Source organism: Ambystoma mexicanum, chromosome 5p, assembly GCF_040938575.1.
Source record: "Ambystoma mexicanum isolate Mex_15411 chromosome 5p, UKY_AmexF1_1, whole genome shotgun sequence".
Taxonomy (NCBI): Eukaryota; Metazoa; Chordata; class Amphibia; order Caudata; family Ambystomatidae; genus Ambystoma; species Ambystoma mexicanum.
The window spans coordinates 1,308,579,481-1,309,732,913 of record NC_090930.1 but is presented as its reverse complement, the minus strand read 5'-3'; the positions used below and the strand labels follow the sequence as shown (position 1 = coordinate 1,309,732,913).

Below are 1,153,433 nucleotides of genomic sequence, written 5' to 3'. Positions count from 1 at the left end.
ACATCCCCTGCAGTAGAAATATGTCAGCGGTGACCACAAAATGTAATCCAAAGACACTGTCAAGAAAAGACCTACATACCCTTGTATTCCACGACCTTATGGTGATATGTGTATCATTCTGATCGTTCAGTCATTCTACCCCCTCGTATCCTGAATTATTCAGTTCTTGGGTGCAAGCCTGTTGTGTTTTATTAAGCTGTAATGCAGAGCAGATCTGTGTCGTAATATCATTTATCACCTTCTCAGGTAGATATTCCGCAATTACATATTGCAAGGACTTACTATTTTTCTTCTGAATTGGCTGAACCTCCTTCATCAGCTCATATCCTAATTTTGATAAACCACTCGCATAAGTCTTAATCAGTTCTGTAATTATCGAAGAAACCAAATGGATCACTGCCCAATTGGGTTCCCAAGCTTTTTGTGGGATCTCAACTAATTTAATATCATTTGTAGTGATCATTTTTAGCGGTGCGATTTGATGCAGCAGTTCCATTACATTTGGTCTATTCAGATAAGGGCTTTCAGACGTAGCATAAAGATCTATTGCTATTATTATTTTATTTATTGAAGTACTCCTGTTGTCTACTCTATCTGATATTTTCTTCCATTAGACCGTTTTTTGTAAGTGGATTTATTTCATGAATTATATCTGCCACTAATAGTTATTGAGACCAATCTCTACTACACATAATGTGTAAGAATCATATATTCTATGATACATTGTTCTAAAATGCACATTTGAGGATTTAACAACAACTGATGTGTTGAAGACAGTTTTTGATAGAGTTTGTATTAATGAATAATTGCTGATTTAAAGAATTATATTCTTTCAACCTTTGAATTTAAATATTGTGTATACATTTCTTTCCAGACTTTTAATTGCCCCTGATGAAGAGTGTTCACACTCGAAACGCGTTGGGCCCCCTACAGCTTTAGCATCATGAATAAAATGAAGACTTGTTCTTGTGACCAAATTTGATTGAATGATTATTATTTCAAAACTGTTTTCTCACTTATATATGAAATACTAAAATGTATTAGAATTATTGTGTATTTACACTATGAATTGTTGGTCTGGTATTCCAGACATACGAAAGTGTGCAGGGGACGTGAGTTCCCAAATTGGGAACTTGTTTGTTTTCTCTGTATTTTGTTCAACCTAGGTGTCAAGGTTGCATTTCTCTCCTCTGCACCTCAAAATTCCTTTTCTAACAATTCACCTATTAATTAGATATTTCTTTAGATGATTTCAAACCTTCACTAATAGGGTGTGCTTCCTTTGCCCACTTCTCCTTTCGCATGTTTTTTACCCTGAGAGGGGTTGACACCATACCCTGGACTTAGCACCCCACTCTATTTGAAATGTAATTTTCTAAAATTAATACCATAACGGACAAATCCGCAACTACCTTAGCAATTTCTGATGCAGAAGCTGAGAGGATCCTTGGCCTAATTAAGGATACTAGCACAGAATCAATCAATAGAGAAAATCCAGATATTGTCATTCAACGGTTGGAAAGGCTAATACGGAGAGAAATCTCTCAAAAATTACACGCTACCACCCTGACCAATAATTATAAGTCAAAAAGAATACCAAGAGGACTAAAAGTCTACCTTTGCCTGACACTTTGTAAAGAGAATAAAGAGTTTGTGAAGAGGTGGGAGCACATTTTAAACAAATGTTCCTTGGACTTAATACTACTAACCATAGAGGAACTTGCTAAATCATTACATACTATTAATCAAGAGATTGAAGAGGTATCCACACAGCTTACTAAACTTAAATCGGTCGCCGAACTTCACACTATCTTAGAAGACACCAACAGCAAATTAGAAAGCTACAAACGTGACATTGAACAGCGGAAAATTCGCAAATTTCCGAGAGACACACTCGACTACGCCAAGGAAATTATAAATACGTGGCAAGAATATTACGGAAATTTCAAACCCAGACCCAGCACACCAGGAGCATTTAGGAAAACACCTTCCAATAACAACACTGAAAGCAGCGATGTAACTAGTGGAGAACAAGAAGAACAACCTAGTACGAGTTCAGTCAACCCCATCCAGACTCCAACAGTGATAGACATTCTGGTAGCAACACCAAGAACAACAGACACCTCAATTCTTCCAAATCAAACACTTCCTTTTTTAGGAGACGGCCGATCAGACGAGGTCAAAAGAAAGCCACGCCAAAAGAACAAATAAAATCGCCATTGATAATTAACATCTCTTCCAAACAACTATCTAAAGGACAAATAGATACATTGAGCCTTGGCATTTCTTTTATACCAACTTGTTTGAGGAAGAAATTAACTTGTTTAAGTTAATACGAAAAAGGAGCTAAAGATCTTCTTTGACAATCTTGGTCAAACAACCACAGCTAAAGAACATGACTACCTTGAAATGAAAAATAAAAGTACTTTTCATCCGCAAATCAATAATCCATTGGCCAACTTGTTCAAAATGAAGACCACAAAAGATCTAAGGAGGATTAAGTATGATGGACCTATGAAACAGAATATCCGCAGACATCAGTTTAAAATAATCAAAGATCTTGCTGAAGATACCTCTCTTACGATTAAGCAAGCGGACAAAGGAGGAGCCCTGGTACTCATGGACACTAATTTATACAATGCTGGCTGTTTAAAACTACTGGAAGACAGACAAACATACCTCCCACTGGACAACGATCCTACAAACAATATATGTATTGGAATAAGACAAGTGGTGGAAAAAGCAAGTTCAATGGACTGCATATCTGATAAAACTGAAGAATATCTGATTAATTCTAATCCAATGATTCCAGTCTTTTATGGATTACCGAAAATCCACAAGGACTCCAATGATCCACCGTGTAGACCCATTGTTGCTGGTACTAATAGCATCTTCCAACCTCTGGCTGTTTACCTAGATGCCGCGCTCCAACCACTGGTACAGAAAATACCCACGTACCTTAAAGACACGACTCATTTCCTGCAGACCATTAACAGACTTAAGATCGATTTTGCTGACCCTTTAGTGTTTTCTATGGACATAAGTAGCCTATACACTTCAATTCCACATAATGAAGGAATAGCCGCCTTATAATGGTTTCTTCTAAGAAATACTAGAAAAAGAGGAAATGGAGTCAAAAGGCTACCCTGACCCAAGACGGGAAAGGAGGTCACAACATTTGCAGCGAAGCTAGGTAATGGCTAGCTTATTAAGACAAACACCATTAAAGACGGCGAGAGTATCAAGAAAAAACAAGTTTATTTAACACTAACACGATAAACATATTTTCAGAAAATGAGACATATTTTCAAGAAGGGTGCTATTACATTCAGGATGTGCAACCGTGAGCACATAAATATCTGCTATTTCATGGGTTAGTAGGCAGAGTGAAAACTTAGTACATGTATTGCTTGGAATCACAATACGATCGTTTTGTCGACACAAAGACTGGTGTTTCTGGTTCGGTGTATTCATTGGTGTTGTTGCAGTGGCTGTACCACGTGGAGCCGCGCTGCTTAGATGTACCGAACGGTCTTCAGGACTTATACTTTGTGGTTGGAGTCATGATGGTGAAGTGTGTCCATCTAAATATTGTGAGAGAGGACTGGGTTAGTCTAGGGGCGGTGTTGTCAAAGATTTGTATGCTTTTCAAGAAAAAGAATGCTGCAAATAAAAGGACCTACCGTGATCGGATAATTTGACGTCCGGGTTGAGGTCCAAATTAATTAGCAGGCATCTGCGGTAACGTCAGATGTCAGGAGCTGTAAGTGAACAATTAAATGAAAAAAGGGTGATTACCCTATTAGGCAACGAATGTTTGCAAATGCCTATAAAGTGATTCGGTGCCGTAGAGAGAACCGCCTGTGTTGAGTACAAGTGGTCGTGCACAGTTTTAGTATAAAGGATTGGCGGTGCTTCCAGTGCTGGTTGGGTTGAAATACCTCACCGCTGATGTGGGGAGCCTAGTAACAGCGTGTGGAACATGGATGCAGGTCAAATTGGTTTAGCGTACGTCTGAAAACCTGGGCTTAGAACCTAGGGGGTTTGGTTACGGAGGGCATGGCGGAATGAAAATGCGTGGCTGAAGAGGTGACTCGAAAGTGGCGCGCACAGGTACCTGGTGATAGTCGACTGTGGAGCTGTGTCGCCTCCTGTGCTCGGTCCAATTGTTCTGTGGGTAATGAGCTGTGCTCCTCCAGAAAACGATAGTGCGCCTGCGCGATGGCGAGTCGTGTTTTAAAGGCTGCAATGCGCATGTCGCCGGGGTTTTAGGTGTACAGGCGCATGAGTCGGTGATTAGTGTACAGGCGCATGAGTAGGTGTGGACGTCAGTCCAGGGTGGGTATTGTACAAGGGTTGTCCAGGCACTGAAATGAGCATGTGGATTACAATTTAATGCTTTATAAAGATGCTGCGCTGGTTAGCATCCAACAAGTAAAACATTTGCTATTGTCGTAAAGGAAACATTTGGATGTCAAAAGATTGGCAGGAAGTTTCTCAAAAGATTACGGCTAGCAGTTTGGATAGCGCACCAGTACATATAGTGCAATTTGACTGTTTATACATATGGTTTTCAAAATTAACAAATTTAACAATTGTAGGAAAACCATCGATTATGGCATTTTGTATAGATGTCAAAAAATGTGACAGGATTGGCAGAAGGTTATTTTGCAAAAGATATCGGCTTGCAGTATGACACACCGGTACATTTCGTGCAATTTGACTATTTATACATACAATTTTCAAAAATGAACAAAATTGACAATTGTGAGAATAACATCAATTGTGGCATATTTTCGAACTGAACAATAGAATGGACATATTCATACAGACATGAGCATTTTGTTACCAAGTACACTTTGGTGGACGGCTAAAAAACCCAAGAAGCTTCGTGGCTGATTTTTTGGTGGTAAGGATCGCTTTTATTTGATGAAAAAGAGATTCCATTCTATTGAAATGTTTAAACCCTGTTTCACAGAGTCTAGACGGTAAATCCATTTCTGTTCTAGTTTGCGCAAGGCCAGGTCCCTGTCACCTCCGCGAAAGGGGTTCCCCACTGTGTGCAAAACTGTCCAGAAGATGTCATTATGGGTGCGATTTTTGGCTTTGAAATGTGCCACTAGGGGTTTGTCGTCTACTTGGTTGCGCACACAAGAACGATGTTCGCATATGCGTTGTCTAATCTCTCTTTTCGATTTTCCAACGTAGATGAGGTTGCAGGGGCATTTGATTATGTAAACAGACCATTTGGTTTTACAATTCGAGAAAGAATTTAGGGTCCATTGTTGGCCCTTCAGGTCAATTGTTTTGAGGTTGTCTGTCAGGGAACATACCGAACAATTTCCACATTTGAAGTGTCCTTTTGCTGGCGGAAGGTGCCAGAGAGTGGTTTGTTGGTTTCTTGGGGTCTCAACTTCCGAATACGTGTGAACCAGGTGATCTTTGAGATTGCTGCTTCGTTTGAATGCGAATCTTGGTTTCTCTGGTTTGAAAATGTCGGTTTGGAGTATATCCCAATGTTTAAGGATCACCTTTCTGATGGTGTTGCTTAGTGGCGTAAAGGTGGTTACGCAAGTCATCTTGGTCGCCAGTTGGTCTCTTTTGGTCGGTGTAAGACATGATTCTCGGTTAGTGTTTTTTACACGCTTACGGGCTTGTCTGACGATATGTTTTGGATAGCCTCTTTCTTGTAATCGGGTAGCTAGTTCTTTACTCTTTGATATGTACTCGCTCATTGTGGAGCAATTTCTTCTTATGCGCAGGAATTGGCCATATGGAAGATTGATCTTGAGGCCTGAGGGGTGGAAACTAGAGTAGTCCAAAAGTGTGTTCTTTGATGTGGGTTTTCGGTACAAAGTTGTGCTTAAAGTCTTGTCTGGGTTTTTGTAAATTTCTAGATCCAGAAATGGTATTTTGTTCTTGTCGTGGTCCATGGTGAATTTTATACAGTGGTTGCATGAGATAAGCCATTGTAGGAAAAGGAGGAGGTCGTCTTCCGTTCCTTGCCATATCATAAATACATCGTCTATGTATCGTAGCCAACATTTGATCGACTGTTTGAAAATGTTCTGTTCGTTGTAAATGGAGTCCTTCTCAAAAGCGTCCATAAAGAGATTGGCTACATCGGGGGCAAAGGTGGCCCCCATACTGGTTCCATGGCATTGTTGATAAAAAGTCTGTTTGTAGACGAAGTAATTCTCCATAAGGGCTATTCTTGTAACTTCAAGAAGAAATGCTGTGGGTGGTTCTACTTTTGGTCTTTTATCTAGGTATGTCTTGAGGACTTGCAAACACTCCATTTGTGGGATGCTTGTGTACAATGATTCCACGTCTAGAGTAACTAATAGGTCTTCAGGTTCTACTCGTATGGTGTCCAACTTTCTAATCATCGCCGTGGTGTCCTGGATGTAGGAGGGCATCTTGCAGATAAATGGTCTTAGGAAGTAGTCGATGTAGATGGACAGAGGTTCTAGCACTGAGCCTATACCGGCTATGATGGGTCTGCCAGGAGGTGTTTGTTGGTTTTTGTGGATTTTCGGAAGCAAGTATATAGCTGGGATGACCGGGTGTTGGTTGACTAAGAATAGTTTCTCGTCGTCGTCTATCCAGCCTTCGTCATGTGCATGGTTCATGAGACTTGTTATTTCTGACAATATCCTGGACGTTGGATTGATGGTAAGCTGTTTGTAGAACAATGTGTTTGAAAGTTGTCTGGTGACTTCTGTATCGTATAGGGTGTTGCTCCACAGTACTATACCTCCGCCTTTGTCGGCTGGTTTCATTACAAAGGTCTTGTTATTTTCTAAAGCCTTGAGTGCTAATCTTTCAGGAGATGAAAGATTATTTTTGAAAAAAGTTTTCTGATCGAAAATTTTTTGTACTTCAGAGAGAATGCGATTCTCAAAAGATAGTATTTCAGGACATATCATAGATGATGAAGGGGTAAAGGTCGATGTGGGTCTTAGTCCTGTCGTTCCGCGACTTTCTTTTTCTGGGCTGTTCCTGAAGAAATACCGCAACCGGATGGTGCGAAAGAATTTTCGTAGTTCGACTTCCGTGTTGAAGATGTTGGCAGTGGTACTTGGGATGAAACTGAGACCTTTGCTTAGTACATCTATCTCGCTTGAAGATAGGATGTGTTCACTGAGGTTAAAGATAGGGATCACCATGTTTGCTGAGGTCGTGGGATCCACTGTCGTGTTCTCATGGGGTGCTGGCCTTGGTGTCGTGACCTGCCGCGTTGTCCCCTCCCTTGAAAACTTGAGGCCTGTTGTGGATTTGTCGATCCGCTGGTACTAGAATCTGAGTCACTGCTGTTAGAACTGGTAGAAAAAGTTACACATTTTTTCTTTTGTTGTCTCCGTGGGTTTTGTCTTGATGCGTTTGAGTTGAGCTGGTTGTAGAAGCCGGGGACCAGATAAGGATATGTCTTCTCTTCTTTATAGTTTTTGATGTCGTTTTGCAGTTTCCACAGCTTTTTGTCAATTGTGAATTTTTGAAATTTCTTAATTTCTTCTTCGATCTTTTCCAGATGGCTTTTTATGTCTGGTATTATAGAGTCCTTTTTTATTTGGTCCTCAAGGGTTTTTTAATTCCAGTTGTTGCGTCTTGGTCTCTTCTTCCGCAGTCTCTATTACTAAAATGACCCAATCTCGTGAACATTTGTTACCAACGCCACTGAATTTGGTCATGAATCTCGGGTTGTCTAAGAAGACACGGGGTATATTTTTTACTTGTAAACCTTCTGGTATAATGCCAGCTTTGAGATATTCTAGCATCAGTTGGCCGTGCGATTCTGTACGGATAAGTTTCTTCTTTTTTTGGAATAGGATGTCTAAGTCATCGAGTGCCGGATCTTTGGCTGGTGTGTCTGGGGTATTTTTAACCCCTAGTAACGACGGGGTGTCTAAAAGTTTTTTGTACAAATCATCAGAGAAACTTACTATATTTACGTTCTCCATTTAGTGTTAATCAAATTAATGATGCCCAACAACCAGAGGGTTGTCCTAAGGGATGAGAGAAAAATTGGGCGGAACCCTCTTTTTTGTGAAAGGGGCCTGACTCCTGAGGGTGGGTATACTAGAAAAAGAGGAAATGGAGTCAAAAGGCTACCCTGACCCAAGACGGGAAAGGAGGTCACAACATTTGCAGCGAAGCTAGGTAATGGCTAGCTTATTAAGACAAACACCATTAAAGACGGCGAGAGTATCAAGAAAAAACAAGTTTATTTAACACTAACACGATAAACATATTTTCAGAAAATGAGACATATTTTCAAGAAGGGTGCTATTACATTCAGGATGTGCAACCGTGAGCACATAAATATCTGCTATTTCGTGGGTTAGTAGGCAGAGTGAAAAATTAGTACATGTATTGCTTGGAATCACAATACGATCGTTTTGTCGACACAAAGACTGGTGTTTCTGGTTCGGTGTATTCATTGGTGTTGTTGCAGTGGCTGTACCAAGTGGAGCCGCGCTGCTTAGATGTACCGAACGGTCTTCAGGACTTATACGTTGTGGTTGGAGTCATGATGGTGAAGTGTGTCCATCTAAATATTGTGAGAGAGGACTGGGTTAGTCTAGGGGCGGTGTTGTCAAAGATTTGTATGCTTTTCAAGAAAAAGAATGCTGCAAATAAAAGGACCTACCGTGATCGGATTATTTTACGTCTGGGTTGAGGTCCAAATTAATTAGCAGGCATCTGCGGTAACGTCAGATGTCAGGAGCTGTAAGTGAACAATTAAATGAAAAAAGGGTGATTACCCTATTAGGCAACGAATGTTTGCAAATGCCTATAAAGTGATTCGGTGCCGTAGAGAGAACCGCCTGTGTTGAGTACAAGTGGTCGTGCACAGTTTTAGTATAAAGGATTGGCGGTGCTTCCAGTGCTGGTTGGGTTGAAATACCTCACCGCTGATGTGGGGAGCCTAGTAACGGCGTGTGGAACATGGATGCAGGTCAAATTGGTTTAGCGTACGTCTGAAAACCTGGGCTTAGAACCTAGGGGGTTCGGTTACTGAGGGCATGGCGGAATGAAAATGCGTGGCTGAAGAGGTGACTTGAAAGTGGCGCGCACAGGTACCTGGTGATAGTCGACTGTGGAGCTGTGTCGCCTCCTGTGCTCGGTCCAATTGTTCTGTGGGTAATGAGCTGTGCTCCTCCAGAAAACGATAGTGCGCATTGCAGCCTTTAAAACACGACTCGCCATTGCGCAGGCGCACTATCGTTTTCTGGAGGAGCACAGCTCATTACCCACAGAACAATTGGACCACTTGTACTCAACACAGGCGGTTCTCTCTACGGCACCGAATCACTTTATAGGCATTTGCAAACATTCGTTGCCTAATAGGGTAATCACCCTTTTTTCATTTAATTGTTCACTTACAGCTCCTGACATCTGACGTTACCGCAGATGCCTGCTAATTAATTTGGACCTCAACCCGGACGTCAAATTATCCGATCACGGTAGGTCCTTTTATTTGCAGCATTCTTTTTCTTGAAAAGCATACAAATCTTTGACAACACCGCCCCTAGACTAACCCAGTCCTCTCTCACAATATTTAGATGGACACACTTCACCATCATGACTCCAACCACAACGTATATGTCCTGAAGACCGTTCGGTACATCTAAGCAGCGCGGCTCCACTTGGTACAGCCACTGCAACAACACCAATGAATACACCGAACCAGAAACACCAGTCTTTGTGTTGACAAAACGATCGTATTGTGATTCCAAGCAATACATGTACTAAGTTTTCACTCTGCCTACTAACCCACGAAATAGCAGATATTTATGTGCTCACGGTTGCACATCCTGAATGTAATAGCACCCTTCTTGAAAATATGTCTCATTTTCTAAAAATATGTTTATCGTGTTAGTGTTAAATAAACTTGTTTTTTCTTGATACTCTCGCCGTCTTTAATGGTGTTTGTCTTAATAAGCTAGCCATTACCTAGCTTCGCTGCAAATGTTGTGACCTCCTTTCCCGTCTTGGGTCAGGGTAGCCTTTTGACTCCATTTCCTCTTTTTCTAGTATACCCACCCTCAGGAGTCAGGCCCCCTTCACAAAAAAGAGGGTTCCGCCCAATTTTTCTCTCATTCTTCTAAAATATGACAACTTTCAGATTCAGAAAACCTTTGCGATTGAACTCATTAACCTTATCCTTTACGACAACTACTTCAGGTTTAATGATCAATTTTACCTCCAGATCTCGGGTACCTGTATGGGCTCTGCTGTGGCCCCCTAATACGCTAATATTTGTATGTTCTTTTTGAGAAAACTCATGTTTTGGACCATCTCCATTGGAAAGACAAGATACATTGCTGACTAAGATACATAGACGATATCTTTGGTATCTGGAACGGCACAGAACAAGAACTGACTGACTTTTGGGAATATATCAACCAATGCAACCCACATATAAAATTCACTATTGAAATTGGAAGACCACAGGTCAACTTTTTAGGTGTGACTGTCGAATGGAGGAATATGGAATTGATAACATCAATGTACAGAAAACCTACTGATGTTAATAACTCCTTGCATTACAATAGCTTCCACCTGAGGCACTTGAAGGAAAACCTTCCTTACAGCCAGCTCTTACGTGCTAAACGCATCACTTCAGATACAGAAAATCTTCAGATTGAGTTTGAGACCATGAGATCAAGATTTCTGAAAAGAGCATTCACGGAAGAAGTGGTATCACAAGCCATTACAAGGACAGAAGCCAGCTCTAGGGAAGTCTTACTAACTAAACAGACAACAGAAACTAAATCGAACCTCATTTATACATTGAGGTATTCAGCGCAAAGCTTTCAGATCAAGAAAATTATCACCAAAAATTAGGATCTGATCAAATCAGAGCCTAACCTTAATCGTCTATTCCCATCTCCACCCATGCTAGCATACAAAAGAGGGAAACACTTCTGTGATACTTTGATCAAAGCTGAAAGACCAAAGAAACCCACCCAGAGGACACTAACGAAACAAAAAAAATGGACTTTCCCATGCCTAAACTGCCAGCATTGCTCCAACATTATAAAAGGAGACTACATCAGGCACCCAAATAATGGGAAACCGATCTCCCTGAAAAGTTACGCTACTTGTGAATCCAAAAATATTATCTACACCATCAGATGCCCTTGTGGCAAATACTATGTGGGCAAGACGAGCAGACGTGCTAAAGAAAGATGGACTGAACACAAGTCCCAGATCAGAACAAAAAATCTCAAATCACCTGTATTTCGACACTTCAGGGACAACAACCACAATATTTCACAGATGAGATTTGCAATACTGGAAGTAATATATCCACTCTCAAGAGATGGAAATTTACCAAAACTACTCACTCAAAGAGAACTGTACTGGATTCATAAACTTGATGCCATGTCCCCACTAGGCCTCAATGAGGACTACTACTTGGGGCCCTTTATTTAAAAAGATATACTAGTAAGATAAGGATACTCTTTCTCCCTGTTTCTTTTGATAAGGGTCAAACACTAAATAAATTGTTGAACATCTACCACTAGAATGTGAACCTAGGTTGGGCAGAGTAATTAATTGACTTCTATGTGATGCTGCTATTTTTTGCAAAGGCTGATATGTGTAAATATTAGGTACATAATGCTAGAAAGTATTCCATTTATCAGATGGCTTTTTCACTTAAAATGGTCTGTATCTTGCTTGATCTGTCTTTCAGATATAGATATCCAATATCAGAATGTGAACCTGACATGTGGACAGAACCCTGTGTACAATGCTCTGCCTGTGTTCCTAATGCTGACCTCAGTCTAAAGTGAAGGCCGGTATTCTTTTTAGCCCACTCATCAGGGATTCGATAATCCTCCTCCTTAGTTAGTTACTAGGGACAATATCCCATGTTTATATTCCACTAGCCCGTAGTTAGAAGTTTTTTCCATGACCATTTTTTACTTAGACTCCTCTAGCAGACACCCGCTAACGAATACCTGGTCATCTGTTCAATTGACCTTTAAACTTTTTATACCTTGTTTAACTTTTTTTCCAGGTTATAAATAGCGTTGCTTTGTCATAGGCCAAACTCAGGACCCCCATCCTACTTTTCTTTAAGACGTGTTATCCCAATACCTACATGTGTCATCACACATGTGCTTGTGCAATGACATGATGATGTGGACAACTTTGAGCATTTGAGCTAATATTTGTCATCTCACTTAGTTCTTTCTCTACTGTATAGCTCTTTAGTTATACAGGCGGGTTATCTCTTTGTTGAAGCCCCCACCTGTTATAATTCTTACACGCTCGTGCATTTTCTATTTTTGAGCTAACCTTTCCTAAATATAAGGATAACGTGATATGGCATGGCCCACTGATGACTCGAGTCATCCATTCATTACCTAATTGTTTGTTGGGACACGTTGCCCTTTGTTTACATGTGACGTCATTCACGCACCAGCGTGATGACTTCATGATATAAACAATTCTTAATACGAACAAGGTACTTAGCACCTTATTTCTTGACTTGATTTTTATTACAATTAGATACACAATTGGATAGACATACAGGCAGCAGTGCTCCTTTTTAGGCGCCACTTGTTATTATTACTTACGCGACCTTCTGTTTGACATTGTTACGTCACACGCGCATGCGCGTCGTGATGTCATACAGCTCACAATGTATTTAAACCGCTGCAGCGTTGCGGATGGAGTCAGACATCCACCTTGGATCTCCTGATTCCACTTGACAACGCTGTCGGCCTAAGGTAAGATCACTTATGCTTTGTTGGGTCCTGCTCTATGCACCTTTTAGAAACCATTTTTTTCAATATACTCAAGTATGGATTAGACGTTATATATCTTATATCCCACAGCTCTCTTATGATTCCGCCTTGAGCCAGAGATAATTTAGCTTTGTTAAGCTATTTTCTGCCTACCTTGATGGTGCCTTTTTGGCATTTGCCACCCCCGCTGACTTGAGTAAGTCCTGGTTTTTACTTCCATTTTCTTTTATGGTAAAAACGTACAGTCCAGATGTCACTTACATTACTCTCTTTCTACAGAGAGCCCATTGCCAATATCTATAAAGCTTTGATTTCCGTCAAACCGGGTCTTATATTCTGAGGAAACCATACTCCTTACTTTCTTTGAATACAGAAAAATCACAAGGTTCGTTTTTTTAGTTTTTTTAGTTTTTTCAAGTTTTTTTCCTATTTTCTACAGTTCTTTTCGTAGTTTATCAACTAGATTATCTACTCTATCTGATATTTTCCCCCATTAAACCGTTTTTTGTAAGTGGATTTATTTCATGAATTATGTCTGCCACTAATGGTTATGGAGACCAATCTCTACTACACATAATGTGTAAGAATCATATATTCTATGATACATTGTTCTAAAATGCACATTTGAGGACTTAACAATAACTGATGTGCTGAATACAGTTTTCGATGGAGTTTGTATTAATGTCATGCCTGCGCCATGGGTGCACACATTGGCAACCATCATGGACTATTTGTTATTCATTTATCTTCAGAATACTCTTGGAACAACCCCTATTCACACTTTGGTACTTAATTCCCATTTGCATGACTTTGGTGCCTTCTTATTTTACTCAACTAACTACACGTACCACAATGCACCTTGCTACAGCTATCAATTCCTGGCCATTCCATTTCGTCAGCATTGGAACCACAATCCCCAGAAGCCCTAGGGATCAGTGCTGTTACCACCATCTCAGAACCAGAGAGGGAGGAGGCAGATTGTATTCAGGTGTGCTGCTCCAGGTGCTGCCAATTAGCCTGCCTCAGTACAGGGCAGGGCGGTATTTAAGCAGCTGCCTGCAGGAGCTCAGTCTCTTGCATCAAGAGTCCTCCCAGCCCCTTTTTGCCTTTTGACTAATTTGTATGCTGTTCCTGCTGCTGCATTTTCCTGCTTTTGTTCCAGTGCTCTTTCTGGACTCCCTGCCTTGCAGCCTGCTACACCCTGCTGCCTACAGCCGTAGCCTTTTGGGCTCCCTTCCTCACAGCCCTGCTCCTCTGGGCTTCCTGCCTTGCAGCCTGTTACACTCGGCTGCCTACGGCCATAGCCTTCCGGGCTCCCTGCCTCGCTGCTCTGCTCCTCTGAGCTCGCTCCTTGCTGCTCTGCTCCGCTGGGCTCCTTGCCTTGCAGCCTGCTACTCTCTTCTGCTTTCAGCCCTGACCCTCTGGTCTCTCTGCCTCTACGCCCTGTTCCTTTGGGTTCGCTCCTTGCTGCCCTACTACTCTGGGCTCTCTGTCTGCTGCCTACTAGAGCTCTCAGTCCTGCTCCTCTGGACTCTCTGCCTTGCAGCCTACTACAGTCCTCTGCAATCCACTACAGTTTTTCTGTATCTTGTACCATTTGGTACTGCAGCCCTGCTTCCTTGTTTACAGCCCCCCTCTTTCCTGCCTGCTGCTCCCTTGCTCTCTTCTGTTATTTGCAACCCCTTGTTCTTGATCCTTGTCCTTCTCTTCCTTGACTCCTCTGTCCTCCCTTTTAGTTTACCCATTTCTAATGTACTGTTTCTTCCTTCATTCCCTTCTGCTAGATTTCTCTTAGACTTCCTTGTCCCTGGTTATTTCTGTTCTTGTCTCTCTTGTGTCTTATGTTGATCCTTTGTACAGAGCTTGACTGTTGATTTCCGGCAGGCAACCTCTGCCCCTTCCCTTGTCACATTTTTTCTGTTTAACAGACACCCACAGCTGTTGTTCCCAGCCATGAGGAGACAGAGTGGGCCTCTGTAATAGTAATCCGTGCAGAAGGCTGGAGTTTCCAAAGGTCCGTGGGACACTCTTTTTCCATAGCTGCATACACCCCAAGAGGGAATTCAGTTTGTTTGTATCTTTGTATTTCCTGCCCCTTTCTGTTCACAACTACAGTTGCCTACTTTTCTTTCTTGATGAGTTTCCTGCTGTGTGTGTACTTATCTGTCACCTTACATCAACACAGCCACCCAAACCTTACCTGGGGGCCCTGTGCCACTCTTGACAGAGTGCCATCCTTGACAATTAATGAATAATTTCTGATTTAAAGAATTATATTCTTTCAACCTTTGAATGTAAATATTGTGTATAAATTTCTTTCCAGAATTTTAATTGCCCCTGATGAAGAGTGTTCACACTCGAAACGCGTTGGGCCCCCTACAGCTTTACCATCATGAATAAAATGAAGACTTGTTCTTGTGACCAAATTTTATTGAATGATTATTATTTCGAAACTGTTTTCTCAGTTATATATGAAATACTAAAATGTATTTGAATTATTGTGTATTTACACTATGAATTGTTGGTCTGGTATTCCAGACATACGAAAGTGTGCAGGGACGTGAGTTCCCAAATTGGGAACTTGCTTGTTTTCTCTGTATTTTGTTCAACCTAGGTATAAAGGTTGCATTTCTCTCCTCTGCACCTCAAAATTCCTTTTCTAACAATGTACCTATTAATTAGATATTTCTTTAGATGATTTCAAACCTTCACTAATAGGGTATGCTTCCTTTGCCCACTTCTCCTTTAGCAGCTGTAAACTAGCCATGTTGATCAGTGGGTGAGTCTGACCGGTCGATTCGGCAGAATGTCCTGCCTGGCTGCAATCAGACGAGGAAAATCCGAGGAAAGTTCCATCACTACTGGAAACCACACTTAGGTCTTCCACAATGGGACTAGTATGATCACCTCTACACCTTCTCTCCGAACCTTCGCTAACAGCCCCTTAAACATGATGAATGGAGGATAAGGCGTAATGGACTGCCACTGTCCAACTGTGGAGAAAGGCATCCGTGCCCATGGCTCCCGGATCCATCCTCCAACTGAAGTACCTGGGAGTCTGCATGTTCAACCTGGACGCACAGAGATCTATGTCGAAAGGACCCTACATCTCTCAGTTGTGAAAATACTGCTGGATGCAATTTAAAGTTGCTGGAGTATACGAGGTAGCACAAGTTCCAATCCGCCACCACGTTCTTCTCCCCTGGCAGATACTCTGCAATCACCACTATGTTTCGCTCCAGGCAGTAATGCCAAATGCCTTTCGATACCTCGGCCAGCATTTTGGACTTTGCACCTCCCATCTGGTTTATCTACCGGACCACCGAGATGTTGTCCATCTTCAACAGGATGCAACAAACTACTCGGCAAGGTTGCACACTGCGAATGAGCCTTCCAATAACTGTAGGCAATTTATGTGTAGCTGTAACTTTTCTTCAGACCACTTGCTGCCTGTTTGTAAATTTTTCCATCTGGCACCCCAGCCGGCTCTGCTCGCGTCCAATTCTATCACCAGTTCTGGAACACTGCCGCAAATCGCCCGGCCGTTCCATGCTTCTATATTCTGTAACCACCATTCTAGCTCTGACAATGCCTCCTTGTCTAGTGAGACTTTCTGGTGGCACCCTCCACCCCCTTTAAGGTTTCTGATCTTCAGCCTCTGTAAGGCCCTGTAATGCAGTGGACCGGGGAATATCGCCTGAATCAACGGTGCTAGAAGCCCCACTACTCTGGCTAGATTGCAAGCAAAATATTTTTCACCTTGATAACTGATTGTAGTTCTTTATTGATGGCTTTCAGCTTCTGCACGGGCAGCTCGAGGGTAGCTTTCTTGGTGGCTATCACAAACCCCAAGAATTCCATCCTCTGCTTGGGCTTAGCTCTGACTTTTCCATGTTTATCAGAAAGCTGAGGGAGGTGATCACAGTGCAAACCCAGTATACCTGCTCTTGTAGCATGGCACTGTCTTGCGCTAGGATGAGAATATCATCGAGGTAGACGTGATCCTCATACCCCTGTCTCTGATGCCTGCAGCCACTGGCCTCATTATCTTTGTAAATGCCCATGGTGCTGAAGCCAATCCAAACGGGAGACACCTGAATTGCCAACTCTCCTCGTTCCAACACATACGGAGAAATATTCAGTGCTCTGCCCCTACCGGAACGGTAAGGGAGGCATCCTTAAATCCAGCCTTGTTAGCCAGTCTCCCTGATGGAGGAGATCTCGGAGGAGATGAATCCCCTCCATCTTGAAATGTCTGTAAATGAGCCATCTATTTAGTTCTTTCAAACTGATCACAGGTCTCACTTTCGCTTTCCTGTGAACCAGAAACATATTGCTGTAGAATCCCGGTTCCTCCTTTGCTCAATAGTCTGCACAACTCTTCTTGTAATAAAGTCATCTCCTCTTGTGCCATATAGATCGGCTGGGGTTTGACTCTTTGTACGTGCATGCTCATGAACTCTAGACGCAAACCTGCTACTGCTTGTAATAGCTAGGCATTGCTCGATAATTATCACCATTTGTTCACAAACAATACTGTCCTGCCTCCTAATACTGGGAGCACTGCACACTTACTGGTTGTGGCACCCTGTTGTCTATTGGTGCCTCTCCCTCTGTGCCCTCTGAAGTGCATGGACGTCATCGGGAAGAAGGTGTTGTGTTATCTCCCTTCCCAGTATTCGGCCCGCGCCCCCTAAGGCCTCCTTTGCATACTGAAGCGACCAGTCGATCGCCCTCAATGTCGACCGGTCCCTGCAAAAACTCGCGCTGGGTATATTTTTCTTATTGACGTCTGCGCCTTTTCCAAATCAGTATAGGTCCCAACGAACTGTGACATTTCTTTGGCAAAGGCATCTCCAAACAGCATGCTCTTTGCTCATTCGCCTGCCTCGTACATAGCCAGGTCACTGAGCTTGGCATCTATTTTCAGTAACAGATGTCTTCTCCTCTCTGAAGAAAGGGCACAGTTGGCGTTCCCTAGGAGGCACACTGTGCATTGCGCCCAGTTCCCCACGGTCTGGAAGTCTATGGGCTCTCCTGTATCTTTAGTCCTCTCTGCTAGGTCCATTATCTTTGCTAACTGACCTGCCAGATCCAAAATGTTGTCTTGGTAGCCCTTCCAGGCACGATTGACACCCTTTCTAATGTCTATGGATGTCTTTGTGACAAACGTTATCATTTGGGGTCTAGCTCCGGAGTCTCTGTGACTTTGCAGGGCAAGTCTGGCCTAGGGCACTGCACGCTCATGCAAAAACATACTTCTTGATCTAATGGCTTTCTGATTTGTTGAGCCATGTACAGGGCCACTGTGGGTGAGGGAACCCATTTCATAGATTTTGGGGTGGCTGAGGGTCAAACATATCGACTGTATTGGGTGATGTTTAGGGGCCTCCATGAACATCTCTTCATCTTCTCCATCATCTTCCTCGTCAGCTGAGTATCCATCATTATCTTCCCCTGTTTTCGCAGCTCCTGTGGTAGGCGGTAAGAGGTGTGGCACCATCGACTTTTGCAAGAATGCATGCTTCAAATTACTGAAGGCGATGACCACCTCTTGGGGTTCGTTGGTATCCCCTTCATTATGGCTGGGGGGTAGAAGAGGGAGGCCTCTTCAGAGCCTTTTTACACCCCACTTGTTCAACCCCGGTGTATGGGTGTCTGGTCAATGTACCCTCTCCTGGACTATCTGCCCTTCTTCTCCTGTGCACTCCCTCCCCACCAGCACTCTTAGTGGCTAGCAAGGCCTCTATGACACCAGGCATTCCTTCAGAGGTTTTACCCCCTGCACAACTGCTACTACTAAAGAGACACCTAGGACCTTTTTAAAGCTTAGGAAAAGACCACTGTATTCTTCTGGGATGTCCTCAATCCATTCTTCCTCACACCATTCTGGGGAGGTGATCTTAGATGCCATGGAGGTTTCCAGAAAAGAGGTGCCATGGACAGTTTACTGTGTTAGATACTATAAATGGTGCCACCTTTCAATTGAACTGAGCAAGCTGCTTAGAGGGTCATCAGCTTTGTTTTTTCTTTTTTGATCTACACTATAGATCTAGTAATTCACTGTGACCGCTGAGCTCTAGAAAACACTGTGGTAATTCCCCCCCATTTACAGAGTCTCTGAGGACTTGATTGCCTGAAAGTCGAGACGTCTTGTTATGAACACTGACCGCTATGCGCTCCTTGAGCCACTTGGGATTCGTTCTAAGTCTCAATGGGCTCGGCAACCAGAAATGACAATTTTCGCGTCACCACGATCTCAGATTCTGAGGTCCTAATGCCTGTATCGGATCGCTACGCGTTGTAACTATAAGACCTAATAGGGCACTACTGTACAAGCTCACGCCGCCGATCGCAACTCCGCGTGAGCCCTCAACGTCACATGACACGCTGCGTACACTCGCAAGAACAACATTGCACATCTTGCATTGCACGCTGTAAGGATATTTGGCATGTTACAGCACAGAGTACAGCACTACTGCACAAGTAGCATTACAGCACTACTGCACAAGTAGCATTACAGCACTACTGCACAAGTAGCATTACAGCACTACTGCACAAGTAGCATTACAGCACTACTGCACAAGTAGCATTTTTTTTTGCAGCACCACCACAAGGGTGCGGTGCATTGCTATATGGGTTAGCAGATTAACAAGGAAAGACAGGCTATTCAGTCAAAAAACGATTTTAACATATAAGATGCAAAGCTATTTTTACAGTTAAAAGCACACGTGTTCATTTAAAAATGCACACTATTTTTCACCTGAAATGCCTATATTGCTAGAGACACATTTGAAAATTAACAGCTAACATATTAACCATTAACCTGACTAATAAAACCTTATTTTATTATAACTCACTAATAAAATGTGTTCTCTACTGCAGAATTAGGCATATTTTGAAAACCAGTTAAATGAGTGTGCAGATTTTTCCTCTCTTCTCTGCCTGATTATCCGTGTTGTTGTGCACAGTAACTGCAGGAGGAAGGAAGTCAGATTTGCAACAATTGCAAATGTATAAGCGAAGCTATTGTTTAAAAGTAGGAGGATGAGAGATGATGGATTTCATTGGAACACGTCATAAAGAGGGCTGAGAGGAAAGTTTTAGTGGGCAGTAGCAGGGAAAAAGACAGGCAGACATCTTTCTGCACTACTGGGGAGAAGACCTGGCTGTGGGGGTGTCCTGCTGCAGTCGAGACTGGGGAAAGCTGAAAGAATTACCTTTCCACTGGCAGAGGCAGTCCTATCTGAAAAAGCTGAGAATTCCAGGCAATGACTCCGGCTTGAGAAGGCAAGCGTTCCTTTTTGTTGGAGTTAAGCCAAGAGAGCCACATTCACAGAGAGAAGACTCTGAACAGATAAGGTAATTACCTAACTGGGGGAGCTGTGTGTGTGTGCACGAAAGTATGCAGTCAGTGTAGAAAAATGAAAGTCTCGTGCGTGTCTTAATCAAGTGCTAATGTTGCAATTTAAGTTCTGTTCTCCGCCACTATAATTGCAGTGTGTCATTGAAAATGCTTTGATTGTTCCCTTTTATTGCTGTGAAGAATGAGATCATGTCTAAATGAAAATTTTATAATACAGAAAATATTTGAAAACAGACGGGTGGTTTATTTTCTATTTACCATTACAATGCCAATGATGTGGGGAGATTTTTAAACAGTGCAATGGTCATTTTAAGACAGATGTGTGTATGTCAGAATCAGTATGAATAATTGTGAGTGACTGTAGTATAACTTGTTGGAGGTACATGAGCCAACGGGAAGAGAGACTCTCTGAACATAGCTCCCTACCGTATATAAGGTAGTGGAAATTACCACAAGACTACCACATATAGCTCTCTGTCGTAAATAAGTCAGTGAGTTTGCCCATGGTGGCGCACCAACACTATCCCTGGAAATTGTGGTTTCCCTAGAATGCAGGTCTGAGGTCTCTCTAGTGATCACACGAAAAATCTAAGCGAAGATAAGGGATTCTGGACATTGGGGCCACAAATAAAACAAGGGAATTATGCTCACCAAAATACCACCAACCACGTATACCAAATATGCAGGTCTGGGTGCTGAAATAATGCATGTCCATTGTATTATTGTTGCACATGGCCAAATCTGAATACAAAGAGTGATTATTGCTAAGTTATTTCTCAGCGGTAATAAAATACCGTCAGGCCCCAAATCTCCACAAAATACCCTACATATTTATGGTGCGTTGCAGGCCGGGAAAGTGATCATAGAGTACCTACTGGGCGTGGCAAGCGTGTCTCACACTGCCATTTGCACATTAAAGGGAACCCATTTTATAATAGCAGTGTGCCACTAAAAACGAATTTCAGAATGTCACAAAGGGAAACCACATTCTCAGATCTAGTGCAATATTTAGAGGCAAAGTTATTTGCACATGGGAATTGGTCTTCGAACAGTACCTTAGAATGGAGTAACCGCATTCAGGGTGAGGTGCAGAAAGAAAAACTAGACAATATTTTTGCAGAAGGCAGCATAATTCAGGTCTGCCTTACAAGATTATTGAATGCAGCCGATAAAAGTGCAGAGAAAGACTGTTTAATACGGCTATGCGGCAAAATATGGTTTATTTTAAACAAGTCACTGCGAATGCAAGAGAATGATACTCAGCTAATTAACAGGTTAAAGACTGAATTAGATGGGGCAAGTAAAAATCAGGAAATGTTGAGAGCAGAATTGGATGTATGCCAAAAAGACATGCAATTAAAATGCAGAGACTTTGATACTCAGTTATCCAAAAGCAAGAAACAATTTGAAGATAGTGAGCAAGAATTGACACACTTAAAAGCCTTAGTGGATCACATTAGGCAGGATAAAGATGAGGTTGTTTCAGAAATGCAGATTTTACAAAAAGAACATTGCGAAAAAGAAGGTGATCTCCAGAGTGTAGAACAAGAAATGATTAAAATGATCCAAGAAAGAGACAAGAGAAGTAAAGAGTTCAATGAATGCCAAATGCAAATGTGCGATATGCAGGAGGCAATTAATAAAATGAGTGATGAAAATAATTATTTGCATGATGAAGCCAACAGACTCCTTAAAAAGTGTAAGGAATTAGAACAGCAAATGTGCATTCCCAGGTCCCAGGAGAGGCGGCAGGGTACCACATTCAATGGAGTGGAGGTGAATTCTAGCTCTGCCCAAAGAGCTAGTGCCCCAGTGACTGGGCCGGTGACTGAACTTGGTTGCAGTGCCCTTGGGGGATTTGATACTCCCATTGGGGGCAGCCACCAATCTCATACACCTGAAAACAGGATTGAATCACAAAATAGTGCAATTCCATGCATTGCAACAAGTAGCCCCATAAAAATAATGAAATCCATTAAAGCCCTGATCAAACCATTTAAAAAGGGAGGTGAATGCTGCATTGAGGATCACTTAGAAGCGGTGCATGACATTTTTAAAGCGCTCCAGATACCTAAGGAACAGTACAGACAATATTTTCATTTAACTTTAGATGCCCCGACAGCCAGCATCATAAGGGGATTAAATGAACAGCAGAATATGACATGGCTGGAGTTTGAAAAAGAAATTAGGCGTCATTTTTCTCCTTTTCAGTCATTGCAGGAGGCAAAGAAAGTTGCGTACACTATTACTGCTGGACCTAATACATCACCTCGCCAATTTTTACAAGACTTAAAAAGAGCATTCTCTCGCTTTGATGTATCTTTTGACTCAAATTCCAATGAGTTTAAAACCGCATACTTCTATGGGCTACAGAAAGACATCATATCCCAATTGGTCCGTGAATTTGACCGTGACAAGTCCCTTGAATGGATTGTACAGCAAAGCACCAAGCTATATGAGGTACTCTATTGTCAGGGTAGAGAAAGTGATAAAATGAAAGATACTAGGCCTAAATCTAAAGAACCCTCAGCCACAGTAATGGAAATCAGGTCAGCCAAAATGTCCCTTGAGTCTGCTCAAAGCCAAGGTAAAAATAATGTGACACCTGAACAAAGGGGTAATCAACAAAGATCGCCATTTACTGTACCAATATTCCAATCACATGATCCTAGTAATAGAGAGAGCTACATCAGCCCTAGATATTTAGGAGATAGACCCCGGGTAAGATACCGGTCTGATATGGCAGGTATGAACCATAACCAGAGACAAAATCAAGATCAAAGAAATGATGGTCCCTACCAGTCATTGGGGACACAGAGCAGATTTGATCCCAGCACCATGATATATGGTAATCAGGATAGGCCCCGATATGTGGATCGATTTACTGATAATGGAAATCAACATAGGGGCCAGTACCCACAATCTGAGAGACAGGACATGAAGCAAAACGTGAACTACAGTCCACGCCAGTACAATGATTCCCCACCAGGGGACTATAATCAAAGGATGGGTGCAACCCGCTCCCCTCCACAAATGAATCAAGAGTTCAGAAACCATCCCAACCGGTATCAATCACCTGAGAGGTATCAGAATAGATCCAATCAGGGGGAAAACAACCAATATCGACCTAGGCCACAGAAAGAGGATCCTAGAGAGGTGGAAAGGTTCCAATGCCTTGAGGCCCAAGTGAAAATGTTAGCTGAGCAAATAGGAAAGCTCTATACAGCGCAAAAACAACCTTCCAAAGAGGGGGCTGATGGCCATAGCAATGACCGGGGGGCTTCCGAAAAGTGACTAAGTACTCATGATAACTGCAGTGCCAAAATGACAGATTGCTCTGATATAACTTTGCATAACGACTCTGAGATGACTAATGGATTAAAAATGAAAGTACCAGTAAATGAAATTGTGATGGAAAGTGTAAATACTTCTAAAAAAGAGGTACGGTTTAACTTAGAGCTAAATAAAACAGTAAAGATTTGCACAAATGAAAAAGAAACATTAGGAATTCCAAAAGAACAAAGGGACAGATTTAAGAAAAATGACTCATGCATGGGGAATACCAGTGAACAGGGAGTAAGTGGGGATGCCATAGCTCCTTCCCTGGGCAAGCAAAACAATGACCAAACACAGACAGAAAAAGGAAATACTCACAAGGAGGGTACAAGTCAATCACCTGAAAAATTCTTTGAGCCACATATTTTTGAAGAGGCTGAAAGGGCTGGTATTACACTAAATGATCACAAATGCACAGAATTAAAAAATGACAAATTGCTGAATGACGTTGTTACACATGTTCAGTTGGAAGGTTGTAATGTGGTCTCTGATGTTACCCAGATGGATGGGCGAACGGTGGCCACACTCCAAAAAACCTCTGAACATGGAGAAATGAATAAAATATCTCGCACAGAAATGGGTAAAAAGGAGGGAAAAATGTCTTTTCATTTACCAATGTGCTTAGCCAAAAGTGAAAAAGACCTGAGAAAGGTGAGCCCTGAAATCAGTAAGAATTCACATTTCTTATGTGTATTAGAGGAAGTTGAGGACAGATATTATGCACCCATCACTGTAGAAGAAAAATGCCACACCTTCGCTATGATTGACACTGGCGCACAGGCCACAATTATGTCCAAGGAGCTGGTAAAGAGTATCAATGAAGGGAGGCCTCCACAGAGTCAGATCACAGTGAAGGCAAATCAAGGCCCAGTGCATAACTTTAATGGGGAGGAGGTGCCCATCATAGGTGTAACTGAGGTTGACATAAAAATAGGAAAGCACAGAATGAAACAAGAGGTATTGATCACATCTATTTGTGAAATTCCATTTCTGATGGGGACAGATTGCCTGAAAAGATTGTCTCCTCTCATAGATGGGGTGAATGGAGTGCTGTGGTCCTTAACCAAAAAACCATTGAGGCCTAAGAAACTAAAATCACAAAACAGCAATATAAAAGAATGTCACACCGTTGCCAAAACAAATGATGCTGTGGAGGTATATCTCCAGAATAGCTGCATACCTAGTGTCACTGTTATATTAATGTGTCAAGACAAAGATCAGAGCGACAATGAAAAACTACCTGTACAAATATACTTGGACCCAAGGAAAGATTGGCAGACTGCTATAGATGAACACACATTACGTTTTTACTTAAAAGAGAATACATGCAAACAGAATATTGTTCCTAAAACAGATTCAGAAAAACACATTACCACTCTGGCAGAGATACACATGGAAGATGAGCAACCATGGGTTCACGCTGGTATAAATGATTATCTTAAAACAATAAAAGCCACTTTAGCGCTTGAACATGAAAGGAGTTTCATTAATGAGAAATTGTTGCAAAAAATTATGGAGAGGGAAGAAATCCCGAAATTTAGGATTAAAAATCAATATGTTTCTGGGTTGGACAGTCCAGACTTTGAAAACCGAATTACAGGCAGATGCATGCTTAAAATTAGCATTGGGCAGAAAACAATTTACCATAATGTATGGATAGTGAATGGAGCACAAAATGAATTTTACATGGGCAATGACATCATGCACAGAATGTGTATGGTGTTAGATTTCCTTAATCAAAAAATATGGTCACGCCTAGGTGGGCCGGCGCCTGAATTTGAAGACAAAAGAAGGGCTTATCATTGTGCACAACTAGTTCCTTATGCAGTCGAATTACAAATGAGGAAAAATACTATTGTTCCTGCATTTACAAAACAGTTTGCAATAACACTGAAATGCAAAAATGGACAGCAGATGAAAGGCTCTGATGCATTTGTATGCCTGAATGAATCCATAAAACAGCAAGGCCTGGATTATGAATACATTCCATTGGTAGACATTGGTGAAGGATCTGTAAAAATCATGGTAAATAATAAAGGTTGTCAGGATATTCATTTAGAGGAAAACTCCCCATTAGGAATGGCCATACAAAAATCACATTATACGGCAGATTTAAATAACATGGTGATTGGGAATATTCCTGAAAAATATGTAGATGCCAAGGGCGAGTTGCCAGAACACCTGGACTCTCAGCCCAAAGGAATATTTAAAATTCACTCTGTGTATCCTTATGATTCAAATGAGACAGTGTGCTGCCATCAAGAGGATTGCATAATATTTAATTTAAATGAAAATGAAACAGGAAATCAGCCCATTGAAGTGGAAGCTGATATGCCAAAATATTTGAAAGTGGCAACTCTACAAAAAGACACAGCCACACAGTTAGAGGAAAGCGCTGAGATTCCTTTACCAGAAGAGTTTCCAGAATTTTCCAGAATGGTAGAAGAGCAGATCTCCTTAGCGGATGCATGTAACAGCGATGAGGATCGACGCAATCTGAGGGAAATATTTATGGAGTTTAAGGATGTATTTGCAAAAGATGCTTATGATTGTGGTTTAACTGATTTACATGTGGCCACACTACCAGAAGGTTGTAGCAGAAATCCAGTGTTTGTACGCCAGTATAGACTACCGCTGGCATGTTTAGAATCATTGGCAGAGATTATTAAAAATTTGGAATCACGGGGAATAATTAGGCCCATTCATAGCACAACCAATACGCCTATTTTAGGTGTGTTAAAGCCAAATGGTCAATGGCGGCTGTGTGCAGACTTAAGAGAGTTAAATAAAAGAGTACCAGTATCTAGATGGCCACTACCATTCATTGATCAGGGCCTAGCTCAGATACATGGTTCAAATGTATTTACCACGTTAGATCTCACATCTGGATATTGGTGTGTGCCATTGGCAGAGGAGATACAACACCTATTTTCCTTTACATTTGACAGGACTCAATATGCCTGGCTTAGAGCTCCGTTCGGGTACATCAATAGTGGGAGTGAATTTGGCATATTTTTGAGAAAGGCCATGCCAGATGCAGCGGAAAGAGGAACAATAGTTTATGTAGATGATGTCTTGATAAAAAATGAAAACCTTAAAAGCCATTTTGATGAAATAAGACATGTGCTTGGCCAATTGCAGAAAGCAGGCGCCAAAGTATCTTTGCAAAAAGCACAATGGTGCAAGAAAAAAGTGAACTTTCTAGGGCATGAAGTGACTGAACATGGGCTAAATCCACAAAGGAAGAAAATAGAGGCCATACAAAGATTAAAAGATCCTAAAAATGTGAAAGGAGTAAAAAGTTTATTAGGGATGACAGGCTATAACAGAAAGTTCATTGAGAATTATGCAGAAATCACTCAACCATTGACTAAACTGCTTAAACTAAATACTCCCTGGAGATGGGAAAGAGAGCAATCTGATGCAGTGGCTAGATTGAAGGAATGTCTTGTAAAGGCACCATGTTTAGCATACCCCATAAAGGACAGGGATTTCTTTATAGAAATAGGCTTTTCTGAACATTGTATGTCAGCAGTGTTATCACAAAAACACGATTTGAATCACAAAACCATTGCATATGCAAGTAAGGCATTTTCCCAAGTTGAAATGAAATTTAATGAATGCGAAAAGGCCCTATTAACCACTGTGTGGGCGCTACAACATTTCCGCCCCATTGTTCAGGGAGAAAAGGTGATTATTGAAACAAATCATCAACCTTTGCAATTTTTAGAGAGTAAAAGAATTAGATCAGGCAATCTAGCGCAATCCAGAATCACTTCATGGACACTGGCATTACAAGGTTTTCCCGTAGAAGTAAGATATGGACAAAATAAAAAGAGCCCAATTGCTCAAGGGTTAGCTGACTTACATGACTGTGCAGCTGAACAAATAACAAATGAAATGGATGTGGAAGCTAGTTTACAGGAATTTGAACAATCACCACACAAAGCTTTTGATGAAAAAACATGCAAGGATTTGCCAACTGTATATGTGGATGGTTGTGCTTTTCACATTGAAAATGACAGTAATAAACAATTAGTGGCAGGAATAGGAAATGTCTGGTTGAAATGTGAAGGCGTTCCTAGTATAGGGATGAGGATTGGAGATAGGAGCAGTCAGGTGGCGGAATTGGCAGCCATCTATAAAGCAATTGCTACTGCAGTTGATAAAAAGTTCAGTGAAATTGTCCTGGTGACTGATTCTGACTATGCACGGAATAGCTTTGTGGAATATTTGCCTGGTTGGAAAGCAAGAGGCATGGTTACATACAACAAAAAGCCACTTAAACATGGAAAAATGATACAAGCCATAGACAAATTGGTGTCAGAAAATAATTTAACAATATACTGGAGAAAAATTCGTGGGCATTTAAAAACACCAGGAGAGGATAAGGAGGGAAATGATAAGGCAGACCATCTGGCTAAGATTGGGGCTGTGATGGGAGAATTGCTACCTATTGATTATTTAATGGGTGAAATACAAATTGATGCAGTCACACGTTCTAAAGCACCAAAGGAGGTAGATCAACCGGTGGTGCAGTGGAGTCATGACACGCCAGACCAAGATTTGATTGAGGCACAAAAGAATGATCAAATTTTGGGAATCTATTATAATCATTTGATAGATCCTGAACAAAATCCTTTAACAGAAAATGATTGTATGGGAAAAGAAGAGTTGAGGGTGTTATTAAAGAACAAAACACGAATTAGATTACAGGATGGACTCATGATTAGAGAGTCCATAACAGGGCAAATACAGTGGGTAGTACCCCTTTCATTCAGAGGACTAATGCTACACCATGCACACGATGCCATAACTGCAGGCCATAGAGGTTCACAAAAGACATTAGAAATACTAAAAGATTATGCTTACTGGCCACATATGTCCCAAGATGTGGAATTATATACTAGAGGATGTCTAGTATGCGCCCAATTTAAACCTGCTTCACCAATGCATAGAGCACCATTGATGAAAAGAGGCCTAACTCTCCCATGGTCAGATTTGCAAATAGACTATGTAGGTCCTTTAAAAAGGTCGAGCAGGGGACACCGCTATATTTTGAGTGTGGTATGTTTGATGTCAAAATGGATTGAGTGCATTCCCGCACCAGATTGTAGTGCGCAAACAGCAGCCACATTGCTGGTGAACCATGTGTTCTCAAGGTTTGGGTTGCCACAAAGAATTGAGTCAGACAGAGGAAGTCATTTCACAAGTACTCTAATGAGTAAGGTATGGCAAATACTAGGGGTGAAAAGGAAACTACATATCGCATATCGGGCGGCGTCTTCAGGTACAGTTGAAAGAAGCAATAGGTCTGTTGTGGACATTTTAAAGAAATTTGTGGCAGAAGCAGGTTCCAGCTGGGATTTGCGTTTACCATTGGTTTTGATGGCAATCAGGTCGACTCCTGCCAAAGCAACAGGTGTTAGCCCCCATGAGGTATTAACAGGTAGGAAAATGGTGTTACCACAACACCTACTATACAGAACACATGAGCAAACTCTAGTGAGTGCATCCACAGTTCATGAATATATTGATGAACTGAGGAGGCATTTGCAACATGCATTTGCTTTTGTGCAGAGAAATCTGGAAAGAGCTGCTGACAGTGCTAAGTCATATTATGACAAAAAGACATCAGTAAAGGAATACAATGTAGGGGATCAGGTGTACAAGTTTCATTTTGGAAAAAGTAAACAGAAAAATTCTAAATTTCTGGCAGCCTGGCAGGGGCCATTCCGAATTATAGATAAAGTCTCTCCTGTAGTGTATAAAATTTTGAAAAATGAAGGTGAAACAGCAATAGAGCAGTTTGTCCATGTAAATCAAATCAAACCATGCCATCCCAGACATGAGATCAGGCAGCTTGAGCATGTGGAAACGGATAGAGTCCCTTGAGAAAATAAATGGGTGTGATCAGGAGGCAGTGACAAAGAAGTAAAAAAAAAAAAAAAGTTGATTGTAATGATGGCACATAAACACTGTAATATATGTGAAAATATATAATATAAATAAATAAATAAATAAATAAATAAATAAATGCACATATAACGGAAACTCGTGGTTGGTGTGCAGAGAGAAAGTGTATTAAAAAATGGAATGCTGTTTTATATGTGTTTGTTTTCTTTTAACTTGTGTTTAATTTCAGAAAAAAGAAAAAAAAAAAAACGAAGTATTTTTACCAAGCATGTTTTATTTTTGGCAAAAGGATGAAGTTAGTATTGTGCTATGTACTTAATCTGTTTATTTTCTATTTTGATTTAGACGATTAACATTATTTGATCGGAGGTTCCGGGATCAGAGGCCACGGGAGACGATGGAGTCCTGGAGTCCCCTGGATGAAGACCAAAAGATGCCTGCCTCCAGGTGGAGGTGAAGACAAAATGACCGGAATGCCAAAAGAGATGACTACTGTGGATTCAAGATTGCCAAGATGAAAGAGTACTCGAATGAACCGAATAACTTCGCTGGTCGGGATATACCAAAAGAGACAAAGCAAAAGTTCCGGCATATGAAGTTCCACGTATTTATTATTTTAATTATTTATTTTAACTTGTTATATTACTTATTTGTTTTAGTTAATTGTTTTATTTCATTGTTTTTAATTGACTTGGAAAATTTAAACTTAAAGTAATGCCACTTCCACTGAGAAGGCAAATGTGGAACATTTTATGAACTGATGGACTCAGATGAAATGTTAATTGCAAATTTTCATTGATGCACATGAATATTCATTTTGTTGGATTGCTATATTGTAAAAAAAAAAAAATAGAACAAGTTGTTTTTAGGAATTGGCTTGGATTATAGCCAAGTTCTAAAAACAAAAGGAGGGTATATGTAAGGATATTTGGCATGTTACAGCACAGAGTACAGCACTACTGCACAAGTAGCATTACAGCACTACTGCACAAGTAGCATTACAGCACTACTGCACAAGTAGCATTACAGCACTACTGCACAAGTAGCATTACAGCACTACTGCACAAGTAGCATTTTTTTTTGCAGCACCACCACAAGGGTGCGGTGCATTGCTATATGGGTTAGCAGATTAACAAGGAAAGACAGGCTATTCAGTCAAAAAACGATTTTAACATATAAGATGCAAAGCTATTTTTACAGTTAAAAGCACACGTGTTCATTTAAAAATGCACACTATTTTTCACCTGAAATGCCTATATTGCTAGAGACACATTTGAAAATTAACAGCTAACATATTAACCATTAACCTGACTAATAAAACCTTATTTTATTATAACTCACTAATAAAATGTGTTCTCTACTGCAGAATTAGGCATATTTTGAAAACCAGTTAAATGAGTGTGCAGATTTTTCCTCTCTTCTCTGCCTGATTATCCGTGTTGTTGTGCACAGTAACTGCAGGAGGAAGGAAGTCAGATTTGCAACAATTGCAAATGTATAAGCGAAGCTATTGTTTAAAAGTAGGAGGATGAGAGATGATGGATTTCATTGGAACACGTCATAAAGAGGGCTGAGAGGAAAGTTTTAGTGGGCAGTAGCAGGGAAAAAGACAGGCAGACATCTTTCTGCACTACTGGGGAGAAGACCTGGCTGTGGGGGTGTCCTGCTGCAGTCGAGACTGGGGAAAGCTGAAAGAATTACCTTTCCACTGGCAGAGGCAGTCCTATCTGAAAAAGCTGAGAATTCCAGGCAATGACTCCGGCTTGAGAAGGCAAGCGTTCCTTTTTGTTGGAGTTAAGCCAAGAGAGCCACATTCACAGAGAGAAGACTCTGAACAGATAAGGTAATTACCTAACTGGGGGAGCTGTGTGTGTGTGCACGAAAGTATGCAGTCAGTGTAGAAAAATGAAAGTCTCGTGCGTGTCTTAATCAAGTGCTAATGTTGCAATTTAAGTTCTGTTCTCCGCCACTATAATTGCAGTGTGTCATTGAAAATGCTTTGATTGTTCCCTTTTATTGCTGTGAAGAATGAGATCATGTCTAAATGAAAATTTTATAATACAGAAAATATTTGAAAACAGACGGGTGGTTTATTTTCTATTTACCATTACAATGCCAATGATGTGGGGAGATTTTTAAACAGTGCAATGGTCATTTTAAGACAGATGTGTGTATGTCAGAATCAGTATGAATAATTGTGAGTGACTGTAGTATAACTTGTTGGAGGTACATGAGCCAACGGGAAGAGAGACTCTCTGAACATAGCTCCCTACCGTATATAAGGTAGTGGAAATTACCACAAGACTACCACATATAGCTCTCTGTCGTAAATAAGTCAGTGAGTTTGCCCATGGTGGCGCACCAACACTATCCCTGGAAATTGTGGTTTCCCTAGAATGCAGGTCTGAGGTCTCTCTAGTGATCACACGAAAAATCTAAGCGAAGATAAGGGATTCTGGACATTGGGGCCACAAATAAAACAAGGGAATTATGCTCACCAAAATACCACCAACCACGTATACCAAATATGCAGGTCTGGGTGCTGAAATAATGCATGTCCATTGTATTATTGTTGCACATGGCCAAATCTGAATACAAAGAGTGATTATTGCTAAGTTATTTCTCAGCGGTAATAAAATACCGTCAGGCCCCAAATCTCCACAAAATACCCTACAACGCTCAAGTAGTAAAGCAATATGGATATACGGTTATACGATGTGAAACAACACAATAATATGAATGAAGGCACAGAGATATCCCGATCCCCCACCTATCTGTGAGAGCAGCAAAAATAAAGAGGAAGGGACCAAGGCAGGATGTGGGTCATAAGGAGTCCTGGGTACTGATAGGTGGAGGTTAGACACCACAGGACTACAGAAAGCAAGGGACTTGTGGGGATGTGTAGCCCCTTGAACGTTTATCTGTTTGTTTAAAAAATATATATTATTATTTAAAGTTTAAAGTTTTGAAAAGCTGCGAGATGCAGGATTAGAGAAATTTAAAGCATAATGCTTGTATCTGGTCTTGACATAGAATTGTTGGGTTGTCATGCCATGTACTGCATTACATTGTCATACATTTGTTTAATTGGGACTCATGTTTATGTTATGCACCGTGTTTGGTCCATTTGCAATTGTTGTCGGTTTTATTTCCAATATAAGTACATATGATGAATTTCAGTGGCAGTTGGTAAATGTTTTAATTCGAGGGGCAGAAGTATGTTTCACAAGTATGCGGGAGCGGCTGAAAGTATGTAGCAAGGGAGCCTGAACAAGCCAAGGGGTATTGTATGGGTTGTCCCATCGAGAAATATCTTTGAACAATGGGTTAAAATGGTACATTATACAGCACACTCTCTGTGAAAGAAATGGGTTAAAAGCCAGACAGTTTTCAATAGGTTTTGTAGGGTAACTCAAGAAAATAAATACAATATGTGCCAGTCACCAACAGTGCACATGAACATTTCCTAACACATTTTCATGATGCCCTTTCCCAGAATACAATCAGATGCCCAGTAAAAAAAGTGGCATGTCACAGTAAGAACATATAACTAGACTGGCTGCACTAAAACGGCAGTATGCCACATAATAACACTGATCATGCTTGCTTTATCAAGAATGCCTGGTAAATAAAAAATAATAATAAATGCCACACTAAGAAATGGCTAGACTGGCTGCACCAAAATACTAGTCTAGCCACACAATACCACTTATCATGATGGTTTTCTCATAGACGCCGATTGGATCCATAAAATCAATATGAATCAGGCAATATAAATTAGTGAATTGGCATAAAACAGTAGATCCGAGGCCCTCTACCTACTTAGATACCTATTGCAAGATGGGCACCAATAAATATACCACACATGCATTAAGTATTTTAGGAACAAATACAGATGATATAAACTTTATGTAAACGTGAATTACTAACATTGAGGTGGACTGAGTATGAGGAAAAAGAGCATACCCTCCCGAAATGTGTCTGTTAATAAGGATAAGATGGCCGCCGGGAGTTAGATAGCAAAGTAACCACTCTGAAACAGTTTCCGGTTACCAAATTGATTATAGAGAGGAACTAGAAGGAACGGGACATACATGATCAAGACGCGTTGCATAACATGGTTGAGCAAACTAATAAAGAAAACATGCCAGGTAAGTAGAGAGCACTGGCAACGTGTATAAAGGGAAAAGATATGATTATGAACCAACAACATTGCAATTCATGCATATTTTTTAATATCTGCAGACTCTGCAATGATGTGAGGTGGAAATCCACTTTCAGCTTTTTGGCTAAGCAGCCATAGATATTATACACAGAAGAGGAAAACGGAATCCATAGCTAAAAAAGGTTAAGAGATGCCGACTGCACTTGAGCAATGTTTAGCTTCTAATTAAATTGCTATATAACCTTATCCACATTAGGAGATTGTGTACAAGTAAATAAAGAGATCCAAAACCATATTATTATGTTTGTTTTATGAAGGAGGTAAAGGCCCCTGGGAGTGCGTAATTAAATGCAGAAGATTTTCTTTAAAAACCTAACACCATCCCAAAAGGTAAATGAACCATATAGCAATATATAAGGGGGATGCTCAAGTCTAAGTATTAATAATAAGACTTTAATGAACCAAAATTGTATTGCTTTTTGCAGACACTTATGTATAAAGAACAAAGGGGAATATACAGAGGGATCACGAGTACCAATGTAAAAAACATAATAAAATACCTAAGAAGCGTGATTGTTTTTAAAGCTCCTGAAGAAAGTCTTGCATTAAAAGAAAAAGAAAATCAAAATTAAATATTAAAGAAGAAATAGTGTTTCAGTGCAAAGAGTGCAAAAAATAGGTATTTAAAATCCCAGAAGTACTGATGTGTAATTCTATGTAACTAGTCACTTGGTTGAGAAGTCACGCATGGTGGTGGTTTTGTATACAAACATAATTTTAATGATATTGTGTATTGAGAGTTATTTTTGATAAGATTAAAATAAAAGATTTTAATGGTGTGTATATATAAAAAAAAGTTAACCTTTCCCCTTAAGCTTCAAAAAACGGACTAGTACCCTTAAACATTGGTTATTGTAACGTTGTAGTGAGTCTGGGGCAGGTGAAGACACGGCGCCCTAGAGGGGACTGCCAATCCTGGGTGTGTCTTGATTTACAGAGCAGAAAAAAAGGTATGCCACAGTAAGAAATGACTAGAATTGCTGCAACAAAATGGCAGTCTAGACACATCATAACCCTTACCAGGCTTGCTTTATCATTGATGCCGAGTAAAACATCTCATGACACAGTAAGAAATGGCCAGTCTGCCAGTCTAGCCATGTACTAAGACTTATCACGCTTGCTTTATCTTAAATGCCCAGTAAAAAATGTCTTGCCACAGAAAGGTATGGCTAGACTGGCAGCACCAAAATGGCAGTCTAGTCTGGTCATGTAATAACACATATTAGGCTTGCTTTGGCATAGGTGCCCAATAAAAAATGTCATGCTCAGGGAGCAATGGCTAAGCTGGCTGCAAACAAAAGGCCAGTCTAGCTAAGTAATGACAGTTTTTATGCTTCCTGTATCACAGATGCTCAGTAAAAAAAATGTAACTTGAGTCCCCACCTGCTCAAATCAGCACACGAGGTGCACAAGCACACACGCATTCACTTGCTCATTCATTTAAACAATATTCACTCGCTCTGTAACACACATATTCATACACCATTCACTAGCTCATTCACCCACACACTCATACACATTACACTCACTCATTCACATGCACACCCAAGCAGCCTTACATCATACATTCGTTAATTCCCACATGGATACATACACAAATAACAACATATTCAATCATACATACAAAATACAATAAAATGTCTACACTTTACTTTAGACCCTGTTGGAATACTGTTCCATGCTGCATTTCCCCTCCCATGAAGATGGCCCTCAGGCTATTGCGCACAACACCAGGAACGATGAAGCATAGAGTGCTTCCTGGATCCTGCACATGCACAGAGAAGCCGGAGCACCGCGCGGTTACCACCCTGCACACTCCGTATGTGCACACGAGCAGGAGTGCACCCTACACACATTCAGAGGTGCAGTTCCCAAGCCTGCATTTCCAATGGGGCATGTAAGGTTGTGGAAGCAAAACATCCCTTGCCCTGTTTGGTCTTTTGGACATGCACTTGGGGGAATAGAACAGTCAAAAGGGAAACACTCTTTTCCTTTGACAGTTTAGCGCTGCTCCTCCATGACTGCAAATGGTCTGCACCCGTTCCCCATTATTCAGAAGCCCCCCCTTTAGTTGCCAATGTATTGTATGTTTTGTTGTTGGTGCGATTATTAGACTGCACTAAAACCTGCACAAATCAAGAGGATTATTAATCATTATTACCACAGGGACCTTCTTTTGTTTTACACATACCAAAGACAGCACGTACCAGTCAAATTAATGCACCATGAATGTGTTAAAATAAAATTAGAAATCTTAAAAAACTGGAAAGTTAGTACTTTGTTCAAAGCACCGATGCTGTTAATTTCTGTCAGTTTCTCTCTGGTCGATACAAACCCTTGAGGAACCTTTCAAAACAAATAGCTAAGGAGTTTGTATTTGCAGGTCGACTTTTTAAAATGTGCTCTTCTCAGCAGAACTAGAAGCGATTCATTTGGTTAGCAACACCCCGCATATTTATATGTATTTTTATCGCTCTTGACAGATGAAAATAAGTGGTTTCTGTGGTAGGAATGCACGGTATCTTCCACGAGTCTAGCCTGTGCTATTTACACAAACTCCCTTGTCTCCATGGTGATGTCTATTGTCTTCTATGGAGACGGAGAGGTGGATTGGGAAACAGCAGAAAATCTTGAGGTCAACAGGTGATGTTGAGTAATGACTGCATTTGTTGGCAGGGCTGCAATGATTCCCCCAGTATCATACACAGTGGAGCTCTAATCATTGCATTGAACACCTAGTATTCTGTCATGCCTGATTAGATAAAAAGATTTTTCTTTTCCAGTCTTGTTTGGATTATGTATTTCACTGGAGAAAAAAGAATGTTTCCATTTTCAAACAGTAATCTTTTTTAAATGAAAATTAGCAGAGTGCGCTGGAAAATTAAGTTACATCACATCCAAGGTGGTGTCTATTTAAAGTTGTCCAAGTAAAAGCCGGGCATTGTAAAGACTAAAGCATGCAATCAAGTATTTGTAGACATTAAAGCGCATGTAAAACCTAACTGAGCTACCCCTAAATTACTTCAAGTGCCCCTATTTTCCATGTTCATAAATACTATAAGCATGACTGCATGGGAACGATGCAGCAAAACAGAGGTAGTTAGCATCAGAGCACTGTCACAAAGGAGTATAATACAGAGAGGCAACATTTTGTATAAACTTGATGCTCAGTGGTGACGGGTGAATTTTTAATGGGAGGCATGTAAATATTTGCCACAAATATGCACGAGCGACCGAGACTAACAAGGGAGCCCGAACCAACTTGGATGGATTTGTAGGGGTCCCCCCAGAGAAAATCTTTTCAATAAAGGGTTGAAATGGCACATTTTACAACCCACTTTCTGTGAAAATTGGGTAAAAAGCTAAACAGTTTGCAATTGGTTTTGTAGGGTAACTCATGAAAAAGTTGAAAAGATAAAAATCCCCAACAGTGTACAGGAGCATTTCCCAACACATTTTCATGATATCTTTCGCCACAATATATGCCAGTATAACATTAGTTTCATGCTAGCTGTGTCCATACATTTTCATGCTGGCTGCACCAATATATGTAAGTATGCCCATATAAGAACATACACATCTTTGCTTTGCGCATATTCCAAGTAATGATGCTAAAGAAAAAACATGTCCAAGCTGACTCTGCCAATATAGGCCAATATCCCCACGTAAGAACATACTCCTGTTGACTTTGCCACTAAAACTGTCATGCCACAATATGAAAACATGTCCAAAATAGCTGCAACAATGTAGGCCATTGTAGACACGTAATAACTTTTATCTTGCTGGCTTTATCATCGATACCTAGTAAAAAAAATGTCATGACACATTAAGAAATGGCTAGACTGGCTGAACCAAAATGCCCAGTAAGCCATTTCTTCTTATGTTTTTTTCATGCATATCAGCTCACAAAGCGCTCAGGCATCTAGGCACTAGTTACAGTAAGTGCGAAGTGAAATTCAACGAAGTGCAAAACCAAGCATAATGGTTACAACATACAGGTAGATCTTAAATAACCTAACTGATAAAGCCACACCTCATGGTATGGGGGGGCTGAACCAGATGTACAGATACACAAAAGACATCACGAGTCTGGCGGTAACTCTTAAATGCGGGGGTAGCGCAATTAAAACTGCATTTAAGGGTCCGCAAGATCATGGCTTTGGCAGATTTCGGGGGGGAAATCCGCTGCAAAATTGCTGATTTTTGGCACAATTACCGCCGGCGGGAAATCCACCGGCGGTAATAGCGCAAATTTTCCCCATTGGGCCCAATGGGGAATGAGGAATTCCCGAATGGGCCCAATGGGGAATGGGCAATAACCCTTCCGCCAAACCCGTGATCCGGCGCTAATAGCACGGGGGGGTTTGGCAGTAGGGCTATTAGCGCCGGCGCCGGCGATACCGCCGTACTCGTGATGAGGCCCAAAGTCTGGTAAAGCCACGCCTCATAGTACAGGGGCTACATCAGGTAAACAGATATGAAAAAGACAAAATTAAGGTTAGGTGCACAATCTGGAAAAGCCACACCTGTCAAATACCTGGTCTCTCCTCCCTTGTGTCTCCTGCTGATCAGATTCCCTCTGTGAAGCTTCTGGGTACTCCAGTGCTTCAGTCCCGAGAATAGTGGAACACAAGAGTTAGCCCCAGGTTCTTCTCTCTGGGTATGGAACAGAAGAGATTGCCTGGCAGCATCTTCCTATTCCACAATATGCTTCCCTGGATTAACGAGGTGCAGGGCAGTGCAAGCACTGACCGCGGGCGATAGATGGTAAGACAGGCTGAAGAGGTTCCAGTCAAACCAGGGAACCAAAGCCTCAAGGTCCAGGACAGAGAAAGGTCCAGGACAGAGAGGGAAAGAGCAAGGCAGAAGGGAAGGAGGGGAAGGAGGCAGAAGAAGGTAACCGGTCCGGGGTGAAAGTAGGCCAACAGGCAGGTGAGCAAGTGATACAGGACTAGGTCTAGAGCAGAGCGCCATTAAGACAGGTCTGCCGACCAGCAAGCAAGGGCTAAATAGCCATAGAAACAGGAAGCGCAGCAACAGCACCCGCTGCTGCTACCATGGCAACAAATGGCTTCCCGTATATTGCAAATGCGTTCCTGGCAGGCGCTGACCCTCTGCGCATTCACTAGGGCGGCCCTGGTGGAGACACTGGGACTGCCGGAGAGAACCGTGGGGCCGGGACTAACCGTGCACCACCACTCAGGCCATGGTGGTGATGGGCACGGATTACAACACCTCATGGTATGGGGGGCTGCATCAGGTATAGAGATACGGAAGAGGCAAAATGTAGAGTAGGTGCACAATTTGGTAAAGCCATGGTATGGGGCAAAGAAAAGGGGGGTCCTGGGAGTCCCTCTGCCAGACATTAGTCCCTGTTATGAGAGACTTACCCAGAGTCTTTACCTCTCTATCTTTCACAGAGGAGAAATATCCAAAACATATCAGTCTTTGTCCTGACCTAGGGCAGTCCAGCACAGAAATGCTAGGGTATTCTCCTCTGATCAAGAGTACCAACAGCAACCCCAGACATGTGTTTCGATTTGGTTGGACATCATCAGTAGGGTGGAGCTGTGCCTCTCTAAGAATTGTGAGCAAGGGATCCATGTCTGATTCCCCTAGTAATTTAGGGTGAGACCCAAAGTTACTTAAATATGCAAAAATAGGGGGGGTCCTTGGAGTCTGACTGCCAGACATTAGTGCCAGTTTTAAGAGACTTACGCAGAGTCTTTAGCTCATGTTCTTTCACAGATGAGAAATATCCAAAATATACCAGTCTTTGTCCAGACCTAGGGCAGTCCAGCACCAAATTGCTAGGCAATTGTCCTCTGAAGAAGAGTACCAACAGCAACCCCATGTGTTTTGGTCTGATTGGACCTCATCAGTAGGGTGGAGCTGTGCCTCTCTAAGAATAGTGAGCAAGGTGTCCATGTCTGGATTCCCATAGTAACTTAGGGTGAGACCCAAAGTTACTTAAATATGCAAAAATAAGGGGATTCCTGGGAGTCCCTCTGCCAGGCATTAGTCCCAGTACGAGAGACTTACCCAGAGTCTTTAGCTCACTATCTTTCATAGAGGGGAAATATCCAAAACATATCAGTATTTGTCCTGACTTAGGACAGTCCAGCATCAAAATGCTAGGCAATTCTCCTCTGAACAAGAGTACCAACAGCAACCCCAGACACATGTTTCAGTCTGGTTAGACCTCATCAGTAGGGTGGAGCTGTGCCTCTCTAATAACAGTGAGCAAGGGGTCCACGTCTGGATTCCCATAGTAACTTATGGTGAGACCCAAAGTTAATTAAATATGCAAAAACAAGGGGGGTCCTGGGAGTCTGTCTGCCGGACATTAGTCCCGGTAATGAGAGACTTACCCAGAGTCTTTAGCTCACTATCTTTCACAGAGGAGAAATATCCAAAACATATCAGTCTTTGTCCTGACCGAGGGCAGTCCAGCACCAAAATGCTAGGAAATTCTCCTCTGAACAAGAGTACCAACTGCAACCCCAGACACGTGTTTCGGTCTGGTTGGACCTCATCAGTCGGGTGGGCCTGTGCCGATCTAAGAATAGTGAGCAAGGGCTCCATGTCTGGTTTCCACTAGTAACTTAGGGTGAGACGCAAAGTTACTTAAATATGCAAAAACAAGGGGGGTCTTGGAAGTCCCTCTGCCGGACATGAGTCCCAGCTTAGAGAGACTTACCCAGAGGATTTATCTCACTATATTTCACAGAGGAGAAATATCCAAAACATATCAGTCTTTGTCCTGACATACGGCAGTCCAGCACCGAAAGGCCAGGCAATTGTCCTTTGAACAAGAGTACCAACAGCAACCCCAGACACATGTTTCAGACTTGTTGGACCTCATCAGAAGGGTGGAGCTGTGCCTCTTTAAGAGTACTGAGCAAGGGGTCCACAACTGGATTCCCATAGTAACTGAGGGCGAGACCCAAAGTTACTTAAATATGCAAAAACAAGGAGTGTCCTGGCAACCCCTCTGCCAGACATTAGTTCCGCTTGCGAGTGACTTACATAGAGTCTTTAGCACACTATCGTTCACAGAGGAGAACTTTCCAAAACATATCAGTCTTTGTCCTGACGAGGGCAGTCCAGTACCGAAATACTAGGCAATTCTCCTCTGAACAAGAGTACCAACAGCAAACCCAGACATGTGTTACGGTCTAGTTGGACGTCATCAGTAGGGTGGAGCTGTGCCACTCAAAGAATAGTGAGCTAGGGGTCCATATCTGGATTCCCCTATTAACTTAGGGTTAGAACCAAAGTTACTTAAATATGCAAAAAGAAGGGGGGGTCCTGGGAGTCCCTCTGCCAGACATTAGTCCCAGTTACGAGAGACTTACCCAGAGTCTTTAGCTCACTATCTTTCACAGAGGAGAAATATCCAAAATATATCACTCTTTGTCCTGACCTAGGGCAGTCCAGCACCGAAATGCTAGGAAATTCTCCTCTGAACAAGAGTACCAACAGCAATCCCAGACACGTGTTTCGGTCTGGTTGGACCTCATCAGTAGGGTGGACCTGTGCTGCTCTAAGAATAGTGAGCAAGGGCTCCATGTCTGGTTTCCCCTAGTAAGTTAGGGTGAGACGCAAAGTTACTTAAGTATGCAAAAACAAGGAGGGTCCTGGGAGTCCCTCTGCCGGAAATGAGTCCCAGTTAAGAGAGACTTACCCAGAGGATTTAACTCACTATATTTCACAGAGGAGAAATATCCAGAACATATCTGTCTTTGTCCTGACATACGGCAGTCCAGCACCGAAAGGCCAGACAAGTGTCCTCTGAACAAGAGTACCAACAGCAACCCCAGACACATGTTTCAGGCATGTTGGACCTCATCAGAAGGGTGGAGCTGTGCCTCTTTAAGAATACTGAGCAAGGGGTCGACAACTGGATTCCCATAGTAATTTAGGGCAAGACCCAAAGTTACTTAAATATGCAAAAACAAGGAGGGTCCTGGCAGTGACTCTGCCAGACATTAGTTCTGGTTACGAGAGACTTACCCAGAGTCTTTAGCACACTATCGTTCACAGAGGAGAACTTTCCAAAACATATCAGTCTTTGTCCTGACCTGGGGCCGTCCAGCACCAAAATGCTAGGAAATTCTCCTCTGAACAAGAGTACCAACAGCAACCCCAGACACGTGTTTCGGTCTAGTTGGTCCTCATCAGTGGGGTGGAGCTGTGCCTCTTAAAGAATAGTGAGCAAGGGGTCCATATCTGGATTCCCCTAGTAACTTAGGGTGAGACCCAAAGTTACTTAAATATGCAAAAAACAGAGGGGGTCCTGGGAGTCCCTCTGCCGGACATTAGTCCCAGTTACGAGCGACTTACCCAGATTCTTTAGCTCACTAGCTTTCACAGTGGAGAAATATCCAAAAAATACCAGTCTTTGTCTTGACCTAGGGCAGTCCAGCACCGAAATGCTAAGCAATTCTCCTTTGAACAAGAGTACCAACAGCAACACCAGACACATGTTTCAGTCTGGTTCAACCTCATCAGTAGGGTGGAGCTGTGCCGCTTTAAGAATAGTGAGCAAGGGGTCCAGGCCTGGATTCCCCTAGTAATTTATGGTGAGAACCAAAGTTACTTAAATGAGCAAAAACAAGGGGGGGTCCTGGGAGTTCCTGTGGCAGAGATTAATCCCAGTTACGAGAGACTTACCCAGAGTCTTTAGCTCACTATCTTTCACAGAGAAGAAATATCCAAAACATATCAGTATTTGTCCTGACCTAGGGCAGTCCAGCACTGAAATGCTAGGCAATTGTCCTCTGACCAAGAGTACCAACAGCAAGCCAAGACAAATGTTTCAGTCTTGTTGGACCTCATCAGAAGGGTGGAGCTGTGCCTATTTAAGAATACTGAGCAAGGGGTCCACGACTGGATTCCCATAGTAACTTAGGGCGAGACCCAAAGTCACTTAAATATGCAAAAACAAGGAGGGTCCTGGCAGTCCCTCTGCCAGACATTAGTTCCGGTTATGAGAGACTTACCCAGAGTCTTTAGCACACTATCTTTCACAGAGGAGAACTTTCCAAAACATACCAGTCTTTGTCCTGACCTAGGGCAGTCCAGCACCGAAATGCTAGGCAATTCTCCTCTGAACAAGAGTACCAACAGCAACCCCAGACACGTGTTTCAGTCTAGTTGGACCTCATCAGTAGGGTGGAGCTGTGCCTCTCAAAGAATAGTGAGCAATGGGTCCATATCTGGATTCCCTTGGTAACTTAGGATGAGACCCAAAGTTACTTAAATATGCAAAAAACAGAGTGGGTCCTGGGAGTCCCACTGCCGGACATTAGTCCCGGCTATGAGAGACTTATCCAGAGTCTTTATCTCACTATCTTTCACAGAGGAGAAATATCCAAAACATATCAGTCTTTGTACTGACCTAGGGCAGTCCACCACCGAAAGGCTAGGCAATTCTCCTCTGAACAAGAGTACCAACAGCAAATCCAGACACATGTTTCGATCTGGTTGGACCTCATCAGTAGGGTGGAGCTGTGCCTCTCTAAGGATAGTGAGCAAGGGGTCGATGCCTGGATTCCCCTTCTAATTTAGGGTTAGACCCAAGGTTACTTAAATATGCAAAAATAAGGGGGGGTCCTGGGAGTCCCTCTGCCAGACATTAGTCCCAGTTACGAGAGACTTACCCAGAGACTTTAGCTCACTATCTTTCACAGAGGAGAAATATCCAAAACATATCAGTCTTTGTTCTGACCTAGGGCACTCCAGCACCGAAATGCTAGGCAATTCTCCTCTGAACAAGAGTACCAACAGAACCCCCAGACACATTTTTTGGTCTAGTTGGACCTCATCAGTAGGGTGGAGCTGTGTGTCGCTAAGAATAGTGAGCAAGGGGTCCATGTCTGGATTCCCCTGGTAACTTAGCGTGAGACCCAAAGTTACTTAAATATGCAAAAAACAAGGGGGGTCCTGGGAGTACCTCTGCCAGACATTAGTCCCAGTAATAAGAGAATCACCCAGATTCTTTAGCTCACTGTCTTTCACAGAGGAGAAATATCCAAAACATAGCAGTTTTGTCCTGACCTAGGACAGTCCAGCATCCAAATACTAGGCAATTCTCCTCTGAACAAGTGTACCAACAGCAACTCCACACACGTGTTTCGATCTGGTTGGACCTCATCAGTAGAGTGGAGCTGTGCCTCTCTAAGAATAATGAGCAACGGGTCCATGCTGGATTCCTCTAGTAACTTAGGGTGAGACCCAAAGTTACTTAAATATGCAAAAACAAGGGGGTATCCTGGGAGACACTCTGCCGGACATTAGTCCCAGTTACGAGAGATTTGGCCAGAGTCTTTAACTCACTATCTTTCACAGAGGAGAAATATCCAAAACATATCAGTATTTGTCCTGACCTAGGACAGCCCAGTACCGAAATGCTAGGCAATTCTCCTCTGAAGAAGATTACCAACAGCAACCCCAGACACATGTTTCGGTCTGGTTGGTCCTCATCAGTAGGGTGGACCTGTGCCTCTCTAAGAATAGTGAGCAAGGGGTCCACGTCTGGATTCTCGTAGTAACTTAGGGTGAGACCCAAAGTTACTTAAATATGCAAAATCAAGGGGGGTCCTGGGAATTCCTCTGCCGGACATTAGTCCCGGTTACGCGAGACTTACCCAGAGTATTTAGCTCTCTATCTTTCACAGAGGAGAAATATCCAAAACATATCAGTCATTGTCCTGACCTAGGGAAGACCAGCAGCGAAATGCTAGGCAATTGTCCTCTGAACAAGAGTACCAACACTAACCCAAGACACGTGTTTCAGTCTGGTTGGACCTCATCAGTAGGGTGAAGCTGTGCATCTCTAAGAATAGTGAGAAAGGGGTCCATATCCGGATTCCCCTTGTAACTTATGGTGAGACCCAAAGTTAATTAAATATGCAAAATCAAGGGGGGTCCTGGGAATTCCTCTGCCGGACATTAGTCCCGGTTACGCGAGACTTACCCAGAGTCTTTAGCTCACTATCTTTCACAGAGGAGAAATATCCAAAACATATCAGTCATTGTCCTGACCTAGGGCAGTCCAGCACCGAAATGCAAGGAAATTCTCCTCTGATCAAGAGTACCAACAGCAACCCCAGACACGTGTTTGGATTTGGTTGGACCTCATAAGTAGGGTGGAGCTGTGCCTCTCTAAGAATAGTGAGCAAGTGGTCCATGTCTTGTTCCCCTAGAAACTTAGGGTGAGACCCAAAGTTACTTAAATATGCAAAAACAAGGGGGAGGTCCTGGGAGTCCCTCTGCCGGACATTAGTCCCAGTTACGAGAGACTTACCCAGAGTCTTTATCTCGCTATCTTTCACAGAGGAGAAATATCCAAAACATATTAGTCTTTGTCCTGACCTAGGGCAGTCCGCACCGAATTGCTAGGCAAATCTCCTCTGAACAAGAGTCCCAACAGGAACCCCAGGCATGTGTTTCGGTCTGGTTGGACCTCACCAGTAGGGTGACCGGTGCCTCTCTAAGAATAGTGAGCAAGCGGTCCACGTCTGGATTCCCCTAGTCACTTAGGGTGAGACCCAAAGTTACTTAAATATGCAAAAACAAGGGGGGTCCTGGGAGTCCATCTGCCAGACATGAGTCCCAGTTAAGAGACACTTACCCAGAGGCTTTAACTCACTATCTTTCACAGAGGAGAAATATCCAAAACATATCAGTCTTTGTCCTGACCTAGGGCAATCCAGCAACGAAATGCCAGGCAATTGTCCTCTGAACAAGAGTACCAACAGCAACCCCAGACACATGTTGCAGTCTGGTTGGACCTCATCAGAAGGGTGGAGCTGTGCCGATCTAAGAATAGTGAGCAAGGGGTCCACGTCTGGATTCCCATAGTAATTTAGGGTGAGACCCAAAGTTACTTAAATATGCAAAAACAAGGGGGGTCCTGGGAGTCCCTCTGGATATTAGTCCAAGTTACGAGAGACTTACCCAGATTCTTTAGCTCACTTTCTTTCACAGAGGAGAAATATTCAAAACATATCAGTCTTTGTCCTGACCTAGGGCAGTCCAGCCCTGAAATACTAGGCAATTCTCCTCTGAACAAGAGTACCAACAGCAACTCCAGACACATGTTTCAAACTGGTTGGACCTCATCAGTAGGGTGGAGCTGTGCCTCTCTAAGAATAGTGAGCAAGGGGTCCATGCCTGGATTCCCCTAGTAATTTAGGGTGAGACCCAAAGTTTCTTAAATATGCAAAAACAAGGGGGGGTCCTGGGAGTCCCTCTGCCAGACATTAGCTCCAGTTACGAGAGACTTACCCAGAGACTTTAGCTCACTATCTTTCACAGAGGAGAAATATCCAAAACATATCAGTCTTTGTCCTGACCTAAGACAGTCCAGCACCTAAATGCTAGGCAATTGTCCTCTGAAGAAGTGTACCAACAGCATCCCCAGACACGTGTTTCGGTCTGGTTGGACCTCATCAGTAGGGTGGAACTGTGCCTCTCTAGGAATAGTGAGCAAGGGGTCCATGTCTGGATTCCCCTAGTAACTTATGGTGAGACCCAAAGATACTTAAATATGCAAAAACAAAGGGGGTCCTGGGATTCCCTCTGCCGGACATTAGTCCGAGTTACGAGCGACTTACCCAGATTCTTTAGCTCACTATCTTTCACAGTGGAGAAATATCCAAAACATATCAGTCTTTGTCCTGACCTAGGGCAGTCCAGCACCGAAATGCTAGGCAATACTCCTCTGAACAACAGTACCAACAGCAACACCAGACACATGTTTCGGTCTGGTTCAACCTCATCAGTAGGGTGGAGCTGTGCCGCTCTAAGAATAGTGAGCAAGGGGTCCAGGCCAGGATTCCCCTAGTAATTTTTGGTGAGACCCAAAGTTACTTAAATATGGAAAAACAAGGGGGGGTCCTGGGAGTTCCTCTGCCAGACATTAATCCCAGTTACGAGAGACTTACCCAGAGTCTTTAGCTCACCATCTTTCACAGAGAAGAAATATCCAAAACATATCAGTATTTGTCCTGACCTAGGGCAGTCCAGCACCAAAATGCTAGGCAATTCTCCTCTGAACAAGAGTACCAACAGCAACCCCAGACACATGTTTTGGTCTTGTTGGACCTCATCAGTAGGGTGGAGCTGTGCCTCTCTAGGAATAGTGAGCAAGGGGTCTACGTCAGGATTCCCATAGTAATTTAGGGTGAGACCCAAAGTTACTTAAATATGCAAAAACAAGGGTGGTTCTGGGAGTCCCTGTGTCGGACATTAGTCCCAGTTATGAGAGACTTTCCTAGAGTAATTTGCTCATTATCTTTCACAGAGGAGAACTTTCCAAAACATATCAGTCTTTGTCCTGACCTAGGGCAGTCCAGCACCGAAATGCTAGGCAATTCTCCTCTGAACAAGAGTACCAACAGCAACCCCAGACACGTGTTTCGGTCTGGTTGGACCTCATCAGTAGGGTGGAGCTGTGCCTCTTTAAAAATAGTGAGCAAGGGGTCCATGTCTAGATTCCCCTAGTAACTTAGGGTGAGACCCAAAGTTACTTAAACATGCAAAAACAAGGTGGGGTCCTGGGAGTCCCTCTGCCAGACATTAGTCCCAGTTACGAGAGACTTACCCAGAGTCTTTAGCTCACTATCTTTCACAGAGGAGAAATATCCAAACCCTATCAGTATTTGTCCTGACCTAGGACAGTCCAACACCAAAATGCTAGGCAATTCTCCTCTGAACAAGAGTACCAACAGCAACTCCAGATAGGTGTTTCAAACTGGTTGGACCTCATCGGTAGGGTGGAGCTGTGCCTCTCTAAGAATACTGAGCAAGGGGTCCATGCCAGGATTGACCTAGTAATTTAGGGTGAGACCCAAAGTTACTTAAATATGCAAAAACAAGGTGGGGTCCTGGGAGTCCCTCTGCCAGACATTAGTCCCAGTTACGAGAGACTTACCCAGAGTCTTTAGCTCACTATCTTTCACAGAGGAGAAATATCCAAACCCTATCAGTATTTGTCCTGACCTAGGACAGTCCAACACCAAAATGCTAGGCAATTCTCCTCTGAACAAGAGTACCAACAGCAACTCCAGATAGGTGTTTCAAACTGGTTGGACCTCATCGGTAGGGTGGAGCTGTGCCTCTCTAAGAATACTGAGCAAGGGGTCCATGCCAGGATTGACCTAGTAATTTAGGGTGAGACCCAAAGTTACTTAAATATGCAAAAACAAGGTGGGGTCCTGGGAGTCCCTCTGCCAGACATTAATCCCAGTTACGAGAGACTTACCCAGAATCTTTAGCTCACTATCTTTCACAGAGGAGAAATATCCAAAACCTATCAGTATTTGTCCTGACCTAGGACAGTCCAACACCGAAATGCTAGGCAATTCTCCTCTGAACAAGAGTACCACCAGCAACCCCAGACACATGTTTTGGTCTTGTTGGACATCATCAGTAAGGTGGAGCTGTGTCTCTCTAAGAATAGTGAGCAAGGTGTCCACATCTGAATTCCCTTAGTAACTTCGGGTGAGACCCAAAGTTAATTAAATATACAAAAACAAGGGGGGTCCTGGAAGTCCCTCTGCCGGACATTAGTCCCGGTTACGAGAGACTTACCCAGAGTCTTTAGCTCACTTTCTTTCACAGAGAAGAAATATCCAAAACATATCAGTCTTTGTCCTGACCTAGGGCAGTCCAGCACCGAAATGCTGGGCAATTCTCCTCTGATCAAGAGTACCAACAGCAACCCCAGACACATGTTTCGGTCTGGTTCAACCTCATCAGTAGGGTGGTGCTGTGCCGCTCTAAGAATAGTGAGCAAGGGGTGCATGTCTGGATTCCCCTAGTAACTTTGGGTGAGACCCAAAGTTACTTAAATATGCCAAAAAGGGGGGGTCCTGTGAGTCCCTCTGCCAGACATTAGTACCGGATACGAGAGACTTACCCAGAGTCTTTAGCTGACTATCTTTCCCAGAGGAGAAATATCCAAAACATATCAGTCTTTGTCCTGACCTAGGGCAGTCCAGCAACGAAATGCTAGGCAATTCTCCTCTGAACAAGAGTACCAACAGCATCCCCAGACACATGTTTCAGTCTGGTTAGACCTCATCAGTAGGGTGGAGCTGTGCCTCTCTAATAATAGTGAGCAAGGGGTCCACCTCTGGATTCCCATAGTAACTTATGGTGAGACCCAAAGTTAATTAAATATGCAAAAACAAGGGGGGTCCTGGGAGTCTGTCTGCCGGACATTAGTCCCGGTAATGAGAGACTTACCCAGAGTCTTTAGCTCACTATCTTTCACAGAGGAGAAATATCCAAAACATATCAGTCTTTGTCCTGACCGAGGGCAGTCCAGCACCAAAATGCTAGGAAATTCTCCTCTGAACAAGAGTACCAACTGCAACCCCAGACACGTGTTTCGGTCTGGTTGGACCTCATCAGTCGGGTGGGCCTGTGCCGATCTAAGAATAGTGAGCAAGGGTTCCATGTCTGGTTTCCCCTAGTAACTTAGGGTGAGACGCAAAGTTACTTAAATATGCAAAAACAAGGGGGGTCTTGGAAGTCCCTCTGCTGGACATGAGTCCCAGCTAAGAGAGACTTACCCAGAGGATTTAGCTCACTATATTTCACAGAGGAGAAATATCCAAAACATATCAGTCTTTGTCCTGACATACAGCAGTCCAGCACCGAAAGGCCAGGCAATTGTGCTTTGAACAAGAGTACCAACAGCAACCCCAGACACATGTTTCAGACTTGTTGGACCTCATCAGAAGGGTGGAGCTGTGCCTCTTTAAGAATACTGAGCAAGGGGTCCACAACTGGATTCCCCTAGTAATTTACGGTGAGACCCAAAATTACTTAAATATGCAAAAACAAGGGGGGGTCCTGGGAGTCCCTCTGCCAGAGATTAGCTCCAGTTACGAGAGACTTACCCAGAGTCTTTAGCTCACTATCTTTCACAGAGGAGAAATATCCAAAACATATCAGTCTTTGTCCTGACCTAAGACAGTCCAGCACCTAAATGCTAGGCAATTGTCCTCTGAAGAAGTGTACCAACAGCAACCCCAGACACATGTTTCGGTCTGGTTGGACCTCATCAGTAGGGTGGAACTGTGCCTCTCTAGGAATAGTGAGCAAGGGGTCCATGTCTGGATTCCCCTAGTAACTTATGGTGAGACCCAAAGTTACTTAAATATGCAAAAACAAAGGGGGTCCTGGGATTCCCTCTGCCGGACATTAGTCCCAGTTACGAGCGACTTACCCAGATTCTTTAGCTCACTATCTTTCACAGTGGAGAAATATCCAAAACATATCAGTCTTTGTCCTGACCTAGGGCAGTCTAGCACCGAAATGCTAGGCAATACTCCTCTGAACAAGAGTACCAACAGCAACACCAGACACATGTTTCAGTCTGGTTCAACCTCATCAGTAGGGTGGAGCTGTGCCGCTCTAAGAATAGTGAGCAAAGGGTCCAGGCCTGGATTCCCCTAGTAATTTTTGGTGAGACCCAAAGTTACTTAAATATGGAAAAACAAGGGGGGGTCCTGGGAGTTCCTCTGCCAGACATTAATCCCAGTTACGAGAGACTTACCCAGAGTCTTTAGCTCACTATCTTTCACAGATAAGAAACATCCAAAACATATCAGTATTTGTCCTGACCTAGGGCAGTCCAGCACCAAAATGCTAGGCAATTCTCCTCTGAACAAGAGTACCAACAGCAACCCCAGACACATGTTTTGGTCTTGTTGGACCTCATCAGTAGGGTGGAGCTGTGCCTCTCTAGGAATAGTGAGCAAGGGGTCTACGTCGGGATTCCCATAGTAATTTAGGGTGAGACCCAAAGTTACTTAAATATGCAAAAACAAGGGGGGTTCTGGGAGTCCCTGTGTCGGACATTAGTCCCAGTTATGAGAGACTTTCCCAGAGTAATTTGCTCATTATCTTTCACAGAGGAGAACTTTCCAGAACATATCAGTCTTTGTCCTGACCTAGGGCAGTCCAGCACCGAAATGCTAGGCAATTCTCCTCTGAACAAGAGTACCAACAGCAACCCCAGACACGTGTTTCGGTCTGGTTGGACCTCATCAGTAGGGTGGAGCTGTGCCTCTTTAAGAATAGTGAGCAAGGGGTCCATGTCTAGATTCCCCTAGTAACTTAGGGTGAGACCCAAAGTTACTTAAACATGCAAAAACAAGGTGGGGTCCTGGGAGTCCCTCTGCCAGACATTAGTCCCAGTTACGAGAGACTTACCCAGAGTCTTTAGCTCACTATCTTTCACAGAGGAGAAATATCCAAAACCTATCAGTATTTGTCCTGACCTAGGACAGTCCAACACCGAAATGCTAGGCAATTCTCCTCTGAACAAGAGTACCAACAGCAACTCCAGATAGGTGTTTCAAACTGGTTGGACCTCATCGGTAGGGTGGAGATGTGCCACTCTAAGAATACTGAGCAAGGGGTCCATGCCAGGATTGACCTAGTAATTTAGGGTGAGACCCAAAGTTACTTAAATATGCAAAAACAAGGTGGGGTCCTCGGAGTCCCTCTGCCAGACATTAGTCCCAGTTACGAGAGACTTACCCAGAGTCTTTAGCTCACTATCTTTCACAGAGGAGAAATATCCAAAACCTATCAGTATTTGTCCTGACCTAGGACAGTCCAACACCGAAATGCTAGGCAATTCTCCTCTGAACAAGAGTACCAACAGCAACCCCAGACACATGTTTTGGTCTTGTTGGACATCATCAGTAAGGTGGAGCTGTGTCTCTCTAAGAATAGTGAGCAAGGTGTCCACATCTGAATTCCCTTAGTAACTTCGGGTGAGACCCAAAGTTAATTAAATATGCAAAAACAAGGGGGGTCCTGGAAGTCCCTCTGCCGGACATTAGTCCCGATTACGAGAGACTTACCCAGAGTCTTTAGCTCACTTTCTTTCACAGAGAAGAAATATCCAAAACATATCAGTCTTTGTCCTGACCTAGGGCAGTCCAGCACCGAAATGCTAGGCAATTCTCCTCTGATCAAGAGTACCAACAGCAACCCCAGACACATGTTTCGGTCTGGTTCAACCTCATCAATAGGATGGTGCTGTGCCGCTCTAAGAATAGTGAGCAAGGGGTGCATGTCTGGATTCCCCTAGTAACTTTGGGTGAGACCCAAAGTTACTTAAATATGCCAAAAAGGGGGGGTCCTGGGAGTCCCTCTGCCAGACATTAGTACCGGATACGAGAGACTTACCCAGAGTCTTTAGCTGACTATCTTTCACAGAGGAGAAATATACAAAACATATCAGTCTTTGTCCTGACCTAGGGCAGTCCAGCAACGAAATGCTAGGCAATTCTCCTCTGAACAAGAGTACCAACAGCAACCCCTGACACATGTTTCAGTCTGGTTAGACCTCATCAGTAGGCTGGAGCTGTGCCTCTCTAATAATAGTGAGCAAGGGGTCCACCTCTGGATTCCCATAGTAACTTATGGTGAGACCCAAAGTTAATTAAATATGCAAAAACAAGGGAGGTCCTGGGAGTCTGTCTGCCGGACATTAGTCCCGGTAATGAGAGACTTACCCAGAGTCTTTAGCTCACTATCTTTCACAGAGGAGAAATATCCAAAACATATCAGTCTTTGTCCTGACCGAGGGCAGTCCAGCACCAAAATGCTAGGAAATTCTCCTCTGAACAAGAGTACCAACTGCAACCCCAGACACGTGTTTCGGTCTGGTTGGACCTCATCAGTCGGGTGGGCCTGTGCCGATCTAAGAATAGTGAGCAAGGGCTCCATGTCTGGTTTCCCCTAGTAACTTAGGGTGAGACGCAAAGTTACTTAAATATGCAAAAACAAGGGGGGTCTTGGAAGTCCCTCTGCCGGACATGAGTCCCAGCTAAGAGAGACTTACCCAGAGGATTTAGCTCACTATATTTCACAGAGGAGAAATATCCAAAACATATCAGCATACAGCAGTCCAGCACCGAAAGGCCAGGCAATTGTCCTTTGAACAAGAGTACCAACAGCAACCCCAGACACATGTTTCAGACTTGTTGGACCTCATCAGAAGGGTGGAGCTGTGCTTCTTTAAGAATACTGAGCAAGGGGTCCACAACTGGATTCCCCTAGTAATTTAGGGTGAGACCCAAAATTACTTAAATATGCAAAAACAAGGGGGGGTCCTGGGAGTCCCTCTGCCAGACATTAGCTCCAGTTACGAGAGACTTACCCAGAGTCTTTAGCTCACTATCTTTCACAGAGGAGAAATATCCAAAACATATCAGTCTTTGTCCTGACCTAAGACAGTCCAGCACCTAAATGCTAGGCAATTGTCCTCTGAAGAAGTGTACCAACAGCAACCCCAGACACATGTTTCGGTCTGGTTGGACCTCATCAGTAGGGTGGAACTGTGCCTCTCTAGGAATAGTGAGCAAGGGGTCCATGTCTGGATTCCCCTAGTAACTTATGGTGAGACCCAAACTTACTTAAATATGCAAAAACAAAGGGGGTCCTGGGATTCCCTCTGCCGGACATTAGTCCCAGTTACGAGCGACCTACCCAGATTCTTTAGCTCACTATCTTTCACAGTGGAGAAATATCCAAAACATATCAGTCTTTGTCCTGACCTAGGGCAGTCCAGCACCGAAATGCTAGGCAATACTCCTCTGAACAAGAGTACCAACAGCAACACCAGACACATGTTTCGGTCTGGTTCAACCTCATCAGTAGGGTGGAGCTGTGCCGCTCTAAGAATAGTGAGCAAGGGGTCCAGGCCTGGATTCCCCTAGTAATTTTTGGTGAGACCCAAAGTTACTTAAATATGGAAAAACAAGGGGGGGTCCTGGGAGTTCCTCTGCCAGACATTAATCCCAGTTACGAGAGACTTACCCAGAGTCTTTAGCTCACTATCTTTCACAGAGAAGAAATATCCAAAACATATCAGTATTTGTCCTGACCTAGGGTAGTCCAGCACCAAAATGCTAGGCAATTCTCCTCTGAACAAGAGTACCAACAGCAACCCCAGACACATGTTTTGGTCTTGTTGGACCTCATCAGTAGGGTGGAGCTGTGCCTCTCTAGGAATAGTGAGCAAGGGGTCTACGTCGGGATTCCCATAGTAATTTAGGGTGAGACCCAAAGTTACTTAAAAATGCAAAAACAAGGGGGGTTCTGGGAGTCCCTGTGCCGGACATTAGTCCCAGTTATGAGAGACTTTCCCAGAGTATTTTGCTCACTATCTTTCACAGAGGAGAACTTTCCAAAACATATCAGTCTTTGTCCTGACCTAGGGCAGTCCAGCACCGAAATGCTAGGCAATTCTCCTCTGAACAAGAGTACCAACAGCAACTTCAGACATGTGTTTCGATCTGGTTGGACCTCATCAGGAGGGTGGAGCTGTGCCTTTCTAAGAATAGTGAGCAAGGGGTCCAGGCCTGGATTCCCCTAGTAAGTTAGGGTAAGACCCAAAGTTACTTAAATATGCAAAAACAAGGGGGGTCCTGGGAGTCCCTCTGCCAGACATTAGTCCCAGTTAGGAGAGACTTACCCAGAGTCTTTATCTCACTATCATTCACAGAGGAGAAATATCCAAAACATATCAGTCTTTGACCTGATCTAGAGAGGTCCAGCACCGAAATACTAGGCAATTCTCCTCTGAACAAGAGTACCAACAGCAACCCCAGACACGTGTTTCGGTCTGGTTGGACCTCATCAGTAGGGTGGAGCTGTGCCTCTTTAAGAATAGTGAGCAAGGGGTCCATGTCTAGATTCCCCTAGTAACTTAGGGTGAGACCCAAAGTTACTTAAACATGCAAAAACAAGGTGGGGTCCTGGGAGTCCCTCTGCCAGACATTAGTCCCAGTTATGAGAGACTTACCCAGAGTCTTTAGCTCACTATCTTTCACAGAGGAGAAATATCCAAAACCTATCAGTATTTGTCCTGACCTAGGACAGTCCAACACCGAAATGCTAGGCAATTCTCCTCTGAACAAGAGTACCAACAGCAACTCCAGATAGGTGTTTCAAACTGGTTGGACCTCATCGGTAGGGTGGAGCTGTGCCTCTCTAAGAATAGTGAGCAAGGGGTCCATGCCAGGATTCCCCTAGTAATTTAGGGTGAGACCCAAAGTTACTTAAATATGCAAAAACAAGGTGGGGTCCTGGGAGTCCCTCTGCCAGACATTAGTCCCAGTTACGAGAGACTTACCCAGAGTCTTTAGCTCACTATCTTTCACAGAGGAGAAATATCCAAAACCTATCAGTATTTGTCCTGACCTAGGACAGTCCAACAGCGAAATGCTAGGCAATTCTCCTCTGAACAAGAGTACCACCAGCAATCCCAGACACATGTTTTGGTCTTGTTGGACATCATCAGTAAGGTGGAGCTGTGTCTCTCTAAGAATAGTGAGCAAGGTGTCCACATCTGAATTCCCTTAGTAACTTTGGGTGAGACCCAAAGTTAATTAAATATGCAAAAACAAGGGGGGTCCTGGAAATCCCTCTGCCGGACATTAGTCCCGGTTACGAGAGACTTACCCAGAGTCTTTAGCTCACTTTCTTTCACAGAGAAGAAATATCCAAAACATATCAGTCTTTGTCCTGACCTAGGGCAGTCCAGCACCGAAATGCTAGGCAATTCTCCTCTGAACAAGAGTACCAACAGCAACCCCAGACACATGTTTCAGTCTGGTTCAACCTCATCAGTAGGGTGGTGCTGTGCCGCTCTAAGAATAGTGAGCAAGGGGTGCATGTCTGGATTCCCCTAGTAACTTTGGGTGAGACCCAAAGTTACTTAAATATGCCAAAAAGGGGGGGTCCTGGGAGTCCCTCTACCAGACATTAGTACCGGATACGAGAGACTTACCCAGAGTCTTTAGCTGACTATCTTTCACAGAGGAGAAATATCCAAAACATATCAGTCTTTGTCCTGACCTAGGGGAGTCCAGCAACGAAATGCTAGGCAATTCTCCTCTGAACAAGAGTACCAACAGCAACCCCAGACACATGTTTCAGTCTGGTTAGACCACATCAGTAGGGTGGAGCTGTGCCTCTCTAATAATAGTGAGCAAGGGGTCCACGTCTGGATTCCCATAGTAACTTATGGTGAGACCCAAAGTTAATTAAATATGCAAAAACAAGGGGGGTCCTGGGAGTCTGTCTGCCGGACATTAGTCCCGGTAATGAGAGACTTACCCAGAGTCTTTAGCTCACTATCTTTCACAGAGGAGAAATATCCAAAACATATCAGTCTTTGTCCTGACCTAGGGCAGTCCAGCACCAAAATGCTAGGAAATTCTCCTCTGAACAAGAGTACCAACTGCAACCCCAGACACGTGTTTCGGTCTGGTTGGACCTCATCAGTCGGGTGGGCCTGTGCCGATCTAAGAATAGTGAGCAAGGGCTCCATGTCTGGTTTCCCCTAGTAACTTAGGGTGAGACGCAAAGTTACTTTAATATGCAAAAACAAGGGGGGTCTTGGAAGTCCCTCTGCCGGACATGAGTCCCAGCTAAGAGAGACTTACCCAGAGGATTTAGCTCACTATATTTCACAGAGGAGAAATATCCAAAACATATCAGTCTTTGTCCTGACATACGGCAGTCCAGCACCGAAAGGCCAGGCAATTGTCCTTTGAACAAGAGTACCAACAGCAACCCCAGACACATGTTTCAGACTTGTTGGACCTCATCAGAAGGGTGGAGCTGTGCCTCTTTAGGAATACTGAGCAAGGGGTCCACAACTGGATTCCCATAGTAACTGAGGGCGAGACCCAAAGTTACTTAAATATGCAAAAACAAGGAGTGTCCTGGCAATCCCTCTGCCATACATAATTCCGGTTACGAGTGACTTACATAGAGTCTTTAGCACACTATCGTTCACAGAGGAGAACTTTCCAAAACATATCAGTCTTTGTCCTGACCGAGGGCAGTCCAGCACCGAAATGCTAGGCAATTCTCCTCTGAACAAGAGTACCAACAGCAACCCCAGACATGTGTTACGGTCTAGTTGGACGTCATCAGTAGGGTGGAGCTGTACCACTCAAAGAATAGTGAGCTAGGGGTCCATATCTTGATTCCCCTATTAACTTAGGGTTAGACCCAAAGTTACTTAAATATGCAAAAATAAGGGGGGGTCCTGGGAGTCCCTCTGCCAGACATTTGTCCCAGTTACGAGAGACTTACCCAGAGTCTTTAGCTCACTATCTTTCACAGAGGAGAAATATCCAAAATATATCAGTCTTTGTCCTGACCTAGGGCAGTCCAGCACCGAAATGCTAGGCAATTCTTCAATGAACAAGAGTACCAACAGCAAACCCAGACACATGTTTCGATCTGGTTTGACCTCATCAGCAGGGTGGAGCTGTGCCGCTCTAAGAATAGTGAGCAAGGGGTGCATGTCTGGATTCCCCTAGTAACTTCGGGTGAGACCCAAACTTACTTAAATATGCAAGAACAGGAGGGATCCTGGGAGCTGGGAGTCCCTCTGCCGGACAATAGTCCAGGCTACGAGAGACTTACCCAGAGTCTTCAGCTCACTATCTTTCACAGAGGAGAAATATCCAAAACATATCAGTCTTTGTCCTGACCTAGGGAAGTCCACCACCGATAGGCTAGGTAATTCTCCTCTGTACATGAGTACCAACAGCAACCCCAGACACATGTTTCAGTCTGGTTGGACCTCATCAGAAGGGTGGAGCTGTGTCTTTCTAAGAATAGTGAGCACGGGGTCCACGACTGGATTCCCATAGTAACTTAGGGTGAGACCCAAAGTTACTTAAATATGCAAAAACAAGGGGGGTCGTGGGAGTCCCTCTGCTGGACATTAGTTCTGTTTGCGAGAGACTTACCCAGAGTCCTTAGCTCACTATCTTTCACAGAGGAGAAATATCCAAAACATATCAGTCTTTGTCCTGACGTAGGGCAGTCCAGCACCGAAATACTTGGCAATACTCCTCTGAACAATAGTTCCAACAGCAACTCCAGACATGTGTTTCGATCTGGTTGGACCTCATCAGGAGGGTGGAGCTGTGCCTTTCTAAGTATAGTGAGCAAGGGGTCCAGGCCTGGATTCCCCTAGTAAGTTAGGGTAAGACCCAAAGTTACTTAAATATGCAAAAACAAGGGGGGTCCTGGGAGTCCCTCTGCCAGACATTAGTCCCAGTTAGGAGAGACTTACCCAGAGTCTTTATCTCACTATCATTCACAGAGGAGAAATATCCAAAACATATCAGTCTTTGACCTGATCTAGAGAGGTCCAGCACCGAAATACTAGGCAATTCTCCTCTGAACAAGAGTACCAACCGCAAATCCAGACACGTGTTTCGATCTGGTTGGACCTCATCAGTAGGGTGGAGCTGTGCCTCTCTAAGAATAGTGAGCAAGGGGTCCATGCCTGGATTCCCCTAGTAATTTAGGGTGAGACCCAAAGTCACTTAAATATTCAAAAACAATGTGGGGGTCCTGGGAGCCCCTCTGCCAGATATTAGTCCCAGTTATGAGAGACTTACCCAGAGTATTAAGCTCACTATCTTTCTCAGAGGAGAAATATCCAAAACATATTAGTCTTTGTCCTGACCTAGGGCAGTCCGCACCGACATGCTAGGCAATTGTCCTCTGAACAAGCGTACCAACAGCAACCGCAGACATGTTTTTCAGTCTGGTTGGACCTCATCAGTAGGGTGGAGCTGTGACTCTCTAAGAATTGTGAGCAGGGGGTCCACGTCTGGATTCCCCTAGTAACTCAGGGTGAGACACAAAGTTAATTAAATATGGAAAAACAAGGGGGATCCTGGGAGTCCCTCTGCCAGACATTAGTGCCACTTACGAGAGACTTACCCAGAGTCTTTTGCTCACTATCTTTTACAGAGGAGAAATATCAAAAACATATCAATATTTGTCCTGACCTAGGACAGTCCAGCATCGACATGCTAGGTAATTCTCCTCTGAACAAGAGTACCAACAGCAACCCCAGACACATGTTTCGGTCTGGTTGGACCTCATCAGAAGGGTGGAGCTGTGCCTCTCTAAGAATAGTGAGCAAGGTGTCCATGTCTGGATTCCCATAATAACTTCGGGTGAGACCCAAAGTTACTTAAATATTCAAAAACAAGAGGGTCCTGGGAGTCCCTCTGCCGGACATTTGTCCCAGTTATGAGAGACTTACCCAGAGTATTTAGCTCACTATCTTTCACAGAGGAGAAATATCCAAAACATATCAGTCATTGTCCTGATCTAGGGAAGACCAGCAGCGAAATGCTAGGCAATTGTCCTCTGAACAAGAGTACCAACAGTAACCCCAGACACGTGTTTCAGTATGGTTGGACCTCATCAGTAGGGTGAAGCTGTGCATCTCTAAGAATAGTGAGAAAGGGGTCCATATCTGGATTCCCCTTGTAACTTCGGGTGAGACCCAAAGTTAATTAAATATGCAAAAACAAGGGGGGTCCTGGGAGTCCCTCTGCCGGACATGAGTCCCAGTTAAGAGACACTTACCCAGAGGCTTTATCTCACTATCTTTCACAGAGGAGAAATATCCAAAACATATCAGTCTTTGTCCTGACCTAGGGCAATCCAGCAACGAAAGGCCAGGCAATTGTCCTCTGAACAAGAGTACCAACAGCAACCGCAGACACATGTTGCAGTCTGGTTGGACCTCATCAGAAGGGTGGAGCTGTGCCTCTTTAAGAATAGTGAGCAAGGGGTCCACGTCTGGATTCCCATAGTAACTTAGGGTGAGACCCAAAGTTACCTAAATATGCAAAAACATGGAAGGTCCTGGGATTCACTTTGCCATACATTTTTCCGGTTACAAGAGGCTTACCCAGAGTCTTTAGCTCACTATCTTTCCCAGAGGAGAACTTTCCAAAACATTTGAGTCTTTGTCCTGACCTAGGGCAGTTCAGCACCGAAATGCTACGCAATTCTCCTCTGAACAAGAGTACCAACAGCAACCCCAGACACGTGTTTCGGTCTGGTTGTACCTCATCATTAGGGTAGAGCTGTGCCTCTCTAAGAATAGTGAGCCAGGGGTCCATGTCTGGATTCTCCTAGTAATTTAGGGTGAGACCCAAAGTTACTTAAATATGCAAAAACAAGGGGGGTCCTGGGAGTCCCTCTGGACATTAGTCCAAGTTACGAGAGACTTACCCAGATTCTTTAGCTCACTTTCTTTCACAGAGGAGAAATATTCAAAACATATCAGTCTTTGTCCTGACCTAGGGCAGTCCAGCCCTGAAATACTAGGCAATTCTCCTCTGAACAAGAGTACCAACAGCAACTCCAGACACATGTTTCAGACTTGTTGGACCTCATCAGAAGGGTGGAGCTGTGCCTCTTTAAGAATACTGAGCAAGGGGTCCACAACTGGATTCCCCTAGTAATTTAGGGTGAGACCCAAAATTACTTAAATATGCAAAAACAAGGGGGGGTCCTGGGAGTCCCTCTGCCAGACATTAGTCCCAGTTACGAGAGACTTACCCAGAGTCTTTAGCTCACTCTCTTTCACAGAGGAGAAATATCCAAAACATATCAGTCTTTGTCCTGACCTAAGACAGTCCAGCACCTAAATGCTAGGCAATTGTCCTCTGAAGAAGTATACCAACAGCAACCCCAGACACGTGTTTCGGTCTGGTTGGACCTCATCAGTAGGGTGGAACTGCGCCTCTCTAGGAATAGTGAGCAAGGGGTCCATGTCTGGATTCCCCTAGTAACTTATGGTGAGACCCAAAGTTACTTAAATATGCAAAAACAAAGGGGGTCCTGGGATTCCCTCTGCCGGACATTAGTCCCAGTTACGAGCGACTTACCCAGATTCTTTAGCTCACTATCTTTCACAGTGGAGAAATATCCAAAACATATCAGTCTTTGTCCTGACCTAGGGCAGTCCAGCACCGAAATGCTAGGCAATACTCCTCTGAACAAGAGTACCAACAGCATCACCAGACACATGTTTCGGTCTGGTTCAACCTCATCAGTATGGTGGAGCTGTGCCGCTCTAAGAATAGTGAGCAAGGGGTCCAGGCCTGGATTCCCCTAGTAATTTTTGGTGAGACCCAAAGTTACTTAAATATGGAAAAACAAGGGGGGGGTCCTGGAAGTTCCTCTGCCAGACATTAATCCCGGTTACGAGAGACTTACCCAGAGTCTTTAGCTCACTATCTTTCACAGAGAAGAAATATCCAAAACATATCAGTATTTGTCCTAACCTAGGGCAGTCCAGCACCAAAATGCTAGGCAATTCTCCTCTGAACAAGAGAACCAACAGCAACCCCAGACACATGTTTTGGTCTTGTTGGACCTCATCAGTAGGGTGGAGCTGTGCCTCTCTAGGAATAGTGAGCAAGGGGTCTACGTCGGGATTCCCATAGTAATTTAGGATGAGACCCAAAGTTACTTAAATATGCAAAAACAAGGGGGGTTCTGGGAGTCCCTGTGCCGGACATTAGTCCCAGTTATGAGAGACTTTCCCAGAGTATTTTGCTCACTATCTTTCACAGAGGAGAACTTTCCAAAACATATCAGTCTTTGTCCTGACCTAGGGCAGTCCATCATCGAAATGCTAGGCAATTCTCCTCTGAACAAAAGTACCAACAGCAACCCCAGACATGTGTTACGGTCTAGTTGGACGTCATCAGTAGGGTGGAGCTGTGCCTCTCAAAGAATAGTGAGCCAGGGAACCATATCTGGATTCCCCTATTAACTTAGGGTGAGACCCAAAGTTACTTAAATATGCAAAAATAATGGGGGGGGTCTTGGAAGTCCCTCTGCCAGACATTAGTCCCAGTTACGAGAGACTTACCCAGAGTCTTTAGCTCACTATCTTTCACAGAGGAGAAATATCCAAAATATATCAGTCTTTGGGCCTCATTACGACCCGGGCGGTAAGTTACCGCCTGGGCCGTACCTTTACCGCCATGGCGTAAACTATGTTTACGCCATGGTGGTTGGCGGACTTACTGCCCCATTCCGAGGTTGGTGGTGCGGTAAGTCCCCATTAACCCATTTACCCTTCCCCATTCCCATTTTTGCCCCATAGGGCATAATGGGAGTGGGGAAGGCGTTAATTACGCCACAGTAAATTACGGTGGCGTAATTAACAACATGGTCCTTAGCGCCATGGATTTTACCACCTGCTAAAAGCAGGTGTTAAATCCTCCATGGCGCTAAGGGACCTCGGAATCAGGCGGTAAGGGTCGGCGCTGTTTACGCCGCCGTAAACCCCTTACCGCCTGGGTCCTAATGAGGCCCTTTGTCCTGACCTAGGGCAGTCCAGCACTTTGCATCTCACCCTAACTTACTAGGGGAAACCAGACATGGAGCCCTTGCTCACGATTCTTAGAGCAGCACAGGTCCACCCTATGCTAGGAAATTCTCCCTTGAACAAGAGTACCAACAGCAACCCCAGACACGTGTTTCGGTCTGGTTGGACCTCATCAGTAGGGTGGACCTGTGCTGCTCTAAGAATAGTGAGCAAGGGCTCCATGTCTGGTTTCCCCTAGTAAGTTAGGGTGAGATGCAAAGTTACTTAAATATGCAAAAACAAGGAGGGTCCTGGGAGTCCCTCTGCCGGAAATGAGTCCCAGTTAAGAGAGACTTACCCAGAGGATTTAGCTCTCTATATTTCACAGAGGAGAAATATCCAAAACATATCTGTCTTTGTCCTGACATACGGCAGTCCAACACCGAAAGGCCAGACAAGTGTCTTCTGAACAAGAGTACCAACAGCAACCCCAGACACATGTTTCAGGCATGTTGGACCTCATCAGAAGGGTGGAGCTGTGCCTCTTTAAGAATACTGAGCAAGGGGTCGACAACTGGATTCCCATAGTAACTTAGGGCGAGACCCAAAGTTACTTAAATATGCAAAAACAAGGAGGGTCCTGGCAGTGACTCTGCCAGACATTAGTTCTGGTTACGAGAGACTTACCCAGAGACTTTAGCACACTATCGTTCACAGAGGAGAACTTTCCAAAACATATCAGTCTTTGTCCTGACCTGGGGCCGTCCAGCACCAAAATGCTAAGCAATTCTCCTTTGAACAAGAGTACCAACAGCAACACCAGACACATGTTTTGGTCTGTTTCAACCTCATCAGTAGGGTGGAGCTGTGCCGCTTTAAGAATAGTGAGCAAGGGGTCCAGGCCTGGATTCCCCTAGTAATTTATGGTGAGAACCAAAGTTACTTAAATGTGCAAAAACAAGGGGGGTCATGGGAGTTCCTCTGCCAGACATTAATCCCAGTTACGAGAGACTTACCCAGAGTCTTTAGCTCACTATCTTTCACAGAGAAGAAATATCCAAAACATATCAGTATTTGTCCTGACCTAGGGCAGTCCAGCACTGAAATGCTAGGCAATTCTCCTCTGAACAAGAGTACCAACAGCAACACCAGACACATGTTTCGGTCTGGTTCAACCTCATCAGTAGGGTGGAGCTGTGCCGCTCAAAGAATAGTGAGCAAGGGGTCCAGGCCTGGATTCCCCTAGTAATTTATGGTGAGACCCAAAGTTACTTAAATATGCAAAAACAGGGGGGGGTCCTGGGAGTTCCTCTGCCATACATTAATCCCAGTTAAGAGAGACTTACCCAGAGGATTTAGCTCACTATATTTCACAGAGGAGAAATATCCAAAACATATCAGTCTTTGTCCTGACATACGGCAGTCCAGCACCGAAAGGCTAGGCAGTTGTCCTCTGACCAAGAGTACCAACAGCAAGCCAAGACACATGTTTCAGTCTTGTTGGACCTCATCAGAAGGGTGGAGCTGTGCCTATTTAAGAATACTGAGCAAGGGGACCACGACTGGATTCCCATAGTAACTTAGGGCGAGACCCAAAGTCACTTAAATATGCAAAAACAAGGAGGGTCCTGGCAGTCCCTCTGCCAGACATTAGTTCCGGTTACGAGAGACTTACCCAGAGTCTTTAGCACACTATCGTTCACAGAGGAGAACTTTCCAAAACATATCAGTCTTTGTCCTGACCTAGGGCAGTCCAGCACCGAAATGCTAGGCAATTCTCCTCTGAACAAGAGTACCAACAGCAACCCCAGACACGTGTTTCAGTCTAATTGGACCTCATCAGTGAGCAATGGGTCCATATCTGGATTCCCTTGGTAACATAGGATGAGACCCAAAGTTACTTAAATATGCAAAAAACAGAGTGGGTCCTGGGAGTCCCACTGCCGGACATAAGTCTCGGCTATGAGAGACTTATCCAGAGTCTTTATCTCACTATCTTTCACAGAGGAGAAATATCCAAAACATATCAGTCTTTGTACTGACCTAGGGCAGTCCACCACCGAAAGGCTAGTCAATTCTCCTCTGAACAAGAGTACCAACAGCAAATCCAGACACATGTTTCGATCTGGTTGGACCTCATCAGTAGGGTGGAGCTGTGCCTCTCTAAGAATAGTGAGCAAGGGGTCGATGCCTGGATTCCCCTTCTAATTTAGGGTTAGACCCAAGGTTACCTAAATATGCAAAAATAAGGGGGGGGTCCTGGGAGTCCCTCTGCCAGACATTAGTCCCAGTTACGAGAGACTTACCCAGAGACTCTAGCTCACTATCTTTCACAGAGGAGAAATATCCAAAACATATCAGTCTTTGTCCTGACCTAGGGCACTCCAGCACCGAAATGCTAGGCAATTCTCCTCTGAACAAGAGTACCAACAGAACCCCCAGACACATTTTTTGGTCTAGTTGGACCTCATCAGTAGGGTGGAGCTGTGTGTCGCTAAGAATAGTGAGCAAGGGGTCCATGTCTGGATTCCCCTGGTAACTTAGCGTGAGACCCAAAGTTACTTAAATATTCAAAAAACAAGAGGGGTCCTGGGAGTACCTCTGCCAGACATTAGTCCCAGTAATAAGAGAATCACCCAGATTCTTTAGCTCACTGTCTTTCACAGAGGAGAAATATCCAAAACATATCAGTTTTGTCCTGACCTAGGACAGTCCAGCATCCAAATACTAGGCAATTCTCTTCTGAACAAGTGTACCAACAGCAACTCCACACACGTGTTTCGATCTGGTTGGACCTCATCAGTAGAGTGGAGCTGTGCCTCTCTAAGAATAATGAGCAAGGGGTCCATGCTGGATTCCTCTAGTAACTTAGGGTGAGACCCAAAGTTACTTAAATATGCAAAAACAAGGGGGGTCCTGGGAGTCCCTCTGCCGGACATTAGTCCCAGTTATGAGAGACTTACCCAGAGTATTTAGCACACTATCTTTCACAGAAGAGAAATATACAAAACAGTTCAGTCTTTGTCCTGACCTAGGGCAGTCCAGCACCGAAATGCTAGGCAATTCTTCTATGAACAAGAGTACCAACAGCAAACCCAGACACATGTTTCGATCTGGTTTGACCTCATCAGCAGGGTGGAGCTGTGCCGCTCTAAGAATAGTGAGCAAGGGGTGCATGTCTGCATTCCCCTAGTAACTTCGGGTGAGACCCAAAGTTACTTAAATATGCAAGAACAGGGGGGATCCTGGGAGCTGGGAGTCCCTCTGCCGGACAATAGTCCAGGCTACGAGAGACTTACCCAGAGTCTTCAGCTCACTATCTTTCACAGAGGAGAAATATCCAAAACATATCAGTCTTTGTCCTGACCTAGGGAAGTCCACCACCGATAGGCTAGGTAATTCTCCTCTGTACATGAGTACCAACAGCAACCCCAGACAAATGTTTCAGTCTGGTTGGACCTCATCAGAAGGGTGGAGCTGTGTCTCTCTAAGAATAGTGAGCACGGGGTCCACGACTGGATTCCCATAGTAACTTAAGGTGAGACCCAAAGTTACTTAAATATGCAAAAACAAGGGGGGTTGTGGGAGTCCCTCTGCCGGACATTAGTTCTGTTTGTGAGAGACATACCCAGAGTTCTTAGCTCACTATCTTTCACAGAGGAGAAATATCCAAAACATATCAGTCTTTGTCCTGACGTAGGGCAGTCCAGCACCGAAATACTTGGCAATACTCCTCTGAACAAGAGTTCCAACAGCAACTCCAGACACGTGTTTCGATCTGGTTGGACCTCATCAGGAGGGTGGAGCTGTGCCTTTCTAAGAATAGTGAGCAAGGGGTCCATGCCTGGATTCCCCTAGTAATTTAGGGTGAGACCCAAAGTCACTTAAATATTCAAAAACAATGTGGGGGTCCTGGGAGCCCCTCTGCCAGATATTAGTCCCAGTTATGAGAGACTTACCCAGAGTATTAAGCTCACTATCTTTCTCAGAGGAGAAATATCCAAAACATATTAGTCTTTGTCCTGACCTAGGGCAGTCCGCACCGACATGCTAGGCAATTGTCCTCTGAACAAGCGTACCAACAGCAACCGCAGACATGTTTTTCAGTCTGGTTGGACCTCATCAGTAGGGTGGAGCTGTGACTCTCTAAGAATTGTGAGCAGGGGGTCCACGTCTGGATTCCCCTAGTAACTCAGGGTGAGACACAAAGTTAATTAAATATGGAAAAACAAGGGGGATCCTGGGAGTCCCTCTGCCAGACATTAGTGCCACTTACGAGAGACTTACCCAGAGTCTTTTGCTCACTATCTTTTACAGAGGAGAAATATCAAAAACATATCAATATTTGTCCTGACCTAGGACAGTCCAGCATCGACATGCTAGGTAATTCTCCTCTGAACAAGAGTACCAACAGCAACCCCAGACACATGTTTCGGTCTGGTTGGACCTCATCAGAAGGGTGGAGCTGTGCCTCTCTAAGAATAGTGAGCAAGGTGTCCATGTCTGGATTCCCATAATAACTTCGGGTGAGACCCAAAGTTACTTAAATATTCAAAAACAAGAGGGTCCTGGGAGTCCCTCTGCCGGACATTTGTCCCAGTTATGAGAGACTTACCCAGAGTATTTAGCTCACTATCTTTCACAGAGGAGAAATATCCAAAACATATCAGTCATTGTCCTGATCTAGGGAAGACCAGCAGCGAAATGCTAGGCAATTGTCCTCTGAACAAGAGTACCAACAGTAACCCCAGACACGTGTTTCAGTATGGTTGGACCTCATCAGTAGGGTGAAGCTGTGCATCTCTAAGAATAGTGAGAAAGGGGTCCATATCTGGATTCCCCTTGTAACTTCGGGTGAGACCCAAAGTTAATTAAATATGCAAAAACAAGGGGGGTCCTGGGAGTCCCTCTGCCGGACATGAGTCCCAGTTAAGAGACACTTACCCAGAGGCTTTATCTCACTATCTTTCACAGAGGAGAAATATCCAAAACATATCAGTCTTTGTCCTGACCTAGGGCAATCCAGCAACGAAAGGCCAGGCAATTGTCCTCTGAACAAGAGTACCAACAGCAACCGCAGACACATGTTGCAGTCTGGTTGGACCTCATCAGAAGGGTGGAGCTGTGCCTCTTTAAGAATAGTGAGCAAGGGGTCCACGTCTGGATTCCCATAGTAACTTAGGGTGAGACCCAAAGTTACCTAAATATGCAAAAACATGGAAGGTCCTGGGATTCACTTTGCCATACATTTTTCCGGTTACAAGAGGCTTACCCAGAGTCTTTAGCTCACTATCTTTCCCAGAGGAGAACTTTCCAAAACATTTGAGTCTTTGTCCTGACCTAGGGCAGTTCAGCACCGAAATGCTACGCAATTCTCCTCTGAACAAGAGTACCAACAGCAACCCCAGACACGTGTTTCGGTCTGGTTGTACCTCATCATTAGGGTAGAGCTGTGCCTCTCTAAGAATAGTGAGCCAGGGGTCCATGTCTGGATTCTCCTAGTAATTTAGGGTGAGACCCAAAGTTACTTAAATATGCAAAAACAAGGGGGGTCCTGGGAGTCCCTCTGGACATTAGTCCAAGTTACGAGAGACTTACCCAGATTCTTTAGCTCACTTTCTTTCACAGAGGAGAAATATTCAAAACATATCAGTCTTTGTCCTGACCTAGGGCAGTCCAGCCCTGAAATACTAGGCAATTCTCCTCTGAACAAGAGTACCAACAGCAACTCCAGACACATGTTTCAGACTTGTTGGACCTCATCAGAAGGGTGGAGCTGTGCCTCTTTAAGAATACTGAGCAAGGGGTCCACAACTGGATTCCCCTAGTAATTTAGGGTGAGACCCAAAATTACTTAAATATGCAAAAACAAGGGGGGGTCCTGGGAGTCCCTCTGCCAGACATTAGTCCCAGTTACGAGAGACTTACCCAGAGTCTTTAGCTCACTCTCTTTCACAGAGGAGAAATATCCAAAACATATCAGTCTTTGTCCTGACCTAAGACAGTCCAGCACCTAAATGCTAGGCAATTGTCCTCTGAAGAAGTATACCAACAGCAACCCCAGACACGTGTTTCGGTCTGGTTGGACCTCATCAGTAGGGTGGAACTGCGCCTCTCTAGGAATAGTGAGCAAGGGGTCCATGTCTGGATTCCCCTAGTAACTTATGGTGAGACCCAAAGTTACTTAAATATGCAAAAACAAAGGGGGTCCTGGGATTCCCTCTGCCGGACATTAGTCCCAGTTACGAGCGACTTACCCAGATTCTTTAGCTCACTATCTTTCACAGTGGAGAAATATCCAAAACATATCAGTCTTTGTCCTGACCTAGGGCAGTCCAGCACCGAAATGCTAGGCAATACTCCTCTGAACAAGAGTACCAACAGCATCACCAGACACATGTTTCGGTCTGGTTCAACCTCATCAGTATGGTGGAGCTGTGCCGCTCTAAGAATAGTGAGCAAGGGGTCCAGGCCTGGATTCCCCTAGTAATTTTTGGTGAGACCCAAAGTTACTTAAATATGGAAAAACAAGGGGGGGGTCCTGGAAGTTCCTCTGCCAGACATTAATCCCGGTTACGAGAGACTTACCCAGAGTCTTTAGCTCACTATCTTTCACAGAGAAGAAATATCCAAAACATATCAGTATTTGTCCTAACCTAGGGCAGTCCAGCACCAAAATGCTAGGCAATTCTCCTCTGAACAAGAGAACCAACAGCAACCCCAGACACATGTTTTGGTCTTGTTGGACCTCATCAGTAGGGTGGAGCTGTGCCTCTCTAGGAATAGTGAGCAAGGGGTCTACGTCGGGATTCCCATAGTAATTTAGGATGAGACCCAAAGTTACTTAAATATGCAAAAACAAGGGGGGTTCTGGGAGTCCCTGTGCCGGACATTAGTCCCAGTTATGAGAGACTTTCCCAGAGTATTTTGCTCACTATCTTTCACAGAGGAGAACTTTCCAAAACATATCAGTCTTTGTCCTGACCTAGGGCAGTCCATCATCGAAATGCTAGGCAATTCTCCTCTGAACAAAAGTACCAACAGCAACCCCAGACATGTGTTACGGTCTAGTTGGACGTCATCAGTAGGGTGGAGCTGTGCCTCTCAAAGAATAGTGAGCCAGGGAACCATATCTGGATTCCCCTATTAACTTAGGGTGAGACCCAAAGTTACTTAAATATGCAAAAATAATGGGGGGGGTCTTGGAAGTCCCTCTGCCAGACATTAGTCCCAGTTACGAGAGACTTACCCAGAGTCTTTAGCTCACTATCTTTCACAGAGGAGAAATATCCAAAATATATCAGTCTTTGGGCCTCATTACGACCCGGGCGGTAAGTTACCGCCTGGGCCGTACCTTTACCGCCATGGCGTAAACTATGTTTACGCCATGGTGGTTGGCGGACTTACTGCCCCATTCCGAGGTTGGTGGTGCGGTAAGTCCCCATTAACCCATTTACCCTTCCCCATTCCCATTTTTGCCCCATAGGGCATAATGGGAGTGGGGAAGGCGTTAATTACGCCACAGTAAATTACGGTGGCGTAATTAACAACATGGTCCTTAGCGCCATGGATTTTACCACCTGCTAAAAGCAGGTGTTAAATCCTCCATGGCGCTAAGGGACCTCGGAATCAGGCGGTAAGGGTCGGCGCTGTTTACGCCGCCGTAAACCCCTTACCGCCTGGGTCCTAATGAGGCCCTTTGTCCTGACCTAGGGCAGTCCAGCACTTTGCATCTCACCCTAACTTACTAGGGGAAACCAGACATGGAGCCCTTGCTCACGATTCTTAGAGCAGCACAGGTCCACCCTATGCTAGGAAATTCTCCCTTGAACAAGAGTACCAACAGCAACCCCAGACACGTGTTTCGGTCTGGTTGGACCTCATCAGTAGGGTGGACCTGTGCTGCTCTAAGAATAGTGAGCAAGGGCTCCATGTCTGGTTTCCCCTAGTAAGTTAGGGTGAGATGCAAAGTTACTTAAATATGCAAAAACAAGGAGGGTCCTGGGAGTCCCTCTGCCGGAAATGAGTCCCAGTTAAGAGAGACTTACCCAGAGGATTTAGCTCTCTATATTTCACAGAGGAGAAATATCCAAAACATATCTGTCTTTGTCCTGACATACGGCAGTCCAACACCGAAAGGCCAGACAAGTGTCTTCTGAACAAGAGTACCAACAGCAACCCCAGACACATGTTTCAGGCATGTTGGACCTCATCAGAAGGGTGGAGCTGTGCCTCTTTAAGAATACTGAGCAAGGGGTCGACAACTGGATTCCCATAGTAACTTAGGGCGAGACCCAAAGTTACTTAAATATGCAAAAACAAGGAGGGTCCTGGCAGTGACTCTGCCAGACATTAGTTCTGGTTACGAGAGACTTACCCAGAGACTTTAGCACACTATCGTTCACAGAGGAGAACTTTCCAAAACATATCAGTCTTTGTCCTGACCTGGGGCCGTCCAGCACCAAAATGCTAAGCAATTCTCCTTTGAACAAGAGTACCAACAGCAACACCAGACACATGTTTTGGTCTGTTTCAACCTCATCAGTAGGGTGGAGCTGTGCCGCTTTAAGAATAGTGAGCAAGGGGTCCAGGCCTGGATTCCCCTAGTAATTTATGGTGAGAACCAAAGTTACTTAAATGTGCAAAAACAAGGGGGGTCATGGGAGTTCCTCTGCCAGACATTAATCCCAGTTACGAGAGACTTACCCAGAGTCTTTAGCTCACTATCTTTCACAGAGAAGAAATATCCAAAACATATCAGTATTTGTCCTGACCTAGGGCAGTCCAGCACTGAAATGCTAGGCAATTCTCCTCTGAACAAGAGTACCAACAGCAACACCAGACACATGTTTCGGTCTGGTTCAACCTCATCAGTAGGGTGGAGCTGTGCCGCTCAAAGAATAGTGAGCAAGGGGTCCAGGCCTGGATTCCCCTAGTAATTTATGGTGAGACCCAAAGTTACTTAAATATGCAAAAACAGGGGGGGGTCCTGGGAGTTCCTCTGCCATACATTAATCCCAGTTAAGAGAGACTTACCCAGAGGATTTAGCTCACTATATTTCACAGAGGAGAAATATCCAAAACATATCAGTCTTTGTCCTGACATACGGCAGTCCAGCACCGAAAGGCTAGGCAGTTGTCCTCTGACCAAGAGTACCAACAGCAAGCCAAGACACATGTTTCAGTCTTGTTGGACCTCATCAGAAGGGTGGAGCTGTGCCTATTTAAGAATACTGAGCAAGGGGACCACGACTGGATTCCCATAGTAACTTAGGGCGAGACCCAAAGTCACTTAAATATGCAAAAACAAGGAGGGTCCTGGCAGTCCCTCTGCCAGACATTAGTTCCGGTTACGAGAGACTTACCCAGAGTCTTTAGCACACTATCGTTCACAGAGGAGAACTTTCCAAAACATATCAGTCTTTGTCCTGACCTAGGGCAGTCCAGCACCGAAATGCTAGGCAATTCTCCTCTGAACAAGAGTACCAACAGCAACCCCAGACACGTGTTTCAGTCTAATTGGACCTCATCAGTGAGCAATGGGTCCATATCTGGATTCCCTTGGTAACATAGGATGAGACCCAAAGTTACTTAAATATGCAAAAAACAGAGTGGGTCCTGGGAGTCCCACTGCCGGACATAAGTCTCGGCTATGAGAGACTTATCCAGAGTCTTTATCTCACTATCTTTCACAGAGGAGAAATATCCAAAACATATCAGTCTTTGTACTGACCTAGGGCAGTCCACCACCGAAAGGCTAGTCAATTCTCCTCTGAACAAGAGTACCAACAGCAAATCCAGACACATGTTTCGATCTGGTTGGACCTCATCAGTAGGGTGGAGCTGTGCCTCTCTAAGAATAGTGAGCAAGGGGTCGATGCCTGGATTCCCCTTCTAATTTAGGGTTAGACCCAAGGTTACCTAAATATGCAAAAATAAGGGGGGGGGGTCCTGGGAGTCCCTCTGCCAGACATTAGTCCCAGTTACGAGAGACTTACCCAGAGACTCTAGCTCACTATCTTTCACAGAGGAGAAATATCCAAAACATATCAGTCTTTGTCCTGACCTAGGGCACTCCAGCACCGAAATGCTAGGCAATTCTCCTCTGAACAAGAGTACCAACAGAACCCCCAGACACATTTTTTGGTCTAGTTGGACCTCATCAGTAGGGTGGAGCTGTGTGTCGCTAAGAATAGTGAGCAAGGGGTCCATGTCTGGATTCCCCTGGTAACTTAGCGTGAGACCCAAAGTTACTTAAATATTCAAAAAACAAGAGGGGTCCTGGGAGTACCTCTGCCAGACATTAGTCCCAGTAATAAGAGAATCACCCAGATTCTTTAGCTCACTGTCTTTCACAGAGGAGAAATATCCAAAACATATCAGTTTTGTCCTGACCTAGGACAGTCCAGCATCCAAATACTAGGCAATTCTCTTCTGAACAAGTGTACCAACAGCAACTCCACACACGTGTTTCGATCTGGTTGGACCTCATCAGTAGAGTGGAGCTGTGCCTCTCTAAGAATAATGAGCAAGGGGTCCATGCTGGATTCCTCTAGTAACTTAGGGTGAGACCCAAAGTTACTTAAATATGCAAAAACAAGGGGGGTCCTGGGAGTCCCTCTGCCGGACATTAGTCCCAGTTATGAGAGACTTACCCAGAGTATTTAGCACACTATCTTTCACAGAAGAGAAATATACAAAACAGTTCAGTCTTTGTCCTGACCTAGGGCAGTCCAGCACCGAAATGCTAGGCAATTCTTCTATGAACAAGAGTACCAACAGCAAACCCAGACACATGTTTCGATCTGGTTTGACCTCATCAGCAGGGTGGAGCTGTGCCGCTCTAAGAATAGTCAGCAAGGGGTGCATGTCTGCATTCCCCTAGTAACTTCGGGTGAGACCCAAAGTTACTTAAATATGCAAGAACAGGGGGGATCCTGGGAGCTGGGAGTCCCTCTGCCGGACAATAGTCCAGGCTACGAGAGACTTACCCAGAGTCTTCAGCTCACTATCTTTCACAGAGGAGAAATATCCAAAACATATCAGTCTTTGTCCTGACCTAGGGAAGTCCACCACCGATAGGCTAGGTAATTCTCCTCTGTACATGAGTACCAACAGCAACCCCAGACAAATGTTTCAGTCTGGTTGGACCTCATCAGAAGGGTGGAGCTGTGTCTCTCTAAGAATAGTGAGCACGGGGTCCACGACTGGATTCCCATAGTAACTTAAGGTGAGACCCAAAGTTACTTAAATATGCAAAAACAAGGGGGGTTGTGGGAGTCCCTCTGCCGGACATTAGTTCTGTTTGTGAGAGACATACCCAGAGTTCTTAGCTCACTATCTTTCACAGAGGAGAAATATCCAAAACATATCAGTCTTTGTCCTGACGTAGGGCAGTCCAGCACCGAAATACTTGGCAATACTCCTCTGAACAAGAGTTCCAACAGCAACTCCAGACACGTGTTTCGATCTGGTTGGACCTCATCAGGAGGGTGGAGCTGTGCCTTTCTAAGAATAGTGGGCAAGGGGTCCATGCCTGGATTCCCCTAGTAAGTTAGGGTAAGACCCAAAGTTACTTAAATATGCAAAAACAAGGGGGTTCCTGGGAGTCCCTCTGCCAGACATTAGTCCCAGTTAGGAGAGACTTACCCAGAGTCTTTATCTCACTATCATTCACAGAGGAGAAATATCCAAAACATATCAGTCTTCGACCTGATCTAGAGAATTCCAGCACCAAAATACTAGGCAATTCTCCTCTGAACAAGAGTACCAACCGCAAATCCAGAAACGTGTTTCGATCTGGTTGGACCTCATCAGTAGGGTGGAGCTGTGCCTCTCTAAGAATAGTGAGCAAGGGGTCCATGCCTGGATTCCCCTAGTAATTTAGGATGAGACCCAAAGTTACTTAAATATGCAAAAACAATGTGGGGGTCCTGGGAGTCCCTCTGCCAGATATTAGTCCCAGTTATGAGAGACTTACCCACAGTATTAAGCTCACTATCTTTCTCAGAGGAGAAATATCCAAAACATATTAGTCTTTGTCCTGACCTAGGGCAGTCCGCACCGACATGCTAGGCAATTGTCCTCTGAACAAGAGTACCGACAGCAACCGCAGACATGTTTTTCAGTCTGGTTGGACGTCATCAGTAGGGTGGAGCTGTGACTCTCTAAGAATAGTGAGCAGGGGGTCCACGTCTGGATTCCCCTAGTAACTCAGGGTGAGACACAAAGTTAATTAAATATGGAAAAACAAGGGGGATCCTGGGAGTCCCTCTGCCAGACATTAGTGCCAGTTACGAGAGACTTACCCAGAGTCTTTTGCTCACTATCTTTTACAGAGGAGAAATATCAAAAACATATCAGTATTTGTCCTGACCTAGGACAGTCCAGCATCGACATGCTAGGTAATTCTCCTCTGAACAAGAGTACCAACAGTAACCCCAGACACGTGTTTCAGTCTGGTTGGACCTCATCAGTAGGGTGAATCTGTGCATCTCTAAGAATAGTGAGAAAGGGGTCCATATCTGGATTCCCCTTGTAACTTATGGTGAGACCCAAAGTTAATTAAATATGCAAAATCAAGGGGGGTCCTGGGAATCCCTCTGCCGGACATTAGTCCCGGTTACGAGAGACTTACCCAGAGTCTTTAGCTCACTATCTTTCACAGAGGAGAAATATCCAAAACATATCAGTCATTGTCCTGACCTAGGGCAGTCCAGCACCGAAATGCGAGGAAATTCTCCTCTGATCAAGAGTACCAACAGCAACCCCAGACACGTGTTTGGATTTGGTTGGACCTCATCAGTAGGGTGGAGCTGTGCCTCTCTAAGAATAGTGAGCAAGTGGTCCATGTCTTATTCCCCTAGTAACTTAGGGTGAGACCCAAAGTTACTTAAATATGCAAAAACAAGGGGGAGGTCGTGGGAGTCCCTCTGCCGGACATTAGTCCCAGTTACGAGAGACTTACCCAGAGTCTTTATCTCGCTATCTTTCACAGAGGAGAAATATCCAAAACATATTAGTCTTTGTCCTGACCTAGGGCAGTCCGCACCGAATTGCTAGGCAAATCTCCTCTGAACAAGAGTCCCAACAGCAACCCCAGGCATGTGTTTCGGTCTGGTTGGACCTCACCAGTAGGGTGACGGTGCCTCTCTAAGAATAGTGAGCAAGCGGTCCACGTCTGGATTCCCCTAATCACTTAGGGTGAGACTCAAAGTTACTTAAATATGTAAAAACAAGGGGGTCCTGGGAGTCCATCTGCCGGACATGAGTCCCAGTTAAGAGACACTTACCCAGAGTCTTTAGCTCACTATCTTTCACAGAGAAGAAATATCCAAAACATATCAGTCTTTGCCCTGACCTAGGGCAATCCAGCAACAAAAGGCCAGGCAATTGTCCTCTGAACAAGAGTACCAACAGCAACCCCAGACACATGTTGCAGTCTGGTTGGACCTCATCAGAAGGGTGTAGCTGTGCCTCTTTAAGAATAGTGAGCAAGGGGTCCACGTCTGGATTCCCATAGTAACTTAGGGTGAGACCCAAAGTTACCTAAATATGCAAAAACAAGGAGGGTCCTGGGATTCACTTTGCCGTACATTTTTCCGGTTACAAGAGGCTTACCCAGAGTCTTTAGCTCACTATCTTTCCCAGAGGAGAACTTTCCAAAACATTTCAGTCTTTGTCCTGACCTAGGGCAGTCCAGCACCGAAATTATACGCAATTCTCCTCTGATCAAGAGTACCAACAGCAACCCCAGACACGTGTTTCGGTCTGGTTGTACCTCATCATTAGGGTAGAGCTGTGCCTCTCTAAGAATAGTGAGCCAGGGGTCCATGTCTGGATTCCCCTAGTAATTTAGGGTGAGACCCAAAGTTACTTAAATATGCAAAAACAAGGGGGGTCCTGGGAGTCCCTCTGGACATTAGTCCAAGTTACGAGAGACTTACCCAGATTCTTTAGCTCACTTTCTTTCACAGAGGAGAAATATTCAAAACATATCAGTCTTTGTCCTGACCTAGGGCAGTCCAGCCCTGAAATACTTGGCAATTCTCCTCTGAACAAGAGTATCAACAGCAACTCCAGACACATGTTTCAAACTGGTTGGACCTCATCAGTAGGGTGGAGTTGTGCCTCTCTAAGAATAGTGAGCAAGGGGTCCATGCCTGGATTCCCCTAGTAATTTAGGGTGAGACCAAAAATTACTTAAATATGCAAAAACAAGGGGGGGTCCTGGGAGTCCCTCTGCCAGACATTAGCTCCAGTTACGAGAGACTTACCCAGAGTCTTTAGCTCACTATCTTTCACAGAGGAGAAATATCCAAAACATATCAGTCTTTGTCCTGACCTAAGACAGTCCAGCACCTAAATGCTAGGCAATTGTCCTCTGAAGAAGTGTACCAACAGCAACCGCAGACACGTGTTTCGGTCTGGTTGGACCTCATCAGTAGGGTGGAACTGTGCCTCGCTAGGAATAGTGAGCAAGGCGTCCATGTCTGGATTCCCCTAGTAACTTATGGTGAGACCCAAAGTTACTTAAATATGCAAAAACAAAGGGGGTCCTGGGATTCCCTCTGCCGGACATTAGTCCCAGTTACGAGCGACTTACCCAGATTCTTTAGCTCACTATCTTTCACAGTGGAGAAATATCCAACACATATCAGTCTTTGTCCTGACCTAGGGCAGTCCAGCACCGAAATGCTAGGCAATACTTCTCTGAACAAGAGTACCAACAGCAACACCAGACACATGTTTCGGTCTGGTTCAACCTCATCAGTAGGGTGGAGCTGTGCCGCTCTAAGAATAGTGAGCAAGGGGTCCAGGCCTGGATTCCCCTAGTAATTTTTGGTGAGACCCAAAGTTAATTAAATATGGAAAAACAAGGGGGGGGTCCTGGGAGTTACTCTGCCAGACATTAATCCCAGTTACGAGCGACTTACCCAGAGTCTTTAGCTCACTATCTTTCACAGAGAAGAAATATCCAAAACATATCAGTATTTGTCCTGACCTAGGGCAGTCCAGCACCAAAATGCTAAGCAATTCTCCTCTGAACAAGAGTACCACCAGCAACCCCAGACACATGTTTTGGTCTTGTTGGACCTCATCAGTAGGGTGGAGCTGTGCCTCTCTAGGAATAGTGAGCAAGCGGTCTACGTCGGGATTCCCATAGTAATTTAGGGTGAGACCCAAAGTTACTTAAATATGCAAAAACAAGGGGGGTCCTGGGAGTCCCTGTGCCGGACATTAGTCCCAGTTATGAGAGACTTTCCCAGAGTATTTTGCTCACTATCTTTCATAGAGGAGAACTTTCCAAAACATATCAGTCTTTGTCCTGACCTAGGGCAGTCCAGCACCGAAATGATAGGCAATTCTCCTCTGAACAAGAGTACCAACAGCAACCCCAGACACGTGTTTCGGTCTGGTTGGACCTCATCAGTAGGGTGGAGCTGTGCCTCTTTAAGAATAGTGAGCAAGGGGTCCATGTCTAGATTCCCCTAGTAATTTAGGGAGAGACCCAAAGTTACTTAAACATGCAAAAACAAGGTGGGGTCCTGGGAGTCCCTCTGCCAGACATTAGTCCCAGCTACGAGAGACTTACCCAGAGTCTTTAGCTCACTATCTTTCACAGAGGAGAAATATCCAAAACCTATCAGTATTTGTCCTGACCTAGGATAGTCCAACACCGAAATGCTAGGCAATTCTCCTCTGAACAAGAGTACCAACAGCAACTCCAGATAGGTGTTTCAAACTGGTTGGACCTCATCGGTAGGGTGGAGCTGTGCCTCTCTAAGAATAGTGAGCAAGGGGTCCATGCCAGGATTCCCCTAGTAATTTAGGGTGAGACCCAAAGTTACTTAAATATGCAAAAACAAGTTGGGGTCCTGGGAGTCCCTCTGCCAGATATTAGTCCCAATTACGAGAGACTTACCCAGAGTCTTTAGCTCACTATCTTTCACAGAGGAGAAATATCCAAAACCTATCAGTATTTGTCCTGACCTAGGACAGTCCAACACCGAAATGCTAGGCAATTCTCCTCTGAACAAGAGTACCACCAGCAACCCCAGACACATGTTTTGGACTTGTTGGACATCATCAGTAAGGTGGAGCTGTGTCTCTCTAAGAATAGTGAGCAAGGTGTACACATCTGAATTCCCTTAGTAACTTCGGGTGAGACCCAAAGTTAATTAAATATGCAAAAACAAGGGGGGGTCCTGGAAGTCCCTCTGCCGGACATTAGTCCCGGTTACGAGAGACTTACCCAGAGTCTTTAGCTCACTTTCTTTCACAGAGAAGAAATATCCAAAACATATCAGTCTTTGTCCTGACCTAGGGAAGTCCAGCACCGAAATGCTAGGCAATTCTCCTCTGAACAAGAGTACCACCAGCAACCCCAGACACATGTTTTGGACTTGTTGGACATCATCAGTAAGGTGGAGCTGTGTCTCTCTAAGAATAGTGAGCAAGGTGTACACATCTGAATTCCCTTAGTAACTTCGGGTGAGACCCAAAGTTAATTAAATATGCAAAAACAAGGGGGGGTCCTGGAAGTCCCTCTGCCGGACATTAGTCCCGGTTACGAGAGACTTACCCAGAGTCTTTAGCTCACTTTCTTTCACAGAGAAGAAATATCCAAAACATATCAGTCTTTGTCCTGACCTAGGGAAGTCCAGCACCGAAATGCTAGGCAATTCTCCTCTGAACAAGAGTACCAACAGCAACCCGAGACACATGTTTCGGTCTGGTTCAACCTCATCAGTAGGGTGGTGCTGTGCCGCTCTAAGAATAGTGAGCAAGGGGTGCATGTCTGGATTCCCCTAGTAACTTTGGGTGAGACCCAAAGTTACTTAAATATGCCAAAAAGGGGGGGTCCTGGGAGTCCCTCTGCCAGACATTAGTACCGGATACGAGAGACTTACCCAGAGTCTTTAGCTGACTATCTTTCACAGAGGAGAAATATCCAAAACATATCAGTCTTTGTCCTGACCTAGGGCTGTCCAGCAACGAAATGCTAGGCAATTCTCCTCTGAACAAGAGTACCAACAGCAACCCCAAACACATGTGTTTCGGTCTGGTTGGACCTCATCAATAGGGTGGAGCTGTGCCTATAAGAATTTCTCTTCCGTGAAAGGATGGTGAGCTAAAGACACTGGTTGAGACTCTAACCCGGGCTATAGGCTGGTAGTAGAAAAACTCCCAGAACCCCCCTTGTTTTTGCATATTAAGTAGCATGCTTAGTGTTCGTAGAGAGGCACAGCTCCACCTCATTGATGAGGCCCAACCAAGCTGAAACATGTGTCTTGGAGGCTGTTGGTACTCTTGTTCAGAAGAGAATTGCCAGGCATTTCGTTGCTGGACTACCCTTGGGCAGGACAAAGACTGATATGGAGTGGAAATGTTTCTTCTGTGAAAGGATGGTGAGCTAAAGACTATGGTTGAGTCTCTAACCTGAGATATAGGCTGGTAGTAGAGAAACTCCCAGAACCCCCCTTGTTTTTGCATATTAAGTATCTTTGGGTTTTCACCCTAAGTTACTAGGGTAATCCAGATGTGGAACCCTTGCTCACCTTTCTTAGAAAGGCACAGCTCCACCTCACTGACGAGCCCCAACCAGGCCGAAACACATGTTTGAGGATGCTGTTGGTACTCCCAGAACCCCCCTTGTTTTTTCATGGTATGGGGCTACATCAGGTGTACAAATATGCAAGAGACAGAATTAAAGATAGGTGCACAATCTGGTAAAGCTACGCCTCATGGTGTGGGGTGCTACAGGTGTATAATTGGCATAGTAGGTAGGTTAAGGGCATAATACAGTACAGATGCCCCACAGGGTTGATAGGTCATAGTTAGGTGGGTTGCAGAAGCAGCACAAGGCTGAACATGCAGAGTTGGAGGGCTACAGATAACAGGAAGGTTACAGGAATAATACAATACAGATGCAGCACAGGCTGATAGGTCATAATTAAGTGGGTTGCAGAAGCAGTGCGAAGCTGAACAGGCAGAGTTGGATGGCTACAGAGAAGAAAACAGTGCACCACAAGGCTGATCGCAGTCAAAGATAAGTATGTTGAATACATGGTACCGTACAGGCGGATGGTTACAGCTGAGGATTACTACAGTTAAGCAGCTTGACCATCAGGTTGCAATAACACTTTTCTTTTATCATCCATTGATGCCCCTTAAAAAATGGCAGACTACATTCAGCAATGGCTAGACTGGCTGCACCAAAAGGCCTGTGGTATGAATGCAGATCCAACACCCCAAACGAGAAAGGAAATAAACGTTAAGGAAATTCCTGTAGCAGGAGAAAGTGGCCATGCAGAAGTCTAGACACTGTACATTATGCATAACATTTAGGCCCCGAGCGAAGCTACCAGATGGATAAATATATTTCTGAGAGCCGGTATTTTACCAACTCTGCCATGGTGAATGGCGGAATTACCGCTCCATTCCAAGGTTGGCAGGGCGGTAATTCCCCATTCACCATTGGCCCGTCCCCATTCCCATTTTTGCCCCCATAGGGCTCAATGGGAATGGGGAAGGTGGTAATTACGGTACTGCAAATTGCAGTACCGTAATTACCTCAAAGGTCCCTTTGCGGGTTACTTCCTTAACGGCTGATAAAACCAGCCGTTAAGGTCGGGACCCGCAAAGCAACCTCGTAATTAGGCAGTAAGGGTTTAACGGCGCCGACAACTTTTACGGCGCCGTTAACCCCTTAACGCCTGGGTTGTAATGAGGCCCATAGAGTCGAAACTCAAAGCACTTAACATACTGAAGGTGTAAAAGTATGTAGAGAAATAGAGTAGACGACAAGCAGTAGCAGTACGTTATAAAAAGGATAACCCAATGAGCAAAAAGAGGGGCTCCCTGTAGTAGACAAGTTGATTATAGAAATATAATAGAGATTAATTATTGTGCAGAATAGGAAACCTATAAAATGTCATGCTGGCAAGAGAGTGATAGAAGCTGAAGTTTGTGCCCATGTAAAAACAAAATGCATTAAGGAAAAACACTTTTTGTGGTAGGCAGAACACTAGGCCGCAGAGAAACATTAACAATTTTGTTGGTAAAACACACTTTATTTCTGCATGCCTCAAACACTGCAAGAGACATGGTCAGAGCCTTTAGAAGCAGAGGTGAAATGCTGCACAGGGATTCATCAGAAGCGCAGGGGGGAGCAGGTTCCTAAGCTCCATGCGAGAGTTAATATAACAAATAGCGTTCTTACATAGTAATGAATCCTTGGAAGGTGAAGGCCACAGTTTGGTGAGCATGTGCAGTAGCACTTTTTGGGCATGTCTATGCACAGAATGGAATTACCATAACAAATAATCTTGGACCAACAAACCAGGCAAACTCAAAGAATATTGCAAAGTACTACTTTATTATCAGTTCAATAAAGTAGGGCAATCTGGCGAACAACGATTAGTAGTTCACATACTCACGATACTAATTTGGTTACACAAAATCTTTATACCGCAAAGTGCATCAGCTATGACGTCATCCTACGTGGCCAACTTCAAAAACCTATTGACGAATTGATTAAGGGAACATATGTACCTATATATCGTTCAGGTGTTAGTAACATTATTGGATGCCCCTTATCTGATAGACACGCCTTTAACCACCTCTAAGTATGTATAATACAGATTATAGCAGCATAAAAGCAGCAGATTGACTTCTGCAACAATTTATGCTGACCTTTGCATTGGTCCTTAGATTGGTTGGCATTCTCTGCCAACCATTGATACTTGGCTTGTTAGCAGCATGTTAGCAAATCGAAACTCAGGTGCAAAGAACAATGTTGAACTACTACCCACTTGCTCAATTAGTCTATCATCTCTCATTGGCCAATCCTTCAGCCAAGGTTTCTCCTTTGTACTTGACCTTGCTGGATGTTCTCTTCTCTGGAACTTTGGAGAAAGTTAAGGTACATCATTATCTTCACCTGTAGCTCATAAATAGGCCTTGTTTTCTGGTCTTACACCACGTGTGAAGAGACCACGATTTTGTTCATTTTGCCATTTATTTAGTGCTATTTGATTCAATTATCCTGGGTGTCATTACCCTCTTCGGCCTCTGCAGACTTGGTTGTTCCATCTCACATATGCTTTACTGCACCTTTAATCGTCAATACTTGGCATTCACAAAGGTTTGCTCATTTACTTATGTCCTACATACATTGCTTATTCTCGTTGACTCCACCCTGTACACTTCAGTATCTTCTCGCTGTGGCATCTTTAATCTCTGGCCAATAGCTATTCTTTGTTCATACACAAATGTGTATTTCCAGCCTCTGTCAGCTCTGCAGCCCTGGTCTCTCCCCTGCGAGCCTTTCACTTACTTTTATTTGGAGCCGGCATCCATATTTTCAATGGGGCCACTTCACCCATGTTATATTTTCTACTGCAGCAAGCTTCTATGTGACTCATCTACCTTGTGTTTCTGGGTATATATATTCACTACTCATCTGGTTATTTGTCTTCTTTGTATATATGGCTTCTTGTCACTTGCATGTATGCTTACTCTTGTTTCCTCAAATAAAATCTTCATTATTTGAGTATTCGTATATCGTTTCAGTGCGTCATGGTATCTTCTCCTTGTGACATCACTTTGTACCTGTCAGGTTCTCTTTACAGATCCTCGATTTTCAGTGGTGGCTGCAAATCTCCTGCTACTGCCTCAGTCCGAGGGTACATTTAGTACAGTTGTCTGAGTGCATAAGCTCTTTCATGCACTCAATGAGGTATTGGAATTATACTAGTTGGCATGTACATAGGCCTTCTTGTTATTCATATATTCGGTCGGAGGTGAGGGGGTGGGGTTCATCAGTGATGTGCACATCTGCTCCTCTACAGAACAAGGTAGTGCGCTGAGTAATGGACAACTGCAACAGGGAAACACACTGTCCTCTGTTGGAAAACAGCCACTTAGATTGAACCTACAAGTACCAAGCAACAATGGGTTTTTCGACAATAAAACAAGGATACCTGTTCAAATGCAGGGAATAAAGTAGAGTATCAAGGAAGGGTGGGGGAAATAAGTAACACTACTGTCCCACAACCAGCTATATTCACAAAACCTAAACAATCCACAGACACACACATAGATTTATATTCAAGATTGGTCTTGGATTAGTATACTATAAATGTGTCACATGAGATTATGTGGTCCCGCGATGGGAAAGGAAGGAACTGTTCCGAAAGGTGAAAAAGTTTTCTGAAGAGAAGTCGCAATATTAGCTGTCCTTTGTAGTCACAAGGCTGAAAAACGATCAGAAGGTAACGACATTTGGGTCCCGTGAGAAAGTGAGGAGGTGTTCATTAATTGTTGCCACACTGCACCTCACAAGATGATTGGTTAGTCAAGGGGGAAAAAGCCCACCATGAAACACTTGAGGTGGGCTAGCGAATGGGGAACTGATGTTCATGCTGCAAAATGGAAGAATTTACAACAACCAATACAAATGGAGAACCTGGATAACTTGACTGTTTGGTCATTGTTTAGAAGATGTCATTAGATTGGTCACGAGGGGTAGTTGAGTCCAAAAGGTCAAGGTACTATATAGTTTCTGTAAGGGACAGCAACCTCTCTCAAATCACTGAATAAGAATGTACACGTATTTTGAAACATTGTTAAAGTCATGATGCCACACACTCCTTTATAAACCACTGACACTTTGAATGATGCTTGTATTATTCTCGAGCAAGACTGCATGTAGTTAACTTTAGTTTTTCTTGCCACTCATGTACTTTTATTGCTCAATGGATTGACTTTTTGCTAATCTGGTTTTTCATGTTAATGCATCTGCCGTAAGGCAATATGCGACTGTTTTGACACCACTTACTAACACACTCTGAGATACCATATTGAATTGTTTAAGTGCATATAACTAGTAATTTAACTGAAACATATCTTTTGTATGACTATTAACTGTGTTGAATGGTTTAGTCCTGCAAGAGATGATAACTGTACAATTTTGATAGACTGGGCCTTGGATTGTGGGCTTAGAGACACACAGCCTTCCAAAACTTTAAGTTATTCTACATATTTGTTTATAAATAAATATCAAAGGCGCAGCGCTATGGGGCCTGACAACCACACCCCCACATACTTATCATAATTGCGTTATCATAGATGCCCAGAAGAAATGTCATGCCACAATAAGAAATGGCTAGACTGGCTGCAACAAAATGACACTCTGGCCACGTGATAACCCTTATCTCACGTGCTTTATCATAGAGGCCCAGTAAATAATGGCATGCCACATTAAGAAATGGATATACTGGTTGCACCATAGTACCAGTCTAGCCACATAATAACACTTATCATGCTTGCTTTATCACAGATGGCACGTAAAAAGAATGTATGCCTCAGTATGAAATGGCTAGACTGCCTGCACCAAAATGCCTGTCAAGCCATGTAATAACACTCATCATACTTGCTTAATCATAGATGTCCAGTAAAGACTGGCTTGCCACAGAAAGAAATGACTATACCGGTTGCACCAAAAAGTCCATCAAGCCACGTAATGACACTTATCATGCTTGCTTTATCATAGATGCCCAGTAAAAACTGTCATCTCACAGTAAGAAATAACGAGACTGGCTGCCCCAAAATACCTGTCTAGCCATGTAATGACACTTATCTTGCTTGCTTTATCATAGATGCCCAATAACAAAATGTCATACAGCAGTCAGAAATGGCTAGACTGTTTACGCATAAATGCCAATCTAGCAATTTAGTAACACTTACCTTGCTTGCTTTATCATTGATGCCCAGTAAAACATGTCATGCCACAGACATAAATAACTAGAGTGGGTGCACCAAAATATCTGTCTAGCCACATAATAACACTTATCATACTTGCTTTATCATAGATTCCCAGAAGAAATGTCATGCCACAGTAAGAAATGGCTAGACTGCCTGCACCAAAATGGCAGTCCAGCCACGTAATAACACTTTATCCTGCTTTCTTTATCATGCAGGTAAATTATGAATAGCATGCCACAGTAAGAAATGGCTATTATGGATGCACCATGATATCAGTCTAGCCACATATTAATGCATAGCATGCTTGCTTTATCATAGATGCTGAGTAAAAAATGCTATGCCTCAGTAAGCAATGGCTAGACTGGCTGCACCAAAATGTCTCATAATAACACTTATTATGTTTGCTTTATCATAGATGCCCAGTAAAACAAATGCCATGCCACAGTATGAAATGACTAGACTGGTTGCAACAAAATGCCAGTCTAGTGACATAATAACACTTGTCATGCTTGCTTTATCATAGATGCCAAGTAAAAAACGACATGGCACAGTACAAATGACAAGACTGACTGCACAAAAATGGGAGTCTAGCCATGCAATATCACTTATCATGCTTGCTTTATCATAGGTGGCAAGTAAAAAATGTCATTCCACAGTAAGAAATGTCTAGACTGGCTGCATTAAAAACGCAGTCCAGCCACATAATAACTTTTCAAGCTTGTTTTATCATATATGCCCACCCAGTAAAAGCTGTCATGCCACAATAAGAAATTACTAGATTGGCTGCACCAAAATGGCAGTTCAGCCATGTAATAATGTATCTTGCTTGCTTTATCATAAAAGTCCAGTAAAATAAAATGGCATGACACATTAAGAAATTGCTAAACTGGCTTCACCATAATACCAGTCTAGCCACATAATAATGCATGTCACGCTTGCTTTATCATAGATGGCAATTAAACAAATTGTATGCATCAGTAAGAAATGGCTAGAAGAGTTGCACCAAAATGCCAGTCTAGCCATGTGATATCACACATCAAGCTTGCTTTATCATAGGTGCCAAGTAAAACATGTCATTCCACAGTAAGAAATAGCTAGTCTGGCTGCACCAAAAATGCAGGTCAGTCACATAATAACTTTTATTTATTTATTGTTTCCGTGTTAGGTGCTTATACAGCAAGTACAATACTGTTTCAAAGTGCCCACAGGTCGAGCGTGGGGGGGGAACAAGGGAATGAAATACATTACAAAACATGATATTTAATAAGAGCAGTGACGGGGAAAAAGGAAGAAAGGACAAAGCTACTATGCCTTGTGAGTATTCAGAACGTGCAAGTGCAGCAAGGAAGAGGGCAGAGGGTGTAAGTGTTGGGAAGTCTTAGCTCATGGGAGAGCCACATATGAAGTGCTTGGGTTGCTGAGTGCTACACGGCCAGGGGCCACATTAGAAGTAAGTGCGAATCTCCAGGGCAGAACATGTGCCAAGCAAGTGCTGAGGATAGACAGGAGCTGGGCTGATTGGGTGTGCGAGGTCAAGGGACCCAAGGATGCATGAGGGCCCCAGACACCAATAACAGCAACTGTGGGATTAGCAGAGGAGAGAAGAAGGGAAGGAAGAGATAAAGAGGAAAGTCTTAAGGAGCTTCTGGGATTTAAGAAATCCTGCTCAAGGCCCAGACGCAGGTGAGGCTGTTCCATAGGAGGGAGCCAGCAGAGGAAAGCGATATACCACCTATCCTCTGTTTAGCAAAATGCTTTACACACACACAAAGAGTTGGTGCCAGAGGAACGTAGAGGTCTAGAGGGAGAGTATTTAGTAAGATAAAGTTGAAGATCGTGTAATCCCTGGGCCAAGAAAACCTTGTGGATGATGCAGAGAGATTTGTTTGATCCGTGCAGCAACCGGAAGCCAGTAAAGACTTTTTAGGGAAGGAGTGATGTGGTCCCTGGGCTTAAGGCCAAGGATATGTTTTGCTGCCCTATTCTTGATTAGCTGGAGGGGTCGCAGAGTGGAAGGTGGTAGATTAAGGAGGAGGCCATTGCAATAGTCAAGCCTAGAGAGAACCAGGGCTCGGGTAAAACTAAGCCTCTGCTAGAAAGTGAGAAAAGGGAGAATTCCTTTGAGAAGGGAGAGATGAAATTGGGACTTCTTGGCAATGTCCTGAGTGTGAAGGAGGAAGTAGAGAGATGAGTTGAAGATGGCTCCAAGGTTTCTGGCTTCAGAAGAAGGAGTAGAGGGAGAGCCCAAGGAGGAAGGCCAGAGTGAAGGGAAGGAGGAGGGAGCAGAGGTTCTGATGGGTAGGATCTCCGTTTTACAGGTGTTGAGGCAGAGATTGTTGGTGGAGCACCATGACTGGATAGCAGGTAAGCAGTCAGGGATGATGGAGGGTGCAAGAGGGTCATGCTTGTATTATCATAGATGCCCACCAAGTAAAAATTGTAATGCCACAGCAAGAAATGACTAGACAGGCTGCTCCAAAATGCCAGTTTAGGCACGTGATAACACATCTCATGCTTTTTTAATCATCTATGCCCTTTAAAAAATAATATCCCTCAGCCCAAATCAGCACCCCGGCTGGCACAAACCAAACAAAAGCACACACACATTAATTTGCTCATTCAAACACAAATTCACAAAGTATTCACTTACTCATTCAGACAGCATTCACTAACACCATGCACCATGCACTTGCTCATTTACTCGTACACCCAACCACCCATCCATCATAAACTCACTCATTCACAGGCACATACATAAACACATAACATGCACATTCAAACACACAATATTCTGCATTATGTACTTCCCTTCAGCCCTGTCTAGATTCTGCTGCTAACATCAATGCCACCTCCCAAACTGAAGGCCCTCCACCTCCCACACATAAGGACTGGAACCTGGAAGCGCAGAGCGCTTCCCGGTCCCTGCCCATGTACAGACGAGCTGGAGCACGCCATTTGCAGTGCATGATTCAATCTTAATGTGCAGCGAGGTGTTGGAGAGCACAGTATGCACATTCATATGTGCAGTTCCCCAGCCGTCATCCCCAATGGGCCATGCAAGGCTGGGGAGGCAAAATGCACTCAGCCTTGCATGATACATTGGACATGCCTACTGGAGAACAGAACGTGTCAAAGGGAAACAATGGCTTCTCCCTAATGGGTGAGGACCCATTTTAATGCAAACAATGTAAAGCCTCAACATATATTCAAATTGGGTTGTTTATGAGCATCTTTTCTGGTAGGATAACTGCGAAAGATCAGGACTATAAGATTTTATTTTTTATGCAACATCCGTGGACTCAGTTTTGGTCCACTTTACTGGGATCCTGTCATGCTTCTGAGGTGATATTGAAAAACCATTAGTAGGAGTTCTAATAGAAAGTACTGCCTGGGGTCAAATTGGTTATTTACACTATGCAGCACCTTCTATGTACCCAATGTCATAGATAGTCCATGCTGTATGAAGCTGTGATTAAGATGTATTTAAAACATATTTATTTTACCATAGCCACTGTACCTATAATGCGGCCCGTAGAGCTATTCCATCCACTGTGCCAGTTCACTAGTAATTGTTCCGAAAATTAAGTGTAGGTTAAAGCCCCCTTCGTTTCCAAGGAGCGTACCATGAGGCCAGGCCTCCATTTCTCTATCACAGGTTTAAAGTGGTTCCTCCTGTTTCCTCCCTTCAGGCATTCATCTACCAGTGATGATACGTCTTTTTCAATGTATAAAAAGTGCAGAATGAACTGCCTATCTCAGTCTGGCCTGACATATCCTATTGCACTAGTGACTGCATTACATCCCAGCTGCAAAACACATAGGCCCTCATTACGACCCTGGCGGAGTGGGTTTACGCCAGCGGTATTCGTGGCGGACCCGTCCGCCCTACTACGAGTTCCCGTAGCGCCATGGAGCCTTTCTCCGCCTGGTTTTTCCGGGCGGAGAAATCCATGGCGCTACGGGACCTTGTTGTTAATTACGCCACCGTAGTTTACGGTGGAGTAATTAACGCCTTCCCCACTCCCATTATACCCTATGGGGCAAAAATGGGAATGGGGAAGGGTAAAATGGGGATTGGGGATTTACCGCCCCGCCAAGGTCGGAATGGGGCGGAACCCCCATGGCGGTATCGGCAGCTTTCCGCCGTGCTCCAAGGTGCATTTTGCACCGCGATTTCCGCCAGGGTCGTAATGAGGGCCATAGTGTGAAGAGACCAGGCTCGGACTGGCTTATAGGGCAATAGGGCCACGGCAGAACCAAAAACGCTTGTGTGGGCCAGTTGTTTTGTTCAAAGTAGTGCACTTTTTTGGTCAATGTGGGCCAGTTTGATGAGTTACTTCACTATGCGGCAAATAGTTTTGACTAGTGTTGCTGAATAAATATTCTTTAAAATGCACAGTTTGCATCACATTTATCAAAAACCTCCCCCTTGGGTACTATTCAAACAGCGTCACAAAAGGAATGAATTCCCATTTGCAATTGTGGGCCAAATTTTTGTTGGTGCCCGAGACAATTCTATGCCCCAGTCTGACCCTGCAAAAGAATACTTGTGACGAATATGCACTTAGCAATTATTTATAATGTAATATTGCATATTATATTATTTAACTTATATATGATAAAGTAGCCACTATCATATGTTATAAAGAGAGTGCAAGTCAACAAGGATTTCCGTAACCAAAAAGAAAAACTAGTCCGAAGACTGAGTGCCTTTTTAAGGCCATACAATTCTGATTTGACTTTACACGTGTGGACGAGGGTACTTTAGTCCTCAAAATGTATGGCCACACCCCAAATACTCTTCAAACTTGGTCTTGTATTCATGCGGATGCCGTATATTTTTAAGGTTGGAAAAAATACACAGAAACAAAGTTTGTGTTGCAAAATAATATTGTATCAAGGTTTAAAATGCATTTAAAAAGCACAGTTTGTATGGTTTAAAATAAGCAGTAATGTGCAATTAGTTGACAGCTGCACTATAGTAAACCGCAGCAGAGATCTAAATAAACATTCAATCATAAATGTCTGCTTAGAGCTGATGGCCACAGACAGTTCAAAAGAGAGGAATTTCAAATGCTGGGTGCACTCTTAATTAAATTCCCTAATGACAACTGGCATTGTGCTCTGTGCTGTAGCATTCAGCAGTTATTACAGTTGATACATGTGGGGGGTCAGGGGTCCAAAGACACATAAGGGCCCTGGACTTCAAGCACGCTAATGTATCATTAGCACAGAAGAGAGGGGGAGAAGGAAGTGGAGAAGAGAAAGGATTTGAGGGTTATTGGGAATTTAAGGAGGTCCTGCGCAAGACGCAGCGGGAGAGCGAGGCTATTACACAGAAGGCAGCATGCAGAGGAAATGGATCCACCAACAGCCCTTTCCATACCAAAGTTTCACGCACAGGGAGTAGTTGCCAGAGGAACGCAGGAGTCTATAAGTAGAGTATTTGATCAGTAAGCGTTGAAGATAGAGTGGTACCCAGTCCCAGATAGCCCTGTGGATGATACACAGGGATTACAATGTATTCCGTGCTGAGACTGTGAGCCACTGAAGGCTTTCTAGTGAAGGAGAGATGCGGTCCCTGAGCGTGAGGCAAATGATAAGTCTTGCTGACCTAATTTGTGTAAGATGGAGGGTCGCAGGGTGGACCAAGGAACATTAAGGAAGAGGCTGTTGCAGTAGTGTAGCCTTGAGAGAGCTAGAGCACGGGTAACATTGCGTCTCTGTGGGAAGGTGTGGAACGGTACAGTTACTTTGCGAAGCAAGAGCTGAAAGTGGGACTTCTTGACAATGTCCCAAATACGAGGGGTGAAGGAAAGGGGGGAGTCGAAGATGACTCCATGATTCCTGGCTTCGGATGAGGGGGCACGAGGTGAGCCCATGGAGGAAGGACAGAGTGAATGGAAGAAGTAGGCTGCAGGGATCCAATAGGGAAACTCTCGGTTTGCATGGCATACAAGCCAAGGTCATTTGCAGTGCACCAGGCAAAGGCAAGGATGTCTGAGAGGCAGTCGGGGATGAATGAAGGTGTAAGTGTGTCTGTATGCACTTTGCTGAAGAGTAGTGTGTCATCAGCATAGCACTGGAATTTGTAGGAGAATGAGGAAATAAAGCGTTGCAGCAGGTAAATGTATATGTTAAAGATGCATGGCAAAAGAATGAAGACCTGCGGGACGCCACAGGTGTTGGATGAAGTAGGGGAGGAGAAATGGCACAGAATGGTTTTGTAGGAATGGTTGGTTAGGAATGCGCTAAGCAAGCCCACTGGCCGCTCATGGAGCATTGTAGTGAGGATGGAATGTTTCACTGTATCAAAAGCAGATGAGATCTTAAGGAGGATGAGGACAGCAGGGGATTATGAATTGAGGGATGCTAGCATTTCTTCATGTGTGTTCTGGAGAGCAGTGTCCGTGGCTCAGGAAGCTTGGAATCCACACTGGTGTATATGTACATCACCAACAAGTACATCATTGGCGTCTATTTGTGGGAGTGCAAACTTCTTAATTAGTTTCCCAGGAAGGTGGTGATTGAAATGGGTCAGTAGTTGGCTGGGCGGGAAGGCTCTGCATATGGTACTGTAAGGATGGGGCGTACAAGAGAGTGCTTGAGGGAGGATGGAAATGAAACAGCAGCAAAGGAGTGGTTGCAGAGATCAGCAAGAGCAGATGCCTAAGAGGAGGTGTTGCCCTTGATTGTTATGGATGAGCACCGGGCCACCAGTTTGGATGAGACGCTCTTGGAGTTGATGACGTTTTCAGGGGAGACATGAATGAAGGAGGAATGAGGAGGGTGAGTGGTGGGGGGGCAGAGGTGCAGAGGGTTGTGGTGGAAGAACCTATCACAAGTAGGTTTAGCATGTCCTGAGTTTTTAAAATAAATGAGTTGCAAGTACATTACAAAGAGACTGTGAAGGAGTAGTTGCGGAAGATACAGGGATGAGTTGGCAAGTACACAAATACCTCTTGCACTCCCACCAGGAACATGCTTGATGCCACAATGGAATGCTGGCCACCGAGGGAACTGCTCTGGGAGACATAAGAAGACAACACAATGCAATGTAATACAGCAAGCAACGAGAAATGCATTTTAAAAGTATGATGTAAACCAAAAGAGCATGGTCAATGCAGACTTCTTTGTCACAGCATACATCTGGTCAAATACTGCATTCAATAAAATGCTGCAGTACCATGCACCCAGCTGCAGTGAAATTGAAGCTGCAAACACCATGGGGCAGCATGCATGGTACATGCATGAGAAAGCACCAACACCACTAACCCTAATGAGCTGGTGTCGGAATTGAAACAATGTTATGCCTCCTATCGCAACAATTGTATGTGTATTGGTCTACGCCAAGTTGTCTAAACATCATATGCGAACAAACTCCACGGCAAGGTCTTGACCTTAGAGAAAGTAATGTAAGCTGCCATCTTGGATTAAGCCACCATTTTAGGTTTTCTTGTTATATGGAAGTCACCCTGAACATCAAAATGGAGGCCGAATGACATTCTGAGTAAGATTCTGGCCGTTGTGACCGCCGTACACACAAATAATTACTATGCCTGCAGGCCACTTGTCGGGGTCGTGAACTGAGACCTTGTCCTACTGTTGACCTATGTGTAAATGTACAACTATATCAGCAAAACTAATCAAAATGCATATATTATAGGATTGACCTGGCAAGGAACCCATAGGCCCGACTCCTAGAATGGTTAACCCACGAGAGGGTTGGCCAAGGGCTGGACAAATCGTATAAAAGACCCAAGTATTCCAATGTGCGGTCTCTCTCACTAATACATCGAACCTTCGTTGAAGTTCGTTACGTTACTCTGAGAGCCGAATAGCTATCCGTTTGTCAATTGACTTTGGTAACTGTTGTAGCTTTTAAATAAAGCACTTGTATGTTATTTGTAACCTGTTTTGGTGTGTTTGTTTCTGGGCTTCCCGGCCTCATATTATTTTTCTGTTTCCACAGTTGGCGCCCGAATAGGGACCCTCAAGATTGATGCCGGATCATTGAAGGTTGACGCAGACTATCAAACCGGGATCGGACGGTGTGATACTGCGGGCCCAACCGAGCGAGACGCGATACCTCGGCAGCGCTGCACGATCCGATCCTTGGACAATAGTCGTGTGGTCTGACACGGCATCTTGACGAGGGTCAATTTTTGAGGCCGGCAGATTTGTCAAAACCACCAAACACAAGGTAAAATTTGTTAGGTAAGTTCTTTGGTAAACCGTACGGCCCTTCTTAGGTTTGGTCAGGTGCAGTCGTGACCCGGCTCTTAAATTAACCCTGACAATTTGAATTTGGCGTATTGTATCTGCAGACACAATTATTGACCAAGTAACACCAATTTTTTGTGAAATGCCTGGGAAATTGTCTAGCTGCTTTAGGGCTCTGTTCCGCAGCGATCGACAATCTTTGGAATTTAGCCGCCCGGCACCACAGGAGGGGTCGCCGGCATGTACTATGTACTGTAAGTATGGCATTGGAAGTATAGTATTTAATGATATATGGCACAGACAAACCAGACATGCCTCCGAATTTCAGTGGCCAATCAATGGTAGTTTCGTGATCCCCCGTATTGAATATCTAGAATCGGTCTTGCTAAAAAAGAAGGCCAGACCTGCAGCATTTGATGTTTTGCAGAATTGGAAAAAAGAAGCGTTGCAGCAGCTTAAAAGTAGGGATAAACATGCACGCCGTCATAAAACAAATGCCGAAAAGGCATTGTTATATGATAAGGAAAAACATTCGTAGTCAGTCAAAAATATGGATAGGGCTTTCTCACTCGGTATTCAGAAAATGTATCCCTCTAAAGATTTCCATGTTTCTGAAGAATTTATTGAAAAATTGCTAAATGAACGCAGGCCTGGTGCCTCTGCGCCACTTCCGTATGATCCTCTCCCTGGTGCTCTTCCCATTCCTGCTGTTGTTCCTGCTGTTATTCCTGTTCCCCCTGTACAACCTATTGTTCCTATTCCTCTAGTTGTTGTTCCTCCACCTATCCCGCCACTCCTTCCTCTTGCGCCGATAGTTGCACCCTCATTGAATTTGCCCACATCTCCGCTCCCGAGTGGTTCTGTATTGACTGAATTTGATCGGGGTGCGGGGTCAAAGATTGTCACTCGAAATACTGTTTCTGCAGACAAGAAACAGGAATTATTTGCATGGGCTAAGCACTGTATGGAGAAAGGTGATCAAGTTAACGTTTTTTTCACATTATCAAGGATGGGCAATTTTCCCGAGAAAAATGTTTTTATCGAAGGTTTGGGGACTCATTTATGTGTAATGTGGGGTAGATTACATAATACGGACCTCCCACAAGGGGTGAGGGATCTAAATACTTTAGCGCTTTCGAGGGACACAGAGGAGAAAGTACATGGTCATGTTGAGAGATTGTTTGAGTATAGGAGGGACTTTGAGAAATTACGGGATGAGGATGATGAAGACGACAGTATGTACAACACCTGCAGGAAGAATGTGTAAGGAAGAAGGTTAGTTGTCCTATAGAGTTATTGGGAATTTGTAAAAGGGCCTTTTCGCCCGACACTTCTTCGACTGCCTTAGCGCTCGTCCTGGCTCTGTTGCTTAGTAAGCGGTCGGAGTTACCTATATCTCAGTTGCCTATGAGAGAGGTTCCTCCGACATTTGTCCCAAAGGTTGAGATTCCCGCTAACGCTGGGACTGGTGCACCCGCTGTGGATATCCCTGCACATTATGTATCACAATTTGTTCACGTCCCGTTTTCACGACAGGAAGTGAACATTATTAGACAATCAATTCCCGATATCAGGAAAAACCCGACAGGGTTTTACAAAGAGATAGAGTCCGTTTTGCAGTCCTCTGTGTTCACCTTAAGTGATATTGACTTGCTATTCCCTGTACTCCTGCCCGTAGATTTGTGGAAGCAGGTCGGACAATAGACGATAAGCCAGGGTTGGGAGATACGTGGGCTAACATGACTAGGTTTGATGGGGAAAGACCAGCTGGTTAGAAACCACCTCAGGTAATACTTACTTTGCCTGATAGAATTGTCGCAAAATTGAAAACTATAATTCCAGAGAAAAGAACTATTTGGGACAAGCTTACGGCCTGTGTTCAAGGAAAAACTGAAAGGTGCCACCGAATTCTTTAATAGATTCGAACAGGTATTTTCTGCCTTCAGTGGACAGGACTTGGGCACAGAGTCTGGGAAAAGGTTGTTTGTGGACAAATTTGTACGTGGATTGTTGCCTGACATCCAGTCACAGATTATGTCCTCTGAGAGCGCTTGGCAGGCGAAATCCCAATCTGAAGTTTTGCACTTGGCTCAGTATTATGAGAACCGTGTTAATAATGAAAACGAGAAAATAGAGAAAAGGAAAGGAGATTTAAAGACTAAAGTATTGTTACAACAAATTGTTAGAAATCCCAGAGGAGGTACTTCACACATCAGAGGTCAGTATGTCTCAAAAGGAAATGCTCCTTTGGGTCCTGTGAATGCTAATCAATGTGCCTATTGCCGCCAGGAAGGTCATTGGCGAGCACAGTGCCCCGTCCTTCGACAAAGGTCAAACAATGCATTTGGGAGTATGGGTAGACGACCTAGAGGTCGCCCTGGAGCAGGGGGCCCTGATAGAGGTCAGTTCTCACAAGATCCTCATCAACCTTTTACACAGGAAAATCAGATTTCGAGTGTGGACACGAGAAACATATTTGATCAGCCTTCTGCTGCCTACCTTTCTGAAGAGCTTTCTTCCGATGACATTTTATTTCGTTAGGACTGCCCGAAGAAGGGTTTGGAACCTACACCTATTCCCGTTAATCAGAAAGGTCCCTACGTTGAATTGTTAGTGGGGAATAGGAAACATCAGTTTTTGATAGACACTGGAGCACAGAAGTGCTCCATTGATCATTCCCGGGTTCCAAACATTCCACTGTCAGGGCAAACAAATGTTTCTGTAGGGTTTTCTGGTATACCAATTGCTTGCCCGGTTTCTTCGCCGGTGTCTGTTTCTTTGGGTCCCTTCACGGACCATTGTCCCTTCCTCCTGACTTCGAACTGTGGAGCGAATTTGCTGGGGTTAAATTTGTTGAAGAAACTGAATGCAGTAATTCATTGTTCCTCTGATGGAGTACGACTGACGGTTTCACCACAGCAACTTCCCAGTTCTCAGTTTCTGACTCAACTATTGCCTCCTGAGTTTAGTGTTGTTCCGGAATGTTTATGGGCGGTTGACGACAATGATGTCGGGGTATTACAGATTGAGCCCGTTAGAATAGTTTTGAAACATGGAGTTAAACTACCACGCATTCCGCAATATAAAATATCAGTCGAGGGCGAGCGTGCTTTGAAGTGCATTGTCTCCGATTTTGTACATCGAGGGGTGATTGAAGAGATTGCAGTTAGTTTATGTAACAGCCCGATTTTGCCTGTATACAAGAAAGGCGACAATGCAATCCCATACCGTTTTATAATTGATCTTCGTGCTATTAACAAAGTTGTCGCCCCACAATTTCCAATTGTGCCTGATGTAACAACGATACTAACAATGATCCCTGCTACAGCTACGCATTTTAGTGTTGTGGATCTAAAGAATGCTTTCTTTAGTATTCCGATACACAAGGAGAGTAGATATTTATTCGCGTTCACCTTGGGGGGACGTTCATTCACATTTACTCGTGCACCTCAAGGGTATACTGAAAGTCCAAGCATTTATAGTAGAGCTTTGAAAGAACAGCTTGATACCCTTGAATTGCTACCTACTTGTTCCCTGCTTCAGTATGTCGATGACTTGCTTTTGGCTGCAGATTCTGAACGTGCTTGTAAAGAAGGCACTGTATTGTTGCTTGTTCATCTGGCTAAAAACGGTCATAAAGCTTCGCTCAAAAATTTTTCAATATTGTTGTCAGGAGGTCGCCTATTTAGGCTACCTCCTGTCAAAGGAGGGGAGAAGATTGACACCTGAAAGAATAAAACACATTTCTGGCATGTCTGTTCCAAATACACAGAAGGAAGTCAGAGCCTTAATAGGTCTGGCTTCTTACTGTAGGATGTGGATCCCGAACTTTTCACTAGTGATAAAATCGATGTTGGCTTTGACGAAGAAGGGCATTTCTTTGCCGCTGCCATGGAAATCGGAACATCAACGATCATTTGAGCTTCTCAAACCCGCGTTATGCTCTGCACCGGTTCTGGGTACTCCAAATTATGACAAGGCCTTTGTGTTTTTTGTGCATGAATGTCATGGATGTGCTTTGGCTGTGTTAACACAGGAACATGGAGGGAAGAATAGGCCGTGCGGCTACTACTCTTCAGCCCTTGATCCTGTCGCATGCGCTTTGCCAAGATGTTTGCGAGCTGTCGCTGCTGCTGCCGCGTCTGTAAAACAGAGTGAGGGGATGGTCCTAGGCCATGATTTAATTCTGATGGTACCTCACTCTGTAGATGTCCTATTGAATAAAACCCAAACGCAACACCTCACCTCTGCACGGCTGACAAGGTATGAATTAATTCTGTTCGCCCCTCACATTCAAATTAAGAGATGTTGTGTTCTTAATCCGGCTGAACTCCTACCTTTTCCGCAAAATACTGTTTGCGGTGACGAAGAATTACATGACTGTCTGTATACCACTGAACAGGAAACGAAGGGCAGGATAGACCTTATAGACACTCCTTTGGGCAATGCGGAAGGGGAGCTGTTTTGTGATGGCTCCTGCTTCAAACTCCCAGATGGTACATCTACAGCTGTCTATGCAGTTACTATGTTGAGTACGGTTGTTGAAACTAAGAGAATTTCGCATAACTCCGCGCAGGCCGCAGAGATTATAGCGTTGACCCGAGCTTGTGAACTCTCCGAAGGGCATACATTAAACATATATACTGATAGCCAGTACGCCTTTGGGGTGGCTCACAACTTCGGGAGGCTGTGGTCGGAAAGAGGGTTCCTAACCTCACATGGGACCAAGATTCAGCATGGTCCCCTGATAGTGCAATTGCTCTCGGCACTCTCACTCCCTAGGCAGTTAGCGATCATGAAATGTGCAGCACATCGTAAGGTCATAGATGAGGTGGGAAAAGGGAACGCTTTTGCTGACCAGATAGCCAGGCAAACGGCTACAGACCTTAGCGCAGACATGTATTCTCTAAGGGAAACAAAAGATGCCTATGTAATGGATGAGGGTATTGGGTCTGTGCGAGATATCCAAACTGATGCCAAAATAGAAGAGTCTAAAAAGTGGGCCGAAGGAATGGGGATACTGGATGACGATGGGTGTTGAGTGGATACATCTGAAGGAAAATGGTTGCTCCCTGATTTATATGTGCTGGTAATGGTTACGATGGCACACAGTCCTACGCATGTGTGTGCTCAGCAGATCACGAAAATGTTAGAACAAGTATGGGTGAATGATAACATTTCGAAGATTGCACAGGACATGTTCAGAATTGTATGATTTGCTTACAGCACAATGTGGGGAAGGGGACAGTAACTCCAAGCGGAAGCTTTGGGCCCCCTTCTGTTCCCTTCGAGGTCATCCACTTTGATTTTATTGAGATGGAACAGTGTAACAATCTAAAATATGTTCTTGTGATTATTTGTGCTTTTAGTAAATGGGTCGAGGCTTTCCCCGTTAAGGATGCTACTGCCATGACCACTGCAAAGACTATGGTAAAAGAATTCTTTCCACGATTTGGGCTCCCAAGGGTAATTTGGTCGGACAATGGTCCCTATTTCGTTGCAGCAGTAATTTTGCAGATATGCACAGTGTTACATATTGAAAAATGATTTCACTCAGCTAGACATCCTCAAAGTGCTGGGTTGGTAGAGAGACATAACGGCATCCTAAAGAATAAGCTTGCAAAAACATGTGCCGACACCAAACTGAAATGGCCAGATGCCTTACCTATTGTATTGTTAGCCATGCGTACCACACCTCAAACTAAGACTGGGCTCTCTCCATTTGAGGTAGTGATGGGGAGACCTGCTAACATTTGGGGCCTTCCGAAGCCTAAAGCATTGAGGGAGGTCGAAAATGTATTGCTTGTAGACTACTGCAACCAGTTGACTAAAAATCTGTATCTCATTTATCATCAGGTCCAATCAGCTTTACCTGTACGGTTTACTGGCCCAGGACACGATATTCAGCCTGGAAGTTGGGTCCTAGTGAAGGCCTACGAAAGGTCTTCCTGTCTCGCTCCTCGCTGGAGGGGACCCTACCAGGTACTGTTGGTCACCCAAACAGCAGTGCGGGTGGCTGGAAAGAAACATTGGATCCACGCGACGCATGTCAAGAAACTTCCTCACCCGACGCCACACGTTACAGAAGAAGCAGAACCCCTTGCTGATGCTACAATCTCTGATCCTAGAGTAGCAAACAGCACTGTGAGTGCGTCGGAGAATTTCTCTGAGCCCGTGGAGCTTGGGGAACAGTCCATTTCGTCTCCGCACTCTTTGAAAAAGTCACTTCCGGAAAACACTGTTTTAAGTTCTGCGACTTCCGTCGCCTCTGATACGGTGCTTCCCTCGGGAAGTGACGTTACCTTATTTCCGGATCAAACAGCACTGGGTACCACTAGGTACGACCTTCGACGAAGAAAATAGAACTACGGCACAGGTTTTGCCTGTGCATCTGGAAAGAAAAAGTTATTGAGAGTCTTTTCTCTTGCAAAAGGAAGTTTTTGTTGAAAAAAGGGATTCTGCTGGCTAGGGTTGGGAAAGGTCTAAGAAGTTGTGCGACCGTAGTGTCCCCAACAACGAACATTGGGGTCGTCGATTGAGAAACTACAATGCCTGCCACCTCCACCGCTGCTGTTCGCATTGGACTTGTAAATAAGGGGGTGACCAACTCGGACAACGAACAATGTGCCTGGGCCCCGAAAACGTATTGCTGTGTTGTGTTAATAATAATTGGAATTTGTATAGTTACTGCTGTGGGACTTTGGTACTTCGAAGAAATTTACCCTCTAAAACCTCTACTGCCAATTGAGATTGTACCTACTGCTTTGACTCCCTCTGTACACCTTCACACTCTGTCACCTAGAGACTCCCAGCATAGACGAAAGTACCATAATAACACTCTAATGATAATAAAGAATTCAACGCATGCCATTTTTAATAAGAGTAATTGCTGGATTTGTACCCATTTACCGCAACATGGGAACAAGGGGCTAGGATGGTATATTCACCCTTTACCTTTAACAACTGCTTGCTATGCCTCTCTTAGAGCACTATTCTTTGGCCGTTGGAATGATAGCATCTCAGGGAACTTTGATGGAACTAATTTAAATGATTTTGAGAAACGTGAATTGACACCCCTGGGATGCTCGCTTTTTACAAATAGAAGTAAACCTAATGTTGCTTCTATTAGGCCATCTGATAAACTATCTCTTCCTTTTCAAACTCTAATTTCCTTTAAAATGGCTCCAATAGGCAATAAGGACGCCGTGCCTCCTTCCTACTCTATTAATCATAGCCCCGATTCAGTCCCCTTCTGTGTACAAAGAAATGGCACTCGGTCAATCAGAGATTTTGAAGGTTGTGTGAACATTGCAAATTTGACCGGAGAGAACAGGCCTCTGTATGTGGGGGGCCTGTCTATTTTGTTTGTGGTAGTTCAGCATTTCCCTGGCTCCCCAAGGATTGGCAGGGAACCTGTTATTTAGGAATCCTGTTACCTGGGGTATTCATAGCAAGTACTTTGGAGGTTTCTAAGGCTCGCCCACGGCGGGACGAGAACGGAGATACCCCTGGGCAAGTATTGGGAGATATAGCAAAATCAGTTGTGCCATTTTGGGGACAGATAGCAAATTCTGAAAATATTAGGGGACTAGCAAGGGTACTGGAGAGAACCATCAACCGGACCATGGATATACTCTACAATATGACACTAGAACAAAAGGCGATAAGATTGGTAGCACTCCAAAATCGGATGGCCTTAGATGTCATTCTGGCAGAACGTGGTGAAGTATGCAAGTTAGTGGGGTCCGCTTGTTGTGTCTTTGTACCAGATTCCTCACTGACAATTTTCAAAGCAATACAGAACTTGCACATCCTTAGTTCTGAAGTGCATGTTCCTGTGGGAGATTGGAATATTAGCGCCTGGTTCTGGGATTCTCTACGATCCTGGGGTTGGAAGGTGCTTTCTGTTATCCTGGTTATTTTGGGAATCCTGCTATTCCTTTGTTGCTGTTTCCAATGTCTACCTAGTGTATGTGCAATGCTAGGGGGATGTTGTGCTCAAGCAGTGAGCACAGTAGGGCACAAAATGTATGCCCCAGATACAGCATCTAAAGAGTTTGTGTTACAAGAAGTTCTGATGAACGACCTAATGGCTATAGACATTACAGATAATGATTCAGGATGTATGGACGACAATGCATGGAGTTATTTACAAAGATATTAGAAATGATATTAGCACTTGGCATAGGCCAAAAGAAGGGTTTGTCGGAATTTAAACAATGTTATGCCTCCTATCGCAACAATTGTATTTGTATTGGCCTATGCCAAGTTGTCTAAACATCATATGCGAACAAACTCCACAGCAAGGTCTTGACCTTAGAGAAAGTAATGTAAGCCGCCATCTTGGATTAAGCCGCCATTTTAGGTTCTCTTGTTATATGGAAGTCACCCTGAACATCAAAATGGTGGCCGAATGACATTCTGAGTAAGATTCTGGCCGTTGTGACCTCCGTACACACGAATAATTAATATGCCTGCAGGCCACTTGTCGGGGTCGCAAACTGAGACCTTGTCCTACTGTTGACCTATGTGTAAATGTACAACTATATCAGCGAAACTAATCAAAATGCATATATTATAGGATTGACGTGGCAAGGAACCCATAGGCCTGACTCCTAGAATGGTTAACCCGCGAGAGGGTTGGCCAAGGGCTGGACAAATCGTACAAAAGACCCAAGTATTCCAACTTGCAGTCTCTCTCACTAATGCATCGAACCTTTGTTGAAGTTCGTTACGTTACTCTGAGAGCCGAATAGCTATCCGTTTGTCAATTGACTTTGGTAACTGTTGTAGCTTTTAAATAAAGCACTTGTATGTTCTTTGTAACCTGTGTTGTTGTGTTTCTTTCTGGGCTTCCCGGCCTCATATTATTTTTCTGTTTCCACACTGGTACACAACATATCATCTCAAGAAAGTGCATGAATACCCGCATGTTTGTGGTTGTAAATTGGTGCTGCACACCATAATGGTTAATCCATAATAAAGACAGGCCAAATGTGCCATCGTGCCATAAATCCACAAACACTGCAACGGATGTGAAGTGTCACTCATTACACATGATCAAAGTGCCATGAGAAACACACCAGCACAACCAGCAACACCTGTCACAGGCCACAAACAGTTGGCCATGCTACCCGCTCCCAAACAACCATGAAGCCCCACAAAGTTAGAATCCCCACATTTTAGAATGTGAAAACAGTCGCCCCACCAATCCATCAAAATAACACCATGCCTAGACCCATCATCAGAGGCAAACCCTGTGAAACATGCACCCATTAAGAAGTACTGGTGGCCCACAAGACAAGTCAATGGCAAGTGAATACAAACAGCGCTAGACTCCTATGCAAACACCACACAAGTGTCAGCCAATGCCCTTCACTTACCTGTAGAGGGAACACACCTGCCTTGCATATGATGCCCACCAATCGGAGACACTTCCCCTAAATGAAATCACATACATAGTAACAATAGAAACAACATGCACATCCATGGCAACACATAATTTGATACTGGAAATAAGCAGAGACCACCCACTGCAAGAGTAACACAGGGTACCAGAGGGTGACTGGAAATAGATTGTGATCAGCACAGGAGTGCAGTGTACCACTACAGAGAGAGGGAGAGAGAGTGATACAGTGAGGGAAGCACCAGGAAATGCCAGATCAAGGAGTACACTGCCTGGATTGGAGATGGACAGTGTCATGCTGTACAATACAATGGGTGCGGCCACAGAGGAATACACAAAGGTAGGTAACACATTGACGTGAGCACCACTTAAACAACCCTACCTGCATGTTAGCATGCAAAGCACATATAAGATAATTAAGATATGCAGCAAACATGCACACCAATGACGCATGCTCAACATGCAAGACAGTGCTCAAGCTTACATGCTGACTGCGCCGGCTTGGTGTCAATCCTGCATCACCTTCACCTCAAACTGTGTCTCCTAATCAGGTATAGGAGGGACAGTGCCTGGTGGAGGGCATGGAGAACATGGACGTCAAAGGGTGCAGGGTGTCTACCCCAGGACAGCAGTCACCGCCAGATTACAGATTACTGAAACAACATGGGAGAAGACATTAAAACAGGCATAGTGAAGTACCATTGACACAGCACACATGTACAATGGAATACAGAAACATATTTGCCTACATATGCCATCCTGTGCACCGTCATGCAAACATGCAAGTTGACCTCACTATGCATGCCTGCATGTACCTGTCTGCAAATGGCATGGATTTTAAATGTTAACAGCACACCTCAAAGAAAATAAAGCACACAAAAAAACAGGAAAGGGCAAATCAAAAATACAATGTCAACATCCAGGCCTGGGGTGAACAAAACTATCTAAAAAAATACAAATAAATAGAAAATCAACAATAAAATAAGACATTTCCATCATGGACTGGGCGGGGGGTCTACACAGGAGGTGGAAGTCCACCCTGAAGGGAGGGGAGGGGCAGGGTGCATGTCAATTTCCACATGGGTGGATGATAAAAAAAATCCATGGGTTCACGGACCGCATGTCTCTGGTGGACTGTCTCTGCTGACACCACCATCCTGGGTTGAATCAGAAGGTGGTAGTGGTGCAGGAGGCTCACCATGCAGTGCCCCGGCCTGGTCCTCAGTGGCAGCGGCCATGCTTGACACTGATGAATGCACCAGCACACTGAGGAATTGGAGGTCACCATGCATAACCTCACAATATGCACAGAATTCCTCTGAGATATTCTGCCTCAATTGTAGCATTGCCTGTTGGAACAATCAACTGGTGGCTGTGTCTTCCTCATGGATTTCAGCTCTGTGGGCCAACAACTCTTGCCTCTGGGCTTCCCTGTGTGTCCGACCCTCTACAAGCATCAACATCTGCTGCACCCGCACCGTCTGCCGAGCCTGCACACGTCTACCACGTGTGCGGGACCCATGCATGCCTGACCCAAGGGAGCATGGCCCTTGCTGTGATGCCACTGTCTCTTGCTGCAGGACTGCAACCCCCCTTGGTCCTCTGCCCCAGGACCAGAAACCAATATATGGGAGCGTGGCCTTGCTTCTGTAACCATCACAGACAGCCCTGACACCACTGACTGGCCTTGTGAAGGCACCTGACCCCCTGCAGACTCACAGGTCCCAACTGCTCCAACAATTGGTGCACTCACCTCCACCAGCATTGAGGACTGCACATCCGGTTCAGCACCAGAGCTACTGGATTCCCATGAGTCAGTATTGTATGCCGAAAGGCCCAGGATGGTCAAAAGCACCAGTGGATTCTCATGGCCTGCCACACCATGTCCTCCACTGGTGGTCTGTTCTGTCACAGACTCTTCTTCCTCTTCATCCTCCTCTGCATCTGAGGCCTCTCACCTGCACAAGGACAGAAAACGACATGAGGAGACATGTGAAACGTGTCTACAGTAAACATGTGTATCACATTGCTGTCATGCAACAAAATGCAGGGCATCTCAGCACGAGAGAAACAGCACACACACACTATGTACAAGAAGCCATCTGATCATGGCATATGCAGACTGGCAACAAGATTCCATGGTCAGGCCCATGGAGCCAGTGGATGCATTGTCAACAAACATGGTTGTTAGCAAACACATCATGACACTGCAAACTAGTGACTAAAACCAGTGAAATGGGCACGGTCATGTGGCTGTGTGACATGCTTTTACATGACATATCAACATGTAGACACACATATTCACATCCATAAATGCATCTATCACATGCCACACCAGTGTTGAACTGGCACAGGGACTGCACAAAATAGCAACATGCCCTAAGTGTGGAAAAAGGAAACAGTACCAGTTGAAGTATGACTATAAGAGTAACACTTAGCCAAGGTCTGCGAAGTGTACAGAGTATTAAATGCAGTTGGAGATAGGAATAAGGTACAGTGACCCACAAGAGGGACAGGGGCATGGACCCATGGAGTGTGTGGTGAGTATGGGAGGAAACAGGGATGAGGCATCACAACGATTTAACTCCAGAGTCATTGCCATATCGGCAGCGGGGATGTGCACAGTCTAGAAATATGCACACTCACTCATGGCATGCTGTGAGGCGTGGTGTTAGTCTTCTTGGAAGTTCTATTAGCATGGAAGCACCTACGTACATGTGTGAATACAGAATCTACACCCTGCAGTGCATGAAGTGTAACCCGTGCTTGAGACACAAGCACATGTCTAGCAGGGCAGAGTCACTGACATCACTGATGCAACTAACAAGATGGATCATTGTGGTAGCATGTTGCAGATGTTGGGTGGGGGATGAGTACTGTCACACGGCCATGTGCAACTGATGTATAACACATGGGTTGTATCCACTCTTGAGTACACTGGACAAGAATCAGTACACCACGATATAGTTCACCCAGGGCAGTCATTCAAATGCAGGCAGAAGCGCAACACAATCATACATCTTTGTTATCTTTTACTACACATACTCAGTATGCACAATCTTGGTCACTCACCGGATGTGCCCTCGTAATTTGGCAGACCTCCCATGCCTTACACCTGCTACAAAAGAATGAATTGGCTCATAGCTTCTTCATCCTGGGTTATCTCCTCCTCCTCTGGTGACCCCCCTCCAGTTGCTATAGCAGAGGTGAGGTTGGCACCCATCTTGGACTTGGTGCGATGGGTGAGGTCCTTCCAGCGCTTAATGACCTGAGCAGCAGTGCGCTTCTTATACACTAAGGCTTTTATCTCATCTGTGACATGCTGCCAATGCTCCATACACTGAGCAGGTGTATGTGTGCTCCCTGGTTGCAGGCACATGTCATGGTGGTGCTTGGCCACATAGTCCATGAAGATCTGGTGTTCTTCATCATTGAAGTTCCTCTTTCTCAACGTGCCAGTGTCCTGTGCCATGCCATGGGGTTGAGCTTGTTCCTGCTGTGCAGGCTCTGCCTTCTTGGCACGTGGTGTTGGCGTTGACCCTGTGTGGCTGGGACCACTCTGGGCCCCACATGCCAGACCACTAGTGGCCTGGGGCATGGCATCACCCACTGGGGCTGGGCCAGCTGCTTTAGCTGCATGTCCCTTACCCTTCAGTGCTGGGACAGCTGCTTTAGCTGCACAACCCTTACCCTTTGGGGCTGGGACAGCAGCTTACAATGCATGTCCCTGGACCCTTAGGCCTGGGACAGCAGATTCCACGGCACGACCCCTGCCCTTTGGGGCTGGAACAGCAGCTTCCGCTGCACATCCCTGGGCCCATGGGCATGGGACAGCAGATTCCACTGCACGTCCCTGGACCCTTGGGGCTGGGAAAGCAGCTTTCACTGGACGTCCTTGGACCCTTGGGCCTGGGATATCAGCTTCCACTGCACAACCCTGGACCCTTGGGGCTGGGACAGCATCTTCCACTGCATGTCCCTGGAGCTTCCACTGCACGTCCCTGGACCCTTGGGGCTGGGACAGCAGCTTCCGCTGAACATCCCTGACCCCGACCCCAGCCACCTCTTCCACACCTTTCCCTCTTGGTGCCTTTCTGCTCATGTTCCATGTGTAAGTGAACAATGGAAGGCACACCAAGCAATTGTCCTGGGCAATTAGAGTGAGGGGACAGTGTACATGATGGAAAACATACTTCTGTGGTCCAGCAAGGCTCAAAAGTACCCCAGGTGAAAAGATTACTGGATGCATAACGCACAGGCACCGCAAAAAAATGAAAATTGCATACGCGAGACCTCCTGGATAGCTTCCGTAAAAAGAAAAAGCATTACGTGATACACAGTGGCACCCAGCAACACAAAAAATACATACGCGAACCCTGGAAAGCTACAGTTATGTTAAGAATAGAGGTACGCGATACACAGGGGCACCCAGACTAGGAAAAATGCATATGTGACTCCCTGTTAGCCTCAGAAAAAACAAAAGTATGCACGCATATGCGCGGAGGCTAATCCCCTAAACAAAATAAGAAGTTTGTACGGTCTCTGAAGTGAACGAATTGCGTGGCACTGCAAAAAATTGCAGTATTCTACTCGTCCGTCTACTCCCATTCGCACGTACGGTCAGAGTTGCTTCTACGTGTACTTATGTATAGCCGATACTGGCATGCTCAATGCCATCACACAGCGTGTGTCATGTAAGTTACACGCTGAGGGCCTTTCTTTGGATTTCACATGTCCACGCTGTTTTCTTACCCACAAAGTCCCATCACTCTGTTTCCATCTCCCCACTGATTAATACACAGAAGATCCACGCTCCTGCCTCTGAGTCATTTAACCTGCCTCCTACTGCCCTAAGCTGGCTCCTACCTAGCCATATGCTGCTGCCTGCCCAGTGTCTGTGCCTGCAGCCCACTTGCACTGTGTTTGGAGTACCTGCTGTCCAGCTATTGCCAATGCTCCTGTCCTTGACCCTGTGACCACCTCAGCTGCTTCACCGGACTCCCACCGTGCCATACCACCACCGCTCCTCAGCTCAATTCTGGGAACACCTTGCCTACCCACACCTGCCTCTGGCGTTGCCATGTATGTACCATCATCTTCAGACCAGAGCAGCAACCCGATGGCAGCGAGGCAGTGGGTTGTCAACTTCACTGCCAGGGAAGTTGATATCCTGGTGGAGAAGGTCCCAGAGAATCATGATGCCGTCATCGACCAAGTGATGCAACATGGCAAGGAAGGACGTCAGCAGATATAGGATGGGATAACGAATGTCATCAATGCCGAGGGGGTGGCATCACAGACCTTCAAGACTGTGCATAAGCGATGAGAGTACCTGAAATCTAGGACCCACAGCAAGGCCTTGAGCTTCATCGAGGCCATTGCAGCCACGGAGGTGCATCGTGTGTGCAGGTGCAGGCTGTCGATTACCAACATGCGGGTCCTGGGGAAGTTTTACCTGCTGCTGCACACCCAGGTCTGCGAGTTGCATCAACATCTAGAGTCGACTTGTGAGTAGCCATGTCTTGCGATGCTCTTCAGTGCATGTGCATTTTGCTGCATATTGTCAATGAGCCCCTTACGCTTTCAGCAAGTATGCCTTTGAGACGGATGTCTGCGTGCATGCCCCAGACATTGCTCTCCATGTGTGCATTTGACCATATGTATTTTGAATGAGCTATCACCTGCATTGTGTGTTGTACTGCTGCCTTTCAGACTGTGCACATGTATTCTTACTTGTGTCTGAGACGTGCCCTTTTGACAAGTGTGACTGGTGAGGTAGTGTTACCTGCGTCATGCGCATGCCTGAATTTTCATGTGTATGTGCCAAAGATGGGAATCTGTGACTGGACATCACAGACTCCTGAATGCAACACTTGCTTTTGGATGTCTAATGTAGTCTTGTAGATGGATTACAGTTAACGAGACTCTGATGTGATTGCTACTCACACTGCTTGTGGCTTCTCTGTTGATGTGTGTGCATGACATGTGTATGTTCCCAGGATGCATGTGTTTGTAGCATACACAATTGCTTGGTTGTGAGAGTGTCACATAGCCTGATGTCAATATCGGGAGTGATGGGCATTCACGTATCTGCATGGATGTGGATTGCATTTCCATGTGTGTGGGGGTGGAGGATGATGGTTGTTCCCTTGACTAGTCATGTTTATGTAAATGTTGTTATTGACACTGTAAGTGGTTTCAACCCAGCACTCCAACTAAGTCAATGCCTAGCGTGAGATGCCCAGATGGAACCCTTAATTCATATATTTTTATGTCAAAAGTTATTTATTTCTGGACGATGTACCCTTATATAACGCCTCTCTCTTTGAATCCCCCCGGTCTCACTGAACCAAGAAGAAGGTTGTTTTGCAAAGTCAAAAGATTTATTTGATGGATTTGAACAATATATATATATATATATATATATATATAGAATTATGAACAATATCTGGATATCACACTTATTAATATTTATACATTGATCAGCAATGGGTAATTTTACAATCAACAAACTCTTTAATCCATAGGAGTGTGGAGGAAAAGAATAATGTAGCATAGGATACAACTTAGTGTGGGTGCAATGAAATGCAATAATATGAGATTGATGCAGCACAGAAATAAAACTTGATATGGATTCAATCAAATGCAATGTAATCACTCTTTCCCCCCTAATATGCAATATAGGGATGGAAGGAGAGAAAACAGGTTTCAGGAATAAACAATCTACAAATGCAGTTTCAATCCCAATTCCCCCCAGCAAGCTTAGAGAGAGACAGGAATGATTTTAAAACAGGTCAAATGCTTTTGAATGTGATTTTGTAATGAATGGGAAAAATGCTAAAATGAATTTAATTCGCTAAATGGGATTCAGAACTAGTGGGAGTTTCTTTGGATAGGTTCAGGTAGAGACTTGCAATGATGTTTGAATGACTGGCAGATAGGAAACTGAATTCAGAGGTTGAATGCAAGAAATAGCAATTTTATATGGGATGAAATTGAGCCAAATGCAGAATCACGACAAACTTTTCAGCGCGTGAGAAATGCGATTACAGAAAAAACTTTAAGGAGTTGGAATGCGTTCAGAAGTTATTAAGGTTTTAGTAAAGGTTGATTTTTCAGAAAAGAGTCAAGATTTCAAATGAGAGATGCACTGTTCAAGGTTACAAACAAGGATTTCTTAACACTAAGGGAGGCTATGAAGATGGGAGATACCAACGGTACAGCCACCAGTCCAGAGGCGCCCCTGTCTGATCTTTGTCCGCTGCAACACTTGCTTTTCTTCAGAAAATATATATTAGCGCAAATATGATTATCACTACAATTATCACAGGATTATATGGATGAAAGAAGGATTCAGGACAGACAAAGGAGATTCTACAATACAATCTGGATATGATGGAATGAGTTGGATAGGATAACGTAAGGATGAGAGATTGGCTATGGACAATTCTATGCTAAATACTCACAACTATGGTTTCAGAATATGAATAGGCCCGTGAGGATCTAGTAAAATGTTTTGGACTGGAATTCGGCTCGCCCACCAGACAGGAATCAGGCACCTGGTTCTGCACGCAGCACGGCACTGGGTCTCTGCACGGCTTCTTGGACTGGATCTGACGGGTTGGTTCTGGGTTACAGCTCTGCTCTACTTGTTTGGATCTCTGGGTTCTAGCAAGGTTCTTGACAAGAAGCAGAAAAACAGCACAGCCAGGCTGTTGAATTTTGATGTGCCCCTTGGAAGACTGGGGTTAAAATCAGGTTGCAAGATTTTAAAGGCCAGCTGAGAAGGGTTCAACTTTTTTGGATTGGGCCTTCTGCTTTCAGAGTTCTGGAGTCTGGATCTGGATTCTTACTTCAGAGCGCTTCACCAGTACATCAGTTGATGGGTGAATGTGTGTGTCTCTGTGCCCTCAACAGTCCCTATTTATGTATTTCCCAAGGGGGTGGATAGGCTGATTATACTATGCCCACCCTCTAGGAAACTGATTGGTCCAAGTATTCCCTCTCTCCTGATTTGAGAAGGAACAGCGTGTCATGATGTTTCATGTTTATGGTCCAGGGAGAAAACCCTCCCCTTTGTTTCTGTACAGTATATCTTATTTTTCACAAAAAGCATATTTCTAATATCACCAACTTACTAATACTACACCTTTACATCCCAAATTAAATAAAGTACGTATCTGTTCAAGTCCCATCTTCTTAAGAGTTTCAGTTCACAAATGACAGTTTTTCAAGCTTTTAGTCAGTTACCCAGTGTCAGATCTGTACAAATTTTTCCACATACATGCGCATACCATCTGGGCATATTCCTGTAAGTTTTCATATTCCTAACATTATCACAATTGCTACAATCTTAACATTTTTGTGGTTCCGTCTCTGAATATCGCACAAATTCTAGAGTAGTTGTAAACTGTGAGCAACATTTTCATTTTAATAACCTCTAAATTCCATATTTTTACCAGTTCGGCACAATTTTCTATAAGTCTTTTTCTCAAACATATAGTTTCTTCAGTCCCAAATCCACATTTTCAGTCTAGCCCCGCCTCCAAGGCTTGGCTGAGCCAGAGATTCAACCTGAGCTTGTTCCTGCCAGCAGCTGGTTTCTATTGACGCCCCAAATTAGCAATCCCTTTCAGCTCAAGAAGCCCATTGTCTCTTTACCAGAGCAGCAGAGCAAATCCCCTCCTCCTCTCATTAGCATCCAAATGAGATTTTCTGTCCTTTTGGTGGGAAGGAGAAGGGTGGTGTGTTCCTCAGTGTGGGAAACCTCTTTGAAGTTTAGCTTAATCAGGTTACCTTACAGTAAATTGTGACATTGTTCTTTGTGAAAATTAAAGTTAAAAATTTAAAAAACAAACAAACATACCTTCAATTCCAGTCTTTTTCAACATAGAAATTAAGTAGTGGCAACCTATATTGCATTTGATGGCAAGTCTCTTCTTTCCTCACACTTTGATTTTAATGTACCAGTTTAAAAAACAGGTTAAGTAATCGCCAGCTTCTGACACAGGCGAGCGGCGGTACTGCACCCATTTTTAGCATATTTTTCCAAGCAAGCATCTTTAAATGTGGATTTTCTTCTGATAAATGCACTTCTGCTGACATTGTACTAAGGTGGATTCTTGAAGTAAATTGATGTTTAACACCCAACAATGAGGTTTGATCTTTTGTGAGGTTTGGGAACCATGATTTTTGCAAATTTAACAGCCAAGAAAAAAAACGGATTTTCAAGCAGCTCTGTGTTTCTCTTGCAATGCAGCACTAGTTTTTCAAGTAGTTTCATTTTCCTCTTTGGGCAGCCAAATTATAGGTTTTGGCAGTGGTCTCCTGTGTTACACTGACATAGGCAAAAGTGGATTGGCGGCCTATTTTTCAGGTATTCCTCCGCACTTCTGGGTGATTTTTAGCGCGCATAAAGATTTCCGGCGACCATTCTGATGTTCTTGATGCACACAGCGCACAGTAATGTTGCAGGGCATAGACTAGTGGGTTAAAACATCCCACAAGCCCCCCTCTTGCGATTTGGCGTTGGACGTCCATCCATAGAAATTTGCAAGACTGGGATGTCAGTCTCATCTCTTTTGATTCCCAAAATGGCAAAGTTCATCATCTTTTCCTCCATCAGGGGTGGATCGATCGGTTCTCCTCTCCCAGTCCTGATGTGAGTATGGAGCGATACTCCGGGCCCCTCGGATCTTTCCTCCCGGCCCCCGGGTAGTCCTCCTTGGTTAGTCTCCATGGTTTCCAATCAACTATGACGACAAAGCAAAAAGCATATTTGTAGACATTTCCCCACCACTATTAATGTAGTGGGGCGGACACATACATTTTGATAAATCAGAACATATTTTTTGATTATAATTTATGGACTATATATGGAATATTTTATAGTTGGAATTCTAGGGAGCTGGAGTGATCCCCACTGGGGTTCCAGAAGACTCCTCCAGTTGCTGCAGAGAGTGCCTAGGTTGGCAACACATTAGTTGGTTAATATGGACCCACTTATTTCCCCCCTCCGCCAAATTGCCTTTGGGCATGTGGATTTTGTAGGCGACTGGTGAGATTTTGTCTACAATTTCAAAAGGACCCCTCCAGGAAGGCAACAATTTGCGCTGTTTGGTCTGGTTCCTTTGGAAATTGTATAAGTAGACCCGGTCTCCTACATTGTATTCTTTTCTGGTAGTCTTTAAGTCATAGTGGGTCTTTATGCTATCTGCAGATCTCTCTAGATTTCGCTGAGCATAGGCAAGAGCACGTTGAAGGTGTTTTCTTAGATTTTCAACATACTCATGAGTTGTGGAGGCATTGATCAATGTCTGCTCTCGGGTTCTGTAGAGCAGATGCTGGGGAAGCAGCATCCTGCATCCAGTCATCAGCTCAAACAGTAACATTTTAGTTGCAGATGAAGGGGTAGATCTGATGGCCATTAGGACAAGAGGTAATCGAATATCTAAACTTGGCCCAGAATCTGCCACATTTTTTTTAAATATGCTTACAATTGTTTTGATGTATCTCTCTACTGCACAACTAGAGGCTAGCCGGTAAGCAATGTTTAGCTTCCTTTTGACCCCAAGTATCTCCCACATCTTTGTCATTACTTCGCTGGTGAAATGGCTACCTCGGTCTGACTCGATCCTTTGGAGTATTCCAAAACGCAAAAAGATGTGGTTGATCATCAGGGCAGCTGCTGTTTCTGCCTTGCAATTTGGGGCCGGGAGACATTCCACCAATTTAGTAAACAAGCATGTTATGGTCACCATGTACTTGTTTCCCCTAGAGGAGCGAATCACGAGCCCGATATAGTTGACTTGTAAATCTGACCATGGCAGTGTCATCCCCCTCTTTTGGAGAGGCGCACGGTGTGTGAGGGATATTGGCCGAAATTGTGCACACACAAGACACCCCTTAAAATATTGGTTGAGGTCCTGCCCCATGTGTGGCCTGTATGCAACCTTTCTTAAGATTTCAAGTGTTGTATGAAACCCCTATGACCGGCTGTGGCCGGATCATGGGCGTGACTTAAAATCAGGCTTCGGAATGAGGTAGGGACCACCCACTGATCATGGCCAGCTAGGGATCTCCTTAGCAACAAACCGTCTTGGATTCGGAACATTTTTGGACATTTCATCAACACTCTGAGGTCCTCTTTCACTGTGTAATCGGTATCTGTCAGGGGAAAGTTCTCAGGGTCCTCAATGTGTTGATAAAACTTACCAATTATTGGATCCCCTTTTTGAGCAGTAATCAAATCAGCATCTGGGGTCTCCTTACTCCATTGTGCAGTTGAGAGTTCATTGTGAGCATTTTGCTGGGACCTAGTGATGGCATCGACCTGGATTTCCCCCAACAAGGACTCGATCTCAAGTAGATCCCTTGGATGGCTCCGGTTTTGGCCAGCTGATTAGCTAAGTCATTTTCAGTTTTGTCTTGTCCCTCTACTTTAGAATGACCTTTGATCTTTTTCCAGTAGATGGTCATCCCATTCGAGGTGACCAGATCATCAATATTTTGAATTCATTTCCCATGTTTCAAGGATTTATTATTAGCACATAACATGCCTCTGGTTTTCCAGTTAACCAGGTGCTCCACAAACCCGTTCCATACATAATCCGAATCTGTGATTACAACCAGTTCGTGGAGTTGATGTTGGACAGCAGTGAAGATGGCTTGATGCACAGCCATCAACTCTGCCACTTGACTACTTCAGGGACCAATCTTGTACCCAGCAGAGGGTTCTGGGGTCTCACGCACCCATGCATTCCCTACGCCGGCCACAAGTTCTTTTTCCCCGTTGTTGTCAACATGGTAAGAGCATCCAACCACATAGGCAGTGGGCATTCCCTCACACTTGTCTACTTCAAAGACTTTGTGTGGGGAATTGAGGTATGCCTCCATGTTGTCCTTGATTTTTAGACTTTCGTCCTCGAGACAGTTTTCTCTGGCACAATCATGCAAGTCAACCAGACCTTGCATGAGGGGACTCTTCTTGTTTTGGCCATATCTGACCTCCACGGGAAAGCCTTGCATTGACAGAATCCAGGAAGTTATTCAGGAATTACTCACATTTCCGACCCGGATTCTGTCACTTTGTAGATATTGCAGAGGCTGGTGTGGAGTCTCCACTATGATGTGTTTCCCATGGATAAACGTGCGGTAATTCTTGAATGCCCACACCGTTGCCAGGATGCCTTCTCACAGTCGTTGAACTTTTCCTCCACAGAGGATAAAGTTTTGCTCGCATAGGAGATCACTTTATTGACCTTGTCATGCTTTTGGTATAATACTGCAGTCAAGCATGTATTAGAAAACCCTGTCTCCAAGAAGAACTCCTTGTTTTTGACAGGGTAAGCTAGGAAAGGCACCTGTGAGAGGCATCTTTTGAGTTGTCTTACTGCCTCGGCTTGTTCTGGACCCCACTCCCACTTGACCCCCCCTCAAAAGATGAATCAAGGGTCTTGTGATCTCTGCGTAGTCCTCAATGAACTTTCCACTGTGATTAGTCAGTCCAAGGAGGCTCTTTAGTTCCTGCAGAGTTGTGGGGTCTTTCAATTCCTGAAGTGCTTCCACTTTCTCTTCCTGGGGACAGAGACCCTGAGGAGTAATCTGATGCCCCAAGAAATTGACACAGGTTCTACACCACTGTGCCTTTTGAAAGGAAAGTTTTGCTCCGGCAGCCCTCAATGGTGTCAGAACATAACGGATCTCTGCTATGTGTTCCTCCACAGTTGAGCTTTTAATGAGAACATCATCTATATAGGCCAGGTTACCCCTCTCACCCAGGTCGGGCATGGCCTTATGTAGAAAAATGTTGAATTCATTGCCGGAGTTGATGTATCCGAAGGGATTCCGGGTCCATGGGTACTGCTGCCCCCCAAAGGTGAAGGCCAGCGTGTATTGGTCCTCCCTACTGACAGGTACGGTCCAGTATCCATTGGTCAGGTCTATTGCAGTGAATACCAGTGACCCCTGGATCTGGGCCAGCCCTTGGTCAATGTAGGGAAGAGGCCATCGGGAAGTATGGACCCATTTGTTGAGCTCCCTAAGGTTGGCGCAGAGTCTTCACTGGCCGTTTGGCTTCAATATCCCCAGCACCGGATTATTGGAGGTGCTGTGGACTGGATGGATTATCCCACGGGACTCAAGGTTCTTAATTATTTCAGTAAGGGACACCATTGATGCGAGAGGCAAGCAATATTGCTTCACAAACACTGGGGTCATGCCAGGGTCCGTGGGAATTGTTGTTGTGTGGATGTCGGTGCGACCAAAGTCATATGAGTCCACCGCAAAGAGATCTTGAAAATCCAAGAAAACTTGTTTCAACTTTAGCTTCTGCTCCACAGTCTCACAGGCATCCGCTAGGTTGACTCTCTCTTCAACCATCTGCCTGAAGCCTGGAAAGACTTCTGGTTTTGCTATGTCAGCGGCCTCCTCCAGCTGGGTTTTGAAGTCCCTGGTCAAAGTGCTGATTTGGACTAGTGGCTTCAGGTGGGAAAGGCAGCCCTCATGGACCTGGAAAATCACCTCATCCCTCCTGAAGTCACAGGTCACATCCTCCTTACCATAAGGGCAGGAAGTGTACACCAGGAAGTTCCCCCCATGCCGGGTAAAGATCCTGTCTGGTGTTGTGTTGTCATCACTATCACTGTCAAAACAGTGCTTGGGGATTGGTCCTTACAGTTCATTGCCTAAATCTACAACCATTCCAATAATGGTGCCTGCGGCTAGAGTGATACTCTTTAAGTCGCTGTTATCCACTTCTATTGAAATATATTGACTAGTGGTGTTGGGTTTACCCCCAACCCTTGCTGTTGGAGAGAAGCATTTAGATGAAAATAAGCATCAGGGTTTTTCAATTTCTGTCCTCTTTTAACCTTCTGGGATAGTGGCTTCCTCTCCAATCTGAATTTCAACTGCATAAGGCAGCAGTTGAGCTGACCTAAATGCTTTCTCTGGGTCATCAAAGCCCATGGGATTATCTGCTAATCGGGACCAAGCTTTGAAATTTATTTGTCCAAACTAATGGCAAAGCGATTGAGAATGTCATTGCCTAAGTAAAAGGCGGCAGTGACGTCTCGCATGACCCAACAATTATGGACTATGCTCTTGTTGCCTATGGAGATTTTGAGCATACACCTGCTTGGCAGGAGATGTTTGGAATTAGGTGTTTCCAGGTCCATTTCCCATTTGTCTATGAGTCTAAATGTGGGAATGGCTGGATCTTTTGGGAGTTGGCAGAACATGGCTTCGCTGATGAAGCTCTTACCGTTGTTCACACACACTCGGGCGAGAACAGAGTCCTTCCCTTCATTTAACTGAGCAGGGATGAACAACTGCTCTCCAATTTGCTGACTATCAGCCAGGGTTTGAGCTGATTTCACATCTTTCTGGACTATAGGAGTGGGAATGTCTGATTGGGGATTGGTAAAGAATTTCAGAGTGTTTCCTTCCAGTGTGGAATACCACCTTAAACTGGAAGGAAGGTTGATTTTCAGAAATAGAGAGGACCCCCATCACCAGTTTGTTGTCCTACTGCTATTACTGTCACGTCTGGGATTTGGTTGTTCTGGAAGTGAAATTCTACTTGGTCAGATTTTTGTTCAACCATGTGGCAGGTGCCGTTTAAACTAACATGGTTGACACTCTGTTTTAATTTTATTGGTCGGCTAGACTGGGTCCAGAGGACCTTGTTTACGCAATCTATTAGGGGTGACAACCTTCGCAGGAGGTCATTCCCTAGTAAACAAGGGGTGCCCTCTGGAGTCACAACTATGACCGGGTGCTTCACCTTGTGTCGCCCAATTGTAATGTCCAAATCCACAGTCCCCTCGACGGGAATTTCCTTCCCGTCAAAGTTCTGAAGTTGTCCAGGAAGAAGGGTGAGAGGAATTTGGTAATTCTCCCCCCTTCCTGAATTCAGTTTATCAAAGGCTTTTTTGGACAGAAGGGTAGCTTGGGATCCAGTGTCCACCAGTGCCAAAATTGTACCCTGCCCCTGTATTTGTACCGGGGTATAGAATCTTCCCTCCTTCTCCGCAAGGGAGCACAGATAATGTATATTTTTGGACAACTGGTGGGTTAGTTTTATAGTTTTGGACACTGATAGAGAAGAGATTTGGGCAGAATTCTGTTTGGAATCTAGGGAATCTGAAAAGAAAAAGTGGCAACTAGATATGGGAGAAGTTGTGGGTTCCCCTGGTTCTGGACTTGGGCCGCCCCCCTCTTTTTGGAGGCAGTCACCAGGATGGGTTTGAACCAGGAGATTTTCATACTGTTGGTTCTAGGGTTGGATGATGGGCGGCGCTAGCTCAGTCCCAACATCTACCCAGCCTGGATTTGGATCCTTTGGGACCCATTTCTCTTTGGGAGGAGTTCCCCCATCTCTGAAGGAGAAGATCCTTCTCCCAGGATCCTCTGAGAATCCCTCTCCTTCAAATTGGAAGATTTGTACCTACTCCACAAAATGGTTCTGTTTGGGTTCTTTGTTTCTCCTACCCCCCTCTGCTCCTTGGGTGGCAGACTTTCAGGGGCAGGAGATTTTAGTTGTGGTTCCTGGGTTTCCAGGGGCTTTTTACAAGTGGGGAAGGAAGCTTCCTCCAAGGCTTTACACCCCCCTTCCCCTTGTGCCTCCTCCCTGGGAACTGGTGGGTTGTCAGGGTTCTGCCCCCGTCGTTGTTCTGGAATTTCTGCCCTCCTGTAGGAAGTGAGGAGGGAAGTTCCCTGGGTTAGGTGCTGTTTGGTTGGATCCCCCCCTTGGGCTGGAGGGGTCCACACATAACCCCGCATGGGTCTGTTCCCCTTGTAGCGGGGACTAATATAGTCAGGGGAGTGAGTGATCCCATTTGTGGGACTACCTCCTTGGCTCCCTGTCTGTGACTGGCCCGAGGGCCTTCTGGGTTTAGGATTGCTCTGATTTTGTGCAGGTGGGTTTTTAGGCCCCCCATCTCCAAATCTAAAATGGGGGCAACCTTCACCTCCGCCACCTTAGCAGCAGCAGGGGTGTTGGTTGGTTTGCGGCTTTTAGGATTATTCATATTTTCTATGGGCTTTTGCACCTCATAAATTCGGGTGGCCTGTTCAATGACCCAGTCTAGTCATCTTTTCTCATGAAAATCTCTCACTAGCAGGGTCATGATGTACTTTGGTAGATAGTGGAAAAAAGTATTGACAAATTCTTTGCTGTCCGTGCACACCCTTTTTGTGGTCTGCGCAAAGGCACGCTTTAATTCCTGCACACATTCTTGTGGGGCCTGATCCTCCCCACATTGCAAGTTGTAGGCGGCTTTGTGAGCCTCCTGGGGATTTCTATGCACCGAAAAATGCTTCAAGATGGCCGCCCTATAGGTGGACCATCTAGAATGATTTTGGTCCTCCAGCCCCGCAAAGAAACTGGAGTATTCTGGTGTGAAGGTCCATTTCACGTATTGAATACAGCTACTGCTGTCCTTCAAATGGAAAATGTCCATCATCTGCTCAAAGAGCTCTAAGGGCTCCCAAACAGAATACTTAGTGTTCTTATGATAAGGTGTGATGATGCTCCTTATCACCTTGATTTGCTTTAAGGGGTCCTTAAGCAAGGCCTGTTTTGCCTTATTGGCCTTCTTAGTTCGGGTAACCCTGGTCCATTGCTCCTCTGACTCAGAGGCACTGCTCCCAGAGGTGCCTGTCTGGTCTTCTAGGTTCTCCCGGATTCTGCAAGCCTCAGAATGGCTGGCAGAATGGGGGACCTAGTCTCCTGTGTCCTGGGGCGCTCAGAGGAGTCTTCTGATTCCTCCTTACTCCCAGGATTTGATGGGTACCCCCCCCCACTGTCCTAACTGGGCAGAGGTTTTCAAGATGCCCTTAGTGGGCCTATTCTCCTGGAGTTCCCCACTACATTTCACAGTACTTGGGTACCCATACCCAGACGCCCGCCCATCCATTCCTGGGAGGTGCTGGTCTATGAGCCCCATATTCCTGATTGGATTGAAATCTGCCATCCCTGTGGCCCTTGGCTCATGTGCGCCAATGGACATGGGGGTGGCAGAGTCCAGGGATTGGAAGAGGTGAAGGCTTCTGGTACTAGGGTTCCTGAGGTTACGCTCAGGTGTCTCCCTTTCCCAGCGAACCTCATCTCTATCGACCCCTGCTCCCTGTTGCCATGCAAGAACCTGAGCTTTCTGTTCCTCAATCAAGGCCTTACTAGTCTCTATCAATATATCTTGCATGGCTACTTGCTTGTGCAGCCTGTCATTGTTCTCAAAGAGAGCCTCATTTTCTCTCTGTGCTTCCTGGGTTGTTTTTGAGTACTGGGCCAGTCTTTGCTGCAGGAGGGTTACCTCCTGAGTCCGGTCCATACTGGCCTGGTCCTTCCTTGCTAGAGCCTCTTCCACCCTCCTGGTGTGCTCTAACCATTTTTGATGGTCTTTTTGGAGGTCACCCAGTCCCTGGAGGGGCAGGTGATTTTCTCTAAGTTTCTCTTTTAAATAGCAGACTTCCTGGCCTAAGGTGTCCCTTTCCTGAGTAAGAGCCTGCCTCTGTGCCGCCAGGTCATCCCTCTGTATTTGAAGCGCACCAGCTTTCTGGCGCTCTTCATCAAATTCTGCCTTGGTGTCCAGGTCTTTCAGAATTAATTTGTTGCTCTCTGCCTTCTCTCTATCTAGGTGGCTTTGCAGGGTGACTACGTGCTCTGCGCATGCCCTGTTGAAATTCAGTTGTTACTCCAGCTTTTTCTGGCTCTGCAGTAGAGAGTCCACACTTTCTTGGTACTCCATCTGCAAAGCCAGAATTCTGGGATCCTGTTCTGCCTTTTCCTGCTGCAGGATACCCATATTCTCTTTTATTTTAACTATATACTGCCTGCTTTTATTTTCTGACTCCTGGCTCCTCTGCAGCCTCTGCTCAGAAGAGTCCAGATCAGTTTGGGCCCTTTCTAATGCCTGCAATTGCTTACTTGCCAGATCTTGGCCTTCAGCATATTTCTCCTGTATGGCTCCAATAGATAAATATAGATATGCTGCTATGGTGTCAATCTTGTTTTGTTCTTCCTTTGCCTTAGGGGCCATATATAGTTCACTCAGGGCCATATGTAAGGGACCCTGGTCTTTCCATGTATCTAACCCTGTTGCAGTGATCTGTTGTGAGATTGCCTGCAACCACACATTCTGATCGTGCACTGTCCATTCACCTCTCACAAATAACTTATGCAAAAGGTGTTCTCTAGCCATATTGATCTCTACCAATGTCGCCATTCTGGAAATGTTGATTTCCTTCCTGACTTACAGAAGTTTTCTTTTATTTTTGCAAAACAGACCATTTCCTTAGAGCGTTCCCTTTTGAGGGGTGCTTTTACAGTGTAACACAGTGTGGTAGCCCAATAGGATTTATGTACCCTGTCAGTTATCACACTGTATTAAGATGTCACAAGTGGTATTTCTAATCCAGGAATCCGGCTACGAGCCCCCAATCTGTAAGTGGTTTCAGCCCAGCACTCCAACTAAGTCAATGCCTAGCGTGAGATGCCCAGCTGGAACCTTTAATTTATATATTTTTATGTCAAAAGTTATTTTATTTCTGGACGATGTACCCTTATATAACGCCCCTCTCTTTGAATCTCCCCGGTCTCACTGAGCCAAGAAGAAGGTTGTTTTGCAAAGTCAAAAGATTTATTTGATGGATTTGAACAATATATATATCACACTTTTATGAATTATGAACGAACAATATCTGGATATCACACTTATTAACATTTATACATTGATCAGCAATGGGTAATTTTACAATCAACAAACTCTTTAATCCATAGGAGTGTGGAAGAAAAGAATAATGTAGCATAGGATACAACTTAGTGTGGGTGCAATGAAATGCAATAATATTAGATTGATGCAGCACAGAAATAAAACTTGATATGGATTCAATCAAATGCAATGTAATCACTCTTTTCCCCCTAATATGCAATATAGGGATGGAAGTAGAGAAAACAGGTTTCAGGAATAAACTCTCTACAAATGCAGTTTCAATCCCAATTCCCCCCCAGCAAGCTTAGAGAGAGACAAGAATGATTTTAAAACAGGTCAAATGCTTTTGAATGTGATTTTGTAATGAATGGGAAAAATGCTAAAATGACTTTAATTCGCTAAATGGGATTCAGAACGAGTGGGAGTTGCTTTGGATAGGTTCAGGTAGACACTAGCATTGATGTTTGAATGACTGGCAGATAGGAAACTGAATTCAGAGGTTGAATGCAAGAAATAGCAATTTTATATGGGATGGAATTGAGCCAAATGCAGAATTGCGGCAAACTTTTCAGCATGTGAGAAATGTGATTACAGAAAAACTATAAGGAGTTGGAATGCGGTTCTTAGTTCATTTGAACGCTGAGGATGTTAGCTTCAATTTGACATTTAAAGTTTCTAGCACGTACGGTTCAGAAGTTATTAAGGTTTTAGTAAAGGTCGATTTTTCAGAAAAGAGTCAAGATTTCAAATGAGAGATGCGCAGTTGAAGATTACAAACAAGGATTTCTTAACACTAAGGGAGGCTATGAAGATGCAAGATACCAACGGTACAGCCACCAGTCCAGAGGCGCCTCTGTCTGATCTTTGTCCGCTGCGACACTTGCCTTTCTTCAGAAAATATATATTAGTGCAAAGATGATTATCACTACAATTATCACAGGATTATATGGATGAGAGAAGGATTCAGGACAGACAAAAGAGATTCTACAATACAATCTGGATATGATGGAATGGGTTGGATAGGACACCTCAAGGATGAGAGATTGGCTATGGACAATTCTATGCTAAATACTCACAACTATGTTTCAGAATATGAATAGGCCCGTCAGGATCTGGTCAAATGTTTTGGACTGGAATTCGGCTCGTCCACCAGACAGGACTCAGGCACCTGGTTCTGCACACAGCGCGGTACTGGGTCTCTGCATGGCTTCTTGGACTGGATCTGACAGGTTGGTTCTGGGTTACAGCTCTGCTCTACTGGTTTGGATCTCTGGGTTCTAGCAAGGTTCTTGACAAGAAGCAGAAAAACTGCACAGCCAGGCTGTTGAATTTTGATGTGCCTCTTGCAAGTCTGGGGTTAAAATAAGGTTGCAAGATTTTAAAGACCAGCTCAGAAGGGTTCAGCTTTTTGGATTGGGCCTTCTGCTTTCAGAGTTCTGGAGTCTGGATCTGAATTCTTCCTTCAGAGCGCTTCGCCAGTACATCAGTTGAAGGGTGAATGTGTGTGTCTCTGTGCCCTCAACAGTCCCTATTTATGTATTTCCCAAGGGGGAGGATAGGCTGATTATACTATGCCCACACTCTAGGAAACTGATTGGTCCAAGTATTCCCTCTCTCCTGATTATGGTCCAGGGAGAAAACCCTCCCCTTTGTTTCTGTACAGTATGTCTTATTTTTCACAAAAAGCATATTTACAATATCACCAACTTACTACTACTACATCTTTACATCCCAAATTAAATCAAGCATGTATATGTTCAAGTCCCATCTTCTTAAGAGTTTTGGTTCACAAATGACAGTTTTTTGCGCTTTTAGTCGGTTACCCATTGTCAGATCTGTACACATGTTTCCACATACATGTGCATACCATCTGGGCATATTCCTGTAAATTTTCATATTCCTAACATTATCACAATTGCTACAATCTTAACATTTTCATGGTTCAGTCTCTGAACATCGCACACATTCCAGAGTAGTTTTAAACTGTGAGCGACATTTTCATTTTAATAACCTCTAAATTCCATATTTTTACCAGTTCGGCACAATTTTCTATAAGTCTTTTTCTCAAACATATAGTTTCTTCAGTTCCAAATCCACATTTTCAGTCTAGCCCCGCCTCCAAGGCTTGGCTGAGCCAGAGATGCAACCTGAGCTTGTTCCCGCCAGCAGCTGGTTTCTATTGACGCCCCAAATTAGCATTCCCTTTCAGCTCAAGAAGCCCATTGTCTCTTTACCAGAGCAGTAGAGCAAATCCCCTCCTCTTCTCATTAGCATCCAAATGATATTTCCTGTCCTTTTGGTGGGAAGGAGAAGGGTGGTGTGTTCCTCAGTGGGGGAAACCTCTTTGAAGTTTAGCTGAATCAGGTTACCTTACAGTAAATTGTGACATTGTTCTTTGTGAAAAGTAAAGTTACTAATTTAAAAACAAGCAAACATGCCTTCAATTCCAGTCTTTTTCAACATAGAAATTAAATAGTGGAAACCTATATTGCATTTGATGGCAAGTCCCTTCTTTCCCCTCACTTTGATTTTAATGTAACAGTTTAAAAGACAGGTTAAGTAATCGCCAGGTTCTGACACAGGCAAGCAGCGGTACTGCGCGCATTTTTAACATATTTTTCCAAGCAAGCATCTTTAAATGTGGATTTTCTTCTGATAAATGTACTTCTGCTGACATTGTACTTAGGTGGATTATTGAAGTAAAGTGATGTTTAACACCCAACAATGAGGTTGGATCTTTTGTGAGGTTTGGGAACCATGATTTTTGCAAATTTAACAGCCAAGAAAAAAAACGTATTTTCAAGAAGCTCTGTGTTTCTCTTGCAATGCAGCACTACTTTTTCAAGTAGTTTCATTTTCCTCTGTGGGCAGCCAAATGATAGGTTTTGGCAGTGGTCTCCTGTGTTACCACTAACATAGGCAAAAGTGTATTGGCGGCCTATTTTTCAGGTTTTCCTGCGCACTTCTGGGTGATTTTTAGCACGCAAAATGCTTTCCGGCGGCCAATCTGATGTTCCTGATGCACACAGCGCACAGTAATGTTGCAGGGCATAGACTAGTGGGTTAAAATATCCCACAACACAGACACATTGTTGCAATACACTGATCTTTCTGTTCTGTGTATCCTTTTCTACAGTTGCATCTGATGAAGAGTGCAGACGCACTGCTGTGAAGCACAGCAGCAGGGATGCCTCCATCAGGCAGAGGCGCAAGGCCCAGCCATGCCCCCATGACAGCACTTCTTTGGGGAGCGAGGTAGCTGTGCCGGTACAATCGGGCAATGCTGCAGGGGGTAGCTTCAAGAAGGCAAAAGTGGGAGAGGACTCCACAGCAGCGGGGGGATTGGTGATGCCACGCAGGGGCCATCCATGGTGGAAGGTGCCCAAGAGTCACCCAGGTTGGCAGGGGGAGGGGGAGGAGGTGGCTGTTGAAGCACTGCCCATGGGGTCAGTTGGAGGTGTTGAGGGGGGCGTGACTACTGCAGTCCTGTCCTTGGGTCATGAGGCTGTGAAGGCCACCCTGGAGGTGCCTGTGCAAATTCTTGTCCCTGGGCCAGCGGATGCAGCTGCATGCGCCTGCCTGGATGCTTCCACCCAGACCCAGCCCCTGGTGTTTGGCTGTGGCCGCCTTGATCAGCGGTATTAAAACAGTGGGGCGCGCCTCCGCAGGGGGCCTTTGGAGCATCCCTGGGGGCCGTGAGAGCCCAGCATGAAACGTAAAAAAAAAAGAAGAAAATAATACATTCTTTTTTTATTTATTTTTTTAGCTTGGAAGAAATGGGCAGAGGGCAGCTCACATGGTCGGGCTGAAGCATGAAACTGTCTCAGGCACCAATGAAAAAGTGACCCGCAGTTGTAAATGGATATTCATTCCATTAGTCACAGACTGTTTCAATAGTACTCAAGGGGTGCTTTGTGTTAATATGTAAGTAAATTGTGATATTTAAAGAATATGTATTCAGCAACAATGGTCAAAATTATGAACTGCATAGTGAAGTAACTCATCAAACTGGCCCACATTGGCCAAAAAGGAGGCCCATTTTGCTGGCGCACACTAGCATTTTTGGTACAGGCATTGCCCTATTGCCCTATAGGCCAGTCTGAGCCTGGCGGCTCATCCGTATTGGCGAGGGGGCGCCCACCCAGTGGCCCCCTTACCCATTATGGAGGAGCTAAGGAGCCAGCTCAGTGAAACAGTGAGCACTCCCTCAGCGGCTTTTTCCAGCTGAGGGAGTTCTCTTGGGTTGGCTGAACTGTCAAAGGAAAATATTATTTCCCTTTGACAGTTCAGTTCCACAGCCGCACATGCTCACTGAGCCATGCAAGGCTGAGGCGTTTTGCTTTGCCAGCATTGCATAGCTCATTGGAAATGCTGGCTGGGGCACTGCATGTCTGTATGCATACTTTTTAAAGTAAGTTCTACAAAGCAATATTTTAACCCATCATTTTAAAAAAATGTACCCCCTTCACTGGTTCGGGCTCCTCACTGCGCTCGGTCGCTATGGCATTTTTGGGGGAAATACTCATGCCCCTCCACTTAAAAAATTCACCAGCTGCCACTGGCCCTCAAACTGTGATTGAAACGGGATGGGTGGAGCCAGGGACTGTGGTGGGAGCAGTATGGGCGGAAACCATGGGATAATGGTGGGAGCTGGGTGGGGAGAGCCCAGGGTGTGTGATGGGGTGGAGAGAGCCCAGGGACTGGGTAGGAGTTGGATGAGGGAGCAGGTGACAGCACGCAATACATCCTGTCCATTTGGCATTTTTGGGGGGCCTGGCCTGCCCAAAGTTTGCTCAGGGGGGGCCCAGGCCAAAAAAGTTTGAAGACCACTGACCTGGACCAACACCCCCTGACCATCTGTTGTTGCCACCCAGGACTATGTACTACCCCTCCATGATGATGTGCAGGCTTAGACGTAATCTGATTGCACATCATCACAGTGAGGTATGCCGCCTCGTCAGCTGGCTTGCAACATACCTGTTCTGGTTTGTGCTGCATGGGCTGTTCACTAATGTGACCCCTCCTTGTCTTGCTCCTTTGTGTGCCAGTCATCCTCCAGGGTGCCTTCCGGTCCAGATACCACCAGGGCCCCCTGTGTAGCAGTCCCACCCACATTGCCCAGTCTGGTGGAGCCAACATCCCTGCCCGAGTTGGGAGTCGATGGTCGATCGGCTGAGGTGGTCACTGTGCCTACCCAGGCACTGACAGGGTCACTGGCAATGGAGAGACAGCAGGCCCCCAGAAGCAGGGCACGGACCATTGCCCCAGGTATTGTCTGCAGCCCAGAGGGCATACACACAAAGCAGGCACCGGGCACTGTGGCAGCACAGGCATAAAGGAGGAGGCTAGGTTTGCTGGGCGTGGCCTGGAATTGCAAGGTTTTGTCACGCGATTTCACTGGGGTACGGCCTGGGATTGCGAGGTTTTGTTGCGCGTTTTTCTTTGGGGTGCTGGATGCTGGGCCTGGGATGGTGCTGAGCCTTGCGCTTGCTAGTCCTTTAACTCGCTTTTTGGAGTGTGTGGTGGCGTGTTGGAGCGTTCCTCGCGCAGCTTGTTGTTAGTGAATATGCATGGCGCTCAGTATTTTTTCTGTACCATGGCTCGTGCAGGGTCATTCTCCACGCGCGGACCATGCCCCATTACTGCACCCCATTCCATGAATCGGGCCCTCAATGTTTCTAATTTTTGCTTGGGGGGACTGAGTCCACCCTCTGAAAAAAGTGGGCGGACACGTCCAGCTGCGTGGACCCTCGACTTGAGCCCTGCTTTTAGTTTGGTCTTGTCCAGACCTATAGGCATATTTACAGTAGTGGGAAGAGACTACCTCTGTTTTATCAGGTCTTGTGTACTGTGTCATTGTCAGCTCGTTATTTACATTGGTCTCACGTCCGGTTAGTCTCTGGTCTTTCAAGGGTCTGGGGGTTTCATCTCCGTTTTACTCAAGTTCAGGTGAAAAAAAATATCGATAATTTAAAATCAAGCAAAACCACTCGGGTCCCGGGCGCCACACAATGCTCTGTTATTAATTCACGTTTCATGTAAAATTGCAGCCGTGCCTTATCGGGGTTTAGTTCTACATCGTATTATCTGCTCCTCACGGGGTTTGTATGTGGCATGCTTGTGGATAGTGACACCTGTGTTTCCCCCTCGTTTATCTAAAGCTACGAGGTAAAGGTGTCCGTCATTTGGTAGGGTTCACTGTACCGGGCACATTCACATAAAGCAAAAGTTCCTGCAGTGTTCATCTCCCGGTCCCTTTGAAGGGCCTTTTTGGTCTCACAATGTATTAAAGGGCATCATTCGTTCATCACTCGGCTGGCTCAGGCTTTAAAACTGCGTTTAATGATTGCAGCAGTCTGCTCTGTGCCATGTGGGGTGGGGAATTTCCTCGGTTTCTGACCAAATTGCGAGTGTGGCCAGTGAGTTTGTATGTCCGCTGCCTGGTAACCCCTGGTGTTAGAGAAGGCTGCATTTTTCTAGCTTGATTCTGTCCTGTCTGCGTGTCATTTTACCTGTTGTGTGGTAGTCTGCAGCTACCTTGGTGGGCAAGTGGGCAACATTACTGCTTCTATATGAGTTTGAAGGTGTTCATACTGCTGGGGATGTTTGTCAGTCTTACTCACTATACTGTGATTTAACCTGCAAAGCCCAGGTATTTACTCAAGGGCAATTTGCTAAAATGTCTGAAAAAGTCAGTGTTATAAACCAGGGTCATTGCATGTATGGCAGGATGGAGGTGCTATGTATCTCTTGCTGTGAGTCAAACGGGATATTAATGAAATCTCATTTCAGTTGATTGGTCAAATAGTATTTACCATATTTAAATACTGCGGTGTGCCTCCAGGAGCGGCTATTATAGGGTTTGTTTAGATCTCTTGGCCTCACTTGGAATTAACCAGGTACAGATTATTCAATATTTGTGTACTACGCAACACACCCTGGAACTGGCAATGCTACCCTATTTGAATACATGCAAGTGTATAAATATAGCACATTGAAGTGTCATACTATTCAGCAGCTAGGTTTCAGCTACTGGTCGTCTAAGGAAAAAAGAAAGGTGTAATCAGCTAACTGTATCAAGGGAACCAAAGCCTCTATGAGGTGGACTAACATTGTGTGGGGAGTGCAATAGTGATTGTTTATGGCATTCCCAGCATTTATATTCCTAATTAAATGCTAACATGTGTTATTTAATCATATGTATGGTATAAACGGAACCCTGGCAAGAGGCTGACAAAACCATTGAATGTGCATTATAATTATTCAGTTTAATGAGGAAGTATGCAGTCCCCTTGTTCACATTCATGCCAGGGTATAATCTTCCTTTCGCAGGTACGCGGTGCTGGGAGTTGGTTTCCATACTAGCTCGCATTTGGAGGTCCTTAGAGTCATGACCTTACATTGAGCCCGGGATGATGCCTACTATCCCTGGATTTGTAGTGGAGCAGATGGACACCTTCTCCCTGGTCTACGCCCCCTTAGTAACATCCCAATGGAATGACTGACAAAGAGCCACAATTCGGAACCCGTGCATGAATCCTTGCAATTTTCCACTGCCACGTCAAGCATATGAGAGACAATATGCACTCAGGCAACCATTTAGAGTGTACCCACAAGCTGACATAGTGGAGGAATGCTAGCAAGAAGGATGCCCCTTGCCGAGCTGTTGAAATGCAGCCATAAACAAAATGGATGTACATTAAAACAAAGTCATAAAGGAGATATGAGAACCTATGCTGAAATGATATGAAAATACTTAAGAAAGACAATAAAACTGGAGCACTAAGAGAAACATGTATCCAATGATACAGTAATCATGAACACAAAGAATAATGAAGGGACTCACTAGTCAATAACTGTAAATATGCCGTAACGGAAGGTTGGAAGAACAATTAGAAGCTTGCTCATAAGAGGTATATATTCAATGTTTCGGATGACCATTAGAAGAAGATGGACAACGGCTAATATCCTCAATCAACCCTGCTACCTCCAAATATGAGCCAAGGGCCATGAAGTGGAAGTGAAAAGGCGATGCAGAGGCTGTTTTTCTTTGCAAAATAAAGGAGTATGTTGGCCTGGGATGCTATTTCGAGAGATGAAGGCAAAGTACGAAGGCAGTCCAACGAGCAGATCATGTGCGAAGGACATATTTCTCAAGATTAGAGGAACACGAACATTTACAGATGCCAATTATTGGACAATTAAAAGTGTACAACATTTATATGGGATAGAGTGAGCAAGCCTCTAAAGGCCAAGAGGAGCAACTGCACCCAGTATAGTTGCATCAAATAGTGTTAAATACACTGTCGAAATGGAGAAAATCGTGGTCTCTTAATACGTGATAAAAAGCTCACAAACAAGGGCTATTCATTAGGCTTGAAACTAAGATAATGGTGTGCCTGCAATCTCTTGTATGTTCCATGACAGTGCAGACTGGCAAGGTCAATCTTCAAACAGAGGACGCTGGCTTGAGGTCTACAGATGAGAGAGGGTAGACTAATTGGGAAAACAAGGGGAGAGCTGACATATCTCAAAACACCTGGGTTTCGTTTCTATGCAGGTGCTGCTAGCGAGCCGAATGTCCAAGCTTGGATTTGGGTTGCTAACCAATCAGAAAAGCCTGCCATGCACTTTTACATACAATGTTGCAAATTACTATTCTGCTGCCATATTCCCTGCTGTAATCAGTATAACTACATATGTAGAAGTAGCTCAGGGCGTGTTGTACAGACAAGGGGCCACCAATGAGAGACTAACACTCATGCATTCTATATGTAGACATGTTCCCCTATCCAATCCCACTCCTCGATAGGTTTTTGTAATATGCCACATAGGATGATGCCATAGATGACGCATCTAGCATTATATAAACTAATTATAATCAAGAAGATGTTGTGATCCTACATAAATCAATTTGATGAATGACGATTAACACTGCTTTCCTTCATTGAGAAAAAAGCAGTATTTTACCATCTGAGTCTGTGCGGTGATTTGGTCGGAGAAATTTTATTGGTAATTCCATCTATCACAAAGATGCTTCAAGGTGCTAGAGCACATTTGTTAGCAGTGCAGGTGGTTCAGGTCGAATCGACCTAGACCCCAGACCCAGACTCCCAGATTTTCGGTGGCTTCCGCAACGAGCCAGACGACCGCAGAGTTTACTGCGCAGAGTGGCGCGTAAAGAATCACGTGATCAGTATACGGTCGGCGGGTCCCCCTTTGACAAAATTCCTGTCCAGTCCCCTCAGGTGCGCCGCGGACGAAAGGCGAACTGGTTGATTGTGGGAGAGTCAATGCCAAGGTACTTGAGCTGAGTGACAGCTGTATGTAGGCCATTGCAGCTGGTAAAAATATAGAAGGGGAGGGACTGTGATTGTATTATATTGTATATATAAGATACATAAAATATAACTGAATTTTTGGGATTATAAAAGGAAGAGAGATAAGAATACCTCAAATTCACGGGCCTGAGATGGACGGAAAGCACACATATGTAAGTGGTGTAATAAAGAATAACATGTTTAAAACGAATGACAAAAAATTATAAATGATAGCACAAATAAATAAATAAAAAATGTCCTTACCTTTTTTTGGACAAAGGATTGACATTAATCAAATAGCCAGAATTAGACAAGACCAAAATATCAATAAAGAAGACAGTTTAAAGATAATAATAAAAAAAAAAACATAAAAATAAGTGTAAACGAAGGCACAAGAAGAACGGTGTCAATAGATTTTTTCCAAAAATAGTAAACAAAGGTAGGGAAAATATTCTGATTTTCTGGAATACAAGCAGCGATTGATGGTGCTTGTTCAAATATATTAAAACAATATATTTAATAAACTTGTAAGGAAGAGGACAACATTGGGTAAGTATTGACCGTCTGAATTGACTGATCCTCTTTTACCTCCCAAGAAACAAGACGTAGAGGATAAAGAGACAGGATTTTAGCCTCTAATGGAATTAAAAGCAGCAGCGGGTCTGTTAATCCACCATACAAGCCCCCTTCCTATCCTAGTGAAGAGACAGAGGAAGAGAGTAAAAGCAGAGAACAAAAATATATACAGACACATGATGAAAGGAAACAGCGTGATGAGAAAAAGGATATACAGAATAAACAGCTATAAATAGAGGCAAAGAAACAAAAAAGAATAAAAAATACAACTAAAGGAATGACAACAGTACAGAATGAATGGATGGAAGGACAAATATTGCTTAAACTAGATGATAAAGGTATAGATGGAGTTCGAGAAAGAGAAGAAAGGGAAGAGCGAGCGAAAAAAGAGAAAGAGAAGGAAGAGAGAGACTATACAAACAAGAAAGGGACAAAGAATGTAAGCGAAGGGAAGAACGATGAAAGCATGAGGTAAAAAGAGAAAAAGACTAGAAAAGAGAAACAAGAAGAAGCAGAAGCCTAGAGATTGAAAGCAGGAAGGTTACAAAGAAGACGAGAGGAAAATGAATTAAGGGAAAAAAGGAGAAGAGAGGAAGAAATGAATAGAAGTAGGGGATTTAAAGATGATGAAATTGATTATCTATGCCGTAGAAGCATGATATCCATAGAAACGCAAGAGCGAACCGAAGAGGAGAGAGGGTCACAACCGTCCCATGGAGGGTTAGGAGGATTATTAGACATACCAGCATGGAGAGAAGAAGACACAGAGACCATAGGGACAAGGGTTGGGAAATGAAATAGACAAATGAGGGTTAAGGAAGGATATAGAACTCACAAGGGTGAAAATGAGCCGCCTTTTAAGAAACAGGAGGATGCTTAGATGACGTCAGAACAGACGATCATAGAACATTATCTTTAAGTAGGTTGGATCTTGATAACGCAGAAGAGGACAATAGTCATATAAGTTGGGGCGTAATAATGTCAGACGAAGAAAGGAAACACAATGAGAGGACATGAAAAGAGGGTGCATATGGATTTTCGAGAGAATCAAGTAGTATTTTACAGTTAACACCAGTCAACATTATATACATGTCACGTTTCCAAACGTGTATCCAAACAAATCACAAAATCATCTTCAAAATCACAACAACAATCACATATAATCCTCCAGTTCCATTACCAAAGTAAGGGGCTAAATCAGATAGGTAGATTGATCAGAAGAATTGCTATCTTTTTTCGGAAGACTGTCAAGTAGACCATACATGTTCATGGGAAGCCTCCCTATAGAGTGACCACGGTTCATTGGCATATATGTCCATTCTCAGACCAGCTGATCTAAGTGAAGCCTCTCGCAAATGCTTCACAGAGGAACACATTGCCAGGAGATGTTTAGCTGATTTCAGTACTGTGTCTCCACACAGTCTACAATTCCTGGAGTGTCTGGGGATTTTTTGCCATGCCCCTAGGATTTCTAGTGACCTCACTAAATTGAATTTGACTTTTAGATATTCCCACACCAGCGTGTTACCCAAGAAATTATACATATACTTAGGAAAATTGACCCTAGATTGAATTTGCTCAATAAAGGAAGAAACAAAGCTGCTTTTTATGGCCAGATTCACAATCAGTTGGTCCTTGCTATTAGCTCGTAAAATAGATTTCAATGTGTACTTTCAGGGAATTAGCTTCAGAGTATGATTGGAGGAAATTCCATGAGGACTGCAAGCCATTGGGCGTCAAGTCAAGGAGAAACAAATCATCGGTGCAACCCAGCCATTGTATGGCGCCGGCACCTAACTTTGGTGGAATAGTAAGGGCACTTGTAAGTTCTTTATTTAAATCTGCCAAGTATAGATTAAAAAGCATAGGCACGAGTTTACATCCTTGCTTGACCCCCTTCGTGGTCTGAAACCAGATAGTTATAATACCACGGTGATCTAAACAAATGTTAAACCTTGTTCGCTGTTGGAGAGCGATAATAATTTTTAGAAGGCCTTGCGGAATATCCCAGGCTTTCAACTTTCTCCATAACCTACCTCTGTCCACCATATCAAAGAGTGAACTGAAATCAATATAGGCTACGTAGACGGGGGTTTTGCGGGTAGACCAGGACTGTTGTATAATAGTGGCAATCGCCAAGCAGTTGGTAGAAGTGTTCAAGCCCTTGCGAAATCCTGTTTCATTGTAGGGGATGATGTTCTTACTATCTGACCAAGTTCCCAACTCTTCCAGTAGCACTCTGGCAAAGATTTTGCCCGGCGCATCAAGCATGGCTAACATATCATAATTTACTGGGTCCGTATGAGCTCCCTTTTTATGGACAGGGACCACAATACTGTCTCTCTAAGAATCTGGGATAATCTATGTCACAGAAATTCAGTGGAAGGGCCAGCACAGTGACTTGGTCCAGATTGCTGGTTCAGCCTTGATCAGAGTATTGCAAATGCCATCGGCCGGGGAGCTTTAGAAGACATAAGTGGCCATGTTTATCCTGTGGATGTCCTCATAACGTTTATCAAATCTGCAAACAGCGAGGGCCAAGATCTACCACCTCAGATCCAATCTGAGCCCCCCCCCCTGCCCCAATGACTGGTCCACTTAATAGCTCCAGGCCTGCTCTGTAACTCCATTGAGATCTTTAGTCAGTGCCTGTTTCCCATTGATAATTTTCCAAAACATGGTTGGGTTCATTGGTATTGGAGGCACACTGGACCTGGTATCTGTGAGACCTAAGCCATTTGAAGTAGTCCTTTTTTATCTTCTCGGCTTCACTAGAAAACCTCACTGTAGACGGTTGAGCCAGCACCAATTTGCACAGATCTCCACGCACCACTTTCTTTTTTTCCTTGATGGCCCTGTCATAGTGGTGCCGATGTACTTTTCTAGGACCAAGTCCTCGATGAAAACATGCTCCAGTTTTATGGGTAGTACCTCTCATGATGTCTTCCACACAGTTTTCATATTGGTTGACAATTGATATTGCCTCCTCAAAGGAACAGTGAGTATCGGTGCAAGCACACAAGGAGATAAAATCTCCAAGTACAGTATTCGCAACTGAGGTAGGTAGGGTCACTCCAATATATTGTTTTAAGTTGGGGATTGACCCACAGGGTCCCTACCAGGTCAGCGCTCAGGGGACAACTCTGCAGATTTAGCTGGCAACAAGGGGGGGGGGGTGGTCACTCTCTTGCCTCTGGAACATGCACATGTCATTAACAAAGAATATGTAGTCGATTTTGCTCCCACTCCTAGGCTCCATTCTTGTGAATTGGGTGGGGGAGGGGGGTTAATCAGCCGCATAAGCCCCATTGGCCATCATAAACCCCATTGAGTATAACAAGCCAGGATTTCCCACACTGGTAAAGCCAGTTAAGCCTGTAACCCATAGAGGAAGACAAGAAAGTATCAACGGCCAATTCTCTCCAGCTAACCTCCCTAGGGATCCTGGCATTAAAGTTTCCAGAAATAATCAAGGGCAACAAGCCCACCCATGCAATGACATCATCTTCGATCTCCGTCCTAATAGCCTCATGACTTGATAAATATGGAGGAACATAGATGTTAATGATCGTGCATCCACTGGGTGTAGAAGATCCCACAGGGAATGAAACTCTGCCTATTAGTATGTTCTCTGATTCACTTGGGATAAGGGCCAAGGTCATTGGTTTACTAACACCTATGGCCAGACCCCCTTAGGGTGGCCCCTAGCACCCTGAGAAGCTAGGGAAGACAATGGGTTCTACTCATCAAGTATTAGCAGTTCCTTCAACCAAGTCTCCTGCAAGGCAAATGTGTTAAATGGTCAGACTTAGAGGACCCTATAGTAAGAAGACCAGAACGAATACCATATACTGAACGACTGCATGACCACATGTTACAGGGGATGTATCCCTGCCTTATGTGAGGAGACTAAGGGCATTTCTAGGAAGAAAACAAGCAGGCGATTATAATGCTGCCTGGAGAACAAGGAGTGTGGGTAAGTATGGCAAAGGACCATGGTTTTCACAATTTCCACTACCAGAGAAAGGATGGGGTCGACCACAAAATAAACCATGGCCCCAGAGGATAAGGAACATTTAAAGTGCACACTGATGAGTTTAACTTTCGGTGCAGGAAAATGGATCAAAGGATTACAGAAAGCAGACGTCAGGAATGACGTTAGCTTTAGGCGATATAGAAGGCCTATTGACAGCTATCCTGGAAGAGAGAGCTGGCGACATTTGGAAAAGAGCAAGGTATCCAAAAGTAACTGTGCAAAACACAATGCAAGATGGAGCATCATTGAATAATTGTAAAGCAACATATGGCAAATGCTTAGAGTACAAAATCCAGACACATCGGATATTGGGGCAATAATGACTAGGAAGATGGGTGAGGATGAAGACCCAATTGCCTTTATTCAGGATATTCAGGACAGATGGAGTTCGGAGACGCACGAACCATGGGATAAAACAGTAGCATTATTTTATCACATATCATGTCAAGGACTGCCAGAGCCGGTACAAAGGCAGTTAAATAAACAGGTGGGAATTGAAGCAAAGCCATGGCCAGCGATACAATTGGCAATAATGCATTATTGCAGAATGCTAAAAAAAAGACAAGAAGAAAGCTGAGGGTAGAAAGCAGGAAGAGGCGAAGTTGGTGCAGAAGAAATGATCAAAGTTCACCATAAAGAGAGTGGTATTGATAAGTAATGAGGGAAGCATGGCGCAAGTAGTTCAGTTATCACAGCAAAATAATATAGACAATGCCAAAAACCAGAATGGGCATAATTATATGTCAAGAGGAAGAGGAAATGGGCATTGAGGAGGAGGACAAGGAGGATTTCAAAACCCTCAAGGAAGGGGGGGATCTAATGGTGGACAGCCACTAATATGTTGGAATTGTGGAAAAATAGAACATATGGCTAGAGCATGAAGGAGGCATATAGCAGAGGCATGCAGCAACAGAATTGGCAATCCCTAAGAAGGGGGTAGGATATGCTCCACAATACAATACAGAGTCACAAGGATATTATGCCCAAGATCACACGCAAAGTCAGGCATATGCGCCACAACTACAGAAGTTTCAGCAAGTGCCGGTACAGATAGAATTGCCACAACCCCAGCAATTCCAACAAGCACCAATGCAGAAACAGTCATTACAGGGGCAGCAACAGCAAACACCTATGCAACTGCAACAAGCACCCACTCAACAAATACAATACATCCCAATGCAACAGACAGGTGTATCACAATGGCAAATGGACATGGGAGCTACACAAGTAGTAAAACCCAAATTAGGGAGTGTGACTGTGGTGGGAGGGAATCCTTTCACAGGCATGGGGATGCATGTATACCCACAATAGGCTAGCGCACAGGACGGCCTGATGTGTTCAGTACTATCTGTAACAACAGACTCCCAAGAGGATCCGAAGGTCAAGGTGACAATAGGAGGTAAGATGTTTCCTTTCGTGTAGACACTGGAACAACTCGTTGCTGTGTCCGTGAGGGAAAATATCCAATGTCAGGCTTTGCCATGAATGCTCAGGGATTATCTGGGGTGGGGAATTTAGTTCCATTTACAGACAAATTACCCATTTATATCGGGGAACACGATATGTCTATGCCATTGCTATACTCTAAATAGACACCGGTAAACATACTAGGACGTGATTTAATGACACAGCTTAACGTGACAATGGGCCTCATCACAAGTTTGGCAGTAACCCTTAAATCCGGCGGTAGCGCTATTAATGCTGGATTTAAGGGTCCGCCAAATCAGGGCTTCGGCGGATTTCTCCCCAGCTCTGAGCTTGGGGGAAATCCGCCGAAAAGTCGCACTCATACCGCCGGCAGGAAATCCGCTGGCGGTATGAGCATGACATTTCCCCATTGAGCCCAATGGGGAATGGGGCATTCCCGAATGGGCTCAATGGGGAATGGGGATTTCCAAATCCGCCAAACCTGTGATCCGGCGCTAATAGTGCTGGTGGGTTTGGCGGTAGGGCAGATAGCACAAGCGCTATTAGCGCCAGCGTTACCGCCCAACTTGTGATGCGGCCCAATATCTTTTACTGACAAAGCCATAGTGTTTTCAACCCTCAGGATACATTGTATGAATGTGAGGGAGTTTATATTAGCCTTTACAGGAAAGAAAGCCTTACAGGGGGGTCCCTTTAGACGAGGAGGTATTTTTATATGGAGCAACTGTTTTATTATCATGGTTACCTAAATTGGCAGGTAAATTATTAAGGATACCTGATACCTGATTTTGTTCAGGCCAGAAATTCCTATGGCTGATGAGGAAGGGCAAGTTATTCCTTTGGAATTAGAAGCAGCGGTGGCAAAAGAAGAAAGAGTGATGCTTCATCGGACAGACAATGAGGGAAAGGGATGGAGAATGGTGATAGCCCTCAATGAAGGATATAGACTGACAGACTTGACAGATAACTGGTTAGGGATGACTATTGAGATAATGGGTTAGTATTCTTTATAAGTCTCACTTATTGGATTAAAGTTGTGAACATAGAGATACTGCAGAGAATGGTGTTGGTAAAAAGGTAACCTCAATTTTTTCAGGAAGACTTAGAAAAAGTGGCAAGTTTTTTATGAACCACAGGTCCATATGACGTGGGCCTATTGAAAGGAGTGTGAGCAATGAAAATTAAGCTTAAACCAGGAGTTATTTTGCCACGTGCAAAACAGTACCCTATGTCCAGAGAATGGGGGGATATTGAAAACTATACCCACCTTAATGAAACAAGGCATTCTAGTACCATCAGATTCTCCATGTAACACGGCTCAATGTGGGGGTTATTGAGGTTTATACAGGATCTCTACCCCCTAAGCAATATAATCAAAGCAGAGTTGCTTTCTTTAGTTCCAAACCCTGCGAGAATATTGTGCAGTATTCCATCAAAAGCCAGGTATTTTACTGTTATTGATTTGAAAAATGCATTTTTCTCAATTCCCCTACATGAAGACTCACAGGATTTGACTTTGCAGAGTCCCGGCTGAGTCCCAGTTTGCCCAGCTACTCTGTGTCTGTGACTGTGATACCGTGAGGAGCTGCAGCGACTTGTGAGTCCTCTCTCTGCCTTCATTATTGGATTTGCATAAAGACTGCTTTGCCGCGCAGAGCCGCGGCTGAGTCCCAGTTGCCCAGTTCGCCCGAGTGCGTCCGAGGGCCGGGGGGCCGGCAACTTTATCTTTAAGGGTCGATGGCTGCAATGCAAAAGGCCCCTTCGTTGGGGGGGCCTCAGACACGTGATAAGACATTGCTACAGCGTCGGATGCTTAATCCATTGACTCTACCTGCCAAACAACGCAGCTGTCAGCCAGAAGTCACAAGGTAAGCCCGCTGCATGCTCGAAGGAGATTCCCCCGGCGCTTCCGGAACCTTCGGCAGCACCTGTCCAATTGGTTCAAACAATTGCACAGGTATATCATGACGATGCTTCTCTGGTTGAAAGCTGTGCCGTTAATGCCACTGATACAGCGGCGTCTGTAGGCATAAGTCTGGATCACAGTGGGCTCAGCACGACAATTCACAAGCCCTTGCCAAAACCACTTACCATGCTTTCTCTTGCGGACCTTGTGCCGATGCCACTCCCGTTGCTGATGTCGCCGTCAGCAGAGCATGAGTTATCGGAGGTGGTTCCAGCCACGCACTCTCATCCTTTTAAAATGTTTTCGCCATTTGATTTGACGGATGCAGAAATAATAAGTGCGATCTCAGCTACACAGGAACAGTTAAATGTAAATGAGAGCCCATTGGTTCGATCGCACACTTCAACTGCGCAAATTAAGGCTACTGGACGAGCTTCTTTTCCGCTGCAGAAGATCGCCGATTCAATGGGAAGCCTTGCTTCAACTGACTTTGACTCTAGTGTGCGCACTGGAGTCTCGAGTGTTTCTAGTGTGCAACAGGAAAGTGGAAAGGCCTCGACGGAGCAATCTTGCGTTTCTCCAGGCAGTCCGGTGTCATGCCTAATAAATAAAGAAGGTGTCAGTCACTCTGGACTCATGCTCAATGCTCCTATAACTTCACAAAAGTCAATTCTGCTGACGCGGGCCGGTAGTGCCTTGAGCAAAGCCCCCGAAGTGCAAAAAATGGCCGACGTGGATTTGAAACCAACGACTTCTAGCGATTCTTGTGCTATTTCTACGCGGCCTCCTAATGATAGGCTTGTTCGTTCTACCGCTCAAAACAAGAAAGCTCAAGACATTTCTTCACTGCAGCTTTCGACTAGTGACTGTCTGAATAGCAGTGCCAGTCAGTCACGCCCGTCGCAGAAAAAGCAGGCGCTTCTGTCCCCCAACATGTCAGTGCCGCCATCACCAAAATCTCGACTGGAACTTCCTGGAGCTCAGGACCTAGGGTCAGCTCATCATTCTCAAGGCATGGTGAACTTATCTGAAGTCAACAGCTATATAAAAAGGCACAACGCTATTGATGCACTGCTAAAAAAAGAATGCAACAACAGCAGCGCCAGTTACTCCAGTAAAAAGCACAACTTCTGTGAATGATTCCCTATTTATTCCAACTCCATGTAAAGACTCTTTGAAAACGCTGACTTCAAAAATAAACCTGTCTGCGGGTGCAGCCATTCAACTGCATAATAATGTTCTCGCTGCATCATCACAGGCGATGATTCCGTTTGTGAAGCTTTATGAGACTCTAAAGGAGACTATAAGAGACCAAGGTGCTCTTATTTTGAATCTTTCGGCGAAATTGGATCAAATAGATTCTTTTACCAAGCTCATCCAACTCGATGTTCAAACCGGTAAAGACTTAAGTTCATTTTGGCAATCTCGTCTTAATGATCTAGTGACCCTGCAACAGGAGCGACATGATTTACAGCTAAAATGTCTGTCGAGGTGCTGTCCGAATTAGTACCTCTGTTAAAGTCAGGTCATAGTTCTGACCTGCCTAAATCTGATGCACAGTGCTTCGCCCCATCGGCAAATTCTGAGCAGGGGTCCCGGTCTACGATGCTAACTAGTGAACATCTGGACACAACGACATGCGAAACGGTTGGTGCATTACAACATTCGAAGAACTGTCACAGCGCTAATCCATTGACTGTGGTCAGTGATGCTAATTCATCTGACTGCGTCCTCTTACATGTTTCCTCTGATATTAGATCGCCAACAGGGGCTGCAGAGGTGCCTTTAGCTGATGCTTCTCAGGCGAACAAAGTAACAACACAAGTCTTTTCACAGGATGGCGCTCCGTCTACATTTGGCATCTTTGGAGGCACGGCAAAATCTTTTGCTCTGAATGGTACTGCCAAGTCGAAGGAGAAAGTGAAGCCCATTAAAGTGACTTCCACAGCCAAGAAAGCAAAATTAGCATCTCATGCTGCAACAAAAAGCTTTATAAGAAACTTGTCGACTCCACCAAGGCCAGGTCTGTTCAAGCGACCTACGAATGGAGCAAAGGTGCCTCCTTCATTACAGCATACTGCACCGTCTCTATCATTGAACCATGGTGTTAAGCGTAGACGACTAAACTCGAGTGACAGCACTTTAGCCATCACGGTGGCCGCAGACGTACAAGATTTGTGTGACATTTCTATTTATTCCCATCGTAGTGATGAGGACTTAACGCAACATTCTATAGAAGAACAGCCACTGGATATAAACCTGCCTATGAGAACTGATAATACTAGACTAAGCTGCCCACCCTCAGAGTGGCAAGTAGTGCAAGGTCGCCGTGCTTCTACTATGAAAAAGGAAGTTCTGTCCTCAAAGGCAACTATTTCGAAATTGAACCCAAAATTTACAACTAACCAACGTAACAAGCAACGCTGCTCTCCACTGAGGCCACAGGACCAGCTGCAGCACCGTACAAAGGATGGCAGGTGTAAATTGAGACTGCAAAACATACTTATGGATGATAATGATCTGAATCTCAACCGTGCAAATGTTCTGCGGTTGTTTAAGCACATTCCACCACTTCGACTGATTGAATCAGATGATATTAAAATTGTCGAATATGTGACAGAAAGTGCCTCTGATGCTGTGCTCCTACATATTGACGCCGCTGGTGTACGTAACACTCTTCTTAAAGCAGCTGAAGATTTTCTGTTATTCGGCTTTGATATCTCAGTTGAACCAGATGTGGATAGGAGAAGCTCAAATCCTGCGCAGGCGATTCATGGCTCAACATTGAAAAAACAAACAGTTGTGAAATCTGTTCGCCATAGTATGACTTCTGAAATACGCCAGGGTGACTCTCGTCGGTCTGAGAAACAACTGGTGCATCAGAGACAACAGAAGCAGGAATAGCCATGATTGGGATCGCAGGAAGCAATCTTCTCGATCCTATCATGGACCACTCGTGGCTTTCAACATTTGTTCAGGACTTCGATATTCCATTGGATGATGTGTTTGTAATTTATCTGCAGGAAACTTGGTTAGTTGATGCTCCAACGAGAGATGGCTTCAATATATTGGTCAATCCTGCAATCCAAAATACTCAGGGCCGACCATCTGCAAGACTCTTGACAATGGTTCGGATTTCACGAGAGTGGTCTACACCCATTTGTTTTAATCCTAATCCCTATGTTCAAGGTTTAATTATGCAAGCATGTTCAGACACTCCAAATACAGTTGCAACTCTTTTGATCATAAATTGTTACTGGAATCCGGCCAAAATAAAAGTTACAGAGTTTACCACTGCGATCAGCTGTCTAATGGAAAAGGCAGCCATGCAATACAATAACTTGAGCATCATATGCTGCAGTGACCTAAATGGCTCGTGGTTTAAATACAATCTCCACAATCAAGCTTATAGCCAGATTCCATATGAAGAGTTAGGTGAGAAAGAACAACGTTGGTCAGATATTATGGAGTTGTTTGACTGCGTTTTGTTGAACGGCAATGTGCGTGGCGATATTCAAGCTCAGGCCACATGGCATCGTGAATCCACGCACAGCATTATTGACTATTTCTGGGTGTCTAGTAACCTGGGGTCAAGGATTCTTACACTGCAATCATTGAAAACGACTAAGAGCGATCATTCGTTGTTGAAACTCAAATGTCTTTTGGCGGTGTCGGATACTTTGTCCCCATACCCAGCAGCAGTTGAAGTAAACATGAGCGGAAATCGCTTAAGACTGAGCGCAAATGAGATCCGTGTTCTAACGGCTAATCTAAGTGATTTGACAGACGTTGTGGACTATACTCTGCTTCTACAGAATCATATCATTTCGATCACAGATAGCGCTCAGCAACATAAGCTGCATATTCACCCTTTTAGTAAATTGCTTGATGTTAAAAAGAAAGAACTAAGAAAAGATGTCCGTAAAATAAAAATGCAAAAAAATGTACCACCTAAGATAATGCTGGAGAAAGTGAAGGCCAGACGGGCGATCTATAGAAATTGGTTGAAATCTCACAAAGTGATTGTAGAACAGGATTCTGCCGAGTTTATGATGAAACTGATGATTACAAAGAATACACGCAACATCTGGCGAATATTAAATAGGGGCCCCTTTAACAGTTCCAATTCTACGCAGAACACAATTTCTGGGGATACTTGGTGTAAACACTTTGGGTCAGTGTTCAATAGCCAGCTGAAGGTTCCCAAAAGTAAATCAGCGGTTAGATTGGGTCCCTGGGATGTCCAGATGTCGCTGTCAGACATCATTGACGCTATTCAGTCACTGAAAAATTCTCGCACTGCTGGTCCGGACATGATAAGTAATGTCAGACTAAAAAAATATCCACATATCTGGGCACCTTTTATTGAGTGTTTGTTCCATAAAATCGCAAAATCTAAGTGTTTGCCTAAATCGTGGTTAACAGCAATCGTAATTCCAATCCATAAGAAGGGCTGTTGGGATGCACCTGAAAACTATCGTCCCATTGCCCTATTGGACTCTATTGGAAAACTCTTTGGTTCTAATTTGAGATGTAAATTGGTGAGTTGGGCTAAAAAGGCGGGAATCCTTGATATCCGGCAAACTGGGTTCTCAAAAGGTACAGGTGTGGAAGTCAACCTTTCAATTTTGACAGCTTTGAAATATCATGTATTACAGAGTAAGACCAAATTGCATTTAGCCTTTATAGACATGAGGCAAGCATTTGATGGAGTTGGGCTAAAAAGGCGGGAATCCTTGATATCCGGCAAACTGGGTTCTCAAAAGGTACAGGTGTGGAAGTCAACCTTTCAATTTTGACAGCTTTGAAATATCATGCATTACAGAGTAAGACCAAATTGCATTTAGCCTTTATAGACATGAGGCAAGCATTTGATGGAGTTAACCGTCAGATGCTATGGGCCAAATTAATGAAATGGAAATGTCCTATGGCCCTTCTTAACCCAATAATGGCTTTACATACGGATACCTCTTTTAGAGTACGCCTTAACAAACAAGGCATATTATCTGACAGCATTCCAACGACAAGGGGTGTTAAGCAAGGCTGCCCATTGGCTGCTGATTTGTTCAAACTATTTTTGGCAGATCTCCCATTATTCTTGGAGCAAGCTCATTGTTTTCCTCCACGTCTAAACGGAACTCCGGTTCGGTATATTGCCTATGCTGACGATCTCGTTCTGATCGATAGAACACAAATCGGCCTTCAACGTTTGCTAAGTTGCCTCTATGACTATATAGTCGTAAATGAACTGGCCATTAACACAGATAAAACTAAAATTGTGTCGATTGGTTCGCTATCGAGTAGAAGAGATCGTGCATTTAAATGGGCGGTAGGCGGTCAGCAGTTAATGTCTGTCAATTCGATTCGCTATCTAGGCATCGAATTTAACAGCTCAATCGGAGAAGTCAAATGGCTAATTGAGTTGAAACTGAAAGCAGTAAGACTGGCACTGCAAGCAGCCCAGATCAATAAAAACTTTGGCAAATTTTCTTTATCCCCGGTGATAACGTTCTACCGTCAAAAGGTTGTTCCTATTTTAACGTTTGGTGCTGAAGCGGGATGGAATATTAGTGAACAAAATTGGAATATTGTAGAGGGTCTTTTTTGGAAACGGGTCCTCAACCTCCCGAACTGTATTCCAATTATAGCAATACGTCACGAACTATCGTTAAAATCACTTATTTCAAATGTGGTCTGGAAGTCCATCTCGCTTTGGCGCAAGATGAGAGAAGTGGGTGGAGCGCCAGCGTTTAGAATATTTACTGCCTCTGATGATTCGAAAATCAGTAATCTGTTGGCCCAATGGAGCTCAAGAGTGCAAGAGTGGATTGTAGCAGCTGATATTAATAATTTCGACCTGTTTTCACGCCCAAAAGTGGCAAAAAGAAAATTTGAAACTTGGGCATGGATTATTAATGTTGAAAGATACTCAAATCTCGCTCTTTCTAATAAGTTGGGTATTGTTCAAAAAAAATTAAATTCTCAGCCACTTTACCTGCTTCAATGCTACACTCGTCATTATCGGGAACAATTTCTTTGTTTCCGTTTAAATACGTTGAATAGAAAAGAAATTCTTTTTCAAAGAATGCAGCCTGCTATAAACAACAATCTGTGTCGATTCTGTGAGGAATCGGTTACATCTTTGAACACCTGATTTTAAGTTGTCCAGCAATTGTTGATCTTCGTTCTGTTCATCTAGGCGAATATGCCCCGTCGAATGGTGATATGATCACTTGGTGGTGTCTGATATCTTCAGGCCAAAACATTAAACATGTTTGTGCGATTGTAAATTTTATGAACGCTCTCCTGAGATGCCCTCCTTAATCAGAAGGGGTGCTAGGCTGATGCTCCAAAATGGTAGAGTGATTAATGAACTGTCTAAGTGCTTAATTGTTTAATTGTTAAGTTGAATGTTTAATTGACTTTGTCTGTTTGCTTGTCTATTATTTGATTATTATATGATATGATGATGCTTAGAAGATTTTGGTTGAAAGCATAGTAAGACACAATGATGATGTTGATAATAATGATATGTATTTGATGTGTAGATGATTTGAAAGAAAAGTTCTCTTTTTTTTCTTTCCATCTTTACGATGGAGGGGGAAAGGGGAAAACTGTAGTTTTTCAATTAAAAAAAAAAAGACTTTTGTTCACTTATAGAGCGAATTGCCAGAAACTTACTCATTTGTCCCAGGGGTACTCTGAGTCCCCTTCAATTTTTAATAGAGACCTTCAGATGGACTTGGGAAATGTTCAGCTTGAAAGGGTCATACTTCAATATTTGGATGACATTTTAGTGTGCTTTGAGACAGATGAAAAATGTAGAGAAGACTCTGTCAAACTTATGATGATACTCGCAGAGAAAGGGTATAAAGTAGACAAAGAAAAATTACAATATTGTCAAGAAAAAGTAACATAGGACAGTCAATTTCACATGAAGGAAGAAAAGTGACACCTGAAAAAGCAGAAGCCATTTTGAGAACTGTACAGCAAAAACAGTTAGACAAATGCAGCAAAATGTAGGTCCACGCAATTATTGATGGGACTGGGTCTTTTGACTACCGTACATGTATTTAAGCACTTAACGAAGCACTGGTGACTAAAACTAAATTATTGTGGACAGAAAACATGATGGAAGGATTGATTGAATTAAAAAACATGATCAGTACAGCTACTGTATTAGGGATTCCAAATTATAGTGAAGAATTTTACATATTTTCCCATTCAAATGGAGAAGTTATGACAGTAGACCTCACACAGAAGACAACATTAGACATGGTCATAAACCTGTAGCTTATTAGAGTGGGATTTTAGAGTATAACTATGGGGTGGTATGTAACTCTATTTGTAGAGCATGCATTATTGGCAAGTCTAGAAAAACCCCAAAGTTCATTTGTGGAAACAGAGAAATAATATGAGGCCGGGAAGCCCAAAAAGAAACACACCAACACAGGTTACAAAGAACATACAAGTGCTTTATTTAAAAGCTACAACAGTTACCAAAGTCAATTGACAAACGGATAGCTATTCGGCTCTCAGAGTAACATAACAAACTTCAACGAGAGTTCAATGCGTTAGTGAGAGAGACCGCACATTGGAATACTTGGGTCTTTTATACGGTTTGTCCAGCCCTTGGCCAACCCTCTCGCGGGTTAACCATTCTGTGAGCCAGGCCTATGGGTTCCTTGCCAGGTCAATCCTTTAATATATGCATTTTGATTAGTTTCACTGATATAGTTGTACATTTACATATAGGTCAACGGTAGGACAAGGTCTCAGTTTGCGACCCCGACAAGTGGCCTGCAGCCATATTAATTATTCATGTGTACGGAGGTCACAACGGCCAGAATCTTGCTCAGAATGTCATTCGGCCTCCATTTTGATGTTCAGGGTGACTTCCATATAACAAGAGAACCTAAAATGGCGGCTTAATCCAAGATGGCGACTTACATTACTTTCTCTAAGGTTAAGACCTTGCCGTGGAGTTTGTTCGCATATGATGTTTAGACAACTTGGCGTAGGCCAATACTCATACAATTGTTGCGATAGGAGGCATAATATTGTTTCAATTACGACAAACCCTCCTTTTGGCCTATGCCAAGTATAATATCATTTCTAATATCCCTGTAAATAACTCCATGCATTGTCGTCCATACATCCTGAATCATTGTCTGTAATATCTATAGCCATTAGGTCGTTCATCAGGACCTCTTGTAACACAAACTCTTTAGATGCTGTATCTGGGGCATACATTTTGTGCCCTATTGTGCTCACTGCCTGAGCACAACATCCCCCTAGCATTGCACATATACTAGGTAGACATTGGAAACAGCAACAAAGGAATAGCAGAATTCCCAAAATAACCAGTATAACAGAAAGCACCTTCCAACCCCAGGATCGTAAAGAATCCCAGAACCAGGCACTAATATTCCAATCTCCCACAGGAACATGCACTTCAGAACTAAGGATGTGCAAGTTCTGTATTGCTTTAAAAATTGTCGGTGAGGAATCTGGTACAATAACACAGCAAGCGGACCCTACTAATTACTAATTTGCATACTCCACCACGTTCTGCCAGGATGACATCTAATGCCATCTGATTTTGGAGTGCTACCAATCTTATTGCTTTCTGTTCTAGTGTCATATTGTAGAGTATATCTGTGGTCCGGTTGATGTTCTCTCCAGTACCCTTGCTAGTCCCCTAATATTTTCAGAATTTGCTATCTGTCCCCAAAATGGCACAACTGATTTTGCTATATCACCCAATACTTGGGCAGGGGTATCTCCGTTCTCGTCCCGCCGCGGGCGAGCCTTAGAAACTTCCAATGTACTAGCTATAAATACCCCAGGTAACAGGATTCCTAAATAACAGATTCCCTGCCAATCCTTGGGCAACCAGGGAAATGCTGTACTACCAAAATAGACAGGCCCCCCAACATTCAGAGGCCTGTTCTCCTCGGTCAAATTTACAATGTTCACACAACCTTCAAAATCTCCCATTCACCGAGTGCCATTTCTTTGTACACAAAAGGGGACTGAATCGGGGCTATGGTTAATAGAGTAGGAAGGAGGTACAGCGTCCTTATTGCCTATCGGAGCCATTTTAAAGGAAATTAGAGTTTGAAAAGGAAGAGATAGTTTATCAGATGGCCTAATAGAAGCAACATTAGGTTTACTTCTATTTGCAAAAAGCGAGCATCCCAGGGGAGTCAATTCACGTTTCTCGAAATCATTTAAATTAGTTCCATCAAAGTTCCCTGAGATGCTATCATTCCAACGGCCAAAGAATAGTGCTCTAACAGAGGCATAGCAAGCAGTCTTTAAAGGTAAAGGGTGAATATACCATCCTAGCCCCTTGTTCCCATGTTGCGGTAAATGGGTGCAAAGCCAGCAATTACTCTTATTAAAAATGGCATGCGTTGAATTCATTATTATCATTAAAGTGTTATTATGGTACTTTCGTCTATGCTGGGAGTCTCTAGGTGACAAAGTGTGAAGGTGTACAGAGGGAATCAAAGCAGTAGGTACAATCTCAATTGGCAGTAGAGGTTTTAGAGGGTAAATTTCTTCGAAGTACCAAAGTCCCACAGCAGTAACTATACAAATTCCAATTATTATTAACATGACACAGCAATATGTTTTCGGGGCCCAGGCACATTGTTCGTTGTCCGAGTTGGTCACCCCCCTTATTTACAAGTCCAATGCGAGCAGCAGCGGTGTAGGTGGCAGGTATCGTAGTTTCTCAATCAACGACCCCAATGTTCGTTGCTGACGACACTACGGTCGCGCGACTTCTTAGTCCTTTCCCCAACCCTAGCCAGCAGAATCCCTTTTTTTCTTTTGTTCAAAAAGATTTTTCTTTTACAAGAGAAAACTTTCAATCACTTCTTCTTTTCAGATGCACAGGAAAGACCCATGCCGTAGTTCTATTTCCTTCGTCGAAGGTCGTACCTGGTGGTACCCAGTACAGTTTGATCTGGAAATAGGGTAACGTCACTTTCTGAGGGAAGCAACGTATCGGAGGCGACGGAAGTCACAGAACTTGAAACAGTGTTTTACGGAAGTGACTTTTTCAAAGAGTGCGGAGACGAAATGGACTGTTCCCCAAGCTCCACGGGCTCAGAGAAATTCTCCGACGCACTCACAGCGCTGTTTGTTTCTCCAGGATCAGAGATTGTAGCATCAGCAAGGGGTTCTGCTTCTTCTGTAACGTGTGGCGTCGGGTGAGGAAGTTTCTTGACATGCGTCGCGTGGATCCAATGCTTCTTTCCAGCCACCCGCACTGCTGTTTGGGTGACCAACAGCACCTGGTAGGGTCCCCGCCAGCGAGGCGCGAGACAGGAAGACCTTTCATAGGCCTTCACTAGGACCCAACTTCCAGGCTGAATATCGTGTCCTGGGCCCGTAAACCGTACAGGTAAAGCTGATTGGACCTGATGATAAATGAGATACAGATTTTTAGTCAACTGGTTACAGTAGTCTACAAGCAATACATTTTCGACCTCCTTCAGGGTTTTGGGCTTCGGAAGGCCCCAAATGTTAGCAGGTCTCCCCATCACTACCTCAAATGGAGAGAGCCCAGTCTTAGTTTGAGGTGTGGTACGCATGGCTAACAATACAATAGGTAAGGCATCTGGCCATTTCAATTTGATGCCGGCACATGTTTTTGCAAGCTTATTATTTAGGATACCGTTATGTCTCTCTACCAACCCAGCACTTTGAGGATGTCTAGCCGAGTGAAATCACTTTTCAATGTGTAACGCTGCGCATATCTGCAAAATTGCTGCTGCAAGAAAATGGGGACCGTTGTCCGACCAAATTACCCTAGGTAGCCCAAATCGTGGAAAGAATTCCTTTACCATAGTCTTTGCAGTGGTCATGGCAGTAGCATCCTTGACGGGGAAAGCCTCAACCCATTTACTAAAGGCACAAATAATCACAAGAACATATTTTAGATTGTTACACCGTTCCATCTCAATAAAATCAAAGTGGATGACCTCAAAGGGAACAGAAGGGGGCCCAAAGCTACCCCTTGGGGTTACTGTCCCCTTCCCCACATTGTGCTGTAAGCAAATCATACAATTCTGAACATATCGCTGTGCAATCTTCAAAATTTTATCATTCACCCCCACTTGTTCTAACATTTTCGTGATCTGTTGAGCACACACATGCATAGGACCGTGTGCCATCGTAACCATTGCCAGCACATATGAATCAGGGAGCAACCATTTCCCTTCAGATGTATCCACCCAACACCCATTGTCATCCAGTTTCCCCATCCCTTCAGCCCACCTTTTGGATTCTTCTATTGTGGCATCAGTTTGGATATCCCACACAGACCCGATACCCTCATCCATTACATAGGCATCTTTTGTTTCCCTGAGAGCATACATGTCTGCGCTAAGGTCTGTGGCCGTTTGCCTGGCTATCTGGTCAGCAAAAGCGTTCCCTTTTCCCACATCATCTATGACCTTACGATGTGCTGCACATTTCATGATCGCTAATTGCCTAGGGAGTGAGAGTGCCGAGAGCAATTGCACTATCAGGGGACCATGCTGAATCTTGGTCCCATGTGAGGTTAGGAACCCTCTTTCCGACCAGATCCTCCCAAAGTTGTGACCCACCCCAAAGGCGTACTAGCTATCAGTATATATGTTTACTGTATGCCCTTCGGAGAGTTCACAAGCTCGGGTCAACTCTATAATCTCTGCGGCCTGCGTGGAGTTATGCAGAATTCTCTTAGTTTCAACAACCGTACTCAACGTAGTAACTGCATAGGCAGCTGTAGATGTACCATCTGGGAGTTTGAAGCAGGAGCCATCACAAAACAGCTCCCCTTCCGCATTGCCCAAAGGAGTATCTCTAAGGTCTATCCTGCCCTTTGTTTCCTGTTCAGTAGTATACAGGCAGTCATGTAATTCTTCGTCACCGCAAACAGTATTTTGCGGGAAAGGTAGGAGTTCAGCCGGATTAAGAACACAACACCTCTTAATTTGAATGTGAGGGGCAAACATAATTAATTCATACCTTGTCAGCCGTGCAGAGGTGAGGTGTTGCGTTTGGGTCTTATTCAATAGGACATCTACAGAGTGAGGTACCATCAAAATTAAGTTGTTGCCTAGCACCATTCCCTCACTCTGTCTTACAGACGCGGCAGCAGCAGCGACAGCTCGCAAACATCTTGGCAAAGCGCATGCGACAGGATCAAGGGCGGAAGAGTAGTAGCCGCACGGCCTATTCTTCCCTTTGTGTTCCTGTGTTAACACAGCCAAAGTACATCCATCATATTCATGCACAAACAACACAAAGGCCTTGTCGTAATTTGGAGTACCCAGAACCGGTGCAGAGCATAACTCAGTTTTGAGAAGCTCAAATGATCGTTGATGTTCCGATTTCCATGGCAGCGGCAAAGAAATGCCCTTCTTCATCAAAGCCAACATTGGTTTTATCACTAGTGAAAAGTTCGGGATCCACAACCTACAGTAAGAAGCCATACCTATTAGGGCTCTGACTTCCTTCTGTGTATTTGGAACAGACATGCCAGAAATGTGTTTTATTCTTTCAGGTGTCAATCTTCTCCCTTCCTTTGACAGGAGGTAGCCTAAATAGGCGACCTCCTGACAACAATATTGAAATTTTTTGAGCGAAGCTTTATGACCGTTTTTAGCCAGATGAACAAGCAACAATACAGTGCCTTCTTTACAAGCACTTTCAGAATCTGCAGCCAAAAGCAAGTCATCGACATACTGAAGCAGTGTACAAGTATGTGGCAATTCAAGGGTATCAAGCTGCTCTTTTAAAGCTCTACTATAAATGCTTGGACTTTCAGTATACCCTTGAGGTGCACGAGTAAATGTGAACGAACGTCCTCCCAAGGTGAACGCGAACAAATATCTACTCTCCTTTTGTATAGGAATACTAAAGAAAGCATTCTTTAGATCCACAACACTAAAGTGCGTAGCTGTAGCAGGGATCATTGTTAGTATCGTTGTTACATCAGGCACAATTGGAAATTGTGGGGCGACAACTTTGTTAATAGCACGTAGATCAATTATGAAACGGTATGGGATTGCATTGTCGCCTTTCTTGTATACAGGCAAAATCGGGCTGTTACATAAACTACCTGCAATCTCTTCAATCACTCCTCGATGCACAAAATCGGAGACAATGCACTTCAGAGCACGCTCGCCCTCAACTGATATTTTATATTGCGGAATGCGTGCTAGTTTAACTCCATGCTTCAAAACTATTTTAACGGGCTCAATCTGTAGCACCCCGACATCATTGTCGTCAACCGCCCATAAACATTCCGGAACAACACTAAACTCAGGAGGCAATGGTCGAGTCAAGAACTGAGAATTTGGAAGTTGCTGTGGTGAAACCGTCAGTCGCACTTCGTCAGAGGAACAATGAATTACTGCATTCAGTTTGTTCAACAAATTTAACCCCAGCAAATTCTCTCCACAGTTCGAAGTCAGGAGGAAGGGACAATGGTCCGTGAAGGGACCCAAAGAAACAGGCACCGGCGAAGAAACCGGGCAAGCAATTGGTATGCCAGAAAACCCTACAGAAACATTTGTTTGCCCTGACAGTGGAATGTTTGGAACCCCGGAATGATCAATGGAGCACTTCTGTGCTCCAGTGTCTATCAAAAACTGATGTTTCCTATTCCCCACTAACAATTCAACGTAGGGACCTTTCTGATTAACGGGAATAGGTGAAAGTTCCAAACCCTGCTTCGGGCAGTCCTTACGAAATAAAATGTCGTCGGAAGGAAGCTCTTCAGAAAGGTAGGCAGCAGAAGGGTGATCAAATATGTTTCTCGTGTCCACACTCGAAGTCTGATTTTCCCGTGAAAAAAGTTGCTGAGAATCTTATGAAAACTGACCTCTATCAGGGCCCCCCGCTCCAGGGTGACCTCTAGGTCGTCTACCCATACTCCCAAATGCATTGTTTGACCTTTGTCGAAGGACCGGGCACTGTGCTCGCCAATGACCTTCCTGGCGGCAATAGGCACATTGATTAACATTCAAATTTGTCCACAAACAACCTTTTCCCAGACTCTGTGCCCAAGTCCTGTCCACTGAAATCAGAGAATACCTGTTCGAATCTATTAAAGAACTCGGTGGCACCTTCAGTTTTTCCTTGAACACAGGCCGTAAGCTTGTCCCAAATAATTCTTTTCTCAGGAATTATGGTTTTCAATTTTGCGACAATTCTATCAGGGAAAGTAAGTATTACCTGAGGTGGTTTCTCACCAGCTGGTCTTTCCCCATCAAACCTAGTCATGTTAGCCCACGTATCTCCCAACCCTGGCACATCGTCTATTGTTCGAACCTGCTTCCATAAATCTACGGGCAGGAGTACAGGGAATAGCAAGTCAATATCACTTAAGTTGAACACAGAGGACTGCAAAATGGACTCTATCTCTTTGTAGAATCCTGTCGGGTTTTTCCTAATATCGGGAATTGATTGTCTAATAGTGTTCACTTCCTGTCGTGAAAACGGGACGTGAACAAATTGCGATACATAATGTGCAGAGATGTCCACAGCGGGTGCACCAGTCCCAACGTTAGCGGGAATCTCAACCTTTGGGACAAATGTCGGAGGAACCTCTCTCATAGGCAACTGAGATATAGGTAACTCTGACCGCTTACTAAGAAACAGAGCCAGGTCGAGCGCAAAGGCAGCTGAAGAAGTGTCGGGCGAAAAAGCCCTCTTACAAATACCCAATAACTCTATAGGACAACTTACCTTCTTCCTTACACATTCATCCTGTAGGTACTGTACCATTACCTGAATCACGAGTATGCGAGTAACAGAGCATAGCGAGAGAGCCCCAATCGTCCAAGGAGAATTGGGGGCGGGTCTTCCCCTGAAAAATATTTTTAAATGCTTAAAATAGGTCACTTTACAGCACCCTTTTGTGAACAATTGAGAAGAAAGTTACAGAATTTACAATCGGCTTTGTAGGGTAACACCTGAAAAGATCCATGCCACAAACAGCACGTGGAAGCATGTTCCAATTATTGTTAATTATACCTTTACCCACAATACAGGCCAGTATTCTGTCAATGTTACAAGACATTTTCCTGCCTGCTATGCCCAATATTGCCAGTTATGACACTGTAGAGAACATGTCCTTGGTGCTTCACCAGTACATGCTAGTATTACATTAAACACACTCATATTGGCTTTGCCCATAATACCAGTAATGTCACTGTATGAGAACGTTCCCACTCTTGCTGTGCCAATATATGCTGGTATTGTCACATGTAAGAACACATGTGTTGGTTTGCCCATAGTACACTTACGGCCATAGTGTTGACTCCAAAGTTTCACTGTTGGCCTTCCCATTTATTTATTTCCCCTCTCTCCACCCTCACTGCGATCCCTGGCCATTTACCTCTCTCCTGCTGCACTTGCCACCAACCCTGGCCCTGTATCTACACCCACCCCCACAGATCGACACATGTATTACATTCACAAACGCATTACAGCCGCACTTGGCTGTTTCTGCAGACTGCACGTCTCCTGTCCTGTGCTGCCGTGTCTACAGGGGCTGCTCAGAGCAGATGAGTTTCCCGGGCTAGCCCTAGTCCTCTGAGCAGGGCCCTGATAAGAAAAACTTCGTCAGCCCATTTCAGACGCTGCTCTTGCCCATTGATGGCCTGCAGGCATGACGATGCAGCAGGAATAGAAAAAAGCCATATGATTTATAGGAAGGTCTAAACATATAACATCTCGGCAACAGTCGCCTAACCTTCTGAGCCGTCTTTGCAGCATTCTGCTATGGTATTCCCTGCTACCCGTGCACCCGCAAAGCAGATTTTGCCTGCCCATGCCCTCCAAACGAAGGTCAGGGTTCTTTCCAATTTTGAAGTGAGAAGTACTTGCTAATTTTGCAAGATGCATGCTAACACATCACCAAGCCTGATTCCAGCAGGAGAGGGGAAAGATCCCTGACACATGCAGCGATTTAGATGAGCATGGCAAGGAGAACACGGATGCACCTATGCACTCTGCCTCCACGTACTCAGCACCCATACTACCCTATGCATATATTTTTTAGCCCCCCCATGCTCCCACTTTTTAGGACGTGAACCCTGTTAATTTTCTCAACATTTGAAGAGCTGAACAATTCGTATTTCCCTGCCTCAAGACCTCCCAGGTAAATAGGCTATATTACACTATAAGGCAATCCTGCAGTAGACACAACTCGCCCCAACCACCAGGGCCAATCCCGGCTCTGACATGACAACCTTGGAACTTGCTTGGAGTTTATTTCTTTTGACAGCCTAAATGATCCTCATCTGTAGCTTCTGAAATAAAAGCATATGCTAGTTTGGACAATATGGCCAAACATATCCCCAATAAAATACAATTTGGAAATGCCTGCAAGAACAGCAGTTAGCTTCATTTAGCAAAATACAATCACCATATTTTTGCAATGCCTTCCAGTCAGATGGTCTTTTTCAAACAAAAGTTTCAAAAAGACCTTTTACAAACAATATTTCTGCCAATTACATCTGGGAAGGGATGTGTTCAAGTTCCTGAATTGCAGACTGGTCTTAAATCACAGCTTCTCCACTAAACCAAAGTGTGTGCTCCCGGCCAAATCCTTGTATCTTACTTTTCCCTATCTGCCCAAATTAAAAGTCTGTTTAAGGTATTTAGTTTGCACTGTCTCCTACTTCAAAAAAAGTCTCACTCATGATATTTCCTTATAGGTAAATATTAATAGTGATAATTCATATACTTGACCTCATTGTGTATTTCTCGCCTGCGTTTCTCCTGGCAACATGTTTTTAATGTAACTTCCAATGATACCATTGTATATTGAAGACTCAATCTATAATATTCTTTATAATATCACTGATGTCAATATTCATGCAAATAAACGGGGCCCCCACACACCTTTTGCTGCCCAGGGCCCTGCAAATCCTAAGGCCGGCCCTGCTCAGCACCAAACTACTACCCCCTCTATCACTCATCTTCTTAAAATATAACTCTCCATATATATGTGAAAACAGTGTGTGTTGAGCTGTGGAGCGGCGTGCTAGTCTCGTCACACTCTTTTGCTGAACTGTCTGTGGTGATTTGCCAACACAAAGCCCTTGGGTTTTGAATGAATTAGACAACTCTTAGATTGCCACACCTTTTGAATTCTGTCCTTGCTGTTTCAGGTGCGCAGTTGATGTCTATGGATTTCCCGGGCAATGACTGGTATATAATATAGCCCCACTTCTGATGCAGAGTACTGCCAGCTCATCTGCACCCACTAGACATTGCGCAGGTTTTTCACCGTGTACGTGAACCCGAGCAAACCAAGGCATGGTTCTGGATTCCTTTTAGAGTGGGCAAAGTCAATTTTTCTTCACTTTCAAGTTTATTCCAACTTTGCAGGTTAATGTATACAATGTGCATGTCACGTACAGTATTGCTCTTTCATCTGCACTTCTAGTTTGTTGGGGTTGCTCAGTTCAATTAATAAAGCACACAGGGAGATGTATAAAGAACAGAACAGACAATAGAGATAGAGAAAGAGGAACTGGCCCTCTACTTTACTAATGCTAGAAGAGTTTTCTCAAACACACCATAATTTCTTCCTGTACTGTTTCTCTAAATGTATGCATCCAAGGGCCACCTCCTGTAAGAGGTGGCCCTTGGATGCATCCATTGATAAGTAGAGGGCCTGTTCCTCTTTCTCTGTCCCTATTAGATAGACAGCACATCAGCACTTCCTAAGGTAAGAGATTTACTGCATAGGCATAGCACAGTTCTGCTGTGAGGGAGAGAAGTAGTATAACATGAGGTCGTTTTGTTGCATTCTCTGGAATTACTCTACCCCTTATTTCACCTGTGCTTGTTAAATATTCAGTGTTCGGTGATTGTGGTAGCACTTGTTTTCTTCATTTTATTATACCCTGATACGTGGTTAGTTTAATGAATGGGTACAGCCAGTGTGAAAATGTTTGATACTGGCACATACTATGGGCAAAGGCATTATGAAAATGTGTTGGAGAAATGCTCCTGGACATTGTTGGTGACTTACATCAATTCGATTTTTTCATAAGTTACCCTACAAATCCAATTGCAAAGTGTTTGGCTTTTTACCCAAATATTTAAGAAAAGTATGCTCTCAAGTGCATCTTTTTAACCCGTTATTTAAAAATAATTCTTGGGGGAGAACCCCCTGCAAACCCTCATTGATTTAATCAGGCTCACTCGCTACGCTCGGTCGCAATGGAATAACTGGGAACATTATTTACTCACCTCCACTTAACAAATTCCCCAGCCGCCCCTGTTTAAGGTGTACCTGGAGAAATGTCAATTTTGCAAAGCCAGTGTGAATGTACATCAGTCATGTGGTATCGGCAGAAGGGGTTGGTGTGGACGCTGCCAACATTGAAGCACTCAGCACCTGGCCAAAGCCACAGAATCTGAGAGTGATACAGAGCTTGTTGAAGTTCTGCAATTACTAAAGCGTTTTGTGCATGGGTTTGCCAATATAGCCCGGCCTCTTACCGACCTGACCAAGGGTTACCCGGAAGCGCAGAATAAAAGTCACACAAGAAACGGCAATTGCGAATTTATGGCCCTTAGGAACATGCAAATGGTAATGGATGGAATTACACCAGAATAATTCTGAGTCCAAATAACCAAACCAACTCAAGAAGATGGCAAAGTACTGTTTTATTCATAATTATTTAAAACAGGGAGGTTACAACGAACATCAAGGCACATATGCTCAGTCTCTCAATGATCACCACAAAATATAAAATTCTTATATCTGAATATACATCAGAGTGATGTCATACAACGTGGCAATAGTGAAAAACCTATCAAGGGTAGGGATTGGTTAAGAGAAACATCTAGATATATACTTCTATAGGAGCTAGGATTGTTATTAGCTGTCCGATATCAGGTGGACAATTCATGCCTACCTCTAAAAATAAGTAATTTCAGAAACATTAGATACATTGTTTGTCATTGGTCTACACACTATAAAGTCCTTTGTTATATGGACTAATGCAATTGGTTGTCATGCTTGTGCTATGTCTGGAACATTTGGTTCATTTAGCAGCACGTAAGCCCAGACCCAGGTGCAGGGAGATAGGACATGAAGCTACCTCATACCCAATTAGCCTTGCATCTCACATTAGCCATGCTTTCTGCCATGAAATTGTTTTTGTACTTGACCTTGCAGAGTATTCTCATCTTTGGGAATGCATGGGAGTGAGGGCACTCGCCATCATGTCTGGAACTTCAAGTTCAAGCTCTATTTCCATCCTTGGCTCACGTGACAGGAGACCACAATCTTGCCCATTTTGCCGCTTTCAAATGCTTTAAATGAATTAAAACCTGTCATATTTGGTGTTCTTTCTTGTACCTTAACGTGAGAAGACTCGTTCTTCTTCAGCGTAGATAACTGACCTCGATTTCTAGGATCTTGACTTCAGGCCAGAAATCCTCGCCACGCAGCTCCATGAGCCTATTATTCTGCTACGACACAGTTTTCCACTCTCCCTTCATGGGTTCTGGCTTATTTAATTCATGATACCAATGTCGATTTTCTGTAAAATGGTGGCTTCAGCTGCATTCTATTCACTACTCATAGCCAGCTTCTATGATGACTTGATCTACCTTGCGTTTCAGCATCTGTACATTCATTGAACTTTTGTTTTCTGCAGCACTTGGTGCACGTGTAGTCTTCTTTTACATTTGAGAGTTCACTCTGTTCTTTACTTCATCACTAGTTTCTTTAGGATCATCATCTTCAGTCAGTATCTTGAGACGTTGTGCACCTTTCTTATGACATCATCAGTCATTTACTAAGCTCTCTCCCATATTCCTTCAGGGAGTTCCTCCTGCAGGTTGCCATCACTTGGAGGGTACATTCTATAAGGTTGTCTCAATGGGTATCTTCTTTCAAATACTCGCTACAGTAGAGTGCTTAATTTGTAAAAAAATAAGTGCCAGTCCCCAAAAAATATTGGCCCCATAATGCCGGGTGCAACGCCACCCTCAGCGCGGGCGCGCCGGCCGCACCAGTTCAGTGCTAGACCTACCTAAACCGGCCCCCACCAGCCCATCACACTGCTGCTGCTCCATGTCACATGATCGGCGCTGCAGCAACTGCTGGCACAGGCTAGTAGTAAATATGCAACTAAGACATGCTCCTCCTGTAACTGCGCCTCGATGCCCCCGGGCTGTGTGAGCGCTTTAAAAATGCAAATAAATAAAAAAGCATTCTGTTTCAGTCACTGTTGCACTGTATTTATCTCTACCCCTTCTGCCCCATCTGACAGTCTGTTAAAGTATACCAAGTATTGTAAATCGGTTACCTCCAGGAAGAGCACCCTCCCCTCAGCCCGTTCTTTAGTCACCTCATCCAGGTTTTTTGTGTAATCAATTTCCTCTCAAGCCCTTATCAGTCATCACATCTCATAAATGCATCCCCCTTCACCCTTCCTTCAAGCATGAGCATGGTGTTGTATAACTCGGAAAAAGTCATTTCTGCAAGACATTGTTGTGAAATCATCGGCCTGTGCTACTTCTGCTTTAGGGCCTCTTTCCACCTTAACACATATTAAAAAACTAAATATGTTTTGTCACCCAATATTCAGGAGCCAGAGGAGAATGCATATTCGGATATCTCCTTCCCACTGACATGTTCTTGACATACTTCACTAAACTGCGGGGTGTAACAGACACCCACCTCCCTATCTGAGGATTCCTATATGAGGATTGCATGTGCTTTCATTCGGAGCACATGCTCGGAGCTTATTGTACCCAGGTTAAGGGGCCACATCTGGTGTTTAAACCACACATCAGGATAGAAAACATGCGCTGGAATTATGTACAAAACGGACAGCAAAAGACAGTTGAGAATTATACACGAATACTCAACTAGTGCTTTTATTTATGAAGACAGATTAGTGGGCACGTGCACCATGTTTATCCCCGTCTAGTTTCCATATGTGTATCTTTAAGCCTGAAATGGCATTTCAGCAGTTCGTCTTTGCATGGGCTGTTCTTGCAAAGTGCAGCTGGTTTGGTTTCAGCCCAATACGTGCACCGTTCCGGGTCCCCTCTCTGAAGCTCGTTTGTGAACTAATGAGGCCGATAACATTAAGAAGAAGAACGGAACACCCAGGCAAAAATTCACAGTTCATGTTTTGCTTAGATGAATGCTATCCCAGATCCGACTGGGGCATACAATTGTCTCAAGTAGGGCTCGGCACCAATGAAAAAGTGTCCAAAGTTGCAAACAACAATTAATTCCTTTTGTGACAGACACTAGTGGGACCACGTTGCCGCCCGTGCCCCGCCTGGTCCTGGGCTTTGCCCTGCCTTGCCTCAATTACTTAGGCTACCTTCCGTGGGGACACCATCGCCACGGCCATGCTGAGACTGATGATGACAAAAATAGGTGCACAGCGCAGCGGCCCCCGGAAGGTAAGATTTTAAAAGAAAAAACGTATATTTGGGCGGCTGGGGCCCATCACTTTCAAAGTGATGTGCCACAGCCGCCACTCAAAATAAGTTATTTCTTTTAAAACCTACCTTCTGTGGGGCGGGGCCCAGCCACCGGCCCCACGGAAGGTCAGGTTTTCAAAGAAAAAAGTAAAACACATACTTTTGGGCACAATCCACGGGCCCGGCCGCCCGCGGCAGAGTCATCCGACTCAGTCTGCGGCAGCCGGCAGCCCCTGATCAAAGAAATTGGCCTGGGCCTGGCAAAGACTGCAGTCAGCAGCACATTTCACACAGGTCACAGGGACACAAGCCCGGGCGCAGACGGGCCCCTGGTGGGGTCCTGACTCCTGGGCAGTCAGGACACCACCAGTGGACCGTGCTGCCGCCCGGGCCCCGACCTGGGCCTTCCTTGCCTGATCACTTGACCGTGACAGGCTCAGGCTGCACCGCACGCAACAACAAGTGACTTACCTGATTTGCCGGCTGGGACTTGGTATCCTGTGTGGGTGCGCACACTGGCACCTGCACAAATGAAAAAGCAGGCATAAGGGGCCCCAGGAAGCAACTTAGGCCGCACCACGCAGTGCAGCAGGGTAGGCTCTCTCTCTCACAAGTCAGGACCGACGACGCCTTGCCTCGACACCTTCACTTCACAGTAACTTGTGAAATGAAGGTGGCGCCGTGCTGCCTCCTGTGGCAACAACACGTCACCATGTAATTTCACTTGCTCAGAAGAACAGACAATGAAAACTGCACATTCTGTGTTACTATACAGAATGTATCAAAAACTGCATAGTAACAACAGAATGGTAGTTTTCATTGGCTGTTTTTAACAGTTTGTTGTCCATTGCTATTGCAGGCCCCTCCCAGGCCCAGCCAGCCATGGCCTGCAACCTGCAAGCACAAGAGTGATTGAGATCAGAATGACAAATCCCAATGATTTATAATCAAAGCGAAGTGGAAGAACAAGCAAAGCAATTGCACATGCACCAGCCCCGCATGAGTTCCGGTGCCCAAAAAAGAGTGCCGGTGTTGGGCACTGGCAACCACCCCCACAAATGAAGCACTATTGGTACAATAGCTGGCGTTAGGCAAGGCACAATCTCATGTCTCCAATACAGGGAGGGGGTAGGGGCGGGATCTATTGCAGATGTACACAGCTGCTCTTCGGTTCCATGTGATGATATCCCTACAAAAATGTTGCCATGCAAGAATGGCGCAGTTTTTTTGCAGCAACATTATAACATGCAACCTGCGGGGGACACCCCCACATTTTTTTAAATGGAGAGGGGGTCACCCCCGTAACCTCCGCTCCCATTTATCCCATATATTGTCCCCATAAATAATGTGCCTATGCCGTTTCCCAGTGACTATACATATATCGACATTGATTATGTGGATAATATTACCTGATACCAGCTCCTCTACAATTATGAAGCACTTTATCAACTCAAAGAAACATTTGAACAGCGTTGGGCCACCAAGTGTGACAGGGCATTTGCCCAGTTGGAGAGCACACTCACAGAAGTGCCAATTTTGGCTTATGCTGTTCCTGAGCTGCCCATATGCTACACGTGGATGCCAGCCTTGATGTTACGCTCACCTGGTCTCTGCTGGGGCGTTGGGGCACGGTTGAATGGAGCCCTCCCTCGACTTGGCTCCACTGTATCGGCTGTCTTCCCTGACTGCTGCAGAGTATGTTGCTCTGGCTGCTGGTATCACCCGTGGGAGAGGAGGAAAGGTAATGAGGATGATGTGGAGGTATTACGAACTCCCTCACCCTTTTTGCGCCAAAACGGAGTGTGCAAGAGCCTTCCCATGCAAGCTAACCTGATATTTTGCAATGCTGGGCTCTCTGTCCTGCTTCCTTCAGCAGGGGCGCGTTGACTGGGCCTAGCTCCTTAACTGGCCCGAAAAGTGATGATCCAGACCAGCTTTGACCAACCCACTCGGAGGGTTAGTTTTGGGTTGTAGTTATTGTTTGTTTTTCAATGTCTTTAACAATGAGTCTTGACTTGATGGTAAGTAATAACGATGTCTTGTAATGTCTCTGCTCTTCTCTAGGTGTGAAGATGATATATTGGAAGCGTGGAGCGGAATCTGGGATTCCCATAAGGATGATGGACTCTCAAGGTCAACAGGTAAGTGGCCATTATGATGGAGGTCAAGACTCAGGTATAATGCGGCCAAGAGTTTGGTATTATGAGCTTCTAACTGTTGTGTTCTTTTCCCCTTGTAGGAGCGGTCCGACGGCATGCAGCAGAGTCTGGATGCTCAAAGACAGTTCAGCGGCTCCGGAGGAAGATGCCGCGATGAAGCAGAGAAGAAGCGAAGACTTCCACGTCGCTGGAAGCCCGAATCTGGTGAGACAAGGCCCTGACTCCGATGGAATGCAGATAGGGTGCTCGCACAGCGATGGAGTGGCTGGGATCAGGTAAGCGCGCCTTCAGAGATGGGGCGACTGGAATCTGGTAAGCGTGCCTTCAGTGGTGGAGCAGCTGGAATCAGGTAAGCGCGCCTTCAGCGATGTAACAGCTGGAATCAGGTAAGCGCGCCTTCAGCGATGGAGCGGCTGGAATCAGGTAAGCGTGCCTTCAGCGATGGAGCGGCTGGAATCAAGTAGGTGAGATGATCTTCAAAGGATGGAGTACCGGAATCAAGGTAAAGAACAGCGGTAAGCGTCACGCTGCTAAGCAGAGTAACGCAAAGGAAGTGCATGTGGTTGGGCTGGCCTTGTATAGGCTGGCTCTGGCCCCTCCCTTTAGCCACGCCTTGTGGCTCCACCTTGACCTGCCCAAGGGCTCTAGCACGTGCCTCCCAATGTTGTTCTATGGCCACGCCCTGCCCTGATGCACGTGTCTTAGTCACAGAGTGTGCAAAGCACACATTTCCATGAGCCTGGCGCAAAGGCGCCAGGACTAGTCCATGTGGACCCTGGGGGTGATTAAGGCTTGGGCCCTTGCCCTAAGGCCATGACACTTGATGGATTGAAGGCAGTGTTTTATCAAGAAAATCAGGGAATTACCAGACCTGTGGCGTTTGCCAGTCGTCGACACAGCCCATTTGAGGTAAATTTCCATACATACATGTTGGAATTCCTAGCCCTCAATTGGGAAGTGACTGAAAAACAAAATGACTATCTCTAGCTCAGTTCAAAGTGCGGACCAATAGTAATCCCTTGAGTTAAATTCTCAAATCTGACAAATTTAGATGCCACGGGTCATCGCTGGCTGGAGGCATTGTCTGCCTACCAGTTCTAGGTATTAACAATATCGATGCTCATGCTATTTCCAGAAGGCCCCCTCCCATTAATGGAGTTGAAAATAAATACCAGGAGACAATTTCGGTGGTCACCGTCAAGGCGCTTTGCATGAATGAAAAGCCCCAACATGCAGATTGATAGATTGCCTTGGGGAAAGTGCTACTGGAATTCCTGCAGCTGATTTCTCATGAACTGCTGCTTCTATCTAGAACCAAGCTGTGCCAAACTCCCACCTATGTGAAGTCCTCATAGCAAAAGAAAATGGGACAGGAGGACCACCCAACCTTAGCAATGTGGCTGATCAAAGTGCTTACGCCAAAAGAATGTAGGACACCAGTGGTAAAAGGGGGTATCCTTTTCAAGGAAAGTTAATTTTAGAACTCACTCATTCCTTGCTTGGTGCTCCCCACCAGCTCTGTCAAGTAGCACTACAAGCTCTCCATGACGTGCATCAACACACTCTTGATTTAACTATAAATCCATTCTACTGGCCCCAAATGGGCATGGAGGTGGATGAGTACTGCATACCATGTGCCTGTTGCATCGCCAGGAAGTCGCCCATCCGTCAGGCTGCAACATTTCAATAACTACAGACCATGGATTTGGTCTGTGTTGACTTTCTGAGCCTAGACCTAGACAGCAGTGGGATCAAGAACATTCTGGTAGTTATTGATGACTTTACCAGGTATGCCCAAGCATATCCCATGAAGGACCAGAAATCGACAACCATAGCCAAAGAACTATGGGGGACTTTTTTTTGGAAAATAATGGCTGGCTGACAGAGGTACATTTGAACAAGGGCTGATTTTGAGTCTAAATTGATTAAGGAATTAATGTGTTTAATTGGGGTGCGTAAGACCAGGACCTCCCCCTACCACCCTCAAGGTGATGCACAATCCGAGCGGTTTAACCGCTCACTCCTGAGAATGTTGGGCACCCTGACCACCAGAGAAAAATCCTGGTGGAGCCAGCATGTGTCTACCTTAGTTCATGCATACACCTGGACAAAAAATGACAGCACTGGTTTCCAGCCCTATCAGCTCATGTTTGGAAGAGACACCTTTTACCCATAGACATGTATTTTGGGGGTCTCCTCTGATGGGACTGGAGCAGATAACTACAGTAAATATGTTAAAGATCTACAGGAGCATTTGAACCAAGCTCATCAATTGGTCCAGGCAGTGGTTGAACACCAGGCTGATGCAAACAAGAGGAGATACAATGGAAAGGTCAGGTGCCAAAACGTACATCCTTGGAATAGGGTTCTCATCAGAAGTTTGGGAAAAAGAGGGCGGAACAAGTTGGGAGACTGCTGGGAGTCCCGGGCCCTACCGCATTGGTCATCAGCTCCCTGGCCTGCCTGTATTAAATTTAAGAGAAGAGGGTCATCCTTGGTTTGTGAAGACTCTTCACAGTAATCACCTCCTACCCATATGAGATGATGTAGAAATGGATCCAGATATGACTGAAGTTTCTCCTTACAACAGAAAGATGGCTACCAGAAGTAGGTCAGAAGTCTTCAGAGTCTTGTAGTGAGAATAGTTCAAAATACACAATGCCAAGTACTGTACCCCGCTGCTTATCCTGTCCTGAAAATCGAGGCAAAGATGTGGATGGGGAAGTGCAGAAGCAAGAGATATACAATAGTCTTTCAGGTATGCATCAATGTCAAGAAGAGGAAGAGGAGAGAAGTCAGGGTGATGCGAAAACCATCCGGTGGCATTCCGGCAGGAAAGTTGAACTACAACCCCTGGGACCTAGAATTATATGATATCCCCTGAAACCAGAGTAGAGGGCCATGAAACAGCAGATACCGAAAATATTCCTTCACAGCATGAGATTCACCCACCTAGTACTGACGCTGAAACTATGGACAGGCTCTCACCGCAACAGGAGGAGTTGGCCTCAGGATCCAAATCCAAGTCAGAGGAAACTAGGGAACCCCAGAGATTCTACCGGGAAGTTAAACTAGTCAGGATGTTGAGTTATGATGCTCCAGGAGAACAATGTGAAACCATTAGAATGGGAATCCCTGGATGGATTTCTCTATGTGCAAATGCAAACATACGCACGCAAGTTCCCTCTACCCAGTCATGGTGGGATATCCCTCTGGTATTGAGTGAGACTTTTATCTATGTTCTCTCTACCTCACGGGTAGACAACCCTTACAGACAAGGGTTTCTACATAACCAGGGGGGTGAGTGTAAACCTCCACTAACATTCTTGATTGTAACTTAACCCTGGATACAGGTACACATGAAAGAGATAGATGGTGGTGCCAGTGTCTTTTTCTCAAAATTATGGGATCTGCATTTAACAAAGGCAACATGCGTGTGCATGTAAAGATAGTTATGCCGTTATATATATATATATATATATATATATATATATATATTCAGTGAAAAAACATTGTTAAACTGAGGTTATGGTTAAGTTGCGCTACTAAAAACCTATGAAATTCAGTGAAAAAACTTTGTTAAAGGGACGTTATGGTTCCAAGTAAAACCGAAAAACCCCTGAAATTCACCAGTTATGGTAAGCTAAGCAACCATAACTTGCGCCGCCACTGTGCACTGCTAAGACTAACACCCACGACATTAAAGATGACATCACAAATGTCATTGATGACATCACTGATGACATCACATGTGTATTTACTTTTCATGAAATGTGTGTACAAGGGATTCTTATTATAATATTGAGAAAAAACTGTCAAGGATCATTGGAAAAAATATCATGATTTATTTAGTGCATTAAGCAATGCATTGATATAAATAGCATTCTATTATGAAGTTCTATCCAGTACACTAAGCTACTCATGCAGAAACATAGGCATTGTGTGCAGCATATATGATGAAGGTACAATATTCATAATGTTGATATGTTGAATAATGAAATGATAACTGTTTTCTTATTACAGTTTTGCGTACTGTGAAATATGTAATAAGTAGCTAATAAAACCCACATATTACATAATTGCATTATTACAAACAAAACACAAAGAGACAATAACACGTACAAATATGGGTATATACAGGGAAAGTGAAGTAAGCAAAAAAGCAGAAGTAGTAGTAGAAATAATTCATAACCTAACTGATTATCTTTATGTAAATAAATGATTGCTCTGTTTCAAAGCTGCTATTTATCCTATGTACATGTATTACATGATGTGACTGGACCCTAAGGAAAGTAGTATGAGTGCAATGCATACAAATATGAGCATATACAGGGAAAATACACTAATTAAAAAAAAACGACCAGAAAGTGCTGATAACTGTACTGATTATCTTCATGCACAGAAAGAATTGCTGTTTTTCAAGCTTGTGTCTTCTCATATGTATATGTTTCATATGATATGACTGGACCCTAAGGGAATTACTGTTAGAACATACTTGAAGGATAAGTCTACAAATATAGTATGTTTACAATTTTTAGTTCATGACTGTTACTGAAGAAAACCATGTGGCCTACATATGTTAGTAAAGGATAAAAGAGAGAGACAGACATGTGATGTCATCAATGACATTTGTGATGTCATCTTTGATGTCGTGGGTGTTAGTCTTAGCAGTGCACAGTGGTGGCGCGAGTTATGGTTGCTTAGCTTACCATAACTGGCGAATTTCAGGGGTTTTTCGGTTTTAGTTGGAACCATAACGTCCCTTTAACAAAGTTTTTTCACTCAATTTCATAGGTTTTAGTAGCACAACTTAACCATAACGTCCCTTTAACAAAGTTTTTTCACTGAATTTCATAGGTTTTTAGTAGCGCAACTTAACAATAATACTGACTTTATGTACATGTAATATGGAACATACTGAACCCCCTCTATTGAATTTGATGTCCGCAAACTCTTTTAATGTCCACGGACATGTTCGGACAACAGCACCACTACCCAAAAAGTCTGGGGGGTATGTTTAATTGTTATGTCATAACATATGAACATTTTACAAATTCACAAACCAGCATACATACACATTATATTTAGTAATAAATAAGAAGTGTAACCCATATATATAACACACTAACCATTCATTTAAATACAATATTTTCTAAAATGGGAATATACCAAAAGAAGAAAGATAGGCTTCCAACATGATTACCTCCCAGAAACTCCACAACTAAGAACAACAGCAGATCTACAGACCACTCAGAACACACCTTACCTGAAATAGTAAGTGTACTGCATTTTACTCATATATTTATAAACTTTCTGTATTAGATATTTTTTTTCTCACAGAAATGTCTAGTACTCTGGAGTGGCTAGAGGAGCATTTCCCACATGAGGAGTGAATCTAATGGTAGACACTTTACTATATAAAGCAATTAATTAATATTATTTTATATACATTTAACATATATATTTTTTTTTGTACAGACCATACAAAAATTGAAAATACTAATGAAAAAGCTGTTTTGGATAAGACTCTTCAGCACATAGAAGAAAAATTTGACCTACTCTTGGCAAATTTTAATAATTTTAAAAACTTTGTGGAGGATCACTTCAAACAAACAACTACATACCATTGTCCCACATGTACCTGTCCCCTCTCACCATATCCCAGTCAATAATCCCCAAACCCTCTCCATGAACCAAAACGTTTTGATGAGATATCCATCCCTTCTTCACCTCATATAAATCCTATTGAAATCCCTAATTCTCCTGTTTTTGTTTCAGTTTCTGCCACTCCTTCTCTGTCATAAATGTAACATATATGTAAAATAAAGTAAAATTATTATATTGTGACCTAATTCATTTCTTGTTTTTAAAAAAAAAAAGTAATTCAGGTGTCCGCGGAAAGCGCAGGTGTTGGGAATGTCCGTGAAGAAACGAAAATGGAGGTATCCTAAGAACACTATATCTGTCCGTGCTGTTTGCTAGCAAGTTAAAACTGTTCTAAGAACACACGCGGTGTCCTGAAATGTTCGTCAATGGATGAAATGTGGGTGTCCTGACAACGCTGTCCGTATTGTTCGCTGGCAAGATGAAAGTGTTCTTAGAACATATTATGTGTCCTGGGATGTTCGTAAATAAACAAAATGGGGGTGTCCTGAGGACGCTATGCCTGTCCGTATTGTTCGCAAGGAAGTTGAAATTGTACTAAGAACACAGGCTGTGTCCTAAAATCTTTATAAAGAAACAAAATGGGAGTGTCCTTAGGATGCTCTGCCTGTCCATATTGTTTGCAGGCAAGTTGAAACTGTTCTAAGAACACACCCGGTGTCCTGAAATGTTCGTCAATGGACAAAATGTGGGTGTCCTGAGGACGCTGTCCGTATTGTTCACTGGCAAGATAAAAGTGTTCTTAGAACATATTATGGACCTCATTACGACCCAGGCATTGGACCATGGTGCTATTAGCACCATGGTCCATGCCGGTAACTTACCGACTCCGCCATGGCGGAATGGGGAATTACCGCCCCATTCCGAGGTTGGCGGGGCGGTAATTCCCCATGCTGCCATGGCCCTTCCCCATTCCCATTTTTGCCCCATAGGGCTCAATGGGAATGGGGAAGGCGCTAAGTACGGTGCCGCAAATTGCGGCACCATACTTAGCACCAAGGTCCCTTTGCGGGTTGGTTTTTTAAAGCCTGCTAAAAGCAGGCATTAAAGTGCCACCCGCAAAGGGACCTCGTAATCAGGCATTAAGGGTTTAACGGCGCCGCCACCTTTTACGGCGCTGTTAACCCCTTAATGCCTGGGTTGTAATGAGGGCCTATGTGTCCTGGGATGTTCGTAAATAAACAAAATGGGTGTATCCTGAGGACGCTATCCTGTCCGTATTGTTCGCAGGCAAGTTGAAACTGTTCTAAGAACACAGGCTGTGTCCTAAAATGTTCGTAAAGAAACAAAATGGGAGTGTCCTGAGGACGCAATGCCTGTCCGTATTGTTCGCAGACAAGTTGAAACTGTTCTAAAAACACGGGCTGTGTCCTAAATTGTTCGTAAAGAAACAAAATGGGAGTGTCCAGAGGATGTAATGCCTGTCCGTACTGTTCGCAGACAAGTTGAAACTGTTCTAAGAACACAGGCTGTGTCCTAAAATGTTCGTAAAGAAACAAAATGGAAGTGTCCTGAGGACGCTATGCCTGTCCGTATTATTCGCATCCAAGTTGAAACTGTTCTAAGAATGCAGGCTGTGTCCTAAAATGTTCGTAAAGAAACAAAATGGAAGTGTCCTTAGGAAGCTATGCCTGTCCATAATGTTCGCAGGCAAGTTGAAACTGTTCTAAGAACACACGCGGTGTCCTGAAATGTTCGTCAATGGACGAAATGTGGGTGTCCTGAGGACGCTGTCCGTATTGTTCGCTGGCAAGATGAAAGTGTTCTTAGAACAAATTATGTGTCCTGGGGTGTTTGTAAATAAACAAAATGGGGGTGTCCTGAGGACGCTACGCCTGTCTGTACTGTTCGTAGGCAGATTGAAACTGTTCTCAGAACACATCAAGTGTCCGGGAATGTTCGTAAATAAACAAAATGGGGGTGTCCTGAGGATGCTATGCCTGTCCGTATTGTTCGCAGACAAGTTGAAACTGTTCTAAGAACAAACGCCTGTCCGTAACTGTTCGTTTCACTTGTGACGCACTTTTAATCACTCCAGGACCCGAACAGTGTCTGTAGAAAACCAATGCTCATGCGCAAAATAGTTTCAATGCATTTGGTGTCCTGTGGACACCCGCTCCCTTCGCGGACATGTTCGCAAAGCTATCATGTGACCGCGCCCACGATCAGCGTATGTTCTGATTGCAAACACTGTTGGTGTCCCTGAACAATTTAAAACTTCATTTTCAAGTAATCTATAATATTTTCCAACAGCAACTCACCATAGAACAAGTCCCACATGGTAATCCTGAGTTCATACATACTTTTTGTGACTTTTTTAAACCTTTTTTCTGTTCGATCTGTCCGCGCACAGCACGCATGTCTGCGAACCGCGCACAAGCACCCCTATAAAAGACCATGCCCTAGAGCTCACTCTCATTGTGTTTTTGGCTATCCTACAGAGCACATCGAATTTTGATGCCAATTTGCAGATTTTCAACGCCAAGCTGATGGCTTCCATGGCTCCACTACTGCCACCTGGCGCTGCATCTGCCTCATCACCACCCCCACCCCCTCCATCAGCACCACCTCCCCAAAGGCCTGAAGAGGGGAACAGGAGTGAGGATGCACAGGAGGAAGAAGAGGATGATGAGAATGAGGTAGTGGAAGTCCCTACTACCAGCACTCGGCGTGAGTCTTGGGTGTGGCGGTTATTTACCATTCGTGGTAATGGTCCTAAGGTACGTGCAAAACAAGTCACCTGCAATGAGTGCAAAATGGTACTCAGCCGCAGGAGGCATGGTTCATACAGCTTTGGGACAACTACCATGAAGCGACACCTGAAGTCATTCCACTCGGGAGCCATTCGCAAAGTTGTACCTTGCGAGGAACGTAGCAGGTTGACTTCCTCTACTTCATCCTCTGTTTCCGATCCTGTCACCACAAGGAACACTCCTCTGGGACAGCGTATTCCTCAAGCTGCCTCACAGGCCATACGCAATGCTGATGACCCTTACCTTTCGAGGGTCACAGTTGTGTGTATGAACTGCGACGCAATACTGTGCAGGGGGGATAGACTTCGTAGTGCTTTTGAAGCTATCGTTTCAGAGCACGAAAAAGTCTGCTCACTACCCAAATGAAATCCACTCTACATCTTCCTCTCTCAGCTTGCCCTTTCTTATCCCCGTGGTTGATGTCCCCCCCTTTACCCTCCTTTCCCCTTCTCTCCTAGTGTGTCTTCTATAAAAAACCCAAAAGAATTTAAAACAACAAAAATAAAAAAGGGCTCTTTTCAGAACCGCCTTGTACAGTTAAAAAATAGAAGTGAAAATAAATGAAGCAGGACTCTGTGTATTGAAGTCCGCGGACAGTCCGCGGATATCTAACATTTTGGGGTGCTACCCTATCATAACCATTGCAGTTTTATCTGGGAGGAAGTGGTGGCTCTGAAAAGAGACTTTTGGTGGTTTTTATTTGTGTTTGAAAAATGTGAAATGCTCAACACCTACTATAAAATGGATGCTGTAATTCCAAAAAAGGTCGCAATGCATTTTGTACATTTCTCAAAAAAATCTGATTGCCAGCATAAGTAAGATGGACTTCATCTCTGTGAAAAATGTATGTACTATGAAACATAATACTTTCATTGTGAAAAGAGGACATGCCAAAATCTCTTAGAAAGGCACAAACAGCCTTATCGACATTGCACCTTGTTTTCTCCATTTGTGGACCAAATGAAGAAGAACGAAGCCACATTTGTCTCTGCGCAATCCGTGAAAAATTACTTGAGAATTTGGAAACATGTCCATGACCTTCCCAAGTCCTTCTTTCATTGCAAATTGCAAAGGAATTCCAGACACATGTCCTAAACTGTTCCCTCCACAATGAATTACAATTATGTCTGGATGTTGCTCTGTCTCCAAAGTAGCACAGAGAGGTAGCAAGTCCAACCACTTCATTCCACGTACTCAATGCCAGTGCACATCCACATGTGGGAATCCAAGATCTACAGCTACTCCACAGCTTTCTGCATGCACCTTCAACCAATGTATCCACGAGTCTCCCAAAATCCAAACAATCTGTTTTTTGAAACACACAGCCACAGCTATCTGTTCTTCTCTCAGCAAAAAGAGTATCTGAGAAACTCTCTCCTGGCACAACACACCCACTAAACTTTCCTGACCAATCCCTTTCTCTGCTCATTCTCATGTGCATGGCTCCCCAACCCAAAAATCCCCGGATGTAACACCCGATGTCCGCGGACTACCACCATGTATGCGGACATATCGTAACATGAACAGTCCTTCTACTATTTCCTTTTCACTTTCTGTGCCATTCCCTCATTGGATATAGCTAAGAAGTCACATGAACATCCACCAATCACATCCAAGACCTCTACATCTAACTGCATCATCATAGATCACCACTTTAAATGTACTGTTAATCTCTCTGAGTACAAGTGTCATATCATTGGAAAGCACCTTCTACAAGAAATACTGTACAAGTCTCCAAGATTTCTACTTGCAGCTGCATGCATATCCATATGAATGAACACAAACTACAGGTATGCATATTTTCTATATAGTACATATACAATTTTTATAGATTCATATAAACAGATTAACTGACTTTTAGTTTGTATAATCTATAAAATGAATTTACTGTCATTTTTCCCATCTCCTAAAATCAATTGTCACTTCCAAACCTATCTGCTATTTAATTTCTTTTTACACACACATTTCCAAAGCATGTTGAACTAACATATTTAAAGTACAATATGAAGAGTTAACATACTCAAACAAAATTGCATGCATACCGTATGTTCAAAAATCAAACAACAATACTTGTACAAAAATGTAAACATTTATTTACTTATATTTATAAACTGCGCAAGCAGCCCATGGCATTAAGGCGCTGTTATTTACAAGAGATTAGTTACAGAAATAGTGGTATTCAGTGGCACATTATGAATTCCACAAGGCATACAAATGATATTTTGGTTGGTACAGTTAGTCATTACAATACAGTTTATGCATTAAGAACATATGATATGTATTCAACTGGTGCAACGCATTTTATGTGAATAAGATAGTTTTCATGATTTTGAGGAAGGCGCTGAGGGTCAATGTCAATTAAAAAAATCAATGTCTAAATTAAAAACAACGCTATATACAAACACAATTCCTTATTTGTTTCCTTTACAATTGCAGTGAAGGCCATTCTTCTGAAAAGAAGCAGCCGAATTTGAAATACAAAGAACAACTAAGAAGAAACCTGCTCATTTAAAAAAAGTAAGTTGAATACCACCATATTATTTGTACTATTATTCAAACACATTGTAATGTTAATTCATGCTATTTCTGTGTCTAAAAATAGAGATTGTGCACCATTCTGGCTACAAATCCCCATTTCTTAAACAGAGATTTACAGGCAGAATGACACACAATTTCTTAGTTTTCGACACACAAATAACCCAACTCATCCCCTAGAATGTTCATATTATAGAACAAAAAACTGTTTTAATTGTATACAATTAGATTTACTATTTCTACTTCTCCACACCACCAGCTTACTTTCTACTATCATCTGAACCCCAGTTTAGTAGCACATAAATTCAAGAATAGCCATCCCAACTAGTCGTAGTTGCCCAATGCACAATCACACACCATTACATACATCTTTATTATCTTACTCACACACTCATGCAAACAGCACACATACATTAAGAACACCCCAACCCATACCTTCTTTATTTTTTTCAATAGACCCTAAAGAACGCCTACCAAAAATCAAGTCCGTAGAAAGCAACGCAGAAACAGAGCAAATGAAAATAGAAGTGTCCAAAAGAAGCATCCATCTCTAGCAGAATTTGTAAAAAAGAAGTTAAAACAAAACCGCTAATACAGTCATTTAGCGAAGCAAAACAAGCTTCAAGTACAGAAACTTTGCCGCCTCTATCAAAATGTAAAACAAACCACAAAACAATTAACAAAAAATCAGCTACCACTACAGATGAAACTGCTCCTACAAATGTTGATATAGTGCAAACTAAGCATACCAAAAAAAGTATTTTAGCAAAAATGTTCCATCACAGAGTGCTGCAAAATCTTATAAAAACAGCAGAGAAATCAATCTCAACCCTTAAAACCTATCGTAGGAAATTTATCTTAGAAGCGTTGATAGACAGTGCAATCCTTCTCAGAAAAACATATTTATTTTAGTGTTAAACAAACTGAAACCACTAACAAAACTAATGACTAAATTACAAAAAAGACTTCTCAATAAACGAAATGTCAACAGAAATAACTTCTTAAGTATCTGTGGAGGTGAATGGAGTCACACTACGAGCACAGAACCATACTTTAATGAAGAAGCATACAAACAAAAGCAAACAAATACAATTGCCATACATAGCAGTGGACGAGGTTATGAAAAAGTTAATAATACCATAATGGAACAAGAAATACTACTTACAAAAATATCCCCAGAAAACGTAGAATTACCTCTCCATTCAACTGAATCAGAACGTCTAGTATACAAATGGCTATGCACGTCAATGTGTAACATTCCCAAAGAATCTTTCAAGTCTTTACGCCAATTCCTCAATGAATATGTGAAAGGCAAAGACAAAATGAAAATTAAACTACTGTAAAATATGGATACCTGTTCAGTGCTCAAGTACACAGGACTACAAGGACATTCATTGGCCTGCATTTCAGGACCTACTTGCAAAACCACCTTCCATTATATCAAAATGATATCAACACATCATTCAACTATAAGAAATCTAGTCTATAAACTGTACTATGCTAAAAGTCCTGCTTTAGCACTAGCCAATTTAAATAACATTCTTCTACAGGGTACAGCAAAAGACCTTCTTGAAGAAATTGACTATATCCAGAAACAATATTTTGCACGTGAAAGCCACTTACAGAATGAAATAGCTTTAAAGCAAATTAGCAACAATTCTATGCATGGCAACCGTCTACTACACACATACAAAAAAGAAATACTGAAATTTAAAAGTACATCTGCTGAAATACCAAACCATGTGTGTGTGTGTTGCCGTAGAACTTTCTATAAAAGTAACACAAAAACTGTAGACCTAACATATAAAATAGAAAACAATGAAGATTCTAAATGGTTTGAATTAGCTCTCTACCTTATAGCAGAAAACAAATATGAAATAACTGACCCCTTAATACTTTGCAGTTACTGCACTACAAAACTTGACAACAACCAAACTCCTTCATGTGCTATCACAAATAATTTGGAATTATATCCACACCCAAAACCCCTACAACAACTCAATTTATATGAGAGCATCATAATTCAAACAGTGCACCCCTTTCAAGCAATAATACGCCTTCAACCTAAAACCGCAAAATTACCTCCCTCTGAATTAGTGAAAGGTGTTCATGGAAAAGTAGTGTATTTACCATTAGATCTAAAAGAAAATGTGCACACTCTAGAAGTGCACCGTCCAATGGAGCAATCTTTAATTTTCTTAGTAAATGGTGTACCTACAAAAGACAAAAAAATTTGGCAACAACTGGTAGATTTACATAAAGTTAGACAAGCTTTGCAATATCTAAAAGACAATAATGAATACTACAAAGAAATTAATATTGAAGAAAACTTGAAGGATACCAGTGAAATAATTCAAGAGACGCAAGAAGATGGTCAATTTGAGCTCCTAGATCCTGCTACAATATCCAATACTTTAGACCATTATACAATTCACCCATTGCATTCTAATAACACCGTTGAAGATCCACTAGAAACGTACCAAATGCGTCAAACAAAAGGATCACCAATCAGCATATGGAAAAAAAGTATAGAAGCACATGCTTTTCCTCTACTTTTTCCTACTGGCAAAGGAGGAAGGTACGATGATAGACCTATTCAAATAACAGCATCAAAATATTGCTCATTACGGATGTATTCTGAATATCCCAGATTTAGACAAAATGTGGAATACATATTCCACCTACTCTTTGAAAGTGAACTAGCAACTTTATGTTACGGAGTTGCACACACATTAAAATCAGGATCCCACTTTCAAAATATGTCAGCTACACAATTATTACAAAAAGTGCAACAAAAAGATGAGGTTTTACAATCAAATATTACAAATCCATTAGCAAATATGCGTGGTACTAAAGAATACTGGTTTCGACGTCATAGAGATGTACTTTGTATGATAAGAAACCTTGTTCGACCCAGTTGGTTTGTTACATTATGTTGTGCAGAATATGCATGGGAAGATTTACATGATTTCCTACGCATATCAAACAAAAACAAAACAAACATAGATATACTAACACCTGGAGAACTTTGTTCTCTAGATCCTGTTAATGTTTCAAGATATTTTCACTATCGCTTCATTGCTATGCAACACTTTATTTGTAATAAAACTGCTCCTCCCCTTGGAGAATTGCGACACTTCTTTTGGAGAAAAGAATACCAAGCCAGAGGAGCACCACATATCCACATGTTTTTATGGATTAAAGATGCTCCTAAATTTGGCCAAGACAGTGATGCCACTGTTTTACAGTTTATTGAAAAATATGTCACTTGTCAAATTCCATCAGAAGCAACAAATAGTGATCTCCAAGCACACATTTTACAATTTCAAAGACACAGATGTGGCAAATATTGTCGTCGCAAATACAAAAACAAAGGGAAATAATACACCAAATGCCGCTTTGGTTTCCCTAGACCGGTTACAAAAGCAGGTCAAGTGAACAGCTTCATGTCTTCAGTTAGACATGGGCCTCATTATGAGTCAGGCGTTAAGGGGTTAACGGCGCCGTAAACGGCGCCGACCCTTAACGCCTGATTACAAGGTCCCTTAGCGCCATGGTGATTTTAACGCCTGCTTTTTGCAGGCGTTAAAATCCATGGCGCTAAGGGACCATGGTGCTAATTACGCCACCGTAATTTACGGTGGCGTAATTAGCGCCTTCCCCACTCACATTATGCCCTATGGGGCAAAAATGGGAATGGGGAAGGGTAAAATGGGAAATGGGGATTTACTGCCCCACTCACCTTGGAATGGGGCGGTAAATCCGCGATCCACCATGGTGTAAACTTACCGCCTGGGTCGTAATGAGGCAATAGTGTTAAAGGCAAATCACCTAAAAATACATATTACATAAAAAGAACAGAAGAAGAAAAATATATCAATGATTACAATGCAATCATTGCTCACTTATGGAATGCAAACATAGATGTGCAGTACATTGCAGAGAATTCCACTGCAGTTGCATGATATGTTACAGCATACTTAACCAAAGCAGAAAAAACAGAGCTACAAGACCTCTGGAAGGACCTGCCATCAGACAAAACACTGTCTCAAAAATTATACAGCTTGGGCATAAAAATGCTCTTCCATAGAGAATGTTGCTCCTATGAAGCAGGAGATTGTTTAACTGGTACTGCTTTGTATGGAAAATCTGAAAATATAGTATGGCTAAGTCTTGGTCCTACTAAATCTAGAAAAAGAGTTCTAAAATCATACGAAGATATAGAAACAATAGCCAAACATGATGCCAACAGCCAAGGCATTTTAAAAAACAATTTGCTGGACACATACTACCCAAACAGAAGTACCACTTTGGAAACCACGTGTCTATACCACGTAGCCCAAAACTTCACATACAAAAATAATATAAAACCTGATGAAAAAAAGGTAAATACCGAGTGTCAAATTGTGAAGGCAGCTTAGTAAAACTCACCAAACCAAATTTAATTAATCCTATCAAATTGTCATTAAAGACTCCTCAAGATAAAGAACTATATTACATGTCCCTGCTACAACTCTTTAAACCATGGAGAAAAGAAGAAGAAATACTAGATAACTATGGCTCCTATGAAGACGCTTTCAAAGCAAATGAAAGCACTATAACTGATGTAAACTTTACACAGTACAAAACAATGTTGCACAATGAACAGCAACACAAAGAACTACTGCAGGCCCGACTAGATAAGGACACTCCTGACAGTAGTCAACCTTCTGTAACAGGAAGCCAAGAACCACTGGGAGAGCCACTAATAACAAATGAGGCAGAATTAGCTATGACAGAAGTAGAAAACACCATGGGGGTAATTCATAGAATTCAGCGCACAAGTGGCGCACGCGGCAGGCGCACAGTGTGCGCGTGCGAATCCCTGCGCCAGCCGCGTGCGCCAAAATCCATTTCCATGCACAGCGTATTCATGGATTCCAGCCACCAAAACCAGCCGTGGCGCACAGTGGCGCAGCGACCCTGCAGCAGCGCCAGTTATGCCCCCAAGAATGCTTCTTGCGCAGGGAAAAGCCATCAATACACCCAATCCAGCGCAAAGGGCTGCGCTAACCCTGTACCAGAACGGCAAGCGCGCTACATGTATCACTGGGGTGCGCGGGAAGTACCTCACGCGATTGGCCCTGTGCGAGCAGGGTACGCGTATTTCAGGGGTGCGCTGGAAGTTCCACACGCGATTTCCGCAGGGTACGTGTATTTCAGGGGTGCGCGAGAAGTTCAACACGCGATTTCAGCAGGGTACGCGTATCTCAGGGGTGCGCGGGAAGTGCCACACGCGATTTCAGCAGGGTACTTGTATTTCGGGGTGCGGGGCAAGTTTCACACGCGATTTCAGCAGGGTACGTGTATTCCAGGGGTGCGCGGGAAGTTCCACACGCGATTCTATCAGGGTACGTGTATTTCAGGGGTGCGCGGGAAGTTCCACACGCGATTTGGCCGGGTACATGCGCGGGAATTTCCACACGCGATTTGGCTGGGTACGTGTATGACAGGGGTACGCGGGAAATTCTACACGCGATTTGGCTGTGTGCTCCCAGGTATTCCCTGTACACCCTCCACGCCCCCTGCAGGCAGCCGACACCACAGGGGGCTACCCTGCACACCTGCTCATGTCATCCAGCACCCCCACCCCCCAGCATCCAGGGGCAGCCCCCACCAGGCCCCCACACATGTCCAACTCATGTCTCCCACCACCCCCACCCCCAGCATCCAGGGGCACCCTCCACCAGGCCCCCACTCATGCCCCCCTGCACCCCCACCCCCCAGCATCCAGGGGCAGCCTCCACCAGTCCCCCACTCATGTCTCCCTCCACCCCCACCCCCCAGCAGTGCAGGGGCACCCTCCACCAGGCCCCCACTCATGTCTCCCACCACCCCCACCCCCCAGCATCCAGGGGCACCCTCCACCAGGCCCCCACTCATGTCTCCCACCAACCCCACCCCCCAGCAGTGCAGGGGCAGCCTCCACCAGGCCCCCACTCATGTCCCCCTGCATCCCCACCCCCAGCATCCAGGGCAGCCTCCACCAGGCCCCCACTCATGTCTCCCACCACCCCATCCCCCAGCAGTACAGGGGCAGCCTCCGCCAGGCCCCCACTCATGTCCCCCTGCACCCAGGTCCTCACAATCCCCAATCATGTGCGTTATGGTCAGCCTCCACAGCCAAAAGGCCCTACCAAGTAACCCATTCACCCACATGGAAATGGAAATTACATGTTACACCCCCAATGTTCATAAAGCAAATGAACCCATGTCCGTCACACACAATGGTTGCAAATGAATGGGAAAACACCCAACATGACATGCATGAAACCAATGAGATGATACCACACAGTGAAGTATGAAAACAAAATTGTATTAAAAAAAAGTGAATGCAAATGAAATGAAACAAACTACAATGGCAATGAAAAAAATATAAGCTGCATGTCCGTCCAAAAAAATCAAAATTACAAATCCAAATCCAAAAAAATGTTGTTCAAAGTCACATTAAAAATAAAATCAATCCGAGAGATAAAAATAAATGCAAAGACCATTGCTCCATGGAGAATAAATCAAAAATAACAAAATAAAACAACCCAATGAAGAACTATGTACAAAACATCCAAGGGTCCATGAGCCCAACTGAACAAAGGAAACCTACAAAAAACCCTAACTAAAATGCAACTATATACAAAAAGTGGAGCTGTGTCCGTCGACTCCAAATCATAAGAAGAAACAAATGAAACCTAAAACTAAAGAACTATATACAAAGGCGGCGGGCAAGTCCAGCGGCTCACTCCGTGGTGTTCCGGGCCAGGGCATCATCAAACTCCTCGTCTATGTCCCGGAGGCGGTCCTGTTCCATGGCCCCGAGGGTCCGCAGGGACAACGCCATCTGCTCCTCCAACCCCCTGCGGATTGCCTCGAGGCACTCGGCCCGCCTCAGGGCCCTCCGCATGGAGTTCTCCGCCCTGACCATCGTGAGCCGCGCCTCTTCCGCCCGCCGCCGCTCCGCACCTATCTGCTGGCCCAACCGCAGCCACACGGAAGACACTTCCTGTCCTGGGTCCTCCTGCCCTCCGGCCGATGCCTGCCCCTCCGATGTTGATGGCCCCGAGCCATGATGCCTCCCACGTTGACTCTGCTGCTGCCTCCGACGCAACTGCCTCTGCCAGCACAACGGCATCCAGGCTGATGGAATCCACCGACGCTGTCGTGCACGTGCCCTGCCTGATGATGCCGGCACATCCTCCATCTGCTGGGGTACAGTTGCTGTGGTGTCCACCCCTGCTGGACCTCCGACTCCCGACTGTGGCAGGGATGGGATCCCCACCGAGCTGGCTGCATTGGTTAGGGCAGGTCCACAGGGGGCCCTGGTGGCATCTGGGCCGGCAGACGGCAAGGAGAACGACTGGCGTATCCTCTCCACAGAGGCGGAGAGGGCCGCCAGATTGGCCGACACATGCAGGAAACCCCCGAGCATGGACGATCCCAATTGGGCCACATCGGCAGGGTGCTCTTTGTGATGACGTGCGTGCTCCTCCTGGGAAGCACGCACGGCATCACGAATCACAGCCATGCGCATCGCGACCCCAATCAGGACCTTCTCCATACGGCCAGGGGTCCCCTCGTCTGCAGGTGGAGGGGAGTCAGATGACATGGACATCCCCTCTACCTGCGGACGGGCCTGGGACGGGGCATCCCTGCTGGTGGATGGTGGTGCACCCACAGGGTCAGGGACAGCGACATGCACAGGCCCCTCCACGGTGACCTGTGCTGCCTCCTGCCCCTGCCCCTGGACTGCACCACTTGCACCAGCAGGGATGCCCCCACCAGGCCCCATGTGCGCCTCAGTGGCGGCCTCCTCCTCCTCTGTGGAAACCACCAACCTGGATGGCTCCTCACCGTCTTCCGCCGTAGCAGGCCCCTGTGGGGGCTCACCCACCACTTCTGCTGCAGCCGTGGGGGCATCCCCGCCACCTTGCTCCACAGCGCCGTCTCCGCCCTCTTCTTCACTAGCCGCTGCGTAGAGGGAGACATAGAACACAAGCATCAGGGTACTGTACAATGGTCCCCTAGACAGGAAGCAATAGCAGATGAGTGCCACTGTCAAAGTACACTTCCATCATGCCCCTCCACAACACATGTGTCAGTCCAGGCAAAACACACACAGTCATGGTGCATGCCATGGACATTTCCATACATGTCCAATGGACTCTCAAAACATACAATGTAATGGAACTCACATGCATCATGGGTCATGCCTATCACATGCACACACTTCACCTCAGTCACATCCATCTGGCCCCGTACACCCCAATCACAGTGGATACAAGGATGACTAGGCTGCATCAGTGAATCTGTACATTGTCACAGACATGTGTCATGCATCCATGGCATTCACAAGTCACAGACACGCAAGTCAGGCACACAGACATGCATACCATATATGTACCTGGCATCAGCACCCATCCCTCACCCCCACCCATGTCCAGGAACAGAGACTGCCATGCTCTCATGTGTACAATCTGCATAGGGCTCCCCATGTCGCATTTAAACACATGCAACAACCGTGCGGTTCACACATTACTGGTCGCACATGCATTACCATGATGTCCCTGCACATATACATGCGTACATGGCCTACGTCAAACATACAGGCAAGTATCAGACAACCAGCACACTGTAACATGCCCTGTCTCACACAGCAATGCTTGGCCACTTACCGCTCAACTCCAGACGGGTCTCCCTCTCAAGGACCTGGGCGTGGAGCGCTGGGTGTACGCGTTCCAGGACCCTCATCTGGATGGAACTCATGGGGCCCCGGCCCCCCTTCACGAGGCGCCGGGCCTTTATGAGGGTCCTGGACCTCAAGTCCTCCCAGCGCTTCTTGACCTTCTGGATGGTGCGGGTTGCCACCCCCTCCGCGTTGATGGCAACCACACAGTTGGCCCAGATCCTCTCCCGTCCTTCCTTGTTGGCGCGGGACGATCCGAAGAGGGCATCATACTGCCCCAGGACTTGCTCCACCAGGACACCAACTTCGGTGGCAGTGAAGCTGGTGCCCCTCTGCCCCTCTGGCCAGGGGTTGCCACTGGTGCCAGATGTTGATGTGCCCGACATGGCAACCTCAGGGGCAGGAGTGGGTGGGCAAATGGGTCCTGGGGCTGGGCTGTGGAGCGATGTTATCCGAGTCGGGAGTCTTCTGTTCCAGCAGGGGTGGACACAGCAACTGGACCCCTGCAGATGGCTGATGTGCAGGCACCAAATGGCAGGGCACGGTGGCAGCAGGCAGGCAGGCAGGCAGGCAGCAGCAGATGGCATGTGGGAGGCTGCTCGGGGCACTGGGGGGCAGTAATTCGGCCTTCTGGGCAGGAGCGTGGTCTTCCGTGTGTTTTCGCGTGGCCAGCTTGATACGGAGTGATTTGGCACGTGAAAATCCTGCACGTTAGCGTGATATTCGAGGAAAGGCCCTTAGCGTGTAAGCGCGTCAGCACGCGTACGCGATTTCATTGGACCAAAGGCCCTTACAGCGTAAGCGCGTCTGTGACGTTTCGCGCATGGGCGTTGCCCTGGCAGGGCTTGGAGATCCCGCGTGCCTTTGAACTGCTCTGTATGTGCTTTTCATGCGGTGCGTGTGTTTTCCATCCGTTGGGGTTCACACGCTACTACTTCACAGCGGGTGTTGGCTACGCGTTCTTCTACATGCAAGGCAGACGGTGAGTGGTACCCCGCTCCCCCCCGGCCCGATCGCGTGAAGCGAACCCCTGAAATACACGTAGCCCGCTCCCCCAGGCCCGATCGCGTGAAAAACTTCACGCGAACCCCTGAAATACACGTAGCCCGCTCCCCCAGGCCCGATCGCGTGAGAAACTTCACGCGAACCCCTGAAATACACATAGCCCGCTCCCCCAGGCCCGATCGCGTGAAAAAGTTCACGCGAACCCCTGAAATACACGTAGCCCTTTCCCCCAGGCCCGATCGCGTGAAAAAGTTCACGCGAACCCCTGAAATACACGTAGCCCGCTCCCCCAGGCCCGATAGCGTGAAAAACTTCACGCGAACCCCTGAAATACACGTAGCCCGCTCGCACAGGCCCAATTGCTGTATGTTGCCACTTTTGTAAAGCGCAGGGACGCTACCGCCTGCCTTTGTGTGGCGGACGTGTTTCGGCTTGTGCGTGTCTTTGGCTGTGCGTGGCTTTGCCCTATTCGATTCCATGAATACGTGTGGTTCGAGTGCGTGTGGGCGTTCCGTCTGCTTCCCTGCAGTACATCCCCAGTTACGCCCTTATTATCGCGCGTTGTTCCCCATTCCGCGCGTTACGCCCCGTGTCCCGCCCACTTTCTGGTGTATGCGCCGAGGTTGTGCGCTTTCACTGTGCGCGTCGCGCACGCCTTTCGGGATGTTGCAGTGACTTGTGCGCCATGCACGGGTTTGGCGCACATCCCGGGGTGTACACGCGCAGGGACTTCCATGAATTGCACGTGTGCGCGTGCGCCTGTTTTTTTCCGCTTGCGCCTGCTTGCGCCTGCTTGCGCGAAGATTTTCGGCGCACGTTTGTTCCATGAATCGGCCCCCATGTGTCAGTATGAAGATAAAGAAGACTTAACTATACTACAATCACAACTAAACAATGAACAATGTAGCATTTTTGAAGAAGTAACAAAAGAAATTGCACATGGTGTACAACATGAAAACAAAGAATGCACCTGCCAAAATTACAAACCTATACTACTGTACGTCAGTGGTGAAGCTGGTTCTGGCAAAACATTCTTAATCAAAATCATCAGTAAATTCCTTCAACAATTGACAAACAACAAACTGTCAGCTGATGTCACTGCCCCCACAGGTTTAGCTGCCTACAACATCGGCGGTGTCACTTTACACATATTACTACTCCTGCCAGTAGAACACCAAAACAAATTAGACTATTACAAACTTTCTACAGAAGCTGCAATGGAACTACGCAGAGTATTAAAACAAATGAAAATGCTACTAATAGATGAAGTGAGCATGGTCTCCAACCTAATGTTGGCCTTGATTCACCTCAGATTACAAGAAGTACTCAAAACAAACTACAAAGAGCTCTTTGGAGGAAAACACATTATTGTTTTCAGAGATCTTCTTCAATTAACACCAGTGAAAGGTGAGCCTATTTTTAAAACCTTACGACACAAACTCTGCCGTAAAACTGTTGGCAGCATTGGAAATGTCAACCTTTGGCAACATTTCCAATACAGAGAATTAACAGAAAATATGCGGCAATCTGCACATCTCCCTTATGCCAACATCTTAAAAAGTATTAGAGTTGGTATATTATCTCAAGAAGCACAAACAATATTGAAAACCCGGCACATTTGTGCATTTTATGGCCATAATGCATGTGCTACGGATGTTATGGAACAATTAGCCCACAAAAATGTAAATTGTATGGCCTTAATGCCAACTCTTGCATGCTGTTTCAAATTCAATGAAACAATGTTAAAAAAAGAAATGCAACCAATAATTGAAATTAGCGCCACAGACAAACTAGACATACATGGTATGACACTACCCATGTGTGAACAAGCCACAACGAGACTAAATAGTTTAGAAAATTCAATCTCCAACACAGCTGGATTGGATAAAATATTAAAATTATCCTTAAATTGCAGAGTAATGCTTAAATGTAATCTTGACGTGGATCAAGGACTAGTTAATGTAGCACTGGGTACAGCTGTTGGCTTTCAAACATACCCACGTGACAACAACATTCAGTTTGTCAATATTCTCTTTGACAAACTTTCAGAAGTGAAAAGGATAGGTCCCTCAACAGCTCGATTCCTTCTCTTCAAAGACATGTTTGTACGAAGAGAACAATTTTCTCTAACTCTTGCATACACAGTCACCATTCATTAATCACAAGGTCTTACCCTAGACAAAGCATTGATAGACATTGGTAACACAGTCTTTAAAGAAGGCATGAGCTATGTAGCACTATCACACTTACGTACACTTGACGGTCTATTTCTAATCAACTTTGATGCAAGTAAAGTAAACACTGATATTCCTTGCATTTCAGAATACAATAGACTTCGTTCACTATACACCCCCATCTAAAAACATATCCTATTCCACAAAAAGTAAAATGTTCTAAAAGAAAACTAAATCAAACAAAAATGAAACAGGATTTCACTGCAAATCCTCCAAAGAGATTAAAAGAAACTAATACTTCATCAAGTACCACAATCAAAAAAGAACCTATTAGGGAAAGTAAACCAGGTACTTCATCAAAGAAGGAAGACAAACTAAAAAAATCAATCAGATACAGAACTACCTGGTCCATTTAAACTCTCAAATATAGTTGGAGTAAGTTGTTACGCAAATGTAGCAATGAATATTCTATTTCAATTGCCACCAATTGTTGACAACATTTACTTACACAGTACAGACCAATTGTGTTTGCAAATGTTAGTACTTCAGAAATGCGACAAACAATCCTGATAACACGTATAGTGTTTATGGAATAAGACAACAATTGGACTACTGTGCTAAAATGGTTAAATTCACTATAAACTCACAGGAAGATCCTCAAGAATTTCTAATGTGCTTACTACATGTACTGGAAAATAAAAACATAGTTATAAATGAAATCTTCCAGATTTCATACATGTGGAAAAATACATGCACTCTCTGCAACAATGTGACACAAGAAGAAATCCCCAATGAACGCTTCATATATATATCAATACCTAATTGTGAATCTATTCCATTTCAGCAACTTGTACAAAATGCAAACCATGGTAGATTATGTACTACCTGCAATTCGGATAATCGCTCCACGTTAGTAATATAAACACATAGTAAATACGTAATACTAATGCTTCTACATTACAATGCAGATGGTACCAAAAACAACTGCAAGCTGACTGGTTTCACACATGGTCAAATATCACTTGGTAAAAAACATTCACAACAATAGGTATAATCTACCACGCAGGAGCCACAACCAATTCAGGGCACTATACTGCATATATAAAAAAGAAATGTGGATGGTTTGAATGTAATGATAGTACCATTACTCTAAAGCAGAGATTACCAGCAAATCTTACAAACGCCTATTTAATGTTCTTAAAACCAAAATTTGATAGCTAAACTGTACTTAAACTTTAAGTAAATTTATAGTAAAAAAATATAAACTGTTAGAATATTCCAAAAGCTATCTAACTGCCCAAAGATTCTACAGCAACTAATCAGATAAATGAAACCACTAAATTAGAGCAAAAAATAGACAGTTAGAATACGCCAATTGGTATCTAACTGTCCCAAAATGTAACAATATCCAATCAGATAAATCAATACCACTAAAATATATAAAGAAAATAGACAGTTAGAATACGCCTACTGGTATCTAACTGCTCCAAAATTTTACAATATCCAAACAAATAAATAATATGTTACTCCTCCAAAAAACTGAAACAAGCCAATGTATAAATCATTAGCCAGAAACAACAAGTGAACACTGAAAACAAACAAATGAACTGTAGCATAACAGAAAAAGGGTTTTTTTTTATCCAACATGGATTTTTTTTTCCCCCACAGACCCGATGATTTTAGCAGCAAACACAGAAACTGAGCAAATTGCACAGTACTCTGGTTTGTAATCTACTAAATATGAGGGTCCAAAAAAATAATAATTGTTGATTATACAATGTAATAAGTCATTACAAAATACTAATACTAACATGCTATTTTCTTTTATCACAGAAATGAACAAGAAATACATGTACTCCAGTTACTAAACCAAACAGTAAGTATATTATAATAAGTACAACCATCGCAGCATATCACACCCATAGTGGCTTATAACTTTGTTCCTTATAAATTTGTTTTTGACTCAAAGTTATAAGCAACTATGAGTGTGATATGCTGAAGTGGTTGTGGCCAGGGCATAGAGTCTTGCCCTGGCCACAACCACTGCAGCATATCACACCATAGAGTCAAACATTTCAACTATGGCCTATAGAAACTTTTAATATCCGCGGACATTATGAGTGTTCTTAGAACGCTTTCAACTTGCCAGCGAACAATACGGACAGCGTCCTCAGGACACCCCCATTTTTTATTTGCGAACATTTCAGTACACCACGAGTGTTCTTAGAACACATTCAACTTGCCAGTGAACAATACGGACAGGGTTTTCAGGACACCCCCTACGAACATTTCAGGACACCGCGACAGTTCTTAGAACACTTTCAACTTGACAACGAACAATACGGACAGCGTCCTCAGAACACCCCCATTTCGTTTATTTGCGAACATTTGAGGACACCGCGAGGGTTCTTAGAACACTTTCAACATCACAACGAATAATACGTACAGCGTTCTCAGGACACCCCCATTTTGTTTATTTGCAAACATTTCAGGACACCGCAAGTGTTCTTAGAACACATTCAACTTGCCATTGAACAATACGGACAGCGTCTTCAGGACACCCCCTACGAACATTTCAGGACACAGTGAGGGTTGTTAGAACACTTTCTATTTCACAACGAACAATAGGACAGCGTCCTCAGGAACCCCCCATTTTCTTTATTTGCGGACATTTCAGGACACCGTGAGTGTTCTTAGAACACATTCAACTTGCCATCGAACAATACGGACAGCGTCCTCAGGACACCCCCATTTTGTTTACTTACGAACATTTCAGGACACCGCAAGTGTTCTTAGAACACATTCAACTTCCCATCGAACAATACGGACAGTGTCCTCAGGACACCCCCATTTTGTTTATTTACAAACATTTCAGGACACCACGAGTGTTCTGAGAACACATTCAATTTACCAGGGAAAAATACGGACAGCGTCTTCAGGACACCCCCTACGAACATTTCAGGACACTGCAAGTGTTCTTAGAACACTTTAAACTTGACAGCGAACAAAACGACAGCGTCCTCAGAACACCCCCATTTTGTTTATTTACGAACATTTCAGGACACCACAAGTGTTCTTAGAACACATTCAACTTGCAAGAGAACAATACGGACGGCGTCCTCAGAACACCCCCGTTTTGTTTATTTACGAACATTTCAGGACACTGCGAGTGTTCTTAGAACACATTCAACTTGCCATCGAACAATACGGACAGCATCCTCAGGACACCCCCATTTTGTTTATTTACGAACATTTCAGAAACCCCAAGTGTTCTTAGAACACATTCAACTTCCCATCGAACAATACGGACAGCGTCCTCAGGACACCCCCATTTTGTTTATTTACAAACATTTCAGGACAGCACGAGTGTTCTTAGAACACATTCAACTTGCCAGGGAAAAATACGGACAGCGTCTTCAGGACACCCCCTACGAACATTTCAGGACACCGCAAGTGTTCTTAGAGCACTTTAAACTTGACAGCAAACAAAACTACAGCGTCCTCAGAACACCCTCATGTTGCTTATTAACAAACATTTCAGGACACCACAAGTGTTCTTAGAACACATTCAACTTGCAAGAGAACAAAACGGACAGCGTCCTCAGAACACCCCTGTTTTGTTTATTTACGAACATTTCAGGACACCGCGAGTGTTCTTAGAACACATTTGACTTGCCATCGAACAATACGGACAGCATCCTCAGGACACCCCCATTTTGTTTATTTACGAACATTTCAGGACACCACAAGTGTTCTTAGAACACATTCAACTTGCCAAAGAACAATACGGACAGCGTCCTCAGGACGCCCCCATTTTGTTTATTTACGAACATTTCAGAACACCGCAAGTGTTCTTAGAACACATTCAACGTCCCATCGAACAATACGGACAGCGTCCTCAGGACACCCCCATTTTGTTTATTTACAAACATTTCAGGACACCACAAGTGTTCTTAGAACACATTCAACTTGCCAAAGAACAATACGGACAGCGTCCTCAGGACACCCCCATTTTGTTTATTTACGAACATTTCAGAACACCGCAAGTGTTCTTAGAACATATTCAACTTCCCATCGAACAATACGGACAGCGTCCTCAGGACACCCCCATTTTGTTTATTTACGAACATTTCAGAACACCGCCAGTGTTCTTAGAACACATTCAACTTCCCATCGAACAATACGGACAGCGCCCTACGGACACCCCCATTTTGTTTATTTACGAACATTTCAGGACACCGCGAGTGTTCTTAGAACACATTCAACTTCCCATTGAACAAACGGACAGCATCCTCAGGATACCCCCATTTTGTATATTTACGAACATTTCAGAACACCGCAAGTGTTCTTAAAACACATTCAACTTCCCATCGAACAATACGGACAGCGTCCTCAGGACACCCCCTACGAACATTTCAGGACACCGCGAGTGTTCTTAGAACACATTCAACTTCCCATTGAACAAACGGACAGCGTCCTCAGGACACCCCCATCTTGTATATTTGCGAACATTTCAGGACACCGCGAGTGTTCTTAGAACACATTCAACTTGCCATCGAACAATACGGACAGCGTCTTCAGGACACCCCCTACGAACATTTCAGGACACCGCGAGGGTTCTTAGAACACTTTCAACTTCACAACGAACAATAGGACAGCGTCCTCAGGACACCCCCATTTTGTTTATTTACGAACATTTCAGGACACCCTGAATGTTCTTAGAACACATTCAACTTGCCATCGAACAATACAGACAGCATCCTCAGGACACCCCCATTTTGTTTATTTGCGAACATTTCAGGGCACTGCGAGTGTTCTTAGAACACATTCAACTTGCCATCGAACAATACGGACAGCATCCTCAGGACACCCCCATTTTGTTTATTTACGAACATTTCAGGACACCACAAGTGTTCTTAGAACACATTCAACTTGCCAGAGAACAATACGGACTGCCACCAGCGGTTTGGGCTGTAGACGCGAGCAAAGTATTTTCCCCATTCAGTCTATGGGAAAAAAATAGGTTTTGGGACCCCCCTATAACTTTGCCCCCCCTGAACGAATCCTCACGAAACTTTGCAAAAATATTCAGAGTGGGCCTTATACTATTATTGCAAGGTCTGGTGAGGATTCGTCCAAGGGGAGCGAAGTTATAAGCCGTCCAAAAAGTGCTCTTCCTATGGAAACAACAACTTAACCATAACTACATGGCCACTTCTGTGGCCATGTAATATATACACAAATATATACAGAAGAATTAATGTGTGTTATTGTGTTTTATCCGTGGTCGCTAGGCCGTCTGTGTATTCGTTTTATGTTTTTATGTTGGTGGGATTGTGTGTTTTCCATGTTTATTTCCCTTTTATACGAAAAATAAATCAATATGATGCATCATCATTGAAGCACATATTCATTAATTTTGTCGCCTTTGGGGTTTATTGTTGTTTGGTATACGAAATGGAGGCCTTTGGTATTTCACAACAGCTGGGGGAAGGTGATGCACCTGAGGTATTTTGTGGTCGTTCAACAGCAGATTCTGCTCTGGGACCTCGAGATTGTGTGACCTGGGGTACAAACACAAGGCATGCCCGTGCTTAGCAAGGGGGCACTTTGGTTTCGTTGGTTAGCGGGAAGGTGAGAGAGAGAGAGGGTCTCTTGGATCCGTTCTGTTAACCGCTGTGCGGAGAAAAAGAAACAGGCCCATCTGGCCTGTAATAGTGCTTCCTCACCTCTGGGGAATCGGCAGAGGATGATCCTCTGTTCATGTAGCATCCCATTTGTGCCTGTGTCTTACAGGGCTTCCGGGCCAGTGTTTATGGTGTGGTCTCTCATGGGTATCTTTGTGAGGTGCAGTAATAACCCTTGGCTGTGGTGGTCTTGTAGTTTGGTCTTGTACAGACCTATAGGCATATTTATGGTAATTGGAAGAGACAACTGCTGTTTTAGGAGGTCTTGTCTACAGTATCATTGTCAGTTTGTTGTTTACATGGGTTACGTGGGTTACCAGACATTTGGTCGAAAAAAATTGGTCGACCAGACAAATGGTCGAACCAATTTGGTCGAAAACCAAATGGTCGATTTTTTTTTATTATTATTTTCACCCCTTTTTTTTATTTTTCCCTTCCCCAACCCCCTCCCTCCCCCAACCCCCTTTTTTTCTCTAAAAACCCCTTTTTTTAAAAAACGAAAACCCAAAAAATAAATATATAAATAAAAAAAAAAATCGACCATTTGGTTTTCGACCAAATTGCGTCGACCAAATGTCATTCGACCAGTTTTCAGTCGACCAAATGACTGGACACCGGTTACGTGGTGTTAGTTTATTGTGTTTCAATGGTCTGGTGGTTTCAGCTTTATTTTGCTCAGGTTCAGGTGAAAAAAATAAAATATAATTTTAAATCAAGCAAAAGCCCTCTGGTTTAGGTGCTGTAACGAACTCACGGTTTCAACAGTAAAGACAGACACAAGTGAACACAGTTCAAGGGTGTTTATTAAACCGCAAAGGTAGGTTGGAAAACACCTAATCTAAACCTAAATCTAAGATCGGAGCAAACTTCGACCATCAAATATTAATAAGGCAGTCCTAGTGGCGTTGTGTCAAATAAAAGGGCCTATACTAAGAAAAACGTATTGCCAATCCGTACGCTAAATACAAAAAGAAGTGTGGGATAATGTTCTTGAGAAAGAAGTAAGTGTTCACAAATGATAAGTCAGGATGCAGTACTTGAAGTTTCCCTTGTACACGTTTTCCGCATGGGACAAGGTGGGACTTTGGTGCACAGCAGACGCTTGAGCTTTCCCACCACGAGCTAACAGTTCAGTTTTCAGCAATCAGGGCATTTGGTGATTCATTCTTTTGTCTAGTAAAATGTTTTGTGCCGGAGTGTGCCTGATGTATTCAAATAACGTACAAAGAATTCCTTTTCACATATACATCGGGTGTTGTCTTTTTTTCACCCCTGATTTGCCCTCTTGCGGGCTCAGACCCTTCTCAATTTTAAGCCTCCCTCCGCCGGGTTCTCTATGGCTTTGAACATAATTTTCTTTGTGACTTTCATGAATCTTAATGTCTTTTTCAACAGCTCACTGTAGACATCCCTCGCAGGTTCACTCTTGCCAATCTGTCAATCATACCTTTTCTCATTCAACTCTTATGATGCAGGATTCACTTCCCTTAGCTTCACAATCATCCGTCGGTCAAAGACTTTCGACTGTACAGAGCATTTTGCAAGACCCCTGTATTACCACTTTGACCCCTCTTCTCGCCTTTCCCAAGGCCTTCTGGTTTTGGTAGTTTCAATAATAGAGTGATCGCCCAGCGTTTCCTGAGTGAGCACCTACGTGGTGCCAGACTCCTCTGTTTCTGGTTTTCCCCCTTTCTCATCTATCGCTCTTTATACTTTCAAAGTTCAATTAGCCATTAGCTACTTTTCATTTAACACAGTTCGGTTTCTTATTGACTCTACCCCCGACTCACCGGCTGTGATGTACCGCTTGGCTTTCTTTATCCTCGGAATCAAGGTTGGTACCATGGAGACAAGCATCTCTCCCCGGCTTGGTTATCAGCCGAGAAAGGTCTTATGTACCAGAGACATCTTCTGCAATACACGCTGGTTATTATTCCCAGTCTTACAATTCCTTCTACAGATGTCTCACGGGCCTTGGTCGTAAAGGGCTTCTCTCCTTGTTACCCTCTCGGTATGCGCTGTCTTTTTCCTGCTCTTGAATTGCTGTGCTGAGTTAGCTTCCTGGACGTGCAGTTTGCCTTGCTTGTATTGTGCTCTTGTGCTCCACCTGTTATCCCTGTAGGGAAGGAAAAAAGGAAGGGCTTCTCTCCTTGTTACCCTCTCGGTATGCGCTGTCTTTTTCCTGCTCTTGAATTGCTGTGCTGAGTTAGCTTCCTGGACGTGCAGTTTGCCTTGCTTGTATTGTGCTCTTGTGCTCCACCTGTTATCCCTGTAGGGAAGGAAAAAAGGGCAGTCAGGTGTGTGTTGTTCTGGTCAATTGCCTGACTTTGCCTGACCCTGGTGTTGGGACATATCAGGTAAATAGCTTGAGTGTTAGTCCGTTATCCTTCGTAATGTGTGTAAGTGTTTGTGTTGGAAAAGGGGGGGTAAAGTGTTTGTGTAATCTACATGGTAGGTTTGGGAAAAGTTGTCGGAAGAAGGGGAATACTGCGTCCCAACCCATCAGTGTCTACTTCCACTCCCCGAGGATCCCCCATCCAGTGGATCGTCCCTCACTGGTCCACCCCCAGGAACTGCAACCAATAGCGATGGCCGCATGCTAACCACCTGGATGACAGACCCCCGGGGACTAGTCAGGGCGATACCTTCAGGTTTCTCAAAGTGCACCACACATTGCTCTGTTCTTAATTCCTATTTCACATAAAATTGCAGCCGTGCCTTATCAGGGTTTAGTTCTACAAATTATTATCGGCTCCTCACAGGGTTTGTATGTGGCATGCTTTACGGATAGTGCCACCTGTGTTTTCCCCTCATTTATCTAATGCTACCACACAGACGTTTACGTCATTTTTTAGGGTTCACTGTGTGCAGTCACATAAAGCAAAAGTTCATCTTGCGGTCCCTTTGAAGGGCATTTTTGATTTTGCAATGCATTAGGGGGCATCGTCTGTTCTTCACTCGACAACACGCCCTGGAACTGGGAATGCTATCTATTTGAATACATGCAAGTGTATTAGTATTCCCCCTTGAAGTGTGCTGTATTCTGGTGTTATACTGTCCAGCGGCTACTGGTCTATATAGGAAAAAAGAAAGGTGTAATCAACTAACTATATCAAGGGCATCAAAGCCCTATGGGGTGGGCTAACACTGTGTGGGGAGTGCAATAGTGATTGTTTATGGCATTCCCAGTGTTTTTTATCCTAATGAAATGTTAACATTTGTTATTTATTCATATTTATGGTATAAACGACACCCTGCCCAGAGGCTGACAAATCCTTTGAATGCGCATTGTCATTATTCAGTTTAATGAGGACTTATGCAGTCCTCCTGTTCACATTCATGCCATAGTATAATCTTCCTTTTCACAGGTACGCAGTGCTGGGAGTGGGTTTTCATACTAGCTCACATTTGGAGGTTCTTAGTGTCATGACCTTACATTGGGCCCTGGGCTGATTCCTACTATCCCTGGATTCTCTTGAATGCGCGCATGGGCACGGCAAGGTGTGTGCACCCGACTCATTACCTACAGGTAGCTGTTTAGCCATTACCTCTTTCATTATCATTCCTTGTCTTCACCACCCTCTTATCTAAAAAAGGGGTATACACACCTTATACTTGCATTATGGGCAAAGTGGACATAATCAGTGCTCTTACGTGGTCATATTGGTGTATAATGGTGCATCTAGTATGGACATGTTTTCTTAGCATCGCATGGCTTTTTATGATGGGATTATGGTGCACAGGGTCCTCTGGAAAAGCTGCATGTGCATATTTTTGAAAGCAAACCTCCAGACAGTCACATATCACTCTGAAAGCAAATTGTAGTGCTCCAGGTGGCTTCCACACTTGCATGCAGAGTCCTAGGTGTTTTAGGCCTAGTGGGCTTCATTTTGTAGGCAGGACCCTCAGATGGTGCTTAAGGTGCTCTGGCAAAGCAGGATGTTGCCAAGTTTTAATATATGTACAGCCTCTGTGGTAGGAGCCGACCGCTTCAACTCATCTGCTGTGTCTTCACTGCAACAGCACCAAGGATACTTATCATAAAAATTACAATATCTAAGCCGACTAGGTTTAATAATTTACTGTACCATTCCTCTTCACATCCAAAGAATCATCCAGTCCATCATCTATGTTTACTACTGGGCTTATTTTCATCAATTCAGCTTGATTGACAGCACAAAGTACCATAATAAACATCAAGATGCCATCTCCTTTGCAGTCATGTCCACCAACCTTTGGAACACCAAGTCCATATGACTCTCTTTACTAGAGGCTCTCATTGCTTCCTGGAAATTCCTGAAAATATGACTATTCATTTGGCCAAAAGAAATAATGCACTGCAAACAAGAACCCATCACCAGAGGCTGGGTGAGGGACCATTAGGCTACAGACAATAAGGAGATAACCTGTATTTCGGGACAACCCTCCTCAAACTAGACGGCTCTGCAACAGGACATGCCCCAGGACTACACACAGACCCAGTTGCAATCACAGCCTGCCAGTCTCTCAAACAGCCACAGACTTGTATTCCTTACCGTGGCAGCCCCCATCTATAACCTCCTCATCCTGAACCTAACACTTTATTCTACACACACCACCCCACCCTACAAATACTACAATGGCCCAGGTGCTCAGCACCACCCAGTCTTTAATAGCTACACCATAAGAAGTGTAAAACCTGCCCACCAACACACACTGCTTGCCGAATCCATGATCATAGGCCAGAACTGTCATTGACTAACTGAGCAGGATGACGCCGCCTGGGCTTCCCCTTTGTCAACACACACCTCATTTATCCTTACAGATTTAACTTAAAATCTGACCAGCACATGGAAACCAGGTGCTTCTGATCTGCATGCACCAACACATTAAGTTTTTCATCTTGCCTCTCCTTTATTCACTAATTTCAACACCCACTTTTTCGTTACAGAACCAAGCACTGAGATGATGCCTAAGTAGCAGAAGATGCACTCTATAAGCCCCATGTATATTACACTACACATAATCAATTGATCACATGCTTTACTTGACCAAATAACATAAACGCATCAAAAGCTTTATAAAAGACATTAAATAAAGAAGTCATTTGCATGAACACAGTTGAAATCACATCATAGTACATTAACAATTTTCAGTATTACCAAGAACATGAACCAGCCAGTGGAAAAACAATCCATTAACAAACACAAACCTTCCAAAACCAGACAAGCCAACCAAAATATCCTACACACTCCTCACTGCAAATTAACATGCATACGAAAACAAACCTTCACCTAATGGGACCTCAGAGCTTGTAAAACCATCCCAACCCACATCCACACCACTCCTTCAATCATTGCTGTGAGGAATTCAACCATGCGTATGGTGGCCGTGGGCTGGCCTGGCTTTTTTGAAATGTTTAATTAAATGGATGATGGGCGGCCGACCTGTGGAAAATGTGTGGGGCTAATCCACACACATGTTCCTATGCTCACACCACAACAAAAGCATAGACCTGTGTACTCTTTGCTGGACACCGCCTACAGACACAGTCTGCCCTGTCATAGTTAGTTGGAATGTGACAGCAGAGTCTGGTCTCTCAGCATCTTCCAGGGAGACCTGCCACTTTAATCAGCAACCACAGAGAGATCCATTAACCAGAGAGACTCTTTGATAACAGAAGACAGGAAGATGGGTGGGACTTAGTATCGCAAATGAGTGAGCACATAACTCTTTCTGTTGAAAGGAGGGAGCCACCATATTAGTTCTGGGACGTTCCTTGTTCCTGTTTCACCCCCTTAGCTTTTCCTGTTGAAAAGCACTCTAGTTATAACCTCGCGCATACTGAACATTGTTGGTAGGGACCCCACGATTGGTTCACTTAGGTAGGCGTAGCCTACACCAATCACTGTGGCCCACTTGACTTTAAGAGCGGGCTGGACACCCTCTTTAAGCAGATCATCTGAAGACTTCACAAGAAGTATGAAAGAAAAACTCATGCTTGGACCCTGGCTGAAGGTACAGTCTCCCTTACAGCTTCCGCCAGTGAAGGAAGGCTGGGACTTCCAAAGAGGGAAACAAGATCACTCCCATTAAATTCTCCAGGGGAACAGAGCGAGAAGATAACATAGAGGACCCTGCAGCTGCTACAGAACAGGTACCCAGTTAGCACACAGCATGCCATGCTAGGCTCGGCAACAAGCTTCCTGGATATGGAGTGCCAGAAGGTCTCTGAACCCGAAGCCAAGGTCAAGGCAGATGCCAATACACTCCCCGGCTTTGGCCCATCTGCTATAAAGCACGACACAAGCCCAGTGAGGTAGCTTGGAGAGGTGCCTCGCCAAGCATCTACCGTACGCTGCCTTAAAGGACATTTTCGAGACAGTAGAGTTCCTCGATCCGCAACCGACTGCAACGCTGGTGCTGTCAGGCCGCTGTCACTGAAAGAAGCCTGAGACGTCTTGACAAGTGCTTCAGAACTGCCAAACGCACTGAGACAGCAATTCCTGACCCAGAGTCATTGTGTAGGCCAGCCTGCAGCCATTCATCAAGCTTTGCTCGCTGAACAGTCTTGCCACCTGATACCCACAGCTGACTCCCATATCAAACTCTGTCACAGAAGCCTCCAAGGTGCCCTGAAGTCGATCTAACCCTGTTGATCTCTAACAGCTCCTACAGCAAAAGGTACATTGTGGTTCTGTCCCATTGGTCCTTCCCAGAAGGCCCTAGAGCATTTCAAGATCCCTTGTGTCCTTTCTGCTGAAGCCAAGAAACCTGAGCCAACTACTGTGGTTATTAATCATACCAACTACCCTCCTGTCAGTATTCAGAGTGTATCCCTTTTCCTTCTTAGACTGAACCCCTCTAACCGATCTGCGACTCTCTACTGGAAGAACTCAACGCCTCCCTCTCAGCCTCCATCGACTGACACGTAATGTGGATGGAACGGCAGGCTTATGTTCTCTAAAGGTTGTGCATCATTGGTTAGTTGCAACACAGTGAAAATACAATTATTACCCAAAGCTAAAAGGAGTGCTCAGTCAGGGTTGCACACAAATATCTACCTTATTATTATCACAGCAGACAGTCTAATAACAGCACTACTACAACCCACCCTGTAAAGGAATGCAGAGAAGAGACAGTCATCAGAAAACAAGAGAAAACCTCGCACTGCTCTAGGACCGCATCCGTCCTGTCACTCCTCAAGGAACTCTGAGAAGCCCACCAAAAACTAATCAACACAGCAAAGGTCTCCTACTATCAGAATACCATAGCAGAACCCATTAACAAAAGCAGTGCCCTCTTCAAAGCGGTCAAGCACTGCATCAACCTGCTACCCGACCCTGCCATACCACACACCATCGAAAAATCCAATGCCATCAACACCTTCATTCACAAAATCAGCAAGATTCGCCAGCACATAGACACCAGCTCTGCATCCACAGACCCACCTCATGTCCCTCCTCACGAAATGTCCACACCCTGGACAGCATTCACAACACTCTCAACAGAGGACCTGTTAGAAACTCTAGCTGTCCTCAAAGCCACATTGTATACAGACGACATCCCGTCCTAGGTAAGATCATCGAGAAAGTGGTAGCTGCACAACTGCAGCAACACATCGAAACCAACAATCTCTTCCAAACCTACCTATCCGGGTTCAGACCCAGATGCAGCACAGAGACCACAACCATACAGGTGGTTGACAATGCCCTCAACATCCTTGACAATGGCCACCCCTGCCTCCTGGTTCTTCTCGACCTCTCACCCACTTTCGACACAGTGGACCACCAGGAACCTACAGACACCCTACAACAGTGCATGGGGATCAGCGACCTTTTCATATCCTGGTTTAAGTTCTACCTCGCCAACCACTAGCTATCTGTCACCTCGGGAGTCCCACCCGGTTCCATCCTCTCCCCACTTATCTTCAATCTAAACATGGACCCACTTGGAGACCTCCTAGCCACACTCAACATCCACATCCACCAATACGCCAACAAAACACTGCTTTACCTCAAGATCAACTCCATCAAGGACATCCATAGGCTCTCTGATCTAGTCTTGGATGACTAGTGCATACCTGAAGCTCAACCCCTCCAAGACCGAATTCCTACTCTTAACCAACAACACTGAACACCTATACATACAGACCTGGCTATCAACCATGAACTCTGAGGGCTTCACACTCAAGCGCGCCTCCTGTGCCAAGTCCCTTGGGTTCCACATCAACAACACCTCTTCTTCAAGACACACATAGCTGAATAAACTCAGACAGCTTGGTATCAGCTCTCACTCCTATGGAAAGTCAAGCCCTTCCTCCCTCCAGACAGCTTCAGATCCACCTGTATGGGGGTAAGGCACTCCTTAAAGGCATCCTGTCGTCCTCCTTTGTGCCTCTGAGAGGTTTCCTACACACAGACTCCATGCCTCACCAAGGGTCTACGCATATACAACCATGTCACCCCGGCCCTCATCAAACTTCACGGGGTCCCACTGCATGCACAAATCACCTTCAGGTCTTGCTGCATCATCTATAAGGCAGTCACCCTCAAGTCACCCAGCTACCTCGTGGAGAAACTCAACATCTTTGGCGAGCAACGCACCACCAGAAGCCAGGACATGTGCAGACTTGAAATCCACCACTGCAAAAAGGAAAGGACATGATATATGATATGATATGGTATTTGTAACGCGCCTATACACAAGTGTTTCAAGGCGCGAAAACCAGAAAACAAACCTTCTCGGCCTACACCACAAGACTACAGAACACGTCAGCATCAGACTCACCCCCAGGCTCCTACAATTAAGAAAATAACTCAAGACCCACCTCTTCAAGGAGTCTCTCCTCCATGCCTAGGCCATCACATTACCCCTCGTGCCACCTGACTCGCTAGACGCCACCTGCCCTTCTCCTCCGCACGACCCAGGACAGCTCTACCCCTCCTCTGTGCCCCTCAGTATCCTAGCCCCCACTGTATATCAGTTCTGTTGTTACCTTTGAAAAGCACTCAGTTATGCCTCTGTGCTGTTGTATACCTCAGTGAAGTCCTCCGTTGCTCCTCGAAGCTAGGTTTGAGCTCACTAAATACCATAATGATAATAAATAGCATAACATTAAGATCACCCCAAACTTACACTTGTGGATTACATTTGATAACTGAAGCAAACTTAATGTGTTCTGTTCTATGTAAGGCAACCCTAAAAGTAGGGCAAATGTGTTTCGTGTCCATTTTAGTAATTGTGCAAACACGTACATTATAAACAGCCGTGACTAAGTTTGGAGGCAGCTCATTTCGATCCATTACTCTAAAGCGAGGATCTGAACTGGTGAAAAATAAGTTGCTCCAAAAATGTGCACCATACTTCTCTCCTGTTTGGATGAAAGGAGCTATTTTTGGGAGAACAAAAAAATATTCTGTAAAAATCCACTAACATTAAAGGTGCTTTATGCCATTTACAATTTGAAGATCACTGGTCAGAGGAACCAGAATAGCCAACAGGGCGGATGCTGTACAAAGTGTCTTCAAAGAACAGCCAAAGAGCCAGCAGGCGAGCAACAATAGGGCCCGGCTGGAAAGGAGGAGAGTGAAGGGTCTAGGGAAAGTTTTGATTAACTATGTTCAAGGCTGCCTGAAGGTCGAGAGGGAATATGATGATGTCATTTTGTCATTTTGATTATGCATCCTGAGAACCGTTAGACACTTTGGCATATTACACTTCTTTTATCACTGGGGGATGCAAAACACAGATTGGCGGGGCATCATGGGACATGGAAAGAATGAGGGTGTCTTTACAACTCAGATGTTGAAACGGGAACATACAAAGAATACGTTGTGCATGAGAGGCCAAGGGATGCCCCTAGAGAATGGGGGGGATCTGAGTGGGCGCAACGGCATGAGTCAACATGGAAGAATCGAGGCATGTCATGGGATCAATAGGTGCAGCTGACTTTGACCTTCCAGTCCCGCTTACACACATATGTCATGGATTTGATTAGGCGTGTGTTCCTTTGCATGAAACAGGGAGGCCGTGGGTGGGGAGAGCGATGTGTCTCTTGTTACTCTTCGGCTTTGCTCCGACAGTAGTGAGATGCAGGCAATGGGAGAATGGTTAAAGGGGGTGGCGATTAAGATGCCCCCCTTCACACATTTCTCACATTGTATAGGACAGCCCCTCCCGCTTATGAACTAAATTGAAAGATAGAACAATCAGACACATTCTAAGTACAGTCCTGTAAAGGGCTGGACAGAGCACGTTCTAAAATGTGGCCATCCTAGGCAGCCCCCTCGGGCACCATCAATAGGCACTATGGGGTGCCATATTGACCTTCAGGATGTTATATCAGGCCTCAATGCAAGTGGGCACGAAAATGGCACTGGAGGCAGCATACATCTTTGCACTGTCCCTGTTGCGGCTTTATGCTGTTGCACCAAGTCTGAGTACTAGTGGAAATGTGATTGCGTGGTGCAGAACTGATCCACAGTAGTTGAGTTAACCGTCCAATAGGCAGAGAGATGGGGTGAAACATAGGCAATTTATTCCCATCACCTTTTCTTGACTGCTGTTTACTGGATTCAAAATGGAGTATTTTGTGTGTGGATTTACTTGTTTCCCTTTGTTGACCTATTGTAAGAGTTTGTTTCGGCCTATTTTTATACTGTTTCCCATATGCTCAACACGAGTGATTAATCAATTTTCTAAAACAAATTAAGATATGCCTATAATAGTAACACTTTTATGATTACACCAGCAAAGAATTGTGAATTAAGATGTATACTACATTAGATGCATGTTTTAATCATGAACACATTTAAAGAAATGTGTGTGACTTGTAAGCATAAAATAAATGTTTTTTTAAAAATTGGTACAAGAGTGATACACATATCCGAAAGAGTTTCACAATGGTCCAACAAAAGAAGGCGAGTAGCAAAGTAGTTAAAGTTCAATTTGAAAGCGTGGGTAGTGGTTTCCTCAATAAAGGGAACAGCATCCCTCCTCGTGTTTAAATATGTATATTTCTACTGATCACGTGCATGTCATCATTGAACAGGCACATGACAGAATCCATATTGATCAGTTCGTGATCATATACTTACACATTCTTGAAAACTGTCCCAAATTACAAGTGCGTCCTTACTGTGAGAGTGATCATGTGTTGTTTCATATCCTCCCTTCTCGGGCAAAAGTCCATCACAGGCATTCTATGTGCCTTAAGCACTGTTTCATCTGATGGAGCAAAATCTTTTAGCCTTCCAGACTATGCACGCAAACACTCTGTTGGTGCAAGAAAGGATGTAAGAGACCCTGCACAGTCGCGCTAGATACTATAGAATGAATCAGGGTAGAATCTCTCTATTAATGAGTCGGAAACTTGGTTTTTGGAGCAGTGGAACAAGTGTTTTTATTCATGTAGCCGACACGCGTTTCGACCCTCAGGGGTCATTGTCAAGGCATTAGGGGGTTGAGGGGACTTGTGTAAGTCCTGGTGTGTGTTCAAGGGAGGAGCCCTGGAGAATACTGGATCAGTGGGTATCCACAAGTTTAAAGATTATGAGGCCTGTAGGGCTCTAGTCAGAGTCTCCAGGGTCACTTACCTCCTTTCTTCTTTCTCAGTTCAGGACAGTGGGGCACCGTCCTAAGAGGCACCAGCACACGCAGCTGGGTACACTCAAGAATACTGAGGCACAGTCGTTCCAACTTTCTAGTGCTCCCAACTCATACTCTGTTGGTACTGGCTGGTGAGAGTTCACCCAAGTTAACCTCCGAGGCCCACATAGTGACACCAGCCTGACGAGAGTGGTCCTGAATATATGCCACCGTTTTCCTTGAATGCATATTCTGTTGCACTGTTGAAACCAGAGTGAATGAAGATGGAAACTGAAGCAAGTTGTCACAGGAATGACAACAGGACCACAACTGTTTCCTCATGTGAAAGAGCACAGAAATGGACGGCCTAGTTTATTCGTTCAAATCCCAGAAGTGACGTCATTATGCTTTCAAATATGAGACACACTCAGACACTTTGGGTGTCATTAGGAGTTTGGCGGTAATTCCTTTGGAACTGAGTAAAGCGTAATGAATCCCCCTTTTTTGGAGTCCATAGTACTCCATCGGGATTTCAGTGGTTTTACCCTGAGCGGTAATCCTGCCCCGGTAAATCTGATGATTTTTGGGAGGCAAAGTGGAGGGTTTACCTACTAGAGGGAGGTAAACCCTCCACTTCACCTCCTAGCTCGAAATTCGGCGGTACAGAAAAGAGGCTGTAAAGGGGCCGTAATGGAATTACGGCCACTTATATTTTTACCCCCACCACCACCTCAGCAAACTGAATGAGATTTTATTTTCATAGAGGTTACATACCTGGTCCCAGGTCAGATGGCAGCTGCAGAGCCGAAAGGATAATGTGAATCCTGGAATCAGATTGTTTTCGGGGTGCTTCACCAGTTAATAGACAACGTTGGAATCGGTTTACTTTTGCTCAAGAGGAGATGCTTTCACAATCACGCTAGGCAGCAAGGAGGACTAGGTTGTAATTGTCAAGGTTTTCTTAAAAAGAATTCAAGGTGTTCCATTACTAGTCCTTGTAGGGCAGTGTGGGCCCCGCTTCCTGAGCAACCCAGATACCTTGGAGGCACTAGAGAAAGCGCACCAGCCCTGATGGGGCACCCCTCCTTCCTGGTAATGCCATGTGTCTTATTTGAGAGCGAGAGGGCGGGAATACAGGCTTAGGAATAAAGCCATATTTTCAAAGCCCCTCGGATATGTTGGAATCTAGGCAGGTAACCTCTTAATCTTTTGATTTGGTCACTCTGTAATCTGGACACCATTTGCAACAAGCTCGATTTAGTTCCTAAAGATTTATGGCATAGATCTGGCCTATGGTTTTTCCCCAGCACCTAGTGAACCCCCAAACCTTATGCCTTTGGTATCACTTGAAAATTCTAAAGTGGCCATTGGTATTCTATCTTCTGCTTTGCCCGTCCTACAAGGAGAAGATCATCCATGTAGTGTAGACGTTGCCCTCATGCCTTGAGAAGGCAATTTCCAAAAAACAAACCAAAGACGTCACATAAAATGCATACAATTGAACACACCATCTAAGTTGTTTCTTTTACAAATGGCCCACCCTTAAATCTGAGTCTAACCAGTAAAATATTTTTGGGGATGTAGCAGGAGGTTAGGGAAGGCCGACTAAATGTTGCACTTTGCCATTTCTGCTTATCTGCCTTTTCCCCTGATCAAGGCAATTATCTTATATACATCTGATCAGGGGTCTACTGATGTTTTGGACAACAACTCTAGCCAATTGTGAGTGATCATATCATAAAAGTTGTATGTAGTCCAAAACATCTGGAGAGCCGCAGGTTGCACATCCCTGCATAAACCACACTGCTGTTATCATTTGGGGAAAATGACGTTGATTTTCAACTCCTTGACCACAGCTAGGAAAAGTGTTTTTTCAACCAATACTGCATTCTCCTAGAGACTCCTTTAGAAGCCCCTATTGATGAAATAATCAACCCCACTATTGAAGTCTCTGAGAATCCATATTTCATGCCAACTTGATCCCCACAACTTTTGGGGAATTGTCTACTTGATTCCAGATTGTCTTCACACCATCCGGCTCTTTCTCCTTTGTATGGAATCATGTTGTACAAAGTCAACCTCTTGTAAAGCTACCACTCCCTTTGTAGGTCTTGGAGTGCCCCCGTCATTTTTGCATTAACTAGGGTAGTCTCCCTTTTTCTTAGGGGCTTTGTCCATCCCCTCTTTTGCTGTGCACCCATCCCTCTTTAACTGCTTCACCATAGCAGTGCAACAGAGGCTATCAACTGACATCCTAGGAGCACTCATACTTAAACATGAATAAAGCCCACACATCCTTGGGTAGGCCAGATCTGAACAATTATGTATGGGGTTGGTGGGTGGCAGTGTTATCTGCCACCTCAGGCCTTTTGGGAACAATCGACTCCATCCACAAATCCTTGTCCATCTCTCCCATAACACAGATGGATCCTCTGTCAGTATTGACCAAAGTTCCAAATCGTATCTGAGCCATGTAACTCTCTGAAACCTCACCTGTGCCCTGTTGATAAAATCCTGAAATGTATAATGGCCCACTTACATTTCAAGTAACCCCACATAAGCTATTCTTTCATTTATCAAACAACTGCTTGTCCAGTTATCTATATCATTTATGATCCTGGGTCTTTTGGCTACTTATTTCGCTTCCTCATTGGAGACTTCTTCCACACATTTTTCTCTATATATTCACTGGAAGATGTACATGTATTCCTCAAGCTCATATTGTGTCCTTTCTACTTAAAATAGGCAGTGACCCCTTAGCCACAGATGTATGGCCATGGCAGGGTTGCCAGGAGTCCTATTTCTGTCTCTGCCACCTTGACTACCCGCTCCTCCCCTTGGAAAAACCTCGGCACACCTGCACTTCACACACTCTTTTCCTCCACCCTCTCAGCGGCGTCATATTTATCCCAAGACCTTTCCTCACATGTGTTGGGTTATTCCCCTTCTTGAGCCTCCTTTTACAAGTTAGACTACCTGCACTGTTTGGTCCTTTCACAATTAAATCTGATTTGTATCTGATTTGTACTTTGCAAAGGAATATTGACCTCTCTTTGGAAAGCATCCATACCACTTGACTGCCATTTGATGCTCCTATGCTGCATGAAATGTCAACTTGTACTCAAAAGTTGTGGCATAAAACCCTTTTCCAAGGTCAAGGACCCTGCTCAGCTGATGCTCTCTTCTATCATCAGCATCTGAAGGGGCACCTGCTATTGTCCTCTTCTCCCCTGAACCGCTGTCCACTCACCCTCCTCCTGCATCTCAATCTAGAAACAACTTTACCCTTGTCATGCTCCCACCTTCACCTGATCTGACCCCTGTGCCGGACATCCTTAGTCTACTTGCCACACAAAACAATGGTTCTTGTCCAAATCCACACCACTCATGCTCTCCAAATCCTCTTTCAATTCCTCCTCCCCTATAAGGCCCCAGAAACCAAGGCATTAATTACAGAATTGCTTCTGGTATCTCGATAGACTTAAATGTGACCAACATTACTTCTTTGCCCTTGGATGCCTGTGTAAAAAAGCTGAACCCCAAGCTTATCTTCTGCATGCTGCTACTCCACCGCATATGTGGGACTTTCCACTGTAAGTGGAAAGCTTCCACACAACCTGACACATCCACTCCTCGTACCTTTGTTTGCATGCAGTCTACCTCTGTTACGCAGCAACAAAACATACTACACATAGCCTTGCACAACAGCACATGAGAAGTACTTACCGCAAAAACACACCTACGCTGAGAGAACGGTGTAAATCGAACTGAAGCTGCCAACAGCACATCACAGCTCTCTTGTGCTTTTTTCCGCTCAGCCCTACTAACCTACCCTGCCCTCTTGCCTTTCAAATCCGCCAATGCACCAGGGGACCACTCTGGTGGTGATAGTGCGCTGTATAAATATCCTTTAACATAATATAACATAACAGAACTACATGTTTACACAGGCCCTATTTTCCTCTTTCCATTCCATTTACTTCTTTTGCTGCTTGCTCCCATCCCTTTCAGGGCAGCAAGTTGGGCCTGTTGTCTTTGGGCATCCCTCCTCCTAAACATGGATCCAAAGGCCAAAATAACAGATAAAAGCCCCAAGGAAACCACATCCGCCCTTTCGCTTCCCATCTCTCCTGTGTTTTCTATCTGTCCCTTCTCAGAGTGGCCGTCCGATTGGGTAATTTCACATTTCCTTACGGCCGTTTTGCAACTGCAACCTTGAGCTCCTATTTCTTAACTAGTCCTTCCACCCAGAGGAGCTGCCACATGCTGTGGCCCAGGCTGCTCCTTGTGGCGTGACCCCTACATCCCCATACCATACACAGTGCCATGGTCACCTACCGGAAAACCCTACATGTGACCAACAGGTCTGTACCATCCAATTCCGTTCATGGAAACTCCTTGCCATTCATGCAAGCTGTGTTGGCGGAACACTTGCCGGGGAGCAAGCAGCTCTAGGAGCTGTGGGTTTGATCCTTCCCACCAATGATCTCATATTATTATTTTTCCTCCTCCTGTTATTAATAATAATAATAATTTTTTGTTCACTATAAATAGCCGGTTGCTTTTTCAGTGTACGCCATATATTTGTCTAGAGATAATTAGCCAAACAAACCCTAAAACAACCAAATATAATGTAAACACAGGGCTTCATTACCCTGATGACATATTTGTAAGTAACTAAACTATTTGATGCAGCCTCAGAGAGGGTATCCATAGTCTGTGGGAACAGGCTGAGGTCTGACTTATAAAGTTACTCTGTACCTAGTTCAATCACTGTTAGGCGAGCAGAAAATGCTTATGTGCACTGACATACTCGACTTCACAATCCCACTTGGTGTCAAATTCAGGCTTCCAAAGTTCAGTTCTGTCTAGATGGCAAATCCTCTTTTGCTTTGATTTCATGCAACTCTGCCTTGCACTGGCCATTATATGGGGGTAAATATGGCCCCAGAACAGATGAACTGCCCTGGCCACGTGAGGCCTAAAGTGTGTAGAAACATACAAGGCATGTGACTGTCAAACAACAAGTGCAGCATTTCATTCTCAACTGCTACACATCAAAATGCTGTTTACCGAGTATAAACACAAAATGGGCACTGTATTTGAACGACAAAGCCCCAAAAACAGAGGCCTACCTTTCACTACAATATGGGAAAAATAAGACCATAGCAGCTTGGATTGAAAGGAACTGTTTACCAGTGAAACTCCAGTGCTTGCACCATTTTAATATAAAGCATAATCTAAAGATAGACATTTTGATGGCAGAGTGCAAATCTAAATCGCAGATGACATATGGCAATAACCTGTAATCAGGCTTGTTTACATGTAAAGAAAATGTAACAGATTTAAAAGCAATAATCTCTGTTCTTCAGAGCACCGAAAACATATTTTGAGCCCAAAATACCTTTCCTTTCGGAAGCCCAGACACTGCACGCCTCCCCTTCAGTTATCAGAATATCTCGGAATGTCCTTGAAGCTGCTGCAGAGCTAGGAACGGGTGCAGATCTGTGCTTGGGAAGAGTTTTATGGTGGTGATTGGTCCAACACTGAGAAAACAAAGACCTGGCTAATGGTGGTGAGCTCTGAATAGCCCTTGAGAATTAACTCAAATTTGTGGTCCCTCTCCCTGAGCTGATGATATTTGACAGGCACTAGTGGGTGTCACATGAATCAGGGGGTGAGGTGGTCTTCCTCTGTTCGAAGAAGATAAGATTACCCATGGCCCAGCTATTAACCTTGAAAGGAGCGAATGACTTGATTGCAGGCTGCGGCAACAAAGGGGCAGTTGGCCAGACCACATGTTGAGTTTCTTAAAAAAAGAAATGTAAATTTAAATTAAATTTTAAAATCATGCATGTTATTAGAGATTGCCATAGGTTTATTTGGAGGATCATGTTTTATCAATTTTGTCCGGTACCGTAACTCTCACTGAAATGATGTAAATATCACTGAACATCTTATGAACAGACTCATCTAATTAGACCACTCTCCTAAAATAATCTACCTTGGGAACCAAATGTGATTATGGCTTCCCAGAAAAAAACACGGAGTGTAGAGTCAGAAAAAGCATAGCTCATTGCATTAGATATCTGTATATCGAATCTTGAAACAAAACATTTACCCTTTTTGAAGAAAACACACAAACCTGTCATACGAACCTGTAACCTTGTGCCGAAATGAGACACAGTGCATTACGTCTGACATGATTAGACCAATTTGAAAATATATAGTTGAAAAAAAGTCTCAGGTTGTAGATATTAACTTCAACTGTAAAATTGTTATGAAAGATAATTGCAAAAGGGTGGAACTATAACTCCCAGAGATGGTGCCTAGTAACTAAATGAACCAATCATAGCAAAGGGGGTGGACAATAGTTGTCCAATTTGAATCATGTGCCAAAAATCTGGCGCCTCATAATTTAGATATCTTGGGGTGTGATTATGGGGTTAAAAGGAGACACACAATGGAAAAATGGGTTCTCTTGCAAATTGAGTATTGTCTGTCCAGAAGGAAGAGCTGACTAAAAAGGGGAGAGCTGTCTGATATGATCTTGGCTGTCTAAGCTGACTAGAGCTCGATAATAGAATTGGAAGAAAGGCAGAAGGAGGTGGATTAGACCAGGAGGAAGACTAAAATCTGGAGGGAACCGGGAGAGGCAAATAGAGGGATGGATTCTGGATGTCTCCATGACTGAACCTGGAGAGACTGTCTAACCAAGTCCCTGTTTCCCCTGAGATTATCTTGACCACCAAACCCAGAGAAATTCTAAGTAAGTAAACCTGTCCAACCGAACAGAGTATTAGTGGGGTTCTATTTTTCATTGTGCTTGTGCGCTGCCAAGCAGACCCCTGCCCATTATTTGGCTCAGCATGAGCACCTTTCTCCTCACACCAACACCATCTCCTCTGATTCCACGAAATTACTCATGCAGATGAGTGGGATTGGAAAGCACCACAGCTCTGACAGTGAGGAAAGCAGTTTTAAGCATGAATCTGTCCCATTAGAGCTGCCAGCTATGCGGGTGTGCACCATCAGCCCTAACCCACAACAGAGCCCAGCCCTCAACCTGCCGGTGATGAATCCTGGCACACAGTTCAACCTTGCATAACCCCTCTTTCAACATTACAACCTGGAGGATCTCTCAGCCTCTCAGCTGTGCAGCGATACAAAAAAAGAGAATGGCGCACTGGGGGATGCACAACTGCATGACCTGGGGGAGAACGGAGTCTACCAAGATGAACCTGTCGATCATTGTCTTACAGAGCACGAGTGGGCTGAAGAATGGAAGCACCTGGGCCATGCACCTCAGAGCACAACATCCATAAGATGCAGGTGGTACAAAACAATGCACTGCAAGCAGCCCTGGACATCCCCAAACAAGAGCACATCTCCTCTGCAAGGAGGAAGGTACACTGGTTCCCCATTCGAGAAAGGATTCTATTCAAAACACTATGCATCATGCATAGATGTCTTTCCAAAGAGGCCCCCTGCTACCTTTGCCCAATTTGAAAGCCAACTATGCCAGGCCTACAAGAGCGACCTATGCACACTGATTAATCCAGCTCAAATGTAAACGTACCAATGCCGGAGCCTCCAGCTTCCATACCATTGCAGCTAAACATTGGACCTACTCCCGCCAACCCTGCGAGCTGAGCCCTCCTATTGGGCCTTCTGAAAATCACTAAAGACTTTACTATTTGCCTAAACTGCTATTCCTAGTTTGAGTTCGTTTACTGTCTGTATATGTAAGATGACTGCAATCTGGTTTCTGTAACAGCGCCTTGATGCCGCAGGGATAAGTGCGCTTTATAAATGTAAAAATAAATGAATAAATACATTTGAATGAATGTCTTCCCCTAAATAGATATTCCGGCGGCGTTTATCCAGGAGTAGATTCCTAGTGTTTTCTGAGTAACTAATAATTCAATTAATTCCCATACAGTTAAAGAACGTGGGTGCGAGGTCAAGGAAGTTCAAAACCTCTGATCCCTCTCCCAGCGCTGATAAAGATAGTAATTTAAAGTGATTTGCTATTGCTACATTCTTTTTACCGACCCCAAAGTTCCCTAAAAGGGAGGGGTGCATTAAAAAAACAAAATACTCAACGGCTCATCATTCCCAGACCATGCCATAAAGCAGAAGGGTTCTGAATGACAAACTGAATCATTGGGTTGGTGCTGGCCAGAAACGTGCCTTCTAGGTTAAACAAAGGGAAATAACTGATTGCAAAGGCACACCCTCTACTGAAAGTGTGAAAGAGACTCCAAATTGAAGACAGATTTTCACTGCATATTGGCAAATAAAAGAGTGAAATATATGGAGAAAAGTGTTTTGTTATTAAATGTTTGGAGATATGAACAGAACATTGTTAGAAATAGAATGCATGCATCGATATCAAAGCCGAATGGCACTGAGCATGAAAAGTGTTTTGCCAACTGAAAAAGTGCTTTGTGTCATTGAAAGTAAACCCCAGGCAAAGTATAGCGTGAAGTTAAATTGTTCCATCATGTCCAGGGTGCTGGAAAATTCTGTGCATTTAGAGTATTTTGTGAGTGACCCAAGTATATGAACTATTCTATAGACCTGTGTTTGTATGTGACCAGGGGGGAAAGAAACAAAAAAAAAAGGAAAACTGTACATGTTGGTGGGTTAGAGATTCTATAATCTTTGGTTACCCTGAACAAACTTGTGTTTTCAATGTTTTCAAAGGTCATTGGTAGGAAAGATTGTGTGCCACGGATTAAGGTGGTCTAAATTGTGATTATTTTGTGCGATATGGATTTTGTTTGCTAAAAAATAAATATTTATTCTTTCTGCCCACAGGCCTTATTCTTGGCTTATCTATTGATGATGGCTTATAGTGATGTGAAATGAGTCAGAAATAAGGCTAGTATAAAATCCCATTAATCGAGTTATTGGTGTGGCATTTTAATTGGGGTGGGGACGAACTCACTGCAATTAATTGTTGCCCCATAAATATTTCCTACAATTAATAATGATAATTGCATCGGTACATAGCATTTAGTTTCTACTCACTTCTATACATTCCGCCTCATTGTGAATGTGGCGGTAAGGCCGTTGTTACCATACCGCCACATTACGAGTTCTTCTTGCGGGTGTCGCTCTGCACGCCTGGTCAGACCAGGCATGCAGAGCAGCACCTGCGAGCAGAACTCATGATTGCACCGGCACAGTTATAAATGGTGCTGGTGCAACCATGCTCCCCACCCCCATTCTGCCCCATAGGGCAGAATGGGGATCGGGAGCCCGGTCATACCAGCAGCTGCGAATGGGCAATTACCGGCCCATTCAACTTGTAATGACCCGGTAATGGCCCATTCGTGGGTGCCGGTGCTGGTAGCGAGTTTGGCGGTAGCCGTGCCCTTATTGAGGGCACCACTGCTGCCAAACTCGTAATGAGGCCCATTATCTCTTACAATCTCTTGATTGTTTTCCCTTTTCAGTATTCTGGAATAGCATACACCCTGCATTCTAGGTTCTTGTACAGGGGGCTTGTTAGCATGCAGAAAACTGCTTGTGGCTATGTTCTAAGGTGATATGAGATTGCTTCTACTGGCACCTATGCTGTAACACTGTTAGTCCCTTAATTTAATTTCTCTCTTTTCCCCACCACCATCTCTCTAGTGCTCCCAACCAGTAGTGTGCCCAAGCACTGCCCTCCTACATATCCCCAATAGCAACCATCAAGGGTACTTGGTGCTTGCATGGAATCTCAAATAGACAGAAATGGATGCCAGGGAAGGTCCTAACCCATGCATTAAAAGTGAACCCTCCACAGCAGGGTGTTGACCTGGTTGGCTCACCAACATTTTGTTTCCCAAAGTTAGAGCCTGCATACTAATCATACAAGTCGCAGCAGGTAATTTTTTTTTATTGGAGGGGCATAAATGTTGCACACTAAATGCAGGAGTAAACAAATTTAGCAAGGGAGCACACAGCAACCAATTGGAATTCAGGATTGCTCCCCTGGGAATATTTATTAAATACTGGGTTAAAATTGTGCATCCAACAGCATGCTTCCCTAATCGTTTTGCAGTAAGATCTATGGCCTGCAGTTTAGCTGCCCATTTTTATGCTTTTCGTGAGCCAGACCATTACCATACCGGACTGACTCCCTCGTGCAGTGGCATGTGTGGGTTTGTTAGTGCTGGTTATAGCAAGAGAGCTTCTACATTGCTTGCCATAGCCACAACAACCTGTTTCAACCACTTGGGGTTGTGTTGAGCTTAGGGCCCTTAATGAACGTGCATGCAATGGATGGGCCCACACAGAATAATTCTGAGTCCAAATAACCGAGCCAGCTCAGGATGATGGCAAATTACTGCTTTATTAACAATTATCTAAAACAGGGAGTTTCAACGGACGTAGGCTTGATTTCTCTCAACGATCTTTTCATAAGAAAATGGTTATATATCCAAAATACATCAGAGGTGATGTGATACTACGTGGCAAATAATGAAAAACCTACTGGGGATCGGGGTAGGCATAAGGGGAACATCTAAGTATATTATCTAGAGGAACTAGGATTGTAATTAGCTGTCCCCTGTCAGGTGGACAACATATGCCTACCTCTAAAACATGTAATCTTCAGAAACAATAGATACATGGTTTCTCATTGGTTTTCAAACTATATGGTCCTTCGTTATATGGACCAGTACAATTGGTTTGCACACGTGTGCCATGTCTGGGATATTTGGTTCACTTAGCTGCACGTAAACCTAGACCCAGGTGCAAGGAGATGGGGTCTGACTCTACCTCCCCACCCAATTAGCTCAGCATCTCTCATCACCCAAGCCTTCTGCCATGAAGATTGTCATTGAACTTGCCCTTGAAAAGTGGCCTTGTCTCTGAGAATACATGGGAGTGAGGGCACTCACCATCACAATCTAGGACGTCAAGCTCAAATTTATTTTCATCCTTGGCTCATGTGACAGGAGACTACGATTTACAGGTTTTAAACGTATTAAATTAATTAAACCTGGCACTCTTGGTGTTCTTTCCTTGTACCGTACCAAGAGATGAGTCATCCTTGCATGTTCACTCCTTTCCAAAATAGATAACCGACCATGGCTGCTTCAGTCTTGACTCCGGGCCAGACAGCCTCACTATGTAGCTTCACGATTCAGCTTATTCTTGCTGCGACACACCACTTTTCCCTTTCCTCTTCATGGGTCTTGATTTACTATAAATTTGTGATACCGATGTCCAGCTTCTATACAGTGGCAGCTTCACCTGCATTCTATTCACCGCATATATCCAGCATCTATGATAATTTATTCTACCTTGCGTTTCAGCGTCTGTACATTTATTGAACAGTTGATTCTCTGCAGCACTTTGTGCACATGTAGCTTCTCTTTCATATTTAACAGTTCTCTTGATTCTTTACTTAATCATAAGTTTCTGTAACATCCATACATCCTCTTCAACTAGTATGCTGAGACGTCATTCATACTCTCTTAGGGAGTTCCTCGCTCATATTGTCATCCCTTCAGGGATACTTTCAATAGGGTTATCTCAATGGGTATCTTCTTTTGAACATATTTTGCAGTATTGGCACAACTGCTGGTTTCAAAAACAGAACGATTTCAGGCTTCCAACATGTGTGAGGTAAGGGGGTGGGGTTTCCTGCATAGGCATGCAGCTGCTTCTCTACAACCCGCCCTCTAGTTGGGTCCTCAATCACTTCCTCAATTGTTTTCACATACTGATATTTTCTTTTGAAAAAATGTTTCTTTGTTGTCCATATCTTCATCACCACTCTCAGGTTGCCATCTGAGTTTGACATGTTCATTTACACTCCAGGTCATGTAGTTACAGTGTCCATTTGGGGTACAATAGAACTATCGTCCCACATACTTCTGCATTCCCTCAGGTGCTATGATACTTGCCTGTATGTATTTTCTGACAGCTTCATCAGTCAGCTCCACAGTGTTTGGTTCAGGTCTGACTTTGATTATGATCTTCATTCCTACCAGTTTCTTAGCCGTTTTCTTGCAGTGAGCTATCACTATCCTGACTACACAGAATCCAAACATCACCCGTACCAGTTTACTCCAAGAATTTTGAATATATTCACCAACCACTGTGGAATCCATGAGAACAGGGAGGCAAACCAACTGTCATCTTCAATGTCATCCGTCTTGTCTTCCATCTTGTTATACAGGTCTGTTAACAACATTATGGCCTCTGCAAGGTTCCATTTTGTTCATCGTGAGAAGGTATGAATGTGCAACATGGTGCTCGATGTTGTCGCAAACTCCTCCTTCCTTCACTGTGATAATACCAAGGACATATCTGTTCTGGAGGGTCATCAGACGTATGGCCCTCAGCTCTTTTTAGTGCCATTAAATCACTTTATGGTAGCATTGATTGTCTGCAGAAGCTCCCACCTAGTGATCTGTAACTACTTGGTGTTTGCCACTGTTTGGATCCTAGGCATGAATATAAGTGTCAGTTGGAGACTGGTAATTTATCAATCAAAGGAACTTGGCTCATAGCTCCAGAGAACCCTTAAGCATTCATGGAAATACATGGATTGGATATTTTCTCGCCCATATACACAAACGAGTTGCTCCAGTGTCTACAAAAAAAGAAAAGGATTTGCCTCCTATCGTCACATCGACCCTTGGTTCCTCTTGGGGGCATGGTGTTACAGGTAGTACTGAGCACACCAAGTAACCCTGTGAGCTGTCCTATTGTGGATACAAATTCAAGCCCATCCCTGTGAAAGGATATCCTCCTACCACAGTGACACCTCCTATTCTGGGTGTCAATACTTGTCCTTTGTTTGCATATTGTTGTGTCTGCATGGGGGCTTGTTGCGACTGCCCTTGTGGTGTATTATTTTGAACTTGTCCCTGCTATTGTACCTGTTGTACTTGCAGTGCTTGCCTCTGATAAGATGTGTGATATTGGGCAAAAAGCCCTCTCTAGTCTGTGTGCTGTATGGCAGAGGATAAGCTGTCCTCACTCTGGCAAACTGGCCATTGTGTACATTCCCTACTGTGGTGTAATTCCATCCAGTAACAGATGCACTTTTCCAGGGTCCATTAGCTGATGCGGCAGCGGTGCGGATGGTTTTGATCTAAACTAGTTTGGCCTCAGAGTTTCCGATCATCAGGCATCCTCCGCCATTAGCTGGAAGATCGTGGAGTTTCCTGTGGAGAGCGGCCAATAGAAATAAACGTGCAAAAACAACTAAGACAGTGGGCAGGTTCTTCTTTGAAGAAATCCCTGCTCGGTTTCCACGGGTGCGCCGCGGACAGAAGGTAAAGTGGTGGGATTGGAGGAGGAGTTGATACCAAAGGCCTCAAGTTGATTAAACAGATCTAAGTAGACTAAAGGAAATGGCACCATAAAGGGGTGGGATTGTAATATTTTATGTAACAGGAATTTTATGTGGATAAAGAAACGCCTAGGTAATCCTATTTCAAGGGAGATAGAAAAAGACATCTCATATTCTATGTGGAATATTAAAGGGAGAGGATACCCACGCTCAAGACTGTGGAAGGTGACGTCTTAAATTCTGTATGGGGTAATATAATTGGAGGCGAAGGAAGAATACTTCTTACTATAACTGATTATAGGGAATAGAGGCAGTGATCACAGGGGTTATTAATGTGCATTGTGTTATTATTTTGATTATTTGATGTATGAAGTTCTGTAAAAGTGATAAATTATGAAATTTGGAATTGGAGTTGTTTTGAGTTAAGTGTAGTAAACGATTGGTGCCAGTATGAAGACAGATAGGGCCAGTTAGAAGACAGCTAGGTTGTTGAGACAAAAGAGTATTGAGCAGCGATTGATGGTGTTTGCTCATATATATTGTTTTTGTGATTAAAAGTGGTGAGCAATAAGCTTTGAGATAAGTAGGGGGCATGGCCTGATCTCAGGTAGAGCAGACGTGCACTTCTGAAGCTCACACCGAGATCCTGAAAACAGATCCTACATGCAGAATTGAATGGCATAATATACACAGCTGGAACGCGAAATGAGATGTGCACACAGAGGACCGAGCTGCCTGCTGGAGACGCTACAAAAAGGTATTGCTGAAGCCAGAAAATCTGCTCCGTAATACGGCGAGGGAAACCAAGATGGCGGCCAGACTTGGTCTCCCTCAATAGAATAGCCGAACTGGATGCGAAGGGGAGGAAAGACCTGACAGCTACAGGCTGTGGCGAGAAGAGGTAACCAGGAACTCCTGAATGCAGGGCAGTGGATGCTGGCGAGATACGTGGTGAGTGAGCCCCAGAATGTTCTTGATTCATCAAGAAAGGCAGGAAGAGACTGTTAATGGGACTGCAGTATATATATATGGCCAGCAAATGCAGTGGGATGAAGGAGAATACAAGTGTTGGAGACTAACAGGCAACGGGCATTAATACCTAGATTGGTGCATATCAGGTGGAATAATAACCCCGGGACCTATGTGACAGTTTTGTGAACTCCCACAACATCATATAATAAAGCGTGGAACTGTAGTAAGACGCCAGACACCCTGGCATATGAGGCCGCCACTTCAAGGTGGAACACGGAGGACACTTAATTGGACAGCTTAGATTGGGTGCGAGTTCAGCGCTGCTGCAGATCTCATTTAGCGCCATTGCTGAACCGAGAGGTGGTAGAATAATGCTGCAAGTCACTCTGAGCCAGCTAGATTACAGAGACAGCACTGGTGGCCATTTTCATGTGACCCAGATGTAAAATGCTACAAGTGCCCTCCCAAAGTCCACCACAGGCAATAAGAAATACTGGTGCCCAGAACAGTTGGTGATGCGCCCCTGGCCATATTCGGGGTGGATACTGTGGAGCCCACTGCGAGAATGCTCAATGAACTACATAGCAGCCACAAGTTGGTTGCGGATTGAGGGCCAATAGACATTCTCCTTTACGCTGTTGGTGGATATAGCAGACCACATCATAACCAGCTGACTGCTGGTACAGAACACTAACTAGATTGAGCAAGGAAACACACACCAACTATGGTGGTTGCCAAGAGCGGAGCCTGGAGCGAGCTACCTGCAAAGCTGAATTTGCTGGATTGACTAGACAATACAACACAATGGTGCATCCGCATAGAACAAACTACACACAAAATGCCCTTGGATATGTCCCCCACAAGAAACACACAGAAGGGCTCGATAATGGACTCCTTTGCAGGATAAGTGAAGACATGGGAGGTGGCGCCCTCAACCGGGCTAACAATGGGCGATGCATTGGTGACGCATGGAGACCCTCAGGAATCCAGGGTATTGGCCGCTATCGCAGATTTAAGAACATCATTGGAAGGCAAAATAGATGCAGTAAGCATTGATGTGCAGTTACTACGCCAGGATGTACGATCACTTGCGGAGAGGGATTCAGCTGTGGAGACAAACCTGAAGGAAATGGCCATGAGTGCCCTGACAGTAAGAATGAAGGAACTGGAATGAAAGAATGCCATACTGGAGTTGCGAGTGGAGGGAAGTGAGGGAAGGTCTTGCAAGAAAAACATAAGGGTACTTGGCTTACCTGAGGGCATGGAAGGCCGGAACCTGAAGGGATACATCAAAAACATACTGTTGCACGAGGTTGGCCCAGGAAAGCTGTCACAGGGGTTCGCAGTGGAAAGGACGCACAGGTCTCTCCAGAAGAAGCCCCCCCTGGATCAAATCCAAGGCCGGTCATCACCAAGATCCTAAATATTAGAGACAGAGAAGTGGTACTTCAATTTTCCAGGGTGGGTGGAGCAACGCCGCAAGAGCAATATACCCAGAGGATTACACACCAATGCTGCAACCGAAGCATAACAGGTTTGTGCCCATTAAAGCACTGCTCTGACGGCTAGGAATAAAATACATGCTGATGTACCCAGCCAGATTGAAGATCATATATAACGGAAGAATTCAATTTTTAGAAACACTCGAAGCAGAGAACATGTGACTTGAACACAATAATCCGAGAAATAAAGAAGGGGAAGATGCCCACAGACATCAGGAGTCGCCCACACGAGTGATACTGAATAAAGCACTAGACGGGTTGAGAAGTACTGAGATGAAAAAACCCTTGTTCACTCCATGTCTACTGTAATTCATTAAGGATGCACAGATGTGTTTTAGACAAATGGTTTGCTGGAACTGCGAAGAGGACGCGTTGTACAGAGACAAGCCCCCCCCTCAAACTTAATGTATAAAAGATAGGCCCCACCCCCTTAAATCAAATGCAGATAACTTGTCGGGTTGATCAATGACTCTAACACTGCGAAAATCAGACATGTAGTGCCTTTCAGAAAGCGCTTTAAAGGCAATCTATTTTGTGGGGTCAGAAAGTCATGCACAGTAGAGAATATGTTAAGTAGTACATGTTTATCATAAATGATCAAACAATCCAGATTCTAAATTGAGCAGGGACCAAGTTTTGAGTAAAAATATGTTGGTCAGGCATCTTGTAATTTGGTCAGCCATTTTTGATAAGACAAGTCAGGCAACTCTAAGATGGATGCTTGAGCATACAAAATGGTCGATTTCTGCTAGTCATGATTAGGTCAGTGGATAATGCTTTTCATAGAAGTTCAGGAAGAGGACACTGGTGTAGAATGAGTTAGATGAAACCTGTTCAGACTGGGTCTGAGTGGCAGGTAGGCCAATGGATCACAGGCAGGAAAAGGGGTTGTACATTGATCATTGCATTACCTCACTTTTTAAAATAGTATATAAGGAGCTGAAAAATGAGGGGATTTGGGAGATGCAGATTGTTCTTCAGTATGCTGTATGCTGTGTCCTGCTCTGTTGCAAAGAATAAACAGATGCCTTTGAGAATCCAGTCTGAGTGTCTTAATGTGCTTCAGCCTCCCTTTCCTGATCCCGGGGTGCCAAGGCCAACAGAAGGTGTTGGAACCTTCTGTTCATTTGATTTGGCGAGCCATAGCCAGGAGTCCTAAAATGATTTTCCTTCAGGACCACGAATCTGGAAATACAGGTACATGCTTACATGCTATCAGGACTGAGAGGAAGAGTGAGAGGGAGAGAGAAAGGGAGAGAGAGAGAGATGGGGGGCACACTGCAGGTGCCCGCACATCACTAAAGGAGAAGGGACTCACAGGCCTGATAGCATGGGAGGGCACGTTGGCACCTGGGGATTGGAGGGGGCTATTTTTTGGATGTCTTCCAAGGAAAATTATTTTAAATTTGTTTCGGGAAATCTTGCAAGAAAAATTATTTTAAGTCATTTTTTTGGGGTCTCCCAGAAAATTATTTAATTTATTACTTAATTATTTAGCAGAACCCCTCTTAGAAGAAATATAATTATTATTTTTTCTTTTTTTAAGGATTATTTTTGGTGGATATTCAAGAAGAATGTTTTCCATTTTGAGTAAATCAAGGGTTTAGCATGTAATACAGTAGCTTAGAAGTACTGGAGATTGGGGTAAAGTAACATGAGAATGATGAGTGTTGAATATTGAGTAATTGACTTGAGGAGAGGCCAAGCAATTAAGAGGTATCATAAGGAGAGGCCACGCCAAAGGATATGCCCAGGTTTCCTACATTTTATAGAACATAGAAGAAGTCGTACCCAGAGCCCTATTGACGGGTGACGTAGGCAATGAACTCGGTTAAAGACGAGTTTAAAGAGGGCGACTTACACCCCAACTAGGATATTAATTAGGTGTAGGAAAAAGTAAGTCTTAAGGAGAAGACTGAGATATTTGCGGCCGGGCAGTCTGTTATGTTTGTCAAATGTTATTGTGTGTTATATGTTATGTTTTGTATGCATTTTTATGAGAAAAGGAAAAGAGAAGAGATGTTTAGTTATTTAAGAAAAATTGGCACCAAGCCAGAAATTAAAGTGATCAATTATGGTGAAAAATAGGATATACATATGAGCTATGGATGAAAATGCACATGTGTGCGTTGTTTAAAATTATGGTAAATGCAATATTTAGTGAGAAAATGTAGAAAAGGGTGAAAAAGTGGTCATCTTTGAACCCTTGTAAAAACCAGAATACAGTAAATACGGGGTTAATTCTTGTATTTGCCGAAAATAGAAAAGTTAAACTATTTAATTAACCTCACACGACATGAAATCACATTAGCTTCACTGGAAACGAAGGTCAGATAAAATTTGACAACAGATAAAAGATGATGGCCTGCTTTAGGCTGTTTTACATCAAATATCTGGAAAAAAAAGGGGCGTAAATTCTGATAATACACTGCTTTCTTGTTTAAAAATAACACAGTTAACAAGACCACAGCAGATGAGACTATTGGAGACTAAATATATTGGCCCTCATTACGACCCTGGCGGAGTGGGTTTATGCCAGCGGTATTCGCGGCGGACCCGTCCGCCCTACTACGAGTTCCCGTAGTGCCATGGAGCCGTTTTCCGCCTGGTTTTTCCGGGCGGAGAAATCCATGGCGCTACGGGACCTTGTTGTTAATTACGCCACCGTATTTTACGGTGGCGTAATTAACGCCTTCCCCACTCCCATTATACCCTATGGGGCAAAAATGGGAATGGGGAAGGGTAAAATGGGGAATGGGGATTTACCGCCCCGCCAAGGTCGGAATGGGGCGGTAAATCCGCCAACCCCCATGGCGGTATCGGCAGCTTTCCGCCGTGCTCCATGGTGCATATTGCACCACGATCTCCGCCAGGGTCGTAATGAGGGCCATTCTCTTAAAAAAGAAAAAAGTGAAGTGTGTAGCTAGGCCAAGATAGACCGTGCACTGCTGAAAGTAGGACAGTGTTTGTTCAAAGGATCAAAACATAACAGATATCATACCACTTACTGGGGATTATGATAAGGATTTGGCCTTGGTAAATAAAATGTACCTCATCATCCAGGCATGGATGGCGGTCCATGGTCAATGCCTGAATGATGACAAAACTGAACTCATCATTGTGCGATCTACGGCTAATCTCAATAAACTTGGTCACAAATACACCTCCTTTAATATTGATGGCAACACCATTAAGGTCGCCAAAGATGTAAAAACCTTAGGCTTTTACCTGGATTCTAGCCTCACCTTTGCCAAACAGGTTAACTCCATGGCCTCTGCCTCGGCTTATACATGTAAAATGATTAGAGCGGGCAAACCATTTTTATCTAAAAACATTTGTACTACTTTGGCCAGAGCTCTAATCTTGTACAAATTGGACTACTGTAATGCCCTATATCTTGGCGCCAATAAGTATATCGTCAGAAAAATGTGAGATTCTACAGAATAACGCTCTTAGAGCAGCATTGGGCATAACCAGGAAACAGTATATCTCTGAGGTAAGGAGACAGAATAATTGTCTCTCCACCAGTGACAAAAGCCTGCTTAAAACTGCCTCACTAACTCACAAGTGCCTAAACAACGATGCGCCCCGCTATCTCATACAGAGAATTAATAGAAAATCCTCCAACCGGCCCACCAGAGCTGCTAATACAAACTGCTTGATTGTACCAAGGTTCAAACTGACAAAAGCTGGAGGAAATATCTTCCCAGTCAAAGCTGCACACCTCTGGAACTCCCTACCCCCCTCTCTGAGGGCGGACCAAACATACTTCAACTTCAGACATAACATCACCAACTGGTTCAAAGAAAATGACCACGAAATACACACCAGCTACTTTCCTACTATCCCCACTCATCTGCACTGTAAATAGACACCACTATGCCTATATCATGTTGAACCTCTCTTTCTATGTAATGTGTTCCAACTATGCTTACTGTATGTATTTATCTTGCTGTTGTAGTCGAACCCTTGACTGTATTATATTCGTCAAACTATGTAACTATGTAACTATAAGCTGAAAATATTAATGTACCTTGCGCCCCGATACCCTCGGGTCTAGCGCGCATTACAAATAAATAAACAAACAAACAAACAAACAGCCGACGCAGTTAAACAAGGTGATTTATGATCACAGTAAACATTTTCCTAAGTAAAATTCAATTCAGGCAGTATGCTCGGCAAACATGAAAATTAACAATTGTGAAATGAACAGATGCAAGGGAAGGCCCTTGTCTGAGAAAGGAGCAAGTTAACTCCTTAGTGATTCATATGTTGAAAAAGCTGATGTTCTAAATTTAAAGAAAACTTTGTGAGTCAAGTGGTTTGGTCATGTTAGCTAGGTGGTGATGAATGATTTTTTGGTAGGTGCACTTTGAGAAATGCCCCTAACGTTAAAGGTTTTATGTGTGGCAAAAACCTGGGACACATAGAAATAACCATAGGTTATTGAGTCATGCACCGGTTGACTGTGAGATTTTTATTGTGCCATGAATAGGAAAGGAGACAGATTGCCAAAGGAATTGAGAGGGTGCTTTAGGCAGCCAGAATGAGGAGAAGAATAGGAGTTGGGAATGGAGAAATATTGCACTGCAATAGTAGCATGAAATATAAATGCATGAACGTTTTATTTTTTAAAAGTGCATCAAAGGCATTTGGAATATAGTAGACAAGTGTCCGAGCAGAGGAGCAATGTTTCCCATGCTGTATATTATGTCTGTAAAATTTGAGGACATTTGGAGATAAAATCAGAAAAAAATGTGTATAGAATCACACAAGTTGAGAGAAAAGCAGCTGAGATTCAAAATGTATTTTTGTGTGCAGAATTGCGGCATAAAGCAGACCAATTTGCTAGTGGATGTTTTCCAATTAGGTATAGCAGATATCTATCAAGGAGGAAAGAATACAATGAATTAAAAAGCAATTGTTTGCTGACAAAAACATGATGAATATATGAAAAAATGTTTTTTTTTTATATTTTAGTTTAAGGAAACAGTGAGCATTGAAGAAAATGCTTGCAAATCATGCCAACATGGGCAAGGCATTCATGTGGATGCACTGACATTGGGAGAGGATGTAAATATGTATGCACACACTCATGCACACATGCAAGCATGCACATATATGCACATGTGCACACATGATTTCATGGCAGTATAGGCAATCCATACACTACATACAATGCATCCTTGCACACATGCACACACAGAGGATGTTTTTATATTTTTAAAATTCGAGAACAGGAACAGTAATTATGTTTTACTGTAGTCATAAGCAAAGACTGTTTGAAGTAGATATGAAAGCGGTTTGGGAACAAGTGGGAGTAGCAGTGAGACAGCCAGAAAATAATGCGGCAGAAATCACACATTCTAGGCAACCTTGAGAAAAGTCTACGAAAGTCAAATTGGCTAGTGATGAAGAAAGTTGGGAATGCGTCAATCAGTGGGTGCGCCATGGGCAAATAATTAAGCACCAGATGAGTTGAGGAAGGGATGGGTGTATGCTCAAAAGCAAAGGGAACAGATTTCAAAGGAGGAGATGGTTTGTAGAAAAAAACCAAGATTTCAGAAATATGCAGAATGAGGAATGTGCAAACAGGGCTAATCAGAAGAATTCCTCCTGTGCATTAAAATATATGAGATGCCAGACTGCACAGTGTATATACATATAAAAACAAAGAATATGCAGAATGGACAAATTTAAAATATGAGATGCTTGTTTTGCCACACGTGTAGAGTCTTGCCTATGGACAGGTTTATTTAAAATAGAAACCACAATGGTGCGAGTCACACAAGTTGGGGACAGGACATGTGAAATGAGGATAGCGAAACCTTCCATGAGGAGGAGGAAGGCAATGCATGTGGCCCTGAAGGGTGTTTTCAATGAATAAGGAAGTAAGATAGTCAGATCTAGACCTACCCAAATCTCAGGCATTAGAATCTCTGGTGCAGCTAGATTAACCTAGAAGTCAGTCCCATATTGAGAGGGGGGACTCACCACCTTATGTGAGCAGGTTAAGGTCGCTACCTGGAAGAAGGAGGTGCATAACCAGTGTCCCTGCTGTGGACAGACAGACAATGGGGGATGGATGTGAGTTTGGGATCTCACAGTTTCCCTTGTTGGAGAAAGGATGAGGTAGGCCACAGTATATACCTTGACCACAGATGGATAAAGATAATTTAAGGTGTAACATCCTGAGTCCAATTTATGTCACTGGGAAGTGGATACATGAGTTAGAAAAAATGGCAGGAGGAAACACATTAGCTATAGGAGACAGTGAAGGTCTTCTAGCCACTATCCTTAGGGAGAGAACAGACAATGTTTGATTGATATTAGGACGCTCGAGTGTCATTATGCAGAACATGGCTCATGATGGAGCAACATTTAATTGTAGAGCGGTAGTTTGGAAAGTGCTTAGAGAACTATATACGGACACATCAGATGTGGGAGCTATAATGATGGAAAAGATTCAGGAAGGGGATGATCCTCTTATTTACAGGAGGAATGTAGCCTGGAGACTTGCGAACCTTGGGGAGAATCTATACCTGTGTTCTACCATATATTATGTAAAGGGTTGCCAGAGTCAGTACAGAATCAGCTCGAAAACATTGGTGAGCATGGAAGCAAAGTCATGGTCAGAAATTCAGCTGACCATTTTGTATTATTGCAGATTTTTGCAAGAGAAGGATTGTCATAAAGATGATGTTTGGGAAGGTAAGTAAGCGAAATTAGTGCAGAAAGAATTGCCAAAATACGCCATAAAAGGGGCAATGTTGATTAGTGGGGAAGGGGCAGGTTCGCAGCAAACTATAAGGCATGCCACCGGTGAATAACCAAAGGCAGTTTGATGAAGGTAAAAATTGATGCATACCACGGGGTAGAGAAGGCTTACAATGTAGAGGCTTCCAGAATAATCAGGGACATTTCCAGAGTAACCAGTGTGGGTTTCAAAGTATGCGGAATAATAGTCAAAGCATGCAAGAGGGGCAAGTTAGGAGACCTCCTGTATGTTGGACATGCGGTATGACAGGGCACCTTGCACGCATGTGTAGAAGCCAAGGAGTCATGCAGAAGTGGCCAATTCTCAAGAGGGTGGACATCACACCCCCTAGTATATGGCTTACAAGTAAAGGAAGGAGTTACGCAAGATCAGACATTATGTCAGACATACACGCTGGGAGTGTAGCAGGTACAGCAGTTTAGGAAAAGTGCAAGACGGATTTACTGCAGAGGGCAAGTGCAGTGAGCCCATATACAGAATCAGCAATATGCAAACATGGAATAAATAGTGACACACAGGAGTTAAGGTGTCATTATGAAAGGAATACATACTTTCACAAGAACAAGGTTATGCATGCACCCACAGTGGGAAAGCCTCATAGAGCGACTTGGTGTGTTCAGAATTGTTAGTGGCACTAAGCCTCAAGGAGTGACAAAAATGAACATGGCAAAGGGAGAACCATCTTTGTTCTAGTGGTAGACATTAGGACTGCATGTCCATACAGCAAAGACAGAAAGGTTTTGAATGATTATTAGAACAATTGAGGATTTTGTTGAAAACTATGAACACAGTCTTCTTGCCTAGTGATGAATTAGAAGTTTATGGAGGAGAGTGTGGTATGATGATTTTTTGTTACATTTGTCACAGACACCTGTTAATGTTTTAAGAAAGGGATTGGATGATACAAGCCTAAACATGATGATTTTGTTTAGGTGATTAAGGGAAACTGTGTTTTGCTTTGGGAATGCACCATTTAAATGTGGGTGAGTTCATAGTGGTATGTACAGGGCAAGAGGCCCTATGAGACGTTTCTGGTAGAAACCAGAGGTTTTTATTGTTGTGATGAAAGCGCAGTATTGCGGATAGCTGTGTGGCCTAGTTGAAAAGTGGTGAGAGTATTTGATGAATTTAGTCTCAGACCACAGATATTTACGAACAAAGAGGGGGGACAGATGACCCCCATAAAATTAGAAACAGCAATGGTGTAAGGGAACATGGCAAATGATCAAGGGATGAACAAAAAATGAAAATGGAACACAGAGGACAGTATTGGTTTTCAAGAAAAAAGTCCAGGTTGATTAAACATCACTAATGACGACATGTTTAGATAGGGTTTACAGAAAGATCAAGTGGTGTTCCTTTAGGAACATCACACACTAAAAAGTAAGGAAAGGAAACATGTTATTACATATCACAATAATGTAGTATCATTTAGTATAATTTAAGGATGATTTGTAGAGAGTATCAAAATGTCAGGTGGACTTTGGGCCTTTTTGTTATGGGTACAGAAAAATGAATTAGGAGAGGATGAAAATAAATAATTTACTTTAAACAGTACAAGAATGAAGAGCTCAGTTTAAAAAAATGATGTCATTTGGATGAAAGAAAGAAAGAAATAAAAAATGAATGAACAGAAAAATGAATGAAGAAATGATTGGATGAATGAATTAATTGATAGTAGAGTACCAGGGAGCAGAAACTAGGCACACAAAATCATTATTTTGGAATATAAACAGCACCAATGAAGATTAAAGGCCAAAATTGAAAAAGTATGCATTTCAATAAAAAAGAATGATGGGATTAATAAAGAACTAAAAGGGGTATGGTTGACCAAAATTGGGTTAACTGTACAAGAAAAATGTTGCACAGAACCAATTCAAGAAGGACACACAATGGTAAGAAAAATATCATTATTTGAGTATATGTAATAATGTTGGTTTATTTTTAAAGATCATGGACCCTTCAGTGAACATTGGAGGAATGTCTGCATGGCCTTAAATAGGGGAAGAGACAGTATATCATGACACAGGTAAATTCTAAGTGTATAGGGAGAAAAGAAAAAAGAGGTAAGTAATGGTTCACACCACAGGGTGTGAACACACTGATGATCATTATTAGGTGTAAGAGGACCCAGGTGAGTAACAGAAAAAGAGGCAGATAGAGAGACAGTGTTTCAATTATGTAGCCATTTTTTCTCAAGATAGGTGCAAACAGGTGTAAACAGAGTAGCATATAGATGCAAGCATGGCCATCTCAGACAAATGGAGGACATAGAAGACATCAAACAAAAAAAAGGTGGGTAACATTTTTTAATTTTTATAGTTAGCAGGATGCCAACAAGGGTAGATTTGGCGAATGTATAAGACATTTTTAGAATAGGCAAACAACGTAGTTTCATGATAAAATGGGAAGGCACGTAGTAAGAATTGGTGCCATATTTTAGAAAAACTGGGGTAGGCTAGATTAGTGTAGTGCAGTAAGGAGGAGATAATGCAGAGCGAGATGTTTATTGTGTCTCAAACAGGATAAAAATATGGCACAGAAGGGAAATGACCATGGTCCAATGCAATTGGAAGGAAGATGGCAAAGGAAAAGCAGGAAGCACTAGCAGCAAAGCAGAATTAAGCATTTACAGAAGAGCAGACGAAGACCGTCCAGCACAGCAGAGAGAAAGACTAAGTATCAGCCCTAGCATTGTACAAGGTTAATGAGAAGTGTGATTATTTTGTGTACCAACGAGTCAGGGAAAGCCTATAAGTTAAATGGGCTGAAAAAAGGCCAGAAACAAGTCTAGTAAACATTTTGTTGTTATTAGGAAGGAGAAAGAATTTAGGTTAGGAAGAAACTTGACCTCTGTGCCAGTTCTCAAATGACTTTTATCTCTATTTCGATTTCTACAGACAACAGGGATCCATGCCAGCGATGTCCTCTTCTGCTACGGATGCGCCTAAGAGATGGAGAAGACGACGACATATCTTTTTAAATGTTGTTTTTAAAATTTGGTTGTTTGTCATTTATTATTTTCAGCACCTCTACATCTGAGAATGGTCTATGTAGAGGGAAAATGAAAAAGTTCACTGTGGCGACAAATAGCTTTTTTGTAAAAAGAAGCCTAGAAGACATACGGGCAGAAATAAGACATGCAAATGTGTTTATTGTCTAAAATATAGATGCAGATAAATATGTTTATTGTAAACAAACCAGGTCCCAGCAATCAGACAGCATACAGTAAGAAAAAAGTAAATGTGTATGAAAAAGGGAGAGGATTGATAGCGTTGGTATATAAAGAACCTAAATAAATGTTGAAGTTTTTTCTAGGAGTCAGGGGTGTTCAAAAAGTGAGAAAATTGAGTTTGTTTAGAAGAGTAGATTTAAAAAAAAGGGTTGGGTTGAAAGGATAAATGTTGATGATGGACATACTTATTTTTCAAAGGAAACTCATTCAGCTTTCTTTTACAGGTGGACAGGTGGACAGGAGAGGAGGCATGTACATTGGGAGATTGACGCCACTCGACCCTATGAGAAAAAAGACTGGTTGAGGAACCCAACCAAAAAATACCCAATTGGAATGTACCTATGTTGGAAAGAACTGTTTCTGCAAAGGCTCCCCCATCCTTGTTTCCCCCGAAAAAAACAAACAATTGCTTTTCCGACCGACTGTTCCTTGGTGACATGAATCAAGCGAATGACTGCCATATAAAGACAATGGACTTCTGGCTCAGGCATTGAAAGGGCCTGGGAGAAATGCGGCAAAGCAGCTCAAAGGAAAAAAATGATTAGATCAGGAAAAAGACGTGTGGACATGGAAGATGCCAAACTAAGATGATTAGGGTGGAAGACGTGGCAGTGGAAACAGTACTGATAAAGAGAAAAAACAAGAATGTGTACGGGGTGGACAATGAAGAAACAAGGCACCGAATGTCGTTATGGGTTGGGAATAATACAGAAGTGTGCAGTAAAATCACACGTGATCGAATTTATGAAAATGGGGTGGTGTCAACTGGAATCAACTTTTTGATTCTCATAGTGGACAGAAATGACCTGATGTATAATTAGTATAAATATAAACTGGGTAATGAAGGTGGGACTCAGATAAGAGTAAATAAAGCTATTCTTTAGGGACAAATACATGTTTAGACTAGGAGAGTATAATGTGTTAGTACTGATGTTGTAGAAATGTTTTTAGGATTCCTTTTAGATTGAAATAAATTGTTTTACAGAAAAGGGTGAGTAGGGCAGAGAAGTGTAGGTACACTGAAAATTGAGGAGGGTGGGCATGGGTGTAGTGGTATGCACTGAGTAGATGACTAAAGAAAATCCAGAGGGGGATTGTACAGAGATGAGCCCTCCAACCTCTTAAACTGAATGTATAATAGATAGGCCCCACCCCCCTCAAACAGAATGCAGATAACTTGTCGGGTTGATCAATGACTCTAACACTGCGAAAATCAGAAATGTAGTGCCTTTCAGAAAAGTGCTTTAAAGGTGATCTATTTTGTTGGGTCAGATTGTCATGCACAGTAGAGAATATGTTAAGTAGCATATGTTTATAATAAATTATCAAACAATCCAGATTCGAAATTGGGAAGGGACCAAGTTTTGAGTAAAAATAATTTGGTCAGGCATCTTGTAATTTGGTCGGCCATTTTTGATAAGACAGGTCAGGCAACTCTAAGATGGATGCTCGAGCATACAAAATGGTCAATTTCTGGTATTCATGATGAGCTCAGTGGATAACTGTTTTCATAGAAGTTCAGGAAGAGGCCACTGGTGTAGAATGAGTTAGATGAAACCTGTTCAGACTGGGTCTGAGTGGCAGGTAGGCCAATTGATCACAGGCAGGAAAAGGGCATTTGGGAGTTGCAGATTGTTCTTCAGTATTCTGTGTCCTGCTCTGCTGCAAAGAATAAACAGATGCCTTTGAGAATCCAGTCTCAGTGTCTTGATGTGCTTCAGCCTCCCGTTCCTGATCCCGGGGTGCCAAGACCTAGAAAAGGTGTTGGACCTTCTGTTCAGCGTGAAAGCTGAAAACAGCAGAAGTGCGCAGTGTCACTGCTGGGTGGCGCTTAGACAACCCCAAACTTAATGTTATGTGTTGCCAGCCGTTTTCTGGCCACACGTGGTACACAGTGGCTAAGTATAGCTTTGGAGGTATGGGTATGCCGGAACAGGGATTCACTTTTGGGCAATGTTTGTCACCGGAGTTCAAGGGGTTTTTGTATTTGGTTATGTTAGTTTGGTTTACAGAGCACAATGTAGGCACACTGGGTAATGGAAGGTGGAAGCCCAATGACAGAAGCCGGGAGGGGTTAAATGGCAACTTAATGCACGACTGAAAGGTGGGGTGTTCAATACACGACGCACAGGAGAGTGAAATATGGGACAATAACCGGTCATGGGCAGTAAGGCTGCCGTATCAGGCCACAGGGAGACATAAAGTTAAGCATCCCTATAACACAAATAAAGTTTATGTCCTGGAATGTTAGGGGACTGGGATCTTACATAAGGAGGAACAGGGTGAAGTCCTACCGTAGCCGGAAGAAGATCTCCATCGCCTTGTTGCACAAGAACCACCTGCTGCCTGAAGGGCAGTAACAACTTTTGTCGAGGTAGGGAGGTAAGGGATTTGGCTCTATGTTCAAAATAGTAGGACACTCAACAATATCTACCTTATCATACAGGCCTGGATGGCAAAGCACAGGCTCTTTCTTAACAATGATAAGACAGAGCTGCTCCTCTTGGGCTACCCTGCTAAACTGAATAACTTGGACCCACTATTCTCCTCCTTCAACATTGACGGGAACACAATCAAAGTAGCCAATGTGGTAAAACCTTTAGGAATCTACCTGGATTCAGCATTAACACTAACTAGCCAAATTAACGCTATGGCTTCCTCTTCTACCTACACTTGTAAGCTTATCACAGCGTGCCGCCCATACCTTTCCACAGAGAATTGCATAACAATAGCCAGGGCTTTAGTCCTCTCTAAACTGGATTATTGTAACGCACTATATTTGGGCACTTCTCAACAAAACCTCAATAAAATGCAAGTTCTGCAAAATAACACCATTCGTGCAGCTTTAAACGTCCCTAGGAATCTTCACATCTCGGAAACCAGACACTCACTAAAATGGCTCAACATTAACCAAAGAATAACCTACAAAACACTGTCCCTTACTCACAAATGCCTCTCCAACCAAGCCCCTACCTACTTGTCTGACACCTTCTCCCGCCACACATCTATACGCCCTATCAGATCAGCCCAGAGACACTGTGTCAAGAATCCTCGCTTCAAGTTACAACGAGCCGGCGGGGCTAGCTTCCCAGTCCTTGCTGCCAAAACGTGGAATGCCCTCCCTGTGTCCTTAAGAGACGAACCATCCTACCACCTATTCCGAAAAAAGACTAAAGTTTGGCTCCACGAGCAAGAACTAGCTAGACCTATCATCTAACCTTGCCCTGATAACCACTCACTTACATCTTCCACACAAGACAAACTTGCTGAATATACTATGTACAGATTGCTAATCCTACACCACAGGTTGGATTTATGTTTAACCTGAAATTTTGTAAAATGTGCTCTTGCTCTTGGTTCTATTGTTGTTCAGCTTCTTTAAACTGTTTGTATTTGCGCAACTTGTAAGATTAGCGCCCAGTTGCCTAAGGGCTGGGAGCGCTCTATAAATAAATAAACTAAACTAAACTAGGGAGATTAAGGAGACTCTTGGCCAGGTTCACCTTCCGCAACTAACTGAGGAACAGGTCGAAGTCTTGGACAAGCCTAGCTCACTGGAGGAGGTGAGGGAGGTAATAAAAACACTGCTAACTGCCCAGCTGCTAAAGGTTTATGAGCAAGCATATGAGAAAGGCATCCTCTCATTGAGTATGAGAGAGACAATGATTATACCTATACCTAAACCAGGGAAACCAACAGAGCACTGTGATTCATACCGCCCACTGGCCATGCTGAATTAGGATGCTAAAATCCTTACAACTATAATAGCGGGCCGACTCTGCCGAGTCATAACAACAATAATACAGACAGATCAGACTGGGTTTGTGCCTGGACGTAGTACAGCTTCTAACCTACGCAGGCTGCAACATGTCCTAGATCAGACGCACAAACTGCCAGAGCAGATGGTGGTCGTATCATTGGATGCTATCAGGGCCTTTGATCCAGTCTTCTGGGAGTGGATGTACGCATCATTAAAAGGTTTTTGGATACGAGACTCATTCATTCGGTGGGTTCAAATACTATACACCAACCCAGTGGCTAGGCTAAAATCTGGGAAATGTATTTCGGAGATATGTAATATACAAAGGGGAATCTGACAGGGGTGTCTGCTATCACTGATGCTATACATAATGGTGCTGGAACCCCTGGCAGCATACCTCCGACAAGAATACCTAGAAGATGAAATTGAAGTATGTGACACCAGACATCTTATATCACTATATGCAGATGATGTTCTACTATACATGTGTGAACCTTCTCATAACCTCCCCATTCTCTTAGAGGTCCTGGATGACAGTAAGAAATCATGCCTTTTTCCTCTTGGGGAACTTAGTACTAGAGAAGTTAAGGAAGATCTACCGGAACTGGGGCTGAGATGCGAAACAACCACATTTAAATACTTAGGGGTTCAAATAGCACATAGACCGCAAGACACACACACATGACAAACCACATTTAGAATAGTGTATGGGATAAAGAAGTCCATGCAATTCTGGTGCCGCTTACCACTCTCACTTATAGGGAGTGCCTGCATCCTTTACCTGAGATACACTGTACAATCTAGATTCCCGACCATCAAAGATGGACGATCTGCAATCGCACACTGGAGTGCCTCGTATCCTTACATGAGGGCCCTTGTGTTTAGCTGTCCCCCCTTTGAACTCAGCCAATAGGGGTAGCTGGCATGCGAATGTCATCCCCACCAAAGGCCCACTCCAGGCCCCCCGACTGTGTCCTGTCCCTCACTTCCCCCCTCAATACGGAGCTGCACAGCTGAACAAAGCTCAGACGTGCTGATCCATGTGTCTCCAGGAGCAGCTTCTTCATCCTCCAGTAAGCCCGCTTGGGCCTCGCATTGCAGTAGAGTGTTATCATCGCTCATGATCTACTCCTGAACTGTGTCATTTTTATTGCAATTTTGCTGCTTGATACCAGAATGCCAGCACCTGAGGCACACTGTACAATCTGGATCCCCCGACCATCAAAGATGGCCGACCTGCAATCGAGCACTGGAGTGCCTCGTACCCTTACATGAGGACCCTTGTGATTGGCTGTCCCCACTTTGAACTCAGCCAATCGGGGTAGAAGGGAGGCGAACACCAGCCCCCACCAAAGGCCCACTCCTAAGGCCCCTGTCCGCTATCTGGATGGCCTGTGGGGCTCCCTCACCTGCTGACTGGGAAGGGATCTGATCTTGCACTCTCCCGTTGCTGGCTGAACTTTTTCGCAACATTTTTACTTCCTTGCGGGCCAGTCGCAACACCACTTCTCACCCCTCTATTTTTTCCTCCACATTCCTTCTGCATCATGTTTCCATCTGCCTTGCTTTATTGTACATTTAGCTGCGCCCAGTGACCACTGTTTCCATCTGCCTTGCTTCATTGTACATTGAGCTGCGCCCAGTGACCACTGTTTCCATCTGCCTTGCTTTATTGTACATTGGGCTGCGCCCAGTGACCACTGTTTCCATCTGCCTTGCTTAATTGTACATTTAGCTGTGCACAGTGGCCTCTGTGTGTTTACCTGCCGTGCTTTTCCCAGTCAAGTTCTGTCTCTTCTGCTTGCACGCACCCTGTGTGTTCTTCCCCTGTGTTTCCACCCCCCCTCCGCTGTTCTCTCACTCCTCACCCACCTCCCTCTCCCCCCCCTTCCACTTCACCTATGGTGCTCTCTGTTTCTCCTATCTTTTCCAACTGTTTCTCTATCGACTATCCTACCCTTCTCACTAAGTCTGGTAGGAAGAGGTTCAAAAAGGATATTCTGGTCTCCAACCAAGGCCTCCCTATCGCTGATACCTACACCAGTGCTTCCTCCAGACAGACCCTCACTGATATCCTCTTTTTTCGTTCCATTGCCAGACTCTTCATATGGTCTCTGTGCTCTCCTTACTCCTCCTCTCCTATTAATGGTGGCACCCGGTGGGAGGCCCTCCTTGCTTCCTTCCACTCAGTATTACCCAAATTGACCGATCACAATAGACCTTTGACCTAATGGACGGATTTACAATGGTCCTAATTGACCTTCTGTACAATTGTCCTTTTAAATATATTTTGAAGAGAAAGGAAAAGTCAATGCACTTTTCCACACAAGGACGGCACTCGTGAGGTGGTCAGGACATCAGCATGTATCTCCTTAAAGTAAATCAGTCGATCATCAGCCAATATTCTTGTTCCATGTCTAGCTTTATTAAAGGCATCACAACATACAACGCGTTTCGCAACGCTCCCGTTGCTGGTTCACATATAAAACATGAGTGAGTTACACAGTGCTTTTAAGTACAGAAGGGCTCGATCTCTATGGTTCTTCCCAACAAGTTTTGTCCCTTTTCTCTTTCTCCCCTTCCAGATTCTTACAGACATAATTTGTCAATGCAGGCAGCCATTTTGGAATGTGCTTGGTCTCACTCTCGATGCATTCAGTCTCCCACTTTAAATGTGGGGAGATGTTCCATGCATTTTTCTAATCCATTCTGTGCACAACAAATACATGAATTCAAACATGATTTTTAAAGATTCCTAAAAAATACATAATATCTTTAAATAGACAGTGTATCTCGGAATAATTTCCAATTTGCGTACACCACAGTTTGAAAGTCAAGGAAACATGCATACCAGGTTTCTAAAATTTTGAGGTTTGTTACCGCTCTAATGCTCAATGCACAATATAATACCTGCATTGCTGTGTACTAGCACATTTTTACCAGTTAAACGAACGTTGCTGGATTTTAGGTTGAATACTGGCAACATAAAATCATATTTGGCTTCCACCAGTTAGCATATGTTGCTATCCTATTTATCAGATATGTGTATATTGGGGAACATGACGTTCTGATCCTTTGGGCATTTTTTCGGGTTTAAGATTCTAAAATGCATATATATATATATATAGTGGGTTGGTTTTGGTTTATAATAATATAAGGGGATTGGATGAGAGGTTGCGGGGGTTTGGATTGGTTTGGGGGTGGCAGGGGGTTTCCCCCCACATATATGTCCTAATTGACCTTTTACATTCGGTCAATTGTCAATTCGGTCAATTGTGAAAAGGTCAATTGTAAAACGGTCAATTTGTATACAACCTTCCACTCCTCTAAGGTCATCATAAATGTTTACCTCAATGGCACTGTCTTGGTCCAAGGCCCCCAGGCCAAGCTCCTCCTCTTTGACAGATGCTTCCCGTACCTTATAAATTTCCTTTCCTCTCCCGCTGACTGTTAAATTGAAACAGGTATCGGGCATATTTCAGTCGCAGCAATAAATGAGGCAAGATTCAATGAGACGCGGAGGCGTTAGCTTAACATACAATACCTTTAATGCTTAGCTTAACATGCAATACCTTTAATGCTCAGGCGCGAACTGGCACAAAGGCGTGTGCTTTTCGTACCTTAAAACGTGGGTTGCAACCAACAACCCACAATACAACAATAGAGAGGGGACGGGGTCTCCCTGCATAACATTAGTAATCGAGAGAGGACACTCCATCTCCCCCTTGCTTAACAAGAAATGTGAAACTTTAGTTAATTTCTTCAATGCAGCGAGAGGGCTTGCAAACCACCCTTTGAGATGGGCTACAGGCAGGGTGTGTCCTTGGCATGGTAATTGCTGTCACTGTCAACAGCCTCCATGACTCCCTCTCTGTATTCAGAGTCCAGATCAGACGACTCCTCGCGTTCTGTGGTGTTGTTGTTCCTCCGGTGCTTTTCACCGTCAAATGTCTGAAAGAAGGAAGAGTTTCTGGTGACAATGCCATTGGGGCTGGCCGCTGTTATCATGGACCCTTGTACGTGCGTCACAGTCATTGGCTCTGCCTTAAAAGCGGACATCTCTTTAGAATCTTGAGCTTGCCGAACTAGCAACTGATCGCCTATTTGGAAGTTGCTGGGCTTTGTTTTCCTTCTGTGGTCAGCATACTCCTTCATTTTGTTCTTGCTTTCCTTGTCTTTGGCCCGGGCCATTTCGCCACATTCAGCCGGTAGAGATAGGTTGGGATTATGCAGCAGTGTAGTTAATTAGTGCTGAGGGACAGGTTCCCATAGAGCTGTGGGGCGTGTTTCTGTAATTCCGCAACAAGGTGCATATTGCCTGCATTAAGGATCCCTTTGTGATTGAACATACCTGTAAAGTGCGTTTTAGGTTGCTCATGAATCTCTCCAATTTTATGCTTGATTGCAGCCCCAAGGGCGTGACCTTTCGATGTTGGAACTCATGGTGTTCTGCAAACATGGCAAATTCTTGTCCGCTTAAGGGGGGTCCATTGTCAGACTTCACGATGGAGGGGATTCCATAGTCAGCAAATGTCTTCTCTAATGCCGGTGTCACCGCCTGGGCACTGGTGGAATGAATTAAATGCACTTCTGGGAATCTGGACATTTTGACGACGATAACAAGTACACATTTGCCATTTGCTAGTGGGCCAAACATATCGATTGCAACCTCGTCCCATGTATGTGGTGGCATAGGTGTCTTCTTGAGGGGCTTACGAAATGTGCGTGGGGTGACTACCTTGCATGCTATGCATTTGCCCAGTACTTGTTCCACCCTTTCATCCATCTGTGGGAATCACACTTTAGTTCTAAGCTGTCTTTTTGTGGAGACAATCCCTCGATGTCAAGAGTGTGCCAATGCAAGTATTTGGTCCTGCAGGCTTGCCGGGATGACAATTCTATTTTCCTTCAGCAATAGCCCTTTTGGGGACACTGACAATGTGTGTCTTATGATTCGGAATTTTTGAAAATGTCTCTCTTCAGCTTCAGATAGTGGCTGACCATGTTTGTTTTGGTGTGCCACTGGCCCGACTTCAGGGATTCTTGTATTTTCTGGAGCAGTTGGCTGTTTTTCAGACCCTCTTACAGTTGTGCACTCATGACTGATTTCGGCATTGCTTTGATTAATAGATAGTTTATATACTGATTGGCTTTGATGGATTGTCTCTCAACCTGAGCTGGTAGGGGATATCGAGATAGGAAGTCTGTCGGGTTATTTTCTTTCCCTGGGCGGTATACAATTTTGAAAGAAAATTCTTGTAGTCGGAGTCCCCACCTGGGAATGCATGGTGGCATCTTGGCTGTTGATTTACCATTAATGGTGGTAAGGGCTTGATGGTCCGTGATAATGGTAAACGGGCGTCCATACGAGAACAGATTGTAATGTTCACATGCCCATACCACTGCGAGGCTCTCTTTTTCCGGTTGCAAGTATGCACTTTCTGTTTTGGAGAGGCTACGTCTTGCATATGCTACTATGCATCTTGGTGAGTTAGGCAGTGCTCCTGGCTTTCTTTGAGCTTGGATTTCCCCAAGACCGACAGGGCTGGCATTGACTGTGACTTCTGTGTTGAGCTCCGGGTCGTAATATGCCATGAATGAGGAGGATGCGATTTGTTTTTTGATTTCCTGAAAAGCCTCATCGCACTCGCTGGACAAGGAGAATTCTTGTCCCTTTCCAGTGAGCAGTTGGAGGGGCGTGCTGACTGAGGCAAAGTCCTGAATATATCTGGTGCAGTAGCTCGCCATCCCTAGGAAAGATCTTACGGCAGACACTGATGTGGGTGTGGGGGCTACCACTAGCGCTTGTATCTTTTCTGGGTCTGGCTGTAGTCCGTTATTTGAGAATATGTTTTCAGAAGAACATTAATGTCGATTTGCTGATCTCACACTTGACAGCATTTGTTGTCAAATTGGCCTCTTTCAGCACCGTGCACACTCTCCTGAGTGTGTCGTCGTGTGCCTCTTCTGTGGCCCCAAATATTAAAATGTCATTGCTATAATTTAAAAAGTGGGGGATATGCTTGATGACTTGATGGATTTAATTTTGAAAAATCTCTACGGCTGATGCCATTCCAAAGGTGAGGTGCTTGTATCTGAAAAGCCCCAGGTGTGTGGAGAAGGTTGTTATGTATCTGGAATGGATGTAACTCTAGCTGATGTTATCCTTTGTTTAAATCAAGTTTAGAGAATACTTTCGCCCCATGCAGCAGGTGCATTATGTCCGTCATACGGGGCACCAGGTGGCGTTCTCTTTCTATCGCCACACTAGGGGGCCTCATATCTATGCAAATGCAGATGGTGTTGTGGTACACCCTCTTTGGCACAGGTACTATGGGGGAATCTATTAAGGATTGAATCTTGTCTTCCGCATGCCTTTGGATGTTTAGGGGTATGCCCCTGTAGTGTTGAGCAGTCGGTTGCACCTGGGTGTTTATGTGTAATTTTATTTGCTTGTCCTTGAGTTTCCGGAGGCCTTTGAACAATGCCGGGAACATTTTCTTCATAATTTCCTTTGGGCCGGTTGTGTATGCAGACATGATCTGGTACATGACTTGTGTTAGTCCCATTTGAATGGCTGACCGAAATCTGAGGATGCTTCCCCCTGGTACTTCTCCTCTCACCAAATAAATTTTGACTTTTAGGCTCTTGACTTTGTACTGGCACGTGGCTGTGAACACTCCTGTGCAGTCAAGTGGTTTATTTGTGCCATATGGATATATGTCAGTGTCTGCTTTGTGCAGCTGTTTCTTCTTGGCGAGAGACTTATATGTTTCTTCATTGATGACAGTTCCCATTGCCGCATTGTCTATATGGAATTCACGTCCCTGTCTGTTTGTCTGCACTAACAGGGTTGGGCTGTTTTCGGTGGCTATCCTTTTCCCTATGGCATGTACATATCCTCTTTCTGGTCTCTGCTCGATGAGGAGGAATTTGACTCATATCTTCATCGCAGGGATGCTTCCAGGTACCTAATCTTCGGTCTTGGTGCTCGCCTCTTTGAGTCGTTTCTGCGTCTGTATTGCTCAGAGTCTTCCTTAATGTGGGCACACTGACAGTCTTTGCACGATGACTCATGCATTCTGTTGTGTGAGCTGTCTCTGCTGGTTGTGGGAGATCACCACGTGGTCGGTTGAGGACTTTCCCGCCTTGGGCGATGGCTTTCCCACCTCCCGGTGTCCCTGCTCGATTCTGTTGATCGAAAGAATTAAATGTTCTTCAATACAGATGAAAATGTTTTTCTCCGCCACACTTGACGCAATGGTATCGTACTGCCGGACATGGGCCAAAATGCAGAAAATTATACACGCATCTGTAACACGTCTTTTGTTCTGAACTGCGTTCAGACGTGTGTATGGGGCACAGAGTTGCTGGTGATGCAGATTGAGTGATTTTAATGTTGCTTAGTGATTCAGTTTGTAGAGATAAGGCGGCATCCGCTCTCGCAAGTTGGAGGATTTCATCCAGAGTTCTACTCTTTTGTAGCAGTTTTTTCCAGAATTCGGGTGAGTCGCACCCTGCAATGCCCTGCGATTTTAGGGCCTCTTCTGTGGAGTAGCGATCAAAATCAGAATACTTTGCCCTTTTTTGCAGTCTCATAACGAAATTGTCCATGTTTCTCCCATTTCTTTCGCGGACGTGTAGAACATGTATCTGTTGTGTTTTCAGGCATCTCGAACATAATGTCCCTCACTACCGGTCCTAGGGAGTGCTTTAATACTCCTCTTAGGTGGCTTTCTTCTCTAACGCCTGTTGCATGAATATATATATATGTGTAATTCCTTTAACCACCTGGCCCAACTCGGTACCAAACTGCTTGTGTCAGATATGTCAAAATGCTGCATAGCTTGTAGTTGTAATGCATCATGGCCACCCTCCTCCCTGTGAGTTGGATTACGAGGAGTTGAATTAGACAGGGGGCTCTGTGAGCTGCTGCCCACTTCAGTGTCAGACATGATGGCTGGGGCACAACGCTTTTAATTGCTCACCTTTGGCAACTGCAGTGGGCTACCCTTGAGGCACAATGCTTCTGTGGGCTGAATGACAGCAGGGAGCTAGAGAGGCCTTCTCCACCACGTGTTTTCCTGGGTCTTGTGCTTGCAGCAAAATGAATAACTTGTGGCAGCGTGTGTAGCTGAATTGGACTCTTGCAGGTTGAAAACAAGGTTTTGTCCCCTTAAAATGGGTGTTGGGCAGCTGAAACTGCAGCGGTATGCTGAGATGCCAGGTTTCTTCCTTGGCATGGCCTGCAGGCTTGCACACGAGGATTGTGTGTTGGGGCATGTGTTGCACGCATCGGGCGTGTGTGCTTTAAAATGTCTTTCACGTTACAGTTTCCTCCATGGCAGTGCAAGCATTAGTCTTTCTTGTGTACAGCGGTCTCACCTTCCATTGAGTTGAAGGCAGTGTGGCATGTATCAGCATGTGTTGTGGGCCGTAGCAGGGCATGGGTGTGTTCAGCTCTGCATGCAGTGGTTCAGGAGAGCAGCTGGAGATTTCGCTTTCACGTGATCGGGAAGGCGCTGGTTTTGGAGATGGATTTGCATGGTGTGCAATCACCTTGTCGCCATTGTTAGATTGAAACAGGTATCAGGCATATTTCAGTCGCAGCAATAAATGAGGCATGATTCAATGAGATGTGGAGGCGTTAGCTTAACATGCAATACCTTTAATGCTAAGGTGCGAACTGGCATGAAGCCAGGTGCTCTTCCTACCTTAACACGTGGGTTGCAACCCTCAATACAACAATAGAGAGGGGACAGGGACTCCCTGCATAACATTAGTAATAGAGAGAGGACACTACAACGACCTTGATGTCCTTGCAGTGGAGAAACTTTGCTGAAAATGTTGGGGGGGACATGACCTCTGAAGAAAAGGTGCCCCATTCAAATGAATGGGGACAAAATAGTGTGCAATGAAAGTTGGGGGGGACAAACACCCCGTACCTCCTAAAATTACGCCCATGTGTCCTTGGTCTCACAAAGACATGTTTCACGGCCAGCTCTGTCACAAGCTTAGGCACTCTCCTTCATGATGGCTACAAGATCCTCTCCTCGCCCAGATCCAATCGTTCCGGTGGGGGTGTTGCCTTGATCTTCCCGGAGTGGATTCCTGCCTCAATCATTCCTATGCAGGCCTACTCTTCCTTTAAATGCCTGGTTTCTCTCTCCTGGCCACTCTCTCACAGTGGCTACTATCTACCAACCACCTGGTCAGATCACCTCCTTCCTCTCTGAGTGGTCTGACCTCTCCTCCTCCATCCTGGCCTCAACCACTCAACTCCTCCTCCTTGGAGACTTCAACACACACCTCGATGCTTCCTGAGATAAACCTGGAGGGTGAAATGTACCCGGCCAAGCATTTCCGCTGTCACACAGCTCAGGAGGGTGTCTTTCACTTTCCTGGTGATGTAGAAGGTTGCCGCTGTGCTTTGATCACAGTGGGTCACCATCACCTGGATTGCCCCATCCAACGAAATAGGTGTTCTGCCCCTGAAGGTGAAAATTCTTAACTTTGGAGGTGTGAGTCTTGTGTGGGGTTTAGCAAGGTGTATTGGGCTATCAGCATCATTGTGGCTGATGCCCCTGTGTTGATCAGCACTGGGACTTGGATGGTCAAAATCGATACCTTGCAGCATGGCTATCGTCTTCTCTGTTGCATGCCCTAGTGTGAGATAATGTACACGTCTGTCGCTATCATCTATGGCTGCAATTTCCACATCTGGGTAGGGATTCTCCTTGACCTGTCTGCTGCCTTTGACACTGACAATCACTCTGATCTCCTTAATACTCTCTTTCATTTTAGGATTCGTGATTGAGCCCTTGCCCGGATTGAATCCTACCTTGCACCTGGCCAATTCTCTGGCCCCTGGAGCAACAACACCTCTCAACTCACTCCTCTAACTTTTGATGTTCCACAAAGCTCTTCTTCCCTGCCAAAACCCCTCGCTTACCTCTTCCTGTGACTATCCAATTCCCATCTGACACTCTCCCCTCCTCATCTTCAGCTATAAACCTTTGCATCATCTATGACCCTTCTCACACCTTCTCTACTTTTATTTCCAAAGCTGTAACAGCAGCTCATTGCAACCTCCTAAATATTAGGAAAATCAGGCACCTCCTTCCTTTCAACACTGTCAAGCATCTCTTAACCAATCTTGTCTTCTCTAAACTGGACTACTGTGCCAGCATCCTCTTTGGTCTCCCCAACTGTGCTTTTGCGCCCCTCAACAGGATCATTAAGTTTGCTACCAGGACTTTATTTGAACTCCTTCACTTCACACCTTCTTGCTCATACCATCACCAGGCTGGATGGCTGACAATGCAAAACAGGGTCAGATTTAAATGTCTTCTCCTGATTCACCAATCTATCCACTGTAAGTCACCACTGTACCTACCCTCCTCTATCCAACTCTACCAGTCTTCTTGGAATCTCTGCTCTGCCTCCTCGACTATCCTTGTGGCTCCTCACCCTCCCTGTGCTTCCTCTCGCTTCCACTGCTTCTCCCTTCTTGGTCCACTTGCATGGAATTCTCTTCCCCGGACATGCGAGAAACAGTCCACACAGATTTGTTCAAAACCAAATGAAAAGCCTACATCCTGGCCTCCAATTTACCCTCTGAACCTACCACTCATCTGCATATCTTGGGAGGATAGCTCAGGGGCAACATGCTAGCCTTGGAAGCAAGAAGACACGGAGCACACAGGTTAGAGTCCGGGTCTGCGCTTAGAAACTTCTGGGTATTAAGCGTGTTATAAATAACCTATCATATCATAGTATCATACTAGCTTACTTTTTTCACTCGCCTCTAGCCTGCCTCTGTCGCTCACTTCCTCATCCTCCACTCTAGCACTTCACCCATCATGGTTACATCCCGAGCACAGCTGGCAGTACCGCCTACCTGCACTTAAAAATATCCAATGTTCATTATCCTTAATCTATGTTTGTCTACTTATGTGTTATCCCTGGTGACTGTTCCATTTACTCCCCTCCACAACCTGGTCAGAATGTCTCCTTAAACTCACCCCATTGTAAGAAGCTCACCGCTTCTCATCAAATCTGATTTCTTATGTATTGTATGGTCTTTTATGATCAAAAGAGCAGTGTTCCTCCTGTATGTATAAATAAATAAATAATAACTAAAAAGTCAGTTATCAACGCCGTGTCAGGTTTCTTGCAGATCTCCTTGCGCAGATGATTGGAACTGCACTTTTTTATGATTTGTCCAAGCAGTTCCCCTTCCTCATCTGGGAATGAGTAGGTCACTGCTAGTTGTCAAAGCCGGGTGAAGAAACCGTCTAGGAATTCATTAGGCCCTTGGCCCACCTGTAACAGTTCGAAGTGTTTGTAGTCTACGTTCACCATCGGGGTGAAGTAGTTGGTTAGGGCCCTGATGCAATCATGATGTGAGTTATCGCTTTGTGGAAGGGTCTTGAAGAGTTTGTGCACCTCTCTTCCCGGGTAGAACAGGAGCATGCTCTTGCATGAGTCGTTTAGCACGCCTGCTGCATTCAAAAACATTTCTAGATGCTCTAGCCACAGTGTCCATTTGAGCCCTAGCATCACCCAGGCTACCCGTATTTCAAATTCGGGGACATGGCTACTGTGGAATTGCGGGGTGGGACATTGGTGGTCCACCCTTGGCCGGTGTCCTCGTGGTTGCATGGCACTCCTCCCTGGGGTGGTGGATGACAACACTATGTCCTCCTCTTCCCCACCAGTCATCTCAAAGCAGCTATCCCTATACATTGTGTGGCGCTGTTAGGGTACCTAAGTGGCAAGGGTCTGTGGATTCTGGAACAGGTGTCTCACTTGTGGGGAGGATTGTAGAAGGGTCACCCTTGATCCCTTGTGTCTAAGAGAGATTGGGCCTCATTACGAGGAAGGAGGTAGCGATGCCGCTTTTTGCGGCATGGATCCCCCATTCTGGGTACCGTGTCCGGGTTCCCTGAATGGGGAAATACCGGGCCATTCCGACCTTGAAGGGCCTGGTATTTCCCCATTCAAGGAACCCAGACCCGGTCCATCCCCATTCCCATTTCAGCCCCCATAGGGCTCAATCGGAATGGGAGCATGCTAACAACGGGCCTGTTAATGACGGCCATTGTTAGCATGCTGGGCCGCTCGCGGGTCCCACTAAGGACGTCTGGTAAAACCAGGCGTCCTTAGCGGGTCCCGCGAGCGGACCTCGTGATGAGGCGGTAGGGGGTTATTGGGGGTTATTGGGGCTGGCAGCTCTACCGGCCCTGTTACTCCCCTACCGCCTTCCTCATTATGAGGACCATTATCACACTAGACCCCAAGGAAATGATTCCTGTGTTCTCGATGAGGAAGGGAAGAGCTGGCCACCAGCTGGTGCACTCTTCATGCAACCACTTCTTCCTGAAGGGGCAGCTGGATAGATCGGAGTGGCTGTCATCTTCCAAATGCGAATGTGGAAAACCACATGTAACACTTCTGAGAGAGGGATCATGAGGTGAGATTTCTAGGTTTCTCCATCACAGCATTCTCACTGATTGGGGTGGTGGATAAGTCAAGAAGTGCGTGCTGTGAACCACTCAGCCCTTTGGCCCTAGGATAAGTAGCAGAAGATCAGAGGCAGCTTACAATCAGATATCAGATAATGCAGTCTTTCATCTCCCAAGGATGTCAGGGATATCACGTATTTCTAGAGATGTCAGTCAGTGAATGGAGCTACTCCTTTTATTAGTATTAGTGATGGCCCATCCTGATAATGGCACCCATTGGGCATTTGAGGGGAGAAGTGGAGATATCCATGAGCCCTTCTCTAATGTGCTTGGCCAGGGATCTCAAATTGTGATTTATGGGACCCACAACCAACTCCTGGGCTGAGAAAGTCAGAACATATGCTCTGGTGAGGTTCCTGTCTTTCACTTTTGTGGGAGGGTCCCACACCCTGCAGGGTAGGCTCCTGAGTGGGTTGGTCATGGTTTTTTAAATTCCTTGTTTTGTTTTATCTTACGATAAGGCGTCTGACTAGTTAAAAAGAAGAGTTTGCTGTGAAATCTGAAATGGGCCCTAACTTTTGAACATGATAGGCTTCCAATGTCTGGTTCTACAGGGACAATACCTTAATATTGCCACATAGCAGAAGGCTCTTTCTAAGGTGAGCATGATATCCATTGGCCAAAAGCTTTTACCCTGAATGTATTGGCTGTCTGGCATGTTTGTGCTGTCCATAATCAGTGGAGGATCTCAGCGTGCATACCGTCAATGTTCAGCGGCTTGTCTAAAAGGCGAGATTCGAAGGAAACAATGACCCACCTCTCTTCTTATTAGATCTTATGCCTTCCTTTAAAAGGCCCCTTCAGGGGCTGTAGGAGACAGAGGGTTTCACAGATACTGCTCTGCCGAGTGAGCTCCGGACCCTTTACCTCTGCTGCTGTGTAAGGATGAGAAGGACACTGCTCTCCAATGCAGCCTGTGCTGCCTATGACAACTGTCCTGACCTAGTGTTATCTAGGTGCCAATAGCACAGAGAGACCTATTCGAGAGACTAAAAGATTGTAAAATAGTAAATCCGTATATCTTTATTATGTGGCACGCGGCTGCAGGAGTGAAAGGATCCTGCAGGATTCAAGTGGTGTGTCCTACCAATTAAGAGGGACAGGACATCCACTCACTCAAGAAGGGTGTGCCAGTGAGAAGGGACACATTTTATGAAGTGGTTAAATGAGGGCTCCAGCTATTGTTGTTACTTTGCTATTCGGCAACCAGTGTTCCACAAACTGGTTTGTACCATGACAGTATTGTGCCGGCCAAGACCCCCATTTTGTGCAAAGAAACTGACTTTTCTTTTACTTTAAAGACCATGGGGAAAACCCCTCTCCTAGGTCAAGCTACACTTTTTTGTGCGAACATGCACTGATAAGGTTTACAGGAATCAGCGAACTTGAGGAAGTGAAAAAACACCCACGCCATGTCAGAGGGAATGCAGAGCATCCCCGGCTGCCACTCAGAAAGGATGTCTCTAAAATGGCAGAGTACCCAGATAAGCTTAGCCCATGAACCTATGCTACAGCATTCACAGCAACAAGAATTAGCTGGGAAGTTGTGAGTGGCACAATAATAAGGCTCGCTCACAATTAAACACTAGTTAAAGTCATTTATACAATTACAAAGCCAGTTGATCAAACCACTAGACTATTAAGAGTTCCAGATGATCAGGGGAGTCAGGAATTGGATACATGAGGAGCAGTATAGTGTGAGGAAGTGCAGCTTCAAGGAGGGAAGTAGAGGGGATTTGGCAAAGTTTGGCAGGAATATTAAGGATGTGGTGGATGTTGAGAAGAGCAGTTAAGAGGTGGAGAGGGCGAGGGAGCAATGGGGAGGAGGAGGATCAAACATCTGACTAAAGAAGCAGCAGAGGGAAGGAGTGTGAGAGTTACAATAAAGAGGAGGCAGAAAGACATTCTAAGTTAGAAGGAAGAGCAGAGGCAGAGAAGAGGGAGAGGATTAATAAGGATTAGGTGGAAAGTACAATAAGGCAAGAGGGAAGAGTGGAGGTGAAGACGGTTGCGAGGAGCTACAAGAGGAGAAGGTACGAACATTAAAAATGAAGAAATTGGCAGGGAATGTGGTGGTGAGAAGAAGTATTAAGGACAATATAAGAGATAAAATGCCAGGGGATAAGCGGACAAGTGCAGAGCATGGTAATTCAACAAGGAGCAATTGAGGAGTAGGAGAAGAGCAAAAAGTAAGCACACAGAAACTATCAAAAACGTGAGGTGCCCAAGACAAGGGTCTGGAATCTACAGGTGTTGTGGCAATCCAACTGCTTCGAGAGACTGCAGCAGCATCTGAGGCCAGCACAGAGGGAGTTAAGGCTGAGAACCCCAGGGCCCACCACCAACGTTAAGATCCTAAAGGACCTGATGCCTGGCCAAGCTTGCGTTGGTTTGCTTCAAGGGAAGATTGACTTCCTGGTAACTTCTATGAGAGCCAAGCATTGAACATCAAGAACAAAGAAAGAAGTGTTGGGGTATTTAAATCCAAAAAGGCAGAGTGACTTTTTACCCATTGGTGGCAGAGTCTAAGAGATAGAGATGGAACGACTGAAGGACCAGGGTCATATAGAGAAAACTTGTTTTATTTGTTTTTCTTGATTTCCAACCATCTGACCTCAGTTGCACCTAATCATGGAGGTTTTCTGTTTGTTGGATAAAACCCTTGAACTCAAGACCTTATGATCAGGTAATGTGTGCTGCCTTGCCTGACAAAGTTGTCCTGCTTTTGAACCTAAGAGGTTATAGTCACCTGTGAGGCCACTCACCAAAACCGTCACTCACCAGAGTGAGCATCCCTGTATAACCTCCCTTGATGGAATCACTTTTCTGTTAACACACTTTTAAAAGTAAAACTCATTGGGCCTGATTCATGGAATTATTTGTGCGGCAAATAGGGGTGTTGCGCACCAAAATAACGCGCAACACCCTGTTTGTCGATTCATGGAATCGACAGCGCAGTACTTTTTCGTACTATGCAGGGACTTCGCACAGGCTCGGCACGTCACTGCGAGTGGTCGAGTATCGTGCACGAAACACCACTCTGAGCATGGACAAGGCCTTCACAGAGGGTGGAGTAGGGGGCGGAACTTGGAAAATGAGGAAGAACAGGGGGAAAAGTGGGCGTTCCGAGGGATGGGCCGCAGGCAGGCCATAGCACTCCCACAAATGCGAACGACAAAGCGTATTCATGGATGTGACCGCGGAACCTCTCGCCTGTGCAATGCCCACGCAAATCCCTCGATCTCTCTGCACCCTCTAAGCAGGCGTAAAGACACTTGTGCATAGGAATCGCAGCACATAGGTGAGTTTGCATGTCGGATCCGATCAGACTTTGGGATGCGTGTACGAAGCGTAGTGGGGTGCTGGGCTGGTTTATGGGGGTTCGCACGGTGATCGACCAAAATATGACAACAGTTGCGGGAAATGGTATGCATGTTCTCGGGATAGCGATTAAAGTTACAGGACCCGTGCAGTGTCACCCAGGTGCTGGCTTGGTGTTAGGGAGAATTCTCATTTCATGGCTAATTTCCCTTACCTATAGAGTCCCCCAGCAGGTTTGCTGGATTTGAACGGTTTGTTTCTTTGTACCTGCTAAGAGTGAGACTCTTTTTCCCACTCTTAGGCATTTTTGCTATGTGTGTTCTAGGCTATTCTTGTGTTTAATGCCTATGGCATCCTTTCTCTCACCCATAGGAAACATCTTTATGCACATGTGTTACACAGCACCCTCCGTGCAGTGACACAGGGGTGTCGTAGCGACCCCCAAACATCGACTCCATACCCTGAGACTGACTACTGTCTCCCAGGGCATGTAAAGTCCCCATTGACTTTACTAGTCGATTTTTATGAACTTAACCAGTACACTCCATCTTAATATGGAAGTACTGGAAAGGGTTAATAGTTTTTCCCCTATGTTCATTTTCGAGAGGGTACCTTAAAGTCCCCCTCTACAAAGTTTCTGGCTTGTGGCAGTGGTTACTACCTTTTATATTCGACCGCAAATATTTTCCTATGGGATTTTCCCATTGTTCGAGGCTTCCACTTTTACTGACAGCCTCTAACATACCGCCGGTGTATTTTATTATTAACTTTACTCCGGTAAGTTTTATTTGCCAGAACTTTGATAAAACTTCTTTCTTGAGTCTTACTCCATTTTCCTAACCCAGGTCGGGGATCCTTTGTTCGTCCTTTTGGCGGGCTTCTGCCAAGAAGCCCTCCTTTCGGCGCCACTGAGTCTGGTGTGGGTCTGTTGTTTGGGAGGGGGAGTAGAACCCCTGGACAGAGTTGCCACCGCAACTCAGGTCACACTCTAACCTGATAGGCTGGAGGGTCTCCCGCCAAGATGACCACTCCATTGTGTGAGTGACAGCTAGGCTGTATGAATGGGTCTCTTTCTGCATAAAAGCAGGGTCCTGAGGACTGGAAGAGCAAGACGTTGCCACTGGAACTACGGAACCGAAGGGAAGAAAAGCCAGAGACATCTTCAGCATCTACACCACCGGTGAAGCCCTGCCGGATCGTCTCACCACTTTTCTTCCACATGACGAGAGGAGATCTTCAGCGAAGGAGCCTCCTTCCCTTGAGCTGTTGGGGTCAACCAGTTCACCTATAGCACCCTCGGACCTGCCTTGGTTGACTCGACAGTGCCCCGCACTTGAAGACCGGATAGCCAGGCAGCTATCAACCCGGACCACGATTAAAAGGAGTGTACCTTTTAAACTTCGTTTGGCAGCACGGCGGCTGGTTTCATCTCTGGGTAGTGCAGCGACTCGAACCTTCCTCCACGATGAGAGCCTCTCTTCCTCTGTTGGTCCCCTCGACCTGCAGGAACTACCAGGAACAACCGCCACCGCAGGAGCCACTTCTCCTCGTTTAAGGTACATTGTCCGCCAGGCCGCCCTTTCTCCATGGTAGCCTTAAAGGTGTTTTAAATCCTTTAACTACTTGTGGGGTCAGCCACCCTCTCTCTTAACATTGTCTTTCGCCTTGCATCTACCTCTTCAAAGGTTTTCTACTAAAGACTTGACTGCAGCTACAAGGACATGTTTGCTCCTAAGCACTTGGTCCTGTACCACTGACTCTGGCTCAGGCCTATTGACTCTGGCTGATTTGTTAGATCTGCTCTCACTAGATTAGCTTTCAATGAGAAATGTGTTGATGCACCTAAATCTTCTAAACCCCTCTTCCTTCCTACTGTTTTACCTTGTGGAGTGCCATTTTGCTCAGTTTTCATTCACTTGTCTTTTGGTTAAAGTGTGACTGTGCATTACTTGTTCACAAAACTTCAGGGAAGTGTTGCTAGGGGGTGTCTGAAGATATTTCGGTTTAACTTGTACTTTCCCTCCCTTTCATTGAATTGGTAGAGTGCCATTTGTAGTAGGTTTTCACTGTGCCGTTTTGCTCAATTTTCACTATACCGCAAACTTCTCTTCAATTGAATAGGGACTTGTATATGCTTTTCTTTTGACTAAACTTAACTTACTTTATTAACTGTGATCTATGTGTTGACTTAGAAGTGTATAAAATAAATATATATTCTCTTTTTAATACAAAACTTTGGTCAGTGTTTCCTTGCTCCATAGTACTGTACTACCTATTGTGTGAACCCTGAATACTGCTCATCTCCCTCTTGAGATAAGTCTGACTGCTCAGCCACAGCTACCAACTAAACCTTTGTAGTACAGATTGATACCAAAGGGGATTTATTGTTCTCACCTGTAGTCCTAATCTGGGGTTGTGCTCCCTAAGGGAACTGCCCTGGATTCTGCCTAACACTGGTGTTCAGCGGTGAGGATAAAAGTATTGGATTGACCTTTTAGTGTGTTACTAGTGCCTTGGTGCAACTAACCACAAAGTTAACAATCACAAAAAGTTATTTTAACAAAGGGCAAAATTATGGACATTTATAGCCAGGAGACCCTCCTTACTAATACTGCTGATTATTTAAGGGATCTGTGTAGACAGAAAGCTCTTCCTGTCAAAGACAAGAAACAAGAAATGATTGATAGACTGTTAGATAAATAAAGTCTGGATAGTGGTGCTGTTGTGCCCACTACTCCAGCAGATGTGACAAACAGTAATGAGGATAATGTTGAAGATGTTATTGTTGAGACAGATGAGGAAGAGGAGGATAACTATGTCACCCCCTCTGGTCCTCTGCCTGCTCAAGGGCCTCAACCTGTAGATACTGGACCCTTACCAGGTCCCACATTAAGTCCTGAATGTATCTCCCTAGAAAAAATGAGACTTGAACTTGAATTCAAAAGAACTAGTGCCCAAACTGAACAGAGACACCAAGAACTAAGGCTCAAAGAAATGGAGCTCAACCATGAGCTTGAGATGAAGAAATTGTCTTTGGAAAATGCTTCTCTCCTCGAATCCTCTAGATCTTCCAGTCCAAAAAGACCCTGGATGCCTAAAGAGATTGTGGGTATGTATGAACCTAAGTTGGATGTATTAGATTGCCTTGCTATGTTTGAATATATTCATGGGCTCCAGGATACCACAGGTGATCAGTTGATCCCCTGGTTATTTTCTAGGCTCCCCCTGTTGCATCTTATGTGGTAATGGAGTTGGGGGAGGAGGATAGAAAGGATTATGAATGTCTAAAGCTAGCTTTAATGGCTAGATTTGGGAAGACTCCTTCCCAGTACCTTAAGAGGTTTAGGACCCTCAAAAAGCATGATAGTACCCCTTTGGCTACTTGGGTGAATGAGTGTTTGAAGAACTTAGAAGGATGGATTAAGGGTTATAGAGTTAACACTTATGAAGAATGAGAAATCTTGTTATGATGGAGTCTATCTATGATGCCTGCTCTCCAGAGCTCAGACACCACTTAGCTGATTCAAAAGAGTTAGATTCTAAGAAACTGGCTAAGGCTGCTGACTTGTGGGTTGCCGACAGGGCTACTCACAAGGATTCAGGGGTAACTCAGAAAAAGGATGAGGGAAAGGAGCCAAAGAAAGACAACAAAGAGAATTCAAATAATTCCAATTCCAAAGAGGGCCACAAACAAAATTCTAAGGGTAAGCCACAAGGGAAACCTAATCAGGCTAGTGTACCTTCTGGTTCCAGACCAGAAGGAGGTCAGAGCAAGCCACCATTCATAAAGACATTTGGAAAATGTTATGTTTGTCGCTCAACTGACCATGTGAAAGGGGATCCTAGATGTAAGAGTAAACCTTCAGGGGTCCACACTGTCTCCTTAGACTTCGCTCCAGAGGACGAAGTACATATGGCCAGTGGAAACTTTCAACTGCTAGCTGATGATCCCATTGGAGTGTCAGCTAGTGTATCTTTAGTATCTCTTGGGTTGCGGGAACAACAGAATTTAGATGTGTATAATTCTATCCCTCCTAATAATAAAGAGTATTATAAAGACAGTGGCCCTCATTACAACCCAGGCGGTAAGTGTTTAACGGCGCCGTAAAGAGCGTCAGCGCCGTTAAACACTTACCGCCTGATTACAAGGTCCCTTAGCGGGATGGTGACTTTAACGCCTGCGTTTTGCAGGCATTAAAAAGCAACCCGCTAAGGGACCTTGGCCATAATTACGGCAACCGTAATTTACAGTGCCGTAATTATCGCCTTCCCCATTCCCACTATGCCCTATGGGGCAAAAATGGGAATGGGGAAGGGGCCATTGGTGAATGGGGAATTACCGCCCCACTCACCTTGTAATGGGGCGGTAATTCCGCCATCCACCATGGCGGAATCGTAACCTTAGCGGCATGGACCATGGTGCTAATAGCACCATGGTCCTCCGCCAAGGTTGTAATGAGGGCCAGTGTCCTAGTCAATGGTCAGGAGACTCCTGCCATTAGAGACACTGGGGCCAGCATAACTGCGGTGGACAAATCTTTTTTCAAGGTGGAGGATGTTGCTAAGGCACCAAACGCCTCACCAAGTTAGCTGGAGGGCCTGTGCAGATGCTTCCCCAATTACCAGCTCTCATCCAGTGCAATGAAATGACTGTCAGGATACCTGTGAGTGTAAAATCTGAAGTACCAGGAAGGGTGCTGTTGGGCAATGATCTGAAAGACCTGGGAGTAGTGTCAAGTACTCCCAGACCTCCTAGTAAGAGATTACAGGATCTTACCAGACCTGAAAGGGAGAGGACCATGAGGGGCTCTCCTGAGGAGATGATAGAAAAATAAATCACTCCTACTCCACTGGAGTTACTTACTGCTATCTCTAAACAACCAGAAGCAAGGGGGAAACACAGGACTTCCAAAAAGAAACCAGCAGAAAGCACTCCAGTACTGCCAACCAGGAAATCTCCTAGGTTAGCAAAAATCACACCTGTGATTCCTCCTCCAGCTGAGGCTGAGAGTGAGGTACAGCACTGTGTGGTTGAACTAGAACCTGAAGATTCAGATCCAGTAGGAGGCCAGGAACTCATTGGAGAGCTTGACCCTGTGGACCATCCTGAGCTGCAGTCGTTACTGGCAGAAGGTGGACCCCAAAGGGCAGTCTTCAGTAAGGGACAAAGAGAATGTCCAACTCTGGAAGGACTTCGCCACCAGGCAGCTTCTCAGCTTGAAGGGAAAGAGCCTGGGAAGTATAGGTACACTGGGAAGATGGCCTCTTCTATAGTGAACCAACAGAGTCAACTCCTGGGGACTACAAAAGACGTGTAGTGCCCCAAGCAAACAGACTCCAATTCTTGCAACTAGCCCATGAGATACCTTTGGCTGGTCACTTGAGCTTCAAGAAGACCAAGGAAAGGCTCTCTCTCTACTTTTATTGGCCTAAAATGTGGGCTGAAGTAGATAAGTATTGCAAGAGTTGCCACACTTGCCAAACCTCTGGTAAAAGAGGCTCCAAGAACGTGGCGCTTCTAGTGCCTCTCCCTGTGGTGGGAGTACCATTTGAGAGGGTAGGAATCGACATTGTTGGTCCCCTTGATCCTCCAACTTCTTCAGGCAACAGATTTATACTTGTTGTAGTAGACATGCTACGAGGTTCCCTGATGCAATTCCTATAAGGACTGTTACAGTTCCGGCTGTAGCTAAGACCCTCCTTGGTATTTTTACCAGGGTTGGGTTTCCTAAGGAGTTAATATCCGACAGGGGGTCAAATTTTATGTCCCACTACATGAAGGCCATGTGGAAAAACTACGGAGTTACCTACAAGTTCTCAACCACATACCACCCTCAGACAAATGGATTGGTAGAAAGGTTTAATAGAACCATGAAGAGCATGATATGAGCTTTAGAAGACCCCTTAAGAAAAAATGGGCTCCTCTACTGCCATGCCTTCTCTTTGCATATAGAGATGTCCCTCAGGAGGGAGTGGGTTACAGTCCCTTTGAACTTCTCTATGGCCATCCAGTCAGAGGTCCATTGGCCCTGATCAAGGAGGGGTTGGAGAGTGCTCCTTCCCCCACACCAGTCAGAGTTATTGACTATGTGATAGGACTCCGGAGGAGAATGTCACACATGATGGCTGAAGCAGGTGATAACTTGAAAGCAGGCCAGGCTTTGGTCAAGCATTGGCATGACCAGAAGGCCAACATGGTTGCATTCGCTCAAGACCAGCTAGTTCTTGTTATGGTACCAACAAGGCAGAGGGCCTAGCAGGACAAATGGATGGGACCCTTCAAGGTTGCGGGAAAACTTGGAGAGGTAAACTATCTGGTGGACTTAGGCAATCCTAAGGAGGATCCTAGAGTCTTTCACATCAACCGTCTAAAAGCTTATGTCTCGAGACCAGAATTGGGAGCTTTGCTTCTAGCTTCAGCTCAAGAGGAGGAGGAGAGTGAACCTCTACCTGATCTCCTCAGAGGCAAGCCTTTGGATGAGAAAATAGAAGGAGTCAATCTCTCTTCTAATCTGACACCTGAGCAACAGCAGGAGTGCAAACTTTTGTTAAATCAATTTGCCCCTCTATTCTCACTGACACCAGGTTTGACCCCTTGGGGCCAACATGATATCTAAACTGGTGAGGGGCTACAGGATGTCAGAAAATATGGGAATCCGCATCAAAGGAGAGGTCAACAAGATGTTTGATCTCGGGGTAATAGAGCCCTCTACTAGTCCATGGTCTAGCCCAGTTGTGTTAGTACCAAAAGCAGGATCCAAGGAGTTGAGATTCTGGGTGGGCTATAGAGCTCTAAATGCAGTCACTAAGACTGATGCCCATCCTTTGCAAAGGACAGATGAACTGATGGATAGACTTGGCTCAGCCAAGTTCCTCAGCACATTTGATCTCCCGTCAGGCTATTGGCAAATAGCCCTGACTGACCATGCCAAGGAGAAAACTGCATTCTCCACCCCAGTTGGCTTATACCAGTTCAAGGTTATGCCTTTTGGACTAAAGAATGCACACGCAACATTCCAAAGGATGGTTAATCAGGTTCTGAATGGGATGGAGGACTTCTGCATGGCATACTTGGATGACATTGCAGTGTTCAACCCTACTTGGAAAGAACATGTTGACCACATAGGATATGTTTTGCAGGCTCTGCAACAGGCCCATCTGACCATAAAGGCAAGCAAATGTCAAATTGGTCAGAGTAAAGTGGTCTACCTTGGGCATGAGATAGGAGGTGGTGAAATAAGGCCTTTGCTCAGCAAGATTGAAGCTGTGCAAAATTGGACAACCCCTTCTACTCAAACCCAGGTGAGAGCCTTCCTAGGCCTCACTGGGTATTACAGGAATTTCATTGGGAACTATGGGTCCATAGCTTCTCCACTGAATGTAATCTCTTCTCCTAAGTTTCCTAAAAAGGTCAAATGGAATGAGGAGTGCAATCAGACCTTTGAAAGCCTAAAGAAAGCCCTTTGTCAAGCTCCAGTTCTCAGAGCTCCTGACTACCACCAACCCTTCATTGTACAGACAGATGCTTCCAATATAGGTATAAGTGCAGTACTCAGTCAACTGGATGAGAATGGTAGGGAGCACCCCATTTGCTTCATCAGTAGGAAACTGAAGGGACCTGAAACAATGTGGGCAACTATTGAGAGAGAATGTTTTGCCATTGTGTGGGCTTTGAAGAAGTTTAGACCATACATCTATGGATCTACTTTCACCATTCAAACAGACCACCAACCCTTGAGATGGTTAATGCAAATGAAAGGGAAAAACCCAAAACTGCTAAGATGGTCAATCTGCCTCCAAGGGTTTGATTTTACCATTGAGCACAGGTCAGGATGTCACCACCAAAATGCTGATGGTCTCTCTAGGATGTTTTTAACCGACTAGAGGTATGAGACTCATCCAGGAGTGGATTAGATCCTCCTGTCCCTTAGTCTGGGGGGGCGAGAGTTAGGGAGAATTCTCATTTCATGGCTAATTTCCCTTACCTATAGAGTCCCCTAGCAGCTTTGCTGGATTTGAAGGGTTTGTTTATTTGTACCTGCTAAGAGTGAGACTCTTTACCCCACTCTTAGGCATTTTTGCTATGTGTGTTCTAGGCTATTTTTGTGTTTAATGCCTATGGGATCCTTTCTCTCACCCATAGGAACCATCTTTATGCACATGTGTTGCACAGCACCCTCCGTGCAGTGACACAGGGGTGTCGTAGCGACCCCCAAACATAGACTCCATACCCTGAGACTCACTACTGTCGCCCAGGGCATGTAAAATCCCCATATACTTTACTAGTCGATTTTTATGAACTTAACCAGTACACCCCATCTTAATATGGAAGTACTGGAAGGGGTTAATAGTTTTCCCCCTATGTTCATTTTCGAGAGGGTACCGTAAAGTCCCCCTCTACAAAGTTTCTGGCTGGTGGCAGTGGTTACTACCTTTTATATTCAACCGCAAATATTTTCCTATGGGATTTTCCCATTGTTCGAGGCTCCCACTTTTACTGACAGCCTCTAACATACCGCTGGTGTATTTTATTATTAACTTTACTCCGGTAGGTTTTATTTGCCAGAACTTTGATAAAACTTCTTTCTCGAGTCTTACTCCATTTTCCTAACCCAGGTCGGGGATCCTTTGTTTGTCCTTTTGGCGGGCTTCTGCCAAGAAGCCCTCCTTTCGGCGCCACTGAGTCTGGGGTGGGTCTGTTGTTTGGGAGTTGCCACCGGAACTCAGGTCGCACTCTAACCTGATAGGCTGGAGGGTCTCCCGCCAAGATGACCACTCCACTGTGTGAGTGACAGCTAGGCTGTATGAATGGGTGTCTTTCTGCATAAAAGCAGGGTCCTGAGGACTGGAAGTGCAAGACGTTGCCACTGGAACTACGGAACCAAAGGGAAGAGAAGCCAGAGACATCTTCAGCATCTACACCACCGGTGAAGCCCTGCCGGATCGTCTCACCACTTTTCTACCACACGACGAGAGGAGATCTTCAGCCAAGGAGCCTCCTTCCCTCGAGCTGGTGGGGTCAACCAGTTCACCTATAGCACCCTCGGACCTGCCTTGGTTGACTCGACAGTGCCCCGCACTTGAAGACCGGATAGCCAGACAGCTATCAACCCGGACCGCAATTAAAAGGAGCTTACCTTTTAAACTTCGTTTGGCAGCACCGCGGCTGGTTTCATCCCTGGGTAGTGCAGCGACTCGAACCTTCCTCCACAACGAGAGCCTCTCTTCCTCTGTTGGACCCCTCGACCTGCAGGAACTATCAGGAATAACCGCCACCGCAGGAGCCACTTCTCCTCATTTAAGGTACATTGTTCCACCAGGCCACCCTTTCTCCGTGGTAGCCCCAAAGGTTCTTTAAATCCTTTAACTACTTGTGGGGTCGGACGCCCTCTCTCTTAACATTGTCTTTCGCCTTGCATCTACCTCTTCAAAAGTTTTCTACTAAAGACTTGACTGCAGCTACAAGAACATTTTTGCTCCTAAGCTCTTGGTCCTGTACCACTGACTCTGGTTCAGGCCTATTGACTCTGGCTGATTTGTTGGATCTGCTCTCACTAGATTAGTTTTCAATGAGAAATGTGTTGATGCACCTAAATCTTTTAAACCCCTCTCCCTTCCTACTGTTTTAACTTGTGGAGTGCCATTTTGCTCAGTTTTCATTCACTTGTCTTTTGGTTAAAGTGTGACTGTTCATTACTTGTTCACAAAACTTCAGGGAAGTGCTGCTAGGGGGTGTCTGAAGATATTTCGGTTTAACTTGTACTTTCCCTCCCTTTCGTTGAATTGGTAGAGTGCCATTTGTAGTAGGTTTTCACTGTGCCATTTTGCTCAGTTTTCACTATACCGAAAACTTCTCTACAATTGAATAGGGAGTTGTATAAGCTTTTCTTTTGACTAAACTTAACTTACTTTTTTTAACTGTGATCTATGTGTTGACTTAGAAGTGTATAAATAAATATATATTCTCTCTTTAATACAAAACTTTGGTCAGTGTTTCCTTGCTCCATAGTACTGTAATACCTATTGTGTCAACCCTGAATACTACTCATCTCCCTCTTGAGATAAGTCTGACTGCTCAGCCACAGCTACCAACTAAATCTTTGTGGTACAGACTGATACCAAAGGGGATTTATTGCTCTCACCTGTAGTCCTAATCTGGGGTAGTGCTCCATAACGGAACTGCCCTGGATTCTGCCTAACACTTAGTTGTGTGGGACTCCACACAGTTTTCACGGGATGTATGTCTTCGCACCTGGGGGCACACAAAGGTAAGTGAATGTGTCTGTTTTGGCATTACGTGGGGGCTTTTCGGCCACGACTTGCCGATAGGCCTACTTTGCAGAAACAATTCCATTAATACGCGGAGGGTGCACATTTCCTTCTGCGCGCAGGATCATACAGAGTTGCTCTAGGCACGCAGGACTTGCAGGATCTCTGCACACTATTCCATGAATGGGGGCCTCTGAGTATAACCTTATCTTTACTAAACACAGCCCCAAAAAGGACAGGGAGACTGATTTTCTGTTTTTAGTAAAGCACCAAAACCAGCTTTTACAGCATGTGTGTGTGTACTTTTTGTGAGTAAAATCCAGCCTCTAAGTTTCTTCCGGACCTTTCTACTGTGGGTTTACCCTTCATGACCTTCTGGGGGTTGACTAGCTAGCGTGTGGACTATTAAGTTAATGAAATGGGGGCACAAAAGAATAATAAGAGCACCGAGAATTTCCACATCCTAATCACACGCACACAGAGTGCTTGGATTCTGCAGAATCAACATGCCTTCTAAAACAAACACGCACCGAGCCCCTTGAGCTTGCCACAAAATAAAGAATGTGTGCATATACCACAAGACGTGCAGACTTGCCCCCTTGTCTGCGGTATTTTCCTGCCTCTGTCTGGAGCCCGCCAATTTTCTGAGTCATGGTTTTCAACTGTGAGATGTGCACGGATCAAACAATGAGACTTCTCGCTGTGCCATGCAGGCATGCCTCTCTGTGTGGGCGTGCGGGCCTGAGCAAGAACCCTTCAAAATACCACCCGACCTTATGTTGACACCACATCCCAACACGGCTTGGCACTTTCCAGGATTAGCTGAATATCAAACCTACAGGGGTTTTGGAGGAATTGCTCGGAGGGTACTGTTCAGTTTCAGGAAGCATGTACAGCCATCCGAAATGAAAAAGAAAAACAGACTGAAAGCCTGGCTTCACCTAACTTGTCAGTTAATGTATGACCACATTACCTCTAGAGAAAGGAATGCAAACTGTCTCAAACTCCCCAGGGTCACAGTGGGGTGTCTACTGCTTGCTGCACCAAGGATTGATGGGGGGAACATTTCATTTTCACTGCTCGGCAACCAGATAAGGATGTCTTCGGGGACTGCTAAAGATTGTTTTGACTGTGCACCGGGAGAAATGATAGGCCCTTCCATGCCATCAACCCACACAGTGTTGTCAGCGCATAATGTGAAGCGGGAGTCCCTGTGCCCTGGTGTCAGACTGTGAGCCGGAAGTGGAAGGAAATGCTGTCACCTCCTCTGTAGCACCTTGACTCATTCAATAGTGTTTTCTTTTCTGGCAGGCTTCATGTTTCTAATGGTTTAGTCTGTAAGGGAAATGTAAAACATGAAACAATTCCCCAAAGCATCAGGCTTGTTGGGGCTTTTTCAAATGTCTGCATGACTCGTGAACTCGTAGATCTCCTTGTCTCTAATTCAGGGCACCGAGGTTAACTTAGCCAGCTTTGCCTTATTCAGATATCGTTAACATTACAAGGTTTATGTGTTATGCATTTTTACAAATCATCCCAATAACATGAATGACATGGAACTACTGGTATTTACCTTTTCATTACAAAACTAAACTCAATATCACTGTGCTGCTAGTCTTTTACTTTCCCATACAAAAGGAAACAAAAGTGAGGCAAGAAAAGAACTTTAATGCATGCCTGAGTGCTGGGTAGGAATAGGAGCAATTATCAGATGTTCCTCTGCAGCATTTTTGTAGAAGCCTCGGCATATGTCCCTTTACGCTCCACCTGGATCCGCTCTTTCAGAATGGCAGTGCAAAGGATGGACATGCAGGGTTTTTGTCTGTTGTGCCATTCTTCGACCTGAATATTTCTTGTACTACTTACACTAGAAAAGGCACTAATGTCATTCAAACAGCATACATTTCTGTGAGAAGGCTTCTGGAGGATACAAAAGGGTGTCTGTCTCCCACCTCACCACCAGTTCCAGTTGCCACTGCACTAAACGGAGCCACAATAATTTAGGCCCACTGCAAACCATCAGCATCAACAGCACCAGCATCACAATCTCATGGGTCAACAGTTGATGAGGGGTGCAGGGCAAATTTCTGTGGTGTTCATTTTTGGAACGTGAGCCTTTATCTTTTTACACTCCATCTTCTTGGTTGTCAACTCCTCTTTACTCTCCCACGTCTCCTTCTTAATCTCCTCCTTCCCTTTGATGTCCCTTAATTGCTTATTCGTCAACTCCACTTTAATGATAACTTCCTCTCTGCTGTTCCCCTCCTCCTCTCTGGCCTACTCTATCCAGCCTCCTTCTCAGCTCCCCAGTTCTACCCCCGCCTCACTGGACTCCATTGCCCAATCCTTTGCAATCCTCTCCAGCTCCGCCTCCTCCTTCTACTTCTGCCAAAAACACCTTTCTGCACCACATCGCCACTGTCTCCAAATGTCCAGAATTTGCTTATGCCTTTGGTAGGGGCCTTACCCTGTGGGGTATTACGTACTCAAATGGGATTTCTTATTGTTTACTAATCAACAGACCCCCTATCACTCTGTTGGCCACCAGACTCTTCTTACATGGAGCTTGGACAATGTTTTTATAGTGCCTGGAACCCATCTTGGAACTTCACTCGACACATGCGTGGGGAAGAGCCTGTACAGAAGATCTATGTGCATCTTTAACCTCCTTCTCGCCGATTCTGGCATTTTCTGGTCCCTGTACCTCACAAACTAAATGCCCTGTGTTAGTGGGCTAGGGCTGCTCCCCATCATCCCATACTAAGCATGCCATATTCTACCAGGGCTTTGCTGAGGAATTGGGGATTTAGCAACTTTGGGAGAAGGCATGACTTTGGTATCACTATACCCCGGGAGTTTTATATGCTCAATGCACCTCTTAAAAACTGTATTTGCTCCTTGTGACAGTCCCTGCCATATGACTGGTGTGTGGTTGGGTAAGCCAGGGGAACCCCCTCACAATACCTCCGGACCCAGCATCAACTACTTGATTGAGGAACGTGCATCTATGGCTATCCCAGCCTTCACCCCAAGGGTCAGGCAGGTTGACTCTAACATATTAGGCACGTATACATTTCTCATTCCACATTGCATAACCTTTGTCACACATCATTCAAGAGGAATAAAAGCCACAGAAAGGCCCTGCGCCATAAACAGCATTCCTGCGTACGCAGGTGATGGGCAGCCAATGCAGACATAAGAAAGGCCGGAGAACAATAATATATGTTCTGACATTTGAAGGCATTGATTTAGGCTACTGTTCTGTTCTGTGCGAAATGCTGCAGAAATGTCTGAAAGAGTTCATGCTGCCACATCGTGATGGTTACAGATAGAGTACAACTGAAGTCTAACCTGGCAAGGTTCAAGTAGTTGTACTCTGGGTGGTTTTGGCCCTGTAGACCCCAAGTTCTTTCAGTATTTGGCTTGGAAGGACCTATTGGAAATGGGAGCAGTTTTTCAGATCCTCAGGATCAGGTTTAGGCTTATTCAGAAGGGGCTACATGGGCCTACTTGAACCCACCAGGAACTGCACTCATGATCAGGTAAGAATTGATACAGGTATCAATGATATTTAGTATTCCAGGTAGTCACAGAAGAAAAAATAGCTTTTCACATTAGCATGGGCACGCAAAATAGTGATTACCAATGAATATGAGTATTGTCTACAAATGTGGTTGGCGACTAAGTGCAATAAGTGCAGTCGGCTTCTGGAGGCTGTGGATCGTGGATCACTACTCTGTGCTCACTCTTTTTGCTCTCAAGCAGCTTGGTTTGCTCTACTATGCTGATTGGAGGAGGAGCACTTTAAAAAGTTGTGCTCACACGAAGCTCGTGCAAAGAAGTGCGATAAGCGCCACAGAGCACTTTCAAATAAAGTGGATGGAACTATAGGGGACCGGCAATGTTGAAAATATCATTAATAGCACAGCTACCTCGATCATAGACATCTCACTGTTGGAGCTATGTTTAAGCTTACAAAAAGGGGGCGTAGGGACAAAGCAACCGAATGGATCCCCAGTGATAACTCCCACTCAGACCAAAGGTTTGGATATAGTCCCGATAGGGATATCTAACTCCTAGGATAACATGAGCCATAGACCCACCTTTGCCCCTTTCACCCTTCTGAACATGACTGAAGTAAAACTCAAACGACCCCCGTTGATGAAACAAATCATCGGTTCTGTACCTGCATGGAGGAATATGAGATATGGGGCAAAGCATTACTCGATGTATCCACCAGATCTCAAAATATTCAGAAAGATAAATATGTAGCTTTATCGAATATTGAACGACTATTGCAGAATTTGGTAACTCTGATGGAGAAACGTATTGGTAATAATAAGGTTATGAATCAAGTTTGAAGGGAGCGTCCGAAGGGGGCTATGCCTGAACGTATTATACAGGAAAACAAGGATGAGGCCACCAAGGAACCACAGCTTGAAATGCTACAAAGGACCCATGGAAATATCAATGTGGTTAATATAGAGCACAACGTGTTGGACTTAAATGACTCCCCTTTAATTTTAGTTGACTCATCTGCCTCGACTGAAATGCGGAAAAGGGAATCAGGAAAGGGGAAAAACGAAAAGATTGCGCAAAAAAAGCTGGGAAAAGATGTCACATTAAGCAACAAAGGTGGCCAACTGAAATGGAACCAATGGATCTACTCCTCACTGCGATCGAAGACACTACACAGCAATCTCCTATGCCAGTAGTAGATGAAAGAAGAAGTAAAAAGAAAAAAATGGCAGAAAACAACTAAACATAATTGACAAAAGTAACAACTTGGATGGCTGGCTAATACAACAATAGTTGAATACTAACTACCTCATCGAAAAAGGCTGAAACACAGTGTCTAATTATAATTGTAATTGTTCTTTTATGACACGCTTAATACCAGCAAGTGATTTCTAAGCGCCGGATCAGAATTTTAACCTGTTTTGGGCAGGGTTGTCTTGCTTCCAAGAAAGACATGTTGCCGCTGAGCTATCCTTCCGCCTCTAGGAGAAGAGGATCATCAAATTTTGCAGTGCAGATTTATTTCGGATCTGGAAGCAGGCCATGGACACCTCTCTTCATCTATAGTGGTGACAGATTAGGCAATAGGGAGACCTGCTGTAATGGAGCAGCAAAGGCAAAGGAGGAGTGGGAAGAAAAATGGGAAGGTGACTGTCTCAGAGGCTAAAGAGGACAGTGTTGATATTAACAACAGCACTACTTTAATAATACAAGATGTTTTTGATCCAGAGGAGGCAGGAGCGACCAACAGATATCATTTCTTGTCCCTATTATATTTGGTGCAAGAAATGCAGGTAATAACTTCAAAGTATATGGACTATGTTTAAATTGTGGAGCCCACCTACCCCAGGTTATCATGAATACGTTGTTACTCACCCAAAACTGTATCATATATTGACACATTCTACCATTGTCTTAAAAATGGGGTTTGTTTTGTAACAAGGTGAAGTGACTAACAACACAAACATAGGAAATTATCCTGATTTAAAAACTGCATGCAATAAACAGGGAACGCAGACTGTTATTATGAACACCAAACCTCACCTGTGTCAGTTGAGACAAAGTCCTTACGGGTGGTTTTGGATTTTTCCTTCTTGCAGTCTTTGGAGTCTGATGTGTCAACGTCCTCTCAGGATGGCTTGGATTTCACTTTTTTGTTCTTTGTTTTGTCACGTAGTCGGTCTTGAAAGAGGTAAGGTCTATCCAGACCCGCCGCCACAATGACCCAGTGTAGGTAACCACACATAGGGCCCTGCAGCAGTCAGACAGGACGTGTCCTGAGATATGAGGGAAAATCTCTAAGGCATAAAAACCCTCCGTAAGTAGATGATGGAAGAATTCAGGCAGACGGATGGATGGCAGTATTCAGGAGACGTTCCGGATTATTAATGTAGGAGAATGCAATAGGTAGTATGTCTTCTTAAAGGCTTGAATAAGGGATGTTGAGGTAAGAAGTCCCGAGCACATGGAGGGTTGGAGAAGAGAACCGCAGAAAAAAAGTACACAGGAGAGTACAGGATGGAAGCAACAGAAAGCAACCAAAGGGACAGGAAAACGAGTGGGTGAACACTGGAGGCAGCAGAGCAAGTCACAGCGGCAATCCAGGAATCGAGGAGGTATCAAGAATGCAGAAAAGCAAGAGCACCGAAAGAAAGGTATTAGTGTCTTACCCGAACAGCAAGGCAATCAGGGTTGCAACGCAATGCGCATTGGTTCTTTGCCCGCTTAAGGGTGAATGCTGCGATTCAAGCAGCCATCTTGGAATACAACTAGACCGCAACAGCAGATAGATGGAAAACGTGATGGAAAGCTCGCAGCCCTGGAACATAGCACAGCGTAATGGTACGCCTGTCCTCTTCACACCAGAAATGCTGCAGTGAACAATGGGTCACTGTGGCAGTATGCCCCTTTCTTATCCGGCTGGGTCCTGGTTTCCAGGGATGTTGTCAGTGGAATCGGCATACCGAGACATGTGCGTGAAGATAAGTTACCATTTTCCAGGTTTGTTCTTGTCTGCTATATCCTTTCCAGTAAACCAGATACTGTAGGGAGCCTCTGTAGTACAGCGAGTCAAAGATTCTTGAAACTTAGTATTCTTCTGGTTCAGATAAGGGAGGATTTTGACGTACTGTTGTAGTAGAGCGATGAAATGCATCTGGTTTATATATCTCTAGAAGGGAAGAGTGAAATACAGGATGAATGCGTTTCCAGGTATGAGGCAACTGAAGTCTAAAAGCCACAGGATTGACCTTAGTGGAAATGGTAAACGGTCTTCCGTATCGAAGGGAAAACTTAGAGGGATGAATCCATTTGGGAAGAAATTTTGTAGAAAGCCAGACCTTATCTCCAATGTTCCAGTCTTGGTTCCCTCTTCTTCCTTTCTGGAGAGATCATCGGCAATGATGTTTTGAATTCCTGGGATATAGGTAATCCTGAAATTATATTGAGAAAAGAAATAAGCCCATCGAGCCTGCCTACTGTTGCGGCATTCCATTTGTTGTAGGACTTGCAGATTCTTGTAATCTTTGTGGGCTTCAAATTCATGCACAGAACCCAACAGGAGATGTTGCCATTCTGTGCATGCAGCTCGGATTGCCAATTATTCTTTCTCTAGCACGGAATGATTCTGCTAGTTAGCGTTTACCGTGAGGGAAAGGAAAGCCACCGGATGCTACAAACTATATTATCCCAGTTGTTTTAAGACGTCCTAAAGCACCATAAGAGGCATTGATCTCAACAATAAAAGGCTTGGATTAACCTGGTTGACACAGAATTTGAGCTGTACAAAAAGCCTTCTTAAGTGATTCAGATTCAAGCCCACCTGCCTCATCCCAATGGAAGGTAACACCCTTTTTAGGAGCCTACTTATGAGAAGAATGGTATCTGAACATTTGCCAATAAATCTTCTGTAGAAACTGGCCATGCCTAAAAAGTGTTGTATTTCCTTTACTGATGGTGGGGAGGGCCAGCCTTGAATTGGCCGAGGTCTTACGTGGATCCATTTCGATGCCTTTATCAGATAGAATGAATGCTAGATAGGGCACAGACCGAACTTCAAACAAACATTTTTCCGATTTGGCTAACACATTGTTCTTGTGTAACCAGCCCAATACTTTAGTGAGATGTATGCAATGTAATGAAAGCGATGGTGAATAAACTAGGATGTCATCCAGGTACACAATGACATAATGGAATGGGATATCTGAAAAAAGCCTGTCCATGAATCTTTGAAAATCACAGGAGCATTGACCAAGCTAAAGGGCATGACTTGATATTCAAAATGGCCAAATGTTGTACAACAGGCCATTTTCCATTGGTCTTCTTCTTTGACACGGAGCAGATGGTATGCTCCCCGAAGGTCAAGCTTGGTTTACATCACAGCTGAATGTACTGCCGCAATGATGTCATTAATAAGAGGCATGGTATAACAATCTTTTTCTGTTATCTGGTTTAGGCCCCTATTATCGATGCATGACCTAGGTTCCTGAGTATCCATCATTGGAATAAAGAAAAGTGATTCTCCTGCAGGAGACTTGGATTCTCTGATCAATCCATGAGCCAAGTTATCTTTCAGATATCTGCGTAGGACGTCTTTTGATTCGAAAACTGATAAGGAATATATCCTCCGAAAGGGAACCAGGTATTGGGTTTGATATCAATTGCGCAGACTTCTAGATTATGAGGAGGAAGCTGACGAGGTAACTTTTTCTCAAGAAACCTCAGTATAGTCCTGATATTCAGCAGGAATCATACTGACCCCTTGTATAAGAGGACATGGAAGAAATGGTCCAAGAACAGAAGCAAGATTGGTCTTAGCTGTACTTTTTGATTTGTAACATCGATCCTTGCGGGTGGATGAGGTCAATTGGACTGTATTTTCTGCCCAATTAAAGAGTGGATTATGATACCGCAACCAGGGTATCGCGAGGATGAGGAGAACATGAGAAGCTCAGATTATGTCATAAACAATTTCCTCCTGGTATTGAGTGATGTCCATCTTCAGAGAAATGCATCTATTGTGACCATGATAGCAGTGAAACTGTTTGAAGGGGGAAGAACCACAATGAAATCAGATGAGAGATGAGTCCATGGTCCTAGGGGCACGGGTGCTTGCTCCAACTTCCATGGGTTTGGAACTCAAACTCTTACTTCTGGCACACACGGGACAGGAAGAGATGTATCTCCTTACATTCCGATTTCAAGACGCCCACCAGAAGGTGCGAGACACTAGATCTGAAGTGGATGTTATCCCCTTATATCCGGCAGTAAGGCTTTCATGGCACCAAGACATGACTTTGGTTTGCAGAGATGTGGTGGGAATCACCAGACGGTCTTGATAATAATACAATCCATCTCTGGCTGTTTAGTCCTGGGCGTTTTGATAGATTATTTTGGAATCAGGAGTAAGGTAAGCTTCCTTGACCTGTTGAAGAAATTAAGAAACGGCACTGATGAACATCTTGTTTGCTGAACTCCTTTCAGACGATTGAAGTTCTTCCATTCTTTATTGCTGTCTGTATTTGATTTGTAATACAACAGATATTAATTCTGCTAAAGACGGAGGGCGTGGGAATCGAGCCAGTTTGTCCTTCATCTCTTCTCACAAACCTTGATGAAAAATGGTGTATTGAGCAGATTCTGGCCATCCGGATTCTTGTGCCAACCGTGAACTATAAGCCAAAACTTCCAGACTCCCTTGTCTGACATCTAAGAGGGATTCATGAGCATGGAAAGTCAGCTCTTGTCTCTCAAACATATCCTTGAGACCTCGGTCAAAGGCTGCATAAGAAGCTACTAAAGGGTTTGCAGTAATCACTAGTGGTGTAGCCCAGGATATAGCATTTCCAGACATGTTGCAAATCACGAAGCCTATTTTGTCGTGTCTGTAGCAAACGTATTACCCCTGAACAGAAAGTGAACCGTACAGGCATCCAGAAATTCGTTTAGACGTCCAGGGGAACCATCAAATGTTCCTGAAGTAAGACCCCCCCTGCAGGGGCATTAGTGGGTAATGAATCTCTTGCCATTATCATATGTCTCAAAATATCATTTTCCGTCCTTTACCTTACGTGTGGGACAATGGGAATTTCGTACAATTTAGCTCTTAGAAAACGGGACGATATGGGGACGGCATTGATGCAATTTGGGTAATGAAGAAGAGAAAAGAGGAATTTGGCTGATAGACTTTGGACAGCATTGATAAATTCTTGCATCTGAGCCATCTTAGAAGTATCCTTTTGGCATTGCAAACTCTCACAGAGTCCTTTTGGGTGGTTTGGGATTTTTCCTTCTTGCAGTCTTTGGAGTCTGATGCATCAACGTCCTCTCGGGAAGGCTTGGATTTCCCTTTCTTGTTCTTTGTTTTGTCACGTAATGGGTCCTGGAAGAGGTAAGGCCTATCCTGACCCGCCACCATAATGACCCATTGTAGGTAACCACATGTAGGGCATTGCAGCAGTCAGACAGGATGTGCCCTGTGATATAAGGGAAATCCCTAAGGTACAAAAACCCTCTGTAAGTAGATGATGGGAGAATTCAGGCCCACAGATCGATTGCAGTATTCGGGAGACGTTCTGGATTATAAATGTAGGAGAATGCAATAGGTACAATGTTGTCTTAAAGGCTTGAATAAGGGATGTTGAGGTAAGAAGTCCAGAGCACATGGAGGGTTGGAGAAGAGAACCACAGGAAAAGAGAACACAGGAGAGTATAGGATGGAAGCAACAGAAAGCAACCAATGGGACAGGAAAAGGAGCGGGCGAACACTGGAAGCAGAAGAGCAAATCACAGCGTGAATCCAGGAATCGAGGATGTGTCAAGAATGCAGAAAAGGAAGAGCACCGAAAGAAAGGTACTAGCGTTTTAGCCAAACAGTGAGGCGATGAGGGTTGTAACGCTATGCGCATTGGTTATTTGCTGGTTTAAGAGTGAATGCTGCGATGCAAATGGCCATCTTGGATTACAAGTAGACCGTGGCAGCAGATAGACGAACAATGTGATGGAACGCTTGCAGACCTGGAGCGTAGCACAGCGCAATGGAGCGCCTGCCGGCCTTTACACCTGCGATACCACATTAACCAATGTGTCACTGTGACACCAAATTGTAGAGACATAAATTGCAGGCTATATCTGATTGGGCATGGATCCTGCAGGCATTATCACGGAATAAACAGAATTCCAAACTGACTCAAAGATCACTTTCATATTCTGTCATGGAATAGGGGAGGGCATATGCACCTGGTAAACTCTCTTACCTCTAAAAGCATGCTGACATTATACTGTTGCAGAAAATGTGGCTAAGAATGCGTTCCATCTGGCCGGATACAGTATTATGGATAATCCTGCTGTTAAGGGCAGGAGCAGCCGCCCTAAAGGAGGTCTACCAATTGCTATAAAAAAAGACCTGTGGCCTGAGAGAGTTCAATTAATTTATGACACTCCATATATTGTGGCAGCTATGATTTATCTTACAGCATCAGAGATTCTGATGATTATTAATATCTACAACCGCAGGAGCATGTATGGAAAACATATTAAAGGAGATATCACAACTACTGTTGATACACGATTGTGGAAACAACAAATTATTTATTATAATCGGGGGAGATTTCAATGTTCACTGGGGCACCAATTAGTCATACAATTCCGAGCTTGCTTCATTTTGTATGCCCTGATTCTCTCCCTCCGGGCTCGAGGGTCCAACACCCCTATTTTCTTCCTCGGGGTTAGAGGGTCTTTCGCAGGATGGGGTTACCTCCCTAGTCATGAAGGCATGTTTCAGCCTGGAGAAGGCGTCTGTCAATGCAGCAGTGGCAGGTAGCTGGCACAAGGGGCGGGGGTCACAGAGCTTTTGCTCTTACGAGCCGGACTACTTCCCCTTGGGTAAGGTGTTTTCCTTTTTGTGTCTTTTTACCTCCCTTTGGAGGATCACCTCGCATGCGCTCTTCCATTTCTTCCAGGCGCTGGTGTATCGGCAGAAGCATATCTGGCACGGCTCGCTGCACACTGTTCTCCACAGTGGATCCTAGGACCTTCTGCAGGCTCCTTTCCATGGCCACTTCATCAATGTAACAACTGTCCTCCTCTTCCTCAGACCATCCCTGGTCTGAATGAGGTTTGTATTGTCCTGCCATAGTAATAAATCACCTTTACCCCTTTTTTTGTTTGTTTTTGTTTTACTGGGCTGACCACCTTCTCTCAATGGCCCAGATTCTTAGTATTCCAGCTTTTATATAATCACAATGTCTCTAAGTCACAGGAGAGTCACCTCCTCTCACTTGCTGGCAATGGATGCTGTGCAGACCAAGCTCCGTGTTGCTGGTTCTGCAAGCGATCTCTTTTCTTTATTTATTTTTTTTATAATCTTCTCTGTAAGGCAAAAGAGGGAGGGAAGGAGCTCGCTCCGTCGCTCGTACTTGCATCAACCGTTATGCCCCGAACGGAAATGCTCGTACGAGCGCCGGGGCTTGAGAAAGGGACCGAGGGGAGCAGGAGATCCCCCTGGAGCTCGACTGGCGCGTCGCGCCTGTTGTCAGAGCCTCCCCGGAGCCCGCGTGTAGTATTCCAGGCCGGGGAGGCGAGATCAACCGCACATGGTGCCGCGGCTCACCACGGGCGGCCGCATAGTAAACAAAACAGGGAAACAAATGAAAATAATTAATGCCGCGACCAAATACTTGCCCCGCCCGCAATCCCACTGACGTCAGCGGCCGCTGGTGTCGGTAGACAATAACAAATGAAATTAAATATGCTACCGTACTTCACAGCCTATATAACGCGTGAAATCAAAACAAATAGCTAGTCAATGTGAAACATGAACCACCAGAGCATACGTAATGATAAACAGTTCTGAATAAGAAAGGACCTATCTCTTGCTGTGAGCAGCAAAGAAAGAGGAAGTTGTTTCTTATTCAGGACTGATAAGGGGACATATATACACCTATTGGAGGAGCAGAGTCACATGACTTTAGACATTGATGACCTTTGGAGTGTCATGGTATTTGAAGTTTTTCTCTTCTTCTGTGAATGTTTTAAACCATATGTGCACTTTAATGTTTTGGTTATGTATTTTGTTTAATGCACTTCCAACATGAGTTTGTTAGATGTAAGTGCAGAAAACACCTTGCTGCTGAGCTTTCTTTATATAATTAATTAAAAGAAAGAGAAGCATAATGCTCGCCTCCATGTCTTTAATAGAATCAAGAATTTCTAGTAGGTTATTATGGAAATTCTTTATTATGATAACGATTATTTTACGTGTGAGACAATGGGAATTCGTACAGCCAATTTAGCTCTTAGAAAACGGGACGATAGGGGGGCGACATTGATGCAATTTGGGTAATGAAGAAGAGAAACGAGGACAGGCCACCCCTCCCTTCAACGCCCCAAGGGGGTGTTTGACAGAAACCTACTTTAAGCTAGTATTTGTTTGAGCTAGCTATAGGAGATCACACTGGTAGTCACGGGACATACAGATAAAACAAAGTTTAATTAACAAACCACAGCATGTTACAAAAGGCAAAAGAACAAAGATGCACTTATGTAAAAAATCCACAACATATATATTTATACTTATGATGTCATCGGTACTGAATACATGGTTAATCAATGCATTGTAACTAATTCCAGATACATTAGACAGTAAACAAGTCTTTCAGCTCTCACAGTCTTCCAGCTGCCTCTGCTTTCACAGCTACCTTTGCTCTCACTACTGTCCAATCCACCTCTGCACTGATGCCTTCCTTCTCCCAGACTCACAAAACAGAGGCTCCTTTATATTGCCTGTGCCAGAGGTCTGATTGCTGATTGGCTGAGCCAGTCCGGTGTCCTACCAGTATCTGATTGGTTCGGAAGCTTTGTGGTTCAGAGCTAAATGAGGACAGCATTGAAAGGGCTTGTGGCTACCTTGAAATAATGCCATTTGCTTCCAGTATCTTTGCTACAGAGTGTGTACCTCTCTCTTTCTGACCTGAGGCTTTCTCTCCAAGTAAGGGGGTTTAAGACAGTGGAATTTCAGATTTTCTCGGCTTGTTCACTTCCCTTTCCCCAGTAACTTCATATTTCTTTTTCCAGTAAAGGTGTAGGGTCATGTAACTGTTTTGTATGTGTAAGATTTGTTGCTAAGGAGTGGGGGAACTGCCCACTTGAAACACTTGTGTATAGGCGCGTTATAAATGCCATATCATATCATATGATATCACTGTGCTATTCTGAGAGTAGGTACTATTAATGCTTGAGGGGAGTGCCATGTCTCATTTCCTTTGCCTCTGACTGGTGCTTTGTTTACCTCGCTTCTTGTCCCTGGGGAGCAGGACCAGTGGTTTCCTTTAAAGCACTAGAGTTGGTCACTGCTTGGTACTGAATGTGTGGTAGGAGGTTATTCTCCAACCAGGCTGGGTCTTGGTAAGACATGTCTGGATCTGGGAATGTCTTGACTACAGACCTCATTTGCCAGTGAAATCATAGGAAAAAGTGCAGTGTTCACGAATGGGAATGATGCAATCGGCAGGGGCAGCAGAGATTCTCAAACCGCTCTTGCTATGAGGCTAATGGTGGGCGTAATAGATTACTGAGGTAGAGGTCTGCAGATTTCAATGGAGACAGAGCTTCCTGAAAGGCAAATAGGTGTCCAGATGGCCTTTAAGTGTAGTTATATTTGATGACAAGAAACTCATTTACCTTCTTAGAGGTAGGCCATTCCAAATCGGGCTGACATTCAAGTTCCTAGACCCCCTCAACGCCCAGAAGCATGGTTGTCCAATGTGACATTGTCACAGTGCTCACCAAGCATTTACAGTCCTTTATGTCATTCAAATGTAGGTAAATGCAAAGGATGTTTAAATAAACATATATAGATTGTGAGCATTCATAGTAAACCTTTTGAGTTTGCAATTGTTCACACAATTATACAAACACTTGGCTTCTCTTCTGGTCGCACAAATTGTTTTGTTATGACTGCAAAGGTGGAATGCCCATTTGCTTCCCAGTAATCTTTATTACTCGGATTCCCTATTTATATTCACGGTTTTTACTTCAATAAGGCTTGTCTGAAGCTCGCGAGACATTTCCTACACAAAATACAATTCTCTGGTATCAATTTCTAAGCCAATCCCTCCAGCTCCCTGCGAGGCACCATAAGCAACCACTTTGCTCATCATTCACCATAACTATGGAAGCTCGCAGAGATCGAAAAAATGACCTACAAGTCGGAGGGTGGAGTAAACCTACTGAGACGAGGAAGGGAGGATTGGAGTAATGAAGATTACGAGAAAGCAGTGAAGGTATTATCTTCTCATCCCATTCCTTGTAACATTTCTTCCTTCAATAAGTCCATAACAAAGTGTCATGCTTCTTTAATTTCAATCCTGTAGACCAAATCCACAAAAAATGCCCTAGGTCACACTGCTTGTGAAAACATCTTCTTTCATCAGAGATGCACAGTCATAACAGGCAGGAGAATGCATCACACCTGCACCATTGAAGAGAGGATATCAGACCCAAAATGCAGGGAATGTTGGCTCCCCATCCAGCCGGTGTTGTGACATAAATGTTGAAACGACCAATCGGGTAGTAGTCCTGCAGATAAGTGTGAAAGAAGCACTTCACTTCTCTTGTGTTGATGTCTCCACGCCCCTAGTTGATCTGTAAAATGCTTGGGAAAAAAGAAGGAAGACTTAATGTTTCATCTGAATTAAACAAAGAGACTACCTTAGCAGCAAACCATGGACAAGGTCAGTTTGATGGAAGGTCTTCCTTAGGGATTCAGATCATCAGAGAACCCAGTTCCCTGGTTGCCTTTGTGATATTTCCACCACCAAAAGCGGTTTAACAAGCCAGGCATTTCAGGGATACCACCGAAAAAGGCTGAAGCATTGTGCCCTGGAATGATGCAATCACAACAGAAGGTCACAAGCAAGATAAAGAGCCTTGGTGATAGGCCTTTAAAGGGAGAAGCTTTCTAAGCAAAGGACTTAACAGACCCTCAGTAGTAGCGATACTTCCACACGGTGTCCTGAAACCCACAATGGCATTCTACTGGGCTCTTAAAAACTGTAAAGCAAGAACAGTAAAACTACATGGTTGGAAGTCCCGCTCTTTGCACCATGGCAGAAAGAAGCACAATTGTGATCATAAGACTTTCTAACAGGAACTTCTGCAGGATAGTGTGATGGATTGCCATTTGGCAAAGGAGTAGATGCCATGGCTTTTTAATTTATATTACTTTAATAAAATAATATGGGTTATTCCATCTCCGTAAGGGTAATCTTCTGTTAAGATCCTCTTTCATAAGCCCAATGGCAAACGCATAGTATGTACCTGTGCCCTGCTGCATCAGTATCATGATCTGCTGTGCCAGTGGTACAGGGCAGGTTCAGAGGACGCAAGTGCCCATTTAACAGCTTCAGTGACAGCCAAGTCTCTGCAGGACACAAGCTGCATTTAAGACATGCACCCATGTACCAAAACCCTATAATTATGAGTTTAATCTCCTTGTTGTAGATACACTTTTAAATATAACCCATACCTGAGTTCTTGTATGCTGGATGGTATTTCTCATAATTATTTATTATTTTTTTTTTTTATTAAAGCTTTCAGCGTACAAAAATACAAGCTTTTGCTTATGTACAAATTTTCCCTCCTCCCCATGCACAAGCCAGACCTCTCCCAAGTCTTCTCTCTTTGTTCTTAAGTCGAGGTTTGGCTATTTGTTTTTAGTCCTCCTTGTTAATAATAGTCTTAATTCCCTTCCAATCTCTTTAGCATAGATTCTAGGAAAATACCCAGACCTTTAACGTTTTTTTTACTTGGATCGTCATATAAAGCTGACCACCATAAGTTGGGGTCCAGATCACATGATGGAGGCAATGTTGGTAGTAATAAACAACCCCTTTCAGATCTGAGTTCAGGGCAGAACAACATTAAGTGTTGAGACGATTCTTCTTCTTTTTTGCATAATCTGCATAATTTTTCCTTTGCCAGGCCGTATCTGAACAGATTGATCTTTGTTCTTAAAATGTTCAGACGAAAGCGCATTATTAGGTCTCTGTGATTCCGATTTGCGCTTTTTTCTAGGTATCCAGGCAATATCAGTGGACATCTAGTTATCTTGTTCGATAGAGTATGATGGTTCGAAGCTACTCTCGCACGCTCTGTTTCTGCCCAGTCGATTGATAATAAAAGTATTTTTACCCTCTTTGGATGTTTCAGAAGGGCTTCTGTCGTGACTTTTAGATTTTGCAGCAGCTCGTTACATTTCGCTTTCCATTCATCCAATGGCCAAAAGGGCATTTTTCCTGCTTCCTTGGTCAATATTTGGTATTGAGGCGGACAGCTTTCCAAAGATATTTTTCTGTATGTGGCCAGTGTTTTCCAGATGATTCGGACTTGCATTGAATGCAATCCTAGCTCATGTCGTATGATACTTATCGGAACACATATCGGAATATTCAGCAATTTACGCCAAAATCTCGCTTCAAGTTTATCCCATGTTTCCCAAGGGATTCTCAGGGCCGTTTCGCCAGCATATGTCACAGTAGGGATGACCTTTGCATTATAGAATTCCACAATCGGGCGCATGGAGAATTTACAGAACTTTCTTTTCAATATTAATGCCTGTGATGTTAATTGGTCCATTTTCCTCTGCAAATGTTCAATCCACGGTTGGTCACTCCAATTGGCACTTACAATTGCTCCCAGGTATTTTGTGTTTTTAACTGTTGTTATCAGGTCATTCTCTATATGCCATCTAAAAGATTTTTTACTTGCAGGACCTGCTTTTTTAATTATCATTACCACTGATTTTTCAGGATTGATTTTTTGTTCGATTTCTTTTAGATGTATATTCAGAGCTTCTAGTTTTTTTTGTAGACCCATTTCTGTTTTATCCATCACTATGAGATCGTCAGCATATAAGAGATGACCAATTTTCATTTCTCCTATTTTAGGCGAGCATGCTCTTGGTGGTTCCAAGCAGTCCTTTACTTCTAAAATATAGAAGCTGTAGAGTATAGACGCTAGTGGGCATCCCTGTTTTAGCCCACAGGTTGTTGTTATTGCCTGCGTTAAGTTTCCCTTTTGGTCCAATCTGACTCGCATCGATGTATTTGTGTGGAGAGATTTGATAGCTTCTATTAGGTCTGATGGACAACCTTTTTCTTTCAATTTGGACCAGAGAATTTGGCGGTCTACTCTGTCAAAGGCTGCCGCCATATCTATTGAGGCGATGAACAGTTTTTGATTTTCATGAATGGTCTTTGCTTTTAGCAGGTTGCGGATTAGGAGGTTTAGACTGCAGTCTACATTTTCCACAAAAGCTGCTTGTCTGTGATCGAAATTACCAGATCTTTGTATCCATTCCTTTAATCTTTTCAAGAGAATGCCCGCAAAGAGTTTGCCTAAGACATCAGCAAGGATATGGGACGATAGTTCTCCGGACAAGCTCTGTCTCCTTTTTTATGGATTGGAATAGTAATTGAAGTTGTCCAAGATTCTGGTATATAACCCATTTTTACTATTCGTGTAAAGAGAACAAAGCACATGTGTGCCCATTCCTTTGGAGCTTGCTTTAAGATTTCATTCGTGAGGCCATCCGGCCCTGGTGCTCGCGATCTACTTGCTTTTTTTATCAGTGCCAAGATTTCACTTAAAGTGAATTTGATATCCCAACCTTTTTCTTCTTTGTCATCTTGTGGAATTTTGTCTGTTGTGGGCTCTCGATTATATTTTTCTTGAAAATATTGTTCCCAAGTTGTTTCATTTATAGGATTAAGTTGTTCCTCACTTTGTTGGTTTCCTTTCTGATTTTACAATGTCCATAGATATTTTGCATTTTTGTTTCTCATCGCCATTAACATGTATTCCGAGTCTTTTTGAAATAATAGAGCTCTATGGGACTTAGCCCAGTTTCGATTTCTCATAATTATTACAGTCACAGCAAATTCATATCACACATGTGTCAGCTCTGTGAGCCCAGCACAGCTGTGAAAGGATTGCGTGCATTCCCCCAGACATGCTGCCCTTGCTACTGCTAGCAGGACTGTAGCCCTGGGATTGCCTTGCTTTGTTCCTTTGTGAGGGCGGGTCGTACACTCCCAAGAGAGACTTCCACTCCAAAGGAAGCTCCCCTGGCAACAAAAGTCTTAGCCCCACTCCAGGGTGCTGCATACCAAAAGGCCCTTTGATAATATTGAGAAGGGAAATGGGTCGGGTTAGTGTAGACATAGGGAGCATTATATAGCTGGAGGAAGTCTCCACCACCTTGTTTCTCTCTGTCTCTATCTTTCCCTCGTATTCCATCCACTTCCTTTAGCACTAATCACTTTGGTGTGATGTCATTAGGGAAAGTTCACTTGTTCAGAGATCAGGTACTGAGCCCCTAGTGCAGGCTATCTTTAGTACAATCTGTTTGGGGCTTTTGCCTTTAAAAGAAGGGGTCTCCCACTCCTTCTTTGATTTACTTTTGGACAAACAGAAGGACAAAGTCATTGGGCCTCTGTAGAGCGAGTTGATCTTTCCAAAGTTCCCCACCAGTGAGGTGAAGACTGAGTGTCCAAGGTAGAGGTGAGCCCTGTCCCCAAACCATACCCACAGACCACTTGGGTGGACTGCTGTTAGAACAAGACCTGCCTCTGTGGTAGCCACAATGGTACCCAGGACCTCACAGTGCTGAGGGACACCTGCAGTTGTGGGCCATCCTTTTCTGTGTGTGGGGGCATGAGAACAAGCACTCAAACATATCCTTGAATTCCTGGATTGCAATCTTTCAACAACGAGACTCAAGGATTAAAGGATCTGTGTGTTTCCACCAATTAAGCATTTTGAACCGTGATTCAAGCTCATTCGATTACATTGAACCATCAGGAAATTCCAGGTGCTGCCTTTGGCACTGACCTGCTTTTTGAACCTCTGAACTATGCATTCAAACCTGTTCATCACATCACCATGCTAGCTGAGCATGTCATTGGCCCAGTTCCAACTTGAAGATCATAATTGCACCCGCTGCCTTCTAACCAACTCTTCGAACTGACATATTTGTTGCCTATCTTCATCGAAGGTCGAACAGTCCCAGGGGGATCCTGTGAACCTTGATCTTTGAATGCCGCACCGGAGCCACTTGACTCGAACTGTGCATCCAGTCACCAGCCTCTTTGCTGTCGAACCAACTGTTGCACAGGTGGCCCTCATGATCCGCACTTCTCCGAGCATCGCCTTCGAACCTCTGTTCAACATCCGTTCCCTCTCTAGAACAATGCGACTGCTGTGCCTGAACTGCAGAATTGCACATTCGAACCTGTTAGCTGCCGCACCACTCTATCTGAGTGCACTGTTGCCTCAGCTTGAACTACAAGCTCTTCATTACATCTGCCACCTTTAAACTTCTGCTCACCTCACCAGCATCTTTGTTGAAGAAGATCTTCATTTCCAGTCAAAACAACTCTGGTGGATCATCGAGCCCCCGATCATCGAACGCTGTATGAAACGGCCCAAACTGCACTGCTCATCCAGTCTCCTGCCTCTTTTTTGTCAAATCAGCTGTCGAAGGGACCCTGGTGGTCCTCACAAGACTCTCTGTCCTATCCAAGAAGAGAGCACACATTCAAGCCTGCATCTCTGCAACATCTTGCAGCCTCTAACAACACAGCCAAACTCTTTAAAATCTGCAAGGAACTGGCCAATCCTGTTGCAGTCTCCACCTCTCCTGTTCCCTCCCAGGTCCTCTGAACACTTCTCTGCTAAATCTCAGGACATCCTATCCTCTATCTCCTCTTACACTTCCTCTCTCGGCCCCCCCTTGGCCATCTCTCCCTCTCCTGCTCCTCCTTTCTCCCCTTTTTCTCTGACAAAGGGGAGGTTTCTAGACAAGTTCGATCTATGGAATTGTCATCCAAACCAGTGCACCCCTGCTCCTCCAGAACCATCAAGGATCACATTGACAACCTCACTCCAGCCGTGGGCGATTTCTGTAATCACTCTTTCGCCACTGGAACTTTCCCCTCTTCCCTTAAGCACTCCCTTGTGCACCCCGTCCTCAAGAAGCCCTCTGCCCATACTACCTGCCCTGCAAACCGTCACCAAATCTTCATCACCCCTTTCCTGGGAAAACTCTTGGAAAATCTAGCCATCTCCCAGCTTACTCTCCACACTAAATAATTTGGTTGTCTCCATGACCATCAGTCTGGCTTTAAAGCTGCCAGAGGCACGGAAACTGCTCTCCTGAACACCCGTGAAGATCTGCTCTCTAACCTTGATTCCGCTACCGTTGTAAAACTATTTTTCAAGGAACCTGGGATTGGTAACCCTAGGTCTCCTGGGGGCAACCAGACGTGGTCTCCCTCTCACTGTGCTTAGAGAGGCTTCAGCTTCACCTCACTGATGATCCCCAACAAGGGTGAAACACGTGTATGGGGTTGCTGGTGGTACTCTCGTTCAGGTTGGAGTTGCCATTGCATTTCGGTGCTGGACTGCCCCTGGGCAGGACAAAGACTGATATGCAAATGGATATTTCCCATCTGTGAAAGGCACAGTGAGTAAAAGCAGTGGCTGCGAACTCTCAAGTGGTTAATAACCACTGAACAGGTTATCAAGTCTGTTCTTTCGAGAGAGGGGCGCCCGCTACCGTTGTAAAACTAATTGTCATCTTTGACTCCACTCTCTATTTCTCTCCTCACATCTCGGATGTCGCCAAGAAGTCCCACTACCAGCTGAACCTCCTCCAAGGGACTCTTCCCTTTCTCACTTTCCCCCAGAAGCTCACTGTCTCCAGAGCCCTGGTTCTCTCTATGCTGGACTACTGCAACAGCCTCTTTCTCAATCTGCCTTGCTCTATTCTCCACCCTCTGCAACTAATCCAGAACATGACTGCAAGACTTATACTTGGCCTCAAGTGAAGGGACCGTATCTCTCAAGCTCTGAACTCTCTCCACTGGCTTCTGGTGGCTGCAAGAATCAAGTTCAAGGCCCTTTGCATTGTCCACAAGGCTTTCTGGGGCTTGGGCCACACTACATTCAACACTCTCTTCCAAAATACCTTCCTTCTTGAGCCCTTCGCTCAGCTACCTCCAAATTTCTATGGGTTAGACGCTTCTCTAGGCAGAGAGTAGGGGGTAGATCTCTCTCCCTTGCAGGTGCCTCCATCTGGAATGGCCTCCGTGCCCCTAACAAAATTTAGGCAGACCACCTGAAGTTCCGGAAGCAGCTAAAACTTTCCTCTTCTCCTCTGCTTTCTCTCTCTCCCTCCTCTGCTGACCTGCCTGACCTACCTGTCTGGTGTACTGACTGGTTGCTTAGCTACCCTCAGAGTCTCACTGGGTACCATGCTCTTTCTTAATCAGTCACCCTTGCACTGCCTCTGGGCCTACCACCCACTTAGGGGCTGTATATATAACCCTACAGTCCCTTGTTCTCCTTGCACTACCGAGAGCCGCGCTGCCCTAGCTGCACTTACTTAGAACATTGCTGCCCTGTTTTCCCCTCCTCTCTTCCCTTTCCCCTTGCACTTCTTGTTCTTGCACTTGCATGATCTGCATGACACAAGGCCTATTAAGATAATTTGTTTTGTCTTTCCTCTGTCTTCCCTCTCTTGTCTTGTCAGGCCTAGGAACACTTGTGTACAGGCGCGTTATGAATGACTTATCATATCATATCATAATCTGCAGCCACTCAAACGCTTCATCGAACAGATCCCGTAAGAGCCACGCATTCCAGTTGCCAGTCTCTTAGCAGTTAAACAAACTGTCGAACCCTGGTGGTCCTCACTATCCACACTTCTTCAAGCATCTCTTTCAAAACGCTGCAAGCTTCTCTTCGAGCCCAGCTCTGCACCGTTCCCCAACTAGAACTAAGTGACAGTATTGGGGACAAACTCCCAGGTAGGTTTGAGGGCTACTAGGAGTTTGCAGACTCTCAGAAGGCCCGAACACCTTCCCCCAAAAGGAATGTATACCCAGCCAAACAGCAAGTTCAAACTGCGGTTTATTATAGCCAAAACCAACAGGGATCAGTACAAGGCTAGAAGAAATCCAAAGACATCTCAACGTCTCCTGGCTCGCAGACCAGTTTTGTCCTGTAGTGATGTCACAAGCTGGGCCCCTCTCCAGATTGGTCGTCAGGAGCCTAATAACATATGTAATCCCCTATATGAGTTCTTCTACTCGCTCTCGCATGTCAGGTGGCTGGCCTGGTCCATCCCCAAATTACGAACTCTAAACAATGTTGCAATGTGGGGGTCTTACTATTGGTTCTTGTACGTTGCTACCCACCCATAGGAGTCTGAACCGTGATCGGCTAGAGCTGACCTCCGAGGCCTGGGATCTGCAATGGTTCTCAGCTGTTGGTGTACCTTCTCAAGGTAGTAAGAACGACTATGTGTCTGCATTGTAACTTGTGTGCACAGCCTGAGACTATGACAGTGTTTGTTCATCTTGTGTAAGTCTTGTCTCGCATTGTAACATCTTTGTTGCAAGCTTCTGTCTCGTGGTGTGAGACCAACTCTCTTTCCCAGCTCTGGTTTCTATTCATTGTCTGGGTTAGCTGGGTCATGTATTCGGAGACCATGATTTGGAGCTTCTGCAGCTCTGAATTATGAGGAATTATTCACATTCATTGCAGCTGTGTTACAGTCGTTCAGGGAATGGAATGTTTTTTGTCTCTGGAGGCCTTGGCAGCGAGTCCTGTCTCACACGTTTGCTCTTGTCCAGCCTGAATCCACCTCAGCTCAGCTCTTGCTGAGAGGCTTGTTTCCTGCTGTAATTCTCCTTAACCCTTATGCGATTCCTACAGTGTCCACGCTACTCTATATTCTCCATATGTTAGTCACACTTGGCTCTGTCAGGTCACATAGGTGCTCCCGCAGTTCCATAAGGTTAATTGCACATAAGCATCTGCAAGCTTTGTTCAGGATTGCTTGCTTCTTGCAGTTTCTGCGTTGCAGCATTAAGCTAATGACAAAATAAAAAAACTATGACAGTATGTATATGTATCTGCACTCTAACTATAGAACTGTACGCTTGTGTTCTTCGTGTATTCGAGTGTGTGTTTGTGTCCCGATGTGTGGATGGCATGTGCACTTCCTGTCTAATGCTGCTATGTTGTGGTGTCTCTAACAACGTCAGTGGCTTTGGTTTCTCAGAGCTTTAGTCAATACTGTCATTTGAGGTCTCTTTAGTTGCAACCTGAGGCTCCTCGTCCACTCTGGGGAAGATTTGTATCACACCTGATCTGTAGGGTTGGCTGAGTGGGTACCTCTCGACATACCTATCGATTATTGGAGCACTAGGAATTGGTCTGAAATAGTATGTCCGTTCACGATGTCTCCTGGCCTTCTTCCACATCATGTACCTTACAGGAGTGGGAGAAGGAGGCGAATATGCCCATCTCTCTTCAACCGCTGCACTCATACCTTGTTGAACCTAACTAACAACAGCAAGAAGCCTGTTTTGGCGCTGTCGAGCCACCAAGAACTGCAGATGGCATTATTGACTGCTAACTGCCTCATTGGCCCACCTTTAGGCCCTAGAGACTGGTTAGGCCACCTTTAATCCCTTTTGCACCAGTGCATATCCTTTTACAAACGTTGTGGGTTTGACCCAGAGTGCTTCATCTTTCGCTCAGCACTTATTCTTTGTTCTTTCTTCAGGGTTGGATTTTGTGTAGTGTTTTTCTATTCAGTTATTTTGGCAGATGGTGTCTTTCATTAAAGTATAACTATTTATTTTTTATAACACCTTGATTGGCCATTCCCTTTATTTGGATCTGTTGTACTATTGGTGTTTGGGTTGCTACTAAATCACATTCACACCCCTCCTGAGAATATAGCCTTCCCTCAGCCCATTGTACCACAAAAGGTTAAAGTGGTATACCACTTAACTATGCCTGTTTTACCTTTATGATTGTAATCACTTTTAGATTTTAGCAGTTTGAGGGTTGAGTAAACGCTTGTGGCACTACTCACCCTTCTACTCCTGCAGTGCAGAAGTAATTTCGTCACAGATAGATGAATAGAAATAGTCACATCTCATTAGAGACCCAATTGTTGGAGCACTGCCCTATCAACTTTGCATTGCCAGAAGTAGCTAGTGACGTGACTTGATTGGGAAGGTATGATAATGAAGAAGGCAAGTCTCCACTGGCACAATCCGCTCCTAGCCCAATGATAGCTGCTGAAGAGGAGAAACAAATCAATCCATGGGACTAAGAACATCACATGTGCTCTTTCCCTTTGAATCCAGGTCAATAACCATAGAATGAGTCGAAAGACTGAAGGCATAGAGAAGAAGGTGAAGCTATCGGGACAGAAGTGTATCTGCTTACCAAGCACTTCTTACAGAGAGTGTGAAAAAAACAGGATAGGAGAGCTTTGTACTTGTATAAAAAGAGGTCCACTTTTGGAAATCGGAAGATCATACACATTTAGAGAAAAATCTACTGAGAATGTTACAATTTCTGTGACATTGAGAAACCACTGCTTAGGCTGTTGATATTGTGTTGTCTACTCTCTGACGCGGCTGCCATGTTAGACTGAAGATGATCCTCCACTCAAAATACAATCTGGAATAGTAAAGATGCTACGGCCCTGGATCACATTCCTCCCTTTCCTTCCAGATAGGATTTTGTGGCAGTCATTTTCACTCTCAGCGCCAAACTTCTGGTAGACAATCTAATTGTCTATGGCTATCTGGGTTGCATACAAACGCTTTCAGTTTTTGGAAAGCTATAGTAGGTCCTATCCGATTTCCACAAATACTGAGCTGTCCAGGAGCATAATGTGACTCCCTACTAGTGCCTGCTGTCATCAGCCATCACACTGTTGGAGTGGATGGCACTGATGGTGTGGATGGCACTGGTGGTGTGGGTGGCACTGGTGATGTGGATGGAACTGAAGGTGTGGATGGAACTGAAGGAGTGGATGGAACTGAAGGAGTTGAACGAATGGATAGAACGGATAGAGCAGATGGAACAAATGGAGCGGATTGGAGTGGATGGAACAGATGTAATAGATGGAGTAGATGGATCAGGCGAAGTGGATAGAACAGATGGAGTGGATGGAACAGATAGAGCAGATGGAATTAATAGAGCAGATAGAACAGACGGAGTGGATGGAACAGATGGAGTGGATGGAACAGATGGAGTGGATGGAACAGATGGAATGGATGGAACGGATAGAATGGATGGAGTAGATGGAATGAAAGGAGTTGAATGAAAAGATGGAATGGATAGAACGGATAGAGCAGATGGAACGAATGGGGCAGATTGGAGTGGATTGAACAGAGGTAATAGATGGAGTAGATGGATCAGGCGAAGTGGATAGAACAGACGGAGCGGATGGCAGAGATCAAGTGGATGGAACGGATGGAGTGGATGGAACGGATGGAGTGGATGGAGAGGATGAACGGATGGAGTGGATGGAATGGATGTAGTGCACGGAACGGACAGAACGGATAGAGTGGATGGAACAGACGGAGTGGATGAACGGCCTTACTGAAAACCACCATATCACACTTCCACGCTTACTCTCTCCTATACACCACCACTCAACTAGAACACAGTGATCCTATGACACATTCGGTATAGCTGTTCGCATACTAACACCCGCCTCTTACAACATCCTAACTAAGCACAGCTAGCTGCGCACACACCGCTAGCCTAAGCATCTCCTCAGGCCTGACGCAGCCAGAAATCAGTCTGGGTGTCAACCCTCCAGAATGAACACATATTCCTGACCTCCCAACCACCACACCTACCGCTAAGAAGCAGCTATCATGCAAGTGCCACACCAGCTGCACACCTATCCGGTGCACCCATGCACCTTACGACTCTCTCTCTCTCAACTGACTTGAACTACAGTGCCCGAGGGCGTTCAACCTACCAGCGCTTTGAGATCATACCAATACATAAGGCGCAATATAAATGCAAAATAACATAACATAACAGTCACCAGAGGTGGGCAGACAATTTCCCGATGGTGGTATTTGGAGAATGTAGCCACCATTGCACTTCCCCTTTGATCCGATTCCACTTCAGTCCTGGATCATCTTCTTGAACAGCTGAGCAACTGAACTCCAATGGAGCGGAAGGTAACAAATCAAGTGACCCATGTGCAGATGAGCCCATGGCCCCCTGAACACATGCCTATCCTGCAATAACAAAATGCACTCTTTCCCTGGGAACTAACCCTAATCAGAGGTGTGGCCAAGTACTACTACAGGATACAGGGTAAGTGACTTCTCATTTGAATGCTTCTGTCTCTAGAAGACAAACTGCATCAAGGAGAGTGATACAATGAAAACTAGTTACAAGCAAGGCCTGGCAGAGTGTGAGATACAATTACTCAAGATTTAACAAGAATCCATGGCCAGTCAGGAAACACCTAAAATAACCTGTGTATCCTTCTGGATTTATTTTGGAAGAGGAGCGAATCAGTCAATTGTCGAGGTACACATAAATCAGAATTCCCCTTTCTGCTGTAACCCTACCAAGACAATGACTAACTTTGTCAATACTCTGTACCTTGTCTTCAACTCAAATTGCATGACCATGAACGGAAAGTGAAAAGCATGGCGAGCCAACAGGACATATCTCTCGTGTGTTCTCCTTATTGGGGCATGGATGTAAGTGTCTTGAAGATGTACAAATGTTAGGAACACTCCTGGGTTCACTATGGGGAGAATTCACTGTGGGGACTCCAACTGAAGCAGATGCAGTGTAATTTATCCTCTTCAGGTCTATTTTCCACCCATAGTCCTCTGATACCTTCTGGTCAAGAAACCCTATGGATAATACTGCCCCTTGCACCCTTCTGGAGAAGAGAGTGACTCCCTTTCATGAAAGCCTCCATGTTGGCTGCCTTCACAGGTGAAGCATTGACACAGACGTTGGACATGGCAACAACAATGAGAACTCTATTAAGTAGCATTTTGTGGCTCTTCCAGACATACCTGTCCTTCAATGATAATCCCCAAACTGACTGCAATTGCCACCAGCCAATTCATCCCCACATAGTCAGGACTGTGGTGGGCCTTTCAATGGACAATCCAAATGAAGTATTTCTAAACTCCCCCTCCCCCGGGATGTTCTAGAGTGAATCCAGCTTCCATTGGACGAAGGCAAAGAGGTCCTTTCTCGGTGAATGGGGGAAAATTTCACCCCGGGGGTTTAGGCTTTGCTCAGAAAGGCTTAGCACCCTTTGCTGTCCATGAATGAGCAATGGATCAAGTCTTCCAAATGCAGGCCAAGAATATTCCTCCCCCTCCTCAAATGGCTCCTTCTGTGGACAATTCTTCTGGACTCAATCACTCTACTACTCACCGGCACCAATTGCAAGTGTCTCATTGCTCACAAAGATGCAATTGTGTCAAGTGAGCTGCTCCTAGCTAATCAAAATCAATGTCAGGCACGAAATTGGCTTACGTGTGTATGCTCACTAAATGTTCTGAACAGTCAGACCTTTCTGAGACACCAACTACAATGGGAGGCACACATAAACACTTGTTTAGGATCTCAAGAGGATAGTCAATGATGACCCCTGATGAAGCTAGATCATTAAAGATAAGTTTCCTTTTCACAATACCCTTTCGTGCAAATCATAAATGTGCTTATAATAATTAGTTGTCTACCATCTTGAGATCCTGACCAAGTGTTTATGTAAACTATATTGCCCCCTGGGAGGTTGGGATCACTTTCCCAGGAACCCCACTTGCAATTCCAGCACAATGGGAGACATACATTGAATTGGTAATACCACAAATTGCCAAACCTATTCCTTGGTAAGCCTTTTTCAAAGAGATTACAACACTTTAGACTCTTAGGTACACTTTGGGAAAGATCCTGCCTGGCCAAGAAATTTTGACATGCAAGGTTAGCCCGCATGGGGTATACCTGGAGGGTCAGAGGAAACTCAGAATGCCCCACTGAAAGAGGATACACTCAGACCATTAAGTATAGGACATACACGCTTTGAATCCTTTGCTGCTTTGCCCTATCTCCCTGAAGATAACACTGGCATAAAGGCAATAGAAAGAGGCCCTTTTGACTCGCCCACTTCAAGATAAAGCCTGCCATGCATGTAGAGAATACATTGAGAGACCCCTAACAAGGAAGTCCTGTTGTCAACTCCTGGAATCTTTCCAATTATCAATCCAAACATTTCAGGTGATTTCTTAATAGTGTTAGATTTACAGCACCACATGATAGTGGTGTCATCTTGATTCCCTGGGTTAACTCAGACCTGGAAAGCACGTAGGTTAAATGGTACCCTAACTTTTTCCAATGTGGGCCTCAGGGTTTGCTGCCTCCCCCCATTTAGCGAGCCTCCAGGGGCTCAGGGGATGGAACAAAGGAAACATACGTGACACTGTATTCTCGATGAGCCAGGCCCAGCAGATGCCCTCAGGAATCTGCAAACGCTCTTTCAAAGGCTTTAACCCCTTCCACCATAAATCCAAGCCCAGCCAGAGCCTGGGGTTGTCTGATGTGGAATTACATTGAAATATCCAGGGCCTGCTATGGATTCATTTACTCCACGTTTAATGATGTCTACACAATGGCCATTCATAAGGTTTGTGTAGAAACTATATGCCGAGAAATTAAGGTTAATGACTGGACATGTGGGAAGAGTGGCTTAAGTGGTGACAGCAGAGGATTTTATTTTGTGAGCATAGCGGTGCGCATGTCTTGAGAGGTGTCGACACCCCTCATTGAGGAGAAAAGATAGCCAGTGGCTGAGATTTGGAATGATAACAATGAATGCTGTCCATGGGTGTCTGACAGAGAACGCTGATGGTACTGTTTGTTAGCCTGGCAACTCAGTTGGTTACCCATGCACAGGCCTTGTGAACTGTGGATTACACAGTTGAGGAACAGTGCTGCACGAAGAAAGCAAGCACAGAACTGTTTACTCTCTGCAAATGGCGCCCCTTTTCTCTCCCTATGTCCCCCAGCATATTCCAAATGGCTGCAGAAGGCCTAGGTTCCTCCGCCCATACCCACTGCATCAACAGAACGTTGTTGAGGAAATGAGAGTTGCAAGAGGATAGTCTGATGAAAAAAAGTTGCAGTTGCGCTTGTTGTCACAACTGCAACCAGGAGGGAATGGCGAATAGGGAGAATTATGGAGACTGCTGAGAGGCTGCACTTTACCCATGATGTCTATACCTGGTGTATAAAGCATTAACTTGCATTAACAAAAGAAGTGTAGACCGTTGGCTGAGAAACAGCCAATTAGAATCCTATGAGTGCAGGCACTAACTCCTGGACAGTGCCACAATTCTGAAGATCCATTTGTCTGTTTGTATCAATCAGAGTCTGCCTTGAGTTTCTACCGCCATTCCGAGGCATCGTCTTCAGACTTCCCAGCTGTCCTCCCTTGCACGTCAGCTGCAACATGGCTGTCTTCTGCCCTTTTTTCTCTTTCCTGCACCAATCGCTTTGCGTTCAGCATGCATTAGTGAAATTGAGGGTGCCAACTTGACCTGTAACATAATGCCTGTGTGCCTGTTTGCTGATACCGTTAGCTCTGTGGATGAGGGTACTAATGGGGCTTAACGTCCCTTCTCCCTCATTACTATCCTTTGGTATTTTAGGACTGTTAACCTGCACTGCAGGCAATTAAGCTCTATTAGTGCACTAACCCAAGATGCTAACACCAAAGCTGTCCGTGACGTATGACGGCAGCACGTGCAGGTTTGAGGCTTTGGGCCTCATTACACGGACGGCGGTAAGGGTTAACGATCACCGTTAATGGCAACGGTGACCGTTAACCCTTACCGCCGTACTACGAGGTCCCTTTGCGGGTTGGAGGATTTAACGCCTGCTTCTTGCAGGTGTTAAAATCCAACCCGCTAAGGGACCTCGGAGCTAATTACGGCACCGCAAAATTGCGGTGCCGTAATTAGCGCCTTCCCCATTTCCATAGAGCCCTATGGGGCAAAATGGGAATGGGGAAGGGCAATGGCGGAAAGGGGATTTACCGCCCCTCCAACCTTGGAATGGGGCGGTAAATCCCCTTTCCGCCAAGGCGGTGCCGGTATTTTACCGGCATGAGCCATGGCGCTAATAGCGCCATGGCTCACCGCCTACCGTGTAATGAGGCCCTTTATCTTTTACGAGATGTCTGTGTCAGGTGTATGTGATATTACAATTTATGGCGCTGATTTATACATTTTCCAAACAGACGGTGGGTTATTCATTGGACGGCATTATCAGGTTGTATAAGCAGTGTTTTTGTACGCAATATAATATGGGATTAAGCGTGTGCTTGAAAGATTTACATTGGGTCCAGGTGATGGAGGGTAAACAATGGAAAATATATTAGGCCTTCCTCAGGCTGTCCCTATGGAAATGTTGAGGCTGGAGTTCGGTTTAATTTCTTTGTTAATGTTAATGTTAAAGGTATTTGTAGAGTGCACCGTCACCATAGTGGCCCCCAGGCGCTCTGGCGGATCTGTAAAGGAGAGTGTGAAGAAAGGAAGGACTGGGGGCAGTAAGTAGGGTGTAGTGGGAATAGGAAAGTGAGACTTGTGATGTCCTGTTGGCAGCTTCAGTTCGTGTTGCACCGTTCGCTGAGCTTAAGTGCGGTTTTCGGGTCTGTGCGTGTTACCATGTGCTGTTGTGCCAGGCTATGTGTTAGTCTGTTGTTGCAGTAAGTGAAGTGCATGCGGATTGCTGTTCCAAGCGGTGGTTGTGTGAGTTTCTGTATGAGAAGTGTTTGTGGAAAGCTGAGAATTGGGTTAGCGGGTTTTCCTTACCTCTTTGTCTGTGCGTTTCTGTGCTTAACATCTATGATTATCCTGTGTGTTTGGAATTGTATCTTGACTGCCTAGTTGGCAGGCCTCTTAAAGAGTGTCAGTTTTCCTCTGTGTTACTCTAGTCGTATTCCCCCAAGCTGAGTTGGGGTGTGGTGATTCCAGCGGGATACCACCAGACGGTAATACCATTGCTGGCACTTGGTCTGCCGGAATTACCAGCAGATTCCAAGTGCCAGTAAGAGCAGTTCTTCCCCATTCCATAAGTTGCTGGTATTGATGGTGGGCTGCCGTAATTACCTAAACCTCAGAGATGAAGGTAATTCCGGCCACCCCACCACCAAACTCGGTGTATGCCAGTCCAGAAATGTGGCAGCAAACGGAATTACTGGCTCATTAATTCCAGACCGGCATACTTCTAATGAGGCCCAAAGGCAACCTAAATGACCATTGCTGACCCGGTTAGGGTTAATTATAAACGATAAGGGAGGATATAATGATGGTGTGGTAAAATTGAATTGAAGCAATAGGTTGGACACCTGACTGGGACTGCACTTTCACATCATTAAACAAACATTTGAGAAAAAAAATGTATGGAACTGTATGTGTAACTACGAGCACTTAGCATCATTCAAAAAAGATAAGATAATGTCGATGGCTGTTCATAGCTACATGATTTCCAAGCACTATTCCTTGTTATGCCCTTCTCCTGCATTACAAAGATTTTTGCTGTTGCTGCGTACAGACCAACTTTCGGTAATAGCAAATCATGGCCCTTACGTAAAACTTACTGTGGCAAATTGATTTTGTGAACACTGTAAAATAGAGAGTATGCTAGAAACTGCTCGACACGTATTGATGGAATGTAAGGTTTTCGGGACCACGTACATGTTACATGTTCTTATTAGGAAAATGTCTTCAGGAATATGATAAGAAGTAATTCGTTTTGGCAGTATTGCCTTAACTCTAGAAATCATTCTCTGCACATGGCACTATGTAGGGTGTGGGTGATAGTCTCCAAAGAATTTTAGTCGAGAAATAGGAATGTATCAGTTGACAGTATTTTTTTATGTTATTGACAATATATTTGTATGCCAATATTTGATGTAGCACGTTGTATATAGTGTTTTTAGGATATCGTATCCGATTATTTATAAGATTTATTTAATCATGTTTGAAAGTTGATGACATTTTGGGGATGATTCGTGGAATTTGTGCGCCGAAAAATGGGGATTTGTGCGCCATTCTGCCCGCAAATCCCTGTTTAACAAATGGGGATTTGCTGGCAGAATGGCGCACAAATCCCCATTTTTTTGGCGCACAAATTCCATGAATCAACCCCTTTTTGTGAAAAGTTTTTTTTAAACTCAGCACATTATAATAAAATCAAAAATATGTGAAATTAATTGCCATTAGGTGGCATTATTTATGTATTATAGGCTGCGCTTCATGCATGATGGCAGCACCTGCACATGTAAGGCTGTTTTTGTTCACATGATGATGCCTACTCCAGGCCCACAAGGCATTATCTGGCATTCAAAGACATTACTGGAGCATTTGTGGCTGCTCTCTATGCATATGATGGCAGTACCTGCACATGCAAGGCTGTACCTTACACATGATGGCTATAGAAAGCACAACGGCCATTCTCTGTCCGTAGATGGCTTTACTAAAGGGTTTGTGGCTAGTAAAATTAAATAAATAAATGAATAAATAAATAAATAAAAAATAAAGGGTTTGAGGCCGCACTTGGTTTATGACAGAACTTGTAAATGTGCATGTGGACACATACCAGGCATATAAGCCATTAACTAATATCAGATGGCACTACCAGGAAAGATGAGGCTGCATCTTGATTGTGATTACAGTATCTGCACATGTGAGGCTGTAACGTGCAGATGGTGACTTTACCAGGCATATGATGTACTGCTGGCATAACACAGCAGCACCAGGGAATTTGAGGCTGCCCTTGGTATATGATGGCAGCACCCACCCATCTGAGGCTGCATCTTTTACTATACAAGGTGCATGGGGCATTAACTGGCACTAGAGGGCCTTACTGAATATCTTGAGGTAGTTGTGTGCGATGGCAGCACGAGCACATTAATATATAAATGAGACAAAGCTCAAGGAACAGGTTGCACAACGAAAAAAGTTCCAAAGAGAAACTTAATCCTGAAAAGAATCAATATAGATACTTTTAATCAATACATATTAGGAAAAGATGGATCACTCAATTAATAACAATCATCACAATCACCTAAATGAATTACAAAATAAATCTCTCTAAATCATCACATAAAACATAGGATTTTGTCAATTACTATCAAATGATGAGTTAACATAAGATTAATGATACATTCGACATGGAACTGGCACTGTATCAGTTTCTTATTACTACCAGATAACACAAATTATTTCCCTGTATAAATCCAGGAAGTTGTCTCGACATGTTTCTGTTCTTTGGGAGTCACTCAGAGAATATTCATCAGGAGGGTTGTCATAATCATGAAAATCCCAATTAAAACAATCAAATGCTTCGTAATAAGGAGGGCGTCTTGTAAGTGTGCAACCTGTGAATTAAAAGAAAGGGGGACAAATGAAGAGCTAAAACTATCGCTATGTAGATTTGTCATATTCCCTAAAAGGGTGAATAGGAGGACCAAACGTAGGGTTCATATTACCTTTCGTGGTGCTCGTGGGGGCTCACAACTTAGGTAGATGTAGGCTGATAAATAGCTCTTGACCTGTAACCAATACACGAAAAACGTCTTTAAGTGTTTTTCGAATGAGCTAAAAAACAACGCTCGAAAAGCTTGATAGATACAGAAAAATAATACTAATAAACAGGTAGAAAAACATTTAAAAAGAATCGCCATTGGCTCACCTGTATGGCGTCTAGTATATATAGACTCAGAAGATAAAGGGCAATGCCCCTGATGTGGCTCCACCTCAGAAATAATTGCCACTATCAGTTGTCATCAAACATCAATCGACATCATGGTATTCATAGGGACAGGCAACCACTGGAATGGTAAATGGGGAACGCTCAGCTTCTACTCATAGCTGCCTAAGAGAGAATATAGTAAGATTTGTGAAGGAAAAAGTTTGGACTGGCACCAGGCAACACCAAATTGGTGCACACTTCCCTCCACCACAGTGAAGCATGTTGTCAAACGGTCTAGAGCCTTAGTGGGCCCAAAACAGAACCGTAGAGCCGTCTCTGAACGGCGTGGGACCTCGAGTATAGCCGCATACTATTGTACCCATGAACAGAACAGAAACAGTAACATTGTTTTCGTGAGGCACGGTCATTGTGAAAAATAACGGGTGTCACCGCCTAAGAGTGTTACAAGGACAATAACGCAGGTGTGTACTCATAGCTGACAAAGGTGCAGCTTACCGCCTCTGTAAAAAGACAGATGGATCAGTTGTCTGCATAGATTAACTGCCGGTAAAGTTCACCCATTCAGATAAGCATATCGAGTCTGGATCTGTTACGAACAAAACACGGGGGCCCTTGTTATAGCTACTATTAGAGCAGCGATACGTTACATGGAACTAAATATGGGCAAATCAATCGGACCTAAGTGGCGTACCTCAGGTAAGTCCTATGGCCATCCGGATGGCACGCTAGTAGCCGAGTCTCGGCAGTAAGGTCCTACGTGTCTATGGGTCGGGCGCACGGCTTGGTTACAAATGTATACATGTTGCCATAGAGACTCGCTACACGAGCACGCACGGGAAGCAGGAAGCAACTCTTGGCTTCGGTAATACAGGTCTGCCATCTTAGAATGAAGTCATTCTAGGCGAACAATAGCGTGAAAAACCCGCAGAGATGTAAAATAACGTAGCTAGGATCTAAAAGGCTGAACCTTTTGGTTGGCAAATATGTAAAAAAGTACACCAAGTGTATAAGGTGTTTATGGGGAGATGTTGGGCGCAAAAACATGTTCAGTAGGTAATACCTTGCTGCATTCCGCAAAATACCTCGTACAGGATCTCATGCTGGAAGGGGGCCTTTCACTGCATATGCAGTACTTAATCATGAGTTATTGACCACAGATCTTAACTGGACAAATGTGGATGAGTGCTCCAGAAAATGTACATGTTGTGCAACCTTTCTACAAACAGTTCCTGGATATATACAGGGAAATAATGTGTGTTATCTAATAGTAATAAACTGATACAGTGCCAGTTCCATGTCGAATGTATCATGAATCTTATGTTAACTCATCATTTGATTGTAATTGACGAAATCCTATGTTTTATGTGATGATTTAGAGAGGTTTTTTTTGTAATTCATTTAGGTGATTGTGATGAATTTTATTGAGTGATCTATTTTTTACTAATATGTATTTATTAAAAGTATATATATTGATTCTTTTTAGGATTAAGTTTCTCTTTGGAACCTTTTTCGTTGTGCAACCTGTTCCTTGAGCTCTGTCTCATTTATATATTGATGTTTTCCCTTCCCGGGCAGAGACAGAGTAGACACTTATTCCACCTTGTGGTGGATTAGTGAATACTGGGATTTCTTACTTATTAGTATTCTAGCACCTGCACATTACCAGGCATTAACTGGCCTTAAAGAGCATTACTAAAGAGTTTGAGATCCCACTTGGCATAGCATGACAGCACATGGACATGTGAGGCTGCGCTTTGCATATGGTAGTTTTACTAGCCGCACAGGGCAAAACTGGCATACGATTGCAGTGTCAAAATATTTCAGGCACTTTGAATATGAAATGAAAGCACCTGGAAATGCCTAGCTCTACTTCTGTATTTTATGATTAAATCTGCCATGTGAGGCTATAACTGTGAGAAAACGACAGGGCCCACATATTTTAGGCTGCACTTGGCATACTATGGCAGAACCTATACCTGCTATGTGAGGCTCTGACTGAGGCAAGATTGAAGTAAGTGAGCCTATGTAGCAGCACAGGCATATGAAGACAGTACCCTGGTTTATGCTGATTCTGCTATTTGCACCAATTTCATATCATGACCCCACACGTGATATAGGAAATCATCATTAAAATATGCTTGGTAAATCAAATAGCTTTTCTTCTAATTTAGTAACGGTTTTATTAATCTGAAGCCTATTTAAGTTTGTTTAAATGTCCAATGTCAACCTTTAATGTCATTGAGATGAACAGTAATGTGATGTCACTTCCTGTAATGTCTTCTGGCATGTAATGTCTCCTCCGCTGCCCCATTCATTTTGTTCAATTGGCGTCTCTGGTGAAATGGTTTATGTGGGTGTAGAAAGGAACATTTTTAAATGTAGATTCCTTTTAATGTTTGCTGACATCAGATCAGCCCTTTTCGTGTTTCCAAATTGCTTTAATGGTTAAAATGTGTCAAATCAGATCGTTTTTGCTAAATGATTATGATTATTCTCTGTCACTGGGCCTCATTACAAGTTTGCCGGTAAATGTTTTAAAAGTGCTGGTCATGCCATTTTCCGGCACTTCTAACGTACCAGCAAATTACAAGTAGGTGGAAAAACAGTTGCTGGTAATAGAAAAGTACGAGTACGGATTTGCCGCTAATACTAGCATAAATTATCCTTTATTACCAGCAAACCTCAGGCAGAGATACCAACACCTCAGAGCAGCAGGTAAATTGACACAGGCCCTGTCAAACAGGCCACAGGTGCACCCAATCCATCCAGGTGCACCCAATCCACACAGGAATAGTACTAAAGGGCCACACCGTCCCCAATAAAACTTACAAACACAACCATGCTGCCACTCATTGCTGTGAACATGGACCAGGAAGGGCTAAATCCTGAATTTTGGCTGCTGGGGCTGGACTACCAGCAGTGGTGACAGGAGGTCAGGGAAAGAAGGAGGAGGAGGATGCTGAAGATGGGGATGGATGCAGGTGGCGAAGAGGAGGCGTGCAGTGATCCCATGCACAAGGGCCACACCATGGCCCTCACGGACACACAAATCAACATCCTGTACTGCCTTTACAGGGAGACCATCAGAGAACACCTCAACCACATCCAGGAGGACATCGGGAGCAGGTTCGGCATCAGGACAGCAATACCATGTCTGGTAAATCTGGTGTTGGTCCTGCACTTTCCGTCCTTTGGCACTGTGAGCCAGATGCATGACATATCATAGCCTGCATTCTCCAGAGTGCTGGGGGAGGTGCTGGAGGCCCTCCTGCACCATGTGGGCCAACACATTGCCCTCCCCTCGACCCTGGCACCGCTCAATGCCACCAAGACCCAGTTACAATGTGGTAGCAGCATTGGAAAGCATGCATGTGGAGCTGGTGCCCTCCCACGCCTCAGAGGAGCTCTACAAGAACCGGAAGTAGTTCCCTTCCCTCAATGTCCAGGTGACCTGTGATGCCTAACTGATCATCATACATTGCTGTGCCCAGTTCCCTGTATCAACCCACAATGCTATGATCCTGCTGAACAGCAGCCTCCCAGCGCACATGATGCGTCACAGAGGCAAAAGGACCTGGATGTTGGGTGAGAACATGTACAATTCCATCTACCCTGCAGCTTGAGTTACAGCCAAGGGTGTGTGTAACAATGTAACAAATGCATGTCCAGACCCACCAGCGCACCCCTAAATTGGCAGGCCACAACACACAGGGGTAGCACATGACTTGAGATATAGCAGTCACTGAGCAGGGCATTGCAAACCCAACGGGGCATCTACATAAAATGCACTCAAGGTACCAGGATGCAACAACCCCCCTGCCATATTGCAAAGGCAGTGTATGATCAGGCATGGTCACCTAGGGTCACCAAACCAAGTCCTGGGATGACACCCTGAGCAGTACAATGATACATTCCAGGACTGGAATGTGAAACACTGTAGCCCAATGTGAAATGGGACATACATGCACAGGCTGACCATTGCAATGCCAACATCACGGGCAATGCCATTATCAATCAACAGTACTCCCACCTGTGCCTCTCCAGCTTGTAGGTGACTCTGGATACCCACTGCTTCTGTGGCTGATGACCCCTCTGAGGAATCCCCATATTACGCAGGAAGTGACGTATAACTGTGCCTATGTGAGGACCAGGGTGGTGATTGAGCTGACCGTTGGCCTCCTGAAGGCCCTGTTGAGGTGCTTGCACAGGTCTGGGGATGCTCTCATGTACAGGCCAGAGAAGGTGGGACAGATTGTATTGGCCTGTGCAATGTTGCACAATAGTTGCATCAGGTGCAACATGCCCCTACCCCCAGATCTGGACATTCCTCCCACAGAGGATAATGATGCTATGCCGGTCATTCACATGCACCCACGCACTGAGTGCCAGGGATGGACGCATGACCCGGCAAGAACTCATTGAGAACATTTTCTGAGTTACCCCTCCAATCAGCACTTCTCTTGCACCTTACTGTATATCATGCACAATCACTGAAAACACTTGTTTGAATAAATGGAATGTCCAGTCATTGCTTCAATTGAAAAGAATGTATTTTTATTTTTTTTATTTTCATTTAGTTTGTACAAACTTTTGAAAAAGGAATTTTCTGTTACTTAAAACACATACAAAACACTACATCTTTCTTCTTTACATGACCTCTTCTCTAGCCTTATTTCGGTCAGCTCCTTAAAAGAATATCTTGTGGAGATTTCGAAGGTGGTCCTTTGCTCTTCAATCTGACTCTCGTCTGCCAATTTGTTCTCTTCACTTATCTCTGTATAGGTCTCTGTTTTCGAGACCACTGGACTCGAATCTAAGAAGTTCTGTATTAGCTCTAGGAATTTCGTCAACGCAATCCACACTGAGTTATTTTCTGTCAGGTGCAGTAGTTTCCACCATTCCTCTGCTGAAAGCGTCCGATAGTTTGTCATCACCTTTCCCAGGCAGAATTCGCATTGGTCATTTAGTTCAAAACAATTTAGGATGAGATGTTTTAAGTTTTCTTCTTCCTTCCCACACAATCGGCATAGGACATCGCCCCTCGGAATGACACGCCTTTTTCTCAGAATTTCTTTTGTTTCTAAGATGCTCAGCCGGAACTTCAGATAATGTCTTCTAAGGCGTTTACATGGCGATAGAACCAGATATTTCTGGGGTGTGTTCCGTTTTTTTGCTTCTTCTGGTTGATTTAGCATGGATTTTTGTAAAGCTCTCTTTTCCCCGATTTCAATCCAGTCTAGATCCAGCAATTTTCTCTTCACATACTCTGGATTATTCCATAGTGTAAGCTCGTCTGTTCCCAGTTGTTTAAGGATCTGACTACATTGATATTTCCAGTCTCTTAGGGCCGATATTCTTTTTCCTGTCTCGTTTCCTATCAGGATTTTGAAAGGTGGTAGATTCGCTTCTTCATATGTTTTCCGAAAGAGCAGTAGCTTATTCCACATTATCCTTGAGTTCAGGGTGGAGATTCCTACTTCATATAGGGGACACACAGTCGGCGTGCTTTGAGGTATTTGGAGAATTTTCTTCCAAAAGAATCCTTTGCACCTAAACCATATCCTGTGGTCACAGCCGAACTTGTTCTCTGCCCCATAAATTAGGATTGGTGTAATTTTATTTTGGTAAAATTTTCTCACTAGCTCGTATGTGAATTTCCCAAATTTCTTCTGCAATACACGTCCTTGTGAAGTTAGTTGTCTGCGGCTGTTTAATATGTTTTTCACCATCGGCTCGTCATTTATACTGGAGTTGATCATTGTACCCAAGTACCTGGTGTATTGTACTTTGGCTAGTTTCTTTGTTCCCACGAACCAGCTTGATCTATGCTTGTGGTCTTTCTTGCCTCTTTTGTTTTCCAGGACCATAATTTCAGATTTGGCAATGTTTATTTCTAGCCCAAGTTCGTCTGTGTAGATCTCTAAAGCTGACAATTTGTTCTGGAGACCGATTGGCGTACGGTCTAAAATCACCATATCGTCTGCGTATAGGATGTGGTGCAACTGGAAACCATTGATGGTTGGTGGAAATGAAATCACATTTGCCAGGGCACTTCCAACCTCTGAAATGTAGAAGTTAAACAGGGTCGCCCCCAACGGGCAGCTCTGTTTGACACCTCTCTCTGTGGGTATTGGTTTGGACAGATTTCCATCGCTGTCCAACCTTACTTGAATACAGGTGTCTGAGTAGAGTTCTTAAATAGCCGCAATTAAACTTCCGTGACAGCCCCTCTCCTTTAGTTTACGCCACAAGATTTCTCTGTTTACACCATCAAACGCATTTGCCTTGTCAATGAAAGCCAGATATATTTTTTGACCTGTTCGTATGGCGTCTATTTTTAATAGATTTAATATTAGGAGATTTGTGCTGCAGCCCACTCCTTTCACAAACCCGGACTGACGCTCGTCATAGATCTTTTCTTGATTAATCCATTTTGTGAGTTGGTTAAGGAGTTGGGTTGCAAACACCTTGCCTATAACATCGAGAAGGGCTATGGGTCGATAATTTGCCGGCTCGGATCGTATTCCCTTCTTGAATATTGGGACAATTATTCCCAACTTCCAAGTTGTAGATATCTTTCCTTCCTTTATTATTGCTTGAAACAAAATATCGCAGAAGTCTGCCCATTCCTCGATATTTTCTTTAAGATCTGCATTCGACAGGCCGTTGGGTCCGGCGGCTCTCGACGCACTGCTCTTTAGAATTGAGGTTTTGATGTCCGCTCTGTCTATTTTCAAATCCCATGGTACTTTCGTTTGAATCTCTGGTGTTTTTATGTCTTTCCTTCTTTTAAATACATTTTTGTAATGACATTCCCATGTTCTTTCCGTCACCATATTAGTTATTATCGCCTTTTCTGAGTTGCTTGAGTCATTCATTACCGCCCAAAATCCCTTAGAATTCCTTTGATTTAGGGTCTTCATGATTGTTTCAGCCTCTCTTTGATCCATTTTTGCTCTGTGTGTTTTGCACCAATTATTATATTGGTTTCTTGCTTTTTTTGACAGACCTTGGTTCAGTTTGCCCTTATTAGTGACAAACGCCCTTAGAGTTTTTCTCAGTTCTTTCTTTTTTTTCGCCACCTCCGGATCATACTTATGTTTGTAAAAGTTTTGATTCCTTAGCGAGGTCTTATTCTTGGTTCTGTATATTTCAATGAGCTGTTGATACTCCAATGCTTCAATTGTCCCGTGTTCTTGAGATCGTAGCAGTTGATCCGATATTACTTTTATATCTCTTTTCATTATCCTTAATCTGTTTCTCCCTGGTACCACTGATATGCCACATCTCCACTGCTCACTTTCTTCCCCTTTACACCACTTCCACTCCATTGATATAATATTGTGGTCACTTTGCGTGTTTTTAGTGACTCTGAAAGAGATCGTTGCCTGCAGAATATTCTCAGATGCAAAGATGTAATCTATAATGGACTGCTGACTTCCTCTTTTCCAGGTCGGCTTTGCCGGTATGTCCCCTCTTGTTACTCCATTCAACATAGAAAGGTTTCTGCTTGCCATTTCTTCTAGCCAGCGTTCATTTTTAAGAGTCTCACAGCTAGTCCTCGCTATTTTTTGTGGGTCTACTTCGATTAATTTCATATTGAAATCTCCACATAGTATGATTGGGGCCTTTAAGTCTTCCATTCTAATTGCGTCTAAGGCTTCAATAATGTCATCTTCAAGCTTGTGATCGGACTTGGGGGTTGGGTTCCAGTATATATTTAGTATGTACAGTTGATTCTCCAGCCGCCCTGTGGACTCTGTTTGTACTAAGCAGACCTTCTGAAGGAAAGGTGACAAATTACATGCTTCCTTAATTTTTAACAGAAACATGAATGCACCTATACCCGGAACCCCCCTCCCCAAACAACCCCACCCACACACACCCCTCCAAAAACACCCCCTACCCACTCACCCCCTACCCAAACACCCCTATCCACACATCCTCCATCCAAACAACCCCCTACCGACATACCCCCTGCCCAAACACACCCTACCCAAACACACCCGGTAGAGTACCCAGTCAGTGTCACTGTCACTTGTGGGCCCTCTTGACCATGGGGCTCTTGCCAAACTCCTGTGTAGGCCGTAGCCTCTGACTGGCACCATGGACTGCCTTGCTGGGTGCCCTCTGTGGTGGTCACTGATGTGGGTTGGTCTGAACCCTTGGCCTGCATGTTTTCCAGGCAGAGTTGTTCTACATGTCTCATTACCTCCACCGCAGAGTAGGCAATCTCATTCCCTCTGTCACTCTTTGTGCAACGGCGAGGAAGGCTGCAGTAATACGGCCTTGGGACTTTGCACTCCTGCGGCTGGAGGTCTGCATGCACTCCCTCATCAGTCTCATCTCATTGAACTGTTCTTGTGCAATGGTGCTAACTTCCCCCTTCTGGGTCCCTGTTGCACACAGGTGTGCATCGAATGTACGAGGGTAGTGGTGGGGGGCTATAGGGTGAGGAGGGGCTGTAACAGGCAGAGGGGTATGTTGTTCCATCATCATCGTCGTCGTCTTACTCCTCCTCCATGGTAACACAGCCACAATGGCCTGGAGGCTGCTGTGCTCTTGGTGGAGTGTAGGGCACTGGAGGGGCAGTGGGGCCCCTGACCACAGGTGTGATGGTGCAGCAGTGCCACAAGTAGCAGTGGGTGGCAATGGTGCTGGTGATGCGGCTGATGTTGTGGTACCGGTGGTGGGGTGCTGTTGGTGGGGCTGATGGTGTTGGGGCTGATGGTGCCTTTGGTGGAGCTGATGATGCTGGTGGTGGGGCTGATGGTGCTTGTGCATGGCAGTTGTACTGCCCTGATGCTTGGGCCTGCTTGCCTTTGCAGGTCTGCCTGCCGCTGCTCGGCCTGATGACAATCCTGGGCCGTCACTGTCAGAGGACTATGCACCTGTTGGGAAGAGATGAGCATGCTGTTAGTATTCTGGGTGTCACAACTGCAGCCTTGCATTTCATTCATGCCACATTATGTGTGTACTGTTCTTGTCATGTGGCTTCTCGGGTCTCTTGCCTCCGATGTGTACATCTACATGTGGGTGATGGGAGTGTACATTGCCTGTTGGTCTGCCAAGGTGGCCTGTTGTTGTGTGTGCGGTGGGCCAATGATTTGTGTCCTATCCTCCCTTGGCAAACATGTGTGGAACTGTACATTTTGGCAATGGTGCTTGTGCATGGCTACTTTTACCCGCATCCCCTTTCATGTGTCTTGGATCAGGCTTTTGCTGTGTCTGACATGTATTGGACTCTCTGGCTGTGGATGCATGTATTTGGACTTAAGAATGGCATTTACATGGGGGGTGTTGTACTTACCACCATCATCTTAGGTCCTGGCTGCAACCTCTGCCATCTCAACATCATTGCTGCCCTCCAAGTGAAGGATGGACCTGCACCTTTGGAGAGGGTGAGGGGTGACAATGTCTCTCCTGTTGCTGAGCACCCTCGGATGCAGGTTGTTCCAGTGCTTGTGGCAATGCCTAGTTGTGTGGGACGCAGCCCCCACAGCTGTCACGCTGTCTGCGACCTCACGCCATAATGCGGTTTCTGCTTCTGGCTTGTTATGCAGTGTCCCAAAAATCTCACCAGCGTGCTAGACAACTGTGTCCACCAATGATGTGAGTTCTGCCTCAGAGAACTTTGGTTACCTCATGCGGACGTCAGGGACACATGCCTGCCTTGTCCTCTCACATGATTTTTACCTCCTCTCACACTGGATGGCAACAGGAAATGGTCGATTGAGAGTGGATTGTGTTTTTCAAGATGGCCACAAGCGAGCTTTCCATTCCGTCGGTGATGCTATTTCTGGCAGTGGTAGGCGGGGGATGTGCGCACGCCTGCAGACTTGTGATACGCCGGTAATTCCATCAATCACCCTGCTTGTAACGGTAATACTGGCGTGCCATTATCACCGCCATTTTAAGTCTGTACTTGTAATGATCCCACTGACTTTCAGGCACAAAAAAATGTGTTTATTTTTTCTTTGCTAAAGAGCCTGCTGCGATTAGGACTCTTACAAACACATTGAAAAGATTCACGCCATTGCGGCTCGCCTGACAGGTTACAGTTTTTCCGGCCCAGAGGCATTGGTTTGGAAAAACCCCACTTTATCATTTTCAGCAAGCACTTTTGCATGCATCAATCAGTTTGTTTAACGATGGTGAATGTATTGTTTGACGCTGTTAGCACTTGCCTCCGTTTTAATCCATGCATAACACATGCCACTTCACCCTTCCCCAGTGGGATCTGAAACTGGGAAAATGATCGCTCGACTTTGCCAGTGTGCTTTTTAGGAAAGGAAAACACATTTTCCGGGCATGTTCATCGTTGAGGCTTGACCATGGGTAAACACTCCATGACTCATTCTTAGTTACACATGAATCTTTATTGGCCCCCATCTACAGTGTTATTCTGCATTCATTCCCACATCAACTCAGTGTGACTCATCCGCCCCAGGCGTCCTTTCTTGGCAGGTGGAAAGCTCATCTTACTGTGAAAGGGTGCTGATATCAGCAGTTTATGGTTGCAAAGCTACTTAAGGTCTTCCCCTAATTATTCACTGTTGGATATATTGGCACCACAGTGTAAGAACTGGTGACCTTGAAAAAGGAAAATTGCTTTTGTTTAAATCGTCTTTTTCCTTTGCTCAAAGATTGGTCCATTTTAATAGTGATGCGTATCAATCATAAACTCGCGTTTTTTCCTTGTTAGGGGGCTTTCCCTAATCAATAACAGGCTTACCTTGGAGAGGGATGACCTCACCAGTGCCACTGCCAGCCCACATGTCGCCACTGAGACCAGCGTGTCATTATTCACCTCTCACCTTTTCCACCATTGAGGAGAGTGTGAGGGTGAACGGCGATGCGTCTGAGCCAAGCCAAGCGCCACGAGGCTTCCTTCACGGAGCAACTGCTCTGAGCAGAGAGCAGCCAGGAACAGGGCCATTCGAGGCCATGCACTGCTATTCTGCCAGGACTGGAGGCTCCCTTTTCTTTTTTAGATTTTGGCTATTAGGTGGTTTGCTGAAAATATTGCATTAGAGTACAGCTAGGGAGAAATGGCATATGAGGGGGGATACAAAGCTTGCCGGTGTTTGGTTATTAACCCACCCATTGACTTCCCATGGCCATGCTAATCCCTATGGCCATTCCCACCCACCAAGCACTAAGTGCAAGTCAATGTTTTTTAAAGCAGTCTTCTAAAAGTTAATGACATAATTGTAGCTTTAAAGGCGCTAGTGGTGTAATCAAAATGTCTTAACCAAGTCTGCTTTCAGCCATTTGATTTATAAACACTATGCATGTCCTTCACTGAAGTCCTGGTAAATACAAGCATTGGCAAGGCCAGCAGTTTTGGCTTATGTATAATTATTAGGCATTTGTCAGGCACTGCTATTGGGTGCACAGGTGCTTGCACCATTTTGCAATAGCTTCCATCAATGGTCAGTTACTACCACTACCACAGTGCCTGGCAAATGCCTTTCCAATGCCTACACAAAAGGTAAAACTGTTGGCATTACTAGGGCTTGTTATGGTTGAATTATTGCAGATATTTCATTATTTTCTGAGATAATAACATTACAAGTAAGTGCCGTGGCATAAAAAGTAAAGGGCCACATCATGAATTCAGCCCAGTGGTCGAAGTGTGCAAAAAGAAGTAGTGGAACTATGTTCCCTGCTGTCCTGCCCTTGCTCCCCACAAACCCCATCGCCACACACAATCCGAACCTGCAAACAAACACACCTGCTGTTTAGGGAAATGTTCAGTGCAGTGCACTGAAGTTCAAGTTTCAACTTCTTGCTACAGTTTTATTTTAAAGCGAAACCATTGAGGAAAAGCTTATTTTTAAAATAAAAGTATAGGAACAGTAAAACTTAAAAAAGAACAAGTAGAGGAGCACCGTTCCCAACCGCTCCCACCCACTTCGACCACTGATTCAGCCTTGTGTTAAAACGGCAGTACAGTGGTTGTAATTCCACTACCGGGACTTTACTACCACATTATTGCACCGCAAAACCATATAGATGATCCACTTTCTCTCAAATGATTGGCATGTTTACTGTGTGGAATTACTGCTTGTGGTAAAGTCGTCAACAATCCCTATGGGTTCCGTTGCACTCCAGGAATGTGGGGTCTACACTGCAGTGCTGCCTTTTGTAATCAGTGGAAATGCCACAGGATTGAATGATGGTAAAGATAAATGACGTTGGCAACAAATAGGTGATTTACCAGCAAACTCGTAATGAGGCCCAAAGTGCTTACTTGGGCATCGTAACAAAGGATACATGATTCTAAGCATGTATGACTATATGGAAAACTGAGAAACTGAGACTGGTATTGTCTATTTACACTCAGCCAATAAGCTAGAACTCTGAATGATCCACCCTTTAAACCAGGGGCCGCAAAATGGAGTTCTACAGATGTTTTGGACTTCCACTTCCATAAACCCTCATCAATAACTACGCTTGCTAGGGATAATTCAAGTTGCAGTGCAACACTTCTGGCGAGCCAAGGATTGCAGACCCCTGCTCTAAACAGAGTGAACTCAAGAAAAGCATCCCAGATTGTCAAAATCCGGAAGTTCGTGCTGTAACAGCCATATCATCTGTCAGCACATCACAAACAAATAGAATGAGAGTCTCCTTACCACTCTTGACTAGCATCAGAAATTCCAAGTTAGGCAGTGAAGGATGAACAAAAAGGAGTTACAGCAGAGGAGATCAGAAATTCCAAGTTAGGCAGTGAGGGATGAATAAAAAGGAGTGACAGTAGAGGACATCAGAAATTCCAAGTCAGGCAGTGAGGGATGAATAAAAAGGAGTGACAGTAGAGGACATCAGAAATTCCAAGTCAGGCAGTGAGGGTTGAATAAAAAGGAGTGACAGCAGAGGAGATCAGAAATTCCAAATTAGGCAGTGAGGGATGAATAAAAGTTAGGTAGTGAGGGATGAATAAAAAGTAGTGACAGCAGAAGAAATCCAATGTTTGAACTTGAACTTTTTGCAGGAATGCTGATTCAAAGGAGCACTGGACCTTATATTCTGTAGAGAACACATTTGTCCTAAAGGGCTATGAAGGAGCCCGAGATCTTTGTAAAGACTTCTTGATGGCTGTACATGCTGCCCGCGTGTGAGCCATGTCTGACCCTGGCCCTATCCCTTATTCCTTCCTAAGAGTTGAAGCATCTTTTTAGTTATGTAAGATCAGGATTTTGGCCACCATGGCTCCCCTTGCAAGCCAATTGACCTGGTCTATATTATGAACGTTCAGCTTTTTGATGCCATTGGGCACATTTGCCTTGTTATCAATTTTAATGGAAAAGCTCAGCTCAAGCTGCATTCTATCAGAGGTTCTACTGTAAAGTTGTGCTACTTTTGGACCGTTGAGTTGTGTTGCCAGGTTTCCAGCATGGGTCTCGTTTTCTCTCCAGGATTATTTTGTTTTAGCATGGTGCATTCGTAACAATTGGCTAGTCATTGAGTAGATCCAGATGATTCTTTGTTGTATTTATATGACGGGTAGGTTGAGGCTAATCTGGAGACCCGCTGCCATGGCCTTCACTGTGCCAGAGTACATCTCTTACAATTCTGTCCCGTTTTGTTTTATCATTATGGTGCTTTTTGTTTTCCAACGTATGCATGAAGGTTACTAGCATTGTTTTCTGCACACATTTGGGGAGACATACACAGCACAGTCATACACAACATGGAGAATCAGTCCTTCAGGTGCTATTGGCTCTGCCCCAATCGACTCCAAACATCTTTTGGAGGCATGAGCTAGAAGTTTCTTACATTGTCCTTTAATGTCCATTAAGACATCTGTGTTATAGGGTGCACCTAAATTCAAATTCATATGGTCAACAATACAGGAACTCTATGCTGGATCTCCGGTGGTGTTTCACCAATAACCAGTTGCCCTCGTTGACCTATTTCAAAAGGTCTCTGTTGTAAATGTGTGCTCATTTCGGATCATTCCATAAACTGTACAAAAAAGTCTGACCTTGGAGGCTAGTAAATTCCTATGTTACAATTGGAGTAACAAGGCAGAATGGGACACCAGGGCTACATGACGGTTAAGTACTTTGTATGTAAGGAATCTTGGGGCCATGGATTCTATCTGGATGGAGCCTATCCACGCAAACTCCAAACCCTGCAGACTCAGTTAAGACTGGTGGCTATATTACAGAGAATTTGCAACAGTGCATAGTGCCATTATCACTAGAATAAACATGAATATATTACAATATATAATATTACACTGATGGCGTTAGGGATTACCGGGTAAATCCCTACCGCCTTACTACGAGGTCCCTTTGCGGGTTGGGGGATTTAACGCCTGCTTTTTGCAGGCGTTAAAATCCAACCCGCTAAGGGACCTCGGAGCTAATTACGGCACCGCAAAATTGCGGTGCCTTAATTAGCGCCTTCCCCATTCCCATAGAGCCCTATGGGGCAGAAATGGTAATGGGAAGGGCAATGGCGGAAGGGGGATTTACCGCCCCTCCAACCTTGGAATGGGGCGGTAAATCCCCTTTCCGCCAAGGCGGTGCCGGTATTTTACCGGCATGAGCCATGGCGCTAATAGCGCCATGGCTCACCGCCTTCCGTGTAATGAGGCCCTTATTCTTGCATTGTATTTTTTCACAAGGGCACATTTTGAAGTAGTGCTGGGAATAGGGCAAACATTGCGCTGGGTGCGAAAATGCATTGAAAGAATGTGTTGTACGCTTGGTCATTTTTTGACCTAATGCTAATTGCACATGCCCTGATGCAAAGTTTCTGCAATAATATGGCCCTGGGAGTTTATCATTAGCAACACCGGCAATTAAGCAGAATTAGATTTTAAGCACATTACTATTATTTGCTTTTTTATACTGCAACAGATCACTGTAGTAGTGTCAAAGCGTATCACATGCAAGATCAGACTCATGGCTAGTAGGGGTTAATATATAAATGCCCATTCTGACAAACGTTCTAGAGATTGGTTGTGTTTATCTGCACAGCAGTTAAGCACTTTAGAAGCAGTATTGCTCAACCTAATAGCCATAATGAAATCTCCAAATTACTAAAGATAGCCAAAGCCCAACATTTTGATTGCTAGCAGTTGTTGCTTGTTGCGTTCCACTTTGAGCTCAATACAATCTGGTCTCTTCCATAAGAAGGACCTTTGGCCCTAAATGCATCGAGGATTGCATGTATTGACCTCACCCTGAATGGGCTCCTTATCCAAATTAGTCTCATGGGTTCCAAATTGTAAAACCGTGTTTTGCTTTCTGGACATCTGATCTAAACACCTTTGGTGAATAGGACAGAACCAAAGAGAGAGACAATCGGTTGTACATTGTCAGTGTATAGCACCATCACTAAGGGTTTTGTAACAATTAATTGTCGCTCTAGCACCACTGAGCAGGGCATCCTGATGCTACTGGCCGTTACTTGCTTCCTGAAGTTCAAAGGCATGGTGGAAAACTTTAATTCAGGAAAGACAAATCTTCCTAAAAGGGATCATCTCTTTACCCAACAACAGTTTGGTGTTGCACTGTACTCCAACAAAGACTGATAGTATTTTGTGGAGGCACTTATTTGAAGAGTTTGGACAGGGCATGCCCAGGTTACTAAAGCTGTAGTGAAAGGTGGCAGCATGTTCACGTTCATTGTATTGATTTTGACACAAGTGGTGAGTCCCAGAAGGCGCCTCCATGACCAACATACTTTTATGTCCTGTTATCCTCTGAAAATTGGAGGCTAAGGAATTCTTCATATTCCTGACAATTGTGATCTCCATGTATTTCATTCCAAGGCTTTCCCTTTCGGCATCCAAGTGATCCGTAAGTGATTCCAATCCGGCACACACCCAAGTCAACGCCTAGCGTGTAATGCACAACTGAAATCCTTATTTATTTTTGTCTAAAAGTTCTTTTATTCTGAACGATGTACCAGTCATATCACGCCCCTCTCCTGGAACCCCCCCCCCACCCCCCCCCCCCCGGTCACACTAAACCAGGAATCAGGCGGGTTTGGAAAGTTAAAATATTTATTTATGTATTTACAAATTAATCACACTATGTTTTAATTGGTACACAATGATCACCAATCAGGTAATGTAACACAAAATAATCTCTTTAATGCACAAGGAGTAAAATTGAGCAAAACAATTCAGCACAGAAATAATCCTTTTGTGTGTGTTCAGATCAAATAGCAATGTGGTAACTAGTTCCCCCTGCACACCCCTCAACCCCCCAATAGGCAATGTAAAGAGATAGGAAGAGAGAGCAGGTATTCAGGAATGGCAGAATTCAAACAAAATATCAATCCCAATTTTCCCCCAGCAACACCAGAGAAAAACAGAATTAATTGGCAAACGCTCAGAATGGTTTTAAAGTCATCCTGAGAATGGATTGGGTAAAAACACTAAATATGGTTTAAATTGCTGAAATTGTTTAAATTCTTTTGGGAGCCGCTTTGGATAGTTGCGCACAAACACTAGCAATGATTTGATACTAAGAAACAATGTGAAATCTTAAAATTAAGGTCGGAAACGATCAAAAGCTGTTATACACGTGTCAGAATTTCCCTAAAATAAAATTCGCTGCAAACTTTTCAGTGCGCAATGATGGCGATCACAGGAGAACCGTATGGATTCAGCATGCTAATTAAAGCTTTGGATGTTAGCTACAAGCAGAAGTTTGATTCTAGCACAACAATTGAGGGAGTTATGGACGTTTTAGTGGAGGTCATTTTTCAAGAGAGGCACAAGAATGGGAAAACAGGAATGCACTTTAACAAGACAAATGGGATTTCTTACACTAGATTATGACTATAGAAAAAGAGAATGCCACACATGAATCTCCCCAGTTCCTGGCCAGGGAACCCTTCATGTGGTGGATACTCAAATTCTTTCTGGGATTTACTTTAGTTACTCACAACACTAATGACTTATGATTTTAGAATACAAATAAGAGAAACTTAGTGCAAGAAAAGTTCTGACAATTCAAAAATATTCCTAACAACACGAGTTCTAAATACTAGATAGGATTTAAGATAGGGATTAACTATGGACAGTACATATGCTAGTGACACAGTTCTATCTATAGATACTCACTAGATATGTTTTTACACGGAACCGTCAGGATTCTGGTCTGTCAAGATTTCTGGTCAGGGAAGGGAATCTGGTTCTGGGATAGAGAGCTGGGCACATCGTATTGGACTGGGTCTGTTCACAGCACAGCACAGGACTGGATCAGTTCTACATTGGTTCTGGTCACAGCACGGCACCAGACTGGATTGGATCTTTTGGTTCTGATGATAATTAGTTCAGCAGGCAAGCAGTACAGCACAGTCCGGCTGTATTTTTGATCCCCCTTAGGTTTCTGGGGTTGGTGCTGGAAATTTAAGGCATAGCTGAAAATGGTTCAGGTATGCAATGGGCCTTTCTGCTTTGCCAAGTTTCTGGAGTCTGGAGCAAGGAAGATGGATAGTTCTGCAGCAGGGTGCTACGCCAGCATTCGGATAGTGGGTGAATCTGTCTGTCTTTTTCTGCCCTCTGCTGTTTCTATTTATGCTTATGATAAAGGGTGTGTGTGTGCTGGTTTATCCTAAGATCACCCCTTTGACAGGGATTGGTCAAGGTCTCCTCTCTTCCTTGATAGGAGGAGAAAAACAGGGTGTCACCTTTATGGTGTGGGTTTATGAGGCTTAGAGTCCACCCCTGGCCTCTTGAACCCAAAATCTACTTTTGGTACAATACATATTTCCACATGTGCAACCTCTATAACAATCATATATACAGATTACATATTTTGTGTAGCAGATACTCCTCCAAGCCCCATCGCTGTGGGATCTTGTGTCTGCTTTTCACCAAATTTTGCCCTTTTCATCCAGAACAAAATGTCCAGTTTAGGAGAACATTTCTACAAATGTGCGTGTTGAACATGGGCATACATGTATAAAGTTTCATACTTCTATCAGAAATACATTTTGTGTAATATCACATTTTCCGCCGTTTCTTCCCAGAACATGTCACAGAGTTCTGGCGCCTTTTCACCTGCGCATCCAGAAATTACATTAACAATGCAGTTATTTCTATATTTTGCACAATTTTACATAGTAAGTTATCCGTCTTTTTAAAATGTGTCCTTGTTAAGCAACAAATGGTTGTTTAGCTCCACCCCCTTGGTCTCTCCCTGGGACCCAGGAGCATCTCCTCCCTGTTTCTCCTGGGCAGAGGCCATTTACGACCCTTCACACTTTGCATTTCCTTTAGCTGGAGGATGTCCATTGTCTCCTTCCCCCTGCAGATCTAATTGTTCCCCCACCCTATAATCATCACATAGGTGTGATTTCCTGCTGGCGAGGGAGGCCTTGCCTCTGTGAGGAAAGCTGTTATTCCAGTTTGGGTGGCTTTTAGCCAGGCTTCAATTTAAATGTTACTTCTGTTGCATTTTTCCTTAGTTTAAACAAGCTTGTGATTTCAAATTAGCAGCTAGAAAACTTATTCCAGATTCTAAACCATGGGATCAACAATTACAACATAGATTACTCTCAGTAACAGGCCACTTAGATTGCAACATTTGATTTCCCGTTATACAGGTTTTAAAATTTTAATCAGGCTTCTGAGAGCTGTCATTCAGGCGGCCGAGCATACTGGGCCCAGATTTTGACAGATTCCACAGGCAGGCAACTTTTGCTGTGGATGTTTCTTTGATACTTTCAGCTTTTCAGGACATTGTAAGTTCACAATTATTTCTTGAACTAAGTGAATTGTAGCATCCAGTAAGAATTTTGGATGTTTAAGAGTGTTTTGAACCAGCATTCTGCAGTTTTAGTAGCAAGGAAAAAGATTTAAAGCAAGATTTTTGGATTTCCTTTAGCAGAGCACTGCTTTTCCCCTCTGTCCTCCATTGTCACTTGTTGTGGAGCCCAGTGACTTGTTTCAGGAGTGAGATCTCTGTTCCACCACTGACAACATGCGTGGTAGATTGGGCAGCCATCTTTTGTGCATGCAAAGCACGATTTTCAGAGGTTTTGGCGCGCACAAGGGTTTTGCGGCCATTTTGATGTTTCTGGTACCATCAGAACACAGGGATGCCGCATGGCCGAGCAAAAAGTGGGTTGAATCATCCTACAGGGCATAATCCTGTCTGCTTACTATCTTCGAAATATGTAGCATTCTCCATCTGCTGCAGTTGGCCTTACTATATATCCAAAGAGAGCACTATACTTTTCACTTAGTGATATCCGGCATTGTGTTGATTCCTGGGGAGATGAGATCAGCACTAGCAAGCCATCTGCAATTTAAAGGCATTTGGTGTCTTCTTTAGCGAGGCAAAATCCCTTCATACTTGAATTTGACCCAATGGCAAACTTCTTTTTTGCCTTTGTGGAGCACAACTTGTGCAGACTAAAGGCCATGGGTGGTGATATACTGTAATGAGGCATTTCAAAGCCCTTTTCCACATCAAGTCTACTAGAGGTGGGGTTTATGATGTCCAAAGCTTCCCTTCCGTTGCGTGCCCACTATCATAGTTGGTGAAAACCCATTTGGTGCTGTTTTAGAATCTCTAATGCCTCTAAAATGTTCAGCACAGATAGCTGTGAATACATTTGCATTCATTTCGATTCATGATATTGGCCGGTAGTTGCTGCAAGCTTCTCCCTCTTTACCCAATTTTAGCAGATGTATTAGAATCAAACATGTCATTGCTTCTGAAAAGAATTTGTTACTTAAATATAAATGCGGAGTGCCAGAGGTACAACCTCCATGCTAAATGCCTGCTAGATGTTGTCTGCCATGCACTGGCTAACACATCTTTGTCATCCTCTTCCAACCTGGCATGATGGCCATGTGTAGATGCTTCATATTCTTCTGCAATGTGAGGCTCATTTATTCCTTTAAATGCCAATTGATATACATGCAGCACTGCAATAATTTGCCTTAGAGACAATAGCCTCAGCTGAACTAAAAACTCTCAAACTGCACACTTGATTCTACAGCAACCCACACAAGTGCTGCTGGCCACATTGATAGCTTGCTTTAACAATACTGTAACAGGTCATTATCCCTTCCCACAGGTAAAGTGTGCAGTAGACAGTCATCAAGCTTCTGTGCAGCTGATGGTTTACTGCCTGTTCCTTAGAACACTTCTATATTCGAGATGTCAAAGTCACGGAAGAGGTTGTCCCTCAGATGCTTCTCCCTATAGTAGGACGTGCCCACATGATTATCAGAGCTTTCAACAGGTGTCAGTGATGCACTGCTGATTCATTATGTCATAATTTAGGAGCTTTACATGCCCGCTTCCCTTGGCATAATTTGGGCTGGTTGGTGCTCTGCTCCTGCTTGCTTTCTTGTGCCAAGTAATGTTGCAAGTACTGCAGCAAAGCAACCTTGCGCATTTGCAGTGTTTCTCCTTTTGATGCGTGTTGCAAGACATCCTCCTATCGGTGTGTGGTTGAAAAGCAACTACTTTTACTTTGAAATGTGGGTCCACAATGGAAATCAGTCGGTACTCAATGTCACCTTTCAAGCCAACCACCAATGGATCATCATGCAAGGTTGAAATGACGTTCCTCACTATCAATAGCCCACCAGAATCACTAAATAAGACACAGGCACTTGCCATGTTGGTCAGGTTGAGCTGGAGAATGCTTCTGATGGCAAACCACCTTTGTGGCCTCCTCAAAAGGTCTTAGTGCAGAGAGGACATTAGGCAGCAGCTGCATCTGCCACATTGGTAAATAAAATGCCCCATCCAGAGCTCTGACATGAGTGTTGGAGTAAATGGTGATTGCATTGCACTGCTCATGTGGCTTGTCTAGTATGTGCAAAGTAGAGTTCCAATGGTTGTCCACCAAGGTCTTCAGGTATGTGGGATATATTGACCCACTCAACAGCATTGCCCCACATTACTAAGCTGCATTTGCGCAAGAAACAGCAACCTGGCTGCGCTGGCTCCTGTGCGCACCAGGACCTCAAAACTGCATTTTGGCAGCAAGAAAAAAATGGCTGCACCATCCTGCCTAGCACACTTCAGGCAAAATGGAACAAGGGGACATACTGAAAAATATGCCAGTGTGTTCTGAAACCTATACATGGAATTAAGTGAAAAGCAGCGTTGCTTTCACTGTGCTTCACCAAAACCAGGCATAATTCCTTAGTGACAGGCCCAGTCAAACCAACTCTCAGAGAAATCAAAAGCAACTTAATTTCACTCGCACAGGAACACGCGTGTATTTCTTGCCAAAATGTATCCAGGCTCAGCAGTTCAAAGAGACTTTAACTCTCTGAGCCAAGTCAAGTGTGAATGTATCTATACTTTAGATAAAACTCCTGCATTCAAGGAAATGACGACAGCTGCAGAGAAGGTGCGGACAAGCTGAGGGAGCCGCAAAACCGAATTTAAAGAAAGAAATGCTAGCAGTTTTAACACATGTGGAACAATGGGCTTTGCTGACTGAAGAAAAAATTGGCCTGTTTTAGATAAATTGTTGAATGGAAGCCTGCTTACTTAGCAATGGAAAGGGTTTATGTTAGTGGGGATAATCCACACATAGGCTATCTTCTTTCACAGGTTGTTTTAATTAAGAACCCAAAAAAAAGAAATTAAAGCGTTTAAAACACATGGGCTGGAGGTGCAAGCTCTCAGAAAAACCAGTCATTACAGTTGCCAGCCATGAAACTTCCCCAAGGAAGGGAGACACACCATAAATCCAGTACACATAGGTGAAAATTGACAGCTTGAAGAAGTTTGAATGGGTTAGGACAAAGAAAGTTCACACGCTCGCCAGACATTCGTCTGTGCTACATGATTTTAAGATAACCATCTTATATTCACTACAAAAAAGGAACAACACTGGAGAAAAATTAGACTGAAATAATTGTCACACACAGTGTTACCCAATAATGAACACATTGAAACAATGCACACCCTTTTGCAGTGTAACAAACCATGATACATGAAGGTTGAACAGAGAAGATTATGGAATATACTTGAGACTTACGGCTGCCCCGCTGACCTCCTGTATGCAGTGCAGGATTTACATGAAGGGACTGCCGTCCAGGTTACAATCGATAGTGGGGGGACTGTGACGTGGCCCATTGCTACTGGGAGGGGAGTTAAGCCGGGCTGCTCGCTGGCCCCCATACTTTTCAATCTGTACTTAGCGGATATGCCTCAGCATTTGGACCAAGTGGCAAACCATCCCCCAAATATCACTGGTGTTAAGTCCAGATGTTTACTATTCGCTGAGGACCTTGTTCTTTGCAACCATAAATTCTTCGGTTTAAAGGGGTCTCTGCACTGTGTAAGTACGTGGAGGCTAATGGCATGAAAATACATTTTGAGTAAACTAAATACATGCACCTTGCCTCCAAAAAGATGTTGTCACCTAAAATGATAATGCAAGGGCAGTATATAGAACAAGTTTCTCGGTACAAATATTTGGGCCTGCAGATAATGTCCAGCTGTGATCATTCATCATTCATTGCTGAGAAAAAGCACAAGGCAATTTCTCTGACACAGTTTATCACAAGAGGTATTAAAGAAACCCCAGTCTTTAGCCTCCACGGCATCTTAGCCCTATATAGGAAACGTTTTAGTGCTACCTTTCTTTACAGCCAGAGTGACTGTGTATGGAGGATCTGTCTTGGTTGATGGTCTTGGAGGGAACAATTTGGAGGTCTGTCCTAAGGATTGGCCCCAGCGTGCCTGTAGAAATACTAAGGTTGGAACTGGGCCTAAATTTGATAATATCTCCAGTTTTTAAAAGAAGGGGCCTGCTCTACCTAAAAGTCAGACTGTCTCCCATTTTTCCATTATTGAACCTCCTAAGTACTGAAAACACAAGGAATAGCAATAATACATTTGCCTCTATGGCAAAGGAAGTGTTTGTAATGGTGGAATGGAAGCCTAACTGGGAAGCAGATTACGATTCTCAGGACAAGTTTGAGGCAAAACTGGAGAAGTGGGACTTGTGCTCCAATCACAACTACCCATGCACACTAAAAAGCTATCGAGAAGAAATGTCCAATATAGTCTATAAATACAAAGAACCACAGGGCTATTGTAAAACCAAAATCTGTGAAATGCACTGCAAACAAGATAAGAGACCAACAGACACGGATATGAGTATAAAAAATAAAAGTTGATTTGCTTTAAGCGGACTCAGGTTCTACAAAGTAATAGCTGTGCAGAAGTGAGCCATTTACAGAAAGAAAAGGACATCCTTTTATGCGCTCCAGTTTGCATGAGTTCTGCTGCAAGTGTGATGTCATAGATGATATAGACAGTTTACAGCTCCAAGCTATGTATAGGGTTTTCTGTGAAACATACATACTTACATTTCTGTGAGTGAGTCCATGCTCTGTACCTGCTAACTTTCTGACCTTGCAAGACAATAGAATGTCTGTACAACATTCCTACCAACATTATCTTTTGTTTTTATAACCAAGGGTTACTTGCGCAGCAGCATGTTCTTACAGTTTGTTTAGGGTAACCCTTTCATGGTACAAACAGAACAGAACAAAACAGACGACAACATTTTGATTGCTCTTGTTCAAGCCAAGGCTGTAATAATAATTAGCTAATTTCTTTTCAACAGCAAACTCAGCACTCTTGTGCGGCAATTCCCTGCAGCTCCAAATACAAGATTTTTGTAAGACAGAGTGAGTGCATAAATCAAAATATGGGAGCTTAAGGCTAACCTGAAATACATGCATTTTCACACTATTTTAAATGTTGTCCCTCCCCGACACTGCACACATTTGTATTACTTCTGTGAAAAAACAAACTTCCAGTTTTGGTTACTGTGGGACCTGAACTCGCCATTCCTAGTGAGGCGAGGATATGCTGCCTATGTAAGAAATTGGTCAAAATTGAAACTACCCAGCATGTTCTGACAGAATGTCAAACATGATGCCCATTGCATATGGCCATGCTTGATCCCTTAGTGTCTAACTATGATGCAATCAAAAGTGACTGTTTCTGGTCATACTGTCTTAATTCAGATAACAAATCAGTACAAATTGCACTTGTTGGGGTTTGGAGGGGAGTTTTAGCCAGTGACAAACTAGGTAGGACTGTTAATTTAGGTGTCTAGTAAACAGTGGTGAGCCCAATTGTTCCTATGAACTGTGTCTATGAATTACTGTATATGTATGCACAAAAGCGACCCCCAATGAACTGATGTTATTTTATATTGTTTTTATTCTTGACTTTGAAATTGTTAATGTATGTTTTTTATGAATATGCTATGGAAAGATCAGAAAAAGAAACATTTATTTTTTCGTATGTTTTGATATTGTGTGAAAGTTCACTGAATTATACACAACTATAAGAGAACAACAACAAAAAAGATTCATGATGAACACTGGTGCTTACTCGCGCCCTGATTTAAGCTGAATTCGAATCATTGTAATTATTCAAGCCTCTAACATGACTATGAGTCCGGAATATTACTTTTTACTCCATTTGGAGTAATTTCCAATTAATTGAACTTTGACATGGACCACAGAGATTCATCAGTACAACCCATTTCAAATCAGTATGTGAATGCCTCTTGGCTATGAAATGTCTATCTATTGGAGCAGTTTCAATCTGATTACACAGAGAACTCCTGTGCTCAATGATCCAGGTTTTGCAGTTGTGATTTGTTTTACCAATATTAATCTGATCACATAGACACTAGATCATGTAGATGATATTATTAAGAGTCGCAATTTGTCAGGTCTTTAAGTTGCCACGGTTTCGTCAAGCCCACGCCCCCTTGTAGTGTGTCATAGATTAAATTACATACGGAGCACGACCCACATTTACGGTGCTCCATCACAGTAGGAAGACCCCACAACTCTGTTATGGTTTTAGGTTTATTCAAACCGTATTGAATATCGGTGTGGATAACTCAATTTCTTATATTTGTGCTTTTTTTATAGGCCACCAACGGTATTTGTAATGATTTATCAAACCATGTATGCCAATTTTTTAGTGATCACCACTTTGGTTTTGTTAACGAATACAAGCCTGTTGGAAGATAAAACATTGTTAGTGCTTTCGTCCAACAGACCTTCATGGTTGGCATTAGAAGCACGTTTGACGGATTGTTTAAGAAGTTTCTTGTGGTTCCCTCAATCCTGCAATTTTGCACACAGATTAGAAGCCTCTGTATCAAATGAGTCCCTTGTGCTGCTGTTTCTGCCCAATCACAAGAATTGGCCACATGGAAAATCATTCTTGATATGCTTTGCATGATGACTCTGAAACTGAAGTAACGCATTCTTATCAGTGGGTTTGTAGTTCACTGGTTAAATCGTTATATCCAAAAAATGTACTTCCACATGACTGATGGTATTGCTACATTTCAAATACCGGGTCTTGGTATTAAGCCAAGCAATGAAATCTAAGGCCTCATTATGTGCACCTGTCTAAATAATCAGGATGTCATCAATGTACAACATAATCTATTGTTAAAAGGTGCCATGCCAGAAACAAACCAAACCCTACTGGTCCCCTGGCTGGCGGGGAAGCCCACCTCGCCAGAGGGCAGGGAGAGGCCTACTAAGAAAAATGTTGGGCACAGGCAATTATTTCTTTACAAATTAAGCAGTGGGGGTAACCCATCTGAATTCACAACCAGTTTCCCTGAGTGTTGTATGGGCACTCTAGTGCACCTGTCATTCTAGAGTTCACTTGTGTTCCAAGGGTGACAACCTCTAAGAAAGATTTGAGGATAGCACCCTCTGGGTTGCTGTCCTGGCTCTTCTCAGACAGGTCAAGAGGCAGCTTCCCCAAACTGGTAACCCAGGCATCTCTCTGGGTGGAAGCAGGCATCACCTGACCCCTCATACTCAGAGAGTCTTGTGCAACTCTAGGTTGGTAACCGTAAGGACAGATTGAGGTAACAGCCTCAAGGTGTTCTAGAGATAAGGGCCCCCATACAGCAGGCATAAGTGTACTTCTTCCTTGACCACCTTCTCCAGGTTAATGTTTTCCCCCGGGTCTTGAAGCTTCTGTCTGAGGGTCAATCCCTGCCAGGACATCATGATCTCACAAGGCCTGGAATGTATTGGTTTGATCTATTCCTCCTGGTGATGGCAACTCACACATGCAGGATCCTGATAAATGAAATTCCAACTTCAAGGGTCTCTTCATCAGAGGCACCTCCTGGGTCACTGTCCTTACTCTCAGATGAGTTTCCACGGAACAATTGCCATGTCCAGAGACTGGGTATACCAACTGGATTCATAAGAATCCTCCCTTAGGCCAGTGCGGTCATCTCCTGACCTGACTCACTCAGAGGTTTCTCTGTCACCCGAGGTTGAAAACCTTAGGGGCTAATCTCTCTGAGTTGCTGTCCTCTCTATCCTCAGATATGTCAGGGGCAGATCCCCTACCCGTGGGCAACATATCCCAGTTGGGAAGAGTACAGGATTTTTACTCATAGAGTCCTGGGCTGACCCTAGGTCAGCATCCATAAAGACCCTTTGAGGCGGAAGTCTCCATGTGTCCAGTGGGCAGGGTACCTAGCCAGCAGAAATAGATTCCCCTCCTTTCCTCTCACGGTACTGGGGTGTTCCCCTGTCACTGGACACCTTGTGTGCACAGATCCCTAAGGAGAGGCTGCTCTTGCAAGACTTGGTGAAAGTCAGCATGATCTGGCCATCCTGTTCACTGCAACTTATCCAGAACAGGAAAGACCCCAAGGGCCGATATTTGGGGTGATAGGGCCAGCTCAGTTCCCTCTCCTATAAAAGTAGGAAATTCCGAAGTCACTGTTTCAACTCTCTTGGGAGTAGGAAACTCAGGGTCCACCACACCTTGCTCTTCAACTTCAGGATCCCCTGCCTTTCATGTTTGCCAACCTGTGGACAAGGTTTGAGGACCGTCCATTTGAGTTGTGCATGAAAATAGTCTGGGCCTGCTGAGTTCAGTGGTGCAGGCAACACACAGGGGCCCTTCTTCACAGAAACTAGGCACATTTGATCCTTCTCTGTGTGCCCTCCCTCAGGAGTAAGCATTACAGAGGCCACTGTTCCTTCTTCCCCAGGAGCAGAAGACACAGTGGGCTATGGGCCAGGCCATATTGCTCCAGGTTATCCCTGCCTCCCAACTCCCTTGATTTGGTGGAGCACAAGGCTCCCAGTCTTACGGTCTGATTCCTGAGACCTACCTTGAGGTGGGCCATTTGTCTGGAGACCACCATCTCCAGAACAGGCTAAGTATTGACTAGGATGACATTATTAGGGGGTGTGAGGCATACAGCTACCTTTCCTGTGATGGCTGTACCTCACCCACCCAGCATCCTCACGTGGTCTGTCACTGGCTCTGCACAGGGAACAACACAAGGGCTAACTCTTCAGTACTGCTCCTAGGCTCCTGAACCAGTTACCCTCCCCTGGGTTAACCCTTGTAGTCTCGACCACCTTTTTATGTGATGTTTCCCAGCAAACACAGCACCCATTGCCTTTTTGAACAGGTGGTAACCCAGTTTTAGGGACAAAATGTTTCATTTCAAATATTTCTTGGGGCCTGCTGAACTTTCTCTAGACTTTTCCCACATTCCAGATTTGGGGGCCTAGGTGACTATTATAGGTAGGGATGTTGCCTTTCCCCTTTTTATCTGGATAGTTATCTGCAGGTGTGTTATGTACATATAGAACAGAGGGTGAAAAAATACTTACAAGGCTATGGGTAGGTCCTGTGTTGAACAAACAGTGTTCTGGCCTGACAACTCTGGGAACCATCAATCTGAGGGTCTCTTCTATGGAGGGTGACCTTTCTTATGAAACGCTGTTCTGCCTGTTACTGTTGGACTGACAAAACTGAAGTTCACATGAAAGAGCAGATGCCACCAGGTATACGCCAGGCTGTGGAAAGAAAGAACAGATGGTATTAGCGCATGTCCTAAATGAGGGTATACTGAGTGTGATACTAGAAGGACTAACCTGAAGTACACCTGGTTGTTGTTTTGGAAACAGGAGTGGAAGGACGTCTGGTGGGATTGAAAGACCAAAGAAATATCGAGGCTTAGCACCACAAATGAAATACGCCAATCACGGGTCGAAAAGATACAAGTATCTTTTATTTCTGTACAGAGTCAAAGCAAAAAAAGATAGCTATCTGGCTCCCAACACCTTGCAGTGTGTACCAGCAGACACAGTGAGGGGTAAGAGTGCTGGACATCTTAACACGCACCTTTGTATACACTTTTCAAAACATTGTCAAGCCCCTCTCCAAACTAATGAGTTACATGCTAGGGTTCGTGGCCAGTTCACATGTCAAATAATACAATATTGTACAACAGGTTAAACAAGTTTGCATGTCCATGAAGTTACAATGGTGGTGTTAGTTCTCTGATCCACAATAAGCCTTATTTCAAGAATTGCTACAATGCAGTTCAGCAAAAACACACAATCTGAGTTTCTTCTACATTGTCTCGTTGTTTATATGAGGATGTGGCTTGTGAGGAGGGAGAACACTTGGATTGCAGTTCATATGGGTCACAAGGTTTCTTTGCATATGACAAACAGTCTGCTCTCGGTCAGCCTAAACATTAACAAAGCTCAGAGGTCGTTTTGGCTCAGCTGCAAGTTGAAAACATAGTCCACCATTTTAGAACACAGAAACAAGAGTTGAAATCAAAATGGCGGGCGATTAATAAAATGGCAGCGAAGTTGACCAGAAATTGAAACATTTCAGACACGGTTTTCTGTGCAACGCGAATGGGCTTAGGCCAATATTCATAACAGGGCAGTATTATACAAATACAGTTTAACAGGATCACCCGGCATCTATGTCTGGAGAATATGAAGGCAGATGTGAAGGACTGAATGAGAGACCAGGAACACTCTAAGGTGTAATGGAATAGAACCTACCCTGGTTTATAATGAGACCAGAGGCATGGGACTGGTAGAGGGCCTACAAGCAGGAGTATAGTGTGTTAGTGTCAGTTAGTATGGACCTTCTCCTGGGTGAAACGAGGATGCACTCACTACTAATGGAGATACTCTTTGCGTGAATACTGCATAGTGTTCGCGAAAGTCTGGCGCAAAGCGTAGTCTCCTGTTAATCTCACTAAACCAATCCAACACTTGCTAATTCCTTGTCATGATAGCGTGAAGTGAGCAGGTTCCAGGAAGGATGCAAGATATAGGTGAATCCAATCACAATCCATACCGCCAAAGCATAGGTCAGACAACAAACGAGCATACGATGCAAGGCAAAGGATAATACAGAAGGCAGTCCGTTAAGACAGAAATTGGTTCAGAGAATTCTGGCGAGAAGATACGGTACCGTGTAGTAGGAATCCGAAGAGAAAGTCGAGAATGAAGACAGGGGTCAAAAACTAGGATGTCAAACACAAATCTGAAGTTCAAGGAGTAAACAAGAGCGTATTTCAATTAGAACCACCTGTGTTTGGCGTCCGTCCCCTTTTAAGAAGCGCTGTGATACGCAATGACGCATCGCCATGTTTTCTGTTTCCTGGACAACAGGGATGTAAGCGGTGTGGATGCAGTATGGCTAAACGCTCCTGGTATTGACGCAGCCACCATGGTAATCACGAGGAACATGGAAGAGGGCATGGAGGGCCACACTGTTTGCGTAGCGATGAGCGCACCTTGCTGCGAAGTGTGACATGGTGGAACCCTTACCAGAATTGTCCTACTTTCCTGGGAGCTCACATGCTCGTCAGTGCCTTCAGCCCACTACCTGAGTGGTGTGGTCTGTAACCACCTATGGTCTGTATGGATTCTGTTCCAGGGAAATTTCTGGCAGGCTGTGTTGGTCTCATGAATTTCAGAAATGTGTCACTTATTCAGGTCATCCTAAAGTACTGATGTCTAGCCACCCTGCTTAATGGATTCCCTGTCAGTGAAACCTGTGAGAAATCAGCCCCAATCTTGTGTTTGCCTAAACAGGCTAGAACACCTAAAGTACTTCTCCCTGCTGTCATAGAAGTGGTCTAGCAGGGTACTTCTTGTGTACACTTAGATATACCACTGGTGGACCTCGAATCTAAAAAAAGACCTTTAGGGCTTCCAAGAACAACGCATTCCTGAGGATGGTCCCACAGTAGTATTCCGGTACGCTCTGGGACCTGAATGCACCTTCCAAAATTCAAACCCACTCATCAATATCCATTTCCACCTGATAGGGCTATATAGAAATAAGGGTTCGATGTAATAATGTCCCTGCAAAAAAGACTCCTGACAAATAAATTACAGTTTTTACAGAGACAATATTACATTGAACATTCTTTTTTTGAACAAGGGGAGCAGGGGACATCCCTGCAACCCATCCCCATACATAATGTCACCATATATAATGTCACCAATGGCTTTTTTATGGGGACATTATGTATGGGGACAGACAACTTCTACTCTACTTTCTGGCTGGTGATCCTCACTTTTCCCTAGGTCTGCCTCCCTTGACTATCTGACTCACGGTCTAGCAGGCCAATATCTAGCTAAGGCCTTATACCGCCTTTTTATGAGAACTGCTTTTCCGCTGGCCTGACTTTTGTAAGCCTGGCAAGAAGGGCATTTTACAAACAATTAACTGGCAGAGGTTCTAATGTTGCCTGTACAGATCTTTTATTTTGGCTGATAAAATATAGGTGTACTCTGTGTGAGATCCCAACTGCTGACCACCAGTGTGACAAAATGACTACGGCTTCTCAGGAGTACAGGAATGAGTAGTGGTTTCTAAAAACCTACACAGCTCCACACTGCTACTAAAATAGCAGTGACCTCAATTGTAAAGTTGGCACAACAGCAACATGAATTGTATACCTCCTTACCCTATTAGGATAGTGCAGGTGAGGGCAGGCTGTACACTTCAAGAGAGGTGTGAGCTAGCAAAGTACCATACAAACAGCAATAGTCGTGTAATACCAAAATAAAGGAAATGTCCAAACAAGGTTCCATAAAAAATAGATTTGAAACAAATGGAAATTACAAACACACTAACAAAAACTCTAATTACCCACCTTGAAAAGGAAGAGACAGAATATGCAGGTTTTGGAAGGGAAGGGGGCACTTTGGGTCTGAAGACAGGGCAGACAGGCAAGAGACTCAGCGGCAACATTCAACGTCAAAGAATATTTCTGTTAGGTAAAAAGTGTGGTTGTAAATGTCACTAGGATGCTTAAATCAGAGCATTTGGGGCAAAACCACTACAGATGCCTATCAGTCATATTATTTGGTTCAACTGCATCGATCTGGTAGTCTAGGGGCTTGCTGAGGCAGCAATTTAGCATTGGGTTGTCAAATAGGTCGATTGGGTCCAAAACATGGTGCGGTTCAACATGCAGCAAAGCGAGTTGTCACGAAGAAGTTTGGATCAGGCAGGCAATGTCTGTGTTGGCATGGTTTACAAGAGCTAATTCTTCGATCCTGGATTGCTGTGTGACCAAGCCCAGAGTCTCAAAGGATAAGGCAAGTACACCTTCTGCCCTTCCCAGACAGGAAGGTTGCCATAAAGCATTTCCAGTGGCAGCAACTTCCAGTGGACAAAGTCCTGGTAGCAGGCCGGCTTTGCTCCAGCAGCATGTCACCCAAAATGGTCCTCTGGTATGGTTGAGGGCAGGGTCTTGCTTCCTCCTTGAAGTCTTTATCTAGACCTCCCTGGCAGAGGACTTTGGGCATACTGTACCCCAATAATGTTCCACTGGAAAACCTCTTACTATGATGTCCAAAGATGATTCACCTTAACTGTGGATTGGTTCATCCAACATCTTTGCCTGATGGTGTCAGTCCCAGAATGCTTTTTCTGCAGCAAGTGGTAAGGGCATAGAAATGTGAGTGGCCAAAGAAATCCCAAGAGGTGGAACCTCTCGCCTGATTGCAACGTCACTGCTGGACTACTCAAACTCTTCATTCTCCCCTGCCTGTCCACACCAAAACCTTTTCTGTAGTTACCACCCTGATGTGACTTCCCCATTGGCCTGGCAGGGTTCACCTTTGAAGCACTGGTTCTCAGCTAACTCCCTGAATGTACATCCTGTTCTCCTGGGAATTTGACAGGGCTCCTAGATCGAACAAAAGGGAGCTTGTGAGGCTGGGTCTAAATGGATTGCTTTGTTAACTCATTTTCAGACTTCTGATACACAATATGACCTGAGAGTGGAATGAGTCACTAGAAACTATGGTGGGAAAGATTCATATTTTAGTACCCACACATCCAGAACAAACAAGTCCATCCTTATTCAGTGAACTCATTGGCCCTCATTACGGGTTTACCGGTACCCCACCAGTGATTCTGGTGGGGTACTGACAAACTGCCCCTAACACTCTACCACCCAATATTCCGGAATTAACACGATATTACGGGCGGCAGAGACTACGGTAAGTTCCCATTCCATGGAGTCCCATTGGACTCCATGGCACTCCATGGACTCCATGGAATGGGATTGCTTGAGACAGGCATTTCTTTGTCTGTAGGGGCCTGATCTACAGGCTGGCCAGGCCTGCTGGGAAATGTGTGGCCCCCACCAGCAAACTTGTGCTGGGGCCGGAATTACCAGCATTTTTGACAACATTTTTTACGGACCGGCAAAGTTATAATGAGGGCCATTGTCTTCGTCAACTGCATCACCCACTTTGCTAAATTCAAAAACAAATGTAATGTCAATAGAATTCTTAAGCTTGCACTATAATTATTATATACAGTAATATTTCCATTTCTTTTGGGTGTAAGTAAAGTTATACACAACTGATCATATCCTTTCCTAACATGCTTGGTAAAACTCCCAATTGACTTAATTGTGGCTTGGTGCACTATTCCTCTGTAAAGAACCAATCAAATCCAATACCTCATCTAACTTTACCTATGCTCTGAAAGGTCTTTTACCCATATATGCAACAGAATAGTTAAGGTCTGCATCCCTGAACCGACTTGCCATTAAATCCACTAAGACCAAGTATTTCGGGGGAAGATCTCTTCATGGCCATGCTTCCATCCTATGGAACTCTGTTTAACTTCATCTAAGATTGGAAGTGAACTTCCCATCATTCATCAAAGATCTGCACACTACCCTATTCGTAGGCAGCGTTGGTCGTTGAATGCCTCAAAGCCTGTTGATGCCGGTTGCAGCTTGACTGAGCTTCACTTGGCTAATGTTGGCCTGCAGTCCACATTCACTGCATCACATCAAGACCCACCTAAGGCCATTTCAGGGTAGCATGAAAGCCCAATATTTCTGTCCACTTCCACTTCACAAATCACTTTGTCTTTGAGGCAATGCTATAGTATAATTGCTGTACAAATGTCCCGAATAAAGTTAATAAAAGAAAAAAAGAAAATCAATGGGCAGAATCTTCCTCGGAGATCTTAACCGCTGCTGTAGTGGACATTCAGAAGAAACCTGAAAAATAATGACCTTTCAGAGCACTGCACCAATTCAATTTACGATTCAAGATTAATACTGGATCTCATCATTTCAAAACCTATACATTTTAAACGGATATCCTATACAATAGTGCATATCAAAGGTCGCAAAATGTACTCACGGTTGGAAGACGTACAATTCTGAAATGTGCCCGCTCATTTAGAGATCCGAGGAGGCTGTACTTGTTACCATTGTTTAAGAAGGCCTATGTAAATAGTGCTATTCGACTGAAAACATCAACGATGTATATATACTTTGTGGCAAGGTACATCTATCGAGCATGGTCTCGAAGGAACTTCCTGATTGGGCGATTGAACAATGATCGACTTTCTCATTTTCGCCTTGTCTGCTTTTTATTCCATTTTTATTAGATGCATCTTAATGTGTATCTTATTAGCTTTTGAAAATGTTTAATAGTAACTCAAGCCAGTACATGACGAATTGATCTTTTATGAGATGTTTGAATGCTTGTTTTTTATAATGGTTGTATAAATTCTGTATTAAAGCATTATGAAATGAAATGAAATGTATATCAAAACCCCCTTCACTATCAACCTCAGGACTAATAATACCAAGGCCTACCAAGTAAAGCAAGACATCCTTTTTAGAAACATAAAATGTTGGTATAGTGCCAAACCAGAAAATCAAATCTCACCGTATATAACCACTGAGGAGGAGTTGATTGGAACACTCCTATCACGCACTGTCATGTCATAATGTGTTTATCAACTTTGATAATTTAGTACCCCTGACTTAGTAGAATAAAATGTCGAAACAATCAGCAGAATCTTTCTCAGGTGAGCTGAACTCTAAATGATATGTTCTTAGAGTAGCAGGAAGTAGTTGGCACCACAATTCAGCACAAGACCTGCTATGTAACGGCCACACTCTGAGAAAACAATATAAACATATTACGAAAAAGGGTGTCCAGTCAAAGGGTCGAATTCAAAAGGGTCGAATACAATACGTTCGACTCAAAAGGATCGGGAAAAAAAACATTGAATGCCTTTTTTTAAATGTCTTTTTTTTGGCCTTGGTATAGGTTACATTTGTGGTTTTTGCACAAAAAACGGGCCCTCTGCCCCCCCAAAAAAATAAAAAATAAAAGTGCATACGATTTTTTTTTTCTTCGGTCCTTTTGATTCGAAACAATTGTATTTCAAATCTTTGTATTCGACCCTTTCACCTAAAACCCCGAAAAACAAAGCCTCATTCCTAAAAGGTGAAATTAACAGGACAAATAAAGTCTCTGGGCTGGTTAGTCATGCACTCCCACCCACCTCAATATCCCACTCTACAAATAATTGCCCAGAAGTCTCTAGTTCTAGTTCCTTTTATGAAATTTATGAAAAAATACACAAAATCAGTCATATGTCTGCACTGTTATAAAAAAAAAAAGCACAGAACTATCTCTACTTTAAATCGCACAAACCATTGGAAAGAGTTTACCCCAATCCCTCTCAAAACTCTCAAAAAGTTCAAAGCTGCTCCTAGCCCCTCCAGCTGCTGAGCATCCCTCACCAGCACGCCAATCAATGCAGTGTTGGATGGAGTCAGTATCACTCCCTCAAATACATGAACATGTCTATTTATCCCAGCAGCCTAAAAATAGGACCGTAAAAACCCTCTTCTGAAAAAGCAGTCAGCAGACAACTGCCCATCAGAGACAGACTCCCCATTCTTAGCAATACCATTAAAGGCCTTGTCATGGAACAATGTACCAGGTGCATTAAAAGAAATAATGTTCTCATGGATTACCAATCTGGTTTAAGTATAGGATGTAGCATTCTTACCAGCGCAGCCCATATGACACTGCCCTCCAAATTGTGAAGTCATATCTACTCATCCTTGTAAACCGTTTGAGGGCATTTGACACACAGGATCAGAGGACTCTAAGTAACATGATGAAATTGCATCTAGTAGCGATCAGTTCTAAAATGCTTCATGCCATCCCTGCAGGACTTTTTTCAATTGGGCGACTAACTATTACCCTGTTATCTCAATACTTATAGGGCACTGCAAGGCTCATTCCGCATACACATATTTGTTCACATGTTTGTTAACATTTACAAGACATCATGCATCTAAATGAATGTGTAGAAAAAATACACAACTGGTGTCAGCACATCACTTAAAGTGTTAGGTGAATAAAGTTACATTGTCTCAGCCAACCCCCAACCATGTTTACAAAATGTGAAGGCTACCCTTGTAGCTTTGGTGGCTACTTCAGATTGAGATTCTACGTCTACATACCTGAGATGAGTTATCAATGACAGGATGCAACTCAACCTGCATATTCAGAATGTGGTAAGAGGTGGACAGTTTCAATTCGCTCAATAAAGAATCATCAAATTCATCATCCAAGACTATGGCCTTCATTAAAAGCTTGCCGGTCCAGAACTAAGGTGCCGGTTACAACGTTACCGGCACCTTTTCCAGACCCGTAACATACAGGTCTGCCAGTAGGGGCAGTGAACTACTGGCAGGCAGATTTATCACTGAAACACTGGCACCACTTCTAACAGTGCCAGTGATTCAGTGTTCCCATTCCCGGGGACTCCACGGGAGAGGGAACGTAGTGTTCCTCCACTGCCTGTGATATCCTGTAATATCCTGGTATTACTGAAACATTAGGTGCCGGAAACGGTAAACCGAGGTTGCTGGTAGGCTGGTAGGCCATTGGTATCACCGGCAGCCTACCAGCAACCTTATAATGAGGGCCTATGAGTTACAAACATTTGCACAGGCACTAGTTCTTTACAGAATGGCATATGGGGCTGTTATCCGTAAGGGACTATGAGACAAATCTGACCTGCAGCACTGAATGGCATACAACCTGCGCTGCAGCTGTCCGTCTCATCTCTACTTCTAGATGATAAGACTACATCACACCTGAAAATGGCTTTTTATACTGGCTCCCAGTATAAACTTGCTGCATATTATAGACCACATGTTGTCGGAGAGCAAACAAGGTTGTGCCTCAATAAGTGTTCAATAGGTGTTCAATAAATGTCAACAACTGCCCCAGGAATCAATAGGCAGTTTTGTCATCAGGCCGCAAAAGATGAGTTCACATTGTAACTTTGTGAATTTCAATGACGAGGAGGCCATCCTACCACGGATAATAGAGGAGTGCGCTTTAGCCATATTCCGGAAGCATCTCCTGAAGGAGCCCCTCCCGCTTGCGGCCATCGAGGACATGGCCCGAGTCTACGAAAGGGTCGACCACCAAGCCGCTGAGATGGAAAAGCCAAATGGAAGTGAGCAGGTCGCTGCCATATCCACTCAGCGTGCAACATGGCCACTTCAACAAGACAGCTACACTAGGATACTGCAATACGCCATAGCGCAGGTGAGTGGGAAGGAGAGAATGTGTTACAGACATGGGCTACAATTTCCCCTCATTGGATTGTGCCCAGCGATAGGGCATCAGTGCGTGAGATGTGGGTGGAGTGATCACTTTGAACAACTTGTAGGGAAGGGATCCCTTTCCCATCAAAAGAGATGACAGGCAGCCAGAGGAGCAAAAGGAGGGTGAGAGGAGACTTTGATCAGTGGGAAGGAACAAAGGAAGAATGATCCGCCAGATGAAGGCTATTGTGTACACCTTTGGCTACTGATCTGACGAGAGAGGGATGCGAATGCATGGCACTAAAGAGAAGACACCTTAAGCCAGCAGGAAAGTACCACCACCTCGAGGCGCTACTAGAATGTAGGAAAAGCCACCGACCCACCAAGATGATAAGCAGGGGGGAGATGTCAGAGAGCAAACAAGGTCAGGCCTCCTTAAATCAAGGACGACCTTAAGAGAGGAGGAAGAAGGACTTGGCACGGGGGATGAGGGAGAAAGAGGAGGGGCTACTAGAGCCCAGGCAGAATAGGTGTAGAGGTGAATAAAGGAAGTTGTACTGAAAACCTCGATATCCCTGTGCCCCCAGGTTATGATGTGCTACCTCACTCAACTTTTTTTTAAAGTACGCAGTAACCATTAATTATATGCAATGTCACATGTATGTTGAACTCCTGGTAATTTGACTATCTCACCACTTTAAATCTGGCTTGATTCGTGAATGTGTGAGTATTAGGCCCCTAATGGCTCTGTTTTTCGTCCCATTTCAAGGCTAGTTCAAACCTCTGTGCTCTTTTCCCACTCCATCTTCCCCATCTTCCCACATGCCTTTCAGTGCTACCCTAATGGATTACGACCCTAGTAATGAATCTTCTCTCTCCTTCCTACTCTTAAAAGCATCGGATTTTTCACAGTCCATTTTTATTTTCACAGCCCCATCTCCACCTTTTCTCGACAGCCCCCTTTTTCTCCCCTTTACTGGGAACTCCTTTATTTTCCATCCAATACACGAGGTTCTCTATCTGCAGCATCTTCCTTTTCCATCCCGACACAAATCATGTCTTTTAATTAAATAATATTTTATGATGCACTTAATATCAGGGACCCGTCTCTAAGCACTAAGCATGGGCCCGGGATTCAAACCTGTGTTTTTTTATGTTGTCCTGCTTCCTATAGAAAACGCATTGCCCCTGAGCTATTTATTTGTACATTCTGATTGTTGGCACCAACTGACTTTGGGTTAATGCTCTATGCCAAAATCATCCAGGAAGCTTTCCCTTCTCCCTGACCTGCCCTGCTTGAGTCAGCCTCAGCAGTGCTACATGTTAAGACGGATTTCTGAACTCTGTCCTGGTGGCGCAGAAGTTCAGAAGGCCAACCTAATTACTTGGAACAGGGTAACCTCTGGACGAGCCAGACCAATCAAGGTAGCGATCGCGGCGGTCAAGACTAGGTCTCAAGAGGGGTGAGGGTGACTGAAAGCCCGCAATGAGCACACAAAGCAAGATCACTTACAAACTACTCCAAACAGTTGTTATATCAAAAATATATACACATTTATTTTAAGGCCTTTAAAACAATGACCGTAGCGAGAAAATCACAATATAACAATATTAAACCAACACATACCATACCAATACAATATATATACAAATACGACAGTCGCAAGCGTTATATGCACGAAATGTGTAGTCCACCTGCAAGGGAAGGAAAACAGGCAGTGCGATACAATGCTTTAGACTCAGTTCGCCTTCAGAGGCACCTAACTAGATGGAAGTCCGAGCCCTGCGAAGAGTGGAGCCTTGTGCTCAAAAGTACCTGCACACGCTGGTGCCAACGGGCAAAAGGAGAGTCTCTTCTAAGGAAATCAGGCAGTTCAGTTCAGTGCACAAATGAAGGAGAACAAGTTCTGCGACTCAAGCGCAGCCTCCACAGTGGGCAGAAGCAGAGCGCGAGTACGGCAAAAGGGTGCTGTTTTACACAGCGGGGAAAAGCAATGAGCTCCTGCAGGAGGGCGACCAGATCCTAGCTAAACTACTCACCGGTCCCCGATGCAAGCAGACCCAGGCTTCTCCGCGTCAGTTTCAGCAGCTGGCAGGTTCAGAAGAGCAGGGAACGCCTCGTTGTCGTGTTGAGTAAAAAGACGTCCCAATCGAAGAAACCTGCACAGTTTTGTCACCACAGCAGGGCAACGGAGCGGCCGTGTGTATCTGAGCCAAAAGTACACTACTCACTTCAGACTTGGGAACGCCAAGTGTACTAAGCGTGTGAGAGTGACAAGGACTCGAAATACAACACAACCTGGCGGCGGTTACAGAGCAAGACTCCCTTGTAAGCTGGTCAGTCAACTGGATGGCCCAGAGACGCTTCCGAAGGCTTACTGGCAGGAGATGATGAAGATGCTGATAATATCTGTTCCCGCTATTCCAAAGGTTGAAGTACCAGTACAGGCCTTCTGGTTCGATCAAAGGTGAAAAGGGTTTCACAAGGCGACAGCAGTGCAGAGCAGAAGTCCTTCAGCGGGTCACCAGCGATTCCTCGGTCCAGCCTCTTGTTTGCAGGATACTTGGCTCCTGTATTCCTTCGTTCGTGAGAACTCAGGAGATCGACCTGGTAGTGGTGTTTCCAGCCCCCTCTTATCCACGGTTCCCTTCGCGCCAAAACGGAGGGGACCCAATGGGAGATCCGCTCATCAACACACACACCATTCGTGGACCAATCACGGACCACGGTGGTCCCAGGAATTCACACCACCCTAGACTCTCTGGCCCCCAGGATGTGTATTGGGACCAGACATCCCAGCCCACATCCTGGAGGCACACACAAGACATGTAGAAGCCCGCGAAAGCATCTGTGTTTCGCGGGAAAGTACATGCCCAAATAAGGAAGGCCCCGGGTCGGCTCGACCTGGGGAAGGTGAAGGGAGCAAGACGGTCAGCGGACAGGACAAAGGAGCCTCGTGGTCTGGCCATTTTGGGAGCCAGGCCACCATTTTGGGTTAAGCGCGAGAAACGCGCTTAGAACGCCATGAGGAGCTCAAAACACAAGAAACGATTGCTGCCACCATTCCCGTCCCTGAATCACTTGCACCGATCAGATACAATCCTAAACGAGTATCTAGGGCCTGTAGAAGGCTAGAGACCCAAGAGAGCTGTAACTTAGCTTACAGTGCCCTCTTGTGTCATGTTGCACGAAAGCTGCAACATGATAAAAGAAACTACGGGAAACAGCATTCCACGGTACTGACTGTCTTAAGGGCATGTCAGTTTCCCCGTAAGAAAGGAGCGAAAGCCCAGAGGAGTGTGGCAGAAGGCTGCACTTCTCTGGCAAAGTCAAGAACAAGGTGAAAAACAACAGCAAAAAGTTTAGGGGTTGCCACATGGAAGGAAAATGACCTACAATTACAAAATCTTTCCTAACACTACACTTGTACTGGTTGTGAATTTTTCCTGCTCCATGTTATCTCCAGCCTTCGGGAGGAATCGCTGATTAGTCCTCTCCTAATATCCTAATCCCCAGATTCCACCTCCTTCTCCAAGGTCCTAGCCCTGCTCTCCCTTCTGGCCACTAGTAGTCCTAGTTGCAGTTCCCCAGTACCCTTGCTGCCTTTCTGCTAACATCAACTTCCTGTAGCCTCTATATGAGGCTCAGGCAAAATCATGCCTCCCGGTACTTGGAGCCTTTCCTGTCCAGATACCGCCAAATGTCTCCCTCTAAGCATTCCCTGAAACCATTCACTTCTGATTAATTCCGCTCCAACTGGCCAGGTCATTTCTGTTCCTCTACACTTGCTCTGTTTGCCTATTCCACCCCCACAGAATCAGTGTTTCCTTTGCTGAAATTCATATCTAGTGGAGTTACCGATTAGAGCGCATATTCTGGTGAGTATCCTCGGGGTAGATCTGATAGGATAGAGGGTTGTTCAGTAGATAGGGGTCTAATTGTGTCCTGTTCCCTCCTCTCCCAACCCAGGAGATAGTCTCCTGGTTTCTACCTGTGCCACCTTCCTAGACATACCTGGACTGGCATTCCTCTGTCTTAGCTTCCCGGCTAGATGTTCCGTAAGGCCGTTTTGGTCTTGTTGCATCATTCATTGTTCTGTGTTTCCTGAAGGGTTTGTTGTCGGATGGCAGACAGCCAGAGCAGTCATATTCGTAGTTCCTTCCTGAGCCACGCCTGCTGTGTCTGTCTTAACAACAGTAGCAAGCTTGGAGTAACTCTACAATTATGAATGTATTTTAATACTGACTATACGCTTCTGTGATTTGTGGGACTCTGCTTTGACACGTTCATGTTGGTAGAAATCTTTATTAACTCTAATCTGACACCCTTTCTGCATCTGCCTCTGCTCACTAGACCTGTACATCTCCTTGGTTGATGAACCCCTGTGTTTTACGCGTTGCCCCTGAATTTAGAGTGATGAATTGCCATCTGACAAGGGAATCAAAGCTGTGGCTTTTTAAAACTTTTATTAAATAATAAAATGATGCAGGTAATTCCATCTCTGAAAGGGAAATCTGCTGATCAGATTCCCCTTCCATAAGCTTCATGCCATAAGCATAGGGTGTATGTGTGGTTTGCTGCATCACTATCCGGATTCACAGCGCCTGCTCTACAAGTGGCACAAAGCAGGTTCAGAGGCCACTTGACAGCTGCAGTGACACCCAAGTCTCTGCAGTGAAAGGGCTGCATTTCAAATATGCACACCTGGTCCATAAAGTACATAACCAAGAGGTTGTTGTCCTGATGACACATAAACTGTAAATATAAGGCATTGTCATGATCTCTGCTTCCAAAAGGTCAGGGTTTTCCCAACTCCCTTGGAAGCAGATCCATAACCCAGGTTCCGAGTGCCAACCAGTCCCAATTGGGACCTTTTGGACCCAGTCCTGGCGCCAGTGGCACCAGGCTCATAAATATGTCCAGTCCCAGCGCTGGAAGCGCCGGGCTCATAATGCTTGGGTGGACTTACCTTCAGCAGACCATGCTGCTTACTTGCCCGCCAGTTGAGCCTCTGATCCTCTTCTGTTTGGAACTACTTTTCCTGTTGGGTGGGGCTGGAGCCACTCCCTAGATTCAGAACACTGGAACTCTTCTGGAAGGCAGGAACTCTTTTCTTACCAGGAACTCTTTTCTTACTTAGGCGTGGCTGTGGAAGGAGACACCTAAGCACTACAGGAGGCTATTTAAACCACACCCGGTGGATGAATCTAGCTTTGCGTTATTCTGCAAGCTCTGCAGCAGAACGCTCATCGTGTCTTCTGCATCCGGTCCTGGGCCTAAGGAAAAAGGCTTACCATCCTGAATCCAGTCTTCAGCAACACCTATAAAGACAAGAAAGAACAGGTTAGCATTCCGGCATCTGAAAGTCAAAGGCTTACCATCCTGAATCCAGTCTTCAGCAACACCTATAAAGACAAGAAAGAACAGGTTAGCATTCCGGCATCTGAAAGGCAAAGGCTTACCTACTCTTCGTACGCTCCGGAGGCCTTCGGCGCTGCATCCCGCATCTGAAAGACAAAACAAGGTGCGTTTAAAGACATTGGGGAACTTTAATACTCACGTGCCATTACTCCTTTCCACATCTAATCCAGTGGGTATTCCGGCACCCTGCAGCCGCTCCGAACTCGTACCTGCAAAATAAAAAGACAGTTAGAGCGCATAGTGAAGCAGGCAACAAGCGCTTACTTACGTGTTTCCAGGCGCTTCTATTCATCACACGGGCTCCATCTTCAACTCACTTCAGCCCGTCATCCGCCATCGCCGGAACCCTGCAAAACAAGAGACATTTGAATGACTCGAAACTTACCGTTCGTGCAGTAAACGACGGACAGCAGTCCTCTGAAGTCAAGAGGCCTGCGCTACCTATCCAGTGAAGAAACTGGTTACAGCACCCTGCCCCGAGGCAGATGGAGAGCTCGGCATTCACTTACCTAAGGTGAGAGCGTTAACCTTTGGGGGTCTACAGGAGAGGAGAAGAGGAAAGAGATAGGGACACCCCAATAACCCCAGTTCATTAACCCCATATTTTCTATCTGCAGACATCTTACTCTACACGTCAGGCATACAGTGCACAGAGGTCCAGCCCAAAGAGCCAACCGGGTGCTACACATCACCTTTGAAGATACGGTAGTCGCCCAGTCAAGACCAGCGCCTCTGCGAGAATCAGGTGAGCGTTACAGAACGCAAAGCCTACCGCAAAACTCTCGCCCAGGCGCTATGGAAACCTCGGATACTGACCCCCTAGCCCGGTTACTTGGGGAACTAAGGGCAGAAGTGCATGCAGCTCGTCAGGAAACGAATGCTCTAAGAAGGGAACTAATTATTTCCAAGGAGAGAACAGACAATCTTGCTAGACAAGTGCTACAGTCACAAGCCGGACAGACCCCGTTACCCGCATCAGGGGCAAATCTTCCTTCAACATCCTCTATGAATCCAGTGCAGATCAACCTACCTGGGAATGTACCTCTGGCTCCGCCCGAACGATTTTCTGGTGACCCAAAGAGGTTTGCAGTATTTATCAATCAGTGCCGGTTGCACTTCTTATGCCGGCCAGCAGCCTTTCCAACTGATCAAGCAAAAGTAGCTTTTGTACTTTCGTACCTTAGTGGCAATGCGGCAGACTGGTCGATCCCTCTAGTTAATCAAGATGATCCGGTTCTCCATGATTTTCAAGCCTTTCAGCTTAGTATGGAAAAACTGTTCGCAAGACATTCACAGGGGCAGGCCTTGGACAATGAGCTTCTTTCGTTGCGACAGGGTAATCAAGACCTTTTGGCTTATATTGCATCTTTCAATAGACTAATAGTGGAAACTCATTGGCCTGAGGACAAAAGGATTACGCTGTTTTATAGAGGTCTACGTGGAGAGCTCAAAGACGTTTTAGCCCAAGTAGTGAATCCCCCACAAGACTGTTCGGATTGTATAGACTTGGTCGTTCAAATAGATCACAGGCTGCAGAACAGGAAGGCCGATCGTTCCAAGTTTGATGCTCGAGTATTTTCCAAACCGCCAACTCCTTCCAAAGGAGTAGACTCCGGGGAACCCATGCAAATAGGGGGTCTGAAAGGTCCTCTTACACAAAGGGAGCAGGAAAGGAGGAAACAGTTGCAATTATGCCTATATTGCGGAAACTCAGGGCACTTTCTTCGAGACTGTCCGGTGAAACCTGCCAAGAAGGCAGTAGGAGCTGCAGTTACCAAAGCTACAAACTCTGAGCAGGGAAACGACCTCGCCCGACAAGAATAGAGGTCCTCTTGCCGAGCGTGAAAACCAGTTCCGTGACCTCGCATTTCGTGATACCTATGGTCCTCATTAGCCCTGATAATCCGGATCGATTACATGCAATTGAAGCTTACGTCGACAGCGGTGCCATCGGCAATTATGTGGATCATGAAATGGTTTTGAGGATGAATCTAACTCTTTGTCCCAAGGCTGTAAAGGACGTCATTACTACGGTGGATGGTACGGAGATAGCCTCCGGGCCAGTAACGCATACCACTCAAGAGGTGACGCTAGTAAGTCAAGATGGACACCATGAGAAGATCGTGTTCGATGTGATCAAGGCCCCTCAGTTTCAGATTATTCTAGGAATACCTTGGTTAGAGAAACACAATCCTCTGATCGATTGGCGAGCAAGAACGGTCCAGTTTCCAGAATGTGTCTCTACTTGTCACCCTCCACCTGGTGTTGCACTGGCCGCAATTTCTTCAGAGACTCCCCAGTTACCTCCCGAATACCTAGAATACCAAGATGTTTTCCGGAAGGATCAGGCTAACTCTCTACCTCCTCATAGGTCTTATGACTGCCAGATAGACCTGATACCTGGATCTACTCCTCCTTGTAGTAGAATTTATGCCCTCACCGAGCCTGAGAACCTTCACCTTCGACAATACCTGGATCAATACCTGGCAAATGGGTTTATTCGTCCTTCCAAGTCCCCTGCTTCTTCAGCTTTGTTCTTCGTTCCAAAAAAGGAAGGAGACCTTAGAACTTGTATCGATTATCGCTCCCTGAACCAGATCACCGTTAAGAATAGATATCCGTTACCTTTGATCCCTGAACTCCTGGACCAAGTCAGAAAAGCATGCATATATACAAAGCTGGATCTTAGAGGAGCTTACCACTTGCTACGAGTAAAAGAGGGCGATGAATGGAAGACAGCCTTCCGCACCAAGTATGGGCTATTTGAATATCAGGTCATGCCCTTCGGACTTTGCAATGCCCCGGCCGCCTTTCAATATTTTATGAACGATGTCCTCAGAGAGCTCATAGATGTATGTGTTGTTGTTTACATTGACGACATCCTTGTTTATTCTTCATCGGAATCTGAACATCGGAAACACGTGAAAATGGTCCTCGAAAGATTGCGTCAACACAAACTTTTCGCTAAGTTGGAAAAATGTGTTTTCAACGTGACTGAAGTTGAATTCTTGGGATTCATATTATCACCTGGCGGAGTGCGTATGGATTCAAAGAAGGTCGATGCAGTTCTCAAATGGCCATCACCATCCTCCGTAAAAGGTGTGCAAAGCATGTTAGGCTTCGCTAACTTTTACCGCAGGTTTATCCCCGAATTCTCTCGAATAGTCCAGCCCATCACTGCCTTGTTAAAGAAAAACAAACGTTTTGAATGGTCTACCGAGGCGGAACAAGCTTTCCAGGATTTGAAGACTAAATTTATCTCTGCACCAATCTTAAAACACCCTCGCCCCGAACTCCCCTACATCGTGGAAACTGATGCTTCAAGCCTTGCCATGGGGGCAGTTCTATCACAAAAGGACCCGGTAACCAATCAGTTGCATCCCGTGGCATTTTGGTCCCGCAAATTCTCGCCTCCTGAAATCAATTACACGATTACTGACAAGGAACTTCTGGCTATCAAGTCTGCCTTTAAGGCTTGGCGGCATTATCTGCTGGGGGCCCGACACACCGTTACTGTGATTACGGATCACCGAAACCTGCAATATTTGAAGACCGCAAAAGCCCAATCCTCTAGACAACTCTGTTGGGCATTATTCTTTGCCGAGTTTGACTTCATAATTACCTATCGACCTGGTACAAAGAACGGTAAAGCCGATGCCCTTTCTCGGATGGGAGTGGAAGAACACTTGGTCAACCCTAAACCTGTACCAATCATTCCCGAACAAAGAATTCTGGGTGTAATCGCCACAGAATCCATAGAGGAAGTTAAGGATAAAGCCAGGCAACTTGTAACTCCAGCAGACATACAGAATTGGCATCTGCAGGGAAAGGACTTTGCAGTAAAGGACAACTTATTGTATTTCCAAGAACGATTATACCTACCCAACACAGATTTACAGAAAAAAGTAATCTCTTGTTATCACGACTCTTTAATGGAAGGTCATCCCGGTATAGCCAAGACCTCAGAAAAGATCAAGCGCTACTTCTGGTGGCCGTCTTGGAAAAAAGATATCAGAGACTTTATAATGTCCTGTGGAGTATGCGCCCAAAACAAGAGTCAGAAGGAAAGACCAGCAGGCCTCTTACGCCCTATTGACATCCCACCTCGCCCTTGGCATACTCTTTCTATGGACTTCATCACCGATCTACCTCCATGCTCCGGATACAATACGATTCTAGTAATCGTGGACTTATTCTCCAAGATGGCGCATTTCATTCCGCTCAAAGGCTTGCCAACAGCAGCAACTCTGGCCCGAGAATTTCTCGAAAACATCGTCCGACTGCACGGTTTTCCTTCGGTTCTAATTTCGGATCGAGGTAGTCAATTTATTTCTCATTTTTGGCGAAGTTGCTGTCGGTCGGCTCAAATTGATGTGAGACTATCGACCAGTCACCACCCTCAGACCGACGGACAAACCGAGAGGACCAATCAAACTCTGGAGCAGTATTTACGCTGCATGCTGCAACAAACTGAAAAAACTTGGAAAGATATCCTTTGGATAGCCGAGTATGCCTACAATAACTCTGTCCATTCGGGAACTGGGAAAACCCCGTTTTTTCTTTTGTACGGCAGTCACCCTCGAACCTCGGAGTTGGATCCCCTCCAAGATCTTGAAACACCAGCAGTAGACTACCTGCATTCTACAATCACCCAAGCCTTTAAGGAAGCTGTTTCTCACCTTCAAAGGGCTAAAGAACAATACAAGAAAGGAGCAGATCAACATCGGAAGGAAGCCCCTCACTATCAAGTAGGGGATCAAGTCTGGTTATCCACCAAATGTCTATCTCTAAAAGGGCCACGCACATTCAACCCAAGATACCTTGGTCCCTATTCCATCAGTACCATAGTAAACCCAGTAGCGGTCAAGTTGGACTTGCCCCCGCACATGAAGATACATCCGGTCTTCCATGTCTCTCTATTAAAACCCGTGCAACCTCAAACCCGACTAACCAAATCTCCAAAACCTATCCTAGTGGATGGAGAACTCGAGTTTGAAGTCAAAAGCATTCTGGACTCCAAGATCTCCAAATCTAAACTATTCTACCTAATTGACTGGAAAGGCTACGGCCTCCAAGAGAGATCCTGGGAACCTGCTGAATATGTCCACGCTCCTCGCCTAATCAAAAGATTTCACGGAACATTTCCTGACAAGCCAAAACCCCCGGAGAAGCCCGGTTTGGGAGGGGCCTTGAGGGGGGGTACTGTCATGATCTCTGCTTCCAAAAGGTCAGGGTTTTCCCAACTCCCTTGGAAGCAGATCCATAACCCAGGTTCCGAGTGCCAACCAGTCCCAATTGGGACCTTTTGGACCCAGTCCTGGCGCCAGTGGCACCAGGCTCATAAATATGCCCAGTCCCAGCGCTGGAAGCGCCGGGCTCATAATGCTTGGGTGGACTTACCTTCAGCAGACCATGCTGCTTACTTGCCTGCCAGTTGAGCCTCTGATCCTCTTCTGTTTGGAACTACTTTTCCTGTTGGGTGGGGCTGGAGCCACTCCCTAGATTCAGAACACTGGAACTCTTCTGGAAGGCAGGAACTCTTTTCTTACCAGGAACTCTTTTCTTACTTAGGCGTGGCTGTGGAAGGAGACACCTAAGCACTACAGGAGGCTATTTAAACCACACCCGGTGGATGAATCTTGCTTTGCGTTATTCTGCAACCTCTGCAGCAGAACGCTCATCGTGTCTTCTGCATCCGGTCCTGGGCCTAAGGAAAAAGGCTTACCATCCTGAATCCAGTCTTCAGCAACACCTATAAAGACAAGAAAGAACAGGTTAGCATTCCGGCATCTGAAAGGCAAAGGCTTACCATCCTGAATCCAGTCTTCAGCAACACCTATAAAGACAAGAAAGAACAGGTTAGCATTCCGGCATCTGAAAGGCAAAGGCTTACCTACTCTTCGTACGCTCCGGAGGCCTTCGGCGCTGCATCCCGCATCTGAAAGACAAAACAAGGTGCGTTTAAAGACATTGGTGAACTTTAATACTGACGTGCCATTACTCCTTTCCACATCTAATCCAGTGGGTATTCCGGCACCCTGCAGCCGCTCCGAACTCGTACCTGCAAAATAAAAAGACAGTTAGAGCGCATAGTGAAGCAGGCAACAAGCGCTTACTTACGTGCTTCGAGGCGCTTCTATTCATCACACGGGCTCCATCTTCAACTCACTTCAGCCCGTCATCCGCCATCGCCGGAACCCTGCAAAACAAGAGACATTTGAATGACTCGAAACTTACCGTTCGTGCAGTAAACGACGGACAGCAGTCCTCTGAAGTCAAGAGGCCTGCGCTACCTATCCAGTGAAGAAACTGGTTACAGCACCCTGCCCCGAGGCAGATGGAGAGCTCGGCATTCACTTACCTAAGGTGAGAGCGTTAACCTTTGGGGGTCTACAGGAGAGGAGAAGAGGAAAGAGATAGGGACACCCCAATAACCCCAGTTCATTAACCCCATATTTTCTATCTGCAGACATCTTACTCTACACGTCAGGCATACAGTGCACAGAGGTCCAGCCCAAAGAGCCAACCGGGTGCTACACATCACCTTTGAAGATACGGTAGTCGCCCAGTCAAGACCGGCGCCTCTGCGAGAATCAGGTGAGCGTTACAGGCATAATTGAGTGGTTCTATGTGGTTTGTTCATAGAAATTTGATCAAGTCCGATTTGTTTGCAATTTTCTTTTTTTTACACATTTCCCCACATATATTGCGAGGGAATGTGTTACAATATTTTGAACACGTGGACCTCGAACAAATGGGCCTGCAATGAAATGTGCATGATTGACCTGAGTTATGGTATAGTGGCCAGCATCTTTTCTTTCAGAGTTATCCCATCCAAATTAAATTGATTTTGCACATGTTTCAGCCTAGGCTAAGTTCTGCTGTGGAAGGATTATGTGTTTTCCTCCCAGACAAGGCCCACCCCGTCCACTGACTGGACTAGTCTTGGGGATTGCTTCTCATTGTTCCTTTGTAAAGGGCAGGTAACACTCTTTCTCCCAGGACAGCCACTCCAAAGGACCTGGCCTTGGAAGTGAAACAAAGAAGCAAACCCATTTACAGAGAGCCAGGCCTCAAACCAAGGGGCTGCATTTCTAAAGGCCCTAGGATCCTATTGAGCAAAGGAGGGGTGGAGCTAGGATAGCCAGAAAGGGGTCTGTACAGCCTTTGAAAGATTCTGTCATTTTGATTCTCTCTGCCTCTAACATTCTCTCTTCTTTCGACACCGTCAAACATACCACCCTGCTCAACCATCTCCATGACAACCTGAGTATCACCGATCAGGCTCTGGCCTGGCTGACCTCTTTCCTCTCTGATTGACCCTCCCAGGTACAGCTTAGTTCCTTCTTATCTTCTATCTCCCTTTCTACCTGTGGCGTTCCCCAGGGGTCTAATCTCTCGCCCTGGTTTTTCAACCAATAGCTGGCAACTCTTGCCACTGCATTTCCATTTTATGCTCTAAATTTCTGTGTTATGCTGATGGCACCCAACTCATTTTCAGGCTTCCTTCAGCCACCTCCTCTCCTTCCCTCATCTCAGATTGCCTAATTGCCATTCAAAATGTGCGTGCCACCAACCATCTCTGTCTAAATGCCAACAAGACTGAGATCCTTCTCATTGGTACACCTTAACCATCCTTTCCCCTCACCCTCTGGCCAGCCTCCCTTGGCCCTTATCCTGCCCCTACCTGTGAGGCCAAGAACCTTGAGGTCATCTTTGAATCCACACTTTCCTTCTGCTCACACATCTCTGACATCTCTAAAAAGTCAGACTTCTTACTGCACCTCCTCAGAGGTACTCTGCCTTTTCTCTCCTTCCCTCAGAAGCTTACTGTCTCCCAAGCTCTGGTTCTCTCTAGGTTGGACTACCGAACAGCCTTGTTCTAAATCTACCTGCCTCCACTCTCTGCCCTTTACAGCTAATCCAGAACAGGACTACAAGACTCTTCCTTGGCCTAAAGCCCTGGGATCATATCTCTCCAGCTCTGAAATCCCTTCATTGGTGCCCAGTTGATGCAAGGATTACATTTTAAACCCTCTGCATTGTCCACAAGACTTTCTGGGGCTTGGGTCCAAAATACCTTCAACTATCCCTCCATAAATACCTCCCTGCTCGAGCCCTTCGCTCCTCTACTTCTAACTCCCTCAGGGTCAGTCGTTTTTCAAAGAAACAAGCTGGGGTAGATATCTGTCTTTGGCAGGGGCATCCCTTTGGAACAGCCCCCCTGACACATTGAAACTTGGGGAGAACCATCTCCGGTTCTGGAAGCACCCCAAGACCTTCCTCTTCACTTCTGCCTTTGCCCCTCTTCTCCCCTGCTGATTCTGTTCTCTCTCTGCACTGTGCACCTGGCCATCCTCTGCCCTTCGGCCCAGGTACCTGCTTACCCTGCCACCCTCGTGCACTGCATCAGGGCCACCCCTTGCACTGGGGTCTGGATCTGTACCCATAGAGTGCCCCACCCATTTCTCTTCTGCACTTATCAGATATACCCTATCTGCTTAACCTAGCACTTGCCACTTGCTGGCTGCACCACCACCTTTATTCATTTATTTATTTTTACTTATTTATGTATTCTGTTCTCTCCTCTGTTCCACACTTTCCACCTCTCCCCCTTCCATGCACTTTCCCCCTTCTCCCTTTCCCATGCACTTGTGTGCTCTTAATATCACTGGGCCTAGTAAGATCGTTGTTTTTGTTCTCCCCTGTTGCCCTCCCTTTGCCTGGTCGCGCTCTGAAACACTTGTGTATGAGCGCAATATAAATAAAATATAATTTCATTTCATTTAATTTGCCTCTCTTTCTCTTTCCTATCCTCTCTACTGCCTCTGAAGCAAATCACTGTAGATAGGTGAAAGTCCATCAATTTCAAGGGCAGGGAGTGTACTCCTAAAGCAGGCTATCTTTAGTCCAATCATTTGGGGACTTAAAAAAAATAATAATTATGATATCGGGACACATGCCCAAGGACCTCAGTGTGCACAATGGAGGGGGGGTAGACTGTAAAATCGAGTTCTCCTTTTATAGTTTTTACCTATAAAAGAAGGGAACTCCTACCACTTCTGTGAATCATCTGGACTCATTTTTAACTATCCTGAGGATTTCGTTAGACCCTGCTGTGACAGAAGTCCTTTCTAAATTCCTTCAGTTGTCAGGTGAAGGCAAAGGTCCAAAGACACACTGGGTACCTGGCTCCTCTTGACCGGTGTCCCCCGCACTGCCTCTGGACCTGTCATGCATTAGGGGCTGTAACTGTACCCGCTACAGTCCCCCGCCTCCTTGCACTTACCCAGAGCCACGTGGTCCTGGCTGAACTTACTCAGAGCAATGCTGCCCTAATTGCACTTTCCCCTTCCCCCATTGCACTTCCTCGTTCCCCTTCCCCTGCACTTTGCATTACAGCACTTGTACGATCTAAATGATACAAGGCCTAGTAAGATTGTATATCTCGTCCTCCCTTTGTATCCTTCCTTGTCTTGTAGCGCCTGCAAAACACATGCATACAGGCTTATTATAAATGACTTACCATATCATATCAGGCAACCCCTGCACCTGGGGACTGTTTTCTGTATCCCTACATCCCCCCACCAGCACTTATGTCTGCACTCACCCTGCACTTGCCACCAGCTGGCCATTCTTTTATTTATCTTGTTATTGTATTATCCCATGTACTGCACTTTCCCCTCGACCCCCGCACTTTCCTTCCCCCTCTCCCTTGCGCGATTTGGATGACACCTGGCCTAGTAAGATCGTTGTCTGTCTTCCCTCTGTTCCCCCTCCCTTGCCTCATCGCGCCTTGAAACACTTGGGTATAGGCGCATTATAAATGCCATATCATATCATATCATATGATATCATATCATATCAGATCATATCAGGATTTGCTCCCAAACCATATCCACTGACCACTGGGGGTGAACACTGCTGCTGGAACAGAGGTTTGCCTGTCTGCTAGCCACTGTGCTGCAGGTCCCTTGAAGGTTTGTGCCATCCTCCCCGTGTTTGGAAGTCCGGGAACACACTGACATTGGCACCCGAGACCCTGGAGTGGGACTCACAGCACCTGGAAGCCAGAACAGTCGAGATCCCTTTAGTCATCGACGGCTTGCTCCGAATCATGATTCAAGCATACTTTGCCGCTGATCGATCCATCAGGACCCGCTGAGGCTGCCCTTTGGCGAACACTGTACTTCAAACTGTGCACGCTGCTCTAACTTTTTCACTGCTGCACCGCGCCAGCAACAGCACAACTTTGCCTTGGCTCGAACTACGAAGTACTGCTGCCTTGCCTTGCTTGAGTTGCTGTCCGAAATGCCGCTCCTGTCAGTCTAATGATCTGACCCTGGTGTTCCTTGAACCACGACCTCTGAGCCTTCGCATGGATCCAACTCACCTACGCATCATGTTACCAGCTCGACAGCTGTCAATCCCAGACAGCTGAAACAGACCTGGTATCCACCCAGTCCGCACTGCTCAAATAGACACGTCAGGACTGCACCTCCACATCCTCGACACCGGCTTGCCGTTGTCCCACCGTGACTGCTGCATCTGTGACCAGAGCCAACACCACGGCTGACACGATACTATCAACCCCCCAAGACATTTGCAAAAGTTATTTGACTGATATCTGACCCTCTGTCCATCTTTGGGTCCTAGAGACTGGCTAGGTACAAATATCCTTTTGAACATTGTGCTCTTTTGAATGCCTTTTCTCCCCTTGTCTCATCACGCAGAGAGCTGCACCTATTCTATCTGTGCATATTCTGTGTTTCATCTGCAGGGGTAGGATTCTACATAGTTTTCTAGTTAGTATTGTACATGGTGTGTCTAATTAAAGCATATCTTTTTTATAGAAGCTTGATTGGACATGCCCTTTATTTTGGACTGTTATACTTAGCTCTTTCGGTTGCTACTGAACCACATTCACAACCCCTCTTAAGAGTATAGCCTTTCCTTGGCCCATGTTACCACAAAAGACGAAGGTGGAATATTTTTTGACTCTGCCTGTTTTACCTTTATGATTGTGTTAGCTCTTGGTTTGTAGAAGTGTGAGGGCTGAGTGGGCATTTCAGTCTCTACTCATCGTTATACTCCTGCAGGGCAGAAGTCAATTCGTCACTCTTGGCCCTACACAATGTTGTGACTTTCTGGTAAAATTGCATGACTGTGAGTCACTACATTTTAAGGGACTTAGTTTACATTCTTCACACGTTCTGATGGACCTGGTAAGCTCTGAAAATCTGAATCTCTGAAGGTCATTTATGTTTATAATTGGCAGCACCAGCCAATGCCTCTGCTCTTCTGCATGCTCTTCAAAGAAATCTGTTAGAGATCAGTCTTTTGCTTGAAAGACCTAAAAATGGCAATATGATATATTTCAATGGCAACTTAAGATTTGCGTGCATACTTTTGGGGTAATCTCTTCTTCCATTGAGTTTCCGGTATTTTGCATCACTTTTAACTCTTTCAACTCTCAGTTGTATCAGGAAGGATAATGAATGAGTTATTTAAAGCTGTTTCTCCTTGCATTATCTCTTTGTATAGTATACCTTCCCACCCCTTTGTGCCGAAAAGTCAGTGTTTTTAACCTTCTGTTTGCATCCGTGCTTCTAATTTCTACTTTTCGGGACACTTTGATCTTTTCCTTAGTGGTGAAGGGAATAAATACAAGGAAGTATTATTCATCGGCAATTGGAATATCTGGCGGGATGATCAAACCAAATCTGATTCCAAAGAACTATGGGATCTCTTAAACATTCATAGTCTTCATCCTCTGGAGGATTCAACCTTCACATATAAAGGGCCATTGTCGAGATGTAATTCTAGCTAGAGGTATCCTTGCCCTTTTGAAGGATATTATTCCTGTCCACTGGTCTGACTACTTTGTGCAGTTTTTCTCTTTAAAACTGCCAAAGGGTGATAAGGCTAACTACAGAGACAGAGCAATTTTTACTCTTGGAAAGCCAACAATATGGATAGAATTAATGGACACAAATTTAAGGTGGCACTTGATTCCATTGACTCCTTATTCCCCTGTGAAGAATTCCTTACAGTGGGGAATTTGACATTAAGTGCTATTTGTGCCAAGGCTGCCCCTTTAAAACCAAAAAACAGGAGAATGTCGTACCCATGGTTCTTATCATGTCTAATTCCATTGCGTAAGTTAGTTAGCAGGACTAACTATAAATGGGCAGAAGAAGCAGACATTGAAGTATAAAGCTAAGGCAAAGAAGGCACTTACTGACTACAAATTGGCTATTTTTCAGGCGAAGAAAGATTTCTTGGGTAAAAAGCTGAAACCTGCCAAAACATTTCTGAGGGACCTATTTTCCATTATCTCTAAATTTTGTAGTCTTAGCTGTAAAACGAATTCAATTGATCACTCGGTTGTGCAAGCTACTCTTTTTAATTTGTTCTTTAGTGAAAAGATTGAACGTATCAAGGCTGATATTGCGCAGGCCATTGTTATTAGTCCACCGGTGTCATTAGACACTCAATCTGTGTCTGCCTTGAATGATTCACTTAATCCTATCTCCCGGCCCACTTTTGATTTTCACAAAGTAAATGAAAAAGTTATCTGTCAAATGTTGGAGACACTTAAGCCTACTATTGATTCTCTGTCCCCCTATCCTGCATATGCAGCAAAGTGTTTTGCTCAAGAGTTGACTCCTTTTGTGACTAAATGTGTCAACAAATCACTGACAAATGCGATTGTACCTGATAGCTTAAAACACTCTATTGTCACCCCTCTGCTGAAAAAGCCAACACTTGACTCTGAGTCTCTGCAGAAATATCGCCACATAGCAGGGCTCTTTTGGTCAGCTAAAATCCTCTAAAAGGTAATTACAGGTCAATTGCAGAAATCTGTGGAACACAAATTGTTACTGGATAAGCTCCAATCAGGTTTCAGACCAGGTTTTGGAACCGAAATCACCCTTCCATCTGTGTAGGACGACTTGTTAAAGGCTGCGGACGAAGGAGAACTCTCCCTCTTGGTAATGTTGGACCTGTCCCCAGCCTTTGGCACAGTGAACCATCACATCCTCCTTGCGCGATTGCAAGAGGTTGGATTCGTTTCCCATCATGCCATAGGCTGGTTTAGGTCATTTTTGACAAACCGTCAACAGCAGGTGAAATTAGGTGAATTTATTTCTGATCTGATTAGGTTGAACTGTGGGGTCCCGCATGGATCATCCCTTTCACCGTTGCTGTCCAACCTGTAAATCCATCCTCTTTTGGAGATTTTTAGACATTATAGCCTAAACTGCCATGCCTACGCAGATGACACCCAGATTTTTATCAGGGTGGTCAACTTTGTTGAGGCATTTAGCAGATTGGAACAGTGTCTGGAAGAAGTCAGCAGTTGGATGTCTAAAAACCAACTACAGCTCAATGAAGCTAAGGCTGAACTTATTTTGTTCAGCGCACAACATCTGCCTATCGCAGCCAAGAAACTGCCTATCCCAACTCTTTTGGGAAAGATATTAACATTTGTATCTAGGGTCAAGAATCTTGGCTGTATCTGGCAAGAGGATCTCGGCAGCGAAGGTCAAGAGGGAGCCATAGTCCAGGCAGTGCATTTTGCTCTGAGACTCCTAAACCAGGGTCTTTCATACATTCCTACAGAGACTCATGCAACCATGGTTGGTGCTTTGATTAGCACACATTTGGACTACTGTAATAGTCAGTTGTTGGGAATTCCGGCTAATCAAATTTACAGACTCCAGAAAGCACAAAACGTGGCAGTCAGGTTGATCTTTAAGTTGGGCAGAACTGCCCATCTTTCATCTTTCCATCGTGATCTGCACTGGTTTCTGATCGAGGATCGCATTAGATTCAAAGCTACCTGCCTTACCTTTAAATGTGTTAATGGTACAGCCCCTCAATATTTGAAGGACCAGATTCACTCATATCAGCCCGTTAGACAGTTGCGTTTGAGTGAACTCTTCTTGCTGCTTGATGCTCTTCTTGCATCTTGCTTCTTGGTGCTCTTCTTGCTCTTCTTCAGTGCACGAAACCCAGGGAGATAGAGGATTCTCTGTGTTTGGTACAACATTGTGGAACTCCTTACCATTGGAGCTGAGGACCATTGGCTCACTGTAACAATTTCGCAGAGCATTAAACACTTTTTTGTTTATATAGGGTTCTCCTTATATCCTGGCGATTCTATATTTGGGTCTAACTATGTTTTGCTTGAATTATGTTTCCATCAGCACCATTATACAGTTTGGTCCGTTCTGTGCGCAATACAAATTCCAAAATACAAATACACTGATGAGGTTTGTATCATGCGTTCCACACCTCGGTGGTATGCTTCCACACACATTATATAACAAGGTACAACTCTGCTGCCTTCAGGGTGCCGGAGGCTGTTTCACTCATATGAAGATGTACATTCACACAGAACACTTTCCCCCATAGAAGCTCTTTTAGGAAACATAGGACCCTCAGAATGATCTGGTTGCCAAAGATTAAACAAAAACAGTCTGGCTCCACCATCACCGTTTCAGTACACTGCGAGGCACGCGTTTGGAAGCACGCTCAGTGAGCTTTATGGATATGCATCTCCAGTCTCTACAGTACAAGAATAAATATCTAAGTGTAGTATTCCAATTGCAAATGTATTGGTGGTCTTCTTAATCATATTACAAACATGACGCACACATCGATTTCCTTGGTGATTTCATTCAAAATAATGTTGATGGTGTATCCCTTGTGGCCGGAAGCCCCTGCACAGTAGTGACCTGATCATTGCAAAAGTCCATTTTAAAACACCCAAACTCTTGTAGAGTGAGTTGGTTTAATCATGTGTACCTACTTTGTATTTTTAAACTTAACATGACCCTTTTCCGGAAACAGTTGCCCACACATACACTTATTGCATGAAGCCGTTCATTCATGTACTCATTCATCCGTCAGTTAATCCATCCATTCAACTATCTATCCATCTATGCATCGACAAGGCAAGAACTCGATGGCATCAATTCAATAAAATCTAGTGTTGAGGAAATCATCAGTGGCAGTAGCAGCATTCGCCCGAAAAGACGAATTAGTATGGCTTCTGTCTGAGTGCGTGTGTGGCTGCCAGCTTGTGGACACTTGTTAGTAGTCTACGATCATTCAAGAAGGGGCTCTGTACGCAGTCTGATCGCCAGCAAGAAGTAAGCTCCCGCGCGCGCGCACGCACGCACGCACACACACGCTTTAATTTTTTTCCATGATCGAAGGAGGGTGGTTTTCAGCGATGTTAATGCCCCCTTATTTGTGTGAAATCATCACCTGTCGTGTTAGGCGTCATCATGCATTTGCTTTGGAGGTGGGGGTATGACAGAACCACACTTTTGAAGAAAGAACATGCAGGGACGTCATTTCACCAAAATGTTTGGGGTAGCGGAAGTGACATCACACGACCCTTGACCGCTGATGACATCACAGGAAGTGATGTCATTTGACCACGGGAAGCGATAGAACATGACCTTTCTCCCATTGACAGGAAGTTGCATCACATAGCATTGTTCCTAAATACACTACGAAAAATATGGTTACATGTCACTGTAACGTAATATACATTTCATACAAGAATGGATCACAATATGTATCATTAATATCATTGTGTATAGGTCCATATTATCAAATTACTTTGAATGCAAGCAGGCGTGGAAGGCCAAATGATAATGATGTGTTATTAAATAGCACTTACGCTTAAGCACTTTATATAGAAGAAATATAAATACAGTATCAACCAACCTGTTTTGGTACTCATTTATCAACCTCAAAAGGATGAAAGGTTGAGTTGGCTTTGTCGGTATTTGATCCCTGTAGATCACAAACATATTGCAGCAGCGAGCACTCAACCAACTGAGCTATCTTACCGACTACAGATATCTTACCGGCTATAGTAAAATGGCCAATTACATTTCTGAATGTTCTCAAAGTCAGAAAGCAAATTACACTCTGTAGTTGACACCATTAAACTGGTAACTGAGATTTAACAGCATGACAGCTGGTCAGATGTCAAGCCTGCATGCATCTACTTTTCAGTGTTCAGGGGTTGGCAAAATACAAACCATTGCGAGGGATCATAACTGTGTATTAAAGAATTTAGAGAATTTAGAGTGGCGCAGAGAATGCAGCGCACTCACACGGCATCCTGTACTCTGGGAACTTGTTACCTCATACATGCAAACAAACATCCTAAACAGCATGCCAGGGAGATAGGAAAGATAGACACATTACAACAATGCATTAATTGTGGCACAATGAAATCCAGGGCCACTTTATGTGCTATGGTCAAACATTTCTAGACTGTACACAAGCTTTTAGGCATAAGGACTTTGTCAAGTGACCTAAGACACCGGGATGGAATGTCTTGAACCTAAGGTCCTTAATCAGTAACGTGTCATGTAAAGGATGGGATGCAGAATAACTCTTGCATCAAATAATAAGACTGACTCAGGAAGTTGGCAAAGTCTCAATCGACTGTTTTAATATCAATTGTCTAAAACCGGGAATTACAACGAACATCAACAGACGTTCCCTCAAGTTTTCTCTATACATTTCACATAAAAGTACACTTAAGTACTAAACATTCATCTTAAGTGACGTCGTACTAAGTGGCAAAGAAGAAAAACCTATTCAGGATTGTGGTAGGCTCAAAGGGAACATCTAAGTATACTTTCTATAGGGACTTGAGTTGTGATAGGGCATCCAATGTCAGGTGGACAAGCCTTCTCTTATAAAAGTCATCCTCAACACTTATTTAGTACACAGAATACTATTGGCTCTCACACTATAAGGCCCTTCATCATACGGCCTTCAAAAGTTGGTTGGCTCGTATGTACCCTTCTGGAACATTCGATTTATTAGTAGCACGTAAGCTCAGACCCCAGGTGCCGGGAGGTGGACATGACTGTTAAGATGGATTTCTGAACTCTGACCTGGTGGGCAGAGGTTCAGAAGGCCAGCCTAGTTTCTTGGAACAGGGTAACCTTCTGGACAAGCCAGACCAATCAAGGTAGCATTGGCGGCGGTCAAGCCTAGGTCTCAGGAGTTGTGAGGGTGACTGAAAGACCTCAATGAGCACATAGAGCAAAGGATACTTACAAATCACTCAGGTGTATATATATATATATATATTAAAAATACAAATACATTTATTCAAGTCCTTTGAGTTTCAACACAATATTTATTAACAGTAACACTTTTAAACCAACACAATCCTACTAAAATACATATACGCAAGACCAAGTTTCCTAAAGGGTTAATGCACAAAATGGGTCCTCAAACCAGAAAAGGGAAGGTAGCAGGTAGTGCAAAGAGTCTTGAGGCAATTCTGCAGTAATCACAATCCTAACTGAAAGGCAGCCCAGTCCCTAAGAAGAGGGGAGCCTATTGCTCATATGTACTTGCAATTCTGGCGCATGCGGTATTGCAGATGGGCAAAAACGGGGCCTCTTGTAGGGTCTATAGCACCTCAGGAAGCTGGGTGAGGTGATGCAGAATAGGTTCCCACTATTCGTGGAGGGTCTGCCTGTGAGGGCTGAACAGGTTCCAGGAGTTGGGAAGAATTTGATAGCTCAGGCTGTGTAAAGGAGAAGGGCCCTCAGGGGTCACTCGTGTATAAGAATGGGAGGATGCTCTTGGGGCCATCATAAGGGTTGCAAGTACTCACTGACCCCTGGTGCACTCCAGACCAAACTTCAGCAGTCAAGTCCAATTCGGTTGCAGGTTCAAATGCGGCAATTCTGCGGCTCTGCGGCTTTCAGCGACAAAGTTACACCGTTGATTCCCAAACGGGACAGTAACAATTTCTCTGCTCCTTGTGGATGGACCAGGCCAGTTTCACTGCAGCAGACCTCAGGGCACAGAGGGGCACAGCTGCAAGGCACCTGCAAAGTTCATCACCACAGCTGGGCGACACAGTAAACGGTGTGTACTCCGGTTCAGGCGCTCTCTTGCTCCAGACGTGAGAACGCCAAGTATACAAAATTCGGTGTGTGAGTGCTGTGAATACAGAGCTTGCGATGTACCACGTTTCAAGGGCCTCCTCGAAATGGCAGCGGTATCAGACCAAAGGTCCTGCACAAGCAGGTGAGCCCACTGGTTGGCCCAGAGACACTTCTGAGAAGGCTTACTTGCAGGGTTTGTTGAAGGTGCCGAGAATAGTTGGTTCCACTATTCAAATGGGTCAAAGCATCTTCGCAGACCTTCTTGTTTGATCAATGCAAAGGGGTCCAGCGGGATGACAGCGGGCTAAGGGGGCCAAACCTTCCAGCGGGTCATAAGCGGTTCCTTGACTCAGCTTCTTAGTTTCAGGATACTTGGATCCTATCCTTCGTTCAGTGAGAACTCAAGAGATCAATATGGTATGGGTGTTTGGAGACTTCTCTTATCCAGAATCACCTTTGTGACAAAACAAAGAGGATCCAATGGGAGATCTGCTCACATAAAGGCACACTATATGTGGACCAATCATGGACCACAGTGGTCCCAGGCATTCACAGCACACCAGACTCTCTGGCACCCAGGATGTGTGTTGAAACCAGATAGTCCAACCCACATTTTGGAAGCACACACACAAGGCATGCAGAAACCTGCAAAAGCTTGGCATTTCATGGGAGAATGCGTGTCCAAATAAGGACTGACCCGGGTCGGCTCAACCTGGGGAAGGTGAAGGGGCAAGATGGCCAAAGGACAGGACTAATAACCTCCTGGCATGGCCATTTTGGAGCCAGGCCACCTATTCGTGCCAAATGATTTGTGCCAAACACAGTAACCACAGTTTACCCGGCAGGAAAGGGTTAAAAATATGAGAAAGGATAAGCTGCCACCAGCTCTGTCCAAGGCATATATGCACTTCTCCTAAACAATCCTTCGAGAGTGTCTAGGGCCTTTAGAAATGACAGGAAGACCCAAGTGCACTATACTGTAAGGTACATTGTGCACTTGCGACATTTTGCAGAAAGGTTGCAACATTGACAAAGACTAAGGGAAACAAAGTCTCCCAGTACTGACTGTCTTTAAGGGCATGTCAGTTTCCCCATGATAAAGTGAGCGAAAAGCCCAGGGGAGTGCAGCTGAAGGCTGTGCTCCTCTGGCAAAGTCAGACTATGGTGTTAAACAGCAGCAAAAAGTTGGGAGGTACACAATTGGAGGGAAAACTTCACATAAATGGGAATCTTTCCTAAAAATGCCTTTGCTTCCCACCCAATTAGCCCCCTCATCTCTCATCACCCATACCTTCCGCCATGAAGACTGTCTTTGAACTTGGCCTTGTAGTAAATGCAGTTCTCTTGGGAATAAAGGGGAGTGTGGCACACTCTTATAACAATTCTGGTCTGCATGCCCAACTTCTATTTCCATCCATGGCTCATGTGACAGGAGTCCGCAATTCGGCTAATTTTCTAGCATTTAATTGTCTTGAATTAATAAACTTGGTAGTTATGCTGTTTCTTCTTTGGAGCTTAACAAGAGATGAGTCAGTGCCTTCCATTCACTGTTTTTCATGGATAGATAATCAGTTCTTGGCTGCTTCAGCCTTTGATAGCAGGCCAAACAGCTTCACCATTCAAGTCTGCGATCTCCAGCTAAATGTTTGCTATGACACACACAGCCGAAACACACAGCTCTCGAGCCTTCTTTTTCTGTGGGTTTGAACTTACTAAAATTGTGACATTGAAGTCCAGATTCTGTATAATGGCTGCATCGCCTGCAGTCTATTCACTACGTATAGCCAGCCTTTATGATTACTTAGTCTACTTGTGTTGCTGCATCTGTACAGTTATTAAACGGTTTGCATTTTCTGCAGTGTGTCACACACACATGCAATCTTCTTTTCTGCCTAAAATGTTCACTCGATTCCTTATTTCGTCATCAGTTTCTATAAGATCCACACATTTTCTTCTTCCTATCTTCTTAGTGTGTCACTCTCACTTCTTGTGAAGTAACCAGCTTTTCTTTCTCTCATTTCTCATATTCCTTCGGGGACCTCTTCCAAGAGTCTGTCATCTCTTCAGGCATACATCTCGTATGGCTTTCTTAATGGGTCATTTTTCTCGAATACTCGTTGCGGTATGGTCACAACTACTGGTGTTAAGCATGGTGCAGTTTTGGGCTTCCAACATATAGGTAGGAGGTGGGCGGGACTTCCTGCAGAAGCGTTTGGTTGCTCCTCTATGCTCCCCCCTCTGGTTGATTCTTCGACCACACCTTCATTAGTCTCCACATCTTGAAACTTTTTCTTCTAGAAGTGCTTTTTCGGACTCCAGTTCTTCACCACTTCTGTTAGGGAACTGGCTGATTTGGCATGTTCGTCCACACTCCAGGCCATGTGACTGCCCTGGCCATTTGGACTACAATAGACACATCATCCCACATACTTCTTGTGGTTTCTTGGATACAGGAACTTCGTTCGCTCAAGTGCTGAGATACTGGGCTTTATGGATTCTCTGATTTATTCATCAGTCAATTCCTTGGGTCAAAATCCTGATTCAACATCAATCATGATTCTCATTTCCACTGCTTTCTTGGTTGTCTTCTTGCACTGTGCAATTATTATCCTGATCACAAAGAATCCAAACATCACAATCACCAATATTGCTCCAAGAAACCTGAAGATGTTCGCCATGCACTGTGGGTCCCATGAGAAAATGAATGCAAACCATGCATCATCTATGATGTCTTCTGTCTCATCTTCCATTTTATTATGCGGATTTGTTAGCAACGCTATGGCCTCTGTCAAGGTCCCATTCTCGTCATAGTGAGAAGGTATGAATGTGCGACATAATGGCCAGATTTTGGCACAAACTCCTCCTTCCATCACTGTAATAATATCAATGACATATCTGTTCTGGAGGGTCATTAGTCGTATGGCCCTCAACTCTTCCTTGATAGCATTGATTTCCTTTATTGTGGTGTTGATCGTCTGCAGAAGCTCACCACAAGTGATTTGTAACCACTACGCATTGGCCATTGTCTGGATCCCAGGCATGAAGATAATCGTAAATGCTGAAGCAGTCTTTCTGAACAACCTGTGTTCATACGGGATAGCATCAAAGGCTTCTATTGATTTTGCTGTGAAGTAATTCCCTCTTTTTGTTCATTTGAGAAATTCAAGTGATCTTCTTTTCAAATGTGAATTTGCTTTTGGAAATTCACCAATGTTCAGGTCACTCTGAGGAATTACTAATGCTGGAACATGGACAAGCACTAAGGAACATGTTCCTCCCCAGTCCTTGTTTAGCTTCGTGTAGGCTATGGTCACACAAGCCCAATAATGATCCATCAAGAGGGTTGTTCCTTCCTTCATACCTGGTTGATCAAAATTGTGGGCACGCTGGCGATACTCTCTAACCTTCTTTGTACCATTATTTGTGAAACATAAAGACGCATCCTTCAGGGGTAGTATCTTCAATGGTCCTCCTTGATCGTCAACCTATGTCAAAAACGTTGTTATCTTTGGCCATTGATCTTTGCATTCCTTTTCTGCATTTTCCACAACTGCTTCCCACTGTCCGGTCAGTGCTGCTTATTTGCACACAACCAGTCCATCAATCCATCCTTCGTGAGTAAGCACTGTTCCTTTAATGTGTAGTTGTCCTCTTTCACAACATATCCGTATTTCTTCTTCATTCTTGCCTTGACAATTTAACATCTTATTTCCTTCGACCTTGATTCCAGCTCCATTCATTCCAGGCTGCTCATATTTTATTATTCAATGCCTGGTTTCTGGCTTCTCTCTTGTCTTTAAAGTTTGCACATAATTGTCTACTCTTTGATTTGTCATTTTATTCATCCATACCATGGATGCTGTTCAGCCCTGGAACTGTGGGATTTCTTCACTGATACTTCTGTGGCTATGAATATTCTGGAGGTCTCTAAGGCGTAAGGTATGAGGGAACACACGTAGCAACCCTCCTTAGATGTTCTCACTCCTACCTTTTTCATGTGCTAATACCACATGTTATTACCCAAGTGTGCTGTAGTATCCAAGTATGTATTTCTCCCCTCATTATATTCCTACACGCTTCTCTTATGTCTCCCTAACATACTCTTTGCAGCCCATGGAAACAACTCTAAAGCAACCTTACTCTGAGGACACAACACAAAGGGTGTTGGCTCATCTGTAATGGGCAAATCAACAATAGTGGGAAGGATCAAAGTAGTCTCTGTTTTACCAGAAACATCAATATAATAGGGAATAGTAAACAGGAGAAAGCGAAATACACAAAGTATAGTTGCACATACATATATCAGGAACCAACATATTAGCCCACACCACTTGTGCCATTCTGGAATTTCGTGCCAAATCGTGCTAGCTTCTGCATTCCTCATTTCTACTCTAACCATTTAAGGAAGGAAACACACTTTGACTCCTGCAGTGGCATCACCTCCTCTATTATTGATATAAGCAATCTTCTGATCACAGCGCCATTCTTAGGTTCCTGTAAAAAAGTGCAAATATCAACGTCTCTTCTGACAAGAGCATGATAAGTTTGAAGGATAAATACAAAAACAGCCAATATAAGTCTATGGGCATCCCTGTCTATTAGGACCATGGATTCAACCAAATAGATACTCTGTGAGAAACAAATCTGGAAATTGTGCTTGTCTTCAGTCATCACATTCAAATTCTAGATTAGGCATATTTGTGACACATCAACAACTTTCTAAAGTCCAATTTTCAAAAGATTACTGTGACTCTTGCCACGGGTTTGCACACCTGCTATAATTTCTATGAGGAGTGTTCAAGGGGAGTCACGGTCCAAATTCAATTTGCATTTTTAATCAGCCGTTGATGTTTCATCCTTCTTCTTTGTCATTGATCAAGCCTGCAGACACTGAAATTCGTCTTCTTGTCTTGCTTCCAGATCATCAGTAGGGGTTGGTGCGGCCTCGCCGGTGTATAGCTTTGTGTTATTTAGATTAATCCAAGTTCATCTGCCTTGAAATTTTACTACTGAGGGAGTGACATTTTCAGCAATGAATGGTCTGTTAAACAGTGGCTTATGCCATTTCCGGGTTACATTTTTAATTACAATACAATTGCCTGCAAATAATTTGGGTGCTGATAATAGTTCAAGCGATCCGGTTGTTGACTGGTTTTCATCTGTGTTCTGATACCGACCCCCCTGGAGCTTGAGTTGATCTGAAATCAGAGAGATGCTAGAGGTCATACATGTTAAATAATCACGTAACTCATTTCCTAACATTATTGCTGTACTCTGGGCATCACTTCTACTCCTTGATGGAGGTGTAAGAGGTGTTCTCATTTGCCTCCCAGTCACTAGTTCATGGGGTGTGAGGTGGTGGTCTGACCCAGGCTGATTCCTTAGGGCATATAAAGCAAAGCATAGGCAATATAGACATCCCTTTTTCAATATCAGTTTGAGTATGGCAATCCTTTCTTTAAGGAGGCCATTCAGTCTCTCACATAATCTGTTCGCTTGCGGGTGATAAACAGAAGAAAACGTATGCTTAATACTCAACGAAAGCCCTAACTGTTCAAATACTATGTTGACAAAAAGTGGCCCATTATCGGACATCAGCACTTCACGCACACCCCATCTTGGGAAGACTTTGCGCACTAGAAACTTTGCTGCACAAGTGGTATCAGGGTGTATAGAAGGACCTGCCTCGATCCACCTAGAGAAGGGACACACCACCATTATCAGATACATGTATCCACTACATACCTGCAGCATAACAACATAGTCAATATGTAAATGCTGAAATGGACCATTTGGTCAAGGAATTACTCCTCTTATCATTCACAGTGTATGCCCAGTGGTAAACCTTTGACATACGATGCAGTTTACTTCATAAAATGCAATGTGTTCTAACAAATTTGGAATAAACCAGTTTTTTGCAATTGTTGCAGCAAAACTTTCCCTGGTTAAATTTGCAGGATAATGCAGCTGTTCATGTGTGATCTTTAACAATGCTGCTGGCATTACTGGTTTTCTAGTGCTATCCTGTCGCCCTAATGCTTCTAAGTGGGATTAGCAGCAACCCTTTGCTTCCATAATTCCTGCTCTTCCTGTGGTGCACTTCCTTGAATCTCCATTAACTGCTTCAGTGGTAATTTATTAAACCTTTCTTGCATCACCATAACTGTGACTACTTTTTTTAACATTTGGCATATCAAAACTTGAAATATCTAAAAAATATGCAACCTTTTTGGCCTCTGCATCTGCGGCTTCATTCCTGCAAGAAATAAAGTCTGTTTGCTTAGTATGAGCGGCACACTTAACAATCGCTATGGCTACTGGGAGTTGTAGTGCTTTAATAAGCCTGTCCAATAAGGATGCATACTGCACTGGAGTGCCATCCGTACAGTGGTATCCCCTCCTTTTCCAATGCGCTAGACCTGTGTGTATGGTTGACATCACGTAGGCGGAATCACTGTACACCATCACTTCCTGTCCTTCATGTTTCTCAAGCTCGACAATAAGCAATACCAAGTCAGCTGCTTGCACTGAAAAGTGAGACATAGTCTGTCACTTGCTACCACTTTGAATAGTTAATTTGCTCTATGCCTCACTGCAGCTGTGCCAAAATGCCTTTCTCCACTAGTTTGGTCAATTTTCAAAGAACCATCAATAAAAAGAATTTTCCCTCCTGACAACTCATTCTGTTTATGCAAGGTATATCATCATAGAATTCAATGTAATTCACACAATCATGCACTTGGTCACCCTCTATTATTGGTCAGCTATAAACGTGCAGGATTTACTATTTTACATCTGACAATTTTGATTGTTGGGTTTGAAATCATTAATTCATGGGCAGAAGCTCTCTGAGATGTCAATGTGCCTTTAAGTTTCTCTAAAATGACAAACAAAGCATGTTCCACGAAGAGAGTCATAGAGCAGCCCATCACAATGCTTGTAGACTTATCAATTGCGAACATATGTTAAGGTGTGCGTCGCGTGACCTTGATGTACCTGTATTTCCGGAAGTTGTTCGTACTGGAGAAGCCAGGCTGGTTGATCAGAAAACTGGATGATGAAAATGTAATGGAAGGAACCAGCCTCAACCCAGCCCTGAAGATACAAGGCTGGATGGGGACCAACTCCAGACGCTACGGAACTCTTCCCTGTGGATTTACGTGGTGCCAAAACAGTGCAAGCACTGACAGGGTAGGTGGTCCAAAAGTTCAAAGTTGCTGGTAGTAGAAAAAGATATCCTCGGAATCCTGGCCAAGAGATGCGGAAGACACACAAGGATCCGGTTGCTGATGACACAGTTCTGGCAATATAAGCAGGGAGGACAGTCTGTATCTGGTTTCCAGCAAAGGCAGGATAATCAGTTGTAAACAGTCTATAGCAGGCTTCCAGCAATGACAGGTGAACAGTCTGTATCAGGTTTCCAGCAAAGTAGGTTTCACTGGCGAAGAAAGGCAGACAAGAAGCTGGGATCCAGTTGAACAAGGAGAGCAGCAGAAAATCAGGCCAAGACTGGTACACTAAAAAAGGCTGAGTGGTAGGGCAGCCCAAGGAGAACCCAAAGGAGGGAGAAGCAGCAAGGCTGAGCCCAGGAAAGGGAATCCCAGAGAAGGCCAAGCCCAAGGAGAAGGGAAGCCAGGGACCAAAGAGATCAGGGAACCCAGACCCAGGGAGGAAAACAGGGACAAGGAAAAGGTTTCAGGAGCAGGATCCAAAAAGGAACCAACAGGAACAGGAATGCAGGGCGAGGAGCAGCGGCGAGTCAGGAATGAACCGCGTTAAGACGCGATTCATTCCTGCACTCGAACGCTACTTAAAGCACTCGGCATGAAGCCGAGGCTTGGAACACGGGCAGCCCGCACATGCGCCACGCCCCAACCGGAGCAGAAACGAGGCTTGGAATACAAGCCTGTGCCGTCCTCCGAAGTGGTCTGCGGCACACGTGTACGCCCGCGGCCAGAAGGCAGCAGTGAGTTTGGGTGTCGGGAGAGCAGTCTCCCGGTGAGCCGAACTCAGGAGAAGAGCTGCCAGGGCTGGGGATGTCGTCCCGCAGCCCTCCAGGTGGGTGCCCTAACAACGTAGCGCTGGCAGTGACTGTTAGCATGGAAAGTGTCCTTTCATAACTGAGTCTAAAAACCCACTGTAATATGCTAGAAGTTCTCTGTGTAAGCACTGCGGTCATGACTGTCCCATTTGTGTGTGAAAACAAGAAAAACTCCTCAGTATAATTGGGAATCCCTAGAACAGGAGCTGTACAAATCGCTTTTTTCAACTCTTCAAATCCTTCCTTCATTTTATCAGTCCATTCTATTGTAACTTTTTCCACTTGTGCCTTTTTCAAAGCCTGCAAAAAACGGGTCTTGTGTATGAACTGTAATCAAACACCCAGGCTCTAACGTAATTACATAGTCCCAAAAACTGTTGCATCTGTTTTACCATGTGCGGTTTTGCTGTTTTCATAATCACCTCAGCCCTTTCAGGTGTCACCTTCTTTCCCTCATGTGAGATCAATTACCCTATGTATAACCCTATTTATAACACCTTCTCTTGACAATACTGTAGCTTCTGTTTGTCTATCTTGTATCCCTTATCTGCTAAGATAGTCATTAGCTGAATCGAGTCTTGTCTGCACTCATCTTCTGTAGTGCTACAAATTCAAATGTCATCTACATATTGCATCAACGCACTTTTCAAATCAATATTGCCTAAGCCCACCTTGAGTACCCTGTTAAAGATTGATGGAGACTCACAGTACCCTTGAGGCAAACAAGTGTGTTTCAGACGAGTCTTGTGGAACGTAAATGAAGTCAAGTCTTGTGAGTCCTTGTGCAACGGGATTGAGAAAAATGCATTTTTCAAATCAATCTCTATAAAATATTGTGCTTCCACCAGGATACTGCATAGCATTGTTGCTGGCTTAGAAACTAAAGGATACTCTGCCTCTACAATCTGGTTAATCGGTCTCATGTCCTGTATGAATCTCCATGAACCTCCTTTGATTTTTGACATCACAAACTTGTCATGATTCCCATGAAAGAGATTGGTTGGTTTTCTCTACCCACCTCCCACCTGTGTGCTCATAGGACAAGGAGATGAGGTGTGTGATTTAGGAAAGTTGTGGGGGGAGAAAGCTAGTTCATTCCAAACTGACATGTGGACTTGGCCTGTTTAAACTCTGAAAATCTATCAACATGGCAAGTACCCTAATTTTTCAAATCTTTACATGTATGGATATATTTTTAAGAACAACATTTTAAGGAAAATCAGATTATGCTAGTCAGTACGCCCTTCCTATGCAAAGATTCAATTTTTATTCATTTACTCATGAGCCATATCAGTGAAAAATATGCCACTTCATAGTTCCCATGTTAATTTTGTCCTTCTCCCTCCCAGCAACTTTCAAATCTCTCGAATCAAGGGCAGGCCCACATCACATTTTCATTAATAACTTCTGTTATGTTTATCACACAAAAATCCTTTTGGCATGGTTCAAAGGGGGTTACTGTCACCTTTAATAAAGGTCTGGATTGACGGTTGTGTCATATACACTGCCCTTTTTATGAAATCACATGTATTTTTCTATTAACTAAACTTCAGCCTCACCTTTATTCTCTTTAAGTTTCATTTCCCTTAAACATGTGATTAGCCAGAGGCTGGCTCATGTTTATCTTCGCCCATCCCTTCTTGGCCTTGTAATGGCCTTGGCTGCAACTCTAATGTGCATTTTATGGGAGTTGTGACCTCTAGATCACGTCTGCTGAAAGAACAGGCATGACTTTTTATATTCCTACTGTGGTTTACATCTAGGCAGTGTATTTCTTAAGCAATGGACTTGATTGATGGTTGACAACCAGACCTCCCTCTCCAGGACCAGCAGAGAAAAGGTCTTAGAGGTTAAATTTCATTTTCAGAAGAAAAGCCAGTTTGCATGTAGCATTATGCCAGAAATGGCTTTTAAACACACACACAATACATTTTCCATGACATTGTATAAAGCACCTGGGCCTTATATCCATGCGTAATGACCTTCTTTAATCTCACAGTTGCAAAAGCCATGAGTATCACTTCTAGATTGTCCATATTAGTTATATAAGTAAACCTTGTTCAAACTCTGAAAGTCTAGTAGGCACTTCTCTCTCCATACTGTCATTTGGATGAGGAAAAAGGAAGTTCTTTTATTTCCTATAATTGCAATAAGCTTAGTTTCAATTAATATTTTGGGATCACAGTCTCATGTTGCATAAAGATATTGTACACACTGCTATCTGTCTCTTTAAGTAGAAAGTATAGCTCTCTATGGATTTAGTAAACCAGCATTGTCAGCCACATGTCTTTCTTTTCCTTGCTGAAATGCCTTACGCATATCTTCACACTTTTCAGATTTAAACCCATTTTCGTTCCTTTGAGATTTAGGCCTGTCTTTAGTTCAATAGGCCTCATGTACAACATCACCTTTTCAGTGCTGGCTTTAGACTTCAATATCTTTACAAATCACTCTGGCTTCTTGATTTCTGAAATTCGGGGGCTATATTTTACCCCACACAACACTGTGTAGCAGGCCCTGCTGCCACTGAGAGCGCAGATGCCAAAGGTCTCTTCTTTGGCTGGCCCATGCCTCCTTGTATGTCAGAGTAGTGCCCTGCTCAGTGGTTTGCCTCTCAGTATCATATGCCTTCTGCTGTGCATGGAACTGGCTCTGTTGTCATCGTCACCAGACTCCTCTGCTTCCTGCAGGTCTGAGGTGACTTGGGAAGGCAGCAAAAGTTCTTATTGCCCTAACCTGATGTCATGCAAGTGGTACATATTTTTGATATTCGACTGGCATGTCTCCATACCAGGAGGGATGGCACTGACAAAATAAATAGTTACCAATGGCTTTCTATAAAAAGCATACACAACATGCAGACTTTGGACTGGGATTTAGCCCTATAACTCGGAATTAAAGGTATTGGGACCTTTCATATACAATGAAGCATCATTGAAACAGACTGGCCACTACGCCCTGCTAAGACTTATTTTAAGGCATTTAAGCCTCGAACCCATATGACCTAAATAGTGGTTTATGAAAGAGGCACCTTATCTCAACTATACTACCAACTCAATTCGCCTAAGAAGCTCAGCTATAGATGAACTAGGGCTTTATCCCCAGAATTGCGTATCTGCCTTTAGAACGACCGATTGTTCGAAACACGTGTCGGCTGTGCATAGAATAAATCATCTTTCACATATCCAACAACTTCATCAATATATTTTCTCTGATGTTGTTATGGGTTTTGAAACTTAACTTTGAGTATTGATTACTGTAATGTTGGTCTGCTTGCGCAGTATAAGTACACAGACCAACTGCCATTGTCTATTATCTTTGAGTTTTCAATGGGCACCTCATGTGTATTTTCTGCTGCATTTTTGGCAGAACTGCAGGAAGTTGAGCGCACTACACACAGTTACTCCCCCACTTTTGGTATTTGCAGAATAGATGGATGGGTATCATCTATGTGGATAAATTCCTCTGAGGGGTTCATAGCGATATCTGATAGACAACTAGAGCAAATGCGGATTCATCTATGGAACCACTTGGAAACCTCAGGTGGAATATACACTGGAGTTGCTAGCTACCTATTTTGTAATGATGTGTTGTGTAGTCCCCAGCCTCCTTTTTCCACTCCCTTCACTGTGCCACAGAGCAAGCACTGAATTGGTTGGCGAGGGCACTGGTGTCACAAGAGGGGGCAATTAGCAATTGCACCTAGAAGAGCACGCAAGAATACTCTGTACACCAGGGCCTTCCCTGGGTGGTGGCATCTTTCCTTTGTTTATGTGGGGAGGCAACAGGGAGCCTCCCTGTTGCCTCCCCACCATGCCAAAACACACCCTTTCCCCACCCGCTCCCTCCCTCCCCACTTAGCTGCTGGATCAGAGCTTTGTGCTCCGGTCCCAGAACTCCTCCAGCCCATGCCATCTGCCATAGAAATGTAGTCCCTTTTCCTATGGTGGTGGTCATCTTTTTTTTCTTTTTGGGAGATTGGCATTGCATAATAAGTGCAGCCTATCTCCCCCCTGAAGATAGAAAATGTGCAGCTAATGGGGGGCAGCTAGGAAGCGGGAATTACACAAGGGTGGTGGGGCCTTCGCCCACCCCTGCCTAGGCTCAGGCTGGCGGGACGTTAACGGCAGTGGTCGAAGTGGGTGGAAGCAGTTGGGAGCAGTGCACCTCTACTTTTTCAAATTAAGTTTAACTGTTTCTATATTTTTATTTTAAAAAGAAACCCTTCCGGATACTTTCGTTTTAAAATAAAAGTGTAGGAAGAAGTTAAAACTTGCACTTCAGTGCACTGCACTTAAGGTTCCCTTAAACAGCAGGTGCATGTGTTTCAAAGTTTGTATTGTGCGTGGGAGGGAACATGGTGATGGGGTTTCTGAGGAGCAGGGCAGGCCAGTAGGGAACATAGTTCCACTACTTCTTTTCATACACTTTGACCACTGGTTACCGGCAATGTTCCCCTCTCCCCGACGCGGGGGTGATTGCCATAGTAAAGACCTTTTCCCTGACCCCAAACAGGAACAATTCAAACCTGGTTTACTTCGCCTGCCCCACCACACTTGTGTACTTCCCTCTTCCGAGTTTGCCCGCATCAGGTAGAACATTTGCCTGCAGTCCTGATTTAGAGTTTGTCGAATTGTAAAATCTGCTCATTTCCCATCTACGTAAACATCTTTATTTTAAGTTTGCACTAGACTGGCTTTACACCAGGAATCCGCCGGCAGAAAGAAGACAGAACATCGGCTGGTCCCCATGCCTGGCAACGGGCGTTGTTGGATTGGCCGCCAGATTCCCACTGGTGCATTCCCTATGTAAAGCCAGTCGAGTGCAAACTTAAAATAAGGTCGTTTCTGCTGGCTGAAAACCAGCAGACTTCACAATCGACCAAACTCTATAACTGGCTCAAGATGTCGAGTCATCTTTCTCAACTTCCCAACTTTTTAGCCATGCCGTCACTGTCCCATAAAGGTAAAAATACACAACCCGTGGCCTGCCGCTCAGGGAAGCAGAGGGAAATGTTGTAGGTCGTTGCTGGGAAGCCATGGCAGTAGATTATTGGATTCTTAGCGCTCTACTGCGACGTCACAGTAAGAGGATGTGGCGGGAGGGTAACCAAAGGGGCAGCCCAGATAGTGGGAGGACTGTGGGCTAAGCAGATAATGAAACAATTGGGTCGTCCTGACACATATCTTTAATCACTCACATTAATTCATGAACGTTTTTAGTGTTTTTACGGCCAATTCTTTGGTAGGGGCTTCCATAGATTAGCCAGTTTACATCCTTAACATAGATGACTCTGTATCTGCTGGTAACAATATGCAAATACAATAACAATTTTGTAGATCATGTTTACACAGCATTTATTATTTAGCTTGTAAAACATTTTTTAATTTCAATTATTTTATTGTTTTTCACTCAACATAACAGTAGTGCATTGAATTGCTACGTCGGAAGCGGCCTCTCGTCCTCTGTTTCCTTGCTTCCCTTGAGGTGCGGCTTGACGTCTGCACTTCTGTAGGTCCTTTCCTCTGTTGGGCGGACGAGCGAGAGCGAGTGTGCAGGAGGCATGCGGAGTGTGGAACGCTGACCATACGTGTCTGCCAGCGAGTTTCAGCACCCCCGCCCCCACGCATGTTATGGTATAGCATGGAGGGCGAGGCGGAGTAAGCGGCCCCTTGGAGACTCACCTTAGATTTAGCCCAGTGTGGGCGTGCAACGAGCGGCAAAAACAGGGAACTGCCTGACATAAAGATCATAAAGATCTCTGGCCCGGTAAGTCTTTTTACCAGCTTTTTACCGGCATGCCGGTTTAGTTCCTGCCTTGGGCATAGCGGGCCCCCTCATCAGCCCCTCGAATCCTGCACCCTGCATCCCACTAGCCCGCCCTATGCGGCTGCTGATTTGCCTGAATAACCCCCTGGGAGAGGCCAACCCCTGGCTGACAGATGGGTGTGCATAGACGTGCCCGCTAGGAGTGTGGGCTTGAGGGTCGACTCTAAATACAGTGTGTCCTGTATTACCTAGTTTTTGCACCCCTTTGGGGCTGGAGCGATTGGAACTAGGGGAGTGTAGGGAGGAGGTAGGGTCCTGAGTGGCCGGGCCTGTAGGTACTGGGTGTGGGAGCGTGGGGGCGGAGAACTGCACAAACTACCTGTGTCCCTGGCTGTGGTATCTGGAGGAGTGCCTTGCTGTGGTGCTATCAACCATGACTGTGTGTGTAACACCAGGACGCCCTAGTGTGAAGACTCATAGAGGGAGCGACTGTTGGTACCAACTGCCTCTACTCTCTACCTACTGGGTTGATTCTCACTATTGTCAGTGAGGCAGGATCTAGATAAAGTGATTGTAGCCACTCTGCAGTTATGCAGCGGGGGAAAAGAGCTCCCCATTCGATCTACTATTTACGGAAAATCAAGGCAAACCCTGTGAAGGAATGTAATGAGAACAATAAGAAAGGTGATAAACGCAAGAAGAACGCAAACAATTCCACACCTGTGGCGCAAGGAGCTATCACTGATTTCTTTGCTGTAAATCCTCCCCCTGAAATAAACTCAACTATCAACGAGGTAACAGTGGTGCCCGTCCTAAGTGGTAATATTTCTTTAAATTCCAATAACTTTGACGATATAGACAACAACTCTTTGCTTGACCTTTGCTTAGATATACAGAGAGGAATGTTGTCTCAGATTCCCCAGAAGGTACCTAGCAGTATAACATCTCCTAAGGAAAACATCAGCACACCTTCGGGTGCGCAAAATCCCAAGGGTAGCAACAGACGCCTGTCCGCTTCTCCAAATTTAGCGATGGCTTCCATGGAGGACGGACCTGAAAATGAGGTTGAGGATGACAATAGTCCGCACCCAAGTATAACTGCGATAGCCGAGCTCCAATCTTCGGTGGCCACCCTTCAATTTGCGATTAAAATACTTCTGCAAATGTCAGGACGTATTTTGACAAATACCAACACCATCACCTTGGCGTTAGAACATCAGGATCTCCCTCGAGACGATGCAGAAGTAAATCTATCTGACGCCGTACATTTAGTGGAAGAGACGGAAGAGCAGGAAGTCACTCCAAAGGAAGCTGTGGAAGATTCTACACCTTACGGGAGTACCCCAGATGGGGAGGCACCAGCAGCGTGCGTAGAGGATCTGGAGCTTACACAAAGTCCTTGGGCTCCCCCACCACTCACGGAAACAACCTAGATTGGTTAAGAAGGCACTTAAAAATAAGAAAGTTATTAGGAGTGCCCCACTTCCTACTGCTGGCCCTCTGACTGCCCCGGAAACTCGCTCTAAAAAAGCCAGGAAAAGACTTGCGCGAGCGGCGGCCCGATGGCCCGATGGCTAGTACCGGGAGAGAAGTCCTTTGTGGTGGATCTAGAAGAAACCTTGCCGGTGGACCCTGAGCAGGACCTTGATTTCAGTACCTATATATGTCCTGAAGAACTCGTGGAGACGGGAGCAGCAGGAGAACTACCAGAGCCTACACGGCACGGCCAAAGAAGCTTAGTGGAGGAGTGCAATGAGAACCGTATTTGCTTGATCAAGAATCTTTATCCTAGTGGGAAAAATCCTTGGCTGTCACGCTCAGAGTTCTTAACCAGACTTCATTACATCCCTCAACTTCGAGTACTGATTTCTGATGACTTCTTGTTCATTGAACCTCTGCAGGTGCCTAATTCACATATCTCGGCCATATATTGCACTTTTTTGGCCTCTGCACATCTAATCAGAAACTTCAAAGAAGAATTGAGGGCAGTTGATATTGACATTGATGTAGATCCTCAGGAGAGGGATCCACATGACGAACCTGAGGTCATGGACATATCGTTTACCACAGCCAACAAGTCTAAGTCTGTGGCAGTAGAAAACTCTGCCTTGGTTGAAATATAACAAGCTCTCAAATCACTCTTGGAATACCTCCTTGACCTGCGAGTACTTCAGAACCACTGATGTTTTTCTTTAATTTCCTGGAATTGTCGAGGCTTTGCGCATCTTTTGAGGCCTGAGGGCTCAGTTGTCTTTTTGTCCAAACACAGCTGTATCTGTCTCCAAGAAACTTGGTCATTGAACCCCCTATTACTTGATGGCTTCGTTACATATCAGTCATTTGCTAAGAGGGGTGACAAGGGTCGCCCTTTTGGGGGTTTACTTACAGGGGTGGTTAATACAGTTATATCATGAAAAGCTGAGGACTACCTGTTGGCGGTAGAGGTTGATTTTGTAAATGAAGGTGATCTGTGTAGATTCTTATTGATTAACCTCTACAACCCCCATGGTGCTGTGATAAGAGAACCTTTACAAGAAGCAATTCAGGATCTATTGTCTTCTTGGTCACTAAGGCCTGGTAATATTGCAGTAGTGGTTGTGGGGGATTTCAACTGCCATATGACAGGCAACCTCCTTGTATCTCCCTATCCTGACCTCAGTGCAAGATGCCTGATGTCACATGGAAGAAGGGAGGGGGAAGGGTTAGGCTGGCTGCAACTGTTTGACTCATGGGATCTTACCATGACTAATGGTCGCACATTGGGAGATCAGCCTGGGAAACACACTTGGACTAATGGTAAATCGTGCAGTACCCTGGACTACATTTTTATGTGCCCCGAGATGCAGTCCAGAGTTGCTGATATGATTGTAACTCCCAATAAATGACCATGCGTTGCTCCTTTGCTCTCTCCGCCTCCCTTCCCCCTCCACCTCCCACTCTAATATTGGCAGTATCCAAATTGTTCCGGCACTAGAATAGTTTGGTCAGAGAAGAACATAAGAGCGGCCTCGGAAGCGCTTAAATCGGCTGATGTATGGGATCTTCCTCACTTCGATCTCATGACAGTAAATGATATAGAAGACTGGATCCGGGGATTCGCTGACCTACATGCCACAATAAAAACTAGGCACATGTTAATGCCTGAGGGCAGAATTCTCCATTATAACAAGGGAATCCGGGAGGCCAAGAGAGGATATAGAGCTGAGATTCGGGGTCTCAAGAACATGAACTTAGTGGGAGTTGACTACTATGAGAAAGTTAGAAAAGCTAAATACAGATATTGAGCATGTATTAAGAGCATAAAAATGTCAGAGAGAAATAACAGACATCAAAGGCTCGTACAAACTATCTGTTCTAGAAATTCTCATAGTATATGGTCACTCCTAAACGAGAATAGAGAGAAGGTTAATGGACCATTAGCCAACCCTATTGGCGAAGAAGTATGGATAAAATTTCTATTAGGGAGTAACTCGGGAGAGGCGGAGGCTCCTAGTATATCTCAAGTGAAGGTTCCCTTCCCCTCGCCTTTCGGTTTTTCAGCGGAGGCCATTTACAACAAAATAGTCACCCTTAAGGCCTCTAGGGCCCCCGGCCCTAATGGGCTGGCTAATGCAGTAATTAAGAACTACTCTGCATTTTGGGCATACCTCTTTTCTATTCTCTTTAAAAAAATCTTAGCTCAGGGGATTAGTCCCCGCTCCTGGCAAACGACTATTCTCGTCCCTGGGTTCAAAAAAGGTAGCCGCATAGATCCTAACAACTACAGGCTCCTTTCTATGCTGGACATTACTGGCAAACTTTTCGCTGCCTTACTGCTTAGTGAGCTGCAGAAGTGGGTGGAACAAACCAACATACTCAGCAGGTTCCAATGTGGTTTCCGGCGAGATTTCTCCACCTCTCACAATCTTTGGGTGATGGACATGCTTCGCACACGGGCACTTAGCAAGGGGCAGCCCCCGCTCTATGCGCTATATATAAATTTCAAGGCTGCCTTTGATACTATCCCTAGAGCAAGGCTATGGAGTATGCTGGAAACAATGGGTTGCCCGCCTGGTCTGTTATACTATCTAAGACAGTTGCACCATAATACTTCTGCGTGCCTCAGACTAAACCAGGAAGGCAGTATGACTAGACAGGTGACCCAGAATAGGGGGGTAAAGCAGGGATGCGTAACTGCACCCCTCATTTACAATCTTTATGAATACGACATCCCTGCAGCACTTGCCGAGGCTAACAACTGCCCTCCAAAAATCGGTGAGGCTCCCTGCACAGTCCTAGCATACGCTGACGATCTGGTTGTATTTGACAATACCATAGCTGGACTCAGGCGTTCTGCAGTCACTTTAAGGGATTACGCTAGGAACAACGGCTTGATTATAAACCTAGATAAGACAAAGGTACTCAGATTTATCAGGAAAAGAGCATCCTGAGTCAACTTGTGGGTATATAATAATCATATACTTTATGCTCCATTCTATAGGTATCTTGGAGTAGATATTGAGCCGATGGGAGATTATCCCTTGTGCCGGCAAGGACGTATAACCAGGGCTATGCAAGTAATAGCATTAATATCATCGTTCACAAACAAGCAGGGTGGCTTTACCTTGTGGGGGACTAGATACCTATACATCCAAGTGTTTGCGCCCATGATTACTTACAGCCTGGAGTCTCTTCTCTCTTTCAATCTTGCCTGGCTGCAAGTGATGGAGGGAAAATTCTGGCGCCGGATACTGGGATTACCTCAGAGTGTCCCAATGGCCCTGATTAGGCTTGAATTGGGCCTTCCCTCACTTAAAGCATTGGTACTCAAAAGGAGGGCAGGATTCTATCTTAAAATGAAGGGCAGCCCTACCAATCTGTTATTGGCTGTGATCCATCTAGAAGTGAGCAAAAAACACACCACTTCTCTCCTCCTGAAAGACATGACCAAATTTCTTATGGAGATAGGTTGGACGCACAGAGCGGAGACTGTTTCTAAGGATGTACTAGGAGCACTCAGCAAAAAGGTGGACCTGTGGGACTGGTTAGAGAATTTATCACACCTAAGCAGCTTAAAGTCCTATCCTTTCGTAAAATATAGGCTCTATACTTTTATGCAACCACAAGCATATCTGTATCTCTGCCCCACCAAAAGGCTCAGACGTTTTATTATTTTGTTCCGACTGGAGCAATTACCCACCCTTTATAACGTAGGAGCCAGGGAAAAGATTCCTGCCAGTGAGCGAGTTTGCCGTTTATTTAAAACACCTGAATGTTTGGAAACAGCCAAGCATTTGTTGACTGAGTGTTCCACTCTGGAGCGTTCAATCTCCAAATATCTAGGGGAATTTGTACACGATCCTCTAACCATCTGTGAAACCTCATTCTGGCTCTATTGCACTAACACCAACAACATGCATCTGTTTATTGCATTGTACAATGTTTGGCAACAGATTGAAAAACACCTGGGCTCTTTGCTTTGATTTGAAACATCTCACTATGGTGGGTTAAAAGATTGCCGGTGTCATTCTGACCAGTCAGGGATGTCACATCTATGGCACCCTTATTTCGACTCCTAGGCAGGATATCAGTGGGTGAGAGGTCTAATGTTTGCATTTATGGCTAAGACTGTGCTGACGTGAAGGCAAAGATTATAAGTCACATAAAACTGTTCTTATTTGAGCGCTTTGTTTTTCCTGAGGTCCTAATATTTTAAAGAAATTTTGTTTGTTTTATTATATATCTTCATCTGTTTATGATATCTGCTGATTTGTTTCTTTTAACGAGTTAATATTAATGTATGTAATTTGTATTATGTGTAAAGTTTGAATTTATTTTCAATCTGTATCTCATTAAAGAATTTAATTTAATTTCATTTCATTTAAAGTAGTGCATTGACATTCAAAAATGTTACCATACATGAAAAAAACATCTCATCTCTGTGTATACAGGACAGAAGTTAGTATGCAGAGCGTTATAAACATATAGTGCGGCACGTGTACTCCAGTATCACAAATGTAGGTAGCACTGCAACATAAAAGGTGTAATCACATACATACATGGATAAATAAAATATAACAACTTTTCCTAATTCTGGTTGATAACAGAGGTATGCTCAGTATATAAATCCTCTCTCTTGACCTCTTAGGCGTCAAATGCCGGGCAAAAGGGTCACCTAACCATAGTAAGAGGATGTGGCATTTGTTGCACACAACGTCTGAAAACTAATGGCAAGAATGTCTTCTCATTGCTCTCCTTTGCTGACATTTCCTTAGCTACTCCCTGCCCCAATTTAGAGATTTCTGTTTACAATATGGGTCATCACTAACTGACAAATTCTAGAAAACTGTGGCGTTAACAGCATTTCTCTGAGATATTTCTGAATGGTGCGCTCTAATAATCATTTGCAACGAAAATACTAAGCGTGTGTGATATTTTACAAAATAAAAGTTTCATAAAAGTTGTGCATGCGACTCTCGGTCCCTTGCCCACAAACATCTGACAAATGCTGTTTTTAAACCTAGTTGTACAATTGGCATATTAAATACATTTGTATTAAGAAGGCTGTCAGGTAATCTAGAGCAGTCATGAAATACCCAACCATATGATGCCCCTGCTTGGTCAATAGAAGCTTTAATGTTTTTCAATTTCCTATTTGCTCCCCCCATTGGGCACGTTTTTTGTATAGAAAGAATTATCCAAGATTCTGGAATCAATCTGCAGAGGGACTTCGTGTCAAGCTCTTCCTGGCATTTCAGTCCAGGGTAAATATAGATCTCTCCTCCCACTCAGCCATTCAGGTCTGAAACAGAATCTACTTTAAGCAGTGATGTAAGTGGTGTTTATGTCCCCTCTATGGACACTCCACCGATCTGGAAATGTATAGCGGCTGAGTGCCTGCAGCGTGCTAATCCCAGAGCCTGAAACGGATATCACCCTCTAGTATTCTCTCACGCCTTCTGCTGCCAGCTTCCCATCTCTCTCCCTTACCTTGCAGGCAGACAAGCTTTTGAGGCGCGATGACTCATCACCCCGGGGCTGGCGCTCATATCCAGGAGAGAGGACATAGTTTACACCTCTCTTATTATAGATGATGACATACTTCAGTAAGTGTGCTTGTGTGCCACGGGGAGTACAGGGGGACGTCACGAGGACTCTCCTGTCCTCAAAACATCCATGCGAGATGTCTACTGACACGAATATAAGATGGGTGCCCGGCATAGCTGGCTGGTCTGCTCATTTATGACTGAAGGAGGGTATTCTTACTTCATTCCCAGTCACAGACAGAAAGACGACTGCCTATCTTTTTTTATACTACCTTTTTCAGTACCACTCCAAAAAAATCATCTGGTAAACCCCTTGGAAATGTTAATGCTCTGAGGTAGGTGACCACGAATCACGGATTTGCCTTGGAGCCCTGTAGACACGTTGAAGCTTATTTTCAAAGTCTGCAGAGCCTAAGTTAAAGGTGCTTAAGAAATCTTTGTTTACGCTCCAGGGAAATATGGTTTTTGAAGGCAGAGGGAGGCACTGAACAGGAGTTACGTTTCCATCTCCATTATCCCCTCCAACTTCAAAAACCACTTGGTTTACACCAGCATGACGTTTTCATGCTGGCGTAAAACTAATGGATTCCTATGGAATCTGCCTGATTTTGTCATAGGAATCCATTGTAAGCGCTGCCTGCCATGTGTAAATGTCGTGTGGTGTTCATTCTATTTGCATTGGGAAGTGCAACAACATAGGCGTAAAGGCAGCCACGCCTGCATTTACACCTCTATTTTGCACTTCGCAGTGCAAATGATTGAAATTGCACAGTGGGGACCTGTTTGCACATAAGTGTAACAAGTCCCCTCTGTGCAATGCACACCATTTTTACAAAGTGCGTTCTGTTATGTTGTACTGTGTTATGTGATGAGGCTGTCATACTGTGGCAAGCCACCAGCATAGTACTCTCGGAGCACAGAGAATTGTCCATAAATTGATATATTGTGCTGCTGTTAATGGTACCTAGACTTTAGAGTGCATAAGAGGAGCATGGGAAAGGTAAGAGGCTGGGAATGAGGGAATAGGTGCCACGGAAAAAAGCATGAGAGGGAAGTTGGAGGGGAATGTTTTATGATAGTATGTGTGTTTTGTATATATCAGCCCTGTTTCTGTCACTACATTCCACACATTTGTTCATGCCACTTATTTTTCTTCATGCTTGTCTGGCTCTGCTCCCAATGCTTAAAAACCGGCTGTATCTGTGCATCATGTCGCAAATGTTTAAGTTATGTATTGTGATAACCTGCCTTCTTAAAATAAACACGTTAAAAAAAACGGCTGTATGTGTGCTTGATAAATATATAATTAAGCATTTATAGAATTTGCAAAAGATGTGGGAGGCCCTCTACTAAGAACGAACATGGCTCAAATAGCCTGTTCTGTGGAATTTCTTCCGCTCAAGCCGGTCTACTTATAGCTTTATAGACCTGGGCCCAGGGCTGTACATGGTGTTATGGGCTCTGCAGCTTGATTTAAATGCCTAGCACCACAAAGCCGCCTGGGCCATCGTGGGGAACTTGTTTCCAGGCATGTATGCAAGGGCCTGTTGATAGTATTTGCCAACCAGCATGGGATTATCGCTTTTTTTTTAAAACTCATGGAAAGGTACAGTAGTTGGTTCACAAACTGAAAATAATGTACTACAATAAATGCCACCATAAAAAAAAAGAAGTGAACTACCCATTACCTCCTCTCCATTCCCCTGGTGGCCATGTTGAGGGCAGAGGAGTGGTCGTAAGCAAACGATAGATGAAGAAAAGAATTGAAGGGTCTGTTTGACTGGTGTTGGGAAGCACAGAGCAGGGAAGTGGGGGCGGGCTAGTGGGGAGGGAGAGGGAATGGTGGTGGTTGTGGGTCCAGCACTCAGTTCGCATCAACCTCAGACTGAGACCATGATATTCGGTCCACGTTTGGAGTGAGCTGAGTGTCTCAGGTACCCACCCCAGGTCCTAATTAGGAAATAATGCTGCATTTCGATGACTGTTCCTGGATGGAAACAGTCAGTGGATTCATGTAATGATCCCAAGTGGAGCAAGTGAGGCAAGACTACCCGCCTTCTCTTGCTGCACCTTAGGGGGATAATTGTACTTTCTGTGGTTAATTCTGCCTGCACTTTCTGTGGTTGCTGTGAAAGAAAAATATATATTCTTTTTTTCAAATCTGAATTTTATTGGTTTCCAAGGCAAAAGTTTGACAATCATATATAGTTATTTGCGACCAACCGGTCGAATATGAGAAATATCACACAAGGAAAAACAGTATATAAAACGCGTAGCATCTATTGCACGTCACTTAACTTTTCAATAGTGTCATCAAACCAAAGTACCCTTTCCCTCCCTCCTCCCCCCTTTCCACATAATACCATCTGAAGGGCTGGAAGAGACCAATATATACATCCAAACCAATTTTGACTCTATGGGCCTCATTCCGAGTACGGCGCTAACCAATGGCGCTATTAACGCCTTGGTTGACGCCGTACCCGGACCGGCAGCGCCTTGGTGGTTGGCGGAATTACCGCCCCATTCCAAGGTTGGCGGGGCGGTAATTCCCCAATCCCCATTTACCCTTCCCCATTCCCATTCTTGCCCCATAGGGCATAATGGGAGTGGGGAAGGCGTCAATTACGCCACCGTAAATTACGGTGGCGTAATTAACATCAAGGTCCCTTAGCGCCATGGTATTTAACGCCTGCTAAAAGCAGGTGTTAAAAGCACCATGGCGCTAAGGGAACTCGGAGTATGGCGGTAAGGGATTACCGCCACCGCTCTCGTTAGCGGTGGCCGCTATCCCTTACCGCCATACTCGGAATGAGGCCCTATGACGTCGATCACATGTGCACATTAGATCCTGGGGGTTTGATATAGCAGACATTGTCAACCAGTACTTAGATTGTCTCTGAAATGTAAAAACGCTTTGCACACATTCTTTTTATGTCACATATTTCGCTCGAAATTCCGACCATGCATTCTCAACTGAGGTGCGATCCCCATGGAGGACTGCAGTGAGGTTGTCCATTCTCTATATATTCAGGGCAACACCCAGCCATTCGGTTTTATTAGGGGGCCTGGCTCTCTTCCATACCATGGTGAGACAAGCTCTAGCGGCCAACAGTAGACCTTGTATCATTTTGGGCGCTTTCATGATCATATCATCCGTTTTTTAACATTGTTTCTAGGCAGTAGTAAGCATCACCCTTAGTACATGTAATGTCTTACCCAACATGAAACTGCTCTCTCAGAACACCTGTGCCAATAGAGAGGCCCAGCTCACTCACACTCAGCTGGCATCCATAGACCGGCAAGGGTATTAGATGCTCACATCAAAACAATAGCATCCCTTAACACGCACAATGTGAAAGCTCTGGGTGCAGCCTCCAACTTGCAATGTGGTATACAACCATGTATGTGCTGATGCACATAATAATAATTAAGATCATGCAGTCTTCAAGAGGAAAAGAATAATGATGATCTTGCAGAGATGACAGCTTATTAAACTAACTCATGTTATTTGCATAGTAGCTTTCAAGACTGCCTGGGTCCCTTTGTCCGGCAATAATAAACTCAGGCCATTGACGTGCATTCTACTATGACTACTGAGGCACATTTTGCACATCTTTCAGTGAACTGTACACAAAGCTGCTCCAAGGTTTCCATATGTGATTCTGTCACTTTGATTTACTACCATTGCAAGTTCAAGGAATAGTGCGCTGAAAAACTGTATGTTCTTAAAAGATGGGCAATAATAAAAAATGTATAATAAACATCTTTTAAATGAAAGTTCCTATGTAAAATGTTACATAAATAATGTTTAAACCCCTTTAATATCAAGCACTAGGAGGCGTACATTTTGTGAAATCGACGAGACTCCTGTGCTTGAGTTAATCTCTGCCCTTGCGGCACCAATGAAGCAAAAGCCACTATAATAAAAGCTACCAGCAGGTGACTTTTGCTTCATTAGTGCTGGAGAGCAGAGAAGTCCTTTTATAAATACAATGATGTTGTATTTATGTATGCCATGGTTAGAAAACCACAGACATAATATTCCAGTGGCTTTCGCTCTGAGTCTCCCAGGCTCCCCCGGCTTGGAGGACCCGGGAGACTCAAAATGAAAGCCACCGTAATCAGAAATACACAATGTTGTATTTATAATTGCAGGGGCTTTCGCTTTGAGTCTCCCGGGCTCCCCAGGCTCGGAGGAGCCCGGGAGATTCAAAACAAAAGCCAGCGTAATCATAAATACACAACATTGTATTTATAATTGCAATGGCTTTCGCTTTGTGTCTCCCAGGCTCCCCTGGCTCGGAGGAGCCCGGGAGAATCAAAAAGAAAAAAAAGCCAGCGAAATCATAAATACACAACATTGTATTTATAATTGCAATGGCTTTTTGCTTTGCGTCTCCCAGGCTCCCCCGGCTCAAAGGAGCCTGGGAGACTCAAAATGAAAGCCAGCGTAATCATAAATACAATGTGGTTGTATTTATAATTTCAAATGCTTTGGCTTTGAGTCTCCCGGGCTCCCCTCGCTCGGAGGAGCCCGGGAGACTGAAAACAAAAGCCAGCGTAATCATAAATACAACGTTGTGTATTTATGATTATGCTGGCTTTTGTTTTCAGTCTCCTGGGAGCCTCTGAATCGGGGTACCCCAAGAGACTCATAGCGAAAGCAATTGCAATTATAAATACACAACATTCTATTTATAATTGCAATGGCTTTCGCTTTGCGTCTCCCAGGCTCCCCCGGCTCAGAGGAGCCCGGGAGACTCAAAACGAAAGCCAGTGTAATCATAAATACAACGTGGCTGTATTTAGAATGGCAATGGCTTTCGCTTCGCGTCTTCCAGGGTCCCCTGGCTCAGAGGAGCCCGCGAGACTCAAAACAAAAGCCAGCGTAATCATAAATAGAACGCGGTTGTATTTATAATTGCAATGGCTTTGGCTTTGAGTCTCCCGGGCTTCCCCGGCTCGGAGGAGCCCGGGAGACTGAAAACGAAATCCAGCATAATCATAAATACAACGTTGTGTATTTATGATTATGCTGGCTTTTGTTTTGAATCTCCCAGGCTCCTCTGAGCCGGGGGACCCTGGGAGACTCAAAATTAAAGCAATTGCAATTATAAATACAACGTCGTGTATTTATGATTACGCTGGCTTTTGTTTTGAGGCTCCCGGGCTCTTCCGAGCCGGGGGAGCCCGGGAGACTCAAAGCGAAAGGCACTGCAATTATAAATACAACATTGTGTATTTATGATTATGCCGGCTTTTGCTTTGAGTCTCACAGGCCCCTCTGGCCCAGGGGAGCTAGGGAAACTTAGAAGGAAAACCACTGCAATCATAAATACAGCGTTGTTGTACTTATAAATCCTGTGGTTTTCTTTTTAGTTTCCCGAGCTCACCCGAGCCGTGGGAGCCCGGGAAACTTAGAAAGAAAACCACCGCAATCATAAATACAATGCGGTTGTATTTATGATTGCAGTGGTTTTCTTTCTATGCTTGGGGGAGCTTGGGAAACTGAAAAGAACACCATGGCCTTTATAAGTACAACAACGTTGTATTTCTAAATGCAGGTACTTTCGTGTTGAGTCTGCCGGGCTCCCCCGGCTCAGAGGAGCCCGGGAGACTCAAAACTAAAGCCGCTGCCAGTCATAAATACAACACAGTTGTATTTATAATTGCTGTGGTTTTCTTTTTAAGTTTCCCGAGCTCCCCCGAGCCGGGAGAGCTCGGGAAACTTAGAAAGAAAACCACTGCAATCATAAATACAACCGTGTTGTATTTATGATTGCAGGGTTTGCATAGAAAAAGAAAAAAAAATAACTTACCCGCAGCAGCCTTCCTGCCTGCATTCTCTGCTCTCTGCGTCTCCAGCACTAATAAAGCAAAAGCCACCCACTGGTAGCTTTTATTACAGCGGCTTTTGCTTCATTAGTGTTGCGAGGGCAGAGATTAACTCAAGCACAGGGGGCTAGTCTATTTCACAAAATGGACACCTCCTAGTGATATTAAAGGGGTTTAAACATTATTTGTGTAACATTTTACACAGGAACTTTCATTAAAAAGATGTTTATTATACATTTTTTATTATTGCCCATCTTTTAAAAACATAACATATTTGAGCGCGCTATTCCTATAAAGTACAATTCTTAGAACAGTCGGGGTGACTCAAATTTGCTCAGTAGCACCAAAAGCAAAGCGCTGAGCAATGCACCATAGTACATAGTCAAACACCACTAGGTGGACACCAGCCGCAGGCACAGCAACCAACCCACTTGCACTTGCATCCATACCCCACTCTAATACACAATGCACAGCAGCCATCAGACTGCACCTAAGTCAAAGTTCGGTCTAGCTCGACACAGAATGAATCTCTGGCATTATAATGCAGCTTTGACCTATAACAAATGTTGGTCTTGCTGGTCACATAGCAAATCTCATGCACTCTCTAAATCTCCTGACATCCCCCAGCACCCATCCATATGCCTGACCACCTTGGGTTGCTTAGTGGAGCACTGCCAGCCGACCTAATCCTTATCTTGGCCTAACGCGCACCCGCATTCTACTCAGTCCAACTATCTACATTCTTTTTTTTTTAATAAAACATTTTTTATTATCAATTAGTTATAGCATAGACAAAACAACCAAAACCAAAAGGAAAGAACAAAAGAAGAGGCAGCTACATCAAATGAGGCCGACACGGCCCGTCTTGCAGTAGTAGTATTCCTTGCATCACCATTCTCATAGATTACGACTATGGTTCACATTGTAAGTGTTCAGATTAACATCGCCCAAGTCCATATACATCAGGCCCCTCCCTCCTCCCACACCCCCCATATTTTAGAGGCTTTGTTGGGACAGCCTCTTGCGGTATAGATCCATCTTTCGATCAAAGCACATGTGTCCATGTCCGTTGCCCATTTCTCCATTGTCGGAGGCTCTGGGACTCCCCATTTTTGTGCAATATTGCGCTTCATTAGGGCGGCCGCCGTATGCAATAACAGTTCTTCCCATTTATTCAGTTCGTACTCTTCCGGTACATCCAGGATTAGGACCTTTGGGTCCAGTTCTATCGTTTTGGAGATTACCCGGGTCAGTTCCCGACAGCAGGCCTCCCAGAAGATTCGGATGTGGGGACATGACCACAGTATGTGAAAGAAGGTCCCCTCCTCGTCCCCACATCTGAGACAGTTCGGGTCCGTTGCTTTTCTCCACCCAAACAGTGCGGTTCTAGGAAAGTACACTCTATGCAGTATTTTGAGTTGCACCAGTTTGAGTCTAGAGGAGATGGCAACTTCCCATGGGTGCATTAGTACCCGGATCCAGTCCTCAGGGTTGATATCCCCTACATCTGTTTCCCACTTGGCCTTTAAACTGGTAAATTCAGGAGAACTATCTACATTCTTGGACTCCGGTCCATGAGGGCGTTCACCCACAAGTTCGTTGAGGCCACACTAATCGGGAAAACGCACTGTATAAATGACAAACTACTACTACTACCATGTGTCCCACAGCAATTTTGCCTCTCTGGGATTTCTACACTTGGCCTCCTCCTCCTCCTTCTCCTTGCTGATACCTGACTGTTTATCCACAATTCAGGCTTGTTGTGCTGCTAACTATCTATGTCTGAATGCCAGTAAAACAGAGATCGTCCTCATTGGGACCCCTGCTCCCGCTTTCCCACATTCTCACTTGCCTGCCTCCCTTCGCCCTGCACCCTCACCTACCAATGAGGCAAAAAATCTTGGGTTCATCTTCAACTCCACTCTCTCCTTCTCTTCTCACATCTCAGACATCTTCAAAAAGTCCAACTACAAATGGCACCTCCTCAGAGGTATTCTACCTTTCCTCACATTCCCCCGGAGGCTCATCACCTCGAGAGCCATGGTTCTCTCTAGGCTGGACTATTAAAACAGCGTCTTTCTCAATCTTCTTACTTCTACAATCTGTCCTCTACAACTCATCCAGAACAGAACCGCAAGACTTATACTTGGCCGCAAGCCCTGGGACCGCATCTCTCCAGCACTGAAATCCCTCCACTGGTTACCCGTGGCTGCAAGGATCAAGTTCAAGACCCTCTGCATAATCCACAAGGCTTTCTGTGGCCTGGGACTGCACTATCTACAATGCTCTCTTCCTAAATACTCTCTCTCTAGAGTCCTCCACTCATCCTGCTGCAACTCTCTGCGGGTGACCGCTTTTCCAAACAGAGATTTGTGGGTAGTTCTTTATCCTGTGCAGGTGCTTCCCTCTAGAACAGCCTCCCTGCCACTCTCCATCTTGAGCCAGAGCAGCTTGAGTTCTGGAAAATCCTCAATACCTTCCTTTTCTCTTCCTCCTTCTCTCCCCCTCTCTCCTGCTAACCTCCTTTCTTTTCTCTCCACCCTCTTTCTTCTCCCTAACTCTGTTCAGTTTTTGCTGACTGGTTGCCTGGTTCACCTCCAGGGCCTACAGGTCCCAGGCAACCCACCAGTCTTTTGCACTTGCCTCCGGGCTGCTGCACTTTGCTCAACATGACTGCACATTCAGCTTATCCCCCTTTGAGCGGGGCAACCTCTCTGCACATAATCCAGGGCCCTGCTGGACCGGACTCCTTGTTCCCCTCCCAGCCCCCCATCTCGGCACCTCTGTCTGTACATAATGACCAAAGGATGGGTGACCCCTACAGCGTGGACCCGGGGAACAACAAAAAATCGAGAGAAGCATAAAAGCGGTTACACGAAAAAAATACCTATTATAGCATTAATCAATAAAGGGTTCAACTTCAATGGTGCAAACCAAGGAGGGGATAGACTAGGTCAAGGATGGTATAAAACATACATATTTCATGAATCACATATCACCATGATAAAACACACGACATAGCACATAATGAGGAATCAAAATAAGTGTAAATTCATGGATAAAAGTTATTGAAAGAATGAAGTGCATATCGGCAGATTTTTGGGGGGGATTAACTATATTTGCCATTCGGATGTACTAAATGGGATATTGTAAATATATATTTTTTCACATCCAGCTAAGACCCCACTGCAGTTGAGGTTAGGAACAGTGTAGTATGCAGATACTACTGTTCAAACTAAGGACTAGATCTTGTATAAATCCCTAAATAAGTGCAAATTGTCACAATGTAGGATCAGTTTACAAAGTGTCAAAAATTCCAGATAAGTACAATCATAAAATGTTCTATTATACAAATAGATGTTATTAAAAAGTTTAAAGTGCAACAAGTCATAAAGTGCCAAGTTCAGTAAAACAAACCATTTCAAACCTAATAGTCAACTACTGGTACCTTGTATAATCTACTTGCTAATCTATGTTTGAAGGTATCAACATTTTTCTGTAGTTTTGACGAAATAGAATTGCCATGTCAGGCCTCTCTAAAGGGAGAGGGACGAGCTGACAATCGTCTTCATCAGGACTAGTAAGAAACTGGTATATGCAAACAAATCAGCATCAATACTAATGGATGGACATCTTAATTCTCCTCCATATGATGAATCTTCATCTGTAAACATTTGCAATCCTTATGTTCATCCAATGTCTACTTCTTCACTAGAACAGACAAACAAAGACATAAAAAAGATATAAAAAGAACATGATTAAAAAGCTTGACCTTGCCTAGCTACTCCACGGTAGCAAAAATGACAAGAAGGCACAAGGTGCTTGTAAAGTCCACAAATGGGTAGCAAACGCTAATCCATCATCCATCCATTTAAAGGAACAGACAGACACTCTAATAATAAGTCTGTAGAGACATAATCATGGGGAGGAGAAAAACAATTAAATTTAGATCTCACTAGTAACCCCATCTAAGGTTATCCAACTGTACCATCAGTAAATATGCATGACCTAAATTTCCACCCCCCCCCCGAGCTTGGTCTCAAATGTACCACTTCATGCACTTGCACTAGTAAGAAATGTTGCCTGGCCCAGTATGCTAGTTTTTCTGTTTAGATCATTTGGAATCTTCAAGGACTAAGAATGATTACTGTATTCGCTTGTTACCTTCCCACCTTGAAGCGCTTTGAAACACTTCACCTGTGTATAAGCGCTATATAAATAAACAATAAATAAATAGAATAAACATATGTTTGCCTCACTGTGACTTTTCTCCTAGGAGTCCCACTGACATTTTGCCCCACTATGATTTTGCTCTCAGCTGCCCCACTGCAATTCTGCTGATAGGTTTAGCTGCACTCTCAATGGTCTTCAAACAGTGGGACTGGCCGCCTGTCCAAGGGGCATGAGCCTCTTTTATGAATGGATTCTTGTGACTGCTTTTCTTAGAAAATATAAGAAGTTATGGCTTGAGAGGGCTCAGAAATAATATTTTACTTGAGGGTGGCTCGGAATAAAAAGGTTTGAATCCCACTGCGCTGCAGGGTTTTTCCCTTAGATTGATTTCACTCCACTGTTGACTTTGTACCCACTGCTGCCTGCTCCTGTATGTGTTCCCCAGTTTGATTCAGGACTATGTCCTGCATGCTGCCTGCTGTTAGGAACACCAGCCCATTGAAAGGCGCTTGAGGATTTCACCTAACAGTTACCCTGCTAGAGGTGCACCTCTACTAGGACATGGACAGGACTATACCCATAGACGTAGCCAGAATGGTCTAACTAGTGGGGTCAGAAGCTAATGTAGTTGGGCCCAGTGCAGTGACATTAACACCTGTTAACAGCTCTGCTGAGTGGACATTTGCAGATTTTGGGTGGGCCTTGCCTGCTGAGGCTCTACGCTGCCTATGCCTCTGGCTAGACCAGATGAATGCCCATATGGCCATCAATATCTCAACTGAGTGGTCCCAACAATAACATGCTGAAATTCTACATCCCAGCGCACAATATGCATACCAAGTAACCACCCGCATATGGTAATCGAACACCTCTCCCGATAGACATCAGGCATCAGAACCCTCCACCTTTCCAACCAACTTATACATCACAACCCAAACAATGCATCCTCACACTACAGGCACATGAGTTTCCCTACTGGATGCAGGTACCTAAGTGGTATCGACACAGAACACCTAAAAAAAGATCAGCACACATAAATCAAGATGCTTCTAGTCTACCTACAATAACACAACAGCAAAGCTCCCTCTTTCAGATCTTCCATGCCGTGTGGACCATGCAGTAAGAAGCGGAGTACAGTATAAATCCCAGTAACATACCATAATATAGCCTAACATAAAATGAATAAATATTGTGGGACAAGCCAGAGCAATGGCAGATTAACCTAAAAGATGATGAGCTGGGTCTCATTAATTGAGTATTGTGCATTTGGTGGTTTTCCTTTGTCCATTTTCCACCAGACATGACTTTTAAACCGTGCCCCCTTTTTTGCCTTGTTATTTATGTGGGTAGCTGGCAAGTTTCACCCGAAGTAGTAACACTTTTTGTTTCGGCCTTAGTTAAATGTGCCATAATCAACTGATGATCCTTGGCGTTTCCAAAGCTGATACTTGACATTGCACATCTACATTGTGTGAATTGCATTCAAACTCCTGTCTTAAAAAACGAAATTCAATATGACGGAACAGTGGCTGTAACTTCTTTTTTTCTTTTTTTTTCTTAATCAGATACATTCCTAAAATCACAGTTCGATTTTCCCACAAGTTATGAGCAGGAAGAAGTCTGTAATCCTTAAAATGCTGTTCTAAAAAGAATGCCCTCTTGGTTATCAAATCAGGACATAAAGCCACTATGTGCTTTAAAGTTTCCAACTCACTTTCGTTGTTACAAAACCGACATCCTCGCTGATCCTTTGGTCACTTTAACATTGACCCTATAACATATCTCATACGTCGTAAGTTAAAGCAAAGTCTGAATTCTCAACTTCGGGCTGGGGACCTTGTATCTCTGGGAGGTTTCCCAAGTTATTCTCTAATCGTACTGCCATAATTTACTTTTAGCTTGATCTGGGTTTGTTAAAAGCAAATCTAAGGTGATGTCAGCATCCACCATTATGTCAAAATAAGATTTCTTGCATGACTGTAGAGAGGTGTCAGCGAGGGCTTCCAATAAATTAAATATTGACCGAAATATAGATGTTAACTTTGTTTGATTCAAAAAACATTTTCGCAGCATGTTTAAAGTCCACCATTTATACATAACATTCAATGATAGTAGCCCTAACTCATAGTGAATTAACTGGATAGGCAAGCTTGGGGGGAGAGACAACCCCTTTTTCCAGTATAAACCCTCACTAACATTCTATTCTGGCACACAATCAACTATCTTTGTCTCTGCACCATAGATTAAAATCAGTACTATCTTTTGTTTATAAAAGGTGATAAGCGAAAGACAAGACAACTTCCCATATATCCTATGGATAATTCTCCCTGACTTACTTCTGTTTCCGTCTTTTGCTTGATCTCTGCTATATATGGTGCTTCTTTGACACTATTGTTCGTGTTCATGCCGAGATATCGATATTCATCAACTATGACCATGGGATTGTACAGGGGGAACTCCCCTCCCCCTCAAACTGATTGTATAGGAGATAGACCCCACCCCCCCTTAAACCGAATGCAGATAACTTGTCAGGTTGATCAATGACTTTAATACTGCGAAAATCAGAAATGTAGTACCTTTCAGAAAAGCGATTTAAAGATGATCTATTTTGTGGGGCCAGAATATCATGCACAGTAGAGAAAATGTCAAGTAGTACATGTTTATCATAAATTATCAAACAATCCAGGTTTGAAACTGAGCAGGGACTAAGCTATGAGAAAAAATAGGTTGGTCTGGCATTTCGGAATTTGGTCGGCCATTTTTATTAAGACGAGTCAGGCAACTCTAAAATGGATGCTTGGGCATACAAAATGGTTGATTTTGTGTAAAATCATGATGATGTCAATGGGCAATTTTTTTCAGAGAAGTTCATGGAAAGTCCACTCGTGTAGAATGAGCTAAGTGGAACCTGTTTAAACTTGTTCTGAGTGGCAGCTAAGGCAACCAACCAGGGATTGAAAAAGGGGTTGTCTTCAAGTACCAAGGCAAATCAGGATGTCTTATATTGATCATTGTATTACCTCACTTTTTAAAATAGTATATAAGGGGCTGAAGCCTGGGGGGATTTGGGAGTTGCAGATTTTTCTTCAATATGCTGTATGCGGTGTCCTGGTCTGCTGACAAGAATAAACAGATGTCTTTTGAAATCCAGCTTGAGGGTCCTGATGTGTTTAAGCATGCCTTTGCTGATCTGGTGGTGCCAAGGCCCAGTCAGAGGGTAATGGGACCTTCCCTTCAGGATTTTTATACAGTGTCCAATTAAATGATTGTCTCTTATTACACCACTTCTTTGGTGTGAACCTAATAATGTTAGATTTCTCCACATTAATAATTAGATTATTTACCTTTGAATAGTTCCCTAGGGCCTGCAACAATCTTTGTAAACCCATGAGCATTTTAGATAAAAGGACAAGATGATCTGCATACAACAAATAGGACAGCTATATTACCCAATTTCGGGGGAACAGGCACTACTGCTTCCAAATGGTGTGTCTGATATCTACTATGAATAGATTAACAAGTTCTGGGGCCAATATACACCCCTGCTTTAGGCCTCTGCGAGTAGGTATTTGTTGGGATAAGAGTCCCTGCTGGTTTAGCCTAATCTGGATCGAGGTGTCGAAATATAGCTGGGAGACAAATGATTGAATATATGCCGGACAATTCACTCTTTTCATTTTCCAGAACAACAATTATCAGGGCACTGAATAAAATGGCATTTTAAAATCAATACAAGCAATAAAGATTGATTGTCCTAAGCGAAAAGCTTGTTTTTTCACCAAAGTCAAGGCCAATAAATGTGTTGAGGTTCCCAGCCCATAACAAAACCTGATTGATGCCTGATGCCTATCAGTTTGAGATACTCGGTCCATCCATCGCTTCATGTTTTTAAGTAATAGACACGCAAAGATCTTGCCCGATGCATCCAAAAAGGCTATTGATCCCGAGCTTTAAAAATAAAAGAAGGGTACTCAGCAATGGGGGGGGGGGCGAATGCAAGATCCACCCCCTCTTTCACCCTGAGAGCATGGAAGGGAACAAGCCCCAAACACAGATCAGGTTGGATGCAAGTGGAAGCTCAATAACCCACCTCTGAGGATGAAAAGTAATAGCGCCTAACCAGGGGCCATATCACAAGTGAGCCACAGTGAGCTAAAAAGGATACCTAACACACAGTGGAACTGGCTCAAACGCCGCACCACAAAGGGTTCAAGGGCAGGACAATGCCCCAGAAACTGAAGAATGTGAAAGGCAAGCCAATGCTCCAGAATCCACCTCTGAGGATAAATATTACAAATGCCCATCAGAGGGCCACATCACAAGTGGGCCACCAGAGCGATAAGAAGGTATGCACATGCCTCAAAGCAGGGAAAAACACACAACAGTGGCTGAAAGGCATATACCTCTCCACTATGCATGGGGAAAAACAAGAAGAATAAAAGTGGAAGCCCAAGAACCTACCTCTGAGGATGAAGAGTTATAGCGCCTCACCAGGGGCCACAGCACAAGTGGATCAGAGCGAGCTGAAAAGGATGCCTAAAAACACAATGGAACAGGCTCACACGCTGCACCACAAAAGGGAGGCTATGGATTGTCTCAGGACGATAGCTCAAGGGCAATGCGCTCGCCTTGGAAGCAAGACGACATGGAGGAACACGGGTTCGAACCCCGGGTCCGTGCTTAGAAACTTCTCGGTATTAAGCGTGTTATAAATAACCTATCAAATCATATCATATGGGTCTATAATTGTGTGGTCGTTCTCAAGCTCCCTTTTTAAATATATTTATAATAACCGATTTTCTCCAAGGCCGAGGAGTTATTTCTGATTCTATTACTTGAGTAAAAATAATAGAAAGGATCCTTGCCCATGTCTGCAGTTGTGCTTTAAGGATGAAAGCCCATCAGGGCCCAGTGCTGTGGATGAACTAAGCTTCTTTATTAGGCATATGATATCATCCAAATCAAATTCAAGAGTACTGTCAAAATTCACATCACAAATCCCATCATTCGCCCCTGAGAATACAGGAGCATATACATTTAGGAAATATTGAATCCAGACTTGCTCCTGTATTGGATTTGTCTGTAAAGGAAGTTGGGGATCACCGTTCCCCATTCTCAACAAGGACCAGATTTGCGCACTACTTCTCGTTGCTAGTGCCATAATCATATTTTGACCATCTTTTTGATACATTGATGCTTGTCTATTTTTCAGCCAATTTCTATACCTCAGCTTTAGCCTTTGAGTCAATACCAATCTAGGGGCTAGATTCCTCTGACCCAGAGCTCTTAAATTCCTTCTTAAGCCTGTTTTTTTACTTTGTACCTCAATGTCAAAGATATGTCTCCGTCTGAATAGCAGCCTAAAACCCATTGTAAAGATGGTTTTCTAACTTTGACCTGGTGGGCAGAAGTTTAGGAGGCCACCGACAGTTTAGTGAAACAGGGGAACCTTCTGGAAAAGCCAGACTAATCTAGGTAGCTTGGCAGGCAGTTAGGACTAAGTCTCAGGAGAGATGAGAGTGAACAGAGGCCCACAATGAGCACACACTGTAACGAACCACAAATTACTCTTAGACAAGTGTATGTGAAAAATATCTCTTCATTTATTGTCAGCTGGACCAATAGGCACAAGTAAACTTTAGTTATGCAAAAACAGTTACCACATAAAATCCTTATACTTAATAACACATATGCATTACATTCCCCAATGCGACACAGCAGTAAAACACATCCACAACCTGTGAAGAGAGGGATGAGATAACACATTAGGAGCATTAGGTATTTCTTCAGAGTTGTTCCCTAACTTTTGAGTCCAGCCCTAAGAAGAGGGGAGCCTGGGGCTCAACAGTACAGTTGTGCATAAAAATGCACAATCGCACAAGTAGCACAAAAAGCCTCTTCTTGGGAGGGCTGTAGCAAGGCAGGAAGGGGCTTGAGGCGATGAAGAATTGGTTCCCACTATTCGAGTAGGATCTGCCCTTGGCGGGCAGAACAGTTTTCAAAAGGTGAGAATAGCTAGGGAGTGCAGGCTAATCCAGCCAACGCAAATACCTTTAAGGGATACTTGTGCGTAAAAGTGATTGGTTGTGCTAGGGGGCCACCGGTAAGTGATGCAAGTACTCACCAATGCTCTGCACAGGTCAGACCAAATTTTGGCAGTTTATAGTAGGTTCAAATCCTGCAGTTTCGTGGCGCACCAGCTCTCAGCGGCTGCAGGATAGAACAATCGTCCGTGATGGGACAGTTGTCTTTTCTCCGCTTCCGAAGGAGCTATGAAGAAAAGCCTGGTGCAGCAGGCTTCAGGGCACAGGGGAGCAGAACAGGAAGGCACCTACAGCAACCATCACCAACAGGTACTGATGCGGGACTCACAAATGCGGGCACCATTACGCACTCTCCTAATTCGGGACCCAGAGGCGCTAGGCCTGCAAACTTTGGCAGGAGAATGCACAGGACCAGAAACAAGCGATGACCCAAGTCTCGGGTTTGCACTCAAGAGGGTGGCGGTTCTGTGGGATACCCTGATGTAGAGCCTAACAGTTCACTGGATGGCCCAGGAACACTTCCGAAGAGGCTCATTTGCTGGGTAAGCAGGGGGCGCCAGGAGTAGTTGTTCCCACTACTCCAAAGTGGTGAAGCCCCTTGGCGGGCCTTCTTGATCGTAGAAGAAAACAGGGGGTCCGATGGGGCAGCAGAGGGCAAACGGTGCCAAAACCGACCAAAGCATCTCCGGCGGTTTCCCAAGTTTGTTTCTTCATGCAAGAGGCTTGGCTCCTTCGGTAGTTTGGTGAGAAATCAGGTGATTGACCTGGAATGGATGCAGAGCCCCTTCTCTTATCCACGATTAGCTTTGCGCTAAAATGGAGGACTTCCAATCGAAGATCTGCTCTCATGCAGGCATCCCCGTTGTGGTCCAATCAAGGCCCATGGTGGTTTCAGTCATTCAAGCACTCCAGACATCCTGGCACCAGTAGTGTGGATTGGGACCAGACAGCCCCAACCCGCTTTCTGGGCACACAGACGTGACAGGCAGAACCCTGAGAAAGAGATCGGTTTTCGCAGGAGGCTGCATGCCCAAATAAGGAAAACCGATGTTACTCAACCTGGGTGAAGGCAAGGGACAAAATGGTCATGAGACAGAATAAAAGAATTTGTGGCTTGGCCATTTTCGGGCCTGGCCACAGTCTGGAACCAAACATGGTAAACACGATGTGATTCAGTAAAAAGAAGTAAAACACTGTAAAAAGTAACTGCTGCCACCAATTCGTCCCAGGCACACTCGTACAATCACTGAAAAATCCTTTGAGGGTGTCTTGGGCCATGAAACAAAAAGGGATACCAGCGAACGGTACTGGAAGTTACATTGTGCACTGTTAAAAAGTTACCAAGAAATGGCAACATAGTCAAAGACTAAGGGAAACATAGATTTCCAGTACTGACAGTCTGTAGGATGTGACAGTTTCCCCATAACAAGTAAGCAAAAGCCCAGCGGAGTAAAGCTGAAGGCTGGGCTCCATTGGTGAAATTCAGGTTAGGATGGCCAAACAAAAGCAAAAGGTTTGGGGAGTCCACAAATGGAGGGAAAATTAAACAGAAATGAAATCTTTCCTAACACCCATCAGCTGTTGTTCCTTAATTAGTACTCGGCGAGAGACAATCAGATTGTTACATCCTCTCCTGCCGGGATTCAGGTAAGTGCCACCCAAACAATCCCCTCCCTGCCTTCCCAACCCCTCTTACCTTCTTTTTGCTCTTTTTTTGAGAGCAAACGCACTGGGAACACTTTTGTCCGGCGTGTCCTCCCGATGGCCGACATGGAAAGGGAAAATGGACTCCGTTTCCCTTCCCCGGCGGCCATTTTTAAAAAATAATGCTATTAGTAGCCTGGTCTTGCGGGTGGGGTACTAATAGCAATAAGCCCCTCGCCGCGCTTCGCTCAGGGCTGTAACTATGGGCCCCGGTGCATTAACTTACTTGGTAAAGCCCCCGGGGCTTGTTGCTTAAATAATGAAAGTGATGCTACATAGTGTTCCCCTTGAATTGATATATCTGGATCTGGGCTCAAGCCATAGTTTCTTATACAAGTGACCATTAATAATAATAATAATAATAATTAATAATTCATGGTCACTGTTCTGCTGTGGTATAACCATCACATATTGCATATTCATAAAGGTTCTCCTCTTGCGAAAACATAATCTCGAATGGCTACTTGGTCCCGCCTTCTCCAGGTTGGGTTGGGGGTAACATCTCCCTTGAGAGAGCTATTCAGCATAACTAAACCCCTAGTATGCATCATAGCTAGCAATTCTTTGCTCTAATCGTAAGTGGAGGTGGGCCTGTATGCACACACACTGTACATTTAGATCCCCCGCAATTATTATTGAAAATGTATTCAAATTTGAAAGTGCTAGATCCACCATGCTTGATACACCAACCAGAAACTCGTTATCAGAAATAGTTGCAGGATTCCAAAATACATTCAAAAGAGCAAACAGTCCCCTAGAGCAACACCGTTTTGTTAACTGAGTAAAAGGGTTCAGAGATGCCCACTGCTCCAAGGTTAGTTTGGATCTCATTTTATAGGCTGTTAATAATCCTGATGAAGGACGACCCCCAGAAGCCTTCAATTCTTGCACCAAAGAGACTACATAACCATCCCATACCGCAGGTGCTAAGAACCACGTCTCTCACAACATGACAATGTCAAGTCCCCCCAAAGGGTTATATTTTTGACAGCAAGCGCTTAAACCCTGTCGTGCTCCTTAATGCCATTTTCCAGATGTCTGGTTGGATATTAACGGGCATTTAATTTGAAGTGGTTCACTTATTGCATGCTAAGACACCCGGGAGCCAGGACCAATCTGCATCCCTTGTATTGGTAGCTCCTTCCTAAGTTCTCTACAAATGGGACAGTTTCTCCTTTGCGGTGAATAAACATTGTCAGTTGTCCTTTTGGTTTTATGTGATAAGCTACCATCCTCTCTTAATATAAAATCTATTTGGAATAAATGATTTTTATCTCCTACCAGTGCATTTCTCACCAATTGCGATGGTATCCACTATCTTACCCTATTTAAGTCGCATCACTCAAAAATTCCACTTGACCAATATCAGACGTCTGTATCACCTTCAATCCCGGAGTCTCTTTGAACAGAGCCAGTATACATGATCTTTTCAGAGTGGGCTCTTCCTCAAATCCGCTTCTAGATTCCAGGAAAAAGGTGCATGTTACATTCCGTCTTTTAATTATATGTTGCTTAATTGGGTGAGGAGTTCTGGAGTGAGATTGCGATTTCCTTCCTTTTTCAGTTCGCCCCCACCAGTTTTTTCCTTGTGATGGTCAACATTTTCCCCCTCCTCTCTGAGAATTCCCTCTTTGATCATTTTGTCCCCTCTCCTCCAGCTCATGTTGATAATCATAACCCTCATCCTTAGAATGCTGGAAGGTCCTACAAGGCCTTCTATCTCCCCTAGGTAAAATTGTTCCATTTTACTCTGACTAGGCTGTTCCTGCTCTTTTATTAAACTGTTTCTTGTCTGTACCAATCTAAAGAATATCTCAGGAGAAAGGGGATTGTTATACTGAACCATTTTAACTAACCTGGGATAGGTTCTTTGATGTTGAATATTGTTCGGTGATGCCTCAAGGTCAGTATACATAGTCTGATCTCAAGGTTCTATGCCTAGAGGAGAAGTGTCTACTTTGTCTCGCTCATGGGCTTGAGTCCGCATTATATCAACAGGTGGACTTTCACTCGGCAGTGTAACACATTTTCCCTTTTTTCTTTTTCTTGGTTTATTTTCATTACTCACTATTCTTTTTTGCTGAGATTTTGGCAGGATCGGGGGTGTAGATAAAGCCTGCAGAAAATTACGTGATCTGTATTAAGTAGCCCTTGAAAGAGATCATTGATTTTTTGTTTATCCCCCACCAACCACAGGCGGTTTTTGTCCACCCTTTTTTTAGACACATTTTTAAATAAAGGAGGAGCCATTTCTTCTATTATCTGTATGATTTTATCAATCGGTTCATGATTCAGTGTGGTTTCACTTAGTTGATAGTGAAAGTCCTCCGGTAAAACAGTTGTCATATCTTCAATGTTCCCACCCTCCAACAATAGCATTTGCTCAACCTGCTGGTGGCAAGCCATCAGAAGTTCAATGGCGGAGTACACCCCATTGCCATTTTCATCCATAACCACCAGGTCAACCTCCCGTCTCAGAATATGGTCTTTCATAGTTGTGACCTTATTTTGGAGAGTTTTCATCAACAAGGCTTGATCTGCCGCTTTGCCGTTTAATATTTCAAATAATTTGGATAATGGCATCAATGCTGTATTCATGGCAGAAAGGGTGACCTCCATCACTGGAGTGGGCAATATGTTTGTTTCAAATGACCTTCTAGGGGTGGGGTTAACAAATGACATTGAGGAACTGGAGGAGGAGTTTAAGGAATCTGGCTGCAGAATTGAAGAAACCCATAAATTCGATGGATTTGGCGGAAGTAGTGTTAATGTCTGAGTTTCTTGAACCAAAACACAATCATCCGATGATAGTGCAAATACCAAAGGAGACTGCAGGGAGAGAGATTCCATCAGTTGGTTGGGGTTTGAAGGACAGTCTCCCCCCAGGATAGGCAACCTTGCGGTTTCCGTGGTGACAATTCCTTCTTTTCGCAGGTAATCCCTTCTGCCCAATTGCCTGAGGAGTGGTCGTAACTTGACTCTCCTGTTCATGTATCTGGGCTATTATTACCTTTGAAAGAACAGGAAGGAGGGGCTCTACTAATTCCCGATTTATTGGGGCCTTCTGTGGTAAATCATTATGTTCAGCTCGTATAGTTATAGTACGACCCCTGTTATTCTCCCGTTGTCCACTCCCTTGGTCAATATACAGGATTTCTGCCATTATCTCAGAGTCTTGAATGTCATCAAAACATATCAGCACATTTTGCGACGGTGACGTTACCCCCTGGAAAATCTTTGCAGGTTTTCAATGGTTTCTGTGACTGGTGTGTACTCATTTCATGTTGAAACCTTTGATTCGTTTTTACTAAGAAAAGTTCTGATGTTGATGATTTGGAGCACTGGCATGGAACTGTCAACCTTAAACCAGTGGACAGTTACTTGTCACACATTTCCCTCGGGCTAATAGCGGGCTTATCTGGAGGTATAACCTGTTGTTCTAGGCAAGTTTTTTTGGCATGGCTGATGTTCATATATATGCATATGACATTGTTAGGGTTATTTCGTTCAGATTACAATGGCAAGTGTATTTACCAGCTTAGGTCAGAGCAGGGGTCAAGTCCTAAAAATTAAAGTGGGGGGACTCATCACCAAACGCAATGGGATGTGACATTGCCAGAAATTAGCATATCAAGGTGAAATAGGCACATTTCATTAAATTGGCTTTGCATAACCACCCAAATTGCACAGGACGAATTGCATTTGCCTTTCAGAAAAACAACACACACAAAACCAAGAGAGGATGTTTTCCTCTAATAGTGTTTTTGAAAACGTTAAGAGGTGTGCATTTTTCAAACTCCAAGAACCAATACAAATGTTTCCCCTGGAACTTGGAGTACCGAGACGGGACATTTCACCTTTAGTTGTTTGTTAGTGGTGAAGTGTCCAGGCTGCAAACCTAGCGACTGTGGTTCAATCCCAGAGGCCAGCTTAAATTCATAAATTCAAAGAGGATATTCATTGTTTCTCATTTTAGCTGGGGGGACTGAGTCCACCCTCTGAAAAAAGTGGGTGGACTGCGTCCACCCACGTGTACCCTCGACTTGAGCCCTGGGTCAGAGTAATAGCTTAGGGAGGAAAATACTTGTAACAACAAAAAACCAAAATACGTCTCTATACCATTACGCACATTCACATATGCAGCACCAGTAAAGATTTCCACTTGAACCCCAACTGCTCATCCGCTTAAGAGCACTCCCAGAGCATTCTGGGATGCGTGCGCCTGCTCTTTATAAGATAAATAGTGGGAGTGGGCATGGCCAATAAGCGCTAAATAGCGCTTCCATGATAAGTCTGTCCAAATAAATAAATAGTCTGGAAACAAGATGAAAACATTAGTACATTGTTGTCCAAACAATCCAAATATGTGAATATATGTCACAGGTTCCATCCATCCACCGTACCTCACCTCATCAAGTCAGTGACAAGTCGCTGGAAGCTCTCAGCAAGGATTCATCAGAGTAACGGCACTCACGGAGAGAGCACTCCCGGATGAGCGCGTGTCGATGCGGGCGGCCTGCTCTTTTTACGAGAATTGGATGGAGTGGGTATGGCCAATGAGCGCTAAATAGCGTTTCCAAGGTAAGTGTCTCCTAATAAATAAATAGTCTCTGCAAGTCAGTAACAAGTCGCCAGAAGCTCTGAGCAAGGATTCACCAGCGTAACAGCACACACGCAGCAACTTTTTGTGTTGAAAGATTGGGCTGATTTATGAAATAACAAAGGGTTACCAACAAATTGACAACATTAATGGTGCATACAATAAATGGCCAAAACAATTTAAACAAATCATAATCGTTTGACACAGGAAACCCCATGTGCGATTTTGACTTCCTAGGTTATCTGGCTCTTGAGAAGATTTAAAGATGTCGTCAGATGCCCTTAGAGAAACTGACACTTGCCTAGTAAACCTCTTAAATTGAAGACTTGAATGGAGTGCTCTGCACACAAAAAGTGACCTGATACAAGCCTTACAGATTGTGTCCTATATTAGAACAACCCCAATTCCATAATTAGAGAAGTGGTTAAGGGGATGCCAAGAGGTTTAGAAGAAGCCCCAAACACAATCTTCAAACAGGAAGTGAAAATAAAGCTGGCGGAGGGAATCTTACTCAGCATGGGATCCATTTCCGAACTCGGTCAATATCTCATCTAACCAGTTTCATCCGCGAGGAGGTGCACTATTGGCAGACACTAGCCTACAATTCACAGTCTTGTGAGACACCACTGGAGTGAATCACGCTCCATCGAATATGGTTGCGTATACTTTTGGTCAACATGTTACCTGTAATGTGAAGTGTATATGCATCTTTCGCAGGAAAACAGATGATTTTAAAAGAATGGATGTTACCCTATGTGCAGAATCGTTCAGGCCAATCTAGTGGGTTCCTTGCCATTATATTGATTTGGTGTTGGGTTTTTTATTTACTTTTAAAATCTCTACGTTAGTAAATCTTCATTCACTATGTGAGCTTTCAGGCTACAATATGCACACACAAATGTATATGCACATATACACACACTCACACAAGAACATGCTCCAATCTGGATAAAAGTGGGAACAAAGTGGATGAGGCAAGCTCAGGGAAAATGGGGCAGGTTTTTCCAGCCCATTCTTAGATATGTGCAAAATGGCATAAACTATTTAGAGATCTATGAAAGTGGTGACTCCCAATCCACATCTGACTCATCCCACGAATAAACAGTTATAAAAGATACATCTGAACCCTTGTCTCTAAGGGTAATTGATGCAGAAAGGAGGAATAGTCACCTCTCCATCATCGCCCAATAATGAGGAACTTGGCATTAATTATAGTGACTTCCATTTGGGGGAAGGATATTGTTCCTGCAACTATCAGAGGCTTGGCTTAGCGACCAGAACCATGAAATAGCTTGTTTTCAGATTTAATTATTTCCACCACTTCCCCCTCTTTTCATGCTGTACTGCTGTGCTCCTCTCTTCACCACCTCCTCCTCAAATTCTACTCTTTCCACCATCTCCTCCTTTGTGCCTTTCTTTACAACCTCCTGGTCAGATGTTACTTTCTCCTCTACCTATTGTTCCCCTCCTATAACCTCCAACCTCTTCTCTGTTTCCAGAATCTTGTTTCACCAGCAGCTGCTAAACTCGCATGTCTTATTCTTTAAATTCGCCCTCACAAACATATCGAGGACCGGGGCCCTGGCCTTCCTCCAGGAAAGTGCACTCCAAACGACTCACGCAGCACCTTAAGTCCTTGCACCATACCTGGAAGCAGCAGTGCTCCAGATAGGATTTTGGAGTGAGAGTATTTTACTCCCATTATTTAGAATGCAGTGCATGCAGTGCTCCAGATAGGATTTTGGAGTGAGAGTATTTTACTCCCAACATTTAGAATTAGTGGGTAAATCCAATTTCAAGAGAGTAAAAATGAGGTTCCTCCTTTACAAGAGAGTAAAAGTGTCTGACAACTGTCCAATTTGTGCCTAAAATTAGAACTTTGTTCGAAAACATTAGTGACAAAACATCTGTATTTCAAAGTGGTTCTAAATAATGTATTGCACCTGTGGAAAACATTTTCCCCAAATAAGAACCTTGTAGATGCATACTACCCAGCTTCATCTTCATGATACCTGGGCACAAACACAGTTAAGAGCTACTTCAGATGACAGCTAGTTACATCGGGTGATTAATATTTCAAGTCCCTCACTCTACCAGCATCACTTCTCTGCCTCTCGAGCCTACTGTTGCTACCTGCTTGACAGCCACTGCATGTTTTTGCTCCATCTCTCCTTCCCTTTGCTACTTTGTTTCCCGTGTCTCTCACTTTCAGACGCTCTGCCTCTGACATTAAAGTGTTGCAATGCTTCGTTTTGCGGTCTGTTTCTCTGTCACTCTGCCTCTCCCAACTCTGCATTCTATTTTTCCTGTTTCCCTCCTATATCTCGCTGCATCAGTTGATATAACTCCTCTTCCTCTCACATGTCATTAGTCTGGATATATCTGTTCTTTCAATTTTGTGGTTGTGGGTGCTACTCCTTTTGATTATCTTTCTTACACTGTCTCTTATGCTATTGGCCTGCCTTTTTCTGCTCTTGCTAATCTATTTCCACCTAGTCCCACCTTCTGTTGATCTATGTTTCATATTACTGACTCTAAATGTCTCCTTTGCTTTGCTCCTAACCCTCACTCCTATTGTTAACTCTGTTTTCCTTCTCACGTTCTTTGTTGCCCTATCATATAGCTCATTGCTCTCTTTTCCTGTTGCTCATTACATTACATTACATTACATCAATTGTAATGTGCACTATGGACCCTGAGGCATGAAGGTGCAGACAAAAAACAGACATCACAGAGAAACACAAATAAATAGGCTTAAGTGTCCAAAAGTCTATAGCAGAAGCTAGAGGGGAATCCAATACAAAGTTTTAAGAGAACAACCGCGTTTTAAAATCTTTCCTGAAAGCTTGCAGAGAGCATTGGCTTCTCATTGTTGCCGGAAGCTGGTTCCAGAGCTTAGGCGCTACCAGACAAATTCCACCATTCGCTGCTTTCGATGCTCTACAACGAGGAAGGAACAAATAGTTCTAAGTGAAAGACCTCAGAGCCCTCCTATTAACTTTATCAATGATATACATCTGCAGGTAGAGTGGCATCTGGCCGAGTCTACACTTAAAGGTTATGATCAAAATCCTGAACTTGATCCGAGCCTCTATTGGTAGCCAGTGAAGTGAACGCCTAGCCTCCGAAACATGATTTCGGTGAGACAAACCAATCACGGCTCTGACCGCCCAGTTTTGAACTATCTGGAGTCTGTAAACATCTTGCTTATAGAGACATGACAAGAGGCTACAACAATAATCAAACTTAGCCCCTATTATAGGATTCGTTTCTGCACTTGCCTGAGTAATAAGGGGCCTTAGATGCGAGAGCAGTTTGACGTAATAGACTGAGGCAGAGACCGCAGTGGTTAGATGGGGTCTCATAGAAAGTGTCTGGTCCAGAATCACGCCCAAGATCTTTATTTTAGGGAGGGGAGTGAAAGTATTGTCCCCAAGCCTGAAGGAACTGTAATCCTGTTGCAACTTATGTAGAGAAGCTGAACTGCCTACTATCATCAGTTCCGTCTTGCCCTTGTTCAAAGAAAGATTATTTTCAAGCATCCACTTCTCAGATTAAATACTCTATTTATTTCCATCCTGCGCATTACAGCCCGAGAGAGGGACGACACATTGCGTGTCGTCAGCATAGTTCGAAAACATGACTCCCTCTAACTCTAACATATAGAAAAAAGGAGCCATGCATAAATTGTACAAACAAGGGGATGTACTAGCCCCCTGTGGTACACCAAAGAGAACAGGGATGGGCGAGGCATTAGCCACCTCCGGGCAAACTCTACTGCATCTATCCTCCAGAAAAGAGGTGATCCAGGAAACGGCCATGGGGGAAATGTTTACAACCACCTCCAGTCTAGAAGTCAGGATAGAGTGTTCGATCAAGTCGAACACAGCAGCTTGATCTAGAGATATTAAGAGAGGAAGTGGACAATTTTCGACCCAATCCCATAATCTAGACTTCAACTCAAGGAGAGATGTCTCCGTACCAAATTATTTCCTGAAGCCAGATTCATGGGGGTTCAAAATACGGTACCGATCTAGGTGCTCCACGATCTGACCATATGCAACCCTATCCAATATTTTCAGCAAAAATGGGGCATTCGATATGGGGCGATAGTTCAAGGGGTTATCCCTAGGAAGCCCAAGTTTATTCAAAATGGGGGTGACCCTAATTTTTTGAGGTCTTCCGGGACCTTGCCCTCCACGAAAAGGTGATCATAAATATACAAATTGCTTTTACCAAGGAGGGAGGGCATGTTTTTATAATCAAGGAAGAACATGCATCACCTCTACAGCGAGTTGCCTTAAGCTGTTCAATACATTTCTTCAGAGCCTCCTCTGAGATTGGTTGAAAATTAAACTGTGCTACCACTGGGTTACGCTGGAATGATTTATGGGGATCCTTATTCCCTAATAGAGGAAACGTCTTCTTTTTTCCTAGCATTTCCGTTCTGATGTCAAGTAGTTTATTTTGCAGACCATCTTGTAAGAGCTGACACCAGATGTAGTCCCTTGTCACTTGTTGGTTCGTGGGGGAGCGTGGGGGACTACCTCCTGGTATTTTAGGATTTTAAATATTTCCTTCACACCTGACTGGGCATTGTCAATTCTAATATTATCAAAATTCTTTTTTGCGTGCAATATAGCAGATTTGTATGCCTTTACAAGGTTTTTATAAACTGTTAATAAGAGTCTGGACCCGGAGAAGATTTTCAGGAGTAAAATGGCTTCATAGTCAAATTGTTTTGTTTTGGAAGCTCTATCGAAAACCAAGGTTTGCTTCTATTTTCGTCATTGTTTATTTTTTTTGCTTCAATGGAGCTAGAATATTAGAGGTATTTGACAAATTTGAGGCTAGGCGAAGAGAAATAATCTGAAGGGAATTTTCTAACGGGAAACTAAGGGTACTATCTAACAAGGGTTCAATATAATTTGCTGTGAGGCGTTTTAGGTTGCGTGACATAGAACCTCTCTGCAAATTCCAAGATTTCAGCGGGAAAGGAACAGAGAGAGAGCGAAGTGCACAAAAGAGTGATCTGACCACGGGCAAGGCGTAATAAGCAAATTGTAACAGGTAATATTAAGGTCTGCAAGCCAGTCCAATATATGGGCAAGCACATGGGTGGGTGTCGCCACATGCTGTAGGAAGCCTAGATTGCATAAGGACTGTTGTACCTCTCTTCTGAGCTGATCGTCGCCATCACCTAATCAATGATTGATATCACCCAGAATATAAAACGGGAAGCTCAAATTCCTGTTTTGGATTGTCTAGTATGTTCTCTGTCCCTTCTCCCCAGCCCCCACCACACTCTTGTTCTTCTGTATTGCTTAGGTTCAGAGTTGCTCTTCCTCTCCTGCTTTCCATTTGTCTTTTAACATAGCACCAATAAATGTCCATTAATCTGAAAACGCTTTTTCTATGTAAAAATCTAGTGCAGCTTTACCATTGGGTGCTCATTTTAGATGTGTGCAAACCTTCTTTTGACCATTAGGCTGGGAATTATAGAGTTAGATGTTTGTCTGACCAGATGAAGCACTTGCTTGAATGCAGATACTTTACCAACACTGTATGCCAATACAAGTATAAGAGCCCATATGAGCTGTGTGTTGTGAGCCATTACAAGAACAGCAGCCCTGAAGAGTTGTGTGTTCTGAGCCATCACAGGTATAGGTGCCCTAATGAGGTGTCTGTTCTGAGCCATTACAAGTATAGCAGTCCTCATGGGATGTGCTTATTCTGAGTCAATGCAAGTATAGCAGCCCAACTGAGATGTGTCTGTTCTGAACCATTGCAACTATATTGGTCCTCATGGGATTTGCGTGTTCTACTAATGAGCCATTACAGGTATTGCAGCCCTGATGAGGTGTGTATTTTGAGCCATTACAAGTATAGCAGCCCTGAAGAGTTGTATGTTCTAAGCCATCACATGCATAGCAGCCCTGATGAGGTGTGTGTTCTGAGCCATTACACATATAGCAGTCCTCATGGTATGTGCTTCTCCTGAGCCATTACAAGTATAGCAGCCCAAATGAGACGTGCCTGATCTGAGCCCTCACAGGGATAGTAGCCCTGATGATCTGTGTGTTCTGAGCCATTACAAGTATAGCAGTCCTGAAGAGCTGTGTGTTCTGCGCCATCACAGGTATAGCAGCCCTGATGAGGTGTGTGTTCTATTACAAGCATATCAACCTCGAAGAGTTGTGCTCTGAGCAATCACAGGTATAGCAGCCCTGTTGAGTTGTGTCTTCTGAGCCACTACAAGTAGAGCATCCCGGATTAAATATGTGTGTTCTAAATCACTGAACATTGATTGGTCCTTTTGGTAAGTCGAAAGTTAAGTCAACTTTGTTATAATTGAATGTTACCTGCATCTTAAATGCATATCTCTGATGCAGACTCATTAACTCATCTATCAACAGGATTTGAACAAACAGGTTACACAATAATCTCTGCAGCAGGGTTATTGACCCACTGAGCTGCCTTTCCCAACAAACTGTTGACACTGAAAGGCACATTGGGTTAGGGCACTGGCAGTTCCATGTGAGGCTTGCCTGACATAAATGGCTTTTCAAATGCTCTATGGCTGTTTGGACTATCCTACATTAGTCAGGAGATTCATAATCAGGCTTTGAAATGTGCTAGACTTTTGGCAGTGTGGCTCAGTAATCGGACATGGGAGAGCAGAAAGTTTGACCGAGCAGAAGGGATTGAAGTATATGACAGCAATGCCATCTTCAGACACTATAGGAGGTTGATGGGAAGAGCTCAGCCACTGTTCTTGCTCAGTACTTTAGCTCGATGCAGAAAATGCCAACTCATGTCTATGCTTTAATAACAAAAGCTATGTTAAGAAATTCAGGTACTGTCCCAAAACATGGCAGCCCTGCTAAGAAATGTGGGGATGATGCAATTAGCCCCGCTTTGCATATTTGGCATTGTGCCATGACATGTATATAGTAGCTCTGTTGATAAATTTGGAGACTTTGCCTGCAGTCCTGTTGAGAGGTACCGGTACAATCTATACCTCTGCTTCTTCCTGTATCCATTATACCTGCTTGTGGTGGGTGGTGAGAAAGGGTGTTAAAAGTTCGGGCCACATGCCTAGCTATTTGTTGCTCTCTAAGAAAACAAAGTATGTATACTGCCCTTTCATGCATGCACAACGCATGTCATTTTAAGACTAAAATAAAAACATATTTTCATAGAGAACACCAAAAATGTTTTTCCTTCTCACAAAAGCCAAACAACTGCTTGCTGGGAGGCTCTCCTAACAAACTTAAAGAGATTAAGCAACAAGATGCCCCTGGGTTCGGTGTGATTTATAAATATCAAAATAAATAAATAAATAACCTCAAGCCATTGAATGCAATTGATGCGCTGCCTCCATTAAAGCGGATTAAGACTGAGGAAAATGAATCAGAAATACTGCGCTTGTTTAAGACAATTTTAATTTTACACAATACTACCTGTGTCCTAAAGCAAAGTGAAAAGCATGTTCATGATTCAAGATGCTTTAATAACAGTGTAACCTAAAAAATACAGGCACTTGAACAAAGTTAACAAAACACAAATTCTCTTTTACATTACTCGGAAAGTATTATCTTGATAGAATCATTAACAGAGGAGAGTGTTAAGAAACATTAAACAGACCAGGACTCATCCCAGTTGGTTCTTTCAGGGAACTGTGTGGATTTCTAAAGTAAAGAGTGATTTGCAACCTGCTGCTGGCCAGGCTGTCACCAATGAGCTCCATGATTTATAGGGGTGCTGCATAAATAGCTTATGTAAGTGATATGCAAGGAAGAATTAAAAAGGGCTGCATTGACAATATTTCTGTGTGTAAAAAGCCCTGATTATTTGGAGGGATGGTCACATGCTTTAGTAACCCTACAGCATGGCATTCTAATGATTGCATAACTGTATACTTGTGTTCAACATTTGACAAGAATATTGTTTTAAGGTTTTTTTTTAGTAAAGAATTGAGTACATTGAATAAATTGATACACTGATAAAATAAAAGTGCTTGGTGAATGCAATGCTGAAATAGAGCACAGTATTGGAAAGTGTCAATCCCAACCAGAAATGTGATCATAGGGGAGGGGTAACCAGTTTCCCATTGTTGTTACACCTTGTATGCAATCTTCCCGCCTTGAAACTGGTCCCCCGACAACAACAAAATTGGGACGTACCCATATTTACACTGCTAGGGAGGAGGAAAGCAAGCCAAAACCTAGGAGAGAACCAGACCCAGAGAGAAAAGAAGGCTCTCTGAGAGACCACAGGGAGAGAGCTGACAGATAAAGCCAAGAGCCTGCCGGGAGTCAAATGCCACACCCAGAAGACGCCAAGAACAACAGAAAATAGGAAGCCAAGACTCAGCTGAGTACAATCACAGACTCTGGTAAAGGTCAAACACAGAGAAGGAGGGAGAGCCAATAGTCTAGAGGAGGCTTTATCCCAGGCTTTATCCCAGAAAATGACAGATGACAGATGACAGATGCCAAAAAGAGAGATACAAGAGAGCCTGCCCAGATCTGTCCCCAGTTGTGGGATGGAGGGATGCCGCTGAGAGAAACCAGTGGAGACCTTGGCCCTCATTATGAGTCTGCCAGTAACCTACCGGTGTTACCGATGGGTTACCAGCAGACTCGCCTTACCGTTTCCCACTGACTGATATCCTGGTAATACTGGGATATTAAGGGCAGCAGAAAGCCGATAAGTTCCCATTCCCATGGAGTCCATTAGGACTCCACAGCAATGGGAACCCTGAAGCACCGGCAACATTATTAATGGTGCTGGCGCTTCAGTGGAAAATCTGCCGGCAGGGGCAGACCTACCGGCAGGTCAGGCCTGCCGGTAGTTTCCAGCCCCTACTAGCAGACTTGTTGTTTGCCGGTCCACTTTTTTCTGCACCGGCAAACCTGTAATGAGGCTCAGGGGAGACTCATGCCTGGTGCGTCACCTTAACACAGCTTGACAACAACCCTACAAAATGAGGAAGAAATAATTGCTATTAGGGGTATGTATCACCATTGGCCTCGGAGGGTAACCCCGTGGTAGAATATCATAACCTGAAACATACCCCAAGTCAGAGAGAGGCAAATACTTGCTGGTTGGAGATGTCAAGAAGCATATTGGGTGTTATACCCATAAGACTGCGAGGCAAGAAGCAGCCCCAGCACTATAACCCTGAGATTGTTTGCTTTTAGGAATGTTTAGGAAAGCCTACTACTCCCTTAGGTCTTTAGATAACATTTGGTTAATCCATTCTGGCATGTTTATTACAAGTATCCTATATCATTTCCAGAGTGAATGTTCTAGGCACTATATCTGACACCTCTGTGTATTCTGTCGATTCCTCAGCACATATATGTCATGTGATGACATGTCTTGATTTCACAATGCATGATGCTGTGCCACATTATGACATGTGACATGACATATTATGATAAGCTCTCCATGTCGATGTCTGCGTATGTGGGAAATCTGAAGGTTGCATGTAGGAAACATGGTCTTACATCCTTTTAAGGTTTATAAAATAAGCACCTTATATGGTTGCGTAATAATTAAATGAATGTATTTTAAATACATCATTTTGGCAGAAGTGCTATATTAATTACAGAATAAAATGATGTCATGACTTCTCATGGCATGTCCTAACCTGGCATATTGCTACATGGCATTCTATAGCAAAATGCAAACTATAACATCAGCTATAGAGACATGACATATCATGCTTTTCAAGTAATGACATATCATGGCAAGACCTAACACAGCATGACATTTCTAAACAGGATATGCCAGGTCATGCAGTGATATGTCTTGTTATTAAATGTCACATCCACACTGGGGCTATACTAGGACTGTACATATTCGGAGAATAGCAGTGTTATCTGAATGTAGCATGTTGCACTACTATTATGGCAGTTGGGCATGGTCGAGCTGGTTTCCCAGGTCACCACAACCCGATGCAATCATCTCCGCAAGAGTTCTTGAGCAACAAAACCTGCCCACCTGGAAGCCTGTGCAGATCCTTACTGGACACTGGTCCATCGACCACATGACTGGCACAAGCGAGTCCAGCTGGTGTGCTGCTGTTGTGGCCTGAGTCACCCTTTGCCCCATGCAGCATCTAGTGAGCTCTGCGAAGGGGCCTGGCGAGGCCATCTGCCAGGCCCCCACAACCCGTGAATTGATCCACTCTACTGAACAGTCAGAGAAACAATGCCCACCCACCTTGCTGTCTGTGAAGGACATGGTTAGGCATGACCATGGACTATATGACCAGACCTCATACCTTTAAAACTCAGACCTAATGCCCACATGCCCTGACAGTCAGCTGAGGGGTGCATGGATAAGGGCCTATGTGTATTCCCTGGCTTATCCTACAGCAGAGGTGTAGCCAGGGTAGAGCTTGAGTGGGCCAGGCTCACCCAACATCAGTAAATGCACATTCAGCAGCGCTGTGTGGGCAGTTACAGGTGTTAAAGTCACTGCTATAAGCCTAACTACATTAGCTTCAGGCCCACATTTTAGACAATCATGGCTACGCCTCTGCCCTACAGGTGAATCCCCTTCGAGATGGTTCCTGGCAGTAGTCACCATGAATACTCTAGAAGTAGTTAGAAACTATATTAAGTTGTTGCCAAACACAATGGATATCCACCGATGGGTTGTTTGTGGTGCTCCCTTGTTGCTACTCCTTCCCTCTCCAGCTCTGGTCTCGTTCTGGGCTCACTCTTTCCTCCCACCTTTTTGCCCAACCCTTCCCCTCACAACCCTGGGCTGGTTTTGAGGTCCCTCTTTTGTTCCCCCATCCTCTCCTCTAACACTGGGGCTGGTTCTGAGCTCCTCCCTTCCTGCAACCCATGTGCACAATTGAGGAATTGCTAAATGATTGTCTCCCCGCCAGTTGATGTTCCATATACTTAGGCTGACCAGACGTCCCGGTTTTCCCGGGAAAGTCTGGGGAAATCACCCTTCGTTCCGGGGTTCTGAGATTTTTTAATTTAATGAACCCCCTCCCGGGATTGTTTGGGCAGGTGGCTGCGGTCCCGGTTTTTGTCAGCAACAGATTCAGAAATAATGAAATTGGGTGCCTGGCGTGACTTACTGCTTGTGAAGACTTTTCACCCCCCCCCCATTTCCCCCATCGTCCCCTCCCTGGCCGATCTCCTCCAATGAGAGGAGGGTGCCTGGAACACCCCCTACCCCGCAACAGGCCAGCGACATAGAAGTAGGACTACAGTTTTACCAGAGTTCTGTTTGTGTTTACGTCCTACTTCTATGTCTACGGCCGGTCCCGTGTTGTGTTTTTTTATTCTGGTTACCCTACTTATGTATACTAAAGCGCACTGAAATGGGACTGCTACCTCCATGCTTTTCTCTATGTGCATGTCTTTTCCTAAAAGACTTTCTGCTCTCACCGATAAATATAAATACAAATGAATGCTGGTCTTAGGCTTTTAACACTGGTGAAATTAAAGAATCAGCAGCAGTGTCACGGCCGGCGCAATCACCACGTTTCAGCTGTTCTTTGCTCCAGTGGCAACGCTGCTGCTTATGATCAATCATTACGCTGAAGCTACAATTAGCAATACAGGTGAAATGAGCACATGTGTGCTCGCAAGAAGACACGAATTGTGTGAGTGTTAATGCGAGCGCAATGACCAGATGTGTGCTCCTGCCAGCGTCACTGATAACACCACCAGATTGCCACATTGGGCCAGATTCTCCAAGCTTTTTTTGGGCACAAATGACGAAATGCACTAAAGCCACAAAAAAAGCATCATATTCTGAAAGGGCATTTGATTGTGTGCATCTCAGAAGCATTTTCCAGACACTAATGCATGCAAGGGGGAAGGTCCAGCGCATCTTTTGCACTGCAGCATAGCTGTATACTTGTGTTCAACATTTGACAAGAATATTGTTTTAAGGTTTTTTTAGTAAAGAATTGAGTACATTGAATAAATTGATACGCTGATAAAATAAAAGTGCTTGGTGAATGCAATGCTGAAATAGAGCACAGTATTGGAAAGTGTCAATCCCAACCAGAAATGTGATCATAGGGGAGGGGTAACCAGTTTCCCATTGTTGTTACACCTTGTATGCAATCTTCCCACCTTGAAACTGGTCCCCCGACAACAACAAAATTGGGACGTACCCATATTCACACTGCTAGGGAGGAGGAAAGCAAGCCAAAACCTAGGAGAGAACCAGACCCAGAGAGAAAAGAAGGCTCTCTGAGAGACCACAGGGAGAGAGCTGACAGATAAAGCCAAGAGCCTGCCGGGAGTCAAATGCCACACCCAGAAGACGCCAAGAACAACAGAAAATAGGAAGCCAAGACTCAGCTGAGTACAATCACAGACTCTGGTAAAGGCCAAACACAGAGAAGGAGGGAGAGCCAATGGTCTAGAGGAGGCTTTATCCCAGAAAATGACAGATGACAGATGACAGATGCCTAAAAGAGAGATTCAAGAGAGCCTGCCCAGATCTGTACCCAGTTGTGGGATGGAGGAATGCTGCTGAGAGAAACCAGTGGAGACCTTGGCCCTCATTATGAGTCTGCCAGTAACCTACCGGTGTTACCGATGGGTTACCAGCAGACTCGCCTTACCGTTTCCCACTGACTGATATCCCGATAATACTGGGATATTAAGGTCAGCAGAAAGCTGATAAGTTCCCATTCCCATGGAGTCCATTAGGACTCCACAGCAATGGGAACCCTGAAGCACCGGCACCATTATTAATGGTGCTGGCGCTTCAGTGGAAAATCTGCCGGCAGGGGCAGACCTACCGGCAGGTCAGGCCTGCCGGTAGTTTCCAGCCCCTACTAGCAGACTTGTTGTTTGCCGGTCCACTTTTTTCTGCACCGGCAAACCTGTAATGAGGCTCAGGGGAGACTCATGCCTGGTGCGTCACCTTAACACAGCTTGACAACAACCCTACAAAATGAGGAAGAAATAATTGCTATTAGGAGTGTGTATCACCATTGGCCTCGCAGGGTAACCCCGTGGTAGAATATTGAAGTGGGAGAATGGAAAAACAGGCTCCCGTCCTTTGCCTCTCGCGCCTGGCCTAACGGATCACGGCCCAGACACCCGCCACGAGAAGAGTTTGCCCATCTACCAGACGACCAAATACCCTGGTACAGGAACATACGGATGTGTCCATCTGCCTGCCCAGCAGCCCGCCCTGCCCATGCCGATACCTGCGGCACGGATCAACTAGACTAAAACCTACACGTCGTTAGAGATGCCATGACGACCTAGCCAACGGTCAGCACACCTGTGCAAATATACACACCGGACACTCCTGCACCAATCTACACGAAGAATATACTCAGTGCTATGACGTAGGCGACAAACATACTCACGGACATGCATCTTTATTATTTTCCACATAGGCTCTCAAAATGCAGAAATGCAAGACACATCATGAATTCATCTAACGAGCTTGCTTACGCTTCTCCTAAACCCAGGTGCCATAATGAGAAATATAACGAAGACACGATACTGGTCATAAGACAATATGATACTATAACCTAAAGCGCCTGTGCACCAAACGGTTCCACCTATACACCAGGCCTGAGTAGGCCACAAGTAAGAGCTCCCATGGACGTTAAAAGACCAAGAGTCAGGTTGCTGATCCTGCAGAATGAGCCTGGCGAAAGCAGACAGCCAAGGTCGTAATGTTGCAAACCCACATTCCAAGAGCAGACCATCAAGGGCACGATGTTGCAACCTCGCACGCCGCGCATCAACGTTAAAGTCGCACCTGCAAATTAAACCAGGCACACAGTGGGAAAACAATATTAATTGTGCAGAATTCTGCCTCAAACACGGTCCCACCTCACGTGACCAAGCCGAACCTGACAGGATGCCAAGCCCAGGAGAAAGAAGGCGTCTGGATCCCCTGTTACAAGACACAGGCAGATACACTTAAAAGGCTCAATGGACATCTGCGACAGTGGGAGTAGTCGGCTTTCCAGCTCATGAATAAGACCTCACATTGTCTGCCCGTACTCATAGTGAAACATTGTTGCAAATGACAGGTACACCGAGAGCTGGGAACAGCGATGGTCCCAGGATGGGAAGCTCTCGGACGCACCAATCAGAACATGGGGCTCTTATCACTGACGCCATTAACATTAACCAATCATCAGGAGTCTCCATGTAACAATTCTCATGTATCTAGTTGTAGGGACAACCCAGATATATCACCTGACTAACCCTTGTCCACTAATATTGTTCTCTATACGTATGCTATACTAACCCTACCACTCGAGCAACCAATTAAGAGTGGCAATAGGTTTTTTGCTAACTTTCTAAGGTGACGCAAGTAGCGCGTCATACTAAGGTAAAAAGGGCCTGCGAGCCCCAGGATTGTGTGTGTGTCAGGATGGACACGTACGATCCTTGACCCATCCCTGCCGTTTTTGTATAATAAACAGCAGAGTCACCTTGCTTCTTGTGTGTGTCTCATACTCTATCTCTTCTGGGATATACGGGAGGAGTTGGGGCCTCCCTGCCCGGAGGTCTGCGGACGGCCCGGCCGACCCCGGCAGAATTTTCCCCCCGACAAGTTGGAGGCACCGCTGAGATCTGTTTAAGATCGGCATTTTTATTTTTTGCTTTTTCCAGGAACTGCAGTTGCGAGGAGGCCCGGCGGCGCGGCCCCCTCTGCCGTCACCCCCATCTGAGGACTACACGACCATCGCGGAGCTGCGAGAAGACCGGACAGTGCAATCCGGATATTGGCCCTCGGGAGCCGGTTGAGAAGTATCCCGCCCGCGGTTGGCGAGTGTCCAGACGTGGTCCAGACGAGGGGAGGTGACGAGCCGCTTGGAGGGGTGCACGCAGTCGAGCGACCCCGCATCAAGAGAACTTGGTGAGCATGCCACGCGCAACAAGCAATGTGAAATTGTGAGGGAGGGGGAGAAATTAAATACGGGACGGGGGAGGTTTTACACAGGTGCGCAGCGAAGGTTTGACAATTTAGTGTTGGAAATGGAATGAATGGTAGCCGAACAAGTGTGAGGGCAGTCGGCTACGTTACGCGAAGGGAGGGGGCGGAGCACGAAAACATCACGTGCGGCCGCTCGTAGACACTGATTGGCCTAGGTCGCGACTACGTGTAAGGTTGTGTGTGGTTTCCTACGATTTGGCATTTATTGATCAATGAGTAGATGAGGATCCCTATTGTTCGAGCAAGACACTCAATAGGTAGATGACGTTTCCCTGTAGGCGGTAGCTAGTTAGTTGCCCAATACGGTTAAGCCCTCCTGTCGAGGGGCGTATCAGACGCGAGGCGATGCAGCGTGCTCAGTCCGATTATATTATTGATTTGATTACCTTGTTCCAGGAGTGACAGGAAGACAGCTGTAAGGGTAACAGGGGTAGATTGCAAGTGTATTTTGAACTTAAAGAATATATGAAGAACTCACCAGTAGCTCGAAGAGATCGGTCACGTCACCAGTAGGGCTCTCATAGGATATCGCGAACACAAGGCATCTCCGTATTGAGAGTGATGGGGAGGAGAAGTGTGGAAAGGGAGTGGAAACGGAGATAAACGGTAAATGAGTTGATAGGGGAAAGGCGAAACAGGGAACGTGGCTGCGCACGGAGAACGCCGGCCACGGCAAGTGTAAAAGGGGGAGGAGCACGTGAAATTAGGACGACTGTATAAGAACGTCATAAGGGGTACGCAGCCGCAGGGGGCTACGTGCGCCTCGGCCGCAGGGGGCCGTAAGAGTGTTGTATACAGAAAGAAAGATAGAAGAAAATGTACAAATGTAACATAATATATTTTTTATAATTTTCCTCAGCGGACTATCGTAAGTCCCCAAACTTACGGGGCCAGGTAACGATATAAGGCTGTATATTGTAAACTACTAGTGAGATAAACTGCTACCAGATAGGGGAAGGGTAGCAAGTGGAGCTCTACCATGTCATACGGGACAAGATCGGGAGGGTGGGGGAACACCCTCACTACCCCACTACAACACATATGCACAACACTGCCACCCCATAGGGAGAAACTGATTAAGTATAGCATAGAATGGACCCAGGGGACGGATAACAAAATGCTGACACCGTGGCCGCCCAATGGTAGCTTCGATCAATATGTCCAACATTCATTATTAAACCATCTGCACAATACATATAAAGGGAAGAAGTTGGCAAACCACGTGGAGGTGTTTAACTTATGGAGGATGTTCCAGGGGTCCAGACCAGGACCAAATGGAATGTTCACTATGGGGGAAATACCGGAAGACAAAGAGATCAAGGAGGAAGGAGAGGATGGGAAAGAGGGGAGTGAGGACCAAAAGAACACGGGAAACAGAGGAGAGGGAGGAGAAAAGAATAATAAAACAGATGAAATAAAACAGGAACCGAGCAACGATATACCCCTAGCAAAAAGGGAGTGAAAACAGAGGGAAGGGGTTGTACCCCTTAAGAGAATTAGGAGAAATAGAAAAAGGACAGTTGAGGGCGGCTGAGGGATACTCGAACCCGGCATACAGCCCTCCACCATATGTAGCTCATAGGAAGGTGCCAGCAGGGGAGGGGTGGACCGGAGAAGACCAGACTGTGGAAATAGGAAATGATGAGTGGGTAGCTGCACAGATATTATTAAAATTACGATGTTCATTAACAGGAGAAGAGAGGGAGGTAGTAAAGAAAACAGACGAGGATAATTCCAGGGAGAGTGAAATGAGGGGGGAAGAGCTGTTAAGACAAAAGGAAGAGATTTTGGAGGAACGACTAGCAAAATTAAGGGATGAGCAGAATGAATTGATCAAGCAGCTCGAGAGGGAGGAGAGAGAGAGAGCGAGGAAAAGGAAAGAAGGTAAGAATGAATTGGAAAAAATAAGAGAACGAACTGAGGAACAAAGGAGAGAAGCTGAAAGGGTAAAAGCAGCAGCAGAAAGGGTATCAAGAGCAGTGCTGCGAGAAAAGAAAAGGGAAGAAGAAGAAAAAGAAAAAGAAATGGCAATGTGGAAGAGAAGGCTACTATCAGAAACAACCAAGAAATACGAAGAAGGGAGGGTGATAGAGAGTATAGTAGAAAGGGAAAGGGTGAAATGGGAAAGGAAGAAAGAGGATGAAAGAATATTGGAACAGATGAGAAGTGAAGTGATGGAGGAATTAAAAAGGAAAATGGAGGAAAATAGTAGGGAGATGGAGGAGAGAAATGAAGAAGAAAGAGAGGATAGTAGAAGGGAGAGTGGAGCATGGGGGGTTGTATGTAGAAACACAGAAGTAGCAACAACATCAGCACAAAGGGGAGCGGTTGATGAAGGAGGAAAAAGAGAACTGGACCTAATAGACTTACAAACAGTAACGATCAATGGGAAAGAGACCGAGTGGGGGGTGCAGTTTACGACTAGCTTTTGTAGTGAGGAAGAAGAAGGAGTGGAAAAGGAAGGAAGAAACAGTGAAAGGGAAAGCTTAGATAAACTATACATCACCCGGACCAACACAGACTCACCATGGATCAGTAGGAGAAAGGAAGAGCTGGGGAGAAGTGAGGAGGGAGAGCAAGGAATAGCGGAAAGACAGGCACATGAGGCCGCACCATACCCATCACGCCCTCCCCCATCGCACCCTACATGTTCAACCACCTCACGCTCGTTACGCAAAATAAAACTCGCGCCCTTCACAGACGAACTGACACCCTATCCATGTCGGCTTAGAGACCTCCCTAGTCGCAGGCAGGAAAGACGAATACACATGCCCACACTAAATACAGGAAATGTTGGAAGAAGGGGAAAAGATGGAGAGGAAAGAGTGACGAGCAGGGGAAATATGGACGAAGTTGAAGATGTAGAAGAAAGAGAAGAGGAGGAAGGGTGTGAGGACTCGATATTATGGAACACAAAGGGTGAAACAAGACATAACTTAATGCCACTTTTGGAGAGAGGAGGGGTTAGACCACAGTATGTCCCTTGGAAGCATACCGATAAAGAAAATATAAAATGCAGGCTCCCATCATTAAGTGGAGGTGCGGGTAAATGGATATATGAAATGGAAAAACACACTGCAGGACAGAAACTGGCAGTAGGAGATGTAAAGGGCCTTTTAATATCAATATTAGGGGATAGAGCGGATGACATTTGGAAGAGAGCGGGATTCCATGGGGTAACAATAACAAACACATTGCATGATGGGGCACCATTCGCGAACTGCAGACATGCACTATGGCAGGCACTGAGGGTACAGTACCCAGACACATCAGACATAGGAGCAATTACCTCCCGCAAGATGCGTGAGAACGAAGATCCTGTTGATTATATCCAGGAAATCCAAGAGAAATGGCGCATGGAAACTAGAGAAAAATGGGATAAAACACCAGCAATATTTTACCATATACTGGTACAAGGGCTCCCAGAAGGAGTTCAAAAACAACTAAAGAAAGTAGTGGGAATGGAAGCAAAACTATGGCCAGAAATACAACTGACTATAGTGCATCATTGCAGGACATGGCAAGGAAAAATGAAACAAAAGGAAGAAGACAGGAAAACGGAAGAGGCTAAACTAGTACAGAAAAAGCTTACTAAATATACAATGGAAGGGGCACTAATAACTACACCTACAACAATGACCCAAAGCCCCACACAAGTAGTGACTGCACAAGATTCCTCTCAAATGCCACCTTCACCGGCTATAACACAACAGGCGCCACCAATCCAATCATACACGACCAACATGGGAGGAGGACATCAAATGGCAGGAGCTGGGTATTATAATTATAACAGGGGGAGAGGAGGAATTATGAGAGGGAGAGGATACGGATATAACGCCCAACAGCAGGTGGGAGGACTTAGAAATTCCTACCCCACAGGGCAACCAGTATACCAGGACAACACAGGGAGCTTTCCATGGCAGAGTAGGGAACCACTGGTGTGTTGGAGCTGTGGACTATTAGGGCACATGTCACGCACGTGTAGAGTTAGACCAGGAACACCATCATGGAGTGATCAGGGACAACCAAGGCCCTCACAGGAACAGCAGGGCCTACCACAACAGCAGACGTTGCAACAGGGAAATGAACAACAACAACAATTAACACAACAACAGCCACAAACCTATTCACTGCCACAACAACAGGTAGCGATGACACAACAACCCCAAGCACCACAAACACAACTGGGTAGGGTGACGGTTTTGGGACACAACCCTTACACCGGAAATGGCCAGTCGTTGTACCCTCAATAGGACAGCCCACAGACGGCCTTGGTGTGTCCCATCCTGTCAGTAACACCTAATAGTGCGGAGGAACCACGCATAGAGGTAACGATAGGTGACAAAAAATTATCATTCCTTGTTGACACCGGGGCGACTCGGTCTTGCATAAGGGAAGGTAAATTCAAGATGTCAGGCGAAGCCATGAACACCCAAGGATTCTCTGGGGCTAGAGGGTTGGTCCCCTTTACTGATAACATTCCCTTATCTATTGGAGATTATGATCTGTCAGTTCCACTTCTATATTATAGTGCCTCACCAGTAAATATACTGGGGAGAGACATAATGAACAGGTTGAATATGACGATCTCCTTTACTGAGAACGGCATAATTTGCTCTACTCCAGGGATTAACATGCTCACAGCACGACAGATTATGCAAGCATACTGCGGACAGACAGCGATTAGGGCAGAGCCAGTAGATGGCGAACTATTTCAGTATGGAACAGATATGGCAATTGCATGGATGCCAGGGATAGAAGGGAAAATATGGAGGAGGCCAGAAGCCTATCTGTTCAGACCAGAAACACCTGTTAATGAACCAGAAGGAAAGGTGGTTCTAATGGACATTGAGAGCATTATTGCAACAGCTGATTACATTGCTGTACATGCCCAAGACAGAGAAGGAAGAGCATGGAGGGCCGTGATAGCATTAGCAGAAGGATGTAGGCTCACCCAGGTGTCAGGTGAGGAGCTGTTCTCAGATGAAAAGGAGGAAGGTGAAATGGTGTTTATGATGAGTGTGGAAATATGGCTAAGAGTGGCTTACAAACAAGTAGCACAGAAAATTGCAATGGCACTTGAGGCACCCGCATGCACCCCAGTCCCCTTCTTTAAGGAGGATATGTCAAAGGTACCCAAATCATTGTGGACTACTGGCCCCTATGACGTGGGGTGCATAAAAAGTATAGGGGGAGTAAGAATAAAATTGAAAAAAGGTGCAATACTCCCCAGAGTAAAACAATACCCACTATCAAAAGATGCAGATGAGGGCATATATGAAACCATAACGGCCCTTATAAATAATGGTATATTGGTCCCCTCAGAATCACCATGTAACACGGCTGTGTACCCAGTGCGCAAGGCTAAAGGGGGGTCTTGGCGCTTCATACAGGATCTCAGGCCCTTGAACAACATAGTAGAAGCGGAATATCCCGTAGCAGCAAACCCGGCCACGATATTGTGTGGCATCCCAGCGGAAGCATCACGATTTATAGTGATCGACCTTAAAAATGCTTTTTTCTCAATACCACTACACCCAGACTCACAAGATCTGACGAGCTTCACTTACAGAAACACAAAGTGGAAGCACACCAGATTGCCACAAGGGTATTGCGAATCACCCTCAATTTTCAATAGAGTAATACAGATGGATTTGGGTAACGTTGAAGTGGAAAGCACAGTGTTACAGTATGTGGATGACATAATAATTTGCAGTACAAACGAAAGAACATGCAGAGAGGACTCCTTAAAGATGTTGACAATATTGGCTGAAAAAGGTTACAAGGTAGACATGGAAAAGATACAGTACTGCCAAGAACAGGTACTTTACATTGGTCAACTTATATCCCAACATGGAAGGAAGATTGCACCACAAAGAACACAGGCCATTCTTAACACTCCAATGCCACAAACTGTGAGGGAACTGCAGCAGTTCCTGGGGCTGTGCAACTACTGTAGAGCATGGGTATTTGATTATAGCTCGTACATAGGACCCCTGCTTGAGGCGTTAAGGGAAGCTAATAAAGGGGAGAAAAAGCTGGGGTGGACGATGGAAATGAAAGAGGCTTTTGATGAATTGAAAGATGCGATATCAACTGCTCTGGTACTGGCATCCCCAGACTATGAGCGACAATTTTTTATATTTTCACATTGCGATTCAGCAGTAATGAAAGCAGTGTTGGCTCAAAAAACAAGCATGGGCTACAAACCAGTAGCATTTTACAGTGGCCACTTAGATCCTGTGATGTTAGGTCACTTCCCTTGCGAACAGGGTCTCGCCGCAGCTGCCTTTGCGGTGGAAAAAGCATCAGCAATCACCATGGGGTGCCCAACTACACTATTTGTGGAACATGCACTATTTGCGATATTGAATAAACCTAAATCCACCCTAACCACGCAAAGAGCATCAGGTTATGAGATCATTTTATCCAGAGCTGAACTATCAATTGTTAGATGTAGCACGGTCAACCCTGCAAGGTTCCTAGCAGAAGTAATTGAGGAGGGGGATTATGCCCATGACTGTACGCAAATAACTGAAATGTACTCATGTACTAGAAAGGTTGAAGAAAACGCACTAGAGGGAGGTGAGCTCTTGTTTATTGATGGGTCATCAACTATCGATCAAAGAGATGGTGTAAGGAGGACTGAGGCTGCAGTGGTGAAAATGATGGAGGTACCGGTGTGTGTGGCAATGAAATGTGTACAATTACCACAGCATTACTCCGCTCAAGCAGCAGAATTGGTTGCACTGATCTTGGCGTTAAAAGAAAGCTTTGACAAACGGGTGACCATATACTCCGACAGCGCATATGTTACATCTACTGTCCACTCAGGGCTGTCGAAATGGAGAAGAAGAGGGTTTAGGAGAGCTGATGGCACTCCAGTGCAACATGCCCTCTTATTGGCTGAATTAATTGAAGTAATAAATGACCCCCAAGAATTAGCTTTAGTAAAATGCACCGCACACACCAATGGTGAGGACCACGTCTCGAAGGGGAATGCAGCAGCAGACGCACATGCGAAATATGCTGCATACTTTGGTGAGATATGGAACCCCCCAGAGTCAGAGAGAAGGAGAGGGAGGGGAATGGCTAAGGAGATGTTAATAAGAGAAGGGTACACCCATCTCCCAGCCACACAGATTATGGAGCTACAAGCGGCTGCACCAATGGCCGAAAAAGAAATATGGGTAAAAAGAGGATGTACAATGTCACCGACCGACGCACTATGGCGCCAGGGTGGCACTGGAAAGGTTGTAATACCATTGGCACTTTTGAACACCGCCCTGAGCCAACTACATCATCCAGCCCACACAGGCAAGGAAGTAATTGCAGCACGAATTAGGGAAGACTGGTTCTGCCCCGAGTTAAATTCTCATGTGTCAAATTTTATCAGTAATTGTCTCACATGCCAACAGTTTACGGCCGGCCATACTCTAAAGGTGATAAGAGGTACTATACCCCGGCCAGAGGGACCGTTCCGGCATCTCCATATTGACTATGTTGATATGATCAACATATGTCAAGGAAATAGGTATATGATTGTAGTAGTATGCCCATTCTCCAGGTGGATTGAGGCAGGGCCCTGTTCACACCCAGATGCATTTAGAGCAGCTAAATTCCTAGTGAGGGAGGTCTTCCCCAGGTGGGGAGTGTGCGAGGTGTTAAGGTCAGACAACGGCCCACATTTTGCAAACGAAATGTTCCAGCACATCACATCCTTGCTGAACATCAAGCATAAATTTGCATGTGCATACCACCCACAGGCCAACGGTGTATGTGAACGCCTGAATGGCCTATTAAAGGAGGCAATTGCAAAGATACAGCAAACAACACAGAAGAGTTGGTTATATTGCCTTCCATTAGCCCTATTTGAGCTAAGGAATAGACCAAGGTCCGACCACCACCTCACCCCTCACGAGGTGGTTACCGGACGTCAAATGCGCCTTCCCCTAACGCCAACGTCAAGAGCATTTACCGACCACGAAAGCACAGCAAGTGTTCTTGGTGATGAAATGTTCCAATATGTGTCTTCTTTGATTACTAGTGTAGTGTTTGTGTCTCAACAGCTCGAGCGCACACGGGGCGGGTCTAACAGCAATCAACAAGAAGACGCGGATAAAGAACTGGAAAAGGAAGGACTGTGTAAAATTGCTAAAGGTGACCACGTACTACTTCGCAATTTCAACAGGAAATGGAATAGTCCACGATTCACCGGCCCCCATCTGGTAGAGGAGGTATCAACGAGAGCAGTAAAGTTACAGGACAAGCGTGCCTGGAACCACCTACACGATGTAAAGATCTACAAACCCCAGACCCGCCCCAGCGCCACCGACAGGTCCATTGGGAGAACAGCAACAACATCACCAACGGAGGAAGAAAGGTCTACCACAGCCAACGGCACAAGTGTTCCCATACCTTGTCACTCCCCAGACTCCCCAGAGACAATAACTGAAGAAGAAAGGGGTGATCCCCATACTGCCCACCCCATGGTCACACGCTCAAAGAGTAAAGATAACTGCGCCCGTTGAGCCCAAATCCCCTGCCCACCACCCACTGACCCTACCCCCATTGCAGTAATACCTGAATTGAAGGACATTGTCTCGCACACCTACACATGTAAACATGTGAATGCTCTCTTTTCTTTTTCTCTCGCACATGCAGGAACTGCGTATTATTGTACTGCTAAGAAAATAGATAACTAACAAATTCACTGCCCAGGAGTAGATGGTACCCTCAGACGATAACTACCCAGAAGAATTGTCACACCAATTTGTATATGAAATAAAAAGGCCAACGTACCTGAAAAGGAAAAGGGTACGTGTCTACTACACAGCATTCCTCTTGGCCATAGGAAACTCAATGCCCTACCTCCACCCATATTTGCCTGCCCTAAGAGATAGATTGCTTAGATTAGCGTGGGAACAGCTCTTCGCCTGGGCACTGAATGACTATTTGATAGGGAGAGCTTAAAAAACAACAACTAACATTTAATAACCAGCATATTGAGAATTTTCAGGCGGGCAACTCTAACGTCGCAAGAATACCCTGCCGGACTGCAGCAAGGTAAGAGCAAAATGCTGGTGAAATTAGCATGTGTAATAAAAATAATAGGGATTTTCATGATCACCGGGTTCTTGGCTGCCTCTGTATGGCAGTACAGCTGTGCTATCAATATTATCGCTGCACCCAAACCTAACCCACCCCCATCCCCAGCTGCAACAGGTGTTACGTCAGGTGATATTAGTAAAATTGCGCACAAACAAAATAGAGTTCGACGCAGCACATACTCAGATAATAAAGGTATTGATAATTATTTACAAGATTCAGCACACGTCTCAAACAACATATGGTACCAACACATGACCCGCATTGGTAAGCAGACAACAGAAGACAGCTGCTACGTTTGCTCATTAATACCATACGCCATGAGCGCTTCTCGAACATTTGTTGCCACAGAAATAGATGAAAAGACAGCACGATGCATAATATACTTGGCACTGTTCCAAACGAAAGGAAGATTTCAAGGGACAGTGGTGCATATGGTGTGGAAAACACGAGACTCATACCCATACGAAAACAACTTCCTCAAGACTTATTTGAGTTACCATAAGAGCAGTTTACATGCTGAAGCATTCAGGTACATAACAAGTGGTCCTGCAAAAGGAGAAACAAAGAAAGTAACACTGCAGTATTTACCATGTGATTGGTACGCCACTGAAGTTCCTGGTAAACCAGGATGCTGGGAAAGGCCACTGGTGACGATAACGGGGAAGGTGTACTTGGACAACAAATGGGAGATAGGAGTGGTTGACAGCAACATGGTAACAAAAGAAACTATTTCAACTATCGATGCACACAACCACAGACGTTGGACGACTTGGATCAAGTACGTGCCCATGCTCACGTTAATAGAGACGGATGAAGACCCGATAACAATACTGCCGCTGACTGCGCCTAAGGTATGCTACCAACATAAAGGAGAGGTGGACGTAGGGTACAACACCAACTGTGCAAGCGTGATGGAGTTACCTGAGGGGGGAGCAGGAACAGCAGTAATAATGGACCATTACTGGGCCTGTGGAGACATTACTGGGCCTGTGGAGAAAAGGCATACCACACACTGCCCCCTCTGTGGAATGGTGTACGCACGATGGTGCACGTCAATGTACCATCACTAGTGGTACCCCAGAAGCATGTGAATGTGGCGAACTTTCCCAAAATGGATGAAGGGGACAAGAGAAAGAAGAGATCTGCACCACCTCAGGAGGAGCCAGGAAAAAGGACCAACGGCAATAATACTGTCCTAAACAGAAGGAAGAGACAAGGAGAACCTCTGACAGGAAATTACCTATGGGGAAGGTCGGAAACAGCAGTCACTTCAATTCCGCCAGAACACAGACTATTCAGCAGAGCAGCAATGTTCTTCTCCTCAATAATACATCCGGGACTGCAGGCTTACGCAAACGCAAAATGGCTCCAGATAACTAGATGGGAACTAACGATGACCATCAATTCTACAGTAAATGGATTCAACGCTATAAAAGAGGAGCTGCGAGCTATAAGGATGGTAGCACTTCAGAACAGATATGTATTGGATCTCCTCACAGCCATGGAAGGAGGAGTGTGCGCAAAGATAGGACAATCATGCTGCACGTTCATTCCTGCCAACGATGCTGACAACGGTACACTGACAGAAGCAGTTTCACAATTGGCCCAGATGCACTCCAAAATGATGGATGAAAGTAAAGGTGTGAAAAAGGATGAGAGCTGGTTTTCGCTATTATGGTCATGGATGCCATCTTGGCTGTCAGATGGACTGAAAATTATAGTTGGTTGTACTATTTTTGCTGGAGCTACACTGATCATAATAAGATTTTGGAAGGCCCGGAAGGCACGCACCACTGACGAATTGCTTGAAATGGTCGGTATGCACCCCTTGATGCCAGCAGATGACAGCCAGCACACAGGCATAATAATACAAGAGAGAGAGAAATTGCGCAACCAGATCATCACCAACCACCTGGACCCACCATCGGTGAAGATCGAGAACCCAAGAAATCCCAGGAGCTACATAGGAAAATGGGTATACTGTACTCCTGGAGGAACATGTGAATATATGTATTGGTCATTTGAAGATCATGTTAACCATTATGGACATTTGGGAGGAATAACTAAGATATGGAGAGTAAGAGGAGATAACGAAAAGGATATGTTTGTGGTCGACAAGTCGACCAGAGGGGGGACTGAAGTGGGAGAATGGAAAAACAGGCTCCCGTCCTTCGCCTCTCGCGCCTGGCCTAAAGGATCACGGCCCAGACACCCGCCACGAGAAGAGTTTGCCCATCTACCAGACTACCAAATACCCTGGTACAGGAACATACGGATGTGTCCATCTGCCTGCCCAGCAGCCCACCCTGCCCATGCCGATACCTGCGGCACGGATCAACTAGACTAAAACCTACACGTCGTTAGAGATGCCATGACGACCTAGCCAACGGTCAGCACACCTGTGCAAATATACACACCGGACACTCCCGCACCAATCTACACGAAGAATATACTCAGTGCAATGACGTAGGCGACAAACATACTCACGGACGTGCATCTTTATTATTTTCCACATAGGCTCTCAAAATGCAGAAACGCAAGACGCATCATGAATTCATCTAACGAGCTTGCTTACGCTTCTCCTAAACCCAGGTGCCATAATGAGAAATATAACGAAGACACGATACTGGTCATAAGACAATATGATACTATAACCTAAAGCGCCTGTGCACCAACGGTTCCACCTATACACCAGGCCTGAGTAGGCCACAAGTAAGAGCTCCCATGGACGTTAAAAGACCAAGAATCAGGTTGCTGATCCTGCAGAATGAGCCTGGCGAAAGCAGACAGCCAAGGTCGTAATGTTGCAAACCCACATTCCAAGAGCAGACCATCAAGGGCACGATGTTGCAACCTCGCACGCCGCGCACCAACGTTAAAGTCGCACCTGCAAATTAAACCAGGCACACAGTGGGAAAACAATATTAATTGTGCAGAATTCTGCCTCAAACACGGTCCCACCTCACGTGACCAAGCCGAACCTGACAGGATGCCAAGCCCAGGAGAAAGAAGGCGTCTGGATCCCCCGTTACAAGACACAGGCAGATACACTTAAAAGGCTCAACGGACATTTGCGACAGTGGGAGTAGTGGGCTTTCCAGCTCATGAATAAGTCCTCACATTGTCTGCCCGTACTCATAGTGAAACATTGTTGCAAATGACAGGTACACCAAGAGCTGGGAACAGCGATGGTCCCAGGATGGGAAGCTCTCGGACACATCAATCAGAACATGGGGCTCTTATCACTGACGCCATTAACATTAACCAATCATCAGGAGTCTCCATGTAACAATTCTCATGTATCTAGTTGTAGGGACAACCCAGATATATCACCTGACTAACCCTTGTCCACTAATATTGTTCTCTATACGTATGCTATACTAACCCTACCACTCGAGCAACCAATTAAGAGTGGCGATAGGTTTTTTGCTAACTTTCTAAGGTGACGCAAGTAGCGCGTCATACTAAGGTAAAAAGGGCCTGCGAGGCCCACGATTGTGTGTGTGTCAGGACGGACGCGTACGATCCTTGACCCATCCCTGCCGTTTTTGTATAATAAACAGCAGAGTCACCTTGCTTCTTGTGTGTGTCTCATACTCTATCTCTTCTGGGATATACGGGAGGAGTTGGGGCCTCCCTGCCCGGAGGTCTGCGGACGGCCCGACCGACCCCGGCAGAATTTTCCCCCCGACAATATCATAACCTGAAACATACCCCAAGTCAGGGGGAGGCAAATACTTGCTGGTTGGAGATGTCAAGAAGCATATTGGGTGTTATACCCATGAGACTGCGAGGCAAGAAGCAGCCCCAGCACTATAACCCTGAGATTGTTTCCTTTTAGGAATGTTTAGAAAAGCCTACTACTCCCTTAGGTCTTTAGATAACATTTGGTTAATCCATTCTGCCATGTTTATTACAAGTATCCTATATCATTTCCAGAGTGAATGTTCTAGGCACTATATCTGACACCTCTGTGTATTCTGTTGATTCCTCAGCACATATATGTCATGTGATGACATGTCTTGATTTCACAATGCATGATGCTGTGCCACATTATGACATGTGACATGACATATTATGATAAGCTCTCCATGTCGATGTCTGCGTATGTGGGAAATCTGAAGGTTGCATGTAGGAAACATGGTCTTACATCCTTTTAAGGTTTATAAAATAAGCACCTTATATGGTTGCGTAATAATTAAATGAATGTATTTTAAATACATCATTTTGGCAGAAGTGCTATATTAATTACAGAATAAAATGATGTCATGACTTCTCATGGCATGTCCTAACCTGGCATATTGCTACATGGCATTCTATAGCAAAATGCAAACTATAACATCAGCTATAGAGACATGACATATCATGCTTTTCAAGTAATGACATATCATGGCAAGACCTAACACAGCATGACATTTCTAAACAGGATATGCCAGGTCATGCAGTGATATGTCTTGTTATTAAATGTCACATCCACACTGGGGCTATACTAGGACTGTACATATTCGGAGAATAGCAGTGTTATCTGAATGTAGCATGTTGCACTACTATTATGGCAGTTGGGCATGGTCGAGCTGGTTTCCCAGGTCACCACAACCCGATGCAATCATCTCCGCAAGAGTTCTTGAGCAACAAAACCTGCCCACCTGGAAGCCTGTGCAGATCCTTACTGGACACTGGTCCATCGACCACATGACTGGCACAAGCGAGTCCAGCTGGTGTGCTGCTGTTGTGGCCTGAGTCACCCTTTGCCCCATGCAGCATCTAGTGAGCTCTGCGAAGGGGCCTGGCGAGGCCATCTGCCAGGCCCCCACAACCCGTGAATTGATCCACTCTACTGAACAGTCAGAGAAACAATGCCCACCCACCTTGCTGTCTGTGAAGGACATGGTTAGGCATGACCATGGACTATATGACCAGACCTCATACCTTTAAAACTCAGACCTAATGCCCACATGCCCTGACAGTCAGCTGAGGGGTGCATGGATAAGGGCCTATGTGTATTCCCTGGCTTATCCTACAGCAGAGGTGTAGCCAGGGTAGAGCTGAAGTGGGCCAGGCTCACCCAACATCAGTAAATGCACATTCAGCAGCGCTGTGTGGGCAGTTACAGGTGTTAAAGTCACTGCTATAAGCCTAACTACATTAGCTTCAGGCCCACATTTTAGACAATCATGGCTACGCCTCTGCCCTACAGGTGAATCCCCTTCGAGATGGTTCCTGGCAGTAGTCACCATGAATACTCTAGAAGTAGTTAGAAACTATATTAAGTTGTTGCCAAACACAATGGATATCCACCGATGGGTTGTTTGTGGTGCTCCCTTGTTGCTACTCCTTCCCTCTCCAGCTCTGGTCTCGTTCTGGGCTCACTCTTTCCTCCCACCTTTTTGCCCAACCCTTCCCCTCACAACTCTGGGCTGGTTTTGAGGTCCCTCTTTTGTTCCCCCATCCTCTCCTCTAACACTGGGGCTGGTTCTGAGCTCCTCCCTTCCTGCAACCCATGTGCACAATTGAGGAATTGCTAAATGATTGTCTCCCCGCCAGTTGATGTTCCATATACTTAGGCTGACCAGACGTCCCGGTTTTCCCGGGAAAGTCTGGGGAAATCACCCTTCGTTCCGGGGTTCTGAGATTTTTTAATTTAATGAACCCCCTCCCGGGATTGTTTGGGCAGGTGGCTGCGGTCCCGGTTTTTGTCAGCAACAGATTCAGAAATAATGAAATTGGGTGCCTGGCGTGACTTACTGCTTGTGAAGACTTTTCACCCCCCCCCATTTCCCCCATCGTCCCCTCCCTGGCCGATCTCCTCCAATGAGAGGAGGGTGCCTGGAACACCCCCTACCCCGCAACAGGCCAGCGACATAGAAGTAGGACTACAGTTTTACCAGAGTTCTGTTTGTGTTTACGTCCTACTTCTATGTCTACGGCCGGTCCCGTTTTTGTGTTTTTTTATTCTGGTTACCCTACTTATGTATACTAAAGCGCACTGAAATGGGACTGCTACCTCCATGCTTTTCTCTATGTGCATGTCTTTTCCTAAAAGACTTTCTGCTCTCACCGATAAATATAAATACAAATGAATGCTGGTCTTAGGCTCTTAACACTGGTGAAATTGAAGAATCAGCAGCAGTGTCACGGCCGGCGCAATCACCACGTTTCAGCTGTTCTTTGCTCCAGTGGCAACGCTGCTGCCTATGATCGATCATTACGCTGAAGCTACAATTAGCAATACAGGTGAAATGAGCACATGTGTGCTCGCAAGAAGACACGAATTGTGTGAGTGTTAATGCGAGCGCAATGACCAGATGTGTGCTCCTGCCAGCGTCACTGATAACACCACCAGATTGCCACATTGGGCCAGATTCTCCAAGCTTTTTTTGGGCACAAATGACGAAATGCACTAAAGCCACAAAAAAAGCATCATATTCTGAAAGGGCATTTGATTGTGTGCATCTCAGAAGCATTTTCCAGACACTAATGCATGCAAGGGGGAAGGTCCAGCGCATCTTTTGCACTGCAGCATAACTGTATACTTGTGTTCAACATTTGACAAGAATATTGTTTTAAGGTTTTTTTAGTAAAGAATTGAGTACATTGAATAAATTGATACGCTGATAAAATAAAAGTGCTTGGTGAATGCAATGCTGAAATAGAGCACAGTTTTGGAAAGTGTCAATCCCAACCAGAAATGTGATCATAGGGGAGGGGTAACCAGTTTCCCATTGTTGTTACACCTTGTATGCAATCTTCCCACCTTGAAACTGGTCCCCCGACAACAACAAAATTGGGACGTACCCATATTCACACTGCTAGGGAGGAGGAAAGCAAGCCAAAACCTAGGAGAGAACCAGACCCAGAGAGAAAAGAAGGCTCTCTGAGAGACCACAGGGAGAGAGCTGACAGATAAAGCCAAGAGCCTGCCGGGAGTCAAATGCCACACCCAGAAGACGCCAAGAACAACAGAAAATAGGAAGCCAAGACTCAGCTGAGTACAATCACAGACTCTGGTAAAGGCCAAACACAGAGAAGGAGGGAGAGCCAATGGTCTAGAGGAGGCTTTATCCCAGAAAATGACAGATGACAGATGACAGATGCCTAAAAGAGAGATTCAAGAGAGCCTGCCCAGATCTGTACCCAGTTGTGGGATGGAGGAATGCTGCTGAGAGAAACCATTGGAGACCTTGGCCCTCATTATGAGTCTGCCAGTAACCTACCGGTGTTACCGATGGGTTACCAGCAGACTCGCCTTACCGTTTCCCACTGACTGATATCCCGATAATACTGGGATATTAAGGTCAGCAGAAAGCTGATAAGTTCCCATTCCCATGGAGTCCATTAGGACTCCACAACAATGGGAACCCTGAAGCACCGGCACCATTATTAATGGTGCTGGCGCTTCAGTGGAAAATCTGCCGGCAGGGGCAGACCTACCGGCAGGTCAGGCCTGCCGGTAGTTTCCAGCCCCTACTAGCAGACTTGTTGTTTGCCGGTCCACTTTTTTCTGCACCGGCAAACCTGTAATGAGGCTCAGGGGAGACTCATGCCTGGTGCGTCACCTTAACACAGCTTGACAACAACCCTACAAAATGAGGAAGAAATAATTGCTATTAGGAGTGTGTATCACCATTGGCCTCGCAGGGTAACCCCGTGGTAGAATATTGAAGTGGGAGAATGGAAAAACAGGCTCCCGTCCTTTGCCTCTCGCGCCTGGCCTAACGGATCACGGCCCAGACACCCGCCACGAGAAGAGTTTGCCCATCTACCAGACGACCAAATACCCTGGTACAGGAACATACGGATGTGTCCATCTGCCTGCCCAGCAGCCCGCCCTGCCCATGCCGATACCTGCGGCACGGATCAACTAGACTAAAACCTACACGTCGTTAGAGATGCCATGACGACCTAGCCAACGGTCAGCACACCTGTGCAAATATACACACCGGACACTCCTGCACCAATCTACACGAAGAATATACTCAGTGCTATGACGTAGGCGACAAACATACTCACGGACATGCATCTTTATTATTTTCCACATAGGCTCTCAAAATGCAGAAATGCAAGACACATCATGAATTCATCTAACGAGCTTGCTTACGCTTCTCCTAAACCCAGGTGCCATAATGAGAAATATAACGAAGACACGATACTGGTCATAAGACAATATGATACTATAACCTAAAGCGCCTGTGCACCAAACGGTTCCACCTATACACCAGGCCTGAGTAGGCCACAAGTAAGAGCTCCCATGGACGTTAAAAGACCAAGAGTCAGGTTGCTGATCCTGCAGAATGAGCCTGGCGAAAGCAGACAGCCAAGGTCGTAATGTTGCAAACCCACATTCCAAGAGCAGACCATCAAGGGCACGATGTTGCAACCTCGCACGCCGCGCATCAACGTTAAAGTCGCACCTGCAAATTAAACCAGGCACACAGTGGGAAAACAATATTAATTGTGCAGAATTCTGCCTCAAACACGGTCCCACCTCACGTGACCAAGCCGAACCTGACAGGATGCCAAGCCCAGGAGAAAGAAGGCGTCTGGATCCCCTGTTACAAGACACAGGCAGATACACTTAAAAGGCTCAATGGACATCTGCGACAGTGGGAGTAGTCGGCTTTCCAGCTCATGAATAAGTCCTCACATTGTCTGCCCGTACTCATAGTGAAACATTGTTGCAAATGACAGGTACACCGAGAGCTGGGAACAGCGATGGTCCCAGGATGGGAAGCTCTCGGACGCACCAATCAGAACATGGGGCTCTTATCACTGACGCCATTAACATTAACCAATCATCAGGAGTCTCCATGTAACAATTCTCATGTATCTAGTTGTAGGGACAACCCAGATATATCACCTGACTAACCCTTGTCCACTAATATTGTTCTCTATACGTATGCTATACTAACCCTACCACTCGAGCAACCAATTAAGAGTGGCAATAGGTTTTTTGCTAACTTTCTAAGGTGACGCAAGTAGCGCGTCATACTAAGGTAAAAAGGGCCTGCGAGCCCCAGGATTGTGTGTGTGTCAGGATGGACACGTACGATCCTTGACCCATCCCTGCCGTTTTTGTATAATAAACAGCAGAGTCACCTTGCTTCTTGTGTGTGTCTCATACTCTATCTCTTCTGGGATATACGGGAGGAGTTGGGGCCTCCCTGCCCGGAGGTCTGCGGACGGCCCGGCCGACCCCGGCAGAATTTTCCCCCCGACAAGTTGGAGGCACCGCTGAGATCTGTTTAAGATCGGCATTTTTATTTTTTGCTTTTTCCAGGAACTGCAGTTGCGAGGAGGCCCGGCGGCGCGGCCCCCTCTGCCGTCACCCCCATCTGAGGACTACACGACCATCGCGGAGCTGCGAGAAGACCGGACAGTGCAATCCGGATATTGGCCCTCGGGAGCCGGTTGAGAAGTATCCCGCCCGCGGTTGGCGAGTGTCCAGACGTGGTCCAGACGAGGGGAGGTGACGAGCCGCTTGGAGGGGTGCACGCAGTCGAGCGACCCCGCATCAAGAGAACTTGGTGAGCATGCCACGCGCAACAAGCAATGTGAAATTGTGAGGGAGGGGGAGAAATTAAATACGGGACGGGGGAGGTTTTACACAGGTGCGCAGCGAAGGTTTGACAATTTAGTGTTGGAAATGGAATGAATGGTAGCCGAACAAGTGTGAGGGCAGTCGGCTACGTTACGCGAAGGGAGGGGGCGGAGCACGAAAACATCACGTGCGGCCGCTCGTAGACACTGATTGGCCTAGGTCGCGACTACGTGTAAGGTTGTGTGTGGTTTCCTACGATTTGGCATTTATTGATCAATGAGTAGATGAGGATCCCTATTGTTCGAGCAAGACACTCAATAGGTAGATGACGTTTCCCTGTAGGCGGTAGCTAGTTAGTTGCCCAATACGGTTAAGCCCTCCTGTCGAGGGGCGTATCAGACGCGAGGCGATGCAGCGTGCTCAGTCCGATTATATTATTGATTTGATTACCTTGTTCCAGGAGTGACAGGAAGACAGCTGTAAGGGTAACAGGGGTAGATTGCAAGTGTATTTTGAACTTAAAGAATATATGAAGAACTCACCAGTAGCTCGAAGAGATCGGTCACGTCACCAGTAGGGCTCTCATAGGATATCGCGAACACAAGGCATCTCCGTATTGAGCGTGATGGGGAGGAGAAGTGTGGAAAGGGAGTGGAAACGGAGATAAACGGTAAATGAGTTGATAGGGGAAAGGCGAAACAGGGAACGTGGCTGCGCACGGAGAACGCCGGCCACGGCAAGTGTAAAAGGGGGAGGAGCACGTGAAATTAGGACGACTGTATAAGAACGTCATAAGGGGTACGCAGCCGCAGGGGGCTACGTGCGCCTCGGCCGCAGGGGGCCGTAAGAGTGTTGTATACAGAAAGAAAGATAGAAGAAAATGTACAAATGTAACATAATATATTTTTTATAATTTTCCTCAGCGGACTATCGTAAGTCCCCAAACTTACGGGGCCAGGTAACGATATAAGGCTGTATATTGTAAACTACTAGTGAGATAAACTGCTACCAGATAGGGGAAGGGTAGCAAGTGGAGCTCTACCATGTCATACGGGACAAGATCGGGAGGGTGGGGGAACACCCTCACTACCCCACTACAACACATATGCACAACACTGCCACCCCATAGGGAGAAACTGATTAAGTATAGCATAGAATGGACCCAGGGGACGGATAACAAAATGCTGACACCGTGGCCGCCCAATGGTAGCTTCGATCAATATGTCCAACATTCATTATTAAACCATCTGCACAATACATATAAAGGGAAGAAGTTGGCAAACCACGTGGAGGTGTTTAACTTATGGAGGATGTTCCAGGGGTCCAGACCAGGACCAAATGGAATGTTCACTATGGGGGAAATACCGGAAGACAAAGAGATCAAGGAGGAAGGAGAGGATGGGAAAGAGGGGAGTGAGGACCAAAAGAACACGGGAAACAGAGGAGAGGGAGGAGAAAAGAATAATAAAACAGATGAAATAAAACAGGAACCGAGCAACGATATACCCCTAGCAAAAAGGGAGTGAAAACAGAGGGAAGGGGTTGCACCCCTTAAGAGAATTAGGAGAAATAGAAAAAGGACAGTTGAGGGCGGCTGAGGGATACTCGAACCCGGCATACAGCCCTCCACCATATGTAGCTCATAGGAAGGTGCCAGCAGGGGAGGGGTGGACCGGAGAAGACCAGACTGTGGAAATAGGAAATGATGAGTGGGTAGCTGCACAGATATTATTAAAATTACGATGTTCATTAACAGGAGAAGAGAGGGAGGTAGTAAAGAAAACAGACGAGGATAATTCCAGGGAGAGTGAAATGAGGGGGGAAGAGCTGTTAAGACAAAAGGAAGAGATTTTGGAGGAACGACTAGCAAAATTAAGGGATGAGCAGAATGAATTGATCAAGCAGCTCGAGAGGGAGGAGAGAGAGAGAGCGAGGAAAAGGAAAGAAGGTAAGAATGAATTGGAAAAAATAAGAGAACGAACTGAGGAACAAAGGAGAGAAGCTGAAAGGGTAAAAGCAGCAGCAGAAAGGGTATCAAGAGCAGTGCTGCGAGAAAAGAAAAGGGAAGAAGAAGAAAAAGAAAAAGAAATGGCAATGTGGAAGAGAAGGCTACTATCAGAAACAACCAAGAAATACGAAGAAGGGAGGGTGATAGAGAGTATAGTAGAAAGGGAAAGGGTGAAATGGGAAAGGAAGAAAGAGGATGAAAGAATATTGGAACAGATGAGAAGTGAAGTGATGGAGGAATTAAAAAGGAAAATGGAGGAAAATAGTAGGGAGATGGAGGAGAGAAATGAAGAAGAAAGAGAGGATAGTAGAAGGGAGAGTGGAGCATGGGGGGTTGTATGTAGAAACACAGAAGTAGCAACAACATCAGCACAAAGGGGAGCGGTTGATGAAGGAGGAAAAAGAGAACTGGACCTAATAGACTTACAAACAGTAACGATCAATGGGAAAGAGACCGAGTGGGGGGTGCAGTTTACGACTAGCTTTTGTAGTGAGGAAGAAGAAGGAGTGGAAAAGGAAGGAAGAAACAGTGAAAGGGAAAGCTTAGATAAACTATACATCACCCGGACCAACACAGACTCACCATGGATCAGTAGGAGAAAGGAAGAGCTGGGGAGAAGTGAGGAGGGAGAGCAAGGAATAGCGGAAAGACAGGCACATGAGGCCGCACCATACCCATCACGCCCTCCCCCATCGCACCCTACATGTTCAACCACCTCACGCTCGTTACGCAAAATAAAACTCGCGCCCTTCACAGACGAACTGACACCCTATCCATGTCGGCTTAGAGACCTCCCTAGTCGCAGGCAGGAAAGACGAATACACATGCCCACACTAAATACAGGAAATGTTGGAAGAAGGGGAAAAGATGGAGAGGAAAGAGTGACGAGCAGGGGAAATATGGACGAAGTTGAAGATGTAGAAGAAAGAGAAGAGGAGGAAGGGTGTGAGGACTCGATATTATGGAACACAAAGGGTGAAACAAGACATAACTTAATGCCACTTTTGGAGAGAGGAGGGGTTAGACCACAGTATGTCCCTTGGAAGCATACCGATAAAGAAAATATAAAATGCAGGCTCCCATCATTAAGTGGAGGTGCGGGTAAATGGATATATGAAATGGAAAAACACACTGCAGGACAGAAACTGGCAGTAGGAGATGTAAAGGGCCTTTTAATATCAATATTAGGGGATAGAGCGGATGACATTTGGAAGAGAGCGGGATTCCATGGGGTAACAATAACAAACACATTGCATGATGGGGCACCATTCGCGAACTGCAGACATGCACTATGGCAGGCACTGAGGGTACAGTACCCAGACACATCAGACATAGGAGCAATTACCTCCCGCAAGATGCGTGAGAACGAAGATCCTGTTGATTATATCCAGGAAATCCAAGAGAAATGGCGCATGGAAACTAGAGAAAAATGGGATAAAACACCAGCAATATTTTACCATATACTGGTACAAGGGCTCCCAGAAGGAGTTCAAAAACAACTAAAGAAAGTAGTGGGAATGGAAGCAAAACTATGGCCAGAAATACAACTGACTATAGTGCATCATTGCAGGACATGGCAAGGAAAAATGAAACAAAAGGAAGAAGACAGGAAAACGGAAGAGGCTAAACTAGTACAGAAAAAGCTTACTAAATATACAATGGAAGGGGCACTAATAACTACACCTACAACAATGACCCAAAGCCCCACACAAGTAGTGACTGCACAAGATTCCTCTCAAATGCCACCTTCACCGGCTATAACACAACAGGCGCCACCAATCCAATCATACACGACCAACATGGGAGGAGGACATCAAATGGCAGGAGCTGGGTATTATAATTATAACAGGGGGAGAGGAGGAATTATGAGAGGGAGAGGATACGGATATAACGCCCAACAGCAGGTGGGAGGACTTAGAAATTCCTACCCCACAGGGCAACCAGTATACCAGGACAACACAGGGAGCTTTCCATGGCAGAGTAGGGAACCACTGGTGTGTTGGAGCTGTGGACTATTAGGGCACATGTCACGCACGTGTAGAGTTAGACCAGGAACACCATCATGGAGTGATCAGGGACAACCAAGGCCCTCACAGGAACAGCAGGGCCTACCACAACAGCAGACGTTGCAACAGGGAAATGAACAACAACAACAATTAACACAACAACAGCCACAAACCTATTCACTGCCACAACAACAGGTAGCGATGACACAACAACCCCAAGCACCACAAACACAACTGGGTAGGGTGACGGTTTTGGGACACAACCCTTACACCGGAAATGGCCAGTCGTTGTACCCTCAATAGGACAGCCCACAGACGGCCTTGGTGTGTCCCATCCTGTCAGTAACACCTAATAGTGCGGAGGAACCACGCATAGAGGTAACGATAGGTGACAAAAAATTATCATTCCTTGTTGACACCGGGGCGACTCGGTCTTGCATAAGGGAAGGTAAATTCAAGATGTCAGGCGAAGCCATGAACACCCAAGGATTCTCTGGGGCTAGAGGGTTGGTCCCCTTTACTGATAACATTCCCTTATCTATTGGAGATTATGATCTGTCAGTTCCACTTCTATATTATAGTGCCTCACCAGTAAATATACTGGGGAGAGACATAATGAACAGGTTGAATATGACGATCTCCTTTACTGAGAACGGCATAATTTGCTCTACTCCAGGGATTAACATGCTCACAGCACGACAGATTATGCAAGCATACTGCGGACAGACAGCGATTAGGGCAGAGCCAGTAGATGGCGAACTATTTCAGTATGGAACAGATATGGCAATTGCATGGATGCCAGGGATAGAAGGGAAAATATGGAGGAGGCCAGAAGCCTATCTGTTCAGACCAGAAACACCTGTTAATGAACCAGAAGGAAAGGTGGTTCTAATGGACATTGAGAGCATTATTGCAACAGCTGATTACATTGCTGTACATGCCCAAGACAGAGAAGGAAGAGCATGGAGGGCCGTGATAGCATTAGCAGAAGGATGTAGGCTCACCCAGGTGTCAGGTGAGGAGCTGTTCTCAGATGAAAAGGAGGAAGGTGAAATGGTGTTTATGATGAGTGTGGAAATATGGCTAAGAGTGGCTTACAAACAAGTAGCACAGAAAATTGCAATGGCACTTGAGGCACCCGCATGCACCCCAGTCCCCTTCTTTAAGGAGGATATGTCAAAGGTACCCAAATCATTGTGGACTACTGGCCCCTATGACGTGGGGTGCATAAAAAGTATAGGGGGAGTAAGAATAAAATTGAAAAAAGGTGCAATACTCCCCAGAGTAAATAAATACCCACTATCAAAAGATGCAGATGAGGGCATATATGAAACCATAACGGCCCTTATAAATAATGGTATATTGGTCCCCTCAGAATCACCATGTAACACGGCTGTGTACCCAGTGCGCAAGGCTAAAGGGGGGTCTTGGCGCTTCATACAGGATCTCAGGCCCTTGAACAACATAGTAGAAGCGGAATATCCCGTAGCAGCAAACCCGGCCACGATATTGTGTGGCATCCCAGCGGAAGCATCACGATTTATAGTGATCGACCTTAAAAATGCTTTTTTCTCAATACCACTACACCCAGACTCACAAGATCTGACGAGCTTCACTTACAGAAACACAAAGTGGAAGCACACCAGATTGCCACAAGGGTATTGCGAATCACCCTCAATTTTCAATAGAGTAATACAGATGGATTTGGGTAACGTTGAAGTGGAAAGCACAGTGTTACAGTATGTGGATGACATAATAATTTGCAGTACAAACGAAAGAACATGCAGAGAGGACTCCTTAAAGATGTTGACAATATTGGCTGAAAAAGGTTACAAGGTAGACATGGAAAAGATACAGTACTGCCAAGAACAGGTACTTTACATTGGTCAACTTATATCCCAACATGGAAGGAAGATTGCACCACAAAGAACACAGGCCATTCTTAACACTCCAATGCCACAAACTGTGAGGGAACTGCAGCAGTTCCTGGGGCTGTGCAACTACTGTAGAGCATGGGTATTTGATTATAGCTCGTACATAGGACCCCTGCTTGAGGCGTTAAGGGAAGCTAATAAAGGGGAGAAAAAGCTGGGGTGGACGATGGAAATGAAAGAGGCTTTTGATGAATTGAAAGATGCGATATCAACTGCTCTGGTACTGGCATCCCCAGACTATGAGCGACAATTTTTTATATTTTCACATTGCGATTCAGCAGTAATGAAAGCAGTGTTGGCTCAAAAAACAAGCATGGGCTACAAACCAGTAGCATTTTACAGTGGCCACTTAGATCCTGTGATGTTAGGTCACTTCCCTTGCGAACAGGGTCTCGCCGCAGCTGCCTTTGCGGTGGAAAAAGCATCAGCAATCACCATGGGGTGCCCAACTACACTATTTGTGGAACATGCACTATTTGCGATATTGAATAAACCTAAATCCACCCTAACCACGCAAAGAGCATCAGGTTATGAGATCATTTTATCCAGAGCTGAACTATCAATTGTTAGATGTAGCACGGTCAACCCTGCAAGGTTCCTAGCAGAAGTAATTGAGGAGGGGGATTATGCCCATGACTGTACGCAAATAACTGAAATGTACTCATGTACTAGAAAGGTTGAAGAAAACGCACTAGAGGGAGGTGAGCTCTTGTTTATTGATGGGTCATCAACTATCGATCAAAGAGATGGTGTAAGGAGGACTGAGGCTGCAGTGGTGAAAATGATGGAGGTACCGGTGTGTGTGGCAATGAAATGTGTACAATTACCACAGCATTACTCCGCTCAAGCAGCAGAATTGGTTGCACTGATCTTGGCGTTAAAAGAAAGCTTTGACAAACGGGTGACCATATACTCCGACAGCGCATATGTTACATCTACTGTCCACTCAGGGCTGTCGAAATGGAGAAGAAGAGGGTTTAGGAGAGCTGATGGCACTCCAGTGCAACATGCCCTCTTATTGGCTGAATTAATTGAAGTAATAAATGACCCCCAAGAATTAGCTTTAGTAAAATGCACCGCACACACCAATGGTGAGGACCACGTCTCGAAGGGGAATGCAGCAGCAGACGCACATGCGAAATATGCTGCATACTTTGGTGAGATATGGAACCCCCCAGAGTCAGAGAGAAGGAGAGGGAGGGGAATGGCTAAGGAGATGTTAATAAGAGAAGGGTACACCCATCTCCCAGCCACACAGATTATGGAGCTACAAGCGGCTGCACCAATGGCCGAAAAAGAAATATGGGTAAAAAGAGGATGTACAATGTCACCGACCGACGCACTATGGCGCCAGGGTGGCACTGGAAAGGTTGTAATACCATTGGCACTTTTGAACACCGCCCTGAGCCAACTACATCATCCAGCCCACACAGGCAAGGAAGTAATTGCAGCACGAATTAGGGAAGACTGGTTCTGCCCCGAGTTAAATTCTCATGTGTCAAATTTTATCAGTAATTGTCTCACATGCCAACAGTTTACGGCCGGCCATACTCTAAAGGTGATAAGAGGTACTATACCCCGGCCAGAGGGACCGTTCCGGCATCTCCATATTGACTATGTTGATATGATCAACATATGTCAAGGAAATAGGTATATGATTGTAGTAGTATGCCCATTCTCCAGGTGGATTGAGGCAGGGCCCTGTTCACACCCAGATGCATTTAGAGCAGCTAAATTCCTAGTGAGGGAGGTCTTCCCCAGGTGGGGAGTGTGCGAGGTGTTAAGGTCAGACAACGGCCCACATTTTGCAAACGAAATGTTCCAGCACATCACATCCTTGCTGAACATCAAGCATAAATTTGCATGTGCATACCACCCACAGGCCAACGGTGTATGTGAACGCCTGAATGGCCTATTAAAGGAGGCAATTGCAAAGATACAGCAAACAACACAGAAGAGTTGGTTATATTGCCTTCCATTAGCCCTATTTGAGCTAAGGAATAGACCAAGGTCCGACCACCACCTCACCCCTCACGAGGTGGTTACCGGACGTCAAATGCGCCTTCCCCTAACGCCAACGTCAAGAGCATTTACCGACCACGAAAGCACAGCAAGTGTTCTTGGTGATGAAATGTTCCAATATGTGTCTTCTTTGATTACTAGTGTAGTGTTTGTGTCTCAACAGCTCGAGCGCACACGGGGCGGGTCTAACAGCAATCAACAAGAAGACGCGGATAAAGAACTGGAAAAGGAAGGACTGTGTAAAATTGCTAAAGGTGACCACGTACTACTTCGCAATTTCAACAGGAAATGGAATAGTCCACGATTCACCGGCCCCCATCTGGTAGAGGAGGTATCAACGAGAGCAGTAAAGTTACAGGACAAGCGTGCCTGGAACCACCTACACGATGTAAAGATCTACAAACCCCAGACCCGCCCCAGCGCCACCGACAGGTCCATTGGGAGAACAGCAACAACATCACCAACGGAGGAAGAAAGGTCTACCACAGCCAACGGCACAAGTGTTCCCATACCTTGTCACTCCCCAGACTCCCCAGAGACAATAACTGAAGAAGAAAGGGGTGATCCCCATACTGCCCACCCCATGGTCACACGCTCAAAGAGTAAAGATAACTGCGCCCGTTGAGCCCAAATCCCCTGCCCACCACCCACTGACCCTACCCCCATTGCAGTAATACCTGAATTGAAGGACATTGTCTCGCACACCTACACATGTAAACATGTGAATGCTCTCTTTTCTTTTTCTCTCGCACATGCAGGAACTGCGTATTATTGTACTGCTAAGAAAATAGATAACTAACAAATTCACTGCCCAGGAGTAGATGGTACCCTCAGACGATAACTACCCAGAAGAATTGTCACACCAATTTGTATATGAAATAAAAAGGCCAACGTACCTGAAAAGGAAAAGGGTACGTGTCTACTACACAGCATTCCTCTTGGCCATAGGAAACTCAATGCCCTACCTCCACCCATATTTGCCTGCCCTAAGAGATAGATTGCTTAGATTAGCGTGGGAACAGCTCTTCGCCTGGGCACTGAATGACTATTTGATAGGGAGAGCTTAAAAAACAACAACTAACATTTAATAACCAGCATATTGAGAATTTTCAGGCGGGCAACTCTAACGTCGCAAGAATACCCTGCCGGACTGCAGCAAGGTAAGAGCAAAATGCTGGTGAAATTAGCATGTGTAATAAAAATAATAGGGATTTTCATGATCACCGGGTTCTTGGCTGCCTCTGTATGGCAGTACAGCTGTGCTATCAATATTATCGCTGCACCCAAACCTAACCCACCCCCATCCCCAGCTGCAACAGGTGTTACGTCAGGTGATATTAGTAAAATTGCGCACAAACAAAATAGAGTTCGACGCAGCACATACTCAGATAATAAAGGTATTGATAATTATTTACAAGATTCAGCACACGTCTCAAACAACATATGGTACCAACACATGACCCGCATTGGTAAGCAGACAACAGAAGACAGCTGCTACGTTTGCTCATTAATACCATACGCCATGAGCGCTTCTCGAACATTTGTTGCCACAGAAATAGATGAAAAGACAGCACGATGCATAATATACTTGGCACTGTTCCAAACGAAAGGAAGATTTCAAGGGACAGTGGTGCATATGGTGTGGAAAACACGAGACTCATACCCATACGAAAACAACTTCCTCAAGACTTATTTGAGTTACCATAAGAGCAGTTTACATGCTGAAGCATTCAGGTACATAACAAGTGGTCCTGCAAAAGGAGAAACAAAGAAAGTAACACTGCAGTATTTACCATGTGATTGGTACGCCACTGAAGTTCCTGGTAAACCAGGATGCTGGGAAAGGCCACTGGTGACGATAACGGGGAAGGTGTACTTGGACAACAAATGGGAGATAGGAGTGGTTGACAGCAACATGGTAACAAAAGAAACTATTTCAACTATCGATGCACACAACCACAGATGTTGGACGACTTGGATCAAGTACGTGCCCATGCTCACGTTAATAGAGACGGATGAAGACCCGATAACAATACTGCCGCTGACTGCGCCTAAGGTATGCTACCAACATAAAGGAGAGGTGGACGTAGGGTACAACACCAACTGTGCAAGCGTGATGGAGTTACCTGAGGGGGGAGCAGGAACAGCAGTAATAATGGACCATTACTGGGCCTGTGGAGACATTACTGGGCCTGTGGAGAAAAGGCATACCACACACTGCCCCCTCTGTGGAATGGTGTACGCACGATGGTGCACGTCAATGTACCATCACTAGTGGTACCCCAGAAGCATGTGAATGTGGCGAACTTTCCCAAAATGGATGAAGGGGACAAGAGAAAGAAGAGATCTGCACCACCTCAGGAGGAGCCAGGAAAAAGGACCAACGGCAATAATACTGTCCTAAACAGAAGGAAGAGACAAGGAGAACCTCTGACAGGAAATTACCTATGGGGAAGGTCGGAAACAGCAGTCACTTCAATTCCGCCAGAACACAGACTATTCAGCAGAGCAGCAATGTTCTTCTCCTCAATAATACATCCGGGACTGCAGGCTTACGTAAACGCAAAATGGCTCCAGATAACTAGATGGGAACTAACGATGACCATCAATTCTACAGTAAATGGATTCAACGCTATAAAAGAGGAGCTGCGAGCTATAAGGATGGTAGCACTTCAGAACAGATATGTATTGGATCTCCTCACAGCCATGGAAGGAGGAGTGTGCGCAAAGATAGGACAATCATGCTGCACGTTCATTCCTGCCAACGATGCTGACAACGGTACACTGACAGAAGCAGTTTCACAATTGGCCCAGATGCACTCCAAAATGATGGATGAAAGTAAAGGTGTGAAAAAGGATGAGAGCTGGTTTTCGCTATTATGGTCATGGATGCCATCTTGGCTGTCAGATGGACTGAAAATTATAGTTGGTTTTACTATTTTTGCTGGAGCTACACTGATCATAATAAGATTTTGGAAGGCCCGGAAGGCACGCACCACTGACGAATTGCTTGAAATGGTCGGTATGCACCCCTTGATGCCAGCAGATGACAGCCAGCACACAGGCATAATAATACAAGAGAGAGAGAAATTGCGCAACCAGATCATCACCAACCACCTGGACCCACCATCGGTGAAGATCGAGAACCCAAGAAATCCCAGGAGCTACATAGGAAAATGGGTATACTGTACTCCTGGAGGAACATGTGAATATATGTATTGGTCATTTGAAGATCATGTTAACCATTATGGACATTTGGGAGGAATAACTAAGATATGGAGAGTAAGAGGAGATAACGAAAAGGATATGTTTGTGGTCGACAAGTCGACCAGAGGGGGGACTGAAGTGGGAGAATGGAAAAACAGGCTCCCGTCCTTCGCCTCTCGCGCCTGGCCTAAAGGATCACGGCCCAGACACCCGCCACGAGAAGAGTTTGCCCATCTACCAGACTACCAAATACCCTGGTACAGGAACATACGGATGTGTCCATCTGCCTGCCCAGCAGCCCACCCTGCCCATGCCGATACCTGCGGCACGGATCAACTAGACTAAAACCTACACGTCGTTAGAGATGCCATGACGACCTAGCCAACGGTCAGCACACCTGTGCAAATATACACACCGGACACTCCCGCACCAATCTACACGAAGAATATACTCAGTGCAATGACGTAGGCGACAAACATACTCACGGACGTGCATCTTTATTATTTTCCACATAGGCTCTCAAAATGCAGAAACGCAAGACGCATCATGAATTCATCTAACGAGCTTGCTTACGCTTCTCCTAAACCCAGGTGCCATAATGAGAAATATAACGAAGACACGATACTGGTCATAAGACAATATGATACTATAACCTAAAGCGCCTGTGCACCAACGGTTCCACCTATACACCAGGCCTGAGTAGGCCACAAGTAAGAGCTCCCATGGACGTTAAAAGACCAAGAATCAGGTTGCTGATCCTGCAGAATGAGCCTGGCGAAAGCAGACAGCCAAGGTCGTAATGTTGCAAACCCACATTCCAAGAGCAGACCATCAAGGGCACGATGTTGCAACCTCGCACGCCGCGCACCAACGTTAAAGTCGCACCTGCAAATTAAACCAGGCACACAGTGGGAAAACAATATTAATTGTGCAGAATTCTGCCTCAAACACGGTCCCACCTCACGTGACCAAGCCGAACCTGACAGGATGCCAAGCCCAGGAGAAAGAAGGCGTCTGGATCCCCCGTTACAAGACACAGGCAGATACACTTAAAAGGCTCAACGGACATTTGCGACAGTGGGAGTAGTGGGCTTTCCAGCTCATGAATAAGTCCTCACATTGTCTGCCCGTACTCATAGTGAAACATTGTTGCAAATGACAGGTACACCGAGAGCTGGGAACAGCGATGGTCCCAGGATGGGAAGCTCTCGGACACATCAATCAGAACATGGGGCTCTTATCACTGACGCCATTAACATTAACCAATCATCAGGAGTCTCCATGTAACAATTCTCATGTATCTAGTTGTAGGGACAACCCAGATATATCACCTGACTAACCCTTGTCCACTAATATTGTTCTCTATACGTATGCTATACTAACCCTACCACTCGAGCAACCAATTAAGAGTGGCGATAGGTTTTTTGCTAACTTTCTAAGGTGACGCAAGTAGCGCGTCATACTAAGGTAAAAAGGGCCTGCGAGGCCCACGATTGTGTGTGTGTCAGGACGGACGCGTACGATCCTTGACCCATCCCTGCCGTTTTTGTATAATAAACAGCAGAGTCACCTTGCTTCTTGTGTGTGTCTCATACTCTATCTCTTCTGGGATATACGGGAGGAGTTGGGGCCTCCCTGCCCGGAGGTCTGCGGACGGCCCGACCGACCCCGGCAGAATTTTCCCCCCGACAATATCATAACCTGAAACATACCCCAAGTCAGGGGGAGGCAAATACTTGCTGGTTGGAGATGTCAAGAAGCATATTGGGTGTTATACCCATGAGACTGCGAGGCAAGAAGCAGCCCCAGCACTATAACCCTGAGATTGTTTCCTTTTAGGAATGTTTAGAAAAGCCTACTACTCCCTTAGGTCTTTAGATAACATTTGGTTAATCCATTCTGCCATGTTTATTACAAGTATCCTATATCATTTCCAGAGTGAATGTTCTAGGCACTATATCTGACACCTCTGTGTATTCTGTTGATTCCTCAGCACATATATGTCATGTGATGACATGTCTTGATTTCACAATGCATGATGCTGTGCCACATTATGACATGTGACATGACATATTATGATAAGCTCTCCATGTCGATGTCTGTGTATGTGGGAAATCTGAAGGTTGCATGTAGGAAACATGGTCTTACATCCTTTTAAGGTTTATAAAATAAGCACCTTATACGGTTGCGTAATAATTAAATGAATGTATTTTAAATACATCATTTTGGCAGAAGTGCTATAATAATTACAGAATAAAATGATGTCATGACTTCTCATGGCATGTCCTAACCTGGCATATTGCTACATGGCATTCTATAGCAAAATGCAAACTATAACATCAGCTATAGAGACATGACATATCATGCCTTGTCAAGTAATGACATACCATGGCAAGACCTAACACAGCATGACATTTCTAAACAGGATATGCCAGGTCATGCAGTGATATGTCTTGTTATTACATGTGACATCCACACTGGGGCTATACTAAGACTGTACATATTCGGAGAATAGCAGTGTTATCTGAATGTAGCATGTTGCACTACTATTATGGCAGTTGGGCATGGTCGAGCTGGTTTCCCAGGTCACCACAACCCGATGCAATCATCTCCCCAAGAGTTCTTGAGCAACAAAACCTGCCCACCTGGAAGCCTGTGCAGATCCTTACTGGACACTGGTCCATCGACCACATGACTGGCACAAGCGAGTCCAGCTGGTGTGCTGCTGTTGTGGCCTGAGTCACCCTTTGCCCCATGCAGCATCTAGTGAGCTCTGCGAAGGGGCCTGGCGAGGCCATCTGCCAGGCCCCCACAACCCGTGAATTAATCCACTCTACTGAAGAGTCAGAGAAACAATGCCCACCCACCTTGCTGTCTGTGAAGGACATGGTTAGGCATGACCATGGACTATATGACCAGACCTCATACCTTTAAAACTCAGACCTAATGCCCCCATGCCCTGACAGTCAGCTGAGGGGTGCATGGATAAGGGCCTAAGTGTATTCCCTGGCTTACCCTACAGCAGAGGTGTAGACAGGGTAGAGCTTGAGTGGGCCAGGCTCACCCAACATCTGTAAATGCACATTCAGCAGCGCTGTGTGGGCAGTTACAGATGTTAAAGTCACTGCTATGAGCCTAACTACATTAGCTTCAGGCCCACATTTTAGACAATCATGGCTACGCCTCTGCCCTACAGGTGAATCCCCTTCGAGATGGTTCCTGGCAGTAGTCACCATGAATACTCTAGAAGGAGTTAGAAACTATATTAAGTTGTTGCCAAACACAATGGATATCCACCCATGGGTTGTTTGTGGTGCTCCCTTGTTGCTACTCCTTCCCTCTCCTGCTCTGGTCTCGTCCTGGGCTCACTCTTTCCTCCCACCTTTTTGCCCAACCCTTCCCCTCACAACCCTGGGCTGGTTTTGAGGTCCCTCTTTTGTTCCCCCATCCTCTCCTCTAACACTGGGGCTGGTTCTGAGCTCCTCCCTTCCTGCAACTCATGTGCACAATTGAGGAATTGCTAAATGCTTGTCTCCCCGCCAGTTGATGTTCCATATACTTAGGCTGACCAGACGTCCCGGTTTTCCCGGGACAGTCTGGGGAAATCACCCTTCGTTCCGGGGTTCTGAGATTTTTTAATTTAATGAACCCCCTCCCGGGATTGTTTGGGCAGGTGGCTGCGGTCCCGGTTTTTGTCAGCAACAGATTCAGAAATAATGAAATCGGGTGCCTGGCGTGACTTACTGCGTGTGAAGACTTTTCACCCCCCCCCCATTTCCCCCATCGTCCCCTCCCTTGCCGATCTCCTCCAATGAGAGGAGGGTGCCTGGAACACCTCCTACCCCGCAACAGGCCAGCGACATAGAAGTAGGACTACAGTTTTACCAGAGTTCTGTTTGTGTTTACTGTAGTCCTACTTCTATGTCTACGGCCGGTCCCGTGTTGTGTTTTTTTATTCTGGTTACCCTACTTATGTATACTAAAGCGCACTGAAATGGGACTGCTACCTCCATGCTTTTCTCTATGTGCATGTCTTTTCCTAAAAGACTTTCTGCTCTCACCGATAAATATAAATACAAATGAATGCTGGTCTTAGGCTCTTAACACTGGTGAAATTGAAGAATCAGCAGCAGTGTCACGGCCGGCGCAATCACCACGTTTCAGCTGTTCTTTGCTCCAGTGGCAACGCTGCTGCCTATGATCGATCATTACGCTGAAGCTACAATTAGCAATACAGGTGAAATGAGCACATGTGTGCTCGCAAGAAGACACGAATTGTGTGAGTGTTAATGCGAGCGCAATGACCAGATGTGTGCTCCTGCCAGCGTCACTGATAACACCACCAGATTGCCACATTGGGCCAGATTCTCCAAGCTTTTTTTGGGCACAAATGACGAAATGCACTAAAGCCACAAAAAAAGCATCATATTCTGAAAGGGCATTTGATTGTGTGCATCTCAGAAGCATTTTCCAGACACTAATGCATGCAAGGGGGAAGGTCCAGCGCATCTTTTGCACTGCAGCATAGCCCCCCTGAAATACACAGGTAACGTTTCAGAATGAGGCGACCTGCGCATTTCTCAAACGACCACAAATCAGGGCTCAGGACAAGGGTACATGCGGGCACGGAGTCCGCCCACTTTATTTAGAGGGGGGACTCAGTCCGCCCCCACGTCCTTTTTGAATTAAAGCCGACCTCGGGGATCAAACTGCAGTTATCATGTTTGTAAGCAAGACACTTCCCCACTGCACTCTATAACCTGATTAAAAATAACAAACAATTGAAGCTGAAATCTCCCATTTCGGTACTGCAAGTCCCAGGGAAAACATTTGTATTTGTTCTTAGAGCTTAAAACATGCACACCTTTTAACGTTTTCAAAAACACTATTAGATCAAAATATCCTGTCTTGGTTTTGTTTGAGTTGACTTTATGCAAGGCAAATACCATTCGTCCTGTTAAATTTGGGTGGTTATGCAAAGCCAGTTTAATTCAATGTGCATATTTCTCCTTGATATGCAAATTTCGGGCGACATCAAATCCCATTTTGTTTGTTGATGAGCCCCCCCACTTTAATTTTTAGGACTTCACCCCTGCCACAAATAATTAAAGTGCTTCCTCTGCACATTTTTCATTTGTGATAACCTTTGAGAATCTGGTCCATAGATTTGCTCATTCAATATTTATTTGTCGACTTGAGAATGATTTCAAGTTTAACAAGGAAATCACTGAATCTTGTAAAAACCACGCAAAAAAACACCTTTAAATAAACCTGTGTAGCTGTATTCAAATGTGAATGAGTAAACCTGCAACTTCATAGGAAGCTCTCAGGGTCTCTTTGACTTTATTTGAATGTCAGCTTGTTAAGTGTGGGCCTAATTCACAGAAGCGTTTTTATAACGGCAAAAGCCCATTGGAACACGCTGTGTGAACTTACCTAACCTGTAATGTCATGCTTTTCTTCTTGTTATGAGTGTTATGAAAACCAACGAGGCTTGCAGTGGTGTTAAGTTCCCTTTAGTGACCCAAACATATGCCCCCCACAAGAGTCTTTGGAAAAACTGGGGTTCTTTTCCTCGGCTTCTGTGTTGCTGATTGCTTTTACATGGATCACCACCCTTGCCACTGGGCTGCTCTGTCAATTTATAACTAGTCAAGGGCAAGTCAAGTATTTTCCACCCGGGCTTTGTTTGTCTCCCGTGACCCCAAAGCCACCCGGGGGGAACAGTTGGCCTACGCTGGAGTTCTATTTCCCCCAGTCTACAGCACTGCGGCGTTTCCAGGGTTGGCAGGGCACATACTGTTTGCATTCCATGCCCCCATGTTGCTTTAACTTGACCTCCTCTCTCCTATGTACACACCATACACAAGGCTGGATTTATTGCTTCATTTTACGGATTCGGGGATCCAGTTTGTAGGGCTCGTTGAGCTCCGTTTCTGTCATTGATACTTTTTATGACACTTTTGTGGAAGCCTCACATTTAAGCCAGTCGCAAAAGTGTGGCCAAATGTCGCATTTAGGTAGTGCAGAGACATATGTTGTCCCTTGTGTTGGGTGTAATGTCCTGCGGTCTCGCAGGCCAAGCAGGACAATGGTGGGGGCACCCAGCCGACATCCAGGGACTGTGGGCACCCTCTCAGCCCGCGAACATGCAGGCGTTTCAATGGCACCCAGGCCAAGACCAAAGATGGCGCCGGAGTTGCCCAGCAAGGGCAATGTCAACTCGATGCAGAGTTGCCCAGCAGGGGCTTTGCAGACACCTGGATGCAGAGTTGCCCAGCAGGAGCTCTGCTGACATGGGGGGGGAGCAATCAGAGACAGCGTTCGTTGCCCAGCAGGGGCACTGTCAGGGTGGAGGGCCCTGCAGCAGCAGGTCCTCTGCTTACCACTCAGCGCCAGCATCACGCTGCAACAAAAGACTGCAGGCAGGAGTCAGTTTGCATCGAATGATGAGCCGGGAACAGCTCTCCTCTTTTATTGTGTGTCCGTCACATGGTCACAACATGTGAACTTAGCCAGGGTAGGGCTGGGCCATAAAATGGTATCGGGCACCAATAAAAAAGTATCCCACCGTTGCAAATGGCTATTCATTCCTTTTGTGACACTGTTTGAATAGTACCCAAAGGAGAGTTTTTTGATAAAAATGTGATGCAAATTGTTCATTTTAAAGAATATTTGTTCAGTAACACTGGTCAAAACTACAAGCCGAAAAGTGAAGTAACTCATCAAACTGGCCCACATTGGCCAAAAAGCGGGCACACTTTGAACCAAAAAACTGTCCCATACCAGCATTTTGTGTTTTTGTTTCGGCCATGGGCCTATTGCCCTATAGGCCAGTTCAAGCCTGACCTTAGCACAAGCCCTGTGAGGGAGCATTCTCCCAGGAGGGGTGGCACACCACACTCCTCCTTTACCATAACAAAACAAAAATACAACCAAACAACAGACATCGAACTAAACTCACAAGTCACGAACAGTAACACTTAGACTACGGCAGCTACCAACATGAAAAGTACGCTGAGCATTCTGTACATGTTGAAGGTGACAGTAGGGGTTGATGGACTGCTGGTGGCAAGTTGGTAGTCCTGCCACCTACTAAGAGACCCTTTATTAATCTGGGGTGAGTGGAACTTCAGCCACTGAATGAAACCATGTTCAGCTAGAATGTTGCACCAGATAGAGCATGCCTACAATATGAAGGACCACAAACACACATAACATTTTAGCTGGGGCCACTTTAAGCATATCCAGCGTCTGCAGGCTCCCGGAATTTGCATGGATGGCTACTGAGTCCATTTTGAACACTTGCAGGGCTGCAGGAGACCAGCCCAACTTCCATTAGGGTCAGATCAGGACAGTGCAGTTCACAATTCGGGGTGGGCAAAGCTGCACCTGGGGGCCCCAGGTGCCACGTCGGCCTGGTCCATGGATGGTGGGGGGCAGGAAGTGGCAGGTTACTGGCGGTGGGAGACAGGCCACTCCTTCACTTCCCCTTTCACATGCATGGGCTGCTGGCAGGACACTGCTGATGGCAGGGGGTGCACAAGCGCTCGCAAGAGCTGCAACCCTCTTCCCCTCATTCCCTTTTCCTTTCTTCTTGGCAGTCACTGCCACCTGGCACAGGAATGGCACCAGCATGGCAGGTGCACACTGGCGTGGGGCCCACCACTGTGTGGTGGGCATGGGCAGCCACGCACTTTCTGTAATGCTCATAATATTGCTGCTAACAGGAGCTTGCAACCAGCACCCCCTTCATTTTCGGATGTGACAGCCCCATACTGGAGCACGACAAGGTGTGGTCCTTTGTTTCATTCTTCTCAAATTCCCATTACTTCCAAAACACCAACAGCTGCCCCGGGAATTGCAGAGAACCATTTACATGTTTCCTCTTGCCCCAGCATGGAGCATTGTGCCGGCACGGAGTGCACTACTTTTCTTTTTTCCATTTGCACTAACTGCCAGTTGGGCCCGGGATCTTTAGAGGGCCATCCTAATTTTATTGGCCTTGCGCTGACAAGGAACACTTCCTTTTGTTTCACTGCCGATGCGGCAGCTGCTAGTTGTCCCCTTTATTTTTGAATATGAAACTCTGAAACTCAGAGCTCTTCACATGTCACTGCCGGGTGGCCCAGACATGCAGGCAGAGGCACCCACAAGCTGCGTGCCTCCATATGCACAGCTCCGACACCAGAGCTCTTTCTGTGTCTCCGCCTCTGCACACAACACACCGCTGATGGGCCCGTGATCTGGAGGGGCCCTGGTCATATTATGTCCATAGCACTATCGTGGAGCGCTTCTTCATTTCACCACGTGACCCGGGATGTCCTCTTTCTTTTTTCTTTTGTTTTCTTCCGACAGCTCCGTCCAGGCCCAGCCTTGGGGAGGGGGCGAGCCGGGCGACCGCCTGGGGCGCCGCGCCCCCCCAGGGCGCCATTAGCCCCCGCCACGCCAGCTCGGGGGATTGTTTCAAGGGCTCCCCGAACTGGTGTAGTGGGAGAAGGCGCAGCAGGAGGGCGCATTCAATGTCAATCGGGAGCTGAGCACCCGATTGACACCAAATGCGCCCCACCGCCATGGGCGCCTTCACCAACAAAAGGCACCTTAGCCCCCCCGCCATGCCAGCTCTGGGGAGTCTTTCAAGGGCTCCCCCGAGCTAGCGTAGTGGCGGCAGGCAGCTCATTGTTAGGTAATGTGCCCGCAGTGGCGGAGCGCATTTAGGAACAATAGGGTGCTAATGCACCATATTCATAGAATTGCCTCCTCGCAGGAGCGAGGAGGTTTAAAAAAACAAAAAACAAAAATAAAAGTGTCACTCCGTGGCCACGCCCCCTGTTGACCAGGGGCGCGGGGGAAGGGGGGACGCCAATCCGCCCAGGGCCCTTTCCATCCTCTGCTGCCCGCCTGGCCCAGGATCAGCTTTTGGCTTTGGCAGGGTGGCAGCATGCAGACCTGCACTCCCATCACTGCCAGCAAATCCAAGAATCTCCGGGCCTGCCGGCACGTCACACCATGTGACCTTAGCACGAGCCCTGGGTGGGACCATTCTCCCAGGAGGGGTGGTACACCACACTAGGCACCTTTTTCCTAAGTCACGCGCCATGGATCCCAATGATGACAGCATGTGTTGAGCACTGCAGGACCTCCGCCCCAGGATTGTGTTCACCAGCAACAGCACAAGAGTGTTGTTTTACTGGCGCTGGTGTAAATTCCCTCTTGGAAGGTACTGTATGTGATATCCCCCATGTGGCCAGGCCCGGGGATCACTTGTGTGTTGGGTGAAAGTGGAAGCCATGCCAAATGATTTTCTTTTTTTGTGCTGAGGTCCACGGGTGGACCATGCAGCCAAGGCTGGTTTTGTGTGTCTTGAGGTGTGGGGCATGTTTCCACAGCTCCAGCCATGCCAGGAATGCCTCAGTGTCCAGTGGCGGGAATATTTTGCGTGGCTCTTTTGTTAGTTGGGGTATGGTACATCATGACTGGGATTCTTGGATGTTTGTGTGGGAAGTTCAGGCAGCAAAGTCCACAGGACACTTACAGCTGCATTTTAAACAATGAAAGACTCTTTGTTGATGTTCATTGATGGGGCTTTCGCTATTTTGCATCAGAAAGCCTAAAATAAAGCATGAGTTACGTATCCAAATTTATTCAAGGCAAAAACATTTAAACCATCTTTCATTTTCATTATATGTTCTTATTTGACACACACAAAGATGGGTTTGATTTATATAAAATGTTACGTTTTCTTCACATTACATATAATTAAGCAGGATGCGTGTGTTAACCAGTAAGCAGGCAATCTTATTACATGGCCTGCGGTTGCGGCCATGTAGTTATGGTTAAGTTGCTAAACCCATAGGAAGAGCACTTTTTGGGCGGCTTATAACCTCGCTCCCCCTGGACGAATCCTCACCAAACATTGGAAAACAAGTATATGGCCCACTTTGTATTTTCCTGCAAAGTTTGGTGAGGTTTGGTCAAGGGGGGGGGGGCAAAGTTATAGGGGGGTCCCAAAATTTATTTTTTTCACATAGACATAATGGAAAAAAAAATTCCTCACGCCTACAGCCCAAACCGCTGGACGGGTTTTCACCAAATTTACGGCAGGAGCAGCGGCTTCATCCCGAAAGCATGCTTTTGTTAATTTGGTGTAAATCCGTCCAGTAGTTTTTTTTTAAACGACCAAAATGTAAGACAAAAAAATTAGTGATATGTATGTCCACTCCGCGGACTCACTTCCCTGTTCGCTCTGCGGACAGGACACTGATTGGCTAATAGACTTGCGTCATGTCCGCAGACACACAACGTGTTCGCTGATTAGTTGGAGTGAAGCGTGAGGTGCATCAGATTTTTGGAAACGCCCGCCATCTTGGATTCGCGGACATCGGCCGCGGACTTCGTAGTAAAAATATATAAAAAAACACAACATTCACTTGTCAAATTTATCAAATAATCTCTGGGGAGGTGCGGGAGGTGCGGTATGATGAGGATGGGATGGGATATGGCTGCAAGAAGCAAAAAAAGAGGTGTTTTTCGTGGCGAATGTCCGCGAACAGTTCGGATGTTCGCGAACAGTCCTGTGAAGTTCTCGGACACCTCTGCATTACAGTCTTGGTGAAAAGCAGTTCTTGAATGGCTTATAACTTTGGCGCCACTTAATGAAACTGCATTTATATTCCTGACCAGATCCCGAATGTGTTTGCGAAGTTTGGTGGGATTCTGTCAAGAAGGAGCAAAATTAGAGGGAGGCTCCCAAAATAATGTAAAGGCTTATAAATGAGGTGCAATTTGACAAATCTACACTTAATTTGGCAAACTGATAATAGATCTAGATTTAAAAGTTTTTGCAAAGTTTGGTGTGAGTTTTTCAAGGCGGATAGAATTAGAGGGCAGAGGTCCAAAAATATTGTAAAGGCTTATAAATGCGGTGCCATTTGACTAATCTACACAAAGGTTTGCAAAAAGATTATAGATCTAGATATACATTTTTTTGTAAAGTCTGAATGGATTTTGTCAAGTGGGGGCTAGGTTATATGACGATTGTATGTGCATGCATTTGACACTTTTGAAAAAATAAAACATGGGTGGATTTCCAGCAAACTTGTGTAAGGAGCATTGAGAAGGACCTGAAAGCATGGTTATGCAAATGTGCCTGTGTTTTGTTTTTTGACAAGTGTCATAATAGCCTGTGGCCATGGACAGTGGCCAGATTGCGCAGGTCAAGGAATATGGTCATAATCTGGACAATCTGGCTACTGGCCATGAACACGAGGGACAAAACATGGGGTTTACTTGGTCATGTCCACCTGGGACTGGCTTTGTGGTGAAGTTATTCAAAATTGGGATAGATTTGAAAAGGAAGAAAAATGTGCTTGTGGTAATATGGTCATAGATTTCTCTTTTTGCCTTCTGCAGACTATCATGGAAAGTGAAGAGGGTCCCTGCATGGAACCCTCCCTTCCTTTTCCATGGTGGCCATTTTGGAAAAGGATTTTCCTTCCTACACCGGGTGTAGGAAGAAAAATCCTTTTTTTTAGCACACCGGATGCCCGCTTTGGGAACCTTGGGTGCTAAAGGCCTTCATCCCCCATTATAGGGGCTGGAATGGGGGGATAATGGTCCAGAGACCTCGTTATCCACCCTTGCTTTGCTTGGGCTGATAACTTGGGCTGCCGGGCCGGTATCCACCGTTCCAATCCCTGGAACGGAGGATGAACACCACAATATTCCCATTAGCATAACACAAAATGCAAATGGAAATGTTGGAAAATCTTATTGAGTCTATGTTCTTTACTGAGAAATATAAAGTAGATTGAGTCTATACCTTTTTTAGTTCTATTTTTTAACTGTGAAAGGTGGTTTCTAAAGGAACATTTCTTTCATTGGCCCTCATTACGACCCTGGCGGAATTCGGAAAACGATGGCGGAAATGCAATACCGCCATCGAATAGCGCTCGGTGCGACTATGACCCGTCACCGCAAAGTACGAAGCCACTAGCGACACCGTAGTGAACGCCAACGCCAACTGCACCAAGCACGCGCGCGCGCGCCATGCCAAACCGTAAACACCACCATGGCGCAAGGGTACGCCAATTCCGACCCTAGCGGACATGTACCTAACGCCATCAAGCATGGCGGAATGTACCATTCCGCCATGGTGAGAAGTACGGCATCGCGAATCAACCGTAAACGGCCCCACTGAGTGCCTGTACACCGCTCCCTGCCCACAAAGTACAACTCCCCATAGGTGCAATGAAGCCACAATGCAACCAGTGAAATGTACAAGTCACCCATGCATGCCAACGAACAAAAAAACACAACAGGGGCCAATGGGAGCTGCAGGGCACAGATGGCACGAATACAGAAGCCATCCCAATGGACATGACCACAGTCCCCCACCAAGAAACGCACGCAAACACAGGCACCTGTGACCAGCAATATTCCGAAAATCACATCATTCCACCAGTCCACCTGGCTGACCGGCATCTGTCACACAAAACCCAATCCCCCGCCCCTGAGCATGACAACATTCAAACAGTCATATTGGCAGCCCCCATCCCTGACCTCACGGGCTTCGTAGGCAAACGCGCCCAGTACAGTACCACGCAACTAAACTCCGAAGCTGGAACCCAATGCAGATCTCCTCACAATACATCGCTCCCCAAATAGGCATATGCCACATCACTTGCAAAGAAGAACGCTACACGGGCCAAATCAGAATAGAAATTTAATGCACAACAAAATCACCAAGCCCATACAGCCATCAGGCCATGAACTCCAAAACACATTTCACCATTGTGGGCTGCATCCGCAAGAAATGACCAGCCACTACTTGTGTGACGCCCTGTTCCATCATGGTACACAGAGCCACATTCACGTACAAAAAGGCAACATGGAAGCGCACAGAACCGCAGTGCCGTCCCAATGGGGAGGCACTAGTCCAGCTGAAAGGCCGAAATGTTGCTCCGAGCCACCAGTACTGCGTAAGGGCATGTGGCCCATTGGCGATCGTCCTATAAGATCGTAATGCTGCTCCACTGATTAACATGAAGCAGCAGGTGTCGGGAGTAAAACCCATCTGCAGGAGTGGCATACAGATGGCAGTGGCAAAAGGGGAGGAGATACCTGTCAACCAAAAGAAAAGAAAAAGAACAGAATGGCCATCAGAACTACATTCCAACAACTCACTTCAATGATCACACTAAATCCACAGCCATATGCATGCTAGCCCACTCCAAAGGTCCATCACCACCCAAAAACCACTTGCGACTCATAACTATCTATATCGAGGTGTTAACACCATCACAAACGAGTGTACCTGTGCATGCGTCTGTCAAAACAGAATCCATCAGATGGGATTGGTAACGTGCATGGACACAAGTGTCTGAGGGCGCGTCGAGACAGGGAGGGCTCAACAAGGCCAGATAGACGATGGTCCCACTATGGCAGCCCTGCATCACATAGCGTAGGGGAGGCGGATAGATCCCAAGAAGCCCTGTACATGGCAAACTCTGTATCAAATCACCTGCCCATGCATCCATTCATCATTCCCTCATCCCGGGATCAAAACGCCTGAATATTTACTCACATAACATTAGAAATATCCATTGAGTCTGTGCGTTATGCAGCCTGCAAAATCCACAGTGCCCCAGCCCGTAATTCCAGTGTAGTGAAGTAACATGTATTTGGGAACGTCCGGCCTCATCGCCCACGTCGCTATTGCGCATCCCATACTATTCATATCAATCATTGCATCCTCGCCATGGCCCCTGTCCCAAGGACATTGAACAATAGTACGTTATATTTGCAGTCAGACCTGTGGGCATTTCCTCGCCGCCAGCTGAAAACTGAAAGCGCCGCCCTTCGAATTCCTCATTTGCAACATCACGTCGAAGAGGCATCTGTGGCCGTTTGAAATCACTAATTAATCCATCGAGTGCGGCTGTGTGTGAAAATGGCAACTGCCTTCACCCACAAATGGGACGCCCCGCCCGTCGTTGCAACTCGGTACAGTGATGCATGAGGGCCCACCGTTACTCGAGTACTACGTTCCACTGACCCTTCACAAGTCTGTTCGCGACTGCACAGATAGTATGTGAAACAATGGGACCACAGCAGAATGAACATATCAACCAATGTTACACGGCCATCGGGTACAAATACATGATTGCAATAGCAAGATGCCATTCCCCGAATTGCAGCGTTGTGCGCGGGACGTGCTCGGCCAAAGGGGAGAGCAGTTTGCACAGGTGGAATGAATCACCACAGGTGGAGGCCATACAGCCTGATAACACATAAATTGCACAGCCAGTCTCCTCCCACAACCACACCGAAATGCTACCGGCAGGACTCGCAATCTTGGCCCTGGGGGACATGATAGCACTGCAAGTACTCCAACTCCAAGAAGAAGACGAACACCAACTACAACCGGCCGCACGGAGGAGACGCAGGAGGAGGAGGGCAAGGCAGGGCCAGCAAGGGCCGCCAGCACAGCCACTACCACCACGCAGGCAGCCCGCAATCCCACGCCTCCGAGCACATCCGTTCAACCTCACTGATGAGCAGATCCACACCCTCTACCGTCTGGACCGGGACACCATAGCCGCCATTGTGGACATGACACAGGCTGACCTTGTCAGCATGATAGATAGCCCAACCGCCATCCCACCCCTACTGAAGGTGGTGTCTGTACTACACTTCCTGGCCACAGGCACCTACCAGCACACAGTCGGACAGTTGCATGGCATTTCTCAGCCACTGTTCTCACGGACACTATTGCAAGTGCTCGATGCCCTCCTGCAGCACGCAGACGACTACATCTCCCTACCACGCTCGGAGCAGGAAATTACCAACACAAAAGTGGGATTCCATGCACTTGGCGGCATACCGGGTTGCATTGGTGCCATCGACTGCACCCATGTGGAATTGGTCGTCCCACATGCCATGGAGGCCCAGTACCGCAACCGAAAACAATTTCATTCTCTGAATGTACAAATGGTGTGTGACTCCAACAGGATCATTACACATTGTTGTGCCCGATTCCCTGGATCAACCCATGATTCTATGGTCTTGAGGAACTCTACAATACCACGCTACATGGAGCGACACGCAGGGAACAGATCCTGGCTACTCGGTGAGTCTCATTACATGCATGATAATGTGGGGTATGTGATTCGGCAATGACCTGGCAGGAAGGGGGGGGGGGTGTGCGTACGTAGCAATGGCATTCCACATCATACGTTTGTCGTCCACATACAGGTGATGCTGGATATCCACTGAAGAGATGGCTCCTCACACCAGTCCGGAACCCACGGGACCAGCATGAGGAGGACTACAACCATGCCCACTCACGTACCCGTGTAGTCATTGAACAGGCATTCGGCCTACTGAAGGGTCGTTTCCGCTGCCTCAGCAGGTCTGGCGGGGCACTCCTGTACCGCCATGAGAAGGTTGCAAAGATGGTGATGGCATGTGTCATGCTCCACAACATGTGCGTACGTAGAAATGTGCCCATGCCCCCTGACGCAGAACTGCAAGCACCTGATGATGGTCATGATGAGGGTGGGGATGTGGCAGCACCTCAAGGAGTCTGCGAGGCACCGGAGGGCCGTGACATTCGTCAGCATCTCATTGATGTATGTTTCTAGCACTCACGCCTGGTGGCTGATACATGGACACGGGACTCGTGGCACTGTGTGTGTCTGGGACATGCACAATATGGACTGTACGCCTATGATGGCCTAGTACACAAAGATCAATGTCCACACATCTCATTGGTTGATCGTGCACTGTTTATGGCATATGTGATATCATGTAGTACACCCTATCGACCCGCCACCCAAGTGAGCCCAACACACCCCCTCCACCCTCCTACCTCCCCCCCGAACACCAGTGTCCAAAGATGCTCATTGTCAGTGGGCTGTCGCTATTGCAAGCCCCCTCTGCGGGTATCAGGGGCACCCCTGCCTGTGGAGCGCAGGTTCCTCCCAGATCTACGTTGGGGGCTGCCCTGGACGGAACTTGCAACGGATGATGTCTCTGCCTGCTCACGTCCATGCATGTCCCTAAGGGTTTGCGAGAGCTCAGTGAGCACACGGCGCACTGCGGCAAGTTCGGCACATACGTCCTTGGACGTCGCATGCAGTTCCCCCCTCAGGCTCTCGGTGCTACTCTCCATTTGTGCCCTTAGTGTCTCTGTACCTCTCTCCATTTCTGCCCTAAGTGTCTCAGTTGATGTTTCTATGTCTGCCTTAGTGCCCCCACATTCATCGGCATGGTCCTTGAGGAGCGTGGCCAGTTGCTGCTGTTGCACGATTAACTGGTCGAGGGACTGTTGCCTCTGCTGGGCCATGGCCATTTGCGGGGGTGTCACAGAGGGGCTGTTGTCCTCATGTTGCCTTGCCACAGGGCTTGTGGGGGATGGCCAGTCGTCGTCTTGTGGGTGCCCCTGCATGGTATCCTCATGTTGTACGGGATGGGACAGACAGGGGGATTGGGACAGGTCATGGATGGATCTGACTTCGACATCCCCGTCTTCTGTGTCGGAGCATGCTGCCATCAATGGGGTGTCACCTATGGTGCTGCTGCCACCAGAGGCAGTGCCTTCTGTGGCATCCGTTGGGGGGACCTGTGGTGGTGGTGTTGTGGGCATGCTGGCTGCTGGGGTGCCTGTTGATGTTCCTTCCTCTGTGCTGCCACCTGATTTGTGCTGCTGCCGTGTCTTGATGCGTGCAGCTGAGGTGGAGGGTCTTTGGCCGTTGGTCTTGGCCCTCTTTGCAGGTGTGCTGGTAGGGGTGTCCTGATGCTCGTCGTTTGGATCGGACCCTGTGGTGGAGTAAAGGAGGGCGAGGGTTATTAATGGGTCTGTGGGTATTGGAATGGCATTGTATCACATGCATTGGGGTGGTACCTGAGGGTGATTTGGGTCGGGGCCTTGGAGGTGCTTTCATTTGTGTGTGGGGTGAGGGTGCAGTTGTTTGGCAGCCTGCAGTTAGGGTGTGCCTGCTGCACGTGTAGTGCGTGTTTTAGGGGTTTTTAATTATTTATGTATTTATTGTGGGTTTTAACGTGCGCTATCAGGCCGATGTGTGTGGACGTTCTCCTGGACATGTGTTTCTGTTGCACTATGTGGACACATGGTACTTCACATGGATGGACTTTGTGGATTTGGCATTGTTTTATTTGGCCCACCTACCTGACTCTTCAGATGTCTGCACTCCTTTCTCCATCCCTCCGACTCCCTCTATGCTCTCCATTCCGATGGTGGAGGCACAGATTTCTTCCCAGGGGGTCAACTTGATGGGTGATTCAGGACCTCCCCCGGTGGCTGTGGCAATGTTGCGGTTGGCAGAGAGTATGCTGCGGACGCGTATCCGCAGGTCGTCCCATCGCTTTCGGCATTGCTGTGGGTTGCGGGGTGCGGTCCCCACCGCACTTACCCGCTGTGCCACCAGAGCCCATATGGCCTTCTTGTTTGCACGTGCCGTCCTGGTCATTTGCGTGCAGAAGACGACGGCAGCATTCTCCTGGAGGGTCTCTGTAAGCACGGTGAGTTCCTCACGGGAGAAGTGGACCTGCCGCTTGCGGTCGCACGCTTTCTTCGCTACTTTTCCCATTTTTCTTGGTTTCGCTAGGGTGGATGTCGGGTTGGGGTGTGTCTCAGGGTAGTGTTTTTAGTGGTTGTGTGGTTTTAGTGGTTTTATAGGTGTACGGCGGGATGTTTCCCGTTCCGGGCCCATGTTTTAACTTCCGTTTCCGTATATTTCCGGTCACCGTACTTTCCGGTAGGCGCACACTGCGGTGTCCGCTGTGATGGGTGGCGGTATTGCACCTAGGGCGCCGTACGGTGGCGGTGTGGGCCGTTTTGGGGTCATTTCCGCCATCGCGGACTTTGCACTTCCGCCATGCCGTGGTGCTCGTGCCCGATGGGTCGGAATGGGCCGCACTTTGCTCCTTCGTGCAATGGCGGAAACGCTATTTACGCTGTGGCGGTCCGGTCAGTCACTTTCCGCCAGGGTCGTAATGAGGGCCATTGTTTTTGGATGTATTTGTTTTTTTGACAGTCGAGCTAAGAATGAAATGTGGGGAGGGAAATGAGGGAAGAGGCACCAAACACTAATATCGAGGGGTAGGTGGACAGGGGAAAATGTTGCGCCTGTGTTATTTCTAAGGTAGGGGGCAGTGTTTCTCATGCTCCTTGATTACAGCAGTGGTGGTGGCTCATGGGGAGGAGGGATGGCATTAGCTGATGCCATTTTAAGATAAATAGCAGTTTTTCTAAAAGTATGTACTGTGTACTAGATTGTTAATGGATAATGAGTAGGAATAGGTGTTGGAGCTGTGCAATGGAAAGTTTGAAGTTGAAAGTTCCTAGATCAGTAGAAAATGCAGTTCCGAACTGCCCGCGAAGCATGGATATTATTGTGAAATGCGGATGGGTTCTCGGACACGTCATCATGCCGTGCGCCAGCGTATGGTCATGTGGCACTGTCCGGAAGGTCCGCAATGAAGTCAGATGTTTGTATGTTCGGATGCAAAACTAGTTCAAATAGTTGCAAAAAGTGTATAGAAGGGTATCAAAATGATTCTAGAAGGTGGTAAATGGAAAAGTTTTAAGGTGACACTTTGTAAATTGGACACAAATATTGCTGTATTGGGTAAGTATGATATTAGTAAGTTGTAGGGTAATAGCATGCACTGGTAAAAACCCATGACATTTACTGAAAAAACTTTGTTAAAGGGACGTTATGGTTATGTTGGACTAATAAAAACCTGAAATTCAATGAAAAAACTTAGTTAAAGGGATGTTATGGTTAAGTTGCACTAATAAAAACCTGCGAAATTCAATGAAAAAACTTTGTTAAGGGGCCATTATGGTTAAGTTGCACTAATAAAAACCTTGAAATTCACTGAAAAAACTTTGTCAAAGGGACGTTATGGTTAAGTTGGACTAATAAAAACCTATGACATTCAATGAAACAACTTTGTTAAGGGGATATTATGGTTAAGTTGAACTGATGAAAACCTATGAAATTCTCTGAAAATACTTTGTTAAAGGGATGTTATGGTTAAGTTGCACTAATAAAAACCTATGAAATTCAATGAAAAACCTTTCTTAAAGGGACGTTATGGTTACAAGTAAAACCAAAAAAAAACCAGAAATTCGCCAGTTATGGTAAGCTAAGAAACCATAACTCGCGCCACCACCGTACATTGCTAAGACTAACACCCGGGATATCACTCACCTTTAGTTATTAGCATTTCGGCATATTGTCATTAAGAACAATTTAGCTCATGTATTTTGATGTATAATTTTGATAAATTGGTATTTTTATTTTATTTCTGGAAGCGTTTTCCTTCAGGTGTAGGATGCAGAAAAAGGGCTGCCGGAGCAGCTCTTGGGAGGGCGCTAATAGTTGGTTCCCCATACATTCATGGAAGATGGGTCATGTTGGATCATGCTGCTGTATTTCTTAGCACTGTTTCTGATTTCAATAATTCCATAAGCTGCAGCTTACTTCCTGCTGTATACAATACTGCAGAACTATCCTGCAGAAGAGGGCATAACTCGGACTGGCAGGAGAGGCCCAGTGTTGCGTCTTGTCATGGGCGTAGGACATGAGGGGATAGGGGGGACAAATCCCCCCCACAATTTTAAGTGGGGGGGATGTAATGTAATTTATCCCCCCCAGAATATATGTTTGGTGTGCCATGCAGGGATCTGTTTTTGAAGTGGGGGGGGGGGCTGCTCACTATGTAAGCTGCTCTCTCTCCCCCATGGCCCCCGAGGCATAGGGCAATACCCTGGGGACAGATGGGTGATCATCTGCCCCCAGGGAAAGGGGGCAAACAAAAAAAAATATATTTTCTTTTTAAAACGTAGTTTTGGGTGGGGTGGGTGTGGGTGGGGCCACTAGTCACCAGGGATTTTTGCAATGGATGGGGGGCACCTTATGTAGCCCTCCCTGGAGGCAGATTTCTGCCCCTAGGAAGGGATACATGAGATGCCCTCCATCCATTTGAGGTGAGGGGAGAGGCCACTGCAAATATTGGCAGAGCCACCCCACCCCCCAAGCCTGGGGCAGTACGTTTTGCCACCCCCCTGGGGGCAGATGGTCACACACATGTGGCCATCTGCCCCTAGGAAAGGGCAAAACAAATATATATATATATATATATATATATATATATATATATATATATATATATATATATATATATATTATAACTTGTTTTGGGTGGAGGTGGAGGGCCTACTAGACTACAAGGATTTTTTGTGTTTGAAAGGGTGGGTGGCCCTCTCCCCCACCCTAGTTGAATGGGAGCACCTTATGTAGCCTTCCCTGGGACAGATTTCTGCCCCTAGCAAGGGGTACAGGGGAGAGGCCACTGCAAATATTGGCAGAGCCTGCCAAGCCTTGGGCAGTACATTTTGACCCCCCCTGGGGGCAGATGGCCACACACATGTGTTTCCCGATTTCCCCCCAAACTATGGAATCTTTCTATACATAGTTGTTGCCTGACCTGCGCAAATCACCCCTCCCTAAACTTGGAATATTGTCTACTTTTCAGAAATCTATGCCTTTCTGTCTTCCCATTCAGCTTTCCTACCCTTTTCTTCCATTCCGTCCACTCATGTGCTATTGGACAAAAAAACGCCAAAATCACCTACCTCTCGAAAAATGGCTGATTAGCATATCAAAATATGTTATTTTGGTTTCCACTCAATCTGTTCTTGAAATGGCGAATCTAGCACAGCAAACCATTTGTTCCTAGCTTTTACAAGGAAAACACCACAGGCTTCTTTGTACAACATTTTATTGGCATTTTCTGAAAAAAAACAAATGTTTTCCTTTTTGGTTATTTTCTCTCACCCCCCTACAGCAAACTAGGATTCCTGGGTGGCGTTACGCTACATGTGGGAAAAAAGGGGCCAACTTTGGCCGAGATATCTCATGTAACAAAGAAGTTACAAGGGATTGAATGGCGACATACCGAAATCACCAAAAAAGGCCTTGGCACTGAGGGAAATACCCATGGCAGTTAAGGGGTTAAGACGGTAAAGCCCCAGAGGAGATATCATTTGTAAGGTATCTCAGTTAGTTAATGCTCCAAATGCAGATTGTACACAGGAACATGTAACACCTGTGTTCACTTCCTGGCTTAATCTTCCGGTGGGATAATAGACAGAGTGAATGCATTCAGCTTCCGATGCAACACAGCATTTTCCAGGTCAATTGGTTCAGACAAAGTGGTGGAAAACACTATTACTGTCGCTTTTTCTAATTAGCCAGATTTTCGTGCATTTTCTAGGTGGAGTTCGGGAGCCGAGTGGACATACCAGGACCCCCTGTATTTCCCGCTCCACCAGACAAATGTGGCCTTACTGCCAGCATGGATTCTCATGCTGTAAATTAGGAAAGGGATTCCTCTGGGATCTGCTTGGAAATGAAACCTGGTGAAAGCGGGCAGAGTCCAGAGGAAGCCATTTTCAATTCTGCCAGCAATTGCTAATTGCACAAGGTATTTACACTCTTCCAAAGTGGAAAAGCAATGTGATTTCACCTGCCTTTTACGCTAAAATCTTCCATTTTGTGGCGGAAAAGTAAAAACGTGGGCCAATGGAAGTGGTCCACTCCGTGCAGTTTACTTTGTGCCTTGATGCTTGGGGGTTTTACGTGATGCTACACATCTAATAAATAAATCAATACATTTAACATGACCCCAAATAAATGGCAATTTGTGATCAGAATGAGTGAGCATGGCATGTCGCTGGTGAGAGGGTGTCCTGTGCTTCTTGAGTGCGTTGGCAAATGCCCTTAATTGCCATTTCGCGTAAAGCAGGTGCTTAAACCCATCAGTGTGCGCAATAATAAGTCGACAGAGGTATTTCAAAAGGCCAATTTCACTCTTTGGGTGAAATTGTCAAAGTGGGAGAATGTTGCCCAGCATGTGCCACTTTCTCTGCGGAGTGAATTGTGCCCACCCCGAGGAAGAAGTGTGAAAAACCCACAAGGGCTCTGTGTCCTGCTCTTTCTGCGTGTGTCTTCCCCACAGGGCGACAGATGCCGACTCAGACATGGGCAAGTCTCAGGTAGCAAGCCTGTACCCTAGTTGATGTGGCAAAGGATTCCAGACTTCTGAGGCTGATAACGTTAGTAGCATTGAGTTACATGCCACCTGACAGGTATGTGTGATAAAGTTGCAAAGCAGAGCTGTTAGTGGGCTAAAGCAGGAGGCAATGTCTGCCCACCCTCAAAGGGTACGTACAACCAAAAGTAATAGGCCCCGTAAACGCTTAATTACAGCTGGAAATTAGCTCCTGGCATGATCAAAATGCCTTAACCAAGTGTGACATCATCCCCTTCATTTATAAGCAATATGTGTGTTCTCGTGTTTCTTCTTCCACTGAATTACTGTTAGAAACAAAGGAAAGGGTTGTCTCTTGTGTAGGCATTAGGAAGGCAGTTGGCAGCCTCTGGCATAATATGCCCATGTTCTTCCAATATTGGCTAGCTGTTGCCCTCTTATGGCCAGGTAGAACCATCATGGCAGTGACTGGCAAATGCCTTTCCCCTGCAGACAGAAAAGCGGAAATAAGAGGCCAATTCAAGATACAGAACAAATAGAAGTTAAGGCAGACTGCAGCTGCCATTGCTGTGTTAGGGAGAATATGTTGAGTGTTCAAGCAAGGAGGTATGTATTAAGCAAGCAAGCAGTGAGACAAGGGAGAGGCAAAGAAAGGCCAGAGGGGCTCTTTGAATAATGTAACAGGGCAGAGGACCCATGCTCTGCCGTCCTAGTAACATATGAGAGAATTAAATAGATCAGGCTTTACAGCAAATGTTAAACGTGAAAGGAACAGAGTCCAGCTCTGCATTCAGAATAAAAAAGGCAAAGAAAGGCTAGGCTCTGAAGCCAGCATGAGATGGAATAAGAGGGACCAGACTCATCGTGTGGGGCTGGCCTGGCTCTCGCAGGGGCGCTAGAGGGACAGCCCACATAGCGGGCTGCCCCTCTGGCCACCCACCTGGGTCCACATACACCCCACCTACTAGGCATCCCCTGGGTCCGACACATCCGGCCGCGGACCTTGGGAGTGCTTATAAGGAGGTGGGCTTGCGATTGCTCATCCTCCTTATTTGCTGTATCCCCCGCCCCCCCGGAGGACAGTCAAAGCAGCAACATCACAGACATGGTCCTTCTACACCCATAACAGGGCTTATTCAGAGGTACAAACAAGATTTCCTCTTTCTTTGAAACCCCCATCCTTCCATTCCAAGAGACACGCACGTCTCCTTGCCGCACACAAAAAAGTAGCAATTTGCAGTTGGTAGAAAAGGCTTGGAGTCCACTTACAGGTGATCTGCCTCTTAACGAGCTGGCTTCCTAGCTGTGGCCCACTGGAAGTAATTGTTATTTCCTCTCTCTTACCATGAGCTCATAGTCAGATGATGAATCCAGAAATGCAACATACAAAGACATGTTCTTTGCTGCTGCATCCTTTAATTTTCTTCTGTTTTCTTTTCTTCTTTTCTCTTGTTTTATACAGTGATATTTGTAATTTAATACATACTGCTATTTTAATTCTAATCTTGTGAAAAGTCAAGTTCTTTGACTAAAACACAATAAACAAATAAATAAATAAATAAATAAAGCAAAGTCCCTAAGATGTCCCCTGTCCCCCCCAGATTATATGTGTCTCCTACACCCCTGCGTCTTGTCATGGCTGCAGTTGGTGCAGCTGAGTTCTTGAAATAGCTTCAGTGCAGAAGGCAGTGTCGCCTGGGTGCCCATGCAAACCTGACAGGGGTGCAACTCAGTAATGACCGACCTGAACCTGACAGGAGACCATGCAGACTGCATACGTGTAGAACGCATATTAAATTGTTTGGAATGTTAGAAGGGGATGTGCTGAAAGTATGTTGTTAGGATACCAAACTATCTTGTTTGTCCTGGGGAAGATTAAATCAGATGTGAAACACAACGGCACTATCAAGACAACAGTACCAACACTGGTGCAACTGTTTGCTGTGCTTCCTTTTGCAGGGGACTTTCAAGGGATAGTCACTCTGATGGCGGTAATCTCACAGTTTGTATTTTCTCCAACATTCTGTTCCAGGTGGTTGTGCTGATGCTGAATTGTGCAGTTGACTTCAATACGTTCCGTGCTGTCCCCAATGAGCTCCCAGAGGTGAGAAGTGATTTTTATGAAGTTGTTGGCTCCCTGAATGTGATGGAAGCCATTGATAGAACACACGTGTGGCTAGTGCCTTCTTGCACAAGGGAACAGTTTTTCTGGAACAGAAAAAATGTAGTTTTAGTATTAGTAGTAATTTATATAGCACCTTTTCCCATTTGAATGTCCTCAACACACTTGTGGAGGGAATGCCATCGGGGGCCGAAGTGCAGGTATGGAAAAACTTTCAGAAAAGGCTTAGAAAGCACGTGTACATTGAGGCAAGATTAAAAATTAGGTTGGCTGGATATGCTCCAGCAAGCACGCACCCCGAGAGGCCAGGCATGTGGATGGGTGCTGAGGGAGGCCCCGAGAATGCACAAGTGGAAGAGACTCATTATTTGTCCCTTTAGACCGAATATTGTCGTAGGTTGTCACTTTATTCTCGTGGCAGAGGTGTTGTGGCAAGTCTGGTCTAAGGAGACGAAAATGTTACATGTCCAGCTTGACGAAATTTGTCGTAGTCGTAGCTGCATTCTAATGTGTGCGGAGGGATAGGTGCCTCAAGCGGATCTCCACAGAAGTGGCGCATTTACACATACCTTAATCTCAGATGGAGCTTATCTTTGATCTCGCTGTGTGATCAGATTGTCTGTGTGAAAAGACAAGCTTACCTTATAGGCTCTTATAGGTACTATTTAGACAGGCTACCCTCAAAGTCTTCTAAGCACAAATAGACCAGCTATATTAGTGCATCTTCGACCCAAGACACCCAGGTGAAGTAAAAGACATCAAGGAATCCAGGTAAGATTTTCCTAAGTATTTTTGTTCCAATAACGAAGGCCATCCTGTCTCAGATGAATCTCTCCTTGTACAGGTGAGCAGCTATTAGTACACAATGTATGTAACCCTGGAAACTACACAACAAGCTGATTTTGCATTTACCAACAACGTTGTCAACAGGCTATACAAAACCTGCAGGGCCATAGTAACATAAATGACATATTTATGGATGTTGTTCCAACAGTCCAACAACATGTTTATTTGCTACAGTTGATGTGTTTGCCTATTTATTACAGTTGGCAAAACATGTTTGTTACAGTTAGTTTCCTACAACATATGGTTTTATATATGCTCATACAATATATTGATAAAATGTGCAAGTTATAAGTCTAACTCTGTGGGGATGGACACTAGTCAACACTAACTCACCGGAGGCCTCAAAGCTATTCTTTCTTTATTCCCAGTGCGACCATCACTTAGAATCACAGCATTATCCAGGACTTTATTGACCCTTGGAGGGCCTAGGAATTTGCTCTCACCTTTGAAGACTCCTGTTGGTCTGCGTATCCAGACCTTATCGCCTATATCAACCCTAGTGAGACTAGCCTTACATTCATCGTTATGCACCCTTTTGAAAACTTCACTTTGAGCTTGTATCCTTTCTCTTAGTTCCATCTCATCCCATTCTACATACCTCATCCTCCCTAACGAAGGGGGGGAGGACATACTGAGGTGGCAGCCTTCCTTCTCCGAAGGACCTCAAATGGTATGAGACCTATGGTTTTATGATGCTACATTTCGTTCCATAATGCTTGTCTAACTTTTTAAAAATTATATCATAGGGAGCAGGTGGGTCTATCCCCTCACCAGAGGCCTGAGAGGTTAAGGCAAGGTCAGGAAGGCTTTTCAGTATGCCACTGCCTTCATACCACAAACAATGCATCAAGAGAGTTTTGCGCCTCTTCAAATTGACGTTTGGCCCGTGAATGGGGATAACATAATAAAATCATCCCTACATGTTTCCCATAGGACAGTTGGATCACTGGGAGCTTGTGGGAAGTGAGGAGGCAAATTGAACATGTTAAGATCACACCTAAGGCAGAAGATAAGCTGTATGCATCAGAGAAAGTTAGTGATCAGTGTGCAGCAATAATGTAAGCAGTAATTAGTGCAATCTTATGACAAATAATGTGCACAACACAAGCGTACGAGAATTAATGTCTACCCCCACATATGCAACATGTGAGAAGTAATGGAGAACATTTCACTGAACAACATAAAATATGAAAACAACAAAGCAGATTTGTCAGGCTGACTGGAATGGGGAGTTCGAAAGTCATAGGCAGCTGAGTTAGTGCTTACAACAAATACGTTTTTTTAAACATTTGCATATCAGTCTAGTCCTACTCACTTAGGCAATCCAGCATCAAAATGCTATGGCAATTCTACTCTGAACAAGAGTACCATCAGCAACCCCGCAAAAGCTCAATAGACACCTCTGAGTAAGCATTGTGGCAGTTTCTGACAACAAATGTATATGTAGTAATGTTACATAAATGTTAATAATTCCAAGCATCTGACATGTTTAAATATAACTGACAACAAGCGAATACCACGATGTGACCAAAAATACAATTTTTATTCAAAAGTATATTAAAACACATATTTATTTCAATTAACCAAAGTGACATGTGCACCCCAATAAAGCGACTTTTGCGTCATCAGCGTACTCTGCCGATTTTCAAATAATAAAAAAGATGGCACAATCAAGCCAACAGATTTGGATGTGTAACAATGTTATTCGTATTACAATATGTGCCTTAATGCAGTTTGTACTATGAAAACCACTATAATGTGGGTTCTGTGTGGTCTTATTACATTGATATCAAGCTATTATAGTATGGATACCCCGGTTGAACTATTATAGGAACTTCTTCAGGAGATTTTTATCATCAAAATAGCTATCATTTAAAAAAAGAACACTTTTCATACGGGGTTTCCTGTATATTCACTCAGCATTTCTAAGTTCTTGTTAAACAGTCACAAGTAGTCTTTGAGTTGCCTGCAACACAATGTGAAACAGCCTCAGTTAGTGCTGTACACGTTATTCTATTCAGCATTCATCTCGTAAATCAATACATAGATTCTTGCTTAACACCAATCTATGTTTCGTTTGATAGTGGTGTGCCAAGTGTCTATGGATTAGGCCTTCCCCTGGGAGCAAAAATCAAACAGACACCCCTACTCAGTGAGCAACCATATATCCCACTGTATTGAAGCTTATATTCCTTTGGTAAAAACGTGTGTCACAGTATAGGAAGGAAACCAGTACTTACTGGTCTTTCTGTCCAACTGCATGTGGTGTTACTTTCTCGGAGTGGCCCCAGAGCGTCTTAAAAAGGAGAAGCTGGGGATATGGGAAGAATACATTCCAGATAAAACATGTTTGGAATTTTATCCTTGTTCAGCCATAATTCTCAAAAATGTTACATTGCCTTAGCGGCAAACAGTGACTCTCACCTCTGTTTCATATTTATTGAGGTGGAGTCCTGGTGCCCCTCGCGGTATCTGTTAGTTTGTATTTTTAATATATACTGGTATGTGCAATGCCCACAGGATACACTTTGCCTTTCCCGTCTGATGTCAAGTTTACTGCAATCTAGGAAAAAACAGAACAGAACATGCACACTTGTCAGCTGCGTGTGCTCTGTGGCTCACAGCGGTTGTTTTACCGATTACAAAATGTCCTGAATTAGTTACTTTCGCTCTGTGGCTTACCATGTAATCGCCTCGTTGTGGACGCCATGCTCGCACTGGCCCTTTAGACTACTGGATGTAGAAGGCTGTATGCGTTTGTTGCTATATCCGTCTAGGTAATTGCCTCGATCACACCACAAGTGCACGTGATGACATCCTTAGTACTATGTGCACCTTGAGTTCTGTGTGTGTATGGCATCCATTTTGAAATCTATAAAGGCTCAGAATTATTTTTATATTCAAGACTATGCTGCTAATAATGGCTCAAAGATGGAGCGTTCACCGATCTTAAAAGTATGGTGTAAACAAAACCTCAATTTTACATATCTAGACAACGTTTGTTGGAAATGCTTGTTGCCTCACGTCTCCTATCCTTTTAACATACACTACCTAGTGTTAGTCGGTTAGAGTAGTTATGGAGAACATCTTTGTCATGTATTTAAAATAAGCAAAGGATCTTTGACTCTGGTGGTTGCATATTGGAGGGAATGATTTTAGATGTTAAAGAACCCACATACAACTACACATTACTCTTGTTGTATGGTGCATTCGTACCCCTTTTTCTTGCAGTATCATCTAGCGATGGAGGTTATCTATAACCTATGCCAATCATTGCTTTCATTTAGACCATTGTCATGGCTTTTGGTCAGGAAATGTAGGTGCGGCTCTTGTTCAGAGAGCCTTTTTGTGTCTTGGGCTGTGTCTCTGCATGGGTGGATTTTCAACTGTACAGTCCATTGTAGTTCATTAAGCACCTGATTGCGTATACAGCTCTTGTCCTCACTAATCTTCGCCTTACGTTCGGTTTTCCTTATGTATAACTTGTTACCAGGGCACCTAATAGCATAGATGACCATTGAAGTGTTGCAGTTTGATATGTCTTTTGTAACCTTGGTCTATTCAGGCCCAAGTCCACGGTCAGGCTTCTTTTTGTCTGTGCACAGCAACTACAGTGTCAGCAGGGCGTGTGTCCCTGAGGTTTTAGCATACTCCAACTTTCTGTAATACTCATTTGGTTCCCTCCAGGTAGGCGAATGTAATTTCTAGTTAGCATTTCTTTTAAGTTCTTCCCTCTTTTTTAAAAAAAAAATAAGTTTCATTGGTTTTATATCACATGGGAAGAGCATACAAATACATGCAATGTTAATTCACATTGGTACATCATTTTGACACATGGATTGGAAAAAAGTCTTGCATTCAACTATTATTGTCCTTCCCACCTCTTCCGGGTTTGAATGTTGAAATCCCTCCCTCCCCTCTCCCTTCCCCTGACGGCTTTTCAAGTTCTACCTTTTTGTCGGCAGTTGCTTTGTTCGTGTTTAACATAGAGTGGGACTTTGTTTTCTTGTGTTACGTTTGCGCTTGAGTTTCGTGGCAGACTAGATTTCTTTGGAAAGTATCCACGGTTCTTTTGTTCTTGTTAAGTTGGTTTCGCCAATTTTTGGTTTTCAGGTCGTTTGTTTATTCATTCCCTATATACTGATTAACAAACTCAGACCACATTTCTTCGTGTCGCGCCGCCTTATCATGAAGGGCTGCCATGATATTCTCCATTGTGTGGATATTTCTGGCGACGTTAATCCATTCTTTTTTGACCGGGAGGCGGGTGGACTTCCATTGGATGACCAGGCACGCACTAGCCGCTAACAGCAATGTTGCCCCAACCCTTTGACCCTAGTGAGCTCCTCTTCTTCTTCTTCTAGGCCAAACAACATTAGGAAGGGGGTTGATTTCCTCTCGATGCCGTCAATCTGTTTGATCCATTCTTGAACTTCAGTCCGATATATGCAGACTTTGGGACAGCTCCACCACATGTGCCAGTAGTCTGCTTCCTCACTGATGAGCCCCAACAAGGGTGAAACATGTTTGGGGATGCTTGTGGTCTCGTGCAGAAGGGATGTGACCTAGCAGTTCGGGCTGGACTTCCCCTTTTGGGGTGGGGCCAAGCCTGATTTGCATATGGTCTTTCCCCTTCTGTAATGGCTTGGCAGGCGAAGAACAGTGGTCTGGAGGGTTGCCCCGAGCAATGCCAGTGGTTAAGATTCAGTCTAAACCTTCCAGCCATCACCTCTTTGTTTTTGCTTTGTCACCCCGAGTGGGACGGGTATGCCCAGACGTGGGTCCCTTGCCTTTTGGGCCTAGAGACCCAAGCTACTCCTCACTGATGAGCCCCAACAAGGGTGAAACATGTTTGGGGATGCTTGTGGTCTCGTGCAGAAGGGATGTGACCTAGCAGTTCGGGCTGGACTTCCCCTTTTGGGGTGGGGCCAAGCCTGATTTGCATATGGTCTTTCCCCTTCTGTAATGGCTTGGCAGGCGAAGAACGGTGGTCTGGAGGGTTGCCCCGAGAAATGCCAGTGGTTAAAATTCAGTCTAAACCTTCCAGCCATCACCTCTTTGTTTTTGCTTTGTCATCCCGAGTGGGACGGGTGTGCCCAGACGTGGGTCCCGTGCCTGCTGGGCCTAGAGACCCAAGCTACTCCTCACTGATGAGCCCCAACAAGGGTGAAACATGTTTGGGGATGCTTGTGGTCTCGTGCAGAAGGGATGTGACCTAGCAGTTCGGGCTGGACTTCCCCTTTTGGGGTGGGGCCAAGCCTGATTTGCATATGGTCTTTCCCCTTCTGTAATGGCTTGGCAGGCGAAGAACGGTGGTCTGGAGGGTTGCCCGAGCAATGCCAGTGCTTAAGATTCAGTCTAAACTTTCCAGCCATCACCTCTTTGTTTTTGCTTTGTCACCCCGAGTGGACGGGTATGCCCAGACGTGGGTCCCGTGCCTGCTGGGCCTAGAGACCCAAGCTACTCCTCACTGATGAGCCCCAACAAGGGTGAAACATGTTTGGGGATGCTTGTGGTCTCGTGCAGAAGGGATGTGACCTAGCAGTTCGGGCTGGACTTCCCCTTTTGGGGTGGGGCCAAGCCTGATTTGCATATGGTCTTTCCCCTTCTGTAATGGCTTGGCAGGCGAAGAACGGTGGTCTGGAGGGTTGCCCCGAGCAATGCCAGTGGTTAAGATTCATTCTAAACCTTACAGCCATCACCTCTTTGTTTTTGCTTTGTCACCCCGAGTGGGACGGGTATGCCCAGACGTGGGTCCCGTGCCTGCTGGGCCTAGAGACCCAAGCTACTCCTCACTGATGAGCCCCAACAAGGGTGAAACATGTTTGGGGATGCTTGTGGTCTCGTGCAGAAGGGATGTGACCTAGCAGTTCGGGCTGGACTTCCCCTTTTGGGGTGGGGCCAAGCCTGATTTGCATATGGTCTTTCCCCTTCTGTAATGGCTTGACAGGCGAAGAACGGTGGTCTGGAGGGTTGCCCCGAGCAATGCCAGTGGTTAAGATTCAGTCTAAACCTTCCAGCCATCACCTCTTTGTTTGTGCCGTGATATTCTCCATTGTGTGGATATTTCTGGCGACATTAATCCATTCTTTTTTGACCGGGAGGTGGGTGGACTTCCATTGGGTGACCAGGCACGCACTAGCCGCTAACAGCAATGTTGCACCAACCCTTTGACCCTAGTGAGCTCCCCTTCTTCTTATTCTAGGCCAAACAACATTAGGAAGGGGGTTGATTTCCTCTCAATGCTGTCAATCTGTTCGATCCATTCTTGAACTTCAGTCCGATATATGCAGACTTTGGGACAGCTCCACCACATGTGCCAGTAGTCTGCTTCCATTCCCCATCGTCTCCACCATTGTGGGCTGTTGTTTTGGTACATTCTCGACAGTCTGAGTGGGTCATACTGCCATCGAAGGAGTAGTTTTGTTGCATGTAGTTTATATTGTGATGCAATTGATATCCGGGACGGTGTGCTGCAAATCCTGTCCCACGTGGGTTGGTCAAGTTACTTACCAAAGTCTTTTTCCCATTTTCTTTTTAGATGGGGGCTAGAGGCTTGATCGGTACAGATTAGAGCGCTATACATACGTGACCTTTGCTTGTGGTGGTCGTGTCCAGGATTGTGTCGAAGGGCGTTTGTCCTCTTCGTATATTGTCTTTCCATTCCTTCTTGGACATGACGTCTTTCAAGTGCAGATATAGAAAAATCTGTATGGGGTGGATCTGGAGGGCTTCGTCTAGCTCTGTGACTGGTATGAATTTATGATTCCTCCATAGCTGGCCCACTCTTTCAAGACCTGCGTTGAACCAAGATTGGTATCTTGGATGTTCAGAGATCTCTTCTCTGACTCCCGGGGCCCAGAGGTAGCTCATGGGGAGGGCCATGTGGTTACGGCAACCATTCCCTTTCCTTCTTTCCATATTTTCCATATTGTCCCTAAGATTGTGTGGTTGCGCAGTCTTCTTGTGAGCTGTGGCCGGGGGACCCATACCCATTCTGCCAGGGTCACCGGGGTTAGGTTGTCATTGTCTAATTGAACCCATAGGAGATCTTTCCTGTCCCTGAGGTGGGGGATGAGGATATGTAATTGGGCTGCCTGGTAGTATCGTTCAATGTCGGGGGGGCCAATGCCTCCTCGGTCCTTGGGTAGTATTAAAGTTGTGTACGGTATTCTGGGTTTTTTCCCCGCCCATAGGAATCTAGTTATTGCCGTTCTCACTTGTTTGAAAAAATGGTCTGGAACTCTGGAACTGTTACTGGGAGTACCTGGAAGGGGTACAAGAAGCGTGGGAGACTAACCATTTTCACGCGTTCTGACGCCCCTTCCACGAAATTGTGAGAGCTTGCCACTTTGTGAGGTCTGCTTTTAGGGCAGCGAGAAGTTGGGGGAAGGTGGCTTCATATCAATCTGCGACGTCTCTGGTCAGGTTGATGCCTAGGTACCTTAATGTTGGACCTCCAATTATGAGCCTCAGTCGTTCCAATTCCATTTGTTGATCCAACGATGGTTCGTGCAGCGGGAAGAGGATGGATTTGATTTTGTTCATTTTGAAGCCTGATAGTGCCCCGTATTCTTCTATAAGCTGAATTGCCTGGGGAACTGATGTCATTGGGTTCTGCACATGGAGTAAGTTGTCATCCGCGTAAAGGGCCAGCTTGTATTCGTGACCGCATACGTGTAGTCCCTCAACACCGTCACTCATTCTGATCTTCTGTGCCAGTGGTTCCAGTGATAGTGCAAAAAGTATGATAGAAAGGGGGCATCCCTGTCTCGTACCCCTGGTCAGGGGGAACCAGCGTGAGTACTGGGAGTTCACCGCGATGGATGCCCGCGGTGAGGTGTAGACAGCTTTGATTCCTCGTCTGAGGGTAGGGCCTAGTCCTATTTTCTTCAGTGTGGCCTCTAAGAAATGCCATTTGACTCTGTCAAACGCTTTCTCGGCATCGATGGAGAACAGTACTGGTGTGTCCAGCATTTTGTGGCTTCATGTATTAGGTGGAGGGTCTTGCGTGTGGTGTCTGCTCCCTGTCTGCCGAGGATGAATCCCACTTGATCGTTGTGGATTATAGCTGGCATATGCAACTCTAACCTTGCGGTGAGGGCTCTCGCATAGATTTTGGCATCCATGTTTAGAAGGGAAATAGGATGTACACAGTTTAGGGTCTTTACCTTCTTTAGGGATGACTGTGATTAATGCATCGGAGAAGGAATCGGGGGTGGTCCCGGTTTGGAGGATGTTGTTCAAGAGCTCGACCATGAAGGGAAGGAGGACATCAATGAAGGTTTTATAGAAGCCGGCCGTGTAGCCATCATTTCCAGGGGCTTTCCCTGTTGGGAGTCTCTTGATTGCTTCTCCTATCTCTTCTCCGGTGATGGGGGCATCGATGGTCTGGGCTATGTCCAGGGGCAGGCTCGGGAGGGGTATCTTGCTCATGTATTCTGTGATTGCTTGCTCGTGATATGCGGAGTCCGAGGTGTAGAGCTTTTCGTAGAAGCTGGCGAAGGCTTCTGGGATGCTCGGGGGATGATCAACAGTGGAATCGGGTTCACTTTCTATGGCGGACACCCATCTTTCTTTATGCTGCCTGTAACATCTAGCAGTCGAGAAGTGAGTCTGCCTTGTCACCTTTCTCATATTGCTTTTGTTTCAGATATTGAAGCTTGCGAACGATTTGGTCCGCTTCCAATTACTTCTCTCTTGTTGTTAGCTTCCTCTATTTTTTGGGCTCTATTGGGGGCGGCAGACTGGGCAAAGTAGTCTTATCGGGTTATTTAATTTCTGAGTTTGTTTTCTATGAGTTATCGTTCTCTTTTCTTTGCTGCTCCTTTCTTGATGTGTATCCCCCTCCATGTGGCCTTCCCTGCCTCCCATACTGTGTTCGCCGAAACTTCGCCTGTATTGTCTAGCTCAAAGTACTGGTCAATGTCATTCTTGAGTTGATCTCGGAATATCGGGTCTTTCCACAGCGTTTCGTTGCAGCGCCATTTTGAGCTTCTGTATGGGAGCGCCTGACGATTGAGAGTGACTGTAACCATATCATGGTCTGACCACGTTATATGTGATATTTTGGATGTTGACATCGCCGCAATGAGATCCGGGCTGAGATAGTATATTCGATTCTGGTATATGTGGCGTGAGGCGCTGAGTAGAATGTGAAGCCTGCTTGCTGAGGGTTCATATGGCACCATGCGTCTTTAAGTTTGTAGGTATCCATCATTTCTATTGCTTGTGTATGACCGGCTTCTGGTAGAATGGAGGCTTTTGGGTTTCCCGCTTGATTGTCCATCGCTGGGTCCATCCACATATTAAGGTCGACTCCCATGATCACTTCACCTTCCGCTTCAAACATGATTTTGGGGACTATGTGTTGTAAGAACCTGGACTGACCAGAGTTGGGAGCGTATACAGATGCAAGCGTGATTATAGTACCTTGTATCTTGCCGACCAGTACGAGAGCCCGGCCACTTACATCTGTCCAGGTTTTCATTATTTCAAAGCGTAGCTGTTTGTTGATCAGGATGCTGACTCCGGCTTTCTTGAGTGTGGCGGAGCTCCAGTGGTCGGTGCCTGTCTTAGCATAAAGGACCCTTCTTTCTTCTCCTCTGGTATATCTGGTTTCCTGCACAAAGAGTATGTCCAACTTGGCCCTTTTGAATTCTCTGGACACTAGCGACCTCTTGTTGGGGGAGTTTAGTCCCTTGACGTTTAGTGAGCCAATTTTAATTGTGCCTAGCCTGCCACTCATCATTTTGTGATTTTCAGTCATATGTGTCTTTTCTTGATACTTTCTTCAGGTCCCATTTCTTGTCGTCGGGCGCCAAGGTAGTTGCAATAGTCTGGTAAGCACTTGTGGCCGTCTTGAACTTTGGTGTTTTCTCCAACCCTCCCCCCTCCCTCCCCTTTGAGGCATCCAACGAGATACCTCGTGCACTCTGCATCTTTACTTGGTGTCTCGGCGTGTCAATGAGGGCTTACTACATTGCATGATGGCGTCCGAATTGGACTAAGTAGAAGTGTTCTGTCCAATGTCGGACCACTAGTGGGGACCGTTGCCTCACTGTCCATGTCGCATTTACTATCTTATTGTAAATTTGCGCCCCCTTCCCGTCCCCCCCTCCAGCATCTTATACCTCAACAATAACAATTAAAAAAAATGGAAGTGTAACAATACATGCATTTTTTGGCCCCTTCTTTGGCAGTTTGTTCCCCCCTTACTTCGGGGGGGGGGGCTTCATCCAGTTGTTCCTGTGCAGAGGGCATGTGTGGTGCTTTTTCCTTGGTGAATGCCTGTATTGGGTTCTTCAGTTGTCTGTTTTAACCGATAACTCCGTGGGATAAATCTTCATTTTCCGCTTTCGGGGGTATTATTGCCTCGCCTGTATTTTCTTGACCCCTTCACTCTTTTTCTCCTGGGGCCCTGGAGCTCCCAACGCATTCCATTCTATTCGGTTTCATCTCATTCCCCCTCTCTTGGACCTGTTCCGAGGATGTCTGTGATGCAGTCTTTGATCTCCTCTTCGGATCGTAGGAGTATCTTTCTGCCTCCGTGTTCAAAGGCGAGGGAGAAAGGATATCCCCACCTGTATTGCGTGCCCTGTTCTTTGAGCCATTTTGTCAGGGGGCTGCAGAGCTGCCTTACGGCCAAGGTGAGCGAGGATAAGTCCTGAAATATGGTTATCTGGGCTCCTCCCATTGTGAGGGGCCCGCCGGATCTGACCTTCTCCAAGATCCTGGTTCTATCTTGGTATCAATGGAATCTGGCAAGGACCGGTCTTGGGCCGCCCGGTGGTCCTCCCGCTCTGAGTATCCGTTCAGTTTTGGGCTCATCGATTTTCTCATCTGCCGTCAAGATTTTGATGATATCGTGTATTGTACTTTTGAGGTCTTCCTCTGTTTCTCCCTCGTGTTCCGGTATTCCAAAAAATCGTAAATTATTTCTTCATTCTCTGTATTCTAAATCGTCCATCTTCAGGCGTATCTCTTCCTCCCTCTTTTCAATGTTTCATATCCTCAGGTCCATTTGGGCTTCAAGGGTGTGAATCTAGGCTTGATTATTCTCAACACCTTCCAATCTCTCTTCGATGTTGTCCATTCTCTGAGTGATCTTATTTATCTTTCCGCCCAGATTGGCTCCGATGTTCTTTATTTTGCTCAAAAGGGCAGCGAGCAGCACCTGTTTCCGCCGTGTCTGTTGACATTCTGGCTTTATGATCGAGGGTCGGGGGAAGTGGAGCGTAGGCGTATCTGGCAAGCCGGTTTTCTACGTTCATAAGATGGTTCTTAAGCCTCTGTGCAGCTGCATGGTCCGGTGGCCCCGAGATAGTCCTAAGTCAGTGGGTCGGTGTGCGGCCCACTGTGAGGGTGGTGGGCTGGTATGGAGGCTCTATGGGCAATCTACGATGCCGTTGGGCTTGTCCGTTAGGGGGATCCTCTTGAGGGAGCTTCTTTTCTGAGCTGACTCGTGTTGTGCCCTTCCCAGGGAGATAGGGCGGGGGTCCTGTGGGATCACAGACTTTGTGTCTGGCATCTGTGGGGGTAATGTTGATTTCCAGCCTGTGGCATCTATGGCATGTTTCCTAATTATCAAAAAAGTATATGGTTCTTAGTTTACAGCACCCCCACTCTGTGTCGCTGCGACTGACCAGTGCTTTTACTTGCTGGATTTGAATGAACTGTAGCGCTCCAAAATGTCTGTGGGGGGTCTGAGGTGGCCTTGCATCTTCCGGACGTGCGTTAGTATGGGATATCCCACGATCCGCCCAGGTGCAGGAGCGGCATGTTCTTGGATCTTGCTGGGAGAGGGTCTATGGAGATTTTGGGGGTGGGGTCCTTTTCTCCCCTTGCGTAGTGCGCTTCAGGACCTGGGTGTAGGGCTCATCTCCTGACCTACACCGGCATATCCGAGCTGTGCTGCTAGGCTCATTGGGGATGCCCTGTGTGGGGACTGCTCGCACAGTCAGGTAAGCAGGCTCCAGACTGCGCAGTGGGTCCGTGCCCCTATGTCTTGGTTTCCCCAGAGGGGGTGGGGGATGTTGTGTGTCAGGGGCCTGGATTTTGTGTGCCCCGGCTCCGCTCCACACTGTATCCTTCCGGCGGGCAGCGTGTGTTGCTGCCCTCACACTGCGGCTGCGCACGCCGCAGGCAGCACCCAGATCACAGGTACCGGGGCTTCTGCACTGGGCGCCCCCAGCTGTTGTCAATGCTGCAAGTGCTGCGTGGCTGGGGACGCGTGACCCACCTCCAATACCGACAAGGTCTCTGCAAACTCCGACAGGACTCGGGAGGGAAAGGCACAGACGAGGGGGGCTTCCGGGAGGTTGCTGTCGGGTCCTCCGCTCCACGGGGGCGCCACGCGTCGACTTCAGGCACCCAGGAGGGTGTGCGGGGGGGGGCGGGTCGCTGCGCATCCCTTCAGTACGCGGCAGGCACCGGGGTCATGCCTTCCGAACCTCGGCGTCAAGCTGCGAAAGCTTCACATCTCCCCGTGTTCTTACTGTTTTTCACCGCGGGAAACTTAAGTCGGTGCTTTCTTCTGTTTCTGTTAACCGATTTTCATCAGATTTTCTTGTAAAGTGGTGGGGGGAGCCTTCAGATGCATGTTGCTCTGTGGTGCTCTCAGGGGGAGGCATAATGTGGGGGTTCAGGTCACATTACGGACCCGTGGGGACGGAGCTCACATGGAGAAGTTGCTCATCCATGCGCCCCCTGTTGGCCAGTCCTTCCCTCTTTTTAAGGGTCATCTGGGTGGAGAAAGGGGCCTATTCCCTCCCTGTAGAATCCAGCAATTTCTCTTAATGATGCTATTAATCTTATTTGACAGGTGGTTGTACGTGCTAATAAATGCAATGTTGTCCTGTTCATTTGTCTTTTGTTTGTACTCCAACCGTGATTATCTGTTATTGTTACTCACTCTTTTACATGCACGTTTGACTATTATTTTTGGGTATCCTCTCTGTATTAATTTAGTACTTTGTTTTTTGGCTTTAGCTACGAATGACATTTTACTGGTGCTCTTACGTCGTAAGCTCAAAAATTGACCAAAAGTTAAATTCTCTCTTGTGTGGGGAGGGTGAAACGTTATGATAAGGTTTTACAATCAGTGTTTTATTCTCCAGGGCTGTCAGAATTGTGATATACAAGAAATGTATTTCTGTAGCACTTTGATTGGATGTAAATGTCAGAAATGGGTTCTGATTATTTAACCAGCTGAAAAATTTAAATGATGAAGTATCACCATGCCACACCAGTAAAATAGTGTTGATTTAGCATATCCAGAGTTTGATGTGATTGATGAAGGGATTTGCTATCTGTCAGTATTTTGCTCGTCTTAAAGCTCTCCACATAGAGATTTGCTAGGGTAGGTGCTACCGCTGCCCCATAGCTGTCCCATGTGTCTAGTGGTAGAATTTGTTATTGAACATGAAATAATTTTCAGTTAAAGCTAATTCTGTACACCATAGGATGATTGAGTTGGGTGTGGAACGGTTCTGTTGTTTATTGAGTACTAATGCTTCAATCATCTTCAAAGTCACAGCTTGTGGTATTTGTGTATATAAAGAAAGAGGTCTAAACCTACCAAGAGGTCTTCGGTCTTATCAAAAGGGTAGCCTTCCAATGGATTCATTACTTCAGTAGTATCCTGAATGAACAAGACCCTTTGTAGCTTAAATGGTTTTAGATGGAAATCATCACATTTTGACAGAGTTTCAGGGAACGACCCTGTCACGAGACTATTGGGCAACCTGGGGGGTTAACCATTGTTTTATGGATTTTAGGTAATATATAGAATTTAGGTACGCTTCGGTTGCCTGAGATAAGTTATTCTGATTCTTTCTTAGAGATCCAACCTCTCTCAAAGGCCTTTCCAACTTTTGTAGTGACTAAAGATTTCAAACGTTCTGTAGGATCTACATCTATTTCTTCTTAAAATGATGTGTCTTCTAGCGGCCGTTAACATTCACTGATGTACATTGGCCTGTCTAGCATTACAATTGCTACCCCTTTGTCAGCTTTCCTTAATATTATCTAATTAATATGAGATAAATATCTGATTGCTCTGCATTCTCGGCTAGACATATTTTTAAACATTTTTCTCTGTTCTTTTGCTTCTAGAGCTGCAATTTCTTTAATTATCTGGTTCTCTAAGACTATTAATTCAGGGGAGTGACTAGTGCTCGGACGGCAGAATTTGGAGGGTTTTAGCACTCCACTGCCATTTTTCTGTGCATTGAAAAACATCTGCATGAAATATTGTTTTGAATTGATTTTTCGCAATAGTTGTATTTCTAATCTCTGTTTGAAACTATCATAAAGGCTGTATGTAGCCAAAACATTTGTTAAGCACCATTATTTCATCAGTATTAGGAGTGTATGCTGATAAAGGAATCAGTAGGTCTCCTGCTCCTGGTCTGATGGGGTTTGTATACGACCCATTTACCAAACCACCCCAATAACAACAACAAAGAAATAAAAGAGTATGGTTCAGTAACACATCCTACAGTTCCTTCAGTTCAAGCGAAGATAGTACAAATGAAGATGGGCGCCCCAACTTTACCAACATGAGAGGGCGAGCCCTCTCTAGAAATAGGGGAGGTCATAACAACAGGAGAGGGAACAGTCATATAAATAGCAGCCGTAGAAGAAACGGCAAACAACATTTTCCAGACCAGGAACCGGCAAGAACAGACTGGGATTGTGAACACTGTAAGACCAGGAGAAGGCAGACCTACTGAATTCTTGGGTTCTGGTGAGACCTCTTCTCTATGGCACACAACTCACCTTCTCTAGGCCTGTGAATTAGATCAATTTGGGGCAGAGTAGGACATGAAACAAGCAGACATTTGATACCAAGGCATGGGTTCCAAGGAGTTTTCTAAAGGCTGGACACCCCTCTGCATTCTCTTCTGTGTCGCAAGGCCTTCCTCTGGTTTCCCACAACCAGTCCTCGCCTGCCTCCTCGATAGATCACAACATGTTGGTTCCCAAAGGCAACTCTACTTTCTCTTCCTGAATCTCTTTCTCCTCCTGTTCCTTTCCACCTCCTTGATGCTTTTCCCTGTGCTCGTTCCTTGACCTGTCTACTCATGTCCTGTAGCTGTCGGCATGTCTCTTCCTACTTCTCCTGCTCATTTCTTTTTCATCCTGCTTTATCTTCTCCATCTTCTTTAGCTTTCATCAACCTCATCCTTCATTTTTGAGGATTTGCCTTCCTTCTGTCCTATTCTGTATCCTTAATGTAACTTCCTAGATGATCCATCTCCCTCTTTCCACCCTTTTACCACCTAGTCCTCCTCTTTATAATGCTCCACTTCCTTCTTCCATTTGTAGAATTATCTGATTCTCCCTACCTCCTCTGCGACCTACTTTACCTCCTGAACTCTCCTACTCTTTTCCTCCCCTCTCCCACTTTCCCTTTCACCTCCCACTCTCTTCTGCCAATCGCATATAATTATTTCTGCTTTCTTCAAAGCACCTCCTGCTTACTCCTGCTCCTTCCCAAACCCAGTCACTTCCCTGCTGTTTTCTCCAATTTATATAGGTGAATAACACCTTCCCCTTCTTCCTTGTACCCTGTGATTTTATGCACAAGTGTTTTGTGATTATTTCTGTCTGTGATTGGTGGACTGGGGGCCTTGTATTTATCACAAATTCGTTTGCAGTACAGCAGAGTTACTGTGATTTGCAGACCAAGCCTATAAGAGGCTCACCAGCCATCTTGGATTTTCTATGTGATGCAGCATTTGCCCATGCTGCCCAGTACTCATATCTTTCTACTGCCTGCCTCCTGGAAACAGACCAGTTCTTGCAATATAGTGGGACTCAAATGTAAAAACTGATTACCATGGCGGCAACATTTATCAATGTTTTGGAATGTTTTCCCACATTGGGGATTTCTAAAAGGCATAATAGGTCTACAACCTTAAACAATATACCCTTTAAAGGGATTTCACTCCCTTATGCAGCCAAGTGGCAACACCCTCCCTCCTGTAAGTGGCATGATTGCGTCAGCCAGGAGATCCTACCCACACCTCCCTGGGTATACTATCACTCAGCTAGTGGCAGGACCAGGCCTTACCTTCTCCCCCATCGACTCCTAGGATTACCACGTCACAATGTGCCCAGCCATCTAACTATCCTTTGTACTCACAGTCTGCTTGTTAAGAAACACAGTTAGAGCTTTCTGCAAGGTGCACTGTGATTGAATGGTGCTTATTGGCTATTTTTGGCCATTGAATGCATATTGTTCTTCTACAGCAATTGTGCAGTTGTCGGCATCCACCGGAATCACTAACTCTGGAGCAGTATCCTCATTCACTTACTTCAGGAACCACCCTACTAACCTGTTTGTGCATAACAATATGCCAATACTGTAGGAGTTTCTCCTGACGTCCCTCATACACTTCTCCCTTGTGAGGTCTTGTGTGATCACCTAAAATGAAATAATGATTTAGCAATGTATGTAAGACACCATCCTTACAATTCTTAACACCACAACTAAAACATCAAAGCCCATGACATGTATGTATGAGCAAATCTGGTTGCCAATGATGCCATTGTCCTGGAGCATTTATACTACCACCTATAAGACGAAATGGGAGGCCTTTGAACGTCACAATTATGGCAGATCTCAATACGGGTCAATATCGATTCACAGTAACTCATGTGCAACTCATGCAACTCATGCGCATTGCAGTTAATGGCCCTAATAGAGATGTGTGGTGCATAGTAAACTGAAAGGCCTGGTGGCGTGCAGCCAGTCCCTTAACAGACAACACTGCCTGCAACCATATGATGCTCAGCAGCAGTGGAATTACATCTCAACATGCCACGGTGGCCCCACGCAATGACATGCATTGATAGAGATGTTACCCTTGACATGGCATGATAGTGTAAAAGAAATCACTGCCAGTGTATCTCTTCCATGGTGTCCCCAAGTTCAAGTTCGCCACCCGAGGCATGACTTGTGTAATTTCTGTCTATCCCCCCGAGCCTTCCGATACAAGTTTGCTTCGTTCTAGGTGCAATGGAGAGCCTCCGCTAAACCTTCTAGAATCCTTCTTTGTTTGTAAACATTTCTCCGGCACACTGATACAGAGGTCTTATGTCATTTATTTGGTCAGTGATGGCGCACTTTGTCGCTTAAACAGAGTTCACCTTCTGGAAGATTTTCTTTGCAGATTGCATTTTTGACAGTTATGGAGGTGCTTAAGGGCTTTGCCCCAAACATGAATTCATATTACGGGATCATTTCCAGTGCAAGGACTTCGCGGTCTTGTTCGCTGAATTTACTTTTTAACCTTCCAACATGCCCCTTCACTTTCACCTGAGCATGGTGGCTTTAGGTGCACAAGTGAGCCCTCTTTCAAAGCACCAACTAGCAGTTTTTGAGACCACCACAACACCTGTGTATGGTGGTGTCCTTTTAAGAGCGGCACAACAGAGTGATGTAACTCTGCTGCATCAATAAATGGGGCGTCACTTCGTGCGCACGTCAGTGCATGCACCTAGCCCAGACCAGATGCCACTGTATTCTGTGGGGGGGTCTGGGGTTACCGCACTCATAGGCCGTGGTGGGGGCCTACAACAATGGCAACAAGGAGGTTGTTGACAAGGACCTACGAGTTTGGGCTGGACGTTGGTGATTCCCGATGTTTGCAGGCATCCATAGCAACATCGGGAGACACACGTTGGCTGCAGTGCCTTTGCATATTCGGAGGTGAGGCATACCCTGGATTAGCCGCCATCTAGAGGTTGCGGCTCCCCTGGGGAGTGCACATGCGCTTCTAGGGATCATTTTTGGAGCACCTGCGTGGCGCGAATTGACATAAAAATTCAAAAAAAGACAATGTTCTCTTTTTCTTCTTCTTGCTTTCTTTAGGAGGAGGAGGAGAGGGCAGTGTTTAGGCTTGCATATCTCACCATTGTGTGGGGATCATTTATCTGGCCCTGGTGAAGTCTTTAAAGGGTGGTGGAGTGATTTTTCTGTTCTGGCTGTGGATCCACCGCAGTGGCAAAATGTGCTGTTGAGTTGCGGCCCTGGATTTTTGGAGGGTGCTTCTGCGCTCAACAGGAAATTGTTCTGCTTGTGACGGTAGAGTCATGGATGGAGGCCATGAAAATGTGCCTGCTGCAGTGGCAGCAGCCCCGGGATGTGTGCAGAGGCCCAGGCAGCTTGGTTCTTTGGCTCTGATGCCGGAGTTTAATGTAGTGCACCTTCCATTCTAGGCACATGGTGGAATCTATGGATGGAGCGCCTGGAGTTGTACTTACTTCAAAGCCAATGGTGAGGTGAATGATGACGCAAAGGTGTTGACTTTGGTCTATGCTGCAGGACCTGCTGTGCACAAAATATTTAAGAAACAACAGTCAGTTAATGACTGATAGGTGGCAGCGAAAAATACTTTGAGAGAATATTTCATGCCATTAATCAATTTGGATAGCGAAAGGTTTGTGATGTGCACAGCTAAACAGAAGGACGATGAAGCTCTTGATACTTTCCATGGCAGATTGCGGCAGCTGGCATCCATGTGCGCGGGTGGCGATGAAGAGAGCATGGTCCGCCAGCAGTTGATTCAAAGCTGTGTATCAGGCAAAATGCGACGCCAAGTGCTGAGGGAGCCTGATTTGACCCTAGCACACATTCTCGAGATGGGCTGCTCCCATGCGTTGGCAGATACTAGGGCATCTAAGATGGATGCAGTCATAAGTACTCTAAAGATTGACAAAGTGTGTGCAGTAGGGAGCCAACAAGGGGCCAGGATAGCGAGGGGGAGTGTGGCTCCTTGCAAGGAAAAGGGACCGGACATGTTGGAACCATGCCTGCTGTGTGGGTATGACCTTCCACATGCGGCCCAGTGCCCAGCAAAGGGACGGACGTGTGGAAGGTGTGACGTTCCCAACCATTTTGTGCACATGTGCCATGCTCCAATCCCTGAATTGATGCCAGGGAGCCTGTCAGAATGGGTCTATATGTCCAAAGGCGTCCCTGGAATGTGGCCCAGATGGATCAAGCAAAGGATCAAAGGTGCCAAGAAGTCAAGGAGGAGGTTGTCTTCTTCATCTCCAGTGTTTGCGAGCTGACGGCCAATAAGAGGAGGCAGCCGAGATGCGTGGTCAGTGTCAATGTGTCTGAGGTACCTGTGCTGGTCGACCCTGGGCCTCTGTTAATATGATGGCATTAAAACACTACGAAATACTGCCTGGTCCTCCAGAAATGAACCGCCCAAGGGTTCAAATGTTTACGTTTTCGTGGGGACAGCCCCATTATGCTAAAAGGGGCATTCATCTCGAAAGTTGATCATGGAATTAAACCCATTAAAGCGAGATTTCTTCGCCACAGACATCAGCAAACACACAGTGCTGAACTGTGCTGTGGCAGAAGTGCTGAAGATTGTGAGTTTTGCCTTCGGGGTGTATGTTGGGGACATTGAGGCTGTTCTGGATAAGTTTGCGGATGTGTTCATTTGAATTGGAAAGCTGGTGGGTAACCCTTTAAAGATTCACATTGATGACTCAATCCGTCCAGTGGCCCTAAAAGGATCCCGTTTCATCTGAGGGAAGAGGTTGACAAAGAGTTAGACCACCTGGTTCAGCTGAACATTATTGAGAAGGTTGAAGGACCGGCCCGTGGATTTCTCCTATTGTAATGGCAAGGAAGTCTAAGCAGCCAGACTCAGTTTGCATTTGCATGGACATGCGCCTACCAAATAAGGTCATTTAGAGGTACCGACACCTGCCGCCCACCATTGATAACATTGTAGCGGACCGGTAGGGGGTGAAGTTTTGCTGTAAACTAGATCTGAGGGCTGGGTATCATCAAGTGGTCCTGCACCTTGACTCTTGGTACATTACAACATTCAGAACTCATAGGGGCCTCTACCGATACAAGCGACTCAGCTTTGGGGTCTCGCCGGTGGCTGAGGTGTTTTAGAACATCATTAGAGGGGTGTTGGTTGACCTTGACAGAGTTTTGTATATCAGTGACGACATTCTATTTTTTGTGAAATCAGAGATGGAACACATGGAGAGGCTAAACAAGACTCTGGAGAGAATCATGTCACTGGGTCTCACGCTGCACAAGGACAAGGAGTTCTTCCGCAGGACAATTGATTTTTTCGGGTTTGTGTTCCAGGAAGGGGTATGTCGCCAGACCGAGGAAAGGTGAAGGACATCAAAGAGGCGAAACCTCCTGAGACAGTGTTGGAAGTCCGTAGCTTCCTGGGAATGGTGACATACTGTGGGTGATTCATTAAGAAATTGCCCACCTTGTCAGAGCCACTGAAGAACCGGACCAAGAAGGACACAGTGGGCCTCATTACACGGACGGCGGTAAGGGTTAACGGTGACCGTTAACCCTTACCGCCGTACTACGAGGTCCCTTTGCGGGTTGGAGGAATTAACGCCTGCTTCTTGCAGGCGTTAAGTACCAACCCGCTAAGGGACCTCGGAGCTAATTACGGCACCGCAAAATTGCGGTGCCGTAATTAGCGCCTTCCCCATTCCCATAGAGCCCTATGGGGCAGAAATGGGAATGGGGAAGGGCAATGGCGGAAGGGGGATTTACCGCCCCTCCAACCTTGGAATGGGGCGGTAAATCCCCTTTCCGCCAAGGCGGTGCCGGTAATTTACCGGCATGGTCCAGGGTGCTAATAGCACCCTGGATTACCGCCTTCCGTGTAATGAGGCCCAGTGTGTCAATGGAGCCCGCTGGAACAGGCAGCATTTGACGAGATTAAGGAAGCGCTCACAGCCAATGGTACCATGGCGTTTTTTGATCCGAGTCCGGCATCAGAGAGTGTGGTGGATGTGAGCCTGTTTGGCTTGGGTGCAGTGTTCCCGCAACATGATTCAGGTGGCAATGTAAGACCGGTGGCGTTTGCGAACAGAGCCCTGTCTGAGACAGAACATCGGTACTCTCAGATAGAGAGACTCTGGTGGTTCTGTGGGGGTGACAAAGCAAAAACAAAGAGGTGATGGCTGGAAGGTATAGTCTATGTGAGAGAGGGTATGCCCAGACGTGGGTCCCTTGCTCACTGCGCCATAGGGAACCAAGCTGCACCTCACTGAGGAGGCCCAACAAGGCCGAAACATCTCTGGGGTTGCTTGTGTTTCCATGCAGAGGGGACCTGGCCTAGCAGTTCGGGCTGGGCTGCTACCATTGGTGACAGTACCAGACTGATTTGCATATGGCTGGACCTATTTTGCAATGGCGCAGACAGGCTAAAAAACGGTGGTGTGGAAGGTTACCCTGAGCAATGCCAGTGGTATAGATTCATTCAAAACCTTCTACCTATCACTTTTGTGGTCACGGTTCTGTGGGGGTGCCAGCATTTCAGGTTATACATTTTGGGGAGACCGGTAACTGTCATCACTGACCACAATCCTCTCATACCGATCAAGGATGGATCATGGTCGAGACCACCTGCCCGGCTTGAGCGTTGGATGCTTGTCCTGTTGGAATATGGAGTGTTTCTGTTATATCTCCCTAGGTCAAGTAATGCTGCAGACTATCTCTCAAGTCATCCGGGGGGAATGACAGTCAGCCAGAGACGGGGGAAGCCAAGATGGAGGAGTTTGTACAGTTAGTGGTTGATTCAGCGACTCCAAACTCCATCTCAGTGCAGGAGTTGGCTGACGCATCAGGCGAGGATGAGTGTTTCCGCCTCCTCCGTGAAGAATTACACAAGGAAGAGTGGAAAGGGGTGCCTATGGAACTGAATAAAAGGACCCAGGAGCCCCATGTAATGCTCAAACAGATGTGGAGGGTCAGGGACAAGCTAACCTTCACTGAGTCAGGATTACTACTAAGAGGGCAGAAAAGGGTGGTTCCATCAGTCAAGATTCTGAAGGTAATTGAACTGGTGCATCAGGGCCACCAGGGTGCCGCCAAAACCAAATCATGTCTGAGACTTAAGGTGTGGTTCCTGAACCTGGAAAGCATTGTTGACGAATTTTTGAAGAGCTGTGTGTGGTGCCAAGCGGTGGCCCCTGTGCAACGAGAACCGTGGATTGAGTCCATGCCAAGAAGTTGTTGACTCTGGGAGACGCTACACCTGAATTTCAGGTCCACAGGACGGGACACACATTTTCTGGTGTTCATTGATCAGTGGACGTGATATCCGTAAGTGGAATTGGTGTAGTCCACATTGTTTGCGCACATAGTGACAATAACAGAGAAGGTATTTGCTTTGCATGGCTTCCCAAAGGAACTTTGTTCGGATAACAGACCACAGTTCCAGGGGGATGGTTTCACGCCATTCATGTTGTAGTGCAGAATACACCACAGAAAGATTTCTCCAGTATGGCCAAGGGCAAATGGAGAGGCAGTACGGTTTATGTAGACCCTAAACAAGGTGTTTCGCATTGCTCATGGCCAGGGTAAATGCCTGAAAAGGGAGCTATGCCAGTTCTTGAGGGAATACAGAGCAACTCCCGACTGCTCAACCGGAGTTGCCCCTTCGGAGGAACTGTTCAGGAGATGCCCTTGTGGTTTGTTGCTGGACATAGAGATGAGACAGCCTGCTGAGATTGATGACGAGAGAGTGGCGGAAGAGAAGAGATCCAGGAATAAAAGTGAGAATATTCAGCAGGGTTTGCAGCCTCATCATCTGTCACCGCTGTGTCTAACAGGTCACTTGTTATCACATGTGTGGTTAAGTATTCAAATGGAGGGGATCGACTTGTTTGGGTGTGCTCCATTCTGTTTGTTCTTGTTAAGAAAAGGAGGAGTATGGTGGTACCCCTTTAAGAGTGACATGACGAAGTGACGTAACTCTGCTGAACTAATAAATGGAGCATCACTGTGTGTGCATAGCAGCGCACGTGCGGAGCCCGCATCAGATGCCAGTGTCTCTGTGTCATCTGTGGGGGTCGAGGTCTACCTCACCCGTAGGCCGGGGGGGGGGGCCTACAACACTGCACAAATGTGCTTTGATGATTTAGCTGATTGCATGATCTTCTGTAATGAGGGGAGCCCAGTGGGGCAATTAGGAAAGTCCAGTGCTCAGAAGGCAGAGCAGGATTCCACCTCACAGAAAATGGGACTTACACTGACTCCAATATGAGGATAAATGTGCACACGTCTCCCCATGTATCCAAACCACGGGCTGCAACTTTAGGATAAAATGTCGGTATTTACCGAACATGGGCTCAGTCACAATATATCCTGTAATTACAGAAAATGAAGGTGTGCTTACAGGCTTCAATAATTACAGAATAGCAGGGATTACAGGAAAGGAAATAACATCAATTGTGTCAGGTGCCACGTGATCTCCACACCAGCATCATCAAAATCCGCTTGTACTTAATTAATTAGGAGACACAAACAGAACATTTATATCTCTACACTGTTGTTCTCTTTCCAAATGATGACTGTGCTAGAGAAATAGAAATGTGACAATATGGTGCGTGTCTGTACTGGTAAAGCAAGCTCTTCTTTACCCTAAGTGAACCCTGTGTGCCTAAGGGCCTGTCCAGGATTTCGCTTTTGTTGCAAGACACGTCCAGTCTGAGGTAAGTGAATTTTAAAAGGGAGGCCTTTGCGTTAGAGCATCATCCTGTCTGGTTAACAGAACGCTTGCGTCGTTAAGATGAATTAAAATGGTCCATTAGCACGGTTCAGACGGGTTAACGTTCCCCTCCAGCCGATGGAGGCATTTGTCAAAGTTTGCATGCTGCGTTCAATGGCAACATTTCTCACAGTGCACTTTTTGTTGTGATATGAGAGCGAGGCGTTATCAGTGTTTAATCTCCGAAAAAGAACGACGGAAGAATTACAGTAAATGAAAGACAGGTTTTTGTACCAGGCTTTTACTTTTCAGTTATCACATTACCCTGATATTGTACTAATGGAACATTCGGTCAATTCCGAGGCTTAGGCAATTAAATACTTGGAACAGCAACATTCTGAAATAATGCTTCGGCTCGTCTCCATTTTGGCCGCAGAGAAAATTAACCAACCTCAGCTGCACCCAAAGCCATTACCCATCTAGTGGGAAAGAAGACCTCGGGCATGATAAATGCCTCTACTGCAACTTTGGGACTGTATCCAAGGGCGTCTCAGTGTTTGCCTTTCTTCCGTCCCTGTTCTTCACGTGTTATGTTATAGCACACCTTCTACTATTTCCATGGCCTCTACATGCTTTGGTAGGGAGGCACCATTCTAAGAGCAGAGCGTGGTTTGCTCTATTGTGTGGTATTGTGCCAACGGATTTCTTCAAGGCGGAGTAAGAATGTAGACGTTTTCATACACAAAGTAGAACCGATGAAATGCAATGGCAGGGAAGTGAGAGAAGAGTGGGGATAAAAGGGGGTTAGTAGTGTAGTGGACTCAGAGTTCGTATCCGAGCCTACTCATGTACATCCTGATCTACAACGATCCATATCAATTGATGGCAAAATATGGCCACGGACAAACAATATTGCCCATTGATGTAACACCCGCAGCCTTCCATTGGTCTACAACTTTTCCATGTATTATACCCAACGCCTCCCACCCTCTCAGTGGCATGCAGTTTTTTAACATTTCGTTTTTTTGCTGCACAGGCCTGTGTTTCTAACAGAGGTCAACCTTAACTGGAATTACCAGGAACTGAGTTTGAATACTTTTATTTTTTACTGCTTACAGTTCCACCATTTTTTCCGACCATTTTTCGCAGTCCAAGAACTGTTCTGATTACAGTTATTGCGTATCTTTTTATTGTACTAGATAACTTCTTTGGAGATATTCGCTTCTTTGCTGTCTCTGCTGAGCTGGTTAGCAGTCAAACAAAGTGTAAGCTCTGCTGAAGAAGCGCAATTGAAACAGTTGTTTGCATAAGTGGAGTAGTACATATTCATCACATTTTGCATTTATACTGTAATTCTTAAAAGGCCTGTGTGACAATGTCCCCTGCCTTACTATATCTCCTGGCGTGTGGGTAATCCAGGGGCAGTGGTTGAAGTGTACGAAAAGAAGTAATGGAGCTATGTTCCCTGCTGGCCTGCCCCTGCTCCCCACAAACCCCATTGCCACAACACCTCCCACACACAATACACCCTCCCAAACACTTGCACCTGCTGTTTAAGGGAACGTTCAGTACAGTACACTGAAAGTGAAGGTTTCAACTTCTTCCTACACATTTATGTTAAAACAAAACCATTCCGGAACGGTTTCTTTTTAAAATAAAAGTATAGGAGCTGTACAAGATAATTTAAAAAAGTATAGGAGCACTGCTCCTGACCGCTCCCACTCACTTCGACCACTGTTCAGGGGGCTAGGATCACTACATGATGTGTGGTCCAGGTGATCTGAGGAGGTCCCCAAGGTACAACCTTTGAATGCAGGCATGGGTCGGGCTGGGTATTGTCACAGTTAGCTTAACCAGAGTCCACGGACACAGCTTAACTGGAGCCCACGGACCCTTTAAGATGCTAGTTTCCTAAAGCTGACAATTCATGCTGTGGCGCAGAGAGAAAAGCAGAATGTCCCATCCTCTCACCCATCTTCCCTACCTGAGCTTACAAATCCCTCCAACGCCCTGTAATATAATTTTGTATATTTGTGCAGTATTCTTTTTTAGTTTGAAGAATTTGCCCCTATTGGTTAATTTTACCTTTGTAAGTCAATATATATGGGGCTGATTTACTAAGCTAAAAATAGTGTAAGTTACACTTAGAGCAAAAAACGGCTTAAGTTCTACTTACACTAATTTTTGAGCTTAGTAAATTTAGTTTTACTTACACTATTTTATGAGCTTAGTGAATCAGCCCAATTCAAATATATATGTGGGGCTGATTTACTAAGCTAAACAAATAGTGCATGTTTCCCTTGCACCAAAAAAGCTTATATGCTACTTACATCCTTTTTTTGAGCTTAGTAAATTTAGTCTTACTTCAGCTACTTATTTAGCATAGTAAATGAGACCCATATGTGTATATTATTTGGAAACATTTGTTTACAAAAGAGTTAAGGTTAAACCAACAAAAACGTAAAGTGGTAATTCATAGAATTTAGCGCAGAAGTAGCGCACGCGGCTGGCGCAGAGAGGGAGCGTGCGCCTTTGTGCGCCAGCCGCGCGCGCCAAAACCCATTTTCACGCACAGCGTATTCATGGATACTTACATCCATAACCAGCCGTGGCGCCAAGTGGCGCAGCGACCCTGCAGCCGCGCCAGTTACACCCCAACCCCGCCTCATGCGCCAAAAAATTCCCACAAATCCCCTACATGGCGCAAAGGCTAGTGGACCAGCATACAGCCCCCCAACCAAGAAAACGTGCTAAAAATGTCACTCAGCCCTCACGCGCCAGCGAATTCGTGTGTAAAACTCCCCACACACCCCTTGGAATACGCGTACCCCACTCGCGCCAACAAAATCATGTGTAAAACTGCCTGCGCACCCCTCGGAATACGAGAACCCAGCTTGCGCCAGCAAAATTGCGTGTACAACTCCTCGCGCACCCCTGGAATATGTGTACCCCACTCGCGTCAGCGAAATCGCATGTAAAACTCTGTGTGCACCCCTGGAATACGCGTACCCTGTTCGCACCAGCAAAATCGCGTGTAAAATTCCCTCTGCTCCCCTCGGAATACACGTACCGCGCTCACGCCAGCGAAATTGCAGGTAAAACTCCCCGCGCACCCCTGGAATATGCGTACCCCGATCACGCCAGCGAAGTCACGTGTAAAACTCCCCGTGCACCTCTCGGAATACGTGTACGCCGCTTGTGCCAGCAAAATCACGTGTAAAACTCCCTGCGCACCCCTGGAATACGCATACCCCTCTCGCGCCAGCGAAACTGTGTGTAAAACTCCCATACGCACCCCTGGAATACGCGTACCCCGCTCGCACCAGCAAAATCGCACGTAAAACTCCCTGCGCACCCCTCAGAATATGCATACCCCACTCACGCTAGCGAAATCATGTGTAAAACTCCCTGCGCACCCCTGGAATACGCATAACCCGTTCGCGCCAGCGAAATTGCATGTAAAACTCCCCACGCACCCCTCGGAATATGCGTACCTGCTCGCGCCAGCGAAATCACGTGTAATTCTCACTCCCGTACCCCCAGATTCACGCAGCAGTGTGGTGAGAAGCCACATGCACCCCTTGCAGCCAGACCACACCACAGGGGTCCAACCTACACCCCTCCACATGCCCCGCAGGCAGCCCATCCACCCACCCCATGCCCCGCAGGCAGCCCATCCACCCTGACCATGCCCCCTGGCAGCCCATCCACCCTCCCCATGCCCTGCAGGCAGGCCACATGGCACCATGCACTTGGGAGCCCCGACTCATGCCCCCCAGACCCCCAATTGACGGGCACCTGCCAGCAGGCCCCGACTCATGTCAACCCCACTGACCCCCCCATTGATGGGCACCTGCCACCAGGCTCCATGTGCGGCTCAGAAGTGGCCTCCTCCTCCTCCATACACACCACTAATCTGGATGGCTCTGCACCGTCTTCTGCCATCGCCAGCCCCTGTGGGGGCTCACCCGCCCCTTCTGCTGCAGCCGTAGTGGCAGACGCGGCACCAGTCCCCTCCCTCCCGGATGATAGAATTACTTTGGAGGGGGACTGGACCTTGCGTTGCCGGCCGGTGGAGGCATCCCTGCTGCTTTCCTCCACAGCGCCGTCTCCGCCCTCTTCTTCAGTCGTCACTGTGTAAAGGGAGACATTGAACACAAGCATCAGGGTACTGTACAATATTACCCTAGACACAAAGCAATAGCACATGAGAGGCACTGTCAAACGTCACTTCCATCATGTCCCTCCACAACACATGGGTCAGTGCAGGCAACACACATGTAGGAACAGGCATGGCACATGGAACAAACATTTGCATCCATGTCCAAGGAACTGTAGAAACATCCAATGGTGGGCTGAAACTCACATGCATCATGGGACATGCTGATCACATGCACGCACATCACTGGAGGGTCATGCATCTGGCCCCGTATACCCCCAGACACAGTAGATGCAAGGATGACTAGGCTGTATCAGTGAATCAACACATCGTCATGAACATGTGTCATGCATCCATGGTGTTTACCAGTCACTCAAACACTACTCAGACACACGGACATGTACACCATGCATGTCCATGACAGCAGCACCCATCTCTCACACCCCAAACATGTCGAAGTACAGACACAGGCATGCATACATGTATACATTCCGCATGCTGCTCCGCAAGATGCATTGTAACACATACACCATTCATATGGGTCATGCCTGACTGGACTCACATGCAGCACTATCATGTCCCTGCACACACACACATCCATACATGACCCATGTCACACATACAGCCAAGTAGCTAACTATCACCACACTGCAACATGCACTGTTTTAAACGAGAATGCATGGGCACTTACCACTCGACTCCAGATGGGCCAGCGTCCTGAGGATCTGGTGGTGAAGCATTGGGCGAATGCGCTCCAGGACCCTCATCTGCTGGGTGGTAAGGTGGCCTAAGTGCCCCACTGCATCCGCTGTGGCCAAGAGGCGCCGGGCCTTCTTGAGGGTGTTGGACCTGTAGTCCTGCCAGCCCTTCTGGACGTGTTTGATGTCGCGTGGTACCACCCCCTCCACGTTGATAACACCCACTATGTCCGTCCAGATCCTCTTCCGTCCTTCCTTGTCGGCGCACGTTGGTGAGAAGAGGGCATCATAATGCCCCAGGACTTGCTCCATCAGGATGCCAACTTCATTTACACTGAAGCTGGCAGCCCTCTGCCTCTCTGCTGGGGGGTTGCCACTGGTGCCGGATGGTGTTGCGTCGGACATGGCAACCCCAAAGGCAGGTGTGGGTAGGCAACTGGGTCCTGGGGCTGGACTGTGGAGCGATGGAACACCAGTCGGGAGTCTTCTGTTCCAGCAGGGGTGGTCACAGCAACTGGACCCCTGCAGATGGCTGATGTGCAGGAACCAAATGGCAGGGCACTGTTGGCAGCAGGCAGACAGGCAGCAGCAGATGGCTTGCAGGAGGCTCCCCAGGGCTCTGGGGGGCAGGAAAATGGCCTTCTGGGCAGGAGCGTGGTCGTCCATGGACACATTCTATGGGTGGTAAGGTTGTGACAGTTAACTGTCCCTTTCCCATCATTGATTGTCATCTGGTATGTGGTATGTGCCAGGCCTGTGTACACTCTGCAGGGGTTGGAGTTCAGGTGAAAATGTGGCCACAAGCTGGGTATGGGCTGCCTCACCACATGCCCTCTTCCCTCCCATGCACAGGGGCCGTGCGTGTGGTAGGGGATGTGCGGCACCACCATGTCTACCGGTACGCACCGCCGTGTTGCAACGTTGTGCAGGACACATGCTGCCACAATGATCCTGCACACTACTGGGGGTGCATATAGTAGCTGTCCGCCAGAGCGGTCGAGTGAGCAGAAGCGTGACTTGAGCACTCCGAATGTGCGCTCCACTATGGCCCTGGTTGCAATATTGGCTGCGTTGTATCTTACCTGGGGTGGTGTGGTGGGGTTCCGTATTGGTGTCATCATGTAGGTGCTCAGAGGGTAGGCACTGTCCCCTGGTAAGGTGATAATGGTTGTCATTAGTTGGGCTTGTGTATTTGTCTGTGTGTGACATGCATGCATATGCACAGGCATTTGTACTCACCTATGAGCCATGTGTCGCCATGCTTCCCAGCTTCCAGGGTCCGGCTCAGGGTGGACATTCTGTATATGAAACTGTCATGGGTGGACCCTGGATAGTTTGCATAGACAGAGGTGATGATTCCCTTGGCATCGCATACAACCTGCACGTTGATGGAATGCCAGTGCTTGTGGTTGATATTTTCAGTGGCCCTAGGTGGACGTTGGTCCACATGGGTGCAATCTATGGCACCGAGCACTTTGGGGAAGTGTGCCACCCTGTAGAAGTCCAGGACCACGGCCTTCCTTTCTGCGGGTGTTCTGGGCATGTATATGTGCCTGTGGACTTAGGGGCGCACAGTAATGATTGCCAACACTTGGTCTAGGCAATGTGACTACGTGGGCTGTGAGACGCCCCTGTTAAAGACTCCAATCAAGCAGTCCCACTAAGTCAGTGCCTTGTCTGGGATTTCTCAAGGAAAGCCCTTATTTATATATTTTTATGTCCAGTTCGTGTACTCTGGATGACAACCCTTATATAACACCCCTCTCTTAGAATCCGCCTGACCCCACTGAGCCAAGAAGTAAGTTTGTTTTGCAAATTTAAAAGGTTTATTTGAGAATTAAACAATACATATATATCGCACTTTTATAATAAATTAATAATTGATATCACACTTGTGAATATGAGCAGTAATCAGCAATAGGTAATCCTACAATAGCACAGTTCTGGTGACTTATGACTAGGAACAGGGGAATAAGGTATCAGAGAATGCTTTATGGTTTCAAGGAGATGCAAAGATGAATAAAAGGCAGTACAGAAATAAACTTGATATGATTTCAGCAAAAGATAATATGATCACTTTTTCTCAGACAATTCACTCCCCCCCTATGCAATGTAAGGAGATGGAAGTAACACACACAGTCTTCAGGAATACAATAACAATACAATACAAATTCAGTTCCCCCTAGCAAGCTTAGAGAAACAGGGATGATTTTAAACACAGGCAAAGTACTTTAAAGCTGGTATGCAAAGAATGGAAAAATATGCTAAAAATTATTTTAATTCCCTCTAGAGGTTCAGGGTGAGTGATAGCTACTTTAAATTAGTTCAGGATCACTTTAGCAATGCTCTATGAATGATTGTCATGTTGCAAACGAATTTCAGCAAAGGAAAGCAAGGAGCTGCTATTTTGACACGTGAAGAAATTTGAGCCACATCGCAAATCGCGGCACTTTTTCCGAGTGCGTCGAGCGTGATTACGGAAAAAGTATAATGAATAGAAAGTCGGTTCAGGGTTTGTTGGAAAGCCCAGAATCTTAGACTTAAAATGAATATTTAGTTCCCAGGACAAACGGTTCCGGAGATACGGACGATTTTGTGAAGGTAGTTTTTCAGAAATGAAATTTTAAAGTTTCAGAATGACAGATGACAGGTTTGCAGCTTTGAATCAAAAGAAGGGACACAATTTCTCTGATGCAGTTCTCAATAGGTTAAAATAGTTTGAATTAGATTATTTTAAACTAAGAGATTAGTTTTGCAGAGGCCTCAGGATACTCACTCCTAATTTTGGAAGGACTGGGCCTCGTCACGGATCTGGTCAACGGGTTGGACTGGACTTCTGGTGATTTCCGGTATTGGTTTTCTGATTCTGGTCTGGTCTGTGGTTCTGCTAATGGTTCTGGATACAGCGTCTGGTCTGTGGTTCTCGATTCAGCACTGCTTTCTGGGTCTCTGGTTCTGTTCTGGATACACAGGATTCTTAGCAAAAAGCAAACTGCACAGCCCAGCGGTTTTATTCTGATGTGCCCCTTGGAGATCTGGGGTAATCATTTTGCAAACTTGTAAGGCCAGCTGAGAATACTTTAGCTTGCAGTAGGCCTTCTTGGTTCAAAGTTCTGTAGTCTATCTGGAGTCTGGAGTCTCTGGATGTGAAGTCAGAAGTCTGGATGTGAAGTTGTCTGTCAAAATACTCTGCAGAAATTGAAAAATGAATGTCCTGCCTGTCCTGCACTGTCTCCTTTTATGTGTTTTGAAAGTGGGTGGGTCGGCTCATCCTCTATGCCCAACCCACTCAGGGTTCTGATAGTTTGAAGAATTTTCTGTGCTCTCACTGGAGAACAGCGTTGTGTGTCAGAGTGAGTCATAAGGTGTCATCTTTATGGCATACAGAAAGAACACTCCCCTTTGCTTTTACCTTAGAAAATCATTTTTCATACCTACACATATTTCCCAGATACACAGTTGTTTGACATTACACGTACATATTACAGATTACTTAGGGTCCATGCTTGTTCAACTCTGATCTTCGTAAGAGCTTGCATTAAAAAATGACAACTTATTTTCGTTTTTGGTAGCTTTTGCAACATTGGTTTTTCATCAAATATTAACACAGACCTGTACCCTCTTCCTGAGCATATTAATCTAAGTTATTGTATCTCTAGCATACATACAGTGTCAGTAGTATTAATAATTAGCAGGGTTTTGCCTCAGAACATGGTACAGAGTTGACTCTAGTCTTAAATTGTGGGTATATTTCTTAGATTAAGATCTCCAAATTGTACATTTCTGTCATCTGGTTACAATCAGTTATCAGTGTTCTTATAAAAGATATATTTGCCTTCAATTCAATTCACTTCAGTGTTTGGGTCCGCCCCAGAAACTTGGGAGTCAAGGATCACATGTCTCTTCTTGCTGGCAGAGCTCTGTTTACAGTCCACACCCAAATTAACATACCCCATTCAATTGCAAGAGCCTCTTGTGTTGGGTTCAGCAGGCTGCAGGAAGTCCCCTCCCTCTCAATCACCAGGGCCACGTGATATCCTGCCTTCTTGTGTGTAGTTCTGAGGTGAGAAGGTTTCCCAGCCTCTTGCAATGTTAATTGAATCAGCCTGTCTTCAGGGAATAGCAGGTGTTTAAAATGTTTAATTAACCAAAAAGGCTTTGAAGTTTCCAGCTGTCTCAGGAGGCTGATTAGCTTCTGAAGTAGCAGTTCTCCTGTCAGAGTTTAGACTGCTAGTGCCGGCTTGTGGAAAATGCCGGTACTGCACCCATTTTTGGGATCTGTCTTGAATTAAGGCATTTCAAAAAGGGGATTTTGCTTGATAGTATATAATCCTTGCTTAACATGGCATTGGTGTTTTTCCTTTGGCACCACATTTCACTCATGGCGCTTCTGACCCAGCACGCTCGCATTGGTGGGTGGCAGGTCAGGTGACCATTTTGGTGTGCGCAAAAACTGCACGGTTTTCCTGGATTCTGGCGCACATGTGGGCTTTTCCGCCATCTTGGATTTCCTAAGCCCACAGCACCAAATGTTGTAGCATAATGACTCAAAAGTGGGTCATGACACCCAACAAGCCCCCCCGAACGACTGCGCTTTGATTTCGAGTCGAGGGGGAGTCGGGTGCAAAGGATGCTTTGATCCACGCGTTGGTATGTCCGCATCCTCTTCTTCCAATTCCGCAGATGGCACAGTTCTGCATCTTTTCCTCCATCCGGTTGGATCGATCGGTTCTCCTCGCCTGTCCTGATGGGAATATTGGGCGGTACCTCGGACCCCTCGGATCTTTGCTCCCGGTCTCCGGGTCGTTATACTTGCTCAGTCTCCATGGTTTCATCTCTCCTAGGATGATAAAGCAAAGCGGCAATACACATTCCTAGACATTTCTCCCCCACTATTGGTATAGTGGGGCGGCATATACATTTTATAGTCAAAAACATGAACATATACATTTTTTTAAATCAGGAGGCAAGAACATATTCAAGAATCATAGAATTTTATAGGCTCTATGTGGAATATTTTAGGGTGGAACTGAATTAATCTGGAGCGGTCCCCTCTGGTATTGAAGAGGACGCCTCCAGTTGCTGCAGAGTATGCCTGGGATGGCAACACTTTAGCTGATTTATATGGACCCACTTGTCTTCCCCTTCCGCCAGACTACCTTCGGGGAATGCGGATCTTATAAGCTACTGGGGAGATCTTGTCTATAATTTCAAACGGTCCCTTCCATGTAGGCAAACATTTTCGCTGTTTGGCCTGGTTCCTTTGGAACTTGTATAGATAGACCCGGTCTCCCACATTATATTCCATCCTGGTTGTCTTCAGGTCGTAATGGGTCTTCATGCTATCAGCTGATCTTTCTAGATTCCACTGAGCATAGGCAAAAGCATGTTGAAGGTGTTTCCTTAAATTCTCCACATACTCATGAGTTGTGGAGGTATTTATCAACGTCTGCTCTTGGGTCATGTAGAGCAAAAACTGGGGAAGCACCATCTTGCGTCCAGTCATCAGCTTAAATTGTGACATTTTAGTTGCAGATGAAGGGGTAGATCTGATGGCCATTAGGACCAGAGGTAATCGGATATCCCAACTTGGCCAGAATCTGCCACAAACTTTTTTAATATGCTCACAATGGTTCGGTTGTATCTCTCTACTGCTCGAGAAGAAGCTGGCTGGTAAGCAATATGTAGCTTCCTTTTGACCCCCAGTATCTCCCACATCTTTTTCATCACTTCACTAGTGAAGTGGCTACCTCTGTCTGACTCAATCCTTTGAGGTAGACCAAAACGGGAAAAGATGTGGTTAATCATCAGGGCAGCTGCTGTTTCTGCCTTGCAGTTTGGGGCCGGGAGACATTCCACCCACTTGGTAAACAAGCATGTGACCATCAACATGTACTTGTTTCCTCTAGACGAGCGAATCACAGGGCCTACGAAGTCGATTTGCAAATCTGACCATGGCAGGGTCATCCCCCTCTTTTGGAGAGGCGCCCGGTGTGTGAGGGATGTTGGCTGAAATTGTGCACACACGAGACACCCCTTCAAGTATTGGCCGAGGTCCTGCCCCATGTGTGGCCAGTATGCAACCTCTCTTAAGATTTCCAGTGTTGTGTGAAACCCCCTATGACCGGCGGTGGCCACATCATGGGCGTGGCTTAACATCAGTCTTCGGAATGAGGTAGGAACCACCCACTGATCATGGCCAGCTTGGGATTTCCTTACCAACAAACCGTCTTGGATTCGAAACATTTTTGGACGTTTCATCAACACTCTTAGGTCCTCTTTCCCAACATAGTCGGTATCCGTCTGGGGAAAGTTCTCAGGGTCCTCAATGTGTTGGTAATACTTACCAATTATTGGAACCCCCTTCTGAGCTGTAATTAAACCAGCATCAGGGGTCTCCTTACTCCATTGTGCAGTTGAAAGATCGTTGTGAGCATTTGTCTGGGACCTAGTGATAGCAGTGACCTGGATTTCCCCCAACAGGGACTCTATTTCTATTAGATCCCCTTGGATGGCCCCGGTTTTGGCCAGCTGATCAGCTAAGTCATTTCCAGTTTTGTCTGGTCCCTCTACTATGGAATGACCCTTGATCTTTTTTCAGTAGATGGTCATCCCATTTGAGGTTACCAGATCATCAATGTTTTGGATTAACTTCCCATGTTTCAAGGGTTTGTTATTAGCACATAACATGCCTCTGGTTTTCCAATTAACCCGTTCCGTACATAATACGAATCTGTGATTATGACCAGTTCGTGGAGTTGATGTTGGTCAGCAGTGAGGATGGCCTGATGCACAGCCATCAACTCTGCCACCTGACTACTTCATGACCAATTTTGTACCCAGCGGAGGGTTCTGCAAACTCCTTCACCCATGCATTCCCTACGCCGGCCACCAGTTCTTTCTCCCCGTTGTTGTCAACATGGTAAGAGCATCCATCCACATAGACAGTGGGCATTCCCTCACACTTGTCTTCTTCAAAGACTTTGTGGGGGGAATTAAGGTATGTCTCCATGTTGTCCTTGATTTTTAGACTTTCGTCCTCAAGAAAGTTTTCTCTGGCACAATCATGCAAGTCAGCCAGACCTTGCGTGAGGGGACTCTTCTTGTTTTGGCCATATCTGACCTCCACAGGAAAGCCTTGCATTGACAGAATCCAGGAAGTAATTCGGGAATTACGCACATTTCCGACCCGGATTCTGTCACTTTGGAGGTATTGCAGAGGCTGGTGTGGAGTCTCCACTATGATGTGTTCCCCCTGGATGAACGGGCGGTAATTGTTCAATGCCCACACCGTTGCCAGGAGTGCCTTCTCACAATCGTTTAATTTTTTCCTCCACAGAGGATAAAGTTTTGCTCGCATAGGAGATTACTTTATTGACCTTGTCATGCTTTTGGTATAATACTGCCATCAAGCACGTATTAGAGAACTCTGTCTCCAGGAAGAACTCCTTGTTTCTGACAGGGTAAGCTAGGCAAGGCGCTTGTGAGAGGCTTCTTTTTAGTTGTCTTACTGCCTCGGATTGTTCTGGACCCCATTCCCACTTGACCCCCCCCCTTCAAGAGATGAATCAGGGGTCTGGTGATCTCTGCGTAGCCCTCAATGAACTTTCTGCTGTAATTAGTCAGTCCAAGGAGGCTCCTTAGTTCCCGCAGAGTTGTGGGGTCTTTTAGTTTCTGAAGTGCATCCACTTTCTTTTCCTGGGGACAGAGACCCTGAGGAGTTATCTCATGCCCCAAGAAATTAACATGGGTTCTACACCACTGTGCTTTCTGAAAGGAAAGTTTTGCTCCGGCGACCCTCCACTGTGTCAGAACATAACGGATCTCCGCTATATGTTCCTCCACAGATGAACTTTTGATGAGGACATCATCTACATAAGCCAGGTTACCCCTCGCACCCAGGTCGGGCATGGCCTTATGTAGGAAAATGTTGAATTCATTGCCGGAGTAGAGGTATCCGAAAGGAGTTCGGGTCCATGTGTACTGCTGGCCCCCAATGGTAAAAGCCAGTTTGTATTGGTCCTCCCTACTGAAAGGCACGGTCCAGTATTCATTGGTCAGGTCTATTGCTGTGAATACCTGTGACCCCTGAATCTGGGCCAGCCCTTGGTCAATGTAGGGCAGAGGCCATCGGGAAGTATGGACCCGTTTGTTGAGCTCCCTAAGGTCGGCGCAGAGTCTCCACTGGCCGTTTGGCTTCAATATTCCCAGCACCGGATTATTGAAGGTGCTGTGTACTGGACCGATTATTCCACGGGACTCAAGGTTCTTAATTATTTCAGTAAGGGACTCCATTGATGCGAGAGGCAAGAGATATTGCTTCACAAACACTGGAGTCATGCCAGGGTCAGTGGGAATTGTTGTTGTGTGGATGTCGGTGAAACCACAGTCATATGAGTCTACCGCAAAGAGATCTTGGAAATCCAAGAAAACTTGTTTCAACTTTTGCTTCTGTTCCAGAGTCACACAGGCATCAGCTAGGTTGACTCTCTCTTCCACCATCTGCCTGAAGCCTGGAAAGACCTCTGGTTTTGCTATCTCAGAGGCCTCCTCCAGCTGGGTGGAGAAGTCTCTGGTCAGAGTGCTGATTTGGACTGGAGGCTTCAGGTGGGAAAGGCAGCCCTCATGGACCTGGAAAATCACCTCATCCCTTCTGAAGTCACAAGTCACGTCTTCCTTAGCATAAGGGAAAGAAGTGTACACCAGGAAGTTCCCCCCATGCCGGGTAAAGATCCTGTCTGGTGTTGTATTGTCATCACTGTCACTGTCAAAACAGTCCTTGGGGATTGGTCCTAACAGTTAATTTCCTAAATCAATGGAGAAATGTCGGTCATCAACTGCCATTCCAATAATGGTGCCTGCGGCTAGAGTAATACTCTTTAAGTCGCTGTTATCCATCTCTATTGGAATGGTGTCATGTTCTATGTTGACTAATGGTGTTAGGTTTACCCCTAACCCTTGTTGTTGGAGAGAAGCATTTAGATTAATATAAGCATCAGGGTTTTTCAATTGTTGTCCTCTTTTAGCTTTCACTTCCAGGGAGAATTGTCGGGTCCTTTCTGGGATGGCGACTTCCTCTTTAATCTGAATTTCGACTGCATAAGGTAGCAATTGAGCTGACCTAAATGCTTTTTCTGGATCATCAAAGCCCATGGGATTATCCGCTAATCGGGACCAAGCTTTGAAGTTTATTAGGTCCAAACATATGGCAAAGCGATTGAGAATGTCACTGCCTAAGTAAAAGGCGGCAGTGACGTCTCGCACGACCCAACAATTATGGACTATGCTCTTGTTGCCAATGGAGATTTTGAGCATACACCTGCTTGGCAGGAGATGTTTGGAATTGGGTGCTTCCAGGTCCATTTCCCATTTGTCTATCAGTTTGAATGTGGGAATGGCTGGATCTTTTGGGAGTTGTCAGAAAATGGCTTCGCTGATGAAGCTCTTACAGTTGTTCACACACACTCGAGCGAGAACAGAGTCCTTCCCATCATTTAACTGAACAGGGATGAACAGCTGCTCTCCAATCTGCTGAATATACACCCACCAGTGCAACCCAGCACGCTCGCACTGGTGGGTGGCAGGTCAGGCGACCATTTTGGTGTGCGCAAAAACTGCACGGTTTTCCTGGATTCTGGCGCACATGTGGGCTTTTCCGCCATCTTGGATTTCCTAAACCCACAGCACCAAATGTTGTAGCATAATGACTCAAACGTGGGTCATGACACCCAACACCCCCCACTATGGCAGTTGTCCACTGAAATGACCCGGTGGACAAAAATGAAGTACATTGATCATCTTCTCCAAGGGGCTCAATGCTTGGGAGCACAGGGTGGGTGATGTGAGTTCATCCTCCCACTCAGTGACCAGGTCTAAGATGATATTAGGTGGAAACCTATACCTGCCATAGACCTGGTCATCAGGCATCCCAAAAAGGCTGATCCTGGGCAACAAAATGCACGGCTTGGCTATTCTCATCCTCCTGCGGTGTCCCACGAGCACTGCTGCGAGGAATGGGACATTCATCGTAGCTGTAAATGCTTGTTTGTTTTTTGCGCACACTTTTATGCAGCGCGGGGGCGCTTCCGCCTGCTTTCGTGTGGCAGACGTATTTGTGCATGTGGGTGTGTTTTAAGGTGCACAGGTTTTCCCTATTCAATTTCATGAATACGTGCTGTTCACTAGCGTGTGGGCGTTGCGTGTGTTTCACAGCGGTACTTCCCAAGTTATGCCTACATTTTCACATGTTGTTCCCCATTCACCAAGTTCCTCCCCCTTTTTAGGTGTGTGCACGAGAAGTTGGGCGCTTTCCCCGTTCCTGTCGTGCTTGCGTTTTGAAAGTCGCAGTGATGTGTAAGGTAAGCGCAGATTTGGCACACATCCCGGGAAATACACGTGCAGGGCCTTCCATGAATCGCACACGTGCCATTCGCTTGCGTGTGCTAACTTTTTCACGCTTGCGCCAGCTTGCGCCACAAATTTCGGCGCACATTTATTCCATAAATTACCCCTAAAGTCTACAAACAAAAGAAATCATAATGTTAAGGTAACAACATAAAAATATATTATCAATACATTTAAAAAACAATTACATTTAAATCAAACATCATGGTAACCTTTACTCACCATGTTTTTGTTATGTAATATTAAACATGGGTTGTAACCTTTTTACAGTGAAGGTGATATCATTTGTTTTTATAAATGTTTATGCTTGATAAAAATATGAAATCATTTTTATTGATTTGTGTTTTTAATGTGTATTATCACTTGGCTTACATTTTACATTGTTTAGTAATTCTTTTTTTTTAGAAATGGGATGTTTGCATTTGTGTTTATGAAATATTAGTATTATTTTAATGTTACTACATTTTAAAATGTTATAAGTTATGTATGTATTGATGTTATTTGTTGGAATAAATGTGACTAAATAGTATTTATTATACTGTAATTGTTTTTTGTTTTGTGTATGTTTTATGTTTATGTGTTCAGCAGATTGCATTTTATGTTATGTTACTGAATTATATATGTGTAATTGTAAAATGTAATTTGTTTATTTTTTGTAATGGACATTATTACATTTACATGTTTATGTATATAGTGATTTTTAATTTTTATGTTAAAGTTACTATTTTGATTTGAAATATGTGCTGAGTATTTTATTTTTAAATAGAAGTGTTGTATATATAAATTATTGGGTCGATTCATGGAAAAGTATTCACATATCCCGCAATGCCTGCATGCCGAGAATGACCCTGCATGAGCTGACGTGCAGAAGTTACACTGCGCGCTCCACGTATTCACTGAATACCTCATGCAAATGAACCGTATTCGCAAGTCGCAGCCGCAACGCCCCCCAACAGGCCCCCACGCAAAGTCAAAACAGCCAGAAACAGCTACATTTGTGTGCTACTCAGAAGCACATACCTGCACACTGTAAACAGTGTGTGGTGTCCCCCGCAAGCAGGCCTGCACTTCGGTGACCCTGCACAGGGTCCCCCGCAACTGTCACTCGCACATCGACAACATGCCTAAGAAACTCGGTTATAACTCGGGGAAAGCTGCATGCAAACCCCCGTAAATCATTCCTGCACCCCACTACGCTGCATACGTGCACCCCTAACTACGATTGTAACCCCATCTGCATGCACACACTCCAAAATCCAAAATGTGAACTCACCTCCAAAGTTGCAAATCCTCCACGCAAGTCTGTATGCCTGCATTCGGGTGGTGGAGAGATCAAGGGCTTTGTGTCGGCATTTCGCAGGCGAGAGTTAGTGCAGTCACATCCATGAATACATTTTTGTATGCACTTGTGGGCGTGCTATGGACTGCAGGCGTGCTGTCCATCATAATGCCCACTTTTTGGCATGTTCCCCATTTCCCATGTTCTGCACACAAATCCGCCTCTGCGTAGGCCTCTCCCATGCCCTGCATGGTCTCTTGCACAAGGCACTCGGCAGCCCTTGGAGATACACGAAGGATGTTGGTAATCCACGCAAGTCAGCAAGATATACCGCGCATTCGAGTCCATGAATCGATGGATGGGGATTTGCATGCAGAATGGTGCACAAATCCCTGATTTTCCATGCAAATAAATCCATGAATCGGACCCTATCTATATAACATGTTTTAATTAAGTAGTATTTTTGTATTTTAAAATTATGTGTTTAGTGATTTATTGACATTGTAGATGTAATTGTTTTTGATACTTTTACTTTATAAAAAATGATGTATTTGTATGCATATAGTTTTATTCATTGTCTGATAATATTTTACATTTTTAGGTTTATGTGCGAGAAAGGTTACACTGGGCCTCATTCCGGGTTTGGAGCTAACCATGGAGTAATTAGCTCCATGGTTGCCTCCGAAACCGTCCCAAATCCGGCATGGTGAATGGAGTAATTACCGGTCCATTCCAGGGTTGGAGGGACCAGTAATTCCCCATTCACCTTTTGCCCTTCCCCATTCCCATTTCTGCCCCATAGGGCTCAATGGGAATGGGGAAGGAGGTAATTACGGCACTGTAAATTACAGTACCGTAATTTCCTCCGAAGTACCTTTGCGGGTCCCGTAATTTACTCCTGCTAAAAGCAGGAGGTAAGGAAGGACCCGCAAAGGGACCTCGGAATACGGAGGTAAGGGAATACCGGCATCAGCACTCTTACCGGTGCCGGTAATTCCTTACATCCGACCTCGGAATGACCCCCCATGATATTTGATTGAAACATATTTTTTTTAAAATGTATTGATAACATATTTGTATTTTTGCGAAGAGTTTTTGCCCAAAAACACACTGATTTTTTTTGTTGGGGGTGGGAAAGGGCATGTAAAGGTTTGAGGGGTTGGGTAATAACAAAAAATAGGTAGAAGAAGGGTAGCTTGGGGGGACCCCCCCAAAAAGAATGTAAAAAATATTTTGATTAGTTTTTCAGCAAAAACGCTTCGTAAAAACACACGTTGAAAAAACGGGTGTCGTTGAAAGGACATAGAACCTTTCCTCTGCCCAGATGGGAGAAAACCAGGGCATGGACAACTGTTCTGAAACTCAGGTCAGGGATGAAGTAGTGGTGTACTAAATGAAGGCCTTTACACTTTGATTGTGTGCTTCATCTCATTGTTGTGCCTTTCCAAGATGTAGAAGGGCTGGAGCACACTCTGCATCTCTGTTTTGCTTTCCTACTCCATTTTGGGAGAGCTCTAAATTCTACACCTGCATGAGATTTTCATGCAGGCAAGAAACCAAAAGATTCCAATGGAATATGCCTTGGATAAGAAACAGGTGGGTTCCATTTAAATTCATTATAAAATGCAGAAAATGTTTTATCTTTCACAAAGTTGAGACTAAAAGTGAAGAGTAAAGGCTATTTCACCTTCATTTACTCATTCACAATTTCACTCCACTTTGTGAATGTTGAAAATCACATGCAGGAGACCATCAACATATCTTTTAAAATGGCCCTCATCATGTCTTGAAAAGGGTGTGGTAGAATATGACACCATCCACATCAAAAGACTAAAAGTAGTTGATCTGACCAATGAAGACCTATGTTGCATAACAATTCCTCACAGAAACCACCCTCTTACTCCCATTTCAATCAAACCCTCAGGACACCTCACCTGTATACTACCTTAAGATTGAGACTATTACCTCGACTCTTCACTGTCTACATAACCCTATAGGTGGAGACATCTCTTAGTATCAATTGGCCACGCTATAAGAATGCCACCATGTTGATGTGATTAGATGCAAACAGAGGACTAAATCAGAAAAAGGAGAACATTACTTTTAGAGTTGTTTTACCCTTTGTTCTAAAACTTAGTTTTTCCTCCTTTTTTAAAGGTTACCTTGCTTGCCAAAAGATTATTTTTAAAAACATAATTGTTTGCAAGAAAATTATTCATGTCAAGACTTGATGGTTGCGAGGAACACAAATACCTCCGTCCCTAAGCAACCAACAGCAAGAAGATAGTCACTTGCTGTTCGAGTATGGAGAAACAGGATACCCACGTGGTCCAGATGACTGCTGTAAGGAAAAAGGGACAAGTAAGGTCAGGATTACACAGGGCAAACAAAACTGAATAACAAGAAGCAGTAATGTCACCTACCAGAAACCACTAGAGGAAAGGCCGAAATGGTGGGGTAAAACCTGTTCCCTCAGTGTGCTAAGATCAAGGAAGCCAGAGGAGGAGATAGGGAATGTCACACTGGTAACACTGGAGTAGGATGCTCCTGGAGATTGGAAACTGGAGCACACCAATGTCAAAAGCGAGTCCGGGTATGACTTTGCCAAGGAGGTAACTGAAGCTTATCCAAGAGGCGGTCTGTGGTCAGTCTTTCCAAGAGTTCAATGAATCCAAGCATAAGTACCAAGAGGAAACAGCAAAGAAGTCCTTAATACGTAATCCGTGGTCAAAACAGTAGATCAAGGCACTAGAACATAGGTGAGTTCTAAAACAGCGTAAGAGAACAGTTGAGAAGTGCTGTGTAGCAATCAGGAGCTCCTTATATACTGAGAGCCATGCCACATGGTTTTTTGGGACGCGTTACGCATCACGTGATCACTGTGTTGGATAGTAGAGGCTTGAATGTTGCTGGATTCACTGTTCATTGAGGATGCAGTGATCAGAAGGGGCGTAGCTGTTGTCACGGCGACCTGCAATACTGTGCCGTGGTGAACAGATGAGCCCGTCTGTTGTATTGGAGTACAGGCGGCGGGAGCCGTACCACGTGGTCAGGTCACGTTCCAGGTATCGTGCAGGTTTGGCGCCCTTAGAAATTGTCTGCCAGAGGCGGCCCGATTCTGCAGTGTGGACAAACGCCAGGGGAGTGGTCACTTTTGATAGAGGCGATAACTCCTCACCTGACACATTTTCAGATGGCTTCCCCAACTCCTCCCAGCAACAGGATGTCTAATCTTGTAAGAGGGAATGGAGGATGGCTGAGCACGAGACCTAGTACCTGTTCTGGGACATAGTCGGGGAGGGGCACATGGAGGGGTTAACAAACGTGTGGGCATGACAATTCATGAAAACATAATTTGCTCAATAAGATGGTAGCCACTTCTCTCTTAGTATTAGTTAAAAAGAAATCTCACTATTTTTATGGTAGAGAACACAAGGCCCGTATGTTGCACCAAGTATAAAAGCCCAATCCAAAATGGAGACTCACGTGCCCTTTACAGAACGCTCCTGACATCATCCTGTTGATATTGGCTTAACACGTTTCTTACCATGTCTCTGTTAGTTTTAGTTAAAAAGAAAGCACAATGGTTTTACGATGGAGATTAAAAGGTCCATTTTACACACCAAGAAAGTAAGCCCAATCCAAAATGGAGGCTCATGTGCCCCGCAGATAATGCTCCTGACTTCATCACATCAACACATGAGTAGGCGAGCAATACAAATACGAGCAAGATGGCAGACGCCATAGTACACCATGCAACACGAGATCTTGGCCTTTTTAGCTTGAATGAGTGTCTGCCAAATAAGAAAATATATACCAAGATAGTACTTTTATACACTTTTAGGTGTATATACCATATGCCTTTGTGAGAATTCAATGAACTGTGTACTTCAATTTTAATTTAGATGGAGACTGTGAATACTAATAGTCAAAAGATGCAGTTTACTCTAGGTCAGTGCATTTTATTTGGATAACATACAATAGTCCAAGACAGCATGAATCCCTTTTTCCTCTCAGTGAGCTACTTTTTAGAATTCATAATAAATTTGAATTGAGAATAATTTCATGACATTTTGGAGGTCAGTTAAGTCTCCTGCTTCACTGTCCTTGCCTGTTTTTCTCATTCTTATGTGGAAACTGACTAGTCCCTAAGACTAAGCACTGTTGCATTTGCAACAAGTGGCTACTAAAGGTGGTTAGCACGCTAAAATGGTCATGCCACATGAGATTTTTCACAATCCTCAAACTCTGGCCCCTAAAAGACTGTTGGGTGGCAGCTGTGGTGACCAGCTTCTGCCCAGTATTAGAAAATCCATGGCTGGTTGAATGGAGTATTTCCTTACCATTGTTGTGCTTGCTCCCAGCCTGAATCTTGGATAAAAGGAGGACTCCTGCAACTGTTCTTCAGAGTTGGAGCCAAGATTCTACAAAGAACAGTAGCCTACTGAAGACACAAGGCCGAACCGTGCAGCTGACCAGCAACAAGTCCAGTGATTGGCCCAATGAACCCCTTATCCTCTGCCTGATCGCAAGAAGACCCTCATTGGTGCTTCGACCCTTGGACCAGTGGATGCAACCAGTTCCAACCCCTGCTTTAGAATCTGTGCCTCCGGAAGTGTCCCTGGAGCAACCAGTGAACTGACTAGCTTTCTCCTTGGCTACCTCACTGCAGCAATTGTCATTTTGAGTAGAGTCTTGGAACGTTGCAGATCTACAAGTCATGCTACAAGTCACCTGCTCCTGCATGTTCAGCTCCCTCACTACAAGGGAAAGTGCGCTGGGGATGTTTCTGTGCTCACTGCCATATTGTAAGGGATTTCAATCAGGCACACACCCAGGTCTCGCCTAGCAATGTAGTGCGCAAATAAAACCCTTATTTTATTTTTGTCTATAAGTTCAATATTCTGAATGATATACCACTCATATCACACCCTTCTCAAAATACCCCCCAGGTCACAGTGGACTGGGAATCAGGCTAGTTTGTAAAGGTAAATATGTATTTATTTATTTAATATTAAAATCACACATAAGTTTAATATATATATATATTATATAAGCAAACCAATTGAATTCACTTATATTGATAAAAAATAGAAAACACAGGAATAATAACAGTTTTGTTTTGTGCACAGATAGTGTTTAGGTTAAGATTCCCCCTGCAAAGTTTGGTTTAAAGACAAATGAGCAATCCTACACCAATGTGAGTAATCAGCAGGTTTTCAAGAATGAAATATGATGTCTATAGTTATAGGCAATCTTCCCTCCCTCAATTAGAGAGAAAACCGTTTTGCCAAATGACACTTTGAAAATGACAGGTGAAAAGGGCTTTGTGAAATACTGCAACTGGTCAAAAATGCTTAATGGATATAAACTCTAAGGAAACCAACACTAATCAGGTACTAACATACATGAGCTATTATATAAACAAGAATACACACTTTTGATCAGGATGGGATGGAAAAAGAACTTTGAAATGGGGAAATGACACGTTTAAACTTGGGAAGTTCACAAATTTGTGGCAAATTTTTACTATGCAATATTGAAGAAAAACGGGTGAAATACACTGCTCTGAGGTTTTTAGTTGTGTATGTAGCTAAGGATGTTAGTTATCAGTGAGAGTTGAAATTTCGTTTCTATCTTTCAAACTGAAGGAGTTATAGAGGTTTTAATGAGAGGCATTTTTGCAAAATAGGCTCGAAAATGAAAACAGAAATGTGCTTTTGAAAATGACAGATGGGTTTGATTGCACTATATTATGACTATGAAAAAGAGAATGCCACATATGGATCTTACAGTCACGTGATCAGCGTAACCCGTCCCCTTGTGGATACTCTACTTCTTCCTGGGATTTACTTTAGTTATTCAGAGTCCCAAGGGAGTTATGGTTTTGGGACACAGGTGATACAATCAGCGCAAGAAGGATTCTAACAATACTAGAATTCTGAATTAAAGATGGGATGGGTTGATATAGGGATAATACATTGCAAATATATTATGGGTCACTGTTCTCCCTATTAATACTTACAGTATACGTTATTAAATTGGACCGTCAGCTCTGGTTAATGAATTTGATCTGGTCTACCGGCAGCAGGGCACCTCTAGCGGGAATGGATCAGCCAGGAGGTTCTGGTCAATTTGGACTGCACCTCATACTGAATTTGGATTGGTCCCTCTTGGTTACTGGACACGTTAGATAGCAGGATGCAAATTTTCAGCGGGTAAGCATTAATGGTAGCAAGCCAAGCTGAATCAGAATGAAATCCCTTCAAGTTTGAGATGTTTGCAATTGGGTCAGGCTAGCAATAATTTTGCAATGCTAGAGTCTGGGTTCTGCAAAGAAATCTGGATCTTTCAAAGAATTCTGGAGTCAGCTACAAGATGAAAGGTTCTGCAATATGGTGCTGCATGGACATCTGGATGGGTTTTGGAAGCAATGTGTTCTGGAAGAGGTCTGTTCTGGAAGCATTCTCCTATGTGTAGTGAAACTCCTATATTTATCTGTTACAACGTTTATGGCATGGGCAGAACTTCAAAACCCACCCCCATGGTTGTGAGTGGCTACAGGCATGTGCTTGGTTTTGGTTGGCAGCCTAAACAGAGCTGTCATCTTATGACAGGTTTTAGGAACCCCCACCTGGATTTTTACCCAAAACATACTTTTGCACAAATGTACATTTCTACCATTATGTACCCTCATAAAATTGGACACATTGGGCCTCATTACGACCCAGGCGGTAAGTTACCGCCTGGGCCGTGACTTTACCACCATGGCGTAAACTACGTTTACGCCATGGTGGTTGGCGGACTTACCGCCCCATTCCGACCTTGGCGGGGCGGTAAGTCCCCAATCCCCATTTACCCTTCCCCATTCCCATTTTTGCCCCATAGGGCATAATGGGAGTGGGGAAGGCGTTAATTACGCCACCGTAAATTACGGTGGCGTAATTAACTCCATGGTCCCTTAGCGCCATGGATTTTAACACCTGCTAAAAGCAGGTGTTAAAAGCGCCATGGCGCTAAGGGACCTCGTAATTGGCGGTAAGGGGTCGGCGCAGCTAACGCTGGCGTAAACCCCTTACCGCCAGGGTCGTAATGAGGCCCATATACTTTGTATTCGATTGTCTACATTTACATTCACTTCCCATTTTTGTGAAAGCTGTATTGGTAATTCTATTGATTTTTATCAATTTTACCCATAACACTTTGGATTAATCATTTCTAATTTGATACATCTGTGGTGGGCGCTCATCAGTGGATCATGTACGTACAATTGTAAGTTTGCAACAGTAATTGTTTTGCCGCAATCAGACATTTTTTATAACTTTGGTTCCTTAAATTGTATGAGTTTCCTCAATGTATTCAAATCACCAGGCTGAAATTTGTTTAATGTCTACCAAGTTTCAGATGTATCCCTCTCTAGGTTGCTCAGTTAAAGAGTTTTAAACTTTAATCAAAAATAAAGATTTCCCACTAAAGTCCTCCTGTTTAACCTCCCCTTTCTAGGCAGCAGCTGTCCAGTCCTTTGAAGTTCACTGAAAAACCTCCTCCACATCCTGTCCCTCCTGGCAGTGGTCAATGCTCAGCCAGTCCTTTGTTCTTTGGTCAGCCAGCAGACGAATGTCTAATGCGGCCCCATTGTGTGGCTTGTTGGCATTATGCGGGAACCATTAACAGCCATTAGCCTTCCTGTTCTCAAGGGAGTGTCAAGCGGAGATGTCTGTTTTCCCAGGCTGTCAGATCACAATTTCATAGTGGATTGGCCCCAGACTGGGCCCTTTGACCTTAAAGTCTTTTCATTTCAAATATAAAATATAAGCACAGCTTATAAAGGATTTAAACATTTAAAAAGAATTAGCCCTTCACAAACATGCTTGAAATAGTGGATTTTGCAATTTCTTCCAGAAAAGAAACACCTTTAAATGGGTTGGACAGCTCGTTTCCTTAAGCAGCTGTTAGGTAGTGATGCCTGGATTCCTCTGACTGCCTGGAGAATCCATGATTTCAGCACACTTTCCTTTCCATAATTCTCTGGGAAAATTACTGCATATTTAAGGGCTGCTTTTACACCACTTTGCCTGTGTATGTGGCAGGGCGTGCAGCTCTTTTGGTGGTTTATGAACTCTGCATAATTTTGCAGATATAGTGCGCACAGGGGTTATTGCCTCAATTTTTCGCAGTTTTCTTTCCCCATTGGCAAAGGGGTGCAGTGTGGCACAGTGGCATGGATAAAAATTCTCCACATACAGCCTGTCACCACCTGACCTTGGTGACCTTCATTGGAACACTTTTTTCGCAATCCCATGAGGTGTCCTGAGGGGATCTGTACCACAGAAGTCTTCATCTTTCTTCCTTTTGGCTGTTCTTCTGGAAGCTGTCTGGAAACGTTTGCTGTACAACACAACTGACTCCCAACCTGGAAAGTGACCTCTGGATCTTCCTCACCCAATCCAAGGACAGAAGATTGTGTCCCCAACAAATTCTGGAACAATCTGAGTCAGGGGATTAGTTAACATATCTGTTTCTGTCCCCCCTGCCATCCATCGGGTAACATTGGGTGTAAAGTCCTGACTCTAACTCACCCTGAATTATGGTGGTGACAGTGGGTTAAGTAGCCTTTCCTAGACCTGGTCTAGTGAATAGGATTGGGTTGAGTGCTTAACTTAATTTTATTAAATACTTATTTAACTTTGAAAACTTTCTAACAATACCACAACGGCCCACTGCTTCTTTTCTGAATATCCTTACCTGAAGAAGCAATACTTTTGAACTTGTGAATATTTTTGGCACAAGGCTCCATATCTTCTTAGGGTTGGACATATTAAGACTGAGGGAAGCTGTTCTTGTGTTGGTTCTGAAGAGTTCTGCCTATTTTCCATTGCATCTGACTACTCATCTGTGTTGTACTGGTAATTGATTCATATGTAATTATCTTCTCCAAATGTTGAATCTGTAAAAATGTTGTACATGGTTTTGTGTGGCAATACTTACATGTGATTTGAATATGCTTAGTGTGTAATTAAACACCTAATAAATAACTGTATTTGTATATACTTACTATCTAACTTGAATTACCAGTGTTGCCCGGTGTGAACTCATTGTGGCCCTCGACCACTCTCACACTTTTTCTGAGACCAAGCCTTCACTGCCCAGCTACCTTAATTAGGTTTTGGCTAACCTCTCAATGTCTTCCCTGTTTACCATAAGTAGGGTGGCTTCCCAAAATTCTCCCACCAGAGCTGATTCTGGAAATCCAATTTAACAGATATCCTTTATTTGTTTGAGATACCTTAGGTGAATAACTGCAGAATTAAATTCTTCTACCGTCTGCAAGAAATACATATTCAGACAAGGGTAGAACAAAAGAACTCATGATCCCCAACTGAGTGCATTTATTCTTTTTAGTAATGAGGTCGCACTTCAATGTATTGGTCAATCTGGAGCACATGTTGCTTTTTGACTAAAATACTTCGTGTGGAAGAATAGTGTTGAGAAGAAAGTTCAGTTGAGAATTGGTTTCGAGTTTTTACTATTTCTTTCAGATAGGCGGCACACCACCGCAATCAAGGGTTCGGTTATTAAAGAGGCTAAGTTGAGTTCTTCTAAAGGGAAATTAATATTGTCTGGTAATACACATAATCATTAGAAGGATTCTTTCAAATGATTGTGTTAAATACTACATTTCGAAAAAAGTGAAGAATGGGTTTCTCGATTGCCCACCACCCCTATGTTTTGTAACAGAATTAGTGCCACGGTTTGAAAGAAAGATTACTGTATACTATGTGCCTCATTAGAAGTTTGGCAGTGTGGAATATTTGTTGTGTTAATTCTATTACCGCCAAATTCGTAATGATGCACATAGTGTACAATGATTTTTGTTTGAGACTATGGTACTCATTTTGAGGTTGGGAATAATGGTAAAACCAGGGGGAATTATAAATACGGTCTGTTTTCACTGTGCACATGACAAGCGGGTATTGTCACGCGCCTGCCATCCTGGCGCTTGTGGTCTTCATGGCGTTTGCGCCACCATTGAGTTACCCGGCACATTTTTTCTTCCGTGCCGTCCACTTGATGGTCCAGTTTTTCTGTTCGCTTTCTATTTACTTCCTACTTTAACTCCGCCCTTTCTTTCAACTGCGTGTTGCAACCCCTGGAGTTTGCTTTTGCTTTGGGTTAACGCTCCTTAGTTTTCTGCTTGCACCGGCTGCTGCCCCCTTTCTGGCGCTTTCATTCCTTTCTTACCTTCTGTCCTTTTTGGGTTCCCAGCCCTCACCTTTCTGTTTTTCTTTCCGGTCTCCTACCTTGTGACGGTCTCTCGCTCTCCGCCCTTCGTCCTCGGTAGCTCTGGTTTCTGTCTTTGTGCCTACCCCTCCTGTGCTTCTTTATTCTTTGTCTTTTTCCTTGTGCTCTGTACCTTACGGCACTCCGCCTTTCTGTGCCCAGTTGTTCTGGGTTTCTTGTCCGGACACTTACCGTGTTTAGCTCTCCTGCTGTTACTTGTGTTCCTCACCTGTTACACGAAGGTCCTGTTGCTTTCACTTTGATTCTACCGTGTTCCCCAATTGTACTACAACGGTCTGCATACAAGAGGTTTTTTTTGGCGGCTGGCTTTTTTCCTCTTGTTACTGGCATTTTTGGAAGGGGGTCCTGTGTTCTCCATCATTTTCCGGCGACACAGTGGCTTCAATCCGAGGACGGATGTATCTCTACCAGAAAAAGAACACCTGCAGAGGAAAAAGAGAAAGGAGGGTCGACTATAGATAAGAAGGATCAGGTGAGGAGAAGGAGGAGGGGGACCTAACGAATCTGGAGGATTCCATTGATGAGAAGTCCAATACACCTGACAGGTATTCACGGCATGTGATATCCATAGGTGTAGTGCTCGATTATCGGGTGAATACTGCAGGACCAATCCTCCAATTCTTACTACCACCCAACAGGCAGATAGAAAACATTGTTAAAGTTCACTTTAGCAGAACTCCTGTCAGTTAAACTCCCTCTCTCAGCTACCCGGACTATACTACTCCATCTAATCTACCGACCTCCAGGTCCTAGCTCCTCCTTCGAGGAAGACATAACGGTCCTTTTAACTTTAAATACCAAACAAGGTCCACAAATTATCCTGATTGGTGACCTGAACCTGGGCATCTATGACCCTAACAACACCAATGCGACCTCTATGGAAAATTCCATAACCCACTTGGGCTTCAAACACATGATCATCGGGCCCACACACAACAAGGGCAGAACGTTGGACTGGTTGGCAGATCTCAACTGCACAACCACAATCCTCCAGAACGAGTCCATTGCATGGTCATAGCATCATTGCATCTCTTTCTCCATTCAGGAGAATGTACTCCCTAATATCAGCTCCACCATTGCCCCACCAACTCTCTCCAGAAACAACCGTAACATAATGATTCCGAACCTACGACATTTGCTCCACGATATATTAGACCCTCCTAACTATGACAACCTAGATTCTGATAAACTGGTGGACCTTTAAAAGGGCACCCTAGAACTAGCCTTAAATAACATTGCCCCTATCAAACTATAAAAAGCTAGGCCTGCAGCCCACCTTAATAAATGGTTTACACTTGAATTAAAAACCCTCCGCAATATCAAAAGAGTTGCCAAAGCCACTTGGAGAAAATCGCCACCATTCCTAACAAGGCAGTGTTCGCCTCTGCTGCTGCCACCTATGAATCAGCCATCCTCAACACCAAAAAAGAGACACACAATAACAGAATGCTAAATACTAAATCTAATACTAAGGAGCTCTTTAGCATCCTAAGGGAACTGGAGGCCCCAGCTCCACCAACAGAAGCCTGCGTCAAGGATGCGGATTGGTGCGCTAAAATACAGAAGGCTCTATCTGACAAAATATCAATAGATGATATTTGACCAAAATAGAGACAAAAAAGAATAGCTTAGCCAATAGTTACAATCTTAACACCTCTGAGGACCTTCACCTCCCCATCCTGCCCTCCGTTTTTTTTTTCTCCAGTCACACCTAAAGAAGTGGACAATATCATTCTAGGCCTAAAACCATCAAGGTACCAGGGAGACATCTGTCCTGCTACAGTCATTAAGGAAGGTGCCAAAGATTTGGCCCCTTTCATTGCTGCTGTGATTAACTCCTCGTTCAATACTAGCTCGGTCCCTAACAACCTCAAGGAGGCTTAGGTCATGCCTGTCCTAAAAAAAACGAACCTAGACCCCAACATACCAACCAATTATAGGCCCATCACAACTGTCCCCTTCCTCTTAAAAATTCTTGATAGAGTGGCCTATCGCCAAATTCAAAAACATTTGGAAGATAACAACTTACTAGGTCTCCGCCAATCTGGCTTTAGACCGAGACACGATACAGAAATGCCCCCCCTGGAATTAAAAATCCAAATAGATGAAGCCAAGGATAACAGCAATTTGGTCATCCTTTTGCTTTTGGACCTCTCTGCTGTGTTTGATCTGGTCGAACAGAACATCTGACCACAGCCGCTGCCTTCTCCACAAACGCCTGTAAATGGATTCAGTCATTTCTCTCCAACCGAACAACCAGGGTCTTTGCACCCTCAGCCTCAGCTAATCCAGTCCCCATCTATTGCGGAGTACCACAGGGCTTGTGAGTATCTCCGATGCTATATAATATATTCACAAAGCCCCTCTTTGATCATCTTGATAACATGGGTGTCACGTACACAAACTACGCAGATGACACCCAAATGATCATTACGCTGACTGGTTGCTATGAAACTGACTCCAAATTGATAAATTACATCTATCTTGAAAACCAGGCATGGTTGGCTGCTCACAGTCTATGTCTTAATGATGATAAGACAGAGCTCCTGATCATTGGTTCCCAAGGAATCTAAACAAACTTGACACACAGTACACTTCCTTCAACATTGACAGGAACACTATCCAAGGAGGTCAGAACATTGGGTGTTTATCTGGAGTCTACGGTCTCACTTACGAAGCAAGTGAACGCCACTGCCTCAACAACAGCTTATACCATTAAACGGATTAACGCCTGCAAATCATACTTGTCCACCAACAGTTGTAACATGTTAGCCAGGGCATTAGTCCTATCGAAGCTGGACTACTGTAATACTCTCTTCCTAGGATCCTCAGAACGCAATCTTAACAGACTGCAGGTCCTACAGAATAATGCATTGAGATCAGCATTAAATATACCTCGTTCTAACAATATCTCATCCATTAGACGGGAAGCCCACTGGCTCCCGGCGCGTGACAGGATCTCACTCCGCCCGCTAGTCATTACTCATAAATGCTTGTCAAATTCCACCCCAAAATATCTTGCAGACAAATTCTCTAGAAATCAACCGGCCAGACCTACTAGATCATTCTACTCGTACTGCCTCAAAAGCCCTTTAAATTAAAAACTGTGGGAGGAGCTAGCTTCTCAGTTTTGGCTGCCAAAAGTTGGAACTGTCTTCTCCTTTCTATCAGAGCCGAACTTTCCTTCTGGACCTTCAGAGCGCAAGTAAAAAATTGTCTCTTTGATAAGAAACATTAACAGGCCTCAGGTAATTCACTACCCTCCTACACTGTAATCTATGGACTGGACTTTAACTCATAGCACTATGTATCATTGTTTTACTGTACTTCATGCATTGTCGACTCAACTCTAACATTGTCGACTCATCTTCACTTTTATATGTAGCACTAAGCAAGTCGACTAACCTGTAACCTCTTTGTTGACAAGCATGTCTTTCCTATGCACTATATATTTATGCTTTTGTAACCTTTTCACAAGTTACAGCACCCAGTTACTTCAGGGTTAGGTGCGCTCTATAAATAATAAACTAAACTAAACTTAAGTTTGAAACTTTTTTTCTGAAGAGAAGAGATGTGCAATTAGATACCTTCAAATTCCTGAAAACAAATCTGTAGTGTGGCTCACAAAGTGGAGGAAAACGTGGCCCTCTCAGATGTTCACCATCTCACTCCTTTGCAATTGTATTTTAGTACATTGTACAGAGGTGGTATTATCTGCTTCTGAACACAATCATTGTACATTCGCAAACCAACGAGGGAAATGGATTATTACATTCCCCTCGTTTGTTAATGAAATACCACATGCGATATTGAAATAATATGCATCCATTACCACCGTCCTGATTGTGATATGTACTAATGGTAATTATCACTTGCAAAAATCCATCCCAAAAATCCACATGACTCATAATGAGGATGTAAGTGCAAAGAGCATTATCATGAGATGCTTCGGTCGTTATTAGGATGATAATTGCCCACTAGGATTTATAGCCCTCAACTTAGATTCGAGGTCATAACTCCTGGCGGGTCATTATTATACTATGACTGCTGCTCTAGGAGCAAAAAAGGAACAGAACATGTCAGATGCAACAACCACTTTCTTGAATGTGTGCTACATAATAAGACCATTATGATTGAATAAAAAGAAATACCCATTTCATTTAATGCACCAACAGAAGTCATTCTGATCCTTATTTCAGGAATCACAACAAGAAAATAAAGTATTCATCGGCACTACAACCATTTTTACAAATATTTATTATAAAAGTTCATACACATAAATATTTAGATGCGCTCTTTGAGGTGCAGCTGCACGGTAAACGTCTGATTCCAGTAGGCACCAAGATTGGATTGCATTTTTGCAAGTTGCATTATTAAGATGTACAGCTTTTTTGCACCGTGAAAAGGCTCCTTTTACTTGTTCGAGTGCAAGGGCGAGAAACGCGGAGAAACGCTTCAAGCATCAGGAGAACTCTAGTAAGATGGCGGCTAGCGCGGCAGTACCTTAACATTGCCCAGGGAGAACAATGCCGTTGGTTAATCAGTTGCAGAAAGCGACTGAGGCAGAACAAATGTTTACTTTTTCATTATTATGACAAAGCATAAAAAAGTAGTTAAATAAAAACACTCATATAGCGACGCAAGAAAAAATCATGTGGACTCACGGGTGCGGGGGTGGGGGGGGCGGAAAAAGCTAGCACCACGGGTGGATATGCTTGTTCCCTTCCTTGCCTGATACAGTCGATGAAATACCAGTTCAGTTCTCCGAAGATGTAATGGCGTCAAGTATTGTCCTCAATTATTTCCTTTTTTCATTTGAAGTTTTCAAAGTCTTTTCTGAAACACATGCACATGGAATATAGTCCCCACCACTGAAATGTGCTCAAAATTGCTTGACTGTAAATGTTGGAAGTGCTTGGAAGTGATTTGGAAGGATGGAATACTGCAGTTAATGAATAGCGGACAAATGATTTTTGGCAGATTGCTCGAGGTAAAACGAGGCACAAAAGAGCTGTGCTTGTGTCTATATGTGTCCACGACCTCCATTTTGAATCGTTGCGTGATTCTCTTTATAGAGCGATACACATGCCACGGAAGACATTGAGCATTTCAAATCCTCGGAAGATCTGTATTCACAAGGATTGCGAAAACCCATCAGATCTCTTCTCGTTGACTGGGATGCTGGCACTTGCACAGCATGTCGAGATGGACTCTTGCAAGAACACTGATGAGGACATTTCAGGGCCTGGCTTCCTTATTTTCTCATCTGTCTAGTGGAGACATGTTGCTTTTTTCCCTGACAGCCAAACATGGTCCTCTTGTGGCCCTCCATTGCCATCAGGCGCAGCCCAAGGCAGGAGAGGTAAATCTTTGCGCTCTACGGCATACGCTTGTATTCGTGCTAATCAGTTCTTCATTATAAATTGGACTTGGAGCAGGACTTGCAGCATTGCTTCCCATAAAACTTGTGACTGCAAACTCCATGCTGCGGCACCAAGTAGCACCAGTTAAAATAATCTTTGCAGAAGACATCTAAACATAAGAAAAGAAGATTTAGAAATTAATTCAGACAAAACATCCACAATATCCAAAGAGTATGAGTAACATGAATTTATATTTGTTATTAAATAGCATTATTCATTTCTGACAGTGAGGATGTAGGAGTAGTGTAGGTGTCATCAGAAACAGTAATCTAGGCCACTAGATGACCTGATTTTCTCAAACAAGCCCACATCATCTCTGTTAACCGCCTCTCCAGGCCCTTTGCTGATTGGACTATTACGGTCATCTTTGAATTCAAATGTCCTCTGCTATTGCCATTTTTCTATCTTTTATTGTTTGAGAATCATTGCAGTCCACAACTCTTTTTCATTTCCTAACAGCAGAAATAGTTGTATTTTGTGATGTTGCTTTCTATTTCTAAGTATCTTGCATATATTTGTACAGACTTTCTGACATATCCCACAATCAGTGCTTGGGATCTAAGCATAAAGCATGTGTGTGTGAGTGTGCCTGCTCTGGAGTTCATTCACATAGTTTAATTAACACTAGTGTTTCAGACCTTTAAAGCATGTATTCCACATTTTAAGATGGAGGCTGGCACTAGTTCTCTTGCCATGTATTCATGCTTTAGCATGTGCTATTCGTTGACTGTTTATGGGTGCATTATTTCCAAGACTAAATACAACATATTCACATTATAGATCATTGAGTAGTGATTTTGTGGTCTAGGAAAACACACGGGGAGGTAGGACAGGCTGAAAATATTTTAATGAGTGGTTTATAATTTATTTGGGCTTTGCCTTAAATACGGATTAAACCTGACAGGCATGTTGCCTGCATCATAAATATGTATACACAAGCATTGACAATGTCAACAGTTTGGCCTTTTGTGTAGGTATGGGAAAGGCACTTGGCAGACACTGACATAGTGGTATAAACAGGCTATGGATGGTCTGAGGTGCAAAATGGTGCGAACACCTCGGCATCTAATAGCAGTGCTTGGCAAATGCCTAGTACTTATACGCAAGCCAAAACCGTTGGCTTTGCCAATCCTTGTTATTAACAGCACTTTATTGAAGAATATGGATAGTGCTTATAAATCGAGTGGCTGAAGGCAGATCTGGTTAAGCCATTTTATGACGCCAGTAGTGCCTTTACATCGCCAATTAAGACTTTAACTTTCAGAAGACTGCTTTAAAAAAACACTGGCAAACACTTTGAGGGCAAAGTTTGATGGTAAAGCCTGATTAAAACAAAACTCAAAGAGTTCCCATGAGGAGGTGTTTTGAGTGGGGAGGAGCAGGAACTCGGTTGGACTGGCCATAGGGATTAGCATGGCAATGGGCAGTCAATGGATGGGCAAATATTCAAACAACACCTCTTTGTGTCCCTCTTCATGTGCCACTTCTCCCTAGCTGTAATCAAATGCAGTAGTTTCGGCTTTTAGGGGCGCTAAAGTGCCACCTATTAGCCCAAACTAAAGAGTAACAGGGTTGGGATTGTTGTCCACCCACTATATCAATCTAACTGGGCTTTCAGGATGATTAAAAATACCGAGGATTTCTACTGGCTTATTCTTTTCACATTTACTTGGGCGTCTTCATTGTGGAGAGCCTGGACATCTGACTGATGCTCATCATCTGATGGGTTGATAAGAACAGCCCTGAAAGTGGATAGCTCACAAAAACTAAACTAAAATGTGCAAAATCCTAATATGCCATTCAAAACAAAGTGAAGCAGTGACATGGAAACCAGGAACAAGGAAACAGGTGCTTTATCAAAATAATGAAACTAGGTTGCGCATAAAGATCAATGCAATTGTGTGTATTGTAAGTGAAAGAAGAAGGGCTCTTTTTGAGGTTTTACTGTTGGTTTTTGTTAAAAGTCTTGCCAGAGACTGTGTTTCCCACGGTAGATGTAGTAATCATGGTATTAGCAGAAAATGTAGACAACTTTGAGATTCATTAATTTTTGACAATTAGGGGTTCAGACCACATTGAAAGAATATCCCATCCAGATCTGTAATGGCTTCATTACACGTTTGGTGGGCTGGAAATAAGGGTGATGGTAGCAACGTACTGGTAACCTTTCCAGAGTGCCAGACTACGAGTATGCCTGCAGGGGCCGGTACACCCGGCACGCCGGACCTGCTGGGAACATCGGCCCCTGCAGGCATGGTTTCCACTGAAGCATCAGCACCGTTAGCAATGGTGCGGTGCTTCTATGTTCCCATTCCCACAGTGTTCTCTGGGACTCCAAGGGAATAGGGACTAACAGTTCCCGCCGCCTGACATCCGGGGCCACCGGGACTTGTAATATCCCGGTGGCACCAGGATACCGCCGACCCCGTAATTAGGCTCAATGTCTGAAACCCAAAAATATATCGTTTAAAGTCAGACTGAAATCTCATTGAGTAGTGCATTGTAACACACAATTGTAACCAGGCTACACACCTATACAGTACTTAGAAAAGCTTTTATAATGTTATGAAATATGTGCATACTTTGCATAGTCTACAGGCAAAGGAAAGCAGATATTTCCAAAAAGTTAACTATTTTCAATGCATTTATCAGTTGTGGAAAACAATCGCAAACCAATCTCACGGAGTGCAAAGATTGATTTCAAGTCAGGTGGTTAATTAAACTAAGAATTGGAGCAATAGTAGACAAATGTGAATCCTGCCACAAAGCCTCAAATATTGTATTGTTACAAATACTCAGAAAAGCATATCTGGTACAAAAAGAAAGATTAACTAGGTCCACTAGGAAAAAAATATGAAGATAAATGATGCATTAGGCTGAACTCTTTTCTAGACACAAACGGCACTACTAAAAGATTGGTAATTCCCAATATCTGTTTAGGTTTCTTAGGTTCTTCTTTTTAATCACAATTATATTCTGTCTTTACACCAAAGGAATGTGATTTTGCAAATGGATCATCGATTACCTCTTTCATGGCCACTTCACACAGAGATCCACAGTTGTTAGACAGAGGGAAAGATTACATCTTTCAGACAAATCTAAGTGACTTGTGGACCGCACTAGAATTGTTTTATTACATTCTAATATTAAAGACATTAGAGATCATAAGTGCTATTAAGTGCAGATAGGTAATGGGCAGCAGGATAAGGAGCAGCCTAAAGATCCAGTCCTCACTCCAGTTTTGGGATTTTCGGGTCAAAACAACACATGAAATAATATTAATCTAACTCTAAATAGTGCATATATGTTGACCTCGATTAAATGCACTGAATAGAGTCAAACTATTGACTTCCAATTTGTTGTATTGAAAACAAATGTGAAATATCAACCTCTGCTAATTGACTAAACATTATTAGAATATTCAAACATAGCAATATGTCATGTGGTGTAATCTCTTGATGTATGGTTGAGGGTCAACATTTGCCATTAGTTAAATGTAATAAAAAATGGAACATTATAATATATATGAGGACTTGTGAATATTTCTCTCGAATGGCTTACCGTTTCATTTGGTTTTTCCTCTTTTTTCAGCGAGCTTGTGAAATATGGCTAATACCTATGTATGTCTTTTTTAAATTTGACCCGGCTGTGCAAATTTGCTGGCAAACAACAAAAACTAAGGTGCTATGTGTTGGTTTCCCATTTGTGCGGACTGGTTGGAAAACCAGAAGACGATTAAACACCTGTGGCCAGATTACAGAAACTTTACACCGGTGCAAGTGTAAAGTTGCACGGTATTAGCACTAAGGAAAGGTTTGGAACATAATAGAAAACCATTGCACCATGATAAGTTCAGTTTGGCATGCTACAACCATCAGGCCAAAAATTCCCATAGTGCAAAAAAGAGACATTTTTAATGCCTGTTTGTACCAGGGCAAGGTTCTCCCTAGTGATAATACCATTCTGTGTTAGCACTAGGACAAACTTTGCCCTGCTGCAAAAATGCAGTGAACATTTATCTTTTTTGCACTAGGTCAGTTTTCCCCTAGTGCTTATACCATGCCAAACTGCACTTGTCACGGTGCAATGGTTTTCTAGTATGTGCCCGTTTTTTAGAACGAAGGCAAACTTTGCCCTGCTGCAAAAATGCAGTGAACATTTGTCTTTTTTGCACTAGGTCAGTTTTTCCCCTAGTGCTTATACCATGCCAAACTGCACTTGTCACGGTGCAATGGTTTTCTAGTATGTGCCCGTTTTTTAGAACTAGGGAAAACTTTGTTCTAGTGCTAATGCTGCGCAACCTTGCACTTGCACCACTGTTAAATTTCTGTAATCTGGCCCTGAAAGTAACTGATGACCTGATTTCCCGTTAGCAGTCATAGGGCCGAAATCACAGAACGTTTACCAATGGGGTTTTGCCAGTATACAACGCTTATGTGAATTAGGACCTTGGGCCAGATCACTGTAAACCTAATTGCCGATTGGTGCAGCAGTTCTGTTTTTCTGCTTTATAATGCCAGTTTCAATAGGCAGGTGGATGTGGATTATAATGTCTGCCTATGAACTGTTTTGGCTAAATGACATTGCTACTCTATTTTGTAAATGTTATTTTATTCAAAATACTTCAAATACCCAATTATATTAAGTTTCAACACAGAAATTACTTCCTTAGCAACTTCTAACATTACAAATAACACCATGGAGCAATGACAATCTGTCAGTTCCTTGTACAACTTCAACGCATGTGTAAGACGTTTGAATTGTGACGGCAAGAAAAAGAAGTTGCAAAAGTAAAATACAACAAGCTCTACAAATTATGATTCATAACATTTTCAAACTGTTCGCTGCATATCTTATGACTTCAAATTAAAAGGCAATAGCCATCTTACATGACCTTATTTTTCAATGAATGTCTGGCTTCATTTAGGGTTTTGTGCTATTTATTCATCCTCCATTAAATAGTGTTGCAAACTGCAGCATATATTTTGATTGAGTCTTCAGGACACGTGTTCACAAATGTATGTGGATACTAATCAGTGGAGTTGGTTTGTTCATTTTTGGTCCTGAAGATAGCTTTAGATACCTTCTGGTGACCATTATTATGACGATTCTTAATTATGTTATGGTGTATGCTGGTACAGTATTAAAACAAGGTGGCATTTGGATTTGCCCAATAAAGTTATGTTCACTCTTCAGAAGGTTGGTGGATCATTATTGTTTTATCATTTGCAGATGAGCGACTACTAAAAAAGCAAAGGATTAACGTATTTCCTCAACATTTGTTGATTTTCTTGTGATCATAAATGGTCACCAGGGTGTTGAGAAAAAACTGCACCAATCGCACCCAATGTCCTTCTTTTATGTTTTATTTTAATTTAGAATGATTTAGTATGATCATTTTGGCTAGTCTAGCCTTTACAGGATTAACTACCTCCCACATTCTATATGGTTGTCAGAGTTTAATAAAAGGAGTACCTTCCTGAGAGAGTTCAGACAAAAGTTCACATTTTTGACCACCACTTCATTTGAGAAGGTAAGCACAGAGTTAAACATATGATATGATATGATATGGCATTTATAACGCGCTTATACACAAGTGCACATAATGCCCAGACAGCAGACTTTGGTCACCTGAAAGAACACCTCATCCAACATAAAAGGCAACTGGATCTGGACTACATTTTCTTTGGAAGTAAAATGAGCCTCGAAGAGTTGGTATGGCAGGCTATCATGTAGGGCCTACACCAGCCTTTGGATGACCAATCATCAGAATCAATATATTTTAATACTCATGGTCTGGAGGTGAGCATGCACCGTTAAAGTTCACATCCTAAAATTAATGAAGTGCAACAGGCTTTATACAAACATTTACAAATCTCAAAAGTGATAATCTTCTGCGCAGCAGCAACGAGGGACTGCCAGCGGTTTTAAGATTGGGCTAGGGAAATAGTTGGTTGATATATTTTATATGTGGTCTAAACTAGAAAGTTCACACATAAACATAGGTGGGGCATATTTCTGTTCAGGATTGGCTGCATGGTTGAGAATGTGTAAACAACCACTGATGTGGCAATGCAAGAGCTGTATGAACGAACTGTGCATTTGTTGCAAAGTGTGCTGTCTGACTGTGCTAGGGACTCGAGAATGATTAAGTGGTATAGGTATTTGAACGACAGGCAGGGGCTTCCTCAGCAAATTAGGCCCATTAGGACTTGTAAAGATTTCTAGGGAACTTGCACAGTAGAATGCAAAAGGAAAGATTCCTTATAGCCCATTCTTTTATAGTAGTGAGTTGTACCATCCATACATAATGCAGAAAAAGGTGGTTACCTTTCTTTTCGGGTGGGGGACAGAAGTTTGTGTTGCAAGCTTGTGATGTTCCCGGTTTTTTATGCTGCGGGCAGCCTGTAGCTGGCCTTCCATTGTTGAGGCACTGCGCTGTACGCGTCTGAACACCACCACCACAGCTGACCGTACACTAGGAAAGCAACAGAAGAAAATGTGTCACAATCATGTTTTCAATAGCTCGCCATTTTACCTTAATGGTAGACATTTTGCATTTTACACTATTGGCCTAACTGCACAGTCTTGGGTCGTAAATAAACTATCTGTCAGATTACAATCACTTTCTAGCTTATAAATGTGTTTCTTTTTCATTTTTAACCTTTTTTATGGCATGATCATTGCCGACAGGAATTGAAGTGCTCCACCAGATGAAAACAATAACAAAGAGAACGCAAATTATCAATCATAAAAAAAACAGTTCATAAAGATGATCTTTCAGGTCATTTCTTTTATCCCTAAAATCTGAAATCTAAATAAATAATGAGCCATCACTCTTCAAACAGAGAAACACTTTTTAAAGGCGTGCTCTTCAGAAAGACCATTGAGCATGCAGAGAGCCAACAGCAGACTCTTTCAGATGGACAAAGGACTCCCAGAAAGCACCCACGCCATTATATGGAGTCTACAAGACACCCACATTCTTAAACACTTAATCGTCCATAATATCAACATGTAGGAACGATTCTATAGTGCACGATGTGTCAAAGTCTTCAATATAAAACAGGCTATTGTTGGATTTTCTTTCCACCTATTTTCCTGAGGATGTTTCCTTGAGTTGACAGAGGTGACGTCTCACTGGGGAGGCTACCACGAGGGGCCTTCATTGGGCCTCCCAACAAGCTTAGATGTCCCTGTGGAGGCTAGTATACAGAGACAACTTCCCTTGTCTGACTCCCCCAGTTGGTAGGAGGCTGCTACCCTGGGCTCACCTCATCCAGGTTGTTGACTTGGAGGTTTTTTCCCTGACCCTTTCCATTCACCATGTATTTATCACCAGATGCTTATTTTGGGAAGAAGGTAGCACGATACAGACACCGTGGCCCAACCATAATGGTAAGGTAATAAGAGAAAGAGGAATAAACCCTTAAACTCACTTGAATCAAGAGACAGCAATGTAGTCTAAAACGAAAACATTATTCTGGCAAGAACATATTAATAACATCTTGTTACATTATTTTAATCTTAGTTTCACATAAAGAATGAATCAAAATGAAATTAATTCAAACAATGATTAGAATCTATAGAGCACGCAATGTAAGTGGGCTCATTTTGTTTCGAGACTCGAGTTGCCATTATATTTGACATAGTCATACATTTAAAAAATCCATGAGCAACAGACCATTATCCTACATCCATTAGCGTATACTAAAATATGATGAACCATTAATGCCGGTTTGTTCTCCACTGATTGAATACAGGTATATGGATTGTTCAAGTATGTAACACTGAGGGATGCAGTTAGACATGAACTTCCAGAGAGTCTATGGCCCAAACACAAATCAAAGGAAATTCCTATTTGATAGAGAACACTAGAATAGGTCTATGTTTTGTGGCAATATATGTTGATAGTGTAGCAGATTTCTTCCAGACCAATACCAAGAATGTAATAAGGAAGAGTTATTTTATATTCTAGTGATTCATTTGCACAGGCTATATCAAATAAGAGTCATAGAGATGTAGGTAAAAAACCAGTAGAAAGGCACTTACAGAATTATGACTATTTCTATCATTTATATACAACCTTTTTTACCTGCAAGAAGCAATGCACACGAGAGCCATGAACAGTTGTAGCAAGCTAGTAAAGACACACCTGGCAGACGTTTTGTGTTGTTTGCACCAATTGACCTTTATTGGCAAGTTCTTAAGGAAATGTTGGATCAAACACATGTATGAGCTAAGGGATTTCTCTAGAACAAATTAGGTCTTTCTTAAGCAAAACAGTGTAAAGGAGAGGTAAGCAAAAAGTGGATTTCAATCAGTGTATCGTCTTACTATGTTACACTCCTAAATCATAAAGTCCAAACAAATTCTCACAAGTCTTTGCCCCTCTTGGCACACCCTAGTCTCTGAAAATGTTTGCAAAGGATATGTCCAACAGAAAAGTCTCAAACGTAATCTTAACAAGTCGTTTAGCCACCGGGGTACCCTGAACTATTAACACAAAGTTCCAAGGTGCGGCATGCTAAGGGGTTCTCAAATAATATTCTTGACTATCCATCCTTAAGCTGTTTACAAAAAACAAACAGGACTATCTGGGTAGGCTCCTTCAGAAGTTACAGTCTGCCTCTCCCGTTAACTTTCAACTTGTATTCAGGGCCTTTCCAAGGTCTTTCACAGCTTTCTCTTGCAGGCCTTCTTGGCCTTGATAATCTGAACCAGTGGATTTCTTCTTGCCCTTCAGTTTTCGGGATCCTTGGGAGGCCTTGCCTCGACAATGGGTTGCCCAGTTATTACAGCTGTTTATTTTTGGGTCTTAATCAGTCTCAGGATTTTCATCAGGTCACTAATGGACTCTGGGTTTGCTGAAGAGTCACAACACGTCCTTCTTGATTCTTAGTTTCAGTCAGGATCCACAACAGTTCCCTCCTGGACCTGACATTCACTCAGGATTATTTGCCGGTCCCTCCGCAAACTTAGGTTCACTCAGGATTCACAACTGTGCCCTCCTGGATCTTAGACCCTTCCAGGTTCACAACAGGAAGCTCAAAGATGTACGCTTTGTCAGGATTTACACCACGTCAATGGATATTTCTCCTCATCGCAGTCAGTGACCCTTTCTTCAGGCAGTTGATATTCTGCCATTCTCCTGCCACAGGTACGTTTTCTTTCTTCCTATTTCACAGGGGTTGCTGATTGGTAACCTTGGAGTGTGGCTTATCAATACACCAGGCTTCTGGGAGGTGTTTAGGTCTCTCTTGGAAGTCTGCCTCTCTAGGACTTCCATTGTCTTGCAACTTCCAATCTCATCCTCTAACTCTTCATGGGTTGGACCACCATCTTCCAGGTAGTGTTTCCCTCAAGGTTTCTCCACCATTCTGACTTTCTACATGCAGTTGCCTTCTAATTTTCTTCTCCCCTGTATACTCTGCTTATATGAAGGGAGTTCTGTCAAGCATTTCTGCTCACTCCACTCTAAACTGCTCTTTGCCAACCCCTTTTATACAATCGAGGTTGAGGAGGATTCCCTGATGTGTCATCTGATACAGTGGCAAAGGCAGCTTTTGGTGCCGGGGGGGCTGATAAAAGGGTGCCAGTGGGAGGCTGGGGGGTGTACTGGGCACCAGGTGGTAGCCGGGGGTACCCCTTTCCTGCCCCCCTCCTGGCTCCACCACTGATCTGATAGTTTATTCCCCTTTCTTATTTCAATTCTGTTTGGTGACTGATTAATCTCTCCGGGACTCCTAATTACATTCATCATGTAAATAACAGTTGTCTGCATGTATTGGTTAATTACCTGATAGTGTATCTGAGGAATGACGTGGGGAAGCGAGGTTTGAAAAGTGTCTGCTGTGTGCAGCACTATCTTGGATCCAGTTCTATTTCTGGGAGCAACTCAGCAGTGTTCCGCTGTCTCTTACTTCTGCAGGAATCTGAGTGACTGCATGTGTGAGTGTCCCTAGATGTTCGGACAGCTGCTTGATTCAAGAAACCTTCGGTAAGGTGGACGCATTCTTCTATCGGGTTCCATAAACTCTGCGGGTTCACAGTCAGAGTCACTTTACTTACAGCACCTTTTCTGGTCCAATCCAGGAGACAATATCACGCCTGGTACTGCACTCTGGCAAGTGGAGTCTTTAGAAGCCACTACGATTCTTGGAAAGGCATTCTGGAAAACTCCAGCCGGAGCAGCTAGGATTGTTGGCAACGTCTTCTGATAAACTGATTCCTCTGATTTCAGGGTCTGATGGGTGTCCTCCAGGGCGGATTTACTGTGTCTCTGGAGGAAAGCAAGCCAGCAGGATCCCTTCTTCTAGGAAGTATATTGGATAGAGGACATACCAGCCCAGTGCCTGGAGTCTTGCTTCCCCCACATATTAAGATGGAGAGTTTGGCAACTCACCAAACAATCCATTGTTTCCAATGGCTGCCATACTGATGGGAGCCTGTGATAGAATGATTGAAACACAGTACTGTGTGTAAGTGTTCATACATGTGGTCAAGGGAGTCCTTTTCCTAAGTCCCGTGGATTGGTAAACAAAGGAAATACAAGTGGCAGTACCCTTTTAGCACCGTTATTACTGATCTGGAAGATGTTCTAGCAGGCGGAGTTAGAGAGCAGAGCAGAGGTAACACATCTGCCTCCTCTTCAAGTTCCCCATGTCAAAGCAGTTTGGTTTTTAATCTATAATGAATATTTATGCTGGTTAAATATCAATGAATTCCTGTGGAATCCAACTGAAATTACCACCTGGTAAATGCAGGCAGATATCATGGGAATACATTGTAAAAACCGCCCTGAATCGTTAATTGCAGGACGCATTTACACCTTTACAAAACATAGTGGAAAAGTGAAGAGCAAAGGTCATTTCTCTTTTATTTTACTTGTACATTATCACTACGAGGTGGAAAAGAGGGAAATTGCACAGAATGGACCTTTTGCACAAAAAGCAAATGGGGCCGATCCCATCCATGGACTTTACACTTTGACGAACATGACTCAGAAGGACGGTGCAAAGCATAATTGTGATCGAGTCTGTTAGGGATTCCCATAAGATAAGTGACATTTAAGGGATCTCCATTTGAGTTGCTACTATAAATATTTCTTTTGTACACTGATTATGGTTTGTTCATGTAGCTCCTTGTATATCGTTCTTGCACTGTTACATTTATGAAATGGCAATACACACTAATGGACATAGGTCATGTTTCTCAGGAATTTGGTTAGATATGGCAATAAAGCCATGGAAAACAAAGATGTGTAAGAAAAGGAAATGTCATCGGTAAAGACATACCCATGAGCTTAGCACGACAATTAAAAACCAAGAAAGAGAATAGAACACCAACATTTAGATCAACGTATTGAATGAAAAAGGCTAAACCTTCTCCCAAACAGAGACATTTTGGGCACCAGAGAAAATGTACAGCATGCCTACAGGTTGTGTAGATTTTGTAACATGCAAGGTCAAATAGAAACTTTGACGTACTTCATTTTGGACTGCCATGCTTAAATGATCAGTGATCTTTTTACCTGCGCATATTAAGAGATGTTTTGTTAAGAACTATTATTTTTTTTAAATAGGTGAACTTTTCATCGTGCTCAAAGTCAGTCCTCTTTCTGTTATGAAATTTGAAAAGGAAGTTTTATATATTGTTCTTATTGTTATATATTGTATTTCTTTTACTTTTTGTATTGACAAAGATTTGTCTTGATTGACTCTCTTTTAAAACGTGTTATGTTAAAGGTTAATACAAAGTTAACCAAATAACAAACAAACAAAAAGAATGACGGAAATGTACCTTCTATTCATAAACTGATACTGTTATTCAACACATGCATGCAGGTTGTTGTAAACAGTCCTTCCTCATACGCCAGGCACTAATTAAAATACTTGAAACAGAGTACACACAACCTTTTCCAGTTGAGCCAAACGTGAGGGTGCCTATAAAAGTAGTTATATTGTTACGGCTAAGGAGTGGAATCAGCCATTTAGGTCTGGGATTCTTCAAGCAAGGGCAAAGAAATATAAACTCTTTATTGTAGCTATAAGGGGGGCATGATATCATACCTTGTGATGACGCAGAATGTACATTTAGTCTCTAGGGTAGGACACCAATCTTAAGTTCCAAAAACATGTTACTTTCTAGTGTGGAATCGATCCGACTCAGGGAACTTTCAAGCCCAGAAATGATTTAACATCAAAATAGCTATCCATGATCCGTCGACCAGTTGAACTAGAAAGGGCGCCCACCAAGGCCCAGTCCCAGAAGATATGTTTGACTGCAACCAAGGAACTCTTAGAAATTAAATAACTCAGGCCCGGGCCTTCCGACAGTTAACCGTGGGAGATGTAGTTCAGTGTGCCCAGCACATGGACAAACCAGGGCCATGTTTTGGAGGTGATAACCCTTAATATTTTGATCATTGCTTGTTCGTAAATCCTTAGCTCTGGGTAAGCCAAATGTTTGATCCATAGTATAACAGGATTCAATTGAATAGCATACTCAATTGACCTCTGGCCAAGTTCCATTCTTATATCTACATTTGGGGTGCCGTGGGGTAAGCCCAACAGGCTTTTCAATTATTTATTTTCAATGGTTGAGAAATAACAGGTTTGCTTGTAGCCCCAGATTTCAGAGTAATTAATTTTTGCAAACTGAGAGGACCAAATACTCTTCTAATTGAGGAGAATGCCCAATTAGTCAAAATGGGTAAAATGTTCTATTGAAACTCTGTTAAGCTCCAGAAACACACTTGGCAGTTTTCTGTTACTGCATACCATGATCTTTATTTAGACACACTGGGTCTCATTATGAGTGTGGCGGAAAGGCAACAATGGCGCCGGTAGTGCTACCGGCGCCGTTGTTACCTCTCCACCACACTACGAGTTCTGCTTGCCGGTGCCAGACTGCACGCCTGGTCTGACGAGGCGTGCATACCGGCACCCGCGAGCAGAACTCATGACTGCACCAGCACCGTTATAAACAGTGCTGGTGCAACCATGCTCCCCAACCCCATGCTGCCCTGTGGGGCAGAATGGGGATCGGGAGGCCGGCCATAACGGCACCCGTGAATAGGCAATTACCGGGTCCGCCAAACTCAGCATGACCCGGTTACTGCCCATTCGTGGGTGCCGGAAAAAAAACAACTCCGGCAGCAGCCGTGCCCTTAGTAAGGGCATGGCTACCACCAGAGTTATAGTGAGGTCATTGATTATGAGCCGTTTCAAGTTGCAGAGATTTACAAATGCGTCAAAGGCTTTTTTATGCCCATGGGCATGATATCATTCTTTACTTTAATTAATTTATTCAGGCGCTGCCAAAAAAGGCCCAGAGGCACATGGGTGACCGAAACTAGAGTCCCAACAAAGATGGCTACAGACAATACAATCAGACCTACGAGTAACTGTCTGAGCTAATAAATTAAATTGTAAGCTTTCCAGTGACTCACAACTTCTGAAGATCCATGGACATGGCATTCCAGCTCGGAGGTGCAGCCACCCAGAATCCACTTCTTTTGACCAATGTCAAGTTGGATCTAGGAACCTCTAATAATTTGAGGTCATTAGATCTGAGTGCATTATTTTCTCTCTTCTTATTCAGACTATCTGCCGCATAGGCTGGATATTGTACTGCTAGGCATTTAAAAGTGATAGTAGGCAAAACTCGATTCTATCCTCTATCAGTAGCCAGTGAAGTTATATCCTAGCACCAGAGACATGATCAAACTTTTTTAATCCAAAAATATCTCTGACTGTACTATTCTATGCCACCGCAATCTACCATCTCACTCCTCCCAATCCCCACCAACAAGACTGCAGTAATCATTCTTCGGGCATATAATAGCTCTGGCCATAGTTTTGCAACTTTTTTGGGACAGACATGGACGGATATGATGCAGGAGGCTAATGTAATAGGCAGAAGAGGAGACACCACTACTCACCTGGGCCTTCATAGACAATGTTTAGTTAAAAATTACCCCCAATGTCTTTATTTTGTCCCTAGTCATAATTTCACAATCACCAATTTGGAAGCTTTGATATTCTGTGCTGAGATTTGTCAGTCTAGGGCTAGAACCTAAACCATAAGTTCAGTTTTATCATGGTTGAGAGCCAACCCATTTGTCCACATCCAGTCATGGATGAGGTTATAGGTCTTGTTCACCACTCTAACCTCTTCCTGATAATCCCCGGTTAATACAATAAGGCACTGGGTATCGTCTACGTAATTTGAGAAACAGATCTTGTTCTCCTCCAGCAATTGGAATAGTGGCATCGTAAAGATATTCGGCCTCATTATGAGTGTGGCGGAAAGGCAAAAACGGCGCCAGTAGTGCTACCGGCTCCGTTCTTACCTCTCCACCACACTACGAGTTCTGCTCGCCGGTGCCAGACTGCACGCCTGGTCTGCATACCGGCACCCGCAAGCAGAACTCATGATTGCACCGGCACCGTTATAAACGGTGCCGGTGCAACCATGCTCCCCACCCCCATTCTGCCCTATAATTTCTTCCTGTGTGATATTTGGTTTCTCAAATTCTTTGAGAATTTAAAACATGTCCTTGGACTCATACTGAGCCTCATCAATCAGTGAATGCTAAATATCTAAGTTTATCTTGCTCAGCCTGTGATGCTTTCCTGTAATAGCAATATTTCCAATTCTTCAGTAAACCAAATATTCTGAATATTACTAATCACTTTCCTAGATTTTCATGGAGCAAGGATGTGTGTTGCTTCCTCCAAGGAATCCAAGGTATCCAAAAGCATTGTGAGCATCTCTTCTGTGGTCTCCAAGAATGACATATTATCTGTGAGGGGCCCCATCCACTCCTAGATAGTTTCAGATTTTATACTCATGTTTCTAGAGAGGCTCCAGATTTGTTTAGTGGCCATATTTCTAATTTGATGATCTAGATTCTAGAGTGACATAAGACTCAATCACAAATTGGTCCACCCAGGAACAAGGGGAGATGTTCGGTTTACTCACAGTTGCTTTTTAGGAAGCCAACCAATCACCCAAATTAACCCTACTTTGTGTGGGTTCGTCAATGTGCATTTTTTGTCTATAATTGACCACCTTCCTGATTTTCTGGAAGCTCCATTTCAGAAAGGAATTTGTCACATTGATGTTGGATTTTGAGAGGTTTGAAAGGTAACAGAGTGTGTGCAGGCTCTAATCTGGTGTTCCTACTTACACTTGATGAGATGTGTGAGGTCACTTTCCATTTAGACATTGCACCCAGTGGGGTATAAAATCAAAACACAAACAAAACTAAGAAGTGAGATTAAGAATAACAACAAAGCCCAACACAGTTCCAACACAATTCCATAGTGTTCCTTCTGAGACCCTCATGGCCACAGCTGTAGCAGAGAACCCTTGAGTGGTTCACAGATGACCAGAGTCTGACACCCCGCCTCTGCCACCAGCCAAAGTTGCTGCAACAACACTGTGTTAGGGCAAGTAAATGTCAAAATAGCCAACGATCCATTCAAAGACTTACCTTCTTAGCCGATGGACAATTAGCACATTATTTAATACTAATTAGTTTGATGTTTTGTAACAGTCCCAGGACCTATAAATCGGTCAACAATGGTACTCATACAGTACATAAGGTGTTTAAAGTGTTTTGAGCTTGATACTTCATTGGATTTGTTTGAGTTTAAGAGCTTAAAAAAGTCCTAAAATATTTTACAAATTACTAGATATAAAAAAGAAGAGCATTAAAAACCTGCCTGCCATGCTTAAAAAAGGTAGAGTTACAGTAGCAAGGAGAACCTTAAGCCTGAAACCATCAGACACATCCCTGCTTAGCTTCATTTTCCAAAATAGGAAGTTATTACGGTCTAGTAGCTCTAGGGCCTTTAACCTCTCATCACATATTTACGTCTCCAGAGGCAATAGACTTGAAAAGTTCAAGAGAAGGATTATGTCTCACAGTTGCCCACATCCCCTCAGAATTTCATAGGGCTTGCTTGAGTATATAAGTCTCAGCTGCTCTGTTTTGTTCCGCCCGATGCAGCTGCTAAATTTTAGGATTGAATGGCAGGGACACTTACAGACTCAAACACCCACGGCTTCACCCTTCTCAGTGTGGTGCTTTTTGTGCCTTGTGTGCACAGATCGGAGCCCAAAGGAGAATTCAAAGCAGACAATAGGAGTAAAGGGAGCAGCAGAGTTGTGTTTAACAGAGTTATGCAAGGAACAGAGGGAAATGCCCGCTCCTGAAACTGCTTGGCTTCAGAGATTATTGGGTCCTTTAATGAGGAGCACCTGACAGTCGATGCTATGTGACCCTACACAGTGGGAACAGTCGCTCTGTAAGAGTATGCAATTGAAATGGACTAGTTCTTTGGAAAGGCCCTGTAAAATTGTAAGAATTAAATTAGAATTCAGCTAATGAACACAACGAATTTTAGACGAATATCTGGACTGCTTTGCATACTGTAAATCCTAGAGACCATGGCTACTGCAGGACTCTTTACAATAACAAATCTAGCAAATACGAATCTGGATTAAGTAATGTTGAGCAAGAGAAGGGAACCTTGTGAACATCAGACACATGATATTTGTGATTACGATGGAGCAGAGCACTCTGGTTCCTTGGCTTGTAGGTCTTGTGGAATTGGAAATAATGTACATACTCACAGTGATTTCCTGACCAACCAAAAGCAACAAGTCAAATCAAATCAAATCAAATCCTGATCCTGTTTTCCTTTGCAGTCACCTCCGGTATGTGCCCCAAGGATCTCTAATCTCAATAACCCTATTTAATGTATAAATCATATTCTCCCTTCCATACTTGACAGCCAGAAGGTCTGCGTTCATATGTATGCCGAAAACACAGATCCATATCAGGATATCTAATAACTGTCAAATAGTCCTGGGCTGACTCACTCAGGTTTACCAATGTCTGCGGTTACTGGTTCCAAAGAGTAAAGATTTCATCGGGGTGCCAATACCCCCTTATTACTTCAGTTGTACTGATCCCCATCCTCTTCCATCAAGCACTGCTAGCAGCCTAGATGTCAGAGTCAGATATGTAATTCGATCAAAGGTAAATAATGTCACTTGAAATGTTTTCTTTGCACCCTCGCTGAGCCCTCCTACCTTTTCTGCTGCCTCAACAGATCTCAAGCATCTTGCTGTGATTCTCAATAGTCTTTATACTGCATTGGAGTCCATGATAAAACTTCAACGAGCCCATAACAACACATATAAGATTGTGCCATTTTAAACACGTTTGTAAAATGGGCTCATAGACTCATGCATGGTCAAGAGATGACTGATCACAATGCCACCACACTGAGATTCTTCCACTGGCTTCCTGACAAACAGGTAGTTGACATTAAAACCAATGCTATTTGCATAAGATCCTGCATGCCGTCTTAGCTTGCTGCATCCTTACCACCCTATCAGAAGCCTACAGCCAGACAGCCCAAATCAGGCATATAGCTTGACATGCTAAATAATGTTAGCGGCAGAACTCTTCATACATAAGGCTAAGTCCTTTACCTCCGGCCCTTCAATGCAGTTATTACCTCATAAATGTAAAAATCTAGACCTGGCACTCAATGTAGAGGAATCCAAAATTCTAGTGATGAACCCCAAACAATATGGGGCTTCCAATGGTTCTTGCCAGGTTGTAAACTAGAAAAGATGGATACATTCAAATATCTGCGGGTGTCTATAACCTCCAGATCAGAAAAACAGGTCTTAACTCAGTCATTTGCCCCATCAATTTCATCCGCTATTACTCAGTTGTGCCAACTGGATACAAGATTTGGTAAATTTACTTTATAATCAGCTTTATTATATTACCAGCAGAAAGTTGTACCTAAGCTCATCTATGGTGCTGAAACCGTTTTAGATAAGAAGGATTTGGCAAAGATCGAAGCCAGAATTTGGAGACAGTTCTTGTGCCTACCGCAAGGACTGCTATTCACAACATGTTGGGTCTTCTATCCCTCAATTGACTGCAATTATATTGCAGCTTCTTGGTCCCCCTAGAAGGCTCTTTATTTACTCTTCTTGAAGATGTTATGAATCCAAATTCTAGTTCAACCTTATTCACATGAGGTGAAGGGTGCACGAGTTTACTAGGCAAAATTGGATCATCTAAAGAGGAACTATCCAACTGCCCACTTTGTGTCAAGAAAAAGTTGTTTCTCCACGATTGGACTACCAATAGGTACTTGCTAACCACATCCAAACTTTTAAATGATTTTATCTATGACATATAATGGTTTAATGTATTACAAAATATTTTCATTGCAGCACTCTTCTAAAAAATGGCGAAATATGTTGAGATTAAAATTGAATTTAGTCCTGAGACAGGGCATTATCGGTGCCAGACTAAAAATTCCGAAACCTATAAGGTTATGGGCCTCATTATAAGGCTGGCGCTCCCGGAATGAAGGGGGCCGGTTACAAGCTTCCCATCGCGGGACCCGGATTGCACGCCTGGTAAAACCGGGCGTGCTTTCCAGGTCCCAGAGGGAGGCAATAACGGGCCAGATGTAATCTACCCCGATATTACCTCCCTCCCCTCGCCCTATGTGGGCTCAAATGGGAATGGGGATGGGTTCCTGCAAGGAGGAATTACCGGGTCCTCCTATGTCAGAGTAACCCGGTAAGTCCACATTGCAGGAACCCGGTAATGGAGCACGGAACGGAGGCAGCCATGGAGCCAAAAGCTTCATGGCTACCTCCATTCTCGTAATGAGGCCCTATGTCGCCTTTGTAATATTGAGGTGGAAACTTTACAACCTCTATTTGTTAGGTGTGAAAATCTGGTACACTTGCGTAATCAATTGTTCAATAAGTGTCGGACACTTGTTTTATGGCAACGTGTGTTATGTGATCCTAGTACTGCACTTTCTATTGCTTCTATGCATCTTTTAACTCTTTATTCTTAGATGAAAAGTGTTTGTTATATTAGTGTGTTTTCTTTTCTAAAAATCAAATTGTATGTGTTTTAATCTATTATACTCTGTGTTTTAATTCATTCACAGTCTGTGTATGCATTTGTTTGTGTGAACAGCTTATGTAAAGCTACATCATACAATATAAAGGACTCTTCCTAAGAGCATTTAGGCTTGGTTCCGCCTAAAATATCTGTCATCAAACCTTTGTCTGACCTCACACGCCTCTTCCTCCTTCACGAAGGCTCTGATGCAGCATAATGGCAGCGCTGGTGCCCTACAAATCGAGAACTAAAAGAATGATAATATGCTTTGCACTGTTAAGACCTTTACTGTTTGGCATATCTGAAGGCATTTGATCTGAGGTAAGATCTAATAGGGCGGTAGGGATAGTGGGAGGTTGGCATAACTGTGGTATTGCAATCCAGAAAATACACCAGCACCCTCCTTTCAAGGGAGATCTTCTTCAAACCCCAGAATGCATCTTATGAACCCATCCAGCACTGTACCCCTCCTGACAACTACCCTTTACAGGCCACCCCATGCCCCCTTCAGCCCTGGTGCATGTTCCCCACTAACTTTAACGTTTAACTATTTCGTGATACATACATGGTATGAGGAATTCTATGTGGAAAGGATTGTTCCCTTGCCAGCATTTCACGTAGGCCTGTAGCCACTATGCATGTTTAGCTCACCATTGCTTCCTGTAGCTAGTTTTGAGCTCAATAAATACCCCAAAATAAAATAAAGATTAAAAAAACTATTAGAACAAATGCCCTAACAAACTGCCTATTTATCTCACTGGTCCACATGCTTAATGATATAGACACACTTACAAAATCCTTCCCCGATTCGTAAACAAGTGTAATACTTTGCTGTGCAACCTTACAAACACATGATAACTCACTATGGATGGCCCAGAACACTTCTCAACGATGAACCCATGGCCTTGTGGTGGATCAGGAATTTAGCTACATATATGGTGGTCCTGTCTTAAGTTTTGTGGTGCTTGGGTGGGAGTGGTAAGTCATATGACATGGCTTACTTTATTGAGAACACGTGAACTCTGCTTCCCTGGAGTGACCTCTGGGAGGGAATGGTCCCACCTAATCATTTCTGATAGCAGGAATATTGATAGCCTTTCATCAACAGTCTCAACAAGTGCCTGACATTCGTGCATGGATTACTAGGGTGTGGGAAATTCTAATTTGTAAGAAAGTAACCTTTATTTTGCTGGACCTCCTTACAGACCTCGTCACTATTTGGGGCCGATTGCTGGAAGATGTAAAGGCTCAAAATAAAGGCTTTACTAGCCCGACTAGATTAAGGGCCATGGGACTTCTTGACTTTTACCTTTTGATTTTCCTATTATTTCACTATATGCGGTCATGCTACATGGAAATAGAGAAGAGAGTTACAGGTGGGTAGAGGCTTACGCGCTGTGTATTTTTCTTGCCATTGATTATTATTACAAATGGCAAGCTGTCTTTATATGTGGAGAGTTTTGCACTATTAATCAAAACATATATATTTGGAATAAACACATTGGGCCTCATCGTGAGTTTGGCGGTAGCCGTGCCTGTTTTACAGGCACGTCTACCGCCAAACTCGCTACTGGCATCGCCACCTGCAATTGGGCAATAACCGGCCTATTATGAGTTGAATGGGCCGGTAATTGCCCATTCGCGGGTGGCGGTATTTCCGGGCTCCCGATCCCCATTCTACCCCATAGGGCAGAATGGGGGTGGGGTGCATGGTTGCACCGGCACTGTTGATAACGGTGCCATTGCAATTACGAGTTATGCTCGCGGGTGCCGCACAGCCCACCAGGTCAGACCTGTCAGGCCCTGGCGGGCTGTCAGACACCCGCGAGCAGAACTCGGAATTCGGCGGCACGGTATGAACGGTGCCGGTGCCTTACCAGCATCGTTCATACCGTGTCTGCCAACATTATAATGAGGCCCATTGTTATACTCTGTTCTGCCCTAATTTTAATTGCCTGAACTCTTCCAAAGAATGGCATTTATAGGAATGGCCAATGATTTTTCAGATTCATTGACATCTTTTCACACTGCTTTGTCAGTTGTGCACAAACATGCACACATCTGGCGGTAGAAGTGTACCAATAAAGGTACTGGAACACAGTTCCTGATAGTTCCTGATCACTTCAACCTCGGCACCATACCAATTTGACCATTACAAGGAAACATACATGCCAAATTTGAGCTCAGTGAAAAATGTGCCTGGAATAATGGAAATCACTGTATATAAACTAGCTTTACATGGGCGGCGTACCTTTACACCTCCAGGCAGTTCTGGCTCTATACAATTGACCTCCAAATGAACTTAAAAGAGCAGTGCTGTGAGACAGAATGTGTTACACTGAGCAGTCAATCGCTGGTGACCTTCAAGGAGCCATTTACACGTGGATTTTAGTTTTATGTGAGACATTATTTGCTTGCAGGGTGTTGCCCTTCCTGCACGTGGTCCACTCTCGGATATGTGTATCCCAGAAAGACATCAGCACGAAAATATGCAAGACCTCTGAACCTTCGGTGCAGTGGGAAACAGTGCATTCAGCTATTAAACAGAGCAGCCCTGTGAAGTACCTTTCACTTGAGGGTACAAGGCTGGGAGGTTAATGTTGCACATGGGGAAATGGCTGAGAAGTGAAAAGTCCCTCAGCCCATTACCCACAGTGCTTTTCCACTCCAGTAAGTATTTGTGAGAAAATAAGTCTTGCAAATACATGTTTCTTGCCTTCTCACAACAAGGAAATGAAATCCAAGTTATTATGCGCATGGTCCAAGAAAGAGGATTTTTCCTGACATTTGTTGTCCTCTCGTGCACTGTAGTGCATAAATACTGAAACCAAAAGTATATTATTCATGAGTGGGTATGTGAAAGGGGCTAGAAGGGAGGGGCTTATTAAACCTGGCAATGTAAAATATGCAAATGTGCCTTCGAATTAAATAAAAATTCAAATATTTTTCATAAGATTTATTTCAGCATTCTATTAATTAAATGGGGTAGTTTGGGGGTGTTCTTGTTTTTTTCTTTTCATATTGATTTTGAGACACGTATTTGTACCATGTTTGACCGAATAATGACCCAGATGAAAAGTTTCTTTTGCTGTAATATTGTTCCATTCCCGCATCTTTAATATGTACAACATGAACATTTACACACCGGCACAGTTCCTGTCGCTATTAATATTTGCAAGTCTCGCCAATTCCTCACTTTCAAGTCTACTCAGCTCCTTAGTTCCACCTTATTTTATTGCTCTTCTCTCCTTCTTGGTCTGTCCGTTGATCAACTTGCCCCTCTTCGTTCCATCTCCTACTCTTCGATTTGCACTCTATGTAGCCGAGTCCCTTGAGGATTCCATCTCTGCTGCCTTATTTTGTCTGCGTTGGTTATCTTTTGAATTTCACCTGCCTTTTAATGTTCTCTCCCTTGTTCTCAAGTGTCTTTATGATTTAGCCCCTCCCTATCTGTCTTTTCTGGTTTCAACTTAGTCTCCACTTCGGGTCCTCCGTTCCCAGTCCTTTTTTCTTTTATCTACTCCTCCCGCACCCCACTCCTCATCACTGCCTCTTCTCGTTTCTGCTCATCTTCACTCCTTGCTCCCACTGCCTTCTGCCACTGTCTCCATGCTCTATTTCCTCTTAACCACTTGTCCAATCTCGTTTGAAACTCTATCATTTAGCTAATTAACTCATACTCCTTTGATGTGAATTTATTGTACCGTTATGACTACTCTGTAAAGAGCATTGCCGTCAAGCTCTTCAAAAGCTCAATAAAATACACATATAAATAACAGCAGAGACAATGTCAGAAAGTTAAAATTGCTATTTTTGTGACTCCCTTAGAAAATGTTGGCAACATTTTCCATTGGTTTATGTCCCGGGAGGATAGCTCAGAGGCAACGTGTGCGCATTGGAAGCAAGACGGCATGAAGCAACACAGGTTCGATCCCCGGGTCCGCACTTAGAAACCTCCGGGTGTTTAAGCGTTTTATAAATACGCAACTAAGACAAACGCAACCAAAAAAAAAATAATACAATTCCTGTAACAGCGCCTCGATGCCTGCGGTCTGTGTGTGCGCTTTAAAAATGCAAATAAATAAATACAAAGGTACACTGGGCCAAATCACCACTGCAGTGTACCGAGTGCACCAGGGTGTGTCCCTTTGGCCAAAATATTTAAGGACATGAGCATTACGCATGTGAGCCTTCCACTGTGGAAGGATGCCACTGTGTGCCAGGCTGAAAGGACAGCAAAGCCTTTCACCTCACACTTCTATTTATTCCCCTAGAACCTGGATGACCAGAATTGGCCAGGTTCTGTAGACTGGAAAGCTGGGAGGAGATATGCACACGTTTAAATGAGGGTGGGTTTTGAACAATGCTCCTCTGGACCAGGCTTACAGAAAGTTCTTGAGGCTTGCTATGACCTTTATGGGTATAGTGGTGTGTGAGGCAGGACTCCTCTGGGAGTTAACCTGCTTTTTCCAGCCTCGTATGTACTTCTCAACATTGGCTGCAGTTCCCTTGACCTGTTAATAGAGAACAACATGCAGACATGTCCAAACAGGGGGTGCAGAGTCTGCTAAACAAGTTAAATCTGCAGGTCTACTTTGTAAGTTATGAGCTTTTTCATAAAAGGAGTTCTGCTCCTGTGTATTATTTATTTTGGTGTTTTGGGAAGTGCTGCGTACCACCTTGTGGCTGCTTCAAAGCACTTGGCATTAGACATTTAATAAGAATTCCATAATGGAAAATGATATAGTGTAACCTGACATAACCAGATAGTATAACAAACCTGGCATTGTGTACCAAAAAATAAAAAAAGAATGTGTGAATAAATATGTAACAATAAAACTGAAAAATAACTAAAAACGCCGTTAAAACAAAAAAATTAAATGTTCGTTACAAGATCGCAATTGGGAAGAGAGGGTTAAAAACGGAAACTACATGTGCGGGGCAGGGTCAGGTGTAGATTCAGAGAGGGAGGAAGCCGCTGTCCAAACATGGTTGTTTGGGAAGTTAGGGGGCGGGCACTGCACTTAAAAGCCAAAGGAAGATGCTGTGAGTTAAAAGCATGCAGTCAAGTTAACATTATAATCATCATATAAGGAATATACGCTACAACGTTTCCCCTTCGATTTTCCGTTTAGTTATATCACGAGTACTCAAAACTCAAAGGTAAGACGATTTACAATGCACCTTCAATGGCTTGATGGGTGCCCTAAAATCTGACGATGTGTAGGTTGTGCCGTTATGCGATTTAATCTGCAAGACATTTATTATCTTCTTGCCCACTTCTTGCTTTAGTATCTAAGAAAGGGTATGGACAATTTGTTATGGATGTCCCCAATATAGAGAGAGACCAATTTTGGCTTCCATAGATTCGGGAGAAACTACCATTCTCAAAGTGGCTGGTTCCCATGCCTGGAGTGGGCTAGAGAATAGATATTTAGTGAGAAAGTGATGAGATGAAACTATATATGTGAATTAATTATAGACAGAGATGTATTAACTTTTAATGGCCCATAGTTTTATTTATTAGATGGGTTGTTCCCTTGCCTTTAACATGTTTTTACATTAACTGATGTTTAACAATCCAATAGTTTGGAAATGGTTTCATGAAATTGCCTTGATCAAGATATTGATGATCTAATTGTTCATTTTACGTTTGTTTTAAATATTATGAAATTTGGTATAGTGAATGATGTGTTTAATATATGTGTAAGGTGGGAAATGGTTGCATTACCAAATCACATAATAATAATGACAAAATAATAAAATGTATTCTCGAACAGTACATTGGCAATGTTTTAGTAACATGGTTATGCTAAACAAAAAATGTAAATGAAACCAAGAAGAATTGCTTACCTGAGACCAAGGTGCAGCGTACCAGCTCCCCGGAGCGTGGCTTGTTGCTCCATACAGCGGTTGCTTGGGGCAAGCAGTGAGAATGCATTCTTTCTCAAACTCCAGGTTGGGTTTTTGCAGGTGGGAACATTTCTTTGGGGAAAGCTCTCTGTATTTACCAGAATCATACTTTTCTGCACACTTTATTACTCTTTTCTGTATTCCTTTTCCACAACTGGAGGAGCACTAAAAATAAAAATCATGAGTCAACCTCAAATTCTGTGGCATATTGTAATGCCATCATTATCATGACCATCATTATCATCATGTTTATTTCAAACAAATGCCCATAAAACCCACACAAAGACAAAACAATCCAACAACACAACAATTAGATATACATTAAAAACTATCCAACTAACATAAAGCTTTCAATTCAGATCCATCAATGGACACGATTTATTATGCAATTGTGATGTTAAGCAGATTTAAAAGTATTTAAAAATCAATCCAGATCACCATAATATGTTACATTAATGTAAAGCAGATACCTCCTTTAAAAATTGTATTCATAAAAACAGGTCCGTCATAATTCCATTAAAGACAAATACATAACCTGATACAATCAGTCAATCAATAATACACGTTATTTCAGATAGTTGCAAACAATTGCATACAAGCCAAGAAAACACACAAATTCAAAATCACAGAAGAGATGGTCAATATCCATAAAATAATGTTTTAAAATCCTGCAAAGTGCAAATTGGTCTGTTAATACCATAAGAGTGAGAAGATATATCCTGATACTCAAAACATTAATTGCATTGAAACTTTAAAGAAGTCCTGATAAGATTGGTCATCTTCCCTTTTTTTCTTGCTTTTCTACCTTCCCCCACTCATTCTTCCTCTTTCCGTTAGTGGCATACTTGCATCTTCCTACTTCTTAACTTCCGTGGCCAAAAATATATTTGATCACTCCATTTATCACTGGTTGTGAATATGTAAAGCTGCATAATGCTAAGGCATCGACTGCATAGGGCACGTTATAATTAGTCTCGATCCGCTCCTCTTTGATATCTTATGCGAGGGGCAGGCTATCAGAAACTGGACAAGATCCTCTGTCTCTGTCGTACAGTGTGCACTGGTATTGTTATTGTTCCTGTTCCACCAAAGTGCAAAGGCAGCCAAAGCTAATTTACCTAGGTATATATATTTCCAAGTAAAGAGGTCTAGCTTGGACAGGCTAAATGGTATGAAGGCATGATTCATAGCCCCTTTATTAAAAGAACTCTAAATATGATGGAAGTAAATACATTGATCTGGGGTCATCATACACCATCTGTCTCAGATACCACATCTTCCAAGGGAACTCTCTGCACTATTCACACAGAAATGATGGTACACATTCCATACCTCCATTCTAATTCCCAGCCAGTCAAACTGAAAGGGCACCAATGCACCTCTTGCACCTCTTTAAAAAACAAGCAATTGTACAGTAATTGTTACAAAAAGGTTTTTGCTAATTCTTTAGTGCACCACTTTTTCTCAGGAATAATTGAACAGATCTGCACCTAAAATAACATTGATCCCACCATTCGGATTTCACAGTTTGATTTGCTGGTCTGTAATTGATGTCTATGGGCATTACTATTATGTCAGGGCTTCTCAGCCTGTTTTAGAATATTCATTAAATGTAAATATTACTCATGCATGCTCATTGCGGATATCCCAGAAGCCTGTGCTTCGTTATTCACTTGATCAATGAGGCTAGCCATCCTTATCTCTCATATTCCTAGTTCAAGGTGCAATCCAACCTCCTTTTTATATACGCTGCCACGCTATTGGGCACCTCGATCGCATGATCTTGGTATTTTGAAAGCGATTATTTATTCCGTACTCACTTCTTTACGCGTGGTGTTCATAGTAGCAGAGCGGGCGATACAGGCACTCAGCACAACTGACACCAAAGAGGGGAAACTCTGTACAGAAATAGAGATGGCCGCCTATCAACCATGGGGAAATATTACACAAGGGGTTCCGACCGACATCTGTTAGGCACCAAGAACGTTTTCCATGATGTCACTGGAAACCATGAGCTGAAGTGCACCCTTTCATTGAAGGCTACCCATCTATAATTGTGTTTTGCGTATGGCCACCCCGTTTCCCAATTTCATCCCCTGCACTCTTCTCTATGGACTGGCATAGCAGTGGGTGTAGAGTGGAAGCACGAGGGAACTATACACAACATTAAAACATGGCAGGTGCCCTCTCCCCTCATCCTAAAGCAAATCACACATTTCAATTAAAAAATCCCCGCTGCAACGTCACATCGCTGGATTCTGAATTACATAATCCTCTGTCATGACAATACAGTAGACGGATACAGAAGGCAAAAAGTAAAATGGCTACTGATATATACACAACAATGTCATGCTACGCGCCACAGGAGAGGATAAGACTTTTTCCAAGTTCCTGCCTCACCACAAGCTTCCCAGATACTTAACACTTGCACAGTGCAACAACTGATCCAAGCATTTACCGAGCCACACTCGTATTCATCCAAGTATAATCAAGTCAGCCTGCAAATAAAACTACTGCAGCACAGCACTGCAGCGATGAGGATAGCCACTCCAATGCCAGCCACAATGATCTTCTGATGTGGCGTCAAAGAGCGGTATGTGGTGGACAATTCAGGTAGCCACTGGGCTATTCTCCAAGTGGAGATCCCCACACCTTTCTAGAAATTTCATAAGCAATTGTGCACTGTGGTGTGTGATAGTTCACTAGTGAGATCAAAACATAATCATCGAGGAGTGAAAAGTCTGCATTAAAAATGATCTGAAACCGTTAGTGACGCAGATACATTTACTGAGACTACATAGTTGGGAAATGTACATAGATGATAACGTTTCATCACCTGTTTGTCAGCAGGATATTGCTGCTAGTCACTAGGTAGTTCCATGACAATAGAGATACAAGGTTGTAGACTGACAGTATATACAAGATCACACGACTCCAAAGTGAATTGCAATATCCTTTCCATGTACCATTATTGCTTCTAATATACAGCTCCCACCCCCACGTTCACAGTTGTATCCCCTTTGCCATTTTTATTTTCACGACTTTTGCATTTTTCCGCATTTCGCTGCATCACAATGCGTACCATTTTGCCCCTTTTGCCATTCTAGCTTTCCTTTCATCTCTTTGCACAGTTTTGCCTCGGAGGTGAGCTCCTCCGTGTCAATCTAAGTGAAGCCTCTTCTGCTGGGAGCCCCCCCCTTCTTTTTACCATCGTCACATGACCTGTTCACTGCAGTCCACGTACAGGCCAGGCCTGGGCCCAAGACTAGCCAGTGGGGAGTTCTCCTGAATAGGTGGTTTCTTTTGCACATCTGTTCATGGACACACTCTGCATATAAGAAGGTATGTATTCGAGGAAGGTGCATACAGTTATCAATCATCCCAAAGAGATGCACATGTTTTTCATAATTATGCGGTAGATGCGCACGTTTTCGTGCATGCATAGCAGATGCGTTGTGTTTTTATGCATCCGTTTCTGATGCACGCAGTACATCCTTACGCCATGACTCCGCTTCTAACGATGATAAAATGTTCTTCGAGTGTCCTCAGTAACTTTAACAGATAAAATGGTACTGGAACTCAGCAGTTAAAAATGTATACAAGTGTCACCAATGTAAAGAATGGCTGAGGGTAAATATCTTGCGCAACTATCACAATGCATACAGAGGCCCAGCACGCACTCGAATGCATCACTCTAGAACCAGTATCCGTGGCAGTGTCCAGGCTAGGTGCATCACCAAGTCACTAATCTTGCAGTCTCAAAATAGAACAATGGACTTTGGCCCGATTCACAAAGATGTGCACTGCAGCAAATCGGGCCACACTTGTGCGCATCTCTGATCTACACTCCTAACTTTACAACCTTAATTCCAGAGAAATGAATGGCACTTGCTGCCAACAAAGTTATGACGCTAAAGTGAGTGGAGCCCATGGGTCACATGCACCGCCACAGGCACCAAAAGTGAAGCGCTGCCTCCATTTTCACGGAGATCCGCAATGTTTTCAAGTTTATATTTACCACTTGCCTGCACTGAGGCTTTTATTTGAGCTTCTGTGGGGGCATGCCACAAAAGACGGCACCGACATGTCCGCGCCATCCCAGACACCGACGTAAATGCTGTTACGGAGAAAAGCCACAGAGGGCTGGCACACCATTTACCCCAGGAGGAATTGAAAGCAGTGTCAGGTGTAAAAAGACGAATCTAGGTTTTGAACGAGTTTAGTTTAAGAAAGTGAGAAGACATCAACAACTGAATCCCCTAAAGACAATTCTTCGGAAGTGGGATATCGCATTAGGGCAACACCTGCAGGCACAAGTGTGCGTCTTCATCAGCGCAGCCGTGGTGGCCACCTCACCCACCAAGCCTCCATGTATGGAATGAAGAACATGGGCACTGGGGCTGACAGTGGAGGGGGGCCACACCATGGTGATCCCTAAAGACCAAGACAACAGAGAGCGACTGCCTAGAAAGGTTCGGAAGCAACCAAGACTTCCACCTCAGAGCCTTTCTGATGGAAAAGGATGTCCAGGAGAGCTGATGGTCTAGCATAGTGAAGGCCACAATGAAGCCTAGCAGCACCAAAAAACAAGTGCCCTGCAATTGAGCAGCTCCAAGAAGCAACATGACAGCGGCCAATGAGGTGATTTTCAGAAACAAAACGGTTAATCATCATGAGCACCACGCTGCCCAGAAATGTCATCATGCATTTTAAAGCTGTAGCTCCTCGCTGGGCACCCAGGGCATGGAACACCCTGCCTCTTCACATATGCACTGCACCCTCCATCATCACTTTCAAAAAGAGCCTCAAGACACACCTGTTTCCCCACACATAACCCTACCCACCTCTGCTGCTATCACTAGTGTATCTTAATCTGCCGATGGTTTCCTGAAAACTTGTTGTCACTTCTTTTTCAACTCCCACCTTTCAAACATTTTAACCATTTAAGGTGCTCCGAGACCCCCAGGATAGGACCAGCGCTAAACAAAAATTCAAATGAATGAGTACATAAATAGCAGGGTGGTAGTTCTGCAGACAGGATGACTCGAGGGAAGGTTTCCTAATTATAGGACTTACATGCCCTAATGTAATTAGAATCGGAAGGCAGCCTTGCAACAGCTCAGATTAATCAGCATCAGACTAATTACTAGCTGCTAAATAATTAGGTGCAATAAGCAACTCCAAAGCATTGCCTTTGGAGTGAGTAGGGCAGATGTTAGGTAGAATGTCCTTTTTGGGTGTGACTCTCCCCACTTGTGAGCCCCCGAGCACTTTTTGCTGGACTCTTAGATCCTTTTGCCGGTTCTCCTGAGTGATTTGCAACCTTTTTTCCACACCCACTCAGTCTTTTACTCTACCTTTGGGAACCTTTTTACAGCCCTTTGGTTGCATGTTTTGGAGTCATGCTTTCCTCCAACTTTTAAGGCATCTGAAATGTATTATTGCTGCACATAGCACCTCCTGTACAGTGTTGGTGGAAGCTCCTTGAGCTTCCCCCTTTGGTTTTATTTTATTTTTCTGTGCTAACTTTGGGTTACCAGGCTAGGGGGATACGTGTTATCCTACATATGCTTTAATTTTGTGAGATCAGCAAACACCACCTTATGTGGAGTGCTGAGGGGACACATTGGGCCTCATTTCGAGTGGGGCGGTAAGGGATACCGGGCACCGGTAAGGAGACCGGTGCCGGTAATCCCTTACCGCCCTACTACGAGTTCCCTTAGCGGGTCCCTCCTTTAACGCCTGGTCTGAACAGGCGTTATGGACGGGACCCGTTAAGGGAATTCAGAGCCAATAATATTGGCGCCTTCCCCATTCCCATTGAGCCCTATGGGGGCAAGTCTAACTGAGTGGCTGGTGGTAGTGGATGCCTTTCTTCTGATTTTGTGAAACTTACATTGCAGGCTGCATCCGCACCTGCGGTAAGGGTCGCATGGGGCACCCTTGTTCCAAAATGGTGCTTGTCTTCATTTTCACCAAATCACAATGAATTGTCCTTTTGTGAGCCTTCTTCTGCCAAATGGGTGGGGAAACTCCAGCTCAATCCTTTGTCTTCTTCGGGCTCCCATTGGGAAGCCCACCCGAAGGCGCCTGTGTGTCTGGGAGGACAGAAAACTGTGAGGTCACCGTAACTCCTCAGGTCTTTGTCCTCCAGTGTGTCTGCTTGGATCCAGTTCTGACTGGGTGTCTGGATGTCCCCAGCCACCACAAAAGTTTGAATGTAGCATGCACGCTGATTGGATGGGTTGCTGCATAAAAGGTGAGGAGGGTCTTGATGCTAAAGCCAGAGTCAACCACAAGAAGATTCATTCCAAAGAAAGAAGGATGCCTGCAGCCACCTCCAGTGGCCGCCAAATCCGACTAAGGGACCGTGGCAGCTCTAGACCTTTCTTCTGTGTGACAGGGACGATCCAGACTGGATGACTTGCTTCCTTGCACTGGTGGGTCTAACCAGTCTCGAGACCAGCTATAGTTTGTGCCATCCGACGATGAGCTGCGACCTTCCAAGCTTGCACTATCCGAATGCCCTGCGACCTCTGGTACTGCTGCAGTGCATTATCTCATCAAGTGCGGTTCTGGCTGCAAACTTGTTCCGATCACATAAATCCTCTCACTTGAGTCGTGGACAGAGAGAAGGAAGAAAGTCTGGCAGAGACAACCGTCGCTGCCAGAAAACCTGTGTTGAGCCTCCATAACCAAGTGCCATGAAGATACTCTGCTGGGCATCCCTGTGACCAAGTCTGACCAACTGCTCCTGCCAAAAGTTTGTCCTCCAGCCGCCAAGGCTAGAGACGCGAACCAGAGCTGCTGTCATCTTACCATGGGGACTCTCTGGTGACATCATTGTTCTTCATCATAGAAGGTACTGTCTCACTCCTGGGTACTTATCTGGGCAGTTGTTTTTTGCTGTTCTTTCCTCCTGACCCTGTAGAGCCACATTGGGGTGGATGACCCAACCATGTTCTCCCAGGCCTTAGGACAGCTGTACTTTAAGCTGAAATCCTTCATGTGGCCTACCTAGTGCCCCTGAACCCTTTAAATCCAATTTCACTACTTACTTGCTACGAAAAGCATCACCTGGGAATTTGACAGTGTCTGACTTCCTTTGCTCTGCCGCCCATGGGCCACTCGCCCCCCAATGCTCTTTCTGATTTTTGACTCTCATTCCCTAGATAGGGTTGGATTTATAAACATTAGGCCTACACAAAGTTATCCAACTTACAGTATTGCTATTTAGTACATGTTGGTTGATGAATGATTTGCTAACCTTAAGCTACTCTTGATACTAACCTGTTTCACATCTAAAGGTTTACTATTGAACTGATTATTGCTACAGCAAATGTCGTACTGTATATATGTGTGACACTTTCCTTACCTGAATTGCATTTTGAGTTTAACATTGGAATATTGTATATAATAAATAACCCTATTTTTATATAACTAAGTGTGTAAGTGTTTCCTTGACTAAAAGTGTACTCAAAGGTATTTGTATTCAACTACAGCCCTCCTCCCTCCTAGACTAAGCCTGGCTGCTCAACCATAGCTATCAAACCTTTTGGGTAGTTCAGGCCAAACCTAAGAGTTGGTGGACTGTACATCTAAGAGTGAGTCTTCTACAGTCCTATTACAGGGGGACTTTAGTAAACCCCCCTAATAGTAGAGCAGGCTTGCAGAAATACTGAAGCAATCAAAATTAAATTAAAACAAGGGCAGGAAGAAGCATTTCAATGATATTGAAGCCACCACGTGAAAAGGGAGATATACTTCAACTGTCAATGACAGCTTTTGCTTCATCCATAAATGGAGCAGCTTTATCAGGGGCTGGGAGAGCACACATACATAGATACTCAACAGGTAAATCGTGACAGTATTATTATTATTATTATTATTGTTATTTTTATTAGGGTATTTATTGAGCATGGACCTAGCTTTTGGAAGAAACTGAGCACTTTACTATCATAGGGGGAAGGACATGGTGAGGCAGGCAGATAATCAAGGTAATGGGGAGCTAACCGGGGAGGAGGGAGGCAGGCAGTTTCATAGCAGGGGATCTACAGGCAACCAGGGAAGGAGACAGTGGGGAGCAGATCACCCAGTCCTAGGTAGGGTGTGGAGTGGAGGGTGTTTTGACCTATGTGTTAGAGAGAAGCCATTCGTTGAAGTGGAGGGTCTCCAGCTCCTTCCGGAACTATAAAAGTGAGGGGGCAAGGTTGATGTTGACAGGGAGGTGGTTCCAGAGACTTGAGATGTAGACAGAGAAGGTCTGTCTTCTAGTTCTTTTCTTCCTGCACCGGCAGAGTTACAGTCTGCACATGTCTTTACTCTGCTGGATGCTAGGCCTCCGGAGATGCTGAGTTTCTCAGTGAGTTAGCTTGGATACTTCAGGGTGACAGCCTTGTAGATAATGCAGCAGGATTTGAAGATGAAACGAGTTTGCATCAGGAGCCAGTGCAGTTCAATGAGGGTTGGGGTGATGTGGTTCAATGTGCAGAGTCCTTTGATGAGAGGTGCTACAGCATGCAGGATACATCTCAGGGATGTAACGGTAGTCACCGGAAGGCCTTCCAAAAGAGCATTGCCACCATCCAGGTGAGAGGAGACCAAGGTTTGGACAGCAGATGTCAAGTTCATTTCTGGAATGAAGGGCTTGATTTTCTGCAGTAGAGAAAGTTGCCACCAAACCATTTGTGTCTTTCATGCCACGTGCTGCGGTGGCCAGCTTGGGTGTGAAGACCTCGAGGTGCACAGCAGAGAGCCAGATCTGGATGTCATTGTGTCAGGTGTTTTTGGTCAGCAGTAGGAATTCAGTCTTGGAGGGATTGAGCTTTGGGTAAGCACTGGACATCCACAACTGACTCGATGTGAGGAAGGCTTTGAGCCTGTGAATCTCTTCAAAGGAGGAAATCTTGAGTTACAGTTGTTTGTCATCTGCGTGTTGGTATTTGAGTCAGGAGGGTTGCAAGTGGCTCAATAAGATGGAAGATCACAGGGGAGGGGATGGATCCTTGCGGGACTCCATAGGTGATGGGCAGAGTTAGTGATCTGGAGGCATTGATTTGTATGAACTGCTGGCGATTAACAAGGTGCCATTTGAAATAGCTGAGGATGATCTTGCTGATCCCCATGCGGGGATGTAAATTGCTGATGAGTGTCTGGTGGTCTGCTGTGTCAAATGCTGTGAGGTCAAGGAGATCCAGAAGACAAGGATGACAATTATTGAACATTTTAAGGGCATTATCGATCACTTTGATGGTAGCCGTTTCTGTGCTGTATCAGGGTCTGAATCCAGATTGGTGGGACTGAAGGGAGTTGTTGGCTTTCATATGTTGGAAGAGTTGCATGGCTACTGCTTTCTCTAAAATCTTACCTAGAAAGGGGAGATGGGGTTGTAGTTGCTGAGGTCATCAGGGTCCAGTGTTGGTTTGTTGGGATGCGGGAGGATTTGTCTGGTCTTGAGGGTCGATTGCAAGGTACCTTGAGTTAGGGAGCTGTTGATGATTGTCAGGTAAGACAGGAGTGCTTCAGTCGGATGGGTCTTGAGTAGAGAGGCAGTGAGGATGTCATCCACGTATGGTGTGGCCTTGAGGGATGCTAGGGTGGCAGTGAGGCTTTCCTTACTGACTGTCTTTAAGGTTGTTCAGGTAGTTGTGGTTATGCGAGATGGAATGTGTAATATGCTATCAGTTGTGGCGTTGGTGCCCAAGGGTTGGCTGCTCATGCTGATCTTGTTGATGAAAAAAGAGTTGATGGCGGTGGGTTTTTCAATGCAGTGTGGTACAGGTGGATCAGGCAGAGGCTTGATGCAGTGCTTGATGGCTTTGAAGAGGGCTCTGCTTTCATTGTTGGCCTTAGCGATGGTGTTTTGGTAATAGTGGGCCTTGGCAGTGGTGATTAGTCGTCTGCATTAGCACAGAGTTCCTTGAGCAGGGCAAGGTCAGATGTGGTGCAGGACTTTCACCAAGTCTAGTCTTGTTTTGTGATGATTTTGGAGAGAGACAAATGAATGTGTCATTCATTTTGCTGGCCCCTTCCTGCCCCAGTGCTATAGCAATGGCATGTGCACATCACTTGTGGTCTCTGACTCACCACCGCTATAACGCAGGTATGAGAGACATTACTCACTGAGGCAACCCTATCACCCTTATCCTGGATCAATCGAAGAATCACTAAACCTGCAGGCTATCGAGCACATCAACGAACTGGGATCAGAGGTGATGAAAACACATGATGTCTTGCTGAATAATGACATATGTAGGTGCATTAGACACGGAGCACATACACATCCAGCACAAAGATACACAAACAATAGGTCAAACCGCACTTAGACATGAAGGACATGCTTGCATCTGTTAGGTTAGAAAACAGATCCTCTTTCTCTATGCTGAAACACAAGATGCACAAGAACACACATACTGCTTGCTTAATGCAGAGAACACAACTAAAATGAGTGCCCATGCAAACCAAGATGGACAGCGCAGCTACATGTGAGTGAAAGGGAGTCTGTGGAGAAGCTTTGAGGTTGCAGTGGGACCTGACTTTCTGAGCTAGCAGAAAACCTAAGCTGAGCAGTCAGACAATAAAGAGCAGATGCTTGCCAAGGCTACATAAGGAATAAAGCCTGAATTAGCACCCAAAAGTACAGACAATACCAGTTCCCAGATGTGACACACAGTTCTCTTAGATTAGTGAAGAAACAAGTCACATTGGAAGGTCAGATTCCCACCAAACTAGACTTAATATTGAGAGGAAGATAGCTCAAACAAGTCTCTAGCGGCCAAGGGAGGCAACGACACCCACAGTAAAAGGTGCTACAATCCTCATAAATGCTGAGCAGAATAATCAAAAACATGGTCCACACACGTGATTCACAGTTGGAGGATAATGCCTACTCATTAGAAGACAGACACACAGAGACCTTCGTTCCCATCCAGTTCTCGGGACAAAAGATATAAGGTAGTGCAACGTTGAAAGCTAAATATCCTGCCCAGTGGCCTAGAGAATCTGAAATGGTAACATTATTGGGACACCATTTGGGGCTATTCTCACCACCCCCATTTGTGCTCATGTGCTGGTACCTGTCCAAAGTGCCAAGGCTGAGAAAGCCACCACTGACCAATTACTATCTCCCATCCACTTTAACCTACACAATGTTGCATCTGCCAATGGAACATTGTAGTGATGACATGTTGTCACCTGTAGCAACTTAGAAGGTGATCTCAGGCGGAGTTAGTAGATAGTGCCTGACCAATGAATGCACTCACCCTTATAAAATGCATACATAGTTGATTCCCTTAACCAACCCCTTCCCCCTTAGGTTTTGTGAAATGAAACATCAATTGTGATGTCATAGCTCTTTTTAAGGTGTTGTCAAGCTTGGACTTGTTGAGAGTCACAGAGATTTGCCTAATGTTCATGATGTCCTAGTTTTATATGGGTGTTGTTAAATCATTTTTTGGGCATGGGAATTTCCCTGGCCTATCCTCTTGCTTATCCATAGCTGTCTTCCTCCCCATTTTGACAGTTTGTTTAATGAAATTGAGTTCCTGAGTGTACCAGGGAGTGGAACATTTAGACTTGAGGGCGCATTGTTTCACTGGTGCATTGTGATTGATGTCAATTGCTGGGGTGGTGTTTAGTTCTTGGAGAAGCAAGTCACAGTCCTGGTTTGTCCGAGCTAGATCAGCCCATGTGAGGTGAGTTTGGCAAGGTCTTTCGTGAGAGCTGTCACTGGGAAGTTCTTGAATGAGCGGAAGGCTTGCTTGATGGGTTTCCGATGGGTTTTCTTGACTGGTGTGGTGTGACAAATTATAAAGGGGATTGCCAGATGGTCTGACCAGACAAGCGGGACTGGAGAGCTGTGATGCAGGGTGGGCAAGGTGGTGATGATGAGGTAAAGGATATTACCTTTGCTGTGAGTGGGCCTTTTATGTGCTGTTCCATATTCAGAGTTTCGAGTAGCCTATGAAGATCTTCCCTCATTGACTTGGTTTTCTGGGTTGCCAGGGATGTTGAAGTCGCAGAGGAAGATGTTTTGGACATGTGTGAGACACGGTGGTAACCAAGTCCATGAAGTCTTCAATGAAGTGTGGCAAACCAAGAAGGTGCCAAAAGATTAGCAGTGATTGACAGGTGGGTGGGGCTTGGGCCATGTGACCAAGATCTACTTACACTTGCTCACCAACTGCAAAGGAAAAGAGGCTACAGTGCTGCATAAGTAGGAAAATAAGGGCAGAAAACTAAGAAGGTGCCACAAGATTAGCAGCAACTGACAGGTGGGTGGTGCTTAGCTCACATAACCAAGATCCACTTTCACATGGTCACTAACTGCAAAGGAAAGGAGACAGGTGGGTTGTTTACGTAGGGAAAAAGGGCAGCAAGCAAGAAGGCTCCAAAAGATTAGTAGTGACTGACAGGTAGGTGGGGCTTAGGTCACAGGATCAAGATCTACTTGCACCTGCTCTCCAACTGTAAAGAAATAGAGGCTGGAGAGCTGCTTACTAGGGAAAAATGGCAGAAAACCAAGAATGTGCCAAAAGATCAGCAGTGATTGACAGGGGGCGGGGCTTAGGTCACAGGACCAAGAGCCACTTGCACCTGCTCAACAACTGACAGTAACAAAACATGCTGAAAAGCAGGAGTCTGCAAAACCCCAGCCAGGAAAGAACAATTACAGTATAAGCAGCAAGAATAAGTCTGGGAAAATTTACCAAAAAGCATATCATTTAATTAGAAAAATTGAACATTTTATTTTAAAATCCATACCACAATATTTTCATAATTGTAGTGGCCTGAAGATGGAAACTCTGAAGAAACAGTCATCTCATATTTTGCGGTCATGTACATGAGATATGCTCAAGTCACGTTACATTTTTTTGATTGTTGCATTAATTTATTTGTGCTGTGTTTGGTTGTACTGTTGCTGTCTTTTTTTCAGTGGCAAATTATTCATGTTTGCTTTTTGTTGAATTTGTATTTATTAATGATTTGTTTTCAAAACAACTTTTTTGGGGGATTGTTTCCACTGTCTTTTTGCATCAAAATATTGCAGCATAGATTTTAAACAGCAATTTTCCACTTTTCGAATTACATTATATGCTTTTTTATTAATTTTCCCTGACTTTTTCTTTCTGGGTATACAACTGACAGTGACACAGTTTAAAGTAATATGTGCAGAAATTGTGAGTTGATTACAGGACTTGGACTTCTTTGCAATTATCGTTACACCGGCTATGCCTTGCTCACTTAGTAAAAATTAAAGATCATATACCCATTAGGAACAAGATCATCGAGGACTGTTGAGTATGTTTATAAAGCTAAGTCTCTGTAATTCCAACTGAACCAAAGGCCGAGTAGTCGGAAACATCACAGGCAGAGGGAACAAACAGACAGACTTGTAATACGAACAATTCACCAGTTACTGTGTCTCTGTGTGGGAGCGGTGGTTGTTACGTAAATCCACCAAAGACGTTAAGTTAGTTAAACTGAATAACTCAGCATCAGAGCTTTCAGTAGGTAGCATGTTGATAGCCTTACCCTTACGCAGAGGCGTTGCTAGGGCAGGTGAGGGGGCTATAGCCTGGGCCCTTTGGTTGTAGCTCTGGATAGAAGCTCAGGGTCTACAACCAAAAGGCTAGCTAGCCCCGAGTCCTGACAGTCCCGACATTAGATTAGCCCTGGATCTTTTTACAGACCTAGCAACATCCCTGCCCTTACGTAGCTACTATTGAGAGGGAAGTTGTCAATTTCGGCATATGGTGGACACATCTTAATAGTGTTTTGCCAAAATGCACTTAACAAGCAGTCCACATGCAAAACAGTGCTCTTTTATTTGTTGCGTTAACTGGACATGCATGGTCTGGACGCCCTACCCAACCAACTTTGACAGACTGTGGAGGGAGCCATTCCCACTACTTAGCAGGCCACGAAGGGCATGAACATGGGGTGATGGGAAATAGCACGAGCTGAGTTAAGCCTCTCTTAAGGTCATCATCTGGCAACAAGACAATTGGACGTCAGGAGTGGCGTGATTGGGAGGAGTCAGGTGATACAGATAGGGTACTCCCACCCTAGGCGCTGTGAGCAACAAAGTGGCAGGAAGAAAAATGCTGAGCCCTCTGTAGAAGTAGTGATAATCTGTTCAATCTCCTCATCTACCTCCTGCCCGACACTTAAGGTCAAGCGACCGAGCAAGCTGGGAAAGTCCACCCGCTGAACCAAGCCTCTCTGTCAGCCATGTAGCCCAGCAAGGAAAGCACCCAAGCAGTGCTGAGAAGTTGCTCCGAATCCTGGAAGGCACAAACATCATAGCAGCAGAAATCGAGGAAAATAGACTTTGAATACGTTGGCAAATTGTCCTCACCAGAAAATGTAATAGAATGCAAAGGCTTTGGGAAATGTAAAAAAACATATGTAAAGTAATTTAAGTTGTTAATGTATTCATGAAATATAAAACACATATGTAAAGTCATTTAAATTGCTAATCTATATATTTACGGAGTTATATAAAGTGCCTTTCAGGAACCTCAGGGTGGAAACGCCACAGTTCCTTTGCATTTGCATAATGACTGGGAAATAGGTAAACTAATATGCAGTGACAGTAAAACAATGCTGCAGAGAGATGTGCAAATTGGGAAAAAAAACACCCTAGTCGACATTTGTTTGTTTACTTCCTAAGCATATAAAAGAGAGAAGTTTCACTTTCCAACATGGATAAAGGGGATTTCACCCAAGAAATGTACTTACATTTCTTTTTTTACCCTATTATTGCATTGGCATTCCGCGAGTTCTTTAAATGCAACATTTTGCAAATGTTATGCTGGTTGCATCCCAAACATCCCATTTGTATTTCTTAACTAATAAATATCAGGCCCGGGGGACCAATGCCAAGATGGTGGATATCTGTTACTATGAGCTCCGCGTCTGATGTCGGGAATTGTGAAGCGGTGGCAGAGAGAGGCTAAACCCTTGCTTGCCTGAACATTCAGAAAGAAAAGAAAGAAGGGAAGAAACAAAGAGAACGAATTCCTTGAATGACTTCACAAAATGGCACGGTTGAAATGTAAAAAAGTGTTTACCATCAGACCTCATCAAAGGTAATGTTGATGATTTCACAATGTGACTTTTCAACGGAAATAGATGGACACTAGGCTTGTCATCTGAAAAGGTGATCATTGTTTTGTTTCAACGTCTTGCAATTTTCTCTTGGGGCTTTATCAATTAAAATAAGATAGTACAAATGATTTAAGGACTATTTAATTTAAGACACAGCAGGCCTGATTCACAAGGATGTGCTTCGGGGCAAATCAGTAACCCTAGCGCTCACATTTGCACGGGCTGCCTTATACCTGATTCTCAAAGCCTAAAACTAAGCAAATGTGGAGATCCCAGGGCATCTATGAGATGTGGAGATGCCGGGGCATCGCTGAGATGCCTGATCAAACCTTTGTGAGCGGATCAAACATGTGTAGATGCCGGGGCATCGCTGAGATGCCCTGATCAAACCTTTGTGGGCAGATCAAACATGTGGAGATGCAGGGGCATCTATGAGATGCCCTGATCAAACCTTTGTGGGCAGATCAAACATGTGGAGATGCAGGGGCATCGCTGAGATGCCTGATCAAACCTTTGTGAGCGGATCAAACATGTGTAGATGCCGGGGCATCGCTGAGATAAAGGCACATTTTAGGAGGCCACCTCCTGCAAAACCATCTGTGGTGTGAAGCCACAAAACAATATGCATTACCTTGAAGTTACATGAATGCAGAGCAAGAAAGTACTTGCATGGATGTAGTGGGAACATTTCTGTACAAGATTAAATACACGTAAGGGTTCACAAAGCAGGAAAAGTAACATACAACTGTTTTCTATGCAGTTGTTCCCCCAGACATTGTTCATATGGGTGGCCTGCTGGAAATCGTGGGGTGGCACACGAAGTTGCATTCAAAAGAGGCAGGCGGCCGGTGTGAGGGCCAACATTGTTAGAAGGGCGGGCGTGGACCCCCTTGGCCAGCCATTGGTGGCGCCTCCGTTTCTATGATGTTTGGGCAAATCTTGTTTTGTGTGCATGTATAAAAATGACTTTTGTTTTGTGTTACTGCAGAATTGTTCATGATTTATTGGTAGCCATTTCATCCACACAGAGAATTCATATATTATGTCTGTATTTTACTTTAGCCAGTATCAACATCTCCAACTTGTGTGACCTTTGCCTGTGTAAATCATGAGAATACTTAAAATATTTCCTTTTGCATTTCCATGCTTTTTATTTTCAATTTACATTTGTGTCTCGTCTCAAAATGGTCAAGATTCTGCCTGATCTCAGATGGGTGGGATCGAGCTGGTTATTAACGGGATCAGAGATAATAGTTACACTTTACCAAAAAGGAAATCAATAAGACACCAAATAAGGGACCGTTTGGTTTTGCTTCAGATAACAGCCTCTTTTCTCAGCTGACGAGCAAATACCACAATGGTGTTGGCAGAGTCAGTTGGGTGCGCCCTCCATGGCTCCAGGCAACTAAGGGAGTAAAAATGCTGCTTTGGGTTCAGAACACAAACACCTACACCAGTTGACCTAAGTTGTATTTCGGAAAGGTGAACGCCCTCCCTGTGACTGGTTGCTGTGCAGTAGAATGTTCCCTTGAGAGACACATCACTGGTTTAGGCAGGTCAATCATTGCCACGATCCCACCGCGACATTGGTTTAACCTCACTGTAGGCGGCTGTTCACCGTCATGCTGCAGGGCTTCAACTCTCTGGAAAGGTGACCGGGTCCCTTCATTCTGAATGCTTAATCTATGGTGAGAGGCCCATTATCTCTTCATCTCCACCCGATGACTACGGGCCCGATTACTGAAAAGGTCCATTGGAGCAAATGAGGAGATTCCAATGAGCATCTCAGATGGTCACCTGATGCCTTATACATGATCCGCAAAGTCTAAAACTTGAGCAAGTGTGAATGGTCCTGGAGCACCTTTGAGATGTCTCTGGCATCTCTGCATTTGTTCACATTTTTGGCTTTGGGTGTGAGGTATGAGGTAGCCGGGCCAAATCTGAGATGCACACCGACATCTCACATATTCACCAGTGAAAATCTTTGAGAATTAGGCCCAAAGTGCTTAAATCCTTTAATTTTTGCTGTTTGAACAATGTGACCTCACTATGGAAAATTAGCTGCTGCCGTTTCTCACCGGTAAATACCAGCAGCATTACAATATCCTGTGACGGAGGCACATTGCATTAAAGAAAGCGCAGGTACTGAGTTTGGCTAAAGTGAGCATATCCACATGGCCTTATCCCAAACCTTAAGAGTTGGACCCATTTTCTTTATGAGCTCTAAGCAACTGATAATTAATATTTCAAAATTAATAATTCTTCAGGTTCTCTTATAGCATTTGTTTACCCGGCCTCGGAAATGTGCTATGGTCTGGCTTCCTTGAAATATAGGATCTTGTTAAGCTTTAGGCGAGAACAGGAAAAATGACTTACCTTTAACTGTAGTTCTCCAGCATTGGTATCTTTCCTAGATTCACCTGATGTAGGTACCTTATCAAAGCACTGTATAGTACAAGACAATGCAATTCATATTAGTTCTCTATTAGCTTGATTTCTGGGCTTTTGGCTGCTGTCCAATGAGTAGCAATACCCCTTAGCTCTTCCCTCAGAGGTCACCATCCAGTTCTTCTAGTGCACAGAAAGCTCCCAGGGTTGGTGGGCAGGTCGCATCTGAATCTATAGAAAATACCAGTGCTGGAGGACTGTTAAATACCTTCTTCTTCTCCAGCATTGCATCTTTCATAGATTCACAAGCTATTGAATGGATTACAAAGAAGTTAAACATGTATTCACAAAACAAGGAAGAGGAGAAGTTAGGCTTACCGTAAACACACAGTCTGGACAAGATGGCCTTTCCGACAATGGACTCATTTACCACCTTTGTGGTAATGCAGTAAAACATCATGAAGGTATGGGCAAACTTCCACATAGCAACCCTGCCAATGTCATCAAGAGAGACTCCTGTAAGCAGGGCAGTAGATGTCATGTGTCTGTGAAATGCGCTCTGGGCTGCTGCTGGCTTTGTTATGGCAGGAAAAGGGGTTCTATGTCTTATTTTCGCTTCCTGTAGGTCGCCTAACCAAAAGTCAGTTTTTTCCGGCTGATTTTAGGCAGCCTAGAAAAAGCTAAAAGACCTTGTTGCTTCCCACACCCAACCACCCTCCAACTCCCCACCCAAACTCACTTGCTGGAGTTGCACGAAATCCGCACTAGTGTGCGGCAGTGGCATGACAGTTTGATTTAGAAAGACCGGTCTGTGCGAGCACAGAGCGGTCTTTCTAAATCGGTCTTCGATATAATAGTTTTTTTAAACAATGATATCACTTAAGACCGGAAAAGGTACAGGATGGCAGCCACGTGACAATGCAAGGCACCAGCCTTCTTGGTTTAGGTAAAAAGATGTACGTTTAGATTACAACCCTTCTTACTGAGGTAAAGCCACTAAAAAGGCTGTCTTCCAGGATAGAAACCGTATGTCTGATTTATCCATAGGTTTAAATCGGTAGCTCTTCAACTTAGAACAAACTGTTTAGCTCCCGCAATGGTAGGATTTTCTTGACAGGAGGAAATGGTCCGAATAGACCTTTCTTGAATACTTTAATAATTCTCTGGAACCATAGAAATGGGGTATGGGGCTGATATGTGCATCTGGAAATAGACACAATGATGGATGAGAAATCCAACCTTCTCTAGCCAGAGGCAGCAAGTACGGAAAGGACTTGATGCAGTGACAATCAAATGGGTGGATGTCATTTTGGAGATACTATAAGCAGAATCCTTTCTACTATTTGCTGTAGCAACACTTGGTCGGTTGAGGTCTTGATGAATGAAGGTTGTCCCTACAATTCCAAGGGCACTTCTCTGTCTCCAAACTCTCTGAACTCATGAGGCACACTCATAAGTTGAGAAAGGAGGATTGTGCTGCACAAACGTCCCCCATTGCCAGGATGTGTGTGTTTATGGAAAACAATGGACTGAGCTTGAGATATAAGTTGTAGATCCAAGTACTAGTATTGGTGGGACCATGCTGGAGCATTGAAAATCATTCTGGACAGGTGTTGTCTTAACAGAACTCTTGGGATAGGTGGTCTCAGAGGAAGTGAAAAGGGATTATGCCTTTGCCAGACTCGCCAGGTGATGGAAACTGCTAGTGAACAACTTGCACTTGGAGTGGTCTGGAGTGGCAAAGAGATCTATTGTGTCCTTGTTTCAACTCCCACTGTGGCATGTGACGAGATCGCTGCTGGGTGAGTTGGCCATATTATTGTCAATGCCAGGCAAGTAACATGGAATCAGGAATAATTCGTACCCGAGAGCCCACTTCTACTGCCCTTGAGCTTCTGTTGATAGGATGTTGAATAGAGCCCCTCCTCGTCTGTGAAGATTCTGATTCCTTTGCACTTGTGTTTTGGTGGGAAAGATTTCAGCACCCAATGGACTGCTTGGAGCTCCAGCACATGGCTATGCAATTGTTTCTCATTTGGAGACAAAATTCAATTGGTATAACATGTGGCGAGATGGAGTAAGGAGGCTAACAAGGGGTATGATTTTCTCTATAGACTTTCATTGAAATACAGAAAAGAATCTCTTCTGTCCCTATTTCAAGAGGGTCTTTCTCTACCTCAACCTATAATAATGTGGGGGCCCATCAGTGTGTAAGTAAAAAAACATTATACCGTCCTCTGTCAAAACCAACTACTCTATCCCTTCCACTAACAAATAAACCAAGAAACAAAGGGTTCAATGAACTTCTTATCCACGCCACCAGGAGAATGGCTCCCTTCTCATGGTGAAACCATACGATTCACAGCAGTCTCTTGCAATAGGGTTTGATTTACCAAATATACCTAGACCAGGAGAATGACTCCCTTCTCCTGGGCTGTCTGGAAGAGGTTTGGAAATTGTCCCCTGATAGTTCTTTTCACAGTTTTTTTAGATGTCTCTTCACTTCATCCCAATGATTTGCAAACAACAGAATTAAGGCTTTATCAATTCTTCTTCTTATTGCTGGCACTTTATCAGAACATTTTATGTTCAACAAATACGCTTAGACCAGGAGAATGAGTCCCTACTCCTGATCTATCTGAAAGAGGTTTGGAGACTATGGCCCTCATTAGGACCCAGGCGTTAAGGGGTTTACGGTGCCGTAAACGGCACCGACCCTTAACGCCTGATTCCAAGGTCCCTTTGCGGGATGGTGATTTTAACGCCTGCTTTTTGCAGGCGTTAAAACCCATGCCGCAAAGGGACCTTGGTGCTAATTACGCCACTGTAATTTACGGTGGCGTAATTAGCGCCTTTCCCCATTCCCATTATGCCCTATGGGGCAAAAATGGGAATGGGGAAGGGTAAAATGGGAAATGGGGATTTACCGCCCCACTCACCTTGGAATGGGGCGGTAAATCCGCCATCCACCATGGTGTAAACATAGTTTACACCATGGCGGTAAGGGTACGACCCAGGCGGTAACTTACCGCCTGGGTCGTAATGAGGGCCTATACCTGGCTAGTCCATTGCACAAGTCTTCAGAATTCTCTTTACTGCCTCCCAAGGATTTGTGAACGATGGTATCCGGGCTTTATCCACACTCTTATTGTTGATACTTTATGAGGTCTTCTCCTATTTTGACTGTTGTGGAGATTACTCCCTGACAGTACATTGTCCTTTTGGTATTTTTCACATATGCTGAGTTTCCCACTGTGACGAGGGAGTTCACTCCCGAGGCACTCTTGAGATTTATGGTTTCTTATGTCACCACTGTAATGGGGGAGTTCACTCCTGAGGAATACCTGACTCTTGGTTCTCTAGGTTTCACTACAGTGACAAGGGAGGTCACAAAAGAGGAATACTTGACTCTTGATTATCTGGGTACCACTAATGTGATGAGGGAGATCCCTCCAGAGGAATACATGGCTCTTGGTTCTCTTGGTATCATTACTGTGACAAGGGAGAGCACTCCTGAGGAATACTTGACTTGGGCTCTATGGACCTTGCCCAGCTTTCCCGCAACTCCTGTTACCTGCATCTTAACTGGGGAGTGCTACTGGTTCTTCCCGGGTATCAGTTCACTGTTGGTTCTGCACGCGCTCAGCGCGTCTTCCTGCTTTCCTCCTCTCTGGTCTGTGCAGCTCCACAGAGCTGCTGCTGCAGCAGTCTCTGCATGTTTTATGGATCGCAAGGTCCACGTTGGAGAGGCCATTCTACTGCTGGACTCTTCCTGCTTCTGCAGTGAGTCGGGTTCCCTCCGGCTCATCTAATTCCTTTCGGCCTTGTCTTCTCAGGCCGATTGTCTCTCTGGGCTTCGGGCAGTGCAGGTTTGAATTTCCCAAGCCCTGCAGGACGGATGCCAGCTTCCTTTGCTGCTCTTCTCGATCACGAACATCCTTAGTCCTTCCTCTGTCTTTCTACTGCTGGGCCCGCCCCAACGTAGCGTCAATGTTTGTTGTCAAAGCCTTTGAAGTTATTTTCATAACTCCTATTGGCCACCTCATCATAGTTCTTAGGTAATCCTTTCTACTGTTGTTCTGTATGTTTCTTTGGTTCTTCTTCGACTTAGTCATATCTGGTCCTGCAGATGCAATTGTAGAGATTTCACAATAGATTTCACAATAACACACAGTAGCAGTTTTAGGTTGGGAGTAGAAGGAGTCAACATGGCCATAGTTTCTGGGATAAAGTGTTTGGGGAGATTCTTTCACGGGAAGCGAGTCCTCATCCCCATGAGCGGATTCTCTCCCTATCAGTTCCTCCTGCTTTTTACCATCTCTATGGGGACTATTGGGTAGCGGCCTCACATCCCTAGCCTCATAGGGAAGAGCTCCCATCTGGGGAGAAGTGTCGAGAACCCACGAATCATCAAAACAGTCATCGTGTTTCCCTCTCCAGTTCTTGATTTATGCATGTATATTGACTGTTGCTGTGAACTGCAGGTTTATCAACAGGGACCCCCTGATAGGTTGTTTTTATATTGCCACCACAAGAGACTCTTGCGGATAGTCATAGTAAGGCTTATTTTTTCATCCCAGCCACCTGAAATCTGTTAACATCTGGTATCCAGGTGCTCTTGAAATGGTTGCTTATGAAGTTGTCAATTTCCTTTAAGGATGATGCAGGAAGACATTTATTATGCTGAGAAGATACGTGTTTGTGCAAGCTCTCATCAACAGTTTTGATTTCATCAGGAGCTTTACCTTGAAAAGGAGGGCAATAATCTTGTTTTAGGAAGGTCTTTCTTTTGTAATAGTCATATCTAGAAGTTGGCCTGGGTAGACATTTATCCAGGATGGAATTCTAGATTATTTTTGGGTGTTCAAAAATAATGCCAATGACATTAATGTTTCTTCCATCCATTCTACAAAATGCTTTGCCTGCTCCTTTGTTGGGATCCGAATCAGCCAGTCATTCAAATGATGATAGATGTGAAGAGCCGTCCTTGTCAAATCGCCAGCCACTGTGGCCAGGAACTTGGTGAAAAATCTCAGAGCTGAAAGGCAATACCATGAATTAGTAGTGGAGACCGCCCATTACAAAACTAAGAAACCTTCTGTGCTTCTAATGGATTGGATTATGGAACTAGGTTTCTTCCGGCTACAGACAGGTGAGAGAATGGCATTTTTAAGCCATGCTAATACCTTTCGCAATGTGATCATCTGAAATGAATGAGTGCTGATAAAGTTGTTGAGAACCTTGAGATCCAAAATAGGTCTCTAGACCTGTAGCACTTTTCAAATCAAGAAGTATCTTGAATATATGCCTCAATTTCTTTGTGAGGGTGGTATGAGCTCTATGGTCAGACAGTCAGTCAGTCAGTCAGTCAGTCAGTCAGTCAGACAGAAACAGATTTATCTCAGCAGCTGCCATAAAAGCACAACACATAAACAATAGCAAACCATGAAAAAGGTCAAAAAAAGAACTTTGAATATCATGGTTAAAAAACAATTCCAAAATTCCTAACCTCTTATTAACACCAAGTGCCAATGTGATTATTTGTAAATGAACATTTTAAACCTACCATAAACCAAGTAATTACAAAATCCAGTTGATACATTAAAAGTTGAAACCTCAATTTTTAGCTCTTACCAATCAAACCCTAAAAACAAATGGGATAACATTTGTATTTGCCTCAATTTAATGGCCCCTTCAGCAAGCGCTGATTGCATTATTAACAGTTGTAACATTGCAAGACCGAAGAAGTGGGACAAGGAATAATCTTCTTAGGGAGACATTTCTGGGACAGCTCTCTGTCCCCCATGAGCAGGAGTGTCTTGACCTCCTTCCTGGGAATATCAAGGTAATATTCTTTCTTGTGCGCTAGGAGTGTTACCAATGTTTCTTTCAGGAAAAGTAGTACGTGGTAAACGCTAGCACTGTAAGGAAAAATTGTGTGCACTAATTTCAACAGTGCACTCATTTTAATGGTGCCAATGATTTCAACAGAGACAGTGTGTACCAGTTTCAACTGTGGTAGTTTAGTACTAATTTCAACAGTGGCACTAATTTCAACAATTAAACCATTTTGCCAAGCCTGTCTGGAGTTACATTGAGGGCTTTACTGAGTTTTTTTGTACTGTGCTTGTACTTCCTGGAGGGTCAGGTTTTGGATGTTTGAGGGGGCTATAACACCTGTTATTGGTGTAATAACAATCACTCACCTTCAAGCAAAGACCCTGCTGCCACTGACTATTTATAGTAATGTACCCCACTGACCGCAAGGTTGAATGGATGTCAACTAGACCATGCATACTCATCATTTTACACACTGTTTTTATAATTAAAATTTAAATCAAATTATAAGTGTAAAAATGATCGGCCTCTGTATCATTACACGGGAAAATCATAAAGCTGTCCCATTAACAAGATTTTCATGCACATAAAGGCCTGGTACAAACCTTATATGGAGGCCTGGGTGTACAAAAGTAATTTTGCGCAAGGCAAATATAAAAATGCCAAATTTATGACATCTTGGTGTGGCCTATTTCAAAATTGTGGACACGGTTTCACCTGTTGTGTACAGAATAATGTCCAAGGAAGGGGATCTGACTGTGGAACAATTTGTCCACGTGAATCAAATCAAGCCATTTCACTGGAAACATGAAATGAAGAGGATGGAACAATCTGGAGAAACCAGTAGAGAGTGATAGGTCTGACAGTCATATTACAATCAAGGTTAGTAAATCAGTGAATGGCGGTGAGGTAAGTAACTCACACAAGGAATGAAAGGGGTTCATCATAGCAGGTAAGCAGGTGTGTTGGATGTGGTATGCCTAAAGGATGAATGAAAAATGAGGATGTTATGTTACGTTATGAATGTATACAAATGACAGAAGCATATATGTACATGTATATAGACCGTTTGTTTAAATTGTGTGCTAGACAGTTGAAAGCAAAAGAAATCCTAATTACAATTATATTATTGCTTGGTATGTAACCTGTCTATTTCTCTCCTCTGGTTTAGATTCTCTGACTCGTTTCCTTCATCAGAGTTTCCTGGAGACGGATGTGCATGGAGGAGGCCTCGGGACGGAGCAAGGCAGAGTCCACGGCACTAAAATATTTTCGAAAAGGCATAAAGAGACAGGCAGGCAAAAAAGAGAGATCCAGATGACGAGAATGCGCGTCTGCAATCTTTTTCAAGCTGGGGCCAGCATTAGGCCTTGTGATGGATATGTCACTGTTGAGTCCCAAAGATGTCAAATCCATTGTAAAGAGTGTTATTTTTGATTTATTTCTTCTTTCACTATACTTCTTTCATAATATTCTCATTTCTATATCCTCTGTTTCCTGTCCTTCCTTTAATCTGTGGACAATTGGTGCTAATTTGTTTTAATTTGTGATCAATTTAAAAAAAAAAAAAATCATTTGACAATATTTCAACTTTAAGCAAAACACATGCTCCCATTGTTGCACAAAGATCTCATGGTTTGATGATGTGCAGCTAGGATTCATGCTTCTGCAGAGGCCCTTGTCTAGGCAGAGATCTACAGAAGAAGGGGGGAGATGTAAGGAACAATTGTGTGCACTAATTTCAACAGTGCGCTCATTACAATGGTGCCAATGATTTCAACTAGTATACTAAATCACACACACACACAGCACATGCTGCAATGTCAGCACCAGATTAAATTATTGGCATTGTTCAAATTAGTGACACTGTTGAAATTAGTAACAGCTTCAACTGTGGTAGTTTAGTACCAATTTCCACAGTGGTACTAATTTCAACAGTGTCAATAATTTCAAAAATGCCACTAATTTCATCTGGTGCTGACATTGCAGCATGTGCTGTGTTTTTGTGATTTCGTATAATAGTACTGATGTGAAGCATTGATTTGGGGGCTTTAAGTCTTAACGTATTAACAATGCAGCATCTGCATGGACAGCTATGCTTGCTAGGGTTAGATTCTGAAAAAGAAGAACATATAAACAGTGCTTTGTGCGGTGTGGCAAAATGAGAGGGCCTTGAAAATAAATGCCCATTGTCTGTACAAAGCAAACAAAGAAAGGAGGTTGGGTGTTGCATTTTCTCCCGAACGCAGGAAGAAATGGGGCAAGAGAAGGTCAAAGGGCGTGCAGTTTGCTTAAAGCCAGAGAGGATGAGATGGGTCCTAGAAGATTCTGGAAAATTCCCAAAGGCTCTCTCAGGTGTTCACCTGGGAGGCAGATAGATTATTGATACTTGGAAAGCGCACGCTTGCCCAGGGGCATCATGGCACTGAGCAACAAAAGGCAGCACATTTGTAAAGAGAGGCTTAAACAGCAGAGTTTTCAGTGAGCGACGAAAGGTCAGATGGTCAGCAGTAGCTCGGAGAAGAAAAGGGATGGCATTACAAGCCTTAGCAGTGGCCACTGAAAAAGCTTGACCACCCAAGCGGGATAGTCTGACATGAGGGACTGAAACCCAAAGGTCAGACTCAGAGCGAATACAGCGAGAAGGAGCATAGCGCAGGAACTTGGCCTGTAGATCTTCTGCCCCAAGTTTATAGAAAGCCTGATGAACAATGCACATGAATTTTAACAGAATCCGCTTCTCAATAGGCAACCAGTGGAGCTGTTTCAGCAGAGGGGACTTATGGGCTCCAAATGGAGGATGATGGATAGACCTGGCAGCAGCATTTTGAAGCAGCTGAAGATGATGAATCAGAAATCGAGGTTGAGCAAGGTATATTGAGTTACAATTGTCCACTGCGCTAAGAGCTTGCAAACTAACTAGGATAAAAGGAAGAACTTTTCGAAGGATTGGCAGTTTGAAAGGACCGGCCTTACAGACAGCCGCCACCTGCTCATCCATAGAGAGAGATGATGTGATTTTTACCCCCAAGTTCTTTACTGAGGAGGACGGCAGAGGGAACGGCCCAAGAGAGATAGACCAGAAAGAGAAAGTGAAAGTGCAGGAGGTTCTGACAACAAGAACCTCCATTTTGTTTCCGTTTAGTTTTAACCAGTTTGCCGCAATCCAAGACCCCAGGTCCTCAAGGCACCTCCTCAGCCGCGCCACCGTATCTGACCGAGTGAGATCCAGACAGACCAAGATCTGTGTATCATCGGCGTAGGAGTAGGATAAAATAAGATGGAGAAGTGGCCTAATATTGATATTAAATAATATTGGTGACAGTGCGGATCGGTGAGGGACACCGCATGACAGCAGCACTGATTTAGACCCGAAAGGAGGGAGAGAGACCAATTGACAACTATCGTCCATGAAAGCAGAAAACCACAGGAGGACTTGGCCAGATAGACCAGCATCAGATAATTGGGAGATCAGGGTGGGATGATCGACCGTGTCAAACGCAGCTGAGAGATCTAACAATAGCACTGCTCCGACACCAACCTGATCCACCAGAAGAGCTAGGTCATCCAGCACAGAGTTAAGGACAGACTCTGTGCCCCTCCCTCGTGGGAAGACCGATTGAAAGGGGTTGAAGAACCCAGAGGATTCAAGGAAAGTGCAGAGCAGGGGCAAAACAATAACCTCCAGCACCTTCATATGAAAAGGCAGGAGAGAAATTGGGTGAAAGTTGTCAAGTAGCACAAGATCTAGAGAGGTTTTTTTTAGGAGGGGGATCATCAGGGCATGTTTCAAAGTGTTAAGGATACATCCATCAAGGAATGAGATATTCACTGCTGTGGTAATTTGGGAAATCAAATCCCCCAAAATCTCCTGCAGGAGTGCCAGGGGAATAGCATCAGCAGGAAAGGCAGATTTAAGACGATGAATGGCCCCGGGTATGTCTTGGTCAGAGAAGGCAGGGAACGTAGACCAAATAGAGTCAGGCAAAGGTGAGACAAGAGGTGAAGGAGCGGCTGCTGGCTGACCAGTCCCACCACAGATATTTTCACAAATGATCTCAATCTTGGTGTGAAAGAAAGAGGAGAGCGAGTCACAAAATTCCTGTGAGGGCATCGCATGAGGGCCAACCTTGGTTGGAGTAGAAAGAGATTGGACCAATTCAAACAATGCCTTGGGTTGATTGACAACGATTTCCACCTTCTGACTAAAATAAAACTTTTTTGCATTGGTGATCATTTTCTGATAGGCTGTCAGAGAATGGCGGAAAGCAGTTTTTCCTTCAATAAAGTAACTAGCTTGCCACTTTATCTCCGCTTGTCTGCATAGCAATTTTGCAGCCCTAAATTCAAAGAAGAAACAGGGCTCAGAAGAGTGACTTTTTTGTTTGCAGAGCCTAAGGTGAGCCAGAAGGACAGCCGCTGCTGTGAATGAAGCTTCCAGTGTTGCCAAAGAGAAAGTGGCATCCTGACCACAGTGTGACTGAAGAGAAGCAACTAGCACATGATTGGACACCTTATGCCAGCTGCGTTTAAGAGGAGACAAGGTAGAATCCGACTGAAGAATAGAACAAGGTACCAGAAAGTGGTCAGACCACACTACTGCACTAGGGGGAGAAACAAAGGTGGACAACCTGGGAGCACAGACAAAGTCCAAGATGTTTACCAGGCGGTGGATCTGTGACAAGATCAGCTGAGGGAGCCCAAGGTCGGACATCAAGGACAAGAAATTAGCTACCTGACCTGTGTTAGTTGAGTTAGCAGGGTGATTAAAATCAGCCACAATCCATAGATCATGGTATTTAATCTAGAGTTCCAAAACAAATGCTGGGAATTCTACACAGAGAGGGCCATCAGCAACAGGGGTCCGGTAGACCAACAAAATACTAAGTGTGGAAGTAGGGGAGGACAGAATACGAGCCAAAAGACACTCCATCTTGAGGGAGTGCTCTGGTACTTTGCAGACAACTTTATATTTGGCCTTGTGTAAAACAGCCACTCCACCACCAGGATGGACCGTAATACGATCAGCATGGACCACCTCGTAGTTGGGGGGCAAGGCCTGAACAATGGAGGGGCCTGATGTCTCACACAGCCAGGCCTCCGTCGAAAACAGGCGATCTGGCTGAGAGCTTGCCTCTAGGTCATTGCACTCCATGATAGGAGGTAGGGCTTTCTGCCTGTTGCTGATTCCATCAGGGGCTGTTGCCTGTTGCTGATTCCACAAGGCTTTTGGGCAGGTGAATCCTGCATGGGGCACTTTTGACCCTGCCTTTCTGCATAAGTCTGTGGCCTGGGGTTTGGCAGAGCCTGCTCTGTCCATTGCATTGCTGAGATTTTTAAGCGAAAAGGATTAAGATATCATAAGCTCTGCTTGTGAAAAAAGAAAAACTGCGGCTGTGTATTTTTTAATTTTGGAAGGCTTTTCTCGAGTGTAAGAGCCGGGCTGTGCTTTTCAAACATCAAGGCATTTTGCGAACCCTGGCTAGAGTTGCATTGAAGGCTGCAAGCAGACTCTATATCTGTGTGCCTGGCTCTGCGACAGGATTCCTAGCAAGTGTTCCGACAGGGCTAAATGGTGGAGGCTGTCGAGTGCGTGCTGCTTTGACCAGTGCTGAGACAGGCCGAGCTGCAGACAGGCCAGAGGAGTTGGATCAAAAAGGCTCTCAAGTAAAGTTGAAGTGATTATCAATAGGGATCACCAAATAATTGAAATTGGATTTTTTTGCAAGGGAATAGTGATTTGGCCAGGTCAGACTGACCTAAAGGGCAATTTCCTTTTTTTTCATGTTACCCGAAAAACAGGGAAGCTGCCTGGAATTAAATTAATTACGGGAATAATTCTGCTATGCGAGGAAATTCATTATCTCTAACCTCAGAATAACCTGACATTTTGCTGAAAGGGCAAGGGGTAGATAGGAGGTGGAGCTGTTCCTAAAGTGCACCTGCTTTCATAACCAACTGATGTGCATACCAAGGCTTGTCCCAATTTCATCCCCAATCTACTAATAGTATACAAGGGGGAAATAATAAAGGATGTTAGCTACAATAAATATATTATCAATGAATACTAAATCAATTTTATAACCCAAAGAAAACTCCCATTGTGAAATTGCATATTCTGTATTCTTCTTATAACAAAGTGAATTTTTAAATGTATGTTTTGCTGATGGATTTTGAAACATGTTATGTATGTAAATGTATATCATTGTGTTGGTGGCTTTTTAAAGTGTGCATATAAAGTTATACAAGTGTAAGCCTGCGTGGTGGTGTGTTATTACATGGCCTGGTCAATGTATAATATAAAGTGGGAAACTTTGTTATGTGTGTAGAGGAGTATAAGGCCTTCTGAGGCATAGCCAAGGAGTCTGTAATAAAAGTGTAGTAGCAAAAAGGTGGCAATTGTAAATGTAATTGTAATTATTTATTTGTACAGCGATTATACACAAGTGAAGTGCTTCAAGGCGCTTCAAGGTGGGAAGGGAGCTAGGGGATACAATAGTCATTCTTGGGCCTTGATGTTTCCAAATGATCTAACAAAAAAACTAACTAGCATACTAGGCCTGGCGGCATTTCTCCTGGTGCAAGTGCATGAAGTGTTACAGATGCAACCAACTAGGGAATGGAGACAAAAGGGGGGATAGGACAGTACTTACTAGCCTAGTAAATTCAGGTGATGCATGTATACAGACGGAAGTGTGCCAACAGCACGCACAAGTCTGATGTCTCATTTTCCTACTGATGAATATAATCCAATAGGATTCCCCTCAACTGGGGTGCTGAAAAGATGAAGAGACTCAAGCATGTATGGAGGCATGCCCCTTGGATTGAGAGAAGACTCTTCATCTGTAATTTCAATGGTAACTCCAACACTTGGGCTTATAATAATCTCCACTCGAGTAAGGGATCCTCTGTAGGAATGCAAACGGTACAATGACTGCGATCCTCCTCCTGATTCGGAAATACTCCCTCTGGAGTGAATTGAATGGCACAATAGTCTCTTCTGTTGTTTGCCCAATGGCTGTGCATTGTCCCTGTTGGCATGGAAAGGCAGCAACGTTTCATCCAGGTTCTTACTGAACAGGCCTACTAACAGTTGAATGGAATGCCACCTATTTTTGCTTGCATATTGGACCTGAGGTCTGTGACCTTCAGACAACCAGGTCTGTGGAGGACCTCTCCATTGTCTCCATTGCCCCAGCTTTTGGAAATAAGTCTCTGAGAAATGAATTGCCAATTAGATGGCATGATCTGCTGCTGCTTCACCTTCACGTAGGAAGGCAAATGCTGTTTCCTTTTTATCATCTGGCAAAAATCATGTAATATATCTTGTGGTCATATCTTGCTAGAATCTCTAGCGAATTTGCTGCTTTCATCGCTGTTGCTGCAGTAGTGATAATTTGTTTCCCAAAGACATCTGCTTGCCTTCTTTATTCTGACTGATCACACAGTATGAAAAAAGATTTGCTGATCTTTTCCTGGTAGCTGCAGATACCAAAATCTATTTGGTGCCTGATTTTCGGCCCTATATTTCTTGTCCATACAGTCCCTCCCTGCTGGATTGAAAAGGGGCTCTGCATTGCCACCAAACCATCTTCCCATATATCCTCCAGAATGGGAATGGACACAATTGTCTTTCTCACTTCCTCTCCTCTCTGGTAGAGGAAAGGTTTCTTCCTCTGATCTGTTGAGAGCAGATCAAACATTTTAGATAGCTTCCCCATGGTGGAGTGGAAAGCTCCACTTTCATTGGGCGACTAGTCTCTTGGTAGGTGCTCTTCTGTTTCCCGATCTGAGGGGATGAAGTCATCAAACTCATCTGTCCAGGAAGAGCAACTTGACGATAAAACAAATGAACCTTGACGTGTGAGCCTATGCCTGAGAGTTTCCACTTCTTCATTTGGGGGTTCAGCCTTTACTTCCTCCACCCCCTCTTCATCATCTTCAGAAAAATGACCCTCATTGCACTCGTAATCTTACAATCCAATGATCTAAAATGTTTTCAGGAAATTCTCTGAAGGATCCAGAAGATTAGGTGGAACATACGGGAGTAAAGAGAGGATGTCCTGCTTTGGCTGATTTGGAGATTGAGGATAAAGATGTGTGTGTGATTGTAAGTAACCCTCTTTCTACATGGCAGTGTTCTGGGTGGCACGCTGAACACCATGTGCATAGCCACTGGTGATGGATCCTTCGATGCAGGTGTCCTGGAAGCTGTGAATGGAGGTGGTTGTTGATGTGCTGGCAATCAACAGGGTCACTGACATATTTGTAGATCATTTCCTGCTTTGTCACTGGTGAATGACTTGCCAGCAGGGACTTAAATGTTGATGATTCCCTTGGACATTCCTTACTTGTCAATGGTTTAGCGACGCTGTGCAATTTGTTCCTGGTTGAGGAAGTAGATACAAATGGTAGTGGACTTTGCTGGAAGGGTTAATTCAGAAGCCCAGCCGTGTCATCACCTTTCAACAACGTCTCCTATGATGCTACATAATGAGACCTAGCCGTTTCACTGGAGGTTCTCTCACTAATCAAGCTCCCTGGGTGAATGGAGTCACACTGTGAGATAATGGCCTTGCCAAAGATGGAACCATAAATGGCGGTACTGTTGATGGGATGTCACAGGTCGAGCATAGGCATAACTCTTCATAGAGGCTGAGTCTGAAGTCACAGTTGCTTTGTGCCTGTGTCTCTCTCTTGACATCTTATTAGAAAATGACTGCCAGATATAACAAGACTCCATGTTGTGGTCACGGTAAGGGCAGTACAGACACTCCTTGTATTTGTACTCCTCGTGTGCATTCTTGAGATGGCATACAGATAAGCTCTTGACAAGAGGCTCTTTTTGATGCATCACCCTCAGCCATTGCTGAAGCCTGGGGATTCACACTCCAGAAGAGATGAGACCTGAGGAGGTGACAGAGAAGATTTCACCCCTCCATGGGGAAGGGCTAAGGGGGCCATAGCCCCGGGTCTCTTGGTTGTAGCCCCATGTAAGAGCTCAGGGGGTACAACCAAAAGGCCTGCTAGTCCTGGGTCCCGACAGTCCCAACATTAGTGTCGCCCTGTATCTTTTCCAGACGTAGCAACACCCCTGTTGCCAGCCCTCTATAACATGATAGTTCTTATCTCATGCTTCAGTCTTCGTTGAATCTCTAGGTGGTGAAAAACGTCTCAAAGCATTGAGCAAATGAAGAACTGATCAGAGAGCTCCTGGCACCTGAACATGCTGCAAAGAATCTGAAGATGTCCTCCGGGGTAGCGCTAAGGAGGATTGCTGCCAATTGGGCAGGTGCCAAATGGCCCGAATAGATGTTAATAGAGCACTAAAGTGAATGCAGTTTTTGTTTATAGGCATGTAAACTGCTTTGTCAATGTACTGAGGATTCACAGCCTACGATCAAGACTATTGGTCATAAGGTATTTATCTCCTGAAGCATTTCACGGCTTTATCTCCTGAAGCATTTCACGGCATATCTGATGTAGTAAACACCACATGATTATTAATTGGACAACTGCAAAAGGGTTCCGTACATTTTCACTACAACCCAAAAAGTGCTGGTAAACATTTGACCCCACTCGATATTTACAGTCGTTCGGCCTCTTAAGTTGCGGGGATGCGCTGGTGCATCCCCCTACTCTTAAAAGACACATATGTGCTGTAACAACTCCAAGGGCTCTTAATGGGGACATCTCAGAGGCCCCCATTTTAACTCACTTTTCCTTATATTGCCCAGAAGATGACATGTATGTATTTGTTTATTTATTACATTTGTTATACGCCCAGACCCGGAGGTATCACGGCGTAGACATTAAGTCCTTTCCAGCACTTTAACTCAGGGGACAGTCACGCTGTGAACGGCGCATTTCCAACCCTCAAACATGGATGCGAATGCATTTTTTTGCAGTAACAAAACTTGACATACAGATTTGTTCAGGATTTGCATGTGGTAGTTCAGAAAATCAGAATGTTTCACTGTGGTGTGGGCATTAGGTAGTAAAGCTGCAGGCACGGTAATTTAATCTAAGGAGAAAAATGCACCACAAAACTTGGCGCACTGTATAAGGACCCGAGAAAAAGAAGGTAAAATGAAGTTGAAAAATGATGGTATTTTACGTTTTAATTAGCATTATCACTCACAACCAAGGGGAATGAAAGGGTCGTGGCGTTTTGCAATAAAGAGCTGTACCATGTGTTGTGCACGTGGCTTGACTTTCAGGAGATGCCTTGCGCTACCTACCTCTGACCAATTGGACACAAACCACTGCAGTTTCTTGTGCTTTTGGCAGCGCTTCAGCAGACACGCTTCCTGCGCGACGGGCTTGGGCTCCAGCGTGCAGGCCGAGTCTGCCAGAGTGTGAGCGCGAGGGGAGGGGTTGGTACTCTTGCACGTGACGGTTCGTTTTTTCCAGCCTTTCCCGCAGGTGCGTGAACACTAGAAGGAAAGAAACACAGGCCTGGTAAGTGAATATGCCCTAATGCTTGCATATGGAAATCAGGATCTGTGTGTATTCAAATCAACAGGGAATCTTTACAAGCACTAAAAAGCATTCACCGTTTGCCTACAGGTAACACCAATACATGCGCTGGCACGCGCATCATAGCACGCGCATTCATATCCAATATCAAACACTGCCGTGGCAAGTCCATGTACTCAAACGGTGCCCAAGGTCTGCTAGTACTCACACCAATGCCAAAGACCAGCATCAAATAGCCAGGCTCTCACACCGTTACCAGGGATTGGCCTCCAGTGACCAGATGCTCACATCTTCGGTCAGGTATTGTGAAGAAGGCGCAGGAAGTGAAGACCTGCATTTACGACAATGTTTATGTATTGCCATTTAAAGCAATACAGCAATTACCTCTGTCACTCTGTGTACTAACCCACAATTGTGCGGACTATAAAGCACTCTATTATAATTTTTTAGCGCCAAGGCGCAGTGTGTAAATATGTCTCTGTTAGTCTAAATAAAAGCTTTGTATTATTTTGACATTTCTGTACCTACAAGGGTCTCTTTCCTGAGCTAGCAGCCACCTAGCTTCGCTGCAATTGTGTGACCCTATGTCACGTCTTTGGTTAGGGTAGCTTTGACTCACTCCTGCTTTCACTACGGCTGCAGCGCAGTGCCATTCTTCACACAGTAGGGCTATACTCTTCTCTCGCCTTGTTCAGGGAACATCCACTTCACATCATACCTGTGCACTACTTTGCATGCGGAAGGATACACAGAGAACAACCACTTCACATCATACCTGTGCACTACTTTGCATGCGGAAGGATACACAGAGCAGTGCTTATCCCAGTTAAATCCCCTTAGCTCTCTGCCATGTACATGACAAGTGTTGGTAATTGGTGGCTTTGGCACTAACCAGCCAAAAGTAAACAGATGTCAAGATCCTAAAATGGTTTTAGGAATGACAAGATATTCACAAAAAATGCCATACATCATGGCGCCTACACTTATTTGATGGATGCATACATAACATACTTTTAGAACTCTAGTTCTTTGGGCTCCATGGAGTGGTTTACACATGAGCAAAACATAAACTGGATTAATACATTCTAAGGGCTACGGTCTTCGCAATGCCATCCCAAGAATGCCAGAAGAGAAGACGTCTGGGTAGCGCCCTGAAACTTCAGTAGGAAGATTTGCTATGGCTCCAGTGGCCACGTGTTCTACGACCCAGGGGGATAGCTAAGCGGCAACGTGCTCGCCTTGGAAGCAAAACGACACGAAACAGTGCATTATAAATATGCACCTAAAACAAACAACTAAGCAACTAATAAAATTATAATAATAATTCCTGTAACAGTGCCTCGATGACTGCAGGCTGTGTGAGCGCTTTAAAAATGCAAAATAGATAAAATAAATGCTCTCCTCTCTTTAAAAGGAAGATATTCAAGAATCCAACGCCGAATCCTATCAGTAGATCTGAACTGCCATATTTGTTACTCATTGCTCATTTATGCAGAACTTTCACTAGAACAGTGTGCAAATAACATTTTTATATCCAATTATTACCCAAATGAAGTTGGTACTCATTTATTGAACTCTTAAGGGTAAAAGGTTGAGATGGCCTTACTGGGATTCAAACCTGAAACCTGCAGATCACACCCAGATCTCAGCTACACCCAGTTCTAAAGAGCAGTGAGCGTTGAACCCACTGAGCTATCTCACAGGAGATTGTTATTATCATAATGATTATCATTATTTTGACTGCTGGCTTCGGAAGCATGTGGTTACCTTCGGTCAAACACAGGCTTTAAAAGGGAATGTCTCGAAAGGAACGTGTCCAGAAGTAGGAACCTGCTGGATTTGAGGAAGCGCTTGCTAACAGTGGCACCATAAAATGCCAGGCATTTAGCAAGTGGAGGCAGCGGGGATATAGGAACAAGATCAGCTCCAAACGGATTCTTTGGAGGAGAGAGCAATATTGTCTTAAAGCCAACGGGTTTGGGGTGGGGAGGAAGTCCCCATACTCATCTAGTAGAGAAATAAAGCTGAGAGGTGGTGAGAGGAGCATTCCCCCGGTTTCAAAGTCGGGAGAGAGTTCATTCTGAGAAGATGTCAAGTTGATGTTATGCGTGTCATTTATTTACTTTGTGGCCATTGCAGCACTCTGGTTCTGGTAAAACCTCCAAATTGAGACCCTATCACACTCTCGCACATCAGTGGCCCACAAGACCCAACGAGCTGTAGTCTATCAGATCCCAGGCTCTTCCCTAAGGAGAACATATTCCCCAGTTTCTCCACCAAACCCATAGAAAGCAGATTGCCCCACAGGAACCGAGTACTTCTGACCTGCACCCATCAACACCGCAGGTTTCACATCTGCTCCTTCCAGAGTTCCACCACTGCATCCCACCCCCTTTTCCTTAGTAAGCCACACACAGGGAGGCAACCAAAAGTGGCAGACGGGTGCAATACAAGACCACTTAAAGAGGGGTGTTGCTAGGTCTGGACAACATACAGTGGAGACCTGTGGGATGGACATGCAAGACTCTGGGGTGTAGCAAAGGTAGGCACATGAAGAAGATGAGCAACACAGCACAATTTGGACTGACCAGGACCAGGGGCTGATGCTTGAGGCAAACATTATCTGCCAATATGGAAGACGCAGAGCAACATGTGCATTCCTACCAAGAGCCTCATGGAACCCAAAGTTCCAACAGCCAGAGGCTATTGTTAACAGTTCACAGCCTGATCCAATTGATATAATGAGCCATGTCAAGTTTGTTTTGACATGGTGACCTCTGGAAATCTACAATTATAATGAGCAAAATATGTTGTGTTATTTTATTGTCAGGTGGGACTCAGTTTCACCTAAAACAAACCATCTGGGCACAGCAAAGACCTCTCTGAGAAAGACTTACCACCTTCCAGGAAGAGGTTATCTGGCCAAGGGGGTAGATAGAGGCTCAGTGCTTCAATGAAGAGGCTCTGAGAGGCCACAGGAAATCTCACCAGAAAAGTAATGACTTTGGCCCCTTTAATACAAAGCAGGCAAGAGAGAGTGACAGGTTAGAGTATCTAGGAGAGGATTACTGGTGCACAGAAGAGTCCCACCATCTATGAATCACCCAGGGCTCCCACCCTTCATGTACCCTCTCCCTACGTCCTGCAGACAAAGGTACTATGGGACTGACATGACTGACCAAAGAATGCACACAGCAGCCTGGATTGGCCCTTCACAGAGGACTAATCATCTGTGGAAGATTGACTATTGAGAGGGTTAGACCACCCCCTCTGTTGAATCTGCATATATCTTATTTGAAGTACAGGAGAAGGATAGTGCTGGGGCTCTACCATGGTACAGTCTGCCCAAAGTCCTCCACCATAGAGTTGAAGATACAGCGCTCCAAGAAAGGAGAAAAACCCTTCCATCACCCATCCGAGAGGAACATTTGGGGTAGAAAGTTCTTGGCCAAGTCCTGCTGGAAAACAGTACTCTGGTACCCAGAACAAGCTCACTGTGACAAAACCAGCAAGTGCTGTCTGGAAATCTACCTGGCGGGGAAGGGAAGAACAAGGATTCACCTTCTCCTTTGAGACCTAGGACTGGGTCTCAGAGCAACCCAGGGACAAAGGAACAGATCTGGGATCTGGCTCCCACCTCAAACCCCTTATGAGCAATGCTGGGCCGGTCATCGCCTGCCTGCCTGCCCCAATCATTTTCGTGACAAATGCCATTGACGCTCGTTGAACCTCAATGTGTGTTGTACCCAATCAACCTGATCAACTACCTGATCAACAACCCATTGCTGATTCTGTTGCCTCAGAAAGTTTCCAGACTCCTCGATCAACACTGTTGAGCCTCAGGAATAAATGTAAAGGGTATTTGAACTGGTTATGTCCCACTGGCCTCCCCTAACGTGCCCTAGTGGCATTTAAGACCCAATTCCCTACCTTACTAAAGTGATCTTATTTGAACTTGAACATTTTTGTAGACATTATTGCCTGACTACCCCTGACTTCCATTGCAGAGTACCCAATGTTATGCATTTCTGTGCATTCTCATACAGGGGTAGATTATTAGCGGTTTTTATAAGTTAGGTGTGTTTTTAGTTTAAAGAATCACATTTTGAATAGAACTTTAGTTGGACATTTCTTGTATTTTGCAACCACATTACTACTGTTGCTTGTCTGCTTCCTTGCTGGCTCACATCCCTCTTCAAGAGTACTGCCTGCCCTCAACCCATTCTACCTTAAAGTGACAAAGGAGGTGTACAATTAATGTTGTGTCTGTTTCTCCTTTTTGATTGAGATCAATGCTAGTTTAGCAGTAGCCCTTTCATCACAGAATTTGACCAAAGAAATGGCTAATTCCCCTTCGGTTCTTCTTCCAGCTGGACCCACTCAGCCTTTTATTGAAGTTGAGTATGTCCCTGAACATTCTGCCTAAGCCTGGTCAGTCTTGAATTTTAGCAGGGGGTGGAACTGCATTTTTAAGTTGTCAGTATCTCCCCACAGACATATATAGTTTGCCCCAAAAAATGGCTGCCTTGGGGTTTTGGCTGTCCTTCAATTGATGAAAACTCTGCTAATATAGTCAGGGCAATCGTGGGAGCAAGGCTCGACTACTGGAACTCCATCTATGCAGCCGCCACTGGACTCATCACTCACTCCCTGCAACTATTACAAAATACTACAGCTCGCATCATCAGGAATCTCCCTAAGCATGCCCACATATCCCGTGCTTTAAAGTCACTCCATTGGCTGCCCGTCAAATCCAGAATTTCCTTTAAACTCCTTGTATGGCCAAGCCCCCTTATACTTAAAACATGACCTGAAATAGCACTGCCCTCACCGTCCACAGAGAACACCATATAAACATTCCATGTCCATTGCCCGTTTCCAAAAGATCCAGAAACGATGTTAGATTCGGCTCACTCCTCACGGCCAAACTCTGGATTAACCTCCCCATGACCTACATAGAATTCAATAGCTGCTTCTCTTTCGTAAACGCCTTAAAACCTATCTATTCTAAATCTGATCCCACTGGCTCATGGCATCGTTAGTAGTGCTTAGATGCCCTTGGGTCGTTGCGCCTTTACCCTTCCCGGTCTACTCCTCCTGAAACAACCGACATGATACAATACGAATTGTCCCTCACTCTTCCCTCATTCCAGACTGACATCCTGTATTCATCCTTCTCAGCCTGCACTTGTCTGGGACCCTTTTCCTTCCCTGCATATTATAATCTGTAGCTGTGCTCTTACTCTGGTGGCATGTGACTTCTGTGCACCGCCCAGCTTGGAGTGCCAAGGCTTGATCGATGCACACAAATATAACCAAACGTTTTAAATGATTGTTGTGCCAAGGAGGCCTAAAATATTAGGCCTACACTATTACTCTTTTTCACACATGCCTTTAAATACTCAATTAGAGCTTTGCATTTAGATTAAATGGCAGTTTCTCCAGCAACACTCTATGCTTCATACATTCCGCATACAGCCATGAAGCTCTTCACTATCCAAGTGAAAGCCGTGCTATAAACATGAATTATTCCTGTTCAAGAAAAGCTTGACTTGCAATAAGAAAACGCTATTTTGCCACATTGTGTTTTTTTGTCTCATGATATGCTTTGGTGACTCTTCTGTCGCTTCTTTGTTCCTCTGTTATGGCCGTAGCCTCGCTACGGGCGAAGGAGTGAAGTGTTTTGGGAATACACACTGGAGGTGTCCGAAATGAGAAATAGATTGTGCCTGATTCACAGTGTTTTTCAATGGAGTTTTTCTGAATAAATCTAAAATAGATGGGCAGGTCCCTTGAAGTTCAATGGATTGACGCTTAAGTGATCGATAATCTATTTCTATAGATTTATGAGGTAGGCACATGAAGTAAAGTGGTACAGGCATGATTCTCCAGTGTTTGAGAGGGGCGCTGTAGTTATAGACGGTACCTTTTTTCCAATGTAACATTTTTGACAGATGGGAACGTCCCCTGGTTTTCCTTATCCCTCCACCTTTTGATATGGGTTTGATTTCTTTTTTATATGGAATTTGATTTCAATTAATTTTGATATCAAAATGTTGCGATATCAAATTTTATATTGATTTTTCAAGACACCAAAAACTCTACACTTTAATTTCCAGGACATTCCTTTTATACCGTGTCCAAAACGAACCATTATTATGTCCAGGGGCATAGACAGGGTAGGACCTGAGCGGGCAAGGCCCACCCAAAATCTGTACATGCCCACTCAGCAGCAGTGTGGGCCTATACAGATGTTAATGTTGCTCCATGGACCCAACTACATTAGCTTCCGGCCACACTTGTTAGACAATCCTGGCAACACCTCTGATTATGACCCTGTGTCAAATTGATATTTCCTTCTTTTGTGAGCTGTGTGTGCTTATTCCACACCTATTTCTTCTGATTGATGCACAATTGTATTGAACTACTAATTCAGATAGCTTTCACTTTTGAAGTAGTTCCTATGTGTTTGCGCTTTGTAATGTCTTTGTTAGTCTCATACGACTCTGTGTCAATTTCTTTGCTTCACAAAGTGCCAAGTGTTCTTTAATGATGATACAGGGCTGCAGAGAGAGCTCTTTTCCAGTTTGAGTACCCACCCGATTCGGGCACCCTGAGTACTGCGGTTTAAAACATAAAATCTTACCATTTAGTCCCCTGGACTTGGGGTGAGACTGCGGTTTTTAGTATGTAAGCATGCATCACAAATTTACACAAAGAGTTAACATTTGACATCCCTGACATCTCCGTAGAGTAAGAAGAAAACGACCTGGCAGATGGGAGGCTAAAGAGGACATTAGCTGTTAGATGGTGCACACGAGAGTTCAACCTGCTTGCCAAATATATTTGTTGCATGTAGGGAGTCTGTGAGGACAGAGACTTGACATTCATAATATGTGCTCTTGGTGACATAAATGTGCCTCAGAGAACTACAGGTATATCCGTGGTGCAATCATACGTATTCACAGAGAAAAGCATTGCTTTCTGGGTCCCCACACATCTTTTTAAAACACAAACCTAGCCAGACCATCAAATATCCATGGAGCCCCACTAACATGAGAAACAGAGACCTCGTGTATCGGAATCCGGTCCTCAAGAGTCGTCGGTATAGGGGAATAAAATTGGAGGGTTAGGGTTTATCCTGAAACCTTCATGGGATTAGAGCTCTCCAGCACCAGCCATGGAGCCCCCTCAAAATATGCTGACCTCAACAAGGCACAACCCATCAATATGTAGCGAAATTCACAAATTGTTCAAATTGTTATGCGTAGAGTCATTGTTTGATATGGACCCGAATTAGTTGGACGAAGGAAACACATGTGATCCCATAGGTTTGCATCTGTCCTAAGAGACAGGGAAATCATTGTATGTTACGAGTCCAAACTAGCAACTTAATAGTAGAATACTAAATTAGACTTAGGCTATGAAAAGTATCTACATTTTATGATGTCAAGATACTTACAATCCTGATATATAATACATTCCGTTTCGGAACATTCCTGCAGAATGATCGGCAGCTAGTTTGGCGAAAGAGCAGCACTGATCTATACCCGGTGTACCAGCAACATAGAGAGGATTTCTTTTCATATGCCCCCTTTATGAGGAAGTTAGGGCCCGCCACCTTAGACCGCTACTGCGGATGCATGCTGCTCAACACCTTAAGGAAGCCCTGGCACTATATAGATCCACCCTCAGTATGGCGGTCATTTTTGCTGTGCCAACTTACTTACACAGTGCACGGATTAAAAGAGCAAAGGCTCTCCCAACCACTACCCTGTTCTTAGAGGGAGCAGGCACTTGACAATGTCAGCGCCTGGGTGTGGCCATCCATTACACGATAGGCTACTTTGACCAGGTCTTGACTTAAGGGTTTTAAAACATTTTTTGGAGTCCATAATTTATGAACCGTTACTAGGTCCGAGGTTTCCTTTTTTATGACATGTTAAATGATATGATATGGCATTTATAACGCTCCTATACACAAGTGTTTCAAGGCTGGACACAAGTGTTTCAGGGTGCGATGAATTAAGAATGTTGATGCTAGGAGTGAAATGTCAGAGAGTATTGACCGTCATCTAGCTGTATTCCATTTTTGCAAATCACGTGGCTTTTAGTATAAGTGTGTACTCGTGAGTTTAGCCGTATGTATTGAATCATTTGCATTTCTATTTTTAATCTATTTTTTTATAGGGTGTTTTAAAGTCAGCATGTTTACCTACTTAGTAATAGTTAGTCTTGAGAGTTGATTTTCTTGTACTACTGCGTCCGTCTTATTTTGTGCCTGGCTGATATTGTATATGAGGGTGATTAGAACTATGGGATTTTAGCTGTTTTGGACGAAATTTCTATTTTCTGTAAATTCATTGTTTTAAAATTTGTTTTTTATGCACTTTTATGGCACGACGAGCGAAATAAAGTTTGTCTACTAAATGAACAAAAAAACGTAACATTTGCAATTGGACATGCTTTATTGTAGCGACCTACTAATCGATTTAAAACACAGCCATTTTTTTCGCAGCATTTCATGCGTGGGACATGATTACAGCTGGAACCTACCTCTGACCAAGGCCCCACACTCCAAGCAGGGGGGCAGCTCTGGAGGTTGCACACCTGTCTGGTGTCAGGGGCACTGAGTGGGCAGAGGTGCTCTGCCACTTTTTCAAGTTTGTTACGGTTCCTTCGGACACAGTCGACTTGGCGCAGCTGCTCCCCTGCCCCGCAGGTCTGGCTGCACTCGCTCCAGTTTCCTACCAACCAACTGGAGAGAAATAAAAATAAAGGAAACATTAAAATGGCAATACACTTTTACTTGCGAGTTCACACATTGAATGAAGTCTGCAATGCATTCCCTCTTTTGACCTCCAAGAATATTAATTACAACTTTAAGCATAGCCAGTGGGGCTATGTAGGGAACTTTTATCACAGACTCTGAATATTTCCTCATGAAGGCAATGGCGAAACTGTGCTCATCCTGTTTTGTGTTCAGGCAACACTGGGAATGTGCAAAGGTTTCATAGAGTTTGGAATCAAGCGAGCATTCAGCAATATGCAACATTTACCTTGGAATGAAAAATTGGCCTTCATTTTAATGTTTCTTCAAAAGATTCACAACAGTATTTAAAAATTTCATATTGTGGACGTTTTTTACAAGAAGTGGGCATTCTTACCCTCATTCCGTACCCTTTTGCCACGTTTTTTTACATCGATCCTCACTAGATGTGATGGAAGACATTGGGCCTCATTACAGGTTTCGTGGTATTTGAGAGAAATCTGAGGGCATTCTCACATTTATCCCTCTTAGGACCTCCTCTGAGGTACCAGACCTTGAACCTGAGGGCGGATAAGTGAGGAAGGATCACCTGAGTGGAGAGTCGTTGGGGATTGGAGGAGAATGCCCATGGGTGAGACGCGGTATTCCCTATGTCATGATGACGACTTAATCCACCTTTGCTCTAAGTTTATGGTTATTGCCAACCCTGTGACATCTTCTCACCTTCACTCTTACAAAGTGTAGGGGTAATAAAAAGGCAAAATGCAGTACAATCACAAGGGACATACACTTCCTACTGTAAATCCTAATCCTTCAGTTTCCCTCTACTCCTACCAAATTTTAAGAGGAAGAGGAGAGCGCCTAAGGGTGAGACATGGTATACCTCTTTTCATAACCCTGACTTACCCTCCCTGCCCTCAGCCTTCTTGGGCTATTTCCCTCCTTTCACTCAGCCTTCATGGGCTATGTCCGCTCATGTCCTATTGTACACCACAAAGTCCTAAGAAGAGGAAAAATCCTTGAAGAGGAATGCACACTTCCCATAGAAGACACCACTCTAGTACTGGGACGAAGAAGATGGATTTGGAGGAATACAGAAATGAAGGTCAGGCATTTCCCATTCATTTTGTTAACTATGGCCAGGCAAAATAGGCCAAGGACTCACACCTAAAACCCCTTGACAGGGTTCAGGTGAACAAAAGGTGGAGCACACAGCAGAAGGAGGCTTGTCAGGCGAAAGCAGCAGTAAATCCAGTCCAGCCCGTGATGAGCCTGTGGAGAGCGGAGCGCCGAGATGCTAAAATATTGCAGAGTAAAGCTGTTTTTGTAAGCCTGCTGAGGAAGCCGTTTCTCCAAGGAGCCTACGAGGTTGGAAAAAGGGAGCCGTGTGGTGGGTTGGTCCATTCATTGTGCCAGAGCAGTGCTCTTTCTCCTGGGAAAGGAAGCCGACCAAGGAGTGTCTGAGGAGCAGGAGGTGAAACCCTGACCTCAGGTGTAAGAAGCCATGTGAGCGGATAAGCTGTGATCTCCAGCAGCACAACCAGTGAGTTTCAAGTAAATGCACAAAGCCTGGTACGCCAGCAAATGAAAGTTGCTGCTGAAAGCTTTTGAAATACATTGTATCGCAGTGGTCGCGTGCAGCCAGCACATTGTCGAAAGTCCCTGATCTTGAGACAATGAGACAATAAGCAAATGTGATGCCAGCAATTGACCGTCTGGAAACTAGGTAACAGAGTAGTCGCGTATAAGGAAATCAAACGCGTATGAAGGTCTCTGAACAATTAAACGTGAATTGAAGGCATTACAAGCAAGAAGTCGATAGAAAGCTGTTATAAAACAGCAGAAGAGGGGGGAGCAGTGAAGAGTGAGCAAAAGCTCAATCTGGAAACCCCATCAAAAGGAGATAGAGGCTACTAGAGGGAGCCAACAAAATTGAATATATGAAAAGGCGTAACAAAGAAAGCAAGTGATCTATCAGTGAATATTTGGACAAAAAGCTTGGGCAAGAAAGAAGCCAAACAAGAAAACAAGTAAGAACCCAGTAAAGGAACCAATTAAAAAACGACAAGGGCAACTGGTTGCACAATCTACAGTGGGTGGACCGTGTGTTATGTCAATTGCACCAAGACTAGGGAGCCCCAAACAACCTTTAACTATTGTTAAAGGAAGTCCTGAATGCCGCACTTTAAGAAATAAGTGCTTTTGAGCTTGAAGAAGGGAACCCAGAGCTCCTGTTAAACATTGTGATAAATGAACCTAGAATAAAAGTGCCTTTGAGCTTGGGGAAGGCAGTCCTGAGATCCTGTTGAACATTGTAACAATTTAACCTAGAGGCGAAGTGCTTTTGAGCTTGGATAAGAGAACCCAGAGCTCCTGTTGAGTATTCTGAACCAATTGACCAATTGACTATTGTGAGAAAGTGCATTAAGCTTGAGGAAGGGAACCCTGAGCTATTGTGGAACTTTGTGAAATTAACAGAACATTGTACATCAAGAACAAGCGTGTTTTGGACTTGGAGAAGAGAATCCAAGCCTAGAAGAATTAGCTGAAACAAGCATATACCGGGACTGTATCCTTAATTTGGGACAGGGAGCCAGAGGTAGCTCCATATTTGTGTTTGGACACTGTTTAGTTAACTAAGAAAATCCCTACACTTTGTTTATTATTAGACGTGAGGGCAAGCATAGGTTTTGATACAGACAGCTTTTTGGTTTGGACTAACAGACACAGACTTTCCCTTGGCGAAGCCGATACAACGATTGCCATTGTATTAAGTAAAACATTAGAGTCCTCTGTTATTATAGGGCTTAGAAGAGGGAGTAATGCAGCATGAAGCACCGTGTCACAAAGTAATATTATGTAACCCATCATCATCAGTCCTTTTTCGTTGGAGAGGTTATACAACTCATGCCTTGATTGATACAATGTGGAAACCTACCAACTTGGCAGAGAAACAACTTGGTAAGGGTGAACATTTATTTATTGTTTGCTTTTTAGGCAAGGGAGGGAGTATACATTAAAATTCATTAAAAACACAATAAAATAAGAGCGGTGGGGGGAGAGGAAAACAGGACGTACCTACTATGCCTTGTGAGTATTCAGAACATGCAAGTGCAGTAAGGAAGAAGCAGGGAGTCAGTGCTGTGGGGTCGGAGCTCATGGGTGAGCCACAGATGAAGTGCTAGGAATGTTGAGTGCAACACGGCCTAGATCCGCGAGGGGTGTAAGTGCAAGCCACCAGGGCAGAGGGTGTAAGTGCAAGTGCAGATACCCAGGAGCTGGGCCGATTCAGTGAGGGAGGTCAGGGCCCAGAGGATGCATAAGGGCACAGGACATCTGTTGCAGCAACTGTGGGATTAGCAGGGGAAAGAAGAAGGAAAGGAGGAGGTAAAGAGAACAGTCTTAAGGAACTTCTGGAATTTAAGAAGGTCCTGCTCAATGCAAAGAGGGAGTGGGAGGGTGTTCCATAGGAGGGAGCCAGCTGAGGAAAGCGAACAACCACCTGCCCTCTTTTTAGCAAACAACTTTACACACAGAGAGTTCGATCCAGCGTAGTGGTCTAGAGGGGAGTATTTAGCAAGATAAAGTTGAAGATAGTGTGGTCCCTGGGCCCAGACCGCCTTGTAGATGATGTAGAGGGATTTGAATTTAATCTGTGTAGCCACCGGGAGCCAGTGAAGACTTTTTAGTGCAGGAGAGATGCAGTTCCTGGGCTTAAGGCCAAGGATAAATCTTGCTGCCCTATTCTGGATTAGCTGGAGGGGTCGCACAGTGGACGATGGCAGATTCAGGAGGAGGCTATTGCAATAGTCAATCCTAGAGAGAACCAGGGCTTAGGTCACATTCAGAAAAGGGAGAATTCCTTTGAGAAGGAAGAGCTGAGAGTGGGACTTCTTGGCAATGTCCTGAGTGGTAGGGAGGAAGGAGAGGGAGGTGTTGAAGATGACACTAAGGCCAGAGTGAAGGGAAGAAGGAAGGAGCAGGGGTCCTGATGGAAAGGGTCTCAGTTTACAGGCGTTGAGTCAGAGATCATTGGCGGTGCACTAGGACTGTATGGCAGATAGGCAGCCTGGGATGATGGAGGTTGTAAGAGGGTCGGCAGGGAGTTTAAAAAAGAGTGGAGTGTTGTCTGGGTAACACTGGAAGTTGGAACAGAAGGAGAAGATGAGGAGTGCAAGCAGTGGAAGGTAGATGTTAAAGAGCCAGGGGGAGAGGTAGAAATACAGGTGGAGAGAGAAATAGGAGAGGAGAAGGTGCCCAGGATGACTTGGCAAGAGCGGTCAGTAAGGAAGGATGTCAGCCAGTCCAGTGCCCTTTCCGAGATACAAAGGGTATTGTGGAGCCTTTGGATGATGATGGAATGGTTGACTTTGTCAAAGGCAGAGGAGAGATTGAGAAGGATAAGGACAGCTGGGGAGGTGGATTCTAGAGATGAAAGCAGTTCTTCATGGGTTTTCAAAAGAGCAGTTTCCATTCCTCTGGATGCTCAGAATCCAGATTGATGCTCGTGGAGACCACCAACGAGGTCAGTGAGTTTCCCCAGGAAGGGGGTGATGAAAATATGGCGGTAGTCTGCAGGGCAGGTAGGATCTGATGAAGGTTTTTTCAGGAGTGGGCGCACAAGGGAGTGCTTAAGGGAGGAAGATTCTGTGAGGAATGAGTGATTGCAGAAATCAGCGAGGTCAGGAGCAAGAGGGCCAATGTTATCCTTGATGGTCCTGGATGAGCAGGGGGAAACCTGCTTAGAAGAGTCCTTCATGGAGCTGACAACTCTGGTAACTTCTTCAGTTATGACAGGGGTGAAGGTGGAGAAGGAGGACAAAGGAAGGAGGGGGGATGAAGGTGAGGGGCTGTGAGACGTGTTGTGAGGGAGATTAGCAAGGATAGTAGGGATGTCCTGGGTTTTGGAGGCAAAGTGTGAGGCCAGTGCATTGCAGAGGGCCTGTGAAGTAGGAAGGGAGTAGGAGACTGAGGAGGGGTTGGCTAGTTCCCTGCAGATCTTGAAAAGTTCAGCCATGTTATTGGATGCACTGGAAATATGTGCCTGATTGTGGGCTCTTTTCTTGGCATGGATGGCGGTTCTGAATTGCCTTTGGATCAGGCCGCAGGCCAGTTTCACAGAGGATGAGCCTGAGGTTTGCCACTTCCGTTTTGCTGCACTGCACTGTCAGTTTGGTGCCGTACCAGGTGTTACGTTTAGAGACAGGTTTCAGGCGAATTCTCATGTCTCGGGCAAGAATGTCAAGAGTATTGGTGATGGAGAGGTGGCGGTTGCTGAGTGCAGAGTCAGTGGTAGAGTCAGAGGTGGGAGGTTAAATGGGGTTGAGGGTGGAAGCAAAGGCAGCCACAAACACTCGCTTCATCGGGCAGAGGTTAGCAAACAAGGTTGGTGTGACTTTTTTTGGGGGGGGCATCAGGGGGCCAAGGAGACTCAAGTGGGAGGAGAGGAAAGAATGGACAGACCAGGAGAGAGGGGTGACTATGGGGGGGGAGAGAGAGAGCGGGGTCAAGTGTATCCAGAATGTATCCAACTGAGTGGGTTGGCCCAGAAGGGAGACTGGAGAGGGAAAGCGAGGTGCAGAGTTCAGTGAAAAGCATGGATGTAGAGCCTGTGGAGTCCAATTGGATGCTGAAGTCACCCAGTAGGAGGAGGTTGGGTGTGGATGGAAGTAAGGAAGAGCAGAAATCAGCCCATTCATAGAGGAACAGGATGGTGGTGCCTGGAGCAATAAATGGTGGTAAATGGTGGCAATGGTTAGGGTAGAGATGGGAGAGATGACCAACTTGCGAACCAGGCTTTCAAAGGAAGAGTAGAGCTGGGTAGGTAAGATGGAAGCAGGAACCCACACAGAGAAGATGAAGGCAACCCCCCGCCAGTGCAATGAGGTTGAGACTTGGAGATGATGTTGAAGCTTTCAGGAAGGAGAGTGTCAAAAGCAGTGACTGAGCTGGCATTGAACCATATCTCAGTAAGAGCGAGAATGTCGAGGTCAATGTCTTCAAGAAGGAGACAGATGTCAGCTGCATGTTTGCTCGCAGAGTGGGCATTAAGAGTTACCAGGTGGAGGAGGTGCCTTTGAAAGTTTTCTGAGGTGGTTTACAGGGGCGTGGTACATCAGTCAGAGGAGGGGGAGAGTGAGTAGAAGGCAGAGATGCAGGAGAAGGAAGAAAGTTAATGAGAGAAGGCAGGATCTGATCAAAGAGGAGGAGGTTGGGTTGTGGAACCTGAACCAGGATAGTGCCAGTGTGATAGACATTAGCAAAGCAGTGAGAGGAAGAGAAGCTGGCCAAGAGGACGTCCCACTTGGTGCCACTGTTAATGGCTGAGCATGTGGAAGCAGAGAGAGTAGAGATCAGATGGCAGGTCCATAGATCTGGAGAGGGGACAGAGAAGAGGATATCAGTGAAAACATGAGCCTAATGGCCCGCTACAAATGCTTTATGTATGCATCTGCCTGTGCATACAATCTGCTCAGACAAGACTTGCATGATGCTTGACTAAACAAGAAGTGGCTGCTTGTAGCCATCAAACCTCGCTGATCCAGACCCCATCCCCACTTCTCTGCACTGGCCTTTATAGTGTGGCGACACTCTTTGACTATTGTGTTTGAAATGTTTTAAAATGAATCAACCTCCCACTCTTCGGTAGAGGAGAGAAGATAACCTAACCTTCACCCTATCTTTGTTCATCAGTAAAGTGTGTTTTATTAGTGGAAGTATAGTTGATACAGCAATGAGCTAGAGGACCTTTTCGGATATTTGCGCAAAAATATATCTATATATGCACAAAAATAAATGTTATTTCTCAGAATTAAGCAATGCATAGTTACAGTTCAAGTTCAAATTCAATACTTGTGCTCAAACCTACCTCTGTTAATCGCTCTGTTGATGTAGTTTAGATATTCTTCCAATTTTATTTCCAAATCCCATTTCTTTTTATAATAGGCACATTTTGCGAATACAAGTTGCATAATGCATATTAGCAGCCTGGCGGGGTGGCAGCCAATTAGGTGGCTAGAAACGCTGGCTTGAATCGCAGGTGAAAGCCTGTATTCCATGCCGCCTGACGGCTGGCTCCCCCTGTCGCCATCTTCCACCCACCCTCCGTCCCATTTGTTTTTTTACCTAACCTCATCCCCCTACTTACCTGATTTCGGCAGCGGCAAGTGCCTCTGCATCCGCTCCTTCCCCTTGCTTCCCGCAGGCCACGGAGCCCTGCCTTTCCTTACCATGGCGGCCACCTTTGTGAAGGATTTTCCATCGTTCAACGGGACGCGTGTGGTGTCCCGTTGAAAGAAGTAAAATCATTTTTCTTTCAGGATCCCGGGCTACCGCTTTGGTTGCCCGGGATGCTAATGGCCTTAAGCCCCGTTCCAAGGGCTGGAACTGGGGGCAACGGCCCAGAGCTCTCGTTGATGGCCCTCGCTTCCTTCGGCCCATTAACGTGGGCTGCTGGGCTGTTATCCCTGTTCCAGCCCTTGGAACAGGGGGCTTAACACCACATTAGAAGCCTTCTGCAAAGTACCTGTCAATCAGGAGAAATAGAACGTGGGCTATACTTCTACCTTTGCAGCAACCAGCTAGTGCTTTCCTCTCCACAACGCGTCTCCACATCTCAGCCTTGCCCCATCCTCCCTGCCCCCCCTCACCTTTTCCCCACCTGCTTTCCCTTCCCCTTATCTCTGTTGCTCTCCACTCTGCCCTCCTTACTCCTTCCTACTGCGAAGCTCTGTGGCGATGCCCACTTCACATAGAATTGAAAGAGGGTTTCTGTGCAGAGCCCTTGCTTTCATATTGCACTTTCTATTCAGACGCAATTCATTATTAGTGCCGTGATGTTCCGGCTGCTAATACCGTTTAGCCCTGTGTTCAAGGGTGGACATGGCAATGGTCCTGAGGCCTTAGAGAGGTCCTACTGCAGGCTCAGGCTGGTAGGCCATAACCCTGGGACTTAATGTGGTAGTATTTAATCAAACCGCTAGGTTTTTCTCCAGGCATTACTAATGTTTTCAGTTAATGAATGATTCATTATCAGGCAAAAGCAATTGCCCCTATCGGAAGCTATTGGGTACTACTACACTGATGTGCAGTAACAAGATTCTGCACCTTGAGCAGGAAAAAAAAAGAAGTCTTGATAGCAGTCTCTTCCTACTGAGGCATCTGGTATTAGGAGAGTTGTAGTCATTCCCTGGGGACTGCTGTCTGCTTCCCCACCTCACGATATACATCATTAAATATACTGTGGCCTCTTTAAGGGTTTGTTGTCATGCTCGTGGATGTATTATGTGTATAAAGCACCTGGGCAAGGTCCAGTGGCAGTTCGTCCATAATGGGTGAGGGGTTACCGACCTGCCGGTACCCTTGCCCATTATGGAGGAGCCAAGTCTGCCCAGCTTTCTGCAGCTGAGGGGACACTTCTGGACTGGCTTAAACTGTTTCAGTGAAACATGTTTCCCTTTGACAGTTCAGTGGTACCCCAGCGTGTATGCCCAGTCTTGCATGGGTCATTCGTGAGGCAGGAGATACTTCAAAGATTTTCAATCAATAAGTAAGAAAGTCCTGAAGAAGCTCACAGCGGGAGGGATTATATCTATATCCTGAACGTGCTTTGTGGAACACGTGAAGGCAAACGTAAGTTACGTTGCACTCATTAGTTGCACTTGAGTAAACATGAATCTAGCTTTAGGGGCTTATATATCAGTTTTTAATTTGGTGAATCTTGCATATTTAGTATTGTAACTAAGGAAAAAAGATGATTTCCTTTAAAAGGTCTACGTGTGCATTTTGTAATATTGATGTACAAATGTTGTTCTGAATCGAATTTTACGTTGTAATTGTAATGTTTTCTCAATTAAAAGGATGAAACTCCTCCACAGTACCACAATCATAATTAAGTCATAAGCAAGGTGGAAGGATTCGGCTAAGTGTTCTCTTAAGCGGTACTGACATTAGTACACAGTGATATTACTATGGGACCAACTAGCTGTGTTCCTGCATCCTCTTAAGTTTCAAATAGAACACCACCAGCAAGAGAATCCAAGGATCATACTTCTGTGGACTCAGTACTCAGGGTAATGAAGAGTAGATTTCCCAAAAAGTGTGAAGAAGGGTCATACCCCTATGGATTCAGTACTCATGGTAGCTCAGAGTAGACCTCCAAATAAGTGAAAATATCCCACAGTACCTTTGGATAACACTGAAACCGTGAAGCATAGGTGACGCGCAGTAGGTACCATTAACCTGTTGTAATACTTGGGTGGGGTGAAGAACCAGATTGCCTCAATCTCTGTTTTAGCCACTCTTACCCCGTGTTGCCCCATCTTGGCAGCCCACATTGCCCCAAACTATGGCCCGGGCTACCCCTTTCCTACACTACCATGGCCCTGCATCACACATTCCAAAACAAAGAGCCCAGAAGACTGCTCAACATACGTCATGTGTCCTTGAGGCTATGGCACCAATAGCATGCATTGGAACAATGTCAAGGAACATCTGATGTGGCCCAGACAGATTACCACGGCCGTGAAGAGTGAAGAAGTGAATGCCATGAAATATCGACCACACATATTTATTTTATTTATTTGTTAATTTCTTACGCGCCATAGACTGCAGGCATCAAAGCGCACAGATAGACAACGTAAGGTAGAACAAGACACACAGGGTCGACAGCAATTTATTCGAAGAGGATAGTTTTAAAGATTTTTCGAAAGGTGGTGTATTTCTCTTCAGATCGCATGGATGTAGGAAGATTGTTGCATGCACCAGCAGCTCTGAGAGGAAAGGATCTACCTTTCCTTCAGACTCGTTTGGCATGTCGTACAGTAAAGGGGTGTTCTGAGCCTGATCGCAGAGTCCTGTTGGGTATGTATCACAGGGTAGGCTTCAAGGAATCCAGTGCCTTTCCATGTACACACTTGTGGGTTAAAGTTAATGTTTTAAATTGGATTCTCTTTTCCACAGGCAGCCAGTGAAGCTCCTTCCGGTAGTTAGAGACATAGGGCCTCATTACACAGACGGCGGTAAGGGTTAACGGTCACCGTTAATGGCAACGGTGACCGTTAACCCTTACCGCCGTACTACGAGGTCCCTTTGCGGGTTGGAGGATTTAACGCCTGCTTCTTGCAGGCGTTAAAAACCAACCCGCTAAGGGACCTCAGAGCTAATTACGGCACCGCAAAATTGCGGTGCCGTAATTAGCGCCTTCCCCATTCCCATAGAGCCCTATGGGGCAGAAATGGGAATGGGGAAGGGCAATGGCGGAAGGGGGATTTACCGCCCCTCCAACCTTGGAATGGGGCGGTAAATCCCCTTTCCGCCAAGGCAGTGCCGGTAATTTACCGGCATGGTCCAGGGTGCTATTAGCACCCTGGATTACCGCCTTCCGTGTAATGAGGCCCATATTCTTTTCTTAGAGACATTGGTCCTCATTACGACTGTGGTGGCCACGGTATGAATGGTGCCGGTAAGGGACCGGCACCGTTCATACTGAGCCACCACATTACGAGTTCTGCATCGGGTACCACCCTGTACACCTGGCCAGAACAGATGTGGAGAGCGGCACCCGCTAGCAGAACAGGATGCTAACAATTAGCATCCTCCCCATTCCCATTGAGCCCTATGGGGGCTTGAATGGGAATGGGGACGTACCGGGTCCAGGTCCTGCGAATGGGAATTACCGGGCACGCAAAGGTCGGAATGGCCCGGTAATTCCCACTTTGCGGGACCCGGCCCCGAGTTTGGGGGTAGCCATGCCGCTAAAAACGGCATGGCTACCTCCAAACTCGTAATGAGGCCCATTATATATTATCATGATAGCATCATTCTGAATGATTTGTAACTTCTAGATGTATCTTTTAAGTAGAGCATTACAATAACCCAGCCGAGGCATTATTATAGCTCTAACTAGAGTTGCACAGTTTTTCTGTGATACTAGTTGATTTATTTGCCTCCGGATTCTAAGGTTATAGTGAGCATTTTTAGCAATGCTGTTAACGTGGGCATCTGATTTGAGGGATGCCTCAAGTACTGTGCCAAGTCTTTTCACTTTGTCAGCCACCTTGATGGGGCAGTTGTCTAGTATGAAACTAGTGTAGGTTTGATTGAGCTTACTCCTGGCTTGGTTTGCCCCAAAGATCATAAGCTCAGTTTTTGAGCAGCTTAGGAACATCCAGTTACTAACCATCCATTCATGGATGAATGAATAGATAGTGTTCAGATTGGTTGTGTCAGTGAGATAGTTACCACTGAGGTCCATAATACGTTGAAAGCCATCAGCAAAGTGGAGACCCTTGGCTCCTAGTTTTTCACATAGGGGCTTTATGCATATATTGAAGAGGGCCGTGCAAATAAAGGCCCCCTTGGGCACTCCATAGCTGATGGGGACTGGATCTGAACAAACTGTGCCCCAACATTTGTGGGAGTTTTTTCGCTTAGATACTTCTGCGATCTGTGTCTCCCGTTTGGGAGCCTGTGCATGCCCCTACCAATTCATCAATGTTTCAATGGAGTCCCATAAAAGGGGATACCAGGCAATACAAGCTGCTTCTCTACTACACACTCTCTGTCTGGTGCGCACCCATGAATTAGACTGAATACGGGTGACACCTGGTACTTGATCTTAGATGCCTTCCTTCCCAGATTTTCTTCACAGCTGCTACTTGGTTATTTCCCCAGATCCTGGCCACACTGAGTCAGTTTCCAAGGCAGCTTGCCTTCTGTGTCTGTCTGAGACTCTGGAAAAACCTGAATCTCTAAATAAAATCGGGAACATTTCTAGACTTAACATATAGCAGGTGTAGTTATTTTGTTACTTGTAGTCATACACACACTTAGAATAGGAACTAACAAAAGATTCCTCATGATATATCCCGTGAGAGCCACTGCTGAATATGCAAGCTGGGATTAGGGCCTGTGGTCGAACTGTACGAAAAGAAGTAGTGAAAATATGTTCCCTGCTACCCTGCCCCCGCTCCCCACAAACAAACGTAGAGGAGCAGCACTCCCAACCGCTCCCGTCCACTGATTAGGGCTTATCACTGTATAGCGAGGAAAATTGGAGCGCCAACCCTTCGGTTCCTGCCCAGTGCAAGAATTACCTGGGGCAGCAGGTGGCTGACCTCAATTTACCTTCATTTGCATTTAACCTACGAATTGCGTGTGGAACTGTCATTCCCTTCATTGTCCTATTTGTGGAAATACTTGACTCCAGCTTGTAGCATGCCACGTGCCAATAACAACAGGAAGTGGGTTTCTGAGACCTGCGCTTCCTGTCAAAATGTTATTTCAAAACAACGTTTGTGCATTACTTGCCAACATCCAATCATCTGAATTATGTGCTTCCTGAGTTCTTTGGGGGCATACTGGACATAAGCAGCATTTCTGTTCAGCTGTGGGATTTCCTGAGAGAAGCCAATTTGTCATTAAAAAAAAAGATTATATTCCAGCTGGTTTTCAGGACAGCGTTGTCAACTCACATTGGGCCTCATTACAGAGTCGTTTTTTTTCTGGCATTTTTTTCCAGTATTACAACCCCAGCGGACCCGTTAATTGCCCATTTCAGGGAGCCGGAAACAATTCTTCCCCATTCTCATTGAGGCCCACAGGGCCCCATAGGGCTCAATGGGAATGGGGAAGCTGCATGCACCAACACCATTCGTGAATGGGGCCAGTGCATGCTGCATGCTGTGCTCGCGGGTGCAGAACTCGTAGTTTGCCGGTCCGGGAATTATGGTACCGGCAAGCTTACTGGTACTGTAGTTCCCGGACCGGAAAACTTGCAATTAGGCCCATTGTTTTATTGAGATGTGCCCAATAATAAAACACATCACTACACTAACACATTTCTAGCACTTCAATTTTCTTTAAGTGCATAAACATTTCCCTGCAGTTCTGTTGTCTTTCTAGAACGAAAGTCATTATTACCGTAATCTGGCATGGGATAACCCCTATATATAGTGTGTGTCCTTCTCTTTATGACATTATTCAGTTTATTGGCCATCTCATGAATAGGTCAAATATCAACAGCTTTCAACAAAGATCCCAACACGTTTTCTCTTGCTCCAGTATCTTCTCCAAATAGTGCTGGTCTTCTACTCTTCATCCTCAGATATATAAGAAATTAGGTGCACTCATTACTATGCATGACTTTATATTTCATGGACTGCCACACCCGCCAGTACCCTATTGCATGCAATTGCGTAACCCAAATGGGTTACATAGTGTCAGATAAACACATATCTATTTTCCATATGGACACTAGCTGACTATTAAGTAGTGTTTTGTCTATGTCTATTGTCTGTCGAGCTGACCTCCGTTACAGCCGTTTGATGTTCCCTGTGGCCTAGGCTATTCAGTATAAAACAGTAAACTATAAAAATACATGAAAAAGTAAATGAACGACTTTATACACGCCACATGCACAGATTAGGACTTCCAGTCCTATTTTGGCACATCACTGCTTTGTAGCTCATAAATGAAAAACAAACTCTTTACCGCGGGGGACGTGTATGTCCATGCCCTAGTATCATCCATTATCATCCTAGTCCCATCCTGACACAGGAATTCTTGCCTCAGCTAGGCAATTAAATCTCATAGCTGTTAGTATTGCTCATGCTTTGATAATTAGAAAACTGTTGCAAAAAACACATATATAATGTGTCAACTTGAGTGGTGTAGGGAGACTTGGGGTGTTTAACTTCATAGGGTCATCAAGCCCAACCCGGCCGTTTGTACAATAAACTTGCTCTATGGATAAAACGTGCACTTGCTTCTTCAGAGGTGGGCCTACTCTGGGTTAAGGTGCTTGGAGGCCAGGCCCTACATTAGATGCCTGTGAGCATTTATGATGTTGCACCTGATACTTTGTATTGGATTTAGAAAGCAGAAAACCGGAGCAAAGCTGACGGTACCTGGAGCATTTTGACATGCCCTTGAGCAGATCTGTAGGAATCACATTTGCATGTGAGCATCTCAGTGATGCTTGCGGCGTCACCCATTGTCAGCTTTGTCAATCAGATATATAGGGTAACGTGTGTGAATCTGAGATGCTCAAGGACCTCTCATTTGCTGCAGTGCAATGTCAGTTAATCAGGCCATTTCATTTTTATTCATAAGCATTACCAAATGTTATATAAACTAGAAGAGGTTCAGGCAATTTGAGTAAAACAGAGTGATTTTTGTTTCCAACTGGCAATATCCATAAGAAGAATTCAACCCCTTCCTGGATTGCGCCATGGTAACCCATATGTAATTCTTTTTCCAGGGAGTTACAATTATATACTCTTATTTGCTATTCATGATGATTCCCCAATTGTGAGATATATTTTCTTGACAAGAAAATTGACTGGTGCTATTCCTTGTTCCTAACAATGCACATCCGTTTCTTTTGTGCAATGAGATCACCCAATGTAGCCAAACACGTTATTGGACTAAACAATACATTGATTGGACGAATATTACCCATTAAATACTCATGACAGTCAACCTCACACACAGACATGTATGCAGTATGAAGGCAAAATATAGCAACTACCTATCTGCCTGATTTAATTGATCATACCTGAATGTTACTAGAGAATGTTTGACCAAGGCAAACTTTGGTTAATATCATCCCATATCAGACCAATCCACCATGGTAAAATTCCTTCACTGGGCCTCATTACGACCCTGGAGGTAACCATGGCGCTATTAGCGACATGGTTGCCTCCAAAACCTTACCGATTGCGCCATGGTCAATGGAGCAATTACCGCCCCATTCCAAGGTTGGCGTGGCGGTAATTCCCCATTCACCATGGCCCTTCCCCATTCCCATTTTAGCCCCCATAGGGCTCAATGGGAATGGGGAAGGCGGTAATAATGGTACCGCAAATTGCGGTACCGTTATTACCTCTAAAGTCCCTTTGCGGATCCCGTCCTTAACGGCTAGTTTCACCAGCCGTTAAGGGAGGACCCGCAAAGGGACCTCGGAATAGGGCGGTAAGGGATTACGGCAACGGTGCCCTTACCGGTGCCGGTTATCCCTTACCGCCCGGGTCATAATGAGGCCCACTGTGTTGATTGAAACGAGAGAAAATGGAATAATGGTGCATCTTACTATATCAGTCAAATATAAGACACTGCTAATGTCTGCTGTGGATCGATAAGACCAGGAAGTAACCAACTCTTCAAATGTCTGCTCTGGATCGATAAGATCAGGGGGTAACCTAGCGAGACAACCTGCCAGGATGTTTGAGTAGATTCTAGCTTTTGAGTTAAATATTGCAATTGGGCAGCAGGATGGACTAAAATGGGGATCATTGTCTGATTAAATCATCAGTGATAGGGACTATACGGCCATAGTGAAGTTCACTGTTCCAGTCCCTAGTATGCAAGTATCTAGGTGTAGCATGAGAGGGAGTGGAAATTCTTGGAAGTTGTCCAGAAAATAGTGCTGGGAGGTACTACATCCCGGGGTCTTGTTATTGGGCAAGCCCCTAATCTCTTGGGGTATTTCTTCTCAAGTGATAGGGGATTCTAGGGATTCTCTGATTTCGGGCTTGAAAGACCGAAGTAAGAAATCATATGGCGGAGCAGGTGACGGGTGGACTGTTGCCCTTCTTTGTCTCATAACGGACATGGGGCAAGGAGTGTGGCCATAATGGCATCAACATCAAGCGCAGCAGAGTGCTGGCGGAGTGGCTGAGGGGTGGGCTGTTGCCCTGCTGTTTCCCTGGGTTCTCCCATGGACTCTCGGCACCTCAGCACTTTTGTTACTGCCAGCACTGGACACTGACATACATACATACAGACATTACACTGGAAGTACTCCATCCAGGACAGGAGAAACTATAGTAAAGAGAAGGGAGAGGAGAATGGAAGAAATAAGTGGGAGGAAAAAAGGCATGAATCACACAGCGGGATGAGTGCTACGCAGGGACCCAGCAGCAATACATCACAAAGGTTGGTTAAAAGTTCCCGTCCATGCACTTTAATTGATTATACTAGGTAAGGGAGCTGATCAACACCTTTCAATTAACCTTGAGCTTCTGTGCCTCTCTGCTTATTTAAACTAGCCACTCATTGCCTCACAAAGGGACTGAACCCTTGCACTTTATTTCCCTATGAGCTGTTTGATTAGAGGTAGTGACTGTGGGCCTCGGCCTTTGAGCTACCTCATTCTGCACATCATTCCACAATCTGACAACAGCTTGGCACCCTGTGCAGATTCTGGATTTGCACATCCAGGACTTTTGCAATCACATGTCAACAGAGTTAGAGTTAGTGATTGCGCCCCTGCTGTTTGAGCTACTCTGCTGCATGCATTCTTCCTGGCTTATAATTCTACGGCCATTATGGGGATAAGAAAAGGAAAGGGCAGTGCAAAAATCCCCCACTGAACCAACACTCTTGGTCTCCTTCTTTAAGGAAGTTTCTGTTAAAATAGAGCAAAAGATCTTGCTGGCTGAAATAGGCTCATCAGAGACTTTGTGTGTTTTTGGTCTTCCAGAGAGCCGTTACAGATGTTTTAGCCAATGAGGGCATTGATGGTACAGCTCAATGTAAAAGAGGTAACTGTTTGATTTCTCCTGGTGGATCAACAGAACCTCCTTTGAGTGTGAGCCTCCCTCACTCTTTTGATGGTGCCATTTTTGGGACTCTGGCATCTCTCTGTACTCCATTAGCATTTCTGGATCAGGAAGAGACTCTGGTTAGTGGTGTGCTGTATATCAGGAGTGAACTTCTGGTCTTGCCTAATGCATCTCCTTGATTTAATTGTGGAATTGGAACTGACACTGATCCTGGTACCTCAAAGTTGTAAAAACGTGCGTATCGTATTTTTGCAATTTTAATGAGAAAACACAGGGAATTAAGGAATTTTTTTAAAAATCAGTTTTGAATTCTATTTTGATAATTGATGATATTTTAAGAGGGCTCAAGAATGATGTATTAACATACATTGTCCGACTTGCTTAAAATCATCGAATAATCTAAAGTCCAATTTTTTAACACTTATTGATCCCCCAGTGCCCTTGCTGAAGTCTAATAATGTGGAGACCTCAGACATATAGGTAAAGTCCCTGAATGTTCAGGGTGGCCCATAGGGAGCTCAGCAACCTCGGAGTGTGTCTGCACAAGTGCATAGTTCCCCTATTTCAATTATTAAAACATTTGCCCCTTCCACTTTGTACAATGGTAATCTGTCAGGGGAGGATTCTCAATTGAGTCAATCGCTTACTCTTCATCTACCCCCAGCAGCTGCACCTCTGGTTGGTAGTATAGTAGGAGTTGATCCTTTACCTAAAGGCCCATTTGAATCAACGGTGTCCCTCGCTAATACGTAATCTCATTGGATTAACACAAGAAGAGGTGGATTGTGCGTTAACCCTAAAGATATACCAATGGCTCGAAGTGTAAACTGGGTAGGGCCAACAGATAAATACATAAGTGGAGATTGTATTGTGGTAACATTTTCCAGTCCATGTATTGCTCAACAAATTGTTAATTCACCATTGGCAGTATGAACAACAAGGAATCGATTAGGATTGTTGCCATTATTAACCTTCATCATTAATATTAAGAAATGGACTACCTCAGAAACCCCTCACTAAGGAGAATAGTCTCTCTGAGGCGCAGGTGACTTTTATGAGTGGGGGTACTAAGACCAAACAGAGGCATACAGAGTCCCAGAAAGTACTGTTATCCCCTCTGATATCAAAGTACATGTTAGCCATCAAGGATATTCTTGAAGCCCCTAATACATTTAGAGTTTGTCCAATTTAGAAGAAGTTTACTGACTCCCTATGCATTTGACCTGTGGACCTAAAATCCAATCTATCCACCGTGACTCATCCATCAGAAAATCCTTATAATGTTGCCAATTTGATACAGCCATACCCAGAAATTCCCACCATGAATTGCCAATAGGCTGGAATATAGCTGGGGCTCGGGAGCATTATTGTCTGCTGAAATCAGTGATATGCTGTCCAATGTTGATATTATTTTCTTGCAAGAAACGTGGTCCACAACAGACATCGTTTTGGAGGGTTATTGGATGCATCAATCCAATTCCATAGAGGAAGACCCATGGGGGGCTCTGCACTCTAGTTAAATCTTCTATTCATCCTAAATGTATTAAGGAATCCATTGATTCCAATTGTGTACAGGCAATTGAGTTACATAATAAGGAGGACAAAGTATTCTTGCTAATCGATTTTTATAACACCCCCAAAAACACAAAGGTGAATCGTCTTTGTCAATGTTTAAGCTTTTTTTGGATGATTTGCTGATACAAGATAAGTTTAGATATTCTTGAGTCATTCTGGGGTGTACCTTAATTTAAAAATAAATTGGTAATGGCCCATCCAATGGCATATTCGATTAGATTGAGGTTTTTTCAATAGGAGTATTGGGTACGATGTTTATTTATCCGCCATTTTTTTTCCGCTGCACTTTTTTCTGAAAATCTATGCTGAAAAAACATTGGAAAATATGGGGGCTGAGGGCACATAAGCGGTAGGGTGGGGTGGTGTATAGGAACACATATTAGGGGAGAGGGGAGTGGGAGGAACCTTCCACAAATAAAAAGATCAAAGATTTCTATCGCCAAACATTTTTCGGCAAAAAGTGCTGCGACATAAATCGGTCCAAGAATGCACATAGAAGCGAGAATTGGAACCCAAAAGGATTGACCCACGCATGACATCCTCTGGCTTGATGTTCTGTACCTGCCATATACAATGGGGTTTGAGATGATCTCTTAATGACTGCAACCTGAATGATGCACCAGGCAAAGACACACTCAAGGGGAGATCAGAAGTTCTCCAAAATTGATTTGTTTTGCATCTCATTAAATCTGTGGCTAGAGTTGCAGGACTTCTACGTCTTAGAGATTCTGTGCAGTGATCACCACCACAATGTCCTTAAAATTAAGTGGCAACAAAATCCAGAGAATGCGGACATAATACCACACTTAAATCTTGTGGAAGCAGATACCCAACAAGTTAGGCTAAATTTGTCTGGTATTGATGAAGTTCTTTTAATACAACAGATTGTAATTAATAATATGGAAACCATTAATCATCTCCTGTTGAGAAATCACTATGCAACTGAGCGAACTGTAGGAGCATACTCCAAATTGATTAATTATATATCCAATAGTTTCTTCCTAATTAGGTGTCACAACCAAGATCTAAAACAAGGGGGTGGTTAAATGAGAAGTGCATTGGGCCTAAGAAACATCTCTTAACCGTTATGAAAATCTTGTAATCTCAGAAGTCAGCAATAATAGCAGCTCATGCTTGATACAAAAACTCCCTCTTGTCTAGGAAGAAGGCCTTAGAAAGCCTGGGATTCACTGCTTGTTTCTGTCTCTTCCAATGACTGTCACAAGTTTTGAGAAATTGTTAACAGGGTCCCTTATATATGTGAACCAATATTGGCGCTGCTGCTTTGGTTGAGGATTCTGACTGGGTAACTCATTTTCAGAATTTATACGACAAGGGATATTCCCCAGATATTGTGGAAACTGGTTGTGATAGATCACCTTATCCCACTGGAACTGAATTATTGATTCGTCCGGCTGACCCCAACCCGAGCAGCTTGGTATTCTCAGTTTAGGAAATTATAGCAGCTATCAGAAAGCAAGCGTCCGATCACTGTTCGGGTCCTGATGGTATCCCTTCTGATCTATACAAACATCGTTCAGAACTTTGGGCGCTAATATTAGTTATTGGATTTAATCGATTATTGAAAAAGGGAAAGATTCACACTAATTGGAAAAGTGCATTAATTTACCCAATTTCTAAAAAAAGGAAAAAGAGACAACCCTGCGGCTTACACACCGATTCACTTTTAGATATCCAATTTAAAATCTTTGGCAGAGGTCTGCTAGGAAAAATCGAACAATGGGTGGAAGAAAACAACATCCTGTCTGATATTCAACTTGTACTTCGTTGTGGCAAACTCCCTTTTCATTAGACAAGAAGTGATCTTTTTAGCATTGATGGATTTATCCACCGCACTTGATAAAGTTAATAGACACAAGTTACTTACCCCAAGGACATAGTCACTGTAATAGATAACATACATAAGGACATGGAAGCCTGTGTTAAAGTGGTGGGGCAGGACCATGAACCTCTTGTTTTCTGATTGCTACTGTGTTAAGACTGGTGTGTTTCTGCTCCCCTGTTATTTTCCCTTTATATTAATGATCTGTAAATGGCTCTCATCCATTCTGGAGCAGATGTTGCCCAAAATTGTTCTCGTCTATGCTGATGATAGATTTGCCTTTTCAGAGACTCATTAACCAATTTGGAAACTTTATGAGCAAACTAAATCTCAAGGTTAATGGATCTAAATCAGCGGTTATGGCCTGTCACAGACCTGGGAAAATAATTAAAATTCCAATATTCAGGTGCAATGCCTCTTCTATACCAGTGGTCAGTGAATTTGACTATTTGGTCATCTGTTTCGACAATACATGATTGGCTGAGAGCGAAATAGTAAAATGAAATAGTGAAATGAAACAAGCCAACGGTGGTGTGTTCTGCTTCTCCATATTATGCAAGTTGCAACTGCTGAAATGATACTGGAAATATATATTTTTTTAAAACATGACAGTGGCGAATTATGGGGTTTCTCTCTGGGGGTTTGGGAATCTATCTGCACTACAGATTACTGATTTTTTTTATAAAGAACATTTTAGGACTCCCACAATCTGCATCCAATTATGTGGTACATCAAGAACTTGGTCTCAACTTTATTGAGGATGATCTATCGTTGCAACCTGTTTTGCACGAGCTAAGAATTTGGAGTAACCAAAAAGCAACACTAACCCAATTCTAAATCAGTGTTCTGATCATTAATAGATCTGCAATGTCCATACCTTGGGTTAAGCACGTTAAAAAATTGTTAGTTAGAATAAATGCACAACAGCACTTCAGGTCAAGCAATCTTTTAACTGCATTGATGATAACTCATTTGAAAAATCAATTGAGGCTCCTTGTAAATGCTGAACTAGAAGCCACTGAGCTAACTAAATCCTCTAATCTGAGGCATGCAGCTATTTCCTCTACCTTGATTAATCGGTTCTTATCCTGGTCTAACCATATTTATGAATGGTCATTTTTATCCCATTTAAGATTTAACTGCGTTGCCCTCAGAGAGGTTACATACTTATGGTCGGTTAGTACCACTGAATCATGTCTTCTGTGTTGTGATGTCAAGGACGATTTGCTGCATTTCATCTTGTTCTGGCTGGTTTGCCATATTAGAGCTACTACAGTGATTCTCAAATAAGGGTTTTACTTAATGTCAAGTCGCTCTTTTTTATTTATTTGTGATGGACACACCGTTAGTTGCATGGGTAATGTTAGCTTACCTCAAACATGCACTCGAGAGCAGAACAGAATTTTTGGAGCAGGTATAGCTGGAAAAAGCGAAGGAATTTCTGAATATGTATTTTGTCGTACTGTGATTATTTGTTCCACATATGCATTAATGGCATCCCGATGAATTTAGAATTGTAGAATGTGTACCCCTTTTCCTATTTCTATCTGTTTTAAAGTTTTAAAATCAGTGTATTCTTTGTATGTAAACCTCTTATAGTGGTCTATGTCGAAATAAAGTATTTTTGACTAACGATATCATCATGATAGTTCTGTAGTTTCAGGTCATGATGTTGGGCTTCGGAAACATCTGACTAGTAATGTGTCCTTATGTATGGTTTTTCTGATTCATTTAAGAACACTTAGCAAGATAGCACTTTCAAACAGTAAAGCTAGTTTCTTAAATGTACGTTGATGTAGTTATCTTGCCTCATGTGTTGGTATGTGGGTTTTAGTAGATCCTCCAAGGTCATATATTGATTAGATGAATCTATCTGTAAAACCATTCTGAACTCTCTGAAAGATTTCTAACCGAACCAAATACCTCAAATATCTCTTGCACCATTGGAGGGGGTAGGGCATAGCATGCTGCACCCCACAAGGTATATGACTAAATAACATAGGTGCTGTAGTCTGAAGAATAGTGCTTTAGTTAATAATATGTAAGGGTGTGACCCCGTTATCAGCACAATTCATAAATAATCCACATCATGAGGTTTATATTTGGGTTAGTAACTTTGTGACTTTAGCATCCTGGCATGTTGGTTTAGTGTGCCGCCAACTCTTATGGCCAAAACGCTTCGCATGTTGGGCGTTTTCAAGGCAGTTTGTACATAGTAAATCTTCTTGTCCTTCATTGGTTAGATGTGGTGTATTCTTGACGTTTCCATCCTTGGTGTTTTATGTCTAGCTAAAATATCACAGCCTTGTATATTTCAAGATGTACATGTTCTTGTATTCTTCTGTGCTATCATTGATAATATCCTGCAGTGCTCTGCTTTCGATTTTATATTTGGCTTAAAGTCAGGGGCTAGCTTTGCCGCCCTGATCTGCGGTCCGATTGGGAAACTGCTCTGTGTTGGTTTAGTTAATAGTATCGTACTAGTTTTTTCCCAAGGGAATAGCAATCTTGTAAGTGCCTGTGCTGTGGATGATAACCACGCAAAACTTCTTCCTTTGATCAAATATATTTATTTAGCACAGTTGGCTAGTTAGTTTCTATTTTTAAACATGTATTTTCATTTTTTCATTTTAAAGTTTTGCATACCAACAAATGCACATTTTCAGGCAGGTAGGCAAATCAAGAAACCGTATCATTATCCTTTTTCACTTAGTGACCAACAGTCTCCCTGCACAGGCTACACACGCTGGGCACTCATTATGTCGCTGTATTATGTTGTTGTAAAAACCAATACCAATCATAACGGGATGTAAAGAAGAGATACTTAATACTATGAACATGTACTTTGTGTCATGATTATTATGAATTACAGTGTATGTTAAATGCTGTGAATGTGTTTGGGCTCACTTACCTATGGTAATCACTTTCTTGTACGAAATATGGCATGTTTTGTCTTTGTCAGAATCTTCATTAAACTGTTCTTGGGTCCTTGGGGCTTTTCTGGGTTCCCCCTGATCATTTGTTATATAAAGTCTGTAGTACCTGGAGCGATCAAGGTATAGCCAGGTGCCCTTCCTTTTTTTGTTCTTGTGGAGAAAGGACAATGTGGTCACCTACCAGCTCTGGTGTCGGCCACACATTGACCTTTGGTGTACTCTTCAGCACTTCTCTTCCTTGCACTTGGAGCTTTAGGGCTGCACCCCACTCCCTTTGCGTCTCGTTTACCTCGCTCCCTTGCACACCCTCTTGCCTTCACTCTTCCCCCATCCACCACCTTTCCCTTATATCCTTCCTCCTACACTCTTTTGCAGGGCCCGCCCAGGGACAGGAAGTGGTTTTGTCTATCGGTGACGCTGTGTAAAACACCAAATTCTTTGCAAATCATGTGCCACATCTTTTGCACACCTTCTGGCATTTAAATAAGGATCAATTTTCTTGTGTTTTGGTTGAGTACATCAAATCTTTATGGTCGAATTTGAATTGGTCGAGCTTAATTTTTCTCTATGTTGAATTGGCTGCAAATAAATGTGGGGGGAGACCCCCTGCAGCTGCCCCCGACTACTCCCTATAATTATATTAACAATCGCCCCACATATATTTGCAGGCAATTTCGGTAAAAAAGCTGCGACCAATTTGGATTTGACCAAATTGGACACACATTAATCAACCAATCCCTGTTTTTTGTATGTTGGCCAGCATGGCAATCCCTGGTATGATGTGAAACGACATCAATGCAAATCTTTCTTCTACATTCATGGCAATCCTGATGATACTTATATAAACAATAGTCCTTTTATGTTTACTGAATGGCAGCCGCTAAGTCACCAGTTTGCATGCCCTTCATCCCAGAATATGGTTTTTTAACTCTCCGTTACACAGCGGTGGCTTCATTTTTTGCATTACGGTGACCTTTATTCCAGAATCTGTTACCAAAATCCTTTTTTTTCCTTAGTCAGCTCGTTTGACATTTTCACTTTCTGACACTGTTGTGTACCATCTGCAAAGTCATTAGCTTTCAGTATGGGACACGCAGGTACATTGTAGTCTTGTATGCATTATGATACTTTTGGCTTCCCATTTGTACATTGATATAAAAATCTAACCATTGAATTGTTGCCCCCAACACCACCATCAACACTCTCTTCATCATGTACAAAAATACTGTATGCAGACCAACTATGCCACTATCAGAAAGTACTATATAATCCCTCCCTAAGCACATCAAACTACAGAAATCTAAACTTCTACAAACAACTTCCATACCACCACCCTGGCCAATGCACCCTACCAGCACAGACACACACGGGTCACATGCGGGAACAAATGTCTCTACACCAGTGGTGCACTACATGCGGCATGTGTGCCGGATACGGCCCTTCAGGACATTTTGCATGGCCCTTCACGTCACCTGACATTAATGACCAGCTGTTGTCTAGCCTAACGTCAGCTTTTGTCTTTGAATCCTGACACCTGCAGGTTTTGTTTCTATTTAAAACATGATTTAAGTCCCATAATACAATTAAATCAAAGTGGAAATGTCCCTGCAGGGCAATGTATGACACAGGTAACTGTAAAGGAAATATAGCAATAAATAAAAATGACACCCAAAGCTCATTTCTTTACAAACATTTGCACCCCAATGCCCTTATCACTCGCTAATCCCTATAAACAGTCTGGCCCTCTGCACGACACTTGTGTGGCACTTCCGGCCCTCCGGAAAATGTAGTTGTGCACCTGGACCAGACCTTCCAAAATTTTAGAACAATCACATAAAAAGGTAAGTGTCTATCGACTGTTGATGACCTTACTAAACGATTGTTATGCCTAATTTATTGCCGCATGTCACCCGAACACTACCTGATTATGACATGTACTACCAGTATGCTTGAGTGTATTCTTCTATGTGAGCCACTGTATCTTCATTGATGGTCTTTGTCATTTTGTCAACCTTAAGCCTTGTACTTTCATGTAATGCGCGCAGATACCTGAGGGTCAGGTGCGCAATATAAGTAAATAAAACAAACAAAACAAACAAACAAACCTCTGTCTACGCCCTCGACTTAATCAAGTACTTCCAAAGTGCCGCGAAGCTATCTTGCACGTTCCCTCTCCCCCCACTAACCGAACCCACCTACCGCCCTTTCAGATCCGCCAGAGTGCCCGGAGACCATGCAGCATGCGCTGTATAAATCCTAGATTTTGATCGTGATAAGTGGGATCTAAGGAAGGGGTGGGGAGGGGCTATCAGGCAATAATCCTTCTAGGCTAGAGGATACAATCAATTATCCAGACAAAATGCTAGCTATTTTGTTCCAAACTGTGTTCACAATAAGCTCCCTCTATTCGATCCACAAAAGTTGAAAAAATCACCTGCAGGACACATACCAATCACGGGTCATACTTTCCACTATCCTGTGTTTTGACAGATGTTCCCACCGCACAAAGCGTGCAGCCCACTGGTGTCTGTTGCTGGGTTTGTTTCTTGGTATCAGCGTCTGACATCAACCCCCACGTGGGCTGAACCAAGCTTTCTGTAGGTTGATGACAACTGTCTGGCAAAGAATCCAAGCTACAGGGACTCGGCCATATGCCTGGACTCACAGGCACACACACCCATGCCGTCAGTACTTCCATGACACTTAGTAAAACAGTTAGAATTAAGTATTAGCCAATTGTATGATGATCTCAATACAATAGTCCTGGCTTGGCGGGACAAAGCAGACATGATTTATATTGTCTAATCTGCGAATATCTTTGAGCTCATCCCTGCAGGCAGTTAGGCCTCGATGAGCGGTTCTGGGTGTCAGTTTTACTATCAGAGCTGCCAGAAGTCACAGATACTCTAAGAGTTTTCAGCACGCTCTATTTTCAGGCTTCCTGCTATTTATAAAAGGTGTGTCTGTCTGAGCATGCTGTCAAGATGTCTAAATATTCAAAATGGCTGCTGTTGGCGCACCACGACTATAAATACAGAAATGCCATAAATAAAGACGTCTGCTTAAGGATATTAGAGGAAATGTACTCCATGCTGCTAAAAAAACATTGACTTGCTCCAATATCACGTATGAAACAACAGTGCTGCGTCATTTGCAGAAACAGGGTTTTATGGATCTCATTACAGTTTTGCAGTATCCAACCCATATTTTCGGCAGGATGCGGCAAAACTGCCTTACTGTTTCAACTGTTGAATACCCGGTATTACAGTGATATTTCGGGTAGCACTGAGGCTGGTAAATTCCCATTCCATGGAGATGGGATTCCTAGCACTGGTAGTACCAGTGCCGGTGATTCCAGCATTTATTTGCCTAAACTCCCGGTTGATCGGGCCTGCCGGTAGATCATTGCCCCCACCGGCAAACTTGTGTTTCCCCGGGTCCAGAACAAATGCTGATGTCAGAAGTACCGGTGATTCCAGCATGCATTTGCCTAAACTCCTGGTAGATCAGGCCTGCTGCTAGATCAATGCTCCCACCGGCAAACTTGAGTTTCCCTGGTCCAGAAAAAATACTGGTGTCAGAAGTACCGGTGATTCCAGCATGCATTTGCCTAAGCTCCTGGTAGATCAGGCCTGCTGCTAGATCAATGCCCCCACCGGCAAACTTGAGTTTCCCTGGTCCAGAAAAAATACTGGTGCTAGAATTACTGGCATATGTTCCAGACCAAGGAATTTATAATGAGCCCCAATAGATTGTCTAAGTGGTAGTGTACAGACAGAGTTGGAAGCTGACGCCCACCCCACACATATGAACACTCGGTTTTCCCTGGAAATGTTGCCTCAGAGAGCAGAGGTTCATGGGCCAATGCTACATTTGTCCACCATTGCTACTTTAAATATTAGAAATTGCAATGGCGACAAGAACCCATCCACACATGTTCATGCACCATCAGACTTTTGTGAAAACCATATAGATCGAATTACAGTAATCATGTTGCAATGTTAAAGAACATATTCATCAGGTGCTGATGGTTAACGGGGAAGTAAATGGAAGAGTTTCCAGAGTTGGCGAATTTAACCGAAACAGGTGCCAACCACCTTGTTTACTTCAGTGGAATGAGGAAGGTGACTATGAATGGTACTGCATGGGTTGCAGACTTTATTAATTGGATTTGGGGGAAGGGGGTGGAGAGAATGCGGGGCGAAATGTCCTATTCCCATCAGACAAATAAAAACCACACATAGGGAATTCAGTTTTGCTAGCATTAAACTTTAGTTGATTACGATCCTTCCAGCTACTAAAAGCAGAATAGACCCATAGTGAAAGATGGATCAGTACGACACTCCAAATGCAGTAGGGTTTGGGTGATGTCAGATTATGTGTAAACATGCATGCAAAATGTATGGAGCAGTTATGCCAGGGCTTGAATGTATCCAAAATTAATGTGGAGATAGCCGTTCCTTGAAGAAACCACACAGGAACTCTTCAGAGAGCAAGACTCAAAAGTATCCACAGCAACTTATTGAGATCTGGACACAAGAAGCCGAAACATAGCAGTCGATCCAGCAAGATGGTGTGTTCAACAGTGATGAAGGCGTCTCATAATACCAATATACTGACATCGACTCCGTCATCCATTCTCCTGATGCTGACCACCATTGAAGTGACCACAGCCACTTATTGAGACCTGGACACAAGAAGCCGATACATAGCAGTCGATCCAGCAGGATGGTGTGTTCAACAGTGACAAAGGCGTCTCATAATACCAATATACTGACATTGACTCTGTCATCCATTCTCCTGATGCTGACCACCATTGAAGTGACCACAGCCACTTATTGAGATCTGGACACAAGAAGCCGAAACATAGCAGTCGATCCAGCAGAATGGTGTGTTCAACAGTGACGACCACCATTGAAGTGACCACAGCTTCAGTGCTGTATCAAGCATGGAAGACCACCTGCATGTCATCATGAACTTAAGCAGAATGAACATATTTTGGCAGTTCCATGGTGATGGGCGACTCAGTATTTTGCCATTAAAGGAAGTCTTGATATGAGTTGGAAACGTACTGCGTCTAGAGGGATCTTTTTTTAAAGTGGAAGGACAGAGGTATGTTTGAATGTCTCAGCAAAGTCCACTGTTAACGAAGGTATACATTATGGTTCTAACTGGGCCTGGTATGGCAGGACAAATTGATTCTATTACCGTGGCTGGTCTTAAGTTTCGAGATGAGTCCGAGGGATTTATATTTACAATAAGACTCTGAGTTTCTTTTTCTGATAGAGGTTTACGCTTTGACGTGGTTTGATTTCACGTGCACTGGGTACCATGCTCATGTCTGTACTAGACTATACAATACGCCATTGAAGAGCATTAATAAGAGTGAAAATCATATCACAAGTTGCTTTTCCTTTCTTCCAGATGTGGTTGGGGGCTTGTTTACAAATCCAAAAGCAGTAATAATTATCATGGAATGGCAAATTAATATGCCATTCACTGTCTAGCTGTGGGTGGGATTGCACACATGTAGTGCTTAAAGGCTTTGCCAGAATACAAACATTTCAGTGGGCAACATTGTACATTAGATGGTTTCCACTGGGAACACTCATCGCCTAAAATTGAAGCTCACCCAATCCTTTGTTTTGCACATTGTCATCAACCTAGGACTCTTATTAGATTCTTTAAGAATAATACATATTAATATCAAAAGGACCTCTAAAGTGTAACCTGCTCATTAATTGTGGTGCTTTAAGCATAGCTTTTTCATGAGTGGGCTAACGGCCCACCATCCAAAAGCACAGTTCTTGGGCAGCTGGTTTACATTGGGTATTTTGGAGTTGATGATGAGACATGCAGGGCTGGCTTTGAGCTTTGAGTGCCCTTGTTAAGAGGGCGGTCATATGTGTCTGGTCAGATTCTGCTTCATCACATGCTCTATGGTGTGATGTGGTCAGCAATGCAACACCCGGGTAAGTAATGTTTCCTGTAACATCTTAATCGCACAATTTACAACAATAATAATAAATAAGTACCTAATAATGCAAAGAGGTGTTATTTTCAAACTTCATTACGAGCTTGGCGGCATTACCTACCAGACTGCATTACGGTTACTGCATGCGATAACTCAAAGCACCAATAATACTGACCGTCAAATAAAGTCTGTAAATCAAAGCTGTGAAGGGTCTGGCAGGAGAGCTCAGGTGCAATGTGTTTGTCTTGGAAGCATGACAACGCAGAACAACACAGGTTTGAATCCTGACACTGCGCTTAGAGACTGGTTATAAAAAATTAATTAATTTGAATTAATTAAAGCTGTACATATCGGGCAAACATGACATTAAATGATCCATATTGTCACTGGTCTTTGTTGATGCTTGCACATAGGGGTAAACAATAGTATTTCCTGCCCTGAAAATGTCCAGACTCGGTTTAGAATTCCTTTTTCCTGTTGTTAAGAGTGGGCTTTTTGCCTACAATATGGTTTTGAATAACCGTGCATTATTATTATGAACATGACCACCTCTAATGTCAGTGGTAGAATTGTTATGCTTTATATCTGCCTGTAACACCTTATGGCCTTTACATTGGAGCCACCCACCATTATTGCAATGAATGACTTCACCTTCCTCCTGTCGCCTATGCCTTGGAAAGGCAATGTGAGAAGCTCAATGCATCCAGCAATGTGGGCGTAGACCAAAAGGCTAAGTAAAATCACGGGTTTCAGTCCATGTTAAACAAAAAAAAAAGAATTGCATATGTATTTTTAAAAGATGCCGCACTTTTCCTTTTTCTGTCACCAGACAACACAGATGGGGAGGTGAGCACAATGTAATAACTGGCCTGATAAGCCAATTATCCATGCCTGTGAATCCTTATATCCAATAAACATCCACTTTGGGCTAAGCACAGCTGAGGACCCCCACAAGGAAGATTTAAGGTCTCGTTAGGAGTTGTCTGGATTTTGTAGCAGGGCTATCATCAGCAATTGCCACTAGCAGCAGTTTTCCTGGAAATCCACCCAATTCTGACTGTACCTCTCGTACAGTGGCAACAAGGAAGATACAGTTGGAATACCACTAGCGCTATTCTAGCAATAACAAGTGGTAAACGTTGTTTATTTATATTTCATCCAATTCCAACCTCAGCTTGATGGTGCAAATAGATAATGTACAGTAGTGGTTCGTACTATTACTCAGCCCTACAGATAAGGGATGTATCGTCACTTTTACTCCCTAAAAAAGCCAAGCTCTCCCCAAAAATAAACATGGAGAGTAAAAATACTCCAAACAAAAAATAGGAAATAGAAACGGTAGACCTTGAGCCCTTGCTTTTGCCCAGACAGCTCTGTGCAGTAGCACCTGGAGCGATCCAAGTGCCAGATGGGATTACCAATAAAAGATCTCAGGCCCAAATAAACGGATAGACTCAAAGAATATGGCAAAATACTACTTTATTATCAGCTCAATAAAGTAGGGACACCCGGTGAACAAACTGATTGTAGCTCACACAGTATCAAAGCATTTCAATTCCACAAAAGTCTTTATACCTCAATGTACATCATCTATGATGTCATCCTATGTGGCAAACAGTAAAAACCTATTGAACGAAGGGATTGGTTAGGGGAACATAATACCTACAGCTTATTTAGGTGCTAGTAACATCATCAAGTAAACACACCTTGAACTACCTCTTACTGTGCATAATACAGACAACATAGATAATAGCAGAATAACAGCAACAGATCGGTTTCTGCAACAACGTATAATCGATCATTGCATAGGCCCTCATGATTGGTTGGCATTCTGTCCCAACCTTGGACCGTCTTCTCTTCCTCTGAACTTTAAAGGGAGTGATGGTACATTGTTATCTTCATCTGGAGCTGTATGAATAGGCCTTGTTTCCTGGTTTTGCACCAGGTGTGAGGAGACAACAATTGTGTCCATTCTGACCTTCTATTTAGTGCTATTTGATTTAATTATATTGGGTGCTATTACTCTTCTTAGACTCTGGAGACTTGGTCATGCATTTTCTTTCACATATTCTGAAAACTGGACTGATAGGTACTAACCACTGCAACATATGTTATGAGTTGTTTTTATTAGAGCTGTTAATATTAGTGTATATCAAATACATCATACATCAGATATCATAAAAGACATTTAGTCATATGTTCTGTTTATATTTTTATCTTAATTTGTCTGCCAATTTTCCAAGCTCCTAATTTTTTTCACACAGCTGTGTTGCCTTTAATGACTCCATTAGATGTCATAAATCAGCAGGCGTCCCAGATGGTACTGAAACAATCCCCACCTTCTGCCCAACTGTTAAACTATTTCTCTATACTATATCAAGCAACAAATCTTGCACTGTCTCACAATTCAAAACCATGTTAATGCAACCCTCTTACTCAATTAACAATTGGGGCACTGATCTAACAGAAATCCGGCATGAGGCATACAGGTGGCCAGAGAATCTGCAGATACCAAGGGCCTCATTTAGTCATTGGCGGAAGGTCAAATCTGCCCGTTGTCTGCCAGTGGAACCGGTGTAAAGCTGATTTATGCAAACTTGAAATAAGGGGCCTGATTCTGAGTTCCATTTAAAAATAAGAAAAGTGTAATCCTGTGATGGGACAATACTTTCCTTATTTTCCCCCCTATTTTGTATCTCTCGTTAAAAAGGTGGGGGGGGAGAATATGGAGCAATGGCTATTGATGGTAGCAGTTGGAAAATGGTGAGGGTACCTGGGCATCTAAAAGCAGTGCCTGGCAAATGCCTAGTACTTAAACTAAAGCCCAAACGTTTGGCTTTGCCAATGCTTGTTCAGTATTGGAGCAAGGGATTCATTTGCGTTGTGATGTGCTCCTTCATCAGTACGATAGCGGGAAGCCCTTTCAGTATTGCACTGGTAGTCAGCACAGGAATTGTGCCGGAACAACACGGAGCGGAGCTCTGCCCAACTTCTGAGGCCCAGGGGCTAGCCCACGGAACTCCCCGATCTATTCCCAAGTCGAGACTCACACGCACCCGACATGAATGCAGAAACAGACAAAGCCTCACAGCCTGTTCAGAAGCTGGACAAAATGGTATTTATGTCTCGCAATTGAAAGACTTCTTTTGTTAGGGAATTTTGGACTAATTAAAAGAGAAGAGTCCAACTAACATTAGCCGTTTCAAAGATGTTCTTGCTGAATCAGTATTACAGACATGGTGGCAATTCTTATGTTAATGCTCTTTGCTTGTATTCAAATCGCCAGGCTTGGGTTCCAAGAGGAGGTACTGAGTTGCGTGACCTGGCCTGGGGCCACGTCCCTCGCCCCCCTAGCCCCCCAAGGAGGAGACGGTTTCCAGAGAAATCTTTTTCCATTTCCAGCACTGTTGGTAGTCTACTACAAGTGGGACTGCTTGTCCAATTTCATTGCCTCTTTTTCAAAACGCATTTTTCACTAGGCTTTCATCGTGAAGAGTGCCGTTTCCAGACATCACACATTTTCCCCACACTCCATGCTCTCTTCTGCCTGACATCTTATTCCCTGACCCCTCCCTTTTTTGACGCCCTTGCTTCCCTCTTTTGCTTACATACTCCCACGTTACCCCTTTAAAATGCCATACTTTTGAGAAAAGCGCTATCCCCTCAACCTCCACACCCCCAGTCCCCTTTCTACTGCTCTGCCACTCCATGCTCCGGCATCTGTTGCCTATCCAGATACTCAGGTGCTTGTGTTGTTGTTAGTCCTTCTACGCTGTTCAGGAAGGTTCCCCCTGAAACATGCCACCTCTACGGTCAGCCCTCGACTTGTCCACCAGCTCAAGTGTTTCTCGGCTCTACATAACGGCGTACTGCTAAACCTCCGGGTTAGCGACACTGCGTGCACGACAACTTCCATTGTGAACCTTTTCCGCTAAGGTAGGTTGGCCACTGTTCACCATCAGCTTGATTAACAAAAAGATGTCTTCCGCCAGAGAGAGCTAAGACGAGATGAGCTGGATTTATGCCAGTCCTCCTTCAAAAGTAAACTTGTGAAGGGCGGGGTCTCTGGGAAGGTGGAAGAGCGTCATCCCCTTGAGATGAAGGAGTGCAGCCAGATTGTGAGGGGCAACATTATGCTCAGTGTGCACATATGACCCTAAGCAAGAAAACATTGTGGGTCTATAACTGTACCGGCACGCAACTTTATTTTGGGGATATTGTCAAATGTACAACAGCACAAGCCTAAGAATTTGTTGAACTCTGGTTATGAAACCTGCAACTTTGCATGCATCACAAATGCCTGCACTAAGGGCCCGTTTCATGGAATATTTGCCCGGTTCAAAGGGAATTTGGACTGCTGAAATGTGACTTTGCAAAGCCAACACAAACCGTGATACATGGAACTGTGCAAAGGGTATTTTTGCCGTGCAAAGTGCGGGCAAATTCATTTTGTACTGCAACAATGACTATGCGCTGACTTCGCCCGGACGTTGCACTGCAAAAATATGCTTTGCACGGTTCCATGAATCAGGGTTTGTGTCAGCAGTGGAAAGTCACTTTTCAGCAGTGCAAACTCAATTTGAACCGGGCAATTATTCCATGAACCAGGCCCTAAATCTTTGCGGATCAGACTAAATCTCGCTTGCCTGTGGGACTTGTACAGAGACACGTGGAAGGGCCGAATACGTGAGGGTCTCGGAAGGTCTACGGGTTTAGCTGTCCCTGGAAAAAGTGTACAGGTTTAAGAGTGCCTGCGAATTACGCTTGCATCATGTATGTCTGACACATGAAAAAACAGGAACATTTTGCGTTTCCGTGACACTTTGAAATGATCTGAGTTTTCACATTTATTGATTATAATGTGAGGCAACGATCATGGTTCTTCTCTGAGGCCCAACGAGCCGCAAGGGCAAGAAAATGAGGTTCAGTGACCATCCAAATTTGAAACGGCTCAACCAGCAATGGCCAGCACAATAGCGTTCATATTTCTGTTTGTAAAGTGGGATAGTTTGCTAATATTTTAACCGTAACTTCCATTATCAAATAATATGAAATGGTGTACACCGCCCGCTGCCAATGGGCCTGGTTGATGCTTTAGAAACTCTGCAACTAAATAAATAAATATACAATCGCTGTATTACAGGTTTACAAAGTGAATCTGCGTGTATAAAGAAAAGGGGTGGGATGTAATAAGAGCCAGCTGTGCTTCCAGCTGACCACTCAAGCCTACTCACAGCCAGGCCTTTTTCACCCCAAGGGGGCGTGGTCCAGGCTATCAGCACAGAAGTCTATTTGAAAAGACTTACTGCAACTCAGCAACAGTAACAGAATTGTGATGCCTACCTGGGATATATTTGTAAAAGATGTATGTGTCACGAGCAAGTAGATGCATGTGTCTCACGCAGTGAAAGGGCTTGTTGGGGGAAGACGGGGGTGCCAGAAAAATCCCTTGGGTCCGCCTGACCCTCTGCCCCATGGGTCCCCTGCTCGTGCTGTGCATCCCGGAAATATTGAACTTGCTTGTTCATTCATAGATATCTCCACGCTGAATGCTGCAGAAACAGACACATTAGGTGCATCTCCCTCCGTTTTAATAAAACAGAAAGTCATGTTGTTCCCCTCTAGTTTCGAACCACCCGCGGCCATGTTTCATGTGCACTGCATGTTGGAAACGTTAGCATGACCTTCAATCAGAGAAAAAAGACAGATAGAAAAGGACTTGGCATAGAAAGGTAACCTGAGCCAAGAACGAAAATTAATGTTTTCGTGCCGGGTCCTTGAGCCCTTTGACACTATGGTTCAGCTGACTTGTTATTTTGTTGCTTTATGTCTTGTCTGTTTAGCGCCCTTAAGCCCCCGGGTCAGTGGCTGCGCTATATAAGTTATATATAAATTGAAAAAAGAAAAAAAATACTAATTAAAACAACAAACCAAATCTGTCTGCTTCCCCATACAGGCTTGCCACTGTCCACGACATTTATTTCATTTATTTGCGTTTATAAAGCGTACAAACAGCCCAGAGGCATTGTGGTGCTGTTACCAGGAATCGACTTAGTTACAGTGGCAGATGCGTAGGTGTACAACTTGGGTAAATGATGTGTTACATCGGGGGCGTTATGGCTACACAAAGGTTACATGGTGTAAAGCATATCGTGGCATATCACGTTACATATAGTTTATTATTAAAAGTGTACACACATCGACCTGCGACCTGGCCTGGAGGCACTGCTGGGGCACATAGGGGATTAGGCGAAAACAACAGGCTGGAAGCAGCAGACTGTGCTGGCCACTGTGGCCAGGCACCCAGTATCACTGAATGGGAAACTGGGGACAATTGCCCCCCTGGCCCATGACTGAAGACCACTCTGACAATGTGATAAACAAAATATGATCTTGTATTTGCTGCACGTGCATTCATATATATATATAATTATATATATATATATGTTTGTGCCCTCTGCCAAAGCAGCCCACTAGCCCAGGCACCAGCCTGGAGGAGGAATGGAAATGTGTTCACGCTTCCTAACATTTTTCGCATATGTCCAGGAGCCTGACAGCCAACGGGGGATGCAGGCAATGTGCAATATTTATAGACTTCATAGCCCCGCTCCGCTGGTGGACCGGTTCGAGCATGGGCCTGAGGCCAAGCTCTGCAAGGTTCACTGGAATTCATTCTAAGGTATCGTATGCAGGGCCCAGTAATGATGTCTGCTTGGGTTAGGCGGCGCGCTCCCTCCACCGGAGGGACCGCGCAGAGTGATGTCAGGTGCTATGTACGCGGCAGGACAAGTATCCGTGGTGTGATTACTTCTGCATGCGCAGAGCTTTTTGGAACCCTTTATCCGCCTGGCTGAATCTCTTGTATTCTCAAGCGGGATCACATGGACTGGTCAGGCATGCGTTGGCCCAGGCAAACCAAGATCGCTCATTTGCACTATTTATTTGGCTGCGTTACGTTTGCTGATTGCTAATTGAAATGGGCCTGCTCTGGATCCAACGTGAATAAAAGAGGACCACCTTTGAGTAGTTATGCTCGAAAAAGCAGAATTGTCACGGTTTTGCTATTTGGAACCCAACCTATTTATCATTCGTGGTTCACTTTGGGCATCTGGAGGACAATCAAAGAGCACAAGCCCAAAGGTTGACCTGCGGTGAGGCATTGCAAGTGACGGTCTTGTGTAATCCTTGTCTGGGAAGAGATGATTTCCGTGTACTACTTGACCTCTGACATACACGACTTGGGTAGGATACGCCCCAGAATTCTTCACTTCGACCCTAAAGGCTATGGAGGACAAAGTGCTCTTCACTCCCACTACAATTCTCTATCACAGATTTAACCACCTCCTGACAACCCGGACCCTCTCAGCGCCCGCCAACCGACCTCTAATAAACAAAAGACCACAATGAGGTAAAGCAAAGACCTTCCCCCATTGCAACGTAGGGGCCAGCAACTGCAATGAAAGAGGACTAAGGTGCGACTTTCACCTGATCCAGCTAAATATAGAACGCATTTCAAGGGCTACATATTAGCCTGCACATGGCCAAAAGGGCATTTACCCAGTTTCACATTACAGATGCTGATGGATTCTCCAAGCACTGGTGTGGAATTCCCTTTATCGTTCCATTCTGAAGCCAGGTCATTTACAGAACTATGCTAAAATGGAATCCTCTTCTTGGGCCGCGGCACTCTTTGCTGACCTATTTGGCCCAGCTGAACCATCTTGTCAGTCCGAACCCAGTGAGAATCCTCTTTTCAGGCAGTTTTCATTAGAAAGATCTTGGTCTCGTTCAATGTGTCATCCCTTCCCTGAGATCTATGCAACACAAGAGTTACCAACCTGGCCCATCCCATATCTCCCTACTCACCATCTCCATAAATGCCTTGATACCCTCTGACGAAGCCCAGCGAGCCCTGAAACATGCATTCATCAGCCCTTTGCGAAAAAGCCTGCGGTGGGTCAAGATGCGATGTGAAATTATAGACCACTCTCACATCGACCTTCATTAACAAGGTACTGGAAATAGTGGTTACACGCCTCCATTATACTCCCATCTTCAGTCTCACAAGAGTTTAAGTGATTTCCAATCAGGATTACGACCCCTGAATGGGACCAAAGTAACACTGCACAACATATGCAAAAGAATTGTAATTCTCCGGGATCAGACAAAAGAAAAAAGGTTCTCTAATCCTATTTGGCTTCTCAGTGGCATTCCAAACCATCACTCACTCTTGACTGCTTTCCCTGATCCAAATGTTTGAATGACAGTACCTTCTTACCCTGGCTCTGAACCCATGACAAAACACATGCAACTTGGGGCACTAGTCAGCAAAACACTCCACCCCGTCACACCATAAGTAAACTTGTTTGCTTGAAGGGCTATTCACAGTTTTGAACATCCTCCAAAAATACTACTTTGGCCATTGCAAAGGCAGCACCTTTTGCTTAGACTGTTGCAATAGCTGGTACACAGGACACACAAACAAGTCACTGTGGCAATTTCAATGAGCGCCCAATCATGTTGGCTGCTCATTTTGAAACTAAAAACCACAGCTACATCATACCAACGCTGAAGCCCTTCATTCCATCCCTTGGCATTTGATGTACAACACCCTGCCTGGCCGCAGGCCCGGCTTCCGATAGAAAGCTCATCATTCATACCACTCATCGGGAAGTTTGAATCCATTCAGAAAGAATGCACTCCTTATTAGTTTGACTAAAGATTTGAGGATAGAACTCTTTGTGTACGCAGCTCTCCCTTTCGACTTGGTCACCATTGAGACTGAAGAAGGACTTCCTAATGTACAAGAGATGTCTGGATACCTACCTTTTTCATGTGGCATGAAAAGGGTAAGCTCCTCCTTCCCGAATGAATGGCCCCTTAGGCACACTTTCACTTCTTCTGCCTGTCAGAGCAATACGCTCAGTTCTTCAGACGGTTCCATGTCATTTCATCGCGGGATGTTTTTTCGCGGGTTTTTTACTGCGATTTTATTCACGAAAAAACCCATCAAATTTGTTTTTAATTAGTTTTGGGGGGTTCCCCCAACCCTCCAATTTCTTTAATTTGTATTTATTCCCAAACACCCACAACCCATATATATAATTTACTAAGCCCCCCTAAAAATTTCGATGGGTTTTTTTCGAAAATAATTCGCGGCAAAAAACCCTGTGAAAAAACATCCCGCAATGAAAGGACGACGTACCCTTCAGACGACCAGAGGAACTCCTCATGACAGCTGACTCTTGCACCCCTGAACTGTGCCTCTTCCCACTCCTCTTCTGTACCACTCACCTTTGCTCTCCTTCTGTAGGTCCTCTGAAGCAGCCACAAGGTAGCCTGGAGGCCTATATACAAGCATACAAACGAATGAATGTTTATGAAGAAAACTTCTTTTTCTAATGCGAACAAACATCCATATGAAGAAACAGTGGTAGCTATCAAGCTCCCCCCCTTCTTTACTGCTTGCCTTTGGTGCATAAAAGTAGCGAATGCGGGAGAGAGATTTGCTGTGAAAGTCCATGCTTGTGTGACACATTCCATGTTTATCATGGGGGCTGAAATTCATTAGTTCTGGCAACTGATCTATGAATGTTTGCCCCAAATTAATCGCCGACCTACACTTTCGCCAAATTTTCTTTTACAGAATGTTGCACTTTTTCTGTAGCAAAATGAAGGGGGGGGACCCCCCCACATCCCCTTTACTATTCCCGCCCCCACCCCTATATATATCTTACCCGCACTTACCATATGCATTTTGCTGCAAAAACAAAATGCTGAAAACCTGGCAAAAAAACATTCGCTGAAAATGTAGGTGGGCAAAAGTGGGCTAGGCACTTTAAACTCTAGCACAAATACATTCCTGCAGAATGAATAAGTTACTTGGGCGGCACAGCAAGCTCTTGATGCTCAGGTTTAAGTTGGAGCTCGGTACTGCATTGATATGTGTCTGCCCCAGGAGTATGTATTTGCTTAGGGGCTGCAACATGGCATTCAGGGGTTAATCACTTTCTTGTACACCATATGACATCAGGAAACCTTGAAGGGTGTAAGCTGAATGGCGGATTAAGTGACCAATAGTAAGGCAGTATTGTGTCAGCGTTTTCTTACCAGACTTGATTCTCTGAGGAGAAGCGAGTAGGATACTTAGAGCGAAGGTGTTTTTGGTAAGGGGCGGAGACATCTTTATGGGAGGGTAAAATGGGCAAATGCACCGTGCCCCCACTTTGAGAGATGCGCCAACGTTGCTTCTTGATGCAAAGAAGTATTTGACCATAAATAACACGTCAGGATATTTTATGGCCTGCTGGTGAGGTTAGAAACCCCCTGCCTGACTATAGACTAGTACAATCCATTCAGATAAAATATCCCTGCAATGCTTCCAGTGTCACTGCAGGACCAACAGTTTGTGTATTCACTACAGTACAACTCCTGGAGAATGTTTAACTTTTTGTGGGCAATATGTTGCTCACTTACAATAACCAAAGTTGAATTCCATATGGACAAGTTGGAGCACCATTTCAGTTCAGAAGATAGCTCAGAGTAAATACTTCACAGGGTTCCATGTAATAATGTCCCCGCAAAAATGTCTCCTGACGAAAAAGTTGCCATTTTTTGCAGAGGCATTATTACATTGAACAAGGAGAGCAGGGGACATCCCTGCAACCCGTCCCATGCATAATGTCACCGTATATATTGTCGCCAATGGCTTTTCCCGGGGACATTATTACCTGATACCCTTCACAGTCTATATCCATATATATGTCCCTTCCTGGTAGATTCTAATCTGTAACCGCTAATTATACTATCGTTTTTACTGCACAAGTGCCCTGCTAATCCTGCTCTTGAAATGCCACTTACTATTCTGATTCCAGTAAGGAAATGAGGGCAAATGGAAGGTAAGGGAGGACCCGTGATTATTGCATAACCAGAGATTCTGGACCCCTTGATTCCTTTTGTTCTAAGGAGTCCCCAAAGGTGTTTGTGCACCGAGCCCCAATATTCCTTAAGATGGCCCAGGTAATGGCCCTACAACAATGGCTGTGGACTAGTAGCTTCATTGATTGTTAAACTACTAGGACTCCCCAAGCTGCAAAACATACAACATACAACTGCACAGTGTTGTGTACTGCATTTGTCTCGCTCACTGGTCATCCCTACAATCATTTAGGGGTGGAGCTTGTGTGCAATCAGCAGACCCCTGCCTCTGGCACGGTTTGGGTCACAGGCGATAAGGAGGCTGGACTGAGAAGTAAAGATTACGTATCACTGTGGCCTTGTATGGGTTGTTCCAAGAAACTCCTGTATTGTAGGTTGGAGGATGTGACAAAGAGAAGCGACTTTTCCGGGGGAAACCTTCTGCAGGGTCCTGCTGCTTTCTGAGTACAGCAGATGTCATGTAAGGCGTTTGGGCTTTGAGGTTACCAGTTATGGCTGACCCCCCCAACAGAAGCCCAACTCCTTCCCACCAGGCTCAGACTGGCCTATAGGCCAATAGGCCCATGGCAGAACCAAAAACGCAAAATGCTGATGTGGGCCAGTTTTTTTTTTGTCAAAGTGGGATTGTTTTTGGGCCAATGTGGGCCAGTTTGGTGAGCTACTTCACTGTAAGGCTAATAGTTTTGACCAGAGCTGCTGAATAAATATTCTTTAAAATGCACAATTTGAATCACATTTTATCAACAAAATCCCCTTTGAGTATGATTCAAACAGTGTCACAAAAGGAATGAATTGCCATTTACAACTGTGGACCACTTTTTCATTGGTGCCTGAGTCCATTTTATGGCCCAATCCAACCCTGCTTCCCACTGAATTCCCAGCTGCTGCTCCAGGTACATGGGCAAAGGAAAGTTGGTAAAGGAGTAGTGTTCCCCATAGGTGCTCTGGAATTAGGAAGAAGAGCATTGTCTAGGGCTGCAAACAGAGCCTCCCAGAGGCTCCGATTAGCCACAGGGGAAAAACTAGGCACCCCGTTGAATGCAGCCTGGGAGTGTCCTTACAAGCACCGATCATGGGTGCTGTTTACCCTGTGATGAAGCACCTATCATATCCTTCTAATCGCTATCTATGAGTTTGGTGGTGCGATGTGGTAGATTACACTACAGGTTACATGAGCGTTAGGTGACTATGGCACTAGGTCTCACATCTGTCTGATTAAGGTTTCGTTCTGTTAACATTATATTAGGATATTTCTAATCACTCTCCTTGAGACTGGGCGAGGGCCACTGAGAGACAGCCTTGCTGGGTAGGGATGTTGTCATTCCTAAAATAGAAGTTCTCCCCCATTGAGTGATTAATTATGGGGTCATGAACACATCTTGATTTGAATCGCTGTGTACGGTTGGCAGATCATACATTACTTGCGGGCATCTATAGACAAGACCTTACATAAAATAAATGCTCTGGATCTATTAAAGATAATAGTTTGATGTCCTTTACTGGGAAGAAACATGTATGAGTTTTCCAGTGTGCGACCAACAATGCTTGATATTCCGAGGCCCTGCCGCCTCAGCAGATGGAGACACTATTTCATGTTTAATATAATATACAGGCATATATGAAGCTTGATTGCATATGTCTTTCCCACCGCCTTATGTTCATCACACTATGGTAGATCTCAGGTTGTTGGCTGCCCCTCTTCTGTCTCACCGGTCTGTACCATGAAGCCCTCGTAGCCATCAGCAGTTGTAGCTAGTTATTGTGCCACCATGAGAAGAGAGGGTTTCACCATCAACATAAACATGTGGATTTATATTCTTAGGATTGAATATGATTAGAATGAAAATATGGCTAAGATCAAGACTGGGATTCAACAAGAAGAAATAGAATTCACAAGCACGTGTCTGCCCTCCCAGCCGGTCCACTCTCCATGCCTCCCCTCTCTGCATGGAATCAACGAGAAGAAATAGAATTCACAAGCACGTATCTGCCCTCCCAGCCGGTCCACTCTCCATGACTCCCCTCTCTGTATGGAATCAACGAGAAGAAATAGAATTCACAAGCACGTATCTGCCCTCCCAGCCGGTCCACTCTCCATGCCTCCCCTCTCTGTATGGAATCAACGAGAAGAAATAGAATTCACAAGCACGTATCTGCCCTCCCAGCCGGTCCACTCTCCATGCCTCCCCTCTCTGTATGGAATCAACGAGAAGAAATAGAATTCACAAGCACGTATCTGCCCTTCCAGCCGGTACACTCTCCATGCCTTCCCTCTCTGTATGGAATCAACGAGAAGAAATAGAATTCACAAGCACGTATCTGCGCTCCCAGCGTTTATGCCCCGCCTATGCTATCCTGGGCCTACATAGAAGATCCCACAGCCTATGAACCATTTGGGGGCACCAGAGTTCACAGCTGTCCTTGAGAAATTAAGTGGGGAAAGGGGGGAAATTCCCAATTTAAAATGTTACCCGTACACTTCAATGCTTCCCCTGCCCAGGACACAGAGTCACAGAGTTTCTTTCTTTTGACATTCGCTCTGCCATGAAAGCAGTGAGCCATCTCCAGACCAACTCAGCTCCTGGAGAGAAGGTAGGACTAGACCAGCCACAGGAGGCGCTGTTTAAAGGGAAGACAGGCAGATATTGCAACCACTGGTCAGCCATGATATGATGAAATGATATGATATGATAGGTTATTTATAACGCCCTTAATACCCAGAGGTTTCTAAGCGCGGACCTGGGGATTGAACCTGTCTTGCTCCGTGTCGTCTTGCTTGCAAGGTGAGCACGTTGCCCCTGAGCTATCCTCCCGAGCTATGTCATTCTGACAAGTGGGAGAGAGCTTTCCAAATCCATGGGTTGTATTTTCCCACCAGACTCTGCTTCTTGTCTGCTTTCCAGGGCCTATGACTGGATTGTTGAGAGTCCAGCACCTCAGGGATGGAGCGAGGCGCTGTGTTCCTGTCCCTCCCAGATGCGTGCCTGGGTGCTCATCCATCCTGTCAGGTGGGGCGCTGCCCTCCTGCAGTCCTAACATCACATGGGACCTATCCAGGATGATCCTGTACGAAATACTGGTGTAACCAGTTACTGGCGAGTCAGACTTGTGTTTGGGAGCCTTTGATCATCTCGAGACAACGGAAGTGTGAGGACCCGCCAGTTCCAAGGCATTGAGACAGTTTATTCCCTGCGCCATGGCAACCAGGTGGCCCAAGGGCAGATGCTCGCCTGCCACTGAGTATGATTCCTCCAGAGACTGAAATAGTCTTTCCCCAGATGGTAATTCTTGGGACTCTGGGTCTATGTTTACGCAGAGGCTGGGAGTGGAAGGAACTGTACACAACCACCCACTTCTCCGATAAAAGAGAGCATATCAAACATAGACATGTGGTCCAACTCGGCAATCCATATGAGCACAGTATAAAAGAGGTTGCCTCACTATGCGGGCTGGATTTAAAACTCAATTTCCCAATGTTAGGCCCATTGGCACACTTCAGGTCTTAAATGTGTTCTGCCCCTGCAAAGGGAGTATTGAAAGCGAATACAGAATTCGTGTTGTGGAATTTAGGATGAAAGGGTTCTGCAGATGTGGATTCCGGTATCCATGGAACTTTCTGCACAGTACAAAGTGACTTTGCATTGCTGAAAAGTGACTCTGCCCTGCTGACACAAACCCTGATTCATGGAACTGTGCAAAGTAGTCCAAAGTCATTTTTGCAGTGCAAGGTGTCTTTGCACTGACTTTGCACTGCAAAAATAAACTTTGCACAGTTCCATGAATCAGGGTTTGTGTCGGCAAGGCAGAGTCACTTTTCAGCGGTGCAAAGTCACTTTGCACCGTGCAAGAACATTCCATGAATCGGGCCCTCTGTCTCCAAAGTATGGAACTGGTCCAGACCCAATTATTACCGGTCCAGCATCCAAGTATTGCAGATAGATTCATAAAAGGGACGTGTTCTGGCAGCTCGGTAGGTTGAGTTTCAGCTGCAGAGATTGGTGTCTAGACCAGAGTTTGTGGGGTTTGAAGCCACATGTGTTGAACTCAAAATTCCATCCTTTGGAAGTTGGCAAAATAAGTAGCATTGACTGGGCGATAACAATATATCATCAACTGCAAAGCGAATATTCATTTTGTTGTGAGTGCTACATGAGTGCTCTATAATAGGAGTCATTAGAATCAGAAAGTGGGTACTTCTCCTCAGGGTGGAAAGGGAACTCTGTGCTGAAAAGTCAGTCTGGTCCCCGCTACTTAGATTTTGAGGACGTATAAGGTATGTTGATGCAGTAGAATAGGTGAGCTATGTTTCACGAATAACACTGAGACAACTTGCATAAAGGCCCGGAAGAGCAGTCATTATTTTCACAAGTCAAATACTTCTTCTTCCAGTAGCCAAAGCAGTTTGGACAACATTAGGGAGGCCCAGTCGTGTACAGCTACTTCCATGGAAGATAAATGTATTCAATAAAGGAAAACATGCTTAAGTATATATGCACCCTGGGTGGGTATGCACTGCTTGTGGTGTGATACAAAACATCAATAAATAAAAATATAAATGTCCCAATGAATTGCTATGTTACTGGGATGAGTGATCTATCTGGCGGCTTGTCCTAGCATGCTGTTTCAAGCCACAGGGAACCTGGCAGATGTTAAAGTCATTGCCCAGTTTGGAAGATCAGAATTCGTGTGCCGCAATGTCTGTCCCCGACATGTACCCGACCGGGCAAATTCCAATGAACCGGCTATTGATAGGCAATATCCATTTTCAAAGGGCCTTCTTTCGTGTAATGTCACGGGGGCTCGCATGCCCCCCTGGCTACTTGCCAGGAACACGCAGCCCCAGCGTGAGTGTTTATGCTGGCACAAAGGGGCCAGGCTGTTGCATGCGGGGGCACACGTAGGATTCGGTTTGGGCTCGGACTCCTCCAGGCTCGCCTTCATTTTTACCCACTAACTGAAGCACTGCAAATAGGCGGCCTGCAGTCCCAGTGACTGAACCCGGGGCTAATGTGGATCCTTTGGTTTAGGCGGTGATTTAGGGAATCCAGAAAGTGGATCTGATTTACTCGAGTCCTGAAAAGGTTTAGCGCCATCCATATTGTCTCGGGAGGATAGCTCAGGGGCAATGTGCTCGCCTTGGCAACAAGACGACACAGAGCAACACAGGTTCAATCCCCGGGTCTGCGCTTAGAAACCTCTAGGTATTAAGCGTGTTATAAATAAGCTATCATATATCATATACCTCCTTCAGTTTGCCCGCTGCACATTACCTTGGACATCATTAAACCGCGCTCGCTTCTGGGAAGTACTTGTGGAGATGTCGATTTCAATTGGTGCATAGTAGCGCGCCTTTTAGGGTTGCAGAAAAGCGACCGCAGAAAACAAGCGATACACTGGAGTATTGATATGATATGATATGGCATTTATAACGCGCCTATACACAAGTGTTTCATGACTAGTATTGATGACTAGCAAGTCCCACTCTGTGGGTGTTGTGGGGTATTGCAAGCTGGCTAAAAGCCTCTCCAGTTCTGAGCTTTCTAGATAGTCCTGCCAAAGTGCGTAACCCAAACACAGCCAACATGGATCCCTGGAATGAAAATACATTGGATTTTCCCATTGAAAAACTCTTTTGTGAATCAGGGCCATAGTGTCTTCAGGCTTCTAGCGGATTTAAGGTGAGGCGAAGTGCAATGACACTGCGTTTGCCAGCAACACTATCCGCTTACAAACTTGTTCCTTTGATCTGTGAATGATTTAAGGACACACATATGACCAAATAATAAAATATAGAGTATTTTCAGGCGTAGCATGTTGAAGTGAAAGGGGTTCTGGCGGAGGCTTGAAGCGCTCTGGTGGACATTGTAAGCGGACCCAAGAGCGGTGCCACAGCTGTGACGGAAGACCAAGCACACTTAATGACCTTCATTTCTTCTTTTGAGTGGTCTGACTTTTGGCTCACGTGTCATTAAGCTACAAGATGTTTTATACATGCAACAAAGGTCCGACAATGTTCACACGAGATGGGGAAACAGAGCCGATGTAATACTTAAGTATATGCGCGTTATAAATGGCATATCATATCAAATAAAGAGAGTGAACTTTCAGACAAAGCTGTTCCTTGAGAAAATGAGCATGCGTCGGGAATGCACAAGCAATGTTGATGTATGTCAAAGTCCCAACCTGGCCAAGTTGAATGCGCAAACTGTTTTCTAAATAGCACAGATACCAGCTCTTTTCTTTGCCCAAGAGTTGCCTCCAACAAGAGCAGACCATCGGCGCCTAAAGTGCCAGCGGTCACGCCGCTCCCAGCCTCAGCCAAGCTGTCAGGAAAAAGATCAGGCTGCGGGCACCCCGCCGAAGCTTTCCTGAAACGGGGGAGCCCCTGCTGTGAGTCCGGGCAATTGAATTAGCTGTAACAGATCACAGAATTTGCCCCCTGCAACTAAACCAGATCAGTGTTTTAACACGTGTTTTAGAGCCCCAGGGAAGCTTGCAGTGTTTTTTTTCCTCTAATTTGCTAGATTGAAAATGTAGGCATACAAATTTTTTTTTTTTAAGTCCATAAATCGAAAACCATCTATTTCATTATGCGACAATTTTCTATTAACAATATGTTTGCATCATGTTGTGAGGGGCTCAGAGGGATGTGTGAAGCCCCAGCAGTCACTTATTAGGTTTACAGCAAGGCTTTTGGCGATGATGATGAAAGTCAAATGGTAGAGAGCAGATGTTGGAGGGGATCTGGGGGATACACTATGGCAGGGCGAAGCAGGGGCAACGGGCCACACTGCGACTTGAAGATTTTACCTCGCCATTCACCTTGCTGACATCTGACCTTAATATAAACTGTGAAGACATCATTTCTGTAGCGTAAACACTTATATACATATTCAGTAAAAAAACTTTGTTAAAGGGACGTTATGGTTAAGTTGCGCCACTGAAAACCTATCAAATTCAGTAAAAAAACTTTGGACATGCTCATGGCAAATTTCAACCATTTGAAGAACTTTGTGGAGGACCACATAAAAGGAAAAATGAAATACCATTGTCCCACATGTACCTGTCCCCACTCTCCATATCCCAGTCAATTATCCCCAAACCCTCCCCATGAACAAAAATGTTTTGATGAGACTTCCATCCCTTCATCTCCTCCTATCCATCCTCTTGAAACCCCCAATTCCCCTGTGTTTGTATCAGTTTCTGCTTCCCCTTCTCTTTCATAAATTGTACATCTATATATAATAAAACCAAAATATTATGTGTCTTAATTCAGTAATTTTTTAGTTTTTAAAACAAAAAGTCAGTTAGGGTGTCCGCGGACAGTGCGGGGGTCCGGGATGTCCGCAATTAACCAAAATGGGGGTGTCCTAAGAACACTATACCTGTCCGTACTGTTCGCAGGCAAGTTGAAACTGTTCTAAGAACACAATCGGTGTCCGGGATGTCCATAAAACCCAAAATGGAGGTGTCCTAAGGACACTATACCTGTCCGTACTGTTCGCAAGCTAAATGGAACCGTTCTTAGAACACAGGCGGTGTCCGGGATGTCCGTAATTAACCAAAATGGGGGTGTCCTAAGGACACTATACCTGTCTGTACTGTTCAGAGGCAAGTTGAAACTGTTCTAAGAACACAATCAGTGTCCGGGATGTCCGTAAAACCCAAAATGGAGGTGTCCTAAGGACAATATACCTATCCGTACTGTTCACAGGCAAGTTGAAACTGTTCTAAGAACACAATCGGTGTCCAGGATGTCTGTAAAACCCAAAATGGAGGTTTCCTCAGGACACCATACCTGCCCATACTGTTCGCAGGCAAGTTGAAACTGTTCTAAGAACACAATCGGTGTCCGGGATGTCCATAAAACCCAAAATGGAGGTGTCCTAAGGACACTATACCTGTCCGTACTGTTCGCAGGCGAGTTGAAACTGTTCTAAGAACACATTCAGTGTCCGGGATGTCCGTAAAACCCAAAATGGAGGTGTCCTAAGGACAATATACCTGTCCATACTGTTCACAGGCAAGTTGAAACTGTTCTAAGAACACAATCGGTGTCCGGGATGTCCATAAAACCCAAAATGGAAGTGTCCTAAGGACACTATACCTGTCCGTATTGTTCGTAGGCAAATAGGAACTGTACTAAGAACACAATTGATGTCTGGGTTGTCTGCATATATGTAAAATGGGGGTGTTCTAAGGACACTTTACCTGTCCGTACTGCCTAAAGAACATCCACGTACATGCGCACCACACTCGTAACTTTTCCGAACATCGCGCCTGTCCGTAACTGTTCGCGTCACTTGTGTCGCACTTTTAATTAATTTCAGGACCCGAACACTGTCCGTAGAACACTCGCGCACATGCGCACAATCATTCCAGTTCATTTGTTGTCCTGCGGACACCAATCGCCTTCGCAGACATGTTCGCGACGCCATCATGTGACCGCACCCACGCTGATCGTGTGTTCTGAATTGCGGACACTGTCGGGGTCCCGAACATTTTTAAAGTGCATTTTCAGGCTATCCACAGTATTTGATAGTAAACATTCATCATAGCATATGTCCCAGACAATCACCCTGACTCTCTACATACTTTTTGGAACTTTTTGAGCCTTTTTGGGATGTTCGATCTGTCTGCAGACAGCACGGGTGTCCGCGGAGCGCCCACATGCACCCCTATAAAAGGCCACACCCCAGAGCTCATCCTCATTGTGCTTTTGGCTATTTGACAAAGCATCGTCTACTTTGGCTGGTATTTTGCTGCCAATCTTCAGAATTTTCTGAAACCTGATGGCATCCATGGCTCCTCTACTGCCACCTGGTGCTACATCTGCCTCAGCACCACAACCACCCCCTCCACCAGCACCTCCTCCCCAATGGCCTGAAGAGGGGAACAGCCGTGAGGATGCAGAGGAGGATGAAGAGGATGACGAGGATGAGGTAGTGGAAGTTCCTACTACCAGCACTCGCTGTGAGTCTTGGGTGTGGCGGTTATTTACCATTCATGGTAACGTACCTAAGGCGCGTGCGAACGAAGTCACCTGCAACGAGTGCAAAATGGTGCTGAGTCGCGGGAGGTTTAGTTCGTACAGCTTTGGTACGACTACTATGAAGCAACACCCAAAGTCGTTCACGGTGGGGCTGTTCGCAAGGTTGTACCTTGCGAGGAGCATAGTAGGTTGAGTTCCTCTACTTCATCCTCCGTTTCCGCTCCTCTCACCACAAGAGACACTCCTTTGGGAGAGCGCATCCCTCCAGCTGCCTCACAGGCCATTCACAATGCTGATGACCCTTACCTTTCGAGGGTCACAGTACTCTGCAGGGGGGAGAGACTTCGAAGTGCTTTCGAGACTACGGTCTCGGCGCACGAGAAGACCTGCCCACTACCTAAGTAAGGCCCACCCTACATCTTCCTCTCTCCACCCGCCCTTTCTTATCCCCGTGGTTGGTGTCCCCCCTTTCCCTCCTTTCCCCTCCTAGTGTGTCGGGTATAAAAAACCCAAAAATATTTAAAGCAATAAAAAAAAGGCTCTTTTCAGAGCCGCCTTAGACAGTCAAAAAATAGAAGTGCCAAATAAATTGAGCAGGCTCCTGAGCATTTTTTTTTAGAAGTCCGCGAACATCAAAAATTTTGGGGTGCTGCCCTATCAAAATTATTGCACTTTTATCTGGAGGAAGTGGTGGCTCTGAAAAGAGCCTTCTGGAGGTGTTTTTTTCTATTTGAAAAACTTGAAATAATCAACACCTACTGCTAAAAAGATGCCTGTAATTGCACAAAAGGACACAATGCATTTTGTACATTTCTCAGAAAAATCTGATTACGAGCATAAGTAAGATGGACTCCGTCTCTACGAAAAATGTATGTGCTACGAAACATAATATTTTCATTGTGAGAAGAGGACATGCCAACATCTCTTAGAAAGGCACAAACAGCCTTATTAACATTGCGCCTCGCTTTCTCCATTTGTGGACCAAATGAAGAAGAACGCAGTCACATTTGTCTCTGCGTAATATGAGAAAATATTACTTGGGAATTTGGAAACATTTACATGACCTTCCCAACTCCTTCGTTCATCGCAAATTGCAAAGAAATTCCTGACACATGTCCCAAACTGTTCCCTCCACAAAGAATTATAATTATGTCTGGATGATGCTCTGTCTGCAAACTAGCACAGAGAGGTAGCAAGTCTAGCCACTTCATTCCGTGCACTCCATAACAGTGCACTTCCACATGAGGGAATCCAAGATCTGCAGCTACTCCACAGTGTTGTGCATGCACCTCCAACCAATGTATCCATGAGTCTCCCAAAATGTACACAATCTGCTTTCTTAAACACACAGCCATAGCTAACTGTTCTTCTCTATTTTTTTTTTTTTTTTACATTTTTAAAGCGCTCACACAGCCCACAGGCATCGAGGCGCTGTTACAGGAATTGTTTGTTTTGTAGTTGCGTAATTGTTTTTCTCTTAGTTGCGTATTTATAAGGCACTTAAACACCCAGATGTTTCTAAGCGCGGACCCGGGGATCGAACCTGTGTTGCTTCATGTCGTCTTGCTTCCAAGGCGCGCACGTTGCCGCTGTGCTATCCTCCTTTCAGAAAAATACTTTCTGACAAACTCTCTCCTTAAAGAACACACCCACTAACTAAACTTAAGTAACCAATCAATTGCTCTGCTCACTCTCATTTACATGCCTCTCCACCCCAAAATCACTGTATGTAATACGCGATGTCCGCGGACTACCGCCATGTCCGCGGACATATCGGTACTTGGCCAGCCCTTCTACCATTTCCACTTCACTCTCTGTGTATTCCCTCATTGGATACAGCTAACCAGTCACATAGCCATCCACCAATCACATCCACAAACTCTACATCTAACTGCATCATCAGAGTTCAGCACTTCAAATGTACTGTTGATCACTCTGAGTACAAGTCTGATATCATTGGAAACCACCTACAACAAAAACTGCTCTACAAGTCTACAAGATTTCTACTTGCAGCTGCATGCATATTCACATGCATGAATACAAACTACAGGTATGCATATTTTCTGCACAGTACATGTACAACTCTTATAAATTGATATAAACAGAGTAACTGCCACTTAAACTGTATAACCTATAAAATGAAATTACTGTCATTTTTCCCATCTGATATAATCAACTGTCACTTCCAACCCTGTCTACTATCAATTTTTGTTTTTACACACACAACTATCTAAAAAAATTATAATATTAGAAGATGGGAGAAATAACAATATAATAGTGGAAAAACACTTAGTAGTGTATTATAAAATTATAAACAGCCAGTAAAAGGTCATGCATCTTCATACACTCACACACATACACACTATAATTGAAAAGCTCCCAGCTGCAATAACTCCAATACCTGTAAATCACATCCTTCTGCTTTATTACCCACACCTTCACAAATGCATACATTCCATGCTTTTCTGTACAGTTTCTGCCATTTACCTTATAAAAATTGCAAAATAAATATATCATTATTTCTTCTTTCTCCTAACATCCTATAACACAGCTTTAAAAAACAAGTGAGTTTCATACACTTACATATTGTAAATGAAATATGAAAGCTGAACATAGTCAAATGAAACTGCATGCATACACTATGTTCAGATATCAAACAAGAATACTACTACAAAAACATAAATATGAATCTCTCAATTAACATCACTGCTATAAACACACAAAATTACTAACTTCTTTCTTTTACAATTGCAGTGAAGACCACTCTCCTGGAAAACAACATCTGAACTACAAACACCAACTACAAAGAAACCTGCTCATTCCACAAAAAAAGAGTAAGTACAATACTACCATACTTTCTCTGCCTAGCCTTTAAATCTCGCCACAATCTTACTCTCCCTTATTTCTCCTCTCTCCTCTCTTTCTACACTTAGTCCCACTCCCTCGCCACTTTCTTCTCACTGTTCCTCCTTCCCCTTATACCACACCCCATTTCCGCTACTTTCATCTCCTAGCCCCCCTGCACTGGAACTCCTTACCTCTCTCACTCCACTCTATTTCTACCTTTTCCTCATTTTAAAATGTACTCAAATCTCTCCTTCTCGATTCCCCAACATGAAACCCCTACCACCTTCTTCACCCTCCCCCTTGCCTTATCTCCTTAATCATCTCCCTCCCCTTCCCTCTCCCCCATTCTCACCTTTAACCCCATTTGTTTCCCTCCTCCTCCTCTTCCCCACCTTTCCCTCTCACTTCTACTGCACTACTCACCTTCTTCCCTTCACTTTAATTGGTCTACTTACTGTTTTCTTTGTCTGATTCTCAATTTTAAATTGCTTCCACTGTTACTGTTATAATTTAATGTGTTATATTTATCATCTTGTTATTAAAATATTTTACTCCAACACACTGTGTAAGTGATTCATGTAATTTGCGCACCAAAAAAACAAACATTTGTGTACCATTCTACCCACAAATCACCATTTAATAAACAGGGATTAGCACGCAGAATGGCACACAAATCTCTGTTTTTCAGAGCACAAATAACATAACTCAGCCCCTAGAATACTAGTATTACAAAACAAAGAATAGTTTTAATTTTATACCATTTGATTTACTATTAGTGCTTATCCTCACCACTATCTCACTTTTTACTATCATCTGAACCGCAATATATAAAACACACAAATAGAAGAGTAGTCTTCCCAACTTATTGTAGCTGCTCAATGCACAATCACGCACCACCAGATACATCTTTACAATCATACTCAAACACTCATGCATACAGCACACATACATTCACAACAGCCCACCCATGCCTTCTATTTTTTTGTTTCAACAGACCCCACAGAATGCCTACCAGAAAGCAAGTCCGTAGAAAGCAACGTAGAAATAGAGCAAATAAAAATAAAAAGATCCAAAATAAGCATCCATCTCTAGCAGAGTTTGTACAAAAAGTTCAAACAATACATCTAATACAGTCATTTAACAAAACTAAACAATCTTCCAGTACAGAAACTTGGCCTCCTCTATCAAAATGTAAAAGAAAACAGAAAATGATTAACAGAAATACAGGTACCACTACAGCTAAAACTGCTCCTATAAATCTTGATATAGCAGGAAGTAACCATACCAAAAAAAGTATATTAACAAAAACGTTCTGCCACAGAGTCCTTCAGAATCTTATAAAATCCGGAGACAAATCATGCACAACCCTTAAGAACTACCGTAGAAAACTAATCTTAGTAGCTTTGATAGACAGTGCAATCCTTCTCAAAAGAAAATTATTTCTTTTAGTGTTAAACAGAATGAAACCACTAACAAAACTAACTACTAAATTATAAAAAAAGCTTCTCAATAAACATGTCAACAAAATAACTTCTTAAATATCTGTGGAGGTGAATGGAGTCACACCACAAGCACAGAACCATATTTCAATGAAGAAGCATATAAACAAAATCAAACAAACACAATTGGCATCCATAGCAGTGGACAAGGTTATGAAAAACTTAATAATACCATAATGGAGCAAGAAATACTGCTTACAAAAATATCTCCAAAGAACTCAGAATCAATTCTCCATTGACTGAACCAGAACATCCAGTATACAAATGGCCATGCACTTCAAAGTGTAACATTGCCAAAAAATCTTTCAAATCTTTACGCCAGTTCCTCAATCAATATGTGAAAGGCAAAGACAAAATGAAAATAAAACTGCTGCAAAATATGGATACTTGTCCAGTGCACAAATACACAGGACTGCAAGGACATTAATTGGCCTGCATTTCAGGACCTATTTGCAAAATCAGCTTTCATTATATCAAAATGATATCAACACATCATTCAACTATAAGAATTCTAGTCTATAAACTGTACTATGCTAAAAGTCCTGCTTTAGCACTAGCCAATTTAAATAACAATCTTCTACATGGTACAGTCAAAGACCTACTCGAAGAAATCAACCATATCCAGGGTAAATATTTTGTAAGTGAAAATCACTTACAAAATGCAATAGCTTTACAACAGACTAGCAACAATTCTGCGCATGGCAACCTTCTACTACACACATACAAAAAAGAAATACTAAAATTCAAAAGTACATCCGCTGAAATACCAAACCATGTGTGTGTGTGTTGCCGCAGAAATGTTTATAAAAATAACACAAAAACTATAGACATAACATACAAAATAGAAGACAGTGAAGATACCAAATGGTTTGAATTAGTTCTCTACTCTATAGCAGAAAACAAATACGAAATAACTGACCCCTTAACAGTTTGCAGTTACTGCACTATAAAACTTGACAACAATCAAACTCCTTCACGTGCTATCACAAATAATTTGGAATTATTCCCTCTACCAAAACCACTGCAACAACTCAATTTATATGAGAGCATCATAATTCAAACAGTACATGCATTCCAAGCAATAATACGCCTTCAACCAAAAACAGCAAAATTACCTCCCTCTGAATTGGTGAAAGGCATTCACGGCAAAGTAGTATATTTACCATTAGATCTAAAAGATAATGTGCACACTCTGGGAGTGCAACGTCCAATAGAACAATCTTTAATTGTCATAGTAAATGGTGTACCCACAAAAGACAAACAAATTTGGCAACAACTGGTAGATTTACATAAAGTTAGACAAGCCTTGCAATATCTAAAAGACAATAATGAATACTACAAAGAAATACATATTGAGGAAAACCTAAGAGAAACAATTGAAATAATACAAGAGTCACCAGAAACTGGTCAATTTGAACTTCTAGATCCTGCTACAATATCCAATATTTTAGACCATTATACAATTCATCCATTACACTCTAAAGACACCATAGATGATGCACTAGAAACGTAGCAAATGCGACAAACAAAAGGAACACCAATCAGCATATGGGAAAAAAGTATAGAAGCACATGCTTTTCCTTTACTCTTTTCTACTGGCAAAGGAGGAAGGTATGATTATAGACCCGCTCAGATAACAGCATCAGAATACAGCTCATTACGAATGTATTCTGAAGATCCCAGATTTAGACAAAATGTGTAATACATATTCCACCTACTCTTTGAAAGTGAAATAGCAACTCTATGTTACGGAGTTGCACACACATTAAAATCAGGAACCCACTTTCAAAATATGTCAGCTATGCAATTACTACAAAAAGTGCAAGAAAAAGATGAAGTTTTACAATCAAGCATTACAAATCTGTTAGCAAACATGCGTGGTACGAAAGAGTACTGGTTCCGACGTCACGGAGATAAGAAACCTTGGCCCACCAACTTGGTTTATTACATTAAGTTGTGCAGAATATGCATGGGAAGATCTACATGATTTCCTACGCATATCAAACAAAAACAAAACAAAAATAGACATACTAACACCTGGAGAACTTTGCTCTCTAGATCCTTTTAATGTTTCCAGATATTTCCATCACCGCTTCATTGCTATGCTACACTTTATTTGTAATAAAACTGTTCCTCCCCTCGGAGAAGTGCAACACTTCTTTTAGAGAAAAGAATACCAAGCCAGAGGAGCACCACATATCCACATGCTTTTATGGATTAAAGATGCTCCTAAATTTTGTCAAGACAGTGATGCCACTGTGTTACAGTTTATCAAAAAATATGTCACTTGTGAAATTCCATCGAAAGCAACAAATAGTGATCTTCATGCACAAATTGTACAATTTCAAACACACAAATGTGGCAAATATTGTCGTTGCAAATACAAAAACAAAGGGAAATACTACACCAAATGCCGTTTTGGTTTTCCTTGACCGGTTACAGAAACAGGTGAAGTGAACAACTTCATGTCTTCAGTTAGACATAGTGTTAAAGGTAAATCACCTAAAAATACATATTACATAAAAAGAACAGAAGAAGCAAAATATATCAATGATTACAATGCAATCATTGCCCTATTGTGGAATGCAAACATAGATGTGTAGTACATTGCAGACAATTCCACTGCAGTTGAACGATATGTTACAGCCTACTTAACAAAAGCAGAAAAAACAGAGCTTCAAGACCTCTGGAATGACCTGTCATCAGACAAAACACTGTCTCAGATATTGTACAGCTTGGGCATAAAAATGCTCACCCATAGAGAATGTGGCTGCTATGAAGCTGCAGATCGTTTAACCGGTACTGCTTTGTATGGAAAATCTGAAAATATAGTATGGCTAAGTCTTGGTCCTGCTAAATCTAGAAAAAGAGTTCTCAAATCATATGACAACATAGAAACAATAGCCAAAAATGATCCGAACAGCCAAGACATTTTAAAAAACTATTTAATAGACACATACTAGCCAAACAGGAGTACCATTTTGGAAACCATGTGTCTATACCACGTAGCTCAAAACTTCACATACAAAAATAATAGAAAACCAGATCAAAAAAAGGTAGATACAGAGTGACAAATTGTGAAGGCAGCTTAGTAAAACATACCAAACCAAGTTTAATTAATCATATCAAATTGTCATTAAAAACTCTTCAACAGAAAGAACTATATTACATGTCCCTGCTACAACTCTTTAAACCATGGAGAAAAGAAGAAGAGTTACTAGATAACTATGACTCATATGAAGACGCTTTCAAAGCAAATGAAAGCACTATTACCGATGTAAACTTTACACAGTACAAAACAATGTTGCACAATGAACAGCGACACGAAGAAGAACTCCACACTCAACTAGATAAGGACACTCCTGACAGTAGTCAACCTTCTGTAACAGGAAGCCAAGAACCACTGGGACAGCCACTAATAGCAAATGAGGCAGAATTAGCTATGACAGAAGAAGAAAACTCCATGTGTCAGTATGAAGATACAGAAGACTTAAGTACACTACAATCAAAACTAAACAATGAGCAGCGTAGCATTTTTCAAGATGTAACAAAAGAAATTGCACATGGTGTACAACATGAAAATAAAGAATGTACCTGTCAAAATTACAAACCTATACTATTATACGTTATTGGTGAAGCTGGTTCAGGCAAAACATTCTTACTCAAAATCATCAGCAAGTTCCTTCAACAATTGACAAACAACAAACTGTCAGCTGTTGTAATTGCCCCCACTGGTTTAGCTACCTACAACATAGGGGGTGTAACTTTACATCGATTACTACTCCTAGCAGTAGAACACCAAAACCAATTAGAATTTTACAAACTTTCTACAGAAGCTGCAATTGAACTATGCAGAGTGTTAAAACAAATGAAAATGCTACTAATAGATGAAGTGAGCATGGTCTCCAACCTAATGTTGGCTTTGATTAACCTCAGATTACAAGAAGTACTTAAAACAAACTTTAAAGTGCTCTTTGCAGGAAAACACATTATTGTTTTCGGAGATCTTCTTCAATTGACACCAGTGAATGGTGAACCAATTTTTAAAACCTTAGGATACAAACTCTGCCGGAAAACTATTGGTAGCATAGGAAATGTCAACCTTTGGCAACATTTCCAATACAGAGAATTAACAGAAAACATGTGACAGTCTACAGACCTCACCTACGCCAACATTTTAAAAAGTATTACAGTTGGAGAACTATCTCAAGAAGCACAAACAATATTAAAAACCTGGCACATCCATGCACTTTATTGGCATAACTCATATGCTACTGATGTTATGGAACAATTAGCACACAATAATATCAATTGTATGGCCTTAATGCCAAGTCTTGTAAGCTGTTCCAAATTCAATGAAACAATGTTTAAATAAGAAATGCAACCAATAATTGAAATTTCCGCTACAGACAAACTGGACATACATGGTATGACACTACCCATGTGTGAACAAGCCACAACAAGACTAAATACCTTAGAAAATTCGATCTCAAACACAGCTGGTTTGGAAAAAATATTAAAATTATCCTTAAACTGTAGAGTAATGCTTAAACGTAACCTTGACGTGGAGCAAGGACTAGTTAATGGAGCACTGGGTACAGGTGTTGGCTTTCAAACATACCCACATGACAATAACATTCAGTTTGTCAATATTCTCTTTGACAAACTTTCAGAAATAAAAAGGATAGGCCGCTCAACAACTCGATTCTTTCTCTTCAAAGACATGTATGTACGTAGAGAACAATTTTCTCTAACTCTAGCATATGCAGTCACCATTCATAAATCACAAGGTCTTACCCTAGACAAAGCATTGATAGATATTGGTAACACAGTCTTTAAAGAAGGCATGGGCTACATAGGACTATCATGCTTACGTACACTTGACAGTCTATTTCTAATCAACTTTGATGCAAATATAGTAAACGCTGATATTCCTTGTATTTTAGAAAACAATAAACTATGTTCTCTATACACCCCCATCTAAAAAGATATCCTGTTCCACAAAAAAGAAATATCCTGTTCCACAAAAAAGAAAACGTTGTAAAAGAAAAATAATTCAAACAGAAATGCAACAGGATCTCACTGCAAATCCTCCAAAGAGACAAAAAGAAACAAATACCTCATCAAGTACCACAACCAAAGAAGAACCTATTACTCAAAGTAACTCAGGTACTTCTTCAAAGAAGCAACAAACACTCCAAAAAAATTACTTGGACACAGACCTATCTGGTCCATTCAAATTTTCAAATATAACTGGTGTAAGTTGCTACGCAAATGTAGCAATGAATATTCTATTTCAATTACCACCAAATGTTGAGAACATTTACTTACACAGTACAGACCAATTGTGTTTGCAAATGTTAGTACTTCATAGAAACGCAACAAACAATCCTGACAACACGTATAGTGTTCATGGAATAAGACAAGAATTAGACTACTGTGCTGCAATGGTGAAATTCACTATAAACTCACAAGAAGATCCACAAGAATTTCTAATGTACTTACTACAGGTACTGGAAAACAAAAACATACCTATAAATGAAATCTTCCAGATTTCATACATGTGGAAACATACATGCACTCTCTGCAACAATGTGACACAGGAACAGATCCCTAATGAACGCTTTGTGTATGTATCCATACCTAATTGGGAATCCATTCCATTTCAGCAACTTGTACAAAATGCAAACCATGGTAGATTATGTACTACCTGCAATTCAGATAATCGCTCCACCATACTAATACAAACACATAGTAAATACATAATACTAATGATTCTTCATTACAATGCAGATGGCACCAGAAACAACTGCAAACTGACTGGATTCACACATGGTCAAGTATCACTTGGTAAGAAAACCTTCACACCAATAGGTATAATCTACCACACAGGAGCCACGACCAATGCAGGTCACTACACTGCATATATTAAAATGAAATGTGGTTGGTTCGAATGTAATGACAGTACTGTTACTCTAAAGCAAAGATTACCAGCAAATCTTACAAACGCTTATTTAATACTCTTAAAACCAACATTTAATAACTAATCTGTACTTAAATATGAACAAAACTTAAATTAAAAAACTATAAACAGTTAGAATACGCCAACAGGTATCTAACTGCTCCAAAAATATGTAACAAACCAACAGATAGAACATTAACCAGAAACAACAAGTGAACTCTGAAAACAAACAAACAAATAGACTGTAGCATAACAAAAAAAGAGTTTTTTTAATCTGACATGGATTTTTTTTCCAACAGACCCAATGATTAGAAAAACAAACACAGTAACTGAGCAAATAGCACAGTACACTGGTTTGTAATCTACTAAATATGAGGGTCAAAATGAATAAACAATGTCTATTATTCAAAGCTATAAGTCCTTACAAACTACCAATATTAACATGATCTTTTCTTTTATCACAGAAATTGACAAGGAATATATGTACTGCAGTTACCAAACCAAACAGTAAGTATACTACAATAAGTATAACTCATAAATACTGCTCCATAACACAACCACCGCAGCATATCACACCCATGAAAAATGCTTATAACTTCGGTACTTATAACTTTGGTCTTGGGTAGACCCTGGCCACAACCACCACATACACCCAAGAATCTAGGCGCTGACCACAACCACCACATGCACCCAAGACTCTAGGCCCTCACCACAACCACCATATGCACCCAAGACTCTAGGCCCTCACCACAACCACCAAATTCACCCAAGACTCTAGGCCTTCCCACAACCACCCCAGCATATCACACCCATAGATCACACCCATGTTTGATTCTATGGGTGTGATCTATGGGTGTGATATACTGCGGTGGTTGTGGCCAGGTTGGTCATGCACCCAAGACTCTAGGCCCTGGCCACAACCACTGCAGCATATCACAGCCATAGAATCAAACATTTTAACCATGCCATATAGCCTTTTTAATGTCCGTGGACACCATCCGTGTTCTTAGAACAGTTTCAACTTGCCTACGAACAGAACGGACAGGTACAGTGTCCTTAGAACTCCTCCATTTTTTTTTTTTTACGGACAGCCCGGACACCATGTGTGTTCTTAGAACAGTTTCAACTTGCCTACGAACAGTACGGACAGGTATAGTGTCCTTAGGACATCCCTATATGCGTTGATTACGGACATCGAGGATAGCGGGGCTGTCCGTGGACACAACGAACACAACAGCGGTGCCTACCACCTAAATAGATACAATATTTGAACCAGGACATCCCGGACACCGTATATGTTCGTAGAACAGTATCACCTTGCCTGCGAACAATACGGACAGGTATAGTGTCCTTAGGACATCACCATATGCGTTGATTACGGACATCGAGGATAGCGTGGCTGTCCGCAGACACAATGAACACAATAGCTGTGCCTATCACCTAAATAGATACAATATTTGAACCATCTCTTACTCCCCCACCATCCTCAAACAGTCTTACAGACCAACAGACTTGCCAAAATTGTATTTCCCCACCATTTGTCACCGCGCTGTCCGCAGACGTCCGCGGATACAAGATGGCAGGCGTTTCCAAAAATCTGACACACCCCACTCTCTCCACCATCCAATCAGCAGACACATTGCATGTCCGCGGACATTACGCAAGCCGATTAGCCAATCGCGACACTGTCCGCGGAGCGAACAGGGAAGTGTGTCTGCGGACCGAACATAGATATCACTATTTTTCTTTACCTACTTTTTTATCATTTTAAAAAAAACTACTGGACAGATTGTCACCAAATTTAGAAAAAGCACGCTTTCAGGACCAAGCCTCTGCTCCTGCTGCAAATTTGGTGAAAATCCGTCCAGCAGTTTGAGCTGTAGGCGTGAACAATGTTTTTTTCCCATTATGTCTATGGGAAAAACAGACGTTTTGGGACCCCCCCTATAACTTTGCCCCCCCTGGACCAAACTTCACCAAACTTTGCACAAATATTCAGAGTGGGCCATATATTGTTTTTCAAAGTTTGGTGAGGATTCCTCCAGGGGGAGCAAAGTTATAAGCTGCCCAAAACGTGCTCTTCCTATAGAAACAGCAACTTGGCCATGTAATAACGCACTTAATTCCAAAAGGTTTCTAAGCGCTGACCGGGATTCGAACCTGTGTTGTTCTGCAACACTTGCGTCCAAGACGAGCGCATTGCCACTGATCTATACTACCCATGCCACCACACTGGGCTATACTACCCCTGCCAACTATGCTACACACTTTGCCAAAATATTCCAGCCTTTTCCCAGTAAATGCAGTGATCTGTCATTAATTCAGAATTCTGCAGCAGTTTATTGTGCGGGAGGGGTGCTCCATGGAGGTGGTCTAGCGGGGCCCTTCTATACCCTTGCCATGTCTTTAAATATCAGCTCCAATCTTTCCCAGGCGGCAGAAAAATCCAAAGGAAATGGGAGGATTCTGCACTATCACTGACACAATGCTCCGCACTCACTTATCCAAAACCTGGAGTGGATCTGGCAATGCCTGGAACAGCTTAAGAATGCACAACCCTGTAGTGCAGCCACAGAGGCACCAAGAGGACCCACTCCTCAAGGGAAACCTAGGGAATATAAGGAATTTGCATTATGGCCACAGGTGCGTGACCTGCCAGAGGGAAAGGGAAACAGAACCCAATTTCCTTTAATACACTGCTCCACAAGACTTCAATTCAGGATGGTCTCAAATGGAGGTTGAGAAGGAAATGTCAGAGGGGGAGACTTGCGTAGCCTCGGAAACCCCGTCCCTTCCATACATACAGCTACTTCCAGTAGACGAGCAGGGCTTCCAGGGTGAAGTGCGACACCAGCCCATTGCATGGAGAGAGGTGCACCGGCAGATGTGGGGATTTGACCAATATATTTGCCCGTGCCTAAAACAGTGCTACACAGAGTAAAATCCGATCCCTTTGCAATAGAAGGCTAAAATACCCCTTTACCTCCTCTTACAGCAAAAGTGTGTGCCACACGCAAAGCCTAACAAATACCTTTTAATTTAGCAGGGGGTCTCCCAGGGCATTAGCAATGCCAAAAATCAGCACCTTGAGGCAGGGCACACACCCAGGTGAACCTTACAGTAGGAGAGTCAGATTAAAGACAGCCACGGTGGAGCATGGAGGCAAAGAGCGCATGACATGTATCCAAAATGGGGGCAAGCCCTCATGAAGATGTCCTCCTCTATTGCAAACCCTACATTCTCATAACGTCCTGTAGCCCAGCTGACTAGTCCCATCAATCAGGAATCCAAAGGAATTAAGAAGCAGCATGAAAGGCTCCAGCTTTCCCACCAGTTGGCGAGAGATGGAGGTAGAAGAGGCAGGAAGAAGAGCTTGACTCCTGGCAAGTCCTAACACCAGGACCGCTGAGGACTGGGGCAGGAGGACAACCTGCAGGCACGGCTAGAGAAAGCAAAGTCTGTTTGGCGCAGCTGGGCCAACTCTTTGTCTAGAGTTGGAGCGATCCGCCAAACTATTTGGCATGCACGGGTCAACCCTGTGGTTGGAATGGGAGAGTTCAGCCAAGTGATTTGGGATACGAGGGCCAACCCAGTGGCTGGAGTGGGAGAGGGCAGCCTAACCACAAACCAAAAACTGAGAAAATAATCCTTGCTCAGAAGGGCAGCCTCCCAAGAGGGGAGAAGAAAGTGAGAAGAGAAGCCTGGCTCATAGGAATAGCTTCCCAAAAGGGAAAACATTCAGCATGTTATCCTGGCCCAGTAGTGCAGCTCTCACAAGGGGAGAAAGAAATGGCAGAGAATCCTGGCTCAGAAGGGCAGCTTCGCACAAGGGAGAAGAAAATTACAAAGAACCCAGGCTCAGAAGGACAGCTTCCCACAAGGGGAGAGGAAAATGATAGGGAATCCTGACCCAGAAAGACAGCTTCCGAAGGGGAGAAGAAAATGACAGAGAATCCTCGCCCAGAAGGGTAGCTTCCTATGAGGGGGGAAGAAAATGACAGAGAATCCTGGCCCAAATGTGCAGCTTCCCACAAGGGGAGAAGAAAATGCCAGAGAATCCTGGCCCAGAAGAGCAACTTCCCACAAGGGAAGAAGAAAATGACAGAGAATCCTGGAGCTTCCCAAGAAGGCTGACGAAAATGCCAGAGAATCCTGGCCCAGAAGAGCAGCTTCCCACAAGGGGTGAAGAACATGACAGAGAATATTGGCCCAGAACGGCAGGTTCCCATAAGGGGAGAAGCAAATGACTGAGAACCCTGGCTCAGAAGGGCAGCTTCCCACAAGGGGAGAGGAAAATGGCAGAGAATTCTGACCCAGAAAGACAGCTTCCGAAGGGGAGAAGAAAATGACAGAGAATCCTGTCTCAGAAATGCAGCTTCCCAAGAAGGGAGAAGGAAATTACACAGAATCCTGGCTCAGAAGGGCAGCTTCCCACAAGAGGAGAGGAAAATGACAGGGAATCCTGGCCCATTATCGCAGCTGACAAAGGGGAGAAGACCATGACAGAGAATCCTGGCTCAGAAAGGCAGATTCCGAAGAGGAGAAGAAAATGACAGAGAATCTTGGCCCAGTAGGGCAGCTGTCGAAGGGGAGAAGAAAATGACAGAGAATCCTGGCTCAGTAGGGCAGCTTCCTACAAGTGAAGAAGAAAATGCCAGAGAATCTTGGCTCAGAAGAGAAACTTCCCACACAGGGAGAAGAAAATGACAGAGAACCCTGGCCCAGAAGGGCAGCTTCCCACGAGGGGAGAAGAAAATGACAGAGAATCCTGACCCAGAAGGGCAGCTTCCCACAAGGGAATAAGAAAATGCCAGAGAATCCTGGCCCAGAAGAGCAGCTTCACACCCACAGGGGTAGAAGAAAATGACAAAGAATTCTGGCCCAGAACAGCAGCTTCCCATAAGGGGAGAAGCGAATGAAAGAGAATCCTGGCTCAGAAGACCGGCTTCCCACAAGGGAGAAGAAAATGACAAAGAACCCTGGCCCAGAAGGGTAGCTTCCTATGAGGGGAGAAGAAAATGACAGATAATCCTGGCCCAAATGTGCAGCTTCCCACAAGGGGAGAAGAAAATGCCAGAGAATCCTGGCCCAGAAGAGCAACTTCCCACAAGGGAAGAAGAAAATGACAGGGATTCCTGGAGCTTCCCAAGAAGGCTGACGAAAATGCCAGAGAATCCTGGCCCAGAAGAGCAGCTTCCCACAAGGGGTGAAGAACATGACAGAGAATATTGGCCCAGAACGGCAGGTTCCCATAAGGGGAGAAGCAAATGACTGAGACCCCTGGCTCAGAAGGGAAGCTTCCCACAAGGGGAGAGGAAAATGGCAGAGAATCCTGACCCAGAAGGGCAGCTTCCCACAAGGGGTGAAGACAATGCCAGTGAATCCTGGCCCAGAAGAGTAGTTTCTCACAAGGGAGAAGAATATGACAGAGAACCCTGGCCCAAATGTGCAGCTTCCCACAAGGGGAGAAGAAAATGCCAGAGAATCCTGGCCCAGAAGAGCAACTTCCCACAAGGGAATAAGAAAATGACAGAGAATCCTGGAGCTTCCCAAGAAGGCTGACGAAAATACCAGAGAGTCCTGGCCCAGAAGAGCAGCTTCCCACAAGGGAATAAGAAAATGACAAAGAACCCTGGCCCAGAAGGGTAGCTTCCTATGAGGGGAGAAGAAAATGACAGAGAATCCTGGCCCAAATGTGCAGCTTCCCACAAGGGGAGAAGAAAATGCCAGAGAATCCTGGCCCAGAAGAGCAACTTCCCACAAGGGAATGAGAAAATGACAGAGAATCCTGGAGCTTCCCAAGAAGGCTGACGAAAATGCCAGAGAATCCTGGCCGAGAAGAGCAGCTTCCCGCAAGGGGTGAAGAACATGACAGAGAATATTGGCCCAGAACGGCAGGTTCCCATAAGGGGAGAAGCAAATGACTGAGAACCCTGGCTCAGAAGGGCAGCTTCCCACAAGGGGAGAGGAAAATGGCAGGGAATCCTGACTCAGAAAGGCAGCTTCTGAAGGGGAGAAGAAAATGACAGAGAATCCTGGCCCATTATGGCAGCTGACGAAGGGGAGAAGACCATGACAGAGAATCCTGGCTCAGAAAGGCAGATTCCGAAGAGGGGAAGAAAATGACAGAGAATCTTGGCCCAGTAGGGCAGCTGTCGAAGGGGAGAAGAAAATGACAGAGAATCCTGGCTCAGTAGGGCAGCTTCCTACAAGTGAAGAAGAAAATGCCAGAGAATCTTGGCTCAGAAGAGAAACTTCCCACACAGGGAGAAGAAAATGACAGAGAACCCTGGCCCAGAAGGGCAGCTTCCCACGAGGGGAGAAGAAAATGACAGAGAATCCTGACCCAGAAGGGCAGCTTCCCACAAGGGAATAAGAAAATGCCAGAGAATCCTGGCCCAGAAGAGCAGCTTCACACCCACAGGGGTAGAAGAAAATGACAAAGAATTCTGGCCCAGAACAGCAGCTTCCCATAAGGGGAGAAGCGAATGAAAGAGAATCCTGGCTCAGAAGACCGGCTTCCCACAAGGGAGAAGAAAATGACAAAGAACCCTGGCCCAGAAGGGTAGCTTCCTATGAGGGGAGAAGAAAATGACAGAGAATCCTGGCCCAAATGTGCAGCTTCCCACAAGGGGAGAAGAAAATGCCAGAGAATCCTGGCCCAGAAGAGCAACTTCCCACAAGGGAATAAGAAAATGACAGAGAATCCTGGAGCTTCCCAAGAAGGCTGACGAAAATGCCAGAGAATCCTGGCCGAGAAGAGCAGCTTCCCACAAGGGGTGAAGAACATGACAGAGAATATTGGCCCAGAACGGCAGGTTCCCATAAGGGGAGAAGCAAATGACTGAGAACCCTGGCTCAGAAGGGCAGCTTCCCACAAGGGGAGAGGAAAATGGCAGAGAATCCTGACCCAGAAGGGCAGCTTCCCACAAGGGGTGAAGACAATGCCAGTGAATCCTGGCCCAGAAGAGCAGCTTCCCACAAGGGGAGAAGTAAATGACAGAGAATCCTGGCTCAGAAGACCGGCTTCCCACAAGGGAGAAGAAAATGACAGAGAACCCTGGCCCAGAAGGGTAGCTTCACATGAGGGGACAAGAACATGACAGAGAATCCTGGCCCAGAAGAGCAGCTTCCCACAAGGGGAGAAAAAAATCCTGGCCCACAAGAGCAGCTTCCCACAAGGGCAAAGAAAATGACAGAATCGTGGCTCAGAAGGGCAGCTTCCCACAATGGGAGAAGAACATGACAGAGAATTCTGGCCCAGTGGGGCAACTTGCCACAAGGGAAGATGAAAATGACAGAGAATCCTGGCCCAGAAGGGGAGCTTCCCACAAATGGAAAAGAAAAAGACAGAGAATCCTGGCTCAGAAGGGGAGAAGAACATGACAGAATAATAGCCCAGAAGGTGAGCTTCACACAAGGGGAGAAGAAAATGACAGAGAATCCCGGCTCAGTAGGGCAACTTCCCCTAAGGGGAGAAGAAAATGACAGAGAACCCTGGCGCAGTAGGGCAGCTTCCCACAAGAAGAGAAGAGAATGACAGAATCCTGACCCAGAAGGTCAGCTTCCCAAGAGAGGAGAAGAAAATGACAGAGAATCCCAGCTCAGTAGGGCAGCTTCTCACAAGGGGAAAAGAAAATGACAGAGAATCCTGGCTCAGAAAGTCAGCTTTCGAAGGGGAGGCGGCTGGGAGGAGCCAATGAGAGAACAGCCTTAATTCTGAGAGGCAGCCTCCCCAGTGGGGAAGATCACCCTAGACTCAGACACTGGTCCACTGTCATGAAGCAGTTAGTCACAGATCTTTCTAAGCGTAGCAATCACAGCAAGCTTCTAGATCCTACCCAACATTGGGGGGTGGCGTGATGTTTTGTCATAATGTTCATATTGACTAAAATGTTTTCTTTAAAGTAGAAAGTGGATACGAACAAGTAAAATAAGCAGACTAACTATTGGGACATTCAGGTAGCTAAGCAATGGAGCTGAATCACAGCAAAAAAAAGAAAAGGGTATTTTTAATGAATGAAACCTTTGGTTTAATAAGGGAAACTTAAAATGTCTGCGTCCAATTATTAATTTCAGTGGAGCGTTCTTTCCATCACAAGACTCTTGAGAAATGTCCACCAGTTTCATCTTACAAAAGCACTCACGAGCTCAAATATTACGCACCCCACGGAGAGGGGTGCCTGGTGGGAATTCATTAGTGCACTGACCCCACATTTTGACAGTAATCCAACATTTGAGGCCGTCAGTGCAATGAATATGCGCGCGACACACACGTAAGCACGCACGCGCGCACACACACACACACAGGTCAAGGTTGAAGAAGTGTGTTTCTAAAATGTTCAGCAGACGCAAAGCTTCATTTTTACATTAAACGGGGAGCATGTGTTCCCTGGTAATTAGAGTCGTTTTTTAAAACCTGTGATTCATCTGCCAGGTGTCCCATTCATATGCGCACTGTCCAGATACACCCTGCCACATGTATCTATCCAGTTCACAAGTGCACGTATGTACATGCCTATAGGATTACATCAAAATCAGGTGCAGTAAACGTTCCAGTCCACGTTGAACACGGCTCGGTCTTTGCAAACAGGTGCAAATGGAAAGGAAGGACAGCCTGAAAATGAAGCAACTTCTTCCCCATCACAGAAACAAAAGGGTTTACATTGATCACGAATGACCAAAATATTTGCATATTGCACTTTCAGAGTCCCAGGGATCTCTAGGAGATCAGGAGAGTATTTTTTCATTTAAAAAAAGCCTGGACGTACACCTCCATTTTGTTTATGGTTGTAGGTCTTAGTTGTTTTAGAATCACACTGAAGAGCGTATTCTCTGGTAAACATTTCATTGTGGAAGTAGTGTGCTTTTTTGCAGACAGATAATCTTGCTTGATTTTTGGATACTAAGAAAGAGTTCCTGGGTCATTGGGTCAAGGAGGTGGGTTTTTGAAAGATGTTAAAGCAAGGGTCTCTGAATCCATTCTTCAAGGATGAAATCCACTCCATATGTTCTGGTCATCCACACAAAGTACACTTGAATACAGTGCACCTAAAGGGGAGTTGTTTAAAGAGTCAGTGGTTATCCGGAAATCCTGGTGTGATTGGGATTCTCAGGTTCTAGTCTTAGGATTCCTCTGGAACGCTGGAAAGAAAGCGCTAGTGTCCATTTGGGAAAACAGGAAGCCATTAGCCATTATGAAGCTGTTTCTTTGTGCAACTAAAATTGATATATACAAAGATAAAAACCAAGTTCATTGACTCCCAAAATTCTATTGCTGATAACTTTTGACTCTCTGGGTGGATTTGGATGACATTTTCCAAAATAATCCTTGCCAGGGGCATAGCCCAAATTTACAGTTTCGGGAAAAAATGTGTTACACTGTTCAAAAGTAATAAATACAATTTTAAAAAGGTGGTTTTGAGCTACTCCCATTCATTCTCCCATAGTGAAAAAAGTACTCCCATTGAACACACATAGCGTGAAAACAGCTGGACGGATTTGCACAAAATAAGAGGCAACTTTGGCACAAAGCGCCATAGATGTGCCTTTCATTGGTTTTGGTTAAACCATGTAGTAGTTTTGAAATAATGTGATGGAGAATGGGGTGAATTCTGGTTCCAAAAACTTGTAAATGTCTTCCATCGTACCTTGCAGCAATTTCTTTTTCCTCAATGCGAATAATTCCTGCAGTAATCGAGTGGTAAACCGAAAAAGAAATGTGTGCAAAATGATATTGGAGGAGAGAAAAGGGTGGATTTACATCAGGGTAGAGGAGGGGAGGGGGAAAGAGGACCATGTGTAAAGTGGGAGAGTTAGGGGTGGACTGGGGGCCCTTCTGTGCCCAACTGCTTTCGTTTTACCGGGGGGTTACTATGGAAATGCCGCAATATGTAATCGAAATAAAAGTGTCACACAAACCGGTGAGTGAAAGGGAGAATAGTAGAAGGACTGGAAGGATTTGCAGTAGGGGGGACTTAGAAAGGAAGAGGGCATCACATGGAGAATTATATGGGGATGCGCAAGACTTTAAAATTGCTGAGCTATTTCGCATTCCCACGATGAATGGACAATGATGAATTACCACAGGAATGATTACAAATAATAGTTCCCGTGGGAATAGAAATCAGTACAGGGGTGCCCCGATGGGACACTACCACAAAAATGAAAGAGGAGGGGAAAAAGAAGGCCTGGGTCCTGGGCCACACCAAAGGCCATGGCTGTTGTAATCTGGCTAGTTAGTAGGCAGTGGGGTAAGCCCCAGTCTTCTTTAATAATTGGAGTAACTGCCCATCCCAAAAGCCTAAGTCCAGTGAGCCTTCCTCTTTTTAATAATTGGGCAACATGGAAAGCGGCCACAGATGAAGTCCGAAGGCCATGGCCAATGGGCCATGGAGAAGATATAGCATAACAAAACCCTTGAAATTCAGTGAACAAACTTTAGTTAATACTGAGTTAAGTTGATCTGATTTATTGCAACAAAACCCATGAAATTCAGCAGGTGGGAGAAGTGATGAGCATCTTAATATGGAGTTTGCCACTCTTGTGCCCTTGAGCACATGCGTTACATCACAGCAGGCATTAACAATGAGATAAAGCAGGACACTGTGGGGGATGTCTACGCGGGTATGGCTCTGAGGTAAGATGGTCATCACTTACCACACCCGCTAAATTTGGGTTTGTGCCGCTTCTGAACAAGTACAGATGGCCACACTGACTGTTTGTCAAGCCAGAATTGCTTGGGATCGACATCACTACCTAGTTGGTATGTGTTGGGAACCATAGGCGTCAACCATCAGTTCTGCAGTGGGTCTTGCACATTTTTGTGGGGACCCTGAAGCATGCAGCAAGCCAGACTAGGAGCAACGTCTGTCCCACAGCTTATGTGTTTGCATTCTTTGAATTCTCACAATGGTGCCCTGTGAACTTGCGTTGGAGGTTGTGGAGAATAAGTGTTTACTTTCTGATAAACCTACTGACGCTGGTAGATTCCAGCACTGGATTGATGATCTCTGACCTTTGCCTCTCTGTTTATTTCAGGCTTTAAAAGTCTCTTTTGTGCACTGTTAAACATGTATAGCACATTCTCTTAGGAATTCCACCCCTGCCTTCTCCTCACCCTTACGCATATACCCTTCACAATTTGCTAACTTGACTTTCAACCATGGGTCAAGAAATGCTGTCAAGTGTTACTCCATACCCCTCATCCCAACAATGTGTGGATCCTGTCAGAAACTCGAGAACAGATTAATGGGCAGCTGCCATTGTTCTACATGACGGGTTCATGTAATATGTTGGATAGTTCTCATTCCAACATATATACCTCTGCCAGTCCCGTTCCGAGTGACGTAGTGTACAGGCTAAGCCACTGCATGGATTTTTCAAAAGAGTGCAGTAAAGAACAGTGTTCAACAGTTGCCTCTATGTAGGTGTTGAGTAGGAACCCTCCAGTTGCCGCCTCTGGAGATTGCATTAGTTGGTCTCTGCATTGCACACTTCTCACAGGTGCTCTAGCATGCAGACGGGTGAATTTCACAGTCCGCATTGTAGTTTCAAGCTGGCAGTAAGGGAGATGGTGGAGCGGCAACAGCTTTCCTAACAGATTTCAGATGAGGTAAAAGCATCTAAAGTGGGCCCATCTCTGTTTGAGCCACACATACCATCTCATCTAATGGTGGATACTTATGAAGCGGGTCACCACAAGATGGAGGACACAGGCAAAGTACGGCATGTGCATGGTTTTGCCTATCCTCACAGCAACAACATTAGAACCATTGGCAGGTGCCACAAAGATAAGTTGAAATCACGGGAATAGGCCAATGTGCCACAATCTCCTGTACATTCTCCCAGAGATCAACTCCTTACATCCACAAAGGCATTTGATGTCTGCTATCCTGGGATTTTCTGACGTGAGGCACTGAGGAAGATGCTCCAATACCTGGTAATGGCCATGAAATTCGTGTTTGGAGCAGTGGTCCACATGTCCATTGGTAGGTGGATGTAATTAGATGGCAGTGATGTAGTGCCATTGTGACCGCGTCTACAGAATCATGGTACTGAAGTATGGCCAGCCCAAGACTTCCCAGCACGGCGCAATGAGACCAAGGAGCTGTCTGAATGCGTCAGTCAGTCTGTTTTCAATCTGACATGAAGGATGTCATTGAAATGACAGAGCTGTTGATGTACTTTGTGATATTTTGTAACACACTCAGAAGCCCCAGCAACGGTGGGCATGTGAATTGATGGGGGAAATAATTTGCATGCAAGCCAGGAGAACTGCAAGCTAAAATAGTGTTCTGACCGCTGTGCCCACTTTCATCGTATCCATTTCCCTGACAGGATGCACGAACGGTGGCCTGTCGGGGAACACTGCATGCTCGTACTGCGCGTGCGGTGATGGATCAGGCAGTGGCGGTGGATGCCTGCTGTATGGATATGGATGGCTTTTGGGAGAGGGGTTTATGCATATGTATACATATGTATGTGTATGGGGTGCGCATTTGTGGGTGTGAATGTTTTTAGAGTTGGGAACGGGACGGCAGGTCGGGCGTTTGGGGTTGGCAGGGTTGTCCCCCGCTGAATACACCATAGGCCGTGGGGGGGGAAGGGGGAGGGAACAGGTCTTGCGGGGGTGTCCCCCACATTGGTGAAACCAGGGAAGGGGGCCAGCAGCACCAGAACCGGGCTCCGGGAACCCATGGCAGTGTTTGTATTTGAGCCACCTACTTCCTGACTTCTCAGATTATGTGGCAACATATATGTTACATTCATGGATACACATGATCCTTTTCATTGTCATAAACCTTCACTGGCCCCTGCCACTACCCCGAATCCCTGCTTTCATCATGACTAGGCTGTGCAATGTGTTGAAATGAGATTATGCCCCTTAACAGGTTTTTGCGCTTGTGTAACCATGATTTCCTTACATGTTTCCTCCACGGGGGACAAACTATCTAACCTTTGCCAAGAAGATGCTAAATCTATTTCTCCCGCAGAAAAGCTGTAATTAAGGTGCAGTGTACCTTTATTTGTGTATCATATGATACTACACGAAAAAGAGAGGCCATCGAATAATACTCTGATGTAAGAAGAAAACAACCATAATCATACTTTTTGGAAATCCCAGGACTTTAGAAAAGCAACACAGCATGACACAAACACAAAGAACATAAATTCCACATTTTAACCTCAATAATGAAAGAAGCACTAATGCTTTGATGGTTTTGGACTCACAATAGACCAGCATCTGACTAATGATAATTTAAGATAGTCTTCCACAGTGTGGCATAAGAGATTGGGTGCATGAACCAACAACTGCTAAGGCAATGTGCATACAGAAATAGCATTTACACTGCATACAACTCCCCAAAACAGTCTTTTCAGGCTTTGCTAGCTCCTCCCACTTACACCCTGTGCAGACCAGTGACTCCTCACGCTGGGACTGGTATTGCCTAGTTTTGCTTTGTTCAGATGGATCCTAGATTCTACCGCATGTGGGGATCTAATGATCCCTGATGGGAGATGAAAATTCAACTCTCTGATTGCTCAGATCAAATGTTTCCACTCACATCCTGGGATCCAGGAATTTGACTTGACGATATAGCTCAGTCAAAAATTTGCAACAGGCATTTGAATTGTAAGCAGTTTTTTTAGTAAAGTGCTGAAAGTACACACACTTCTATGGTAGTACTCCCTTCAAACGCAGGAAATCTGGTGTAAATCTGATCAGAGGCCTTACCTGTCTCTGCCAAATGTTAGGCACAAGGTTGTGTTGGTTTTTCTTTCATCTATATGACCTTTCCATCTTTCCCTCAATACAACCCAAATAATTTCCTCAAGAATTCGCCCTCCCTCCCTGTGCTATACAATTTGAAGCAGTTCAAAAGTGAGACAAACATTACAAACTAAACACAAAATAATATTATTTGCACTCCTAGGGATTGCGACAGAAGGGCATGTGACATGTAACAGGAGTGGCGCCTTGAATCATAGGGCAAGTATTTCAGACGATTTTGATTCTCATTTTCCTGCTTTCATAGAGATGTCTGATTACTTTTAGGTGACTGCATGCTTTTAGATTAGATGTAGTCTCAGGATAAATAATACTTCTTAAGAGTGGAGGGATTTTCAGAGAGCAAACCATGTATGATATCAACTATTTTGATAACCGTTTTGTGCCCACTCTACCATTTTGCATCCCGCTGCCAAGATTCAAATCAATGGATTCCTGTAGCCAAGTTAGGAGATCTACATACTGAATATGATGACTTCTTACCTGGGAGGACAGGCTTGCAAATTGCATGGGATCATTCCAGTGACTGGTCTTGTTTTGGCATTGCAGAAAGACGTGTTCACTTGAGCACGCAGGTCTTTGTAACAGGCCTCTTTCGTGTTCATCTGACCTAGACGATCGAAAGGAATAAGGATGGATTATACCTTTAGCATTAAAAAATTACTATTGGCCACAGTGATATTGAAGCAAAGCCCTGGAAACCAGTCGGTTCACTCAGTTATGATCACGTGGAAAGGATCTTACAAAACTGAAATTCATCACATGAATTAACTTCACACTTCCCTAATTGGATAATATGAAATATACAATTTAGGCTTGTTCGGCATAAGATGTATAATTGTAAAAAGTATATAAGCTCCTGCTATTATGCAGTGCAGCATAGTGGATACTGAAAACAGCAAAACATCCAGGCAAGGAGGCAGAACCATTTCTTTACAACAGCTGAAGACCTTTTGGAGACACAACTTTACTGTGTATATATCTAAGAGGGCTAATGGACAGTTGGCCTTCACAGGCTTTGGTACAAATTGGAAGATTGAAATGTATAGACTAGGTTAAAAGAGTATTTGTTTGTTTATTTCGTTGCATATTTAGCCTTTCAATTCTTGTATGTTCATTAGAATACATTGGATGATGGGAAATATGCAAACTATTTTGCTATGTTCTTATTACACAGCGATAAGCTTGTCTGAACAAGAAACTGTAGGTAGAAGATGCAGGAAACCTTTCTAGAGGTCACCTTGTAAATAGCGCATGGAGGGGTTTCCTGAATAACTAGCTCAGAGCCTTTGATAATAGCAATACAAGCATATCTTATATCAAGCTTACTTGTTGTTAGGTATATTTTTTTCAATTTTCAGATTTTGTAATTCATTTGTATTTAAAGGTCATGTTTCCAAAAAAGGCAAATCATTTACGTGTAAAAATATAATCTTAAGGTATGTGTTTTATATCAAACTTCCTTAGTATTAGGTGTATTGTTTTCATTTTAGAGATTTTGTCATTAAATCCTACTTGAAGATCACATTTAAAAAAACAAATTGGAAAGTATATTGTCAATGATATTGTTTTTTTATAATATATAATATTGATAGCATGTAGGCTTCTCAGGATGTGAGTTGTATTTAAGATATATTGTGATTACGTTTATGGCAAATGTCGAAATAAAATTGAAAAGTTCCATTTGTAACTATACAATGTGTGTTTACTAGGCAATTTGGGGGACTAATACGTTCTTTATATAATGCTGCATTTCAATGACCTGACATTGAGCAATATACTTTACAATTTGGAGGATTCATAGTCAATATCGAAATTTGAATTTATACCAAACTTTGATTGACGGTCTAAATAGATTAATAATGTATTAATGCATGCCTCCTCCATTTTTATCGTTTTTAATGTCCAACTCACTTCTGCTGCATGCAGTCTGGACGTTGGCGGGGACCTTGTAAGTCTCATTTTTTAAAAAGGGCCTTTCTTTCCACAGCAGCTACAGAACAACAGGACAGGCTAGCCAGGATGTGGTTAATGTTAACATAATAATCCCTGTGAATAAAGAATTGCTCAATGCCCGTTGTATTGTTACATTATATTATGTCTTTGATCTAGGCAGAGGATTGGTGGTGGGTGCAAATAATTCAAGCTTTCTTATTATTTTAATAATTTCAAAGCAACATGTACACATGAATCCTTCTGCAGCTTATGGGTAAATTAATTTATAGTGCAGAATATTGCACAGGTACTCGGTGAACAGCTTGGAGCTGATTTGAAGGTCAGTTTAGTTATTTAATTTGGTGTCTTGCCAGCATTCAGAGACAACCGATTGGTTGCACTAGGTAGGAAAAAAGGGGGCGGGAGGAATAAACGGAGAGTGTAGAAAGGGAACCACAGTCCATTCAAACCTAAGGGCAAAGCCCTGTGGATCCAGTAGCCAGAGGCAGAGGTGGGATGGCACAGTTTGGATGGGGGCTGGGGGGTCGGCAGGTAGTAGCAGGGTATCCAAACCATCCCTGTATACATTACTGGGCTTCATTTTATCAAACTCGATTGTTTTGTTTTTTGTGTGTAAGGAGCAATCTATGAACCAACTGTGGATAAGAGACTGGTGAATTGCCTAAGTGCAGCAAGCTAATAGGCTGACAGAGGACCAATAACTGCCATGGAGATGTCTAGAAAATCTGAAAGGATCCTCTGGTATCACTCTACTGTCAGAAAAGACATGTGCATACAGTAGAAAAGGGAATAGTGCTCTACTAGACGTTCTTCACTGTGAATGTCCTGACACAAACAATACAGACATCAAAAACATTCTAGACAGCAACAGTTTAACAGTTGCATCAACAAAGAAATGAGCAAGTGACTAACAGTCCAATAAGCTGTTTTTTTTAAAAATGTTTATTTGTATTTGACTCTCCTAACAAGTAAGAGAGTCTTTGCAAAAAAAAGAAAAATACAATCAGATATAGTGAAGGAATCATTACAAAAATATACCTTCAGACATCGAACATTGCAATATATAATCATATAAAAACCATCATTCAAGTAAAATTACAGACCAGGAATTCTTATGACATATTACTAAAGAAAAAAAAGGAAAAGAAAAAGGTAGACGATAAAACTATCTACATGTTAAAATGGGCATACATCATCAATCTTGTACAGATTTGCAAAGGGTAGAGAGAAAGAGAATGGATGGTTCATGAGATATTCATGTAACAGTCTTTTTCCAATTCTCTTACAATTACTTTACATAGTTTCGTTAAGGCATATATCAGCGGTGAGTGGTTGCCTTGCATCATTCTGGCCCAAAGGAAAGGCAGGCAGTCAGTATAGTTAATATTTACGAATTCAATCAATAAAATCGTTCTTTGATTCTTAAAATGGGGACAATATAAAACCAGATGTTTTAATGTTTCAATGGTTTCGGTGCACATAGGAAATCTGCAGTGAGGACTCGAGGCATACAACTTATGACCAACCCATTTTACTACTCTTTCTTTGGTGTGAAACAAATTGAATTTAAACCAAAGAAACATCCTCCGAGTAGAATTACAAGGAAAAAGCACAATATAATCGTATCTATGGATACGTTTGCGTGTAAATAAGTGATATTCCTTGTAAAGTTTGTATGATCCCATTCTATCGAGGGTGGTACACCAATCGAGTTCAAACAGCTTTTTTTTGGCATATCCTGGTCTGTAGTGAACATCATCCACAGTAATGTTGGCCATCTTAAGTATGGCAGCCATTCTTGTCACATAGAGAGCCATAGAGGATGTGGGCAACAAGTTAATGGTATGATTCAGCTCAGCATATAGGGAGTTCGCTATAGGATGTCCAATCTTAGCGAAATTGGTTAGAAGTCGCCATTTCCAACGAGTGGATAGTGCGACTAAACCTAATTCATGCCTCAAGATTACGTTGGGTAGGGACATCGGAAGCGACATGGCACGTTTCAGGGCAGTTCCTTGCAATTGGTCCAGAATTGGGCCCATCTCACCCATACATATGTCGAGAGAGTACACAATTACACTTTCAATTTTCAAAGTTAAAAACTCGATGAGGGGAGTTAGTGAAAACTTACAGTATTTCGCATAGATTACTTTGGATTGTGATATCAGGGGTCTGATCTTTTTGTTGAGTAGGTCAGTCCACATTAGGATAGAGTTTTTCTCTGTTAAGTGATAACCCAAATAGATCGTTTCTGTAATGAGAGGGATGGGGATCTGCATGATGTGCCATTGCGACTTGCCAGTTCGCTTCCGAACACCAAATTGCATTACTGCTGTTTTAGCAGGATTAGGCGTCAAATTGTGTGCTAATGCAAATTCCTCAAATAGCCGTAGTTTGAGTTGGAGGCCTGACGGGGTTGGATCGAATAAAATAATGTCATCTGCAAAGGCGAGCCATTTGAGACGGATCAAGCCAATTTTAGCAGAGAAGAGATTTTTTGCATCCCAACCTTTATCGAGATCGGAGAGGTATAGATTGAAAAAGGTGGCGGCAAGGTTACAGCCTTGCTTTAGGCCTACCTCTGTGCTGATAGCTTTAGTAATACGTCCCTCTGAGGTGAGCTTAATTCTGTAAGAGGTGTTAGTATGTAAGGCTTTAAACCAATAAATAAGGACAGATGGAATTCCCATATTGGTAAGTTTGGCCCATAATAAGTTACGGATCACTGTGTCGAAGGCTGAGGACATGTCGATGAGAGCAATATAAACGGGGTTAGATGTTAGTTTCTTGGCTTCTGCGATGGTAAATGCCATAATTATGGCATTAAGCGAGGTGGACATACCTTTTCTAAATCCAGTTTGGTATTTGGAAAATAGTCCTAGTGCTCCAATGTGATTCTCCAGATCATGAAGAAGGAGAGAGGCGAATAATTTGGCCGCAGTGTCAATTAAGGCAATGGGTCGATAATTCTGCGGCAACGCAGCATCTCCTTTTTTAAAGATCGGGATGATATTGGCAGTTAGCCATGAGACAGGAATAACTCCTGTATTAAGAATAGACTGAAACTTGGTGTTTAGGATGCATGCCCACAAATCCGGGTCTTCTTTGAATAGACATGGAGGCAAGCCATCGGGGCCGGATGATTTAGAATAGGTGAGTTTAGATATCGCCCACTTAATGTCAGCGATAGTCCAAACCAACCGTGGCAGGTCATGATATCTTAAAACAGGGGTCGTTATATTCGAAAATCGCACGGGAATCTTGAATTTATGTCTGATATACTCATATATACAGATATAACATTCGGCATAGAAAACGATACTTGAAAGGTATGGCTCTTGATCGTTCGCCATATAGTTCGAGTGTCATGAGATGAAATGGCTCTAACAAGTTTGCAATTTATTTCATTGTGTCTTATTAGCCTTATCTGCTTCAAGCTGCGTTTGTATGCTGACACGATAGAATTGCGCCGCGTGAGATACCGTTCCCGCGAGAGATCGGTAGATTTTTTCAAAGCTCTAAGAGCCTTGTTTTTCTCCCGCTTCTGTACTTTGCAAAGTGGATCAAAGAAGTGACGATTTTCAATATCAGTTTTTTTCTTTTTGCTAAAGTATGTTAGTGCTGCATGCGTTATTTCAACATATCGCTGCTCAAGGACATTCGTGGGCATTCTTTCCGAGTTGTTCCAAAGTACTATGGCTGACTTTACAAATTGAGTGAATTGCTTGCACAGTGCCATAGACCATCTAATCGAAGTCATAGGACGATCTACTTCACACAATGCAGTAGAATGGTCAACTCCAGTAATGGAAAAGTCGAATTTCAAGTTGCCTAATAACACAGCGTGGTCACCAAAAGGCAACATGGAGATTCTTAGAGGAGATGATCGTAGAAGCAAGTTGCGACTAGCAAATATGAAGTCAATTGTTGACCTTTTTCCATCCCTTGACCATGTGATCCAATTTGACGGGTCAACGGGGGGAATAAGATCTAGATCCCAATCTTTCAAGAAGGTCCTCCATATGTTACCTCTATTTTTCGAGAGTAGGTTTCTGGGAGATCCTCCAGTTTCATTGACGGTTCTGCAGTCGCAGTTAAAATCACCGCCAAGGATGATTTCAATATTATCATATTCATGAGTTACAAATTCTAAGCAATTCTCAACTGTCTCAATCATCTCATCAATGGGGGTAGTAGACGGATTCCAATAAATGGTCATGATAATTAAATGACGATAATTATAGGTGTTAGATTCCAGTAATATTGCTAGAAGATTGTTAGCATGCCAGACAATTTTTGAATTAAACATAAGAGCATTGTCTATAGCTATCATAATACCACCAGATGGACGACCGGCAGGAGCTCGTATAGCAGGGATGTGATGCGTTGAGTAATCAGGCAAAAAAAAAAGAAGTGGTTTTCATGGTCTCCTGAAACATGAGTATTGATGGACGACTAAGGCAATCAAGGGTTGACTGCCATTTCATAAGGTTAAGGTAGCCACATGAATTCCACGATTTTAAAACCCGTTCCGGCAGCTTCTAAGTTAACCCACCCTTGTGGACCAGTATATATTTGGTTTCTGTGTTTTTAAGCACACAAAATGCATACACCATAGCATAGCTGCAGAAGGCACATATGGTTCCTGTTTTTCTGCACGGTTTTGCTGGTTCAAACCTAAATTCATCATATAATGTTTTATTCGACATAAGTCTTTCAGCAGCAAGTTAGAACAATTACAAAAAAAGAACAGCATCGTAACGTACAAGACAGAACACTTGTAACATCATTGTGTAATACATACATTCTATAAATGCATACAATGCGTAAAATTATATGGTGCAGCAGATTAAAATCCAGTATATGTCATAAAACTATGCTAAAAGACACATGAATCATGAATGAACCTTGGCTGATGCGTTCCTTCTTGGCCATGCTCTATCAATAAATTTCAACACAGCTTTTCTGACAGCTGGGTTTATGATAGATTTACAGAAATTCATTGCATCAACAACAGTTCTGATCGAGTGCTGGATTAGCAAGGGTTTCAAGCAATAGGATCTAAAGTTACTATATGCTGCACCAAAAAGTACCTAAAATGCTGCCGGGTCTCTTTCTCTAGTGTGCATGATATAGGTAGGTCAGTTTCAAACTAAGCGATCCATTTCATTTATAAGACTGCGATCGGGAGGGTATTTAACCTCGACCTGACGTAAAGAGATCTGGCGTGCGGTGGGTCAACCAGACGCAGGTACTCCTCCAACCCCAGTATAATTGTACGCGACCAATATTCACGGAGTAGAGAGGATCTGTGGCAATTCTCAATTTGTTGGTTACATATTTCATTGGCACATTCTCTCTTTACCCGTTCTTTCGTGCTGGGAGTTAGACTAAACCTAATTTCAATTAGGGCTGTACCGAATAGCATATTTAGTATTCGGCCAAATACTGAATAGTTTGTCAACTATTCGGCCGAAGCCGAATATGAAGCCGAATAGTTGCTTTATTTAATAAAACATGTTCCAAACTTCAAAAAACACACTTATTAAAAAAACAAATAAAGCACCATTTTAAATGCATTCTATACTTTTATTTCTCTTGATTGTAATTAATGTAGCATCTTTATTTAAAGCATAAAAGCCAGAAATAAAGCAGATTTAAACAAAATCGAGGGACAAAATGTACAGAGGATTGTTGAATATTCAGTGCCAGTTAAAGTAGGAGGCTTCACAAATGCAAAAGGACTGCCTTTGTGAATCAGTTGCATTGCATTCCCTATCCAGTTGCAAAGTCGATGCGGTGCAGCTCACATAGAAATGTATAAAATGGTTAATGTCAGCTCATGCAGGACACAAGTCAAGAGGAAATCTGAAATGCGTGAACTCCATCTCACAACTATTCACCCCACTCAAACAAATTCTGCTCACTTTTCACTTATCTTGGCCACTCCTTCTCACCAATACACAAACATATGCAACGTATCATTCCTGATAAAATATCAGATAATGTTAAACTCAGGAGTCGATAAAGAAAAAAATAGGAGGGACTGTGACGTACGCAATGGTAAGTGAAATGACAGGAACTGAAAGTATCTATGCATATTTCTTTCAGTTTGTCTTTTCCAAATGAAAAAAGTGCACATTGCATGTAAATATTCGCCAAAACAAAAAAGATGTTCCTGTATTGTTGCAGGCTAGGTATAAAAGATTATCACCTTTTATGTCTAAGAATCTGTAACAAAACATGCCCTAAAGAGCAGATTACAATATAAGATATTTTTCAGCTGTGTGATAGCAATTTATCTGGTCTAATTCTATTCAGTTTTGCAAACTGAAGTCTATGTTTGCCTTTCTGAGTTCATGTTGCATTGTATTCACATGAGAATGTCAAAGTATTCGGCAAGAGCCGAATAGAAAGAAACTATTCGGCCGGAGCCGAATAGCTTTATTTCAGCCGGAATTCGGCTGAATACTTACTTGAAGCCGAAGTTCGGTACACCCATAATTTCAATGGGCCTGAAAGGCAGCAGCAATGCTATTAAATTGAGAGGACACTTTGGGGAGATATTGGTGGGGGACGGGAGAGAGGAGTAGCCCCTGCACTTTGCTCTCGGACCACACAACTCCAGACACAGCCAATTGCTTTGTATGTACATTTTGGCTAAAAGGCCAACTCCGCATTGCACTCTGGTTCTTAGTCCAGTTTGTATTGGACTTTTATTTGGACTAACTGAAAAGAGAATGCACACATGGACCAATGCGTTAGCTTCCGAAGTCCCCTAGACTTCTTCTTCAGATAGAGTAGGGGTAAATAGTAGAGTTATTCTACGCCAACTGATGATGCTCATGCATTGTTCCAGTTAGTCCAATAACATGTGCTCATGCAAATGAATGTATGGCTATTGACCAATGAGTAAAGGCCAATTGTTGAACCCCGGTGGCATGTGCACTTACCTAAGTGAGCCCATGGCTAATGCAGGCCGTTTAAAGGAGCAAGTGCCTCATTCAAAATATGGTGGTAACAGTAAAAACGTGTGGCATTTGCATGAACTCCTGTTTTCAAACTACCTCCTAATTTATGTGTTATTTGTGGCATGGGACCATAGAAAGCGCTTAATGTGGTAAACCTGAGTTGTGTACCACTTGCTATACTTTCTTTGTACCCCATGCCACAAACAGAACATACACTATTCAAGTAAGAATGGACAGTTTAGCACTTCAATGTCCTGTCGTTTTAAGGCCTCTACCCGACATTGAGTAATGTCAACTACCAGCACACCCTCCGTCTCCCCGAGATGTCACATGGACAACTCTTCTCCCGTTCCTTTCACGGGGGCAATTTGCAACCACAAACGTGTTTGGATACCCCCCATTTGCATCACATGGTCTGGCCCTACAGGATCTACACTTCGGGCCGCGGAGATGGATGGAAAGTTGCGAGTCCAGCAAGCCTGTGTACTGATTGTTGCCCCGCCGCATCCTGCCCTAAGTCTGCAGACCCCCCCTTCTGATGAAACTGCACCGCAAAGGAGTTCAGTCCAGTGCTCACACGTGCCTGGGAGCATTGTCTCTGTCACGCCCAGGGTCCGATTGGTAGTACACCCTCTTTTGGCGCTGCCGTTTCGCCGCGGGTCGGTTCGGCGCGGCCAGTTCGCGGCAGTGGCTGATTTGGCGTGCCCACTTTGGACCTGTTTGATGAGTTAATTCACTCTGTGGCTAATAGATTTCACCAGTGTTGCTGAATAAATGGACTTTAAAATGCACAATTTGCATCACACTTTATCAAAAAACTCTTGCTTAGTTACTATTCAAACAGTGTCACAAAAGAAGGAATTGCCATTTGCAACTGTGGGACACATTTTTCTTTGGTGCCCGAAACAATTTCATGGCCCAGTCCGCCCCTGTATGTGAAATGCGTAACATTTTTTGTTCCGGAAATAAAATAATTGCCTGTTGGCCTTGCATCTGACCTGCGCAGTGGGGGGGAGTAGGGGAGGAGGGGGGTTTAATGTACTTTCCAACAATGGGCCCAAAGACATGCGCAAGAAGGCGTGCACCGTTTGCCATATCGTTCACGCACTCTTCAAATCACCGGACCGGTCAAGTGTCACGGTCTGGACCTCAAGCGGTACGCGGAAAAGGCAGCTTTGTTGACTTGGCTGTTTTACTGCACATTAAAGGACTCCGTCCGTCCTGTGGGGTGCACTCCACACCCCAGCCGCGCAGTGAGACTGAAATGCACACTCCACACAGGTCGAGGGCTCATCCATCAATCTCGAGCGCGCTTCAGGTGCTATGTGGGAGATGCCTGCGGCAGGGAAGTCCTGGGTGGGCAGGCATCTGCGGTGTCAGTTAGGAAGGCACAGTACCTTGGCGGCTCTGGCATTGCCCAGGCAGCGTCAGTGCCGGTGCAGAACCCCGGGCCCAGAGGAGCGGAATGGAAGCGCGTGTCATTAAAACCGGCGAGCGGCCGATACCCAAACGCACCAATTGGTGTCTTGTTCTGTACAAGTCACGGCTCTTTTTTTTTTTTTAGCAAAGCCTACAAATCAACCATGTGATCTTCCTTAGCTTAGCCCCACACGTGCCTGGGAGATACAGGGTGTGGTTGGGCTGGGGCACGGGGTACAGACACACCACAGTCGGATTCACGACGAACTTTGAAAGCACAGACAAACGACCGCGTTCAGATCATCGTTTCAGTCTGTCCCGTACAATGTTCTGTGCTCAGGACCACACACACTCTCTGTGTCAAACAAATGAGCCGAGACTTGAACTCGTGGCCTCTGACTCGCACTCCAGAAACACAAAAGGGGTGCAAGCTCTGGCCTGTCCCACTCACCCCTTGTACAATTTTGGAGCATGGTGTTGGTGTGTGATGTCTCCCCGGCCTACCGATGCTGTGCGGCGTGTTAGATGCCCAGCATGCAGCACTGGGTAAGTGCTAGAATGTAGAGTGCCTGGGATAATGGTGAGTTGAAAAAAATGTGGACGGGGCTTTTGAACTATTCCCATGAAAGGAAGCAAGCCACATGAAAACCCCTTGAAAACATGTTTTCAAGATAAAATTGTATTTAGGCTGGTAGCGTCTGCACATCCTTAGTGGCTTCACCTTCAGGACTCATTTTACATCTTTTGATTTTTGTTTTTTATGGTGCAAACCGGTCTATGGAGAATGTAGCGCTGCACATGTTGCTGAGGGTAACATATGAGGTCAGGAGAGGGGTTACAATGTGTGGCACACGATGCTCTAGGATTGTGGGTGGGATGTGATGCGCGCGTCCGAGGCGCTTCTGCGGCACCTATCCATGGACTCAAGAGTAAGGCCTGGAGTGCCTTCCTGAAGTGCCAGAGCGGTGATGCCACTGGGATGGTGCTCCAGTGGGCAGGGGCATAGCAAGAGAAGGCCTCTTTCCTGCTTATGCCTTATGTGCCCGTTTGCTTTCTAGCCTAGTTATAGCCTGGCACTAGGAGGAGCGTGACCCCCCTGTGCAAGGTAGGCAGGCACTCGAGCAGTGGTTGCCTCAAAGGTGATGCCTGCACCCTTAAAGAGTATTCTGGCTGGTAGGGGAAGCTGAGGATGGAAGAAATGTGGTGTAATACAGTCTTGTGTTCCATTATGAGACGTGCCACAGTGTGTTGTTTGGCAGCCCTAAGTTGGGTCAAGTGAATCCCGGGAATGCCAGGAAGGAGGGCCTTGACTCTGGTACAAATGTTCTCATATGGAAGGCAGGAAGTCCACCAATATGCACTATTCAAGCAAAAAATAAAAATGAACAGAATATGAGAATAAAGGTCTGCACAGCAGGAACGGTCGTTATCCATCATTAGCACCCGGTGCACAGCCTCCAGCCAATCAGCATCATGGAGTGCTAGGGTGGAATCGCTGCTATAAGCCTGCACTCCAGAACACTGAGGTCTGCTACTAAGCTCCCTGGGCTCCATTTTGTGTGTCTAGGGCCACCTGCTTGTCTCTCTGCCCCTTTATCCCTCCCCTCCTATTGTTCCACTTACCTGCCGTCGCTGCCCGCAACGGCTTCAACGACTCCCTCCTCGCCTGCCTCACAGTGGGCATGAAAAGCAAGAAGGGACTTGCTCCCAAGCTCCTTTCACTTCTCCCTGGTGGTCATCTTGGAACGGGCTATTTTCCCCTTGGATGAATGGGTGCTACACTCCTCTTGCTCATTCATCCAAGGGAGACTTTGTTTTACCCAAAATGCACCTGGTGCAACAAGCTAATAACATCAAATCCTACTTTGACGGCTGGGCTTGGGAGCTAACAGCCCCTAGTCCTCATCACAGCCCTTGCTTCGTTGAGTCTTGAGGTGCCCAGGATTTAGGACGGGGTACATTGCTGCTGATACAAATTAGGTCGTGTGAATAGTATTACAATGTCCTAAGGGCTCTCAAAGTGTTAAAGAGGAATTGAATCTATTGGAGGCTATGGAATAACAAATGGCACTTGTTGCTGATCTTAGTTCTTAAGGTTTCCTGAATAATTTCAATCAAATCTTCCAGAAACGGTCAGTTATGGTAAACAGACAGCTGATGAAAAAATGGCAGCTTGCTTCGATGGCTACCTCTGTAAAATGAATCAAGGATTGGTCAAACTGTCTGCCTCGCAGAGACCGTGATGCAAATTAAAAGGCCAATTGTGCAGATATGGCTTTACTTGGTTGTCACCGAAATGTGTTGCAATAGACAAGTTTATGCGTACATCAACGAACGTAAAATAAATCTTTTAAAGATGTATTTGTCCTTTTCAACTCCTTCTTACTTGTTGCTCTAAATTTTCGTTAAAAGTTGACTTCTTGTTTGTATGCATTAGTTCCAAAGAGTAATCAATTGTTAAGCTGCTGAGTCTCAATGTGAATTTATATTATAATGTATTCAGTTATTTAATTAGATATTTTAAAAAAGCAATGACATTATTTGGGCACAGTATGCGTCAGAAGGGAATGGAAGAGTTGGGAGGAGAGGGAGCGTGTAGTACGCAATGACCTTTGTTTAATAGGAATGCTTTGAAGAATTCATGGAAATTGACATGGTGTGTGATCGAACACATGGGGCCTCATTACGACCCTGGCGCTGACTACGAGGTTCTTTCTCCCTTTGCGGGACCCGGATCAGACGTCTGGTAAAACCAGACGTCTTTTCCGGGTCCTGCGAGGGGAAGAGGGAGGTAACAACGGGACATTTGTAATGTGCCCGTTGCCACCTCCCTCCCCATTCCCATTGAGCCCTATGGGGCCTCAAATGGGAATGCGGAATGGTTCCTGCAAGGAGGACTTACCGGGTCCTCCTATGTCGGAATGACCGGTAAGTCCCCATTGCAGGAACCCGGTAATGGAGCCCGGTTTGGAGGCAGCCATGGTGCTAACAGCACCATGGCTGCCTCCAAACTCGTAATGAGGCCCATGGTTTTTGGCATCTATGGAGAGGTTGTCTACTGGCGTTAATCCATGTAACGGAGAGCCGGCTGCAAACCTGGAAGCCGAATCCAATAGGAACTTTGAGAGGTGAGTTCAGAATTAGGATGGAGATGGCAGCTGGTTAGTTACAATCTATTCGTAAATTTAATGTTCTAATTAGCACCTTGTGTGGGTGCACCAGCCAATCAGGTTTCTCCAAGTCCAGGCTGAATCTAGAATCTAATGATTGAAGCCCAGCTGTGGAGTAAGCCACGTGGTGCTCACACCCACCGGTCGTCTTCTTTCACTTTGTCTGCTGCTTCCTTCATTCGTTGTGCTCCCCCAGCACTCACCATTTGCCTCCTGGCCCAGACTCACCTCTCCATCTTGCAGTCCTCCCTCGCCATGGCATAACACACCTCACTTCCCATCCTCATCACCACGTGGAGCCCCACCCACCATTTCCATGAGGGACATGTTAGGTAAGGATTTCTTTTGTGTAAAACAACGGCCCGTGCGCTCGCCACGCCCTGTCATTTCACACAAACATCAATTGCTATCAGCACCCCAGTTAGAAACGAATAACCTCGCCAGGGCCTGGTGTTAAGGCCTTCATTTTGCTCCAGCCTATAATGTGGCCGTGCACATTACCAGCCAGTGAAGCTTGCAGGAGCGGTTACTATTGCTATATTAATGAATGTATTGATGCTTTGTAGGGTACCACATACAGGCAAATGTTGCTTGAAAAATATAGATGATTCTGAAGGGTGATCTGCCTTTGATGGCAAGCCAAAGTGACAATGTTATTCCCAGACTAATGTGTTCTGCTTTTATCGGGTGTAGTATTTATTGAACTGTGTGATGCTGTGCTTCTGCAAACACGGAGTTTGCCATCATGTACACAGGCCACTGAAATAATCAAGACCTGCTAGAATGTGACCGTGTCTTTGGCATGTGAGGAGGGGGAGTCTGTGGTAGGATTTATAATGTGCTTCTTGTTATAGGTGAAGGGATGCTTCCTGGGTTGTAGAGTAGAGGTTTTTGGCAAAGGTTGCTTCTGTGTAAAGGAGGTCACAGGTTTCTTGTACAGATGCAGGGCCTTATCTAAAGAATTAGGTTGTGGCCTGGCCTCAGGAGCGATTATACCATTAGAGATGAGAAGGGCCGCCATTTTAGAAATATTTTCTTTGTTTGATATCCTGACAGAACTTTCAAACTCTTATATGATAATTATTGTAACCATTGTTCAAGCAAGACCTTGGTAAAATGGATGCTGCAAGTTTGTTGCATCATTGATAAAAGACTGAAGCACAGCCAATGCACTGTGGATAAATCACCCAGCTGCGCAGCAAACGTAGATGACGCCGTGAACACAGCCTGCCAACATCTGAAAACAGGACGGATTCGCCTCATTTGGATGCAAGTCTAACGCGATTGGCCAGTTGTTGGCGTGGCGTTGCACTGGATTGGCCAACAGGGCGTGCAGGCTCTCAGGCACAGGCCTGCTTGACTGTGTCTAACAAGTGTGCGTTTGCTTGCATTGCAGATCCGTGACGAGATTTGGTCCCGGTGATTGAGTTACCAAGTGTAAACGCAGGAGGCCAAGTTCTGAATGCCCTCGGTGATCTTTAGCCAGCCATTTTGCGCGCCTCAGTAGCTTAACTGTCCGTTGGGAATGCTGAGAAAGGCTCTCACGCATGACCCCAATGAACTCCACGCATACAGGTCACTTGCCACTCTGCATTACGCTCATAAACATCGACATGAACGTTGACCTCAATGCAGTATCTTGTATGTGTTCCCCTGCTGTCTGCATAATTATCTCCCAGCCAAAAAAACTACATTTCAGTCATATTACGAATACGTATTTTTGAGTCTTGCTCTACCAGGATGGAAACAAGGCAACATGAAGCTTAAACATAGGTTTAGAAAATAAAGTACATCTATAAAACCGAAAAGGCGTGATGTTCAAGCTTTCATACAAACGTCATCACGTTCACACGTTGATATTAAAGCAACTTTTTCTTCCCAGCCAACGCTTTGAAGATTTAATTGTACCTTTATATGAAAGGTACAATTAAATCTTACAAGTCTCTGAATGCAAAGAAAACAAGCCTTGCCAAAGCCAAAAGTTTAGACCTTTGCAGTTGGTGATGCATTTTACATGTATAAGCATGACATGTTGTTGGTCACATAAAGTTGAGGCCTAGCTCAAAGAACATACAAGCTGAAGGGCTGGTCATCACATGACTATTATGATGTTAGCTGCCAGTCTCTGCTGACTGATGAAATATGTCCAACATTTTATGTCATCAGCTGAGAAAGGACACCGGAAGCTTCCAGAGCCTGCAATGGTGGTCCATCAAAAACTTTTGATCTCTCCACAATCCAGCGTGGCATCATCAACAATGTTATCCAAAGAGTGTAACTCTTATCAATGAGTTCACTAGAGGGCAGCACATTCACAGTGTACTGAAATACAATGCAGACATACATGATATGGGAACATGTGTGATAAACATGTTTGCAGAAAGATGCAACTATTTTGTAATACCAAGACCCAGCACCAGATCCTCAGCCACACCCATGCAAAGGGGCATCAGCACTCATGTAGGCATGCGATAACTGCGGAAAGGAAGGTCTGCTAGAGGGACGGTATACTGCCTTTCCATGTACTTCTGGGACAACTGAACCAGCCCCTGTACTCACTTCATGCCTGCTCGTTTCATGCTTAATAACTAGGGGGGGCTTAGAGGGGATCTACCCCCAGTTCTTGTGGCTGTAGCTCTGGATAGAAGCTCAGGGGCTACAACCAAAAGGCTAGATATCCCTGACTTCTGACAGTCCCGACATCAGCGTAGCCCCGGATCTTTTCCCGACCTAGCGACTCCCCTGTTAATAAGAGAGCTTAGGTTCCATTCATATCCCAGCCCCCTACAACCTAGAGACGCCTCCAGTTAGCCGGTCAAGTGGCACAGCGAGTAGAGCACTCGCTTTGACATTGGTGCAGAGTCTCCTAACGCAGGTTCAAATCCCGACGGGGCCAAACTCTGCCTTTCATCCTTCCGAGATCGATAAATGAGCACCACACACCATAAGCAGTGCTCAGATACCTGAGGGTTCGTAGCACTATATAAATGCCAAATTATTAATAGTTGCAAAATGTAGGACTACCATATGCAGAACCACATGCGGCCTTAGAAGGTGGTCGCTTCATCCTACCAGAACAAAGTTCTCGTAAATGGTATCTCATTTTGTGCTTCCATCCGCCTTAGAAGCTCTGCATGCAACCCTTACTTCTTCCTTTGCCTTCTCTTGCTCCCTGTACGCCACCCCGACCTGCACCGTGTGCCCAGTGAGAGGAAGGGAAAGCAAGAAAAAGAGAGAACAATCAAGAGAGAAAGACAGATAGAGCGTGAAAAGAAGAAAAGATAGGTGAGGTGATACAGAGGGCAGAGGGTGGTGACTTCATTTGCTACTCAGCTGCAGTGCAAGGGAGGGTGACAACTTCTAAGCGGTATGCCACACCTTGTTCTACAACTAAGCCAAACGGTGACCCAATCTTAAATCGAGTTACCTCCACTCCCCGCTGCACCCACGTCTCTGCAATCTTGCGCACCTCGCACTGGCGTCCATTTGCAAAGTGTATTCAATTTAAAGCACTAAGCCTGGTGCATCGGGCTCTGCATGGCTTAGCAGCCGTCTATCTACAGGTGAAATTCAGGTTCCATGTCCCTCGTCGGGCCCTAAATTCAGCTGAGGCCTGTTTGGTGGAGGTTCCACGATTTAAACTGACTCGGATTGGCAAGTGGTCCTTCTCAGTGGCTGTCGCTTCTTTGTAGAACTCTCTGTGGGCAGTGGATGATTGTATGTCATTTAGGCGCTCTCTTAAAACTTATTTATTTTAGTTTTCTCTCTGTCCCCATCATCCTGTCTAAGTTCACGCCAAGATGCCTTTGGGCGTATGTTGCGTTCTACAAAATGCTGATACGATAATATAAGATTAGAACACAGATACATGATTCAAAACACTAACAAGCCACAGAGGTAAAGCAGAAACATAGATTATGAAAATGTGATAGATATAGTTGATCACTTTGGGTATTAAATGATAAGAGGGAAAATGTAGGCAAGAAGTAAGAGAAAGCTAAATAAACACAATTTGGTGACTGTGGCATACTTACTTAATAGGATTCAAAAACTGCAGTGTGGATCGAAGAACAGGGACAGCTCGAAAGCGCGAGGTTGTTAGGATGAGGTCAAGTGACACATGGGCTGGAATGGCTTTATGGTTCAATGGATATTTCCGATTAAAGAAAGCAAGCAAAATGGTTCAAATGTCTTAAAGCAGTGAGCCAGCTTGAAGGGCTTAATGAGATTTGACAGTGGCTTTACAAGGTGAGGCAGGCTCTGGGCAAAGGTAGTGAACAGATATGGCAGGCGTCAGCCTCTCGACTGTTGTTCAGCTCTCTGTTAACAGGGCTTGAAGGTGTCTTGGTGTCTTGAATCAGAATAATGCTGTGCGTGGTACCAGCATTGCCAAGGGCAGCACCTTTGACATGGTACACCTGTAGGTACTTTCAGCAGTTCCCTAAAAAATTGAGCCACTTGTGCTCCCCAGCTACATTATCAGGTCCAAACAATAATGTGTGCTTCAGTCTTGCCCCAGCAGCCCTGATGTTTTGTGCCCCACGATCCACGGTTCTAGCATACCTTCTGTGGCCCAGGAATCTGGTTCTATTACTTGCCCAATGTCCCAGTAGGCCTTTCGGAGTATCCAAATCCTGTACTTGAAGCAGTGGCTGGCATGGGGAGAGCCCTGCAGAAATAGACCCCACAGGCTCCTGTCGGTGAAGAATGGGGGTCCCCCTAAACAGGATCGCTGATCGGCAGAGAAGCTAATTCTAGCGAAAATATACTTGGGTTCAGTTTGAGATGGAGCATGCAACCACGCCCAGTGTGGCCACGGCCCCTAACCCAGTGCTTGTGTGCCAGGAGAGTAAGTCTTTCAAGAGTTTCTAGTGCTTGTCCTCGGTGCTTGCCTGAGAACATGGAGCCACTTGTTCCTTCACTTGCGGCAGATCCTGTCGCCTTTGTCTCCAGGTGTTTGTTTGACCATTGTCCCAGGGTCACTGCTGCACTGGTCGTTATAGTGGCACTACTGGTGTTAGCAGCGACATCACACATGTTTAAAGGTGCTCTTAGTGGATGGTTGGTCCGAATGATGGTATTATTAGCTGCCCAATTTGGTTGAGTCATGGAATAGGATGAGAATAAAGGAAAATGACTAGGCCAAAGTACTAGGATGAAGGAGAAGGACTAACAAAAAGGATTTAGATGAGGAGAAAGACTAGAATGGTTGACTAGGATGAAAGATAAAGCATTAATGCAAAGCTGAAGGACTGTTTATTTGTTGTATTTATTTATTCATATACAGGAGAAACAATGCTCTTTTGATCACAAAAGAACGTACAAGAGATAAGAAATAAGATTTGACGGGAAACAATGAGGTGAGTTTGAGGGACATTCTGTAGATGTTGCGCAGGGGAGTAAATGGAACAGTCACCGGAGACAATACATAAGTGGACATGCATAGATTAAGGAAAACCAACATTGGACATTTTTAAGTGCAGGTAGGCGGTACGGTCAGCTGTGCTCAGGACGTGACCATGAGGGGTGAAGTGCTAGAATGGAGGCAGAGGAAGCAACAGACAGAGTCAAATTAGAGATAAGCAAAAAAAAAATGCTAGCTAGTAGGCAGATGAGAGGTAGGTTAAGAGGGTAACTCAGAGGCGAGGAGGTAGTCTTTTAGTTTGGTTTTGAACAAATCTGTGTGAACTGTTTCTCGGATGTCCGGGGGAAGAGAATTCCATGCAAGTAGCGCAAGAATAGAGAAAGAGCGGAAGCGAGAGGAAGCACAGGGAGTGCGGGGAGCCACATGGGTAGTTGAGGAGGCAGAGCTGAGATTACGAGAAGGTTAATGGAGCTGGATAGATGAGGAGACATACAGTGGTGCCTTACTGTGGATAGATTTGTGAACCAGGATACCACATTTGAATCTGGTTCTGCTTTGTATCATCCATCATCCAGCCTGGTGACAGTACAAGGAAGTAGGTGTGAAGTGAGGGAGTTCAAAGAGAGGCCTGGTAGCGAAGTTAATGATCTTGTCGAGAGGACAGAAAGCATAGTTAGGGAGATCAAAGAGGGCACTGACACGGTAGTCCAGTTTAGTGAAGACAAGAGTGGTTAAGAGATGCTTGGTGGTGTTGAAAGGAAGGAGGTGCCTGATTTTCCTAATATTTCAGAGGTTGAGGTGAGCTGCTGTTCCAGTTTTGGAGATGAAAGTAGTGAAGGCGTGAGAAGGGTCATAGATGATGCTGAGGTCTCTAGCTGAAGAAGAGTAGGGGAGAGTGTCCATGGGAACTGGATAAGCAGAGGAAGAGATACGAGAGAGCTTTTGGCAGGGAAGAAGTGTACCTCTGTTTTGGTAGAGTTTAACATCAGAGAGTGCAAAGCCATCCAATATTCAATGGCAGAGAGACAGTGGAAATTTTGATAGAGAGATCAGAAGAGAGTTTAGGAAAAGAGAAGAAGATTTGGGTGTCAACCGTGAAGAGTTGGCACGAGAACCCAAAGGAGGAGATTAGTTCCCAAGAGCAGACGTGTAGAGTGTAAAGAGGAGTGGACCCAAGTCAGAGCCTTGTGGGGTGAAAAAGGAGGCCCAGAACAAAGGGGACGGTCTAGAATGAAGGAGGAAGACTATACTGAAGGACAATGACTGCGATGAAAGGTCAAGGACTACGAAAAAAGACTATGATATCTATCTATCTATCTATCTATATTCTTGTATAGCGCCACCAACCCATAGGCCTCAGGGCGCTCACAAAAGAAGGAAAGGGACAGAAACAACAAAGAAACAATGGACAGACAAAGGACTAAAGAAAAAAAAAAAAAAAAAAAAAAAGACATGAAGACTTGGTAATAACTAAGCCTCGTAAGGCCAGCAGAAGGGGGAGGAGATAACGGAAATTAAGTTCAGATGCCGAGAGGTCTACGCTAAGAAGGCAGAAAAGGACCTAGCCTTTATCGAACAGGAAGGTCTTCAATTTCTTTTTGAAGATAGGCAGAGACTCACTATTAGAGAGGTATTTAGGGAGAGCATTCCAGAGAGCTGGAGCCCAGGAATTAAAGCTAATACCCCCAAATCTTTTTAGGATAGATGGGGGCTGAACCAAGACAATGTTGCTACTTGAGCGCAAGAGACGGGTGACAGGTTTCTTTTTGATCCTGGTAGCGAGATAGGATGGAGCTTGGCCATGAAGGCATTTAAACACAGTAGTAAGGCCTTTGTGGTGTAGGCGCTGTTTCACAGGGAGCCAGTGAAGGCTACGCCTGGCACCAGAGACGTGCATATTGCGCTTAAGGCCCATTACAGCGCGTGCTGCGTTGTTTTGTATGATCTGCAAGGTTTTGATGTTGGCCTGGGAGGTACCGATCATAAGGCTGTTGCAGTAATCGAGCTTGCAGTTTACAATGGCGGCTGCAATCAGAGCAAGGTTCTCTTTCGACAGATAAGGACGGATCTGCCATAGGAGCTGGATGTAATAGTGACACGAGGATTTGAGATAATTGGCCTGACGGGTAAAAGATAACTGCGGGTCAAAGTAAACTCCTAAGGTCTTTACTGACTTAGATACGGGAATTGTATGTTGTCCAATCAGAAAGTTGTCGTAGTTTGTGTCTAGTTTCTTCAAATTTTTCTGGGTGCCTAAAATCAACAACTCTGTTTTCGCATTGTTGAGGGCCAGTGAGTTTAAGGCCATCCACTTCTGGATTTCAGTGAAAATTGAGTTGATGTGCTGATAAAGAAGAAAGTCAATGACAAAGGACGATATTGGTGGATTATGATGAAGAAGAAGCACTATGACAAAGGAATATGCTGACAAACTATTATGGAGGAAAAGGATTATGACAAAGGACTATGATTAAGTACTAGGGAAAAATACTTTGATGAAGGAGAAGGACTATGATGAAGAACTAGAGAGAAGTACTATGATGAAGGGCGACTAGGACGAAAGACTATGATGAAGGAGAAGGACAAGAATAAAGGACTAGAATGAAGAGAAAATACTATGACAAAGGACTCTGATGAAGTAATATGAAGAAGAAGAAAAGTGTAGTGAAGTACTATGAGGAAGTAGAAGGACTATGATGGAGGGATATGAAGAAAGACTATGATGAAGGAAAAGGAGTAGGTTGAAGAAGAAGAAGAAGAAGAAGAAGAAGAAGAAGAAGAAGAAGAAGAAGAAGAAGAAGAAATACAACAACAACAACAACAAAGAATAGGACACTATGATGAAGGACCATGGCGAATGAGAAGGACCATGGCAAATCAATATGAAGACGGAGAAGGACAACAAATTACTGTAAAAAAGGAAAACGATCAAGAAAAGGGAGGAGAACTTTGCTGAAAAATGGGGAGGGGGTGAATATGTCCTAAAGTGATGTGATAACTGGATAGGCAGGCTACACAATGTTATGATGAAAGCATGAGAGCTTGGGAGTGTGCTTGAGTAATCCTGGAAGTTTGGTGAGTTATTTGCCCAAGTATCTCTATATGTTTAAACCCCAGGTCAAACGCAAACATATTATTTCAGTGACAGCCAAAACCGAACAGAGATTGTAATAGTCAATAATAGACTGTGTATTAAGGTACATTTTGTTGGTAAGAAAACTGAATGGAATAGCATGGTTAAGCTAGTAAGGTAAAATTGAAAAAGCATGGCACCTAAATGTGAAAAAGGTTATTATGAGGAGTTTGTTTTCTGTCATGTCATGACAGACTTTATTTCAGTTCATGGTGAGAAAGGGTAGTACCTTATGGCGGAGTAGGCCATCAAAGTATAATGAAGCACAGCCATCTTGGTGAGGAGATATACCTGGAGGTCCCTATGTAGGCTGTAGTCATTAGATTTAGGTAAAGGCAGAGGTGGGTGTGCAGCCAACAGAATAGGTAGGGAGAGAAGGGCCAGATGTCTGTCTTTCTCTATTCAGTAATAGCATGACACCCTTGTGGTATGTTATGTTATGATGCCATGCTTTGACTGTTGACATAAATAAGCCAATGACAAGCTTGGTTGCTTGTACAGTGGTTCATGCCATAGTAACGCTACCTCACAGGACATTGGATCAGGGAGCGAATCTTTCTGGGAGCAAGTCAACGAGATGAATACCAATGCTCCCAAAGAACAGCACCAAAGGTTCCCTCCCCTAGCTAGCCACAGTGGAGGTGATTGGTATGAATGCAAAGGGAAAGCTTTTCAAAATGGACTCAAAGGTATGATGAAACGTAATCTGGGCAGCTTGTGCATCTGCAAACTCTTTAACACCAACCGTTGCTAGTGGTTTTAAGTTATAAATGCAGATTTGACATTTGTTTGACTACCTAACAAAAGTTTACATTTTCATTTTGGCATCATTTTCCATTTTTTCTTTTTCTTGTTTATGTTATAAAGGTTTTACACTTTTTATACTGCACCCAGCTACCACCATAGTAGACCCAGAAGCCCTAAGCTTGTTTTTTGTGCAGAATGTTTAAATATATGAGCACCTCTTTGGCTCATCAGTGGTCACACTTGTAAGCCTTCCACATTGCCACGGGCAAGCGCAAAGGCTTGCCCTTTTGTGCAAATAGTTTAAGGCTATGAGCACCAATTTGGCTCAGCAGTGGTCAGGCCTTCAGGCCTTGCACAGCGCCCTTGTTTCTTTGTGAGCCTGGAAATGTTGAAATCATGCGTAAGAAAACAGGAGAAAAAAAGCCCTTCTACTTACCCTCCTGTTCCAAGAACGCCCACAGATGGCCAGGTTTTACATATAGGAAAGTTGGGAGGAACTATGGGCACTTTTAAATGAGGGTGTGTTTTGAACCATGGGTCCTATGAGTCTAGAAGAAAGATTGGCGACTTTAGGGCACAAAAAATAATTTGTGATGCAGTCGGTGCATACCAATAGCATTTCCAGCAGCCATGCCAAACAAATATTCTGCTTCTCAACATCCTTTCTCTTATCCCTCCTCTCTGTAGCAGTTTGTTGACCACTTGCTGCACAAAAGTGGCACTATACGTGGCAAAACCAGAAAGTATTGGACTAGCATTGCCCAAATGGAATAGGTATCCTCTCATTTATAACACTAATTTCAATGATCAAACCATTCCTTATGGTGTGCGTGATTTCATGAATGACTTCTAAGAACAACAATCACAGGTGGGGGCATGCATATTCAAAATAAAACATGATAGGGTGTATGTTTAGTTGTAACCTTGAGACCACTTCTAAAACACAGTGTGTAGTGAGCTAAAATGTGGCTGTAAGACCCTCTTGAGTGGAATACATTACATAGAATTGGCTATTTGAGCCATGTTCGTTCTCAGTAGAGGGGCTCCCACACCCTTTGTAAATTTTGTAAAACTTGGGGTTTTACCCTAAATTACTAAGGGTAATCCAGATGTGGACCCTTTGCTCACTGTGCTTTAGAGAGGCTCAGCTTCACCTCACTGATGAAGCCCAACAGGGCCAAAACACGTGTCTGGGGCTGCTGATGGTACTCTTGTTCAGAGGAGTTTTGCCTAGTATTTCGGCACTGGAATGCCCGCATGGGTGGGACCAGACTGATATGTGAATGGTTATTTCTCTTCTGTGAAGGGTGCAGTGATTTAAACGTGGTTGTAGACCCTCCTGAGTGGAATACATTCCATAGAACAGGCTATTTGACCCATGTTAATTCTCAGTAGAGGGGCTCCCTCGCAATTGATAAACCTCGGACATTCAATGTATGTATTCCCGGGGAGCAATTACTGTACCAAACTGATCACAAACACCATAGTATTCATTTTGTCACAAAGTTCATGACTCTGTTACATATGCATCACTTCACCATATTTTCTTAAGTTTACACTGATGCACAACCCCCAGGGTAACTGAAGATAGATTACACAGAACAGTCCTAACATCTCTACCGTGCATATTTTAGATTGATTAGGTGTTGAAACCTAGCCATCAACTGATAGCAAAGCCACTGCAAAGCATCCCCTCTTGAAATGCAGAGATACTACAAACTGCTTATAAATGATGGCACACATACTCCCCCAAAAGAGACATGTTTTGCACATGTTGACAGATTTTCTTAGAGAAAGAACTGCAAGTAGTCATGCAGTAATGTATTTTAAAAGTCAGAATTCCTAGCAGTTTTGAACTTTACTATACTGCCTCAAATGGTAGCCAACCAGATTGCTAAACCATGGAAAGTACATTCATAAAGAGACAATGGATGCGCGTGTCCTTTCAATATGATGCCACTGGGATTTATACTGTGCACCGTTGCCATTTGCATGATCTCCAGGAGCTATAGCGGGTCTGAAAGAGGGGGTGATAGCGGGAGAGGGTAGGTTAGGTTAGTGGAGAGGGAGGGTAAATGCAAGATATCTTTGCTGTTGTCAAATGTGTTCAGATCAGAAGTACCCTAAACTCTGGGTTCGGGTCTGATTCTAGGAGTCCTCAATGGAGGTCAGGTGCCCTGAAAACCACTATCCTTGTATTGAGTTTTACCTAGTGAAAACACAGGTGGGAAGCAACAAAGCTCAGGTCAACAAGGGGATACAATGATCGAGTACAATATTATGGATACACTTAGAATGATAGACTATTAATAGCACAGTTGGAAGGATATATAGAGAGAAGGGGCACAGATGGTTAGTGGCAGGCATGCAGACTATGGAGGGAAAGCGAAACCTAGTCTTGGTTGAGGAAGTCCCGCAGATTATCAGTCTATCAGATTTTCGCTGAAGAGATTAGGCGTCAGCTCTTTTCAGATTTGCAGAAGGGAGGGGCCAGTCTGATGTCTACAGTTTATGAAACATGTGGCCTTCCAAACTGCTTTGTTAAGTACCTTGGGTCTGCAACTGGTATCCAACCTCCTGCCTATCCCAATTAGTCCAGTCCTGTCCCCCAACTTCCTGCGTTGAAGATAGATGTCAGTATATTCAGGAATGAACAAAGGAATTACTAAAAGCACAAATGAACACATGTTAAAGAATTCCCGTAAGCCTAGGCTTGCTATGCGAGCATTCATAAATCTGCCCTGGTCTCGACACAACCTTTAGTGGGTTCCATGTAATAATGTTGCCACAAAAATCTCGCCATGCAAAAATCTCACCGAAAAATGCCCTTTTTTTGTGGCGACATTATTGCATGGAACATGCGGGGGACACCCCCGCAATCCCCAAACTTTTTTTTTCTTTTTAACATTTTTTTTTTGCCCCTGTCCCCATATATATGGTCACCCAAATAATATCGCCACGACATTTTCCCGGCGATATTATTTACGGCGACCATATATATGGCAATATTATTACCTGATAACATTTAGTTTATCAAAAGAAAACTCATCCAGCAAGTGCATGCAGGATGTTAGTAAAACATTATCCAGTTCCCACATCCCATCCCACATTGTATATAGACGACATCCACCCTCAAGACCCTCCCTGCAGAAGCTCTCCTTCCCTACCCGAAAAACATCAACAGCTCCCTAACTCAAGGCACCTTCCCATTGACTCTAAAAATAGGGCAAATCCACACTCTACTAAAGAAACTCACTCTGGATCCTGACAACCTAGGTAACTATTGCCTCATCACCCATAACATCATCGAGAAAGTGGTAGCCACGCAACTTCAACAACGCAGCGACACCAGCAATCTCCTCAAACCGACCAATCTGGGTTCAGACACAGATGCAGCATGGAGACGATAGCCATACAGGTAGTCAACGATGCTCTCAACATCCTTGATGATGGCCACCCTTGCCTCATGGTTCTACTCAACATATCTGATGCTTTTGACACAGTGGACACCAAGGTGCTCACGGGCACCCTACATCAGCGCATATGGATCAGTGACCTTGTCCTACACTGGTTCAAGTCCTACCTCTCCAGACACCAATAGTTTGTTCAGATGGACTCCTATAGATCACCACTGCTACCCGTCACCTGTGGAGTCCTGCATGGTTCCATCCTCTCCTCATCGATCTTCAATCTATACATGAAGCCGCTGGGAGTCCTCCTAGTCACACACAACATCCACATCCACCAATACTGCGACCACACACACCTATACCTCAAGATCGACTCCATCAAGGACATCCACAGACTCAAAACCTGCCTCTCGCTGATCCAGTTTTGGATGTCCAGTGCATACTTGAAGTTCAACCCCTACAAGACCGAACTCCTACTCACCAACACCACTGAACACACAGACATACAGACATGGCTATCAACCATGAACCTTCAGGAGTTCACACCTGAGCTCACCTCCTGCACCAAGTCCCTCAAGTTCCACATCAACAAACACCTCTCCTTCAAGACACAAATATCGAAGAAAACTCAGACAGCCTGGTATCAACTCTCCCTCCTGCGGAAAGTCAAGCCCTTCATCTACCATTCAAGCACTGGTCATATCCTACCTGTATGGGGGCAATGCCCTCCTCGAAGGCCTCCTGTCATCCGCCCTTGTGCCCCCACCTCATCAAGGGTCTACGCAAATACAACCACATCACCCGGCCCTCAGTGACCTTCACTGTTACCTCTGAAAAGTGCTTTGTTATGCATCTGTACTGCTGTATACCCCTGTAAAGCGGTCCGTTGCGTATCTGTATTGTTGTATACTTCTGTAAACCACTCCGTTGCTTCTCAAAGCTAGGTCCACACTCAATAAATACCATTATAAAAAATAATAATAATAATAATTGTTGTTTACTAAAGAACAATGAGGTAGGTTCCCGTTCAGTTTGTTATTTTTTGCATGGATCAGTGACGGCTGGTACATTTATTTTATTAGAAGGGCGTAAACATTTCCCTCAAATATGTTTGAGCAACCGAGTCACTGAGAACGTTTTTTTCAATGATGGGTTAAAATGATTCATTATACAGCACACTTTCTGGGCAAAAACTGGGCAAAAAGCTAGACAGTTTGTAATTGGTTTTGTAGGGTAACTCCAATCCAAAAATGGAATAAATGCAAGCTAGCAACGGTTCCCAATTCATTTTCATGATGTCCTTGCCCACAATATATGCCAGTATAAAAACATCTTCTAGCTGAATCAAGCAATACCTTTGGGTCAGACACACACATTGTAGCCAAATTAAGGATGGCTTATATAGAGTTGTTAATTTGAAGAAAAGAGGAGTCTACTAAGCAGGCATGGCTTAACCTGAATAGGGCTTTGCAGACAAACAACAACATAGATTTCTGGCAGTTTGTAAAGAGGGGTGCGAGGGAGGATGGTGATAATACCAACGCTACAAAAAAATGCCATTTTTGAACAACAGTATCTTGACTACTATGGCACCTTATATAGTGAGATTATATCAGATGAAACATCTGCCAGTTCTAGCTCCTGTGATGCAGGCATGACAGTGATGTATACTAACCCCGTTTCACCATAATAGGTGAAAGTGGCATTGTTTTCACAAAGAGTAGGTAAGGCATACCAGTTGACATCCTTAAAGAGCAGTCCACCATATAGACTCCTCGCCTAACAATATTTGTCCATGAATTGTTAACAGCGAACATTGTACCAGGTAGTTAGCAAGGGGCTAACCTGGTCCCAATTCAAAAAAGGGAGCACATCCTTTTCCACAAAACTATTGTCCCATCTCATTGTTGGATTCCCTAGGGAAATTCTTTGGCAAAGTGCTGCATACTAGGTTGGAAGACTGGTGTAATTCACATATTGCAAAAAAGGTAGCAGGTGATCCACTCCAGAAAGAACATGGCATGATAACCTGTTCTGAGCTGAGAGTTTGCAGCACACGCTTTTTGCTCACTGTACTTTTCACAGATGGGAAATATCCATTTGCATATCAGTCTTTGTCCCGCCCACATGGGCAGTCCAGCACCGAAATGCTATGGCAATTCCTCTCTGAACAAGGGTACTAACAGCAACCCCATACACGTGTTTCAGCCTTGTTGGGCTTCATCAGTGAGGTGAAGCTGTGCCTCTCTGAGCACAGCGAGCAGGGTGTCCTCGTCTGGTTGCCCCCAGGTAACTCTGGGTGACCAAACCCAAGTTCCTTGCAAATATTTCAAAATTCACATATTGAACTACCTCCCATTCAAGTGTCTCGGGAGGATAGCTCAGGGGCAACCTGCTTGCCTTGGAAGCAAGACGCACAGAGCAACACAGGTGCGATCCCCAGGTCTGCGCTTAGAAACCTCTGGGTATTAAGCGTGTTATATATAACCTATCATATCAAGTGGGCCTTTGGAAGGGTGTCTCAACCATTTTTGACCAAGTATTTCACCACCTTTGGATCCTATATACATTTGTTTTAATTAAAAGACAGCTTTTATAGATCTTCAAAAAGCCTTTAAAATGTTTTCCAGATCTGAGTTATGCTATTGAAACAACGGGCAATTACAGCTGTTTTAGTAGGTGCAGTGTGGCTGTTATGTAGAAAAAACTTTGCAAAGGTGAGAGGTGGACATGACTCAGGTTATGCTGCATCTTTCAAGATTAATGTGGGGATCAGGCAGCAGTGTGAATTGGCACCCCTGTAGTTCTCCTTGTATGTAAACTATTTGATAAGAGACATTTCTAATTTAGATGCAGATGCCCGAGCTTTGGAGGTCAACGTTTGGCGACTCTCTTCTTTGCCAACAACACCATTCTACCATCAAAGACACCAATGGGTCTCCAACGGCAATTAACAACTTTTAATAATTCAGTGAAGGACCAGGGTCTTGGGCTAAATGGTAATAAAATGAAGATCATGGCATGCAAACCTCTAAGGCAAAAGAAGGTTCTTCATCCTAAACTGTACAATGAAGGCACAATGGTTGAAACAGTGGACGATTTTGACTATATCGGCATCAGAATCAGTAATACGATGAGTTGGAATCCCCAACATTTATGTTGGTTAATGGCTGTTGGCAGCCCAAATACTTTTTTTTAGGTCTTATAAGAGTGAAATAATGAAATGTGTAATCTTTTCGAAATGAGAATAATTCATGTTTGCTGTCAGTTGTTATTATGGTTATTGTTTTGATGGTAAAGTCGAATCAGCTCATGATGTTGTTTATTATATTGATCTTATTATATTTGCTGAACACTCACACTTTATTCTGAGGATGCTGCCACCCTACGATTTCTTTGTATGTTTATTTTCAACCTTAAGAGAACCAGATGTTATGGTAAAACCATCCAGCATTTGATACGTAGTTGAATTAGAAATGATTCTATCTAAGTAATTCACAGAAGGTGACATTTTAAAGATTGTAATGTTTACATATGCCATAGCTATTGTTATTTGTTATTAGTATTGGTTTTTGTCTGCACATTATTGGCATGAAAGTGGAATAAAGTTATTATTAAAAATATTTTCACTCTGACTATGCCCATACAGTTCCATGCCTGCTGCACAAATATTTGCCTGTATTCACATACCAGTACATGCTCATGTTTGTTTTGCACACCATTCCAGTAATTATACTATGAGAAAACATGTCCACACTGGTCCTGACAAAATATGAAAGTAGCCCCATGCAGCAAAATACTCCTGTTGGCTTTGCCATTTAAAATGCCATGCCTAATATGAAAACTGGCTGCCACAAAATGACAGTCCAACCAGGAAATAACACATAATTCTTGCTTTATCATAGATGTCCAGTAAAAATGCAGTGTCAGAGTAATACATAGCTAGACTTGCTGCACCAATATGTCACTCTAAACACGTAATAAAACTCATCATGTTTTGTTATAAAGGCCCAGTAAGAAATGCCATGCCAAAGAAATAGCTAGACTGGCTGCACTGCAATGCCAGTTCAGCCAGGAAATATCAATTAACACGTTTGCTTAGTCAAAGATTACAGACACAAATGCCATGCCACAGTAAGAAATGACTAGGCTGGCTGTCCCAAAATGCCAGTCTAGACACATGATAACACTTATCATGCTTGCTCTTGCTGTATCATAGAAGCCCAGGCCAGGAAAACAAATATTGTGCCACAGTATGGCTAGACTAGCTGCCCCGAAATGCCAGCCCAGCCATATAATAACTTTTAAAAGGCTGCCTTTATAATAGATGCCCAAAAAACAGTCAGGCCACAGTATAAAATGGCTAGACTGGCTTCCACAAAATGCCATTCTAGCCACATAAGAATCCTTAACATGCTTGTTTTATCATAGATGCATATTAAATAAAGAAAATGTCATGCCACAGTAAGAAATTGGTAAACTAACTGCCCCAAAATACCAGTCTAGCCATGTAATAACAGATTTCTTTTTTTTTATTTTAAATCAACAGATCTTTTCACTGGGCAACTATGATAGATGCTCAGTAAAACGGCTTCTGCTCCCATAACCCTTAGGCGAACATGTCTAAATCTCTCATAGGTTGATCAGTACTTACTAAACTGTTCCACAGAAAGAACTGAAATATACCTAGAAGTAGGTAGAACTGTCCCTAGGCCACGTGTTGGGCTGCCTATCTAAAAGGGATAGTAGGAGAGATGACCCTTCACTAAATCAATAAAACAAAAAGGTGTCCTTAAAGTTACCAGGAGCACTTGTGCTCCTAGTGAAAACAATCGTACTTCCTTGTGAGGAGAGATTGAACTCTACAGGGTGGAGTGAGAGTGAGGATGAAATGGAATCTTAAAAAATAAAGCACTGAATGCCAAACTATACATTTGTTGTTTTGTAAAAAAGATATATATATATATATATATATATTCATGGAAAAATCTTTAGTTGCACGGACGTTAAAGTGAGAACTTAATGCAACAAAACACTAGAAATTCAGCTAAAGCCACCTTAACATTGTGCCCCCTGTTGCGCAGACTATGACCACAATGATGATATCATAGATCACATCACTGATGACATCATTAATTACATGTTGTATGGGAACACTGATGACATCACAAATCACATCACTGATGCCATCACTGGTGACAACACTAAGTGCATTGTATATAACTGATTACGTCAATAATGGAATTAGACATAACATCATTTATAAGTTAGTTCATGAAAACTTTGATTACCTTAATAACAATTTAGGCCATGGGCTTGGCCATGACAAAGGTGAGGGTCACTGGCCAGCACCAAAGGCCAAAGCCAGTGGTCGATTAGTGTTAAAAAATATCAATGTGCAAGGTTAAAAGCCATGCCTAGTAGCCCTTCACTGTTTTAAAATATACAGTGGGCAACATTGAAAGCTGTAGTCAGTGGCTAGGGCTAAAGGCCATAGCTAGTGCCCATTAATGTGTCAGAATATACAGTCGGCACAGCCAAAGGCCGTGGCCACTGGCTAGTATTGTGTTGAAAACAATGGCTAGCAGCTGGTTAATGTATATAATATGCAGTGGGCACAGTTGAAGGACATAGCTAGTGGCTGGTTAGTGTTGTGTAATACACAGTGGGTACCGCCGAAGGCCAACGCTTATTGCATTTTATTATTTTAAAATGTACAGTGGACATGGTCAAAAGATGTACAAACTGATCATGGTCAAAGGCCATGGCTAGTGGCCCATTTATAAGTTAGAATATATAGTGGGCACAGTCAAAGATTGTGGCCACTGACCAGTATTGTGCTAACGTCCATGGCTAGTGCATGTTCAGTGTATATAATGTACAGTGGACACGGTTGAAAGCTGCATTCACTGATAACAGCCAAAATCTATGGTTGGTATCTTGTTAGTGTTTTAAAATATTCAGTGCACATGGTTGAAGGTTGTGACCACTGTCCATAGCTGAAGGCCATGACTAGTACCCATTCATGTGTTAAAATATATTTGGCCATGCACACTGACCATAGTACTGCTGTAAGGTAATTAGTGATGTCATCAGTGATGCGATCTGTGATATCATCATTGTGGCCCTAGTCTGCACAACAGGGGGTGTGAAGTTAAGGTGGCTTTAGCTGAATTTCCAGGGTTTTGTTGCATTATGTTCTCACCTTAACGTCCCTGCAACTAAAGTTTGTTCCTTGAATTTCAAAGGTTTTGTTACAATGTATTGGTCAACTTAACGGCCCTGCAATTAAAGTTTTTTTCCATTGAATTTCGAAGGTTATGTTACAAAGTATTGCTCAACTTAACGTCCCTGCAACTAAAGTCTTTTCCTTGAATTTCAAGGGTTTTGTTATTGCACAGATTTTTAGAACGCTTCCAGACCACTAGCATGGTCTTTGGCCATGGTCAGTGGGGATAGCCTTTGGCCATGCCCACTGTCCATTTTAAAATGCTACAAGACCACTAGCAATGGCCTTCGGATTGCAGGCTTTGAGAACTCACAATGTTTTTAGGCAATGTGCAGTGAGATGACATAATTTGCCATGGAGCACACACTTTGGTTAAGGAGCATTCTTCAAGTGGTACACCCCTTTTTTGGGTCCATCATTTTGGCACGGGATGATTTGGCATGCCCATTCAGCCACAGCGCCCATTTCAGCGCACCCTTTTTGGCATGTAAGCCATCACCACCTCCCACTTGCGTTGTTTTTCTTTAAAAAAAACACTTTATTTAAGCAAACAGGCAGACAGCTTGGACACAGGCTTTTCTTTTAATTTAATTAAATTAGTTAAATAAAGTAAACAGACATACAGCCTTGAACCCTGGTCTGCCAGAGTTCCAGGCCCAGCATTTAACCACTTGGCATTTAAAATGTTCAATAATAAAAGGCTAGGTATGATACTTGTGAAAATCCAAACACTAAGATAATTGTAGCATAATGGCTAAGTGCTGTGTCTCAAACTTCTCAAGGCCAGGGTTCTCTGATGGCAGCGTTCAACATATATGGGGTTCTCTGATGGCAGTGTTCAACATATATGGGGTTCTCTGATAGCAGTGTTCAGCATAAATGTGATTTTTTAAAATTTCATTTTCCCATTGTATAAAAATGTGGATGCTGCGTGTTATTAGATATTTAAAACTAAGAACACACACTGCATTCAGGACCGTGGACTATCTGCTATCCATTCAGTAACCGGGACCGACCCTGCTTAGTTTCAAAGTGAGGAAGGATCCAGCCCCCTTAGGTCATGTTTCTCTAAGTGTTCTTCTAACAGGGCACTCGCACATTATAGGCAACATGGCTTTAGTGGGCTGATCCCTTCCTCCTTCTGAAGCTAAGCAGGGTTCATCCCAGTTACGGCAGGGATGGCAAACCCATTCTTGCTGTAAAATACCTATTTTCTTATTTTGTATTATTGACTGGGAGACTACAAATACCAGAATGCAATTCAGTAAACGGCAAAAAATTGTCTCCGAGTACAAAACCTTCAAGGACTGACAGTAGCACGGTTTAAACAAATTAAATAATTCAGATGCCCATTCAATCGCCCATCCATGCAGCGTCTGGGACGGACCCTGCTTAGCTTGAAAGCAGGGCTTGCACTGCTTACCTTCAAAGCAAGAAAAGGTTCAGCCCATTCCTCTAAGTGGTCTTGTAAGTTCAGCTAATTTATCAGGCAACATGCCCTGAGAAGGCTGGCCCTTTCCTCTCTTTGAAGCTAAGCAGAGTCTGTCCTGGTTATTACATGAATGGGAGACCTGCATGGCATTTACATAATTGGCCATGGCCTTTCAACTTTTCACCCCCTCTTTGTAACCTCAAATATAGCCACCAGCCAAAAAAACATGCTTCCCTGCCATCACCAAGTGCCTTCCCCCCACTCCACACTCCCCAGACAGCCTCCTCACCTCCTCTTCCCTCTCCCTCTCCCTTTCACCTGCTTATGTGATGCGGTTTCCTTTCAGATGGTGGCTATAGCGGAGGCTACAGAAAGCTTTGTGTTGCAAACTCGGTCCTGGACCACCTTTCACTCAGTGCTTTCTAGCCATCCCCCCACCTCTACCCTGATGGCAAATATGTTTTTTGACCTGCAAATAGCTTTCTTGACTGCGTTTAATTTTCCCATAACCTCGGCTATATCCACAAATATCTCTCGTATCAAGAGAAAAACAAGAAGACAGTCATTCATTTCTGAAAACCATGATCCTGCAATGCACCATGAGAGATATACAATTTTTAGGGAAGGGGGCACCTCCTTCTCGTCAAATTTTTAAATAAATATGGCACGGAATAACCCCAAACCATGCATGGATTGCAAGTCATCGCTTGATGCCCAAGTTGTTTGAGACCTGGTACAAATCCATCAAGCGGTTTAGGCTGTGCGCGTTGGCAAAAATTGACCTTTTTTGTCTATGGGAAAATGAATGGGAAGTAGGTTGCACTTTTTTTTACGCTTAATAACTTTTACACCTTTTAACTAATCTTTACGAAACTTTGAAGACTTTTAGTCACTTTCGGAATTTTGGCTAAATCCGTTACTCGAATCAAAGGTTATTAACAATAGAAGTTTGAAGGGTTCCTATATGTCTCTGACTCACCTTAACTACAGGGCGGCTATGTAGGTTGCATTCCAGTAGGGATTTGTTCACTATTTGTTCCATCCTCCCTGAAGTATGTAACTCAAGATTCATAAAAACCATCATTCATTGCTGTCTGTTCCAAAATTGTACATTTCTTTTTTTATATGATCTATTTACTCAGGCATTCTATAACCATAGTAAAGGATATCCTTTAGACCTGTTCACCTAGTGCGCTACAGATACAGTCTAACTGGCAGAGGGTGCCCAAAAATTAGGATTGACTAGGTGAACCCTGTTTGTTCCCATAATCCTTACACCACCCTTATCCCCCATATCCTCCAAAATGAGCTCGCTGGCACAGCACTAACACCATCACATGCTCATTCACACACAGCATACACTTGTGCACCCATAGATCATGATTAATTTTGAAAAAATGCTTACCTGTATCGATCTCGGTATGGGCCCTTCTCTTCTCCGCAGCCTTCATGGAAGCCTCCGGCTTCTGCACAGAACACACAGGAACCAGGAATCGCAGCACTCTTCCTGGTTACAGCATATGTGCGCAGGAACCGCAGAGCTTCTGACGTGGCACCCCCGACCCATTACTATGTGCTGGGAGCCACAGGAGCGCCCCCTCGCACATACAAATGTGCATTTCTCCAGCCTGCATCCACAATGGGTCATGCAAGGCTGCGGGGTATTCCCTTCGACTCAAAACTTAAGGGAAAAACTAATGCTATTATTTGGCCAAAATTAAGTGATGTATGGAGAAGATTTAAATGCAGTTTTTCTTAAATATGGCCTACCTGTGGTAACACACTTGAATACCATAGCAGTGTACATTCATTGTATGTGATTTTATTATTTGCATTTGTAAGGCGTATACACATGAGGTGCCGGACAGACATAGCCTATATCTGGGCACTTCTGCAACAAACGAGTCAAAGAAGTAAAATAACTAGTCGAATGTGCTAAAACAAGAAAATACGGACTAATTAGATGAAAAGGTAGGTCCTAAAAATCATTAGGGAAATTAGGGAGCAAAGCTTTAGAAAGAGGTTGTTCCAGAGACGCGGGGCAAAGACTGGTGAGACATCCTGTTGCCCGAACATGTAACAGGAATTGAATGGAAGGCCGCAACTGGCGCCCTGTGAGGTGAGGTTTAATTTTTACACAAAGATAATTGGGTGCTAATCCATGGAAACATTTGAAAACCAAGATTAACATTTTAAAGGTTACTTGTTGGGAGATCAGAAGCGAGCTTCTAGCCATGAATATTGGGGAGAATTTGGGAACTTTACAGATGAGCCTAACACATGCATTTTGAGTGATTTGCAGGTGATTCATCAGGTGGCCCAGGAATCTGGTCTATAAGGAGCTGTCATAATTCGAGAGTTGATGGGGGAACCTACCACCACTGTGTGAGACGCAAGTGGGAGAAAAGGTAGAGTCCGTTTTAAAAAGCACAGATAATAAAAAGGTCATCTAACAACATAGTTAACTTAAAGAGTCTTTTTTATTTCATGTTCCCATAGGAGTCTGAGATTCTTAATTTTAGTAGCAACCCTAGTGGAAAGATCGAATATATTAAGTGGTCAAGGATATCTAAGAGGGTATTTTAGGAAGTGGGAAAGGCCAAGAAGCATAGTGCCGATTTAGGATGGATTGAATTGAAGTTTATTATTTCTCAACCATTGCTTAACTTCAGTGAGACAAGACTGAAGGTGGGAAAAGTTTTATTGGGGACCAAACACCTTAAGAAACGGTTGCAAACGCTCAGTGTAAGAGTGGAAATGGATGTCAAATTTACGTATGATGGCCAACAAGGGAGAGATATGAATATTAAATAAGCGGGGGAGATAAGGAAGAGCCCTGAGGGATGCTGCATGTGACCGAGAAGATGACTGATGTGAAAGGGCCAAGCTCAACAGCCTTTGGTCTGCTGGTCAGCAAGCTGCAAAACCCATCCAAAGTAGGGCATGTGATCCATCCTAGAGTTGAAAGTCTAGTAGGAAGGATGCACTGATCCCTGTATCAAAAGCGGACAATAAATTAAGCAACACGAGAAATTACGAATGGCCCTGATCTGAATGCAATAGTAGGAGGACGTCCCAAACTGGGATCAAGACGGTTTTGGTACCATGGTCCAGACGGAATTCCGATTACAGTGCAGCTCAAATCTGGTTGTCTTAGGCAAAGGTGCCTAATTGCTGGGTCACCGTCTTTTCAAGGATCTTGGCGATACAATTGAGCTCAGAAATTGGTCAATGGATCACCATTTCCTCGTGCTCAAAAGAGGGTTTCTTGAGAAGAGGTGTGATAAGACAGGTGTAAGGACTCTGGGGAACACACCTAGAGCTTTATCTGACAATGCAAAGGAAAACATCATAGTCAAATACATAATTGTAACTCCCAGGCACCAACGCATCAATGGTGCAGGGACGACAGTCTGGCAGATTGGTCAGGAATGGCAAGAGGCCCATAGGGATATGTACAAGCTACTTGGCTGGCACTTCTGCTGTCTAAGCTGCCCCGTGGTCCTGTTGTCTTGTAACACTCTACTTTCTGCATACAAAAACGGTTTCATCAATAGTTGTTATTAACAACCAAGTCAATGTTACTCATTTTAACATACCTGGAACTTGGATGAAAAGCAGAGTGATTCAACCATACGGCTCTGTGGTTACACGCTGACCTCCACCGGGGGAGTGTCAACCCACAGTGCAATGCCACCGCCTAGCTGTGAAGCACATGTCACAAACTGATGCTACATAACTAGGAGACAGAATCAGGAAAGCAACTGCATAGCCAGTAGCAACTGAACGTAACAAAATGCATGATGACCTGAACATCCGGGTCTGGTAGTGAATAATCTGAAACAGAAAGCCGGATGTGTCCTTTGGAATGAAGGGTTCTTGTCAGTTGTCATGCTCACAGGGGAAAGCACAGCCTGGACAACAACGCGTTTGCCCGCAGATTAACAGACAGGCAACTCTCTTGTGATTGACGGTATGTCGGTGCACGCCAACCACAGCTCACAATGTCCTTCCCATCATAACCTTCGGATCACGCCGAGACGGGCATTTTGGTATTCAGCGCGTTTCCAGGAAGAGGTTACAGTTGTCGGGAATGCAGTACTTTGGTAGAACAAGTGCGTCTAGCTTGGCAACACTGTGGTGAAATCATGTTTTGCATGTTCATTTAATACTGGTTTTCCTATTGAAAATGCTTCACAATTGTGACAGTGAGCTCTGTTCATGGCCTTTTTCGATTTTTCAAATAGCGGGAATCATTCATGTTGCTCCATTGCAAATGTGGGAGCCGACAACCAACCCGTGCAGTGTGAATCTCACTGCTTATCATTTATTTCATTGTTTATTTTTTATTTTTATTTATTTATTTATCATTTGTCAATGTGACTCTCAGTAATGCCTGCAAGGGCCTGATGTCCTCTCTGTCATATATGATCGAACGTGTCATTTGCTATTAAACCAACTATGAAATAGGTTTTTTTCATAAAATTACAGCAGATGTGTATTGCAAACATATGTATGTAATGGTCAGGTTACATGGGAGTGGCTCCCTTTTTTGTGAGATGGATATTTATGTATCTCTGTTTGTGTCTATCTATTGTTTTCCAGGGTAAAAACTGAGTGTTTTGTTTGTAAGTAAACAATTAGTACTAAATTGTGTGTATGTAGCCGCTGGTCTTTGCAGACGTTTCCCCCACTCCCTCCCTCCCTCCACCCCCCAACCCCCGTTCACCTCTAAACTTCTTACCAATAAGTCCCTTGACCAATAATAACAGCTTGTCTGTCCCCCTTTCCCTTCTGTTTTTTTTCTCCCCCTCCCTCCCCAGAATTATCTTGAACAGTCGTTAACCTTCAACTGTTAATGACTTGTTTTGTTCTTCCCCTCACACCTCCTCTCCTCTCCCCACTCCCCCTTCCTTCCCCCTCCTCTTTTCACTCTTGCACTGCAACAATTGCCATCAGGCATAGTAATGTTACTGCTTGTTTTGCTTTCCCTCGTTCGTTCCTCCCTCTACTCTCCCTTATTGTTACATGCACTTGGACTATCTATTATGATTTGATAGCTATTTTTCACATTCTGTACTGTTTCAAGGACTTGTAAGAATGTACTTGTATTTTCCCTTGTTCCCGCCCTTCTTGAAGCACTTTGAAACACTTTGTGTGTAGGCGCTATACAAATAAACAATCAATCAATTAATCATGGTCAGAAATACTTACATGAGCATTACGTCTCCGTTGTTTTTTTGGGCAGAGGTAAATTGAGAGGATAATGGGAGACAAATCAATAATCAATTTGGTGAAACGCCCGCAAGAAGTCAGCAATTAATAAAGTCTTGTATAGTTTTGAGTATTTAAAGCAGCTATGTTAGACCTACTTTTGCAAGCCATGATCAATGAGCGACATGAATACCTGATTGAGACTCAAGTGATCTACACACACATACATGCTCACTTCTGACAGATTGCTGTGCCATCCCAAATATTTCTGTCTGACAGTGTATGGTAACACCAAACAGACGAACACGCCTTGATACTTCAAGGGTGTGGTAGAATACGACAACAGTCCATTCTGCAACTGCTTGCTTATGAAGTACAGTTCTCCTTTAAAGCACAAGAATCTGGCTGCATGGGTAATACGCTCATCCTGAGGAGCCTTATGCGTTAGAACCTTCACTGTCCTATGGTATGTTTCGATCGCTCCTGGCTAACACTGCATGCATGCAAACTATCACAGTATCGATCTCTATCTTCCATCCCCGCTCCTACCTGATAACTCTTTCATGAACTCTCCTCCGCCTTCACCCTCCCGCTCCTCTCATGTCCTTGTCCATTCCTCTGTAGACTATGCTCTGGATACCCCAGGGGAGGACACTATACCATTTTCCAGACAAGCCTCTGCATCTGCACTTTTAGTATAACGCTATTAACATAAGATATGTGCATATGCTAAAGGAGGAAGTAAGAAAACAATGTGTGGTCCTCTTAGATAGACCACATTTCTCCTTACCTACACAAGGAAGAAAGTAAGGGAAAGATAAAAAGCAGAGTTACAAAACGATATGGGTTACACCACACACGTGCACCAAAAACACACAGTCAATACTCTCCCCTCCAGGCAAAGCACGTGGTTCCCCCAGGATAGATACCAAAAACCTTAAGACTGTTCAAAGGTTCCCTTTACAACAGGGTATCCAACACCACTGATAGATTATAAGCTAAGACTAACCCTACACCTATTGTTTACACCCATCCTCACTCCTACACCTATACCTATGTGTACACCCCAGGGTGGTCTAAATATATACAGTAACAATCCTCAGACTGATGGCAATTCCTAGGAGGCCACAACACTCAACATTTACCAAACATGCCACAAGGACAGCAGCCACAAAACCTAAAGTTGAAGTAGTCAGGTGATACCAGTCCATTCCCCATAGCCTGTGTTATTTGAGTAACCAACCTACAAATAATCTTAAGCCCTATGAAATGGGGCAACATACATAATTCACTCCTAAACTATACAACTTGAATAATACTAGCATCTCTGGAACCCAGACTCCAGACCCATGCTAGCTTTTGAGAGTGCTGCAACACAACCCTATTCCTCCAAAAATGTCTGCAGATGAAATCCAAACCATGGGAAATGCTTGATAAGACTTGAAACAGGTGTTATTGCACAGTACCTCAAATGAACAGAGAGATCAGTTTCATTCATTTACAACATTGTGTTGGCATCCACTTGCGAGCCGCCATATACTTTCCTCTACCGGGGATGAGTGCAGAGGAATCCCAAAACTGACACCCATTATCACCCCATGCATTGTAAGGGTCGCGCCACACCCTTTGTTTCTTTTGACAAGGGAAACAGTTGATGAAACACATCTGCACTTATGAAGTAGCGATCTGCGCCGCTTCACTGTAACAGATGGAGACGTTCTAATGCGCAGTGGCATCACTGAGGGGAGCTGGGGGTGCCTGTGCCCCCCTATGAGACCCTGCCCCGTTTCTCCCCCACCCCACCAAAGGCGAACAGTGACCGTGTTCTCTGTTTGCAGTGTTATTTGTGACACTCACTAAGGCAAATGTCTGCATATCACACGGCAAATATTCTCCTTTTGTCTCAAAGCTAGCAGTGATCTTGGTAAGCATTCTGGCATTTATATGAACATGAGCACGAGCCACTTCTCAGGTGTTCCTGCCTGGCTTCTGCACAGTGACCTCCATAGTGTGCAGAGCATCTTGCAGCCCCTCCCATCAGAATGGAGAGCACAAAACTGCTGATGGGCCATTAGTCACTGAATAGTTCTTGCTGCATTCTGATGGGAGGGGAGCTGCACTGGGGTGTGGGTAGTTGGTGTGCACAAAAGCCTCTCTGCAGGAGTGCGTGTGATGTCAAACATTACCTTTCACAGTCTGACACCCCCCACTTTTGTCTGTGGCCCCCCTACATTTGTCTTTGCCCCCCTCTGTGCCCCCCTTAAATTTGATTCCTGGTGACGCCATTGCTAATGCGTCATCCTTCGTTGCAGATGTAGGGGAGAGCGGAGCTCCCAGCCGCTCCATCGCCCCTGATCCGCTGCACAGACCTTGCCTGTGCTCCTGACCTGCATGCCTTCCAAAGCTCCTACAGAGGTCTCCTCACCACGTGGCCTGCCGCTCTCTAGATCAGCTCCCAAAGTACTGATCCAGCACAGGCCCATCTCTGCCCAACCCCCTTTAATGCCAGTGTGCCAGGGCGGCTCACCCTCCACGCATATGTATCAAGGTAAGATAGTGCTGTACTATTCATGCAACGTCAGTTCCTGTCCTTTGGGCTTAATATGCTTTTACTGTTTTCCCCTTTTATTTCTGCCGCGTGTATTGTTTTTACTATCCTGACATCAATAGTCCCCTACCCTTGTGCTTGGATGGATCATTCTACCCTGCTGCTGCTTGGGGAGTTATTTTCCTTTTTGTTTCCTTTGAGCTGCACTTTCCTGACTACATTGATACAGGCTTTAGCCTGTTCTCTGCCTCCTCCCTGTTAGCCTTGCACACTGCTCGCTGAGGGTGGGTGGCCGTTGAGGGGTGGTGGGTGGTCCAACGTAGCTGCTTCCCCCCTCCGCAGCACTCCTTACTTGTTTTTGTAGTTTCTGTAGCTCCTTGGTTCCTCTGGGTCCTTTTCATTCAGCTGGTCGCCTTGGTAACAGAGCTAAGGGCGTCCCCATACACAGACCAGCCGTGAGCCTCTTTATAGAAAAGTCCAGGAAGTTGTATTTTACATATGTACAGTTCATCAGGATTCCAGTTACTCGGGTAATATATGCATAAAAGAAGACCACCCACCGGCCATCTTCATTCGCTCCAGCTCAGGCCCCCAGCTCAGACACATTCAGAACACTGGTTTATAGTCATAATGTCGACAACCAAAATGTCGACAGTCAAAATGTCGAAAAAAAAATGTCGAAAAAAAAAATGGCCACTTTTTTTTCAATGCATTTTTTTTCTTAAATGGGGGATTCCCCCCAACCCCCCTTTTTACATTTTTTTTTTAATTTTTCCCTTTTTTTTAACTCCCGAACCCCTAAAATAAATATATAATTAAAAAAATGAAAATCGACATTTTTTTTTTCTACATTTTTTTGTCGACATTTTTGTCTGTTGACATTTTTTTTTCGACATTATGACTGCCCACCCAGAACACTCACACACAACACTCTGACACCTTCTCCTGAGCTGTCAGTCATATTCATGCATCAACATTCCACTAGCATACATGAACCACCAGCAGGACAGGACGACAAGTCACAACCGCCACCCAATTTTAAATCAGCTGCAATTGTTTCAGATGTCGAATGGATGTCAGAGGTAGACCAGCATAAATGCTGTCACTGTCATCCAGACGGGAGAGAAACAGCGCTCCCAGGACCTCTACTTTGTGCTGGAAGTCAAGCGAGGTCGGCATTGTCACAAGGATGTGGGCACTTTTGGTCACAACATTTGCCGTGGGATTGAAGGTTAAGTGTGCCTCAAAAATGACGTCTCGTCTCCTGGAATTCACTGTAGGTGTGGGCAGGTGTGGGGCCCATGCAGAATGGCCAATAAAAGGGGAGGGTGGTGCGTTAGGCAGCACACACAGAAAAATGGCGACTTTGCCACCATTGAGGCAGAGTTGGGAATCAAACTTCAGTCTTGTGCTATTTTACACAGGTTTTTTTTATACTGTACAGACACATCAGGATTTGGGAATCATCTCAAATCAAACTTCTGAGGACTGATTTTACGTTCCCGTGCGCAGGTGAATGTCACCCAGTAGAATGTGTCGGTGAAGCGTGTCCTTGGCGATTGATAGGTCGTGGAAAATGGGTGCAAGCGATGTACAGTACTGCTATCTACATTTCTCAGGATGTCTATGAAAGAATTGGGTTTCAGGACATCTATTTGGTCTCAAGTCAAATTAGCTAATGTTGATGTTCATGTTATTTTAAGTTATCATTTTTATCACACTTTATATCACACTCACCGCAAGCTACATTTCCATGTTCGCACTGGCAACCATGGATCAAGGGAGAGAGTGCTCCCCAAAAAAGGAGGTGGATCGCTAGCCATTGAGAAGACTGTTGTCATTTTGGGGCTGAGTGGTGACTAGTCGTTCAAGGATTCTTGGCTAGAATGGGAGAGTTGGTATCTGGCAAATGCTGGCTAGGCTCCTGAAGCAGGTTGTCCTTTTATTTTCAGCAGATTTTGTGGCCTTCAGTTCTGTTTCTTAGTGCCGCACCCTGTATATCGTCCAGGCATACTGGCAATATGTGTTCCCGTTTTTAGGAAATGTATTGCTGTTTGCTTTTGAATTTGGGGACCATCTAAGGGCAAGCACATGGCGCGGCACATGTGTAGAGATGATTCCAGACCATGACAGTTTGTTTTTTCGCAACATGTTTTTGAAGCTTTCTTCCCTATATACGCACGCTTCAATAACCTCGTAAAGAGGACCTGAATGTTCCCCCATAGGGACTCCTCATTCACGCCAAGTATAGGGGGGAAGAGAGGGCAGTTGTCGCAGTTCTCCTTAAACAAATGGGTGAGGAGTGTCATTGCCCCCATGGAGATTATTCTATAAGCTAAAGCGAAAACAAAAAAAATACGTATTGAGTTGGATGCTTTTATAAATCGCTCGGCGGGGCCCTGATTCTGGATCATCTCCTTCTGGGCTCGGGCTCAGTGAAGTGTTAGCACGCATCTTGCAAAATTAGCAAGTGCTCCTCTCTTCAAACTTTGGATGCCGCCTCATCAATGGACCCCGGCAGAGTACATGTGGCGGGTGGGGAGGGAGAAGGCAAAAGCCGTTTGTGGCTGCGGGAGAAGTAAAGACACATAAAGCAGGGTTCTACAATGACAGCTCAGCAGGTCAGGTAACTGTTGCAGAGCTGTTATATGTTTACACTTTCTTGTTAATACTATGGGCCTGATTACAAGTTTGGCAGTGCGGGGAAAACGTGGCAGTAATTCTGTTACCGCCACTTTTCCTGCACAGCCAAACTTCAAGTTTGGTTTTGGGGTGGCCGGATTTACCAGCAACTCAGAGCGGCCAGTAATTTTGGCATGCCACCACCAGAAAATGCAGGTATTATCAGCACTGGTAAATCATTAATTCCCCCAACGAATCCACTTGACTTGGAATATGTAATTAATTCTGGCAATCCAAGTCCCGGTAACGTTATTACCATTTGCCGGTATCCCGCCGGATTTACCGGTGGGATACCGGCAAACCCACAATGAGGCCCTATGTCTTTTTTTCCAATTCCTGCAGCTAAATCTACTGTAAAATGTATTGTTTCGACCTTAGGATGGGTGCGGCTCCCTCGCTTTACTCAGTGTGGGAATTTCTGTCGTGTAGCGAAAAATCAAAAGTTGGTTCTGCACCTGCAGTGACGGTCAAGAGATGGCCCTCATGGCACTGCTTGCCGCAAACTGCAATCTCCCAAAAATGTAAGCTTATCGATATCCTCCACAAAGCTTTATTAACATAGTCTTTTGTATCATGTTTTTGAGTTGTTCTTTTGAAGTGGTGATAAAAAATACACTTAATAAAGTATATGATACGAACACAATTGCAATCCCTGAAGCGGCAGTAAGCCTTTCTCCGCCGGTAACCGGCCCTTGCCAGTTCTGTCTCGTCAGATGGGAAGAACGCAGTGTACGAGAACACAGACTGGTCTGCACGCATTCCTTCCTCAATTGCCGGGCGGGAGACCTCCAACTATTGTGCCACCTGCGCCCCTGTGTTTCTGATGTCGAATCTGCTCGAGCTGTAGATGGACTCATGCCACCAATGACGAAATGCCAAGTTATGGCGGGGAAGAGAAGAATGGCCCCTCTGTGCGGCCATGATGTAATGCTCCTCCCTCCATTCGAATGACAAAGCAGGCTGCACCTTCCCGTCACCCTGAGATGCACACGCCACAAGGCCTGGCAATCGGACACTAGCCTGGCAGAGCAGTTATGGGCTTACAAGCAACAATGAGTATAATACATGGACACTTTCCATGTGAAGAGTTTCCAAGAAAAGGAGCAGGTCCTGCATCGGATACACAGGCCGCGTGTTGAGGTGAAATGGCCAATAGTGGTCAATGAGGCAAAAAGTGCGGTATCAGGTAATATTATCCCCACAGATAATGCTGCCATAATATGGTCGCCGGGAAAGGCCATAGGTGACATTATTTGTGGGGATATTTTATGGGGTAAATGGGAGCAGGGATTGCGCGGGTGTCCCCCGCTCCCTTTAAAAAAATATAGGGGTTGCAGAGGGTGTCCCCCGCAGGTTCCATGGGTTACCACAAAAAAAGGCACCATTCTTATATGGCGATATTTTTGCGGGGATATTAAAACATGGAACCAAAAGTGCTTCCTGCAGCTCAGGGCAGACACGCTACACATCTCAGATACTAAAGTACACACATGAGGACTCCTGTCACATGTGGTGGTTCTCTCTCTTTCAACAACCAGAGAGTGTGGCACTGTCATTGCCACAGTGGCTAGGCGAAGGCGTAGCCAGGATTGTCTAACAAGTGGGGCCTGAAGCTAATGTAGTTGGGCCCACCGCAGGGACATTAACACCTGTAAATGCCGGCACAGCGCTGAGTGAGTATTTACAGATTGTGGGTGCATGGGCCTTGCCCGCTTAGGCCCTACCCTGTCTAAGCGACACGTGTCTCTAAGCTATCCTGATAACCTGTTTTCCATTTTTCATACACCAAAGGGCTTACAGAAACAACTAGACTTTCGACAACAGGAACACTAAAATCATGACATTGAACTCTGGCCACCATTGGGTGATAAAGGCGAAACGAGTCGAAGTAGCACCCTTCTATACCTAGCTTGGGGTAACAATGGACAACAGATTAAATTTACTAAAGCTCGATTGTCGGTTCAACAGCATATGCCAGCTACAAGCGCCTTTGCTCTGCAGCGCCATGGATGCATTAACACAACTTGTCGATATCTATACAATTCAGGCATGTCTCATTCTGCTGCATGGAGCAGAAACAGGGGGGCCTGCTAAGATCCTGGACCTATGTAGAGGGGACACAATAGCACGCAAAGAGGTGTTTCTGGCCTTTCTGTTGAATATTGGAGGTTAGAATTTGGCCTGACACCTTCTAAATGTGTGTTATGACAACGGATGATGTGCTTGTATAATAAATGAGTAATGGCGAGATCACATACCATGATGCATGACATAGGGAAGAGGTATACCGCTAGTGTCTCCTGCGCTAAAAAATACCACGCCAGGGCACTTAACGGCTGAAAATAAGGGTTTGAGTAAGTAGTCAGGAGCTATTTTAGAGTCTTCACTGGATTTAGAATCGAAATCCATGCTTCATAGAAACATGGTAATATTAGCCCGTGTACAGGCGGGCATGGATTAAGCGAGCACATCACAAAGGGAGCAATGCATTCCTTTTATTCCTGAAATGGGGGCGCCTCCTAAATACGTAAATGAGTTCCCCTGTAATGATACTAGGCGGACTGACCTACTTCTCTTAGCAGCTTGGCAAGTCACATCTGCATGGGACAAGCTTGAAAAAAGACAAGTCCTGTCGCTTGTGCAAGGCCGACCTATTGGAAACTGTAAGGCTCCTGCAGTTCAATTGCTGTAAATGCAGCTGCATGCGTGACAAGTATTGTAATGTAAGTTGCGGCCCTGATACGCATGAGGTTAAGGGAGAACACATATGGAAGCAATTCACGACTGGGGGTGATGTTCATGTGATTTATTACGAGAAGATTCTGCAATGAAATTGAGGCTCTAATTGCTTGATTGATTAATGTGTATATATATTGATTAGTAATTTCCTATCAATTGCACATGTGTTACAGTATTTGATTGTATTCCTGTGTTTTTATTTGTATATAAAAATGTATAGACGCTATGTATTCATGGTTGTAAAATACAAGTGAAAAAGTGCACAATGCAGGCTCAAACCACCAACAGAAGCCTGCACTTCATTCATTCATTCATTCATTCATTCATTCATTCATTCATTCATTCATTCATTCATTCATTCATTCATTCGTGTTTGTCATTTGTATAGTGCCTTTCACCATAATGATGGTCACAAAGCACTGTTTGGTTGAATGCCCTCGGCGGGGACCGGAGTCCACATTTTGGAGAATTAGGAGGTGCTATTATGCGTGTGCGCGTTTCGACCATTATAGTTGTGTAAGTGTGGCCAACACCCTGTTAGTCACCCATATGTTGGAATGGTGTGTGGATAGGCGCAGCTGAGGTAGACTATGAACTAAACAGGGTGATTGTGTTTAAGGAGATAGAGAATGTCATGTGTTTCCTTTTCTTCTTGCAATTTCCAGCTCTCTAGGCACTCAGCAATCTTGAACTGGAGACTCTAACTACCTATAATGGCTGCATTCCAAGCTTACCTTTGCAATGTGAACCCACTGGCTATTGCACAAGGAGACACGGACAAGATCCTTCGTGGGAAGGCCTCGGAGGGGCCTTCCTTTTATCCCCCTGGAATGGCACTAATAGCATTGAAGCCTCTACCATTGGGGTCTAGTGTGTGCTGGGTGACCTGCAACCCTGCCGTAGGCCCTCGCTTTCAGCTCGGAACCACTGACTTGGGGACTGTAACCTAGCACGTGATAGAGCCCTCTGGTGCAGGCTCCAACGATTCATTTACACGTGTTTGTAATCACTACAAACTAGGCCATGCAAAAGAGTTGCAAAAACACCCGGTTCAAATCAGCTGAGTAAAAAATTAACTACATCCCCTTACAAATACCAAGAAGTCGCAGATCAAGGACCACAGGTCGAACTGTCCAAATGATGTGGACTTCCCAGATGTGGACAGGAGCAATGCAACCAGGCGTGGGCATCTGATGTGGCACACATCTTTTGGCATTGATGATTGCATCTGTATATTCCCCACCGGCAGGTGAACCCCTTCAGAGCTCTGGGTATTTTTCCCAGGGTGGAATTGAGGATTGCTGAGGCTAGTGATGTAGCACAGGTGTAGCTCCAGGGAGCAGCGAAGGGATTTGCACAGGCCATTCGCTAGAGAACGCGCAGCTTCAACGCCAGTTGCTGCAGGTAGAGCGCTGTGGCTCTGGGGCCTGATGGAGACACCCGGATGGAATGGATGCATATTGCTCAGCGGGCACAGTGTACAGGCATACATACTCAAAAGTGAGAGGCAGCTTTTTACTCAGGTTGCCCAGAATCACTAACTCTTTTCATTAAGTGGCGAAGCCAGGATTTGAACCCAGATTGCAAGTTTCCTCTTGCTGGCTTTTCCTCCTAGAGAGGTTAAAATAAAACTAACCACTTAATTAGCGCAAAGTGAACACCATGCCAGCTCCCAATCATGCGATTCCAAACCAGCTCATTGTACTTGGGGAACGCTGCCATGGGCAGCATATTACAACAGCTTTGTGCACTGCTAAAACTCTAAAAGAATGCCTTTACATTGGTTCTAATTATTGAAATGCAACTGAGGACATCCCCTGCTGCAGCTACAATGAAGCCTTTTTGGCGCGACGCAATGAACACTGGCACTGTAGCCCTGGTCAATCTGGGCCTGTCTTCCCATCCAAGGGTGTGTATGTTCAGGGAAGAGTGTAAAAAAGAGGGCTAAAGCTCCCCAACTTTCTTCACTCGGGTTGGCCGCCTATCAACAAGGTTTGTCATTAGAAATGCATATATACTGTTTATGCTTTGAGGCTTGGTTTCCTGGAGCCTAATGGTATGCTGTTTGGTAAAGGGGAGTCACATGCTCGTCTATGTCCCTGTTGGGTTAGTGCTGTAGGACATGTCTCTTTGAGCTTGGGACCTGTTCTTGGTCTTGCTCACCATTGCCCTGTATTTGGGTTTCACACTGCTTTAGTGGTCAATAATAATAATTTCACATTTATATAGCGCTACAAACCCTCAGGTGTCTGAGCACTGCTTATTATTCCCCACAGTGTGTGGTGCTCATTTATCGACCTTGGAAAGATGACAGGCTGTTTTTGGCCCTCCTGGGATTCGAACCTGAGTTAGCAGGCTCTAGCACGATGTCAAAGGGAGCGCTCTACTCACTGTGCCACTTCTGGCGTCAGCTGTTCATGTTGGGGATGCGCTCTCCTCTGCTCAGGGGGCTGCTATCTCAAATCTCAGCCTCAGGGATTTGTGTGGTGTGTGTGTCTCGCTCTCTCTCTTTCCCACGATGGTGTGCTGCGGTGGTCCCTCCTTTGCATGGCCCTATTTCGCTGTTCCCCTGGTTTGTTCAGGAGAAATACTGCAAATGATCTTGCTGAATCAAGTTGGGCAACCTTTTCCTTCTGGTGAATACTCTCTGAGATGGGAAAACACATGGGCCAGTCTCTGGCTTCTGAGGCATGGTTGGAGTCAAGGGTCTGCACAAGAACATGTTAGCACACAGGCTGTGGGCAGGAATGGGATTCCTCTCTAGTATCTGTGCCTCATTCAGGGGTAGGATTGGCATTGAATTCCCCCCGGATAAGCAAGGGAACTATTCTTGTCACACATCCAGGACTGGGCGTACATATATTCAGTTCATAAGCAAAAGTAAACAGAGATGAAGTAACCCAGGTGTTACTCTGGAAGAGAAAGCAGCATAAAGACACATGCTCATGTTACAGGACTTGTGGTTGCTACATAAACATGTAGAGGCAGGACAAGTTGTGCTACTTCTAGAAAAATTATATTCCATCCTCAAAATCACAAATCATGTGGTTCTTTGTGACAGCCTTCTGCCATAATATCTGCAGCCTTGGACACTGGCACGAGCACTTTGAGTAGTGGCTGCTCTGCTGTCCAATGGTTTCACATGAGAGTCTTTAAAGCAGAATGGACAGATGCCCCACCAGAATGGGCACAGTCCCTGACTTTCAGGCTGGTTCAATGTTTTGTGACCCATTGTGACTGGTGGGAGTGGGATAGTTCAGGCTTTTTTATTTTTATACTAGACGTCACTTCCCTAAATGCTCCATGCCAAAATTGTAATGCACCCATATGCCTTTGCTGAACTAGTCCCCTGGCACCCCCAGGATCAGCACAGTAGTGGCAACACGGCAGGCTCAAATGTCACATGTGCATTCCTGACAGATGCTAGTTCACAAAGTAAAGCAGGCAGAGGTGATGTTTTATTTATCTGCACATCTGATTCATATTATAACAATTATGTAACTTAGTCAATCTGGTGCCATGTTAAACTGCAAATATAAGCCATGTCTGGTGGCTGCTGGGGTCACACAATTATACTGCCACAGCAATTTCATATCATACTAATGTCAGATTGGTTAGCAGTGTGCAGCTCTGACAGGACAATGTGTATTAGCCATCTGTCCTAGATTTCCCCACCACTGCCATGTGGGATGTAGCCAGGATGCTGCCTCTAGGATCCCTCAAAGGAAGGCCAACACCTTCCTACCAGGGCACAGGAAACCTCCCCAAGAGATTGTCAGGGAATCAGTGCTTCAAAGGCAGCACTGACATAACACCTACACTCACACAAGGTTGCCAACCACGGGAGTCCCTTTGAAGTCAGCAGACATGGGAGACAGGGGAATCGGTCAGATTTGCAGTAACCAGAGGAGAGAGATGGGCTTAGAGGGTGGTTCCACAATCTTGTTTTTGCTAGGGCTCTCTACAACTCCCTGTCCTCGTCATTTCCTGCAGGCAAGGCACTCTGGATATGATGTCAGAAGGGAAATGGCACTTGTCACAACAGCCTGTATATGACCTCTGGCAGCAGACTTGCTTTGGACCAATCCCATGTGACATTCTGCCTTTATAAGGAAGAGAAAGCCCCCACCCCCTTAGTTGATTCTTCTTTGGACTCTCAAATGAGAATAAGGATACACTTGCCCTCCGCTGGGAATATAGTCTATTTAAAACTCCTCTCCAAGACAGATGAAGACAGAAGACATTCTAGGCAGACACAATCTCTGATACATGACTATCCGCAGGGGACAATGGGGGTGAACTGCTGTGGGCCAAGGCCTTTCTGATGCCTGTGTACTGGAACCCGGATCCTGCTCACTAGAGGGGAAGGACTCCCTTAAGGTGTCAGACAACATCTTGAAGTGGATGTGCAGGACTAAAGGACTCACTTTTCACGAAGACTCTTGATTGGGACGTGCAGCAACACAGATGTATAAAAGAAGCTTGCCCCAATTTCATCACCTTGAGACGTCTGCGAGATGGCTCAACTGCGCTCAATGCACTTTGACCCATCAAAGGACCGGCAATGCAGCTTTTGGCACTCTATGGATTTTCGAATCACTTACCAGCACCTCAAGCAATTGAGACGCTGGCTTTATCCGTTGAAGCCGACAGCCTCGTCTTTAGCTGATCACCGGCTCGACTCTGTGGAAGCAACTAATTCGAACACCAACTCGACCTGCTGGTAGCCATCAACTTGCCAGTCTCAAATGTCAACTTGACTCAGCAGTAGCATCCTTTCAATGTAAATTTGACCACCTCCTCAAACTGTTGGAAGCCATTGACTCAACCATTTTGACCGCTAACTCAATCCAATAGCCCAGTTATCAAAGCGACTCGATGCCAACTTGTCAGTGGGACTGAACAACTTAAACATCTTGTAACTGGCTTGATCACACAGTAAAAGCAGCAAGAAGCATGGCTCGATGCTTTTGAGCATCTAAGACAAGAACTCAAGGCATTGTGAATAGGCCCTGACCGCCTGGTCCACTTTTAAGGACTATAGTCATTCAGCCCTTCTTCTTGAACATTGACATTGTTAGTGAAACCTTCAGCCTAAACACCCCATCATATTTGCATCTGATTATTTTATTAGAGTTTCTATTTTTTAGAACCTTGATTGGACATTATTTTATTTTGGAACCATTGTATCAACAATGTTTGCATTCCTACTGTTTTCACCTCACAACCCTCCTAAAGATATACCCTTCCCTCGGCCTGCCCTATCAAAAGAGATGAAGGAAGTATACCTGTTGGGCTGTGCCTGGTCCACCTTTAGGATTGGGATTACTTCTGGTCTAGTAATGACGTGGGGCTGAGTAGGCGTGTTAGTGTCACGCAAGTGGGACCTGGGGTCCAAGCTCACCTGTCTCTCCATAGACGAGGTTTTATTTTTAAGGTAAGGATCCTTTTCCTTCTTTCTTGAGGTCCGGAATGCGAAGAGATATGGGCGAGTCTCCCCCGACGGCACCCTGCCGGCCTAAGAGCCGAGCGGGCTGACCTCTGGGGCCACTGCCCTGTCGGTGTTGGTTTAGTTGGTTGACTCAGAGGAAGTTACAGGAAGGATGGAGGAATCCAGGAAGGAATATCTGGGACCACGGATGGATTCCAGAGGTGATTTAGATTCTGAGAGCACCGAAAGGGGAAGCAGCAGGGAAGGTCAAGGAATGAAGGACACAGCAGGGCTGGAAGCAGGACAACGGGAAGGTAACAAGGGTAAGTTAGCGGGAGAAGCGCTGAGAACGGCTGAAGGCAACCGAACATTGAGACACGCCGGCTCGCATGAGAGCAGTGCATATAAGCTGATGTGGAGAAGGGAAACTAGACCGCTGCAATAGCGATCTCTGCAGCGATGGCCATGTTGGGGGGAAAGATGGATGCCGCAAGACGTTTCCCATGTTTCCAAGCAGTCCAAAAGGGGCGAATTCGGGAATTCATGACAGTTAGCCACTACCTATCTCTGTACTCCTGCAGAGCAGTAGTCATTTCATCACGATAAGTTTCCCCCATGTTTGGGATAGACTTGCTCCAGAACATGCCACTTTGGTATTGGGTACCACCAGAGTCAATTTAGGAGACCATTACAACCTTGTAATGGTTCAAGGTAAGGCCTGTGTGACTCCAACGGTTTCACACATGTCATCAATTCAGTTCATGAGAGAGTGCCTTGCAGTTTCTGTAAATGCGTATGCAAAGGTACACTTGTGTGCAGTGGTGTTTATAAATCAATGCTTTTCTTCACAAGAAACCCACCACTAGAATACTGCGTCCTCGCAATGAAATCTGTTTCAAACTGCAACACATTGCTCAAACATGCAGAATCCATCTTTTTTGGACATTCTATGTCTCACCAATGAATTTGAAATTACAAATATATATTGTGATTGCTAGGTGACCTCTCTGGGGGCTGTCGCACCAATCCGAAAAGTTTAAAGAGTGCTCACAACAGGACTAATTTACCTCTTGAGGACATGACACCAAACGGTGAAATATGCCACAGTGCCTAGAAACTGTAGTGTAGCATTCAGGCTTCCTACAACCCCAGAATCATGGGATTCACAGTATTAAATGAACACCGTCCACCTTTAACTCATTGAGTGAAACCAGAATTCCCTTGTTAAGGAGATTTCTGGATGGTTCACCGACGCACGCTAATTAAAGCCGACTTGGGAGGTCAAAGGTCCGAGTTTGCAACGTTCGTGAAAGCAGATCCTTTGAAGCAGGCCGCCTGAACCCTTCTCCGGTGTACTGTACTGCCTGTCTTCCCTGGAAGAATAAACCTGTCTGCCCCTGCGCAGCGCCCATAGCTTAGGTTTCACTTCTCCTAAACACTCAGGAGTGTACACAGCATCCACTCCCAATAGTGGGATTCGACCTCCCCCACCAAGTCGTTACCTCGGAACTTTACAGACGTCCTTCCGTGGCCTAGTGTTTTCATGAGGAAGACCTCGGTAAACTCTAGCTCTCTCTCTTTGCCTCCTCTCTCTTCAGTCTTTCCTTTGCTTCTCCGACTCGCAGTGCTGCCTTCCATAGGAAGCATTAGCAAAGCAAACGTTTCCCCAGGTATCCGTAGAAATAACCGAATACAAAAATAACGAAGGAGAAATTACAGAGGTTTTTTTGGCTGCATTTTTTCGAAACATTTTTACTTTTTTATAAAAAAAATAGGTCAAGGGTGGCATAAGGCAATAAGTTAAGGCAGGGGGGGAGTGAGTGGTGAGGTGTGCAGGGGGAGGGGCGAGGTCTTCCCCTGCATTATTAAAAGAAAAAAAGTGCAAAAAAGCACAAGTGATTTTCGTTTTTCGACCAAAAAAAATGCAGTCATTTCTCATTCGTTATTTTATTTTTGGTTATTTCATGGACAACCGTTTCCCCATTCTTATATTTCTAACATTATATTTTTTATCTATAACAATGCTCTGCACAATATCCCAGAAAACCCAATAAAATGATATTACCCGTCCCTACCTTTTCTACACAGAAGAAAACCCTACATCACCTTCTCCTAGGCTTCACAATATACTATAGCAGAGGCAAAACTATTGACTTTACCAATGTCCATTATTATTTCCCAGTGAATGAATCTGCGTCCACAGCAGCGGATGGCCTGGTGGTCTGTGAGAATATTTCCATTTGATTGCTTTGAACCTTTCCCTTCAGCCCACATATTCAAAAGTATTGCCATGTATATTCGGCCATAGGACGCAGTAGAGTCACTTCCCGAACCTCAAGCTAAGGACTTCAAGTCAGGGCTGTGATCAGGGATGCTGCATTGCTTAACCCCTTAAATGCCAACGACGAATATGCTCATCCTTTATGCATGGAATTGCATACTAGCCTGGCACTTACCACCACGTGACTAAAAGGCACACTTGCTCAATATGTTTTGTATTACCCCAAGAGCAGTTTCATAACTGCAATTAATCAATTGCATTTCATGAAGCTGCGTTTCAAGTCGGACATCTGTATTATAAATGGTATGACTGGTACAAGGATGTATAGAACACATAGGAGTGGCACTGTTGGTGAGCCTGGTGTAGATAAGTGTCACCCACAAATACCAAAAGAAAAGGTGTCAAACCGCTTACTGGCCCTTTGGTTTTGCAGACTGCACGCTTTCAACACACTAGACGATCCAGGGGTTTTCAGTTCTTTCCATCTCTCAAGAGACAGTATTTTGGGAGAATGGAAAACCTGTGTGGGCCAATGCCATAAAAAGGCACTTAAAAACAGCTCCCTGCCCACCCCAGCAGAAGAACGGTAGTGGTCACCATTCCGGCCATCATAACATGAAATCAGGCCTAACATGACAAAATGACTACTTCTCCGTATGAGTGCAAGGATGGATAGTAGCTACACTGCCCACTGCTAACGCAGCAGTGATCCCACACATAATACCAAAATGTATAGCGCCTTCGCCTCTTTTGGCAATGTGGACACATGGCGGCCTATAGCCTGAGGATGGGTCTGAGCTGATAACAGTAGCAACTCAAACAGTGTTAGTACTGATTCCAACATAGAAGAATGTCCAATCAATCATCTATAAAAAAAAATAGGGACTATATTAAAACAATCAACTGCAAACTACTTTACACTAAAAAGCCACCATGTAAAAGACACACAGAGAATGCAGGATTTTATGTGAAAGGGCACGTTGGGTAGACAAGCTGGGGTGATCAGGAAAGAGACATAGCGGCAGTGCCGATTGTTCAAGGATATGTCTTTGGAAGGTCTAGCAGTGGTTCCCTTAAGTGCCAGGCTATTATGCAAGTATATTGAAAAAGGACAAGCATACTCGTCCTTGGCACTTAAGGGGTACTTTGCCACTTAGTCACTATGCTCCTATGAAACGGACTAGGGTGACAAAGACTCTGAAAAATACCTTAGCTCTTATCTTGGGTGCTCGACAACACCAAGCCAAGCTTCTGATTGCTTTTGCTGCAGTGGAGCATGAGGTCAAGATGTTTGCGTCTTGTGGCAGCACTGGCGCGTTGGTGTGGAGTATTTATGAAGTGCAGGCTCCTGCTGGATCGAGTCAGCATTCAAGATGGCCAAGTCAATGGCCTCCAATGGTTCTGGATGGCGATTGAGTTGGTGGCACAATAATGCTTTTGCTAGATCGAATTTATCATTCAAGATGGCTGAGCCGATGGTTTCCAGCAGGTCGTGTGTGAGCTGGAGTCAGCTGCTTTCACGCAGTCAAGTCGGCAATCGAAGATGCATAGAATGAACAAGTTAAGAGCAACTTGAATATATAATCCCCAACGGCACATTACAAAATGCTTAAACTAGGACTGTTGCTCTTCATTCTTGCCAGTTTTGTTCCAGCGAATGAGAGATTTGCTTTCGCCCTGTTTCTCTCCGCTTAGCCACTTCTTGGCCTGTTTGCTCTTTGGTGTTTTTCAAATGTCTTTTTTACATTGGCAGCTACGCACTTCATTGAGATTTGGATATGACACAACAACATAGTGTGATTTTCGGCAATCCTTGCAGCAGTGGTATTCAAACCTTTTTACACTGAGCACCATCTGGAGTAAAAATATGGTTTATACTCCCCCAGAAGCTAAAATTGCTGATATATTCTATTAAATGCTTATATTTTCTATTAAAAGCAGTCACTGTAATCTCTTTTTAAAGTGACTTGCACCCCCCTCCCGGACACCTTCGTACCCCACTAGGGGGCCAACCCCACAGTTTGAAATCCACTGACTTAGAGTTTAGATATGGCTTAGTAGCTGTTGTTCACGGGGTCCTGAATTGTCTGAAAGTAATGATCATTCGTTGTACACTGCATGGAGTGTGGCAACGTTTTGTAAATGTTAAATATAAATAAAAAGCTGCATTGGGGAGAAAGGATAGCTCAAGGGCAACGTGTTTGTCTTGAAAGCAAGACAACGAAATGCAACACAGGATCGAATCCCGATCCTGCGCTTAAAAACCACTAGCTGGTATTAAGCACGTTATAAAAGCACAATTATTATTAAACAGAGCAGGTTTTGAACTGGCAGGCCTTTCCAATAAAGAGCAGCGTGTTGAAATTGCTTGTCTTCAGATTAATAAGATCTTCAGCATTTTCTAAGTAAAATGTTTGAATGATTAACTTATTTTCAATCGTTATCAAAGTCCAGTACTTCCATAGAAGTTGTTTTGTTAAATTACATCAGGTCAGCCCACAAGGGGTAAGGTGGCACCACTGGAGGTTGCCAGGGTCTTTGTGTCAGTTAATGACTTCTTTGTCATTAAGGTTGCAGTTTTGGGGGTTGTCAATTCCGATACTGGGCAGTGGGGTGATCTAACTTGGGAGAACTTGAGACGGCATATACGTTGATGTTTGAGTGGGTGAAAACATTCTGGCTACCTTGATGCGGTATTGTGGATGGTGGTGAATTTAAATAGCGCTCTAGCAGATTTCAGCCACAATCATGGAATCAAGTAGGGACAGGACAGGAGCTTGTGTTAGGTTTTGGGGGTGTTTTATGGACAGGATGTTTGTTTGCATGTATGAGGTAACGAGTGCCCAGAGTACGGGATGATGTGCGAGTGCGCTGCTCTCCCTGCCCTACTCTAAATTCATTAATACACCGTTATGAAACCTCCCAATGGTATGTATTTTGCCAACGTTTGAAGCCTGAAAAGTAGATCCATGCAGGCTTGACACGTGGGTAACTTTTCCCCAGACCTGCAGATGAACTGGCCTGCTGTTAAATCTGTTACCAGTTTATTGGTATCCACTAGAGAGTGTAATTTGCTTTCTGACTTTGAGAACATTCAGACATATAATTGCTCATTTTACTATAGCCGGTAAAATCACTATAGCTGGTGAGATAGCTCAGCTGGTCCAGCACTCGCTCCTGCAATGTGTTTGTGATCTGCAGGTTGCAGGTCCAAATCCTGGCAAGGCTAGCTCAGCCTTTCATCCTTCTGAGGTCTATAAATGAGTACCAACACAGGTTGGGTGCTATTGTATGTATATTTGTTCTCTATAAAGCGCATAAGCGTAAGTGCTATATAATAACACATCTTCATCATTTGGCCTTGGGCGTCTACTTGCATTCACAGTAGTCTGGTAATATGGGCATATACACAGTGACATTAACGATACATATGGTGATTCATTCCCGTATGAAATGTATATCACTTTACGGTGATATCGTAACCATATTTAATCGAAGTGTACTTAGGAACAATGCTATGTGATGCCACTTCCTGTTTTGTTAAGGGGTCAAAGGTTGTGTTCCATCGCGTCACGTGATGTCACTTCGGGGTGGGGTCAAATGCCATCACTTTCTGTGATGTCATCAGAGACCAAGGGCCGTGTGATGTCACTTCCACTACCCCTGGCATTTTGGTGAAATGAAGTCCCTGAGCACAATGCTTGCAATTTTGCAAATACAAAGCCCGACTATTAAGAAAGTGCACATTAAGGGGACATGAATTCACGAAGGTTTGGTGCTGTTCTGGCAAATATTCTGAGAGGTAACACAAAAGCACGCAAAACTGGCTGAGCCTTCTGTTCTTTATTACCACTGTTTTGTTTTTTACTTTTCTAGTCCGCCTGAACGAGCCATCTCCATCCCTTATTCTACAATCATCCAATGGGTGATTCCTCGCGCAGCTGCACGTGAAGACCTAATCCAACTGCCTTGTATGGGCCTCTAGACTACGGTTGCTAGGGAGCAGCCCCTGCAGAGGAGGATTCTTTCTCTCTGGGACCCTCCCATATGAAGTTTGCAGCCGATCAAGTCAAACGGTTATAACAATACTGTGAATAACTCTCCATCCTGACAATCTTCCTGGGATTCTTCTAACCACACCCCCTTCAGTCTTAACCAAGACCAGACCAATCGTCAGTGAGACAGCAGGTGCCTTTCCTGAGGGGTGGTTAGCACTTCCTTCAGCCGGGGCGAGGAAATCGCCTGGGATCCCCAGAGAATGCTTCAAACCTTGCACGGGCATGGCTCTGGAAACAAAGTCGACCTCCAGAATCCAGCATTGCACGTTTTAGTGAACTTGGCATCTACCTGAGGAGAGATTTGGGAGTTGACAGTGTTTCCTGGGAAGTCTTCAAACTGTGTCAATTCTGCTTCACCTTCATACAGCTGGCAAAGTAAAAACAAACGTAATGACACTGGAACCTGCCCAGCAAATCGCGCAGAGCTAAAAATATGTTCTATTTGTGATTTAACTTTGAGAAAGAAAATTAAAAAGGGCGATGGAAACCCATGTCCTGTTTTTAAGAGCAGCATATAGCGGGAAGCCCGTGCAGATAGAATAATGAGCATGTAGCATGCCAAATGTTGCAGACAATTTGAAGCGACTGGCAGAAGCAGGGCGGCACCAGGGAATGATGGATTGGTCCTATAAATAGAAAATGTGTCCCTAGTGCAGGGGGACGGGAGGTGGCGAGATGGTGCACATTCCACCACCAGCCCTGGCAGCAGCCATTGGCAGCAGTGGGACTGCTTCAACACTCATTGTGCATGTGTGTTAAGGAAAGAACAGCTTTCTCTGTAAACTATGGTGCTATTTCATCATTTCTAGTGAGACTATGATGCATGCAGTTTTCCGTTTTGAAATAGATGCCTTTAAAAGCACACATCCAGCCAATCAAGGACCTTGGATGTACTCTTTCCCTCATGGTACCCCAGCCATCTTGGACCCATGAGGATCAGACTTCCGCCATCTTGTGTATCGGATTCACACTTGCCTTCACCTTGACTGCTCCACAGCCCTTATGCAGCCTCTACTTGGATGATTGTCACCGTCCACTCTGGGCACACGCCGCAGCCCTGCAACACCTCCTACCCGGCATCCGTTGCGGGCCAGGGAAGGGGAACGTAGTTGCTCCTTATACTTAGAGGTGTAGGTATCTTAATTAACTTATAAAATGGTCACCACTCTGTTTCACAACTAAAAATAAATGTTATCGCACGGTGGAACGCATGCCGGGTCCCAATAACTGTAACCCCTACTTGGGGGGGCCTTATCACCCGGTAATAGTGCCTTGGTCTACATTAAGGCCCTCACTTTTGCTTGGGCCTGTTACTTGGCCAAGAGCAATTACAAGGCAGTGAAACAACCATCTTGCGGTTTTTTGCTTACATTATTTGACAACCTATGTATGTCTGTCAGCTTCATTTGAAAAATGCAATGAATTACCTTTGAACAACTGAGCAGTATTGACGCTATCTAATGTGCTTTTGATCTAGTCCATGCAATCCACTGTTTTGTTATGTTAAGTTGTTGAAACGCATGTGTTACATGTTATGTTATTTGGCATTTATATGACACTCTGTATATCATTGGTCTGACCTCAAAACGCTTGTGGGTTGAACGCCCTCGAGGACCGTAGTCCAGGTCGTTCGAGAGAGTAGGGAATCATAGGGTGCTTGGGTGCACTCGATATGTAAGCTGCTGGTGCGAGCAGCAGAGAACAGGGGAGGGAGATGAGAGGGGGAAGCCTGATGGCAACTGCATGCTAACATTAGGTGTGCTGGTATTGAGAGATTAGTTGAATGTGTGCAGTCTGGCGTTGGTCTCCAAGATTGCATTCTGGCGGCATTAGGCCTGTGTAGGACTCATTATGTGTGCAGCTAGGCCGTTATTTTGTGGGTATAGCTGCATTCTAGTAGGATGTTGAGGTGTTCATGGAGTATGGCTTGTAAATGAGCAGCTAGGTCAAATCGATCGAGGGGTGTAGCTGCGCACTATTGTGTGTTGGTGTGAAGTAGAGAGTGAGCATAGTGATAGGAGTGGTGAGTGTCTGGAGAGGATGTTTTATTCATGCCAAATACTTCCTTTTTTCTTTCTTTGAGGAACTGGATGATGACTTTTGAGATGTGTCACAAATCGACCACAATGACTCTGCCAAAGTGCATTTATTTCTACATATTTTAATTAGTTTGCCCAGATTGTCATACATTTTTCGGTTTTGTAGGTACTGTTCTTTCTGTATGATTTGCAGTCATCAGCTGTTGTTTTTCCGTTGCAATGGCCTTTCCTGTTCCGATGTATCTTTTTCTCTTCCTTTGCATTCTTTTTAATTGTTCATTTTCTGTGTGTTTTCATGGCGCTCCGGCAGGGGTAAGTGACCCATCCACCTGCTGTTCCATATTCTCGATTTAAATCCTAATTTCTCACATGCCCTGGTGCCCATGAGTCACCTCTCCCAACTCCCTCCCCTTTCCTCTGCCCGCCCCAATCCCGCCCACCCAGCCCATGAATGGTGGCTTCCACAAGGAAGCAAGAACATAGCAGCGGATTGCACTTGGAGAGCTCTCTCCAGCTGCAGCAAGCCTGTGAGAATGGGTCCTGTTATCCCGCACTCCTTGGCGCTCCGGCAGGGGTAAGTAACCCATCTGCCTGACGTTCCATATTCTCCATTTCAATTTTCATTTCCCATATCCTCTGCTGCCTGTGCTTCCCCACTCTCATCTCCCTCCCCTGTTCTCTGCTTGCTACACTCTCGCCCACCCGACCCGTGATTGGTGGCTTCCACGAGGAAGCATTAACAAAGCAGAGGATTGCACTTGCAAAGCTTTCCTCAGCTGCAGCAGGCCCATGAGAATGGGTCCTGCTGCCTTGCAATCCTTGGCACTCCGGCCTGTGAGAACAGGTCTTGCTCTCTCGCAATCCTTGGTGCTCTGGCAGGGGTAAGTGACCTATAACTTGCTATTCCATATTCTCCATTTAAATTCCCTTTTCCTGCATCTCCTTCTGGCCGTGCTTCCCTCCTTCCTAATGCTCTCCCCTGACCTCTGCCCCCCCACTCCCACCCACCCATCTCATGGTTAATGGCTTCCACGAGGAAGCAAGAACATAGCAGAGGATTGCGCTTAGAGTGCGGTCTCCAGCTGCAGCAGGCCTGTGAGAATGGGTTCTACCCTCTAGCACTCCTTGGTGCGCCTGCAGGGTTAAGTGGCCTATAAGCATGCCGTTCCATATTCTCCATTTAAATTCCCATTTCCACATCCCCTGCTGCCCGTGCTTTACCCCTCCCAAATCCCTCCACTTTCCTCTGCTTGCCCCACTCCTGCCCACCCACCCTAAGATTGGTTGCTTCCACGAAGAAGTAGCCCTCTTTTGGAGAGACCCAGGGCAGCCTTGCCTGGGCAGCCGGCCAAAGGCCACAGGCAAAGTCTGGATCTCCACAAGGGAACAGCCCCCATTCCCTGTTTGCCCATGAATGCCTGATAGGGCAACCTGCAGCAGCACTCAAAGGTGGTACAGGTGGGGAGCACAGCCATTACTGTACTCCAGTAAAACTCTGCCTGTTCTCCTTTACTATCAACCACTCCTAATAATGTGTTGATCACTGTGCACTCTGCCATTCTACTGCACTGTGCTGTCAATACAAAGCACATAAATAACTGAGTAGAATAGCCTATAGCTGTTGCTTAGATTTTGAACCCAGGTGCACCGCTCTTACTACTTACAGTTTGAATCCAACCACATTGTAAGTATTGCTTATGTTTTGAATGTAGGTGCATTTTAATACTACATTAATTTCTGAATCTTGATGCACTGTAGTACTGCTATTGTTATGAATCTAGGTGCATTATAGTACTGCTGCCATTGAATCCAGGTGCATGTTAGTACTACAATTGTGTTGAATCCAGGTTTGCTTTTAATACTGCAATTGTTTTAAGTCTATCTGCATTCATTACTGTGATTGTGTGTAGCCACAGCTCCAAGGCTAGCGGTGCTCTTCCCATCACTAACCCCCCACTTCTCAACCACCCCTCTCCTTTCGCTCTCCACCACCTCCCTTACCCACCTTTCCCATCTCTAAGTGCAGCTCATGCAGCCCTAGCAAAGACTCCTCTTAAAGAAGCCCTGCCTACACTCACACTTATTATAATAATAATTGGTTATTTAAAACACGCTTAATACCCAGAGGTTTCTAATACGTACCCGGGGATCAAACCTGTGTTTCTCCGCATTGTCTTGCTTCCAAAATGAGCGCGTTGCCCCTGAGCTATTTTGAGCTATCCTCCTGAGACTCCATATTCCTCAGGCACATCACACCACTCAAAACCTAGAAGCAGCGTAACCTCTCATCCCAACATTTATTGCCTAGTCTCCCTCCTCGAACCCATGCCGCTCTGATCTCCTATACCCTGATGACCTCCCCATTCCTAACCCTTTCCATCCACTCTTCTCCTCCCCTTTCAACTCTCCAAGCTCTGCTCCCTCCCACCTGAACTCCTAGTACCCCCACCATCTCATACACTCTTCCCCAGTCCCAATCCACCCCCAGCATCTAGTCCCTCTGCACCCATCAGAAACACTCCTCCCTCGCTATCCCCCTTCCAACCCCTGATTACCGCTCCAATTGCCCCCTGTCCATTTGTGCTCCCCCTGAACCCTCTTAAAAGTTTGTCTCCCCAGCATGATCTCCACCACACTTACTCACCCTGCCCTGCCCCGTCCCTTGCACTGACTCTCCCCTCACCCTCTCTAATGCATTCTTATCAATGCCAGATACGTCATCAAAAACAAACACATTATATATGACTTCATCTCTTCAGAAAAATAACCATCCTTTTCACTACTGAAACTTGGTTCCCCAATGACTTCCTTCCCACTGCACACAAGGCCATTCTACCTGTATACTCCTTGATATTACACAATAGATTCTGCAGAGCAGAGGGGATAGCCTTTCTAAACAAACTACAACTCACAGTCCTGCGCACTGAGAATCATCCCTGCAACGCAAACTGCAAATTGCTGCTAGTTAAATTCCAACATTCCCCCGCCATGACCCACAGCTTCCTACTCCTTTATAGACCCCCTGGCTATAAAAGAAACTTTGCAGACTCCCTTAGGGGGCGCCTCACTAGTGGGCATCCTGATCTCACACCCTTCATTTCCCTGATAGGAGACCACAACATCTGGTTTGACACTGTATTCAGCTCCGCCAATTCAATCTCCCCACCCTCCGCCGCCCCCCTAGTATCAACAGATCACTCTGCCCTCTTCTTCTATCATACTACCCCCCTGCCCTCTTCCTCCATTGCTCCCCGTCTGACCTCCTCTGGGACAAGGTCATTGTTTCCCTGGACCTAGCTAACTCCCTGCTCTCCTCCATTCCCATTTTCCCTCCCCTTGGAGGTATTCCATCCTCTCACCCTCTCCCACCCCACCCGTCCCGCTCCCTACCACCCTTCTTCCACTCCTTCTTCTCCATCTCCCATCCAGAATTCCTGAAGATAAACTCAGGTAGCCACCACTCAGGATCCCATGGAGGCCCCTGCCCACTTTCACTTCTAAAAAACATCCTCTCCTCCACTTGCGCATGCTGCATTACTAGGTTAATCATGATCTTTTCTCTAAAATCAGGCATTTACCCAGCAGCTTTCAAAACCTCTCATGTCAAACCTTTACTCAAAAAGCCCACCCTTGACCCCCTCCTCACATCTAACTACCACCCAATCTCCAACAACCACTTAATAGCCAAACACTTAGATCGCACAGCATACTCCCAACTTTCCCTTTACACAGAATCCCACAGCCTCCTTGACCCTGCCCAATCTAGTTTCAGACAACTCCATGGAATCAAATCCTCTTTTGTGTCTATCTGGGATGACATGAAAGAACAGCAGACTCAGAAGGATGTTCTGCCCTCCTCCTCCTTGACCTCTCGGCAGCATTCGGCACAATCGGCCACACCAACCTCATAGACAGACCCCACTCGCTAGGCATCAGTGACTCTGCTTTAAGATGGATCTCCTCTTTTCTCTCTAACCACTCGAAAATCATTGTCCTCCTTTCCTTCTTCTCCCCCTCCCACCATGTCTCTCAGGGGGTCCCTCAGGGAGCATCCCACTCCCCCTCCTCTTCAACCTCTATCCAAGCCCCCTGCCCACGCTCATCCACTTCCACAATCTTATCTGCCTCAACTACGCCAACGACACTCAGATCATTTACAAGATTCCCAACTCCCTGCCCTCCCGCAACGAGACCTTACCTCCTGCCTTGCAGATATTGACCAGTAGATGACAGCCAACTACCTCCTCCTCGATCCGGGCAAAACCAAAATCTGATTTGCGTCAAGATAGCACTCCGCCCCCAAACCACCCTGTGTCTGTCCTCCATAGCCCCTGCCGCCATCCCCTGCAGCATCCACCTCAGTAAAGAACCTGGGATACAACCTCAGCTTGGACCTTGCTCTCTCTCGCCACATCAATGCCATCTCTAGATCTTGCCACTATCACCTGCACATTCTCAGGCGATTCTTCCCCTATCTTTCCTACCCTCACAGAATGTCTACAATCCTGTCCATCATCATCTCTCGGTTAGATTACGCCAACTCCCTCTTCCTAGGCACCCCTGCCTCCCAGCTAAGAAAGATCCAACGCATCCAAAACTCTGCAGCAAGGTTCCTCTTTGCCCACTCCCCAAGAGAAAACATATCCCCTGCATTCAAGGTGCTGCACTGGCTCCCAATCAGCTTAAAGACGACTTTCAAAACCATGTGCATCACCCACCGTGCCTTCCACAAGAAAGGTCCTTAATTCCTCCAAAACAGACCTTCTCGCTCCCAAACCAACAGAATCCTCAGCTCTGGCTCTGCACATCTCCTGGATGTTCCCCCATTCAATTTCAACAGACTAGGGGGATCATCTTTCTCTTTTCAAGCACCCACAATCTGGAACTCCCTCCCTCATAACATATCCCCCCAAGAGGACCACCTGGCCTTCAGGAAGGACCTAAAAACATGGCTTTCCCCTCCTGCAACCTAACTTATTCCCTCCCGTTCTTTCCCTGAGTCAAGTCAAGTGACCAGAGAACACTTGCACTCGATGGCTCAACCAGGATGCTGCTGCCTGGGTGAACAGCAGCGGGATGTGGGAGGGTATCAGGGACAACTCCCTTCCACATATTCCCCCTTCTCCCATGGAAGGCCCATTCCAGGCATCAAAACCAATCGGCAGCAATAGCCAGGCAAGACACAATGCCCTTACTCTCATTATCAGTGGTTGCACGCAGCAAGTCGACGGTTAAGGTATATACACTGCATTCTTTAAAGTTGATTGTCATAGCAACCAAGGTACTAACAATGTATAGGGGTTAGGGGTTGTGTCTCCCGATATAATTTCAAAGATTCGTTTTCTGCATTGTTTCTGATGCCATATTTCTTAGTCTAGGTCTGCTGGGCTCTCATTATCCGTTTGTCTGTCTTGTTAGAGCTCTTATGCCTCTTGTCTCAGCGCTCTACAAATAATAAATAAATAGATATATGATTGCAGAAAAAAGCCGCACTCACACAGTGGCAAACGTCCCATTCTGAAAAAGACAAGATGATCTTTTTACAGCCCTATCCACCAAATACAAAAAGGCAATCACCCAAGCAAAGGCCAAATCCTTTGAATACAGAATCTCGGAAGCCCAATCTAGCACAAAAGAAATCTTCGCCATTTTCAGGGAGCTCGAGACACCCACTCCCGCCCCCCAGAATTTCATCAAAGACAAAGACTGGTGCGATGAAATACAAACGGGCATGCTAACCAAATTAAGCCTCCTCAAAAACAAAATACTAGCCACTAAACAAGCCTTACCCAATAAGCATATCCCCTTCCCACCACCTGCCCCGGATCCCCCCCTACCCTTCTCCTTCAAACCCATTCAGGAAAAAGACATCATCAACATAATAAGGAACATCAAACCCTCTAACTGCAAAGGCGATGTATGCCCAGCCTCCATTATCAAAGACTGCACGGAAGCGCTAGCTCCCTTCCTAACAGCCTTCGTGAATGCCTCCTTGACCACAGGGAAAGTCCCCGCCTCCCTCAAGGAAGCTTGGGTACGCCCTCTTTTGAAAAAGCCAACTCTCGATCCCACCTCACCCAACAATTACAGACCCATCACCACTGTCCCATTCCTCCTCAAAATATTGGACAAAGCAGCCTACCTGCAGGTCCAGCACTTCATTGAAGAGAACAAACTCCTTGGACTCCGCCAATCTGGCTTCCGCCCCAGACACGGGACCGAAACCGCCCTACTTGACCTGAAAAACCAGATGGACGATGCTAGAGACTTGGGTAAACCAGCACTTCTCCTACTCCTTGACCTATACGCGGCCTTGGACCTCGTGGATCATAGTGTCTTATGCCACCACCTTTCCTCCACTGCCAAATTCTCCCCAGAGGCCACAGCCTGGATCACCTCTTTCTTACAAGACAGAACCATGCAAGTATTCTCTGACCTAGCTGCCGCATCACCAACCATTATACTTTGTGGTGTACCCCAAGGCTCCTGTCTCTCCCCCACCCTATACAACATCTTCACACGACGCCTCTTCCTCATCCTCGACGCTATGGGCATATCCTACACCAACTACGCCGACGACACGCATATCCTCCTCACTCTCACAGGGAACTATGACACTGACTCCCTGACCCTCAACAACCTCTACAACACCATCCAAGCCTGGATGGCAGACAACGGTCTATGCCTCAACTCTGACAAGACAGAACTCCTCCTGGTAGGTTCCCCCATCACACTAAAAAATCTAGATGCCCAATTCAGCCACTTCACCATTGACTCCATTAAAATTCCGGTCTCCGACTCTGTCAAAACTCTGGGAGTCTACCTGGACTCCAGCCTATCCATGGATAGACAAGTCAGCACAATAGCCTCAGCAGCTGCATATCATGCCAAACTTATCAACGCAGTCAGACCCTTTCTCTCCAAAGAGAACTGCACCAACATAGCCAGAGCCATCACCGGCTCTAGGCTAGACTACTGCAACATACTCTTTCTAGGAACCTCCAACAAAAACTTAGAGAGACTACGAGTAATACAGAACAATGCTCTCCAGGCAGCCCAAGGCATTGCTAAAAGAGAACACATCTCTGAAGCCAGAAAACTAGCCCACTGGCTCCCAATAAAGGAAAGGATCGTATTCAAAGCCCTGACACTGACCCACAAGTGCATTCACCTCACTGCTCCAGCATACCTCTCTCAAAGGATCCACCCCGTCTCCACTACCAGGCCAACCAGATCATCGTACACCAACATGCTCTCGGTGCCACTAGTAAAAAGAGTAAAAGCGGGCGGATCCATCTTCCCCTATCTAGCGCCCACTCACTGGAATGCCCTACCTCCCACTATCCGAGGGGAGGCCTCCCTCACCACCTTCTGCAAAACTCTGAAAACTACCCTCTTCACATAAGACCCGACACACCAGCACGAATACTTATCATATATGTTGTAATATACGTCCCAATGCAATATCTGTAACAACAGTATGATATCTTGTAGTATTCATAATGTGTTATCAATCGCTTTCATGCCTGTACCATGTAACTAAGTTATTGCAAGTAACAGCGCCTCAATGCCTCTGGGCTTCTTGCACGCTATATAAATATAAATATAAATAAATAAATAAATAAATAAATAAATAAATAAATAAATAAATGCAGACAGGCACAAACCTAGGTGGATCAGAAATACTTTAAGTGCTTCTCGGTACCTGTGCAAAGTAGCCATCACTTATTCCCAGGTCATTGCGGATTGCAGACTGAAGCATCTAGGTGAAGGAAGAATACAGCCAATGCATTGATTCTAGATACCCATGTAAAGCAGTCATCACTTAATTCCAGATCCTTGTGAAATCCAGCCCCTATATTACTTCCAGGTGAACTCAGAATGTAGCCATTGCACTGAATTAGGTGAACGCAGAATAGTCCTATATGGAATCTAAGCTAATTGTACCATCTAGCACAGATACTGAAGCTAGGCAAATTAAGAATGATAGCTAAGCTTGGAATCTTGAAGAAAGTAGAACATAGCCTGATATTGAATCTATAAGAGTGTTGATGGTAACATTGACACTGATCCTAGGAGCATGTACAATTCAGCCCTAGATTAAAGCAAGTAGATTTAAAGATTAGCCATCATATTCATTCTGGGCCACTGCTTAGAATGTAGACCATGCATTTAACCTTTCTCTCCATGCATATGGAAATTAGCTGAAGGCACGGCTGCAGACCTGCATGCATTTGCCATCATACACCACTTGAAGACACTTCACACAACACCTCTACTATAAAAATGCAACTACCATTCACAATAAAAATTCAATACATAGATGCACACATAACTTCTGTCCCACTCTTGCCTACCACTTAACACCACCTATCCACATGCCAGCATGATATGGGTGGCTAGCAGGGTCTTGGCCACCTCTCACAGTTTAAGCACTGGCCAATATGCACGCACGCATAGTATCACCTCCTCAAATCTCTTCCCAAACCCGGACTCCGGTCCCCCGAGGGCGTTCAACCTACAGCACGTTGTGACCACACTAACAGTGAAAGGCATTATAGAAATGATGCACTACTACTACTACTACTACTACTACTACTACTACTTACCTGGGGTTCTTTGATTTCTGGTGCCTTTCTATCTGTCACTTCCTAAACTTTTTCCTCTCTGCAACCACTGGCCTACGTCTGTCCCCAACCCCTGTGTCCCTTTTGATTCACAACCTCTGTATTGTCTTTCTCTACAGATTATGGCATAACATTTTCCCCACTTTCTGGGGTATTTTTCCTGCCAGATTCTCTAGTTTTCACTTCAAGATTTTCTGGTTTCCTACTTTCGTGAAGTATTCTGTAAAAATGTTGCCAACTAAAATGTAGTCAGTGAAAAAGTAATGGTGAAAATACCTTTGCAGTAAAAAAGTGGGCAAGCATAACGTGGCCAAATATGCAGGTGAAAGGTAGTCAAAAATGGAGTGCTGTTAGGGTAAGCATTAGGGTTAAGTAGGGTGCAGAGGGCTTGTGATTGCCTGGTTTAGGATTAGGACAGGGGTTAGAGTAAAGAGTTTAGTTAGATTTAGGGTAAGAATTAAGGGGTTAGGGTGGTTGTGGGGCCTGGGGATGTTGGGGTTTGGTTAGGGGTTAGGGTAGAGGATGGGTCAGGGTTTAGATAGGGGTTATGGTAAGGTTAGGGCGAACAGAGTAAGGGGTTTGTGTTAAAGTTAAAGAAAGGAATAGGGAGGTTGGGGAGGGCTGGCGATGTTATGGTAGAATAGGGGTTAGGCAAAACCTAGGGTTAGGGTAAATGTTAGAGTGTAGGTTATGGTAGGGCTAACGTACATTTTAGAGTAAGTGTACGTGTTAAGGTAAGGGCTGTGGAATTTTTGGAGGGCTAGTACTGTGGCTGGAATTAGAGTCACTGTTCTTTTCCAATGCTTTATTTGGTCTTTTGTGTTGTGCCACTCCCAAATAAGATGCTTTGGCACACTCAAGTGCTAGTTAGGTGTATATGAAGGTTTGCAATTAGGGTACGGGTTAGGGTGTTTGTGGAGGGCTTGTGATTGCTTGGTTTTATAAGGGGTTTTGCTCATTGGTCAGGTTAAAGGCTTTTATTTTTGAGGTTTTAAATATTGTATTTTGGCAACCTCTTCACTGGCAACATTTTCACACTTTACATAGTTTGTATAGAATGGCTAAATGTTTTAATCTTTTTTTGCTGACTACTTTTTCACATGCTACATTTCTGTTCCCTTTTACTTCCCATCGTTCAGGTATGTTGACTGTCCCCTCTCTGGCATGCTCTCTCATCAGCTCATTCTCAGGGATTCTTCCAGGTCCCCTTAACTTAGGTCCTCCTCAGGCTTCTCTCCTCCAGGATTCTATCTTCGTCTCTTCCCCAGAACACTTGCCTGCACTCTCCTGTTTGGGGCTTTCCCTGATGTTGGTCCTTGCTGGGATTCTTACTGGGACCCCTCCTCTGGGTACACTCCACCCTCCTCCTTCTTGGATTTTCCAGGTGCATTCTTTGGGTAAGTTCTTACTGGTGCCCTTGCTGATATGTCCTTGCAAAGTTTCTTATTGGTTCTCCTGAATTTAAATTTCTCCTTTATATTCTTTTAACAAAGTCCCCTGCCATGCTCTGGGAACATGGCGTGGGTTTACCTAGGGGGGCCTGATGACTCCCCAAGCTAGTAGATGATGGGCCAGTAAAGCTCTACACAAGACACTTGTGAGCCTCACATTGTTACGTCTGATAAAGATCATGCAGTAGATAATTATACACTTCAATGGCCCAGAAACATTCTTTCTGAGACCCGAGTTTCCTCATGTGACAAAATGTTGTCTTTTTTTGGTTTTCTAGCAGCATTTCTACCCATGAATGATACAGACATACCATGCCACTGTCTACTGGCAAAGTCTACATGTGCTGGTGATACAAGTTACAATGTTACAGAGAGCAAGCTTTCCTTTCACATTCAGAGGGATTACAAATACTGCCAAAGGATTGTTCAGGTTCACATGCTGGGAAGGTGTTCTCTTACCAAACAGTGCTTTGCAGCAACAGGAACATAGGAGGGGATTCCAAGACAATGGACAGGCTAGAAAACAGCCGTGTCCGGTCCCTAAACTCCAGAATGAGTTCAGGTGTACCTGTAAGAGCAGCCAATCCCAGCCCCTCACCAATGTCAGGACACGGGTGCAGACTCTCACAAAGACCCCAGCCCAGGGGGAGAGTGCAGAGGGCTATAAATGCCTACAGGCATAGTTTGCAAGTGTCCGTGTTTGGAGTCAGTATTTTCTTAGAGAAGGTTGGAGGAGAGAGACAGAGTAAAGAACCAAGGGAAAGGATACTTGAACCAGGAGTCTTGGTGGATCTACGTGAAATGACCAAATGCAAAAGTCTGACTACCAAAAGTCTGACCTTTTTTTTTTCTTAATTTTTCCGCAAATATATATGTGGGGGAGACCCCCCACATTCTCCACCTTACCCCTATACATTTTTATTAACTTTACCCCCCACATATATATATGTGGAAAAATGGGGGTCGGACTTTTGGGGGTCGCACTTTTTGCTCATGGGTTTTTATCCACCCCCGGTTCTCCTAATTGCCTGGCCTCACGAAGATGGAATGGGACAGAATAACCGAGGGCAAAAAGTCTGACCCCCAAAATTCTGACACCCATTTTTCTGCAGATATATATGTGGGGGGTAAAGTTAATAAAAATATATAGGGGTAAGGTGGGGGGGCTGTGGAGGGGGCCGTGGGGGGTCTCCCCCACATATATATTTGTGAGAAAATATAAGAAAAAAAAAGTCTGACTTTTGGTAGTCGGACTTTTGCATTCGGTCATTTCACGCAGATCCGATGCAGGAGGCTGAGTTAGGCTAGATCAGGAGACACTGGATTTGGATAAAGACTGATGAGGACAGGTAAAGGGAAGCTTGGTGAGGCTACGCTGGAAAGTACTCAATCTGGGTTAAGACACTAGGACATATTGTTAGTACATGTCGAATAGTCTCCAGGGCAGACATTTAACAGAGCCAACATGTCCTATTTAACCTGGGTATGCCCAATCTAGGGCCCAATATTGCTGTAACTTGTAGCAAATTCATACACAACGTCATAAAACGTTTTATCTCTTTGGTTCCCGGGAATATTAATACATATTTTGAGGCTGACTGTAACCCAAGATAGCGAGGCAATAATCATTTAGTGTTTTTAATTTGTTTACATGATCATGGTTATGCCACCAGGCCCATAGCTTAGCTTCAGTCACTAACTGCTTTTTAAAAAAAAAGGTTTATCAACTTTAATTAGATTTTCAAGAGCATAAATTACAGACATGCATGCATTAGAGAATGACAAACTTACCCATGTCTTCCCCCTTATTCGCTCCAGTCTTTAAGTTCCATTTGCTCGTGAGTTTTAACTATTAGAACTCCTCCCCCCCAACATAACCTCCAAACATTTGGGTGGAATACTACATCTTGCTCGGCTTTCTTGGTTGTTCTCCGGGCTGGGTCTAGTCCAAATTATAATCTAATTTCCTGTCTCTGGCATTAATGAAGTCCTTGTTTGATCTCTAGAATTTCAGATTGGGTACTTCCAAATTTTATGTTAACGGGGGGTCAAGTCTGTTTGAAAGGGAGAATATACACTGTATTAAAGCAAAAGACAGACTGACTACCCCTCTCTAGAGATCCTTTATGGACACCAGGGTAGGGAAAAGGTGGTCTACCTTATTACTGAGTAGAAGGGTCACCTGGGCAGATTTGGATTATAAGCCAACAGCTTTTGTTGGAAAACAAAATTCTCTTTAATTCTTTTTCATAAAAACATATTAAAAAACATTTAACATTTGATCCTTTGATCATAATTCATCACTTTCATTCAACATAAACTAATGCAATCATGGGTATTTCAACTTAATTATTCTTGAAGCATAACAGTCAATAAATTATGCATATAAGACATGGGAAAATTGCATTGATTTCCCTTTTGAGGTCGACATATGTTTCGGCCCTTAGATGTATACCACCCTTGTCTGGGGTGATCACTTGTGTAAATAAAGGGTCATCTTCAGGACATAGACTATTTTTGCTGGAAGATCAGTTTCATTCCCCAATGGTAGATTTAGTGATCTACAAAAATACATAAAACAAAGGATAATTTTAAAAAACAGAGCTTGTACTGCCCAGCTGGTTTTAAAGGTGATGACTCATGTAGTTTACTGAAAGAATCACCCACTTAACCCACCTGATGTCAATATAGTGTGATTTAGGACTTCTGAGCTTGTATACTTGTTATCAACCAGTATGCAGTTTTCTGATAAAATAGAAAAACAGGGAACTTGTAAGTGTTCCAACGTTTGTTTATGCTATGGATTTATCCTTGATTAAAGATGTAATGGAATTTACAAGGGTTCACTTGTCGAGCCGTATGTACTATTATGGCTTCACAATAGCTCTGGAGCCAGAAATGGCAATCCGGTGATTTGGGGCGGCACTTCAGGAGTAATTCTGTTGTACTATCTGACAATGGTGAGGCAAAAAGGAACTGGTAAGGGTTCTGTCATTTATTTGTGCTGTGAATGTATCCTTAGTCAAAAAAGGACTTACAAAGGTTCACTTGTCGAGCCTCAACATCGCCGTGGAATGGAGTGTATTTATTTGACATCAACATTCTAATCACATCTCAAATATACGCAATTTTCTAACACGCAACACCAGCATTACGTTCCACAGCACTAAATGTAAAGAATAATCTGTGGTACCTAAATTAACAACAAAGGGCTAAAATTACCCTTATACTGACAGATACTACGATTGAATAATTTCTGAAGAATTAACGGATTGTCATTTCCGGCTCCTACACCATCAAGACACCAATAATAGAACACACGGCTCGACAAGTGAACCTTTGTAAGTCCTTTTTTGAGTAAGGATACATTCACAGCACAAATAAATGACGGAACCCTTACCAGTTCCTTTTTGCCTCACCATTGTCAGATAGTACAACAGAATTACTCCTGAACTGCTGCACCAAATCACCGGATTGCCATTTCTGGCTCCAGCGCTATTGTGACGCCATAATAGAACATACAGCTCAACAAGTGAACCCTTTTAAGTTCCATTACATCTTTAATCAAGGATAAATCCATAGCATAAACAAACGTTGGAACACTTACAATTTCCCTGTTTTTCTATTTTTTCAGAAAACTGCATGCTGGTTGATAACATTCCAAGTATACAAGCTCAGAAGTCCTAAATCACACTATATTGACATCAGGTGGGTTAAGTGGGTGATTCTTTCAGTATACTACATGAGTCATCACCTTTAAAACCAGCCGGGCAGTACAAGCTCTGTTTTTTAAAATTATCCTTTGTGTTATGTATTTTTGTAGATCACTAAATCTACCATTGGGGAATGAAACTGATCTTCCAGCAAACATAGTCTATGTCCTGAAGATGGCCCTATATTTGCACAAGTGATCACCCCAGACAAGGGTGGTATACATCTAAGGGCCGAAACATATGTCGACCTCCAAAGGGAAATCAATGCAATTTTCCTATTTCTTTTATGCATAATTTATTGACTGTTATGCTTCAAGAATAATTAAGTTGAAATACCCCATGATTGTATTAGTTTATGTTGAATGAAAGTGATAAATGATGATCAAAGGATCAAATGTTGAATGTTTTATAATATGTTTTTATGAAAAATAATTCAAGAGAATTTTGTTTTGCAACAAAAGCTGTTGGTTTATAATCCAAATCTACCCAGGTGACCCTTCTACTCACTAATAAGGTAGACCACCTTTTCCGTACCCTCGTTTGATCTCTTACAGTCATTTTCAGTTTTAAGTGTACCCATCTTTATAGTGTCTCCCAGTAAAGCCGATAGAGGGCATACCAAGCTGTGCCCTCCTCACTGCTAAACTTACCTCCATTGAGGTAAGGGCCAGCCCTATGCAGATTACCTGGACAGGTGTACATTGTGGCAATCCCAGCACCATTCTCCCGATTTTCCCCTCTATAGTATTCAACCAGCCATGTTTCGAAGGGCAGTCCGCCTCAAGCACCTGTAAGATGGACGGAAGCACACTTTGTGTGTAAAGCAAAAGCATGCCCTTCATGCTATTACCTACAGTGTTTTTTTTACACATTGTCTGACTACATTCATCAGCGTAGTGGCATTGAGGGTTTTATTGTTTATACACATCATATCATTTAATGTATTTGTTAATATTGATGCCCAGAGAGGTGTAGGTATCTACTTGGAGAATGATGTTCGATTCCAGAGCCCATGTCTTAGGCTTATCGTCCTTGTTTCCAATACACATAAGCTTCGTCTTCTGGCTGTTTATGTTATGATGATTGGTCAGCTCATATGAATGTAATGCTAAGGCTTCTGGCTAGCCCTATGGGAGTGTGATCTAGCAAGAATACGCCTCCCTTTTGTTCCAATCTATCTATCCCAGTTCACGATCTGTCCAACTTCACCACTCATCTCTCTTCCTCGCTGCTCCATATTTTTCTCCACTCTTGCCTTGGTTCCTTCCCCCCATTTTCTGCCAATATAATTAGGGGATATGATGTCATGGCTTCTTAAGACTTATACAAAACGGACATACTGGCAGCATTTCCATGCCCAGAAGGAGGGAGAGACCTTTCTAATCAGCAGGAAAGCGGCAGAGTACGGCTTCCGGCCGTCATTAAACTGTCCATCCACCCAGTGATGGCATTGACCGGACTGTCTCGGATCGGCACTACTTCATAACAAGTCTCCTATGAGCCAGAAGGTTTTTTTTTTTGTATTCATGGACTGCTTTAAGAGGTGCCAAAGGCGGGCTTTGAAACAAGAACAAGATACTTACCCCACTGTCTCGGGAGGATAGCTCAGGGGCAACATGCTCGCCTTGGAAGCAAGACGACACGGAGCAACACAGGTTCGATCCCTCGGTCCGTGTTTAGAAAACTCTGGGTATTAAGCGTGTTATAAATGACCTATCATATCAAATCATAAAACCTCTTGAACTACGATGAGAATGCCTGTAAAACTGCTTGCTAGGATTGGACTCTGCAGGAAATATTGAAACACAACTTTTCATGTATGAAAGTTGTGCGCCTTTCATACTTTGCAAGCATCATGATTGTAAATGCACCTCCCTTGTTTTATTTTTCTGTAGGTGTCCATGATTAATCTTCTGAGAGGCAAACGATTATGGGTGGGGGGAGGAGGACAGGGTGGTGATTGAAAACAATGACACCCCTAACTAGGGTGACCAGACGTCCTGGTTTTGCCAGGACTGTCCCGGTATTTGGTGCTCTGAACCCCATTCGCAAGATTATGTTACCATTGGGAACTGCAGTGGTCACGTTTTTTTGTTCAAGATCTTCATGGCTGACAGGCAGGAATGAACAATCGTGCACAGAAACAATGCTGCATTTTACAACTAAAGATAGTGTTAGTTTGTGATAAATTAATTATAATATGTGTTTATTTCAACAGTAACACTTAAACCCCCTTCTTCTCCAAACGCGTGCCTTGACAGCCACTTTCAAGAGTTAGTCCTACTTTTATGTTAGTTGCTCTGTCCCAGTTTTTTACTTTTTAAATCTGGTCACTCTACCCCCAACCCCTCTGTCACTGGTGGGAGCCCATAGTAAACTGGCTCCATTTCCAGCAATGCATTCACCTACTAGAAAGACCACCCCCCCTTCTCAGAATGTACTTGCCTCAGACTGTGCCCTTGTGACCTTTGATGGCAATTTCTCTTCTTCCTCTCGGGTTGCAGCACCTAAATGGAAAATACCATCGTCTCCTTTTATTCACCGCAAAGGAAATGCGCGCCAGGACAAACCCAACCGTCCTGAAGCTTGGAGGGAGTCATGGGATCATTGTCCAACAACGGGGTCGTGGCTACCTGGCATAACTCCACATCTGCACAAGGTAAATATATTTGCTCCTGTGCACATGGCAGTGTAGCAAAATAAGTAAACCCAAAATGCAAAAGACACGAATGGATTAAGCATTAGCAAGACAGCAACATGGCCCTCTGGCTGGAGTCCATGTTTCCACCGCTCACATGACTGGATTTAGTGCATGGCGCGCCCAGAAAATCCCTGCAACAAGATTACGACTAATTACTGAGTGGTAATTTGGCACGGGCCCGGCATGTGCAGTCCAGTTGGGGGCGCTTGGTTTTTTTGAATCTATTGTGGCGTGCATTATTGGTTGTGAAGATATGTCACACACTCGCGTTAACGCAAATAAAGCCACGAGGCTGAAGTCCACTGGAGAAAAAAAAGGCAAATCTACCAATAGGAAACACGCACGACTTCCTTGTTGCAATTTGCAAGAGAGCAGTGACTTTTTCTCTGCATAGTTCGGCGAGTTAAGACAGACAACGCCGGTACACCCCCTTTCGGCACGGCCGTTTCACCGCGGGCCGGTTCGGCGCGGCCAGTTGGCCGCAGCGGCCTGTTCGGCGCGCCCATTTCGGCACGGGAGCCTTTATGGCGCTGCCGTTTTGGCGCAAAGGACGTTTGGACGTGGCTGACATTGCAGCCACGTCTAAACTTCCTCACGCCAAATTTAAAAGCATAATTATTTTCAAATGCAGCACGTTGACAGGAACTGTGCCTGACAACGTGTTGCATTTGAAAATAATTTGGGGTCAAGTGACTGGCGTGAAGTGTGTGGAACAGGCAAGTGTGTGAAGGGTCAGGGGTCACGGTGTGAGGGTGCAAGTTGAGCATTAGGAATTCGAAGCACAGGGTGAGCGCAGACAAGGAAGCTCGGGAAATAGGAGGGCACGATGTAAGCTCTCTGAGATGCTCCTTTTAATTTCCGTTCTTCTTGTCAGACATAAAGCAAAAAGGAGCAGATGGGTGTCAACCCCTGACCCCACTGTGTGGTAGATGAAATCTTTTCACAAACCTCATTTTCTTTTTACTACTCACCATTAGCCGTTCCTCCAAACACATCCATAGAATCAAGTGTCACGCTTAAAATACGCCCGGCAATGACATAAAAGTCAATAGCACAAACTGAGATTTAACTGCAACGTCTGTTAAAGTTCACACAGCAAATGATCTAACACATCAGAGTGTTGGTGTGACTTCATAAACTCATGCTGGATATTATGTAGCGGGGAAAGCAGCTCCCAATCGAAGCATTTGTGCAATTCACATTCAAAAATACTGAACCACGCAAACCAATGAGAATCCCCCGCGCCAAAACATCCCCGTGCCCAAACGTCGCAGCGCCGAACTGGGCGCGCCAAAATGGGCGTGCCCAATTGGCTCCTGCGCCGAATCGGACGCAGCAAACTTGCCCGCGCCGATCTGGCTGCGCCTAATCGTCCTGCTCCAGACAACGCGCTCAACCTGACGGTTATAGGGTTGGATCCTCAACAGGAATGACTCGTTCTTAGCTCCATAAACTCATTACATTGTATAATAGTAACAACTGCTTTTTTACAGTTTTGAAACCGGAAAAACTGCAGCAGCAACCACTATACTAATGACAAGTAATAGTTATTACCAAAAGCAAAACTGCTCAGACTACATGAGATGGGCATCGTATTAAGACTTCAGAGATGGAGCAGTGGAGGTTCAACATATCCACTGACACTGCTATGTGCCTTATCCCGTCGGCTCCAGCTAAACACGTCACTCTGTGATTGCCCCGAGTGCTGAGAGAAATGCGGGTGTAAAACCGGTTCCAGTAGGGGGGACTGTAAGCACAGTGCTGTCATACAAAAATGTCCTCTTCCCAAATTGTCACTCACACCAGGCACAACTTGTTGATTCTGTTTATTGGGTGCTATCTTTGTTCTCACCGTTTGGGGGCAGAGCTGGAAGCCATCACCAACCGGTGACCTTTTAGGAATTAGGCTTTTGTTTACACTTCAGGACAAAATCGTCTATAAAAATGCTTCTGTGATTGGTTACTTTTACCCCCCCCCCCCAACCCCATATGGCATATATGTGGCAAGGCTGAGTGAGGCACCTCCAAGACCCCTAATCTCCCCTAATCTGTCCCGTGGGCTGAGGTCATGGTTGCTTTGCTTCGAGATTGCAGTGTCAGTGCTATGGCTGATTTAGAAACGATAAGTTGAATTCTTTTGGAATTTGTTGCTGCGAGTTACAATCATAACCTCCTTACAGCAACGATTTTTCACTGAATTTCAATGTTTTTAACAAAAAAAAGAAAGCATAACCATATATCCCGTTAACCAAAGTTTTTCACTGAATGTGTATATATTTTAATGATATACATACTGGATAGTGTCCACATGTCATCCTGTGACCATGCCTAAGGGATGTCTGGTATGGGCATGGACATTGGCTATGCCGCAAGCACACCCAAACTACCTGTAGTAGTCACTGTGCATGTCCTGTGGCCATGACCAGCAGTCGCTGGCCGGTTGAAGTAGCCATTGGTCCGTCTGCCCAGAGAATGAGCTTTGGCAATGTTCCAGTTCCCCAGAACTAACCTAGAGTGGTCAATGGCCCTGTCCTGAGACTGTAACAGTGTCTGGCACATGGATTTTGGCCAGGTTCAGGGCTACCCAAGCAACCCGTATTGGCCAGTGGCCATGTTCAAGGGTCACTGAGCTCAATGCCTGGCCTTCAGCCATGCCCCAGACTCCCAAAAGCCACCCATAGTGGGCAGGAACTGCAGTCATATCCAGTAGTCAGTTTTCCAGGGGACTATAATTCGCCCATGCTCCATTTCTCTCAAACCTACCACTAACGGTCACTTGCAATGGCCTGCAATGATGGCCTGTGGTCAATGTTTCTGAAGCATCGCCGTTGGACATACCTTGGTTCCGATATGAACCAACCCATTGTGGGCACTTGACATGGCCATTGGTCACCTGGTCGGGAAATTGCCATTCCCATCACCAAACGCACCTGTATTAGTCATTGGATAGAGTCCACAGCCAATGCCAGTGTTTAATAGGACTCAAGAATGGCTTTTAGCCATGCCCCGAGCCACCTGTATTGGGCACTGCAAATGGCTTGTGGCCATAGCCAGTGGAAATGTTCCCATGGTATAATGCCAGCCACTCCCCAAGCTACCTATAATGGCTAATAGCCATGACCTGAACACGGCTCTATGGGTCTGCAAACAGTTTGGGCAAACAGATATCACGGCTGGCCAGATTTAAAGCAACCGAATGGGCGGATATACATTAAATAAGAAAAATCAGTCATTATGGATGAGACGCCTGCATGCCATGAAGGTTTGATGCACATCTGTGCAGAGGGTCAGGCTGTAGATAAGAGCACAGTTTGATCTATGGGAAATTGCAAGTGAAGTGCAAGTGTTGGGATCCCTTATTAATTCTGACTGTTTACAGAGCCAAATACAATGTTTCCAAAATAAGTAGTGTCAGATCTGGATTCTTTTTTGAAAGGTTTTATGAAGATTTGCTGAACCATGTGAAAGTTATGGGTCACAAAGTGCTTTTTTCTGTGGGGAGTCTTAAAGAGTCTCTATTTATGTTACTGTACACATATTTACGTATGTATACAGTGAAAAAACTTTGTTAAAGGGACCTTATGGTTAAGTTGCACTAATAAAAAAACCTATGAAATTCAGTGAAAAAACTTTGTTAAAGCGACGTTATGGCTACAAGTAAAACCGAACAACCCTAGAAATTCGCCAGTTATGGTAAGCTAAGCAACCATAAATCGCGCCACCACCATGCACTGCTAAGACTAACACCCAGGACATCAAAGATGACATCACAAATGTCAATGTTTCAAGGGAAAACTGTGCCATTCGCCACCTCCTAGTAACATTCGAAACACTTCTATCAACTTTCTACAACTTTTTAGACCCTTTTTACTTCGCTGGCGTTTACGAACGTTTGACGTCATCGCAGACTATCTGGACACTGTCATGTGACCAAGCACATTCGCAGCGTGATGACATGTTCGAGACCGAGTCCATGCTTTGTGAATGGTCCCTTGCTTCGCCAACAGTGCAAAACTGCATTTTAAGCTGATCTGGGAAGTTTTAAGCTGAAAATAATAGCACAGTTCCTAGAACTATTCTTATTGATTTTCTATCTGTAATCCAGGAGAGAACACATGCTTGGAAGAATATTAGCACAACTGCTATTTAACTTCAAAAATGGCATCAACCATGGGCATTCCTCCTCCCCAGCAGCCACCACCACCAACACCACCACCACCAGCTGGAGGGCTTAGACAACGGAAAAAAAGCAATGATGCAAAAAACAATCAAGAGGACCAGGAAGATGAGATAGAGGAAATGCCTACCTTCAGCACCCAGAAAGAATCATGATTGTGGTAGTTCTTTACCACTGTTGAGAGTGTACCGAAAGGCTAATTCTACCAAGGTGAAATACACTCAGTCGTGGACAACCTGGGAAGTACTCCGATGGGACCACCTCCATGGGCCACCAGACCAAATCCACCCACCAGGATGCTGCAAGAAAGGCTGCTCCTTTCTCAGGAAGTAGAAGGCTATCTTCCTCTACCTCATCTTCCACAACCAATACTGACACAACACAGGCTACTCCCGTGGGGTACAAAATCCCACCTACTACTTTGCAAGCCATAAAAGAGGCTGGTATATATCTTTATAAGAAAAAAAGTACTCTGTATATACTGCAACACATCACTGCAGGGGGGCAGTTTTGAAGTGTTTTTGAGGCTGTAATCAAGGAGCATGAGAAACACTTCCCCATACCTTAGATTTATCACATGCCCATCATCTTTCCCTGTCTACCTGCCCCTCCATATCTTTGGGTGGTGCCCCTTCCCTCATTTTCCACCCCGCCTTACTTCCTGGCCTCTCCTGCAAAACCCCCACACCCCTACAAAAAAAGAATTAAAAATCAAAAAACACCACAAAAGAAGGTTCCTTTAGGAACCACCTTTCACAGTTAAACAATTGAAGTAAAAGAAAATAAGCTTATAGACTCCATCTACTGTACATTATTAAGTATGCTAATGTCAATTCTGGCCAATTGTATACTAGAGAAAAAGGAAAAAAGCACAGAAACTGTTTTCTGTCCCAAATACTTTTCTCTAGCATACAATAATGACCATAATCCATGGACCTTCATGACTATCCCATCTCCGCAGTCCCTTCCACAGGCCATGCATCATTAAAAACCCATATTGCATGTGCACACCACCATAAAAGACAGCTCTTCTACCCTTTTTACTTTTATGTTTGTAACACTCCCTCATTGCCTGCTTTCAAACAGTCACACATCTATCCACCAATCAGTTAATAAAATCTCTACATATAACCATATCAACATTTTAAACTTCCCCACACCAATTGCCACTTAAGAATGTTCTACATATTTTTTGCATCTGCATTTCCTTTGCTTAACCGGAATAATTGTACATACTGCTGCTATAAATGGACATATGCATTTTATAGTAAGATACGTGCATGAATGAATAAGGTAGTAGGGATTGCTAAGTGCTGATAGGAACCCAGAAGGAAGGAACCAAGAGATTCCAAGGTGGGAGGCCACTGGCTAACTGCTGGGGCAAATGAGTCCCAAGGGTGGGGTACACAACCGCCAGGCTGTAGACCCGCAAGTGCAGTGCTAAAGAGGGGGTATACTGGTATCAACTACATGTAAAGCTTGGAACCAGTGAGATTCATGAGGGACCAGGCCACCAGTCTCAGTGGCAGTAGTATGAGTTAGCAGGGAAGGGATTAAGTAAAAAAGGAAGAAAAAAGCAGAGTTTTCAAAAAGGTCCGGGAATTAAGGCAGTCCAGCTCAAGTATAAAAGGAACAGGAAGGCTGTTCCAAAGAGAGGCACTTGCCAAAGAGAGAGTCATGCATACCAATCTCTGTTTCAAAAAGCGTTTGATAAGTTGAGAATTGGAGTTAGAAAAGCAGAGCACTCTAACAGGGCGCTATTTAGGGAGACAAAATTGGAGATATTGTAGTCCCAGGGCCCTAAAGTTCTGTACATGATACAGAGGATCTTGAACATCATCCTTGCAACCACCACGAGCCAGTGTACACATTTTAGGGCTGCAGTGATATGATCCCTGGGCTTATGGCCAACGATAAGACTTGCAGCCCTAGTCTAGATTAGCTGAAGGGGGCGTAGACTACAAAGTGGGAAGTTAATGAAGAGGCTGTCGCAGTAGTCCAGCCTACATAGGACCTGGGCTCTACAAACATTGAGCTTCTGAAGGAGGTGAGGAACAGAATGCCTGTAAATAGGTGAAGCAGAAAGTGGGCTTTATTTACAAGCTCCAAAATGTAAGAAGTAAATGAGAGAGAGGGCTTAAAGATGACCCCAGGGTTTCTGGCCTCACATGATGGTGAGAGTAGAGGGCCCAAAGAGAGTGGCCATAGGGTAGGACATCAGGTGAGCAAGAGGGACGAAATAGATATTGAAGAGATACAATAATAGGCTATAACCCTAGGGTACTCTGCAGGTAGACAGTGAGGTGGTGCAGTAGTAACTGCCCAGTTGCAGCTGGGTAGGGCAGTTAGTTAGGAAAACAGGTCAGCCAGACCAGTACACGGTCCATAATCCTAAAGGTATCATGTAACCGTTTAATGAGGATAAACTGGTTGACTGTGTGAAAGGCGGAGTAGACATCAAGGAGCACTATCCTCAATTGTCCTACTATCATAAATACCATATACACTTCAATTACATCATTCCACCATATTACACTGTATACTCCCCTTACAGTACCTATAATTACTGTACACATATTATTATAGTTTGTGTGGCCATTGGCCAGATTCTTGGGGCCATGGCCTATGTCCATGCCCCCAAGAATCTGGCCAATGTTGACAACTACCACAATATAATGAAAACATATAATTATTATGTGCAACTCACCCAGAACCCCTGCTATCCAAATGATGTCTGCGGACACTAAAACCGACTGTGGACTCTGCGGCATCTGCAAACTATTTTTTCACCTAGAAAAATAGCTCCATGTCAAGTTTACTCCACTCCCCCACCCTTTCACGTCCCATTTTCAGCCACCAAATAACCCCAAATGTGTTTTCCAGACTTTTTCCCCACTGCGCTATCTGCGGACACCGGCGGCTGCCCTTGGTTCCAACATGGCGACTGTTTAAAAAAATCTGATGCCGCAAATTTTTTTCACCATCCAATCAACGGGCACGTACGATGTCTGCGGACATCATGCCGCCAATGATTGGTCCAGACATGTCTGCGGACTCCGAATAGGGAAGTGAGTCCATGGACCGAACCCAGATATCACACATTTTTTTATCTACCTTTTGGGTGTTTTTTAAAAAAAACGACTGGAACGGATTTACACCATGCTTTTGGGACCAAGCCGTAGCTCCTAGCACACATTTGCTGAAAGTCCATCCAGGGGTTTGGGCTGTAGGCCCGAGGAAAAATCTTTTTCCATTGCGTCTATGAGTATTATTACACATTTTGGGACCCCCCCTATAAGTAGCCCTCCCCTGAAACGAGCTGAACCAAACTGTGCAAATTCATTCCGAGGGGGCCATACACCTTTTTTGCAATTTTTGGTGAGCCACCCAAAAAGTGCTCTTTCCATGAGTTGAGCAACTTAACCATAACTACAGGGCCGCTACCGCAGGCCCTGTAAAATACACACACATGCACATATATATATATCAAATAATATTTCATGGAATATTATAGAGTGTCGATTATTTGTTCATTTATTCTTTTCAGTGGTGTACTAGGTGCATGTATGTAGGAATTTACTATTCACAAATCTCGGTGGTAAGCAATGGAGTGCTGCACACCGTGGGGCAGTTTACAAGTGGGAGGGATAGGGGCCAGAGAGAAGCCAGGAATGGGAATATCCTGGGAAAATCCTGGGAACAGGAACAGTGGCGGCTGGGATGTTCTTTGAAGAGTAGTCTTCATTTCTTTCCTTGAGTGCAGTTAAGAGGAGGACCTTCTGGCTGGCAGGGGAGTCTTGTTCCATAGCATAAGTGTGCAGCAAGAGAAAACGTGTTTCTTTCTTTCTTCCTTCGTTCATCTATTTTTTAGTCTGGTGGTGTGTGGCGAAGTGCAGTGATAGGCCATTGTTTTGTACTTCAAAAGTAGATGTGCAGCAGTTTCATGTGCATTAAACTGTGGTGTGTTTTCTGCCGTGCGAAGAGGATGCTGACTCAGAGTGGTTACTTGTCAGTATGCCTGGCAAGTATAGAAGTCGAGGTTTTTTAGGGTTTATTTACAGTTATGGTGGAGTTTGAATGGAAGATGTTGAGGGATATACGTTGCTCATGCTGCTCTATTTGTGTGTAGATCTCTTTTGGGTGTGTTAGTCTTACTGTGTATAAGGAGGGAGATGTGTCCTGACTTACCTTTTCCCTATCTACTCTGCTTAGTATATGTGGTGTTATGAGAGCCTGGATGTGGAATGTTGTGTGAATGTTCTCTGCTGGGTGTTCTCTGAATGACAGTTGATGAGAGGCTGGCTTAGAGATAGGGTGGCCGGTGGATGTGTCCTTATGTACCAGAGTCTTGTAACCTGTAACTTAAACTTTCTATCCTGGAACTGAAGAAAAGCCACTTCGCAACACCCATCTAAACTATGGAACAAGGTTAGTCACAACATGATAATTAGGCTTTTAATGCAGCTCTGACCTCCCAAGATGGTAACTCCATCTGCCATTTAGCAGAGGGTGTGTTAGTTATTCTCTTGAGTGGTGCGGCCATCTTGAAGGTGATGTTGGTCTGTACCATCAGCCAGTGGAGCTCCTCAAGGATGGGCGTGATGTGATCACATTGTTTTGTACTGTAGATGACAAAGCCTGCAGCAGGCTGGATGGTTTTTAGTGTGGCAAGTGAGGATGATGAGACATCTGTAATGATCCCATCCTCGTTGCCACTTGATGTAAGGTAATGTTCACCAAGTATATTTATTTTAGTACAAAGGTTTATAAGACCCCAAATTCCGCTATTGTCCCGAAGGCACAGCATGAATGATGGTTGGTCAACTGTCATAGCAATACGTCATAACCTTGGTGCGTGTGATGGAACTCTGAGGAACAGGGATTCCATCTCGCGCACCAAGAGAAGATACTACACATTGTCTCTGTCTCGGTGGGAGAGAACAAGGGCTTGGAACAAAGTTCTCTTGTCAGCAGTTGGGGAGGTAAGCTTGATATTGAGCAAAAGAATGAGCGGGTTCCAGGAAGTGCGTAACTTCTTTTGAATGTGAGCCTGGCATCAATGATCAAACCATGGTGCTCCATGCTCAGAGCAAGCAGGGGAAGAAGCCGTTCGACTTCATGTCTGACTACCACTTTATACAGGGGTGCATGTAGAGGAATTCCAGAGAAGTCGGAATATGGTTTACGTGGGCTTCAGCCTCAAGCAGGCACTTGTCAATCAGGCCCGAGTGAGAGAAAAGCTTTGAAAAGATGGATGTTGTTTGAACTGTGCCCTGAGTGTAGAATTGAGTGTTATAACTTCTTGGTGAATCCTAATGCCAGAGTTATATAGAAGTTTATAATTATTCGTATTCATTCATTAAAACTGAAACATGCTGAACTAAGAAGCGCTCTACAGAGGGCATATTGATGGCTTGAACAGTTCCATTACTGAGTGTTTTACATACTGAAGGGTGCGTTTTTCATTCTTAGGTGGATCAGAAAAATGGTGGTACATGGCGGTCATGTCCCACTTGAAGCAGAAGGGAAACATGTCAGAAAAATTGTTTACAGCCATTTTCTTCAATCCATCTCGTTTCGGTGACTTGGTAAAATGTAGTTGGAAGGTAGAGCAGGCATGCTGTGTCTGCCCCCCTTTCACTCTCAGACTTAAAAATGCAACTGCATTTCCGCCAGAATAATTTAATTTTCATGCTGGCCGTAATGCAACGGATTCCAATTGAATCTGTCTGAAATTACCACCTGGTCAAAGCAGGCAGATTCTATAGGAATGCATTGTAAAGGCCTCCCATGATCATTCATTTTGAAAGGCACGTACACTTGTCCACCAAATTGGTGGAAAAGTGAAGTGTAAAGGCTCTTTGGCCTATGTTTTGCTCTTCACTTTTCCACAATGTTGTGGAAATGAGGACCATTGCACGGAGGGGAGGTTCTGCACAAAACTGAAACAGTGCTCGTTTTGTACGTGCAATATAAGTGGACAATCAAATTGATCCATTTTATTTATTTATTTAATGAAAATTACAGGGAAAACAATGCATTCTGGCACAACAATGCTTAAAGAACTCGTTAACATTGATTTGCAGAGCGAGGGACCAGTGTCCTTGACAATGGGTGAGAGGATGCAGATAGTACACCAGAAGATGCAGGGGAGGTAGAAACATGAACCAGGGACGTGGACAGTAGAGCATGATATAGGAACGGGATAGTGGAGTAAGGGCTACGTTTTAGTATGAAGGGGTGGGGGATAAGTGTGATGCGGTTTTCATAGAGCGGTAGGGGGAGAGGAGAACAGGGAGATGTGGTGCCATAGAATGCTAAGGAGGAGAGCTAGGAGGTTGGATTTAAATAGAGCTAGAGTAGGAGTAACATATATATTAGCTAATGCATTAAACCAGATGGTGGTGGGGAAGGAGGTGGAAACAGTAAAGGAGAGAGCAGAAGACATATATTAAATTGCAGAATTTCGCATTATATACAGAGATGATGGTGCAGGAGCGTTTTCACAGAGGCCCTGCCCATAGGTTTGGTTTCCAGGACCATAGCCCTGGTTATTGCCTGAAGCCATCTTTGATGCTTGCTTACTACAGGAGGAGGTCACTTGGGTTGTGATGCTACCGCTGCCAGGGTGGGAAAGACATTCTCACATGCAATTTATGTGACCTAGCACATGCAGTATTTCCGAACCAGCCCACATCCTGCATAGTAAAACCTGAAACGAATCCATTTCAATGTAACCGCAAAGGTGATCATCAAAGCTAATACTACCACACTCCCGTGACAAAATAGAAGGGTCAGTTATGACCCTTCTTTGCATTGTGCATCTCCATGCGGGTGAACATTAGCAATCAGGGCTAATCACATTCTCAATCCCCATTGCAAGTTCCCACCGTCTGTTGGTTTTCTAAGTGCATAGGCCTTCACTTACAGGACGACCAGTTTTTAAGAAGCTAGTGAGAGGGAAATATGTTTACCTCTGCCTTTTGGGAATAGAAAAACTTAGGTCTTCTGAGTGGCATTCCACCTCACAATGATAATGTGCTGATTATGTGGAGTAACCTGAAATGGCGCATGAGCGAATAGACCATTTCTCATAAGAAGTGTGGTTAGTCAAAAAGAGCAGTATTTTAAGTGTCGCCTGTTTTTACCATTCCATTCACACTAAGAATGACCACCCATGAACCACACAAACCTATATCCACCTTCAAATATATGTACTGAGATTTCAACAAAACACTTTGAAGAAAAAGGGCCCGATTCATGGGATTTCTGCACGGTTCAAAGTGACTTTGCACTGCTGAAAGGTGACTTTCAGTGCAAATGGCCATTGTTGCAGTACAACATTAATTTGCACTTACTTTACAGTGCAAAAATACACTTTGCACAGTTCCATGAATCAGGGTTTGTGTCGGCTGTGCAAAGTCACTTTTCAGCAGTGCAAAGTCACTTTTCAGCGGTGCAAAAGTCACTTTGAACTGTGCAAAAATCGCATGAATCAGGCCCTTAGACTTCAAACGTCTTGCACGTTGTATTGCACCCATGATTGTATGGGGCATTCGACTGAGGATATTCGTATTTTGGTGGTTTGTGAATCTTGGCTTAATGTCATATAGGAATGGTGGTTCTGGAGGAGCTGCAGAAAAGTGTTTTAACCACTGCCCATTTTCACCCAGGTGTGTGTATGTGTATGCTTCTATGACAGGACCTGCCGGTCTCATTCTGCTCTTTACCGCCACCCTCTGGTGGGAGGCTCTTACTACAATTGGAATGTTGACATTCCAGGCAACCTGATAGGACCTCTTGTTTGAACAGCGCCTTGGATTCGCACTGATCTGCTTGATATGATATGGCATTTATAACGCACCTATACAGAAGTGTTTCAAGGCGCAACGAGGCAAGGGAGGGGAAACAGAGGGAAAACAGACAACAATCCGGTGTCTAGTCAAATGGTCGACAGACAAATGGTCGACAGACAAATGTTCGACACAATTTGGTCGACAGGACAAATGATCGAATTTTTTTTTTAGTTATATATATTTTTTTAGGTTTTCGTTTAGGGAAAAAAGGGGTTTTTAGCAAGAAAAAGGGGGATCGGGGGACCCCCCAAAAAAAAAAAAGTGAAAAAAAAATAAAATCGACCATTTGACCTGTCGACCTTTTGGTGTCGACCATTTGTCCTGTCGACCATTTAGATTCAACCAGTTGACCTACAACCCAACAATCCTACTAGGCTGGGTGACATTGAAATTGCGCAAGTGCAGGGGATGGGGGGAGGGGAAGAAGTGCGGGGGGAAAGGGGAAGGGGCTGTACAGTCTATAGGATAACAGTAAAATACATAAAGACAATAAATAAAAGTGCGGCCAGCTAGTGACAAGTGCAAGGGTAAGTGCAGACATCAGGCCTCAAGTGCTAGTAGGGGCTGTAGGGATACAGAAACAGTCCCTCAGTGGAAGGGTAGCCAGCGGTGCAGTGCAGGTGTGCAGCTGGCGGGGAGGGGCCTGGGCCCGAGATCAGAGGGTAGCCAGGTAACCAGCACAGCTTCAGATTCAGCCAGGAGATCAGCAGGGGAGAAGAGGAGAGTGATCAAATGTGGCACCTGTGGCTCCTGCCTTTTAATATCACATGTCTACTGTCGAACATCTCCCAAAACTAGAACACATGTTTGTCTGGTGTTACACCACGATTTACAGCAAGCCAGCCCAGGTCTACCAGACTTTCAGTTGCTTGCAAAAGGAATGAGTGTTAGATTTACAGGACCTGATATTCCAAGATGTAATAACGTGTTAATTACATAACTGAATTCCAAGATGTAATTACATAACTGAGCTGAGGGTCGTTATTGCAAGGAACTTTAACATTACATGTTATCATGTCCACTCTCCTGGATTCCCTTTCATGACTGGGCCTGCAATAAGTGTTTGTGCCGGACCCCCATCCCTGCGTGGTGAGCACCCCTTGACCTTTTTGTCTCTGCATATATTTAGGTCAGTTGCCAGATCCTTGCTCTATGGTGGCGTAAGCTACCATCCCGTTATCTCATATTTTGACGGTCTCTTTTAGGCCATTTCCCACGTTTGTCGGCAACACCACGGAAGCCTTGGACACACTGCACCTCACAAGTCCATGAATGTGTGCTAACTTCAGCCCTTTTCTCTCTGTAGGCTCACAACATGCATTGCAGAGCTCTCTTCTACTAAAATAACATGCTGTGTAATGCGTTGCATACATTGGTCGCTACTAATGAAAGGCGCGCTGGAACCTCCAATCACAGTACTACGGTTCAAACAGTAGATACCAGAATCAATTAGGAATGTGATTGCACTCATACATCGAGTGCAAAGTTCGGGCATGGAAGGTGTTCAGAATCTCCACGATGAATGCGTGTAGGAACAATGCACATGCCTTCTTTCCCGCTGGGTTTCCATGGTAGTGAGGCGAGAGGAGCGATTCCATCAGCCCACCCTTCCATCGTAGGGAAACAAGGTATCCCCTAGGTAACGCCTAGGGAAAATAGAGGACCTGTATGCTGGCTTCACAACTGCACGCCACGCAGCGCCACAACAGTACTTTGCCCACAATCTCTTCTCCGACCGTGCTTGATGACATGTTGTAGATCAGGATTTACCCCTCAACTTGCGGATATCCCCTCTAATCGTGCTTTGTCCTGATGTGTTGTGTACTAAAATGAGGATGTAGGTGATTTGACGGAATCCATGTTTTCGAAAGAGTGAAGTGACCGAATTATTATTAATTTTTTTATTGTGGGGGGAGCCCATTTTCATATAGCGATTTGTGATGGACATGTTTAGCCTATTTTGTTTATCACCTGGAAAACGTCACTGGATCTTTACTATTTGGTCCGTCGAGGAGCCAGGACCGGTAGACAAACAGACTTCATGCACTAAACAACTATTCTGCAACTGTCCTGATGACAACACATTTTAAGCAAATAAAAAACCCCACAGAACTTGATCATATTACTGGTTCCAGGCCACCTAAATGCTCTTCACTTAAGAAGAGGCCTCTAAGCAGTTAGTAACCGTGGAATCGGGCACGTGATATGTCTGGAATCTGCAGTGGGCCCAGAGAACCGCATGAAAGCATCCCATTCCAAGCGTAATCCCGGCCCCGCATTACCTTCACCGCAGGACAGCGAGCACTCGGAGCGGACGATGGCCCATGTGTAATTGTGCTTTGGGGAGGGCTTTTTTGTCCCGTCCGATTTTGGCACAGAATACTCCCAGGCAATTCCCGGATTTTTACCCTGAAGGAGAATCTAAAAGGACAAAGGGAAAGCAAGACATTGTATTATTGTTAAAAGAAATATGAATAATGATAACCAATTGTATTGCACAACTACACAACGACAGGCCATGTGATGCTTAATTGACAGGTGGCACGTTTACCCCTTTCCCACCCCCAGCCCCTGCCTCACTGGTGCTCAATGTAACATTGTTAAATTGACATTTTCATTCATCGCCCTACATGTCAAAGAAAGTTACCCAGAAAGCAGAGAGTAGCAACAAGGTAGTTGTTGCTTTACAGGAGGAAGAAAAAGCGGTCGGTTTTAGCAGAGGACGGGGCACTTGTAGGAAAAACACATACGCAAAAAGCAAAGAGACTCCATCAGTGGCAGGTAGGGCTGCAGTTGCAACAAAAACAGCATGTGCTCTAGTTGAGGTAAGTAGACCTTTCACCCTTTGCGTGTCCTTAAATTGAGTTTGTACAGCCTAGAAATGTGGTCTCATTGTGTCACAATTTGTCCTGGCACTCAGGGACACTGTGGAGGTGGCCACTCAAAAGATTACAGTACTTATATCAACTGATACATGTGGTGGAGGAAGTGTAGCAAAGAAGAACAGATCACTGCTGCAGTCCTGTAACAAGGGCTTTATGTTGGATGGGACTAGCCAGGGTGGTGCCCAGGTGCTTTCCAAAAAAGTGCTTTGCCAGGGCACCATCTGTCCTCCAAACAAAAGCACCCAAGGCCTTGTTTCCTGTTTGGCTTCAGGAAATCTGACAAGGTACTTCATGAGACTTGTGCCAGTTGAGAATTGCAGGAACCAAGCAATTGATTTGCAAGCTTTTAAAGGAATGCACTCTCAAAAAAAAAAAAAGGAATGCACTTATGGAAAGGGTAAGCAAGACAGCCTGAGACTCAAACCAAGTGCTACAGTTGTCCAAGTGAGTAAATATGGTTAGTGGTTTGCAGATATGTTATTGTTATGATGAATGTGCTGTCAAATAAATCAAATGAGCATCAAATGCAGTGTGCTTTACTTACTCAGAAGGACTTCATACTCTATTCACCATATCATATATATTAGTCAAGTACAAATATCCCTGGTCATTGTTATGTTTCCAGAATGCTCTTTGATTTTAGTCAAAGCAGCCAGCGCCTTACATTGGTACTATTTGTCCCTCTCCTCTGTCTCATACGAGGTGTATTTGTAGAATGATGGCGATTCACTCAATGATTGAATGGTTCATGTACTTAGTGAGAGAATGTTTATTTACAAGCAATGACTTATTTGTCAACCCCTCAAGAGATATGTGCTCGTAATATGCCAAATGGATGCACACATGACTGCCTTAGACTATGCTGAAGGAAACAAAAGACATCTTTGCAGGGTCACATGCACATGACGCATCGCTTGGGGAGGCAGACCCCCTTCACGACATGCCCTGCCCACAACAGGCCACGTCAAGCAATTAGGCCCTGCCCTCTTATTCAGGCCCCCCTTGAGGTCACATTCCACTTGAAGTATTCACTATGATGATGTTGAAATAGTATCTTTCACTGATGAAAGGAGTACCATTTGCAAAGGAACCTTGAACACAAGAGAAACTGGTAAGCAACATTATTTCATTACTGCAAACAGTTAATATGTGATAAACCCACCATTGGCAAAGCAATTTGAGGTCAATTTACTATTCTGCACCATTTGCGTTATATTGAAGTCCTCCGGTGTTAAGGACATTGGCATCATCACACGTGGATGTTATTCACACAGCTGGCTGTCCACAGAATCAGTTATACATTTTTGGTCCATACCATGCAAAAGCAAGGATGCATATTAACACAAAGCAGAAGCTCCAGGTTATATATTACTGGCAAAAAGAATAAAAAAGGGCAGCAAAGCCTGTGTCTTGGATATCAGTGACTACCTACTCCTCCACACTTACAGAAAATAAACAAGCTTTGGCAATGCCAACAGTTTGGCCTTTTGTGCAGGCATGGGAAAGGCACTTGCAAGGCACTGCTGTAGTTGTATTAACTGCCTCTTGGCGGTAGCTGAATAGTGTGAGTACGCGGGCATCTGATAGCAGCACCTGGCAAATGCCTAATACTTATAAACAAGCTAAAACTGTTGGCTTTGACAATGCTTGTTTTTTTTTACAGGACTTCAGTGAAGGACACATATGGTGCTAATATATCGACTGGCTGAAGGCAGGCTGGGTTAGCACTTTTTTAAAATTACACTAGTAGCGTGTTTACAACTCCAATTATGTCATTGGGCCGGTAAAAACTGCACGGCTGCCTCCGGAGTAATTTTTTGCCAGCGCCCGGCAATGGGTACTTACAGGGGCATTACAGCCCCGGCTGTCTCGGTAATTCGCCATTGCTGGGAGCCAGAAAAAATTACTCCCCATTCCCATTCGTGTCCCATTTGACTCAATGGAAATGGGGAGGACGGATGCACCTGCACCATTCATGAATGGTGCCAGTGCTACTGTCAAGGTCTCCAATTTTATAGTGTTCCCGGGATCCCATTAACTCAAAATATTAGTCCCTACACCCCCCCTGCAAATGTCACCCTTATTGCTCTGATGGGCACCATTTAACCGAGTTATCATGAGATATCATAATTGATCCCTAGAGAGGTCGGGTGGAGGCATGAGCGTGTGCGCTAGCGGGCATGTGCGCGCTCAAATGAGATGTAGCTGTTAGTAGCAGCCACCAGCGGATGGAGGGGCTTGGCATGCTCCCCCCCTGCTTTCTGAAGCCTAGGTGATGCTACAGAAATGGTACTCTCTGGGCACCATTCTTCCAAGACTGGGCAGCATGGCACGGAGCAGCTGGCAGGCCCAACATTTCCCCAATGACGCTCATTGAACCCCGGATTTGTTGCCGCCACATCTCTGCACTGTTACAGGACTACACGCTATCCGCTGGCCAGAGGTGAAGGAGAAATTAGGTGAAGGGGAGTCTCTGGAGGCATGATAGCTTCCAAGCAACCCCAACATTCAGCACTGCATTCTGATAAGGGCCAATATGGAGTGTCCTCTGCTCCTACATCTCCATCTCCTCTACGCCATATATAGGGTGCATACAATGCCTCTATGACGATCATCTTAAACTCAACATGTACCAGAACCTCCTAGCCTACTGTTAACAGGTTCTCCAGGTTTTACAAATGAAGTTATCCCCCAATGTTCCCTAAAGTCATGCATGGTCCGAGTATCCCTGCGACCCCCATTGCAGGCTAAAGAGGAGGAAATATAAGGTGGGGGGAGTTTGCAATGGTCCCTCAATTCTAAAGGGGAAGATGAATGCATACAATTATAATTGGTTATTTATAACACGCTTAAGATCCAGAGGTTTCTAAGTGCGGGCCTGGAGATTGAACCTGTGTTGCTCTGCCTCATCTTGCTTCCAAGGCGAGCACGATGCCTAGAGCTATCCTCCCGGCCTGATATGATATCCCAAAGTGCCCACTTTACACACACTTTGACCAGCATGCCTTGTGTTCATCTGAGTCCATATTAAGTCTCACGAAGGCACGTAATTCCTATCACAAATGGCACTAGAACACATCTACTTTACTTCAATTTAGCTGTTAATATTGGCCCCAGAATTAGGAAGGATACCTCCCACCAGAGTACAGTGGGAGCAACACCTAGTGATTTCTAGTACCCCCAGTAACACCAGCACACATAATGCCCCCAATAATGACCAAGCCCATGGTAATCAACCAAAAAGCCATCCAAACCCATAGATGCAAAGGTTCTTAACCAGGGAATGATTACTGACCCTTTGCAGAAGGTCACATGGACAAGGGATGCACGAAGTCCTTGCAGTCAATGCCAGTAACTATTAGACAGAACTCTGGAATGAGTGAGACTGGGGGCCAGCAAAGAGGAAGAGAAGATGATGAAACTCAAAGAAAGATGAATGGACTGGACAGCCCATCAACAGGATTTTTCAATGGCGTGCAGAAATCTGTTATGAAATTCAGCAACTAATGAAGAGTAGGATCAGAAGATACATGTTCCATGGTTAACTGCATCTAAAGCCCCATGAACTTCTCAATGAAGCATAATCCCAAATCTTCAAATGAAACCCCATCCAGGAAATGCGCTCTAAAATGCTGGATCCGAATAGATGTAGAACTTCTCCAGGCAGGATGCCTTGTCCTTACAGTATTCCATCTGCAACCCGTGGCCATTTCATCTCAGTTCCAAGATCAAATAGAAGTGATGCTTTCCACCCTTCCTAAATTAACAGCGCATTCAGCATTGAATTTAATTGAATTATTTATAACGCGCAGCGGACGAAACCAATCGTATTTGGGCACAGCTGAAACGTACGTGGGTCGACTAACATCAACCACCTGACAGCATCCTGCCAGATTACACAAACACTGAAGCTCGGGCAAGTCAGCCAGTTTACCAAGTTTCCTGAGTTTAACAGAAAACAGTATTTTTAGTGCTTGAATTTCTATTGGAAGCTTATTCCAAAGCGTTGGGCCATATATTCTGAAATCTACAATCACCCCTAAATACATATCTACAAGATGGAACCTGCAGCAGTAGCTTGTCACAGGAACGTAACTGGCGGGGTGGTGTACACAACTTGAATTTATCCACAAAGTAACTAGGAGCCAACTGCTTAACACTCGGTGGATTTTAAAATCTATCCGTTCCTTCAGTGCGAGCCAATGCAGTGACTGCCGCAAGTCTGAGATTGGGGTCGATTTTGCCACCCCCCAAAAATAAGTCTCACAGCTGCATTTTGGGCTATTTGCAGTCTCCGGACTTAGGTAATCGGGATTCCTGTCAGCAGAGCATTGCAGTAGTCCAAACGTGAATTTGTGAGAGTCCCTACAACTGCTGCATAGTCCTTGGCTGGTATAAAAGGGAGGATCTGTTTTAACAGGCGTAGTCTGCCAAAAACAGATTGAACCTTCACACTCACCTGTGCCTTGCTCCACCGGTCCTCTTCCCAAGTGCAACCCACATTTTATATCTTGGGTGTTAGAGCCAGATGTGAGCCTAGGAACAGGGAGACAGGGGGCGCCTACAGTTTTCAAGCAGGTGTTTCGGACCAAACAGTGCTACCTCGGTTTTCCCAGCATTCAACAACAGCTGGTTCAAACACATCCATGTTTGAACTTCCTTCAAGCAACATTCCACTATCTCAAAAGTTTCCTTTGTCCTCCCAACCCTTATGAACACCTGAGTATCGTACGGATACAAATGAAATTTCAATTGGTGTTTACTCAGCATTTCCATAAGTGGTCTCACATATTGATTAAACATAAGAGAGGAGAGAGAAGAGGAACCCTGTGGAATGCCACAGGTCTGTGGGAGTGAATCCGAAAGGTAAGTCCCAAGTCTAACCTGTTGTTCCCGATCTGTCAAGAAAGACTCAAACCATCCCAAAGCTTGTACAGAAACATTGCTGATCTCACTAAGGCGTTGCAACTTAATATCATGGTCTATCGTATCGAACACCGCTGACAGATCCAACATAATCAAGAGCAATAAGTCCCCCTGATAGGTCACCTCTAGGAGGTCGTCCTATAAGGTCAGCAGCACCATCTCGGTACCAAAACCAGATCGTAATCCTGACTAAAAAGGGTCTATCAGGGCCTCACTCTCCACATACTTTCTCAAGAATCTTACTTGGCCAGGGTTGACCTCCAACTGGCCAGTAGTTCTGCATATCTTGAGGATCTAATTTGTGTTTCTTTAGAAGAGGGGTAACCACAGATTCTTTCAGTATAGTCGGTACAAGACCCAAAGATAAAGATTTATTTACAAAATCAGTCAGAAACAGTGATATATCTGATGCCAGCCTTTTGGCCACGCAGGATGGCATAGGAAATAAAGTGTTGTTTGTGGGCTTCAGATTCGAGAGAAGAAATCGTACTGTCTCTTCCTCGACCCTGGAAAACCCAAAAGGTTCTCTGGCTGGTAAGCCACCAGCCTCATTAGATCTACTACTATGCCCCCCAACTCAGGTTCATTCAGAGATGATTGTGTAATCTTTTCCCGAATCAACTCAATCTTTTAAAAACACATCTTCCTGCGTCTGAGAAGCTTCCAACGCCGATGAGGCACATCTTAGTTCAGCAAAATTTGTAATGACAGAGTATAATTTTCTTGGTCTATTGGAAGCTTGATCAATCTTATTTGTCGGAAAGTCCATTTTATCTTTAAAGATGGCCTTTCTGTATGCATTTTGAACTGCCTCGACCATCTCATTAAGATTTGGGGTTCACCCCCTCCACCATTTCTTTTCCAAAGATCTAAGATTTTGCCGTAGAGTGATCAATTCTTGTGTGAACCAAGCCTTGGACATTTTCTTAGATTTGCCCTGTTGCAAAGGAGCGACTCGATTGCAGATCTCCACCCCTGCCTTGAAAAACTCCTCATAAGAAGATGAGGGATCTACTAGCTTAAGGGCATTTTTGAGTTCACTGCCGGATATGTCCAACAAGTCTTTGGTCTCCGAAATAATATAGAGGTATGATTACTCTTCCCCCACACCCTCCTCCAACCTGCTTCAGCCTAAACAATCTGGCAGCATGATCAGACCAGGGAACAAAAAGTGTATCTGAAAACTCTATAATATTGCCTCTGTATAGCAAAACATCGAGACAATGTCCCTGCCTATGTGAGGAAGATGGTACTAATGATGTTAACTCATGAGTGGACAAAATCTCCAATAGCTCTTTGGTGTCAGGAGATGTAGCATCCTCCAACCAAATGTTAAAATCGCCAAACACAATAGCTCCTTATGTTTGCTACCAATATCTATGGGAAACTTGTCTAATTTTTCCAGAAACATTTTTGCTGTTCCTGGCGGTCGATATCCAAAAATAAGATTTATGACTTGTTTGTAAGCTCCAGATAAAGGCAACAGGCATGTCCTATCTGTATGGAGGCTTATGATATGATGATATGATATGATAGGTTATTTATAACGTGCTTAATACCCAGAGGTTTCTAAGAGTGGACCCGGGTATGGAACCTGTGGTGCTCCGTGTCATCTTGCTTCCAAGGCGAGCACGTTGCCCCTGATCTATTCTCCCCTGGCTTCCCAGTCTAACACTTCTAGATGGGACAGCTTGAGTGAATATTTAAGAATCACAGCCACCCCACACCCTTTCCTAGCCCTTCTATTTATAAACTGGATAGAATAATCTTGGGGGACCAGTAAATGAAACATGGCCTGTGAAGAATCATTAAACCATGTTTCTGTGATAAACAGGCAATCCAAATCATGACGCTGAATAAAGTCATGAATCTCGAGGGCATAACATGACATTCAGAAGGGCTGCTTCCAAGGGACTTTCCCTTTTTTCTTGGGTTTTAGGTGGAACCTTCATGCTAAATTCTTTCCTCTCAATACATATACTCCTAATTTTATCTAGAGTCCCTAACGAAAGATTACCATTATTGTGGTCATGCTCCTTCAGCACGGTGCTTGTAAAGACTGACATTTTCCTAGATCTTTAAGGTATCGTACTAACAAACCTACAATCACTCAGTAAATATTCATGTATTATCACACTCAACACTTACCATACCAGGGGTCATGCAGAGTTTCTCACCAAACACTGCAAACTGGCTGAAAACAGGCCAAAAAAGGCTTTGCGTCAGCGCTTTGCACTGAGGCGGGCCAGTTATGGCCTGTGTCACCCAGTAAACGCGTCAGTACTGCTGCGCGAGCAGCAGTGCTGATGGGGGATGAAGTTCCAACAATCCCGGTTGTCAGCTGGGAACTTGAATTGTACTTCAGTGCCACTGGCTAAAAGTGCCCACGAAGTAAGTTTCCCTGTTATCTACTCAAACACAATGTGTAGTACAGATTTATCACACAATTCTTTAGCAGGTAAGCATGGTGAAGCTAACGAGGTGTGTAATGGGGTCCCAGCTGCACATGAAAGCACCAAAGCAACTCAAAGTAATGGGAGTGAACAGAAAAGACAACCAAACTACCCTGGCTGCTAACAGAATCCGTAAAAACGGGCAGTGTCCAGTATAATCCGATCAAAATTACCCAGCAAAAAAGACTATGCAGAAGCCTCAGCCATTGAATTCCCTATTAGTAGCAGTCATTTATATGGCACCTTTTCCCGTTATTATGGTCTCAATGCGCTTCTGGTGGGAATGCCCCCAGAGATTGAAGTTCAGGCGTCGGAAATTTCTCAAAAGGCTTAGAATACGTGTGTGCATTTGGCCAAGACTAGGAATTAGGTGGGGTGTATAGGCTCCAGTAAGCAACCGAAGAGGTGAGGCACGTGTATCGGTGCTGAGGGTGGCCACGACTCTTTATGTGTCCAGCTCGATCACATTTTTTCATAGGTTGTTGCTGTATCCTAGAGGCAGAGGTGCTGAGGCAAGTCTGGAGTAAGTAGGCTTCAAAACGTTAAGTGTCCAGCTAGACCGAATGTGACACAGTCATAGCTGCTTTCCAATGTGAGTGGATTGGGAGCGGTGCCTTAGTCTATAAATGCTCTAAAGATCAAGCTGGAGAAAAGAGTGAAGGTAAAATGCAAGAGAGCATAAAAATCACAGGGTCAAAGCAAACTTTCTTGACCCCAAAGCTAAATGCCACCAATATGAAAAGACAAGCTGAAATCTCTTATTGAAGACTAACAAAATAAAGATTGTCAATGGTGAGAAACCCTTCAAATGGCTTGTATAATAGTGTCCTTTCTAGACTCCTTGTGCTTCTGCTGCACCTCCTCGATGCGTTGCCTCAGGCTCATTCCGACACCTGTCCCAGACTTCCCCTTGTAGCTTCTCTCCTCAATATCCCTCTTTTCATTTCTTCTCTTTTTGATTATTTTTGCCTCTTGATGTTTATTTCTACCTTCTCCCACTCTGGTCACCCATCTCTTTAAAGATCTCCTCACTATTTACCACCTTCTCTTTAAGCAATGTTCTCCTCTTACATTTCTATACTATGGGTTGGCTTCTTCACCCTACCTCTGTGCTTCCTCTCAAAACCTCCTCCTTAGCTTCTCTCAGCACCTCCTTCTTAACAACCTCTGTAACCGCAGCCAACATTGCAATGCCTCTCTTTCAACTGTCTAGGTCCTTCTCTCCCCAGCCTCCTGATTGCCTATCTCTCCAACCTCTTGGGTTTATCTCTACCCAGCCTCCTGGTTCCCCCTCTTCCCAACCTCTTGAGATTAGTTCTACCCAGCTCCCTGGTTCTTTTATTCCCCCCAATATTGTGGGCCTCGCTCCATAATTCCCTGGAGCTCATTCTCTTCAGTCTCCTGATTTTCTCTATCCCCAAATGGTTGGGTCTCTTTACCGAGCCCCCTGGTCCCTTCCTCCCCAGCCTCCATGGATGTTCTTTCCAAGTCTCCTTCGGCACAAGATCTTGTTTCCAACTTCCTGAGCTCTTCTCTCCCTGGCCTCCTTGTCCTCCCTCTCCCCAACCTCTTGGGTCTCCCGCCTCCCTAGATTTCTTCTCCTCAGCCACCTGAGTATCTCTCTCCCCAGCACACTGGATCTCTTCTCCACCCTCCCATCTCCTTCTCACATCAGTCTTCTGGGCCCTTTTTCACATTTTCTAGATCTCTACTCCAACTTCCTGCTTCTTTGTTGCTCTGAGCTAACTATCTCCGATTCAGCAGAGTCCCACATCTTTCTGTAACAGTCCCTTCCTTTTATAGGGTCTTGACAGCTCTTCAGCCCCTCTCTGCCCTGAGGGAGCTCACTTAAATCTCACTATGCATCTGTTATGGGGATTTCTGATGAGCCCACCCCTTGGAATGGTTTACAGTGTTTAAAGAGGATTGGCACTTGGTTAGTACCTTCCCATGGGCAGTTGTCTCTTTCCTTGCCACACCTTGGCCCTGCTCTCAGGGATGACTCCCTTACCCTGACCGATTTTAGGCATGTGGGTGTTGAGTCGTGGTGAAGTGACTGGTTGAATATTCGGGTTTGTGATTTAGTTCAGGTCCGGGTCTTTCTCAATGTGGTTTTGGATATGATTTTTGCACTTGTGTGAGGGGAGCCGAGTATGCAAGTGAGACCAGCTCGACAGGGCCACCTCTTAATGATGCCCATAAAGAAACACGAGTTTCTAAAACTCCAATGTGAAGAGTACCTGCCCCTCATGTGTGACATGGTGGGGGTATACAGGGAATCCTCCCCACCCCGGCCTTGAGCTCAGCATCACCTGGTTTGTGGCAGCATCCAGTCCCCTTGCTGACCCCTCCATACAATGGTAAGATCAGCCAGGGCTCAATATTACTATCACTACTATCTGGCATGGATGTGGGCCTGTCTACATCTCATGTACTTCACAGAAACATGTCTGTTCTATGTGCACCGTGAAGGTGAATGTTTTACATCACATTTCTCATGTATTAGCCATGTCAGCAGAGTAGAGGTTTACCAAACTCAACAAAGGTACCCATTTAGTGAGTGTAGTTCAGTTTTTGTGACTGCAGAGACAATTCTTTGCCATTAGACACCTTGAAATGCTACCTCACATTCATTACTAAGCCTCAGCGACCTTCCTCAAAAGTGATCCGGGGACTCCTTCGCCTCTCAATGTGAGATCTGGGAATTCAGGTTCTCGTGGATTTGTTTTACAGCCTGAATCTGCATAAATCTTCCTTAGGAGCCGTACATCTTCAGGGCAGTTTGGCAGAAGTTCAGGAAGGTTTATGCTGATTCTTGGGTAAACACAAATAATAATTACAACTTCAGAGGATGCAGAACGTGAGAGAAAGGTTAGTGCAAAGCAAGGGATGGGTTTTGCGGTTGGATAGGGGGTTAGCAAGAGTAAATGTCCTGAGCATCTGTGATTGTTATCCAAACGGAACAGCGTCTTCACATCTGCAATGCCATATCTAATTAGGATTATTCACCCACAACTGAAATCTATGTGTAGGTTGGAGGTTCCAAGTTTGAATCTGAGTAAGCACAACTCAGCCTTTCATCCGTCTGTAGTCGATCAAATTAGTAAAGTTGAAGTGGGGAATTGCAACATTGCAAGTCAGACCAGCAGAGTCAGTTACATGTCAGCATGCCTGGATTTGCTTTTCATCCTTGAGTATGTTGAGGTAATAATGTTACAATATATCTAATCAAGGCATGGATCACTGAAAAGCGGCTGGCCCTGGGGACGAGTCAGTCATGCATTATGTGTGGCTGAAGCTTCATCCTGCTGTGCTTGCTTCCTTGAGGACCACTGAGGATAGGCCAGGAGGGCAGAAACAGTGTCAACCGCATGCCAAGTATTCATGGTGCAGACTTTCAGCCCTCTGAAGTTACCTAGGTTGGCTAGTATAGATATGCTATGCGCTCTGTACCTGGGAAAATCACATAACCAATCTCTGCATTAAGAGCCGATTCCCAGAACCTTTTTTCAAGCAATTATACGAAAGAAATTATAGGCCCTATTAACAATGGCCATTTGAACGAGAAGCCCCTTTTCACCCCATTGCACGCTTGCACTCATACGTGGGCACATTTTACTGTGCATCCTGAATTGACAAACTGTATGCATATTAAAATGCACAGAAAACAAATGCATTCCCCTATATAATGCATGACTGGGTAATCTCTAATCCTTTACTCATTTTTTAAGTGGTAGAGCAGCATTTAGATCTGCTTCTGTCCCACTTGCATTACTATCCCACAAAAAGAGACAGATTTATTTTCTTTTTGCATACATTTCGCTGTGACAGGCCCTCTAAGGGCCAGTCTTGGTGAAGTGCAGTCCCTGAACCTATGTGGGTGATGGTAACCTATCATACATTATTGATATGAGTGCACACCTGACACTACTGTATGCAAGCTGCTTGGCCAATGCATTATTTGCTGTGCAACACAGCTCTATGGAAATACTCAGGTCACGTTTGTGACCTGCACATTTCTTAAAGTAATGCAAATAATACAAATCTTCTACCTATTTTTAATTAGCATTACGTTCTGGAAATTTGGCCCCAGAGTGCTTCCTTAAATAAATATTTAGATTAGCTAAATAAAAGAGTTACTTTTGGTTTCTATGTTAACGAAACAGCCAGGGACAAGTAATTATTTGGTTCGGCACATTGGGCCTCATTACAAGCCTGGCGGTCCGGAAATAAGGATGCCGGTAGCAATGTACCGGCCCATTTTCCAGATTGCCAGACTACGAGAATTCCTGCAGGGGCTGGGAGCACCAGCCTCTGCAGGCATGGTTTTCACGAAAGCACCGGCACTGTTACAGTGCCTGTGCTTCCGTGTCCCCATTCCCGTGGAGTCCTGTGACTTACAATTTCTGCAGCCTGACATCCCAGCTCAATGCCACCTGCAATATCCCAGGATATCAGGTGGCAAAACTGTGTTAAGAGATCGATGGCAACCCGCCGGTGGCACAGGTGGGTTACTGCCGACCTCGTAATGATGCCCATTGATTTTGTTGGACATCCCTGGCAGCAAAAATACTGACTTTTAAACTGAGTATATACATTGGTGTGCTATTCATGAGGTAAATGCGAAACTGTCACCCAAATCTCCACAAATTCCTCCAAGCACTAAATTATCTGAATACAGGGACAATTATGGTTATTTTGGATCCGGACGAATGTATATAAGCAGGCTTATCTATTACATGCCAAGAGACCAGCGTCTGCATTTTTCCATCTACACCCATAATAACAATATGTCTGCCAGAATATAAAAAAGCTCAGGTAGCATTCATATAAATACTATCCTACAGCAATTTGGGTGAACTTGCGAATGTTTTAATGTAATATACTGTAATAAATTACATTCCGGTCTGGCGGAGGGGAGGGAAATGATCCTGTTAGTATTTTTACATTGACTGCAGTCAGCTGATGTGGGTGGCTTCCTTTCAGCCAATTGAAAAACCTGTGATGATGAGTACGTGAATTGACCAATCCACTGGAAGGTAGCTGCGTGATCAGGAAGCCAGCTAAAGCAGTAATGGCCAGAGGGCCAACTAGTTCAACATTAGAGGGACATTAGATTGTCAACAGGTGAACTGATGTGCAAGAGGAAATCTGAAGAGACACAAATCCAATGGCCTAATGAATGTCAGACACCGAGCAGCGAGAGTGAGCGGAACTAGTAAAAGGACACCAGTGTTAGTTCAACTATCATCAGTGGGGAGAGCCTGCAGACACAACACTAAACCCTTACTGAGAAGCAGGGATGAATGAGGCACACTGACAAGAAACCTAGAAAGGCCACAGGGTAAAGATGAATAAAACAGGATTGAGAGTCGGGGAGCCAAAGGGCCTTCTCAAGGGAGAACAAATAGAATGGCCTAAACTTTGTAAAACATTGCATGCTGGGAAGCAGAGTCTCCGAGCCTCAAATGAACTAATGAAACATTTTAAGGTTTGATTAGAAATTACCCAGACGAACAGAGGCAGCATTTGCTGAATGCAAGGGTGTTGCTAGGGCTGGAATAGTTCCGGGGCTATGCTAATTGGGACTGTCGGGACTGGGGACTACCTAGCCTTTTTGGTTGTGACCCCAGAGCTTCTATCCGGGGCTACAACCAAAAGACCCGTGGCTATAGCCCTCTCAGCCCCCAACTAGCAACGCCTCTGGCTGAATGACACAAAGCTTGTTGGGAAACCGAGTTTCAAACTCCAGAAGTGAATAGAGAAAGTATTCACTGACTGACAGGCTGCAAGTTGGAAAATGAGTGCTGACTACCAGAGATGAAAAGAAAGGGCTCATTGGCCTGCAATCTGTATCTTGGGAAACTGAGTTCTAATTCCAAGAACAGACTGAGAAATCCCTAATTGTGTAAGCATGCTGCATACTGGGATATGGAGTGCCAGACCATAAGAGAATGTGTTGAGTATAGGAGGTTCACACTCATCAACCTCCAGCAATAAAAGACAATTGTAAAACACAGACTAATATCAAGTGACAACTCAATGTCCAAGATGGGGGTCAACCCTGACATTCAGTAAAGCATGTGTTAGGAAGGATTTCTATTTAAGTAACTTTATCTCCATATTCTATGGACCCCCACACGTTTTGCTTTTGTTTTAACACCTTGTCCTGAATTTCTACAGTGGAGTGAAGCCTACAGCTTCACTCCACTGGCCTTTTTCTCATTTGTTATGATTTGATGTTGATGTTATACATTTATAAATCACATATCACATGGATCCAAGCAGAGTCTGCATCTGGGCGCTGGTGAAAAAAGAATAGAGAATGTTGTCATTTTTACGAGGAAAATGACTAGTCCTTCAGACTGTCAGTACTGGGAAACTGTGTTTCCCTTTTACTTTTATATGTTATCTCTCTGGGTAACTTTTTCATGTTGCCCAATGCACCTTCCAATGCAGTGCTGTGGGGATACTTTTGGATCACCCTAGACCTACACTCAAAGGATTTCTGGTTACTTTTAAATGTGGCTAAATACGAGCTGGTGGCAGCAGTTACATTTGTAGGATGTCTACTGTATATTTAGTTAGCTCTCTCACGTTTACTGAGTTTGGCTACTAACTGTGGATAGTGTCCTCTCATAGCTGTGCCACAAGGTTTTTTGCTTATTCTTCGGCCATTTTGTTCTTTGCCCTTCTTCCAGCCTTGCCAGGTCAAGAATGTGCTTTTATGTTCATGCATTTGCCCAGAAAAGCAGTTTTTTTCGTGGGCTATTGCAGACCATGTGTGTTTGAAGCCATGAAGTGGGTTGGGACCAGCTGGTCACAATCCACAAACTGGTTTCAGGATGTCTGGAGTGTATGGATGAGTTTCACCCACAGTAGTCCCTCATTGTACCACTGCTGGGGTGTGTGTGTGTGTGTGTGGGGCACATCTTCAATTGATTGGGCTGTGTTTTGTCACCTGCATTTTGGTTAGAAAGAGGGGTTCTGCAGCCATTCCAACAATCTGAAGAGGAGATAAGTACCCCGTGTAGCTGTGCAGACGAAGGAATACCTGAAGGCCCGTCCTGAGGAGGCCTGGTAACCATTTCTTGCGGCTGTCCCAGTGGAGCCCTGTCTAGCTACTGATCTCAGAAGACCCTCTCTGGTACTTTGACCCATTGAACTGGTGGGACCAACCAGTCTCTGCGTCATCTCGTGGCCCTCCAGTTTGGAGTCTTTGGAAGTGTCCTTGAGCCAGCTGGTGGGCTGAACAACTCCATTTTAGGGTACCATGCCAGAAGCGTCACCGTTGCACGTTTTTGCCCAGATCTTCAGTGCTCTCCAGCTAGTCCCAAAGTTCACCTTCCTGACAAAGTTTCAACTTCCCAGCATCAAGGGGTCCAGAACTGGAAGGGTTTCTTTGACTGTGACTAGTGAGACGCCCGCTGTTGCCACTGGAACTGGCCTTCCCCGATCTGGTGAAGTGTCTTGAAGAGTCCTGCATTGGTGCCTACTGCATATCTCCACTGGAATAGGTTGCACTCAGCTCCTGGACCCGACCGGAACATTGCATGTAACCACACCCCCTGGGCATCTTCGACCGGAACCAATCACAGGACAAGCTACCTCCAGCACCCCTCTTTCGACTTACCAAGTCTGAAGAAAAATTGGAATACGGGTGGTGAGTAGTACTGATACTTACAGGTGCCCCTATCGCCACCCTATTAAAAGTTTGTGAAGAACTTTGATTTATTATATCCTTGGCTTTGGCAAAACTTGAAGCAAAAGCCCTTCAAAATATAGAGAGGTACTTTACTCACCAGTAAACTCCTTGGACAGTCCTCTGGAACAATCTTCACATCCACAGGAAAATTCCCTAACTTTTTTCCAACTTCTAAAACTTCTTGTGAACTTTGGACACAAGGCCCCAATCAATTTAGCGTTGGACTTTTCAAGTACGGCTCCTGTACCTGGTGACTGTTGGTGCATATTGTTAATTACTCACCTTCCCTTTCAGGTATTGCGGGGTGAACTGTTTACTTTGCATTGACTAACAGTGACTGTATATATGTTTGATATTAGTTGTCTTGTGTGGTAATATTACCTGCTCTGTTCATTGTTATAGTGTGTTCTTTGGCCAATAATACATATAGTATTTCTATACTTATTGTCTAAGTGTAATCCATGACTATTTCACCGTGTAGACTCATCGTGGAACCCTGACCCCACTCACCTCTCCTGAGACTTAGCCATGACCACCCTCCATGCTACCTTGATTGGTTTGGCTACAGCTCACAGAGTTTACCCTGTTCACTAGAACTAGGGTGGCCTCCTAACCTCTGTCCACCAGGCCAGAGTTTAGAAATCCATCGCTGGTGTTCTTCCACCAGGGACTCTGAATAAGCAAATCCTTTAGCCAAACAACGCTATGATATGCCAACAGAAGAAATGCAAAATACATTTGAACGTCCCGGTAAGCATGTTTTTGTTATATATGTTCATATTTGAAAAATCATTAACGATCAATGGCAAACCTATTAGCAGTTTTGGTCAGGCTGTGACCTGATCGATAAAGCAGACTTGTTTTATCTTGTTTGTAAGTTGCATCATACATCTAATATTCCTTCAAAAGGCCCTAGTTGTCTTGTAATCTGCCGCCATTTTTGAAAAGGGAAGGCATATGTTTCTGATAGAAACTCTTTTCAGTGGGAATTGGGCAGCATGCATAGCCCCTGCGTGAAGTGAGGTCACATGCAGGGCAGATGCTCCCTCTCTGGTAATACCACGAGATGACAGGGGAGGAAGGAGAGCCTTTTTTTTATCGGGAGAAAAAGTATTGGGGCAGGTGTTGTAAATGCGGTGAAGCCAAAATCCTTAAAAGATGAAACATCCATAGCAACGTTTCCTAGAAGATAAGAACATGTCCAGAACACATCAGAGCAGTTTGACCAATGATTCTAGGACAGCATTCAGATTCTCCCACTAGTATGTTGATATTAAATGTCTGCTTCACTTAATCCTCAAAGATCACGCGTTACTCTGGATTAACAGAGGCAGCGCATTAGGGCATTTATCCCCATGTGGTGCCTTCCCAAGTGGAAGCAGAACTAACCTTATTACTTCATGCACAGGGATGGATGTCAGGGTAAGTACTTGGCTAACAACAGGATTCCGGACATTTCCGCAGCTCTCACGAGGGCCCGCCCGCTAGCACATGGTTTCTGTTTAGCACTGTCAGTTAACGGGCAAGGCGGATATTTTCTGTTCTTACCAGGCTTAAAAATTAGTTCAAGATATTGGAGTCAACTTGGCAGTGCTGCTAAAACACTATTCAGCCTAAAACCCAATAACATTTTGAGAACTTTTAAGAGCGGGGTGTAGGATTATATGCGTAGATTGGGAAGTAAAAGTACAGCACTTTCTTCTCAATTAACAATGAACTCACGTGTGAATTAAGCCAATGTTCACTGATAGGCCGATCATGTAGAGGGACATGTAGGGAGATATTGGGCACATGTCAGTATTCGAGATTCACAGCAAATCTCAGATACATTAACATACCACATGCATGTGCTGTGCATTTAGATAAGATATTTACAAGGTTGAACTGGGAGAGACTTAAGATCTGTGAGCTGCAACGGCATGGCAAGACTTCAACCATATTGCTGAAAAAATGGGGTTATAGTCTGATGGCAAATTATACAGAATGTTTGAAAGGGAGATAATAGTTACACTAGAACTCAGTCAGGAATTCCTTTGTTCACAGTACTTCTGTGTCGTTGGAATGAAGGGGTGCAAAGTAAGCAGAACAGTGCTTGTTGAAGGGTGCCAAGTCTTATCTTCATAAGCCTTGGGGTTCTTTAAGGGGCTGCAGTACAAAGTGCTGGGCATGGCATGCTCACATGCAACACCTTATGTTACATACAGAGCATGGTACATCTCCAGAAAGTGGCCCTTTACCTACATTTCAAATGTACAGGCATACATGAGGCAGGAGGCATTTACGCCTACTTGCTTTGTAAGCAAATCTTGAATGCATGTCCTGGGTGTTTAGACAAGATAGTTTCAATTGGTTCAGACTTAGTGGTCTGCAAGGCCACAGGAAGGTTTATATCATAACCCATGTTTTCCTTGCTGTGGCGTTGCCGCCCACAGATCTTAAGTCTGTAACAATTCAACCTTTTGAAAATGATTATTCCTACCTAAAGGAGCACCCAATTCACCCATTAAATTGTAAATGAACTGGCACAGAATGATGCATGATTTGCAGGTTAAACCTGTGCTTTTTTGGGTGTGTATTTGTTCGTCCCTATTCAGTTTAGGGAAGCACTCTCAGATTTGATATCCCAGGATGGAGGTGCAATGACCCCCTGGTGCAGACCTGTAAGTTGTTGAACCCCTCTAATCTGTGGGGTAACCCAGTGCCCATAAATAATAGGATGAGAGCTTTGGTTAAAACTAGACTGAGAAAAGAAGGAGCTTGTTGGAAAGAGTATCCCTGCGCTGATCTATTAAGTAGTTTTAATGTGACAGATATCTCCTGCGGCCGTTGCAGGCTGAGGGACAAAGCTCCCAGAGTCCCGTGGGGTAGGGAAAGTTAGGGATGCGGTTGGATCCCTGGTCGAAAGGCGCGAGATCACGCTAGTGCCAATCGTAACAGTACTTGATACACGTTTGGTCAAGTAATCACTTCTGGCATCAATAGGGTTTTTATGTTCTTGCTTTTCAATGGTTTGATTAATCGGCAAAAGTAGGCCTGGATTGTCAGGAAATTGTGCGAAAAGCCAACACGTGTTTCAACCAAGGGTCTTTATCAAGGCGGAAGAGTATGGAGCTATTGGTCTCCTTGAATATGGTGCTGGTTAGCATCTGAGTGGCCCGGCGTGGCCACTGTGTGTAGTATGGCTCACGGCGATCGTTAAAACTACCCACAAAGTATACATAAGTGAACATCTAATTACGAATAGTCAACATTCAGTTCTTGCATGTGCTTATTGGTTGACAACAACTGAAATTGTTATGAAAGCTATCTTGACTTGATAGGCCCACAATATGAAAGGTCTTTAGATTAGGTTTAGGTTGGGTACTTTTGGGGTGCGTGAAAAAAGCCTGAAATACCACACATCATGACCATTGTATTTCTTGTCTACATGACATAGACTCACTCCAACATGTCCTATTTATTTGTCCCTTACTCAAAAACTAAGAAGTGCATATTTAAAGCTAATCTTGTGGGAACACAGTGTCAGTACCCTCAAGGATGCCATGCATTTGTTCAAATTAACATCCAATATGAAGATTTTCCTAGCTGTATTCACAGAGCATGGCTCAGAAGAAGTACATGGTTATCTGTCCGGTGAGCATGTTACCATATTAGTTCACAGTATTTGTGTTTTCTATGCTCTGTGTGAATGTTTTAAATGCATAGTATGTTTTAAAGCATATGAACTCTGCTACTGTGCCTAAATGCATCATATTTTTAGATTTGTTTTTTTTTAATGTCAGATGCTTCTATGTTTGTGCTTTTATGGCCTAATAGTGCATGATTTTGTGTACCTTGTCTAAATGCCCAGCATATACATTAAACATTTGTTTATAAATTGAGTAGTTGTAAAATGCATTCTGTTCCATGTGTACCTGCAAATTGTAAATACAGTCTAAGGGCCACGCCACTTTGTTAGAACAGCCCCTCTTAAGAATGGGCACCCAATAGATTACAAACCTATACTTTGACGTCCAGCTAGCATTTTGAAACCTACATCCCGAACTGGCCACTTTGTTAAGGCTCAACATGCTGTGTATGTAAATAAGTGCAGCTTGTGAGAATGTGATGCCCAGCACATTGTCCTGCAACCCCTTAAAGGACCCATTGCTGTGTGAGATAAGGCCTTCCCACACTCCCCCAGCAGGCAGGCCTTCATTCAGACAGGAGCCAGCATAGATCTAAGTGTTGTTTCATGCTAATTCCTGCACGTGTTCTGCTGCAAATATTAGCACATGTTTACACATGTTGTATAATTTGCCTTCAGATTACAGCCCGAATCTTTTCTGCAATATGGTCGAAGCCTTGCCATAGTGTTGCAGCCCACAGATAAGTCTGTGCCAGTTCAACCTGTCAAATATTAGCATACCAAAGGCACTGCCTGGAAACCCATGTTGAGGGCACACGTAAATGCTCCTACAATTAGCAAGATGTTATGTCTGACCACTTGTGGCCCTTCCGGTCCAAGGTTAAGAAGGGGTATATTTAAAATACTCTTGTCTGGGCATTGTCAGAACAAAGTGCAGCCCATTTCCAGCCATATGAGCTGGCGTGAGGTTCATGGCAACATATGGTGAGGTTTTGGGAGGTCACATAATGCCTCCTCCTGCTTTGACTAGGCACTTTCTGATGTCTAACTGCTTCTAGTTTTTGCAGGCAGTGGAACTAAAGCATAGCTTTCACCAGACAGGGTCTGGACCACCCAACCTTGGCCAAGAGACCGGCCTCACCAGATGGAGAACACTACTGGCCAATCAAATCTTAACTCAATAGTAACAACCCATTGGCCAGTCAGACGATCACTGCAAATAATCGCCATGAGCCCTACTTCCTCCATGGCACTGTAAACAGACATTGGTAAGCACTATGCAATGGGCATACGGTGATAAAGTGCTATGCAAAGCATTTCAATTAATAAATAGATTTTCGGTTGTGCTATTGCTCCATAGTTTATATATTTATTTTGTTCTTGTGTCCCGCCAGATGCAATAAAAGATACTTCAAAGGGCTTGCATTGTACACACTCTCTTCTAAGTTTTTCTAAAGGGACCTCGTATGTTTCAGGGGTCTCGGGAGGATAGCTCAGGGGCAACATGCTCGTCTTGGAAGCAAGACGTCATGGAGCAACACAGGTTCGATCCCCGCGTCCTTGCTTAGTAAACCTCTGGGTATTAAGCATGATATTAACAATCAATCATATCATATTATGTGCAACGTGAAGGATCAATTAACAATTTCAAAACTGAAGACTTTTTCATACAGACAAGATATATTTTCTCTTGAAAAGCCTTGTAACTAACAGACAATAGATCTCTGTAGCGTTCAACCAAATTCTTATCTACTCACATCTTTAGATTGTGTAACACAGTGAACTTAATGTTGCCTTTTTCAATAGAAAGCAATGCAAAAAGCTAGAGAGTGGAAATTGCTACATTGCTACACAGCTTGGTTCACAATATAGGAATCCATATGAATGTTAATAAAACATAGAACACTGTAAATCATCATGTTGCCTACAGCACTGTAAATCATCATGCTGCCTAGATCCAACTAAAAAAGAGCCCTACCTCAATGATTATTGTTTCATTTGTAGGTCCCACAGCAGTCAAAGTCTCCGGATGATTGAATGATCTTTTGTAGTCAAAGATTGTGCCTCCAAATTTGTAGCGGCCAGGCCAGTCCACAGTCCAGTAACCATTGAGGTAGTATTTTTTCTGGGCATTGCGCGCAGAGAGGTATGAGGTAGAAATGTTCATTTCATGCACCCGAATGCTGCGGGCACCGGCAGGTATGGTGACCACAGTGTAATACTCTGGAAAGGAAGACATGTCTTTTCAGTTAACTGCTGCATGAATCTAAAAATTACTTCATGCCAGAACCTGCAGAGCAATCTTATTCAGTGAGCCACCACACCATTACTAGATGTGAACAGGCATCCACCACCTTTTGGGGAAGGTCATATCTGTAGCCTGATTCTGGAGGGCTTATGTAGACACTGAGTGTTATCCACACCCTGACTGGTAACAGGATATAGGCTACTCAGACCACTAGGGAGCTCCTTGAGTGGGCGAGGGAAAACTGCAGTTAGTGCCCGAAACTATGTTGTACATACATAGGATTTTGTATAAATGCTAACACCTGAGGTGACAGGGCACACCACCAGGATCCTCCTTTAGTAAAGGACAATGTAAAAAGACTTCAACAGCACATGAGCACAGGCAAAATTATGTCATACAAACCACGAGAGAAGTTTCTTTTTCTAACTCCAACCGGGCGGACATTGAAAGTGCAACAAAACAGAAACTCTTACAGACAAAGTATCAATAGGTAGGGTACACTAAATGCAGGTAGACACACAAAATAAGTACATTATGTAAAAATGTCTCATCAAAACCTTTGATCATAACTCAGAGCAACTCTCCAAATACTTTCCCAGATATATACTCTGTAAATCTTGCACAGATTCTTTCCCCCTATAGATGCTTATGCAAATGGACACCAGCATGATTGGTTATATATAAAATAGTATCTCTGGAACAATTTTCCAAGTCTTTCTTTATCAACAGTTCCCCGCTGCCACAAGCAAAAGCTCTATAGTGGGGCCTCAGGGGAATGATGGTTGGCTTAATGCAATGTCCAACAATGCCGTAGTCTGGGATGACGTGTGCCGTTTTCACACAATCTGTCACCGCCGAGGTGCTGCTAGACCTGGTTATTTTTATTTTATTTATTTATTTATAACGTGTTGGGAACCTGCAGGCATCAAGGCACACAAAAACACACCAAGACATATATGTAGGTGGACGGGACAATATAGGTCACAGTACAAAATGACAGGGTCATGCTCAATAGGTGTTTTGCTGAAGAGTAGTGTTTTCAGTGCAAGACAGAAGGAGTCCAAGTTACTTTTCATTCGTAACGTGGAAGGCAAGGAATTCCACAGCCTGGAAGCCAGGGTAGGAAAAGTCTTTTCTAGTCCACTTGCTCGTTTCACCTTGGGTCTATTTACAAGTGCCATATTAGTCTAGCGCAAATTCCGATTAGGCTCGTAAGGCATGACAAGTGCCTTCAGGTAGGTCAGAGCCTTTCCATAAAGACATTTGTGCACGGTGGTGGCTGTGTTAAAGAGGATTCTGGCCTGTATCGGAAGCCAGTGTAAGGTTTGTCTATGAGAGGTTATATGCTCTCATTGAGCGATTCCTTTACAAATGCGAACCACATCGTTTTGAAGGATCTGAAGCTTTTGAATACATTTTTTGTCAGCCCCTATCAGTAGTGCTTTGCAATAATCGAGGCACTAGAGAATAATTGCAGTCGATTGATGAACAGTTTACCTCTGAGATGAATGGTTTAATGTTTTTCAGAGGACGTAGCTAGTAGTGACAATTGCTGGAGATGTAATTGACCTGAGATGTGCAACTAAGTGAGGAGTCAAGAAACACCACCAACAAATTTACTTTTTCAGAAACCGGTATAATAGAATCCTTAAAGCCTTAGTATTCCTTCCCCAGTTTAGCTCTGGCAGCTTATGTTCCAAACATCAATGGTTCGCTATTCCCCTCATTTAGGCCGAGCCAATTGTCAGTCATCCATTGTTTGATTATACCAAAAATCGAGTTGAGTTTGGTGGTGTCGGAATAATAATCTCCACTGATTTCCTGCGTGTCATCAGCAAACGTCATAAAAAGACCCCCTGCTCCTCTAATCGGCCACAGGGAGGTATAATGTACTAGTTAAACTGTGTGGGTGATATGCAAACACCCTGTGGTACTCTGCAGAAAATAGGGGTCAACTTGGAGGAGGTACCACCCCAGATAGTCTGTGCGATAGAAAGATAGGAATCCACTTTGTAGCCTGCGGGGCACACTTCCCCAAGTTCAACAAAGTTAGAAGGAGGCGGCTATGGTTCAGAAGGCCAAATGCCGCAGACAGATTTAATAGGACAAGTAGCCCTATTTTCCCTTGATCCACCGTTTCCAACATATTAGTATGGAGATCAAGCAAGGGTGTCTCGGTGCTGGTTAGCAATAAAACCAGATTGTTCAGTATGGAATCTGGAGGTGTTTTCGAGGAAAGATTGAAGTTGAAGGGTGGCCACCTTGTTAGGTTAGTGATTGGCCTAAGGTTTTTCGCATTTTTGGGATCTAGTTGAACCTTCTTCACCAGCGGAGTTATAGTGACAGTTTTGATGATGGAGTCAGGAACAGAATCATACATGAAGGAAGAGTTAATGAGTCTGGTAAAGAACGGGATTAAGATGTTTTTATTGTCCAGAACCATTTTGGCCAGAACAATGTTTTCTCGGCAGAAAGTTGGATGCATAGAGGATAGGATCTGGTCCATTTCCAGACTGGATATTGATTTAAACAGGAAACAGGGTTGTTGCTCAACATGTACAGGCAAGGGAAAATGATGAGAGGAAGAAGCCATTCGGTTTCCTAGGTCCTTCTGAAGATCCTTCTTGACGTTGGCATGGGCTGTAGCTAATTTATTGCAAAATGCCTGTTGGACAGCCTCACAGTCTTGCTCAGTGGGATGTATAGGCAAATAGAGGGCATTAGGTTTTTTGAGCGATTTCAGGATCTCGAATAGTTTGAGTCATTGTTGGCTGCAGAAATGTCTTTGTTGAAGACATTTTTCTTTACTGTGACGATCTCATGTTTGTGTGAGAATTCGAAGGTCTTCCATTCAGAATTATTGGCTAACGTTGGTTGTTTGAACCACTGTTGTTCAGCTGGTCTTTTCTCTTTCCTAAGAGTAAAGAGATCAGTAGTATACCATTTTTTATGGTTGGAGCTTTTACTCGCTGTTTTTTTTCTTGAAGGTGGCTATCTTATTTAGCATTTCAGCCAGTACTTTGTTGTAAGTCTCTATGAGAAATTCTGGAGTGTCTGAGATAGAGGTTTTCGTCATTTTAGTAGGCTGACAATCTGTTTGCCATGAGAACACTTATACACAAGTGTACATTCTTACATAAAGCAAACATTAGCTTTATTTGTATTTTTTTATTGAGCATTTATTAGGCGCCTATACAACAAAATATTGCTTCTCAGCACCACAAGGAAAAACGGGGAAGAAACAAGGGGAGTAAATATAAATGGCAAAAGATCGTAACTATACATTCATGGTCCTACTGGGCTTTGTGGCATTCGGACATGCAAGTCTAGTGAAGAGAAGTGCAGGAGTTAAGGGACAAGGTATGGACAAGTGAAGATAAGAGCCCAGAGGGAAGTGTTGAGGGGTGCCAGGGGAGGAGGCCACTGGCTAAGTGCTAGGGCGGAGGAATCCCAAGGATGGGAAGCACAGCTGCTAGGTAGGGGGTCCACTAGGGCAGTGCTGGGTAGGGGGGGTGCTAGTGTCGACTGGGCAGCAGCCTGGTACCCTGTAAGATTCATGAAGGTCCAGGACGTCAGTCTCAGTGGCTGAAGGGTGATTAGCAAGGAATTGAAAGAGGCAAAGAGCTAGAGAAAAGCAGAATTTTTAGAAGTTTCCAGAACTTAAGGAGATCCGGCTCAAGTCTGAGAGGGGCAGGGAGGCTATTCCAAATAGAGGCCACTGCTGAAGAGAATGACCAGCCCCCACTTTTCTGCTTGGAGAAGCGTTTGACGCGCAGAGAGTTTGAGTTAGAGGAGCAGAAGGCTTTGGCTGGGAAGTATTTAGGGAGAGAGAGTTGGAGATAGCCTGATCCCAGGGCTGAGAAAGCCTTGTGGATGATGCAGAGGGTCTTAAATTTGATCCTTGAGGCCACCTGGTGCCACTGCAAAGATCTTAGGGCTGGATAGATATTGTCCCTCTGCTTGAGGCCAAGGATAAGTCTTGCAGCCCTATTCTGGATTATCTGAAGGGGGCCTAGGGTGGAAAGGGGGGGATTGGGGAAGAGGCTTTTGCAGTAGTCCAGCCTAGACAGGTCCAGAGCTCTTCCAACATTGAGCTTCTGGGGAAAGGTGAGGAAAGGGAAAATGCCTCGAAGGAGATGAAGCTGGAAGTGGACCTTCTTGTCAAGGTCCAAGATGTGTGGGGTGAAGGAGAGAGACGAAGATGACCCTGAGGATTTTGGCCTCACGGGATGGTGAAGGTAGAGGGCCCTAGGAAGGTGGACAAAAGGTAGGAGGGAAATAGGGTGCAGGAGTCCTGATAGGAAGGATCTCCGTCTTGCTGGCATTAAGACAGAGATCGTTAGCCACACACCATGCCTGGATAGCGGACAGACAATTGGGAATGAGAGAGGAGGAAGAGGAAGTGGTAGAGGGAAGTGTAAAGAAAAGCTGTGTGTCATCAGCATAAGACTGGACATGAGGACAGAAGGAGGAAATGAGGTGAGCAAGAGGGTGAGATAGATATTGAAAAGTCATGATGATAGGATACAGCCCTGGGGGATGCTGCAGGTAGAGTGAAGTGGTGGAGGAGAAAGAGCCCAGCTGCAATTGGGAGGGGTGGTTACTGAGAAAATATGTCAGCCATTCCAGTGCCCGGTCCATGATGCCGAAGGTATCTCAGAGCCGTTTTCTGAGGATAGAATGGTTGACTTTGTCAAAGGCAGAGGAGAGATTGAGGAGAATGAGAACAGCAGGATCATTACAGTCAAGACTTGCAAGCATGTCTTCACGGGTGTTCAGGAGAGCAGTTTCCATGCCTCTGGATGCCTGGAATCCAGATTGATTGTCGTGGAGGCAACCAACGAGATCGGTATAAAGGGTCAGTTGGGGAGGGCCAACTTCTCCAGGAGTCTACCCAGGAAGGGGATGATGGAGATGGGGTGATAGTTAGCCAGACAGGAAGGGTCAGCAGAGAACTTTTTAGGAGAGGGTGCACAAGGGAGTGCTTGAGGGAAAGAGCCAGTGTTGAAAGAGCGGTTACAGAAATTGGCAAGAGCCGGGGCGGGAGAGGAGATGTTGTCCTTAATAGATCTAGAAGAGCAGGGAAGTACCTGTTTGGATAAGACCTTCATAGATCGGACAACTTTAGAGACCTTATCGGGTGTTATGGGCAGGTGGGAGAAGAATACCGAGGGTGCAGGGGGGAGCCAAAGGAGGCAGGACTGTGGAAAAGGAGATGGGGTGGTGGAGAGTGAAGACAGGATGTCCTGAGTTTTTGAGGTGAAATGGGAGGCCAAGGTGGTGCAGAGAGCCTACAAAGGAAGGAGAGAGGTGGAGACTGGAGTTGGATTGGCGAGTTCCTTGCAGATTTTGAAAAGTTCTGCCGTGTTGTTAGTGTCTCCAGAGATGCAGGCTTGGATGTGGGTCCTCTTCTTAGAGCGAATAGAAAGGCTATATTGCCTTTGGAGCAGGAGGCAGGCCAGTTTGTCAGAGGATGAACCTGAAGTCTGCCACTCCCATTCAGCAACTCTGCAGTTACGTTTCAGAGATGCCATAACGGAGTCGTACCAGCTGTTGCATTTGGAGGCAGGTTTCAGGGGGATCCTCACTACAGGGGCAAGGATGTTGAGGCACTAAGAGATGGAGAGGTGCAGGTTAGCAAGGACAGAGTCATAGGGAGAATCAGGAGCAGGAGTGGGAGGGGGATGAAATTGGAAGCAAAAGCAGTGACTGACACTCGCTTCATCGGTCTAATGATGGCAAAGGAGGCTGGCAGTGCGGGGGGCAGCTCGGACAGAGGGCCTTGTGGCCCCAAGTGAGAGAAGAGAGTGGTCAGACCAGTAGAGGGGAGTGTTGACCGGGTTAGAGATAGGAATATCCCCATAGATGACGGCATTCAGAGTGTGTCCCGCTGAGTGGGTCGGACCAGAAGGAAGAATAGAGAGAGGGAAGAAGTCACAGAGGTCACGGAACAGTGAGGTGGCTGTTTCGGGGGAATCATGGTGGATGTAGAAGTCTCTGAGGAGGAGGAGTTTGGAGGAAGAGGTCAAGAGGGAGGAGGTAAGGTCAGCCTATTCAGAGAGGAAGAGAGAGATAGGGCAAGGGGGCTGTAGATTGTAGCAAAGATGAGTAAGAGAGTAGGAGAGACCCTGAGCCTACAGACGAGGCATTCAAATGAGGGGTAGATTTGAGTGGGTATGATGGCAGCAGGGACCCACTCAGGGAAAATCAGAGCCACTCTACTTCGGGGCCGGTTGGGCCTGCGTTTGAAGAGGATTTTGTAGCCCTCAGGAAAGAGAGTGACAAGAGTAGTGACCGAACCACGTCTCGGTAAGGTTGCGGACATCAAGGTAAAAGTCTTCAGGAGAGTGACAGATGTCAGAGGAGTGTTTGACAGCAGAACGGACATTCAGAGTAGCTAAGTGAAGCTCATTACCACCTTTCAAGTAATAGTTGCTCAGGACACGTTCAAGAGGAAAAGACAATAATAGGTGGTCCCCTAAACCTCCATCAGTGAGAGTTAATGGGCCACACTTTGCTTGGATGCCCGAGGATATATTTAAAAAGTCGATCCTCGAGGATCTAGGCCCTCCATGCCAGGTGTATACCGGTAATTAATTAGATGAGTCAGATTCTAAATACGTCATGTCTCAGTCTCCAAGGAAATTATCCCAACTGATTACTCTATGTGCCTCAACACGAATACCAGATGGAATAGGCCCACCATTGTTGTATGTCGATCCCTCCTCATAGTTAGTGTTGAAATCCCCTCCCAAGATAATAAGATTCGCATTTCCCGGGTGAACCAATCCTCGAAAAGTGTAGCCAGATCAGCCTGAATAGACACCAAACTTACACCAGTCGGGTTCCAGTACATATTAATGAGCAAAATAGAGGGATGAATAGGGATAGGGCTTAGCATCACAGCCAATAGCCATTCTGAGTGAAATAGTAGTTTACATTTCATACTTAGATTACAATCAATGGCCACTGCCAGGCCCCCCCGCCCCCTAGGTTGCCCAACCCTCCTTTGACAACTGTGCTCGTAAAAGTATTGTAACCCTCTAAATCAAAATGAGAAGTTGCCATAGTCTCCTGAAACATATACATTTTATGTACTCCCACCCAGGATGGGTACTCCCAGAATTCAGGCAGATTCACCCTACCACAGCATTCCATGTAATAAGCTCCACTCTAGAGTTGCTAGGATTGCCACAAGACCATTCTTGTCCATTTTGGAGAAGACTCGTAATTAGTGATGTGGGTCGCTCACCCCTTTTGTTCATTCCGTCATGCCCTCCCCAAAACCTTCACACAGGGAGTACGGCGTTTAAAAGCCAAGAACACCCTAGCATCATCAGCTGATTTCACACAAGACAAGTCATACCCCAACAGTTTCAAATTTGCCCAGTGTTCCCACACCACATTTGATACAATCTCAGAGTGGAAATATCTCACCATCCGTTCATTATTCACTATAGGGAGGATAAACATTCACATAGAAATAACGGAGTTATTCTTTATTCCAATGACCTCACCCTTCAGCAACCCCTTTTTCTGTAGACTAGTCTCATTTTTAACACGAGGCTGCACGGCAGCGATACTCACGGTTCGAATAGTGTTGCTTGACATATTGACTCCGGTACATCCTGCACGTAGAGTTGTTGCCTTTGCACACCCCACAAGTGTCTTGCACAGCACTAGAGCCAAGGATACCGTCACACCCAACCATCTGGAAGAAATACACAGATGCATTAATGTATGCTGCACCCTGTCGAGGGAGGTGAAAACACCACTTTGCTTTTTACCGAAGGGAATCAAATTTGCAAGACTTTTAAATCTTTAATACAATTCTATATGGGAGAAATCAGCTGCTCGAAAATCTAAACATGACTGTATCTTTCCTGTTGAAAACCATTTTGCACAGTAATAGCCGTGTACCACCTCAATGATTGTTCACTAAAGTGAAGTCACATAAACTTTCCACCTTGCTGCCCACAACGTCATTTACAAATCCCACTATGCCCCTCCCCCACGAGAAAACATTTTCGCAGCCAGTATCTGGCATTCGACACTTCTACATTCCAGTGCCTTTCCACTCCTTGCCTCTTCAGACTTTCACGTAGCGTGATTGCTGGTGCTTTATACTGCAGAGTCTCCAAAAGTCAGTGGACTACCTGCCCACCTGTGGATGGTTTCCTGCTGTGCGTTTGAGGTAGGGAGTAAATCAGTGGAGTAACACAAACTTTGGGGGCCCCTTTGCGAGCCATGCTGAAGCCCCCCCCCCCACTCGGCAACACATCACGGGTCACGCTACACTCTGGACCGTCCTAGATTACCACGCTAGTGCAATACGCAGGAATGTCCTGCAGCAGGGGTACGCTGCACACTGCACTAGGAGAACAATATAAATATGTGTTTTAATGCATTATGCAGCACACTTTCTGAGAAAGATTGGCTATTGTTTTTGTAGGGTAACACCAATCCAAAAATATAAAACATGCAAATCACCAACAGTGCACAGGAACATTAACTCTTTAGTTAATATAATGCTTTACTATTAAAAATGCCATGCCACAATGAAAACATGTCCAACTGAACAACAAAGACCAGACCTTAGCCAGCCAGGATAGGCAAATGTAGACCAGTCTAGACTAGGGGTGTCACGGTATTCGTTTTATGACGGTACGATAACCTTCTTGCCAAATGACGGTATATCATGGTTATCGCGGTATAGCAGGTGGAGTTAACTGATCTTAACAAATATTTTCTAAAAGGTCATAAATTGACAGATGTATCATCACAAACAAAACCAGGCACCCAGGGCCAGAATTGGGCTTTTCAACATACTTTCCACTGAAATGCCTTGCTTCCACCAAACACAAACAGACATGTGGAGAGGAGGGGGTGGGGTGGAGGCCTGCTGCAACTGGCAAAGCAAACTGAATAGCTTTTAAGTGGTCATTTAGGCTTTTTGCTTCCCCACTGGCTACTGGTGAAGATGAACATGTTGCCATCTTGATAACCTGCATGCCACAGATCAATGAAGGCTGATGGTAGTATACGCTTGTGCGCGCGCGCACACACACACACACACACACACACACACACACACACACACACACACACACACATTGTCTTTACGTTACAGCCTTTAGTTTACTTGCGGGCCAAAAGGTGTTCAGTAATCACTGACATGTTACCCTTTGGTATGGCAGCAGGGAATACCCACAGAGATGAGTGAATTTTGCAGTGTGACTTATTATATGTAAATTCAATGATAGAACCAGGGAAATCCCCCATTGCCATATGTTTAGAAAACATTATCCATTATAAATATATAAACCCCAAAGCAAAGCCGCCACCCCAAAGTAAACCCTTTACCTTCTTGGCACTGTATCTATTCTTCCTATTGCTAACATATTGATTTTGTGTAAGGCACGTGTGGTTTATGGAATGGCATTAAAAACTGCTCCAACTGAAACTCTTGGCAGACGGCACATCCAACAGTGCAAAACCAAGACTGCGCAGCAATTGCTTACTGCAGCCTTTCCAAATCAGATTGAAAAGTACACTTAACGATATGAACGGTATAACGGTATAAACAATGTGACGGTTATTATTGTTCAATTAAGTGGTTCACGGTATCTTTAACGGTATACCGTTATACCGTTACATCCCTAGTCTAGACACGTAATAACATATTGCAGTAAAGCATGCCAGGCCCCATTTAGACATACCTAGACTGGTTGAAGCAAAATGCCAGTTGAAACAATAACACTTATGGTTATTTGATCACAGATGCCCAGAAATATATACAATGCCGCAGTAGGAAATGGCTAGACAGGCAGCACCTACATGCCAGTCTAGCCAGATAATTACAGTTAGCAGGACTGCTTTATCAGATATGCCCAGTTAAAATAAAGTCAAGCCAAACTAAGAAATGACTAGACTGGCTGCATCAAAATGCCTCTCTAGCCACTAATACCACATATCATGTCTGCTTAGCCTGGACATGAATGACCATTGTGACTTATCGCACAATACCCATGCCACCACACCCCCCACACATCCCCTCTCCCTCACACACAATGCCCCAACCTCCAAAATCACCTTCTCTGCCCAGAATTACCTCCACGTCCCTTTTCCTTGTCCCAGTGCTTACGTATGAGGCTCCTTGCCTCATAGGTAAGTACACAGATGAGGAAGAGTGGGACTAGGAGTAATGAAGATTACAGGTAACTAAGCAGGCATTACCTCAATGGCTCTCTACCTCATCCCAGTACTTGTGTATGAGGCAAAGTGCCTCATACACAAGTACTGGGACAAGGAAGAATAGGGCTATGAGTAATGAAGATTACCAATAAGTAACCAAGGGATTAAACACAAGTAGTGGTGCCACACCATTGAGCTGACTGGGCTTCAGCCCTCCCCCCACACCCCTCCTCAAATTTTGGGCTATGTTGACTCGACCTGGCTGACCTACTAACGTAAAACATTTCACTGTTAGTATCTGCATTCAAATGCATAAATCTCTAGGCAATTGACATCTTGATGTGTGTTTAGTACTTGCATGCAGGGAAGTGATTAGAAGGGTAGAGAGGGACCAGGAGACCACTTATTCTCACAGCAGTCCATAAGTGGGTTTTTTCAGACTTAAAGGAGAGAGTTAACTGTGTGTAACTTTGAAGCTGCACTAGAATAGTCTCATTAGAATGCACAAATGGCTCCACACAAATAGGTTTGCCCTCCCCCACCACCTGTGAAGTTATCACTTCTCTCAACATTTGAAGGGTTAGCCCCCAAAGGTCTGGTTTTGTTGCACCCCTGAACACACACACACCATTTACCATACACACACACATGCACACCAAGCCACCCATACATTTAGGTGTGTACACTTTCACCATACAGACACACCCAGTCAGCCACCCATACATTTAACATTTAAGTATGCACCCTTTCACCATAAAAGCACACCCAGGCAGCCACCCATACATTTAAATGTGCACCCTTTCACCATACACGAACAAAGGCAGCCACCTATACATTTAAGTGTACACCCTTTTATCATACACTCGACACACACACCCAGCCACCCATACATTTGATTGTGCAGCCTTTCACCATACACTCACACAGGCAGCCACCTATACATTTAAGTGTACACTATTTCACCATACACTCACACAGGCAGCCACCTACACACTTAAGTGTGCACTCTTTTCCCATACAAGCACATGCACGCAGTCACCTATACATTTAATTGTGCACCCTTTCACCATACACTCACAGAGGCAGCCACATATACATTTGAGTGTGCACCCTTTTACCATACACTCACACACACATCATGGGGTTGAGGGGAGCCCTATTACTTAAAAAAGAAATGTTTCTTTTTGAAGTCACACCGACTTCATAAAGAAATTATTTCTGTTAAGGACCGAACCATAATTAAAATCGTTTCTTTATGAAGGCAGAGTGACTTAAAAAAGAAACTATTTCTTTTTTAAGTGATAGAACTCCCTCCAGCCCATGACATGGAGGTTGCCTGAATAGGCGTCCATGTTATCGGGTGGGAGGAGCCCTCGGACTTCAAAAATAAATAGTTTCTTTTTGTAATCGCTCTGCATTCATAAAGAAAAAAAAAGTTTATTTTTTTGTTTTTGTTTTTTAAAGTCCAAGTGGGCCTCCCTCCCATAACATGTGGTTGCCGGCCCCCTGCACCACGTGGGTTGTGGGGCCCCCGTTACGCCAGTGATGGTGCTGGGAAAACAGGTGAGCAGATCTGCTGCCTGCTGTTCTAGCTCCACCAGAGCACCCTGGTTGTAGAGAACTGTAGGGGGCTGAAGACAGTCAGAGCTCTGATATCCTGCACTATGCTGTACCGGCACTACAGAGAAATTACGTGTAATGGTTCTGATCCGTTTATCAACCAGGCTGCTCCTTAAATGTGAATTGACTAATAATAAAATGTGCCCTGAAAGGCACATAGTAAGCATGTACAAATGTAGTGCTACATTTGGCACACCCACAGACACAGACTCTGTGCTTTACAACCACTACAGTGACGACTCACACAGTATGAAAGCCAAATAATATAACATAACGTATGGAGTAAAAACATATTTTAAGAAAGTATTTTTGTGAGTAAATACCTAATCCTGTACACAAAAGTGGCATATTAAAAAAAAAAAAAACATGCATGCACTTGGCTGGTAGTTGTCATCCAGGGTTCTATCTAGACGCAGGTTCCTCAACCAGTAGCTCGTGAGCCACTGGTATCTTGCCTGATGCTCCCCAATAGGTCCTTGCATCAAAACTTGAATCCCGCCTGACAGCATCTGAGTGCTGTTGCTGTATGAAACTGCACACCAGATTACTGCGCACTGGTGAATAGCATGCAGTGTCAGCCTTCACATGGAATGTCTCGATTGGTTTCCTACATTCTGATATGCTTGACAATTGTTAGGTGGCAGCTACTAATAAATAATATTGAAATAAAGATGTTTTGAAGTTATTAATATCATGGAAAATGCTAATTTTATTCCTTTTTTTTACATAAAGAGCAAATAAACTGCCCAAACATATCTTGTTACAAATTCTCATACTCATAGACATCACCACCCCAGTAGCTCTCGCCAGTATCTCTCGCCTATTGGCCATTAATTCCAAGTAGCTCTTGTTAACGTAAAGATTGGAGACCCCTCATCTAGCCATCTAGCCTATAAAGTTTATTTCAAAAGTAAGAAGAAAGGTCTGTTCTTTGAGCTCAAAAGACTTTCATGGTTTTAGCAGACAGAGCGTTTGGGAATATTTATCACCTAAATCTTTCGACTGCTCTGGAGTTCATTTTACCACTGCTTATGTCTCGGTAAGCAAATACTTGCAAGTAAGATTGATGATCCTGGTAGGTCTTGACCAGACATTTTGCAAGAAGTAAAGGATTGCAGCTGTAGTCACACAGACTTCTCCCCTCAGTAGTAAACACTGCAGTGAAATGATTTTTATTTTTGGCAGAAAAGTGGAAATGTTGGAAATGAGTTAAGGATGGGGGGGGGACTTTTTACGGGAGTATGCACAGCCCAGAATGCTGAACAGCACATCACTTTTTAATGTCTACATCAGTGGTCATGCACTAAGGCATACCCATTGCCTGTGGCGATAATTAGTTCTGTACAGAGCACTGCATTTTTGCTGGAAACTCCCCTGTTTGAAGATGGCTTTAAAAGCCACACAAAAGGAGCTAATGGTTGCAGGAGTTGGGGCAGACTGGGGGAAATAGTTCAAGTGTGGTAAAGCCCCTGCTCCGAGCCTCCTCATTGGCTGGGAGGCTGCCACACCACCCTCGCCAGGTACTAATTGCAATTCTATAAACATGGTTTCATAAAATATAACTGAAGGTTATCAGTATGATCAAAGGTATATGTATTTATGTCAACGTGTAGAATCTCTACATCTTCACTAGGAGCTAGAAATCCTCGCATCTCTCCATCCCTGCTCCGCCATCACATAGATGAGCAGGCGACAGAGCAATGCAAGAGAGTCTGATGAATCACTGCAGGCTTTTGGAATCATGTTTATCAGAAGACATTGGAAAACACCTGGGATTCACAGGAAGTGTGGAACACACGAGATATCAAGTACAGCTAATTTCCTTGCTGCGCTGCCTTTCCAGGTTTGCGCCTGAGGACCTAACATTCAATGTTCCATTTCCTGCAATAATCAGCACTGCGCCCAGTCTCCAATAGGATATGCAGTCAAAAAACAAAAACTGTATACATATTCATGGGGGGTTCTGGCCCCATTGCCAAAGAGCAGAGGGAGCAGAGGACCCCTGGCCCTAGAATACTGCAGACCTATGCCTACATCTGAAGAAGGATAGCGCAATCGAAAAGGGACTAGTGTAATGTTTGTTCTATTTGTCCAATGGGCTTGTGAAGGAAAAATGATGGTTCGACCTTGTGCACTGCTCAGTGGTGAAGGCTGGGACGTTAGGTTGATGGCTAGTAAGACCAGGCACTACAGAGCTACTGCAGTACTTATTTATTTATTTATTTATTTATTTATTAATTTATTGTTTGCTTGTTCGGCGCTTATGCAATAAGAAAATACTGTTTCGAAGCACCTTGATGGTCAAATCTAAAAAGGGCAGTAATTATATCTGTGAGCCTGTGAGAAGCTTCAGCAAGTACATGTCCTGCTTCTCGAGATATTTACTTCTGATAGACTGCTAATGTAGTCCCACCTAATACCCTGTTCTGGCATCAAACTATTACTATTGTCAAATGTTGCCCTTATCAGCAGAGGGCATAAGAATCTGTGTGAGTACTGGACACGCTCAGCACGGTCATCAAAAGAGGGGATACTCAACACAAATTAATCCAAGGGAGTAATCAACATTAACATTTTATGATAAAAAAACATGAGAAAATCAATTGTATGTCTATAAGTTCAAAATCAAAAACCAGTTCAATGAGGTGGGGAGAAAGAACTTCATTTTGGCAATGTATGCACACTGAGAGTAGCCCATTCCAAGATCTTGAAAAGGGCTTCCCCCGAACCTCACCCCACATTCCTTCATACCCTGCACTAGTTGAGCAAAATAACCACAGCTAAAATGTATGCTTCAGTTATTCCCCTGCACTGAAATAATCTTGCTTTTGCACTTTAAAGAGGGACATTTGATACCATTTTGTTGACTGCCTTATTTCATTCTCGTGCAATTCAGCACTCCCGAACTTCGCCGCCCTTCCGGTCCTCTCATCGGCATGCTGCAATTGGTCATATGAAATGAACAGCCTAAATCTGGAGTCTCTTCCATGACTATATTTGTAGTCTATACTCTAGATTAGGCCCCAAACTAGGAGCTACATTTTAGCAATAGTCTGGCAGGGGATTCAGGTTGACAGGTGCAACATTAAAGAATCCCAAAAATCTATTTTTTGCTCTGGGGAGGGGTGCAAACATTTCCCAGTAAAGTGCGTCGACAGACCGAACATAGAGAGGAGCCAAAGCCAACCAAGGTGCTTCAGGGTGTTCTGCTGCCGAAACATTTTTTATAATGATGGGTTAACATGGTGCATTTTACAGCACACATTTTGGGAAAAATCAGGTAAAAGGCATGACATTTACAATAGACTATGTTAGTTAACGCATGAAAAATTCAATAGATGCCACGTCAACAAAAGAAAACAGGTGAATTTTCCAATGCATTTTCATGATGCCCATGTCCACAATATATTCCAGCATTGCCTCCGTAAGAACACAAACATCTTCACTCTGACCAATACTGTTAGTATTACCACTGTAAAAAGACATATTAACTTTACTCATAAGATTAAGTTAACACTGCCTAAATTGCAAGCAGGTTTGATTCTGCAATGAAGTTTATCTAGGGCATCCTAAAGATTCTCTCTGTTGATTCCAGGTGGTCTAGAATTTGGCAGTTAGGATCCCTCTGAGGTTAGATCCCAGAGAGCAAGTGTCTTCGGCATTGCTCTGCCTCCACTGGCTTCCGGTTGCAGAGAACATTCAATTTAGGTGTATTTGCATAGAGCGCACATCACAGCATAATCAATTCCCTGGCTTTTTCTGCAGTCCAAGATATTCGCCTCATTCCAAGATTCAGGCTTTAGAAATGGGAAGGCAAATCTTTCTTGCTTTAGGCAGCATGTCTCTGGAACCCTTTTCTACTTTTCATCTGACTTATTTTCAATGGTCTGCATTATCAAGCAAACAGTAAAACATTTCCTTCTCCCGATTTAATCTTCTCAGCTAAGTTAGGTGTCTTATGCTGATTTCATTCTAGTGACATGACGCTCCTTTTGGCGGGCGAGGTCTTAAAGAAATCTATACCATTAAATATGTACCATAACACATATTTATACAGCCTGAACCAATGGATACCAGTATTGTCAATATGTTTGGTTGTGCCCATTATCGTGAGTATTGCACTGTAAGAAGTAATGTTCATGCTGGCTGTGCCTATATATGCCATTGTTGCTACTGTAAGAACACACTCATGCTGCCTGTGCCAGTATATGTCGGTATTGTCACTGTTAGCAAACACCAGTGTTGGTGTTGCACGATAGCGCTAGTACTGCCTCTGCAAGAATACGTGCTCATTCTAGCTGTGGCCAACATATGTCAGTTTTTTTCTGTAACATGTCTTGAAACCAGTTTGTAAAATATGCCAGGATTACCACTGCAAACAACTTGTCAGCACAGCACCATACACCTCTCCCCCTTCCCCACAAACACTAGCAACTTCATCACAGGCATTGTACCCCTTGTGCACACTTACACTTAATGCAAACTGTGGTAGATCCGAATCAGGAGATAGACAAGGTGGCATTGTAGCTGACATTCCTTTATCATCAATCACAAGCAAGTGCTGTCTTTAGGTCTAAGGGTCTTGGTCCTACTCTTTAAAGGAACTAAAAAAGGGTGCTCATCTGGAAGTCATTCCAAAAATAACAAAAAAGCAAGATAGTGTTCTGTCAAAGATCCAATGAGAACCTGTTTTGTGTCCCTACCACTTTAAAATAAACATATTTCTCAAATAAAGGTAAATGTAGGCCCTTGGCCATTTCTAAGTGAATGGTGGCTGGTTTCTGGCCCTCAGTGTCTTTCTCAATAGCAATCCTCACTCCCAGTGCACAGTCTAAACAAGTAGGTTGAATGTCTCTTGTATTGCTCTCTCACCCGTACAGTTTAATCAAGTCCCATAAATGTCACTTGTCCTCATTTCGCACTGGAGAATGTCTGGTTCGTGCCCCCCCACCTCTTTTGCGGGTGTTCTGGATATTCTTTATCAGTAATGCTGCTGGTAGTGTTGCCCTCGAGGCACTTCTTGGTGTTTACCCCTCATTGGCGTCTGGGTTCTGTGGAAATCCTGTCCTGTCCTGCAATGTGTGGAAGGCACTTTATCTCACCATCCATCTCATATTCTCTCTTTCCCGCTTCTTCCTCATTTCCTTACCGCCAGCTTTCATTCTGCTGCACATATTAGTGTTTGACAGCTTACAGCTCATTCATATTTAGTTAAAATAATGATTCAACAGCTGAAAGCTGGAAAATCTGAAACAATAAAAAAACAGATATTCTGGTATAACCTGCGGGTAGCAATGATAGTTCCTAGAATAAATCCCTTGAAGACACTATGCCCACTAAAGGAGCAAGGGTAGTGTCAGCAGTGTCAGCCAGTTCATTTTGGGTGGTGGGGCATTATCATATTCTGTCATGCACACCGCTACATTTCAGGAGCACTGCGCATAACAGAATGATTAGATACTTCCTGCAGGGACAGGGGCCCTGCAAGCAATTATTTGGGGCTCTGTCCCAGATGGAGACTTGCGAGATGCCTGTCCCTTTCATCGCTTTTGTTTTGTTATAGTCACCCTGAGTGGGACGGGTATTCCCAGACCTGTGTCCCATGTCTTCTGTGCCTAGAGACCCAATCTACTCTTCTCTGATGACGCTCAATGAGGCAGAATCATGTCTGGGGATGCTTGTGGTCTTGTGCAGAAGAGATGTGACCAAGCAGCTCGGACTGGACATCCCTTTTTGGGATGGGACCAAGCCTGATTTGCATATGTTTTCCCCTTTTGTAATGACTTGGAAGGTGAAGAACGATGGCCTGGAGGAAGGCCCAGAACAATGCCAGAGGTTAAGATTAATTCTAAACCTTCCATCTCCTCTTTTGTTTTGGTGTATTAGGGGCTGGTCTGTCTCCACCACTGCCCAAAAGGACAATAGCACAGCTGCTGCTTTTTGATCCTCCTGGAGGAAGCATAGCACCTTCTTCTCAGAGCGCAAGAACACTCATCAGAAGATCTCCTCGGAATCAGTATATCAAAGGCAGAGCTGACATATCAAAGCCTCACTCAAACCAGGGGCTGACCACTGGAATCTATTTGTAATCAACAGACATGAGAGTAGCCAGAGAAGGCAGGCAGGCAGAGATGGGATACTCCATCTTGGTTAGCTAACTTGGGCTGAGGGTAGGCTATAACACCCTTGTAGATATTGCTTTCCTGCAGCCCAAAATATAAAAAGAGGCAAATGGCATATGCTTTTTTAGGCTGTGCCTGTTTCACCTTTATGATTTGGATCACTGCTGGTTTAATAGTTGTTTGGAAATGAGAAGGTTGTTTAGTCGCTACTCATCCCTGTACCCCTGTAGAGAAGTAGTAATTTCATCACAGGCCATTTATAGACTTTGTCCACCCACATAACATAAACTATACCGAGCTGCTCTCCAAAGGCCTAACCAATAAAAATCCATACACAAGTATGTCTCACAGATGTAGACACTCCAAGCAAGGCCTAGCCAGGAGGAGGAAACAAAGTAGGAAAATGCTAAGCAGCCCGTCTTGTGTTGTGGGTTGTAGAATCAGGGTCTCACATTTGATAAAAGCTGGAAGACGGTAGACTGCAGAAGTGGAAGACAATTGAGAGATGAGGGCAAAAGGGGAGAAGGAGGCAATGGAGTGAGCTGCAGGGTTGAGAAACGAGACTGTAACCTCAGAAGTGGAGCCGGAGGAGATGGTGAGAGCTGAAGGGGTGAGAAAGGAGGTAGTTACATCATAAGTGGTACAGAAGAAGGAGATAACATCAGGAGCAGAGAGGAAACATGTAGCAGTACAGAGGAAGTAAGAAGGAAGCAGAGAGGGTTTGAGGGTAAGAATCAGAATAACAAAGACATGAACCTAGTCAGTTAGGATAGGCATATTCCATTGGGCCAGGTAGGCCCTGTGAAGGCCCAAACAGTGGGTGGAAGGAGGAAAAACACAGGGTCAGGGAGAGGACAGTCAGTTCAGAGAAGGGTGGGAAATCGAATAGAGTCCAGTCAACCTTTCTAGAGGGACCCGCCTTGAGCTCTCCCTGCGAGCCTTGACCCCCCGCCCCTGCCCTCCCAGCTCACAAACACAGGTAAGAGCATTAGTTGTTTGTAAAGGACCCCAGACAGCCTGGACATAGAACAAAGTACTGGGGAGGCAGTAGGTTCCAGAGCCCTGTGAGCCTCTGATGCAGGGTGGAGAAGGGGTTGGCACAACCACAAGGGAATACTAAGGCCTGGAACTTTGACACCAGAGGCTGAAGACCCTCACCCCCCACTTTGGAGGGAGAAGACCACCCTGACTGTTATTTTTGTTATTATTATTTTTATTTTGTGGGGGCAGTTGCCAGTTAACCTTAGTTCATTTGTAATGTATATAATCCCTTCCCAGGAGAACAAAAAAAGGTGGTCTTGGTGTCTTTCTTGCTGCCGCCTCTTGTCCTTTGTGACAGCACTCAGATTGAAAGGGTATGGGTCCCCTAACCATTTTGTATATAGGGGTCCCCACAATTTTAATAGGGGGGCCCTTTTGTGACCAATAGTAATATATTTGCTCCCTTTGCTCACACTGGTTTGTTTGTGCTTTTGTAGTTTCCCCCTTTGGTTTGATCCTTCTTCTCTACCAAGTACTGTTCAATGTAGGTCGACCATTGCTCGCTCTCACCTTTCTGTCCCTGCTCAGAGTCAAATAATTAAGTGTATGAGTCGCCTCTCCAGTGGCAACTTGTTTCAGCTACTTTCTCCTCAAATCAATGTACCGAGCACATAAAACTAGAAAATGACAGACGTGTTCCTTTTGTTCAGAGGATACATGTACAAGACCCGCAGAATAATTGGCACATTTCCCCATATAGACAGACATCTCTTGGTAGTAACGCAGAGGCCAAGAAGGTGTGGGCAAAAGCCGGTGCAGAAAGTGCCCTAATATAGGCATCACAATGACATATGATTGAGGCTGGCATGCACACCCAATTTCCCCACTCCAGCTTTGACACATTATGATAATGATGATGGTCTATGCAACATTCATCACTTTTGATAACAGTAAATACATCTTTTGACTAAGCTTTGGATTTAGCTGTTTCCTATTTTCTATTAATCTTTCAAAGGGAATGCCCATTGAGGTTTTTGAATAATTGTGTTAACATACATGTTCACAGCGAAGGCCCTTTTTTCTTGCTTATATGAGCTTCTAAGAAAATGTCTTTTGGCAAAAATCCACCTGTTGCTTTTTAACTTCCCAAACTATTTGATTACAGGAGCCATTCATATTTTGGTTAAGATTTTAAGATATCGTGATACAAATCTCATCCAACAAGCTATGATGCTTCCCTGGGACTTCTAAAGTAGCCCTTGTGGAAGAAATTCTGAGAAGGAGGTTGCTATATTCTAATGCAGGGGTCTGCAACCTTTGGCTCCCCAGATGTTTTAGACTGCAACTCCCATCAGCCATAGCCTGCATAATCATTGGTGAGGGATCATGGGTGTCGTAGTCAATAACATATGGAGAGCCAGAGGTTACAGATCCCTTACTTCAGGTCTTCAAAGCAGTTAAGAGAACTCTGGGTGAGTTCCCATTCCTAGCTAAATGCACCACTCACATCAACAGCACTCTGTGGTTGCCCACTCAAACGTCGGAACATGAGATTGGTTTTGCTAATATATATTTGTTATATTTCTGAGCATATTCCTGCTACCGTTGGATGATCTTTCTCGTAGTACACGCTGTCCGAATGTTGACTTTAGAATGAATAAAAGCGTCAGGCTGGTGTAGTACCATCCACGCCAAGCCAGGAAAAAGCAGGCACATTTGTCATCCGAGGTAAAGCCTAATATCGGTTGGATTTGTAAAATGCCATCCAACTTCACCCATAATAGATCAAATAGCAACTCCTGACACGTGTTCCACTCTCATTAGAGCTCATCAGAGGAGGATAGCTTAGCAGAGAGACATTCTGGGCACCCATTCCCAATTAAGCCCAAATACTGGATGCAACAGTTATGCAAAACAGGTTAAAAAAAAGTGGGTACACTCAGGGAATATAGGAGTATGTCTTCAGGGTGTGTATCAATATCGCTTCAAGTTCGCTTACTGACTGGTTGACTGGTTGAATGGAATCTTTGTCAAGCCAAACAGAATTGAAAAATACACACAATGTGCACATTGATTTCTATGTCTTGTGCATGCAATACAAATGAACGCATATGGCGAATGTTAGCACTGGCAGAATTTCATGGGTGCATAGAAGACTCTTGTAAATACCCAGTAACTGAAACAAAATGGTGTCTGTTTGTACATAAAATCCTTTCTGTTTGAAAACGTTTTAGTGACAATGTTTCACTCAAATGTTTATATTTCAACTATTAACTGCGCATCGTTCAACACTTTCCATGTAACGACATGTGCTTAGTGCTTCAACCAGTGCAGTCAGCCTCTAGAATTCTTGGGCAATAGAGGATGCCGAGGTGGCGGTAGGAAGGAACTCACTCATTGGCTGTGACAATCCCATCAATGGAATGTTTCTAGACCAACTGTGATTGCATGAAGCATTGAAAAGTCCACCTTGTAAAAGTTGAAGAAAATGTGGGGGACACAGAAAGCAAATGGGGTACGTCTGGACTTCACTCATCCATGGCACATTACAAAGATTTGAGTCGTTTAAAATCTGGGTGGGAGCACAGATTTTCTTTAAAGCAGCACTGGGCATGTGCTTGGAGAGCAGTGTAGGTAACCTGCGGCTTTCAAAATGTTATGGCACACTACTACCAAAATCACTCACCCTCAACCATGCTGAATGGGGCCGATACAAGTTGGACAACAACCCATCTGACGGGCCACAGGTTAGACACCACTAACTAGCATTCAGTATATTGCCCCTTATCAATTACAGGACAAATTATAGCTTGTTTGTATTCTTGTCATGTCTGCTGGGATCCTGGCTTTGCAAACGTCGTGCGTTTGTGGAATTGAAATGGGCTTGAATTAGTGGCTAACACTTTGCCTCGGGGAACCGCTCAAAAACACACATCCCCTATTCACAGATCCCAAAACGTAACTTGTAATTGTTATTGCAACGTCACTGTGACATATCTTTGTGCAGTTATGGCTCCCTTACAAGATGAAGAGCCACTTGCCAATAATTATGGACCCTTCTCGTTAATAATTGGGAGTAGTTAAAAGGTGACAATAACAAAGTGCAAAAAGATGGATGGGTGATGCAACTTTTGAAATCTTCTGCTTGGGAGTTCACAGGTATCGCTCATCAACAAGCATTAATGTGTTCCACTCTCCCACGAGATCAACATGTTCTAGGCCAATTCCATCCCAACCCCAACTCATGTGACCCCGTTTCATCCGGGAGTGATAAGGTTCTAATGATAGAGATCTTCAGTTCTAAGGAGTGAGGCGAGAAAACTGTTTTGGAGTAGAAGACCTACACAATGAGGCAATCCTGCTTGGAACCTAGTGTCAGGATGTGGAACTGTTCATAAATCACTGTACAATAGAAGCTTTTGGACATCTTTACCACAACTAAAGTCAATGCACACGAAATCATGTCTGATAATATTTGAGTTGCACGTGCAACAAAGTACCTTCTTTTCATCATTACCTCACAAGTCCCATCTATACACACATTAGGACTGTCTTCAGAGCACAGCGTCCCGTCTTTGACTTTGTTCGACAAAGAGAAGAAGAAATCGTATCCCTCTGCGATGCAGTAGAGTTTGCAGAGATCCTGCTCTGCGGAGAGAAAGAACAGTGGCATGTTACTTCTGCTAAGTGTTAACAATGAAAAAGAAAGCATGGATTGTATGTTATATGAAAATACAAAGGCAATGTTCTGTGTTCTTGGAAATAGTCTGATTGGACATGGGGAATGTTATGTCCACGCCTTAGAAATATCTAATGGATGAAAACAAAAATGACAGCTGCACTCTTAGGATAGGGAACATCCCTAACCACCAAACACATGATTGAAAATGTTCCCCCGGTGATACCAGAGCACAAGCACTGCCTGCAAATGCAAAGAGGAGCAAGAGGAGCATCTTCTAGATTGAGGAGCTTTGAAATGACAGGGTTTCATTAAATGAGGGAATCAGTCTCCACTTGGGATGACAGTGATAGGTTATTTAGAAAATGCTCCCGATTTCCCTACTGCAGTTCTGACACTGACAGCAGAGAGCTTCCGCGCTTCCTTCTGGAACTAGTCCCCATGTGTGATTAAATTATACTTTACCAAATCAACTCTGCACAACTAGGTTATGATGTGTGTTAGGCAATGACAGTATTGTTAATACCAGTGAAGGGAATACAAAAATGCCTTCGTTGTGAGGTGGACTATTTTGGGGGGCAGGGAGGGACACGTGGTGCTTTGCAGATGCATTTTTCATTCTTGTTTCGAACACAAATGTTCCCAGTGTCCAGGAGTGTTCAATTTCCACTCCCTGGTACAGCGTCCTATGTTGGTTAGGTCTGAAGCAAAATAGGTTACACTCCACCTGGCTAGAAATGACTGAACCACAAATACAATGACCACGGTGAGATCCTTTTTGTACCCACGACTTCAGTACATCAACATAGGAAAAAGATCACTTCTAAGAACTCAGAATAATGAACAAGGGGACGGAAGTCCTAGAAAGAGCAAGGACTGAAGATTAGGTGTGCCTCAAATGAGCTGTCTCAGCACATTCATGTCGGTGAAAGGACTCTGACAATGCACTTGCAAGCGCTGCAGTTGCCCAATGGGAATCATGTTTTCTTATTGTGGTGAAATGGTATCCAGTGATTTTAACGAATAGAAAACAGAGAATGTATTTAATAACACGAAAACATAGATTTTCTTTTAAATCTATATATATATGGTGGGTGGGGTAAGGGGTTAAAATGGGTGGGGGAGAGGGTTGGGGTGGGTTTAAAGGCATAGGGAAATGGTGGGTTTGGGGGACCCCCCTCCCCCAAATAAAACAAATACAAAAATTTGATATTCTTTCGTTGTAAAGGTTTCCTTGTTAATCCATTCTCTGTTATGTAATTCGATAAAATCACAGAGATCCTGGTGAAATATATGATGCAACTCCAATTGTGTTTTACTGTAAAATATATGTATTCATGGATTTAGTGATCACTTGAGTTGTTCCTGAGTTATGAGTGTGAGTCTGACCTCTGTCTCTTAAAAGGCTTCCCACCCAGTCTGCCCTTTAGTAGCAAAAAATGAATCACTCGTAGTGCTATTTTAGAAGCAGTAAGTGAATTGTGCAAAGCCCTTCTAGCCTGTCAAGTCACATCTTAGTTTCACATTTCAATTTCTCACCCATCACATGTGCAAGTCTTCCTTCACATACCAGCCTGCTTCCTTTGTAAGGAAGGCATAGTATCAAAGTAAGACAGACACAAGTGATCAAAGTTCAAGGGTGTTTATTAAACTGTAAACGGGGTGAGATAAACGCCTAAGCTAAACCTAACTCTAAGATGGGATCCAGCTACGACCATCAAATAATAATAATACAGTCCTAGTTGCATCTAGTCAAATAAAAAGGACTATACTAAAAGAAAAACTATTGCCAATCCTTACTGCTATGTTACAGAAAAGTGTGGGATAATGTTCACAAGAAAAGAAACAAGTGTTCATAAAATGATAAGTCAGGATGTTATGGCCGGGGACTCCCTTCCCCACGTTTTTAGCATGGGAATAAGTGGGACTCTCAAGCTCAGCACACTCTTGGGTTTCTCCAGCACAAGGTTACAGTTCCTCTTCCAGTATCAGGTCCTTCGGTGCTTAAGTCTCTTCTCAAGCAAAGTATCTTGCTTCAGAGGGCCTAATACACCAAAACAATAAAACGAAAGTTCCTTCAGGTAATCTTTACGTGGGGTGAATACCTGTCACCAGGGGTGTTGCTAGCTCTGGAAAATACCTGGGGCTAAGCTAATGTTGGGACTGTTGGGACTGGGGGCTAGCTAGCCTTTTGGATGTAGCTCCTGAGATTCTATCCGGGGCTACAACAAAAGACCAGGGGCTATAGCCCCCTTAGCCCCCCCCTAGCATCGCCTCTGCCTGTCACCCTTGGATCCCCCTCAACTGGGTTCTGATCCTTCTCTCTATCATTAGTATCCCTCAGTCGGGTGCAGACCAACCAGAGTGCTTACCGATTCAATGGGAGACTTCCGATGGGTGATCTCATCTTGCTGGGTCACTTGGTTAGCCGACGGCAGGTGTAGGCTTTTTACCATCACAGTTCACACAGTGTTCCCCTCAGCCAGGCACCAACCTCAATTTGTAACTACAAAAATTCTGCAATGTTTCAAGGACTTTCGATTGTACGAAGGATTTGACTTGACCTTTGTATGACCACCATAACACCTTTATTGCACAGCCTTGCCTATGGCCTCTTGGTATTTTCCTTTATCTTTTATATTCAACACAGTCTCTTTGTTCAGGAGAGGAGTACCAGCCAGAGACCTTCGACTGAGCTCCTGCATGATGCTGGACCACTCTGATTCCGGTACCCAGCTTGTTCATTCAACAACCTTTGTCTACTTTATCTTCTTACGGCTGCTGCTGCAACCTTGAGCCTAACACAAGCCGGTCTACTATCAGGTGCTTTGGACTCACCGGCTGTGTTGAACTCGCTCTGTTCCTTCTACTGCTGGAGTCTATGATGGTACCTCGATGGCCAGCACGTCTGCCCACGCTGGCTATCAGTGCAGGAGGGTGCCATGCACCACTGACTACGTCCGCACCACGTTTCAGCTGCGATTCCCGGTTTTAGATATCTTTCATCAGAGGCTTTGCGAATCTGGGTTGAACAGGGCAACTCCCTCCTTGACATCCTTTCAGGTCTCATCGCCTTTCTCCTCTGTTTGAACTGCCATCCTGGAATGGCTGCTTCTTCATGCATTTGGCCTTGATCGGTGTGTGCTGGTGTGCTCTGCCTTTTATCCCAATGGGGAAGGGAAAGGCTAGTCAGGTGTGTGTAGTTGTCCCTAATTGCCTGAATCGGTCTGACCCTTGTGTTGGGACATGTCAGGTAAACGGCTCTGGTATTGGTTCATTGTCGTTGAGGCTGCGATAAAATGTTTGCGCAGGAAAATGGGGGAGGTAGAGTTTCTGAGTATCCTACCGGGCAGGATAGGGAAAAGGTGTCCCACTTCCACTCCCTGAGGACCCCTCATCCAGGAGTTCATCCCCCACTGGTCCACCCCCAGGAACTGGATCCAATAGCAATGGCCATGTCCTGGCCACCTGGATGACAGATCCCAGCGAACCAGTGGGTCAGACACCTTCAGGTTTCTCACACCTTCCACACTCTAAACAAGACCTCAAGGTAAGACCCACATTTTTACAGAACAGAGGTTAATGCACAATAGCTATGCTCTTAAATTGTGCTGCGATTTACAAGGCGGAGGCAATTACATCAATAGTACAAATAACTATCATGCCCCTTTTCATGCCATCTTCTTCAGGGTATGCATATATAGGCCCTTTACACTCACCTTCGCTGGGTCATAATGGAAAACCTGTACCAATGTGTTCATAACCCACATGGAACAGTTCTTCTTTGCTAATGTCCACTTTTAATATCAAACATTTTAATTAAATATATATATATATATATATGGGATACATTACTCACCGTAATCGTATTTCTGATGCTTGTATCTGCTTAGATTCACATGCTGTGCATAGGCCGACATCTAGTGGAAGCTGCGGAGTATTACAGTTTGTTTTTCGAAGTCGAAAAATGGGCGTCGACACAGGGCGTGCCAGTAATACTATCCCTAGTGTGACGTCCCCTGTACCCATGATCCCTCACGCGTCTAGGATCCCCAGATTGTGTTTTTCCTGACATGAGGTAGCATGAGGAGTAGCGTGAGTACAGATAGTCCAAGCAGATAGACAGAAAGGTAAGACTACAAGCAACCATGCGCCTTCTCTCGGAGGGGAGGAAGGGTGGGTCGCATGTGAATCTAAGCAGATACAAGCATCAGAAATACGATTACGGTGAGTAATGTATCCCTTCTGAGGCTTGTGGAATCTGCTTAGATCACATGCTGTGCATAGATTAGCGAGCAGTACCAGAAGAAGGAGGTGGGATGTGAGAAGGGTCATGAGCAAACAGGTGTCTTAGAACCGCTTGTCCCACTTGTGTATCTGCCTTGGAATGAGTGTCAATGCAGTAATGCTGAGTAAAAGTGTGAATAGAGCTCCAAGTAGCTGCTTTGCAAATGGTGTCAAGGGGAACATTTGCAATGAAAGCCAGAGTGGCCCCAATGCCTCTGGTAGAGTGGGCCCTTGGCGTAAAAGGCAGAGTTTTTTCAGAAAGAGAGTAACACAGCTGTATACAGTTGATAATCCACTTTGAGATAGCGCCCTTAGAGACGCGATCCCCCTCTCTGCCTGTAGCTACGGAGACAAACAGTTGATCTGTTTTCCTTAGCGGTCTGGTTTTATTTACATAGTATAAGACCGCCCTACGCACATCTAGGGTGTGTAGTTTCACCTCAGCTGAGCTTTGTGGGTTTTGGAAGAAAGCCGGAAGCTCGATGGACTGGTTTACATGGAACTTGGATATGAATTTTGGTGAGAATCTAGGGTGTGTGCGTAAAACCAGTTTGTCCTTGTGGATAGTAAAGAAAGGATCTTGCACTGACAGAGCCTGAATTTCACTGACCCTTCTTATGGAGGTAATGGCTACTAAGAAGGCCGTTTTATAAGTCAGGTGTTTGAGACTACTTTTATGCATGGGTTCGAAGGGGGGCCCCATGAGCTTAGATAGCACCACATTGAGATCCCATCCTGGCGGTGGGTTCGAGATAGGAGGGTGAAGTCTCTTTACTCCTTCCATGAAGGCTTTAACCACTGGTACTTTCCACCACGAAACCTTGTTATGGGATGTGGTGTAGGCTGAGAGGGCTGCCAGGTGTACTTTCAGAGAGTTAAAAACCAACCCTGCATCCAGCAGGTGGAGCATGTATGTTACAACGTTGGAAGGAGTGCAATCAACCGGGTTGATTTGTTTACTCTGGCACCAGATAACGAATCTTTTCCACTTGTCAAAGTAACAGTGCCTTGTATTTGGTTTCCTGGACTCTTTTAGAATGTCCATACACCTCTGTGGTAATTTGAGATGTCCAAACTCTATGACTTCAGGAGCCATGCTGCTAGGTTCATAGAGTTGGGTTCCTGATGCACTGTTTGACCTTGTTGCTGGGACAGAAGGTTGTACCAGGCTGGGAGTCTGATGGGCTCGCATACCGCCATCCTGCGTAGGTGTGGAAACCATGGTTGTCTCGCCCACATGGGAGCAACTAGGATGAGCGTCATCGATTCCTTGTTCATCTTGTACACCACCTTCCTGATGAGAGGAGTTGGTGGGAAAGCGTACGCAAACATCCCTGACCAGTTCATCCACAGGGCATTCCCCTGGGAGTCCGGTTGTGGGAACCTGGATGCAAATCCTGGGCATTGTTTGTTTTCGCTTGTGGCGAATAGGTCTATAGTGGGGAAACCCCACTGAGAGAAGAGATCTTCTACTACGTCTTTGTGAAGGACCCATTCGTGTTCTTCTGGGAGGGAGTCTCTGCTTAGAGCATCCGCTAGGGAATTGAGCTCCCCTGGAACATGTTGCGATGACAGGAAGATGTTCCGTCTGAGTGCCCATATCCATATTTTCTGGGCAAGCTTGGACAGATTTGGCGAACGAGTCCCTCCTTGCTTGTTCAGATAGAACATGGCTGTCGTGCTGTCCGTCCTGATCTGCACCGACAAGTTTAGTAGATGGGGCTCGAACGCCTGCAGCGCTCGGAATACTGCCAGAAGCTCTAGCAGATTGATGTGGTTCTTGGCTACTGAGTGAGACCAGAGACCCTGAGCTGTGTGGTGGAGATGGTGAGCTCCCCACCCCGTCAGGCATGCATCTGTCGTCACCACTGCCTGTACTTCGGGATCGTAAAAGGGTTTCCCCTTTGCGAGATTCTCTCTTGTCCACCAGTGTAGGTTCTGTACGAGTGTTGGCGAAACGACCACTAGATCGTCCCACTGACCACTTGCCTGAGACCACTGTTTCGCCAACCATTCCTGCATGGGACGCATGCGCAGACGCGCGTGGGGGACCAGGTAAATGCATGACGCCATCATGCCGAGTAACCGCATAGCTTTGCGTACTGTTATCTGTTGACCTGACTGATAATGCGGAATTTGCAGAAGTATGTTCCGAATTCTTTCTTCCGAAGGGAAGGTCAATCCTTTCTGAGTATCTAGGATAGCTCCTAGAAACTGTTTTGAGGTGCTTGGCACCAGACTTGACTTTTTCTCGTTGATGGAGAAGCCTAATTCGTGGAGGAGGTCGATGGTCCTCTGAATGTTTGCCCTGCAGATTCCTGGGGTTTCCCCCGTTATGAGCCAGTCGTCCAGATAAGGGTACACTGGGATTGCCTCCCTGCGTAGGTGTGCAGCTGCCACCGCCAGTACCTTGGTGAATACCCTTGGTGCAGAAGCTATCCCGAAGGGCAGTACCTTGAATTGGTAGTGGCGACTGTCCACCTTGAAGCGCAAGTATTTTCTGTGCGCCGGGAGCATGGAAATATGAAAATAGGCATCTTTCATATCCAAGGTTGCCATGTAATCCCCCTTTTTTAGGAGTGGGATTACCTCTTGTAGTGTGGTCATACGGAATTTTTGGGGCTTGACATACTTGTTGGCAGGCCGTAAGTCCAAAACTGGACGCATTGTTAAATCTTTCTTTGGCACAAGGAAGTAAGTTGAATAGATACCCTTGTTTACCTGGTGTCCCGGGACGAGTTCTATCGCGTCCTTTTCTAGCAGAATGGCGATCTCCTCGAGGAGGATCTTCTGATGTTGTAAAGAGTGGACTTTTTGTCTTGGAGGATGGTTTAGGGGACGTTGCAGTAGTTCTATGCAGTACCCATTGGATACTGTTGACAGCACCCATCTGTCGGATGTTATCCCTTCCCATGCCTGGGTGAAACTTGATATTCGTCCCCCTACTGGGGTTGCATGGGAAGGGACCTTGAACTGAGCGTCACTGCTTTGGTGGAGGCGTGCCTCCTCCTTTACTGGGGCTGCCTCTGCCTCTACCACGTCCTCTTTTACTACCCCTACCATACGCCTGGGTAGACTGTTGTGAGCTGGTGTTCCACTGTGTACCCTGGGTGTGGGAGTAGCTATTTCCTCTATTGGAATTTTGGCCGCGGGGGCGATGAAAATTGCCATTCCCTCTTTGGTTAGGTGGTTTGGTAGTTAACTGGCCAAGGGATTTGAGGGTGTCGAATTCTTCCTTAGCGTTTTTTAGAGCGTCCTCGACTGCCTTCCCAAACAGGAGATCATTTTCCACTGGTTTGTCTAAGAGCGCAGCTTGTGTTTCTGCTTTGAATCCCGACTGCCTCAACCAAGCATGCCTTTTGATGACAGTCCCCTCTGCTATAAGTCTACCCGCATTGTCAGCGGCGTCCAGAGTTGCTTTTACAGTGCAGCCTGACACGTTCCTTCCTTCCGCACAAATGCGAGCTAGCTGGCTTTTAAGGGGTTCGGGAGCAGAGTCTATTAGTGCTGCCACTTCTTCCCACTGGTGACAGTTGTAGCTAGCCAACAGTGTGGTGGAATTCGCGATTCTGGCTTGGTAGGCTGCCGTGGAAGCTACTTTCCTGCCAAAACCATAAAGTTTTTTACTTTCTTTGTCGGGGGGAGCCTCAGAGGAAGATAATGGTGTACCAGCTCTTTTGCGGGTGTTGGTTACTACTAGAGAGTCTGGCTTAAATTGACCTCTAATATATAGGGGGTCCGACTGGGCTGCTTTAAACAGCTTCTCCACTCTCGGATTTACAGGTCTTGTCAGGTTTGGGTTGACAAGGGATGGTGCTATTCTGCGTTGAACAGATTTTAGGATGGGAATGGTCTGGGCTACTGGCTTCCTTTCCCCTATTAGTTCTTCCGCAAAGTCCCTTTCTTCCTGGACACCTTGTGTGTCTATGTGGAAGTGGTTAGCTGCCCGAAAGAGCAGTTCATTCAGGAGGGGCTGATTATCTATTGGGGAGTCAGACACTGGGGCTTCCCTTTCGACTGGTGAGTCCATTCTGAAAATATCTGGGCTATTTTCTGGCTCATCCTCGTCTTCGTCTTCGCCGTAATAATCTGATCCTGCAGGATCTTCTGGCGTGTCAATTTCCTGACCTTCTATCAGGGAAGAGTTTCCTTGGTCTGTAGGGAAGAGGTAAGAATAGGGTTGGACCTCGATGGGGTCTAAAGGCCTAAATGGTGTCTCGACCCGGGGTCTTTTATTTGAGGGGATAGGGTCCCCTGACCCTGAGGGAGAATCTTCCTGAGGGTTTAAAGCTAGGAGTTGTTCAGGGTGTCTTTCGAAAAAATTCGCCAAGGAAGACATCCTTGACATTACTCTGTCAATGTCCTCGCATGACCAGAGTTTTGAGCTTGGGGTGACCTTGCTGGGACTTTCTATGGATTGGCCCTGAGAAGACTTGGTCAGTTCTTTTGTAGTGGAGGACTGCAAGGGTTGTTTCCTTTGCTGTTTACCCCCTTCCCCGTGGGTGGAAGTGTGTTTCCCCTTTCCCTTATCTTTCGACGCCTGGCGTCGAGGATCGGAGGTGGAATCCCTGTCTTTCGAACTAGCCTTCGAAACTGGCCCCTCTTTACTCCCAAGTGATGTACCCTTTTCCTGGGGTGCAGGCTGGGGGTGGAAGTCGTGTTCGTCTCCGGACGATTGATCTTCCGGGATATTAATGGTCGAGGCACTCTGTGCAAGTGTGGAGGCTTGCCTGACGTCGTGCGGCGACCTCGACCGGGACCGCCCAGAGGACGTCCTTTCGGACCGCTCCTTCTGTGCCTCTTTCCGAGGTTTCGACGACGTCGAATCTCGGGTGGATTTTTTGTGTTTAGCGTGTGTATGTGTAACGCTTTTGTCGCCGGGGGACTTCCCCATAGTCGCCGGGACGGACGACCTTCCGAGGCCGGGGACGTGCGTTCGGCTGTCCTTCGACGCCTTGGTGCCCTCGCCGTCCGAAAGTTCGGCGTCGCTGCCGTCGCTGAAGGTACCCTCCGCCTCCATAGCTGCTAGCTTGGCGTGGTGGGCCCAACGCTTGGTGGAGCGGTCCTTAAGAGTTTTGGCCTTAAACCTATTACAGGCCCTGCAACCCGTCTCGGGGTGGTCTCTGGGTAGGCAAAGGTTGCACGTAGCGTGCTTATCTACCCAAGGGTATTTCTTATTACACTTGGGGCAAAACTGAAAGGGCGTACCCTCCATACGCGCCTGTGGGCAGCGGGCAAGTGTGTGTAGGTAATAAGGTGTCGAGTGTGGAAGTGTACCACCCCCACTCTCCCTACTTGTAGGGCCGAGGCCAGCGGCCCAGGCCCGAGCCGAGGCGGAAGCCTCAAGGCCCAATCCGTCGGGTATTCGACGTTGATCTCCTCCCCGGTTCGGCGTCGAGATGTTGATCGACGAAAGGTTGGCCAAACGGGGCAAATTAGAATTAGTTTAGAGTGAAAATATGGCAAAGCCAGGGAACTCCGATAAAGTGCTTCCGACCAGAATGGCGGAAAAAAACAATCTGGGGATCCTAGACGCGTGAGGGATCATGGGTACAGGGGACGTCACACTAGGGATAGTATTACTGGCACGCCCTGTGTCGACGCCCATTTTTCGACTTCGAAAAACAAACTGTAATACTCCGCAGCTTCCACTAGATGTCGGCCTATGCACAGCATGTGATCTAAGCAGATTCCACAAGCCTCAGAAATATATATATATATATATATATGGTAGCGGGGTAAGGGGTTAAAAAGGATGTGATGGGGTTGGGGTGGGGTTAAAACAATAGTATACATGGGATTTTAGGGGGACCCCCCAAATAAAAATGAGAAAAACAATTAGGTATTTTTTTCAGTATTTTGTCCCCTCTGAAATGTACCTTGCTGACTCGGTATAAGACCAGGCTGGCAGAGAAAACAATGACCTCACTCGCACCAAACTGAATGCTTCAGATGACTGTTTTGGTTCTTTAATCAACTCTCACATGCTCTTGCATCGCCATTGATGACCACTTTCAGTTTCATGATTCTGGTCATTCTCCACCTGAGTGCAAAAGGAGACAGCCAATAGCTCTCATGGATATCTACCCCACGTTTCAATATGTGCAGTATCCCTCCAGTTTCTAAGATCTGCATATGTGCTTATAATTACCCAATTTAATGGAATTCAATTAATCGACATCAGAACGATGAAAGGCTGGGTCGGCCCAGCTACTATTTAAACTTGTGAATCACAGGCTGGATGGATGTATGAGATGAGTGCTTAACTCCCTCAGCTATCTTCCCTGCATACCTACGTGAACCTCATGCACATCCCATTCATAGAATTCAATATAATGGACTCGTGCAGTGTAAAAGATTGGGCTGAATGAATGGTCGTTTACCTTCTACTTTGGTGTAAGGCTTCCAGTTGTAGTACCATCCTCGGAATGGCTTGCTATTGTACTCTGCACATTGTTGGGCCCGAAAACCAACGCTGTTTTTGGGGCAGTTCTGACTATTGCAAAGTTTGAACATACGAGGGGAGCCGTCACAGAACTTGCCTCCATGTGAAGGGCTGAAATGATAAGAAGTAAAGAAAGACGATCAACAAAGACCAAACACACTCCAGAATAAACTCAAAAGGACACATGAACACAACTTGAAGCTGCTGTGAAAAGATAGGTTTGTACTGTGACGTGTGGGAAATATGGAACAGTCGCCTGCACACCATGCACCACCTACACCGTGCTTTATCAGGGAATTTCTCCCAGAATCAAAGAACAAACAAAAGGTGTGGAAATGCAAACTTTCACTCAGGAAATGCCATGCCTGACTTCAACCAGAGCAGCAACACCGTAATCTTATGTCACTGTTACTGTAAGCGTGGCCCAGTTGGTTTAACACTGACATATCCGAAACAGTTTAACAATTATAGATGTCAATGGTCCATTTCATCATTATATTGATAGATTTCTTTCATTAAAGAGGCTTTTGCCTGATGTGGCGTTCGATAGTCTGCAATCACCAGATATGGTGGCTCTTCCAATGTTGCTGCAAGACGACTGAGGCCAATGATGGCAGATGCACTCACCTGGAAGCCCCTCCATTGAAGTTGCCTTCTTACTTTTAGAAGCTGATTGGTGCCAAGTTGGGGGACCTAGTCCAACAAGCACCTGAATATCAGAAGCTGGTTATTTCTATCCACCCAAGATCCCCCAGTGGCATGGAGCGTATCACACATGGCTTCCCTCCAAGCCTCATCAATTGTGTCATCCAGGCGTCTGGCAAGAGTGAGATGTTGGGGATCCTGTCTTCTGTGATTTCATGATCATCAACCTAACCTCATCCAAATCTGCAAGAACAACAGTCCTGACTATGCCAACCATTCTGAGCTTATTGAGGAACTGGCCATTTGCATGATTAATGGACACATTCGTACATTTGGTTAGAATCAGTGTAAGTGATCTGGATGCGGAGTATTGCAGAGAAGGTTTATGGCATAATATTTCCCTAGTCCTACTGCCCATGGGATGTCTCGTAAACACTTCATATGCAGATAGTGAGGGTTTCTCTATCTCTCTCTCTCTCTCTCTCTCTCTCTCTCTGCCCCCCCCAGCACCATGTCTCATTCTCCGGTGCTGGGGTGAGTGTGTGCCTGCCTTAGGCGCTGAAATCATTTTGTTTTTATGCATTCAGTGTTGGTGCCGTAACATGTGCACGTTCCACTCCCCCACTCTTTGTCTCCTCTTCCCGCTTGCTGGGCTCCACCCTCCCTCTTGCCCACCTTGCTCCCATTGGCCATCCTGGCCCTCATAGGCAGCCCCTGTCATGGCCGCACCCCTCCGCAAAGGATCCCGAGGGAAAGGATGGCTCCCAGAGAGAGCTTCAGATACTGTCTGCCAGTGTCCGCTGGGGAAGCTAGGAGCCTGCAGCTGACAATCTGCTGCAACCAATCAGGTAGGGGGCCAGAGACTACAGTACTCCCTGCACCCTTTGACACTGACCCAGCCACCCCCTTTTCTCTCCTCGTAGTCTTTCTAACTACAGCATCTTAGTAACCTATTTGCTTAGCCTCTCCAAACCTCTACCCTTGATATTCACTGTCCTTGTATTGCTGGAAAGTTGAATCTGGGTGTTTTGCATTGCTGTTGTGTTAAAAACTTGGTGTTTTTTCCAATTTTAGGAAAGTTGAATTTGGGTGTTTTGCATTGATGCTATGTTTAAAATGTGATTTTTTTTCCCCCTTTTAGGAAAGTTGAATCTGGGTGTTTTGCATTGCTGCTGTGTTAAAAACATGGTGTTTTTTTCTCCTTTTAGGAAAGGTGAATTTGGGTGATTTGCATTGCTGCGGTGTTAAAAACAGAAAGTTTAATCTGGGTGTTTTTGTATTGCTGCTGTGTTGTCTCATTAGGCTCTCTCCCACTTTCTAGGTCCCTGCCAGCTTGGTGTTCAATTTATTGTTGTGCATCACCTGTCTATTCTTTTTGTGTGTTCAGCTGTGTCTGACCCTCCCCCTTCCCCTGTGCATCCAGTGCTGTGCAGCACTGGGATGTGTGTCTCTCCTTCTCACTGCCTCCTCCTACTATCCTGCTAGCACCCCCCGTGGTACTTTCCGTTTCCCCATCTTCTCTTACTGCTATTTTATTGCATATCCTATCCCTCTCACAAAATCTGGAAGGAAAAAGTTCAAGAGTGACAGCCTAGTCTGCAACCCAGGCCTCCCTATCGCTGATACCTACACCAGTGCTTCCTCCAGACAGACGTTCACCAACATTCTCTTTGTTGTTCCCTCACCAGACCTATGGACCCCATACATGGTCTTGGCTCTCTCTCCTATCTCCTCCTCTCTAATTAATGGTCGCACACAGTGGGAGGTCCTTTTGGCCTTCTTCCAATCCTCCAAGACCATCATTAATGTCTATCTTAATGTCACTGGCTTGGTCCAGGGGCCTCACCCAACCTCCTCCTTTTCGATAGGCGTCTTCTGCATCTTATCAACTTCCTTCCTTCTCCTGCTGGTCCTACCGGCACCTCTCTGGCTCCTCTGCCACCAACTTCTTCCGCCTCCTCTCTGGCACCTTCCTCCTCCTCTATGGCTACCTTGCCACCACCTGCTATCACCTCTGCCCATTCTCGGGCCCCTCTATCACTTCCACAAGGTGTACCTCAAGCCTGTACTCCTACCCAGAAGTCTTTCAAAAATGGCAACCTGCTCCACGTTTGACACTCTCAACTCTCGCTCCACTATCAAACACTCCTCTGATATCTCCTCGAAGAGCTTGAGCTGGATGTCCTCACTCTCACTGAGACAGTCTCCTCTCTGATGGCTACAATATCCTCTCTGTGCCCAGAACCAACCAATGTGGAGGGAGGCTAGCTCTCATCTTTCCGGAGTGGATCCCTGCTGCTGTCATTCCTTTGCAGGCCTGCCCTTCCTTTGAATGCCAGGTATGCAGGCTCTTTATCTCTCTTGGCCTTTCTATGACTGTGGCTACCATCTATAGGCCACCTCGCCAGGCTTCCCTCTTCCTCTAAGAGTGGTCTGCCCTCTCTTCTTCTCTCCTTGCCTCTACCTCTCAACTTCTCCTCCTCAGAGACCTCAACATCCACCTGCATGCTTCTGATCCCTACTCTGGGCTCTTCCGCAACCTCTGCGGCTCTCTCTCTCTCTATTCTAGCCTCTGGTCCAACGCACACTGCCGGACACACCTTGAATGTTCTCATCTCCTCAGACATTTATCTCTCTAACCCTCTCACTACCCCTCTCTCTTGGACTGACCACTTTCATCTTTCCGCTCACCTGACACTCTCTGTCCCCCAGGCAAAGCCCCCCCGAGCACTGCCACCTACCTTTTTGGTCATTTGGCCCATGAAGCGTGTGTCAGTGAATGTCTTTGCCTCGACTTTCTTTGCTCCTCCTAATCCTGCAGCTGACTCACACCCTGTCACCACCCTCTCGAATATGCATCTTGTCATTTCCAACACTCTGGGCATCCTTGCCCCTGCCATAAGAATCCGTCTGAAGCCTACCTCCAAGTGCAACTCTTGGTATGACTCTGACTTCGACGCCCTGAAGCATAAGTGCAGGGTGGCTGAGATGAAGTGGAGGGTGCATCCTCTGACAAACGGGTCCGCCGCCTGCTCCAAAGGAAATACAGACTCTCTGTCTTGACCAAGAAGAGAGTCCACATCCAAGCCCATGCCTCTGCGGCCTCTCACAACACGGCCAAACTCTTTAACTCTGCAAGGAGCTGGCCAAACCTTCTGAAGCCTCCACCTCTTCTGTCCCCTCCCAGGCCCTCTGTACAGCTATGGCTTCTTACTTGACTACTAAAACTCAGGACATCCTTTCCTTGCTCTCCTCTTCCTCTCCCCCTACCATACTCGGCCCCCCTCTGGCTGGCTCTCCCTCTCCTCCTCCTTTCTCCTCTGTCTCTCTATTAACGCCTGATACACCTGACGATGTGGCAATACAAGTCCGATCTATGAAAGTGTCATCCAAACAGGTGCTCCACTGCTCCTCCAGAACCATCAATGACGAAATTGACACCTTTGCTCCAGCCTTGGCTGATTTCTGCAATTACTCTTTCGCCACTGTTGTGTCCCCTCTCTCCTCAATTACTCCCTTGTGCACCCCTCCTTAAAAAACCTTCTGCCATTCCTACCTGTCTGACTAACTATCCCCAAATATCTATCACTCCTTTCCTGGGCAACTCCTGGAAAAGCTGTCCACCCCCAGGTTCCTCTCCACACTGAAACTGTTGGTTGTCTCCATGACCACCAGTCTGGCTTCAGAGCAGCCAGAGGCATGGAAACTGCTATCCTGAACACCGGTGAAGATCTGCTCTTCAATCTCGAAACAAGCACCCCTTCTGTCCTCATCCTCCTTGACCTTTGTTCTGCTTTCGACACAGTCAATTACACCATCCTTATCAATCAACTCTGTGAGAACCTGGGCATCACAGATCAGGCCCTGGAGTGGCTGACCTCTTTCAGCCCGGACCGGCCCACAAGGTCAAAATTGGGTCCTTTCTCTCTGCAACCTCTATTTTCACCTTTAGTGTTTCCCAGGGCTCTAACCCCTCACCCTGGCTCTTTAATCTCTACATGGCCCCTTTGGCCCAACTAATCTCTACCTTCTGCTCTAACATTCAGTGTTATGCGGATGAAACACAGATCTCTTTCAGGCTCCCTACAGCCTCCTCTCCTCTGTCGCACATTCCAGACTGTGTATCCGCGATTTAGGGTTGGTGCGCTGCCAACAATCTCTGCCTTAATGCCAGTAAGACAGAGATCCATCTCATCAGGACCCCTGCTCCCACTTTGCCTCTCTCACTCTGGCCACCCTCCATGGGCCCTCTTTCGTCACCTTCCTGCGAGGTAAAACACCTTTGTGTCATCTTCAACTCCACTCTCTCCTCTCCTCAAATCACTGACCTTACCAAGAAGGCCCATTGCCAGCTGCACCTCCTCAGAGGTACTCTTCCTTTTCTCACTTTCCCCCAGAAGCTCACTGTCTCCAGAGCCCTGGTTCTCTCTAGGTTGTACTACTATAACAGCCTCTTTCTCAAACTGTCTTCCTCTACTCACCGCCCACTGCAACTAATCCAGAACAGGACTGCAAGACTTATTCTTGGCCTCACGCCCAGGGACCGTACCTCTCCAGCCCTGAAATCTCTCCACTGCCAGAAAGGCCTACCCTCTCAAGTGGAATGTGCGCACACCAGTGGTCTGGAGGAAGAGACCTTCGATTAAAAAAAATACACTATATTTTGTGTGTTTGCTATATTATCAGTTCCCTTACTTGACGTTCCATGGTCGAGGCTTCTGAGGAAACAGAGATAGACTGAGGTTATCGGTGTGGAAGGTCAAGTGAGAGCAGTGTGAGTGGCATGAGTTTAAGCATAAGGGGCCAAGAGAACCAGAGAACTCAAAATACCCTAATTCCCAGGGCATGTTTCAAATGTTTTACAATGCTCTTTGCTTGGTGTGCTATAGTCACCCTCCAAGGCAGCAAAGTATGCCCCATCAGAAATCGTGTCACCCAAAGCACCAGGCCACACATGCCCAACCGGCCTGTATGCAGGGTAAAGACTGCACGACAATACCAGGGGCATAGACCACATCATGCCATCCACATGCCAGGGCCATAGAATCCACTATACAGCACCTAGGTGAATTTCTAGAGACACTCAGGGCCGCCTGGCACCCTGCCATGACTGCACAGCTCACCTTTCACGCAAGCGTACACTATGTTGGCTTTCCACATTCTTGGGCACCAGAAAACTCTTCTGACAGCAGCAATCAAAAAAAAACTCAAGGGCAGCTGAAGACATCACTGCAGTGATCAAACAGAGTCTTGGAGGAGATAGGGAAGATGTATAGGTACGCAGTTCCCCTAACTGGGGTCTGTAAATCACTGACCCTACAAACCAATACCATGACACATCAGTGCCATGTTCCTTCCTCTCCCGTAATGGCAGGTTCAGAAACGATCTGGAGGGTTTCTGAGAGCAATGCCCATGGTTATGATTGATTTTAAAGAATATTTATTCAGCAACACTGGTCAAAACGACCAGCCGCACAGTGAATTTACTCATCAAACTGGCCCAAATTGGCCCAAAAAGTGGCCCATTTTGACTAAAAAAACAGGCCCACACCAGCATATTGTGTTTTTGGTTCGGTCATCGGCCTATTGCCCAATATGCCAGCCTGAGCCTGTCACAGGGGACTTGTGCCTGATTTTCTTCTTACCTTTTGGCCTCAACAAAGGGATGTTCCCCGTCTGCAAATCACTTTCGTCTTGAATAGCGAGGAAGAGATGCAAACTAAATAGCCATGTCAACAGTGGCCCTGTGATTACAAGCGGTGCCTACACCATTCGAGTCAGATGTCAGCACCTGCCTCCCAGCCCCGACTTTAGATCTGCGTTTGAACCGAGAAACATCCCTCTTATTAAGCCATTTGGAAACGTGAAGATCGAGGAGACATTTTGCTGATGGATTGACGACTCTCCTTAAATGGCTGCCAGCCAGTACCTCGCACATCAAAGTGGTTCATAAAATGGACAGTATTTCTGCTCGCCTGTCTCCTTCGTGAGCTGGTTGGATGATGTGCAAGTCTCGCCGGTCACGGGTTCAAATCTTATTAACATCGACTTGTCGCGTCATGAACTGTGTGCTTCAGATTCAGTGCACTCAGAATTAGGCAATGAACATGTACATCATGTTAGTAAACTGAGCAAAAGGCCTATGTGAATTTTCCTGAAACAAACTGCCAGCTTTCAAGGAGGCAGGAGGTTGCTGCTGGAGGCAGGCTTAGGATATTTAGGGAAGTCTTCATAAATTAGAGTGCATTTAGGCTAGTTGTAGGAAGAAGGTAGTGAGAGGTAGTGAGTGACTGGGAGCTACACGCACAGTGGGGGTGGAGTTGGTTTTGCTTTTGCAGCTCTGTGTGACACCTTCAGTGATTTGGGGTGGGTAAACTAAAAGAGTGCCATCACCAGAGGCTTGAGGAGGTGGGTGATAAAACAGTCAGCATCTGTCACTTGAAGAGAGAATGAGACACGCCGCCATTGCATGACACTCATGAGGAGGAGCAGCAAGAGCCAAGAGGTCTTGGCGGCAGTTTGTAGGAGAGGGACACTAGTTGATTTTGCTGGGAGGAAGCGGCAGAGATTCAGGGAGGCAGGTGACACACACCAGTGCCCATCTCTTGAAGCGAGTGGATGAGACATGTGCCATCAGTTGATACCTGGAACGAGGAGTGGGAGGAGCCACACACACCTGAAGGTAGCTTTCGTGGAGAGTCACACTGACCTGACTTTGTTTGAAGGCAGCCGCTGAGATTTGTGGAAATCAGTGGCACATATTTGGACACACCCAGAATAACTTGTCAGCATGCAAATGAGTCAGGATCTGGAAGAGGTATGCTGCTCATTGTTTTTCCACTCCTAAAGCAGCATGGACTGTCCAATGGGAAGGCCAGAATTGCATCTGGTCAATTGAAGGTTTCATACAACTCATGTTCCTCACTCCCTGTCACAAGTTACCTCTAGTGTACATGCACCAGTACAAAGAAATACATGGATTGTGCACCACGACAATCAGCATCCAACTGAGACAAAGGGGAGGTTACACTTTCAGTTCCATTGACTACCTTAGGAGTGTAAGGGGGAAGTGTGCAGATTTTATCTATACCTATCAGGGAAGAATAGCAGATAGAGTACTTGAACAGAAGGAGAAATATTAAAATCCCAGGACTCTAACGCCACCGCCCCCATCCACTGGATCAGACAATTTGATGACAAGATGGATGATGATCAAAGCAAAGACTATGCTCCATCAGAGTCTAGCTGGGAACAAGCATTGCTGTTGGAGCAGAGATACTGAGGGGCAGGAGAAGAATGACACCACCACGGATACAGATGATGTAGTATTAACAGAAGCTTGCCTCCCACCTGTACACAGTCTCTTTCAGAAACAGCCTTCCTGTTGCAGATCGGAAAGCACATCACACCATTATGTGGCATCCAGAACACTACCAGCATCCCCAGTGCCAGTACTGTCATGCCCACATGAACGCAGCGCTAGGGCTCTACAAAAGTCAAAAGTGTGGCAATACTTTACAGAGAATAAACAGCAACCAAATCTGGCCACTTGCACACGCTGCTGAAAGGTACTGTGCTGAGGGAATACAGTGACCAACATGGATATCACATCTACGTGGACACATATGAGGCAGCACCGTGTACAGACATAGGAATAAGTCAAATGACCTGAGGTGCATCTCTGTGCACACCATCAAACAAGAACCATAGACCCTGTATGCATAATTGTCCCTCAAAATATTGAAGCTGTGTCAGTGCTTATACGCGGGACACCAAATGCTACCCCCTGTACCACAGTGGTGCATAGAAGTGATCCCCATTGTGCCAGGGCAGTGTTATTAAAGTGCTTGAGCATGGTCGAAAATATCACATATCTCATGACAAACAGCACTTGCCTGATGCTAACCTGGCTATAAAGTTGACAAAAGATCTCTTGATGTACAGGTTAGTTGAAAACCCTGGATTCCGGCACCTTATTGGGCAAGCCAGTCACCGCTCAAAGGTTGGTGACGGTAGGGTTCGTACTAAAATAGACCATGGGAAAGAAATTTCTCTTTACCATAGTCATGTGATCTAGTGGTCAGAGCATTCACTGCATGAGACCAACACAGCATAGTTGGTGCCCTCCGAAAGCCAAGGGAGGTCCTAGACTAGTTTAAGGGGCATCAAGTGTGTGCAGTTGGGCACCTGGAAACCTTGTGCATTCAAGGGTTTCAGGTTAGAAGCCACAGAGGAATTGCCACTTGGGAGAAGGAGGAGGAGATGGAAACAAAGTGGCTAACACCACATATTTTGCATTTGTTTTTTTTTGTTGCAGCAGAAAATTGATTAAATGTCCTGTCTCCTTACGTCTCCTTACGAAATGGCAAGACAATGCACATCACTTGCTTTGCTCATGTTCTTCATCTCACTACATGCTTTATCAGAAATTACGAGCCTATGAAAGAAATGGCCCTGTGGCCCAAAAGATCAGTTCTCATTTCAGCAGGGCTTATTATGGCAAAAATACACTGTGCCAACTGCTAGTTTCCACTGAGCAACCTGAAGAACTAAGTAGCCACCCATTGGAACACTACTTTGCATTCGCTGAACAGTCTATGTGAGCAGTGCAACTGCATCACATAGTATGGCAATACTCACAGCAGAGCTCTAGATGAGGCATGTTCTAACACTGTCAGCCGCTGATTTCCAATGTCTGTTCCATGCTAAGACCTTTCAAAGAGACCGTCAAGCAATTTAGTAATCACAATTCATCCCAGAGGGAGGTTCTCCCTCTGGTGTACCTGCTTGAGCTCAGCCTGACCATCATGGAATTGGCCTGTGATTTGGCAGGTGGTGTGGATGTGGCACAGTTGGTGAGGGACCTGCTTTCAACGTTGCAGGTGATCCACAGATAGTTGCATTCAAAGGTAACATTGAGTACCTATAGATTTCCTTTCTGGACCCACATTTCAAAATAAAAGGGGCAAAGTTTCATCTACATGTCTTGGTGGAGAAGGATTTACATCAGGCAACACAAGGAAACACTGTGCAAGTGTGCAAGGATGCTTTGCTGCAATGCAAGTAGCATCAATTGGAGAAAGATCACAGGCAGTGGCAAGAACAGCGACCAGATCAAATTTTGCCTGCTACACTAGGCATATCAAGCTCACAGAAGACATCTGCATCGAGGGGGCAGCCTCAGTACAGACACATCCAAAACAATAATACACAAGGGTAAGAGCATAGCAGAACACCACCTCGCTCTAGTCAGATATGTAATGCGTCATGGCCCAAAGTATCCCAGGGCCCAAAGATATTAGGTGCTGTTGGTCTCACAGCTCATGTTACCCTTGTTAATATGCAACATTCCACAAGCAGAGCCTGCACAAAATTATTTGATCCACATGGACCCATCTCTGATTACATTAGAGCTAAAGCCAAGGAAAGGCATTAGGCACAGGGAGTGCCTGCCCCACTTTCTACCCTAATAGTGATGGACCATGAAAGCTCAGTGTATAAAGGTCCTGTATAGGGCTTTGGCATCCCTTGCTTTAATGAAAAAGAGGTTGCAATGGCGAATGCTAATAAGGATTCAGCTATGATCTTATGATAGTATATGTGAGCAGTGTGTTCAGTGTTACCAATGCAGCGGGCTGCTTTCATTGAAGCTTTCCTGGCTGACTATTGCTGGAGGAGGAGCTGTTTTTTTGACAGAGTCAGCACATCCTTACGAAACCACACTGCAGTCACCCAGCACAAGCGGTGTATGAGCAGTGTGTCCAGTGTTCGGTGGACGGCTGGACTGCAGGACTCCAAATATATGAGGTATTTTGAGCACTGATCATTTTTGTACTAATTCACTGCTATCAGGAGTGAACATAGGAGTGACTGCGGGCATAAGCCTTGGAGCTCCCTCGTTCATTGGCTTGACTGTGGATCTGCCTGACTGCGGGTATTTGTTCTTTCGACCCTTGACTGTGAGACACCCGTACTTTGATGGTACTCTTAGTACCAAACATCTTTGCATTGAGTGACTTTGAGCGTATGCCTTTGAGCTCCTCCGTTCGCTTCCTTGACAGTGGGTCCACCTGACTGCAGATATTTGTTCTATAATTCCTGGACTGCGGGAGTCCTAAACTATGATGGTATTTTGAGTACTGAACATTCTTGTATCGATTCATTGTTGTCAGGTGTGAACATAGGGGTGACTGTGGGCGTAGGCCTTTGAACTCCTTCGGTAGTTCGCTCTAGTTTTTTCTCACTGGACTGGGAGTACTTGTTCTCTGGACCCTATTAGTTGTGTGCGATTTGATAATTTGTGGCCGTTACACCAGTGCCTGCCAGTGCAGCCTGGCTGAAGTGGCATCTGCTCTTTAACAGCGGCTTTCTTCCTACACCGTAAATGAAGGAGTGACAGTGGGTATTAGCATTGGAACATTTTAGGCCCTCTGGTCTCTAACTTTTCATTTTTGCTAACCTGTAAGTACATCCAGAATAAGATAGTGATGGTGGGCTTATGAGCCAGTCCTTGATAAAAAGGTTCATTGTGCCCTAATGGTTTGTATTGATTGTAAGTAGCAGCGTTGTTTTATAACCTGTACTAACGTAACAGTGCGATTAACAGAGCTAGCGATTGCAGGTCCTGGACCTTTCAGCTCTCGCTAATAGCAAGTTATCGCTAAGTAGCCAAGTCTAAAAGTAGTGCCTCTTACACATTCAGCGTAGGCGGCTTAGGAATATACCATTCCACCTGACCCCTTTGATTTAGAAAATCTGAATTTTTGAAAGCACGATGGGCCACTAAGTGAATAAGACAATATACCGCTCTTTAAAAATACTACACATCCATACTGTCCACCTCCAGTAATATAAATCGCACCTACGATATCATTATCAAAGGCTGGTGAACATAATATCCTTTCCTAAAACACAACCATGTCACCTGTGCTGACTAGAAACTGTCAATAAATAATGTCAAAAAAATCATTCCCCGTCGATGCACTGGCCCTGCAAGATTCTCTGGGTACACTTCAGATGAGTAATTTATCCGGAACAGCTACAGAAAATCATAGAGGTACATTATTATCCTCCCCTCATACACGCGCTCATGCAGAGGATGAGTTAGTAAAACTATCAGAAACAATCCAGCTCAGTCAGATGTGATAACCAAGTGGGAATCACGGATATTCCACAGTCCCAAGAACTCAGTATCCGATAATAGAGAGCAGACTAAAATAGAAGAACACATAGAAAATCCTCAAGTTAGACATTTTGAACAAGTAGAAGTAAAGAACACAGCTACTAGTGCTACTAATCCTGTAAATGAAGAAAAAGATCAGGTAACTTCAGAGGAGCATATAGAAGACCCCATAGTGAAAATAAAGCAAACCAAACATGTTTGAGAACATCTTAAAATGGGAGAAAAAACGGCTTAACTTTCTGAGATTTCTCAGAAGGTTCCTGAGAAATCTCCACCTAGAAGATGACGAAGAGATTTGGTCCAATGCTTCTAGTATTATCCAAGAAAAGACTAAGGGAGTTTCATTTGAGCAATCCACCTCTCAACATTCAGACATGGCTAGCCAAACAGAAAGGAAATGTCTTGAATGTATTTGCTTAACCACCAAACAGTCTAAGGACCTCCAAGCGAAAAAGGTTTTACCATTTACAGGAGATAAGGCTGGTACGATCGCTAGAGGTTTGGGGTCTAATAATAAGGCCTTTTAGACCATTAGTTCAGAGATGGTACTGTAGAGCAAATAGATTTTGAAAATGTGCAAACACTCAGGCTAATAGACTTACAGAAACCGAGTAGGCCGAATATTGAATCATCTTGCATTAATAAAAGGACTGTAGAGATAGAGCAACCCCACTCAGAAAAAGGGAAAAAATCAGGAGGAAAAGAACGACGGGCTGCAATTTTCAACATGTCAAAGCACCCAAACAGATTCCCATGGCTATGGGAAACCCTCAACAAATAAACAAACAGCAAGTATGTGGGAGAGTCAAAAACAAGTTAATGGGCTTCATTACGAGTATGGAGGTAGCCATGCCGCTTTTAGCAGCATGGCTACCCCCATACCGGGTCCCGGTCCGGGTCCCGAAAATAGGGAATTACTGGGCCATGCCGATTTTGGCAGGCCCTGTAATTCCCATTCTCGGGACCGGGACCCGGTACATCCCCATTCCCACTTGAGCCCCCATAGGGCTCAATGGGAATGGGGAGTATGCTAACAACGGGCCCGTTAATGACGGGCCCGTAGTTAGCATCCTGGTCTGCTAGCGGGTCCCACTAAGGACATCCGGCCAGACTAGACGTCCTTAGCGGGACCCACTGCAGAACTCGCAATGTGGCGGCCCGGAATGAATGGTGCTGGTCCCTTACCGGCACCGTTCATTCCGTGGCCGCCACACTTGTAATGAGGCTCAATGACTCTAGCCATAAAAGATGCTTTGAGCAACCGTCCATTCTAGAGCGGGACTTAGGAGATAGAGAGTGCCTGATCAAATTATTCGCTCCAATTGAAAGGAATGGAATGGAAAGGAATGGAACTAAACAAAGATTCGGTGACAGAGCAATCTAAGAAAAAATTCCAAACCCCCTTAGATTAAAGTGTTCGGGAGGGTGAGCCTAGAACTAAAAAGAATGAAGAAGAGAGTATTCTTTATTTTGAACTTCTCCTCCAACTAAATTTGGATAGAGCCCTTAATCGGGCTAATATCCTAAAAGTACTTCGGGAAATCCCTGCATTTTCCCATATGACACTAGAGACTAGAAAAGATCTGATCGAGGACCACTGGAATTTTTCCTTTGCTATAAGATCTTTGTTGGATGAACAAAATAAACTTTTAAAACTTGGATGCCTTATATACCAAGAGAGGGGGGAAATAAGGACCTTGTTGCAAAGGAATGACAATATATCTGGTGGTACACATAGGGAACAGGCAAAAAACTCACAGATTGGAAAAAGAAATACTAGTAAAGAAAACAAAGTATTGATGATGCGCAGGGGAATTGGCCATGGCTGTTTGACACTTTAAAGAGTGAATTGACAAAGGAAGAAGGGATCAATAATTATCACCCCACCATGAGCCACTCGCCCATGAAACTCAAGAGCCCCCTAAACAGCTTGCCCATGCCCAACACCCATGATAACCGGTCGTCTCCTTGACAGCACCATCCCACTCGCACCACCCTCCTGCCCGGACTCCGCAGTTTTTGCCCATCCGTCCTCTCCACCTGTGAAGCCCTCACCCCCTCCTCATGTGCCCCTCCCACCGCTCCTCAGCATCCCTTTCCCTCCATCCCCAGATCACCCCTTTTCAGCCCCTTTCACTTCTCTCAGCATTGCATGCTTTGCTCTTTCTATAATCATTGTTTCATCCCCCTTCCCCTCTATATCACCTACCCTCGCTCACACACCTCTTGCACCTAAACGCTCAAAACTCAGATACCTTGACCGCCCCTCACCCTCAACTCTTCATGCCTCGTCAAACTTGCCTCGGTCCAACCTCCCCGCCATCCACAGCACTACTTTCATACCATCCCCACCAGCCAACCGCCAGCTCTCCCTCTTCAAACGCGACCTCTCTCCCAATACACCCAAACCCACGACTCCCTCCAGACACAAACCGCACTCAACAACTTGTCTGTCCACACACACCACACAAACAGCACCCGCAACTCACCCTCCTAACCCCGATCCCCCTTCATCTCACGCAAGCCAGCCAACGCCCGCTCACTCTTTCCACTCCCCTTCCACCACACCCACTCTCCGCCCCCACAAAGAATATCTCTGACCGGCTCCACCACCACCACCCCTCAGGCAGGGCAGTCTCAGTCACCACCTCTCCGCTTGCCACCCAGTCCCACCAACCCCATTTGCCCACGAGCATCAGAAGAGCCTCCACATCCCATCAGATCAACTGGCTAAGGAAGCACAGCACTATCCCCCCAGGAGATCAATCCACTGTCATACTGCCAAATCTGCAGACTCCACAGCGCCGCACTTCCAAGCGCAATCTGCCTCACTAATCGCAATTGCGACTGGGCCTGCTCTTACCAAATTTACCCATCGGGATTTCATTTGCAAAACCACAGTTGCAGGCCTCCCTGGTCTTTCAACCATGGTCATTCAACCATGATCTGCCAACCCGTGTCATCCTCTAGCTACCGGGAATCGACCACAGAGCCACTACTGCAGAGCCTGAAAGCACAATAGCAATGACAAGAACAAAACATTATCGTAGAATATCCCAATGTGCACCCAACAATCTAACCCAAAATACCCACACTCACCCTGAAGATGGGCCCTCCAAGTACAATTACAAAGCGTCTCAAAAAGGACCGCCCATGGCCATATACCCATCCCCTTATGGCCATTGTCCTGTGAGAATAAGCACTAAGCTGAAACAAAACATCACTGCATAATATCCCAAGAAGCAGCCAAGAACCCAACTCAAAATCCCTGCAAGGACCCTGCAAATGAGCCTCCAGGTACAACCACAGAGCTTCTCAGAAAGGACTGCCCATCCAAAATAAATGATCATACCCTCACCACTAAGAGCCACCCACGATAACCACAGACATTCATACCATTATGCTCACTCTCCTCTTTACATCAACAAACAATAGAACGCAGCTACACCCCTCGATCAATTTGGCCTTAATGCACACATACCTACATCGTTCATAAAACACCTCATCAACCTGGTGGAATGCAGCCATACTCCATGAAGAAACCAGCCCAGCAGCACACATATTCTCCAACACATGCCTCACGGAAGCAAGAATGTAGACTCAGAAACCACCCTCCTTGCTGCACACATTACACAGATCGCCCACATCCACCGCACCACACTTTGCATTAGAATACTGACAACCCGCGAAAAACACTCTGGTTGCTCACATACCAAGTGCACCCAAGCACTATATGCTACACTACTCTTTCAACTGAAATGGGCTGCGGTCCCAGAAGGCGTTCAACCAACAGCGCTTTGAGATCATACAAATGGTACATAAAGTGCTATTGAAATGCACTTTACATAACATAACATATCAAATTAAATTCACTTACATGTCTGAAATAAATGAGGATTCAACAGCTTCATGAAAAATGAACAACAAAATCACATCTTTGACAGTAGTGATATAGTCCTTTTTCAGAAAACATGTCTCTCCACTGAAATATGGGTAGATGGTTTACACAGTTATCCAGCAACCAGCCTTCAAATCTAATGGGGGTGACCATCGGGAGGCTTGTAGTTAGCCACTAGAAATTCTAGAATTAAATCTACGACTATATGGTTGGAGGATTTTCCTGGTATTTTGGCTATCTCTATTGAGACAGATAAAAATGGAAAGAAGCTATGTGTGTTCTTCCTAAATCTATATTGGAACCCCACAGTAGTGGAATTAGACATATTCCTGAATGAAATTTCGGAAATACTGGGCTCCCATGTTATCCTAAACATGCATTGTTTGAATAACTGTAAAAATGATGAATGTCAAAACACCATTAACAGGAAAAATTGGAGAGCTTTGTGTCAAGAGTGGAACTTGTTGATTGTCAATGGCAATGTGACTGGGGATCTGCACAAAAAAGCAACTTGGAAAAGGTGGGCTTAGTCTTCTATCATTGATAATATTATTCTCACGCAAGTTATGTATGACACATGTAGTTCCTTTGAGGTGAAAAATACCAACCTGAGTGAACATAACATGCTTCTAACATCATGCAAGCTGGGTGTGGAAAAAAGTTCCTCTATTAGCCATAGGGATCTGGAGGTAAATTGTGGAGGCCACCGGATCCAGAAATGTAAAAGCGGCGGCTCTTTACTAGTGAGGAAATTAGAAGAATACACACATTATGCTATTACTGTGTGCACTAGTCAGGGCTTTAAGGACTTCACATGGGAAAATGAGATGCCAAAATGTCAGCAAATCCTGACAACTCCCCATACACACAGGTTTGATAGAGCGGTTTCGGCAAAAAGGAAGATGTATCGCAATCAATTATAGCAGCTAAAATGAAATCGCAAAAATGATGAGAAATACCTTGAAAAGAAATAAGATACTTGCTGGTACAAAAAGACAGTGAGATTATGCTCAAACTATTTCTAAAAATAATATACCGATTTTTGGTCATTAATCAATAATATGAGTAATCTGCAGGCTGAATCTCAGTGTAATGAGGTGAGTGAAGCTAATTGGCGGTCACATTGGATCAAAATGAATGGGGTCATTTATTTAGTCAAGAACCCCTGAATAATACCAGCATGGGATATTGAATTTGAGAGAGAGGATATTGAGCGACTAATCACCAAGGTTTCAACCTCCAGAGCTGCAGGAACTAACTAATCAATTTTATATTAAAATTGAATAAAGAAATGTGGTCAACATTGCTGACTCTGCTATTTAAGGAAACAGTTAAATTTCCTCAGCCGCGCAAGCTCAATGAGATATGCAAGGCTGGGGGTGTTTGCTTCCCCAGCCTCGTATGGCCCATAGGACATGCTGGCTGGGGAAATGCATGTCTGTATGTTCAAGGAGGCGATCCTGCACCTGCTCGCACCAGGGCCGGCCTTAGAGGCAGCAGTGCCCTGGGCGAATTGGTGCCCCCCCCTGCCCCTGGTCAACAGGCGGAGACGGGGGGTTGGGCGTGGGGTCATGATCTCCACATTTGTTTGTCCCTCCCTGTGCCGGCACTTTGCAGGGGGTTAATCACTCGAATAGGATGCTCATTCTGAGCGTCCTATTACAATGAAAACCTCCTCGCTCCCGCGTCGGTAGCCCTTAAAACACTCCCCTGAGCTGGCGTGCCAGGGACTAATGGTGGCCTGGGGGGGGCATGGCACTCCTGGCAGTCATCCGGCCCGCCTCTGCCCTAATGCCAGCTCTGCCTCACACATACAGACAGAGAGGCTGGAGTGGGGCTGCTACGGACCCACGCTCAAGCCCCTTGGACACATGAGCAAGACCCAGGAAACTTCCTGATTCCTGTTCCTGCTTGCAGGGGGATGGAGCACTGAAACCTCTGGTCCGGCGGCAGAAGGTAAGTTTGTTTATGTTCATTTTTTTAAAATTTAAATTATGTGCATGGATGCGTGCATGCTTGTGTTGTTAGGTGAATGCATGATGATGGATGATGGATGCTGGTGTGAATGAGAGAGTGCTTTCTGTATGTATGTTGTGTAAATGTTTGTTTTTGTATGTTCGTTTATTTAGTATTTAAATATGTGTATGGCTGCGTGTATGCTTGCGTTATGATGAGTGAGTGCATGATGGATGCTCGTGTGAATGAAAGAGTGCTTTCAGTGCGTATGTTGTCTAAATGTGCATTTGTATGTTAATGTATTTATTTAAATATGCGTATGGATGCGTGCATGCTTGTGTTTTCAGTGAGTGGATGATGGATGTTCGTGTGAATGAAACAGAGAGTGCTTGGTGAGTATGTTGTGCAAATGTGTGTGTTTGTATGTTTATTATTTAAATATGTGCATGGATGCACGTATGCTTGTGTTATGAGTGAGTGCATGATGGGTGCTCGTGTGAATGAAAGAGTGCTTGCTGTGTGTATATTGTGTAAATATGTGTGTTTGTATGTTTATTTGCATACACACATATTCACTTTGATTGTGTGTATGTTTTTGGCGCTGTGAGGACCAGGACACAGGCATGGTATTTTTTTACTTGACATCTATGATAGAAGTCTGGTAAAAAACACCATACCTGCCGCCCTGGTCTCCCAGCACCTTGCATACACACATACTCACGTCATAGTGAGTGTGTGTGTGTTTTTGGCGCTGAAGGGCCAGGGGAACAGGCATGTTATTTTTTTACTGGACATCTACGATAGATGTCCAGTAAAAAAAAAATATCATCCCTACCCCCTGGTCCCCCAGAGCCTGCCATACACACATAAGCACATTGATTGTGTGCATGTGTGTGGAGCTCGGGACCCAGGGGACAGATGTGTCATTTTTTTACTGAGCATCTATGATAGATGGCCAGTAAAACAAACATGCCTTACCCCAGTGCCCCCCAGCGCTGGCAGGTTGCCAGACATTTCGTCGAAAAATATTTGTCGACAGGACATTTGGTCGAAACCATTTGGTCGAAAACCAAATGGTCGAATGTATTTTTTTTATTTTCACTTTTTTTTTTGGGGGGTCCCCCCCAACCCCCTTTTTTTCTAAAAAAAAACCTTTTTTTCCCTAAACTACAACCTAAAAATATATATATATAAATTAAAAAAAAAATTCTACCATTTGGTTTTCGACCAAATTACGTCAACCAAATGTCTTTCGACGAAATGTCTTTCGACGAAATGTCCGGACACCGCGTTAGCACACCATGGAACAGGCTTGGCATGTTTTACTGTACACGGTTGATAAAGCAAGCATGATACGTGTTATTATGTAACTAGACTTGCATTTTAATGCCACCAGTCTAGCCATTTCTTATTGTGGTATGACATTTTCTATTGGGCATCTTTGGTAAATCAAGCATGATAAGTGTTATTATGAAGCAAGACTGGCATTTTGTATGCAACCAGTCTAGCCATTTGTTACTGAGGCATGACATTTTGTATGGGACATCTTTGATAAATCAAGCAGGATCAGTGGTATTATTCTTACTGTGGAATGACACTGTATACTAGGCACCTTTGGTAAAACAAGCATAAGTGTTATTATGTAGCTAAACTGGCATTTCAATGCAGCCAGTTCAGTCATTTTGTATTGTGGTATGGCAATGTGTATTGGGCATCGTTGGTAAAGCAAGCATGATAAGGGTTATTATGAAGCAAGACCGTCACTTTTATGCACTTAGTCTAGCCATTTCTTATTAAGGTATGACATTTTGTTTTGTGCATCTTTGATAAAGCAAGCATGATAAGTGTTATTATGTAACTCGACTGGCATTTTAGTACGGCAAGTTTAGACATGTTTTCATGCCTATATGTTGGGAACCAGAGTGTGAGACACATGCAGTACCAGTGAAAATACTACCAAGGTGACTTCTGGAAGTAAGGTTTCCATTGAGCAAGCCATACCTGCATACACGACAGTATGATGGTCATTTGAATGAAATGCCAGAAGAAGTGACCTTGGATATGGGCCCTCTTCTTTGAGTGGATGGAGAGTCTGTACTGCCTTTGGAGCAGGTGGCAGGCCAGTCTGTCAGATGATGTGCCTGATGCCCGCCGCTTCTACTCAACAACCCTGCACTTGCGTTTCAGAAAGGCTAGGTCAGAGTCATACCAGGTGTTGCACTTGGAGGCAGGCATCATGCGGATCCTCATGACAGGGGCAAGAATGTCCAGGGTGTTGGTGATAGAGAGGTGAAGATTAGCAAGGGCAGAGTCATTGTGGGAGTCTGTGGCAGGAGTGGGAGGGGGGAATGAAAGTGGCGGCAAAAGCAGAAACTGACACTTGCTTCATCGGTCGAATGACGGAGAAGGAGACTGGCAGAGGCTTAACCGGGGGACCTAAGAGATCCAGGTGAGACAGGACAGGGGGCAGGAGAGAATGTTCAGACCAGGAGAGAGGTTCAGTGAGGGAGTTGGAGATGGGGATGTCTGCTTATTTATTTTTATTTATTTTATTTATTTGTTTATAGTGCGCTGAAAACCCAGCGGGCATCAGGGTGCAACAAAAACACGCTCCGACAAACAAATAATCCAGGACTACATTTACACAATCAAATAAGCAGATGGGAATGAGACATAACATCCTCAAGGAAACTGCTGAAAGAACTCAGCAGTGATTACTGAAACAGGGTGGTTTCTAATGCTTTTCCGAAAACACCTTGTGTCTTCTTCTAGTCGGAGCACAAGTGGCAGGGAGTTCCAAAGCTTTGCGGCACACACTGGGAAGGATCTGCCCTGCCCCTTAGCTCGTTTATGACCAGGACAAGTCACCAGGGCTGTATTCAAAGAATGAAGTGGCCTTGCTGGAGATTAGTACCAAATTAGGGATTTAAGATATAAGGGGTTTATCCAAAAAGACAGTGGTGCACTAAGGTACCCACTTTGAAGTTGATACAGCTTTGTATCGGTAGTCAGTGAAGAGCTTTTCTGTGCTCTGAAATGCGTTCTCTTCTTGGTATCCCTTTGATGACCCTCACAGCGTCGTTCTGAATAATTTGACATTTCTTTAGGCGGGATAGAGAGAGCCATCAATTAACATAGTCGAGTCTAGAAATAATAGCGGCACGGGTCACAATTTCACAGTTAATTTTATTTGAGTAGGAACAAATATTTCTGAGCAATTCAAGATATTATTTGCAATTCTGGCTGATCTGATTAATGTAAACATCATAGTTCAGAGAGGCTTTCAGTTGGATACCTAAGGTTTTCACTTTGCTTTGTACTGCAATAACACAGTTCTTTATTGCAAAACCTTTAAAATCTGTTGTCAGTTTGGCCAAAGCAAACACTGACCCGAAGATAAGGCACTTTGTCTTACTGCTGTTTAGACAGAGCCAGTTTCTGGACATCCAAGTCTCAAAGAGGTTGTAAGTACTAGTGAGGTTTGAGGAGTGTAAGGCACAATTACCGCTGACTTCGAGCACTAACTGCGTGTCATTGGCATAGTTAGTCAAGAAAATCCCTGAGTCCTCTAGGAGTGCACAAAGTGGTCTTAAATACAGATTGAACAGTACAGGAGACAAGCATGCTCCCTGGGGACACCACACCCAATAGGAGCTGCCGATGAAAAGGTCTCACTCCAATGGATTCTGGGCAACCGATTTGAGAGAAAAGACTGGATCCACCCGATAGCCCCCTTTGAACAATTCCCCGTGGAGTTAAGTGTATGTAGCAGGCGATCGTGATCTAACAGATCGAAAGCTGCAGATAGATTAATCAGCACTAGGATCCCGGCTTTTCAGTTGTCCATAGTTTTTAACAAGTGGGATTGGAGATCGATCAGTACCATCTGCGTACTGTAGGAGGATTTAAATCCCGATTGACTATTGTGGAGAATATTGTTTACTTCCACAAAGGATTGCAGTTGAGCAATAGCAAATGTATTGAGGATTTTTAGGAGAAAGTTACAATTTGTGATTGGCCTGAGGCTACTAGGACCTTTAGGGTCCACTCTAGGTTTTTTAAGAAGAAGAGCGATTGTAATAGCCTTAATGGAGGACGTAACAGAGCAGTCCCGGAAAGAGGCATTTATCAGCCTGGCAAGAAATGGAGCAAAAAAGCATTTTGTGCTCTAGTAAGATTTTAGCTGGTACTATATTCTTAGGACAGGAGGTTGGTTCCATAGAGGACAACATATTTTCCATCTCAAGTGTTGATATTGATGAAAGAATGTAAATTAGGATAGTCACCAGTTATAGGGTTGGTAACCTGTGGTTCCTTAATTTGGGCAGATTTGATCAGGAGGGATTTTATTTTGTCTCTAGCCTTTTTCCTCGAAAGCCATCCACACTACTTCATCATCCGGATTAGTGGGCTGGAAGGGTTGTGTAAGTGCCTCGACCTTTTCCAATGACCTCAGGCATTCAAAGAGTTTACCAGGCCTATTTGGGGCCTCATTAATCTGGGTATTGAAATAATTATTTTTTGTCTCCACAATGTTATGTGTATAGACTTTCTCTGCTATTTTCCCCACCTATTAATTTTCTTCTGAGGGGCATTTTAGCCAGCGTGTTTCCAGTTTACGTTTGTCCATTTTCTGTGCTCCAAGATGATAGCATCCAAGGTATGTCCGGCTGAGTGGGTTGGATAGCAGGGAAGAATGGTGAGGGAAAGAAAGTCGCAGAGGCTGTGGAAGAGTCCAGTGGCCGAATCAGGAGAGTGAAGGTGAATATTGAAGTCTCGGAGGAGGAGAAGCTTGGAGGTGGCGGCAAGAAGAGAAGAGGTGAGGTCAGACCACTCCAAGAGAAAGAGGGAGACAGGACCGGCAGTCCTGTAGATGCCGGTGAGAGTCAGCACGATGGTTGGAGAGACACCAAGCCTGCAGACAAGGCATTAAAAGGAGGCGTAGGTCTGAGTAGGAATGTTAGTAGCAGAGACCCATTAAGGGAAGATCAAGGCCAATCCGCCACCAGACCGGTTAGGCCTGGGCTTAGTGAGGATATTGTAGCACTCAGGGAGGAGTGTGTCAAAAGCAGTGACAGAGCTGGCAGTCAACCACGTCTCAGTGAGAATGATAACATCAAGGTCAAAGTCTTCAAGAAGGAGACAGATATAAGAGGAGTGTCTAACAGCAGCGCAAGAGTTGAGGGTAGCTAGGTGAAGATGGTTGCCACCTTTGAAGGTCTTCTGAGGAGGGTACAGGGATGTGGTACGCCTGTCGGATAGTGATCCTGACCTTGGTGTACATCCATATCAGACCGGGGGGTGCTGTTTAACTCTATATTGAGCCAAGGTACCGGCTGTAAGAGATCCCACGGCCAGAGCGTGCACCCCAGTGGAGCCTAGCTAGAGCAGCCCTAGATGACCTAAATGTAAAGAAGAACTCTTCTGATTAAGTGAGGGACCTTTCAGCAGGATCCAGGCCAGAGGGTTTGTTAGGGCATCAGTTCATAACCCTACAGGGGTAGAAGCAACCTTCATCCAGACAGATCGAAAGGGGAACTCCAGAAAAACCGAGGAATCCAAGGAAGTTGGAAGAGAGATAGTCGTGAGCAGACAGCAGAGCAGAGGTTGGAATTGGAGAGGAGGATAAGATACCTACTTAGGATCTAGCAATTGTGCCACATCTGCCCCCCTCAGTGTCACTGAAGCCGCAAAAGGGTTCACACATGCCCTAAAGCACCAAGAGAGTTGAAGTCTGGGGAAACTGGAGGCTGAATTCCAAACACAAAGCAGGGCCTGAACCTGCAGTGGAGGTGCAAATAAATGGGGGGTGGGCCTTTCAAGGAAGAGGACAGCACTGGGGCAGATCACCTTACTGCAGAATCAGGCACTAGCCAATGAAGCCTGAAGGTCTAGGTATTTAATTTTCGATGACTTTCCCCACTGTTTAAGGATGACTGCTTACAAGAGACTTGGGCTTCTCACAACTTTGAGGGTAACCCAGAGCCTTTGGGACAGTTGCTATATACCTGCTCCATCCCATGCTGACAGGTAATTCCTGAGGGGATCAGTCAACAGGACAGTCCCTCCAAAGGCCCATTCACCTACAACAGTGACTCAGAGCGCATTGTTGTTGATAGGGCCACATGCTGGTTAAAAGGCCCCTACAAGGGGTCATGTGTCAAGATTCGCTCCATGTGCTCTTGTTTCCAGCAATTTAGGATTTTACTCGACTCTGCTTCCGAACCTTCAGAAAACATACTGTGATGATTTAGGTACTCTAAACTGTAAGGAAATCCATCCCAAAGAAAAGCAGCAGAAAAGCACCATTGTAAAAACAAACATGTGACCGTTGGCCTCCACACAGCATCTAGAAAACACACATGCAAGGAAAACATGCAATATTTGCTGCCCCTCTAAAATAAGAATATAACTGAAAAGGCCTGAGATAAATATTTCCAAGTACCAGAAAGTATCATGCAATTTAGCACAGGACTGAAGATGACAGAAAAATGAATGTGGGCCTTGTATTGTGTTTATTTCCTTTATCGGATTAAGAATCATGAAACATGTGTCTTGGACGGAACTTTGATCAACAAATGCAATGGTATAGTTTTGTTTTGAATTGCAACATTGAGAAAGCTCACTGGGATTTCAATTCACCAGTCCCTAGCAAAACCACAACAGGACAGGGGATGTCTTGCTTTCTCAAGGAATTTAAACTCTTTTTTAAGTTGAGCAATAAAAAGTGATGACCGTCACTGAACTAATTCTCAGGAAGGCAAGCCTTGCAGTAAAATCCAATGGTATCCATTTACTACTCACATCTGTTCCTGAGCTTTGCCTAATATTCTTGAATATACCCTGAATTCATTCTTAGCAGTGGTCGGTAGTGGTCAATTCTCAAATAATCACATCTCACAGTCAGCCAGAATTTCCTGAAGGAAAGAATTTAGCACCTTGGCACACAGACCCTGAAATCACCAAGGAGGTGTGGCATCATAAATGGCTTGGTAGGCTAAACTACAAAAAAAAAGCACCATTAGAACAGCACTCTGGGTTATAAAATCCCTAGTCCTGAATTAATAGGATGGAAAAACAGATGCTCTGTTACCAGGCAGACCCAGCTGCAGATGCCAGGTAATGTTGAGTGAATACGCCATTGAAATTACATTTGATTCATATTTATGTTAATCACTTTGAATCGAAAGGTCGTCGAGAATTATTTGTTTACAAATTCAGTTTGCAAAAACCTCTTAGATGGACCCAAAAATACATTTTTAGGAAGTTGTCTTCATTTTGTAAATTAAGGAAATGTGTATTTCTGAACACAAAAATGCCACACATTTTTGATTATATATCCGAGCATCCGTATTGCTGAGCCTGTTACTTTGTGATGGAAAAGGAATGTGTGTATAAAAGTATAGCTGAGTTAAAAGCCAAAATGTGTAAGTTATGTTATTTTTTAAAAATGTTTGTATAGCGCCTAATGCCATTGGTATGGTATCGAAGTGCTGTGGTGGATGACCGTAGTTTGAACAGACATGTAAATGAAAGGGGCAGTACATTGCACGCATACATTTATTGCCAAATCGATGATAAGCAGAGAATGACTAGGTTTAAAGCAATTGTTTTTAGTAATGCAGCCCATAGTGCAAAGGCATAGGGAATGGTACTTTGTCAGTGGCTATGTTACAGCTCGGCCACATTTTTCATGGGATTCAGTTGTAGTCTATTGGTTGCAGTGCAAGGGAGGGTGAGGGTGATGTAAGAAGCCTGTCAATCCACAAGGCAACTGTATACAGTTAAGGGCTCTGCTGTAAGTTGCATCGAGATGAACATTGCATCATTTAATTCACCTAAGTGAGGGCAACATGGTGAACTGATTAGTAAAATGGTCAGATGTGTGGAATATGCTGTTTCAGAAAGTTACTATTGTTTAATCCAGAAATCACCAAGATCACATCACATCAGATGGGAGGGAAATTTAGTTTAGAATGTACTGCCATAAGACTGCCTCCTTCATTAATATGCTCAATGACCATGAAGGGGTAGGTTTAATGTGATGTCAATTGTTGAACACTGACCAATCATATGCTTTGACCAACTAAATTAGGGAAATGATACATACCTCAAAAGGGAGTGGTTCCTGTTCTACACAAGGTCAAACCTATCAATTCTGGGGACTGACTCACTCACTCACTGAATGATGAGAGGAAGAGGGAGAGAAAGAAGAATTGATAACAATAGGAAAGAGATGGAATATATGGCTTTCCTTTTGAATCCATTGATGTATTATAAGCAGAGCATTGTAAATTAGGTCTACCTGGAGTTAAAGATCTAGGCCTTCTTCAGTGGAAGAGACAACAGAAAGACCCCAATAAAGAAATAGGGAGACCATACTGTGGAGGGAAGCTGACCCCATCTTGCTGACTAATGTCCATTTGTTCCTAGAAGGGGAGAGCTAAACCAGTACTTTGGAGGGTGCCCACCTGTCCATGAGACAGCCAAAACAAATTCAGATGCAAGTATAATGTAAATGGGGAAGTGATACGGGGGGATCCCTAGGGGGAGTGATATTGTAAAAGGGAAATAGATTACATTCTGGCCCGTTTCATTTGTAAGTACTGAGGGGCAGAGGTATATAAATTGTATGTACACGTTGGGAAATTAGTACATATTTCAGTAGTGCATGTACTTCTGGAATTATTGATTGAATGAAATAGGTCATATGGTGTGTATACTGGGAGATCCCTTGGCTCATTTTCTGTGCGATGTACAAGCACAGAAGAGCAAACGACATCTCACTATGTGCATAAGTAGAAATATAAAATAATTGAAGTCACTTCTTGGGTGCAACATCAAATAGAATCATATTATTAGTGCTGAATTGCTCAAGAAAAAGGGGAAAGTGTGTTTATTTGATGGCCATACTCCCGCCTTAATTTGCACTTTGAAAATGAGAAGTGTACACTTTTTCACATTAATACAATAGAAACACCACTGAAGGGAATCTAACAAACATACACATTGAACATACATTTGCCTTTTGTATTTCAATAGAGTTTTCTAGAACGCCACTGAAATTCTGACATGTATATTAAGTAAAGTGGGGGTATCTTTTTTAAATAAAGGGAAAGTTTAGAGAATTAGGTAAGGTAATTCATTTGCTTTTTAACAAATTAAAGTCTTATCCTGGACCCTGATGCATTTTTCAATGAATGGTGCAATTGGGGGTCACAGATTCATAGAATGAACTTTATCAAGTAAATTAAATCATGCATGCCTGGTTTGGGGTGTGTGGAAAAGTCCCCTGAATTAGATGGTGCCTGATTAAAACATCCTACAAAACCATATTTTGCATTTCAATTGCCTTCCTAATACATTTTGGGATGTTGGTAGCCAGTATGCTTCTTTAGTCAAAAGACTATACTTCCCAGAATTCCTTAGCCACTGCTGCATCTCCACCCTAGCTTTCATAACCCCCCCCCCCCATTGCTCTGTGCATCCCCACACTCCTTTCTCCATTCCACTCATCTCGCTGCTCCTGTGTTCTGCCCGGTCCTCTGTGCCACCCTTGTTTTCTCTTGATTGGTCCCCCGGTTTGATTGCTATGCCAAGCTCTTGCCAATGTAGTCTCTTTCCCACTGAGTGTTGAACTGCAGAAAGATGACCCACAAAGCAAGAATCCGATCCCAGAAGGGTATGTGGCAAAGGCCCCACTACATCTTATATCACTCCCGTCCTTTCGGGTTGCACAGAAACTTTTCAAATTGTATGTTTTTTTCAAGACCCTCATTGTACTGGTAGAAGTCACACAACAAACAATTCTGTAAAAAGTACGGCTTTTACGATAAGACAAGCTCATCTTGCTGCTGAAGGAAAACCTCAGGGTTGGGCTGTTCAATGGCATTTTCTGCTGAATCGGCACCCACGAAGTGGATACATTGCTCATATGCAGTGCTCTTCAAGAAAGGCTCCTTCCAAAGGGTAGCATCATGCATGTGGTGAAGATCCATATTCCCTGCATAGGGCCTGGGGAATCCGAACAGCAGGAAGAATCAATGCCTACTGGTCACTTGTGTATAGGCGCGTTACAAATGCCCTATCATATCATATCATACTGCCATTGGATCTGCATGGGCCCCGCTCCTGCACCATGTACCACTTCATAATCCTCTTAGCACCCTCTGTGAGGCTTACTACGGCCTCACAATTAGGGGTGGACCACATTATCCTTGACCACCACACGGACATGGTTGATTCTGCAGCGCCACCAGATATCTGCAGTGCAGGGAAATGCATGCAGTGTTGCAGCATGTGTGCGAGTCCGCTGGAATGCGGAAGGAGCCCATCCACACAAGTTTGACAATGTACAGGTATGGCGAAAAATGCACAAAAATATCTGAAGCATCATTTCTATTCCTGCGACTTTAGCAGAATGGTTGTCTGTTTCAGAATATCATGAACATTGCCCAACTTCTCCAACGTACCAGGATTCTGTGCTGCCACCACGCTGAGAATGACAGTAGGTGAACACTCTTGCAGAGGTTCTTATAATGCAGATGAAAAGGTTGCCGGTATCAAAGGTTTCACTCATGACATTTACTGTGTGTGCATACCATAATACTCATTTTAGAAGCAGGACCCCGACATACAATTAGGAATGCAGTTTTAGGCATGCCGTCAACAGTCATCCTTGTGGGCCGCATGCTACTCATGAAGTCAGTTGAATGGGGGGCATAGTTACCGTGGATTGTTGCACTGCCTCTCTTTGTGTGACACGCCACCACCGCAGGTCCTGGAACAAGGGGACCAGCTGGACCAGTCTGCCCACTGTCCGTGAGTTGGTATAGGTCCTTCATCACCGTATTTCACACACTGTCCACGCCGGCACCACTGCAATATGTAAAGATGACACAACATTTTGTTCAGATCTTGGCTGTATGAGTTGCTCTTTCGAATTTCCTCATATGGAGTCTACCCATTTCTCAATGCAGAGGCTATCACCACTCTCATCGCCACTCTTACTCCTTCATTCTCCTATGCTATTTCAGAAGATTGGACATGATACGATATAGTATTTTATTTATAGCGCGCACATCACAAGTGTTTCAAAGCGCGACGAGGCAGGGGAGGGAAACGGGGAACAAGACAATGATCTTACTAGGCCCGGTGACATTGAGATTGCGCAAGTGTTGGACAGAGGAAAGGTAAAAATGCTGTGGGAAGGGGAGAAGGATCAAGTGCAGGACATACAAGCAAAACAAGAGCAATGTAAGGTTTAGTGCAGAACAGTAAGTGCTAAATAGTGCAGGTAGGGGGTAGGAGGGACTGTAGGATTAGAGATACAGCCCCAAGTACAGGGTTGCCAGGAGGCAGTCCAGGTGTGCAGCTGGGAGGGAAGGGACATGGGCCCCTGGTTCAGGGGGGATAGCCAGTGCGGTATCAGACAGGATGTCAGCAGGGAAGAGGAAGAGAGAAGGCAGAAGCAAAGAGGAAAGTTTTGAGCTGCTTCCGGAACTGGAGATGGTTCTGCTCAAGCTTCAGAGATGCAGGACGGCTGTTCCAGAGGGAAGTGCCCACTAAAGAGAGAGATCCTCCCCCAGCTTGTTGCTTGGAAAAACACCTGACCCTCAGGGAGTTGGAGGAGCGACGGGCTTGAGTAGGAAGATACTTCAGAAGAGAAAGCTGGAGATATTTTGGTCCCAGGCCCCAGAGGGCCTTGTGAATAATGGAAAAGGTCTTGAATTTGACCCTTGCAGCCACTGGGAGCCAATGGAGCGACATCAGTGCTGGAGAGATATGATCCCTGCGCTTGAGGCCAAGGACAAGTCTTGCAGTCCTTTTCTGGGTGAGTTGCATAGGGAGAAGAGTAGATGAGGAGTGAAAAGTGAACACAGTTGGCATTGATGTGTATGGAATCACTGAGATGTTCTATTAGGTAGAAAGATAATGGGTCTTTGGCACTAAATTAGCATGTGGGCTATAGGGGCAACATAACACTGAAAGGTCATGTCATACCCAAAGTGAAAGCAGCAGGATGCACATTAAGCACGCATTGCTAACACCAATAGTTTTGTATTTCTAGAGTGAAAATGTGCAGGGACTTCCATCATATAACCAGGCACTGACAGCATTTGCTGGGTATTGGCATCACATGCTCTTCTGCTCACACCTTCTGCTAGTGGGTGTCATTGTTTGCTCAGACACCACCATCATTTGCCATGTAAAGTGTGAAAGTGACAGCTGAGTGTGACGGCCACTCTGAATGCCCACACTTCACAGTAAACCTGCTAAAACAGCCTAAATTTGTTTCGGCTTTGGTGACCTGTTGTAACCTGCAGTTCCAGATATAGGCGAATGTTGCTATCTTAACTCATTGAATCAATGGTAAAAAGCTGAACATTAAATTAATGACAGAATGTAAGTTGCAGGTGCTAAAAATGGTGTTCCTTACATATTAAGGTGATCCGGGGCCTGGATGTCATACACACTGTTTTGGCAGAGAAATAAGAACGTAGACAAAGCCATTTGAGCCATGTCACACATGCCACAGCACCACCCAGTAGCCATCGCTGGAAGTTCACCTCCAGTTCAGAACCACGTGAGCAAAGCATTGTGGGTATGCACAATAGGCCAAATGCAAGTCTTTAGCTCCGGAACAAAGTCTTTGTCTTAGAGGCCAGTGATATTTTATACATGATACGCAGCGTCTTCAACCCGAGGCCGACAGTTCTCAAGGGTCCGGACAACTACAAACCAGTTGCCCCCTTATTAGGAATCATCGGTGCATTCAATTCTGACCGCCTTGTGGTTCGCGCATTGGGGCACGTGCAGCACACACCAGCAGAATTATGGGGGGGGGGGGGAATAGAGAAATAGAAAATGTAACAATCGATATGAATTGTCGCGGGAGGATAGCACAGGGGCAAGATGCTCGACTTGGAAGCAAGATGACACTGAGCAACACAGGTTTGATCCCCGGATCCGCGCTTGGAAACCTCTGGGTATTAAGAGCGTTATAAATAACCCATTACAATTTACAATTAGGACACCGTATTCCTAATGGACTAATACTAATGTGAACTGTCCAGGGGGATGAGGGACGGCCCTATCTTGGAAGCTGATGCAGGCAGTGGCTTCTCTCTAGCCAGAGGATGCCTGGCTTCATATTAAATGTACATATTTCCATGTGGGTCTATGTGAAATATAAAACAAATCATGCAAATACAAAACCCCAAACTTAGGGAAGGAAAACCAAATTAAACAATCAAGAAAACAGACTGCCATCCATCACTGCCCAAGGCCTTAAAAGTGAGCAATAGTAGGGTTAATCATGAGGCTTCTGGGGGCGTATTTATTCAATACTGATTTTGCTTGAATACGATTGTATATATCCACTGCTGTCTACAAAGGGAAATGCCAACATTACATTGCTTGTGTGAGATTCTGTAGCTTACTGTTTTGAGAAATCAAACTTGAGAAGCGTCCGCATTAAAATAGATGTGTGTTTTGTAATTAGGCTGCAGGGCAGCGTATTCGCACCAGAGTTAAAAGAAACTGAAATTGAAGAAAGACTAGAAATGTGGTGTGTGTATCCTGTTGCGAGGGGAAGCAACCGGCCGAAGCGGAAAGCAAGGGTGAGTGCGGGTACAAGCAATGGGAGCCTGAATAGGTGGTGAAATAAAGGGTTTGAAGGGCCCACCCTCCAACTATTTGAAAATAGTGAAATGAACACAGGTTTTACGTGAAAAAACGAGCTGGTATTTCCGTACCATGAAAATCTGTCTGTCAAAATGGCGGCTGCGAAGGAATCAGTGTTGGAGGCGAGTTTCACAAACGAAACCTTCCCACGTAACAAAATCTCGCCAGCAGCTTTCATGTGGTTAAGACGGTTGGCTTCACCTGTCCCTCGCTCACTGCGTGCTGATAATGAGAAAGTGCGCACGGGTGTGTTGCTGTGCTGCTGCCCTTCACTGGCTCCGGCAAGAAATTGCTTCTTCTGGCTCCCTGTATTTCTGGGTGGACCCTCTGCCGTCCATGGTAGCTCGACTATGCTCTCGACCTTGGCACCTTGCTTGTGCCAGGCTAGCCTTTGTTTCCCTCCTTTTTGGGGAGGAGGTAGATCTTTCCACAGAGCCGGACCACTGCGTAATTCGGCTTCTGCTTTGGATCCGTCTCCCGTTGCCGTTTTTTGTGAATGTGCAGTCAGTAATTTCACATCATCCCTTCAGAGTTCTGAGGTGGAAAACTCACTCACTCAGAATCAACGGAAAGATCAGTTCTTTTCCCTTCCTGATATAGTTGCGCTTCATATGGCAGCCGACCTGTCGTAGCGCCTTCATGCCCAGGCTCAGTCGCGGGCCCTCAGCCATTCCATGTCTCTGTTCATGTTTCCTCCAGTTCTGTTAGCAAGTAAATCCAACTGCCAGAGGCTTTAAGGATCAGAAAAGTACTAAGTACTAATCAGAGCAGTCCAAACACATTGCTTATCCAACACACGATTTCAATGTGTACATGAAATGGAAGTCCATGGAAGCGGCTTCAAAAGTCAAATCCAAGTACGCATTGAATGGTAACTGTAAGTTCACCCTTTACTAACAACTCAAAGAGAAATAAGTAAATCACTTGTGAGCGTATACAGTGCTCCATGTCGTATCCCTCCTGCTTCTAAGTGTTGTAGTAACAAGTGTAAACCTGGTGTAATGCTACTTGGTTTATTGACCATGGAAGTTTCTAGGCCCGAGTCGCCCCTGATGCTGAATTTGAACTTGCCAAGCACATGATGCCCCATGTCAGAATTGAGCATTTGACTCGTGAGCTATCCACTTAAACAACCGAAACAGTGACCAATGGTCAATGACAATCAAACATAGATAGTTTTATGCAAATTGATTTGGCAGAGCTAGTCAGAGCTTCTGCTCTTTTAAGCTATCCTAAAACAACCCACAAGTTATTGCTGTTAACCATGATGTTTAGAATGGAGGATGAAACTCCTTGACAAACAGTCAATGTTTAGTGGTGCTGCGCCTACCTTTCAACCAATCGGGAGATACTTAAAAACAAAAACTTTAAAAAGAGCAAGGCAAGCTAACTTTAATTTCCACTTTTGAAAAAAATCCTTCACCAAGCCAACCTCGGGACGAATCAAAGTCAGCTTTAAAATTAAAAATAAAGTGGGGGCTTTCTTCAAAGCGGTGAAGTTTGTAAATTTAGAAGATGAAATCCATGCCTGCAATGGAAACATGGCATTTTTCATACGTCATCATACGGAGAATGGCACTCGTACTCTTCCTCTCGACCCAGTTTAGAAAACGGTAATACCTTCAACTCAGCACCTTCTAATTACCGGAGAGCGCCTTTTATTCTTTGTCCTTAAACACCTGGTTGCACATTATTGCCAAAGCCTGCATGCGCGAGGTCACGATCCTTTTACTTCTACAGTGCACAATGAAAATAGCATTTCGCTGCCCTGACCTCTCCCTCCCCGCCTTGGCAGGTATCGCTCGAGAGCACATCAGTGCCCGGTTCCTCAGCCAAAACCACGCGCTGCACCGGTAGGGGGTCGAATTTCACCAAGAAGTCCACTTTTACCATCAACAATATTTACATTTGCATTTGTCTAATGCCTGCAAAATATAGTGTACTGTTTTTATAAGCTCCATAACACCAGAGTCTTTCTGTCAGTGTCACTGTAGTTAGTCCAGGAAGACTTTTGAGCACAGAGATTTTCTGTCAGGGGAGGGAAACCCCTTGGGTCCCGAATATTTGGCGGAGATATAGTTTGCCTTTGGTTCGTAGAGTACCACTTTGAACACGATCTTCCGACATAGCAATGCCCTTGGTGAACGAGAAAACAGTACTTCGAGTTTACAAGGATGCTAGTAACTGAATTTCACCTTCTTTGCCAAAACTTAAATCTTACACACTCATCTGCTAAAGGCATACGTATCATAACAGAGGATTTCCGGGGCGGCTCATTCATAATCGCAGATGGGGTGTGGACTAGCCAAACCAAGCCCAGTGAAACCACTGAGCCTTCGCCTACTGCAGCAGGCACCTGAGGGAAGGGCTCCTGGGCTGGCTTTAACTGTCAAAGGGAAACACAGTTTTTTGAGAGAGAAGCTGCTGTGGTTGCCCAGTAGGGTTAAGATCCTGCATCCCTTCCTTCATTGAGCAGCAAGAATATTTATTTATTATTTATTTGCATTTTTAAAGCTCTCACACAGCCCGGGGGCATCGAGGCGCTGTTACAGGAAAATGTCTTAGTTGTGTATTTATAATGCGCTTAATACCCAGACGTTTCTAAGCGCGGACCTGGGGATCGAACCTGTGTTGCTTCGTGTCATCTTGCTTCCAAGGCGAGCACGTTGGCGCTGAGCTATCCTCCCGAGTGTTCTCAGCTGCTCTCAGCACAACAGCTAGAGGTCTTTGCTGCATGCACCATATTCCGATTATTCCAAGGGCCACCTCAAGTTCCACTGCCCTATTCATCATTTCGATGCATGCCCACATGGAAGAAGGAAACCTGTTACCTTTCGCAGGGCATATGTGGGGAGATTACTCCACTAGGGAGTGGGCTTGTACTGGTGACTCTGTGATGGCCTCTCCACATGTGCCCCTCAGTTGAAAATTGGACATTCCAGTAGGAATGTCACAAAGTAGGTTCCAGAGTAGATCACTGTATGACATCCCACACACACCGCCGCTGCTGCTTATTATTCTCCCTGTTGGGTAAAAAAGCTGTCTGCCAGGCACCTTTAGTGGTCACAACGTACTTGGCAAAAGGTAGTGGCTGGTTATGGAGATGACTCAGTGGCCACACCAAATACAATCTTTTATTTTATTTAAAAATGTTTTACTTGCAGGTTCAAAACTCCCCTTAAGGGGTTAAGAAGGCATACAATACAGAGATGTCATCAGAATAGATTAAGAGATAAAAAAGTGCTACTAGGGGAAACTGCCATGAAGGAAGGGGATAAGCAAGAATGAACTATTTAAAGGCACAGGGCAGTGGAGAAAGGAATGCTGCTTCTACTGCATCATTTAATCTGTGTTTGGGAACTACCAAGATCCAGGTAACATTAATTGCAAATGATATCTCCCCACCAAGCAGAGCAGGGGAAAATCTACTGGAGAATTGGACCATTTATGGGAGGGAACAAGACTGCCTGGTTTGTGTAGGGTGTTTAGAAGAAGAGTCGTGAAATATTAAGCATGTGGTTCAGTTGCTAGAAAAGTCAATATAGGATGCTACCTGCGAGCCAAAGTTGTCATTGATAAAATTATGTCAGAGGGACCTAAATCGGTGTGCCTAGTTTTGATAAAACTCATGCAGAAAATCTTGCCAAAAAAATCATAATATGACGTACACAAAAGAGGTGCAATGATGTGATGTAGGCCCCCAGTGACCCAGAGCTTAAACTGGGCCATGGTTCTTTAATGTGTGCTTTGAAAAGATTGGTGGTGGCGTTGAAGATACTCAAAGGAGGGTTGTATATGAATGAGCTAATAGCTGTCTGCCCCAGCTCCAAAGTATTATAACACATGAAATGGGCAGACATCGTCTATATTTCAATTATGTGCACAAAACCACATACAAACAGTCATTACAAGAGAATGGTAATGGTACAAAGCAATGACTTTGAGTAATTAGATGCCAAAGGTGCAAGCAGAAAAGAGAAAAAAGAGGACAGAGAGAAGCAGCTAACTTGCCCTACCTTATACCACCTGGCCGTAGGGGATGGTCAAAGAAGTCAAAGGACGACCAGTAGTTTAATGAAAAGAAAAGTTTCATGAAACAGAGAAACTGTCATCTTGTGAGTGCTGCCAACAGTGTACTCCACTAGAGATCCAGGAGACGTCCAAGTTGCAGAGTGGTGTTCACCTGAATGCTCAAAAATCAATAGCAAAGGCTTCTGGTTAGGGGATTCTCAGGTGGTTGAAGGTAGACGCCAGAGGTGTCAGCAGGACTGGCCATAATGGGGTTCAGGTAGTGATGAATCCATGAATGAGGCATTGAGAGTGGAAGGTTCTCACAGTTCATGGAGTAGGGAAAGCAGAACAAGCTGTCACATGATGGGGAGTGCCACCATCACAGCAAAGTGCTGCAAAGTGGGATGCCTACCATTATGAGTTTGGCAAGGAGAGGAATTCCAGCTATTGTTGCCGGAGGACGGCACCTGTGCAAAGGTTGCACACGAGATACTGATCCATCTGTGCCCATAAATTGATAATGTGGGGATGCATGACCCTCTACTGTGCTGCACTGGAACCTTGCCTGGTACACCTCAGGCTCTGGAGAGGGGAGTGCAATTGTGATCTGCTGTGTGCTGATCCTGTCCCCTCTGTCAAAAAATGTTTCAATCAGAAGCAAGGAACAGCCATGGGAGCCAACTGTGCCTCCCTGATGTGAACCTATTCATGATGTGAATCTATTCATGGGTCATATTGAGACACATATTGCTTGTCACCATCCATTACAATGGGCCTCATTATGAGTCACCCGGTATGGCAATAACGGTGGCGGTTAACCCGCCGCCACCGTTGTTTCCATACCGGGTGATCTTGAGTACTGCAGAGGGGAGGTGTCATTTCCACCAGGTCTGACCTGGCGGGTTTAACACCACCCACCTGCAGGCGGACGTGGAAACACTGGCACCTTCATGAGATGGTGCTGGTGTTTCCACTTCCCCATTCCCATTGAGTCTATAGGACTCAATGGGAATGGGAATTTACCAAATTCCACCTCCGAAATTCCCGGTTCACCAGGGTCGTAATGCCCCGGTAATTCTGGGAATCACAGAGGCGGAATGGTAATACGAGTCCGGCGGTAACCTGCCGGAATTTCAGGCACGGTTACCGCCGGACTCGTAATGAGACCCAATAACTTCTTAAGATAAATCGAATCTTATTCCTTTGGCCTTGACAGGTGATATCACACAGCATTTTTAATTTCCTGATTATCATAACAACATCCTACAACCTACAACATACATGTTATGATTGCACACAATACAAAGTTCAGTTTAAAATAACACATTACACACACACACATCCATCCCAAAAACACTGCTAACAATGCGTTGGTTTCACACTGAAAGTAGTCTCCAGTCAAATATAAAGAGGACATATTGGGTCGTGAATTGATACACAATGACATAAACTGTGGGTATGAGGCAGCTTCCTCCATAAAGCAATAATAACCAAAGGCGTCTTTATGGGAAGCTAAACTGTGCACTTGCCCTGAGCCCCCACCTTGGCGGGGGCTCCAAAAGACTGTCTGATCAGAAGATATCAGTTTGCATTGTTAACCAAACTTAAATACGAGCACCACTTCATTATCCCTATCCCTTCACGTCTGCATTACTTTCGCTTCACCCCGTCAATCTTTTTTAATAGTGTTGCACTGGCAGTGGGCCCAGAAAGGCTTGGCATCATGGGCATTGGCCAAGCTTTGCAGGAATATGGGTTGTGCAGGCCGAGCAGACTGAAATGATTGTAAAATTGTTTTGAGGGTGTCAATCCCAATGCTGGAGGGTGCACAGTGAAGGACCCAAAACTTTTACCATGATCATGCTTTCTACAGCCAGGGCTTAAGTCGAGGGTCTCCTCGCTTTTTTCAGAGGGCCCCTTGATATGCTAATTTCTGGTGACACCACATTCAATTGATATGTTAAGGAGTCCCACCACTTTTTTTTCAGGGCTTGCCCTCTGTGCAGAACCAGTGACCTATTTTCCAGAGAGAATCTGAAGGCCTGGACTCAGCCCTGTCATTTTGCAGGTAAGCCCTAAGCAGGACATTTATTTTTCTTACCTTTTACATAAAATAGCTAGTATATGCTTAAAGCGCCCACTATATATATTATGTAGGTGCTAGTGCTTCTGAGGTGCCAACTGACACGTAATGTTTGCCAAATGTGCATGTACTCTAATGTAATATAATGGAATCAATACACTATACTTGGATATGCCACCTGTGCATATACTCGGCGGTCAGACATATAATGGCTGCCAAATGTACGCCATGTAATATCGCAGAGCTTTCATGTGGTGTCCTCTTGCAATGAGTTGTGCTGCTTTTTGTGTCCGCTCAGAATAAGCTCTTTCACTCTCACTGCGCATCGACGGGATCGTTGTCTGCTGAGTGTGTGTGCAATGTAGCGGCACAGTTTGCTACGTTTTCTCAGTTTAATAGAGAGTTTTCATTTGCCGTTTGGCAATGTTTACCAATTCTTAAAATGTGATATGCCTCCTGAGTTTGATGGACAGTTTTCAGTTGCCGTTTAGTTTGTAATGTTTATCAATTGAGCAAAAGTGACGTGTCTGTATTGCCTGCAGGATACACAGAAGAGGCCCCACAATTCAATCCTTACCATGTTTCTTTCTTCCGCTTCCTTACTCTTTTTTCATTTTTGTTCTCCATTCTTACTTCCTTTTTTTCTCTGGTACTCGCTTTCTTCCTTTTAAGTAAGCTTGAAATCACTAAGCTGGGTGTCTAGTCGACTATTTTCCACTCCTGTCTTGCCTTTCGTCCAGTCGCCTATAACCCCCCCCCCCCACAACCCCTCACCCCTATCACGGATCAAAGCCCTCCAGAGGGTCATATCAGAGCTAAGGTCCGTTCCAGAACAGCCAGCCCATGCTCCCTGACAGTCAGCTGGAAAAAAGCATCATGTTGGGGCCCCTCTCCACCTAGGAGGCAGGAGGGCCCAAAGTATTCCCAAAATCTGAAACTCTTGCCATGAAACTTTCTACATGAATGCCATGAGGATTTTATTACACTCTGTGTTTCCCTCCCTCAGCAGTCTCCCTGGGCTAAGTACTACTCGTTATTTACATGAGTCACCCTAGGCCTAGGTCACACTTCCCCTATTCTCGAAACCTTGCAGTCCCGACATTACCATATCTAACTGGCTGTATCCAGCTACAGATAGAAAAAACACAATGCTCTGTGGAACATTGGAAATCTGCTCAATGCGCTCTTTTAAACAGACCCTCACTTCTATGTCGCATTGCAAAGTACATAGAAATTAATTATGACCCGATTCACGGAATTAATTGCGTAGAAATAAGAGTACTTGAGTACCATTCTGTACGCGCCCCGTTCGTCGTTTCATGAAATCAAATGCGTGGTACTTTTCCTGGACTTGTGTGGAGTTCACACATGCTCGGCACATCTCTGAGAGCCATTGAGGGCCTTGCGTGAGACTCCATGCATGGGGGCGTGGCTTACGCCGAAGGCTGAGAAGGGGGTGGAAAACCAAAACTTGGGAAGAATTTGCTCAAAAATTGGTGTTCCCTACAGGCAGTCCCTCACACGTCGACATTTGCGCGGCACAAGACGAATTCATCGATGCAATCGTGCAATCTCTGGGCCGGGAAATGGCCAGGCAAATCCTTCATACGATCCGCCACTTGAAGGCAGGCGTAAGTACACTTGCGCATAGGATTTGCAGCGCAGAGGTGGGGTTGCATGTCAGATTTCAGGGTCCGTGTAGGCAACCGATATTCCAAACTTATTAGGGGTGCACATAAGCATTGTAGCGGGTGCAGGAATGGTTTACCAGGGTTTGCATGCAGATTTTCCGAGTTTATACCGGGTTACGATTTTTCCTACGCAGGTTGTCAGGCTGCCGGGAACAGTTACGGGGGACCATGTGCAGGGTCCCTGAAATGCAGGCCCCCTTGAGGGGACCCCACAAACTGTTTGAAGTGTGCGTGTATTCATGCCCGAGGGAGCGCGCAAAAGTGGGTCGGGGCGTTCCGCCACAACTTGCGAATACGGTTACTTTGCGCAAAAAATTCCATGAATATGCGGCAAGCTAATCTACACTCAGGCAGTGTCCTTCTCGGCATGCACCCCTTGTGGGATTTCTGTGCACATTTCCATGAATCAGGGCCTTAGTATCTTAAAAAACTCAGTAAACCTTAGTAATGTCAAAGACGGCTGTTACACCTCCCATAACTCATGTTTGTTCAGTAATGCAAGGTGCAAGAATAGTTCCCAAATTGTTTGGAATAGTGCATCCTGGGTTGCCCTGGCAACAGAAGGCGTAGCTTCAGAGAGAGATGGATCCAGTTCTGGGTCTGCCAAATGAGTGTGTATATGTGGCAGCAGAGGGGGTGGATGGCACATTGGCAAGTACAGAGGCACCAGGTAATGCCAGGATCAAATTGATATGTAGCAGACCAGGGTGATTGGTTTTATGAAGATCCACTGGATCGCATCCTAATTGAGGTGCTTGACTGTTCAGTTGGCTTCATCCGTATCATTCTTCCAAGCGTAGCACACTCTGTTTGGTTGCATGAAGGATGTCTTTAACTTCCAATAATATATTCTGGGTAGACTGGTGTAGAGACAGAGGCTGAATATAAGAGCTGTCTACACGTGGTACTAAGAACGTTTAGTAACCGAGGGATCCCAATCAAGCATGATAAAGGTCAGATAAAGAAGATTAGTGCAGGCCTGCTGGTAGCTCGCGTTAATACAGATGGAATTGAAATACAAGATAAACTAGAGGGTCCATGATTTTTTTTTATTTTTTTTTTTACATTTGTATAGTGCACAAACAGCCCTTAGGCATCGAGGCGCTGTTACTTGTGGGGTACTTAGTTACAGGCTACATACAGCTGGGAAATGAATTAACATGTTGTTCATTGAAACATTAGGATACATTGTCAATTTAGGAATACATTTTGAGGTTTCTCAAGCGATGCAGGTGATTGTGGGGTGTGTCAGACGAAGAGCGTAGATTTCTTTGGATTGAAAAGATATTATGATAACGGCGTGAAAAAAAGAATATGAGCCAAGATTTTGAGTTTTGAGAGATGGATGAATGCACCCAAAACTGGTTTAGTGTAGTTGTGAATGAGAACAGTATTATAGCAGTCTTGAGTCAGGCTGACACTAATGAGTAAACACACGGGGCAGCTGTATCCTGGGCAATTAAGCAAGTAGAGAGTAGATACTCTTTCAGAGTGGGAAGCACATGCAGCTCTTTTCCCATTATTGGACACACAACTGGAGTCTTCCCTATAAAACTGCATCGGATCATCGGCCATCTTCACACATGTTGCCCACACAGTGATTAGCTGGCGGAAAACAAACATTGCAACTGTAGTGTTAAATACATGCTGGGCCAATATTGTCTCTCATTGCCCAGTGGGGGCTTAATATGAAGCCGACATTTAGGATGAGTGCATGGCATCTGGAGATGTGATTAAGTACTGTTGAAGTTATGTCAGTGGGATTTTTACCAAATATTGTTTTCTAGAGACACTGTGGCAGATATGCAAGAGAGCGGGAAAGGGGCTGGATTAATGATGATAAAAGGAGAAGATAGCATTTCAGCTCTGTGGATGTGTGCAGCTTGGAAGTACCCAGGTACGGTGTGGTGGGTCTGCCTGGCAAAGGAGCAGATGGGAGCATGTGACACAGATGGAAAATAGGGATTTTTAACAACAGGTATATTGAGATATCTTCTGAAGGACTACACAGAAGATGGAAGATATGATGAACGATGAGCTCGTCGACCCAAAACTGGGATTAATGGGGTTGGGCCGGTTGGTTCTGTGTGCACCCTCAAGGAAAAACACTGCAACTGTGGTGCACACAAGGGCCACCTTGGTCAGACCATGATCCCAAGTCTGCTTGAACTGATCGTCGTTTAGAGGCTGCATTTAAGTCGTGAAGGACAAGTGTGATGAGCAACAAGGCCCAGCAGACATGGGCACAGTGATGCAGCCACTGGTCATTGCATGTTTTGTTGTACTACCTATATAAGGCAGAGGATATGTTGTAATGTGGGAGCTGAATGTCATGGATGTATTGCAGAGTGGCATGATCTAGTGTGAACACTTAGTTGGCAGAACACATGGGAAAAGGACGAACTCTTGGAACTCTTGCTTTGGCTGAAAGTGGTGGGGATATCTCTGTGGGGTGTTTTATGCACCTGCGCCTCGCCACAAGTACTTGATTATTTTAAAGTAAGAAGTTGTTATCAATTGGAGAAATATTGGCAGCATGTCTTATTTATTTTTAATTGTTTTTTTATAACGCGCTTAATGCCACACTTGAGTTCGGTTTCTAAGCGCAGATCCAGGATTCGAACCTCTGTTGCTCTGTGTGATCTTGCTTCCAAGACCAGCACATTGCCCCTGTGCTATCCTCTGTTGACAGTGCAGGAGAGAAGCAGTATTCCAATAACCTAAGGGTCCATTGTTTATCCTTAAAAATAATGGATCCCAGTCACCCATTCTAGGAATAAAGTGCTCAGCTAACCCTACACGGTACACACACACACACACACATACACACACACCCCAGGATAATACAAAGAGGATCTGACGGAATAGGTACATTCAAATGAGACCCCACATCTCTTAAATGGGCTATTATCATGCAATGTCGGCAAATATCGTGGCTATTTTATTTTTTTTCTCACACATCTTGCTTACCATGTCATGCCCGCAAATAGTGCCTTCAGCTGCTGGCATAAACTTTGTCTCACATTTTCGGCCAACTCGATGGCACCAGAGAGCCTTGCAGATATCCTAAGGAAAAAGGGGGACACATAATTAGATGAATACAAACACAGTTTAGGAGTTTACCTTTAGCAGGGCTGCCCTTTTACACGTTCTCTCTGTGCCCACTCTGTAACTGTGGCTCCTTATCCCTCCTATGGGGCTGTGGGCGCCAGGCAAAGTGAGATACTCGGCACCCGTATCTGTAGGTGTGGCACATATTTACCAGCTGATTATGTCTTGGCATCTGAACGTGGGAAGCGTGCCCACTGGCTGGTTTAACATTCAGTTATTAGCATTTCAAGAGACACAAAGGGAGCTGTGTTTGCCTGCAACAGAGTTGGAGAAGAAAACATACACGCTGGTTGCCCTCCTTGGCATTTACAGTCCTCCCCCAAACATCTGGAATGCATAGGAACATACCTCAAGAACACCGTGCCCCCGGCAGCACTAGCCTCGAGGATAATGCGAGACATGGTCCTTGTGTCAGGAAGACAGAACGCTGACTCATCAAAAACCAGCCCGTTCATTCGGGGAGGAATAGCACTCCTTTCTCCCGCCTCATGGAATGTAAAATGGCGGGGCGGTGGAGCTTGGGTGTGGACCGTTACTGGACACTGAGGATGATAATGTGTACTCGTTTGGAGCAACTTCCAAGGGACTTTGAATGCATGTTTTTGTATTAATATCCCTGCAGGTTTGAGAGGCACTCTGAGGAAATAGTGCATGTTAAGCTAATGACCGCTATCCGGAGAACTGTTTTCTGCTCCTTGGCTGGATGCGGAATCTGCTCCAAACTTCCAAGTAAAGGGCGGATCTGCAGTACTCTCCAACCTGAAAGACGTTGTTCTTTTGTCTTAATTGGAGTGTTCTGATGATCCTAAAATGGTTACCCCATAGCTGCAAGGTTTCCCAGTTCCATGCGTGATACCTCGAGCCTGTCCTGATTTTTCCCATTGCATGCTTGGACTTGGCGTTTCATTTTTGCACTGAAAGTGTGGGCCAACAAGTCCCAGCAGGCAATGGGAAAAAACAGGACTGACTAGAAGTGTCAAACATGAAACTGGGAAGCTTGGCAGCTGTGCTGCCCAGCCATACCACCAGAGGCAGTGATGCTCTTTTCTGGCCTGCTTCCATAGACAAAAGGGCTTCTCAAACATCACTGATCAGCAAGATGCCGTAAAGGCCAGTGCTATGAGGAGTCCAGGCCCCAGCATAGTCAATGGTGAGGGATCACTTCCCTGGCACTTCACCCCTCTGTGGCTCCTCTAACACTTACCCACTTACCCTGTCCCTTCTCTCTCTACGCACTTGCTCAATCCAAATGTTCACAAGGCCTAGTTGCACCACTTTTTTATGTATCTTGCATATTTCATTGTCTTGCTGTTTCCCTTGTTCTCTTCCCTTTGCCGTGTGAGTGCTTTGAAACGCAATTTCTTGATGTATAAGCGCCTTCCAAATGCCCAATACATTAAAAAAAATATATATATGACAATGCATTACTTACCGTAAAAGCTTTTCTGATGGTTGTATCTGCTTAGATTCACATGCTGTGCATAGGTCCGACATCCAGTGGTCACTGCGGAGTATTGCATTTTGTTTTTCGTAGTCGAAAAAGGGGACGTCGACAAGGCGTGTCTGTAACACTATCCCTAGAGTGACGTGCGTTGTACCCACAATCCCTCACGCGTCAAGGTCCCTCTGTTTGTATTTTTCTGCCCTGAGGGAGCCTTCTAGACGTGAGTGAGTACAGAAAAGAGAGAAATATAGAAAAGGATGTCTATGTTCCTTCCATCCGAGCGGGGAGGAAGGGTGGGCGCATGTGAATCTAAGCAGATACAACCATCAGAAATGCTTTTACGGTAAGTAATGCATTGTCTTCTGATGTTTGTTAATCTGCTTAGAATCACATGCTGTGCATAGACTAGCGAGCAGTACCCGGATTTGGCGGTGGGTTATGAGAAGGAACAGTAGAGAAAAGATGTCTTAATACTGCCTGTCCAACCTGGGTGTCAGATCTAGAGTGTGCATCTAGACGGTAGTGTTTTGTAAAGGTGTGCACAGAACTCCAGGTAGCCGCTTTGCAGATGGACTCAAGGGGAACATTTGCAATGAACGCTATGGAAGCCCCAGTGCCTCGAGTGGAATGTGCTCTTGGCTTGAAGGGTAGTTCTCTCTTAGCAAGAGTGTAACAGAGAGTGATGCATTGAACAATCCATCTAGATATAGTGGACTTTGAAACTGCATCTCCTTCTCTTCCTGCTGCCACAGAGGCAAAGAACTTATTAGTCTTTCTCAGTGGTCTGGTTCTTTCCATGTAGAACATGACCGCTCTGCGTACATCTAGTGTATGCAGACTTTTTTCTCCCAAGCTGGAAGGGTTTTGAAAGAACGTTGGTAGTTCTATTGACTGGTTTACATGAAATTTCGAGATGAATTTTGGTGCAAACCTTGGGTGTGTGCGTAGAACCACCTTATCCTTGTGAACTGTTACGAAGGGGTCTAGTACAGAAAGAGCCTGTAGTTCACTTACTCTCCTAATGGAGGTGATAGCTATTAGGAAAGCAGTCTTAAGAGTGAGGTCTTTAAGAGTTGCCTTGTGCATGGGTTCGAAAGGAGGGCCCATGAGTCTAGAAAGTACCACATTTAAGTCCCATCCGGGAGCTGGGTTAGCTATCGGAGGGTGTATTCTCTTTACCCCCTCCATGAAGGCCTTGATAACTGGTATCTTCCACCACGACACTTTAAGTTGGGAAGTGGTGTATGCAGAAAGTGCCGCTAGGTGGACTTTAATGGGATTGAAGACTAGACCTGAATCCAGTAAATGGATCAAGTACAGAACAATGTTAGTGGGAGAGCAGTCAACCGGGTTGATGCTCTTACCTCTACACCAGATGACAAATCTTTTCCACTTGCTAGAATAGCAGTGGCGAGTATTAGGTTTTCTGGCTTCCCTGAGGATGTCCATACATCTCTGCGGGAGTTGTAAATGTCCAAATTCTATGATCTCAGGAGCCAGGCTGCTAAGTTCATGGTCTGAGGGCATGGATGCAGTGTCCTGCCCTTGTCCTGTGACAGCATGTTGTACGGGCAGGGAAGTTTCACTGGGGGAGATAGGGACATCTCCATCAAGTGAGTGAACCATGGCTGCCGGGCCCACATTGGGGCCACTAGTATCATGGTAACCTGCTCCTGGTGCATCTTGTGCACCACTTTGTTGAGAAGGGGAGTCGGGGGAAAGGCGTAAACAGACCGTTCCCCTTGGACAGGTTCTGGGGGTACCTGGAGGCGTAACTTTGGCATTGTGAGTTCTCCAGAGTTGCAAACAGGTCTATTTCTGGGAATCCCCATTGCGTGAAGACGTCTAAGACAATGTCTTTGTGCAATTGCCATTCGTACTCTTCGGGCAGGGGGAAGTCTCTGCTGAGTTTGTCTGCTAGCAGATTGAGTTCCCCTGGTACATGTTGTGATAGTAGGAACATGTTGTGTTTGAGAGCCCACTTCCATATATTATATTCTGGGACAGCTTGGACAGTCCTGGAGAGTGAGTGCCCCCTTGCTTGTTGAGGTAGTACATGGCTGTGGTGCTGTCTGTGAGGACCATCACTGTCTTTCCTTGTAAGTGTTCCTGAAAGGCTTTCAGTGCTTTGAACACCGCTAGTAGTTCCAGCAGGTTTATATGCTTGGATGCTAAGCTCGGAGTCCACACTCCGTGAGCAGTCTGATGGGATAGGTGAGCCCCCCATCCTGTAAGGGATGCGTCTGTGGTTGAGTGGCTTCCACTGCGGGTGTGGCAAAAGTTTTCCCTAATAACAGGTTTTCTTTTGTCCACCACCGTAGCGAGAGAACCAAGGCCTGCGAGACCACCACTAGATCGTCCCATTGTCCGCTGGCCTGACACCACTGGCTGTAGAGCCACTCTTGCATTGGGCGCATGCGCAGGCGCGCGTGAGGTACCAAATAAATACATGACGCCATCATCCCTAGCAAGCGCATTGCTTTGCGTACCGTCACCTCTCGACCTGCCACATAATGGGGGATCTGAAACAGCATGTTTTGGACCCTCTCGTTGGAGGGGAAGACGAGGCCGTCCTTTGTTCGAATTAGAGCCCCTAGGAATTGTTTGATTTGGCTGGGGTCTAAGCTGGACTTCTTTTCGCTGATGGAGAAGCCCAGTTGGGACAAAAGGTCTACGGTCTTTTGGGTATTGGAGAAGCATGTTTCGTAAGAATCCCCTGTTATGAGCCAGTCGTCGAGGTAAGGGTATACCGGGATGGATAACCTGCGCAGGTGGGCCGCTGCCACTGCCAGTACTTTCGTGAATACCCTTGGTGCAGATGCTATCCCGAAGGGTAGTACTCTGAACTGGTAGTGTTTGTTCTCTATCTTGAACCTGAGGTATTTTCTGTGCGCTGGCAACATTAAAATATGAAAGTATGCATCTTTCATGTCTAGTGTTGTCATGTAATCCCCCTGTGATAACAGTGGGATTACTTCCTGCAAGGTCACAATACGAAACTTTTGGGGTTTGACAAATTTGTTCACTGGGCGCAGATCTAATACAGGGCGCATGGTTAAGTCCTTTTTGGGTACAAGGAAGTACACTGAATAAATACCTTCTGTTACCTGAGATAGGGGGATAGCCTCTATAGCTTCTTTTTTCAGTAGCTCTTCTACTTCTTGAAGAAGAATAGTGAGGTGTTCCGGTGTCATGCGTCGGTTCCGTGGGGGTCTGTACTTCGGGGTACCGTTGAATTCGATGCAGTATCCGTGGGCTATGGTGGATAATACCCAGCGGTCTGACGATATTCCCTCCCATGCTGAAAGGAACGATGTTAGCCGGCCCCCGACCGGTGATGCATGGGAGGGGACCCGAATCTTCGGGTCATTTGTTGGTATTGGGCGTGGAACCTTTGGGGCTGGAGCCGCGACCTCTTCCTTTGCCACGGCGTTGGCCTCTTTGACTGAACTGGGTGTTGTTACCCTGGTTAGAGGGCCTGTTGGTAGCAGAGTAAAATTGCTGTTGGTTTTGCTGCTGGCGTTGGCCACGAAAGGAGCGTCTATTGCCATAGCTGCGTCTGTTAGGGGGCCTAGAAATTTGGTCAAGAGTCTTGATGGTATCAAACTCTTTCTTCGCATGTTCTAGGGCCTCATCAACTGCTTTCCCAAACAGATGTGTTTGTTCTATGGGCTTATTTATCAGGGAAGCCTGGGTTTCCGGCTTAAATCCCGAATTGCGCAGCCAGACATGGCGTTTGAGAAGTATTCCCTGAACCAGGGAACGGCCAGCCGTCTCTGCAGCATCTAAGGAGTTCTTTACGATGCCCTGGTTTACAAGAGTTCCTTCTGAGATTATAGCTAACAGGCGTGAACGCAGGGGTTCTGGTGCGTCCTCTGCTTCGCTGCGCAGCTTGCTCCACTGTGCATCTGCGTAGCTAGCTAGTAGGGAATTGTTATTTGCAATCCTAGTTGAGAAGGCGGCAGAGGTCGTGATTCTCTTCCCAAGTGCATAGAGCTTCTTGCCCTCTTTGTCAGGTGGTGCCTCACTAGTGGATAGTGGTACCCCCGCTCTTTTTCTTGTATTAGTAACTACGAGGGAGTCCGGAATAGAATGTCCTCTGATGTACGAAGGGTCAGAGGACGAAGGGCTGAAGAGCTTTTCTATCCGAGGGTTGACCCCTCTGACTAAGGCCGGATTGGAAAGGGAAGGAGTTATTCTTCTCTTTATAGAAGCCAGGAGCGGAATAGACTGACTAACAGTGGCTTTTTCTTTAATAACTTTCTCTACAAAGTCTATGTCAGGAAGAGTCTCCCCTGTGTCTATTTCAAAATGCGCTGCTGCCTTGCGCAATAGTGCATTAAGTGAAGGTTGGTCATCTATGGGAGAGGTGTTTCCAATAGGTGAATCCTTGGGAGGAGAAGGGTGAAAGACATCAGGGTCTGAGTGCACTGATGGGGATTGCCAAGGCTGCACTGATGGGGATTGCCAGGGCTGCGAGGTAGCTGTATCTTCTTCAAAAGCTCCTGCACTAGTGTAAGGATCTTCTTCAAACCCCTCTTCCTCATGTTCTTCCTCTCCACCCAAACACTCCTCATCTTCCTGGAGGTATTGCTCCTCTTCAGTGAGGTCATATGCGTCTGTAGAAGGGGGAAACAGCCTAGGAATCTTGACCCTATGGTCATCCTGGGGCCATTCTCTTGGTCTTTTGGGTGTGGGTGGGTTTTGGCTTCCCAAAAACCTTTCCATTTTCTCCATACAAGAATGGAGTCTTTCAAGGGTCTCATGGGGGGAAATCAGTGTCTTCACCTTCAAAACGCTTAGAACGCTCCCACAACGTCGAAGAAAGGTTTCCGTCGCCCTCTGAAAAGCCCTCCGGTAGTTCAGAAGTGCCCTTAGATGAAGGGGGCAGTTCCTGGCTACTCTTGCGCTTTTTCGGCATTTACATAGCTTTTTGTGCGGTATTCGACGTTTGTTTCGTCGTCCGCTTACGTTTGTCTTCGGAAACAATTCTCGCCAGGCTCTCGACAACGAGTTTGTCAGTAGAGGGCTCTGGTGTCGACGTTGCCTGCGTTACGCGTTGTTCCTCGACGGCCGCTCTATGGAGCGTTACGTCGGATGATTTTGAGGTAGCGCCCGTGTTTGATGAAAGCCCAATCGCTGGTCGCGGCTGCGTTTGCAGGTGGGGCTTGAGACCCTTAGGGTCTGAGGTAGACGCCGGAGTGCCCTGCGTCCCCTTCGGCGCTGATGGATCCTTCGTCTTCGACGAAGAAGAGCCGTGGGTTGTGTGCTTAGGCCTATGGGGTCTATGTGTGTCCTTGTCGCCGGGGTGTTCATCCCCATAAGCAGGGCGTGAGCCGAGCCCGTCAAGGCCGGGGACGGACGACGAGGAGCGCGAGCGCTCCTTCTGGGGGTTAATGACTTCCGTAACGGACGTCGAGTTATCACCCTCCTCGTCACTTTCTGTAACAGCGGCGGCGGGTGAGGAAACTGACTTCGACATAGCGTAGTCCGCCCACCTCTTAACTTTTCGTTCTTTAAGAGTTCTTGGTTTCAAGATCTTACAGGCCGCGCAACTGTCCACCTTATGATCGAGGGGCAAGCAACGATTACAGAGCTTGTGTTTGTCCTTCCAAGTGTATTTGCCCCTACAGCGTGGGCAAAACTTAAAAGGTGTCCTCTCCATAGCTGAGGCAATAATAACTGGTGATAAAAACCCCAAGGGAAAGATAGGGGAGAAAGAAAGACATTCTCAAAGAGAAGATAAAAGTTCGAACCCCCACTCTCCCTACTGTATGTTGGCCGGCGAGGCCAGGCCACGTGTTCGGCAGCGCCGAAGGATCTCCTCCGTCTCTTCCCCTCCGTCGAAAACTTGCTCGGCGGAGAAACAGCTTCACAGCTAACGTCGAGGGGAGGGATCTTTAACAATATAATAAGTATAATTAAGGACCGAGGTCCATAGTAAGTATTTGCAATGTCTCTCTAGGAGCTCCGTGTAAGGCGACCAGAAGCTGGGCGGAAAAAAACAATCTGAGGGACCTCGACGCGTGAGGGATTGTGGGTACAACGCACGTCACTATAGGGATAGTGTTACAGACACGCCTTGTCGACGTCCCTTTTTTCGACTACGAAAAACAAAATGCAATACTCCGCAGTGACCACTGGATGTCGGACCTATGCACAGCATGTGATTCTAAGCAGATTAACAAACATCAGAAATATATTTATGTTTGTTGCTCTAGAAAAAGGATGGACTTTTAAGAATAGATGTTCAACTGTTTTTTTTTGCCACCCCTTTGAACACTTATGTTGATAGAGTTGTGTAGCCAGGAGAATACACAACTTAGCAAGCCTAAAGTTGGAACTTTCATTTGCTCCATACTTCAGAACTTTCTGTTTTAGATTAGAGGAGACAATGGCTCAAGAGAGACTATGTTATGACAGAATTAGCAAGGTGTCAGGCAGCGTGCTAGACACCCGGAAAGAAACCCACCTTGGTTTTCCATTTAGGAGAATCCCTTTTTCGTTATAACATTATCCCTAGACCCTACAGGTGTTGAATGAACCCGTGATTGCTAGAACTGCAACAATTAAGTTTGCTACCAAAACACCTGTAGACTGTATCACTGGTGTCATTACTCTGCCATTTCCTCTGGAATGTTAAATGCTTACGATTTTTCCTCTGTCTCCTGGAAGGTGCCACACAAATGCAATACAAGGTTTCCCTAAATACACTTTACAAGTGGGCAAATCATATAGTGTCCCTGAAGTGTTTTACTTTGAATGTCCCGCGCCTAATAATGGAACTATCCCAAAGTTCTCTTTCCTGTTTTGCATACGTTTTATGCCACTCTGTGATTCGGAGCTTGTTGGTTCCACTCAGTTTCCCTGTTGTTCTGCTTACATGGATATGCAGCCATCTGTTTCCATTCCCTGTGCACCAGCCTTGTTTCAAAATGTGCATTTAAACCCCCAGAAGTTGGCACAGTACAACAGCACTCCCTATCCTATCACAAGCAGATAGGTGTCATGGAAACAAGCAATTACAGTTTGAAACAGATTCTGATTATTCAAAGCACTCTCTAATCCCTGATTATGCAGTTTGAGTTACTTCGGTAATGTCCGCTTTCCCACGACTGGTGCTTGTGATTTGCTTCGGCTTTGAAAACTCCCTGTGAATGGTGGCCTTGGCGAAAGGGCGTGGTTGTGTGCGAGTGTGTGGTCAACAGAAATGTTACTTGTCTCTTGTGGCAATGGTTCCAGGTGATGGAACCAGACAGGACAAGGGCCACTGCGGCCTGGTGATCGACTCCAGATTGACTCGAGTTTCAAGGCACTGGTGGCCACAGCCCACGTCCTGCCTGCTCGACACATAAAAGAGTAAATAAATAAATAAATAAATAAATAAATAAATAAATACATGAAACAGTGAGGCGGGGCAGCATCTAACCCTTGTTTTCAGAAGCACTCCCAGACCTCTCCTCTCCAGCGGAGACCTGGCAATGTAGTATTTGGAGTAAGGCAGAGCAGAGCCTGCCACCAGTTCACACACCCCACTGCTGTCAGCTGTGAATTTGAATTATCAACTGCTTAGATGCACGGCAGGCTTGCGTGCAGACAGTGAGCATGCAGGCGATGGGCCGCAGAGTCGAGCACATGTGATGACTGGGGGAAATGGGTGGGTCTTTGTACCTGAAGGCCTGCACTCTTCAGGTTGAGATGTACGAGCAGAGCTGGGTGTTTGTCACACTAGTGGAATGCAGTGAGTTGGGGTTGCCACGACAGATTTTGGAGGGGGGTTGTCAGGACTTTGGTGCATTTGGTGAGCTGTGTCTGCTTGGTAATACTGGGAACATGGATTTCTGAAGGTCGGGACTGAATTATGCTGGCAGAGCTTCGTGTTCCCGGCTCCGTCCCCATTCCCCTTGGCTAGGGATTGTGTGCCTGTTTTGCGTTCATTCAGCAATTGGAAAGAGGAGCTGTGCTCATAACGTTTTTACTCGGCATAAGGATGTGCATATTTGTCAGGTTGGTTTAAAATGAGGTTGGTGTGCTTTGTGGGTTACTACTGTCAAGCAGAGTATTTATTTTTGATCTTTAAGACCATATATTGGCACATTTTGTATCAGCTGGGGATGGGAAGACGCTTAGGCCAGTTTCTAGGGGGAGGGGATGAGGACCCCAGCTGTGTAGCAGGGCTGAAGAGGAAGGACACCAGATATGAGTATTGTGTTATGGATAGTGGTGTCGCAGGAAACCATGAACGGTTCTTGAAACAAAGCAATTCCCCTTTAGCCATGTATGAAACAATTCATATATTTTCTTAATTGTGTATGCAAATAAAATAAATGGTACAACCTATGTGGAAATACAGCTGATTCCCACAATGCACTGGCTTCACAAATCAGAGATTAGGCCGGATTACATAAACCTTTGGGCCAGCACCTATGCTATGTTTTGCAGAAGAATCTTTTTGGTGTTTGGATTCAGCAGCCCGCATAGGATTTCTGATATTCCAAACCCTACTAAATAGCTGTAGCTGTTAAAAAGTCTAGTTAATACTGTACTCTTTGGGAAAAAAGGGTCATCAAGTATGCCCTGCATACTTGTGACATACTGAAACATTCCACTCAGCCTCTTTAAGTTCTATTAATCTTGTGAATTGTTAAAAATAAAGTGTGCTGTAAAATGCAGCATGTTAATCCATTATTTAAAAAAAAAACCCAAGGGGGGGAACCCCCCCCCAAATTTCCCCTTGATTGGTTCGGGCTCCCTCGCTACGCTCGGTCACTATGGCATATCTGGGGGAAATATTGAGGCCCCTCCATTTAAAAAATTCACCAGCCGCCACTGGCCCTGGGGCTGTGCTGGGAGGAGCCAGGGACTGTGCTGGGAGCAGGATGTGGGGCGGGGTCTGGGGTGGGGTGGGGAGGACCCAGGGACTGGTCTAGGAGTGGGATGAGGGAGTCCAGAGACTGTGATGGGGACAGGTGAGTGACCCAGGGACTATACTGGGAGCAGGGTGCAGCGCTGATGTTCAATAGCTCATAGCCATTTGGATTTACTGTCCATTTGGTATTTTGGGAGGGACGGGGGGCGGCCTGCCCACATTTTGCTATGGGGGTCCCAGGCCAAAAGGTTTGAAGACCACTGCTCTACTGGGACCTGTGCCCAAGCATGGATTCTTTTGAAATCAGACCTAAATAAATTGGGCAGTGGTGGCACAAATTTTGCTCTGATCCCGACCCCATTAATTTCCTTTTAAATCTCTGTGAATTTTCTTTATTTTTTAGGGTTAGATACGTTGCACATTTTAAGTAACGTTTCATTCTATGCCAAGTACCTTGCTGAATTCTTTTCCAGAAAAAAGTATGTTCTTTCTTTCCTCATCCATGCTTTCTAGAAGCTTACAGTGTTCCCACATCAAAGGGCACCAATTGATGGGTTTGCTGCTACTCTGTTTTAGAGGTTGTATTCAATAAATCCACGGTGCAGCATATGTATGATGTGGGAGGGTTTGTTATTGGATTTAATGTCAAGCCTAACTTATGCGAGACACGTGTTCCGTTGCAGTACCTATACTAATAATGATGGTTCATAACTCACATGGTGTATTTTATGCCAAAAACTACATAAATGCTGACGTTCGCCTCTTGACATATAAGTAATCTTTTTCTTTCTTTGATAAACATTTGTCTGCACACCATATCCCGAATATTTCTTGAATATTTTGTTGTATTTGAGTCGTGGGATCAGATCGCAGACCTTCGTAACAGATATTGGGCCTGATTTACAAAGCGTTTTTCAATGGGATTGCGCCATTGGAAAATGTTTTTGGAGATCACGCACATTGGTGTTTACATTGTTTAATCTGTGTTCTCAGGAGTCTGTTCTGTTTGGAACCGCAACATTGAACCATTGAGTGATTGCAGGTGTGTTGCGAAGCTCCAGTTTAATTCAGATGTTATTGGATCAATGACTGATGCTCCAAGACATACATGAGGCAGGCATGTTTGCATAAAGGGTCACAGGGAACAGATAAGCAGTAGGCAGTACAATAAGATTCTTAACTTGTGTCACACATAGCACTTGTTTGTTTGCGACATTTCTATTACAGAGTAGATGGAAGGTTTTGGGTTTTGGTTACTAATAGAATGGTACCATTTTCACTATTTTCCGATAGTAGAAAAAACGTATAATGTGTTTTTCGAGTCACTATCGTTTCTGCATTTAAAAAAGTACTTTGTATTTAAAAATGGAAAAATACTTTATCTTTAGTTTGTGTTATACCATCAACAGAGGTCTACAGATATGTTGTGTCATACCCATATCACCATAATTCATTTGCAATGGCTCTTACTTTTCCCTTGATCATTTCAACCTTGGAAACATGCCCAGGAGCGTGAAGCACATGTCGGCTAGATGTCCACATAACACTAACAAAAGAGTTAACATAACACATTGGGCCTCATTACAAGAGTGGCGGGATGGGTTAACGGGTGCCGCAAAAGGATGCGGACCCGTTAACACCATTCCGCCACATTAGGAGGTGCCCTCGCGGGACCCGCTCTGCACGTCTGGTTTCACCAGACGTGCAGAGCGGGTCCCGCGAGGGGAAGAGGGAGCTAACAACGGGTCAGTCGTAATCGGCCCGTTGTTAGCTCCCTCCCCAATTCCCATTCAGCGCTATGGGGTCTGATATGGGAATGGGGAAGGTCCGGGCCCGGGTTCCTGGAGGGAGGAATTACCGGGCCCTCCGAACTCGGAATGACCCGGTAATTCCTCATTCTGGGAACCCGGACCCGATTTTGGCGGCGGCCATGACGCCAATAGTGGCATGGCTACAGCCAAAATCGTAATGAGGCGCATTGTTTCAACTGTAGCGAAGCTACCAGCATTTACAATGTCTTGGTCTTCTTAAAATGAAGATGCAAATTGCATTAAGTGTATGTCTAACGTTACATTGCTTATGCTGTACTTCCAGGAGTAGCCGCATGCCGTTTGTTTAATCTAGTGAGAGGGATTACCTGCTGGAGTCGTGCATCTCCTGTTTGCATATTAGACATCAGTTTGGCACAGAGAGTCGGTGTGCATGTCAGGTACGGGAGGTGTGACTTAGGAAGCGGGGTGCCAGGTATGGGTTGTGTGGTATGTGGAGTGGGTCGGCAGGCTGCCAGGTATTCATTTTGGATTGTGGGTGATGGGGAGGCAGGATGAGGGCTGTGGATCTTTGCTGGCTCTGGTCTACCCATAAATTCTTTGAATACCCCGCCCACTATCATTTTTTTGGGGTGAGGGGAGTAGAGATTATTTGTGAGAGGAAACTTCATGTACAATGAAATCTGAAGGTGGAAGGGCATCGCTCTTGTCCTCAGTTCTCTTTGCTCTGAAAAGTTACCTCTCATGTTCTGCCTGTTGCTTTCTCCGAAGACCTCATGACTCCATTGACAGAGTGTCACCTGTAGTGCTCCTTCACATCCCTTCTCACTTCGATGGTGGCTACTTTCTTTTTACACCAATCTTCACCTACCACAAACCTTACATTTTTGAGAGACTGTTTTGCACAGGTATTGACTGGCTTTCTTTTGATAAGCATGGTCATTTAATTAAAGTGCCACTTTTTAAGGCACTGCATTAGAAAATTAAACACTGACTGGTATGCCGGTGACTGGCCCGACCGCAGAGACAATTTGTTAGGCCCTGCTCTTAGTAACGATGCCCACCCTTGCCCATACGTCCATTGGCTGGCCCTATATAGGAAGCCATGGGGTTGATGGGCCAATCAAGGGAGGACTAGGGAAGAGAGGGGTGGGGCATCCAGAGGAAGCGATATGACACAAGGAGGGACCCAATGGGAGCTGTGAAGGCATTTAGGGTCTAGCAACCCTGCGATTGCTCCTTTTTGAATTCTTGCTTGGCGTGTTCACCTGCCCTCCCACGCCCAGAGGCTTACCTTTTAACAAATGTTACTTACATTGTTTTTCATTATCTTGTCTTGTTTTTGCAGGCCGGCCTTAGCAGAGTTATGTGGGGAATCCCTTAAGAAAAGTATTGACAGGAACCTCACGCGTACGGCTCAGCCGCCAGTTTTAACCGTGGCACGCAGAGGTGCAAGACTTTGGGGAAGCCCCGGGACAATAGGGGAGAGTGGAAGTTATGGCCATCTCCAAAGTTGTGACAGGGTTGAGAGAAGAACGCAAATACTGACCTAACAAACGTGACCAAAAAGAAAAAGGAAGACAACCTGAAGCATATGAAAGAATCAAGGGGGTGGAAGCTAACAGAAATCTATAGATTTTGACCAAAATGGATGGGGTGCACTCAAAGGAGGGGGAAGCTTAACTTAACGAGCGGGTGTTGGGGGGCGGTCCTGAGCCCCCACTGTGTTCCCGTAAGCCCCCCCACCTGAAAGGACACACACACACAGCCTTTCGGTTCGGGCTTTCCGGTCGCTCTGCTCGCGGCCGGGAACGCCCCTTTATTTATACACTCGGCGGCGGCGTGCAACGTCACGCCGCCGCGTAAGCCCGTCATTACGGGCAGCGCCACACTCCTCCTTTTCCGGGAGGAACCACAACAACGGCACTTTTAATGATCATAACTTTTAACACACAGCTACACTACAAACCACCACTGCATACCCAACACCCCTTTATTGTCAACCACCCGGATCCCTTCATCACATTTTACATGCTAAGTGTCCAAGAACATACTCGCTGAGGTAAGCAGGTTTCCCTCGCCCAGCCCTCTGAGGGTACCTCCTGCCTACCTCCGGCCCGTGGTGTCCCTCAGCCGCCGCTCCCCGGATCGGGGAGTCTGGGACCTCGTCCCGGAAATTTCCAGCGTCGGGGTCCTCTGGTGGGTCAGGTTCAGGCAGAGTCTCAGTCCGGGGATCACCCAGTTTCTTGAAGAAGCTCACATTCCGGGTGACGGCAGATCGCCCATCCGAGGCCGTCACCATGGATCCCTTGACAGCCACAACATCCAAAGGCTCGGGTTCATAGGGGAGTGAGAGTTTCCCATGGGGGTGTCGGTTGCGGACTAGAACTTCGTCTCCCGGCTCAAGCCGTTGAGGCCGGAGACCCCTTCGCAGGTTTTCTTGGTCAATTCTCACTCGCCTTTCCATTGCAACCCGCTGGTTGTCAATCACTCCCGGTTCTTTGTCCCCAACCCCGGGGACATCTCTTGAACAGCGCTTCTGCAGGAGCCACTCCAGTTGAGGCATGTGGGGTGGTTCGATACACCCGCAGGAATTGGTACAGGGCCCGTTGTATGGGTTGACCCTGTCCCTGGGCGATTCGGAATGTCTTATTAAGAGTTCGCATGAGTCTCTCCGCATCGCCATTGGCTCGGGGCCACAGCGGTGACACCTTCCTGTGCTGCACCCCGCAGCTCTCCATTAGCTCGGAGAACCGCTCACTTTGGAAAGGAGCCCCGTTGTCTGAGCACAGGGTGTGGGGAAACCCGTGGGCTGCAAAGATCTTCTCCACCGCAACCACCACATGCTCAAACGCCACGGATTCGACGAACTCCACCTCTGGATATCTAGAGTACTCATCGACAATTGCCAGGAAGTGGGTGCCCACCGATGTCGATCCAAAGTCCGCGTGGAAGACCTCCCAAGGCCGGGTGCCTCGGGGCATCACTTCTATTGCTGGCTCCCGTTGCAGAGGAGAGGCTGCCTGACACCACACGCATGCCGCTACAAAGTCATCAACCCTCTTCTCTAGTTCAGGAAACCAGACCTTCAACCGGAGTCGCGCCTTGGTCTTGGCTGCGCCTTGATGTCCATGGTGTGCCAACGTGATGACCTCCCTCACTTTTGACAGGGGGACGACAATCCGGTCACCCCGGAGCAGCAGGCCCGACTCCGAAAACGACAACTCATCCTTCACTTTCCACAGTTGCTCAAGTGTTGTTTTGGCCTCATGTGTCCACCCGGCCACAGCCTCGAGGACGGACTTCCAGGAGCCGTGTTGCATCGAGTGCCTCAGTACTTGAAAACATTCGTCTTGGGCCGCCGCGGCCTCCAGCTCCGCCAGCGGCATCGCGTTTGGTGTGGCCGCCTCCACCACCATCCGTACATGACTGTCAGCCTCTTCTTCACAGACATCATGCCCCTCTCCCCCGCACACCCCCGGGTGGCGGGACAGGTAGTCCGCCGCATTGTTGGCCCTGGGCCGGTACACCAGGGTAACAGAATACTCAAGGAGGGCGAGCATCCACCTCTCGATCCTTGCCGGTGGCTTTGACGAGGACCCAACCAGGATTGGAAGCAACGGCTTGTGGTCAGTTACCACCGTCACCAGACGACCCAAGACATAGAGTCAAAAATGTCTGCAGCCCCACAGCACCGCAAGGGCCTCCCGCTCGATCTGGGAGTACCTCTGCTCAGTCTCTGAGAGTGCCTTGCTGGCATATGCCACGGGCCGAACTCCCCCGTTGCGATCCACCTGAGTTAGCACGGCCTCCAGGTCAAAAGGACTGGCATCAACAACGATCTCTGACTCCAGGGCTGGGTCGAAGAATGCCATGGTGTCTTCCGTCGTGAGGGCAGCTTTGATGTCCTCGAAAGCGGCCTGCTCAAGTGGGCCCCAGTGCCACGCTGGCTCCTTCTTCGTCAGGGCCCGGAGTGGTTCCGACCTTGAGGCGAGGTTTTGGATGAAACGTCCACAGTAGGTCACCATCCCCAGAAAACTCCTCACATCAGACACCGACTCGGGAGGTTGTGCCGATTTGATGTCCTGGACCTTTCTTGGATCGGGCGATACCCCTCCCTCCTTGAACACAAAACCGAAGAATTCAATGGAGGTGCGCATGAACTCGCATTTTTCCTTGTGAAGGGTAAGGCCCAGTGATTGGAGTCGTTCCAGGGTCTTACCAAGCCTCCTCATATGGGCTACCTCTGTCTTCGCGAACACCAGAATGTCATTGCTGATGTTGAGGACGCCCTCGAGATCTGCTAGGGCGCCCCTGATGATGTTCTGGAACACCTCGGCGGCAGATGACACTCCAAAACTCAACCTCTTGTATCGGTACAACCCCCGGTGGGTGGTAAACGTTGTTATGTACCTGGACTCAGGGTGGAGAACGACCTGGTGGTAACCTGCTCGGAGATCCAATTTCGAGAAGAACCGATCCCCTTGTACTTCCGCAATTATGTCGTCGATCGTGGGTGTGAGATGCCGCTCCCTCTTTATTGCCTTGTTAGGGAGCCTCATGTCGACACAGATGCGGACCGAACCAGGTTGCTTAGGTTTTCTGGCCACCACGATCGGAGACACCCAGGGGGTCAGGCCCTCCACCTTTTCGATGATGTCCAGGTTTACCAAACTGTCCAGCTCCTTGTCCACTTGCTCTCTCAGATAAAACGGTACCCTACAATGTTTCAGGGCAATCGGTTGGACCGACTCATCAATGTGAAGCCGAACCGGTGCGCCGGTCATCTTCCCGATCCCACTGAAGAGTGCTGCGTACTTGTCTAGGAGATCATTGATGTCTTCCATATAGACTGAATAGGCGAAACTGACAATCCCCAAGGCCTCGGCAGCGGCACAGCTGAGCAGGGTGTTGTCACTCACAGGAGTCACATAGAAGCGAGCCTTGATCTGTGAGCCGTCATGTTCAACACAGGCTACAAAGGCACCATCCAGTGGTATCGGTTCCAGCCCTCCAAACCCAAATATGCGAGCCTTCGGTGTGTCCAGACCTGGGAGGGGTTCAAGCATGTCATAATGTCCTCTGGCCATTACATTGACGGAGGCCCCCGTATCCACGAGCACCGAGACTGGGGAGTGGTTGACCTCCACCACACATCTGGGCTGTCTCCGGCTCTTCCTTTTCAGAATTTCCATGCTCAAGACGAAAAAGATGTTCTCCTCGTCCTCCTCCACGGCACCCTCCACCTGGGGATCCACTTCTCCCTGATCCACCTGGGCCACATTCGGCAGCGGGTTCTGGCGTGGAATCCACGTCCGTGGCTGGCCTCTCGGCACCATCACGGGCAGGGCTGCACGGCATACCCTTGAAAAGTGATCGGCCAGTCCACATCTGCCACAGGTCTTTCCCACCGCCGGACATTCTGTCGGGTGAGGAAGGTCATACCTGCATTTCTGGCACGACTCCGCGGCTCTGCCTGCCCTGTCACGGGGTCCTCCACCAGGACGTCTCATGCCTCTGCCACCTCGCCACACAATGCACACCTCCTCCGATCTCACTGACCGGGATCCTGCCTCCATCTTATTGGCCCGAGCCTCTGCCACCTCATGGCAACGGCTGAGCTCCAGTATGCGGGGCAGAGTGATGCCTGGCTCTCTGAGGACCTGCCTCCTAAGTTTGCCGGAGGAGTATGCCTGGATTAACATCGTGCGCATCATGTCTTCTGCGTCCGTCCATGCACATCCTAGGGAGAGGCGGCGCAAACGACCATAGAAGGTGTCCAGTGTCATCATCCTTCTGTTTGGCCGACAGCATAACAAATCTCTCATAGTCCACATTAGCAAGGGGGAGGAAATGTGCAAGGAGTGCCGCCTTGGCCGCATCATAGGAGGCATTAGCAGGTGTGAGGGATTCAAATATCTCCTGGACCGCAGGCCCTGCTGAAGTGGGAGAATGGAAGACCAGGCTCCCGTCCTTCACCTCTCGCACTTGGCCTAAAGGGTCACGACCCAGACACCCGCCACGAGAAGAGTTCGTCCATCTACCAGACGACCAGATACCCTGGTACAGGAACATACGGATGTGTCCATCTGCCTGCCCAGCAGCCCGCACTGGCCATGCCGACACCTGTGGCACGGACCAACTAGACTAAAATCTACACGTCGTTAGAGATGCCATGACGACCTAGCCAACGGTAAGCACACCTGTGCAAATATACACACTGGACACTCCCGCACCAACCTACACGAATGCGTACCTACCCAGTGCTATGACGTAGGCGACAGGCATACTCACGGACGTGCATCTTTATTATTTTCTACATAGGCTTTCAAAATGCAGAAACGCAAGACGCGTTATGAACTCATCTAAAAAGCTTGCTCACGCTTCTCTTAACCCCAGTTACTACCATGAGAAATATAATGAAGACACGATACTGGTCATGAAACTATATGGTACTGTAACCTAAAGCACTTGTGCATCAGACGGACCCACTCATACACTAGGCCTAAGTAGGCCGCAAGCAAGAGCTCCCGTGGACATTAACAAAACAAGAGTCAGGTTGCTGATCCTGCAGAATGAGCCCGGCGAAGCAACCAGCCAAGGTCGCAATGTTGCAAACCCACATTCCAAGAGCAAATCATCAAGGGCACAATGTTGCAACCTCGCACGCCGCGCACCAACGTTAAAGTCACACCTGCAAATTAAACCAGACACACAGTGGAAAAACAATATTAATTGTGCAGAATTATGCCTCAAACACGGTCCCACCTCACGTGACCAAGCCAAACCTGACGAGATGCCAAGCCCAGGAGAAAAGAGGCGTCTGGATCCCTCGTTACGAGACACAGGCAGATACACTTGAAAGGCTCAATGGACATCTGCGACAGTGGGAGCGGTCAGCCTTCCAGCTATGAATAAATCCTCACATTGTCTGCACGTACCCATAGTGAAACATTGTTGCAAATTGCAGGTACACCGAGAGCTGGGAACAGCGGTGGTCCCAGGCTGGGAAGCTCACGGGTGCACCAATCAGAACATGGGGCTCTTATCACTGACGCCAGTAATATTAACCAATCATTAGGAGTCTTCATGTAACAATTCTCATGTATCTAATTGTAGGGACAACCCAGATATATCACCTGACTAACCTTCGACCACTAACATTGTTCTCTATACGTGTGCTATACTAACCCTACCACTCGAGCAACCAATTAAGAGTGGCAATAGGTTTTTTGTTAACTTTCTAAAGTGACGCAGGTAGCGTGTCATAATACAGTAAAAAGGGCCTGCGAGCCCCACGATTGTGTGTGTGTCAGGACGGACGCGTACGCTCCTTGACCCATCCCTGCCGTTTTGTCTAATAAACAGCAGAGTCACCTTGCTTCTTGCGTGTGTCTCATACTCTATCTCATCTGGGATATACGGGAGGAGTTGGGGCCTCCCTGCCCGGAGGTCTGCGGACGGCCCGGCCGACCTCGGCAGAATTTCCCCCCGACAAGTTGGAGGCACTGCTGAGATCTGTTTAAGATCCACCTTTTTATTTTTACTTTTTCCAGGCACTCCCGTTGCGAGGAGGCCCGGCGGCGCGGCCCCCTCTGCCGTTGCCCCCTTCTGAGGACTACAGGACCATCGTGGAGCTGCGAGAAGGCCGGACAGCGCAATCCGGATATTGGCCCTCGGGAGCCGGTTGAGAAGTATCCCGCCCGCGGTTGGCGAGTGTCCAGACGTGGTCCAGACGAGGGGAGGTGGCGAGCCGCTTGGAGGGGTGCACGCAGTCGAGCGGCCCTGCATCGAGAGAACTTGGTGAGCATGACACGCACAACAAGCAATGCGAAATTGTGAGGGAGGGGGGAGGAATTAAATAAGGGAGGTTGGAGGTGTTGTACAGGTGCGCGGCGAAGGTTTAACAACTTAGTGTTGGCAATGGAATGAATGGTAGTGAAACGAGTGAGAGAGCAGTCGGCTACGTCAGGCGAAAGAGGGGGGGGCGGAGCACGAAAACATCACGTGCGGCCGCTCGTAGACACTGATTGGCCTAGGTTGCGACTACGTGTAAGGGTGGGTGTGTGTGGTTTCCTACGATTTGGCATTTATTGATCAATGAGTAGATGAGGATCCCTATTGTTCGAGCAAGAAACTCGATAGGTAGATGACGTTTACCTGTAGGCGGTAGCTAAGCTAGTTGCCCAATACGGAAGATAATTGGCTGGTTAAGCCCTCCTGTTGAGGGGCGTATCACACGCGAGGCGACGCAGCGTGCGCAGTCCGATTATATTATTGATTTGATTACCTTGTTCCAGGAGTGACAGGAAGACAGCTGTAGGGTTAACGGGGGTAGATTGCAAGTGTATTTTGAACTTAAAGAACATATGAAGAACTTACCAGTAGCTCGAAGAGATCGGTGACGTCACCAGTAGGGCTTTAATAGGGTATCAAGAGCACAAGGCACATTGGTTTTGAGGGTGGTGGGGAAGAGAAATATGGTAAGGGAGCGGACACGGAGATAAACGGTAAACGAGTTGATCGGGGAAAGGAGAAAGGGGGAGGGGCGTGGCTGCGCACGGAGAACGCCGGCCACGGCGAGCGTAAAAGGGGGAGGAGAACGTGGAAACAGGACGACTGTAAAAAAGCGTCATAAGGGGTACGCAGCCGCAGGGGGCTGCGTGCGCTTCGGCCGCAGGGGGCCGTAAGGGTGTTGTATAAAGAAAGAAAGATAGAAGGGAATATACAAATGTAAAACCCCATATATTTTTATTATTTTATAATTTTTTTTCTCTTTTCCAAAGGATTGTCGTAAGTCCCCAAACTTACGGGGCCAGGTAAAACAACATAATGTTGTATATTGTAAACTGCTAGTGAGGTAAGCTGCTACCAGACAGGGGAAGGGTAACAAGTGGAGCGCTACTATGTCATACGGGACAGGGTCGGGAGGGTGGGGGAACACCCTCACTACCCCACTACAACACATATGCACAACACTGCCACCCCATAGGGAGAAACTGATTAAGTACAGCATAGAATGGACCCAGGGGACGGATAACAAAATGCTAACACCATGGCCGCCTAATGGTAGCTTCGATCCATATGCCCAACATTCACTGCTAAACCATCTGCACAATACATACAAGGGGAAGAAGTTGGCAAACCATGTGGAGGTGTTTAACTTATGGAGGATGTTCCAGGGGTCCCGACCAGGACCAAATGGAATGTTCACTATGGGGGAAACACCGGAAGAAAAAGAGATTAAGAAGGAAGGAGAGGATGGGAAAAAAGGGAGTACAAGCACAAAGAACACGGGGAACGGAGGAGAGGGAGGAGAAAAGATTGATAAATCAGACGACATAAAAAAGGAACCAAGCAACGAGATACCCATAACACAGGGAGTGAAAATAGAGGGAGGGGGTTGTACCCTTTAAGAGAATTAGGAGAAATAGAAGGAGGACAGTTAAGGGCGGCTGAAGGATACTCGAACCCGGCATACAGCCCTCCACCATATGTGGCTCATAGGAAGATGCCAGTGGGGGAGGGGAGGATTGCAGAAGAACAGACTGTAGAGATAGGAAATGATGAGTGGGTAGCTGCACAGATATTATTAAAATTACGAGGTTCATTAACTGGAGAAGAGAGGGAGGTAGTAAAGAGAACAGAGGAGGATAGTGCCAGAGAGAGTGAAATGAGGGGGGAAGAGCTATTACGGCAAAAGGAAGAGATTTTGGAGGAACGATTAGCAAAGCTAAGGGATGAGCAGAATGAATTGATCAAACAGCTCGAGAGGGAGGAAAGAGAGAGAGCGAGGAAAAGGAAAGAAGGTAAGGACGAATTGGAAAAATTAAGGGAACGAAATGAGGAGCAAAGGAGAGAAGCTGAAAGGGTAAAAGCAGCAGCAGACAGGGTATCAAGAGTAGTGCTGAGAGAGAAGAAGAGGGAAGAAGAAGAAAAAGAAAAAGAAATGGCAATATGGAAGAGGAGGCTACTATCAGAGACAGCTAAGAAATATGAAGAAGGGAAGGTAATAGAGAGTATAGTAGAAAGAGAAAGGGTGAAATGGGAAAGGAAGAAAGAGGATGAAAGAATATTGGACCAGATGAGCAATGAAGTGATGGAGGAATTGAAAAGGAAAAGGGAGGAAAATAGTAGGGAAATGGAGGAGAGAAATGAAGGGGGAAGAGAAGAGAGGAGTAGGGAGAGTGAAAGATGGGGGGATGTATATAGAAGCAGTGAAGTAGCGACAACATCAGCACTAGGAGGAGCAGTTGGTAACGAAGAAAAGGGAGAAATAGACCTAATAGACTTACAAACAGTAACAATAAAAGGGAAAAAGACAGAGTGGGGGATGCCATTTTTGAATGATTTCTGTAGTGAGGAGGAAGAAGGAGTGGAGAGGGAAGGAAGAAAAAGTGAAAGGGAAAGCTTAGATAAGCTATACCTCACTCGAACCAACATAGACTCGCCATGGATCAGTAGGAGAAAGGAGGAGCTGGAGAGAAGTGAGGAGGGAGAGCAAGGACTAGTGGAAAGACAAACCCATGAAACCACACCATCCCCATCCCCATCACGCCCTCCCCCATCGCACCCTACATGCTCAACCACCTCACGCTCGCTGCGCAGAATAAAGCTCGCGCCCTTCATAGACGAACTGACACCTTATGCATGTCGGCTTAGAGACCTCCCTAGTCGCAGGCAGGACAGACGAATAAGCATGCCCACATTAAATACAGGAAATGGTGAAAGGAGGGGAAAGGATGGAGAAGAAGGAGTTAAGGGCAGGGGTAATAAGGACGAAATTGAAGATGTAAAAGAAACGGAAGAGGAGGAGGGGTGTGAGGACTCGATATTATGGAACGTAAAGGGTGACACAAGACACAACTTAATGCCACTATTGGAGAGAGGAGGGGTTAGACCACAGTATGTCCCTTGGAAGCATACAGATAAAGAAAATATAAAATGTAGGCTTCCATCATTGAGTGGAGGTGCGGGTAAGTGGATATATGAAATGGAAAAACACACCGCAGGACAGAAACTAGCAGTAGGAGATGTAAAGGGCCTGTTAATATCAATATTAGGGGATAGAGCGGATGACATTTGGAAGAGAGCGGGATTCCATGGGGTAACAATAACAAACACATCGCATGATGGGGCACCATTTGCAAACTGCAGACATGCACTATGGCAGGCACTGAGAGTACAGTACCCAGACACATCAGACATAGGAGCAATTACTTCCCGTAAGATGCGTGAGAATGAGGATCCTGTTGATTATATCCAGGATATCCAAGAGAAGTGGCGCATGGAAACTAGAGAGCAATGGGATAAAACACCAGCAATATTCTATCATATACTAGTACAAGGGCTCCCAGAAGGAGTTCAGAAACAACTAAAGAAAGTGGTGGGAATGGAAGCAAAACCATGGCCAGAAATACAACTGACTATAGTACATCACTGCAGGACATGGCAAGGAAAAATGAAACAAAAGGAAGAGGACAGGAAAACAGAAGAGGCTAAACTGGTACAGAAAAAACTTACTAAATACACAATGGAAGGGGCACTAATAACTACGCCCACAACAATGGCCCAAAGCCCCACACAAGTAGTGGCTGCACAAGATCCCGCCCAAATAGCACCTTCACAGACTATAACACAACAAGCGCCGCCACTGCAATTACACACCAAACATGGGAGGAGGGTACCCAATGCAAGGAGCTAGGTATTATAATTATAATAGGGGGAGAGGAGGATTTATGAGAGGGAGAGGATACGGATATAACACCCAACAGCAGGTGGGAGGACTTAGAAATTCCTACCCTACAGGACAACCAGTATACCAGGACAACACAGGGAGCTTCCCATGGCAAAACAGGGAACCACCCGTGTGTTGGAGTTGTGGATTATTAGGACACATGTCACGCACGTGTAGGGTTAGGCCAGGAACACCAGCATGGAATGAACAGGTACAACCTAGGACCTTACAAGAACAGCAGGGCATACAACAACAGCAGACGTTGCAACAAGGAAGTGAACAACAACAACAAATACCACAACAACAGCCACAGACATATTCACTGCCACAACAACAGGTAGCGATACCACAACAACAGCCACAGACATATTCACTGCCACAACAACAGGTAGCGATAACACAACAACCCCAAACGCAACAAACACAATTGGGTAGGGTGACGGTCTTGGGACACAACCCTTACACAGGAAATGGCCAATCATTGTACCCTCAATAGGACAGCCCACAGACGGCCTTGGTGTGTCCCATCCTGTCAGTAACACCTAATAGTGCGGAGGAGCCACACATAGAGGTAACGATAGGTGGCAAAAAATTATCATTCCTTGTTGACACCGGGGCAACCCGGTCTTGCATAAGGGAAGGTAAATTTAAGATGTCAGGCGAAGCCATGAACACCCAAAGATTCTCTGGGGCTAAAGGGTTGGTTCCCTTTACTGATAACATTCCCTTATCTATTGGAGATTATGATCTGTCAGTTCCACTTTTATATTATAGTGCCTCACCAGTAAATATACTGGGGAGAGACATAATGAACAGGTTGAATATGACGATCGCCTTTACAGAGGACGGCATAATTTGCTCTACTCCAGGGATTAACATGCTCGCAGCACGACAGATTATGCAAGCATACTGCGGACAGACAGCGATCAGGGCGGAGCCAGTAGATGGCGAGCTATTCCAGTATGGAACAGATATGGCATTTGCATGGATGCCAGGGATAGAAGGGAAAATATGGAGGAGGCCAGCAGCCTACCTGTTCCGACCAGAAACACCTGTTAATGAACCAGAAGGGAAGGTGGTTCTAATGGACATTGAGAGCATTATTGCAACAGCTGATTATATTGCTGTGCACGCCCAAGATAAAGAAGGGAGAGCATGGAGGGCAGTGATAGCACTAGCAGAAGGATGTAGGCTGACCCAGGTGTCAGATGAGGAGCTGTTCTCAGAAGAAAAGGAGGAAGGTGAAATGGTGTTCATGATGAGTGTAGAAATATGGCTAAGAGTGGCTCACAAACAAGTAGCACAGAAAATTGCGATGGCTCTTGAGGCACCCGCATGCACCCCAGTCCCCTTCTTTAAGGAGGATATGTCAAAGGTACCCCAATCACTGTGGACTATTAGCCCTTATGACGTAGGGTGCATAAAAAGCATAGGGGGAGTAAGGATAAAATTGAAAAAAGGTGCCATACTACCCAGAGTGAAACAGTACCCACTGTCAAAAGAGGCAGATGAGGGCATATTTGAAACCATAACGGCTCTTATAAACAATGGCATATTGGTCCCCTCAGAATCACCATGCAACACGGCTGTGTACCCAGTGCGCAAGGCTAAAGGGGGGTCTTGGCGCTTCATACAGGACCTCAGGCCCTTGAACAACATAGTAGAAGCAGAATATCCAGTAACAGCAAACCCGGCCACGATATTGTGTGGCATTCCAGCGGAAGCATCACGATTTACAGTGATCGACCTTAAAAATGCTTTTTTCTCAATACCATTACACCCAGATTCACAAGATTTGACAAGCTTCACTTACCGAAATACAAAGTGGAAACATACCAGATTGCCACAGGGGTATTGCGAATCACCCTCAATTTTCAATAGAGTAATACAGATGGATTTGGGTAACATTGAAGTGGAAAGCACAGTGCTACAGTATGTGGATGACATAATAATTTGCAGTACAAACGAAAGTAAATGCAGAGAGGACTCCTTAAAGATGTTGACAATATTGGCTGAAAAAGGGTACAAGGTAGACATGGAAAAAATACAATACTGTCAAGAACAGGTACTGTACATTGGCCAACTCATATCACAACATGGAAGAAAGATTGCACCACAACGAGCACAGGCCATTTCAAGCACTCCAATGCCACAGACTGTGAGGGAACTGTAGCAATTTCTGGGGCTGTGCAACTACTGTAGAGCATGGGTATTTGATTAAAGTTCATACATAGGACCCCTGCTTGAGGCTTTAAGGGAAGCTAATAAAGGGGAGAAAAAGTTGGGGTGGACTATGGAAATGAGAGAGGCCTTTGATGAATTGAAGGATGCGATATCAACTGCTCCAGTACTGGCGTCCCCAGACTATGAGCGATTATTTTTTATATTTTCACATTGCGACTCAGCAGTAATGAAAGCAGTATTGGCCCAAAAAACAAGCATGGGCTATAAACCAGTAGCATTTTACAGCGGTCACTTGGACCCTGTGATGTTAGGTCACTTCCCTTGCGAACAAGGCCTCGCTGCAGCTGCTTTTGCAGTGGAAAAAGCATCAGCAATAACCATGGGGTGTCCAACTACACTGTTTGTGGAACATGCACTATTTGCAATATTGAATAAACCTAAGTCCACCCTAACCACGCAGAGGGCATCAGGTTATGAGATCATTTTGTCTAGAGCTGAACTAGCAATTGTCAGATGTAGCACGGTAAACCCTGTAAGGTTCCTAGCAGAAGTAATTGAGGAGGGAGATTATGCCCATAACTGTACACAAATAACTGAAATGTACTCATGTACTAGAAAAGTTGAAGAAAACGCACTAGAGGGAGGTGAGCTTTTGTTTATTGATGGGTCATCAACTATTGATCAAGGAGATGGGATACGGAGGACTGGGGCAGCAGTGGTAAAAATGATGGAGGCGCCGGTGTGTGTGGCTATGAAATGTGTACAATTACCACAGCATTACTCCGCTCAAGCCGCGGAACTGGTTGCACTAATATTGGCATTGAAGGAAAGTTTTGACAAACGAGTAACCATATACTCCGACAGTGCATATGTTACATCCACTGTCCACTCAGGGCTATCAAAATGGAGAAGAAGAGGGTTTAGGAGAGCTGATGGCACTCCAGTGCAACATGCCCTCTTATTGGCTGAACTAATTGAAGTAATAAATGACCCCCAAGAATTAGCCCTAGTAAAATGCACCGCACACACCAATGGTGAAGACCATGTCTCAAAAGGGAATGCAGCAGCAGACGCACATGCGAAATATGCTGCATACTTTGGTGAGATATGGAACCCCCCAGAATCACAGAGAGGGAGAGGGAGGGGAATGGCTAAGGAGATGTTGATAAGAGAAGGGTACACCCATCTCCCAGCCACGCAGATTATGGAGCTACAAGCGGCTGCACCAATGGCCGAAAAAGAAATATGGGTAAAAAGAGGATGTACAATGTCACCAACCGACGCACTATGGCGCCAGGGTGGCACTGGAAAGGTTGTAATACCATTGGCACTTTTGAACACTGCCTTGAGCCAATTACATCACCCAGCCCACACAGGCAAGGAAGTAATTGCAGCACGAATTAGAGAAGATTGGTTCTGCCCCGAGTTAAATTCTCATGTGTCGAATTTTATCAGCAATTGTCTCACATGTCAACAGTTTACTGCCGGTCATACCCTAAAAGTAATAAGAGGTACTATACCCCGGCCAGAGGGACCTTTTCGGCATCTTCACATTGACTATGTTGATATGATCAACATATGTCAAGGTAATAGGTATATGATTGTAGTAGTATGCCCATTCTCTAGGTGGATTGAAGCAGGGCCCTGTTCACACCGAGATGCATTTAGAGCAGCCAAATTCCTAGTGAGGGAGGTCTTCCCCAGGTGGGGAGTGTGCGAGGTGTTAAGGTCAGACAATGGCCCGCATTTCGCAAACGAAATGTTCCAGCATATCACATCCTTGCTGAGCATAAAACACAAATTCGCATGTGCATACCACCCACAGGCCAACGGTGTATGTGAACGCCTGAATGGCCTATTAAAGGAGGCAATTGCAAAGATACAACAAACAACAAAGAAAAGCTGGTTGTATTGCCTTCCATTAGTCCTATTTGAACTGAGGAATAGGCCAGGGTCCGACCACCACCTCACTCCACACGAGGTGGTTACCGGACGTCAAATGCGCCTTCCCCTAATGCCAACGTCAAGGGCATTCACTGATCCCGAAAGCACGGCGAGTGTTTTAGGTGATGAAATGTACCAATATGTGTCTTCTTTGATTACTAGCGTTGTGTTTGTGTCTCAACAGCTCGAGCGCACACGGGGCGGGTCTACCAGCAATCAACAAGAAGGCGCCAATACAGAATTGGAAAAGGAAAACCTGTGTAAACTTGCTAAAGGTGACCACGTGCTACTTCGCAATTTCAACAGGAAATGGAATGATGAACGATTTACTGGCCCCCATCTGGTAGAAGAAGTATCAACAAGAGCAGTAAAGCTAAAGGACAAGCGTGCCTGGAACCACCTACATGATGTAAAGATCTACAAACTGCAGACCCGTCCCAGCGCCACCGACAGGTCCATTGGGAGAACAGCAACAACATCACCAACAACGGAAGAGAGTTCTACCACAGCAAACGACCCAATTGTTCCCATACCCTGTCACTCCCCAGCTTCCCCGGAGACAATAACTGACGAAGAAAGGGGTGATCCCCATACTGCCCACCCCATGGTCACACGCTCAAAGAGTAAAAATACTTCCGCCAACTGAGCCCAAACCCCCTGCCCATTGAACCCCAAATATAGTAATACCTGAACTGAAAGACATTGCCTGCACAAGTACACATGTAAACACGTGAATGTTCTCTTTTTCTCTTCTCTCGCACATACAGGTACTGCGTATTATTGTATTGTTAAGAAAATAGATAACTAACAAGTTCACTGTCCAGGCGTAGATGGTACTCCCAGACGATAACTACCCGGAAGAATTGTCACACCAATTTGTATACGAAATAAAAAGGCCAACGTACCTGAAAAGGAGAAGGGTACGTGTCTACTACACAGCATTCCTCATGGCCATAGAATATTCAATGCCCCACCTCCGCCCATACTTGCCGGTCCTAAGAGATAGATCACTTAGAGTAGCGTGGGAACAGCTCTTCGCCTGGGCACTGAATGACTATTTGATAGGGAGAGCTTAAAGAAAACCAACAACTAACATTTAATAACAAGCATTTTGAGAATTTTCAGGCGGGCAACTTTAACAACGCAAGAATAAGCTGCCAGGACTGCAGCAAGGTAAGAGCAAAATGCCGGTGAGATTAGCATATGTAATAAAACTAATAGGGATTTTGATGATCACCGGGTTCTTGGCTGCCTCTGTATGGCAGTACAGCTATGCTATTAATTTTATTGCTGCACCCAAACCTAATACACCCCCGTCCCCTGCTGCAACAGGTGTTACGTCAGGTGATAGTAGTAAAATTGCACCCAAGCAAAATAGAGTTAAATGCAGCACATACTCAGACAATAAAGGTATTGATAATTATATACAAGATTCAGCACACGTCACAAACAACATATGGTACCAACACATGACCCGCATTGGTAAGCAGACAACAGAGGACAGCTGCTACGTTTGCTCATTAATACCATACGCCATGAGTGCTTCTCGAACATTTGTTGCCACAGAAATAGATGAAAAGACAGCACAGTGCATAATATACTTGGCACTGTTCCAAACGAAAGGAAGATTTCAAGGGACAGTGGTGCATATGACATGGAAAACACGAGACTCATACCCATATGAAAACAACTTCCTCAAGACCTATTTGAGTTACCACAAGAGCAGTCTACATGCTGAAGCATTCCGATACATAACAAGTGGTCCTGCAAAAGGAGAAACAAAGAAAGTCACACTGCAGTATCTACCATGTGATTGGTACGCCACTGAAATTCCGGGTAAACAAGGATGTTGGGAGAGGCCGCTGGTGACGATAACCGGGAAGGTGTACCTGGACAACAGCTGGGAGATAGGAGTGATTGGCAGCAACATGGTAACCAAAGAAACTATCTCAACTATCGAGGCACACAACCACCGATATTGGACGACGTGGATCAAGTACGTACCAATGCTCACGTGGGTGGAAACGGATGAAGACCCAATAACAATACTGCCGCTGACTGCGCCCAAGGTATGCTACCAGCATAAAGGAGAGGTGGACGTAGGATATAACACCAACTGTGCAAGTGTGATGGAGTTACCTGAGGGGGGATCAGGAACAGCAGTAATAATGGACCATTATTGGGCCTGTGGAGAAAAGGCATACCATACACTGCCTCCCCTGTGGAATGGTGTATGCACAATGGTGCACGTCATTGTACCATCACTAGTGGTACCCAAGAAGCATGTCAATGTGGCGAACTTTCCCAAAATGGATGAAGGGGACAAGAGAAAAAGGAGATCTGCACTACTTCAGGAGGAGCAAAGGAACAGACCAACGGCAATGATACTGTCCTAAATAGAAGGAAAAGACAAGGAGAACCTCTGACAGGAAATTACCTGTGGGGAAGGTCGGAAACGGCACTCACTTCAATACCGCCAGAACACAGACTATTCAGCAGAGCAGCAATGTTCTTCTCCTCAATAATACATCCGGGACTGCAGGCTTACGCAAACGCAAAATGGCTCCAGATAACTAGATGGGAACTAATGATGACCATCAATTCTACAGTAAATGGATTCAACGCAATAAAAGAGGAGCTGCGAGCTATAAGGATGGTAGCACTCCAGAACAGATATGTATTGGACCTTCTCACAGCCATGGAAGGAGGAGTTTGTGCAAAGATAGGACAATCATGCTGCACGTTCATTCCTGCCAACGATGCTGACAATGGTACACTGACAGAAGCAGTTTCGCAATTGGCCCAGATGCACTCCAAAATGATGGATGAAAGTAACGGTGTAAACAAGGATAAGAGCTGGTTTTCACTATTATGGTCATGGATGCCATCCTGGCTGTCAGATGGACTGAAAATTATAGTGGGTTGTACTATTTTGGCTGGAGCTACACTGATAATAATAAGATTTTGGAAGGCCCGGAAGGCACGCACCACTGACGAGTTGCTTGAAATGGTGGGTATGCACCCCTTGATGCCAGCAGATGACGGCCAACACACAGGCGTGATAATACAGGAGAGGGAGAAGTTGTGCAACCAAATCATCACCAACCATCTAGACCCACCATCAGTGAAGATCAAGAACCCAAGAAACCCCAGGAGCTACATAGGGAAATGGGTATACTGTACTCCTGGAGGAACTTGTGAATATATGTATTGGTCATTTGAAGGTCATGTGAACCACTATGGACATCTAGGAGGAATATCTAAGATATGGCGAGTAAGAGGAGATAACGAAAAGGATATGTTTGTGGTCGACAAGTCGACCAGAGGGGGGACTGAAGTGGGAGAATGGAAGACCAGGCTCCCGTCCTTCACCTCTTGCGCTTGGCCTAAAGGGTCACGACCCAGACACCCGCCACGAGAAGAGTTCGTCCATCTACCAGACGACCAGATACCCTGGTACAGGAACATACGGATGTGTCCATCTGCCTGCCCAGCAGCCCGCACTGGCCATGCCGACACCTGTGGCACGGACCAACTAGACTAAAATCTACACGTCGTTAGAGATGCCATGACGACCTAGCCAACGGTAAGCACACCTGTGCAAATATACACACTGGACACTCCCGCACCAACCTACACGAAGAATATACCCAGTGCTATGACGTAGGCGACAGGCATACTCACGGACGTGCATCTTTATTATTTTCTACATAGGCTTTCAAAATGCAGAAACGCAAGACGCGTCATGAACTCATCTAAAAAGCTTGCTCACGCTTCTCTTAACCCCAGTTACTACCATGAGAAATATAATGAAGACACGATACTGGTCATGAAACTATATGGTACTGTAACCTAAAGCACCTGTGCACCAGACGGACCCACTCATACACTAGGCCTAAGTAGGCCGCAAGCAAGAGCTCCCGTGGACATTAACAAAACAAGAGTCAGGTTGCTGATCCTGCAGAATGAGCCCGGCGAAGCAACCAGCCAAGGTCGCAATGTTGCAAACCCACATTCCAAGAGCAAATCATCAAGGGCACGATGTTGCAACCTCGCACGCCGCGCACCAACGTTAAAGTCACACCTGCAAATTAAACCAGACACACAGTGGAAAAACAATATTAATTGTGCAGAATTATGCCTCAAACACGGTCCCACCTCATGTGACCAAGCCGAACCTGACGAGATGCCAAGCCCAGGAGAAAAGAGGCGTCTGGATCCCTCGTTACGAGACACAGGCAGATACACTTGAAAGGCTCAATGGACATCTGCGACAGTGGGAGCGGTCAGCCTTCCAGCTATGGATAAATCCTCACATTGTCTGCACGTACCCATAGTGAAACATTGTTGCAAATTGCAGGTACACCGAGAGCTGGGAACAGCGGTGGTCCCAGGCTGGGAAGCTCACGGGCGCACCAATCAGAACATGGGGCTCTTATCACTGACGCCAGTAATATTAACCAATCATTAGGAGTCTTCATGTAACAATTCTCATGTACCTAATTGTAGGGACAACCCAGATATATCACCTGACTAACTAACATTGTTCTCTATACGTGTGCTATACTAACCCTACCACTCGAGCAACCATTTAAGAGTGGCAATAGGTTTTTTGTTAACTTTCTAAAGTGACGCAGGTAGTGCGTCATAATACAGTAAAAAGGGCCTGCGAGCCCCACGATTGTGTGTGTGTCAGGACGGACGCGTACGCTCCTTGACCCATCCCTGCCGTTTTGTCTAATAAACAGCAGAGTCACCTTGCTTCTTGCGTGTGTCTCATACTCTATCTCATCTGGGATATACGGGAGGAGTTGGGGCCTCCCTGCTCGGAGGTCTGCGGACGGCCCGGCCGACCTCGGCAGAATTTCCCCCTGACACTGCGGAATACAGCATGGTGGCCACTCTGCTGTCATCGTCCGTCACCTGAGAGGCCCTGAAATACATATCAAGGCGACTCATCCATCTCCTCCACCGGGGGCCCATGCTCGAAGGTGGCCCCGATGCATCAAATTCCGGAATGGGCTGCAGAGCAGCGTTGGCCGCAGGTGCTCTCGCCTGAGCCATGATGGGGATTCCAGGTTGGGCAGCTGGCAGCACTGCGGGAGGTCCTTGCAGGGGCAGCTGTGGAGCCGGTACCGGCTGTTGCATTGAAATTATTGGAGGCTGCCCAGGCTGTTGAGGAATCAGCGCAGCCCCTGCCCCGTCATCCGAGTCTTCAGAGTCAAGCATAGGTCTGAGCGCACAGGCACCCCCACCAGTTGTTCTGGAGGCCGCAACTCAGCCACCCTTCACCAACCACAGTGTGAGTGCATCTAACAGTCAAATCCGATACCAGGTACACACTACGAGCATGACAGCTCACCTGGGACGGGCACCAGCTCCAAGGACCAAGAACACAGCATGCAGGCGTGAATGTCTCTCAATCACAACCTTCCCCGATGATGAAGAGGATGAAGAAGATACCACAGCGACTTGATGATGAAGGGGACGAAGAAAACTGCTGTCTCCATCCGCTGGCATCCACCAATGTATAGGTGTCCCAAAAATTAAGCCATGAGCATGGAGTAGGCTAAGCAGGTCCAGCCATATTAACCCTTCTCCTGGCTTTCACACGACATAGTTGCACCAAAACTACATAAAAATTCACAATCCAAACATGGGTGTGCAGATCAAGCTGCCTGCAAGCAGAATTGCCAAAAATTTGGCCCGGATTCACTTCCCCCTCCAAACCGGAGCTCGGAGAACATCCGCGGCCTGTCAGACAAAATGGCCGCCGGCCACGTGTACGAGCCGCAGCCACGGCGTAAGACGGAGCATCCAGGCGCTCCGTTTATGCAGAAAAATTCGGAAGCCTGCACCGCCGGGCCTGGGCATCCGCGCTCTCTTGTTGCCACTGTTGGGGGCGGTCCTGAGCCCCCCACTGCGTTCCAGTAAGCCCCCCCACCTGAAAGGACACACACACACAGCCTTTCGGTTCGGGCTTCCCGGTCGCTCTGCTCGCGGCCGGGAACACCCCTTTATTTATACACTCGGCGGCGGCGTGCAACGTCACGCCGCCGCGTAAGCCTGTCATTACGGGCAGCGCCACAGCGGGTAAGAAAGAAGTGGTAGAAAATGTGATGAGAAGAAATGGTGAAAAGTGATGACTATACAATGGTTGAAAATGTGACAAGAGAAAATGGGACAAGAAAGAAAAGAAAATGCGAAGAGAAAGAAGCGGTCGAAAATATGATATGCTATTGTAATGGGTGGAGAGGGGCAGTTAGGAGAAAAGACTTGGGGAGCTTCCTCTGCAAGGAACTATGGTGCCTAGTAGTGGGGGAGGGGTGAGGACACTATGCCCAGGACAGACGTCTTAGTTGGTGGCATGACACCGGCCCCTGTAAGTAAGCTCCCAGTAACTAAAGCATGCTGAGACAAAGTTACCTCCTCACACAAACAACTGGCCAGCTTCTGCTATTTGGCTGGATACCCTGCGCGATGGGGGTATAGGGGGCGAGGGGTGTTCGGTTGGAAAGTGATCACACTATGGCGGAGGGGTATGTGTAGGCAGCCCTTGCTATAAAACACGCGAGGCTGGCAGAGAAGTCAGCAGAGGTTCGCTGGTGTTGCTGTTTGAATTTCCAGCACCCTAATCCCGCTCGCCTTTCCAAACCAGGACAGCAAACCCCGCGTTTGCATACTGTCCCCCCTGAGGAGGTGTCCATAGGAATGCCTTTAATCACCGGCACTAGCCCAGTGAGGTGCGCTCTTGCAAGCTAGCAGAGGAAGCCGCACAGTCGCCCAGCTGCTGTGTGAAACCTGCAGGTTGCGAGGGGCCTGGGCCGCAGCATGGGGAAGCAGCGCACCATCTGTGCAGCCCAGAAGGACAGCGCCCGTTAACATTCCAGCCGGGCCAGCCCAGCCTTTCATCCGGAGGAGATAGCAAAACTAACACGGTGCTTAAGTGGTTAATAATGACCCATAAGTTGCCGCAGTACACTTGCGGAAAGCAGTTAAAGAGTCGTGTAGCTTGTTTGATACTCAACTGCGCCCCACCCTCCTCATGCCCGCCTTTTCCCGTTCTTTGCGCCGCCATTTCGTGTATACCTCTGTCCGGCTTTAAATGGTGGCGTGGCCTGCAAGGGAAGCTTTTATTTTGCTAGACACAGCGTCCGATTCTGATTTTCACCGGGAACACCAGAGGCTTCTATTATATCTTAAGATGAGCCCTAGACTTGTTGAAAGATGCTGAGGAGTTTTGGGTGTAGGCATCATGCAAAAAAAAGCTTACCAGACTTAGGGCCTGATATCGAATAAGAAAAGACTTGTTGCAAAATCACGCTTTTCAAATGACCACCTTGCTCGGCTTTATTACGAAAACATCCAAAGTGGTGTTGTCTGCCAGTTGTTTTGACCCGTCCTTGATTGATGGAGGGCAACAGCCCTAGTGACCACATGCAATACACCTTTTGTGTCATGCTTACACCAAGCACTGCTCGACAACACTGGGCCGGTTAGCAGTTTTGGCATATTTTAGGCCTGCAGATTGCCAGAGGAGTGAGCTTTTTAAAGCTGTTTATTTTTAATTTACTGGATGTCATTTTCCAAATATAAAACCACCTCTGTTTCTCCAAGTCTAGCTGATGCACAACACTGCAAGCAATTATGAACTGTTAGCAGTCTTTCCACTCTGACAGCAAACCTTTTTTGGTTGCCAAACTTGAATATATGCATGATATTTACAAAAGCGTTATTGTTAGGGTGACTTTTGTTTTAAGAATTAAAAAATAAGGAAACGTGTACCAAATGCAGCGTGCTTTAGATATTTAGTGATTCAGTCATACAGCTCTCACAGACATATATGACAGATATAAAACTCTCTGGTCATTGTTAGCTTCCCAAAATGCTCTTTAATGTGCAAAACAGCCAAAACCTAATTGGTTTTATTGGTGCCACTTCACATATATCTTTGAAGTTCTTTCTAATCAATACACACATGCACTGTGTTAAGAAATCACGTTTATATTCAAATACATGACATGCATTTTTTAAACCATTGCAAAAATGAGGGATTTCCCTTCAGAAAAGTAAAGGTTGAAAATGAGGCATCATTTTACAATATTAAACACATTCCTGTGCTTAGGTCAAGCACAGAGTTCCCACAGGTGGCCCTAATGATGTTTACAAGCAAGCACTAATTTCCCTCCCCGTCCCCACATTTCATAGGTCTGTGGCTGGCCAAAAGGTGCAAGCATGAAATAGATCAAAGAGAAGTTAAAATAGCAAATATTAAATCTGAATACGCAAGTGCATCAAGAAACCTATGAAAGGAAACCCAACGCAATAGGATGATAACAAAAACTGTATCCAAAAGGCACTGTTTCACAGCTGTAAAGGTGTCCCGTAAAGATATCCATTCAGCCATCTTTACAGAAGCTGCTCAGTGCTAAGCAGGCAAATGGCATCTGTTCTGGGTTCATCATGTGTCGTGGAGGACATTCTGCTGCACGCTCTGTACTACCAGGGGTACCAACTGCAAAGTATGTCACACAAGTCATAACTGTGATGTGTATAGGTAATCTTTACATGAATTATATTTTAAATACAAGATAGGACTTTTACTGTGAAACAGTACTTCAAATTGACAGCAGGACATCTATATCTATACCCACAAATCTCAAAATGTTCCTATGTATTCTATAGTCCAACTGTGACAAATCAACTTCGGGGGCACCAGTGGTCCAGGGATGAATATCGGTTTCTAAATCATCAATCAGCCTCAAACCTCCAGTACACCAGAAGGGATCCAAATAGATAGGAAACACAAGCAAATTATAAACCACCTTGTCCAATGTTGGTAAAGTGGGCAGAACGGCAGGATTATCTCCACAAGGTTGTGGATCGTTGGTTAGTTGCAACACAACAGCGAAAATAAAATGTTTACCCAATGATAAAAGGGACTGTCCGGTCAAGGTTGTATAAAAATATCTACTTTATTATTATCACAACAGACAGTTTTAGCACACTACAAAATACAACCCACCCTATGAAGGAATGCAGAGGACAGACAGTTTCAAGAACGAAAAGGGATGCCCTCTGGATACTGACAGGATGGATGTCGGTAAAGTCGGAATAGTTCAAGGAGGTTTGGTTTCAGCACAAAGGGAGCAATGAGTCATAAAATATCACCAGGGGCCTTCGGAGAAGGACCAAAAGGACAGAACCACAATGTACCTTGTGCTTGTAGAAGTTCTTGCTGCTCGACAGGGTAGTTAATTTCAGGGCGCTTTGTAGCTTCTGTGAAAGAGTTCAAGACAGGAGACAGGTGCGGGTATCAGGAGGCAGGCTGTTCGGAGAGCTAGGCTCGATGGACACCTGCAGACTGACCTACACGGCTCTGGGCAGGAATCATTGTCTCAGTGCTGGTTTGGCATGTCTGAAGCACTGTTTGGGGTGTCTCAGATGACGTTAGAAACTGCTGCACGACAACAGTCCGCTATGCAGTAGGTTGCACCTCGAGGGGCTCGACTGGCTTAAAAATGCCCTTTAAGGTAGTCGCTGGTTTATGCTTGTCGATGCACTCCTCCTAGCTTCTTCACTAGGCTCAGTTTGTCCTTTAAACCGGATGGGCCAAAGCTGAGGAGAGTGTTGCGTTGCAGGCACCGGCCTTACCCTGGGTTTGGTTCAGAGACTCTCTGGCACTTCATACCTAGGAAGCCTGCTTGCAGAGCCTAGCCGGGCACGCTGTGTGATGGCTGGGTACTGGTTCTGGAGGTACCGGATGGTCCTCTGGATTCAGTATCTCCCTCTGTCCCCTGGGAGATGTTTAGGGGATGGATCTTGCTTCCCTCTTTGGAAATCCTGGCCTTCCTCCACTGTCAGAAGCTGTAAGGCAGACTGTACCTTCAGCCAGGGTCCAAATGAGTTATTCTTGTTAATCCTTGCAAAGCCTTCAAATGATCTGTCAAAGGAGGGGCTCTTTAAAAGCCAAATGGGCCTCAGTGATTGGTGTAGGCAAAGTCTACCTTAATGAACCAATACTGGGTCCCACCATCAATCTCCTGTATGTGTGAGGTCATAATCAGAGTGCTTTGCAACAGAAAAGCTAAAGGGGTGACAACATGTAATACTAAGTCCCACCCATCTTCCTATCTGTTGTGGATCAAAGGGTCTCTCTGGTTAATTGAGCTCTGTGTGGTTCCTGATTAAAGAGGCAGGTCTCCCTTGAAGCTGTGGTGAGACCAGACTTTCTGTCTCCATCAATCCACATACTTGTATCTTCTGAATTGGGTCCCCCTGTGGGGGTTGCCTACTGTAAACACATAGTCCCAGAAACGACAGATCACTGCCCTTGATACTGAGAGGCGGAGCTGGCTTCAGGTTGACACAGTGCATATCAAAGGTTGTTGTGGTTGCATGTCTCCTTTGTTAAAACTCTGCAGCCAGGCCCCATGTGGGCCTGTTTTAAGTATACTCTATTAGTATGTTAATTATGTTAATTGCTGTCACCACCTGCAGAGGGTAAACAAACAGACAGGGCAGATCTATGGAGCCTTTGATAGTTAACTAGGCTGGCCATGGCAGAAGGAAGGTTTTGGAACCCCCCCTTCTGAGATGCATTGTTTACTCCACCTGTCAGATACCAACTAAAATGACAGGCAGGACTGTGCCTGTCCTGAGTACACAGGTCTATGTGTATGTCGTGCTGTGAGCATAGGAAAATATGTGCGGATTAGCCCCACACATTTTCCAGAGCTTGATCTACCATAATTCAATTTCATATAACATTTCAAGAAAGGCCAGGTGAGCGCACACCCACTATGCGGATAATCAAATTTCTCACACCAACTCTACAGAGGTAACAAATTCCCTTAAACGCAAGCTGGCAAGCTTACAAGACACATAGCCTAAACAATACCCACAAAGTTAATGTGTTGGAATGCAAGATCCATTGCTCCATTTTACTCTTGCCGTGTTGGGTATTTTGAACAATTGCATAAACAGCAATGGATTTGGAATTGCCATTGCATTTCGGTGCTGGACTGCCCCTGGGCAGGACAAAGACTGATATGCAGATGTATATTTCCCATCTGTGAAAGGCACAGTGAGTAAAAGCAGTGGCTGCGAACTCTCAAGTGGTTAATAACCACTGAACAGGTTATCAGGCCTTGTTCTGTCAAGAGAGGGGTGCCCGCTACCTTTGCAAACTAAATTTCAAGGAACCTGGGATTGGTAACCCTAGGTCTCCTGGGGGCAACCAGACGTCGTCTCCCTCTCACTGTGCTTAGAGAGGCATCAGCTTCACCTCACTGATGATCCCCAACAAGGGTGAAACACGTGTATGGGGTTGCTGGCGGTACTCTCGTTCAGGTTGGAATTGCCATTGCATTTCGGTGCTGGACTGCCCCTGGGCAGGACAAAGACTGATATGCAGATGTATATTTCCCATCTGTGAAAGGCACAGTGAGTAAAAGCAGTGGCTGCGAACTCTCAAGTGGTTAATAACCACTGAACAGGTTATCAGGCCTTGTTCTGTCGAGAGAGGGGCGCCCGCTACCTTTGCAAACTAAATTTCAAGGAACCTGGGATTGGTAACCCTAGGTCTCCTGGGGGCAACCAGACGTGGTCTCCCTCTCACTGTGCTTAGAGAGGCATCAGCTCCACCTCACTGATGATCCCCAACAAGGGTGAAACACGTGTATGGGGTTGCTGGTGGTACTCTCGTTCAGGTTGGAATTGCCATTGCATTTCGGTGCTGGACTGCCCCTGGGCAGGACAAAGACTGATATGCAGATGTATTATTCCCATCTGTGAAAGGCACAGTGAGTAAAAGCAGTGGCTGCGAACTCTCAAGTGGTTAATAACCACTGAACAGGTTATCAGGCCTTGTTCTGTCGAGAGAGGGGCGCCCGCTACCTTTGCAAACTAAATTTCAAGGAACCTGGGATTGGTAACCCTAGGTCTCCTGGGGGCAACCAGACGTGGTCTCCCTCTCACTGTGCTTAGAGAGGCATCAGCTTCACCTCACTGATGATCCCCAACAAGGGTGAAACACGTGTATGGGGTTGCTGGTGGTACTCTCGTTCAGGTTGGAATTGCCATTGCATTTCGGTGCTGGACTGCCCCTGGGCAGGACAAAGACTGATATGCAGATGTATATTTCCCATCTGTGAAAGGCACAGTGAGTAAAAGCAGTGGCTGCGAACTCTCAAGTGGTTAATAACCACTGAACAGGTTATCAGGCCTTGTTCTGTCGAGAGAGGGGCGCCCGCTACCTTTGCAAACTAAATTTCAAGGAACCTGGGATTGGTAACCCTAGGTCTCCTGGGGGCAACCAGACGTGGTCTCCCTCTCACTGTGCTTAGAGAGGCATCAGCTTCACCTCACTGATGATCCCCAACAAGGGTAAAACACGTGTATGGGGTTGCTGGTGGTACTCTCGTTCAGGTTGGAATTGCCATTGCATTTCGGTGCTGAACTGCCCCTGGGCAGGACAAAGACTGATATGCAGATGTATATTTCCCATCTGTGAAAGGCACAGTGAGTAAAAGCAGTGGCTGCGAACTCTCAAGTGGTTAATAACTACTGAACAGGTTATCAGGCCTTGTTCTGTCGAGAAAGGGGCGCCCGCTACCTTTGCAAACTAAATTTCAAGGAACCTGGGATTGGTAACCCTAGGTCTCCTGGGGGCAACCAGACGTGGTCTCCCTCTCACTGTGCTTAGAGAGGCATCAGCTTCACCTCACTGATGATCCCCAACAAGGGTGAAACACGTGTATGGGTTTGCTGGTGGTACTCTTGTTCAGGTTGGAATTGCCATTGCATTTCGGTGCTGGACTGCCCCTGGGCAGGACAAAGACTGATATGCAGATGTATATTTCCCATCTGTGAAAGGCACAGTGAGTAAAAGCAGTGGCTGCGAACTCTCAAGTGGTTAATAACTACTGAACAGGTTATCAGGCCTTGTTCTGTCGAGAGAGGGGCGCCCGCTACCTTTGCAAACTAAACAGCAATGATGCCAACAGTATGTACCACACCATTGTGCAGCTATGAGTAATTCTGTTGCTTACCACACATGCATGTTCAGGGTCGCCCTTATCCATTACTCCACTGTGAGAATGCACAGCCAAAGATTCTAAGAACCTTCTCCAACTGTGTTTACTGTACTTAGGTGTTTATGCCCAGGCAGAGTTTACAAACTTCACTTGTGATTTTGCCATATTTTAATGTCGTTCAGCCCAGGGGATTGGAGGTACATTGGCTGCAGCAGGTAACTTGCCTTTTTCCATTTTTCCCCCTGCTAACACCAGAGCTGGAACGATGAGAAGGGAGTTGACTTATTTGTATTCAAAATTTGTATAAGATGTGCCAGGAACACTTGCATATATTCTATATGGAAACTTTCCCATTTGACAAGATCAGATGTAGAAATGTAGTTATGTTGCATTAATATTACAGACCAGTCTAGGTGCTTCTCAGAGAGAGACAGTGGGAAACTTGTGAGAGAACCTGGATTTTAGCAACTAAACCAAAATTACTTGTTCCAACCTTCTCTCACTTGTGTCTAGTTGGCAGACAGCTTATGATCTTATCGCTTCCTGTAAAAGCTTGGGCTGGAGGGGCTTAGTTTGGACAACGTGGACAGAGTTTGTTGAAGGGGCAGAATCTGGTGAAGGTCCAGAGTCTGGCAGAGGTGGAGTAAAGTTGGGGGTTGCATACACTTATTTGGGCCTAGGGCAGCAGAGAGCCTAAATAAGCCACTGCTTACACCATGCATTGCTCAATTAGGGGCCGTTAGCATTTTTTTGACATGGCCACACCAAGCACTGCTCAACAAGACTCTTAAGGCCGTAAACATTTTTCTGTCACACTTACACCATGCACTGCCAAACAAGACTCTTACGGCCGTAAGCATTTTTGTGTCATGCTTACACCAAGGACTACACTACAAGACTCTTTTGGGCTGTTATCATTTCGGGGCATACTTACACCAAACACTGCTCAACAAGACTTGTAGGGTCAAAAGCATGTTTGTGTCATGCTTACAGAAAGCACTGCACAACATGACACATACGGCCGGTTAGCATTTTTGTGTCATGCTTACACCAAGGACTACTCAACAAGGCTCTTAGGGCCGTAAGCATTTTTGGGTCATGCTTCCACCAAGCACTACTCAAAAACACTCTTAGGGCCGTAAACATTTTTGTGTCATGCTTACACCGTGCACTGCTCAACAAGACTCTTAAGGCCATAAGCATTTGTCTGTCACACTTACACCATGCACTACTCAAGAAGACTCTTAGGGCCGTAAGCATTTTCGTGTCATGCTTACACCAAGGACTACTCAACAAGACTCCTAGGGTGAAAAGCATGTTTGTGTCATGATTACACCAAGGCCTAGTCAACAAGACACTTAGGGCTGTAAGCATTTTTGTGTCATGCTTCCACCAAGCACTGCGCAAAAAGACTCTTAGCGCTGGTTAGCATGTGTATGGCATGCTTACACCAAGCACTGCTCAACAAGACTTTTAGGGCCGTAACCATGTTTGTACCATGCTTAAACCAAACACTGCTAAACATGACTCCTAGGGTCAAAAGCATGCTTGTGTCAAGCTTACACCAAGCACTGCTCAACAAGACCCCTAGGTCCGGTTAGCATTTTTGTGTCATGCTTACACCAAACACTGCACATCTCTTGGCAAGTCTATGATCCCACTTTAAAATAGGAGTGGGTGTGAACTCTGGCAGACAGAAATGTAGCATGTGCCTGCATATTCGTTTCAGCCCACCCAAAATCAGAATCGGGGCCGTGGACCTATTGATGAACAGAATTCGGTAAATGTCAATTTGTTTCTAATTTACCAAAAGTGTTGCCATTCATAAGTGAAATATAGTACCCCATCAGTATTTTTCAGCCACACTTTCCTAAAATAAGAAATGTGTCAGTGGTTAGTTAACCCGTCGCTGCGTCTGTGCTACTTTGAACTCTTTCGCGCGTGCTAACCATGAGAGAAACACCAGAACGCATCCCCCTAATATGTGCTGTGGAAGAGTGTTTCACAGCCTGGATGTTTCCCCGGTTTTCCACCTGCATTCTCCTTGTTTTGCGCTCCTTCTGCCACATTTTGACAGTACAGACCCCCTGAACGCTTCTGTGCTTTTCCAGACGGAAAACAAGTGTTGTTTAAAAAGGAGCCATGTGCAAGGAGAATCCCACCCTTGGTCCCTCCAAATAACGCTGCTTGGGCTCCGGTTGTTAGGACCGTTGCCGTGCGATCGGGTGGGGACAGCAGAGTGCTTGCTTGAAGTGGCTGACAGCAGAAAGGTCCACCTCTTGCGGTAAAGATCAGAACCACTTAAGGGACTGTATCCCCTGACTCTCTGCACTTATGAGCCACCAACCGAAGCACTTGCGAGCTACTTGCACTCTCCTCCCCCTGGCACTTCCCCCCCCTCTCCCCCTGCACTTGCGCGATCTTAATGACATAAGGCCTATTAAGATCGTCGTTTTGTCCTCCTCTGTCCCCCCTTCCTTATCTTGCCGCGCCTAGAAACACTTGTGTGAAGGTACGTTATAAATGACGCATCATATATCAATAAGGTGCTAATGGAAGAAGGGTCATCCGAACGTGCAACAATTTCGTATCCAGGCATAACCTCGGAATCGAACCCTCTGATAGGATGGCATGTCAGGCCTCCTGAGAGGGCCAAGAGCATGCATGTGACAACCAGGCTGTACTTGATACCGCTGGCCTACCTTGCTGAGGCATCATTAGACAGTCTGTTGACCCCTGAGGTACTCCATAATGGCGCGGTGGAACATGTGGGGCCACATTACAGAAACATTGCACTGTTGCAAGTGCAACGTTGCCCGGTATTAGTGCTAGGACAACGTTTGCCCGATTTCTAAAAAGACTGGGACATATTAGAAAATCATTGTACTATAACAAGTGCAGTTTGGCATGTTACAAACACTAAGGCAAAGATTGCACTAGTGCAAAAAAAGATACATTTTCACTGCATGTTTGCACCAGGGCAAAGTTTGCCTATCTGCTAGTACGGAATGGTATTAGCATTAGGGCAAACCTTGCATGGTTGGAAAAATGCATCCCAAATGTATCTTCTTTACACCAGGGACATGTTTGCCCTGGTGGTTGTACCACGCCAAACTGCACTTGTTATAGTGCAAGGGTTTTCTAATATGTCCCAGTGTTTTTAAAAGTAGGGCAAACTTTGCAGAAACACATTTTACACGCATGAATTCTCTGTATGAGATATGATGTTTTATGACCTAGTAGGGGGCGGGTACAGGGGCCAAGTCTAAAAAAAATCATTTCGTACCAATTGAATGTGGCATCACCAGAATTGAGCATATCAGGGTGTCCTCTGGAAAAAGTGGGGGGATTCCTCTCTGACCACTCACGTGTACCCTCGACTTGAGCCCTGGGCGTGAGGGTGTTACAAACTGATACAAGACTCTGACATTGTGATGTCCATGGGAGCCAGATGCTCTGGTCACGCCTCGTGCCACAATGTAAATCTAAGTTGTTGTGTTCAACTTCGAACTGAACATGGTGCGCTATAATGAGCAACGGTAATTCTATACAATGGGCCGGCAGAATCTGGTACGCGAATATGCCCCTCGTTATGTATTGAGTAACGTCGTGTCTTCTGTAGCTTATTGCCGTAAATGAAGACCCGTATCTTTACTGAGAAAACATTATCTCCATTACAAAGTCACTGGTGTTGGACAGCCAATCAGAAAGCTGCATTGCTGGAGACTTATTTCTGTGTCGAATCAGAGCTTCCAGTGAGGTACAGGCAGGCCAAATGGGCAAGTGCTGGAGGGGAGGATGCACTACCCAATTCATACATAGCTACAGATGAAAGTGCATGTGCAGGATCACTCTGACCCGGACAGGGCCCCCACCTCCCCCGGACAGGGCCCCCCACCCTTCCCTCACTGACTTGCATCGCCCGCCTCTGAACCTCTGTATCCACTCTCCCCACATCTATCTACCTTAATAGTGTATCCTTATAATGGTATCCCCAGTATTGTAGCCCATGATGTACGGTACTCTGTTACTTCTCGTAGGTGTAACCTGTAATAAAAAAAATCACATACATAATAAACTAAAAGGAAACGTGGACACTGAGTCACAACCAAACCTTCATTGTACCCTATGGAAAGCCCCCAAATGGGGTATTCCATGCTTTTGTGAACTGCCCCCGCTAAACATGTCACTCCCAGGCCTGCGCTCCAGCCATTACCACTCCCATGTATTAAGTGACAGACTCAGTCAGGCCAGGCCAGGCCATATTGGAACACTGCTCCAGGCTCTCTCTGCAGCTCTTCACCTTGTTCAGACATGGGGCCTCGTTATGAGGTTGTCAGTGTGGTGAAAAGTGATGGTAACAGATGTACTGCTCTTTTCCTGCCACTTTGCCAGACTGGTAAATTCCAACGTGAGAGGTAAAGTGGATGATAAACATCCAGCATTTACCGTAAGAAAAGGGGAGTTTCTGCAGGTGGAATTACCACACCCACTAAATGCCCGAAATCCCCAATGGATTCCTGTGGACTCAATGAGTGGGATATACACCGCCAGTCCACCACTCGCGATCTCACAGCGTGATGATAATGGTACCAGAGTTTGGCGGATTTATCACTGTTATATCCACCAACCGCGTAGAGACACATAGGGCCTTATTCACAGAGCGCTTTCCTGTGGGATTGCGTCATTATAAACTGCTTCCATGAATCAGGCCTATAGTCCCCTTTCTATCTACGCTTTTGGCAGAGTTCCCAGCATCTGAGGTCGCCCTTATGAATTAGTCCTCTGGGGAGTTTTAACACTCAATGTAATACATTTCCTATGTCGCTTGTTAACTTGAGATCGCAAACAAATAGCTGGTTCTATCGTCAAAGCAACAGTGTTTATGGCTAAATCCCTTTTTCATGTATTTGATGCACTACACGAGTATTTGTGGTGTTCAGAAGCTGGCTCGGCGGCGATGGAGAGAACTTCTATACAGTACTGGCCCTATACTCAAAGGGTCTCGGAGCATAGGATGGGAAGATCAGGGTAGGTAAAGGTAAGGGGGGCGGTCTGGCTGTATTGGGTGGGGGAAGAGGTAAGTAGTCATTGGGCCTCATTATAAGTTTGAGAGTCCATTAACAACGGTACCGGTAAGCTTGCTGGTACCGTTGTTACCGGACCGGCAAACTATGAGGTCTGCGAGCGGGTACCTTTGGCGGACCAGCACCCGCGAGCAGACCATGTCAGATGCACCGGCACCATTCACGTATGGTGGTGGTGCATCCAATCTCTCTATTCCCATTTAGTCCAATGGGACTCAAATGGGAATGGGGAGTCATATTTTCCGGTGCCCGGGAATGGTCAATTACCGGGTCCGCCGGGGCTGTAATGCCCCGCTAATTGCCCATTCATGGGCGACGGAAAAAAATTACTCCGGCGGCTGCCGTGTCAGAGTCATAATGAAGCCCATTGTGTCATCAGTGTGAAGAAATGACTACTGCCTCTCAGGAGTGCGTGGATGAGTAGGGCTTCCAAGCTGTAACTCAGCCCCCCACAAAGCTTAGGGCACCATTGTTCTCTGTCATAAAGGTGAAGCAGGCACAGCATGATTGGCACACCTCCCTCACCTCTTTAAGATAGCATGGCTCTTCGGCAGGCGATACTCTTCAAGAGGAGTGTGACCCAGCACGGAAGCAGCCAAACAACAATACTCCGGCCAATACCAACATATAAGAACTGTCCAATCAGGGTTCTATAAAAATGTGGCTTAATCAAACTACAAGGACAGTTACAAATGATCAACAAAAAAATGGAAGGAGCTTCCAAGTATCAGAGGGATAAAGATGCAGCTTGAAGGACGTATGAGCACAGAGAGAAAGAGAAGTGGAATCCAGGCCCTAATTAGCACTGCATTACTTACACCTGGGGAAGCAAACAAGCGCTGCATCCAAGCCTTGCATTGCGTCCATAAGGCTCCCCAATATAAAACAGCTTAGCTTTCGTGACCCCTTTGAAATGATGTGTAAACCTGTCAATCTCCACTCCTCTCTCTAGGAGCAGATATCCAGTGACCTGGGGACCTCCCCTGGAGACCCCCTTGTGTATGAGGATTAAACGGGGCATCTCAACCGAGCACAGCAGAGCCTTGTGGGCCCAAAGGAAGAGAACTAGAATGTGTGGCTTAGCTCGGGCAGATGTGCAACTCAAGCACTTCAGCAGTCACCAGGCACCAGGCATCTGCTTCCAATATACATGTTTTGTGTGTTGAGGCTAAAGATGCCATTCCAAAAGCAAGGGTCGGAGGGATTAGGGGGGAGTAACTGCCAACTGTCTGCGCGGGAGGGACATGGGCCGCTGAGATCTTTGCTGTAATGGAAGCATGCAATGCTAATTCCTGTGTGGTGGCGTTTTCTGTATATGATAGACGCTTGCCCCGACTCTGGCTCGATGCTACTGGTAGCTCTGTGTGTGGGGGAAGCTTGCTGCAATGTTTCCAGTGCTGCATGCCCTACCTGTGAGGGATTCTTGGCCTGCCACTCCATGTGCTCTACCTCTTTTCTGTGTGCGATAATGCACGCCTGCACTGTCGCTACAGGTGCTGTCGTTTCTATGAGTCTTGAGGTAAACACTTGGGAATCATGCAAATACTGCGACTTAATAATGTTGCTTATACCGAATACGTCGCCTTTGCGCCGCACTAAATTCCTGACCTTCCTTCATTACTCCGACTAATGGAAGCAGGGGTTGCAGGGATGTCCCCCGCTCCTGTTAGTCAGAGTAATGGGGGTCTGGGTTTGCGGGGGTGTCTCCCGCATCCATTACATGGCAGCGGGGGACAATAAAAAGAAAAGCTTTAAAAAAAGACGAAAAAAATCAAAAAGGACACTTCTGTGTGTGCCACCGATAAGTGAGTGGGGGTAGGCGGGTAGGGGGATGCGGGGCACAGTGTTGTATGTGATCACAGCGCTGTGCCATAATGGAAGTCGGCTTTTTGAAAGTCGACAATATGGGCGGCGCAGTGATCACATAGATCCAACACTTGCCTTCTGTTCTGTGTGTATGGGGAGCTGGTGGAGCTGGTGCTGCTCTTATCTGTTCTGTATTATTTTCTGTCTTTTAGGAGGATGCTGGCACTGTTGCAGCCCCTGCTCTGGCTATATGTAAAGGAACGTCGCAATGCTCCTGTTCTGTGTGTGCCCTATGTAGGCTTGAGGTCTACAACCTATGGCTCTCCAGGTGGTTAGGATTACAACTCCCATAAGTCCTTGCCAGCATAGCTAATGTTGAAGGACCATAGGAGCTGTAGTCCAAAACATCTGGAACGACTTAAGTGCACTATGCCTCCTTTGACCAGGCCATGGTTTTGGTGGCCAAAACAGGCAGGAGGGCACTTCTGGTCAAAGCGGACATAGAATCTGCATTCCGCCTACTACTTGTCCACCCAGACAGTTTCCACCTGTTGGGATTCCAGTGGGAGGCGGTTTTGACAGGACAAATGTATGCCGATGGGGTTCTCGTTGTCTTGCACGATATTTGAGGCTTTCAGCCCTTTCTTAGAATGGGCTGCGCTCAGGGAGAAACTGTGGGGAAGCATCATCCACTACTTGGATCATTTCCTAGGCAGGGAAGGGTCGCAGACTGTGCTCACGCAGTTGCCTCCTTTCAGAACTTGATGACCAGGATGGGCATCCTGCTGGCACCTGCTGAAAAAACAAAAGGTCCTTCTGAAGTGTTAGCATATTTGGGCATTGAAATAGATAAAAAAAGAAGGGCAATTGCAGGTTGACCCAAGATAAGATAGAGGGGCTGATTTCAGAAATAGAGAGCAACCGATCCAAAGACCGGACCACTTTGGAGAAGGTCCAACAGCTGCAGGGAAAATTGAATTTTTCCTCCAAAGTTATCACTGAGGGCAGGTTTAATGGGTTTAATGGGTGCAGTTATGAAGATCACCGTGGGAAACAAGTGGGAGCTGCAGATGTACCCAGACGCATCAGGGAGTGAAGGTTTTGGGGTCATCCTGTGCCAGGAATGGTGTACGCAGAAATGGCCTGCCCAGTGGCACAAGAAGGGTAGGATCAAGAACATTTATGGCATTGGAGCTATTCCCTATCGTGGTAGCATTCATGTTATGGCCCAAGGATTTGGAGAACAAAAGTGTGCGTTTTTGGTCTGGCAATAAGGCAGTGGTTCAGGCCATAAACTTGCAATCAGCAGTTTGCCCTGCTGTGCTGATCCTCTTGAGGAGATTAGTGGAGATATGCGTGTACATGGACGTTGAGTTCAGTGCTTGGCATGCACAGGCTATTGTTAATATTGCTGATGATGCTCTTTCTCGTTTTCAGTGGAGCAAGTTCCGGAAAGACCATCCTGCAGCCAGGGAGAAGGGGGCACAGTTTCAGAGTGAGTGTTGGCAGCTGGTGTCGTGGACGAGGCGCTTTGGAACTTGGGGAAGCCATCACTCACACCAGGCATTAGGTCCAGGTACCAGAAGGGCTACGGTAAGATCTTAAGTGTGTCGAATGCATTTGAAAGCACTGAGTGTGAACTTGAAGAGCAGGTGCGCGTGTTTGTAGTGTGGGCACATAGAAAAGGAAAGACCTGGAGCTGGGCGGCAGGACACCTGGCGGCAATAGCCTTTTCAGCAAGTTGCTGGGCGAAGGTTACCCTACTAAAGGTTTTCTTGTGTACATGGCATTGAAAGGATGGGGCAGAATCGAGGAGCCCAAGCAGAATGCGTCAAAACCTATCGATTTTGAGTTACTACAGAAACTGCTTAAAGCCTTGCCCGATGTATGCTTTGATGTCTATGAGGTGTCATTATTTAGGGTGGCTTTGTCACTGGCATTTTTCAGGGCTTTCCGGGTCAGCAGACTAGCCTCTGCCAGCAAAGAGGACCAGTCAGAGAGGGCCCTCGTAGTAGGAGATGTTTTCTATGTCAACAAAGGAACTGGTGAAGGGTTGACAATCAGGTTAAGAAAATATAAGACCTATCAGTAGGGCAAAGGAAAATGGGTTGATATTTACAGCTCCCTCCATGAGGACAGCTGCCCAGTGCACCTCCTGAGGTTGTTCCTGGCGAATAGGCCCCAAAAGGGTTGGGGAACTACTAATGCAACCCCGCTGATTATTTACCAATTTTGTAAGATCTTTTTTGCCTCCCTGGCAATGGTGGGGCTGCACGGCAAGGGATGGTCATCGCACAGCTTTAGGATAGAAGCTGCCACCACAGCCTTTTTTTACAAGGGATGACCGCACCAGCAATTATGAGAGTAGGAAGATGGGAGGCGGACCACTATCGAATTTATGTTAGGCCACAGGGCAGCTTGGTCCAAAACGTTAAAGTAGAACAGAAGGACTGTCATCCGTATTGTAAATAATTCTGTACACAGAACTGACAACCTGTCCTTCAGCCCAGGAGGTATTGATGTGCGGTTATTATCCTTGGTTTTGCATTTGATGACCAAATTTTCTTATATCAACAGATGATGTGCTAGGGATCATGGGGCATTCATTTATATTTCGGGCTGAGAAGACAGCATGACAGTGGAGTATAGGTCCCAATTTAGGATTCCACAACACAAAGGTGGTCTGGCTGGGCATGCCTTGCATGAGGTGGCCCTCGATGTTGCCCGTGGTGTGCTGGCAGCTCCAATGGAGGCCAGCCCCTGAATTTCTGGTAGTACACTTATGGGGTAATGACCTCGCTACATTGGGGAGGGGTCACTTGTTGGCTCAAACACAGGTGGCATTGTAGATTTTGGCACAGGAGTTACCTGTCACAGACATATTTCGGTCCAAAATAACACCCAGACAGCAGTGGCGTGGAGCCTCCTCCCTCACAGGGTTGGGAAGATATAGAAGGAGATTGAACAGGAGCATAGAGAAGTTTGCTAAAGCAGAGGGCCTTGAATGTATTGGGCATTGTTGTTGGAACTCACTCCTGTCCCACTTTGGGCCAGATGTAGTGCATTTATCCAACAAGACAACAGACGTCTTCCTCACAGCAATTCAGGAGGTGGTGAGAAGGACAGGCTGCAGATAGGTTCTATGGTCAGTATGACTGTTGTGGGAGTATTGGGGGAAGCTGGGGAGCCACCGCCAAAGTGTGGCAGAGTTATGGCGTGGTCCTAGCAGGGGAGGAGCTTTGACTCTGATGCGGTTCAGGCCATAAAAACCGCTCGCATACCTTATACGCGATAAGGACATTGCTTTGCTTACATGGCTGGGACCGCTCCAATTTGTTTGCTCCAATAAAATGTGATCTTTGTTTTTCCCAAAAAATATACAATTGTTTCTGTTGTTATTGTGAATGTAATAGTAACCTTGGCATACATGCCCTGTATCCCAGGGGAAGAGGGGGGCCACAGTGGGGCATGGCCCTGCTAAGGGGCTGGTCAGCCCCCCTGCCTGCATAGGGGGTCGCTCCTCTCACCACCTCCCCCCTGGGGGTAACCAGCAACTCACCTCCCCTTTCTGGGGAGGCAGAAGGGGAGTTCCCAGACCCAGCCGCATCCGGCCTCGGGCTCCGGGGAGCATTCTTAAGGCGAGGGGCTGCATAAGTTCTTTCACTATTTTGCAGAGCCCGCTTGAAGTCCCACCCTCCCTCTCCTTGTTATATTGCATAGAGGATAAGGGCCAGCTGTGGAAAGAATGTATACCCTGATACTAACGTTTCCTTTTCAGTGTCGCCTGGAGTACTGTCAGATACTATTACTGATGTTGATATGATTTGGTAATTGTGTTGCTAACTTTAAATTTTTCTGTCACAGGCAGAGTTATGGGACGGTCCTAGGAGGAGCTTTGACCCTGCAGTTCCGGCCGTGAGCAGTTCCGGATGGCCGCACTTGAGCCTAGTTCGGACGATGGCACTGACTCCCCAGTTGAGCCTCCTCGTCAACTGATTACAGTGGTGCTGGGGCTGTACTGCCTGTCAGTTGCTAACCAGAGGCAGATGTCCGATACTTTACAAATTGCAAACCGGAAGTGGCAGGTGTCACCCGTGGACTATAAACTTGTTGCAAGCCCGGAAAACTGTTAAGCGTCCTTACAAGTGATGACGACATTGAATGAAGGCTAGCAGGCCAATGTTCAGTGGGACCAGAATGAGGTCTGATCCTGCCATCTGGCTAAGAAAACGTAATGAAACAATGAAATGTGTGGCAAAGAGCATTGGGTACAAACGCATAAATATATGCTGCGACTTGGGGAGCAACCGCGAATTTCAATGTTAAAAGAAGAGGGAAAATGAGGGCCATATGTGATGAAGAGATGTCATGATTTTACCCTCCGGTGCCTTGAAGGCATCACTGCGAGCAAAAAACAAAAAAAAATACAGCTTGTTGAATTGGGCTTTTTTTACCAACCAGACTAGTTTTTGGGGTGCATTGCTCATTTCAATAGACATCTGGACAATCACATTTATGAACGTTTGGCGGTCAAGGATTCCTACGGCCAGATCCTGCTCTAAAAGAGTTGAGAAACGTTCGAACATAATGTTATGTTAAAACATTTCACATTTAATGAGCTTTTAAATGACTACCACAGCAAAGGGTCAGAATGCGCTACAAGAAAGGATCTTTGTGGTCAGAAATGTCCCACGGGAGGTGTGAGCATTTTCAGATTTCGATGGAGTGGACAAAATTAACTTTTCCTAAGAGGAAGGTACTGGTTTCTCCTCTGAATTTATTTGATCTTTTGACCCTTGGACTTCTCCCCCTTCTCACTACTTTCAGAAAGATCACCTGGAAGGGGCCCATTTTGGAGTTCGCCGTAAAAAGACAGCAGAAACCTGTTACGTTTTCACCTTAACGTACACTGGTCCCTGCCGCTTTCTTTAGCTCATTTGCACGGCGGAGTGCAAAAGAGAATGGCAAAAACGCGGCACATGCGCTTGTACGCCACCCTTTTTCAATCCGCTGTGCAAATTAAGTAAACGCTGCCTGTCTTGTGTGCATGCGAAGGCAGCGTTTACAATGGATTCCTTTGGAGCCCACTTGCTTTTTGCTGGTGCAAAAGGCCAGTGCACACATAGGAATCCCAAGCAATTGCACCAGCATGAAAATCCATGCCGGCGCAAATGCTGGAGTATTTGTGTGGCAGAGAGAAATGGGAGCAGCGGAAACGTAAGTTATGTTCCACCCCTCCTCGCCGCCATACAAATCCAAGGCTTTTACGCAGTAGATTTCCCTTACAGCCCATTTACGCAGGGCTGAGCTCCCAATACCCCCTTTGTCTTCCACTAGACGAAAATCTAACAAGGTAATTCAGGAGTGTGAAGGGGGGTTGGGCATGGGAAGGAGAGAGGCTTCACTGGGGCATGTATGGGTTCCAAAAGGGTGCTTAGAGAACTAGCGTGGCCTTTGGTGCAATATCCACCATTCGCTCAACAGTGGTGGGGAGAGCTCAGTGTGGTGGAATCCCCAAGGCATAGGGTGCGACCGGGCAAGATGTGCACACAGGACTACGGAATGTGCAGCCCCCCTACAGAGGATTTGACAATCCACTTGACAATACTTCGTCTTGATTACGCAACACTTTCCCCTGGGCAATACTCCTTCGTCAGGACTCTAAATCATATTACAGCACCCGCCCGTCCACTCTATATGTCCTCAGTTCATACCCTGGCCTTCCAGAAGTTGCTACACAAGTATGCCACGGTTAGGCTTCAGTGTGTGGTTTGACCATCCCACTAATAAGCAGTTACCTCATGCGCACCTGCCTCCCTTAATCTTTTTTAATTTATTTAATTATTTTGAATTTGTAAAGCGCACTGCAGCCCTCTAGGCAACGAGGCGCTATAAGTATACTTAAGGAGGCTTGCTTGTGGGTTACAATAAGTGGCCCAATGTGTGAAGCTTAACAATATGCAGTATTTATTTATTTATTTTGAATTTGTAAAGCGCACTGCAGCCCACTCTTTACCTCCATTCACTGTATACACTCTGGTCCTGATTCACAGAATTGTGTTATATTGGCACATTCCCATAGAAAAACATTCTGCGAATCAGGTCCATCGTAGAACCGTTTTACAATGGCACATTCCCATAGGAAAACATTCTGTGAATCAGGCCCTCTGTCTCTTCTCCTAGTTCTATGCCCGTCACTCCACTAAGGGTGAACCTTAATGCTCCCAGGGTTGGGTGCATTACGCTCAGTGAGCAGAGCCCTCTACTTGGAGCATTGCTGCGTCATAGCTTGGTCCTGAAATGCGAAGCAAGGCCTGCGAGCAATCAATTGATGAAGAGTCGTTTTTCCACTTTATGGGCCTTTTAACAGCTTGATAATGAAATGCATGTGTGCAGTTGTCTGCTCCCGCGAGGCATTCCACCGCCCGAACGAGCTGGGAAAGAAGGTAAGGCCGGGAGTGGCGATTCGAGGCAGTTCCGCCTCAGTGAAAGCAATGGTATTCGTGCAACTCGAGTGCTCGTGTTTCACAACAACCCTGCTGGGAGGTCACGTCTCCATGTCCAAGGTCAGGCCGCAAAAGTGGGTGTTGACATCACAGGAGCAGTACCACATAATAAGAGTGCGCGGGGGGGGGCGGGGGAGGGAAGGTAAGTCTACGACTTCAGGAAGGTGTTGACGAACGATATCCAAGCACTCAAAGAAGGATTGCCATAATAAAAGAGTTACTGCGCTCTCAGCTCCTCTTTATTCACTTTGGGGGTCTCGTGTGAAAAGGGGTGCTGACGTCACAATGTACGGCAGAGCAAGGCAACCCGCTTCAAAAATAAGATATGTGTTTGCAGGGTAGGGACCAAAGTAGACACTCTATTTTCTGTTGCCAAGTAGCCCTGTGTCACCCTTGACTCCTTGACCCAGTCCTGGCCCCTCAGTCAAAGGTGCTTCAGAAGGATTATGGGTTTAGTAGTTAGGTTGGCGAATTATAAGTATTGGCCTACAAGTATCATCACAGAAAGCTCTCTCGTGGGGAAAAGCCATGCCTGGACAGGGTCGACTGGGGCATAAAATTGTCTCAGGCACCAATGAAAAAGTGTCCCACCGTTGCAAATGGCCATTCATTCCTTTTGTGACGCTGTTTTGGTAGTAGCTAAGGGCGAGGTTTTTTATAAAATGTGATGCAAATTGTACATTTTAAAGAATATGTACTCAGTAACACTGGTCAAAACTACTAGCCACATGCAGAAGTAACCTATCAAACTGGCCCACATGGGCCAAAAAAGTGGCCCACTTTGACCAAAAAAAACGGGCCCACGCCAGCATTTTGCATTTTTGGTTCGGCATCAGTACCTTTTGTGTTATCTCACCATCACTTTCTGTGTGCAGGTCCATTTAGGTCCTGCACTGTCCATCTTCCAGTAATTCTGCAACCCCCAGTTCTATTTCCGCCCAGCAAAGAAGTTCTGTTTTCGACTGGGCCAGCTTAGGTCAGATGGCTTTCTCTCTAAGTGCCTTGAATGTAGTCCACTCAAGACACAGAAATCATCTCTCAAACAATATTCTTTGCCCGGGCAGCTAGGAACCCCCACCAGAGACGGAAGGAATGAGTCTTAAAAATCTATAAGTGGGTGGCCCTGATCATCTGGCTTATGGGGGTATTGCAACTACATTTCCGGAATCCGTGGATAATATTAAAAAAGAAGTGGGTCGCGAAGGGGTGTTCAAGTTTGGCAACCCCAAGTACTTTAAAGAGATGCACTGAAATCTGGAAGTTTACGACTTTGCTTCCTTGGCGCGAACCACAATCTATTAAAGTGAAGGAGAACTAACAAATATTGCTGTGCGGGTTGTGGGGAGGTGACGCTGATATGGTGCGCATACGCGTGGAGTGTTATTACTTGCAGACATACTGGACCTTAGTTTTTAGTGCCATTTCAGAATTAAGCGGGTATTAGATTGGTTCCTCTACACAGTGGGCGTAGAGGGGTTCTGTTTGGCCATGATTCGTGGTGAGAAGTACCTATGGGAATCCAAATATACACTGTGGCCTTTTGGGGAGTATTGGAAGGACTGACTTAATATAGATAGGAACAGGCAGCATAGTGTCCCTCTGCAGTCTGAATTAAAAAATGTGGGAAGATATTTTTAGAGGAAATAAAAAGAGTGTTACTTTGCCCGGCGACGAGGCAATCGTTTAAGAATGTTTGGTTTACTATGGATTCATACATCAAAGAAAAATCTTAATATTGAATTCGCATTCTTTCAATTTTGATGGATACTTTCACAACAAGGATTGGCAAAGCCAAAGGTTTTGGCGTTTACTGCTGCTCTTTGCATTTTGAATGTATAGGCAACAGGGTGCAAGGAGGAGAGTTCAATATTTCAAAGGAGGGTGCGATAAGGGTGCGGATGTACAAGAGAATGAGAAGGAAAGAGAATAGAGAGAGATTGAGAGAGGGTGCCATTAATGATGAGCAGGAGGAAATATGAGCGAGAAAGGTTGAGAGTGAGAGGGTATGAAATAAAGGGAGAGTGTGGGAGAAAGGATGAGAGATGGTAGAGAGTGGGGTTGGGTGGGTTGTAGAGAGAGTTTGGTAGGTGGTTGGGTGGGGTTAGAGAGAATGCGGGTGAGATGGGCAATGTGGAGAGAGTGGTGGGTGGGTGGGATAGAGATAGTGGGGGTTTAGGTAGAAAAAGTAGGGGAAGGGGTGGGTGGGTGTAGAGAGAGTGGAGTAAGGAGAGAGTTGATTAGAGAGAGTGGCAGTAAACCGGGTGGGGTTAGAGAGAGAGTGGATGTAGGTTGGGTGGTGGTTAGTGGTAGATAGAGTGGGGATATGGTAGAGAGACTGAGGGTAGGGTGGATGGGGTTAGAGAGAGTGGGGGTAGTGTGGGTGGGGTAGAGAGAGTGAGGGCAGGGTGGGTGGGTGGCAGTAGTAGAGTGGGGGTAGGTGGGTTGGGGTAGAAAGTGCGGGTATGGTGGTTGGGGTTAGAGTGAGTGGAGGGTGGGTGGGTGGGGGTTAGAGTGAGTGGAGGGTGGGTGGGTGGGGGTAGAGCAAGTGGAGGAAGGGTGGGTGGGCGGGGGTAGAGCAAGTGGAGGAAGGGTGGGTGGGTGGGGGTAGAGCAAGTGGAGGAAGGGTGGGTGGGTGGGGGTCGAGCAAGTGGAGGAAGGGTGGGTGGGTGGGGGTCGAGCAAGTGGAGGAAGGGTGGGTGGGTGGGGGTCGAGCAAGTGGAGGAAGGGTGGGTGGGTGGGGGCAGAGCAAGTGGAGGAAGGGTGGGTGGGTGGGGGCAGAGCAAGTGGAGGAAGGGTGGGTGGGTGGGGGCAGAGCAAGTGGAGGAAGGGTGGGTGGGTGGGGGCAGAGCAAGTGGAGGAAGGGTGGGTGGGTGGGGGCAGAGCAAGTGGAGGAAGGGTGGGTGGGTGGGGGCAGAGCAAGTGGAGGAAGGGTGGGTGGGTGGGGGCAGAGCAAGTGGAGGAAGGGTGGTGGGTGGGGGCAGAGCAAGTGGAGGAAGGGTGGGTGGGTGGGGGCAGAGCAAGTGGAGGAAGGGTGGGTGGGTGGGGGCAGAGCAAGTGGAGGAAGGGTGGGTGGGTGGGGGCAGAGCAAGTGGAGGAAGGGTGGGTGGGTGGGGGCAGAGCAAGTGGAGGAAGGGTGGGTGGGTGGGGGCAGAGCAAGTGGAGGAAGGGTGGGTGGGTGGGGGCAGAGCAAGTGGAGGAAGGGTGGGTGGGTGGGGGCAGAGGAAGGGTGGGTGGGTGGGGGTAGAGCAAGTGGAGGAAGGGTGGGTGGGTGGGTGGGGTAGAGCAAGTGGAGGAAGGGTGGGTGGGTGGGGGTAGAGCAAGTGGAGGAAGGGTAGGTGGGTGGGGGTAGAGCAAGTGGAGGAAGGGTGGGTGGGTGGGGGTAGAGCAAGTGGAGGAAGGGTGGGTGGGTGGGGGTAGAGCAAGTGGAGGAAGGGTGGGTGGGTGGGGGTAGAGCAAGTGGAGGAAGGGTGGGTGGGGTGGAGAGAGAGTGGAGGTAGGGTGGGTGGTGGTATATAGAATGAGGTTACGGTGGGTCGTGGGGGCAGAGAGAATGGGACCGGGCAGGTGGGTGGGGTAGAGAGAGTGGAGGTAGGGTGGGTGTAAAGAGATGGATATATTGTAGAGAGAGTGGATGTATGGTGGGAGGGTGGGGTAGAGACAGTGGCGCTAGAGTGTGTGGGCTTGGAGTAGAGAGAGTGGAGGTAGGGTGGGTGGTTGGTGGTATAGAGAGCGGTTAGAGCGTGGAGGTAGGGTGGATGGGTGAAGTAGAGAGAGTAGTGGTAGAGTGGGTGACTGGAATAGAGAGAGGGGTGGTGGGTGGTGTTAGAGAGAGTGGGGAGAATGTTGGGATAGAGAGAGTGGCGTTATGGCAGAGAGAGTGGAGGTAGGATTTCTTGAGGTAACAAGAGTGTGGGAATGGTGGGTGGTGGTAGAGAGAGTTAGGGTAGATTGGGTGCAGTAGAGTGAGTGGATTTGGGGTGGGTGGGGGTGGAGAGAGTGGGGTAGGGTATGTGGAGGTAGAGTGAGCAAGGTTAGGGTCGGTGGGTTGGGGTAGAAGGCGTGGGTTTAGGTTAGGTGGGTGAGGTTAGAGAGTGGGGGTAGGATGGGGGTTTGGTGTTAGAGCTGGTGGGGGTATTGGTAGACGTGGTGGGGGTAGGGTGGCTGGTTGGGGATAGAGAGAGTGGGGATTGGGTGTGTGAGGGTAGAGAGGCTGGGGTTAGGATGGATGGGTAGAGAGAGTGGGGTAGGGTTAGTGGTTGGGGGTACAGAGAGTGGTGTTAGAGTCAGTGGGTTTGGGTAGAGAGGGTGGCGGTAGGGTAGATGGGGTAGAGAGAGTGGGGATTGGGTGGGTGGAGTAGAGAGAGGGGAGGTAAGGTGGGAGGGATGGGGTAGAGAGAGCTGGGGTAAGGTGGGTGGGTTGAGGTAGATAGAGTGCAGTAGGGTGGCTGAGTGGGAGCAGGGAGAGTGGGGCAAGGGTAGGTGGGTCGTTTAGCCAGAGTGCGGCTAGGGTGGGTGAGTGGACATAGATAAAGTGGGGTTAGCATAGGTGGGTGGGGGTTGAGTGGGTGAGAGGGGGTAGAGCAGTGGGGACTGCATGGGTGAGGGTAGAGATGGTGGGGACTGGGTGGGTGGGGATAGAGAGCGAGGTGTTTGGATGAGAGGGTGGGGTATTGTGGGTAGTGGTAGGTTAGTGGGTAGTGTTTGAGAGGGTGGTGGGTGATGGTAGTTGGTTGGGGCAAAAAAAACATGAAGGAAAAATCATCCCCGGGAGGACTTTTCAAAAGAGGCCCAAATAGCCCAAACAAAATCCAACCAGCACAGATGATGGGGGTGGAGTGGGTGGGCGTAGAGAAAGTGGGAGTCGGGTGGGTGGGCGTAGAGAGAGTGGGACTGTGAGTGTAGAAAGAGTGGGACGTGGGGTGGGTGGATGTAGAAAGGAAGCCTCAGGAGTACACATCTGCCATCAAAAGTAGCCCAGAAATAGCCCAATTGTCGAGAAAAGTAGTCCAAAATACCCGAAAATGTGATTACTTCGCTGCTGGGAAAGGAAAAGCCTGGCACTGACCTGCTTCTTACAAAGCTGCTGATTGGAGCAAATATTGTTAGGGAACTTCTCATTCAGTGCTGCGGAGGAGTTTGGAATAGGAGATTTTAGTGATTTGTCAGTTTCATGCCATGGCATTGCCCAATGCTATTGCAACCAGATATTTTTAGTACAGAAATCCATTCCCTCCCTCTCTCTTCTGTAACAATGGTTTCGGCAATTTTGTGGTGTAAGCACCACGAAAGTTCGCTAAAACCAATAAATGGTTTATTTGGTAAGTGCTCAGAATCAATATATTGCTTATTTTGCATCGCTTCACTCTTTGCACTTTCTTGTTATGATTGGAATAGTGTCAGTACGTTAAGGTCATAATTAACATATGTCTCTTTCATGTTATTAATTTAATGTGATGTATGCTCGAATACTGTTGATGTAGTTGCTATCCTATGCATGCCTTGCATAACTAAATGATATACCAACATTCAACTGAACAGCGATGACACGTACCACACAGTTAGAACCTAGGTGAAGGTTTTCAATTAGAGTGAAGCTAGATGGCTAGGCTTTGATCTGAAAACAGCTAATAGCCATGCACATATCTAAGTCTTGCGCTTATGAGCAACCTATTTAAGTCAGGGGTTAGTAGGGTTTTCAGTTAGGATTAAGCCTTGGGTTGTTTGGCTGCTTGGAAGAGCTGAGATTTTAAGTCTCTCCGGAATTTCAGGAAGTCCTTTTCTTGTCTTAAATGTGCTGACAGAGGCATCTCCTGAGATTTAGAGACCAAGGGCAATGGGCATGGATGGTTCTTCAGGTATAGAATGTTCTGTTACCCAAACATGATTCTGTTACAGCTAATACTAAAGGTATTTTGTGATTGAGTTGAAAAAGACAGCGTGCCCTACGAAATTGGCACAGAGGAGCCATGTAATTGCCACAAAATAAATTACTTGTGGTAATTTACTTAATGGAAATTACCTCTAAATATTACTTAGAATATTTGTTATGGGGTCCCCCCAAGTCCCCTTGCCCCCTTCACTGCAACCCCCAATCCCATCCCAATACCCTGCCCCCCCACCTTTTACCGATAACCCACAAATACATACATAATTTGAAAGTCATTTTGAAGGAATTTGAAGGAAGAAATGTCCACAAAGTAAATGACCGCAAAGTAATTTCGTCATGGAAACAAAGGGATCCTGATAGAAATGATGGAATACATTTTTTATGACTGTTTGAATGTGGGGGGAAAATAGAGATCCTAGCCCAAGTTGACACAGAGATTGCAAACCTTTGTACTGGAATGGGAGGCAGGCCCATTGGTTCTGGTCAGTAGAAAAGAAGTGCAATAGGATCAACTGGGCCCATGAACAGGATCGACATCTTTGATCCATTTAGGCAGAACCGGTTTTGATGCCTCCGATGTAGGGTTTGAACCAGGCAGTCCATCACTTGGTGACTAGCCTCATACCCCTCTTATAATTTAAGAGGAATCTTGGTATGATCCAAACTAATGGCAAACCTGATGTTGTAGCATTCAAAGGACAGATCCATGTGGGATACCAAATGGGATGTTGGTGATTCAAAAGAACTACGTCCCAGTTTGACCTGGCCTGCTAGGTATGTTGAGTTAGGAAGGATCTAATCATCCAGGAGAAGCCTGTGCTTCAAACCCAGAACCCCCTTGAGGTGATTCAACCCTATTCCGTGATTGATGGCATCACAAATCAGGTAGTATGCGTGCACTCAAAGGTCTCCACCTCAAGCAGTCATCATCTCCTCTCTAAAATATAGTAGGGTGGTTTCTGGTCCACGCTGCAGGTGCAACAACACAGATTGGTAATTGTTAATAATGTGATGCGATACCAAATGGGATGCATTTGGAACGGTTACCACGGTTTCCAAAGCTATGGTGAAGCAGGGGAGAGCAGATACAGGTCTGCAGCTTGATAAATATTCAGGGTTTGCTTTAGGTTTCTTCAGTCGAGGACACATTATTGTATTACAGAACAGGTAATTTAGTGTCTGTTATCATATGTTGTTTTTAATTGTTAATGTGTTATCTTCTCCCTATTTTTGATTGAATTTCTTTTGTCCTTTTATCTTCAGTTCTATTTTTGATCACCAGATATTTTTGGTCCAAAATAAAATGGTCGATTCTTTTGGGCACATTTGTTACCTAAAAATGCACGGAGAGACCCCTGCACCACCCTCAGCTATCCTCCATGCTCCTTTTCTATATGCCAAACCCCAACTCAACAGCTACCTATTTGCAGAATATATTTGCTAAATAAAACGGACAGAATTACTTTGCAGTGGTGAGTAGCTTATTGTCAACATGTTCGTATGCATTTACCTTGCTCCAGTTGTCCTCCATTTTGTGAGCTGCACTCAAGCCCTTCAAGTGAAAGGGCTATCAGAAGAGGAGAGGAAGTAGAAGTGCAGTCTGCAGATCCACTATAGCGGCAAAGGGGCAAGGTAAAAGGATGCATGGGAAAAAGAAAATCAAACCAACAAGTTCATTCACCTACTAATCCTCAACCATCAATAGTGGTAGCACCAGAGGCGTCAGTGCCATTCTTAGTATTCTGTGCTTTAGTAGATGATGTTATCACGGGGCAGCTCTCATGATTACATCCACATAGAATTCAAGGTTCCAAGATTGGCCTCTGGCCTACTGGGAATTGGTATGCGTCGACGCCCAAAGATAAGTAGTTTGATTCTTATTAGTGCCTCCCCTCTCTTTGGAAGAATGCTGGCCCCGGATTTACGCTCCCTTTGGGAACCGGGCCCCAGCCCACAACACTCTCCGGAGCCCATTTAGTGCCTCTGGGGAAAAGAGGTGGGAGGAGGAGGTGGGAGAACCCTGCATGGCCTAAACATAGCAGTGAGACACTCCCCCTGATGCAGTAGACAATGTAACTGGTTTGGGGACTGTTACTAAGGCATTATCATTCCACAAAGGGGGGGGGGGGGCAAATGGCTCCCATTATTCATACTGTATTGTAACTGATTTATACGTGGAAATGATGTGTGTGTACTATGATGGTCTTATGGCCGAATAAATGGAAGTGGCTGACTGATTATTAGTAGAAGGAGTAGCACTAGTACCAAAATACTATTATTACTTGCAGTAGTACCATTACTACCTTTAGCAATAATATTGATTCTACTATAGTGTTTGCAATTATAGTAGCAATACTATTACTACTAGTACTACTACCACCAGTCATAGCAGCTCTATTACCAGTAGCAGTAGTAGTAGTAGTAGTAGTAGAAGCACTGGTTGTACAAATGGCAGCAGTAGTAATGCTACTACAATCACTAGCACTATTACGCCTGTGAGAAGCACTACTAGTAGTAGTATAAACTGTACTAATTGGTTTACTGTACTAGCACTACTACCATTACTGGCAGCACCTTCAAAAGTAGCAGAAGTAGGTCTACTGCTGCTACTACTATTACTGCTACTACTGCAGTGAAGTAATACTACCAGTAGTCATACTCAGAGTACTCACAGTACTACTACTTCTGAAATGACTGTCAGTAGTATTCATAATATATAGCACCACTATTGATGGTAGTAGTAGGAGGAGTAGTAGGAGTAGAAGTGTTACTTCAGAAAATCGTACTGCTACCACTACCATAGGTAGTAGTAGTAGCAAAGGTAATACTACTGGCTATGGTTTTAACTACTATTACTACTACAGGTGGTAGAACTACCACCAGTGTAAAAGGCTACTAATAATACTACATTTAATGGAAGTAGCAGGGTTAACACTACTGCTGATAGTACATTTGCTACTGTTACACTACTAGTAGCAGTTGTAAAGCTATTACTATTAACACCATTACTAAGATTAGTAGTATGAGTAGCAACATTGTTGGTATTACTAACATCATAGCACTGCAACTACTACCAGTAGTTTGGAAGTGCTACTGGTATTGGCATTACTGAGATTCCAATTGGTAGCAGAACTAGTGATACTACTAATGCTACGGGCAATGCTAAAACTAGTGATAGTAGTACTACTAGTATGACTTGTAGTAATATAATTGTTACGAAAATAACCGCTGCTGGTAGCAACTGCACCATTACGGCTACTGGTAATAGTGTTTCATCTGCTTGTAGTAATCATACTACTGTTAGTAGCAGAGCTGTTACTACAACTGATAGTAGCAATACACGTTCTGGTACTACAACCATTGGTGGGCAGGATTGGAAGGTAAGTAGGTTAACTGGCACAAGCAAAAGAAAATGCAACCTATTTCTTTGACCTTTTGTTGCTACAATGAATCTGCAGACTGCACTGCCTCCTCCCCTTGAAGGTCACGTATTCTTTACGAGCTCAAAGGGAGCTCACAAAATGGAGGAGGACACCATAGCAAGGACATTCCATAAAGAATTAGGAAGGTACGGTTGAAGACAACTTTTCTTTTTAGCCAAAAATAGCCAGAAGATTACACCTGGAGAGTTAGAAACATATCCTTCGCCCATTTCTTCTCAAACACCACCCCCCTTGATGGTGCTTGATAAGCAAATTCTTACAGCATTGCCTGTTAAGGATGGCACTGTGACAGGCGAGTGTGCAACAAAATACCACCTCCGTGCTATATTCCTGTCCATCAATTGAATGCGAAACGGAGCTCGGGCGTTTAATGGGGGAAGGGACACTATTCGCGGCTTTCGCCACTTGCTGCCCCCCTACCCCCCCCCCCCCGCCCCCCCCCCGCGACTCGGAGAGCTTTCCAGGAATGTCCTTCAGTGGAGTCTGGGAGCAGTGGGGTGTCAGGGTCAATTTCTTGGGACATTTCTATTTGTTTTTTTGGAAAGTCAAATCAGCCTATCGGGCAACCGAGTTACGATCCGGGTAAACACGCCCCTTTGGAACACTAGAGTCTGTTACTTGATTCCGAGGAAGAAAATACACGTGAGCCTGATTCACAGAAGCATTTTTTAATGCTGCAATCCTATTAAAGCACGCTCTGTGAATCAGGCCCTTAGAGTGAACGATAAACAATACTGATTTAGCACATTCCACAGAATAGATTCTAGGCGCTTGAATAATAGATGCAGTTATAATCCAGGTTAATGGTACTCATTTAATTGACCTCGAAAGGCATTCAAACATAAGACCTGCATGAACATGCGTAACCTCTGAGCTATTTTGCCTGAGCGATTGAGAAGAAGTCACAACAACCACATATGCAGTTTGTACTCACCCTAAAGTTTGCCTTTGATATCTGCCTGCAACAATGTACAATATACCCCCGCATTGTTAGGGCAAGCAAGTAAAAAAAAGCAAGAGGCCTATTTGAAATATGCTGAATTTACTAAGACAATTTAAAATCCGTCTCACTACTGCTGGACACAATGATGCTTTTGTAAAGTTAGTCTGGTTGATAGAATGGCTACTAGTAAAAGTATCTTAGTCTTTATATACTTGGATTTTAGAGCCTGGGAGGATAGCTCAGGTGGTAAGCGCTCTCCTCTGACATGAGAAAAGCCTGCACTTTGCAGGTTCTAATACTGCAGGGCCTCCTCGACCCTTCATCCTTCCGAGTTGATAACCTGAGTGCCATGAAACTGGGTATTTTACTTACATCTAAAATTACAGCGCTTAGAAGGGGGAGGACTCTTGCATGAAATGCTTTATAAACACCTCATTCATTTCGTTTTGAAGGCCCAGGCAAGGCTAGTTTCTTAGATCTTGCTTTTTCCAGATGCACGTGATTGACTGTATGAAAGGCTGCGGAGATTCTGAACTCACCAGAAGGCCCTTGAAAGGCTGTGGAGGTTCTGAACTCACCAGAAGACTCTTGCAAGGCTTTGGCGGTTCTGACCTCACCAGAAGGCTCTTGAAAGGCTGTGGAGATTCTGAACTCACCAGATGGCTCTTGAAAGGCTGTGGAGGTTCTGAACTCACCAGAAGGCTCTTGAAAGGCAGTGGAGGTTCTGAACTCACCACAAGGCTCTTGAAAGGCCGTGGAGGTTCTGAACTCACCACAAGGCTCTTGAAAGGCCGTGGAGTTTCTGAACTCACCACAAGGCTCTTGAAAGGCTGTGGAGGTTCTGAACTCACCACAAGGCCCTTGAAAGGCTGTGGAGGTTCTGAACTCACCACAAGGCTCTTGAAAGGCTGTGGAGGTTCTGAACTCACCACAAGGCTCTTGGGCCACAGTTCAGCACACTGGATTGTGTCTGATCTGGCGCAAAAGACACCAGGGTCAGGAGTGTGAAGCTTGGGTCATGCACAGATTTGAGCTAATCATTGATTTTGAACATGCCACTCATAGACAGAGGTTTGCGCCAAGGCACAGCGTCTCCAACTAGAGGGAAATACGAGAGAAGAGATAAAGGAGTGGTGGCTCGAAAAAGAAAAGAAGTGAACTGGATGGGCGTTCGTGGTCTGCAGATCATTGCTGAGAAAAATCCACAGTAAAACTCTTCCTATGCTAATTGGTCTACTTCTAAACGCCACAACTTAAGGTAAGGTTACCAGATGACTCCATGTCACCAGCGATGCAAAACTCTAGACCTAGGGTTTGCTTTTCACTTTAGTGTTACTTTTGTCCTTTGTTGCCCATTGGAGTGACCCAAGACTACAACTGCTAGAATTCTTTTGATGGAGAAATGAAAACCTGGGCATGGCCTCTCCGATTCCATGGAGCTATCCAGTAACCTTAATTTAAACATTGGTAGAATTTCTATACCTCAGCCTAGAAATGCCAGGATGCAAGCCTAAAGATGGGCACTACTTAATGCTTGCTATCATATTTTCTCCCTCATTTGCTCAATCACCTTTATCTAGTTTGGTAATGTTTCATTCATTGACTGGCATATTCCATTCTTTTATACCAGCACAGTTTGTATAAAGTTCTGTACCTTTCTCATCTTTGCTTAATCTTTTGAATACAGAGGCGCCGAGTACGTGGTGAGATGGGGCCCGGGCAATCCTCACCCCTACACCGCACTCCCCCACCCGCAAACAGCCATTGGTGCTAAAACTTCCTATACCTTCAATGGACCATCGTAAAAATCAGCCCCAGGGAAAATCAAAAGTCAGCTCTCCTGTTTGAATTCCTGTGCCTTCTCACCCTGGGAGCCCATTGTACTAAAACAAAAAAAGGTGGTTTGACTGTGGTGGAGGTGCAGTTCTTAACTCACTCCCAACCCCCAGATAAGGGAGTATATATGTCTTGTAGCAAACAAAACCTAAAGACCATTTTTTATATTCTAAATTGGCACAGGCATGGTTTTAATAGGCACCAATAAGCCTCAACCGTCTGTCATTGTGTTTTCATAGCCAAGACCCATTGGGTTTATAAAAGGCAGTTTCTATGAGAAAGGCTGAGACACTGTGGCCTCCTACTTTGCAACATTTTCACAACTGCAAAGTACTTCCTTCCGATGAAAACATCCCTTCTCGTCCCTTGAAGCCAGCCTCGCGATGGCCCTACGTAAGCATGTCATACCAAAAAGGAAAGAGTGTGCAAGTGCAAAAATTCCACAAATGCAAATCAAATTCAAAAGCAATGGAATGTTTTTTTTTTTTTTTTAAAAACGTCTTGCCTTTTTAAAATCCAGCATGCACAGTTTGGCCTTCTCCCCAAACTGCCATTTGCACTGTGTGTTGGCGTCATACAGCTCTCCTGGCAGGTTTTCAGGAAACTTATATTCTTTCCCAGGCTGAGGGTCATCCACGAGACACACCGCCTGAGCCGTGCTGCAAGAGAGACAAGAGCGGAGCACTGCTAGACATCATTACGTTGGACATGATGGTAATGATAGACACAACAATACAAACAACAGCAACCATGCATAAGCAGCTACCTAGCTCAAGATATGTTGGGCATAATGTGAATGATAGAAACAACAATGACAGTAACAATGCATAGGTAGCTATGTATCCCTACATGGGATTGAAAGAGGCATCCTCTAGTGCAGGGGTCTGCAACCTTTGACTCTCCAGATGTTTAGAACTACAATTCCCATGATATCTGGCTATTGAATATGCTGGTTATGGATGATGAGAATTGTAGTCCAAAACATTCGGAGAGCCAAAGGTTGCAGACCCCTGCTCTATTGGCTCGTTGGCAGCAGAAGCAGCCTTTGGGGGTTTCAGGTGTCTGTCAGCCTGCCACGCTGCCAATTGCATATGCATTGTGTGATGTCCTCCTTGGACCTGTAATTTACAACTCCTTCGTCAGATAATATGACAAAGGGGCAGCAATTATGGAAACTTGGTCATGGTGACGAGTTCACCTTAGGTAATCCTTTCAAGTGCAAAGTTCCAACTCTCCCGGCAAAGTGATAACCAGCTATTTGGTATAGCTTATCTTTTTTTAGGTAAAAACAAAGTATGGTATATAATTCAATTAAATGTGATTTCAGCCTTACGTAATCATTTATCTTAATAATGCAGAATGCTATTTTAAAAAACATACATTAAAAAATAGCTGAAAGCATGATTTGTTGTTCTCTTGCTAGTGTACTAGTTTTCAAATCTATAAAAAGGGGCGCGCCGAGGGAGTGGCCTTTCTACAGTGTGGACGGGGCTTCAAGTCCGGTTTTTCCTTCAAACAAAGGTGGCAATCCTATTGTCGGCTGAGAATTAGTGCCTTCATTGCAGCTGTAAATTAGCTACTGGTGTAATGAAACTGCCTTAACCAGGTGTGCCTCGCTTCACTTCATTTATGGGTTCCTTGCACTGAGGTCCTGTTCAAAGACACATTCCGAGGGTCAACAGTTTGGGCGTGTGCAGAGACATTGCCATGATGTTCCTAGGTCTGCACGCCATTTTACAGCTGTTTGCATCTCATAGCCTGGTCGTTTTGTTATGGCACTGCCTGACAAATGCCCATCCCAGGCCTACACAAAAGCAAAAACTGGTGCATTTGCCAATGCCTGTATTCAATTGAAGTGCCTACAGCCAGGTGATTTCTGGAAACCACAAAGTGTATTGAGCTTAGGGTACGGTATGGGCTTGCCCAAATGATTGAATTTCTGCTTTGCTGAATTACTTTTATTTGCACACACAATTATTTATCAATAGAAAATATAATAATTTAAAGATACCACTTATAAACACTTTCTAAAGAGATGTGTGTCAAATAGTATCTTGTTTAATTTGCATGCACTGTTGGATCAATGATTTCTATTTTTCAATATGTTCTTTTCAGATTTCTCGCGGGGACGGATCTGGTGGCATTTTGCTATTATTCCGGGCAATGCCTGGTCTAGCCACAAGGCAACTAGAGCCAATGAAGGTGGCAATCCATAGGATAGTCCCATTATGCCCCTCCCCCACCTGTGCTCCCAACCCTCCTACCCTCTGCCCACTCCATACTTTTCAGTACATACAGTGGTAGTCACTGTACCACTAGTTTCTTCTTTCCACTTCCACCACTGGCTCCGGGTGCGCTTCGCTGCATCATGTAGTCACTCAGACCACGCACAAGTGGAATAAATTATTCAGTCTCCAAACTAGCAAACAACTCATTTCTCGAAGAACATATCACCCTAACATGTTTTAGTACCTTTTGCTTATCGCTCAACTCTATACCTTGTATCCATGGCCGCCTATCTCCCTTATTTCCACAGATAGTAACAGAAGCTGCTTTTCACAGTTGTTTGCGCTGCCACGTGGAAACCCGAAGCCAGGAGGCCAGCTTCGGAAAGGCCTGAATTGTCGCATAATCCTCACAAGGAGGGATCGGAAAGACGACCTTCTGACAGCGGCTTCCATTTTGCCCCTGGTGAACGATGTCACACTCTTGTGAGACATAACTCCTGTGCAACTTGGTGGCACATATCACATAGCACGGGCACGAAGTTGCTCGCATGCGCACAGTGGTGTAAATGTAAACGGAATGAAAAATAAATGCGCTTTGGAAGTCGTGCCTGGGACGTCCTGGGGGGCCACGACATGCGCTGCAACCGATTGAAAGCGTCCATTGGAGATGGGGCCGAACGGGATATGACGTTGGTTTGGTTGGTCCCAGCTGAACACTAACATAGGAGTAGCAGCCTTTGCTCTCAGGAGCAACAGATGGCAAACGAGCCTGGTGTGGTGGAAGCTAGTAGAAAATGGAACTGAGCAAAAAAGAAAAAAATATTCCCCGTCAAAACATAAACGTTTTTTTTTTAATGTTTTTTTATTTTTTAAAGAAAACCCTGTTCTTCACATAGACTGATTAGGGGCACAATCTAGCTTATTTTATTGGGTCTAAAGTTTGAGCACTTTGAACATGGGACACTCTTTATTAAAACTAGATCTGCAATTTTGCCGTAGGGGGCAGTCAAACCTGCAGTCTTAAGGACTTGGTACATGTGTGTTCAAAATGGATGCAATAACTCCCATTTTGCCAAACCTGTCTTCACTGTCCAACTGTCTTTGTATTTGTTTTCTTTTCTGCACTACCGCTTCTCTGACAGGCACATGTTTTGCGGGACACTAATGTCTTTTAGATGGTAGGTTTGCTATGTGTAAACTTGTATATAATAAAGTAAATATATCAAGTGCATGAAATAAGTAAGAACAAAAAAGTAAGAATTCTGGGCGCTGATACAGTACAGACAATAAACAGAGTACAGTGGTATACATGAAATGCCTAAGTGCAGTACGGTACAGTACTGCATTTAGGCATTTTATTCGAAACCCTTGCCCTGACGCACAAATGCCTCCATGACATGGCCCCACCTTGCCTTGTCCAAAGGATCGCCAAACCTTGCACCACCAGGCCTGCCAGAACAGCATATGCCAACATGATTACTGTTCCAAAAACCAACAAAGCGCGTGCTGGTGGCACCAGCTTCCCCACCATGGCTGCCACCCACTGGAATGCCTTACCACCACACCTTAGGCTAATTGAATCCCATGGTGCCTTTCGTAAGGCCATCAAAACCAAGCTCTTTACGTAAACCTGCAGGCCCCACGTGCACATCCTAAACAATCTGTATGTTTACTGCTAATGTATGTACCAATGTGTTCTGTAACATGTAATTTCAAGAATACTTGATGGGCGGCTTTTTGTAAGCCCTTAAATATGCCTTCTTACGATCCGTTTTAAGCGCCTCAATGCCCTTGGGCTGTAGAGCGCTCTACAAATGTAAATAAATAAAAAATAAAATACAGTCATGAACTAGACAGTGCAATAGTAGGCAATGTCCGGTTGAAGGGTATGCCTGGGTAATGGTGGAGAGGCAATTTACAGGTCCTGCTCAATTTTTACTTCCAAAATGGCGGCTGGAATATATTAATGTTAAGAAAAATGTATTTGGCTTTATTGATGCTTTTAAAAATATTTCCTACACCCGTGAAATTATGTTAAACATTTAATGTATTTTGTATTTAAAGTAAAAAAAGTTAATGTAATATTTACGGTTTGGTCTAAAATGCCTTTCAAAATGTTCATATAGTGATGTGTGGGGTGTTGGTAAGTGTTTTTGATGTAAGCAGCACCTGATCGGCTGTGCAGTGAGTGATGTCAGTATGATGTGTGTGGTTCTCGAGTATGTGTGTGTTTACTCAGGGCAGCCATTTTGTTCCAGACTCCAAAGCAGTGTTGCCATGTCTGCTTATTATAAGCAACTTTGGGCTTGTTTTAGCCCAAAGTAATTTATACCTTTGCCAGGTCGCTTGTTGCGGTTTTTATCCGCTCATCTTCTCTTTTATGCGCTTATAGTTGTGCTCATATACATGAAAGGGAGAACACTCAACTCCTCCAACCCACAATCACTGTCAGTCCCATACACCCTTGTTGAAGCTCCTGCAAGTCCCCATTAGAGGAACAGACTTTGCAAGTTAACAACTTATGCAGCTCCACTCCAGCTTTCATGCACCTTAGATGCTCTATTGTGCAAGGTGGCGCATCAGAACAAGCATGGGCAGCAGCGCTTCCGTTGCTAGTTAAATCTGCCACCACTTAACAGGTGTTCTTGGCTCTGTAGGTGCATCTAAAGTATTACTCCAGGTGCGATACTTTAACTGACAAGTGTCTAAGGGTTGTGCATACTGCTGATTTCAATCAATCACAGCAAAGGGTGTGGGATGGACCGTTTCTCTGAAGTGGTAATCTTCTTCTGCAGAAAGGTTAACTGAAATAATGGCTTATTTAGTCTACCAACTGTTGCTTTGGTGCACACTTTTGGTGGACACAGGAAACTTATTTTCTTTAAAAGTATATAATATTGTACATTAGTCTAATTGCTTCATTTCAAGTCATCCAAGATTGCACGCCCCAAAATGCATTATTGTTAGGGAAGAGCCATTGCCAGATATTTGTGGCCATGGTGATATGGTGTCTAATGCAAATTACAATGGAATCAAAACATTCTTCATCAATGCAATTGCCTCACAAAATTACCCTACGTGTGAAAAGACACTGAGATCATGTCCCTAGAATGATCTGGAAAATTATAGTTTTTAATGATTTGACTTTTCAAAACATTGATCGTCTACAGTGCTTTGCGAATTTAAATACATGTTTGGTATGCATTAAAAACTACCCTCCTTGCCAAAGCTTTGACAAGTAGTCACCATACATTTTTGATAGGTATATATGCACGGCGACAACTGCTCAAATGATGTTTAATCTACACGGTAATGCCCCAGGATACAGTAGGAATTTCGGGAAAAACTTTGATTGCATTATTCCATAAAGTAATCTTTGTTGTTGCAAAGAAATGTCGTATTTGATTAATAAACTGAAACTTACTGTCTCACGTGATGCTAAGATACACCACATGCAAAGTAAACGTTTATCATCAGCGCTGGCTCATTAGGTGTGTGTGTTTCATTTGACATGTCAAATCAAGCATGTGGTACAGAAGTGCATGCCCGGGATTATATCACCATTAATATAATATTGCCAGACAGGAGTATGTGAACGTGCTTACTGAATATTACAACTTTGCATACGTTCGAACATACCACTTTTCTAGTCGCACCTATTTTTCTGTGCATTCTGGGAATTGTAGTCCTGTATTTATGACAGGGGAAAACCAGGACTATAAATCCCAGAATGAGAAGTGAAAACCAGGCTGAAACTATGTATGCCAAATGGAATGGCGCATGCATGATTACGTGCATTAAACTACATTACATTCAGGTCCTCCTTCCTGGTCTCTGTACTTGCGTCATTGAGGTATTTAAAAGAGTTTTATTGGCTGGGGCAATACCCACACGTACCATGATGTCTTGCAGATACACGCACCATTTATTACTTTTCCCCTTCCATCCATGCGTAATGACTGCCACCAAAACTCATATACCCAAAGCTGTGGACACATGTGCAATAATGTTGAGTCAGCAATGTCATAGCGGTGCCTGGCAAATGCCTAATACCTTTAAACAGGCCAAAACTGTTGGCTTTGCCGATGCTTGTCTAAGATATGAGAATAACAGCTTTTATCTCATGCACAACGATTGTGCCTGATTCTACAACTTATTTAGCACAGCTAAACCCCATCCAACCCCACACATGTTATCGCTGATACTTCTGCAGGCCATGGGATACCAGCGGGCGAACAGTGCACATACATGTGCAGAACGGCCCACACACAGGAAAGCGAGAAGTGTGGGAAACTCTGCAGGTGCCCCGGGAAGCGCTCTGATCTTTAACGACCTGAGTGTGATTGCACCTTCCATTACACCGGGAACACATGGCATGTCCTGTTCCAAAACAGACTAATTGCTCTCGCTACACAAATCACAAAGTTCAAAAGACCCTCCCATCAATGCTCCCCCCTCTCCAGCAGCTCCCTGGCTGCAAACGTGCACGCGGCTGGCACAGGGTTGCACTAAACATTTCACTTTCCAGTTCCATCACTTGCTCATGTTTCCTCTGGATTAGGTAATATCTGATTTTGGATGTAAAAAAACGTCAACTGTACATTGCTGTAAAACTGGAAAGAAATGGAGTGGGAGAGAGAGACCTTGTTTTGACACAATAAAAATGACGAAGCAAAATCATTCACTGCCATTAACAAGACAGAAACAAAATGGAGGACTGCACAAGATCCATAAATAGAGCACTCAAGGAAAGGATGCGTCAACCGAGCGGGATGGCTGCTGGGCTCACAATTGCGGCATGGGTCAAAGCGATCTGATTTCAGGTAGGCCCTCGCTTCCCCGCACATCTAGGCCCAGGGCGAAACATTCCAAGACTTGCTAAACCACATCACTTAGGACAGCTGGGGGACCCTTGGGCGCAGCGAACACGACTTGAAGATTACAAGCTACACCGTTTCAGGCAGACTCACGAAAGAGATGGCTCATAGTAATCAGCCATTATTATATATCAATGTCAAAAGTATTTTCTAGAGCGCACAGCGGTCACATTGGAATTGCATAGCGCTGCATCAATGTACACAGCTCAGATATATGACCTACCAGAGTGGGGTGTTTGGATGAATGCTGCATAGGATGCGTTTTGCCTGCATGTGAGGACTAGCAGGTTTTGTGCCTGTGTTTGTATGTATTTAAAGAACAGGGATGTCAATTTTAATCAGAAATGACTTACAATAATACATTCACAGAAGGCAGAGGCATTCCCTGGAATGGTCCCCGTACAATAGCACTAAGACGAGAATGGGCCAGTTTATGAGGGTGTGACCACACAGAGTACAGGCCAGGGACAAAACCAAACCAACACAATGCAATAAATAGGTGACTTAGAAAGGTAAAGTTAACATGTGTGGTTGTCAGTAAGGAGTTAGAGCAGCAGTATTCAAACTGTGGAGCGCGGCACGTTGGGGGGCGCGGCCGCATCCCTGGGGGGCTGTGAGAGTCCAGCATGAAAAGTAAAAAAGAAAAGTAAAAAAAAAAGATTTTTTTTTTGAGATTAGAAGAAATGGGCAGGGGGCGCTCAAATGGTCGGGCTGAAAAGTGGCCCAAAGTTGTAAATGGGTATTCATTCACAGACTGTTTGTGAATGTGCTTTGTGTTAAAATGTAACTACATTGTGATATTTATAGAATATTTATTCAGCAACAATGGTTAAAATGACTAACTGCATAGTGAAGTAACTCATCAAACTGGCCCACATTGGCCAAAAAGGTGGCCAATTTTTACTGACCCACACTAGCATTTTGTATTTTTGGTACATGCATTGCCCTATAGGCCAGCCTGAGCCTGGCGGCTCATCCATAATGGCGAGGGGGCACCCACCCAGTGACCCCCTCACCCATTATGGAGGAGCTAAGGGGCCAGCCCAGTGAAACAATGAGCACTCCCTCTGCTGCTTTTTCCAGCTGAGGGAGTGCTCCTGGGCTGGCTGAACTGTCAAAGGGAAACCCTATTTCCCTTTGACAGTTCATTCCCCAGTCGCACATGCCAGCATTGCATAGGTCATTTGAAATGCTGGCTGGGGCACTGCATAGCTGTATGTGCTATGGGGAGCTCCTGCGCCTCCTGGCACATACGGAAAGAGCAGCCTGGAACAGGGCGTTTCAGCACCCACATGCAGGCCAATGCAGAAGGTATGTTTCTGTTCATTTATTTAATTGAAACATGTGTATGGATGCGTGAATGCTTGTGTTATGTGTGAGTGTATGGTGATGAATGCTCGTCTGAATGAGAGTGATTGCTGTATGAATGTGTGTGTTAGTTTGTTTTGGTCTGTTCATCTGATTTTGGCAAGTGGTGGATAGAGGGGGGAAGGAGGGTTGTACAACAAAGGCATTTTAAAACTGCCTAAATGCCTTTGTTGCACAATCCCCCTACCCAACTGCCAAAATCAGCTCTCCTTCTGAGGTGCTGTGGAGCCCAAGGGACAGGGATGATTTTTTTTACTGGATTTCTATCATAGATGTCCAGTCAAAAATACCACGCTTTCCCCCTTGGCACCCCTACGCCTTGAATACACACATAACCATGTTGATTGTGTTAGGCCTAGTGGGGCCGAGGGTATATTTTTGCTGGACATCTATCATAGATGTCCAGTAAAACATGTCATGCCTGCCCCCTGGACCCCCAGCAGCAATTGCAAACTGTTTGGATATTTACCCATTTTTTTTAAAGAATGCTCTACAATGCAACATTTTAACCCATTATTTTATTTTAAAAAATTAATAGGGGAAACCCCCCGAACCCCACCTTGATTGGTTCAGACTCTGTCACTGCGTTTGGTTGCTATGGGATTTTTGGGGGAAATAGTTATTCCCCTCCACTTAAAAAATTCACCAGCTGCCACTGGCTCTCAGACTATGTTGGGAACGGGACCGGGAAGCACAAGGACTGTGGTGGGAGCAGGATGGGCGCGAACCATGGGATAGTGGCGGGAGCAGGGTGGGGAGAGCCCAGGGTGTGTGATGGTGTGGGGAGAGCCCAGGGACTGGGTAGGAGTGGGATGAGGGAGCCCAGCCACTGTGATGGGAGCAGATGGGGGAGCCCAGGGACTATAATGGGAGTAGGGTGCAGTGACGGTGTGCAATACATACTGTCCATTTGGCATTTTTTGGGGGGCACTGGCCTGCCCAAATTTTGCTCACGGTGGGCCCATGCCAAAAAACTTTGAAGACCACTGGCCTAGTGGATTTACAATGTGAGGCAACTTCTTTGATTGGCATGCTCGCCAGAGTCTCATATACAAAACAATCCAGTGCCCTTGTGTATGAACATCACACATTTTGCAGTTATCTCTATAAAAAAAGTTAACACCAACACAGAGGGGCGGGGAAGGGGGGTCCTGAACAATTTATTGCTTGCTCAGGCGGGCCGTGGCATAAACAGTTTGAAGACCACTGGGTTAGAGCTTAAAAATACAGGGGAATACTGTACACATTTACAAAGTGACAATATTATGCATGCACTTGAGGGAGTGGTGGGGTGAAGTAGGGAGTGTGGGGGAGAAGGAAGAAGGATCTCCCTCTTCACCAATTAAGTGAAGTTTACCACAAGCTTTGAAGAGATCCACGTGCATAGAGAGCCAACCGACATGGTGCCTGTAGGTAGAACTGGGGGAGGATCTGTGTAGTTTGTTGAGGGTAACAAAGAGTTGAGAAGTTTGTTCTCGAAAGACGAATGAGTAGAGAGGAAGACACAAGCAGTAACTAAGTTTGTTGAACTTGAGCATGGAGGTTAGGGTTTTCATAGAGTGGTGTGTAAGAAATGGACACATTTCCTGTATGTTGAGAAGGTTAATATGGGCAGCAGAGGCTGTAGTCATGATGAATTGCTGCAGTCGAATATCGCTATCAAAGAGGAACCCAGGGTTGCAAGCCTTGGATGAAGGATCACCAGTTGTGTGAAGGAGATAGGAGTGGGGCAGGGAGGGATGATGCTGGAAGCCAGCATAAACATGACTTCCACTTTGGAAGTATTCAACATGAGGCAGTGGCGAGCCATCCAGATTCATATTGCAATGAGACAGTTCAAAATCCATTCCAAGATGGCTGATGTGAAGGAGGGAAATGTGAAAACGATGTGAGTGTCATCAGCAAAGAGGTGATAGTGAAAGCCACGGGACAAGATACGTTTTCCTACGGCAGATGCATATATGGTAAACAGCAGAGGTCCAACAATTGGTACTTGGGGGACACCAACAGGGTTGTGGTCCGAGGTTTGCGTGATCCAGGAGATTTTAAAGAAGTGACCTTCCAGATAAGAAGCAATCCAGGCAAGAGCAGATTTGCGAAACACAAGGCCCTAAAGAGTGAAGAGGAGTGGCCAGCAGTGTCATAAGCAGCAGAGAAGTCCAAAAGGATAAGCATAGAAGAGAGTTTAAAGTGGTGTGCATCTGAGAAAAAGTTGGAGACTTTACAGAGTGCCGTCTAGGTGGAGTGTTTACTACAGATGCCAGATTTAAAGGCTATTATCCTCAAGGCACTTAGTCATCCATTTGCAGGCCACCTCTGAAAGTCCTTCGAAAAAAAATTGGAAAGGGAAAACACTGGGCGATAGTTTGCTGGAACATTTAGGTTGGGGGAGGTTTTCTTCAAAAGGGGTAGGACAGTTGCAGATTTGAAGGAGGCAGGGAAGGTACCAACAGAGAGAGAAAGATTAAAGAGCTCTCCAAGATAATGGCAGGTAATTAGGGCTCAGTCCTTGACTACATGAGGAACAAATGGGTTGATAGGAGTACAAGATGGGTGGGCACTGTGAAGGATCGGTGCCAATTCAGTAGAAGAGGTAGTGGAGAAGAAGTTCAGAGTAGAAAGGTTAGGCAGAGAGGTGGACAAAAAGAGAGGGAGAGAGAGGAGGGTTGTGAGCATGTTTTAAAGTAATTAGCAAAGTCATTAACCAAGAGGGAGGAGGAAATGTATGTTGGCTTGGAAGGTGTGAGCAAAGCTTAGAGGGTAAATGGAGGTTTGTGGGGGTCACAATGAAGGGAGGAGATTTGATTTTTGAAGAAGGGGGATTCATCAAACACCAGTGCAATGGTGAGGGCATCAACTGATCTTTTGTTGGTTAAGAGTAGTTTGGGGCTTTGTAATTTGCACTAGTGTCATAGGTGATGACACCTGTTTATTTAGAGGGTCTCAAACCCAGAGGTGATTCAGGACAAAGAACGGGGTATGTGAATGTGAATGCAGTGTAGTATTGGTTAAAGGGAGTCATAAGTGAATAGCGAAAGTAAGAAAAAGTATGGACAGTGGAAAAGGCATGAATAGGGAAGAGAGAAAGGAGGCGGTCATCAGAACATCAAGAAAAACAGAACAGGCAGTCCTGCTTGAATTTCCTCCTGGTCTCTGGAGGGGGGATAGGAGAAGTAGAGGGTGATTGACTGAGATGTTAAAGTGAACCATGAAGTGATCAGACGGAGATGGATCAATGGAGAGACTAGAGTAGGATAGCAAAGTAGAGAGAAAGGCAAGGTAAAGAGTTCCTACCAGAGAGGGTAGGCTGGTCGTGTATGGAGTAGAGGAAGTAGTCAGATAGAAGGGAGTTGAGTTCCATGCAGGTGGCTGCTGGGGGCTTGGAAGGGACAATGGGGATGTTGGTGGATTGTGACTCCAGGTGAAGATTCAGGTCTGGGAAGGAGGAGTCGAGAAGACCAGGGGGTTGGAAGAGAGCCAGAAAGTGAGATGAGTAGGCGGAAGGGGTGGAATAGTGGTATATTCAAAATAGGAAGAGGTGGTTCAGAAGGGCTCAGGAGCAGTGCTGAGAGCCCTATTGATAGGGAACACCACTCCAACACCCTTCCCAGCAAGCCATGGAAAGTGTGGGTAGGTAGCAATGTTAGTGTGCACAGTCGATAGTGTATCAGTGTCATGAGAGGACATCTATGTTTTTATGATAGTAAGAAGTGACTGTTGAAGGTAATAAGAGTCAAAGTGATCAGTGATGTAGGAAGAGGGATTGGGGATTCCAGAGGCTAAGTGAAAAAGTGATAGGGGGCGAGAGAGAGGAGCAGGTGTTGTGCGGTAGGCGAGGAACAGATAGATGAGGTTTCAGATACTGGGAGAATGGGAACATCAGGTTGGAGGGATGCAGTTGCAGGGGTGGAGGAGGGAGACGGGGGTGAAGAGTGAACTAGAACTTAGACTCAGTGGTGTCTGAAGGCTATAAGAGAAGAGGAGGAGAAGAGTGAATAAAAGGGGAATGAAGTAAAGCCACGGTGCATGATGGAAGATAGAAGAAAAAAGGCAAGTGAAGTGAGTGAAGAAAGGATGCGGCCTAAGAGGGAGAGGCTAGGTAAGGGAATGGAAAGGGAAGGGGTGGCTCGGAAGAAAAGCTATAAGGCCTGAGTTGGGATGTTTCTTGGTTCTGTATGGTAACAGAAATCCGCAGTGAATGGTTAGTCACTCACTGAGTCGAAGGATCATTACTTGTGGAATCAATGAATCCGGCAAAGGGCGAGCATAGCATCCACCAGTGAAGTTGTATCATGAACCGGTGCAAGGTGGGGTTGGAGTGGTGTACTGAACTGGCACTGCAGGCTTGTCGCTGTTGCTAGATTGTGTTACAGAGGCTGCAAGGTGACTATGACATGCAGGCACCAGTACTAAGGTATTTGGATACTTATTTCCTCCCTTGTGTGTTAGCCAATACCTAGTTAACAGAATGCAGAATGGATTTACTTAGATGCAGGTTGGTTACGGTTGGAGTTTGCAACATACTAGAGCTATGTATTCAAGACATGCCTCTTGGACAGTGTGGTCCCTTCAGAAATCAAAAGTTAATTGGAGATGACCTATTGTTAATGCATGGGGAACCTTTATCTAATACTAATGCATGGGACAGCTTTAAGAGGTTGATGACATTAAGTAGAGAAAGACACATGTGATATACAGGTGTAACTGTAAAAGTGTCTGGGTTTGTTATATGAGTGTCACCCAACAGGCCTTTCTGTGTTTGTGCGTGTGTGAATGTGTGTGCGTCTTATAGGGGTTCACATGCACGAAGAAGTGTTTGTCATAGAAATTATACATGTATATGATTGTATGTTGCATGGGAGACTAACTACACCTGGGCTGTAATCCTACAACTCTTGTGCATCATAGAGATGTATCTGTACAAAGTTGTGCATGTGGGTGTGCACGATATGACACTTTTCCTGCACAGATAAGTGTTATTTGTAAACCAAGAGCTGCACACATCTGGCTGTGACTTTACAAAAAATACTAAACAAGCAATTCTGAGGGCTGATCTATTCATTTTGGTGGATGAATAGCACAGCATTTTGCCTTACCGCCACTTCAAATTGCTTGTCCGCCTGATTGTCTGACCGGTCAATTGTTTGAAAGAGAGTGACTTTTGAATGGCCCAATGGGGATGCAGGCTGGGGAACTTTAGGGCCAAATGTTCTATTGGAGTGCTCTTGCACCTATCCCCCACATTTGTAGGGCTTTAGCTGGCGATGTGTGGAACTGAGGTTCAACCACGCATTTACGGGAACCAGAAAGCTTTCTATGATTCCTGGTTCCTTTTTGCGTGGTGTGTAGGAGCCGAGGGCCATGGCGTCTTGAGGCTGAGGCAGCGTCTGGAGTACGAGTCTGGAGGTAAGAACAGATCTCTATTATGTAAGTATGTATGTATATTTGAATTAATGTATGCGTGAAAGTGATTGTTTGTTTGGTTGTGCATGTGAATGCGAGAGCAGTGTATGATATTTCAGTGTGCTTGTGATAGAGAACGTTTGTATGTTGCATGGGTGACAGCATGAATGTGTATGCATGTTGGACAGTCAGAAGTAAGCTTGTAGATGAAGGGGGTTTTCATGGGGCAGTGGCAGCATCCTTGCTTTGGATATCTTTTCTTTCAGAGGCATATGGTTTTCCTGGAGTTATGGGCACAGCAACATGTGTGTTCTTACGTGGAGGTGCTATGGTGAAGAGGGCTGGCAATGGTGCAGGCAGCATGTGTTTTTCTTGCAGTGGACATAGCATTTTTACTGGTATTATGTAGAAAGCTAACATGATTAATGTTATTATGTGGCCATTCAGGTCTACATTGGTGCAGCCTGTATGGCTATGTTTTCTTCTTACAGTGGCATGGCATGTGTCACTGGTATTACGGGAAATGGCAACATACTGGCTGTCTGTACAAGGTCATGCAAGCCAACATTGATATAGCCAGAACGTACATATTTTGTGACAGTGGAAGGGCATTTTTACTAATTTTATGGGCAAAGCCAACACAATGAGTGTTCCTACATGGCCATGCTGGCCTACATTGGTGCAGCCAGCTGAACATGTAATTTTACAGTGGCATAACATTTTTACTGGCATTATGTACAAAGCCAACATGATTGTTTTTGCGTGGCCATACTAGCCTACACTGGTTAAAGTGGCATTTAATTTTCTACTTACATCATGGGCAGAGCCAATATGATGAGTGTTCCTATGTGGCCCTAATGACCTACATTGGTGCAGCCATTGTGTATACTGTTTCTCACAGAGGCTAAAACAACCTAATGACTGTTCTTATGAGGGGGTAATTAGTGTCGGCAGCATGAACATGCTTTCTTACAGTGACATGGCATTTTTAATGGCATTATGGGCAATGCCACCAGATGAGTCTTCTTAAATCACCACGCTTTGCAGCCAGTATGAATATCTATTATGAGAGTGGCATGACATATTTTACTGGCCTTATGGGCAAAGACAACATAATGAGTGTTCTTTTGTGGGGGGTTGGTGCTGGCAGCATGCACATGCTTTCTTCCAGTGGTATGGCAGTTTCACAGGCATTAGGTGCAAAGCCAACAGGACGTGTCTTCTTACTTGGCCAGACTGCCCTACATTGGTGCATCCAGCATGGATATGTTTTCTGACTGTGATAGTACAGTTTTTGCTGGCATTATGGGCAAAGACAGCAGGAGAATGTCATTACAAGGGAATAATGGCATGTATTGGCAGAGCCAGTAAGGACTTGTTTTCTTATGATATAATTAGGGGCATTATGGGCAAAACAAACATGAGTATGTTCTTGTGTGGGCATATTGCCATCTATTGGTGCCGCCAGCATCGACATGTATGAACACAGCAAGCATGACAATGTTTTTACAATGGCAGAATGTTGACATATATTGTGGGCAAAGTCATCATGAACATACATTAGATAAAATGCTTTGGAAAATGCTACTTTGCACTGTTGGTGGCTCAGCATCTGTTGGATTTGTTATCTATTGCCCTATAAAACTGACTGTAAACTCTGTGGCAATGTATCCAATTTTTGGCAGAGAGTGTGCTGTAAAATGAAATTATTTCGCCCATTATTTAAAACATATTCTAAAGGGGACAACGTCACAGTGCCCCTCTTGGTTGGTCTAGGCCCCATGCAACACTCCGTGGCTCACTCAAATTTCTGGGAAATGTTTATGCCCTTCCAATAAGAATAATTCATGAGGTGACACAGACACATTAAGTGCTTAATTCAGAGGTCAGTGTGCAGCTTACAGTTACAGTCACAGTTTCGAATTCCTGCAGATCAGACTCAGTTCTTCAATGTTTCGAGTTCAATAAAATAAGTACCATTCAAATTAGGCATAAATAACACCTACTATTGCAGTATTTAGAAGTGGGAATTATTCACTTATTTCTAATATCACTTGATGTATGTGAAAACTTTGCATGACCTCTTTAATTCTCTGTGCAGGCGTCCATGTCACCACATGGATGACACATAATTGTTTCAATCTCTTCACAACCCTATTTAGATGTATTGAAACCAGACAACTATTTTGAGAAGCTCAAATCATAAATGGACTTGTGCCAATACAGCAGAAAGGTCAGACAGTTCTATATGTGGTACACATGCACATGTGATCTCCATGCTCATCCCATTTAATGCATCACTCAAAATAGAAAACATGCACTATGACATTGGAACCCATAGACATCAAGCAGGTAAGATAGGCAAATATAGCAAGCAATGCTGTCAGCCTGGTAAAAATGGTTTGAAGATTCTATGTGAAAATGTCCCCGGGAAAATGCAGTCATGTAAAAATGTATTTCCGCAAAAAGTTGTTTTTAAAAAAGTAGCAATTCAATACAAGCAATGCAAAGTGTGAAAATGTTGCCAGTAATAAGGTCGTCAATAAAGCTGTTTTTAAATGCACAAAAGTACAAATCTTCAACCCTAAATAATACCCAAACCTCTAATGAAACCTTCACAATCAACCTAATTCCATTCCTAAGCCTTTCTCTCACTCTAATGAAAACCCTTTTCTTACCCTGAACTCTCAGAGAACACTAACCCTACTGCACGCTAATGCATTTTATTTGCATACTAGCATAAAGTACCCAGTCTCCGAACGGGTTCTGTGGACAAACATGGATCAATCGTTGGAAATCAATGACCCTGTAGATCACTGTTCCAATTCGTTTATCGCTTTCTGTGCCTTGCACTCTGAAGTAAACTGCACTGAGAAGGGGCCTGTGTCCTAAAAGGTAACTATGCAAATTTTGGTGAGATTGTGATACAGTGTGGAATCGTATAAGAAACAATGCTTTGCCAAGCCACAAAACCACAAACAAATGTAGAGTTTTGCTGGAATCTGGGGAAAGGGGTGGGGTGTTCAAATGTCATGTAGCCAGTAATGTCCGGAGGGTCCTAACAAGTAACTATGCAAAGTTTGGTGCAGATTGGTAAAACGGTGTGGAATTGTATAAGGATCAACACTTTGCCACACACCCAGCCACCCACAAATGTTCACGTTTATAAATATAGATTACCAAATGCAAAATAAATAGAAAATGAGCAGTGAACCTCTCTCCAACCCCATCACCAGCTTGCAACAAATTACATAGCTCTTTGTCCTAACCCAAACCCTTGTTGTAATACTAGCTTTGCCCTAACTGTAACTCTAACACTTACCCATATTCTTACTTTACCCTAACCACTATCCTACGCCAACATCACCAGACCTTTCCAACCTCCATATCCCTTTCTTTAACACTTACCCACACCAATACCCCAACACTTACCCATATGCTTACTTTACCCTAACCACCATCCTACGCCAACATCACCAGACCTTTCCAATCTCCATATCCCTTTCTTTAACACTTACACAAACCCATACCCTAACACTTACCCTGACACTTAATCCAGCCTTACCATTATCCAAACACCAACATATTTACTCTAACCCTAACCTCTAATCTTACCCTACCCCCTATCTTTGTCCCTACCCTTACCCTAACCCCTATCGTAACCCTAAACCAACCAATCACAAGCCCACTAAACCCTTCTAAACCCTAACGCTTACCCTATCAGCACTATCATTTTTGCTACTTTCCATCTACATTTTTTACTACTTTTTGCTTGCCAACTTTTTCCACTGCAAAGGTATTTTCACCACAAACGTTTCACGGATTACATTTTTGTTGGTTACATTTTTACTGGATACCGGTCTGAGGCATACTTTGGATCAGCACAGGTGCAGTTTGTAGTTGAATGGTTTTCCCCTAAGGATGGATTCTGAAAATCTGTTGTATCTTTAATGTGTGAAGTCAGTGCACACGATGGGAGCATGAGATGGAAGGGTGTGATGCATAGAACCGTGGGTGTGAGAGATAAGTGTTCCATAGACCCGATTGAGAGGATGCATGGATGACCAATCCATGCAATAAACTGACTTCTTACTACTTCGAATGTCTAGTGGCCGGATCTATTCACCATGAGGTATACCCAAAGTTCTACTGCAGTCCTGGCACTAGTGTCATCTGCGCGTGCACCTTTGAACACAACACTTGATGATAACGTAAATTAAGCTGCTGTGTGTAGGCAGCCAACTCCCAGAATCCACAACCCGACAGAAACACCATTAAACTGCCCTGGCTGTGCCCATTATCATTGAAGCGCTGTTGAGAAAAGAGCAGGTGCAGGGAGGCTTTGAGTCAAGCTGCCATTACTACAAGGAGCCAGTAGAGTGCTGTATCTATCATTAGGGACGGCAAAGAGTGGCCAAGCCTACCTGTTGCCAGGAAAAGTGAAGTTGTCAGGAGAAGCGACCCTACAGAGCCATTGAGCCCACCAACCAAGACCGCGGAGCCATTGAGCATTCTTACATCTTAAAGGGGATCTAACTCTCTTGGCTGCCATACAAAACAGGCCACCTTCATTGTGCTGCAAAACTGGGAAGTACAGGAGGTGTGCGACTAGGCGATCAAAAGAGGCTTTCTGGGTATGACCTGTGAGTACAGCTGAGGGAAGCTTTGTAGGGGTTTGCCAAAAGGGGCACTATCTGGTCAAAGCACTTTCTGTTTGGACCAGCACCCATCAGATGGGTTGTGCCACTTTTGGTTGCAGGTGCATTGTGGGTCACATGAGGCAATGCTGCCACTAGTCCTGCTTCCATTAGTCTCCCCCGCACACAAGCAACGAGTCAACATACTGTGCCTCTCATCTTTTGAAATGGAGAAAAGCACAAGCTGTAGTGCATGCCATGAGTTCCTTGAAATGTGTGTGCCATGCCACTCACTCTGCACCAGTTGAATGTATATATCCGCTGCTCTCTTCATTGCTGCAGTTACACGCAGGGCCCTCGCTGAGTGAGAAGCCTGGGGATCTGCTACAACAGGGCACCAGTAACGCTGGGTAATATTTCTACTGTTATGCCTTGACATAACCCCTAACCTAATATGTGATGGCCGTGAGCTGCTATGGACTGGATTGGTCCGGCCGCAACCCGATGTGCCGCCCAAACGGTACGTGGAGTGAGATCCTGCAGGCTTGCTGCCCACATGAAGTTGAGGTAATACCCTACCAGCAAAAAGCAAACCATATCCGGTACCACCTGTCAGGGGAAGTGGTAAATAGCATAAAGGTATTTGTCTGACATATGGGGGAGGGGGCAAAATGCCAACTGAATATCCAAATCTGAATCTATGGTATGTTTTATAGATGCCAATTCAAACCAAATTCATTGTTTAAGTAACTTTCTACATTCTTCCTTGAAATAATCACAATTTAAGACATGCCTGGATTATATGCCTGGATTGTAAATTACAGAGCAATCAAATACACAGCCAAAACATATGTGATTTTGTAGCTCATGCCAATACTTTGTTGATACTCCTAGAAATCATACCCGATTTGTGTACAATGTACACAGAGGGCACCACCTAAATGCATAAAGGCAGCCCGTTCTCTTCTTTCTTTTTTGCAGTGAAAATAACTGTTGATCGGTGAGGCCAATTCCTTCCTGACTCCAGGACACCCCACCCCCATGGGGTTAATTAACAACGTGTGCAGAGGATAATGCCGGACATCCCCTGCCTATCTCTGAAAGGACAGCCACCTGAAATTAGATAAATACTGCTTACCTGCTTGATAATCCATACTTCTTTTGAGAACTGAGGAACACTGGCAAAGCACCCAGATCCATGGAACACATTGACGGCCTCCTACCACAACTCCAGCAATAATCTGACACCTGATGTGAACAGCCTTCACATTCTTTAGCTCTAGGGTAATATATCTTGTTCTTGCTTGGGATGATTCCCTCTGTCTTACTGCCTATTATCATGGTCCATTATTTAGCTTGTGTGCAGAGCTGTCCAATGAGATCTGCCAGATATTGGTACCAAGTAAGGACCTACAAAAACTGCAAACAGGAAATTGCACTGTTGTGGTGTCATCCTATTCCTGCCTCCGACCCCACAACCCAATTTTATTTCTCTGTCAGCATGTTTCGCCTCCTGTCTTCTGCAGCATTTGCACCCCTATGCGTGAAGAGATTTTTTACCCAGCTTTATGAGGCATTTTACAGAATCCACATTCCACCTTTTATCTTTCCATCTCCTCATTTCATCAACCTCCCCTTGAAGCACTGCTGGCAGTGTTTCAGCATCATTCTGAAACTGAAGTTGACATTAATCCAGGTGAAGGGGGTGTGTGGGCTGGGATTCCTTTTTGGTGTGGCTGTATGCACTGCGGGAGAAGGGATTGAGAAGTTTTGAAGACTGAGTTAGATTTCTGGAATCTGGACCTTACCACGATCGCAAGGCAATTGCTGTACATTCCTCAATGGGCGTTACACAATTGGCAAATCGCCAAACAGGGCCCACCGGGCACAGCATTTTAGCTAGAGTGAGGTTTGACACAGTATTCAGCCTGCCAACCAAAATACTAACGAAGCAGAAGTGAGGACCTAGTGTTTCCACATTCAGGCAGTCTGTTCTGTGGGCCGAAGGTGTTTGCCTCAAATAACCCTTAGCACTATGCTTATAGTAATGGGTGGGGTCCCCAGACTGCCCACTCCCCACATCTGCGATTCCCAGATCATTGTTGCACACAGCACACAATGTATCTACATGAGAGACTGAGAGATAGCGAGAGAGCGAGAGAGACAGAGAGAGAGAGAGAGAGAGAGAAAGAGAGAGAGAGAGAGAAAGAGAGAGAGCCAGAGAGAGAGAGAGAGAGAGAGAGAGAGAGAGAGAAATAGTTTAATAGTTTAACAGTGGCAAAGTGAGGCAGTGAGAAAGTAAAATGGCAGCTATTTGCAGAGGCCAGTGTTTGCAGTGTAGAGAGGAGACCAGGTTGATTTTCCATGTTTGGCCTTTGCATTCTTTACGATAATGAATTAATCTCTTATAACGCACTTAATACCCGAGGCCCAGTCTCTAAGCGTAAGACTGGGATTGAAACCTGTGTTGTTCTGTGTTGTCCTGCTTCCAAGACAAACGTATTGCCCCTGATCTATCCTCCTGACCTGGCTTCTAATGCTTTGTTATACCTTATAAATTCAAGTAAAGGCATGTTATGCCTTGATAAATGTGACTTGATTGTTTGCACCCCTCAAAATCCTGCTCAACATTCTACTTTCATCCTTAGGCTCCCAGTTGCCCTGCTGTAATTCTGACTACTGGGGTTGTCTCCCATGTGTCTGACTATAATTTTGCTTTTGTGTGTTCCACTGCAATTTTCCTTCTCCGGGATGTTGCTCCCCGGTGTTGCACTGTGAATTGCCCCCCTGATGCCCAGTGCAATTTGTGACCTACCTTGCATTTACTTTACAATTCCCAATGTCATTCTCGTGACTTGTTCCTTGATACAGCATCGTGACCTTGTATCATGCTGAGATGTTTGTAGGGACCCCACCATGACACTGCCCTCACTGGAATACCTACCCTGAGCTGCACTCGGGAACTATTTTCACCCACTGTTTACTTGGTACCCTCTGCTGGATTCTCCCAATGACTTCCACTCCGCCCCATGTTCCAGCACTCTTATCCAGGACCAGCCGATACCCACTGGACCCTGACAGAGAAACCAGCCCACAGAAGGGTATCTCAGGCCATATCCTCACAAGTTCCTGACCCAAATGGTACATGGTCTGAAATATCGCCCATGGGGCACCCCTACCAAGATGTCGCTATGACCACTCTGGTTCCATGTTCCGAGTTGGTCCACCGGGCTCTCCACTAGCCTCCTTTTAATACAATTCTTAAACCCTATAATCATACACATTATATGCAGCTAAGTCAATCACACATGGCAATTGAATAATATGTATCTATAGTATATTCATAATGTGCCATATGTGAATCACAGTAACTTTGAGGCACTAGGAAAACTGCAAGACAACAGAATGATCCACCTCTGTAGTCCTCTTACACATCACAGTTCTGATCAATATATTCTAAAACCCTGCGGACACAAGGCTCCTATCTGGACACACATTCAGCTGTGCTCTCATCAAATGACGCTTTGCCGAGGCCAGAGCTCAGGGTATCTCAGGTCTGTATACAGCAACAAAGCAAGCAAACTTTCATTTTCCTCCTCTCTCCACTAACCTAACCCACTCCCTTCTCTTTCGGATACCCAAAGGTGGCTGGAGACCTTGAAAATGACAGCAGTGCTTAGTATAAATCCCAGTAACATAACATAAAATACCACAACTGCCAAGAGGGAGTGTAACTTGTAGACCCCTAAAAGGACTTCCGAATAGTTGGGGTGATGGAACAGATTAATTCAACAGACTGCAGAGGCTGCTGATTCTAAGAATAATGGTCCCCGATTGTATCTGCTTAGAAATGCCAGGAAACAGAGAGACAGTGAACTGCACGGTTGAGCCGTGGCACTGCAAACGTTTGCCCTCCCAATCTGGGAAGACACAAGGTGTTGTAGGCCAATTGGCTACTATGGGTGAAGATCCAAGATGGTGTCGCCATTGCGCAACTTCTATAAAGCTGTGAAACCACTCGGTGAGATGAATAACCAATGCAGAGCGACTCCTTCTTACAAATGCAAGGGTCAGTTGAGAGATACCTGATCTAACACCCAATCCAGTTGTACAAACCATTTCCAAAGATGTGTCCAAAAGAAAGACCCAAAAACCTAGTCTTAACAGGTGGTTATCCTACTAGCTAACCCTAACCTAAACCACAAAATGTTCCCAGTATTAGCCAACACAAGATTTCACAAACATCTACTGTTTGTAGAAAATTCCCTACTTTCTTCGGCATTTGCTTTAACCCTTTCCTGACATAAAATACAGTTCTTGGTTGGACATTCTTTTACTTTGGGACTCCACAGTATTGTCGTTTGTGCTGCTTCTATATCATCGCACACCACTTGTAAAGAGTATAGGCCGGATTTATAATTGGGATCCTGGATGGTTCAGTAGTAGCGCAGAGCTGATTAGGTGCGTCAGCCACTAGTCATCCGTGGACCCCTGCAGAGCAGTAACCATTTCCTCAAATTGGACTTTCTGTAATGAAATGTATTTTTTAGACAGCTGGCCAGGTTACAATTTATATCATTCAAATATTAGTTGTAATAAAATGACGTATTGAAAATGACACGTTTTTCAAGTCTTAGGGTGCAGCGATTTCCTTGTAGGTGAGGGTGGTTCCTGTTTTCAGCTCACCAGTGGCCTGTCCTGCTGTTGAGCAGCAGCAGTGCTTCAGCTCCCACTCTACTCGTGGTGTGTTTGTTTTCGGCGTGGTTCCCTCGCGGCCAAGTGATCGAGCAAGCAGCTGTTCTCACACCTACTGTATACTGTTGGCCCTGCTGTTTCCGGAAGCTCGCGCCGGCATTGAATGTGTTCGTAAGGGAGACGTCACGTAGCCCTTGAAGGCTTGCGCAGCTGCAACGAATTCTCAAGCACTGGACACAGCCAAGAGTCTCCTGAACCACCATCACGAGAATTAATTTGGTGCATTTTTAAACAAAATAAATGAAACGCTGAAAAATGAAACAGTTACGAGATTGCAACACTCACACCTTATTAACTTCCATTGTTTAAATCTTGCATTTCTTATTTGAGTGTCACAGAGAGACCGAGCCGCAATCGCCCAACTTTGTGTCGTCAAGGAAAACGATTAAAAGGTCTCCAAACCTTCAACCCTTCACATTCCAAACTCTCCTCCCTTTGCAACCCTTAGCAGTAGGAATGCCTCAGCGTGCACGCCACTTGACCCCGATGCCCCCTGGAGATTATTGTATCTCACTTCCATCTGTCTGCTTTCCTGTGCCTTCGTGATAAAGAGACCAAAAGCCTCGGCGCGTCAGAGTGACAACAAAGCAGCCAGTGTTTAAAGCGGCTCCACTTGAAGTCAAACGGACAACACAAGAGCCTGCGGATCCAGGCAGATCCGAGGGGCGGCCTTGAGCACTTCCATGAGAGGCACCAACCTGTTCTGGGGCAGACCCTTACCGAGGCAAAGACAGTCCTCTGCCACACATAAAATGGCGGCGTATCCACAATCCAGCAATGTCTAGAGGAAGGCAAGGGAAAACGAATTGGAGGTGCATGCACGTGTTAAATGTCATGCTTGCAGTAAATGACCCTTGTCTCGCCTCTCCTAAATCTGCAAAAAAGTAGAGCCTGAAAGAATAGAACTAAGGGTAGAAATTACCATGTACCTTGTCCCGGTGGAGCAGTCAAACCAAAAGATCTACTGAGCAGTGGTAGAAGGGCGCCCAAATAAGAATTGGGTCTTGCGCCTGGTAGGGAGACAGGCTATACACGCGGGCATGGTGCAATACATGCGTCACTGGGTTGCGGCAGGAAAGTGCATTTTTTCATTTCTTTCTCTCCTCTCCCTCGGTCAGTCATTTGAGACATTTGTCTTGGGAGGATAGTTCAGGGGCAACTTGCTTGACTTGTAAGCAGGGCAGCATAGGTTCGATGTCCGTGCTTAGATACCTCTGGGTATTAAGCACGTTATAAATAACCTATCCTATATTGCCTTTGTGAAATCAGTCACCTTTGCTCTGATCTTCAACCCGCTGGGACGCATACCTAAAACCTACCTGAATAGATGCTCTGTCAATGGGGACATGAAACTACAAAAAGTTGTAATGCATAGTCATTCGCACTGTATTCAAAGCCTGGGCCCCAAGACGGAATGTCTTTTATGTCTCCTGGTCTGAGAGTCCTAAGGATGAATAGTTTGTGATTCTCCAAAGAACACGTTTTCCATCCTGGGGTTTATCGTGTGGCGCTATCCTGAAGGTAGGCTGGAGCAGCTCCGTGGATGCGCTTGAAGATGATGTAGACCATGTTAAGCTGAATTCTCCACTCTACTGGAAGCCACAGCAGGTTCCCGCAAGCAGCTTCAACATGATCACTGTTCCGATGCCCAGAAACAAATCAGTTTGGAAGTTATTAGTCTGCTAATAAGTTTAAATGAAGTACCGCACAGGAGTGCTTTACAATAGGCTAAGGAGCTGGTCACTAAGGCTTCTGTTACATCTGCCCACTTGCGGGGGGGGGAGGGGAGGGACACACCCCACTTAGCCGCTGATATTAAAACAGCATTCCCTGTAATGGGCTTGGACCTTTGCAACTATAATGTCTAAACATTTAACATGAGATAACAACATGTTTTCCAAAATTCCGGGGTGGGTGGGTTTGGGTGGAGGGATTCCTTCCAGTGTTAACAGGGCCGCCTCCATGTTCCTCTGGCAAAAGTGGATTCAGCTGTATATGCCATCCAGGCTGAAGTGCTACCCGGGCTTTGAGAATGTATGGTCACACAGAGCGCGCTCCAGCTGCAACTGATATATGCTGTTAAAATCAAGAGCTATGTTTAACTTCTAAAAGGACAAGTTCCAGAATGGTGAAAAGTTTCGTAAAAAGTAGTGGATCTGTTAATTCAGGTGCAAGTAGTAGTACGTCATTTGGTATTCAATGATTTTAACAAATTAAATTACAGAGAATATTAATAACGAAAATGTTCTAATGAAAAAACATCACATTTTGGGTAACAGGTTAAAACGTGTCGGGAGGGGGTTGGGTCGGTTTAAAAGCATAAGGAAATGGGGGGTTTGGGGAGACCCCCCAAAATTAAAATTAAAATAAAAAAAAAAAATGATATTTTTTGTTATAACATTTTCGTTATTACAGCATTCTCTGTAACTTAATTTGCCAAAATCACATGTAACCACACAGGGGGGGTTGTTAGGTCTGGAAAAGATCCGGGGCTACACTAATGTCGGGACTGTCGAGACTCAGGCTAGCTAGTCTTTTGGTTGTAGCTCCTGAGCTTCTATCCAAGGCTACAACCAAAAGACCCAGGTCTATAGACCCCTAAGCCCCCCCCCCAGCAACACCTCTAGAGCCTTTCACATTAGTATGGTCACAACGCGCTGTAGGTTGAATGGCCTCGAGGGACCGGTGTCCGGATATGGGACGAGATTCGAGACGGTGCTAGTAGGCGTGTGTGCATATTGGCCAGTACTTAAGATATAAAGGGTGGCCAAGTCCCTGCTAGCCAACCATTTCAGCTGGCATGTGGATGGGTGGTGATAAGTGGTCTAGAGGGGGGAAGCAAGAGCGGGATTAAAGTTATCTGTGCATCTACGCAAATAGCAATAATAACCCCCCCTCTGTACTCCCCCTCACCACCATGTGGGCTTCACTGGCCGGCAACAGTACCGGGGCCTGGTGTTAAGGCCCTCAATTCGCTCGACCTATAACTTGGGTCCCCGTTTTATTGCTTCATTACAAACATCTAGTAACTATCAAAATTCATAAGCATCATTTTGCTACTAATGCCAGAGGGGTCAACCTGTCTATCATTCTTGCACCAATTCATCACTCAGCCTCATTAAAGGCCCATATGATCTAGAAATAAATTGGATGGCCAGGGACAAAAAGAGTGGCCTGAATCGTAAAGGCATTAAAGTACAGGGAGTTGTTGCAATGGCGATGTTTTGTGCACATTGCTTCTATATGATGAGTACTTTCAATAGGGACGTGATCAGGGGTGCACTAGGAACCAAAAGAGGCCCTGGAAATAATGTTCAAAGTGGTACCCTATGACACATTTTCAACAAGCCGAACCCTTTCCCTATGAGAAAATTGGGAAATAAGATAAGTTACCACACAAAAGAGGCCCAGGGTGCAGAGGCCTACCGGGAAATCTCCAGAGTTCCCTATAGGCCAGTCCGCCCTTGGACATGATGAGTAGTGCTGATATATATCACATTGAAACATAGTCATCCAATTGGAGCATCAACATAACTGAAGTGTTTAAGCTGAGCAATACATCTTGGGACAGGCCAAAGATGCAGGGCAGATTACCATTGCTACCATTGCTCCTTCGTTCACTCATAATAAATGGTAGCACTGTGAATGCAGAGGATGCACACTATACCTTAGAAACTTGTGCAGATATTGCCGGCTGCAGGCTGACCAGGAGAAGACCCCGTTGTGTCCTGCCAGTGTCGGCGACATGATGTTGCCTTCAGACTTCTTGCACAGGTTGCCCTCTCCGTCATGAACCATTCCAAAACTGGGATAAAAGTGGGAGAATATCAGAACAGCTCTGCAAAAGGTGGAGCCCAATAAGCCCAAACTTGATCAGATAGCCTTGTCTCTAAACACTACATCATAAAAAAACACCATCTTATGGGTTTTGACTAATTTCTCTGTTTGGTCTCTTGAAGCGAAAGACTCGATGTTTCCAAAGAGACAGAAACTTCATTCTTTAGCATCACTCGTCTTGCCACCACTAAATTAACAGCTCTGTTAATAAAAGCAACAACACAAGTGACAAACGCATTTCTAGTTGGCATATTTCCATTCGCTTCAACACAAAGAATCTCTTGGCAGTAGAGTGCCCAATTCCACCCACTCCCAAATAAAATTGCTCTGCTGTATCATGTACCATATTTACTCCACAAGAGACTTTTTATGTTTACAGTTCAAAGACCAATGTGAGATATTCAGGGAACCCTCATTGCTCAAGCATGCCAATATTAAAATCAAACAGACATCCACAGATTCCTTGATTCCCGATGAAGGCATATCACCGAAACACGCAGAGCCAGGATGTTTGAATTTCTCATTATTTCCACATATCCACAGGTGAAGTGCTCTTTATTTCATTTAACTAATATTTAAGTGACTTAACCTTGCATTGGTTTCTTGAGAGTGAATTCCCTGTGCACTCTCAGTGCTGTTGTGCAATGTAGTATTTGTGTTGGGGTCATAACCTTTTTTGCTCTCTGCTATTCAGAGTTAGAAGTATTGCTAATGGCATGATGTTTGAGAAGTTTCTATGTCTACTGCATGGATAGCCTGTATATTTGCAAAATAATACATGCTGTCTTATTAATAAGACACCCAAGTTGAGGTTAAATAATTGGTCATAATATAGCACAAGTTGAGGTTAAATAACCAGTCATAATACAGAAAAAGAGTTCAATAAACAATTACATTCTGAACACTATTTCTACTCTCCTCTTCATCCATTGGTTTCCGTCAATCAATACAGAAAAGTGACAAAGGAAATCGAGAACAGACTATGAGACTGGTCCCTGTAGCTACATGCCAACCATTTATAACACTTGCAAAAGAAATCACAATTTCTCACGATATCAAAGCATTGTGATAGTGAGAAATCCTTAGTCAAAAACGTTTCGGTGAATTTAGTAGGATAATGTTGGGGGCAAAGCGGGATGCCACAATCAGCCACTGCATTTCTCTCTTGACAAGGCCCTGTTCTGGTAGAGGAAGCGGCACGGGTACCCATCAGAGCACTGATGCAGCCCAAAACCATCAATTTACCGGCCCCTGAGACTTTTATGCAGTTGTATCAACCACAAAAGGATATACGACCAGACCCAATTCAGGTTACACTTTTCTCTTTCATAAAAGGCAAGCATCCACTGTCCAATCAATATTAGTCAGCATTGAATGTGTATGTTCCTCTATTATTCTTAAATATCTCACTGAGGGGACCACACTAACAGATGAAGAGGTTTATCATATCCATGTGATGCCTTGCCCGTTTCTCAAAGGCATGAATGAACAATGGGATATCATCGGCTTTTTCCACCAAAATAACACACTTTCTGCCATCCTTGAACGGTTCAATACGCACAGGAGGCGGTGTGAGCTGCCACCGCCGTGAGCAAATTGCATGCTGGATGTTGAATGGACAGGATTTGTTGAAATCCTCTTCTGTGCACTTTATTGGGTTGCCATTTCTTTTGTTTTGCTTGTTTTTTTTAATAGAATGTATTTATATGAAGAAGGACTAAACCCATATCATATTGTACGAGTGGGCCGGGGCATAGCAAAAATTGTTAAATAACACGAACAAAGCATAGTGGGATGTGTAGTCCCATTAGATCCAAAATCACTAGATGGGCTGAACAGCCTCACAGAAGAGGACGAGAACATGCTCTTTACTCAGTTACTGACAGTGCACCTGCCCTGATGCTCCAATGCCCCTTGCGGTCAAGTAGCGGGATTAAGGTGTTTCCAGTATGTAGCCAGTGATGCTGGAACACTTCTTGGGCAGTGAGAACCCTGGGGGCAGGCTGTCTCTGCAGCTAAAGACCCACCACCCAAGTTCAGGGCCAGAGTGAAGTGAAGGCACTTAACACACGGGTGGCGATATAAGGACAGCGTGAACTCTCTTGCCTGGATCTCATCGCCATAAGTAGGCACGAGGGGAAAATGTAAAAAGTTATGGCTATATTTTTTAAATAGAAAATACAAAAAACATATCTGAGGCCCTATGGAATTCTTCCTCTTTGCTTCTGGATGCAGTGTTCATTACAACGCCGTAATGAACACTGCGAAGGACTAACAGGAAAAGGACGCAGCGACGGTGAAGCAGACATGATGGTGTGTAGGTTGGGAAATGTAATTAACAAAACAATGCTTTTGCCCCCATGTTGGTACCCTGTGGGTGCTAAATCATTGTGTGGTCTAGTGGGAGTGAGGTGAGAGGTGGTGATGAGGGGCGCACAGTTCTCAGGGTGCTCCAAATACAAGCTTTTGCCGGTCAAGGAACCATGCCTTCTCAGTAGCCTGACCACCTGGCACCCTCTCTACAGTGACAATGCACCTGCAGTTTTATATCATTGGATTAACTCATACACCGGCATTGATAAAGGGTCGTCATGTTCTTTACGTGCAGAAGCATAGCCAGGATTTTCTAACAAGTGGGGGCAGAAAGGGCAGGGGTTCTACGTGTTTTAACCCCTTGGTTCATTAAAACATTTCATGGATGTTATGAGGTGTTTGAAAGTGCATGCGTAATGTTTTTCCTGTGTTTGGCTCAACCATAGAGGATTGCAAAATAAATGAAGAACAATACCACATGTTTTATCTTGTGCTTCTTTATTGATTACCTCCACTGCAATGATATAGCCTTACGGACGAGTGAAGGGCCATTATTCCGAGATAATGACCCGCCAAAGTTACCGCCTGAGGGAAAACTGTGGGCCATAAGCAGAGAAGTCATTATCCCAAGTGATAATGACCCCTTGCGAGGTCTGTAACACTATTAGTATGTACTTGCGGTAGCAATACATGTTTTGGAGTTTTAGTGGTGAAGTAAAAAAGTTACTTTAATGCTGGGTAAAATAAATAAGCAACTGAAAATTGAGTGGTTTTATTTTGTAATATCAAAATAACATAGTTGGCCTCGGAAATTAAGCATTTTAATTGCAAACTTGTTTGAACTGAAACCGGTTTAACATGAGCATGACTTTGGTGCCAAGGTAAAGGACACGGTTTCTGTACATATGAAAGAGACAGCATTGTCCCATGTTTTTGCTTTCTCTTTCATAGGACCTTCGAGCAAAGAGAACGTCCTGTCAGAGAGGAAGGGCCTTGTTGAAAGAAATCTTTCCTGGAAACCGCATAGTAGTTTCCCTGTATGCTTTTGAAGCCAGAATGTTCAGAGCACAGCCAATAGCAGTCGTCGTTTTACTGCACGCTAAGCTTTCTGGTTGGCTGAGAGTGGTCATTAAGGATCTCCATGTGCTCCGGGTGGATGAAGGGCCGACGCGGCCCTCCCGGGATTCAAACCTGTGTCCTGCACGCTGAGCACAGATGTTAGAGTGCGCATAATTAACTTGCGTGGGCATAGTGAAATGAATGGGGGAAATCTTGACCTTTCACTATGCAATAGCTATTCAACCTGCCCCACAGTCTCGTTAAAAGCTGGAACCAGAAACACATAACAATATAGTTGTCATAACTCTTTCCCTATCCCGCTTCGTGCAGCGGAGAGTAGGACGCGCCTGCATACCAGTGACTGGTCACAGTTGCTTGGACTGGTCTGTGGAGAGAACCATAAACCCACTCTGAGCTGCTTTCGAGGACTGCCGATCTGCAACCCCACTAGGCGTGTTCAGGAATTCACGTTTTTTCAAAAGAAACAACCAGGCGATTGTCTGGCAATACTTGTCCCAGTGAAATCAGTTGAATGCCAGGACTAATTGCCAGCCTACAAGTATCCTGCTTCCTTTGGTGTTGGGGGCTTTTGCTTAGAACAATGCAGGGCTTCTGTTTTCCAGCTTCGGAGCTCGTGCTTTAAGTCTTGTATCACGGCGCCGCTTCTACTTGCCGGGTTCTCGCTGCCTCGTGGATGTCTGCTCATGCGCAGAGCTTCCTTCTGTGCACTGATTCTCCTGAACAGAGGCGTTGCCAGGGGGAGCTTGGGGGGCTATAGTCTTATGGTTGTAGCCCCGGATAGAAGCTCAGCGGCTACAACTAAAAAGGCTAGCGAGGCCAGGGTCCGACAGTCCCAACATTAGCGTAGCCCCAGATCTTTTCTAGACCTAGCAACATCCCCGAGTGTTTATTTCGTGGTTTCTAGCCCTGCTTGTGGCTTATAGGCCATCGTACGTCTGATGACAGAAGGCGATCCGGGGGTAGAATCATCCCACTGCCTGCCCTCGCCGTGGTTAGCTTCCCACTCCCTGGTATTGATCCCTTTCGATCTGCTTCCCTCACGGTTTACTTCCCTCGATGACTTGTGACGCGTTCTGTTGCTTTCCGGAGCTAGGTCCATGCTCAATAAATACTATAATAAAATAATCCCATTGCACTATGACGCCCTACAAGGTGAGGTTGTCTGTCCGTCTGCTACATACTTTGTTTGATTGCGTAGATATTGATAAATGTATAACCCCTATCAATTTTTTGTTTGGGCTATTAGGAGGCAGATGAGCCACCTGTAAGCCGACACTATTGCATTAGAGTAGAGATAGGGAGAAATGGCATATGAGGAGGGACACAAAGCTTGCAGGTGTTATTTGGTTATTAGCCCACCCATTGAACGCCCATGGCCATGCTAATCCCTATGCCCATTCGCACACAGTTCCTGCCACCCCTGCCCAAAACATCACCTTTTGAGCTTGCTTTAATCAATCCCTACCATCAAACTTTGCAATCGAAGTGCCTGACACTGTTTCTTCAACACAGTATTCTGAGAGTTACTGATTTAATTGGAGTTGTAAACACGCTACTGCTGTAATAAAAAAAGTCTTAAGCAGGTCTGCCTTCAGCCATGCGACTTATAAGTACTATGGTGTCCTTCATTGAAGTCCTCTTAAAAACAAGCATTGGCAAAGCCAATTCATTTGGCTTGTTTGCAAGTATCATGCATGTGCCAGGCACTGCTATTAGGGTACTCACACCATTTTGCACCTGCTACCATCAATGGTCAGTTAATACCATTACTGCAGTGCCTGGCAAGAGCCTTTCCCATGCCTACACAAAAGACCAAACTGTTTGGCATTGCCAATGCCTGTTAAAATGTCGTGATGGTATTCTGTGGCCTTCCTTCCCTTATAAATACTTTAGGGAATGTATACTCCCACACCATTTACAGATAACTTCATGGCCTCTGTGCCCATATTTATCAGCAACACGCCTTACCTCTTCTCACTTCTGTCGAGACAGGGCTGTGAGGGAAGTCTGGTCCTTCTTAGCAGAAACCGTAGCCAGCGGTGGAATTGAAAACCCCACTGACTATATGGGAGCCAGGCAGAATCAGAAGCACTAGAGAAAAAAGCAAGAGCAGAAAAACCTCCAGGAAGTAGTGAGACCAGCCTGTGGGATTCTGCGTAAGATTCGACTACAGGCGAACTTAGGAGAAGGCCTTGGCAATATAATGCAGAGATGTAGAATAGCAAGGAACACGGCATGAGAAAGTGAGAAGACCAATAGAAGGGTCTCCCGAGTACACAGAAGGAAGGAGAGATCAGTAAGGCAGGATCACTGGTCCAAGGGGAAAAACAAGGATCAGGAAGAAGGAAAAACTCACGAGAGCTGTGGAAGCAAGTGTCCGCTCACAGGAAACAGAGCGTTGAGACACAGTGGACTAATCTGGGCACCACAACCGGAACTGCAAAGTTACTGAACAAAGTCTGCCCCTTCCATTATAGATCATCATTAGTCAGTCCTCTGAGGGATACTGTGATGTGGTGCTTTCAGCCCCTTTTTTCACCTGCCTTCTCTTTTCGCTGCTGAAGGAACTTTGTTTGGGGTTAGGGAAGTGTGGAGTGAGGGTAAGGTGGAAGGAAAGCGTGATGGGGAAAGGAGGAGTCAGATGGTGAGAACAAAATTAAAGTAAATCAGAGGTGTAAAGTTGAAGTCAAATCCCGTCCTGTGATGCCATTGGATGTGTCACGTGATGTAATTTCCTCTGTCTCTTTGATTTTTCTGAAATTGCACCATTGGGAACAACCCAGTATACCTCCCAGTGTCGCAGGCTTCCATGATTGGATTCACTGAAACAGATCAAACACATACAGAGACAGTTGACAGTCTTGTTCTGTCTATTTCTTTGATTTTCACCTAAGAAGTTCTCCTAATGGACAAAGTCATAGTTCTGCCGTTTAGCGGGATCTGTGGTTGAGAAACCTATCTTTGGCTATTATTTTGCACGTATATATTTGCACACTGCTTTTCAGCACATTTGTATTGACAATGGGGGTCATTACGAGTTTGGAGGTAGCCAATAGCTGCCTCCAAACCTGGGTCTGGTCTGGCTGAATGGGGACTTACCTGGACATTCCGACCTAGACGGTCCCGGTAAGTCCCCATTCAGTTAACCATTCTCCATTCCCATTTGAGCCTCCATAGGGCTCAATGGGAATGGGGAAGGCGCTAATAACGGGCCCGAAAATTGCGGGCCCGTTATTATCTCCAAAGTCCCTTAACGGAACCCGCAGAGAATGGCTGGTCAGACCAGCCATTCCTTCTGTGACCCGCTAAGGGACCGCGGAATAGGGCGGTAAGGTTTTACCGGCACCGGCATCATTACCGGTGACCGTTAACCCTTACCGCCCAACTCGTAATCACCCAATATCTTATTTCATTTATCATATATTAACGCTTCACTCATTTTTTTGACTTTTTGTTTACAATTTGTGTTTCCAGTTAGTCTATGCTTTCAATTTCATTTTACGTGTCTTTTTCTTTTGAAATATTGAAAGGATATTGTGACTGTGTACTGCTCTGACATCCATCTATTCATTCTGCACTGCCTTTCTTAACCAGTTCAATTCTCTTCTCTTGAGCAGTAGCCAACGTGGTATTTGTTTTTTTAAACTATCCTGGTTCATTTTCTTCATTTTTATTATGGGTCCTCTGAATACTGGAATAGATTTGTCTGAAGAGTGGCAAACCTTAGAAGGCCGAGATGGGTTCAGTGGTGGACATAGATCTGAATATTTTAGGGGCGCTGGCTCATCTACATGAGCAAGGTCAGAGGTATTGTGGGATAGGACACATTTGACAGTTAGGAAGGTGACTTGGCAACTGCATGCGGACATATCCTGAACACAGAGTAATTCAAGCAGCCTTCATCCCAGGAAGAAAGTGCTGCCTCCCAACACTAGCATTGCGAGGAATTCGACCATCTGAATGGTGGGTGTGGGCCCACCTGGGCTTTTTTTGAAATTTTAAATGAAATTGAATGATGGTAGTTCAACCTCTGGAAAATATGTGGGGCTAATCCCCCCAATTTACTATGAACACTGCATAACATACACATAGACCTATATATTCTGGGTGGACACAGCCTATAGGCGCCCTCCCCCCTGTCATATTTAGTTGGAATATGACAACCAAGAGTACATCAAGAATTCTCAGAAGAGGGAAGGGAAAACCTTCCTCCTGCCATGGCCAGCCAAATTAACTATCAAAGGCTCAATGGATCGGCCCTGTCCTTTTGTGTCAGCATTGCAGAATGGTGGCAGCAATTAACATAATTAACATATTAGTAGAGTATATTTCAAACAGGCCCACATGGTGCCTGGCTGCAGAGCCTAAAACAAAGGAGACAGGAAACCCCAACACCCCTTTCATATGCACTGTGTCAACCTGAAGCCAGCTCCTGTCTCTCAGTATCAAGGGCAGTGACCTGTCATGTCTGGGACTATGTGTTTACAGTGGGCAACCCCCGCAGGTGTACTCCATTCAGAAGGTACGAGTATGTTGATTGATGGAGACAGAAACTCTGTTCTCACTGCAGCTTCAAGGGAGACCGGCCGCTTTAATCAGGTACCACAGAGAGCTGCATTAACTAGAGAGATCCTTTGATCCAGAATAGACAGGAAGATGGGCTTGACTTAGTATTACATGTTGTCACCTCTTTACCTTTTCTGTTGCAAAACACTCTGGTTATGACCTCATGCATTCCGAAGATTGTTGGTGGGGACCCAGGATTGGTTCATTAAGGAAAGCTTAGTATACACCAATCACTGAGGCTCATTTGGCTTTAAAAGAAGGGCTAAGCACCTTTTTGGCAGATCATCTGAAGATTTTGCAAGGAGTAACAAGAAGAACGTATTTGGACCCTGGCTGGAGGTGCAGTCTGCCTTACAGCTTCCGCCAGTGAAGGAAGACTAAGTTTTCCAAAGAGGGAAGCACAATCCCTCCACTTAACATCTCCCAGGGAACAGAGGGAGATACTGAATCCAGAGGACCCTTCAGCAGCTCCAGAACCAGTACCCAGCCAGCACCCAGCATGCCCTGCTAGGCTCTGCAAGCAAGCTTTCTAGGTGGGAAGTGCCAAAGGTTCTCAGAACCAAACCCAGGACAAGGCTGTTTCCTGCAACACTCTCTTCATATTTGGCCCGTCCACCTTAAAAGATGACACAAGTCCAGTGAAGAAGCTAGGAGGAGTGCATCGACAAGCATCAACCAGTGTCCACCTGAAAAGTAAATTTTTGAGCCAGTCGAGCCCCTCAAGCTGCAACAGGACTGCAAGACTTGTCCTTGGCCTCAAGCCCTGGGATCACATCTCTACAGCTCTGAAATCTCTCCATTGGCTCACAGTGGATGCAAGTATTACATTCAACCCTCTGCATTGTCCACAAGGCTTTCTGGGGTCTGGGTCCAAAATACCTTCAGCTATCCCTCCGCAAATACCTCCCCTCTCGAGCTCTTCGCTCCCCTACCTCCAACTCCCTCCGGGTCAATCATTTTTCAAAGAAAAAAGCTGGGGGTAGATCTCTATATTCGGCTGGGTCTCCCTCTGGAACAGCCTCCCTGCCACTCTAAAACTTGAGGAGAACCATCTCCGGTTCCGGAAGCACCTCAAGACCTTCCTCTTTGTTTCTGCCTTCGCTCCCCCTTCTCCCCTGCTGATCTGCTCTCTCTTGGCACTGTGCACCTGGCCACCCTCTCTCCCCTGGGCTCAGGTACCTGCTCGCCCTGCCACCCTCCTGCACTGCCTCCTGGCCACCCCTTGCACTGGGGACTGTATCTGTACCCATACACCCCCCACCATTTTCTTTTTCTGCACTTATCAGCCCTACCCAGTCTGCTGCCTTAAACACAGCACTTGCCACTTACTGGCTGCACTACCATTGTTTATTGCTTCCATTTTCTATTTATTTTATTTATTATTATTTATCTGCTCTCCTCTGCTCCGCACTTTACACTCTCACCCTTCCATGCACTTTTTTCCTTTTCCCTTTCCCATGCACTTGCGCGTTCTCACTGTCACTGGGCCTAGTAAGATCGTTGTTGTGTTGTTTCTTCCGTTTCCCCTCCCTTGCCTAGTCGGGCTCTGAAACACCTGTGTGATACAAATATCATATATCATATCATATAATATCATAACCGACTGCACCTTTGACTGTTGTTACGCCGCAGGTCACTCACGTGGTCCGAGACGTTGCGACCAGTGCTTCAGACCCGCCAGCCAGCATTCAGACATCGATTCCTGACCCTGAGCCACCATGTAAGCCAGCCTGCAGAAGTCCATCCAGCCTCGTTTACCAAACTGCCTTCCGCCTGATACCTGCAGCTGTCTCCCACCTTGAACTCTGTCGCAGAAGCTGCAAAACACCCTGAAACCGACTCTACACTGTTGAGCACCAAATACTTCTACAGGCACAGTGTGCATTGTGGTCCTGTACCTGTGGTACTTCTCCAAAGGCCCCTATTGACATGTTACAAACAATTACTCCCTTTGTTCTGAAACCAAGTATCCTTGAACTATTGCGATTAATTACTTTTCCGACTACCCTCCTGTCAGTATCCAGAGTGCATCCCTTTTCCTTCTTGAAACTGTCTGTCCTCTGCATTCCTTTACAGGGTGGGCTGTATTTTGTAGTGTGCTAGAACTGTCTGTTTAATAATAATAAAGTAGTTATTTGTATATAACCTTGATTGAGCAGTCCCTTTTATCATTGGGGAATAATTGTATTTTCACTGTGTTGCAACTAACCAATGATCTACAACCTTCTGGAGATAAGCTTGCCGTTCCATCCACGTTAACAAAATTGGACAAGGGGATTTATAATTTGCTTGTGTTTCCAATCTGTTCGGATCCCTTCTGTTAATGTTAACGTTAAAGGATATTTGTACCGTGCACTATCACCACTGGAGTGGTCCCCTGACACTCTGGCGGATCTGTAACAAAATAAAGGGGGGGTAGGTTATGCGTGTTAGTAGAACAAAGTTTGGAGATGAGCAAGGGAGCTGTGAAGTACTGTTGGCAGCTTCAGATTGGTTAACACCGTTCACCGAGTACGAGAGGTGTGGGGCTGATTGATAGTTTAGAAACTGATATTCGCGCCTGCACACCTGGTGCCCCGGAAGTTGATTCATCACAAGCATCACCCTCTCTCTTACAGGATGGCTCTGATGCTCCAGCTAGGTGCCAGTAAAACATCCCACTTAGTGCTTGCCATTTTTGGTTTCTGCATTTTGGGGTTTCTGGGTGGCATCTACAGGAATCTGCTAAACACTGACTTGACGACTTTAGCAAGAGGAAGAAGGCCAAGTATGGATGCTAAGTTGGAAATATGTGCAAACTAAACCATGAAAACAAAACATGTAGTAAATTAATGTCAGCCGTGCCATGTGCAAAAGGGTTCCATGTCATTTCATCACGGAATGTTTTTTCTCAGGGTTTTTTACCGCAATTCTTTTAACGAAAAAGGCCAACAAGGCAACAATAATGTGTTCAACAGGAGAGTATGAGGAACAAACTAACACAACAAAGCGGCATGAAAATCTGCAGTAAAACAAACTTGAGTTGGTTCTACAGTTGCCTATGTCTTTGTGAAATGTTTGCATGTTATACAATTGCTATATAAAAAAAACAATACAAAAAATACATAGAGGAACATGCCCCTTATTCTATGGTTTAAGAATATTGAAAGTTACTGAGGGGTTCTGAGACCAGGCAGAGCAGTGAGATCAATGGTGGAGATCCATCATAAGCTCACAGAACTTTGAGGTGGCTTGCAGCTTCCTTTTTAGTTTTGACTACTAGTTGGCGCTGAAAGTTCTACCTTTAAGCCAAAACCATTGTCAGTAAAGTAAGAGCTGTAACATAAGGGCTTGTTTAATTTTGTCTTGTAGAGGCAGCAATTAGTATATGTGAACTTGGCACTTTTTTCTGGTTTTTATGAAGATCTACGTAGACACAGTACCATGACGAATAGAACATTCTCTGTGTTATTTAAATGATTGTCAGATTTGAATGATTTAAAACAATAATTTCGGCCTGCCAAAACAATTGTTTGAAAGCTAATGGGTTAAAATTTGAGACACAATTAGCGATTTAAATCAACCATGTGTCCCTGAAAAACATCTTTCTGAAAGTTAGCGGGTTCAACACAGCTATCAAGCAGCTTGTGGGGTGTTTAAAACTCAAACATGTGGGCCTTCAGTTGCCTGCCTTCCAAGCACTTCAGCATCCTAGCACACAGCCCTGAATAGCATATTTTTTAAAGCATTGGTCAAGATCAGTGGTAACATGTCATTACTATATTTGCATCCTTTGTGAAAAAAGTGCAATTTTCAAAAGTTACTAAATAAAGAACAGGTTTGTTTACAGAAGAGCCCAATTTATTGGCTTTGCCAATGCTTGCTGGTTAGGGTATTATTTGTAATTGGTTATTTATAATACGCTTAATACCCAGAGGTTGCTAAGAGCAGATCTGGGGATCGAACCTGTGTTGCTGCGAATTGGTCAAGATCAGTGGTAACATGTCATTACTGGATTTGGATCGTTTGTGAAAAAGTGCAATTTTCAAAAGTTGCTAAATCAGGAACAGGTTTGTTTATAGAAGAGCCCAATTAATTGGCTTTGCCAATGCTGGTTGCATAGGGCAGTATCTGTAATCAGTCATTTCTAATGCGCTTAATACCCAGAGGTTGCTAAGAGCAGACCCGGGGATCGAACCTGTGTTGCTGCGAATTGGTCAAAATCAGTGGTAACATATAATTACTGTATTTCGATCCTTTGTGAAAAAAGTGCAATTTTCAAAAGTTGCTAAATAGGAAACAGGTTTGTTTATAGATGAGCCCAACTTTGTCAATGCGTGTTGCTTGGGGTTCTATTTGTAATCGGTTATTTATAATGCGCTTAATACCCAGAGGGTGCCAAGCATGGACCCGGAGATTCAACCTGTGTTGCTGCGTGTTGCCCCTGGGCTATCCTTCCCGAGGCAACAGCCGGTGTATTTCTTTCGGATACAGGCTTACACTGCAATCCCCTTCAGCACCTGGTCTGTTGCTCGCCCTGGTGCAAGAGATATATAGGATACATGCAGAATCTGCTCAGTTGGAAAACTCACCAGTAAGCAAATTGCAATGTTATCTCATGTTACGCTGCACGGTTTTTATACGACCGCAAATCACCACCGTAGTACTCTGAAAGCGCATAGGCTTTTCCAAAAAGTGGCGCACTGTGCCCCCACCAAGGAGTTCCAGACCACAGTCTAGAAGGAAGAGGAAAAGTGCGGAGCGTAGAGGGAAAGAAAAGGGGTAACAAAGGAAGAGCAGAGGAAGGCTTACGCTGGTCGGTAAAATGGGGAGGCGTAATGTCGCGAGGCTTGGCTGCATGATGCGCCTGTGAGTCCGGAACTCCCGCACCCAAGGGAGAATGTACTTCCGGGCAGGCTGGACTGTGTGACCGATGTTTGAGAAGGGAACTATGGAGTGATGGGCGTAGAAGGAAATCCGTCCTTCGTGTGGGCAGCCTGATTGCATGACGTAAATGCGTGTCATCATTTGTGGATCTTGTGTTGCAAACCAATATTTCACGGCCCTTAGAATGGATCTAAATTATGTTTTTTTTCTTCTAACATAAATGGTGCCATGCATAATGATTTATGCTCTCCTCTGTTAAACTTCAGGCACTGCATTGAATACACATGCTAGCACAATGGGCCTCATTACGAGTTTGCAGGTCCAGAAATAACGGTACCGGTAAGCTTGCCGGTACCATTGTTTCCGCACCAGCAAACTATGAGTTTTGGGAGCAGGTGCTTTCAGCCCGCCAGGTCTGACTGGCGGGTGGAACGGCACCCGCTCGCACACCTTGACGGATGCACCGGCACTGTTGCACACAGTGCCGGTGCAACCGTCCTCCCCGAATGGGGATTTTCTTTTTTCCGGCTGTAATGCCCCGGCAGTTCCCCATTCGCAGGTGCTGGAAAAAAAATGACTCATAATGAGGCCCAATGGCTCCTTATCACTGAATCACTGTAGATTGGCACAGAAAATGAGTTCAGAAGAAAAGAATCTGAAAAGCCAGTAATGCCTAGAAGTAAATGCATCCGCGGCTGATGGAATCCTGCACTGTCTGGCTCTGGCACAAATCGACTTTAGAAATTAATTACAGGTGAGTTGTGTTTTTCTATTATTAGAGCTGAGTAGTGATGTCACAAAAAGGCTGTAATAAGAAATGTATTTGAAGGCTTGTATGCAAATATTGTAGGAATCCATGTATTATACCAAAATAATGAGGCAGCCCTGAGGGGACCCCACAGTATTAATAATAGAGCTACACCTCTGTGTTATTTTGAAAACATACCAAAGCCTTCTGATAAATGTCCAACAGAATCATCTGTTTTATATGCAAAGAGTGGTTCCATACATATATCACATGCATCACACCCCCAACATTAGAATGTTGAGAATTACAGTATGTAACACATGGCAGAAAATTAAGTTGCAGTTTTCTATTGATATGAACTGAGATACATATTTCTCATACTGTGCCTGTAGATCTTTCTTTGATGTATGTACATTAAAAATAGAGTTGTTTTTGTCGTGGAACCAGCTACCGTCATTATGTGAGTTCCACTAGCTTTTGACTTGTTTTACAGATCTTGGGACACTAAAGGAACACAACAGGTTAAAGATAGGACATTTATAGTGAGCCGGACAAGGGTTATGTGCTTTGACCACTTCTCATTATAGTCCATCACAGAGCACTGTGCTGTGCTAGCCATTACTGCCCTCACTACAAGCGGCTCAGACCTATATTGATGACGAGGGCATTAATGGCCAGTAAAGTCTGAGGCAGACAGGCTATAAAACAGGAAGAGTTAAAGGAGGAACATCGGAATGCTGGGGAGAAGACTTATACCAGACATTACTGACCACCACCACTGTACTATCTGCATTGCAAGTGCCAACATTCAATTGTTCTAATTAAACTTTATAGACCCAGTCCGTAGTCGGTAATTGGCGTTATGGGCCCTCAAGACAGGTTTAATGTCCGGAGCGCAGCAAAAGTCTTTAAAGAGGTTCCCAGGCCCATAACCTGTGGAATGGCCTGAGTGTTGTGTCTTTAAAGCTAGTATATATGAGCACATATTAGTTATTAGTATGTGACTCCACCTTTCCCGCTGCAGTGAATTAGATGTAGCTACAACCTTTGCTGCTGGTAGCCTTGGAAGGTACTGTTCGGAAAAATGAGTGGTCTATACAAACCAATTTGTGTGCTGTACTGATTTGTATAGCCAGTAGATTGTCTAGTGGCAATGCTCTTCGACCAATTTATCTTGCTAGTTTCTCATCTCATCAAGCCCCCCACGAAGAACCCCCTGTGCTGGGTTTCACCCTCATTCTGAAACTGTAGTCATGGAGCACCTCAACACTAGCTGAGTCGGGGGTGGTCGTATGAGTTTACTTTTGACTTGTGGCTGTGTGCTCTATGGGAGATACCGTTGAGGCCTTGTGGAGACACTGGCGTAGGCCTCTTGGAGAAACAACTGGGCATTGTGGCCCCTGCAGGGCTCAAGGTGGACTTAGCCCCCCACAGCTAAAATGAGAAACATTGAATGTCCTCTTTGAATTAATGAATTAACGCCAACCTCGGGGATCGAAATAGAGTTGTAAGGTTGGCAGGCCAGAAACTTCACCACTGCACTATATGACCTGATGAAAAATAACAAACGACTAAAGGTGAAATGTCCCATTTGGGTACTGCAAATCACAGGGAAAACATTAGTATTAGTTCTTGGATATTAAAATATGCACACTTTTTAACGTTTTCAAAAACACTTTTAGAAGAAAATATCCTCTCTTGGTTTTTTGTGTATGTTGAATTTATGGAAGGCAAATGCCATTCGTCCCGGCCAATTTGGGTGGTTGTGCAAAGCCAATTTAATGAAATGTGCAGATTTCAACTTGACATGCTAATTTCTGGTGACGTCACATCCCATTGCGTTTGTTAATGAGTCCCCCCACTTTAATTTTTAGGACTTGACCCCTGGGCCCCTGCCATGATCACCCAGCACTGTGTGTTACACTGAATGGCAAACGTCCTGGTGGGGCCCACTGAGAGCAGCACCTGAACAGGTCAGCGAGAGGTTTGAGACAGCGTTCAGCCTGCCAATCTACATACTAAGAAAGGTGGGTTGAGTGCCTGGGGAAGCCATCTGTCAGGCCTTTTTCTGAACTTGAAACCCCTGCCTCCCATAAACCTTAGCACTCTCCTTATGCTAATGAATGTAGTGTCCAGACTGGGCACTCCACTCATCTGCCAATTCCCTGAGACTTGCTGAGAAACAAAGAGAGAGAGAGAGTGTGAGAGCGTGAGAGAGGGAGAGAGGGATTGACAGCGGCAAAATGAGAAAGGGAAACGGCAGCTGTCTACATAGGCCACTAGTAGTGCAGGGAGGGGTCCCAGCTGTTATCTCTGGTTAAGTCTTCCTCATGCTTCGCTATCCAATCTTTGTTAGGCCTTGTCATGCTCCCATCATGCATTGCTAGGCCACGTTGTGTCTTGTCATCTGTGCTTGATTGCTTGCACCCATTACTTACCTTTCCGCCATTCTACTTTATGCCATGCAGCTCCCAAGTGTCCCGCTGTGCGTCTGCCTGCTGGCTGTTGCTCCCAAGTGCCCCGCTGTGTGTCTGCCTGCTGGCTGTTGCTCCCAAGTGTCCCGCTGTGTGTCTGCCTGCTGGCTGTTGCTCCCAAGTGTCCCGCTGTGTGTCTGCCTGCTGGCTGTTGCTCCCATGTGTCCCACTATAATGTTTCTCCTGTGTGTGTCCATCTGTAATTTTGCCCCTATGACGTGTTGCTCCTTCATGTCTCACTGTGTTTTCACCTGTAGTACAGTTAGAGCCCTAACTTGTTTTGCTCGCAGATGCCAAATGAAATGTATGTGACTGGCTCTCGGCAATCACACCTTGACCTCTTAGAGTGCTGAGTAATTCCTAGAGACCCCAACAGGACTCTTCCCTCAGTGGAATCCCTACTTGGAACTCATCCGGGGAAGTATTCTCACCCACTATCTTCTCGGTACCCACTACTGCCGGCTCCCTCGATGCTCTGCTCATCCCTGCATTCCCCCGTTGTTATAAAAGACACGTTGCTGTACATTGATGCCAAAAACACCAGCTCTACTACGCACACTCCCAACCTCTGCATCCTAGCACATCAGACACACAGAAGGATCCCTGCTGGACACAAAATTCCCCTATGCTCTTGACATAGGCCACCTAGAAACAGACCCGCATGTGGAGCTCAGGGCTGCACGCATCAACACAACTGCAAACCTATCTTGCATTTTCCCTTCCTCCCCACCAACCTAGCCCACCCTCGATCTTTTAGATCCACTAGATAATTAATGCAAATGGCAGCAGTGCATGGTATAAATCTCAATAACATAACATAACACTGCACGGCATAGAATAGCATAACGTGTGAAGGGTTGTAATTGGGGATTATTTCAATTCCTCGCAAAAAACAAATGTGGGCGTGGTTTATTTTGTCCTCCTGGGAAAATGGACTGCCAAAATCTACTCACATCACTGTTCGACAACTCACATATTAACAACAAATGTAATGCCCTTAATCTGCCCATTAGATGGTCCAGTGATGAGCGAAGCCTAGGGGACCGTCACATGACTCAGAAACTAGTCCCTCACTCTCTCACGCCTAATGCAATAAGCTACTTTTTGAGCTATAATGAATTGTGTGCATGCATTTGTGGTAAGGCAAACGAGGGATGTTTGAGTTGTGTTTCATCGCACTGCCCAGATGGCAAACTCACTTGTGTCCCGACTCATGAGCGATAGTAAATGCCAGTCCAAGCCCTGTATCCTCATTCACTGTGCAGCTGCGATATTTACTGCACATGCCGCTGATGGGGGCAAACCCTGTGGTAAAAAGAAACAGTTTTATGTTAGTGTGTAGTGCGCACAGTGTGTACACACTCGTATTTAGCAAAACATTTTTAGAAAGGGAAGCCCCATCCCCATGTTGAAAATCCCAAGACATGGTGACCCTTGTTACACACAATTGGCCCTACGGGTAGGTGCTGTTTTCTGGACCTCAAAATGACATCTTGTGGGTGCAGTGGGGGAACAACCGGATGTACATTGAAGATAAACCTCCAAACTAGGCGGGTCTTAAAGCATAGCATCTTGCTGCTTAGCAAAATCCCTCAGGGTGGAAAAACAATGAGAAGGAAAGGCATCATTATGACAACACCCTCAACGGGAGGAGCAGAGGATAGCACAGGGGCAACATCCTGGGCTTGGAAACAAGACCACGCAGAGCAGCAGAGGTTCAAATCCCGAATCTGTGCTTGGTATAAAAAAAGACAAAAACAAATAAAACACCAGGCATGTATATAAAAAATAAATGCCTTCCAGGTAGATGATATTTTAGCATCTTTGGGGTTGTCAGACATTCCCTTCTCTCTCTGTTAAATCTTTTTTGTGCAAAGCTGATGTCTGGAAGGTGACTGAATCTTTTTCTTGGCAACCCTCCCGATCCTCATTTCTCAGCCTTCCAGGCCGCCACAGAAGGGCAAAGTACATATAATCAGGCCTGGTGCCACACCAAAATGGTCAGGCACACCCGAATAGCTAGGTCACTGCCTCTCTGCATGAGACCACAGCCCCAAACATGTTTCCACCACACTAGGTGCCATCGCTCGCTCATCATTGAGGGATAGCTTGGGTGTTTGTCTTTAGGAATAAGGAGCTTGGGACCCACGTCTGTGCATTCCCGTCCCACTCGGGTGCCAAATGCAGAATGGATGGTTGAAAGATGGAAGATAATTAATTCATCTTCACCACTGGGAAATTCTGAGTGGGAAAACCACTGAGTGGTCTGTGCAACCCACGGACCACCCTCAGTTTTGCAACTGTCCATTGTGCTTTACTCAAGATGATCATGTAACGTGTTATGAAGGGCCATTAACAAAAATAAAATGTCTGCATTTGTGCATAACTTTCCGAATGAACAGAATAGCCTCTTCTTAATGCTCAGTGTCCATAGGGGTTATGTTTAAGTCATTCCTTTCACCGTATGCTTGAGGGACAGCACCACATCCAATTTCAGACATTTCCGAGTGATCCCCACACAAGCATCTGCCGGTGCAGGAGCGCTTTTGTAATCAGTGAGTGACCTAGAGCGGTATGGACAGGTCCCTCAAATGGCATCGGCTCTGGGGGCTTCCCAGTACATTAGGAAACATCTCACACATGAGAGTCAGCAGATGTCACTCCTGCTAGTAGACATATCCCATGTTCTGGTGCTGTCCTTATGACGGTTCACACCTTAGGCCTATGGTGAGACGGTCCAAGTGCCCTTCTGATTAATGTGGGAGCTTTAGCAATGATTACAGCTCAGAACCAGAAGGAGTATTACACTGTCTCGGGAGGATAGCTCAGGGGCAACGTGCTCGTCTTGACGATGCGGAGCAACACCGGTTCAATCCATGGGTCCATGCTTAGAAACCACTGGGTATTAAGCGCGTTACAAATAACCAATGTCAAGTACTTGCTCATAGCAGGAAGCATCAGAGCCTAATAGGGAAAATTCCACTCACAATTGATAAGCCACAATCCTTTAAGACTGTCTTATTTATGGCTGACATTTTGCCACTTTGCATTTTATACAGTGTTGTATTCATCAAGGTAGGATGCGGTTGTGAAGGGTGTCTAACTCTCGCCTGTATTGGTTGTTGGATGTCGTCTGGCCAGGTCAACCCACAGACCCAGGATACTCTGCTCATATCTTGGGCTAGCGTGGCCTGAAGCTGTTACCAAGGCTCACACCCAGAGTGAACTGCAATCTTGTATCATAGGCTAAATATACGCAACTCTTCGTGCTGGGAGTAAGTCAGGGACGGAATTAGGCGGCCAGTTTGGCAGAAAGTGATAATTGCATGGAGGGGACCACCAATGCTAGCGATGGGAGGATTGCTCAGGGGCAACACACTGGTCTTGAGAACCAGGCAACGCCTAGCAACATGGGTGTTATACCCAGTTCCGTGTTTAGAGGCTGGATTCCACCATGAAGTTTGCAAAGGTAGCGGGCGCCCCTCTCTCGACAGAACAAGGCCTGATAACCTGTTCAGTGGTTATTAACCACTTGAGAGTTCGCAGCCACTGCTTTTACTCACTGTGCCTTTCACAGATGGGAAATATCCATTTGCATATCAGTCTTTGTCCTGCCCAGGGGCAGTCGAGCACCGAAATGCAATGGCAATTCCAACCTGAACGAGAGTACCACCAGCAACCCCATACACGTGTTTCACCCTTGTTGGGGATCATCAGTGAGGTGAAGCTGATGCCTTTCTGAGCACAGTGAGAGGGAGACCACGTCTGGTTGCCCCCAGGAGACCTAGGGTTACCAATCCCAGGTTCCTTGAAATTTAGTTTGCAAAGGTAGCGGGCGCCCCTCTCTCGACAGAACAAGGCCTGATAACCTGTTCAGTGGTTATTAACCACTTGAGAGTTCGCAGCCACTGCTTTTACTCACTGTGCCTTTCACAGATGGGAAATATCCATTTGCATATCATTCATTTGCATAACTATTTTTTTAGAGTCTGTGCCCGGAACTGCCTCCCTTGCGCGGGGGCGGGGCTTTTATTGAGACGCCCTGCGTCACCGCGTTACGGGGCGCAGGGCAGATATAACATTCCTCCTTTATTATAAATAAATTTAACAACTGAACACACACACACAAACATGCCCCTACTTATGAACACAGCAACACAGACACTGTTCGCTTTAACCGTTCTCATGGTGCAAACTACCACACATAGTCCTTGAGCCGAGCTGGCGGCTTGGTGGCAGTTCTTAGTCCATATCTCCCACAGTCTCATCTGATCTCTCACCTTCCGCTTCCGGCTCACACATATCCGGTTCACTCCACTGCTCCCACGTTCTGTCACCGGCATTGTCTTCACCCTGAAAGTTGGCGGGTTCGTCTTCGATCAGCGGGGAGTCCTCATCTTCTTGGGGACAGTCCCCATCAGTCCAAAGGTTGCGCGGCACCGCCTTGAACCACGACGTATTACGCGTCACCTGGCGGTGCCCTCTTTGCACGGTTATCATGGTCCCTTGTGTCTCGCTGACAGTCCATGGGAGAGTCTCATAGCGGGAGTCCAGCTTGGAGTCCAGCTTGGACTTTGTCGGGTTCCGCAACATGACCACCTGGTCGCCCACCTGGTGGTTGGATGGTTTCGACCTCCTCTTGGCACTCATGTGTGGATTGGCATCTGTTCTCCTTCTTTCGGTGCGCCCATTGTCAGGCTCGTCCGGTCTTCTGCTGGGGGGATGTGGAATGGAGGCCTTTATGATGGTGCCGAACATGAGATCGGCTGGGGGGACACCAGTCGTGCAGTGCGGGGTGACCCTGTAGTTTCTCAGGAAGCGATAGAGGTCAACTTTCCACGGACTGGCATTTGCTTTTGATAATCTCAGCACTTTGTTGATCGTTCTCATGAACCGTTCCACATCCCCATTCGCCTGGGGCCACCTTGGCATGATGTGGTGATACCGGATATTCAGTTCTTGCAGGTATTGTTTAAACTCCTCCCCTTGGAAGGGTGCGCCGTTGTCACTCTTAATTTTAGTGGGTAATCCATGTGTTGCAAACATTTTCTCGATGGCCGCGATGACAACTTCCGTCGCCGTGGATTCGACCACCTCGACTTCGGGGTATCGGGAGTGATCATCGATGGCTACCAGGAGGTACAGGCCTTCTATTAGTTTGCAGAAGTCAAGTCTTATAGCGTCTCACCTGCCAGAGCCGCGTTCCGCCGACTGGATAGGTTGTGGATCAGGTGGGGCTCCGGTTATCAGGCATGGTAGACAGGTGTTGACTAGCCTTTCCACCTGTACATCAATCTGTGGAAACCACACCCGGTGTCGAATTCGGGCCTTCGTTCGAGCCATCCCTTGGTGGCCCTCATGGGCGAGGGCTACTATTCGGTCCTGCAGGCCCGGCGGGATGATGATGCGATATCCGCAGAGCAGCAAACCTTGCTCTGTTTTCGACAGATCCTGGCGGACGGTGAACATCCCTGTGAGGAACGCCTTTGCTACCTCAGTCCTGTTGTGGGTGTTCTTCATGAAGGACCTCCAGTCACCTGAAATGATGGCATCCTTTAACAAGTCACAACATGGGTCCTTGATGTTTCCTCTGCGATGTCATCGATGCTGACAGCCTTTGGCCTCATGGCCCACACCACCTGGCAGATGTGCTCCTCGGTCTCTTCGGCCACCTTAACCTCCTGTGGCGTCGCCGCTCGAGGGTGTCTTAACAGGAAGTCCGCTGGGTGGCCGTTTCCTGGCTGATACATCAATTCAAAATTGTACTGCTGAAGATGGAGCAGCAATTTGCTATTCTGGCCGGCGAGTGCAAGGAGGTGCCCATGAAGATTGGCAGGAGGGGTTTGTGATCTGTAATCGCCGTGAACCTACGGCCATACAGATAGAGGTGGAAATGGCGACACCCCCACAGTACGGCGATTGCCTCCTTCTCAATGTGAGAGTATCGCTGCTTTGTCATTGTGAGAGCTCGTGACGCATAGGCAATGGGTCTCCTCACGCCCTCTTTGATGACCTGCATGAGGATGGCCCCCAGGCCGATAGGGCCGGCATCCACTAAAAGTTCAGTCGGAAGCGCGGTGTCATAGTACGCCATTTTCGTGTCCACGGATAGTGATTCTTTGATACTTTCAAGGCTTCCTGGCATGCTTTCCCCCATTCCCACTTCGCGTTGAGCTTGATAAGTTCTCGAAGGGGCTCCGAAAGAGTGGCCAGGTTCCAGATGAATCTCCCACAGTACGTGGCCATCCCCAGGAAGCTGCGGACGTCGGTGGGTGTCATGGGCGGACTCGCGGCCTGTATGTCAGCAACCTTCTGAGGGTCCAGTGAAATGCCAGTGCTGCTATACTTGTAGCCAAAAAACGATATCTCCGTCTTGAAAAACTCACATTTATCCTTATGGATGGTTAGGCCCACATCTTCTAATCAGCCCAAGAGCATCCGTAGTCTTCTCAAGTGTTCAACTTTTTCCCGAGCATGGATTAGGATGTCGTCACTCACATTTAGGAGACCTGGTATGCGCCGGATGGCTTCTTGAATTGTCTGTTGGAAGACTTCGGCCGCCGACGATATCCCAAAGCTTAGCCGCTTGTATCTTCGCAGACCCAAATGTGTTGAAAAAGTGGTTATGTACCGAGAGTCCCTCTGCAGCTTCAGCTGGTGGTAACCTGCTTTCAAATCAACCTTCGAGAAGATTCTCGATCCCGTGAGGTCAGCCACAATTTCATCGAGGGTTGGCGTGATGTGGCGCTCCCGCTTGATGGCGGTGTTCGGGAGGTGCATGTCTATACAGATACGGACCTTTCCCGGCTGTTTGGGTTTCTTTGTGACCACCATCGGGGACACCCATGGTGTTGGCCCCGTCACCTCTTCTATAATGCCAGCTTCTTCCAACGCTTTGAGTTCTGTCTCCACCTGTTTACGCATGTGGAATGGGGTCCTCCGGTGTCTGATGGCCTTTGGCTGGACCGACTTATCAATATGGAGCTTGATCGTCTTTCCCTTCAAACACCCAATCCCGTTTTGCAGGTTGGGATACTGAGCAAGGATGTTCTAGACCTCTTGGGCTTCCTTGACTTGACTGACGAACTGTACCAGCCCTAGGTCCTCAGCCGCATCGCCACTCAGAAGGCATTCAATCCCCACATTTACTACGTAGATCTTGGACAGTAGCCTGTTTTCACCATGGCTGAGGGTGATGCGGAATCTTCCAACCACCGGCAATGGTTTTCTGCAGCCATATGCAAACAGAAGAGTGTCTGTGTCCTTGAGGGCTGGTCGTGGTTGCAGTGTTTGAAAAGTGCATGTGGGCATAACGTTTACCGAGTCTCCCGTGTCTATAGTCATCCATACCTGCTGGTTTTGGAGGGTGACCTGGCATTTGCACCTCCGGAACCCTTTCTTCTGCGTAGCGTGCCCACGATCCAGAGCTGACACCAGGTAAACTTTCCTCCCTTTTGTCCGCTGCTCTCTGCCGGCGTCTTGTTGAGTCCCTGTGACGTCATCCCCTTCTTCCTCGGTTGAAGAGTTGGTCGTTTCGGCTCACCTTGTGATCGCCTGCTTCTTTTTCTTGGTTCCACTCTTCTCCTGGGGATTCTGCAGAGGCGGTAGTGGAGCGCCCGATGATCGGCACACCTTGGCATAGTGGTCCTTTCTGCCACATGCTCCACATGTTGTTCCCTGCGCCGGGCAATTTCGCCGTCCATGCCGCGATCCACCACACCATCCACACTCCGTGGGTCCCAGGATCCGTGGCTGCCATCTGGCTGGTGAGTAGTTGCCGACAGATTCATCTCTAGTGGACTGTCTATTGGTGACATGGGCCACCATGGATGATGCGAGGGCAGGTTGTAGTTTTTGCAGAGTCATCCCCATGTTGGCGGCCCTGGCATGTGCCAGCTCCCTTTGATGACCCAACTCCAGAATACGTGTTAGGGAGATGCCCCTCTCACCCAGCACTAGCCTTCTTAGTTTCTCAGATTGGATGCCTTTAATGAGTTGTCTCCGGATTTCTTTCTCGACATCCGTGAATTCACACGAAATCGCCAGATTCCTGAGTCGGGTGTGGTAGGCATCCAAGGTCTCCTTTTCTGCCTAAAATGTGGTGCAGAACATGAAAATTTCATAATCCGGGTTGAGTTGTGGGAGAAAATGAGCCGTCAAAGCGTCTTTCGATTGTTGGTAAATGTCCTGGCCATCAGCAATGGTTAGCGAGTTGAAGATTCGTAGCACCTCGTCCCCCACGTTTAACAATAGGTGTGATCTCATTTTCCTGGCAGAGGTTATGTCCTTGCACTCCATTGCCATTTCAAATTTTTGGAGCCATAGCTGCCACTGGGGGCCAACAGATGATGGATCCGTGAATGGGTGAAATGGCTGAATCATTGTGGAGGAGCTACTTTGTGGGCGAGCTGGCGGTGACGACATCGACAGATTCGCTGCGAGTCTGGAGGGCGTACTGGGCCTGGGGGTGGACGTGCCGGTCGCCATTGTGGGGTGTTGCCGTCACTTGACGTGGTCTAATGTCCTCTCCTTGGTTTGCGGTTTCAGGTGTCAGTGGTCCCTTTTGAGGCCGACCTACGAAGCAGTAGCGGATGGGACCGCGGCCTCGCTCCAGGTGCCTGCTGCCGTGATCGCACGTGCGCACTGCGTGTGCGGTGGACTCACACGTCGTGTAGCGGCGCCTGTGGCCCCTGGATGCCAGTCGGTCATGTGTCGCAGGAAGAATCATCTGGTAGGGTGTCAAGCACGTGTGCTGGGTCCCGTTTCCTTCGTCGCCAGTGTTACATTCTGGCTCCGTGCGGAGGCAGAACGTTGAGTGCCTCTGAAGTAGGCCGCAGTGGCGCAGCTCCAACCGAAGCGCAATGAAACACGCCACACATTGTTAGACTCTGTGCCCGGAACTGCCTCCCTTGCGCGGAGGCGGGGCTTTTATTGCGACGTCCTGTGTCACCGCGTTACGGGGCGCAGGGCGGATATAACAGTAAGATGCATATAATGCAAGTAAACCTGCAACCACCAGTTTGTACATACATTTTTTGCAGCTCACAGTCTAAAGCTACAACATTGCATGGAAGGAACTGCAGTGCACATGACTGCGCACGTTAGCCGTCCCATCCATACAATTAATGCGTTGCACACAATATCCCCTATGGGTCCCTTCCCACAATTGGTGTTCCCAAGCGGCCATGGGGCACTGCATGGAAAGGGTTCCTCAATTCAGGCTAGACTTTTTAGGTTAGTACTTTCTCTGGTTAGTGGTAGGTAGACCCTGGCTTAATAGGGTGGAGGTTTTAGTTTGCTCTAAGGCTAACATCTTGTTTAGTTCCCTGCGCGGGGGTGGGCTGGGGAGGGGGGGGTCAGAGCTGAAACCAAACCTTGTGATCTTTCCCTAAAGCACTGCAATTAGATCCAAATGAATTAATCCTTCCGCCCAAAGCAAACATGAAGGCCGCTTCCTCGTGGCCATTTTCGCACCTCCCTCCCAGCCAGAGATGGAGCTGCCCGTTGAATGACAGCGTGAGTGGGAAATAAGCCTCTGGCCTTTAAACAAAACCCTGGCCAGCTCTTTGTTTGACTGTTCTGCAAGCTGATTTGCGCCCTCCGACTGAGGGCAAGCAGCCGCTCAGAACGTCCAACTGATAGCCTGGCATTCCAGGGGGCACAGGAGGTTAGGGAGAAAGCAAACAGTAAACGTTGGTGCCACTGGAAACCATTAGCCCTGGTGTTTTGACAAACATGCCGGTCAGCCATTTTTGTCAAGTCTTCACAAACCCTCTGTGGGACTTTGTACAAATTCCATGAGGTATTTTTAAAGTCTGCAGGATTAACCCTTTTACTGCTGCATGTATTGTTCTGCAGTGCTAAGCTCAATTAGCAGTGGATGTGTTCAAAATGTGACTATAGAACGTGGCAAACACAGTCTCAGCAGTTTAAACGTCACATGGAAAAAGTAGCTAACATGAATGTGCACAAGCTATTGTATGACTAGGCAAGGGTGATTTTAAAATGGCTGCCAGTGTAGGGTGACCAGATTTAAAAAGTAAAAAACCGGGACAGGGCTACTAACATAAAAGTAGCACTAACTCTTGAAAGTGGCTGTCAAGGCACTACAATTCAGTAGCGGTTGTAGGAGAAGGGGGTTTAAGTGTTACTGTTCAAATAAACACATATCACAAACTAACAGTATCTTAAGTTGTAAAATGCAGCATTTCATCTGTGCACGATTGTGCTTTCCTGCCTGCCAGCCTTGAAGACCGACTATCAAAAACCGAGACCAGTGCAGTTTCCAATGGAAACATAATCTGGCAAAAGTGGGACAGAGCACCAAAAACCGGGACAGTCCCGGGAAAACCGGGACAGTCCCGGGAAAACCCGGGACGTCTGGTCACCCTATGCCAGTGACCCCCCCAAGAAAAGAGAACATATTCCTCAGCTCTATAAAGAGTGAATAGTCGACGTCATAAGCCACAAGAACTAACACTGTGTAGGGGTACTTCCTTTTCCTAGAGCAATCCTATCGCAGTTTCCGCTCTTCCTTTCGTACACATGGGGCCTCATTACGACCTTGGCGGTCCAGGAACTACAGTAGCGGTAAGCATGCCGGTAATGTAGTTCCCAGACCGCCATACTACAATCTGTGCTTGCGGGCGCCTGTCAGCCCGCCAGAGCGGCAACCGCGAGCACAGCATGTCGGATGCACCGGCACCATTCTGAATGGTGCTGGTGCATCCGACATCTCATTCCCATTCAGCCCTATGCGGCCGAATGGGGATGGGGAGTCCCTTATTGCCGGCAACCGCATATGGGCAATTACCGGGTCCGCCGAAATCGGCATGACCCGGTTCTTGCCCATTCGCGGGTGCTGGTAAAAATGCAACTCCGGCGGCAGATGTGCAGGTTTTGCCGGCACGGCTAACGCCAGAGTTGTAATGAGGCCCACGGTCTACTGCAAGAAACTAGTGAAACATGAATAGGAAAATGGGGTCTCACCTAACGTGTCACACGGCTCATTCTTCCAGGAACAGATATCCAAGCCAGTGAGGAGGATCGCGTGGTCGTGGCGGCTGCCATCTTTTCCCATTAGCCCCGACTGCCACTGGCAGAAGCTGCTCAGAGTGTGGTCAGCGTGGTGACTGATGACAAGGCCGGGCTGCAAACAAGAGAAGCAGACATCACTGGTGGTTCCAAGGACAGCGCCAATCAACTTCTTCATTCGTTTATAAAGGGTTTTGGCCATTGCTTAACCTACTGTAGAACTATGTGAGCCGTGTAAGATTGCCACAGTTTGCCTCCGGGAACTAGTGTGAGACAGTAAATCACATTGCGCAGGTGCTTCCCAAATAACTATTACATTCCACATCAACAGTGTTCCAAAGGGAAGGCCCGGCCTGCGCCTGGCCCTGATGAACTCGAGCCACAGAGTCGCACCGAGGTCGCGCGCATGCCTGACATTCCTCTCTGAGCAACTCCACTGAAAATTACATTAATTAAAGTGAGCACAGCTGTTTGATCAAAAGATAGCTCCCTTTGCCGGGTGGCTGCATTTCAAAGGCAGCTAGCCGTTTTTTTTGGAATGCAAATTAATTAAACTGTCAATACCAAGGCACTGATCGTTCAACACGTGAAATTGACCACTGCCCTCGATGAGTCGCAAAACGTCTGATGGCAGTGACATAACTTGCGTATTTCTTTGCACGGATGAGAGCATCCTGCTTTGGTGTCAGTCCTAAAGACTTTGTTAACATTCTACCACGTGGCGATAACTGAGAGAACATGGAGGCAGAGGTGTATCACGGGAAGAATAGGTTGTGATAGATTAATGTCTCTCATAATGTAAAATCCTTTGCTGGAGCCCGTTAGGAAAGCTTACACCGTCCCACATCTTGACAACATGATGTTATGGTCAGGGATGGACTGGGAACCAAAGGAGGCCTGGAATACATTTTCAAAGTCTCCCCACATTACACATTTTCAGAAAGTCCAACCTTTTTCCTATGAGAAAATGTGGAAATAAAATAGGTTACCACACAGAAGAGGCCCAGGGTGTAGAGGTCTACCAGGAAATCCCCAGGGTTCCCTATAGGCCAGTCCACCCCAGGTTATGGTGGTAGTATCTTAGCGGGAAGGGCCGGTCTCAGACCAGATTGCACCCCAGGTGAGAAGCATCGTTGTCACCCCCCCAAAAATGACAACAAAATGTGAAAGAGTTGAAAGGCCCTGATGCCGTCCCTGTACTCAAGTGCAGTGGCCTTTGCTAGGTACGCAGTCCTTCAGCCTGTATTCACCACCCATGCAAGCACCAGAGGACTCTGAAATCACAGTTCACCACCCTCTATCGCAGTGATCTTAAAAGCTTCAAATCTAGAGCAGTGGCATGATGCCGCAAAGGCCAGTTTCCTGTCCTGGGAGCTTAGAGGTGGCCGGTCGAAAATAAATCCCGGCACAGAACTAGTTCCATCACTTGGGTGGTATAGGGATTAGCATGGGTTGTCAATGGATTGCTAAATGACCAAACAGTTGAAACTAAAAATAATAACCCAGATAATAACTGTAGGCTGGTGCCCTGAAGTATCCATAAGACATTAAAAACAAGTGTATACATTAGAAGCAAGAATATTTGTGCATTCATTATGTGATGACTATTTCTTGTTTCTCTTTTACTGTTTACACATTTCTTCTAATAAAATATTTGATTCAAAATCGTCTCTTAGAGCCATCTTGTTAATAATATTGTCTAATGTTCATACTGTGTATAGCATTAACAGAGTAGATGTAATTTCTTATTTCACAACCCAGTGACACGCCTTTAATAGTTGGATAAGAAAAATGGTGATCTCCTGGTTATCTCGCTTGGAAGTTAGTGAAGTAATTACTGTGACACTTTGTTCCATACGAATTGGTTCGTTTTTATTAGTGGTGGTTGTACTTGCATTGAGTTATTACATACTCATAGTTGTTTTTGAGAAACACTGTTTCAACCTAGATAAGCAAGTTAGGTCAGCCGACACGTGTTTCGACCCGTACGGTCTTTCTCAAGGCATTTAATTCTGGTGTGTGCCCTCTGTGGGGTTCTGTTGGAATGTGGACTGTCCCTACGGCAGTCCAGGCTCCTGTTGGGCCGTGAGTGCTTCTCTGTAGTCCTCGGCGGCGGTGCGCTCAGGGCCCAACAGGAGCCTGGACTGCCGTAGGGACAGTCCACATTCCAACAGAACCCCACAGAGGGCACACACCAGAATTAAATGCCTTGAGAAAGACCGTACGGGTCGAAACACGTGTCGGCTGACCTAACTTGCTTATCTAGGTTGAAACAGTGTTTCTCAAAAACAACTATGAGTATGTAATAACTCAATGCAAGTACAACCACCACTAATAAAAACGAACCAATTCGTATGGAACAAAGTGTCACAGTAATTACTTCACTAACTTCCAAGCGAGATAACCAGGAGATCACCATTTTTCTTATCCAACCAAACAGGGGCTTGGGCTAAACCCCTACAATTACTCCTGTGATCTTGCTCATGATCAATATAACTGGAGCTCAGCACTGGCAGGTTCCAACCCTAGAGCCTAAAACTACCTCGCCTTTAATAGTTGTACCACTGCAGAACGGCTGGATTTGAAGGTATGACTTGCAGGTCACAAGTAGACCACTACAGTATATGCTCAACCCATTAAGCCATGCAACAGGATGTGTTATTGAACCATGCTCCATACCATGGACAAACACAATTGGTAGAAATGTATAATAAAAATATAACTCCCATCTCAGTTGCATGTTGTCCCTACTGCTAGTTTTCAATATGCTTATATCCAATGGCTACCCCTGGAAATGGCCTGTGGTTTTTCCGGGTTCAGATGCCCTATGTTTAGTAATTTAGATTTGATTCAATGGCAAGCAAATGTAGCTCCAGCTGTAACCCTAGTTGTGGGCAAACCAAAAACTGCAGGTTGCAATGCATTTAGTGTTTTTGGGGTTGCTAGAGAACAGTCTGGGCCTGATTCATGGAATAGTGCGCAGAGATCCCACAAAGGCTGCGTGTTGAGAATGACTCTGCGCGAGCCTGCATGCAGATGTTTTTCTGCGCACTCTGCGTATTAATGGAATTGTTTGCACAAAGTACCCGTATGTGCAAGTGGCGGCCAGAACGCCCCCGACACTCCCCCACACAAAGCAAAAACAGCACCTTTGCGTACTGGCCGGGCTCGGATACAAGAACCCTTAAAACAGTGTATTGGGTCCCCCGCAAGCAGGCCTGCATCTCAGGGCTTGCATCTCGGCGACGAATGTTCAAAAAACACTTGTTTTTTGCACATTCGTTTTGGCACCTAATATATATATACTAATCACTTGCCTTCATGTTTTATGTCTTTTCAACAATTGACTGAATCTGATATGGTATGCAAATAATGATTTCCCTAATTTGGTATGATTTCATTATACGGTCATTTTTTGCCCATTCGTTTTGGCACCTAATATATACATACTAATCACTTGCCTTCATCTTTTATGTCTTTTGAACAATTGAATGAATCGGATATGGTATGTAAATAATGATTTCCCTTATTTGGTGATTGGGATGGATGTACACATTGATAATACCATTTGCCCAATGGCATGCACACAATGCTTTTGCTTTCTGTTTTTTACTGCTTTGCTTATATTTTTGTACTACATGTATGTTTGTGCGATTTGGATTAATTGATGGATTGTCATTCACTGGTGAACCATACAGTGTCCTAGCCCTGAAGATGGACTCGGTCCGAAATGCATTGGAAACCCAAAATGGTGGCACTGATTATTTGGATGCACTTTTGCCTTTCAAGCAATTAAAAACCGAAAATATGCTAAAAAACCTTTCAATTTTGATATGTGAAACACAACCACGAATAAACAGTACAACCAACAGCGGCTCTACATCAGAGCAAGAAGAGAGCATACCTAGAATTAGAATTTCTTTCTAGTTCTTCTACTTTTACAATTATAATTTAGCCCACACTTCTGGTTTAAAATAAACACAGGCTGATTTATCGCTTTGTTTTTCAGACCCCCCCTGCTTTGGTCTATGTTGGAAAGTCAGGCAGAAAACTTGGAATGCTTCGGGGAATTTAGGATTTCAGACCCCCCTTAGGGAAAGGCCGGTTGGGGAAGCTGGATAAAAAGGTTGGACTGATTTAAGAACAAAGACACCCCTCTTCCTTCAAGAAGTCGGGGTCAGCTGGACAACAAGGATTACACAATTAATGTATAGGCTATAGTTTTCAGCACACACTGGGAAGTGAGCTTTGTTAATTTCACATTTTAACAAAATTCACCCCGTAGTGTTCTACCAAATGGGGAATTAATTAAATCAATATTTTTGGTTAAATAGGCTAAGGATCTACACAGTTGTACCCCCACCCACTATAAAGGGTAAGGATTCAAGGCAAACAGACTCCCTCACCTTTTGGTTTCCAAGGGCTCAGTACTACTTACATAGCAAGCCTCTGTTTAAGGTTCAGGAAAGCCAACTGCATCTCAGGATACTCTGGAAAGATAGGGCATGGGTCTGGTCACTCCACTCCAAAAGATGGCATCCCGCTCTCCACCATAGTGCCCAGTCAGTTTTGAGGCCTTCCTAGAGATAGACAGCTCCACCCAGATGCACTCTCAGTTATCTCCTCTGGTGTTTCCTTACAGCTGTCAGATGTTAAGTTTCAGCAGCCTTCCTGATGGTCTGTCTCTTCTCTCTGCCCTCCTGTCTTTCTCCTTTTTCTTTGTGTCTGTCCCCTAGTGAAGTCCCCCTTATATAGCAGCGATGACACCACCAATTTAATAATCTTTGGGAAGTACACTACAATAATCCCTACCACTAGGATTGGACAGTTACCCCTCTCTCTCTGCCCAAACCCAGCCTCCAAGTCAGGATTGGTTTAGGGGTCTGGACCAACATATGTAAATTCCCATTTGTCATCATCCTTTGTTCTCCTTTCAACTTTTTGGCAAAAACTTGTTATGTATCACAAATTCATAATTTTACTAGCAACTGCCAAACTAAACATATTTTCTGTTTCAGCTAATTGTGGGGAATTATATAAGACGACCACCAAATCTGTATCATGTAGCATGGCCATGTGGCACCTTTCTGCCGTTTCCATAAAAAGCACACCAGTCATGAATATGTAAGTTATTGAGCATATCCCTAATTTAATTTTCCACCCGCTCACCAAATCTCACATTTGATACATGTTCAGATCAGCCAGAAACCTAGTTTAACTGGACATTACAGTTTCCAGAGTCACAGGAAGATTAATTTTATATGCCCAAAATCATCTGGAAATTACATAAAAAATGGCACACAGATGAAATCCATACGCCTTATGATCGCTGAGAAAAAGGTCTAAAGGATAATAGTCCTTTTAAATAAATTGAGAATCTTCAGGTGAGACAAATGGTCCTGGGCCCTGCCTTCTGGCCACTTGCTTTCCCTGGGTCAGCCTGTGCCTTTATCAGTCTCCTTTGTGTTGGAAGCTTCCTCTTTGAAGTGGGTGCCCCAATTATCACACATATTAGTTGTGCTCCAGCAAAGGGTGAGTTTTCTTGAAGTCCATGCTTTCAGAGACAGCAGGTCTGGAGAACACTGAATTTCGACACCTTTAGCAGGACATTTTTATTGCGGTTGGTCATTAGATGGGAGATGTGACATCCAGGATGAGTGAGAGTTTTCCTTTGTGAAGTTTTGCCCACAGCCAGCAAAACGGTCATCCTTGGGCTGATATTTTCCATGAAGACAAAGTGGCTCTTAAATGTCACTGGAGTTTTGTGGGGGAAACACAATATGCATTGCTATTTTTCAAGTCACACATCAAATGTTGTTTTCCTGACATTTTTTCTGTGAGCAGTGATATATTTTGTTTTCACTTTTAGTTTTCAAACCGTTTTTATTTGCACACACATGTGCAGGCCGTTTTTGTTTTCAATGTTTAAAATTCCTGTTTTCCATGTGACAGGGATTGTTTTTCCTCCTTCCTTTATAAATTAAAATGCTACTTATCCATTGGTAATGACAGGTAGCCCCTTTCCACATGGCTCTTTAACTTTACTTGAAAAACAAAAACAAATGCCAGGCCATTTGTGTTTCAGTGTTTAAAATCTTGCTATTCATGTGAAAGGGAATTCTGTTTGGGGCCTTTAAATGCACCTCACATGAATCAATTTAACAAAACATGCAAAACGCACATCCCTCTCTAACCAAACTTAAAACCCAAAAACCTCTGACAACGAACAACTGAAACACTATACACCGCCCTTCTGGACACAACAAGCCCAATGCACAAACAAAACACATCCAGAAACTAGATCTCGGAGACCCAGGGAATTTATGGGTAGGGCCAAGCCAGGGCTCAGCCTGGGTGTCTAGGCTGCTTCTTAGGGCCAAGAACGAGCCGACCCTGGGAAATGGGCACATGAAACAGGTGAGGGGCCTGGTTCGGAGTCAAGAAAAGGGGGTGGGGCAAGAAAATTAGCTAAAGGGGTTGGGGAGGCAACAAAAAAAGGCTAAACTGGACTGGGGCAAGAGAACGGGCTAAACAGAACTGGGGGCAGCAACAGAGGCTAAAGGAGTGAGGATCAAGAAAGGGGGATTAACAGACTGGGGCAACAAAATGGTCTAAAGAAACTGGGGGATCAGGAAAATTCAGTGTTCTCCAGACCTGCTAGCTCTGAAAGCATGGACTTCAAGAAAACTCACCCTTTGCCGGAGTATGACTAAGGCACAGGCTGACCCAGGGAAAACAAATGGCCGGAAGGCAGGAGCCAGCCCCACTGCAAGCCTGGCTCTTGTATCACAGCTATTTACAACTCCAATAACGTGTGGCCTGCCCTTAAGGTTGTGGAAAACAAACCTTAGCCTGACCTGTTGGCTCTGAAGGCTCATTTATGTGCAGGGCAAATGGCCTAGCCAGTGCGTGACTGGAATGTGGGATGCACGGCAATCATGAGAACCTGAACTCTGAAATAAACACAAGAAAATAGAAGGTGTCACTTGAGATAAAAGGACAGAATGCCACACAGAATGCCAGATGTCAGCAGGGCCTCGTGATATCAAAGGGTCAGCCTAGCTTATTATCTGCAGTGGGGGATCTCTGTGTGGCCAATGCCTCCCAAGTATTTACGACTGGCAGCCTACCAACTTCAAACAACAGAAGGGCAAATGGAGAGAAAGGAGAGAATATTTGCATAACATGAAGATTTTCCATTAGATTATAAGGACTATCATAATGTATGCACTTTTCTCAGCAACCACAAGCCATACTGCATTCATTTATGTGAAATTTGTAAGATGAATTCCAGGTGATTTTGTTGAAATAAAATTCATACACCTGCGACTTAGGGAATTGTAATGGCAAGTTAAAATGTGTCCCTGGCTGCTCTGAACATGTCCTGAATTTAAGAAATGGTGAACTGGTGGAGGGTAAAATTAGGTATTTGGAGAGTAAATTGCATGTTCATAACTATTATGCTTTTTGTATAAATGGCAGAAAATTGCCACACACCCGTGCCGCATGGTGCAGACCCGGCTGTCATTTTATTGAATTCTCCATGATTAGCTAAAGAAGAATATATATATATATATTTATATTATTGCAAATTAAGTAAATGACACTGAAAATTAAGTACATTATGAAGGTTTGCCACATACCTATTTTTTGCCAAAAAAATGACAATGACATGAAAAAAGGGGATTTCAAATGGGAATTGCCATTTTGCCATATATCTGCTCTAGATTTGCAAAGCAATCCTTTGAGAGAGGCTGGAATTGGGGTGGGGGGGAGAGGGGTAACTGTCCAATCCTGGGTGTGAGAATTCTTGCAGGGCACTGCCTAATACTGAAATCTTGATGGTGTCATCACTGGTATGGAAAGTGGATGTACTATGAGATAGAAATGCAAAAAAATACCAACTGACAGCCGCAAAGAAACACCAAATGAGATTTGCTGAAATTGCACCTGGGTGGAGCTTGGAAGAGGGCTGGAGCTATCTATTGCTGAGGAGGTCTAACAGTTGACTGGGCCCTATGGTGAAGAGCTTGGGACCATCCTTGAGAGTGGTGTGACCAGGCCCCTGCCCTATCCTCCACGAGGGTCCTGAAATGCAGCTGGGTTTCCTGAACTTTAAATCACGGTTTTCAATGTAAGTAGAATTGTGCCATTTAAAACCAAAAGGTGAGGAAATCTGCTTGCCTTAAATCCTTTCCCTTTATAGTGGGAGGGGGGCAGTGCAAAACTGTGTAGATCCTTAGCCCGTTTGACTGAATATAATGTATTTAATTCCCATTTGGTAAAACACTCCAGGGGCATTTTTTGTTAGCATTCAAAATTAACAAAGCTCACTCGCAGTGTACGCTGAATTTATTTCTATCCCACTTCCCCAACACAGATTGGAGACAGGGGTGCATGGAGCTACTTCCTTCACAGGCAAGGATCTTATAGTACATAACTCTACCAGTATGAATCTCAATCTGGACCTGGTCGGTCCACTCCCCACTATTGAAAATACAGCACCATCCACCCCAGAGCGTTAATTGGGCAAGGGCCTGATTGACCCTGTTGGATCAGCTTTCTCACCAGCAGTGACCACCTTATTGTGAGGGATAAAGAAATACGCCATGTGTGACTCTGACCTTATAATAACCTCACCCTTAACTTAAGCAAAGGTTCCTAAGAGATCATCTATTCATTCAGATGACACTACCAATATGCAGTTTTTACATCTAAACAAGAGTATTTTGATTGAACTTCAGCAGTGTCACAATTTACAGGATCTCTGTGCTCTTATGGTTACTTTAAATGAGTTTGTAGTGGTCATATGTCCGCATAAAGTCAGCATGGCAACACAAACTGTCATACAATCCCCCACAGCTGAGCTGAAACAGCCAAAGAAATTGGCGTATGGCTGCCAAACAATATACGAGTGGCAAGTCTTGATCAAGTCTCTCAAACTAACCTCATTAATGGCTCCCTGCAAGTATCAGTCGGGACACCGACAAGCATTAAGGAACAGACCAACCGCTCCAGCATTGTCTATAAGGAGATACCCGAAAACACATCTACGGTAACTTCAGTACTGGATTATAACCAAGACAAAAATTGTAAGTCACAAGCTATAGAAAGCAATTCTGCTCCTAAGCAAACTGTTAAGTGGAATGTGCGATTAAAAAATTTACAAATGCCTTGCATCAAGGACATCAGTACACATGCGTTTATAATGGACCAATGCAATTTTGCCATCTCAAATATTCTGAAAGTTACCGTAAAAGAGACCAGAGAAACTTTACGAAATAAAGTCCTAGCATGGCTGCGTCAACGAACAGGACCAGACACTGTCAGACTTTCGGATCTTAAGGTCATTTGTCGTATTGATTTGAGCAATGGTGTTCCATACCAAACAGTGATGGTGTTATAGTAGGGTGCGGGTTTAGCTCGCTCCCCTGCTATCACAGCCTCTGCAACTACTTCCCGAGAGGGGATACTAACTGTAAATTAATTCTTTAAGTGCTTTGCTTGTGGAAAATTATTAAGCTACACTCTAGCTTTAATATTCTTATGGTTTTAATATGGACCAGCTTTCCTGTTCACCTAGTGGGTCTATACTGGTTTTAGGTCGTAATTTATTATGCTTTATGTTCTATGTTACCTGTTGTATGTACTATTGCTTGTTCTGTTATGCGCCATCATGCCTATGGGTCCATTGTGCGCTATATAAATAAATAAATAAAGTAAAGATCTTTTAGTGAAGGGGAGTCTGAGATTCCAAATTTCTAAATCATCGACATTTTTCTGTCCAGCTTCACCAACACAAGCCTTTAAGTGGAGCGGGGTCTGAAATCCAAAATTCCTAAATCATTCAAATTTTTCCATCCGACTTCCCCAATACAGATCAAAGTAGGAGGGTCGTGAAAAACAAACTGCGAAATGACTCTGTGTTTATTTTAAAGTAAACGTGTGGGTGAAATAATAATTACCATATACATTTGTACAAATCTGTAAACCAAATTGCTAGCCTTTTAAGCGTGCAGGAAAATCGAAATTGCACAGCACTGCTTATGTAAATTGATTTTGTTCATTGACCAGTGATGATTATTTCTTTAATTGAAATTGGTATAAAGTAAAGTATTGTGCTTTGTGTTTTTCCCATTCAACTTGTGTGATTATTTATGTTAAAAAAGTTGAATTGCGTGCCACAAAGAATGTGGCGTGTGCCGTTTTAGTGTGATCTCCATTACCTGCACTTCAAATAAAAACAACTATATTTCCTTTACACCGGCCTGGTTCTTGGCTCATTGGTGGCACATGGGGAGGGGTCCAAGGGGCATGAGATGAATCAGAAATAGGGCTGAACAAAGAATTGACATTAAACAGTTTGTTGTGTGACACCTTGATTCGGGAGGGAAGGAACTCCCTGTGGTGAGGGTGACCTCTCAATAAACAGTTACACTATCTACCGCTGAGTGCTATAGCATAGGGCACAATTCCAGTGGTGACAGGCACTTTATGAAAATAGGACATTTCTAACATAATATAAGGTGCAAAAATAAAGTTTGACTGACTCATTTATGTTCCCTTATTCGAGCTATCTTGTGCTTTGACATAGCCTAAAATGTTCTAGGGGTGCACAAGCAACCAACATCATAACAGCATGTGCCTCCATTCTGTTTCAGTGACTACCATCCTACTCCTCTGCTCAGCATGTTGGACTACCGGCCCCAGGGCAGTTCGACAGTTAGACATCCTCACCTCAGCAGTGGAAACTAGCATGTTAGTTGGTCTCCATAAGCCTTTAAGGACAGGATATAGCACATTGTCATGAGCATCTTGCAGTGTGTGTGTGTGTGTGTGTGTGTATATATATATATATATATATGTATATATATATGAGGGAGAGGCATCTACCTCTTCCTGGCTACATCAACACTTGTGATTTCTGTCAAAAGCATTACCCGTTTTCCTGTCCCCTTCCCTTATCTCCACTCCTCTTCTCTCCCTTTAGACTAAGGCTTGGTCATCCCTGGCAGGGACAAAATATGACAATAATCATGCAAGTCAGGTGCTCTGATACAACTGTAGTAGTTCTCTGGCAAAGTATAGAAGCTTCATAACACAAGATACATGTGCATAAGAGGGGATGCCACGGTATATGAGTGCTAAACCTGGGTTCCTGCTGTTGAGCATGACATGAGCACCTGAGGCTGGACATCAGCGACAGCCTTCCTGTCACACAACAGCAGTACAGGGGCATGCAAGGCTGCACCTCGGCATATGGAGCTGGTTTTGGCATATGGTGGCTATACATAGATTGAATTGGCTAATACTAATATCTATAGCAACGGCTCTTAGGAATGGGATGAACAAAGCACAAAGCCCTGCATATAATGTGAAACAGCACCATTGCTATTATTACAAAACACTCCACCCAGTAAAGTTTGACATATGCTGCAATAATGAGACATTCATTCTATGTGCCTTTTTTTTAGGTGTGCAGCTTTTACATCATAACAATGGCCAAAAGAAAAAAATACACAAAACAGCATCTGCAAAGTTTTCTTAAATCACTAGTAAAATCGTGATATTTGACGTTACTGCTTGAAATGAAGGACAGTTAGAAAAGTGCGTCATTCGCTAGCGTTTGGTTCGGTGGTATGGGCATTTGTGGAGGCCTCCCTGAAGACTTAGTGCTCTACATTTGCCGTTTAACATCTGGGTGAACTTAGGGTCGATGAGAATCACAACTTCTGAGTACACTGTAAATATTCCACAAAAACATTAATATTTTGCACGACTTCCCTTCAGCCAGCCTTCTAAAAACACATAAAATGAAGTCATTTGAGAAAAACTGTGCGCTTAAATATGCAGGTGACAGAACTAGCACATGGCACTGCGTGTGCAATCCCTTGTGACTGTGGAGGTCCTTAGGTCGCTTATAAATTCTTCCCACACAAGCTCTGCTTTAATAAGTCAGCATGGAGCCAGTGACGGCAGTGTGGTTGGGGCGGGTTCTGTTTCTGGTCAGTCCTTCAGCTGTGGAGACAACCTGTTAAAGCAGGAAGGCCTGCTGCTTCTTGTGTTAGCTGCCATGGAGACTCCGGGTGGAGTACTGCCACTACGGTGACTTCTCCCGCTGGGAGATGGGGTGGGTTAGGGACAGCAAGCGTCGGGAGGAGTGGAGGAAGAGGTGTTATCTGCTGTTTCTTGTCTTCGCTGTCATGGAGACGGGACTTCCCATCTGGCAATATTTCCCCAGCATTTAAACATGTATATAACCAATTGGAGCCGAATTGGCATTGCATTTGCCAGGGCCGGCATTCAAAGTTTTTTAGGCTGCTGTGAAGTGACCATTTAATTCCACCCTTTGCCCACACAATGCAACATTTGCTGCTTGTATTGCGAGTCTGGTGCCCCCATTTCAGGGCACCTCTGATAGAGGCATTAAGCTGGATAACTTGGGTAAGATTTATGTACCTAATGTTTGTGAGTTGTAAATTAGCACTTTGAACTTGAAATGGTGCGCTTAAGCATGGCTCGACTGGGAACCAAAAGAGGCACTGGAAATAATGACTGGGAACCAAAAGAGGCCCTGGAAATAATGACTGGGAATCAAAAGAGGCCCTGGAAATAATGAATGGGAATCAAAAGAGGCCCTGGAAATAATGTTCAAAGTGGACCCATATTGCACATTTTCAGCAAGCTCAATGCTTTTCCTATGAGAACATTTTGAAATACCGCACAACAGAGGCCCAGGGTGCAGAGGCCTACCGGGAAATCTCCAGAGTGTCCTATAGGCCAGTCAGCCGCTGGGCTTAAGAGCTGGCTGTGACATCTGGCCTAAAGGCGCGGTGTCCGACCATGAAACCAGACCAGAGCCTGCCAATTCACCGAAGTGTGTGATCCTGAGCACACTGTTTCCGCAGCTTGTGCCTCAGTTCCATTATCTGCCAAACATGCGGATGCTTATAAGCAGATGTACACCAGAATAGAGTGCTACATTAAAAAAAAAAAGAATATTTATATTTACGTAAAGAAGGGTATATATGTTGAATAAGGACCAATGGACAAAAGGCTGGGAGACCAGGAGTGCAAGGGCGCAGTAAGGAAGATATTAATTTAAGTTAGGAAGTGAAAAAAAAAACAATTATGAATCTGTTTCAGTGATGATCCACCCCACTAGTTCAATCAAAATAAGTGTTACTCAGGGCTGCGCAGAACAATTGCTTCAGAAAATATCATTGGCCTTCACAGGGGGTAGGGGGTGATGTGACAGAATGACACCTGTGCAGGTGGCCAGTCCCGAGCTTTTTGATTTTTGTAACGCTAAATGAAGCTGGAATTCTGGCTAAGAACGTGTCACTTTCACAATGCTCCTGGCTGAACAGTGCAGTGCAGACATGTGACTCCGCTGTGACCCTCTACTGATACCATACTGATACCACAGACGCTGCCTTCTAGTTTGGCTGCATGGCAGTTGCAGAGAGGGAGGTGCATTCCTGCAAACAGCCACTGGAAGCAAACACTCCAGTTGGTAGGGGCAGCATGTAACTGTGGGCAAACCTGATTCAAATGATATATAAATGCACACCCCCAAGGCCTGGTGGAAGTTTAATAAATACATTTAAGCCATATCCATATCTGGTTTGATATGGTGGTCTATTGGAATATACAATTATACCTGTCAAACCACGTCATTTTATCCTTAGCTTGGTTTCAGTGAAGCATTCAACTGCCGAAATTGTGTGTGCTCTTTTCTGGGGCTGGGCTTCACCCAAAACAAACCATTTGGGTCCAGCCCCAGAAACTCCTTCTGTTCTCTCTGGAAAGGCTTGCCGCCTTTCACAGAGAGCGTGACATACCTCCAGGGGGTTGACAGGGAAACAGGGATTCGAAGACAAGTTCACATCAGGGTGCAGTATCTTTATGCAAGGCAGACAGGGGTGCGGGAGGAGTTAGAGTAGCCTAGATGAGAAGAAACGATCAGAAGAAGGGTGCCATCGCCTTGAGGCTCCCTGCCTACTTGCTCCATACAAATCACTCTGGAACTGACATTAACAGGAATACATGTCTGTCAGAGCATCTAGGACTGAACTGTAACAGAAGGCTTGAAATGGACCACACTGATAAAGCTAGCAAAATTATTTTATAAGGGGGTGAGGACCACTCCTTACTTAAATCATCTTTGGACATCAAAACAAGGATTACACTGGAGCCTCATAGGAGTATCAGTCTGCCTAAAACTCTCATTCAGTTAGTTGAAGATAAGCACCTTGAAGAAAGGAGCACAACCTTCCATTCACCCATCCCAAAGGACCATTCGGGGTGACCAGCTGTTTGGACAAGGCCTGCCTGCTGCCTGAACACTGGTAACCAGGACTGTGCTCACTGGAAATGGCAGCCCCTGCACGTGCTCTGTGGCAACCTTCCTGGCTGCGAAGGACAGAAGAAGGGCTCACCTTGTCCCTGGAGACCTTGGAAAGGGTCCCTAAGCAATCAAGAAGCAGTTCTGGACCTGTGTATTTATTTATTTTCACATTTATTAAGTGCACATAACCCTGGGGCATCAAAGCGCTCTTCTCTTGCCTCAAACTACTTTTAGGCCCTCATGATCCCTTTCGAGTCATTTTCGAGTCACCGCAGGACCCCGAAAGCTGCCTTTGACACTCACCACTTTGTCCATCTGATTTGACCCTTTTAGCTGCTGACTAGACCATCGCCTGCCTGCTCTCCGGCAGCCTTCTACTTGATCACCACTGTAGAATCGACTTGACCATTTGGGGGAGCTGACTAGTTAATTGCTTGCCTCTTATACATCCAACGTGAGCTGATCACCACTGCTGGACCGCTTTGGTGGACCATGTCCAACCAAATCCATCGTCTCGTCTCGATCAATTGACTGCACCAGACATGACAGTCTCGATACCTACTCGACCCACTGTATAGCACTAGTAATCACCATTTTTGAGCCACCAGAGAAGCAGATAGAGGCATTTGCAGTGGTTCTATCAACTGACCTGGTTTAAAGGCCCTAATGACAATTTAAGACCCCCACACATTTTTAAAGCATTACATTTGAACATTTGCTGCAGAAACTATTGCCTGTGCACCCATCTGCATGTTCTGTGCTCTCCTTTACAGGGGTCATTAGTGTTTTTATTAGAGTGTTGGTTGTTTTTCTTAGTTTATTTAAGGACTCTAATTTTGTAATAGAATCATGATGGGATACTTCCCTCATTTTGGTACCACAGTACTATTGTCATTTCTATGTCACCATAGTTATCTTACATCCCCCCTGAAGAGTACAGCCTCTCGGCCCACGTTACCGCAAGAGGCAAAGGAGGTATGTATACCTGTCGGGCTGTGGCAGTTTCACCGTCAGGATTAGGAACGCTGCTGGTTTAGTAGTAGTGTGGGGCTGAGTAGGCTTTTGGAAACCGCTAACTCATACTCATCCCTGTAAACCTGAAGAGCAAGAGTACGTTTGTCCCAGTTGTGAAATGTTTTCCTGCAATGAATGCAATGGAGGAGCGTTGTGCATGAGATTGCTGGAAAATGTTCTCACATGCAGAGCTCAGGAGGGTTAAAGAAAGCTCTGAAAGTGCATGAGGCGCAAGGACTGTAAGCGTAAGAGGCGCTAGAAGAACAAGCAGAACATGAGATGAGCCCTCAGGACACATGGGTGCTAAGTAGGTACAAAATCAATAAACACTCACATCACTTTTTTTACACAGCACTTGATATTCGAGTCCTCCCTTACATGCTGTAAATATAGGTGATGTTAAAATGAAGATCGGTTTAGTAATTTACCTAATTTCTTTAAACTTACAAAAGTGTGTTATGATAGCAATGCTTGGGTCCCATGTGTGCTTTCACTTGGAAAATGACCCTCTTGGGGGCTTAATCCCTCAAAGGTGACCATTGCTATTTCTGTTTATTTCCATGTATAAAGCACAGAAGTACCACACACTTCTTTCCTGGTGCCTGGTGCAGGGCCCCACAGGAAAGGGACTAACTTCTGAAACTAACATCCAGGGGCCCCATGGAACGCAAATGCAAAGCTTGTTAGTAATTTAAATAACTGCAGCGTCCCGCCTGACCCAGGGTGCTTGCAAAGTGAGCGATCACATTAAGATCAGAGTTTGAAATAAAGAAGTGCAATTACCCACCATATGGGTTCTGGATGGAAATGCTCATGCAAAGCATGAGCATTTCCATCATTTTATGCCTTTACACACCTGACTATGGTACAATATAATAAATGCATTTCTGGTAATGGATAGTATTAAGCTGGTCTCTACAAAGACACTCCCAGGACCAACACAGTTAGAGGGCTTTATCTGTCCCCCAACTCACTGAGTGCTGGGGCCCAGTGAATATTGACGTGTGAGCTTTACCGGATGCACTTGCATACAGGCCTGACTGAAGATGTGTTGTCACCCATTTCAACATGATTGGTGGGGGCACCCCATTGCTTAGAGCGTAAAACAGCCTGAGACACCAGTGGTGTGCATACTTTATCATGGAGACAAAGATAAGGTTATTATACACCGCTTATCATGAGACAGCCAGCCAACAGGGAGCTGCAACCCTAAATGCCCAATGAAAAGCTATACAACTTTCTTTGTCAGTAAATGGCTGATGTGGAGCAACCAGTGTTAAAAGGCACCAAGGTGATAACACTTCTGTGTACCCCGAGGGAAGTGACAGCTGGAAGGTCTCCAGCAGACACAGCTTGTCAGGCGAGCACTGCAAAGTGCATATTTTAAGCCCAATAATGAAATATAGAAATAATATATTGCTGTGTATAAGACTGCTGACTGGCAACATGGGGGCAGATTCTGGAGGGCCCCTTGACACTCGAGGCCCATTTCAACTAAAAAGGTTGAAAGGCCCTTATGCCGTCCCTGCTTGCATATGAATGGAGGGGCTGTCAGAGGGTTGCCTGAAGCCAGTCCCACCTCCAGCACTCAAGTCCCATCTGTAAATTAGAGGATTCACATGCACGGAGATCCAGATGCAGACTGCAAGGAACACTTTCCCCCCTCACACTCTACACCAACATCTCTCTGTGAATAGGCCCCTCAGTATAAAGTCTGATCACCTTCAGGGTCCTTGATAAAATTTTCTTTGCACAGGTGAGAATGCACCCAACATTTGACCATTACATGTTGATCTTGACCCCCGTCTTTTAAAAATGCCTTGATATCGCAACGTTCATTAAAAGTAATAATATCCTGATCTTGCATTCGCTGTGCTAAGAATTCATGCACCCGTTCCTCACCGAAAGGGCCACATTGCTGCAAAAGGTTAACCTTGCTTCTATTATTAGAACATGGACAGTCCCTTGAGCTTACCTGCTCCTCTTCCAGCAGGATGAGTCCAACAATCACAATGTTGATGTTGCCTCCTATGGTCCCATCTTTGAACAAGGCAGACACCTGAAAAGAAACATAGACAGTCATTGCCTACAGTGATGCACAGACAGAAGGGCTAAATTCGAGGGTACTGTTCACCCACTTTTTTCAGAGGGTGGACTCAGTCCCCCCAGCAAAAATGAGGAACATTGAATGTCTTCCTTGAATTTATTAATTAAAGCCGAACTCGGGGTTCGAACCGCAGACATCAGGTTTGCAAGCTTGATACTTCACCACTGCACTACCTGATAAAAAATAACAAACAACTAAAGGTGGAATGTCCCATTTGGGTACTGCATGTTCCAGGGAAACATTTGTATTGGTTCTTGGAGTTTAAAACATGCACACCTTTTAACGTTTTCAAAAACACTATTAGAAGAAAATATCCTCTGTTGATTTTGTGTGTGTGTTGTTTTTATGAAGGCAAATGCCATTCGCCCTGTGCAATTTGGGTGGTTATGCAAATCCAATTGAATGAAATGTGCATATTTCACCTTGATATGCTAATTATCTGCATGTCACACCCCCTTGTGTTTGTTGATGAGTCCCCCCACTTTTATTTTTAGGACTTGACCCCTGACAGACAGGATCTACAGCAGTGAACCTCTTGGATTCGTGCTCAGTGGGCAATCATGGCTGCCCCTTTGCACAGGCCAAGTTTCAACTGTGCTAGAGGTGGACCGCATTGTTGGCACTGACCCAAAGACCCGAAGGGGCTAGCCATAGTCTTCCCATGTGGGCAGTCAGTGGGGCTTAGAGATTAAAGAAAACATTATAGGCCGAATGGGTAGGTAGGCAGTGGGCTGTCTCAGAACCAGATGACAGTGTATGTGGGGATTAACACCTTTATCAACATGCAGCAGGTGTGTCCTCCCTGTCCACCCAGCAGGAAAAGCAGGGGTACACAAACGGCCTATTCAAAGCTGGCTTGGGTGGACTGGCTCTTGTGGGGACGTGGCATGGACGTGGCATGTTGGTGGGCATAGCCATGGCGTCTTGTCATAGCAGTGTACACATTTTGATTTGTGTTAAGGGCTAAGATATCGATTGGGGAAACACACAACTAGAAACTATGGAAATGTCAGGAAAGATGCAACATATGCTGTACATACATGAGGTAGAGAAATAATATAGGCAATATTTTATGGGCCCTGCTCACGTCAAGGCCCATAACAAAACAGGCTGAAGTCTGTCATATGACATGTGCAATATTCCATCACAAACATATAGCGTTTGACATCATTGATGCACCATACTTCCAAATCATACTTGGTATGTCATGGTTAGCTCTTCACAATCCTTATATAGATTGGACAGAAGGGTTAGTACGTTTTAAGTCCGACCATTGGGCCGTGTCATGTCATCTTGAGTCCTTCATGAACACCATAGAGCCCTTCAAACAACCTTCAGAAAACTTTCCAGACAAGGAAATCGCTGCCACCTTAGGTGAACTCCCCAAAGAATACCAAGCCTTGCAGGATGTTTTCAATCCAAAAGAAGCAGATAAGTAACCGCCCCACCGGTCATATGACTGTATGATTGATTTGATACCAGGTGCTGTCATCCCATATGGTAGGACCTATGCCTTGATGGCCCAAGTGACTCTTGTACTGAGAGAGTACATCAAAGACTACCTCGCCAAGGGGTTTATCTGACATTCCTCATCCCCCGCTGGGGCAACTATCTTTTTTATTCCAAAAAAGGACTGTTCAGAATTAAGCCCTTGTATCAATTTCAGACAGATGAATGACATTACGGTTTAGAAACGATACCCTCTTCCACTAATACAATCCTTGATAGATCAAGTTCAAGGGGCCAAGTTTTATACCAAACTTGATCTAAGAGGGGCTTGCAACCTGATCTGTGTTTTTACAGGTGGTGAATGGAAAACCACATTCCGAACAAGAGAGGAGCATTGCAAATACCTCTTTATGCTTTTGGATTGTGTAATGCAATGGCTGCATTCCAACACTTCGTCAACGAGATCTTCCGGCTGTACCTTGATCAATACATAGTAGTCTACCTAGATGATATTCTGATCTCCTCGAATTCATTGACTCTCCATGTTCTACATGTCAAAGCAATATTAAACCTACTACGACAACATAATCTTTATGCCAATTTGTCTAAATGTTCCTTTAACCAGACGACAATTGGCTTCCTGGGCTATATTTTGTCTCCACATGGGGTTAGTATGGATCTCCAAAAAGTAAAAGCAGCACAAGAATGGCCCCTGCCAAAAAACGTCAAAGAACCCCAAGGGTTTCTCGGTTTTGCCGACTATTATCAATGGTTCATATCAAGTTTTTCACAAATGACACATGTTTTAACAGCTTTATTGCAGAAGAACGTCTCATACCAATGGACTCCAGTCGCCGAAATGGTCTTCCAATCCTTAAAAGATTCCGTCACCACAGCTCCGATACTCCAATTACCTAGAATGGATTACCCTTTTATGGTACAAACCAATACATCTAATGTGGCACTAGGTGCAGTGTTATCCCAACGGCCTCCACCAAATGAACACCCAGTGGCCTTTTTTTCCAGGAAACTCATGACAGCAGAAATGAATTACATCATCTTTGTTAAAGAACTCCTAGCCATCCGCAATGCCTTCAAAGAGTGAAGACACTATCTGGAAGGAGCACCTTTTCCTTTTACCGTCCTAACCGATTATCGAAATTTAGGCTATATGGCAACGGCTCGAAGTACCAACCAAAGGAAATCATGGTGGGTACACTTCTTCAGTAGGTTCGACTTCACGATCACCTATAAACCCGGGTCCCAGAACACCAAAGCCGATGTCTTGTCCCGAAGATTTGACATGGATCAGTTGCCCAAATAAGGTATGCCCTTCATCCTACCAGAAAAAATAGCAATGACAATATCACCTTCAGTGGATGAGTTCCGACACGCAGTTCGAGAATCCTACTCTACAAAGATGATTCACAATTTCCTGCTAGACAACCAACACTATGATACCGATGGCCTATTATTTCATAGACAAGCATTATGGATGTCACAGGATAAACAACAAAAACAAGTAATGGAGTGGTGTCATGACCATCCACTTGCAGGACATTATGGGCAACAAAAAACCCTAGATCTAGTGAGAAGACATACTTTATGGACTTATCAAAGCTGAGATGTCAAAACCTATATCAGAAGATGTGATGTGTGTGTTTGTGCCAAAACTCTCCGACATGCCCCAAGAGGACTTCTTTTGCCCTTACCAATCCCGTCATACCCTTGGCACACTGTCTGTATGGATTTTGTTACTGACTTACCCATCACCAAAGAAGGATACAATAACATTCTCACAACGGTTGACTCTTTTACTCATCTCCCTGCCCCTGTTGCTGGCAGTGACTCAGTAACTTTATGCATAATAGACCGATACACACTCCAGGGTTGGCGCAAACGCTATTGGCAACACTGACTCAGACAAAGCTAAAGTCATTATGAAGACGTTTTAATTTAGGGAGTCTCAGAGTTCATGGCAAAAGTATTGGTTAATAATAATTCTGCAGATTTTTGGTAAAGGATCGATTCTAATGTAAAATACACAAGCATCTTCACAAATTAACCCGGTCTCGGAAACCATATGGGTATCCCATTTCAAGGTGATATAGTCACAAAATCTAAAGCAGAAAAATACTTGGAGATACCTCATGTCACATCTTGGCTGCTACCATTTGATACGGAGGATATCTACAACTTAATCCTAAAAAGTAAAAAATTGCGTGCACCAGGTCACGATGGTCTCTCAAATGTGACACTGAAACATAATCCTGCTTTATGGGCACACATCCTTTCAGCTGTTTTTAAACACATATCTGCTACACGAAACATCCCAACTTTGTGGAAATTGTCAGTGGTAGTGCTAATATTATTTTTTAATTTTATTTTTTATTGTATTTGGTTAACAAAAAGAATAGCATTTCATAAGAATCTTTACAATTCTTAACCAACCAGTACAATTAAACATTCACAGAAGTGGCGAAAATAAAAAATAGTTAAAAAAAGAATTAATAACCTTTTGCATATAATGACTTCAATAAAATAAGTCCATTCTCCCCACTTCTTATAATCACTGTGGAACGATTACTCCCATTACCTCTGTTCGTGGATTACTCTCCAATCCATAAGGGAGTAAGTTTTTCTTTGCCCTTTACCCACCACACATCAGGGATATTCTCATATTCTAATTTCTCTTATTATGGTTCAGCCATGACCCCTCCCCCTCTTACCATATCAGAAAACATTTCTCATCGGGTCTACTTTAGCAGGTTCAGTTTTCCCAATATTTCTACTACCATTGTAGTTAGCTGTATTTCTTGGACAGCAATCATTCTTTCCCAAAGATGTTCTGATACAAGACCCTCCTCCTTGAGCGTGAATCTTCTTAGCTTCGCTAACCTCAAAGCCCAAGTCCCTAAGTGCTAATATACAAAAGGGTAATAGTGTAAAACCACAGAACTACCGTCCCGTATCCCTGTTAGATGTACTGAGTAAACTATTTGCATCTTTGATGGAACGTCAATTCTATAACTGGGCAGTAGAGTCTGAAAAACTTGACATATTGCAATCAGACATTATGAAAGGAACTGGGAACCCGCTAAATGGATTTATTTTGTACCTAAGCATGGAGAGAGCCCTAAATAAAATCCTGGTGGTCGACATAGCCTTCATGGACTATGCCTTACTATTTGACAATTTAAATCGAACATGCATATGGCAAAAACAGGTGCAGTAGGGCTATCCGCATTACTTAGTTGACATGATGAAAGCTCTTTATTCTGATACGGCAATCAGAATAACATTAAATAAAGTAGGCCTCTTGTCAATCTCAACATGCACTGAAAGATGACTAAAGCAAGGCTATAGAGGAAGCCCCCAGAAAAAGGGCGCTCATTTTTCCTCAGTTAGGCTCTAACAAAGTGACTTGGCTTCTTTATGCTGAGGATCTTGTGTTACTGGACCAGACTCCATTCGGCTTGCAGAGACAGCTTGCTGCAAAGCAAGAGTACGCATAGACAGCGACCTGATAATGAATATAAACAAAACTAAAATCTTAATACTGGGATCTTTGAAAAAAAAAAATTTCACGCTACCTTTAAATTTCAATTGAACCAATCAGAGCTAGAAGTGGTGACCTCTTTTACATACCTAGGTTTCAACTTGAGAGGTGGGCGTAACAATATGAATGTAATCCGCCCACTGACACAAAAGATGCTAAAATTTGCCTCTCTAGCTAGTATTATTAATGCCAAGTACAGCTGCTTTTCTTTCATTTTTGTACTAAAATTTTGCAAAGCCAAGGTGGTCCCAATTTTGACCTATGGAGCAGAAACCATACTAATGATCAACACGATCCCCTGGTCCCAATTAGAGGGAATTTCTTCCGAATTGAGTCTTACACCTGCCAATTGGGGTTCCTACCACAATAACCCACTACGAATTGGGCCTACTCTCCTTAGGAGTGATATTCAAATGGAAATATTATCCATGTTCAGAAAAATGTTCTTGGCTCCTAAAGGCACTTTGTGGTGGATGCTAGATAAACTATTCAATGATAAAAGTGAAGAAACATTTACTAAATGGGTCGACTATTGTCAAACTATACTAAGCTCTACAGGGACCACCCGAGAGATGGCGAAGTGGAATCCTAATGACTTAAAAATATAATTGTGTAGAGACGACTGGATATCTACAATTCATGAATGTAGGAAGTACAAACTGTTCTCCTATGTAACTGCCAAACAAGAAGTCACTAAATTCCGTACCCGAATATCTTAAATAATTCCCTGATGCTCGATGGCAGTCCGCAATTCCTTAGATTGCGTTTCAATCTTTTTCCTACCAAGTATTGGGTGCCTGCAATAATACTGAAAGACAGCTAGGATTCTGCCGGCTATGCAATATCCCAAATACAATTGAAATGCTCTATCATTTATTGGTGGAGTGCAACACTTTAAAAAGTCTAAGACTTCAATGTTTCGGGCGGCTCCTGGGGCAGTTCAGAATAATTACTCCGGACGTCCTATGGTATAAAATACTAATAGGTTCGCAGATTTAATGGAAATTAGCCTCCCTTAGGTTCTTAAATGTGGTGTTTCCGATCAAATGTTAATATGCTTAATGGTTTGAGCAATGATAAACTACTATAATGATATTTCTGATCCCTCAGGAGTATATCTTTTAGTAATGTTGGTACTTATTGTTTTAAAAGGAAGAATGTTCTAGTAATGTGTCTTTTAGTGATATGTTTTTCTTTTTTTGTATTATATGAAATAACTAAGATGTGACTGATATGAATTTCTTGAAATTAATTGTAAAAGGTTTGCTTGTTAAACCAAACCCCAATTAATACATAAAATAAGATATTCTTGGAATTTCTTTTAACCTAGGGACTTCCTTTGTGATGCATTTTTCTTTTGTACCCAGCTTGCTCACATGCCTAGGAGCTTAGCCTTTCTTTAACTTTTAGAGGTCTCTCTAAAAGGGTCATGACAGGTAGTCTTAAAGACGGAGGCTGCAAAAATGTCTTCAAGGGTTGTGAACGTATGGGCAGTGAGGAGGCTGGCCAGTTCCTCAAGTGTGATGATTCTAAAGTGAAATCATTTGACCATGCCCTTTGGTCCAGGGTGTCTGTGCCAAGCTTGGTGATGTCTATTATTGTCTAAGGAGTCAGTCAGAGTACTCTGATCTTGTTGGAGTTGATTTTGTTCTGCCTTGGCTGTAAGGAAGGGGGTCCTAGCTGTCAGGGTGATGGGATCTGCCAAATGTTATAATTTATGCTACAGCTTTCCTTATCTGTGAATGGAGCCTATTCTGTGAGTGAGGGCTTGTGAGAACCATTGAGGGAGGGCTTTGTTTGCTTCTTCAGTGTAGAGTGATTGTTGGTAGTTTCCGTTAGGGGATGTGTTGAGGCCATTTACTAAGGTTTTGACATTATTTGAGGAGATGGAGAGACGTCTAATGAGGTCAGAGGAGGTGGACGGATTCTCTGTGGAGTGCACTTGGTCCAACTCCTACTGATAGTCAGCATTTAACCCACTAAATGTTGTACACATTCTGGAGAAAATTAGCCTGGGAAGAGATCTGAGGGTCTCTAATATGATCACTTTGCTTGTGTTCCAATATCTGCCAAGTTGTCACTTTGCACCACTCTTTACCCTTTATACATGAAATGCTGGAAAACAGGTACAAACCATGCCACTGTCACCATGTCCAACCCTAACCAGAGGACTGATTCAAAATATCAGATCATTACTTTTCAAATATCGTCCTTACTTTTCATAGGCTCGCTTATCCGAATATAGTTTCAATAATAACAAGTCAACTTCTTTCTGTGTGACCATGGTCTGAGACATTTCAAGGCAATTGTTATAATGAGAGAAAAACACAGCAGAAACATGAACAAAATAGCCAGGAAAAAAACACTGTTGTCAGAGACAAATCCGAAAGGAGTGAAAACCCTCTGCTCTCAAGTCTGAGGGGAGCCTTGTCATGCAAATGGACACCGTCTAAACACTTTGGACCTGGGGATGGTATGAGATGATCGCAACTGTGCAAAATCTTCACATTTCACAACAACCTTGCTCCGATGCTCCTGAGTTGTATTGATGGCCTCACCTCTGAAGCCATCAAAAGCATTCTGTAGTCACAACAACTTGATGGCTGCAAACTGTAAGCTAGACACCAGAAGGACGGCTCTCTACTGCTTGAATGCTTGATCTTTCCCCACCATGCCCTGAGCTATGGGTGGGGGTCACTTGCACCATTTCATGAGTGCACACAATGCCCAGAAGAAAAAGCTGAAAGAGGTTCTGAATATTTATTTGTTTATTTATTTGTAATGTGCAGCAGATACGGGGGTATAATGGCGCAGAGGATATTTAAATACTTTCGGCATAGAGTTACACAATTACAAGGAGAAGTCAAGCATTACAGAAAAGGTAGCATCAGTCAGCTATTTGAGAGTTATATGCATACAGTCAGCATATGCTTGAGTAATTTCATTTATGGCATGCAGATCTACGTATTCCCACAATAATCCAGGTACTGACAGCGAGATCACCAATGTCAGCATCAAGTGCGTTCCCACGGCATGTCACCAAGCCACTGAGATATGTGCGAGAAAGAATATTGGGACCAATCTGATCTGACCATCGACCAAGGTTCTGCATCATGGCCTCCATACATTAAAGAAACAATTCATAAGACAAAATGAATGACCACATATACAAGTCCAGGTAAGCCTAAAAAGTGCATTACCCGGCCTTCTTGCACATTATATAGCCAACTTGGTATCCAGCTCTGTCTTTGCTTTTAACACAAGGATTCTGCAACCTGCATCCCTCCAAATGTTTTGGACTAGAACTCCCATGACCCCTCACCTTTATGTATGCTGGCTAGTGCTGATGCCTGGTGCCAGGCCAGTTCCATGTGATAATGTCCCTGCAAAAATGTCGATATGCAAGAATAATGCCGTTTTTTTGCAGAGACATTATCATAAGGAATATGCAGGCGACACCCCTGCAACCCCTGCTCCGATTTACCCCATATATTGTCCCCATATATAATGTTGCCTATGCCGTTTCCCAGCGACGATATGTATGGCAACATTATATACAGGGACAATATTACTTGATACCATCAGGCCCTTTTCTTACATTAAGATTAACCCTACAGTCTCCGTTATCATATAGCTGATTTTTTTCACTTACTGACTGTGTCCCCAACTATCACACTAGAAGTTGGTTCCATGCATCCTGCTTCTTTTCCCTGAAGAAGTATCTTCATTTTGTTAATATCCTTCTCCCAACATGTCTTACTATTTATGTCTGTGTCTCCATTCTCCCCGCTCGTCACGGCATTATAAAGTGTTCATTGTTTAGAAAAACAACTTCCACCATTGGCATGCGTTCTTCATTGTTTCCCGTCTTCGATTCTCATTGCTCACATTTTTTGTGGCAAAGACGCAATTAAATGCGCTATGTCTGACTTTAATTGCTTCTTCCTTTGGGAAAGTCTGCATGCCTGTGGTTAAGAAACTGCACCACTCTCCTAATCCGTAATGCCAGCTCGATGAAATACAGTAGTATGTCAGTATACATTACTCAACTGCGCCCAGCAATTAGCACCCGCTTACCATGTTGAGTATTGTCAAGACATAGGTGGTGATGTTTTCATGGCCATGGTTCTGCATCATCTTCTTGTCAACCACCGCAAGAGTCTCCACGCTCAATGGTTTGTTCTTGTGGGCCTTCAAAGGAGAGCGCTTGTTTCGGATCTGAAATTTGTATTCGTCCGGCAAGATGAAAATATCTTCTTTGGGGGGCTTAGGCATGTCTGTGGAGTAAAAGACAAGAGTCATGACTCATGAGAAAAGCGAGCCCAACAAACCCAAGATATTAAGGGTGAGCAATAAAAGATGCTTGAAAACATCTCGAGCATGACCGAAGTAAGGCAGAACCCCAATGGAAAGCCAATTCATCTAGGGGGAGGGGGGCGGAGGGGGCGGCTAATTCCTCTGGACAGATATTCATGGGAAAGAGATGCACAGGAGTGAGAAAAGAGCATTGACAGACATATTATATTTTGGCTGCCCTATGTCAAGTGCAGCCTCAAATGACCAAATTAACATCAAGTCGTGACAAAAGGCAATAAGGTGTGCATCATTACATGTGATAAGGCACATTAAAAAGCTAAACACACGACATGAACACACTTCCAGCAAAAAAAGCCGAGCAAAACAGACAGTTTGTCAGGACTTGAACATCTGGGACTCCTTGCTTTACACTGACGTAAGAGTCTCATTGCAAGTGGGCAGTTTTCCTCATCATTACTGCATGCAATAATTACTGATGTTAATCAAGTGGGCAATGGGGCAAATGTAATTCAACAGAAGGAAGTGACACCGGTCCCGGCGACGGGGGCCACGGGGACGGGTCAAATAGGGGGTGGCTTCCCGGAGGGTGTGCTGCCAGGTCCAGGGGTACAATGGCCAGGAGGTTGGCCAAATACCCCTACTTTTGGTGTGGGGAGTCAACAAGTCATGGGGCAAAGTGTAGGTACTGGGGTCATGGCTAATCTAGCCGCTATTCAGGCGCCTCGTGAACAGCCTCCTTTACCTACAAGTGCTGGGACCCTAGTGGGAGGGAACAGCACAGGGAATCAATGGGATGCAGCAGCCGGCGGCGCAACACAGCCAGCTGCTTGGTGGGGCCAGGGTGTAGCTAACCTGGGGCTACCTCAAACTGGCGTCATTGGTCAGGGGGGAACAGGGGGCATTATGACACAGTATGGGAGAACTATGCCTGGGTTTGCACCAGCCAGGGTGTCAGTGAACTCTTTGTCATGGCATATTCCAATGTCAATAAAGGAGCGGGTATGGAGGAAAGAATTTGTAGAAATCCTGGAATTAGTGGAGATGGAGCCTCTGGGTAACGGGTTACAAGAATTATCCGAGAAAGAGAAGGAGAAGAGGGAGAAGGAGACACCCAAAACTGAGGCATCCATTCATAATTGGATTAGAGCATTTTTGATTTATACCTCTATAATGATTGAAAAGCACCCCAGGATGCTTCAGCTATGTTAGTCTACTGTCATTACATTCAGGATATTTATTTAAAGAAGGGAGGCGAAGGCTGGCTTAAGTATGGTAGGGCCTTTCGGTTAAAAATGCAAGTGTGGCCTGCCTTGGCTTGGGATGAAATGGATGTTGGGGGTGTGGTGGACAAACTGGTACTCTCGAGCGAAGGGGGGGAGAAGCCAGCGGTTGAAAAAACTCAGGTATGGAGGGGCAGAGGTGGCTATTCCAGGCGTGGAAGGGCGTCCTTTCGCGGGCACTCCTCCTGGAACAATAGGACCAGCTACCAGGGGGAACAGGCTGAGTGCTGGAGGGTCAACTCGGAGGAAGGTTGTCCATTTGGCAAAACTTGCAGATTCAAACACCCAAGAGGAAATAGCAACAAGGAGTATGGTTCCTCTAGTGGAGAAGGCAGACGCAAGGGCAGCCCCAAGGGCAAAAGCAAGGGCAAGAGTGAATGAAGTCAATGTCATACTGTCTAGAGCAGCCCCTCGCAAAATATGTAATGAATTGATTAAAGGCGGGCTACCCACCCCGGTTAAATTACAAGCGATGACTCTGTGGTTGAATGCGTATCACAATACTGAAGATGCAAAGTTGTTATGGGAGGGCTTCAGGTGGGGGTTCAAGATCCCATGTGCAGACAGGTTGGAGGGGGGCAAGGTAAGGAACCTGAAGTCAGCTTTAGCAATGCCAGAGGTTGTATAACGGAAAGTATCCAAGGAGGTGGACTTGGGCTGGGTGGCGGGCCCTTTCAAACATCCCCCCCTAGCTAATTTGGTAATATCACCGCTGGGGCTGGTACCAAAAAAGGAGAAGGGTCAGTACTGCTTAATACATCACTTGTCATTTCCAGAGGGTGGTTCAGTAAATGACGGGATTGTGGAAGAGAAATGCAGGGTGCACTACGCTCCCTGGATGATGCGGTTGAATTGGTCAGGACAGCGGGGAAAGGTGCCCTCATGGGGAAATCAGACATTGAATCAGCATTCAGGTTGTTACCCATACATGAAGAAAGCCAGCACTTGTTGGGTTTTAAGGTTAAGGACATGTACTATTTTGATAAATGTCTGCCTATGGGGTGCGCCATTTCATGTGCTTACTTTGAAGCATTTAGCTCATTCCTTGAGTTCACGGTAAAACAGGAATGCCATTCAGGGACAGTCCTGCACTACTTAGATGACCTTTTATTCATTGGGAAAAAAGGTACGGCAGGATGTCAGGAGATCATGCAAGTGTTTCAAAATCTGATGAGAGCGATGGGGGTTCCTCTAGGAAAACTGTGGGCCCGGTGACATGCTTAACCTTTCTGGGGATTGAAATTGACTCTGTGGAAGGGGTGTGTAGGCTCCCTCAGGACAAAGTTACCAAACTGAAGGCATGCATCAAGGAGTTAAGGTCAAAGAAGAAGGCTACCCTAAAGGAGCTGCAAGTCATGGTGGGTAATCTTAATTTTGCAGCCAAGGTTATCCCAACAGGTAAAACCTTTGCGAGGAGTATTGAACTGAAAATGATGGGCCTAAAGCATTCAGGGCAACATGTCAGGTTGGGGGCTGAAGTGAAGGAGGATTTGGCTATGTGGGATGCATTTTTGGACAGTTTTAACAGGGTCCGGGTGTGGAGAACCTTGACCAACAGCAATGAGAGGCGCAAGTTGTTTACAGATGCATCTGGGCTCTAGGGTTTGGGGCAATCCTGGATAGCCAGTGGTGCGGAGCAGACTGGCCCGAAGAGTGGCATGCTGGGGGGGTCACCAAGGATATTACACTGTTAGAGCTCTTCCCCATTGTGGTGGCATTTAAGCTATGGGGGGAACAGCTGAAGGACAGGAAAGTCATGTTGTGGTCAGATAACCTAGCAGTGGTCCAGATAATTAACCAGGGATCCGCCGGAACCTCTAGGGTCCTGCGGTTACTGAGAGAGCTCTACAAATGCATGCTGAAATGGAACATTGAAGTAAGAGCGAGGCATATCCCAGGGGTGCAGAACACAGCAGCTGATGCTCTCTCTCGTTTACAGTGGGAGAAATTTCGAGAGAGTTGCCCGGGAGCAGAAAAAGGGATGACGCCATTCAATCCAAAGTGGTGGGACATGATTGGGGCAATCTGAGTTCCCTGATTCAGACGGCGCTGTCACCAGGCACAAACAGAAGGTATCTGGCTTGCTGGGAACGGTACCAAAAATTCAAGCAGGAACTGGTGGTAAACAGCCAGGATAGGCCAATAAGGGCCTTTGTGGGATGGGGATGGCAAGGTGGAAAATCCAGGTCATGGATGGCACACCACTTGGCTGCCATCACCCATTTCTCTAAATTACAAGGGTTGCCTGACCCCACAAAAGAACACTATATTTGCATGGCCATGAGAGGTTGGGCCAGGCAGGCAAAACCCCAAGCGGATGCTAGGCGACCCATTGATTATGTCAAGTTACAGAAGGTTGTGGCCAGTTTGGATGAAATCTGTCATGGGGAGTTTGAAGTGGCACTGTTTAAGGCGGCGTTTTTTTTATTAGCATTTTTTGGGGCATTCAGGGTAAGCGAACTGATCCCAGAGAATAAAAAAGCGAAAGGCACAGGGTATCTGCAGATTCAGGACGTACAATATTCGGAAGGACAGGTAACGCTATGGTTAAAAATGTCAAAAACGGATCAGAAGGGGAAAGGATGTACAGTCTCCCTGCAACACATCGCGGGGAGTACAGTCTGCCCAGTCGCGGCGGTAGCAGGGTTCCTCAGGGTGAGACCTGTGTCAGGGACCAAGGCGCCGTTTCTTATTCACGAAGACGGCTCCTCGCTAAGTCGCTTTCAATTCAGGAGGGTGATGGAACTGGCTCTAGAAAGAATTGGGGAAACTGAAGGGGTTTTTGGGACGCATTCATTCCGGATTGGGGCAGCGACATCCACAGCAGCCATGGGTATGGGGGATGTTGCAATCAAGCAGATTGGCAGATGGAAATCTGGTTGCTTTAAGAGATACATTAGGCCAGAAAAAATGTAAGGGTGACATGCCTTCTTCTTTTCCTCCCTTAGCACCAGCCCAGAAGAAGAAGATATCGGTTTGGGTAGTAGGACACTCCTTTGTGTCTAGGGCGGGGGCGTGCTGGATAGCGGAGCAAGAAAAGCAGACGGCAGGCAATTTCAGTATCAGGTGGCATGGGGTGCCGGGCATGAAATGGGCACAACTGCAGGGCCAGGTGCGCAAGTTCCTAGCCAGCAGAGGTAAGCCTGAAATACTGATCATTCACCTGGGGGGTAATGACTTAACTAGCCTAGGGAGAGGGGCTCTCATTCGCAAGATGATGTACTCATTACAGGAGCTTGCGGGACAGTTAGGGGAAACAGAGGTAGTTTGGTCAGAAATCATCCCTAGATTGGAATGGAGGGGTGCAGATAACCACGCGGCAGTGGAGAAATCCAGGCGCAAGCTTAATTGTGCAATGGCGAAATTCTGTAGGGGCAGGGGTTTTGGTCAGGTCAGGCATGGCCTAATCAATTTGAAATCGACAGAATATTTTTTAAAGGATGGGGTACACCTATCGCCGGTAGGCATGGACTTGTTTTTGTGGAATATCTGTACAAAATTCTTGGAAATGTAAGGAGAAGAGCAAAGGGGGGAGCCACGGTGGGCAGAAAACCCACTTGTGGCGGTGTTTGGCCAGACAAACACAGGAGACAGACTCCGGAGGAGCCAGGAGAAAGCAGGAAGGGTCTTCGCCCTTCTTGGACCCAGCGCCCCTTGGGAGCCTAAGCGGCAGGGGCATCGGGGAGGAACAATTACGGCTCAGCTTCCCCCAAAGGAAACGGCACTCTCCCCGCCCAGGGGCACCTGCATGGGCAGGTGAGGCTCGGACAGCAAGGTGGGGAGAGTTGGGCCTACTTACGGACTCTCAGGAAAGAAAGGGGGAAGCATGTTCTGGGAACACGGAGCAGTCGCCGCATCTTGCCAACAATTTTTTCCACAAATGTGTGCAGTGTGGTTTTTTGTTATTGTGGAATAAATTCTGCGGCCTTTTATGCCAACAAACTATCAGGTCTCATTCTACACTTTTCTGGGGGAAAGGGGAATGAGTTATGGGTATATATTGGCTACAGTTATGAATGGACAGATGCCGGGGTTATGCAAGGGCCGACGACAAAAGCCCTGCAAATGGAGGAGGCACCCCCGATAACCTGGGCAGTCTCCCCTGGGTGGGTCCCTCACCCTCCCCCTTCCCTTCAGCGGAATGGGGGAGGCACGTGGACAAGGCGTCAAAACGGGCCGAAGCCCGCGAAAAGGAGAGCGCCAAAAGCGGGAAAAGCCCGCGAATCCAGTAAGCGTGCCAGCTACTGGGGAAAGCCCGCGAAAGGGGAAACGAAAGAAAGGGGAGGGGTTTCCCCCTTTATAGGGAGCGGGGACTCTCACAGAAGGCAGCATCCAGCTGCAATTGTGGACCCCGCTCGTGGACTACGGAAGATTTCGTTTTCCCACCCACCAACCCTACGAACACAACAAACAGGGCACCTGGTCGTCAGCGTCGCAGGGCGACTAGGCGGTGTGGCAGTGTTTGGCCAGACAAACCCAGGAGACAGACTCCGGAGGAGCCAGGAGAAAGCAGGAAGGGTCTTCGCCCTTCTTGGACCCAGCGCCCCTTGGGAGCCTAAGCGGCAGGGGCGTCGGGGAGGAACAATTACGGCTCAGCTTCCCCCAAAGGAAACGGCACTCTCCCCGCCCAGGGGCACCTGCATGGGCAGGTGAGGCTCGGACAGCAAGGTGGGGAGAGTTGGGCCTACTTACGGACTCTCAGGAAAGAAAGGGGGACGCATGTTCTGGGAACACGGAGCAGTCGCCGCATCTTGCCAACAATTTTTTCCACAAATGTGTGCAGTGTGGTTTTTTGTTATTGTGGAATAAATTCTGCGGCCTTTTATGCCAACAAACTATCAGGTCTCATTCTACACTTTTCTGGGGGAAAGGGGGAATGAGTTATGATTATATATTGGCTACAGTTATGAATGGACAGATGCCGGGGTTATTGAGGAACCGACAACATATCCCCAATGCAAAAGTGTTTTCATACACATTTACCATCTGCCACAAAGCCTAACAGTATTTTTTTCTGTGGTAAGGGTTACTAAAGTGCGAGCCAAATCCCAAACGTGATCGATAAACCCCAGTAACTGGAAAGAATAACAAGGTCAATTCGAAGCAAGAAAGATAGAACGTGAAAGTCTTTTACAATCCAGAAATGGTGGGCCTATCAAAAATCCTGGACGAAGAGCAGGAGAAAAAAAGGGAAACATGCAAGGGCATGGAAACGGGATTCGAGAGCATAGAAAATAAAAAAAAAGTGTGAGGACAGAGTGCGAGATAAAAGCAAGTGACCTAACGACCCTTGTAACCAGCCTAGTATATGCTGAGACGTGATTAAGTTCTGTTAGTTCCTGTCCCATGGAACCTTTTCAGCCTGATCTTCAATAAGCCCCACAACAAATAACTCGTTTGTACTGAGGATTCCTCTCGTTTTCTTTGCCTGCATATTGATACTCAGGAAAAGTGCATGGTGGGTAATTTTTTTTTTAGGGGTAAATTGCACAAAGGGTTTGCAGCTAAGTGCAAAATGTCTCATCTGTGCAATATTGCAATTTTACACGGCATATTGGAAAAGTGAAAAGTAAACCACAAGCAGAATAGCTTTACATTTCAACTTTCCACTAAATTGCAGGAAAAGCGTAAATGCCTCTTGCAAATAACGGTCGAGAGAGGCATTTGCAATGGATTCCTAGGGAACACCTCCGCTTTTATCAGGGGGCAATTTCAGGCGGATTCCACAGGAATCCACTGGTTTTCTGACAGCATGAAAATACATTCTGGCAGAAAACCTAACTGATTTGTCAGGTGGAGCTGGAAAAGCGGGCAGACATATAAACTCTGACCTGCTCCCAAACAATGGCTGATCAATTAATGAAAATCATGCGGATCCGTAACAACAGCAGAAAAAGCATACCAACACTTTGCCAACCTTTTCTACCGATCCATGAGACTTGGAGCACAAACCTCATCGTGTTTAGTCCATTGAAGACGATGAAACACATGTGAAAGAGCATGATTAGGGAGGGGTTTGCAGGGAAAACAGGTAATAGAAAGGGAAGAGAGACATAAAAAGGGGCAACAGGAGCTCGAGGAAAATTATAGTCTCCTCACTTGATAATTGCATATAAATATTGATTGGACACATGATCAGCTTCTTGTTAAGAAGTCATTTAGCACAACTTTCTCCTCCCACTTATCTGCTGTGCTATCGTTTGCTTTCTTTGGTAGGGGAATTATTGGCTACAATGAAAGCATGTTTTATGTTTGCCTGCTGTGCACTTTCTCTTAAAGGATGGTGGCTCTTCTTCCTATGGACAATGTTTCCACCTTTTACCAAAACTGCAGGGCCTTCTATCACTCGAAAAATGTACCCTGGTCATATTAAGCCACTGTATTGGTGGAATTCTGTATCTGAGGCTTGGACTTGCACGGCTAAATGCCTCACACAAAACAAGTGGCTTGGCTTATCATCATCTCCCTTGCATGAAATATATACAAAAAGCAGATAGTCAACAAAGGAGGGTTAAAGGATAAAAGAAGACATCGGGCTGCAAAGAAAGAAACGTGGCCTCATTCAGGCTGGCTATGTCTGAGCACAGTGGCAGAAGAGGGCTGATGATAACCACCCAATGTGGAAGCCATCTCAAACCAAGGAATATATTTTCCATTATGAAATTAACACCGGTCTTTGATGTGATTTCTGCTCAAGAATCAGTTCATTGTCCATATATTCCTTGGTATAAAAATGATGCTCGCCTTTGTCCGCTCAGGAATCAGCCATGCAGCAGACATCACCAACCTCATCACCACATCACTTGGATGCCATCTTCATTACAGAGAAAAATAAAAGAGGAGATGGCTGGAAGGTTTAGAATTACAGAGACCTAGATGACAACCACATCCTCCTCACATTCATCACCACCCACATCCTGTATGTCCTCATCCCCAAAGGGCATCAGAATTCTACAACAAGATCATCCAAACAAGATGAGTGGAGGGCTTGCCATCATTAACAAGGCATCATGGCCATGCATCCAACTGGACGTTACAACCATTGTCTCTTTCCAAAAACTCACATGCCACTTCCCGCTCTCCTGTGTGACATAGTCACCTTCCACCTCATTTGGAGACCACCCAAGCCCAACACCTCCTTCATGGGAGACTTCATGGACTGGATCACTACAATGTCTATTGCACACATCAACATCATCTTCCTCAGTGACTTCAACATCCCTGGCAACCCAGCAACCAAGTCAATGAAGGAAGATGTCCACTGCCCTCTCGACACTCTGAACCTCACACAGCACATGAAAGGCCCAACTCATAGAAAAGGTAATATCATCAACCTCATCATTACTGCCCTGCCCGCCCTCTGTCACAGCTCTCCAATCATGCTCAACTTGTTGGACCATCTGGCAATCCCCTTTGACATTAGTCACACCGCCCTGGTCAAGAACACCCATTGGTAGCCGAGCAAAAAAATCTTCAGATCTTTGAAGAACTTCCCAGTGGAGGCACTCACGGGGAAGAACTGGCTAACCTCCACATCACATGGGCTGTCCTGCCTCAGATGAACCAGGACTGTAACTACCCTCACAATCAAGATCAACCACCATGCCCCAGTGCAACAATGCATGCTCAAGCCTAAACCTTTCATACCCTGGTACACTCAAGAACTGAACTTCAACAAATGAACCACCAGAAAACTTGGTGAAAAATCCTACAGCACAGCCAAACTCGCTCTACTCAGTAAACTCCGTAATACATGCCGACTGATCATCACTGCCAAGGCCAACTACTACCAAAACACCATAGCCATTTCCAACAATGAAAGCAGAGCCCTCTACAAAGCCATCAAGCATTGCATCAACCCTCTCTCCAACCCACCCGTACCACAGTCCATTAAGAAATCCACTGCTGTCAACTCTTTCTTCATACACAAGATTGCATTGACCCATCAGCACATAGGCAGCAATGCCACAACTGACAGCAAGTGCATACCACCTCTCACAAAACCACTGCTGTCTGAACAATGGTCAAGACACACACTATAGAAGACCTCACTGCCACCCTAGCATCCGCCAAGGCCAAATCATATGCAGGCAACATACTCCCTGCCTCCATACTCAAGACCCTTCTGACGGAAGCACTCATCCCTTACCTGAAAAGCATGAACAGCTCCCTCAATCAAGACACCTTCCCCTCGACACTCAAGACCGTAAGAATCCACCTGCTTGACAAGAAACCAACACTGAACACAGAGGACCTCAGCGACTATCACCTCATCACCTATCTTAACTTCTTAGGTAAGACACTTGAGAAAGCAGTAGACAAGCAACTCTAAAACAAATCAAAGCCAACAACCGCCTTCATCCCTTCCAATCTGGCTTCAGACCCAGATGCAGCATGCAATTGGCTGCCATCAAGGTAATTTATGATACCCTTAGCATCCTTGATGGTGCCCATCCTTGTCTGTTTCGGTTCCACTTCTCAGCTGCATTGGACACACCAGACCACCAGACACTCACCGACATTCTACATCACTGTATGGGGATAAGCAAGATCGTCCTTAGTAGGTCCAAATCCTACCTTGCTAACCACCAATTCATCCAAATGGAATCCCTCGAGATCATCAACTCTACCCATCACCTGCAGAGTCCCTCAAGTATCCATCCTCTTCCCATTACCTTTAACCTTTAATGGAACTGCTCATAACCCTCCTTGCTCCACACAACATCAACATCCACCCAAAAAGCAAATGACACACAGCTCTACCTGAAGATATCCTCTATCGAATACATACGCAGGTTTAAGACCTGCCTCATATTGATCCCGCTCTGGATGTCCATTGCTTACCTGAAGCTGAACCACACCAAGATCGAATTCCTACTTCTAATCATGAATACCGAACACCCTGGCATCCAGACCTGGCTCTATGCTATAAACCTCAAGAGATTCACACCCCTGCTGATCACCTGTGCCAGGACCCTTGGGTTCAATATGAACAGACAATGCCCCTTCAAACACCACAAAGCAAGGAAGACACAAACGGCTTGGTATGAACTTTCTCTCATGCTCAAAATCAAGCCCTTCAACCCAAAAAACAATTTCAGATCTGCTGTCCAAGCCTTGGCCCTCTCTTACACCGAGAGTGGCAATGCCCTTCTGGAGGTCTTCAAGTGATTACCCTGGCACCCCTGAGATCTGTCCTACATGCTGCTCCACGATTCATCAAAGGACTCTGCAAATTCAACCATATCACCTCGACCCTGCAAGCATGAATCACCTTCATATCCTGCTGCACCATCTACAAGGCTGTCACCCTGATATTCACAAGCTACCTCCCTGCAAAACTCCCCATAGATGGAAGCCTACGATACACCAGAAGTAAGGACATGTGCAGACTTGAACTAAATCAGTGCGGGAAGGAAAGGACCATAGAACCATAAGACAGGCCTTCTATGTATAAAATCCCAGACTGTGAAGCCTCCTCCCGATCAACAAAATTACTCACCCCCTCACTTCTACATTTCAGGCGGGAGCACAAGACCATCCTGTTCCAGGAATGGCTTCTCCATAATGCCTAGCTGCACACATCCTTCACTCCCCTCCAAACCTGAGATTGTTTCCTCCTGTATCCTCCACAGGTTGCTTGTAGATCCTTGCTGCCAAATGTGTGATTTTCCTCATCCCCAGAGGTTAGCTCCTCACTCTTTTATCTCTGCTTCCCTCACCAAGTCCTTCCCCCTATGACTTGTAATGTGCACCATTGCTTCCTAAAGCTAGGTCTGTGCTCAATAATAATGACAATTATAAGAACTCTCCATGACACCTATTTTACTCTTTAACCAACCTCCCTTTACCTCATGTTACCACAGTGAAATGTGCTGTGGCAAAATGCAGTGAAAGGACAGCAGGGTAATTGGGGCATACTATTTAAGAACCATGGTCCTTCACTAAAGGTCCCATGCTTCTGCAGTGATCATTTATACTTTGAGAGGCAGGAGAACAAAGTTGATGACCCAAGCAGTGGCAGTTTCTTTGTAGGTTGATGGGCATGATAAGGTCCAGTGCATTCCATGGCCATCATATATGAACACATTCTGAATTACCCGAACATGGCGTAGTTTTGTACAATTAAGATTTCCTGAACCTTATTCTTGATTTGGGCAGGGAGTTTCAAGCTGATTATGGTTAAAATAGTATAGTACATATCTCGAGCCTTGAAACACTTGTGTATAGGTGCATTATAAATGCCATATCATATCAAAGGTAGGGGCACCTGGCTATTCCCTGACCATTCCAGGCTCTATATAGTAAATCCAAAAACAGTTGATCATGGCGAGTCCGGACACGACCATACATGTGACAAAGAAACTAGTCTTTTAGGTCAATTTTCAAAACATGATTGCTGTGTATTTTGCATAATCAAGTATATACATGTAACATGCATGACATGTCATACCCTCAGGGTGCAGTGAGCCTAACACATTCCCCATAAAAAACAAAGTTCTAACACATAATGCATTTACAAAACATCTGATGATTTATTTTCCAATAGCACAATCTACAAAGAACATACAATGTCTTTTTGCCTCTTTGGCATACTAAAACAAAACAAAAAGTCGACACAGGAGCCATCTTGATGGCATCTTTAGAATCTCTGTGACTCTATGCAGCACGATACATAACCCAGGCAGTGAGGATTTGCTTCCACAACTCCCGTCCTGATGAAGCACATTACATTGGAAATTGAGGAAATATAATAGGCAGAAACACTCCTGTGTCGACTTTTTGTTTTGTTTTAGTATGCCAAAGAGGGAAAAAGACATTAGGCCTAATTCACAGAAGCGTTTTATAATGGCAAAACCCCATTAGAAAACGCTCTGTGAATAAGGGCCATTGTATGTTCTTTGTAGATTGTGCTATTTGAAATCCTTGATAATGCAAGGTTTCGTCTGTTATAAATCATCAGATGTTTTGTAAATGTATTATGTGTTAGAACTTTGTGTTTTATGGGGAATGTGTTAGGCTCACTACACCCTGAGGGTATGGTATGTCATGTATGTTACATGTATTTACTTGATTATGCAAAATACACAGCAATTATGTTTTGAAAATTGACCTAAAAGTCTAGTTTCTTTGTCGTGTCCGGACTCGCCCTGATCTACTGTTTTTGGATTTAAAATAGTATAGTGAAAGAGTGGTTTGATCTGTAGATCAATATTGTAAGTAGGAGCAAGAGGTTGCTAAAGGATTGAAAGAATAAGCTTTAGTTGACAGAGTGACAGAAAATTGAGTTGGAATTGAGGATGAAAATTAGATGGGTTTTAGTCATGGCAAAGGTAGAAAATTAAAATAGGATTAGCCATCTTTCAAAACTACTACTGATTAATACTAGGGGAGGCAAGAAGTCCAGTAAGCTGCTTGCATAATACACATTACATTTATTTTCAGTGACTAGGAAGTGAGGCGAACATCCAGGAATTGGTTTCAGCCAGGCATGAGAGTACACTTAGTAGCTGTAAATCTGTGGGCTATCTTTTTGTGACAAGTCAACGTATTATTTGCAGAGAGAAAGATCTTGGAATTCTTTGGTGGTAGGAGAGGATTACATTAAATAGCTGTAACTCAGGATGCTATGTCTTTATGATTCGAGAAAATGCAAGGTGTGAAGAAAATATCATAGAATTGTTTACATTCAAGGGTTGTACCGGGGGTTCCAACCTTTTTGTGCCATATGATAAAATCCTGGTCACAGAGAAAAAATCATCTTAATTGAGATGTCATCAATACATAAAACAAACAGGCATTGGAAAGGCAGGTGAAAGGCAGAGAGTAAGCTGGGAACAGCAAACAGACAAATAGGGGAAAAAACAGAGCATTGACAGGGACAGGTTGGAATATATACAATGGCAATTAGGAAGAGGGGATCAAGGGAGGGGTTTGGAATATCCTGGGAAAGCTTGCAAGCCCCTTCCAGGAGTTGGAAATTGAGTTTGCAGGCCAAATTTGAATGCAAATATATTGAAAGTGATTTTGATGTCAGGGGCAGGGAGTTCCAATGGTAGGTGAATGAAGGGAAATATTGAGGAGGGAGCTAGATTGAAGTGTGCAGCGAGGAGAGTGCAAGATAGACAAAGCCAGGTAGAGATGTAGGCTAGATCATGTAGAAATATAGAATCCTTCACCAACTTGCGTGTACATGGCAGCTGCTTGCTGGCAGTTTATTTTAGAGCCACTGTTAGTCTTTCCCCTCTTGCTCAATTTAGTGCAGGATGATGGCTTGATGGGCACATGGGTGAGACTCCAGAGTAACCTGGACTGCACGGTTCTCCTTCTTCACCCTGATGACCCCCTACCTGCATTGCAGGCAATGTGTGCATGAATGAATGCTGGAACAGGTGGTCACATTGGCTACACAAATGAGTAGGCACATCAACGTATCCTCCTTAGGGCAGAAGAGAGTCAGCATGGTGTTTGTGGCTGTAAATTGGCCTATTTCTAATGATGCTACTACACTCTGTGATATGGTGGGAAACAACCTTCATCGGGGGAACCATGGTGACGGGGGCAATGAATGCTTCATGGTTCTGGAAGATCTCTCCATGGCACAGCCAAATGTGGTTACCCATTGCAGTCACGTCCAGTGCATAATTCTCACTCTTTTTGCATGCTGCACTTTCTCCAGGCACACCTTACACATACTTGTACACTCCTATGCCAGTACTTTCTTCTTATTGTAGCAAACGGGATAGCCTATGGTCGGGCAGGACGGAAAGGCTAGAGTAATATTTTGTACAGGGGGGGTGGTCCTGTCCTCAAACATTTGTACTACAGTGATTTGCTGTAGTAACAATTCTAACACTCCTCCATATTAGTGTTAATACATCTTACAAGAGTATGCATCATAGGAGGAAGGTTCAAATCCAAATACTGGAAAAACAATTGATGTGTCCTTTATTAATTAGGCCACTTGTATGCACATTGCTAAGTCAATGTAGAAAATGCAAATTTACACATACAAAAGTAGAAAATAAATCTTGTCACCAGTTTGGTGAGTAGTATCAACAGACAGCACATGTATTGCAAATATTAAGTGCATATTTCAATAACATTGCATGTTCAGTGGTGACAATTAATCGCTGGATTGAGCCTGTTTTTGGTCCATACAATCCAGAGTTCTGAGGTGATATGTGTAAATTTGAATTTTCTACATTGACTTAGCAATGTGCATACAAGTGGCCTAATTAATAAAGGACACATCAATTGTTTTTCCAGTATTTGGATTTGAACCTTCCTCCTATTATGCATACTCTTGTAAAATGTATTAACACTAATATGGAGGAGTGTTCGAATTGTAACTACAACAAATCACTATAGTACAAATGTTTGAGGACAGGACCACCACCCTGTACAAAATGTACTTTCTTCTTAGGCAAGGGGAAGTATGGCAAACACAGGAGAGGCCCATTGTAGACTGTGCTGGGGAAGTACCCATAGTTGGCAAGTTCTGTGGCCAACTTGATCCCTTTCACCAAATGAGAGCCATCACCATCAGCTTGCTCTGCCTCCGCCACTGCCAACCCTATCTGGGCTGCCACTCCCCATTACCCTGCCTCATAGCCAGAACCCAACAGCCCTGTATCCATTCCATGTTCTACCTCCTTCTGATCCTCTCCCTCCTGCCCTCATCTTCCTCCTATTCTTCCCCCTCCTACCCTGCACCCAGCTTGTCCTGTTCGACCTCATGTTCCACCAGTCATCCTACCTCAACCTTCTCCTCCTGTGCATCCTCCTGCTCAGCATCGACTGTTCATATTCCCCATCCCACTGACATATCTCTGCCTCCTTGTGTTCTACTCTCTATGCCCCATCTCCTCCTTTTCTTGTCCCACATCAGCGAACTCTCACTTCACCTCTTCCCACATCCTTGTGTGACCTTCCTCAATGATCGAATGCTACTGTTGTGCCTCCATCATTTCCACCTCCGCCTTTCACTGTTCCTGTCGATCACATGACAGCTCTGGGCCCTTATTATCCTCCAGAGAGTTTCCACACCAATGTCCAGAGATGCGGTGTCAACCTTAATGTCAAAAGAAGGTGCTACCTCTTCAACCACATTTACCCCCCCCACCCTCCCGCGAAACGCCATCCCCAACTCTTCCAAAGATGTCATGCTGCTAAATAGATGCACTTGTTACATTATAACCGTTGTGGGGGGGTCACGAAGGGAAAGGATTTCATTACAAAGGTTGTCATAACTGTTTCCTTTTATTCAGCAGAAGGTTAAGGGAAAGGGTTTAAAAAACACAAAGAGTGTCAATCATGAAGGTTTTAAAAAAAGGGCTTCTACAAAGCCTTTCCCAAAGGGTTTCCTTTTTTGATATTTTTGGGGTGCAAGTGGGAAAGTAATTCACCAAACAATCACAAAGTGTTACCTCCAGATAGTGGTCAAGCCATTTTCACAGTGCCTGTTTCCCCCAGTTAAGTACCTTGTTAGGCCTTTACTGCTTTGTTCCCAGGAAAGTACCCTCCATTTTGAACAATGACATACCACTTTCCACATTGCAGCCCAAACCTTACCATGTAAGTGTGAAATTGCCACACAGACAATTGTTGTGCCAGTTTCAACAGTGACATTTCAGTTTCATGTTTCCTCAAAGAGCATATTACATCCTCTTCATGAGTAGTGACCCAGAACCCTGCCCAGCGCTCACCCTGATCATTCTCGGACCGTAAGGCTGTGGCATCCCACGGGCTTCTCCGAAGCCTCTCCACACCGGGCAGCAATGTGCCTATTAGTAAACGCCCTAATTTGTGGCCGTGCCAGAACTGCACCACACTCACACAATTATGCATTACTTGTCTGACAGACACAGACTTCCTGGACCACTGAGGAGGGAAGGTTGCTAGGCAAGAGGGACATCTTTGCTGATCTCAAGCTGGGCGGCTGAACATGCTTTCTGTGCTTAATTGACATTAATTAATTAATCATTTATTACAAGCCTAATACTGGTGACAATTCTCTAAGAGCGGGCGATGGATTCAAACCTGTAGAGCTCAGTGTCTTCTTGATTTCAAGAGAAGTGCATTGCCCATGAGTCATCCTCCCTGCCCACTACTTGACAATGGGCCTCATTACGACCTTGGCGGCCATGGAATGAACGGTGCCGGTAAGGGACTGGCACCGTTCATTCCAGGCCGCCACATTACGAGTTCTGCTGTGGGTCCCGCTCTGTACACCTGGCCAGACCAGACGTGCAGAGTGGGACCCGCTAGAAGTCCAGGATGCTAACAACGGGCCCGTTGTTAGCATCCTCCCCATTCCCATTGAGCCCTATGGGGGCTCATTTGGGAATGGGGATGTACCGGGTCCGGGTCCCGCGAAAGGGAATTACTGGGCCGCCCAAGGTCGAAATGGCCCAGAAAATCCCCTTTTGCGGGACCTGGACCCGAGTTTGGGGGTAGCCATGCCGCTAAAAACGGCATGGCTACCTCCAAACTCGTAATGAGGCCCAATGCGTTTTTGGGGCACTACCTCACTGTGCATGGTATAGCAGTTAAACCGGGTTACGGCACAAGGTCCATGACCTCCAACTGCTCAAATGCGCTCCCACTAGGATTTGGGGGATTCCATCACCACTTGTGTATAAATTGTATAGATTTTGGGATGAACTGCACCAAAAGTGTCAAGCCTATGTCAGGCCCTCTGTAACATGCTGCTGAACTGTAAAAGATTGCTGGTTTATTCCATAAGATCGGACTTCCACAGTCACGTATGACAGACATCGCATGTATATACACTGGTTATGAATGAAGAAGAACAAATGCCCTTACATACATTTCTTGCGTCTTCCACAGTAATGCTGTTTTGGCATCTGTCCATGCCTTTGGTCAGTGCGGTGTTGGTGCCCCGGTCCATTGTCTTGATAGAGTTGGTTGTGGCTCTCCAGTTCCATCTCTCTCTCCACCATGGTGACCTCATTGGAATGGTGCAGTTTGCTTTCAGTGGAGCGCTTGTACAGCAAGTGAGGGCGGTGGCCGCCAGGAGCTGAATAGTTGTGCTTAAGTGCAATGTGTGGAGGCAGTGGCTTCAAGAAGTAATCTGCATGTTCTGTTCTTATCAATCCTGACTAGATAAACAAACAAAGCAATATTTTAATAACTCGCTTACTCACCATATTTTTTCATAAAAGAATGTGTCTTCAACATTTGTCATAAAAGTAGGGAGAGTTTGAAGGTATTACGTCTTTGGTTTTTGTATATACGTTATGCACCTTCATACCTATTTACAGTTTTAACCTAGGATACATGGCATTGGTCTGACTGTCTTGCCATTGTGTTTAATGGGTAACATGTTTCTTTTTAACTCTGTACAGGTTCCTAAATACTAGCTAATTGGCTGGTTTGTTGGTTGGTTACTTGACAACAGACGAGGTGGCCCAGTTGATCTTTTACACAGGTTCACATTATAGAGGTTTTCAGATCTTAGGTAGCTTGGCTGATGAGGGCAGGCACAGTTACCAGACCAAAGAATACCCCCGCCCATTCTGAAATAGTTTAGTTTAGTTTATTGATTTATAGAGCGCTCCGAGCCCTTTAGGCAGCTGGGCGCTAATCTTACATGTTACTTCAATACAGACAGTTTATGATGAAACACAAAAAGCAGTTTTTTTTTACAAGATTTACAGATATACAGTAAGTATACAGTTATACTGCAGTATGACAAAGTCTGCACAATTTGCAGATATGCATAACAAAAACCAGCCTCTAGTGCAGGGTGGGAATCTATACATAAGAGTATAAAGCACATTTAGTACATAGTTAGACAAAGAGTCTGGATTCTTGCTCGTGAAGCCAAGCTTTAGTCTTTTTTCGGAATAATTGATAAGATGGTTCATCCCTTAAAGTCAAAGGGAGGGCATTCCATGTTTTGGCAGCAAGGACCGGGAAGCTGGTCCCACCAGCTCGTTATTGCCTAAAGCGTGAATCTTAACACACAGCCTAATGGTTGATCTTATGGGGCGTGTGGAAATGTGACGTGAGAACGTGTCAGACAGGTAGGTAGGGGCTTGGTTGGAGAGGCATTTGTGAGTGAGGGATAATGTTATGTAAGTTATTCTTTGTTAATGTTGAGCCATTTTAGTGAATGCCTGGTTTCCGATATGTGGGAATTCTTTGGAATGTTTAAGGCTGCCCGAATGGCGTTATTTAGCAGAACTTGCATTTTTTTAAGGTTCTGTTTAGAATTACCCAGGTATAGTGCATTACAATAATCCAGCTTGGAGAGGACTAAGGCTCTGGCTATTGTAATACAATTGGCTGGGGATAGGTACGGGCGGCAAGCTGTAATAAGCTTACAGGTGTAGGCAGATGAGGAGGCCATGGCATTGGTTTGTCTAGTTAGTGTTAGTGCAGAATCTAGGTAAATTCCTAAAGTTTTCACCACATTGGCTACTTTAATTGTGTTGCCGTTAATGTTAAATAAGGAGAATAGAGCATCCAAGTTGTTCAGCTTAGCAGGAGAGCCCAGGAGGAGCAACTCTGTCTTATCATCGTTAAGACAGAGCCCATGCTTCGCCATCCAAGCTTGTATGATAAGGTAAATGTTGTTGAGTGTCCTGCTATCCACAATATAATCACCAGTGATAGGGATGAGTATCTAGGTGTCGTCAGCATAGTTGGTGTAAGTGACACTCAGATAGTCAAGCTCATCAAAGAGAGGTTGGGTGAATACATTGTAGAGAGTAGGAGACAACCATAAACCTTGGGGGACCCCACAAGTGACGGGAGTAGGTAAAGCAAAGGCAGAAGGTGCAAAGACCCTCATAGATCTGTTATTGAGGAATGATTCAATCCAAGCATTGGCTTGGTCTGAAAAGTCGGCCACTGTAGAGAGGTGTTTGCATAGTATTTTGTGATTCACCAGATCGAAGGCTGCAGATAAGTCTAATAAAAGAAGGAAAGCCATGTTACCTTTGTCTTTCAGCGTCTGGATTTGAGTTTTGAGGTCGATGAGGGCAGTTTTGGTTCCGTGTCTGGGTCTAAATCCTGATTGCCTCCGTCCTAGTAAATTGTTGGATTGTAGGTGGTTGAATTTACAGATATGCAGCACGGTCAAGAATTTTCAGCAAAAAGGGGACTGTTGTGATCGGTCTGTAGTTAGATGGATTATTAGGGTCTAGTAAAGGTTTTGGGAGTACCCAAGCATCCTTAAGATTGTTCGGTACTGTGCTGGATTTGAAAGAGGCGTTAATAACTCTAGTGATAAAAGGCACTAGTTCATTGACAGCTTCCTTGATAAGAGGAGCAGCGCAAGCGTCTCCTTTGCAATTTGATGGTTTGAGTTTCAGTATAATGGTTTCGACCTCTTTAATGGATAATGGTGAGAAGTTGAATTGAGGTTGTTTGTTGTTGCTGGTAAGGTGTGTGTTCGTAACAGGGTCTGCATCAGAAATGAGAGATTTCTTCATTTCTATTTTATTTTGGAGCATAGTGATTTTGTCCTGGAGTGCGTTCTGTATATTAGTGCACCATTGGGTGTCTTTAATGCATGTGTCAGGAGGTGGGGCAGGAGATTCTAACTCCTTCAAAATGTTGAAGAGTTCCTTTGTGTTGGACTCAGCTTTGAAGATGCGGTCATTATAGTTTTCCTTTTTTGTTTGAAGTATGGCTATTTTATAGTTGAAAGAGGCTGCAGTGAAGTTGGCCTTGTTGGATGAGGATGGGGTATTTTTCCAAGATGACTCAGCAGATCTTTTAATTTTCCTAAGAGATTTGAGGTGTGGGGTGTAACAAGTATTTAAGTGGGTCCTTGTTTTCGATTGCGTAGTTTCATAGGTGCTAGTATGTTGATTGCTTTAGGAATGGCGTGATTGTAAATATCGACTAGGATTGTAGGGTCTGATGTGGTCGTGGTAGGGTTGATGATAGGTTGTAACAAAGGGATGAGTTTGTCTAGTATTAAGTTGTGTTTATTTCTAGTTATAGTAGCTGGTACTTGTGTGTTGGTGGTAGGTGAGGCAGTTTCTTTGATGTTGAATAGAATGAGGTGATGGTCAGTCCAAGCGCATGGTGTATTAGAGAGGGTGTCGAAATTGCAGTTCAGTTCCGCTATCCAGTCAAGGATTCTACCTTTATTGTGAGTGGGTTCAGATATACACTGGGAGAATCCTAATTCTGTCATGGTATCCTTGAGGGTAGTTGCTTTCTGGTAGTTTGGGTCACATAAACCTAGATTGAAATCACCACTGATAATGACGTGGGACTTATTCTTGGTGTTGGTAGAGAGCAGATGTGAGATATCATTGTCAAAGGTGTTGGCGGGACCTGGTGGGCGATACACGAGATGGATGGTGATGGTCGCTATGGGTGATGTTGGTAGTTTGACGGATAAGATTTCTGCCGAGGGCAATAGAAGGCTGCTGATCTTTCTCAGACCTAGAGAGGTCTTATGAATAAATGCAATGCCTCCTCCTTTCGAGATATTAGCATCTCAGTCTTCACAGATGATTGAGTAATTGTCTGGGATGGCCAGTGCTAGTGAGGGGCCAGAGGCTGTGTGCAACCAAGTCTCTGTGATGGCGATGAAGTCCAAGTCATGTGACATAATAAGATCTGCAATATCTAGGGCATGAGCCTGAAGTGATCTGGCATTAATAAGGGCTGCTTTTATAGAAGGAAGGCTGATCTTTTGTTTGCTATTAGTTGGTTTGCAACTGAGTTTGGAAGTAGGTGGGCTGTAGGCTTAACTGAGGTGGTTGATGTAGAGGTATTCTGTGTGTTAGTGGTGAGTGGTCGCGTGAACCTCGAGCTAAGTCTGTGGTTTCTTTGGTGTAAGGTGCAAGACTGGGTAGGTAATGCAGTGAGTGTACATGGTTGATGAGGTGGATTGTGTGAGAGGCCTGGGGGATCAGTGGCGTTAGTGAAACCTGTGGGGTCAGGAGTAGTATGTGTAGGGGTTGTGTTGTTGAGGTATGAAGTTTTGGTCAAGTACTGGGCTATCGGTTTTATGTTGGATCCTAATAGTGTTAACATGTGTGGCTTTGCAGGTGCAGTATCAAGAGCGGGTGGTAAGGAGCCTGAGGGATTTATGCAGGTAGATGGTGGTAGATTGGATGACATAGATAGGCTAATGGATGGCGCATTGTGGTTGGTGGAGGATTTCATGGGTGCGCAGACTATCTTGGAATCAGTAAGGGTTGTAAGTAGTAGACTCAGATAGGGCAGGCTGTAAACAATGGTGATGAGAACTGAGTGTTGTGCCTTCAGTGGATCGTGCAGTGGAATAGGATGCCCTGAATATCAGAGCCAATTAGTACCAATTACAATCACAATTACCAATTAGTACCATGCGGGAGTAATAGCAAACTGAGTACATATAATCTATGTGAGGGGTGTTGCTAAAAGAGTGTAATGAGAGGCGTCCTAGAAGTTGAAGCATGCAATACAGTGATAGTAACATAGTACTTGCAAACTAGGAGCATAGCATTGGTAACAGAACTTTGATGAAAAGCAACCGTAGTTCAAACGTCACAAGAGGCATTGCAGCAACAACATAATGAGGTGCAAATAGCATAGTAAATAATACTGTAATCAATATTAATCTGAGAAGCAACACCACACGGACAAGCAGTTTTTGGTTTTCCCTGGACTGTCATTTCCACTATTCAATATCTATCCGAAATAAGGACTTTTGAAACATTCTCAGGATGTAGAAATATCACAAAGTTCTTCAATGAAGAAGATCATGGAAAAGGCTGGATCAAATCATTTTATTGTATAAAACAGTACACAAATGCTCCTGAAGATCCACCAAAGGTGATGAAACATGTCCAGAGTTGATTATAAAATCAAAAACAAACATAAGCAATTTTGGACTATGAAAAGTGTAACAAAAAAAGTTGTTATGAATAAGGAATAACTAACTTTGGATCATAAGGAAATGAATATATAAACACTCAATGTATTAAGGTTTTTCTTTGAAAAGTGAATATTTTTTGATTTATTGTAAGTCGTCAAGTGAATTTAAAGAGATTGTCTGTAAGGCGCTTTGTCATACAATAACTACGGCCCTCATTACAACTCAGGCGTTAAGGGTTAACGCCACCGTTAACCCTTAACGCCTAATTCTGATTTTAACGCCTGCTTTTAGCAGGCGTTAAATCCATGGCGCTAACCCGCCATGGTGCTAATTACGCCGCTGTAAATTACGGCGGCGTAATTAGCGCCTTCCCCACTCCCATTATGCCCTATGGGGCAAAAATGGGAATGGGGAAGGGAAAATGGGAAATGGGAATTTACCCCCCACTCACCTTGGAATGGGGCGGTAAATCCGCCATCCACCATGGTGTAAACGAAGTTTACACCATGGTGGTAAAGTTGGTGCACTTAGCACCAAGGTTGTAATGACCGCCTACGTATTTATTGAGCAAATGTTAGGACATGCAGGCATGTGAATGGGTGCTGAGTTGGTCAGGAGAGTTGGCCGAGTGCAAGGGACTCATTATGTGTCCAGCTAGCCCGAATCTTTCGTCGTCGGTCATTGCTGCATTATGATGCATGTGAATGTATAGCCATGCCTCCGGCAGATATACCCCTAGTGGTGCATGAATGTGTACCTTGAGGCTCAGATGGAGCTTTATCTTGGATGAAGCTGTGCAATCAGATTGCCTGCGTGTAGACAGGATGCCCTCATAAATTCCTCTATGTGTAACAGACAGGCTACACTCATAAGTATTCTAAGCACAATAGACTGGCTACCATCATATATCTTTATCGTCCAATATCAATATCTTCTATATGCCATTCATTGACTATCCTCATGAATCTTCTGAGTGCAATAGACAGGCTGAAATCATGAAACTTCTAGGTGAAATTCCAAGGTTCAGTGCAATAGGCAAAGTATCCAAGTGCATCTTCTGAGTTCCATAGACATGCTATCTTATTGCATCTTCTATCTTCTTCTGTGATAGACAGGCTACCCTCATGAATCGTCAAGTGCTATAAGCAGTCCGTCCTCCTATACCTTCTAGGCTCAATGGATACGTTGTCCGTATAAATGGTCTAAGTGTTACAGACAGACTACCATTGGAAATCTTTTACATGCACTACCACGGTTACCCGCATATATCTTCTATGTGCAATCTTCTAAGTGCAACAGACAGGCTACCATCATATATCTTCTAGGCCAAATAGAAAGGCTATCCCTATAAATCTTCCAGAGTCATAGAGATTAACTAATGGGTTTATTCATTTATATTTATGAAGCGTGCAACGGGCCTGGGGCATCGTGGCGCTGTTACAGAATTCTTACTTGGTTGAGCGGCTGCAAAAACACATTACATAGCATTGATGGGATAAACAGTGTAAGGCAACAGTGGTGGTTCAGATGGTTTGCAGAACATTTGCAGAAAATGGTTTACGTTATAACTCGAGTTGGAACACAGATTTAGCAAGAGGAACAGGTGATCTTTCCTGACTATTACTTGTATTCAATGCAAAGCAGCCCCTTCGGCAACCACAGTGCGACGGGCAGCATTTCGGTCTTCATGCCGCCGGCCCTCACCCCATTGTTAACACTGGCTTTGTCTGCAAAGGAAAGGTTCAATATTTGCAATTAGAGCTGGATGCTGAATATAGTAATGCAACAACCAATGGCGACACATGATTGGCCAGGGAGTACACTGATGGTACTGTTTGCATTGGTTTCAGAGGGAGGGAGGCTAAATGCACATTGCTAGGACATGTTTATAAGTTTACCTTTACCTAACCATGCGCAAGGAAGTTTAGTGTAGATGTCCTTAAGAAAGATATACTCTGACACATTTGAAAACAAATCTCCCTTGTCATGACCAGCAGGAGTTCAAAGGTGATCCAGGTTTGGCTGCTCCAGCCCTTTGCATGTCTTTGTTTCGGCACAAGTCACATTTTCTCTCATCAAGGAAAGAAAGCTCCTATTGCAGGAAATTCTGCTCTCCTAGCACCACATTTTGGGAGCAATAAAGCATTCTCCTGCTATGGTACTGAGCACCACCGGCAGTCGTGCTGGGGCCATTGCCAGGCTAAACTGTCAGGGGGCAGCTCTCGGCACGACGCAGGGATGATGCACCCCCTCACCACGGTATCGCGGCAAGAAGCGCCATGACAACAACCACTGAACATTTAAATGAAGGTTTCATTAGGACACATTAGGGAATTGGGGCATCAGGTTCCCCCATGCGGTGCGCAGGAGCCGGCAAGCTTGCACCACAATTTCCCAGGTCCTTATTGGTCCACATGGCTGGCCAGGGAGTACCCTGATAGGTCCTATGCTATTTTGCCCCGTCACATTATTAAGAGGTAGGCCTGGTCTCTCACCTCCACCTCAATTATACGTTTATAGAATCTTCTTATTTTGGGGGTGAAAAAAAGTGACGAAGTAATTAGCACAACCGTCTTAATGTCCGACATTTTAATCCATGGCCTGCAAGCAGAACTAAACATCACCTAAGATAACCGACACAACGGCTAACAAGTGTTCTCAAGATAACAACATACTGTGTCCCCCCAGAGTGGTGGGACCTGCATGGGGTCATGCTCATGCCGTCTCCTAAGGCCCACAGTTTACGGGAGAACCCGAGCTGCGAGTCTTTGGGCCCTCAAGCCAGTGCACCGTCCCACAGCGGGGGCAGAGGGGCCTGTGTTTGCCGTTCCCACATGCCGGAGTTTCCTCTCGGGCCTGTTACTGTGTACACGTGAAGTGCAGTGCAACTAAGCCCCTGGCAGCTTTGCTACCAAATTCCAGTCAAGAAATGTTAGTTTTGCAAACGTGACTTCATAAAGGCTACAAATCCAAGCGATGTACAACAATCGAATCTTCGCTTTGGGGTAGAAGAGGAACTCATCCGTTTTACTTTGACAGTGTATTTGAAAAAATATATATATTTTAAAAGTTCACGTTTTTGATAAAGAGAACCACATTTATTGCCCTTGTTCTAAGGCATTGGCAAAAACAAGGCATTTTAATATTGCTGTCCAGTAAAATGACTGTCTGCCACATTCAGCAATAAGCAGACTTCGCTGCCCAAACTCATTCAAGAAAGTGTCACTAGACACATGTTCTACACATCCTAGCATCCTCGCAAATGCATTGTCAGGGTTTGGATCACCTAGTGGAGAAACATCTATTGGTGTAAATAGAAATGGATGCAAAGTGTCTACAAATACATTTCCAGCTTTCAGAAGCATAATATCATTCCATCTTTTTGTATGTCTTTTGCTGACCTTTCTGTTGGCTTAATTATTCCACTCTTTTATGCTTCTCCTTTCCTATTTCTTTGATTTGTGACTTTCTTTTACAGCATTGCGCTCTAGCACCTTGAAGCGTCTCATGTGCTAGATGGAATTACCAATAATGGTCTCAGACCCAAATAACCGGACAGACTCAAAGAATATGGCAAAGTACTATTTTATTCGCAGCTTAAAATAAAGTAAGGCAGTCTGGCGGACAGCAAACTGTAGTCCACGCACTCACACTTCAATTTTGATTACACAAAGGTTTTATACCTTAATGCACATCATCTATGATGTCATCATATGTGGCAAACTGTAAAGCCTATTGAAGGGAGGGATTGGTTAAGGGAACATATATGCCTATATATCATATCAGTATTAGTAATATCACTGGATTCCCCTTTATATAATAGACACGCCTTGAACCACCTCTAAATATACATATAATACAGATTATAGCAGAATAACAGCAGAGGGTTGGCCTTTGCAACATTGTATAGCATGTTGCTACATAGATCCTCTGATTGGCTGGCATTCTCTCCCAACTTTGGACTTGTTAGTAGCACGTAAGCAAAACAAAACTCGGGTGCATAGAACAACGTCAGACTACTACTCACTTCTCCAATTTGTCCATCATCTCTCATCGGACAGGCCCCATGCCAAGGCTTCTTCTTTATAGTTGACTTTGTAGCCTGTTCTCTGTTCTGGGACTTTCAAGGGAGTGTAGGTACACCATTATCTTCATTTGGAGCCTAATGAATAGCCCTTGTTTTCGACTTCTGAGTTACGTGTGAGGGGAACCACAATTTTTCCATTTCGTCCTTTCATTTACTGTTATTTGATTTAATTAAGCTGGGTGTCATAACTCCTCTTGGCCTCCGTAGACTTGCTCACTCCAACTTGAATAGGCTTTTTGCATCGTTAATGGTCCAATACTTGGCTCTTGCAGATGTTTTCTTCTTTGCTTAATCTAAGAGAAATATGTCTTATGTGCATGGCCTATCCTCTTGACTCCCTTTGTGCCTTGCAATTATTGCCTGATGTGGCATCGTTGATCCCCAGCCAATAGACTCCTCTTTATTCCTCACACAAAGCTGTTTTCCAGCGTCTCCTGACTCTGCAGCCTTGGTCTGTCTCTGAGGTAGCTTGATTGGTTTCAACAAGAGTCCAACATTCATCTTTCCATCATGGCCACCTTAGCCACGTTATGTTTTCTTCTGCTGCAAGTTTCTATATGTCTCAGCTACTTTGCAATCTGTGTATGTACATTCACTTCATCCCTCCTCACATATTTCTTTGATGCATAGGATTTCTTCTTCTTCAATTCCATGTTTCTCTTATCACTTCCAGTTACATCTTTATCCTTGAAGTATTTGCATATTGTTTCAGTGTGTCTTTGTGTCTTTCCTTCATGACGCCACTCTGCTCTTGTCAGATTTCACTTATACCTCGTCGAGGTCCAATGGTGTGTGCAGACATCCTTCTACACTTTCAGTGCAAGGGCACATTTGATACCATTGTGTGAGTGTATATTGTGTCTCATACACTCAATGCAATATTGGGACAATACCTGGTGTCCCACATAGTGCTCTTCTCCTGCTGTTCCAATATGACGGAGTTGAGGGGGCGGAAGCTAGGGATGACGTGTCCACCTGCTCCTCTACAGCATGAACATTTAAATAGAAATCTATTGAACTTATAAAATAATGTCATGACAACGCTTTCAGTTAGGCTTGTCATTACATTAAAAGAAGACCTCAGTTATTAGAGCAGATGTTCCGTTACCATGAGGCCAACACAGCATTGGACAGCTGGTACATTACATTACATTGCAGACTATGCACATAGGGCATAGGTGTTAGAAAGCATCACAAGGTCTGGACTCTTAAACAGTGTTGTAAGGAGCTGGGGTGATTGGGTGTACTATCATGTGAGGAAGTAGGCAGTTAGCCCCACGGAAACGTTTGAGCCCCGATGCTTTGAGAAAGCTCCTCATCACGTTATTGGTATAGCCGGTGCACTGTAGGATGATGGCAAACTAATAACGAAATGGAAGAAGGACTTAACAGGACTGCTCCTTAAGCGGAGAAGGGCATCTTCCCAGGATTGGTCAAGGCCATCTTACATTACTTTATGAGAATTATTCTTTCCTGCCATCATATCATTTCTTATATAGTGACATAGGCATGGAGGCAGGTTGCTACTGAAGAGGTTGAAGGGGACATGCAGTCAGTTTTCTGCTGATTGTATAGTAATGTAATAAACTGTCACTGTTCTTTGCTACTCCTCAAAATATATTGTGGGGCTCAGTTTCTCCCACAATGTTAATTGTATGTAATTGTTCCTCCCTTTTGTAGGTGTCTGAAATATTTTGATTTGCTGAAAGGGGAAAAAGTGCACATGCATTTGTTGCAGTTGGTTGACTCTGAAGTCAATTTTATGGAAAGACTTTCAGATGTCCCAGGCTTGACAGGACAGCGCCATTCCCTGGCTAAAGTGGCCTTTGGGAATGGCCCTATGACATGCCAAGTGGTGACACAATTAGCCACTTCAAAGACCCACATGTTCATGGGTTAAATAGCACATGTTCATGGGTTAAATGGGTTAAATAGGAACGGCAGTGTCAAAATATGCAGAGCCCTTTAAGGGTGTGTGGCTTGGCCTCTGACCCAATGTTATTGGCCCCTTCACCCGAAGAATGCAACAAAGGTCTCCTCTCTCTTGCTCCAGGGAGGAATATAAGAAGTCAACACACATCTACAGAGAGAAAGAACACACCTGACGATGAGCAACCTGTGCGAGCAGTCAGCGGAAGGATCACCTCCCTTCACTGTGGAACCTGTAAGCAGGACCACACACAGTACGTGGTGGGCGGATAGAAACCTGAGGCTGTGGAATTCTGCCATTCCCAGGAAGATGGAGAGCCCGAAAGCCGCAGAGATGCCATATGAAGGGAGATATGCCATAGCTGCACAACAGCATCCAGATGTTCCGTTGGCAAAGTCCTCCAAATCAGAGATGGGAAGAACTGACGTGCAAAACTCGACTGCAAGGATGATGGAGCTGCGGTCTGGAGATGCAGAAGGAAGCTGCCTCCAAAGTCTAGCCATACAGCAGAGCAGGCACTTGGCCGAGTGTGAGAAGCGGGCAATGGGTCTGCGAAGGCCAGGGGAGGCAGATCATGGAAATACCCAACAAAGGGGTGAGCTGATCTGGGGAATCAGCAGGCCTGGAGAGACGAATATCCCAAAAGGGGGGAAGCTATAGAACACTGATCACAAGGGTAAAGAAAATCAAAGAAGCATAAGGCCTAGATTTCAGTGGGTTAAACCTGAAATTACCCAACAAAGGGGTGAATTGAACCTGAAAATCATTAGGCCAGAGGGGGAAATAGCCCAAAACGGGTGAACCTACAAAATACAGAACAAAGCAATGAAGCGAACCTGAGTATCATAAAACCTAGTGGGCTAAGTAACCTATGAGGGGTGGAACCAGAAATTATCCTACAGGGGGCTGAACCACACAAAAGAGTCACAAGGCCTGGGGGGTTGAGAGACCAGCAAAGGTGCTGAAATAGAGAATATCATGCAAATAGGTGAATCCAAAACCACAACGATACAGCCTGGAGGGCCAGACAGTTTGTAAGCTGAGGAATCAGAGACCTTAAAATCATACATTTTTTTAACCCAAGAATCATATGCTTTGGTTTGTCTCCTACCTCTGGCTTACCACATGCTGCAGTGTGACTGGTTGCAGTGGAATTGCTGTCCCACCACACTTGGCGCCTTTTTCTCAATGTGAAATCAGAGTGGTAATTGGACCGCAGCTTTAAGATGCTGGCCCGCCATCTTGAACTTCTTGTCGGTGAGAGTTTACACATCTGCAGGGTCATCGGTGGACTACAGAGCTGCTATGTCAGCAGCAACATCTGCATTAAGAATTGTCAGTGATTTAGAGTTGATATGATAGTTTCTGGTGAGGTCAGGGGCTGCATCTTGTTGAGCCTGGCTTAGCTAGAGGGTGCATTTCCCAATATGAGGCCATGGGTCTCATGGCAAGGCCCAGGATGAACATACTCGCCCTCAGAACGTAAGAGGTTAAATGGCCGGTGGCAATTTTGTCCAGGATGCGCAGTGATGGAGGCTTAGTGAGGGTGCCCAGGGGATCCTCCCTATACCGCACTCGGGGCAATCATCTACTAGCTTGGGAAGGTCCTAGGCCCCCTTGGTCACGCTACTAGCAATCCCCAGAATAAGACATGTGGCTTTGGCAAATATCTCTCCATCTTTTCTCTGACACTCCTATGGTGCTGCCAAAAGGTATATAATTAAGTAATACACACTGACTTGGAGGGTGGAATCCATCTGTATAACAAAACAGTTGTAGGGCTGAAAAGTCAAGAACCACAGCATGGCCCTGGGGCTGGTATCTTTAGGTCTGGATAACCAAGCGAGCAGTGCATGGTCTGTGACTAAAGTGAGGTTTTTGTTCTGTCAGGTAGTACTTGAGTGCCCCTATGGCCCATCTGACAGCAAGCACTCAAGTTCAATAGTGGCATAGTTCTTCTTCTTGCAGGGATGTAGCTTTTGGCTTAGTAAGAGAATGGGGTGACCCCATTTCAGATTTGAGAATGTAATGCTCCTAATCCCTCCTGGGAGGCATCCATTCACAGGATAAACAGATCATGAAAATAAGAGACAGATTAGCACTGAGTCCTTCAACATCTAAAGTCCTTCTCCATACTGTAAATCCATTGGACACATTAATTTGGATCTTTTTAACTAATTAAGTGTCTGTAGTACCTGATCAGGCCCAGGAAAGCTCGCAATTCCTTCTTTGTCTTGCGTGTTCAGATGCACTGTAAACTTTCAACGTTTGCTTCTTGTTTAGGTTCTGTCTTTCTGGGGATTTGGGCAACCAGCTATTACAGATGGTTCCTCTGGTTTCCACCAATCCTTGAGCCAACCTATATGGTACAACTGGGCGGACTTCAGGCAGTCATCTGACTGTACTCTGTAGTTGAGGTCACTGAGAACATGGATCACTCTGTAAGGTCAGTGGCTCTCGGTCACCAGTTTATTCTCTAAGGCTAGAATTAAGACCCACACAGGATAATCTAATTTAAACCATTATAGTTTAGCTTCTTGGTCAAAGATGCTTCAGCTTGTCTTGGCTAGTCTGTAAATGTTGTGCCAAATTGCGGATCAACCAATGGCTCTGCTCACTGATTCTCACAAACTCTGGTATTTGTCCTTCAAGTTCTTGTTATCCCTCACATCCCTCCTTTAGGATATTAAGGATGTCTCAGGGTTCTCTTCAATGGACCCGCTGGAACCTCATGGTGATTTGTGTGCATCAAAGAAGGCCGAGAGTTGTAGTGTATTCTAATTCCTTGCAACCTCCAAACCCAATTGCCAGGGAAGGATCTTTAGGGTTCAGTTGAAGTGGTTCACTAGGCCATCTGTCTTGAGGTGACAGAGATAGGTCTGGAGGGTATCCAGCTGCAATAATATCTTTAGACCAGTCAGGAGTTTGAACATAAACAGTGTATTCTGTATGTGAGGATTTCCTTCAGGAATGCCACCTTAGTAAAATGAGGTACTAAATGTATCAAAATATGTTGTGTGGTGTTAGGATTCCAAGGGAGGTTCTCAGGATAATGGGTAAGATAATACAATAGAACTAGGTTGTGGAAAATCCTAGCCCAAGGATATGACTAAGAGCATGTTCCTGGGTCTTAGTCACCCATTGGTGTCCTACCGAAAAGAGGATGTCCGAACTGACTCAGGGATAGCCCTTGTACATACTTGGGCCATTGAGAATGCACAGACCATATGTTCACTAGGGACTGGGGTCTTGGATAGGCTGCTGGAACACCCTTCACTGATCTTACTTCTGTCACTATCTATCATACAGATGAAGTGGGTCTCACGAAGAGTCCAAACACTGTTTTAGTTAAAAAAATACTTTTATTTAACAATCTCTTTGTTTTCTAACTAAAATAAAAGTGCATGGGCAGTCTTGCCAACAGTTCCACCTGTTCAAGAGTCTCCTAAAATGTACAAGATTTTGGGGTACCTCCCAGTCACTGCCAACCTCTATGGTTCTTTCTACAAATGACATCTTGCTTGTCTCCTATTGATGATGGGATACAAACATGTATGATTCTTCATCCATCCCCTGTAGGAGTAATTTGTACCAAACAATAGATACATCTTGGGGTTCTCTTCCACTTGCAGACAAAGCCAACAGGGGTTGCCTGGCCCAGTTTCATCAGAAGAGCTTATGATGTTATGATGGTATTATCACCTCCTGTTTCTAGGGTCCTAGTTTCTCACCTCGGCACCACAGCTCTACTCCTCTGCTGGTTCTCCTCCTCCTAGTTCCTTCCTGTTCTTGCTATCTGCCACCTTGATAGCCCTTTGAGAGGTCTCCTGGATCCCAAACTACTCCTGATGTCTTCACCCTTCCACCTCCTTGTCTCCTCTTTCGGCCACCACCCGATGTCATTTTCCTAGCATCTCCCAATATATTCCCCTTTCGCCTCCTGAAATCTTCCTCTTACCACCTTCTGAACTCTCCTCCTTACCATATACTGGTGTTTAATTTCTACTACATCATGATGCCTCCCCAACACCTCCTGATACCACATTCATACCACCCATTGCCCAACTGCCTCTCTTGTCTTGAGAGTCATCCACTCTCTATTGTCTCCATCCCAGCTCCATCTACCACCTCTTCCGGAATGATAAATTAGCTCCGAACTCCAACCACAACAGTCTCCAAAGGCCCACATCTGTCCTGCAAAGGAGGTCCATTTTATATTCTAGCAGGCCCTCCTCTTGGGCCTTTCTGGAAGTTAAGGCCTGTACATGTGTATCTGTATTACTACTGTTGTGTAATTGCTTCCTGTGGTGTTGCTTTCACCCCCCACCAGGTGTAGCATATGTCTTAGTGTGTAATCAGTGTGGCAGATGGGCCGTGACTATGACCCAGGCTGATCTGAGACGGTTAAGAGATCTATACGAAAGAAGCCAGCACCAACAACCACTGCAGACACAGCGGAAGATGAATGGACGTAAGCAAAATCCTGTGAACACATAGAGGACAGTGATTACGTGAGCATTGTCCTCTGTGTGTTCATGGGATTTTGCTCGCACTTCGGGTTTTCTAGCTCCCCGCTGCTGGCAACGTGGCGCATGCCGGCAGTGGCGAGCTAGAAATATAGAGTGCGGGAGGTGGGGGGTGGAGGGGCGCTGTTGCCCGTGACTGAAGATGCCCGCCTGAGTGTGAAGCTCTGCGGCCCAGCATTTTATCGCATGGCTGAATCCTGTGCTTCCAGGATGCTGGTCTGATTGGATAATCTGTAAGTGTTTCTTAATTCTACTTGATATATCCTGATTAGTGTCTCTCTTCCATCAGGTAAAGTACATGATACGTCGGACCATCACAAATGTGGGTCTCAGCGGACTAAAAGGTGAGTATGGCATTTGTCACCATCCATCTTGGCAACTGCTTCCTTGCTGGAAGGATGCAGAACTGTGCGGTTCCACATCTTCCTTGCATTGCAGCTGTTGGATTCACGCTGGGACCGGCGTGCACAAGTCTTTTCCCATTGGCTTTCTCCAAAGTAATGCTGGAACATGTAGTTTGGGAAACTCACTTCTCCCCACACAATGTCTAATGTGGCGGTAACACATCTCTTGGAGACTAATCGGCCTGTTGGATTCTGCCTTGACCACCCTTGAGGAGGCACATCAGGTGGCAGTTGGTCCAACCCAATTTCTAGCAGCCTGCTAACCCCACACGATTGTATAGGGAGTTCAGGGAAGTCACCACACAAGCACACACATACAAACACACTGAAGTACACTTTCCTACCTTCCATGGTGCCCTCTCTCACCTCATATTAAGGCAGCTCCTTAATGGTATGATTATCACTGTCATTTCGTCTCTCAGATGTGGCATCAGGAGGCCAACCAATGGATCTACCCAGTGGACGATATCAGGTTCAAAAGTAAACATCCCCCATGAGCCAACCGAACATGAGAATGCTTAAAGGTGACCTGCCCAAGAGGTTATGGGTAAAGTGCATAATAAAGTATTTGACAAACTATAACATAAATCATGTTGAAGAAAGGGGTAGGAAGATGTGTAGGAAAAAAGAGCGGGGTGTGGGAAATGGAAACCGCTATAAAAAAAATTAAAACATCACTGTGCCAAGAAACGAATTTTGAAAGTTAACCTTTAAATTAATATAATCAAAAACTAGCGCAGAAGCGGGAAAGGCAATTTTCAATTACTCTACAAAAGGCCACCACGTGTGAACATTGAACTGGATGGACCTGGATGGTCTCTTCAAGTACCAGTTTCACCAAGTGTTGGGGTGCTGTACACAACCTGTGGTATTTGACTATGGCACGATGGAAAAGCCATTACATCAGTTAGCAGGTTAAGGGTCTCTGCTGACGAGTTGCTTCCAGTGGCCCACCAACAAGAGAAGGTTATAAGTAGTGCTACATTACACACCAGTCACCATAGGGAAATGCTTCCTAAAATGGAGTTCCGTCCTGAGCTAGGTGCAGTTTGACCGGAGGGCCAGTCACATATTCGGGCCTGTGTGGAAAAGAAATAGCAAAACGGAAACAATAAACACGCTTCAAGTGCTCAAATAAAGCCACGGCTCTCAGATTACAATGGCCACGTGTAATTAATACGCCTCCCCACCAACAAAAACAATGTGTTATCCATCCTGTGTCCTAACTTGTACTAATGGCAACACACGGTTCATAAAAACGCCATGAAAACACACGACAGCAAGCTCTGCAAACAATAAGCCCATCCAGCGTGGGACTTGCATCGCCATAAAATGCAGTAAAAGAAACCAGCTGCGTTCTCGGGTTAGCACAGCTGATTATATGGCACGCTTCCCGGGCATTACCCGCGCACATGGAAATGGGCAAGGCGTAAGGCGTCCCTTTACGGCGTACAAATTGCATGGCTGTGATGATTTCATGTTTACAGATAACGAGGTACTTTCCGAAGTAATACACCAGGCTCGCTGACGAGCAACCAGATGTTCCACTGAGAACATGCTGGAATGATACAGTAAAACGTTAATTTCACAACATCGCCCGCGCGCTACTACACAGCCGTACTAGCAGTCCTCCGGATACACAAGGGAACAGATGCCAAGAAGACAGAGCTCCATCACGGAGACACACGTCTGAAATAGGAAAGGGTCCCCAAGAGGGAGGTTATGGTGCCAGAGTGGGCAGACGAATTCTCACTGGGCACCTGTCAATGCCATTTCACTACTATTTTGAAGTTCTCCCTATGCAGTGCTTAATTTGTAGGGGTGTTTGCCAGGCCTCAGTCCTGGCACTTATGTTTGAGCCCCTCCACTTATTGGGGGTCATTCCGAGTAGGGCGGTAAGGGTTAACGGTCACCGTTAACGAGACCGGTGCCGTTAAACCCTTACCGCCCTATTCCAAGTTCCCTTTGCGGGTTGGTACTTAACGCAGGCGTTAAAAAACCAACCCGCAAAGGGACCTAGGAGCTAATTACGGCACCGTAATTTACGGTGCCGTAATTAGCGCCTTCCCCATTCCCATTGAGCCCTATGGGGCAAAAATGGGAATGGGGAAGGGCCCTTGGTGAATGGGGAATTACCGACCCGCCAACCTTGGAATGGGGCGGTAATTCCGCCATTCACCATGGCGGAGTCGGAAAAATAACGGCGTCAACCAAGGCGCTAATAGCGCCTTGGTTAACGCCAGGGTCGGAATGAGGCCCATTGTCTCAGACCCACTTTCATTATGAAGAGGCGATCATCAGTGCATGCATCAACCACAATGAGAAGGTGGTAATATTTGTTAGAAAGAAATTTGAAATCCGATCGGACCTCCTTAGGATTGATCAGGTGAGTCGTGAGCCGATTTTTAAATATCCTGATAATTTGATTTTGGCGTATTGTATCTGCAGACACAATAATTGAAGAGGTAACACCAAACATTTGATATGTCTGGGAAATTGTCTACCTGTTTCAGGGCGTTATTCCACAGCGATAGACAATCTTTGGAATTTAGCCATCTGGCACCACAGGAGGGGTTCCCGGCTTGTACTATGTACTGTAAGCAGGGCATTGGAAGTATAGTGTTTAATGATATTTGGCACAGACAAACCAGACATGCCTCCGAACTTCAGTGGCCAATCAATGGTAGTTTTGAAATCCCTCGTATTGAGTATTTAGAGTCAATTCTATTAAAGAAAAAGGCTAGACCTGCAGCATTTGATGTTTTGCAGAATTGGAAAAAAGAAGCGTTACAGCAACTTAAGAGTAGGGAAAAACATGCGCGTCGTATAAAACGAACGCAGAAAAAGCATTGTTGTATGACCAAGATAAATAGTCTGAGTCAGCTAGGAATATGGATAGGGCTTTCTCACTTGGCATTCAGAAAATCTATCCTTCTAAAGATTTCCATGTTTCTGATGAATTCATTGACAAATTGTTAAATGAGCGAAGGCCTTGTGCCACTGCGCCACCTCCGTATGTTCCTCTTCCTGCTGTTGTGCCTCTTCCAGCTGGTATTCCTGCTATTCCTGCTCTGCGTATTGTTCCTGCTCCTCCTAATGTTCCTCTTCCTCCAGTTGTTGTTCTTCCACCCGTTCCTCCACGTATTCCTATTGCACCAGTAACAATACCTCCATTGAATTTGCCTGTCCCCCCTCTTCCAAGTGGTCTCGTACAGCTTGTAGTCGATCAGGGTGCGGGGTCAAGGGTTGTCACTCGTAATACTGTACCTCCAGAAAAGAAACATGAATTGATTTCATGGGCTAAGTATTGTATAGAGAGAGATGATCAAGCGAATGTTTTTTCCACACTTTCTAATATGGATAATTATCCTGAGAAAAATGTTTTCATTGAAGGTTTAGGGGTTCATTTATGCATAATGTGGGGCAAATTAAATAATACAGATCTCCTGCAAGGATTACGAGATCTAAACACTTTAGCGTTTTCAAGAGACACTGTGGAGAAAGTAAATGAGCATGTCGAGAGGATATTTGAGTATAGAAAGGAGTTGGAAAGGTTACAGAATGGGGATGACGAGGGGGAAAGTATGTATGTACAGAAACGGTTCCTTCCTTGTCGAAAATCGATATCTGAGGAAGTATGAATTTTTACGAAAGACGCGCTTAAATGGATCTCAGATATGTCGATAACTCCAGTTGAGGTATATGACACATACAGTCAGTATACGCCGGAAACGCAGAGGAAAGTGATACAGGTAATGATAGAGTACCTACAGGATGATTGTGTGAAGAGAAAGATTTGTTGTCCCACAGAGTTATTGAGTATTTATAAGAGAGATTTTTCACTTGACACTTCTTCGACTGCTTTAGCGCTTGACTTAGCTCTGTTGCTTAGTAAGCGTTCAGAGTTGCCTACTTCTCAGATGCCTTTGAGAGAGGTTCCTCCGACATTTGTTCCAAAGGGTGAGATTGCAGCCGATGCTGCGGCGGGTATAGTTGCTGTGAACATTCCTGTACATTATGTATCACAGTTTGTTCACGTCCTGTTCTCAAGACAGGAAGTGAACAGTATTAGACAATCTATTCCTGACATCAGGAAAAATCCACCAGGATTCTATAAAGAAATAGAGTCTGTCTTACAGTCCTCAGTATTCACCCTGGGTGACATTGATTTGTTATTTCCTGTATTCCTGCCCGTAGATTTGTGGAAGCAAGTTAGGACTATAGACGACGAACCAGGGTTGGGAGATACATGGGCTAACATAACTAGACTTGATGGAGAAAGACCAGCTGTTGAGAGACCGCCCCAGGTGATACTAATTTTGCCTGATAGAATCGTTGCAAAATTGAAAACCATAATTCCCGAAAAGAGAATTATTTGGGACAAGCTTACGGCCTGTGACCAAGGGAAGTCTGAGGGTACTACCGAGTTCTTTAATCGGTTCGAACAAGTATGCTCGGATTTCAGCAGACAAGACTTAGGCACAGAGTCTGGGAAAAGATTATTTGTGAACAAATTTGTGCGTGGATTGCTGCCTGACATCCAGACACCGATTATGTCTTCTCAGAGCGCTTGGCAGGCAAAGTCCCAATCAGAAGTACTGCACATGGCTTAGTACTATGAGAATCGTGTCAATAATGAAAAAGATAGAGTTGAGAAGCGAAAAGGTGATTTGAAGACTAAAGTATTATTACAGCAAATTGTTAGAGGGCCCAGAGGGGGTAGTTCGCAGATTCGAGGTCAGTATGTTCCACATGGAAATGTGCCCTTGGGTCTTGTGAACATTAACCAGTGTGCCTATTGTCGACAAGAGGGTCATTGGTGTGCACAATGCCCCGTCCTTCGACAGAGGTCAAATAACACATTCGGAAATATGGGTAGACGATCCAGAGGTCGCCCGGGTTCGGGGGGCCCTGGTAGAGGTCAGTTTGCACAGGATCCGTAGCAACCTTTTTCACAGGATAATCAGACTCAGAGTGTGGATACTAGAAACATATTTGATCATCCTTCTGCTGCATATCTATCTGAAGAGCTTCCTTTTGATGACATTCTGTTTCGTTAGGATTGCCCGAAGCAGGGTTTGGAACCTACACCTATTCCCGTTAATCAGAAAGGTCCCTACGTTGAAATGGTAGTGGGAAATAGGAATCATCTGTTTTTGATAGATACTGGAGCACAGAAGTGTTCCATTGATCATTCTCGGGTTCCAGACATTCCACTGTCAGGGCAAACCAATGTTTCTGTAGGGTTTTCAGGCACATCAGTTGTTTGTCCAGTTTCTTCGCCGGTACCTATTTCTTTGGGTCCCTTTACGGACCATTGTCCTTTTCTGTTGACTTCGAATTGTGGAGAGAATTTGCTGGGGTTGAATCTGTTGAAGGAATTAAATGCGGTAATTCATTGTTCTTCTGACGGAGTGCGTTTGACGATTTCACCACAGCAACTTTCTGTCTCTCAATTCTTGACTAGACCTTTGCCGCCAGAATTGAGTGATGTACCAGAGAGTTTATGGGTGTTAACGACAATGATGTCGGTGATTTACAGATTGAGCCTGTTAAAATAGTTTTGAAACATGGAATTAAGCTGCCACGCATTCCACAGAATAAGATTTCAGTTGAGGCTGAGCAAGCTTTGAAATGCATTGTTTCAGATTTTGTGCATCGCAGAGTGATTGAGGAAATTGCAGGTAATTTGTGCAATAGTCCGATTTTACCCGTGTACAAAAAAGGCAATAATACAATTCCATTCCGTTTCATAATTGATTTACGTGCCATTTATAATGTCGCTGCCCCGCAATTTCCATTTTTGCCTGATGTCACGACAATATTAACCATGATTCCAGCTACAGCTACTTACTTTAGTGTTGTGGATCTGAAGAATGCTTTCTTTAGTATTCCTATACATAAGGACAGTAGATACATGTTTGCGTTCACCTTAGGGGGACGATCGTTTACATTTACTCGTGCACCTCAAGGTTACACAGAGAGTCCTAGCATGTACAGTAGGGCTTTGAAAGAACAGCTTGATACTCTTGAATTGCCCTCTACTTGTACATTGCTTCAATATGCTGATGATTTGCTTTTAGCTGCAGACTCCGACAGTGCTTGTAAGGAGGGCACTGTGTTGTTGCTTATTCTTCTAGCTAAACATGGTCACAAAGCTTCTCTTAAAAAGTTTCAATATTGTTGCCAGGAGGTCACCTATTTAGGCTATCTCCTGTCAATGGAGGGAAGAAGATTGACACCTGAACGTATAAAATTAATTTCTGGCATGTCTGCCCAAATACACACAAGGAGGTTAGAGCCTTGATAGGTATGGCTTCTTACTGTAGTTTGTGGATCCCAAACTTCTCACTAGTGATTAAACCGATGTTGGCTTTGACAAAGAAGGGCATTTCTCCGCCATTGCCATCGAACACGGAACACCAGCAATCATTTGATCTGCTCAAGACTGCATTGCGCTCGGCGCCGGTTTTGGGCACACCAAACTACGAAAAGGCTTGTGTGTTGTTTGTGCATGAATGTGATGGATGTGCTTTGGCTGTATTAACGCAGGAGCATGGAGGGAAGAATAGGCCGTGCGGTTACTTTTCTTCCGCCCTTGATCCTGTAGCATGCGCTTTGCCAAGATGTTTGCGAGCTGTCCCTGCTGCTGCTGCGTCTGTAAAACAGAGTGAGGGAATGGTCCTAGGCCATCATCTAACCCTGATGGTGCCTCACTATGTAGATGTTCTACTGAACAGAACCCAAACGCAACACCTCACTTCCGCAAGGTTGACGAGATATGAATTGATCTTGTTCGCTCCTCACATCCAAATTAAGAGGTGTTGTGTTCTTAATCCGGCTGAACTCTTACCTTTCCCGCAAGGTATTGCTTGCGGCGACGAAGAGTCACATGGCTGTCTGTATACTACCGAACAAGAGACGAAGGGTAGAATTGTTATAAAAGACACTCCTTTGAACAATCCACAAGGAGAGCTGTTTTGTGATGGCTCCTGCTTCAAACCTCCGGATGGTACATCCACAGCTGCTTGTGCAATCACCACAATGAGCACGGTCGTGGAAATCAGGAGAATCATGCATAACTCCGTGCAGGCCGCAGAGATTATAGCATTGACCTGAGCTTGTGAACTTTCCGAAGGGCTTACAGTAAACATATATACTGATAGTCAGTATGCCTTTGGGGTGGTTCACAACTTTGGAAGACTTTGGTCAGAGAGAGGGTTCTTAACTTTGCATGGCACAAAGATCCAACATGACTCCCTAATAGTACAGCTGCTCTCAGCACTTGCGCTCCCCACTCAGTTAGCTGTCGTGAAATGCGCAGCACATCGAAAGATTATAGATGATATAGGACAAGGGAATGCTTTTGCTGATCAGATAGCTAGACAAACTGCCACCAATCTCTTTACGGAGAAGTATGTTTCAAGGGAGAATGTAAATGCCTATGCAATGGACGAAGGTGTTGGGTCTGTACGGGATATCCAAGCCGATTCCACGTTAGAAGAATCCAAGAGGTGGGCTGAAGGCTTGGGGAAACTCGATGATGATGGGTGTTGGGTGGGCATAGTTGAAGGCAAATGGCTACTCCCTGACGCTTATGTGATGATGATGGTCATTATGGCCCATGGCCCTACGCATATATGTGCCCAGAAAGTTACGAAAATGTTAGAGAAAGTTTGGGCAAATGACAAAATTTCGAAAATTGCCCAGCGCTATGTTCAGGACTGCATGATTTGCCTACAACACAATGTGGGAAAGGGGACATCAACTCCAAGGGGAAGTTTTGGGCCACCTTCTGTCCCCTTCGAAGTAATTCACTTCGATTTCATTGAGATGGAACGGTGTAACAATATGAAGTATGTATTAGTTGTCATGTGTGCTTTCAGTTAATGGGTCGAGGCTTTCCCTGTCAAAGATGCTACAGCCATGACTACTGCAAAAACCATGTTAAAGGAACATTTTCCTCGGTTCGGGCTACCAAGAGTCATCTGGTCGGACAATGGTCCACATTTTTTCGCTGCTGTAATTTTGCAGATATGTGCAGCATTACAGATCGAGAAACGGTTCCATTCGGCCAGACCCGCTCTGAGTGCCGGACTAGTAGAAAGACACAATGGTATCATCAAGAACAAGCTCGCTAAAACGTGTGCCGGCACCAAACTAAAATGGCCGGACGCCTTACCGATCGTGTTATTAGCCATGCGTACAACCCCTCAAACTAAGACTGGGCTCTCTCCATTTCACATGGTAATGGGGAGGCCTGCCAATATCTGGAATCTTCCTAAATGTAGATCCTTGAGAAATGTTGAAAATGTACTTCTTTCAGATTATTGCAGCCAGTTGACAAAAAACCTGTATTTGATGTATTACCAGGTGCGAGAGGCTTTATCTGTGTGATACGAGGGCCCGGGCCACAGCATTCGGCCTGGAGACTGGGTGCTTATCAAGGCATTTGAGCATTCTTCCTGCCTTGCACTTCGTTGGCGGGGCCCATTCCAGATCCTGTTGGTCACACAAACGGCAGTGCGTGTCTCAGGCAGAAGACATTGGATCCATGCGTCACACCTCAAGAAACTTCCACACCCAGTGCCACACGATACAGAAGAAACAGAACCCCTCGCTAACGCTGCAACCAACGATCCCAAAGCAGTAAATAGCATTGAGAGTGCATCAGAGAATCTCTCTGAGCCTGTGAGGCTTGGGAACGCTGTCATTCTGTCTCCACACTCTCCAAAAGTTTCGCTTCCGGAAACTGTTGTTTCAAATTCTGCATCTTCACTTGCTCTCGATACGTTGCTTCCAACGGTAAGTGACGACACATTGTTTCCGGATCAATCAGTATCGGGAAAAGCAAGGTACAATCTGCATCCAAGGAAATAGACTTACGGCACAGTTCGGCTGTGCATTCGGAGAAGGAAAAGAATCATCGAGGGCTTGCTTTTGTCCAAGTAATTGTTTGAGAAAAAGGGGATTCTGTTGGCTAGGGTTGTGGAAGGACTAAGGAGTTGCGTGGCCGGGAGGTCGCCAGCAATGAACATTGGGGGTTTCCATTTGAAGACTAAAATGCCTGCCACCGCTACCGCTCGTATGGGACTTGTAAATGATCGTGTGACCATCCAGGATAATGGACAAAGCACTTGGGCCCCGAAGATGTATTGCTGTGTTTTTATAATAATATTTGGTTTTATAATAGTCACTGTTTTAGGCCTATGGTACCTTGAGGAAACTCATCCTTTAGAGTCCTTGTTACTGACTGAAAATGTACCCACTGTTTATACTCCCTTCGTACATTTGCATACTCTGTCCCCTAGAGACTCCCAGCATAGACAAAGGTATCATAACAATACTCTGTTACTTATCATGAATGCTACGCATGCCATTTTTAATAGGTCCAATTGTTGGGTCGGTTCGCATTTACCGGAACACGGAGATAAGGGGCTAGGTTGGTATATTCATCCTTTACCTTTGACAACTGCTTGTTATGCTTCTCTTAGAGCATTGTTCTTTCGCCGTTGGAACGATACCATCTCGGGGAACTTTGATGGCCCTAATTTGAATGGTTTTGAGAAACGTGTTCTGACTCCCCTGGGATACTCGCTTTTCGCAAATAGGAGTAAGCTCAAAGTTGATTCTATTAGGCCTTCTGACTGTCTCATCCCTTTCAATGTTTGATTTCCTTCAAGATGGCTCCGATAGGCAATAAGGATGCCATGCCTCCTTCTTACACTGTTAACCATAGCCCCGATTCAGCTTCTTTCTGCATACAGAGGAATGGTACTCAGTCAATGGGAAATTTTAAAGGTTGTGCCAACGTTGCGAATTTGACTGGGGAAGACAGACCTTTGTATGTAGGCGAACCTGTCTACTTTGTTTGCGGTAATGTAGCATTTCCATGGTTACCCAGGGATTGTCAGGGAACTTGTTATTTAGGGACCCTGTTGCCCGGGGTGTTCATAGCTAGTACAGTAGAAGTTTCAAAGGCTCGTCCACGTCAGGACGAGAATGGTGAAACTCCAGCACAGGTTTTGGGGGATGTAGCAAAATCCTTCGTGCCATTTTGGGGGCAGATAGTGAATTCCGAGGATATCAGAAGACTAGCGAGAGTACTGGAGAGAACCATCAACTGGACCACGGACATACTCTATAATATGACATTAGAACAGAAAGTGATAAGACTAGTTGTGCTCCAGAACTGGATGGCATTAGATGTAATTTTGGCTGAACGTGGTGGGGTGTGTAAATTAGTGGGGTCTGCTTGCTGTGTTTTTGTGCAAGATTCCTCCCCAACTATCTTCAAAGCAATACAGAATGTGCACGTCCTTAGTTCAGAAGTGCATGTTCCCGAGGGAAACTGGGATCTTAGCGCTTGGTTCTGGGACTTCTTGCGATCTTGGGGATGGAAGGTACTTTCGGTTTTTTACTGATCATTTTGGGAATTCTGTTGTTCCTTTGTTGTTGTATCCAGTGTTTACCTAATATATGTTCGATGCTAGGGGGATGTTGCGAGCAGGCGATAGGTACAATAGGACATAAAGTGTATGCCCCAGATAAAACCTCCAAGGAATAGGTATTAAAAGACATTTTAGCGAATGATCTAATGGCAATAGATATCTATGACAGCGATTCAAGGTGCATGGAAGATGATGCATGGAGTTGTTTTCAAGGAGATCAGAAGTAGTTTAGCACTTGGCATAGGCCAAAAGGAGGGTTTGTCAAATGGGAAATTATATTGTGTCTCTGATTGCAATGAATATGTGTATATTGGCCTACGCCAAGCTGCTTGTAAGCCACTTGCGAAGAAATCCGTGTTGCAAGGTCCTGACCTTAGAATCAATGCAGGCCGCCATTTTAGGTCAATCCGCCATTTTAGGTTCTCTCTGTAAAGCAGCCTGTGAAATACAACATGGCCTACTTGACCTCTGCGTACAACTAATATGTAACTTGTCTGCAGGCCACTTGTTGGGGTCATGAACTGAGACCTTGTCCTTCGTTGACCTGTGTGTAAAGGATTACTCGTGCCAATGAAACTAATCCGCGAGCATATGTTAAGAACAATGTATCCAAATACTGAACAGAGAACACTTGTTTAACTACATTGTATTAATGTTTGAGAAGACTCTATGAGGAATCCTAAAATACACTGTTACCGTGTAGACTTGTTGACGAATGCATTAAAGGCAAACCCTAAGCTATAGATGTGTGAACTCGGCATGAACCCTAGATCAGTAATGTATTAGAGGAATATTAACCCGCAGTAAGCTGCCGCTCTATTAAATTGCGAGGTGCCCTGAACTACATGTACTCACATAAATAACGACAGGCCAGTGGTTTTATTTCTTTCTCTTATGTAAAACTCAAAGCTGCTTGTCCTCCAACCATACTATCTAATCCCTCGTGTGGTGCCTTGCCCTAGACAGCACCGGTGTGCCGCTTATCTAGTGTTAGGGGATAGATAAGAAGAGGCTTTCCCTAAATCCTTCAGGCAATTAACAGTTTTGTTAGATTTCTGTAACATCAAAGACAGCACTATGAATGTCTCTATCAACACTGAAACCACAAGGGCTTATTAAGGACTCTTTCTGCCAAGCCTATTGTACACCAGTGGGTTTCCCGCTGTATGATTCAACTTGGCACAACAATGCTGTAATGAAACATATTTGTGTGAAAATATTTGGGTATACCGCCATCATTTGTCCCCCAATGTGTTTTGTGGTCCTTCTCGCAGCTAATGCCGACCACTAAAGCTACAATGGTAGCAGTATTCCTACAGCAGTGTAGACATGGTGTCCTTGTAAACCCCATTCTGTTTTTTTGAACTTAGTGGGTCTCCAAACTCATAACACTAATACTACTGGACAAGATCCATCCCTGACACGCTAGAACCATGATAGAAACACATTACCTAGCATATGCAGAAGATCTAGTGGAGGGCAGTTTAGCTATCCTGTCGATATTGGGTCTAGACAATCAACCCATAAGTGGTAAGAATCCGGATGAATGGAACGAACTGGAAATCCTAAAAAAGCAACTAATAAGAACAGAATTGCATGGAGCAATGATGATGGAATCTCTTAGAGCAGATGCAGCCCCAGTGGGCCCCACTATTAGGATAGAATTCTGGATATTCTTAGAACAAGTCCAATTCCGAAAAGATTGGAATATATATTGCTAATAAATGTACACGAGATTGGTTAATAATCATAATACGCACAGCGCAGTCTAAGTAAGGCCAGGGACCACACGAGGGATTAGATAGTATAGTTGGAGGGCAAGCAGCTTTGAGTTTTACTTAAGAGAAAGAAATATAGCCACTGACCTGTCGTTATTTGTGTGAACATATTTGGGTATCCGCCAGGTACAAGACCTATCATTGGTCCCCCAATGTGTTTTCTGAACTACGTGTTTACATGTAAAGCAACAATATGTTCTGGTCAGGTGCCACTTCATAAATAACATAAATATCACAATATTATAGAGCGCTTCATGGCAGATTCCTTCTGCTTCTAGGTGCTCTAGATTACAGTTTTTGACTTTGGAAGGAAGAAACGTGCAGTTACTCATGCCACAATTCAAACTAGTGCCTTCAGGTTGAGAGGGACCCAAGTCGTTACCCCGCTGAACTATCTCACCAGTTAATAGCCACATACATTGCTGTTTTTCTGATACCTTTCCACGGGCAGTAACATGTTACACTACTATTTAAAAAATAATTCAGTTTTACTACATTTCTTTTGCCTCGTTAGTTGGGGCACAATGGTCGTGGTGCGCTTTTTATCAGCAGTTTGCCCGACACTTGGTATGCTATTCAGTTAATTGCTCCCTGACTGGCTGCTGATTTATTTATACCTACAGGGCCAGCTTTTTTATTACCAGTGGCGGGTGTTGAGTTAAAAAAAAAAGAAAACCAATATGCCAACCAAGGTGGGTTCGGAGGGGGGTTATAAATAAATAAATTAATATAAAACACAAATTGTTAGAAATTGTTGAATGTATTAATCTGTGTTTGAATATTTTACAGCTGGATTGTCGCAGTGGAGGTACATGGTGCTCCAGGCTGGTAGGCCTGCTGGAATCCACAAGGGACTGGCAATGTCCGAGTTTGATGGCAGCGGAGTACTTAACTCAGCAAGCCACGGGGAACGGGGGAGGGCATATGTGTGTGAGGCGGGAAGGAATGGGAGTTGGATAGGTGCAAGGATCAAGGCTGGCGGTGAACTAAGTAACTGGCGGTAGGGGGTAGCAGGCACAAGGTAACCGGGCGCAGGGGAATCCAGTTAATCGGGAAAGGGGGAAGGGGACAAATGTACAGAAAGCGGCACAGCTACTTGGGAAGTTGGTAAAGAACTAGTGGTTGGGTACCAGGGAAGAGCAAAAGGGGAGGAGAGTGGGGGGGAACAACCCCCAGGGGAACGAGGAGCAGGCCACAGGGGTAAGGGAAGGGAACAAGTGCAACAGGGAATGAAGGAGTACAGAAACCTAATGGGGGAACAACAATGTGTGAGTCACACAAGCCGAGGAATAAGATAGGGACCTACAAGCTGGGGGTCGGTGTATGAAGGAGTTAGTTAAAGGGAAAGTTTAGAGCAGTTTTACCAGCAAGGCTACCTCCAACCTTGTAATCAGGCCCAGTGTGTCTTAATATTTTAGTGATGAATCGGTGAGTTCATGTAAAACATTAAGCAGTTGTGATTAGCTTGACACACTTATTTTGGGTGACCCTCTTTATACCTCTTTAATATTAGGTCTTTGAAAAAAGATGGATTTGTAAACAATACTGCATTTATTATTTTTAACTCTTGATATATTTAACAGGATATAGGTAATTTTCTTGATATAATATGTTGTTGGCCTTGACATGTTATGTCATGGTATATGATTTTTGTATAGCGCCTACTGCCAATGTTATGGCCTTGAAGCACTGTGAGGTTGAAGGAGCCTTCGGAAAAGTGTAGTCTGTGCAAACACTACACTATAAGAGCTTTACATTGAATGTGAATATTAATTTGAAATTAGGTTACTATTCAATTACTAGCAGAGATGACTGGTTAATAACGTTATTAAAAAACCATGCAGCATATTATGTTCAGGCACAGAGATTAATGCTATAACAGTGACCAAATTGTTTGTGGTACTCAGCTGTCTTCTATGGGTTACAGCAGAAACGGAGGAAAGAGTATTATAAAGTAGTCAAAACCCATGGCAACTGAGTACAGCTTTGGGCTTTACTGTACTTTCCATACAAAACGCATGCATACTGAATAACATGCAGCCACATGCAAGTTACATGCACAATTGTCAGATATGTCAACGATACATTCTATGCATATCCTCTTGTCTGGACCATTGTTTACTGCAGTACAACTATTTTATGTTGGAAACAAACAGTGTTGTAGAGTAGAATGTAGTGAAAAAGAGCTAACTTTAAGAATGGCGGTATAACATAGCCATCCATGGAGAAAAAGCAGCCTGATTTGCCCAAGCAGGCAGAGTTTATAGATTGTGCACAAGGCGGTGTGTCCTGAAAGGTCTGACGGAAATGTCAGAGAAGGCAGCAGAAGCACCCCAAACTCACTTGTAAACTGGACAGCTCCTCTGTGGGACCTCTGTGACCACGAAAGCAATGGTTCATTTCCCTCACATAATCATGCGAAACCAACAAAGCTATTCAAGCAGTGGACGTGCAACACAAAGAAGAAGCTTGCAGCTCCCTGACAACTGAGTCACATGGCATTCGAGTGGAGAGGATCGGCCATGTTGTGAATGCCTAGGCTACTGTGTAAGGTGGGGCTAGGGTGGTAGCTCCTTTAGTCAACCCTGACCTGTGTGTAGACACACACCCACACACATCCTATTGAAGCAACACACTTTTAATGTTGCATTGTACTGTACTTGTTAATGTTCTTATTTTATCTATCTGTTTTGATTGTATCGTGGCTTCATGAGTAACATTGGGGCAATTGCTTTTATATTATTGCTTGTTGTACCATAATAAAGTAGTGATGATGACGACCTACACGGTGTCCGGTCAATTGGTCGACAACAAACTGGTCGACTGCAATTTGGTCGACACCATTTGGTCGAATGCCAAATGGTCGAATTTTTTTTTTTTTATATAAATATATGTGTTTTGTGGGTTTTCATGTGGGGGAAAAAAAAGAAGAAAAAAAGGGGGTTGGCGGGGACCCCCCAAAAAAAAACAAAAAAGGGGTAAAAAAAAAATAAAAAAAAAAAAAATCGACCATTTGGCATTCGACCAAATGGTGTCGACCAATTGTCCTGTCGACCAAATGTTTTCGACCAATTGACTGGTAACCCGACCTACATGTCTTCTTGGATGTCTGTTGCCACAGCATGGCTGGTTTCCTATCATCTCACGTGCAATGTTTTCAATGATGTGATTCCGCGTTGTCCCGGTATTTTACCTTTGTAGTTTTCCATCTCGCAACAAACTTCTCAGTGCTTCTTCTTGCACCTTGGTTAAAGCCAACCTGCAGACGTATTCATCTTTCTTATCGCGTTGCTTGAATGCCTGCTCCCCTTCTCAAATCTGATCAGCTTCCCATGTAAATAGCTCTCTTTGCTGAACCCCTTGCATTGGAACAAAGCCAGCCTCCCTGTTTTTCTGTGCATGTCCTAACCACAGACATTCCGTGTGGTGGTAGGGGCAGCTGGAATGCAATTCTGTTAGTCTCGTCGTACAAGTTTCTCTCAGTTCATAACAATTAGCATTTTGTTCTGAAGAATACCAGATTTGTGGCAGCGAGCCAAGTGGGACATCTGTGCCTCACTTTTGTGAGACTGAGATAGTCGCTGACAACTAGAGTGGTTCAGAATCACTGCACCAGGTCCCAGCTTGATTCTGTGATGAATCTCATGTTATTGAGAACAGCTTTCATTCCTTAATAATGGGGTTTCTAGTCGTTTGCAGTGATTCCAACAACCACAGTTACTTTGTGGTCTTCTAGTTCGACTCTTGAGGGGCGGGCTAGGGCAGGTAGGGAGGCGTGGGGTACCTTCAAGTACAAACATGGAATCACAGAGATCTGATACTAGTATTATCTGCTGCACTGACTTATAATGGTGCAATAGTGTCACATCAAATACACATTGTCACTCCATTGACTCAGAGCGACCGTATACATGCTCAGAATGGGATATGGTAAAACAGTGTTACATAGGAAATAGAAAAAATGAATTGCTAATAACTTTTGACTTGTGCAATGGATTTGTCATGCCCCCCCCCCAGACTGGAAAGTTTCGGAAAGATTCTTTAAAAAATAAAAAGGTTATTAAGAAAACAAAAAACGCAGTTTCGGCCTAGTCCCCATTCATTTTCGCAAAGGCAAAAAAGCGCAGACTTGCGATCCTTTTGTGGTTTGGGGTTGTTCTGTCCAGTACTTATCCAAAATAAATAGCTATATCTCTGCCAAATTGAGAAGAATCCGGGTTTTTATAAATGAAACAGCCACCATCTTTTTTTTCTCTCAGTGTGAGAGATAGTCTTGGTTATACGCCAGGTAATAGCCGAGGTTATCGGAAAATGAAACACAAAAAAAGGCTTTTCCAGGGTAAAAAACATGCCATCATGTTAGAGGTGGGGGAGCAAAAGGACACCAAGTGAAATGTGGGAGTTGTAGGTGGACTAGGGACCAAGTTTGTAATACAAAGCTCAAACATTTTTCCCATACCCTCGGCTATGACCTGGGGTAGAGCCACGAATATCCGGCATCTCAAAGCAAACTGCGTCACAGAAACACTGAGTGTTGTGGGGAAATGGTAGAGGGCAGGGGAGGTGAGAAGGCCTTCAAGGGAGTGGGGGAAGTTGTCAGCAATGAGGGAGGCACCAGGTGAGGGCCTCGGGCAGGGGCAAAATATTTATTTTTTCTGATGTTTTTCTGATATTCTCAGCTATAAAATGACGCATACCAGCAGCTACTGATGCAGTAACTGTGCCTGCCCCTGCTTAGATTCTAAGCAAGGAAGGGGCTGGCCCCTTCAGGCCATGTTGCCTAATAAATCAACGCAAGATACAAGACCACTTAGAGCAACATGGCCTGAGGGGGCCAACACCTTCCACGCTTTGAAGCTAAGCAGGGTTGGTCCCTGTTAAATGTGTTTTCTTAGTTTTGAATATCTCATAACACACTAAGAAAACACAACATCCGCATTATTTTATTTTAAACCATGCTACTGTCAGTCCTTGAAAATATTGTACTCTATAGGTCAAGCTACCATGATGCCCACGTGAAAAGAGCAGCTATCTCTGGGTAAGGAGATGCTAAGAATAACCTTATGTTTTATATATATATTCAGTAAAAAAACTTTGTTAACGGGACGTTATGGTTAGTTTGCGCAAATAAAAACCTATGAAATTCAGTGAAAAAACTTTGTTAAAGGGACGTTATGGTTCCAAGTATAACCGAAAAACCCCTGAAATTCGCCAGTTATGGTAAGCTAAGCAACCATAACTCGCGCCACTACTGGGCACTGCTAAGCCTAACACCCAGGACATAAAGATGACATCACAAATGTCATTGATTTATGCTCGTTCACAGTGAAGGTCAGCTGCTTTCATTTTTTGCTCGCGGGCCGGAGTGGCCCACGACTCGCACTATAAGGTTCTATTGTTTTTTTACCTTGACAGACAGGGATCGTGCCAAAAGATTTCTTTTGAAGGAGGGGTACAAAAACATAAGAGATGATGAGGATGAAATTTCTGAAACTAAACTGCTTTTATATATTATATCACTATGAGAAAGATCGTTGGCACAGACAGAGTCGTATTTAGGGACTGCATTGCGCGTAGACAATGGAAAAAGCCAATATAATGTAAGTAACCCTTTAGATTGTTTTATACCGGAATATAACAACAATAGCGTGGAGTTAAAGTCCAGTTAAGTTGTACTTGTTCGTTCAATGTGGCATATTGTTTTTTACCGCGCACTATCACCGCCGAAGTGGTCCCCTGGCGCTCAGACGGCTCTGAAAAAGGCAGAGGAGAGAGGGTGGGTTAGTGGGAATAAGTTAACATACTCCGTTGCACTATCCTCGCTAGCAAATAGTTTCACGCCCTAATAAATAAAATGAATATTTTTAATGAAGATGGGCTCAAGAGACTAATTTATGTTTTTAAAACAGGTACATCCTTCCCTTCTGTCAAAGCCACGATTTTCAGAACCCGGCCGACTGATTTTTTAACTGCCAGGTGCAGCTACTTCTAAACAACTTCATGACCCTCACCATTTTATGGGACAATCGCCAAGGACCAATATGCCCTTACGTGGTACTAGCGGCTAGAAGCAACATACCAACCATTATGGTGGTCTAATGCCTCGTTGTTGGAACAGCCTTCCAATTATCAGTGCGACCATAGTGCTTCTTTTATCATAAACCAACACCCTGTGTACCGCAAAGGAACAGCGCGTGACTCAAGATTAACTTTTGCAGATCCACAGCAAAGTCAAATGCAAATCGCTGAATATTCTCTAAACATTTGATGTCAAATAAAAGTACTCTACGAAATGTACAATCTTGCTGTTTGCTTTTAAATCACAGTTTTATATTCCGAATTGTGGCGCGCTGTGTTGTGAGATGATCTGTGTTGTTTTCCGGGTTCTGTGTAAAGTTGCGTAGGACTGGAGACGATTGGCAGCGTTTGGCTATGCACCCTGTAACGTCACGGAGAGAGACGGGTAAAATGAATGCTTTGATAATGTCAGGCTTAGGGGCGGGAGATATGATTTAGTGTCGCAAAAGCAGGTCAGCCAGGTTGATGGGGCAAGTGATAACATTATCACATAATGTCGGCGCACAGCAGCCTGATTTATCATTTGTTTAGTGGACAAAAAGTCGGGTAAGGCCCATAGGAAATTGTAATGTCAACGAACATAAGGAGGGTTCTTAGAACACTTTCAACCTGACAACGAACAATACGAACAGCGTTCTCAGAACACCCCCATTTTGTTTAATTGCAAACATTACCTCCACGTCCACTCTTCCTCGTCCCAGTACTTACTTCATGAGGCCCCTGCCTCCGACACAGGACCTTCTTCTATTTCTTTAAATTCCTATAACTCCTCCCCCACATCCACATCACTCAGTTTCATATTACCAAGCCGGAGCATGGGACCTTCCCCGCAGGGAGGGTGAGGAGGGTCGTCAGTACTGTGATGAGGAAGAGTAGGACTAGGAGTAATGAAGATTACTGGTAAGTAACAAGAGCATTTGAGGACACCGTGAGTGTTCTTAGAACACATTCAACTTGCCAGAGTACAATACGGACAGCGTCCTCAGGACACCCCCATTTTGTTTATGTACGAACATTTAAGGACACCGCGAGTGTTCTTAGCTCAATTTTAGCTTGCTTGTGAAAAAAACGGACACATGGTTAAAGCCAACCTGCAGACGTATTCATCTTTCTTATCGCGTTGCTTGAATGCCTGCTCCCCTTCTCAAATCTGATCAGCTTCCCATGTAAATAGCTCTCTTTGCTGAACCCCTTGCATTGGAACAAAGCCAGCCTCCCTGTTTTTCTGTGCATGTCCTAACCACAGACATTCCGTGTGGTGGTAGGGGCAGCTGGAATGCAATTCTGTTAGTCTCGTCGTACAAGTTTCTCTCAGTTCATAACAATTAGCATTTTGTTCTGAAGAATACCAGATTTGTGGCAGCGAGCCAAGTGGGACATCTGTGCCTCACTTTTGTGAGACTGAGATAGTCGCTGACAACTAGAGTGGTTCAGAATCACTGCACCAGGTCCCAGCTTGATTCTGTGATGAATCTCATGTTATTGAGAACAGCTTTCATTCCTTAATAATGGGGTTTCTAGTCGTTTGCAGTGATTCCAACAACCACAGTTACTTTGTGGTCTTCTAGTTCGACTCTTGAGGGGCGGGCTAGGGCAGGTAGGGAGGCGTGGGGTACCTTCAAGTACAAACATGGAATCACAGAGATCTGATACTAGTATTATCTGCTGCACTGACTTATAATGGTGCAATAGTGTCACATCAAATACACATTGTCACTCCATTGACTCAGAGCGACCGTATACATGCTCAGAATGGGATATGGTAAAACAGTGTTACATAGGAAATAGAAAAAATGAATTGCTAATAACTTTTGACTTGTGCAATGGATTTGTCATGCCCCCCCCCCAGACTGGAAAGTTTCGGAAAGATTCTTTAAAAAATAAAAAGGTTATTAAGAAAACAAAAAACGCAGTTTCGGCCTAGTCCCCATTCATTTTCGCAAAGGCAAAAAAGCGCAGACTTGCGATCCTTTTGTGGTTTGGGGTTGTTCTGTCCAGTACTTATCCAAAATAAATAGCTATATCTCTGCCAAATTGAGAAGAATCCGGGTTTTTATAAATGAAACAGCCACCATCTTTTTTTTCTCTCAGTGTGAGAGATAGTCTTGGTTATACGCCAGGTAATAGCCGAGGTTATCGGAAAATGAAACACAAAAACAGGCTTTTCGGGGGTAAAAAACATGCCATCATGTTAGAGGTGGGGGAGCAAAAGGACACCAAGTGAAATGTGGGAGTTGTAGGTGGACTAGGGACCAAGTTTGTAATACAAAGCTCAAACATTTTTCCCATACCCTCGGCTATGACCTGGGGTAGAGCCACGAATATCCGGCATCTCAAAGCAAACTGCGTCACAGAAACACTGAGTGTTGTGGGGAAATGGTAGAGGGCAGGGGAGGTGAGAAGGCCTTCAAGGGAGTGGGGGAAGTTGTCAGCAATGAGGGAGGCACCAGGTGAGGGCCTCGGGCAGGGGCAAAATATTTATTTTTTCTGATGTTTTTCTGATATTCTCAGCTATAAAATGACGCATACCAGCAGCTACTGATGCAGTAACTGTGCCTGCCCCTGCTTAGATTCTAAGCAAGGAAGGGGCTGGCCCCTTCAGGCCATGTTGCCTAATAAATCAACGCAAGATACAAGACCACTTAGAGCAACATGGCCTGAGGGGGCCAACACCTTCCACGCTTTGAAGCTAAGCAGGGTTGGTCCCTGTTAAATGTGTTTTCTTAGTTTTGAATATCTCATAACACACTAAGAAAACACAACATCCGCATTATTTTATTTTAAACCATGCTACTGTCAGTCCTTGAAAATATTGTACTCTATAGGTCAAGCTACCATGATGCCCACGTGAAAAGAGCAGCTATCTCTGGGTAAGGAGATGCTAAGAATAACCTTATGTTTTATATATATATTCAGTAAAAAAACTTTGTTAACGGGACGTTATGGTTAGTTTGCGCAAATAAAAACCTATGAAATTCAGTGAAAAAACTTTGTTAAAGGGACGTTATGGTTCCAAGTATAACCGAAAAACCCCTGAAATTCGCCAGTTATGGTAAGCTAAGCAACCATAACTCGCGCCACTACTGGGCACTGCTAAGCCTAACACCCAGGACATAAAGATGACATCACAAATGTCATTGATTTATGCTCGTTCACAGTGAAGGTCAGCTGCTTTCATTTTTTGCTCGCGGGCCGGAGTGGCCCACGACTCGCACTATAAGGTTCTATTGTTTTTTTACCTTGACAGACAGGGATCGTGCCAAAAGATTTCTTTTGAAGGAGGGGTACAAAAACATAAGAGATGATGAGGATGAAATTTCTGAAACTAAACTGCTTTTATATATTATATCACTATGAGAAAGATCGTTGGCACAGACAGAGTCGTATTTAGGGACTGCATTGCGCGTAGACAATGGAAAAAGCCAATATAATGTAAGTAACCCTTTAGATTGTTTTATACCGGAATATAACAACAATAGCGTGGAGTTAAAGTCCAGTTAAGTTGTACTTGTTCGTTCAATGTGGCATATTGTTTTTTACCGCGCACTATCACCGCCGAAGTGGTCCCCTGGCGCTCAGACGGCTCTGAAAAAGGCAGAGGAGAGAGGGTGGGTTAGTGGGAATAAGTTAACATACTCCGTTGCACTATCCTCGCTAGCAAATAGTTTCACGCCCTAATAAATAAAATGAATATTTTTAATGAAGATGGGCTCAAGAGACTAATTTATGTTTTTAAAACAGGTACATCCTTCCCTTCTGTCAAAGCCACGATTTTCAGAACCCGGCCGACTGATTTTTTAACTGCCAGGTGCAGCTACTTCTAAACAACTTCATGACCCTCACCATTTTATGGGACAATCGCCAAGGACCAATATGCCCTTACGTGGTACTAGCGGCTAGAAGCAACATACCAACCATTATGGTGGTCTAATGCCTCGTTGTTGGAACAGCCTTCCAATTATCAGTGCGACCATAGTGCTTCTTTTATCATAAACCAACACCCTGTGTACCGCAAAGGAACAGCGCGTGACTCAAGATTAACTTTTGCAGATCCACAGCAAAGTCAAATGCAAATCGCTGAATATTCTCTAAACATTTGATGTCAAATAAAAGTACTCTACGAAATGTACAATCTTGCTGTTTGCTTTTAAATCACAGTTTTATATTCCGAATTGTGGCGCGCTGTGTTGTGAGATGATCTGTGTTGTTTTCCGGGTTCTGTGTAAAGTTGCGTAGGACTGGAGACGATTGGCAGCGTTTGGCTATGCACCCTGTAACGTCACGGAGAGAGACGGGTAAAATGAATGCTTTGATAATGTCAGGCTTAGGGGCGGGAGATATGATTTAGTGTCGCAAAAGCAGGTCAGCCAGGTTGATGGGGCAAGTGATAACATTATCACATAATGTCGGCGCACAGCAGCCTGATTTATCATTTGTTTAGTGGACAAAAAGTCGGGTAAGGCCCATAGGAAATTGTAATGTCAACGAACATAAGGAGGGTTCTTAGAACACTTTCAACCTGACAACGAACAATACGAACAGCGTTCTCAGAACACCCCCATTTTGTTTAATTGCAAACATTACCTCCACGTCCACTCTTCCTCGTCCCAGTACTTACTTCATGAGGCCCCTGCCTCCGACACAGGACCTTCTTCTATTTCTTTAAATTCCTATAACTCCTCCCCCACATCCACATCACTCAGTTTCATATTACCAAGCCGGAGCATGGGACCTTCCCCGCAGGGAGGGTGAGGAGGGTCGTCAGTACTGTGATGAGGAAGAGTAGGACTAGGAGTAATGAAGATTACTGGTAAGTAACAAGAGCATTTGAGGACACCGTGAGTGTTCTTAGAACACATTCAACTTGCCAGAGTACAATACGGACAGCGTCCTCAGGACACCCCCATTTTGTTTATGTACGAACATTTAAGGACACCGCGAGTGTTCTTAGCTCAATTTTAGCTTGCTTGTGAAAAAAACGGACACATACTCCGTCCTCAGAACACCCCACCATTTAGTTTATATAGAAAATTTCAGAACAGCCGTGTTGTCCGCAGACAAATCGAACACAACAAAAGTGTCTAGCACATAAAAAAAACAGAACATTGAACCTATCTCATACTCCCCCACCCTCCCCAAACACTCTTACACACCAACACACTCCACTAAATACAATTTTTAATCCAAGTTTCACCGCGCTGTCCGCGGTCATCGGCGAATGCAAGATGGCGGGCGCCACATAAAATCTGACGCGCTACACGCACCACGTCCTCCAATCAGCGAACACGTTGCATGTACGAGGAGATCACGCAAGCCGCTCGGCCAATCAGGGCACTGTCCGCGGAGCGAACCGGAAAGTCTGTCCGCGGAGCGAACGGAGATATCACTTAATTTTTTTGCCTTACATTTTGGTCATTTAAAAAAAAACTACTGGACAGATTTACACCAAATTTGCAAAAGCACGCTTTCGGGACCAAGTCCCCACTCCTGCCGCAAATTTGGTGTAAATCCGTCCAGCGGTTTTGGGCTGTAGGCGTGCGCAAAGTTTTTTCCCATTATGTCTATGGGAAAAAACAAAAGTTTTGGGACCCCCCCTACAACATTGCCCCCCCCCTGGACCAAACCTCTCCAAACTTTGCAAAAAAATTCAGAGTGGGCCATATACTTTTTTTGCAAAGTTTGGTGAGGATTCGTCCAGAGGGAGCGAAGTTATAAGCTACCCAAAAAATGCTCTTCCTATGGAAACACCAACTTAACCATAACTACATGAACGCTACCACGTCCATGTAATGTATAATTATATATATATATATATATATATATATATATATATATATATATATATATATATAGCATATATTTTTTTATTGTATTTAGTTTTTTACAAAAACTTTCTAACAATTCTTTAAAATTTGTATTTATCAAGAGTACAAAATGAAAAACCAGGAAGAAAGAAAGAAAAAGTTTACTTCAATCCATGTCCATTAGTTTGCATTTCTAGTACTAGGTCAGATTCCTCTGAAATCATAACTCATCAATGTTTGTGAAAGCATTTCTACCTCTACATCTTAATGGATCATTGGGAGACCAGATAGCTATCTCTTGCTAGTAAGTTGTCAAGAAAGTTTACAGTGGCACATATCATTTTGTTATGACCCGCTAAAAGTACCAACCACCATCATCATGTTGTCGTTAAGGGCTGTAAACTTTCCCAGAGCGACAGTTCGTTCAGAGTTTTGGGCTATGCAACTCGCCACTAAGTGTTTCAACGTTTCCACATGATTTCCACAATATCGGCATATGTTGTTAAATGAGTCTTTGACTCAAAAACTTACAGAGGACTAGAGACAAGAAAGTAGCTGCAAGAATTATAGGACAAAACTAGTAAATGTATACTGAAACGACCACATGACATGAAAAAATGCAACAATAACATATAGGATAAAACACACCATTGATGTCAAATCTAAAATCTCTATTTCAATACTGAAACGTTTACTATAGTTCTAAGTGCATAACAGCTATAAATGCCTTATTGAGCTTGTGATAGCATTCTCACAAAGAAAACATTAGCCCGACATGTTTCATTCCCATTGACCTTGAATAGGATAAGTAACAGGAAATTCTTCAGGGGGTGATGTCACAAACATCAGGTAGTATGTCGATTAATAGAAAGATGTCATATACATTTTGTGACGCTTGATGCAAAGAGAGGAGAGCAGTTCTTTAAGGGTGACTTCTTTTGTTGTGAAGTAGCAACCTGACTGTCGACTTATAAGTAGTAGCAGGGGTAATCACACGATCTGCTTGAGTAGGAGATTTTCTCTCTTTTAATGCGCTCCTCGGTGCTTACTTCGCACTCATACGTGAGTTGTTAGAGCAGCCGCGGCTACCGCAGCATGTGCGGAGAAACATTCCAAAAAGTGCTTTTACTGGAGGCTTGCACGTTCCTTGTTTCGCCTAATAGCAGAGACAAAATCGCGAGATGCGGGCTCAGATAAATGTGTCTTTGTCATGTTTTTGCCAAAGCATCTTTTTTGATGGCAAAAAGTTCAGCCATAGACGGAGGAACTGATCACGGTGGTATCTCGACGGTAACTGTTGCAAATATTTTGGGAGTAAGTGTACCGGATGAATGTCGCTCGTTGATGTGATGACAGTTTTTAATTTTAAGCGTCAATCTAATGTCGTGCTCCAATCACTATAAGCCACTTTTTTTTTACTGCACAAGGATTTGTGTGAAGTAATTCAATAGAGGCTCCTATATGGATCTAAATATTCTAAATATTTCACACATGCTCTTTTAGTAGCCCGCTGTATGGTATGGTCAGGGTTTCTTTCAGGATTTTATACAGAGCAACTTGGTCACGTTCAGACATCTTCCTATACAAGGCAAAAGATGTGCATAAAACTATGGCATTGAGAGATTCTAGGCCCAACTCATATCTTAACGCCAGCATTGATACGTTCGAGGGAAGATGTAACACCTTCTTCCAAAATGTATCTTTGAGCTGGTTCCAAAACTTGCAATCGATATTAAAACCTGCTTCGCTGCCAAAAGTAACATATTAATATGTTGATCTCTGTGGCACCAAATCTTACCATCCCACACAGAGGTCCAGAGAAAAAAGAAGCAAGCAGTGTCTGGGGTTTGGTTTTAGAAGGAGCTCATGGGGTGGGTGCAGAGGAGTACAGGGAGTGGGGGCAAGGAAAGTATTCAAGTAATTTCAAAGAGAGATGGGCGTGCCAGGTACTGTTCTTAAGCACTAGCTTTGAAACTGTGGCTAGAAAGGGCTGTTCTATTTGCCATAACAGATACATATATATGCCATTCACTATACTGTTGCTACTGTGGTGTGGTGTCACAGGTTAGGGACAATGTGCCATGAGCTTTTTCAGTTTGGTGAATAAGGGAAGGGCACTGCAAAGAGAAATTGCACGGAGGATAGCACAGGGGCAAGGCGCTGGTCTTGGAAGCAAGACCATACAGAGAAATAGAGGTTTGAATCCCAGATCCACGCTTAGAAGCCAAGCTCAGGTACTGTATTAGGCGCGTTATAAAAACAAATTAAATAAATAAATAATGTACAGTGCTCTGGACCCAAACATTCTTGTTTAGTAGGCACTAATTTGCACAAAACATGCTCATCAAAATGTTTGCGACAAAACACATACAATACCAAACTTTAAACATTGGCATGGTTTTCTATGGTGGAGTAGCCTAATTTACATTATTATCACATCTGCATTTCACAAAAGAGCTCAAAACCCTCATCTTCAATAATGGCTCCTCCTTAACATCTAGGGCCACCCTCCTCCACTCTAACCAGAGAGTGGGCGATCCACTCCCCTGTTTCTCCCCCCGGTTGCCTGTAGACCCCTTGCTATCAAATTGCCCACCCTACTCATCCCCCAATTGTTAGTGCCCCACTGTATTGATCCCTTGGGATCTGCTTCCCACGGTGTATACTTCCCCTTATGAATTGTAAAGCACTCTTTTGCTTCCCGAAACTAGGTCCACGATCAATAAATACAATAATAATAATATTAATAATAATAACATCTCAACTTGGCTGCTTGTCTCATGTCATCTAAATAAAATGTATCATGTGATGTGTCTTCTGACTCAATACTCCCCCTTTTGTATTGTAGGGATTTACTGTGGAATCCTTTGTGTGTAATACTTTTGGAATTGCTGTGGTGGCTGTTTGCATTTTCTTCCTACCTGCCTTGGTAGTGTCCACTTTTGCCTTTTCGATGAATTTCCGCATTGTGAGTAAACATTTGGGACAGAGGGCCCGATTCTCAACTGGGTCTTAAGACCCGAAAAGGTTGTTAAAAGTGTTAATGACCTTTTCGGTACTTAAGACCTATTCTGAAGGTGGCGCATTCTTCTGAAGTCGGTATGAGTGCGCCACTTTCGGAATATATCTGGCGGTTGCTAGGATGGGTGGGAAACCAACCCAGCAACTGCCACATTCATAACCTGCCACTTAAGACAGGTATTCTTGTGGCACTCCTCCACTTTTAAATGTGCGCTAAATTTGCGCACATATACGGTACCATTTTGGTGTCGGTATTGTGGAGGAGTGCCACAAGAAGCCTTGTTGCAGTGCACGGTGTATAAGAACACTTCCATATACACCAAAGGAAGCAGCTTCAACAGTGTATTCTGCAACGTTGGAGCTGCTTACTTTGGTGTATATGAAAGTGGTCATATGTACCCCCCCCCCCCCGCCGTATATGAACGCTTTCATATACACCAAAGTCTGCAGCTTCAACGTTGTATCCTGCAACGTTGAAGCTGCTTACTTTGGTGTATATGAAAGTGTTCATATGCACAGTGGTGCATATGGACACTTTCATATACAAGAAAGTAAGCAACTTCAAAGTTGCAGAATACAAAGTTGAAGCTGCTGAGGGGACGGGGCTGATGTGCACACTTGCTTTTTGTTAGGCAGAAGAGACATGAGGAAAGCCTTTTCTGAAACTAGCAGTGCATATTAGCTCATTGTGTATGTATGCATGAATGTGTGCAAGGAGTGTGTATGTAATGTATGTTTGAATGAATGTGTGAATGAGTGTATAGGAGGTGGGCGTGCATGTAAATTATTGAGTGCATGGTAAATGGGATGTTTAAATGAGTGAGCAAATGTGTACTTGTGTGTGCGACCTATGTGTAATGCTGGGCTGCTACCATTTGATACTTGGGCCCTACGCCAGACATCCCTTGGGGTAGAACAGAGCGGGCGGAGCCTTCAAGTTTACCACGCCCATTTTCTAAAGTGGCCCCTCTCATCACCAGTTAGACACCCCCCCCCTTACCGAAATGTAGGTTTCGTTGCGCCCCTGGTACAGATGCAGACTTGGAGAAAGACGCAAGGAACACGTTTAATCACACTAGAAACAATTGAAAAATGGCGAACAATTCTTTGCCCCTCTCAAAACTGAAATTTACACAAACTGCAAAAAGAGATAAACAAATGTACACATAAAAATAGAAATACGTGCAAAATGAAAGATTTTGACAGGTAGAGCTTTTTATTTGGTAATTTCCAGGAATGGGATCTGAGCAAACATAGCTCTTGATTTACCCATGATGCATTCGAAGTACTTCGGTTGTACAAAACAAAGATTTTGCTGAAAGCTACATGTTCCATCTTAAGCGCGTGCAAATCGTGACAGGTCTTAACGAATGGCCTTTCAAATGCCAAAGCAAATTAAAATAACATGGGCCTTAATTTAGTGCCTCTTAAAAGTCAGCATGTCTGTTGAGATGAAGTGCAATAATATTTAAAGCCAGACGTTTCTCGAGCACCCATTCGTCTTCAACCTCCCTGTTTCTAATTAAGATAGAAAACATACTGGAAGGTTCTGATGGGCCAGGTACTGCTGGAATAATCAATCTGTCCTTAGGGCAGCGCTTGCGTCTCTTCAAACATTGGACTCAAAGTAGAGGGTGGTGAACACTGCTCATATGACCACTTACAATGTGTGAGGAAGGGTGCCATTGTCAACAAACAGAATGGGGCCAGGGGTGGGAAACCGCCGGGAACAAAGCTGTTTTGCATCAAGGGGTGTGCGCGATCACCTGCTAAGAGAGGAATAAGACGGGGTTGACACAGGAATGATGACATCAAAAATGCTGGCCTATAGCTGTCTTGGCCCACCCGGCAGAGAGCATTTATCAAAGAGCAATCCTGAAGGGGTCGACGTGAGGGAGGGCCACATGGGGAACAAAGTCTTTTGGCGCATTGGTCTTGCATTCTGATTGTGGGGGTCTGACCTAAAAGACACGATGTGAGGCCTGAAAGTGAAACTCATTTTCTCTGGGCGTGGGGTATCCTTAAATGCAAAGTCACACTTTAGGAGCCAACTACAACTTTAAATCATTTTGTCTTGAGAATAGTGTCCAATACTGTTCATGTGCTTAAATATTAGGGGTGAGAGCATCATAAATCAGGCATGTTTTCTGATGCTGTGAAGCACCGGCTGATGAAATTCGTTCTTTGATTTAGTCCAACATGATGATATATAGAACAATGCATTCCAACTGTATGCCTCTGCAGCCTGGCAGCTCAGGACTTGGCTATCCACATCCTGTGCCAGCCCCGCATATTACATACAATACATAGGATGTGGATGGCCACTTCCGGGATGTTATCTGTGATGTCATGCACAACAGAGGGCGAATTGTTAAGGTGGGCTTGCTCAAAATGGGATTGATGAATTTCATTTTTTTAACGTTAAAACTGATCACCATAACTCTCTCTTAACTAATGTTTTTTTCACTGAATTTCAAGGGTTGTGCTATACTTTAGTTTCTTCAGGGCCCACGACCATAGCGTTTAGCCATGGCCACCATACATTTTGGAATACACTAGCCAGGGCCAGTACATGTAGTACATGTAGCACCAATACGTTTATTTGGGGCTCACTAGCAATGGCCTTTAGCCGTGGCCACTGCACATTTTGCACGGAGTGGTTTTCGGCCATAGCCAGGACATGTAGCACCAATACGTTAATTTGGTGCTCACTAGCCGTGCCCTTTAGCCGTTGCCACTGTACATTTTGCACGGAGTGATTTTCAGCCATAGACAGTACATGTTGCACCAATATGTTTATTTGGGGCTCACTAGCCATGGCCTTCAGCTGTGGCCACTGTACATGGTGCACAAATAGGTTTGCCTGGAATGAAGTGTCACCAAGAATAGAAATCTCTGGCCCGAGCCATTTATCATTCGGTATGCAGACAACCGCATACCCACTGGACCAGCACTTATATCAGTCATAACTCGCTTGTTTTGTACTTTGTGCTCAAATATGAATGCACATTACTTTGTGTCATATTTGATTGATGTATGCACTACCCTTTTCCCTTGAAACTCATGTGCTCTCGTTGGTGCTTTGAAACAGTTGCATAAATGAAATAAAATACTCTGGGCCTCATTACACGGTAGGCGGTAAACCATGGCGCTATTAGCGCCATGGTTCATGGTGGTAATTTACTGGTACCGCCTTGGAGGAAAGGGGAATTACCGCCCTATTCCAAGGTTGGGAAGGCGGTAATTCCTCCTTCCTCCTTTGCCCTTCCCCATTCCCATTTTTGCCCCATAGGGCATAATGGGAATGGGGAAGGCGCTAATTACGGTACCGCAAATTGCGGTACCGTAATTAGCACCCCGGTCCCTTTGCGGGTTCGTTTTTTAACGCCTGCTAAAAGCAGGCGTTAATGTACCAACCGGCAAAGGGACCTCGTAGTAAGGCAGTAAGGGTTTACCAGTACCGGTAAAATACTGGTACCAGTAAACCCTTACCGCCTACAGTGTAATGAGGCCCTCTGGCTTTTCATTCATATACAGTTACGCACGCCCCCACACGATGCAGAGTATACTATAGAGGCACTCATGGCCAGTCTGATAACAGCCAAGGCATGTACAATGTAGTTATGCCAGCTGAAGGAGATAAGAGTTTCACATGGCTTCCTTTATTTTATATGTTTGCTATGTTACATACATGAACATAAGAAATGTGTGGCATGAGGGGGTATATCTGCTCTGGATTTGTGAGTAAAGGGGGACTAGGGGTGTGTGTTTAGAGTATCTGGTCATTACATCTAGTGCCATTCCATCGAATTTCTTCCATTTAAAAAATGTGCATCAACTGCATATTTTGGGGGGTAAAGGGTTATTTTTTGTTCAGGTGGATTTTAAAGGGTAAAAAATGAGGGTTTGGGAGGACCCACCCAAAAAAAATGAAAAAAAATACATTCAATGCACATTTTTTAGATGGAAAAAATTTGATGCAAATGCACTTAGATGCAAGGAATTCGATGCAATGACCATAACCCTGTGTTTAGCCATCAAAGAAGAGTTGTGATTGCGACCGACAGAAGGTCACCCAAATAATAATACCTCAGAAGAAAAAATATAACAAACCCGGAGTAAAAAAAAACAATGTTACCATCAGTAGTGACAGTCTTAAGTTTAGAGAAAGCCCAAAACAGGCAGTTCCGTCAGCTGCAATCAAAGCCTTTCATCAAAGGTAAGATATGTTTACCCTCACTGAAGGGTTACACTTCACATTTATGTCTGTTTAATTAGCCCTTTTCAAACTGATTTGTACTATGTTGCTGTTCTCATGCAATACAATGCAAATGGTATTGTATTGATTGAATCATTTGTATAGTGCCTTTCACCATTGGTATGGTCCCAACACGCTACGGGTTGAACGCCGTTGAGGACTGTAGTGAAGGTATGGGAACAATCGAGAAATGCAAGCATGCATGTGTGCATAATTTCCAGTACGGAGCTATGAAGGGGAGGCCAACTCCCTGCTAACCACCGATGTTGAACTAGCATGTGGATGGGTGGTGAGAGGCAATGTAGGGGGTATGCAAGAGAGAGATAGTTGTTATGTGTGGAGCTACACATCGAATTCTTATGGCAGATGTGATGTGCAAAGTCTTTTTGAGTGGTGTATGATGGCAGATGTGTGCAGGTCTGTGGCCATGCCTTCAGCTCAAGTTCCATAAGCATGGAGTGAAACAAGTGTAGAAAGCATAACTAACGAATTACTCAGTGATCTAACTAAATTCAACGTTTGCCAAGAATCTTGGCACTAGCTACTCATATATTCCTTATTGTACACTGTTCTTCTTAGTGTGATACATGGTAAAACCCTCGCAATTCTAATGAGTCCGAAGCGGACCAACCTGCATGATACCTCCGGATCTGACCTTCACAGTTCTACTGAGCACGGTACATATTCAAAGGACGCAAACAAATCCTCGCACACTCAACCACTCCACCCGCCTCAAATAATGCCACCCAGCGCACCCATCCTCTTCTTCAGCATTGGAAGTTGGACGGACAAGGCATGACACCTCCATTACTTCTACTCAAGGGAGGAGATGGTATAGAAATCCCGACCCATGCTCCACTGCAGTTCCTTATGAAGGAATATCACTACTTCCTAACGACGCAGGGAAATTGTAGACTTTCTAAGTCGTTATGGAGGGCCATCAATGTTTTTAAGCTCCATAGATCTCAAGAATATCGTCATAAGGTGGCAATAAACATGCACGAGGGAACTTTAGTGTCAAACATAAATGCATTGAAAGTAAGAACGTTTGTGTAGTGCGTCATTTCATCAAAGGACGTAGGGCATGACTACCTTCAAGAGGCCACATCTTAGTACAGGGTATTGTTACCTTACAATGAAAATATGGATACATAGGGGTGACTCCTACGGCAGCCGAGATGTTAGACCGTGTGTAAATACCTCAAAGAGGTACGTCTTTTAGTACATAGGAAGGCGTCATCGGGGAGGTGGCTACTTTAGTGTACAGCATTGATGTTTCAAAGGCGTAATTTCTGTTGTACAGTACATGCATTCTCCAGAAAATGGGGATCTTTAGTGCAGGGTGTACAGTGATCTGGAATAGCAAATGTTTGGCATGGAATGGCTGTCCTGAGCAGGTGGGATGTTTAGCCCAAGGCAGAGCTAGCTCATAGAGCAGAGGTCTTCAACAGAAGGGAGGAGGAACGAACACTGAAAACTGTTTTTGTTGTGTGACTTAGCCACACATTAATGCACATATGTTTTAGTAGGCTTTGCGCCCCAACATTTACTCTGAACCTATATAATGCCAGTGTCACTGCGTAGGCCTTTAAACCTCAGGCTTCACTTTCATCAATACATGTATATGTCAGCTTGAAGCTTTGAAATATTGGCGATTGTATACTCAGGGGTACACCTCTCGTAATGTGTATGCCCTTTTCACATGTCTGTATTTGTTAAATTGGATTACATTCCGTTTTTTTTAATGGATCAACCAATATATACTTTTTCAAAGGCATTCTGTTGCTGCACTGCATTTGTCATTAAGAACATCCTTGGAATACTAACTATGCTCCACAGAAAGATTGTGCCTCCTACACACAAGCTCACGATCCGTCCACACAGTTATCTAAAGATCTTACGTTGGTGCTGAGCACACCGCAACGGGAGTATTCCATCACACACCAACGTAAAAACACACGCTATGGTCTACAAGCTATCCCCTCTTCACCCAATTCTCTCTTCCTACCTCTTTGTGCCCTTCGGGGAAACGGCTAAGCTTCTGCGTGCAGTTACAGACCGTGATATTGCGCAATTACTACAGTCCATCCTATTAATTCTCTGAGCAAATATTTCCAAAAACAGTTTACATCTTGGTTTAAAATGATGTGCTTGCATGGTTCACCATGCATGTTGATTAATGTACACTAGTGCCAAAGGACCTATGGGGCGGTCTGGTCATCTGGTGCAAAGCCTCTCAAGAGCGGTGTCAATAATGCATGGTATTTTCTTTGCACTTTGCACCCTTCCTTAAATCCCCTGTAACTGGGTTTGATGTAATTCCCGATGCCTGAGATGTTTATGGCACTGCTTTAAGTGCTCTCTGTGCTCTGTGTTCACAGGCTACTTAACAGCATATTTTAAAGCTCTTTGTGCACATGCCCAACGCAAACATTTTCAATCACAGTTAACACACTGTAAGTAGGTATGCTTATCTTATCTCCATCTAAAGATACATTTCCAGGTTCAAGCACTCTTAATAAATAACTGTAACCTAAGCTGTGTAAAGAAGAATTACCACATGCAGTCATGTGCTTTTTTGTTCCATTAGTCATTATATTCGACGGAAGGACTGAGTATGCAAGCATCATGCTTCACCTTTTAAAACCAAATGGTTTCTTTCATGCCAAAAGAGAAAAGGAGATTGCTGACTATGAAAAGAGTGCCACATAGCTTTCCAGCAAGAGTTCCATACATAACGTTTAAAGGAAGGCATGAGAAGCAGAGGGCCTCCTTTCTTTTCACACAGCTGGTGGGGTATCCTGAGCGGTGGCAGCAGCTTTAGATCATCTGCATGCTAGAAGTGTGGTGGAACGATCAAATTACTGAGTCCATCATAACTAAGGCATTCGCTTGAATGACAACTCAGTGAACATAGGACTTATTCCTTGATGCATCAACTATAAATGGAGGCTCCTCCGTACCATAAGCCGTCCAAAGATGTCTCTCAATGAAGTTGCTATGAGACCTGTCAGTTATTATTCTAAACTCATTTTGTTACTACCCAATGTTCTGCGTTTTACTCACAGTCAGGCACTCATTTGACATGCAAGCCAAGTATTATATAGGTTTCAATACGAAGAAAACCAAAAACTGGTTTCATATACCCAACTAGTAAAACCCAGGTGTTTTTAGAACGGCCAAATTGATGCATATTTTTCTAAATTCATTACATGGAAATTTGTCACGTTCATATTCACTGAGGATAGCCTGAAAACCTAAACGTTTGCTCCTATTTGGTGGACCGACTATGTAAAATAGAGAGAGCACAAAGATTAAACATCTGTGCTGTGGGGTGGGGTCTTTTGTGACAGACGAGCTGGATAAGAGCCGTCAACTGAGGCTTCTGCGGTAATCTGCATTTGTATTATTGAAAGCAGCAGATGATGACAGTCTAATCCCCTGAAATGGTCACCTGCCAGCATGAAGAAAACAAAGCAGAGCTCACAGGCAGGAGAAGAAACCAGCAGACTACGATTTCCCTTTTCTTCTAATACCCCATGAACATTCAGATCAAAGCATGTGCGCGTCAGCTACGTGTCAAGAGAAATACGTCGCACACACTGATTACCTAGTATGCGTAATTTGTTTTTCCTTTTTACGCCTCGTGTGACCAGAGGCACGACTGACAATGATATCCCATTGGATTAAAGAGGATTTACCCAGGTGACAAAAGTCCCAGCCACCAGCCGTCATCCAACACAATGAAGCTTCCCGGCCATGTTAGGATGAGCAGGCCACGCCCATCCACATGCAAAACAGAGGAAGTGCGCCACGTGCCGGGAAACGTTGCACCTTTACGGGGACATGTTGAGGAAACATTTTCACCAACCAACCTGTCCAGATATGACATTTGGAACAACTGGCCCAAGCTAAAATAACATCTTGCACCAGTAGTTGAGTGCTAATATAAGAGCCAAATTGCCTGACATTGGTACAAAATTGTCCAGCAATTGAGATATGCATGTAACATGGCCCACGTTATGTTATGTTACTTGCATTTGTATAGTGAATGTCTATGAGCAGTATCATCTTTAATAGAAAAATAGAAATGTAAATAATAACAATTACTCTAAATCTGTGAACAGTGCTTTTCTCAATGACACGATCATTTTGTAATGTTTTTTTCCACTGAGCCGAGTTGACACATCTCTAAGCATCCTCTTGCGCAATACAGATACGTTATCTGAGTTGCACCTTTTCATGCCCTACAAAAAAGCTGGGCGAAGGGGGATCTTCATGTCATGTCGTTGTTCTGCTCTGGCATACTTCACCATTAACATAATGTAACAAGTGTATTTGTAAAGTGCACATTGACCCCGATTGGGGCATCTTGGCGCTAATAACAGATGTTTATTGTTAACCAACTTAATGGTTCTCATGTTGTCGACCTCGGAAGGATGAAGGGCTGAGTGGCCCTTCCAGGATTCAAACCTGTGACCATGAGGTCAAACACAGGCCCCTGTTTGTTTGTTTGTTTGTTTATTAATTTATAATGTGCGCCAGACCCAAAGGTAACCGGGCGCAGCAGAAGGAATATGCAAAGCTTACAATGTTACAGAATCAACAATTTACAATGTTACAGAGATGTACAATTTACATACTTACAGGTATATTCAAATGGTTGAAGTAAGATTAATATACATAGGTGCAGTAACTTTACAAACAGTGATGAGGTTATATACATTTGTTGACAGAGTACTAATGATACATATGTACAGTCCTTATAAGCTAAAGGTGTCTAGTGAAAGGTAGCTACAAGTTATTAGAGTTAATGTGTTTGATGAAGTTCATTCTGAAGTGTAGGAAGGGTTGGTCTACTCTCAGGTTATGTGGTAAAGCATTCCACAGTTTAGCAGCTTTCACAGGAAAGCTGATGCTGCCAATTTTGGCAAGTTTAAATCTTGGTACTACCAGGCAGTTGGAGTTGGCAGTTCTTGTCGGTCTGCTAGATATTTTTCTGATTATTGTATCCATCAAGTAGCTAGGGGCAGCATTATTAAGAGCTTTATGGGTCAGGGAGACCATTTTTAGATGGATTTTGTTATCAGTAGAGAGCCATTTATGCTGGCGTCTAATAGAGGAGATATGCTCCCTTTTATTTATACCAAGTGCAGCTCTTAGGGCGTTATTTTGTAAAGTCTGTAATGGCTTTGTTGGCATCACTGTAAAGGGCATTACAGTAGTCAAGTCTGGAGAGTATTAGGGCTCTCGCCAGGATCATACAGCTTTTGGATGCATTAGTCCCCTCAGCCACAGACCCGGCTCTCACTCACAGAGAATGGATATTGAAGTAGCAACACGTTGAATTGCATAACGAGTAATGTCTGCATTCCACCAACGTATGGATGAATCTATAGTTGTCTGGACGTCTCGCTCAATTAAGTCATTGTTCAGAAAAGAGTAGAACATATCCCAGTGAACTACATGAACAACTTTCTGTCTACTTTCCACTGGGGCAAAACATGTCTGCTCAGACTGAAACTCGTGCCATGTGTGATTGAGTAGCCCATTGCAAATGGGACTCATAATCATGGTGCCTCTTTGCAAATGTTTACTAGAATTAAACAAGTTAATTTACATGTGATTCTATACGTTAAAGTAAGGTAAATGAGGACCCCAGGGAAGTACCAACATGTTCAATTGAAATTCCCTAAATGGAGTCCAGTTTAGGGAAGTAGGGCGTAAATACTATGCTGATAATAATTAGTGGACCTAGTCCCACCGGCTGGTTGCAACCTGCCGACCTGAAGCATATTACAAAGGGTGGTGATATGCTACAATGCTTGTACTGCCCGCTAAGTGGTCATTATTGCCATGAGCATCCTTCAGCATTCGAAGTTGCCAGGAGGTGGGGGCTAGCTACTATTGACTCTCTTTGACAGCTAGTACCTTACAAACATACCTTTGTGGCATTAACTCTCAGTGTTTGGGAACATGCCTAAAGGAGTATTAGGAGGCATCCAAACAATATTTTAACCACAACAGGCTCTTCCACAGCTGCTAAACCACAAGAGCAGATCCTGCCCTCTGTTCCTGCTCGGGATACCGTTCCTGGGCCAAGTGGCCTCGTGTGTCGTATGCATTCCTCGTTCTTGCCCAACATTTGCCACTCTTTAATTATTTATTTTTCCCTTTCCTGCTGCTCCTGCTTGCCATTTGCTTTTCTTTTATAATTTCTTTTATGTTTCCCCTTTCCAGCTGCTCCCGTCCACCATCCACCACTCTTTCATTATTTATTTATCCCCTGCTTGCTGCTCCCTGTGCCTTCATCCCTTCCCACTCCTTCCCTCCCCTGTCCGTGATTGGTGGCCTCCACCAGGAAGTAAATTGTAATTGGTTATTTATAACGCGCTTAATACCCTGAGGTTTCTAAACGGGGACCCGGGGATCGAACCAGGGTTGCTCTGTGTCATCTTGCTTCCAAGGCCAGCACGTTGCCCCTGAGCTATCCTCCCAAGCCAAAGTAGCTCTCTTCTCTGAGGGTCCCAGGGCAGCCCTGCCTAGCCAGCTAACCAATGGCCAGAGGCAAAGGGCAACTCCCTCCTGGGCAGCTCCCATCCCTGTTTGCCCCTGTTCGCCAATGGATAGCGGACAGAACACCCTGCAGCCACAACTCAGGTGAGATTGTACAGCCAGTGAGCACAGCCATTACTGTGTTCCTGTAAAACCTTGCCACAATTGTAGGCTGTACACTCCCCTTTTAGCCTATGTGTTAAACTTTAAAGGCTCCAGAGGGTAGGCAGAGCATGATACTTGGAAGTATAAAGAAGTTAGCCTTGTTGTAAATCTTAGAACATTGTGAGAGCAGCCAGGGTATTGCACTTGGAGGAGTCATGGAGGCAATATATTGGATGGATTTTGGGTGTGGGCAGTGCATTGCACTTAGATAGACCTTTGAGGTAGCCAACATATTGCTCTTAGATGAATTTTTGGGGTGGGCAATGTTTTGCACTTAGATGGATTTTGGGGGCAGGCATTGTATTGCACTCGGAGGGATTTTGGGGGTGGGCAGTGTATTGAACTTAGATGGACCTTGGCGGTAGGCAATGTATTTTACTCAGATGGATTTTGGGGGTAGGCAATGTATTGCACTTGGATGGATTCGGGAGGTGGGCAGTGTATTGCACTTAGATGGACTTTGTTGGCAGGCAATGCATTACACTTAGAGGGATTTTGGGGTTGGGCGATGCGATGAAGCACATCATTAGAAAGGTGGCCATTGCTTCTGCTCTTAGATGATTTAGAAGTGTAGACAAAGTTTGTGTTGTATAAATATCCATTAGGGTAGCCAACATGTTACACTTAGAAGACTTGAGCGGTTGGCCATTGTGCTGCACATGGAATAAGTCTGGAGGTCGATCTGGTTGTTGCTCTGAGAGGATTTTGTCTGGGTAGCCACTGTATTGCACAGATTGTCGCCTTTGTTCCAGAGGATTTCTTGTGATAGCCATTGTATAGCACTTGCAAGGGTTGTGCAGCTGACCAGGTGCTTGCACTTAGTCAAGTCCATGAGGGCAACTGAGTTATGGATTCTAGGTGATTATAGAATATGTTCCACTACAGGGAATGCAGGTGTTGGCAGTATGATGGCTATATGTTTAAGTGGTGTCTTGAATGTAGCCACTTAATGATAGCTGCAAGCATGCAGAATATATTCACTATAGTTTATCAACACAGATGTTTTACAATTCTTCCGCAAGTACCAATTCTAGGCTTCATTTGATTATAACCAATGCCTTTTTGCTCTCACACTCCACACTATGGGAATTAGCCAAGGGCGCGGCCACACCTCTGCACGCATCTGCTTTCACATACATCTCGAATGTAGCTACCTTTCATGACAAACATTTGAACGGTAGCTACACACATAACTCTCCCGTCAGCTTATTTCCCTAGTGTACATCTCTCCACCCATACACATCCCAGTTAGATGTGGGTGGCTAGCAGGGACTCGGCCAAGCCCTCCTAACCTTTAATGGCAATTATGCGCACTTACATACTAGCACCTCCTAACTTTCCCATACTTCCCACTTCGGTCCCTTGGAGGGCTTACCACCTACAGAGCATTGGGAACATACCCATGGTGAAGGGAGCTATACAAATGATGGAATGAAATGAAATTAAATATATAATTGTGTGCCTCTCAAGTGGAAATGAGATGTGCCACATGCTACGTATTAGCTCCTCATTTCCAGAGACAGCTCCTGCTTACTGGGTGATGCCGGATACCCAGAAGCTTTTTTTTGCTCCTGCTGCCTGCCGAATGCTCGTAAGCGCTGCCAAATCAGCAAAATGGCAGATGTGCACCTGAAGAACATCAAGGCCGTGGGCAATGACAGACAGAAGGCATGCAGAGGACAGAAGAGGATGGAATAGAGATGGACATGAGGGAGACGGCAATGGTAAGGGGTGGGAAAACAAGCATGCCGGCAGGGGCGGCTGCGGGGATAGAACAAAGGGAACAGAGTATTGCACTGGCAAATAATGCCTACGTTCCCCACACTTTAATTGATCTGTGTGCTCAAGCAAGCCAGGTGCTAATTGAACATGGTGCCTGATCATCTCGTCTTGGTACCGCATTATTGAATCCACGTTGTTAGGGCGGAGATTAAGTGGGATAATCGGGACATATTGCCAAATGCAACACAAATGGGTCAGTGCAGAATGCTGCCTTAAGAATGGCAAATTTGTTATCTAATATGGATTCACAATTCAGTTGCTGAGCAAAGTCTGTCTGCATAGCACCCGATTTGTGCATCCAGGAGTCACATATATCTGCTAATAATGATCAGATGAATCGTAGTTCTGTCACCCATTCAGCATGTCGCGAAATGTGGTAAAGGCGGCCTGCATTAGACAGCAGCCCTCGGTTCCATCGCAACACCTCTCCTCTGCAAGTGAAGGAGTGATGATGGCACCATTGTTTTTTTTAAATTCTTTATTTATATTCTAAAATATACATAACAAGAGAAAGCAATAATGTATTGAACATACAAATAAACCATAAATCATTAACAAGAAAAAACAGAAGAAACTGATACAGATAAACCATAAAAAACACCCACAAAACCTCATGCTGATATGAGTACATATCCAAAAATCTACCCCAAATTTTATCAAACAAAATCAATTTCAGCAGTCTTCTATAGATTATGTTTTCCATGTCCGCTAATTTATAAATCTTATCAAACCAGTCTTCCAATTGTGATGCAGTTCAAGACTTCCAACCACGTAGAATTATTTTCTTACAAATAATAGCTCCTCTGAGAAGCCATTTCTTTTCTGAAATTGACAAAGCCTCCAACCCGTCATCACATCCAAGCACCATTGTTCTGAAATCAAGATCAAGGGACTCCCCAAGCACTTTCAAACAAACCCTGCATACCTCAGACCAGAAAAGTACGCACTTGCACAAAACTCCAGAGCATGTGTTCCAATGTTCCAACCTCACCGTAGCAGCCCCAACAATCGCTCGAGTCGGTCATGCCTCTCTTCTCCAACCTTTCAGGACTCCAATAGACTCTATTTAGTATTTTGATTTGTCTAGACCTCTCACCTAGTTTCAGCGAATGATGATGGCACAAGTGCGGAGCTTTGAAAAGGTAAAGCAGTCAGTGCTCTGCAAGGAGCCAAGGGACTGACTGCTTCACTGAGCCTCAGTGCCTCTCTAGGCACAGAGGCTATGGTCCGCATTCAACTACATCCGCGATTGAAAGTGGCTTGTGCCTCCTTAAGAAAATGCTATCTTCGCTAATGCGTTGATACACATGCTCTGCAAATGTAACTATACTCTCATTTTCTCTGATTCACAAGTAGGAAATTAGCACCCCACATGTTTGCAATTGACAACTAGTCATAGTGCTCCCACTGCAGTTGGCTTTGGTGTTGCTGCACTGCAAAATCTATGTGCACCCACAGTTCTGGCCGTATGTGGAGAATAGGTTTGTGCTGCCGCAAGCCACAAAACAGCTTTCTAAAAAAGGCCCGTGAACGACTTTGACCACTTCCAAAAGATGCACGTTCCTTTCGTGCTCTCTCTGTCTCTAGCAGTGGTCTCTGTACTTTTTATGCCAGGGCCCCCCAGAGCAAGCAATAAATTGTTCAGGACCCCCCTGCCCAGCCACTCTTTGTTGGTGTTATTTTTGTTTTTATAGAGATGGCTGCGGAATGCGTGGTGCCATCATTTTTAAGGGATATGCTGTTGGGGAGACATTGCAAGACTCTAGAGTCTAGAGAGAGAGAGTGTGAGAGAGAGAACAAATTTAAAATGGCCCAGTGAAAGTTATGGGTTCAGTGCCAAAAGTAAGTGTATGTTCTAAACGATTCATTATAGGTTATGTGTTTTGCTCCACAGAGGTCTAGGATGTCCTTCTAGCTGACTGTGGGCAAGAGGGCATTCTACCCATAGATGCCCACCCACAGTGGACTGCACTATTGATAAGACAGGTTCTGTATTTTGTTCAAAAACACCACCATATACCAGCAGCTTTTGACAACATTGTATTTTCACCAGTGCCTCTTAAGGTGGAATGAATACTTACCAGTTTTTGGCTTAAGACTGTACAAATTAAGGGGAATGCATCACTCAATCGGATCGCTGCAAGAACAGGAAGCCAACCTACCCGATCGAAGAACCCAATGGTCCAAAGTCACATCTAGATTGTGGTCTCTAAAAGGCCCTTTTTCCAATTTACTTTTACACAAATAATTGCACATTCGTTTAGAAAAAGGCGATTTAACGATTTTTTAAAGAAAGGTCCAAACATGCATGTGGAATTGACTGCATCGATGACGGTGTCATAGGTTGAATAATTGGGATGGTTGAGGTGGAGAAGACTTGCTAAAACCACATGAATGAATGTGGGAATTAGGGGATGACACAGTATCCGGTCCGTGAACAATTGGGGTCCAGAGTGGAAAGAAACAGGGTGACATCACAGGTCACAATGCGAGGAAGAATCTCAGGGAGACGGGGGTTACATATACATTTGGTACAGAGGGGCCTTTCATCGAGGGACAGGTTCAGAACTGATGACAGATGTCACAAAACCTGAGGAAAACGTGGCTTCTGAAAGATAAAAGAGCACACGGTACAGACAAGATTTAGTGAGTTGAAAGAGATCAGCAAGTTGGTCACGTTGGAAGCAAAACGGACAGACTAGTTTTAGATTACAGGTTAAGTTCTGTAATTGATTGCTTTGAACCTCCAGCATGAGTTGTTTTTCTTTGAATCCCAAAACGTAACCTGCGGACTCCCATAAGGTTCTACCCCGTCACCATGACTACAGAAGGCAGCACCTTCAAATGCACACAGATAACATACAGATCATGCTCGCAAACGTAAAGGCACATCAACAAACCTAGGGGTGCCATCTAGTTTATCCCAGGTGCAAGAATACAGGTACACAACTGAGGTTAAACATCTACCCCTCAATTGGCCACCTTCTATGTGCAATGCCCATAAACCAGCAAGCAGGGTTCTCTTGTTCAGTGTCTAGTTATCATCTGTACCACAAGTACATGTCATGACAAAAGGTGCACATATTCAGGGGCATACCTTAGATTGGGTTGCCTCCATTAATGTAGAGTTGAGTGGGGTGGATGTGCAGCCCTGTCCCTAGTCAGTTCATTTTAGCATCTGCTTTTACTCCCATTTAGGATGTTTTAATAAAGAAAAACCATATCCTAAACTATATGTAACTAGCAGAAACCGAAAACACTTGAATAAAGATGCCATAGGTCCTTGGGCAGAAGCCCTTACCACAGATATTGGTTCCCTTACCAACCCCATAGACATGTCAGACATAATGATACATTCTCTACAGACCATCACAGAAATGCTGGTCCCTTCCAAAACTAAATTGAAAACTACAGAGGATAAAAACAACTGGTTCTCCAAGGATCTGTTAGATATCAAAGCTAAGAAAAACAAACTTTATCATTTATGGCAAAAGGACAAATCGCCTAGTTATTTAGAAGCTTATACAACCTCTGCTGCCGTTTTTAAATAAGCGGTCCTAACAGTAAAAAAGGAGGTAGTACATGATAGAGTCATTAATGCAAAATCCAGTGTAAAAAACTCTTTAAAATTTTGAAAGAAAAATCACGTACGCTAGGACCCACCCAAGACCTGATTGTTAAAAATAAAGAATGGTGTACTGATATTCAATCAGCTATGTCGATTAAATTAGAAAAAATCAAAGAAACAATTGAGATTAAAAAAAATTGGCCTTGAACACAATGGGCCAGCACGAAAAGACTTATGGCAGGATGGCGAAGGATAAAGACTTACCCATATTCAACTTCACCCCTATTACTGAGGAGGAATTAGCAAAAACTATAAGCCAACTTAAAAGCACAAGTTGCAAAGGAGATCCTTGCTCCTCTATCATAATAAAGGAATGTCTACCTACGCTTATTCCGGCACTTTACGAAGTTTGTGAATGCCTCTTTTCAGACTAATCTAGTGCCTGATAACTTTAAAAAAAGCCTGGTTCACGCCGCTATTGAAAAAGCTGAATTTGTGTCCTTCAACATCTTCCAGCTACAGATCTATTACGAATACTGCGTTCCTTTTGAAGATTCTGGATCGTGTGGCATTTAATCAAATCTTTGTATTTTTGGAACAAAATGAAATCTTACACAAATATCAATCAGGCTTCCGTGCTAACCACGGCACTGAGACAGTTTGCTCTCTTGATGATCTTAGAACTCTCTGCGGCTTTTGACCTGGTGGATCATTCCATTCTATCCAGGTTAAGCGAGAACGCTCTTTTCTCCGAAGAGGCAATCCAATGGATATCATCTTTTTTGAATGGTAGACAGATTAGGGTGGCTAGTGAATCAGCAGAAGCTGATCCTATGCTCCTATTGTATGGAGTTCCCCAGGGAGCTTTATAAAGTGTTTTATTTGGAATATTTCATTATATAATTGTTGGGCTTATAAGGTGGGCACCTTTTATACTTTGCTAGTGTAGTTATTGGAAATTCTCCTCTCGGATTATGTATATATATATATATATATATTTTACCACATTTTCGCTGCTGCCTACATACAAAGTGATCATTATCTTGTGATGTCACTTCCTGCGATGTTGTCACTTCCTGTGATGTCACGTCCGGCAATGGTATCAAATGCAAATTAGGGGCCCTGCGCTTAATTAGCCGCACTTGGCCCCACACATCCTAAGGCCGGTCCTGGTTACAGAGCTATGAAACCACACCAATGCAGCTGTGTGCTATGCAAAATAACTTAGACATTGACCTGCTCTCTCTTGGTTACGTCACTTGATGTTTGAAGTCCATCTGGCCCTTCAACCACACGTTTATTACACAGCACCTTATACTTTAAACCTGTTGGGTACAATTAAGAGTAACGAGTAACATTATCAGCAACGCTGGGCCACGGAAAACCTTGTTTCTGCTGTATTGACACCCTTGGACTTACTCAACACATCGAACAAGCCCCCCATGACAAAGGCTGCACCTTAGACTGGCTTGCTGACCTAAATGTATCAACCACCATCACTGCCAATTCCCCCTGCCCCATGTCAGACCACAACATCATCACATTCACTATCCCTAGACAAACCCAACTTAAAACTGCCCCACACTTAACCTCAGAAACCCTTGCAAGAAACATGCGCAACTTCAAACCTATAAACCGGCTCCCACTATTAGGCCCTATCACTAAAGGCACCTACCCCCAGGCCAACCCATCAGCCATGGTAGATCTCCACAACACCACTATCCTCCAAGCCATCGACAAAATTGCCCCACTCAAACACTGCAAACCTAAACCAACAGCTCATTTGAACTCCTGGTTCACACCTGACCTCAAGAATCTTAGATCTAATAAACGTGCTGCTGAATCGCTTCGAAAAATAACAGGAATCTATTTATCTCCTCTGCCAAAAAATACAAACAAGCTATATTGCTAGCTAAAAACGCCACAAACAATGAGCGCATAGCAAATGCCAAATCTGGCAGCAAGGAACTATTCACCATCCTAAGGGAACTTGAGTCTTCCATCAGCCCTCCTGACACCTGTCAGAAAGATGAAACATGGTGTGCTAATATACGGCATGCACTCCTGAACAAAATAGCAATGCTCCAAAACAAAACCGCTAACAAAAAAGACAAGGTAACTTTGCTAGTCATGAACACAGACCCACCATCCTCTAGAACTCCTTTACCCCCCCCCCCACACCCGCCCCACTCGAATTCAGGCCAGTCTCCACAACTGAGGTCATCAAAATCATCTCCCGCTCAAAACCCTCTGTATGTCAAGGCGATATATGCCCTGCCCCAGTCATCAAAGACTGCGCTACAGAACTCACCCCATTTATCACCTCTCTCGTCAATAACTCCTTCTCACAAGGTACAGTCCCTAAGAATTTGAAAAGAAGCATGGGACCCCCGCTCCTAAAAAAAACATCCCTTGACTCCAGCATCCCTACTAATTACCGTCCCATTATGACAGTCCCCTTCCTCCTAAAAATCTTGACCGGGCTGCCTACCTCCAGATACAGGAACACCTGGAAACTAACAATCTCTTGGGCCTAAGACAATCGGGCTTCAGACCTAGACACAGCACAGAAAAGGCATTCCTTGACCTAAAAAACCAAATTGTCACCATAACTGACAACAGCAATGTATCCATACTACTTCTCCTAGACCTTTCTAGAGCGTTTGACTTAGTAAATCACAAAATATTATGACACCACTTGGACAGCGCTGCCCATTTTGCACCCAATGTCATCGCCTGGATAAAATAATTTCCGTCTGAGCGTACTATGAGAGTTTTCTCTAACCTAGTTAACACCACCCCTGCCCCCGTTCCCTGCATGGTACCTCAAAGATCTTGCATATCACCAACGCTTTACAGCAGATTTACAAAGCTTCTATTTGACCGCCTTGATGAACGCTGCGTTTCCTTTACAAACTATGAGGATGACACGCAAATTCTCATCCACCTAACCGGAGACTACGATAGAGACTCTTCCATCCTCAACGACATTTACCAGATGATCCAATCTTGGATGGCCCAACATGAATTTTCTCTAAACGATGACAAAACTGAGTTACTACTGGTTGGTACCCAAACACCCCTCAAAAACCCTGACCGCAAATACAAAAATGTATAATTGATGGAAATACTCTTACCGTCTCTAAAGAAGTTAAAACACTGGGCTTGTATCTGGACTCCTCCTTAACCTTCTCCAGACAAGTTAACTCCATAATCTCATCAGTAGCCTACATCGCCAAACTCATCAATGCTTGCAGATCCTACTTATCAACAGACAGTTGCCTAACCTTAGCAAGAGCCCTCATTCTGTCGAAACTCGACTATTGTAATATCCTCCTGGCTGGCACAACGACTAGCAGTATCAAAAAATTACAGGTCAATCAAAACAACGCCTTACGGGCAGCACTAAACATACCAAGAAGGGAACATATCTCTGAAATCAGATGCAAAGTGCGCTGACTACCGGTTCAGGACCGGATAAAATTCAAAACAATGGCAATCACCCACAAATGCCTCCCAAATATAGCTCCTAAATATCTCACTAACCTGCTCATTCCACCCCAAACATCCAAGCCCACATGCTCCGCCTAAGCATTCCTTCTCACTGTTCCTAAATTCAAAAGAACCAAGGCTGGGGGACGCAGCTTCCCAGTTGTGGCAGCCAAATGCTGGAATGCCCTACCTCTAGACATCAGAGCCGACCCTTCCCACGCCTCACTCCGATGAAAACTTAAGTCCTGGTTCCTCACATCCAATTTGTAGCCCTCTTTGCCTCAATGCTTACAGTATCTTCACTATACAATATTCTTCTGTAAATACATCTGTTCTATTTCATCTGTAAATTACTCATGTGAATAAGATTCCACACACAAAAGTCGGTTATTACGTTAAATGTTTATACCTACTGGACCAATGTATGTGTAAATATGTCATGTCTGTAAATATGTTGATTATGATATATGTCAAGCCCATGTCATCCTTGTTGCCTGTGGTAACTCCTGTAATGCGTATTACATGCTTTCCAGCGCCCAGATACCCACGGGTTTGACACACTTTAAACATGGTAAGTAAATAAATCAATGCTGTCAATATCCTTCATCGGTATTTGCTATGTTGTATTTTGGTCAACAAGAATGTGTGCATGTCACTCCAGTCTCCGCTGACTGCCATTATGGACTGAAGAGAGCAGGGTTTGAAATGCTGCGCCTTACTACAAAGCGCTGCAGCATTTACTGTGACATGATATTTACTTGTAGCACACACCTGGCTTCTGTTGTGATCAGGTACAATTGACTGCTTGGTTTGATGTAAGCTGATTTGTTTGCTGGAAAAGCAGCAAAAACAAATGAATGTCAAAGCATGTGTAACACTTACAAGTAAAGCTAAAGCCAATTTAAAATAGTGTTCTGCACACTGGCATATATTATAGCTCATGCGAAGTTAAACCACCATTACTTTAAACAGAGCGGTTCCTTTTTCAAACACTTTGGACTTGATTTGTGGAATTTTTAGCACGATGCAGTGACTTTGCACTGCCAACAAACAGCCTGATTTACAGAGCGCTGCAAAGTCTATTTTTGATGTGCAAAGTGACTTTGCACTGACTTTTCACTGGTGCCAAGTCACTTTGCACTGCAAACATACCCTTTGAATCAGGGTGTTAGTTGGTAGTGCAAACTGGGCAAGAAATGCCATGAATCAGGCCCAAATTCTGTTCATTTCTTTTGCGGCCGTGCCAGATGTATGGAAGGATTCAATTTAAGGAGACTGCATTAAATTCTCCTAGCGATTTTCTAAGTAAGGGCAGGTTTACCCCATGACATGAGCTGCATTTTCCGGCTTGGTTTTTGAGATTAATTCGATTTATTACATATGGTCAGGCAAAACTTGGCTCTTTGTATAACCACTGTAAGACTTATGACTACCCCCGCACCAATATGATTACCCCCTTAATCTATGTCAAAATATAAATTCATCTGAAGCTATGTATGATTTTAATAATTTTTTTTTATTAAGGTATGTAATATACAATCATATAGTCATAACTTCATAAACATAATGCAGTGAAACTTTTACATGAGAATAGATGAAACAATGGTAAAGTGGAAGTGTTCCAGTAGAGCAATTAATTAAATACACTGTGTGCAATGTGAAATTGAGCATATAAGGAACAAATTGTCAATATAATTGAAAACTTACACATAACAACTATAGCACAGTGTTGTGCACAACTTAGTATGGAACAAATTCTGCATTATGATGTCTAAGTGGGGGGGGAGGACAAACATAAGACTGACATATGACGAACACGACATATGGAGGGAGGGGGGAGAAAGGGAGGTGGTAGGTATTGATGAAGAGAGGCACATTGGTATATAATGCAGTAAATATTCAGTCAAGTGTCCAGATTAGTATTCGCATATAATAATCTTGGGAAGATCAAAGGAGTGTGAGAGATTTGGAGAAGTCACATTCCATGCGTGGTTACATTAAAATGGTTCAGAAATCGAGTAAAAAATGACCACTTAGCATTAAACTTAGGTATAGAGTTAAGATTGTTTGCCATGCACATTTCCATCTTTTGCGTGAGACATATGTTATTCCACCAGCTTCTTATACATAAGGAATGAGAGTCTTTCCAATTGGCAGTTATACTCTTCATAGCCAAACAAATAAAGAGATCATAGAGCCTGGAAGCATCATATGGCAAGTGGGTGGTAACTGCCAGGCTACCTAAAACAATATTCATAAATGAAAGTGGTATATCGGTGAAGAAAATAGAGGTAAGGTATTTCCATATTTGTTGCCAAAACTTAAGGGTATGGGGACATGAGAAGAACATGTGCTCATACGATGCAGGGGTAGCTCCACAAGTCCAACAATTGTCATTGTCATTAATATTGGATAGAAATAATTTGGCTGGTGTAATGAAAGCTCTATGTATAAAGAAGAAAAAATGTTGGGAGTTATTTGCTGATGTTGAAATATATTTGATTCTAGAGAAGAGCTTAGTCCATGTGTAATCGTCTAAAACATAGCCAAAGTCGTCTTCCCATTTGTGGCGTATCGAGCACAACTTCAGGGATGATATAAGGATGTTGTAGAATGTTGAAGCCTTTGTGTCAGTGGGCATAGTAAGATGTAGCAATCTTGAGGCATCAGGAGTCAGAATATCATTGGAGGAGCTGTGGAGAGCGTCAAAGCAAGAATTAACTAATTCATTATAGAAGTTGTAATCTGTGTTGGGGATTGAGAATTGATTTTTAAGCTGCTGAAAGGAAAGGATAGATGATTTATTTATGATTTGTTGTATAAATCTAATACCCTTTTTCTTCCAGGATTTTCTATTTAGGGTTTTATTCTTAATCAGTATCTTATTGTTATGCCATAGGTAAGGAGAAAGGCATTTTTTTGGGGAGTGTGTCTGTGTGAATAAAAAGAGTTGGAGGGCTGATATTGTGGCTCTAATGGGTTCTGATATAGCCAGCGAGGAGTGCTTAAATATATAAATGAGATCGGTGATTTCTACAGGATACATTAACAGTTTCTCTATGGTACACCATGTGGCAATGTCTGACGTTATGGGGCAGGCAAACCAATATCTAGCTTGCTTCAAAAGAAAGGCAGTGTGGTATGCTTTGAAATCAGGAAACCTGACACCTACTTTGTCATATGGTGCCTTCAATTTGGTTAAGGCTATTCTTTTGCTTTTGCCCTCCCCCCATAGGAAATTTAGTAGGATAGAGTAAATTGATTTATAAAAGGAAGGAGATATCGGAACACATAAGAGTTGTAGATAATATAAAATTATTGGTGATAACATCATCTTGATCGTATCTAGTCGGCCCCACCAGGACAGATATAGGGGGGACCATCTGGATGTTAATTCCTTAAGTCTATCTAGTAATGATTGTGTGTTCTGTTTAATGGTGTCTTGGATGGTAGGAGCAAATCTAAGGCCTAGGTATTTAATAGAGGAACTGCACCATTTAAAACCAAAGGGGTCTATGTCATATTTAAAGCAGTAGGGATTGAGGGGCATAATTTCTGACTTATCTTTGTTAAGTTTGTACCCTGAAACTGAGCTAAATTGGGATAGTACTTCAAGTAAATATGGGAGGTGTGTTTTGGGGTTTTTGATGAGAATAAGGATGTCATCAGCATAAGCAGCTATTTTAATGTGGGATGTGCCACTTGCTATACCTGGAATATTGTTATTGGATCTGATTAGTTCTATTAACGGTTCTAAGGAGAGGATGTATAGAATAGGTGAGAGGGGGCAACCTTGTCTAGTACCTCTGCTGAGGGAAAAAAATGGGGAGGTAAGACCATTAATACATATTGAAGATTTTGGGGATGAGTAAAGTAAACTGACTAGAGAAATGAACTTGTCACTGCATCCGTGCCAGCGGAGGGATTGGAACATGAAGTCCCAGCTGACTCGGTCAAAGGCTTTTTCAGCATCTAGTGCTATAACCGCTGCGCCCTGTTTATCTTTTTTATTTTTATTAGATAGGTGGATAGCATTTAGAAGGAGTCTGACATTGGAAGAGATGTTGCGCCCTTTAACATAGCCGACTTGTTCAGGTTTGACAAGAGAAGGAAGGGAGGATTCGATCCTGTTGGCTAAGATTTTTGCAAAGATTTTACTTTCTACGTTTATTAGAGAGATGGGCCGATAATTACCTGGTAATGACGGGTCCTTATAGGGTTTGGGGAATAGAATAAGCAAAGCTTCTGAGAAGGAACCTGAGGATGCTTCTTGGGATATAAAGTAAGAAAATAGATTTTGAAGCTTGGGTATGAGAGATTGAGCTAACCTATCATAGAATTCTGTGGAAAGGCCATCTGGACCTGGAGCCTTGCTTTTACCCAATCCTTTGATTGCTTTGGAAATCTCAGGAAGAGTAATTACAGAGTCTAAAGAGGATAAATCAGTTTGGGGGTAGGAGGATCTATTAATATTATCAAAAAAGGACGAGATGTTATTATGGGGAATGGAGTTCTCGGGAGTATATAGTTTGGTGTAGAAGTCTCTAAAACAATTTAGTATATCTTTGGGATGGTGATGCACATTGCCTGAAGAGTCTTTAATGTGGGATATGAAAAATTGTTCCTTTTTGGTTTTTAAGTAAGAGGCCAGTGTTTTTCCAGCTTTGTTGGATGTTTGATATATTTTCGTTTTGTATTTAAGAATTGTCCCTGCAGCAAGATTTGTGATCTCTTTATTAATTGAGAAGCGTAAAGTCAATACTTTGTGGAGATTGGTAGGGTTGGAAACACTATAATAGTGTTGTTCGGCTGTAGTTAGCTGAGAATAAAGGTCATCTAAGTGTTTTTTGCGTAGAGCTTTCATTTTTCCAGAGTAAGCCATGATGTGACCTCTCAAGGCAGCTTTAAAGGCATCCCAATTATTCACTACCGAAGTGTCTCTGTCTTGATTATCTGCATAGAATTGTTGAACAAAAGACTCTACGGATAGGATGAATTGAGGGTCTTGTAAAAGAAAATTGTTAAGCTTCCACCGAGATGACGGTTTCCGAACATCAGAAAGACTGAAAGAGGTACAAACAGGGGCATGATCAGAAATAATTATATTTTCTATTTTGGAATCTATAATGGTACCTGTAAGGTTTTTAGTGGAAAAAATATAGTCAAGACGAGAGAGAGTATTATGTGGGGAAGAGTGGAAAGTATAGTCAAGTTGAGTAGGGTGAGATATTCTCCATGTATCAATAAAACCAGTTTCGGCTAAGCATCCTGAAAAGGATTTGTGTGTTTTATTATTTTTGAACAAGCAGCTAGATTTTCTATCCAGAAAAGGATCAAGGACTTGATTCATATCTCCACACATAATTAAATTGGTAAAGTTTTTTTGAAGTATCATATGTTTGATGGTGGTCCAAAACTTGGGATCTGGGTTGGTGGGGCCATAAATATTCAGAATGGTAACATCAGTAGAATCTATATTTAGTTTAGCCCAAACCCATCTGCCATCTGTGTCCGCACCTTGGTCGAGAACTTTGTATGATAGTTTCTTGCTGATTAAAATAGCTACCCCATTTTTTTTAGCAACAGCAGGACTAGAAATGATTTCTTTGATCCAACGGGACTTCAGTTTCAGTGTTTCTCTAACAGATAAATGTGTTTCTTGTATACAAGCTATGGAGGGGTTTAGTTTGTTGAGATGCAAGATGACCTTACACCTTTTGATGGGATTATTGCAGCCTTTAATGTTCCATGTGACACATTTGAAAATCATAATAACAGTTTAAATGTTATGATAGCATAGCGATAATATAAGACCATATACATGCAAATGTTAGGTGCTCTAGAACAGTGTCTGAAATAGCATTTGTGAACCATATAGATGCAAATAATGAGTGCCCAAGAACAATATTTTGAATACAAATTAATGAGAAAAGGACACATTAGGAAGACACATGAGGTAATAGGATGAGGGTTGGGGTGTCTGATCATAAACGGTTGCCTAATGGCTTGGGGATATGGAATATAACACTGATCAGACTGGGAAAAAAAGGAGGCTGGGGGAGTTTCAATTTGTAGGGAAGGGTGACACCCGCTGAGTCGTCAAAAGGGAAGTAGAACGACTCAGGATGGAAGATGGACGTCACGAGGCCACCCGTCCCACGTCATATATATAGGAGATAATCATGGCATTAAATTTGTAATAGTAAGGAGAGAAAGGGAGTAAAACGTTCATGTAACAAAAGAGGAGGAGGTACTTGCAGGCGAGGTAGTGTCCATGTTATCGGAATTGATGGATCGTATAAATGCTTTTAGGTCTGCTGGTTCTTCAAACATTCTGGTACGGCCTTCATATGTTATTTTGAAAGAACAAGGGTGGTATAGCCCATAACGTATATTGAGCTGTTTCAAGGCTGGGCGAAAGGATAAGAATACTTTCCTGCGCTGGGCCGTGCTTTTAGCGACATCCTGTGAAATGAAAATCTTAGAGCCATTCCATATAAGGGATGTACGTTCCTTTGCTGCAGATATAATGAGCTGAAGTTGGGAGTATTCCAGAAGATAAAAGATCATTGTTCTGGACGAAGGTCGAGGAGAGGTGGAAGTAGGTAGTTGGCCGACTCTATGAGCACGTTGAATATTAAGTGTTAGATCAGGGGGTAAGTGAAGTAGCTTTGTTAAGAATGTTTGCAAAAAGACAATGGTATTAGTTCCCTCTGATCCCTCTGGCAGCCCTGAGATGCGGAGGTTATTACGTCTGCTGCGATTTTCCAAATCTTCATTGTGTTTTTGAAGTTCTTTTATTGCATTTTCCAGTTGTGTTACTTTAGATGTAGTTTCTTCTACTAGACCCACTCTCTTCTCCACCTCATCCATTCTATTCTCAAAACCCCTCCATCTGTCGTCCAACTGTTGTAATTTTAAATTTGTAGTCTCTATGAAGGGTTTGAGTGATCTAATCTCTGCCAAAATGGCTTCCAAAGCAGGGTCCGAGATGCCCAACGGAGGAGGTGAGTCACTTTTGGGTCTCTTGAGGTTGGCGGTGAGAGTATTAGGTTCTTTGGTAGTTGAAGTATTGTTTTTTTTGTTGGCCGCCATGATATTGGCTGCAAAATATGGATATATGAGCAATTGAGAAGAGCTTGGTTAGCAATATTAATGATGCAAGGTAGAGAATTGCAGAAAGTTGTTACATGTAGAGCAATAGTAGGTTCCGTTTCAAATAGAAGCTATTTTGAGAAGGGCTTGTGATGGTAAGCACATATATATGGAGACTTTAAATAGCAACTTCGTGGGGTTCTATGTACCGAAGTTTACAATTATTACGTCCATATTATTTAGGTAGTACTACTCCTGATGCAGGAGGTTAATAGAAGCACTGTTGAATAATAAGGCGTAAACTTAGGTGTGAGTTGAGAGTGCTATAAGCCTTGTAGTGGTAGGAAGCTTCCAGTTAATATGGGTATCCAGTTACAGTAAGGTTCTATTTAGAGTTGTAGTTATACCCAGTTCCATGCGTATTCCAACATGTTGAATGCATGGTTCACATATATTTAAAGTGACCAAATATGAGCAAAAATAGAAAGGGTTGTGTCTCACAAGTGGTAAGGTGTGGTAGAGATCCTGCGAAGTAAAACAGTGTTCCTTTCAATGTTTCTTTTTTTTTCCCTTTATTTAGTCACAAAAGTCTCAGAAATTGTGATAATGAGATGCTCTGGGTCTTATTTGTGTGGAAGGGTATTGCAGAAATATTGTTTATAATTAGACAGTCTCTGTATATTGTGGCATATGGTGGTGGAGTTTCTTCTTAAACAGTACTGAACTTCTTAATCCTTTTTTTTTTTTTTCTTTTTTTCCTCAAGGGAAACTGTGCTTATAGTGCAGTTACTCACCGGCACCAGAGGCGGCTCTTTTGAAGCAAAGAAGAGAGGGAGGGCCGACCAGGCCGCAGCCGGCGCGTCACAGTTCACGTGACGCTGACACTTACTTCAGTGAAGGCGGATAACAGAAGGCAGCTGCGGCGGTCCCCGGAGCTGGATTGCTGGAGCTCGCAACGCGGCGAAGACGAACGTGGAGCAATGCTGAATTTCCTTCAGCAGTTCGCGTGGGTGGTCCGAATCATGGCGCAGAGAAGAAAAGGTAAGTAAAGAGGGAGAATATGCGGGGAAATGCCGAATTTAATGATCGGTGGGACGGAGCTGCCAGGCTACACCGCCATCTTCGTTGGCGTCAAGCCACGCCCCCCATCTGAAGCTATGTAACAGACGTGTAACTGTACTACAACAGCACCCTTATGCCTGAGGGCTTAGATGCTTTACAAATGGAATAAATAAATATATATATATATATATATACATATATAGTACTAATGTCAGATACATTAAACACCACGCTGGGTTGTGTTTACTAAAATTACAAGAGCATGTCAACACTGCGTTACTGATTAACCATCCTGCTAAATGCAGGTGGGTGAAGTTCTCTTACGCATTAGGAAGTGGTGATGGCGAGAGATTTGCCTCCCAGACTTTAACAGTACAAGTATGCCAGACTTTCCCCACGGGCGTCTTTTCACCAAACTGCCAAGGGTAGCGGAAGTGATATCACATGACCCATGACCTCTGATGACATTACAGGAAGTGATGTCATTTGACCCCACCCTGAAGTGACATCAAGGGAAGCTATGGAACATGACCGTTTATCCCTTGACAAAACAGGAAGTGGCATCACATAGCATTGTTTCTAAGTACACTATGAAACATATGGTTAGAATATTCCTGTAACGCAATATACATTAAATAAAAGAATGGATGACCATGTGTATCGGCAGAAAAAAACATGCCATAACTGCAACTTGCGAAAAGTAAAATACATAGTCCAAAATGGATGCATATTCTACTCTGAATGCTTTCTGGAATATTTTGTCTGCATTGTGAATTTGAGGTGTTTAAGAATAGACAAAATCAGTGGCTCACCCCCTGAAGTGTGCCTGAAATAAGCCTTTAATGAGTCTAGCAATAATTGTTTAGAATTCCAGAAAGACAAATTATTTTTTATTCCTATTCTTTCTTATTTAGGTTCACGACTCAAAGTGTACACTTATGGAACCCCCTGTTTTTTTAAGAAGCCTGAACAAGAAAGCCAGCCACTTTAGAAACAAAGGGGCACATGGCATTGGCCATGGCCCAGGAGCTTCAATTTGTAAAAAAAAAAAGTATTTCTTTTCTTTTTTTTTTTAGGTGTTGCAAGGGAGACCACAGGTGTAGCAAGGGAGACCTCAGGGGTCGCAAGTGCGACCCCTGGTGTCCCCTGAATGACGTCCCTGACTTTCCCATCTGTCAGCCACAATTTTCGTGGCATTAGCACACCGGGTTCATCGTGTGCAAAGACACTTTGACTGCAAGCCAGGCATGAAAGCTGTAATGCAGTCCGAATCGTTGGAGAAGTAGTGACGGTATCGTGCAATTGAGGCTGAGGGGTACATTTCATAATTGGTGCACCCCTACAGGCTTGCCCCAAAGGCAGCACCGACGTGTCTCTGAAACTCTATTCATACAGTAGAGTGCACCAATGCAGCCACAACATTTGAAAGAGGAATGACCAGGGGTGGACTGGAACCAATACCCAGAGGCTTCTACGTGCGGACCCGTGGGACTGTTTTTCAAAATGGCTTCATATTATTTATATATATATATATGAATGCACAATGCTCTTAAATTCCCAGAGCTAATTGAAAGAAGCATTTGTCAAGAAAATTAGCCGGACTGGGCAAGCGAGTCTAAATTCCCAGAATAAAGTCAAAGAACAGCAGCTTACAACGCTTTTCTACTGGTATACAGAGTCTAAAGTGAAACAATTACTGGTGGAGAAACCGCTGCCGCCGGGGCGAGTGAAGGCCAACTCCCAGAGCAGATTGAGAGCGCCAGTGGTTGGGAAACTGTTCTCTGTCAAAAGATTGCGTTCTCAGGGAATGCAAAAGGAAACGTTTTTATATTTGGAAACACTGACAATCAGATGGGTACAAATTAACATGTAGCATGGATGCTAAAAAGTATAAAATGGCGTTGATACAAGCAAAAAAGATACCTTTGAATCAAGAATATAAAAGGCACAATATGACTCCAAGGAATTATTTATGATCCTTAAGGAATTAGAAAAACCTCTGGCTAACACCCGAGAGGGGCAGGACACCCTGATAAAGAAACTGGGGGTAATAAAACTGAACATACAGAAGGACAGGTTAGAGACTGACTCTACAGCTACCCTCCAATGTGATGGTTGTACAGCCACAACAGATGCTTCCCAAAGACAGGCAATCCCCATTTTCAATTTTAGATCAGTGACGGGAGGAGAACTTAGTACGATTCTAAGCAACCTTAAACCAACGAATTGTAAGGGGGACATCTGCCCAGCCATGCTGGCTCAGTCTTGCTCAGAATCACTTCTTAGCACTGTGACTAAAATTGTTAATACTTCATTGAGTGAATGCAATGTGACCCTGGATCTCATAAACGCATGGATAATGCGGTTACTAAAAAAGCCTCCATTATTTATTTATATTTTTAAAGTGCTCACAAAGCCAGGGGGCATCGAGGCGCTGCTACAGGAATATGTCTCTTAGTTGCATATTTATAACACGCTTAATACCCAGAGGTTTCTACTTGCAGACCCATGGATCGAACCCGAGCTGCTTCGTGTCGTCTTGTTTCCAAGGCGAGCACGTTGCCACTGAGCTATCCTCCCGGGTATTAGACCCAGGTATACCAGGAAATTATAGACCTATTACTAATGCTCCATTTTTGTTGAAGATCCTGTATAGGGGGGCCTATCAACAATATTAGATTTGTGTGATATTTCTGCATTTTACAGCCTGAAAACCAAAAAGACTGTTTTTAGGCTGATTTTGTGTGACCTTTAAAATGTCAAAAGACCACATAATGAAACCTTCCCCCTCTGATGGGGGCTACGCCCCCACACCCACGCTCTCCAGATGGATTTCCAGTAAATCAGTGGTTTAACCCCCTGAACCCTCCTTTCATCACCCTCCACCGCCCTTCCCAGCCCAACACATTTCCCCTCTTCTCCCAGTCATGCAAATACACTCTCCAGCCCGTGCATGTCAGCCCCTGTGCGCACTTGCGTGCAGGAGGGGCATGACAGTTGGACCTCTCAGAGCGGTCTCCAAGCGGTCTTTCTAAATGCCTTCCTTTTTGCATTTTTAAATGCGAGTTCTTCACTTCACACCCCAGCAGGGCCATGCCAGATTCTAGATCAATCTCCATTTAAAGTTTGCACGAGGTAACCTCAACATCGATCTGCGGTACCATTCCATGTGTGGACACCTCACAAAAACATGGTTTCCACACCCACTCTCAAGACGACATCAGTAACAATGAGGTCAAGACTCGAGATGGCATTTGTTTCTCCTGATGCAACCTGTCATATTAAAAATGTACATTCTCCTAAGATTGGACCCTATTGGAGCTCGGTGAGATTATTTCTGTAAGACCAATTTTATGACTATAACATTTTAAAGTGATTCCTGGAGACACCTTTTTAGGTTCGACTATTCATTCGGTGGCAGAGCCTCTTGTAAGCCAACACGGATGCATTAGAGTACAGCTAGAGAGAAATGGCATATGAGGAGGGACACCAAGCTTTAATGTGCTGTTTGTCTATTGGCCCACCCATTGACTGCCCATGGCCATGCTCTTTCCTACAGCCATTCACACTCAGTCCCTGCCCCTCCCAAAACACTTCTTAGTGGAAATTATTTCAGGCTCACTTTAATGAATCCATACCATCAAACTTTTCACTCAAACTGCCTTCCAGTGTTTCTTCAAAGTAGTCTTCTGAGAGTTAATCACCTAGGGCCTATTTAAAAAAAAACGTTTTACAATGGTGCAATTCCATAGAAAAACCTGTTGTAAATCAGGCCCTTCATTGGAGTTGTAAACCTGCTACTGGTGTAATACAACTGTCTTAACCAGGTCTGCCTTCAGCAACTCAATTTATAAGCACTATGCGTGCCCGTCACTGAAGTCTAATTAAAAACAAACATTGACAAAACCAATAGTGTTGGCTTCTGCATAGGTATTAGGCATTTGCCAGGCACTGCTATTAGATGCTCAGGTACTCACACCAGTTTGCACCTGCAACCACCAACTGCCAGTTAATATCACTATGGCAGTGCCTGGCAAGTGACTTTGCCATACCCATCTAAAAGCCCAAACTGTTGGCATTGCCAATGTATTGACCAGTGGTGGAATTGGAAAAAATGTGAAGGGGGATCACACAAGGGCTGGGCTGGGGGCGGAGTGTGCAGGCGGGGTTCTGAGGTGGAGCTCAGAGGGAGTGAAGCTGGCAGTTGAACTCTGATCAAAGGAAATGTTCAAAATAATAGTTTTTAAATGGTGCAATTTCTTTCATGTTGCTTTCTTTTCAGTAACTATGTTGGCAAAATAGAAAAGGTGTTCACCTTTTAAACCCAGCAAGCTATAGTGCAATATTCCCTGGAATACCAAATATCCAAATATGAGACATGTGCTTTGATGGCAATTTTGTGTGGTCCTGTGAGTAAGCGTCAACAATGGGGTACGGTATCAATCACAGTAAAACTGCTGCAGTGGAGCCAAGGAGTTAATGCTCCGGCTGCAGAGGTCAGGGTTAACCTGCAACTCACAGGCTGGAATTGTGCTGAGATAGCTCATGGGATTCCTGCACCTATTGTAAACAAGGCTGGAGGCCCCCCTCCGACCTCTTCCCCCTTCCCCCTGCAGCAAATAACAGACAATATGCCTATAGCTCATGTCATGCAAACTTAAGTATCGTACTGATACTTAATTTTGCATGAAAGTGAGTTGGAGGAAATAGGCCCTTTATTTGCTATCAGGCAAGGGCAGCGTGCTGGGCCACACACAATACAAGAACAGCAGGGGGCTCAATTGACATGAACACTCTCAGCAACTGAGCCCCCTGCTATTCTTGTATTGTCTGTGACCCAGCGATGCCTAATTCTTTCATATGCTCGGCGGTGAAACTTTTCTCCCTGTCCCTCAGTGCTCTGAACCAAGGGGCACTGAGAAATGTTTTTTCGGTGCGGCCCGCCACCTGGATGGGGGTGCAACGAAAACAAAATCACACATGGCTTTGTGTGGGTTCTTTGCCGGGGCAGAGGCAAGACAGAACCCGAGATCCGGCTAGAGATCTGATGTCAGATCTCGGATCCGGCGAGATCAGGCCCATTGGCCAGCGCTGGCATTGGCGCTCTGATAGTCGAATGAGTTAAATCTTCCCTTCACACTTGGCTTGGGGCATCACTTTTGCCTATCTAATAAACAGCTTCTTTTCATCTTCATCCAATCACAGGTATGGCCTGGTTGTCTGTACTCACCAGTCCTTGGCATGTAGAAAGGGCCACCGACGAGTTCTCATGCTGTCGTAGGGATCCTTGGTAAAAGCAGAACTCCTCTTGCCGGTACACCTGTATGTTCTTGGTGCCACTCTTTCCCAGTGTTTGTATCATGAATCCAGGGGCTATGAGGCTATCAGAACGCTTGAGCTCCAGGTGAAAGTCCTGTCCAAGGCCATGGATTTGAAAGTGAACTTGGTCGCTTGGGAGGCTCTGGTCAGATCTCTTCATTCGTTGGTGGTGGGCGATTTCATGTGAGATGTGGGCACCGTAGCTGTCCACTTCTTGTGCAACCACAATTTCATATTCTGTAGAAGAAACATGCCAACAAGGTGAGATATGTATGTGACCCATTGAAAAGGCTGGACAATGTGGGTTCCAGCTGCTGACCACAGACAATTTGCATCATTTTCAGTAGTGAGAGTTATTTCAATTTGAACACCAATTACCTTACATCTTTTCACATCTTTTCTAGAATGGTGCAAATTCAAAACATAGTATTTGGCACCATTTTCAGAATCTGCACAGGAAATCTGTCAGTGGTGGTAGATTTACTCTAATCTGGTACTGGTAGAAACTGCAATCTGAAAGGAATTACACTACATGCCATGCAGGCAGAACACTGTTTACTTGAGGCTTGGCCAGAAGAAGTGGAACACTACTTCACTAGTCCAGAGACATGCTGTAGAGACCACGCTGCATGTAGGGGATACCCCTAAACCAAGCGGCCTGCTGTCACAAACCTCAGCTCCAGCTCCTATATTGCGACAATGAAGTGCTGTCACTTGTTTATACACACAGGCTGGCAGAGAAAGCGGCCCTCTCAGACCCCCTGTGGGAGAGGCTCACATAGCCAGCAGGCCTGTCAGTTTAAACATAGGCATGCCCATTTAACAAATTGGCCAACTTTTTAAAAACCTGTCCTGTTGGCTACATATTATCAAAATCATCACAGTTTCGACAGAGCCGTGTATGCCAGCGTTGCTTTAATAAAACACATGTATTTTCATGCTGTCATTTGCTTTGCTCGATAGTGTTCTGATGCCCGCCTAAACAAATTAATGCCAGTGTTGCCCCAGTAAAGGATATTATCATGCATGCTAGTCTGATAATGGCATTTACTAGGACAACATTGACTTAAAATGTTTTAAACAGGCACATCACAATCATCTGGAGGCAATGTGGACAAATCACATTTCCACAGACAATTGTGTTGCCAGCCTCAACAATACTAGGCCAAGGTTACCCAGTTAGGCACATTGTCGAACTAGCAATAGATTTCACCGAAAGTGTTCATGGTTATAGCTCGTTGCCCCCAGAAATGTCTGCTTACATTTCATTGCCACAAGAAATGTCAAATGGGTGCCCCACTGCCAAATGAATTGCCCAGTGTCACTATCATTGCCCCCATAGATGCTGGCTGTAATTTCACATTGTCGCTGAAATGCCCCATGGCAAACTCATTGCACTGAGAACTGCAAAACGTTGGACCCTTTTGACCTATGAATTACCCCATGGCACTCAACTTGCCCAAGGAATTTCCACTACCACATCCCATTGCCACTGGGAGTTTCCCATGTCACTCCTTTGCCCACTGAATTGCTGGGTTAGTCTTACATAACTGCCCGATTCCACACCCCGTTGAACACTAATTTGCCCTGTATCATTCACTTTCTCTAAAACCACCGCATGTCACATACTTTTGACCCCAGTGGGTGAGGTCACGTCATTGCCTCTTGCCCTGCTCGTTTCCTAAAAACTGGCGCTTCCAGTAAAACACCCCACGCAATAATCCCGCGGCCGAAAAAGCTGCTGTTTAAAATGCCCATTTGGAAGCATGTGTATGTGGGGGGTGGGTTGGGCTAAAACTTCATGGTAAGTGGGAGCATGGGGTGGCCCCCTCCCCCGCATATAAAGGGCTTTCAAAAGTGCATTTTGAACGGCAGCTTTTTCAGCCGCGGGATTATTTCTGGCGACTTCATCACATAGAACCGGAACTGGCAATGTCACATTCATTGCCCCAACACCGCCCCATGAACAATGCTTTGCCATGCCCATCGCCTCTAGGATTATCCAGGCCACATCAATTGGCCCAGAACTACCCATGGCATGTCCATGGCCTCAAGCATCGCCCCGTACCACACCGACTTACCAGAGAACGGCCAGTGTCATCATGTGCATTGCCCCAAAAAACGTTGCAACAGCATCTCATTACAGACTGGGCTGCTCTCCTGTTTGACTTACTGATTATCCCTTCAAAATGTTCCATTGCTTGCAAGATATGCATCCCATGTGCTATTTCTCAATAAGTGGTGCAATGCTTTATTATCTATAACTATGATGAACTATATTGTGTGCACTCTTTCTATGTGTTCCCTTTGCACGGTGACTCATACTCCTAGCTTTTGCCCCATTCTTTTGCTCTGCACCTGTTTTTCCACCCAGGTTATATACCACTGTGATTTTAGTCTTGGATTGCGCCTTGAAACGCTTGTGTATAGGCGTGTTATAAATGCCATATCATATCACATCTTCTTTCTCCTTGCTATACCTCACCACCCCCTGTGATTCTATACAAATGTGTTTAATCAATTGTGTTTTTGCTCCTATGGGATTACCTCCTACATTTCTGGACGGCTATTTTGTTTTGCCTATCTGTGTTCACCACTCTGTTCCTATTGGGAAGTAGGATAAGCAATGCATACCTGTCTACCCTGTTTGTGCATTATCCTTGCATTACACTATTACTGTATTCCTGCCCCTCATTGTTTTTTTTTGCATTATATCCCATTGTGATTTTGATTCTAGCTGTGTTCCCCCCAGGGGTTGCTGCACACCTATGTAATGTTTGTAATGTTGTCCCTGGTGGATACCACAGTGTTCATGGGAATGGGCCTCCTATATCTAACACTATATTTTACAATGCATTGTTTGTGTGTGCTCCCTGTTTTGACTTTGTAATGTGATTTTGAGATGTCAATGTCGTGCCTCATTGATGTCAGGGGTGATATGATATGATATGAATGGTTATTTATAACGCGCTTAATACCCAGAGGTTTATAAGCGCGTACCCTGGGATCGAACCAGTGTTGCTCCATGTCGTCTTGCTTCCAAGGCAAGCACTTTGCTCCTGAGCTATCCTCCCGAGTGGGCCACTTTATACAGAAAATGCAATCTGGTTGCCCTGTGCTGAGTTACAGGTCATCTTTTCTGGACGCATTGAAACCCATGAAACCTCTGGTGCAGTGAAACCCATGTGATGTTGTTTGCCAATGTTTAGAGATGTGCTTACCTTTTATTTTTATAATATGCATTTTCTATGAGCTTGATAAATTGTATGTAGAGTGCTGTACTGGCATGTCCAAAGTAGGGCTGACTGCAAGCCTCTGCCTACTGGCGTCTGGGGCTTCTTTGATGTAAATACTCAAGTTGCTTTGTTTTGCATTGTAATGACTACCAAATACTTTGGGTAAGTTACAACCTCTACAATATTGGGTATCATTAAGCTATAGAGCAGTTTTTCAATGTGTATTGCTTCTTTCTCTGTATAATTAAAATCAGCCAATGAGGACTGTATTGGCCTCATTCCGAGACTGGAGGTAGTCATGGCGCAGTCTCATTCAATGGGGACTTACCGGTGTAGTCCGAACTTTGCGGGACCGGTAAATCCCCATTGAAAAAGCCATTCCCCATTCCCATTTAAGCCCCTATAGGGCTCAATGGGAATGGGGAAGGCGCTAATAATGGTACCGCAAATTGTGGTACCGTTATTATCTCTGAAGTCACTTAACGGTTCCCGTCCATAACGCCTGGTCAGACCAGGCGTTAAAGAGGGACCCACTAAGGGACCTCGTAGTAGGGCGGTAAGGGATTACCGGCACCGGTCTCCTTAATGGTGCCCGGTATCCCTTACCACCCTACTCGGAATGAGGCCCTATGAATCTTAACCACTTGTCTTCTTGTGCTGTTATCTTTAATTGTGCCATATATGACATATGATAGGTTATTTATAACGCGCTTAATACCTAGAGGTTTCTAAGTGCGCACTCGGGGATCGAACCCGTGTTACTCCGTGTCGTCTTGCTTCCAAGGGAAGCACGTTGCCGCTGAGCTATTCTCCCGAGACAAACCCTACCTGCACAAGCACTGGCAAATTTGACAAGCACAAAAACTGGGGGAGCCATGCAGTGTTTGGCTACACCTTAGTACTAAATGCTGCTGTACATATTATATATTTGTGGTGATTCAGTCAAAATCACTACACTTGACGCCTTCCGTACAAAAAAGGTCAATTCAGAGGCAGAATATGTGGCCAATGCATTTCGGAGAGCTTGACTATCATCAGGGCCTACTCTATTAATATATAAATAATGCAGATTTGCGTGTGAATAAATACTGCAAGTATATGTGGTACATCATGTGATCTTTTAATAGCTATACATACCTGTAAGAGTTTCTGCTTCACAGTGCTGATAGGTCATTCATGCGAAAAGATAAATTGAGTGCTGCACAGTCAGTGGTCGAAGTGTACGAAAAGAAGTAGTGGAGCTATGTTGCCTGCTAACCTGCCCCTGCTCCTCACAAACCCCATTGCCACAACCCCTGCCACACACAATACACCCCCCCAAACACTTGCACCTGCTGTTTAAGGGAACGTTCAGTGCAGTACACTGAAAGTGAAGGTTTCAACTTCTTCCTACACTTTTATTTTAAAACAAAACCATTCCGGAACGGTTTCTTTGTTTAAAAAAGTATAGGAGCTGTACAAGGTAATTTTAAAAAGTATAGGAGCAGCTCCCGACCACTCCCGCTCACTTCGACCACTGTGCACAGTAAGGTAACTGTTATGTTTTTCGTTGTGTATTTGCCATTTGGAAGGAATCCACACGGTCTATGCTCCTACCATGATTATTGTGTCATTTACGCAGCTGTTTATTGAGAACATCATCAAACATTATCATGGCATGTTATAAGAATCAGCTGTTGCTGTTTTGTGACGCACAGGTTATGATGTTTTGACACTAAGTACACTGTGTCTTCTGTTAAGTAAAATGTTTCCCAAAGATAAGTGCTAAAATAAGTGCTATGTGGTTGCTTGCATGTTCATGTTCTACGTTTTACCTCACTCTGAATGTACACGTTTACTGACTAGGACGTTTTGTAACTATTATGGGTGCAATGTCTTTGACACATTTACTGATCTACGTTACTTAGGTAACTTTTTACTCTGTTTCTGTGCTTTCGGGGTAAATTCAGCCACAGGATATCAGTGAACTGCCCCTGGCTAGGTTGGGTCCAAAGGTGCAGACATATGGAAAGGGAACTGTTGAATGGCAGAGACAAGGCATGGTGCAGGAGATAATTGTACATTTTGGATGCCAAGATATTGGTGCACGTCTCATGTAGAAAAATGCAGAATGTAAAAGCATAATTTATCTTGCTGTTCATAGGAATTGAGCTAAGAGCTGTGCTAAGCACAGTGACCTTCCCCCATCAGATGCAAAGGGCAAGCACTGCCTTCCACCCTCTATTTGGAAATCACTTTGAAGTATCAGCAGAGCCAGGAAGGGGAAGGAGCTTGTGCCTAGGAAGAGTTTTATTGGGGTGAATTGATGAACACCGAGCAAACAAAGACCAAACTAATGGATCTGAACTCTGAAGAAATACTGAAAAGTCAATTACGTTTTGTGGTGAAGTCCAGGGGCTGATAACAATTGACATGTTACAGGAGAATGTCACAAGAGTCAGGTGGCCGAGTTATCCCCTCTGTTCACAAAGATAAGAACACAGATGGTCAATTCACCTTGGTGGAGTTGAAGATGACCTTGGTGTCATCTTGGACTCCACCCTCTCCTTCTCTCCTCACATTTCAAACATCAAGAAGTCACACGATCAGCTGCACCTCAACAGAGGTATTCTTCCATTACTCATTTTCCCCCAGAATCTCACTGTCTCTGGAGCCCTGGTTCTTTCTGGGCTGGGTTACCTCAACAAAGGTATTCTTCCCTTTCTCACTTTCCCCCAGAAGCTCACTGTCTCTGGAGCCCTGGTCCTTTCTAGGCTGGGTTACTGCAACAACCTCTTTCTAAATCTGCCTGCCTCTACTCTTCGCCCTTTGCAACTTATCCAAAACAGGACTTCAAGGACTGCAAGACTTGTCCTTGGCCTCATGTCCAGGGATCGTATCTCTCCAGCCTTGAAATCTCTCCACTGGCTCCCTGCGGCTGCAAGGATCAAGTTCAAGATGTTCTGCATCGTCCACAAAGCTTTCTGGGGCCGGAGACCACACTACAACCAACGTTCTCTTCCTAAGCAGCTTCCTTCTCGAGCCCTCTACTCATTGACCTCCAACTCTCTGAGGGTCAGATGCTTTTCCAGGCAGAGAGTGACATGTAGATCTCTGTCCTCGTCTGGGGACTCCCTCTGGAACAGCCTGCCTACCTCTCTCAAACTTGATCAGGACCACCTAAGGTTGCGGAAGCAACTCAAAACCTTCCTTTTTGCTTCCGCTTTCTCTCACCATCTCCCTTGCTGATGTCCCTGTCTGCTGTGCTTCTGGTTACCTGACCACCCACTGAACTTACACTACCAGGCTCCTGCAAGACCAGTTGACCTTGTACTGCCTCCAGACCTCCCAACCACTTAGGGACTGTATCTACAAACCTACAGTCCGCTGACTCTCTGCACTTATGAGCCACCTTCGCTGGCAGCACTTAAGAGTTCCTTTGCACTCTACCCTCTCCCTCCCCTCCTGGCACTTCTCCCCTCCACACTTGCATGATCTGAATGACACAAGACATAGCAAGATTGTTGTTTTGTCTTCCTTCTGTCTTCCCTTCCTTGTCCTGTCACGCCTAGAAACACTTGTCTACAGGTGTGTTATAAATGACTTATGATATCATATCAATTAAACCTGGGAGAAATAATATTATGTGATTTATTGCAGGACAAGTCAACAGAAAACCAGATGGCCCCCACTACATCTAGGTTCTGAGAAATTAAATGTGCTGTTTTGTTTAACTAATAATAATTAGAGATTACCTTAGTATTATATGGGAAATCATATTTTGTCTATTAACCTGGGGACTGCAACAGCTACAGACATGGTTCAAATATTCCTGAAAAGCTCATGGAGTGCCCGGTCTGTTGACAGGACTTCCCTGTCACAGCACCTCCTTCATGGCAGCTTTGGAGCAAGTGGAAGCTCTGCCGCCATTAATTTGCCACCATGTTCTCTCCTGAATGTTGTTTAACTGTCTATTAATTTCCAACATGGCCGCCACCACTGGCTTATTATCCTCTCCTCTGCTGGAACTCGCTGTGTTGCAACCCATTCCAACCCGTTCCTTTTGGGTCATACGCTGTAAGTTTTGCAACTCAAGCTTGTTTACCCTCTTTCTGAATTCCCAGCGCCTTGCATGCAGACTCTCTCCCTCTTGTCTGCTTTCTCTCTCCCTGTGGCTCTATTGGGCATCCCAATCCCTTTCCATTACGGTGGAAGTGCTGTTCATTTCCTACATTGGTTTCTTGCCTTTCCTTGCTCTTGATCTGAGATCCCCTCCTTGCTTATATCCACTGCCTCTCTGTGTCTGCTCCTCCGTGGCTCTTTTGGAATCCTCTCCTGTTGGACACCGGACATTTAAGCCTGATATTATCTACTAGGCACACTCCATCTTCCAGTTTTTTTTTTGCCTTGTGGCTTTTTACGCTTACCGGCTGCTCTGGAAAGAGGCCCTGGGCCCGGACACCTGCTGATTTGGCATATTGGCTTCCTTCCGTAGCAGACCATATCTCTACAAGGAGAGAAGAACCACCAAGAAGAAGAAGAACGTAAGGGTACCCCAACAAGATTCTCTGTTTTCTTCATTGATTGACGGCTCAGGTGAGGAGGAGGAAGGGAATATTGAGATTTACTCACAATTCGACCTTGGAAAGCAGAGTTGCTAACTAAATGTGATTACAGGTTCCTAGAATAAATAGTGGATAGGAGATTTCGGAATATGGTCTCTTATTGAAACAGATACCGCTCTACAAAATTTCATGACACTCATTTTTATCCTGTTTGAATACATCACAAAAATCTGCCACTCACACTGGCAACCATGTGCCGACATTCAACACAGTGCATTGTGACCGGCATGATCAGACTGATTCAGAAACGTATAGTTTGGGACACTTATCTGTAATTTGAAAAAAGTGTCATGTTGAAGATTTTAACATCATATCTGAAGTTGTTCAGAAAGGCCATTTCAAATGGATGGAACCATAACTCCCAGAAATAGATCCTAGTAACTAAATAAACCAATCATAGGAATGGGGCTAGACCTTGTGCAGGAGGAAAAACATCATATCTGAAGTTGTTCGGAAAGGCCATTTCAAATGGATGGAGCCATAACTCCTAGAAATGGAGCCTGGTAACTGAATACACCAATCAGATGGATGGGGCTAGACCTTGTGAAGGAGGAACAACAATAAATATCCATTCAGAATAGTTAGCAAATCAGCTGGCGCATCCTAATTTAGAGATTTTAGGTGTGATTGGGAGTTTTTCAAAGTAGACACACAATCAAAAGGGGACCAAAAATTGCAAGGGAGACAGAGAAGGATGTTGATGAGACAAGGAGAAAGGTGGACTAAATTATGCATGGAGTGAACCAGGAGAGGCAAACAGAGGGATTGATGCTGGAGGCCATCCTAACTGTGTCTGGAGTGGTAGTCTACCAGAATCCTATGCTTCTCATGAGATGACCCAGAAGGCCTGATCACTTTGCTTGAGCACAAAATCCAGCAAAATTCTAAGTGAGTAACCTTGTCCAACAGAATAAAGTATTGGTGAGGTTCTATTTGAATAAATGCCTTCCCCAATATAGATATTTAGAGGGTGGGTACCCAGGAGTAGATCCTTCGTGTTTTCTTATTAATTGATAAGTTAATTAACAACCACATAGTCAAAAGACATAGGTGTGAGCTTGGGGAAATTCGAAATCTCGGATCCCTCTTCCAGTGCTGATAAAGATATAGTCATTAAAGTAATTGGAGATCACCTATTACCATTTTGCCAACCCTGAAAATCGCCTAAAAGGAAGGGGTGCAGTTAAAAACGAAATTCCGAATTGTGCAACACTACATGAACTCTACATGAAAGCAGAGGGGGTTTAAAATCATAACTGAACCTCTGGGTTTGTGTTGGGCAGAAAAGCATCTTCCGGGTGAAATAAATGATTTAAAAGCAAACTCGCCACTGAGAGTGAGAGATGAACTAAAAATTGAAGGGTGTGTTTTCAATGTAAAGTGGAAAAGAAAAAGGGATTAATTATTGCCTGAGAAGAGTATGTTATTAAATTTTTGTGGTTGTTAGAACGTTGTTAGAAATACAATGCCTGCAGGGATGTCAGAGATGAATGGCGCTGCACTTGTCAATTCTTTTGCCCAATAGCAAAACGCTACATTTTGCTTAAGTGAGATGACACACAAGTTATATGGTAAATTAAAATTGTTCTGTCATGTCCAAGATGCTGCATCATATTTTACATTAGGAGTCTTGTGAGCGACCCACTCATTTGAAGTGTTTTTTCGACTGGGGCTTCTCTTTACATGTTAGCAGCAGGGAATACAAAGTAAAAATGCAAAATGTACATGTTGTTGTGTCTTAGATATGTTGTGAATTTGTGTTGCCAAAAGTGAATGGTGTTCAACTTGTTTGTATTGAAGTTTTGTCGGAAGAAAAGATGTTGTGCCACAGAGTAGGGTGGCGTGCCTTGCGATAATTCTTGTGCAACATTGATGTTTTCTATTTATTAATAAATATATATTCTTTCTACACACTGGCCTGATTCCTGGCTTACCTATTGTTAAGGGGTGAGGGATAACAATGGTGTGATATTTGTCAGGGGCACAGCTAGTACAAATCAGGTAAACTGTTGTGTCGCTTTTGATTGAGGCGAGGGAATGAATTCCCTGCATTAATGTTTGCCCCATACATATATTCTACAGTCTAAATGGGTAAACGCAATGCTGACCACCTACTTTTCACCATTCTGTTTGTATATTATTTTTTTGTCATGGACATGACGTTCCAAAGTGCGCTGTTATGTTGTGAATCCATCACGCTTGATGATGTGACACAATCACTATTTACCAGTGATTTGTAATGGAATAAATGGCTGACCTTCTTGGCATCCGCAGAGGGTTGCCACACCTTTACTGGGATGAACACACTGTCAGTACTTTTGGTGAGTTTACAGTAGATTTAGAGTGGTATTACACTTTTTGATTATTTTGAAGTACTCGGGTGATTACAATTGTTTATAATATATGCGAGGTGCCATGATCTTATGCTCTTTTACAGCTAACCCCCTTTTTACTGAGGCTATCTGTGCTGTGAGATCCTTTGTTTTAAGAAGATAAGGTAGTTATATCTCCGCACTCTTTATTAAGATTTCATGAAATTGTAATCAATAAGAGTTTGCCTTATGGTGTACACTTGTTCTAAGTTTACATATGATTATGTTCTCTATAGAGACAATCTTGCTGCAGTGTTTGACAGGACTGAACTCATCAGTTCAGTTATGATTTTGCCTACATTTGTCGATCAATTTACCATAGGAGGAAAGCACTTCTTTCCTGTGGTTAAATGGTTAACATGCGCCACTTGACACCAATAGGATTAGAGCAACATGTTTACAATGATGTGTTTTAAAGAGACACACATTTATGTATGTTCAAGACACAACTAATAAGCTGATTTCACTCTCAATGAACCAGTGGGAGCTTTAACACAAAATATTTTGACAGAATATGGAGCACCCGTATCAAACTCTATGGAGCAACAGTGGGTGGTGTCAACAGTAGACAGGGAGCTGCCCCTCCCCTATGTAGGACAATATTTGGGCCCTGGCACTTATTTTCATACAAATTGAGCACAGAGACTGGTGATCAATAACACTGCCAAAGCTCATACAAGATCAATGGCCTTCACTACTGTGGGTCGTTCTGAACTATTCCGCATCCTTTGGTACAGCAGAATTCTAATTCTTTCATGGTTGTCCAGATCGCATGTTTTTATTTCACATTGTCAGAGATACCTCTTAAGACCTATGAGCCAGGCTGGCATTAAACTATACACTATTCTTTGAAGTGGAACACAGAGCTTTTCAAACATATTAGGCCAAAGTAAGTAATCTCCTGAATAAGTACATATTGGCGAGCAAACGCCGGAACTGCTATACCACATCCCTTCTGCATTAGACCATAAGCAACTGCGGACGTGTTTCAGAGTCATTGGGCAGCAACAGTGGAGTTCAGCTTGCAACCCCATCCAGAATAAGCTCATGGCCCATGTCTGGCATGCTCTTGCCACTTTGGACAGTTTGCAAACTCTAAAGAAATCTCACTACTGCCACCCTATTATGCCTTCAGGCCGCACTAAGATTCAACACAGTCATCACAGTGGGTGGATGAATCAGCATTGTTCTACAAATGCCAAGTTGGGATATCCCTTCCACTCAATCATCTTTTGTAACAGTTTTAAATCAAATGTGAATATACATGGAATCTTTTTCCTTTCGCCCATTGGCTCCTGTAGTGCTAAGAGCCTGGATTTTCCAGGGTACATTTACTTGGGCACTCACTATTCTAATAAAAAATATAGGAATGCAAAAGAAACAAAAAAAACAAAAAAATATCTTTTCTGCCCAGAGGATTTCTGACTTCAATTTATTGCTGACTTCTGTAACCACTCATTCGCCTCTGGCTCTTTCCCTCTATCCCTCAAGCACTCCCTTGTGCACACCTCTCTTTAAAGGATTGTCTGCTGACCCCTCCTGCCTGGCTAATTATCCCCTTATCTCCACTACCCCCTTCCTGGGCAAACTCTTGGAAAAGTTGGTCCCCCCATCTGACCCTCCACACTGATCTTGTTGGTTGCCTTATTGATCATCAATCTGGATTCCGGGCATCCCGAGGCACAGAAACTTCTCTCCTGAACATCTGTGAAACGATGCTTGCAAATCTTGACTCCAACTCTCCTGCTGTTCTTATTCTCCTTGATCTTTTCTCTGCCCTTGAAACGGACAACCATTCCATCCTCATAAAATGACTCTGTGACACCATCGGCATCACTGACTGGGCACTGGATTGGCTGACCTCTTTCCTCACTAACCGCCCTTCCCAGCTGCAATTGGGCCATCTCTCCTCCACCACCAACCTCTCTACCTGTGGCATCCCCCAAGACTCTATCCTATCGCCATGGCTCTTCAATATATATCTCGCCCCCTTGCTCACTTGATCTCCTTCTTTTCTCCTCATTTGCAATGCTATGCCGACGACACACAGCTTGCCTACAAACTTCCCTCTTCCTCCCACTCTTCCTCCTCTCTCATCCCAGAATATCTGTCCTCCATTCAAACATGGCGTGCAGCGAATGTTCTCTGTCTCAATGCCAGTAAGACGGAGATCCTCCTCATCAGGACACCAGCACCATCTTTTCCTCCTACCCACTGGCCACCCTCTGTGGGCTCTCTACCCCCACCTTCTTGTGAGGCCAAAACCTCTGAGTCATCTTCGACTCTGTTCTCTACTTCACCCCTCACATCATGGACCTTACCAAAAAGTCCCACTTCCAGTTCCACCTCCTCAGAGGCCTTCTTTCTTTTCTCACCTTCCCCCAGAAGCTCAATGTGTCCAGAGCCCAGGTCCTCGCCAGGCTGTACTACTGCAACAGACTCTTTCTCAATCTCCCTCTCTCCTCACTTCGCCCCTTCCAGCTAATCCAGAATAGGGCTGCAAGACTTATCCTTGGCATCAAGCCCAGGGACTGTATCTCTCCAGCCCTAAAATCTCTCCACTGGTTGCAAGGATCAAAATCAAGACCCTCTGCATCATCCACAAGGCCTTCAAGGACCATGCTATCTCCAACTTTCCATCCCTTAATACTCCCCTGCTAGAGCCCTATGCTCCTCTAATTCCAATTCTCTGACTGTCAAACTCTTCTCCAAGCAGAGATTGAGGGTAGATCTCTGTCCTCGGTGGGTGCCTCCCTTCGCAACAGCCTTCCTGCCCCTCTCAGACTTGAGCCGGACCTCCTTAAGTACTGGAAACTGCTCAAAACTTTGCTCTTCTCTACCTCTTTCCCTTCCCTGCTAATCGCCCCACTGCTGCGGAGACTGGTGGCCTGATCCTCATGATCCTCACAGGATCTCAGACCCTTCCTCCCAGTCAATACTAGCACCCCTCCGCCCACTGCACTGCTCTGCGGGCCCCTGGCTGATAGCTCCATATGCGACCCTTGATAGTGGCCCGTACTAGCACTTAACCTGAGGCTCTCCTCCTGGCTCCCCTTAGCACTTCCCTGCCGGGCCCTCCTCCAGCACTTGTCCACTCCCCTGCTACCCCCTTCCATCTCCTTCCCCTGCACTTCTCTTCAATCCACAAGGCCTAGTAGGACAACAATTGTATATATATATTCATGTTCTTTTTATTTTATTTTTTTGCAACTATGATTATTTCCCCTGTTCCCTTCCCATTTAGCCTTGTGGCGCTTTGAAACACAATTCTGTTGTATAAAGTGCCTTAGAAATGTCCAATCAAATGAATAAATTAAATAAATACAGGAGAGTTTGTTAAGATACTGCATGGAAGAAAAAATATTATGAATGGGGCTGGTTTTTAATGCCTGAAAATATTTCAGCATGGCGGGTGCTAGCATCTCAACATTTCTATTCTCAGGTCGTAAAATACGACCTGGGCAGTGTACCTCCACTTTCAAACATTGTATCGGAGTGTATTCATTGCATACGGACGTGTGGGCCCTAAACGTAGCCTTCCATTGAGAACCGTCGTCAGGAGTTCCTTTGCAGCACTTATATACAGTTGCATACGGTACTGGGAAGCCAGTGACAGCACATTAATGGCCTTTGTTCTCCCAGTCGAACTCTACAGGCTGCCAGCGGCAGGCACTTAGAGGTGATTAATGGCGCCTTTCACCGCCGGTGTTCCCAGGGCCCCTGTCCCAGGCTCACCCGCTGGTGATTAATGTGGGCCTCTGTCACTTTAACACCTCTTCCTCGTGTTATGCTCCAAGACTCTGTGTACTTTTCCAGCGCACTTGTCCCGTGACTATCAATTCACCGGCCTCTTGGGCGTGATGACAAAGAGGACGTCCTGTGCGGAAGCCAGGACACTTTGGACTGGGGGCCTTTCCCTCATACAGTTGGAGCACGTGGCCCCGAGTAGTGGCCTTGAGAGGATATAGCACACGTTTATTTGTTTTCTCCATAGCTGAGTTTCAGCCAGGTGGTCTCATGAACCACACATTCCACTCGCTCCACGGAGCCGGTCAAGGTTATCTTGCATGCGTATAGTGCCTCCGGCCCTAGGCTATGACTTTGAAGCGCTTTGCCTGTCAGAGAGGCCAGGAATAAATGTAAACATGCAGTGCTGGTAGGGAGGAGCAAAGGGGTAGAGAATTGGGAGGAGGGCAGAGGATATATAAGATGCTAAGGAAGGCATGAGAAGGAAAAGGTGGAGGAACTGTATGTTCAGTTGGAAGGAATTTATTGTGAGACTCAATTGTATTCTATGGGGCGCTATGGAGAGAGGAGAGAAAGCTGGAGAAGAGGTATTAGCCGTTCCATGTAGTATGTCTGGAATTTACTTTCCCCATTGAGCTTGTATGTTATGTTATGCTAGCACCACTGTAATGGTCTTAAGGAACCTGGCCTTTTCCAAAAGGTGGCATAGTGTGGCCCTGTCAGGGTGTCACCAGACCTCAGTCTGTGAAAAGAAACGGGGGGGTTGGGGAGGGGGTTATCTGAAAGACAATGTCTGTTAACTACTCCATTAGGGCAGGCTGATTAATTTGGTACACCTCCCTAGCAAGAAGCGAGGAAGAATCACCCTCATAGCCAAGATTTCCTCGACAACGGCATTACTCCCGACCCAGATCCCGATTATGAATCCCGCCTGCATATCATGTCATGGTTACCACAAGGATTTTATACTTGACCAGGTCCTAGACTTATGATTCTGGGAAAAGTGCTTAATGGCAAGCAGACCGTCTTTGGCTTAGCAGTGGTCAGGCTTGTGAGCTTTCCACTGTCATGGCGAGCCGGGGCATGTTGAAACCATGCCCAAGAAATAGAGGGCAAAGCCCTTCTCCTTAGTCCCCTAAGCCACGAACGGGCTGGTTCTAGAGCTGGGGAAGCTGTAAGGAAGTATAGGCACATATAACTGAGGGTGAGTTTTTGACCATAACTTCATAAGACTACTACGGAGCGCTACAGGTGGTGGGGAGGGGGATTACCGGTGGAATAGGTTGTTAGCAGGGTCACACTGAGAAATTGCAAGCAGCGCCAGCTGAACATGTGTCAGGGCTCATATGAGCCCATTTCAACATTATGTTTCACAGTTGGGACAGTCTGAAGCACACCGGAGTTCTTCCACTATAAGAGAGACAAAGAGGAGAGTGGTGAGGTGTTATAAGCTGCTGAATGTGATGGGACAGGTATCCATGGGGGAACTGGGGAGCTGAAACACTAAATGCCCACTGAAAAGCTATTTAGCACCTTGTTGATAAAGAGCGATTATGAAGACCAAACATGAGTAAAAAGGCAACAAGGTGATAAGGGCATTGCGGGATACTAGGAGAGGCCGAGGTGACCGCCTGAAGGCGCCAGAAAGTAATGGCCGCCAGGAACTTGCACACTGAGCACATTTAATGGCCTCCTTTAAAGACGATGTTACTGTGCCATAAAAGTGCCAAAATGGAGGAAGCTGTTGCCCCCCGACCCCTGTCTGAGGTTTGGGTCCCATTTGAACTGAAAAAGTTAAAAGGCCCTGACGCTGTCCCTGATTGCAAGACAGGCACGTGTTCTCTTGTCTTAAAGCCGTTTGATTTCAGCCCATGAATTTTGGAAGCTGTCCTTGGCCTGAAAGGTCAGGTGGCGAGAGCCCCTGTCTTTCCTGTGGCATGACCAACCCCTGCATGTATTTAAAGAGTGAGTCTCTTTTGGGGTCCATTGAAAGGGAGTCATTTCAGTAGGTAGGTGGAAGCACGGCCAGGCACACTTTTGGGAACTAGGCTGCCAGGGGCGCCTCCAAGGGGTGGCCAAGGGGGGCCACGGCCACCCTTATAAAAGCACAGCCGCCCCCCCCACCGGCCCATTCATTTATGTATGATTGTTTTGGTGTGCCACCCCAAGACTTCAAGTGCGGCCACCCCTATGAAAAAGGCTGCATGCACTGAATACTCGCGACTGCTTTAGCAGGGTTCCATGTAGAGGTGCCAAGGCAAAAGCTGGAAGATCACACGGTTTCAGGTCAAGGAACTGGCGTAGCGCAGTTTGCGCTTGGTGCACACGTTCCTTAAAGGTTGATGTGAACAACACTGTCATTTGCGCTTGAAAAAATGATGAAAGCTTTCGTCTCCACATTACACAAACTTCCCAGCAACCAACACTTTATTGCATCAAAGGGTCAGTAAACCTCCGTCCACCGCTTTTCAGCCAGTCACTTTGCACATGACTTTAGACAGACGCTTTCTCAGCATTTTCTTCACCTGGGGCTTTCCTTAATGAAGGACCAAGCGACAAGAGGCCTGACACCCTCACTGATTTAATTTCCCATTCAGTCAAGAAGACGGACTACCCAGTCTGAACAAGAAGGCCACATATGGAATAATAGGGTTTCCTCAAGTTACTGCACACTTCCTTCACCACAAAGGGGACTAGGAGCGGGGAGGGAGACCATAGCTCCACGAGTCAAGCTAGGATACAGTTCTCAATCCGTGGGAGGTTATCCAACATGGAAGCCATTTCCTGAGGGGTAAACCCTCAAAATGAGCACATGATCCACGGAGCTAGAGTGGGTTCAGTAAGCCTAGATGACGCACAGAAAAATGATATAATAAATTATGGTGACATGAAAACATGAACTAACCCTCTTCAAATAGATAACGCAAAGACGTTGTGCTGCTGCAGTGTTCAGATATTAATGCCCTTCAGGGCGGGCCATCCAAGTCAGTGGTTGCCTGCCAGCCCAGGTTAATGGCATGAGTGTAGTGCGGGCCCTAAAGGAGAGACATGCAGAACCATCAACCCCAGGGATAGCACGCTCTTCAGTTTATTAATGCCACCAGCATTGACTTACATTGGTGAAAACATTTCAGTCAGGGGGTTCTCAGATGAACCAACCCATTTCAAAAATAGATGAGGAAGACGAACGTGGCTGCCATCTAAATAGACGAATGGGGCTTCCTCAAATGAGAACAAGACGCTGCTTCCATGGCGGCACGCTGTGGACGTGGGATGAAGGAAGCAAGGCGGCAGCCGTGTCTCTGTGGAGTGGGAGAGTGAAGCAGGTGGGAACTGGAGGGGCACGTCAGCCAAACCCCACATTTCCAGCTTGGCGATTGGGCTGTGCCCACTCCTGTGGAGGTGATGGTTGTTTCAAAGACGCAATGGTCTTACGCCTAAGATGCGTCTTGTGTACAGTACGCCATTGCAGTCTGTGCACCTTCTTGCTTGTGGGGGGTGGGAGAAACATACTGACTTGTAGTATGTTGCTTTGAAATCAAACTTTAGTTGTTAACAGCCCGGATTTCAAAGGTCCAATATGACTATGAGCTTCTCCAATGATGCCTTTGTCATCCGGGCTCCTTCCTGGTCTATCAGAAACAAATTTCAAATCTACCAGCATGAGAATAGCTCTTAAGGCAAGAAGGTTAAGAGAACTGGCCAGGGAATCCCCCTATATGTGACTTTTCATAGGAACCTGCTTCTGCAGCAGATTTGTTGCTTTCACACAAGAACCGACACGTGTTTCGGCCCCTCAAGAGCCTTTTTCAAATCAGGGCATAAATTCCATTCGCATATGTCCAATTAGTATTCATTCGTTGTTAGGTAAAGTCTTCAATCCTTAAAGGTGCAGGGTTCGAATCCCACCTCAAAAGTCCTAGCTTCAATCTCTGCGCGTCAGCTTCAGTAATGCTTCTGCAGCAGGCCTGGTGTTCTAACAGGAGTGTGGAGGCAGGGGATCATCACTCACACCGGTCTGCAGTTAAGTCACAGTGCCTTGCTGCTCTTACCCTAACCCCAACAAGATCCTTTCTTTGCCCAGGCATTGAAAACCAACCCGCCATTCCACTGTGTGGCCCCAACAGCTCATGTGCCTTTTCATGACCATTCCCGCCACACTGCACGCTTCGTGCCCAATCCTCTGGAATGCTGGGGATCAGTGAGCAGGCTGGAAGGTCAGGATCCTGGGCAATGGCCTCGTTACTCTGGCTAAGCTCTTACCACTCAGAAGGTTTCATGAATGCCAGCGTATTTGACCAAACCAGTTTTGCCCTTTCGGTGATCAGACAGGCATGTGTACCGCACTTCTACGTGGCCCTTTTCAGCAGCTGTTGCTAGGGCGATGGGAACAGGCACCACCTGCTTTCCCTGGCATAGATTAAATTGCAATGGATCCACTCTTTTGGTCAATTGCCAGCTACTGCCAACTTGTGTCCCCTCACACCTAGCGGAGGCTTGATCATTGACCTTGCTACCTAAAGGTAATGCTCAGCACTTCATTTCAGGCAGCACTTGTTACATGTGGACAGCACCTCACCCTCTCAAGGCTTTGTCATAGGAGAGTGTTCCATGGAGGCCTTCCCACGAAAAAGCTAAAAAGAAAAACATGGTATTCATACACAGCAGATATGAAAGGGTACTCAGCCACCATGGATCTTGGTGCACAATCAGCAGGTACTGGAAAAAAACAATGGGATTCCACTCACTCCTTCCTAGACTTTCCGTAATCTGTCTGTTTACGCCCTGCCATCATTTTCCCACTGTCTCTCCCCTCTGCCATGCCCGCCAAATTGCCTCTATCACCACACAATACCTCACTTCCAACTGCATCTCACAAAACCTCTGCCAAGCAGAGTGTCCACATCTCTGCCAAGCGCACCACCACCCATTCCAGTATCCACACAACCTTCCGTGCTAACAAACATACCAGTATCCAATCCAACACACACGTCAATTTCAAATTCAGCATCACTGTCAGTATCCAAGTCAGCATCCGTGCTACCTTCCATACACCCTCCACAGCACCACCTATATCATATAATACATCTACACAGTGTCTACTGCCACATCACACACGATGCCTACATACACACTTACCCCAACATGGACATCATCTCCAGATCACCCAGAGATTCACACAGTATCACTGAACCGCAGCCAGATGACTCTCCTCACTCAAAACACATTCTTATAAACAAATCACCCTCCACCGCCTAGCTGATAGCAACAGTAAACCCCCAGAACCCTGCAGCCTCACATCACCTCTGAATCCAACTCACTTAAATCTCCCCCTGCCCCCACACACACATTCGTCCCTTCACAGCCTAGCAGGGGAGGAGTCGTCAATTAGAATGGATATGTTTTGGGGAATGGGGCAGTTTGAGTGAGGGGAACTGGCTGGGGGTGGTAATGAATGTTCTTGAGCTCCTTCTCGCCTTAATGTGGCCATAAGGGTCCTGCTGTACTCTGCTAAGTGTAAAACCCTCATAAAATGGCTTAGGTATTGAATCCCAACTCACTCCATAACAACTGCCTCTCCGCCAAACAGTGGGTCCTTCTCACTACAAACATTGCCAAGGAAGTGAGAACCCCTTGCATTCTTCATGTGAAACAGAATATAGTACGAGCCCCATCCCTCAGTCAAAACTGCCCAATAAACCTGTGCCTGCCAAGAGCGCACTGCTGTCTGCATTTAACAGGAAGCTATTTGTCGCCCAGGTGGAGAAGGGTGTTGATAACTCACAAAGAGCTTAGTCACAACCCATTAGTGAAACAGCCTCGCACACCAAGATATAATATCCTAACAGGCCTTAAGAACCTAGACTGCTTGGGCTAGGACTTGGCTTGCAGATAAGCCATGAATCAAAGAGCGCCTTTATTTGTGAGTGCCCATAGTTCCATTCAGCTTCCCTGCCCATTTGACCTCTTCTAGGGCGTGAATAGGAGGATACTTACTCGACTCTCTCCTGGACATTCCCGCAAGGCAACCCAGTACAGACTGAGCTGGCGTGAAGCTCATGGCAAGATAGGGAGAAGTTAGGAGAGGCCCCACATTACTTTCGCCATTTTGGGCTGGCAACTATCCCATGTCTAAATGGTCCAAGATTTGAATGGTAGCGAATAGACGCACGGCTGTCACCCTGTTCCAGACCAGAACGGGCTCACCACACGCTTGGCCGAGAGCTATGGCCCCTCCAATGGCGGCTCATCTTCAAATGCCAGCTGTACTATCCTGTAGGCAGCAGCCTTTCACAGCCGCCAAAAAATACAGCGGGAGATTTCTTCTCTAACGCTGTCAGCAATATGTACAGGCACTTGATTTGAAGTGGCCACAAGGTGACATGTCCCATCCCCCAGGGCTAGTAATATTCCTATGGCACACGCAGAGTGCTGCAGTGAAACACGCAGAGGGGTGCAGTTACGCACCGAGGCTGTGTAGGTGCATTCCTTCACCACACACATACAGCACTTTCATAACACACACACTTGCCTGTTCATTTACACTCTTATAACGTACACAGTCCAATGCATTGACACTCATGTTCCACACAGGGCCCTCTCTACAATCACACTTCCATAGCACATAAATACAACAGGCGTTGCTAGGGGATGGCTGAGGGGTCTATAGCCCCTGGTCTTTTGGTTGTAGCTCCGGATAGAAGCTCAGGGGTTCCCACCAAAAAGGCTAGCTAGCACCCAATCCCGACAGTCCCAAAGTTACCATAGCCCCGGATCTTTTCCAGACCTAGCAACACCCCTGCAACACAGTGCATTGAAACCTCAACATGCCCATCTCGTACACATGTGTTAGGGACCACACTAGCCACCATGCTTTGCCCGAGTGCTGCATCATCTCTGGCGTCACGCATCCCACAAACGCACATCATTCCTTGTAACTACTCCACCCTCACACCGACACTAGACTCTACTAAATGGGGCGTGCCCTGCACACGGGAGGGCACCCGGAATTGAATCGAGGAGCAGCAGCAGCCAACACTTCACTGATTACTCAAGGCACTGTTGACTTCACAGCCTACCTCAACACCATTTAGCTGAGGCAACAAGCTTGCAATGCCAGTTCTGAGCATTAATCCAACCACATACTGACAATCCACACCCAAGGCACCGTGCATCAAGATACCATACCCTGACAGATCCGGCACCGGAACTATGTAGCAAATACACCTTTAGACATTGATGGAGAACTATGAGGCCACACTAATAGAAACTGTGACACTATAGAAAACACCTTTGCCATTAACAGATCAACCATCTCAATCGTGCCTCACGTCACACTTTGCAGCCACACATCACCCTGCACAACTACTTCACCCCTCAGGCACAAATAACGCATTACAGCCACTGCATCAACACATTACCCGTCACAGCCATATATCACCCTCCACACCTATTTAATTTCCACAGTCATGTATCACCCTTCACAACCACATATGACATCACTCTCTACAGCCACCACATCCACGCATGAGCCTTTGCATCCACACGCCACCCCCCACATCTCATCCTAACACACCTTACCACACCATATTACTCCAGGTTGTGAAATAGAGTTGTAATTAGACTTGTAAATCTCTGAACTCGTCCTGCCTCTCTACTTAAGTTTGCGTTTTCTTGGTGGCTTTAGCTTTCAGAAGCTCCGTGTGTGTCTTCTTCTTGTGCCAGAGTTGTCATCAGGGGTGTTGAAACGTTTCTTCCTTCTTTGTGTCTACTACTTGAGGGATCAGCCCGTGCCTTGGTTGTTTACTCATGCTGTGGCCTGAACTCCAAGGCTGGCAACAATTTATGCAAAATCCCATAACTCCTTCCTTGAGTGCTGGCGTTTAAAATGTTTCAAGTACTTCTTTGGGACTGCCACTTCAGTTTCCAGAATGTGGTGTTTTATTATTATCCAGAATGTCTTTCTCACTTACAGCGTACTTATACGCAGTGGGCCTCATTACGACTGTGACGGTAAGGCAACAACGGCACCGGTAGCGCTACCAGCGCCGTTGTTACCATTCTGCCACATTACGAGTTCTGCTGCGGGTGCTGCTCTGCACGCCTGTTTAGATCAGACGTGCAGAGCGGCACCTGCGAGCAGTACAGGATGGTAGCAACGGTACCACTGCTACCATGCTCCCCATTCCCATTGAGCCCTCTGGGGGCTCAAATGGGAATGGGGACGTCCCAGTTCCGGGTCCCGCGCAAGGGGAATTACCGGGTCGGCAAAGGTCAGAATGGCCCGGTTATTCCCCTTTCGCGGGACCCAGTGCCAGACCCGAGTTTGGGGGTAGCCATGCCCTTGTTAAGGGCATGGCTACCTCCAACCGCGTAATGAGGCCCAGTCTCTTTTCTATTCACCAAAGGGTTACAGCAGGCTTTTGAATTGGTTTCAGGAAGTCAAGTGGACTCCACAAAGGATGTAACACTTTGGTACAGTTCAGCACAGTTGTATTAGGGATTATGTACAAAGGTGGGAAATAGAACACTTGGTTTAGAATGGTTGTTGGTAGGTGGAAAGAAAAGAAAACATCTTTAACAAATACTCCCTCCAAGTCGCTCCCTGGTGTCACTCAGAGCCTCTTTAAACAAGTTAGATTCTTCAGTTCTGGGTTCTTCTTGCTCTCATTGATGTCCTTCGAGACTGGAGGACCCCTCGTATGACCACTGTTTTGGTAGCGTTTAGGCCACTCCGAAGTTCCACTTAAAGTGGAGTGGTTGGGCACAGGGATGTCAAAAGCCCAACACCTGCTCCCAATGGTGAGGTTGTGGTGGAAGCACTGCAAGCTTTGTTGCTAGGCAACGGACCAGCTCCCTGCCATGGGTCCTGGCCATGTAGCCAAGCAGCCAGTTCTTGCACCCCAATGAAGGCTCATGTGTAAGGGACCTGGGTATCAGCCTGACACCATGTTCTTCACTAATGCCTGACAGTTCTCCTTGACACTGCACCGCCATTGGTATAGCGTGCCTGGCCCTGACCACAGATTCTCTCTCTGCAGCCCTGGAATCTCTGTTTCTCTATTCCATTGATTTCTCAACAACTATCTCTGAATGAGCCTCTCCATCTCCTCCTGTTTCTTAAAACTCCCCCCTCTCTCTATGTCTCATTGTTTCCATCTCTCCACCAGCTATTCCCTATATTCCACTTACACCTCTTTGCTCCTGTCTTCCTCTTCTTGCTGTTCCCCAAACCCTCCCCCTTTCCTCTATCCAAATCTCGAATGGCATCTGCGGAAACGGCTCAGTCTCAATTGTTCTAACCGTGGCAGTGCTCTCACTTTATGGGTCACAGTGCTCCACGTAGGGCAGACCTAGCCTTTAACAGGTATGGTCACCATTTTGGTTTTCCGAACACTCGCACCCGGGTGTAAGCACTGTGCATCTCCAGTGGAGCCTCTGCAGAATTCTCTGTGACTCTCTTCTGCCCTGTCCTGACAGTGCTGCGGTGGTTAGCCTCCCTTCCTGCCCCATCCTAGAATGCTCTTTCAGCATACAATTAGAAGTGGGTCTACTTGTGGGGCAGGATAACTGAAACCTATGGGGGCCTCGCCTATTTTACTGTTAGTCATAATAGGTTATGGCTCCAGTAGCACACAGGTGATGTGCTCCTAGCCACTGACACTCATGTTAGGGGCGAGGGGTGAGCAGGGGATCTACCCCATCAGTCCCCTGGCTCCGGAGCCAGCGTCACGATGCAGGTGGTGGTACTTGGACCTCATGCTTACTCTACAGCACACATGAAGGGTCAGGCTGCGGACATTGTCACCCTGGGCACCTGCGGGTTAACCTCTCAATGCTTCTGGGGACCCATGCATTCAATCGCTTTCCCCTTTCTGAGTTCCATTCGGTGCTTTTAGGCTTTGCAGATTTCAGAAGGATTTCCACAGCATGTCAGACTTGTGGTGTCCCTCTCGAGTCTATGCCATTGTGTTTGGTGAACGGACAACACAATGTCTAACTTGCATCCTGAGTAAAGTGTAAGCCTCCTTCCTGGTGTGGCTTCCCTCGCAGCAATGGTTGCAATAACTCATTAGACTCTCTGGAGGCTTGGCATTCGCTCCGGCAGTAACTCCCACCCAGCAAGCGGACAGACACGTTTGCATTCCATATTTCTCTCGCTCATCAGAGACTTTGAAGTTCCTCTCAGACACTTTTGCCAGATGCATACCTTCGCTGGCTTCCTCTCCCTTTGCTGCTATGAACACTACCGTTCGGGTCTGCTATGTACTTGCTCCCTTCACATAATTCCTTTTTATACAACTTTAGGTCTGACTCTTATTGCATCTCATGGGCAACAATGGTGTAAGAATCAACATAAAAGAAAGACTTCAGTGTTTTCAGTTTGTTGAGACAAATTATTATGAAATGATGTGTCATTTATAGCATGCCTGTACACAAGTGTTTCTAGGCACGGCACTTGCCCCAAACGAGCACAGGAATAAGTAGTGGTTTCTAAATTCCTACTCAGCGCCACGTAACTGCTAGAACAGAGGTGATCTTAATTATAAAGGTGAAAGAGGCACAACATTAATGGTATACCTCCCTCACCTCTTTAAGGTAGCGTGGGCCGAGGACAGGCTATTCAACCTTCGAGAGGGTGTGAGCCAGCAAGGAATCATCCAAAGCAACATAGTACAGTAAATACCAACATAAAACAACTGTCCAATCAAGGGTCTATAGAAACAACACTTTAATTCAACTAAAAGGACAGGCAAACTATTAAAAATACTAACAACCCATTCTTTAAGGAGTAACACAGTGAAGACAGAGTTTGTGAGAAAGAGGCACTTTGAGTATTGAAGTACAGGGTTCTGTATGTAAACAGCCTTGTAGAAAAGTCCAACAAGTTCAACAATATGTCTTCAAGTTATAAAGTGGGGGTCTTTAATACCACTAGAGCCCATAGAACAAACCCAGGAGGATGGAAACCCAGATACTTTATTGTCTTCTTTCAGGAGCTCAACAGTGTGGGGCCAGGTTTCTGGGTGCTTAACAGGATGTTGAATCAGATTTAAGATGGTTAAGCTGCTTAGATGGTATTCAACAACATAGTGCATTCATTATTCAACAACATAGTGCATTCAACAAGCAGCATCAATTTGTGGTTTGAAGAAGCTTGTGACCAGTGGTGATGTTCAAATCGATGTGGTTTGAACTTTTGTCTGGGTGTTAATACATGAAAGGAACAATTTGACTTCAGTGGTGAGCTGGCTCGACAACGTCCAATGATGCAATGCAGTTCAAGAAACAACAGCATGAGGCCTGAAGAAGCGTGTGAGAATCAGGTGATGTTCGGTTCATCACACCGCCAAAAGGCATTTGAAATTTAGAATGTCAAAGGCAGCATCCTGGGGTCTTTGCAGCACCTCAAAGGCATTTGAAGTGTTGGCAGTGGCTTAGAAATGCATAGAGAGGCAAAGACAGCTTATTTTGGTCTTGGGGTGCTATGAGACTCTCCTCTGGGTCTCGGTGACAAGGTAAGTACATTTTATGCCCTTCAAAGTTTGGAGGTTTGCTAGGGACTCCTGCAGGGTTTGCTAATTCAGCATGCCGATTCATGAGTACCAGTGTGCAGTAACATCAAGGCCTTTTCAACAGCAGGTCACTTCAAATGTTCAAATGTCCACCTGAAGTGATTATGGAGAAGCTAGGAGCCCTCCTTTAAAATCCTTATCTTCACTCCATTTGCTGGGAACTTTCTTAAGTCTCCCCCAACAAGGTTCCACTGAAATCTTGTAAGACGCTTCAAGAAGATGGTTTCGCAAATATGATTCAAAGCAGATTCAATTAAGGGTGTGTCTCACCCCCTTACATATGCATTTTCCACAGTTGATTGGCCCATTCCAAGCCTTCTGTAAGGGACCGATCATTACATTTGTAACAAGGGTTATTCCTTGTGATTTCAGTTCCCAGTGTGCCTTGTCTGCAGGACGTTGGAGTAGAGAGGTCTCAGGAAGGAAGTATGTCTTGGGCATATTCAAGATGGCTGACCCCTTCTTCTAGGTACAGACCCTCACCCTAGCTAAACTAGACCCCCTCTCATCTCTGTCGTACATCCAAAAGACTCCATTAATGTTCTCCCTGTTGTGACTTCCCCACTGTGTTGCAGAGCTCCATTTGAAACTCCCGTCCCTCACACCACTCATGGAGGAGGCATGTCCAACTCTTTCAGGAAGAGAGCAAAAGGCTTCCTGGGTCAGCTCCACCATCTGTTGTGGGTGGGCCCCTTAAGACTAGCTGCAACATACAAATGGCTCTGCTCATGCAAGGGTCACAGGAAACCAGTTAATAGTGAAATTACATCGTATTGGGTCGTATTTCAAACTAGATATAGTTAGTTTTACATTTAGCTTTAACCAAAGCCCTGCTAACAAGCAATGAGGAAATGCAGCTAAGTATAGTTTGAATCATGGGTGCCCACTTCTAAAGGCAGCCCATTGCTGTTGGAATACATTAGATTCTAGCAGGCTGTTTCTGGAATGCACATCTCACTCTGTAGCTGCCGTGTTGCCAAATCTCATGGGAGCTGCTGGATTGTCGATAGACTAAGCCCAGCAAAGTAAGCATGTGCGAATATTACGTTTTTAGCATGGAGCATTGCAAAGCAATGTCTGTTTAGCACAGCTCACTTCCTGAGAGAGAAAACCATCATCATTTTGCATAGCAAGGTAACAAAGCTCAGGATTGCACACCGTTGCAGATGGCATTCTGTGACATCTATGTTTTGTGAAAACCTAAGAGGTTACATGTTCATGCAATGTTCACCACATCACGCTAGATCCTTATATATTATTACTTCTTGCCTCACCACATCATACCACGCCACACCACTTCACCCCCAACCTCACCAGGCCAAACCTCATGATGTCACCAGACTGTACACCATGCCATCTAGTGCCCCAAAGCACTCACATAGACCTCTGATACATCAGGTAGCCTTGCATGGCATTCATGTAGCCCTCCGAGTCATCTGCATAGCCCACCATGACACACACATAGCCTCAATGCCACTCGCCCATGTGGCAGGTGTTGCACCTAAATAATACAGAAGACAAGATAATTCTCTAGCTTGGCAAGCACTGCTCACCACATTTCATATTCCACTAAACATCTGCACATTCCAAATTATCTACTTCACACATTGCTCCATGCACGCACAATCACCACAACCTATCATTACGCACATATCTGACACTGCACCATCCTCCACCGAAAAAAAACTGTCCCTTGGCTACACAGCAATTAATTAAACACGTTTTTCAAAGTGGTCAAATGCTGCCACCATTCTCATGATCTAACAACATTGACCAACAAGGCCTGATATTCCTTTCTCTCTACCTAATCTTTTCTTTTCTAAACCATACAGAATATGTCAACAGGGCTTTTGAATGTGATAAGATTAAGCTCAGTTCTCAAATGGCTATGCCTCCACATCTAAGAACCCCTATGAGCCAACCATGCAGACCTACACAGTGTTGCAAAAGGTACGAGATGTGGAGGGACTGCATGTACATGAACTCCGCTTTCCATGACTAGGTACTTTAGTGACCATGACCATCCAGACCATGACCATGCTATTGGTACCCACCCCCTGCCCTCCAGACAGCACCGAGCAGGAATCAAACAGATGCTCATAACTAAGTTTGGCAATCCCTGCAGGAAGGAGGTAGAGCAGGCCAACATTTACCCGATACTTTCGGTAGGACTACCCTTGACACTGTACCCACAGACCTACACCATGACATTCCTGCAGGAAGGAACCCTCTTGTCTGGCAGCACCAAATAAGAACCATAAAAGGAACCAGGTAGAAGAGGGGCAGCGCTTGAGAGTACCTGAACCCCACTGTACAAAATACTCACCCTGCCATCCCCATGACCCTACACCAGTACCTTATCACAGGCGGGATGTATGGATGCCTTAAGCTCCCTGCCTGGCTGTACAAAACAGGAATCGTACAGACACCCATGTATCGGCTAAACAAAACTGGATTGCCGTGAGATGGATAAGGCCTATGGAAACCAGACTTCTCTGTCGACTTTCACATTTCTGGTGCCACAGATACATATCATGATATCCTGACAACAGTTTAGTACGTTGTCGGATGTTTTTACCAGGCGATGTCTAATGCAGGGGAATTCTCCACCCACCCCAAAGCAGGTACGCACAATTCTCCTTTTTTTTTAAATAAAGTTATGTTTATGAATCTGGGACCTCCAATTTAATACAATGTATTCCTTACAGCTTTCCCCGTCTTAAGGGGCAAAAACACACTGGGTTGCACAGAAGGTCTTTTTTATTAACCAAACAGAAATAATGGAATCAGAGTAAAGATAAAATCGTTTTTCAAAGTCCAATGATGAGAAATAATCAACACATCACTCACTTCCATTTTCAATGCCACAGTTATGGAACTAGAGACATCGCCATATACACCTTTGCATTTAATTCACCCTGGGCACGTAGGCACCATTGATTGGATGCATGAGAGTCCAAAAGGAATCTTTCATTTGTGAAAACAACAAAAGAGTTAAACAATATCTGCCTATCCACTTCTCGCTACTTCCCCTTTATTCAAAATACCACCACCCTTACTTGATACGCATGTCAGAATGTCAACAGCATTTTAAACGCAATTGCCACAAACTACTGGATCTTCGGGTATGTGAATAGCGTCTAGAAAAGAAAATGTATGTTCAGCAGTATGTTGGCAAAATTCCCTTCAGTGATGTTGCTATTCAATTACCTTGTAAAATGTACCTTTCTCCCTTTCAATGGGCGCCTTGAACAACGGAAAAAAATGGACAGCGTATAATCACCTTCTCCCTCTTATCTTGAGCAATCCTGCATTAATAATAATATTCTGCTTGATAGTATACCCATCAATTATTCAATTATCTTCTTTTTCTAGGTTTGCAAACAGTAAGAGGACCTTTTCAACGCCGTTTCTTCTGTGCTAGACATCATCGCCAGAGAAAAGGGTCAGAGGAACCTCACTGTATATACACTATGGGACCTAATCTATAAAATATATCTTTTCCAGAAGCACATACACTTCTGAAATGTGCCCTAACTTCTCACCATGCAAAATCAATGTATGCATTCCTGCCACTCCGTACTAACAAAGAACAGGGCCAGGATTTAATCTATTTCCCCTTTTAGTATCACTCCTCTCAGGATTATTTCCCTTTTAGATCATACTCACATATGAATTTCTTTTGGCTTTATAACAGACAGGTGAGCACCCTCTAAAGGACTCCTTCAATTCTCCGTCTCCAGAAACAGGTGGGCATCAGTCAGTATGATAGGATCAGCTTTTATCCACAGCCTGTCTGCTTTCTTTTCCACTGAAAAAGGCATGGGGCTTTAACTCCTTCTAGACCTCACTTAGAGTATCTGCTGATAATCCATCAATGGGTCCAAAAAGAGAGAAATCTCGTCCTTCTCCTTCCTGATGTTATCAATTCTTCTTTCTCGCCATCAGTCAATGAGTGGGCAAGTGAGTCTGTCAGTGTCTCCCCATGAGTGAGTGTTTCCCGTTGTGTATGTGCTTGATCTTTTATAGAACAGAAAACCCCACCCTTTGAGGTGTGTATATTTTCCCCAACCTAATTGGTTAATGTATTTGATTGGACAATATTCCAACAGTGACATCATAGTAGACATACCCCGGGACAGTCTGACTGATTGATTGGTTATTTAAAACACGCTTAATACCTAGAGGTTTCTAAGCGCGGACCCGGGGATCAAACCTGTGTTGCTCTGTGTCATCTTGCTTACAAGGTGAGCACGTTGTCGCTGAGCTATCCTCCCGAGACGAATACATTGGGCATATTAATGCACAGGGCAGTCTGATGGGAGTAACTTGTAAATCCAGTTTCCATCACATTTAATGTGATGTCATCTCAGGGATTGCATGTAGTAAATATTGCCTTAGTCTAAATTTGTAATTTCCACACATAGGACCACTTTACTAATGGGCTCATCATATTTCTCTATCTAGCACAAATCAATTGGTACAAGATGAAAGATGTTTCCTTTTAACTCACTTCTACATTTATATTCAAATAATTCTTCCATCTCAAAATAACAGGCTTGTCCCTGCAGATGCTAGAATATATGACACACTAGCGTTCCCCCAATTCTTTGCAAAGAAATGCAAATTTGCTTAATTTGCATAATAAAACAACATTTAAAAAATCATTTTTTGGTCCATCTAACAGGACTTTCAGCTGAACTTTTCAACATCTCAATGAGTCCTCTAAGAGGTTCAGTTCCCGAGATACAAGCGATAAAAACAATTTGCTGTACATTTAAAGGGCTTTTTCCTTCATAGATAAATATGGCATTACAATTACAATTCTTCTGCCTAGATACAAAGACTATCAACATGGTAATTTTCTATTGAGTCAGGGCTGGAAATCAGCTCTTGTTGACTCAGGCCTGGCTTGCATGGTCTTTATGGCTCAGGCCCTGGCTGATCAAAAGAGCCTTTGTAACTAGCATATATGTGCTTTTATGGTGTTATTTCTGTCTCCTCTGGAGATGTTTCCAGACCTGCAGTCCTGTCAAGTGTTAAATTCTTTCATTCAGGAAGGCCTGCAAGATTGTGTTAATAGATTTGACTGAGCACAATCACAGATATATCTGAATTTAAATTATTATTTTAAACTGTTCCCCCTAACATATGAAGGCAAGCAATAAAACTCCCCAATGAAACTGTATAACGCAGTCTGGTTTGTGTCACCTATTTGATGGAGGATCCTTATCTGCAGTGGGGAGCATCAAAGAGCCTATTAGTTTAGGATGGTAACTTAACTATCCTCCCATCATGGATGTTGGGTGTTGAGGTCTTTTTGGGCTGAAAGGATTGCTTGCTCCATTTAAAGTTGGTTTCAGTCACAATTGCAGTTTTTAATTTGCCTATTTTCATAAAACACCACAGTTCAAATTCCATTGACTTATCAAACCCCTATTGACAGTCCGTATTCTCAACATTGGTAGGTTGCCTAATCCTGACTCTTTATTTCTGTCAAAGAAAATGAACACACACAGCAGTAAAATGCAAATCTGTTTTTCTTTCTATAACTGCTGTTCTTTCTACTCAGATTAAGCAATTCCCTATTTTAACAAAACGTGCAGGATATTTTGGTACTTGAAATGTTCATCACAGGGCTTGACAGCTTTGGTTTTAGGGGACTTGAAAATATTACACATTTTGCTTGCATGTGCTTGCAGGGCACCCCACATGTCTTAAGTTAGCACTTTTACTCAATGGAGATTACAATATCAACAGTCACTCGGATCATGTGAATGGTAGAGGTGTGCTTTATGAATCCAATTCAACATAAACAATATCGACAACGGATCACAAAGTGATTACTATGCTAGTTACCAAAAGTTAGCAGACTAGTAATAGTTCACACGGTAATGACATCATAGTACTGGAGCAACTGCTATAGTAATTCATTAATTTGTGAACCAGTGCATTCATATGGCTTCCATTAAAAGGTCATCATTTGACATTGTAATTATATAAGGACAGTGACAAATATATTCTGATTTGCTTAGAGTTATTAAGTGTCATACCAGATATTTCCATTCATGTCAACAGGATTTACAAATATACATGGGTGTTAAGCCAAGATTCTCAAAAAGCAGAGTTGGAGAAACTTCCCTGTACTTATTTATTCTCAGAACAACCTCTCCCCCGAAGCCTTGCTCACCTCATATCATCGGTATATTCATCATTGGAACAACCGCAGATCCACGCATCTGGGTGTGTGCATGGGTCCGAAAGGTCTTTGTCCAATTTGAGCATGCATACGGAATCCATACCGCTCCTAGTTGGCAAGGACATTGATGAGACTCTGCCTATGCAGCTTTGTGTAGCCATGTGCAGAGTATAAATAATCTGAGACTCTGCTCTTTTCACCTAGGCAGCGAGCAGCAATGATTCTGCAAGGTGAGTGATAAGCAGCGCACCTCTGTGCCTCTATACTCAACCGTGTGCTACATTGTAGCATCAAGCCACTCAGGGCACAGACACTCTGTCTTTCAGAAACAGTTTAAGCTAAAAATATATAAGACCGTCACGTTGTGGCCTCACAGTTTGCATTGAATGTCGAAACGTACGTACGCGGTAAGACTCGCTACCTTCCTGCCTTAGTGTTCAAGAAATGGACAAATTATAAGAAGCTGGATACTAGAGAATTTTTTTTCGGTGGCCAAAAAGTGGATCCAATCAGGCTTGAAAATGTTAAAACCTGAGCATGTATTCCTGTGCAGAAACGGCGCAGAGGTTAGTGCAGATGCAAGGACTGCCAAGTGCCTTTCAAGGAATTTGGAAATATTTCCAGGAACTATACAACTGAAATCCAGAAGGGCTTATAACTTTGATGGTGGTCCAACTGGAGGCAACATTTGCCCCCACTTCCACAGCCCTCCTTTCTCCCCCCCACTCTCTCCCCTTCTTCGTCTTCTCCTTCGTATCCTTTAAAAAAGAAGAATATATATATATATATATATATATATATATATATATATATATATATATATATATATATATATATATATATGTATGTATATATATATATATATATATATTGGTACATGCACACTCGCTCTCTGTCTACTTCAATGGGATAGGTGCACATTTTATCTTTCTAAAGGTTTGTTATTAACCTGGCTGTGTAACATTAATCTACTGACTGATAACCTACTCTCATTAACCTACTGGCAGTAGGTTAATCAGTCAGACAGTAAGTCAATTAGTGATTATCCAATCTGTTCTACTCCTTAATGACTTGACTACTATGTAGAAAGTCAGAATTATGTTTCTTACTTTTTCATAACTGCCTTTCTCAAAGTAACAAAGAATCCTCATATCCGCGACTAGCTTGTTTGCTATGCATTGCCTATCTGAATAAAGGCTTGGGAGAATATGCACACATAGGATATGTGCCCTTTCGTCTATGGATATTTTAAGATAGCATTTAGCTGTACAATCAAACACATGTAGTGACTATATGAGATGAAGCCCGTGGGCAATTTTATTCCAGTGCTCGATATTTCAAGATCATGCTGCTTGTGCGTCCTTTTTTAAAGACTTATTGGTGATCACTAGAATTGGAAAGTGGTTTCTTGATTTTGTATTACAGGACTTTCAGGGATGATGTAGTTGTGTTGGCAGGACTCCATCCAGCATCATAGATACACATAACACTGAACTATCTAATGCATGCTGACCCTGTTGGAAACATAAACAGACCAAGCTACCCTTCGTAAATCAGGCAAATGGCAATGGGCCTGTATAACCTCCCATGGTGAGAGCGAAGTGGCTACAGTTCAAAGACTATCTCCTGCCCATTCCCCAACATTCTCGAAGGCCACTTGACCAATGGAACTGTAGAGGAGCAGCTGCATGTCTCTGCAGAAAATCGTGCCCCCCTCCTACCTCCAATATGTTGGAAGCCTGAGATTGTGCCATGCTTGAATCCAGCTGTTGTGACCATACCACAGCGATTATTCAAAAGAAGATATCCACTGAGAAAACTGTATCAAATGTATCCCAGAAGAGACGCCAATCTGAGGCAGGAACTCCCTGAAGGAATATGAAAAAGAGTGAAAGAGAAGCCAGTGACATCACAAGAGATTAGCGTGACACACTGAGGATACAGGCTGAAGAGAATGTATGGATCGTATAGAAATGGTTGACTAAGTTAAGAATCGAGTAAACTTTCATATGCGAAAAGAAGATTGCATGTGTGCGAAGCACTGCAGAGAATGCAAGCCTCTCAATAACTGTACAGATGCTGTAATGCAATCAGATTAAGTAATCTTAGAAGCTGGCAATATGTAGTGAAAAGACTGCAGGCAAAGCCACCATTGTATAGAAGGAACAAGTTACTTACATGCTGGAGAACAACAGTTACAGGTAAGTAACTTGTTCCTTCTCCAGCATGGGGTCTGGCATGGATTCACATGCTCATGAATAAAGAATACCTAGCAGTACACACATGCACAACCACGGGAGGTGGCAAAGGCTCAACATAAAGCATTACATCAACATTAATCATCTTACCTCCTCACCAGGCTCACCTCAGGCGAACAGGTTGCGCAGCACTGCTTGGCCGACCCTGGACTCCTCCCTGGAATCCCGATCGACGCAGTAGAATTTCGTGAAGGTGTGCGTCGACCTCCACGTAGCAGCCCTGCATATGTCCAGCAGGGGCACACCAGAAAGGAGCGCCGTGGTGGCTGCGATCGCTCTGGTGGAATGGGCTCTCGGACGGCCAGGCAGCGGTCGGTTTGCCAACCGATGACAGTACATGATACAGCCGGAGAGCCATCTGGAAATGGAAGCCTTCGAGAGAGTTGTGACGTCTTCCGAAAACACTTCGTGCGGTCCACGTAGAACTTCAGCGCTCTAGCCACATCCAGCGAGTGCAAAGTCCTCTCAGCCGGCGACGAAGGCGACGGAAAGAACACAGGCAACACCAAGGGTTCGTTGAGATGGAAGTCCGACGGTACCTTGGGCATGAAGGAGGGGTGCGTCCTGAGCACTACCCTCGTGTCGTGAAAAGTCAAGTACGGGGCCTTGCAGGAAAGGGCCTGGATCTCTCCCACCCGTCGTGCGGAGGTGATGGCCACAAGAAACGCTGTTTTCCACAACAGAAACTTCAATGGGGCCGAGTGCAGAGGCTCGAACGGAGGTCCCATGAGCTTGGTCAGCACCACGTTGAGCTCCAACGCCGGGGCCGGAGCCTTCACCGGCGGGAACGATCTAAACAGTCCCTTCATGAACTCTTTCACCAGACGATGAGACCACAAGGACGTCCGGCTCGTGGTCCTGGTGTATCGGGAGATCGTAGCAAGATGAATCTTGATGGACGTGTGTGCCAGTCCAGCTTTGGCCAGCGTCAGCAGGTACGGCAGTACCTGGGGGGGCCGTAATCCGTAGAGGGTTAATCTTCTGTGCGTGGCACCAGACAGAGAACCTCTTCCATTTGTGTCCGTAGCATTTAAGAGTCGAGGACGCCCTGGCCTTTGCAAGAACCTCTCTGCAGTCGGCCGGTATGTCGTATCCTCCAAACTCCAGCGCTGCAGGAGCCAGGCCTGCAAATTCAGCTATTTCGGGTCGTGGTGGAGGATGGCGCCTCCTTCCCTGGAGAGTAGATCCGCGTCCACCGGCAGCCTGATTGGCGGGGACGCTGATAAGTCCAGAAGGTCCGGGAACCATATCTGCCTCGTCCACGCAGGTGCGACGAGGATCATCCTGCACCGTGACCTCTTGAGCTGGTTGACGAGCCGGATTAGCAGTGGTAAAGGAGGGAACGTGTAGAGGAACAGGCCCTCCCAGGGGAACGAGAAAGCATCGACCATGCTCCTCTCCTGGGGAAACCTGCTGGCGAACCTCCGGCACTTGGAGTTCGTCGCCGTCGCGAACAGGTCGATCTGGGGTGTGCCCCACCGTCGGAAGAGGCGATCCACTAGATCCTGCCGTAGTTCCCACTCGTGGCACGAGCGCAGCTCCCTGCTGAGTGAGTCGGCGATGGTGTTTTTTTTCCCTGCCAGATGAAACGGCACCAGAAACATCCTTTGGGCGACGGCCCAATGCCACAGGTCCTGCGCCTCCTTGGACAGTGCTGGGGACCTGGTTCCGCCTTGTTTCCTGATGTAAAACATGGTGGTGGTGTTGTCAGTGAAGATCCTCACCACCTTGCCCTTGAGGGACGGAAGGAAGGACCTGAGGGCCCAGAACACTGCACGGAGCTCCAAGACATTGATATGGAGGGACTTCTCCGTCGGGAGCCAGAGGCCTCTCGCGTGCAGATTTTCGGTGTGCGCTCCCCACCCTTCCAGGGAGGCATCCGTGGTCACTGTCTCCTGGTGGTCTGGGGTCTGGAAGTCCATGCCCGCCGTCAGATGCGCGCGGGTGTCCCACCACCGGACCGCTCGGCGGAAACTCTCGTCGAGTGTGATCCTCTCCTCGAAGCCGCCCGTCGTTTGGATCCAGCGCGCGTCCAGGAACTCCTGCAACGGGCGCATCCGGAGCCTGCACATGGGAATGAGGTAGATGCAAGAAGACATCATTCCGAGGAAGGACTTGATGGACCTCACCTTGGCCGCGTCGGAAACCAACATCCGCTGTACCTTGCCCAGGATGGACCTGGTCCTTTCCTCCGACGGGGAGGCCAGAAGGGACACTGTGTCGAGCTTCGCTCCCAGAAACAGTGCGTTTTGCGCGGGTACCAGGTGGGACTTGGCGTGGTTCACAGAGAATCCCAGGTCCGTGAGAAGTTGGACGGTCCTTGCTGTGTGCTCCACGGCGAGCTCCCTCGTCTTGGCTCGGATGAGCCAGTCGTCCAGGTAGGGGTAGACGTGGATCCCCTCGCGGCGCAGCTGCGCCGCCACCGGTGCAAGGCACTTGGTAAATACCCTGGGTGCCGACCGTAGTCCGAAGGGGAGGGCTTTGAACTGGTAGTGACGCCCTTGGACCACAAACCTGAGGAATTTTCGGTGCCCCTTTAGGATGGGTATATGGAAGTAGGCATCCTCCAAATCCAACGACGACAGGAAGTCTCCTTCCTCCAGCTGACCCAGGACGTGCTGGAGGGTGACCATCTGGAACTTCTGCGCCTTGATGAACTTGTTCAGACGTCGCAGGTCTAGGATGGGGCGCCATCCTCCCGTCTTCTTCTTCACAAGGAAGTATCTCGAGTAAACTCCGGAGCCCCGAAGCCTCTTTGGGACGAGTTCGATGGCGCCCTTCCTGAGCAACGCCTTTACCTCCAGGAGAAGCTGAGGGACGTGAAGCTCTTTTCTGGCCACGGGGGGGACGCGCGGGCACCTTCTTTGAAACTCGAGCGCGTGGCCCCGGGCTAAGGCGTCCAGCACCCAACGGTCGGTGGAGATGGACTCCCACACGCTGACGAAGCCCGCCAGCCGGCCTCCCACCGGGGTGCTTCGGTGGGGGCCCGACCCCACGGCCGGTTCAATCCTGTTTCGACGAGGCTTTGCCACCTTGACCTCCTTGGCGACGACGGCGGGGTCCGCCAGACTTGCCTCGTCCTCTGTAGGCCTCCTGAGACGACGAGCGGGCCGCTTGACGGTAGGTAGAGAAACCGCCGCCGGAACCTTTGGAGGCGCCCTTGCCCCCGCTGCTCCGAAAGGGCGTCCGTCGTTGCTGCAGAACCCCAAGGGCCCGGGCCGTCTCAGTGTCCGCTTTAATGGCCTGGAGGGAATCGTCCACTGTTTTCCCAAACAGGTTGTTCCCATCGAACGGCATGTCCAGGACTCTGGTCTGCACGTCTTGACGGAAGTCCGTAGCCTTGAACCATCCACGCCGCCTAAGGCACACGCCGTTGCCCAACTGGCGAAACCCAGTGTCGGCGATGTCCGTCGCAATAGTAATGGCATGGTCCGACGCCACCTCACCTTCCTGTAGGATCTCCAGGGCATCCGCCCTCTTGTCGTCCGGTAGGAAGTCCAGCAGGGGAGCCAGTTTGTACCATAGCTCCCTGTCGTAGCGGGCCACGATAGCCAAGGCGTTGGCCGCTTTAATCGTCGTCGCTGCAGACGAGATGACCCTGCGTCCCATAGCGTCCAATTTCTTTCCCTCGCCGTCCGGTGGGGAAGTCGATGTGGAGGCCACACCCCCCCCCGCTTTCTTCCTGGCCGCCGCGGAGACGACGGAGTCCGGGGTAGGCTGCGCCCGGAGGCACAGGGGGGCCGCATCCGGGACCCGGTACTTCTTCTCGTACCGGTCTCTTCTAGCTGGCGTCGTGGAAGGGTTCTTGAGGAGGGCGAGGCCCTCATCCCAAATGTCGTCCAGTAGAGGCACCACGAGGACCGTCTTCCTCTTGTCCTCGCGCCGTTGATAAAGGAATCCTTCCTTTTTCTTCTCCTCAGGGCAGAGTTGGAAAAGCTCGGATGCCCTGGCAATCATGGAGTGGAACGATCCAATCTCGTCGGGCGGAGAAGCCCTGGTGGGAGGTGACGACGGGAGATCCTCGTCGTATACCTCGTCGTCCGTACCCGTCGCTGCCGTGTCAGTCCCCGTATCATCCCCTCGGGTGGATGGGGAGGAGGGCTGGACGGGTCACGACGGCTGAAAAGGAGGTGGAGGGTGAATCCTTCTCTTCTTGGGTGGGGGAACACCAGAAGGTCCCGGTTCAGGATCCCCCGACGGGAGAGGTTCCTCCGTCGGCAACGGTAGTCTCGTCCTTATCTCTGAGCATAAGGACTGTATAGCCAACAAAATGGCCGCCGAGTTGTCTTGCGGCGCTGGCAGAGGGGAATCCGATGGGCGATCAGGGGCCCCGTCGTCACCCTCGACGCTGTCGTCGTCACCTGCGTCGGGATCCATCCCGACGGGCCGGTCTTCATCCACGCCAAGGCTGTGGCTCAAGACCTCGATCAGCTCTTCCTCTGAGGCCGAATCTACGACGATGCCCTGCCCCCCCTTTTTCTTCCCCGCCGGGGATTTCACGGGGGTCCTATCGATGGGCACAAAAGAGGACTCCCTCCGAGGTGGCAGGGAGACTCTGAGCCCCGAGGTCGCCACCACTGGTGTAGCCTCCACAGGCTGAGCCAGGGCCGCCGCGACAGTATCGATAGAGGGCTTGGCCGGATGGATTAAGGCCTTCACCACCTTAGGTGCGCTCACCACCTTATCCTTGAGGGGGGGGACACTGCCTCGCTCCCCCTCCGATGGGGCCTTCGAGCTCGACCGGGGCCTCTCCAGGAGCTCCGCCGGGTGCTCGCCCTTCCTCTTACCCGACCCAGAGCGTTGGCTCGTGGCTGAAGGTGCCGGGGAGGGTGCGCCCTGCCTGGCGCCCGTAGAGCCCGACCGTTCGGCGCTCCCGGTGCCAGCGGACTCGCGGTGCTTGGCCTTGTGTTGGACCCCCGTCGCCGGGGCGTCCTCAAAGGTCTTAGAAGACCGCTCGGATTTCTTCCTCTTCTTCTCGCCTGACGGGCTCTTCCCTTCCAGCCAGTTGGCGAGGCGTTGGTTGCGGTCCTTCATGGTCCGCTCCGACATATTGCCGCAAAACGCATAGTCCTTCTCCACGTGCGTCTTGTCCTCATGTAAGCAGTAGAGACAAAAGGAGTGTTCATCCTCCTTAAAGACGTTCTGCAGCTGGCATCCAGGGCAGACCCTGAACAGCTTTCCGGGCGTCGAGCTTCCCTTCTCCTGGCCCATGTCCGGGCCTGAGAAGCTTCTGGAGTCCTCCAAAACGTAGCTCGATGAAATCTTCACCCTTGAGGGGCGCAGACGAATCTGACACGGGTCCCCGTTGATGGGATGGAGAGTCGGTGGAGCTTGAGGCTCTTTTGACCGGAAAAAATGAAGTTTTGAGAAAAAAACGTGAAAAAATAGCACTAACGCTCGAGAGCAATAGCACGAGGATCCCAACACATGAACGTGCGGTAAAAATCTGAAGATGGCTGCCAGAGGCGGTGCTTAGGTAGAGGGCAGTCATTGGCTGTGGTCAGTATGACGCAGAGACCAGTGATTGGTTATTACTACGAAAGACAGATCACAAATGAAACTGATACTGGTTTTTTCTTTACCGAGGATTCCCAGCCTGACGACGGGGAATATTCATGAGCATGTGAATCCATGCCAGACCCCATGCTGGAGAAGCTGGCTATCGGTGTCATGAATTTTAGGAATCCCGGACCCAATTGAGGGAAAGACAGAGAACTGTGTTGCTGCAAGAATTAGCTGAGATCGTGGAAACGAATGGCGAGGCTGTCTGGCCTGGTGTCAAAGCTGAAGCAGCCAAAGCCAGTCATCTATTCTTGAAGGTGGTGAGCGTGAGAAGCTGAACCATCCCTTGTTATCGTGCAAAGAAAGAAAACCAGGCGTGCCAAGTTTTATTCATTTAACACATTTAAATGCTGCAAAATGGACCAAATCGTGGTCTCCTGTCACGTGAGCCAAGGATGGAAATAGAGTTGAGCTTGGAGTCCTAGAACACTGATAGTGCATGCTCGCACTCCCATATATTCCCAGAGACAAGAATACTTTGCAAGGCCAAGTTCAAAGACAATCTTCATGACAGAAGGCATGGGTGATGACAGATGTTGGGCTAATTGTGTGGGGAGATAAAGTCAAGTCCACCTCCTGGCACCTAGGTCTGAGCTTACGTGCTACTAAGTGAACCGAATGTTCCAGACATGGCACAAGCATGCCCACCAATTATAGAGGGCCGTATAATGAAGGGCCTTATAGTTTGAAGACCAATGATATATTGGGTACTTAATAGTGTTGAAGATTACATGTTTTAGAGGTAGGCATAAGTTGTCCACCTGACAGTAGACAGCCAATCACAATCCCACCCCTTATAGAAAGTATACTAAGATGTTCCTCTTGAACGTATGTCAATCTCTTGTAGGTTTTTCTTATTTGCCACGTAGTATGACATCACGTCTGACATCTTTTTTGTACAAAAGAATGTTTTTATGCAAAATGACTTGATCGCTCGAGCGATCTCCATTGATGTCCGTTGTAACTCCCTGTTTTAGATAATTGTTAATAAAACAACAACCGTTGCCATCTTCATGAGTTGGTTCGATTATTTGTTGTCAGAGTTATTCTGCATCCCCATCCATTGCATGCACGATATCCAAAGGGCCATATGCTCAGAATCAATTATAACAGGTCATGGATGTCCCATCACTAGAATGACGGGAAGAGACAGCAGAGGATGAGAAGCTGTGGAGACCTGGAAGAGGTGACACAGAGGTAGTCATTGCTGAAACCTGAAGAAGCGCTGGCACTTTGAATGTTTTGTGCACAAGGCACAGTAACGTTAATCAGGTTGGAGGTATGCGTGCATGAGTTTGGTCCAACTTTGCATATTGGGAAATCTAGTCAATCTATCAAAGTGTACAATAAAGAGTGAAAAACAATGCTGAACATTGAATTATGAGAGTTGTATTTCATGTACCAAGTGTCCAACAAAGAGCGAAGGAGAGAAGGAGCCTCAGACTCTGAATTCTGGTCACTTTTGCCAGTGTAGCAAAGTGTCTGACAAAGATTGTGAGAGAAGATTTCTTACTCTGCATTGTGGGAAACAAAGTCTTAATGCCCATAAACACTGAGAACGAAAACCTGCATTGCATTCTGGGAGAAGATGTCTCAGGGTGTTTGTAGGAGGCTTTGTGCATGAGGCAAAGCACCATTTTTTTACCAACTTGTGTTTTTATTAAAGTGCACCTAGCATCAAAAAGAAGATGCATGACATAGACGTGCATGGAGACCATAACAAAATTACTGCGTGGCACCAAGTCTTAGTCCGTATCATACGCAATACAATATTTAATTATACATTTCAGTCTTGGGCTAAAAGAGCTCCACCGGGAACTACTTTACAATGCCTGAAGGAAGGTTGTCATCTCCGCCCATGTATCTTTTGGTCAGTTAGTCATTCTCACCAGACTACACAAATCTTACTCACTATTATATGCCTTTATCATATCTTGAACCAGTCCACTGCTTTCGGTGTCAAAGACCCCGTTCTGACGAAAGAAAACACATTTCTATTGAAAATAATAAGAAAAAAAACACTTGTAGATAGAAATGGCACGTTTATTTGAAATTCGTTCTCTGTTTCACCACAGAGGGCCTCATTATAAGTTTGCCGGTCCGGGAACTACAGTACCGGTAAGCTTGCCGGTACCGTAGTTCCTGGACCGGCAAACTGCGAGTTGTGCTCATGGGTGCCTTTCGGCCGGCCAGGTCTGACCTGGCGGGCAGAGTGGCCCCCGCGAGCACAGCATGTCAGTTTCACCGGCATCTTTTATACCGGTGTCGGTGCATCCGGCTTCCCCATTCCCATTGAGCCCTATGGGGCTCAAATGGGAATGGGGAAGCATTTTTCCCGGGGCCCAGGAATGGGCAAATAGCGGGTCCGGCAAGGCCGTAATGACCCAGAAATTGCCCATTGCTGGGCGCCGGAAAAAATCAAATACCGGCGGCAGCTGTGCCTGTATTACAGACACAGCTACCGCCAGCCTCGTAATGAGGCCCAGAGTCTTTAGTTCAAATGTTTCACCAGCGTAACAAGTGATTAAAGACTCACAATAACTCCCTCAGGGCTTGGGATTGTATCCCTGCTTGACAGACACATTGCAGATCATGAACCTTTGCATTTCTCAGCTATCATTTCTTAGTGCTATTCGGACATCTAGAACAATGTTATAAATGAGTGTGTCATTTGCTTAACTCTACAGATACAGACTGTTCCGCAGAAGGCAGGGTTGGACTGGGAACCAAAAGGGGCCCTGGAAATAATTTTCAAAGTGGCCCCATATTACACATTTTGAGCAAGCCCAGCCCTTTTCCTGTGATAGAATGTGAACATAAAATACAAAAGATGCCCAGAGTGCAGAGGCCCACGTGAAATCTCCAGAGGACTGTTTTGCCCAGTGTAGCCCTGCAGAAGGCCTAATGACAATTGATGTTCTGATCGAAACAGGTGTGGACGCTCTTCTTACACAAGCTAACAACACTTCGAAATCTACGGTAGATGGTAGATTATCATCTAGGTAAGTGTTCAGTTATAAAATTGTTAACCCTAGAAAATGTCAGAGGAATTGCACTTTTATATGAGTCTGCAATTGTTTGCAACATCCGGCCATCATTTATTCATATAGTTGTATTGTTTTCTCTGCAAAACCAGAGGCTATAAAGAAACACCTGCTGATTATCTGTGATTTGGATACTTACCATGAGTTCATATATCTTGTATTTTCTCATGTTCCCTTTTCATTTGCATAGTGTGTGTGCTTCATTACCATATACAGACGAATGTCTACATGCAGTGATGCAATACAGTATCCGTGTGACTTTCAATGGATGTACTCACGGAGTGTTTAATTCACACGTGCTGTGGTCTAGGCTGCTTTTGGAGTCTGTGCGGACACTGACACAATTTAACAAGGAGAGGTTAACACCGAACAGTGTTTGCCTCCTCACTGCCTGGTCTCTGGATGTGCATTTTGATTTTAAGGAAGTCAAATCTTCGCTAGACAGGAGACATGCATTTCAATGACTGCGTGTAGGTGAATGTGTGCGGCCAGTTAATACCATGTGGCCGTGGTGATTTATGACTCTGCGTGTGGAGGGCGGAGTAGATTTGCAATGCTATACGGGCGTCAGGGGACACTATGAAAGAGCACAGCTGAGCAGTGAACGCGTTTCTTTTACTTGCATGTTTTAGTGAATACTAATGGAAGATCTCATTCCCATGCAATATGACCTGCTTTTCCTCTGCTCAGTTTTACTGAAAAATGTGCACATTCAAATTATACTGAACTTATTGCTATTCACAAATCTCTTGGGCGTGAAGGAAACAGAAGGTACATCGTGCATTCTGGTCCATTTGGGCTACAGGAACTAGTAGCCATGACTTAGAACATCGCGAGACACAGGGGAACTCCATAACCAAAGAGAGGGGCGCTTAGTCCCATTGCAAGGGCACAGAACTCGTAGGGGGTAATATGCAATAAGCCTTTTCTGAAGTGGAGGAATTACTTCACCGTAGTGCATGGTCACACCAGTAATCTGTGGCTTTGCCAACCTATTTAACCTCACTGACCTTTAGTTCGACACCTGTTGTTCGTACGATAAACATATACATATGTGTGTTTGTACATGTAGTGGGTATTGGGGAGAACGGGTGAGGGGTGGGATGGGGAAGAGGAAAGAGAAGATATGGGAGGCCTATTACAAGAAAAAATGGTAAGTGGGGTGAGAAATTGGGGTGGGGCTGCAATGAGGGTGTGTGGCCTAAATGGTGGGCATGGCCTGAGGTGTCCCCAGCAAAGGACAATTAAAACAGTGTTGTCAGGTTTCTTTTTGTTAAATGCCCCGAGCTGAGGCCAGTGTCACATTGCACTGTGCTATTTCCTTGGTGCTCAATTCTTTTATTTAATTCAATAGACTGCTTGACACTGCTTTATGTGTCAAGCAGTCTATTGAATGAAACTAAAAAATGAAGCATCTCAGAACTAGCACAGTGCAATGTGACACTGGCATCTCACTGGCAGTGCTCGGGTTCCAATCATTAACATAGGACATTTGGCCACATTACACGGTAGGCGGTAGGGGATTACCGGCACCGGTAAGGGCACTGGTGCCGGTAATCCCCTACCTCCCTACTACGAGTTCCCTTTGCGGGTCCTCCCTTAATGCCTGTTTTTTCCAGGCGTTAAGGACAGGACCCGCAAAGGGACTTTAGGGCTAATAACGGTACCGCAATTTGCGGTACCGTTATTTGCACCTTCCCCATTCCCATTGAGCCATATGGGGGCTCAAATGGGAATGGGGAAGGGCCCTGGTGAATGGGGAAATACCGGTCCCGCCAACCTTGGAATGGACCGGTAATTGCTCCATTCACCAGGGTGGAGTCGGTATGGTTTTGGAGGCAGCCATGGAGCTATTAGCACCATGGTTACCTCCTACCGTGTAATGAGGCCCATTGTCCTGTGCAGGGCATTCAAACCCCGAGCCCTGCTGCTGACAAACCAGTGGCACGTTGCACTGTGCTATTGCATAGGTGCACGCATTCTTTTGTTTTGTGCAATAAACTGCTTGACACAAGAAGCCAGTTACGGGCTTAATGTGTCAAGCAGTTCATTGAATGAAGTAAAAGAAATCCAGCACCTATGGGGCTGTCGAGGATAGTGTGAGCCTCAGCTTGATTGTGGTTTTGGGAGACTGCTAGGGCAGAGCCCCGGCTAGCCTTGTCACACTTAAAGCCCTGAATGCGACTGGGTTGTCCGAGAAAGGGATCCCGGAAGAAAAGATTCTTAAAGGTGACTCATCAATTTAATTATTTAAGTGGCAGCTGGAATTCTAATTATGGAGCTGCTTTTCTCACTGTGCTGGTTTGGACAGCAAGCATGCATTGCGATATCACAAGTCAAGCACGATAAGTTGTTACAGTTTAGCCATGTCTTTTTGTTATTAATGGTGAGAAGTGATGTGACAGCCAGACTAATAGACACAGGTTTCGTGTATGTATTCCAGGCTTCCATGCATTATAGTTTGTGGCCAGTAGGTTCACCCCAAGAAAGGGAATGCGTGTGCTATCCACACACCCCAGAGCAAGGCCTTCTGTAGCAATAAAGCCCTGCCTCCATGCCTTCTACTTCTAAGAGATGTGATGTGGCTCAACCGGGAGGATAGCTCAGCAGCAACATTCTCGCCTTGGAAGCAAGACAACACGGAGCAACACCTATCACATCACAATCTTGGATCTGATAACTACTCCCTGGTCCCACCTTCCTCGCAGTGATGGAGTCTAACTCCCCTAACATCTTTGCCGGGGTGCCGGAGCTGAGGCTGCCGAGCAGAGGCAGCCCTCACACCCAGTTCCAACAGCATGCCAATCCTCAACGTGCAGATGAGAGGTGCTGTTAAATATCACAATCACAATGGAAACAGATGAAATGGTGTAACGAGGTAACGGACAAACGCTGGAGGTCGGGGCAGCATGTTGTGCTGAAGTGCTGCATCGTGCAACAAAGGCCTTCCTGACCCAGCGCCCAATCAGCACGCAGGTTCATTGTCACCCACGCCACGGAAGAGGGGTCTAGTTGCGTGCATCGCCTCTCTCATAAAAGCAGAGGCATCTGCTATGGCAGAGCATAGCTGGGTGGGCATTTACAGATGTTAATGTCACTGCAGTGGGCCCAACTACATGTGCTTCTTCAGGCCCCACTTGTTAGACTGTCCTGGATAGGCATCTAGTCGTCACCCACTGGCACGATCATCGCTTTCCTGTCACTGTGGCGCCATGATAGTGCGGAGATACGCCATGCAATGCTCAGAACAGGGTGCCAAGCAAACACATCAGTTGCGATGTAGGATCCGTCAAGCGCACCGCTGCCATTCACACAAACAACATGGTGGCACTGAAAAATACCCCAAAATGCCAAGGTGTGCACCATTAAGAGAAATATTTCTCCTCTACCACTTCTGTCCACCTGCCACAAAACATGTTTGCATGACATGGCAGCACGTGTTTGTTGTGCACGGTCTCATTGAGTTGTTCCTCTGCCACTAAACAACCTTTCATTCTGTCAGGTGTGTTCAACTCCGGGCCTGGAGGACTGGAAACCGGACAGGTTTTCTGGATGTCCCTCATTAATATGCATGAGCAAACGTTTGCATACATTTGAAAATCCGACATGGATCTGGCCCTCGAGGCTTGGAGTTGGGCTACCCCTGAATAGTTATAGGATTGTTATTTCCCCACCCCCACTTCTAAACCATGTAAGGATAGTGAGATGATCACCCCATTTCGTGGGACTCACATTATCAAACTAGGAAGGATCCGGAGCTGAACTATCCCGGTTGCAGATTACTGTCTGCGGTGAGTACTTGACTCACTGAGCTAGTTCGCCTGCTTCACAGTGGTGTTTAGGAGAAGGACATTACAGTGTAAACTTGATTTGGTAAATATCCTTGAGGACGGATGGTATCCCCCTGGCTAGTCTCAGAAACACTAACATCCGCCCCACGGTAGAGGACGGGTGAAGAAAGGCTTGGATAGTGGGACGACCTGGCAAGGACAAATCCAGCAATTTTTTCACCAAAATGTGGCACGTTCTATCCTAAATGGCGTCTTTAATCAGTGTCGATGATTTTGCATCAGGCTCTTGCAGCCGCCGCCAAACAATGCTGCGCGCTCCTGTGGCCACCGTGCCTTCCAGCTGGCCAGATCCCAGCAGGGCGCTCGAGCAGTTATGTGATTACAGATTTAATCCACTAAACGCGCCAGGCCAGTTTTAACTCCACTCGACTTCCGAAATGTGACCCCGGTTTAGGGACGTCCAGATAACAAGGTCGCGTGACTCTCGTCCACTGCTATGAGAGGCAACAGTTCCCTGGGCCCAGAAGAACACGCAGGGTGGTGTGTTGCAGAACGGCTGATGGGTTTGGGGAAAGCTGATGCCTCTGTGAAGTAAGGGAAGAGGCCAGTACCGGCCCCAGAGAACACGAATCCTCCATGGATGGCATTAGACGTTGGACTCTTCGTTAGAACACAACATAGAGAGGAATACATATTTACAATAACATTGGACCCATCCCTTCTCACAAGGCATAGTGCATTTATTGACGGAATGGCTGTGGCCACACCTGGCAACGAAAACGTACTGTGTGAGTACACATACCATCCCACTTACAACCAATTTCACAGGGAACAGTGACAGACCAGTACCTTCACCTAACACCCAGCGAAAGACCCTGGGATATTAGTGTGGGGTTCATCACCGAATTAATGAAAATGACACACCTTAGTTGCCTTCCTGTTATGTCTGAGTCCCTCCCCTTTGCCTCGTGTAGTGTCACGTGGTTAGCACACATGCACACTCCATGTGATTGTTTTAATAAAAGGGCTGCACGGCTCCCCGTGCGGCAGTTCGACCACCAACTCACTGACTCCAGTGTCTCTGTCATCCAAGGCACTGGAGGGAGCCCGGCCTAATCTGGAGCCCCTTAACACTTCCCTCCCCTACAAAGGGGTCCCCTGAACTTGACAGCTGTAAATCAACTGTGACATCACTTTTACACGTGCTTGTTGCTGTTAAGGAACATAGGAACACGTGTGGGGGCGGGGCGGACGGTAAAGATGCCAGGAGTAGAGAAGATGGAGGCAGCATCAACAGGCCTGAAGAAGGAGAGAGGGGTTGCAAAGACCCTTCTCCTGTCAACCGTTGCCCTCGATCTCCCTCCCCCACCCTCCCCCCATGTGTCAAATGTCTGCAAGGAAAGACCCATAAGTGCAGGGCCTAGGAAGGTCTGGTCATGCGTGGGGCTAGGTGTGTCCCTTAATGTTGCCTCGTCGAGGCCGGTATTCACATTCTTACCAACACTACTGATTCAGGCAGTAGGCTACCGCTTTTTAAGTAGTCCTAGCACCTACCGATATTCCTGTCAAAATCTACCGATAATTCATTTACCAGTATGCCTGGCTGCCTGAGGTCCAGATCCTGAAGGTGGGTGTGCTAATGGCCCATTGTTTTGATTGATGATATTGCACTTCCTGGCGCGTAAAACATTCAACTCTGCCCTGTGCACCCTGAGGTCCAGGCAGTGTCAGAGCATCAAAGTGACGCCTGCCATCCCATGCCTCTCTCTAAGATGTGTGCCTCATTGTGCTGTGATCTTCAAGCCGGTGGTCTGTGTGTCACGAAATTCTTCTGAACGGGGTCTGTCACTGTGTGCTCAGCTCTGCTGTAAATACATACAGCTGCTAGCCGCACGTCATCTCCAATCAATCATCTCTGCAGCTATGTCAAATTACTTAAGTTTGTTTAATGACAACAATAAATGATCAGTGCAAGTCGTGTCAGTACACTTCACAAGTCAAGTGAGAAAAAGCGAAGTCCCACAACTAAACTTAAACTTTGCACGGTCGAGCAGCTGACATCTAAGGCCATACACTTTCACCCATGGGTGAGTAAACACTGTCAGGTGCTGGAGCACCAGGGTCAAAAAACATGTTGCACATTTTTTAACATCGTCACCCCACCTACAGGGAGTGGAACCCAAAGGCATACTCTTTCTAGTATCTGGGAAGAATATTGCTGGCATGACAGAGTTCCCTTTCACGTAAATGGGTAAGATGAGGGTCCAGGGTTGCTTTTGTCTCACTGGCTCATGCAGGGACCATGAAGAGTGTGAGAAGGGGCCTGGCTATGGCACTTCTCTGCCACATGGGCACACTGGACGACATCAGGGCCTTTCCACCTTTTCAATTGAAAGGTGCCATGCATCAGCCCCTGCAGTCCCCATTCACTGCCCCATGTTGCCTGTCAGCAATAACACTGCAATATATTTCTCTTTATAGTTCTGGGACTTTAAATGTGCACTTTGCACACTCGCCTTACAAGCTGCATTTGAGGGAGCCATTGCAGCCATCACTTCCCTTGGGGTATACAGAAATGTTATCACTGTGTTCCTTTCTCGCACCCATTCCTCCACAGCAGGCACTTGCTGACATAGAAGGATTTATAGCTTTTCAGTGGCGATGCCCTGTTTCAGCTCTCTCCTGCCTGGCCAGCTCATGATAATTAGAGGCATTAACCACCAGATATATTTGATTGGATAACATTGATTTGCCATAATTTCCTGTGATGCCATCATTATGCTATTTACTATTTTTGAAACTTTAAGATTCCTACAGAATATTTGTCACATCATTTTGGCATGCATGTATTCATGCTGTGCAGTTCCATATTAAACACAGTTTACTTCACTGAAGAAACATTCACGCGGTCTTTGGCCGCAGAAGATTTGCCAACTGTCCCTGCAGTGGTTTCGTGGATCCTGTCACATTTCTCCGCTTCTGTTCACAAGTTTTATGTAACAGCAAGGCTCGGTCGAGGGTACACACGGGTGGACGGCGTCCGCCCAGTTTTTTCAGAGGGCAGACGCCATCCCCTCCTGGCTATTTTAAAAGTGGTAGATAAAATGAGATAACTTGGACTGTGTTTTGGGATTTTTCTGGTCTGAACCGCGGCGCCAGACTATCAGGTCGGGCCCTTCACCACTACACCCAGATGATAGAACAGAAACGACTGAAGGTGAGATGTCACATATGGGAATCGTGCGCTCCAGGGAGAACAGGGGCATAGATTCTTGGGGTCAGAAGTGCACATCGTTTATACTTCTCCAACAACATTAGAAGAAAATGCCCTCTTTTGGGTCATATTTGATGTGTTGGTTTTCTTAAAGGCAATTTGTGTTAGCACAGTGCACTTTATTTGGCTATGCAAAGTCAATAAAATGAAATGTGCACATGTCACTGATATGCTCATTTCTGTTGACGGCACTCCCCACTTGGCATGTTAATTAGTCCCCCCACTTTTTTTTAGGACTACAGGACTTGACGGGGACCCCTCCTAATGCTGCACACTGGTAGAAATAATCACCTGGCCCACATAGGCAATGTGTAATTTTGCCACATTTCACAGCAAAACATTTGAGCAGTACCTGGGGTACTTTAAATGGGTACAAGGCGAGTGACGTTGGTTAAAACTACATGTAGCCCTGTCATTATTAAAATGTGCAGCATTAATCCCAGCAGTGTCATTAAAACAAGTGTGCAGCATTAATCCCAAACACTGTCATTGCTAAAGTGTGCACATTAATCCCAGCACTGTCATTATTAAATTGTGCAGCATTAATCCCAGCACTGTCATAAAGACAAGTGTGCAGCATTAATCCCAGCACTGTCATTACTAAAGTGTGCATCATTAATCCCAGCACTGTCATTATTAAAGTTTGCAGCATTAATCCCAGCACTGTCATTAAAACAGGTGTGCAGCATTGATCCCAGCACGGTCATTATTAAAGTGTGCAGCATTCATCACAGCCCTGTCATTATTAAAGTGTGCAGTATCCATCCCAGCACTGTCATTAAAGTGTGCAGCATTAATCCCAGCACTGTCATTACTAAAGTGTGCAACATTCAACCCAGCACGGTCATTAAAACAAGTGTGCAGCATTAATCACAGCACTGTCATTAAAGTATGCAGCATTAATCCCAGCACTGTCATTACTAAAGTGTGTAGCATACATCCCAGCACTGTCATTATTAAAGTGTGTAGCATTCATCTCAGCACTGTCATTATTAAAGTGTGCAACATTCATCCCAGCACTGTCATTAAGACAAGCGTGCAGCGTTCATCCCAGTACTGTCATTATTAAAGTGTGCAACATTAATCCCAGCACTGTGATTATTAAAGTGTGCTGCATTAATCCCAGAACTGTCATTATTAAAGTGTGCAACATCCATTCCAGCACTGTCATTAAAGTGTGCAGCATTAATCACAGCACTGTCATTATTAAAGTGTGCAGCATTAATCTCAGCACTGTCATTACTAAAGTGTGCAGCATTAATCCCAGCACTATCATTAAAGTGTGCAGCATCCATCCCAGCACTGTCATTAAAGTGTGCAGCATTAATCCCAGAACTGTCCTTATTAAAGTGTGCAGCATTCATCCCAGCACTGTCCTTATTAAAGTGTGCAGCATTAATCATCCTACCTAGCGTATGAGCCAGCCTGAGCCTGCTCAGGAACCGGATTCTCCCATTGAAAAATGCATTTGTAAATCAGGCACAGTGCATCACAGAGGATTAGCAGACCGTCAGTCAAGTGGATGCACTGTGGAGATACGATCATGGGACGCAGAGAGGCCGGCTAACCCGGGTTTGGCCTCAGGTTTTTGAACCTGCAGTGGGTGAAATTAAAAAAGGCAATGAATGAAATCCACCTAGACCTGTGCCGAGCACTCACCTGTTTCCCAGGTAATTCTCCTTTCAAGCTGTTTGCTATGAATCACAATGCTGTTTACCATTCGGACACAGGTTTGGAACCAAGCAGAGCCAGTGCTTTAAGTGTGCGGGGGCCGGGCCCCAGCAGTCTCCCAAAAGTGGGGTTGAGCCGGGGGCCTGCTGGGGCCCCGAGGTCCCACTACACCATTGGTGGGATGCATTATCCAGGTCGGCCGCAGCCGCGATGGGAGATTCACCCGCCATTAGGTCAGGCAAGTTGACAGAGTGCCAGCCAGCCACAGCATCCCGCTGTGGCTGGCTGGCATTTCTGTCAGTCACTGTAACTTCCTCTGGTGACCTCTCGCGCAAGGGGTCACCAGAGGAAGTTACTGTGCCTTTGTTTCCCCAGGTCGCTGAGGTGTCTAACCCTCAGCGAACCTGGGGCCTGCTCGATATATTTCGAGGTTTATAAAAGAGGGCTTGAAAAGTGCACAATTCAAGCCATCTTTTAAAAAGCTTTGCCGACGGACAAAGACGCCTCTGGCTTTGTCCCTCGGGAAAGCTTTATAAAAGATGGATTGAATTGTGCACTTTTCAAGCCATCTTTTATAAACATAGAAATGTTTAACAAAGATGGCTTGGAAAGTACACAAACCATAAGGTACGCACACAAAAATGTAAATGCTATATATTTGTGTGCGTACCTTACTATGGTTTATGTACTTTTCAAGCCATCTTGAAGTACACATACCATAGTAAGGCACGCAAACCAATATATAAATGTAAGCATTTATATATTTATGTGCGTACCTTACTACGGTTTGTGTAGTATGCAAGCCATCTTTTATGAACATAGAAATATGCTACATATTTCTATGTTTATAAAAGATGGATTGCATACTACCATAGTAAGGTAGGCATACAAATATATAAAATGTTTGCTTACCTTCTTACCTTACTATGGTCTGTGTAGGTTTTTAAGGCCATGCCCATCCCACAAGCCACGCCCCCAAATGAGGACCCCCCCTCGATTTCTTACCCCACTTAAACCCCTGAGCAGGGCGCAAGTCGACAGGCCACGCAGGTGCAGAGGCGTAGCCAGGATTGTCTAACAAGTAGGGCCTGGAGCTAATGTAGTTGGGCACACCACTGTGAGATTAATATCTGTAAATCCTGGCCTGCTCAGGCCCTATCCTGTCTAGGCCCCTCATTCCGAGGTTGGTGGTAGTCATGGCGCCATTTCCGCCATGACTGCCACCAATAACAGGTCTGGCACCGGTATAGTTCAATAGGGACTTACCGGTGTAGTCCGACCTTTGCGAGACCGGTAAGTCCTTATTGAAAATGCCATTCCCCATTCCCATTTGAGCCCCTAAAGGGCTCAAATGGGAATGGGGAGGGCGCTAATAATGGGCTTGCGACTTGCCAGCCCGTTATTAGCGCCCTGATCCCTTAACGAGTCCCGTCCAGAACGGCTGGTCAGACCAGCCGTTCCTGGTGGGACCCGCTAAGGGACCTTGTAGTAGGGCGGTAAGGGATTACCGGCACCGGTCTCCTTACCGGTGTCCGGTATCCCTTACCGCCCACCTTGGAATGCCCTTCGATGTCTATGCGCAGGTAGACGACGTCCACACACTTTTTTGGGTGGGTGGACGCCGTCCCCCGTGTGTATTTAAGAAATTTGAAAAAAACATAAAAACTAACAACAGGCTACTGCTGGGTTTCGAACTCTGGATGGGAATTGAACCCTGGCCTCGGGCCTCACAAGACCACAGCAATCAATGGCTGAGAGCTGCAAAATGCCTCCTACTGACATGTTCCTATACGACCATGTTTGGATACTGATTCTCAGACTTAAAAAGGGCATGCTTTTTATACTTAAGCAACAAGGTAATGTGACACTCCTCTGTTCCCTTAGCAAATGCCTTTTTTTAGGTGCGTTGTTTTCAAGCGTGATAGACAAGCCTGAATTAAATGTGCCTATTTCACGTGATGTTCCGTGATGTCACTTTCCAATACTCGCCAGAGTGCCCCACTTTCGTTTTTTCAGGCACTGAGCCGTAATTCAAACTGTTAGAAAACTGCTGATTATCAGATTGAAAGCTCTAAAAAATCGAACCCCCCTCAATGTGTTCATGTTTAACAGTGCCTCACATTTTAGTTCGTTTCAGCTGCACTTTTCTTATTGCTTACGCACAGCGCCCTCTTGTGGTTTCCACTCTTTGACAACTAGCGAACGTCTGAGTGGTCTTACATATGTAGGAATGCCAGTGTGCTTTCTAAGAAACCTCTGGAATGGCTACCATATTTTGCCGTTGGGGGTGGGGGTGAAACTTTACGGTGCGCTCAGCTCACGTCGAGCTAGCTAACTGGGCCTGCTGCTGGGAGCGGGACCAGACCCTTCTTTGAATGTTTTCTCTCGAGTCCCCGTTTTTTTCCCTCGAGTCCCTGGGAAACCCCTCACTTTGAGTCCCTCCTCTTTTGACCGCTCCTCCCCAAATTTGTTTTAAAGTGGTTGGCACCCATCCAAAGTCAACTGTCTACGTTTAAAAATATATATATATGTGAACGGGGATCCTTCCTCCAGTCTTCCAAGTTCCTAACTCTTGGATCCGTCGTTAACTTTGTCATGTCAACATGGACAGCTACCGCGCCTCCATTCCATTTCAGGCCAAGCCCGCCAAGTGAAGTCCATCCCTCGGCCCCAGTTTACGTGTGTTCCGAGGCTATCGTAACCATGCGTATTAACCCGCACACACACCATGAACCAGCCCTCCGTGAAAATACTTCCCGTGGAAACTAGCACTCCCTGAACGCGTTACTCAAGAGAAAGCGCGCTCGCATTTCACTGAGAGCAGAGCACGCGGGAAAGACACAGTTAAGCCACAGTGAGGCTTTTAAAGCCCAATTCAACAAGATGCACCAAATGTGTTTTTTAAGCGTTTCTTTTCAGGATTATAGTAAACATTATTTTTTTAAACTCCTAAATTTATTTCCACCTCATAAACCAAAACAATGCCTATATTGTTAAAGGATATTTTTGGGATTGCTTTGTTTTTTTGATTTATAAAGTATTATTTGGTGACTACATTAATTGCTTTTGGATCTCAAAAGGTCTATTTGGGGAATGCATTGCATTGCTTTTGGATCTCTACGAGGGTGCATTAAGCCAAAAGGAAGCCAGATGTAATCCATTGCTTTTGTATTTATTTAGGGATGGCACTGCTTTTGGGGTTTTATAGGATTGTTTGGGGATTGCATTGTTTTGGGATTTTTGCTGGATTGTTTGAGGATTGGATTGCTTTTGGATTTTTATAGGATTGTTTGGGGATTGGATTGATTTTGGATTTTAATAGGATTGTTTGGGGAGTGGATTTTTACTGGATTGAATTGCTTGTGGATTGGATTGCTTTTGGATTTTTAGTGGATTGTTTGGGGATTGGATTGTTTTTGGATTTTTAGAGGATTGTTTCGGGATTGGATTGTTTTGGGATTTTTAGTGGATTGTTTGGGGATTGGATTGTTTTTGGATTTTTAGTGGATTGGTTGGGGATTGGATTGTTTTGGGATTTTTATTGGATTGGTTGGGGATTGGATTGCTTGGATTGTTTTGGGATTGCATTCCACTGAGGATTGTTAATTAACATATTTCAGGGTGCATGAAGCCAAAAAGAAGCCAAAAGCAATCCTCTGAGTACAATGGGAGTGTCTGGAGTTAAAGAGGATTTAAAGAGGATTTAAATGTTTGGGAAAATCCAGTAGCAATCCACTTTCAATCCAGATTTTTTTGGTAGGGACTGCAGCGCGTGCGTTCCGCAACTGGCAAAACGGGTACTAGTGGTTACATGCTATTTTTCCATATCCCAGCCACCTTGGAAACACACCGCCCACCCCACCACACCAGGACCCATGAAAAAAGAATGCTTGCCAACATATAATCTGCTATCATATTTGGGTTCATTAAGCAATATTCTGCTTGCTTGTGTAATGTTGTACTTTTGCGCTATACACATGTGTTACCTTCATGCTGGGGAATGAATCATCTGTTGGAAATAGGGGGAGTAGGCCCTCTACACTACAATGATATGGTATGATATGATTTGGTATTTATAACGCGCCTTTACACAAGTGTTTCTAGGCTCCACAAGACAAGGAGGAGAGACAGAGGGATGACAGGACAACAATCTTACCAGGCCTTGTGACATTCTGATCGTGCAAGTGCGGGGGATAGGGAGGGGAGAAGTGCAGGGAAGGGCTACCAAAAGAAGTGCAGTCAGGGCAGCAGGGCTCTGAGTAAGTGTGAGGGCGGAAGAGGACTACACGGGTGCAGTCCAGTGGCAGATTTAAGGCAAATGGGCCTGTGGGCAAAAATTGCAGAGGGCCCCCAAGTGGGTGGGTCCTAGAGGCGGGGCCCCAAAGTGGGCGGAGTTGCGCAAAGATGAACTTTAGGGACACATGATTCATTTTATTTAAGTTGTGATTTTTAAGGCCCGAGCGCAGACATCCAGCCCTGAACTAATATTACAACAAGCAGAATTCAGGTCTGCTTTTTTCTGCATTATTTCTTAACTATAATACATTAAACACTTGCTAGAGCAGAGGAGCATGCGTTTCTGGAGAGGGGATATAGCGAGAAGTAAACTGCCCAGTCAGAGCACCCTGGACCGAGCTGCAGGGAACAACTGAGAAGTGATTAACTGAGTTATAGTGGGCATTGTGCACTGCGCGGCAGGCGTTTAAAGCCCATTAATAGATTCATTGCCTCCATTACAGTGTGCTGTGACCATATGCTGAATTTCAGGTCTGACTGCAACGTGTGTCTCAGAGAGAGACTGGGAAGGGAAGGGGTGGGGCAGGGCACAGGGGCCCGCTCCCCATTTGTCTGTCTGCCGACCGTTAAGTCCGCCACTGGTGCAGTCCCAGACCGGAAGTGCTGGGTGGACCAGAAGGCAGTGCAGGGTGACTGGTCAAAGGGGGGGTAGGGGATGCATGAGGGCAACCACGCCATCAGTCAGGGCGAGCAGACAGGTAGATTAGCAGGGGAGAGGGAGGGAAAAGGAGGAAGAGAAGAGGAAGGTCTTGAGCAGCTTCCAGAACTTCAGGTGGTCTGGCTCAAGGCTGAGAGCCATTCCAGGGGGAGGTACCTGCAGAGGAGAGAGATCTACCACCCATACTCTGCTTGGAGAAGCGACTCACCCGCAGAGAATTAGAAGTAGATGAGCAGATGGCTCTTGAAGGAAGGTACTTAGGAAGAGAGAGTTTAAGGTAGTGAGGGTCACTGCCCAAAAAGCCTTGTGGATGATGCAAAGGGTCTTGAACTTAATCCTCGCGGCCACTGGGAGCTGGTGGAGAGATTTCAGAGCTGGAGAGATGAGGTTCCTGGGCTTGAGACCAAGGATAGGTCTTGCAGTAAAGTTGTGGATTATTTGAAGAGGGTGAAGAGTGGAGTTAGGAAGATTTAGAAAGAGGCTGTTGCAGTAGTCCAGCCTAGAGAGAACCAGAGCTCTGGAGACAGTGAGCTTCTGTGGGAAGGTGAGAAAAGGTAGGATACCTCTGAAGAGGTGCAGCTGGACCTACAATCAGGCAGGTGGATTGTTTAAACCCCTGTGGGTCTACCTTGATGTACAATTATACAATGAAGCCACCCAGGAAGCATAGGTGCCCCTCCTGCTCACCATTACACACATGTATGGAAAATGGGGCCTGATTTGTGTGCCCATTCACCTATGCATATTGCACTTGTGCAGCATTTTCGGTACCAATATAACAGCACAGCACCAAGCACAAGTGTAGCCGCATGGTACTTTGCACTATATATCAGAACTCCTTTTCTAAATCACTGGTCACCCAATATTGGGTGGGAACACACCAATTACTGGGCGAGAGTCAAGCCAGTCTGTAATCACGTGTATGATTTCACCATTTTAGTACAGCAACAACGGAAGTCAACATCACGCCACATTATCTGCATAATTGGAGTCAGACAAGTATAATTGTACAGTAAGCTGCAATGGAGAAGAAAAACTGTGGCAAAGTGCTCAGGTTAGACTTGTGCTTTAGCCAAAAATGTGAGAGCCCTTTACTAGGGGGACCGGATTTTAAAAATAAAAAAAATGGGACCGGGCAACTAACATAAAAGTAGGACTAAATCTTGAAAGTGGCTGTCAAGACACTAGACTTCAGTAGCGTTTGGAGAAGAAGGGGGTTTAATTGTTACTGTTCAAATAAACACATATAATTAATTTATCACACACTAACAGTATCTCAAGTTGGAAAATGCAGCATTTCTTCTGTGCGAGACTGTGCATTCCTGCCTGGCAGCCATGAAGACCTACTACAAAAAAACAGGAACACTGCAGTTTTCAATGGGAACAGAGCACCAAATACTGGGACAGTCCCGGCAAAACCGGGTTGTCTGGTCACCCTAACTTTACTCAAGGCGAATGGCGAACACGGTTTCAATCCATGCTTTGTTTGAATAGGCCCACTCAGGAAGAGGGTGCACACTGTCACGTTTTGCCTACTCATTTGCATATCAGTGTGGTCTGTGGTGTAGTGGCAACGTGGAGCACAGGAAACTAGTGGACGAGTCAATTCCAGTTGGTTTTTGTCCGTATTTTACGAGCTACATGAATATTGCAGTGTCGTACAGTGAGGGCAGCTCGTCGGGTTCCGCGGTTCGCGAGGAGCCGTCCTCGACCTGTGATGATGGTCACTGGCAGTGGCGCAACGGCCATTGGGCAGATCGGTCACCCTCCCGGAAATGGGCTAGGTTGACTCCACCTCGCTGAACTACAGAGCCGTGGCAGGACAGGGCAGGAGTCGACCGATACATGGCCCAGGGCAGGAAGCTACACAATTAACACAAGCCTGGCAATGACTAATGTGAAAAGTGTCATTGTTAACACCACATAGCTCTCAACTCACCCGCTTTTGGCTGGTGTCACCCGCTTTGCAAAGGGCTGACTCACCCGCCAAGCCTCCTGCACGCCCATTCATTCTAATAGGCGTCTCACCCGCCAAAAACAAAATCGCATTTGGGTGCATAGATTTTTAGGCAATTGAAATGCTGATGGGATGTTATGTGCACGTCAGGGGAGTAATTGGAAGGGGGAGGGGGCATGAGACAGCTCATTCTCACAGCAGTCCTTAAAAGTGTGGTTTATGTGAAGGAGAGAGTTAACTGCATGTAACACTGACGCTGCACTAAAAGAGTCTCATTAGAATGTGTAAAGGTCGTACGCCCTCACACAGGTACGTTTCAGATTCTGAAGTTAGCGCCTCTCCCATCATTTGAAGCGGTAGCGCTCCACCGCCTCCCGCTGCACCCCTGGTCACAGGTGTAGCAGCTGCAGGACTCTTTTGCAGAGAGCTCTGGTGCTCACCCCGAGTGGCTCCTTTATCAAAACAATAACAGTGCTGCGCAGTCAGCGTCGTCGCGTTCACTGCGCGCAGGAGGGGAGGTCACGTGGTTCCCAGCCCACTTGTCCTCGGGACTCATACGGACACAGTGTAGCGCACCGCGCGGGGCTTCCCCTTGAAGTCTAATCGCGGCGAAGGCGCGCGCGTTCATTAGCTCTGCCCGACCTGCTTCCCACGTGCTCCCAAAACTGCACGCCACGGAACAGAAGCGACTCCGGCGCTAGTTCCGCCTCTGAAACCTGCTGACAAAGGGTGCTGTGTGTGTTACTCCCAAAGTGCGCCCGTCCCGAGCACAAAGGTCCCGGAAACGCAGCGGTGTCGGAATCGCCAAACTGCAAGCGATTGCACTTTTCTGCACAAGGGTCTGTCGTTTTTTTTCCTTCCAGGGCACAACGTTATTTTTTTTATTGGCTTGTGCATTTAGAAACACTTTAAGCTAGGAGTGGGCACACAGCATTCAAACAGGGATATCTCCAACCACGTCACACCCCTTTATTCCTACATACATATCATACGCCATTCCCGCCAGGGTGTCATGAACCTCAGAGTTCCCCCGTAGTACTCACCACTGTGTCCCGTCAGGTCTAGCAGCTCAGAATGCATTGAGGGGAGAGGGGGGCCTCGGGTTCCAGCCGCACAGACAGGTGCGCTCTGCAAAATAGGTGCAAACACTCAGGTGAGGTGTAGGAAGAAGACACTGGCACGTGAGGGTGTCAGCTACACATGCACCATGAACATGCCAGTAAACATGCACAACATGCGCACCTTTACACGCAAGTAGTTTTGATGTATGTGTGCATGCCTGTATGAAGGAATGAGAAAGTACATGACATGTTCCAGACGGAAGGAAAGACAGCAATGCAAACATTCCACAGGCTCACCTTAAAATGCATGTCAAGTGCTAGGAACAGACACCAAACTGTAAAATCCCTTTTTAAATCCATCTTTCAACGGTCTTCACAAATTGGGGGCGGCAGGATTGACCCCCTTGTTCACAGTAGTCTGTCCCAAGTAGCGCCAGGTGTCGTAATCCAATGAGGCGTGCGCTGCAGCGGCGATCTTCTGAGCTCCGTGTGCCAGGAGTGGCCACACACAGTGCCTCCTAGCGCTTGCAGCTCCAGCGCAAGTTACTGTCATTTACACAAGGTGTGTGGCCGTGGACAACTCTCCCGCAGTTAGAAACCCCTTGAGCCGGGCTGTTCATTCACCTCATAGCCCAGCAGCGTGTGGGAGCAGGGCATGAAAGCAAAGCAGCACAGAGGCTGGACAGTGAATGTGAGCAAGATAAGGGGACGGAGGGAGCCGGGACACTTGCTGTGGTGCCTCGCCAGCTGGTGCTGCACTGCCTCTCCCCCCTCTCTCCACTCCCCCTTCTCTCGCTCTCTCTCCCCAGCACTCCCATGTGAACTTCTGAAACAGCCATACTGCGGCTCTGTTCTTTCTAAGCCTGGGCAGCTGGTAGGTCTTGATTGGCAGCCGAAGGAAGCCAACCAGAGCACCTGCATTTCCACGGTGGGCAGTCTTCAGGCCGGGGGTGGGAGCCGGGCTTTGACACTCGTGCAGTAGGCTCTGTCCAGCGTTAACCATTTGCTGTCTCGCTGGCCATCGCCACAGTGGAATCTGGGTCTGCCTGTCCTTTCGACGTGTACACAAAAGGTGAACACACGAAGCAGTGGGCAATTCCAAAGCAGAGGCCACTGTACACCTTGCTGCATACATTGGGCTGAAATACCTGTGCTACTATCCCGTGTACTTAGGGCCGATTCATAGAATTATGTGTGTGGAAAACAGGGTATTTGCATGCCAAACGGCGTGGAAATTCGGGTTCGTCGATTCATAGAATCAAATGTGCAGTACTTTTCCTGGACTTGCGTGTAGTTTGCGCAGGCTCTGCATGTCTCTGCGAGCCGTCGGGGGCCTTGCGCGAGACTCTACGCAGAGCATGGGCGTGGCTTGCGCAGAGGGCTGGGAAGGGGGCGGAACATCAAAAATGGGAAAGAACTTGTGAAAAAGTGGGCGGTCCCTCGCACGCCCAAAATTGCACGGCACAAGACGTATTCATGGATTCGATCGCGCAACCTCTCGGCCGGGAAATGGCCATGCAAGTCCTTCAAACAATCTGCCACCCGACAGCAGGCGCGTGCTCCTGCGCTTAGGAATCAAAACACTGAGGTGGTGTTGCATGTCGGATAAAGGGGTGCGTGTACACAACCAGGGTTCCGATCTAATTTAGGAGGGTGCAGTTTAGCAGGGTGCAGGAATGGTTTACAGAGGTTTGCACGCAGATTTCCCAAGGAATTAGCGAGTTCCGATTTTTTATACACATGTTGTCAGGGTGCCGGTTATAGTTACGGTGGACCCCGCACAGGGTCCCTGAGATGCAGGCCTGCTTACGGGGGACCCCACACACTGTTTAAAGGGTGCATGTATTTGCACCTAGGGATCGCGCAAAGGTAGCTGTTCTGGCTGTTTATGCTTTGCGTGTGGCTGTGTCAGGGGCATTCCGTCCGCGACTTGCGATTACGGTTACTTTGCACTGTAAAATACATGAATACGCAGGTCGCACATTTTTTTTTCTGTGCGCGGCTCGCGATGTGTCCTTCTCGACATGAATAGGGCCCTTATCGTGATAACAAAAGTGTTTAAGTATGCAGATGCTGAAAAGCTAAAGATTACATTTCCTCCATGTTTTCAAATACCTTTCATGTCCACAATATGTCACACATTACAAAGTTCCGTAATCGAATTTGACTCCATGTGAGGACAGGGAGCTATGAAGGTAATGGAGTACCAAAAAAGATGTCTTAACCCCGGGCACATGCAGCCTTCGTAGGACAATTTATGAAAGACGCTTTTGAGGTGTAAACCCGAAAGCCATAGCAAGCATAGAAAATCTGCCAATTCACACATCTTGAGCAAATACACTGAGAAATGGGCAACTAGCTAGTGCTTGAAATGTGAAAAAACGACAGGTACTGACCAACAGGGGGGAGTGGGAACCAAAAGATGTCCTGGAAATAATTTTCAAGTGGCCCCATATTACACATTTTCAGCAAGTCCAACCCTTTTCCTATGGGAACATTTGGAAATACCACACAAAAGAGGCCCAGGGTACAGAGGCCTACAGGGAAATCTCCAGAGTTCCCTTTAGGCCAGTCCACCACTGCTCACCAACTATAGAGGCGAGTGAGAAAAGTGCAGTGGGATGCAGAAAATGCCAGACTCACAGGATTTGCCCACATTCCCCCCACAGCTCACCCCTCTCTAATGGTTGCATGGGCTGGTAGTGTGTTTCAAGCGGCAACATGGTGGCATCTTAACCCAATCAAGTATAATCACCCCTAGCCCAAAACCCTGCCTTCCCTCCCTGTGTTTCTAGCATCTTTTTACCACTTTCACATTATCTCATTTTCTTATGTCCAGTGCACTAAATGGCGCTGGCGAGGGTAAGCTTAGGTGCCCCCAAGACTACTACAGTGGCGATCTGGCACAGTATGAAAGCATGTTAACATAACATACAACATAACACTAATAGACAGCAACGAAATCCGCCTGGAACCTAAACCGTACCTCAAGAAGAAACTGTGGGGCACCTCCTTCTACCACTTAGCCGCAAAAACCTGGAACAACATCCCAAAAGATATAAGAAACACCAAAAATCACCTAAAATTTAGCAAACTACTAAAAACCTGGCTCTTCACCACCACAGACTCAAACTAAAAACTGAAACAGAAAGGAAAAGGCATGAGTAAACTGGAGTGGACACGGACAACCCATTACAGACTGGTGATATCTCTCTATGTGAAGAAGCTCCAACGGCACCTGGACGAAGGACGCCGGTTAGTGGGGGAACAAAGGCGACACCCAAACTGAGATGTAGT

The 1,153,433-nt window shown here is 44.8% G+C and overlaps 1 protein-coding gene across 1 annotated transcript; it reads right to left on the bottom strand.

Annotated features, from left to right (window-relative positions):
* Positions 1 to 519,490: 519,490 nt before the first annotated feature.
* Positions 519,491 to 1,150,954, bottom strand: ADAMTS16 (ADAM metallopeptidase with thrombospondin type 1 motif 16). The gene is made up of 23 exons (XM_069613712.1): positions 1,150,434 to 1,150,954; positions 1,150,119 to 1,150,203; positions 1,090,742 to 1,091,067; positions 1,014,434 to 1,014,725; positions 997,082 to 997,281; positions 987,865 to 987,948; positions 970,481 to 970,640; positions 960,691 to 960,796; positions 943,275 to 943,412; positions 916,845 to 916,998; positions 849,707 to 849,802; positions 835,995 to 836,143; positions 807,523 to 807,695; positions 796,691 to 796,821; positions 781,844 to 781,967; positions 773,987 to 774,231; positions 752,694 to 752,832; positions 661,546 to 661,672; positions 587,926 to 588,127; positions 579,132 to 579,326; positions 545,494 to 545,718; positions 527,004 to 527,151; positions 519,491 to 520,782 (listed from the first exon to the last, which is right to left on the bottom strand). The coding sequence occupies exons 1-23, from the start codon at positions 1,150,494 to 1,150,496 to the stop codon at positions 520,667 to 520,669; spliced, it is 3,678 nt and encodes a 1,225-aa protein (XP_069469813.1). The 5' UTR covers positions 1,150,497 to 1,150,954; the 3' UTR covers positions 519,491 to 520,666.
* Between the last annotated feature and the right edge of the window lie 2,479 nt (positions 1,150,955 to 1,153,433).

What these genes read in the sequence shown, in the direction of transcription:
- ADAMTS16 (XM_069613712.1), bottom strand. Translation starts at nt 1,150,496, where the DNA reads ATGGATTTAAAAAGGGATTTTACAGTTTGGTGTCTGTTCCTAGCACTT. An exon ending in GCATGCTGGATTTTAAAAAG is followed by an intron (nt 849,803 to 916,844) that starts GCAAGACGTTTT and finishes CTTTTTCCTTAG; the next exon opens with GATATCTGCAAGGCTCTCTG. An exon ending in TTGTGTCCAATTGGTCAGAG is followed by an intron (nt 545,719 to 579,131) that starts GTAGGTAGCGCA and finishes TTTTATTTTTAG; the next exon opens with TGCTCCTCCAGTTGTGGAAA.